A 1,082,239-nucleotide genomic window follows, 5' to 3' on the forward strand; every position below is an offset into this window, starting at 1 on the left:
TAGCTACCTGGCTAGATAAAACATATCTCCAAGATCGAAAATACAGATAAGATTCATTTAAGATTCGTAGTTAAGATCTTATGCAGTTTAGTGTACATCGCGTGTGCATTCGTTAAAAGATTCGTGTAATAATGCACACGTGCATGTACACGAAACTGCATTCTTAACTAAGAATCTTACAAGAATCTTGTAACAAATGTATGCACATGTACACGAAGTCGAATAAAATCTTAACTAAGAATCTAAGAAGAATCCTGTCTGGATAATCGACCTCGGATGATGCTGTCCCTACTGGCAAGATTATCATAGTCGAAAACTACGGTGACAAATCATCGGCTGCTTTAGAGACAAGTACAGATGGGTTTGTAGACTACTAGAAAACATTGGTCATATTATTATAGAAATTCAACTGCTATCTTATTTGCCACTGGAACTGCTGGTGAAATCAGTCTCTGGTACAACTTCTCCCAAAGAATCAACTGGTGGTTTTGAGTGAGTAGATAGCAGTGAAGGAGGGCCCACCAAACTTTCAAGAAGATTCGCCTTGACAGCCATCCGTAGTCAAAAACACACATGAGATATGCCCCAGTAGCCGCAAACTCCCCAAGACAATAAAACAGAGGGATGGGCAAGAAGATCAAAAGATCCCTTCGCATCCTCGAAAACCCAGGTCATTAGGGAAGAGGGCGTTCAGACCCTTTCTTTCCTGTGCCCCAACCTGAAGCTGCAAGGACCATCAGGAGCCATAGTGACCTAATTGAGTCAATTTGAACCCCGAGTGATTTTTCCCAGAGAAGGTCGTCGTGTGAAGCTTGTATTTTAAGCACCCCATTGAAGGGCCCTTCATTAAAAGTACAAATGTAAAGTTGTATTTTTGTTGCTCAATGAAGAGCAAAATTTAATTAGCTCAATCGAGTTTTGTTGGAGTCTGGCTATTGTGTTTCGGTGCTTAATGAGTGTTTACGTTTAACTTTTTACAAGATGCCCTTATTATCAAGACGGGGAAGGCGTGGCCCCTTTGTGTCCCTCAAGTCTGCAGGATAAGCCCTTAGAGCATCACTATCGCTGGCCATGATACGTGTTGTTAAATTTGACCGAATAAAAGCGCAATTTTGTAGCCAGACCGTTACGTCTTTCAGGCTATTTGCGGCCGTCCTAAATTGAAAATAAACTGTAACATCCCGATTTGATCATGGCCGGAAATCTGTTTCGTTTTATGTCAAGTCTTGGTCGGTTATAACGTTCAGTTCCGTTGATAAAATACGATGATGATGATGACGACGACGACGATGGTGATGATGACGATGATGATGATGATGATGACCACATTGCACATGGCAAATTGCTACTGGTAGGCTACAATCCATGTAGATTATTGGGAACATTTTAAAAACACATAAAGCTTGCCGTGGCTGTTTTGCCGGGCTCATGCACGGTTAGATGAAGTTCACACCAAGGGTATACACAAACGTACCATCGGGTCGTGAAAATTTGTAGATTCCAACAAGGAATCTCAGTTGCACTCTTGTTTCCCGTGGCTCTCTTTTCAAACTGTTTCTTTTCGCACTTCATTTACCAGAAAACAGGGTCACTTCTCCTTCAATAATTAGTGGTTGATGTGCGTTTCCCAGCACCTGCAACACGTGGCTTTGCATTCTTCATGTGGTTAATTACAGCATGCCCAAAATGTCAAACTCACTTGCTGGGTTTCCTCGGAATCCACCCGCCGGGTCCATGTTCAAATCCGTCGCAGAGAACTTTACTTGTAAAACTTTAAGTAGACTACAAGCAGGATTGAAAATGTATCTTCCGACTGTGAACCTGACAGTATTTTAGAGGAAACCAAGCTTAGGAAGTGATACTAGCAAGACGATATGCTGTTTCTAACTTGTGTTGTCTTCTCTAATTTCTCAAGATAATTGGCACTTCTCATCATCTGACCTTGGTTGTTGTTGTTGTTACTTTGCAGAATTGTAACTATGTGAGGCTAATGCCGTGCACGACCTGCAGATGAGCGTAAAGAACAACCATTTGAACTAGCAAATCTTTCCACTGATGAGCAGTGCAAGAGATGGCACCTCGTCCTGTTCAAGGTGAATACACATATTAGGATTCTGGTGTTTCATCTTCGTCATTTTATTAACACCATTAGGACATTCGAGATGAAGAACAGCCACATATAAAGAATTCTTTTGTTATTCCTGTGTAAAGCGATACAAACGGACATCACTGACACGGTGCAGAACTCGAAGCAACCTACAGATCAATCTTGACAAGCTTCCTTCATGCCACATGCATCAGCTAAACTTACACAGCCATGGTCTCGAAGCGAAGCCCGATGCCAGAAGCGAAGTTGGATGCTGGGACATGATGCGTACCGTATTGGAATGTCGCTGGGTCTGCGGGATGCTGGTCCATGCTCCCTAATTAATCGACCTTACGTCGCATCAGAGACAAGTAATCCTTGTGTTGGAATGTTACAGTGTCCCTAGGGGGGTACACGTCCTCCCTAATTAAGCCTGATGCCACGGCGTGTCGGCCACAGAGCCGTAGACATGTTGGTTAGTCCCGGCTGCGCGGGCAGATGGCGAAACAATGTCCGTAAATCTCTCTGAAAACTAACAAGTTTCGCATCAGGCTAGTTATATAAACCAACACCAACACCTATAGTTAGTTTGCAGCAGGACAGAGGAAGTAAGGGCCCCGGGGACCATTATAATCATCGGAATGGTGGAAGACAAATAAAACAGGACCCTAAGTCACCCTCACCTGTCTCTGGCTTTACTTTACGGTTAAAGGCTGTGGTGCTGTCATAAATCGCATGTAAAAATGCAATATCTGTACAGGGAATGGGCATGTCGAAACCTTTACAACCGCCTGGGGATACTACTTGCCAAACTAGTGGGTCGTAAAACCTGCCCCAACACAGAAGTCTGAAACCATTTGCCGATTTATACTCCTTCTCTACGCCGTGATTTTGTTGGTCGTAAATGTATTTATGGTAGAATGCTTACAGGCGAAATTTTCACCACCAGGGTACAAAATGCCGTTGGCTCCACATCACTAATTGACCAATCAGCCTAGTACTTAAGAAATCAATGCTTGGTCCCGAATTCTACTTTGAAGTCATCTTGAAAAAAGGAATTTTACCACTATTGCTGTGTAAGAATGGTAAGTTTGGTTGATAAGGATTCAATTTAATTTAGGTCCTCTTCTGAAGGAAAACTTTAGAGAAGAGAAACGAACTTCAAAGACTTCGGTGTGTAAAATGTGATAAGATTTTCAAAGATAAAAAAGATCTACCCTTATGTATTTTCCAATTCACTCTTGAGAAAGCATTTTTGGCTAATCTAATTGAATTTGATTGACAACAGCGATTCGATCCCTTGAAAGTTCAAAGAGGCTTCGGAGTGAGAGATGAGCAAATGTGTTTTTATTATGCTCAATGTTCTGGCGGTCACATCTCAAAGCCCAACAGGCAAAATCAGGGAGGCAACAATCATAGCATTGCCATGGCAACTCCTATTATTTCCGCGGTAATTGCGTTTGACAAGCGCGCATCACCGGGGATATTGGAGTTTTGGCGGCGAGAGTGGAAAGTGACATCCAGGCGAAGTAGTGATGGATAAAGCGAAAGATAATGGGGGTAATTTTCTCATGTTTTACCGTCTTAAGTCAGAGACGTGAAAGTGGCTGCGATGCGCGTATACGGCGTGTTCTTTTGTGTCTCTGGCTCCAACAGCCGTGCGGAAACTTCGTATTAAGGTTTAATAACTTCCCCTTTTCGATAATAGTCCTGTTAACAGCGGCTACAAAGAAGCCATGAGCCCAGGAAGGGGGAATGAAGAGTCAGTTTCGCGCACTCTGGCAAACACTAAAGGCTCTTTATCTACTAGAAATGTCTCTTTCCCCCTGCAAGCCTCGGCAAATGCGCGTAATTGTCCTGGCGTTATCCTGCAAGAGCCAAATTATCCGAGTATTGAGTTTTTAATTACTGCAATTGACGCTGTATGTTCCGTCTTACCAGTCATAAGGAAAATCAGCATCAGTCGGAGATGTCAGAATATCAGTACTTCGGTCATAGATTATAACATATATTGTGCGAACATAAACGGTCATCATCAATCGTTGTCAGCATTCAGTCACCAATTTCGATCATGACCGCCATGTTTACTCTGTACACTAATCATGCTAATTAGGGGCCAAATATTATTTAACTAATCAACTGGGATGGTGGGGTTCATAGAGCTGAGGACCTTATCTTTATTGTTAATTATTTCTAATATGACTGGGTAAGTTTACATTCGAAGAGTGCGCCTATTAATCAGCGCCGCACGTGCGAGTGGCGATCACGTGCCCTCGTTACTTGCCGCCCATTCTTGGCCGTTGTTTCTGACCCGACTCCAGCGTTTTGTTACACTTTCGCAAACGAGCAAGGCAGAAAAGGTGAAATTAGCACCCCATGGTTTAATAATTTAGTCTTTAATTTACCTCGCGCGTGGTGACCACAACAAAGTCAACCCGGGAGCTCAGAGAGAGATTCTCGCGAATTATCTCGCGACCGTACGCGGTACCTTTGACCCCGGAACCGGAAGGTAGGACAGTTAGTCTGAACATTGTAACAATTAGATGTAAATTCTGCAGCAAATTGTAGAAGATTCGCTCTAATTAATTCCGGTTTCCGACCTGTCGTCTCATTAAGCTGACGTCTTGGCTGCTGCTGCTGCATTAAGAAAGTTCCCCTTGATTCTCACCTGAGTAAACCTAGATAAGGCGAATATTTAATTGCACGTATAATCAAGATTATCAACGCTTTAATCACATTTGATCGGTCTTAAATTTTTTGAAAAAATATTTGTTTGAAGTTTACAGTTTTTCAAGTTTAGAGTTTCTTCTCATTGACCTGGCGGTGTTATTGTTTGGATTGTCGGGGTGTCAAATCATACGCCAGGACATTGAGGAAGTTGAGATCTTGTTAGTGACCTGTGCTTCATAGTCAGTCAACGTTTCGTTCAGTGGGTTTAAACATGATTAATCTCGCCAAGGTATTACCGAGGTCGAAAAATCCAGGTTAGATTCTTATAAAATGATTCTTTGTTCAGATCTTCAGTACAGCAATAATCTTACAACAATCTTGATATAAGAACTTTAGTTATGAGCTTAACTAAGGGTCGTAAAAGAAGTTGGCAACAAATGAACATGAACATGTAGACAAAACATTGAATAAGATCTTAACTTAGAATCTTATAAGAGTCTGGATTTTGACCTGGGTAGCTCGTAAAAAAAATAGTTGCCGAGTTCCATTCAGCTTATTCAATTGTGAGTGAATCCTGAGGGAACCCTCAAAATTTTTATACAATATGATACTTCATGATTGGAAAACAAGTGCATTGTAAAACCGCTTCATCTACGGCTTTAGGTCGCTTCAAATCCAATTTGAAAGCCGTTTATCTCGCTATCAACGCGGTCTTAGTGAGACGGAAATGATGGTATAATCCTAAAAACGTGTGGAAATGTGACATATCCTCTCACAAGTGACGCAGATTAAGTGAGATTTCCGCCATGGGAGAGGTGACCATTCAACAGCCTATTCCCACACTCTGCAGAGCGAGATTACCGCGAGAAGTCAAACTCGCGGTCTGATGGCGTGATTTACGAAATCGCCTTCTTTTGTGGAGAGCGACTTTGGTCACTTCCGGCCACGCGTATTCTCCGTTCCTGAGATATTGCTGATATTCTGCGATTTTTGCTAAGACTAAGATTACAGCTGCTGACATGGTTTTGTGGACTAGATCTCGCCTAAGAGCAATTTCATTGTAAATGTAAGATGGAGATTATATGTATACATATTCTTGCCAATATCGATTACACATCTTACATACCGCCCTTCTAGATGGACGCGAGATCGGAGAGAGAGAACCAGAAACGATCTCAGGTCGAAGAAAAAAAAAGAGTACACGATTCTTAGTTAACATCCACATGTATTAGATTTCATGTACACGGACGTTTATATTCGTTACAAGCTCCTTAATCCTTATCAGATTTCGTGTACATGTGCATGTACATTCGGTATACAAGATGCTTGTGAGATTCGTTGTTAAAATATTAGTTAAGATCGTATCGGGTAACTAGGAATCTTACAAGAATGTTACAGCGAATGTACACTCACATGAACACAATAAACTGAATAACTTAGAATCTAAGAATTTTATCTAGATTCTTGACTTGGATGGTTTCAGGGATGATGGCTTTGGGTGCAGCCAGAACATCACTCCAATAAGCATCTTGCCGATGCCAACTGCCTAATAGAGACGCGAGTATACTCCAATGCGATTGCCTCCGTTGTACAAGGCTGCATAATCACGCATGTGCTTTACATAATCGAACTTCTCGAGAAAGCTAACAGCATAGGCGAATCGGTTTCTACGGCGGAGGAAACCCCTTCTGATTGAGTGACGTGCTGAGAAAATTGTCTCTCATTATTTCAAATTATCCTCGCTGGCGGGAGGCAGTTTCTTCACTCCATTGGATACTTGGGATGCGGAGAGATAGCTTGTTTCAGGAAGCTGCACGCAGCATCGCTTCATTAACCCACTGAATGGCTAAGACACCTGCAACTAAAACAGAAAAAAAATAAATTTGGAAGTAATTCGAACCCGAGAACGTGGTCGGAAAAATGACATGTTATGCCTTTTTTCGGCAGTAATACTTTTTCACTTTTGTTCTTAGAATTTTATACTGATATGCTTCTCAGGATAATGTCAACCCGAAAAGTAATGTTTTCGACGCAGAGCACAGTCACTGGTATCAAAGGAAAAATGAACATGCACCAAATGATGATGCAATTTTTATATTACGTAGCTCTCATATCATCATATTGCAAGTTAATTTTGGCAAGGATTTTTATCATTAAACGTTTTCCCTCTTCACGTCGTTTACACAAATACAGTAATTTCTTTCAACTGCTCAGTGGCATTTCTTGGATGTTTTAAAAAAGACAAACATAAGCTCTACATGGCAGCGATCAATCAAGTTTGATAGTCAGTGTTTCAAATTACCAAATTTGGCCATGTAACAAGGCGCACAATCCAGGATATAATAAAATGTGACATCGAACAATGCTACCAAACGATACTTTTTGTACACCATCTGCCCGTTCGTTTACGTTGGTAATTACACCCTTCCTCGGAAGCATAGTTCCTGAGTCCCTTATTTTCCGTTGGTTGCATTTGGGTCCTTTTTACCACCTGGTTAAAACATGAAGTACGCAGGTAATTCGGAAACATAACGAAGTCTCCAGCATCAATTGTTAATTCTTTGTTGCAGCAGATAAATTCGCATTGACTCAAATTACTGCAAGTAAATTGCGACTTCACAAAAAAAAGGAAAACACTTTCTAATTTTCCTTTTTCTTTGAATTCGCGCCATCATTATATAAGGGGCACAGCAATAATAACTTGTAAGAGTTTAAAGGGTGCGTCAAATCCGATTACCAACCAAACCTAGTGACTTAGAAGGGTTACAATTTTGGAAAATTATAAATTGGCCATGTAGAGTATCTATGGCAAATAAGATCCATCTGCCAAACGTACCCCAGTATTTTCTCACAACCCTTTTACTCTGAACTCGTTCTGACCCTTCTTTTTGTGGACCCTTAGTCCTTTTCTGAACCCAATACTGTTCCCTGACGGAGCCGGCAGGGCCGACAGTTGGAGAAGGGTCTAACTGCGGTAATCTGTCCTCCGTTTCCAATCGGATACGTAGTCAGGTAGTCTTCATAGAAAATAGCCTTCACATCACGTTTCATGGCCTGTCCCTCAGGAACAATCGCCAATGAAACCCTATCGGAGTGATCTTGGCCGGAGATGTGCGTGTGCCTGGTGCAAGGCTACCCACGGTTAAGTAAACTGTGCTGTTTCTAAGCACTTTCTTGGTTACCACTGTCAAAAAGATTTAAAAGTGTTTATCAATCAGAATCATTTTCTTCTTGTTCGGAAATGCTCCATGTTGTTGTTTTATCTGGGATATTTTTACAAATCATCACCCTTGTGTTCAGGCACAATTCCTTTAAACATAATATCACCTTCTTATAGTGAAATCATGACACTCTTTTTTTCATAAACCGGGATTGCTTTGACTTTGAAAGCAAGACAATCGTAATTTTCCATTCCCTCGTTTCCCGATTTTCTTCCAGTGTTTTTAAAAATGTGATAGTGGGTGTATTGCAAAGTCTCAACATAAAGTAGCGAATATTCCATCAGTGCTGTATGGTCGTTTATTATTTTAAAGTAGCGAAGAAATTAATGATATTCCATCAGGCATCCCACTGGCCTGGCCGCGTGAACTTGCACCCCTCGTGCGGCTCGGCCGTGGGAGTAGGACCACCGTCCTAGGGTCCCCGCTCAGTCCGTAATGACATCCCCATTGTTCAAAACTCTACTATTAACTCAACGTTGATTTTCCTGTCAAATCAAAATTGTGGAAAACAATCCTAACTGGTAGAATTTCGCTCAGAAAATGCAGAGTCAGCACTTTCGCTGATTGACATTGTATTGTTTCAAAAGAGTTCTTGACAGTGGAAATACAAATGATGAGAAGGTATCATTATTAAATTCGATTTTGATGAAGAGTTTTGAAGATTCTGATGAGAATATAATTTCTTGATCTCACGTGACAAAAATAGCCATTAGTTCTTAAATCTGTGGCTATGTTCCTAGGGCACTACTTGAAATACTCATAATAACACAAAAAAGCTTTGAAAGTCATGACAACATGACAAAAACAAAAAAGAGGAAAATTGTAGTCCGACAATGTTGTCAAGAATTTAACATATGGAATTCTAAAAAATCACCCTTTCCCCGCAAAAACCTCGAATTAGTAACTAAATGTAATACAGAATAATTTGAAATTGAATTTGTACTTGAAGAAGATGTAAACAAGCCGGGACCAGCGCCCCCTCGGCAAGTTCCTCAGAACTAAGACCAGATAACCATAATCGCCGCAATCTTGACTCAATTGCCATGAATTGTCCCCTGATGACACATAATAACACGTGTGTCGTGGTAGTTGATAAAAGGTAGGCAAATATTAATTTAGATTCACATATCACCATTGATATTCTCTCCATTTCGATTTAGAAAGAATACGTGGACCGTGACGAAATTGAGGTAGATTTCCCAAACACTTTAAAGATAAATAACCGCCTTGAACAAGAAATGGATGTTTATACACTTTTGGTCAAAGCTCGAAGAAGAATTGACACTTGTTTTCAATCTTATCAATGCAGAAGACATATGTCGTGGCATGTCAATGTTCTAAATATCTTTCGACGATGAATAAGCATCTGTTGACGATGACACCTTGCATGTCTCGTGTCAATGAACCTGACACAGGCTTCACAGACATCAACCAGTTTTATCTTTAAAAAATCCGATTCTTGACAACAATCAGAAAGTTCTCTAGAGAAAGTGGCGTCTATTTCCTTTGACTAAACAAAATATCAAAAACTAAGATCTATAAGACAGCCGACTTAAATTATAGGAACAACGAATGTTATCCCACGGTGGGACAAGTGTTATTATTTTGACCAAGAAATATCATTTCCAAAACATGAGAAAGAAAATATCCGGGTTGGATGAAAATGGGCACAGCATCTTAAATTCATCTTCCATCACAATGTGCATGTTACTGTTCCATAGTGACATGTTCTCACGGAAGCTATAATTAGGCACGAGGGATTGTAGATAACGTGGTTTTTTTTATAGAATCGTAAAAAAACCCCGCCGTTTCGCTGTTTTTATCTCATGGTGTCACGCATTGCTATAAACTGTGTAGACGCTTTTATGCCGGTTTTGCTGCTTCTGTTTCACATAGACATATTAAAAGTAGTACAGGCGCCCTTTAACAGGCTAAAAAGAGTCTACACAGTATATTCAGTCGTGGTATTTCATGAAAAATCAGAAGTCAGAACGTCAGGATATAAAAGAGGCAAATAGGCACACATACTAATTTCAGACTGCAACGAAGATCTCACCAAAACTGAATGTAACTGTAGAATTTCCTAGACATGTCCTAAACCACCTCACAACATTCCTTTTATTTTTTTATTTCGCGAAAATCTCTGAAGAAATTTTTTTTTGCCAGTGTCGTTTTATTTTTGTTGGTTACGAAATATCTTTCGGTTTTTTTTATCAAAATATGTTTTTTTACGATTTGATTTTCGCGAATAAAAATTTGACAGTAATCTATTTCAAAAATATTCGAAAAATCAATGATCAGATAAAATACATTGTGTGCGTACATGTACTAGTATCATCAAGAACTGATAGAGATAGTCTTTATTAATTCTTGGTTTAAATATCTGTCTGCCTCCGGTTATGATGTGTTTAGCATGCCCCCGTGCACAAAGTTACGGGGCCAACCTGTCGCGGTGACGACCCGGGTATTGTCCGGTCTTGTCCTGCTCAGGGATGGCCGGACAACCCTGGCACCTTACGTAATAGCGATACCCAGACCAGGAAGCGGTAAGGGTCATTATTACCCGCCTTGCCCTACTCTAGCCCATTCAAACATGATTACAGGTTACCGCGCGCCTTATGGCACGGACCAAAGAAGGATTCCAGGCCGGTCGGTGAGGTTTTGTCTCCAGCGACAGCTTGGCTGGAACCGAGGGAAGCTAGTAACTCGACTCCAGAGCTTACTGAGTCAATTCACCCGCTGAGGTCCTTCCTTAAACTGACCTTTCACAGATTTTTTACCAAGCATCCGTCCGATGACGCCTCCTCTGACTAGATTATACGTTTCGTGTTACAAACGGACCCGAAACACAGGATACAGGACGCAAAAAGGCACTGGGTGTTAACAATGTTCCGTACTCGGCAGGGGAGAGGGTGGGTGCTCCGAGATATCAACGGGGTCCCGGTTCCAGTAATCCGACCAGATGCCTTGCATTTGCACAAAGATTTTCACCGAAAATAATTCGTTCTTTCATGACATGTTAAAAGTGGAAGTGTAAAAGACGAATTAAGTTTTCTGAATGGCGGAAGAAAACTGACAAAAGGCATCCGAACATTGGCTTTCGTTTTTTCTTCTTTGAAATATGATATTTTTTTAAAGAATGGCCAAAGAACGCTCAAGCTATTTCGATTACGAGTTCACTGTTCCAATGAATTCGCGTCGAGTCCTTCGGGAAATCAACAAATATCACGTTTTCCCGGAAAGAAGATCACCGGGATCTTCACGAAAGCTCTTTGATGGGAGTCGATATGCCTAAACGGAAAGGGCAAATAAATGTCATGCAAATTCTCCAACTTCTACACCGATCAACTCTCGATGACGGTATATATTATAATATGATTGAAACTCAAGTCGGTTGCGATACCAAACTCACTTAGCTCTTGTACTGAAGGTCCACCACTAGCTCCAATGATTTGTCCCCTGAGATCTCACCAACCTATCTCGCTAATTCGACGATCTTCTCTCAATTGGTTATTAGAGATAAAGTTAATAATCATGATTACAAGTCATACTCGCGTGACCCAAGCTTATCAGTTTGATGATCTGTCATCGCAGGGCAAAACATTAATCATTGCAGAGATTTTCTCACGCCAGGACTCATTCAGTGTATTTTAGGAGAGTTGCATCGCTGGCGACAGAAGTTGCGCAAGAAAGAGACATCCTTGTCAGATAACGGGACCGGACCACAGGGCATTTTCTGTCATCTTGTTTGGAAGGCACTAAGAGCCGGGAGAACGCAGTGGTAAATGTCAACGAAAGTGTGTGTGACAGAGGTTTGAATTTTTCATCTTCGGATTCGGGTCTGACCGTTCGGCATTTTCCGGAGAATACGGGGCACTTCAATTCCTTTCACGCTTAAACGGCACTGGTTGCAGCCAAATACAAAGAGTGATGCGGCCAACTGCTGATTTTATGACCATCGGTTTCATTTCCTTTGAACCTAGACTTGGTTATACATGAACTACGCATATACATGTATCTATCAGCTTTTAAAGACATTCGAAGCAGTAACATTCAATATTATGTACGAGCGTCATGTAGCAGGCTCTTCTGCAACTCACGTTACATAACCAAACCATCCCAAAGCTACCTCGCCTGAGGATCTGACCACAGGCAGTGTCGTACCTTATAATCTTGCTACCCAGGCTTTCGGAGGCGTCCGCTGAAAACATCTGTCATTCATAATATTGGGTTGTCACCTATCACGGCGTCACTTGTCTATTGGTTCCCGGATCAGGTGGAAAAGGTCTTCCAACTTTACGTGACAACCAACTACTGTAGATGGTGCACTATGATATGAACACCTTTATGGTCTCAGAAAGGCTGATACTGATGGACTTTGATGGTGCAACATCGCACAATGAAATCGACAAATTTAGATTTGTTTCTATAATTGGGGAAGACAAGCAACGAAACAGTATGGGAGATTTCAGAATTTCGCCGAAAGGTTTAAGAAACTGTCATTGAGGCATATCTCTGGCTATGAAAGGCCAGAAGGCTCCTTCGAGATTCGAATTTAATTTTTAAACTTTTAAATATATTGAAATTAACAACTCAAAGTTCTACATTCGAGTTTCGAGTATCATATATCTTTTTACAGAATCCTAGCCAATCATAAGGCCTATTTAACGTAACAAATTACAGTTACTGATGAGTTTCGAATTTCAAATATTAAAGATTTGTATTCTGAAATTCTAAACTCGAAGCAGTCTTCTATACTATCGTAGTTTGGCGTATAAGAGATAAAAAATGAATAAATCTCATTTCACGTTTATAGGATTAAATATATTTTATTTAGGTTGATTTACAAGCCCCTGTACACTGAGGAATTGAATCGGAATTATTCACAAACTATATCATTTCAAATGAATACTGGCTTCAGTTCCAAGAATGATAAATTTGCACCCCAGTGTCGATCACAGATATTGCCTCAATTAGATAGAATTATAGGTTTGATGAAACGATATTACGACTTCAGGCGCACTCCTTTGATTCGGGACCGTTTAATTTATACCCGCATCTTGCGGCCAGAGCCCCTCACTATCCGCGGTCTGCTAGGTAATTTCGGCAATCTCCCCATCCATCAGGCCTCATAGTTCTATTGCCACTGCCCCCATTCATCACTATCATCTCCGATGGCTTACGCAATGGCACAAAAGCCTCGCCGCAGAATATAAAACATCCCAGCTGAAGATAACTGTTATTCTGTAATGGCCATTTGTCATCAGAATTCGCGACCACTTGTCCAAAATGTCGCAATATGGCCATGTAGTAAGAGCGACAACATACCGGTATAGAAGGAGAAAATGTCCCTTTGGAAAAGTGTTTGACCCTATTATACAGCCTACAAAATCAGTCAGTTTCTTACGAAGACAATTTGAACCCCAAAAGAAGATATCCTTGACACCTACGTCATGAAAACGTGGACATGTTCTCCTATCTATATCTCTGGCCATAGCAACGAGAAACAAACAGTGAAATCGAGAAATCGCCAAAGACGCCAGATTACACCCACCACCAGAGCACACTCTGCACTGGTAAAACCATTGTTCAACCATATAGATCTCCCATTTCTCTATGCAACGGTGTTAAATTTCTAAATTGATACCACGAGAGTTGTAATTTTAAATGTAACAGTTTCAAGACGCACGGGGGAAAGTACCGGGCGAGAAAAAAGAGAGCAAAATTGAGATGTGTAACGGCGTCTCGCTGCAAGCATTCGGGATAATTGCACCCTCCGAACCTACCATTACCGACTCAGAGACTCCGAATAAAAATGCATTTGGCAAACGTACTGAAGGCTTTATTAGTTTGTGACTATTCCGTTTTAGATATCGAGACGTCTTGAATTGATTGCATTAGGTTTTGGTGTTCTACAGGCGAGATACAATCTGTCTAATAACGACTTCTGTCACAGCTAATTTCGATGCCCCGCATGTTGGCCAGACCATTTTGGCAGGATTGAAATCAACATATGAATATTTCATTCTTATATTCGCGTGCAAGTTGCAACAGTTCCAAAGACATGCTACTTATGTGCGCGGTTTTAAAAAGTGCCAAAGGTACCAAATAGAATTGTGTGAAATAAGGTTGTTTAAAGATGGGATGCTTGTTGCAAACATTCACACACAGAAGTTCATGTTAAATGGGTTCGCCGTTCGTATTTCATCGTGGACCAGGGAAATAGAAATGCAGTTGTACACAATGCTATTGTGCAGTTGCATGCAAATTTGCTCAAACTTGGTGTAGTATATGTACATCTGTCAACACAGCGGAAATGATGAAATTTATACATGTATTCAGTATATACCGTGCGTATTAACACAAGTAAAATCTTTAACGTACGGCGTAGGCTTTTAAAAGTGGAAGTGGTCCAATATTTCCTCAAAAATGTCTCTTGAGTGCCTCTTTGGCTGTAGCGTGGTCTTTTAGTATACATATTATGTTTACCATTTTCTTTATACAGATCCAGAATCCAGCCCTGTCCGAGACTGGTGTTGGCGTGCAGTGCTCATGGGCTAGGACCGGCGGCACCTGATTCGGAAGAAACACTGATCATTTTCAATCCTTCCGACCGACTGCGCCCTTGGAGTGCAAGTAATTCAATCAGAGCGGCGTCTCCGCGCAGTATCATTATAACCCCAGTGTTTACTTTGTTAAAACTTCAGTAAACTCTTCGGAAAATAGCTTCAACGGAGCGTGCTTAACGACTGAGGATGTGCCGTCATTGGTATACGTCGTAAACGGATGGGACCCTGTCGCGGGGTGGACGTTACAGCGGCCGCTTACCCCATGAGGAATATGATCTGGTGTCTGCCGGGGTGCTCGCAGTGATTGAAATCCGACACCCTCAAATTTTCAGCGTTGTTAACAGGCGCCTTTGCCGTGAAGCGAATTGTTTTCAGTGTCTCGTGACTTTCCCCGCCGTTATTAGATGAAGATGTCAGCGGTGGTAAAAAACGCCATGTTTTCGAAATGTGGGGAAGACACGTGAAGTGTGGTAAAAAGTAACGTGATGACATTTTTCTTCTTTTGCTATTATTTCAGTCGTCTTTGAAGGTTCTTTTTTTCTTTCAAATGTTAAATAGAGGAGTAGATGGAAAAGCAAACTAAATCTAACTTTTTTGATATCAAGAGCAATACTTCACCGGTGGGAATAGTGCGATGTGAAATTGATATTAAGTCAGGTGATAATTCACTTAAGGAGAAGTTTGCTTTGGATATATTTTGCAGGTTTTCTTTCCGTATTTTGAATAGGTAGCTGAGCATCTTTACTATAGTTTCACACTAAGGGCCTTGTTGAAGATTCAAGAAGGAGGAGATATTAAATGATGCACTTTATTTTCGGTAGATGTCATTCAGAGTGCTCGCTCTAGCTACAGGCAATAGGTTGGCAATACCAGCTTGTCCGATGGCAATGAAGCGGTCTTAGATCGATTTAACGTGAGTGTATAACCCAAGCTAACCATAGAGGTACACTGCATCGTCGATTTCGTTTTTCGAACGACTTTTCCCAGATCATGGTTTATTTTCGCAAGTTTCGGCGTCAAGGGATCAAAATGCAAAATCCATTGTACCAATGGTGCGAAATTTTAATATAATGGTTTCATCACCGGAAAATTCATCTGTTGTCGGAAATTGATCAGAACAATGACAACCTTTTATATGCATGTATTTCACACGGTCATGATGAAACAGCTAAAAGGACCCATCTCCATGAGCATGTCGTCACCACTCAAGCTCTCCTCACACCGGCCGCGATCCAGATTTTGCTTCATTAATGTGTCTCGGGTAAATCTTTCATTTTGTCCCCTTTATCGATATTAGGATATCAACTGTCGAGATTTATGTCATCAGGTTGACGTAATGTGACAATACACTTTTATACAGACAAGAAGCGAACAATAGGGCAGTGATGCCGCCCTAGCTCATTAAAACATCACCGTTATTGTAGAAATCCATGGAGAATACGTCGTCACCAAAGTTTGCGGAATACGGAATAACTAGTCTCGTGGGAGTAGTTGTCTACGTTATAAACTTCCGTCAATTGCCTGTGCCCGGTACTGACGCCTTCGCTTAGAAACGGATGGGCAAGGGGGCTTCTTCCGCCGTATCCGACAATAGAAACCACTATGATTCCATTCCAAGCTGCACTAGCCGGTTAAGTCGGAATTAGTCAAGAAAAGGTCGTGAGCATTTCAATTTCGATGTGAGTTATCAAATTCAACTCGTGAAATTTGGTCACCTTTCAGCAGCTAAGGATTTTAGGTAATATCTGAGAGGTGTCCGAGCTTTCATGCGTTGGAAATGGTCCCTAATCGATACTGGCTATTCCTTGGAAATGGTTCAATCTGTTAAGTGTAAGCAAGTATCGATTAGATCCATACTTTATGTAAGTGATCGTAGAGACACAAACAAGGTCGTCCATTGGTATCAAGGGACATTTCCGGGAAATACCTTCTTTATGCAGATCACCAAGCAATAATCCAAACGCGGACGCTAATACATTCCAGTGTCCGTGATTAAAATCACATGATGGGAGAAGACAATGAGATGAGCTAGATTCCATCAGCTCGTTTATGGATTTCTATAATGGCTTCTGTAGATGATGATGGCAAAACGCAAATGCCCCAGATCAATGTTGTACAGAGAGCCTCCTACTAGAAAAGTGTTGAACTAAAGTGAAGCTTGCAGAGGGGCGGGCGGGCCCACGGCGGTCTAGAACTTTACGCTGCCATGTTGTATGACTTTATAATCGGAGAAGCTACTCATTCTCTCAACAGATCAAAGGTGATTCTGGAACGACCATCAACAAATCTCGTTCCGGGTCTACGCATCTGGGGAGCCACTCGGGCAACGAGTCCGGGGATATGGTGTGGAGCTATAATTTCCACTGATCCATCATATATAGATGCATTGTGAGAAAAAGGGGAAAAGTGATGATGATTTGAACAAAAAAGGCAATAAAGACAATGATTTCTTGATTTCTTTTAATGCAAGATAGTTGTCCTCCTTTGAATTGGCGAAATGAATGGTGGTCTTCGACTTGTGTAAGAAATCGTGGCCCCGCCATGTGGTCCTGTAAAAAGAAAATAGTAAATCCAAGTAAGTTATTTTAGGGCTAAAATTAGGAATGATATATGGAAATGAGTAGTTTTTCGTACAATATCATAACATTTGATCTATCAGATTTGATTTTCCAACTGTAGGCTTTTATAATTTTTTGGTATCGTAATTATTATGATAATGATAAAAAAAATCATAATGCTCATTTATCGCTCAAGCGCATCACGATATTACCCCAGCCAAGCCATGACGAAAGATATGATGTAATTTGTTTGATCAAAAGTGATTGTTATGTTAGAATGTAAAGGTCGAAACGACCCAAAACGTAACAAGCCAAACTAAATGAACTAAACTGACACGCGAAACATATAAAATTGAAGTTTGGGTCAAGATGTTATAAATGATTACAAGTGCCATGCTTATATTCGCATGGCCATCTCATCAATTACTCACTCAAAATTGACATTGGTTTCGACCATCGTAAAGTTGATCAAATCGACCAACTAATGTTTACAGAGCTGTGGTACTCACATCGCGCGCAGGTGTTTATGCAGGACAGACACCCATCGGCGTTCTTCGTATACACGTTCTTCCTCGCTCCACCACCGCAACCAATCAAGTAAATCTTGCATACCGGCTTCTTGCATTCTGAATTGAAAGAGAAATGATGTGTGCTTCGTTTTGACTTTGGCTTGAGATTGACCTCAAATTATGGCTGCAGCGGAAATGCATTCTATATAAAGTTACTCCTTGGATAGGTAATGCTCTCCCCAAAAGGCTCCAAGATCGCTGATGTCAAATTCAATATGCTATCAAAGTCCTCGAACCAACAGAATCGGTGTACAACATGCATGTATATTAATAATGATGTAATATGATTGCAGCATTAAGCTTATTTTTGCATGGTCATTTACTCAAAAATGACATCGGTTTTGGACCAGCATAAGTTGGTCAAATTGACCAACTAATGTTTACAGTGTTGTGGTACTCACTTGGCACGCAGACGCTTCTGCAGGACTGACACCCATCAGCGTTCGTCGTATACACGTTCTCCCTCTTTCCAGGGCAAGCCTCCTTAGTCGAAATGCATACCGGCTCCTTGCATTCTGAATTGGAAGAGAAATGATGTGTGCTTCGTTTTGACTTTGGCTTGAGATTGACCTCAAATTATGGCTGCAGCGGAAATGCATTCTATATAAAGTTACTCCTTGGATAGGTAATGCTCTCCCCAAAAGGCGCCAAGATCGCTGATGTCAAATTCAATATGCTATCAAAGTCCTCGAACCAACAGAATCGGTGTACAACATGCATGTATATTAATAATGATGTAATATGATTGCAGCATTAAGCATATTTTTGCATGGTCATTTACTCAAAAATGACATCGGTTTTGGACCAGCATAAGTTGGTCAAATTGACCAACTAATGTTTACAGTGTTGTGGTACTCACTTGGCACGCAGACGCTTCTGCAGGACTGACACCCATCAGCGTTCGTCGTATACACGTTCTCCCTCTTTCCAGGGCAAGCCTCCTTAGTCGAAATGCATACCGGCTCCTTGCATTCTGAATTGGAAGAGAAATGATGTGTGCTTCGTATTGACTTGGGCTTGAGATTGACCTCAAATTATGGCTGCAGCGGAAATGCATTCCATATAGAGTTACTCCTTGGATAGGTAATGTTCTCCTTTAAAGGCGCCAAGATCGCTGATGTCAAATTCAATATGCTATCAAAGTCCTCGAACCAACAGAATCGGTGTACAACATGCATGTATATTAATAATGATGTAATATGATTGCAGCATTAAGCTTATTTTTGCATGGTCATTTACTCAAAAATGACATCGGTTTTGGACCAGCATAAGTTGGTCAAATTGACCAACTAATGTTTACAGTGTTGTGGTACTCACTTGGCACGCAGACGCTTCTGCAGGACTGACACCCATCAGCGTTCGTCGTATACACGTTCTCCCTCTTTCCTGGGCAAGCCTCCTTAGTCGAAATGCATACCGGCTCCTTGCATTCTGAATTGGAAGAGAAATGATGTGTGCTTCGTATTGACTTGGGCTCGAGATTGACCTCAAATTATGGCTGCAGCGGAAATGCATTCCATATAGAGTTACTCCTTGGATAGGTAATGTTCTCCCTTAAAGGCGCCAAGATCGCTGATGTCAAATTCAATATGCTATCAAAGTCCTCGAACCAACAAAATCGGTGTACAACATGCATGTATATTGATAATGATGTAATATGATTGCAGCATTAAGCTTATTTTTGCATGGTCATTCACTCAAAAATTACATCGGTTTTGGACCAGCATAAGTTGGTCAAATTGACCAACTAATGTTTACAGTGTTGTGGTACTCACTTGGCACGCAGACGCTTCTGCAGGACTGACACCCATCAGCGTTCGTCGTATACACGTTCTCCCTCTTTCCAGGGCAAGCCTCCTTAGTCGAAATGCATACCGGCTTCTTGCATTCTGAATTGGAAGAGAAATTATGTGTACCATCGTAAAGTTGGTCAAATTAACCAACGAATATTTACAGTGTTATGGTACCCGCTTCGCATGCAGACGCTTCTGCAGGACTGACACCCATCGGCGTTCTTCGTATACACGTCATTCCTCTCTCCAGGGCAAACCTCAAAGGTAGAAATGCATACTGGTTTCTTGCATTCTGAATTGGAAGAGAAATGATGTGTACTTCGTATTGACTTGGGCTTAAGATTGACATTAAATTATGGCTACAGTGGAAATGCATTCCATATAGAGTTACTCCTTGGAAAGACAATGTTCTCCGTAAAAGGCACCATGACTGAGTGACTGGACGATCACACAACTGATTTGCTTATCTGACGATCATAAGACAAAATCTTGATAATTCGTCCCACTCCAAAAGGCGTTTTCGAGTTGTACGATTGGCAGATTGGCATAATGTGTTGTTTTCCAAGTGACCCTTTCTATTTTCTTATATACAATGCAGTGACCCATCTGAGAGTAACGGACGTTCACCAGCTAAAAAAACCAATACAGATTCCCCATCGAAGCTAGTAACGCGTAGTTTGTGAAAATGGCGAATACCTGATCAGTACCATCAAAGGCAGCAACGACTGTCAGTAATACCAAGAATCCAAGCATAAATTCAATTGTGATTGCAGCGCGCGAATGAGGTCTGCGCGGAGATGATATACCGGAATTGGATCGGACCTAAATGTAACCTGCATTACTTACCGGCATTTGCGGCGACAACGAAAGCAAAAAGTACAACCACCAAGAAACCAAGCGACATCATGATTGGTACGAAGGATTGTCTGTGGTGATCAGGTTATCCGATCTTGTCTGAATGTGAGCTGCTATTGTTGATCAGGGTTGATTTATCACCGCAACTCCGACAACATCTGGCCACATCATTGAGAACATGCATGGCACTCACTTCATATTTCGTCCCATCTTGGTTCATCGATCGAGCTCACGTACCGAAATATCTACTTGCAAAAATATCACTGAATTTGCGCGTTTATAGGGCCTCATCGAATTGACGGAATGAACGGAATATGATGGAACGTGATAAAACCATGTTTAATCATCGCAGGGTGTTTTCCGATTTGACGGTAGAGGTAGAGGAATATAATGCCAGACCGACACTTAAAAATGAACTTACATTTTCAGCATTGTAATTTTATTTAGTAATGATAATAAACAGTACAAAAGTCAATGTGGGTATCACGGAGTTCGTAAGTCATGCAGCGCCGCCTGGTCGGCGTGACGTCGTCATCCGGGAAATTGACGTCATACATAGTACGAAGCCGATTGACTTACCAGGTAAACATGAGAGAAGAACATTCTTCCTCACATGTTAGTCAAACGCATGATTTTATATACCTGATTTTTGCCGCATTCGTCTTTATTGTAGTAGTTGTACGGCACGTAACACAGGAGCCTTCCTGAACGAATAATCTGAATTTCTTCGACAGGAGCGATCTGTCAGTGGTTAACAAGTGGCAAACACGTGGCAAACACGTGGCTAACACGTGGCTAGTAATGAACCGATCGGCATCGGTATAGATCAGGAAAGTATAGTAGTTCTATAAGAAATCAATGCATTGTCTAAGCCAAGTTGGGATGTATATCTATGGCGCCTTCTCCACTAAAATCATGTCATCATCTCCCGCTAGTCTTCCCACGAAATGGGGCACATCTTTGCAGCTGTTTAAGGCATGATTTTATCGTGTTCCAACATATTCCGTTCATTCCGCTGCGTTCCGTCAATTTGACGAGGTCCATTTCAAGTGTCTGATTCGTGAACAGAAATAGAAATTCACTCATCCCTTCTCGTCTCTTCAATCATTGAATGCTCACGCCAGGCTCCATTGTTGAACTTAAAAAAATTAAGACTTCACAATTTGTTGCCATCTGTGCAAAAGAGCATGCAGTAAAATTTTTTTTAAATACTGCAAAAATTTTACCAGGGTACAATGTACACCCTGCATTAGAGATCGATATCATCGTTTGAAAGACACTCGTCGTGTTCTCGGGTACCATCTGGTTACTGCTGCCTCTGAGCATTTCCAGTTTAAGTTCAGTACAAGTTTCAGTGCCAACCACTTCTATTCTATCGCAATTTGTTTTTTAATTCGAGTACAGAATGCCTGATGTAAGTGAATAGGCATTGTGTGGCTACAGTTCATGTGGTGCGAGATATATAGATTAGTCTAAAAAAAAACTGTAAGTAAAAAGGCAAACGATTTGATAAATGTATTTTATTACAAACTAAAGATAAATTGTAATATCATAGACTTTTAATCGGTCCATTTTCATCAGTATAATTTGATTGACGTCCAATAATTAATACTATTACACTTTCATTTACTTACAATTACGATATACGGAGTGACAAATAAACACAACTCAAAAAGAAAATATTTATTACGAAATCTTCTTTGGTTTATTAGGTACAGTTAACTAGTATTTGTAATAATTTTTGTCACAATAATACACATCATACCTTTCGTTTCAAACGACGAGTGGGCAATTCGAATTGACAATAACGAAATGGCAGACACGGTAAAGATTTTTGCTGCAAGTACGATTATGTTGAACTGAGGATTGTGTCAAGATGCAACCTACGCTATATTCAGTAAAACCTGTTTTTGATGATGCTTATGAGAAAGTTTCAATGAAAAATGAAGTTCATTACGCTTTTTCATAGAGCTACATAGAATTTCTGTTTCAACAGTAGGTAGATGATCAGCCATTACTGCTCTAATTAAAAAGCAGAAATTTTCACTTTAAGAAAAAAAAAGGTGTTTGACCTTTCGAAAATTCTTTGGATGGAGGTGAGTATGCATCCCGTAGAGGTTTTTTGGTAAATTGAAAACCCACAAGGGTTTTTGTGATTCTAAAAGGTCTAGAAAGCTTTTACTGGGTGCATATTTGCGATGGCCGAAAAGTCTTTGAATATTTCTCAAACTGAGTATCATTTGCCCGGCGACTTTTTGGGCACAGAACGCTAAAGTGCAGACCACTCAATCATCACCATCAACTCAACCAAGTCACTGACTTGAACTACTGAGGCAAAATCAGATGCGCGTTTTATGTGTCACTCTGTATATTTCAAATTACATATGATAAATTGAATATCTATAAAGTAATCAAGCTTAGTCAAGATAATTAAGCGTTACTACATTAACACATGTTTAATAATCACAAACGCTAATTGCAGTCAAAACCAGAGCGAAATATTTTTACGACATTTACAAGAATCTTATATATAAATATGTTGATCTATTTCATGGTGTATCAAGCGGTGCATAGTTATTATAGAAGTCAACAATAACGTGTACCGCGCATGATTAACTAGAAATATTGATTCAGGGGAAAATGTGAGTCAAGCCTATGGCTTGAAAATGAAACGTAAATATAAGATTTCAAATAGGAATACTCATGCATTTAACTTACAGTCGTGTGCTTGGCAATTGATACATAGGTTTATAGTTAAATAACTTGTGCTGAATCCTTGTTATTTCCAAAGGACTGATCACGAATTTGCCCTTTAGCGCGACTGTCCAGATCAAAATGAAATTGGCCTGTGAAACTATGTTTGTGACGAAGTTCGAAATTAAATGCATGTATTTCACACGGTCATGATGAAACAGCTAAAAGGACCCATCTCCATGAGCATGTCGTCACCACTCAAGCTCTCCTCACACCGGCCGCGATCCAGATTTTGCGTCATTAATGTGTCTCGGGTAAATCTTTCACTTTGTCCCCTTTATCGATATTAGGATATCAACTGTCGAGATTTATGTCATTAGGTTGACGTAATGTGACAATACACTTTTATACAGACAAGAAGCGAACAATAGGGCAGTAATGCCGACCTAGCTCATTAAAACATCACCGTTATTGTAGAAATCCATGGAGTCAGAATACGTCTCGGGTAAATCTTTCACTTTGTCCCCTTTATCGATATTAGGATATCAACTGTCGAGATTTATGTCATTAGGTTGACGTAATGTGACAATACACTTTTATACAGACAAGAAGCGAACAATAAGGCAGTAATGCCGACCTAGCTCATTAAAACATCACCGTTACTGTAGAAATCCATGGAGTCAGAATACGTCGTCACCAAAGTTTGTGGAATACGGAATAACTAGTCTCGTTGGAGTTGTTGTCTACGTTATAAACTTCCGTCAATTGCCTGTGCCCGGTACTGACGCTTTCGCTTAGAAACGGATGGGCAAGGGGGCTTCTTCCGCCGTATCCGACAATAGAAACCACTATGATTCCATTACAAGCTGCACTAGCCAGTTAAGTCGGAATTAGTCAAGAAAAGGTCGTGAGCATTTCAATTTCGATGTGAGTTATCAAATTCAATTCATGAAATTTGGTCACCTTTCAGCAGCTAAGGATTTTAGGTAATATCTGAGAGGTGTCCGAGCTTTCATGCGTTGGAAATGGTCCCTAATCGATACTGGCTATTCCTTGGAAATGGTTCAATCTGTTAAAGTGTAAGCAAGTATCGATTAGATCCATACTTTATGTAAGTGATCGTAGACACAAACAAGGGCGTCCATTGGTATCAAGGGACATTTCCGAGAAATAACTTCTTTATGCAGATCACCAAGCAATAATCCAAACGCGGACGCTAATACATGTACATTCCAGTGTCCGTGATTAAAATCACATGATGGGAGAAGACAATGAGATGAGCTAGATTCCATCAGCTCGTTTATGGATCTCTATAATGGCTTCTGTAGATGATGATTGCAAAATGCAAATGCCCCAGATCAATGTTGTACAGAGAGCCTCCTACTAGAAAAGTGTTGAACTAAAGTGAAGCTTGCAGAGGGGCGGGCAGGCCCACGGCGGTCTAGAACTTTACGCCGCCATGTTTGTCCCATAAACCACGGTATGCTACCGTCCAAGATAGTTGTGTGACTTTATAATCGGAGAATTTACTCATTCTCTCAACAGATCAAAGGTTATTCTGGAACGACCATCAATAAATCTCGTTCCGGGTCTACGCATCTAGGGAGCCACTCGGGCAACGAGTCCGGGGATATGGTGTGGAGCTATAATTTCCACTGATCCATCATATATAGATGCATTGTGAGAAAAAGGGAAAAGTGATGATGATTTGAACAAAAAAGACAATAAAGACAATGATTTCTTGATTTCTTTTAATGCAAGATCGTTGTCCTTCTTTGAATTGGGGAAATGTATGGTGGTCTTCGACTTGTGTAAGAAATCGTGGCCCCGACATGTGGTCCTGTAAAAAAAGAAAATAAATGAGTAAATCCAAGTAAGTTACTTTAGGGCTAAAATTAGGAATGATATATGGAAATGAGAAGTTTTTCGTACAATATCATAACATTTGATCTATCAGATTTGATTTTCCAACTATAGGCTTTTATAATTTTTTTGTTATCGTAATTATTATGATAATGATAACAAAAAAATGATATTGCTCATTTATCGCTCAAGCGCATCACGATATAACCCTAGCCAAGCTATGACGAAAGATATGATGTAATTTGTTTGACCAAAAATGATTGATATGGTAGAATGTATGGCACGCCAAAGCGGAATTATTTCAATCCTGTACAAAATATTAGCAACATTTTAAAAACGATCCAACATTTTCAGAAAACAAGCCAACATTAGCGGAATTATTTCAACCCTGTACAAAATATAAGCATTATTTTAAAAAAAGATCCAACATTTTGAGAAAACAAGCCAACATTTCTTTTTAAATGTTGACAAAATTTTACGGCAACATTTATTTTCGTTCAAGATTTTTTTCTTGCAACATTTTTTTTCGTCAACAATTTTTTCGTCCAACAACGAGCGCCACCTGTGAACAACTAATTGAACTATATCCCCTCGAGACGAGGTTCAGCTACGGTGTACTCCTGGCATGTTTCTTTACACGAATATCTTACGCACGTTGTTGTCACTCGTCATGAATGTGTCAGTGTCAGATTTTTACCGTCATTAAATTACATAAGTTAAACCCCTACAATCATGACAAACAATTTAAATTTGCTAGCGAATGCTAGCGATTTCGAAGATTTGCTGAGAGAACTGCGGAGATCTTCCCAGCTTAACCTCGTCCCTGCGCGCGAGTTCCATTAGCAGTTCATAGGTGGCGCTCGTTGTTGAACGGAAAAAATGTTGAACGAAAAAAATGTTGCCAAGAAAAAATCTTGAACGAAAATAAATGTTGCAGTAAAATTTTGTCAAGATTTTTTTTAAAAATTGCGTGGAAAGTATTTTTAAGAGAAGAAAAAAATGTAAACGAATTTTTCGAAGTATCACGAAAAAAAAATTGTTTGCTTGTTTTTTCAAAATGTTGACATGAGTCTAAAAAAATTTATCTTTTTTAATTTATCTTTTTTATATTTTTGAAGTTTAAATAGTATTTCTTCTCCGTTGCCAAGAAATTTGTAGTTGCTAATATTTTTTCAGGGTTGAAATAATTCCGCTTTGGCGTGCCATAAGAATGTAAAGATTGAAACGACCCAAAACGTGACAAGCCAAACTAAATGAACTAAACTGACATGCGAAACATATAAAATTGAAGTTTGGGTCAAGATGTTATACATGATTGCAAGTGCCATGCTTATATTCGCATGGCCAGCTAATCAATTACTCACTCAAAATTGACATTGGTTTCGACCATCGTAAAGTTGATCAAATCGACCAACTAATGTTTACAGTGTTGTGGTACTCACATCGCACGCAGACGCTTCTGCAGGACTGACACCCATCAGCGTTCGTTGTATACACGTTCTCCCTCTTTCCAGGGCAAGCCATCTTATTCCCAACGCATCCCGGCTTCTTGCATTCTGAATTGGAAGAGAAATGATGTGTGCTTCGTATTGACTTGGGCTTGAGATTGACCTCAAATTATGGCTGCAGCGGAAATGCATTCCATATAGAGTTTCTCCTTGGATAGGTAATGTTCTCCTAAAAAGGCGCCAAGATTGCTGATGTCAAATTCAATATGCTATCAAAGTCCTCGAAGCAACAAAATCGGTGTACAACATGCATGTATATTGATAATGATGTAATATGATTGCAGCATTAAGCTTATTTTTGCATGGTCATTCACTCAAAAATGACATCGGTTTTGGACCAGCATAAGTTGGTCAAATTGACCAACTAATGTTTATAGTGTTGTGGTACTCACTTGGCACGCAGACGCTTCTGCAGGACTGACACCCATCAGCGTTCGTCGTATACACGTTCTCCCTCTTTCCAGGGCAAGCCATCTTATTCCCAACGCATCCCGGCTTCTTGCATTCTGAATTGGAAGAGAAATTATGTGTACCATCGTAAAGTTGGTCAAATTAACCAACGAATATTTACAGTGTTATGGTACCCGCTTCGCATGCAGACGTTTCTGCAGGACTGACACCCATCGGCGTTCTTCGTATACACGTCATTCCTCTCTCCAGGGCAAACCTCAAAGGTAGAAATGCATACTGGTTTCTTGCATTCTGAATTGGAAGAGAAATGCTGTGTACTTCGTATTGACTTGGGCTTAAGATTGACATTAAATTATGGCTACAGTGGAAATGCATTCCATATAGAGTTACTCCTTGGAAAGACAATGTTCTCCGTAAAAGGCACCATGACTGAGTGACTGGACGATCACACAACTGATTTGCTTATCTGACGATCATAAGACAAAATCTTGATAATTCGTCCCACTCCAAAAGGCGTTTTCGAGTTGTACGATTGGCAGATTGGCAAAATGTGTTGTTTTCCAAGTGACCCTTTCTATTTTCTTATATACAATGGGTGATTTCAAAGTTGGTTTTGGTTTTAGTGTTGGGTGTTAGTGTCAGTTTTACTCTTAATTTCTACCCCTAAAAACCCATGTCTGGATAAGACCAATTCGAGGTTTTAGTTTAACACCAACACCTGGTTTTGTCTTAACTCCTAAAACCTGGGCTGAAACTAAGAAGAGGTTTTATTCTGCAGGTAAAACTAACACCAAGATGGGCAGAGATAAAACCTTGGAAAAACCAAACATGCATGTTGTTGTCGTTGTTACTGTTGTTTCCCTATTGTAACCGCTTCCGATCTATATAAATTTGTTCGTCTTCTTTCACGTCCATCATCATTCCCATCAGCGTTCAAAATACCAGTAACTACTTCTTGAAATGGTACAAACAACATGATTTTTTTTTAAACACCAACACCAACTTTGAAATTCACTCGGTGTTAATGCCTAAGGTGTTAGTTTTATTGGTAATACAAAATGCACTACAAATCTTCCAAATATAACACCGAGCTGGGATTAAGATCAGACCTTGGTGTTCCAATTGGTTTCAGTGTGAAACTAAAACCTAATTTGAAATAGGATAATGCTAAAACTGAGTGTCAAAACTAACACCAGAACTGACTTCATTTCTGGTGTTGTGGAGAGTTTTAGTTTTAGTCCCGGTGTTGGTTTTTGACACTAAAACCATCCCTTAGTTTTTAGCTCAAACCGGACATAATGCTAAAACCAACAAACACCAACTTTGAAATAGGATGAAACTAAAACCCAATTCATTTCAATACTGGTTTAATCAAGGGTTTTAGTGTTCCATTTAGTTTTAAAACTAAATCTAAAAACTGACTTTGAAATCACCCAATGCAGTGACCCATCTGAGAGTAACGGACGTTCACCAGCTAAAAAAACAATACAGATTCCCCATCGAAGCTAGTAACGCGTAGTTTGTGAAAATGGCAATACCTGATCAGTACCATCAAAGGCAGCAACGACTGTCAGTAATACCAAGAATCCAAGCATAAATTCAATTGTGATTGCAGCGCGCGAATGAGGTCTGCGCGGAGATGATATACCGGAATTGGATCGGACCTAAATGTAACCTGCATTACTTACCGGCATTTGCGGCGACAACGAAAGCAAAAAGTACAACCACCAAGAAACCAAGCGACATCATGATTGGTACGAAGGATTGTCTGTGGTGATCAGGTTATCCGATCTTGTCTGAATGTGAGCTGCTATTGTTGATCAGGGTTGATTTATCACCGCAACTCCGACAACATCTGGCCACATCATTGAGAACATGCATGTCACCCACTTCATATTTCGTCCCATCTTGGTTCATCGATCGAGCTCACGTACCGAAATATCTACTGAATTTGCGCGTTTATAGGGCTTCATCGAATTGACGGAATGAACGGAATATGATGGAACGTGATAAAACCAAGTTTAATCATCACATGGTGTTTTCCAATTTGACGGTAGAGGTAGAGGAATATAATGCCAGACCGACACTTAAAAATGAACTTACATTTTCAGCATTGTAATTTTATTTAGTAATGATAATAAACAGTACAAAAGTCAATTTGGGTATCACGGAGTTCGTAATTCATGCAGCGCCGCCTGGTCGGCCTGACGTCGTCATCCGGGAAATTGACGTCATACATAGTACCAAGCCGATTGTCTTACCTGGTAAACATGAGAGAAGAACATTCTTCCTCACATGTTAGTCAAACGCATGATTTTATATACCTGATTTTTTCCGCATTCGTCTTTATTGTAGTAGTTGTACGGCACGTAACACAGGAGCCGTCCTGAACGAATAATCTGAATTTCTTCGACAGGAGCGATCTGTCAGTGGTTAACAAGTGGCTAACACGTGGCTAACACGTGGCTAGTAATGGACCAATCGGCATCGGCATGGATCAGGAGAGTATAGTAGTTCTATAAGAAATCAATGCATTGTCTAAGCCAAGTTGGGATGTATATCTATGGCGCCTTCTCCACTAAAATCATGTCATCATCTCCCGCTAGTCTTCCCACGAAATGGGCACATCTTTGCAGCTGTTTAAGGCATGATTTTATCGTGTTCCAACATATTCCGTTCATTCCGCTGCGTTCCGTCAATTTGACGAGGTCCATTTCAAGTGTCTGATTCGTGAACAGAAATAGAAATTCACTCGACATTCCTTCTCGTCTCTTCAATCATTGAATGCTCACGCCAGGCTCCATTGTTGAACTTAAGAAATTAAGACTTCACAATTTGTTGCCATATGTGCAAAAGAGCATGCAGTAAAAATTTTGTAAAAATACTCATTACCAGCTATTGCGGGCCTAGCCAATCAAGCCAATTAGTGCACCTGCTTAATTGGTCCTGGCAAGCCTAATAGAAAATGCATAGGAAATATCAATAAAGTTGGCTTATTGGGCGGTGTGTTAAAATAGTCCCAACTCCCGACTTCTGACACAATCTATATATGTCTAGGTATTTACTGGAAAAATTTGGAGTGATTTGGATGGAAATTCGATGGGTCCATCTATAGGTTGAACATTTTGGTAAATCTGTAATGCTTCACTCGTAGCCCGTAGTGTAAATTCCTGAGAAATTGGGTTTTGGGGGCTTTTCTAGCTGCGCTAGCTCCGAAACTATACATTTGATACAAACTCCCGACTTCAGACGTGGTTGATATAACTCCTAGGATTATATTCCCAAGATTTCAGCTTTAATGGAGAAAAATTCATAGTGCCCATAGGGGGGTTGAAAATTGGAGGATTTTCTTTTTTTTTCCCAACAAATATGCGAAAAATATTACTTTCCACCTAGAATTAATAAAAATTTCGCAAACTATCATAAAGTACTTCCTTGTGACAATCATTTGTGAAGCTTTCAAAACTTTTGGCTGATTTATTTGACCCTAAGTTAGCAAAAACCAAACATTTAAGTGTTTGTATGCACCAATGCACAGGAGGCTAATTGCCAGATTAATTCACACCTGTCCAATCTCAAACAATAGGAATGATGGAGTCTCCCTCGATTCAAATCAGAGTGTGCTAGGCCTGCCATTGCTGGTAATGTGCAAAAATTTTACCAGTGTACAATGTACACCCTGCTTTAGGAATCGATATCATCGTTTGAAAGACACTCGTCGTGTTCTCGGGTACCATCTGGTTACTGCTGTCTCTGAGGATTTCCAGTTTAAGTTCAGTACAAGTTTCAGTGCCAACCACTTCTATTCTATCGCAATTTTTTTTTTAATTCGAGTACAGAATGCCTGATGTAAGTGAATAGGCATTGTGTGGCTACAGTTCATGTGGTGCGAGATATATAGATTAGTCTAAAAAAAAACTGTAAGTAAAAAGGCAAACGATTTGATAAATGTATTTTATTACAAACTAAAGATAAATTGTAATATAATAGACTTTTAATCGGTCCATTTTTATCAGTATAATTTGATTGACGTCCAATAATCAATACTAATACACTTTTATTTACTTACAATTACGATATACGGAGTGACAAATAAACACAACTCAAAAAGAAAATATTTATTACGAAATCTTCTTTGGTTTATCAGGTACAGTTAACTAGTATTTGTAATAATTTTTGTCACAATAATACACATCATACCTTTCGTTTCAAACGACGAGTGGGCAATTCTAATTGACAATAACGAAATGGCAGACACGGTAAAGATTTTTGCTGCAAGTACGATTATGTTGAACTGAGGATTGTGTCAAGATGCAACCTACGCTATATTCAGTAAAACCTGTTTTTGATGATGCTAATGAGAAAGTTTCAATGCAAAATGAAGTTCATTACGCTTTTTCATAGAGGTACATAGAATTTCTGTTTCAACAGTAGGTAGATGATCAGCCATTACTGCTCTAATTGAATAGCTGCCATTTTCACTTTAAGAAAAAAAAAGGTGTTTGACCTTTCGAAAATTCTTTGGATGGAGGTGGGTATGCATCCCGTAGAGGTTTTTTGGTAAATTGAAAACCCACAAGGGTTTTTGTGATTCTAAAAGGTCTAGAAAGCTTTTACTGGGTGCATATTTGCGATGGCCGAAAAGTCTTTGAATATTTCTCAAACTGAGCATCATTTGCCCGGCGACTTTTTGGGCACAGAACACTAAATTGCAGACCACTCAATCATCACCATCAACTCAACTAAGTCACTGACTTGAACTACTGAGGCAAAATCAGATGCGCGTTTTATGTGTCACTCTGTATATTTCAAATTACATATGATAAATTGAATATCTACAAAGTAATCAAGCTTAGTCAAGATAATTAACCGTTACTACATTAACACATGTTAAATAGTCACAAACGCTAATTGCAGTCAAAACCAGAGCGAAATATTTTTACGACATTTACAAGAATCTTAAATATGTTGATCTATTTCATGGTGTATCAAGCTGTGCATAGTTATTATAGAAGTCAACAATAACGTGTACCGCGCATGATTAACTGGAAATATTGATTCAGGGGAAAATGTGAGTCAAGCCTATGGCTTGAAAATGAAACGTAAATATAAGATTTCAAATAGGAATACTCATGCATTTAACTTACAGTCGTGTGCTTGGCAATTGATACATAGGTTTATAGTTAAATAACTTGTGCTGAATCCTTGTTATTTCCAAAGGACTGATCACGAATTTGCCTTTTAGCGCGACTGTCCAGATCAAAATGAAATTGGCCTGTGAAACTATGTTTGTGACGAAGTTCGAAATAAAATTACGAAAGATGTAATGATTAAATAATAAAATAAGTAAGTCCATTATAAATTTCGTAATAAATAATCTTGGTTATGGAATTATGATTTTGTAATAAAGCCATATAATTACCGTATCTGTCGTTAATCTATGAAGAATCTAACGGGGACCCGTTGTTCAAACTAGTTTTGTTTTCAACGCTGACGTTAACTTTCTTCAAAACTGTACCGTTAACTTAACTTTAAGTTAAATCTAATGGACTTAACTGAATGAGATAACTGAATAACGCCAGCGTTAGTGACAACACTTTCTTTGAAACACTGGGTCCTGGTGATAAAATTGCGAACATACTGCCCACTATGTTTATACGCTATTACTGAAGCTGGTGTAGAAGGTTATACATGCGGTATATCTAATCTGAAATATATTATATATTATGTACGGAAATTGTATACATTAACGGTCGCGGTCTTATGTTCTCGAGCTCATTGAACAATAAAATCACCACGCATGCGCACTGACGGATTTACATGCAGTTGAGTAACGGTCGAACGCCAGTCAAGGAAAGACTCCGCAAGGTGAAGTTGGGTGTATTTATGTTAAATCATCGAAGGTTATGTAGAGTTTAAGGGCCGGTGGGTCAAGACTCATTGAAACCAGTTGATGCAACTACGATAATGCTCCTCTGAAGTTCTGTGCAAAAGCTCAAAATAATGCATGATAGCACATGCACACAGATGTTTTAAAATGAGATATCCAGAGGCCCTTTCTCTTGTTGATGATAAAAAAGGCTTCAAAGCTTACTATGGTTATCCAACAATTGAACACTGTGGCGACTGTTCTGAGCGATGTTGACGCAGATGGGGGGGGGGGGGGGGGGGGTATCTCATAGATATTATGAGGGAGGAACAACAGTAATTATAACACGCTTAATGCTGGGTTAATCGGTCCATGATCGATCGATAGCGAGTGCTACTTTCTTCATGTTGTGTATCTGGAGCATAAAAAAGTTCTCAGGTGGAACTATGTGTAAGACAGAAATATTGGAAGAAAATATCATGACGATTTTTGGTATCCGGTTTATTTCTTCAAATCAGGACGCCGACGATCAACTACATCATTGACATCATATATCATCACCATCAAATTGAACGTTACATAAATCAAGATTTCATTTAAAGCTGATATAAGCTTATTTCACAGTTGCTTGGGATGGTTGTTAAAGTCACACGCTGTACGTTCTGTTGAGAAAAACTTTTATAAATGCGACAAATTGCGTTTGAATCGTATGTAGGTCACACACCTAAAACATAAAGTACTAGTTGAGTGTGACATAGGGAGTTTTCACAAATCCCTCGAAACGCTAACGCGAACGCCTATCCAATGGTTCGAGTTCCTGATCACGATGCAAACAATGGGACAAGCTTTCGCAATGGCGTTTCGGGGATTTTTGTGAGTGACGTACCATGTACTATTTTAAAAACCTTTTGGCATAAATTTCCGGGTTTTTTTTATGTCGCACTGACAACAAAGGTGTCACTGTTCACAATTTTCGTGTCATTTAGAAACGATATCGCGATTAAATCGCGAAAGGAAATATTGTTATAATCATCATCATCATCATTATCATCATCATCATCATCATCATCATCATCATTATCGGTCAGCTGCAGACCAGGCGGCCTCAAGCTTAATCAGTCTGACCCTATCCTGGGCTAGGTCCTAATTTCGTCGATGATTTCACAAAGTGACCAACTTGCAAATTTCTGAAATTGTCTTGATGTACTTACGCACCAATTATCATGGTGATATTCAAAGTAGTTTTCATAATAAAATATAGGACAGTGCGTCTAATTCAGAGTCATTCAAACTATACAGAATCTGTGAGTTGAGTTTTCTCCCAATAAAACATTTGCTGATTATGGCCACTTCGTGAAATAATCGACAATTTATTGCAATTCCAATAGTCTGTCCCCTTGTCCTGGCACTGATTGGATATATGGCAGTTAAGACATTTGTTGATGGCAAGGTTTGATACATCAGATTGAAATATATCAGCTTTATATTAAAACATTTGAAATACTAGAACATGTGTTCTACGTCTGGTCACTGGACGCCTTCAGGCAGTGGGAAATAATTTTGATAAAAAGCCAGAGCATAAACATTAATGTATATAACAATTTGACGTAGAATTGAAAACACTTTAACAATATAATGTCATGACGTGTTTGTAATCAAGGCTTACGGTCAAGTGTATTGTTAATTTGGCTTCGGAAGATTTTGTGCAAAAGCATCAAGTGTATAAGATTGGTACAGTGGCACATGACCTTGACGCCATAGTCACCATGTCAAATTAACCTTATACAAAACTACATAACAATTTCTACGATTGAAAATAACTTAAAAATAGTAATTTTGTTTGTAGACCAAAGTTTCTTGCCAGGGGCATCTAATTGTTTGAGCATATCAATTTAACATGAAGCATATGAATAGTGTTACGGAATAGGGTCCATTTACTGAATGGTGGTAAGCCAACTAGCCTGGTTAAATAGAATGAAATACTTGTAGAACAATAGAACTAGAGAATTTAACAATGTTTGTGGTACCGGAGTTAGATAAGGCTTCAGAATTAATTTGTTGTCAGTGGAATGAGGAATAGTAACCTGAAGATAGGCCATGGGTATTCAATTTAAAGGCTGTCAATGTACGCCAAGTCATTATTATTACGTTCTAATCATCTTTTAGAATGTAACAACCACTTTCATTAATAATTTCCCGTAAGATAAAGACTTCGAATTGTACCAATTCTCCCGAAGTTTTTGGGAACAGCTCGATTCTCCAGCACTACAGTATATAACTTTTAACTCACGACGTCGTTATAACGCGGACCATGGAGGGTGATGACCCCCAAGCTCCACGTCCACCAGCAGTGATTATCAATCAATGTGTTTTGAAGAAGGATATTGCCGCCCTGCCAAATTATATGTCTGGATAATATTACAGTTCATGTTTCGAGTGGGCATAAAAAGTCATCAACTAACTTTAAGGGTTGAGGCATTAAGTCTGATAAAACTCTTACATATTTAGTTAGTTGAATTCGGCACACTGCATGACATGAATTATGTTAGTCCATGCTTAAGATTTCAGGCATTTTGCATTGAAATTTTATAAAAAAATGGCTGTGTATGTCCAGAAACGCAAATCTACCACATTAATTTTGGCTTCTGAACAGAATTGCACAAAATATTGCTTCGACTTCCCTATGTTGTGTCCAATAAATTGGTGAATCTTAATCAACGGCCCGAGAGTTGCACCAGACACACGACTTCGCTTCAGGTGAATCGATGCAGGACAATTTAGCGGCCTGTATTTTACTTGAATTTTTCTTTGTACCATTTTCGCGATAACAATTATTGGGCTTAAACTTTTGGAAGAACGGTGCAAAATGTCATTGGTGCAAGTTTCCATGCAATTGTGTTTGGTACTTCTTGAACATTTCAAGAAATGGCAAAAATTACAGAAACAAATTTTCGTCCGAGTTAGATTATGCGAATTTCGATTTGTAGTTTTAGTTTTAACTTAAAACATTTTAATGTTAAAACTATAAAAACTCGATTATTGAAATTCCAGATACACTATATATATCTAAACAAGAGTTTTATACCCACTACCATTAAATAGGTATGCAATAATTAAGTATTGAAGTGGAGGACGTTTTCTTTATGTTCACCTGATTTAAGCATGCCTGTTACATTATTTTGAACCAGTAAAATTATCCTTAGTTGGGGGTAGGTAGAGTGAAGACGTCTGAATACCACTGCCAATTTCTAAACCACACTTGAGGCTGAATGAAATGCCCGTCAGCAACATATTGTCAAAAGACATAGCATATCATATCACGCCGATTAGCAAAATCATAACAATAGGTACACGGGATGTACCCGAATAGTGTGCCAAGAAAGCACCAAAATTAAAACCTAGAAGGGCAGTACGACCAGAGGAGAGAGACCATAAAATTCTGGCCATGATTTCTCCAACTTTGAAAACATCTGACAAGAACGTGTTGCATCCTCTCCTCTGATATAAAAGATGTATTAACCTGAAGCCTGTTACATTTATTACGATGCACACATAGACGAGTTGCCTTTAACCTTAAGTGTCGATATATTATATATTAATATACATACAACACTAAAAATAAAGATAAACTTTACATGATAATTTGATCAGTAAATTACGAAGTAAATACATTGAGTACAACTAACTTAGTTTGATAATTAAATATATATACAGCCATATAGATTTTATTAGTAACAAGAAGTTACAGACAGTGTAATTGACGTCCGTTCCTTACATTGGCATAAAGAGGTTTGTAAAAGTGTAATTAAATACTCTAAAATTAGTTCATTTCAGCCCAAAAAAGCAAAAAAGATAAATAGAGGAATTTCAGCAGAGTTGTGCTAAACAGTCCAGATATTCCCGAAAATAAGTTGTGCCAAAAATAAAAAAGGCTCGCTAATATATTTTTGGTTATGCCCAATATGATAGGACAAGAAAACGTTATCCTATTGATACGCTCATCAGATACAATTGAAAAATATATCGGAATTGTGTGCAATATTTGCTACTCCTTGTTCAAAATCTATAACCGAAACCTTTCAAGAATCTAGTAAATATTGCTCTACATCTATGTATAGGCATCAAAGAAGATATTGAGCAAAAATATCATAAGAGACTCATCGGGATTTTTGACCTGAGCTTCAACTCATAAACAATATTTTGTCAACTGCAGGCCGGTATTGCCTACGACAACTTTCTTTCAGGTCAGAAGACCCTCAACATTTCCATATTGCGTCATTTCTAAGGGCCTGCCTTTACCGACCAACTTAAACGTAGCTTTGGATATCCTAATCTCAAAAAAGCTTGTTACTTCTCACCGTAACTATTCAAAAAACCAAGATGAATTGTTGACGAACTCTGCGTGCACAAGTACACTTACAAATGTACGTATCATGCCAAAAAAGAATAGGCTGAAATGAACTTCACAAACACTTATTTAGTCGTGTGTGTCGATATCATCACAATCAATGATAAAATTATTACGAAGCAGAACATGAAGGAATGATGACGAAGTTTCAACCTTCTTTCGACGAGAACTCTATTTTCAATAATCATATCCATGGCGATATCAAAATGCAGGTTTTGGCAAAATCTTTACGAGAATTCGCTATATCTTGCCTCTGATTTTGATAGCACGCCAATCAATACAAATTGTCATAGTTGAGTGATCTTAACAATGTGCTGATTGGATAGTAAACAATACACTGGAACATTGGGTTTCCTCGACTGCACTAGATTACAGTAGCAATATTTGGCCTGCATTGAATGTTCATGAAAATAATAATTAGTTTGCCATTGTATCAAGTATGGATTATACTTGATACCATCCCGGTATCAAATTACAATATTGCAAAGAAAAGTTTGTGGACCAGACACACTACCATGGAAGTTACCTGAAGGGATGGTATCAATTAAAACACTTTAGATAGATGGTAGTCTGTGTCCGCCTTTAATAACCCTTCATTATTTGCGTCGGCGAAGTTTGCCAATTTCAAGAACAATCTCGTTGGAAGAAAAGTTGAAACATCGACGATTATCCACAAACTATTACCCTCTTTACGATCAAATTATATAGTACAAAAATAAGTTGCTTATGTCACACAGGTTGTCGACAAAAAAGTCATAAATAAACTATTTTGGAGTAGACAGTAATGCAGGCTTGTCATGAAGCAATACACCACGTGTAATTCTTGATAGTAATGTTCCAACATATCAACTCTGCCTTCAAATGTGCTGATGCAGCAGTTTCTCTGTTGTCCCGCACAAAACGAAAATACAACATATACAAAGCGCATTTATCACTTCCCAATCCCGGTTTCCTCCAAAAAGAAAGTGTAAGCAGACAATTTAAGCGCGCTTGGATTTTTTTGCAGTGCTGCCCCATACACGTGTAGCTTCATGAATCTACAGCTAAACCACTGCAACCTCTAGAATGTTACTGTGTCCGTATCAAAGATACTTAACAGCGACATGGAAATGTTTGAAGACAGAACAGGACGGTTTAAAGTACCATTAATAATATATTGATAATATCATATCATAATTGTCTGTACAGGTAAATGGGTATGGTGAATAGGTTACAACATAGATTTGACCTTTATTGTATAGCTATTTACATAAAAGAATTGGCAATTTAAACAACAAATTGACCACTGCTGACACAAAATAATTTAATTGGAGACCACACAACCTTTAATACCAATAAACTCTTAAAGCGTGCTCGAAAGCCTTTTACTCTCATCTACTCAGTTATATACTGTTATACCTATCCTGCGTTGATTTTTACAACACTCTCATTTGGAATCGTATTCGTTTTCTCATGACATAAAACCTGGAGAGGAACCGTCGTGGACAGAACAAGGTCTTAAAGGTCAGAAACTTACAAGAGTCTTACCGGGGTTGTCGTTTCATGAATTCAATACAGTTTCATTGTCTGAACCTACGGAGTGTCATCAGTATCGTAACTAGAAAATGTGTTCGAAGATTTCAGAATGTTTTAAAGATCTTGCAAAAGATGTATCGGAAACTAAAACTGAACAATATCCGATTGATATGGGCTTGGCTTTCCTCCTGGGATGCATCCGAAAAGCCCCAGGCATCAAATATCGCAAATGGAGAAATACAAGTAAATTAGAACCAAGTGACCATCTTGAATTCCAACAGTTTACCAAGGCAGATAAATTAATCAAGTTAAGCACAAACTGTGCAAAATCCTGACGACTTTTACATAAATAAGTATATTTTTGGAAGTCATCGTCATGCGGTGTATAGTTTGTCAACTCTTTGATTAGTAAAATACATGTAAAAGCATATTAAAAGTCACGCGCAAACATTTGGACAACTTGATAGAGTCTTAGCAACCAAATAATTAAAACAAAACATGTGTCACAATAAAAGTTAACTAACATTATTTAGGGAGATACTAAGTCTGCTTGATTACAAAGATTATCTCGGAATATTTAGATACCAAATGATAGTCACATAAAACACATGGCGTTTAAGAGTGCTGCTAACGCTTCTATGCAGTGATTGGCCTGGCTGCGGCGCCTGTGAATGCTGGAGTAGACATTACTGAGAGGTAGGCCTATCAGTTTTTGACGCTGATATTCTAAACAAAGAAATGCATTTTAACCTTTTCTATCATAGATTAAGTGCAATGTATGTACTGCATGTATATGTTTGTGTTCTCCCATATGCTAATGTTCCCGAAACATTACAAGTCGCTTTCAAAATATAGAAGAAGTGTTCGCAATACGAAATGTATTCAGTGTGGCATTGGCTCACGGAAGTCTGGCGTATTCTCCTTAAATTGGCCAACATTTGGAGCATAATCCCATTACTACCATAAAGACAGGTGTCATATTTTACTCTGTGTTTAGTTCAGCAGCGTCTATCTCAGTCTACGGATGGGCCGTCGGAATGCTAATCAACTTATAGATATACCACATCAGCACCAGTTACTACCTGTATCCCATAAACATTGGAAAACGTGAAAAGTGAAATGTACATGTACGTAGATGTAGGTCATGATAAACAGGAAATGCACAATGATTAGTTCAAAATTATACATTAGACAACGCCGGTCGATAAATGCAGTAATATTATCCCGAAGGGGTTGACCTTATTTGGCAATATATGTCCAGTAAAATCAGCAGAGAAGCAGAAGCCAAGAAATAGAAAATTCTTCCCCGTGGTAACTGAAATGAGCAAATTCGCCAGATGGAGATATGAAATTGCTGAATTCATTGCCGCCGCGCCCACACTGAGCCACAGCGGAATACAAACACAACAGGTGTACACCGCACAACAATACATTACCGGTATTGTACACCAAGAAACCACTGAATAATGGTCTCAAAGTTCGATGCGAGTCGCATAGTCTTACCCAAAACACTGGAAAAGAAGTGATTTGGTGAAAATAATGTTGATTAATGCAAATGTGTAAAGTGATTGATTGGATTACTGGAGAAGAGGAAACTACCCTCAATCTATTTGCTGGATGTTCGACCTCGTACATGTATTCATAAATAATGTCAAACTGTGACATTGCGTTGTATATTTAGTGCGGCTTCAATTTGAGTTACCATGACATTAAAAATACAATCTACCACTGACTATATATAATGACACTTCTTCACTTACATGGATGCAGAAAAGTCGCACGTAACAAGGTACTTGAAATAGTTATCAAGGCAATTGATTAAGGAATTCAATTATATCCGCGAAATGACTGCTCCCACGACCAAAATTTCCATGGTAAATAATAAACAGCATAACCTCCTCCCCAATTCCTATTTCACCACTGAAGAAGCATACCTTTATGCCTCAGACATTGTCAGGCGGTCCAATTCCCATCACAATTTAGAGTAAAATGCTGTCCCCCTCCAACAATGTCGATAATCTAGGCGCAATTCAGGGTCGAAATATGCTTTAATCTCAATGATTTCTAATGTTATTTGGTCGTCTAATGCAAATAAGAAAAAATAGGGTCCGAATTAATGCATTCATAATACAACATATGTCAAAACATGGAGAGAAGAAAAAATATACCATTATTAATTGAACTAACTAATAAAAGAAGACATTACCGATTAGGACGTTATCTTTAAAATACCTCGTGTTTTATGCTGAGGAAAGGACCACATAAATGTGATTAAAAGTGCTTTAGTGTAGCCATAAGAACATTTTGCAACACGACAGTGTCTACTGTACATGTATATACGCTGGGATAGGATGTTAGAAATAGTCTTGGTAGTTTCAAAGTTTAATATTATCTTCGAAAATTATTGATGTTTTTGGTCAGAATGGATTGTTTTGCGATGAAAACTGCAAACGATAAGATTTATTATGAATGTCGCTAGTCCTTGCTCAGTCAATTGGCTACCCCTGAAACTGGCTGCTGATGGAGGGAGGCAAATTCCTACAGAGCAAATTTCCATGTTCATTTCAGGTGAGAATAGAGAATTTTGGCATTACTTAGTTTTAGGCATCTTCATCTGCACAATAGTTCAGTGTCCCCAGGATCATAAGTCGACATGCTGCCACAAATCATGCAAATCGTGTTAAGAATAACGGCCACTTTGGTTATTTATCTGTGCCTTTATGTAACTGCATCAGAAAACGTGGCATTTTCAAAAAGTTATTTAACTTCTAACTACCAAGAACATTTTAACTATAATTGTATTGTTCACGTAAGAGTCCTCAGGTCGTGTGGTAAATTTCCAGGTGGCACCACTGTTCTCACAACAGCCCAGTGCTGCCAGTCACGTGACTTAGGGTACTAGAGTGCACATAGACCTCCTTGAATTAGCAGCATCTCATGAAGTCAATCACTTTCCCTAGAAATACTCAAAAGAAATATAACTTGGATACTCTTTTACACTCAATGAAAAGTGTGATGCAATAATAAAGGGCCTTTCAGTACGGCTGATACAACATGTCATCATGCAAAACGCAAAAAAACATATACCATTTACAGCTGGATTCGTCGCTAAGACCTCTCTTTTCGGAAGTATGTACAAGCAAATCCTGGAGTTGTTTGTGTTTCTGTGACTAGTGCATTGGTTAAAATTAAAGAGAGGTGGGAATGACTGTCTTTACAAGTAAAGTTTCCAAAAGAAATAAGCTAGTTAAATGCACATTATATATTTTTATCATTTTTATTTTTTGCTAAAGAGAGTACAGAATTGCATCAAAATCCGCTTCAGATTCCGTTGTCACTTCGTTAACAAAGTAAAGAATCAACAAGTCCGTTTTAACATGACCAAAATGAATGCCAATCGCAATAAAAAAAGTGTTTAAATGGTTTCCCCCGCTCGTTTTGATACATGTACCAAAGTACCATACAGGTGTGGCGAAGAGAAAAAAGTCGAGGCAATTTAAACTTAGTACCATATTAGACCATAGAATAATTCAGGAGAAAAACAGCTAGAGTGACATGTGGACTGGGTGCCCAGAATAACAACAAAAACCGAAAATGACTATCGAGATACTGTCTAAGAACCACAAAAAACATTGACAGACATCTTGTCAGTAAATGTTTCCTAAACATTGGAAACACTCCTGTACAAGTCGACCTCTCCTACATATCTGGCGGTTTGATTAAATCGAATGATATATAAACAGTGTGCGATTATAGTGGTACACGAACTAAATATCAAATAAGTACCTTTGCAAAGCGACATCTATCGGCCTTTTCCTGGAATCACAATATATCAAATGCCAGAAAACTGGCGGGTTGTTGATCTGATTCGGCGGATCTGCACGTCTGGCTGAGTAATATATGTTTACCGTAATATTCTCACCGGAAGTTGGCGTTCACACCGCCCATTGGTGTGGCGTTGTTCCTGTTCCGGACGGTGGGAATGTCGTCTGCCCTGTCGACAGCGCATGCGCACCTGCAGAGGCGTATGGGTGCTGCAGGTACGGATACGGAATCGGGAAGGGAAAGTACGACCTTCCCGCCCCAGGCATGTTCTGTACCCTACCCGCTCCGTCACTGATGTACATGGGTCGAGGAGAGAGCAGGCCGAGACTGGCGTAATGTTGATGAGCCAGGAGCTCGAGGTTGTTGGTGTACTTCCTCTTCCATTTGGTCCGTCTGTTTTGAAACCAAATTTTGATCTAGGTGAGAAAGATAAACACAAGAAAATTTAAAACTTATCAAGAAATGCGAGTTCTTATGGTATATCATGCGAAATCGACAGACAGTGTGTGAATTGCTGAAGTTTAATCTTGATTCTCATTTGTAATATTTGGATGAAATCATAAGTAGGCCTAAAATGATTGAGTATAGTCCATTTAAAACATACTATTTATGCGTACCCATATAGAAATCAAGGTTTTTGTGCTCTTGAATAGTCTTTAAATGTTTTCGGCCAACACAGATTATGCATGACATACCTGAGTTTCCGTCAAGCCCAAAGTTGAGGACAGTTCCATCTTCTTCGTCACTGAAAGGTATTTGTTCTTTTGGAACTCATTCTCTAGGGTGCGGATCTGGTCAGCAGTAAAAGCCGTACGGGGGCGCTTTCTACGCTCTTCCGCATTAGCTGCAGTTCCGCCATCGCTGTCTGAAAAATATCAAACGACTTATCATCAACTTACGATAAAGTAAATTTCACACCAACATTACAATGCCCCAACTTTCCGACCCTCAATCGCAAAGTAATTGCATCATTACATGGAATTCTGTACACAAGTTTCTGAATGGAACCCTATTGTTCACATATTCAGCAGGCCAAATCGATCTTACTGATATACACTGGACTTTTAAACAGGTAATGAGAAGTACATTTTCTCGAGCGGTGTAAATGCAAATCGTAGGCTGAGACGCTGGTCGGGCAAAATCCCCGTTAACTCATGAAGCGAAGTTGATTTGTGTGAAATATTTCGAGGGTGACCTAAACAGTGTTAAAGATCCACTCTTGAAAATAATGAGTGTTTGAAAAAACTTTGAGTTTTTTTTCAGCCGACACAGATATGCATTAAACACACCAGAGGTAAAAGCCTCAATGAGGTTTTTTTTGTTGGCCGATATTCGAAAGCTCAAAACGCTCTATTTCTAATACTGCATATATTTTAGGTAGAAAACTCTGCTTTCTCTCAGTTAACCTGCTTGAATTCAAGCAGCATTACGTTTTCAGTAATTTTACAATTATATTTATTCCTCCAAATACAGGGAAGTGATAAACTTCTGCTGTTAAAGCACCAAACTTTTGTCACAACATATTACCTCCGGCCATATTTGAAATAAAATTATTCAAATTAACATTGAAATTTCATTGTTTCCGGACCGGTTGTTGTTTTGATAGTTCAAGATGTTTCAATAGAGCTATTTTAATAGGATTAAATTGCAGCGTTTGTCAGGAAACTTTTACTTGTATTCGTTAAAGGATTTTTAAGTGGCTTTTAACACCTAATTGAATAAAAGATTAGCTGCAAAATATCTCTAAATGGTCGCGGCGAAAGCATGTCAAGCGTAATTCTTGGACTTTAATTAAAAATTAAATTAAATTATTTTGATAAAATGCGTTAAAGGTTCATCATGGGTTTAATCTCTGAATGTATTCATCTCTTCTCCCGAATTAATTTCAAACACATGCATGTAAAGTGTTGCAAAATCTATTTTAGAATTAAAATTGAAAAAAAAATCAACGATTGGAATTAAACCTCTTCAAACAGGAAAAAAGATTGCGAATAAAAGAGAGATTACAGCTGATAAATATAACTGATTCCACAAAATCCAGGCCTCTTTCAACAATATCTAATGTTTCATTTCCAACAAAAGTGCTATATAAGCCAAACATAAAGGCATTTAATGTTACTAAACTATCTTTAGTTTCTCAGCCTAGAGCTACTAGTAGACATTGTTTAAATGTTGGGGGGGGGGTCGTGTTTAACAAAGTGCATTTATCTATGGAGTTAGCGAAGATATGATTCAAACATGTCAAACCATTGAATTCAAAGCAAATGTTATCCAAACATTTAAGTTGTGGCATGTATTGTGTGTTATCCAAATATCCAAATTAATTCCCTTGTGATAATAAATTCAAAAAATAAAATGCCTGCAGAACTAATACCAGGCGATCAGTCTTACATTAAAAAAACACACTAAATTCTTTATCGAAAAAAGAGATACGTGTATTGATATCCATCGTCAAAATAACTTATGCATTTGAAAGCAAATGGATTATTTGACACTGAAATAGAACTCATTCGCTTTACCTTTAATAGGGAGTACGGCACGTATACCCCCTTATAATAATTATCAAACTCGTTCCCTTGACTGAGTGTGAGAAAGCCATTTTGGCAGCAATTCGTAAATTGTAGAAAACGATTCATGTTATTGTTATTATCTTCATTTATGTCATAAATATATTACCTTAAAAACAGAGTGCAGAAACAAATACAAATTTAAAGCAACCTAGCTGTGCAAAGACTCATAATAACAATCGCCTTTTATTTGAAGACTAGTGACAGTCGGGCTTGAGTTTTGATCTTCGTGTACCAGTGATTTCAAGCTCAACAACAGTACAGTCCTTCGTCTTTCAGCCATCTGCAGAAGCTTAACATGCCCCACAAGCATGCCACAGGCCAAATTGTCATTTGGCTGAAAGAGCTAAAATAAACATTGGCCGGAGTAACTCTCTAACCTGATTAAACATCATAAGCTTCAACCAAAAAATGGGATCCCATTGTCATTGCTAAATAGTCTGCTGGGCGTATTTTCAGAAGAGGACGAGTCCGTTGTTTTGATTGAAAATGTTTTTCTTTACTTTGAAAATAGGATGGCGAATGCAGAAGAACGGAATATTTCAGTTTTGTATCCGTTACCAATAACTAGTTCATTCAAGGGGTCCATACTCAATCTATAACAGGTGTTGTCTTAGCCATATGAATAAGCTACTGCAATGCATCAACAAACCCTTGAGTTGATGGATGTAAATAACCGTAGCATTTTAACTTAGATTTCAATAGGTGTTTGAAAAGATTAATTTCAAGCATAATCATGACAATAGATATTGATATCAGTTTTTCGTTATAATATATTTTCCATTTTAACCAGCTTTAGTTCAATGAATTCGGTAGCCATTCGATACAAGCCGATAGTATTGTTCATAATTGATACAAATAAGTGGTGAGCTATTGTCCGTTAAAAATTTGATAAATTCAAAGTTTGAACAGAACTTCTAATGTTTGCTTCTCAGTTGTATCAGGTTACTAATACCATCAGACGAAAATGGATTGAAACTGAACACCTGAAATTTTAATCAGGGATGATTATCAATTCGAACAGTACCACCTCAAGTAGCTACATCTCCAGTTGGCTAAATTCGGTTTTCTGTGCTGGTTATGTGGTTAGTTGTGTTGGTGTGGGTGATCGTGACAAAGATGTTGTTATAAATACCTATGATTTATAACATGTATAAAGCAACCAATAAATGGAGCACAAATGATTCTGTAGATATTTTGGTCAGAGGTGACCAAGAGCCAACTATTGTCTCGATTGCAAATGGAATGTAACCTGAATTCAAACATGAGTAAGTCTGCCCATGCTGTGACTAATTATCTTCTTAACACTTGGAACAAGGTGTAAAAGGTATTTCGTACTATATCAAGGATTAATTTTTCATGAGTTTTGTTCGCCTGTGGCATTAGGCACAGATATGTTTTTAACTCACTTAGTATTTAGGATGAAATAACTAGTTATAAAAAGCAATAAATTCATATCAATATTTTCTATTGGGGAAAAAATCTCTTAAACTGGACCCCAGACACTGCCATGTCAGCTGGATAAGACCTAAAGGTGTTCATACATAAATGCATGTGCAAATGGTGAAATATTTTGATCATGTACAGATGAGGCGAAGTCAGTCGAATGCTCCTAGGGCATAAAATAGATGAGAAAAAAAAGGCAAATTAACTGAAAAATAAAGTGATTTTATATGAAATTCCATTCCATTTTCTTATGTTCGTGAATAATTCATACAAATATCCAATAAAATTAAGAAAAAAGTTGTAATCTAGAAAATACGATTTGTAGATTAACCACGCCAACAGACTAATAATAGTAATTAGAAGCAATAATTACAGAAAGAACTTATTTCGATTGAATTGATATTGAGGTCCTGGATGGGGGTAGATGATGAAAACAACTGAGAAATCGATGAAAGCAAACTAGTTTTAATTAAATGATTATGAAAAAGCTGAATCAACTGGGATGCTGTGAAACCTTTATTCGAACTCCTGGTAAAATTTTAGAAAGCTCAAGACACTTTTTCATTATATTCAGCTCCTTCAAAGACGTGGGCTCAGTTTTCCAAAAAGAAAATGATAAAAAGAGAAATTTCCAGTTAGATGTCGGAAGTTTAGATCACATATTTCACACACCCACCTGTTCGAGACAGAGCTAGCGTATGGCTAGAGGGATGTGTAATTTGTCTGGTGCTCAAAAGGTTAATGTATGTACCTGGGATGAAAAGTAATTTTGTCGGGGTGAACGTCGGTGAAAATCTGGTTTCAACTAAATAGTATTTTTGCAATACTGATAATACATCAGCTTAAAAGATAATAAAAGCAACTGAATTTCATTTTTTGTTCACACTCTGTGTCAGAATGTGTTGATGATAAAATTATAACTACGAAGAGATTTTAAAGCGACACTATTTTCAATTTTGTTATATTTTGATTATTTATTATTTATTATTTTATTGATTTGAGACTAATCTGAAATAAGCACTTGTTTTCTATCCTTTTACCCTAAGAAGTATCAGGTATTTACTATCAAATATCAATTTTAAATATCCTTTGTGGAGCAACGTTGATGGTCTATAGTCGATGATAGACGTCATGCCTGTGTCCTTTCCAGGTTTTGAAAAAAGAATACATGACGATGTACTGGTTCCTTAAAAGTTTGAATTTTCAATCTAGTTTTCAAACCAAAGAAAGTTATCCTGCATTATTCAGCATGTACTGATTTCTTAAAAGTTTGGCTTTTATTCAATGTAGCTTTGGAAATAAAAAATTATCATCCCGAATCATTCAACAAGATATAATTTTCACGTGCAATGCTTGTCGATTTTAAAGAGTTAGTGGATTAGCGTTGAGTTCTTGGCCTGTTTCGACACCGTGCTACTGGTATTCATGAAGGTCATCTATTACCACCAAAACATGGAGGAAAAAATGTAACCGACAGTTATTTCAAGGGCTCAATGCAGCCCAGGCCTCTAGTAGAGCAAATGTTCTTCACAGATTCACAATGATGAATATATTGAAGAGAAAAACAGGGCATTTCTTGTCTCATTTTTACAGAAGTTACTTTAACAAGGTATCAATTTTTGTATTGATTTACATACACATAAGCATAGGAGAAAGATATCAAATTCATGATAATAAGCTCAAAATGTCAAATGTTAAAGGAAATATTGACACTTTAAGGCAATTTGTATAAAGTATATCATGATAGCAATATCTTCTACCCACTAACCTAAACAGTATGCCAACAGCATCTTTCAATAGGTGTTGAATATACAATATCGGGTATAAACGGTAAATGGTAATCTTCGAAATGAAACGAAATCTTCGAAATGATGCAAAATCATCGAACTGAGATCCAAAATGAAGTTGGGAATTGAGTTGGGCACGGTGCAGCCCAAGATCAATTACGAAATTCCTTTGGTGTTCTTCGGTATTCAGTGATTTTTCCCGCGTTGTTTTTTCTCTTCGCAGTAGGTTTGCATTCGGCCCATTTTGTGATCATTTCCATGATTTCGTTTCATTTCGATGATTTCGTTCCGGGTTTCATCACTAACCGATATAAATTATGTATCACAATTGCTAGAAACCTTTCAGGCTTTTACCGAGAGTACAGTGCAAAATAGATTGCACTAAAGGCAATGCAAGCTATAAAAATTATCTTTCATTATTGTGTTTATATACTGGAGTCTGAAATCGTGCTATTCCGTTTAAGAGCCACATTAACAGTTAATGCATGAGTATTTAAAAAGAAGATGAAAGAATTATATCCCTAGATGTATACTTCTATATAATTGTTATGGCTTTAGCATCACAAAATTAACAGCAAACAAATGAATTACACAATAAGTCTATTTCAATTCTTGAAGATGACAACTACCTCAGTTAGTGTAAGAGATTAGTGAACAAATAACATGCAATTTTCACGTCAGCAATATGGTCATGCTACAGGCCTACCATTTTCTAAATGAAAACATAAAGCAATTATATTCGGATATGCTTACTGCAGAATTTGACATCTTTTCTTCTTCCGTGTATCACAAATTCGAAATGTTGTGTGAAGAATTTTTTTTAAACAAATGGAAATCAACCTCAGCTGCACTTCATCGAATTATCCAACTATATCCATCTCGCTACACAATCGAATGAGAGTAGGCCTATATTTGAATATGATCAAATTGTTGAGTTTTCTCCAACCGCATGAATATGTAAACGGTGAAGCTATCTCATAAAAGTTATCTTTTGAGATAGCAATATTATGTTTTGTCCTAACATACATTGTTAAATGAAATTCAAGTGCGGTTTCTTTCTTTCCAAAGAAATACTTAAATACGCTCTAGAAAAAAACTATTCCTAACAGTAATTTCAAAGAGGACTAATCTAGAACTTATAGGATTTCATGTAAAGGTATTTAACGATACACTAAAACCCAGGGTTGCAAATTGTTATTAACCTTCTAGAATGTTCCTTGCAGTTCAGAACAATGTACACTTTACCAGTCATCATTATCTGTCAAATCTATAAATTCCATTTCTCGTTGAAATTCCTCAGCATACATTGTAATTGTACTTATAATGGTTAATGAAATCGGAAATATAACTAATTCAACATACAATAGTCTGCATTTGGTAGGATTGTTATCAAATTGAGTTCTGTAGCGGCTTCTGTTTGCTGTACAACAAAGATAGCATATCATATAATAATTATACATTTGGATAAGGTCAATAATGTAATTTGCATTATTTCAAACTTGTACCGGTGTAAAGATGAATATAGTCCCTCGGAGAAATTGTACCAGCCTGGCTCAGGGAATTATATTGAAAGTGGCCATGGCCTTATATACAATCGTACATTATAGTTTTTTATCTACATGTCTATAACAGCTGGGGTGTTAAACATGTCACACATGATCAGTCATTGATAAAATCATATGAATTCGAAGAGAAGATATCAGCATGTTATTATTCCTTTTTTTTAATGAAATTTGCTTCTGGTAAAGTGAACTTATGACTGAAAGTGAAAGTCTGGAAACAGACAGTGAAAATAACACAGAACTAGACAATGATTATGGTAACTTATAATTACATCACAAACCGAACTGTTGTTTCATGTAAATGATGAATGATTTTGCAGGTGATTAATCTAACAGCGGAAATGATCACCTTCCGAATCACATAGAATTTCAATTCCTCGTTATTTTAAATCATGATACACCTACATTCAGTAATATATTTTTACATTGAAACATAGCTTTTTAAATGCGGCGTCTAATGCCTAATATAAGTAATAAAACAGCGTTAATTGAACTCAACACTTATTGGTGTAATTTTCCAATATAAAAAGAGCCGAGATGTTTTCAAGAACTAAAGTTTTCAAATAAATCCATAATTTTAATTTGTTATATGTGAAAAATGCAAGAGAGACGCGCCATTTTAAGCTTTTAGTACACGTGGAGCAATGTCATTTCAACAAACAATGTCTCGATTCTGCCACATCTTCAACTTTCCTGGGACTAGGGAAAAGAATCCTGGCCTACAAATAATACCACATTTCCGAGGGCACCCAGGTAGGTGTTCTCTGCCCGCCCTGGACCCCGGCTTACCCATATTACTCGACAGCCTTCAAGTTGCTAAGAAAAACATTCTACGAAACCCGAATGTTTCAATATAAGTATAACTGGGTGTAGAACAAGTGGTAAACCACTTATACTTGTATAAATATGATTGAGAAAAAAAGAAGAACCGACAGAGTTTGGTTAAACCTGTCCACCTGGTGATTATAGCCGACAAACGCAACATATTTGCAGAAAATACCACTTTTATCGTGTCATCATTGGAGATTATTGAAATATCGAAAAAAGAAAATACCTTTAGCGATGGTAATCCGCTTAGAAGTTCTGTTACACATCTGCCTATTCAGTGTCTTGATAGTTTTCGAGACAAGAACTTTTTTTCTTCTCTCTTTCATGCTCAGTAAGTGTTCCTACTTCATTTGAATGAATAAACGTATTGCTGAGCTGAACCAGCAATGTTTGGCTCCTAAGCTTGCAATGTTCACTGTCGCCTTCTATGTTGTTTATAGTCTACCTGTTCCCGACGATTTTCTTGATGTTTGTAGAGAAATTTGTTGCAAACTCATATTCACAAAAATGGCACCTGACAAACTTTCTTCACTGGCATCAACAATTGCTGCTTTTGAAGAATATGGATCAGTCAGAATTTTCATCATCATCTATGAGACATAGCTTGGGTGGAACCAAGCTTAGACACTATTTCTATTAACAAAACAGGGCAGACGAAGATTTTCATAGTGCAAGAAAAGGAATGATATTATATTAAATTTATCTTATAAGAATCTCATCTGAAATTCGCCTTCGATCTGCGGCCTTCATTCATCTTCTCCCCGGCAATGAGACTATGATTGGACGGATCGATTAAGTCATTCCCTATCGACACCATACACTAAAGGTATCATCAAACTATTTACACCTGAAGACCATCTTCTGGCAATTCAATAGTCAGTGGCTTGCCATCTATCAGTTTGATACCAGCTAAAAAATATTGGGACATGTACTAATTGGTTGATGCATAGAAGCATCAATGATCTTAATAATTGGTTGATGCCTAGAAGCATCAATGATCTTAATAATTGGTTGATGCCTAGAAGCATCAATGATCTTAATAATTGGTTGATGCCTAGAAGCATCAATGATCTTAATAATTGGTTGATGCCTAGAAGCATCAATGATCTTAATAATTGGTTGATGCCTAGAAGCATCAATGATCTTAATAATTGGTTGATGCCTAGAAGCATCAATGATCTTAATAATTGGTTGATGCCTAGAAGCATCAATGGTCTTAATAATTGGTTGATGCCTAGAAGCATCAATGATCTTAATAATTAGTTGATGCCTAGAAGCATCAATGATTTTAACTGGTTGATGCATAGAAGCATTAATGTTATATGATTTTAAATTCGAATTCAGTCCCTGTTAATCTTTAGAAATACCTTGATTTGAGGCATTTGGATGCCAACCCCGCCCTACTTCGCCTATCCCTTTTCTTTCGATCACAGCTCGAGTTTATACCTCCTAACCACTTGCAACCGAACGTTACTTATTCTCTCAGCGAATCCATACAAAAAGGCATGCATGACACCTGTCTAGGCATTATTGAAGCACAGGACGCTTTCACCTCGTTATAAAAAATTCTCAAAGCCGCGTAATTGTTTCGCAATTTCGAATCTATTAAATGCACAATACTTCTATTGAATATCAATGGTACTGTTATATTATGGAAATTGTCTCCAATAGAAAACTGAATTGTACTATTTTTTTATTGTCCCAGTATTTGTTTAGCTATCTACCCTTTAATTGAATCGTTTTGGATCGTTTGTTGCAGAGGATGAGCAAATAAATGCTTAACAATGAGGCGTGATCTGCAACAAAACACGATTCTGTTGTACACGATGAATGGAAACTATGATACATTCTGACCAAACGTGTTATGTGTGAGCATACACACATCAACATTTGTTTAATAAGATTAAATCAAAATTCATAACGGCAGGAGTTTTCATACACTGCCAACCGATGTACGCAAATACAAATGATCACGAGGCTGGGTTTACATAGGGTTCACGTTGTCATTTGTCACGTGACATAAACAAGTCATTTCCTAATAGTGGGCTACATAGGATACACGATGCCACGTGTCACCATCAGGTAAGGTTATTTCATGTTTTCAAGCATAAGCCAATTAGCAAAGATGCTCGTGGCAAGTGGTAACGTGAATCCTATGTAAAGCCAGCCTCTTGATTCCTATGTAAACGATTGTGTCTAAATGGAATCAAATACTGTCTTTATCTTTTCCTAAGATAGAAAATTTAAACTGAGCCCCGTTGCGTCCTTGAATAATCAATCAGTCATCCCTAGTCTTATCGTGTTCAAGCACTTCTAATTAAGACTTACGGTGTGCCATTATTATTCTTTTTGAAAACCAAATATTCCTCTCTCGCTGTAACTGTAGCAAAGCCTTAATATCTTTAGTATCTCTTCCTATCTAGCAACTTTTGTAGGCCCGCAAATCTACTAATATTGATACTCGCTCAATTAAACATCCACTCATCAAAAATGTCAATTTATATCACCTTCTGGCCATTAAATTACTCTTTAACCTTTTTAAAAGCTGCCTCAAGCCGACTTTTTAAAAACAATAGGATTCAAGATAATAATGATTAGTATTTGCCCTCTCGATGTTTAACAATGGCACACAAATTGCCCAGGCATTCCGTATAAACTTATGGATACAATCATATGCCTTTTTTGTGAAAATAGCTTTTTCCGATTTACTCATTGAATTTGCATTGTGTGTCGTAACTTTTGCAATTAGTGGAGATAGTTGAGATTATTGGGTCGCATATTAACAAATACTTTACCCCTTAGGGTAATTCGTGTCATAAATGTTGCAAATGATTCTCAGAAAGTTGCATTCGGAAATTGTCTAATATTTCGTATATAATCGAGATTATTGTGGGCATCACACGAACCTGAAAATGGCATATTGGCGATAGGCACCTTTGAATTGGAACGCCAACACACTTCATCAGAGGTGAATCGCAAATCGTTGTCAACATGGAAAACCTTTGAAAGCAAATCTATATCTATATTATAAAGCCTATCTCTGACAATAAAGCAACAATTAAGGATTGCATACCCAGATCTGGATTGTAAAATTGATGTGTTGTATTTGGATTTCAGGTTTGTTATTTTCTGGTAACCATGACGAGAGGTGAGGAAAAATGGTTGGCGTGTCAAAAGACGATTTGATTGATTCAATATTTGTACAAGGTGTATCTCAATAAAACTATCAAAAGCAAGTTGTTTGGGCTTGAAACATGTCATGTCATGAAATGAGGGTAAAAGTGACGTCGTGAATCATATGTAGCCCGCTCTTTGAAAATGACTCGTTCGTTCTTCACAGTGATCCGTGACAATTGACGTGTTATAAGCGACAGCATGAACTGTAAGCCAGTCCTAAAGGCAAGGACTTACTTAGTATTTTAAAATTTGATTTCACATCTAATTTGAAGATTGTGGTGTATTTGAAGATTTAGATTGAAATGCTTGTCAACTGATGCGAAATACAACTAGTGAACTCAGTTAATAGTCCACTTTAAGCTTGCTAGCTCGCACGTGACCTTAAGTAGCTATCATGGCCATGGCTAGGCAGGCCGAAGGCTACCAAATGAATCAACATCGTGCATGCTGCATCCAACACAATGCAAAAGATAAATATTCGTTCTGATTCCACCTGCGCCCGCGAGTGAATCGTCTCTGTTTGGCTGTCGAGCTCATCACCACTCGATAAGGCGCTGAATAATATTGAAAGGTATCACAAGTGTTGGGAGGCCAGGATTGCATTCTTTTGCAGTAAATATTGTAATAATTGAGTAATTTTAGGGGGGCTACTGCTGACTTCACTGCTACAATTTGGCCAGTGACAAATCAGAGTTCGAAGGCTGGATTTATATCCGATTCACGTTTACTTGTTAGGCCGGATTTATATACGGTTTACGTTGTCACTTGTCACAATTCCCCTGTCACGAGTTAACTAACACGACATGAGGGTAAAAAGTGACATTGCGAATCGTATGTAGCCCTCTCTTTGGAAATGACTTGTTCGTTCTTTAGTCACGCATGAAAAGTGAACAGTGACACATTTTATGTGAAAATGGCAACTCTATGTAATTGCAGCCTTACTATACTTCACATTTCACGTGTCACGTCTCTTTTTGCGATGGTACAAATAAGGCCAGGAGAATAACGCCATTTTGGACTGTATACTGTTGAAATTAAAGTTGTTTGAGATTTGAAAAACTTCTTTTTTTCGGCCAACACACAACTGCACACCAAAAGGTTTCTTGGGGAATGATGACATTCCAAGATTTTTTTTACTTTTAAAAAACCTCGAGGGGTTTCATTTTCTAATAAAATGTATTAAAGGGATTAAGGGGAAGTATAATTGAGTTGACCGAGCTCTTGAGAGTGGAACAATTTTGGTGTTCAAGCTCTTTTTGTGAGATAATTAATGATTGCTTAAATTTGATAAATAAAAGTATCAATGCTTTACCGTCTGATGTACCGTCCCGTAAATGTGGTACATTTATGTATATTGTTTCTCCTGAAAAGGACACTGACAAGTTTGGTGATCAAACAATAGAATTTGGCGATGTTTTATTTCATCTTTGGGCGTTCAGAGCAAGAAAATGTACCATTTCGTTCGTCCTGTGTTTCATTTTTACAGTGAAATATTACACAAACGAATTATATGAGTTAAGAAAAACTTGGGATGCTCTTTAAAACATACATACACGAACATATTTGTTTTCAATTGTTCTTGTCGATATCGGGGCCATTCCTACACTTCTGCCACCTCATGCCCCGGTGATATAATCGCGTCTTCTTGATCCTTACTTAGCTTCAATTCTAATGCTATTCGAGTGCGGGAGATGATGGTATTTAAATAGCGCGGAATACGCTTAAAATTACTCCTTTGGAGTTTTTTAAATCTATATTATTATTATTATCAGAAATACGTACCCCCTCGAATCGGCCAATGTAGCATTGCTGCCTCCCCGGTGCTGTCATCATCCTGGTCTCCCAGCATCTTTCCCATGTCCTTCTCAGCCTCCTCTCCCCTCCCTATCACATTCTCCTCCGACCTGTTACAGCGTAAATCCCTCGAAAGTAGACTTGCAATCATGAACGTCTTGGCCTTGAGGCTGTCGCGGTCGCACGCCACGGCCGTGACGGTAACTCTGGCCTTCCCGCGCCCGTCCTCGTCAGAACTAGTCCGGTCCGTGTCTCCAGGACTCGGAGGTGAGGACGAACCCGTATCAACTTCGACGTGCATGTCTTTCACAGCTTTTGATTTATTAATCTGCGTGCCGTTCGACTTCGTATCTTGATCGTTAATTTCCATGATAAGTTGCCAGAAATACTCCAAAGCAGACCAAAAGACGGACTTGCCCTTATTTCAATTCCTACTTTTGTGCGGATTTCATGAATCTAGTGGTACATGAGGATGATCCTGTCCGTTATTGCCTTTCGCATGGAAGAGTTAAAATAAATCAGTTCTGTTATCATTCAAAAGAAATGAATTGAATATAAATAATCCGTTTTAAGTGCCATTAAATGTATCACAAAACGAGTCACCTCCACTCCTGAGTTACCCTTTCTATTTCTTTGTTGATTGTTGGCGAGGTATGTCCAATTCGGAACGCCAAGACAAGGCCTGGTTCCGCTAATTAATTTTGATTAATAAATATACTGATGCGGTGTGGTTTACACATGTCATTAAATTGTCATCGAAACGAGTGTGCTTCCTGTACCGCTAGTGACGTCATTGATTCAAAATGGCGAAGCCATGACACACAACCTCAATCCCAGGTCTCTAACACTAAGTACACAGCTACGAACAATGCATGAAAATTTTGTCCTTGGGCGAAAAATCGAAAAATTTGCATATTTTCAATTCCTTTTGTGCAAATGTTTGCTTAAGCTTTGCGATGCCTAAGGTGAACCTGAAAAGACTATTCGATTAAAGCTTCCTATTGTCTACTGTTCATCACTCGAAGTCAGTCTGATACAGTTGTTTTATTTTAGCAAACATGTGAAAGAAACTGAATATCTTATGAGTTCATTCGCAAATAATATCTTCGAAAATGATTAGACCATGGTGAATGTTATATAATAATGGATGCATCCCTTTGAATAGGATCAGGGCCTGCATGGTATCATAAAATATTAATCCCATCGCATTAGCTAAAACTTATAATTATGTTTAATCCGGGTAGAGTTCATTTCCAGTTTATTGATAGAGCATAAATATGTGTTAATAAAGTGGCACTAAAAATTTGTGGCATAAATAGTGTTAATAAAGTGGCACTGAAAATTTGTGGCATAAATATGTGTTAATAAAGTGGTACTGAAAATTTGTGCATAAATATGTGTTAATAAAGTGGCACTGAAAATTTGTGGCATAAATATGTGTTAATAAAGTGGTACTGAAAATTTGTGGCATAGATATGTGTTAATAAAGTGGCACTGAAAATTTGTGGCATAAATATGTGTTAATAAAGTGGTACTGAAAATTTGTGGCCTGGGCCTTGTGCATTAGGTAAAAACGTAGCCCTAGTCATGAAGTTATGACGTTTGTTCTAATGGACTCGATTTTAACTCTTTCTACTAGTGGATCTCGAAACAATCAACTATCTCCAACTCTCCCAATGTCAACAAAAGAAGGTGTTAAATATACCACAAAAGAAGTCCCGACTCAGTTTATATATTTCGTCGTTCAATTACCTAACTTTCGTCTGGTCGATCATTGAATTACAAGTGTAAGACGTGTTAAATGTCCTTGGAGAGAATGTCCGGGGAACAAAGGATTCTATTTTGCGTTTTAATCTATGCGCTATTGACGGTCATGGCCTGTAGAGAACCATACATGTATGTCATAATCCGTCAGAGTACAATTGGGCCGGACAGTTTTTCCATTGGGAGATTTTCTACATCAACGTCTTCCAGTAATTCGTATTATGACAGGGGATTTCTAAAGGAATAGGGATGCTGATGTTTCCCCCTTACTAATAATATCCGCTTAAAATTTCATTGAATCAATGGCCTTGAAAGTATCCAACTATAGATACGCTAGAAAGACATAAACAACCAAATCGATCCATTGCAAAACAGATGCAGCACTTCAAATGGTGTTTGAGGGGTGGTAACTTACTAATGTGCGAACACAATTAACGTATTCAAATCAAATAATAAACACATCATCTATTCAATTTAAGATAACGCACTCAAAGAATGTTTCAGAATCGCTCAATAGCTACATTCATTATATGTCAAATAATGGGCTATTATTCTGTTTGTCATGCATCGACTTATTGAACTCTAGATCATTCTATGAGTTTCCTCAGCCAGTGTAACGTATTTTGAGTGTTTCCGTTTCTCAGTGTTTCCCCTCAGTGTTAAGAGACGCTGCAAGACATATTGGCACTTTTTTCTCTATTTCCCCCTATTGAAATGAAAAGTCATGGTCACTCCAGATGACACTGAAATATGGGGGACAACTAAAGATGTTACACCGGGGTGATTTGTCAGAACACTCCTGAAATACGGGCGATGATACTCTGATATTATCTAGTGCAGTTCGAGTTACGGTGAGAGTTGAGATATAATTAGCTTCCCAGTCTTGCAAAGGCTATAATGATTTTGCTTTAACTTGTGCATTCGGATGTAGACATCCATTTGCGATGTTCACGAAAATATCGTGGACAGAAAAACATTTTTGACGGTGAATGAGGCAAAAGGTCATCTAACATTATCGTGGAGATTTGGTCATCCTTTGAGGCAAATCGTCGTCTGACCGCGACAGCAATTCGTCTCATCTCTCCTACCATGTTAGTAACAAGACGATGGAGCAGGCATGCCCGTTTTGGTGTGATTGTGACAATGTTGGCACAACGGTCTGGTTGTGACTGTCTCTTGCACCTGTTGGCACAACGGTGGTGGAGCTCTAGCCCAATTTTGTCTAGCTGCGACAGTCTCGTCTCTTTTACCATATTGCCACCACTGTGAATCGGCCAGACCATGTCCGATCTGGTGGTGACTGTCCCATTATCTCTCTCAACTTAGAGTAGCCCGGCTCCTGTGGGTGATTGCAACTGTCACCTCTCTCTGACCATGTTGGCTACGAGGTCATGGCGAAACCAGGCTCGATTCAGCCTGTCTCTCTCTTATCGTGGTGGAGCTCCCCAGGCCCAAATTCGACAAGTATTATGTTGTGACTGTCGCGCTTCTTTCGTCATTGTCGTTGGAGCCGATCTGGAACGTTGTGACTGTCTCATCTCTCTTACAGCGTGTTGGCTGAAGACAACACTCGTATGGTGCTGCCACATGGGCAGTCATGTCGGTGTAGAAGTTTGAAATGTCCTAAGATCGAATGTCCGGGAACAAAGGACAACTTTACGGGCTTTAATCTCTAAGTGTTGGAGCGGCCAGTGAATTATGTCTAGTTGTGACTTTATCGTCTCTTTCGCCATAGCGTCAACGCGGTGGAGCGGCCAGGCCGGTCCGATCAGATTGTGAATGTCCCAATTGTCTCACCATAGGGGCAAAACGATGGAGCAGACAGGCTCGTTGGGGAGATTGTGACTGTCACGTTTTCGCAACATGTTAGCAACACGGTCATGGAGCAGCCGGGCCCATGTCGGTCTGTCTGTGGCTACCTGGTGGAGTATCTGGCCCAATTCCCTCCAGTTGTGACTGTATCGCCACTTTCACTATCTTCACAACACGGTGTAGCAGCCGGATCCATTATTCTTTCACAATGTTGCCAAACCTTGGAGCGGCTTTGCTCGTTCTGGTGATTTTGACAGTCTCGTCTCTCTCACCATGTTGGGTACACGGTCATGGTGCAACCATGTTCGATTCAGTCTGGTTGCGATTATCCCATCTATCTCGCCATGGACAACACAAAGTGGTGCAGCCAGGTCCGATTCGTCTGATTGCGACTGTCTCTCTCACGCCGTGGTAGAGCAACCAGACACGATTCGGTCTGGTTGCAAAGGCACATATCTTACACCAAGTTGGCAACACGGTGGTGGATCGGCCAGGCCCATCGTCTAGTTGTGACTTTCCCGTCTCTTTCAACATATCGTCAACACGATAAAGCGGCCAGGCCGCTCCGCTCAGGTTGTGACTGTCCCATTTTCTCCCAGCAAATTGACAAAACGGTGAAGTAGCCATGATTGTTTTGGTATGTGTGACTGTCTCGCCTCTCGAACCATGTTGACGACGACACCGTCGTGGTGCACCCAGTACCGTTGAGGTGTGTCTGTGATATATACCACCATGATGACAACAGGGGGTTTGGAGCGGCCAGGCCTGATTTCATCTGGTTGCCGTGTGACTGTCTCGTACCATTTCCCATATTCTAAGCACGGTTTAGAAGCCAGGCCTGGTCCAATCTGGTTGCAACTAGTGACCCATCTCTTCATTCATGGTGGAGCAGCCAAGCTCGGTCAGATGATTGTGATTCTTCACTGCGGTGAAACAGCAAGGTCCAATTCGGTCTGGTTCTTATTGTCGCCCTTCTTTCACCATGTTCACCATGTTGTCAACACGGTGTAGCAGCTAGACGCAACTTGGTTGTCATCGTAGTGATGAAGCTACTAGACTCAATTTCGTCTGACTGTGATTGTCTCGTCTCTTTCACCGTATTGCCACACGGTGGAGCAACGAGACCTACATCTGGTTGCGACTGCCGTGATGGCGGTGGAGCAGGCTCCATGTCCGCTATGGTCCGTATGCGACTGTCTCTCTAACCATGGTGGCAGCACTAGCCAAATTCGTCTCGTGGTGAACGACTGACTCAGCTGAACCCAGTCCGATCTGGTTGTGACTGTCCTCTCTCTCTCATAAGGTTGGCCAAACGAGATTGTGAATGTCTCGTCTTTCTCACGGCTACAAGGTTTTGGTGCAGCCAGGACCGACTTGGTCTGCCTGTTAATTACTTGTTTCTGTCACCATTCGGGTAATATATTCAGGTAATTGTGATTGTCTCGTGTCTCTCACCATGTTGGCTGCACTGTGGCAGGGCAGCAAGGCGTAATATGGCGTGGTTACAACTATCTCATCATGTTGGCAACTTGGTGGTGGAACAGCCAGGCCGCTTCGATCACATTGTGACTGACCCATTTCTCTTGCCACATGCTGGCAAAACGGTGGAGCGGCCAGGCCCATTTGAGTGATTGTGACTGTCTCGTCTGTTGCTGGCTATACAAGGTAATGGCACAACCAGACCCGATTTGGCGTGGTTGTGACTGTCTTATCAATCAGATGTTGACAAAACGGTGACGCAGCCAGCTTTTTAAGGGTGATTGTGACAGTCTCATCCCTCTCAGCATGTTGGTAACCCGTTGGTGGAGCAGCCACACTCAATTCGGGCACGTTACAACCGTCTCATTTGACACAGTGGTGGAACTGAGAGGCCCAATTTGGTGTGGTGGTCATTGTCCCATCTGTCACCATGCTGCCAATATAGGGTATTAAAACAGCCAGACCAGATTTGGTCTGGTTGTGACTGGCTCATCTCTCTCACCAAGTTGGCAAGACTTTTGTGGAGTCATGCATGTAACAGAAGTCCAGATTTTAGGGGACAATCAGGGCGAAAATTGTCCCATAACTTGGAAGGGCTATTTAGACATAGAGATGGGGAGAGAGACAATAAAATGCTTACGAAAATACTTTATTAGCACACAATAGAAAACTTCCATTACTTGTACCGAAGCCAAATATACAACAAGAACAGATTTACTAGTCATCTCCAACTGCATGTTGGTAAAGCAGAGTTCACTTTGGCCGAGAAATGTCACATTATTAAGTAAGGTACCTTTGAGAAAATGGTTCAACGGCACCAATGAGATCAAGTGTTAAGAGTTCTACGCGACTTAGTGGAAAGATAGCTAGGAATGGAATCAAATCAAATAGATCTGACACAGAGCAAGCTAGGCACACTGCATGACTAACATACTATGTAGCCGCTTTTGAGCCAGTTGAAGGGCGCCTGTACAAAAGCCCTATATTACGTGTGATATGCCCATGTTAAACGACACACCGGAACTGACTACACAGTAAGTTATCATTTTAATAGAGAGCCATCTTGTGTTGGTACAAGGAACTGCAACGCAGTAAGACTTGCTCAGCATCAAAAACAAACTAAAGGATCCCCATGATGGTGATGTCCAGAGTCATAATGATACAGATGGATACTTCACAATATTTCATATTCAGATATTTAACACAAGTGAGAAAAAGAAAAAAAGGAAAACCAAATAAACATAGTTTAAACACCCTATCAAGAAAGTCTAGCGTAAGCCCAGAAAATGGCCAATGTGTCGAGAACACTGATGCTCCCTCAAAATGAGATTCGACATAGCTACGTTCTGATCAAGCTGATGAAGTCTTGCATGAGTGTGACCGCAACAGGATGAGATGATACCACACAGATATAAACCGGTCAATGGTTGACACCCGGAATGTTGTGAGGAAAATGCACCTAATCATGATGTGAGAGCTCAAAGCTCTTGCTTGGCGGCTTCACCAGCGACCGGAGCCTTCTCAAAATTTTGCCTCCTGATTGCCTCCTCTGCTTGTTTTTGAATCTCCTCCTGCTTCTTCGCCTTCGCGGATTTAAACTTGCGTTCTTCGGACGTTTTGTCCCACATCAGCTTGGCAAGGACTTCGTTGCCAGTACAAACCTCTGCAAAAGTATACAAAAGACGTTTTAAAAAGTCAAAAAGAAAGTTGTGAGTGCAAAGTTTGATATCAAAAATCAGTTCTCATTTTTTTTTCAAAGTCTTTTTCACACTGCAATAAAATAGCGCTCTCTACCCATCAGAACAGGACCTAAACACTGCCAGGAGATGGCTACTTCTGTTCTGACATGTGCTCTCCCCTGTCTGACTGGCACCCAGGTCTGCTGGTGACATCATGTTACCTTACTCCGAAAAACAAGGCAAGGCCTCGGTGCGAATGTACATGTACTTACTCGCTAAATTAAGACAAATATCTCTGCCAAGGTTTTCACGCTTGATGCTCTTCTTTTTAAACAGTTTTATCATCTCATCTTCATGATCTTCTACAATGGTATGGCACTGAAATAAAATTTTCAAAAGTTTAACATGAATTTTTACGTCGCTTGGCACTTGAAGATGTTGTGGCTTCGTCGTTCAGTGAAATTAGAAAACTTTTAAACCACAATGTAAGGTCAATGGACAAGGAACCCCTCATTCGATTCGCCTCTTACTTACTGCACTCTTGAGCTTCTTAAAAATGCCTTCATTCATTTCAACTCCAATCAGATCTATGGGCGCTGAATCAGGACGGTTCGTTCTTGGAAACAATTTCACATCCAAATCTTTCTCAAATTTTTCGCCATATTCGTGCATTGACTCGCAGACTTTTTCAAACACTTCTGTCAGGTAGACTTCAGACGTTGCATAGGATACCTAGATTGAAATAGAAAGGACGAGATCTCTAGTTAAGCAGATTTCGAAAAGTAGCCCAGAGTTGCCCATCGTCGGACCAAAAGAGACAGTTTAAAGGGAGTCTAGACGCAGGAACAATTGAGGGTTAAGTGTCTTACTCAAGGACACCAACAAAACAGCGGCGATCCTCCCGAGAGTTGAACTGACAACCTCCTGATTATACAATGTTCTAACCACAATGAGGCCGATCTCACTACTCTCAACTGAGTCTATGAATAGTCTTAAACTTGCGCTCAACACACATCTTTTTTTCCCTGATGATAGGATAGGACACTTACTTTTTTGAGCTTCTGTTTTCCGTCAGGATCCACTCGAAAACTTCCAACTTCGACTTTTTTGTTGGGATCAACTTCTCCAATTTTTATGTTCACTTCTTGGACAATGGCCAAGCATGCTGTAAAAAAATCCCCATAATGAGAAGGAGCTCTAGGTATTACCGAGGCTTTAGGATGAACTTAGGAAACTTTGTTTGGGTGCTGACCAGCCATGTGTTTCACCTTGAACAATGGGTCACAGTCGCTTATGTGTGCTTTGCTTGGGCTCTGGCTTGTCGTTGTCAAAACCATCCTTTGGGTCAGTTCGTCTTGTGGTTGAGGAAGTTACAGCTGTTGGTGTTGGTGGAGGAGGCCAACCCGACCTCTCAACACTGAGCTCTGGTTTAACACCTGCCTAACACTTTGGCAACACCAAGCAGGGTGGTCAGGTGTGGGTGTAGCGATGACGTTACACCACCACCTACATCTAACACTTTCTCAACCCCAAGACTTGACCTGACCTATTGTAGAGTGCTGTTCCATCTCTAAATCATGCCAGTAAAATAGTGAAGTGTTTTAAAAAAGGTGGACTTCATCTCTAAGTTTAATCTGTATCAATCATGATGATGGGTGTCATTTGCTTCTGTACCGACCTCCGCAATAGTAAGACTTGTCTATTTTGGCAACTGTCATTTGAAGGAGGACCATCAGAATGGCCAGCAGGATTGTCACATCTTTAAGTATTGTCTGCGTCATTTTCTGAAAAAAAAGTAGGAGCTAAATATATATACATGTATGATTACTGCAAAGCCTTCTTTTTTAAATTTTTGTAGGCCATTTCTAAAATTACCAGCCAACCCACAGCGTGGCCTATGTGGTAGGCCTCTACATACATGGTCACCAGTCATGTGAGGGGGGGGGGGGCATGGGGGACTTCTGAAGATCACCAGTCTTTTGTGATATGAAAATCAAAGAATGTACACACAAGAGGCGAGGCACAGTTAGCCACAGGCTCACAGGGCAAAATTTAATGATTTACTAATTCAGAAGACACCGACCAACGTCAACGTGAACAAAAAAACAAAGTACATACTACTTTTTCCTCAATAAAATCTTGGTGCGGGCTTGAATTTAACTGGTTTTCTCCCAGTAGAGCAGAAAAGTATTTTCAAACAGAAATTGGCAGTAATGTGACTCTTTTAGACCACATTTGCATCAAAAGTTTGAGCATTTTTGATCAGCCAACGACAGACTGCCACAACTTTCTCAGCCTTTTAAACCATACTCCTAAACAAAATTACATAGTGCGCATGCCTGTAGTAAAGGAAATAGCTTGAAATTTTGGTCACTGTCTGGAGTGTGCACCATAATTGGGTCAAACTGAACTGTTTTGAAACAAATGTAAAACATTAGTTTTCGCTTGCTTTTGCATTAAATCTGTCTTTTAGTATTAAAAGCTATACAAATCCTAAGTACTGAAATAAGAAAGACTAAGAAAGTTGTCTTTATTACGAAATTAGATGAATTTTGTCTACCTCAGTTTGATGAGTTCAACAGTGTTGTAACATTTTGTTCTCTAAGTTTTGGAGGCGAAATTGTAGAAAAAAAGTTGATATTTTTTCAAGAAAAACTGCTAATTTCTCCTTTTGTGAGGATATCCTCGTCAGTTAGACAAGCTCTTGATCAAGTTCATAAATGTTGCATTAGGTCTGTATATAAATCTTTATCTCTAATGCCATATATTTGAGGAAAAGAACTGAATTGTGAGATTTTGTGTTTTCTTTTTCATTTGTTGTTGTTGTCGTTATGAGGTAATGTGACATAACGAGTAAAGTAAGGGCTTACAATGTTTAGTTTATTTGAAGCTGAAGGATACTGCATTCTACAAACTCCGAAGGAAAATTATATAGATATCCTGAAAGGACCAAGGAGCGAATCTCATTAAATCAAAACCAACTGGCAATGAACTCAATTAATCATGTAACTCCCAACTATTTCATATATTTTTCAGAAATTGACTCGGAATAATGATGGACAATGGCTAATTGTGTCGTCTGCCATGGTCCGTTGTAAGATCAAAGAAAATAACATTACAACTGCAGTAAAATGGCTCAGCATCCTGACTGGTTAGAAGGGTGCGGTTCAAGCAGATATGGAAGCCAAGTTGATTGTGACAATGATGTTTTGAATTTGGTCAAGGCGGAGGGAGCATCAAGTGCTTCTAAACCTTCATATTCAACTGATGACTTTACAGCTTTATCTAAATCCTTGGCTGAAGCAACTTCTTATTATTCCCAGCATCAGGATGTGTACCCAGGATATTATTCTATGCCTAGTTCTGATATCAGAGGTGTCCCGGGTCCGTCTTCACCAGCAGCCCTGGGAGTCGATAAACCTAGTCACACAGATAGTGACCACAGCAGCCAGGAAGCTTACATGCATCGCCAAATGCTTGATGAACAAAGCTTTATGGAGCCTCAATTTTCATCACCATACCATCTGTTACCATTCCAGCACCAGCCAGGAAATATAAACGACACTCGTCACAATGTTTACAATTACCGGGACAATCATGTAACCAATCATGTAACCATGGTAACAGGCGCTGCCAATTTGACTGCGGATTCATACCAGAATCTGCAGTCAAACAGGAAAAGGGACAGTATTGCTGGGAATGAGAGCTCCTGTGATGGTACTGCCTTGTCATCCCTTATAAAACAAGAACTGCATGATAGCCAGAACTGCAGGAAACATCCTGCGCCCCTGACTGGGATTAAGAGGGAGTACGAGGATGACTCTGTTATGAATGATCATGGCATTGCGATGAAATGGGCAGCAGCTTTCGGTCATCATGAGATGTACCAAAGAGATTATCCTGGTAACGCCGCAGTTAGTCCATATAGTCATCAAGAAAGCTACCAAGCATATGGCATCCCTCAGGCGCACCAAGGCCAGTGGTCTCAGCACCAACACCAGTGGGAACATCAACAAGTGCCTTACCCTGATCAAAAGTCTGTGTCACCTCAACGCAAATACAAGAAACGGACTAACACTATTGATCCAAATGCAGAGCGTATCCGTCAAGAGAATATGATGATTGAGAAGTATGTTCGAACGTTTGATTCGGTGGGTTCAATTTCGGACACCTTCCTCCATATTGAGAATCAGTTAAATGTTGTTCTTGATCAGATTCAGTTTGTCGAACCTGTTACCCATACGTATAACCCCACGCGCTACGCGCACGAACCTCATGAGGATTATGTCCGGAAGTACTGCAACTCGAGGAAGGAGATACTGTTCATTGGAATGAATCCAGGACCATTCGGGATGGCACAGAATGGGGTAAGAAGGCATTACAGGGTGTCAGCAAAAACAGTTTAAAGTATCACGATTTGTTGGAAGACTAGTCTTTCTTAATTCTTGGTAATATGTATAAAGTCCTTCTGGTATAATTGTGATACCAAGCACTCAACATGGTCTTTTCAGGTGCCATTCGGTGAAATCAATCTTGTGAAAGACTGGCTTAAAGTCGAAGGACGGGTTGAAAAACCAGCGAAAGAGCATCCACAGCGGCCTATCTTGGGGTTTGACTGTACCAGGAGTGAGGTAAGTAGAGGTAGAAGGAAGCCTGTATACTAAAGTTAAGAGTCCGACCCTATTTCATGTTGTTAGTTTAAGGTCTGTTAAGGCAACGATAGTAGTATATTTCCTGATACTCCGTCTCAAAGATCTCTCCAGTCTAAACGGTGAAACATGATTAGCCAGTCTCGGCATTCATTCTTGTAGCTTTCATCAGGTTATTCATTGTCTGTTTCAGGTGAGCGGGTCCAGATTCTGGGGAATGTTCCGACGAATCTGTGGCACTGCCGACGAGTTCTTCCGGCACAGTTTCGTGCACAACTACTGCCCTCTTGCCCTCATGTCAAAGACGGGAAAGAATATCACACCGCCACAACTCGCAAAGGCCCACGCAGGAATTCTCACCGAGTCATGTGATCAGGCACTCTGCGATGTCGTCAAACTCCTTGGCGTCCGTGTCTTAATTGGAATCGGGAAATATGCGCAGGAACGCGCACGGTTGGCGTTAAGAACTTACGAACCCGACCTGCAGGTTGACGTTCAGACTTTGTTGCATCCCAGTCCCATTAACCCATCGGCAAACAAGGGATGGGAGCCAGTCGCTGAGAAGCAGCTTCAGGACATGGGGGTGTATCACATGATTGCGTCAGACAATCGGGCGACTGACAATCAGGTGACGTTCACTGAGCTATCGGATCGGCCATCCTCGGGCACTGCGGTGGACAACCATGTGGGAGCACATGACGATCATGTTTCGTTAGACCAACATGATACGCAGAAGTCTTCAACTGGTTTGCCATTTTTTGCCGGGCGACCGACTGAAGTGTGTAAATCACCTTTTGATGATGCATGATATAATAGGTTTTCATTCTTATTCAAAGATTTTACAAAATAGTCTTACACTTATGATGGTTATTCTGTGTTTGTTTATTTTTGTTTTGTTTTTGTGTCATTTTGATCAACTTGATCATAAAAAAGTGACATTAATGCACCTTGCACCTAGATCTTGAGGATCATCTCAAAACTGCTTGATGTCATGAAAGACATCGGCCTTTTTTCCTCGTACAGAGGGGAAGAGGGTTCAGAGAGAAATTTCATCTCTCATGGCATCAAGCTACTTTGAGGTGATCCTTTGTTGACATTTGAGTTTGGGACTCAATAAGGTTTATGTTAAGTGCTGAGATTTTATGCTTACAAATATGTAACATAAACTAAGCTTTTATCTTTTTATAGAGTTTTATACAGATATCTATGTATACCCTTCTTTATGTGCATTTTCTTTTGACTGAATAAAGTGTCTTTTCCAGTTTGAATAATTTTTGACTGTGTTTTTAAAGATCAAGTCCATCCGATAACCCGAGTGCACAGCTCGAAGTTATCATCCTTTGTTGTACACAGATGTGACTGGATGTTACAGGGACAATGTCACAATATCTTGCCATTGAGGTGATATGCGTGCCGGCATCAAGGACACTGGGTGATATGAAAAAAGACTAGCAAATGCTTTTATCTAAATCTCCATGTACATTTACACTAGGCCTTCCTGTACAAAACCGGAGTAAAAGCATTTGCTAGTCTTTATTCATATCGCCCATTGTGTCTCCAATGGACTTCCCATTCCGACCATAAATTGGCAGCAAACGTCGAGGTGTCCAATTTCGGATCTCCGATACGTCATTCCATGGCCAATAAAGCTGATGAGGCCTGTATGTTACAGGGACAATGTCACAATCTTGCCACTGAGGGGATTTGTGTGTCAGCATCAAGGACACTGTGTCTCAGATGAACGTCCCATGGATGTGACATTTCGACAGTGGAGTGTGGCAGCAAGCGTTGGGGTGTCCAATTTCGGACCCCTGTCAGTGATACTTCATTCCATGGCCAATAAAGCTGATGAGCCCTGGATGTTCCGTGGTCAATTTTACAACCTAGCCATTCTGAGGTATTGTTCATACAGAACTGCTGAGCAAGACAAGACACTCCATGCGGCAGTTGACAACCTAGTAACTGGCCGGGATTTCTACAGAGGACGGTTTCGTTCCTCATATGAAGGCCGGTTGTTTGCTATTTTGTCGCATCCTCAGCCCTTTTGACGGCCGTACGAATTAAGCTGTCTTCACCAGTGCGTTATTGTCACCACATAACCTGCAGGCCAGTGTCCCTCAGCCTGGCCAGGTAGCCTAGCGCTCAGCGAGAAGTAGGCGCTCCTGCGAGATGTGCGGTGCGGTTTAGGTCCGCCGTCTGGCAGTTTCACCACAGGCTGTTTCCAACACCCATCCTCTTCGAATATGATATCGTCGGTCGGTGTAGGAAAGAGGACTCCTTCCAGTCAAGTGGCGAAAGGGCATCTTGGTGATGCGAATAGCCGCCATGGTTCTGTCTCCACTCAGATTTGTGACAAACCGACACATCTGATCAAAACAGAAGACAACTTCAGGTCCAATTGAGAACGTTAATGGATGTGACATTGTATCTTTACTTCTCCTAAGTAAACGATTCGTTCTGTGTGTCAGCCACATTTCTGAATGGCAATTACAATATACTGTCGTCACTGAGTGTAAAGCGGACCATAACATTCCCTAGCAAGCAATATGTCACATCCCAGTGAAATTGGAGGCGACGCCAACGATGGCACCACTGTCCAGTATGAAGGACGGCTTTGGAGCCATACTGAACGTTTCATGAATAATGTCAACAAGGACTTCAAATTTTAGGCCAGTGGGTGTGAGCATATCGGTTTAAGACTTACTACAGGAGGGTACTGGAGTTCAGTTTCGGCGATATAGCACCTACTGGCTCCACTTGGCTGACTCCGTAGCGAGGACAGCGCTATATCTACATGATTGTAAACTGAGACGAGTTGCAATAGCGACATGCCAAATGCTTTATTCGACAATAAAATTTCATTCTGGCCATGGGGTCACTTTATATGTACTGCAGAAATTTCTGATCACATGGTTGTGTATTTAATTATCATCGAGGACACCCGGAGCCCCATCAGCTAAACAGAGCTAGCAAATGGACATAAAATTACGCTGAGGACTATCGACGAGGTACCCCAAGACGTCGCAGAGACAATGTCACATTCTGGTCATGTTTGAATGGATATAGTTAATGTTTAATGGTTTAAAGACAACCAGCCCTTTATTGGAGTACTCGATGTAACTGAAAGCGAAATCCCCCAAAAGATCTTGTGACTGTCCTTGCTTGGATATCTTGTGCATGGGGATGCCAGTTGTGGAATCTTCCACCTAGCAAACTGTGCATGCAAGTTGTCGCAAAATGATAATCGTGGGTCTAAAAAGAGAACCCAGAAGATGAAAAATCTATGTGACTCACTTTTGCTTGAGCTGTTCAACCTGATTGGAGACTTCTCGTGGTTTCTGCACGGACTGCTTCGCCAGCTCGAGGGCCTCTTTTGATGTCTTGAGAGCTTCGTCTACAACCACCACGATGGCCTTCGAGGACTTCCCTTGCCTAAAAGAATAACACACAGCTAAGTTTTGGTCCGACTATCGCATGTTCTGTGCAGCAACAGCTTCTGACCTTCACGCTTCAAACTACCAGTGGTAACAGAAGCTGTCAATAGTGAGGTTTCGCAACCACCTGGTTAGGCCCTACGACGACGTTTATCTATTGTGTGAGTTCACCCGAACAATAGATAAACGTCGTCGTAGGGCCTAACCGGGTGGTTTCGAAACCTCACTAGTAGTCAAGTTCGATGCGGCAAATAGGGGAGGGTCACTGAGTCAACATATTGTCATCTTTTGTAAGTGTTCTAGTCATCATGAAACTGGTCCTGGATCTAAGTGCTCCAGATGGCTGGAACTCCTCCTCATGGCTGCTAGTTCAGGGCATTTTGGACACTCCGTCGTATGTCACATCCTTCGAAGTACAAGGGACACACGATCTGCACCCTCGCAAGACGAGTTGCCCATACCAGGTAATGCCAAATCAGTTACCCCCCAAGACTAACACTGGAGCAACAGGGTTGTCCGCTTCACTGCCCATACGTCTGTAGGGACGCTCCCAGCAGTTTGAAAGTTCTGTGAATGTATTAGTGTCTTTTTCTCTCAAGGAGCCGCATTGGACACTGTGAGGTGTCACATCCTTCGAACTAGAGGGACACAGCTCATGTGCCCTTATCAAATAGCACTTCAGGTGAGTTATAGCTCAGTTAGTTGTCTCGTATCAGGTACCACCCAAGAATTACTGGAGTAGTGTTTGAGGAGATGATATGAATAAACACCAGCAAATGCTTTGTCTTCAAGTGACGCTTGCGGTTTACCAGTTACTCTAAGCACGGGTTACTCTGGGCAGAGATGGGGTGTCAGTGTCTCTCTCAAGAGCGTACAGCGGACTGTCTGCAGGATGCCTTATCCAATACTAAAGAGACAGGGCCTTTAGCACCTCTGTAGGGATAACCATACATCGTAAGGATAGGATACAACACAAGTTTTAATGTCCTGGAATAATTCGCGTCTCTTTACGAGACTAAATCGGACGCTCTGTAATGTCACATCCTTCGAACTCCACGGACACATAGATACACACATTGAGCGCCAGTTATTTTCCGTGAGTCGTGGACAAATAGGACTTTGTCAGTAAAAATTTTTTATCTAGGCAGATTTCGCAAGCCCTCACGAGCGAAGATGTATGAAAGATGGTCTGTGGTGTCATGAAATCCTACTTAAGTTCAGTTACGCGATATTCGTAAATCGGCTCAAAGCATGACAAAACAGATATAGGAAACCAGACAGAGCTCTTCAGAACTGTCGTCATACATAGACGTTGGTCTCCGCAAGGCTTGGAAAAACTGTCTCTTCTTCTCGATCGTCAACTGCTTACATACAAGTTGGCTATCTCATTCGGGGTTGAAACGGGATGTAAATTAAGTTACGGTACAGACTCTGGGCTATTTCGTCCCTGACCGCAGGCGTGAGGTATTTTTGGAGAAGAAGATGCATTTGGTAAGTGCATAAATCTCACTTTTCGAGAGTGTCCCCCACGCTGAGAGACCGAAGGACAAGAGACAAAGGCTGATGATATGTCATTCTGGATTGAAACGGGATGCAAATTAAGTTACGGTACAGACTCTGGGCTATTTCGTCCCTGTCCGCGTCCGCAGGCGTGAGGTTTTAATGGTGAGGAAGGTGCATTTGGTGTCGTTTGGTAAGTGCATAAATCTAACTTTTTCGAGAGTGTCCCCCATGCTGAGAGACCGAAGAACAAGAGACAAAGCCTGATGATATGGCAACTTTTATTGGGCAAGTATAAAATATATACTACAAAACTTAGAATTAGTGGCCGGCATGCGGAATCAGAAAAGGCTGACCGTAAATTGTTGCACGTAAAGATAGTGTTGCGAGTGATCCGCACACTTATTGACCGAAGGACAAGAGACGAAGGTTATGATATGACAACATTTATTTGGCAAGTTCATACATATGAATAATGCAATACTTGGAATACAATAACACAACGTTGATACTGCTGACGCCGCTTGAGCAAGCGTGTCAAGGGATCAGATGTTGGGTCAGTGCGCATGCGGGGCATGGGATGGAGGGTGGTGCACTGCGAGTGTCGTTAAGGATGGGGGGGGGGGGGGGGTGAAGGCAAATGACAATAGTATATACAATAATAACAATTGAACAATGTGCAAGTCGTAAGTAACCGTGACCGCTTTCAAGGTGGCAAGAACTGATTGCTGACCAAAACAAGGACATATTCTGTTAACACCAATGGAGCATTCTCTTGTACTGTATTTTAGCCCTAAACCGCCCAATCAAAATGGTGCAGAGACTCGATTGACGTTTGTGGTCTTCAAGAGGAAATTGATCTCAAAACTGATATGGGCCTATAGTATAAATAATATCCTACCTAAAATATAGGCCTTCTGTTAAATTAGGCCTGCCTTAAGAAAAAAGAAAGAAAACCTACAACCAATTCCTCTTGAAAACAAATATGTCAATAAGGCTCATCCGTGCATCATTTGAGTAAAACAATGTAGAAACACATTTTTGCTGTGATCAAGAAATAGCTCCATTGTTGTAATGTTGCACTTCTTGTGCTGTGAAATAGCTCAGATACGGTAAATAGATTGCCACATTGAAAACGGAACAAGAAATAGCAATATTCTGGATCAGCGAGTACATACATGAAGTGCTATTGATTTCAGGAATAAGCACATATTTTGCAAGGTTCACTTTTAACAAAGAGTAACAATGTTCGATGTTTAATTTTCAGGGTCGAAAACAGGCGAGTGTCAACCCATTCTGAGCCATCAGCATGAATTACAACAAGAAAAGGCTCAATTCCGTTAGGAACTGCTGTTCCCTGATCATGGCTCTTGACAACTGGCCTGGAATAGAAAGGGAAAATTTTGATACCAAGAAACATTGAAATATACAATTTAAGAAATTGAAGTAAGTATTTGATCATTTTTCATGACGTTTTAAAAAAAAATCTATTATAGCATATCAGTAATATGTCTATACACATGTTTATGTCTGTGACAGCCTCATTGGCACTAATAAGATGACTCAATTAAATTGAATTGTCAGGCAATGGTGGTCAACCTGCCTCGGGTTTGTCCCAATATCAGTCACATGATGACGGACGTAAAGCCTCATTTCATCAGCTGTAGCCAGCTTATCGAATTTTATCTCATTTACCTCAATTGTGTTCCACAAATCTGGCATCCTGTATATTTATCTCTCAGAAGTGGCCTCGGTCGCGTTGGCTCGATTCTTGGGACGGCACTGCGAAACCACACGAGATGGAGCAATCCACCTGAAAAAATTGGAGACAATTCGAATGCTGCTTCAGTGAACAATGGGCGATCTGTTAAGGAGACGTCTTTCAAATCGCCCATTGTTTCATAAACGAGAGCTGGACAGACAGTTCCAGCTACTCTTCGCAGATTTCCTTCTTCCAATGCATCCATCGCGCTTTGTCTCGACCACACTTGCATAGCTATTTACTTTAAGGTCACATGCAGGTCTTATTGGTTATTGCTGGGGTGAAACTTGGTACTGCGGGACAGACTTACATGTCCACAAAACGTAATGTCACTGCTGGACTGATGTACAAGTCCACAAAACGCAGAATCGGACATGGACATCATTACCCCAGCAAGAACCCAATGTAACCCCACAAATAGGGCCGTTTATAATGTTTAAGACATGTTTATACAATAACAATGCTGAAGCTATTGCCTGCAGTGACCTTGCTAATGAGTTTTATGGGGGAGGGGCCAGGGACCGTGACTATTGATAAAGTCCTCACGATATAATATTCGTCAACAATGGGGCACAGACTTTCAGATATTTTCGTGACTGACCTATATTACCAGTACAGTCCAATATATATTTCTTTTTTTGACTGACCTCTATTACCAGTACAGTCCAATATCATTCTATTCTTCGTGACCGACCTATATTACCAGTACAGTCCAATATATATTTCATTTTTCGTGACTGACCTATATTACCAGTACAGTCCAATACATATTCTATTCTTCGTGACTGACCTATATTACCAGTACAGTCCAATATATATTTTATTTTTCGTGACTGACCTATATTACCAGTACAGTCCAAAGATACTATTTAGTCTGTATATTATTCTAGGGCTGGGGTGGGGGATGGGGAAATTCTCCAGTGACAAACTTTTTGATTGTCATTCTGGTAAAAAAAAACACGTCCAAAGAAGAAATTTATTCTCATAACTTTTAACAATGCTCGAAAAAAACTTTTAAAATGTTCATGTGGCGAGTCGCCACATGTACCGACTATACCTGTGGATCTAAATATATATATCATTATTGAAATCCTCAGAGAAATTAAACCAAGACAAAAAAGGGTTCCATGCCCTTGGTTTCCATGTACCGCGAACGATGCTAACGATAGGATTTAGCTGACAGGATTTGGCCACATGAACCCCTCCCTGTCCAGAAGACGCGGGGGTCGTCAGATCAATTTGAAACCGCCATGGACATCACTTCTTCCCCCTCACAAGTCGGTCGCGATGACCTCCATGTGCAAACCATTTTGGCTGTGGATGCCCTGGTAACCCATGTCGCCTAACCAGACATAGCGCGCTGCCTGACTAGAAGTTACCGCCTCTGAGACCCAGGGTTGAGACACTGGGGTCTGCCCCTAGCTGACAGGTGGCTGGATATCCATATCATAGAGCATACCAACCGTACATAACCGGCTGGACTGGTACACCCTATCAGGCTCAGACTCCCCAACGGAGTCTATTGAGCGCAGCCGCAGCGCCAGTTAATATGGATGGATTTACGTCGTCAAATAACTGTCGACCTGATGAGCATTCGTTCACGGTACACAGAGTTTATCGGGGTTGGGGGCGAAGAGACAAGACCAGGAACTCCTATGGGGTCGCGGGCGCAATGCAACCCGAGGAACGAGATGCACCCAAAGTACAAACTCGAAAATAACTGGCTCATCCTTCGCCATAGGTGTCAAGTATGTACCACTTATACAGACAGGCGTCATTAACGTTGGGTTACACCTCACAAGGAGCAATACCAAGCATTTTCAAGACCTCATATTTAGCGAAAAGGTGTGACAACAATGATGATATATCAGATCCAATACCAGTCCCTTGAGCAAACCCAACCATTTCTTGAAAGTTCAAAGGACGTCGGGGCTTCTGAAAAAAAAGTATTGGCCATGACAGCTACGGTAGATAGATCGAAGTGATAGATGGGCTAACTGTCTATTTGAAAAGGGCGGGTAGCGATTTTTTTTCCCTGAACCTTTTGGGCACTATGGTGTACATTGCGAGTTTCAGCCAATCAGATTTCGACAATACATGACGTCAGAAGTCTTAGAATCTTCAGAGCAGTTGGTAGAGCGCTCGTCAGAAATGGCAGAATACGATGTTCGATCCAAAGGTCGTGAGTTCGAATCCGGTTGTGGACAACATTTTTCTTTTTCTTTTTTACTCTTTATATTTTATTTTTATAACGCGTTTCTTTTCCCTTGTTTTTTAGATTTTAGATATTTTAGTTATTTCTGCTGCCTGCAACATACCTACAGAAAGGACAATAACAATAGCCCATCTCCAAGATCCAAGGGATAGTCCTTCAGATATCATATTGAGCATGAATATACAATGAGACTTGTCTCATGTGAATGGTCTTCCTCCAGTAGGAATATGTTTCTCTGCAATGAGACTGGTCTTTCGATACTGCCACGTGTGTATGGTCTTCCTCCAGTATATTTTGATACTTGATCCAGCACAAAACAATACAAGCTTACTTCTAAGTTTCATGATGACGCCCCGATGACGACACAGATTTATCGGATTCTGATTGGCTGAGAACCTGTGTACAAATGTACACTGTACTGCCCGAAAGGTTCAGGAAAAAAATCCGCGGGCTGGCGATTAAGCAGGCGCATACAGTTAGATATTAAAATGGTAACAAAATGGCCGAAATTTATCTTCGCACACCATCTTTATACTTGTATAGGAGCTATAGGTGAAACTCAATGGTGACGAGATTATTACTGCTCCCGAAAGAGATTTTAAGTAGCCCAAGTCTTTTGTTTGCTGCGGCTTTCAGCAGCTTCCTACCGACGGCACAAGGATATCTTTGAAAGCCACCACGTGACCGCAGGGCCAATGCATTGGTGTCATTATTCACATTCATCATCTTCGTGACCACGCGAAAACATACTTAAAGCTGACATGCATGCATAAAAACCCAAACGACAAAAATAGAAAACACAAACGCCCGACCACCAAAGACAAACTGCACTTGAAACATGATAGACACCCAGCGACAGGTCTCACTTTACTGCACAAACACAAGTTAATTGACGAGACAGGTCACAGAGAAAAAAAAAATTATACCTCGAGCGGGTTCGAACTCGGAACCCTCGCCACTTCATCCTTTCCGTCTTTTCTAATTTGGCCGTTAGGGTTTTTATACATGCATGTCAGCTTTAAAAGGACAACCTGGGCGTGGGATTTCCCTGGCCAGAAGGATAATACCTCTGCTTGTCACCATGCGCCGCCACTTATCTCAAATAACGATTTTCGCCAGTGTGCGAGGCAGTTTTGGACATGACCTGTGAAATTCAGGCAGGCCTAAGGTTACACCCAGTTTTTGTGCACTGTTTATTGCAGTTCAATGATGTATTTCAATTTTCCTGTCTGGACTGAGAAGTCACGGTTCTACTGGAAGCCATTTTTGTAGGAAAAACCACCATATCTCATGCCACAGTTGTCCATTTAATAGCACTGAATACAAGAGGGGGTAGGCCTATCACTAAACCATGGTCATTTCATAACACAAGCCTGGGAACAACTGGCAGGGTTTATCAAAGCTCTGGGATGCTATTCTCCGACTGATCCTCGATCGTCGCACAGTTGGCAGCACAGAGGTGAAATGAGACGATTGGTGATCACTAATTCCTAAGGGCTAGAGGGAAGTAATTATGATATGATCTCCACCGCCCGACCCGATGACGCCATTACCGGAATTCAGGGTGGGAAATACCCCCAAGTATTTACATCACAATGGCGGCAACTTCAGTTCTGAAGTAATCGATGAGCTAGAAGTTGCCACCCTAAATTCCGGTTAAGACGTCATCGGGTCGGGCGGTGGAGATCATATTATAATTACCTCCCTCCAGCCTTTAGGATTTAGTGATCACCTAGACGATTGGTAATTTCTGCAATGTCTTCATGTAAATGTCTCTGAACTACTTCGATTGTATGCCTTATCTTTCTGATCCGGTCAAGGTCCTCATCATACATATCACATGTCACAGTATCAAGGGCTGATTGGTTCAGAGATAGAATGTGTTATGAGCAAGTGACACATTGCGCCAAGCACGTGGCGTGTGTCGTCATAAAACATGGCAGACATGACCGATCGTCTCATTTTCTTGCTGCCAGAACGACATAGTACCATAGATAGGGTATGGGCTAACAGTGTCCGCCTTTCAAAGGTCAGCTGAGCCGAGTGTGGAAATATTCAGAACAGCAGTGTCGGATTTAGGGGTCCCGCATGAGTCATCCCTCTTTGATATTTTAGGGCACCTCTCCTCAAGAACCCTCCCCCTCATTTTCAGGATTGCACCTTCGGCTCTATCATGAGTTCTCATTGGTGGGGCAGCGCCCCCCCCCCGCTTCTTTCCCAAATTTCTGGATCCGCCACTGCTGCAGAGATGAGAAGTTTCAAAAGAATACATGCATGTGCGATCAAGGAAGTTTCGATAGAGAAATATAACTCACCATGATGGTGTTCACGTCGTATCTTGTGATAAACCGGTTGGGCAGCATTGGGTGTGCCAGACAACTGTCTGGCGTCTGCAAGAAATGAAAATGAAAAGATAAGATAAGATTGTACATTGTATCAGACAATAGTCGCAAAATTTGGGGAGAAAAAGTTGTGGAGAAATCAGGCTGAACTCACCAATGTTGAACCAGTGCTTCGACTTGGCGTCGACACAACCGAACGATTGTGTTCCCAAAACCGGTCTGTTATGCCAGGAGCACAGCCAAATTCAACACCCCGTATTGAGTACGTTACGTCAGAGAGCTTACCAAACCACTCATCTAGTCAAATTGTGATTTTCAATCAAATTCATTGACCCATACACGAAAATGCTCACGATATAAAGCTGATTGGTCAAATACTGAGGTCACGGTCGAATGAACAGGAGTCGGACAACAAGTGACATAACTTCGTGGAAACTTGGCTTTTGTGGTATTTTTAAACGAGTCTATGTGACGTAACATGATTGTTGAAATTTATAGTCAGTAGTATTCACACATGGCAAATTTTTTAAAATTCAAGTTCAAGTTTGCGCACCGAGCGATTGAAAGTGGTCCGTTTTCGCGTACGTTGGGTGCGCTCAGATGAATTGATAGCTTATGCTGCCTCGCCTGTCCAACTGAGAGTTATGGCTGGTCAAATCGTTTTTTCCCCACCACGGTCAGCTCGCCATCATGAGCCATTGACCATTCACACAAGTAGATTTATTCACACCGGCGCCACTGAAGTGCGGGTGCTGGACATCATGTATTTAAAAATCGTCTGCTAGTACATACAGTTGTGTGAGTTCACTAGAGCTTGCTCTTTACATATTATGTACTGCAGAAATTTCTGATCACATGGTCGTGTATTTAATTATTATCGAGGACACCCGGAGCCCCATCAGCTAAACAGAGCTAGCAAATGGACATAACATTACGCTGAGGACTATCGACGAGGTACCCCAAGACGTCCCAGAGACAATGTCACATTCTGGTCATGTTAGAATGGATATACATTGTAGTTAATGTTTATTGGTTTAAAGACAACCGGCATACCATTTGATGTTATAAGGCGTATTAATTCTATCTAATGATGTGTTTCTTTGAGGGGACGACGCAGCCAGTGTCGACGACAACGCTGAACACTCCGCCGACGTAGCGCGCACTGTTATCACGACGTTCAAAGCCCGTCAGAGCGAAATTTTAAACCTCCAGTCGCGACGTCCTACTCCTACTCTCTCGGTGGTTGTGCCAAATTCTTTGAAATAATTTTGGGTCAGTTAGAATTTATTCATTTTAGCAATTTACATATCGTGTCAGGCATGGAGACAATGTCCGCAGGCCAAGACGTACAGCGGAACGAAAATGCTAGTCCAAAGGGAGACGAAGGTGTGCTTTCTTTGAATCTGGCAAGTAAAGTCGTTGAAAAAGCCGAAAAATCAATCGCCGTTACATTGAGCGGCGGGGATTCCCCTGCATTAAAGGTAGGAGTGTTAAATTGTTCTTGTATAATTATAGTCCTTTCAATCGCGTCCGAGTGGGGCGCGGGCGTGATTGTGTCTTGAAATTTGATGACGATGTCGATGATGATGTCGATGATGATGTCGTTGATGAAGCATCACCTCATGATCCTGGTTTGGTTTGTCCATTTCATGTAAAAAAAGAATTCAGATTTTTGGTTATTAATTTCGCACAGAACAGAATGTTATATTTCATCTCGGACTTCAAAGTCCCCCGTACCCCGTCTGCTGGCGCAGGGAAGTGTCTTGTCGGATGTGAACTGGCCTCGGCACTGCGATGCTGCCTCAATTCTGGCATTGGCATCGACCGTGTGTTTATATTTTGATTCATATTCAAGAACGATATCTCTTCTAACGTCAGAGAACCGGTATTTGATTTGAATATTTCAGGAACAAACAGAATATAAGGGGAACGACGTGAATGAAATATCACTAAACGATATCGCGGCTAGCAATAACGAGCTGAAGGAAAGTTCAAAGTCGGAAAGAACTGAAATTGAAACAACTGTGCCTGTGGCTGACGACAGAAATGGCGGCGGTAATGAGAACGATTTCCCTGTTGTGATCGGCGGAAAACTCGCCCATCGTTACGAAGTCGATAGTCAGACAGTTGAGATGGTTGAGGAAGATTTCGACATCATTGAGGATCTTGAAGAACTGCTGGACGAACAGGTGGAAACATTTATCAATAGAATAATCCTGGATCAAGTTCAGCAGAACGACGGCACGCTTTCACCCGAGGAGATCGAAGCCGCGATGTGCGAGAGCGCGTCAGACTTTGAGATCATTGACGCTGATGAGGGTCGTGATCGTGGTGCAAGCGATGCGGCGGTTGATGGAGATGTTGTCAACCCTGGCCAGGTCATTCCGGGGTGGAAGGTTCTCGGCTCTGATGGCTTGCTTCGCAATTTGGAGAGGAGTGCGAGCGACCAACACGCTGATGTGGAGGTCGAGGAGAAAATGGATGCTTTGGCTGCGGCAGAAGCCGCAGATCAAGTCCACCAAAGCCGCGAATGGCGTGCACTTGGTTCATATGAGTTGGCCGACATTGAGGATCCTTCCTCATACTATCCATCCGACCCAGAAGGAGACATCGACTACGACAGTGTTGTCTGCCAGGCGTGCCTGCGTGGTATAGAGCAGTGCGCATGCGCCAATTTTGAAGCAGATAGAAGTCAGAAGAAAAAGCCAATTGACGAAGTGGTGCAGTTGCCGAAATTCGATGTAAACGCCCCAGGCAATTTAGAGGATAGCTGTGATGGTGACGTCGAAGACTCTTGTTCGCAGCCAGATGATATGGAATTCGGTTCAGGTTCTCGCGCTCAGCGCCAAAGTCACACTCACAAAGGCCCGAAATCCGGCAAGACTCCTCCGAGCTTTGCAACTGTTCGGCCACAGCCACGGCGCCCAGCGCGGCCAGGGAACCAACCAAGCAAAGCCAAGGATGGTAGGGACACTCATGACCACGACAGTGATTCAGTCGACGAGGAAAGGTTGCAAAAGATGAAACAGACTGAAAGCTGTCTGGGCGCCATAAAAAAGGCATGCGCGACTGCGGCAAGTAAGTATAAATATTCTTGCATATTGCGGCTGAATTGCATTGAGTATTAGAAGATATTTTAAGACTCCAACCGGCGAAATCCCTGATACATATATTTCAAAAGATAAATTAAGTTCTACGTGTATGCAATGTATGGGCGTCACCTCCCAAAAAAGCCCCGCAATAAAACGTTATAGGCCTACAGTCATGTACCTTTCCCTGGTTCTTTATGGTTATGCCCTCAAGGCCCGGCTGCTCAATAGGCGTTAGGAGTAGGCTACTGTTCATGAAATCTGTTACTGAAGGAGGTAACGCTAAATTGAGTGTACGCTTGCGTTTTCTATAACGCTGATTGCGCAACTTGACCCAATGATTCTAGTGTATCTTCAAAGTTCAATCTCAATGATTGGAGGCAATCTTCCCGATGCGTGCTGATGTAACCTATTAAGTTTTCGCCTCATGTTTTTTTCAATGCCGTTACAAGTGTGACTTATTTGACAGTAATTTTCATCCAAAACGAAAAACCTTACACTCTCATCAACCTCAAGGGAATTTGCAATTCTTTCAGTCCTTGCGGAGCCAGAGCGGGAGGAGGGAAACGTTGATGGCCGTAGGAATAGCCACTCCAAGCCAGCCCGCAGTCCCATGATTAAGAAGCAGTGGCATCAGCAAGAAAAACACCGCTCAGTCCCGAAAAGTAAGAACCAACAACGTAAACAAAAGAAACATGTCAATAAATATATTTTGAAACTCCAAAAGGCAGCAGAAAACGGCGACCTTGTTGCAGCGGCGGAACTCACCACCTTCGAGTTCAAGGTCGAGACGGAGATAAAGGACGTTGGATTTGGAGACGAGGTCATCTTGCATATGCCTCTTTTACAGCTGAGGTAAGTGATTCCTGTTTGTTACGAATGCGACCACAGGCGAACATGGGCTATCGAGTTAAACCAGAGAGAACATTAGCCTCTAAAAAGAAATGGCGATTGTACAGTGCACCACGGCTGCAATTTTTGTTGTGAAACGATGAACGTGCGAGTTAAAGCCAACTACCTTGAAGCTTTCTTTAGACAGCATGACGTATTTAATTATCAATGAGTTATTAATTAGTTTGGTTGCGCAACAAAAAAAATGATTCTTGATTTTGCAGGGAATATGCGAAAGTGCAATCTCAGAGAGCGGCGCACGAGTGCGAGGACTACTGGAACCAGGTGGTGGTGAAAGAAAAGCGCCGATTGGCTGATGCTTTTGCTGATATCTATGTCAAAAATGGTGCGTAAATCATAGTTCGTTCCCCCTCGTAGTACAAGACGAGTAGGGCATACAAAATGGCTTCCAGCACGACCGTTACTTCTCCAAACATGATAACTGAAGAATCATTGAATTGCAATTAACAATGTGCATGTACTAGAACGTGGTGTAACAATAGGCCTGCCTGAAATTCAAATGCCTTGCCCAAAATTACCTCGCAACACGGAAAATCATTACTATAGATGAGCATTACATGTAGTGTGATACCACCGGTGGCGGAACATGGTGTGAAGCAGGGGCATTATCCTCCTTGCCAGGTAAAGCTCACGCCCAAGTTGTCAGCAAAATGATTCCCGGAAGATGGAGATCTTGTATTTTGTATCTTGAAAATATTTATCATGTAATTTTTTTATAGCATCAATAAAAAAACTGAACGCCGAATTGGATAAAGCCGATCGAATGATATCAGGAAATGCACGTTTAATCGACCAACTCGAGGCAGAGGTAAGCAATTAGTTAGGTTTGGGAGACCTACTAACGTTTTCAATGCACTATTTTGACGTGAGCGTCTGAAGTGTTGTTTTTTTAGCAAAGGTAACATCGCAGGCGATATTATTGTCATTTCAGCGCGACTTCGTACGTATTATCGCAATAGGACTTGGCGATATTAGGACGTCTGGTTTATTTTTATGATAATGGGCGTCATCAACTATCCAAGATGGCCGTTATTCATTTACATACTTTGTACTTCGTCGTTCGTATACCAATGCAAGGGCCGCGAAGTCATCCAAGGTTTGCTGCAGCAACAACACGTCAACTAAATACATGCGTTATCTTAATTTCAGGTAAAGCAATTGCGAGAATCGAAAAGACTTCGTTCATTTAACAAGAAGAAACAGAAACAACGACAACGCGATGAGCAGGGAAATCAACCCAGAACCGGATCTGATGATCACAAGGCGAGAAAATCACGTGACCAATAGTCAGCACGTGACTAAACGCAGACATAGTGACTGTCGATGTTGTTCCATCCCATGTATGGTCATCGTTTGTCCAGTATACCGTTTTTAATTAAGTCGATCCCTGCCAATATTGCCGCCATCTTGAGCACGCGCCCTGGCTTCTGGAAAACGGCTGTTCCGAATTGCAATTCCCCTCCCTCTAAAACAAAACATTGCCAAAGCCGACGTGTTCAACAGGCTAATGTTATGCGTCCATTTTGATACACCAGACACGACGCAACACAAAGTAAATATCTTTTTCTTGTTCATGGATATGTCGGGTCTTAAGGAAGCATTTGAAGCAGTCGAATCAGAGTATATTTGCAATTACTAAACTTTGCCTATAAATATATTTCATCTCATGATAGTTTATAGTTTACCAATGTGATGCAAAAACTTTTGCGAGAATTTTATTTTTAAAATATTTACTCGTGCTATGGTGGTGGAATTTATATTTCCCTATTAAAACAAAATATTGACACTATTTTTCGCTTTTACTTGTTTTATCAAAATGTCAATTTTCACGGTTTCATAAGTTACCGTCACTATCCTTTTTGGCTGCTGTGCAAAAACTATACATTGATAACTGAATTCTTAAAAGTTTAGCTTTTTCTCATATTCTCACCACCTCCTTCTCCATACACGGTTCGCTCTTTTTGTTCATTTTAATAGGAGTTTTTGCAAAGCCCCTAAAAACGCTAAAGCGAACACCCATGTCCCATCGCCAGGTTGTTCAATAACAACTTACCTTAAAAGCAATCCAACACGTTCGCTCCCCATAAAAACATTCACGAGAGGGCAATAGGCGATTTCAGCGGTAGCATACAAACCGAAGGTGGACTGATGACCGACCGAGAGATGGCAACCAGTACCGACACTTACTGGTCCTATCCGGTAAGCATTTGTAACCAACATGAATGGTGTGTGCCATTGCCATCATAAAACAGATCGAGTAACAACCTCACTTAATTTGGGGTCAAAATATATCATTCGTATACCTTTTTATTTTCATGGGAATGTTACAAATCATATTCTGTTGAAAACATATATTCTGACTAAATTATATTCACTGATATGTTGCTTATTTTGAGACTGTTTCGAATACAGGTTGTTGGAGGCCCTAGACAGTTGGACAAACGGAATGAAAGAAAGTGAAAACAATTCCAGCGCGTTCCTTTGTTATTTGTGATCACTTTTATCGCTTGAGAAAGGCACTGCTAGGTGTGGCTAAGGTTATATCCCACACAAGAGCGTGGCTCGTCTTAATATCCGTACATCCAGAAGACCTCCATTCATATGTTAAGTCACGTGATAACTTCCAGCCAATTGACGATCGTGAACGAAGAGGTTCGGGCTTTTTCGGGTTATTCCGGTTATTACCAGACTGATTTTGTCCTGTTCCTTATCACATCTGAGAAGATTGGACCCTCGTCAGAGAAACCTGTGAGTTAGAAGTTGGTGAAATATTAGCTTCACTTCAACATGGGTGAAATATCAACGCTTTTCCTATAGTAGCACGCGGACATGTTTAAGTGGGAGAAGGACACGGAAAACAACAACACCGTAGGACATTATTGCAGCTTTAACGGAGATTGCGCCTAAAAACTCCATCATTGAGTTAATGCCTGCTTCGAGATATCACGAACAAAAAAGGTACAACTATTGTTCGACAGGTAGTAGTTGAACAAGGAGAGCGATAGTAATCACCAAACTGCATTTAGTTTCGAAACGGGAACGTCCAATCTTGCCGTCCGAAGTCTTTTGCAACCAATATTCCATAGTTGAAATGAGCACTTGGATCAAGTAACAATGACAATAACCCTAGTGGGTTGTGAGGTATGCAATCATGTACCACCATTCCGCCCTCTCTTGGCTGCAGCAGAACATTGTCTCCATTTGAAAGCATGCCGGGTCGAATTTCAGCAGAAATGAAAACGCGGGAGTAACCGGTGTGAATGGGTGTGTTCGTGCGCGGAATGTTTATTTCTGGTCTACCGATACGTCATCTTCGTCCTCTGTGCCCCGTTTGCTGATTGCTGATGCGCTACAGTTGCAGGCGGCACCGCCCATTCCATAATAGCAGAGTGTATGGCAGGCGCCACCTAGTGAGAGAAGAGAAAATTATCAGAAAGTATTATTCTATTACCTTTATGATCATGATGAGTAGATCGCTTTACTAGTTTTTACAGGACGGTATTGTTCCTAGAGATTGATCGATCCCAAAATGAAATCGAAATGTGCATCTAATTACTTCATGTTATTCTTATAATCTCACTAACCCATTTCTTACAACCACAAAAAAGAAGACAACACCATCAAAAGGACAAACGCAGTTCTTACCGTGTTGTCGGCTACCTAGTTTCCCACGTGCTAAAAATCACGAATAATGCATCATTCTACTACCTAAGAATCATTACGTTTGCACTGCAGGCCCCTGAGAACCAATTTCGAACAATTCAGGTCCTCCCAAGATTGTGCCTATTGTTCCGTAAGCCTAATCCCTGAACAGATAGTCTCGGACAATGGGCGGGTTAGATCAAACAATGGACAGCGCGCGATATGACCAACACTGGTCAAACTAGATAGTTATAAAGTCGTTATTTTTCAGTCAATTTTGAATTTTGAAAAAGCTATTTGTTAGAAAAATATATTTGTAGGCGAACTGTCTAGTTTCCAAAAGCATCGCAGCAAATTGTCTACGCAGAGCCTAATCATTGGTCTCCTCCGAATGAGGTTTATTCAAAGTACCTCGTTTTGAAAGCTCCACGACTCGTTTACTTATTGCCGAGGCGTTGCAGTCGCAGGCTGAGCCTCCCATTCCGTAATAGCAGAGAGCACTACAAGCTTCGAAACCTACAAAAATATGAGTTGACGTTAGTTGTTTTAATATTTATTTGCAGTTTCGCAATCCTAAAGCCTCGCGCAGACGAGCGATTAGTTGCTGCACCCTGCCATTATACTCACGGGGATGTGCTACTAAAATATCTTAGTTTGCCTGAAAAATAGTTTATCCATGTTTTGACTAGTTTTAAAGAAAGATGTGTTTGCATTACACGAATTTTGCAAGGCACGTGGATGTGCGCTCTTTATAGCAACTTCGTGTAGGCGACGCCTTCCCATAGGCATACTTCTCATTGGCCTCCACCCACCTGGTCGTTTGAGTAGATAATGAGATCTTTTCCCGAGTGCGTTGGCGCTGCAGTCGCAAGCAGATCCTCCCATACCGTAGAAACAAAGTGCGCCGCAAGCTTCATCTGGAGGTGAAAAATATCGTAAGAATTAAATTCTAATTATAGTATATAACGATGATTGCCGCAAATCGGCCAAACACAGTATGTGCACATCAACCAGGAAAAACTTCACTTGGAGCACAATTATTTTAGTATAGCCAAAGCGTGATAAGAGGACTGGAACACACGCACTGGCACACAAAATGTCCAAGTTTGTAAAAAAAAATTGACAACAGCATAAAGACCTAGTCGCCATCTACCATCTAGCATAAACAATGGTTTTCAATATACACCGCCTGTCGATATATGACGAAGGATTTAAAAAAAAAGTCTGGCCATAAGAACTGTACATTCATAGTGTGTTCCAAGGGTTTAAAGCACAACTTACATAAGACTATACGCTATTAATGCATGTTTTTTTTATAAATGGCGACATTGCCTATCTGATGATACTAACTTCGTTTCCTACTGTTCCGTTTCACGGCGGATTTCTTACTGATGGCGGAGGCATTGCAGTCGCATGCTGAGCCACCCATACCGTAGTAGCATAAAGCACCGCATTCGGCACCTGAAAAGGAAATTGATAACAAAAATAAGAATAAATTACTGGATTGCATATATAATAATACCATATGGCCACAACATACTTTGCAATAGGAGAAAATCTCGACATTCATCGAGAGCACAGCACGGCCGTAACTCTTCACAAAACACGTTACCACAGAAAGACTGTAGTTGGTAAAACCTGATCGCTGCAAGTCAATACCAGTAAGTCGCGTTCGGATAATTATAAGTACGGTCACATCATCAATCCCCCCGAAAGTTTGACGTCCTAGCCATTCCAGTCCAGTCCGTTCCGTGAATTCGACGATGCCCCGTTTCGCCACCTGTGACCCTTCGATGTCAGTGCATCATATGATAATTGAGGACGTTTAATAAGGGATGGTCGTCTCATGTTACAGTGCAAGTTATTGGGGTCAACGCTATTAACCTTGGTTGGATGTGTGTGAATGGAAGTCTGGTCACGTGTACGCGATGAGGTTACCCAATGAAATAAACTACATGTATTCATCTTGAACTGGTGGCGAGGTTCATGGAATCAAGACAGTCTGCAATCCAATGATACAATAACGTAGTGTCCAGAGTCCAGTGTCCAGATCTGCGTCCAGATTTTACCAACTACTCTGGGCTGCCGGTCTAAAAGTTTCGCCGTGATACAACTGGGCTGAACTGATAGCATTGCTGAGGCAGTTGATATAATAAAACATGACATATAAATACATGAACGACACACTAAACATCAGCTGCAAGTTCTAGCGACAACACAAAAAGCATAGACAAGACGGATCTTTCGAGAAATTACCATTTTTAACCAAGGGGCATTTGGTGTTCTGTTTAACCGAAAATTAATGCGTATAACCTTCATTCAATTAGTTCGACGGAAGAAGGTTCGGGCAATTAACTCCATTAACGAACTATTTATAACATTGCCAATTGGAACTCATTTCACTTGTAGAAACTTTGATGCCCGTATGACCATGTTCTATTAAGTAACCTGGCTGTTTTAGAACTCACGTGACTTGCAGCCATCACGACTAGTCTGAATTAGTAAAAGAATTGAAATTGGGGCAGTGCTCTGTTGTTCGTGCTGTTGGGATACGGTAAGGTAGCGAGAGATTAAAGGCAATTTGTCAATGTCAGAGGATTAAAGGAAGAAAAAAACCAAAGGGTGGAATATTCCCAGTTGATAGACTAATTAGCTCTAGAATAGTTCATTTGCCTAACCCATAGGTCTATCTGACAATGAACGTCTTATTTGAACCATGCAGCAAGCAATATAATATATACTAGCATAATACCCGTGGCGCGGGTTGTTTAGGGTGATGGCTTACTGTGGGGTCGGGGCAATTTGGGTGAAATGAAATTATATGTCTGGGGATGTGATGTTGTCTTGATTTTGATATGCGTAAAATAGGTCGATGTGTGATGTGGAGCACTCCGCGCCGACCCAAGTGTTTACAAATCGAACATGATGATTTGGGGGATGATATTTCTCCAAATTACTTACACTAAACGCGTTTTTGGCCAAAACGACCGGAAAAATCAAACTCCACCACTCTTCAAAGTGGTCTCGACTTATTTATATATATGATTGATGAAAGTCGGGTGTTTCGCTTGGTGTTGCAGGGTCGTTGCTAGCCGGAAGGGGTGGTCAAGGAGAGCAAATGCCCACCTCCCCCAGAAGTCACCAAAAATGTGTTTTTGACCATGATTTCGACCGAAAAATTTCGAAAAGTGCCATTTTCCCAGAGAACTTTTTTTGCCTCCCCCCAGACAAGAAGCTAGCATCTTGCCTCATGCTGGGTTTATTTGGAGTTCATTTCGTCACATGTAACTTGTCACTTTCAGACAACACGTCAAAATTATCGTCAAACTGAAACAACGGTGTTTAGTGTCTTCCTGGACGCCAAAAAAATGGTGGCAGGTTGATTTTTTTTTAATAAGGGAGAAAGGTGAACGTGGAAGAGAACAATTTCGACGAGAAAGAAGAATAGGAATGATTAGCTTTAGTTAATGTACTTTCTAAATGGAATGCATTATTGCCAACGTCATGAGTCGCTTAGCTATCAACTTTACTTTTACGACAATGGGTTTGGGTTAGGAGAAAAGGAATTCACTTGAACTAAATAGGAACAGTTTTACATCCATTTAATGTATGAATTACATGTTGAAACAAAACGTATCATTTTGGTTAAAAAAAATAATCAAAATTCAGTAAACGTTACTCGAGAAAAGATATTGAAAATTTAATGGTATAGAAAAAAACTTGTTTTTATTGTTTATTTTATACTCACTTCTAATAGAAATAGTTTGACTTCTTTTGGATAATGATGAAGCACTACAATCGCATGCATATCCTCCCATACCGTAATAACAAAGAAGTCTACACGTGCGCCGCTTCTGAACAGAGAAACCTACAAGAGAACAGAGACACCCCGCGGGAGAATGAGTAACTAAGTTTACAAAACCGATATAAAAAATATGCAAGAATCATTTATAGTTGTTTTTTTCTTTACTAAGCACGCGTTAAAGAATTCCCCTATTAACTACTAAAGATTAATCTAGGAAGTGTGGTGGTATGTAACCAATTATTATAGATTTTGATAATTTTCGTGGGCATGAAATGACACCTAAAAGAAACAAAAAATCGGTCGATACGAAGTTTACATTACTCAATATACACCCAGTTTACATTACTCAATATACGCGTGACACCCAGTTTACATTACTCAATATACACCCAGTTTACATTACTCAATGTACACCCAGTTTACATTACTCAATATACACCCAGTTTACATTACTCAATGTACACCCAGTTTACATTACTCAATATACACCCAGTTTACATTACTCAATATACACCCAGTTTGCATTACTCAATGTACACCCAGTTTACATTACTCAATATACACCCAGTTTACATTACTCGATGTACACCCAGTTTGCATTACTCGATGTACACCCGGTTTACATTATTCGATGTATATCCAGTTTACACTGCTCCCTGTATACCCAGTTTACATGACTCAATGTATTCCCAGTTTACGTTACATGTCGGAATGAGGGAGTTGTTATTCAAGTTTCCGATTGTACATTTTTACGGCACTTTTTTATTTTTCCTTGTTTTATGGTTTGAGCATTCTTGGATTATACGTACATGTAGTATGTAGTGGATAGTTTAAAGTTTGCAACCAATTGTAGTAAGTAACACCCTAACATCTAACACGAGCATGCACAAAAAGCTCTAAACTATGAACAGTCAAACTACCAGTTTCAACAATAGATAATACATGTACATCAGGTAAAATGCTTGACAATGTTAAAGTTGCATGTGGAATAGAAGTTAAAAAATCCAGTTATTAAGAGTCTTTAGTTGTGATCATATTCTATTTCGGGCATGTACAATCTTTAGATATTTCCTGTAAGATTCTTTGATAAGTTCTTAAGAATCTTACGAGAATATTTGTCAATTTGTCTTTCTAGATCAGCATCCCCAGTGGTGGTTCTCTGTAACGGGGAAATATCTCAGCCATTATATTTCTCCACATTTGACTCCCCACTGAGGGCGCTGAAGTAAAAAAAGATGGCGAATTCTGTCAAGAAATATTGCATGCATATCATAATGGACACGCCGCAGATGAGAAACACACAACAATTGCCCAGAAATCTTTTCGATTGTTGTGTCTTTCACCGAGATTTAAAGAACACTCTAGAATATGAAAAGAACATAAAATCTGCCACAAATCCCTTGCCCTAATAGCGTATTTTTAAATGCGATTACGCGATGCTCGTAATTTTCAGCATTCTTTTTTTACAGCTTACAAGCTTAGCTTTCTTTTTCTCTTTCAATTCGAGCGGGCTATAGCTGGATAGTAACTTTCGTAGTAGTATTTTAATTGTAAAGATAATCCTAATGTACCCAAAGGAAACCATGGAAACCTAACTTTTGTGTTATTCTGCTTAATGTCAAGCTTTATTTCAACCGATAAATTACAGTAGTTCAGTAGGATGAAACTCATTTTCTTGTTCTAAAAAGGCTATAAAGTCCTAGTCAAAATGGTGGTGCCTATGGACAACCCTTAAGTGATTTTGTGGCTTACCGCGTTTGACTGGGGATGTTTTGTCGTAAGAGCTGCAGTCACACGCGATGTGGTTTCCTCCTGATGAGCATAAGGCTGCACAAAATGAATCACCTGAAATGAGATTATGTTCGCATCAAACCTAGAATAGCACGAAATTAAAAAATTGGGTTCCAACCGGCACTACTTTCTTTTACACTTTCAAGAGAAAAGTCTGTTAAACTGAAATCGTGAAAACAAATGCTGAAATGTTTTCTTAGGAATGGTTCGTGAATCACAAAAATAATGAAGAGATCACGAAAATTTATAGTTTCACGTTATACAGAAATGCATACGCAGAATACACTTTGAATGGCATTCATATTGGATTCGTGAAAGTCAAATTTTAACGCTTTACTTGTACTGACAAAGAAAAAAAGAGAACGAAAGATGACTCCCATGAGGAAATGGGAAAACAATGAATATTAGCAAAAATATTATGCTTTGTTTACCCCATAGGGGCATGGTGCTTTTTGGGATGCCGCTGACGGATAGAAAAACCGTGAATATCGGGATAGACACCCATCGGTACAGCTACCCTGCCCCAATCCACACAACATTAAAAATCGGGGAATATTTGGACCACCCGGTTGGAGGCGAGAAAGAGTGCGACTTATTTTGATAACACCGCCCTCGGCATACGGGAACAGACTTAAAGATGGTAGAGTTGGCTTTAATAAGCAGGATAAAATGGCTGGAAAACAGTCGGCAGGTTGGCTTATGACGCCGACACCATTGTACAACACAAATCGGATAATGTTGTTGCTGTTACAAAGATATAAAAAAACTCATCCCGGAACAATCACGATATTTGTATTGTTTCCATTGTTGATTTCTCCATTGTTTCGCCTGAAAGATATATCCGAGCGGCCTGGAAATACATGTATGTCTTAAATAGGTGCGGGATGGTGTGCCATAAGGAAGATTGTACATCTTAAGCACATTATAGCGTCGTTGGTACAGCTTTGTGAGTGCAGAATGGTACATTATATAACCGGTGACATAGATTTCAAGAGAATTCATGATTAAAGCCACATCCCACACTTCTTGACTCATTATGATATTAACGTATAGCTTATCAGAATATGCAGAATGAGAGCTCTTTCGAAAACAAATGATTCTCCTTGGCAGAGATGAAAGTTGTATACTCATTCTCGGTACTGGTGTACGTGATATATACGACATTATTGACGTTGACCATTGTTTTGAAACGCCTTTGTTACAATTTAGCACTGTTTACTGTGTATAAAGCACTTCAGTGTGCCTCGTGCTGGCGGCAGCGGGTATGGTAAGCAAAAACGAAGCTGTTTTGGCCTTCAATACCAGCGGTGGTGCATTCATAAGTCGAGAGTTTTTTAAGGTGTGACAGAGGACTTATCCCACGTAAGAAATTATGCATGCTCCGCGTTTGTCAAAGATATGTAATATAATGCACTATATTTACCCAACTCACTAAGTTTGGTTAATCGACTCTCTATCAACCATGGACGAGATCCGTATGTTAAAAGACGTGACAGTCGGGTTAATTTTCAAGACAGTTGTGACCATGTCTCTGTGATAGAACCAGCATTGTATGTTAAAAGTCGTTGGGAGAAAAAAGGCATCGGACAAATACACTCTATGTACTTCTCAGTTAATTCCAGTCAATCCCTGATGATAATGTTAAACCATTTGTGGCCGGGTTGTTTGCAACAAAAGTAACCCCGGCGGGTAAACTAATACAACTATAAGAATAGTATTATATAGGGTTGCTCAGCGATGAAAAAAGGGAGACAATACCTTGAGACCGTATACCTGCCTCTGACACCCTCGTTTTCCTAACGAAAAAGGCCAAGACGCTCCCAGGTTTCAGCAACTTGCCATTTTTTAGAATTCGATGTAGCTTACAAAAGCTCATAAACAGCAGAAACCAACTACATTAACCGCGGACAAAAAAGGAATTACTTCAGACTGTCTGACTCTGAAAACCAAATGCACTGTCACTGCGAGTTACATTAGCCGCGGACAAAGGAAAACAGACTGTAGTCGAATGCATTGGAAGTTACATAGATTTGTCTGTAACCGACATTTGTGCTTTGAGCTTTTCACAAAAAAATGACACTTCAATTGTGGTGATTTCACAAAGAAAATTCAACAGTTAAACCATATACATATATGTTATTATTCCATCTGAAACTTAAGTTCGAAATATCAAAAATGCTTACTTCGCCAGAATCGGGTTAAGGCATCACCAAGATGTGCCGAGAACAAGCCATGTCCAGAGAAATACTGACAGCGTTTCTCAGCCATCTTAGGCCATTTTGCCTACAGTGCCGTCATTTCGCAAAAGTATTTCCGGAACGTCGAATTTTGTATTTTTCCATTATGTCTTGAGGAGACAAATTGGGATGTGTAGATAATATAAACTGTACTGAAGCTTCTTAAAATGAAGTTTTATTAAGCTTTCGCAGATGTTTTATAATGTTCATAAATGTTGGTGATGTACAACAGCATGACCGGTAATATCAAATATGACACGAGGCGGTTTTAATAGTACGATGTCTAAAACCTAATGAAGAGTTTAAATACACATCACCTCATATCGATTTTGGCCGGCATCTCGGCAACCTTTTTGGCACGTATAGGTACAGGTTGCTTTTAACGATGGAAAAAGGTTCACCTTTAAAAAATACGTGCTTACCAGAAGAGGAAGTGACGACACGAAAGAAAAAGATAGATCTATATACAAGAAGGTCATTTTGAAGATCATTCGACCACGCATTTTAGACTTCTCCGTTTTCTCGATGAAAAACACAAATTCATTGAAGTCAGGCCAGAAAACTGAAAAATTGATTAGGCATTGGATATTTTTAATCTCGGGGGGGGGGGGAGGGGTTAAATATCAATTGTGTTTTTTTTCCTGCTGCCCTGGTCATGTCCACAGGTCCACAGGTCATACATCTGTAGATTATTAGTGAAAACAATCATTCATATTTGTAAAAAATATAAATAATGAATGCACTGTTTTGATGCAGGCTCAATATTAGGGGAGATTGGTGACGAGAAACATGACACCAACTTCTAGTGGCCTTAATACCTACCTAGGTTTGATGGGGCGGCTGCTGTGGAATACAGGACTGCACAAAGCCACGTCAGCAGTATACGAGTGGATTGAGAAATGGACATTGTATTCTATCTAGAAAGAAAAAAGTAAACGAGATTTCAAATATACATGTAGTTGACATGAAAAATGTGAAGGACCATCGCCTGTGATAACTTCAAAACTGAAAACTCAAAATTTATTACTGAGAGTAGTCATTGTAAATAGGGAGTTTGAAAAGAAGCCCCTCAATTATACCAATGCCAACGCTTATCTATTCTGCGACACCGTCATAGTTCAAGATTGTAGTCTTACGACTAGACATGAAGTCAAAATTGCTTCAAACGGCACTCACATCTTTTCCCCTCTGTTGGCGTTTCGGGGGCGTTGCGAAAAACCCCTATTATCTCATGAAAATACTGAGCCGCCGAGGATGGGAACTTGTGACACCATGAAGGCAAAAGTAGTGACGAAGATGAATATTTCACCAAGATTCGCTTCGCTTATGCCTAGCGATACGCATTCTCCAATCAAGTTAGGTTGTTTTATTTATTAACTGGACGTGAACAGCATATCATTTCGACTAATAAGAACGGAGATACTGTCACAGTGTATGTCGATGGCCTCTACACATATATGGGGCAGCGGTAGCGCAGTGGAGAAATTCGGACACATGATCAAGAGGTCGTGGGTTCGACTCCCAGCCAAGTCACTGCTTGGTTCCCCTACCAGTCGAGTTCAAGTGAGCGCCTTCTGGTTGCTCGGCCTTGAAACCCCTGAATGATTTCTGCGGAGACCGGGGTAATAATATGGTATACCAAAAGCGCTTTGAGCTCGAATAGCTCGAAAAGAAATGAAAATGTGACTTGTTCCGCCACCTATACATGTATATGTTTTAAAGATTTGACAAAAATGGCTAATCCTTTTTTCTCTTCTAATCAGAAATTTCTTCTATACAGGAAGGATCAGAGGCGTATCTATTTCTAAGGACATTGCCACAAAGACTCACAATCACATTTGCCTTCGGATCTTTTCCCTATATCCAGTTGTTGCTCAAAAGACAAACCTGGGATGAATATGACATGTTATTTCTCCGAAACTGAACAGTGAAATGGTTGGTTTGTTATGTCCTTCGACTACAACAGTGGAGATCGTTCTCAACTGGGCCTATTGTTGAAGGAGCAGGAAGTAATTTCGTATATAAATGTACTTTCACAGCCCAAAAGACTTTTATTTTATAGAGTGAAGTAGTCGTTCAAGGCCGGGTATCACTTTCGCCATTATCAAAATTTCGCTTTGACTACTACCCTGAGGTCATTCGTACGTCATCACGTATTCGCCTGCGCTCGGCGACGATGACCTGACCTGCCTACTCTCTGTTTCTACATGACTGAAATTCACCGCAGTGTTTAATCACAGCGTGCGGTCTTTTTTTTAGGAAAATGGTGAATGTCGACTTTCCAACACGTTTATTCTATTTGTACACCGAAAGTTCCTTTCTTGATTTGTATTTGGTCATTAGGTTCCTTCTGTCTTTATTGTCTTGCAAGATGTTTATTTTCATAAGGTTGACTGCAGCCACGGTAGCTATCACTAAAGCTACGCACCAAACGACTGTCAAGGGCTTTCTGTGCGTTGACCAACCCAGGCAAAATGGAGTCATTCGTTCAAGAATTGATTTCTTAATTGAGAAAGACGAGGCGTTGACCATTACTACCTGATATTTCTGGGGTCGCTGATTTGCTTGATACTAGAGGGAGAAATCTATTCATATCCACTGCGAAAAAAACCCGGATGTCTTAGAATCGCCCATGATCCCAGAGGGCAATGGAGTTGTTGAATGGCCATTCCTTCCTTTGGATCTTTCTATCAGTTGCATATTCCCTGGTTTCTTTCATTCCGCAACCACTAGCTTTAGTGTTCCTTTTGTCAACCTTATCTTAAAGCATCCTTTGTTTCGTATAATATTACTTTTCAGTTCAGTTCCGTAACTGGCAAATATAGGCAAACTGTTCGCCCTCTAGGTAGAGTGAATATTATAAATTGTGAAAAATGCTTGTGGTGGCCGCTGGCCGATTGATACTCGAGTGTCGCATGCATTGTTTTTTATGTAACGGAGCCCGAGTACTTAGTTGGAATCTAGAGTGATGTTGTGTTGCGAAGAAATAAAACCATTTCAGATGCTGCTATTCCATAGTGGTCAGTTATGTTAAAAAATGCGAGTTTTCCCCATTTGGTCACAGTTTTCCTGAGGAAAAATCAGTCAGTACTGAGTCAGTGCGTAAGCCCTAACCAAACTATCGTCCAATAGCATTCCGCGAAGATGACGTCACTGCTGCTGCCCTCTATTTCCCCATCGCTGAATTACAGGCAATGTCGGACAAACATGCGGTTTCGGAATGGATTCAGGCTTTCTAACTAGGGCAGTTAGATTCAATCTGGCACATGTCCGAGTGTTGGAAATACTACACAATTGTTCTGAATATTTCCAGAGCGCTATGGTATCATTCATGCTAAAAGCAATGCAGGGTCAGAGATAATTGTCTTTGAAATAAGCTCAAATGCGTAGAAATAAGTGTCGATGTCCGACTGTCACGTGACTAAAACGTCATCAATATCTTATGCAAATGACCTTGTGAGCTATAAATAGTAACTTCGCGGAATGCTATTAAAGGATTGCAGCATACAGACTTGCAGCATACAGACTTGCAGCATACGAGATTGCAGCATGCAGAATTGTAGTATACGGTATTGAATCATGTAGGATTGCCCCCCCCCCCCACCACCACCACCACCACCACCTCTTAGCCCAACATAGCCAGAAGGAGCAGAAATGAAGACCAAGCTGTAAAGATCGCTGGACGAATTCTCCAGAGCCGCCACCTTCGTGACTGCGACAGCGTTGTGAGTATGATGGCCTAGGCCGAACACAGAAGAAAAAGGAGTTTGTGCCTTTTGGCCGTCACATCTCTTCGACATTACCTGCTCAAGAATACCATGATATGATCTCAATATAGCCTACGATATGTTGATAAATGTCCTTGGGGGACTCTTTTGTGCGCCTATCGCCGCGGTTGGCTTTGTCTTTGTTGGGCTAATTAACGAGGTTAATAGGGGCAATCATGTTGAGGATCACTGACCTATGATCACAGTTCGCACACGTTCCCATCAGATCGATAGGTGTCTCAGTATAGCTTGCCATACGACCAAACTGATTATTGAAGGGGTCTATAGGCAGGAGCCAGCGTGTGCTTTGGCATATTAGGCTTCATATTACTAGTATGTACATAGGGGACTGTTGGTGTTTGATTCAGTGATAATAATATCCCCTATACGTGGGTGAATTTCTGCTGGTAGGGGCGACGGGATTTTCGAGCTGGCCCGGGTATCAGGACAAGGCGTGTTCATCAGAAAATGGATTTGTGTTCAGTTAAATTTTTACTGAACATAAACTCAAAATGGAACCAAAATAATATCACAACACGTCGGCAAATACAGGTTGCAAGAATTAGAATGGTCATAGCAAAACACGCTGTAATATATGATAGCTTGAGTTTTGTGTATGTACCACTTCAGAAATTCATAAATTTCAGAATTTGCCACAATTTGTCAAATTGACTGTTCGCCGATGACGAATACAACTGTCTGCTTTTGGCTATAATCAGCCCAGGAGGACAAGTGCGTGAATTGCTTCCTCAACATAACCTTTTGATTTCAAATTTAGGTATGCTATTAGCAATCAATGCTTCAATAAATCTTAATGAATATTCCTCGAGGCGGGGATGCATCTCAGTACGTAATCAGACACATCAAGAGCGACGAGACTGACGAAAGCATGATAAGCGAAACAGACATTCAATGCGACAATGACTTATGATTACAAAGATAGTGGTGCGCACTAGCTTGTACCTTTATCATATTTCAAGCGTTTCTAGTACTAATAATGCCAAAATGGCTTATTCTCCTGATATTTTATAATTACACTAAACTGCAAAAATGCATAATACAATTGCCTTCCAAATATATGACATTGTCATTGTGAAGGAAGCGTGACGTCTAGAGCGGATCACTTTGAAGACGGCTATTGTGTTCTAACAGACGTGGCACGTGATTGGACCCCTATGAAATGGCTTCCCGGAGGTCGATGTGATTAAGATTTGCCCTGGCGGTCTTTGACAAGACAATTGAACAAGAGGAATTTAGGCCAAGGTGCAAGAGGGTCTCGTTAAAAACCGCGTATATGGCTTGGCTCCTTATGTATCCGATATACAGAAAATGCCTTCTTTGATAATATGTCGTATGTTTCGAAGTCCGGACGTGGCCAAAAGTTTAAGTCTATTTTTAACTTGGACTAGAAGAAATATCCATAGGCCTGCATGTAGTTCGCGGTAAAATGTGAACATCAAGTAAGGAAGGGACCGATGGGCAAGCTTGTATAGAAACCAACGTATTGGGTTGTATGTCTCACAGCGCCACGTCACGAACTTACTATAGCTCTGCAGTGTCCCCATCATTATACATAAGGGTTATAAAGAAGAGATCGTCCTGATCAGGCAATGATGTACCTCCCCTCTCCCCTGCCGCCGTCCGCCGCAGGCCCAACATACTTATATGTGTAATCATCGTGCTAGCTTTCTAATCACTGTTTGATTCGAAGCGATCAGGCATCCACATGCCAGTGTCTCTTTAGAAATGCTCGATTTAGTTTTGGTATTATTTCCAGACCGAGCCGGGACAAAGATAATTAAACCACTCAAGATGGCCCCCAGTCTGTTATGAAGTGATCACCGGGTTGATAGAAAATGTGTCCGCGGGCGGCCGGAACGTCGGTCGCACGATCTTGTTTTTATGCATGAGAAGGGAAGGATAGCGAGATATACCTATTATAAGTTCTGTCACATTGTGGTGTTATAAGTTCACTCTCCTTCCTTTTGAAGCTGTCAATGTCATGTACATTGTATTTGTAGTTGTCAATGTCACAAACACGGCGAAAGAAGTTGTAACCAACGGCAGTAAGATCACATTGGCAGGATAGTGGTGCCGTGGCAATTAGGCTAATTGAATCATTGATTCCTTTATTTTAACACAAATGTGTTGGCCATGAACCTCAACCCAATATATTCTGAATGCCAATTATATATCCGTCATAAAGACGATATCAAAACTTGACATCAAGTAAAGAGATGATAAACAATGATAGCTTGTTTACTCTTTCGCTACTTACCCACTGTTTACCGGTCTTAGGCCTACCCAACAGGTACCCAATTTAAAAATCGTTAAGTGACTCCAATCTGTAGCAAAAAGCTTTGAAGAACAAGCTAAGAGCACGACCACATAACACACCATGCGGTCAGTTCATTTCTCTCAGCGATATCTCACCTTATAGTCCAGGCGTGTAAAGATCCGAAGAAAACTGGTAGAATTTTGAGACCTATTGAGGATTTAATTTAGGATTTATAGACGAAGTACATGCACGTATAAGTCTTTTGTGTTGTCAAGTTTACATGTAGGCGACACTCGTATAAAAACACCCTAGTATATACTTTACTTTCCAGGTGTTCGAATTCGTTGAAATATATTAACATACACGTACGGTAGTTAGTATTTCATCATTCGCGGATCCTAGTATTAAGGCAAAACCTGCCTATTATTGAATTCAACGTAAATGCGTTTAAACAACGCGAATAGGTTTACACCGGAAATTATCTTAAATGTTGTTCGAAGTCTCCTCCGTTTTCATTCAAGAACACGCATCAATCTTTAGCTCATTGACAACAGGCAGACATAAAATAGATAATCACTTGTGATAGCACACCGTATTTGTGTAAACTTCGTTTCTGAATGCATTCTAACCATTGGAACGCTCTCTAATATTCTCTGGTTGTTTTCAATTTGATAACGTCCTCATCACAAACCGGTGAAAGGCAGTACAAGGTTCGGGCTGCCTGGGAAAATATCAGTCACTCAAAATAATTTTTCGAAACTGAAATTTGGCCAGATTTACCAATATAAGTGGTCCTAACTACACGGAGTTAGTTAAAGTGGCACGAAGTGACAACGTTAATTGTGCGTAAACCAAGTCTAAATGGCTTGAAAAAAGCTATTAGTTGCAGTTCTAAATTGGGGGCTAAATCAAACTAGCACGATAACGGCACGAGGACATCTTTACATTAAACACATGCATAATGACTGCGTGGTTATACCGGTAGGAAATATGTTAGCATGGCTATACGATATGTAGTGTGCAGCAAATATAGCCACGTTATTAGTTTGGCCGCCATGGCCAGCCAGGCTCTCTTCCCAGGCACAGACCATCTGGCTGAAGACATATTCATAAGCCGGGGAGAATCATATCCGATGTAGCAATTCTTATTTCCCACCCGGAAAAAGTGTAAAGTCTGGTTCTTAAGAGACCCATGAAATTCAATACCTATAAATAATTTCTTTACGTTTTTACGCCCCATACCGCACAGTTAAAAGAATTCAAGCTAAGCCCAATATACTGTCTATTGTCTTTGAACAAAGCCCGCGCATGCACATATTTAGGCCCAAATTCCCTTTGTTCTTCTGTCCTATCAGAGGGTTATCATGGCAAATCTTGATGAAGACCTCCACGATACAGCTTCCATGGGGTCGATAGGACAGGCAAGGGCAAATAAATGCAATGTGAAAGTACAGCCTACATGCCCCTGTTCCTGTACACTTCCCCAGGAAATCTAAAACCATATCGCGGCACATTGCAATAACGCGTCAGCTTCCCATTGTTCAGAGGGAATCTATTGCACTGTTCGCAAATGTATTAATACCTTTTCCCTGCCGTTTCTCCCAAAGCCGGGAGGAAATATGTGGTGTTTTGCTTTGATACGCGGAACAACACAGAACATTAAATTTTAATGCGTTTTCCCTGGGATGGACTAAATGTGCCGGAAATATGCCTTGAGACATAATAATCAACCCTCCTCTTAATGAAGTTCAAGTCAGTTAGTTAAGCCTGAAAAAAGGATTCATCTGAACTATTTTATAACTCATTACGTTTACAGCCCCTTGAAGATAAAAGCATTCGTACAGCTCTTAAGTGCCTTCTTGCATTAAAACTTTAACAGCTTCCTCAATATTCAATTGTGTGCAAGAATACCGGTCCGGGAAAGTCATAGAAGTTTCTTGATCGCCCTCAAAGGAACGATGACCTAATTTGCATTAATTTATCCAACCCAATGACCCAATTTACATGTAATCTTACTGGCTCTTTCAAACGACAACGTTTCAACATGCATGGTCGAGCGTCTAAACTGATCCGTAAAGACGAAATAGAGTCGATATTTTAAAGATTTAATCATCTTATCACAAGTGTTATTACAAGTATGTAAAGTATATTAGAACTCATACCATTACAACATTTTGGATGCTTTATTTTCATTTAAGGCCGGTGTAACATCTGTGGTTGTTTCCCATGTGTCAGTGTTTCCAAACAATAGGCAGCTAGAGAGACCACGACTTTTCAATAGGGGGGATACACAGAAAAACTTGTCAATCTATTTTTGAGCGTTCCCAAACAATGAGGGGAAACACTCAAAAACAGAAACACTCAAAAACATTACACCGGGTCTATTTGGCAAGCCGCTCGCCGAACAGGCATCTTTTTGTGTCCTGTTTGGAGAGCCGCTTGCCAAACAGCACTAAAAAGCCACCCTGTTCAGCCAGCCGGGCTTGCCAAACAGGTAAAAAATCTACCCTGTTTGGCGAGCTGGAGACTTTACTCTAATATTAATGAGTTCGGCTCTCCATTCAGGACAAGAAAAAGTCGCTGTTTGGTAAGCCGGGCTTGCCAAGTAGTCACTTCCTTCATTTAATATCAAATGCTTATCGTCTTATTTTTAAAAGCGGTAAACGAAACTCTAGTAAAATGAAGTGAATGGCAATTTCAAGGAGGAGTATGTTCTCTGGTAAAAAGAGAACTAGGTTTTCAGGTTCTTGCCAAACTGTGGTGCCTATATTCTACCCTTAAAATTAAGGTTTGCTTGACCTCTGTATAACTTTTTACTTAACAAATGTTTTACAGAAAGCCAAGGTAGCTACACTCGCGTTGGAATTGAAGGCAAAAGCTATTCAATAATTCATCAATCTTTTCCAGAGTCCTATGATTACAAGGACCACGCGTGTAGATCACCAATGTTCCGCTTGTGAGATCAGAAGGTCTACCGCTAATTACTCGAGTTACGACTCAGTGCTTGCTTCTTAACACCTGGATAAAAAAGAGACAGAGAACCCACGCAACGCCGAGAATGTTTTGCAACGTATGAAAAGCACGTGGTAGGGCGTTCAACCGTCTTGTAGGCATGCTCTTTGCTCACAGATCGAGACTTCGTTAGCTTGTCCTGTTCGCCTTGCTTATCAGCCAGTATCAAGTACGTGGCACTTTTTGGTGACACAGCCTTACTGTGTTGGTCCGGCGATCGAAACTTTGATAAAGGGGAATAGTCTTTCGGAAGACTGGTGTAGAAGTAAAAAATGTCCCCCTGGAAAAAGGTACCCGGCCATAATGTATTTTGACGGAGTATGGTAAACGTATATTGTTCCATGTAGACCATGACCGCCAATAGCTCAGAGATAGCACATAATATTATCTTTCGTTACCCGGACGTAACTATCCTTGGACATTGCAAACTTCGACAGCGGGATAAAAATAATTATCGGGATAAACACCCAAATTTAGTGGGTTTTTGCGAATCTTCGTTTTTCGCAAAAATACGTGGAATTTTTGGCGGTTAAAAGTATTTGCTGACATGAATAATGACTCCCTGCATCTTTAGGTGTCACTGGCCAAACGTATGATGGAATTGTCCAACTACAAGTATTTAGATCAAGAAGAGGCTTCTCTTCGAATTGATGCAGATTCAAAGAAAAATGCTGTTTGTTGTTCTGACCTTTGAAAATGCACCTCTTGGATCAGACGCCTTTTATCTTCTCAGGATAACTCAGTAGCTTACTTCTCAAGGGTAAGTAACGGCCCATACCGAGACAATTTAGAAGTAATATCGGACCTTTGACCAAAAGAGAAAAGAAGATAGTACTAAGAAAAAAAGGGTTTTTTTCGGGTAATTTGCAACATTGTATTGGTCAAGGGTGTTATGACGTCATAATTTGATACGATGGCGCAATTATGCTGTGATCAAACCAGAATAGTGCGGCGCTATCTAAGACAAACAGATATCTCGCCTTGGGTACTGCATGATTAGAAACAACATATCGGGCAGACCGCCCCCCCCCACCCACAAAAAAAATCACGGAAAAATTCAGATGAGAAATGAAACAATTCTAATGGAGTAGGCAAAGGCAGGAAATAACCAGAAATAATGAACCTCGTGACACTGATATTTAATTTTTCGACAAAAGTAACTAGATAAATCGAGAGCTTATCAGTATATTCATTTCCTGAAAGTTTCAAATCATTTACAAGATGCATTTTTTACTTTAATTTGATTGATTGAAATATTCAATAAAGTCTCCCGAGTGCCAAATGGAAGACCAAAATGTTCCTAAACCAATATGGCACACATATACGAGTACCATTATTCACCTGGACGATGCTCAAAGTCTGCCAGAGGCGAGGGTCAATGTGAACGTGCCCATACGGGGCGACGGCTCATCTCCACCCAGATAAGACCTGGTAGCATGACAGAGAGAGGACTACATATTTTGCTCGAAATGTTGGCGGGAGGAGGCCCTCTGTCATGTCTGTATCATCAAGAACTGCTACTATTCTGATGATACGAAACGAACAACAAACAATTTCTTTGGGATATTTCCTTCTCATTGTCATGACCGTCTTTATTTCACCAACGAGAGTTAGTTTCCCGATGGAAACAGGCATATTTCTGGCAATATGATGATAGAAATCCCCTGGGCTCAACTAATCATAAATAGTCTTTTACCACACGTTGTCATCCCAACATTTCTGACAATGTGACAGGACCCGAAGCGTTTTTTAGGGATTCGTTGAAAAAGTAAATACTCAAGTCAAAAAGTTATCGGACACATATTTCCTCGGGGAGGGCGTAGTTAATGACCAGGTTTTAGCACATTTAATCCGGCAATGTGGATTTTTCGGGCTTCGGGCTTCAAAGTGCGAAATCATGCCTATCCCTAACTAGAGGCCAGCTTCCAGAAAGGGCTATTTGATAAATGGGAGACCTACCTTAAGCTATAGCAGAATAAAAATTAACTGGTATTCTCGAGTAATCCTCAACCGTTTAGAATTTAGAAGTTGCAGGGAGATTGAAATTTGCCTAGACGTATACAAGACCATTTGCTTGTTACGAAGTGATGCTTTGGAATTTCAATAGAGTCTGTGACCGGAAGAGGTAATCACCAACGTCGTATTTCCTTAAAAGCATGCTGGGAAACAAGTACTCTTAATGGTCCTCGGAATAGGGCGAAATTCTTAACAGATCGGTTCTTTTTCTGATTAGAACAAATACAACATGTCCTGGTGTGAATCAAGACTTATTGGAGAGATCCTGTGATTATTGATGTGGTCCATTTGATGGCTGGCTTCATTGTTAATGGAGAGCCATTGCTCATACCCCCATTTTCCTATAAACGTGCTCTACATGTTTCATTAGTACAAGTGCTAATTGAGTCATTACATGCAATCCATTGCAAGGAAGTCGCTAATTCTCTCAATGAATTTGCGCTTTTCAACATCCTGACTCTTGGAATCATCGTGTTCGAGGGGATGATCGAGTGCTAATATCTTCGTCCCTCTTATTCAGAATGCTGATACCAAGTATATATTTATTTTAAGTGGCTTTTCATCGGAGTCAAAAGGCAGCCTCGGCAGCCGTTGTCATTTCGCCCAAGGTTGAGGTGCTGTACGAAGTAGCATACTGCAGTGGGGAGTCCGGAGACATAAAAAGGAATGCACCCTATGACACATTTGCTGGAACCAATATTCAACCTGAAGTGATGTCAGGTTTGTGGAAGGGAAAGCAATGATCGTCAGTCATCTATATTCATTTTCCCTCGGTATGTTTAATGCTAAAATTAAATCGCATCACATGGGTATGCTAGGTCTGACGTAAGGTGAAGTCCCCCCTCATAACTTCTTTTTGCGTGGGTTTCTTTAGCAAAACTTGGCTAGTCATGGGGAGTACAGCTACAATATCGTGATAGCCTCCATTTGTATTGTAATTATAAAGTCTTTCCGAGAGGCAAATTCGTTCGCAGAGTAATAGCGATACATACGAGCAATCATTTAAATGAAGACCAGGTGAATACAATAAAAACAAATGGGTTGGAAGCTCATGAATGGATAATTTCTATCATGGTTAAGGGACTGTTAAGGGATTCCTGTTACAGCTGCATTGGGCATTGATATGTTGGCTAAGTAATCGTATGCCGAACTCTTTGGTCAGACAACTCATTAGTCATGTTACTGGTGGCCACACTAACTTGTAACAGGAACTAACACGGTGATTTGTTTCCAATGTCCGTGGGCTATTTTGGTTCGAATGTGCCAATATTCTTTCAGGTATATGCTCATGCACACAACTCTGTGTGTACATTGCACGGATTGTAAGCGACGTATTAAAACCGTCCACATTGGAAAGTCCACATTGGAAAGTTTCCTTCAGGGCGTGTCAAGTCAGAGTTTACATACCAGAAAATGACGCAATATGACGCAATATTGAAACGGAATACACTTGGACATATTGTTTCCTTCAGAGAGTATTTCAAACCACACTGTTTCAGAAAGAGACTAAATGCCAATGATAAAAACGGTCTACATTGGAAAGTAATGTTTCGTTCAAAGTGTACTGTATAAAACCACAATACACAAGGACATTACTCAGTATAATAGTCTCACGGACCTATATACACCATGGTTGTATGCATTATATCCTGTTACACACAAGTTCTAAATTCAGATTTGCAAATACTCTATCACATTTTTGAGTACATGTACAATATTGGCAAATGGGGGAAAATCGGAAAACGCGAGATAAAGGTACACCAGCTGTGTATCCCGATTCAGAAGTTGAATTGTTGACATTTTCCTCTTTACGAAAGAAGTAGGCCTTTTCTTGTTTGAACTTACGTTTGGTGTCATGTAACAAACTTAAGTGCTGAAGGGCAATCCTTCATCAAAAGATCCAGTTTTTGAATTTTTTGACTACTTTCCAATGTAACAAGGGTTTGTCATGTTGAAACGATATCCTAAATGCACATGCCAACCGGTGAAATATGACCTTAGAGTGCCATCCATCGGATGTTGTACTCGCTCGCTTTCAAAAACAATTTTGGTCATGAATCATAACTCTTTTATGTACACTATGCTATATTTCCCGTCGACCGTCTCAAGCCTGATGGACAATTAAGAGACCATTCATTAAGTATCGCATATGTGGCTTCTTCGGCCTTCGACATTTCATCGAGTTTTCTTCTCACAGAACCAATTGCAAGTAAATTCAATTATCCCCCGTCGTTCCTTTTACAAAAATAGTAAAATTACTCGCCAGAACCTTTTGTCTCTCCGTGTTCATCTTAAGTCCTTAATAAGATACAATAGGCAGGAGCCAAGACGGACCAGATTGTGTTTGAAGAGGTCAACGATATCTGTCCTTATCCTTATAAAAAAGAGATAGATTCGAAAAGGTCACGGACAGGTTCTACTTTGGCTAAGTTTGGGCAAAACAGCAAAAACCATTGAAAATTATCACGTTTTCTTTAAAACACAAAGAGATATCGAGTAGAAGGGTAAGAGTTTGTGTCTAGTTGAAGCGATTCTAAAATTAAGTCAGCCCCCATGTGTTATCACGAAAGACACGTTTTGGGATTTGGTGCACAGCCTATATAGATGAGTGTCTTGCCCAGTGAGAAGAGAGCATGGCTATTGCGAGCACAGCACATCCGTTACCCAAACATGATTTGAACCATGCCAGGTAACTTTAAACTTCCCAGCGATTTGTCGCCACATTTTCTCAACAACTAAGATATTTAATTGCGAAGGTCAACAAGAGTTGTGTACTATCGGCAATATTGCGAGATTTGTGTTAGACTCATTCATTAAACCACCAATGAAATCAGAATGTCCACTTTCCGAAGAGATAATGGTCGTGATGGTGGGCAGCAGCAGTAGATGTCACTCACGTTAACGATTGAATAGCCGACTTGATATCATTAACCAAAGATTAACCTTTGAGGACAAAAATATGGGCACATATTCCATAAGCTTTCAAGTATTCACTGACGTTTTGAAAGCAAATAGATATTTCTGGTTGGAAATGCCAAAAATATAGTTTATTAACGCAACACGTGTCAAACAAGCAAATTGAAGATTGTCAGACTTGACCTTTAAGGAACGAAATAGCACCAAGCATAGCCGATGATGCACGGTGGGAGCGTTGACTGAATCTTCATGATTTGCGTATTCAATGAAACGAAGTACCTCACGCATAAATCTTGAATGAGACTTTACTAAGCAAAAGTCATCGAGTGCTTTGTACGTGATATGCAAGTTCAGTGGTTATAAGTCACTACTTTACATCACTAGCAGCATGTGTTGGCACGAAGTACTTTAATTTCGGTAGATCTGATGCATTATTCATGTGTTTTTGTTTTATTTTTTGTATTCTAAACCATTAAAAACAACCTTCCTGATTTCAGAAACTCTATCTTTTTTCTCACGCTCTGCGTCAGTTAAATATGCATGTGCAAGATGTATCCGTTACGAAACTGCAGAATAGATAATATACCGAATTATATGTTGTTATTGAGTTTCCCGTGTAACGTTTTTAGTGTCCATTATATTTCCGTCTCTGGGTGTTTCCTCTCATTGTTTGAGGGGACCGAAAGACAGATTCACACGTTTTTATCTATTTCACCTTTAATGCCAGTCATGGTCTCTCAAGCTGTATATCGTACAATGTTGGAAAGAAGCACTGAAATACCATCCGTGTTCCAACTAAAAAGGTTACTCGGGGAATGATCATCAATTATTAGAACCATGTTGGTCCAAAGGTACAAAAACCCGACAAGACCGTGGTAGATTTTGTTGACGAGGTCATGATAATTCGCTATTTTCCTTCAGAATTTTGCAGTCAAATCGTGCTTAGCTTGCACAGAGAGAGACACAACATGCTCTCAATGGTATTATATAAATCTTCAGTTCTTTATACTTTTCTTAATATTTTTACATCATTGTTATCCTCACGATATGATTTTCAAGTGTCCTATTCTCAAATAAGACGCAATCTATTATCAGATCTGACTTTTGAAACTGCATGCCAATTACCCTAACTTTGAACATTATCTCAAAGGAAAACAACATTGGGAGAGTCGAATGTCATAATAGGACCAAGGATCTTAGCATCACGTTTTTTCGCCCATCAAATGTGCCACCGCTTTGACCAGCGGCTGGTTAAATCAGGCAATTTGATTCGCGGGAAACTGAGCTGCCCAAAAAGTCGTTCCTTAGCTTATGATTTGCCAATGTCAATAACCAGTCGCGATGATTTGAGGTCAATGTTTGAGCTGGATTCTTGAAGTGGATGCTGGTGCAAGGTTGGCCTTCCAATCAGCAGCTCTCGTTTAAATGCACGCGCGCATACACACCAATGCAGTCCTTGTGTTGAGGTATGGCCTTGCATAACGTATTGATATGGTACGTGGTTCACTTTGACTTAACAACATTTCTAAGTCAGGACGACGAGATATGCCAACTTCTAGTAAACCGATAGTGTAATCGAAAGCTTACAGATTCTGTTCTCAGAGTTTGGCTTTGCAAAGCCCAGTTGTTAACACTGCTAGCTACAAAAAATTAATAGAAATTTGATGACTGCATGATAAGTGAATCATACGCAGTACTTTTAATACGAGCTGTTAAAAACTACGAAGCGCCATTGTCATGTTTACATGCGACTGTACATGATTTAAGGACAATTACGACAGGATGTATTCAGCAGCGTGTTCAGGAAGCGAGAGCATTGTCTAATGACCTCGAAATAAAAACGATCACCGCAACAATATCCACACGGCTTCTTTCTCGGGAGGGAGTTTTTAGGGAGGTAATTGTTTTATCATAAATTTATAACTCCTGGATTCGCCGCGGTACAGGAAGAGAAGATGCTATTGTTTCCATAACCATAACACTTGATATAACGGGTTATTCAGAAAACACTTTCCGAACTTTAAGAGTCGATTATCTCGGAGACTCATGCACCGAAATTTATCGAATTTCGTTCTTAACGTTGGCCATTCAAACTGTGATTGGCAAAGTTCATATGCACTAAACATGTACACGTCTGAAGATGTATGCTGGGATTTTTTTACAAATAAAATAAAATTGTAAGAAGTTTAGAAATATCAACGATTGAAATGTGCAATTATTTCCGTTAGGCAAGCTTGCAGAACCCCATGCCAATGAGACTTACGTGATGTAGTTCTCGATCCGATTAAAAGTCTGAATACATCTCGGTTTGAATAAAATGAATCAGAAGTGAATGATGAATGCTACGAAAACATTTTGCAATCGCCAGGTGTGGAACATGTTTAAAAGGTAATGAATGAGACCAGGTGTTACAGCGTACGACTATCTCATTTCCTGGTGCCTCAGCAAGACAATTGTCAAATACTATTAATCCATTGTAATCACTCATTAATGCAAATAAAACTCATACAAATATTGTACACATCTACGTTCATATTCACTCATAACGTGTTTTTATTTGTACGACTAATGTGCCCGTATAGAAAAAAAACATCGTAACTAAAGATAACCACAATAGTATTTGTTTCTATTGCTATTCAGATTCACTTTCATTCTTCGTTACAAAAAAATAGTACCGGGTTTCCAAGAAATCATTCGTAACGTATTTTCTCCTGAAGTCACACTTTGGGCGATATATTATTCTAACAGGGGTTAACAATAGAAAAAGTGATAAGATCTATCTAGGTTTGCAGTATGCTATGGTAACAGATGGTGTGCGAAAGTACATGTATATTCATATGGTGTGCGAAAATACCATTTTGTTATCCCCTTTTCACAGACAACTGGAGTAAGCCACGAGAGAAAGGTCATTTTTAAAATCAATTCATCATCAAAATCATTCCAAGTATCATAAACATTGGAAGACATGGAAAACTTCAAGTACATTGCTTGAAGAAATCGCCTATTGCTGCTCGTATGTCAGGGGCCCGTGAAAGAGGGATACGTAGCATCGTGAAAGGGGGATAACAAAATGGCCTAAAAGTATATTCACAAAACCATCTGTTTATATGCACAGGTTGGTCCTGAGAACTCAACAATCAAGATTTTTGGCGTAGTTATTATTCTCCATGAGCAATATTAAAACCAGTGCATGAGGTCCAATCATGCCGTTACTTTGAAAAAAAGGCCGTGATTCCGCTATGACAAAAGTATACGTTTTTTTTTTGTACATGCGATTTATCAAGTGTGTGCAGTGATGTCGAATGATGTTTCCCTCAGGACAGATACAGATAACAGCTTGATTTTGCTACTCAGTACTGAACCACTTGTACGTAAATAATTTGGTACCATCAAGAGTGTGGAAATAATACACATTTTTGAAGAAAAAAACACCCTTATTTTTATTTCAAGTAATCAAGAGGCCATTTATCGGGGCATACACGAACTATCGATATTGCCAATACTTGTCTTGTATAATTGACACGATATTTGCTATAGAACTTTCATTTCGCATTCCTGGCTCGAGGAATTAAAATGATACAATGACATCCAATGACTGAAGAAGAAAGCTTAGGGAGTAGTTTTTACTCCATGGCAAATCTTCACCTTTGAGTCGCCCGCGAGGAAACGAGTCTTGTTCAAATTCAATTGCTTTTTGAAAAAAAATGTTCACACGTTGTAAAGCAGTCATGTAAGGTGGGATCTTGTGCACAGGATCTAAAGAGATAAAAAATGAAAAATGCTCCAGAGACATTTTTGATATTTGATCGAGTACATCGGCTTTTTTCCTAAAGCTTCAAATAGATTACTGTCTCACCAAAAATCCGGATAATCGGCTAATTTTTTTCTTCCAAAATGACATAAAGCGTTATGCATCTTAACACTTCAGCTGCAGTTTTAGCACGTGGCCTGTCTTGCCTCTCGGATTGATTGTGTTCAAGAATGCAACTCAATGATGAATGCTTTATTTTTGTTAAATTACATGCTACATACACAAAAGTGAATATTGTCCATGAGGTCTCAATATACAATGGGGCGAAATTATAACGATTTTTGTTTTGGCGGACTAGGAACTTTCTTTCTGCTTTTCAAATTATTTTTCAATGAAGATGTTTAATTTCGCGAATCAGGAGGTTATTAGCGAAATCCGCGAAAATTTAAGAGTAGCACCTACACCTGGCGCAGATAGTTAAAAAGTTCGTTGGCAAGTTTCGATATGAATGTCAGAATATTACGAAATGAGAACCATCTCTGCCAATATTAACTTACCGATACAAGAAGGCCTACGACGTTCGAAAGACAACAAATGATAGGCCTAATGACGAAATTAATGGAGCCATATTCTAAAGTTACGTACATCTTCCTGATAAAACAGGTTACACGCTGAATGAAAACTAATTCACCGGCATTTCCTTCCAAACATAGCTAAAACACTTTCGATGCGAGTAAAAAAACAATCGAGCCTGAAGCGTGCAATATGCCATTAATTGTGTTTTTGATAATAGAGGCAAAATAGACAAAACATAACGATCGCTACCTTATCACATCCCAGTGCAAGCAAAACCACAAAGAAGGACCACGCTTTCCTTTACAATATCAATAACTTTCATTACTGCCGTCGTCAATCTTAATGATTTCATAAGAAATAACTGATGTAACCGAACCGTTGTTTCTTCAACATTACGCCACATTCTAATTTAATCACCGAAATAAGACAACTGTCCTACCTGGATCGAAGTTTAATCTCCACAGCGGAACGATCTATCCTACGATGTCAAAATACCTCTGAAAAAATAACGCCCCTTAACGAAATTATTCAAATGTTCCACTCTCGAACAAAATGTTAACAGTTTTCCGCAACGTTGCCTTATCCCTTCGCGTATTTTTTCTCTAGGTTTTCGTCAAAGTTTTTCGTCGTCTCACAGCAAATCGCACTCCGCGGTTTCTCTGTCAATCTACTTCACGTGCCGTTTATATCCGACTTGTTACCTAGACAGTGGGCGTGTTAGTTACACTCTGTTCAGTAGAAATGAATCAGGGCGCGTGGTGTCATTGCGAGACAAAGTGGTGAATGCCAAGAATAAGCTGCCACAAGGTGGGTACTCCATGACGTCATCTTTTGTGTTTCATTACATTCATAATTTGCCACTGCCGGTTTTGGCCTACCGACTCGATGGAAGTTGTTTCGTGGGGGTTGGTAACATACATGACTGTGATAGGTGAAAGTGGATTTATTCTTCAATCTTTGGTGGATTCTTAATCTACAGAGCCAGGCCATAACAGGGATATACTTTTTGATAATTAATTTAAGGAAATATTGTCTCACTGGCCAGTTTAGAACTTGTATTCTAATGGGCCCATATTAGTCCGCGAGTGACGATTTGATGGCAATGCTGTACACAAATCAATTTTTCTCAGGCAATCGGTATTGAAAGGTTTTGAATTTTTACTATTATTTCGATAAAAGCCTCTTCATAACACATATAAAATTTGGTGGGAATTAAAGCACCCTAGGTGTACTTTTTTCACCAACCTATATTCATTAAAATGTACACAGAATGTACACGCTGGCTAATAGAGGTCTCTGGCCTGAGCGTTTTTTCCGTCGATGGGTACGCAACCGAAGTACAATACTGAAATGTTCGCAATGTATGGCAAGGCCACTAATTTATGAAGACATGGGGCTTTATTTCGCCAACCATTTGTTAATGTATCATTTCATCTGTGACAATATCGTGTCTTACGTCTCCAGAAGAAAGGGTTTAAATTCACCGCGAAAGAAATTCCTTATGTAAAATGTACAGATGACGGAATATCGTAACATCGAAAGCTGGGGTGTTTTAGCCGACGGACACCACCTGCGTCATGCCTCAAGTCATTCATATTGGATATGTTTACCGTCTTATTTGTTGTTTACCCACTGCTCTACTAGTACTAATTACCGTGGGCGGGGCTCCATATTTAGCAACTGCCGACTTCAGCCCCATAGGAAATTAGTACATTGTTACATTGTGAGGCAACATGGCTTTCTTTACGACTTGTGAAACAGCAATATTGGTAGTTTTGCCAGCTTTTGTGTTAACTTTGACATTCCAGCCGAATGAGTTGTTGCCAATGATATAATGCATTGTTCTGCTACTATTTTGAAAGTGGCATAGCAAATCGACTGTTTTGATTATGGGATGCTTATCAACCAAGGTGCGGAGGGTTGGTGACTGTATTCATCAAGTTATGCAGGAGTTCATGTTCTATTACCCAATATGGTCATGATCCGGTTTTGTTATTAAGTCGGTTGAAGCGGCCTTATGGGCTATTATTTGACTAGTGTCAACACCTTCGGCCTAAATTGAATCAAATGATCTCATTTGTATACAATATGTTTCGTAACCTGTACTCGGGTTGGAGAACCTTGGAACATCTTCCCGTGTCAGGTATGGGAATTTTTCCTGCGTTGCTGGAAACCGCACTAGGCATTTTTCTACAATAGGGAAAGGACCCTCGCCATCGACAGCTGCATTTCTAAGGCTTAACCAAGAAAAGACGAACGATCAACATTAACACGCGAAACTATAATTGCATAACATGCTTGTAACGGGATTTTTTTTAAGTATCGCAATACCACGGTTACGCATAGACCCATTTTACTTTTGTAAATGTTGGGAGTTTTCCAACAACAGATTTTTGTGGTACTGGTATTGCCAGCTCAGCATTCGAAGTAATATGTGGTGAGAGGTTCTACTGTATCCGAACGGTAGCAAAGTCACCCATGGTGAGAAAGTTAGCATGAATGTACTTGATTCGGCTGGTATCAAAGTAGACAACTTTCTTCTTGACTGTGAAGATAGGCCAATGCACAGCCAAATTTGAGGCATCTTAGAATTGACAGTCATGGCATTTGTATGGTATGGCTAAATATTCACAAAGGCCTGTGCCAGTTGATCATTTTTTATTTGTAAAGAAACGGTCGGGTATAGAAAACAAACTAGAGAACTCGGTGTGACTGTCTACCATGTACACACAGCTTTCTCAATGCGCAAAATATATCATATAATAATAATAATAATGATGCGTCTTATATAGCGCAGTATCCAGGCCGTTTGCCCGCTCAAAGCGCTTTACATTATTACCCCGGTCTCTCCTGAAACCTTTCAGTAGAACTCAGAAAGGCTGCCGTCAATTCAGCGCACTAGCTGATCATTCCAACCGGTACCCATTTATACACCTGGGTGGAGAGAAGCAACTGCAGGGTTAAGTGTCTTGCCCAGGGACACTGATTAAACTATGTTTATCCTGGTAATAAATAAGCTTTTAATCCCCCCCCCCCACCACCACCACCACAATTTTTTTGTTTTTTGACCTAAATATCCGCAAAGGCCTATGCCAGTTGATCATTTTTTCTATTTGTAAAGAAACGGTTGGGTAAAGAAAACAAGCGAGAGAAATCGGTGTGTTATTCATCTCCAGCTTGTTTTCTACAGCCAACAAGAGATATTCAAATATTTGCCAATGGAGCTCTTCCAAGTTGTCCTGAAATATGAATACGTTTATTTAAAAAAAAACGATGGTGTACGTACATGTATCTGCATTAATTCTAACGACACTACCGTCTAGCCGTCCTGACTTGGAAGACGCACCAACTGTTGTCTTTAGACGAACTGCACTCAATTAAATAGCATTATTCTATTTCATTTAAAACTTCGAAGTCCTATGACTAAGAAACAGTCACTTGAAGTGAAATACTGAACATATAATACAGTTCGAGCCGTTGAGCTTTTCTGTTAAAACAGAGATCATTCTTGAGCCGTATCCTCTGCCGTACAATGACATTTGAGTTGAATTGTGTCGATATCTTCTCCTGGCAAAGTGAAGTGACTTCAGATGACAATAAAATAGAGTGTACTAATTTGTCCTCAAATGTTTGGGTGTTTTAGTCAATTTCAATAAGTTTGAAAAAACTGTTCGTTCTAAAAATACATTTGCAGGCGAACTGCTTGTTGTTCCCAAAAGCATCGAAGCAAACTGTTTTACATTTGTTTTCTTTGGCGGACAGGAAGATCTCTGAAGATACACCAACTGAGCAGCGTGAGCGTCGTCAGGACAAAGTTTGACGATTACTGATCCCCATAAAACGCGTTTCATGGGGGTCAGTCGGTGTCTCTTCAAATCTAGGTACGATTAAACCTGACATTAAAAGTTTAAAGTACACTAACTTACACATTTCTAAATAGCATTTTGTGCATACTTTAAAATCCATCCTAAAATGTCAGATATCGGGCCTGCGATACATGGGTTAAGGCAGGTTATCAGACCTGGGTATTCTTATTTTACATATCTTTACAAATGTTGGTGATTTTTCGTAACCGTACCGAATCGTTTCCAGACCATTACACCAGTCCGACCGAATACAACTTTAAGGCGTCCTAAAGAATTAAGCCAAATAAAAGAGACTAGAGTTTCCGGGTATATAGGCCATCGCCACCACGGGTCTCGTTACCAGGGGCCAGGGGTTCGTTGATATCGCGGCATTTTCTGCGCAGACTTTTTGAGAGCTCGACGATGGGTTTCTGCGCTCCGAAGATGGAAATTATCTTTCTAGCCTTCATTGTGGTTTATGTGGCAACAGTGGGAGCTTATGGTAGGTTTTCATATACAAGTATCTATCTAAATTTCAAGAAGCAGATTTAACACAATATCTTGAATGATTATTTCCGTATAATGGAGTACCAAATAGGCGGGTGAAATCCTTTTAAGATGTCGATAATCAAGCCTGTGGCTTGCCTGCAAATCATAGGCCTGATCACTTATCTCTTTAAAAGGATTCAAATATCCATATATCGGAAGAAAGTAAATCCCTGTTTTTGAAGTTCTATATCCTTCTGCGTTCGCGGCTGCCTGGAGGAATCATTCTCACCATCACGACCTGCGGGCATGTCTGGGTGCCACTATATACTGCTGCGCGTCAATTAGGTGTTATGACCTTGTTTCTCCCCCTTAGGCCAGCTAAAAGAGTCAAATGCCTATCTAAATTGACCGTATTCTTTTCCAATTGCAGTGGAAGTCAAAACACCACGGGACACTCCCTATGATGTTAAGAACACGATCTTCTACTTACTGACCGGGAACTACACAGTTGGTACCAAGGAGAAGTTTGGGACTTTTCAAGTTCAGGAGATGAACCTCAACCGCGACGCCTGGGTGATCTTTTACACCAAGCCACAAACTAATACAGTCCGCAGTGGAGACTCACCCTGTGAGGACGACCTACGGCAAATTCCCCAGGATAGGATTATGAAGATATACAATAACCATACGATCAAGGGTAAGCAATTAGGTGAAATAAATTCGTAGCATGGTCATGATGCGATATCTTTCGCATAAAATTCGTCATAACATCTCCACATTCCGTTTTTTCCCTGATAATGATTTAATATTTTTTTTATTAACCTGTTTTACTGTTTTCTTTTTTCTAGTGAGCAGTGACACCCCTGACCAATGGAACATTCAGAAGAACACCATTGTGTGTTTCCAACTCCTACAGAAGGCTTCCAGAGAAGAATGGGGAAGCTTTAAGTACAAGTATGAAGGTATGTTTCCAATTCCTGGCGTTTCCGATGCCCAGGTGATGGATAAACCCCCACCCCAATCGTCTCGTGAACGGACGGTCGAAGGTTCTAGGCCCGATGGTAACCTCTTTCTGATGCGGCGGGTTTGTTAGCCCTCAGCTAGTTAAACATATGGGTACAAACTTCGTTCTCCCCATGCGTCTGGCATTAGAATTAGTAGTTTGGATAGTTTGGAAGTAAACAGTTTCCCGTAAGCCAAAGCTGGCTGTGTGCCCTTTCATCAGGGGTGACACTATAACAAACGAACTTTACTTTTTACAGCTGCAACTTCAGTGAAAGGCGAATAACATTAATTGCAACCATCGTCAGTTCCTTAACTTTTTAAAGGTTTTCTAGAAAACTTTCGGAAAGTTTTTTTTGACAAATAAAATCATTAGCGGTATTTCACACTACATGATAAACATTCAAATTGCTTTCTGTTAACTGAAAATGATAGTGGATGAAAATACCTGACAGTGAAAAACTCCTATAGCATTTATTTCTCCGAGGCGGAGGTAGCTGTTAGATAGTATCTGAACTGGGTGCACTTTAATGAAGGGGCGCCACGTGGATGCACAAATTCTGCTGCCTACTGTTAATAGTATTTACATAGATACTGCAAGATCTGTGCCGAAAGTTGCCTAATTAGTTCTTCTGCGCTACACTTTACTATTAATGACGTTGATTGCTCATAGTGTTTAAATTTCAGACAGTTGCAGTAAGAAAGTTGTCACCGAATCCCGCCCATTGAAGTACTACGGGTACAAGACCTTCACGATAAGGAGTCACAAACGCTGTTACGCAACGATAGCAAACTTCTCAACGGTAGTCGACTTTCAAATGACCTTGAAGAATGCGACGTCGCTGGACAGGGTCCTTGTTACTGGCCAGAGAACGACCATAGTAAACCAGTGCTCCTTCAAGTCGCGATACGAATATAATTATGGTTACCGATACGTGAAGGAGTGTAAGGATGTCACAAAGACCGAGTTGGATGTCCGCTATATAATGATAACAGGACAGACACCGGACAAATTTCTGCAGCAGCAATGGCCGCTCGTGTTGACAAACAGCAGCCATGTTTGTTTCGACTTTGAAGCGGTTGAGGAGGTAGCTTTCAAGGATGACGTGGTATTCCGTATTTCAGGTACATTTACATTATCTTTATATATCAAACAAAGAAACAAGAAATCAAAGTAAATTGACTTGTCGAAGGTCGCAAACTATATATTTAGACCCAAAAATGCTTCTACACCATCATTATGCTAGGTGTTGTATATGTAGGCCTAGAGTGAATGATGGTGTAAAAGCGTTTACTGGTCTTTATTCGTATCACTTGAGTGCTCAAAATTGTAACAACATCTTGCAATTGTCTATCTTTGCAGAATTTCCAGCATGCAAAGGTGATGTCTACAACCGTACAGGCGCCCTGGTCAGCCCGGGTTATCCGCTGACCCCCTACAGGAACAACACCAATTGCACATGGACTATCAAGGTGCGGCCCGGTGAACGAATCTCTGTTAAGTTTGGCGACACCAAGAGCAACTGCACCAACGACTATATCATGTTATCAGGGGTGAACGGAGGCTCAAATAACACGGAACTGTTATGCGGCGATTCCGTGACCGGGAGAAGCTTCATCAGCACGTCCAATCAACTCGTGGTAAAGTTCCGTACGAGCACTTTCAGTAACCTGAAGGGATTCCTGATGAATTATTCCGGTACGTATATTTTCTCTGGTAGCGAGTTGCGACAAATCGAGAAAAAAATTCTCCCGCAAACATTATCCTTATCAGTTTGGAAACGAATCGCACCCGTATGACGTACCCGTACCAATTTAGAAACAAATCACTCCATAGATTGAAATGGTTGGAATATCATAGGGCTGTAGTATCCCCCTCTGGTAATTGCATTTCTATACCTTATTCAAGTTTCCTCATCTTCCTCTTTCAGTCATCGGTTGCAGCCTGCAACTGCTTTCAATCCCTGTGAACTCGGTGATGTTGAACGAACCTAAAGACAAAATTATACGAACAGGATTCAAATTGAAAGTCGGATGTAAGCACGGTACCGTCTTCCCAAGTAAGGTTGGAGAGGTCGACCTGAGGTGCCTGCCTGATAACACTTGGTTCGGCCACATACCAGACTGCGTCGGTAAGTTATTGAAAAAAGGAAGGTATAAGTACATGATACGCGGTATATGCATTAGACCTTAATTAGACTGTGCAGGTCCCTGGTGTTATTTCATGGTTCTGTCCCCTTTCATTTAGCGTAAGAATCATTATTCGCCTCAGACATGCTCCATGTTAGAGCCACACACCAGTATCGTAAGCTCTTTCTCATAGTTCTGTGCAGGAAATGCTGTGCGTATTTCCCCCACTAGATGGTAAGTTGTTCACTGGTAAGTAAGTTCACCACTCATCATAAGGTAGCTTGCATGTATATTTTTTTATGAGAATTGACACCTTTCAACGCCTGATTACTACATTCCTTTCTTCCTCACTCTCTTTGCATTCAGGATACACCGTCTGTAACGAAACATTGACAGCCCCAGAGGGTTACGTGACCAGTCCTGGCTATCCCCGCGCCTACCCAAGGAACACCCGGTGCAGGTGGACCATCAAGGCGAAGCCAGGACAACGCATCCGCATCAGATTTGAAGATATCAAAAGCATTTGTACGAACGACTACATCACACTTGGCGGAGTGGAGAGAAAGGCTGTAAATACCACGAAAGCAGCAGCGACAACACCTACAACCACTACCCCAGTTACAGTTGCCGCTGGACAAAAAAAAACACGCTCCAAGCGAGCTACATCCTCGCAAACGGACTTCATGCTCTGCGGTAGCCACGTCTACGCCGGAGAGGAATTCACCTCTGCCGCCCACACTGTTGACATAAAGTTTATGTCTGACATCTTTGAAGAGAATGGCTACTTCAACATGAGTTACACTGGTTAGTTTTTTTCGGGAACAGAACCGTATCAGGAGAGTGTTATGGACCAGCCGCAGTAGAGAAATACCATGCAAGGACTACAGAGGAACCCGTTAAATAGTCTTGTGTTCGAATGAGATTGAAATGTTTCTGTTATCACTTTCAAAAAGGTAAAGCGTGTGCTCGTTTCATTCCAGCACTCGGCTGTAGCAGCGAGGACCTACGAAAACCTTCGAATGTCCTTCTTCGAAACCCTGCTAAGCATTACCCGACGGACTACAAGTTGGAGTTGGGCTGCCCTACTGGCTTAAGTTTCCCTGGAGGCACCAATATAACAAGGGTGGTCTGCGGCAAGAAGGGCTCGTGGGTTGGCAAGATACCGCGATGCGTCTGTAAGTATGGCCTATGATAAGCGATGTCACATACTGAGTAAACCCCTGTATTTATTCGGAAGCCTATATCGTGCTGCTAAAATCAGATCACATGTTGCCAGCTGGTAGTTAGCGCAATTGGCAAACTTGTGCATAGCTCGCACATCTTATTACAAAAGCATCTCCACTCGCATTGAAGTCACCCTGTTTATCTTACTTTTGTTCGGAAATGTTTTTGGTTTATAAACCATTCTCTTGTTACCAAACAACTTAAGTACTGTTTTCTCTCCTTGTAGATTGGCGGACTGGCCTCTAATGATGCATCTTTAGCAGTTGTGAGTCGTACATTCTCTGAGGATGATGCACATTTTAGCGAACTATGTCTGACGATTTTTTGCTTAGACTCGTTGCGGTATTCGGTACACAGATTGTACAGGCGAAGCTGTGATCGAATTCATTCCTTTCTTCGACCAATGTCGTTTTTAACGAACATTTTATACGTAGATAACTTGAAATAATCGATAGATGTATTTTGTCACATCCACAATTAAAACCTAGGAGGAGTATAGCGGCAAACAATGCCGGGCCGGTGTAAACATATTTGAATTCCGGTGAGTCTATTGACAATCTCCGGCGGCCCGTATCCGGTATACGAACTTGAAGCACCACATTGAATACTCACGCAAGCACCACATTGAATACTCACGCAAGTACCACAATGAATACGCACGCAGATTCATGGTGTTATCGAACAAGGTACCTGTATGTGGGAAAATGATCTCGGCTTTGAATACCAGTGAGCCACCTATGATCTATATGAACTATCATGGATAGGCAGGGGGAATCGGCAACCAATTCACTTGACTCCGTACATTGACAAAACCTTTGTTAGTTTGCCTTCCGTTTAAGAGATGGCTTCTCTGGTATTGTCCTTTAAGAAACTTGGTGGAATTGTACCTGCTCATATCGCGTTTCCTTCACGCTGCATGAAAGGGATGGGCGTGTTATTTTCGTTTTTCATTTCACCTTGAGGGGCATATTTCTTTTTTATTAACAATGCTAAACAGACAGTTATTCACAAAACTGATAATTGGGTCCCACCAGCTTGCATCAGCGTCTGCGAGATATAAACACATTCCAAAGGAAAAGAACTGGAGAAACTATCCTTCATGTAAGGGGGATCGGATACAGTTGAAGACGAGTTCCACTTATTTATTATTGTTTGTGATACGCCGTCCGTTACCCGGGATGCAATGTTTAAATATAATATTTCCAGTCGATGCAGGCTTTTAATTCATATACAGACGTGGGTAATTAAATTCAACTATCCCTTAACATCCTGCCTTTACTCGAATTGGCAGGTTATATATTTATGATATGAACCCTTATTAGTTGTAGCTTATTGAATCGATATTAAAAATTTAATATGTGACCATGCTAATCAGAAAATGATAGAACAAGACCTCATACGTAATTTCCATCATCTCCTGATTAATACCTTTAATGTCTATTATGTAGCGGTATATCTTTCGTCATAGTTTATTTTTCATCTTGTAGCATTGCATATCATTTTTTAAATATCTATACATGTTTATATCTGTAACAGCTTCATGGGCACTGATAAGATGAATAAATTGCATTGAATTCAATTGACTCGTATGACAACTATCTAGAGCTAGTCCGAACATCGAAAATCTATTGTTTTCAGTGATTCAAACAATAGACATCTCCATCGCCGTGGCTGTAGAAGAATTTCGTCGTACGTAACACTAAATGAACGGTCCCTCTGTCGGTGGCCTTGCTTACAACAGCATTAAGGCAGCTTATATCAATCGATCACCCTTTACACAGCTTGTGGATCGTATTCCAGCATTGTAACTCTTTCTCATTGAGCTTTCATAATTTTGGGCGATCTTCCCTAGACGTCCAACAAGTGGTCTTATGAAGACGAGGCTTAAACTCCCGCAAAATGAAACTGAGCGAGGACAGACAGTCTTTCTACAGTCTGCGGCGAGACACTTCAAAACGGTTGTTCGTCAAGTCCTGACATAGTGACGTCATATCCCCTATCAGCCTCGTTTTCAAATCGTGTATGCTGTATCCGGGTCACAAAAGGATTGCGCAACTTATTGGATTTCTTGAGGTAGGTGAACAACAAAGCAATGGAGCCGACACCGACTAAGATAGCAACTGGGACTACGAGCCATAGCGGGTTCGTTCGTGAGCTGTCCTCTGTCTGAGAGCCTTTGGCTACATCTTAAAAGTAGGAGAAAATATGACAATACAATTAGATTCAGTTCATTTTCACTGATGAACATTGTTAAAGAGACTATGATGTCAGGAAAAAAGTAGTTTGAAATCGTTCGCCTCATCACCACCAGGGGTGTCAGAATCTTATCCAGTATACATAAAATCAGAATTGCCTTTAGTTTCTGATAAAAGGCTAACCCTCGGTAAAGTCTTGGTTGCGGGAATTGTACAACTGATTCACTAAGTGAGATTAACATGAGAATCAATGATGATAATGATAACAATAATTTCACACGAATTTATTCAACTTTTTGACACTGGGATTGTTCTTGCATTCACGGTGCGCGCTTTTTTTACGTTACCTTTGTCTTCATTTCCGGTTTCGCTGGTGGTTGTTTTATACAGTAGCCACTGCGGTATGAACCCTTCGCAGTAGTCTAACCCACATGACTCGCGCTGCGGTCCAATCACAGTTCTCCTGCGGGAAATAAATTTTCTAGAGAAATCCGCCAAAATTAAAGCGACAAATTTAAATATTCAAGAATTTTGGGCGAGTCGGAAAAATAGGTGCGAGGTTCGAAAATTTGCGCAGTATTCTACTCACCCGTCAGCGGACCGATTCCCGCCTGTATAGCACCACGGGCCCTCCGGCGAAAGGTCAGGGTTTTGGCAACCTTGCAGGCGGGTCGCGTAAAGGTTTCTTCGGTCGTGCTCCTCCCTGACTCGCCACCATGAAAGGCACCTCCTGCCCGACGCACCAATCAACTGACGGCCTCTATAGTCTTCCCCGAGCGTTGTGTGCTTGCATTTAGTCTCTGCAATAATTGTCAATTCGGTAGTTTAAACGGGAGGACAAATTGTTTAGTTTTCAAATTTTGAACAAAGCAGGCCTTCAAGGACTTTACTTCTCCTTAATTTTAGACAGATTTGTGTTTCGGTGTTGCCCAGTAATTCATTGCTTCCACTATGGTAATATTGTTTTATTGGGGTGCTTGAAATATTGAATCCACAAAATAAAATTTGATCTAAACATGTACAGAGGCATTTTCTGTGCCGATAATTGGGTGGCGGGCCACTCGGAAATATGGTTTCAATCGGCGGCTGACTTCGAATTTTCGAGGATTCGCAAAACTTGTCCCGAAGGTCCGTTTTGACACTCCCTCCTTACCATTGACTAAATGCGGGCACATTTTAATGTTACATCGTTCCCATTCCGATCCGTCCGCACTGATATAACACCATGGCCCGTCGCCATGTAGGAAGGGGTTCCGGCAATAGCTAGCAGCAGCTTCCACGGACTCGTCTGGGAAATTACTAGCGGTGACGTTTTTCACTAAGGACCAACTTTTGCAGCGTTTCCCGCTGATGGTGACGTTAACAGTTCCGATGTAGTCGGCACCCATCGAGCCGCTCAGGCAGTCCAAGTTGATTTCATCTAAAACGAGCAAGGTCTTATTTTTCATTCCCATGTTATGACGATTGGTACATTGCTAATGTTCTTCGCTATACAACCAGTAGTGTTGTTGACCGCGTTGCCATGAATGATAACACGGATGCGATAGTGAGCAACTGGAAGGCTAGTTCGGCTTTCCATCTTGGGCAAAAAAGTCGCTGCTTGCCAAGAATCACTTCCTAAAATTTATAACTGAATTTTTGTATAGATTTTTTATTTTTTATTTTCATATTTCATTTTTATGATTTATATAAAATTAGACTTACAGAGATTCTACTAGCATATAAGAAAACGTTGCTGTGTAGAAGGCAAAATATAAAATAAATTCCTCACCCGTCACGTCGGAAAAGATGTCACTTGTCGAGTTGTCGAAGTTACATAGCGGTATGTTGCAGCGCGCCTTCTGTCTAAATCTTCCCGACTGGATGTAACAGTAAGGCCCGAGTCTGAAAGTGATCAGCATACAATTACTGAAACATACGTGCTGGTGTAAGAGTGATTTGAGAAGCTGAGAACGCCTGGAACATAAACGATAGTACATGTAATATGGTAATCTATTTGTTTATGGCGTCGTTAAGTCCCCTCTCGTATTCACCGCCAGTGCCTCCGAACAAAGCCGAATGGCCTCGACATTTTTTTGGTCATTTTATCCCCCAAGTGCACAGTACGAATCTGCGGCCGCTGCGATTTTCAGTCCGATTCCACTGCGCAATCGCAATGTATAATGCACAGTTATTGATATATCATGAAAGCTATTACTGGCAAAGAGAATATGATTGAATATTATGTCTGATTTGGAGAATGATATTGATCAAAATCTCCGTCGTACCATCTCGCGCGACAGCATCAGGCAATATTACAACGTCCAGAAATTTCTAAATAATGTAATGCATTTTGAGCAAAAACCTTCGAAGATATACCTGTTCTTAGATGGCATACGGCAGTAATTCGCGGCGTCTTCTATCGAAAGGTCCGGGAGCCGGCCATAGAAGTAACCCCTCTGTTTTGACAGTCGTACCCCTGGCGCCAGCTGACTCCACCGTAAGCAGTGAGCACCATTCGCCACATTCTGCTTTCCCATGTAGTGGCCCCCCAAAGTGCCCATCGTGTTCATGATGCAGTCTATGTTTGGGACTGCTCGGGTTACTGAGAGAAAAAAAGTCTTTCTGAATATATCTTCATATCTTAATGTTCTGTTTTAAACGACGAATATTCGTTAGAAGTCAGGTGGCCTACAGTGGAAGAGCGTTAGACTTGTGAACGAGGTCGTAGGTTTGAGGCTCGTACAGCACCAAGACGCATAGTGGTCCAATTTTTGGTCCCCGATCAGCCTTGAAACCCGTGATTGAAAAATTGGCACGGGAATTTATCGCACCACGTCCTAATCAAAGTTGATATCAAAGCAATGCCTTAGAGGAGGGGTGATTTAGGATATTACCTACCCTGTGGACTAACCTTCGTGTAAAGGAACGTATGGTTAAATGTCCACGTAACATTTGTGCAATAGTCTGTCTTGAAATCACATCTCGTGCCGCCATTTGCCACAGCCTTGTTCCCGATGTCATTGTTGTAAACGAATGCCTTACACTTTTCCATGTCGTCACAGGCCTCCTTGCAGACGTCCAAGGTCGCATTAAAAATGGAGGTCGCGGTGGGTGCGGAGCAACCACGCATCAGTTTGGTGTAATTTGCAAGTGTCACTGAAAAAAGAGGAAGTTCAATTAGGAGTTCGGCTTTTCCGGTAGTTGATCCATGGCATACGGAGAGGTCAGAGCAAAAATGGCTTATTTATTTTATGTAAGGTTTCGTTGTTTTGAGAACAGTGCAATACGTCACAAAGGTTGTTTTGGCTCTAAGTTGTTTCGATTTTCTTTTTCACAAAACACAATCCCATGATAACATTGTTAACCGCCGTGTCATTATTGAACAGATCAATTGCAGTTTAATTTCATGTGCCCAGCATCAGTCCTTTTTGAGCAGCCAAAGCAAAATTCCATACGGAATGTTTTTATGCGTAGGTCGTTTTGGCTCTCGATCATTTCAGAAAGTCGTCTACGGATAAAGTGCGAACAAATATTGAAAATTATCAGACTCACCGAATTTATCGTAATACATGTAAGACCGCGTTCCCTTGAAAAATAAACCTTTGCATGTTTTATGCTTCAGCCAACAATACGGTCGAAATCCACTCACTGGCCGATACGGCAGGGTTGCTACGAATAAGAAGGCTTGGCACTCACTCAGCGCATCGCAAACTTCCTGGCACATCGTAACGTTTGCATCATCGAGTTTCTTGATGTCGTCACCTGGGCAGTCGCCATAACGAAGTTTATAATGCTGCAATTGGACTGGAATCGAAACGTGGCGTAGATAAAAGCTCAGCATGAAACCATAGGAAAACTTTTGAAACATAACTATATTGATTTTCTTTACAAATGTTACTGTGGCTCCTTCATAATGACGAAGCTACTTATTTCTAGACTCTGAACAGCTCAACAGTGTGCACTTATCATCCCGAAGGTTAATTTTAATGGTAAACTGGTACCATCACTTGGAGCATTGTCTGGTAAGCTCGATGGTGTACACTTGTCATCTCGCAGCATAATTCTGATGGTAAACTCGAAGAAAATCGAGAATGCCTTGGATAAACTGTATATGCATGTACACGTACGTGGGGAAACTCTTGCTCCGAGACGACGAGAGTCAATCACATCATTGCCGAACTCTAAGAAGATTTTCACATGATTTCATAGACGCCCGAGAAATTCGCTTTATAGCTGAATACGTTTTGTATGCAAATGTAAAAGGTACATGTATTACAAAAAAGGGCGTGCCTTATCTTTCAAATCTTTAAATGAGACTTTGGGATTGTAAGTGCTACTGCGTAGTGTATATACCAACCTGGGACACTTGCTTGGGGCATAGGCCATCGTAATGTATCTCCTAAACCGACAATCAGAATAGCCAAAAATGAAATTCCACGATGATACATAATTCCTCCGACGAAATGTCACAAAAACTTAACCTTCAAAGCCGCTTCTTGGAAAGCGTTACAATGATACTCTAAGGGTTCAGGTGATCTGAGAGTGAAATAATTAAATCGCGAAATTTAGCGAAATTTTATCACAATCAAATTAGTTCCACGCAAATGAATACAAACAAGCGTGCTGTGCGTATTGTTTGAGGATAATGACTCATATCACCATCCATAGTATCATCCCATTCCTGCGGCACTTAAGATCACTTAACACTTCTCAGTACCTTCCGTCCACACCAACTACTAACTTTACCGAAAAGACAGTATAGCATTTACTGTATATCGCTGTGTATTATTGTACAGCGCTAATGCCACTTAAGAGAGAAAATTGAGATGAACTTCCCGATATGTTCAACGCCCTCGTTTAAATGTTCTTCTCGCGATTTGCATATGCCACTGCAATTTATTGGGCCACAAAAGGAGAGGAGGGTCGTTACGATGGCCACTTACTCTGGGTTGGTATTCTCTAGGATTGCATAACGCATGCCCGGGCGCGTGCCAAACTTGCTCCTTCCTCCCACAACGAAACCTTTGGACCTTCATTTTTAAGTATACTCACACAATGCAAAGCATGTGCATGTTTGTGCGACTGCGTATGAGTGTATTGGAATGACTATAAGGATGCTCGAACTCCTTCGCCAAGTTTATGTCCTTGTGCCCTATAACCTCTTTAGGTCTCAGGATACGCTAATTAGTTCAAGTTCGTCACAAATAATTAGGCCACACTATCTCATGGACCAATGTCTGATGTCAAGTTGTTACTTCCTATGCCGGTGAGATGTTACAGGTTCATACACTGCCGAGTTTACATGTAGTGATGGTTACCAGGACATCCGGGAGATATGAGAAAAAGGTCCTTCTGTTATCTTACACTGTGACTCACATTTTCTTGGAGGGCTCCTCCGTTCGTTAAAAAATTATAACTGCATTTGAATACTGTATTTTCAATTGTGTAATGCATTTATACATTAATTTCGGCAATGCCGTTGTATAGACTGATATACAAGTACACGTACTCTTAACTATAAATGAGGTTTGATAAATGCACTACGACAAAAAATCCATTTACGTGTGCCACAAGAAAATTATAATGAACACGGACAGCATAGACTTTGTAATGGACAAGAATAGATACGCATACAACATTCACAAATGGCAAACAATTGCTGTACATAACCCCAGGACACGGAGACGTGGAAGTCAAACCGATGAAAAGAGGAAGTTCCTAACATGGCGACAATGGATTGGGTTTCATAAGTAAATAATCCGGTCCCGAAGCATTTGGTATTTATGCGATGATGCCGTGAGCGGCGATGCAATTGTTTGTAGCGGCCGTGATGAAAAGCAACTTATCATACACGTGTAGGTTCCATCGTTATTACAGAGTGTTGACTGATACTTTTGATACTTTTGAATGTGCAACTGAGCTTTTCTTCGAAAATCTTTACTCTATTCTTACCTCAGATGATGATGAAAATCTGCAAAGTCAGAAATATCCTCTCTTTGTGCAGCTGTCTGGTTTAGGCCTGTCAGTTAAATGAAGCAGGATGAATGCAAGTCACAACATATCCTATCGCTTGAGGCTTTCTTTGCAAACTTCTTTGTGAAAAAAAAATATTTATAAAAAAAACGCAACTCATCTTTAGAATTATTATCAAAGGTATTTAATAGTAAACACCCTGTATCAAAGACAAAGAAGTTGTAAATGTCAAGAAACTCTCCCGGTGTATGGCCATTACTTGACAATTCAGGCCTTGAGCAGTAAAGTCCTTCTTATTTTGAAATCAATTCCGGATGAGGTTTTAGAGAAACTCATCACGAAAGATCATAACAAAGGGTGAAAGGAATGAGTGAAACTACATAAAAACAGATATAGGATCCAGTCTTCATAAAAGCCATTTTAAGTGCAACTACCACTTGCCTCTGGGTTTGTTATGAATAGTACGCCTTCAGGTCGAAATCTTCTTTGCCTGCACGATCCTCCCGCTGTTCTTTGAACGTGATGTGTGGTTATGCCAGTTTCCATTTCTGAAGATCTATTGCAACTAAGTTAAAAGTTAACCAAAGAGTTCATAGTTTAAAGAAATCGCAAGTGGAGTATATTTCGGGGATGAAAAGTAGAGGATGGTACACCTGCAGCGGTGACATTTTCCCCGGCATTTAGTGCTGATTCGAGAACCCCAGCCTGACCTCTGTACCCCAATTCCCATTTCATCATGTTGATGAAGATGGATGAGTCCTCACACTAAAGACGGTTGTCTTCTTATCTTTGTGCGCTGTCGCGGACTACACGCAGAATTACCTTTTGTCTTTAAAGGGTCTCTTTTGCCTCGCTAGTTGAGTTGGTTGTGACAACTCCGACAGGTGGCGCCAGCATATCACCTGCCGTGCTAAATGTGATGATATGCAATGGAATAGTCGTGGTATTTCGAGGTGACAAAAAGTCCTAACTATATGTGGAGAAATAGAACTGTTTTCTTATTAAAATGAAAACCTATTTTCTCAAATTAAACTCACCCACTTAATGTTATCATGCAACTCTTATAAAGACTAAAAGATTTTCGTCCGCTGATAAAAGCTCATGTTTGAATTATGAGTTCAAACATTGCATACGTAAAACACGTCTCGAACATATTTCAAGCACTGAACGCTTTTGAAATTCAGGAGGCTGTTTATAAAATAGCGACTCCCTGAATGACTGAGAAAGAGAGTTGAATGCTAAACGGTCAACACTGTTTGATCTTTAACAGATTGTAAATTTCGTCATCAGGAATGGCCGGGTTTAATCAAAGACGAAGGGTGTATACGCTACGCTTTATAAATTCATAAGCTGTCGCCGAGTTGAAAAAGACCTTTGCGTGCGGTTTCATTGATCTGATGAATGAAAGGGCATATCATAGACGATTTAAGATGCAAAAAACAGATCCCGTCATCTGTTTTGTTAGGTGGTGTTTTTTTTTAATTTGACGCACATAGAGATAAATGGGCTTCCTATAAAAATACAAGTTCTAAACTGACCAGTGAGACTTAATTTTCTTAAATGTGTCATCGAAAAGCGTTTCGTTGCAAAGCCGGAAAACCCAATTGAAACTTTTGTAATAAGACATCACAGGAAATGCTAAAACCATTCAAGTTATAGCAGTTAGATTTGAAGTATAATTTGGGGCTTTTCCATCTGAACTAGATTTTTCAAATGGTATTGAACTCCGTTTTTGTGGGCGACCCGATATGGCATCAAGAACTCTAACTAATCTTTTTTAACATGCTAGATCTAACACGCACATTAAAGCAATCTCTAACACGTCTACGTGATGATGATGATAATACGTCTGAATACCAAATCAAACTTTCATCCTCATCAAACTCAGACTAACCACGTGGTAGCTGTTTCAAACGCTACGCTGGAAATTTTGACATCGCACGCACGCGCACTTTCCAATACCCCGCCCACTCACAGGGAATATTCGCTTACTTAGTGCCGAGTTTGTTACCCTTTCTTTGCTTGTTAACACCAGTCGGAGACCAGAGTAGCTAAGGGACACATCGAAGGAGTCACCACACTCGGAAGGAACGTATCAGACATTATTTTGGACAACTTTCGCATCTGCACTGAAGCCAGGAAAATGAAACTACTATGCAATAGTACAGGTATGTTGATACTTTAATAATCTCTTACCATTACAACGCTGTCGAACTTTTGTAAAACCTTTTCAGTTGGTTATTGTTATTTCTCTGCTTCGTTCACAAATGTCAAACGAAACTCGAAATTTCGGCTGAATATCGAGGGACATACATCACTATAAATCATAACTTTGCGCATGGCCTATCTTTGTATGTTGCTATAAATGCTTTCGAATTATTGCATCAGTTTTTCGGTGTAACGGCTTGATATACATGTACAGTATATTACAACTAAACGAAATTGATATTTTTTTTGGGGGGGATACCGTTGTATTAGAAAATACAGCGTCAGGCTAGCACTATTTTTCTGTTAAATATTATCAAAAAGGGATAAGCTCTCAACACTTCCGCAACTGCAACAAATTCTTGTCACTTTTTCACTATCAAAATGGCCTTCGAAATCATTATTTTGATATTTCGAAGTCGGAAAGCACTCTATGCTCTTAGGTACGGAATCGTACATCCCTATTGTGACAAAAAACTACAGTGCCATAGACATCTTGGCCGTTGTTGCATCCACTATCCATCAACTCGAATAAACTCCCGAACGATTTGTAGCGCATTTTGTCCATCATAAGATATGAAAAAGATGAATTGTGATTTTTCGTGTCGTGATTAATATTGTTGGCATACCACCAGGGAATGTTAATCAGTGCGATCCCTGCTTCTTTAGCCACGTTGCATGTGTTGCAGTGCGAAGCGAGGGGAGCAGCCATCATTTCTAAATCTTGGACTTGTTTGTTTCCAGAAATTAACTTGAACTCCAGGGCACGACCAACAGGCCTCACTTTGCCTCCTCAGGGCAGTAGGTCTCTCATTCCATGTGATATACAGCCAGAATATACTAGTATATAAATGGATCCCATTGCCTGAATTCTAATAATTATTGGTAATCGTCGTCACGACCAGCAGGGCAAGCACACACACGCCACGACATTTCCGTTATACACAATTGCCTGAAAATTTCTTTAAAAAAACCAATACAAATGTGACTCGAGTTGTGTATATTTCAAGACACGGCTTTCTATAAACATCATTCTAAAACTACGAAAGATGGAAAACGCTGACATGAAGCAGAAATTATCATAGGCCTACTTTTTTCATGGTGTATTTTTCCCAAGAAATGTAGACTATAAAAAATGTGTATTTTGACTTGTTATGAGAAAGACGTTTTTAAGCTTTTATCTCTGAACCACCCCATGTTATGTACTTTCTTTCTTTGACAAAGGTACTTTCTGAAAAATACTGTTGACTTGTTGCCACGTCAAGCCAAGACATTATCAGAAATTATTTGTCGAGTAAAAACATAATTTCCCTCGAAAAGCTTCGCAAACATATTGCTTTTACCTGATAAACAATTTCAAATACTTCATGGCTTTACGTGAAATATACACAAGATTTTTGAAGAGAATATGCTACAAAAAAACCTCCTATCGTGTCGTTCAACATAAAGGCAATAGTAAGCTCCAAAAGCTACAAAGTTTGCGCTGTAGCTTTGCCTCTTCGCAACAAAGGCAACTGCCCTCTTCGCAGGAAGAGTACACTTATTTTTTTCCTCTTGTAACAAACGTGGCCGGATTATTAGAAGCGTTTTTCAAATCACCACTCATTGCTGTCAGCGACAGGTAAGCTGGTACCAGAGCGAGCCAAACCATGATGATTGGCATTTGAAGATTGTTTCTTCATTCAAAAAGTAATATTTTTTCACAATGTGTACCCTTTGATTTTTCGTTTGTAACCACTTCAACAGATCTCCAACCAAATGTTACCAAAAGGGAATGGAACGAGGCAAAGGATGATCTCAACCTGTTGCGACTGGTTTTATGTTACCAAAAGGTGAAATTATTTGGCTTTCAACACGTAAATACTTCAAATCGCTTCCTAAGAACATTTTCATTTACTTTTCTGAAGGCCCTTATCTCTTAATAGAGAACGGAACGGTTTTTCACCGTCTGGTAGATCATCCAGTGGAACTTTTTTCGCCTAAAGGGCTTTTCTCAGAGCGGAAAATGCCTTCTAAAGCTCTCACCAGGAAAATCAGAAAGTGTGGGTTTTTTGTGCGGAAAACTTATATTCCAGAAAACTTTATGTGAAGAACGTTTAAGGCGTGTTATCTTGACAATGTTTCCATATCAGTGTATACATGTAAGCCTACTTAAAAATCCCGGAACGCTTTTACATATATTTCTAAGAGTCGAATCGGAAAGTCGAAAACTAGGCTTCGTTAGGCTAAAGCTTCCTTTGGCGGCATCTTCTGTGATTGAACTTTGAACTTTCCAGCTTTTTTGGCATCCGATGCATTTCTTGGTTAACTATAATGCAACGGAGGACCAAAATAAAACTAAGCATATGAAGACTTTTTATGAACTAACAGTAATATTATCTCTGCTCAAACTCCAACAGCGGCCTTTATGTTGTTCTGACTGTGTTCTTGAAAAACGATCCTAACTTCTTCTGCAGGATGACATTACTTAACCAAATATTGGCGTCTTCTCCAATGAATACCATGAAGTAATGGCAGCAGTTGTTTTATATAGCCAATACATGTAATCGCAATTCTTTATTCGCTACACGGATCCCTGCATTTTACCTGGTACATGCCCCCCAGGGAAAGACGACCAATGGTAAATACTCCGTTCATTAAAGCCCTGCTGTGGCGGATGGTGACGGTCCAGACATTTGGGACGAGAGCGCCTAGGCCCATCAGAAGAATCTTGGAAACGTGTGGGGTCTATTGAGCCTTATTTCACAATGCACTACACCACCGTCTTAAGACTCTGATTACACGTAAATTGAACAGATATGGGGTCGTTCACATAGTACGTACGCACAATTTCTTGATTTTTCAATGCACCCTACCTTTGCAAGCAGGAGTGACCAAGACTTCCACCTGCAAACGTACGCAAAAAATATTGTGAGCCAAACACTGGTGAATGTAGTCAACAGTAGAGTTGATGTCAATATAATTCCTGGGGTTAGAGCAATCGCAGGAATAGATAGAGCAAGGTTTATTTCTTTGTGGTATAATATCGGTTTAATACTTTCAAATATGTAGCATGTAACTATTCAAATTCAATTACAAAGTGCAATATGTTAACGAACTGCGTTGGGCTTTAAGTCAGTCCTGAGTTCAGTGACCGATCACTTCGCGTGAAAACTGTCGACAGGTATGCAAATACAGTATATATTTTTCAATGGCTTTAATGACTCTTACCATCTAAGATTGCTGTGAAGTTGAAACGGCTTGCATATTTTATAACTTGAATGTTCCATCCGAATCAGTGTAAATTTTAACTGAGTGACGCGTGGCCGCAAGATTTTGGACATCGTCCATTAAATCCTCACAAAGCTGTCACAAGCTTCAATATCATTTAGACTTGAGGGTTAGATCCGTTAATAATTTAGGCAATTTAAACGAGGTTGTAACTAAGTCGACCATACGAAGGCCAGTAAAAAATAAAATACTGTTTCTCCAGTCCGAGCCTATTCTCAGAATCGTGGTGGGGACATTTTGATTTTTTTGTGATCGCAGGCGTCCAGTCTGCACACTTAAAGGGAAAATAAACATCAGTAATACGGCCTAAGGCCAGTTGGCCACCTTCAACACACACTTAATTATCATCAGTATAAATAATACTCGTGTAACGAAGTGCATACACCTGTCAAATGCGTGGATTCCACGTATGTAGGTGGCGCTGGTTGCAGCCTATTGCAGAGATTTATACCAGCAGCCAACGCATCCGCAGGAACTAACATAAAAACTGCATCTTCAGTTGGGTGAGGTTGTGAAAGCTCTTATGTTCGATGACATCGAAACACCGGAGCCATTTTTTCGTACCACCCAGTACGGCCTCGGGATAACCAGCTTCAGTTCAGCTGTCAAAAGAAAAAACGAGAACGGAATATTCATCATATGCGAAATTATATGGGCCTAATGTATCAAGAAATTTCCTGAGGCCTTTGGCCATTTGAGCATTGTGTATATATACATTTGTATTTTGTGCTTAAAATTACTTACGTCTCCTTGTGCGCAATGCTTTTCTCAGATACCCATTTTTGGAGTAGTTTGGTAAAGATATACATGTACGTGTGTATCGGGTGGCCGAGAAAAAAACCATTACACTTTTGACTTGTAATTTCCCTTTTAGTTGAGTGCCAAAAACGAATGACCAAGATGGAGGCCGGAAAGTTGGTCAAATCGTAAAATTAAAAAAACTATTTTTAGCCCAAAGCTACTCCCAAGCCTACCGAAAATAATTGTCTCATGTTTTGTTTCTTACAGCAGTGATGTCGTCCGCACTGGCCCTCATTTGCATACTGCATGTGATTGGCTCCACAGAGTCATGTGCTTGTGTGAACAGCTGCTCATCCAGTAGATGTGCCTCCACGTGTGTCGAACGAACCTGCTCAGAATGCTGCAGCTGTTGCGCTTTCAACGAACAGTTTTACGGAAAACGATCAGCCTCCGATTCGGACGAAAATGGATTATCAAAATCGTCAACAAAATCTGCCGAAAGAATTGCCACACTTTGGCGTCTCTTACAATACAGTCTGCGCAAGGTTCGGTCCGGCGCCGAGAATGACGTCATGCAGGGAGACGCCTTATAAGCTGTGCCAGGGATGTTAAGTATTTTACGCATCCTATGGAAAAAGTATCGGCCTCTGCCATTCAGATGAAAAGAGGTCGCACAAATGATTCGTCGGTGCTACCATGCTGCATAACAACTTCGCTTTAGGGAAGAGGATTGAGGCAGTGACGATGATACTCTATTGCAGAAATTCCAAATTCATTCCTACAACCTACGTTGTTTCAATGTCCACGTGAGGATAATGCTGTTTGCGGTTATGTGCTGTACAGAGGGTCGGGGAAATTGAAGATAGTCTGCAATGTTACTGATGGTGTTTGATGTTGACGATATGCTTCCACCCAGGGAGAGCTGGTGTAAAAATAAAAAGTGTCCCCCCTAGAAAAAGTGACCGGGCCTATTGTATTCTGACAGATTATTGCATATGGTTCTATAGAGGCAATGACCGTCACTAGCTCAGCGCATAATAGAATCCTTTGTTCCCGGACATTTTATCCTAGGACATTTTAAACTTCTACACCGGCTTGCAAAGGAAATTAATACAAATGACATGATTAAAAGACAGATTTAAGAAACTTAGGAAACGTCTTTTTAATAATATTTCTATGGCGGGACACATCATTGTGTTGGTTAAGAAACGGCTATGCGTCATAGGACGTAAACCTAAATTTCCACGAACTGCCTTCCGCCAGAAGTACATTGTATAAAAGGTGACACTTAGTGGCATTATAAAGAACTAGATATTCCTCGGAATAAATGGAGGAGACGTTTAGCTGGGTTCCAAGTGAGAATTTGGTTGGACACAATATTATGATATCATCAGTATACCGAAAGGCACCGGCAAAAATTGTCCCAACAAAGCACCCATGACCCGAGTCGTTGAGGCGCTCTAGAAGTACGTCAATATATATTGAAAACAGAGCCGGAGACAGTATACCCCCTTGCCTCACTCCGTTTGTCACTGTGAAGAAATCCGAGTTATAGTTAAGCCACCTTATTCGCATTTTCTGTTTGATGTACAGCAAGGCTATAACCCTGGTGAATGTTGGACAAACTTTCCTTTTTATGAGAAGACGGAAGGGACGTGTATATTCCAATATATCGAATGATGTACACGTTCCCCATATTTCTGTGTTTACACTCGAAATACGTCGAGAGACCACTCCGTTTTTTAGGGTTCCAAAACAATGAGGAATGGGCAATCACTCAGCTCGGCGTAATGTTTGGCCTTTTTTAGCAGGGTATACTTGTGACTTGCTCGTACACCATGATAATTGGCTTGGTGGTGCCTCTGTCATTAGCATTTCTCGTATCCAGGCTTGCGCTGGATTTGTTTACCAAATAAACGCCTTACAGATTAACGGATGACTGACGTTTTTATTTGTTTGCTTTTTCAACCATGTCTCCTAGACATTTGTCTTTGTTTTACTTTGTCTGTTCCCGTTGTTTGACTCAAGCATTTTACTAGCATGTTGTTGGGTTGAGTCAAACTTCGGACACCGGGTCCAAGCAAAGATTACAAAATCATGTATGTATCACTGTACAAGGCCGCTACCTCTGGTAGACCAACGAGTGCCCGGCCATACGCGTGCATCAAAATGACATTGGTGTGGTTGAACAGGCAGTTTCCTAAGAATACGGTCGTTGCAGTAGAATCTTCATTCACGAAGACGCTCGTGGTAGAATCATCGTGAGACGTATAGTTCTCGAGAAATTGCTCTCATTACCACAGGTGCCAGGATGGGCAGTTTAGAGAAAACCTGGCTAAGGTGCGATGCCACCCTTCGTCTAAAGGCTAGAGTGTCAAATGTAGTAAAACATCATGTTTTGAAGTACATGTATATACATTTGCCTCTGTCTGAACTGAGTCCCAGCATCATCGCTGTCATTTTCCAGAGCAGACACTGCTTTACGAACCATATAATTGGTATGGGAGAACACAGAAATCGTGGAACATGGGACCCTGGATAATTAGGACCTTGGGAACATATCACTCGGCGGCGAACATGACCCGTGAAACTTATGATCCCGCTCAGCTGGAGACTTATGTCACACATCATGGGTGGAGCTCGGACAATGAAGTAGCCTTGATAGATTTTCTATTCGAGGGTGACAGTCATTGGAGTTCTTCTTTGATTACACAGTCCAGGTTTCAACGTTAAATCCTAGAGTGAAATACATGTACATGTATACATTTTTAATGTGAAATTGGTTATGACTTTCTTTGAGACAATTTATTAACGAATATTGAAATGCTATATGTATATTTTTCTTAATACAGTCATGATTCATAAGCAAACATCAACATGTTATCAAATTTTCCCTTTATCAATTGAATTTTGTCGGTGGGAAATCTTGGTTAAAACTTCGGCAACAGCCCCAGAGGAGTCAATCTCAGGTCGTAACAGGTACGGGTACACAGTGGACATACGTCAGCATGGTCATAAGAGCACTTATGAGCGGGTCATGACAGTACTATACCATCCTAATCCTAATTAAATTGTCTGCCTAAAATAATTAGACAATTGCGTAGATACTAACACGTTCATACTATAGCTGACTATGCGCGTCAGAACAAAGCTCGGTCTGTCTCACCTCGTGTTGATGGAACGTTTGCGTGTTATTTGTCAGAAGATGTACATCGGATGCATGTCAAATTACATGACACTATCACCATCAGTTCCGCTAGGAATCGCTTCACGGTTCTAAGCCAAGTTGACCGCGAATTCATATGCATTACAACACAGTATCCCTGCTGATTCGTAGAGTTTTTAACTATTGTGGACTGCATATATAATTGTATCCCCTCCGCAGGGCCGATGTACATGCTGTGATCGTGTATCATGCATGCACAATTTCTTCCAAGTTTAGTTAGACTAACAATGCATGCATTAGTGTACACGTCGAACGTGCAATTTACTTTGGAACCGAATCTTAAGTCATGGTGTCTTCTCTGTTAACAACACTTTGCTACACATTGCAAGTGTAAACATCAATATATTATCAGTCCATCTTAGCGTGGAGCAAACCCTGAAGATTCACCCATGCGACAGTGTTTGGCTAGTGCCATGGTTGATAATTGGTGATGTCAAGGGCCTCGTATATTAAGGCCCGCGTTGGCTACTCCGCCTTTTAAGGTAAGAACTCAATCGAGTTCGTTTCGTATTATAACATCAGTTTTTACACGGATTCATAAGAACTAAGAAAGATCTGTGACATCAAGATGCGGATATCTTGGATTTTTGGGGGTGAGTACCGAGTTTGAATAAGTAATATGCATTTCGAAATATTTTTGTAATTTTTTTTCCCGGTATCCCTTATGTAGGCCTGTACAGAAATTCTCACGTAGGCTTATATCACATCACGCCTTGCATCGCCCTCCCGATCAAGCAGACATCAGGTTCAAAATTTGACATTCGCTTTCAAAGCCGTGCTGGGCACTGGCCCCGACTTCTTCAGCTCGTTCTCCAGATGCCTACTGAACAAGATACCAGGGGATACTCCGCGCTGCCCTGTATTTGAAACGATCCCGGGAAAAAAAACTGCCGGATATAGATCGTTTAGTGTCTGTGCGCCGAGGCTTTGGAATGAATTGCCCTACAATGACCCGCAGCAAATCAAATTAAGGCCAAAATGAGTTGCATGAGACCCCAAACAAACTGGGTCCGGATGCAGGTGAATATATTTTTGGTGCCACACTGACATGTCTGAAGTGTGAAATTGCGCGAGGATTCTCTGAGAAGAGCTAGAGGCACGTACTAATGCCAAAAAAATTATATATATTTTTTATTGGAAATTACTGATATAATTCGCGGCGTGATATTTCGCGAGCTTGAACTTCTCCAGGAAGTTGTGAACATTTCCTGCTACCGAAAATGTTCTGTACCGGTACATAGAAAGTCACCCCAGTACTTTTTTCCCTTGAGAGAACTTTTGTTGAGAGAACATTGAATAACAATCGTGCGTTTAGCTCGTAATTGTACAATTATTGGACGGGTTTATTTGGTAAATATACCAAACGTGTCCATGGTAACGACAGAAATTCAACAAGATAATGGACCCTTCGGTAAAGAAAAAAATTGGTGAATATGTCCCCTGCTGTTCGCTGAAGGACCTAATTGGATGGTTTGACTTTCGAAAATGGCGACCGGACACGCACTAGGCCCCTGACTGATACGCTTCGTTCCCGTTGCTAGGCCTACTCGCGGATACAAATAAGTGTAACAGGTGCATGTAGTTGTTTTCAACTGCTTTGGGCAAGGCCAAAATATTTTAGGCCCCCTTTGACCGATTTTAAAACGTGCTTATACTGCCCATATATAACAAATATTTTTTTAAGCGTAAGCAGCACAAGTGCACCAAATATGATAGTTATGGGTAAATTTTGCAAACGTTTCTACATGTAGCAACAATCAACCTATGATATAGCAACAGTCACGAAACTGGAGCCGATTTTTAATCCCCTATCGTCAGAAAGTTACACTAAGTACTTGCCTGTTTGCTCAAATATTGGTTTCATATTTTTGTCCTTGTCAATTCATGCTATATAATAATAATGATCGAACTCTTCGTTATTCTTTTTCAGTGTCATGCCTCCTCGTTTTTAATGGCATAATCGTTGGTAAGTGCAGACAGTTTGTTCTTATCATAAAACTCTGGGTGTAAGATAATTTTAGATGAAACATTATTGTTGTTTTTACAAGAAGTACACATCTATTTAACAGCTTTTTGATCCAGAGCCAGTCAGATGCACTTTTTTCTGCATTATCGCTGCAATCATAAGACACTAGTCAACCAATGGCTTCGTGAAGTTCGGTCGGTTTTGAATTGAGAGGATTAGAATAATTAGAATCGGTTCGCAGAATATTTTCAAATGCAGATATCCTTTAATTTTGCAGATGGGTCAACTTCAACTACGACATCGCCAACCACCTCTACAGCGGCAACCATTTCAACTGCATCAGCTACAGCTGCTACAACTGGATCGACTGCAGCGGCAACAACCGGATCAACTGCAGCCGCTACAACCGGATCAACTGCAACTGCGGCAACTGCTACAACTGGATCAACTGCAGCTGCTACAACTGGATCAACTGCAGCCGCTACAACTGGATCAACTGTAGCCACTACAACTGGATCAACTGCAGCCGCTACAACCGGATCAACTGCAGCCGCTACAACCGGATCAACTGCAACTGCGGCAACTGCTACAACTGGATCAACTGCAGCTGCTACAACTGGATCAACTGCAGCCGCTACAACTGGATCAACTGTAGCCGCTACAACCGGATCAACTGCGGCCGCTACAACCGGATCAACTGCAGCTGCTACAACCGGATCAACGGTAACTGCAGCAACTGCTACAACTGGATCAACTGCAGCCGCTACAACTGGATCGACTGCAACTGCAGCAACTGCTACAACTGGATCAACTGCAGCTGCTACAACTGGATCGACTGCAACTGCAGCAACTGCTACAACTGGATCAACTGCAGCCGCTACAACCGGATCAACTGCAACTGCAGCAACTGCTACAACTGGATCAACTGTAGCCGCTACAACTGGATCAACTGCAGCCGCTACAACCGGATCGACTGCAACTGCAGCAACTGCTACAACTGGATCAACTGCAGCCGCTACAACTGGATCAACTGTAGCCGCTACAACTGGATCAACTGCGGCCGCTACAACCGGATCAACTGCAGCCGCTACAACCGGATCAACTGCAACTGCAGCAACTGCTACAACTGGATCAACTGCAGCCGCTACAACTGGATCAACTGCAGCCGCTACAACTGGATCAACTGCAGCCGCTACAACCGGATCAACTGCAACTGCAGCAACTGCTACAACTGGATCAACTGCAGCCGCTACAACTGGATCAACTGCAGCCGATACAACTGGATCAACTGTAACTGCGGCAACTGCTACAACTGGATCAACTGCAGCCGCTACAACTGGATCAACTGCAGCCGCTACAACCGGATCAACTGCAACTGCAGCAACTGCTACAACTGGATCAACTGCAGCCGCTACAACTGGATCAACTGCAGCCGCTACAACTGGATCAACTGCAGCCGCTACAACTGGATCAACTGCAGCCGCTACAACCGGATCAACTGTAACTGCGGCAACTGTTACAACTGGATCGACTGCAGCCGCTACAACCGGATCAACTGTAACTGCGGCAACTGTTACAACTGGATCGACTGCAGCCGCTACAACTGGATCGACTCTAGCGGCTACAACTGGATCAACTGCAGCCGCTACAACTGGATCAACTGCAGCCGCTACAACCGGATCAACTGCAACTGCGGCAACTGCTACAACTGGATCAACTGTAACTGCGGCAGCTGCTACGACTGGGACCACTGCAGCTGCTGCAACTGGATCCACTGCAACTGCGGCAACCGCTACAACTGGATCAACTCCAACTCCAACTGCAGCTGTCACGACACCCACGTCTGGAGTGGCTATTACAACTGGAGTAACTACGCCAGAAAGCAGCACTGCTGCAGACACTACTACTGCTAGTGTAACGACCTTAGGAACGACTGCAACGACAGCTGCTCCCGTGACTACGCCTGCACCTGGTAAGTCTATATTCCTGTCTGGCTATCGTGAATCATTGAATGTTCGAGCCTCTTTATTTTGAGATTCGCGAATTTTCTGAGAAAAAAAATGTTTGCAATTTTTATTTTCGTTAATCGAGGTTCTTCGCAAATTAAAATATTTGAATATCTAGAATCATTCAAATATCAAATATTCAAATCATAGATGAATATTGAATATTTTCGAAATATTGATTGTTATTGAAAAGGTGAACATTACAAGCATACTCAATCTACTTTCAGTCCCACCATTGTCCCCTACAATCGCTGGGTTCCCCTCCGGCTCTGCAATTAACATTGGCGCGACCCTAAATTTGACATGCATGGAAGACGTCAGTGGAGGAACTCCCACCTCCTATGAGTGGTACTTGGGTTTGATCCAGTTGTCAGGCACGGGCAATATGGGCGAGATGTATGCGAAGGTAGTGACCACGTCAGATGCCGGAGCGTATAAATGCAACGCCATCAATAGCGCCGGAACGAGTTCCTCGGATCAATTGACACTGACAGTAAACAGTGAGTACCATTTCGGAATTATCTATGTCCTGAATTATCTATGTTTTGTCGACATCTACAAATCAAGCCGTGGTGTTCCGTCGAAGTTACGCCACTTTCACAGTTGTTGAGCCAATAAAAGAACTAATCGAAGGACTGTGAAAGCAGAGCACCGCTGTTGTCGAGACGAAAGTTAAAAATCCAACTGGTCCTGAATCAGTCACGCCTTTCCTATTTCAGGCCCTGCGCCGGACGTCCCAACCATCACAGGATGGCCCGTGGGTTCATCAGCAAGCATTGGAAGTGTCTTGTCTCTGGAATGCAATGACGCTGTGACAGGCGGTGTGCCCACGTTCTTCGAATGGTACCTTGGCCAAATCAAGCTGACCTCAACCGGTGACAGAGAAAAAGTGTACACGAAGACGGTCACTGTAACCGATGGTGGATCGTACAGTTGTTTGGCTATCAATGCACAAGGATATGCTACGTCAATGACGTATAATTTTACAGTGAACAGTAAGTCATTTGACGTTATTATGGAGTTAATACGGCATAAAATTACGTCTGCCATTGATTCTCCAGATTGCCTCTGTGGTGATCTAATACAAAGTACATAGTGTATTAACCAAAAAATTATGCACTTTACATTTTTTTCTCTGTATTGTTCGTTTATTTTAGACTATATCATAATTTCAAAGGTCGTTAACTGTTCAAGTACTATACGTGTTTCGTATCTTACATTGTTTGTAGTGTCTTAGATCACTGTCAACACTGTTAAGATCATCAATAGACTAGATATACATCATCTGCGTTCCTTCTTGCGATCAGTACTTTCTTAAAGTGGGGTAGCGGTTGTGAAAATGTCTGAAGTTGTACAAAATTTCTTTTACACGATCCCTAACCATTCATGATAATTTATATCGTCCAATTTCAGATCCACCAAGCAACCCTATAATTTCCGGATGGCCCGCTGGTTCAGAGCTTAACGTGGGGGAGACCTTAAGCATCACTTGCAGAGCTTCAGCTTCTGGAGGAACGCCGACTTCCTTCGAAGTGTATCATGACGGAACGCTCTTATCTTCAACTGGGACCAGGGGTGAAATATACACAAAAGTCATGACTATTTCTGATGGCGGAGACTACATGTGCAAAGCTATAAACGCCGATGGAGCGGCCGAGACAAATGATACTCTTATAGTCAAAGGTGAATATATCGGTTACACTTAGAATTGCCTTGCTCATTTTGCCGCTATTCTAAGCATTTTCTTGCTCATCTATTGCCTTCCTCATCTTGCCGCTATTTTATGTACTGCGTTGCTCATTTGGTCGCTATTCTTTGCATTGCCTTGCTCATCTTGCCATTATTCTATGCATTGCCTTGCTCATCTTACCGCTATTCTATATATGCATTGCCTTCCTCATCTTGCCGCTATTCTATTCATTTTCAGATCCACCTCACATGCCAACGATTTATGGCTGGCCCAATGGTTCTGTCATCATTGCCAGTGAGACCCTCGACCTACGATGTGACGCTGCAGTCACTGGGGGGACTCCAGTCTCTTTCCAATGGTACCTTGGCGCGACCTTGTTGAGCTCAACAGGGGCCAGTGGGGAATCTTATACGAAGGAAGCCGTGCTAGATGACGCAGGAGCGCACAAATGCGTAGCTATCAACGCTGATGGCCAGGCTGAATCGTACACCCAGTTTCTCGCAGTACAAAGTAAGGCATTATATTATTTAATTTTGTTTTAGTCAAGTTGCCTTTGTTATTTATCCAGCTGCTATTTACAAGTCTATCCTTTGTGAGATCAATTACAAGACAGTTTCATGTCGTTCACTCCATATATCTTCGAATAAGTTAACTTTATCTTTGCGTAAAGCTTACCAGACCTTATTGAATCAAAAAAGGCCAAATCACGCAACGACCAAGTTCCCAAAGACTTGAAAACACCTAAGGCTCGGATAATAAAACCGTCACACCAATTTGAAGGAATAGTAGCTTTCGTCTTTATTTATCTCTGAAGAGTTACAGCCTTCAAAACAATGATATGTTTATAATTTTTCCATTTTTTCAAATTCCAGACCCGACATTCGACGTGGGATTCAGTCTATCAACCCCCTTCAGCAGCGACTTAAATGATCCGGCATCTTCCGCTTTCCTCTCGTTGGCGAGCGATATGGCAGCCTTGGTACGTGAACATAATAACAATAACAATATGCTTGTTTATATATTTCAAAAGCCTGATCAAGGCTCTACCCATCCAAAGTGGTCCTTTAAAAGTGTTAGTATCCTAGAGGTTTTTGACGTATCATTTTTAAAACGATGGTGCTCCGCTTTATGCATGAACAAAGTGTCAGTGATCAGTAGTAGCTCCCCCTTCACTGTAAGACAAGAAGATATGTCCTGGTCGTATCAACCTTAATTTTTTTTCTCCAGTTGAATAGCTCCCTGAGCGGTGGTGATACTCCTGTCAAAGAAATCAACATCAAAGGTTTTAGGTAAGACTGCTACTCCCTAGGTGTGTAAACCGCAGAATGTTCGTGGGCGTTTATTTTCGTGTATTTCGCAAATAACCGAGATTGACGAAAATAAAAATCGCAAAAAAGTGTTTCTTTATTGGAAAAACTGAAAGAAATCTCGTAATCCGCCAAGATAAAAATGGATATAGCTGTTAAATATCAATATGCAGGGGGTCGTTTCGATCTGGTGACAATTTTTGGTCGGGCAGTTTTCTGAAAATTCAACTCTTAGAATGAGCATGTATTTTGCACATCGTCATCGGATTTCACCCCAAAGTGGTCCATTCAAATAGTCTTTCATCCTGGATAAAAATCTTGTCGATGTCACGTGTCCGATCATCAGCTTATTAGATCTCCGTAATCTCTTCTTTTCAGCTCTGGAAGTACTGTCGTGGCCTCCGAAATCATCTTGGATGCAGAGGCCTCAGTCGGAAGTAACAGCTCTAGCAGTAGCTCCGGTGGCAGTGCGATTCCAGATGCCGGTGCAGTTACTGGTTCAATGACGTCCTTTTTCTCAAACAATACAGCGGCCGCTGCTGCCTTTGGGCTCGACACCTCTAGCCTTGCCGTTGTGGAGACCGTTGCGTGTAAGTTTCGAATAAGGGACGGCGTAACAACTGGTTTTGTGTTTTTCACATGACTAAAATGATTACATTCTCCTGTCGCATCGAAAGTATCTCACGTCTGAAGAATCTCTGCCGCATAATCCTTGCCAAAACACCAGATTCAGAGCGGTGGACGTGCGTTTCCTCTCTCGGGCTGCTTGCCAGAAAAGCATAGGAGAACTGGGTTTAAATCTAGAATCACTTGTTGGAAACTTGCGCCAAACAAGGATAGAATTACCGTTGTGCATATCATGATAATGATACAAAACAATACTGCCACGGAGCCCCAAAGACATTCACTTTACGTAGCCTTGCCGAAGTGGAGGACAGTTCCTTATGTTCTTACTTCTTTCAGATCCGCCCGGAATTCCAACAATCTCAGGCTGGCCAAATAGTTCAGCGCTCACTGTTGGAGAGACAATGAATCTGACCTGTGTTGCCGAGCCCACTGGTGGAGTGCCCACCTCATTCACCTGGTTCCTTGACGGTGGCAATCTGACGACAACAACAGGTAGTTTGGGAGAGATCTACACAGTACTATCAGTCAATGTATCAGATGCTGGGGACTACAAGTGCATGGCCATCAATCATGTCGGATTCGGTGAAACCCTTGCAAAGACTCTTACAGTGAGGTGTAAGTAATGACACATGTTTTACAGATTTGAATCAATACTTCTACCTGTCGTATTCAGCTTCCAAAACGGTTACTAATTTATCTACATCTCCTAGAGAAAGCACCAAACTCAATCGATCAAAATCAAAAACAGTATATACTAGTTCTTAAAAGTGCTTAAGCTACTCTGCAAGTGGGAATTCTAGAGCGCTGATTCTACTTGTACTTGCAAGTCACACAACCATCCGCCTGACAGAAACCTCAAGGAGAAGAGTCAGCGACAGATCTGAGTCACTTTGGTCTCGCTTCGTTATTAGGTATGGTGTTTTCCTCATGACCTGTATAAACCTGAAGACGACTGACATTAATCATTCCGAATTTGTTTTTTCAGATCCTCCTGGAACACCAACAATTACTGGCTGGCCAGCAGGTTCCGAACTCAATGTGGACGATACTTTAACTTTGACTTGCAACTCTGCGTCATACGGAGGGGTGGCTCTGTCCTATGAATGGTATCTTGGCGGGTCAGCGATTCCGTCAGCAGGATCAGAAGGAGAAACCTACGTGCAGATTGTCAGTCTGTCTGACGTTGGAGAGTACAAATGCGCAGCTTTGAACGATGGAGGACAATCTGCTTCAACCCCACTCAATCTTACAGTCAATGGTTAGTCTTAACTCGACGTTTATAAAAAAAACATTGTTAACCCAAAACACCTGATGTGGAAGCATATACAAAAGGCCACTGCTCTGTCGCTTTGCTGTCGACATACATGATCGTGTTTGCAGTTGAGAACAAAAATAAGCAAGACCTTGACTATTTCGATAGCTTTTTCACTCCATTGGTTTTGGAGTTGCATTACCCCATGTCAACGAATTTGTAACCAGATCAACATTCATTTTCATATTATCGGACAATTTTATATTACAGAGAATCTTTACTGGGATCGGGTGATTTCTCTCTTTCAGTGACTTCTATCGAATTTTTCTGAGTGGGTTAGACATTCGTATTCCAAACTATCCGTTCCGTTTCAGATCCACCAAGGACACCTATTACTAGTGGCTGGCCTTTCAGCTCCTCACTCACAGTTGGCGCCGCGCTAAGTCTGACCTGTTCGGCTCAATCCAATGGAGGGACTCCCACCTCCTTCGAATGGTACCTTGACTCAACTTTGCTAAATTCCACGGGAAGCCTTGGTGAGACATACCAGACGACAGTGAGTGTGTCCGATGCCGGGGCTTACAAATGTAAAGCAATCAACGCTGGCGGACAGGCAGAATCATCTATACTGAACCTCCAAGTCTTAAGTAAGTTAATGTGACGCAGCTAAGTCTCCGCTGCAGTGGCGAAAGCGGAAAACTACATGTACTCGGTTTTCACAGGCGTTGCATTAATTTTGATGCTAGTCATCTGCTTTAGGTGAACTGCTTTAGTCAAGTTAGACCGACCCTTTACATGGTGAGGGTGAGTCAATAAAATTCGAATTGTAATCCAAAAGTTGATACATCCAGGAAGATTATTTGGTTAGAATTAAAATTTCATCGATTTTCATTTCTTACTAATTTGCTATTCGTCTGCTTTCAGATCCTCCTCATACGCCCACCATCACAGGCTGGCCATCCGGTTCTAACGTTCTTCGCGGGGATACCTTCAGCTTAATCTGTAACTCGGCAAGCACCGGCGGAGTCCCCACTTCCTTCTCATGGTTCCTGGGCACGACGAATCTCCCCTCGGACGGAGCACAGGGGGAGAATTACACGAAGGTTGCGGCGCTGACCGATATTGGAGTTTACTGTTGTAAGGCAATAAACGGTGATGGAGAAGCGGCTTCAGCTGCCACACAGAACCTCACAGTAACACCACGTAAGAACGCATTTACTATTTTCATAATACAGTGCAGGTGGAATCGTTTCATTTGTGGTGGGTAAAGCCCTAAAATGAGCTAGATTGACTTGGCCTATAAGGGTGGCCTCCTAAAACCTTAACCAGACAATCCCTTTCCTCAAACAAACTAAAGATTATATCAGACTTTCTGACCGAACTGAGACATTTGCATGTGGTTTTTGGTTGCAAATAATTAAAACATGATTAAGGTGACATTAATGAACCCAATTTTGGATTAAAAAAATTATCGAATTGAAGAGTTTAAAATTACAAGTTGTGTAACGCCTCCACCAGTTTGGAGGAACAATTCATTAAGCAAGTTGTTAATTCCGCACTATGTAACGCCGACGTGCTCTTTATCTTTCAGACCCACCAAACACGCCTACCATCTCTGGCTGGCCTAGTGGTTCCTCGCTCGAAGAAGGCCAGGCCCTAAGCTTAACCTGCGTCGCAGCATCAAGTGGCGGAGCCGTTACGTCCTATGAATGGTACCTTGGCTCCACGAAGCTCAACTCAATGCAAACCTACAATATATTAGTCATGTTTGCGGATGCTGGGGTCTACAAATGTAGAGCAATCAATGAAGATGGTTACGCTGACTCAGCTACTTCTACCCTTGCCGTTACCGAACTGTATGGTAAGAAAATTAGATTCCCCTCCCTTACAGCCTCTGTGTTAGCTGAGAGCTAAACTTCAGGGTAATATATTACCAGAGTCTTTCGATACAGACCTGTTATCGGGCCTATAGAACTGTTGCAGCCCCAGCCACGGTGCGACCATTCGCCATCAGTCCCTAGACTTAGCAATCAGCCAACATTTCTCGTTGAGGAATCCCATATCAGGGCTGACGGGTGGCTTTTCCCGAACTCCGAGCCCAAACAGCACATAGCCAATGAAGGGACATTCAAGCCATTTTTGATGTGGGGTATTAGGTAAAAAAATTATACATACCGTAACCGGAATCGGAACCCCCTACTTTGAGCTTCTCCCTCTTGACCAACATCAGAATAAACTTATGACTAATCCTAATGGAATGGCAAGTTCTGTCTGAAATCATGTTGGTTGCATCGAAAGAAACAAACCGGTTTTGATTGCGGCCAGTTCGGGCTCTCTCATCTCCTGGTCAATGTTGCATACCATGTAGCCAACAGTCGAAAAAAAAATTTACTCATGAACTGACGGAGTCCAAACCATTTCAAGTTATGTTCCCGAACATACCTTTTGATCGCCTTTACCAATGAAAGCCCATATATTGTATCCGTGTCACATGGCATATTATTCACTTCCATGTAATAGGTAAAGTCATGAGCATTTCACAAATTGAGAGATCGATTCCAATACATGAAAATTTACCTCCATATTATGTGATATGTTGAGCTACGCTGTATATAATAATCCCTAATTGAAATCGTTGTCTTGATTTCAGAGCCTACGTTCGGCATCACGTTTTCTTTAAACCAGAATTTCACCAGCGACCTTCAGAATTCCTCCTCCGCTGCATACATCCAACTAGAGAGTGACATGATAGGCATTGTATGTATACAGTAACTTTCTCATTCTCCGAATCGAAGCAGACATAATATTTCGTTAAGATATTGCTTTTTACGTTTAACGTTTAACGTAATTGTAAAATTCTTATTCATAACATTCTTATTCATTTCTTCCAGCTTTCTTCATCGCTGAGCTCTTCAGCCATCGCTGATAAGATAAAGGAAATACTTATAACTGGATTTAGGTAAATTTGAAAAAATTTGGCTGAAATTCCCTTGGATCATCTCATTGACAGTATCACTTGATTAGTTGATGTTTACGATATAAAGTACATTTCCCTCGACCAATTCTCTTGATGCAGTGACCTCTGATCGTTTCAAACGCAGAGACTCACTTGATTATAATTTGATATTGAAAAGAAAGGTGTAATTAAAAAACGCCTATAAAATAATGTATCCTCATTAAAAGTTCCTGTGATAAAATTTGATTTTTAGTTGAATTTTATTTCAATTTCATAATATTGTTATAGCAGCTAATGACGTCACACTTTTCGGTTACAGCTCAGGGAGCATCGTCGTTGACTCTCAAGTCGTCCTATTCGCAAACAGCACAGTTAATGGGACCAGCAGCGTTTCTTCATCATCCATCAGCAATATCATGGTGACCTACTTAACCAATAACAGCGATGTTGCAGCTTCCTTTAATTTAGATGTGGTATCCATTTCAGTGGAGGAGATCACTACTGCAGGTACGTTGCGAGTGATATTATCGTTATCGTTATATCATCATTTCGCTTTATAATTATCAAAATCACTTTACCGCAAACCCGAATTATTCATATTTTTGAGGCAAGGATCAATAAAAACCCAACTTCAAAGAAATCCGACCAGTAGTTCGCCCTCCAGAGCTCTAAACGATGCGGACTTAACATTAAATGAATGGATATGGACATGTATAGTCAGTGCAATGTAATCACGTTTATCATTTTCGTTTCAGCCGCAACCACAACGACCACAACTACTAAAAGTCCTGCCCTTCCAGTTCCAGGTAAGAATATGTGGGGGTTACGTCAAAATATAGTTAGCCAGTCTTGTCTCCGTTAAAGCGATGTGAAAGCGGCCCTGTATTGATGAGGAAAAATGGATAGAATCATAGTTATGTATAAAGTGTTATGAAACAAATACTGTGGACTTTTCTGCGCCAGTCTAAAAACTGATTTTGACTATTAACTCATCGTGCATTCGTCCCTCTTGCAGGCAAGTGCAACAGTGGCGTGGGAGGATTCACAGCGCAAATCACGTGCAACGCTGAAGGTTCCGCATGTGTGGTAAGTTTAAATTTCTGACAAATTAGAATAGAGCCATCTAGTGGCTATGCGTATATATACATATATATGTAAATGAATCCACGCTTCCAGTTGGTTGAAGTGTGAATCGTCTAGTTATTATTTTTTTATGATACTGGCATAACTTTCCAACGAAGTCTATATATAGGCCTACATTGATCGCGCCGGGTGGCTGCATTTGCTCATCCGTGTAGCTACTTAATGTATACATGTTATATCATATAATACATAGGGCTGGCGGACTAAGAAAACATCTACCTGTGGTGCTCAATGAGTGAATTACAGGTTAATTATATTCAACCTCCTTTTGCCGGCGACTGGAATACTTAACCCGTGGCATGGGCCCTTTGTAAAATCAGTCAGGACTGGATTACATACTGAAGAAATTTATAAAATTGTCACGTCAATTATATCATAACACCTTGCCATTCATCTTTTTCAGTCTTATAAAAAGAACGGACTCAACAATGGCTTCGAGTGCGGGTCAAACGGCTTTTGTGACATGACGTCAGAGGACAAGAGGTGTTGCTGTACAACATGCAATTCCAACCTGTGCAACAATGATGTCGTTTGTAACCACGAATGTAACAAAAGTGGCGCCGCCAGCCTTGTTGCAAGCTTCACGATGCTCGCCATGATGCTTACAATAATTTTCAAGATATTGTAAAACTCTTTTCCGAACTTATCATGAAATTTCGTCCAATTTTCGTTGATGATAGTGCTGCCATCTGAATGTATTAAGCAGACAACTTCTTTATCTCGTCCGTCATGAACGGATAAAGAAGGAAATTTGTCTTTTTCGCTGATCATTGGGTCACTGTTGGTCATTTGGACTCCTGCGCAGCCGCGTAACTGCACTATCGTTACGTGACTGCCAATACAGGCCACCATCTCTACTGAGGACACCCTCGGGATAGAAAAGTGCTGTCCTTAGTTGAGGTGTCCTTAGTAAGAGAGGTAAAATTGATTGGAAACAACCAATTAGAGACCAGTAGTGTTCTTGATAGTAGAGAGGTGTCCTTTGTAGAGAGGTGTCCGCTAAGGGAGGTTTCACTACATACATGTAGACTAGTATTGTTTTTATTGCCAAAATCGAATTTATAAATATTTGAATCTAGGGGTGAAAGAGTGTACTGTGTATATTTTACAAGTATATAGGTGGGGACAGTTTGTGCAAATGATTATAAAAACTGTAAATGGGTAATAATTGTAAATATAAGTTAGGATAATTATTTAGATTATTGTAGTACATGTATGGGAAAGGTATTATCTAACATTTTGATCTTGTGTGTTGTTTTGATGTCATCTTGGTGTGTGGAATTAAATACACCCCGAAGAAATCCGCAGGGCTAATGTCTGCTGCTATGGCCCTGCACGCAAATTCTACAGGCCCTGCTCACCAAGTCTGCAGGGCTGTCAAAGCGAACATTAAGCACTAATTTCCGCGGGATGCCTTTAAGCGATTATCTCAAAATTACTTGATGTGCCTTCTTAATGAACCTAGCAGAATTTTTCCGGAATTCTTGTTTTTCACATATACTTTTCTCAAAATGTAGACTAAGTGATGGCCTCATTATCTCGAGTAGGTTGCGGTTTTATTTGTGTCTAATCGGAGAAGCGAATGGTGGTGTCGCCTCCTAGGTAATATTTGAGATGAACCCTTGAGTAATGTGTCCTACTCCGTCCATGCCATATGTAGTAGTACTGTAAACTATCGTCTGTGATATTTTCGAAAAAATATAAGTATTATGACCTCTGATGACCAACATGTAAGGGCATTTTTGGGAAAAAAGCAGAGAATATTATTTCGTGATGGTACCATCGCATATATTTTGTATCATATCATTAGTAAAAAGAATGTTGACAAGCTAAAACTGTGTTTGGAAATTCTTAAAGTAATTTTATTAGGGCCCATGTATATACTTTTATGCCAACAAAACACGAACAAATAAAGCAAAGAATGGTACTAAATATTAGATTTTCTCTTTTTCACTTCTCAGAATTTGATAAAGAGGGTAACAGTATATATATACATATGTCCACAAAATGAAATAAAAACGTGGAAAAGATTATCAATCATTAGAAGATTGATTGCATCAGAGTCTTTCAAATTAGACTCTGGTCTAGGCCAGCATCTCACAATTATCTGGAAGACATTCACAGCCTTGTTTCTCCCACAGCAGTCATCTGGGCCTGCTGTCTTGGACTGACCTAACATCTCACTGTAGTGCTCACCATTACATGCACACCACGGCCTGCTGCCTTAGGCTGAGCTATCATCTCACCATGCTTGTGAAGACAGGTACAACGTACTTGGCTGTCTCTTCTACACCGCAGGCACAAGGGCCTAACGAAAAAGATCACTGCGCAGTGCTGAATGTTAAAGGGGCAGTGGCCCAATATGTGCCCGCCACATACCTCCCCCCTTAGGGAAGACTCGTCCCGAGTCTTGAATATTCAAAATGGGCCTAATAACAAAAATTTTTAGGCCTAACCATATATAAAATTCTATTAGCCTGCATCCAGCGACCGACTGCTTGGCATACACATTGATCCTTCGTGTCTGTGGTGTCCATCTCAGTAAACAGCACGGCTCTGGATCCTCTACAAAACATGGTCTAACTCTCCGGCCTGAAAATATAATACATCACGGGCAACCTGACCTCGTGTGTCTGAACAGCTACTGACATAACTGAAACATTTCAACCGATGCACAAAAAAATGCGCGTAACGAACGTGCGACATCACTAACAACTACAATGCATGGAACAGCGAAACATATGTACACATCCCATCCCGCCTTAGGAGAATACACCATCCAGACTCGTCCCAAGTCTCCTGAATGAAGCGAACGGTGGCCTCCTGAATTACCGTCATCAATATTTGTGCTGAGACACAGTCACTCAATGAGAACACAGGATCACTACAATACTAGTGGGAGCGATGATTGGTGCTGAGACACAGTCCTCTAAGCTAAAAGAATATAGGGTACAGCACGCGCGGATAAAGTAGAACGTCTTTCCTTTTTCCCATTGTTCACAATCATGACAACGTCACTGATTCCCGAAACGACACTACGTCACAACACAATTCCTTCGAATAAGCAAAAACCGAAATTCAGTAAAGTTTCTGATTCCCAAATATCACATAAGTTGAACTCCTTAGTCCTCCTCCAGACCATTACAAGGACTGTGTAACTCTGTCTACCGGGGGATAGTTCGTGGGCTTGGTCAGTAGCCTCCCTATTCGTCCGGTTTATTTACTGACTAGGGAACATTTTCGTAGGCCCAGGCATTATTTTTGCCATCGCCTTCCCATCAGGGTCAGTCGTTGGGGTAGGGAACATTTCCGGAGGCCAAGACATTATTTAGCCATCGCCTTCCCATTATGCCCGCTCCATATCAAGCCCCTTGGGATCGTGAATTTCCAACGGCTGCCTGAGGACAAGCTCCGGCTCGGGCGCGTCCAATGGCTGTCCGAGGGTTAGGCATTCTACAAAGAAATTTTTGGCGTGCTGGTCTCCTGAATACTCTCCCCGCCCTAGTGACTACCGGTACCGGGATATCAGGTTGCACTGCTACCTCCACTGGCTCCGATTTAGCTAGGTCTGGTTCGGCTACGATCGGGTCTGGTTCAAAAGCATCCAGTGGCGGCATGAATGCTGCTGGTTCCGGGATTGCTGGGGCAACATAACCGCCAGCTCCGTGTGGGATTGGGCCTTGGTGTTGGTCTGGCCTCTGGGTCATTATCGTTGTCTGGGTGTAATGGTCTCGGGATCCGTGGAGCCTCGTATGGCTTCAGTCTGTCATGGTGAACTACCACAATTTTTCCAGTCCGTTCGTGCTGTAGGTAGATCATGCACACCTGGCATCCCGTCCGCTGACTGGATCCTCTTCCTAATCAGATACGGTCCGTCCCATGGCAGGACCAGTTTTCGGTGGCGGTGCTTAGACACCATCGTTAGCAACCACAACCAGCTCGGTACGGATTTGTCGTACACCTTTCTATGGCGCTTTTGTGACGTTGCTAAGTGGTCCCTAGCCAATTCAAAGGCTGACTGCAATCCTCTAAGCAGGTCTTTTGCATAATTTCTGGCTTTCCTCTAATAGTGAGGCGTGGGTGTGCCATAGATCACATCTGGGAGTAATCGTGGTTCTCGTCCATGCATCAGAAAGAAAGGAGAGAATCCGGTCGATTCATGTACGCTGAAGTTGTACGCGAGCGCGACTGGGCCCAGATGCAGATCCCAGACGGTACCATTGTCTTTGGTGTTCTTTGCTATCATGTCTTTCAGTGTTTTATTAAACCGCTCCACCATGCCATTTCCTTGAGGATGATAGGCGGTGGTTCGTGATTTGTAAATCTCTAAAAGGACTACAGTTCCTGACAGACGTTGGCTTCAAACTGTCTACCCTGATCCGACTGGTAACTCTCAGGGACTCCGTGGTCCCGGACGTATTCACGGAACAAAATATCGGCCACAGTTCGAGCTGTTTGGTCCTTAATGGGGTATGCGTTGGAAAATGTCGTGCAATGATCTTCGACCACCAGGGCATAACGGTTACCTCTGGGTGATACAGCTAGCTCAGTGATGTCCGTGGCTACCAATTCCAATGGCCGGCTGGTTTTGATGCTCTCCATTGGTGATTTCATCCCTGGTACCGGCTTTCTGCGGGCTACACACAGGGGATAGGTGCGGCAAAAGTCGTGCACTTCAGCAATCATGCCTGGCCAGAAGAATCGTCATTCACTTTGCACAGGGTTTTGTTCTGACCGAGGTGTGCGGCGGTTACCCTTGCATGAATATCTTGGGGAGCTGAGAGGCGTAGTCCTGGTGGGAGGACTTGCTGCAGGCATGTTTTTCCCTTGGATTTCAGACAATGACAGCTAAGAGAACGCCAGGCGGCGATGTCTTGCAACGTCATAAACGATTACAAAGAAAACTTTATTCACTAGCACCTGTGGGCCTCGGGCTCCCAAAGATAATAATTACATTCATTTGCCTATATTTTCCCTTTACTCGTGGCTTTCCTGGCGGCAGTTGGCTCTTAAATAGAGTGTTGCCCCTTGGCTCTCAGTTTAGGGTGTCCCAGTTCAAAGGCTGACATCCTCTGTAGAGGAGCTCCTAGGCCTACGGCATAGCACTGCTAGCAGCCGGGCTACAGAAACCGCGGTTACCCGACATCACGGCTCGTCAGTTCAAAAAGTCGACTCAATTGTCGGACGGGTTGAAGCGGGTCCTATTTTCGGACACCAGACGCCGAATAATGTAAGATTTTTACGTGCTTCGTGGCGGCAGAACCAACTAGCATTTATGATTTGAGTACAATATGCATGCCCGCATGTCCTCATGGGCTTATCGTGCGATAGTGAGTGATTTATAGGCCTAACATTTTCATTTTTATAATTTGGCGGGAAATCGGCACAAATCGGGCGGTCAAGGTCAAAACTTTCGATGCCACTGTAGAGGAAATCAGGTTCTCCCGTCTTATTTCTATTTGGACAGGCCTTCTAGTTGGGCGCCAGATGTGAAGGTCGATTATCTTTTCCTTTCAGTCCGCGTTTTATTGAAAGATGACTCGTGGTTACATCACAAATACCAACATTTATTCTCAAAATCCGAACTTCGTCTGGAAACCCCAAGGGCGTCACCGGAAGAGCCTCACTGCGCACCTGCTCTGCGCAGTGCTGAATGTCAAAGGGGCAGTGGCCCAATATCTGCCCGCCACATATATTTTAATGATAAGTAACAAAATATGATCGTTAGATAAAATTTGACACTTACTATGGAATTTTAGATGATTGTACGGAGAACTACAAACGCAGCGCATCGCGGGCTTTGTGGTGATGCGATAGCCTCACAGCAATAAGAAAGACTCTTTCCTGATCTACATCCGCGGTACTGCTTTTCAAGATGGTGGCAACCATTTAGTTCTAGAGGCGTTGTAAGGAACGAAATCAGCGCCTCTAGTGTCAAGATTGTTACGTCCGAAGTGAACACTGCTTGCTTGGGTGGGGCCACATGGCTTTTTATACACACCTCTGGCATTCTGACCTAGGGATACGGGTCCCGTACCTCTAGCAAGCGCCAAAAAGAATTAAGGGGTCATTCGCCCGCCTACGCGGACGTCGGATATTTCCGACAACCCGACCTTCCATTTTACCCGTTCCACATTTTATCACTACCCCATTGGCGGAAAGCACTAACGAGTGTACATAGATAGAAAGTGTCAAGCCTTTCGAGGCGTATTTGTGTCTTTTAACAGCTAGGAATTTACAACTTTAGGCTAGCAATATGAATCCACCGTGTCAAAGATGCGGGAAGCTGGTCTACCCGATGGAAAAGCTCAAATGCCTAGACTTGGTAAGTAAAAGTTCGAAGGGGTTGTGTGTTTACTATTTTTGAGAACCACTTCCGGTGAAAATGGGCTGGTCAATTTCGTCAAAAAACACTTGTTTTGGCATTTTGTAAATATCATAGTTTCCTTAAATAGACACTGGGGTATCTTCTTGGTATATCGTTTCTTTTTCAACCTTCGTTATCTTATATATTTGGTTGAAGTATGCCCTCCAGCCAAACACAGATGGTGTTGAAATTTCGTGTGTATGAAATGTACACAAAATGTACAGTCGGGTCGTGATGTACATTGGCTTTGGTCACTGGTGTAAGTATGGGCAGTTCGAGGCACTGTCAATGATAGAAGTAGATAGAAGTGGGAAAAACGTCTCATTTACTGACAACGTTACGTTCACTGACTGTATGTTACAAACGGGACAACTCCTCTACCCCGTCGTCATCCCCCATCGACAGCGCTGTGCCCATGTATAACTGGCACCAGAAGTGGGAGATGTTTCAAGACAAGAGGTCACCTTGTATTGTGATGTTGTATCGGAGTAATTTAAGCTGAACTGAAGCAGATTATCTAGATCGTCGAAAAAATCATCAGGCCAATTATACCCGGTATCCTTCATTATCCTTGGTTGGTGTGTATGTGGATGACCCTGACTGTGCTCCAACCCACTTGACCTGAACACAGCCATGAATATTGAATATTCATAAAATACGTAATTGCAGTGTACATTGTACTGCCATAAACATAAACCAACCTGTCCAAATTGCCATTCATTATTGAATATTACTAGTATCGTTATTAGTCTATGCTGCATTTTGTTCCACACTTAAATGCACAGCAAGCTGGCATGAAGAGGAGAGTCAAATAAACAGTAAGCTGACAGTAAATGCAGACCATTTTTTGGGCGACCCACCCCACCTGGGCAGCTTACCACCCTACCTTGGAAGAGCCTCTCTCCCTCCCTCTGGAATTTTGTAAAGGGTTCCTATAGGGCCACTGCACCTAAAACTAAAAATTGCTGTCCAAAACTTCTTGAATATCATATCAAGGGTACCACCCTACCCTGTGGAGAATCCTGCTGTTAGCGGACAGTGAATGTTTGCACAGAAGTTAAGCACTTGTGAGTAAGGTAAACAATTGGCATAGGTTACATTGTACAGCCCTGCAAAATGAGTGGGCTGACTTGCTGTTGCTTGCCAAATAATATTTTTGGTTGTTTACTCTGCTGGTGTTACTTATGTTTCACATCTTTCATCATCGCCATTGCCATCATTTCGCCAAGTTGATTGCTTACATGTATTTGTCTACTGGTCAGTAGACTTATAAATGTACATTGCAATCACAACTATGATTGTACTGATCCCAAGTCGGTAGTGTAATTAGCTCCAAAATCCTCATAGGCCTAGTTAAGACTTAAAATCAATGCAAGCCATTGACAATGATAATTGCACAGATTTCCTCTTGATGATGGGCTACCATATCCTGCTTCCTGAATTGTTTTTTTATAACAGTAGGCCTGCTGCCTGCCTCATTGACCCATTTGCGAGTTGTATCTATCTGTGTGTGTCTGTGTCTGCAGATACGTGTAGGCCTAGGTACAAGTGTACATGGCCTACCTGCTGCTGACATTGCTGAGCCAGCACTACAGGAATCTAGGCCCCTGCCGAAGGACCAGGGAAGGAGAAGTCTCATGTGCAAGACAATAGAACGTTCTCAGTCTAATTGGCTACAATAGATAGGACGATTTGTCGCTTCTGGGAGATGTCCATTTGAGCCGGCATCACAATTTTATAAGGAATCACCTTTAGCTTTGCCCTCAGTTCATTCAGTATCAAACCGATGCTTCGCTTGGGAACAGTAGCCTTCATCAATATGCTTCCGGTCTGGTTAGTCAGAAACACCTGCCGTATTCAAATTCCCTGGTAAACCATTTGATGCACTTATTATCAAGGTGGGTAAGTGGGCCGGGCTTGTGAACAACTTATGTTTCAATCAGCTCACTTCGAGTGTGAAAAACCCTGTCAAAGTTGGCAGTTTACCTATTGAGAAAACAGTAAACCAGTACTTAGCATGACTAAGAGCTCTTGGAACGATTACTACTTGATAGTAGGCCGTTGTAGTATGTACAGTATTCTTTCACTTATGAGAATGTAAAGGGTGACTCAAAATTTCCTATCAGGCCCTTTTTTACCAGTGCCAGTCGAGACGTTTTTATTGTTTTTTAAAAAAAAAAGAAAAAAAAGCAGGTTGAGACCAACTAAAAATATTGTGTTGCACTCTGTCATGTAATTTTATCAGCTTGACTCAGTTGTACAGTATTTTTGAGCATGCATGAAATATACTACTGCCATGGGCAACGTAAAAATTCACCCTCTTTTTTAGTGTGCTAGACCAGTCCCCAATCGTTACGCGTAGTGTGCAGTAAATATCATTACTTTAGCAGTAGACTACCCTGGAGTGAAACATCGACTTGTTGTTCAGTTATGTAGAACTGTCTGACTCGGAGTACTGTTGGAAATACAATGGGAGACATTTACCATGGATAACCATGTGCATGTATTGATATTCTCTTAACTCGAGATGATAATCAGTGGGTACTGTTTAAAACCCCTCTATTGCACCCCTAGGGAAGTTCCTCCTGCCAAGTGTACCATTCCTCCTCTTACACTAGTTCGATAGTACGATGTGCACTTCATGCAGACACGCGGAAAATCTACCATGAGTACTAAGACGACCCTTAGCCAAAGCCAGTGTAGCTGATGAAGAGGCTAATATGGTGCCAAATTCAACGGGGAGTTTATGGAAAGTGTTCATTGATCGCAGTTTAATCAATCATGATTGCTTGCTACGCTTGTCCTTTGATCCTGTTGCATAAAGTTGTTTATTCCATATATCGTATATATAATTGAGAAATCGTGGACTCCAAGGGGGTGGGTGGTGCCACTCTGTCAGTAAAGGTATGCACATCTGTGTCCCCATTCTTGCCGGCAAAGGAGGGTGCTAATTGCGGTCAAAGGGTACAACTACAAACATGGTCAGCTCTCAGATTGCCTCTGAAGTCGACTTCTGAGATGCACCCAAAGTCGGGTACATAAAACCGCCAACAGATGCTAATACAATGTAGCACATCATCATCGTGTTATGGATTAGTCTAGTCAAGGGTGTGGCCTAGCTCAGTGCTTTGAGTGGTGAATAGCTGTTGTGTCTGTCAATGTTTATCATTAGTATTTCTTTTAGATGAAGAAAGAAGGATGCAGTAGTAGTAGTAGTAGTACACTGCGCCTCGGAAAGTGCTCCCTGCCTTTTTGCAGAACAGATACTGGGCATGCATTTTCTTGTATAGATATTGTAGTACGGTCTACGGAAGGGTGGTAACCCCGCCCTTAATGTCTGATCAGGGATGACGCCCTTAAAAGGTTTGAATGGATCATCTCCTAATCTACAGTGTACAATCATCAATCAAGTATTGTCAGCATGGGTTAACATGGCTGCCAGTGTATTACTTCTAATCTAATTGACTCTCTATTGGAACAATTAGCCATAAAAACATTAGACAGAACAGTCATATGTTACAGCATTATGCTCGTTAGAGAATGAGACTCTAATTATGGCAATACATGGATTATGATGAGAGTCACATAATATGGATTGTAGACAACAATTTGATGCAGTTTTACTTTTATATTGTAATTTGTTTATCACAGGGGGTGGGGTGGTACACAGTGAAGTGATTTTGTTATTTGGAGCATCATGTGCTCAATTGTCTATTTGTAAAAGCAAAAGACACTTGTTTGTGACCTTGGCACCAGTAGCTGAGGTTTGGTAATGGACTATACCTCCAAAGAACAAGAACCCTCCAATCACCACAGGGCTTGATCCACATGAGGAGCCAGAAAAAGAAGGGGCTGCATTTATCATTAAAATTTCTGATGTGTTCAAAAGTTTCATGCTCAAATTAACGATTTTCATGAATTGGGGGAGGGGTGTTGCGCCAGGGCTGAGTGGAGAGGCGAGGGCTGTGGTTTCGATGAACTGCCAACTGGTAGAACTGGCCTGCAGCTTTTAGCACAAAGACAGACTCTGTAAAAATAACAGATTGGGCCCAGTATGGTGCAGAAATGTATACTCCACTGGGCACACTGTTAACTGCTTATTTCCTTCAGTACATAAATGATTATGAACTAAAACGTTTTGGCCTATATTTTCGTATGATTTATGGGTTGCTCATAGCTCGGACTGTTGACATCGAACCAAAAATAATCATTCATGGAAATTGAGGGGGGCATCTAATGATTACATTGTACACGATGATAGAAGTTGTCGTCATTTTCACTGCTGGTGTTTCAAAAATTCTTTACAGTAATGCCCTTCTAGCATGGGGTGCACCTCTAGCATGGGGTGTACATCTAGCATGGGGTGTACCTCTAGCATGGGGTGCACCACTAGTATGGGTGCGCCTGTAGCATGGGGTGCGCCTCTAGCATGGGGTGCGCCTTTAGCATGGGGTGCACCTCTAGCAATAGCATGGGGTGTGCCTCTAGCATGGGGTGTGCCTCTAACATGGGGTGCGCCTCTAGCATGGGGTGTGCCTCTAGCATGGGGTGCACCTCTAACATGGGGTGCGCCTCTAACATGGGGTGCGCCTCTAGCATGGGGTGCACCTCTAGCATGGGGTGCACCTCTAGCATGAGGTGTGCCTATTGCATGGGGTGTGCCTATTGCATGGGGTGTGCCTATTGCATGGGGTATGCCTATCGCATGGGAATTGGGATGCACCTATAGCACAACAATTTTCAGGGTGATCCTTGGAATCTGAGAAATGCTTACAACCAACAACTGTACTTTCTCTTTATTTTTCAGTACTGGCACAAACCATGTTTCAAATGCGAGGTGTGCGGGACGACGCTAAACCTAAAGAATTACAAGGGATACAACAAGAAACCGTACTGTCAAGCGTGAGTAAGAATATGACATTTATGTACCATACCAGGTATACAATCTGTCAATCTACGTATAGGAGTAAGATTTCAAAGATGTTCGGGGGTATGGTGTCGGTCACAACACACCTACTTGTACCTGTATTGGTTTGTCATAAAAAGGTATTTGGTACTTGAAGCTTGGTGTGGGTGGCATTCATTTGCAGTGTTGAGTACACATTCCTGAGAGGTCTGATAAAAAGTTTTAAAGTCGTGATTTCATCTTTTAGTCACTACCCCCAGACAAAGTTCACGACGGTGGCTGAAACTCCTGAGATGCAAAGACTTAAACAGTTAACGGAGCAACAAAGTCAGGTGAGTGAATCAGAGAGTCGTTTCATTGATCAACAGACATTCCAGATCATGCAAAAAAAGTACCAACTTAGACAAGTGCGAGAAAGCCTTGTTGATTATTCAGGTCTGTTCAGCAGGATCGGCCAACTTGCTAAATAAATTCAAAACCAAATTGAATCTTGAATCTTGTTGTATAAGAAGTTGTCGGTTATTTATGTGCGTCAAAGAAAAATAAATGTAAGCGCCTGCACACTGAGTGAATGACCCAACAAATAGTCGTATGAGGTGTAAAAATCTCAAAATGGAATTCCCCAAATTCTAAGCTCATTCTACCAAAAGTGATACATCAGTTGAAATGATGAAGTGAAAATTGGACAAGCATGGTGAATTGATGAGTCAGAAAAGTCGGTCATGATTCAACTTCTCAGTTCCAATTTTATGGTTGAATGTGATATTGCGTTCCCACGTACATGTGTCCTAATAGTAGTATTACAGTTACCTCATTGGACACAAAAGATCTTCATAATGGCAAACTGCTCAGAAGTTTCGTTTCAGCTCTTCACATCCCACAAGGCCAGTTTCATATTCATCGATTCAGGATCATGGACGGGGGAAATGATTGTATCAATTTCGATTAATTTCAGGTGAAATATCATGAGAAATTTGAGGAGGAAAAAGGCAAATATACGCAGGTCGCTGACGACCCAGAAACCATGCGTCATGCCCAAAATATGCAAAACGTCAGCTCGGTATCCAACTTTTATCAAACGTTTTCGCTGTTTTCACATCTGTTGCGTGGCGTTTCACTTGGTGGATTGGGGTTTGTCTCGGCTTAACGATTCGGGCACAAAAACTTTCTGAAACATCACAGGTCCAGGTTGTCCATGTTGTCATGGTTAATGCTCAATTCTACACCTTAGTTGCAATTTAGTGCTCTTATCGATAGTTCTAAAGCGCTTTGAGAATGTTTTACATTACAAAGGGCTATACATTTATGCCATTTTTCTTTAGTCTTGATTTGGAGCTCAATCTATAAAATAAATGGCCACCTGAAAGTTTATAAAAAATTATGTTGATGTTTCTTTCTAAATCTAGTAAAAGCTTGTTCATCATACTCATGAGTCTTTCTCGGTTTTCATATTTTTGAGCACTATTTTGAGCGCACTTTTTTTCAGCAATTTATGTTTCCCGAGTCTTATCAAAGCTATCATATCGGGGTTTTCGAAATAACTTCTTTTCTGGCACGGTGCTATGATTTTACCAAAAAATACCACAGAGTTTTATGTAAGTTGGACCCTTGAACGCCAGCTCTTTTCTGTAAAATGGTAGAGTGTGAAAATTAAAACGTATTTAATACGAGGAAATCGTTGTGTGGTTTGTTCCCGATTTAGCTTTTCTGTAAAATGGTTCTTGTTCTGATTTTATGAAGACAAAGCTACGTTGCACTGAGATCCATGGCGGATATCAGTAATGCTATCCTCGTTATCTTGAAAAATACATGTAGCTTGATACCTTGAAAGATACTAGATATAAAGTAACGATGGTCTTCACCTTTGTGTGCCTTCATGTCTGCATGGTTATTGTCAATAGTAAAATTGGTTGCACCTGTGTCGGGAAGCCATCCATCTGATCATTTTACGATTCTCTGATTCATGTTCTTAAAATATGCCCTTGACAGAGACATTTGATAGGCAATGTTTCCTTGAGTGCAGAATTTGTGAGAGGTAATGTTAATAATTCCCAGTGACTTTAGGTAGCTTAAAATAATAGAACTTGAGTGATCAGACCTACATATGACGATCTATGTAAGATCATAAGCACATTTTAGTTACTCAGAAAGAGTTGGTTGTCTTTGCAACAAATCTTTGTTGTTCTCGTTAACCAGAACTTTTACATGTAGGTAAAATCACTGTCTGTGCTTCCCCTTCCATATCAAGGCCACTGCAGTTATTGAATAATAACATAGAAGTTTCAGTTGTCAATTCAAATGCACATTAAAGCTTCAGTTTCATTTCAGATTCCCCTCAAATGCAGTGTTGGATTGGAATTTTAATTTCTTATTTCATTTGAAATGGAATAGATTCTGTTCGTAAGATTTTAGCTCGAAGAAACTAATCCTTCTCCTTTGCTCCAATAGGTCGAATATCACAAAGGTTTTGAAGAGACGAAAGGGAAATATACACAGATAGCTGACGACCCCGAAACGATGCGTCTGTCTCAAAATATGGGGACAATAAGCTCGGTATGACGAGCATGGAGTGGACTGTTCATTATACTAACTGCTTCTCTTCAGAAACATGACTTGTGTGTTCTTACTAATATTATGCTTCTAGCTCGATTTTATGTTGCGCCAAGCCCCCTTGTCTTTTGAAATCAGTTCGAAACGTAGTAGTTTCAAGCATGGTCCATTTGATAAAGTTACCATTGGTAAAGGCTTTGTTCAGGCCCCTCTGATTGAAAAGCCATACTCATTGCATCCAGACATTTCCTGTTAAAAAGTATCAAAACTTTGCACCCTTTAGTTGCACCCAAGTAACAATTGTGCACCCCAAGATGTATGTTCAGCAAGTAGTATGCTCGAAAAATTAAGGAATGAATACTGAATACTAGATTTGTGAGATGTTCTGTTCGATTTTCTGAATGAAGCGGAGTTCGAGATTACCCCCAAAAGTGTTTTGATTGAAGCATGATGCTTGGTCCACCTTAGTTTTAAAAATGATGAACTCCTGAGATTTTAAAAATCAGCCAAATGGTGGTGCCTATTGTCAACCCTTTTTGACAGGTATGTTATAATTGCTATTAGATGCACTGCTACAGAGTTTGTACTGTGTGTGTAACATGTAGTGTAGTATTCACCTTAATTCTAATTGCACTGTTTTATACCTAGGCAATGTACCACAAACAATTTGAGGAAGAAAAGGGCCGTTTTACTGCTGTGGCGGAGGACCCGGAGTTGCTGCGACTGAAGAAGAATACGCAGCTGAATAGCGCGGTATAAATTCATGCATGAATTCTGTTATGATAATGATAGCGTAGCAATAGGATAGAGAAAGACTGATACAGCGAGCTGCAGACTGGTGATTTCTGTGGCACTTTATATTCATCTCTGCAATAAGGGTGTAAAGATCTGCACAAAAAAAATTTGTGCAAAAATTTGTGATCAAACCCAACCAGTGTTGCAGGGATGACTGTTTTTTTGACGCAGGCACTTGCAATGACCCCCACAGAAGAGCAAGTTGTTAGCCATAAATATTGCAATAAAATTCACTAGTCTGCGGCTTGCTTCACCCTGATGGAAGAAAGGTCCTCTGGTAAATGACAAATGAAAGGAAGAGTTGAAATCATGAAAGCAGTACTATCTGGGATACTTGTGTCACCCCTTCCTGTCATTTGGCGTTCGTACGTGCCATAAAGTTACTCTCTTCCTAAAGGGTTCAAATTGGTTGGTGAATTGACACGGATTTCGATGGTCTTATGGTGTCTGGACGTATTACTCTTTTGGATAAAGAACATTGTTTTCGACCCATGTGCCTGATCGGTGAATGGGATATTAAAAACATGGTAAAAAGGATCAGTTGTTCCATTAAACCATCTGCCATGGCTTCTGACATGTAAGGTAAGGTTCTAACCCTGGTACAATCATAGTCTCTATGTGTATTGCCAACTGTATTTTACTCTCTAGTGGCTATGATTGTACCTCTTTACCTGACTTGCTTGACTTTGCATGTGAATTAACGTGGTTTACGCATACATGTACTAATCGAGCAAAAAGAATTTGCCGAATTTGCCAGTTGATGCCAAAAGTCTCCAACGATTTGTTTCAATTACCAACCAAAGAAACATAACCAACCTACTAATCTGTAAACTCTATTTGCTACCGTCAGGTTTCCCTCTCGAAATATTCCCAGCTTTCCCAGGCATGCGTTTAATATTGTTTCGTGATTGGTTCGAAGTGCGGTGAAGTTTGCATGGTGTTGCGGTTGTGACTAGACTAATGGGGGTGATCCAACGATAGTGACAAGAAAACAACATGATGTGATGTCGTGACTTTATTCAAGGAAAAGCTTGGGGACTTTGATGTTACGGTTCTGGGAACGCAACACCAGCAAGATAGCGGTTGGATCACCCACATGACTTTTCCCTTTCTGGAATAGCTGTAACTTTCCTGTAACCGGTTCAAAACTTGATCTGTACCCCATCCTGCTGGCATATGTTGTCACCATGATGTCTGTCTGGTATTGATGACTATGTGTATATCTGTTATGTTTCTTGTCGACTCTAATTATGGTGTGCGTAGCCAAAAAAAACTGCCAACTTCTTCATACACTAAAATTATTTTCTCTCTTGTGCAGGTTGAATATACCCGTGAATTTAACGAGGGTCGGTCGAAATACACCCCCGTATCAGACGATGTGGAGACAAGGCGTTGCGCCAAAAACATGGACAACATAAGCGCGGTACTGCCACCTGTGGGCTGTTGTCAAGAACTCTTGTGTCGTCAGCCACATTTCACAATATGTACTGTTGCGTCAGTTGCACTAATTCACTTTTTATTTCAGTTCTTTTTTTTTGTATTTTGTGTATTCATCAGATCCAAACTGGATGCCAATTTGCTTTTCTTATCGAGCTTGATAGAATTTTGATGTACATTGACACAAAGATGTACAGGCCAATGTACACTGTGTTGAATTTGCTTTGCCAAGATGCGGATGTACACAGAGATGTTCAGGCATATGCACACAAATTGAATTTGGTTCACCCAGATGCAGATTTACGCAGAGATGTACAGACAAATGTACACAGTGTTGAATTTGGTTCACCCAGATGTAGGTATACACAGAGATATACAGGCAAATGTACACAGTGTTGAATTTGGTCCACCCAGATGCAGATGTACACAAGAGATATACAGGCAACTGTACAAAGTGTCGAATTTGGTTTTCCCAGATGTAGATGTAGGCCTACACAGAGATGTACAGGTAAATGTACACAGTGTTGAATTTGGTTCACCAAAATGCAGATGTACACAGCAATGTACATGCATATGTACACAGTGTTGAATTTGGTTCACCCAGACGCAGATTTACACAGAGATGTACAGGCAAATGTACACAGTGTTGAATTTGGATCACCCAGATGCAGGTGTGCACAGAGATGTACAGACAAATGTGCACAGCAGTGCATTCATGGGGGGGGGGTGCATGACCTATATTTGATAGAGATGTGAGTATAGCCAGCGACTGAATGATGATGTATATGTTAGATTATGATGGATTATTTGTATGAATTTTTCCATTCCTTATAATCATATTTGTACAATTCCTGTTCTGTTATTCTGGACGTACTTCAACATAAACATTTTAACTGCTAACACTGATAGTTAGATTGCATGATGTTTCGATGACTAATTGCCTGCAAGAGAGATTGATTGCAAAATGAGGTTCGAATCCAAATGTAACATGATTTAGTTAAAATATAGACTTGTGCTGTTTGTCTTTCAAATAAGGTGAAGGTATACCCAGTCCATTGATTAAAATGTTCTGTCTCCTCAAACTTAATACTTGTCAGTAAGTCTACTGGTGAATTGTAAGATTGATTTTGAAAAACAGCATAAATTACTCCATGTATTTTCATTTGTATATTTATTTACTTGGACAAATGTTTTCCTGAACCTTGTCCAAATCTTGCGATATTTACTGGACATTTTGTTGCATTCCAGCCCCTATGCACCAGGTGGTGTAGGCACCAATAGATAATTCTGACCCATCAGAATTTTGCTAGTCCAGGAAAGAGCACATGAACTGCCCTCTCCTTTGACCATGTAAGGCCAACCAAATCCCAGCATTTTCTCATTGGTTTCTAGGTGAAATACCATGCTGAATTCGAGAGACAGAAGGGGACGAAACTCTCTGTGGACACGGATCCAGAAATTGAGCGAACTAAACGCAATATGGCGACGATTAGTAATGCGGAGTATCACAACCTGAAGCAACAGCGAAACGATCAGGAAAAACGTCGACCTTCGGATGCCGAGCAGTATAGTAAGTATCTGTGGAATAGGGGGCGCAATCAGTTCAAAACACTTTTAACTTTGAAAAAATAGTCCAGCTTTAAGTTGCGTTGTGTCAGAAGGCAGTTGTGAGTACTGATGTCAAGTTGTTACACAACGTTGATTTAGTTTTACTACAAAATAAGAACTTCTTCCCAATCAATGTTTTTCTTAAGCTTTATACTGAGATGAGGGGAGTTGTTGACCTTGGTCGGACAGGTGGGACACGTCAGAGTTGGTCAAAAGTGACTGGAAAAGCTGATGACGAAAAGTGAATCTACGAGACGGTGTCCAACCTTTTTTCCCGTACATGGTACAAGGACGCATCATGCTCGTGCATCAAGATGGGGAATGTGCCTTCTTATTCATGTAGATAGCTTATCGGATGGCAGACGAGTTCATGAGGATGTCATGTGTTTGCACAATGTGAAAATATTGCTTTCGTGCTTATTAAATACATTTGCTGCATTTCAATAACCTGTTTGCTTAAGTATCAACTGAACACAGTTTGTCCCTACTGTGCAGTGTCTTCTCTTAGTCTTGTCTCGTTACAGATTTTGTTTTAAAAGACCATCCTTCCAATGTCTCTGTAAAATGTGAAATATTCACCATGGAAGAAATTGGCAAATTTGTTCATATTCACTTGGCGATTGACTATGATGTGTTTGCAGCCAAAATATAATGGTTTATAAAGTGTTAGAGTGGAAAGTTTAGCCCTGATTAAGGCACTTTTGATGGTGCATTCATGAAAATCGAATGAGTAAAGCACTCTTCTGAACGCAGAAGATGAAGAAGAGTAGAAGAAGAAGAAGAAGAAGCAAGGGGGAAATTTCACAGTTTATAGTACAATGTACTCCCAAACATGCTGTTACAGAACATGCCTTCATTTCAGCGGTCGCCTCTAAAATAATTGTTTTCTTCAGCAAGCTGTTGTCACAGCAGGGCAATACCCTACCCTACCCTACCAGACATTTTTCACGCAGGCGTGCTTCTTATCCGGCAGATATCAATCCTGCCCCACAGACCCCAACGCCTAAAGGCAGACTAACATACAAGCCCCCATCTCCCCGAATAAAATATACGCCCTCTAATACATCTCTTGACTTGCTTCTTAGTCCCACCACCTAGGAGGAGAGGTAACAATACGTCATTTTGCGTCGCTCACTTCATCACCCGTGTCATTACCCATCATTCATCACCATCACTGTTCGGGTGTTTGCGAAATTCACATTCTGTTCCGAACCCATCTTGGGTGTTTTCAGCAGTTGCCATTGCGAGTTGTGTTTTTGCCGATTTTTGTATCGCATGTTTTTCTATTTCAGTTCCATGGCTTCCTCATTTTTCACTTGTTTATTGTTTTCCTACCTCAGACACGACCAATTCTTTTTCTCAACAAATACAATAACAGGGGTCAACTACCATACAATCCTTCAGTTTGTCAGGAGAGTCATGAACTTCAAAGAAGAAGCAGCGATCGAGAATGACACTCAATTCGTAACCAATTGTACTCTAAAGTGTGGCAACTAATTACTAACGTCACCAACAGTGGAAGTGTGTTGGGGGGCAGGGATGAGTTGAATCAGACACAATCTGCAGTGTCCTGATTTCAGCAAATTTGTCGGCCCCTTAACTTTATTCAAACTTCGTTTTCCACTAATTCAAGGTCAAATGCCGTACCTCCTACAAGATACAACTTATGATAAAGCTCGCCATTATTCAATTGATGCTGGCCAACCTTCATATGTCGGTAGTCTGCCCCGTCAAAAAGGCGGCGAAAATACCGCCAAAAGTTTGTACGCTGGCGGTAGCCAGACACTACCTAGAAAGGTTGGCGAGTATGCACATGAAGAGCGGCGCGGCTCCAATAATTCTGACGACCAATTCAAACGTATGTATTATTTTCGTACGATTCTGTAAAATATAGTTTAACCCTGGTACAGGTAGATAACAATGCTGTCTTTCCTTTCCAATCTGGCAGAGGGGTACATGAATATCTCTCACTTGTAAATCACATAATACATTGTATTACACAATACAGTGTATTGTGTACATGAATACATGACCGCCAGACCCCGTTAGCGAAAGATGAGCAAAATAGGTGGAATGCCTCTCAGCTGGATGTTTATAATAGGTCAGATAAGCTGATTGATTGCACTCCAAGGCCTTCCTCCTAGACATCTGCTATTGCACTACAGACACCACCTGCTGTGTTAGGTTTACCTGTCTTACTGGGTTCATTACACTTGGTGCAATATGGGTATGTGGATTAGATCGAATGCACTCAATGTGTTGCTGAATTCGTGCCATGAATTGTTATATAATGTTATATAATGATGAGTCATGGATTGGTCAAGGAACAGTTGCTTCAATGATTGTGATGCAGAGAAGCAGTGTATGCTTCTGCATTGTTTTTTTTATCTGATGTCCATGAAATTTTCGTTCAAAGTCACTCTACAAACCCTTGGCAGATTTGAAGCAATATTCCTGTTTGTCACTGTTACAATACACCTTGGGATTTCACCCCAGACTGACCATAAAATTCCTAGGCCAAGGTCTGCATGGTCTGTGTGTTAACAGAACAGGTAAAGATGAAACAGCATGCTTCATGCTAAACTGGACATTGCAGGATAGGCAGTATATCCACACCTGATGCATTGCAATTTTTTTAGCTTAAGTTGAAATTGGACGGATAGTTCTGACCTGGATACAGGGAGTCTGTGTCAGTAAGTAGGCCACGCAATAGCATACATTATATAGGTCGCAGGGATGTGTACTATTTTCAAGTTAGGTCGAGATAGAGGCTAAGGGTGGGGGTGGTCAAATTCGGATGGATAACAGTGAGCCCAGGGTAATCTAGTTGTATCCCATTCTGTCCCACCGCTTTGCACACGATCGCTCTTCGCAGGGCGGAACAATATATTGTTTAAAGCCTTCAAGGCCACTACATCATTATTGTTTACAGGCCTAACTTAAAAAGCAAGGTACATGTTTTAACCAGTCTGATGAAAAACTATGAAAAAAAATATGTTTTTTTCACATAGGCCTACTATAAACAAACAGTCCGAAAAAGCAGTTACATCCTGCACCATGATCAACTACAATATTGCAATATAGAAACAAGCATCCGACAGGACCAATCAGGTCTTCATCTGAAGCATTGCCATTAGGCCTACATTGAGTACACTCTGATTTTGTCAGATGGTGTGCCACTTACAGACAGGAGTAACAATAACAAATTCTGTAACACCTGCTGTGGTAGGTCAGCCAGACATGCCATAGGAGATTAGGCTAGATTGCGCTAATCTCTGATCACGCCTGATTACCCTAATAACAACATCATCGGGCAATTCAAAGAGAAACTCCAACCTCACGGCCTCAAGGCATTTGCCTTTGCAGCCTGAGGTTCGCTTTTTAACCTTCGCTAACGGGATCTGGCTGTAATGCTCTCACTGGTAGATCACACAATACATTGTATTACACAATACAGTGTATTGCACAATACATTGAATTACACAATACATTGTATTGTGTACATGAATATCTCTCACTGGTAGATCACAGGATACATTGTATTACACAATACAGTGTATTGTGTACATCAATATCTCTCACTGGTAGATCACAGGATACATTGTATTACACAATACAGTGTATTGTGTACATCAATATCTCTCACTGGTAGATCACACAATACATTGTATTACACAATACAGTGTATTGCACAATACATTGAATTACACAATACATTGTATTGTGTACATGAATATCTCTCACTGGTAGATCACACAATACATTGTATTACACAATACAGTGTATTACTAACAAAATCTCCAATCACAGTAGCACTTCCTGCTGTATCATAGCATTAACACTATCCTGTATTTGATATCACAGCACAACGGATACCTTCATTACTGTACATTATCAGACCTTGGCCTACAGAGGACATGCAGATGACGTAATATCAGCAAAAAACAGCATTTTGGACATCAAATTTACATTATTTACCCACAAGACATACTTCGTTATTCGTTCGACTTTATCCAAAATGGCTGCCTGGATGACACCACTGCAGGGCCTCTGTTGGCAACAACTAATAACGGTGGAATCGGCTGCACCGTGACTTACCGTAAAACATGAAAATTTGAAGACAAAAAATATTGAATTCTTGGGGCGTTGGCTTAAATTTCCAAAGTCGGCTACCGATAATAACACAACTGATGCTAACCCTGTAAATCCTTTATCATCACTGGTAGAATTCACTTGAGTACTCGTAACATATGGTCAGGGACCTAAAAATAAATATTGATAACGACGACACCCTTCCCTTCAAATTGAGATTGTGGAATGCTCATTGGCACACTGAGAAAAATCAACATTTGTCTGGCCTAGTATTTCGTTGATAAGGTGTTGCTGTGTCGGTGTCACAGTGGTCCCTGGCGGATGCTACGCTTCTCGCTAAATAACCCCAGCACTCACCTCACCGTGTCTCCTACTTTTTGAGTAGCTTCCTCCAAGTTTTATTTCGTTTATTTTCTTTCTCTCGGGATAAGTTTTTTTGGGTGCCAACATAGACACTTTTGGGCTTCCAAGGGCATGACAATTGGTAGTTGGTAAAAGTCGCAGTGGACTTAGTGAGGATATTTTTCATCAGGTGGTATTTATAGTATTGGTCATTTGAAGGTTTTGCCCTCGAGCAAGGATTATTCTTTGGATATTATTATTCGTTGCACTCAAATATGTTTTCCAAACAAGCTAACTTGAGCCTCCTAAAATAGAAGCAAGTTTTAAGCCTTTGGCTGTGTAAAACCATAGTAATCTGAACAGGCAGATAATATTTGAAAGTGTCATCATCTATAGTATTTTGATCCAACTAATGTTTCCTGTGTGTGTGACATGGCTAGTGAAGCTGCGGCCAAGTGATGGTATTTAGTGCTAATTCTGACCCCGTTATAATGTGGGGCATTTGTTCAGCGCGCAGCTTGGCTTATTTCCTCTTATTAATTAGTTATTTATAATCATTTAATCATTTAATCATTCATTCTGTTCATAATATCCTACGTTTCATAAGTCATTGCATGCAATCATCAGTTTCCTTCTAATCTATGTGCATGCTTGTTGGCTTATTTTCAATTATTTCCCTCATTTCCATCACAATCAGGCCCCACCGTCGATTCGAAACCGGCCCCAGGTGGGGGTATGACTCGTGTCTACAGCGCAACAGAAAACGACCCCTCCCCCTACTCAGCGCGATCCCAACCTAGGGTCGTCTATAGCTCAACAGGAGGTGGGTAACACTGCAGAATTTTAAAAGTCTTCCTGCTGAAAAAGCCAGACGGAATCTGCAATGCGGTACTTTCAGATTCTTCGCATGAAAGATGACCTAATTTTCACATGGCATTCCAAAAGAACTTGTGGAGGGAAAATGAAATCTATTGGCTTTGAATTAAGCATGATCCAGTCATATTGACGATTGATGGTATCTACTCTCAATGAGTTTGCAAATTTGAGAATATTACAGCACGTCGCAAGTAATTTATCAGAACACAAAATTTGTTTGTTTGAATCAGGGTGGCTGAAACTAGTATCCTTGAAATCCAACTGCCCTTCTGACGATATTAGGTCATCTTTGAGTGTTGTGCTCTCTCCTAAGATAACACCTTTGCTCTCCTTACATCTGTTGACCAGTTTTCCAGGCAACCTGTCAACCTGCTTGACCAGTTCCCTTGGCAAATGTGGTGTCAAAGGTACACTTAAAAACTGTAAAAGATGTCAGTCCCAATGAATCAACCATTTCGTTAATGCAGCAAATGTAGAATTGAAATGATTTTGAAATAACGGAAGGAAGGGAGAGTAGAGTATTAGATTTGAACTATAAAATATAATGTTGTGTTTGTAATTTCCGAATTACATATCAGCTTAAGGTCTCAACAGTCATGTGCTTGAACTAAACTTATCATCACTAAAGCTTCGTGGTATTGATATCATCAAAACACTCCACTAGAATAGATAGAATTTGCAATCCTTTCCCCTTGCACTAGATGTTTTAAGTTTTGTTGCACCTAACTATATGTGTATCTTCCAAATTTTTATGAGATGCCTTTTGTGTCTGCTTACTGTGTAGCCCCATTCTGAAAACATCTGCCGAGAGCCAGAGCAGTGTGTGCATTTCATACTAGTTCCATGCAAAACGTTGGTGGGCACAGCTGCTATGAGGCCAACCCAAGGTCTTTTGCAGAGCAGGTCACCATCATTGCTTATGTCGGGAAATGACTTGGCTCTTTACAGTGCAAAAGAGTGCCTCCCTGAAAAAAGAAATTGAGTAATAGTAAAATAGATTGTCAATGAGAGGTGATGACCGATTCTAACGAATTCGGCCTTGTGGAGAAGCTGAGTTTAGATGTTTCTCTGGGTCTTGGCAGGTGTTTGAATATGGGTCATTTTAGGCTGACCCAAGTGAAGCTGAAGTTCCCCCATGTTATGTGGAGAATTTGAAACACTTGAGACTGCCAGCTTTGGAAATCTATCACCACAGCCCCTTTCGGTTGTCTTTTAACTCAAAGATTTTTCCCCACCAGAGTCGGAGGGTGAAATTAGAGCACGCTATCAATCAGATTTGAGCATAATGTTGGGGAATTGAGTCTCACATAGTGTTACGGAACCAACTCTCAATAGACTACTTCGTGGAAGCATATTCAAAGTCTTTCTTCAGCTTTTGATGTCTGTTAAAAGTGAAGGTGACATGAATAACTTATCGAAAGAAAATTGATTATGCCCCAAATCGGATATTTAGTGGGTCTTATTTGTGGTACTCTCTGAGGGAAATTATGCAATAGGTGGTTAAAATGCCTGATAACTGTCACCTTCTTTTTTATCTTCTTAGTGTTTAGTTTTGTTTAAGACGTTAAATGTTTAGAAAGTTCCTGTCTGTTTCTTTGGCAATCTTTGCATGGCTGCATGTTGTCGGACCGGGGTTACCAGAAGAGAAAACACCAAAACAATCTGCTGATCCAAATACTGCATTTAAAAAGTAACTTCGATGACTTCACTTAACACTTGAAAAAGAACATTTTCTAGGCAGATTTTGTTTTCGAATGACATCTGTCGTAACTCAGAAACCACAATTATTAGAAATTCCGTTGAACTATCTTTGAACTATCTTTGAGTGGATATGTGTATTTCATTGGATTTATTTTACCTTAAAGCTGTGGACTTCCTCCTCCATTATGATTGCCGCATGAGCGGTTGAGGTCTAATGTGTATGTTGCACAGGAAAGCTGAATATAGATAACTACTCATATATGAAATTTCAAAAGAAATTCATACAGTTTTCAAGCATATTGGGATATCCGTTTCCTGACCTTCGTGAACTGCATTTTGATCAGTTGAAGGTACCATTTGATTATCGGACAAACATGTTCCTATATCATGAAATGAATGCTGTTTGCAAAAAGAATGTACATTCCTAAAGCATTTTAGGTCGCCTTCAGAAAATCTTCCGTACTTGCAGTGCATTTTTGAGTGGTAGAGGGTTAATCTCTGTGCGAGTGATTTCTCCTGAATTTGAAATGGTGCATGAAAGCCTTGTGATTTTCAAGTGACCCTTTGAACATTTTCAAAAATGACGTCTCGACTATTGTATTTTATATGAGGCAAACCTTCACCATTATGGGGTAATCATCGAACAAAAATTTGTGGAAAAGTTCTTTTCTAATTGAACATTGCAAATGTGAGTTATCAAATTGAGAGGGACAGTTCAATTGACAAAAAAAATTCTGTTCTCTGTTTGCTTAATGATCAGAAGTTGATTTTTTTCACTCTGATATCATAACAATCAAGATTGCAAGCATCATTTATCTAATCTGCTAAACAGTTAAAATCGGCATCATTTTTGTGTTAGAAGACAAAAGTTGATCAAATTCGAAATTCCTCCAAGTTTTCTTTTCTGGTGGCACCCTATCACCCCGCCTGCTTTGTTTTCTTAGATGTTCATAGTACGAGCGGTAGCGCCTCCAAACCTATCGGTTCCATCTTCGATAAAGACGACCCGCTCCAAGAGGACGAGTTTTACAAGGAGCGGATGCGAGACAAACAACGCCGGGCCTCTTATCAGCGCAAGGAGAAGCAATTGCATGGGTTCGGGTATGTTGCGCAACCCGCACCCGTTAAGCAGGCTTCGCTTGATTCGGCGGGGTCTCAGAGTTCGTATCAAGGTAGGAGACGTGGGCATGAGAAATCATCTCTCATCTACTACTTCATATCATCCATCAATTCACTCAACAGCATCATTTGGGTGTGGTGTGTACACACGCTTTGGGGGATGATTTCTTTGAAACTGTCTGTATCCTATTAAGTACCTGAACAAAAATATATAAGGCGAGCTTAAATATTTTTGACCTCGTTGACATATACATATCATAATTAATACTCCAGCCAGGACCATTGGATCATCTTAAACTAAATACTGCACAAGTATATGACATTTTTCATTGGTTGTATACATGCAGGTGACAGGTTGCTAAACTCATTCACGAAGTCCGTCACTTGCACGTCTCAGCTGTGCTGTCAGATAAACAACAGCGACATGTATTTGAATACGTTGATGACAAATTATGTGGTGACAAATTATTTTGGCTGTGCATCAGTTGTAAGTGTCTTCATCTGGAGTATGAATTAAGATTTTGTGTTGTCAACCTACTCTCCTAAATATCTGCTCACTCCTCGCCAAGTTGACCCCTATGCATCATCACCCCTAGCTCTTTGGTCCTTTGGGTGACATGGTGTCCATACCTGCATGATTGATTTCACCACTTCCCTATCGCCATCACCATCACCATCATCACCTACCTGATCATCAAAGCATTACTTGTAAATATCTTCTTCACTCTATTAATTTTCAAAATTATTAGAATTGTCCGTCTCCTGGGTTGTAAAAAATACAATTGGTCAAAAGTCATCAACCGAATTTCCTCTCAGACCCAGTTTTGAATTCTCCCTTTGCATTTCATGCAATGTTGATACACTCCTTAGCCATTTCAGCCAGAATAACGTCAAGCGAATGAAATAAAATATAACTATTCTGGCCAGATTTGCATAGGAGTGTTGCACAGGCATATGTGTAGAGGTAGAAGCAAAGAATTTAATAAATGGCCTGACTTTGATGTAAAGTTTTCTTAAACATTTTAAACGAAAGGTTGTTCTTGTGTCTCTTAAGTCTAGCTGATTGTAAGTTGTAAATATAGTAAAAAATCTATGGAATAAATGCTCTAAATAAAAGTTGTGAAACTGAAAAGGACATTTATTAGCATGCTGAATGTACTTCATGTGAAGTAGAATATGTGTACAAATATTTTTATAGATTGTCAATATTGCTATATTCTCGGATTCATTCTGATTCTAGACTATAAGAACTAAAGGTTTTTTCCCTTTCAAAATGTATTATGATGTATTTTTGTGTTTTATTTTTTCATGTTGACTGTTTTTTAAATGGAAGCTGAGATAGTTTTTGGTTAAAGCATGTAATAACATGTTAAATGTGCCAATTTCAAATTATTAATTGCCAACAAATTTTAAGAAAAGCCAATTTTTTAAATTAAACGATCAAGCTATGAGTTCTATTTATCCAGAGAATAATGTGAATATGTGGCAACCTCACTGTTGAAATTCAACTCTGGGTGTATCAGCCAGTAATGACTCATAAAAAGAGTATTGAATTTGAAGTAGATGAATGGTGCATTTTATAGGTCCCATACTTCTAAATCTCTAACTTTGATATCCGACAACTGAGAAAACTGGTTATGTAACATTCTTTAACTTTGATTTCTGACAACTGAGATCACTGATTACACTAACACTGTCTGGCCGTAATTCACTTGTACACACCAGTGCATGATGCATGATCTGCTTGCTTTATACCAGACCAAGCGGCACAAAATCGGCCACAATCCACGGGGGCCTACGACTATCAGTACGGCAACACAGGTTCGGGTTACGACCATCACCAACCAGGTCACGAACGTCACTCCGCTTACAACCAATACCGTCACTCGGAATACGAACCTCAACAACACTCTGGCCATGACCACCATCGCCAAGAAGAGCCTAAGAAACGTAATATTTACCAACCGACGCCGTTCTCTATGACGGACGCTCGAGTTGTGAAATCTGTACCTCAGGGTATGTAAAAAAATGTGGATTTAGCCGCATGGGCAGATTTCTTAGGTATTGTAATGTGGTCCAGTTTTGATTATTATGAATTATTTAGATTCTTTTAGATTTCTTATCGTCTTGGGGTACTTTGTGAAATGTCTGCAGTTATCGTGAAATTTTAATCTGGTGTTGTCATGGGGTGTTTTCATTCCCTTTCGTCTGTTGTGCAGAAGTATCGTAGGCACGTGGCCATCCTCCTTGCTACATGATAATATTCCTTTACCTCTGCAGACCTACATGTAATGGCCATTCTCCTCTATGCTTAATAAAAAGCAAAAAACCTGTCTATCAAAGTTTCAGGGTCTTACAATGTTACATGATGGTCAGGGAATTTACTACACCCGTGTCCTTTCCTCTTCCTGTGTCGTCCCTCTCTATCCCAGGGTGTCCTGTCTTGGTGATGGTTCATGTATATGAATAACATAAGACCCATGTACATCTATAAAGGAGTCGTCTAAACGTGATCCAGACGTGTGAAAATATTGAGATTATTCAGCCAATCAAATTGCTGTTGATTGAAAATAAATGTGTAAAACATCGGCATGTCTTGTGGTTGCTGCACATGAATGAACACAAACGCATTTCGTCATATATTTTCTTGGAAAAAAGTGAATGTGGTTGCTTAATGTTTTCATTGCATGTTTTGCTTGAGAATGTTTCATTTGCATGCTCTGAAATTCTGATGGAAGTGAAATTGGTTTTCAAATTCATAATCTAAACCCCCTGAAGTGAACGAACTTTTACCCTCTCAGCCCCCTTGGACCCTCAACAACTGTTAAAAGCTATTAAGCAGGATTGTCCTGTTTTTACCTCTGAGAATGTTTTGTTCAAAGATGAAAGGAACCAGTTTTGCTGTTCAGAATTCCAGGGCCGTTACCTTCGCTTTTCCTGCATGTTGATTCTCCCTACTTTTTGGTTCGTACAGACAAAGCACAGTCGAGTCCCCAGGCTCAGCGAAGGCCCAATGATGATGGGCAAAATCAGGGTTACACAGTTGAAAGACAGTACCGAGGGGAAGCACCAAAACAAATGGAGCCGAAAGTGCAGAATATGGACAGACAGAATCAGGACCCAAGAAGATATGAGGAGCCCCAAGGATATAGGAATGACGAGCAACGATACCAAGAGGAGCTCCAGAAAAGTTATGTGGATGAATCGCGGAAAGGTTACCCGACTGATATGCAACGTGGGTTCCAACCAGATGTTCGTGGGGACCAGAAACCAGCGTACCAAGAGGAGCCAGCAAGGGGTTACAATGAACCCCCGAGAGGTTTTAGTGATCCTCAGCAAGGTTACCATGACCGACCACAAAAAGGCCATAACGATCCACAAAAGGGCTACATGGAAACGTCAATTGGTTATAATGATCCACCTATGGGTTATAATGAACCACCAAAGGGTTATAATGAACCGCCAAAGGGGTACAATGAACCACCAAAGGGATACAATGAACCACCAAAGGGATACAATGAACCACCAAAGGGATACAGTGAACCACCAAAGGGATACAATGAACCCCAGCGAGGCTCTTACATTGAACCACAGAAGGGTTATACTGAACCTCAGAAAGGCTACAGTGTTCCACAGCAAGGTTCTTATAGCGAACCTAATCGGGGCTCCTACGGTGAACAACCAAAGAACCACAGTGATCCCCGTTCCTACACTGAACCGCCAAAAAGCTACAAGGAACCTCAGAGAGGATATAGTGAGGACGTGCAAAGTTATCCTGCCGAACCAAAGGGTTATCCACCACAGCATGAAGAACCAGCCCGAGGAGGGTACCCCGAACCTGCCCGGGATGAACCGCCCAAGTCACAGCAGCAGAAACCAAACGATTTCCAGTATGGGGCACCACAGAAAGGGTATGAATCACCGCGGCTCAACAATGCCAGATTGGGGTATAATGACCCACAGAAAGGTTTCGTCTCGTCTGAAGATCTAAAAATGCCGGACCTGTACCCTCAGATTCATAACAATATTCATGACCCACCAAAAAGTTATTCAGATGCTCCACAAGATAATCCTCGAGGTTACAATGGACAGCGAGAGGATCCCCATACCCCACAGAAAGAGGATCGGAAGGCCAAGAATGGGGTTCCAGGGTACATGCAGGAGCAGAACTTCCAGAGTCCTTACTCGGCACGGAGTCAGCCTAAGATTGCATATTCTTCGGTTGCGGGTGAGTGCATGTACTATCATCCTTGTACATGGGTGTCGCCACTGCTTCAGTCTAACAATTTCGAGCTCAGGTGGGCCATTATACTGGTACCATATCTAGTTTGGAGAAAATTTAAACTTAAGCGCTAGGCCCTTGGGCCTTTTGTTGAAACAAAACTCTCGGCAAAGCTGTGAAACAGATTTGTTTCACACAATTGCTGAGAATGTTTTAGTCCAAGTCAAATTTTCTAAATTTTGTTTCGAATGTTTTTGTCTCCTGGCGACACCGATGTATATTATCCTCGACTATCCAGTCAAAACATCAGTATGTGGGGGTACTTAAATTGGGTATTTGTTGCATGTTGGAATGAGTGATCTAAAGTTTTTGCCTGCTGTACCTTGCTTGCGCCCACGCATGTCTGTATTTTGGTAAATCCTGCAGCTCCATTTTAAATTATGATAACTCCAATTCTCGTTTTCATAAAAGAGGAAATTTCCTTTTGAACTATTTGGAGATGAACCTTCCGATATTCAGCCCTTTAAGATTTTAGGGTACATATACAAACATTCCAGAAAGTGGGTAGAATTGCTACATGTAAATCAAGTAATGATGCAAAACGGTTGTCAAATTTTAGGATCATACCGACATGGGCATTGACTAATATGATTGACTGTTGCGAACAGTGCTACTCAACTGAAACATAGTTTGAGTGAATAACCTAACAGTTTAGGTGATTTGTTTCATCTGTGTATTAAAGTTACCCTCATGCATTTTAAAACTAAAAAAGGGGTCGAAGTCAAACCACGAAGGAACATGGTATGTACATTTTCTCATGGTTCCATGCATCCTGCATGTTTCAATTTCAATTTTTGGATGTTTGATGTTGTTCATTTCATGTTACGTATATCAATCTTCTATTCATGTCTGCATATTTTGTCATTTTCAAAAAATCTATAGCCATGTTGATATATATCTTTGTATTGCAGGTTCAATCATAGTTAGATATTCTATCTTGACGTTCTCTGTCGTTCATCAACCTCACTCTAGGGTTTTATGTGAGCACTCGATACACTCTGTATCTGATGCATTGTAATACCCTGTAGGAGAGATTGAGATGAGAATGACAGTTTGTGCAGGCCTCTTTTAGAACTGAGAAAAAAGAAATGTACATCCTACTTATGTCCTGCATGCGACACATGCACTGTGTACAGTGCATACTGTGTACTGTGTACTGTGCATACTGTGTACAGTGCATACTGTGTACTGTGCGTACTGTGTACTGTGTACTGTGCATACTGTGTACTGTGTACTGCATCATCGTATACACTATTGACCAGTTACTAAAACATGCATTTTATTTCATGCGACTCCAACGTTCTAACAATATCTAGACGTTCAATTTGAAGTCTTGTATGTTACTGGATCATGAATTTGAGCATTTTTTCTGTTCTTTGATAATTAAAATGGGGTACATACCACACTGGGCCGTGTACCGTATACTGGAAATAATTAGCACTTCCTCGTGATTTCAGATGAACCCGCACCGCAGACCCACAAGATTGGATCTGTTGCTGATCTAGATCCTCACCCCGCCAGAAATGATTACCGCCATTCCAGTGGAAACCAATATGGCGGCCAGCCGCAGTACCAACCACCAGCGCAAACGCAGCATGCCCCGCAGCCGCATCATGCGCCTGTACAGCAACAAATGTCAGGAAGAGGGGTATGTATAAAACGTGGGATCGTCTTTCATTGTTCGGTGTTTTCATTTCGTGTTTTGATCAATCAGGATCCATTGCACATGGGTACATGACAGGGTTATCGATCCAGTGCAATTCTTATCATGTGTGTTATTAAGTTAGGAGCAAATTCGCAGTCCAACTGGTACCATCAGAAAGTATTCATCAAAACAGCTTTTCAACTATTGGTCTCGTCAATAATTTTCGACAGTTCATAACTTTTTGGGGAGGAGGGCAGTATCTTGTACACGTGGAAGGAAACTGTTCTGTTAAAAATACCAAGCCAGAGTTATATGTACTTTTGTGCAAATGGGTTTCCAAATACATTCGTGGTTTAATTTACTTAGCATTTTCGAGTTAGAATTAAGATTGAATAACTGCATTTTGACTGACGGTCTGTACGTTAGAAATGTACTAAAATCACTGGACTTGGAATTCTGTTCGGTTCTGGCTTTTCTCAACCAGTTAATTGCGCATGCGTTAATTGGTTGGAAATTCCTTAGTTGAGAACCAGCATGAAATTTATCGAAATTTTGTGGTGAAGATTAAACTGTGCATGTTGTCGAATTTGTATATCACCAGCCACTCTCCATGAAAGTTGTCCATCTCAACTCAAGTTGTATTCCATCACTCTGTCGTATGCACTCAAGAAAGGGTGCTCCTTCTCAAATGTTGTGTATTCACAAATGTTATGTTTTCCTTGCTTGATCTTTATTCTAGACCAATAAGAAAGAAAAAAGAGAGAAAAAGCCAAAAAAAGTAAAACATAGTTTACAGTCGCCTAGTTCAACTTCAGCACTTTACCTTTCGTAAACAAAATGGCAAAGGGATTTTTGCTCCTCCTTGCTATTCTAACCTTGACACCATCTTTTAACTCGCACTTCTTGGGCCATGTTTTTCACAAGTTCAGCTTCTGCTTCGCCGCTTAAAAGGGGGTGGTAGATGCTTCACATAGTGAGCTGTGTTGGGTAAAACCTCTATCACCATGAGCCCATGACGATGACGATGACAATTGGACTGCAATGTCTGCTGGGACCTGTGATTAAGGTGCTAAAGTTAGTTGTGACTTCTCAGCACTTCTCCAAGCGAATAGAGAAGAACCTCACTCGCTGTTTTGCCCCTGTTAGATATCTTCTTAAAAACAGGCCCCTCTCAATTAAATTGCCAATCCCAAGCTATCCGATTTGCCTAATATTGAGTCATTTACTCCTCAAAACGTCGCTGGCATAGGTCAAGCTGGTGAAAATATGTACTAATCTTGAGTTCTGTTTCCTCCAAGACCCACCAAACTCACCATAGTCACCAAACTCATCCGACTCACTTGAGTCATCATCATCAGGCTGCTCATCAAACTCAACAGGCTCATCACCAAACAAGTCATCAAGCTCACCAAACGAGTCATCAAACTCACCAAACGAGTCATCCAATTCACCAAATGAGTCATCAAACTCAACAATCGAGTCACCACCAGACTCAGCATCCTGCTCACGAGTCTCACCACTCGCACCAGACTCACGAGTCACCGTCGAGATTTTCCACGTTCAAACAACAACATTCGGTACCGACCACCGTGAGTATCGGTGACTCTGTGAACTTTGATTTCTTCGCAAGTCTGTTTCCAAAGTATTCGAGTCTGTGCTGTTTGTCGTAATGGTCAAAATGGTGTAACTTCTTGCATGAATCTGAAATTCTTTGAGTTTCCGTTTAGGGTTAACCACAGGTACCACCACTTGGGCTAGATTTTTAAATCGTGAAGCAATAAGAACCCCTTCAAGGCTGTTCTCCGGAAAACAAGAACAGACTCGCACCCTTGAAAGAGTTCTGAATGCTTCTAGCCAAAATGGTGCTGCCTGTGGTCAACCCTTGAGCCATTTAGTATAAAGGCAAATGTCACTTTCAAGATCCTCTCTTGAGTTTAACTCTCATTGTAGTACCTTTTGATAGTGTTGGAGATGTTGAGAACTTTTTTATCTCATTCTCATTTCATCTATTGCCATTCAATTTATATCATTCCTACCTCTATGAAATAAAATTGACATAAAGACATTTTGCCATGTGGATTCAATGATGAACTGACATTTTCAATCTTTGTAATTTGATATCATGATATTGATAAACGAGACAATATGGCATGAACAGCAAAGCTATTTCAGATTCATGTGAGCATTTTTACATCTGATTTTAATCCATTTTTCTCGGACATTTCGTAACGCGTTTATGACTTTTCTATGATCGTAGATAGGTGAATATTGTCTGTAGAGTTTGGTGTTTGTCAGCTTGACTGATGTTAGCTCAGTTTTAGTCTTTTCAATTCCAAGTGTAAACAGCAGTCTCCTCTCGAGGACGAGGAAATGTCCATAGCCTTCTTTCCGCTTGTAATTTCACAACGAGTACAGTGCTTTAGGCCATAATCCCACATGAGGCTGTCACACAAGTTATCAGTTAAGTTGTCTTTGCGGAAAACTTTCTGTTGAAAATATTGTCCACACCAGTTATTATTGAGTTTGTTGCCATAGAAGAAAACTCTTAGGTGAAGTCATGGCCCAATTTGATGCACAATAAACTGTACCAATAACACAAAAAATCTGTAAATCTCATATTAGATCAATATCTAAAGTGAAGTTAGTGGCCCAATTTGTTGCACAGTAAACTGTACCAATAACACAAAAAATCTGTAAATCTCATATTAGATCAATATCTAACGTGAAGTTAGTGGCCCAATTTGTTGCACAGTAAACTGTACCAATAACACAAAATTCTGTAAATCACATATCTAACCCACTTTTGTACTTTCGTAGTATATTTCGACTCCTTCAATAGCAAACTGACCTCCATGTTTAGATGAGTCTACCTGACAGCAAGTGGATGCGGGATCAAACTTTATCCAATCTGAAACATCAAATTACTTTTCACTAAAAAATGTCAGGATGGTATTTTGGTATTGAATGGATTTTGCACTGTAGCATGTCTTTGTTTTTGTTTGTGCGCTATTTTATGTTAATTTTCTTCCTTTGTTTTAATTCCTAACTTTTGTGTGGCTTGCTAAAGGTGCAATGGGGATGGTGTTTCTTCGAACAATCTCGTTAAGTTGCTCTATTTTTGATGTAAGAAGTTTTAAACGCTTGGGTTTAAAGGAGTGTTCCAAGAATGGACCAAAGAAAGTCCAAAAAGTATGAACTTGTGTAGTTTACATGTATCTTGGATTCTCTGTAGTCTGTGCACCCAATCAAAAAAGCTGTCGTTTGTAACAACACTTTGGGGGGGGGGGTGTAAAAATGATCCTACATGTATCATGATGAATTAAGTGATAACATCGCACAGTTCAAAGTTCCCGCAAAAAATAAAATCACTTCGCCTGGATATACCGACTCCGATTACAAAAGTATCCAGTGCCAGGGGAAGAAATGAATGTTCATTCTTTCACTCCAATATTGTACTCATCACAGAGGCATGGAGTAGAAGCACACCAACCCCTTATTCACCTAACACTTGCTTTAACCCTTTGAAACCTGAGTGTGCCCTATCTCGAGTTGCTCAATTGGCACTTGATCACTTATTTCCTGGGAATAAAAAATGGCCCTCGCGAGAGTGATTTCCGTGCCACGAAACTGGTACACTGGGTCCAAAGGGTTATCAATGTCTGTGTCTGTAGGAAGACGAAGTGTTTGCACCAAATCCCCGGAAGTTGTCTGGACCTGGGTCGGCAGGGATGAACATTAATATCAGCATCCCAACAGACACCACGTCCCCAAAGATTTCTTCACCCGTTGGTAGGGCCCTGCCTCCAATTCCGTTGGGGGTAAGTTGGTTGTGCATGGTTTATTGCATGATCAGAAATCTTGGACCAAGTGAGGACAGGAGGAGTCAAAAACTAGGGCGATTTTCCACTCTTACCACTTGACACTCTGTAAGACCGTATTTCTAATACCATTAACTCAGCATTTTATTTTCTTGATCTTTGCACAATTCACAGATCATGCATTAACATGTAGAACTTTCTTTGTTTGATTAAATAAAATTTTCTAGTTGCTGATTTGGTTTAGAGTTTGTATTATCACTTGTATTACATACTTAAGTAAATGTGGCTCTCTGACTGAAATCATTTGAAATGAGACCAAAGTAAGACAGTTTTTCCCTTGACGTCAATTCTAATATCTGCCCATCGCTTCCAGCCAACACTGTTACCTATCCAATGTAAGGATGTTATCTCTGTCCAACCTTCATGTAGAATTTGGATTATGAGACCTGGAAATCTCCAACTGTTCGTAAGAAACCTCTCCCTCGATTGGGGGTTTTCTCTCCCCCTTTGTAACATTGTTTGCCTCATCATCTTCCAGCCCAGATACCAAGCACTTTATGACTACAGCGCGGGTGACGACGATGAAGTCACTTTCCAAGAAGGCGACATCATCGTCGATACGGAAACTATCGATCCCGGCTGGATGATGGGTCGCGTGGAACGTACGGGAAAGTCGGGAATGTTGCCTTCAAATTACGTTGAGGAGTTACGTTAGGAATGGAAAATTTTGGCATTCGGATCGCAAATCTTTGAAATATTGTCGCACTTTGAGAGTTTTCGAAATGGGTTGTAATATACGTATATTGTGGCTCAGATTGTTGCAATGATTTGATGAGGATCTTAAACATTTATTGAAATTGTTGCACGGTTAAGTTTTTGAATTTGATCGCGGATTATTGATATTTAGGTCTGAGTATTGCAATGATTGATCCTGGGTGAAATGGTTTTCCGAGGATTGTATTACACAAGAATAGCTTATTGCAATGATCTGAATATACTGTAGGAGTGGCATTTTTTTCTAACATTGAAAATTGCCGTCACACGATTAGGTTTTTGAAAAGTTGATTATGTATTTTAATATCGCAGTTCATGTTGAGATTTGTTGTAAAGTTTGTGCACACTCAAAAGTTTTATGCTAAAGAAATTGTGCACACTCAATACTTTTTAGCTAAAAATTATTTTATGCCTTATTGACTGAAGTGCATTTCATACAGTTAAATGCTAATAACATATAAATAGTCCCATCCAACAGCAGCCATGTAGCTATATTTAGATAAAATATATTACCTTAGGCCAATGAAATTTGAAATCAGGTTCTCGTCAGACACTTTTAGGAAATGGGTAATGGTTTTTGTTCATCTCTCAGCTTCTACCATGAATTAAAACAATGATTTTCCTGGTCAAAAACACAAACTCATTGAAAATAGTCTTAACGGCCAGAAAACTAAAAAAAATGGTGAGGCTTTGGAAAATAGTCACCATCAGGGTTTGACCTTCGACTCCTTCATGTTTAAACGTGTTTTTCTGTTGCTCTGGCCCTGTCCACAAGTCTTGCAATTGATTACGAGAACCATGATACCATGTTTGAGTGGCCTCATGTAGTTCTGACGGATAGGTACAGAAAGTTTTTCTCGAATTTATTTGGTGGAATTGGTATTTGTATTTGTATATCATGATTTAACCGAGAACAAGAATCATTTACATGTAATGAGAGAGAAAAATAACTTTAAAGTTTAATAGGTTTTTCATTTACATTGAACTTTTTATGAATGTTTTGTGAAAGAGGAGGGGGCAACAAGACGCTTGTTGGATGCAGAATTATACATCTATTGTTGAACTCTCAACATTTCAAAAGAATTCCCTTGACAGGAATTTCTTGGCCCCCCGGGTTACTGCCAGATTCGATTCACTCCACAACTTGTATATGTATGCTTATATCACGCAGCAAATTTAGTTTTATAGCTTAGCTGCAGATAGTTTCATCAGCTTGGTTTTTGGTAGGCAATGAAAGTTCTAACTTTTATCGCAAGCAGAGGAATTTTCCTTGTGTAAATACTATAATAACTAAGCGTAACATTTACAGTCCCCGATCAGAAATGACGTAGTTTGACTGCATTCAAAGATATACCCATTGAACAATGGCGCTTACTTCAGCAATTGATGACTTTTTTGGGCAATGATCGGGGATTGTAATCTCGTTCCCTGAGTGAGTTCATTGGGCATGGATGACACTGAGTTGACGTAGCTGGTTGACGGACTTGTTCTCGAATGAGGCCATCCTGGAGCTCAGGCCAACACTCGGCACCATCGACCGAACTTGCCCTGAATAAACCGACATGCTTCACTGATATCACAACACCCCCGCCGTTTGATGATAAATGCGTACCATCCATGTCTCAAAACCACTTTTCAAATTAGTACAAACTGCTTTCTAGTTATTCAATAAGTCATATTCCATTCATTCCTTACTTTAATTGACACTTCTGATGTTCTTTTGTTGTATTAGTCGATGTTTTTCTCCAAACGCGGGGAGGATGATGGCTATCATCGGTTTAGTCCAGGGTCTGTAACGTATGAGGGGAGGAGGATATAACTAACTCTGGATTTTCGAGGATGGACTAGGCCTGACCTCGATCTAAATGCTTAGCTGAATATTTTAATGTGTCATGCTTATGTTCTAGAATTACCTCATTCTTGTATTTGATTTTAAACCATTTTACACTGCAAGCGCATATTGCTGTATATATTATAATGTTCATGCATTTTATTTTGCATTCAGGGTGTTCCCAAAAAATTTGAGAACAACCTGGTTTAGATATTTCTTAGCACCCGGCGTAGAGATTAAGTAATGCGTAGGTTAGTATGTATGTTTTATTGTTCGTCTGCCCGGCAATGGACTCGACCAAAAACTGTCAACCCCTTTATTTTAGCGTGTGCCTAACATGTATATTATCACGAGTTTAGTTTTATAAGTTGTTAAAGAAAGGTCAAGCATTGATTACTGCTCTGATGATGTACAAATGTATTCATTGGAAAAACAATCAATTTACGGAATTTAATGGTAGAGAAATCTAAGAAGACATTTTCCAATAAAATTAGGGGGCCGTGAAATATATCGGTGTTTACAGCTGATGAAAGAACTATGATGATTACCGGTATGTGTTATTAGCTCAGTTGATCAGATGCACCCACTGTTTGTGTATAATTTCCGATCATCTGTAGCATTTAGTACCCTCTTTATACAACTCTGTACCATACGTAAGTCTTGCTCGGTAGTTACTCACCTTCTCTCTTAAGATTGAGGAGAACATTTATTTTGCACATGTATTGTTTCATTTTGGTGCTCCCCAGTTGGGGCCCCGTGGTGTTGGTAGGTGTTGTACATTTCATTACTGTTGGCAATGTGCAACTGAGGCCCAGAATGGGGGTTTAGCAATGATGTATTGTATATTCGGAAATAGATTAAAAAGAGTTTGGCAATGGTGGGATAAAATCATATGGGTGAGAGAGCAGACAAAGAGCATAAAAGAGCAGGCGAAGTCTGTATATTTTGTTATGTTGTCATCAGTACCATCATATACCATGCATTGTTCTGTACATCATGTAATGTGAGGGGAGTCCCTTGACCCCTTTTGATACATGTATTGAGTTTTAGCACAGTACTATGCACTATATTGTGATAGGTAGAGATTTCTGTTTATTTGCGTCTGTAGGCGGAGATTGAGCATATTTGCCCAATGTAGATTATCCTTTATCTGCTATTTGTTGGGGGGGAGGGGGGAGGGGTGGATAACTTTGCTGTGTGGTTCACAGTATATTGGAGTAGGTTACTCCTACTTTTCCTTTGTGCTCATGTGGTGTGGGGAACTGTGTTCAGTTACCTTAGTATTCACTTAATACAGTAGAATCTCTCTATAAAAGACACCCTTGGGACTGACAAATGCTGTCCTTAATTGAGAGGTTTCCGGAATACAGAGGTCAAATTCAATGGAATTGACTAATTTGGAAACAAATTGAGGGTAACTAATTGAAAGGGTGTCCTCAAAAGAGAGGGAGGTTCCTCTTTTTGTAAATTTTTGCCATTTTGAGAAGACTCCAAAGTTAAATATTTATTTGAAGAATGAGGAATACAATGTCGTGAAATGAAGTAGATTTGGCATGCATATATTCTTTGCAGCACCACCTTTTAGAATGGTACAGAATGGTGCATCTTTATATTGAGTAGTGATTGTGCTCAAAACTAGGTATAAATGAAAATGGCATCATCGATAAGTGAAAAAACATATGTCTACATGTACTACTATCTACAGTTGTTTCATTTTGCATTGGACTTTTGATGTACTAATATATGCCTATCCCATTGTTACATGTTTTTATGCTGTCAAGCCTAGGTTAAGAGAGCTTGTAAGCTATGCTTGATGATATAAATTTGCGTGTGGAGCAGTAGACCATCCAAAAATCGACGATTCAAATCTGAGTCAACACTTGAGTTCTCAGTATTTCTCGTATTCATATAAATTTGTGTGGTTCTTTTTCTCCACCAAACCAGGCCAGAGATTCCCTCGATACAGCTGAACTACCAAGTGAATAGCAACTGTGTTTGAAGGCCGTCATGGTGATACCTTATTTTTAGCTTTAGTGTACAGTGTGTGATTGTATCGGCAGTGTAATATTTTAGTCCTTGCTTTGTATACAATGTAAGCTTTCTGTTCAAATAATACAATTATGTAACTATATATCTTGTTCTCAATCAAATCAAGCCTTGTCTTTTTTATTTGGTGCATGCTGGTATGCTCCTTGTACCACGTGAGTTGGCAGGTACATGTCAGTAAATACCGCCATGTTTACCATGCAACATGGCTACTTATCGGCGGTAAATATCAGTACGATGGATATACGCACAACGACTGTGGATCCCCATGACCATACAACAGTATTCATCATTCGACGATCTGAGATTCCCATACAATGACAGAGGGTATTCAATGCAAAAAAAACTGTGCAGCACCCAGAAAATGGTTTGTGAATGGTATGAACCGAGGCCAAATGATTCTTCACCACTAAACTGTGGACTCGCCTCCGAAGACATCCTCTGTCTGAAAGTCTTCCGTTTGAATGACACACAGCTATGTGTTCATCTACAGCAATACATGGATATAAAAGTGTCTTCATTCAGATAGGAACAATTCAAGCATCGTCATACACCTTCCACCAGGGCCCCCCCCCCCCGCCACCCCCTACACATGCACACACACATACAACTGTACATAGCGGTGGACTTTCACACGGTTTCTATCGTGTGAAGAAATTCGACTGTCCTCATTGGGCACTCTATACAGGTATAGGCTGTGATCAGACTACTTCTTCTGATCGATTTGTGGGGCTCAGCATTTCTTCAGAGGGAAAAAAGAGACCGCTTCAGAACTTGTGGAGAGTATTTTTACTGACCTAACGATAGAAATTTAAACTAAAACTATAACTTACAGGGAAAACAATTCTGCTATTTTTATTTTCAACAATGATTTAAAATTACAAATTGCATGATGGTTGAAGTAAGTTATACATGATAAGAGTTACAGTAAAATCAGGATTCTAAAGCAGTGGTTTCAAAGGAAACTTCATTTTTCTAAAATTCTTAATAAAGGGGTACTCTGTTCCTTATTTCACAGCAGGCAATTTCTTTGTAAAGTAAGGTTGCCCTGCCGGCACCCAGAATTTTCAACATTGCACGTCTACTGGTTCGTGAAACAGAACTACCAGCTCTACTAACTTCGCAAGGAACTGCAGACAATTAGTCAATGCCTAGAAGAACACATGATCAAGGGTGATATGTACCTCAATTGTGTACTTTTCAAACCTATAAGAAGACTTCTCGAAGAAGAGAATTATTAGAGCAAATAAATTGCAGGCGAGCTATTTTAATACTAAAACTTTTTCAACACTTTACACTTTTATACAAAATATACAAATACAGGTATGTACATAATCTTTAAACGATGATCTATCACTACAGTCGCGGTAAATACGCACCAAAACAACACCAAAGAAAGGTGGACATGATAAAACACTGAGATCTCTCTCCCCCCCCCCCCCCAACACTTACACAATGCGGTTGTGCAGTTATTATGCATGTTAATTCTTTAAAACTAGGCCTTAACAGTACTTATATATCTGTCTACACAAGGGCATTGTTGAACTTATTCAGTAAAACATTTAAACATTTTAAAATTTGAGTTGAAGTTGCAAATTTTTCAACAAGCGGAATTGGCCGTGGAAATAACCCCAGTCCTTAGAAGGCTCATCACTCATTCCCTGTTCCTTTCACAGTCTGGTTCACCTTGACTTTCTTGGTTTGATCACAGAGGTGCATTTGACGAGTGCTGTACATCGACACTCCAATTCCTACGACGGACAGAAACAGTAGAATCTTGGAAGTGCCATTGGAGATGTGAGGACGAACCACTTCCTGGAATTATAAAATCGAAGTATCATCAGTTCCGGCGAGTTCAACTATAGATCCATGCATTTGATTAGGAACAACGTTTTCAAAGACACCGCGTTACAGTAAAAATGTATGGTGACGTGACGACGGCCAACACTGCGTTATGTAAACGTTGTTCCCAATCAAGTGCATGGATCTATAGGGCCCACTTTTTTTTTTTCATTCCGCTACAGATAGTGCCGAGAATTTTAGAACTGACCATGGAAATATGATGCATTTCAAAACAACCTCACTTTATAACATGACAATAATGTCTTGCCCAGGTAGAGAAGTCAATCAAAAGGGACAGGGAGCCTACCTCACGAGATCGAAAGAACTTCAATCCAGTCCTAGAAAAGGTCCTGGTGAGGACAGCAGAGGGGAGATTTGACATGATGAGAGTCAGCTTGTCCGCTCTGGTCTTCAGCTGATCAGACCGCTACGTTTTGCCTGTAAGTGTAGCGGCCTACGCAAAGGAAGGCCACGAGTCCTTACTACAGAAACAACGATAATAAGAAAGAAGTGAGTTAAGTTAATTTCGGTGGCAAGCATACCAACGCCTGCATCATGCAATTCACCTATTTGTTACAAGGAGGATCGAGAAGAATTCCCGTGCCCCTCAACTATATCATCATAGGCTTACTATCATTAACAGGTATGCATGCACAAGTGCCTCATGGTGGAGCACTCCAGCTGCATTACATGAGTAGGCCTAGGGCTGTCAAATGTACAAGTAGAAAACTAATGCGACAATCGGATCCGACATTCGTGTCCATACGGAATGTAGTGTAGGCCTACATATCAAATTGTTTGTTTGTCCGAAAAAAGATTCTGCAAGAGTGACATTTAGGCTTATTATTTGACAACTGACAGATTATTTTTGATGAACTGGGTAGACAACAAAGCGTACAAGTTTTTCCCTCATATTCTAGGAGTAGAACATTTAAAGGTTTGAAATAATGAGTTTATTGAAATAAAATTACATAAAAATTTCAGCAGCTCACCTTTCGCGAGAAAGTGACCTTCAGGAATTATGGGAGCAGAGAAAATTATTCTTAGGTCTCGTTAGGGAGTTTTTCCCAAATGTACGCGATGATGACGTGCCCCATTAACAGGACGCAACATATCTATTTTAAAATGCGTTTCTAAAGTGAATGCATGAGGACAACCCATTTGTGTCGTATATCACTGGAAACGCCCGATTCCCCTGATTCTGCAGGATGTTAAATCGGGCATTTTATTTCTTTATAAATCATAAGCGTCGCATTTGCTCCTATAGCTCTGTTCACCATCCCAAAATGGCAATATTGCCAATTGGGCCGGACAATCACGAAAAACGCCAAATATTATACATTTCTTCCTGAATAATTCTTACAGTGACCATTCTACCATGAAAGACAGTTGGTTACGCTACACAAATCACAAAAATCCCCCAAAAAACGAGGGTCAACCATTAAACTTTTGAGATATGTTGAATTTTGCACGAATCAGCGAAAAACGCACCAACTGGCACTGGACGGCGTGTTCAACACGGTGCCGACGCACATCCCAAGTTCAGTGTACACATACGTCGGCAACAACAGCATGCGTAGTTTCTTGTTAACTGCCTATTGAGTAGCGCTCTAGGTTTCAGAAACTCCAGAAAAACATGTCTTTGCCAAAACAACTGCTGACAACACTGACATACTGTGAGGACCGAGAAATCAATGATTTTAGGAACTACGCGCATGTATAAAAAAAACACTCCCTAATGAGATCTTGTAATGAGATCTAAATTCACGAAATGGATTCGTATAAAAGAACGATATTAGGTATTTAACAGTCTAAATCAAGAATTTCTAACGGTCATCAGCACCATGTTTGGGTTCATGGTTAAGGTAATTTTTAATTTAACGAAATTGGGTAGTTTCACTTTCTTAGCTCAGATGGCAGCACCTGCCAGCTGGGGGGGGGGGGTCGTGTCAAATCATTGGCCTATATATCTGAGGCTGATGAGGAAACTCACGAAACTCTACAGGGTGGCCCAGAAAGGTTTTCCCTTGCACAATAAAATTCTATTGTGTCTGTGTGAGGGAAAATAATTCTGGGCCACCCTGTTGTACATGAATACTTGTCTCCCTGTTCAAAGACATCGGAGCGAAAGTGAAAAACGAGGACATTTCTGTTTTCAACTGCAACGGGCCTGTGTATTTTACCATCGCCCTATATTGTGACCTGCAGAAATGACTTTCGACCAAAGAGACAGTAGTGCACAGTCTCTTTCCAATGTGCCCTCCCCTTAATAGCTCGCCTATGTTGCCAGAGAGTGTACCAAGTCTTTGCTGGATGTGCCAGGCCCCCTCACCCGTACACTCTGTCTGATCTGGATGTGTACTCTGACCCAACGTAGTGCACATGTTTCCAAGGTGGACCTTGTCTCCACCAAGCAGTCTTACCAGCAACACCAGTGATTAACACCCAAAACTATTTTCAAATCAATCCCACACAAAATCGAACTGGTCACTTCTTTATTCTTAATGGCCAATCACATTACCAACGTGGATTAGCCTTGCCATCTGACACCTTTGTTTGATTGTTTGGAGCGACAAAAGATATTGCCAACCTTGAAAGAATGTGTGGGAGTGTTACATAAAACCACTACCTGTCACATTTTGTGCCTTAATGCTTGCTTTGGCTTCGACTGTGCAATGCAGGCTGAACATTCATTGCAGCAAGGTGCACATGGTTTTGCTCGAATTTTGACTTATTTCGAAATCTGAAATGGCAAAATCACTTGTGTTTGGCACAAATCTTCTACAAGGTTGGTGTCACCTTCTGTCCTACTGAATCTTGACGTTATTCATGTTTTATGGATTTTTGAAGAGGGCAACTTGTCTTTGTATTTTACCCTTGTATTTTTCAATAGAGAAAGAATTTACCTCCAAGAACCATTTTAACTTCTGACCCCAGAACCCTATCAAGTCGCCATTGGCTTCAACCCAAGAAATATGTAAAAATTCTTGTAATGAAAAATAAATCAAGATTTTAGTCAAATTGTCCCCCTAGGAGAGATGGATCGAGGAACTATGAGGGACCCTGAATTGTTGATGATGATGTTGTACATCGGTACATCGCCTTGGACAATAGGTGGACTTAAATTTTGGGCTTGATACTGAATTGATTGAGAGAAGTGTAATTTAGAAACGTCCACTTTTAGACGCTTTACTGTTGGCCTGTATGAATGTATTTGTAAAATCCTGTATGTAGATACTTTGTAAAATGTCTAAATGAGATCTAGACTCCATGACTTGGCAAAAAGTATGGCAAAGCCAACTATCAGTCTTTGCCCTGTCAAGGTCACCTCTTTTGTCATGCAAATACATGTCAAAACTGCTCCTTTTGTCATGCTAAGTGGCAGCCAGCTCCGTCCAGTGGCCGTGACAAATATGGTTCATTTGTTATTTAAATTGGGTCCTGCAAATCAACAGCAGTGACCAAACCTATTGTAAGCTCACATGGCTCACCTGAAGGCACGAACAATAGGTTTTAATACAATAGCTTAACTCAAGTGAATGCATGAAGAAGTTTAGTGCTAACTCAAACCATTGTGGTGGAGTAGTTGAGTCTATTGGGTTTGATCTCAATTTAGCATTGTGTTGCAAGGACACTTATCAGTGTTTCTTTGTGATATCTTGTAAAGAAGTTGACCACGTCTTAAAGGGCTAGTGCTGCTATCCTATCTCCTGGTCCTCTTCTTGTATCAGGCTTTCGGAGTGGTGCAGCAAAAAACCAATGTACTAGATCATTGTATAAACTATAATGTACAATGTATTAAGTCATTTCAAACATAAGCACTTGTCACCTGTGTGATGGAGATGGCGACTCCCTCCGATTGCGTAGGTTTTCTCCTGGTATGCGGGTTTCCTCTTACACTACATTCAAAATCGTCATGCGTTTTTCTTGTAATGTACACAACAAAATAGTTTTTTTGAAAGAGAAACAAGTTTTTTTCTTATTGACTCGCCTGTTGGGACACCATGCTTACCAGATTTTGACCTTAACAATAGGTCAAATAAAAATCCTGCTTGTTCCTATATCTTGCATCCCAATGGAAGTTGGAAATGGCACACTTTATAGTGTCATCAGTTTCAGTCGCCCCCAAGGTCATCTTACCTAGTGGATTATGCATAAAGTTGCAACGACCATACCCACTGTGTTGGACTACAATTATATACTGACCTTTGCACCCCAAGGAGAAGAGTCCATTCACAAGCTGTTTTCATACCAGTGCCGCACAGTGGTTTAAGTGCATTCCTAATGACCATCATTCCTAACAATGTGAATAACTGGCAATAATCTCCTACTTTCTTTTCTTACTATCATTCACCCAAAGCCCAGGCCAAAGACTTGGAATGTTTATGTGATGATGTCATGTAATACACTGACCACAACCACATGGCAGTCCCCCAGATCTTTTCAGGTTCTGTATGTACCCTAAATATGAATTGATTATTAGTCAAGGTGATCTTGTATGTAGTAAAAATCATATTCGATTCATAACAAATTTGTTCACATCTCAAACAGCTTCCTTTATAGTTCTAAGGAAGTACAACATCAGCCCTGGTATCATCAAGGCCATAGAGGCACTGTATGCAGCATCGAGGAGCATGGTTCGGGTAGGAGAGGACTTCAGCGAGTGCTTCCCCACCTCGGTAGGAGTAAGACAGGGTTGCCTTCTGTAACCAACCCTGTGCAACGTCTTCGTCAAGAACAGCATGGCAGAGTCACTCCCTGAACTGGAGTCACCCTTAACGATCTGGAGCCGAACGATCAGTGATCTGAGGTTTGCCGACGACATCGATCTCCCACATGGCTCAAGATGTGACCAAATCCACCACTCGGTGCAGAAGGTTGACAAAAGCCTCGAGAAGACGAAGATAATAGTATCCAGCGGAGGTTACAGATTGACTTGTGCTTAAGAGACTATCACCTAGAACAAGTGGCAGGGTTCGTCTACCTAGGTGCTACACAAACATAGGATGGTGGTGAAAACGCGTATAGCCAAAGCTGCGGCTGCCCTAACCAGACTGAAGAGAATTTGGCGCGACTGAAACATCTCAATGACGTCAAAACTCCACCTTCTGAGGTCTTTGGTGATCTTAGTGTTCTTGTATGCGGCAGAATCGTTGACCATGAACGCCGAGATCGAGAAACGGAGCAACGCATTTGAACTGAACTGCTACAGGAGACTACTCAATATCTACTATACATCCCACACCACCAAGTAAGAGAACAGGTAACTCAGTACATCGGGCATCCCGACAGCCTCCTAACCGTTGCCAAAAGAAAACGCTGCATGAGGTGGTTCGGCCATGTCATGAGAGCCAAGGGAACACTAGCAAATACCATCTTGCAGGACACAGCGGAGGGTATATAGCCGCCGACGCGGTCGTCCAAAGAGAATTTGGATGGATGACGACGCACAGTTGGACTGGAAGAAAGACCAGTGACCTGATCCGCCTCGCCGAGGACCGAATCGTGTGGTGTCACATAGTTCAGCTTAGGGTCGCCCCAATGGCCACATGGCTGTGGGACATGATGACGATGATGAGTCCACATCTCTCATATGACCACAGTCGCTTGATTTACATTGTTTATCACCAGTATGAATCCATATCCGATTCAGATGACCACATTCACCTGAGTTCCCATTGAATGGTTTATCACCAGTATGAATCCTGGCTAACAGAAGCTAAAGGCTGGAACCCCCCCCCCCCCCCAGGACCCCCTTCACAAATCCTACTGGCGACATCCGCTTTAAAAAAATCTTAAACTGTCAAGTCCACCGCGTGCGCATTCGTATTTCCCGCGAATATGAACGCGTGCATGAACTGATAGTGGCGTCACCTGTTATCAACTAGAAGAACTCCGTCTTCCCTCAATGTGTGGTCTCATTAGGGAGGTTTTTTGTATTCATGCGCGGCCAAGCCCTAACCGTAGTTCCTAAAATCATTGATTTCTCGGTCCTCACAGTACGTCAGTGTTAATTCAGCAGTTGTTTTGGCAAATACATGTTTTTTTTAGAGTTTCTGAAACCTAGAGCGCTACTCAATAGACAGTTAACAAGAGACTACGCATTTACTGTTGTTGCCGACGTATGTGTTCACTGAACTTGGGATGTGCGTCGGCCCCGTGTTGAAATGCCGTCCAGCGCCAGTTGGTGCGTTTTTCGCTGATTTGTGCAAAATTCAACATAATCTCAAAAGTTCAATGGTTGACCCTCGTTTTTTTATTTATTTTTGTGTAGCGTAACCAACTGTCTTTCATGGGAGAATGGTCAATGTAAGAATTATTCAGGAAGAAATGTATAATATTTTGGGTTTTTCGTGATTGTCCGGCCCAATTGGCAATATTGCCATTTGGGATGGTGAACAGAGCTGTAGGAGCAAATGCGACGCTTATGATTTATAAAGAAATAAAATGCCCGATTTAACATCCTGCAGAATCAGGGGAATCGGGCGTTTCCAGTGATATACGATACAAATGGGTTGTCCTCATGCATTCACTTTCGAAACGCATTTTAAAATAGATGTTACGTCCTGTTACTGTAATGGGGCACGTCATCATCGTGTACATTTGGGAAAAACTCCCTAACGAGACCTGTACATCGGTAGAGAAAATTATTCTAATTTCAGCAAACAAATTCACAAAAAATGGATTGGAGGCCTTTTGGACTCGTATGAACAATATTTAGGTATTAACAGTCTAAATCATGAATTTCTGAAAAAATTACACAATTTTCATAACTGCGCATGCTCAGATCCGGATGACAAACATGGCGGTTTGCCCTGCCCGACAAAAATACCTCGAATTTTGCATATTTTGAGAAGAAAAAATATAATAAAAGCAACATTGTGATTCTACCAGACCATAATCAGTATGTTCAAAAATACAATCTCTACTTATCCCTCGGTTTTCAAGTAATGTAAACGGTCTTGGTCGGTCCGAAAATTGACCCGAAACTCCCTTTTCTCCCATTTTTGTAAGATTGCCCAGGCACTTCCATGCACATCATCATGTACATCATCATGTACATCATGTACATGATACATGCTGATGTACATTATGTACACATTGCAGAAAACCTATCATCTGATGACATGATTGGGTCACTGGTCTGTATCACTATCCCTATCTGCAATGGGGAAGCTGCTTGCTTGCCTCACAGCAGTTTAAAGTGTTGAGCCGACGAGCATAGCCGACTGCACTCCTGGGCTAAACTTTAGAATCCCCGATCGGAAATGACGTGGTTTGATCGCATTCAACTATAAATCCATTGAAAAGTGGTGCTTGGTTAGTCAACCGATGACCTTTTTTTGGGGTGTGATCGGGGATTGTAAACTCGTTCCCACTCCTGTCCCACTCCTGCCCTGTGGCTTGCGACCTTGTGGCAGTTGACAAATATCATGATACATTCAGAGGAGATTCATGGGTATGGCCATGGGATATACCACAACCACTGCTTTCGTGTTGTATGAAAGGCAGAAGATACACAATGCATGAACTGTAGGAAACGCTTTTGGAGGAAAAGTTTAAATGCTGTTATGGTCTTTTATGCTCTTGTCTTTGCAGATGCTGTCAGTCTACACAAAGTTTTGAATTGGTTTCACATCGAATCATTTTTGGCGTCATGAGATCTCTCCGTGAGACTACTATTTGGAAAGCTGCTTGAGGTCAAACAACACAATTAAGATGGACTTGAAATCTAGTTCTTCTAGTATTAGTAGTAGTACCATTACTGACAATCGAGGACGCCCAACATCACGTGGAAGCGGTGGCAGTTCACCACTCACTCGTGAGCGTTCACGGTCCAGTTGCCGAACTGACGTTTTCTTGCCGAAGAGCAGCCATATCCATGTAAAGAGGCAGGAATCTGATCGTAGTAATCGTGACAGAATCACCAGATTCGCAAGCCCTTCGCGTGCCGAATTTAACCGCCACGAGGTTATTGTACCTCGTGTTCAGCAGTCCTACCATACTAGTTTATCTGCTGTCGTCCCAGCGCAGAGATTCAATGCTGATAAAGAAAACCATGATGACTATGCCTCATCGGAGGGTTCATCTTATTTAAACACAAGTCATGAGAGCGATAAGGGTTCGTTTTACTCCGAAGTAGAGGGGGCAAATTATTGGAACAGTCGACGCAATGCAAGACCGTACGCAAGTCTTCCTGTGTCGCAGGGACACATTTTGAATGATCGTGTTCAAGCATTGAATCGGCGTGCCGATGAACTGATAAGGGATCACTGCTTAGAACAAGAGCGCTTCCGTCAAGAACTCTACGATATTGCCACTGGTAAACCACCAAGGATGTCTCAGAATAGCAATGATACTCCTAGCAGCTGTGGATCTTCTCCCCTGAAGTCTCCGAGTCCAAGTAAAAGTCCACCGGGACATCGAATGGGCTGCAGTACGCCAAAATCTAAGGATGAAAACGCCAATAATAATGGTGACTATTCGCAATCATCTGGTGATTCATTAATGCAGAGCGCTTCCGTCAGTGACTCTGCACTACAAAATGGTGCTGTCGGTGTTGGTCCGTCATCCAACGCACTAGGTTCGAAAGAGGTCAAGGTGTCTAGGTCGGCGTCCGAGCGGAGCCATTGCACGACAAACGGCAGTGCCAAAGATAACTTCAGCAAACGGACAGTTGGACCGCAATATTATTATCACGAGAAGAAAGTTACGTATTATGATCTCGTTGAGAAATTTGGTGACATTGGAGATGATCCCGAGGCCAGGGTGGCTATGAAAGAACTGGGGATGCTGAAAGGGAATGAGTCGGGCGAGGAGCCCCATTCTGTCCCTAGCACGCCGAAATCTAGCGTGAAATCCGAGACCCGGTCAGATCATGACACAGTCTCTACTACGTCCAGTAAAAAGTCACTTGCGGTCACAATTTCTAACTTCATTAAGAAGATGTCACCGAGGATGCACCGTAAATCATCGCGCTCGTCGGAAAGAAGTTGCAACGATGACGGGAATTCTTCTGGTTGTTCTAGTGTCTCGGGCAGCCCAGCGCATAAACCGTCGCGATCGAAGAGTCCTTTGTCTTCGCCCATTCGAAAACTGATGGGGCATTCTGGGAGGCGTTCGCGTGAACAGTCGCCGGTTTCCGCGTCCAGAAGCAATAGCTCAGAAAATGACTCAGGCGATCGATCGGAGAGTAGTAGTCAGAGATCAGACAAGTCTGGTCAAAAGTTTGACAATAATACACGAGTTATGTTGAAGTCGATTGAGGACAATAAGAAAACAGAAAAAAGTGTGTATCAGAATTTTAAGGGGAGACAAAAGTCTGGTGATGCAGAGCAGAAGCCTAAGCGTGTTGAGAGTAAATCGGGTGAGGTTGAAAAGCAGCCGATCCGTGTGAAGAAGGCGAGTGATCCTGAGGCGCCTACAGTGATGATATCCGAGGTCTCCGCGATGGCTCAACCGATGCGCTCACCGCCGCCGCCGCAGAGTCTGAACATCCGAAGTATCGCACGATTGTCGAAGAAGGGCATGAAGAGCACGGTGTCGAATGATTCCATCGGAGAATGTTCCTTGGATGTGACGATGACAGGTAAAGAGTTTTCAGTCAACTTAAAAAAAATAAGACTTTCTTATCTAAGATATTTAAATAGTCATAAAACGTAATTGTATGATGAATGTCTCATCATACAATTACGTTGTATGACTATTGAGATATCTTGGATAAGAAAAAGTCATAATTGTATGATGAATGTCTCCATCTTGATTGATTGTCCATGACTTTTTCTGACTTGAAAAGTCTGTGATCTTGTATCTTAATTTTCTTTCAGCAAATAATGAACTTCCACTGAACACAGTAGGCCTTCCTGTATGTTATTGTTATTGTTAGAAACCAGGGACTAAAACTGACTGATGTGACCTTGCATTATCGACAGTTGGTTTATATTTAGCTCTTGTTTTTCTTTTCATACTCATGATCGTAAATGAATGATGATGGACATTGTTTGACTAATTAGCTAATTAATAGCATCATCTATTGTTCTGTTATTGTGACCTGTCAAATTTGACACATATTCTCGCTTCTTGCATTTCAGTGAGGTAATTTTTTAATACCTGCTGCCTTCAAATATTTTTGTAATTATTTCAGATTGAATGCCTCATTATTATACAATACTGCAGTGTCCGTCGTCCATCGTCGTCATCGTCGTCGTATTACTATTTCAAAAACAGTGCAGATTGAATGCCTCATTATTTTTGGCTCACCGTCTCGATGAGTCTATACAATACCGCAGTGTCCATCGTCGTCGTCGTATCCTATTTCAAAAACAGTTTCTTAACCACTAGGGCTATGAATTTCGAAACTTTGTACACAGGACCCCTCAAATTGGCCGTTTGGGTGTAACAATGGCACGTTTCTTGCTAATGCTAAAGCTATGAACGATGAGCACAATGGCCCTTGGCCATTTGACTTTTAACTCTTCAGATTTGCAAAGGACTGCATTGCGGTTCTCTTACATGTGTACATGTTTGTAGACGAGTATAAAAAAAATGCATACATACACTAGACAATACATGAACACCTTGGCCTATCCTGTCTGGTATGTCGAGGATTGCTAGATTTTATGCTTAACAATAATCCTAATCAATACACGGAAACATTTTGAAATATTTTTTTAGGCCGGTTTTATACAATTATATCAGTAGATTAGCGTCATGCTATCATGGAACGATGTCTCTGAAAAAGTGAAAGAACACATACTAAATGCATTGCGTTTAGCCTGTTCGACTTTTCTGAATAGCAATGGCTGACGTATGTATTGTTACATTTAGATACAAGGACAATGTACAACAAACTAGTAAATAGGCCAAGGTTACTAAAATTGTCAGGAAAAGAAAGCAAGAGAGAATGTTTGCAACTTTTAACTCCAAACCAAATCTTCTACTGTTAGTGCAGAATACACTACTGACACTTTACATCATGATGCGGCATTCGCTCAACCTTTGACTTGGACTGTTGGAGTTCTAAACCCTTTCACTTTCTTTATTTTCCTTGACATTTTTAGTAAACCTGAGCCATTCAGTTCGATAGCATGCTTAGGCCTTCCTTGACAGTCTATAGAAGCGCCCATGCCCACCCTGACAATGTCCACTCAAGCTCCGGTCCAAGTACATGGTTTCGTTGTACCGAAAATACTAGCACCAAAATACCATCCATTTTATTTTTTTGTCTTGGAAGCATTGCTTCAGTAGGCCTGGCCGCTGGGTGTCTAGACCCAATTTTCAGTTCAAGTGCATTCCAGCATTGTGTACATTTGTGAGAGAATCGATGACGATTTGACATGTTACCGTACTGTATTGAAAACATAACAAATCCACTATCTTTACAATGTGTCATCATTCAAAGGCGTAATATTGCATCTGTACACTCTGATTATTATTTCAATAATCGATGAAACAGAACAAATTGTGTGTGGTTGATACCTTTGCCTGGAGTTATCATCGCAGGCACCAACCACGTCCACTGAGAGTGCTCACCACATGCATATGAGTGGACTCCTGTTTGCTTGTAAACATATTGGTGTTTGTAGTACTCCCTAGATGGCACTGGTAGTCAAAGATCGCAATGCCTGGCTCTGTTGGACTAACGACTGTTAGATAAAGGTGGAATTTTATCGTAGTGTCATCAAGCCCAACCTACATAGGCCATACTTTAAAAAGCAGCTGATAGACAGATGGCACAGTGAGCATTCCAAATAAGGTATAGGCCGGTTACCCTCCAATAATCTGACATCTGATGGTAATAATCGCGAGTAGGCTGGGTGAATGAAGCCTTATCAGTCTAAATCATGTTTCAACAACATGAAGCATCCCTTGACTGACAGAGTCACCAAATTCTGCAAATTAATTTAAATCGCGACCAATTGTTCATTGACTGCCCGCAGCATGATCAAAATTCCCAGGACCATTCTTGGTGTGCAGATTTCTAAGGTTTGAAAAAGGGCTTCGGTCTTTACAAATCGTTTTGTGCAGAGATGACACGAAACTTTACATATCCCTAACCCCAGAAGTGTTAAGCTCTCGGACTAATTTGTCGCTTTGTATGCAACAGATAAGGCTAGGTATTTGAATAATTTAGGCCCTACAGACGTTGTTAGTCCAGGTTCGGCAGAAAGGAAAGGATTTGAATGAAGGCTTGAATCTGTCAAGAGGCGTATTGACATGATCAACTATTTAGGTCTAGGATCATTTCCTCTTGATATGTGGTATCATGACATGAAGGGCCTTTATTTGATGTTGAACTGATCACGTTATATTCACTGAAAGTGGATTTTATTAAGAATCATTGATTGTTTCGTGATGGACAGCGATAAATTCGGGTAACATCTTCTTTAACAGCCGCAGTCCACAAGAACTCAAAATATCACATCCTTTATGATGGTTTTGCACTTGAGGGATGCCGAGTTGACATGTATACTTCATCAGTTCAGGTTGTGTGACGTTTGAATCGAATTAGCAGGGAAGGTCTTTGTCTGTTTTGTAAAAAAATTTCACCTGAGTCGGTTGTCAATATCCTGGCAGCAGTCTGGATGAGGACAAAGAGGTCTGTTGACTGTCGGGAGCATCTCATAAATCTTCTTCTAAGCCAGTATTTGTATTGAAAAGAACCTTTTTTCACTTGGCGAGGAGGCCTGTTGACTTTGAACATGTCTATTTCAAGTTTGTTTCTAAACATGTCAAAGTCGAGTTGAGCTAAACCAAAAATATATTTGTCTTTCCAAATTACCTGACAGTTTGTTGAAGAATAATTTTGAAATTCAAGTGAGGTCTGTATTGGGATCTTCTGTCATTATCACTCAGCCTCATTATTCGAATTAAAACGAGCATCACCCATTTAGCCTGAATCATGCAGCAGCATCATTCGCTAAACAAAGTTGTGACATCACATCGACAATTACGCCAACGACCGCATCTGTTGGAAAAATCCATATGGCCAACATCATCAATAATAGAAAGTTATTGCTCAGTGCGATCACGGTGACATCAGTCACAGCAACCCCGATAAGCACTAGCGGAATGTATCTTCATCAGTATGATGATGCATTTATGCGCAGAGTCTGGATGCAGCGGGAAGAATATGCGGAGGGTTAGCGGATAGTGCCAGCTGCAGTGGACAGTGTTTCTGTGTGATCAATATTTGCCTACTTGGAACTTGACAAGGTTTTGAAACAGGCTAAATGCATTTCTCAACACCTTGCTACTGTGATCTTTAATTGACAACTTGATTTTGACACAGATCTTGACAACTGGATTTTGACACAGTTCTTGACAAGTGGATTTGTCTCTCATCTTGACAAGTGGATTTGACTCTAATCTTGTCAGCTGGATTTGACTCTAATCTTGTCAACATCTGGATTTGGCTCTAATCTTGAGAACTGGATTTGACTCTGATCTTGACAAGCGATGTGTTTCGGATCTTGAGAGCTTGATTCGCGACTCTGATCTTTAGGACGGGATTGCTTGTGAACTCTGATCTTTAGAAGTGGGTTTGATCTTTACAACTGAGGATTGTGATCTTTAAATCTATGCGATTTAGATACGCAGTGTGAGAAAGAGAGAGAGAGGGAGGGAGAGCGTATTGATAGTTCCTGTGTATTGTGGTGGCCGGGTTGGCAAGCCCACTGAGATCTAACCTTGGCCTCAGCCTCCCATTCCATCGCAGGCAAACTGGTAAATTAAAATCTCCAGGAAGCCTACCTTGTGGGTAGATCACAATAGCGTTGAACGTTTTATATGCAGCTTCATGCGTTCATCCACTGTCTGTACACAACATCAGTCATCATCTGTTTACTAGCTAAATAATAGAAGCATCGTGGATTGTACGGAACATTTCTAGTAGATTTTGATCTGCAACTAAACCAGACAACTTGGGAGCTGCAGTAGTGTTGTGTGTCATTCTGTTTGGGAGGATATCCGAGTTCTGGGTGTGTTCATCGAACTTTGTCAATGCATGTTGAATGCGTGGGTCGTTGAATATACAAGCCACATTGCCTGGAACTATAGCGTAGATCCTGTTTTGAAGAAAAAAAACCTATTTCTTCTCTTCATTTATTTGGATCACAAAATTAGACATGGAGAATACTGCAAGACTGCTGGAGGTTTATTGTTGGCAATTTCTGCTTGGAAATATTTCACAAACATTGGATTTTACATACATGTAAAAGGAGAACTGTCGTTTGATTTTATCGTTTGAAATTTTGTTGCCTCAGACAGATTGTAGAAGACGTCAGGCTTTGGGATAGTGTCAAAATGCCGTCAATCTTCAGCCGTTGTAGTCTGTGTTTCCGTTCTTTGTCCTGCATTCGCAAGGATTACAAAACGCAAGGTAAATTTTGTGTGATTTGCTCTTTATTTCAGGTGGGGCAGGGGTGTTGGCTTGGGGGAGGGGGTTATTCTAAATGACATGTTGAGATTCGCTCCAAGTCTTGAGGTGTTGATTAGGAATGTAGCAGGAAATTGGGAACTCTACATCCAACTATGTCTTTGGTCTTTACTCGGTGATGTGGACCTGTTAATGGTGTGATGGGAGGGTGGGCACATAAGCTAAGTAAACATGTCAGAAGCCTGAAAAAAAATCTAAATTCTAAAACCGGAAGCTATCGCCAGCAACAGAGCATCTGTTGCATGTATTGGTTTACATGCACCTAATGTCGTCTGCCATACAAGTAGCGTACATTTGTATGCCAACCCCGAGGTTGTTTGCATTGATTACTGATAATCCTGGTATTAACTACTCCTCTACACAGCATGTACGTTATTGTATCCAAGACTCCTGCTGCCCAGCCAATTTTATGTCATCGTGGCTGTCAGGTGGCCTGCCTCTAGCACAGCCTACTGATCATAAAATCGGGGCGGGGCTGTCTGAATCTTGGAGAATATTGGAAATACTGATGTTTCCCTGTGCTGTGCAATCAGATTACAAGATTTGCCTGTTAATTCTAACTGAGTGATTACACTGTGGTAGAATCCCATCATCATAGACTCAGCCTGTTGCATATCTTGGAATAATGTTGGGGTGGGGCAGTCGGGTCATCGGGCAGACATTTTATTTTGATTAATTGGTCTACAGATAATATTGAAAAACAAGTTGCTCTTAACTTATGCCATGCATGATGGTATCGAGGAATATCATGAATATGATGATAATCATTGGACGTTGTGGGTATATAAAGCTAAAACCCCTAGCTGGCGTGGACTTTAGGACTGTGCCTTGGATGTGACTATATAGGGTCTATTCAGATTATGACTGGGTCACTATCAAAGCAGATCTAAAACTCTTGAACTTCATGGGTTAAACTGCAACTGTTGAACATCCATCCAGCATGGGATCTTTCTGTATTCTGTTGCACTCACTATTCATAAACGCAGTCGATAGAATCATGCTTCGACTGCGGATTCACGCTATTCTTTTCTCCGCTGAATCATTCTCGATCAATAGATTAGTCTCGAACAGGCAAGGTAATTTGCGTGCATGAGTCATGGCAAACCAGTCAACCCAGTGACACCTGGCAGAGTGCGTTTCGTGCCAAATTGGCTGATTTATTGGTGCTTTACTCTGCATGAAATGTATTGGTGTTTTTAAGGTGAATTTATGATGATGAAATACGGAAAATTTAAACTAAACAGGATAGGAAAAAGTTGCAGAATATCTGAAATGCATTATCGGGATAATTTGATAGTTGAAAAAATGCCGTAAAAACCAGGTACAAAATAAATGAAAAACACTATTCTTGTCCTGGAAGAAACCGATGATATTCTGTTTCATGAGAATCTGCTTTAGATTTTACACATTTGTACTGCACGATACAGTAGGCCTACATGCAGTTTTGACCTGGTTGGACTCCAAGTTGGAGTGAAATTAAAGTTGTTTTCCTGGGCAAGACACTTGGTTTACATATCTTAATTAAGGTGGTACAATTTATATAGCCGTGGTACAATTCTGGCCTCTGTGTGCATTGCTGTGTACTGCCCGCTGTTTTCTGTACACCGCAGTGGCTATAATTGTCCCACTCTACCCTATGAAGTGCCATTTGCAATTGTGGGTTTTCTTACATTGTAGTTCCAGTTCATTCAATGCTCTTGTCATCATTCTGATGCATCTGAATAGCCTACATGTGTATATGCCATAATGGAATGTAGATGCTACCATGTAAAATGTAAAATCTCTATGGTGACCCGACATGCCATCTGTGTCATCCAAATTCGCAGTCCCCTTCAAAACAGAAATCGATAAGTTCGTCTAGTCATGTTTTAGTCTTGATAACACTTCAGATTACACACTGCCATACTCCCATTCATCTGATGGTGATGGTGGGGGAGATCGGGTGGCGATGGTGGGGGAGATCGGGTGGTGATTGTGGGGGAGATCGGGTGGTGATGGTGGGGGAGATTGGGTGGAGATGGTAGGGGAGATTGGGTGGTGATGGCGGGGGAGATTGGGTGGTGATGGCGGGGGAGATTGTGGAGATGATGGGGTGGGATTGAATGAATGTTTCGTGATGACAACAAACCAGTCAAGAGCTATTGTCGGGAAAGAGGAGGGGCGGCCTACCCTCATCGCAACATACCCATCTCATATTGCTTATATTGCATGTACATGTATTAGTAGGCTATGACATGGAGTGTCATTAGGGACTGGTGAATAGTCCTACAAACCAAAAATCAATGGTTCTACCACATTCAAAGCTTTTCTGCTCGGGGAAGCCAAACACTCCCCAAACACGTCTAGGTGACTCGCCACACATAGGTTCGTCTGGAGGGCAGCAAGTAACTTTAGGGCAGCGAAATAACCTAATAGAATTACTGATTAACTTGTAGCTCATCAAGGGGCGCATAATCAATATCTTGCTAATAAACATGCAACAAGTTTGCCTTGGAAGTGTTATTCTTGAATTGAGTCGGGTTTGCTGAAGTGCATAGAGTTTCGTGTAGAGTTGGTGTAGGGGATAGGGGGCATGGCTGCTGATGAGAGGCCACGGTCTGCTTGGATTGAAGAACCACATTGTGATTAGAATGTTGACACCAAATATGCTAATAAAGTTATGATGATGATCAGTTATTGATCAGTGACAAATATATCCTTAACCATATTTCACACCGGTACCCCTAACTTTTGCTAGAACTCACCAGAAATTGATTCCTTTGAAGAATTTGTAGTCTTTGATCATTTTGCCATTGATTGAACAAAGACTTTTCTTTCTATCAAGCTTTTTCCTATCTCTAAATAACAGCATTGTGTATCAATCATTTGTGTCAAGAGGTTATCAGTTTGGTCTTGGGTCGTTGGTCTTCATTGCTATTTCAGTTTGGAGATAACATTCTGATAGAATGTTAAGGTCACCATTTGGGTCCGAATCTCATTTCTGTGACAAAGCCAGCCATTCCTCAATTGTATGTATGCAACTTGGAGACTTGATAGTTTCTGTTGTACCACTCTATATTTTCCAAAATGTCATACTTGCCAGGGTATGACCATTTAATTGTATCACTCTCAGATTGTTGAGTTGCCAAGTTGAAGCAAATGAGTGGGATAGTAGAGATCGAGTGAGTCACTCTTGCTTTCCATGCAGCCGGAAGTCCATTCAATGAAAGATATCCACAATACTTCTCCTGTTACGTTCCATTTGTCACGCTAATACCCCACGATTAAAACCGTCATTAGAAAAATGAAAATCAATCGAAGAGAAATTGTAGTGTTACTCTTGTAACTGTACACAATGGCATCCTTCTGGCCAGTACCACGAGTCCATTGATGCCTTAAACATCGGATCCAGGTGCGTGGTGTCAGTCCGTCAACAGAGGTATCGACCTGCTGTTTTCTGCAATATTTTGAACGGAAATCTTTTATCAGATTCATGTCTTTTATCAAAGTCATACAATGTAGAAGCATTGACAGATTGATTGAATAGTTTAGTGACGTGCGTGGAAAAATCTTTAGATAGCGTGGTTTTCCTGGTGACATGGACACACCAGCGATACACTGACTGTGCGTGGACTTTGACACGGTTCTGTTTGGGGGAATAAATGTAAGCAAGGTTGTAGTGTAGGCTCTGTCACAGCAAGATATCAAGAGGGATCTGGTGATCTGATTGTCAGACCAAGTGGATCACTTGCATACTTTCTGGTTCAGCAACTATTGGAATTAGGAATCGACAAGCTAACTTGACTCTCGAAGAGGAGCCACAACCTGTTTGGTACTACTTCCATTGGGAGTTGGATTTCTGACTGTCCCCTTCATTTCGTATGGCTCATTCTTAGTTGCATTCAATAAGGAGTTCGATTTTTTGGTCAGTCTGTCAACAAACTGAAAGTCGTCAGCACAAGTTTAGGCGCTCATCAGCTGCTCCGCACTTATACAAAAAACCTGGTTGAAGCTGGGAATAGGATGCTTCAGAAAGCTGGAACAAAGGTGTATTGAGCGGCCAATTTACCGGCTGTTTTGTAGTGACTCAGAATCCATCCCAAGACTGTCCGTTCTTTTTCGTTTTCTGAACTTCTTTTAACTTAAGTTGATCGGGGAATGTGGACTACTACTTCTCGCTCAGAACACCATATCACAAACGTCTAATTTTCCGGCCTGTCTGCTCTGACTCACGAACCATCCAGCCGATCTCCTGTGGCCTGGCTTGACTGATGAAGTGAGAAACGGGTTGTGGACCTCCAGTGTGGATCACGGCCCTTAAAAATCCGCCTGCTTGTAAACAGGCTGTCTTATTTTGAGGTGTTCTGCTGAAAGCAGTCTGCAGCTTTGGTGGTTCGGCATTGTGAAGATCGAGTCTGGGACCACCAACTTTGATCTGTGCCTTTTGAAGACGAAAATTCTGGTGTTGGAGCTGATTGACTGTGTGTACACATTAGGGTGTTCAACTCCAAGCAACTCCGTCACCTTTCGCAGACTTCCTTGTGTGTTTGAGTTGGCTTGCCTGGAACTTGTACTGATGTGACTAGGCCTGGAGAAGTGACATTGAAAATCGTGGATAACTTGGAATACCGAACACAAAAACTTCTTCGGCCTTATCTTCTTCTTCTGGCAGTTGACATTCCCTCACGAAAAGGTGTGGACTCCTGCTGAACTCACCTCTTCCGGCTACAGCATCGGCAGCATGACTCAAGCCCTTGACTACTCGGAAGATTGATTGACCGTTGACCGCAATATTTCCTGTCACCTTACACTAATCAAACAAAAACTGTGATCGCACTTGATAAGTACCAACAATCATTGCCAAATTAGGTCACTGTCTTCTTCCTTGCATACCTAACCAAGGATGTACACAAAGTTTAAACAGAGGCAGTACAGGGAGCGGACAGAGTTGGACTTGAAGAATCAAACCAAGACAATGGTTGGTGTTGAAGTCACACAGTTTTATCGCAGTTTGACTTGGAGTTTGCATGAAATCGATAAGAATGAGAATAGAGGAAAAGAAAAAGGTATTGTACTCACAGTTTTGTTTCAGCAGTCTTGAAATGTGTCTTCCTCTTCGTTACAGTGCTAGAGGTTGTCAAGGGGATGGGCACATTGTATTACAGTTTGATGTCTTTGGATTTTAAAGGACTCCTCTGTCGTTTGTTAGTCGACTCCACCGCAGCAGAGTAGTCTTGGTCCTGTGGCCTCTTGTTGCATTCCTTGTTGTTGCTCACCATCCGGCTTACAAGAAAAAACATACAGATGGTAAATGAACCTTGCACAGAACATGAACAGCATGACTTAGAGTTTATTTTGAACGCCAGAAGAAAACTATTATATCACATTGGCTGCTAATCAGTACAACCTGTTAATTTACACCAGGGTTTTCAGTTTCGGAGAAGCGCAGGTTTTTGGTCCAGGGCAGTCGGCATCAGCATGCTAGCACGTACCGCACTAGTTCTCTGCATGGTATCAATTGGTTCGAGAAACTTTTAACTCAAGGCTGGTTCAGTTCTTTGAGCAAAGAATTGCTTGGTCCAAGTTTAGTTGATGCATCTCATTCAACTCAAAAGTGCAAGTAGTTGTATATTCCACTGTGACCTTTTCAGGGTAACTTTACTTGGTTCTTTTTGAGCCCTTCTAAAAGTGGAACGGACATAAAAAGCCTTTCTCAGGCTGGTTACAGGGGAGGGTGGTGTACCCACCCTGCTTAGGACAATTCTTTCAAAGTGATGATTATTTCGAGAAATTGACGTCAAAAACGCCTTTTCTCTTTCACGGAAGCACCCCTCTCTCTCCGATCCCAGGCTCCGCCCCCGTTTCCTCACCTGATCTCCATGTCCCCAATTACAGAGACCTATACTCTGCACCAACACATTTTTGTCAATGATTTTAAATCCATCATGATTGACCCCCTCTACGCTAATTAGAGTTACATCAACCCATGTCCAGGGGGCTATTGTGTTAACGAAATGATTATTGACCAAACACTTACATGATCGATGGATACGTTAGATTGATCTAGCACTGTTGAGAACAATATTCGAAATATCAATGCGTTCAATAATACGTGTGGTTGTCCCAGTGCGATCGACTTTTCGTGATGGTAACTGGATAATGAAAGACCGATATTGGGGAGCATTTGAAATTTGTCCTGTTGAGTTTTGGTGGTGTTGGTGAGGATTTCAACTCGTGAAATGGACGGGAAAAATTGGTTCTGTGGATTGATGTATGCTTTGGATGGTTGATACATACCGCACTTCGTCGGACGGATTACAAAAAGTTCTGCATCGATCAGTTTGGATACTATGTATAGTCTACATGCACATTGCATGTTCTCGAAAAAAGAATCGATTGCGTGCATGGGCTAGTCCTGATGTAAACCATTAGTTATACATTGTAGCATGAAAGGACATCGGCTAGTGGGACACTATACTATATGTTCACATGGATGGAATATTGGTGATAGGCTACATCTACCTTGTATATCAACGTAGCTACATGTATGGGTCCATAGGGGATCAACATGTTAGGAGTTGACAAGCAGAATGGTGGCTTTAACGTGAGACTCTGTTGTCAGTTTTCTCTTGAAATCTAAAGTGAAATTATTTAGTTCTCAATCTTGTTTTGAAACCTAGGATATGTGAAACCGTTCTCATTCCTATTTTGAAACCTAGGATATGTGAACTCATCTTCTCACACTCACTCACTCCTCGGAATGTCAACTCATTAGTGATCACTTTTGTGAACCTGTCAATGGCCCAGTTCTATTTTCCAATTCAAATTTGATGATTCGTCACTGTTCAATCCCATCTTGCTGCCATGAAGTTTAAGCCTTATCCTTGTAATACAAGATTTAAGAAGTCATAAGATGAACTTTTCATCCATCTGGTTTCTACACTAAGCCGCAAATGGATCACGATGTTCTTGGCCTGTCTGCATGGCAACTGCATTATCCTTCATTGCACTTTACAAAGTTTGGCAGAAGTATCTGGATTCTTTTATGGGTTTTCCATAGCACTCAGGGTCTTGGCAAATGGATGGCCTGTTGCTCGGCAACCATGGTATACAGCAATTCTTCTTCTTCTCTACTGAATTAGTTCTTATATGAGATCCAGCTTTTGGTGGTCTCCTCTGTGACCTTACAGAATCTTTCTTGGGGGGTATTGACGTTTAGAGGTTCAGTTACAGGACGTTGACTGATGTTATGGTTGCAACAAGTGTTGGCAAATGCTTCTTCCTTTTGGCGCTCATGTGGTGTGCAATGACTGTTGGAAAGTGAGGTGACCAGTCCAGGAATAGCATTCCAATTTTCAGTTACAAAAGACATCTTGCAACTTGGTGTGCTTTGAAAGTTCCATTTATTTGGATATACAATTTTGTGGTGTTATCTTAAAACTTGGTACACCGCTGTGCGCAAGTCTCTTGTTCCTATTTTTGAAGTTGCTGGACAGGATGCCAAGAGGACACATGTATGCCGGTTGCTAATATATTGATCATGTCGAATTGGAGCAGTTTGTTAAGTGTATCGACTAGTATATTGGATGATATATTCCAATTGTCGTAATTATGATCATTGGATGTAGTTCGGCAGCTATTCTGATGATTCAGTTCTATTTTGGTTGGCGTCCGAGTGATTTCTACGCAGATGTACTCATTTCATTTTGTGCTGTTCGTTTTATCCGAGAGGATGGTTTTGATCAAATTGATGTTTTCTTCTGACTTGACAGTTATGATGATATCGTGATGATTAAGCAGGGATTCCATCTTCTTGAACGAAGCAGCGATGTTTGCAGCAATCTTTTGGATTACTGGCCGTGGGCAGGTAAAGCTTAAAATAGAAATTCTGGTGATTAATTGTGAGATATTACAACTAACAGTATGGTTCTAATGATAGACTGTCCCCCTGAAATGTTTGGTCAAAGTTTTACAGCTTGTGGTGTTAATTTATAGATGTATAAAGTCTGGTTGGAATCTCTTACATGTTCCATGTCAAAAATGAGGGAGGGGTGGAATTTCATGAAAAATTTATACAACATGATTAAATCTGTTATTGTACTTGAAAATCCTTGACACTTGTCCATTAAAAATGTGTGGAAAAAACCTTTTTTTAAACATCGAAAGCCTCTAGGCATGACCAAAACATTGTCACAACTTGTACCAAGTGATTATGCATTACCATGACAGATAATTGGAAGACAATAGCAAGTGATTAACTAATTATAGTCTAATTAGTAAGTTTATTGGAATACATGTTTCCTGTAATTTCATGGCTCAGTTCCAAAATAATCATCATGCATTTATTGAATTATTGTTTTGTTGTCTGGGTGCTAAAAAACGAAAAACGAAAAGATATAATTCTGGCCTACATGTAGTTGTCTGCAACTTTTGCATATATCTGCACATTTTGCTCCTGTCTAAATATAATGCATGTATGCTGCGCGAGGGGTTGGTATCCTCTATGGTACTGACCAGAAGTAACATCTATACATATTATACACACTTCTGCAGTCTAGGGATTTCCGGATGCAGCTCTGCCTCTGCTGGGCATGGTTATCGTACATCGCTACTTGGATTGATAGTTGAGCTTTGTGCCGCTGAAATGTGCAACTAACACCCTGTAGATTGTCATGTTGTGTGCGAATGATGTTACTTTTGGACAGTTCTGTTATGGACTCATAATCTCCTGACATGCCTTGAACAGTGAAGTGCGTTGATCAACACAAAATATTATTACCCTGAGAAAACAATGAAGGCCATTCATAATAATTGGTTCCCATGAAACAAACCCAACTGCTGGACTAATAAACAAAACAAACACTTAATGAATTAAGGACCGGACCGGCCCAGACAGAGACAGAGGGATTAGGTCAAAGACAATAACTGTATTTCCAAATGGATTGCATATGCTATTGGAACAAATCAAAATAAATTTTTCAGGCTAACTATAAGCATCAGTTCTAGTGGAGGTACGTGGACGACCTTGAAGATCATTGGCCTGACCTTGCTATCATAAACTTCAAACTCATTGACCTTGACCTTGGCCAAGATGTTGCTGTATTCTCTTGGATTTCCTCACCTGTTGGAAATGGCACTGAAAATGTGTTGTCCTCCCTTTGGTAAGATCGTGTATACGTTTCCTATCAAAGCCTTTAAACTCCCGAGTCCAACCTGACATTGACCGGCATACCCCGATTTACGTTCGTTAGATTGTGCCGCACTTCAGATAATATTTTTATTGACAAAAATTGCACCTAACAAGATCGCACTGCTATCATAATGTAGGAGTTATCTCGATAATTCGGGTAATTCTTGTACCTGCTAGAAAGCCTCCTCACCAGGTAGGGACATGGCGGAGAATTCTAAGTCTGATCCATGTCAATTGACTCACATTAGACATAGATTTTGTAGGCAACCTGGTTGACTTTGCATCAGATACTTCAGCCAGCGTGGTAGGTTCATTTCACCTTTTAGAAGGCAGGGACATCTGTACATTGCTGTGTACTTTCTCTTTAGAATATAGAGTTGAGTCTGCCCAAGTTATTGTGAACTTGCTGCTCAGAATAGAAGCTCCAGCGTGGCAAGGATTGCGCTGGAATGTTATCTTTACTCATATAACGTCCGACTGCGATCGAGCTAACGTCAAACGTACCCACATCGGATGTTGGCCGGTAACGTCTTGCTGTACTGAATACTGGGCATAAAGACTTCGATTCTGGATTATTTCGTGTTCCAAGTTCTTAGGAACCCTGGATAGAATTAATAACTAGAACACCAACAACCACACTGAGATCGTTATATTTTGGATATCATATCATTGTATACTGATCTGTTCCCGAGGAAAATTGGGATACTTTCTAATTGTGAGCATTTACGCAGTATGTTGGAATTGTTTTCCCTGGCTACTATATCATCATCATCAACTCCTTGTGGTTTACTTCTCTGGTCAATTTGGGAAGTGTTGTAGAAATATCTTGTTTACATAGCCATGGACATCAATTTAGCTTATATGGACTTCAGTTCGTTTCGCTATTGATGAACTTTGTTTCTTTTTCATTTGAATCCTTATCAAGTAGGCCTATACACAATGGCTGATGTGATCTTCATGCACTTCCCCTCCCCACAATCATGGCTTTAAGTATCTTTAACACTCAATTTGAAGGTTCCTCATTCGGATACCAAATCAATCACGGATATTTTTGACATCCATTCTCTCCATCTTTTAAAACGTCAGTGAAGGATTTTCTGGACCTGAGAATAGCCAAACTCAGTTCAACAGTTGCAAATTCTGTCAAGTTGTTGTGAAACTAACTGGACAGAAACTTTCCTAAACCTGCAACCTCTTTCATCTTTCCTATTCTATTCCTAGTTTTTGACAGACACTAATTCAATCCGGTATTTTTGGCCTCCTCCCTCCAAGATCTCTTGATAACCTTTCTTCCCTGTCAGATAAATTTCTGCTATAGAATGCAATAAATTTGGACCCATTGATATCGTGACTATTTTTGTGAGCGCTCTTTGAAATCGGTGAGAAATCTTAGGATTTTCTGTGTTGGTGAAAATAGACCATCAGAATAATGGATGGAACTGCTCTGATGGTAAATTGGGTGTCACACTGTGTCCTTTGTGAGATTCTGGAACTTGAAACTTGAACAAAAAGGACTGAATCCATTTTTGGATGGTGATAATAGTTTTATTGTTCTTTAGTGCTAATAATATGCAGACATGTGAAAAACCTCTAGACCCTCCATCTTGGTTTGGCATTCTGGTAGCCGAAGTCCTTGGTGTCTGATGAAAATATTTTGCTGATCCTTTGCGTCAGACCAAATACCCCCTGGTAGTTGTGGATATTCTCCTGGAGGTGTTGTTGGAGTCTGGATTGCCTAGGTATTCTTCTCTTGGCTACTGATGTCCTGTTTGGTTCTGGAAAATTGAACTCTGGGGTTAGGGGTCCAACTCCATAAAATCCGGTCTGTTTTCGCAGTGAGAAAGTGCTCCAGGGTGAAGTGCTAATACCTGGCTGTGCCTAAAAGAGTAAAATGAGACTGTGAACTTCGGGAAAAATAACCCCAGGAAAGTTCCGTCCTTCTGTGAATTCTCATTCAAAACTCAGGATTGAATGCTTGTCGAGTGCGGTCCATGCTGTGGTTTGTCTTTCATGAAACGATCATTTGACCAGGGCAGGTCCTTGGTGGACAATAAAGGGTGTCAAAAATACTCTGAAAGTTTTCCTAGTTTTCATGCTCTCTGTACCTGTAGTCCAAACTCTGCAGAACCTTGCTGCAGCTAGACCTGAATGACCACCGTGGATAAAATTTTCAGAGCCTGGAGGTTTAGAATTGGCACTGTGTACATGCAGACTCTCTTGTGATGGAGGACGATTCATGTTGTTATGACCCTAACGCCACAATGTATAAAGTTGTGACATGGATGATAAATAACTGTATTCACCGAAAGACGGTAAAGGTTGGAACAACGTGTAAGTTTGAAATTTGCGATTTCTTTTATATTTTTGTTCCGTTTTATCCATTAGAAGATAGTAGAGTGATTGCAAATGCCACATGTACATTATAGCTACTGTTCTGTCCATAAATAACATTCCTTGTCATGTGCCATATCTCTGGAATGCCACATTTTAGAAACCTGTCTCAAGAGCTACGTAGGGAATATCCACTGTAAGCTCGATTGGATATCGCATGAATTACGGCATGTTACATATATGGTCATAACTTGTGTTGATTTTTTTCATTTGCAGAATCTTTCTTTTATGGTCAGTCCTTGATTGTGACACATGAGTGAATGTATGTGTGTTGGGGAGGGGGCATTTCCTAATTTTGTAATAACACAGTTTTCCTAAAAGTAGAACACGGAAGTTTGCAACACCATCATGTGATGAATTGCTCTTGTTCATTTTCAGCGTTCAGCTATGTTTTCCTGGGGCGTGAGCAACTCGCTAGCAACATTGTTACATGTCTTTATTTGCCCTCAAGCTGTGCATTTTCATTCATGCCTTCTGGCAACAAAATGCTAGATTTTCTCTTTCTGGCAGATTTTTTTCGGCGATACATGTGTACGTGTGTCTGCTTGAGTGCTATGTATTCTTATCTTGCTTTGTAATTTTAAGTTGTGCTGTTTCTCTTTTTCTTTTTGAATGTAGACTAGCTTGGGGCAAGTTTAGCATTGTTGATAGAGAAAAAAACGTGTACTGTACCAGCCAGACCTTTCTCATTGCACGGTGAAGCAGGCCACTCATTTTAATACAGGGTTTGGAAAACAGATATGTAGGTGCAACAATATATATATAGCCCAAAGTTTGCTTCTTTCCAGAATTGACTTGAAGTCCGAACATACAGTTGATTGAACTAAGCCAGTTTTTTCCAAGATCGACTTTGAAATGAAACCAAAATTGATTTATAGAGTCAGTACGAAGAACATTTTCAGAAGGCCGGATTCAGAGATGCAATGATAAAAGACCACTATTTATTGCAGAACCAATAAAAATATCATTTTACACAAAAATCAATGAAGATAACTTGTCCTAGGGAAATTCTTGTTTGCTGCTGATGTTGCATGCCAGCATGGTGTAAAATGTCTTGCAGTATTTTATTCTTTTCTGCTCAGTGAATCTGTAAATAGGTACATTTATGATGCGTTTGGCATGATCCTTTGCATGACAGGGGTACACACTTCTGACCAGGACTGCAGGTGAATTCAAAACTCAAGGTCATCAAGGTGACGTCATTGAGCAGTGGAAGCAAAGCGTACATCCATCATGCTGATATTAGCTTGGGACCGAACTAGCGCAGAATTATCCATTAACAGTCCCACAATGTTTGAACACAATAACGTGAAAGAGTCAAGGTCACAGCTAAATGAGACGTTGAACGCTAAATGATATATCATCAATCATGCTAATGCTAGCTTTGAGCGCAGAGTTATCTGTTTTAACCCCTTCACCAGTTCGTAGGGCATATCATGGAGACACCAATCATCAGTCATCCTGATGCAGGGCCATATAAACTATTTGGTCCTGAGGGAGGGGGGGGGGGGTGGGTGGTGCCAATAGGCAATAGGCTTCCCACTGATTGGCAGGTTCGATTCTGAACAGCCAGCAGCACCAGCAGTACCACTACCACCACTGAACAACCATAGAGTTGGCATGTTTCAAGCACATGCACCTTGTTCAGACACAGCCACTCGGCCTTATACCAATCGCAAAGCCACAGGCCACTTGAATTCCATCCTATCACCTCGTAATGTTGGAATAAACATGCTGCCGGGATAATCGACTGCCTCTTATCTCCCTTGAGGTGAATTTTTGAATTATTCATGCCTTGACCTGTTGATGGCCAGTTACCATGGCAACACAAAGCTGTACATTTCTTTGAATGAGATAACTTGGTCCGCAGATGATAAATCGTTTGAGACTGGTCTTTTCTCGCCATGATTCAGACAAATTCAGGCAGTGGATGGTGCACCAAACATGTACACGTTGCTGACAATGATGTATACATGTACCCCGTCCCCCCCCCCTCCCCCAACATGTGGGTTATGCATGTTGGAAGCTTGCCTCTGATGAGAGTTGACCCTTTATATGTGCAGCGCACATTCATTTTTAGTGGTAAACTAATAAAATTGTATTAATGTGTGAATCTACCTCACCTGTCCAGAATGCATTGTTCAATTGAGAACCTGATCGATCTCAAATAAAACGGTCACACTCCCAATATTTCCCTTTCTAGGAAAATACGATTTGAACACGAGTGCATGGGTCTGGACTGTTTCGGGCGGGTGGCATATGAGCAAATACTGAGTCAGACATTGTTTGAACATTTAATACTGTGGGAGAAATATTGGCCCCAGATTAGTTGAGGATATGAGAGCACCCTAATTTAGATTTCGTTATGGTTGATGACTCTGCAATCTCCTTGCATTTCTTTCTTCTTGTCCAGGACGAGGGTGGCCGAAACTTTCCAGGGCAGGTTCATTCAAAGTGTCAAGTCCGCTAATAAAAAAAATTATCCAGAAATCATCTGGTGCCATTTAAGATAGATTTTTTTTGTACATGTAATTCCTGTCATAACAGGGTTATATTACTAATACAATTGTGACCCCTGTCATAATCGCGATGACATAAAAACTTGTTCAAAGTTATGTGTCCGAGGTCCAGAAAATGTCCAACCCAACGTGAACTTAATTTACTGTGTATGCAGTACAGATGCCTTAAGTTTCTTTGATCTTGTCAGAACTGCTAAATACTTGTGGGGGCTTATCAAATCAGATTATAATAACACAACAATTGATACTCAAATTTGTATGACTTCAGCGTTTAGTTTGCATGTGCGAAACAGCACCGTAAAGTAGGCCTTATGTCAAGTGTCTCGCTAGTAGGCCTAGTACTATACTAGCCAGTCTTCATGGTCAGGCATTGTGTTCACACTAACACAAGACTTCCGTTTATTTCTAATAGGCCTATGCGTACACACACGCTCAGTCTAGCTATGTCAGGCCTTTGCGGAAGGAGGTTGAGAACTTCCTTGAGCAGTTAATGGAGATTTGTAACCTCGTTGGATAACAGAAGGCTTTCAGTGACCAATGATCAACCGTGTCTTAACTTTGGATATTTCCCTGTATCGCATGAAGTAGGAAGGGGAAATTTCTTTGGATTTACTTAAGATTTGACTTCAGACGTTTTCTAACTGGATATTTAGTTTGTGTATTAAAATTCTAATCATACAGGGGTTGAACATTGTCAAAGCATACTTGCTTTTGGATAAAGTGACCTCAGGAGTTTTGAAGAAGGGATTAGTTGTCACATATCCAACTTGATTGATACTTTGGGAATGTGTATTGAAATGAAGTGAATTACATGTACATGTAGATAAATTACTAGAGGAGTACCACTAAATCTAGGAAAGGACGATTTTAGAACGAAAATTGTAAATTTTGTGTTAAGTTGAGGATTTGCATTTGTGTTTGTTACCATGGCTTTATTGACGCCGAGGAGGTCATCGGGCAAAGTTGCGGAGATGATTTCCTTCTTTGAGCACGTTGAGAGTAAGACATGTAAGTAGTTGCACCAAAAGTGCTGAAATTAACTTGGGTACCGCTTGGGTAATAAGGGGAGGGGGAGGTCTCCCTCCCTGTTACCAAGTTGGACCCTGAGGTACAGACCTACCATCTTGTTGCCAGCATTCACCTGAAATGTTTTTGTTTGCACACTAAGGTGATGTTTTTTTCAGACCAGTACTGTACAATTAGAAATAATATCAATTAAAGTGAGTCGGTGCTCTAAGATGATAAAAGTTTGAACCAGAAAGAAATTCGGGCACTGGGTGTTATTTGGTCAACTAGAAAAAAGTTTGAGGGCGTCTTGATCAAACTTTCACGCAAATCTTGCGAGAATTATATTAAAAATGGTGGGTGGAATCCCAAATCTGTCTAAACGGTAACTGGTGATCAATGCCAATTGAATGTTGTTGGCCGACACTACAATAAAATATTCGCATTCTTGAGCGAAGTGTATACACTTGCATACTGTCACAACTATTATGTTACTACATTGTAATTTGCCCGTAGGCCCTTTATTCATTCCTGTTAGTCTATGCGCCTTCGTAATGAGGCCTTTCACTGAAGGCCTTGCAAATTTTCAATATGAGCAGTCAAGCCGGTTTGTCAAAAAAAATGCATTCACATCATAACAAAAACTTCAAAGCATTCTTTAAAAATGATGTGACACTTGAGTGGATTTTGGAGAAAATTTTGGCTAAGTTGTGTATTTCCGGATATCATGTGGTGTGGTATTTTTAATATGGGTCCCACCAAAAATAAATAAGGAATAGTACCGTGCACCAACATTGTGAAATAGTTGTGCCGGTTCCAAAACAACCGCTCGTATCCAGCAATTTAAAAATCAGAAAGTGTTTTTAAATCTTGTAGGCCTACACTTGTAAAAACATTATTAACATCCAATTCCCTAGCTTACTCATGCTTTTACGAGAATGACAAAATCCCATATGCCCCGAGCTGACCATTTTGAGACCAAATAGAGGCCTAGCAAATGTTATAAATGACCCCTGGAACCAATGTGCAAAGCGCTACGTGCTCTCGAATCCAGAAAAAGGCCTAACATATCGTTAGTCCCTATGTGTCCTTTTAAGTCCCTGATTTATTTGGGACTTTTCTATTGACCTGTATAATTATTGTTTATGGACCCTATTTTATGTGTTTGACGTGCTGGCCTTGGATCATTGCTGTTTTTATGTGACCGATACCTGAACTTAGTAAAATACTAATAGTATGGTCCTGAATGTAATGTTTGTATGCTGGGGGGGGGGGGGTTATTTAAAATTCAGGCCATAACATGTCTCGAAAATCATTTAAATTCAGAAGTGGTTGTATTATATTATCTATCTCGCAGATGATCAAATATATGACTCACTCACAGGATATCCTGGCTTAATAAAATAGGTTTTACAGCTCATGATTCAAACATGCATGACCAAGATTATGCTTTTAATTGATGGTAAAACAGACATGAACTGTCTCAAGCCATCTGTAGTCTGTTCATGCCAATAAATAACAATAGCAGACTGTATACTAAACAGATTTTGGGGACTGGGTGTACCTCGTATGTTAATGATAATGATGACGATGGCGATGAGTCTTGATGATGAATCAGGCAATATACATCCACACTTAAAAGTCTCGAGAATGATGAGGGTCACCACCAACTGCCCCACATGGAAAATGTCTTGAAATCGTGCATGTGAACACTGACGAAGCTTATTGTATTACATGTGAAAGTCTTTGACTATTTTCATGTGAGCTGAAAGTGTACACAACAAAGTTTAGAGCTTGACTAATTTGTAGCCGAATGTACATGAACATTTTTCATTTCTCACAAATCTTTTTCGTTTCAGATAAAAAAATATATTTTAGCTAGAAGTTACATAAGCTCTGAGTTTGTTGTTTTCAATATGATTCTTATATCATCTCATTCTTTGTCTTTCCAGGGAGTGAACCCTCCATTGCCAGTGGTAATGGTCACCACTCCAGCTCTGTCTCAAAGCACACCCTGCTTAGCCAGGATAATATTGGCGCCCCCATAGGGCAGAATGCGCACCACCAGAGCAGCTCAGATTCGGAGCTAACGAACATTGCCGCGCAAACGGAAAGAGACGATTCGGGCAAAGTCCAGTCATATGTTCATTTAAGTTGTGCATTAGGCGGATACAATTCTAGTAATAAATATACGACATATTCGCCGGACGATAAGAAGGTCGGAAAAAACAATTCAGCGTCTAGTCTAGTTAAGGGTGATGGGGTTAAGATTGAAGTGAACGGGAAGGTGCCAGAAGTGAATGGGCATGTTTGCGTGCCGGAACAGAACGGTAGCGCGCAGCGCGATTCGGTGATACAGGATGATGATGTGTTTGTCACAGGCACGCAGACGGCCGATCGGACAGTCACGAAACCGCCGCAGAATATGGTGATTTCGCGCCAACCGGTCGCAACGTCGGCGAGTGGCGATGCGGGAAATAGACTGAGTAGCAGTGGTGATAAACACGTTGTGATATCGACGGAACCTGGACATATCCCAGATTCAAATAGTTTGGATAAATCTACAGCAAAGGTAAGAATGTATGGAGGAGTGGGTATCTTTGCCGTTAGGGAATGGCTTCCTCAGAATAATAAATCATGATCGTAGGTCGTAGCGAATGAATGCAGGGCGCTTTACAAAATGAATACAATCAAGAATTGACATGGACTAATTCTTGTAATTTTTGATCGAATGTATTACTGAAATTCTTGTCTTGATCAATGAATGATATTTTCAAGTAAAAATGGTATCAATGAAGTTAGCACACACTGCTCATGTTCAAGGTCAATGTTCAGCATAAGAGGCATGTATGTATAGCACCAGCCAATACATTGAAGTGGAGCACCTACATGCAGCTTGAGCAGCTGTCTATTCCTTCACTATGCACGTACACTGCATGGGCCTACTTTTTGATCACTAGCGCTTTACAGATATTGGTGATAAATACTGCAACAAGAAAAAGCAGGAAGTTGGCCTGAGTTTCATTTACGACTAATTTCCAGCATGTGATTTGAGTTGGTCTCAACAACCCCGATATTACAACAACTCTGGTAATGATGTAGCATCATGCTTTGGGGGGGGAGGGGGGTTGACATCAAGTCTGACCTCGGGCGCACTCGAGGGGCATGAATATTTTCCCACGCCAAGAGTTAACGTGCAAGCTAAAAAACAAAATTGGAAACACTTTTTCAGAAACTATAATGTATAGGCCTATCAAACAGGAGTAGAAGGAGCATTGAAGGACTAAATCCATCTTGTCCCTTTACAAAACAATTGTCTTCATTCATCATATATTTTCATCGTCTCTTTTTCATTTATAGGATGGCAATTATTACCTTGATGTGGTGCGGCGAGAGACGGTGGCACTCGAAGCGTTAAGCGCTCGAGCGGAGGAAGATTTAAAAACACTGGAAACGAATCCAGATGTTTCTGAAGAAGGTAGGTAGAGGGGTCACCATGAAATACTTAGGATGCTAAAATTTGGCGAATCTGCTCATTCTCACTTGGTGATTTATACTTGACTGAATATCGCGTTTTCTGCCCTGTGTGTTAACTGTTCCAATTAGAGTCTAAATTTATATTTTATTGGGCACTCAGAGAGTCAAATGCCCAAAGTACAAGTATTCTGGAGTGTTTGTTCGATTTCACCTGACCAAAAAGATATGTTTTGAAACTTTGACATTTCTGTCTGACATGTAGACCTAAATTCTTTACAGTCTTGCAGCGGGGGACCTTGTATATAATTGTTGGGTTACAGAAGTCGTCTGACAAGAATCATTGAGGTGTGGGTCCGTTTCCCGTGCATACATGTTTCAGTTTTATCTCTGACTGACCATGAAAATGTTTCATGACCATTTCTAAAGTTGTGCATGCTGCTGCCTTCCGAGTTCTGTAAAGATGATGTTCAAGAGTTCCTTTATTCTGTTCGAGGATGATTTTGAGATGGGTTGTTGTGAAAATATACTCTCTTATAAACATCAATGTTGAAACACCTCTGTATCATCCCTTTTGCCCATCACTCGGGAACTCTTATTCATAAGTGCAGATGGCAGTAAACTTTCACCTCTCATCATCCAAAAAAAACTCATTTTGTCAGAGTTTGATACGTGTGCTTTGTTGAACAAAGCGTACCCCTGGTCCAAAATGTACAATTACACTGCTTTAGGCGCGTATTGCAAATAGCATAGTTGGATATGTCCGTTAATGTACGGAGCTATTTTCTCCATTGTTAATGGACTATAATACCTCATAATGTTGTACATACATGGAACGTGGCCAAATTGGAAATCAATAGGAATGTCATTCGATATTATTGGGCACGAATATTCATCAGACTCAAGAGGCAATAGTGCTAGACTACTTCGAACCATCTGCGACAGGTCTGGTTGCAGTGTTGCCATCTGTGGATTGAAATGATAACAACTCATTGAGATGTTGTGTGGGCTGACTGAAGCAGTGCTTGAGTTTAATATCCCATTCGCAATTTAGCTCTGTACACGTGACAGTGATGTCCATGACACCTAGATATAATCCTGACAACTACAATGTACTGGTGAAAATATTGTTATGTGGGCTTAGTGAAGCAGGGCGTATTGAAGCATAAAACTTGCCCCAAACTCCTCAATTATGAAATTGTTTGAGTTGCCATTCTGCAATTTGGCTCTATTATATGTACTTGTCAGCGGTGTACTTTCTTGTATTCAGTGGTTGAGACTGACATTCACATTTGGTAAGCTGGGTACCCATTTATACCGGAGACGAGGACGGCTTCAGTGCCTTGCTCAGGGACAGAGTGATGAAACATCAGGTATCTTCCTGAGAGTCGAACGGGTCGACCTCCTGATTATCATATTTTTCTGTTTTTTCTTTTCCAGTGTGTGGCATCATCAGGGCAGCTATAGGAAAAGCTAAATTATTAGTGACACAGAAATTTGAACAATTCAAGGGACTTTGTCATGAGAATTTGGTAAGTTCACTGGCTGAGAGATTTTCCGTAGCCACTGAGGTACGGATTGCACTCTGGGTCTCTTCAAATATTGGGCCATTGAGAGTTGGTGCTCATGAGACTGACCCTTTGGTCCTAAACTGCATTGCACCTCAATGAATCCAAGTTACCACATCCTTTATAAATGCAGTCTTGGTCTTATCAATCTGATCTAATTATCTTTCTAATACTTCAGACTCAAGATCCCAGCAAATCCCTCCGAACAACATCTGAAGACCTTGGCGGGTTCTGGGACATGGTCATGTTGCAAGTTGAAGACGTACAGAATCAGTTCCAAGATATCAACGAAATGAAAAATAACAGATGGAAGGTGGTAGTCAAAGTGGTAAGCAGTAAGATTGTTTGTGTCCGTGCTGTTTCGACCCGACGCCTATTATGGCCCCTTGATTTTCTCCTGAAGATTAGTAGTCCACTGCTTTTTTGCACACAAAAATAAGTTCCATCAGAATACAATAGCATACATTAGGTAGAAAATAAACCTACATATCAGTAACCGTGCCGTTTTAGTTTTGACACCCTGTATAGAGGTTAAATTCTCCTTTTAGGTAACAGTGAAAAGAACTCTTAGTTCCTCAAGTCAGAAATCTAACGATGGCAGTCATGCAGAGACGAAAACTGGTGTTGCGAGGCCGAAAACGCCTCGTGGTAACACGGCCCCGAAACCAACAAAGACGAAAGTAGCAGCTGATAGAGACAAGGCCCGTGAAGAGGCGAGGAAACGATTAATGGAGGCGAAAAAAGCTGCGCGGCGAAAGCGTATGAATAGTCAATCGAATGACGAGGTCGAGATATTTATTTCCGACCCGCACACGACGGCACCAGCTAATTGATTCAAGAGTCACCCGGTGGTGGCAATGTAAACTAAAGTGACTCTGTCCAAAAATGTTGTGCACTTGAATGGTTGGGTTGTGTGCCTTGAAAATTGATGAATTTTACACTTTTAGGGGACCATGTGCTTAATTTAAAAAGAGATAAATAGGCATTCGAAGTAATTTTGAGAAAATATTTAGGATTTTGTAACCAAGGGTTATGGATAGTGTAAGAAATTCAAACAAATGATGCAACTACTGACTAGTCGCAGAGAATGTTTTCCAAACTGTTAATCTTCCCAAAGAATGGAATGTAGCCTGTGTTTTGTTGGAGAGTTTTAATACTGTGGTAATATTTTATTGAATGTTGAAACGCTTTTGTTTGGGTGTTTGCTAGAGATAAGTGTTCAACATTGTTGTAAACAGTGTGCAGTTGTCTCGTGAGAGCACATTCTTCTGTCCTAATGCAGTTTGTGTGCACCCGCCACCTTTGATGCCTGTTGGGATGGTTTGGGGCTCACTAATGGAGGATGCTGGAATGTTGTTATGTCCGTTACATCAGTGTCGCTTCAGTAGAGAAGAAACAGGATCTCAATTTGGTGCCAAAAGCGTGTTGGACAACTGACTGTACCAATTTATTTTCTACACCCAAGTCAAAATGTACAATCATTTTTGATTTGCCAGTGTATACGCTCAGGTACCCCTAGTATTGTAAAACTTTCCAGAAGGTCAAAATTCACAATGAATTTTATAATACTTTTTAAGAAAAGGTAATGCTTGCATCAAACCCTCAAAATGCATTTATTTTCTTGGATAATTTCGGCAAAGTATTACTAGGCTTTGTAGGCACATGTTGGCTTGTGTTTTCAGAGTTGCTTTTATAGTCTGCTTGTGCTTCATTTAGAGCTTTGAAACTGGGCGGGTCCATAGACTAATTTTGAATTCTGAAAATATGCAGAACACTTCGTGTGTTGAATCTTTCTTTTAATAAACTCTATTAGCTTCTGTCTGATTTTTTTGGCTGAGATATATTTGCTATCGTCAAAGACATCAAATGCGTTTTCTTAAGAAATTGTTTAAAATTGCAGCACGATTAATACCAAATGTAATTTGTTTTTGAAATAAGCGATTTTTGAGCCAAATTAATCGTGACCTCAATAAATCATACTTTTTGTGGAATAACTTCAAGGTCATTGTTTGTGTTAATGACCTTGACCTTTGATGGCTATTGTTATAATGGAAATGAAATATTTTGTGACCTTTCATAATTGTATGTGCGCGAAGATTGCCCTCGGATTGGCCCTTGTCCCTTTTCTATACATTTCCTGTGTCGAGGGCAGTTCTTGAATGCATTTGAAAATGTACACAAACATTCTACCACCATCTGTATTGCCCTCTGAATACGAACTATGTGCCTGCATTTGTGACATCTGCCAGAATTATGGGCATAATATGTTACAAGTCTCTGACCTTACACAGGTTTTCCAGCTTAATGAGGAGTACTTACCTTGGAAATTGAATAGCTTGCCATATTGCTGTGAGTGTGTCACAGACCTCGTCATTTAGGCGCAGGCATATCGCCAGATGTTTCAGGATGTGACACAGCAGCCCAACATCTCAGAAGAGTGTGGTCTCCGCGCAAAGACGTATCTGAAAATGATCCTTTTAAATGAAATGTTGGATAAATGAAAACCAGTTAGTGTACATTATAGTGTACCAATATCAGATAATTTATATGTATAAATTTGTAACCTGCATGTTTCTCATAGAGGAATATATTGTACCCGGTAAAGCCTATTATTTTTGTGGCCCTGGTGTTGTGATCAACGGATGCGGAATAACCTGGTATCTATCCAGCATTTACTATTAAATTGACATGGATGTAAAGAAATAACTGGCTACTCTACCCTGTAGAGTAGATGTACTAGACTACTGGGCAGCAGTGATCCACTAAATTTGCACTCTGTTGCACCCAAGTTCTTCATAAAAAATATGTGATAGCTATCATGTTCCATATGCAGTCAGTCCCGGCTGGTTTTAGTTGAATTCTGCCTGACACAAGGTCACAAGTATGATGCGCTGTACCATGTTTACAGTATTTGTAAATAAATATGTAACTATTTTGGGCCGGGAGTGAAGAACTATTTTGCGGATGCCATGTTTTTTCTCCGCACCACTCTCTGCCTGAATTCGGTGAAGTTTCGTTCAATATGGCTGTGACATTTACTGTTGGATTTTAGGGATGTTTTGGCTAACTTTAGTCACCCTCTCGTGTAGCAGTAATTTTAAATCGTTTTAAAAATGAAGATCATCTTATTTGCAATATATAATCGTGATCACAAAACCATTTTATTCTTCTCTGGTTAAGTTCGAGTGTACTAGTAGCCCAGACTATAAGCTGTTAATTGATAATCCAGGAATTTGTAGTATGTAATTTGAATTGAATCTACATCAGAGGCGATTTTTAAATTCTGTTTTATTTGAGCCTTAAAGTTTGTATGGTTTGAAAGAAGGCTGGGTGATTGAAGTTAGTCCTCGGGCCGTTTGTTACAAAATTTCTGAAAATAGAATGAATTGTCCTCCCTGCAAAATGAGTTAATTTATTTTGCTTTTCTGCCAATTATAGAGACGATTCTTGATTGTCTACTTTAACCTCCTCATGACTGTTTTAGTCATTATGAGAGCCTGCTTATCCTTATAATCCAACCATTTCTATGGTCATTTCTGTCGGGCGTGAAGAGCCCCGCGATCAGCCAATTATGTGTACAAAGTCTGGACCAGTTCTTGGTATATGTATAAAGTTTATATACAAGGGGTGCCCCTTGAATGATTGTTCGAATAAACTCAGAGCTGAGTGTGAAATAAGTTTGTCTTTGTGTTCCACTTGTTTTTACCTTATAGTGTTCTTTTTGTACTCGTGCACCGAAGTGGACTTTTGGTACAATTGTGTACCAATGTGGTCTTTTGGTAATGCACTTGTGTCTTTGCCACATGTCCTGCCATCCCGTCATGACAACTGAGGTACCAAGGATCTCTTCAAAACCCCACTGAATGCTGGCCAAATCGAGCAACAAAAGGCTACCATTTGTGGTTTCAAACTAGACATGACCACCAGTGGAAACTTCTCTGATACTTCTCAAATATACTACGTACCGTATTTATGCGTATTTAGGCACACTGCACTTATCTCCCGAATATTAGTGCATGCACTTAACAATGAGAAAAAGTAAAGCAAAGATAACTTACAAAATCTGTGTTGTTTATTGTTCCAAGTACACGAATGCTGGTTATATTTAATCTAATATCTGCTGTTTATAATCCAAAACGAACAACGTCATATGACTGTGTAATAATCCAATAATAATCCCACAACCTGGCGGGGACTGCACGATGTGCGAGGTAAAGCACAGTTTCATCGGCCATACAAGAATCTCACATTTCTGGGCCACTGCGCAGTCACATGCACACCACGCAGTATAAGAAATAGTATAGTGTAGAATTGACCCCACGACATTTATAGGTGCATGCGCTTGAAGACGGCAAATATGACCAGATAAAACACAGGTGAAAACAAGCAGTTTTCCTTTATATACGCATGCGCCTAAATACGCATAAATATGGTAGAAACTATTTTGTGGGTTTTGGTGTTACTGTTTTATGTAGGCCCATTAGTATTACACATAATACTGGCGCTCTTCAACCGCCTAACTATCTGTAGTGTCTACACAGCATAATCCATTCCAATAGCTTCCTTAGATCTCTGCAGTTTACTACTAACACACCGATCGGTCTTCTTATTCGGTGGCCGCCAAAGGTGCCTTCCTCTCTGACATCCAGAGGACGTATGAGACTGGCGCATGGTCTCGTCCGTGATCAACCCAAGCAGAACCTCTGAGCAACACGTCCACTCATGATTCCGGCCCTTTTCAGACTTCTTGGTCGGACAGTCTGGGGGGACGACAAGGTATCCCGAGTGATACCGACATGCATTGTCAGCGTACGGACTCGGCACATCTTCTGTCTCTGTCTCCTCCATGTCCTCGACTTCCCCTTCTTCTGCATCATTATCACTGTCGGCACCCCAAGATGCTGTGGAGTTCCTCTTCTTCTTTCTCCAGTACGAACTGTTACAGAAGTAACAATATCCACCATCTAAGATGTGTGTCTCGTTGCCTTGTTTACGATCTTTGGAACTTTTAGCTCGTCCAGTGTGGTGTCTCTCGAACTGCTTTTCAGAGATAGCCTGGAATGAAATGAAATGATTTCATGACGAATTCATATCGTCCTTCTCAAAAGATCAGCAGAGTGGCAGACGTCGAGATTCTTGAGATTGGCCTGGAGGCGTTGAATTCCTAGAAGCAACAAGACGCGCCCTAACAATAATATAAGAGACTACTTAGCTACATAGATGGCCCGCGGACTAGACAAAGGTTGACAGGTATAATGTACATGTAGCCCACATCCTCTGTTTATTCTGATAAATTATGGCGAAGACTAAGCCATGACCTTGCATCAAGATTACATCAAAGATTTCCCAGAAAGGACCTAAGAGAAGTTTGTTGTCCCTTTTATATTGACCACTGGCTCCTCGATACACTCCTTTCCATGCAGTTGTCTGGAGGTAGAAGTTAATTCTGTTACATTGAGGAGACATGCAATTGAACGCTGCCACTGCTTTAGGAGTGTAGCTCTTTGATACAGGTAATCTACATGTAGTTCTTTGTTGACCCCAAGGCTATCCAGGATCCATTACGCAAGCTTTTGGCGTTTGCTTGAGGGCACACTTGTACTCGCATCAGGCGCAGCCCATTGTCTCCTGCTGTCACATCTTACATGTCTTACCTTGAAGTTCGTGTCGGCTGGTCCGTATCTTTTGAACCCGGCTCCGGCAGACCGACTTGGCTGCATCACACGCTTCCTCCGCTTCTCTGCATAATCTTTCACGGCCTGTTCGTGCCTCTGCCTTTTGACGATGATCGACTTCACCACTGACTGCAAGTGCTGCTTTAATAGATGGATTTTGTCGTCATCCGCGATATTCCAACGCAGAGCAACCGTAATCTCTTTTGCGCCAAAATCAAAATTCACCAAATGGTGCTTCTTTTCTACGTTTTTGACATGAATCTGACACTTGTAGGTTTTAGCAATATTTTTGATTCGCTGTCCTTTCTTTCCGAAAAGGTGACCTACGTGCTCAATAGCCAATGGAAGAGTAACAACGTCCTCAGCCCACTGAACCCCATCAATATCATTTTCATCTTTTGGTTTTTGAACATCTTGCTCCAGTCTTTCGTACCTGCCGACCAAGGCATCACGAATAATGTTCAGGAAAGCTATTTTTCCTGTTGCCTCGGGGGACAAATCCGCTGCCAGTCTGGTCAATATCGGTTGTGCTTTTCCCAGTTTCGTCTTTTCATCCGTGGACAAGTTTGTTGCATTATAGAACTTCTTCAGCTCGTTTACCTCTGCGACAGCTTCTTCAGATATCTCCGTAATGTCATCGTCCATGAAGTCGTCATCCAGGTCACAGGTACAAACGTTTCCTCCAATACGCCTGACGTATTTCACAGGGATCATGAGCGTATTCTTCTTCTGCATGCTGTTAAGGACGCACTGGAAGTCACTTCGCCATCGCTGGCTGTGGACCAAACAAGGGTTGACCGCCATCTCTTTGTAAAGTGTAGTGTCACTCTATACTATAGTCTATGATATTGCAACAGCCTACACTTAACAGTACCTGTCAAATGTTGTTGTCTTCACAACATAGTTTGCACGCAGAATGTGTGTTTTCCTCCCTCTAATGACTTATATAATGGGAACAGCACACGTCAGCTGTTTCTAGAATTTACGAAACGTCCATCTATCGTGCAATATATGAGGAAATAATGCCGAGTAAGTAATGAAAAACAGAGTGACACTGTTTCTAAAAATAGACACATCTTCCTTTCGTTTCGGATGCTTCCGGATTTTGGGAAGCCCAACATGGCGGCGCCCATGAAAATTTTTCCGGCGCTTCAAAATCGGTAAAATTTCTATTTTCTCCATGATTTATCACTTTTTGATGTAAACTGTTGTTTCAAAATGTTGATCGAAAACTTCCTCGCATATATCATAACCTGTCATTTGCAAACCAGCTATACAAAGTTACGGATTTAGAGTTACAAGACGTGTCCGACAATTGGTCCAAAATGCACTGTCTATACATAAGGATTTGCTATGGTTTCAGTAGTCGGATCCTGCAATGATCACGTCAGTGGAATGCAGAAATTAGTTCAGCAGTACCAGTGGCCTCTAGTTGTTGTGATGATCTTTAATCTCCATCCCACAACATTAGTTTTCTTTAGGCCTAGGCAACAAACATCATGACGACGACATGCCATATTCCCGTCGCGACATGGCCGCTGCTGATCGATGGGGGCTGATGGCATGCACGATGATGCCATGGCATTTACGACGCCCGTCGTCACGGCAGTGGCATGTGACATTTTCATTGAAACGACTACTAAGCAAACAAATGCTGTAACCCTTTAAGGTGTCGCTGAGCTACGAATGTTGAATCAGACGTCTTTTTTTAAATGTGTCTGTCTCTGAAAGCTCTCTGTCCTTTCTTCTAGAAGGATGATGCGACTGTCACGATACATTTTGAAGACATCCCAGTCTCTCCAAAACAATGTTCGTTGTTTCTCATGTGGAGTATCGCACCGTTCAGAAGTAAGGGTCAGATTTGCTCCAAGTCCCACCGGTATGCTCCATCTGGGTGGGCTCAGAACGGCGCTCTACAACTTCTTGTTTGCAAAGTCTAATGGAGGAAAGTTTATTTTGAGGATAGAAGATACTGACCAGGTAAATACATGTCTATTCGCACCAAATCTTATGGGCAGCATCCTACAAAAAGAAATTTCAGCTACAGCACGTACAGTTTTTCTTCATCTTTTGAAAGATCAACATGAGATCGCCAATGGCTGTGTGTGTGTCCGATCTTCTTTCTTGTCGTCAATATATCGGGTGCTTCACGATACCTGAACCTTTCCTCAGAAATGGGTGGGGGCCTTTTTGAATTTTTTATTGATACATCATAGCAGATGTCATTGTTGAATCAGTTGATCGAATAATATGGATAATTTGGGAAAATATGCCAGTTTCTAAACTTTTTAATTCGCATTTTTAGACTAGGCTTGTACCTGGTGCACTTGAGAGGTTGTGTGAAGCTTTACAGTGGGCTGGGCTCGTCCCTGATGAGGGACCAAACGAAGGTGGTGACTTTGGACCATATGTTCAGTCGAAAAGGTTGGAGTTGTATCAGGAGAAAATCCAGGTTCTTTTAGAAGTGAGTGATCTTTATTTGTGATTATAGACAACTTGTGCGCTGTATTAAGGAGCTTCATAGCCTAGTGGTTAACACTCCAGGCTCTTCACAACGAGTGTCAGGCTCAATATTAGATAAAATGGTTTGTTTACCCGGTACATGCTTTTTGACAATTAAAATTTGAGTGAGCCCTTTCTACTAATCATTGCTGGATGATTCTAAAACACTTCTGGATGTTGTCTACATGTAACGTCATCGCATTCCAGAGTAAACATGCCTACCACTGTTTCTGCACCTCGAGACGTCTTGAGCTCCTGAGGAAAGAAGCCACAAGACGCGGTGAGGTACCGAAATATGACAACAGGTGCCGACATCTATCGGATGATGAAGTTGTTGAAAAATTAGGTCAAGGCGTTCCATCGGTGATTCGATTTAAACTATCGGCTGACGAGGACTCATGGGAGGACATGCTTCATGGCGTGATTCAACAAAATATTGCTGAAATAGAGGGCGATCCAGTATGGTTTTGAATTGTTTCTTTCTCTTCTGGCTTGTATCTTGTACTTTTTTTTCTGCGACATGGGGTAAGGTGGGAGAGGTGCCCTATCGATTTTGGGCCCGATCTGACTTCCAATATCGCTACCAGGCTGCTTTCTTGAAGTCTTGGAATCCGGACTCGAACTTCACAGCAAGTCATGTAATGGGCTTCAATATTCTGTGACCATCTTCCATTTGGTGAAGCAGACTGTAACTGTTGAAATAGTCACCTGATAGACTTCAACTTTCTGTGGCACGATGGATGGGAAGGTGACCCCCATAATCAGACCATATTGAATTCGTGTTCATTCGATGGGATAGGCCTTTTGAGCTAAAGATTTTCTCTTTTTCAGATACTTATCAAATCTGACTCATACCCAACATACCATTTTGCAAATATCGTCGACGACCATTACATGAAAATAACACACGTACTCCGCGGGAACGAATGGTCTGCCTCGACGATGAAACATGTATTGATGTATCGAGCATTCGGATGGGAGCCACCTAGATATGCCCATCTTCCTCTCATAATGAACAGGTGTGCATTTCAGCCTAGGTTCTAGGTTGACAAAGTCACTTGCATTTAATAGCGCCCTGGGGAACTGATTGAATATCTTGATCAGACTACACCACAGTCACTTGGACATGGTAAAAAAGGCTTCTTTCACAAGTCCACAACAATCATCGAGTTACGTTTTGGTCAAAATTCTATTAGATGCTTGATACCCCCCAGACCTGTGTCTGAATATGCTGACACTGAGAGCTTAGATGTTTGACCCTTTTTTGCAGTGATGGCACCAAACTGTCGAAAAGACAGGACGACATACGAGTGGAGTCACTACAAGAGAAGGGTTACTATCCTGATGCCGTGTTGAACTTAATAACGTTATCTGGAGGAGGATTCAAAAAAGTTACAAATGGGATGACGTTGTCAGAATTGATTGATCAGGTGAAAAGGCGATTTTTTTCATAAACTTTGCGAACGCAATCGCCGAGTTCCCTTGGTGAGATGATCTCACCTTGATGTTAAAAATGTTTATCATGATACAGATAAGAATAACATGTTCAATAACTCTCTCATCTGCAGTAAGTGCTGTTGTCCAAAATTATCTTTAATACATTGTATATTACAGTTTTCAATAGAAAGGATGAATGTCAATTCAAGTCGACTGGAAATTGATAGAATAAATGAGCTGAATAAACTTCATCTGGTCAGGAAAATACAAGGACCAGAAAGGGAGAAAATGATTGATCTATTACATAAAATAGCAACTGATTACATGAAAGATAGGTAAGTCTGGCTGTTTTTGTGCTTCTATGGCCACTCTGACACAAGTTAGGTACCCTGTCTGAAGAGGAATTATTCTTTGCTGTGTCCGGTGTTCTCCACAGGATCTGATTTAAAAGGGGCGGATTTAGGCTGCATTACTGACCATGGACACACCGAAGGTGCGTCCCGGAGCGGGTCTGGGGCCCTCACCCAGAAAAATGTTGAGTCTAGATGCGATTTCAGCTATTTAGTAGGCATAAAATTCATCGAGCCCATATATTACGCAGACAAATTTCCAAATTTTGCGTCCAGAGGGAACTTGAGCATAACGGTTCTTAGCTATAAACTAAATAAAGTGAAGTGGTACTGGAAGCGCCTGTTAATGTCTGAGATGTCAAATCTCCGCCGTTCGGAAAGTTGGGTCCTGAGATTCGTGCAGAAATGCAATAAGAAATAATAGGGGGTTGGGTTAGGTTTGGATCCTTCTTGGGAGCTTCCTGCCCGCCGCATCCCGCCCTTGTTCTAAGCCCGATCGCCTGCCAGAAACCTTCCCGCCAACCTTCCCGCCATCCCGGTTCATGCCCATTTCGCCTTGTCTTTTTTCGCCTTTTCCCATTTTGCCTTTAAAAAATATACATTTCGCCTTCTCCTATTTCGCCTTTTCCAATTTTGCCTCTTCCCAATCCGCCTTATTCTATCTCGCCTTTGTCTTTTTTCGCCTTTTCATTTTTCGCCTTATGCTATTTTGCCTCTGTTTTATCTTGCCTTATCACAAGTTGCCTTATCCATTCTTGCCTTCGTCTCAGTTTGCCATTGTCTTAATCTGCCTTCTCCTATTTCACCTTGTCCTAATTTACCTTTGTCCTAATTTGCCTTCATCCTATCTCGCCTTTACCCACCCCGCCTTTGTATTATTTCGCCTTCTTCCCATTTCGCCTTCTTCCTACTTTGCAACAAACTTGGTGTCTTTACCCAGGTTTGTTGAGTCAATCTTTCATATGAAAGTGTCTTCAACAGTGTTGAAGGGTTCTAAGGTCCATTCGGGGGTACCCCCAACCAAAACCCGGTGGACATTGCCAAAATTACAAGTGTAGATAACTTCTCAGCCATTATAGTCATATTACATTACATACCATATTACAAAAGACTTTTGTCTCTTTTACCCATGTTTGTGGGGCCAATCTTTCATATAAGAGTGTTTCCACGAATTATGTTTTGGTACCCTACCCAAAGGCTGTTGTTTAATTACCAATGTTTTCAAATCTTCATAACTTCTGAACCATCTACATGTAAGCTTACATGTATCTCCAAAACCAACCTAGTATCTTTACCCATGTTTGTCAAATCTTAGAGTTTTCCAAGTCTTTCATGGAAATATTTTGGCATAGTGTTTTGGCATTCTTTGATAAGTAAGACTTGTGACCTGGTACTATATAGGAGGGATGGGGGTGCTAAGTATTTTATTGATCATTCAAAGTGTGAGTGCTTCTGAAGTTCTTTATTATGAACTATAGTCAATAGGCCTACTCAAATCCAGCAATCTGGAAGATGTATTCCTTTGATCATTGGGGAATTATGAGGCCTTCTCACAGAACGAGTTAGCTCTCAAGACAACAAGGCAAAATAGAACAAAGGCAAGATAAGCAAAGGCGGATTGATAAAAGGCGAGGTGAGATATGGCGAAACGGGAGAAGGCAAAATGGGAAGAAGGCGAATTGACACAAAGGTCAATCAAGAAAAGGCAAGATGAGATAAGGCAGGATGAAACCAAGGCAGAATAGGACAAAGGCGAAATAAGAAAAGGCAAACTAGGATGAGGCAAGATGAGAGGAAGGCGAGTTAGGAAGAAGGCCAATTGGAACAAAGGCGAGATAAGACGATGGCGAAATCGTAGAAGGCGAATTGAGAAAAGGCAAGTTAGGAGAAGGCTAAATGGGAGAAGGCAAAATTGGATAAGGCGAATAAGGTTGAGGCGGAATGGGCAGACACCGCCATCCCAGCCAGAAACCTTCCCGCCAACCTTCCCGCCAACCTTTCCGCCAATCTTCCCGCCAACGTAACCGCTACACGACTCGGCCGCATGGCGCACAAGAAAATCAATACTGGTAATATATGCGTAGCTCTGGCAATACATTCCCGCGCTTCGGTTTGATTGGAGGATATTGTGCTGTTGCATTAATTACACTGCGTGGCCCCGCTTACTGAGTGCGGTGATCGGTAACCAAGCAACGGGATTGATCGTCTGTTCGCGGCTGTTCCGTTTATTGCTGTTGCCGGCCCGTGCTACGCAAAAGAACGATGTCGGATACGGAAAATTTTAAAGGGGCGGACGGAAAATTCCAGAGATGTGGGATGGTTTAAGAGGGGCGGATTTTAGCGTTCGCAATTTTAAGAGTAGCGGGCCGCCTTTTTAGCTCACCTCTTAGCAGAGGTGAGCTTATCCCATACCGTGGCGTCCGTCGTCCGTCGTCGTCGTCGTCGTCGTCGTCGTCGTCGTCGTCCGTCGTCCGTTAGCAGGGCACGTTTCGTAACTGTTAAAGCTATTGAGTTGAAACTTGGTACACATGTACCCTTATGTAATGACACCTGGGAGACCAAGTTTCGGTCCGATTCGTTTCATGGTTTGGCCACCAGGGGGCCAAACGTTAAAAGTGAAAATATGCAATATCTCCCTTAATAGTAGTCGGGAAATTTTGAAAAAAATATGGTAGGTACTTCTAGCAAAGGTGCATCATATATCCTCCGGGTTTTTGATTTGACCTCCTTTTCAAGGTCACAGAGGTCAAATGGTGTAAATTAGCCGTTAGGATGTAACGATGGCACGTTTCTAAACTGCAATGACTATTGATACCAAATTTGTTACACATTTACCCCTTAGTCAGGTGATCTCAGGGACCAAAGTTTGGTCCAATATGATTCACCACTTGACCACCAGGGGGCAAAATCCAAAAACCTTAAAAATGTGATTATTCCTTAACTTCTTGCCCGATTGCCACCAATTTGATATCATGGGTACATCTAACCACCATACAGTATATGTCACACAGGTTTTTAATTTGACCTTCTTGTCAAGGTCACAGAGGTCAAATGGCGTAAATTCGCCGTCAGGCCGTAACTATGGCACGTTTCTTAACTGCAATGACTATTGATCACAAATTAAGTACACATGTACCCCTTGGTCAGGTGATCTCAGTTTGGTGCGATCTGATTTGCCGTTTGGTCTCCAGGGAGGGGGCCAAATCCTAAATTCTTCAAAATGCCATTATTCCTAGTAATGACTTGCCCGATTGGCACCAATTTTATATCATAGGTACATCTAATTCTAACAACCATTCAATGTGTCACCCGGGTCTTCTTTGATTTGACCTACTTTTCAAGGTCACAGAGGTCGAATGTACTGTAAATTGGCCATTTTGGGGAAATTGTAATTGCTTGGACCTACATCAAACCTAACACTACATGACACAATACCATGCTCTTTATCCATCTTTCCTCCACATGAGGTGAGCACAATGGCCCTGGCCATTTTATTTAATGGTGTGGAGAACACTGTATGCCCACTCTTTTCAGATTCGAATCAATAGAAGATGTGCATAGAATTTTAAAGAGAAGCTTCATTGAAAAAGTTCTGGACTGGTCCAAGGTAAGAATTTAAAAAATTCGTAATTTTTTCCCTGAAGGAAAACAACAACCATACTATGAACCACCAAATTGTCGGGACGAGTACATTTTTTGATTCGCAAAAATGTTCTAAAAAAATATTATTATTAATTACTAAATTCCAAAGGGAATCATCGAAACACTGGTTAGACAGTTTTAGATTGCGTATGAATCATTATCTCAGTCAGTATGTTCAAAGGATACAAAGGCCAGTTTGAATAGAATCAGTTGGCCGTGATGAGCAATGTTACGATGATACACATTGTTCTCTATCAGTAAACACATGTAAGAAATCATATATAATGAGTACCGTGATAAAGGTAGTTGTCAGTCATAAAAAGCAAATACTAGATACTGCAGTGGCAAACACTATTTAGCAGTAAACTAATGAGAAGTGATATCCCAAACAAGTCCAATGCCTGAAGTGGTAATTCAAATGTTTGTCTACCTGTTTGAACCAAGTGGCAACATTGCTCACTCAAGGTGGGTGTGGCTCTCCGAAGAAATCAACAGAGCCACCGAGGCGCAAGTATCACCAACAACTAATTAGTCAAGTGTGAAAAAAACAAGGTAAAGGAATGACGTTTGGCATGTCAACTGAAAATTGTTTGCCGTGTGTAAGGATCAATGGCTTGATTTGATAATCATTCCTGAACAGACTTTGCCCTTTTGAGGCGTTGCATGATCCGTATGACCTATCCGTATCAATTTACGTACAAGCGCTTCAGCAATTCCAGTACGTCATACAAGAGTGTGTTTTTTTCCTCGATTTTCCATAACTCACTATGATGCCCCAAGTTTTACTTCCCTACGTGATTTCCACGGACATTTTTCTTGTTCATACCAACGGTAACATAGAAATTGATTGGCCATACTCAACTGCATATCAGTAGCCACGAGGACACAAACAAACAAATAAAATAAACAATTAATAATAAATGACAAATAACAATAACAAATAAAATAAGTTGCAATTCTAATTTATTTGCATAGCAGTAACATGACATCAGCATTCAGTCATTAAGTGCTTTGAAAAGAATCCTTTTTTTACCCTTTACCTGTTTCTCTTTTTGGTTCACCGTAGGGGAGTCTATACAACACCGCAGTGTCCGTCGTCGTCGTCTGTCGTATCCTATTTCTAAAACAGTGGCACGTTTCTTAATCGCTAGGGCTATGGACTCAAAACTTTGTTTGCATGACCCCCTAGGTCTGATGACCTTTGACACTGAATTTCGGTCCGGTCTGATTCTTGACTTGGCCACTAGGGGGCCAAAACTGAATACATAAATAGTGTGATATTTTCTCCATGCAACAAGCACCAACTTTTTTCGGAGCGGTTAATATTAATTGAATTTTGATACTCTTTTAAAAATATGAGACTACGCAGTTACGATTATCTTACCCAAGCACAGTAGTTTTTCCTACATCATGAATGCTTCATAGAGATAGCTGTATTTCTATCAGTCATTATTTGTAAGTCCCATTACAAAATCTGACACAACTTTAAACAAAAACATGGAACACACAAGGTTAAACAAGCTCAACTTTTTAACAGTGAAATCTTTATATTCTACCTAAAGTCTAGTCAAGTGTTGGTACGTTCAAATAGCCAGGCAGTCAGCGACAATGCGGCAAACACACTCATACCGCCAGGGGTCACTGCCATCCCCGCATCTACACTCCACGCATAGGTGGAATTGATATGAACTGTACAGTCCTTGGAAACAACTCCACTTGGATTCATTGCCCAGCACCGAACCGTTCCCGACTGCTCCACCTCCGCGTGACACCAGCGCGACACAAATGAATTATACGTCTCCTCTTCAAAATACCACGGAGTAAGATCCTTCGGCATCGGATTTCCAGATATTGGCTCGCACCAGACTTTTGGTGCGGGGACACCAGTTGCTTTACACTTGATTTCTACTCTGTTGTCCTGACTTGGGTCAGCTACGATTGTGTCATCGTCTGGGCAGCAACTGCTAAGAACAGGGGGCTCACATTCAGATGTCAGGTTGCTTTGAATGGTTTCAATGTCTGTGATGTATTTGTCTGCAAAGATATGAGAAGTGCCAATCGGTGCTCACAGGCAACCACATATTAGGGTAACATTGCCCATCTTTTTGGCTGTTTTAGTCTTACCATTAAAAATATCTGCAGTACTAGGCAAGCCAAAGCGGAATTTATTCAAGACTTTAGAATTACCATTCAAGAAGTTAAATATAAGTTCAAGAAGGAAATATATGTTCAAGACTAAAATATGTTCAACCTTGAATCAAATGTTTTCAACCTTGAATAAAATATGTTCAACCTTGAATAAAATATGTTCAACCTTGAATAAAATATGTCCAACCTTGAACAAAATATATTCAACCTTGAACAAAATATATTCAAGACTCACGTGACCATATTCAAGACGCACGTGACCACAAAATTGATGACGTAGAGCGTAGAATCTGTGGTACTTCCGATGCGTTCTGTTTCACGACAGGCATTGCGCATTTTGAACCTATAATTTGCCTGATATGTCTGTGAAACATGTATCGACTCTGACATTCACTCGGCATCCATGTCATGATGTGTAGGATTACAGTACATGTCAGGTGTAGGCGGCTAGGTACGTGTACAACCATGTGTCAAAACCTCGTGCGAACAATTCGAGCTCGGAAACGCAACACAAGCACCATGGGTTCGGGAAAGTCCGGACGCGGGTTCGGGAAAGTCCGTAAAGCATCAAAACATGAGCAACTACGTCATCAATTTTGGTGGTCACGTGCGTCTTGAATATGGTCACGTGAGTCTTGAATATATTTTGTTCAAGGTTGAATATATTTTGTTCAAGGTTGACAATATTTGATTCAAGGTTGACAATATTTGATTCAAGGTTGACAATATTTGATTCAAGGTTGACAATATTTGATTCAAGGTTGACAATATTTGATTCAGGATTGAACATATTTTGGTCTTGAACATATATTTAACTTCTTGAATAGTAATTCCACGGTCTTGAATAAATTCCGCTTTGGCTTGCCATAACTAAGATATCATAGAATCTTATGGGAACGCCCTGAGCGCAATTTTAAAAAAAGAAACAAGTACTTACTCCTCAAAGGTGTAGGGCCGGCACACTGGAAATTCTCCACAATCAGTTGGTATCCTGTATTGTTGAAATCCTGTGCAAGCTCTGTCATGTTGCATCCACATTCGAATTGATTACGTCCAAGATTGACAGTAAGCAGGGGCTCTGTGTGCCATGCGTTTCCAAAGTCCTCAATAGCAACTACTACGAGAAAATTATACGATAGATCGAGCGTGGTCAGTTGATCTAAACCTTGGAACGTCCCGGGGTTGATTTTCCGTAGCCAATTCTTGCGTAAGTTGAGTGTTTTCAGCTTCGATTGGAATCTGAATGCACCATCGGCGATTTGACTTATCCTGTTTTGAGATAGGACAAGAGTTTCAAGATTTGTGAATGATTTGAAATGGTCCGGGTTGTCGATTGGCTTGGCGTAGAGGTCGAACAAACTATTCAATTTGGTGAGGATAAGTATTTTCAAAGATTCACCTTGAAACCAGCGATTCAGGTTTGCCCATGGCATCCGCGCCTCCTGACATTCGAAATATTCCAGTTTGTATTGCTTCAAACCTTTGAGAAGAGGGTCAACTGATTCCATGGCGTTGAATGTGTTGTCCAGTTTTATCCATTTTAAATTCATGTTGTCGAAGAGACCGTCTACGTTATATTCGGTGCTTGTCCCGAGATCAAGCAAGAGTTCCTCTAGTTTCGTAACACCCTGAAGAGCGTCTGAAGCACATCCGAATGTCTTGGTCAACGAAACGTCAAGTTTCTTCAGGTTTGGGAACATTTCAAACGTACGTGAACGTAACGCCGGCATGTCGACATCCGTGAGATAAAAATGTTCTACCCTCAATCTCTCTGTCAATGGCATATCCCTCAATTGTTTAAGGACGTCATAGACTTGGATACCGATTTTTACGCACTTTAAGTTTGTGATGTCATCATTGACATAGTAGCAATAAAATGGCAGGTTTTTGTTGACGTCGTCTGTCCGAATTTGAGACACTGACAGAATGATCAAAACGACTCTTACCACATTCTTCATTTTGGGGTCGATGTGCGTCTAGTAATAGTTTACCCTAAGTCATCTTTGCTTCACCAAGTCTACAAAATTCTAAAAAAAGTGAAATTCTCCGATTCACCTTAAATCCAGTGAATGATCGCTGTCACAATAAATGATGTATTTCACAAACTTGAAAGTTTTCCTTGCTGCTTTGTACAAATCAATTTGAATTGCTGAATGTTGTACAAACGATATTGTCCTCTAATCCTCATGAACAAGAAACTGATAGTTGTTAGTCTTGCACGTCATACATATTTGTTTACTTCCGTCGAGTCTTGTGAAACCTCATTCCCAGGGGACGTGAATTCACTATTTAGAACACGATAAATCCAACCGCTTAAAAATGTCAGACAAATCTGGCCGCCCCAAACCAGAAATTGACACGTATTCAGTAAGATAATGATGTGACGGACTATGTGACAATCTTTAACGCTCGTCTGGCTCCTTAGAAGTTGGTAAGCTGCTTGTCTCATTGATTGTCATCTCGCAAATTGGGCGTGGTTTTCCTTGAATGACCCCTTGGTGCTGAGGTATAAAGCTTGAGGTGGCTGCTTGATCGTACGTGAAGAAGCCGTAAAGGGAGGAAGTGGGCCATACCGATAAGAAATCCTGATTACATAGGTCAAAATAAGTGGAGATTTCCAGTTCTGTTCTTTACTTTTGGGAATTTAAGCATGAGGGAAACCTCTTTAACAAACAATTAAATTGTTATTGCCTTGATAAAATTAAGACTGCAATTACGGGCTTCTCAATCAGTAAATTATAAGATGTTAACTAATATGATAACACCGTCCCCATGACGTTGTTTTTGCCTCGTTGAGTAAAACTGGTGATCGACTTCATGGAATCTGACATGTTCCGTGAGAAATCAATCGGGCATTGTAAAAGAAAATTGCAAAAACAATTATTGCGTTGTTTGTCACTATTTTGCGACTTCTTCTTGGGATTAACTCAACGATGCATGAAACAATTTATTCCATTATACCATATGATGAAGCCATATTTGTTACCGTTGTTGAAAAGTCACGCCAAATTTAACACCATTGATTTGTCGTCCTCAGAAGTTTTCATGTCCTTGTTCTTCTCCATGGTGATGGTTTGTGTATTTGTTTCAGGTGAGTTTCATGTTAAGTTGGACAAAAAGGGCTTTTGAATGTACTGTACTAAAGTGTACATGAGTCTGGTTTTATAGAGCTAAAAAATTAAAGGCCAGGACGGCTGTGCCAAATTCTACCTGTACATGAAGTATTTCACTATTTGGACCCATATTGCACTCCAGTGCATCATGATGTATGAAACAACAGGCTATGTGGTCTAGTGATGTCATCATGCAGTACAAATGCACCAATCAATGCACAAAAGTGATACCTTAGGGACCCACTTGAGGTATCAATCTATCTCTGATCTTGCCTATTACAGAAAATATCCCAAAGACGTTAATGTATGTACTTTAAAGGCAAAAATAATTAAAATCTCATTTAAACAACACACATGTACTAATCATTTTCAGGTATTGTCCTTGAGAAAAAGTAGATAATCCCAGTGTAATTTGTGTGTTCTGTATTTCCATTTTTGGATATCATTTCAGGAACGTATTCACAAATTAGATGAACTTTTCACACATCCTGACTACCTGTTCCTGTGGGGCCACCCGGCCTCTCTCAACTTAAATGACATCACGAATACGGACCACAATTCCAAAGACCTCCTACAAAAAATTCTCAACATTATAAACGAGATGGAAAGCCAAGATTTTAATCAGGCGCCGATCGTTCAGCAGTTACGCAATATAGCGAAAGAGGAAAATATCAAGTTTCCTACCCTCATGAAGATAATGCGTTTATGCATCAGTGGACTGAAGGTATTGTCCAGACTGAAATTATCATTGTTTTGATTAACACTTTCACTTTTGGAAGGCCTACTTGTCAGTCTTGTTTTTTCTCCCTTCTGTTGATGTCCAAAGACAAACCTGTAAGCCTGATTGTATGCCACCGGTGGACAAACTGCTAAGACAGATATCTATTTCTTGCTATACCGTTCTTAACGAAAACTACATATTTCTTTCCAGGAGGGTCCAGGTGTTGGAGAGATGATGGAAGTGCTAGGAAAAGATGTTGTATTAGAAAGACTCCAGTATTCAATTGGTTTGTTGTCCAGATGATGTTGCATGTAGATCCTATAATGTTTGATAAAAGGTCTCATCGAAACTGGGTCATATGCCCAGACCTGCGTAATGTATCCATCAGTGTATAATGGTTGTATTGTAACAAAGGAATGAACCGTTGCTAGCAATGGCCATCTTGTTTGCCCTTTGAAGACTGAGGTGATTGTCACTGGTATAAAAAATAAGATTCTTGAAATTTATAAATATGCTTTTATTCACAATAAATATGTACAGAGAGAGCATTTCTTCGTAGCATTGTGATATCGACTTGTATCATTTGCTGTATTTGCTTAGGGTAATATATCGGTACACTTCTTATTTTTCCTCCAAGTCGACCATCTTCTGTAAGATGTCTGACTATTGTAGATCTTCTTCTGTGCATGGATTGTCATCTGCAAATTTTTCATTTTCAACATTTTCAACTTGTTCTTGAGGAGGCTCACCGAATATGTTGTCCTTTACCACAAGACCATCTGTAATGGAGAGAACATTTTTGACATGTTGCTAAGAATATATGACATTTTGTGTGATTGCTGTTGGTGTTAGTATATTGTTTGGCGAGTGGAATGTGCAGTACCCCATCCCAGTATGTGGAGGACTTAAAGGGAAAACTTGGGCGTACGATTTACCTGGTCAGGAGTGAAATACCCCTGCCTGCCATGTAAAAGACTGATGCCGATCTCAAATAAATTTTTGGGCCAGTATTGCAAGGTAGTTTCGGTGGCTTGGCCAGTGTTGTGGAACAAGCTAACATCCTGTCCTGTCCTTCTTGATATTGCGCTATATAAATAACATATAAATACATAACTTGATTTTTCGCCACGATTTTTGTTTTAACTCTCCATCTACATGCGAAGATTGCATGCAACTTTCAAATCGCAGATTATTTTTACCTGAGGCCCGTTCTTTTTCACTGCTTGTGGTCAAAACACTTTCAGGTCGTCCCTTTTCTGCAGAGCTCAGTTGACGACTGTATCGGTCGGGTGTGGGGGTCACTGCACGCTTTGGCCTGAAAAAATGTAAAATATGCTTATTTGCAGTATAATAATGCTACCTGAAAATATGAAACCTGATGAAAACTATATACCAAAAAAATACACTGCATTTACTTTTTCCTCTGCGTTTGGAAACAAAATTAAGTTCGTGTTGAAGTGAGATTCATTTGAACTTGATTTCAGTTGATGGACTTACGTCAATATTTTTATCTTGATGAAGTGGCCAGCAATCAGTCCTATTCCTACTAATGCCACAGCTGACATTACTCCTACAACAACTGTAAAACAAGAGTATAACATGTCATCATCTAATCTCTTCTTCGAAGAGCCCATACCGGAGCATGTAGTCTTAACATGTGATGTAGTTATGTATCACACTGGATAATCGATTCCCCAGCTTGTCAAGAACAATATCTAGATATTGAGTAGTCATTAGGCAGGCCCTCCCAATTGCTGAGCTTTGGGCCCAGACGGGGACTGGAAAAACTTCTGCATCACAAAAGACAGCCAAAATGTGCACTTTTTGGTAAATTTACCAAAATAACACCTGTCTGTCGTATCCCAAGTGATTGTCCTCGATGTGGGCAGATGCCACTACCTGCCTACCACATGTTACCATGTGGTAGGCAGTGTGTTGGCAGTTGAGTTATCATCCTCGAAAATCCAGTCAGTTGTATCCTTCTCCCCTCGCACACGTTTGGCTGAGTTCGGTCGTTATTGCCGAGTAATGGTCTGAGGTAGAGGATCGCGAGTTATGGATATTGATTATCATCATTAACAATTAACTTACTTCGAAGATCGACCTCGCAGTTGGATCCAGCATGCCAGAAGTCGCATCTGAAAAAAAATTGGTCGCATAAAACTCTCTCATATGCCTGATGGAAAATTTTAGCCACCCTTTTGGTGACATTTTTTTTCTGTACTTCCAAATTCTTAGTCTTTATGCGTGTTTTACTGTTTCAATTGTTAGGTTAATTTAGGGACTAGACATTACTTTGATATTTAAGTTAGTTCGAATAGAAATGTCTTTGAGCTTACCTGTCAATTGTCGTTTCCGTCTTAATTTCTAAACAAGAAAAAAAAGAACGGAATGAAATGATAACTTGACAATAAAAAGCCAGTTTAGAAACGTCGACGTCCTTTTGGAAGTTATTTTGAAGTGTATTGTAAAGGTGGTGAACAGTGTTGGACTTTAAATCACGGAGAGGTTTCACCGTAGGTCCTTCATCACGCCCGAAAGGTTGGTTGAAAATGTACAATGTAAGATCTCTTGTAATTTTGAATTTACCGCAGTCGGCATAAGTTGCTCTACATCCGTAAATATCTGCTTTGTGACTTGAGTTAAAATTGTGTTGAAAATTGCCATTTCTAAAAGTATTCGAAAAGAATAATGTGCGCAAAATCCGATCGACGCGAAACATCTCACTTTAATTTCAGTCCTGCTTGTAAATTTGTACGGTAATCTTACCATTACAGTACCTCCCAGGAAATTGGGAGTTTATGTCGTCATATCCGGTCTCGCATTCGCACGTGAAACTTCCTTCAGTGTTGATACATATTGCAAAGGCTGAACAGTCGTGTTGGGATTGGTCAGAGCATTCGTTGATGTCTAAAGTGTAAAAGATGCACATTTGGAAAAGCCATACGGACTAAGGTTCACTACTAAAGTATTCGCAGATACATGAGGAAATCCATACAGCATATACTTCTGATCTACATGTATTTGGATATCAAATTCATAGAAAGGAAATAATACCACTTGTAATCAATGTAAATAAACGATTTCGGCATTTAAAGGGAAACTTTAGACATGATTGACAGGAGCTGAGAAGGCCAGATTAACATTCTCAAACGCGCTAATAGTGATACATGTACATCGAAACTATACTCTTTGCTGAATCAAACACTACTGGGCACCCAAATTGCAGTTTTCTTAGGCCTACTTGTCACATGAGGACTAAAGATTTGACCCCTACCACTGCTTATAGTCAGTCGCCCACAAACAATAGAGAGCTTTGCAGGTTTCTTCTTGTTTCTTAAGGACGCTACATGTACTCTTCAGTGTCTCTGGTGATACCTTATAACCCAATTGCTAACTGAGCAGTCTGACCACGACTAGTGCCCGGATGTCCGCCCATCCTGTTCTGATTGGCTCGGTTGGTCCAATCAACTAATGGCCCATTGTCTACTGGGTGTACCAAGAAAGTACATGTAAATCTTGTATGAGGTGAATCCGACCTTATTGACGGATGCACCAAAAAGAGGGAGTTATCAGCAACGTCAATAAATCTGTCATCAAAGAAAAGTGTCTTACGGAATGCCCTACAGACATTGTTTCTTGTTACACAGGCAGTATAGGCCCGTCTGATTCTGTGGTCGACTTACCTCCGACTCGCACGGCTCCCTCTATCGGCACCTCAACAGCTAATCCGCTCACTCCGAGGATTTCTGACGTCATATTCAAACTATCCAATAGGAACGCCCGTATCTGTCCTGCGGTATATGTTGCGCTGTCGTCGAATGCAATAGTTCCTCTCATGCCCACACCATTGCTTGTTTGAAAGAAGTTGGTGACGTTTGCTCCTAGGTAGATGCCGATGGGCATAGTGCGAAGGAAGGCATCATCGAACTGTAATTTGAGAGGATCTATTTGACACAAAAGAATGTTATTGAGCTTTGGATGGAACCAGCTTCTGCCCTTGCGAAGCAGTCCCGAGGCAGTAGTCATTTCGTCATCCTATTCGTACTCCCTTCATGGGGAGGGACAAGACTGATCGACTTCGTCACGCATATTCATAAGGTCGTTTCTTGCACACAATGCGGTGTTCCTGGTTATAGTTTCCAATATCTTGAACCCTCCCTTCAAATCTTACAAATAATTAGGGAGCGTATATATACTTGAGTTCAATTCCGACTTGGGGAAAAACTAGCGTTTATGTACATTGTACTTGTTCTTGATGCAATGAACAAGCACACAAATAACCGTCCGCTGTGAGAGAAAAGCTTACCCCTGGATATTCTCCCTGTGATTTTAATTTTGTGAAGTTCTGGGACACTTGGTCGAGTAGCTCTGGTGAGAAGACCATTGGTTCATCAGACAAGTGCGTGAGGGACACCTCGACGGAGAATCGTTTTGCCTCTGGAATAACGTATGAAACAAAATCGTCGTAACTTGTAAGAAAAAACAAATTATTTTACAAACGGCTCAATATTTTAAGTTTCTCGTCAGTCACAATTCGTAAATGTGGTCAATAAATCGCAGCGATATTCATGTACATGCTGCATGCATTGCACTTCACTCTGCAGAGCTATCATAGCATGTTTCACCAGACTTACTTTTACATTGGTCAGTGGGGAACAATCTGGCATAGCCTGGTCTACATTGGCAATAGGTGTTGCCCACATCGCCCGCGCAGATTTCTGCGGAACTGTTACCACATGGCTGTGACGTCTTTGGATCGCAGGGAACTGGCAGAACATCTAGAAACAAGATGATTGATGATGAATTATATGGCCCATCTTTGTGAAAATTTGACATTTCTTACTTTCTTAAGGCAGGAGCACATTTGCCTTGTTCGGTGCTGTGTCACCTGCATTTATGGCTAAGGGGATCATCGCATGGTGTTCAGGAATACAATCATATACGTTTTGGCGATTTAAATCGCAGACAGGCAGAAAGAACGGATGAGGTCTGCTGAATCTGATTACATAGGCCTGCTACAGGCCGGGGCAGGATACGATGATGCAGTTCAACTATGAATGATTTTACATCATTGTACTTCCGAGGCAAGAAATGTCTCAAAGGAAATAGCTGTTGCGATTTCAGATAAAAAAAGAAAAGTCTTACTCTGAATGCACAGTGTCTCATTGCCAGCTTTTTCGTGTGCCAAAGCGCACGCGCAGGTACCATTGTCGCATTTCGAGTTCTCGACCGCATTGAAGCAGTCGCCATCTTGGGTGCAAGTGTCCGTTATTTTACCTGAAACAGAAGTGCAACAAACTTCATTTACGATTCTCATTAGATAGATTAGATTAGATTAGATTACTGAAATTGAAAAAAAGGTGAAGCATTTTCTTGACAGGATAATCTGGTGTCGTGCAACACCATTATCTTTTGGTAATGTGATCTGGTCACATTACTGAGTTCGACTAAGTACCTTTGGCCAGAACGATATGAAAACCACTTCACCATGCTTACGTTTGGTGCATTGGATCCCACTGTTCGAGGCTGCGTACCCGAGGAGACAGGTGCAGACATCGCCACTGCAGAAACTATCTGAGACGGCGTGGAAGCAGTCGAGGCTCGACGTACAGTTATCACCAAGCATTCCTGGAAGGGAAATGAAAAAGTAATGAAATAAAGTACTTTGACAGGTAAATAATTAAACATAACTATCCATGGACAGCCAGTGTAGGAAATTGGTGTCAGTTTGCGAATTACCTGAACGAATTACATAACATTACATCTACTTCTGACATGGAAGAAGCCTTTCTGGTCAGATAAATACATCGTAGCAGTTACATGATGTATATGGTTGTCAATGGTAATATACAAGTAGGTGAATTATTTTCTCTCTCATTTTGTCACTTTTGTACTGTTTAGGAATAATCTAACTTACTCAATACACAGGCGGCCAAATCAAAACTTGGCTTGTATCCAACAATGCATCCACACGTTCCGTTCGAGCACGTGCTATTCACTACGACGTCATTGCAGTCCGTTGAAACATCGCACACGTCACCAACTTTCCTCTTCACGCATTGGTTACCACCGTGGTTGCCGTAGTAACCGCTGTTGCAGATGCATGTTGAAGTCGTGCAGTTACTATTTGTGACAGCATCGTTGCAGTCCGTATCCAGGGAACAGGTATCATTAAGTGTACCTTAAAATCGTGACATATAAAATTTAAAATATTTAAAGATACTTTCGAAAGATATATTTTTAAATAGTACCGCCAATGAATAGTTGTGGTACTTTATTCAATTTGTACATATCTGAACTTTGAATGACTAGCAAATCGGTTAATTCGATCTATACTCAACAATTTTCAACACAAAATAGGCTGAGATTGGCGAACCAAAAAAAACAATAATTCGTTTTGTGTTGTATTTATGAATGTCAGTTAATAGGCTGACCAGTATGTTGAAGCAAATACATTAGAACATGTATTCTGGTATTAAACTGAAATAAAGTCGGAGGTAAAAAAAAGTAGCTAGCCATTTACGCAGGATATTCTTGGTAAAAAAATATAACTTACCCTAGAGATTTGCAGTGTTATGAATGTGAATTTTCATGCCAAAATTGCGACTACCATTTAAAGGTGCAGGATACATGTATATATATGCCAAGTACGGTGCGTGTAAGCCCTTGTTGGGCTGTTTTGACGGTGTGTGAAACATATGTTACAAGCAAATGAGCAAATTATCTTTTCATAATGAAAACAGGCAATTGTAAGTAATGGATAAATAAATTATAGCAGGAAAGCTTCATAATCAAATAACGATATCAGAAAGGAAAAATAACTTTATATTAAAGATTTTCAGTCTCTCTGTCGTTGTTGGCGTGACTCCATCTCTGAAAGAGGAAAGAATATTGGATTTGTAAGGGAAGTAAAATTATACGTGGTCCAGGAACTCGGAAACCAGGACAACCCTTCCCCCAAACACCCACGCGCACGATTATTCTCAATTGTTCGACATTGTGATCAGGAATTCGAACAAAGGGATAGGCGTTCGCGTCGGCGTTCCGGGTGCTTTACGAAAACTCTGGTATGTTCGCTTCTGGGGCGCAGATTAAACCCTGGTTTCTTTAGGACGCATACTCGTATGCTACGATTCGACATGGAAGGGGTTAATGTCAACACTGTAAGGAAAAAAGAAAACAAGCATAATGAGTATTGCAAAGAGTTGTCGATAAAAACCAAAATTTACAACACAAATATGAGCGTCTTGGAAAAAGTGTTTTCCATGGTATTTCATTGACACACTATCAATGTCAGTGTTCTAACCTTTTGACGAATTGACATTTCACCAATGCCATTGTCCAGACAGAGACAAAGTGGGCCTCAAAAAAATATTCCATCCCTGTGAAAGCGTTCGTTCGTTCAAAAGAGTAGCTAACTATTCATGCGAAAATCACTGAACGCGAAAATTATGATCTGCTTGATAATTAGTGTGTGACAAAAACCGTCCTCCTCCGTCAATATGTCGGTGTTGTTGGTGTCTGTCGAAGGTATTCCGTGGATGTTTCCTTTTTATTCCGGAGTCCAAATCGAATGATACGAAATGTAATGAAATTTTGCAGTAGTTGTGCAATATCTCTTCGTAGAAGAAACACACTCGCTCCCAGTACTCGGGGTGGCCTTAATAACGACGAGACTTAGAACATTTGCAGTCCTGCCAAAAACATTGACGTGTGTTATTTATTTATTACACATTTTCTCGGTGAACTCGGTATTCTTTGCAAATGAATGTATAAGAAAATCATACAATTTGCAATGACACTGCATTTGTGTGTGTATCATCGATGTGCTTGTCACACCATCATGACGGCCATAACATGGCGTCTTTTCTGCCGTACTGCTGTTTTTTATCGACATCTAATGGTCATAACATAGAGGGCATTGTTATGATGTCATAGCCGAAATGAGTATCAGTGGCTCTTTCGCGTAGAAAAGCTATCAATTTTGAGTGTATTTTCCTCTGCTGTTATTGAATTACAAGTTAAAGGCGATATATACACATGCATTCAAGAGTGTCATATGCACCTGTATAAACCAAGCTTTCGGTTGTCGAGAAAGGAGCCCGATTTTATTGAAATCGATGCGTACCTATACTAGATAGTACATTAGAAGGTAATTTCCATTTGAAATATAGTTCTTCTTGAATTTTTATTAGGTGTGTTTAAAATGAAAGTGTTAAAATCTTTGCCAAGTGTCCTTTCTTATACACAGTTTGGGGTCAAATTAACCCGTCACGGTCTAAATTCGCCTTTCGCGTTTTGTCCGGCTCTCTTTCGTCGCCAACTTCAGATCCCCCCAACCATGAAATCATGCATGATGTGCAGGTACAAGGAAAAACTCATGGTTTGACTGGCAAGGATAGGTCTATTCAATTCTCAAAGCGTTCAACCGTTGGTACGTATGGAAAAGTTATGAGCTTGCATGTACATGCATGCATGTAGTAACGATTTAAGTGGAAAATGGCTTAAAAGTTCGGGGGACCAGCATCATTCCCAGGTCCATCAGGATCAGTTCCTCCATCTACACAGCCGGACATTTCCCATGGTTCGCGACGATAGTAGATCATAAGACAAACCGTATTATCATTTCGTACGCGATCTGTCAACAAAAGACCATAGGCCTACATCATGGAGAGATAGACTGAATTACTACCAATGTCGTTATTTCTCCTGCGATTTTATCTGTCTACCACCGACCCCGTTTGTTATACAATGTACGTTAAAATTTTTATTTGAATTTTAACAATTTCCAATTGCGGTTTTTATATATGAGTCTGCTTCTCTTATCACACAATGTGATCAATATACAAAATACAAACATACCCACATGCTACCCCTATTCCGGGCCTCAAATATCTTCAAAACCAGGGCCTACTACAATTCTGAGCACCACCAATAACAGGTGATTTTACTGTATATTTCAAAATTGCCGTTTTGTAGACAGATGTAGAAATACAAGCACTAAACTCCACTCAAGTTTCTGTCATCTACAGGTGTCCGGCTGTCGACAACGTAAATATTTATGACGCCGAATCGTTATCGGTGACTGATCACCTCACGATAAGACATTCATATATAAATTCAAACTGGGGTCGTCTGCCACATCACATCGATAACACGGACATCAGAGGTAAGAATGATACTATTGCAGTAATCATGATAATAATGCTTTTAATTGAAAATTTAAGTCCTTCCCACGCTCATTCAAAAAAGTGATTCTTGCCAGTAGGCTGCGAGTGCGATGGTCCAAAAAGTAACGTGACGTTTACGAGCGGAATTTGCGAGAGAAAGGCAACCACGAAGGCCAAAAATATGTGTAGCGGAATTGGGAGGGAATGTTAATGCATATTCATTCCCATTGATTCCCGCTCAAGATTATTTTGCCCCGGAAACAGCAGTTTTGTACCCGGGATGCGCCTTCAGCAACAAGGAAAGGATAGTCTGCGTCACCGCGTCGCACTCTGCCCACTGTTGGACTTTCGGGCTTTCGGGGTCCGCGATTTGCTAGCGAATATGGGCGCTATGTGTGACATCGGCTAACGGTGTCTGACATGATTCAGGTAAGGAACAGTATTTAAACAACATGGTCGTAAATACATTTGACAACCATGAATCACTTTTTACTCCTCTTTCAGAACAGATTTAGCAATGAAGGCCATCTTAGCCGTTCTCTTGTTCGTCGGGGCGACACAAGCCCTCGTCTGTGACAAGGATGTCTGTCAGCGCGTGAGGTGTATGAGCGTTGAGCAGGACAGCTGCGATGGGAGGGTTGACCCAAAGGGAGGATTCTGTGGATGTTGTCCGGCCTGCATCAAACAGTTAGGTCAGTAGGCCTATGGTATCTCCCGTGGGTTAGGGTAGGCGTGTTGACGATTATACACTGCAGACGCAGTGAATTGGCCTCGTCCCTCATGTAATTGTATATTATTTTGGAAGATAAGTTTCAGATGACAAGTAGATTATCTTGTGAGTGTACAATGTAGACGATACCCGCACAAACATTATTAAATTTGAATGAGGTTTTCCATGAAATTTACTCCTGGTGGCCACTGCGTTGCGCCGCTAGTTACATTTATTTCATTCTCAGATTACCCCGACTTTCGGATGACTCTATTGTTTCAGACTTGAAGGAGGGATGCCTGGCTTCGAAAATCCTCGGTGTCCCCGCGAACATCGAGTGCGGGTCTGGCCTCTATTGCCACCCGGAAAAAAACACATGTGAATGTAAGTATTGGCGGCAAACACTTCAACGAATCCCTTTCATCGGACCGTTAGTTACGGCTCCAGAGAAGCGTTGATATTTTTCTGACGACTACAGTACTCACCAGATTTAAAGAGGCTTCGGAAGTTATGTACGAAAAAATGGTTTGGCTCACAAGACAGTATTATAGACAGCAAACGAAAAAAGAACTTCTGCCTCAATTCATCATGCATGCTTTTACCATTTGCAAAAAGAACTCGACTTTCAACTTGCTTTCGGCATGCAGATATACTATTAAGTCTTGTCTCAGCCAGCACACCTACGGACAACCACAACGACAACTACTGCCCCTTTAATATCTTTTTTGCTCTACTTGTCTTGACTTGATTCGATAAATTGGTGGAAGGCAACATATCTACGGTGACAGCATGACAAAGACGGTCCTTGACATAATTCGGATGTGTATTGTCATTAGCCCCTGCAAGGTGAAAACGTTGCTCATCAGTTCAAAAAATGTAATCCCTCCCGTGCATGATTAAGGAAGTGTTTTCCTGTCAGCTTAGTGTCATGAAATCACAAAGATTCATCTGTAATGTGATATAAAGTAGAGATTCGCAAATGAAACGCACATTACCTTTTGGCTTATTTATCAAAAAGCTTTTTTCAAAGTTGTCGAATTTGTGGTTCGCGTGTCCAATTGTTTATGGTAATAACTAACAAGACACTGGGTACAAAGTCTTGATTACATGTAAGTGTCTCTCTTAAGCATTGCTACACATACATCTGTACATTCACTATTATCATTATTGTACGGGGGGGGGGGGGGGGGTACTCGGTTCACCATCTTTGTGTCTGTGCTTCACAGAAGATTTAGGCTTTGGCCTTTATCTCCGAAATCCCCTATGATCAGGCCCACTTACCGCTGATGAACATGAATCCTAAGTCTCCTCCATTCCAGGATGGATAATACGGCGTTTCGGGGGGTTTTGCGAGAAATCCCTTATAAATGTCCTCTAAAGTCCGGGAATGGAGTATATATATTTATCAAAGCAAATATTACGACAGATGAAATAATGCATTGCTAAAGTGTCTTTCCTGTTTTATACCCGTTCGTGAAACTATTTTTATTAAATTGTGATCGGTTTCCATTTCCTTTTTAAAGATGACTGTAAAATTAGGCGCCAAGCTGTGTTGGACCGCCTTGAAAATACAGACATTCTCGGTTTAGAACCAATGAAATGTGAAGAGGATGGGAGTTATAGTGCCATTCAGTGCAAAGGATCTGTGTAAGTGACTTTTAAAGATAAAGGTCGTTGAATATTTGCAATTTGTAATTGAATTTGAATATTTCAAACAGTGTAAATACGCACTGGATATGAATTTCGACAAAGACTTTGTGTTGACAGATGTCAAAATACTGTAGGTGCCGAGTTTCACCAAATTTGTATGCCTATATAATAATTGCACTATACGGCATTGTGTGTAACTGCATTGCTATTTTCCTGGACCACCAGTAATTACGAGCAGCATGTAGACTGGCAGCTTAGGGCATTCGGGGTAGCTGAACGAGGTACCGAGTGTTGGGGTGGGTAGGGGGCCATCTGAGATGAAACGAAATGGTTGTCTGCCGGGTATCCCCCGTTGCGTGTTGGCCTGGGGACCCTCCAAAGGGCCTAAAACCATCTGGTACCATCTCAAACCACTACCATGAGGTGCTTACTACCGAACGTATATCAAAAACGCAAACGACAGACATTTTTCTCGTTGCTAAGAGCCCGCCAGACCCCTCCCCGAAAGTGCCCAAAATTGGGCAGGCTTAGACGAGCGAGTCGCCAAATAAATTTAATGCCAAATGATTAAGCTCTGTCCACTGAGTGTAAAAAAGGCGAGTCCAGACATTTTTTCCGTTGCTTAAGCGGTACCAGACACCCCGAAATATACACCCTTCGGCCAGGTGCTATAAAACTAGGCTCGCCTAGCTATTGTAGGTACCAGCTGAAATCAGGTTTAAATGATCAAGTACATCCTAGGGAATACAAAATTACCTTTGCCAGACAAATGTTTCATTGCAATGACCTTACCAGACCCACTTAATAGGACCATGGGGTGCTTACTACCGAACGTATATCATAAACGCAAACGACAGACATTTACCCATTTATAAAATCAGTAGATTGTGGATACGTAGCCTTCTAAATTTGCAAAATGTCTTGTCGTTACAGCTAATAGTTTCCACCGCGGTGTTAATTCGAGACAAAAAATTGAATTAAAATTGGAGGGGGAAAAATGCATGACATATATATACGGCCCATATGGGCCTCCCGGATAATAGTTACATTGGCAATCTTTGTAGGGCAATGATCGGTTTAGCCATGTTCTTCTATTTTCTCGCAGGTGTTTGTGTGTTGATGACCGCGGTAATGGTCTCCACCGTGGCGTAGGTCGATGGGAGACAGACGGCATGAATTGCAGTAAGTAGTCGGTCTGTACTGAAAAGGTATAGTATGATGACAGTATGTGATTTCAGTAAATATCGTCGACGGGCATCGCAAGGTTTATCCTGTTTTTTATGGTTACTAGTAAATTGGCACTGTGCATTAGTATACTGTAACGGAATCCACACCTGCAGCTGGGCAAGACCGACTCCTTGGAACAAAACTCAATACGCAGATATTCGACCGAAGGGCAACGATTCATAAAGGCGTTTATTGGGACGAACAAAATTACCTTTATTAGGAAAGTTTTCGCAAATTCCCCGAAATGTCAAAGTGAACGTTTCGGCGGATTTGCGAAAACTCCGTATTAGAATCATTACCGCAATTGAACTTCGTTTCTTTTAAAGATTGTGAGCGCGACAAGGACGCCCATGCGAAGAAGTACGGGGGTGCTTTGGGCAAGATATTACGTTGCAAGGCGAATGGAAACTATGAAGACATCCAGTGCGAAGGCTCCGTGTGTTTCTGCGTGGATGATTTCGGCAAACAGATTGGATCCGAAGGGGTTAACATTGGCAAAATGGACTCTTTAAATTGCTAATTTGGACATCGACTTAAGCTCAAATTCCATTCCAGTTGAGAACGACCAAATTCAAGGAGATTCGAGGGAATCTTAGTAAATTGTTTTGGTAAAAGTTAAGTGTGTCTCTTTTTTCCTGAATATTTTTGAAAAGGCTAGGTCAGGGGCGGCTGTAGTCTGGTAGCTCGGACTCGCAACTAGCGGTCAATAGGTCCCTGGTTCGGACCCCACAGCCGGCGTGAGTCTTCAGTCAGATCTCCTACGTGCCTATTACTGGTTTGGCAGCTCGACATCTGAGTAACTGAAAGTTTGAGGATAGACCGGTGTTAAAGTGTAAAGTCGGATGATAACCTATATCGTAGTTGATATCAGGCTATAAACCCTAAACTATTTTTTTTTACTTTGATAACACCGTGTCAGTTTTCGGTGGATGCCATCACTTGTTGTGATGAGAAAAGTATCTTTTGGCAGCTGGTAGACTCTCATGGTCCAGGACAACCGGTTCATCATTTTGCCACCTTAAGTCAACAATATTAGTACTTTCTGGAGATTGGGCCTATTGTTCCGTGTGCCTTATTCTAACTTAACTGACCGCCCTTTGAATACTAAGAGAATCAACATTTAAACTGCCATAATAATCCTCTTTTAGCCTTTTTTTACTGAGTCTTGCGCAGTTGCGAGTGCGAGCTGCAAAGAATCCTGACAAAATGGCAACTTATTAGCTAGCCTTTTACACAAATTGATGCCATCAGGCCACACATACAATAAATGTACCAAAGATTTATCATGGCAAATACAAGCGAAAATCTTGCACCAGAGGAAATGAAAGAGTTATTGAAATAAAACGCGGAGGAAACGAGCGAATTGGCCCAACCAACAATTGAGAGTAATTGACACCACTTCCTACAAACACGTCTTGTAACTAATATCCGGTTTCGACTTGCTGTACTTCCGGTAGCAATGAAATCACCGTGAGTGATAGGCCTGCTACCTTCTTGTTCATGGAACATATTCATATTGAGCTAATGCAGTTGTAAGATTGTATCCTCCCGTCCCTTCTGGACAATGTACACTTATTTGATGCTTAGCTTCTTGGGCAGGATTCGACAGAGATTACTCAAGGACTACAAAGTTAAACTGATCGAGTTCGTCAAATTTGTCTCTGATGTGAAATAACTTCTATCAGCAATATTGAATAAGTCGATAGGTATTCGACAATACATTTTCATTGGTCGGTGGAAATTAGAAATTAGTTCGATGCAGAGCACTTGTTCGCCACCGGTGTGCACCCATGCAGACAAGGTTGGGGGAGAGAAGTTACATGCACCTTCAGTTTTAGTGCAGCTTTTGAATGATTTTTTGAATGATCTTGGTTGGAGAAGTCACGAACAGAGTGCTGGGAACCAGTTTTGCATGAAAAGCCCATATGTTATACCCTACCTGTCCTTTCAACTACTAACTCGTTACTACCACTTTCGTTCTTCGCATTGCGATCCCTTAAGGGATCTGATATATTGAAATGAACTTTGCAAGGTGGTGACATATCAGGAAACAGTCCCAATAGACACCGCAGTTATATTGACCAATTTAGTGTAGTGCATTTATCTGGCGAATCGCCGCTATTTGTCTCGCAACCCCGCGAGTGTGACCACATCAAAATGGCCGCACTGTTGGGCGTCTGGGAATATACCAGCGAAAACACACATCTCACCTGTCGAAACAACCTGCTGTTCTTAATATCATCACCATGTCTTCGCGAACCTGAATATAACAAAATTAGCGTCAATAAGGACACAGTTTTTTAATGCTCGGTGTTTAGCGCGACAGGTGATCCCTCAGCGTCCGTACCCCTTTTGACATACACTTTTTTTAGTGAAGGGTATCGTTAGTTGGTGATGTCTATTATTATAAAAAATGATAACTGTATACATACACTGAGATGATTACACACAAACACGAAAAAATCCCGACTTCCTTGTTGAAATAATCACAGCTAGAAACCATCGACCAATTAGTATTACGAAAAATGATGAAAACCTGCTATTCTCAGCGTCAATTTGAAAATTTAGTACGGCGTTGTCACCATGATTTAATTAACAGTAATCAAGATGCACGTATTTTAGATAATCACAAGAAGTGCGATAAAGATGTCATTATTATGTCGAGAAATTGCGATCATGCAACTGAAGAGAACGCGGATGTATTTTTTTGGGTTGTTGGTCGGCCACACCATCATTTTTCTCACAACCCATTTATGGCGTGTTGTTTTATTTTGCCGTTTTTTACGTTTTGAAGAGGAGGATATGTTTAATCATACTGGTTCTGGTATGTATCATGCGACGTACACACACGTCCTAAAACTGCTTGGTTGTGCATATTTTCGGATGACAATCTGCAGTAGCCTCCACACGTTTCAACATTTATATTTTGGGGAAGTATTTCATTTCAAACAGAGCTATGAAAGCAAGCTCTACCAGCAATGCCTCTCGACAACGCCGGCCACGCGGCTATGTGCGGCGTGGGCAGCAACTACCTGCGGAGACATACCCGATCGCCATTTTGATCTTGCATTGACGTCATCAGCATAACAGCCGGCTGATGTGTTCTTATGTGTGTTTGACAGCCGCCCGCGTAACATATCGTCTCAAAACAGTTTATTCCCAAAGGATCCGTCTGCTGCGACATTAAGTGAGGCTCCCACGAAAAACAAAGACCATGACCATGCGGCCGCACACACCAGACATGGCTACACAATGAAACAAAAGTACATCAAACATTATGCTGAAGAACTCTATTTTTCTAGAGCAAAAATATTCACGAAATAACCTCGATCTCAGAGTCGACAGGATATCGAATATTTGTCAGATTGACGGATTTGTCAATGAAACAGCTGCGAATACGCGAATTTCTGATTCGAATCCAATTTGTTTGCACATCCCAAGGGGGTTTCTTCAGCTATTGTAGCAGCAGTAATATTTGGTGATACCGCTGATTGGTAAAAGCATGATGTAGATATCCATGACAGCTTGAAACGTCCCGCAGAAAAGTATATCCTCAACATGTCGAGTTGCTGATATCGGTATCTCGGACTCTGCAACCGTCTCTGTGGGGGTGGTTATATTCTGATTCTGTAACAGGGGTGTGCACAGTACTATAGTACGTTGAGTTGACAGCCGGGCGCCAGCTAGTCTGTCACGTGCAGACTCGTGCATTACATTTGCGAGTCTGCCTCGGGATTGGCCAATAGTTGCTACACACTGGCCACCTATCGGGAGATATTGCGTAGGAAAAAACACCCGCTTCAACCCACAAAATAACAGAGTCAATACAATACTAAGTAGCAGGCGATGACACGGGGCCATATTACTCGGCAAAAGTAGAATTCCCATGTGGAAAATCAATTTTTTTTGGCAGACAGTACGAATTTTACGCTGACCATTTAATTACGTCTACATGTACATATACATGTTATTCAATTGACGACGTATAATACTGAATACGGTCGTCGATTTTCGAACATATTTTTTTCTTATTGAATTGAATCTTCTAGTGCACAGCAGAGATCAAATTCGTTAAATTTATGAATAAAACAAGACAATTCAGACATATGCATGTAAAAAACTGACAGTTAACAATTTCTTTCGCGTCTTATCAGTTTATACCGAGGCGAAGATCGTACAACGACAGAAACCTGTCGCGGGTAACATGAAGAAAATCGTTTAGAATTTATAGACCCACGGCCCATCTGGTGGCTCTTTTCCGCTGAATCGATTCGCAGTGGATTTGTCGCCGCGATTTTATACCGCGCTGTATGCAGGGCCTATTTTTGATGCGAGCCCACACGATCTTATTGATAAACAATGTCCCGGTAGTGAAATTGTATCGAAATAGACAACCTCCACCAAGCACAAAGCTAACTCCAGCATATCTCAAGATATACGAATTCAAATTGCCATGCTCATCAGGCTCACGAAACATAACAAAAATTACCTGCGAACAATTATTACCACAGCGCGCCTTGGTCCTAAACGCACTTCACGTCGCGCACGCGGCAGTGGGCGACAGGCCGTAATTGCGCGATTAGGCAAAATTCTCCCAATTTCCCGAAATGATTCTCGTCAGAGGGATGAAAGATTCCCCGGCCTTTAATTGATGTCCGTTGTCACTGATATATAAATCAAGGAGTTCTGCTGTCTCTCTCATTGTGAAGGAAACATCATCGCGGACAGTTCGACGGATTTTATAAGTACTACGCGCAGGTAGGCCACTTTTCTGATAATTTGTAAGGCTTCTTAAATAGGTCAGTGTCCACTTGTACAAAAGAAGTTAGTCACTGACCTTAACTTTACTTAACTTAGTTTACTTGAATTTGACCATTATCTTCAACTTGGCGTTGATATGATACACATGTTCTTGTACTTTGCCGAGTTAAAGTTGACGTCATGTCTATGAGACTGAGTTTCGAACAGTTTGAAAGCAAACTCTATTCATTTTCTTTGAAAAAAACACTTTTAATAATTTGATAATTTGATAATAATTGAATATGATCACATTGCTTTAACATTACAATGGACGTATACGTATCATAAATTTTAAAACATTCATGTACTTCCTTAACATTGCATTCAGCGTATATGTATTGATACATTGTTTACACATTAGATTTGACCAAGCATTTATAAAGACGGTTCATTCTTGATTTGACGTATACGTATTAGAAACATACAATGTACATGAACCTCGTTAAATCGTTACATGTTACACACATTCTGTAACTCTGCCCGACAAAGGGAGGCCACTTCGTTGTAACGTTGGCTGCAGTTTCGCACCAGCAAATCAAGCTCGTAAGAATACTGGGCCGACAATAATGGCCTGTGGAGCATTCATAACAAAATATCACCACTGATTTAATTGTTCAATTTGTCCTATTATTAATTGCCGTCCGGGCTGGGGCTATACTGACGGAGCCATCTTTCCACATACGGAGCCCAGGTGTTCGTGTATACTACCTTCGATATCAGGTTGTTAAAAATATTGTTTGAGTCAAGTTCAGTTGAATATCGGTTGACTTCTGAACGCATTTGTAGGCTTTCGCACGTCGGATGTCGGTCACATCGGTTTACTTATTGAATGTCACTTCATGAAATTTCTGCATTTTCCGTCAGTTAGCAAAAAGCTACCTAGAAACGAGTCAAACCGAGATATTCCCTCGGGAAATGTGGTGCTGATTCTGCATGGTGGATCTGATATGGAAAACTTAGACGCGTCGTATATTAACAAAAGGAAGCAAAAGAAGAAAGCTGTGAAATTCTTATCTCTCACAATGATTGTATCAGTCATCAGTATGAACTTTTCGTGCTGTTTCGGAGGTGTCTGGAGGCTAAAGTCAAGTAATACATCAAGCAAGGTGATGTTACTGATGGTTTTCTTATTCAGCAGCTAATAACTCGATATCTGATTTTGAGCCTGAGTGCCTAACTTTGCCAGAGGAGTTCTCATCTTCACTCCAACCCAAGCCTTGTTTATAACTGGCCCCTGGGCAAAACAGGCTTGCCAATTTCGGGCCTTATTAGACTTTATCGAAATTCGTTATATGTAATTTATTAAAAGAAAGCTATCACTTTTGTCTATTTGCTCTTGCAAATCTGTATCGTCAATGTTAAATATGCCCACCTGAAAACCTTCGAGCGGCTTTCTTTTCTCAATGTCACGCCGAGTGTCCAAAATGATGGTTTGGATTAATTAACTCGCCCATTTATTAAGAAAGCAACGAGAAATAGAGGAGAAAGGTCGGGACGGAAATAGTCTTTATACGTGAAAACATAAACGGATCGGATATGAAAAGAAAAAGAAAATAGGCCGAATAATAAAGTAGAAAGAAGTGTTTTTAGCCCACTTAATAACAATGTTACACATTTAATAACGAGGTCATGATTTCACTATGTTTTCCAACGTGTCACTTGAATAAGCTTTGATTTCAATCAGAAATCAAGGATGTTGTATTCTCTGATTACAATACTTTTGCAGAAATGCATTTTTACAAGTTGATTATTTTAGTAAATGGGTACTAAACATAAAAGTATGTGGAGCAAATACAGAGATTAAGGAAGCAGGGTTTGAAAAACGTTTCTTGTTGACCGATCCGCCGAATGCGAATGTTCCCCATTGATACGAAATAGTTGCATCAAGACATTGACAGGAACTAGTAAGTACCGTTGATGTTTCGTAGACAATTTATCATACAGGGTGTTAACTTAATATTTTTGCCAGTTTTAAAGTCGAATAACCTTTTACAAGCGAACTTTTTCAAAAAGGATTATTACAGTGAAAACTAGAAGCGACAGAACTTATTTGAGAAGGCTCTGTGGGCGTACCTTAAGACGCTGTTAAGACACTAACGCAAATAACCAACTAATTGCATCTTATCTCTCGAAGAAAAATCGGCGATTGTTGAAAAAAATAGAAGATTATCGATTTTACTTAAATCAGCTTCCTGGGAAAATATAACAATATCATCTGCTTTTGAACAACTTATGCTATATAATAAGTGTTTTATTCCTTTTACGACAAAAGTAAAATGGGGTAATTTCCGGCTGAAATTTGTATCGAATTTCTTCAAGATTTCTGGCTACTAGCATTATACCCGTGGCGCAGGCAGGTTCAAATGGACTATACCTTGAATTGCATGGGCCGAAAGATTGAATTGCAATGAAAATCTAATGCAATATCAAAGAGGCCATATCGAAGACACAAATTATATGGAAGAGAAGAAGGGGAACTCAGGTAGGCCATCACATTTCATGTCGTCTGTCCAATGGCTCGAAACAATTACGATATCACTACCTTAACTTTAAAATGCGTGCTCCTCCTAGCAAGGTCTCAGGCAAGGCACTCAGTCGGCAGGCAAGCTAGAGGTTCAGCACCGTGAGCAACTCCTTGATAGGCCATGCCAAGAGTGCCTCTTCAGATACATCAAGTTTTGAAAGCTGTACCTGTGGGCCGGGGAGAGCACAAAGACAGACCATGGTCACCTTCATAATCAAGGGCTAGCTCTGGCTAACACAGCACTCATAAACAATGCACATATCGGGTCCCTCGAAATATCCCCTCAATCAGAATTTTTTCACCCCATCAGGCCCCTGGTGATACCTGCTGTACTAAGAATTGGTTCTCAATCCCTCCGAAAATAGATTAGTCTATAGGCTATAGATGTATGCTTAACTCGCCTACGCCACAATACATGTAGATCTCTTATCTTGTTGTGTGCAAAGGGGCCAGTATAAGTTGTGTATTGGTGGGTGCTTATAAATATTTGCATGGTGAAGATGATGGATCACATGGTCACATGCAAAGCCATCTACTGGTCAGAGGGGTTGGGTCTCTTAGCTAAAAGTCAATAAAGCAACCGCAAGTAACATGAAATGAGACAAATAAATAGTATTAGTAGTTACCAGAATAATCTGCACTGATATTTGTTTTGAAATTTGGTTTTATTTCGGTATATTTCCGCACCGTTGACTCATGAAATGTCCCCATATGCTAATGAGAACTCCTGTTGACTTTTGACAATCTACCTTATGATGATGACCATGTCCTTGTATGGAAGCAAAAAAAAGCAATTTCACGCTTAGAGACTGATTGCATTGTCCTCATTGTCAGTTTTTACATGTAGGTCACGCACCTGTAATAAAGTTTTAAGCCGTTTTCCGCTTAAATCAGTACTGTCAACATGTTCCGAGACGTACCTAGGGAGGAACGCTTACACAGCCAAATAGACCTATCGTAGCCTGTCAAACGTTCTGCATGATTATGTTCATCCAGGCACCAGTTGTTTTCAACATATTCCGCCTCTCGATATTTTTTGGATACGAGGTTGGAGCATGGAGGTATACAAAAACCTGTATCTCAGGATGGATTGCAGGCTTTGGGGGTCTGACGTGGGGGGGGGGGGGGCTTTCAACCTCATAGTCAAAAATAGAAATAAAATGTTTCCGCTCCTGTTCCTAGGTTTATCTAAACCTGGGAAAGCTCCGAGAACACAATAATAAAGTAGCTTTTCTTCATCAATTGGTATTACCAAATCGAAGTTAGCTTTTTAGCGTACTCCTTCTGATTACGGTGTATAATTTGACATTTTAAATAAGTTAGCACTAGATATATCCATTTCATAATTACTAACATATTGTTAACTACGGGTACTTTGTTTGCTAATGCCTTCCGCTAATTAGCTTAATTGATGATTCATAACCAAGAACAAATAGACAAGCGAGCATGCCAACATATCTAAACCAGTTATTGGTCCATTAGCCGTCTCTACCGATAAAGGTTTTTCTTTTCTTTCATTAGCACACACTCCAAAGGAATTGCGTGGGGCCCTACACAGAAAAAGATCGATTGGTAAACTTTGATAACAAAGTACGGATGATTCGTATCTTTTCGTAGATACAAACAAATAATGGTCAGCCATTTTTTTTCCGGGAGCGTCAGTATCATTTCTGGTACCAGTATAATTAACTATTTCAATGTTTTACGGTAAACCAGAGAGAGCAAAACCAGTTTCCTCAACAAATAATCCCAGTCTGTAAAACCCCTTCCAGTGTTTATAGAAAACCTCAAAAAACCTGCTGACATTCCATGTGCCAAGGAAAATTTCCCGAAAGGTCATGTACAAACCCGAAGTTACCTTAACTGCCACAGAAAAAGCCCCAGTCGTCAGTCATCAGTCGTCAGATAGAAGCCTGATCCGAAATCATCGCGAATTTAATACTTAGAACACAAGAAGTACACGCGATGGCATTTATCGTAATCCGATATGTTTACCGCGGGTGTGGCGTTTTTGTGGTCAGACATGTCAAAGCAATAGCTTTCGTTTAGTGAAGAGAAAATCACTACCCATGTCTCGTCTGGTACTGAGAAGGCATTTGCCTGCACAGTATGCAGAAGGATCTCAAACAGTGGTCTGCGAACGGTGACCTTTACAAGGAGATCATTCGGCTGCCTTTGCGTGTCCTATTTAATGCACGGACAGATACTGTGAGGTCACTGACATGTTGCTGGCGGATGGGCATTTTACCAGAGTAGTCGATTGGCTGAAACGCACCACGTGGTGTAAAGTGGTTTACCGCGGTTTGTTTACTGCTTCGCTAAATACTCAACATACCAACAGACACGCAATATAAATATCCATAGTGCAAGGAAATCCCTCTTTCCTTTAAACGCGAGCCAAAAGTTAGCAAAAAATACCAAGGTTTGGAAACATTAAAAGCCCTTTAACAGCGGTCCTTTCAAAAAAATATCGATGGTAATTTTTTTGGGATTTTTAAAACTTTCACTAACCCGACAGAAAGTGCCTCGTCTCATGCAATACATGTACATGTATCATATCAACTCTACAGAGGTTACAGCAGGCTTCCAAATTTTTGTTTCGGATTGCTCGCTAGTATGTAATACATGTACTATCCCTCTCAATCAGCAAGGGAAATGCACGGAAGGTATTAACGACCTGACAAAAAAGTTGCAAGAGGCGAAAGAAAATTTATATTCCACCCAGATAGTCAATACATAAACATGCGGACTTTTTGCTTCCCAGGACATTGAGTAGAATTGCAAGACCCATGATCCGCATGAACACAAACAGGTATTTAGAATTGTATGGCTATGATTATACATATGCATGTATCATCATTTTATTCCGTCAATTCCGTCAATTCGACTTGGGCTTTGAAATAGCCCCTAGTACCACGGACGGGAGAAAGCAAGATATTTGCTCAGGCGAAGCTGAGCAAAGAGGCAAGACCACCGCTAAGGAATAACAGATAAGACACAAAGAAAAACCATGTCAGCCAGATGATGCCGTACCGTATCTCTTATACTATGTGTACACACTGTGGTTCCTTCTTTTGTGCCAGAGGGTAGTGTAAGCTACGTGACCTCCCTCTCTAAAAGGAATCATTACCGCTAGCCATTGTTTTTCCAACTACGTTGAAATTAACTCTTCGATACCCAATTAGAAAGATGGGAAAACCTTCCTTCAATTCTCCAATGACCAATACCGTTTCCAATGAAAATATTCTTATCTTTTCAGAAAATAACCATGAACTGTTACGTCAAGCTCAGCATCATTTTGTGTTTTTGCTCCCTCCTGGTCTGCGGGCAGGCCTCCCAGGGCATAGATAAACTCCTCAAGTCACCGAACCTACTCTTCGGCCGAAAAAGGAGCCCGGACCCAGCAGGCAGTAACCTCTTCTTCGGCAGACGATCATTCGAACCACAACAATATGGCCGCCAGTTTTGTGCAAATGTCATCGAAACGTGTCGATATTGGTACGAGCAAAACAATGACGTCAGCGCCACTGAACAGAGTTAAAGGTAGCCGCCTTTTTGGTAACGATTGACTGTGTATTCATACAGAGAGTGTGGTAGTTGCTTTACACGTTGAGCTCCAGGGAGTTCAGCTAGCGACCGGATTGTTTTTGTTTAACAAGGTTTCGAGCCCTCCGGTGATATGAAGTAAAAATAATAAAAAGTTGTTGCCGAACCCCAGGGAATTTGCGAAAACTCCCTATTTTAAGACTCTTGGCGGCAATGTCGACCTTGGTTTATTTTGCATATTTCAACACCTGTATCATTTATCGTTTCAGACGTAACCAAACCATCCCAGTCGCTCGATTCGGCTTTTTCTACACGACCAAAAGATTTCTTGACCTTACGTAGAGATGATGACCGATCACTTCCAAGGCGCCGTTTCCCATAAGCTGTGGCAGATCTAAGCCTCAAAATGGCGCATCTGCCGTATGATATTTCTTGCTTGAACACTTTTCAAGCACAAAAGTGTTAAAGTTGTCAGTGGTGATACTTTCAATTACAAAAACTCTACTCGGGGAATATTGTATCATCGGGACATTTCCGTGGTTGCCCACCAGTTGTCACACCGACCTGCTAGACTGTTTCCAATTTGTAGTGTTAACCCCCTAACTCCGAGCCCTGGGTTTGAGTGATGCCCCGTTAGGTACCTTCTAGTTCAGAGTGCCAGCGGTGCATGGCATATGCACTATGAGAAGCTTTCTCTGTAGTACTCAAATAGCATCTGATAAGGCGACCTATTTACTTTGACATTTTTTCCAAAGCTGGGAGCTCCTTGAAATATGGGACCGGTGTAGATCCCCTCCTCAGACGAAAACCCCACAATAAGATTCTGGTGTAAGTACTTATTTTTTTTCCTTTAGCAACTGTTGCCAGAGTCTTGTATTCAGTTTTTCTACAATCTGGTTTAAGATAGCAGCCATGATCTCTGAAGAATCTTTTAAACATGGTATAGGGAACTAAATACTACTGCCAACCGCCACATTTTCACGACTGTTTTATCCTCAACCAAAATTCGCAAAAATATAAGTTGCGAAAAAAATTGTTGATTGGGAAAACCGAATGAAATTCGTAATTGGCAGAAATCTTCGCGAATTGCATGAAATGGAGACGCGAAAATGTTGCAAATTACAGTACCATAAACCAGAGAACAGAAGAGTCGGAACGGGTTAATCATCAGTTTTTCATCTTGAAATAAATCATTTCTCCATTCTGTGACCTGACTCATGTAATAATGACGTCGCTCTGCCGCATGTGCGATAAATCAGAACTTGTAATAGTTAATACAATAAATAGTTTATCTTAGAAAGGCTCGTGCACGTTTTTCTCGCGAGAGACTCTTCCAAGACATCACATGATTCTTGACTCATGCACGTTTTTCTCGAGAGAGAGACTCTTAAAAAACATTAGAGGATTCTTGACTCAAGCAAGTTAAGTAGGGGGTCAAAAATTTTCGCAGGGTCAAAAATTGTCCACAGCGTATAAGGAGCTTACTAACAAATCGGAAGAATGAAGGAAAAATTCGTTCATACATGTATAGACATGCCTAATGTGTATACCATTGTATTTGATATCACGGGCTATCCCAGAATGAAATTTGTTCAAAGAATCGCGATTAGGGTTAAACTTATGGGCGTTTTTTTAGATCCATCCGATAAATACTGTAAAAACTTCTTGTGAGTAGATATTTTCATACAACAGAATAGTATTGTGATGATGATTTATAGATACATGTAGTTTCATTATAGATGACAATTCAAATTCCGCTCGAGGCTTGTTTCGCGTGCGGCGGTTGTATGGATCCACCATTCGTTCAATACCCCGCCCTTCATCATCATGCTCATCGCTCCCGGCTATTGATCTGCAGTCTGGTCACGGAAAATCCAATAATTTTCCAACGATTTTCCGGAGCCAATTTCACCAAAACTCCAAACGGGTGCAATGTTCGGGAACGTCTGCTGTTGTTCATATTGTGCCCATGCTGCAGGATTCCCATAGGATTTGTACGTGCAACATGACTCATTAACTTCTCGACACACTGGTGCGTAATGCGATACAATTTTCACCAAAGTGACTATTTCTGTAGCATGAACAAGACCGTCGTCCGGCAAATCGCGCAACCACCCGAGAGATTACTACAGTTTGCCGGTGCGTTGCTGCGGACTGCCTTTCGTATTGCATTGCATAAGTGGGAAAGGTGCCATATGCCAAAATATGTGATATGCAATTTCGTCACGCGACTTTCTGGTCCGTGAATTACTCCGACTTACGCACATTCAAGTATCCATTGATTTTTTGTGCAGTTTTTCCCTGTCCGTGCCCCGTGTTTGCTTGTGACCTTGTGGCACCACATAAACAATGAACTCTTGTTGGGCTCATTCGACGTTCCCATTGGTTGTACCAGGTACAAAGCTATGGAGACAATGGAAACAGCGCAACAAGTCCACAAGTCACAAGGGTGATAGATCGTAAAACTGGCCGCTTATTGTTTTTATCTTCGTAGCAAATCTGTTATAATGATTCTGTACATCACAAACACAACTGTTTTGTTCTTTGATGCCCAGATGCACATCCCAGTATATCAGATGACATGTGCTCGCGATATCAATCTAACGTGTGTTTTTTTGGTTTGATTCAATAATCTCACTTCAGACTTTAAACAACTGGTTAGTTTATCATTTGATAGTTATATCCCTAGGTGCCTCCTAGTTGTCTGATGCAGCACTCTTTACTATGAATACCCACCAGGCGAGAAGAAGACAGTGTGCTCCTCGACGTCACTTACATTGTAGATTGCCCAGTTGGCTGTCGCGACTTGTGCCAATGGGTATATTTCAGAATGTCAACCACGATATAGTTCATCGAGCACAAGCAGTAGAATTCTAAGAAGAACATTTGGGTTACTTTCCGATGCTCCTCGTACAGTAGAACCTCTCTTAGCGGACACCTCTCTATTAAGGACACCCTCTCGATTAAGGATACTAGTTTTGGTCACAAATTTGGTGTTCCATTCAATTTGACCTCTCCAATAAGGACACCTCTCTATTAAGGACAGCGCTTGTCAGTCCCGAGGGTGTCCTTAATAGAGAAGTTCTACATGTAAATGCTTTACTTCACATGCTGCCAAATTGCTGAGGGATTTTTGTTGAATTGTACATTTTCTAGCTGGGTGAAGTTGGTTCTGCGTCACCAAGCGGGCGATATTTGCCCTTTTGGCCCAACTGGCCACTGCGATCCTCATTTCATCGCGATGCATGTAGGCAAAAATACATGTGTTTTTTGATACACCAGGCGCGGGGATGCTGATAGTGGATACGAAGACTCTTTAGCTAGTTTCACCGAATCGAGCAGTATATCCGTTTAAGTCATCGACGTTATCTTAGAGGGGACTTGAGGAACCATTTTCGTGTTCGAGGCGTGATGACTAGGTTATTGGTTAGTTCGATCTTCCAACGATTGATCATCAACTATATTATTACCAGCCCAGATCTTGACTCCTCACCTGGTTTATCATGGTTACACTGCAGTGTCATGTGCACCACGCGTAGAAGTTGCACAACATTTAACGTTGTGCCTGATGGCGGTAGGATTTCATGTCAACTGAGTCGATTGGCGGGAACCTGTATCGGTCAGGAGCACGTTGTACCGTGTGACGGATGCCGCATGTTTCAAGTTAAGGTAAATTATCAGCGTGGGTAGGCCACATCATCTTGACCCTCAACGTATTGACATTGCTCAGCTTCCAGATAACGAGCGTCGGAGGCTACACGTACGGAGGCAATACCGCTGGAAGTTAAGTATGGGCTGCAGGGGAGTTGGCATGACACTTCAGGGCCGGGCAATTGGCTACCCATGGTCGAAAGTTTCGATATGACTCTCATGAAGTTCATGGTTAGAATCTTTTTCCGTTTCTTGGGCATGGAAATTCTTTACAATCTTCTCGTAGGGGTTTAGTTAAATTCATAGCTCGGAATCACACAATAAATATGATACATGTAGGGTACATCTTGTGAGAAATCGAAAATCTTAACTATAAGATTCTCAGACCAATATTTTCGGGATTTTGCCGACCTGGGTAGTTCACGTATTTTGGCTGCGGCTATTTTAGGGGTGGGACAACACCCCTAAAATAAGAGCCGTTGTATGAAAGTTCTTATCTGTCCTTGCTATTATCTTCTCTCATTGTGTAGTATATATAATTTGCTAGTTTAGGACATTTTACATTAATCCCTTACGACACGAAATATGAAGATTTTTTTCAGCCAGGTTATGCCGTCCTGAAATTATCACGTCAGGTTCGCATTACACCCCCTTTTCCTCTTAGGGTGTATGATGTAGGCCACGCCTTTGTTTATCCACATGGGTACCTGTTGGCAATGTCGAAAACTAATGTCGTGGTTTCCAGGTTCGATAAAACCAGATCTGCATACACTAAGATGCATGACCGTTGGTTGGCCCGCAGTGTGAATGAAATTGTTGCATTAACATACCAATGTAGTCATGGCAGTCTAGTTTTCTTTACATCGTCAAGAAGAAGAACAATCCAAGCTTTTAATTTCGTAAAAAACGCTTTGTTTAGCGTTTCTCTTTCTCATAAGGATATGGTGTATATCAAAAAAGCCTTGGGAAAGGAGTTCAGCCTTTTTGTAAAAATCTATGGAGGCCTAAGTATGGCCGTATGGGACAAACACGCTTTCGTAATATACTATGACTACATGACGCGTGTTGCATATGAGAAAGGCTTGCTATCCACTATATACGATGTAATTTTTGATGAGCACAAAATATCATTCAAGAACGGCTTCAGGGTGTACTACGATAATATCAAACCTTTCTTCGGTCTGTGGTTATTGTTTGAAGATAATAAACTATCATTATTTGCCGTGTATCAAAAGACGGTGCTTTTTCGCGCTCAACTTGTTAAGTGTTCTGGGCATGTAAACATTATTTTACGAAGTCACCCAAATTCTTTGATTCAGTTCATTATGCAATCAGACGAGTTTGATCAAGAGATTACTGGCTACGACTTTACTCCGATTAGTTGCGCTCCCTTAAAGCGACTTCACCATGAATCTGGGAATGATATTGGCATGTTTCTTATGAAGATTCGCTCAGGAATTACTGATTTCCAAGCCGGAAATGATTATGGAACTGCTTACGGTAATCTATATCAAATGAAAAGAGTGAAGAAAAACTTCTTGATGGTAATGCACATCAATATCTACACAATTACATCATACTACAAGTAGTTATGTACAGCAAACAGGTATGAAAGATCTTAACTAAGCATCTTAAAAGGAACTTGGTGTTGATATTTTCATGATTGTGAATAATGTGGACATGTTCATGGGTTGCATTTCTCCTACGAAATTGAATAAGAGCTGAAATAAGAATCTTATCTAGAGTTTTGACCTCACCTGTGCACGAGTCGCGACTGATTTTGCCTCCGAAAGACCCATTACCAGCTATTACGGGCCTAGCCAATCAAGCCAATTAGTGCACCTGCTCAATTGGTCCTTGCAAGCCTAATGGAAAATGCATAGGAAATATCAATAAAGCTGGCTTTTTGGGCGGGGTGTTAAAATAATCCCAACTCCCGACTTCTGACATAATTCTATATATGTCTAGGTATTTACTGGCAAAATTTGGAGTGATTTGGATGGAAATTCGATGTGTCCATCTATAGGTTGAAAATTTTGGTAAATCTGTAATGCTTCACTCGTAGCCCGTAGTGTAAATTCCTGAGAAAGTGGGTTTTGGGGGCTTTTCTAGCTGCGCTAGCTCCGAAACTATACATTTGATACAAACTCCCGACTTCAGACGTGGTTGATATAACTCTTAGGATTATATTCCCAAGATTTCAGCTTTATTGGAGAAAAATTCATAGTGTCCATAGGGGGGTTGAAAATTGGAGGATTTTCAATTTTTTTCCCAACAAATATGCGAAAAATATTACTTTCCACCTAGAATTAATCAAAATTTCGCAAACTATCATAAAGTACTTCCTTGTAACAATCATTTGTGAAGCTTTCAAAACTTTTGGCTGATTGTTGGACCCTAAATGAGCAAAAACCAAACATTTTAGTGTTTGTATGCACCAATGCACAGGAGGCTAATTGCCAGATTAATTCACACCTTTCCAATCTCAAACAATAGGAATGATGGAGTCTCCCTCTATTCAAAACAGAGTGTGCTAGGCCCGCAATAGCTGGTAATGCCAGATACGCCACTCATGCCAATTCACCAACGATGGTTCTTCACGTGGTTATTTCATGATGGACGAGTGAAGCACTTCTTTGGGTACGCCTTTGGATGGACATCGACGACCGCCGGATTTAAAACCCAGGAGTGTGTGTGGGCACTTAACACTAGTAGGAGGCTTTTTCCGACTCCTTAACGGTTTCTCGAACTTTTTCCTGATTTATCCGACAAAAGTCCGACATTGTCCGACTTTTCTCTGAAACAGTCGGATTTCGAGAAAACCTGTGAAAATTTCTAAGGCTTCCCAAGATAGGGCATTAAAGATCAAAGGCCTATGTTGAACGGGATTAATGAGGTGACGAAGCGCTAGCCATACATATTAAATAATAGGCCGAGTCTAATGCTCTTGGGAGACTTTTGAAGGCCTGCTAAATCGGGGATGGCAACACTTTTTACACTGTAGATTTCATTTCGATGATCATTTGAGGTAAATTAGGATTATTTGGTTCTCCATATCTGTCTCCAACACGACGGAGCGCCCTTAGGATCTTCTCAAGACGGATAATCTTACTTTTTTTCTAGTTGATTCTCCGACTTGAGTGATTCAAGATGGCGCGGAAGTGGCGCGGATTTATGGCTACATTAAAGCCCTCAGATCGCCTGCCACGTATTAACTGATATCTCAGAGAAACCCGAGTCGCATTGGCCAATAAACTCAAAGGAAAATTTAGCGTTCGTGATACATCCAAAGTCATCACTGTAGGGCTAGATACCGCTGGAAGTTCTGTATGATTTATGGTAGTCGCAATGCCAATGATTTCAAGTTCAAGACAAAAATGACTGGAAAAATCCGACTCAAGCGGCGGTTAATCCAACCATGTAAAAATACCAGAAAGCGCATATGCGAATCTGGACTCTCATTGTTAAGACAGTGTTGCAGCCGAAATTGGACTACATGACTTCATTTGCACCAACCAATGATTGATGCATGAGACCTATTTCCGACATGACGGTATTAAAAGCAGTGTCTTATATCACTTCAATATCATCAACATTGTGCATATACATTGTTGGCCTACCTTTATGTATGCGTGGTAGCAATCATAGATTAAGATCTCTTTATCTATGCCTCGTAGTAGGGCCTATTCTTTCTTCGCTCGGGAATTTCCCTTCCATATCTATCATCACAGCCAATCAGCGCTGAGCAGGAGAGTCTCGCTGCTAATATGTAAAAATGAGCCAATAACAGTCGGTCTGAGAATACTCATTGAGTTTTTCGTCTGTATCGTACAAAAGGATTAAGAGAACTTTCGCGGAAAAGTCAAATGCTTATGTTATTTGATTGAAGTAGAGGAAGACGGTTAGACTGTCATTTCTTAACACGATTAGAAGAACTATTAAGGATGAAAAGCGTAACGCGAGCCGGCTACAGCCAAATTGTTAGTGCGCAAAATGAACGCAGAGGCATTTACTGTCTGGCTCGAATTGATATCAACACCCATTGATATGTAGTAGTAAGCAAAATATTTATTGATGACATGCTACATTGAATTTGGTGACCGAGTTTGTAAAATATCGTACGGATTACAATGTAGGTGTCGATATGAACTAGACTGTACAATGCATGCATACAATGTACATGTACAACTGACGGCGTGTATCGCTGTCAATGGGCCTTTCGTAGATCACTCATTATATGCCACACTCATGGAAATAAAGATTTTGAGCTTCTGACAAACAATTAATGGTTTTTCGGCCAACACAACTATGCACAACGTATAGAGGCTTTTCAGAGTTGGGTTTTTTTATTTTACTAAAAAAAATCCTCAACGGGGCATATTTTTGCTGGCCGGAAGACTTTTAATGGTTTTTCAGAAGCTCTATTTAAAGCTAGACCCACGGTAGATCCCACCAAGGGATGCATCCAGGTATAGAACAGTGGAATGATGCATACTTGAAGCAGTTCTCGACGAAAAACCATAAATAAGCACTCTACCGCGAGGCCGAAACATATGTAGCCTACAATGTATCTATATCAGTGTTTACACCCAGCATTTATATTCAGTACGCCCCCTTATGAAGAATACAGAGGAATACTGGCCAAAGGACACCACCCTGACCACAAAGCACTGTGATTTTGTGGTGAGACTATCTAGTAGAGCCGATTTTGTTACCGGAGACGGCATGACTATATAGTGTCCATCTCAAAAGTCCAAAACGCAGAAGAAGAAAGAAAATCAGTAAGCATTTAGACAATTGAAAATCTCGAATTCAAGTTCGCGAATGTAAACATTTTTACGAAGTAACCTTGCCTTCATGACAAATATCTTCAGTATATGACTGTTATTTATAAAGATATTGACCGATTGCCAGCAATCACAATAGTTTGTATTCATCACACAAAATTCTTCTTCACATAAGTCACATAAGTAGACCACCAGTCAAAAAGTTTCCATGTACACTGAATAGTAAAATTATATCCAATTCAATGTTGATCTCTGCATGAGTAGTTCTTGGCCTTATTGCGAATGTGGATAATTCTTTATAACTGCTTAATCTCGGCCCTGCACGCCATTATACTTGTGCCTCTGTGATGAGAAAGGTGTTGTTTGGTCGTGTTTCAAAGCCATTTTTGCTTGATTCGCTGATCGACTGACTAGATAGGACGGCAGTATGGACGAAGGATTAAAACGAGGTAAGTGACAACTATCGCATTGCCGGTGTGACAACTGCCAGCGTTTTCCATATTTCAGTGTTCTCTTAGGGAGCGACCACTCAGCAAACAACAACCATATTCGAGCTTGATCTATTGTAGGGAAACACTGATGCACAGAAACACTAGCAGATACTACACCGGTTGGTTTGATGTCGGTCATGGATGTTTACGACTATGTTTTGCCTTTGCTTTGATGATGTATTTGTTTACATGTACGTGCACATGCCCATGTACATTGACATGGGTGTTTTTTCTAGTTGAACCTCCAATCTTTCAGAAATGCGTGGTGTCATCCATGATATCTTCACCCAAATCAGCGGTCAATGGAAACAAGTCACAGAGTTCATCGGGGGGCTGACCCCGACAGAGGTCACAGAGTTTACTGAGAGATTGGTGGATAACGACGCACAGTTCGTTGGTTACAGTGCACTACAGCTTTGGTACAGCAGGCTGGAGAGTGACGTCGCAACCGTTCAGAGGTTATGTGACGGACTGGACCATATTGGACGGGCCGATCTTGCAGGTAGGGACTCTTTTTATCTGATAACATTTATTTCTGGCGTTACCCCTACGATGGCTGTTAATACTAGTCTGCAGGCTAATGAAATTTCGCAAGCTAAATAACTGTTCCGACTTTGACTATGTAATCTCTGTTTACGTGATGCATACTTGTATTCAATTTGGTTCCGTGGTCCCTTTATTTCGGAACTGATCGAATTGGCTAATGACACAATATTTATCTTTCCTTTTAGCGTTAGCTCTCCAGCACTACCAGAAACCCCTCATCATCGCCTGCTGCTCCGGTGACCTCGGCGAACTTAAGAGACTCCATGACCTTGGTCTGACCTTGAACTACTCTGACCCGGAACAAGGCACGCCTCTCCACATAGCTGTCGGGCGAAGGGACCGACCAATGGCTTTGTTCATCCTAAGAGACCCTGAACCTTGTGATCCAAATATGACCGACAGTCAAGGGATGACGTCATTGCAGCTGGCGTGTCAACATGGTGACCACGATATGATCAAGATTCTCCTAAATGCAACGGGTGTTGACGTTGATAAACTTTCGAAACACGGTGCAGCGCTATTTATAGCTTGCAACGCAGGGGATGTTGAGGCTGTTGAGTTGCTATTAGGAGCGGGCGCGGATGCTACGACCACCCTGAACGGGTCCACATTACTCCACGTTGCTGCTAAAATAGGAATTTCAGAAATTGCCGCCACTGTATTAGAACGTAACATTAACGTGAACCGTTTAGATACTGACGGTAAATCTGCCCTGATGATAGCGAGTCAGAACTGTGACAAAGTAATGGTCTCATTATTGTTAGGTAAGGGCGCAGATCCAGAGCTGGCAGGGATAGCTGGCTCTACTGCCCTTCACAGCGCCGCAGCTAATAACGCCCTAGACGTCCTCACGTTGCTTGTGGATGCAACCGGTGGCCACCTGACCTTGACAGATGAAGGGAAATCGCTCCTTGACATTGCCCAAGAGGCTAAATCAACTGACGTTGTTGTGCATCTTCTTTGTAGTACTTTATACTTTGTTTTAGGGGAACCGGGATCAAGCCCGCTGCACCTGGCGTGCGAAAACGACGATGCAGTAGTATATAAGATGCTCGCAAAGCATCCGGTTGATTTGGAACTCCAGGACAAATATGGCAGAACAGCGCTCCATCTAGCGTGTGAAAAAGGAAAATTGCAAATTGTCGATTACTTTGTGAACTCTGGTGCCGATACTTGGGCCGTTGATATCAACAAGGAGACACCATTACACAAAGCTAGTTCCAAAGGTCACCGTGAAATAGTAGTATTGCTATTGGAGACTGGCATCGATGTTAATAGTGCCTGTCGCAGTCACGCTACGCCCTTACATCGTGCGTGTGCCAACGATCATTACGATGTTGTAGAGGAACTTTTGAATCACGGAGCGGATCCGACGCGAAAGGACAACTTGGGGAGGACTGCACAAGACATCGCGACAAATCAGGATATTATTGAGGCCTTACTGAAGAAATCCCCGCACGAAAGAAAGGCTTTCCAACCCGGACAAGTGAGGAAAACAAGCTTAGAAGAAAACACAACGAGTAAAGGTTTAAAGGGAATCCATCTGAACTTGTCTGCGCCGATGATGGTCAGAACGCATACGAAGAAGCGAGCCGCGTTCCTGGGGCGCACGCCTCTGCACGAAGCGGCGGAGAACGGAGAACGGCACGTGGTGCGTTACCGCGTGGACCACAAAGCAAGCGTGAACGTGTACGACATAAACGGCGACACGCCGCTTCATCTCGCGCTGGCGAACGGACACAGTGAGGTCTGCGAGATCTTAGTCGCAGACGGGAAGGCAGTGGTGAATGCGAAGAACCGACACGGGCAGACACCGCTTTCCATTGCGGCAAAGAAGGGATATCAAACCATCGTGAAGAATCTACTGGATTATGGAGCAGATGCTAACCTAGAGACTCCACAATCTGAGCGGCCGTTGATGTTGGCTGTAAGAGAAGGCAATGAAGGCGTTGTCAACGTTCTGTTTAGTAGAAAATGTTCGCTAAAGGTAGATCATAGAAATCCCGATGGGGAGACGGCGCTCCATATAGCGGCGCAAGCGGGCAATGCCGGGATTTGCCGTGCGCTCCTTGACAAGAAGGCCGACCCCAATGCAACTAGGCGCAATGGCGAGACGCCGATATTTGGTGCGATCAAGGGCGGTCATGCCCAGGTTGTGCGGATCCTCCTCGAGATGGGGGCGAAGAAGAGTGTCAAAGGATCATTTGGAAAGCGTCCCCTCCATATCGCAGTCCTTGAGGAGAATGAAGAGATTGTGAAGATACTGCTGACCAAGAAGGCGAACCCGAACAGCAAGGATGCCGATGATGTGACACCACTTTACATCGCCGCGACTAGAGGCAACGAGGGCATTGTGAAGCTCTTACTGAAGCACGGTGCGGACGTGAATGCCAAGATCGCGCGCTCAGGGGAGACGCCCCTCCACACGGCAGCCAGGGCGGGTGTCGCGAGCATTGTACAGATGCTATTACAGCGCGGCGCAAAACCAAATGTGGCGAACGCAGTAGGAAGGCTGCCAGAGCAAGAAGATGCACCCGTGGAAATCAAAGATATCATAAAGTTGGCCAAAAGGCGTAGGGCGAATGATACCTTTAAGGGTCTTGAAAAGGCAGCTAGCGAAGTTGGCATGAATATTGCTGGAAGTGCCCTGCTGCTGATTGGAGGGAGTTTGGACTCGAATAACCCTACAGCCGAGGCTGGTTCATCGGATGAGGACAACTTGTCAGGCAGGTTGGAAAATACATTGTAAGAGTGCAAGGCCACATCTGGTAGCAATGTCTTGAAACCAACTTTGGCCCCTCGCAGAAACTTTCCTATGCTGATATTCAATGAAAGATGAGGGAATCTGATCACGCCCGAAGGAGACATAAAAAAAACTATTGTATCTCGGACTCCTTTTCGCGTGTAAGATCCCTTTCACATAGCCCAAACAATGCGCTGATTCTCGATGTGGTTGGCTCGATTCCGGTCCAAAAAATTAATTGGAAAAAATTGCTTTCTTAATAGTCCTGACAACACTTGCGGAGAGAAAGGATCATGTCAAAGCGGAATTACAAGGATTGAGGTCATTATTTCATAGCCATGTTTGTTAAGTGCAGCTAGACGCAAGGGCCCAACGCGCCGCGTAGCGGCAAAAAAACGAAGCTGGCGAAACATTTATAACGGGTCACCGTCACTTATTATTGGACTTATAGCGCATTTACGGGGTTGCAACTATTTTGCTTTATAGTGTCACCAGGAAAGAAAAGCATGCGACCTAACGCCGATCTATTTGTATAAAGTGATAATTGGAAGTCATATAGTAGGAAAAATCAATAAAATAATCATTCCATTTCGTCTTTTGAGGGCATTTTTGATTGTAAAAAATATATGTGTACGTCACCGTAGTCTCTGCAATGATAATTTTATCAGAGCAGTCTCGCGCAAGTAGAAGTTCTTTACCTATTAGTTCTTCACTTATTAGTCTCAACGTCTGGCGCAAAGCCAGACGTTTTCCAATACGATTTCACTACGATGTTTGACAAGAAGGAGCAGTGCGCGAGATATGCTAATGAGCAGACTTCCCTCGCTGGAGTTTCTGAAGAATGTTCCATATCGCGCTAAGCTCATCACTACTGATTATGACAGGCGTGCAACGGTAGGTATCTCCTCCCCAACTTCCACCCTAATACGGTACAATAAGTTACCATTTGATGGGAATGGGACAATGCCCTCACTGTGTATGGAGTCATAGGGATAAGAAGACATTATTCATTAGTGTTGGTACAAGTGATTTTGCCCAAAAAGCATGCGCATTCAAAAAACAAAATATGCAAGGTATCACGTACATGACCATGACGACGTGCAGAAAGTGCACTGGCCAGTGCATACCCTATGGCTATGTACTAGTAAACATGGTAAACATGAACAACATCAATATACATCGGCAGTTCATTTTACTCCGAGCTTTTCCTGAAACATATAGCCATGATGATTAGGCCTACCATGTACCATGACCAATAACAGCACCAGATCATGTAGATGTCAACAAGTTCACATGAACCGTATAATCCCGCATGGCGCATGTGGGGCATGCGTCTAAACCAAAGCCCCAAAATCACTTGTTTTGGTCCATTTCAGTTTCACTTGTGTTTCCCCCGTCTCCCAGTCCATAATACATTTACAGTTTACAATCCCCGATCATGGCCCAACAAAAGGTCATCGGTTGACTAAAGGAACACAACTGTTCAATGTATTTATAGTTGAATGCGATCAAACTACGTCTTTTCAATCGTGGATTGTAAATTTAACCCATGGGCCTAGGGAAGGCCCTATAACAATACTTTCGACACAGTTATTATCTCCGCTGCCTCCACCATGTTACACACAATGCTCACTGCTGATTCTAAAATGCGCCACCTAGTCAAAACAGGACATATGTTCTTCTAGGAATAGATCTCTTTCCAATATTTCGTCATTCCACTATCGTCATCACCTCATCATACTTTCATTGACATTACAGGCACACATCCACAGAGCACTCTTCAAATCATCTACACAGTGGTTATCCAACTAGGATTATAAAGGTAATTTCTTAGCCCCGCACAGTGGGTTTCAGTCTTGATAAAGGGGCACAATTGCTAGCAGCTAGGTAGGCAAGATAAAGTTAGACGAAGTAGCCGATAGGGGTCTCTCACCCCTCAAAGTCCGTCACAACTATTCAAGCTTGTACAAGGAATACATGCAGCGCTGACTCTAACAAGACCCAATGGGAATGTCGCACAGTCATCTGTCAAAAACAAGACCTATGTTGCAGTATGATATCTTGCCAATATTTAATAATTGCACTATCGTCATCACCTCATCATACTTCATTGACATTACAGGCACACATTGACATTGACCACTGTTGCAGTCAACGACACAGTCGCTATCCAAGTAGCATTATAGAGGTAATTATCATTATCATACCTCATTAGCATGTGAACCAATCACGTCGCGTCCTTTGCGATCACGGCAAAGCCTCATGGAATAATGTCTTTCACCGTTGAATAATTTTTCATATTCCATGCCTACAACTTCAATTTCTTCATATTCCATGGCTAGAAGTTCAATACTAATATAATATCCAAGATAAAGTTACAAGAAGTAGTCAATAGGGGTCTCTCACCTCTCACTGTATGTCCACACTATTCACGCTTGTACGAGGAATACATTCAATGCTGAATCTAACAACACCCAGTGCCCTTACTCTGTATATTAGTCACTGGAAGATGGCCCATTTCACTCCTTCCTTCTACTTCACCTATAATATCATTGCAAACGCCTCAGTTCTATGATATCACATTCACTTTCAGCTGTCATGCAACGCAACAACTGTGCTATCTGCCATCGCACATCAACGAAGAAGTGCAGCCGCCCACATTCCACCTCACGTCTGTCCGACCAGCTGCAATCCTCGAGGACGCCCCACTGTACCACGATTTCACTACGATGTTTGACAAGAAGGAGCAGTGCGCGAGATAGGCTAATGAGCAGACTTCCCTCGCTTGAGTTTCGGAAGAATGTTCCATATCGCGCTAAGCTGACCACTGCTGACCATGACAGGCGTGCATTGGACTAGTACAGGTTGGAACTGAACATTGAATATGCTGGTGGTGACGCTTTCTGATGAGAAGTTGGTCGTGACTGATGCAGTATCCTTGGACTTGTCCACAGCATCGTTCAATCATTGCTCTCTGAGCTGCCTTGATTCTGTACTTACCCAAATACTAAGACCAAATGCCTGTTGACTGTGCTTTAAGAGAGACTGGCGCCATGCCTAGAGATATGACTGACCCCTATTGGCAAATTTGTATGACTTTATCTTGCCTACCTAGCTGCTGCCTATAGTCTCCCTTTAACTGCGGAACACTTCAAAGTCGATAAAATGCCATGTTCCACCTTTTAATGTGTTCAGACCGCCATTTTCAAAATAATCAAGTCAGGACACTGCCTTCTAGTCTCATAATAAATTTTGCTTTCCTCAATAATAACATTTCTTCTTCTTCAATGCTTTCATCATTCCAAACTTCTCCTCCTCTGACTTTTACAGGGGTACAGTCATGGCAATCAAAACCCAAATACTGAGACCAAATGCCTGTTGACTGTGCTTTAAGAGAGACTGGCGCCATGCCTAGTCTCTCTTAAAGCACAGTCAACAGACACCAACCCCCTCAGACTCAGAAACCACAAACGCCCAACCCTTCCTGCTACCTTAATACTTCTGGGTGACTTTGGCCTCTCGAAATAGTCTACTTTCGTGCTTCTTGTGCAGAATTACAATAGCCTTTTGTAACTCTAGGTCAGTTTCAGGCATGAACATCCACTGCAGATGCATTGCTTTAGTCAGATAATCTATAGCTTGTACAATTGTTATGAACGTTTGGCTTGGTACTTCTTGAGCTACATCACCCATGCAGAAGGACGAAGACAAGAGGGGGGGGGGGGATAATTCATCAATAGTTGCAACTGACCTTACGAAATTTATCAAGCGCAAGATTAGGTACAGGAACATTGAAACTATTTCGTGGGATGACAGGTTTTGTGCAAATAAGATTTAATGGACATTTTTTGTACAACCTGTCAAACAGTTGAACACTGGTGTATGGGTGACTTAGAATAACGTTGCAACCAGATGAATGTTATTTATCATGTTTGTAAGTTTATTAACAACAAGACCAAAGTGTATTTATCGGGTCATCACATGTAGCTGGAAGAGGGATTGTACATTTTGCTCGTTTGTACAATACATGTAAATTAACACATTAATACTGTGGAGTACTAGTAGATGGTCGCATAATTACTTAACACTGACTTATCATCCCCGCTGTAGCGCCAGTCTGGATACACAGGCCCATTGAGTGGATAACGCAGTCTGAGTCTGTTATTAGTTTTTTCACCACATGATGTAATTAGGAATGCAGTGTGGCTGATGATAGTCTGTAAAAACACTAGATTACTCTGTCAGGGTTTTTCAGTAGTTTTATTAACAGATCCTTTTGTAATCTTTTCTTTTCTTTTCATTTTCTTCTTTTCCTTCGTCTCCGCTACTCTGACCGTCTCATTTGTGGACTGGTTGCCGTTTTCGACCCCGCTCAAGACCTGTTTACTATCTAAAACCATTCTGAAGTTCTTAACAGCACCTTCCTTAACAGTTGTAAACTGCTTGATCTTATCTCGGAGTGACTGAATGGACATATTTCCGTCCAGGCCGCGTTCGGTTCCGTTAGTTCGAACTGACCCTCCCTTACCATGATTAGACTTATTTTCGTTTTTGTCGTGACTGTCATTGTTATGTTTACCAATAGAATGATGACTCGGGACTTTATTAATCGGTGCTTTCGATGTCTGTTTCTCAACTGCTGGCTTTGTGCTCTTGTTCTCCTCTTTCTGATGAAGTTTAATCTCCTTCTTGCCAAAGTAAGCTTTGATTCTTTTCCGCCCATCAATCACCCCTTGCGATAGATGTTTAGGCGGAGGATTTTCGGATCCATGACCAAAATAACCTGTGTCCGGAAATAGATCAGTGCGATGATTTGGAAGTGGCTTGTCTGACAAGACTTTGTGTCCCTGTTTCCAAATGTCATATTGGTCTACGTCTGTCGATATGTCTCCGGCTCTAGACTTGCCTATTCCTCCCCCACTTCCCGCAAGGCTTTCTTTCTGCTGATCTTTCCAATTCCGAAAATGTTTTCCACGTTCTACACCTGGCATTTCCTCTTTCTTCTCATTTCCAGTGTTCTTTACAACATTTTTTTTCTTTCCGATGTGATAAAAATCATCGGGATCAAATTCTTCTGCCCACTCTCCAAAACTATGTCCACTCTTCGCCGGCGTTCCATGGCGAACAGTATCGATGTTTTCCTTGTGTACAACGTCCGCGAATCCCCTATCACTGTTTCTTCCGGCATGCAAACCACCATGGTCCGGCACCTCAGTTTTCCGTTCATCAACCATTACCCTCCCTTTCTTTTTCCCCACCGATTTATACCTGCTATCCCTCTCATTGTGTCCAAGCTTCCCCGGCTCTCGCAGCAAATCCAGGTCTGAGCCCTCCGTCGGGGAACTGTATCCCTCATTTCTGTGTTTTTTAGGTTTTTCTTTGCCGAGCAGATCATTCATGAGGTCATCAAACTTGTCATCATCAGCATTCCATTTGGTTGGCATGTATTCTTGTTCATTCTTATCGTATTCAGAATGACTTTCTTGCTTCGCACGGCATGAGTCCTGTAGAATGCAAACGAGGGTACTACATGTATGAATATAATGCGTTATAAAGTACATGTATACGTAAGTTAATGTTTGGCGTATTGGTAAAGGGTCAGACACCTGACCCCAAGAACGTCCGTTCTAAGTTCTAACTCAGGTTAACGAAAGCCCCAATACACGTAGTTGCTCCTCAACGCCAACCTCCCGAAAAACTGTGTTGAAAGGTTACAGGGATCAGTGCATTCAAACAAACATAAAAAGCTAGATTCTAAGTAACTCTTAAAGAGTTTACTGACGTATAAATTTGAGACCAAAGCTAAGTTTCAATTTCAACCAAAAAGTGATAGACATGTAGGTGTAGTTGGGGCCAATTAATTGGAGAGTGAGAGACTATGGAAAAACCTACCCACACCCCCGACGTTCGACGATGTATGTTTACCTTGAGGCGATTGACTATTCCTCTGAGCTGGTGCTCGCGGGTCTTCGCATCCTCAATAGTTCGCTTCAGTGCTGCAATCTCTTTGTCTTTACTGGAAAACAAATCAATCGCATGAAACGTCAACGTCATCTATTGCATTTTTTAATGAATGAATGATTGGCCATGTGGGACAGAGACTCGTATCCAAAATACAGATGAAGCCAAATTACACTGCAGAATACCGGGCAAGTACTGGTCTGATTATGTTGATGATTACCACTGATGCCGACAATGTATTTCCTTATGATCGTAGTTGTGTTTTTAAAGGAAGTACCTTTCCATTTTTTCCTTATGGTGTTGTTGGAACGCCTTAACCCGGACGAGGATCTTGCGGATTTTCTCATCTGCTTCATTAGGTTTCTTTGCTTTTGTCTGAAATGGGAAAATGGCGGTGGCTCAACATGCTTATAATCCACACTGTCCTACCCTCTCACTCACTCATGCAACTTGCCATTTCTATGTCAACTGTGGCACCGACTCATGTGTGCCTAACACTGACCAGCTCTGGCGGTAGAGCTATAGGAGGCAGCCCCTCCCACTGGCCGGCTGTCGAAAGGCTAACTACCTCTCACAGCACATATAAATTAGTTACAGAAACCACTGACCCACCAATGATACTTAAATCCAGCTCTGAAATACCGAACAAACAGCTGAATAGTAATTAAGTAGGCCTCTCACCCGATTTTTATGGGGACATTCGTCTTCGTACCGTTCCCTCTCCTCCCTCAGTTTGTCTTTGTAGTCCGAGAGATCCTCCTATAAAAAAAGTTACGTTTGTCAAACTCAAAGAGAGAAACAGTGACGGAGAAAGGGCCTACTCGCAGAAAATTCTGTCCCCAAACGAGGTCTTAGTAAGCTTTGGTTGTTGCTTGAAGTAAGGTTATATTGAACAGATTCGGTGAGGGGAAGCTGTAGGTAACCAGGTGCCGACCCGTGAACAACCTTTTAGCAGGGTAGCAGAACTTTACAAGTTATGGTACCTTAATGTTACCCAGCTCCGACTTAAGGTCGCCTTTCTCCTGTTCTAAGAGTGCATTGTGCTCGTGTAAATACTTCTTTTCGTCTCGTGTCTTTAAAAACGCCTTTTTCAGTTTGTTGATTTCTTCCTCAGTGCAACCTGATGCGGCATGGGCCAGCTGGAAATAAACTAATATATAATAATATATTATATTATTACAAGACCAATTGTCCTTCAGTGATAGGAGGCGCTGTGTTTAAAATAAACAAAGCCTTATAGCAACAAAAATAGGGTGGTTGATCTAACCTAGTGAATCTGACCAAGTGTATCATAACAATTAACACTTTCCAAAGTAATTTGAGGTATAAAAAATCCCCTAAAGTTTTAAATAAGATAACCTTCTCAATAAACGAAAAAACCCAATGGAGTCCATGGTTGGTCTTCAAGAAGTTGTTCATTTTATTTCGACAAATACCAACACAGAAATAAACGAAATGTGTTTACCGTCAAATTGGCAACTTGAGCAAGAGCCCGGTCCTCCTCCTGAAAATATGTGGACTTCCTTACTGATATGAAACAAACGATACTTACAACTATAACTGGTATAGCCACCAACACGAATCCCCACCACTTCATCATGGCGGCTATGTTGTAACAAAGTCAAGCAGGCTTGTAACGCCTATGTAAATAATACACACTATATCATATACCGACCTATGCCTACAGTCAATTTTAGTGCAATCACTCCACATGACTTCAACCATTTTTCGTAAATTTGAAACATTTTGCATCGATTTTTGAAATTGAATCTGTCCCGCAGCTGTAGTGGGTCGATGTGGGCCAACTGGCGGTAGTTCGCAGTTGTGTACTGTGGGAAGGCACCATGAGTGAAGAGTCTACTCCTAATTCGTATTCTACAACCGCCAATTTTCTCAGTTGAACCCTTCAACATTCACGTCACGGTAGGACTTTAAGCCTCTACAAGAGAAGTTTCATCTGATAGGGCGACGCAGTCTTTCTGTCTTGAAAAAAACCAGTCCACAGGCTACACTTATGGTATAGCTTGCCGATTCAACAGCTTGCATGCAAGCTTCCAAACAAAGATGGCATCGCGGATGGTTCCCGTGTGAAATGACGGTGAAATAGTCATACCTCAGTCATCCAGGCAGTCGGGAAGTTGCGAGATCGGACGTGAACATCGTCAGTCCTGAAGAAGCCATTATGGACAATGGAGAAACTGTACGGGTAGACAATCAACAGTAAATTCGAATCCAGTGAACAATGTTATTGGTGGAATAGTCAGCAAGCAGCGTCTAGGTGGTAGGTCAAGACAGAGTCTCACGAAAGATTCTGGTCAAGACAAACTTGAGTGCTGTTTGGTTGGAAATGCAACTTTGAAAAACACAAAAGAAGTAATTATAAATGTCGCATGTCGCAATGCGTTACAACCTCCCAGTCCAACGTTACAGTCGTTGTCCCGAATGATTAAAACGTTATGTTCGAGAACTTTCGTTTTTCGTCAATCATCTAAAGTTTTCAAGCTATAGGCGCTGCTACCTTGTGACAACATGGACACGCATCCACCAATATATAGTATATGGCACGTTCCATTGACTCTTTTTATAACCTTCAGAAGAAGGAGGGGTCCTGGTTAACACCAAAAACGTAGATCTTCGTCGTTAGCCATTCAGCTGGAATAATAGCAAATCTGAAAAATCTAAGTACGCATTGATAAGTATCGAAAAGTCAATAGGCCAATGCCTTTTTCAGTTAGATATTTCCATCGTTTATTACATGGTATTTCCATTAGCGATACCATATTTTGTCTCTGTGCCTGTTGTGCTTCTAAAGGGTAAATGGTCTTGTGGCCTGTAAACATCCATTGAATGAACCGGAACATAAATCAGGCTATCCGATCGTTGCATATGATGATTTATCGTGCATTCGTTGCCTCGTAAATCATGGACTCTTGTCCCAAGTCAATGGTTCCCGGCGAAACATAACCATCATATCGCAGGTCAACTGGTAGTTCCACGCCAAACATTTTGTCAAAATACTATCCTGAGAAATATCCTATCATAGGAAGGGCAGAGTTAATCAGGTATTGAAAACCATCGGTTCCCAGACCATACTGCGTTGCCATAGGGTAGGACTCTTTTCCCAGTTGGACAGTCACAACGGTCAAGGAATATGGAATTTTGCTCTGACGTTACCACAGTACAACTCCTGGTGCATCACTTTCAAACAGTGTTGACCATGAGTTGGTGCAACGTGTGTGCTATTCCTGAGTTCGCAATCCCTACGAATGTTTCCTAGGCAAGAAGGTTAGCAATGTCATCAAGTACTAATTTATCTACATTTTCTCTTGAAATTGATTTGGTGTCTACGTAATTTACCAAGCGATTGGCTATGTAACGAAAGAAACCGTTGCTTAAAGGGTTAATGCAAACCCATTCAGTTTCGAATACAATCTTGTTAAGAAATCAGATCAAACAAGGGAACGCTCAAGACGAAGTCCAACGGAAGTAGTTTTTGTTGAGAAAATCACGCACGCCAGTGATTTGTCAGCCGGCGATCTACTGTTTTCGTTACCAATTATCTCGCGGTGGGGAAGTCTCCTTCCCTAAGGATTTGGAGCTGGCGCTTTGGTGCCTAGACAGGCAATGGGCCGAGAGGAGTAGATTAGACTGGAGAGGCGGAGTATTGTGGTGCTTCAACAGAATATTTCTGGTTTGATTCATGGAGTTTTAATCGACCTCGGTATACACTATGTATATACATAATGGGAGCTCAGTGGTACAGTTGTTAGACAGCTGGGTCCAATACTCAAGAGGTTCGACGCTCAGAAGATCAGCACTGTTTCATCTTTGTGTTCTTGAGCATAGCAATTAATTCAACTGGCTTCTCTCCACCCAGTTGCAAAAAATTGGGTACCTAGCTGGCAGAGATTGCGAAATATGAATTCAGGATGATAGGAATGACGGCGCCCATGCCGACAGAACCTCGACAGAATGTCGCCGACCTTAGCGTGCAGAAGTGATGTGGTTTTGCGACATGTTCCTTACTAAATGCACCCTCCTTGACTCATCAACAATCGCGATCCTCGCTGAACATTCGATTCCGGTCCCGAAAATCATAAATCAGTATTCTTGTCACAGCTCCGTTTACGACATTGCCGATAATTACCTGGGTTGTTCGCAACTTTACGATAACAAGATGGCCGATTGTCCATCATGCTGATTGGATAGCTGCCGCACGTGGTAACAGGACAAGTGATTCTTTCATGCCTTGGGTGTTCGTCATTCGGTGCTTGTCCTGATTCATCAGGGAGGTGTAATTTCTTTGAGTGTGTTTGTAGGTTCTTCGTTAATGGCTGGTCCGGAAACGAGGCATTTGAATGAATAGTGTTTGTGGGAAATGCCCGCAGACAATTCTCTAGTCATTGGTCAATTTCAACACTTGATCTCTTAAAAAAAGATGGAAAACGTAGATAGGGTATTCTTCTAAGATTTACATACATGTACATGTATCATCAAAAGACGACAAGGCGGATAATGGGAAACGTCTAGGTCATCCAAGCCAAAGAGCAAACCAGAACCGGCCCGGTCAGGTTATTCCTAATGATGACCACAGACACCGAAGTGCACGAGAGACCATGTCAGTTGTTACCACTTAAGGAGAACCAATATCCACGCGACCAGGGTACTGCCTGACACCATCTACCTCGCAATAATGCCCGACCCGACGGTCTAATCTACCCCGTTGCGTGACGGCTTCATCTATACTGATGCCCAGACTTGCTAGTAGCTGGGGACTCTTTCCAATTTTTGTCACTAAATTATACCATTAAATCAAGGCGGACACCCATAAGGTCGCCTTCCTGGGCTTCTCAAGAGATTGGTCTGAGATCGACTGAGGCTGATTAGTGTCTGTCGAGACGTACGAGACCGCGATTTTATCACATGGCGTCGACAGAGTTCGCGTGACTCAGCTACACCTCCATCTGTAATCAAATAATCATAGAATAAAAATTTCTCGCATGCGCTTAATTATACTCTTGACCAGTTATGCATGTACTAACTAAGTTGGATGGGCTTCGATTGATATGATAACTTTTGAGAGATTGAGATGAGATGTCAAACAATTTCAATAAGATCATTTTTGATACACGTTAATGCTCCTAGTGCTTCACCCTGACACAGACATGAACTGTCAGCTGACTTAACATAAAAGCTGTGCAATTTTAATTTGGCTCTCCCTCTATACCTTGCATAATATGTTCCCCTTCAACTGTATGTGTCAGATAGACGCAGGGACATCTCAAGAACATCACAAGCCGAGGAGGGCCGACGCATTCAAAAGGCACCACGCGTGGTAAACATGGAGAACACTTCCCGTTTAGACTAATTAGCTTATTCATCAAGTAAGATCTAAGACTAATAGTAGAGAGCTTGTCGATTCATTGACTGATAGGTTGGTAAGAGAGATCTAAGGCAATGAGATATTTTTAAGTCGTTTCTGGTCGTTCAATGGATTGGAAAGTTGCGAGCAGTAATAAGCTTGTGCACAGTGTAGATCATCATCGTGTACATGTACATTCCTGCATGCATACCTGGACGATTTTCAAAAACATGTGATATTTCGTTTTAAATCGCAGTGAAGAAAAGAGTGTTCTTATATTCTCAAAATACGTATAAGTTACAAATTGATTGTCAAAATGCTCGAATAATAGGTAGATTGATAACTCCGAGGTCGAATATCCAGATACGATTCTTAGTAAAGATCTTATCTAGTTTCGTGTGCATGTGCATGTGCTTTACAGGATTATTTTAAGATTCTTACTTAAGAACTGAACTAAAAATCTTACAGGAATCCTGAAAAGATGTTTGGTTAAGAACATCAAGAATACCATCTGAGTGGGTTTTCGACGTGGGCACGATCTGTGCACACAATAATGTCGATACATTACAATAACCCAATTATTTGTGCCATGGATTTGCAATGAAGAGATGCTTACCCCATTGCATTTAGGGCCAATACACTAACATCACAGCGGCCAAATCATGCACGACGCGCCCACAGCACCGCCTGCGTCCCGGACGTCGACCAAGATCACCAAAAGCCCTGGACGCACCACGGCATCACAGCCTGCACCACCTGGTCCAGCATGGCATAATCCCAATAAACTCGACTCCCTTGCCAAGTTCACTCACTCAAACCACCAAACACTTCACAAATATCATACAATCAGTCGACAAGATCACACTGTTCTGATTTTTCCGTGTTTTTATCAATTTACGCTGGAGGACAGTTTATATTCCTTTAGGATTAATCAGCGGACATTACGGGACGCCTTCACGTTACCTGGCAACAGGGACAGCAGCGGAGACTGGGCGATATTCTACGGGAGTTTCGTCAACATAAAGTAAGTATTTGATTAAATCTATGTTTTTTTCTTTATTATAGTAGGTTAGTTAGAGTTGAAGGATGGCTAAAATGCATGGGCCTCAATTAAGACTAACTAAAGAAGAGACCTCCAACCCGAAATCGAGTTTCTGGACTTTTTAGTTGAGAACTACTAGGATTGATACTTTTACATTTCTGTTGATTTTCATTCTGTATATCCAAGATTCCAATGTCGAAAATACAAATTATATTCTTAGTTAAGATCTTATCTAGTTTCGTATGCAAGTGCATGTGCATGCACTAAACGATTCTTAACTAAGAATCTTACGAGAATTTTAAAACGAATGACGTAGAGGTAGAATGAGCTCTTATATCGATGCACTCCCGATAACATTAAGGTGGCAATGTGTCGACATCCTATCCCTGATATCTCTAGATCACGTTAACGTCTATCATAAAAAACGCTGATTTGTATGATGGGATATATCGTTGGAAACATGAAACGAAATTACTGCCAGCAACGTAGATAATAAGTAGGAGTTCCGACCTTTTTATCACGAGAGATTATCTTGGGCATTTCTTCCCTGCAAAAGCCATGCACTGTTGAAATCGGTTTGGTTAAAAGGATAAAACAAATCTGAGAAGCGATCTCGTCCTGGGGATTGTCAACGCAGCATAGGAAAGGACACTCAGAACACACGCAGCATGATCATCGCCAAATTTATGTCCTTTAAATAAACCAATCAATCACGAAAACTCTGATTTCGTACAAAAGTAAGAGCGAATTACACAACAAATAGTATCTTACAAACATGATAGCATTTAGAGTCAAACTGATCGCCTATAAGCACTTGGAGATGAGTAAAGAACATCAACTGTCATACGGGATTCTGATCGTTTCCGCGGCTGTCTTCAGACTTGTCAGATCGGAAAGCCACCAGTCGATACGAATCAACGTCTTTTGCATCGGACTAGATAACTCCAGGGTGATAGAGTTTTTAGCGCAAAGATAGGCTAAAGCATGAGACATTTCAAAGCGAAGATGTTTATCAAAGGGTTAAACTTGATGCGAAATATTCATCACTTTCTGTTGTTAAAAACGTTGCAGCTTTCTTGAAGATTGTAATGTAAATACGGATTAGAATATCATTTCTTTGTGTCTCCCTACCATGCGCAGGTGTCATGGCAAATCAGTCGTTGTAAGAAAATCAGTAACACAATTGAGGTTTCCAACGACCAGCTGAGATCTCAGGTTAATGGAGAAAAAATTAGATTACGAAATGTCGTGTTTATTGCATATTTGGTTTAAATGTAATTGAACGGATTGAGGATTCGAATTATATATCATGGTATGACAATATATAACTTGAGTATGATCACATTGATGACAAAATATCGCGGATTTAGTTTTGTATGAGAATGTTATCGATGCATTTTTGGTTCAATAAATGTATATTACATCTCATCAGCCAGAATGGCGCATTAGTCCGCCAATGAAGTGCTGAGTTGCTTTTCAATGCAGTATCATGTCGCATGTGCACCGGTGCTGCATTTTCAATTCACAAACAATTTTTTTTGCTTCAAGGCTATTAACCTTTATTCTAAGAGTTTGGTATCGACTAAAGTGGGAGTGATTTTAGAATAATCCCAGTTGAGTTAAATATAGAGTGAATTACGTCCTCTTCAGAAAACGTCGTTGAGGTCTTAGCTTTTACTTTGGGAGAAAATGATTTTATGAGATTGACAGATTCGCTCGTTTACGTCCGCTAAGAACTCAAATGCTGTCGTGTGTTAACATCACGCATCGAATGTCCTTGGCGGGTGTTAATGAGACATTCGTTAATCATGAAATTGTTGCAGGGATCATTATATTTACCGTAGCGTGATGACAGATGCCGGTTATAGCCTTTCTTCAAGCAGCAATTGAGTAAACATGAGGATGACGAGCGCACTAATAATATTCTCTTTAAATGAGTGAGCGAATTTTCCCTTCAAAATGTTTGTTGGTCTCCTGGGTGATCCTGTGGTTTTCAAAGGTCACAGAAGTCACAATTGGACAAATACTGGCGTGATGTGTCTTTAAGGCATAGCTATGTTACCATTTTCCGATGCGTAGCATTATTTTTGGCCACTCTGAGAGCCTCCCAAATAACTGTTGCTATTGCAGCTAGATACTCTATTGCTAGATCTGCATTGTCTAGTTTTCGAAAAGGCCCTTCATGAAAGGTATGTCTTGACAACTCCACTGATCGGCCTCCTACAGAGTGGACACTCCCTAACCCTCCTGCTGCACTGCTCGCACACAACCAAGTGGCCGCATGGCAGGAATACCACATTGGCTTCCATATCGAAACATATCTTACACATCATTCTCTCCTTGAGTTCTCTGTTCTCAGTTTTAAGATTTGCAGTGGTCACACTATTACTCTGTCCGCTCGGTGTTGAAGTGTTTCTCCGATTGCCACTAGGCGTCGTCGTCTCTGTCCAGGAAGTGGCCCCCACCGACAACGCTGCGACAGCATTAGAACATGTTGTCCTTGATGCTGTAGCCCGAAGGGCACCGGCACAGTCAACGGGCTTTGTACCAACACCTGATGTGGACATGGAGGTTTCCTGAGAGAGGCCCAGTGCATAATGCATCACTGGGTAACTATCTCTCTGGTCCGCAGCGTCAATGGTCGCCATCAGCATGTCCTTGAACGACTTGAAATCGTCGCCTTCGTAGATGAGCTGTTCGGATATAACAGCTCCTAAAAGTTCATTTGAGTAACCCATTCTGAGTAGCTCCTGGGCCCAGTCAAGGTCGAGACGAGCACGGACCTCCCGGGCTTGAACCTGTCTCTTTTGGGTTCTTGGTCGGCGTTGGGCCTTGGGAGCAGGTTTGGTAGATGGTGGTATTGGCGGTATCCTACGGGGCAGGGTATAGGGTGTCTGAACGTCATTGGAAGCGCTTGGTGTTTTTATTACGTTCGAGGATCGGCCCGAATTAGATGTGGATGATACTGCACCTGACGTGGACGTCGTTGGAGGGGCAATATGTCTACTATTTGTATTTGTCTCTTGAAGCTGTCGTCTGTCGTCTACTTCCAATAAATTCAATTCCCGTTCAAGAGTGCCTTCATCAATATCATTGTCATACATTTCTTGTACCATTCTGATGAAACCTTCGCCCTTTGCCGACCGGACGAACTGACATCTTGGATTGACCCTGGCGTGTTCAATCCAGGCATCGTCAGAACTAGTTAACTGCTCTACGAAGGCCCCACAATAATGACACAACAAACCGTTGCCATGACCGGGGTAAAACAAACCCGCTTCAGAAGCTTCTGATGTGCTGCAACGATGTGGATTACTCCAGTTCCTAAAACTCAAAGTTCTTTGACCCTTGTCCGAGAAATCTGGCAAAGGAGCCCTTGTTTGATGCATTTGGTGGTGGGCATTTGTAGCGGACGATGCGTCACCTTTGCCACGTGGTTCTCTGTACAAGTCCTCGTCGTCGTCGCTTGAACCATTACGTACAACACTGGAACTCAGAATATTGTTGCAGCTATGACTATTCCGTGTTCGCGAAAGCGGCCCTTTGAAGGTAGGTATGTTCTGGGTCAGTCGAGAGTTTTCACGATTCACCAATGGCTTTGTTGTATTCGTCGATCTTTCTGCGAAACAATCACCTCTTTGGTTGTTGGTGGAATTGTCGCTTTTCCACCTTGAATCCTTACGCAACGCACAATCATCTGCTTTACTGCGACCGTCTGAAGGCGTGGCCGAACTTGATACGCCATTCGCAGGATATTTTAGACACCCTTCTTCTTCAAGCACGATTAACTTCTGAAATTAAAACAAAAATCTGAAAACCTCTTATCTAAAAAAACCTAAAGTAAACATATTGGATAAAGTTGATGGAGTTGAACTTAGATATGTGACTAATTCATTAAGAAGATTTTTAATCCGCTCTCTCGATTTCTCAAGCAGAGTAACTGCGCTTTGATCGCACTTGTCAGTTAGTCACGAGAGACTAAAGACAAGCCGACGGATGACCGGCGCCGGGAATCCGGCAGGGTATTTCTAGAATCTTCGTCCCGGATGACATGATTTCGTTGCATGTTTCTGATGACATGATATGAACTTCTCGTTTCGGTATATCATATTCTTTGAAATACCCAGGGTCAGACCAAAGATAACCAATACTGAATATAGAGCTAATGAGTTCATGGTCTAACGAAGGATTGACAGTAATTTTGAGCAATTACAACGCCAGATGAATGACCTTTCATTTAAGGACCAACATATGGTGACATTTCGGACCCAGTTGCACTCACCTGTCGTTTCTCAATGTCTCGAATCTCGTCGTCCTTCAGAATCCTGTCCCATTTGGAATTGGTTGGAATGTACTCTCCTTCTGACAACGGCCCGAGGATACATACAACATGTAATGCATATACAACCGGCGCCGAGATACTTGTACAGTCCATGATTTTCAGACTACTCTTCCCGGAAATTACTGCCAGGGAATATGTAAATCAGTAAATCTAGCTGAACCTGGAAATAGAAAATGAATGTCTTCAACAAGATTATAGTGTATAATTCAGGTCTGCATCAGGCATCATACGGGTTTTAGAATATCTTGAGGTTGTGCAAAATGCGCAGGGTTGACCACGGGTCTGCAGCAGGTAATGAGCTAAAAGCCATTAATTTTCAATGCACAGGGTTTTGGCTAGGTATCTGATCATGCCCTGAATGAGTTGGATGATGCAGAAAAAAACAATGAACGAACAGTCTGCCATGTGGAGACACTAATTCCATGCTGTAAGTTACATTACCACACCAACTGAAATATCCTGAACTGTTCGCCAACAGGCAACATAGCGGGTATGGTGCGCTGCGTATATAGTATCAGGCCAAGCGTTATAGGCCTTACCTTGCAAGTTGTTTCAAGGAATGCGTTCAACCTCGAAGAATTTTGAAACAGAGACACTTAAAAGATCTTGAATCGGCGAATCAGATGCCAGAGGATACATGTCTAATCAACTTTTCGTTTCAAAAGAGAAAGTATCTGAGTACAGTTCTATAGCTACCTAATTTGTACTTACATTTAGCTGCGATAGACGATGCCTGGTTATCTGTGTGTAGGTCACAACCTAGATTTTGATATTTTGATATGCTATTTGCCTGAATAATGTAAATACGTGTAATGACCTAGATCAATTGAGGATACTGATTGTATACAGGCAGAAATTGGAATTCCCCGTCAGAATTCATGTCATGTAAAGCAACAGGTAATGCAGTATGCATACGAGGCTAGTTTCATTTTTATCTTGTTTACATCGCAAGGAAAGCTCCTGGATCACATGCCCGTTATACCATCAACTGCTGTAAAACTGGTCCAGTCATTTCCACATCAACTAGTGTGGTCTGATGTAAGCGTGATGATCGGAAGTGGCAGCACAATAGGGAGGTTCCGCACCGCCTACGATTACGATTACGATTACGATTTGTGTATGACGTCATCAATTTTGCAGCAACGTCATCAGCCCTATCGTCTGCGGCATATTCGGTTCGTTTCTACGACGATGGCGGCTAATCTTCGTAAGTGATAAACGATCATCGAGAACGTCAATTTCATGCACTTCCAAAGTATCCTGGGTCACGCTTTTCACAAACAATATATTTTGACTATGCACACCAGACGTAGGACGTGCAAATTTCATTAGGAAAGCTGTTTTAGACCGTCACGACTGCAATGAAATAGGAATGAAAATTCGCTCTGTTCGTGAGCCGTGGGTTTCTCGAATGACATCAAGAGTATTTTTGCGGAACTGAATTTAGCTGCTTCTCGATGCGATTACGATTACGATTACGTTTTCCGAAATCGTAATCGTAATCGTAATCGTAGGCGGTGCGGAACCTCCCTAATAGCGAGTTTCCGCATCGCTTACGATTACGATTACGATTTGTGTTTGACGTCATCGATTTTTGGTGCTACGTCATCCCCGGCGAAATTGTCGATGGTACTTTCGTCTCGTTCTTACGAGGATTCCGGCTGATCTTCGTAAGTCAAAAACGATTACATGGATTAGCGAAAAGCCTTTTTTCCACGCTACATATCAAATTCAAGGTGAAATATTCATTGACGAATACTTTAGAACATATCTGTCAAACATAGGAACTGCATTTAATGTGATCAACGGCGATTTTGATCATGTTTTAGCGCCGAGAAAAGTGCACCCAGATCATGAGAGCAGAGTATAGGGCCAATACTACAGTACACCAAGTCGTTGGTGTAAATGCGGAAACAAAATTTCTGGTTCATGCCGGTTTTGAGAGTATTACGATTACGACTTTGAAATCGTAATCGTAATCGTAATCGTAAGCGATGCGGAAACTCCCTAATGTAAAAAATTAAACAATTCTCAGGCGATGACCAAAATCGGGGCGGGTGGCGATGTTAAACATGAATATAACCACGAAAAACGGGAAAACTTATTGAACAGTGCTATACCTGCCGCTGTAGCAGTGATACGATCGGGTTTGCACTGATAGATCACACTCAACAGGAATCTATCTAGCTATCGTCAAACCCAGGCCACCACCGGGATGTAGCGGTCAATTAAGCAGTGTTTGGCCAATTAAGTGGTGACCTAGCTAGAGACAGGGTCTACATGTAGTGTACATGTATCATTCACCAAGCATAACCAGTGACATCGCGCTGCGGCATCGGGAACTTTCTTCGGGGAATACCGGCCAATTAAGCAGTGTTCTGGATGGTCATGGGGGATTCAGCAAGGAATACTTAGTAGCATTGCCAGCAACAGCTGGGTGTTATTCCCTGAATAACCTGCCGAGGATCACCCTTGCTAATATAGCTAAAATGACAGTCTCATGTACAATCACAGTCTTTCCAGATTGTTCATACCATACTGTTCATACCAGCCTTATTAGCATGATTTGCAGAAATTAAGGAATGTTCTATAACCTAGAAGAAGAAGAAGTAGTACCCGGCCATTGTCAGCTATCGATGGTAATGCCATTGATGTTGGCCTGCGGTTCCGGCATGTTACAAAACATGTTAACGACTTCTTACCACGTTAGCGGCTCAAACATTTTTCTGAATTGAAAATAAAACATTTTAGCGACACCCGTCCCAACCATTTCGGTCGCTTTATCAGTCTACCAAGATGGGGCGGCGACGCTACATGTAACATTATGGCAGCTCAAAGTCGACCATTATCACTTTTCCGTCCCTTTATGTTGGTTCTTGAGGACGGTCGAGTTCATGGGAATGTTATCACTGATAAGTTGAATTGGATAAGTGCAAAGTTACCTTGTTCTTGGTTAGAGAGACGCCAAAATGGCCGTGCTCATGCAAACATTTCGACGACTCCGTAAGTAAAAACGAATCTTGCCATGTGTCTGTAGGCTTCTAGCCCCGATTAGCGTATTGACTGATCTACCAGAAAGATATCCCAACGATCTCAGTCAATACCGAGCCATTAGCATCACTCAGTACAGTCCACAGGGAGAATGTTTTAGACAATGACTTATTGTTGCTGAAATACAACGAAACGGTCCAGAGACTTTGGATTCGGATAGTATTTCACTCGGTACTCAACATTCGTCCATTACTCCATCAGTGGATGATATATCGCTACGTTTGATTTCTTATTCAATATCATACTGATATTGAACCATGGGGTACATTATTGTCTGAATGATTTGTGTGACCAGCTGTTGTGTATGCGAATATTCAATGAAAATATGTGGTTATCGACGAAATTTTGTGATTCCGCTTTCATTTAGAAAGGAACGAAAACAACTCACATTACAGGGTCAACTTTCATCACCTATATTGAAAACCCCGGTGTGCAACTGTCCAGGAAAAAAATAGCGTAGCAGTAGAGAGATGGTTTACCAAAAACAAAGGTCAAGCCTGTTTCATTTAGCATGCCCTGTTATCGCAACTTCACCATAGGCCAGGGATTCTGGTGGATATTGTAGGCAGGGGGTGATTTTGGCTTTCGGAGTAAGTAAAGATCGTAAGGAAAAAACAAAGCACTCTATCAAGCGAAAATAATTCACATTACAACTGGGTCAAGACAATGCATTAGTGACCCAGCATATTCTATGTCTGAAAAAGGGGAGTCACTGCTGTACTGTCATAGGCTTATATACATTGAACTGTCACTAACACTGCATGGGTCAAATTAACTTTGCATTATCCCTTTACCTCTGATGTACATATCGCAAAAAGTGGGCATATGATGCGGGACATGTTTGTGAAGATTACCACCCCTGTCAACGAGGGGGTTAAAAAGAAGTATTGGAGTCGTCCTGGGAGAGCGTTTATCTGTTATCCAATAGAGTACCGTTGTCATGATGAGCAATTTATATATTCCTACCCGTTTATTGACAGATGGCCCAGACGATGAATACTGAATGCCGTTTCTTAGGCTCTGCCCCACCTTGGCCGCCATCATGAACAAGACGGAATTCGATATTTGAAGATCGCATATACGGAATTGACATCTTGACAAACATGCAGTATATACCAAGATGAACATCGAACTTCCATGTTCGTTTCGAGACTAAAAATCAAGTTAGGAGAGTCGTAGTCTCCCACCCTTGGAATTGGCATTCTCTAGGATTGCAAGCTCGAACCGAAATGGTGGTCCCTGTGGTCAGACTCGACATAAAATACCAGTTGGCGCTTAATAAGTCTCGGTGTTGATGTGTCCATCATGTGTCACACCGTACTTTCGCGTGCGTGATATCTATCTAACACGATTTTGAGGAGCAACGGGGACTGCATTTGGCAATCAGGCATCTATTGTCGCGGGCCTTCACGCTTCCATTATCAAATAGCGCTTCTTAACAAGCGATGGTTCATATGGTTACGTGCGACTGTCAAGGGAATCTAAATTTCGTTAGCGATACAAGGTTGCAATCCAGGAGGGTTGTGGTTAAGGATGATGCTAGTATGCTAGGATATATCGTCGTATCCAAAAAAAGTGTTTGCGTTTTACGTCCTTATGGCATTTTTATTCGATAGATATTTTTCTTGTCGTTTGGTGCACAATTTCCGTCGCGAACGACACTGCAATTGACAGTGGACAAATATCTCTCTCGCCTCTGACTGTATGTCAATATCAATGTTCGATATAGCGAGTCAGTTATAATCATTTGGCGAGATGTTGCGTCAGCGGTAATGAATATTGACAGTGTCGTTTGGATTCAATTTAGATGAATAACATGTGCATGCATAAGATTATACAAACATTAAACAAACATATCTCATTCATTTCCACAGAGCTATGTGTTATGGGGAGTAGGTTAATTTCATTTTATGTGATGTTTTGGATAGAACGTAATACAAATCGACGGCTTGTTTTTGATTTCTATTGTTGATCTACGGTTAAATGTGACCCATGGATCGACTCTGAAATGTAATCATTGGTATTTATCTTCCCCTAAGATTAAATAGACGGAATGTGGACAAGAAATTTGAGATCAGCCATTCGAATGTTATGTTGATTAAACTGTTTTCAGTAACACGGGGAGATTGTATACTCTCGTTTTCTTGATCTTGACGATAATTGAAAAATATGTAGACTGCTTGCTTCATGTAATAGTAATCAATGGGGAATGATAGATTCTACTCAAGCGGAGTGTGCGAGCGTGAAGGGAATAATCATTTGCAATGGGATTCGGTCAAGGTCAAGTTTGTACCACACAGCATGTAACGGCAGCAAAATGAAATACATGTAATTAAGAAATATGTCTTGAAACGAAAATATCGTTCGAAGGACGTCTTTTTTGTCGAATTGCGCAGTACAACTTGTTGCTGCATATACCAGGTCGAATATCCTTGTAAGTTAATGTGCACTAGACACAAGATTCTTAACGAAAAAAAAAAATTGAGAATATTTGGGGCTTTTGACCAATGGAATAACCGAATGAAGACAAATAATTATGAACAGAAAAAATCTACTTATTCCCGAGACTGGTCTCGGTAATTTGTAAAGAGAAAACGTCAAGGAAACTACAGCGCGCGCACCATGTAGACCGCAAATAATGAGGACCAACTACTTTATCAGTGCGTGATCGTAAGGATGCATATCAGCACGCACTCCAGTTTGAGACACTTTTTAACTTCAGTACGATGTCAGGGTGATCGTTCACGCGTGCAAGAACACAGACCAACAATGATGGATGTTGCGGCATGCTACAAAAGCTTCCCTCATGACCCTTGGCATTGGCGATCGTGATCAAATCATAAGTCATCCTCCCAAAAAGTCCAATTCCGCATTGACAATGCTAACTTGAGTTTGTCCCCGGGTTACCTGCTGCCATCAAAAGGAACATGATGGACCATTAACTGTGTAAAATGTTCAATCTTCTTTGTAGTGATTAACCGGTGACAGTGATGGACGAGGCCACACTCTTAGAAATAAAGAGCTTTGAGCCTTTGAAAACCTTTCCAGGATTTTTCGGTCAACACAAATATGCACCCTGTAAAGGTTTTTCGGTGGAATGAATAACCCTTTGTGGAGTCTCACACCAGGGTTTTTTCATCTTACCGAAAAACCCCTCGTGGTGCATATTTTTGTTGGCCGAAAAAGCTCAAAAACATTTATTTCTGAGAGTGCGTAGTTAAGGAGACTTTGCGTCAGATTTCTTTCCGTGATCCAAACTCCCATTCTCGGAGAGATAGATTGGTCGACCAGGTGCCAAACTTCTTTCTTCATGTTCTTCGTGGGTTCGGTACACTAGAAACAAATGCTCTAGCCTTCATCGATCTGCATTATACATGTACATGTTATGTCCTCAATGTTTGACGCAGCTGTTCCGTAGTTCTGAAACTCATATTTGTCACTCTCAACACCCAAACTAATGTAGTAAACCAGAAGCATATTGATGGATAACAACTAGACATTTATCACTTAGCCTTGTCATACCGATAATAGCAAACCCTGGCATGGCAGATCCAGATATAGGCAGGTGCCGTCGGAGTATACTGGTGATAAAGGCCAGTTTGGGTCGTAACTAGGCGTACAGTTTGTTTCTCGGCCTTGGTCCATGTAAATAATCCATCTTGAACTCGGGCTTATGACAAGGTCTTGAAAATGGCGTACAGAACTCTCAAACATCATTGTTGCAATGTTTCTCAATCGCAACATTACTGTGCATGAATTGCTGTACGGGCTTCCTCGAATTAAGATGTCTTCCGTCGTAATCAGAAACCGTTCAGTACTGATGATTCAATAGCATCATAAATCTATGAGTGTCATCTCTTGTGACATCCCCATTGCACCGCCGACTGCGCGAGCTACATAAAGCATGTCTGATCGAACATTCTGTCACGTAAATTATTCGAAGCGAAGCCATGTTTGAAAAATATAACAAGACATATTGTGATCATTTGTAAGGCATTTCAATTTTTCTTGTGACATTTTCTTTACTTTTCTTTGGTGGATTACATTCTGCAGTCTCAGAAAGCAACAGGTTTCTTTTCAGTACATTTTGTGTTCCTTTTCTTATGATATAACTTCGCACATGAAAATGTCAATTCGACTTAACTAAAGAAGGAACGAAATCACAATGGATAGCCAACATCCCACGCTCTTTTAATCATGCTGTTATATTATACGTACGTACACCTACGTAATGCAAACTTCGTAAGTGGGGAGGCAGCTTTTTTGCTTCGTTAAGAGGGATAATAGAACTGGTGCGCTGATGCACAAGACATGGTCCATATACCAAAATCCATTATGCCATTTCAGTGTGTTCGCTGTAGCACTTTGTAATTGATGCTTTAATTGCGGTACCAGTGCTGTTTTCAATCCAAATAGGTTCATCGAAAAAACGATTTACTTCATCATTTCATTACATTCTCCATCCCACGACATCAAGGCCCTTCGTTCATTTACTACGTAGTTTTCTCAACAACCCGTTGATGCAATGTAAGTGGTTGTGGCAACGAGATTATCTGCGAATGTTTTGCCAGATTACTGCCTGATTCGGCACTAATGCAGACGACTTAGCCCAGCTGTTTACGCCGGAAGTAGGAGGATGTGGGACAAGATGCAGGAAATTGATGAGCGCTCCTGATTGGTGTAAAACGTTACAAATTTGTGAGAAATCTATTTGATCAGCGAGAGAAGGCCATGGTATAGATATGGGAAAGTATTCGGCCTTTCTAAACGAAATTAAAAAATAAATGCAGAGTCTCAACAACTTTCGGAAACATGATGACATTTCACCTCTCAGAGAGTTTTTTCCCTTATAAACCATCTGGTCATGCCCTCCGAGCTTTCCGGAGAAACACACAAACGATGTTTTCGATAACATTTTTTTTTTAAGTGTGCACACGATATTGTTTTCATGAAAGAGATAAACAAAAGCAAGCACGAGCAGATGATATGCTTCAAAAAGGGTTAAAAGTCGCGTCTTAACCACTATTATCTGATACTTCATGTACATGATAGTAATTTCATCCAGTTAGAAAACACACTGTTGCACAAAACAGACATTGACCAAGTTAGCTGGAGTCTATTGATCGAATGTAATTAATTGAGGTTTAGCATTTGTGTATTGAGAGATAACAGAGGATAATCTACTTATGTGGGTGAAGGGGTGCTGTCAGCGATGGTTATGGGAGTCCCATCATTTAAGGTGAAACTTACGCGACTCCTCTTTGCCAATCTATGAGAAACACCAGAACTCCTTCGAAATCCACAAAATGTTAACGGTATTACTCGTAGAACATTGTCTGCAAGGCCTCCAAACAATATCTTGTCCGAATTTTGGTGTTTGAAAGAGTTCTGATATTCCTCAGGTTGACAAAAAGGAGTCACAATAGTTTCCCCTCAAAATGCATAAAAAACGATGTTGACAAATATTTTTTTCTCAAGACTATCACTACAAATTAACGCCCTGTGATAAACGGTGGGTGGGATGATGTAGACAAAATGCATTTAACATTCTGGCCAAGATTCCCAATAAAACCATCATCTCACATTGCCACGTGTGTCCAAGCTACAGGGTCGGAAGCGTTTGTTTGCATCTTACATCGATATCCGCACATTGGTCACCAAGACTGACCAAAAGAAAAAAAACATGCATGCCCGAAGTTTGGAGTAGATGGCCTCTGCGTAGTGTATCTTTTCAATGATAACCATCTACCACATTTATATTTTTCAGGCACAAACATGAAGAAGACATTTTTACTCGTCCTTCTCTTCATATGCGTGGTCAGCAGCCGAAAAGAAGGCCGCAAGAAACAGCGTCACGGCAACGGAGATAACACCTTAAATGATGAGGGCGGGTCATGTGACCTCGAAATCTCGTGCAAAAATAACGACGGGAACTTTCCAGTGAAACTACCAATCAAAGGACCGCGCGGGCCGCCCGGAAGCTCTGGAGCACGTGGTGACAAGGGTGACCCGGGTGAACCTGGGTTGCCCGGATTGCCTGGTAAGAATCACAGTAGAGTTGGTTGGGTCGGTTGTGACGTCATCAAGCTGCGATTGTTGCCAAAACAGTGTAGTGATTGCATTGTATTGGTGGTTTGATACGTGTTGGCCTGTTGCCGATATGTGTTTGGGAGGAGCGACCTTAAGGTCGGAATCCGCCTGGGAAAGAACATGTCTTATGTAGATAAACCGAATATTGTTGGAGTAGCTGTGTGATGACGGCACATTTAAGTGATCTATACTCATTGTCCTTCTCTACGTCGTTTCGTTTGCGTTCGTGAATATGTAACAGAAAGTTATAGTACGGATTTCAAACATATTGCACCTTGTGTCACAGTTTTGTAAGGAAGACATTAGTAAATCACCAAAACTCAAAGTCTTCTAATTGAGTGAGTAAAGCAAAGCTGTTTTTACAGCTATTAAATGTGTTGCGGGGACAGTGTCTTGGCTAATATAATCCGGCACTTGGGCTATCAAAAACTTATATCTGGACAATGACCCAAGTTTCCCACTGCCACCTTTAATTTCGCAAAAACCCGGAGTTTACCCGCCAACACAGCAGTCAATTGGAATTCCAACTCATCGCATCATCCCTTGGTATGGTCGTATGCGACTCTCACGGCATTGCTCGATTCCTTTCCCGAAATGAATTACACTACTCACCAAAGCGTGGATTGCAAACTCCAGATGCTTAAAAAGGACAGTTGGTGATTAGTTACAGGCTTTTAAAAAAGAAATAATGATTTATTGCGAGATAAGGCGATAGACCTTTATCCTACATTGGATAGAGACTTAGAAACTGGTTTGCTTATCTTTGGGGTGGATGTGAGTGGATGGTATGGTATAGTATAGTATAGTAACCCTTTTCCAAAGCTCATCATTTATGCTGTCGCCACGTCACTCTTAAATCAGGAAATAGATCAAACATGTAAGTGAATGTGTCCCTCTCCCAATTGGCACCCACACGTGGCGAGGGCTGAAATAAAAAGCTTCTGGGAAGTGCGAATTCGAAAGCAGAAGTCGACGACCCCCTTTCCATCCAGTCCGAAATTCCCAATACGATTCTCATACAATTCAGTTTCGCGTACATGGTCATGTACATTCTTTACAAGATTCTTTATAATATCTTTACTAAGAATATTACAGCAACCTTGCAAATCACACATCACAGTAACTATTTGGAAGGCAAACTAAGCAAACAAAGAGTTAGATCTGTCAATTCGATAACTGCGTCCAATTATCAAACCAATGCATTCTAGTTGTGTAGCGTCCCCGAAGACCCCTTTCATTATAGCAATGACAAATTCATTGTTTTATCCCGCGGGGTATCAGATTTCGTCGCCAATATCGGAGAAATCACTCCAGAAATCGACTCAATCAAGAGCCTGCGCTATCAATAGGTTATCACCCGAGATAACAGCAATGTTTATGATGAATCGTATCGAATATCGGTTCCTAAATTCGTCCTTTACGCAGCATAATGTGATTGTCGCTGTCAGACTTTCTTGGTAAGAATTTGATAAGATTGTATCATTCTCAACTCCGATTCTTTTTAATTTAGCTGAAATTTCTATAGTGCTTCGGGTCGAAATCAGTTGGTGCGTTATGCGTTGACAGGTCTCCGTTTTCGCCTTTCTATGCTGGTTGCGCTCCCGTTCCGAACTTAACGACTTTTTGCAGTCTTTTTTCCAGCAGTGTTCGGCCAACATTGTATTCTGATGGAAGAGCATAATAGAATCCTTTTGTTCCCGGTCATTCCATCCTTGGACATTTAAAACTTCTAACCGTGTTGTGCCATTCGGTTTGTCCGATCAGATTCATTAAAGGAAAAGTAAACGGACGTTGATGAAATGATATGTCCCAAATTCTAGCAGTGAAGGTGTGAGACCATTCACCAGATGGTCAGCAAAGATGTTTATACCTCCCTGGATATTCTATATCGAAAATAACTTGATTTTCTTTCATACAACTTACTGACAATGGTCGACGATTGGCGAAAGGTTATTAGCGACAAGGGTATCAGGTACACCACTCTGTATTCGTGATACCGATCTACGATTCTGTTGTCCGCCATCACGAATTTGATTTTGACATCACAAAGGAAATTACGTTGTTGTTTGGGTCAAACTGGGTGTATGAGAAAAGCTCGACGGCGTGATTGTCCCGTCCGTGGTTTCATTAGGCTCGATATAATTGAAACTGAATGTCGTGGTCGAAATCACGATTTACAAAATTAATGTTGGCAAGGAATATCGATGTTGCTCTATATCACCAAACACCAGATACAACAGTTTCTGATATGCAAACTGCCGATGGAGAGGCAACTGAAAGTTTGTAGCATCGAATTCATCAGATTCTGGTTAAGATATCTTAGCAGTTCGATAATTAAGGCTGCCTTATATTATTCTTACAGTTCAACCCCGACCACAGAGACCTTGACAACAATTATCATTCATGAGCTGGCGGAGTCCACGCACATATCAAAATTCCAATTCTTAGTTAAGATTTTATTTCGTTTCGTGTACATACATGTATATGCACGCACAATCTTTACAAGATTATTCACTTGTAAGATTCTTCCTCTTAACTATAAGAATCTTACAGGAATATTGTAACGAATGTACATGTTCATGTACATGGAACTGAATTATATCTTAACTCGAAGAATCGTATAATAACCTTATCTTGATTTTCGATTCGGGTTCCCCGTTTCATTGACTCATTGACTTCTCGTATTTTGCGTCGTATTCTACGGAACGAGTTTATATCTGGGAAAAATCCGATAAGGGAGTTTATGAGGTTACTAGCTGGGGACATACCGAACCAATGTTGATCGTAATCTACTACATCTTGATAGAAACGTGGTTTGAATCGTGATTTGGAGCTCATACTGAGGGTCTAATGACCTCTTGTAGTAAACGTGTGGTGATGAATTCGTCTACATGTACCTTACTCGGATAGACCGTTGGATGTCCCAGGAACTGCAGTACCTTCAGATATTTAAACAGCCAGTTTTGATTTACTGCGGATAAACATGTCTTGCATCCTAACTCATGGCTCACACAGCAGTAACCATCTGCCGGGATATGAGAATAGCGGGAGGAAGCGCCTAATTTAGTCATAATCAAGCCGTATCGACCTAACACCGCTCCTGGGCAAATACCGATGCGATCACGAAGCCATAAAGAACACGCTAGTCGCACCAGCCCCGGGGCTATTCATGTAAAATTCCCGGCGTGCTTTGGTCAATATCATATCTCGTCCGTCAGAAGTTGGGTCACGTGAGGCATGCCAATATGGTTGCACACGTGACCATTAAAGGCTAGATTGCTCACAATTTAGAAGATTTTAAATGTATGACCAGAATAGCAAATTGCAACATTATGATGGGTTTATATAGGATTCACGTTGTCACTTGTCATGGTTTACGTCTCACTTGTCACAGGCCTGTTAACTGACCTGATTCTGGTTTGAAAAACTGACATGACAGAAGATAAGTTATCATTATCATATGATTCTCTACCAGCGTGCTGCCTTTAAGAGCTTTGTGTCAGGCCCGGACTTATTTTGGCATGTTATGGAAATATCCCCGTTATTAATTTAGCGAGGTTTGTGAGTAATGAAAAAGGGCCGTCGTGGATGTTCCCTGGCAGCTGTTATATGTTGGTCTCGAATGCAGTTCATTTAGCCATATGGAGTCAGACCAATTTTGTCAGGTGGGTAGCCGTCGCGTCTGCGCATTGCATTAGTAAATGAATTGGGTAAAGCCGCGAGTAGTCCTGAGTTCATCTCTAGGCCCCAGAAACACTACTCCCTTCCTCTACTACCATCACAAACCGCTGTAGGGTTTTTATTTCGCTAAAAAACCTTAACAGGATAAAGATTTGTGTTGACCGAAATAATGCCCTTAAATGCTTTCCAAAGCTCAGACACCTTCATTTTTAAGAGTGTGGTCTAGTTCAAACGAGCACTTTGTAAACTGTTATTAGAAAAAGCCCAGGAATTGTTCGGTTGAAACCGGGATCACAGTAATTTTCAAAGGCGCTTTGAGCAAGATACTTCGGCCTGGAAAGGTGATACAAATATGATCATTATTACTCATATCATTAACTGGATCTCACTCGATATTAGTCGAGCGGTCGAGGTGTCAACCACCGTGCTAGAATCTACGATTCCCGAACCATGACCTAGCGATCACGCAAACCTTGTCTAATGATGTTTCGAGTCAATATTAGATATCGCTATAATTGCTTCTTTTTAATGTTGAACGAACACGCACTGCTGATATATCGCACATCATGTGGCGTTCCTCCCAATTAAAATACCGATGCAGAATTGCCCCAAGTCGCCCCGGCAATCCACCAACAATGATTGTTACTATAATTCTGTAACACCAGATGAGGTCGATCAGTAACCGAATCAAATATTGTTGCTTTAGGCAATTAGATCTAATTGATTGATACTACGTGCTGATCAATAAGGAGGTATGTAGTACCATTAAGGCTGAACTGGTCGTCTAAAACTATTATACAGAGATAAGTGATGCATCAAAATAAACACTGTTAGCTATTTAGTTACATAGAAGATGTCAGTGGACGACTGTAATTCGGCCTCAAAGTTGTTGTGGTAGTGAGAGTCGCGATGGTGCACAACATTTCTCTCGTTTGTGTTGTACACACCAGTTGTCGCTAAATTCTCTCCGCACTCGAAAAATTAGAACTCGAGACGAAGAATCGAATTTCTCTGGCGTCCTCACTGCAGACACCACTTTGATAAACGAGCTCTACTTTGAAAAAGATTACAGATATTCTATGCATACGGTAATTATTTCTCCAACCGAAAACCATCTTTATATGGGATCAGCACAGTTGCCATTTCACGGAAGCATAGACCAACGATCGATTAACTAAGGCTAGTATCTCATTAAACGTGACCCCGGTTGATCTTTGTCCAAGGACGATGGAATGCCAATATAATAATATCCATAGTTTTTCCGCTCTGTCAGCATCATCAAGATCTTTGATATTCAGTGTCATGAATGCATGTACAGTTAAGATGCAAAACACTCCAGACGTAATTTTACCATTTTGAGTAAATGAATCTGCTTTTTCCCCCGAAGCTTCAAATAAAATGCAATGGCACCAACGTTTTGGCTGATACTTAATAGTAATACAAAATGGTAAAGAAAACACTTTTTGCAAGCAGATTAGATTAATAGTATATTCATTAAGTATCAACCAAAGTGTTACAAAGTCATTTTTTAAAGTAATTTGTTTAAAGCCGGGCAAATGATGACATGTTTTTAATCACAGTGCCTGCGTTATCATCAGGAGAATGCCATACGTTATCAACTAACTCCAGACCATTTTTAAAACACAGCGTTTTTTAATGCCTTTGAGTGCAGTGCGACAAACATTGTTTCATAAAGTTACACGATACTCCAACATACATTAGGTTCTAAAAAATGTGATTTAAGTGCAATCATGTGTCCACTGTGACGGCCTGAAAACATTGATTCAGTGTCAATGTTTTCATTTGAGTATTGAACTGAACTGGAGGTGAATTGCCATCACTATCGCGCCATTGCTGGAAGCCATCACGCGTTATAACCACAACAGTTGTTGACGTTTTCCCGGGGTCATTCTAAGGGATTTCGATGTTATTTCGGTGCATTTGAAATATGGAATAGATTTTTGATGCTGAACAGCATGAAAAAGAAAACTTGTGCATTGCCTATATAATCTACTGACCTTTGGAGGGAAGTCCCATGTTTTTCGTTCTGGGGCACTTTTATCATCCGGTGCTAGTTAGATATTCAGCTCTTGATCTTGAACAAGAATCTCATGAGAATCTTCTAAGGATTAGGGTCATGTATACGAAACAGAATAAGGTCTTTAATCATGTTAATACGAATCTTATAGGGATCATATCGTCATTTGCGACCTGGGTGAAGATTCTAGCAGATATTTATTGAGTATATACCGGTATGCTATTGATGTGAAACTGAAAAAAGAAATTTTGTCAATAGGCTTGGGGAAAGGGTATAAGGATAAGGTTCCAAAGCCTGGGCGAACCACTGAAATTAACATATTTGGCATCATAAATTTACCAAAGGCTGTTAAGATTCTTGTAAGATTCGTTTAGTTCTTCCTAAGATATTCTTCGGTTTTGTACACTTGTCTAGTATGTATGTACAAATCTTATTCGTTCCTCGAATGTACTGTGCATGCAACCTAATAAGATCGTAACCAAAAGACTTATAAACTGGATTTTGACCTAGACCTCCAGGCCTCTGCTTCTCCGGTCGACTGGTTCAGATTAAGACTCATTTTCTCAAATTGAACTTCATATTTCTCGCACGCGACAATGTCTATTGGGCGGTTCCAAATGAAGTCGCAACACTTCACAAGCACAAAGATGTTCGAGGACACATTTCGCTCCAGACAAGCGATTCGCATCCTGGTCACACCCGCACTGATTACATTGCTCTAAGTGGCTGTATAGCTTGGAAGATCACCCCAGTGACAAATGACCCGAACGAGACAGCAAATTCATTAGATGTCCATGCCCGGAGTGGGTTGTCAGTTACTGAAAACGACCAATGATAAAGTTGGTTTTCATTATACCGTGTTGATTTGCGGAAATGCATTCACCGAGAGTAAGCGAGAAGTGGACTCCATGGCTGGACGTCGGAAACAAAGGTCACTGTACTACATATTGATCTAACCCGGCTCGTGCGGAGACGAGTTTCTTTTGTGCCTCCCAAGGTCGAAAATCGCAATCAGCAATTCTGTTCGTTATAGGTCTCAAAGCTAGTGGTTCGTGTGATAAAAAGACAGGTTCAGAATATGATCCGAGAACATGAATTAGGGAATTCCTAGGTCAAGCCAAAAAGAAATTATTTTTCGAACTGTGCAGAAACTAATTCACAGTGTATTTCAGAGAAAGAAAAAATTTCGAAACACCTTATCATTTCAGACAAAAAATCAATTAGAAAAACATTATTATTTCAGATTGTAAGGATTGTCAAACCGGTGAGTTTTCTTACAACAAACCTTAACACCCAGTCCCTTAACCTCAAAAACCCTGCATCTGAAATACGGATGAAGAATGTGAATGCTAAGTAATACTAATGTGAAGGATTTCAATGAAATAACGTCTCCAATGATGGAGGCTTAATTTAAAATAAGGCCGTTACATGCATGCCTCAAACGCGACAATCAAAGCACAACGTCTTGTTGTTATTGCTAATGTAAGAGCATTCGTCAACATTGGTTACGAATCAGAAATAAATATGAAGGGCTGCTTTGCTAAACTTAAATAAAATGCAAGAGACCCATGCACACTTATCTTTAGAAGTTGTAGAAGTTTTCTGACGTCAGAAGCCATTTCATATTCGGTTAAGGTCAGGTATATCGAAACCTACGAAGTTTCAGTTATGAATATAGAGATATATAAATAAAAAACAGTAATTTTGGCTGTGTGAGGGATTTTACATGCATCTTAACTCGTTTTCAGCTCTGCAGCTTTTTCGAAGAATGTGCTTATTTACTGAGTAAATAAATATACTCAATAGATTTCAAAAGAACTCGCGTGTACACCGCAAAAGAAACATTGTGCAGGCCAGTTTTCATTGCAATGGCGTGTCTAGAGTTAAGTTCTTATTGCCAACGAGGCTACACATAAACTATGAAGGCAATCGTCGTGTTGAAAAAGCAAATCACACACTCAGCGGATTCTTCGCATCAGTAATCACCGCGTAATGTCCCATCTCCGCCGGAAGCGATGTCACATTACACTCTCACGATATCTCGTGCGACTTCAAGAGGTAAAGATTTCCTTTCTGCTCGAGTGAAATTTCTGAATTACGCCTTAACTGCCAATGCACTTCGAGACTAATTGCATGGTATGATGGTGTTGGGTTAGGCAAGTAACTTACAGGGCACGAATTTCTCATCCGCTCCATATACAAGCTTTGCATGTGTCCATTTTATTCTCCATGCTCCATAGGTTCCAGTTGCCAGAAATAAACTTCTTGTTTAATATTATCTTATCAGTATCTCGTACTTAATTCAATTTATATCGGGTCATGAATCATATATCATTTATTTCTTCTGACAGTAAAAATAAATATCGGAATCATCTACAATTGGAAAAAAATTCAAAACCGTCACATCTTGATATAAATGTATCACATTCGTAATATAATACATTTCAATAACGTTTAACTAATCTGATTTGAAAACAGATGCAATTATGTTGGCCGTCGAGCTCAGCTGGTATTAAATTGCGTTCTATGTCAGCCTATCATCGTTTTAGCGTCATAGGTTTTTGCTCGCCTAAGAAACAATAACCAATTCTGAACAGGGTAAGCAGGTCAAGTCTGTGTCGGTTTGGACGCCGATGTATCTGCATGTATTTGTATAAGATTCACAGTAAAGATCTGATTCAGCTTTGTAAACTATGTACATGTACAAGCAAAATATCTACATGACTATTGTAAGATTAAGAGCTTTAACTAAGAATCGTACCAGGATCTTGTAAATAATGTGCATGTTCATGACTGACTAAATGTATACATGTACATGACTGACTAAAATTTTAACTATGATTCCCGAATCGGGATTTTAGACCTTGGTAAAGCAATAAGCTCCCAACTTGGGGGAAGTTTTGACATGGTTGATTGACTTTATTCAATTGGTTACAAAGACCATCAAACGGCCTACCTCTTCCGACCAGAACAAGACATGCAAGATGACTGACGAACCCGTCTAGAACAAGTTTCGTTTCATACTCACAAAATGGGCCACAGCCTTTAATCTTGTCGCAGATTAGACGTTTCCTGGGTGGTCAAGCCTGCTATATTGATGGTCTCCCGGTCGCTTCTGACTTATCTGAGGAACACACCTCTGGTGGAGGTCGTCAGGGAGGAAGTTCCATCAGAGGTATTCAGGTTGAATTCAAGGTTTGGATCTTCTTTGAAATCTATGGGCTCACGATTGCCACTCAACACTGGTCGGAAATCCGAATTAGATGCTCAGTTAGGATCTTATTTAGTTTCCTAGTGAAGATTCTTACTCTACCCATTTCTGAATCCCGATAAGAAACTTAGTTGAAATCTTATCTAAGAATCTTACAGATATCTTGTCACGAATGTACATGCACATGTACACGAAACGTAATAAGCTCTTAGCTAAGAATAGTATAAGCATTTTACTTGGATTTTCAACCATGTGTATGAGCGGGCATCAAAAGGAAACGTCTATCCTGTCAAACTGGAATTATCTGACGACACCCATTTTTAAGGATCCTAACTTTGAGATCAAAACCTCAATGCGTTTTTGCAGTACTAAAATCAAACCTCAAGATAAAGTATGTACACTTGATGAAGGCAAACTTATCAATGCCATCAGTCTTACTGCAAGGCTGATGAGAAAAAAAACTTCTCAATCGTAATCTTGAAGTACACACAGATTACTAAGCGACTCAACGAAAATGTCTTCAAAGGCCCAACATTTGATCCATTAAAAGGACCCTTCCCATTCCTCAAAGACACACTGTGCCTCTTTGAAGGGACGAAGAAAAGCATTGCTGGGACGTGAACCGTCGGGATTTAGATCATAAAAGTGCCCACAAAGGCTTAGGCTGCTGCAATTGATCTGCAAAGCTTCCACCTTTGCTGGAGCCCTTAAGGCACGTGCTCCTTTCATGACCAAAAACAGGAAATTAGACTGCTTTTTTTTCGCCCACAAAAGACCCGGTCTACCACCTGTGATTCTAATTAACTTGCGTTTGTCACTTTTTGATTTTCGTTCGTTGACTACCACGGCGAATATTCTATGGTCCACGGCGGGCATGATGTGGTTCATATGTCGAGACTTATAAGAGTCGATGGCCTGATAGTTGATAGTTATCGTTATATTAAAGAAGTCAGGTCGGGTTTCTTCGACAAGCAGTGGGTATTATGCAAGGCAAAAATTCGACAACAAGAAATACTCGATCTCATATTTTCCTGAAATCGAGGAGAGGGATGGGGGCATTTTAGCTTTAATTTTTCTAAGGTAGGCACCATAGACGTCATACATAACAAGGGAAAACACGATAATAATACGTGTTGCAATTGGCAGTTACGATATGCCCTATTGATTAGATTCCAAGGTAGCCCCTAATATCTCAAATGGGGAAGTCGATATGTCAGCGCGTGCGATCAGTCGCCGGTAATGGCCAATATGACAAAAGTGATTCAACGGTCGATGACATTGGCAATTATCAACACAGGAGACGCCTGTTGCCGTCTGCAGGTTCATTGACCGAAGTGACATAAGACATATTTAGTAATCCCAGCTTGTGCACATGCAACAATAACACAGTAAATACTCACGGAATGAAACTTTAAAGTTGTCATGATTTTTACAGGGTTTTTACAATGGCCATGTGATTTTTTTTCAAGAAGTGCATACATCAATATCTGGAGGATATTCTATTAGGTCAAACCGTTTGACATGTACGGGTGTTGAATGGATGTTCCTGGCAAACCTTTTTTCTCCAATATGGAATCGTTCTCACCCCTAATATTTATGAGCGTCAGGGAAAAGAAAAAAAGAAATCCAGCTCCATGCTAGCTGATGAGGCAAGGCAAAAAAGACGTTGTTATCAAACGTTCCCCGAATTCTGCTAATCAGAGCGGCAGAGTTTGGAATTTATCATGGATGCAGTTTCATTCTCGATCTGTGCCCCAAGGAGGGTGACACGATAAATGATACAGTTAGGCCGATTATTGTCATCACTGCTTTTTATGTTATGGTCATTCAGAGTTTATGTGTAGAGATTGGCGTAATTCATGTGGTATCCGGTTATTTTTTTCTGCTGTCGGACATCGATTTTAAGCATCGAAACATATGTCCATGATTAGCGAAAGGGCTGATTGGCGCATTCTTGACATCTCTCAATACTAATAATATGCGGGTGACATGTGGCAAAGAGGGTAGTCACCACGTTCTTGTGGCTTGAAAGACTCGACGCCAAAATGTCAAACGTTCTCAAAGGGAACTTTTTTTCAGGCAGTTGCCTCTTTGCCGTAATTTCCGGGTTGTCGTTGTTTAACAGTAACAATTAATAATTGTTGGTGGAAACCTGTTGATGTGATATTTTGTGTGGGTCCTAGTGTTCAGTCAAAGATAGCTCAAATAGTTCCCTTGCTGATCTGGCTGCCATCACCAATCAGCTACCATGGCAGAAGATTACGAGTTTACGGCTCAACGAATTCGATTACGTCCTCAACGCTTTTAGACCCATGGGCTCTATCTTTAGCTCCACTATCGTTAATTGGTAAGACCTTCTGCGAATGTAGATAAGGTTAGGACAGTCTCTGTCGAAGAAAAGTTATCTTCACCTCATTTTACTTGGAAATTCCTGATTTAGCCGACAGGGAATTGGACTTGACGCACCGCTATTTAATTGACCGAGCCCTGTCAATGCCTGTGTATCAGGACCGCACACAAATCGTTTAAACTTGAAAAACTAACCTGACAACAGCCAGAAAGGAATTAGTCCGGAGCAATTATTCACTGGTTTGGCTTGGGGATATTGTGCTGCACTGTTGTCATGACATCTTCATGTTTAACCGGGAGACCCGTCACCGTGAAAGACATGTGGATCAAATCGACTGACATTGCTGAACTGATCGACGAGAAATTCCCTCTCTCATGTTGTGCGCTCAACAGCCTCATCAGGAGCGAGAACCTTGTCGTCTTCGTAGGGTGATGGATTGAACTGATAGTCTGCCATCTAAGTTCCTTCTGTTGAGAAAGAGTCAGGAACACCTGACACTAAAATACGATGTGGCTGATGTCTTGGAATAAAGGCCAGACACCCGACAAATCTTGCCCAAAATCAGTCAGCGAACTTGGGCCCGCCTGGCGTCTGGAGTAGTTTTAATTTAAGCACGTTACGATTACAGTCGCCTGGTTCTGTGGATGCTCCTTATTTAAGATGGATGATACTGAGTTTCACGAGCACGACCAAAGAACCAAATAATACCTAAAGATGTATGTCGTTTTCTCTTTTAAGTTTGTAGGCAAAAGGGGAATTTGGAGACAGATATTTTATCTTCTTACGACAATTGCCTTCGGAGAACATCACGTTCTTATCTTCCTAGGCCAAAAATCTCGATTAGATTCGGCTAGGATTATTGCTTAAGATATTATTCTTATACCTGTACATGTGCATTCTACAAGATTTTCTGTAAGATTCTTAGTTAAGACCTTAACTACTTAGTTAAGACCTTAACTAAGTTAAGACCTTAACTAAGAATCTTACAGTAATCTTGTAATGATTAATGTACATGTTCTTGTAAACAAAACTGAATGATATCTTAAGTTAGAATCTTATCGACATTTTCGACCTTGGATTTTTTTACTGACACTGGCCTTTAGATCGATTTATACCTCTGCATATAATACCTGAAATAACTGAAGAGCATCTTGCTGCGACTGGTATAATCGAATCTCCCGTCATTAGTACGGAATTTTCTTCCGTGTCAGATCAGAGATAAATCAAGATATCACTGCCTATATCAACACATCTTTCAATCGAACACGACGGCATGGCATTGTTGGTGAGATTTTAAGTGTACCTTGGAATTGGATTTTCCCCCGCGGCGCGGTAAGGGTGTGATTTCTGAAAATTTATCGCATTGTGAAGACCAGTTTTGATGGATTTATTGTGATACCGTTTAACCTGGATTAGCCTGCCCAATATTAACACATTTTTGAATTGAACACGGTGGCATGACACTGTTGGTGAGGTTTCAAGTGCAACTGGTAGAATTGGATTTTCTTTCGTTGTGCGGTGCAACGTGATTTGTGAAAATTTATTGCATTTTGAAGACCAGTTTTGATGGATTTATTGTGATAGCGTTTAACCTGGGGATCAGGCCCAAATAGAAAATTGCTCCTTAGTTGAATAGTGCGAAAATACCTTACCTCCTAATTTGACTGCTACTCCGCAAGGCTTAGAAAGCCAAGTGGAGATATACACAAAAGTATATTCGTGACTAATGATATCTAAACCGCCAAATACTGCCACTTTTTGCAATTTGCGAGAACGTCTGAAAATATGAACAGCTTTCAGTTGTTTAATGGCGGATTGCGAGTTAAATTTCTCTCCTTTTTCTAATCAAAAACGTTGATATCAACAAAAATCAGGATCATTCGCTACATGCGCAAAAATAAAGCGCTCGCAAAGATTTGTTCACAAACGGTTGGTTTACAGTATACTATTAGCACTTGTGAAATTACCATGGCGTTTTACGGCAATTGGCATTGACTGATCGGATTAGATATCTGTCATCGTCGCCTTGTTGGCGAGGTGTCACACAGGTAGAGAGCGAATACGGAAAAATGGTGCAGCGAACGGGAGGTGCGGCCGTGGTGTTGGTAGCAGTGGTTGCGGCAGTACTCACAGCAGGTTCGTATGCGGGTAACGCTTCATCGATTTCCCGACTACATTTTGATTTGACCCATTTTTCAGGCTGTTGTTTCTCATTTTGGGCGGGAGGATTCTGCGTTAAGATTGATACTTGCACGTCGTCGTGTTCTGATTGTCGAAGGATATGATTGGCGTGTGTTTTCTGTACGGAGTGTTCTGATTGGTTGCTATGGTCAACATTTTGGTATGCTCGTCAAATATTTGTATTAGTAATGCGAGTAACACGGTGAAACATAGTTTGCCTTGAAGCTTATAGCTCTTTGGTCCATCTTCGATTTCCACCTATTTCGTGTAGTTTTACCAAGTATGTATAAAGATTGGTAGAGCATTCCAAGAAGAGATTGGCTACGTACGCGAACAAATTTGATTTGCAATTATGCGTGATTTACTTAGTGTATACATTTTTTAATCTCGCTGGTCAGAAGCTTTCGGAGTTATTGTGAGCAGACTGTTATTCGACATGCCGTAATAAACTAATATCCGAGATAGTATATTGATTCGACCATGCCCTCGTCATGCAACATGTAAAGGAATGAAGATATTCATGCCCCCTACTAACTCAAAATCACCCAAATATCATGGTTGTCAACTTCATGTAAAATCATTCGAAATAATGGAAAGGCATAGAAAATCCCATCCGTGGGAATATCAACAACACAAAACCCCACTGTAATTATAGACCGATTTTCGATGCACCCTATTGCGCGATGACATGCGATTCAATGAATTCTCCGCAACGCTGGTCATGACGTCACGCACTATGGCCGCCACTGATGCTATTAGCTGGCTTCTCTAAATCACGTCCGGGTTATTAAGAACCTCTTTCTTGGGAGGCCGAGCGATTTCTATGCCCAGTTCTAACGACCCTGCCCACATCGATTGGTCGGAGTAAAGACACATGTTCGAGGAAATGGGTTTTGGATTAATTTTATCAAAATAACCTCGGACGAGTTGGCAAATGGGCAGTTTGCTCCACCCCACTTTGGAGGGCATTTCCAACACGATTTTCCTATGATCTTTATTGAAGTAATTAAAGAGAAGTAGTAATTACTTCCACCGTTAACAGAACTTCTAAAAGTTCGCCCGGATGACACGAAGATACTGTAGTTTCACCAATATAAGGCTGCTGAATTGATTAACAGGAAAATGCACCAAATGGCCACGCCGAAACAAGACGTCACGAGCATTAGAGAAGTTGGTATCGTCAACTCATGTCTATCCCAATAAACGTGTTTATGGCGTCACCTCGAACGACCATGGGCATATTTTGGCCTGAACTCACGAGTTCAATATTATTAGTTAATATTATTAAATAATATTATTAGGTCTTAGAATCGTGAAACTGGAGTTGGGCAACCATACTGCTATCGGAGAGAAAACAACTCGGGAGAGGCTGACGATGTTTCACTGCCGTTTAGTTATTGACGTATGTGTACTTATTTGCCAAACACATTTTGTAAAAACATGTCGAAACTTTGCTGACACAGTATAATGTATCTTCACTAATGGATTACAATAATTGTATTTACGTCACAAACATTTGTTGTCATGCCGATGTACATTTGTAATTTTATCTTTTGATTGAATACTTAAAACAGGGTGGTATAAATGTTCACTTTCTTTTCAATAAAACAAAAAAGTGTACTGTAATGTAATTCCTTTAATGTGTTTCGTAGCGGTGTTGACTCAAAAATTCGATCCTTTCATACAGATAATTTGAGAGCTGTTTCCCATAAGATGCTGGTTTGGAAAAATACGTGGTTGCAGAAGTCGTAGTTATGGGTTTACTTTTGTTTTGAAGTATTGTATTTGAACAATTCAAGAATTCATTACAAGTCCATTAGCAATGTAAGATTGTTTCTACAGATTTGAAAGGCACGTCTTTTTCTTTTGACCAGGTTACATCTTCAGACGGTTTAATGACGTCTTGATTCTGCGAGAGGCGATATAGTAATACCGGATAGAAGATGCCTTGATCTTGTCTCACACGCTGCGGCGCTTGGGCGGGGATTTCAAAACAGTTAGCAGAGCGAACTTGAAACCATCTTTGAAGCGTGTCCCGTCCTTCACTCAAAATATTTCAGCGGTGAATTTCTAATCTTCTCTCGGTATACTGACTTTTATTTGACATCATGGCTTTTTGTGCAGAAAACTGTTAAGAAACACATGATACACTATTCCAATGGCGAGATTTAAAATGTCTTTCAGGGAAGTGAAGTGATGTAAAATCATTGCATGACATTTGGCAACTAGTAATCTAGCAAATCACACATATTTTTTCAATATCACATACATGTATATCTAAATACTTCTTTAAATTTAAACCTTCTTTTACTCGTACATCTAAAATACTTCTTTAAATATGCATTTAACTAGATTAAATTATTCTAGCATTGATACTGTGGCATTTCAGGATATTGTGTGGATTTTAATGTTTTATTTTTTTTTTACACTGGAACTTAGATGTATTCATACCCTTTGACATTTCCTGCTTGCTTGTTTTATTTAAAAATACATTTGTGTCTTACAACTTCGTCGGTTTTCCGTCCCAAGTGCCATATGAACATTATCAAAATCGTCTTTTTCGTTTCGTAAAATCTGTAACTTTCTGAACTACATTTGTACCTGCACCATACCTAATTACGATGGTCCCTATCTTTGCCCTGTAGGTACGTCTTGCAAACTAATATAACAAAACTAAATTGCAATGCACAGCCAAAAGTTTAAAAAATTTAGCCGGCATACTTTGTTAAATATTACGTAACATCTGATTTCAACTCGTGAATGCTAAATCTTCATACATTTCTTTAAAGAGGAAAAAATTATTAATAATTTATAGTAAGATACCACTTATAAAAAATAATTGATAAAGAAATTTGCTATCACCGTACCAGTGCATTTTCTAGATATATTACTGACGCCAGCTTCCCCCCTATTTTTAGGGGACGACTACGACGAAGAAGATGAAGAGGAAGATGACCTTGAAGATGACCTTCATCACTACAGACCTAGCACGTATGCTCCACCAGTCTCACCGGAACCGGATATCAACACCAAGCAGTACAAGGGCGAGACTTTATCCGAGGAAAACAAAGCCGAGGCAAAGGAGTATGAGACTAATGACATCACAGGGAAACATGATTACGACAAAGATAAATACACAGATACCGATGACGAATATGACAGGTATGAAGCAGATGGAAAGGGAAAATATGATGACACTGATGTCGATAAAGAAAAGTACACTAAAACTGATGGCGTTGGTGAAAAGTTTCCAAAAACTGATGGCAACGTTAACAAATATGGCCGAAAGGGCACCGATGTGGATTATGTTGATGAGTATATTGATGGCTTGATGGAGATGGAATCGGATGATAATGCCTTGGCGGGGACATCGGTGGGCGAAGGCGATAAATCCACTTCAGGGAGAGACAGAGTAATAATCGTACATAAAGGCAGCAAAGGTGACGACGGTGACATTGCACCTGAGACTGGCACAGAGTCAGCACCTCTACAGAAGGGAATCCCCGAGAAGGCGGCAAAGGTTATTCAGGGGTCGGGTGCGTCGCAGCCAAGGCAGTTTTTGTGGGTTCAAGCTTCCTTGGTGTTAGTGGTGGTTGTGTGGGGGATTATTTGTTAGCTGATCAATCTGCAACAACTGAAATTCGTTTATACACCGGTACCAAATTGAGAGACATTTGTATCTATATACACTTTTAAATTGGATATTTATTTCACAGGAGGGGAGTTTTGAAATGTGATAGTTCTCAAATATACATTCATACAAAGTTGATACTTGATTTAAAACTAGCAAACCGTTGATAAGTCTTCGGTTAACGTCAAGGAAATAATCAAAAATATGAAATCAATATATCAACACCTGGATACATCAAAGTGTATTTAAGAATTAAAAGACGAGCTTATCAAAAGATCATGGAGCAAAATTAAAGCCATGCTGAATGCATGCTAATAATAAGTTAAGGTTAATGCAAAAGTTAAGGGATGAATGATAGAAAAATTTAAATGAAAGCTAGATTAGGCAATAGATATATTGACACAAATTATAGGACATCAATGAAGATTTATAATATGAAGGCACATTATACAATTAATAGTACTTTTAAACAAAACTGAATAATTGCACGCTTGATACAATAGGACAGTTATTCTACTGACGACAATTAAGTAATATACATGTAGTAATTAAATGTGTTTGTGATAATAACAGACGAATATCCGTACTGTGCCGTACATATGATAAAGTTTATTGAACTCTAAAAAAATATTTGTTTATCATCGATGTTTATAGGCACCATTTAAACCAGATAGACATTTCTAAATACTTTTTATGATTTACAAATCCATTTTAAAATTTTCTTATACAACAAGAATGTGCTTCTTGCGCCATGACAAAAAGGCGACACCATTTCATCAACGTGATATATTGCAAAAGAATAATTATTGGTAAAACAGAAGAATTATTAAGTAGAGAAAGTTGTGACAGGTTCTTAAACATTATCAGAATGCATTTATTTATTTATTTTTGTGAGTTGTTTTATTATAATTAGATTAAGGATAATAAATAATTGCATACCATTATCTGCTGATAAAATCAAATATTGTTGTATACTGTGCCGTTTTAAAAGTTTAAGGAAATCTATGTTGTCAGTTCATTATTAAGACAGCCTTAAAATGTGATTATGTATCAACGATATACGCGGGGAATAGTGTATAATAACGTCAGTGTAGCACAAGTGTAATGTTCTTTGGGTGGAATAACGCGTAAGTTAATGGGGACTTACACAGAAGGTGTCGCTCTTCTGGAACATGCAAGTTCTACCGTTCCCCAAACCGTGTGGGAGAACGGAGACTCAAAAACGCTTCACTTGGTTCACTTGGTGTCTGGTGGCACGGAAATTTTCTCATATCCAGAAGAACGTGGTCATAGATCTGCCTAAGTGGCCCGTAACTATCATAAACAGCGCACTTAGTGCCTGACCAAGATGACAGATATCTCACCCATTATCTATTTGGTGACGTCAGGGTACACGTTTTGCATTTAACATCGTACCTGCAAAAAAAACGGGTGTGAATCATCCATTCGTTTCTGCATGCTGGAAGCACAACAATGATATGGCTATATCTGACACAAACGCAATCTCCCTCATAGAAAGCAGATTCTTTGCAAACAGTTTACAATTCAGTTGAACTTTCTAAGGTAAATTCGGTTAGAAAAGGCGCATTTGACATCTAATGAGGCATGAACCAAACGTTAGATTTGGCAACTAGAGGATGAATTGAATGATGGATGGTGACGACTCAGCTGATTGAATCGAAGGATGTTTGACAATTTGATTTAACGCGTTTCGCGTTGTTAACTTAAATGCGATACACATCTACTGAACATTTGCCATAGATTTGCCAGATGCAAACGCGTCGAAACAACTATATATTGAAAAGGAAATAGGTACAGTTTTATGAGCTATGTCATATGTCATGAACATCTGATACTTTAAAAAAAGTGACACGAAATATAACTGACGCATAAGAATTTTTAAAGACTCAACCCTTTTCTATTTCTCAGAGATTGGGGCTGAAATACGGATAATGGGAAAACTGAAGTAAAATCAGTTGTTCCTAGTTCTGTGTTATTCTTGGGAAGTTTCTGACAATACACGCCGTCGTTGAACAGCCAATAATAATCGAACAAATATTCTACTGGGAAATACAGGAAGTGCACAGCTAATGGATTACATGTTCGAGTTGCTTTGATAAAAACTTCCACCATTGACTGTTTTTAGGCGACCAAGCAAAACATTCCATATAGGCATGAACAACGTTTCTATGAAAAAGTAACCTTATTAGCTCCACATAAAACAGGAATAGGAAAAATCAATGTGGTTAATGTGGTATATATTTTTTGACAAACTTCCATCAATGAGAATACAGGATGAATAGATCTGAAACACAGGTCGCCTTGAACTTTCCATCACCCCGAATCTGATTGGATGTAAAAGTCACCATGCTCTGACGTCAGGGAGGATCAACCAATGGGAATCTAGCAACAAGCTAAGATCGAAAAGAAAAAGACGATGTCACGTTCTGCATCCTCAGCGTCGATGACACGAAAAAAGGTGATATCACAGTATATGTTTTAGTCCAATATTTATTTTATTGACAGTTTACGGATTAATAAGTAAAAACTGGTGTTACTTGATGAAGTGCTTTCATTGTCAAAATGACTTGACAAATATGTCAGGAATAAATCCTGTAAGCCACATTCTTGACGTGTTCAAAGCGCCACCATAGTGCGTTAAATCCCATGTGTAATTTTGGAGATCTCTTTCTGGTTTGACATGAGATATTGGGAGATCTCAATCTTGAGAAGATGTTTCAATATTGTCTGCGGTGGTTGATCGGAGCAGGGAAATGCGTTGTCTTGTTAAGCGGATGAAACAATCGATGAAAGTACAAGTCTATCATCAAGTATGGATTATTCTCTACATGTACTTGATATCACATATATAGTACAGGTCGAACATCCGAATAGATCGTTATAAGAATCTTAGTCAAAATCTTTTTCATTTTCACACACATGTGCTTGCACATTTCGAAATTCTTGTAAAGGTTGTTGGATGTGATTATAATTGTTATAAGACTCTTACAAGAATCCTGTAAGGAATGTTCATGTACATGAAGCGAAAGGGAAAAAGGAAAATCTCTTCTGGGGATATAGAGTTCTCTTAAACATAGAATTCTCTTAGATGAATACTTTCCAAGCAGGCTTCAGTTAGCCACTCGACCATTCGAGTGCACTTTCCTTTGCTTTAGTCTTCTGCAAGTGAATGCTGGAGAGCGTGCATTAGATACACATCACTGCCCTGTCAACTCAGACATATTAATCAAGGATAACATTTATGATTAATGATTTTTGAATTGAGTTCTGAGAGATCTAATGTTATCAGAGATTTATGCAAATATGTTGGAAAGCATACAGCCTGAGACTTACTATGATTGATACTCTTTCAAGTTGTGTACTTTTGTCAGAGTTGATATTCTGATCAAGGAGAGTGAGTGTGTATCTTTGATTCTGGAGGGTGTTGAGATTGGCTGTAGAAAAATTCAAGATTTGTGGTACATGTATAGCAAGTACGCAATGATATTCTTAAGTTTCCTTTTAATATTTAAATTGATCGCTGCAGCTTCGAAACAAATGTAAGAGATGGTATACATGTAGCAAGTGCTTAATGATTGAAGTTTTGCTAGAGGTGGGGATTTGTTTCCTTGCGTTACTTTCTCGGTGTTGGCTCTTGGCATGTCACTACGATTTTGAGGCGATTGTGAATATCGGCCTAGTGGCTCCGCCTCGAGCCTGGGAGAGTCGTCCGATTTGAGGCGGGCCTTGGCCCTGGCACGTACTTCTTATAAGCTTATCATATTTTGGACTATTTCCTTCTTCCAACCAGGGGTCGAGCGTCAGAACGAATCGAACATCTTCCTTCAAACATACCTTCGCTAAAGAAACTACATCATTCAGCATCTTGAAAGGGTCTTCCAAAAATATCTTAAGAATTCGCACACTTCTCAGCAGGTAATGCAACTCATCTTCAACCAACGGAAACTAATTTCCGTGATATAATGACGCTCCAATAAGTTTGCAAGTAACACGAGTTTGCACTTGGAAAGCAAGAGCGTGCGGCTCGGTCAGCATCTTCATTTGCGAGGTCAGGCTTCAGACTAATAACTAACCCAACCCGACCTTATATTCCCGCAGTGGGCACGATATTGCTTCTTTGGTCAATACATTACCATTATCGAAGAGTTCCCAGGCTCTTTTGTCGCAAGATGCGTTTTCTAGTCGAAGGAAATTTGCTTTTAGTAGGGGAAGATCGGAGCCAAGGCACGCTTGGGCCAGGATGTTGGCGTATTAGACATCTGAGACTGAATTGATTATTTTAATAGAAATTTCAGCAATGCCGTTGTGAAGACAAATATAAAAATACTATGAATACCCAGATTCAGCGATTTTGCACTCATAATAACTGCACTACGGCATAGCGGAATTCTGTTTTCCAGAGCCACCAGTAAATAAACTGAACACGGATAGCGTGTCTCCCATTAAGACGGGGTTGGACATATGCTATCATCAAACATGAAGTTATGAATTCTTGATATCATTTAACGGCATTTGTGTGAAATGTCCACGAGGGGATTGAATAAATGGAGCGGGTGGGGTGGTCATAATTAAATCCAATAGCTTAACACATCATATCAATAGTGTATTGGACATTTCGATAAGATCGGATGTGCGTTTAGTCAATATTTTATAATCAGCGCTTATCAGATATCATGTTAAACGTGACGCGAATGAAACAGTTCACGGCCGATATGCGTGAAGCTGCGATATCACAGCCGCTTCAACCTTCAATTAAAAACTGAGAGACACAACGATAATGCGTCGAAGCATAGAGCCGTCGTTTATGTGTACACTAGTCGGAGGCTTTTTCGAACTACTTAACGGTTTCTCTAACTTTTTCCTGATTTATCCGACAAAAGTCCGACTTTTCCCTGAAAGTCCGACTTTTCCCTGAAAGGTCGGATTTCGAGAAAATCTGTGAAAAATACTAGAGCTTCCCGAAATAGGGCATTAAAGACCAAAGGCCTATGTTGAATGGGGGTTAATGAGGTGGCCTAATTAAGTAAGCTAATTAGTATGCACACTGAGGATCACTCTAAATGTACAGTCGTACATGTGTACTAATTGAATCTTAACTAAGAATCTTATACGAATGTTTAAAGTAATGTTCGACCTGGGAAAAAGAAAAACAAGCAGAACAGCTCTGACAGATCTAAAAGAAGAAAATTGCATTTCAATTTCAACGTAATCACGCGCTGTCATTGGCATAAGCTGATGCCACAATCCTACCTAAAATCTGTTCGCACTCTTAAAATTATATTCCCAACTCTAATTACTAGTTAAAAGCTTCCACAGCGTGACGTGCCTGCTATCTCCATTAGATGTTAGACAAGAAATCGTAGTATAAATGTGTAAAAAAAAAATTTCAACGAAAATCGAATGGAATATAATCAACCGGTCTCAAGACGCCTCTATGGCTTTTCTGTGTCCAATATCCACTCAAAAATCAAGATAACATTTTTCAGAAACCAAAAAGCGCCTTTTCACGCCATCGAGACTAATACAAATCCGTCAAAAGCCAACCAAGCCAATTACTCGTGCGATGTCGCATCTTATCTTGCGTCAAGCACGATATTGCTCCAATCGGGACGCGTGAATTGCTTTGATTGGTATCTACAGTGCAGATTAAGCGGAAACTCTTGTACATTTCAAGACCTTTAGAATGCTCTTGTATGGCAACGAGGACTTAATGACGGATCGGTTGTTGATTGGGTAAAAATGAGATATTTTAGCGTGATGGGCACGTAACTTGATTGACAGCCGGAAATGCCACTCAACAATTCGTGGCGTCAGAATTAGACTGAAGAAAACCCTATGGTCGTGGTATAGGATATTACAAGTTATAAGTTATATATTGAAAGATATTCACGAATCCAGGTAATTTGATAAGATTCTTAAAAATTCTTAATCATGATCTTATTCGGTTATGCAATGTCGGTACTACATGCACATTCATAACCAGATTTTCGGACACAATCTTAACCAAGAATTGCATGATAATCTTATCAGGATTTTCAACCTGCAGACAAGTTCTATCAGCATACCCTCTTCATATCATAACGAATATATTCGATTCCAAACTATCATCCTATCTTTTTAGCCACTTCTGTTACTTCTTCCACATTTCACCTTCTATACTTTCACTCACTCAAACATTCTTCGTCCACTCACTGTAAATCAGCACGCATTATAACTCAATCAAGCCGCAGCCTCTTTTTTACAGGCCAAACTGAATCCGTCGAAACCTCTACTAACTCCGTAGTCTACTTAGGCCGGTGTATGTTCTCGCTTCCAAATGCCCCGTCCAGTAAGTCACATTTCCTACTGGCCTGAGTGTCGTGAAATCCAAGCTTAGTAGGAGTTGTGCATGTGTGTCCCCTCAACTGAAAAAAACCCACATGAGAACAGACTAAGGTTCGAATATCAGCATAATCGACTCATAAAATAAGTGACATTCCGTCATACCGAAGAAAAATGCACTTCAAAAGGGAGTGCAATTTGGAATGCATGATTGGGTAGAGCTATATTAATCCACCAGCACATTAAAAAATATAATCAAGTTTAAAAGCAAAACGTCACCGAATTTATTTTTTTTATTCGTGTTTATCTGTTTCTTTTCATCTGCTACATGAAAGGAAATATTGCATACTTAGACCGATTTGTCGTTTAGGCCTCCTGTCCTTATGACCTCACCTCCTTCACCCTATGCACTTCCATTTTCACTCTGCTACTACACCCAAGGTCGAAAAACCGGCTGCGATTCTTACATGTAAAAGATTCTGGATTATGATTGAATCGTAGTTTTTAACGCAAGTACATGTTGTACTCAATGTACATTATATTATTTATAAGATTCTTACTATATTCTGGTTTAAGATTGGGTTCAGTAAGTGTTTCGATTTTTTTGATACACCCTGTACAATGTTTTGGAATCGAACGAATCCGAGTCGAAGAGGAACTAAGTGATCTAAATATCCGAAATAATATGACTGATAGCTGTTTTCTGTCTATTTCTACTTATAGGTAAATCCGCTGCCAACACCCAAAAGGTCGCTTTCTTCGCGGGCCTCAAAGACAATGTGGGCCCAATCAAAAAAGACGTGGACGTGTCATTCGATAAGGTGATGACCAATGTTGGCGGGGCCTATGACGCCAAGTCCGGAAAATTCACCGCCCCAGTGAATGGGACGTACACCTTCACTGTTGTAGTGGCAGCTCAAGGCAGACAAAAGGTGAGAAGTCGTTTATGCGGATACTTCAGCAGCTGCATACACACTAGTAGGATGCTTCTTACGACTTCTTAACGGTTTCTCTTACTTTTTTCCTGATTTATCCGACGAAAGTCCGACATTTTCCGACTTTTTTTGGAAAGTTCGGATTTCTAAAAAAGCTGTGAAAGACCCATGGGCTTCCCAAAATAGGGCATTAAAGATCGAATGCCTATGTTGAATGGGGTTGAATGTGGGCTCCGTACTGATGGAACTCTCTTCATGTCCTACGTTTACACAAAACTTGGTTCATTCTCCAAGCTGCTAAACATTTCTGTACATGTTGTATGCATCTCGACAATGCATCATGCTGTACGTATATGTGCACGCACGTGTATTCCACATTGTGTATAATACAATATGTGTATTTACAATAATCATGAGAATTGTGTTCATTCCGCAGGCTGCAGTAAAGCTCATCAGGAACAATGACATGATAGCGACCGTCTGGGCAGAAAGTATACCATATTGGGCTTCGGCATCGAATACAGCTGTGCTCCATCTTAAGAAGGGAGACCAAGTTTGGTTACAAGTAAGTTAGCACGTGCACTTACATATCCGATTTCCTGATTACCTTTGTCAATTTCATCAATTCGACTGATTTGTGTTGAAATATTACCATCAGCTTCATTGCTTGCATGTGCGAGTTTTCATTAAAATTTTATGGCAACCATACAAAATGGCGCTCAAGCGATCGATCGATAAGATGGCGGATTGATGTTAGAAATCGGACTGTTTTGAAACTTTATCGAAGAACAATGTAGTCTGTTGGTTTGATCATTTTAGATGTCCTCATATTTCAGGTGTTGCAAAGAGCGTCCTACCTCCACGGCTACATGTACTCCACCTTCTCCGGACATATCTTATTTGAGGACTAGACGTATGCCCTTTAACACGAGGACGAGCAAAGTGTATACCGAGGTGTATATACCTGGCAAAATGATGTACATACGGAATTAAACAAGATACGTCAAAAAAGCTTTGGTCACGTGATTTTTTGAGGCGCTGATTGGTCGGACCAAGACTTATGCAAATTTGTAAAGAGTTTGACTGTTGTTGATATTAGTTAGACTTGGCGTCATTTGTGACGTAACACGCTTGATTGAGGTGGAATCTTCAACAGAGTTAATACACAGGTAAAAAATCCCGATAGAAGTATCAATTAAGATCATAGTTATTGCAGTTGCATACATGTATAATTTTACATGAGGTTATTATAAGATTCTTCGTTAAGATCTCAACTTAGATTCGTACAACGGAAAATCGAGAAGAATGTACATGTGCATGAACATGTGCAAAGGCAGGATAAGATCTTACTAACGAATCTAATAGGATCTTGTCATGATTTCTCGAACTTGGTGCCGGTTAAGTTACAAAAGACTAACACAAAGACAAAGTAGGAGCTGATACAATGTGAAATGATCTGAGCTATCGTACAATTCTAGTTCTCAAAGGTCGGTATCAAAGATCCAATGCAGGAAGATTGGTTCCTCTACGATTCATAGGTTTTCGTCTTCCCTACACATGATCATCAGAAAGTGACGAGAGAAGGTCTGAAACATCGTCAACACATCGAAATAATGTTGTTTGTTAGTTTGAGCAAACAAAAGATGATGAAGTCGTGGTTGGTATTATGCTCTGTTGTTTCGAAATAATTTGAGTTGAGAAATAAGCTGCGATGTAGTTTGCGTATTCGATATCAATTTTAAAATTTTTGAACGAACGGAGTTCGCCTTAAAGTATTAAGAAATACCATAAAAGACATTAAAATATTTTTTGGACAGGCTAAATTTGATTATAGACGTTTTTGTAACCTAAAGAAATGCAATAAGAATGTGGCCGAGTGTATACTTCAGATCTAAAGATAAACTGAAAGGAAGTGTCTCCTATTGCCTGGTTAGAGCAATAAATATATATATATACAATACTGTATGTCCTCATCGTGTATGTAACAATATGAATTTTATGCAATGTATATGTTGTAGTTATTTGATACTTGATTGCAGTTGATTTCAAATTGGTTAGGAAACAGAATAGTTAGTGTTATACGTGTACATGGAGTATGTAACCCGTGTTATAATTACGGGAGTACCACGTGTGCCATAGTTATTGTGTGACAAGGTTATTGAGTGTACAAAATGTATTGTTTTGTGTCATGTGTCAAGTACTTGTTTGTGAAGTCGTTGTTATGAAATCTTACTCGAAATACTTCCAAAAATAACGCACCAGTGCTTTTTAATAATGAGGGTAGAATGTTGTCAATACTGACCCAACCCACACTCCATTTCCTGCATCAGTATATCTCTCTCTCTAAGGTATAACAAGATGTATAGGACAGTGCAAGCATGGTGCGCCATTGTGTCCGGTGTGCAGCGGCTTCCTAAAGGTCTCCGCCTACACCTGCAGTTGCGGCATCCCGCTTCACTACGTCCAACCATCTCACTCCAGTTCTTCCTCGTATCAGTTTCCCATCAGTTTCAGAAACATTCACGTAGCAAAAACTGGTGCGTCTTGTTAAAAAAAGATATAACCAGTACCCAGTTCAAACTCCCTCTTAGTCTTAGTTATGATCGTGATAGGTTTCGTGTTCATCAGTACATGTTCGAACTTTCCCAGACTCTTGTACGATTCTCAGTTGTTATAAGATATGGGCAGAAACCTTATATGAATATTGTCAAGATTGAAAATGTACATGACTTGCATACAAAACTGAAAATGACCTTAACTAAGAGTATTTTAAGAATCTTATCAGGATTTTGCTATGGGTATCTGCTTATACATGTTCTGAAAAATCCTCCCGTTTTGCTCGTAACGTATAATCGATGTACTGGAAGTGAGGTATAAAAGGACAACGATTTCCGGCAAATCGAATAATGCCTCCGTATGACGTATACGTATACGAAAATAGGAAGAGTTTATAATCCAGTACACATACGAGAGTAATTCTTTCGATTCGCCGGAACTCATGCACTGCCTGTTGATTGAGGCAAAATGCGTCTAGTTATCACTGCCTTAAACCCATCCGTGTTCTTAAATTGTTGATGTCCCTACTGTTAACAGGTGTGATATCTTGTAAAGTGCATGTCTAAAATGTAGTAAATACATGTTGTTTGAAATAAAATTAGAAACAAAAGCACTATAGTGGTTCTTTGTTATCATAAACGGGGCATACTTTACGATATCCCTCCTACACTTGGGCATCATAGAGCTGCGATGCTTGACCGACGCGTCCGCGTGAGTTCCCGTGTCCAAGAGACTTGGAGAGTCGGATGGGAGAGTAGCCTATAGTGACTTTACCATGGCAACTCTGGAGACCATGCACGAGTGGACAGTGACAATAGTTTGGTACCCATTCTTCGCAGCAAAGGCCAGGGGTGTCCGCTCTTTTGTGTTGACGACGTTAACGGCCGCCTTCCCGTCCTCGAGTAATATTTCACAGACTTCCGCATGGCCGTTCGCAGCCGCAAGATGGAGTGGCGTGTCCCCGTTCATATCGTGTCCCTTCACCTTTGCCCCATTATCCACACGAAAGCGAACCACATGTCACTCGCCTCTCTCCGCCGCTTCATGTAATGGCGTGCGCATCATGAACGCATCGGTTTTGTCTGAGTAATTCAACCATGATCCATATGAGATGTTTCAGAATCGTGTTGATGTTATTTTGATTGTCTATCTTGCTTGCGTTTCTCTTCTCTTCTTTCTTCGTCTTCAGAGCACGAGCAAATAAACCGTTGGACAGGCACGACATGGAGATTCGCAGTGCACGCCAACGCAGCATACGTAGCGAATTGCTATGACTAAGACGGTGAATATAGTGGTCATATTTCATCAATGCGATAGATGTAGGTCAAATTTAATTCAAAATGCATACTATGAAGATCACACGTTCATAAGGTAGTAGAGTAAACTGAATTTCGATATCTGATTCCCCTCCTGGCAGTTACATTAATTTATTATTGGGCCTCTTCAAACACAATTGGTCTTGTGAGTTTCTCTACTAAACGAAGATATTTTTCTTCTTCATTTCTCCAAACGATCACATCGTTTATCCAATCTACACTGTTTATCTTTCATCATCGTTTAAATTCTCCTTGGCAAAGTTTTGCAGAGCCTTGTCATGTCGGAACGGGTGTCTTACAATATCTCTAGCAATCAGCCCCAGTAATGACATCGTTAGAAGGATTTCCGCGAAAGATGCAACGGTTTCCGTTTCCAACCACAGGGGCTTAACGGTGCGCGTGAGCGGAGATATGAGGGAAGGTGTGGATCGTCTATGTACTCGAGAGATGGTCCACCCTCTTAACGTTTAAACCAACCGATCTACTACTATTTGCTGATATCTTATACATGGTGCCTCCCGGTTCCTATTGCAATATCGCAGTCTGCGGACGAGGTTTAAGTCGATGTTGCTTGCTCCAATAAAAACCAAACTTCAAAGAAATCCGACCAATAGTTCACCATCCAGAGCCCCTGAGGATGTGGACAGAACATTTACGAATGGACCATTAGTAAATATATTCAACTCCTCTTACTTTGGGGAAATCCTTCCTTGATTCGACCGGGTCTGTTGAACTGAAAACTGTCTAGCGAGTACGCAAAGGTGACACATTTTCTTCGCGAGCTGAATCCGCGAGATTCTAGGTCGCACCGTATCACTCAGAGACCTCGCTTTAATCCCCAATCACACAGGTGTCTTAAGAACAAATAGCTCACAATCTTGTCAACAGAATCTAGCGGATAAAACTAAAACCCTCAGTGATGACGCGACACATTTGGCGGTGAGTTTGACAGAGGCGGTAAAATGGAGTTCGGCTGAACGCTGTCCAAGTTGAAAAAATATCCGCATTTAAAGTAGAATTACGGCCAGAGCGATTAATTATTATGAATTGATATGATTGCAGCCAATTGGCCCGCTTTCAAAGTGCCAGATTAAATTTCAATCCAGGGCTATTCGTTAGTGCGCAGTGATGTACTATTTCGGCAGTCATTCGTTTCGGACACGGAAAACGCATCGTGGGGGCAAGTGATAGAGTCGACTACAATGATAAAAGGAATCCTTCCTTCATGATCAGGCCATCGTCGTCGTCACCAGGCGTCCTATGTTGATTGTTCGGTCGAGTTACGGATTCAAGTAGTAAGAGCAACCTTTTTCTTTAGAACTCAAGCATGCAACTATCAAGTTGGTATTCAAACCAAAGAGTGCTTCTACCTCATCCGAGTTTAGTTTGAAAACACACCGAAATGCATAGTCGGACGTGAATCTGAATTCCAAAATGCCCTTCCCTGATGGTGGAAGAGAATGCCTTGACGGAACACCGTGACCCTTCACAACGAAACGATGGCTTGTGGCCAATTGTTCATTGTGTCGCAATAATCATTCTTCATGGCGTCGAAATGGTTCAAAGCAAACAAAGGAACCGCTTTATATTGAGTTTCATGCAAATTAACAGATATTCAAATTACGCAAACTATTTGTCTAGTATTGGCATCCAAGAGCGTTTAATTACAGCTATGACCTAGTTGAAAGTGATGTAGAATAGTTGTCTTTGTGTATGCTAAATTTCCGCCTGAATTCAAATCATTTGTGTAACCTCAGGGGGACAAGAACTTACGGCGCAAAATAGGCCTGAAGGGCTGTGTCTCTCAGATGCAAATGATATGTCCAGGTAAACCGGAAATATGAGGATTTATTTTCATTCTTTTCTGATGCAGTAGCACTTTTGTTCCCGTGGCACGCAAAAGCACATTATAGTTCACAGTTAAAAGGACGTTTACGGGTGTAAAGAACTCAACGAGGAGGCCGAACGTTTGAACTTTCAAAGGACACGTTTTCGAAAGGTAGATCAAGCTTGTTTGAATTGCACTCGGGTTCCCACTTTCGGGCTCTTGGTCGAGGATATTCTAGCAAAATCGACATAGACGGACAATACTGAGATATGGATTTCAGGAAGGACAAACATGCCGATAGCCCATGCGGCCATTCAGCGATTAGCGCAATTGGATTGAACAGGATTGTATATATCGGATAAATTTGCCATCCGTGTTTACCTGTCCAAGTCTAGTGCGGATACGACCGATAATAAAACTCAGAATGCGATTAAAGGTACTCTTAAGCAAAGTCAAGCTGGGCATCCTAGTTTGGGTGATCAACCTCCATTCCAGTGAACAGCTATCTACATCACAGAGGAGTGACATAGAACACTTTATTAGTGACCTCATGACGTGTAAGAATAATCCAGGTATGAGTGTAAGTGTTATTCACGGTGATGACAGTTTGGTTGATGGTTATGGAGTGACGAACTTGCGGACTAATAGAAAAGTTGATAACCGGACGATTTTTTGCATTGGGAGCATCACAAAGGGATTTACTGCGGCCGTTCTAGGGATGGTGCTCCAAAAAAGTAATAGGTATGAAGTTTTATGTTACTTTTTTAGGCGAACAGTCAGTAATGAGTCGGTGGACTCTTACTAATAGTATTCTATGATAGTAAGCGGAAGTATCTTTTTTCTATTATCTGTCATTTTGAGTTGCATTTAATGTGTACATGTACGACACCACATGAAGTAAAATCCAGCGTTTTTTGCGACACGCCCTTTATCGCCCTACTGAAAAAAGCAATTTAATTTGTCGGTGAACCTTTTAAGTGTGTTTGTGGCAACGATTTTCGCCTTAAGTGGTACTTTAAGTCCACTGAACGATGCATTAAATATAGGCTCAAGTATCGATCATTTGCTAAACATGTAAAACTTTGTATATGGAGGGACTTGACCCTTTCAAAATACTAGGGTTATCAAATACGTATTGCAAATAAAACATGTACAAGAGTATGAAAGAACAGACTGTCAATAATGTTTTCAAGAAAGCTAGTTTTGTCAAAAATACACCTCCATTGGCCAGTAATAACTCAATTTAGGCATACTAGTGTATACAAACGCAAGATAAGATATATTCAAAAAGGCCTGTGTAAAAGCCAGTTTTTTTCGTGCCTGATGCTTCAGTTAATACGAGATACTGTTATTTTTTCCAACTGTCGAATCCTGCCTCAAGATATTCACTTCTGCCCTATTTGGAAATACCTTACTTTCCTCAAACATCAAATGTCGACACGGGTGTCTGTTAAGATTGTCTCATCCTTCTACAAAATACACGAATTCCGTTTCAAAAACTCTATCCTCAAAATATCAATAATTGTCGAGTAAAGTTATATTAAAAACATAATCCTCTTTCGTTCAGGTGGTCGTGGGACACCTCCATCAGTGAGATACTCGGGCATGAGTTCAAGCTGAGTGACGATTTCAGGACGAGATACCTCACTATCAAGGACATTCTGGCTCACAGGTCCGGTGTCCCGGGCTACTTCGGAGGCTTGTTGACGGGTTACACTATTGACCGGAAGACACTAGTTTCGTAAGTCATTTTGGATTAGTTTTGTAAATCTTGGTAAACCCTTTTGGCCACAGCCTATCTCTCGGCCTGTTAGCTTCCTCTACATACGCCCTAAAACGGCATGCCTACCCAGCTCGAAAATCCAGACATGATTTTATAAGATTCTTAATAGCTTGCTGATCCGATCAGTTGCATGTTCATGTACACTTGTTTGAAAATCTTTCCAAACTTACAATTCATAGGCGCCTACGGTACATGTCTCCCACGCATCACGTGCATTCGAAGTTCATCTACAACAACCACATGTATATGCTGGCAGGATACGTTGCAGAGAAGATAGCGGGCAAGACATGGGAGGAATTAGTTCAAGAAGAAATATTCAACAAATTGGGTATGACGTCGTCAACATTTGTAAAGGATTTGGGAAGTCGGGCAGATATTGCCAAATCGCACGTGTCAATCAACGGGAAACTGGTGGAGATTGACCAAAAGATAAACAGGTGGGTATAACTTTGTGGTCTTGTTGTTTAATAGATGAAGCAATGTCGTGGGTGAAATAAACAACATTGTTATTGTGCACTGTTAGTGTTGAAAATTGGCCCCCGTTCTTTGATAATGCAAATTTTCATGATTGAGCAGCTTCACGTGTACCTACCAAAGCTGCTAAAATCGATTCGACCTATATAACTGAACTTTGCAGCATGGTATATCCAGCAGGACCTGCCGGTTCGATCTGCACAAATTCTGAGGACATGACAAAATGGCTTCGGTTTCAACTGAATAAGTCGTTGTTGCCATCCGGCGAGCGATTGATGAACCAGACCATGTTTGACGCCATGCACACTCCGCAGATGCCAACACCGCTGACACTTGGCAAGAAGATTCTGAAGCAACCAGTGTTTCCGATAGCGGAGGGAAGATTTGCGTATGACCTTGGATGGGGGTCAGGCACATACAGAGGTAATGTTGTCAATATTCAATAGTCGTCACCAGCCTCAATTCTCCAACTTGCAACATCACTAAGCATGCAATATATAGAAGAGTCCATTGACTTTGTAGGGTTAGCAGGTGAAGACTCTAATGTGGTCGAGAACCTTATTTTGAGTGGACACTACATAGTCTACTGAAATTCACCACCCAAATTTCAAAGAAGGTGGCCAATGGACTCGTCTTCCCTGTAATGTAGCAAGTGTACGATTTATACATGCCTTTGATGCACTTTATTCCGTAAGGTAAGGCATTACAAAACTGACGGTATCACGTATTTTTCTTCTCACACAGACTACCATATTCTTCTTCACTCTGGGGAACTCTCCGGCTACATGTCTTCAATCTGGCTCATACCTGATGAAAACATTGGCATCTTCACCTCGACCAATGGACCCGTCCGCCTGGATACGTGGGACGGGTTGAGAGTGATACACCATTACATTGCTGACGTCCTACTCGGTCTAGAACCCTGGTTGAACAGCACATCTGCTTGCAAGTTCCCGGATCCCTGGCTGTCGGAGTTTCGCCGGAAGTCAGGAGCAGACGGCACCGACGACGCGAGAAAGAAGCGTGACGTCACATACCTACCCCATGCACGCCCTATGGAGGATTACGTCGGAACTTACGGCCATCTTGCTTTTGGGAATATCTCTATTCGACTGAATGAACAAGATGGGAAACTACATTTGTACCATGGACGATTTGGGAACGCTACGATGAAGAAAACGTCAAACTTTGGTGAGTTTGATATGAAGTTTGTCGGCGATTTGATGTTTGTGTCGGTCGCAGACGGCTGGAAGCACACTTTCAAGATCAGATTTAGTTCGACTGATGGCAAAAAGGTCGACAGACTATATGCAGGATTTATAGAAGGTTCTTCACCGCCGGAATTCCAGAGGGACCTTCATTGGTTGAACAGCGACCAACCTCTTCAAAGTAATTTGAATACTCTGTATGGTCCCTGCCAATGTTGTCGGAATTCAGGATCGAACGCACAACGAGAATATTTCTTCTCTATTTCTATATATCTTCTTATATCATTTGCTGTAATTATATTGTATTGTCAGTGATAGTGTATAGTCATTATACAACTTTACCTCTTGACTTGTGGTTCACTTTATCTAGCCTCGGCTCGATAGGAGAAGTTTAAGTATGCCAATTGAGGAGACATGCAAAGTCTAATAACGACAATTGACATTGAAGATGCTAATGCAAGAAGGTGTATGGACCCTTATAGTCACCATATGAGCTAGCTTTAAAATACACTAGCTGCGGTAAGGTTTGAAAGCACAAAAATTGTTCTCTGTTTGATATTATCATCATGACACGTTTGTATATTTCTATTTCCTCATCAGGAACTTGTATTATAATTGTAGAATTGACAGCTAACTTGGGTAAAAGCGCGTATCGCAAAAGTGTCTTAAAGTATTGAGTTGTGAACTGATAACCCCGATAAGATTCTAATAACATTTTTAGTTAAGGTCCTATTCAATTTCTTGCAAATCCACATGTACAATTTCGATTAGATTCTTGTAAGATTCCTAGTGAAGATCTACAGATTCTCACCTGCAAAAAAACTTGACGGGAAGATTGTTCATAAACATGTACATTGTATATAGAACACAATAAGATCTTAACTAAGAATCTAATCGGGAATTTCAACATAATGTAAGCAACGATGACCATCTAACTAGTAAACGGACATTTTCTTCATTGAGCGGGAATATTCCTTCTGGTTACCAGTCAAAACGCCCCTATGGCAAGACGTCCAGGGCTGGGTTATGCCTTAACGGAGTCGTTTAGTGAACATTTCAATGAGATTAACTATCCAAGGAGATAACGTCCTTCAGGATACTAAACGTAACCGTTAGGGATAACGTGACTTTTCTGCTTTTGAACAACCGGGCCATGGGGTTATGAAGCGAGGAGGTTTTGACTCGTGCTGACCCGAGGATGTTTTGAGATGAGGAAGTTTTGAGTGGATATCGTCCTCTACCAAATAAAATTACGAGTACTAGGTATGCGAGAAGTTCGTAACACGGGTCGTTTTGTTGTATATGCTTCTGGTTCTATGTTTCCTGCATGAAATTGTAAATAGGGAGTTTTCCCAAAGCCCCCGAACCGTCATCGCAAACGCCTATATCCCATTGCTTGACATCGGTTTCAGGAGGTCGAACAATGAAATAGGCATTCACGTTGGCGTTTCGGGGGCTTTGCGAAAATTCCCTAATAACGCACTCTCCGCAACGTATACCTCTCAGAAGTGGGACTAAGTATTAGTATGGCTAACCGGGAATCGGAAATAAGTAGCGTTAAGCGAGCAGCGAACTCCTCTCTTTCATGACTACGTGTGTGAGTGAATGGTGTGATAGTGAATGATGTAATTGAGATATCGAAGATGGCGTGTGTGTTTGGTGGAGACCGTGCGAGGATTGGTGAGGTTATGATGGTGTGGAGGAGGTTACAGAGACTGTGATATTGGGCGGTGTGAATTAACCTGGTGAATGAATCGTTCAACTTCGTATAGAAATGCCTTCTCTAAAAGTTTTGCACAGAAAGGCCTACTGCAATTGTACATGAAGTTTTAAGTAGCACTTACTGGGTTTAAGTCATATCACGCAATGGTTGAGAGAAACGAGATCGAATATGCATGTTTTATCACCTGTTTCGCGTTCAAAATTAGAACGTCTTAAATGGATACTAAAGGAAGGAGCCAGGTTGGTCAGACTGAGGCACACGAGGTCGCCGACGGGGATGATTCTCACTGTACCTCGAATCTATTCATGGTGTATGAAGTATGTAGCTAATCACTGAATCAATTATGACCCAGGCCCTTAATTGTGCATACTAGTCACTCGATGGCTACCTATTTGACCCCTTTAGCTCCTGCGTTTAATATGAGATTGAAAGGCAATTACTATAGCCTGGACGTACGTGTTTCTTGTTTGTGGTAAAATTGCTTATATTTACTCTTTATCGATGATCAGCGTGTATAAATTAATTGTAAGTTTCAAGTAAATGTTGTCAAGCCTGAATAAGACGATTTTCGTAGAATCCGATTCTTCCGATGACACACGATTTCCTCATACAACGACAATAGGCAGGTTTCGCAAACGAACAGCTACGAATGAAGAAGGACGAACAACGACGTAAGAAATGTGTACAATGTAAACGTATTTTATCCACGGCGTTTTTACAAGACTTCCCCGACAACACAGTCCTTCGTCGTCGATCGTAAGGATTACGAAACCGGTCGAGTATTGGAGAATACTGAGGAAATTGGTGCATGTCCGTGTAAATTGTAACAAAATAATGTGTATACCATGTCGTCCAGTATGTTTTGTTGCCCAAAGGTGAATAAAAAGTGCTGCAGTCGAAGGTTTGTTGTTTCAAGTCAATAGTGATAGCGAATAGACGGAAGCCTTCAAACGGAACGCCAGTGCCACGAACCACGGGGGTACCACCTGTGGAAATATTCCAGTCTTAAAAGCGTGGCCGAGATCTTCGCCTAAATTTCGCCTAAAATCACATTGTCCATCGAAAACATAGAAACGTAAATTGAAATGTACCCCTCAGATGATCAAATTATCTTAAGTTCCTATTGAATGGTTTATCACCAGTATGAATCCACATCTGTCAGATAACCAATTAACTTGAATTCCCATTAAATGGTTTATCACATAATTGGATTCGCCTCCGTATACATGACCAAACTAGGTCAGAGTTGGTTAATGTTAAAGTGCAAGACTACCCAGTGCGAAAACCCTGGAGAGATATACATAAGGCCGGTATCTTGAAAATAAAGAAATGAACAAAATATTAAGCAAAATTCATATGAGATACTCGGCAGGATTTTCTTCCTGGGTATACCGCCGAATACATTTTTTTTCCAGTCTACCGACTGGTGTCTCTCATGGAATCATTTTGAATTCATGCGAGCTCTGTTAGCTCTGTTGACATGATCTGTCCGGCCGCGGTCTTAAACATTTGCCCATCTTAAACCACAGAGCCGTATGTCAGCGAAATCCCCGCGAAGTTGTCTCCATCTTCTATGGAACCAAAATAACTTTCTAAATGGGTGTTAACATGGCAAATGGTCCGATCCCAAAAGGTATTTCTCTGTCTTATATACAAGGCATACAACACATCACTTCCTTCGTCGCAACCGAACGCAACGTTTTTTTCACTGGGAACTCAATATCAGCCATTCCCACTTGGTCAGGATTGCGATATGAAACAAAAATTGCCCGTGATAAAACCAAGATGCGTCCGATTATATTAAATTGGAGAACGGAATGCCAATCATTGCGGACAATATCACGGCAATGATGGCATCAGTAACACAGCTGCCTCCCTAAATTTCTTAAGGTCATTGTCAATTGCTTTACACGCGTGAACCGGGTACAGGTGTCAAAGACATTCGCTATCTAATCAAAGTTCCATAAAACCGGAGAAAAAAATTAACCAGGCATTTCAGTAAATAAATATTTTATTATTTCACTACAAATTTAAGAATTATAACACAACCTGCGAAAAAATCAAGTAGAATCAAACCCATAACCGTAATAGAACACAACATCGCCACTAAGAATCAAAGCGTGTTCAAAGTTCACCACAACAAAGAAGTCGCGTTCGGTTTTGTTCGGCCACCTCATCAACTGGAAAGTATACATACACGTAAGTTACCGTTCCAGTCAAGTTCGTTCGGTCAATTCGATGAGGCACGTACGCCGTTTATACGTGAACTGTTCATAGCGTGAAATATCAAGACGAATACAGTTAGATCAATTCCCTTTATGGATCCATAAACAATTTCAGGTAAAAGGCAATGCCTTGAAGTTTTCAAGCATCTAGGTGGCATGTTATCCTTACCGGCAGAGTCAAGCCAACGCCCAATTAGACGCTTTTAAGTTCACCGGCCTTTAATCATGGTAATGGCTCAGCATGCTTAGTAATTGGTTAGAGCGTCTTTAGGTGCCACCGGTCCATTTCGATAATTGCCCTGTCTTGATTCAGTGGATCTCCGCCTCCAAGTTCCGTTCGAAAGTGGCCTGAATGATGTATATATAGTATGTTGTGCGTATATGGAGGTAATGTAAACACATCTGGCCGAGCATTTGTTCTGGTACTCTAATCTTCCAGCGCTGTTGCAAATGACCAATTTATATTTTCACTTGCAAGGATAGAATTTGGTGTATAAATCATTGATACTGTATTGCTTTAAGCATTTGATAAACAGAATCAACCAAAGGATTGTCATTTCTTCTCAAACAACCCCACAATCAAATGCGATGCTTCGAATTAAACGCAGGTATCCATTCAACATGCCCTATGAGACGCGTCCATACTTGTGTAAAAGCTCGTGTAATTGTCTTTTTCAGACATCCAATATGGGTTGTAGTAGTTTGCATGGGGTGTATTGCTTACCAGTATAACTACAAATTAAGAGGTGATCACCTATTCAGTCGATCCGACTTCAAAGTTGGGTTGTCCCATTATTTGATTGGCTTGTTTGTCGCCATCGGTGAGATAACTGACCAGCTCGGACTAAGTAAAAGAACCCAGTCAAACCTAGCTATCATTTATCGCACTTAGCATCTCAGATTTTAACTATTAAGTGCCCCTCTAAGGAGAAAAATACTTGTTGCGGAAGCAAAATACTGCTAAGTTTGCAACCAAATATCTTTCGGCTGCTTTCCTTTAGCACAAACTACGAAATAAACCCACAAGCGGCCCCTCAGATGAAGATTATTACTTAACCTATCAGACTACAAAGCGAATTCTTCCGGCCAACCTTACTTAATCCCCTGGACCCGTTCACGTTTCGACCGTGACGCATTTAAATGATTGCTCACCGCAGGATAAGCTATCTGTTTGGTAGTCGTAACCTGGATATACGTGTACATCTCTCGGTCACTGATGATATCCGCATTCACAATTGCAACTATCAAGATGCAGACATACTGAAGGAATTTCCATCACTGACATTGTGAAATCTTTGAATTTCTTATTGTACAGTGGATACCCAAGGTCAAGTAATTTTTCATACCTATTATGATTCTTGTAAGATTCGAAGTAAAAATCTTGTTCAATGAGCACATACGCGAGCTCGTATAATCTTTACGAGATTCTTATATGTTGTTAAGATCTCAAACCAGAACCTTATCAAAATCTTGTGAAGATTGTACTCGTGAGTGAATAGGAACATGTACAAGATCTTAACCAAGAATCTTGTAACAACCTATTGGGATTTCCGGCCTTGGAATGTGCCTTACTGAGAGAGTTGTTCCATATCGATGGCAAGTAATCATGTGATAGGCTACATCAAATCAATCATTGTTCCCTACTTCATTGGCTACGCGTGGCAATTTCTTGCGATAGTTCAAGCGACAAATAGACGAATGTCGATTATCGATGATAGGTCCACCTGGAGGACATCGTGTCGCTCGAACCGAGACAACGCCGAAGTAGAGCGAATTCAAATTCCGTGGGGGACCAGTGCCTCTGCCGCGCCCATCCGGGTGTACGCCAACCACAATGGAAACTCTCCCCAATGGATGGTACCCATAAACGGCTTTTCTGCTTTTCCAACTGATCTTATGACAATATGCAATATCACATCGCCGCCGCATCTGAGGGCCATTCTATAAACCGGCCGAGTCCTCAAATCTAGGTTACGGGGGAGAGAGAAGTGTACTAATTAATGTCTGGATTATACTAGAAAAGAATGCAGCTAGACGTCGGCATCTAGGCGACTAGATATCAATTCGCTTCTTACAGAATTTCTCTAAGTAATCATGCCATCAAGAGATTCTTTAATAATATGCGACTCTTTTATTTTCATAATGTCAAACTTTCCTTTTTTCAAACCCGTCTTTGATATTTTTATTTCGGTTACGAACTTTGACTCATCGATAAGTTTGGTGTCAAAAAGTCAAAAGAAGGAATCGCTTTTCAAATTGCCGAGTACTTCTTGAAGAAGCCATGCATTTACATTGTTGCCAATACAGGTGGTTATTGGCCAGTAGCGTGTCTGACAATAAGCTGACAAGCGCATTGGATATGATGGACCAATTATGCAGATACTTCATGATGAAGATGTTTTTTTATATCAAAATAAACTACATGTATATGTAGTCGGTTGCAGGGCGATGGCAGACATAAAACCGCGGTGATACTTCGGAGATCACTCTCGTCGACCCAACGAACTCTGGCCGATTGTGAACTCGGCGCTCTAACCATAATGACCTGGCATATGTTTTAAACACCAGCCTCTGACAAAACAAATGTATTGGGATCTTCATTTGTTGTGCCTTTATCGTTTCTTTACAGACACTTGGCCTTCGTCGCGTCTTTGCGAAATAGTTTTAAACCAATCTAAGCAAGGTGCAGGTGGTCTAGCTGCCTTGATCAACTGCTTCCTATCATTTTAGTCAGCACAAGGAGAATACAAAATATCCTGGAAAAGCATCACAAGAATTGTCCTGCTTTGAACTTCTGCTATAAATTACGCCTCAAGGGTAATTGGTTTAATTTTGTGACTGCAGGTGGGCGCACATTTTTATCTGTACTTCAGAGAAAGTACAAGACATTACTTAGCACTGCGGAGTAATTGTTAGATTGATGGTCGCCATTAACAAATGAGGACGCTTCCAACAAGTCTAAAGTGCATCTGTCATTTCAAAGTATGGAAGCAGATGCTGTAAACAACATCATAAATAGAGTGAATTCAGATTTAGTTTTATTCTTGACGACTTAATCACATTAGGGTATTTCTAATTTTTCCTCTTGCTCTTTGGCATGCCTGGTATTTTCAAATGAATACACAGCAACTTATCATGTCTCCGACATGTCCGACATTCGTCAGCTAATTAGAGAATAACAATGACGCATATTTGCTCGACATTTTCGGCTCGATTCGGCTCTCTACTTATAATCGGGTGCAAAGGTAAATATGCCTTCTTTAAAGTAACCTTTTTGGAGTGACCGTACACATCAGCACCTGGATCGATGTGGACTAGCTTGATCGGTACGCCATTAAAGAAACAAAATATGGTCCAACCAGGGGCCCCCAAATTACCATTTGGGCTTTGCTGAAGACATCTTTTAATATCTGCACTGAACCCCAGAAATCCTGTTTGGTCGCGAATCTAAGATCAATAAAAAGAAACTGGTAATAGATCCAACCACTAGTTGTTAACAAACATTCTCATCATCATCTGCACCCTACTTTCCAATCCCATCACCAGAAACGGGCTTGTCGAAATGAGATAATCAACCTACATTGCAAAACACGCCTTCGAAACGAGTCGACCGGTTATTGCTAATTCGCTCAGCATCTCCTAAAAGGCAACAAGTGCGGCCATCTTGATCAACCCAACCCTTCCTCAGCCCATGACGAGCGTTAGTAATGGTCATCCTGAAGGATGGTCTCCTCTGGCTAACAGTCCTCTTAACGGTCTCAGACACAGATTTTGCATTACCGGGCCTCACTCAACAGTGATTTATATTCCGCGGGGAGTCTGGCGGACTATGGATATCGATGCGGTCTCTGAGCAGACCTTGGCACTCACTTGACATGCAAGATATGCGATGACAGCATCTTCCGAATGGGCAATGGCAGAGTGTGAAAAAAAAAAAAAAAATAAATATCCGCTTCATCTGACATGTTCGGGACGGACACATCATGCTACTAGAAGTAAAACAATCGGGCAGCATCTCAAGGCCGCACACAACACGTGCGCTATAGCATCTGCAGTTTATAAAAGCAGTATTAATCTTCCCATACATGCAGACCTGCTTCGAGTAGGACTAGCTACCTCTAAGCGATCAGAAATTCTATCAAGCCCCCCCCCCCCCCCAGCTGATCTCAGTGCACCACGCATTTCTTATAATCCAGAAGCGTCTTTTTTAAGTGAAACCTGGAAGACTCGATAGGAAAATCTTTGTAACACTATCTTTGTCATCATCAGGATACAAAAGGGTTATAGCGTCGTTGAATAGCACCTCTAATGTACTGCTAATATCACATGCAAAGGCGCAGAAACTTCACGTTTGAATTTGAAGTGACATCCGCGCTATCACAGGCTAAATGTACCTTTACTTGTCCCATGTGAGCCGGGGGCAAATTGGAGCTAAAGCAGCTCCAGCATTTAGAGGCGAGCGCGGTATCGTCTGGTTAGAGTGCCAGCTTGTGAAATATGCTGTGACATGAAATAGCTAGGGGGTTCTTAATTCCAGCGAAAGACGATGTCTCAGCGAAAAATATGTTGCTTAATTCATAATGAGCCCATTAGTCGTGAGAATAACGTATAAAGCTGCAAAACGTTTATACTCGCTCCAGAGCTTACCGAGTATGTCCCATGGGAGAAGTTGGTAGAGGCTCTAGGAAAATTCGTCCCCGGAAAATTCGTCCCCGGAAAACTCGTCCCCGGAAAATTCGTCCCCTAGGAAAATTCGTCCCCGGAAAATTCGTCCCCGAGGAAAATTCGTCCCCGGATAATTCGTCCCTGAGGATAATTCGTCCCTGGAGAATTTGTCCCCGAGGATAATTCGTCCCTGGAAAATTCGTCCCAGAGGAATATTTCGTCCCCGGAAAATATGAGCCCTAGGATAATTTGTCCCTGGGAAATTCGTCCTCGAAGATAATTCGTCCCCAAAAGTTGAAAGTTTCTGACATTACTTTCTAGTAATAACTACATGTACTACTTACTACTTTCGACTTTTCTCATTCATTATATCTCTCTTTACTACCCTACTAGCTAGTTACCTACTCCACTCTTTTCATAGTAGGTAGAGGAAGGCAGGCGAAGTAATTTTTTTTTTCTTCAAATAAGTATTTTTACTGGTCAGAATGAAAAAAAAGCTCTAAATTCTTCAATAAGATATATTGCCTGCCTACTTCTACCTACTATAAAAATAGTGGGATAGGTAACTAGCTAGTATGGTAGTAAAGAGAGGTGTTACACTGAATGAGAAAAATCGAAAGTAGTAGTTATTACTACAGTCCATTCGACAAGACTAAAGAGTCTTAGAAAGTAAAGTCAGAAACTTTCAACTTTGTAAAATATTCTGGGGATGAATTATCCTCGGGGACGAACTTTCCAGGGACGAATTATCCTCGGGGACAAATTTTCCGGGGACGAATTATCCTCGGGGACGAATTATCCTCGGGGACGAATTTTCCGGGGACGAATTTTCCTTGGGGACGAATTATCCGGGGACGAATTTGCGGGGACGAATTATCCGGGGACGAATTATCCGGGGACGAATTTTCCTGTAACCGTTGGTAGAACATCATGCTTTCAAAATGTGATGCGCACTATACCCAGGCCGGTAATGGCGATAAGAGTATCATATCCTGAGAGCCTATTCAGTTTCGTATTCATGTACACCAATGCACAGTCTTAACAGGATTCTTGTAAGATTATTCCCGAGAATCTTAAGATAATCTTAATGGGATATTTGACTTGTCTACAGGCTCATCACGATCTAGCGTAAACCTCTAACACCCCATGTGTGACTATAATAAACCGCTGTCGATGCCTTACGGGTAGGACCGCATACTGTGATTTTATTCCCCATCGCTTGCTCTCTATCGTCTCTTTACAGAAGAATAACCAGATATAGCCACAGAAAAAAACGAAAATGAAATGACCAGCGGTCGATAACACGCATGTTCAATATGTTCCTACAAGCACCTTGAAAAACAGTTTTTTTGTGATTCGCTACGTTTTTCCAATTGAAAGAACCAATAGACTCTCTTTATCGGCAGGATCAAAGGAACCGGTCTTGCACCAATGTATATCGTCTCACCAGTTGGTTTCTCACAGTATTCCATATCAATGCATACGGTATATGGGCAATATTACTATCAACACGGAATTCAGTGATGTGCAACTTGGAATAAAGGTCAATACGTCGAAGACGGCTACACGACTTAACGTAAATGAATAAAAACTGACTGACTGAGTAAAACATCAATTTTGTCACATTTGCGTGCAGTGAACAATGCAACTTGAATAAAAAAATGCCATGGGGATATAACTACATATACTTCTTAGTCATTCCCAGTTTTGTTGACACCACAAATAAAATTTTTAAAAGGGATATACAATGTACGTTGAGTACTTTATACTGGCAAAGTCAGTGCATGGTCGGATTAGTCGTTTTTGTCCTTCATTGTGACATCAGCAGCGATAATGCCCCATATGATTTATATCTTATGGCGCATGCAATCGACGTATTCATTCATTCAGTGATATTATTGTATGGTGGATATGTCACATTCCTACTATGTGATGAATCAAATTGTGTACAGGCGCCTTTTTTCGCTGACTGATTGCAAATTTCCACTACAATTCATCGATGATATATCATTAGTACATTTAGTGTGGCCCTGATTCTGACATTGTACAGTGTAGAATCCAAGGCCGCGGTGTAACACGTCAGTTACTTCCAGTTTTCAGCGTGTTCCCTTTTCATTCCCGTATTCACGGTTAAGGCGACCACCGACTGACCGATCAACAACCATTCGAAGACTGATATATTGGAGAGAAATCCATTGTAGTTTAAACCTTTGCCTTGACTGTAAAAGGAGACTAGTGACATATCGCCTGTCGTTCACTCATTCACCGCCAGGTGGAGAGATTTCTGAGCGCATCAAATAATGCATTATTACACTATGCATTAGGAAGCCCGCTTGCACGTGGACCAAATTTTCATTGTTATACTGTCCTATCAAAGGGTTATCAGGAAAAATCTTGAAACATCGACCCCAAGAAATAGTTTTCTCGAGGTCGATAGGCCTACCGTCTAGGGCAAATAGACGTGATGGATTTTCTTTAAGAGCATAGCCTGGAATTGCTCAAGGCTCGAGCTACTGAACCGAATCATTAGAACCATAACCCAGAGCGCTGAAAAGCTTAAGCTCTACTGGACTTCATTAAGTGGTCCAATATTATCTCGACCACTTAACTGAAAATCTCCGTTCCAGATCGTAAGTAAAAATTGTAATAAGTGGCCACCGCGCGAAATAAAAAAAAGTCAAGATTTTCATGTATGCATGGTAGGGCGGAAATCTATTCAAGCCAGTCGATGAAAAAGTTAAGTCATCAATTTCATTAGAGAGTGGCATGTTTTGCTATATCTACAGTACTGTGTCAACCTTCCTAAGCTGGTTGAGGGAGCGTCTGTAACTTACACGCCGTGATCTGTAATGTTCTCGTCTCACGGCCTAAATACTGCAACCATTAAATCTGTTCCAGACTATAAAATGTTGTAACAAGTTGGTGGTCGGCACACAGCGATACCTGACATCGGGGCTCGCTCAGTCTGGAGGAGCCGTGAGAAAGCAAGATTCCGATTCAAGAATACGTTCAATTTTAGGATTACACAGACACGAAAACTCAGCCACTCGGTATCGCTGTATAAAACCGTTTAAATTTGTATTCCTATTTACATGTACTTTATTTTTGCGGATTTCACGAACTTCATCGTTACGCGATCACCAGGATCGCCAAATACTGTTTTATGACGGAAAGCATTGAGAGAAATTTCGTAATCCGCCACGAAAACTATTAACACGGGGTTATAAATAAATCTGTACGACCAGTAAGTCCATTGAACATTGTCATGTAGTCGATTTTCGCGCTATACAGAATGGTTCACCGATGAAGGAGGTGTTGTCGTAATGAATTTCCCAGTTCACCGGGTAGGGTATATCATGCTGCAAAAATGCATGAACTAACCAACCGGTGCTATCAGGTTCGTCATTAGGTCGAATGAAAACTTTCGAAATGGAGTATTCGAAACTAATTTCTTTCAAAACATTTACAAATCGCCTAAACAGTTAATATAAAATGGTCTCGTGCACAACTTTGCAGTGATTTCAAAGTCAAAAAAAGATAAATATGTTGTTTAATCCTTTATCAGAGGCAGAAAACTATTTATATTATTTATCGCGAATGAATAGTGCAGTCATGGATTAACCAATACGAGCATAAAGACAATTCTTCTTGTAGTTAAGGCAATATGGAGAATTTAGATTTACGAGTTGCGTAATACGTTTGATTCGAGTGGATTACCAGGAAATACCATGGAATCGATTTGGAATATAAGTCAAAAAGGTAGGCGTTTTGAAGTTTCTCCAGAAAAAAAACCCACTCAACAAAAATGCTAATGTCATGTGACTTATTGTTACTTGCCTCATTTCGATATATTATTTCGTTGTGATTTTGGCAACGATATACCTTTCTGCCATTTAAACTATGCCACTGGTCAGCTCGATACTAGCCCATCCAACAATAAATGCTGATAAATCACGTTTACTTGTGGAAGAATGTCTTAACATTTTGTTTGGAAGTGTCAATAAACCGGAAATTATGAAGTCTAATTCCATGTCGGGACTGGCGGCCACCGACCTGGAATACGACTTCATATGAACGCTCCGGAAATAGATCTGGTGCGTTGATTTCAGATATTCTTCTCCTCAGTCAGAAATAATCCCTGTACATGACTGTAATTCAATCTCATGGCGTTAGTATAGTCGGAGTCGCCGGGAAATTCACCTGAACCGCTCACTACTACGTGGCATCAGCAAATGCCAATGTTACTTTGCAAGCAGTCATCAGTAATGATGACCTGACTTCTGTCTTTGCGTCCAGAATTTGCAACAACAAAAATTGTTTGTTTCCTGCTTGTTACGCTATAGGTGCACACAATAGATTTGCATGAATTTCTGTGACGCCAAAATCACAGTGACGTCTATCACTTAATACGCCAAGTGGGATGTGACAGCGTGAACTCTATGTAAAGTTTTGCCGTAATGCAGACAATTAGCCTCATAGTGTGTCTTTATTGATTAAGTTCCAGAAAAACGACATCTATGCTAACCGATAGTCTTGTGTTGCTATATCGACTGCTGGCACTCTGCATGCGCTTATTATTCAATTCTTGATTATCGTGCTAATTCAACGCTTAGCCATTTCATGAGATAATATAGTGTTATATCGTTATATAATGATGTAACAAGTCCCCCTTGGTTTACCAGATCGTTTTACCGACTGGCAGTGGCAGGAATAATCAAGGGGAGTACTGCTAGTGCGTAGGAAGAAATCGCAGGGTGCGTGAAGAGGGCAACAGTCTCATAGTTGATCGGAACCACTTCTTGGAAGAATGAAACGGCATGATCGGGAGGAGGGGAGGGACATGACAGATGTGCATTTGACTCGTTATTAATCTTAAAGATTTCTTGAGAGAATCTGCTGGCACCAAGAATGAATAAAGTCTAAGAACAAGATAGCAGACAGTATATAAATTATGACATTCCTTTATCACCTCTAGACACCAAATTCTGGCAACAAGTGGCTTTTGCTAAATTAATTGGCTTCTATTTGGAAGATGGAGAATCTCAGTGGTGAATGCGGCATCATTTTGTTTGTCCTTGGGTACGTCTTGACGGTAAATTAATCAGAACATGGTCAACGGTAAGTCAGTTTTATTTGAAAGAAATCAGGCCTTGCTCAATTCCACACGGTCTATTGTCTTTAAACAAAGCCCGTTTGAAACCTCGGCCTGATTTCCCATTGTTCTGCTGTCTTATCAAAGTTTCTCAGGGAAAATCATGATAGCATCGACTCCCTCGCAACAACTTTCACGGCAGCGGCGGAAAGGCCGAAACCAGCAAGGCCAAATTACCGTATTGTGCCATTTTGGTTGCGTGGGTGGCAATGATATCTAGTCGGGTTTGATCATCTCCGGACCGTCTCGGTAGCTTTAGGAAGGTTAGTTTCCTCAGTCGCGGGCTCTCAGCTTTGATCACGAAAGTAACGTGGGATAATCGGGGTAATTACAAGCAATGCCCAATGCAACACTCCGTACCATCCGCCTCATGTCGCGGCAATTTGCTGGCAGGTCGGAAGCCCCTTCAACCGGTTTGATAGCGTCTACAGTGTATTTTCAAGGCAATGTACATACATGCAATATTTTGCGGGGTTTTGTTTTGTGGATATTCCAAACAACCTACAGATATCCGATCAACTGATCGAGAAATCAGATCGTCTGGACACCAAAGTTTATTGGAACCCGATATTTCGGAAAAATAATTAATAGTTCATAGTCTACCTCGAAGTGTAATGTGGTTGGAGAGTCGTTTTCTTCAAGATCTCTAATGTAGTTTGAACGTGTAATTCACGTCCGAGTCTCCGTTCTTTGGAGTAGTTTTGGGAAATTAATTCTTCAGGAATCCTCTGCATAAAAATGACTCAAAAATTTGACCTCTTAAGAAAATAGCTTCTTAAGTCGGTTATTTCAATGCGTCAATGAATAGACAGTGTATCAAAGATTCGCCAACCACTCAAAACCCTTAGGAATCGGCAAGGCAAATAAAACCGTGACGCTAATTGTATCTGGCCTTGATGAGGGAGGGTGTGGAAGGTACACGTTGATATTTGCATAGATGTATAGCCCCGTTAAAGGTTTGTATTGCTAGAAGCAAACCTGGGGTCCCCTTGCACTATTTGAAGTCAGCTCGCACAAGTTCACCATTATCCTGATCTTCTTCACCTGGTTCACAGATTACCTCGGTAAATCTCGGATCCAAGCAAAAGGCATTTCCGCATAAGATGACATAACAAGCTCTAATTGTCTAATTAAATCAGTCAGAAGGCGCGGAACATTCCTTGCCGCGATGAAATTGGCTAGTAGGAAGATTTAGAATGACAATTTAATGAATCAAAACGCGTAAAAATCATGAAATTAGAATGACAGGGGTTGTCGCTTCAATATGTGTGCATAGCGAGTATCAATGTTTAAAAAGTATTTTTTTTCTTTAAAGCATGAAACCACATGTATCAATACGCCCTTGTTATTTTATTTTTGGTTTTGTTGTGATGATTGACCCATTTGTGTCAGTACCGGAAATAATGTGTCTTTTCGCCTGATCGACACCTAAAAGGCTGTGGTCAGCATATTTCGAAAGTGAGTAGCCTAGACGACCAGACAAACAGCTCCAACAATACCCCAATCACCAATCATGAAGGTTTAAGACCGCGCATTACAGATATATGGTCTTGTGCACGCCAAAACGGCCAGGGGATATAATTTCAAGGAAGGATTCGTTATCAGAATCGATGATAACTAACTCAAACCTTACACGGACAATGAATAGCATCCCGCGAAGTTACTATTTATAGCTCACAAGGTCAATTGCATAAGATATTGATGATGTTTCAGTCACGTGACAGTCGGACATCGACACTTATTTCTACGCATTTGAGCTTATTTCAAAGTCAATTATCTTTGACCCTGCATTGTTTTTAGCATGAATGATACCATAGAGTCAGAGAGAGAAATATTCAGAACAATTATGTAGTATTTCCAACACTCGGACATGTGCCAGATTGAATCTAACTGCCCCAGTTAGAAAGCCTGAATCCATTACAAAACCGCATGTTTGTCCGACATTGCCTGTAATTCAGCGATGGGGAAATAGAGGGCAGCAGCTGCAGTGACGTCATCTTCGCGGAATGCTATTGGCATACATTTGGAAGAGAGACCACCTTACCAACATTGCCAGTGTTTGTTCTGTAGGCAAGGCTGCTGTGTCGAACTTTAGATAAATTATTCAAAAGACGTAAAGTCGGATCGGAGGTGGGTCACAGCTTACTGCAACCTCTCCCCAGATCGACCACCTTTGAGACACAGAAGGTGCGCTGAAACGCATCGACTGCGGGTAGAATATAAGCGTCTTTAATCTCGCTTTGGTTTTTGTCCCAACGGAAGGGGGTCCCTGGCAAAACCATCTAGTATGCATTAATCATGTGACGTAAGTCGTTTTGCACTGCAGCCCTACAACATAGTGCATGGAGCTGAGTCCAGTGCAAGGAAGTTTAGAAAGAAGAAATATCCGTAGCAGTATCCGTAGTTGCAGCTATTGGTCGGAGAGCGTTGTCCTTTATCAGCACGGTCAATGACTGAAGAAGTCCTAGCTCAACTACGGCGCTGCTACGAATGACGCTGACTACTACTAGGGTATTGCTTGATGGTTGTGACAGAGAAGTGGCGTGAATATCTGAGGTTTGACATCATTCGAGGGATACTCTTGTAAAAATCTTTCCTACCAAAGGTAGATGCGCCTTTTGAGAGCCACTTTGAGTCCCAACCTACACGTCAACCTAATCACCCGAAGATGCAAACTTTTGCGCTACAGTTGATCACTGCTATTATTTGCCCACTTCGCACTTCTCATCAACTGAAATGATTTCCTTTCTCTTTATTCGACTTTGAAGTGGTGCTTGGTGCACAGTGTTTCGCTCCCTGTGGATCATTCTAACGATGGTGTGGGTAACGTGAACTTCAAGAAAGAATAAAATCCTACGCGAATTCAAAGAAACACCCCATCTCGAGTGTGATGTGCGATCACTTAAATGGTGCAACCCGCAATTCAGCTGCGTCTTACAAAGATGATTACTCAAAAATCTACACTACGAGTAGAAGGTTCCCCAAGAATAGCCTCGGGTCCCTCATAAGGTAGCATTAAGTAATTAGAGCAATTTTCTTGTGTTCGGCTTATGACAAAGGATGTAAATGTAAAAATTTCTCTAAGATCTGACGATAACGTGGGGGCATCTTTATGAAAGTGATGCAAAACTGGCTTTAAGGAGAAGTGGCATCGGCGAGGCCTTTCGTTTTAGATTGCGCAGCAAATCAAGCTTACACGTGTTACGAGGTTGTGATGTTTTGACGAAATACAATAACATTGTGACCATGGCGATAGAGCAGTATTAGTGCTTCTCCCAATAGTTACATTAGGCTCTTTTATACTTTGCGTTGTTTACGACTGCGGATTGATTGTATTACCATATTTATTTCAGTGCATATAGCATGACTAAAAAGATTGCGCTACGTCGGTCGAAGTGGATGATTCGTAAATACTGGTTGTTCAGAAATGTAGAAATTCAGTTAAATGTATACACAATGTAATGCAGTTATTATGCATGCAGATTTTCTGAAATATGGTTGCTAAAGTATTTGTATAAGTATTTGTCTAAACTCTAGTTAGCCTGATCGAAAATCCCGATAAGATTTTTTTATAAGACTCTTAACTTTGAGCCTATTCAGTTCCGTGTACACATGCATGTACATTCGTTCCAAGATTCGTGTAAGATTCTTAACTTAGAGCCTATTCAGTTCCGTGTACACATGCATGTACATTCGTTCCAAGATTCGTGTAAGATTCTTAACTTAGAGCCTATTCAGTTCCGTGTACACATGCATGTACATTCGTTCCAAGATTCGTGTAAGATTAACTTAGAGCCTATTCAGTTCCGTGTACACATGCATGTACATTCGTTCCAAGATTCGTGTAAGATTCTTAACTTAGAGCCTATTCAGTTCCGTGTACACAAGCATGTACATCCGTTCCAAGATTCGTGTAAGATTCTTAACTTAGAGCCTATTCAGTTCCGTGTAAACATGCATGTACATTCGTTCCAAGATTCGTGTAAGATTAACTTAGAGCCTATTCAGTTCCGTGTACACATGCATGTACATTCCAAGATTCGTTTTAAGATTCTTAGATAAGATAAACAACATAAGAATCGTACATCTATATGGATTTTCGACCTGGGTGTTATGGTATTTGATCATGTATGCTCCAGCCTCTAAATTGTGGACCATAAGTCGAAGTTTCCAACCATAACGTGTCGCAGTTGAGGCCATCAACCATAGTTTAAGAACCTTAAACCGGAGTTAAAGACATCATTATGAAAGTGGGATCCGGCGTGCCATAACAGTATCCTTATTATGCCCAATTAGTTCTAGCTCAGAGTTCAGTCCAAAAAGAAGCTAAGCATCTTGCTGCTTGAAGACCAGTTCGTACGCTCAACATTCAAATACGACGACATGCTTGACTTGACTCATTTGGTTGAACTAATGCGATTTTCACTCAGTATGGTCATCGGAACAAGTTGGTGGCAAGAGAAGAAGGGGTAGGACGTGCGTTAGATGGCTTGGCGCAGTGTAGCGAGATGGTGCGGCTGTTGATCTTGGTGAAGACTTGTCGGAAGGTGTCAGTGACAGGAACCAATTGCGAAGGTCCCTCGCACTTATGATGGCTTAAACCGTCTTGTTGCATAAAAGAAGAAGAGGAATGCTTATCTAAAATGGACAACACATAACTTAACAGTAATTTGTTTTTCGCAGGATCCTGAAATATACATTTCAATCTGGTTTTTAGTCGCTCGGAATCCGTTAAACGTTTTCACTGGCAAATAACTGAGATTAGGTCTGTATGTAAGTATCAAAGGTTATCAAGTGCGTAATAACTCAACAATACGTTTGGAGCATTTTTGAATACGTGTGATGTTGGTTTCAGATAGTTAACTTGTCGGTGAACCTGAAATGCTGTCAAGATTTTTTTAGTAGCTCGTCTAACCTGGCCTCCAGTTCAGTCTATTATCTTGAAAACAATGCTGGTAATGCGAACTATTTCTAGCCATTCTATGTCCGCGTGCGTCACCCATTCGTCTCATCACCCATTGATTCGTTGTCCAGAACAGCTGATCGTGTCGACTTCGCATGATACATACAGCCAGGTGTTCAGAACGGTTGTAACAGTTGGTGATGATCTAACGATTATCACGGATTCATGATGTCCGACCCACTCGGGTTTAATATCGAATATTTATAGACTTCGGTCACGCACTTCACCAGCTTTTACGACATTTGATGTTTTTCGGTGAGACTGACGAAAGTGTCCAGAAATGTGAGTTTTCAGAGTCAACATATCACGATAAACTGTACCTAATTTATGAGAAACATTTTATAATTAGAGCTTACTTAGTATATTGCATCACATCTTTGACGGCTTTAACAGTCATGCTTAGTTGTAAGTTATGACTTTTTGAGCCACAATGTAGTCACCTTTTCATCGTCCTTGCTGATATGAACCCTTGATATCATAAGGGTAACAATAGTGTCCAATTCCTCATCATCAAACTCAAATATTGCCGGAATAATTACGCCAAGTTGCCAAAGTCATGAAAGTTACAACAAGAAGAGTTTTTGACATGACAGATACTCAACAGTTTTCCGAAAGACAAAATCTTCCATCACATGGTAATTCTTTTCAGCGTTAGGAAAAAATCGGTCAAAATCCAGGCATAATGGCCCTTTAATGACGCCCTTTACAGACCATACTGCTCAGATCTGCATTTTTAATGGTTCTGATGCTAATTTCCCGGTCACACCCAAACCATGCACGTATTTATCAGGTGTGGGTATTTTCACTGTGTCATATGCCACCATCCTCCATAACCGCAAAACGAATCTTGCACCTTTAGTTCTGTTTTTCTAAGCTTGTTCTTCCTGTATCGACGGATATGTCACCGTATTTGTCACACATCCACGACTAGACGTTGGAAAACTTAACACCGCTATACAAAACCAAACATGACGCCACTACTACTATGACTACATGTAGCTTAAAGGTGACCTGAAATGCTTTTATTAAAATTCTAACTTGGGGTATAAAACTATAGGGCATAACATAAGAAACACAAGTGTGAAAACCGCATAAAAATCAAACTACACTGTACTCATCTTAAAGTTATAGCAGTTTGTAATTCAAACATTCCAGGTGGTGCAGGAAGAACAAATTAATGATGTACATTGTGCTGTACTGAAATAAAGTTTTGATAGTTTCATGCTTATATTTTAATTACCTTGTCACAGGTATGAGCTTTTAGGGAGCAGGTAAATGTGCAATTTTAAAATATAGGCATGAAACTCTAAAAAACTTTATTTCAGTACAGCACAATCTACATCATCAGTTTGTCCTTCCTGCACCACCTGGAATGTTTGAATTTTCTACCTGCCATAACTTGAAGATGGGTAGTTTGCTTTTTATGCGGTTTTCACCACTGTGCTTGTTATCTTATGCCCTATCATTTTTTCCCTAAGGTAAAGAGTGTTGCAGGTGACCTATAATCTCCGTCTCTCTGATGTTCAATCCTAAGTATATATATATTTGTTTATTGTCACCTGTACAGATACAGCCAGCCCCAGAGGGCTTATGGGACATTTTACTTCTTTTTTTTTTATATCTTCAATATGTCATAACGAGATAAGAAACAGGAAACGTCATTTCCTGTTTCTTATCTCGTAGCATTCAATGGCAAATTTGGCCACAATTTTTGAGTTCATATTTAATAATCGTCTTATCTTTAGTATATCGAGAGCACGATAACATTACGTGATCTTCTCGGCAAATAGGAAATTAAGGAAGATGGGAAATTAAGGAAGATATAGCCGAGGTCGACAATCCCGATGAAATTCTTATAACGTTATTAGTTGCATTAAGTATGGATTAATCTATTATTGGTTGTATGCGTAATCGTATTTGGTCATCACACACGATAGTGTAATTATCTAGAATCTAGTGTAAGGTCTTTAACATGAATCTTACAAGATTTTTGAAAAGATTGTATATGAGCATGCATGCGAAACTGAACAAGATCTAATGGATTACGCCGATCGTAATTACTGGTGGTCCAGGAAAATAGCGATGAAGGTATTCTCAATGACGTAGTGCAGTTTTCATGCCTACGAATTTGCTGAAACTTATTGAAAGTAATGTCTACATATCAGTATGGCTCAAATTTATATCTAGGTATTTACGCAATTGGCCATTTTGAAATTCAGTTACGAATAATATTTCAAATTTTTAAGGAACAGCGTAGCCCTTTAACTAAGAATCGCTTAGGAATCTCATCGGCACTTTCGACCTGGGAACTGCTTATATTTTCAGGTCGCATGCACCCAAAGACCCTATGCACCAGCATCCAGACCTAAACGAAATATACTTAGATATACCCAATACGTCACTATAATCCTGTTCTCAGTTGCTAATCCGGCGACATTTTGATTGTGTTCGACCCTATAACAACATAGGTATTGTGCCTATCCTGATTGATGGCCGGGGAAGAGTGGTTCCCACATTCTGTAATGAGTGTACTTTTCATCTATAAAGATTCAGATGGGCAATCTAGCAACCTGATTATTAGTATATACTAATACTGAACGAAAAGTACTGTTGACCTTTCACTGTTACTCTGCTCGTTACAAGTTTAGAATGTCAGTAGTGACAAGTACATGATCTCGCCCTTCTCGACTTATTCCTAGGTGAATAGTCATACCTTCCAGAAATGTCGGAACTTTGGATTGAAAATGTCATGGTTCATGAAGTGTCACATGTTCCTTGGCACGCTCTCGAAAGCATGTCACGAAAAGTGCCACCGTGAATCTTATGTAGCCTCTTTGGAAATGACTTGTTCGTTCTCAATGTGACAAGCTACAAGAGACAACTGTGTTAAGCCAGCCTATGCAATTGGCACGCGGAATAAGTTAGACTGGTCGAAGATAGTTCATACAAGTCAACGGTCTGGGATCATGCAAAAAGTCGATTGCCAGTGTTTACATAAAACTGTCCGTTGTGTTGTACAGTTTTTTTTTGATGAATTGGTACCTAACAGATGGATATGAAAGGCATCATGGTGTGCTCTGTGCTGTAAAAAGAATGATACCGTGTCAGACAATAGTCCGCGTTTTATCGTGTCGTTTTATGTGCATCCCCCGTGGCGAAAATATATGACAGCAAGAAGGAAAATAATAATATCGGTTAGAATGGAAACAACTGCACCCAATTCGGTAATCTAATGTATAGATACTAGGAACTAGCATTGTTTTCATAAAAATAGATCAGGTTGGACGAAACAGAAGCGCGCAAATAGCGTATCGCACTGGGCGATGCGGAAAGAAATGTCATTGTCTTTATTGGAAGATATGCGAATATAGGTGGTAGATGACTGCTATTTATACGTTTTTCTGTGTTTCTCTTCTATTGAAAGGTCGTGGCCTCTCTTGCTGTGTTTTGTATGGAAACACTGAAATATGGTGAACAACCACAGATGTTGTGTCGGTCATTACGTAACTTAGGTTTCTTCGGCAGGTGCACTTTAGCTAGTTTATCGATAAGGTTAACGCAACGCACTCCGACAGACTACTTACGATCCATGGATATGACGAAGTGATTTTTCAAACCAGTCTATTTTCACAAGAGCCACTACTACAAAATATTTAAATGGACGACCACCTTTCTTACCGATTCGTCATGGCTATGCGGCTCTTCGGAATATACCCGCTGATACATGAAAACATTCCGCTACTCTTCGCAAAGACAAGGCCATACCCATAAATACTTGGATTTTCTAAGAATCGACAAAAGCAAGCTGAGTCACAATGGTGTATTAAATCAAAAGTCGTTTTTGAAGTTACTTTCAAAGGATTCAGAATAAGGAGACACGGCTTTACTTAAATCCATTCTTAAAGATAAACACAATAAAACAACATTACTCTTCAAAGAACATAATTTTTCGCCTTTCGCATGGAAGTTATGAGAAAGTGTTCATGTGGTCTTTCTTCTTTGGTCCTTTTGAAAAAAAATATCAAGCTCGTTATACTTCTATATATGTTTTGCAATTCTCACAAGAAGAAAAAACTGATTTAAAGCGCCTTGCAAAAGATCAAAGACATCTTTTAGAACGTGTATGACGCACATGTGCATTGTACAAATTTATCTATTTTGACTTGATTAACCTTTAGGGTTCACAAATAACAATAATGCAAAGCAATGCCATGTTCAATCCCGCATAAGAACCAAGAAGATGCAGAACCTCTGGTAGGCACATTCATCGCAGTGGTCGTCCAAAAGTTTAGTCATTTTCGTGGTTAAACTAGACCACTTTTGATCAAGGCGGACGCCAGCGCTCGTAGTGCTGCGTTTTTCAGCTCATGTAAACTCATGTCCGATCACGCGACAAATCAAGTATTGGGTATTGTCCTGGTTAACCCAAGGAAAGTCACGTTCAAGTATTAAAGACGTGTCTGACGTCACGCTTGACGTCACGCCACACTCAATTTTATTTTCTCATGATCGAAAGTTTATATCATACTAAGTATATGACCTGAAACCCGGTTTTCGGTCCATCCACTTTTTATATGCTAGCGCTAAAATTCGCAAAGTTGATGTTCACATGACGACCTTTACCAATGGTGAGGCTTGGAGCATTATTTCGCCACTGTAAACATGTAACGAAAAACAGCATTTCATTACAAAAGATTCGTTCTCAATGATCTTTCCTGTCGGACGAGATACAGATGATGAGTTGTGGCTGCACGCCGCATCATAATCATGCACCAAGTGCATCGAAGAAATCGGTTTAATCCTCAATGATTCATTCGAAGCAACATAAAGAATAAAATGACGTCTTTATTATGGGAACATTTTTCGCATCCAAGAACACAAGCATCCGGTTGTAAGTCATGCCGGGTTGTAATCACGCAAAATACGTGACTGAAATATTTCGCGAACAACGGCCTGGTAAAATAATTAGTTAGTAAATAATATTGATTTTCGAGAAATGTCAAATTGGAAAAGTCGGTGTTATATTTCACCCAAGTTTACATTTATTTCCGGTAACATGAAAAACGTGTTTTACTTATGTTCAAAATCATCATTTTTATTCATCTTAGAATTTTTGTATACCGTTCACGTTCGCCATGTGGTATCGCAGATTTATTGTAACCGTTCCGGGATATTTTCAATTTACAAATTTGATTGCTATTAAACGCGTGCAGAATTTAAATTTATAGTATAACCGAGATTCGTATATAAAACTAAAGAGATATTCAAAGTCTAGTCTGACTTGACACTAATCGCGTCGTTTTCGTCGAACATTTGTTTATCAATGTGTGCTTTATTCAAGAAGTAGAAAGAATACCATTATCGTTTGCAGAAATTAAGTATAGGCACGTCAAGGCTGCTATGGAAGGTTCACTCAGAAGGAGCTCTGACGCACTTTTGCATGAATTTCAAAATAATCGCACTCATTTAAAAGGGGAGAGAGGGCTACATTTTCACTGGATGCCATTTTCAGTGCTGAATTCTTCAGCGCATGCCGAATCGAAAAGCAACACTTTTATTCGTCGGTGTGAATGCAGAAAGATCCCCGCCATGGTGTGTGTGTGTGTCTCGTATTAAATTACACTCGGTGGAAACTTACCCGGCCTTAAAAGTGAGCGCGATTGCAACGACGCATGCTGCATTCCATTGTCATTTTCAGCCGCACTGCGCCCAAAACAATGAGAAAATTACATTATGTTCACAGACCCCTTAGAACCAATTTCGAACAATTCAGGTCCTTCCAAGATTGGGCCTATTGTTCCGTGAGCATAATCCCTGAACAGACAGTCCAGCATTACAATGGGGAATCAGCTCTCGGACAATGGCCGGGTCAAATCAAACAATGGACAGCGCGCGATGTGACCAACGTTGGTCAAACTAATAGTTGTCTCGTTATTTTTCAGTCAATTTAAAAAAATTTAAGTGCTATTTCATTGTGAGAAAAATACAATTGTAGGCGAACTGTCTAGTTTTCAAAAGCATCGTAGCAAAACGTTGTACCGTTTTTTCTTTCGTGACTGGACGATCACATAACTGATTTGCTTATCCGAGGATTAAAAGACAACATCTTGACAATTCGTACCGCTGAAAAAGGCGTTTTAGAGCTGTACGAATGGTTTTTTCTTCAAGGGGCTGCATATTCTGTAAAACCTTTCAATCAAAGCCACAACCAAAAAAGATTTTCACCGCACTTACTTAATCCTTGTGCATAATTCCGACAAATCAATATTCAGACTAATTGGTATTCGAAAATGCGTTGTTTGCCTCATCACACTTAGGTATGGGGGTTTATCAATTTGGCAAAGTGGTCTGCAGTAACCCGCTTAAGCAAATGAAAAACGACTGCTGTCGTCTGGTGGTTTGACCTATAACTGAAATGAGGTGAACGAAAATCGTAACCAAAGAATAGATTGAACGTTTTCTGGATGAGTGTCAAGCAAGTGAAATGTTCTGTTCTTAACCAGACACTGTCTTTTTTACTCGAGTCGCACTGTATGGCAGTCTCACGTTATTTGTTGACCCGTAGGTATACGCAGTTAATCATTTTTGTTACAAAACCACCGGAATAGTTTCTACTTTCATTATCCATTAGACTGCATTTTAATGAAAAGGAGTGTCGTCTAAACGGGCGCATCTGATTGATACAATCCGGCGGCTTTGAGTGATTTGTGCATTTTCAAAGCGTGACTTGGTAGGAAGATAGACGTGTTTTATCCTCTTATTTTTTTAGTTGGGAACAAATCTGACAACCTGCTTGCCTGTAACTATTAAATCTTTTCGCGGGATTGAATTATCGATTTGGATAATGTTCGAATCCAAATCTCTCGAATGATATTCAATGTGTAGTCAATCACAGTCTATTGAAATGTTCGAAGAGGCTGCCTCGAGCAATACCATTGACCTCTCGCTCGATTTATGACTGCATGTCAGTCTTCTTCTAGGATATTTCCAATTCAGAATTGATATCAATGTATCAAGTGTTTTCATCCGAACCTGCAGAATCGGAAATTGAAAACGCTGCGATATCAAAATGAACAAATGAACACGTGTCTTATGTGTTACATTTAGGTGTATTATTTTTGGATACGGATATTAATCCCATATATTCCTTAGGCGTTAGAAATTTGAATACACGCTGTGTCATAGACAGTCTGCTTTTGCAGACGAAGTCGGCTGTCCTAGCGATCTCTGCCTTATAAAGAGCCCCGAAGTTTTAAATTTTCAGGGTGGAGACCCTTTGGCCAGGCTTCTTCATAAGATATTCCCTGTAACTACATGTACATGACTGTATAAACATGATGAAGTGTAGTTGGTTGGCTTGTGTCTCTTTTTCGCGTCAGTGATACTTCGATGTTACCGTCAACGGGTCAGTTTGAGTGCAGATTGAAAAAATTGTAATCTTGGGGTACCTCCTATTACCGTCCAAAGTATAAAAATGACCCGATTCAACTGAAACATATTCTCGCTGCGTTCGACATTGCTGGATACTACACGAGCACGCTTCGTCTGTAATTTTCCGCTTTTAAGTTGTAAAGTTGGCGTATTTTTATTTGAGGGCTACTTCCATATCGAACAGACCATGCTAGCGGTCCCGATACGGTGATAAAACGGGAGAACACACCCTTAAGGGAATATGACAGGCAAAATGTTTTTCTCATTTAGTTGAAGCACTAGTTTTAGACAGCCTCTTTAGAGTCTAATTATGAGTGGTGGTTATAAACCTATAAGCCTAAGCCTTAGTTTGTCGATAGAATTGCGACTGGTGGCTTAAAACTAGTTGATGCATGTACCATGACATTTCAAATGTCATTTCATTTCATAACTTTATTCAGTTTATTTCTTTCTCACCAACGGGGATTATTTATAGCAGTTTTAATCCTTTTCATGTTATTTTTAATATGCAACATCTTTTGCAATGTCATTTTGTAAATAAAAAGTTTAACGGCAGCTGTAACTGAGAATTAAAGTGTTCGGGATAATGTAGGATTTGGATTTAAAATTAATGTTTTTAGCTATTTTGGTGTTGTCAATCCGATCATGCACGATTTGCCGCATGCGCGACAAAACCAGCCAGTTATGCAAATGTCACTAAGAAAACCAATATATCTTGTACATGGCATTATGCCAATCAATGTTGTCACAGACGCTTGTGACGCCATTGGGAACAATAAACAATTATTTTCATATGCCTAACCTTTAATTGGCAAATTTCACCTGTCCACAAGAGCGATAGAAGTTTCACCAGTGTTTTAGTTCTAGAGGTTTTGGGATCAATTCCCGTCTACAGGGTGGCCCAGAAAGGTTTTCCCTTCCACAATAGAATTTTATCGTGTATCCATTGTGTGAGAGGGACACCCTGTCGTGCTGTTTTGACGATACAGTATACACAATAAAGGTTTAATGCTCAAATGCCACAGGTTTTTAATTACGTATACTACAACTCTTGCTTTATTCAGTTATGAATAGCTTATTAGGCCATATTCAATTACATATCATATTGTCGGATTTCGCTGCTAGACGAGCATGCAAGATTCGTACATGAAAAGGGCAATGGTGCCATTGAAGTATAATGGAATCCTTCAACCTAATTGAGTTTGATTCTAATTTCCCCTTCTAATCTGATTGTATGATCGAGCGCATCTTTCAAGAATACGGTTCGTTGGGTTCGAGACAAAAGCATACCCTATTGCCTACATTTTCGGCGCTTGGTTAAGATCTCAAGGAGGAATCTTTTACAAGAATCCCGTGACGACTGTGAAGATTGTACAATAAGTGCATGTACATTACTGAATAAGATCTTAACTGAGAATCTTACAAGTTTCGACATGGGCTGTTAAGATCTGCAATGCAGTCCCTGCATGCCATGTAACTGTGCACATTACGTTTACAGGCCCCTTACAATCAAATTCGAACAATTGAGGTCCTCCTAACTTCGGGCCTATTGTTCCGTGAGCCTAATCCCTGAACAGCTAGCCGAGCATTACAATGGGGTATCAGCTCTCGGACAATGGGTGGGTTAGATCAAACAATGGACAGCGCGCGATTTGTTGATGTGATTATATCGCTGATACAAAATCTCTCTTTGAATGTGAATTGTTATTTAATCTCGAAGGAAAAACTCTGATGATCTAGGGCTGAGAATGACCTTGTTGACGCTCAGAAATCGCGAACAAGGCTGTGTCTACTTAGTAGGCATGTATAATGCAGGGCAAATCTTGGTAATATCGACTCTCTGGAAACAGCATCGATTTCATCGAGAGATACCTTCGGCAGCTAGTTTTGCCACAGTCCCAATCACATATGAACGTTCGAAATTAAATTACGGGAAATACCACGTCTGACAGTTATATATTCACCATCGTGCTCTAACCATGAAAGAAGGAAATTACCAACGTTATTGGTAACCACACATGGCGCCTCTAAAGAGACTCTTGGGGGTATCTAAGCTACACGATAGCCAGGAGGAATTTTGATGAAGCCTGTTTGTAATAAATGGACGGGCTAGACAGATTGGACCAAAGTAATACTTTGAGAACCGGTCACGTTCTCTGATCGTGTCGTGTGGATAGTGAAAATATTGGTCAGTGGCGATAACCGCAGCAACCTGGCCGATTCCGGAAGGAACCGATCCAAAAATTACGTTACAACCGCCAGTGATGACGTAATTTGGGCCAAACATATTCAATGGCTATCAACTACATTGTATTTCAAATAGGCTGTTTTAACATTAAAATCACCGGTGTAACATCTGTGGTTGTTCCCCATGTGTCAGTGTTTCCAAACAATAGGCAGCTAGAGAGACCACGACTTTTCAATAGGGGGGATACACAGAAAAACTTGTCAATCTATTTTTGAGCGTTCCCAAACAATGAGGGGAAACACTCAAAAACAGAAACACTCAAAAACATTACACCGGTCACGTTCTCTGATCGTGTCGTGTGGATGGTGAAAATATTGGTCAGCGTTGATTACAGCAGCAACCTGGTCGATTCCGAAAAGAATCGATCCAATAATTACGTTACAACCGCCAGTGATGACGTAATTTGGGCCAAACATATTCAATTGCTGTCAACTATTTCAACTAGGCTGTTTTAACATTAAAATCACCGGCAAACACATGCTTTTAAAATGACTTAGTTGATCACACGATATTATGCTATGAAGAAAATACATCGCAACATTTTCGCCCTACCGAAGAATGCAAAGCGCTGCACTGTGTAATGCATTGGCTCAACTCAACCCAAAAAATAGCTAAATTTGGCAGTGTTTTGGGGTAGAATTATCACATGAAAGGCTTTTTCAGAGAGCAATTCTGTTAGATGGCAGCTCAACATCTACGTTTTGAAATGCCACACTACATATAGGAATAAATGTCAGAAGCACATCGCACAAGCTTGGGTAAACAGTAGCAATGTTTTCTTTTTTTTCAGCTTCTCCCTCAGATCCGCCCGGACAGATCGCGTATATCTCCGGCTCATCTTTTAATTGGTCAATATTTCTTTGCATCTTTACTCGGCTTATCGGAGTTTCTTCTTGATAAATCGTTTGATAAACTGATACGACCATTCTTTTAGATCGCTTGGCTTTGATAATAGATCAGATGTCAGGCAAAGGAGAGAAATTATAGGGGTATTCGCAAATCACCCGAAACGCCAACGTGAACGCCTACCCCATTGTTTGACATCCTGATAACGAAGTCGAACCATGGGATAGGCGTTCACGTGGATGTATCGAGGGCTTTTCAAAAACTCGCTATTAACGTGCATCGCCCGTGTGCGGTACGTGTTCACTCGGCACTTGCTTCGAATAGGTGTCATAGTTCCAGCAATGCTCTCTAATTTCAGTTACCGGTGTTCATGAGGTCTTTTCGACTCCGGGCCGAGTCACTGCATGCTTCGGGTTCCCCTACTGGTCGTGTTCAAGTGAGCGGCTTCTGGTTTCTCCTTGAAAAGTCTAGATCTGCTACATATTCCTACGACGATAAAGGTTTCATATCTCATCGTTGCTTGACCGTTATTCTGCCATCCTCAAGGCTCATAAAAGATTCCTTCGAAATCCACATCATGCTCATTTAACCACTTCCCGTCCGAGAGCAATTGTTTTTCAGGGCACTTCTCTGACAAGAGGCAAAGAACTGCTAAGAATTTTATCTCTCTGGGGCCCCGAAAAACGCATATTTGGCGCTTAAATTAATGATTATTTTCCTAGGCAGAGACTCTGCATCTGTGATGGCTGTGCCCGATTTTCCAAATTTCTGGTTCCGCCGCTGACCGTGCTCCTTCCGCCAACCACGAGCTTCACAGTGCTGTTTTGATCGTTAGTACACATTGTTAGTGTACAATGTACAATGTTTCCAAAACTGTTTTGACAATTTGCTATCTTTTTAATGGCCTAAACTCATCCCATTTTGAAACTAACTTGTCATCATTTTCTTGTCATAGAGGTATAGACGTCTTTTAATTCATTAGTTTGAAATTGCCAAGAGCGCTGACATTCGACAAAGGAGCCTCCCGTGCTTCCGCCGATCTTAGACTTGGTGGGGAAAGGTCGGCGAGGTGAGGTGGTAAATATTAAAGTAAACAACTGGAAATAAACTGTACATCACGACTTGTTGCATTAATACGCGATGCTGCGTCCATTCGAGGTCTCCAGAACCGGAAATCTACGCCCGGAAATCATGTAGGTCGTGTGTGCATTTACATTCGTTACATGATTCATGTGAGATTCCTAGTTTTAAGATCTTACATGTACATGTAGCTTAGAATCTTACAGGATTATTGAAACAAATGAATTGTGCATTTTTCGATGGAGCTATAGTCTAATTGACTATTCATCCTCATTGCTGTGCATCTCATTTGCGTTCGGCAATGCTTTTGCGCATCGGGAAATTGGAAAGGAATAGAATATCGCCGCTGGGAACTGAGGCGGTTACACCGGGAAGGGTAGGGGCCAAAAGTGCATGAATATCAACAGTAACAGAACGCATCTCAGCGAATCGTTTTTCTGTAGGCAGCAATACGTGTATAGGCTGCGGATATTTCTGCTCCAGAGCTTGAACTCAGATATGAGCCGTACGAGTAGCTCTTTATGATATCCTATAAGGCTGGTTATGTTCATATAAAGTACACTGTGTCCTTGCCATATTGTCCTGAAACAAACGCCCGTCTCATTGCGATACTTCATAAGTACTCCTCTTTTATGCTATAGTACACATTTTTCTTCCGTTTTGTTTGAACTGGTGTGGTGGTTGTTTCAATAATTAGTAGGCAGGTTCAGCATCGCCTACGAACGACGAAGTATAGAGTACGAATATCCGTCGTGTCACCAAGTCCTGTGCTATATAATTTACCTGGTATTCACAACACTGGTTAATCATATTCTGTACTTCGATGTTCGAAGAAACGGTGAAATCTTGAAATCTTCAAAATCACTCGTCTGTAAATTGAGTTACATACTTCGCACATTGTTGTTTGTGTGGAAGGGAGCAAAACCTACCTAATGAACTAATAGGCTGTCGACGTTTGCAGACGAACCGATACTGTGGCGGCGCATGGCCCGAGGATATATCTCACTGCACTGTTTACTCACTGCATCCCGCACCCTTACCCTTTCTCTTTCTACACAATTGGCTCCAATGACATACGATACTTTGGCACCTGATGCTAAGCCATGTTGATTCACGCTAGAATGAAATCAAACACCATCGACACGTTTTCATGACCAAAACGTGTGTCAATAAAGGCATTGAGCCATCTCATACACGACCAGATCTTTCAACGAAAGCTTTTGGAGACACATGGGCGTGTTTAACGGGGAGTTGAAGTGTGCAGTTTGCGTTCTCTTTGAAGTCTGGCTATTTAGGCTGATACTAAATCTATACTATTTCGGGAAAATTTGAAATTTCAGTGAGGCTCATTGCGAAAAGGTCTTCCTGAGAGATCAGTGGCATAGTGGGTCCAGCGTCAGGCTCATAGTCAGGGGGTTGTTGGTTCGACTCTCGGAAGGGATCTCCACTGTTGCATAAGTCTATGCATAACCATCGTGAAAGAGAGACAGGCAGTGCACCCGATAAACACGAGAGTAGGAGGGTGAGTTAAAGATTGCAACACGGAAATCCATCTTCTGTCCATGTCTATAGTATATTCTATACCTTTCTAATGTTAAGACACTTAACTGATCTCATCTTCTTACGCGTTCAGTAAGAAGAGACCCCAAACTCATCTACCACCAGTAAGCTTACATATCATATATTCTAGGTGATTCGAAATCAAGGCTGCGCTTGTTGCTGCGTTCGATAAAGCAACACTCTCTCAAGTAGCGGATGATTTGTCAGATTTCATCAATACTTCTGAGCCACTTAAAGAAAATCTGTTTTGACAGATTGATTCGTGGCACTCTCCCGCCGGGCGAAGCGGTCAGTGCACTAAAATAATTTTTCGGAACACATTTTTTTCTCGCGCAGAATCAATTCTTGGAAAAGGCAAAAAAGTAGACGATCATAGAAAGATTGGTATATGCAGTTGTCTTTGCAACTCGAATGTTCGAAATGCGATTTACTCCCCTCATTTTTTTCCACTTTCGATAACTGACATGAAGGCATAGCTTGTTCGATATCTCTTTATCACAGCTAAAATCTCATCTTGTCGTAGCGTTCTTGTTTCTACGCCATATATCAGTTGTTCCTTAACAAAACAAACGATAGGGGTATTAAGACCTTATGGGTACCACTTTTGAGAAGTTCAGGAACAAAAACCCAATTACTCTAACATTTTCAAACGTTCGTTTTAATTCATTTTCTTCTCAGGAGTGATCTTGATCTCAGAGTTAATTGACATTGTCTGTAAAATAATCAGTTGATATTCTGTTTAAGGTATTTTGTGTTGTTATCAGTATTGCCCGTGGGCGTTTCTCTACCATCAGGTGGCTTTGTATATATTTCCTTCATTATTATATATGAATTAGTAATGAACGATTGATCCGGCAGATGTATGCTCCTTCTCATTCCCAGCATATGGCGTTGCCATCATTGTCATCCCAAATTAGAACATAGGTGATATGAATAAAGACTAATAAATGCTTTTACTTTACTTTTTACTTCAGAAATGCCTAGTAAAAATGCAGAATTTTCAGAGCCTCAAAAAGCCGTTTTTGCATGCAGGAACATATACGTTGATTAAGTTCAAATATCATCATTATTTTCATGCTGCTTGTCAAAGAAACATAGACTTCGTCAATATGCAATATGTGTTTTCTCTGTAAATATCAACAATTAGAAACCGCTAACTGCTTACCTCTTAGCTGGACATGGGTTTGAATTTGGTAATACTAGCCTATACTTAGAGTCCTTATATCTATCATAGCTTTGATAGCGTGTTGTTAGTAAGTCACAACGTGCGTCAAATTACACTTGGTCCAAAACGTCTTGATACGTTTCGTGACAGTGAGAGGAAGTACGCTCGCGGTATTTTCAACGTGAGCGTATCTCAACGAACCTTGTATTTAGTGTACCAGCGTCTCCCTCTTTCAGGTTTCTGAAGGACCACACAGTGCAGCCGAGCCGGAAATTATCCGTGGAGAGATTCAAATATTCCGTAAATTGCCATGGTGCGTAGGGAGTCTGTCTAGATCAAACAAGAGTAGGCTGAAGTATGGCTTTTAATATATTTTGGATCGCGACCACAAGTGTGTACCCCCTTGGGCTAAGGAGGTTTCCGTTAAAACCGCTTAGAACATGTTCTCAACGAGAACAAACAACTCTGAACATCTTCAGTGCACGGAATTCTTCAGGATCGTCGGTTAAAACGACCAACAGTTTATTTAGCTTCCGCTGATAATACGCGAACTTCACTATCTCTCCGATTCGTGGCAAAAGCAGTTGCTGTTGTTTCTGCTCCGTGGAAAATAGACGACGAATGGAAAACGACTGACGTGTTTCCACAGTTTCCAAAATGTCGCGAGCGATTGTGTTAAACATGTGCATCTCCTTTGCATAGTGAACAACGAGACAACCTGTACACACTCCTTGCCCATTTCGCTAGGTGATATTATACACACCATAAACCCATGCGGGAGTGTGTTTCTTGGTTCAAGAATCCTGTCGCTAAATAAGTGCAGGCTTCTAAGTTCTACACTTTGTGCATTTGAGCACTCAAAATCATTTGGCAGCATAATTGTTCTGTTCCTCTCAGTCCGTACGTCAAACATTAGCAAGAAATATTTTTGAGGTTGCCCTCTTCGAAATTCGATTAAATCTAAGAGCAGCATGTGCATGCTGTACAGTGCACGGCAGAACAATGAAACTTCCATTGGTGTCGTAGAATTTTTGACAAGGCCGTATATACATGTACTGTTGGCTTGAAGGTGTTCAATGAATGATGCCAACGAATCTTTCACAGGAGTCTTTTTGCTGGGGTGTATTAAGATCAATGATTTGGAATCATAGTCAAACGTCGGCTCCAATCTTTCATGCCTGGACAATATGTCTGCAATGAGTGGTTTGAATGGCTCATGGACCCGATACTCGTAATTTGTTAGACACAACTCCTGAAAACGAAAGAATCAAACATAACCGGGTGCAATTTAAGGGCTCCCTGAAAAAAACAGCCTAAAGTCTTATGCTTTAACTACATGTATATGACATAAGCCTTTTTGCCTTGCTGTCCCTTACATTGTCTGGATACAGATGAGAAGTTACTTTAACGGGCACCAAAATCAAATTATCTTCTCGTTTCGTCTTGGGATTTCTTACAAAACAATACATGTATTCCAATGTATCTGTGGTTATTTCTAAAAAAATATTGGCATCGTTCAGAATTTAATTAAAACTGGTTCTTATAGCGACTAACGTGGAATCTGTTGAATCAAATTATAATATTATGAATATAACTTAAAGCCAAACCTTTCTTTGAAACATGTGCGATCCTTTCCGAATGATAACTTCATCTTTTTCCATACATGTTCCCTTTCGATTGCTCAAATGACAGAGCGCTTGGTTGTATTCTATCAGCGCAATGCTCGCATTTCTGCAGTTGACTATCAAAACACACATCAAGGCACACTCGCAAACTGAACGCAAGGTACGCCCAGGTGGTGACTGCGAAAATGTTAGATCATTAGCAAGCAATTCAAAACTCGCAGATCTTAAATTCATTGTTCTCTCTATGCCAGACTTTTACATCATTGTCGAGTTGATCAGGAAGCTTGCACGCAAACGTTTTGTGTGAAAATCCTCCGAATAAGCAACGAAAGCAGCTCATGCTTTGTATTTTCTATTGAAATTGTGTATTTCGGATAAAACAATTGGGATAAGTTGCTAAATAGACATCAAAGAATATGAATCAGCATAAAAAATTTAAGTTGGGTGATTTTTTATAAAAAGAAAAAAATCATCTTTAAACTTTTATTTCTTTACCCATTTTCCTTGTTTCCAAAACTTATCCAAAAAACCATTGTCCTATGACCAACATATTTATCGATAACCGGTAAAAACATGAAATGCGTAGCCCTTGTGGTTTGGGAGATATTCTTGTGTATTTGGTGTCTTTTGACTTTTAAACAAGACTGCGTGCATAGAATGCACAATAGGAAGCACATGCATTAAAATGATTTTGACAATGCACGCCTATTCTATATGCAAACATGGACGTCTCTACGGCCAATCTGCCGAGACTTATCAGCCCTGCACCATGCAAAGTACTTGCCATTCATGAGCTCCACACGGTGATGGTCAGTAATGCATCGATTATCACACAGAGACGATCGCTGTATGGAGCGGTCTGCTCTTCCCGTTGCTCTTTTGGACGATCGTAATGCCGCTGATGATGTCATTAATCATTTACGCAATAAATATAACTTAACTGCTGAAAAGATCATCGTAATCCCTCAAAAATAAAAAGCAAATTTACCATTAATTTGGGCAAGTACGAAACTTTCGGCATCCTGAGCTCTCAAGCGGAAAGACATATAAGCTAGGTTTGACGATTCAGAACGTACTGGAGCTGAGGAGTTCTTTGTTTCTTACATGTACATTGACAACCGGTGAAGTGTTGCTTTGATCATGTATCCCGATCCGTAGGTTCGAACACCGTTCGGTTCGCCGCTTACTGTTAAACATGCGTTACACCAGATGCATCTCTGTATACCTACCTGGCGACCTCTGAACCAGGGCTCGGTCAGGTCATGACTCCTCGTAACAATGACAGCTGCTTAGAGGTGTGCTCTCTCAAAGCGTCCTACAATTAGGTCAATACAGCAACAAATAAAAGTGGATGTAAATCAGAGAAACAGAGTTAAGATTTATGAACATAAACAACAGCAATATTCATTTGAGCAGGAATCAATATTAACGGCTATTGAAATGCCAAAAAAATCAGGTATTGTTTTCAGAAAATCAATACAACTCTTACCATATCGATATTTGGTTTATTGCGACTAGCAGAAGGAGAATGAAACTCTGCAGATGTTTGCAAGTAATATTCTGCATGATATATTTAATGACAACCCACACACGGTAAGCGGTCGTACAGCGTATTGTGCAACCTTCGACAATATTCGTTTTGGCCGATAATCAAAAAAATTGTCTTGGATCAACCCAACCCCGACGAGTCTCCTCATCAGACAAAAAAAATGGTTCAAAAGCTTAGCTTAGCGGTGATGGACAACCTTTTGACATTACAGCGTAATCTTTCCTCTTTTTGATGTTCCTTGAATTGGCCTGATTAATAGGGGACAGCGGTTGTTGACATGCATGCAAGTAGGGTTATGCTTCGTTTTGGAATATCCATGAGTTTGCTCACAAAGGAGAACATCCGCATCATTTGTGAGAAGATCGAGATAAACATGTCTTAATCTTCCTGGTGTAAAAGTAATATTAGTAACCCCATTTAATTGGAGTGCTGTTCCAACTTGATATCTACTTTTTTGGGAGGAGAGGGGGGCCTTTACTTCTGGTGTGAGTTTAGTCCTCAGGCATCATTCGGGTTCCTCACAAATTGTTTCTTTTTCTGAAAGCGATGAAAATCCCCATCACTTTTTATGACACTGGCCACGCGGATGGCTACAAGTATCGTTTTGCCAAAGAAAAATAAGTGCTTACCTGGAGAATTTCTTCTCCTTTTAAGCACACCCTGTACAAAAGCCAAGGAGCGTCTTGTCTCCGCTTAACTTCGAAATACGAAAAACGAATTTCCTGTACATTAAACACAGAAGCTGAAATAGGAGATAAGATAAATACCAAGTGTTGTTTTATTGCGTGTAACAAGTCGAGAAAAACCTGGGCTGCTTGGGTAGGAGCCATGTACACGAAAGGCAAATGTACTAGCCGATAGAGTTTACCCCCCCCCCCCCCCCCACACACACACACACCAATAGTTTTGATAATCGACGTTGGGAGGTAAGAGCAAGATATCGCAGGTGTTCCCCATTCTTAGTTAAGATCTTATATTCAGTTTGTACACATTTACGTTTCAAAGTATGTTCTTCTCAAGATTACTGTAAGATTCTTGGTTAAGATTATAACTAAGAATCTCACAAGAATGTCATGACGAACGTACACATCTACATGAATGTACATGTCCAAGAATAAGATCTTAACTAAGTATCTTAGAAGAATCTCGAGAAGAACGTACAAAATATACGCAAACTGTATATTTATTAAGATCTTATCTTAAATATCGGTGTAAAGGCAAAGCACTACTGCCAGTTTGGTGACTAGTAAGTAGATGGAGATACTATGATCATTGAGACCTCGTCTGAATACATTTGCGTTGAGACACACACCATATTCTGGGTCTTTCATCTATAGATGGAGTAATTCTCTCGATTCTGGAAAGCATTAGGGGAAGAGTGGTACAGGCTTCTCCGGTGGTTTGGTTGAAAGTAGCTCTCAATGATATAAACAATACCTGCAACGTTTTTGCTGTCGATGGATTGTGCCACCAGAGTTGTGTGCTTATCCTAGTATCATATCGAAAAAAAATTTGAGGGCAAAAAAATTATTTGATATGAAAAATGCAGATCACTTGAAGAATTGTAAACTTATTCATCTGTTGAAATATCAAATTCCCGCTGGGAAGTTCTCATCATGTCGTCATTTCCTCACGAGGTAATCTCGTATTTTTCTTAGGTAAACCGATACTTTTAACACCATGTAAACCATACGCTTGCAATCATGTGACATTTAAACATGATCTTCAGCTTTATTGAGTAGACTCTGCTGCAACGAACATGTAAGGACATTTCTTGACACCGAAATATAGTCGGGTTTTTTTTCTTATAATAATGTCGTCAAAACAATTTGGAGTTTAGCTTCGCTCTCGACACCCTTCTGGTAAAATGGCGCATGCCTTACATGACTGATGGGACATTCTGGCCCGTGAGAAGAGAAAGTCATTTGTCTTGATAAACTATAATATTCCTACGTGTATACTTTGGTACATGTACTATAGATTATTCATCCAATCATTTACCTGGATAACAAGTAACTTTTGAATAATTCATAACATATCGAGACGAGGTGCAATCGGCCAAGGATATCTGTCTCAAGTTTATTATTTATGTAGATACATTGGCGGGGAACATGAACTGCTCGACAAAACATTCCAAGTAAATTAATGACATGTAAGAAAAAAAACTCCGAACGAAACGTTCGCGCCTGTTGCATGTTAGCGTTTTAAACCCGGGAGTGATCCTCTGTAAGGGAAGATTATTGATAGGATCAAGTTTCACGAATATACTGATAGTTGTCTCGGCATTTTTCTAACCACACGTTGGGAGCGGACTTATTGGTAGATCAAGTTTCACGAATATGCTGATAGCTATCTCGGCATTTTTCTAGCCACACGTCGGGAGCGGATTTATTGGTAGGATCAGGTTTCACGAATATGCTGATAGTTGTCTTGGCTTTTTACTGGCCACGCGTTGGGAGCGGACTTATCAACAAAAAACTACAATTGCACCATTGGCTTAGGTGTTTAGGTCGAAAATCCTGATAGGATTCTAATAAGATTCTTAGTCGAGATCCTTATCAGTTTTGTGTACATGTGCATTGGTTGCAAGATCATTGTGAGATTCTTAATTTTAGATCTTGATTAAGAACCCTACAAGAACCCTCAAACGAAAGTGAATGACGATACATTGAATAAAAACTGTATAAGATCTAAAATAAGAATTTTATCAGGATTATCGAATAGTTTTCAGTTTTCATCATGAATAAGTGCTGGAGCCATGTGTAGTTTTGCCATGGCGGCAATAAATACGCTCACAAGTGAGATCAGTCATTTTTTGGTTAAAAGATCACTATTAGTATCGGGTAACTTTAAAAATATCCGCTCACTTATTATAAGTGGGAAAGCTGATAAGTAGGTACACAAATTGAATACTTACGTAGTATTTCATTGTTATCTATACTACAGTATTTCACTAAAAACCCTTTCATTGATAAGTAGGTACACATTGGAAACTAGTACATGTACTTCATTGTTATCTATCTTCTTTTCACTTTAATTAAAAACACTTTCATTGACTATCTGCCAGATACTGTCTTTCTTGTTCGACACTGCTCCCTGCCCTCCTTCACTGACAATGACTTAGCCGCACGAACTATCACATGCTTCATTAGGGCACTGTCTTACCTTCCATATAAAAGAAAGGTGCAATCCCCGAGGACATCAGCCAAAGACTGAACTAAGACGGCAATTTGAGAGCGGTATCCCTTGAGGAGAACACGACCTTCCCTTCCTAGCTCGTAGCATGCTTCTTTGAATGCTCCTCATGAAATTTTAATTGGCCGACAATATCATATTTGAAGCCAAAGGGTTTCCTAATACATGCACGGTTTTCACTTTCTTTGAGCTGGGATAATTAGCCGCCCGGCCGCAGTGTCTCGATCAGCGCTGGTTGAGGCAATGGGCTCATACCTAATTGGTCGCCTGACCAGGTTCTCTTGGATATAAAACAGTAAAACTCTTGGATATATTACAGTAAAAACGAGAAAAACAGAGCATCAACAAAGCACGATGAAGTGACATGATTGGTTCGTCCAGCAAATCCGCGATTCCAAGCGCCAAATAACATACACAGTATGCACTGCACTTACTGTGATATACAATGGTGAACGGCAGCTTTTATTTACATTGCAGAAAGAAAGCAACCAAAGAAAATATACTACATTAGCTGTTTCACCTTTAAAGTAATGAAATTATACAAAATGCGCATTCAATAAACCAATGATTAATTAAACATGTCTCCATTAACTTGATCAAATAGTCATCATTGTGAAAACCTTCCTCTGATAAGTTCAATCGAAGATCTCCCGAGATGGCTCTATTCAGTCTGGAATGCGAGTCGGAGTCGATGCATAGTCATCTTATCCTGGTCGTCACACCACGGTGCACACGTCTGGTTCCCAAGGAGTAGAAATCATCGAATCATTTTTGGCCGTACTAGTATGTTGCTCTTCTTTACTCACGATGATGTTATCTTGAGCTACCATACGTGGAATGACAATACCATCTCAATAATAATTGGCATTCACTTTGCCTATAGACCGCTGATGACTGTCTGAAATATTAATGATACGCGCTTTGGGGAACTGTTACCGCCGTTGCGATGCCGTTGGATTGTTGAAGCATTGAATATTGCGCGCAATCTTGTTTGACTTGTAGCATTGGGAAATGATACGACTGATTATGAAAGTTTTAATCTTTAGGACCTATTTCAAAAGAGTGGTTCCGTGTTTTCGTCGCCGTGGTATTGATTTCCCTGTTTTATGGGAAAAGGGCCCTAGAACCCCTAGTTTTGAAGATGGCATTCACTGTGCTTGCTCTCTGGCTTGGGCTGCCCCTCCCATTTCCCAAATGTCTGTATACTACATTCCCACGACGACAACCTCTTACTCACGCCTATTGTATTGCAAACGAATTCATTTTCTACAAGTTCCCCAAGTTGTTGCTCATTGCCGAAAAAAGTGATGATCGTAATACAAAAGCCATCTTAATTTTTAATTTAGATAACCTGCCAAGCTAAATTCCCTATAATAACAGATTAAAAACCAAACATAAACCCAACAACGCTGGCATCGTGATTTCAACGAGGCGAGGTTTTCAGTAGCTGTCAATTTTAATCAGGAAAACTGCGTCTAGAATTGCCAATTTCTTTTCAAATCCATCAGGTGAAATTGAGTAATTATTTTGTTGTTTTTCCTGCAGTCGCTAAGACAAGCTAGCAAGCAGGTCGGCAAGTAAAAAACTTGCATGTCAAGTGCAGAATGAACTGGTACACCAGAAATGCCCTGAGGTTAACCTTATTTGAACTCAAGACATTTTACCACGCTCTGAAAATCCTTGTGAAATGAAAATCGTTTATACCTCCGCCAACACTCATGCAGCTTGATATTTGAAATGCATTTTGAAAGATATATGACTACGTTAATGCAAGTGGACTAGAAGCCTGGAATGAACCTTAAATCAGGGAGTTCGTGGCTGGGAAGAAGCGTTTAAACAATAGTTCTAACAACAGTCACGGACTCCGCGAATAACCCATATTGCGTATGTTGGCGGAGCAACTGAGCAGTCTGGCTAGATCAAAATGGCACCCGATACAGTCGTAATTGCTCCTATCGAATGTATTGGAGACTACCACGCAGGTGAAACCTTTCGCATGACTATTTGATCTTTTAAAAGCCTTCTGAGGACATCGCTGAGCACATTGACTATTGATAAGTACTTCTCTAAGTCCGCGATCATATAGGTAATCGTACTGGCAAAACATATTCGATCCTGCCAAGGGATGTACATATCTCCTGGAGGTACATTGATTTGTGTGATTACCTCTGCCAACCTGCTAATCGAACCTGCGACTTGCACGTGTCGATTTGACCCTTGGGGCTAGATGCAGACCAGGTTGTGTCAAAGGAATAACACTGAATGTGTACGTTAGTAAATTAAACAACTTTAAAAATAACAATTTCATGAAAGTAGACAGCTGTACCAGGCTTAGTGTCAATCTTCTGTGTGACCGCTTCTTAGAGTGCCAACGTAATTGATAAAAGTACCCAGATTGATTCTTAGATATGGTCGTATTAGGTTTAGTGTACTTAGTACGTACATGACCGGTTTCCTGTAAGATTCTTAGTTAAGATCTGATTTAGTTTTGCATACGTTAAGTACAAGTCATACAGTATTATTGTAAGATTCTTAGTTAAGATCTTATTTAGTTTTGTATACGTGATGTACATGTACAAGTCATACAACACTGTTTTAAGATTCTTAGTTCAGATCTCATGATTCTTATCATAACCCAGTTTCGCATTGATGCACTAATTAACCTTCTCTACTCTGCAGCTCCTTGTTAGATTCTTGCCGTCATGCATCTGAAACTGGATGTTAAGATCCTTCCACTACAAGAATCTTAAAATAATCTTATCGGAACTGTTGATCTACGTAGAGGCTCGCAGATAATGGAGGTTTTCATTCAACTCATCACCCTACGTTTCATTACAAATTGTCGAACTAACTTTAATACAGGGCAAATAATACCCTAGTTGATGGCAAGGCAAAGCATAATATCAAGTGTAACCCGATCAAATTGGAAATAATCCACGCCGTGATTGATTGCCAATGTTAGTTATCAACAAATAGCACTGAAAGTGAGCTCTTATACGAGTAATCATAGTCGTTTAATTCGATCCGGTGATGTATTAGCCTCTTGGCGCCCACTGCCGTACTGTCGTGGTCTCGAGGGTGATGCGAAATGAATGCGATGTTTGAGAGGGACTTTGCCCACTTGTTCTTCAAACATCCGCAGGTGTTCGTGTCGTGTATGACCACGGTGACATCCCATGGTAATGCTACCTGAACCGGCTGATTGGTAGTGATCTTGCGTTTGCGTTCGAGGAAGTGTGTTTATATATGATGGGGGTTTTGACTAGCGCTGTTTGACATAATTATTTCGCCGGAAACATTCACTACTGGAACAATGAATGTCTTCACGTTTGTACCTACGAAGACCATTACCTAACCGTTTGATCCTTTACAGGAAAAACAGGAGAAATCAACATACAACATGACCAACAATCTCTGCATTATGATACGAATGCAATTTCACGACAATAGAGTCTCTCGATGTGGAAACTCTAACGATATGAACATTGCAGTCGTGGCGCCTTTGCTGTAACCTCACATCCACTGGCAACTGTTGCTAATATTCCCTCGCTAGCAACATAAAAATGATCTGAACTGCAATCAATCATAATGCTTATGCTTCGTTGCTATCAGCTCAGTCGATATAGAAGAAAGTCAGTTTTCATTCTTTTTCGACAAAACAGTTCTCCAGAAGACTGCAAGCCATTAGTGCCACTATCTTCTTCCGTGAGAAGCAACGATACACGGGTCCTGTATGATAGGTTGTAGCATGGGCGTAGCTAACGGGTGCGGGGGGGGGGGGGGCAAATCATTTTTTTCTCAGGCAAGTGGCATTGGAATGTTGTAAAATCTTATTGATATATTGGTAAAGGGACCTTCTTAACACAGATAAATTCGGTGAGGATTTGGCCCAAGGGGAACTTTTTACCAAAACCTGTGTGCAGCAATGTACACGTAATGCACGCACAGTGTCTAATACAGGGCTCTGACCTGATGGGAATAGCAGCGTTTCACCTCGTTCCTTTCCAATGGAACGCATGGAACATCCAAGGAAAATTGGTTTGTTGTAATAGGTTTAATGAACTAACTAATAATTTCAAAGTATCGTTTGAAAAAAATCCTTATACCATGTATACCGATGAAAAAGAGTAAAATATTAACACACTGAACTCATCTACCGTATATGATGCCATATGGAAACTAATTATCAGCACTCCATAAGCATCTTAAAAACCCATGCAGAGTTTTGCTAGATAACAAAAGAAGAGAAAGAACAAGGCTTACAAGCGTGATTAATTCTCGTTTTGGGCATCGATCCCACGTAGGAACTAATTAAATTGTGTAGGATTTTTTCTTGGCATGTAACACGACGGATAAAAAATACATTTTGTACAAAGTCGCGCTATTTTGAGACACGTACACATTGGGCCATCGTACCATTGCGGTTTACACTTCTCCTAAATACAAAACATATCTTAATGGGGAGGGGGGGTGAAGTGACATTTCGGCGGAATGTACTGACATCCATTGGGTGTTGGCTGGTGCAAACTGGATTCCGACAGTCTACTCACATAAGATGGAGCCCATCGCCTGTCGCTCACATCGACATTTGAATCATTTTCGGCGGGGCGGTTTTACCTAAAGCTAATGGATGGAGCTTGTACCACCGAACACTGCTAATTTGACCTATTGGAGGCCATTCCCTTCACCGTATATGACCATTTGCCATAAGTAAAGTGTCTGAAACATGCAAGCAATAAAAATCAAATTACGTGGAACCTCCACTTTCACCGAGCGAACAGCAACTTTCTTTCTACTACATGCGCGTGATTGTATTTTCAATAACCAAATTAGTGGGTTTTTTCGATGTTGAATTCCGTGCCATATGGTAAATTCGATCATTAGCTCAAAATTGCCCTTCACTTCGTCGGCTTTTTACCACAACTGCGTTCAAAGCGACTTTACCTCGCAGTGACTCACCACCAAGGCTAATTGGCAACTTATTACTCAAATGGAGAGGTGGAGACGAGGGGGTTTCCGATGGTTTTCCGTTTCGAGACGGAAATTGTTCGGTTTTTGCTGCGATGTAGCGCGGAGTCAATGCTGCATGGGCACCGGACCTTGCCGTACATGTACATGGAGCGTAATATACATCCATTATTAGCGTTAATGAGGTGTTTGCCATAACGAACAGCAAATATTTCTGTCTCTCAAGAAATGACTGTCCCTCGAGAACAAAGAGTACTCTTGATTGTTTTACTGGCTATTCCTTCCCTCTAGAAAAAATGCACATCACGTTACGACAAATTCACATAGCGTTACGAAAAATGCACATAACGCTACGTAAAATGCACATAACATTACGACAAATGCACATAACGTTACGACAAATGCACATAGCGTTACGAAAAATGCACATAACGCTACGTAAAATGCACATAACGTTACGAAAAATGCACATAACGTTACGACAAATGCACATAACGTTACGAAAAATGCACATAACGCTACGTAAAATGCACATGCGGTTACGGAATTTAGCAAAAAGGTATATAATCGATACATCGATGCAAAAAGAGACTGAAAATTTCATCCGGGAGTGATAAATATTGCAGGGTCATCATTTCGTCTTCTTTTCAAAAAAAGGGCTTCATCCATTAATTTACCAAAGAGGAATTGAGAACTAGGTTCGATTTTGCACTCATGTGTGTTTGTGAAGCGGGAGTTGGCCTGCATAGAGACTAACCCATTTCGTCTTTTTGTCTTCGAATACATTTGCCACGTTGGGCTACTAAAAGATCAGCAAGATTTCCTCTTTATTCCTTTTATAGTCACATGTAACCTCGAATACATTTGCCACTTTCCTTTACGGACTACTAAAAGATCAGCAAGATTTCCTCTTTATTCCGTTTATAGTCACATGTAACCTATCTCTCCACCAGCAAATTTAACCTGCTGTTACCAAGTTAAATTAATCGAACAACCGGTAGTAAAACTAATTATCCTTACCGACCATGTTAAGTTTAGAAGATTGATACATATAGAATGTCATTGGATTTGCAGAATAAAACCTCTTCGAGATGCTTGACTGATATCATGAAAGATTAATTCAAACCGAGCGTTGGTTTCAAATTCTCGGTGTTGTGTTTTTTGCTTTCATATCATTTTATTTCAACTGATCGGATCTGATAAGACATGTCATCCCATTTTCGAGACAAGACTAACTGACAGTAATTGTGCTGAGTTCTGATGTTCAATAATTGAAAAGTTACGGCGTCCGAGCACTTAGCATCTAACATTCATTGTGATATTTCTAAGTGATGAACACCCACACAAATCGCAATCAACAGTGTGAGCGAATCTAAAATATTGGATCGGCGCGTCGATCTCTCAGTATCCAGCATCTATTTGATATACAGTGGAACCTCCCTTAGCGCACACCTCTCTATTAAGGACACTAGTTTTGGTCCCAAATTGGTACTTTCCATTCAATTTGACCTCTCTAATCAGGACACCTCTCTATTAAGGACAGCATTTGTCAGTCCCGTGGGTGTCATTAATAGAGAGGTTCTACTGTGCATGTAAGTGAGGGGAAAATGCGAAGTGATATAAAAATAAAAGTTTATTTTCAGAACTTTATCATCGAAGAATTTTAAAATCTAAATTAAACCATTGAACACAAAGAAAACGAAGATAGGGAGATAATGTTTAGGTAAGAACCAAAAATTTTTTTCAGCAGTAGGGTGTAATAACAGACCTAGTACAGATGTGAATAACAGAAGTAGTCTTTAGGGGTCGTTCATCTTGTACGAAAGGAAGCACACATTTTCGATTTTTCAGTACTCCCTCCCCTTTTATGCGTGCACTAGCTAGATCCCTGACCACCAAATGCGCACGTGAGCAAAACTATCGTCAGTCAGTCGATACTACTGTATTAAGATATTGGCACACTTGACTGCCGTAATGTTGCATTAAACACAAGTAATAAAACCTGTTTTTGTACAATAGTGTTATTTAATTATATACTCGCCGTATGTATTTTTGAAATCAGTAAGGCTGGGGTCACCTTTTTCATACCCAGTTACTTGTTACCGTTGTCAACAAATAGAAATAGAAATGTCATTCAATCTTGAAATCTTGAAATCGGTCTGATGTCTCTCATTATCTTTTCTTATAAATGTCGTTGCTATAATTTGAGAAAGGATGATGATATTTCTGACCTTCCCGTCTAATAATTACACAACACCACATTACGAATTTAATGCAATACAGGTTATCAAGGATATACTGATGACACTAACGCAGTCAATTTGATTTAATTCGCTTCGTTGCCCTTTGAGGAAATCAATCTGTGTCTCTATTCTAGGACTGTGATGAACACCTCTTCCGAACACACACAGTGAGCGACCTTAGAGTTGATGTTAACACTTAGCGAGTAACGCACATTAGTTTATTGACACACACATACTATTTGAAAGACACCAAATGAGATGGCCGTAAACCTGTACACAAATTAAATAACAGTTCATTGAAATAAACTGGCAAATCAGAAGCAGGTTCTTACTCAAACAAGATCGTTTGGTTTGGTTTTGAGCAGTTTTGGAGTTGCTGGCGAAAAAGACGCATGACAAGTCCTTCCTAACTGTCATGAAAAAAATCCAATGTCCAGAGCATTTTAGTTCTGCTATTGACTCCTGGGTGGCCGAACCTGCTTCCCTCAGTCCTGCCACCTAGGAGGCAACTGATGAATTAAAAAATCTACCTTCAGCTAAGAGGAGTTTACATGAATTTCTGGTTACTCATATAATAATTCTTAAGAACTAGTTTGGGATTAACTATTCTTGCGAGAAATTGTCTTACTTTCCACTATGAGAGCATTTTATTTTGCCCCCGAAATGTTTTCATGAATTCAAAGGCTATCCCCTTTTTAATTCGGGCCACAGCCTAGGCGACTCTTAAAATATTTACGTGTAAGATCGTATCTGTACAATCTTAACAAAATTGTAAGATTCTTATTCAAGATCTCACACTAGAACCACACAAGCATACCATACAAGAATCTTAAATACGAATCTGAAAATGATTTTAAACAGGATTTTTGTTTATCTTTTGTTTATCGTACATTAGGATTTTCCTAATTTACGATTGTCCCACCGGTCACTGCAAACACCTGTTATGAACTACATATAAGTCATCTTCGATGTCCTTGGTCATAGATTTTGTAGTGTCTTGTTTTTCAACTTGTCTCTCCATTCCCACTAGCTCGCATTATAAAGAGTTCACCATGCAGACATAACGAGGATTTCAACATCTTTCATTATGAAATACGGCAAAGCTGACAGCACACGGTATCGTGCTTGCCCTTGAGGAAAAGGGGTGCTACTTGGCACGGTAGTTACTTCCCGTGAGACATATGAATTGAGATTTGAAGTTTCAAGGTGACATCCATTATGATTGCCGTTCAGAGCGGTAGAATAACACGTTCGTGTTTCCTCCTGTATTTCTTTAACATACTGGTCCTACGTGCAACATACGGCCGAATGGAGTATCAAACTGGTCTCGTCGAGATCCTTGTCCAGGCACATTGCAGAGGTGTGTGAGGTATTCAAACAGTGACATATATCACGAGAACGCCCGCTGCAGAAGCGCTTTGTGCTCTTTCCGAAGGTACGTAGGACCAGTGTGATTAAGGCCTAATTGCGAACACATCAGACCCAGAATCATATTTAACATCAAATAAGAAATGGAACTGGGGGCTGGGGGAGCAGCAGACTCTCTGTGGGAGGGGGCAGAACAACAATTTTCTTCCCAGAATAGAGAATAGACCAAATCTGCATGACCACAACGTTTCCGCAAGACTTCTAATGGAGGAGGGGCAATCATCCCTCCTGTGCCCTTGCTTAAGACGGCCCTACGACCCCCTCCGATCCCATTGACACATTTCAGGTGAACTTAAAGAACTCACAGTTGGCACTGCCATGGTCAGAATGTAATCTGGCAACACAATAACGGATACTTATGTCTTAACTAACGATCTCTGGTAACAGTCGTGATCTAGTTTAATACGAAAACCAAGGGTTGATATTACGACTTCGGCACTGGAACCTGCTCTCAGCAAACATGGAAAACAATGAAACCAGTCATCTGCACACTTCTCGGGTGTTATCCAAGACACGACATTCTGCGCAAATCACCCAGATACGCAATAACAAACAATGAACTGACATCATCAATGCCTTCATATGACATGCAGTCATGACGGACGTGCCCGTAAATCGCTTATACGTGATCACCCGCCGTTTCCAAACGTCGACGTCGAAGGGTTCCCAGACAGGCGACGGCTAAAATTTTATCACGTACAACGGGTTGCTTTTCTATCATTTGCGCAAACGAGCAACCTTCGATTTAAATCGCACGCGACGATAATTATTCGTTTGCGGTGGGTGACCTGTGTAGGGAGTTTCACAAAGCCCCCGAAACGTCCACGTGTAAGCGTATCCCATTGTTCGACTTCGTTATCAAGAGGTCAAACAGTGTGATAGGCGTTAGGGTTGGCGTTTCGGGGGATTTGCGAAAACTCCGTATCATCAAACCGGGCGAAAACTTGTTTTACCCATGGACGAGATATCTTTATCGCACTTAGCAGCGAATACAATCGCATATAGCTACGATTTAAAGCACCCGTTTGCGCGGCGCTTTAGCGTGTGCACTTAAGCCGCTACGTTACGAAGAACAGTCAGCGAATGCCAGATCCGAGTTTGTCTTCACGATAGTAGCAGACATCCACAGCCAACGCCGTATTTGATTTAGCGTCGAGAGAGTGACAACCTGAATATGTTTCATCCCGACAATCGCTTCTGGATAGCTTTTTTCATCGATCGCGTGCACTATGAAAAACCTTGCTTGTCGGGATTGCCATTAAGTTGGATCACAATGGGATCCAGCTCTGTTATCGGCTTCAACTGTTGAACCCTATATTTTGCAATAAGAGCGTGTTTGTGAGTGCTTTCACGAGTGAGGTGCGTGTTAAACAAATTTCTCAGAACGGATTGTTCGGAATATGAATTTAAGTCGCACTTTCAGCTGAAGGTGGCAAACGCCAGTAGCAAATCATTTCAGAGCAGCTGATCCGGTCTTGTCAAACCTATTGCCCTTGCGCTGGAATCTTAATTTTATGTTCATGGTATGAGCCAGGCATGTTTTAGTACCTATCTAATTGAGTATGTACAGCTTAGTGGATTGTTGGTTTGTTTCTATCACATTTTCTTAACGAATGGTTCTGGATATAACTTAAGGGTCTCACTATTCGCGTCTCAATTACAACTTTTCATCTCGACAAACCAAATTCATCGTGGTTGTATTGTGTCGGTGCCTTCAATGGAATATGTCAATTTTGCTGGTTGAAAGCTTCAACATCTCAGAAACACTTAACTTTTTTGAACTTTTTTGCTCATTAATTTGATATTTCTCGGTTTGTGAAATATATTGTAATTGAATTGTTTCGCTAAGTGAACCAGTTAAATATTCAGACACGAGAACATGCCTGCTTTTGTGAAAATACGTTTTAAAACTAGTCTTAACTAATTGATTCTCCCGTTGATCCTGAACTTAAAGTAATTGCTTTGAAGTTCAAGCTGCCTTGTATGGATGTGCGAACAGTGTATTAAGTGTCTCCCATTATGTTGCAAAACTCATTAACGGATAAAAGCAGAGCCTGTCCTTCACAATGATGTTTGTTGGGATAAGCGTTATCTAATGAGTAGTCAACATTCAGCCAGTTGCATTTGAGTCCTTTGATCTTTTGTTCTGTTAAGAACAATCAATTTCGACGGAGTCTGACACGAAGTGCCTGGCCTCTTTCTCTTTCGAGTCTTGGAGTGTGCGCCTTGGAATAATTCTAAGTTGCTTAACAGACAATCACGCCGTAACTTTAGATAGAAATTGTTTCTCCCTTTAAGGGTTTTTTTTATTTGGATGTTGCTCCAAGGTGGAGTAATAAGTTGGATAATCAACGAAACTTAGAATATAAAGTGTTTCACACTTTTAGTGTTCTAGAATCTGGAGTTGGCTGCTAGGAGGAGTGATAAGTTGAAGGGTGATCACTCTTTGACTTAGGATATAAAGTGTTTGACTCTTTACTTGTTCTTGAACCTTGGAGTTTGTTTCTAGGAGGAGCAATAAGTTACATCAGAAGCGATCATAACGCTTTACTTAGAATGCAAAGTGTTTGACTGTGTTATTGCTCTATCTTGAACCTTGGAGTTTACTGCTAGGAGGCGTAGTATAGTTACAGCAGGAGCGATCACACGTTAAGTTATAATATGAAGTGTTTTTGTCTTTAGTCTTTACATGTTCTTGAATCTTGGAGTTTGCTGCAAAGAGAAGTAAGAAGTTACGTAATCTGTGATTGTATACTCATAAAGTACGGCTGAAGTGAATCCTTCTTTCATTCGTGACTTTCGTAGTTGGCTCTGTTGGCGGAAAGGTTAGTTGCGCAATCAACCATTTAATTGTCACTTGTATATATAGGAGTTGTGATATCATACTACAATGTAGTTATCGTCGCGATATAAAATTCGATCAGTCGTCATCATAACTTCGACGAAGGAAAGTGCTTTGCCATTCGTCCTTAACTGATTTGGCATTTACGAGGAATATTTCTTACTACGAAATTTTTTCTCAATTACCGGATACGCTTGATTAAGATATAACCAAAAAAAGGTAGGTTGTCGTCGTTGTTTTTCTTTAGTGAGAAAGAAAAAAATGTTTTGTTTGTTTTGTTGCAACTAAAATTAATTAATGTTTCTATTTTGTATAACAGTTGCCAAGAGATACTTCCGTAATGCAACGCAAACTGGAAAATTAGTTTGTTTTTACATCGTCCTGTAATTTTCTTTTTTGACATGCAGGTTCTTGAAGTCTTTTTTGGTTTTTGAAGATTACTGAATAATTTTTCGTTTTATCAAATTGAACACATTTTCTTGATGTTTTTGATATTTTTGCAAATCGGTGGCAATCGCGAAAATACTACACCATCAAATGGTTCCACACATAAACTTTGGACTTGCTGAAAGCCAAGTGCAATATCGGGTGGTGTATGTTGAATTATTATGTTTAACTTCTGAGTAATCCCTATCTTTGAAAATCGGTAATTTGTAAAATATGAATTAAGAAGGAGGCGTTGATGAATTTCAGTTGCTTTTTAAAATTTAAGGAGGAGGAGGGTATAATAAAATTCAGATATTTCTTAAACTTTACAATTTTTGACATGTTTTTGGGGGTTTTCTGCACAGGAACCCTTAGGGCTAAAGAAATTTCAATTACTCGAAATATTATTTTCTGATAATCGACAGTGAAGACACCTAAACTAAAAAACATCTTTGTTTGTCTTCCTGCATGTCGAGTACCTTTCTTTTGGCCTTGAAATATGTTTATCTCATAATCCACTCCGTCTCCATTATCTGATTATTTCTTAATCAGTTCACATGGTAAGTTATCTGAAGATTATTTTCGATATAGAGACATTTACTAGTAAATTGTGTAATTGCCAAGGGACAAAAATGTAATCGATACAGTGTTTGTGTAATGGACCAATTTCTTTCGCCAGAGAGAGAACTTGAATTGTTTCATACGTCTGATGGTTTAATTTCCCAAAACCGGTCGAACTGGAAAAATAAATTATCATATTTCGATACGACACACTTTGAAGATGAATCAAAGATGCTTGTACTGTGCAATCCTCTAAATTTTTGCTTATGTATGCGATTTGCAAAGATTCAACTTTTCACGGTTTTTGGCAGATACGAAATTTCTTGCTGTTTCACCAATCAACAAATATTTTTTGTGGTTTTCATTTTTCCGATAAAAATGTGATTCGAACTGGTAAACGACAACCTCATTCTGAAGAAATATTAAAGGCACTTTCTCCACCGCCCGCCCCCCCCCCCCCGCACACACACACCTGTTTTGATGAAGAGACATAACAAATCGTTCTTATCGTTACTGTGTTACACGGAAAGAGATTCCATGGCGTTCGATTAAAATTCTCATTTGTTCCAAATTGGCATTTTGATATCTACATTACGAAAGTGCTAAAACAGTTCAATTATCATCATGGTCCTTTCATTTATTTCTCCATTGATTTAAGGGCCGTTTAGACGTGCACCCAAAAACTGCATTCGAGTTCGATCGGAACTCACAATAGGGTTTTTGCTCGAATGTGTACGTAACGGCCCTATAGTGGCGTTAATCCTTTGATCACAATATGACAACAATCATCTGTTGCAGTGCCACGAACGACACGGTTGCTAGGTTGTCCCCATTTCATTTTATTAGTTTTCTAATGGTCTGTGGTTGATCACAAACAAGCAATCGCAAACAAAAATGATGTATTGCTCCGGAATATCAATCAGCTAGAAGCCTCGTAGCATAGTCGTTGACACTGCTGGCTACCACGCTATAGGGCTCGTGTTTGATCCGGCGAGAACCCAGGATTGTATTTCTGAATGAACCAGTGTGGCTTTCAAGGAACTAAATTCCTGGCTCTTCACAACAGAACATATCTGTCAATATTTGTTGGGCTGTCGGATGAGACGAAAAGCTGTTGACCCTTATTCCTGAGTATCTATGCCAGGGCAAGTAAAAGATCCCACATACATGTAGATAAGCAGTAGCCTTTATTGGACTTCATACCTCCGTTGATGATGATGATGACGACGACGACGACGACGACGACGACGAGGAGGATTGATTGATTGACAAACCACATCATCGATATGGGCATGATCCATGTATATATACGCTTCAGCTAAGATCGTAATAAGAATCAACATATCCATTAACATTGGTTTGCCCCTTATGTTTTCTTTGACATCCTGGACAGCAACTCCTGAATCACTCGTGTATACGACAATCGATTCCGCTCCCAAACAAGTTAACATGTTTTCACAAAGCAATCAGGCAGGTGGTCGGAGGCTGATATTTATCGGCCGCTGGGTCCACCGGGGGCTGGCAGGTGTAACAATACCATTAGGTGCGCCCACTTCATCTCCTCTGCTACCGCTTACGTTTACCAAACAATTTGCTCGTGTCTCCTTTTCTCGCCATGCATTGATAAAATAACGTCACTTTTTCTTATTTGTTTCGCTGCGCTGACTGACCAGTCTCTAAACAGTAAGCAGGTATGAAATGAAATACTAAAAAATGGGTTTTAAAAGGCCCCACAAGTATGTAGTCTGTCGGCATTCGGTGTCGGGCTGACAAAAAAAAACATCAGATACGACAAACATTACCTGGATAGAAACAAAAACAAAAGAAAAAGGAGGGTATGTGCTTGTGGCAAATTTAAGGTACAAAAAATCAATATTACAATCACAAAAGTGGCAATGCCAATCTTTCGACTTGGGGAATGGTTGCCCACCTTTGCAACAAAAGTGGTGAATTAGATCTGGCGCACTGTTCAATTGTCTGCAAGAAGGAAGCAAATGCACACTGACAGATTAACGCAAATGCCTAATACGTTTATATTGATGTTGTCAGATTCGGTCTGGGGTTCCATCGCCAGAACTTACTGGAGCGACTCAGCATAAGTGATAGTCTCTCAGAATGCAGTTATCCCGATTGGAAAATGTGCATGAAAACGCACTGGACCGGGTGGATCCACGAATTTTTCCGAACAAATGCTGATGCGTTAGTACGGATTCGGGGATATGGCCTGTGGGGTCTCACCTGAAAAATCTTGAAGTGAACATTCTATGACAAGCTATATATTTTAGGGTAATCATAGCGATCCGAAAATCGGTAGTCGTAGGAGACCCCTCCCCTCAACGATTCGTTTCTTAAGAAAAACATTGAGAATTTGGGAACATACTTTTAGTAACGAGCATGAATATGCTGTGAAACCGTTTCACAACCAGAAAATTGGTATATCGTGGGTGTAATCAATTCGCTATCAGTTTTTTTACTGACAGGTACAATCCTCATACATTCTGCGGTGAAGATAAATGACCGTGTCTTTCCGTTATCTAGCTCTGTTCAATTATTTGTTTCAATCGTTTCGCTAAGCGAACATGAGGATATTTCACCATGAAATCTAATCTGAGCACCATACCATTAACATACACTTCACGCATTCCAGTTACTGAAAATCTTTCCTTAGATTCGGACAGCAATGCAAATTTAAACCACGGATATCTCATCTTAAGCTTAATTTTCTATTTCACGCCATAAGCTTCTTAACTTCGTGAAGAATTGTGAAATTTTTCAACCTGCTTATGGAACGGGTGCGGGCACTTCTAGTCTCAATCCTTTGTGTCACACTGCCGGTTCAATGGCATTATCTCCTTAGAACGCAGATTAGTGTTTTTTAAGTCATAATCCGTTACTGTTTCCATCGTTATTCGGAAAAATGAATGTGTTGCTTCTGTTTCATAAACCAGAAGCCAGAAAATTTTAATGAGACAGGCCATTGCCTATGCACATATCTTTAACAAGCAAGAATTAAAAGTGTTAAGACGGTCTTACAATAGAGGTGCGATAGGATGTGGTAAGTTCACCTGCCACCTTCTGGAAAAAACCGCCAAATCTTTTTCGCAGATAGAACAAACAGATGATATGCGATGAGCAATAATCACCAAGTAGAAACGCACTGAGAAAATGTACACGTTTCTACCAACATTCTATAAATCCGATGGTGAAAATGTACTTTGCCACTTAAAGTTGTACAAAGTGTAGCAACACTTGAATCAGCGCATTCGTTAATTCGCTAATTGTTCTCAGCCTCAAAAATAATGGTAAGGTGTTTTTATTAAAAGGATTCAATGACGAGCTGACAGCCGTTTGAATAAAGTAGTTCACATCCCTCTCGCTAGAAAAGCTGGGTGACATTGCATTGTGTCTGCTGAGGAACGTCTTGACCACTTGCTCGTTCTCTTTAGCTTTAGTCGACCGCTGCGTTAATGAACTTCGTGGGCAAGTTTGCCGTAATTCGTCAAATTTAATTTTTAGGTTGGCTGCATAAGTTCATTTCCATTCGTCTACTGATGGTACGTTGGGAGACGCTCAGTGTTCAAAATACAGTAAGGGAATAACAACGAGGACTCTACTAAAGCAGTGACTATACCTGGGCACTATTTAAGAAAACAGTGATGATCAAGGTTGTCCTTAACAAACGGTGTAAACTTATCGCAGCATCACCCAACATATCCACATTTGATCCTTTTCATCGAATATCGCTCCGTTTTCGACTAACTGGTATTGGCTTTCGCGTCATAATGGCGCTTGTCAATATGTGGTACAAATAAATCATCGTTATCATCCAACGTGCCATCAGGCGAGACTATCGTATCCGTATGCATCACTCCTTCTAGCCAGAATGATTTATGTCGACAATGGCAATCGAAGTTTGCCTAACGTATCGTAGGGTTTCTGGATACAGGATATAGATATATATGAGGACGACTTAGCACATTTGGTCCAACGAGGAACTGTTAGATAACCGGCCACCAGTACAGATATCAAAATTACAAAATTTGGGATGTAATTCCCATGTCGAAAACGCGATACAATACTCATGAGATCCTATTCAGCGAACACGGATTTTTCATTGTATACAATCATGTACATAAACTATCTTCACAAGATCTGATACTGGCAACAATAAGTTTATAGATTATAAATGTGCACTTATATATGTGAACAATACGTTGAATATCATATCTTAATCATCATCAAGTATCTTTACATATATCTTCTCGCCAACACTTTCCCATTTGTACCTTGACGGGCAACACACTACCTCTCTAATTAGGCGATTTGGCGAAAGAAATATGGCGGCGATTGCACCAATTACGCGGTTGGACTGCTGCTGTGTAACACTTTATGTCAGTTACCTTCAGTTCGCTGCACCAGTTGGTCAAAGGCGCTTAAGCTAACCTTGTCCGCAATTACTTGAAGTTAATGAACCCCCAGTGTTTCCAATTAGCCAAATCGAATTACCGATCTGTATTTCGCGAGGTGGACAGTGGGATGCTCAGGCGCTTGAGATGATGTACATGTACACTGTTCATATAATGGGGTCCAGCTCTCCTTAGGCTCCTGTTTTGAAATGGTCTAGATGCACGGTCTTTGAATGGCATTCTCACAAATAGACGTGTGAATATATATTATCAGTATGTCGCGCTCGGATGAGTACGTCACATTATCAACTGCCCCGAAAGTATGACGTCCCAGTCATTTCAGCCCAGCCCCTTCCGTCAATTCGATGAGGCCCCGTCGAGCCACCTGTGACCCTTTTAATTGCCACGTCTGTTATAAAGATTATTATGCGATTTTCGTAAAAATATTATCAGTTGTGCGTACAATATCACATGTATAATTTGTATGATTCTTGTAAGAATCTGGTTTAATATGTTACTGGAAACCTATTATACGATCTATAGATTCGCGATGGTCATGTAATACCATTCATAGTGTGCTCTTCAACCATTTCTAGAACATCCGATATAGCTATGAATGTAATCTCATCAGCGACATAAACGACCTAATACCGTATCCATGTGATAGAGATGCGCAATTTGATTAGACCAATTGGTACAAGGAACAGATTAGCTGATCACACAGTCTCCGTATTGTCAGCTGAGGTAAAGCTGTAAAGGGACACTGCTTATTGCTAAGGGAGTGACCTTTTCGCCCTCTCTGAGACTTCGGTCATGTGTATTAACCCTAATTGCTTTTTGTTTGCCCTGCAAATAGTTCATGGGATTGTGGCGCCGTGAGAATGCTGATAAGTTAGACCAGCTGTTGGCTAGGTTAATTTCATACTAAACGTCCATCTGAAAATCGGAAATACTATTGAAACCATGTCACATTGATATTCATTGAAGAGAATATGTGGCGCTTTGGCGTTTTGTTCACATTATCAATTTGATCAAGCAAAGCTTGGCATTGAAATGCTAAGAACACCAGCCTCGCGAGCGGACATGTCACTAACGTCGACAGCCGCTCCAAATCGCCTTTTTCTACTTTTCCGCTTAAGTGAATTACGTAGATTGGATCCTGTGGTTACTTGGTTGATGACTTAATGAATTAGATCTTAGCGTCTGCCCAAAGGAATCCAACTAAACTGAGCTTCTTTCTGACTTCTCGTGTTTTGCTGATAGATCAATCTTTCGTGAACATTCCATCCGGACTTTGTCAACAGATAGACGGGGTGAGGTTTTTTACAACCAAAACACAACAAAATCTCTTCCAAAAGGTGGAATGTGGTTTAACTCCCAGTCAATGCAACTTGATTTCTCTGTGGTTCCTAAACAATCTTACATTGGGAACTATCAAGAGATTGTATCTGTAAGCAAGAAACAGAACAATGTCTTATAAACTAAGGACCTGAATCTTACTTTCTTAGTCGTGCTATTTTACTTCGACCATATAAGTACATGTATGCTGATTACTAAGTATTAAGCTTTGAAAAAACCCCAGACATATCCTCCAGCTGTTCTATCGCGCCAATCAGGCATTATGGTCCTTCATACTCGGTCAATGGGACAGGTAATCAAAGTCCAGAGTTCTCTCTATCCGAATATCTGAAGCTGGTTTTAGGTGGCTACTATGCGCCTGATTCTGTAAGCCATGAGATTGGATACCGTCGGTAACTGAATAATTACGATTCTGCTTCAGCATGTCTTCTTACTGGTGGTGTCAATGATAGGATTAACCTTTTCAACACCATTTCCCTGCATGGACTCGTCCAGTTATTCCATTGGATAAGACCACAGGATGAAAAGTGGGGATGAAGAGGTTAACCTGCTACAGTTGTAGTTCAAAAGGTCCCCTTCAACGACAAGCATCGCTAACCTTTTTCTTGTGCTGTCAAACGTGATATTTTTTTGTCCGCTATTCACACGATTTGCAGAATAAGAAGAAATAATTGGCGGAAATACACAACAGTTACTCTATTTGCTATCTTTTCACGCTATTATGTTGCAGCAAAACATTTTGTTAGCGAGAACAAAGGCACAACCCATTTTTGCAAAACATTTTCATAATTTGACACATCATTATCGGTATGAATATCCGATAATATCAAACATGGTCACAAAGTCAAGCAACTGGGATAGGGTAACATCCGTAACTCTAGGATACAATGACTATTAGTATATAGCATTCAAATACCCTAGTTTCACCCAATATAAGACCAGTTCCGCTAGAACCGGATCTACTAGTTTACAGATTCAAGCAAAGATGACTGAAATATAAGCGCATTTCCGTTGCCTTGTTGGTTTCACGGGGCAAATGTGAACGTTAATTATCTCCGCGGAGAACTGACGTGTCCGTGGAGAGCTGGTGTGTCCGCGGAGAATGCGGACAATAGCTACTGGGATGGTTATGGCCACCGCTGAATTATATTTACAGTTCTTATTTCCATCCAATACAGTCGCTTGCTTCCAACTGGGTGAACACGGGATAATCGGTTCGTGCGATTTTGCCATTTTCTCTACCCGTGGACCCTCATAAAATTCGATGAATGATTCGGGTATAGATCTCGCACGGCGAAGATAACTCCCAACGTCGAAAGGGTCTTGCACACGTGTCGATTGATAATAATTGTACCAATCAGATTGTCGTGAGAGAAGTCTTTTCCAAACTGTAACTGGACCTTCCTATTTTAACGATCGGTCGACCTCTTCGCCGCCTGCTCAATCGAGTGCGACGCCATCTACGGGATGTGTGTTCAACTATTAATTGACACACGGTGCTCTGTTATATTGAAACCGAGCTGACAACACCTCAAAATTATACAATAAAAGTAGCTATTATTACACAGTAAAAATGACTATAATTATACAGTAAAAATTACTATAATTATACAGTAAAATGACTATAATTATACAGTAAAAATAACTATTTTTAAAATAAATATTTTTATAGTATTTTTTTCTACTCATGTAGTCCATATTGCTCGGAGTCAAATTAGTTGTTTCAAGTATCGAAAGTTACTTTTAGAATACATGTTACCTGCTTGTTGTAATAGGAACGCTCGAGCCTCAGTGATCATTCTGCCGGATCCTGAAACAGCAATCAAGAAAAAAAAACTTCCAAGAAGAAAACAACGTGTCAGGTAGTTTTCGTTGTCGTACGAAGGCGCTATAGATAGTTTTCTTAAAATTGCCAGCGTCGTCGTGGAAATGTCAGATTAATTTTGTCATTTGCTCGTCTTTCGTTATGACCAATCTCATCCCAATGCGTTTATTTTCTACTGGCACATCAATGGTTATAAGAACCGGAAGAAACAGAGAGACGAGGTATACACAGGCAAAATGTGTTATGCTGTTGTAACTTTTTTCTGAGTGTTTCCCTTATTGTTTTGTAACGCTGACAGATCGATAGACGCGTTTTTCTGTGTTTCCGCTTGTTAAAATTCGTGATCTCTCGCGGCTGACTATTTTGCGGTTAATCGAAATATGGGAAACAACCGCATACTTTATATCGATAGACGTTGAGGCCGGGTGATGACGCGTATTACCGTAGTGTGGTGCCTGTGGGATCGCGCAATCTGCCGTATGAGTATGCTATTGGTGCCTTTCATATCAGGTAATTAGCAAGGTAGAATTAGTAGTTAGCTAATTAATTGGCATCATCAAATGATTTTCATTCAACATTTTCGGTGGGTATGCTCGCCAAATTGCATACCTGGCCAATGTCTTAACATTGTCCCCAGACAATATCCCATTCTTCTAATTCGTGTTAAGAGGACCCTAATTTATCAGGAAGGAACTACAGATATAAGTGTGGCCTTTCTTGCATTTGTTCGATTAATTATCAATTCATCTCACGTTTAACTGTTCATGCGAAGAATACCAATTAATTATGGGCCAAACTAGGGACTTGCGACCTTGGGGACGCGCACGAACGAAAAGGATGAATTGTCACCCGCGTCCACGCTAGAGCAAATTAACTGTGGACGATGATTATGTTCATCATTATATTTCAAGCTTTGTGCTCGGACATAGTAACCCGGAGATGATTCTAACGCTTTTGGCTAATTGGATATGTTTAGGGAGAAATGTATCAAAGATTCGTCATGGATTGTCCCCCAATGCCAGCGCTTGGTGTTATGTCATTATCGGAAACATGCGTAAGACCATGTTTACCAGAGATTGTTGTCGTCAGATCAATGTTCGTAGTGTGTTGGTTGCTTTCTACCGTCAAATGGCAGTTTGCTTACATCAACACTGGTGCTGTCTGTAGAGGGGAGCGAGCATAGGCTGTATTTGACTCCGCATTCTGAATCATGTTCTTCGACTGGTCAAACAGTTGCAAACACAATTTTTTGTCAGGAGAGAAGTTTTGTAATTAAAAGCAAGGTTTACATTTCCCGTAGCTAGGCTGACCAACAACAATAACCACGGAGAGAGTATTTGCTTTCAAAACTTAATGATACGTTTCCATATTCTTGGTATGTTCACGAACAGTGGGAAAGAAGAGTTGAATACAGCCAACGTGTGAGACGAAAGCCACTTGGTTCTCGGCACCAGCAAAGTCGACACGTAAAACTAATGGATCCACCTGCGCCAGTGGCAGATTATTGGAGATTTTACCACTCATTAGAGGCTGTCTTGAAAAATCCCATTAGGTGTTTTGGTAATGGCGACCACACGCAGCGGCCTGTGTCTGTTTGCCTACCCTCTGGTCTCCAACCTCTGTCACTGTCACAGAGGTGCGGCAATCGCTATTATATTTTCATAGGCAGCGCCCCCACGGACAATAACCATTTCTTGATGTCTTCATATCATTGCCATAGTCTCCCGTTTCCGCAAAAAAATCAAATACAACCCGGGTGGAAAATCAAGATAAAGATTATTCTAAGTTCTTGAATAATGTTAATACAAATGTACATGTATGATGTACACAGAACAGATAAAAGATCTGAACTAAGAATTATATTTTCGACCTGGGAATGATTTGGATTATCCAACAACTTGAAAGTCCATTCCTCTGCTAAGTTAGCTCCCCCCCCCTCCCGATAAGGGTTCGTTGCCCTCTCGATCTGTTCCCATACATGTATCTCATCTTTCCTCCCCTTATCTCTCCCACCCAACCAGACTTAACACGGACGTGATCAGACTCTCGCAGCATCTTTCCGATATCCACCTCACCATAAGTTGGTTGATCCGATTTCCCACCGCAGACCAGCGTCTATCCCAGCTTGTCAACTTTGTCTCCTACTTTACCTCAGTGGAAGCTGATAAGCCTTATATTCACGAAGTCACGAAGTATGGTCATACCAGGCATAGCCGAGGGAATAACCATAGATTTGGGGATCAGGCGTTCAAGCAATGGCACTCATACGTTGTCAAATGAATGACTACACGACCCCATCTTGGGGCAAGCAAGACCCCATACGGGCCTTTTTTCAATGCACCGACACCTGTACGACGATAGGCCATCCACCGTTGAAAGTGATATCATTCACCGAACACTGCCGATGTTGAAACCAAACTTTTGAAACCATACTTTTTTCAGTCACAATCTAGATTAGACCATGTTGAAATCAAAACTAGGTCGCGGCCCATCCCTAACAATCCTTGCTGATGCAGCGTACTCCACGATCCGAAATATCTCGATATTTTTCTCATTCGGGTTATTGGATAATCCATGTTGAAATCACAAACAGGACCGCTTCCGAGCCCATCCCTAAACATCTTTGCTCGATCCGAAAATAATAACTGGAACACCATTGTTTAATCAAAAAAGAACTGGGACATTAACGTAAGCTAATTTGACGAAAACACGATCGTTTGAAAGCAAAACAGAATACGTCACAACGGCACCTCTGTGCTTTTCGTCGCCTTGTCAACATCAAATCTGGTATCTTTTTAGTTCATTAAAATGGAATTCACTGTGCTTTTGAAGATAAGAAACGTCCGTGTTTACATGCCTATTCAGATATTAATTAAGCCCGGGTTTAACATTAGAATTATTTCCGGCAGACGACTCGGTTCCTTTGGAGGCTGATTTGCGCAATGGGGACAAAGCTACGAGCTGGAACGCGAGATTACGGCACGCTCTTATCTCCGCAGAAGTTGATTGTGTGAGAAATTGGAATATGCGAGCTGTTGTCGTGCCTTTTGTTGTTTTGATAGTTCTTCTGGAAGATCAAAGGAGATTGCTCATTACGCATCTTATAATGACAAGAAAAGCCCCGCTTTGTTGGCCTTTCACTTTCAATTTTGATGCCTTTCTTAATTTCAAAATAGAACGATGACACGAGTCAGATATTTTACGGTTTCTTCTACTTCTTCCCATCTCCGGGTTCGACAGCAGAACTCTCTTCTCCCGTAAGGTCACTCGCTGCTTATGTCCTTCGTGACCAGTTTTTTGCATCGAAAGAAAAACCCCTGAAAATATCAGTTAATTCTATATCAGTTAAGTTCAAAACTGCTTCAAGGTCTAAATCCTGGCCATCATCTCTTCATACTTATAATGGTCTTATCTAAATGCAGACACATCTTATGAGGATTTGAGCGAATTGGTTTTCAACATGACCAGACCATCGTCGGATAATCCAAACAAATTATGAACAATATTATAGACTCAACCATACTTTCGCAAACGCCTCGGTATATAAGTCAGAATAAGATAAAGACTCCGGTATTAAATATAGTAAGGTTTCTTAAAGATTTCGAGACGATTTCAATACGTGACCGGTTTGCACAGTCTTCTTTAATAAGCAAAGTCGAAAATCCATCACGTCTGTATCTAATAATCCTGATTTGAATGGACGTGCTCGCGATGCCCTCTCCGAAATACCTAAATGTCACCAAAAAAGACCAAATCTTTTATAGGGGGCGTCCAAAACATCACTTTTTATTTGATTAGAGGAAGACTGTCAACGACTTATCAGTTGACTATTATTGTGTATCTACATGTATGTTTTGGCGAGGCATGAAGATGTGACAGATGGCATTTAATCTGCCAAGGCCGTTTTTAAGCGTATCTATCCGTGTCCTTTCATTGTTTCTGCATTTCAAACATTAACCTTTGTAATGGACATGCTAAGGGTAATGAGTACGCCATCATACATACAATAAAGAAGTTAACTGGTAGCCTACTCTAATTAGTCAGCGAGTATTAAAGGCTAAACCTTCTCTACTCTTTCCCAACATGCCACTGGCCTGGCCGTGCAAACATCGCCAAATACATGCTATCATATAAACCTCATTGATTTCTTCTATTGGTTTAGAGATCTCGTTTTACCACTGATATCTGATTGTTTATTGATATGATAGCAAACACCTATGAACATGATGGCCGGATATAGGTGCATCTTCATCGTTTACCGCGAACGATGCGAAAAATCAATTGTCGGATGCGATGACAGAACGTCGATGACTGTAGTGAGACCAGATTATTGGCAGACTGTTTCGCGGGATTCAATGACTGATTCAACGAAGAGTGGTTTACCGCATTGATCGCCGCCGCGTTAAACTCTCGGCTCCAGCGGGTATTTCCTCTTTCAAATTATCCGCTGTAGCCAACTCGATGGAGCGCCTAAGTATCATCAAAAGAGGTCAGCCGCACCAGTTTGGTTCTATTCAGAAAAATAAAGACTATGATGAATATCATCATTTTGCCGCATCGCCGACCAAATCGAGAAACGCACTCTGTTGGCCGCTGAAGTGAAGATCGTTGGAAGTTCTTATCCTTTTTTCAAGGTATGTGATTTCGTTCGAACTTCTGCCGACCGCGGCGCTGTTTGAAAGTTCTCAAAGGAGAATAGATCAATTTGGTTTATCCGCAATCATAAGAAAAACATCGGGATGTAGAAATCAATAGAAAATGCTTTAACGTCACCAAATCTTCCTTTCGGTAAATAGATTTGTTCCGCACAGGGCAATTCGTAAACCTATGGTGAATAACGAAGACGCATGCAGGTAACATCGCAAAGCGATATCTCGCCTCATGGCCCAATGAACCAAGCACTCTAGCAAGACAGGAAGGACATAATGGACTACATCCTGAGGTCAGATGGGCACTGATGTCAACTCGCCACCAATTCTACGGAAGCCGAGTTCGTCAACCAATTGCGGAAGGTGGTGTACCTCATGACATTTGGTGAATGCTGACAGGTACTTCCCGTATAAGCGGTCTAGGTAATGGTGTAACGTTTTTGTTCATCTAGTCTCGATTTGGCAATGCTGGGCGGCAGCACGCTTTAATTGTAAAATGTCGTTGCTCACAGTAAATGACCCTTCTGCACTTTTCTCGCTTCCTGATTGATATTTCTATTTGATGATGTTTACAAAGCCCAATCCCCGCCACTCACAATGACTGGTACACGGCACAGTCTGCGTGGGGTTCACACACGGTGATTATACCCACTGATTTTCAAAAGAATGAAAGCTTACAAGAAAGAAGGGGGAAAATACAACAAATGATGTCCCTTTCTTTTACCCTTATTCTAGTGTCACCTGGCGATAATCGGGGCTCAAATACTTGTCTTGGAAACAGGTGATCGATCCGTGTCCCTTAAGTAGGCTTCCTGTGATCGCATAATGGCCACCTGCGCTGCAGGACGTAAGAGGATAGTCGGTGGTCTTCACAAAGAGAGTTTTTCCAACCGCGATCCACTGTCGTGTAGACGATAAAAATACGAAAGACGCTTTAGAAAGTGCGGGAAACTGAGAGAGTTGCTAAAGTCTAGTTTGTTGCATGCGACAGATATCACATCTCAGTGGCTTGACTGCGGAGGCCGTTATAACGATATCAGCCTACGCCTGACGAGTTTTAATTTTGGGCGATGATATTCCTGCCGTTGGCATCCTCGGGGAATGCAAAGCTAAATCAATCACCGACTGCCGTCAATTGGCAGGAACCGGCGTGCGTGTTTCCATTCTTCCTAGCCTCGACAGTATTTGGAACTCTAGTATCAGATCGTTCGTTGTTATTGAGTAGCCGCATTTATACTACATCAAGTGGCCGACGCTATCACTATCGTCATTAATAGCGTTCATGTATGTTCGAGGCAGTGATACTCTTGTTACACCTAGCTAAGCCACCCCCCCCCCTCCCCCTAAAAAAAGCGTTTTTCATGCAGATCTTAGTCTTGATGGCCGACGGATAAATCTACCTCCATATAATATAAAATAGTCTTGCGCCCAAAAAAAACGCATACATCATCGCATGCTCGGAGGTACAGCAATTCAATGAAGAGTTCCAATTCGTTCTATCAACCAACCGGGTGCATTTTGCAGCAACTTGGGAAAAATACAATACATGTATAATATTGCTCGATTGGCCTAAAATTGGCAACATCAATCCCGCTTCGTGGATGATTGATCAGAAATCCATGCATTTTGAGTCATGTTCGTTGAACTTTTTCGGGGGGGGGGGATGTAAGACCTCACCTTGACCGTGTCAGTCTGAATGCTCGAAATAATGAGCATCGGCAAGTTGGTATGGAAGAACGTGACTTGTCGCAATCAAGGGACCTCATCTGCCACATACTGCTCTCATCTTGCCCTCAACTCCAAGAATGTCATATTCTTCCTTGGCGATACTTTTTTAGACAACGTGTAATTGGCAGTCCGAGCCGGAGGGTAGTTCCTGCCATTAGTCCAGGCACACGGGGCGTACTCTTCGTCAGTGTTGTCGACAGATGGCTGGCATGTCCGTGTCGATAATTTTTGTTTTGCCAGACTAGACGAAAGATAACAGGATGTTTCTACTTGCTGGGACGACAGTCATTAAACACGAAACCACAATGAGTAAAATACAAGAAGAAACAAAACTAGCTGCCGTCACATTATCAAGCTTGGTACTCTGCCCAAACCTATAGACAGATCCCCTTTTTTTCAATGTCCTCTCATGACCGCCAACAAAGGTTACATCCGATAGAGGACAGTTGATGTCAACTTACGACATGACGTTGAGCACGAACATAGAAAAGACCCCTTTTTTCCAAGCACCACTTCAAGCTTCTCTCGACCTGCCGTAAGGGGAGTCAACTTTGCTGCCAAAGTAACGCGCGGTGTTTTTTTTCTCAGCTCGCAGTGCTGATGGCCAGAAGAATAGATCCCGTGATAATTTGTCTCCGCTGGAATGGTAGCTGTCAAGTTGATGGCGTAAGCGAGAACAATAATACGCTTGTATTTTCTGCAACATTCTAAAAAATGCGGATGTGACAGGGCAAGGAACTGACCAAACTTGTCAGGTTGGAGAACCGCGGATTATCCAATTTTGATCATTTCTTTTTACCCGCCGTCATGTACGGATCTAAGATGGAGTGGGGGTTGGGGTGGGTGCTAGTTGAATATCCATTTGGCTTTGTATAAAAAAATTACGTGCATGCAGCTTTGCTGAAACTATGTATTTGTATATCTGTCCTCCCAACGGCAATGGTGAAATTTATATTCTCTTCGTTTTTACGAAATGCTTTCAGACGCATTATTTCCAACGTCTCTTCTGTCACAAAACGTATTGCATCGCCTGACGAGATTCACCGCGGTGAGTCACTCTCCATCTGGTTGTCAAGGACGCTACTTCAGGCAATGCTGCCTCCCGACGATCCCATTTCAAATCTTTTGAAAGCTCGCTGCATTGGGGAATCCAGTGCTTTCGAGATATCGATACCTTCTTCGGTTCGGGTGAATTAAGCACTCGAAAATTCTGTCCGCTTTTGTTATTGAAATAGTTGTGTTAACCTTCGATCGTACACATGGGTTATGACCGTGTAAACAATTCGATTATTGATGCGTCTTTCTTATTTCGGATTCAACAGTTCAATCATGATGCACATGTGTTTATTGTATCAACGAGTGTCAAAGACATGTTCACAATTCAATAACTAAGATGGGCTTTTTTCGGGATGTAGCAAATTCGATTTGTTAGTCGCTTGACAGTTATCAGTGACATTTTATCTAACTACTGGTCATGGTACAATACTTATAACATGGATAATCGCTTGCCTGTCTGAAGCTATTGGAAATCAAAAACAGTTCCTCGGAGGGGATCTCTTCCAGTTTCTTGAGGATATCGGTGATTCTACTTCTTCTTCTTCTTCTTCTATGCTACTGCTATATGGCATTGTAACTTGACCCAGCTGGCAACGGACAGGAAATTAAGTGGTTCCATTCGAAAGGGGTAGGATTTTTATGTGTTTATACCATATGTTAACATATTATTATATGCCAGATCGACATTTTCATGATCAGTAGCCATCATTGTTTGGTTTGAATGAAGTGTTTGAGAACTGTAGTGCAGATAAAAATCAAGTGAATATATCACTCATGCTTCGTGATTTATCGTCTATTCTTTCACAATGCGAATGGTGAACTTTTGCCTATTTCTTAAATGGCTACGAACAGTTTACGTAATCTGGAATTCTTTGAACCGTGATTGATATTTTGCTGACGAGTTGATCACTTATCATAATAAAACGTCGAATGAATAATGCATTCGTTCAAAAGTAAGTAAATTGAAATTCATTCGTCTGGTAACGTTCTCTCAGCATTTGTGTAGGAAACATCTTTTGAGGTGTTAAAACATATCGTGGTATTTAACAAAGTTAGAATTAACAATTGGGAAACTTGGCCTGTGAGGCTCATTCGTATAGACAGGAATTGACCAGAAGACAATTTGGCAAATATTGGCTCAACGAACTGGCCGCCTGTAACAAGGTTGTGTGCTTCTCGACGAATTATGATACATCAAGGAAAGTTTGAGTTGTTTTATACGCTATAACTATGAACTAGGAATCCCTGCCGTTGACGCATTTACGAAGTAACGCGCCACAGACGATCGGCAATTGCTTTTTATGGCAATCGGAATGTATAAGCCGTTGATGTCACCGCCAAACTGGCACTATCTGGATACAGACTTAGACAAACAAGGTAGGGCTATCTTTATCAATGTCATACAGAAGCGTTTTATTTGAACTCGAACTGGAACTGGGTGCTATTTTGCTGTTGAAACGCATGGCGAACAAAGAAAATCCACCCAACAATTATGTACACGTACAGTAGAAGATATCGCTAGACTTCTACACGTTTGGTACGAATTGCCTACAATTTATCTACAGCTCATCCTAACTGAATCAAACGGAATGTAGATATACAGTGCCGCCAAATGAACCTTTGGTTACTATTGGGGAATGCTGCTCTTACCATTGTATCAAGACCAAAGAGAGGAATTGCTGCCAATTTCCAAGGCATTACATGTATTTATTTTTTTTACTCGAATATGAATCTCAGCAAGTATTTCTATATCTGTCTTCACAACGGAAATGATGCAATTCATACTCAGTCCCCATTTACGCCATAAGAAATGTTCAAATCTATTACAAATTTCACGTTTTAAGGAATGGCGTAGGCATGTACTTGTGACTTTGTGAATTATGTGTGACGTCCACAACCCGTTTATAACATTTTTAAATGTTTTCGAAGAATAAATTCTAATTTGCTGAATGAGTACCGGTAATAGGTTTAACTCCAAACACTGCAATGACTGCTGGAGAGTTTTCGCTACTATCTGTTGCGGAGAGTTTTTTTACCACTGGTGCACTTATCTAATACCCTCATTAGTTTTCATATAGCAACTGCTATCAAATTAAATTTTTAACTGGTAACTTTGAGCCACTTACACGTAATCAATCACAATTATGTGGCATTTTCCCGCCCAAAGCAAATCAGTCATCATTTTGTTCGGCAGTTTTAAGCAATAAACAGCTAATTAGTCAAATGAATCCTAATGAGTTTACCTTGCACTTCTCTGGGAAGTTAATTATTTTCAGAGACTTTTAGAGATTTTCAGACATTTTCTATCTGGAGCAAAATTGCCACGGGCATTGAAAGGGTTAAGATCATATTCAGATTCTTATAATTACACGTGTATGCAATCTTTACAAGACTCTTGAAAGATTCTGGTTAACAAGATTCTGGTTAACAAGATTCTGGTTAACAAGAATCTGGTTAACAAGAATCTGGTTAACAAGAATCTTGTAAACGTTGTTCTTTTACACGATTTTGTACTCTAGACTGAATAAGATCCCCAAAAAAATCGGATTAGAGTACTACAGAGAAAAAAGGTAATATCGGATTTTCGGCCTAGGCCGGCAACTGTCACACAAAAAAGACACTTCGAACCGATGTCCTTATAGATAATTCAATAGCAAGCGTGCCTCGAAGGTTAGATCAAATGCTTACGATCAATTATTGGAGCATGACACGCCACTGCCTCGATTCCGTAATATCTTTCCCTGGGGACGTTATATATTGAACTGGCGAACGGATGATCGCAAGTCCAAATTATCCCCAATATTCGTTCTAAAATCGGTAAAATGATATATGTGTTTGTGTACAAAAAAACCTACGCCCAACTGGAAGTGCTCTTCATCGATGTGTTTAAGATCACTAAATTAGTGCCGATGGTGGCTCGCAATCATAACTCTAGTCCAAAGCAGTCCAAAGGTAATGGATCGAACTACCATATAATTACATGTGCATGCAATCGTTACAAGACTCTTTGACATGTTAGTGTAAATGTCTAACCAAAATCTTTCAAAAGAAGAGTCTGTAAAGAACGTGTGCTTTGAACGAACCTGCGGATCAACTTTATAGTCCTGTGAGAGTCTTGTTTGGGTCCAATTCAGTTCCAAAATATCAATTATCGATGATCTTGCGTCTGCCTGTGCTCCAAAAATGCAATGGAGATCCATTATTATGCTGTCGTTCTGTCTAGCCACCCCTGGTTTCGTTCTCTTTCGACCTCAGGATTTGCTTACGAGTCTTCGCCTGTATCAAGCTTTACTTACCTTTTTTCTCCCGATCTCAGAGATGGGTGACGATTGAGCAAAGGTCTGATGTTTGTCAGGTAAAGCTTAGTGATTTCTAAGTAATTTAATAGTGTCTTGTATGCTGGAAGGGCATTACCATGGTATCTGCAGGTGTGTTTGTCCTATCGTTTATTCGTTCTCCCTTGGTATATATTTCTGGTATGGAACGAATGATGAAAAAAACGCAAGACTTCGAACAAGGAATGATAAAGAGGTTCTTTGTTCTTTCCACCTCCAAGAGTTCCGCAAAAAATACCGTATGCATACCGTTCCATCTGAAGAACTTCGTTAATATGAATGATGCATGTTGTGCCTGGCATTTCTTGCAGATGATGGAGATGTTTAGGCACAAAAAGTACCCCTCTAAAAATCTCCGGCACAGGTGTTGCACGATCATGCCCTTTTAACGTAACTGACGCGTCCTTGGAGGAATTATGTTCTACACCTTCAGCTCACGTCCGGGAAGGTAAAGATATAGTGACAGGTCTGTCAAGGATACCGCCACCGGTAGCTTTGACAAAGGCGTCGACTGTGAAATTTTAATAACATATAGATCTCATTGAAAGCTGACACGACTGGAATTATCTTCAATCTTCGTGTGGCTGCAGGCGTCGATAAATAGGCTTGTTGTAAAGGAGATGAGATATGGATATACGTTCAGAAGGCTATGACTACTGCACGCTGAAAATTGGTAGATGATATCGATATGACGAAGAAAGTAAGGACCGTTGAATCAGGGTGGTCACAAAAAAGCACTGTAGAGTCGCAAATTTGGCATTTGGTAGTACGAAGGAGGGGCATTTCGTATAACTATCAAATCTGCCGGCGGCGTTCGTTATACCTATTATACAATAATTGGTGATCACGTCGAATAATAGACCCTCAGACATATCCACTCGATGAGAGAAGATCATCTCTGGCCGTGACAGCTATAATGGGCCAGGATCTATCTCTCAATCGAACCTCGGGAAGGCAATAGCGATCCTCAGCTTGATTCACTCAAACTGTCAATCAGCATGATCGGATCGAATACTTTCCTGATCGTTTGTGCCGACTTTCTGTCTAATGGATCTTCAGTACAGCTCTAGTCATGTGTAACTTGCCTTGTCCTGCGCATCTTAACTAAAAATCTAATAAGGATCATTTATCTGGTTTGTCTCGTCCATTGCACATCGGCGATGACTTCCAAGTGTAGACGGTGTTCCAGGCAGTCAACCTCTTTAAAGGTTTTTTTCATGGATTATACCCTTTAACTCCTAGGGTAAGCTGACTTCCCTGGTGAACAATGGTATTCTATTGCGTATGTATAAAGATTTTATTATGCCCTTAATGTAGGATAACAGAGGGCATCGAAGGGAGGCTTAAATGTTTTTATGGCGCTCAGCCGGATGTCTCGTGCATGTTTTCGCATATATCATAATTGAGGCGCGGTGCTGTGACGCAGTCACGTGCAACAAGCTAGCCTCTTCGTTCATACATGACAAAAGGGAGAACAAGGCGAACCTATACTTTTAGGTGTGTCTACAATTCGAGGCTGGAGGGCAGAAGGCCTTAGGATTGAAAGATCGTCGAGTAGATTTAAGATTATACACCATCCAACCATCCAACCGATGTTGATGAGTCGAATGCGTTGTTGTCGCTTGAAAAGCAGCAAATAGTCAGCAAAGAGTGAATCTGAAAGGCACTGCAACACAAGACTTGGATACTTGAAGCATGCCCGGATATGCTTGAAATAGTCTGAAAGTTTTAAGCCATCATTACATACTTTATTTGCCATCATTGGAATAGGAGATTAAATACCTTCGTCGAACACGTTCCCTCGTATGTTCGCATTTCTCTTTGTTTAAGAAGCTTAACTTAAGTAGGATTTGCCATTTAACTGAATAATTCATGAAAGAGATGTTTCTCAGGCACCAAGTATTAATTGGATCGTTGTGTTATATCAGACTAAAATAGGTCTACTCTTATGTACGGCACTGACTTCACTCATAAAGTCTGGTTCCCGGTGACTTCCTCTTGTCGTGGTACGGACGCAGTATTTTCCCTAAAATGTCAGCTGTTACCATCAGTTAAAAATGTTCCCACACCACCCAGCCAACGTTCGCTACAAAACATTGCTAATCACTAACTTTGGTGTTCCCCTCTCGAGAGAAACGAGTGCTGAGGTCGACTGTTTGTTTTATTGGGTTGGCGATCTGTCCAAACTAACGACATTGCTGAAGGAAGCGGTAGCTCGTAATAAGCAAAAAATAGCACTTAGTTATAGCAGTACTGTTTGCATTCAGCTACAAATGGTTCAATCCTGGGACTTGCATGGAACGGACACACCGACTGAAAACACTAACTTTAGATCAATGGTATTTTCGCGCGAACCATGGCCAAATTGGATAAGGATCTGTCATAAACGCCATTGGTACCGATTGCCATTGCTGATGCCTGCTGAAGACGAGTGGCAAATTCTGATTGAGCCGATCTTCAATATCATTTGATGTGAGAATAGGGCGTAAAAACCATTGCCTTAAAACGTTCTTGAGGCATCTTCATCCGCGAAATCAATTTGAATCAATCACTAGCCAGCATGCAGCCACTGATTATGCAAAAAGTTTCACGGTCAATGCCTAATTTGTTGACTGCTGCAGCGAAATGCATGTTGGCCATTCATTGTTTCTTTCAGAAATGACATGTCTTTTGGCTGATTGAGCTTGATTGCTACTTTTTTTCCACCGCAAGAAACTCCAACGAATTTTATTTTTTCAACATGTTCAACTGTAAAACGTCCAAGGCTTTGTTTGACATCCTTATAAACTAGTCGACTGGGGGCATTGACTCTGCGATAGGTGTTATTAGCTGCATAACAGCATGCCTTGTATCAAATCCCTGGCTACTAGGCGGATCAATTGCGTATTTTTGATCAATTGCCATTCAACCTGTCGTCTGCTACCACTGGGGAGATGTTGCTTCCTGTTTATTGCAATGGGGCCGTCGTACGGAGAGAGCAGTAGAAAAATTGCTCCCCTATTATCTAGAGTGGCGAATGATTGCCCCGGGGGCAGTACATTCGAACTACTTCATACTTCCAGAAGTAAATTTTCTTTAACATAACATATTCTTGTGATATAAAGTTATTTGAGTGTGAATTTTTTCAGTGCATGATTCTACGAAACGATCACCCATTTTCAACTCTTACATGAACTTATACATGCATTCGCACTGACAGTACGCTTTTTGCCCCTGTCATAGTGTGCCTATCGACCATCCTGAACATGCCTATCGACCATCCTGAACATGATTTCGTGGGGGTCGGTGTTGTCAAGATTTCTCCTGATGACCATGTGTTAAGACTATAGAACAACGACAATTCAGGCCTAGGTGCGAGTGGGCTTTGTTTAAAGACAACAGACCGTGAATTGGGTTTGGCCTTAATTCTTTTAACTTAATGTATACGTAAGGGACAAATTAACGTAATGGAATTCTATAAAAGTAATTGATAGAGTCTGGCCACCTCTAATCTAATTAAGTTAATTACCGGGCGAAATGGATGCTTTGAATCTGTCCTTTGCTCGAGTCGAGGAGTGCTGATATCGTCATTTCAAATGAACTAGTGCGTGTGCACAATTGATAGAAATATCGTTTGAAAAATAACTTAAAAGTTGGCATGACACTTAATATACTTAGTTCTTTTGACTCTGAATGGCAAGTGAAAACGCCCCTAATTACTTAATTGAAATGGAAACTACACACAAACAAATTGATCGATATTGGAGCGATGATTTCATTCCAACTTGTTTACGTGTAGTTATCTTGGTCTGAGGTGGAAAAAATCTACCGGCGCGGCTTGAATAGCTGAACAAAATTTCTCTTTAATGTTACCAGCCTTTGATAAACTGAAATTGGCATGGGGAAAGCATTTACTTTCTTGTTTTTGAGTAGCTTTCATTAGCAAGGGAAATCATACGTAAAAACTGTTGAAAAACTGTCGAACTGACGTCGAAGCGCAGACTGGAACTAGTCAATTTTTTATCTCTTCCTAGCACGAAATGCACTCTTTTTTGATTTTATAATAGAATACATTTCGCACTTCGTCTTTTGCAGCTCTTGGTCTGTTGGTCTGCGAAACCTACTTGTTGAAGGATTATCCGTCCACAGTTTTCCACTTCGCCATCCGATTTCAACGCGATCCTACACAAAACATAAACTAATCCCAGAAATATAGAAACCGAATTGGAAAAATAATCCAAAATGCCTCCTAAGTGGTAGGCGCTTGCACCGAAAACAAAACTCAAAAACAACTAAGTGTCATTATCGCTGAATACCAACTTATTTTTAAAACATGACTAGATCATGAGACGCGGAAGCAAAAGCAAAAGCTGCGCGGGTACAATTCAGTAAATGGATCTTGCTGTAAACGGATTAAAGTTATCTGGAAAAGACACTTTCATGTCACGGAAATAGCTTGTTTCATTGTTCCGGGGATAACAACACCAAATAGACAATGTTTGAAAGCCTGCCATTAACTATGATGCGCTATTTTGAAGAAGAAATTTGTTACAGTGGTGACTGCGAGGGGAAGAGAAAATTTAAGTCATGCTCCGAATGCGTGATAGATGCCGGTGATATGCAGAACAATCTTCGTCACTTTATTGTGGATGATGACTTTCAGGTGACTAGTCGTTCAATTAACTGCCGGTGAACCTCTGGTATCAAATCAAATTTACCCTGAAAAAAGTGTATTCGCTACTGTATGGTGAGGTATTAACATATTGTTCTGTATAGACTCATGACCTAAGCACATGATTTATTAGAATCTGTTGTTCGCGGACACTATAGGGCCGTTTACCCCGGGATCAAACCAAATCAACCCAGAGCAGACCAGATCAAATTTTATCATCATGTTATCCCTATTCTTTTCGGCCGACGTCTGGTGCGAAGATTCGTTAAATGAAATCAACTTTACTCAGGAAAAAGTCAAGAAATGTTGAAAGAAAAAAACCGTTATTCATTTGAAGAATTTTTTATTGAGATTCACAGCAAGAAAAAACCCGTTTACGACTTTGTTGATAATCACAGCAAGAATAATCCCGTTTACACCTTTATGGATAATCACAGCAAGAAAAAAATCCCGTTTACGACTTTATTGATAATCACAGCAAGAAAAATCCCGTTTACGACTTTATTGATAATCACAGCAAGAAAAAAATCCTGTTTACGACTTTATTGATAATCACAGCAAGAAAAAAATCCCGTTTACGACTTTATTGATAATTTAAGCAAGAAAAATCCGGTTTACGACTTTATTGATAATCACAGCAAGAAAAATCCCGTTTACACCTTTATGGATAATCACAGCAAGAAAAAAATCCCGTTTACGATTTTATTGATAATCACAGCAAGAAAAAAATCCCGTTTATGACTTTATTGATAATCACAGCAAGAAAAATCCCGTTTACGACTTTATTGATAATCACAGCAAGAAAAAAATCCTGTTTACGACTTTATTGATAATGACAGCAAGAAAAAAATCCGGTTTACGACTTTATTGATAATCACAGCAAGAAAATCCCGTTTACACCTTTATTGATAATCACAGCAAGAAAAATCCCGTTTACGCAATGCGTGAACCCATGTTTACCAATGGAGGAAACATGAGTTCACCAATTAACATGTGAGATGTGTTCGGGTCAAGCTATTCACTTTTCCCTGGAGGGTGCACCTAATTTCTTCCAAATGAGTATAAAAAGACGGGAACGTGTATGGAGAAGGTTAGTATACATTAAAGCCTATACGTCCATAGAAGTGTACATTCAAGCTATATTTTGGTCAGTGATTTTAGCAATGTTTTCTACCTCCAACCTTAGTCTTTAAACTTTTCATTAAAATGTAGTCATTGAGTCGTGTTAAAAGTGTATGTCTCTCCCCTAACCCCATTACCGCATTAATCACCAAAGTTTTTCGGTGCATCTGGATTCACCCTGCGCAGTGCATCCCTTGGGATCACATCAGACAGCATTTATTGTCCTCAGCATTCCGGCATTTCCCTACGTCAGTTGCACATGAGAGCCCGGGGCAGCAATCCTGTTCTTTGCAGCCATGATACTCAACGGCGCAACTCACTCGCTTTTCTCTGTTCAGCTCCTCTGCAAAAAAAAAACAAAAAAACATTGACGTTATTTTTCATGCGTTATTTTTGTAGAGCGAATAACATCGTCGTGAATATTTCTTGTCTGTTCGACTGTTCGAAATTTAAGTCTATTTCACACCTAAGAGTGCAGCGTACTGACAGGGCAAATTTGATTTTTTTTCGAGAAACAACATTTTTTGGATAGACTCACAGGACATAATGCGTGCTTTTCTGACAGAGGAAAATCGATCCAATTTTGAGGTGTCTAGAATTGTCACAGATGGAGCAATTAATGCACTGCCTTTTGTATGTTATGCTTGGCTGCTGTTCTTGATTGAAAACTTAAATGCTCGCAAATCTTCTTAATCATGAGGTGAACACGAACAGACACTTTCTAAATAGTTATCAGACATGTTAATTACTAGGCTTGTTCGTGAAGTGGTGCTTTTAGTTTGATTGCATTGTGAGTGTTGATCCTAAATGAACCGACTTGCAGTAATGTTTAAGTGCTTCTTTTATTTTTCAGTTATTTTCAACTTTTAACCTATATCAGCCTTACTACGTAATGCGGATTTTTCAGGGATTTAGAGTATCGAAAGCGCCTTGTGAATTCAGTTTCGCACTTTTGTCTGAAAACATTGATTCTATTCAATCGCCATGATGATTGCTTACCGATAGCTGATACTTCCAAAGTGGCAAACACGGCCAACACTACCACCAGCACTAAGAGTGTAGACTTCATGGCTATGAAAAGAGAGATATATACACCTGTTGGAGAGATCATTTAGACACGCCAGCTCCCCAGACTCATTGAAGACCTACACTGCTCATTCTGAAGCACACGCGGTTTTCAATTATGGTCAATAAATTAATTACCTGCATGTACACTCAAATCAATATTTTTGATTTCCTTTCCCAGTATCTTACACTCCCCAAGTTCCGTCAACATACGGATGGCATTGCATGTGCTGCTACGTTCTGCGGGAACACGGGCGATGCTTTCTGGAAATCTGGTTGAGGTAAACCGTATTCCTTATTCACTCACGGTTTGGTACATGTATCTATACATTGGTGATCATCGAAAAGGTATTTACTAAAACTCCTCACGCGGTTATAAAGTCGTCTCATTTAATCCTTCCTGCATCTGCCATCAATCCGTGATGATCTTTCTTGCAAACAAACACAACATAATATCAATTTTGATGAAGAAAACTACTTACTTCTGATGAAAACGGAATGCTACGCTGCCTCAAAAAGACCCCTCTCAAACCGTTCAAACTGTTTTCGGAATAAGCTTTTTAATTGACAATTGCAATGGGAGTGAATTTGTTGAGTGGTCTTCATAACACCTGTTTCTCCGATGAGTAGAAGTGAAGCAACCTCGGTCCGGGTATGAAAATGATCATGAAGGCTGAGCACGAAGTTGCTTCTTGTCTGCATCTTCTCAATCTCCATGCTGAGATAATCCGAATAATCTCTCACGGAAAGGGAGCCTATTCAGCAAGACACCAAGCCATGTAACTTTCGTGCGTGCTTGGAGATTGGTAAGTACCGGAAATGTTGGTCTGACCCGGTCATGCGGAATATTCAACCATTGTGACGTAAACCGAATGCTCTTTTTATTCAATTTTGAAATAAAAACCTAATTCTCCTCGGCTATTCAGAATCACAGATACCGTGACGGCAACGCTGAATCGTGATTCAATGGAGCTGTCAAATGAATAATGGTAGCTGAAGTAGCTGAATCGATTCGTGATCCAATCTCGCGAGAATGCCATGTTGTGCCACATGGTTGTACTGAGATTGTCGCATGTAGCTCCAGTCTAAAACGATATATAATATCGCACAGGTGGTTCGAGGTACAATCCGAAACTGCCGTATTGATTAATTCTATTTTGAACAGATTGCACTCCAAAAGCAGACAAATGTATCGGAATTCTGTCCCATGTTGTAAACGAGTGACTTATCACGGATCCTTATACGTATACGGATTGAAATGTACACAAAATCCGTCCTTTTCTACAGAGTTTTATACGTATACGTATTGCTGTTCTCAGCCAACACGGGTCAGTGCAGATCTTGATAACATCGACACCTACGAAGCAGCTATCAGGGTGGTCGATAGGCCTAAAGCCCGCAGCACACTGGCCGCCAACTTTGGCGACAAGAAGCGTTCAGCTGACGCCTCTCGACGCCGAAGTTGGCGGCCAGTGTATCCCGGTCAGAGCACACCTGCCCAGAATCGGCGTCCAGTAGCGTCTTTTCCGCCACTTTAGGCTGCCACTTTGAAATCATGTGACATCAAGACGCATGGTGATTGGCCATAGCCTCGCCGCCGACGCCAATTCAGGCATCAATCCGTAGCACACCTGCTTCTTCTTGCGTTTAAACGCGGCGACACGCGTCAAAAATCGAACCTATTAGATATTTGGCGTTTAGTTGCGGCAAGTAGCGTCAAGTCGCGTTCGCCGACGCCGTTCGTAGCAGACTAGGGATTTTTCAGGCGTTCAGGACTCTTGCGACAAAAAACGCCAGTGAACGCCGAAGTTGGCGGCTAGTGTGCTGCGGGCTTTATGCTTCAGTGTAATTTCAATCCTCATGACACATAATAATAATAATGATTAGTTATCATATTGCACTTTTCAAGGTTTCCCTCAGGGCTCAAACGTTTTTTGGGATTCCATATTATCACCCCGGTCTCCACAGATATCAATTAGGGGTTTCAAGGAGCAACCAGAAGGCGCTCACTTGAATTCGGTAGTAGTAGGGGAACCAAGCAGTAACTCGGGCGGGAGTCGAACCCACCACCACTTGATCATCATAAGGAAGACTCTCTTCACTGCGCTTCCTTATGTGTTGCATTCAAGTGGTCGCTGACGTCAGAGAGGTTTCGAGTTAATTGCATCGAACACTTGGTGGATGGGTTCCTACTGTTGTCGACAATAAACTTCATCGCCCATCCTGTTATCAACGCCTTCAATCCATACTGCTGCACCTTGCATTAACTTTTGTATTCAAGAATTGACAAGCAGTACACTTTGGTTCAATGGGCTGTTTCAGGCCATAAGGGGTATTTTGAATTGCTTAGGAACATAGGCGAGTTTTCCCTAATCCCCCGAAACGCCAACGCGAACACCTGAATCATTTTTCGACATCGTTATCAGGATCTCGAACACTGGGATAAGTGTTTGCCTTGGCGTTATCGGGGGCTTTCCGAAAACTCTCTGCCATTTCCATACAATTTGGCACTTACTAGTAACAAGTTGCGCTGGTGAGCAGATGCAATAAGTCTTGCTAAGAGTTTCGAAAGTCACACTCAGTGTGCGTTGTTAACGTAATAGATGTTTTTTAAATTCCTTTTCAAATTTTTAATGTGGAAGGTATGGCCCCCTTTAATTGAGTTGATACGCAGTGACAACATCTGCTTTCAATTAGTTTCATTGATGGAATGTCAGCATGTGATTTCGAAATATGCTGCTACCCCGGTCTAGACTCCCGGGGCAGTCCATCGAGTCTTCCTAATTGGATCTCCTTATGTAGGCCTACCGGGCGATAGGACGAGGCCGGTCCACTGTGTCCGGAGTGTACCCCGGTCAGGATCCTGATCACGAAGTGTAGAACCAACTGACTGTTAAATTGAAACGTCTGTGATTGTGGATATCGCCTTCTGTAAACAGAGAAGTACCATATGTCACGAAATGAACGACTTGGAGATATTTCAAATGTGCTTCATTGAATTCCTCGTTTTGAGTCCTCTCCACTGCAGTGCTTTAAAATGGTACGCCGTTCTTAAATGCAATGCACTAGCGGGTCTGAAAAAAAGGGCAATTAATATACACAATTCCGTGAAGCAGTGACCTAGCATGCAAATTAGCTGAAACCTGGTATTTGTAGTATTTGTATAACTGTCTACACAACGATAATGTTGAAATTGATTTTCAGTTCGTTTTACGCAATTGGAAATTTTCAAATTCAATTTCAAATTTACGATTTTTAACAAAAGGCGTCAGCTTTTATTGAACAGCGTGTCTGGCGGGTTCAAAGCATAAATCGTCAAATTTTCGAAGGCTTTTTTTAATTCACTAGTACCCTCGAATCTTTATTATTTGAAAAACCGAAAAAAATATCGTATTCACCCAAACATAAATCAGGAACGTTTTTATTTATTTTAGAGTATACGTGTATTATATAAATCACAACACTAATGAGCAGTGCCATGAGAACGCCTACTTTGTCATCACGGGCTGTATTCGTCTCCCCCAACAACTCATTACACGCAACAATTCGTTCTTCAAGGCGTTGATCTACCGTGAACGCGTTCCCTTCAGCTTGTGGTCAACAAGCTCATCATGTCAGTCTCGTGGGAGTCGTTTCTTAGCAATTTCCAAATGATATTACATGTAGCTGCAAAACATGAGAGGAGTTTTGTCAAACTTTAACGTGTGTTGGTAGAAAATCAAAGTTTAAATTCCCTGCAATGCTGCAGCTACATGGAGGTCTACTCACAACAATAACGGAGAACACGGATTTTGCGTTCGATGCGGAGACTCAAGAACACGTTCTCACTTTCTTAGAATGTTCGTGAACAGTGTGGGACGGGCGAGTAAAATACCCATAAGAAGGGGTACCTACCACGCGAAAGCCTTCCTTAACATCAAAAGCGAACTCCGATAGCTTTTTCCTCCACCAAAACCATGATCCAGACGCGATATACACAATTTACGTTCCGAGCTCAGCAGTGGGCCTCAGTCCGACTTCTTTTTCACTTCGCTCTTGGGCGTCTCAAGGTACATTTGTAAGATGACCAATTTGACGGGAAGGATGTTTGAGCCGCGCGATTTCTGTTCAGTTGTGGTCCAAACTCTACTTTATCGATCGAAAATCACAAGTCAGAGTACTTTGCATCAAAAACCAATGTACTTCCATAATCAAGATAATGGCACTCTCGCTGCGGGAGCTGAGCGAAAACAGCGTAGCCGTATTTTCAGTCAGCCGCTACAGCCCCCGTGGCACAGTTGAAATGTTTCCTGTCCCTTGCTGTTTCCGCGGTGATTTCCAATCATCTTAATGTCAAAGGAAATAAGAGCCATTTTCTGGTAGACTAGGCGGATGCAACGCGCCAGCAATCTCGACAAAGGAAGAGAGGGCTGCTCAGTGTCCTATGTACATTACCTTTATCACCCCAGGCCTAAAATCACTTAAAACAAAACACAGTCTTTCAATAGATTTATTGGTATCAATTTTCGAACAGTTCAACAGAGAAAACAATGCATAGTTGTTACTCTAGAGCATCGTATCAGACGAACACAAACCAACCCCTGCACCAAGAGACACAAAAAAGTTCACTACTTTGTATCCACATAAGTTGCACGTAAGAAGACGTCTAACGCAATCAAAAAACATTTGTGAGCTCCTTTAACAGTTCCTTTACCCTGTTTGCCAACATGAAAGCGCTAAAAGCCTGCGACCATCTGCCAATTTACTTGGATGTTTACGATCGCATGTGAGACGAAATAAAGGAAACCTGGCTCACTTCATGTTCCTCTCTCCGAAGATGAAAGGAATGGGAAGAAAACGCAACACGCGATGTGGTTTGTTCGTGTTTGCGGTAATAATTTAGGACCACTTTGGCGTGACGCTCAGGAGAGAGCTTGTGCGACCTTTCGCCTTCCGTTTCGAAACAAAATACAACTTCTTCTATGCCGAACCCAACTTTTTAACTCCAACATGTCGTAAAAGGCAAACTGAAAAAAACACCTCGAATAGTACCAACACCTCTGACGGCAAATGCCCTAAAATCCAATGCTAACTCCGCTGAAAGGGGTTTGGGTTGTACTCACCCGGCTGAAATTAATAAAGACTCTATAAATTCTTGATACAAGGCACTCCTATTTTTCGTCGTTAAAGTTCCACTAGTTGAATTCGGGGCTGGTGGTACCAAATTGCTGTGCGAGATTGATGTAAGAATACTATGAATCATATCAAAAACTAAACCGCGATATGATAATATTCTGTCCAATTTAGTTAGTAGGACAAACGTTTCCGTAGAACACACGGCCAATTTAGTCAGTTTTGAGAATTATGATATTTGTCCCAGTTTGTGAAAGAAAATTATCATGTCATTACGAGTATGCCTGTGGTCGTCATAGCTCAATGGTTTTCTTATCAAAAGGCTCCAGGGAATATTAGGAAGGAGTTTGCTGGATAGTAACCCAAGACACGACGGGTAGATTTAACAATGTAATAACCCGAGGCATGCATTGGTAGACTTTATAAGAGTTTGATAAGAGAAATGGGCTGTCTTGGCAATAACAATTGCTGATAATGACGATCATAAAAAAACTGCTTGTTGATCAACGGTAGAAATGTCATTATTCCTTACGAAGACGCATTTCCTAGTTTGTTAGTTTTCTATGAAAGGGATGAGAAGTTTGATGGAAAGCATGCGATTTCAAAGACGTATCCTTCCGGAGCCTCAGTAGAATGCCAGTCACAAAGCAACCATTTTGTTTTTTGTCAGGATTGTGCTGAGTCAATCCGGTAATCTAATCATCCCATCAAGGACAAGATTGACATGATACACGCTGTTGTTGTTGTTGTTTTTTAAAGAGAGTGGTTCAGAGTCTTCGCTAGCATGACTGTTTGCTCTTTTGAGCATTGTAATGCTGCCCACTGGGTGCAAGGTGAGAGTATTGACCGGGCTCGTGACTTACAGTGGTATCCCAGCTGCCTGATCGGTACAACTTTTCCAAGGTCATAAGCAATTTTTTCAGTGGCGACCAATGACGAACTTTGTGTACACGAACACTACTGTGGTAATTTTATACTTCGCTGATTGACACAGAAAAGGCCATCAACCATTCACCAGCGATGATACCGTAGAGTCCTCCCAGGAAAAACAAAATGTCTTGATTAAGTGGCCTCTGGGAAAAATCTGACATCAGTGCGTATATCAAAGCAGGAAAGCGTAAGTTGATGTCTAAAAATGGTTGCAACTCTACACTTTGTGGCCAATGATGGTCGCGTATTTATGTTGTTATCGGTTATGGGGCTTCGGAGATCAAAAGGCGATCATAGATGCGTCCCAAAGTGTAATTTCTCCCGCAGACTTTGAAGTGGCCAAGGGTGGTTTAGTCACTGATTACATGGCGAACGATTATGGCTACGACTGATTTGTTTGTAGCCTGGCCCAGAAAATGGCAGATGGAAAGAACAAAATTTCGTTAATTGGTTGTGGCAATCGGTTATTCTTCTTGTCCTTGGTTTGGGCGACGCACGAACGCGAGTGTTGCACGGAGAATCACAGCCTCTGTTATCGCTCTGTGAAAACACACTTAAAGGCGTGGCTTGCTTTTTTGTTATAAAGCACTGAGACCTGTCTGGTTATTGACACATCACTTTATTTTCGGCGCTATAGAGCATTTTACAATGTCTTAAAGTCAGAATGCGCGCACAAATCCGTTGTTTTCACACGACTAACGTTCTTGACGATACCTAGTACTGGTATTCACATAGCGTTGCTGACCAAAACTAATAACACTACCTGAGCAGTCGGATTTTTGACCAGAATAGGCTAGCGTGAATGAACGAAATTATTTACAAGATCAAACGATTTTGTCTGCAGTCTAGGGAATGGAATATCTCTTGCGGGCTCAGAGAGGTATTATACATTTTGATTAGTTCCTGGAGATAATATCAAGGGTCAGTTGCCAGACGAGATGCACAACCGGTACCCGCTTTCTTAAGTCAGGCTATTCATTCCAGTTGCGTTTGATGTATAGTAGAGATTGGTCATGGCCAGTTGTGAGGATGAACGGATCCTCGAATCACACCCATCACCAGTCGATAACGTCACTTAGGTTATCATTTCTGGCCGATAATCTCAGCATTCCATCACGACCGCCGCATTTCATTTTTTGTACATTTTCTTTTTAATAAATGCATTGACGTAGTAGTGTACCTGTGACGAGGATCGAAGTGTGGTCTTGCACCCGCTGACGGATTGGTAACTGAGAACGCCTGACGCCTAGAATATATACCGTGAAATCTTTTCTAAGAGGTCAATCATCAGGCCTATGATTTGGATAACAAAATATTGGCTTGATCACCCGGATTTTGGACCTCTCAGTATCGATTTGATAGTAATCCTTCTCGTCGTAATCCATGCAATAATATTTCTCATTAGACAGAAAGTATGAAAAATTATCTTAGCTGCGCACGACTCAGGATGAAAAAAAATAATCTCAAATCGGCGGCCGAGTCGAAAATTACGTTCCCGACTTGGACACAGGGTGTTTTGTCCACGCAGTTCAGCTTCAAGCTCAGCGTTAACCATCTGCAGGTCTTGGGTTCCGTCCTTGGAAAGCCCGAGTCAGACAGAACGTGGTTTATCGCCGGGCATAGCCCTTTCTATTCATATCAATAGGCTTCCGCTACACTTTGTTCAGCTGGAATGTTCTTAAAGTTGTTATATCAAGCTACATGTCTCTTAAGTCAATCAGTATATTAAGAAACAGTCACAAAGACTTCGTTAACCAAAATGAACTATCGTGCCGATAAAGTACGTGCTTATCGTTCCAGCGCAAACATACTTTGAAGTTCATACTATGACTTTGGAGGCTTTGGAGACACCAGCCAGGCTCTTCCTTTGTATACATGTCATCCTGGCAAGTATTCTGCCGTCGGCTTCCTCCAGCTGCCGAAGAAGTTGGCTGGGATGATGTCACTAATTGTAGCCCGTAGTGAAGTACATGGCCGAGCTTCCACCGCCCCCAGCCGGCCGGAGGTAACCGTCTGCGAGCACTGAGACATGACACGGGCGCGACGGAAGTGGGCAAAGTTTGGCGAAGACAAGGATAGATCAAAGACTGGTGAAAGAGTGAAATTGGTTTTGAAAGTTCATGCAACTTCATGAATGACGGAAACAGTGGCCTGATCTTTCTTTCAGCAATTGGCGATGTGCGTGGGAGGTGGTAAACTTGTGAGGTTTGGCGACTCGCGGAAAAGATGAAACGGGCGGAATAGAACTAAGAGACGAATAAGTATTGGCATCAATTGCCGGATTCGTCACACATCGCACTGTCTTTATAAAATGTATAACCTTTTTGTAAATTGGTTGAAAAAGGGTCAGTAGTCAGCATCTTAAACCACGATACTTCTATCACCCAAAGACCTTTTCCATGACGTTCTAAATCTAGCCTGTTGTGCAGTACATGTGACAGCGCTTCCGGCAGCCGGAGTGACCAGAATGACTGCTGAAGATGTGACACGGCTCAGACGGAAATGGACAAGTTTGCCGACAACGCCTAAACGCTGGGATGTTAATAGGCTACTGAGCGAATGGTGACATATAATACCACGTTTCGTGGTGAGTGTTGCCGGACAGATTAAAGGTGGCCTGTCGCGAAACCCTTATAAAAATGGGAAGTCATTGATAGCCCGGTAAAGACTGAAGATGGGAATACATTCTCATTCATATAGCTTAGCTGTTTCAAGGAGACCAGCTGTGGCATATACATATAGTTTTCAATTTCAATTTTTTTTTCATCTCATGAATAGCATCACAACTCAGCAATCTTCAAAATGAATCGTATCACACAAACTGACAATGGCAATCGTCCACTGTCGTGTCTCGCGCCAAAAAGTCCAGTGTTAGTGTTTTTAAATTTTATCACATTTCATTCCAGTACCTGTAATATTCCCTTGTTTGCATGGGAAGGCCACCTACAGTTTGCGAGAATTGACATGATATTTTCCTAATTTCCATCATATAGTGGTACGATTCAGAAGTCAAGAATGAGCCAGAAACCGAAGTATGTCTCCTAAAGAGTAAGACAATAATGTTGTAGAACGCTACTGGACAAATATTTTCTATGATTCCTGTATTTTGGGGGGGAGGAGAGGTGTCTACGACTTTTGGTTTCCTCTTGACCCTGTGATTTCTTTTCATGTTCATGTCAAAGTATTATCACGTTTTCTATGACCATTTTCATGCCATTTTCAAATCACTGATTTCTTTTTCAACTTACTCGTTCCAGGGGTAGGCGACATCAACAGTTCCGGCCATGATATAAACGGGACGCTACTCAACGGAATGCGGTTGCTCGAGTCACACGGGGAGGTCCACCCAAACCAGGGATTCTACGACAAGGCCCAGTTTGTGACGGGCCTGATATGTTACCCCATAGTGTGCATTTTCGGAATAACAGGGAACCTTATAAGCATTATCGTAATAAGCCATGGAAAATTACTAAATTCGACGAATATTTACTTAGCGGCGCTAGCCGTTTCGGATACGATAAAATTGATGAACGATTTTTGTTATTTCTTAGTGATATTATTACTCCGCGTTGACCCGCCGATGGGGGAATTGGGCTATGCTTATTTGTATCCGTACGCGCACTTTATTTTCAACGCGACTGCCTGTGTTACTGCTTGGTTGACCGTGTCCGTCGCCGTTGAGCGATACATTCTCGTGTGTCGACCGGCACGTGCCAAACACCTATGCACTATTCGACGCGCGCGGATTAACACAACCTTGGTATTTATCGCCATGAGTATGCTGTGTGTCCCGTTCGCATTACGATACGAAACGATCACAAGAACTAGCAACACTACCAATGAGACAGCCTTAGATGTGGAAGTAACGTCTCTATGGAGAAATAAAACATTCGAAACAGTATACACGTGGGGGCAAAATCTAATACGTTCTGTGATACCGTTACTTGTGCTATGCGTTTTGAACTTCTTGATAATACACGCAGTGAGGCGGACTCGTGCGCGTAAGACCGTTTTCTCGCGGCATAGGATAACTATCATGTTACTGTGTGTGATTATAGTGTTTTTACTGTGCATTACACCCGACGCCATTATGTCCACCGTGTTTGGGTTTGGGTATTACGAAGAAAACTATCTCGTCCGAGGTGTCAGAGAATTCACAGATTTTTTATTATTGGTAAACTCGGCGGTGAATTTCATCCTATATTGTATTTTCAATACTTTATTTCGCAAGCAGTTCATGGTTTTATTTTGCAATCGCTGTGCGAGAGACCGGATACAGATTCACGAAAGCAGATGCGGGAAGGTGTCCTTCTCGCTACGGACCCCATCTGTCGCAAATAATGGTTTCCGGAAGTTGAGCAGCATCAATGGCGCCTCCAAAATCTATAAATAGCATTCGTGGACGGCGTCACGTGCCGCTATGGCCGATGACGTCAGTTGTATGCCCTCCCGGGCGGACTTTAATGAATTACCCTCCACAAATATAGGGTGAACTCCCGGCATTCCAGAGGAAGCTGAAGTGCGTGTCATCTCAATGTAAAAATCTACCTCAAAATGCAACCAAATACAGGATTACAGAGGAGTACTATGATATTTTGAATTGGTACACGCATATTGTAAACACGGTGCCTATAGTCGACTTGCCACATGACTGACCACCGAGCAGGGGTTATACCAGTATTTCTGGTTACAAATGCCCCGCCCGATCCTATGCAGCTTGTCCTGTGTAAAGGGTGCAAGAAGTACATGTACATTGCACATTGCATCTCACTAAAATTCGTTTTAGAAAAGATTAGGGCGTGTCTGTGGTGGCCTGTAACTGGTGTCAGTATTCATTCGATTAGGCACCGTGGTAAACACTGCAAAACAGGTATGTGACAGCAAGTCGGAAAAAAAGGCCCTAAAATATTTATTTATACATGGTAAAACTAAGCTAGGTGTTTTGTAAATATAGGGAAACACCATCCAAAGGTAAGAAAGGCGGAAAATCTAAATTTGTATGCATGTGCAGATGAAAGGCTAGGCTATTTAACTATCTACGCTGACGCTTGTTGTAGTGTAAGAATCGAGATGGAATCGCAAGTTTACGCAATAAGAACCAAAAGGGAACTTTATTTTGGTATTGAGAGTACTCCGTGGTACAAACGCACTTCTGCCAAAGCTTAAAACGAAGTCTACTTATTGACCTATTTTCGGGTGTGAGTAGATGCTTTCTTTGTGTGTTTTCCATTGTGAAAGTGATCCTATCAGAAGACAAATTTGGGATGTCAAAGAACTTTTCATCAAAATTAATTTCAGATATAGATATGATAGGCTTCTCCTTTCATGTGTCCATTTCACAGCCAGCAAAAATAATACATGTATAACAAAGACTTGGAGGGATATATGCGTGGCGGAAGAAATTGAGGTTGTTAATCTTGCAGAGTACCTAATGACTATTGACTATTGACTAATGACTAATGAATTTTATTACATTCTCACCAAAATTGGTACATATAGGTGACAATATTAGTAGCTTTGCCGTTTGCATTGTGTGTCTCCCCCTGTTGGCTGCTTGGAGAAACAATACTCTCGACTCTGCTTCGGGAAACACAATTTTACATCGAATTAGAACTCGTTTTGGAGTTTACCAAAGAGATGTACGTGGCAAAGAAGCATAGGTGTTTTCGGCAAAGGCTTATCCTCCGCTTCAGAGATGTTTTACTCAAAAGTTTCAAGATATGTTAGACCTTGCTAAGTCAGAACCGATTTCGGGGCATTTTCACATGGCAAAGGTACGGTGGGTAAAGGTATCGGTTGGCCTAAAATTATCTGGAGAGGAAATGACGACACAAAAGAAACAGACAAAATTTCATTTTGAGGGGCGGAAGGCAGGAAATAGAACTCCTCACTTCTGGAAATTGAAATGAATTATTTGGATCATCAGAAGTCAAGTGGCGTTGAAATCGCGATGGATTTTTTCAATCGTGGGGATGGGAGCCAATAATGTGATACGAAGCTGTGGCAAGGAACCCGAAATAATTTAGTACCGTAAAAATGGTTGCGGTCATTACTGTAAATCGTCAAACATTCGCTGGCATTATATATATTAGAAATAAAGAACTATCGTAATCCGGAAAAACAGAAATCTGAAACTTAACTTCAGAACTTTTTGCGAATTGCACAATTACAATAATGTATAGAGGCGCGGAGATTGATGGTTTCCAGTATTTACGTACATGTAAACTAGCTCTGCACTGTACAACAGCCGTAGTGCTAACCTTTTCGACATTGCGCGTCCCATTGATGCACAATACGATTTGTTTCCAATATTTTACGACAAAACCCGTAGAAGCATCTTTTATTTACCCTTTTCTGTGAGTACATGTACATTCGTATTATTCTTATTCGCGGATGTCAGTTTTTCAGTATGAAAAATAAAGATCATGTAATTTTCTATTTCAAATGCATCTGACCAACTCACTTTAGTTTCATGTTGTGTGGAATGTTGCTGCATATTGCTGGAGTCTAGCTGAAAACGAACCAGACTGAACTCTACCCTCGTTCCAGGCAACATGATTTCCGAGCAGGAATTCATGTTGCCTCCGACAAGGTTCATATCAAGAGGAAAATCGCCTCCGACAAGGCTCATATCGCCATAGCCTGGCTGTTAGAGGCGAAGAAAATCTCCGCCCTAACATGAAAAACCTCTGTGGTTCAACGGTTAGAATGCTGGACTTTCGATCTGATGAACACGGGTTCCACTCCCCGTGTATCCACAACATTTTTTCTCTCTTCATTTCCGTTTTTTAATCATTCATGAACATATAGTATTATTAGTATTGTTATCATCGTTATCATCAATATCATTTTTATCCTGAAAACCCCTAAACCCGAACTTTACAAACTCAAGTACTCACGGATTTCAGACTGCAACGAAGATCTCACCAAAACTGATATAACTGTAGAATTTCCCGAGACATGTCCAAAACCACCTCACGACTCTTGCGGAAATCGTTATTAGTGATCAGCATTTAGTCTGTTGCTACATGAGCAGGCACATGGAGGCGAATAGGTGCATTTTCCTCCTGGTCACCTATAAAATCCTTCACCCAGGTTTCCCTTTAAATCACTGTGTGCTATATCAATACGATAGACTATCCCAGCATTCTACTACAGGACATAAAAGAGGCGAAAAGGCACATTATCCTCCTTGTCAACTCGAAAATGAAACCGGAGTGATCAACTCGCACAGAATACTTTTCTGACGTCACTTCGATATTTCCTTCCTCCGCCGAGCACGTACATCAGAAAATTTACTCCGTGGTTTAAATGGGTCAAGGTCAAAACGGACCAAAATATCACGTGGAACTGGAGCAGGTGATAGGGATCGCTAAAGTCGAAATCTCCAACTCCCGGTATGGTGTTTATGAGCTCGAAAATGGCGTACGGTAGACAAAGAAGGATAAAAGCGACGGATACAAAAATCAGCATCCTGGTCAAGTGCTTGTCGCCATCCTTTTCTTTTTCTTGGCCTAATTTTTGTCTGCCTTTTCCCGCCCGGCCTAGAGTAACAATAATTATTATATTAGAAATCGAAATAACCCCGAATGGAATAACAGTCGAAAGTAACAAATTGTAGGTCGTCACTACTGTCTCTAACCATGAAAAATCTCCAAAGTCTGGTGCGAATATTTCGAATCTTGTGCCTTCCATGAGAATCTTGTAAGTAAAGAAGAGAACTATGTTTAAAATAGCTGGTATGATGGTCACTGTGACGCATGCTTTTTTGGCCTTTGATACTGTACATAATTCTCGTGCCCTCAGCGGAAGTAGTACAGCGCATGCGCGATCTGCTGTCATGGCCGCAAGGACCAATCTCGAGGCTTCGCCGAATGTGAATAGTCCGTAAGTTAAAGATCTGAAAATGAAATTGCTAAATGCTATCAACCTTGGCCAACATTTTCTTGAAAAATAAGGTTTTGAAGAGGGTTCATTCGTGTAGGTCTCAATAACTTCAAAGGTTGTTCAAAAGCTATATTTTTAGTATTCCTTGACCAGTCCTTTTTTTACAGAGAAGATGATTCATGAAACACAACATGAAGATTTAAATATCAGGACACATGTTCCAAAGGTGACCGCTGAAAATTCCTCTGTGGTCTTCCTGGACAGAACGCATACTGTAAATCGAAAATGTAGGTTATTCGCAAAAACCGCGAAAATAAACAGCCTGCAAACCTTGACGGTTTTCAGTATGAGGTTCCTGTCCAAGTGGGAAATTCCTACCCGGAATTCCTGTTGCTTGGTACGAATATTATTTTGCACCTGACCAAAAGGTCTCAGTGGCAGAAACAATATACGATATTAATAAAGACCTGTAAACCTTTTTACTTAAAACTTCGTGTATATGTAGGCATTTATGTACGAAACTTATGCAAGTAAACGTATTTTAGAGGTCTTTAATTATTTCGCACAATATATGTGGCCGGTGGAAAGAATTGGATTATGTGTTGAATAACAACCATAAATGCTTTTGCTTAAAATTTCATGTACATTGACTCACGGAATTTATGTACGAAACTCAAGTAAACGCATTTAATATATGGTCCTTATCATTTCGCACAATGCTTGTTAAAAGCACGTCTTGATGATATGAATAAATACCATAAAAACGATTTTCAAAACGTCAGGTACATTATCAACATTTCTGTACAAAAATCAATAGTCTTTAATCATATCGCACAATGTTTGTTGAAAACAATTGATGATATGAATAAAGACCATTAAATGATTTTTAAAACTTCGTGTACATTATCAAAACTTAGCATTTTTGTATAACAATCAAGTGAATGATTAATCTTTATTCATATCACCGTACGTTTGTTAAAATATGCCGTTCAGCATCAGGCCATATTACAAGTACTTATCATATACTTGAAATCTGGCCATAAAGCTGAACTGTAACTTATGCACCCGATGAGCCCACGCAAATGTTTCAAACATCCACTGCGAAGTCTGAGGAGAATATAGGTAACATGCCATTGTTAAGATAGTCCGCCAAGGTTGATGAAATGAGCTGATATTTGCAGTGGGGCGGGCCTGCGCTGGTCTGTTTTTAAGGTGTCAAAACGATTTATTATTACTAACGCATTTATGTAAAACTTGTATCTCAAGCCCGTTCCGATGCCGTGATTTACCAGCACGGTGTAGAGCAACGAACACGTCAGCACCAGCGTGTCGAGAACTGATATGGCGCTCATGTACAGGCAGGTGCTAATATTCCTATTATGACGTTTCGTCGTAATTAGTAAGGATATCGTATTTCCGAAAATTCCAAAAGTGACGTAAACAAAGCCTGCGTACTTCTTTAGAACCTCAAGTGCAAACTCCAGTTCTTGATATCTAATTTCTCCAGATGGTATCACGTGGTGTACAGTGCTTGCGTTGATGTCAACACGTATGACGGAAATGTACGCTTCAAACATCTTCCTGACGCCTTATGTACACACCGAATATAAATGTCCGCCTATTTCCAAATCATGGCAACTAAAAAGGTTACATTAGGTGGTCAGTTGCTGGTTAGGAGTGGAGAAATAAGGCGAAAGAAGTTTTCAACGACAAAATGCTGCGTGTGGTATTGCACTGTCCGTATCTGTGAGTGGTGCCTACTCCGACATGAACGCGTTGCACTGTTTCCCCAGTTGATTTCCTGTTTGGCCGAGTGGTTGACGCCGGTGTTACGAACGCAGGCTTGACGACGGTTGCTGACGGAGGAGAAAGAGCAGTGTTATCGCCCATAAACCCTTAAAGCGATGCATCCTCACAAAGTTATCATGGTGATGAGAAGTAAAAATATGCAACCCGCATCATTCTTTTCATCTGTTGTTTTAACCAAAAGAATCTGAGGTAAAGTTAAATTGGGCTCTCCTAGTTGACGATTTCTATATAAAATTTGCTATATTTGAAATAACAGTTTTTAAGGTAACTCTGAAATACGAACCGTGATGGGGTTATTTTATATGCAACATATGTACGCATAGCAAATACTATAATCGTGCATGTAGTTAGGGTATATGAGCCCTACATGTAATAGGGTAAAATGCATTTCTTCTTCTCTCCAGGGCGTAGTCCTCCTCCCAGGTAATGAGGCTTATTGGCCTACTGGCTCCCTCTTTGGCCAGTGTTCACGACTGATAACATTACCTTTAATTAGATGCAACATTTACATACAATATAGCCGATAACATATGTACAAATAGGAGTGTGTGTTAGCAAAACATAAACAAATATTAAAGCACGCCACGCTTTTAACAATTTGGCACGAACAAGCAAACTCTGAACTGTGCAAAAGTCAACAAAATCAAACGAAAGTGCATTGTAAATACCAAAGTAATGAGTTAGGTGCCAATACTTTGCTACAAAAGTTAACGGCTGTACCGTGTCCATCGAGATATGCCGATACCGAACTTCCAACCGTAACTTAGCAGCCATTGACTAGCAACGTACGCTTTCGAAGTGGTGCTTCGGGGTGGATTGCATACTGACATAACACTCAAAGCAAATTTGTTTGTGTTTGAGAGGACTCCATGCACCTCTCGTAGCCTTTATATCTGACCTTATTGCACAGGTTAAATAACAATGGAGATCCTCTTCCTCTTAATCTGGATTTTTGGAAGTTACACAACACATGGTAAGTTACATATAGAATATTTTCAAGAGAACCCGGGCCCATTTTCTGAAGCTTAGGAAGAGTTCCTAGCTAGCAGCGTTAATCTCTAGAAAGGCTCTGTCGATACAGATTGCTGCATAATGCCAAACTCTTAAAGTATAGTGTAACTATACATATTCCAATGCCTTCGTGCCAAAAGTTATGTGATTTAACGTGAGGCCGCCAAAGTTATGAAAGCATATGAGCCGCAACGAAACTTGTTTTACTGTTTTTGCACTTAAAAGAAATGACAGGAGACGATGTCGTTGAATAACTTACATTGTCAAACAAGTTATAAAAATCGGACAAGTTTTTGTTTGGTGAAAATCCGTCCACGAATATATGCCTTTTTATTCCAGTCAATTCTATCACGGTCCCCACCGCTGCCTCTACCACATATACTACCAACTCAGAGGAGCAGCTCTACACAGCCTTGACTGGCAACTATGGCGAGCGGGTTCGACCTCTTGCCGATTCCTCACAGCCTATCAACATTTCCATCACTTTTAACTTGGTGAAGATAGTTCAAATGAACGAACCCATGCAACAGCTTCAAATTGCAGGTGCCCTGTGCCTGGTAAGTGTGTTAAAAGGTTAGATAAAGGTTTTTGAGCTTCTGAAAGCTTCTCATTTTCCGGAAAAACCTCATGATCGTGTTGGCTGAAAAACGCTAAAAGGTTTTTCAATGGCTCAAAAACCTTTGTTTTTGAGAGTGCAGATCCGCATGTTATGTATTTTGATGAATACCGTTGTCCCTCTATTTGAGTGGCGGTGAGATAAACGCATCTTTTATACCAGAAACTGACAAGTAGCTTGTGTTTTTGGGCAAGTCGCCTTACTTTATTGATTCTTTTCAGTCATGGACCGACTACAAACTCGAATGGATACCGCGGAACTATAATTTTCTTACTTACATTTCGCTACCAACCACCCAAATATGGATACCAGACATTGGACAGTCAGACAGGTACGCCGTATTTCTTTGATGTGTCATTTTGCTTGATAGTAGGACGTTGACTTTGATTCCAAAGACTCCATTCGTGCTGGTTCAATCAATCAATCAATCAACCAATGAGTAAATTTGTTTTGCGCCCAAATTATAAGAATTAGTCTAAGTCTCTTATGCGCATTGTAAAGACCGTTTGAAAAGGTGTTTCTCAAGGAGTTTTTAAAGGGAGCAAACTCTCTGCTCTCCTTATGAGAGCCCGAAGTTTGTTCCAGAGATCTGTGCTCGACGAATCCAATATGTGCATATATGCCATACATGTATTTCAAGTGTACTAATATCGGTCAGTTTCAGGATACTGGCACGCGACCTGATCATAATAAGTACATTGCATCTTGATTTCAGTTTGGTCGGCGATTACGATTTAGCAGTCGTCCAAGATTATTACAATGTCATGGTGCACTTCAGCGGCTATGTCTCGTGGATGCCAGGAGGAACGTTCACAACAGCGTGCGCTTTCGACATCACGTACTTTCCTTTTGACACACAAGTAAGAGAAATGTATAACGTATTCTATACAAACAAAATCATTAACTGCGCGAAAAGGTCACGTTCTCGATTGACAAAAATTGTCACCTGACCTACTTCTGCACTAGCGACTTCAATTTATTACGGCGTCCAATCGCAAGACTTGTATGTAAAGAACGTCGTGATTGGCCACTCCAAGGGTACACGCGGAAATGAACCAATCAATTACTAAGCATCGTCTTCCGAACATTTTTTTCAGACTTGCTCCTTCACGTTCAAATCCTGGACTCAGCTGTCCACTACCATCCAGCTTGTGGCGTCTTCTGCGACAGCGATGACGAACAGATATACCACCGATGGCCAATGGAAATTGAACTCTGCAACCACGGAGATCAAGACCGTTGATATAGGAACTTCGCCCGACGGGTCCACACTGTCGACGATTTCGATGGTATTGACGATGTCGTTGACGCGGAAGCATACATATTACATGGTGAGTCGGCCAATCACCGTCATCATCGTAGGCACCGTTGTCAACATGATATCATCATCATCATAATTATTATCGTCGTCGTCGTCGTCGATCTACTAATTTTCGCGAGATATACATGTATGTATAACTTTCCTACTTTTTTTAGGTGAACACAGTAGCCCCATGTGTCCTGATTTCCGTCCTTGTTCTGGTCGTGTTTTATATCCCACCGGATGCAGGGGAGAAGATCTCGTTCGGAATAACCATCCTGCTGGCGTTTTCGGTGTTCCAACTTATCGTAGCCGACTCCTTACCGAAATCTTCAGAGCACACAGCGGTATTGAGTAAGCCATTATTTTGATAAATAACCAATAAATATCTCGGTTACGACTTTCAGGTTAAAAGACCACTCGCAATATTAGAGGCACTGTTAGACAATCCAGTCACCTTCCACTCTGCATTAGTAGTGTCCATCATGGAATTCCACATGGAATGGAAGGTTTCAAAATCTGACTGAATCATCGCGCATCATAAGTAGTTATTACCCATTCGAAATGGGAATGTGGTGTATACATGTACATTTCGTACTGAACTTCCAGTGGTCTCCGCCCATACGCGTTGTCAAGCTTAGCATTGTCAATACATTGAGGGTCAAGATGGTAGCCAACATTTATGCCTGTGAACATTCCTATTTATTTAGCTATATCCACTGATGGCTCTTTCAATTCTCCTTTTAAGGTATCTACCTAATCTTCCTCATGGCCATGTCGACATTCTCTGTCATCATGTCAGTCTTCATCTTGAACGCACATCACATGTGCATCGGAGAGGAGCGCCTTCCGCGTTGGGCACAGAAACTACTTTTTGGCTGCCTGGCAAAGATCACCTGCTTCACAGGAGACGTCAAAGATTTTTACTCAGAATCGGAGAACCTCGTCGTGCCGTTGAATGCCGAATGCACATCAACAGTCCAGACCAGTGGCGTCGGTGATGACATCAGCGCTTTCAACATCACGGATGTTGACAGTACGAAGTCAAAAAACGATCTAAAATTTGAAACGAAGGATGACACTTCCATGCTAAATCTCCAAACTACTCGAGCAATTCTCAGTGAACTGCAAAAGCTGACAACAAAGATGAAAGGCGATGAAAAGCAGAATAATTATGCAAATGAGTGGAAATTGGCGGCGCGTATTATTGACCGTTTTCTCCTCATCGTTTGCTGCCTTTTGGAGTTTGTTGTAACCATCTCCTGTTTAGCTATTATACCCGCTGTTCACTCTTAGGTCACCACAGCAGGGGCGTAAATAGCTTTGAGTCGCGGGGGTCAAAAGGCTTTCGGGGGGAGGGCAAGATGACACTGTGGTTGACAGGTCAAATTATGTCAGGTCAAGGTCTGAATGACACTGTGATCATGCAAATAATGGAGGCCAGCTGCCTGATGCAAGCTGCAAGGCTGGTGATCGCAACAACACGACCGTAAGTATGTCACCTTATTAGTGACGTCTGTTGAGACATGTGGATCCTCATGTCAGTGTACATTGTATGTTTCTGCAGTTTTAAATGTTTAAATCACCATACTTCCACACCTGCTATCTTATTAGAATATATGTGATGATGCACACAAGTACATTGTTCCTTTTTAATGAGTTGGGGCACACCAACTTCACTCCAATGCATATAAATAAATCACCATTTCATCAGCTTTGAATGCATATTTCTGCGTTTACGAATTGCGCAGCATGTATAATATACAGGACATGCGGTACCTGCATGACTGGGTCGCATTTTAAGGACAACGTACGACACGGAATGCCTCATTGAATGAAGTTACAGGCACATCGTATCCCTGTCGAGAGGAATATGCCCAGCTAAACCGTAAGGATAACATTCCATGCAGAATATTCAAGGAAATACGTGCACACAAATTAAAGAGAAAATATATATTAAGGAAATGAGGACACACTAGAGGGAATATGATAAAGCAGGCAAGCTAAGGAAAAAATTTAAAAACTGACAAAATCAGCAACAATCAAACCAGCAGGTAAATTTGAACGAAGGGGTCTGACAAAAATTCAGCCACCAATTTGCTCACGGTCATGTGATGATGGAATACGTCAAATTCAACGTTGGGGGAGCGTACTTTTTGACGACACGATGTACCCTTGAAAACATACCAAACTCAAAGCTCGCAGCTGTGATAAATTCAGAGAAACACTTTGACGACATCCTTGGCGCCTATTACTTCGACAGGCGTCCCGATTTATTCAGTATCATTCTCCAGGCCCACCGCGAGGGGGTTTTGCACTGCCCGACCGAGGCCTGTGGAAACGAGGTCCTCGCGGAAATGGACTACTGGGAAATACCAAAGACGATGATTGCACAATGCTGTGTTAGCAAGATGGCCGCCGCTCAGCAGGAGAGACTCATTGCTGAGACAGTAAATGAGGACATCCTCGGTGATTTTGAACGGACTCTCAAAATTGTTGACGCCAGTCACGGTTGGAGGAAGCGAGCTGCCAAACTGTGGATATTTTTCGAATTTCCTGTGTCTTCTACGAAAGCGAAGGTATTGTCAACAAACACTAAATTTCTTTCACATAATATTATGTAATAAGTGTCCCTTCTTTCCTGTCATATTCAAATGCTCAGTCATGCCAGTGCAGTATTTTTGCTTTACCCTTTCCTTATAACCGTTATCGCAGTTGAAGTAATTGTGTAGATGATTCTGCAGGCAGTGCATGCTTTCTCTGGCCAAGTTGCCAAATCCCAGCTGGCTGGGTCTCGGTCGTGCTCCACCGTGACTGTCTATGGCTTTGGGGCTGGTCACTGGCATCAGTTTATCCTGCTTCTCGACCAGTATATATGAGCCAGTCTGCCATCCAGTTTTGCAAGTATCACTCGATCTGGCGTCCGTCATAGGGCCGAAACATACCTACGTGTTTTGAACTGTTAATTTCAACGCCACTGCAGAATTCGAAACCGACGCGGACACACGAAGTAATGTGATGTCATCAAGTTTTCAAAAACTGGTCGTGTGTATGTCATATACAATGTACCAAGACTCAGAGAGGCAAACATAGCACAAACGAAAAAGGTAAAGGCATTACCGTCCCACCCACTATGAAGTAAATGAGCTGGCGTAGCGTTTCCCCTTCCATATGACAGAGCTGGTATAGCATTTCCCCTTCCAGGTAACTGAGCTGGCGTAGCTGTTCCCTTCCATGTAACAGAGCTGGTGTAGTGTTTCCCCTTCTCTTTCAGACATGGTCCCTATTCACCGCTGCGATGACCATAGCTTCCGTCCTCTGCCTGATGTTGATGAACGACCTTAAAATGCGCGTCCGCGACAGACCCGGGAACTCCAAAAACCACACGGACGAAGTCCTCAAACTTATGGCTTCGGAAAAATGGAGAAGGTTATGGTTGGACGATATTCGGCCGGAGATCCTGTATCTGGATTTAACAGTGAACGTCATCATTTTAATAGACATGATATTCCGCATATCAGTGTGTCCGTACAAAGCAAAGTTATTCAAATCAAAAACGAAACTTCTAGACCTTATCGTCATAACGGCATATTGGATAAGCCAGATTGCCAATATCCCGCAGAATCTGCCGCGGTATTTAGAAATCGAACCGACAGATGCACTGCGATACGTGTGGCTAGTGTGTCAAATCACGCAACTCTTCCGCCCACTCTTAATGATTCGTCTAGCTAATACGTTCGTGGGCCTCCGCGTCCTGCTGATGGTGATCAAGCGGAGCATGGCAGAATTGCTGACTATCATTTTGTTTCTTGTCATGGGCATGATGGTGTTTGCTTGTTTTATTTTCGTAGCTGAGCTCCCCGTTGACGGGGAGTTTGAGAGTCCGTTCCAGGGCTGCTGGTGGGCTCTGATAACGATGTCGACGGTGGGGTACGGGGACGTCCATCCCCACGCCTGGCCAGGTTACGTCGTTGGAATGTGCTGCGCGATCGTGGGGGTCATTATAACCGGTTTATCGATCCCGATCTTGAGCAGCGATTTCAACACTTATTACAATCATGTGCGTCTGACGATGTCGAAAATAGTCGAGCGCATGTCTGAGATAAAGGAGGACAAAGACACAGAAACAAAAACCATTGTGTCCGAGAATGGACACTTAGTGGGACAGACTCACCTTTGACATGAAGCTTTAAAGGGGGGATATAGGCATGAGATTACGTACCATTTTTTCGAAGAAAATCTATTGTAGTACGTCATAATTTGCATTTAAAGGGCAGTGGGATTTCTTGTCCTAACAGCACCAATGACGCACCTACATGTATATGTACTCTTTTGTCACTTAAAAAAATTCAGTAAGCACTGCTAGACACTGCCATCCTCAACATTAGACACAACCTCTCGAGCCCGAATTGTTCCTTTGTTATCAAAACTAAGCCTGGTACTCGTCGGCACTATTTATTCATACAGAACGACAAGGATAGGGGTAAGAAATTAAGATTCCTACTGAGTTTCGAAACGTAAGCAGACCTCCGATCCATGCCTATATTCTACCTTTAAAGCGGGACTGCAGGTAGGAGCTCGTGGGTGATTTGGTCATTTTAGATGACTAATATGCACAGTTAGGAGACTGAGTATAAGGTTCGATGCAGCATTATATGTATCCCTCATACAAGCAAGAATAGTTTCAGTGCATTCTCCGCATGCAATAGTGGCATATCTACGATTGGTATTTGTGGCTTAAAACGTACATGTCGAACGATACAAATCAGGCTGCGCCACCTGGTAGCTAAAGGTGAAACTAGTATCCCTTGCGCGCACAGTGGGATAATGAAGAACTACTGTGTGTGGTATTGACTGGTTATCTACAACCTTAGTTTCGTATTCAACCTGGTTTTTGGTGTGACGGCTCCGAACAACGTTGAAAGGCTGTCTTCCTTTAGAGGCGACCGCGAAAGGGAGATTCTCTTGAACATGCCCACAATGTATAACAGTTCTTTGGACTGATAATGCATGCTATCAGTAATGAGAAATGCCTTTTTGGTGAATAAGGACCAACAATTTTGGCCGTCCAAAGAGTGTCCCTAGATGGAACATGCCCATCATGTATACTTCGCGTCCAGGATATTTTCGCGTGTAGGTCATGCTCACGAAAATATTCTGCCACGAAAATCACTTGCTTTCCAGCAAGAAAGAAGACGCTCCTGAGATCTGTGCCAGCATACCTTCTAATGTAAATCAGCCTGAAACAAGAAACATACAATCGCATTGAATTTGTAACGATGACTTATTCAAACTTACATCTATTCTTACCTTACCTCGAAACTAGACTTACTGTGTCATTTAACTGAGCTCAAGCAATATCTGGGATCGAGAATCCTACCTTTCTGTATTCCCCTGTGTCCTTGGCTGGCATTCCTCGTATTCCATGGATTGAAGACGCTCCTGAGATCTGCGCCAGCATACCTTCCGATGTAGATCAGCCTGAAAACAAGAAACACACAATCGCAGTGAAATTATAAAGATGACCTATTCAAATTAATTCCAAAATGTTTTAATCCAGTGTGGTCAAATAAAATGTTGGCAACAGTACAAAAGTTTTCAGTAAACAACAATCTTTTTTGCTACCAGGAAATACGTGGTAACACATCTCCATGCAGATGTCGGGAAAGCGCATCTAAGCACTTTTTGAACTAGGGGCATCGCCTGCACAAACTGTCCCTTTTCACAAGGGTTGCAAAAGAAAAAGAAAAATGATGTCCACAACCGGATTCGAACTCGCGACCTTTGGATCGAACATCGTATTCTGCTATTTCTGTCGAGCGCTCTACCAACTGCTCTAATGTTTCTAAGATGTCTCACGTCATGTATTTGTCGAAATCTGATTGGCTTAAATTCCCTGTATACTAGCGGCTTGTGTCATTCCCCTGGTGGGGACTTACAGAACTTGTTGGCTGTGGTAAACGAGAAGTCTCCGGTCTTTCACAGCCGGCGGCTGGTGTGAGCATCTTGACCCTCAAGCCTTGGAGCCACTCCGCCGACCCGGACTCTGTTACACCAACTGACCGATTAACTCCGATGGTTCAGAATGGGTGTGAGGGGCGAAACAGTCGTCCGTCTTGTATGACTTGGGCCCATGTCTTTCATGACGTCGGTCACTGTCTCTCACAACCTGTTGCTGGTTAAGGCAGTATCTAAAACCCCATACCACATACCACATACCCACATGCCAATTTTTTCCAGGTGGGGCAATCCAATGAAGGCTGAAGCTTTTATAATAAGCCTGGCAAGATTGGATCACTCATTTTTAGTTCGTCTTACCCAGGAGACAGGAGTGTTTAATGGACAACCCATTAAGTGACCCGACCGAATCAAGTTTGATATCATGCTATCAAAGTTGGCAATTGTATTCTGTTTCGAATGATTGCAGGTTTCGAAACTGAGCGCCCTACGAACGACGAACTACAAAGTACGAATGTCTGTCGAGTCATCAAGTCCTCTATCTGCTAATTGATTTACACGACACTGAACCATATTTTATACTTGGTTGTAGAAGGAATTGGGGAAATGATTTTTTTAAATCGTCGATAAAATGCCTTTACATCGTCTTTTGGCTTACGGAACCTGCCTAATGCATTTCCACAGCTCAGCATTTGTACATGTACAAGTATGTATGCTAAAGCAAATCCCACATTTTGACAATAAACAAGTAATGCCTGTCATAATGATCATTGACAGAACAAAGGTCTCGCTTGAGCAGATAACTACGAGCCGGCCTGGTTGAAGGGGGTGCCCGAAATGCTGTGACGTCAAATGCATTGTCTTTGATCATGATCGGTCGCGGTTGATTTGAACGCCAGTCGGTTGGTGTGTGAGGTGCGGACAACATCGCGGGAACACTTTCTCCGATTTCGAACCTAAAAATGCCTTCGAATTTTCCGAAACAAAACAAAACGACTGCAGCAGAAGGTAAGGCACAGTATTTATTCCAGATAAAGGTATGGGTTGGTTTCAAAGGGTTTTTATTGTAGAAATAGTCATACAATCAAGGCGGGAATGAACTGCGCTGTTTGAAATTTCAAGCCAGACATGTTGAATTATGTACATCACTGCACTTCATGTACATGTTCAACGGCAATTTTAATTGCCATCCCTAATCAAATACCATTTGCTCAAAGAAATTAAAGGCGCACGTCCAAGTCATGATGGTGAAGATGGAAGTGATCATGTTAAATCAGCGAGATCCCATCACTGCTCTTCTTTCCTGTGATGTGGAAATCTCCACTGAATTCATGACGGTTTGTCTAATTACATGTATATGTAAATTGACGTAAACGGTTAACAGTCTTAAATTCAACAACCATTCATTTGGCGGCCACTATCCCGACTGTGGTGTAGCACCCGACTGTAACTGGCATGAAAAGGGGATACGCTGGTTATGGATGTCAGATCGTGGTTCCATGACCTTTGCAAACAATTTCACTGGACGTAACCCACGCCGGCGGCGACACCAAGGACCGCTGGCTGATCTATCGATATGTTCGTAGTAGGGTGTCAAAGTCGGAGAGAAGAAGAGCCACTCTTATCTTGTAGGGGGTTCACTTGGAAGTGTTTGCATTTGTTAGCCTATAAACACAATATTTTAATCCTTCGGTCTTGGTTTTGGCGGAGAGAACTAATCTTACATAAGTCCCAGAACAGCATTTTCTGCAAGTCGGTAAAGGTCGGGAAAAATCGGGGTAGGTCGGAATTAGTATGACCCTAAACTACTGGTAACCACGCGTGCGCATTCGTATTTCCCGCGTATAGGAACGCATGAACTAATGGTGGCGTCACCTGTTATCCACTAGAAGAACTCCGACATCCTTCAATGTGTACGTCGAGGATGTGACAAATCGCATATCGAAGATGTAACAAGTCGCCGATTTTGCATCATTTTTCATTTTTTCCCATATATAACCCCGCTTTGATCCTTCAACATGCCATTAAGAACACTATTTCGGTAAATAATTTCTGACTTTCCTACGTCTGAATCAGACTGAACCAGGAATATCCCTTGGAATGGAATATAGAGTTCTGAATGTTGCGATATTTTATTTCGAGTAGCAGGGACAGTCACAGGGTGTCCCAAAAAATTTTCAATTTTGGTTCAAGTAAATAAAGCGGTTAATATGATTCTCTTGATATTTTATTCCTGGTCATTTATCCTCTCTTTGATTTCCCTTCCAGGTACCTGGCAAATCATCCAGAGGTTATCAATAGAGTGAGTGAAATAGTTCGCACCAGTTCTCAGTGAGCCCAAGGCCAAGCTGAGCGAGTTATCAGGCAACAAAAAACAGGACCTAGAATTTTTAAATAGCCATGCCCTATGCAGTATCACTGCAGCGTAACATTTTGTTCAGAGCTCCGAGTGTTTATTTGACTTGAACATGATATAAATAAAGTTTTCAACGATTGTATATGCATACCAACCGCATGGATCAGATACTGTTGTCAAGGAGTAGGCCATGCACAGTATTTCTCTTGTTTGTATATTTTGAAGTGCATTTCGGATTGTATTTACTGCGGGGAAATTTGGTGCGTTTATGACCCTTTTGGATGGAAAAAAAAACCTGGCAGTAACAGATGTCTGTTTTGCTTCTTCAGCTGGCCGAGTCATATCCTATCAGAAGAGCAGCACAACTCACTGCATATCTCATACATAGGTCAAAGGAAACAGGTTTGTAGATTATGCCACTCTCGGTTCTCTAAAGATTTTCTTCAAGGTAGGATGGTAATCTTGATATTCAAGAGGTTTTGCCAGTGTGCAATCAAAGGTAGGGCATGTAGGGTGGCAAGCAATTTAACGTAGTTTGGTTCTATAGAATATCTTTCCAAAATACTTGAGTAATGTAGGGTGGCTTCTTCCAAGGTGGGGTGGTAAGCTGCCAATGTAGGGCAACTCTGACACCTGATGTGTTTTTGATCGTAGGTCATGTCTCTTTTCAGGCCAAAGAAGTTTAGATGACTTCCTGAAATCCTCCACAACACGACAGATAAAGGAGCAGGCATCAGAAACAGGGAATAGTGTTCAGTCATTCAGTAAGACATTCACAGAGGAACTTAAAGATGGACTTCGAAAAATGAATGAAGAAATCAAAAAACAGAAATGACGAAATCTGGATCTAGAAAGCTAATTGAATTGAATTCTGACTGTGATGTGCTTCTTGATTGTGGTGTTTGGACAGAGCTTCTGATGATTTATTCTTATCATTCGGCCCTTTGCTCCATGTGGATTTGCTCTCTACATGCCATGAGCAGTTTTATTTCATCTAAGGGAATTGTCTTTTCTGGTTGACCTGCGCGTCCTTGCCGCTACCATATCAACTGGTGGCCATTTATAGTCATTCCTTTGGTTATTAAATCAGTTTTGCCAGAGACTAATAAAATCCTGCTCTATACGGTCGCGATGCAAACTTCATGCTCTACAATACATGTATTTTGTTCATACGATGCAGAAAATGTAAATAGAGTGTACAAAGAATATTGTAATTTAAATAAAATTCAATGGTTTCTAGTCTCTAGTTGTCTCTCTCTGAATGTCCTTCCCTGTCCTCTGACTGCCCTCGCACAATCTCAGTCATCGACTGCTAACGTTCTCCATCTCCTGATGTCACTGAACATCCTCCATCATCGTCACCCGTTTCTGAATGTCCTGCATTCTCAAGCTCGTGGCAATCTGTACACATCCTCTGTGACGGCAGTAAGTTGATAGTGATCATCGTTTTAATTTGGGTGCGTCCTCCATCGTTTCTCAATGGCCTCTAACATCTTCAGTACTCTTTGAATGTCTGCCATAATATTGAGTCCTCCCTGTACATTCTCCAGTCGTCTCGAAAAACATTTTCCTCCACCTTCAGTTGTCTCTGAATTGAAAGCCCTCCATCATCCTTGACATTCTCTGAATGCCCTCCATCGTCATTAGCCGTATCTAGCTACAATGTCAGTCTGTGAACGCCCTCCGTCATCTAAGCCATCTCTAACTAAGATGTCTACCATAATCTTTAACCGTCCCTGACTGTCCTCTGTCTTCTCTAAATGCCCTCCATCATCTGGCTGTCTACCATCATCTGTAACTGTCTCCGATTGTCCCCAGTCTGCTTCGTTCACTTCGAATGTCCTCACGAGCGCAAGAATAGATAGATAGATAGATAGATAGAATTAGCATTTCTATAGCGCCCCATATCACTGTCGCAATGTTCTGTGGCGCTCCCCACCTAGTTTGAATCACACCCCGAAATAGTCTCGAAATAGAAATGTCTTTAGAGAACTTTTGAATGTGGCCAATGAGGTCTCTTGTCGCAGTGTGGCGTCCAAAGTGTTCCACATTTGGGGAGCAAGAATCTCGAATGCTCTCCCACCAAACGTTTTGAGTCTATATGTTGGCTGAGTTATAATATCCTGCGACCCTGATCTTAGTGGCCGGGTTGGCACGTAGGGAGTGATGAGGCTGCAAAGGTACCCGGGGGCTGTGCCATGTATCGCTCCGTAGACCAGGACCAACAACTTGTAAATCATTCTTTGCTCCACCGGCAGCCAGTGCAATTCCTTCAGGACAGGCGTGATGTGATCAGAGCGCCTAGTTCTGGTAACAAGTCTGGCTGCACGGTTTTGGACAAGTTGAAGTCTGGCCACGGATGACTGACTGCAGCCAGCAAGGCTGCTATTACAGTAGTCGAGGCGAGAAAGGACCATCGCCCGAGTCAGGCACCCAGCAGCTTCATCAGTCAACTCTTTTCTTACTCTGCCAATGTTGCGCAGGTGATAAGAACACACACGGACGATGTTGCTCACATGGGCGTCCATAGAGAGGGACGAGTCAAAAAGAATGGGAGGGGGCGATCGACCCCCCTTTGAGGGAAAAATCTTTGACCGGGAAGTCCCCTGTGCTGAGAGAAATAGTAAAAAGGAGACAGCAAAAATCCCTTAGTCCATCTCTCGGGCACAACGAACTCACCTCTAGAAATTGTGGTTCCGCCTAGGTGCCGTCTTCGAATGTCCTCCGTACGGTCCTCACTCGTCTTTGAATGTCTGTTGCATCATCTTCAGTTGCCTCAGAATATCCTTTGCCCGCTTTAATAGACATCTGTACCTGTCCTCTGTACCTGATTCTGCGGCAATGAAGGAAAGACGATCAGGATTGCGAAATGGCCGGCATAGGAGTCCAGTCCTCTGTCGCCTTCAGTTGGTTGTCTATCATCGTCGCCTGACAGCATTCTTGAAGCTTTGAGCCGTATGAATGACATTCTCATGCATCTCAGAACGATCTCCGCCACTTTCAGTCATCCCTGATCGTCTTCTGCCATATCTGAATGACTTCTGTAATCTTCAGTTGTCTCGTAATGTCCTCATTGTCCTTAGCCATCTCTGAATAGTTTATGTCGCTATCTATTGTTTCCGAATTCCTCCGTCATATTTAGCCATCTATGAATGTCTTCCGTCGTTTCAGTCGTCTCTGAACGTGTTAAGATGTCACTGAATGACATTTATCACATTTAGTCGTATCTGAATGTACTCTGTCATCTTCAGTCGGCTCTGAATGTCCCCGTCGCCTTTAGTCATATCTGAATGTCTTCTGTCGTCTTCAGTCGCCTTTGAAAGTCCCCGTCGCCTTTAGTCATTTCTGAATGTCGCCTTAAGCAGTCTCTGAATGTATTCTGTCATCTGAAAGTCGTCTCTGAAAGTCACCGTCGCCTTTAGTCATATCTGAATGTCGTCGCAACGGGACAACTTGAGCGCGGCAGTGCGTACCGTCTCAGAATGTCTTCTATCATTCCTGTCCTCACGTGTTCTGATCTCTATGAAGATGGTCTGTCACCTCGTCGTAAATGATCGTCTATTGATCGCCGTCTTCAGTTGTCTCAGAATGCCTTCGCCCTTGGATGGCCACCGTCGGCTTCGGCCGTCTCTGATGGTCCTCCGTCCTCTCCTGTCATTTCCAGCTATGATTAATTCTAAGGGATGTCAAAGGGGGCATTTTGATGCGATTGATTTCTACCTCATGTTGGCCTAAGCCACAGAGACTCCACATTGCCTTATCCGTGATGAGGACGTTCTTGAGGAGTTCGAATGAGATTATCCGGTTCAAAAGTGCTGTAAAACCAGATAGGGTCCGTCCCGACTTTTTCCAAAACATCATCCTAAACTAATTTTGATGCTTGCTTGTGCTGGTGGAGACATACACTTGTGGCAGGGCTGTGTCTTATCATCTTATCTGTGTTTGCCAAAATAGGCGTGTAAACTATCACCGAGTTTTGGCAGACGACACAACAAACCCAAAAGCCACGTGCTTTTGTTTTGATTTTCGCAAAGGCGGAAGTAAAGCGGAAGCGAACAAGTGCGCATGTCAGAGTACTCGGGTTCTGCACATGCGCAGCATAGAAAATAAGGCCATTTTGAAAATTTTCATGAATTTCTGTGACAAAACTATGGCTAAAACTCGTCGATCTGTGAGATAATTCAGGCAAGGAGCCCGCTAGAACAAGGATAGGTCGCAAGTATGACGGCCAGAGGGTATATCCACCCACAAAGTAATATATCCCTTGCCATACGGCAGGAGATCCAGCGCTTTGAAAGTGTCCACCCTAGCATTTACGCCATCTACGATTTGATAGAGGCGATTCCCGATCAAAATCTGCAAGATCAGATTCGGGATCACGTTGTTTGCATAGAAGGTGAGTTCCTGTCCTTTCGTTTCATAGCATGGGTTCATTCATGTTGGTATCCTTTGTTAAATAAACTCCATTTCGACGCCTGCAACGCCCAGTTTTTGGCGGAAATGCCAAAATGGCGGTAGTGTTTACATCCTGAAATTCCCTTTAAATTACAGTTACACTCACTGTGTAGTGGTGTAGGCCTACATGTAATAATGTACATCATTACATGTACTATAGGCTTTTACAAATGTTGTCTATGTACTGTGTAGTGGTGTAGGCCTACATGTACGTCATGACATGTACTATTGGCTTTTACAAATGCGGTGTATGTACTGTGTAGTGGTGTGTAGCCTATGTACGTGTAATGATGTACATCATTACATGTACATAGGCTTTTACAAACGTTGTGTATGACTGTGTATGTACTTGTTACAATAGTGAATGAATACATGCCTACATGATACATGAATGAACATAATTCATCATTCAGCATAGCCTCTTGACAAAGATATGACAAGGTACATCATGACGCAGGACCAGTATTGTAGGCTGAATGGTTGTACTTGTAAAATAGAAAAGGTAGAGACAAGTTACCAGACAGTTTGCTGTATACTGCCATCTTGAGCGGCCAGGAGATTGCAGAGGCAACTGCAGGGTCCACCACACTGGGCCAATATTCATATTGTGATCTTAGACAAGATGATGACTGGCTGAGCCGATGAGGGGAAGATCTGAAAGAACATCACAATGTCAATGAATCGAGAGGCCACAAAGCCAGATGTGGTCCAACTGCATTCATCCTTCAGATATGAGAAATTTTTGAGTGACTTCGTACTGAAAACGTTTCCTACTTTTCCTGCATTTTGACTTTAGGGGTCTTTCGAGACTTTGACTGGTGTTTCTGTGTTGTTACACGTATTTCCCAACCTGAGGTGCCCTAAATCTTTTTGTAGATGTACATTACATTACATACTTGTAGTGTACAAGTATGTCATTGCAGAGGGCATGTATCATGTATGTTTCAACCAGATGCAGAATTGTATGCTATTGCAAGGTCAACTTCCCATCCAATAACCCATGTCTGCACACATCGCAAGGCATTTCCTGTAATTAGAATGTAACACATTTACATAAGTGGAAGCATGGGCCACTATCAGATCAAGTAATTAGTAAACCTATGTCGAATGACCAACCTACATGACATAAAATGTCGTGTGATGGATACTAACTACATGTATAGTGTATATTATAGCTGTTGAATAGACATTTTCATATCTCGTACTGGTGGTGGTAATAGTTTTATCATTCATTGACCTAGGCCTTGGGTTGGATATAAACTAAATCAGCTTCCGATCTTTTCCCAACATTGCCTGAAATTAGTGAAAAGATTAGTGGTTCTTTATATGTTGTTGTATGTAGTCAGGTATAATCAACCGGAACCCCAAGAAGGCTGATCTGCATCTTTGAAAAGTGCATGAAAACAAGTTATGAGGCAGAAGTGGAATGCATTGCTATGAACCATACAGCTACAAATACATCTTAGTGAATGATTTGTAAACATGAGCTGGTGGAATTCTTCCTGGATGACTGATGCCTGCAATGAACTGGCCTAATTATGGCTGCCTGGGACTATAAATAGAGGTCTGGTAGTTCTGTATTCCTGAGTATGTACAATGTACCACTGGTCTTTCTTTTTACCCCGGCATGCACGAGGTCTTTGCAGTCTGAGGGGGGGGGGGGGGTCAACATGATATAAGATCAGTACAATTCAAAGGAAGTCTACTCCGACAGTTATTCATATTGTAGAGTTATCTACACTGTTTTGCGTGAGAATGACAATTGGACTGGGAGGGAGACTGCAGGCCTTGCCAGACTCCCAGTCCCATGAGGGCAAATTATAAAAAATGAATCACAGTTTTCACAAGTTTTGCAAATGGAAGACCAATAAACGCACTGCTTTGTCATTTGCAATAGCATATCGAATAGACAGTCTCGTCGCCACGGAAGCTATTGACTTCTCTTTAGCTGTCTGGTGTGTCATGGAAAACTGTAAATCCTTGGCTAGAAAATTCCTTGTCAAATAAAATGATTTATTTGCAATTCGCCTGTCATTGGTGTACAAAGGTTGGCGATTTGACGAGAACTGTCTCCAGCTTTATGGACACCATGCACATCTACATGTATTTGTCTAGAGATTGGTGGTGGAAGTATGGTTGAAATATTTTCAGCTTGCCGATAAAAATGGCTCAGTAAACATGGTTTCAATACTGTAGACCCTCTATTACGGACACTCTCGGGACTAACAGGTGCTGTCATTTTAAAATAAAAAAGGTCTCCTTATTAGAGAGTTAAAACTGAATAGAAACGGCCAATTTGGGACCAAGCATAGTGTCCTTAATAGAGAGGTTGTCCTTAATAGAGAGGTGTCCGCTAAGGGAAGTTCCACTGTACATGTACATACTGACTGCTGTACATGTATAGAGATGTGTGACAACATGGTACCAGTATGAAAAGTTGATTTATTTGTAAATATTCGTAGATGGGGGCATCCCGGGACATTGTATTTATTTATCCCCGGATCCAGCTGCATTCATGTCAGAACTTGCAACTATTTTTTTCAGAAATCCAACTTCATGCCTGTTGAGTCGGTTGTAAAAATTTTCCGATTTGCTCTTGGTCGTCTCAACATTGTCAATTGCTCCAACACGCAATGTACATTACACTAAATAATGTACATCTTTTATAGTACAGCGTTTAGTGTTGATCCGCAAATGTGGCATCATGTCGCAATAGTCTAGCACAGAGCTCTCTGATCAATAGAGCCTGACATTCATAACGCGGAAAATAAGACATCATATCGTGATGCTGAATGATATTTATTTTTAGACCGGTTAGATTTATAGGTGGGAATTTTTATCTTGGTTTTGGTTTGAAGACATCTGGTCGCTATCATCAATCAAATAATGCCATGCCTGAGGGCAGCACTGTAGAACTAGGAGGCCTAGGCTGATCTATTTCCCTTTGAACAAGGTTGAGATATTCACGATATACATACATGTAGGTCTACAACAATTGTTACCGTGGATACAGTGTGTTCCTGATGAAAATGTTGTGGTAAGCGGAATGGCAGGAGTAGTACTGCTACAGTGCTACTGGACATCTTCGCTTGTGACTTTGGGCAAGTCACTTCAAAGGTGGATTCAGGCCATGGTTGTTTTCGGGAGAGTTCTTGCTGACCCACTGGTGGTGTTGCCCTACCCTGGTACAGTGGTAGTGACGTATTGCCTGTGTTGCAGCATTGCTTCTGGCCAGCAGCCGCTGTCACATTGAGCACTGGTACATCTGGCCTATCACACCATACATCCTTATAACCAGGCGTAGAAGGATTCTATGTATTAACCCGCTTCTCCCCATGTTCATGTAGAAATATACACTACATGTAGTAGATTATAAAGCACTGCTTGGTGTACTAAGATCAACTGACTTACTGAGTGGGGTCTATGAATAGCATGTCTGGAATAGGGAGATCAATACTGCCTCTAATAAACTGCTGCTGATACTAAGAAACATCATCAATACTGCCTCTAATAAACTGCTGCTGTTATCAAGAAACATCATCAATACTGCCTCTAATAAACTGCTGCTGGTACCAAAAAACATCATCAATACTGCCTCTAATAAACTGCTGATGGTACCAAAAAACATCATCAATACTGCCTCTAATAAACTGCTGCTGGTACCAAGAAACATCATCGACATCAATACTGCCTCTAATAAACTGCTGCTGCAGTGCTGGTACCACGAAAAAACATCGTCAGCATCGCAAAAAAATTCTACATCTCCCGTTGCCTGTGAATTGCCTCATTTGCCTTCATCGAAGTTGGCATCTGATCTGATACTTTGCTGTGGTCATTTCGGTAGTTTACGGATAATGAATGTTTGTTTAGCGAAGAATATGTATGAAAATTACAGATGAGTGGTTGATACGTGTAATTGGGAGGTTTCGAGTTTAGTATGTGGATCCGGAATGATCTGCAGCATCCTTATTTCAACGGTGCTCGTACCTATCCAGTGATATTACTAATTACCTGGTAATACAGGAATGGGTATTTGATCTTAACCCATTGAGCTTAGTTGACGTCAATCTGAGTAAGTAAATCAAAGACAGGGTTATGTTGTACTTATGTAACCATGGTAATTCCACGAATTGAAGCTGAACTGAATGAAAAACCCTGTTGCCAAGGGTCAAGAACGTCCAAAAGATTTGCTCAAAAGATTCTAGTATTAGGCATTCCTTGACGAGTTCAATCAACTGAGCACTGAACATGCTTTGTGAAAAAGTAACTTGGATTACTTAAGGAAAAATACTAAATCGACCTCAGCTCATCTCAAAAACGTTACATCGAATGCTTGTTGTTTATTGCCAGGGAGGATCCTGGGAGATTTCAAGTGTCGTTGATCTTGATCCAGTGTGTTCTAATTGGACGATTTGTCGTGATGTGTGGCATGCTCATTTGTCAAAAAGAGCGACGCGAGAACTGTTTATAAGACGCACAGTAAATTTTCATCAAATCGAGTATCTTTCTGCAGATCCATGGGGTTAGTTTTTGATTGGTGTTTTGGTGAGAGCTTTCTATAAACTTTTATATGTACATTGCAACTAAAAATGGCGGTCATGAGTATATTAGTTTAGTTTGTGATGGACTCTACCTCTGGCCCGAGACAGAGTCACGACACCAATAAACACAATGCCTAAACCGTAGAAAAATGCTCATTTGGCCTTGAATGAGGAATACACTGCGGAGACGTAAAACACTTCCAAATGCATGAGAAAGGCTGAAGAAGAAGAAATTGTGAAAAATACATCCAACCTTGTTGCTTCATTCCCTCGGCTGACTCACACCAAGATGATATAATTATCTGTCGAGACCTTCCAATCAATCCACTAATGGGTCTATAATTTCACTAAATGTTTGCTGTCTTATCGAATAATCTTTATAAAATAATCATGAAAATTTAACCCTCTTCAACTCGTGTTCCATAGAATGCAAAATATCCAACATCAGATGAAAGATCATCATCGAGAGGAACTGTGATCTCATCTCAGCAATTCAACTTGATAAATTTTCAGACACATTATGAATACTATCAGAATGGATAATGTAGTTCATGTACATACATGATGACACCACATCTTTGAATAGCATGCGTGCCCTAGATGAACTGCATTATATTAGGAAAATATTTCCTCTGGTTTTGCTACAGATGCTAGATGAAATGCATTGTATTGTATTTGCCCTGGAGTATCAAAAGTATTTTCCTCGGGTCTTACTGAAATTTCAATACATAAATTGTATGTTTCATCAAGGTTAAAAAACAGGATCAAATTTTCAAATATCGGAGAACGCATCTCGCGAAAGCGCTGCTGCATGGGCATAGGCAGGTTCACACGAATGAAAAGTAGTGTACAATGGTCAGTGTAGGCCTTCTACTTGTGCATGTAATTCTGCCCTCAATGTGTACTGAAGGAATGCATGCAGTGCAGCTTAAAATCGTATGTATTGTTCATTTATTTCGATATGCCAAAGGTTGTTCTGACAAGATTCTTTCACATTCATCTGACACTTTTGTATCATCAATATTTTTAGATGTGAGAAATTGAATGCTACACAGATCTGTGGGCGGAGCCTACATCTTCGGTCGATCTATTTCAAGACAGAATTTCAGCGTTCATTCAGCTTGAAATGTCACCGAATTTGTTTGTGTTAGCTTTAGCGTTTTTTTGGATCGACATGTATGAATATATAGATTCGCTAAAGGAAACATGATACATGTGATAAGCATGTGCCTTGAGAGAACATATAACGTCAATCAATATAACGTGAATGTTATCAGCAAGAGGATGCACTGCTTGGATCATTGGGATGAAACACAACATTGCAGTGCCCTTGGCGAGAGTTGGCATTCAGTATGTCAACACTAGGCTGTGTGGCAATGAGAAGAGTGTTGCCATGAGCTGGTTTCATTCACAATCCAGGAGTAATGTATTGCCCTGAAAGATGTTATGTAGCTGAAGTTCAAATATCAAAATGCCCTCCGATCGTGTATCATTGAAATGTGTCCGGGTGTACATACAGGTTAGCCGTACATACATACACTACTATAGAACATTCTGATTCTGAACTTTGGTGATTGAGCAGAAGCGTAATTTGGCCAACTGCAAAATCGTTGTCGATTTGAACATGAGTATGTAACCCTTCACTGATCAACAAACACTGTTGCTGCAGCAATCCTCGCCATGGCCAGGCTGCCTCCTCATGATTACAATGATGATTTTCACAGCTTGCAGTCATTGTGGCGGTTGGAGCCAGCAGTCTTCTTCACTTACTAAGCCAGCGATAGATTCGGTTACTGAATACATAAAATAGGTGATTTATTTCTGCTGAGGTGAGTTGGAAACTAAAAAAAGTCACATCCGCTCGCGTAGATTGTTCATCTTTTAGTCATTGGGAGAGGTACTGAGGTAGAACTTGGTAATGTTCAATTTTAACCTGAACCAGATATTCCAGTCCATTCCTTTCTTCTGGCTTCTTCCTCTTGGCCGAGTTCTTTCTGTTGATAAGAGCTTTGTTGCATGCATGCCACATTCAGTGGGACGATATCTGGTTATTGGCTGCTTCAGAAAAATGGTCGTCTTTCGTTTATTGCCAGAGCTGAGGTGTTGAGGAGTAAGGGGAGGGGGTGAGGGTCTAATGAGGTATTCCGGTGACTATTATGCACTGTTATACAAGTAGGACTGAGTTGTGCTTCATTCAAATATAAATTATTCCTCGTCTTTACAAGAAACTTCTTCCCAAGTCGTGACTGCGGTAAAGAGAAGAAATACAGTTTCTCTCCACTTACCCGCTTACTCTTGAATTGGGTGTTTGGCCCGTTTTGGAGTGGACCATGGAAAGATTTGGTGCCAAGTATCATGTTCAACACATAGATTTCTTTATTCGAATAGGACATAAAGATAAAGTGACTTGCCCAAGGTGATGTGTCAGTTAAACTTTGAAAATTGAAGTGAGTATAGATCAAACCTAGATGCTACACCAATCTCCACATACCAGTACCAAATCAGCAGTCTTATCCATCCCACAAAAAACTACACTATTCGGCATACTTTGCTTTTCCTATAAAAACCTTTAGGCAAACAACCATGCAATTATACTGAATCTACATGAAGCTGAATTATAGATCAGATTTGAACATCTTGGTGCATTCCTCTTAAAGCCTGTTACATGCATGTGGCGGGGCAAATTGAGATTTATAAATCAGAACATCTCCTTCGGTAATGGCTGGAAGATGTACCGATGTGTTAGTGTAGTTAGTGATCTGGGGCCGTCTCAAAATACACTTTATACCAAAGTTTCTAATTCCAACGGCCTATCAAGATGGTCGAACCTCAGGCACTGGCAAATCACAAATGCTTCATGGGTATTGATGTGTTACCCTACTTGTGACTGAAAAGCTGCAGCCACTCATGAAAATAGGCATAGCAAGGAGAGGAAATTGAAAAACTGAGGGTGCTACGCCCTGCTGAAACTCTTGAGCTGAAGCACGATCATTGTGATACGTTAGAGATTTGGGATTATTAGAGTAAGATTTTTCACCAGGGCTGTGAACCTACTCCTCCCCTCGCATGTTTCTTCAAGGGAAAGGGTCCCAGTTCCACACCTGCATAGTGGGATGGCTTTGCCTTGAGAGACCTGGTGCAGAATGTCTTTCCCTGAGCTGGGAACCACATTTAGCCAGAGATGAGATCCAATTATTAGATCATCAAGATCAACCTTGAGCATGCAAACATTCCCTGGAAAGAAAATTACAGTGGTAGATTAAGACGAAGCATTTCCGAGAGAACAAACATGCCCTAATGTTATTCCAGTGTATACCTGCATGCAGGATGAATCGGGCTTTGGATCAAAACAATCCACGATAAACATGTATCCTACCTAACAGTAGAAGCATTCCTCAGATTTCTTCTGATCGAAACATTGGGCCTTTTACTTCTGGCGGTTATTGATGATCATGATGATGGAGTAATGACTCATTAGCCTCAGTGGTTGGCTGGTGATCAAAGCAAAGAACTTGTAGAGTAGTCAGGGTGTCAGCTTGAAGTCTGGGGGTTCAGAACTAACATTCCTCAGAGTTATTTTTCTCAAAACGTCAGAGTTTTCACTACTTTTGGTAGTCATTGGAGATCATGATGATGGAGTGCGACTTCTTAGCATCAGTCGCTGGCTGCATGAAGGAAAAGCTTGTTCAAAATACCCATTTACAGGTTTTTTGGTTGATTGTTCAAAAATCTCTTCCATGTCGTTGTTTCTCATTGCTGTAAGTTTTCAGTAGCCAGCAACATCTAGGCTATCCTAAGTTCAGCTCAAACTAGCCTACATGTACGTGTGTAGTTCTTGGCCAGATGAAGTCGAAGCAATTGCTGGAGAGAATCTTTCATTGCCTTGATTTCCAAATTACAGGCAGTATGTGGGGTCTCCAGAGAAATTTACTCAAGGTTTCCAAGGTGAGATATTCAGTTCTGCCTTCAGGGCTTCTATAGAACTGGTGTGGATATCACTGCTTATGAGAGATTTCAGTTGTTTAGAAATGATCTGCATCGGAATTGGTGAACAGCCTTTTAAACATCAAGCCAGTTTTCATTCAGATAATTAGTCTAGTACAGTTACTGAGTTAGCCTTCTTCTTGATCAAACTCAAAAGTTTGGTACTCTAAGGGTTATTTGTAAAACCTGAATTTGAGCCTATTACTGTTTCCAGGTGTAAGCCTGTGCTGCCGAGAGTTGTCCAAGTGTCTTGTTCAAGGACTCAACATTGACACACAGCATCCGTCGATCTGTCAAGCTGCATTTTTTATAGGTCGTGCGTATACCACTTTCAGCGGAGGGCCAGGCCACTAGGCCGCTTGCTCTGACTGTTTCAGTGTCAGTTGACCCTGAAAGTTTTGGTGTGGAGTTGAAGCCCGAAAGTCGGCTTAGCCTCGGCTGTAGTAGCAATTGAACACCTTTCCTGGTTAGTATAGCTTATCTTGTAGTAAATTCTTCTCTGATAAGCCAGTGACCCGAGGTGCTCTAGAAACCTTCAGTCCAGCTTGTCAGGTGTAAGGCTGGTGCCAATAATGGATTCTAGGATCCTTCAACTCACTTACAATAAAACCTATTGGCTGTACAAGTTGTACAGTTGGCCTTGACCAGATCTGCACCAGCCTCCACCTCGTCCAACTTGTAACCTGGTGGTTCTGAAAAGGGCAGGACTATAGACTATTGATCAGTATTGCCTCACCGTTCTAGGTTGGCTCGTGACATCATGTCTTCCATTCAGAGATGCTGTAGGGCAGATGGTGATTGCTTGAGGATGAATTGTTTCCTGATCGATTCATTACTCATAGAAATGTTTTCCAAACAGGAAAATTGACAAGACAGACTTCCTGGCTTGCTTTACCATCAAATTTGATAACTGGAAGAAGGTTTCTTTGTTCTGTCTGGTTGAAATAATGATGTTCAAAACCGAAACTCATCAGCGACAGTACGGCATCTGCATAAACTCATCATAATTATCCAGTTCGAATTACCCAAGAAAGTCAGCCATGGTGAGAGACCAAACTGTGAGAACTATCCCTGTCAGTAAGAGCACTATTCTTTCTCCCAGTTGTCCCAAAATGCCATACCTGTGGGGAAAATTGTGCTTGTAAACATCCTTGAAACTATACCTGGTTTTCGTAAACATGGTTTTTCAGCTGGTCCGAGAAAAAAAAGATGGAACATAAAATCACAGCTGTCATTACCTTGACGATTCAATCTTCCTTTCCTGAAGGACAATGAAAAAGCAAAAGCTCCCTTCTCATGGTCTGTAGTAAGTGTAAGGCAGAGGTGCCAACACAACTTAACGTGATCAGTTCATTAAGGCGAAGGATTTTGTAACGTTTTATTTCAAATATAGTTCTAATATTCGTGACTCCTTGGAACAGGAGTAGGCGGATTCAATTTTTGGCTGCACCTTGTGAAAAATACCACTTTAGTTTTGAAGAGAAGTATGAAAACAAAAGGACTAAATCCCATTCTGCAGGAAATAATGAGAAATGGCTCGCAGCGTGCAAAGGGTAAGTCTTACATGTAGTTTCGATTTTATTCCTTGCTACAGTTAACAGTACCATATTGACATGTGCCTCTTGAATTGGAGCGGGCCAATACAGTTGTTGATACCAACACAAACTGCTTCCTTGTTGCATGCATGCAATGCACTTGTCACATGTATGATATCATGCATCTATACAGACAAACATCCTCTACATGTATGTCATGTAATGGAGTAGTGCAGTATCATCAGAACATAAACATTGCCTTTTCTGCCCAGGAAAGCATAATCTGAAGAGCTGTGCACTAGCAGCGCTCTGTTCGTGCTTTCTGCCTTATCCTACCAAGAAACATTTATAGTGAAAGGTTCCACTTGCTACCCTCAGCCTCAGGTGATTGGCCTCATAAAGCAAAGTTTCCATTGATAATGATATTGCTTAGTGGTCAAAAGCTAATGTGGCCATAAATAGTCCGATGCTGATCCTGCAAACTTGCTCGTAGTCTCGTGCATCAAAGATGCAATTAAGTTGCCGCGTTGCTGACTTGTAATATGGTTAGCCTTGATCTTGGACGTATTGGGCAGCGTTAGTCACGTCAGGTAGTAAAATAATTGTGGACATCGATATGGGAACTAAAAATCTTGGTCTGGCTGGAGGCTCAGATGGACGGACGTGGAATAAAGAGTTGTGCCCATGGCGGCAAAATCTATAAATGACCAATTTTGGCCAATTTCGTGTTATCTCATGTTGTAGATTTTTAGCTCGGGTATACTCGTATAGTAATAGCAATGGTAGTATAAGTGTGCACATTGGCTGAATTATTGTTTGAATAGCTCCAGTTTGGCTTGGGTTTCTTGAGGCAAACGAGTTGTCTATTTCGTGTGCATTAGTGTATGATGTTCTTATTGCAGAGGACAGCAATTATGATGACGACACTCGGAGACCATTCACAGGACCAAAGGAATTTCACCAAGCTCAACTGCTGCCTTAGCCTTTGGATTGCGACGACACCATTTGTGAATGATACGATACGTCCATGACATCCCTTCCAACGCATAATGCGTGGAGTCCAGCATTAGCATATGGTGTTCCCATCACAAGTGATCACAATTATGACACTCGAGAGATCAGGATGCTTCTTCTGATTAGCCCAGAGGTCAACTCATGATTGTGATGTGTGAATCGACATGGTTGCGTTCAAAGGGACCGCTTGCCAATTACGAGATGGCTGTATCTACTTTCTCAGATGCTGACGACTACAGTGTTTCGCCTGTGGAAAGGGGCAACATGTATAGGACAGAAAACTCAGAAGCTAGGGATGGACTCATGATTGCAATGGTTGCTTTCAAAGGTACTGCTCACTAATCATGGGATGTCGGCATCTACATTTGTAAGCAGTGTCTTGCCTGTGGAAAGGGGCAACATGTTTACATGTAGTTGCATAAGAATACCATCTATAGTTGGACATGTTGGAAGGAACAAAGCACTCGGAAGCTGAGGACCTACTCGTGATTGCAATTTGGGAACCGAGCTGGCTGCGTTCAGAGGTACTGCTGCTACCTTGAGATTGTGGTATCACCCAGACATCAAGCAGTGTCGGTGTAATTCGCTGTTCGCCTGCTGAAAGGACAACTGAACGATAATACTCTACGTATAGGTAATTTCAAGGCCAATGGAATGTTAATCTCGATTGATGATGTCAAAAAAGACAACCTTCAGTAGGGCCAAGACGATGAAGCATGCACGAGCGACGTGGCTCTGTTGCATTCCCGGATGTCAGCCGCCAGTACTTCATAAATACCATTTGAAGTCTGCAACCAGTTGCATTTCTACCTCCAACATGATCAGACACCCCTATATATCACTATACAGCCCATGCTTCCAATGTACATATCGTGATATTGGATAGGCTCTTGATTGTCCCATCAAGATCTCACCATGCCTCCCACATACATTATTGATCACCACCAGTGTCTTGTGTACACTTCCCAGCCTGGCTTTTACTTCAAGGGTATTCAAGATCTCCACTTATTTTCATTCCCTTCTGATCCAAGGATAAGTTGTTCAAGAACTTTCTTCTCTTTCAAGGGCATCTGTTGTGCAGGAGAGTTCCTTCAGTTAGAATCCCTTTAAAAGCATACTAAAATGCTTTAAAAATCTAAACCTCTCTTATTTGCCACAAGTGGTTTTCCTCTGGTGGTAATATATTGACTCCAATATGAATTCACGGAATATTCATGAAAGATGCAAGGTATTTGTACAACTCTGAATCATCACCGTGCCTTCTAGATCTCAAAACCACTTCCTTGGTCACTTAAAGACTGATACATACAAATTCATGTGTCAGGTCTTGTGAGCGATATTGATTTGTCTCATTACTAAGAGATGAAATGTAAATGCAGGAACAGTAAGCTTTATGTTACAAATTACTACCCCCAGGGTTGGAGGGAACAAGCTGAACACATCTATACTTCGTCATGTGTTTGAGCATGCTTCTTGAAGTCCTGAGCGGCTGTGGTCATTACTATGTGAATGCTGCCTCTTCAAGGCCCAGCGATGAAAAATGTTCTTCAGGCTGAAAAGAGTTGTGATGTTTCTAAAAGAATGCATTGTTTCACATTTCCGGTGATCGTTCACCGAAAAACACTGATGAGATACCAAGAATCGCACATGTAGAAAGATAAAATGTTGTCAGAATTCTACAAAAAGACTGTGGGAAAATGAGAATGGCAGCTAGGTTGATCAGCACTATGGCTTCAGTTGGAGGAAAACCATTCGGTTGTGCATACTGAGATCAGCCAGCCATCCACGGCCTCACTTCTGAGAGATGCTTGTTAGCCCCGATACATGATATTGGAAGAGGAATTCATTCCGCCAACAGAAAAGCATCTGTATCATTCTTGGAGCTTTTTAGCATTCCTGCTGCGTGTTGTAAACTTATCTCATCATGGTGAAAAACTAACAAAAAACATGTTAATAGCCTTGTTAAAATGTACGCTGTATGCCAATACAGAATGCAGCACCTCCTAACTGAATGGCAGTTTTCTTGGGGGAAATAGATTTTCTATATAGTAGACTATGTTTGAGCAGTGAACATGTGATGGCATTCCCACTGTTCTTCAGGGAGCCGTGGCTATTATCTGGTCCCCTCCTTTTCTCAGCCACAGACTTGAGTTGCTAGGTCAATAAAGTCTATTGGGACCCAAGTAGTTGCATATAAAAATACAGGTCCAGGCAGATTCCTTGGAGATTGATGAATGAGCAAACGTAGACGATTCAAAAAAGACTAAAATCTTGTTTAGTTGAATTGAAGTCTGCTTGAGGCAAGGTATGATGAACATAATCAACTGGGGACTCCCTTTTGTGGCAATCCTTTCCGTCATATTGAGATACCCTTTGGCAGAGTAAGATTTTTCTGACAGTGACAGCCAGATTGCGTTATTGCAGCTGCTGATTTGCCATGCTCAGATAATTTGTGTTCAGAGGAAATGGTTTTAGGTTGTGGTCGTGAAGCCGTTCGAGCGAAAATCGATCCACAAAATTTGTCCAGGTTTAGTCTTTTCGAGGCAGATTCTTTAATGATTAGGTGACAGAACTCTATCGTTCAGCAAGTTTATACTTTTGTTGGAGAACTTAGAACTAGCGTATGAAAATTTGATCTCCCTGTGTTAACATTTGTGTCATGGAAGGACGAAGCAAAAGCGTTAAAATCCAATTCTTTGATGCAAATTTATACAATGCTAGTTGCAACTTCATCCTCGAGCGAAATAATGGGCAAGAAACCAATTAAGCAATTCATAGCCTCGATGAGCATACAGGTGTGTGCATTCCCTGGAGTCGCCTGTGGGCATCAATGAATCATCCAGGAAGCAATATGTACAGATGTAACAATATTCTGCGAGGTCAGAGAATCTTCACTTTCTTGATTCCTTCATTCTCGAGGCTTGTAGCATTTCAGACGAGAATTCTTGAACATTGAACAATTTTGAGAAGACTTTCTTTTGTGAAAAGTTGATACCACTGAGAGGTTTTCAACTGCTTTGGTTTATGAATGGATGAAATGACCCTTGGAAAGTTTTTTACCCCACCAACCTTCTCTGGCGAAATTGGCTTCAAAATACTTTTGCTACAGTCCCTTGGCTTGTGTTGCTATAAGGATGGTTGAATGATATTTGATTTGATCATTGGCGATCAATGCAAATTGATCCACCCCGTATTGGCTCCAATATATCATTGCCGCTGGGGATGGCAGTTGTTGGAGATGCAGATGAAATATGGAGGATGGGTGGGGAGTAAACCTTGCCACTCATATTCAACACATCCCTAGTCACCTAGGGGTGAGACGTCACAGTATAGCGTGGTCAGAAACCAAGTAGTGAGGACATGACAGATGGAGCAGTGGCTAAAGTGAATAAAGATATTCATTTATTGAATTCTGAGGTCACAATTGTAAAAGAATAATGAAAATGGTGGTCAGTGATTCTGCTCCTATGCTCAGTTCTTTTTGTTGGTTGAATTCCGTTGCTTTAGTTTTTCTTGATTCTATTATCTGAAAATCCTTTTATAAGGTGAGACATCATTGCCCTGATGCAGCTACCACCTACGTTTTAGCGTTGTGACTTCTTGAGAGACTAGAAGATTCTGGCTGGGAAAGCATCTGGGAATTTATCATTTGATAATTTCTGCCATCAGTATCACCTTGGATACAGCATATACTTCGGGCAAAATGCTCTGTTATCGTTGCATTACCAAAGAACAGAGCACCATCCATCAGTAAAAAAGCAGTACGTGTGCTGCATGTGACAAAAGTCACTAGTCTTTCATTGCAGCATCATGCAACAATGTAATAGCATCTTTTTATGTTGGTACAGTTGGCTTGGCAATTGTGCCCTAGCCAATAATGTGCTGTACACATTGACAACCCTATTTTTCATGCAGATGACAAACCAGTTAGCCTAGTGATTTGGTATGTCATTTGCTTCCACTTCTAGTGTCAGTGCACATCCATAAATTACTGAAACTAGATATAAATGCATGGACACTGCATACAGAATCATTGCACCCAAGTATATGCAACGTACATGTAATTGAAAATCCCTCTTGCCTTTCGTACACCAAATAGCGATAGCTTCTCGATTATATGGTGATATTCTCATTCCCGCTATGGCGTGATCTCTGTAATAACAATGGATGACCATGAGAATTGACGGATGCAGGTGGATATTTATTCGTCACCGCTCAACGGCTGGACCAATTTGCAAGTGAGATGAAGATGCATTAGAGTCTTGAACGATAGACAGACTCGTAATTGGCTAACCCCCTCTGGCTATTCTGGTAAAAGAAGATTGGACCACAGACTGAGACCTAGACTCAGATTTCGTGCAGGGTTGTGCATCGCTTGCTTGTGTTCATTGCACATAACAAACGAAAATTCGAATGTGCAAAGACAATATCCAATGCTCACTCAGTCGACAGTGATAAAAACCTATCCAGATAGATCCAGGAACCACATGATAGCGACAGTGGTGATTCAAATAGTTCTTCTATCTTGTGGTAGATGGCAGATCAGTATCTTTCCATTCAGCTTCAGTGATAGAATGTCAGATAGTGTGCAGTGCTGCTTCTGGTGATTGTCAACATATGCACTTCTTATCGAATTCTCATTGGTGCTTGCAATTGTTTGTGTGACCATGCCAGCCTGATGAATTTTTTTTAAAAAGAAGTTCAATCTCGAAATGAAAATACTTTTGAAAGGTTACTGATTTGATCACAGCCATTTTGTTTAGCATTGTTTCGGAGGAAAACTTGTTTGAATACATGTCAAATGTACATACCACCACTTATCAACTAGAACAAGGAAACTCTCAGGGGTGGGAATATCTCGCGTTTCAATCGTACTTTAAGAATTCCCATTCGCTTGCTTCTAAAGTGTTTCTAACATGTTGCATCTCCCCAAGGATGACAGTCAGCCAATGAATGCATTTAGAATGCACAAGCAATCATCTTGAGCATCTTCAGGTTGGTACCAGCTCATCATGAATTGGGATTGTAGAAAACATGCAGCACTAACTTTCTGCTGATTAGTTAAGGGCAAAAATGGCAGATGCCAAAAAGAGTGATTCTGCATGAAGGACCGTTCTTGGATGCATCGCAATGCACATGAACATTCCATTGGTAGCGAATCGACAATGCATCGTGTAGCGGTCTTAGCAAACCCTTCGATCCCTCGTTCACGGATCAACGCCGGATCGATGATGAATTGAGCCTCTTGTGTACTTAATAATCTGCTGCTAATTGTGTCGAAAGTCAATTTAAACAACATCGTGCTTATTACGTCCTACTATATCATGATGACATGCTCATGTAATACATCAAGTCCTTTCATCCCAGATTATTATGGCATCATCAGTTCAGTGGCGATTGCCCTATTATCAGTTTGTTAGCAAAGGATGTCGAGCTATCCCAGTGGCTAACCTATAGTACACACATGATACATACATTCATATACAGGATCACAGGCTGTGATGAGAATGAATTGATGTTGTATGCCATCGGCAGCAATGAAATTGACCAACGACCTGGGATACTTTATTTTTCGCGTAATTGATGGAATATGGAGTTAATTGCCCCTAACATTGCATGGAAGAGTTCCTCACATCTGTGAGAGTGATAAAATGCTCCATCTTTCTTTCATTAAACTCTAAATTGCCTGCCAGATCCGGTTATATCCGGTAAAGGAAGGCCGACGGATTATCAGGTGATGGCAAACTGTCATTATTCTATGAGGATTGACGACACGTTGTCATTACGAAAGTGGAAACATAAAAATTGCATTCTCTGCTTGTTTACTATGGTGTCGTGTATGAGGGAGTATTATTGTAGGTTGCACTGATAAAGAATTGCTGGTTTGTAGGGCGCTTCAGGAATTCACCCTTCAAGGATATATAGTGGACCCAGTTTTGTATAATGGTACATTTTACTCAGCTTGGCAATTAATTCTCGTTGAGAAATTTTTCTAGATGGTAATTGTTGCCAGATAGATAATTGTGGACAGTTGGATGCATTCCTTCATACGGGTAAATTGTAAGGTTGAGGTCATCTTTTTCGACACAATTTCTTTCTGGGCAAATTTCATTCATGATGTTTATATGGAAAATTGGGCTATTTCGTTCATGTCTTTGTGAGATTGTACGAATTCTTGTGGAAGTTTTTTAATCACGACAGTTTTATAATGGTGCCTTTGTATTTGTTGGAGTATCATTGTGTTGCTCTGGGGCTGTGGTATATGGATCCAGGTTCTAAATCAGTGCTGCAGAGGATGGGTGTGCAGATTTGGATGTTTCATGTTTCTTTGAGAGGCAGTGTGGTCTTGTCAGACTTCAGCTGAATGTTTCGTGATCGGAACTGTATGCTGAATTGAATACACTCTCATACATTGACGTTGGTGCTGTGAGGAGCTCGATTATCCACCGACTTCGGTGGTCAATTGATATTAGTGTTATTGTAGTTTTCTCGCTGAAAGGATTTATCTGTTATTGGAGCAACTGATGCAATTTTGAATTTACTATTGTTTTATTCCAGAAGACTTGAATTTTTTGGTGGACTTTATACATGACTCAGGCAGAAATTCCTTTAAAATTGGTATCAGACTCCCCAAAGACTGCGTTCTTTTTTTCTGACGAATTACAAGCAAAACCTTCCAACGCTGCTTTCACCCACAGCATCCTCTTTTCATCTTTTCACCTGATGCCTGTCGGCAGTAACGTGGTTGTCTTTCAGAGGTGTTCTCCCTCTGGGGGTTGAGTATTGTAGAATCTGACTACGTGCTAGCGTGCGCTGATATCAAATAAAACCCATGAGTCATGAGATCGGCGTAGGCGCATATTGTGTTTTTAAAACCTGAGGTTAATGTTACCACACGATAAAGACAAGTCGGTGTTACTTCATAACAGAGGCAATCTGTTGAAGTGACAATCAAGAGGTAGAGAGTTACAAATAGCATCTGGACAACTTGTCAATTTCCGTTTATGTCCTCTGGCTAATGGCAGATCTTCCAAGCGGAAAACATATTCAGAATTATCTAAAAATCATTGGAAGGATTAATCGCTGTGCTGTGGGCGTTTCTACGAGTGAGAGTAGGAGTATTATATGTTGCTATAGACAACATTGTCATTAATCCTGTTCATTTCATTGGAGAACACTATATTAGCGATATACAGTCATTGTCATTCTGCTAACATAATGCTGGCCTGAGCTTGATTTTCTTGAATGTCACGACAATCAACAGATACGGCTAATGTTAGCTTGCAGATTCTCTTGGTTGTCGAGACATATGTTATACATACATTGGCGCACTCGAAGTATATAGCGTAATGAGACCGGTAAAAGAAACGCTTAAGCGTAGAACGACATGCCTCCTAGGAAAGGAGTATTTTTCAGCTAGGGAGTTGGGGAAAAAAAGCAGTGCCACATACATTATAGTGTACAAAGTTACTGTCTTCAGATCGGCAATATCAACGTTATCCTTCTTGCACAGGGCAAGGTGTTTTCAATGGAATTGAGGATTAGCTTTCTTACTTGACATTTCCTACTTGGCAGTCTTTGTTGATTCCTCCGCAGCTTAGCATAACTAATTGTAAGAAGTCAGCATCACTGAATGAGGATAGGTCCACATGTATAGCCAGCTTTTGGAAGTGGATATCATAGAACATATCAAGTAGGGTTATATTTCAAAATGAAAACCACAATACTATAAATCTAAATATCAATTGCTATTGGATCTGATTCTGTGGATGTCCCGATAAAATGGATTAAAATTTCTGAGATGGAACTTAGAAATTTTTTTGACGTATCAAAGATATAATGTTGGATTTATCACTATCTTCTGAAAGCAGTATGTTTGGTATGGGAATTCTGGAGAACATTTGCGGCAAATATACTGACTTGGTTATAAGGAATGGTAAGTGTACCTCTTCGTATTGGATCAAATTCACAGGCCTAGGAATTGAGGGGCCTGATGAGATATCCAAAACTTCATTTCAGGATATTGGAATGTGTTCGATCTTCCTCTGCTTAAGGAATTTTTGAGATGCACGCTAAACAGTCTGTCTGTTTTCGGTAACAGGTTGGCTGTGCTAGAGAGATATCCACCACCTGGCCCAGAGCTTTGTGGTCAGGGTGGTGTCCTTTGGCCAGTTTTCCTCTCTATTCTTCATAAGGGAGCAAGTCTGAAGGGCATGAGCTGGAGTCTGGTCTCCAACTCCACAGTCACATTCACATCGAGCATATTGGACTATAAATGGAGATGCACTGGTTGATCCGAATCCAAGAATTAAATATTCATGGACGGAACCAATCCAAGGCTATTCCTTATAATGGTTCCTTGGGTACACTTAACCGCTAATGATAATGCTGTACATGATATATGGCGGTCTCTTGTCGCCCCTTGGTGTTGTTTGCCCTATTATGCCTGCTATAAAAGCTGCAGAATGCTATTTGGCTTCAAATAAGCTAGGTATCTGGAGAATTAGGTGTAGTAGCAGAACACAACCTGAGCTCAAATAGAAAATCGACAAGCTGCTTCAGCCCTGTCGCTGCTGGTATGGTATCGTAAGATGGTTAGACATTGGCCCATGTGTTTTCCACCCAACAGCCTGAACCGAACATGGTAAATCTTTTGTTTCAACTGGATCACTGACACTGTACAAGAAAACATTTAAAAGATACCTCAGTGGGCTCAGATTATCTTAGTTTGACCCAAATACGATTTTGGGCATTGGGGCAACTTAACCCCTCTTTACGAAACCTGTTCTTCCAACTTGATTCTGGTTCATTTAAGGAGACTACAATGTAGAATAGCACATGATCCGTTGGGAGGCAATCTACCTGATGGAAGGTCTTGTATGAATAATAAGAATATTGATTTATGTCTTGACAGTATGTGAATAATGATTTGGTTGACTGTGTAGATTGATGAAGAAATGGCATGTTTCAGGATGGATATGATACATTAGTATACTGAGGTATATGTGTCATTATTCTTGCAAGGCCTTATCCATTTACAAATACTGTCCTTAATAGGGAAGTCGGTGTCCTGATAACAGAGGTCAAATTGTAAAGAAACAACCCATATACATCCCTAATACAGAGGGTGTCCTGCTAACAGTAGGTGATCCTGTGGTGATAGGAGTACAGTTCATATCTCCCGATTCAGTTGAAGTTCTGTTGGCAGATATGATGATATATAGCCACTAACTGTTAGGACCAGACCTCCATGTAAACTATATTAACGAGGAGATTGCATGTTTGATTAATGTGCATTTCTGTTATTACTTGCAGCCGTGCTGGATGGAAATCAATTCTCCGAATGCCATGGCAAAGACATTGGTTCAGTTCCTTGCTGCAAAACCAGATGGCACCACAAGCATCTAGCAGCCTCAATCAATGAATTTGACAGTCAGTCCATTCGCCCCAACCCCTTCCCCGAAAATGATATTCTGTCCACATAGATTTTCCTTTGCTTTCTCAGTTCCAACATTCAGTGCATTTTGGCCAGGTTCATTTCAGCGGGACATTTTGTGACAATTTTGTCAACTCGTAATTGATAGCCCAATCTGACATGTTTCTCAATCCTTTTCTTTTTCTAGGTGAGTTGAGCTTTTGAAGATCTAGAGCAATTCTCAGTGTAGTTGGTAAGGTAGGAGGTCTAGAATTTAAAGATACAGCTTGTATTTCCAACTTGAGTACAATATACGACCCATTGTTGTTTACAATTTAGCAGCTCTTATATCTCCCAAAAGCCAAGGGAGACACCGTGGTGTGGTGGCTCGGGCCTCTGACGAGCCGTCATGAGTTCCTCGGTTTGATCTCTACTGTCGGTGTCAGTTTCTTAGCAGATCTCTTTGCCTTACATGCCTTACCCTGTCCAGGTGTATAAGAGGGTAAACTAGCTCCTAAAGGCCAAGCTGGCTGAGGTGTGTTGGCTTGTGTCTCTTGTGGTCATTGGGTCCCTGGTTTAATCCCCACTGTTGGTATGAGACTCTTGGCAGGTCTCTTTGCCTAACATGCCTTAATCCATCCAGGTGTATACATGGGTCCCCAATCAGGGCACTAGGAGATGGAGACAGATTTCTGACATCACCCCCAATTTGAGGACCTGGCCCTGGAATGGGTTAGCCTGAGGAAGCTTGAAGCTGCCTGCTGCTTGGTGATGTCATATACTTGTTCTCCTTCCAATGCCGGTGCTGCACTTGCCTTGGTTTTGCGCATGCCTTAAGAGTTACTAAATAAAGTTGTGAAAGTTGTGAAAATCAATTTTGAGTGCTTCTTTTCACCTCAAGCGTTTTTCAACAAATCTCAAAACTTAATCATAGTTTTGAATACCTCGGGGCATTATTTACTCCACTCGACTCACGGTTGTTAAATCTAAAATAAATCACGTAAATCTTCTTCGATTTTCCATCAGATGAAACAAAGGGAATTATTGATCAGCGTGCGAGTCAGAACCTGACACCCCCGGGATAAATGGAACGGGCCGATCCGAAGGTAGGAGCTCATATCGTCAGTGTCAAGAGCTCTAGACGGTGATCATGTTTTGAATTTCGACGCTGTGTACATCGCGTAAGGTTAAGAAGTCTTAACGGCACACGTGATTCGTAATCGTGAGGCAAAATATTTGGATACACAAATACATTTTTGTGGTGAAATTTTCACGAATGGATTTATTTACAAAAGGGTTTCATTTGTTTCCAAGTCCACATCGATATTTCTTGCAATTTGCAAATTGATACATTTCATGTGAATGTGATTTAGATTTTTGGATTACAACAATCAAATGATTGATGTCGTGATGCTCTGATGTGAATTCCAGATGTATGTCATTGAAGGATTTAGGGGATAAGGAGCACAAGTTTTTTTTCATTTCCTAATCTCAGAGTTTTTGTCTTTCATGAAAATATATATCATGCTTTCTTATCTCTGCTGTATGGTACAGTTATGTGACACATGATGTCTTGTTGATTATGTTGAAGTTCTCGAATTGAGTTTGCATCATTTTCGTCTCCATCAGCTTCTTCTCATTTCCAATATCAAGTTACTGTGAATGGTTGTCTCCTTCACTCAGCTTGATGAATTCACATCTTTTAGAGAAAACTTTGTCACAGCATCATTGACTGTAAATTGTTAAATTTTCCAATTCTTTTCAAAAGATTCTACCTATATGACCTACTGTTCAAAGGTCAAGTTGGGCTCTGAAATACACAATGTTTGAAAGTAATGTAAAAAATTGACATGTCCCCCCCCCCCAATCCTAGTTTAACCAATGCCTCCTAGCGTATGCCTGATAGTTCCCCTTTTAATGCAGACTATAAAATCTGCTCTGCCTTTCCAAACTAGCTGCTTCTCAGTCATTAAAAACATATTCATAACACATCTCGAGTGATTTTCAAACAATTCCACCAAACTCATATTTCATTCCAGTTTTTTTCTTAAGAGGGTTATGAATCATCGTATTTTTTCAACATTTTTTACACCGCCACCTGCCACGTAGATCCACTTTAAATAATATACGAGAATGTAATATGATTTCGATGTGTCATATCTCAGTAAAAAAGAGCACTTTATGTATTTCTGATTTATAAATTGTAGGATGAATTTACCGTTGCACTCAGTTGCCGCCCGAAAGTGATTTGTTAGGATGGCTAGCTTCATATTATATTTGGATTGGATCTTGATGGTGAATGCTACTGCTCGTGCTACTGCTATATGGCTAGCAACAGCTACAGAATGCTACATTGATATTTCATCCGCCTGTCCTTCAGTGCCGTCTGTCCTTCAATTCCAGCTTTAAGAAACACACGTTTCTGTTTTATTTCTTCCATTCCTATTTCTTGTTTTACAGATGTCCCTTCTCATCATAAATTGATGCATTGGTGTTATTTCAAAGTTACACATTCTATTTTCATTGAATTGGGAGGGGGGTGGGGTATTTTGAAATTCATTACTATCAGTTGTAATATTACTAAGCGTTGAGATGCTAGTGTTGTTGCAGGTGCCTTGAACCACACATGGAAATTTCCACGTTGGATTGGAGCTAGCCGTCTGCCCACTGATTGTTCCAGGGAAGCGATTCCAAGGATTTTCAAACCATCTGCTTCAATGGGTTTTTCAGATAAAGTTTTGTTTGGGTTTCCTCTTGAAATTTCTCGCTGGTATTCGGATGTCAGTGGTTTTACTGGCCGTACATTCTACTGGTAGTTTTTACGCCAAAACCTTAGGGGTGGTTCGACATTTTCAATATTATTACAAGAGTATTCGAAGCGTATGCTTTGAGAGGATGTAGTTTCTGTCTCTGAACCGTCTAGTGCGCGAGTGATGAGGTTATAAAGTGATGGAACTTCTCTGTCTCTTTACGCGATCTCTTTATTACGCTCTACAATAAAGATCAAACAAGCAGGACCTGAATTGTGGGTTAACCGGTTTGCACTTGCTGAAGGGTTTGAAGCTAATGAATAATGTAAAACGCTGATTATCCGGTTCGATACAGTTCTTTGTTAGCATATTGACGACCTCTCAAGACTGTCTCAACATAAGATGGTTGTTGGGCTTCGTCTCAATTATTCACGTTGTTCCTTGTCTCGAGACACTGGACATGGACTTGCCAATCATGATCGTCTATTTCTGGCATATGCTGTTATCGATGGAGAGTAGTATATCCCACAAGTGTCTTCTTGTTTGAACAGAATCAAGCCATCGATCGATCTGGTGTGTGTTTGTGACTTATTCCATCAAAAACATTAGAATTGGATTGGATGAGGTGATGGTCTGCATGATATCAATGCTTAAGGCCTGTGCAAAGTGCATTTGAAAAAAAAACATCTCCATCTTCCTTGCTCAAAAGTTTCTCAGTCAGAGATTCAAATCAAAATACTTTTTTGATACAGGTTGTTTTTGAAAGCTTTTTTGAAAGCACATATAAATAGGTGTAACCACACCATCTGAAGCGGCAGTTCTACAATTCCTAACTTTAACATGTTAGGTGGTCAGGATATGAACTTAGTTCAAAGGTTCAGTGCAATTTTCACTTCCCAGAGCATTCCCTAACTGGCTTCCTAATTGATGGACAGAGCTCGCCTATCGGATTCGTCACGATATATTGATATTCTGTAAATGTGAAGCCGGGAAATGCCGTTACCATAGAGCATGCTAATTTGTGATTATTTCCCCGCTGCTCTGTCCCCTAATTACGAAATTGTGGTCTGTCGTTCACATCGGGTATGACAAGCACTAACACGCTTCAACCGTATTCGGTGGCCAGTGTCCAAGAGTGACTATGAGGAATTAAGTTGGCACCATACCCTTATTGCCATTCTGAGAGGTCAGTGTCTACGAAGTTCATGCAAGCTCGAGGTGTGATCAGCTCTTAAAAGTGACGTTTAAACAAAAATACTTCATATTCCCACTTTCCATCTTTTGTATCACGAGTAGCAAAGTTCATCCGTTTGGTTTCTTCTTTCGGGATCTTACGACAGAAGTGTCCCGTCCTTTCCTCTCAACGTGTTCTTCATCAACTTGCGCAGCACGAATGTAGTTCCGTCTGGAATGAATAATGATCGGAGTAGCATCTACTACAAATTGCCCTGGCAGCAGTCCGTTTGCTTAGGCATGTAAATCAAACCACCAATTAACAAAAGATGTGTTTTGTCCTTATCATCTATGCTCAGACATCAGGAGTGTCTCACCTCCGCTTTGAAGTGGTCGTAGTCTTTGTCAAGACAGAAAAAAATTAGAGTACTGTCTGGACGAATGACTCTCATGGACAGTCTCTAGAAACCTGTCCTAATGGGAGTTGCCCACTCTTGGCATCTTATTTCTTAAAGCCTCTTAGAGATGACCTTGCATCAGATGGAGAGCGCTCCCGTTTGTCTGATGGAAAGATACAAATTGATGCTTCTTTGTTTTTGTCAAACAAATGCTGGGTTCGACCAGCCAGTCGTGCATTGGTTTGCCCAGCAAAAGTTCCAGAATATGAAAATGAGTATCATTTCAGTTATCACTGACTGAATCTGTTAGAATGAGTGGAAAATTTGTTGCACAGAAAATAAGACCTTTAGGTATAAAATGCTGAGATTGTGAATCTTTGTTCAGCTGCAGCCTACAGGTTTCACCTGAAAGGAGCTCTAACCACAGGTGCTTGCACTCGTAATTACCTTGTAAATGTTTTGGGTCAGAACGAAGCTGGGTGTCGGTTCTACTTGGGTTGGCACTCTTGTGGTTTCTCATGCTATCTGCATTGTTTACAAACTTTTTTGTTGGTTTTGGGTTACCAGGCATTTTGTTCTTCAATCTATGTATTGTGCTATAAACCCCTGAGCTGACTTTGCCAATTTCTATGTTTAATCAGTGATTTTTCTCCATCTGAGCCGAACCAATGTCTCCGTGAATTGAACTGTTCTGTTTTCTGTCGATCACCTATGCTGAACTATCTGGAACACAACAGACAAGAGGAAAAAAGCAGGGCCCTCTCTCAAAGTTGTTTCTTATGCATTGAAACTTCAGAGTCTTCAAAAGGAAGGTTCCCTTATCCCTCTGAACACTGGCCTTCCGCGCTCTATCCTTGATCAGTCTACCACTTGTTCGTGTGTCTGGTAAAGGATCATCTCCTCATGAGTCTGCCCACCCATTATCGGAAATCCTTTGACACATTAGACAATTACTATCAAATGAAACAGAGCGCTTAAAGGCGGAGAACACGGGCTTCATAAGATTACCTTTAGTAGCTTCTTCCACTGCGTAGGCCGTCCTTTAATGGGTAGGCTATTCCCTAATGATGCTATCGAATATTCTGTAACCTTTGCAAGGTGCCATAGTATCGGAGATGAGATGAGGAAAAACTGACTTCAAAGTGCGAGGTGACATTTTGCTTCCTTATCACGATCTGCTTCTCACAGTGTTTGATCATGTTCAGTCTTGTCTGCGCCTTGGTGCCAGGCATCTCAAATACATATTTGGGCAGTTTCAAATTGACCAGAAACAGACTGGTGCCTGCCGGTTATCGAAGTACAGTTTTATCAATTGTACTTTCTCAGGTGTTGATGACGAGAATCAATAAAACAAATGGATGCACTTGCACAGCTCTACATCCTGGATTGCTGGCAGACTATTCTAAAGCTGGAAATTACATCCTCCTATTCGAGGCTATGGCAGTGGCACTGCACACTCCTCGCAGCATGTACCAGAAAATTAGACATTGCAAGCTTCCGTGGCAGATTTGCAAATGTGATGAGTCTGAATTATTCATTACGCAAGTCTAGTTAAGGTGATATGCGTTGGGAGGTTAGGATGAAGAATTTCCCATATTATTGACCTGAGCGCGTAGGGCACCTGGTTATGGACAGTTTGAAGGATGCCTGGATATCAAGGATATGAAAATATGGTTTCTGTAGACATATTGGTGAGAATTTATCACCTTATCGTTTGGTGGTTCAAGAAAAGCCAGTATCAAATCTGGTCAACCGTTCTCAGACCCTCAAGGGACCTCTGTGGCTCCACAACCTTGGAAAACTACATCCCTTCAACACGCAAACCCGATTCATCTTCAGCCTTCACTTAGCAAGATTCGATTATTGCCGATGGACCATCAATCAGCCTTGATTGCCACGGAGAACTACCATACCACTTGATTGAGGAGAGCAGGGAATGTCCCAAATGGATCGGCCATGTTTAATTCCTGTGATTCTTTGGATGCATGGATGCTTTTTCAGCATCAGGATTTACGAGGTGATACATCACCGCCTAATCAGGATGGCTCATTTGGAAGATTGTTAATTACAGCAAGTAGTTGTGCATTGCAACACCAGCCTTATCACAGATAAATCACTCTTAACCAAGGGCGTTCCTTGGAAATCACTGTTGAGGTGTGAAGCCAAGAAAGAAAGTTTAAGGTACTTGAAATATTGTAGCATTTGAGGACTAAATGCTATCAGGACCGGAAATAAAGTGCTTTATCATTGTTCATTTGTTCATTTCAACGTGTTCAAGAATGAGAATGAAAATGCCGATCCGCTCTGATGACAGGCGCTAGTCCACACCTGTCAAGATTAAATCACAGAGTCAACTTAAAACTATTGCTTTAGCCTGATCAACAAAAAACGATTCCCTGTTGACATAAGGATTAAGTAGTTGTCTGACCAGAACATTGGTATATCCCCATGGAACAAGCCGATAATGGGATCAAGATCTATGGCCCAGTCTGATGAAAACATGACCAGCGGCCAGAGTTGTTTCGACCAAGTAGGGGGAAAGGTCAAAGATAAAGGTGACTGGCAGTAATGCTGGCAATTGGTATTCTGTCAGTGAGGCAGGGCCGCATCCTATGTACGACTACGAGGCACTAAAAAACTGTGCTTGTAAACCACGCTTCAGGGCAAGGGATATAAGGTATTCAAGGTATTCATGACTGAGATTTTCTTGCTGATGAGATATAAAATTCTTGGGTTGTTGCAAACCCCCATGTCTCAAACACAGAGCCGGCATTGCTAGGTCAACAATGAGTTCAGTCAACGAAAGCATGAGGGTTAAGTACCTGTCCAACTGCAAAACAGCGTAATATCATGGAGATACAAGGCAATAATGAGATTGAGATCAATGGGCCAATTGGATGAAAACTTGACCAGCATCCGCAATCACTCATACCAAGTAGGAAGAACGGCCGAAGACGAAGGTGTTATGCATTACTGGATCCGATTGGTATTCTGACTGTGAAGGGCCATAACCATCAAGAAACAATGAGTTGTCTTTGCTGATGGAGGGACAATTGCTGTAGTGAAGGGTAATCACTGTAAGATGGAGGAGTTTGAGCTGTGGGGGGAATTTTTAAGTATTTTTCTGACCATGAGGTAGGGTTTGAACTGTAGGGGCCTCTGCCAGGTCATTGGCTTTTCTGCTGCAGTAAAGCGAAACATTGTTGAGTCTGTTTGATGGTTAACATTTCATGGTGCACCTGTTTCTTTGATGGTAGGGCAGAAGATATTTTCGTCTTTGTACTTCTCCTTCTAGTGCTATTCAGTCCTGGTTGCATTGACTATTCAGCATTTGCCACTTGCAATATTGTCTGTTCCAATAACATCGGCTTATTGGTTCTTGACCCATCTAGTCATCAGTAGATAATGAGATCTTACAGATTGCTGCAAGCGTGGATCTCTACTGACAGGAACTTGACAGTCTTTCCAGCTTCTGCGCTGGCTGGTTGAGATAGCATTGTGAGGGCGGTCTTCCATCAAAAACCCAATCTGATGCTGGAAATTTAGGCATGTCTCATTGGGATATAATCTCTTGATGTTACTTGCGAGACTGGGGAAGATTTGTGTTGATCTTAGGCAGTGTCTTTAGGTTCATGATGACTGCAGTCTCAAGTGCCTCATGGACTTCTCCTTGCAGGAGATTTACGTAGTTGAAGTGAGGATTTCATGATCCCGCTCTCCTGGTGAGCAAGCTCCCGCGACCTCCCTCCTGTCCTCTTGTTCTGCCCACCAACAATACTGCTGAGACAGAACAAAAATCCTCTACAGATGTTTCTCAGTTTGTCGTACAAATTGGTGTTCCCCACTGGGTGGGCAGTTGCAGTATGGTATATTAATTGCTGTGATCCATATTTGCATGAGGATTGCACTTGGGGAGGATTGATTCTGTCTAGTCTCCGATGGAGGAAGTTTATGTGGCCAAGTCAAGACACTGCAGAAATGTGTACATATGTTTCTGTATTTTGGATGCATCAGCTACATTTGCATGATGTTTATCTCTATCTCTCTCTGATAAAGAGATCCCCAGGGAAGATATTGTGGCTGTATCTAAACGTTTGCCTGGGACAGGGATTTGCATCACATTGCATTTTGGGCAGAATAAAGCCACTGTTGTTTTTAGCAATTCTGGCTGTTGTGAATCTACTTCTGAGAAAGCATTATGTGGCTTTGACCGGTATAGGTCATCTGTTGGGATTTGTAACACAAGCAGTCAGTTCTGCTACTGGCTCAAGGGGAAGCATATCTAGGAGTCATCTCCCAAACCTAGATAAAAGGAAAGAGTCTGTCCAAGTCTGGACATTGATTTAAGTCAGACAGTTGAATATCATAACAACCCACCCACCCCCACCCCTTTGTGATTTCTAAGAGATTGATTTCTCTGCCATCATGTGGGAAGATTTTTGCTGACACGACTGATGCATTAGCTTGGAGCAATGATGAAAATGGGGAAATTGTGTCATTGATGAAAGACAGCTCTGGGTTATCGACCACACATAATCATCATCATCCGACTTGGGGTTTATGGATTACAGAGATGGCCTGCCTTATGAATAACTCTGGTACTGTGTCAGAGTGCTAGATGTGTACTTCTATGGTTAAAGCACTCATGGTCAACAGTTAACCACAATCGTTTTTAAAGACATGGCAATTGACTTGAAGTAGGCTACCAGCAAGCAAGTTTGAGTCACTGGACCTACTTTGTTGTGATGATGCAGACTAATAAAGGGAACTAGAAAGAAGAAGTGAACTGATCTACCCAAATCAAAATATCAGAGGAATTAGCATCAGTAACAAGCAAATGTGAATAATAAACAGCTCCCCGCTTGGTGTGATACACAGGGCTGCGTACCTGTACAGAATGGCCGTATTTTGGTACGACTGAATTCCCGACTTTACGGTATACGGTTTTTACCGTTATGGTACGGCCTTTACAGTGCTGAAAATACGTTTTTTTTCAACTTAAAAATACGTTGTAAAATGTTTGTATACGGTTTTAATTCTTGAAATAAACATTCAAATTTCTAGTTTCATTTAGTTTCTTAGCCTTTAAACCCGATATCTGATCCTGGCGGGCCCGATTTTAGAAGTTGCCACGCCCGTTGCCAAGGAGAGTTTTTCTTTATTCAGTACGCAATATACTGATTAGTCTCGCGCACCGCGACACCGATCGTAGTTATCACCCTATTTTGAGGATCTGGAAACTTGTATCACATGTGTACAGCTGCTGTGCGAGACTACCCTGCATAGAATAATGGCGGCGGCCAACAGCTTTGAAATTTACACTATGTCATGATACTACGGGTACTTATGGCAAAATACAGGAAAATTTCAGCAATATTACAGGAAAAATTATTAGAGGGTAAGCAGCCCTGGATACAGAAGCAAGTGTTTGCCCAGACAGTTTCAACATGGACCCTCATGATAGATAGACTCCCAACCTGCCAATCTGCACACAGATTGTAAAATGATTAGGCCCCAAATTAAATAACAATCACAAAGACATCAAAGGAAACATGAAACAAAAGATAAAATTGATGAAATTGATGAAAAAGAGATGAAATTGAAACTATAATCATCATTTTTTGATACACTTGAGTTAATGATGACTTTGTTGCTTTGACAATATGATTTCCATTCAACGGCTTTGTTTTGGAGAATTGAGAGGATGCGAATTGGACAAAGGGGTATTGTCATAAGATCACAACGTTTTGAGGGTTGCACAATTGACATGGATGGAATGACACCATTGCAGACTTTTGATAAAATTTCCACAATGACTTGTCATGAATGGAGAGAAGATACCCCATGATGCTTTCATGGGAGATGTGGGTACTGTTTGGATTGGTACAAAATGTGTATGCCAACATCTTGTTGGGCAGAAGAAGATAGGGAGGGATGTACGGATAGTTGGCTGGATGGATCAGTGGAAGTTGGGTCTGCACATTTCCTTTGCTGTATTAAAGAGAATTGCTTTCGTTTGATGGGTCAATGGATCCAAGATAGGCTAAAGAGTATGTAATACTTATAGCCCTTTTCTCCCAATTTACCAAATAGGTGGGTACGCACCAACTGCCTCAAGGACCATGTGTGTCGCTTTCATCCATCAATAACTCCAGAAATACTAATCCAGCATGCCTCGAGTGATATTGTAAAAAGCGTAGTGATTGCATTATGCATGGGAAGCAATTTCAATTTACCATGAAGCCGATGACACAGCACAGCACACTGGGGAATACAAAACTGTCATTAGGGATGAATTTGTGTTGAAAGATGCATCAATTCTGGTTTATGTGTCACATTGACTTATGCATAGCTCAGGTGTATCCGAGGACAAAGGGATGATGTCATCATACTCAAGTTAAGGTGTGTCCTGGTCGATTGCAGCGGTAGAAAACCAAAAAGTGAAGCTATGGATGCTGGTTTCTATGCTGTGGATGTCGTCACAGACTGTTAGGGTGTGTCCTTTACCTTGCTGTGAGGGGCCAGGGATCATTGGACTAAAAAAAGTTCGCGACTGGATAACGTTGCAGGTTCTGTTTAGATGAAGTCGGTACATGTTAATATCATTGATCAGCGTAAAACGATCATTCAATTGAGCACTGAAACCATATGAAAATATTCCATCCTGGGATGCTCAGCAGGAGTCTGAAACGGATGAGCAAATATGGTTATAGAAACCTGAGAAGTGCATAATTGTTAATCAAGTTGATGGCCAGATGGGCTCCTATTCTGTCAGATTTACTTAATTTTGAGAAGACAATTTGATTATTGGGTCACTCACCTGATCTTTTAGTCCTAACAGATATTGCAAGTGAACTCTTAGAGTTCAAAACAATATTTCACTCCCTGGGTAATCGAGATGTCGGCGTACGCTGTGACTGGATCTACTGAATGGTTTCTGGCAAATGAGTTCCGAGGAAGGGACATAAGATAAGGTGGCTTTTGAAACTCATTAGGGAAGACATGATAAATTCAAATATCAACTGCTGAAAAATTTCAAACGATCTGATTTCTTGCACCCCTGAGGTTAGAATTTGTTCTTTGAAGACATGCCAATGTGCTTTTGATATAGTTTGATTGTTTTTTTGAGTCGAAAATTGGATCAATAAGATTTATTGATTGATAGATATCTCATGCAAGAAGTCTCCAACAACAGGTTGTTTCTGATTGTCGTCGCCATAAATAACCTGATAGCCTTCTGCATTAGTCATAATCACCTGTCTGATTCAAACGATAATGAAAAGATATGGCAAAAATTGTCACGAAGGCATGACGATTCTATCTTTCATGTTGGTCATCGAGACAGGAAATGCCAAACAACAGATAGATTTATATCGAGACATATTGATTTGATTGTGGGACTAAGTGAGGACATGTCAGTCGTTGGCTATAAGATTGGTTCGACAATATGATTGATGTTCCATACAGCACCCTCGGCTGGAACTTCATTGCACTTATGGATGGAAGAGGGCACTTTTACCCATTTCGTTTATTCATTTATGTGGTGTTCAAAAGATAGCATGGAACAGCTAACCTGCTGTGGACTCCTCTGAAAGAAAGGATGACCACGCAACTGAAGCATGACAAGGGTCACTATCTGATCGCCTTCAAATCGAATACAAAAACATCCCACTTCACCAAGAATCGCATTGTCACACCCCATTGTCACCAAGTCTGAGTGCCTGTGTTAGTTGGGGTGATTCTTTTATCAGGAAGGGAGTCCTGTCTTTATTTCACCTGACATGTTTGGGCAGGTCCTGTCAATGAGAGCAAAAGTTGAGTTCTGCTGCCGGACATTTAGAAATAGCCCCTTGGCTATCCAGCAGAAATTATTGCCAAAAGAGTCTTCAACAGCCTAAAAAACTAGATGGTGGTCTGAAGAGTTGGTGTATGATATTAGCAGAAAAAGATCAAAGGCCGGATGTCCCCATTACCTTTCCTCCCTTGGGCTATTGTCATCAAAGAATAAAGTATTCAACAGTTCTTTTCTTGATCTGAATAAAAGATACCCTGTCATCTCCTGTGGAGTTCTTCATCCTAGAAACGGGTTTGAAAAAGATTTTATTATCTCTTGTCTGGTTAGTAGTGCTTCATTCCAGAAAACAGGTTTGAGAAAGATTTTGTCAAACGTGTATTGGCTGTGGCCATTCTTCTTTAAACTACTTAAGCTTTATAGTGTGTAGTACGAATTAGAAAAGAAAGAAAAAAAATCACAAGAAACGGATCAGTTGAGGACAGTGTGTGTTCCACTTTAGTTAAGACGAGTAAAAAAATACTTTTTTTCTCACTACTTTGTGGTTCATGATTCCATTGAGTGAAACAGCCATTGTAGACCTTTGAAGGTTTCTATCCTTTGGGAGGACAGAATAGCATTGATTATGTTTACAATGGGATTGTGGTTGGTCCAAAAATCTGGGTCAAATCATGTTGGTGTTGACAAAAAGATGTAGATTCAGTGAAAAGCGGTTAGAATCACAGTGGGATCGGTTGATTTGTATTGGAGTGGCCAAAGTCAACATTGTCCCTTTTGTGGTGCTTGAGGAACAAGGACTTGACGTGGTCAGTGAGGATGTAGATCCATTCAGTGGTCATCACAAATGACTTGTCTTTTGACAGTTTGACCATAAGGACCGGAAGACATTGTTGTGGTCAGCTTTTACTTTTTCAGAACAAGGGACAGGATGGGCCAGTTTCTTTAGATTTGTGTGGTTTATGTCAACAAATCTTGCTGCAGTTTTGGCTGCGACTCTTAATGGAGGACATGGGGCAATTGATACCATTTCAGTCACACCTTCTGATTAGCTGGATAGGAGCTACATTGATCAGTCTTTTGACATCAAACTGTGAAGCGTTTGTGTTGTGGTTAAAAATTCAGGACCGAGGAGACAGGACAGTTGCGACTTCAGGACAGGGAGTGAAACATCTTTGGATTATCGAACTGTGTATTCTCCTGGGTGAATTTTTTGGTTTAAACTTCATTATTTGAAACGACCACCAACAATGTAACATAATATGAAAAGAGGCTCCTATCGTTTATCAAAGGCGTTGCTATTTTGGCTGAAATTTCAGTGAATGCATGTCTGCTCACTTAAACAGTCCCACTTCCTGATTTTTAATGCCCGAAAGTGATGGAACAGATTGGAGTGGGCGTCATCATTGATGTTGCAAGCAGAGTCTTTGGAAAGATCTTGACCGAAAATCAACCAACAATTCTCTGGGCTAAAGTTTTAACGAGCTTTAGTTGTGACTTTACTCCCTAAGTGAGCAGTTCCGACTCCAGAACAGATTTCAGTCAAGATTTTGAATGGGCGTAATTGATGCAGCAAGCCGAAGTCTTTTGCACAGATTGCCAAGCATGTGTAAAGAGAAGATCCTGTCATTCTTTGGAGTTTAATATGGCGTGAATCTTCGAACAATTGACCAACTTTATTTGTCTGCTGCTGGTTCTTGGAAGTGCTAACTAAAGTACAGGAAATCTTCAAATGATCGTTGGTGCCATTGGTGGTGGATGGTCTGGGGAGTATTAGGAAGAAAAGGTCTTGTCTTGATGAGTTCCGTTGCCTCTGGATAAAATTTTCTTGTCAATGAAGCAGCTAGGTGCAGTTGGACTACCAATAACATTTCTGTTCTTCTCAGTTATGCTGTCAGTTGCTAACATGACAAGGATCTTCACCAGATCTTAAGACGAAGTCTACGTCTGATGAGCGTATGTGGAGTTCTTGCAAAAAGAAACATTAGACCCAAGTACTGTTGACTATCTGCTAGAGACGTTAGCTGTAAGGTGTGAAAGCTCATCCAGAATTATAGTCTGGCCTTTGGATGACCGCAGTATTTATAAACGCTTTAAGGATAAGGCCTATTTGGCTTGGGACGACTGCACAGGAATAGTGTGAGCCTTGGAGGAAACAATCAATTCACTAAGATCGACTGCTCAATCAGTAAATTGAATAGTCCTTAAATCAAGGAATTCTTTTTAAGTGTCGAGCCCGTGCTACCATGAATTGGTCTTGAAAAAATTGTTGACATTTCAGAGATTAAAAAAGCAAGAATGTGGTTTGGAAAAATGCTTGACGTTCCTTGTGGATAACTTGACTTTTGAGAGCATTGGACATGGGAAATGGATGACTTGCACACTGGTTACCTCTTGCTTGGATTAGTCGAGAAGTGAACAGCTAAGAAGAACTTGATTTAGTACCTATTGCTTGGATTTGCCGAGAAGTGAACAGCCAAGAAGAACTGAGTTTGAACTGGTACAGACATCTTGGCCTGCTTCAGAACTTCATTTTCTCTACTGGACAACCAGGCAACGGATTGTTCAGCGGACTACACCTTGATGTAAACATTGATTGGACCTTCTCTGGACTCAAGATTCCGTTGTGAATGCCACAAATTGGGCATGATAGGGCATTTTAAGAGACGTTGCCTTCTTTCCACAAATCACTAGTTTTCTCACAAATTTAACAACCGAACTAAACTACCGTGTAAAATCAATTGTCATTGGCATCACTGTCTTCGAAAGAACTCAATATAGACTCTCGCATACCTCGTTAGGACAGCTTTTTTTGGAAGGAATTTACACCATATTGTTATGAACACGGACCGTACCGAATTAGATTTAAAGGACACTGTTTTGAATAGCGTCAGGGAATTTTTCACAGTTTCGGAGGAGGATACCTCAATGGGATATCTGGTGTTGATTAGCGTGGTCAGATGCGATACCTTACCTTCGCGGCACATTCTTTGCCCATGCAATACTGTCTCTTGAACTGTGGCGATCTATGCCTAGACCGACGTCCAGACATCATATCAGGTGGGTTTTTTTGTGGATGGTGATTCAGCATAAGGATACATTTTGGAGGTGCGTCGTTTAGCTATGTAACATATGACGCTCATTTGGAAACTTCTGTTGAATTGGACAACAGTGAAAGAGTAGGAGATATTCTTGTTCACATTTTGGACAATTTTTAGGACTTTCGTAGTGTCATCACTTCCAGTTGTCGCAGACAAGGTTCATCAGGACTTCCCTTACTAGAGCATGTGGTATCAACAGCAAGATGTATTGTCACTGAAATCAAGTACCGGAATGTTAATCAAGACATGCTGTGGTAAACAAAAGGACAGGACTGCCAAGAGCGTTCGATGACAAGCTTCTGTCATCGATTTCTGATCACGTCAGTCGAGAGTTGAGCTGGTGGATGTGGACCTTGGGGACCTCTCTGATCTGGTTAGCTTGAGTTTGTGTTGGGACTGAGGTCGTCTTTAGCCCTAACTCTTTTGTTGTCACAAGATACTCTACACCCTCAAGGGTCCTACCCTTCTGTGCCCTCCAAAACATTCCTTGAGGGAGTTAGGTTGGGTTGCTCTATTGTTCTACACTAACAATACCATACTTACGAGAGTTCAATGCGGTGTGCTCACATTGTAAAACTTTAGATGTGCTCGAGCCCCCTTTAAATGGATTAACTTTTCAAGATTCTGACTCCTGACCACTCAATCAGTGTCATCTGTCAATTACCCTTGATTGGCAGGTGAGAAATAGTATCAATTTTTCGAATCTTTCATGAGGATTGAGATCATGGACACGGGATTGATATTGATGACGTATGTCTCATTTGAAAACTGATCGCATAGGATGGGCTTGAATCGGACACTGAGTCAGTCGTTCACTGATGTGACACGCCTGGCGTTTAGTCTCTTTACGAGTTGTTACACAGAGACTATAGAGACTATTGGTGAATTTGGTGAGTTGGAAACGTTGACAAATTATTCATAGATAACCCTACTAACAACACTTAGGAAAATATCTTGCACACTGTCAAAATTGGTTTGGTCTCTTCACGAGATGGTACTCCCGAGACTGTAGACTCTTCAAAGATAATACTACTAACATATAGACAACAACACCTTGCACAATATCGGAATCGGTTTGACTCTTATTCGTATCTTACCACTCAATTTTCGTTTATGGCCACACTGGAGAACCAGGTTTGTGTCTCTAATAAACCTGGCTGTCGTCTCCTGTTCCTCCCTTATAAACTTATCTGAAGAGCAGGTTGTACTTTCAACGATCAAATCTGATAAACTTTTTGTGGGACTGCTGCTTTTATGCTATGCAGCAATACCTCTGCCGGCAAACTGACACTGCAGGGCTCTGCTTGGCGCAGCTTGCAGCAAGCCAACTTGTACCTTCAGATTTATGAAATAGTCAGGATTCCAAAAACATAAAGCAAAAGCTTTGTAAGAAACGTTGGCCTCTAGCCTTAAAAAACCTCGGCAGATGAACATCAACCTGTTCGCTGCACACGCTGATTCACTCCCACATCAATCTTATCTATTCATAACGAGTTTACTCAGCTCCTATGACTAGACCCTGCAGCTTCTGGATCTACAGGTTGTTGGCTCGCACGCTGAGTCAAAACAATCGATGGACGCCAATGCCACAACATTGCATTGCGTGAACATGTGCAGGAGAATGCTCTGTGTTCAATGACTTGGTCGAACGGAGCCAGCTGCATGCAGCTCTGCGTTCAAGCGTTCTGTTCTTCTAGTTCAGTTTTATGGATATCATTGGCCGGGCTGTAATGCAGAGATGCTAACCCTCTAGAAAACTGGGAATGTCCCTATTTTTCTGCTCTCCTGATATTTCCACATTTTGATGCATTTTCCAATGTCCTCCCTGGTTAAATCATCGAGCCGGTAGCTTGTGTTTCTTGCTGGCATCAGATTAGCTAGTTGAGGGGATTTGGAGTAAAGACTCTTGAGTTTCGATTGACCGCCCTCGTATCTGAAAGTTGTGACTCTAGGTTGGCAATGTTCAAATTATCCTGTCTGTTGGGGTCATGCGATTCTTTATTACTTATTGCTCTCTTTTCTTCTGACTCTCTATCTGCACTGCACTGTTTATTGTATTTTCGTCCCATGTAAAATGTAAATTTTATACGGATTCAATAAACTTTTGTAATTTGTAATTTGTAATTTGTAATTTGTAATTTGTAATTTGTAATTTGTAATTTGTAATTTGTAATTTGCGATTCTGGCTCGCATCAAATTAGCGATTGTAGCGATATATGGAGACTAGATTACGCTATCTGATACAGTAGTGGGCGTAGTATATTTGATGGCATTGTCAGTCAGAGTATCATTTCCTTGTTGGATAAAGTTACAATGTGATTAAGCCATGCCCACGCATTCTGTTGGCTCATGTAAACACTTTGATATCTGTCCTTATTGTAGGCCTATACAGTTATGTTTTATTATGATGAGGGTTAGACCACCAGTCATACTCGTAGTGGGTTGGTCTCCTAATTGGTTCGATAGGTCGACAATTTGATGAATTGCCAATCGCATTCACAAGGCAGAGATGAGAGTGCGTAAAAAACAGACGTACAGTCATCTGGAATTGGAATCTAAAAATGTTATAATTGTGGTTTACCTACATGTATTGGGCAATGAATGAGTCATGTTCGGTAGGCTCTCTGGTGGTTAGGGAGGGAAGTTGCATTCCTATCATGTTCTATTGTCATTTCATTGTGTTCAGTGTCTGGAGGTATCGGATATTTTTTTGATATTCTCTGTGAGTGTGCATTAATTTGTTGGTTATTTCATTGTACGTGTTGTGGAGTGTCTGATGTGTATATCACCAGCTGGAAGTATTAAAAAATGGATGTGTTTCTGTTATGTGCAGTTTTCAATGATGGAAATGGGAATTGTCTCAGTTGTGTGCAGTTTTCATTAATGGAAATGGGACTTGTCTCAGTAGTGTGCCGTTTTCTTTGATGTAAATGGGAATTCTCTCAGTTGTGTGCAGTTTTCATTGATGGAAATTGGACAGGTCTCAGTTGTGTGCAGTTTTGATTGATGGAAATGGGACCGGTCTCAGTTGTGTGAAGTTTTCATTGATGGAACTATCATTTGTCTTAGTTGTGTGAGTCACAGAATTGATAGATTTAGATATGAAGAGGTGTCACGAAAGCTTTTTTGCCAGGGGTTTCCTCAACACTGTGTAAAAAAAACTACACGGTGCATTTTAGGTCGTAAACTATGATACTTCAATCTACTTTTTGCTCGACAGAAAATCCACTTATCTTACGATATTCCATATTACTGTCAACAAACCAGGTTACATCCAGCATATTGACTAATTACATGCAATTTAATTGTATTAGTGGTAGATATTTATGCCGGTCCCACCGGCTAATTAGGCCTGATCAAAATGTCGCTTAGGCATACAAATATATTAGCAAAACACAAAAATACCAGTGCAAGGTCATTTTCATTTGCGATTGTGAATGATATATATGCCTTTGGCTAATTCATGCAGGAATGGGTATGTATTTCATCGAAAATCTCGAATTTGAGCACAGTTATGCTTTTGCATTCGTGCAGTCTGTTGTAGGATGGTTTTAGTCTGAGTAGATGTGACTTTGATATGGTGCTAGCTTCTTTTCTCACTGGGGTTGAAATAGTCTCTGCTTTATGTCTTATGTCCAGCAAGTTCAGGGTATCAAACACGCTTGGTCTAATCCAATCCTTTTCGTTCGTCTTAGTTGCTACCATGACATAACTTGATGCAATTTTGTAGTCGTCACTTTTGAATTCTATCCAGAATATCATGAAGTGGTCCAACGTCCTCTACTCAAATGAGATATGAAGCCATTCGTAGTAGGTTAATCTGATTGGTCTATCTCTGGAATTGGATTGTGGAGTTGTAAGTGTTGATCGAACGTTAGCATGACCGATGGGCGTCACTGCTATTGGTTCCATTGAAAGGGACGTCGTGTCGCCTGATTGATTTCGCAAATTTGTTGTTGGTTTTGCCTCCTCGTGAAAACTTCACCAACGGAAATTAGAAGGCTCAAGGAGAATTTCAACAATTTCATTTCTTTGTATTTGAATTAAAGTATCAAGTATGCCCTAACTTACAATTTTGGAACTATTTGAAGGGTGAAGTGAACAAAACAGTAGATTGAAGAAAAACGCCGATGTGAACTTCATGGATTCCTCGAGAGATTTTTAAGTTTTGCCTGCAACAAGGATAAGATATGCTAACATTCCATAATTTGGAGAGTACTCTTTTAGTAATTTGCGGATTGATGAATATAGAATATTTCTCTAGAATCTGAAAAGAAGGGACCTAAGATGAAGCAGACGTATCATTGTTTGACCTTGACCTTTAGTGACCTTTCGGGGTCATTCAACGACCTTGAATACTCCATGAAATGGTGCTCAAACATGTGTGTATGCAATAGAATTCCTCTGTGATAGTTGGACGCGTTCCACCGCAAAGCTGGCCTCCATGCATGTGCTGACGGGTTCGCCCAACAAAGTGAAGGATGCGTTTCGAAAACTCTCCATTCGCTATCGGAGGAAAAAGGTTCGGAGGGGAGAGGAGAATCGACCACGTAAGTTTCCTTGGAGGGAGATAATTGTTTCCGAAGATTTTGTTTTGTTTTTCCGTACGAATTCTTGTTTCTTGCCCATTTTGTGTTTGTTTCTATCTTGTTGTGTCGGTCATGTCAGTCACTGAATCCAGTAATTTATCCAAGCAAGCATTATCAGAATCTTGCAGTTGTGAACGATGAAAGCTGCTAAATCTAATTTGGCTCCTTCAGTTATCTGTCAATTTCAATCTGGCCAATAGTTCTGATTGAATCTGGTTTTGATGTGGCTTGATCGAAGTGGATCAAAGCGATCGATTCCGACAGCGGCGTTCTTGACAGTTTTCGCCAAAAATGGTAGCGTCAAATTGCATTCGAGCATTCTCGTCATAATTCGCAGCTTCATCAACCATGATGAAGCCGGCTGGATAATGTTGTCGGAGGTTGTCGTGGTGACGGGATTTGAGAGATCCCGATGCGCCAGTCCTTATATGGCAGTCCTGAGCCGGTTACCATGGTAATTAGCTGATGCGATGAATTTGTTGAGTTTGCTCGTTTGCCGTGAATGCAATTCATTCCAAAGATTCTTATCCCTGGAGTTTTTAGCAAAATTACGGTTGCTGGTGAAATAATGAGGTTGCTTTTTCCATCATGAAAATTCCAATAAATTCCTCATGCTTGAGTAAGGTCTCTGTTGTGAAGCCAAGTTAGAGGAATTGATTGCATTACCAAGCAGTCGCAATAGCCTTGTAAAGATTGTGTTCTTTCAGATTTGTATGAAGACTGATTCCCTAGTCCTACAAAATTGAGAATCGTCTCCAAAATCTGAGCGAAGTTTTTGATCCATCAAATCCTCATATTTTCGCCGCGTTCTCTCGTTGCAGATTCCTTTGTAAACAGCCAAGAATGGACGTTGTCGCGGTCGGTGCCCGACATCAAGCTGGTAAGTCCTTGCGTGCATCGACTTACAGATATCAAGTTGGTAAGTGACCGGTGGCCTTGACCCCTGTATCCCCTGGAGACTTGCACGGAAAACTTCTTGCTAATTCTGAGCGACCCGAAAAAACGAAAATAGTTGGTACGTAGATTTTTAGTGCTAATTGGAGTGAGACGAAAGATGAAATGGATAAAGAAGTATTCTCAAGTCCGTTACTTCAGAATGTCTTCAAACAAAAACAAGGACAATATATCGATGGACTTCCAAAAGTCCTCTCTTTGTCCACCTACATGTATATTAAAGCCTCTTCTAAAATAAGAAAAAGTCCACAAAGAACAACAAGTCGATGATATATTTCCTACACTTTCTGTATTTTGTTTCAACATAACTCGTAGTCAGACATCTCTGTCACATAACATAAACATTCATCCCTCTAAACATATCTGCTAATACCTTCGGCAAAAGATAACCGTCCACATAAAAAGAAATTTCTAATTCTTGGTTCTGGTGATAGGTTTCACCATCCCTACTTCGGTGTTGGGCCTCCTTTGCATGCCAAAACCTTCAAAGGACCGGGGTTATTCAAAAGGACCACGCAAACAGGCGATATTTGTTGCAGCAACTAGTGACAAATATCTCGATTGCGATGGTCATTGCAAGTACCTGTACAAGAATAAGTGATCGCTCCAACATGAGACGCAGTGATAACCGGTTTTGCCCAAAAGACGAAAACCGAGGTGAATCACTTCATGGAGAAAAAAGCAACATTGACCTCTGTCCTTGAAGGTTCAGGTAAAACTCTATCGAATTCACAAGAAGTTTTCAGTTGACCCGTTCCGTTGGATACAAGTGCTCATGTTCGGCCTTTTTTTTTCTTTTCGCAGTAGGCGTAGAAGTTTGTGTAGTGAAATAGTGTTTGTGTTCGTGTTGTAATCGTGCTTGTTTTGTTTGATGGTCTCGGTCCCTATCTGGTGTGCTGCTGGTCCATTTATTCCCGGCTCAGCTGCATCAGAATGCTAGCGACTGTTGCTAAGGATATGCTAAGGCACCTCCTAGCCAGTTGAGCTGGAGAGAAAACGAACTATGCTGAACTCTGCTTAAAACAAAAATATCCATATTATCACATTATCTTGGTGAGTAATATTGGCAGTTTGAGTTTGAGTTGACATTTTCACGTGCAGTACCTCCCAGTTATAGGAGACCTCTCTACCAAGGACACCCTTGGGACTGACAACTATTTTCCTCAATGGAGAGGTGTCCTTATTGTGGGGTACCATTGTGGGACCAAACATGTCATTAATAGAGAGGGTGTCCTTGGTAGAGAGGTGTCTGCTGAGGGAGGTTTCCCTATACTTTAATTTCGGAATCTGATCAGATCTGGCCTCCACAAGCAGTCGCATCAGATAGGAACCTTGCTAAGTTGCTATTTTTGGTAACTAATATTTGTGAACTTTACGAATTCACAAACTTTTTAGTGAGTATTGTCTTACTGAATACTTCAAACTTCTCTTATGTCGTCCCTAATCTGCTGCCTTTTTCCAATCATTCCAAATTTGGATTGATTTCCACAGGTGGTGGTGCGGTTGCTGATGAAACCCAGAATTAGTAAATCGAAACGAAGCGAAATCGTCGAAACGAATGACATATAACCTGTAAAATGCACCGTTTGAAATGAAAACACATGAAAATAGCAAGTAAGGAAATTTTGAACGATTGACATACGGTACTGGTATAGTCCTTAGGTGCACAGAACTACAAACTTCCATTTTGGATATCAGAATTTCGGTATCATTTGGTGACAAGGTCATTTTGGTGATTTCGATTTCTTTCCGTTTCGACATTTGTTTTCGGTCATTTCATTTTGGGTTTTAACAGTGGTAACAAGGCGGTGCCAGGTGATATCACTCTACTGTAGAAATGTTTTATCTGATGTAAGCCACTCTACTGTTCACTGTGTGACGTTTCTGCTTTACATTTGAGTATGGACTTGTTGAATTCTTGGACGATATTACCAATTTATTGCTTGCTTCCACTTTCCATATCAAATCTCATACAGCTTGCTCATACATGTCCCCTCACAGTCATGATCATAAACCTGGATGCGTCTTTATTACAAGCCAGGGCCCCCATCCATCACGGTATTGCCCACCCGTCGTGCCTGAATGGGCCGCGACTTGGAAATCAATTCAATCCAGGAAGGAAACCTGGACATAAATTCTCATGCTGTGGCTAGGAATGACAGCGTTCTTATTGATTATACAGGGTGAACAAAAAAGAGGTCATCCATGTGCATTTTGCTGATGATCACTTTGACTTGGAGATCTACATGACAACTTTATTGTTATGTTGAGATAAGATTTGATGTCCCCGCCAATCAATGAATTTAAAATGTTTTAATACCCGGCTGCATTGGTCCTGCTTTCTTCGAATGTTTATTCACGTTGCAGCTGCATAATCTCTTTACAGGGGATCCTTGGTTCGATTCACAGCGGCAAGTCGGCGCTAGTTCACCGCTATCTCACAGGCTCGTACATGCAAGAGGAGTCGCCTGAAGGTTAGTGGAAAATGTTGCACGGGAAGGGGTCGCTTGCGGATCTTTGAAGAGTGACCACTGTCCTCAAGCTCTCTGTCGCTGGATATTGTTCCACGTCCTGATAATACCCCAGGAGCGCTCCCATGAGAACCTGACCTTGCACTTGACCTCATTCTGACTTTTGCGTTGCAGTGAGCTCTTTCTTCTGACATGACGCTCCTGTAATTTTAGCTCAGAAGAAGCTTTTGTCGAACGATTCGGAAGGAATCTTTGACACTACGATCGAGATGATGAAATAGTGCAGTGTTGAATGAGAAATAGTGCAGTGTTGAATGAGAAATTGCAAAATATGTAGACCTCAGTGCCATCCACTGACCTTTAATACGCATCTCAAAGTTCAACTTCGTGATATTCTCTAATCATGTGCAAGTATGTCAGTCATGTTTTAGCAGTATTCATATGCAGCCAGCTATGAGTTGGTATCGATCAGTCCCGATCTGTAACACTCTTCGATATCAGAGCCAAAAAGTGCAAAATGTATCGACCCTGAGGCTGATGCCCTCCAAGTTCAATTTCCTCATTCTCTAATCATGTGGAAGCATCTCAGTCACGTCCCTGTCTGGGTCGAACAAAAGAAAATTATTCATCGATCGTCTTAGTGTTGCGGGGATTAGACGGGACAGGATGCTTGATGCAGTCACCATGGCAACGTGGATAAATCAACATTCTGTTTCATCCACTGTGATACACTTGCGATGATGTACATCAATGTGTTGGTGCTTTCTCCCCGCTTAGGCTGAGTTGGACCCGAGTTTTAAAAAGACGAAAGTGGATAGAATAATGATATTGTGGCAAGTTTTGCAGTTGCCACAGTTGGAATGATAAACATGGTGTGGCTTACCCTAAGTCACCTCTCGTCTGTTTGTGTATGGTTCCTAAACTCGTTTCGCAATTATAGGCAGACGTCTTTTTGTTGGGTGGTTGGAACCATGAAACTTTCTAGTGAAGAGTGTTGTTATGGTTTAGGTGTCCAACGCTCAATCCTAGGGTCGTTTGATATTTCAGGTGGGCGATTTAAAAAGGAAGTAATGATTGACGGGCAAAGCTACCTACTCCTCATACGAGATGAGGGTGGACCGCCCGAATTACAGGTAAGTTCTACCCATTTGAGCCTCTCGATTACTTTGGGACACACTCTGGTCTCCGCTTTCCTGAATTCGGGCTTATTTTACTGTAATTGGGCAAATCTCACTTTACCTGATTAAGCGCTGTCACATTCCTGTTAAATATGTTGCCAGTCAAGGGCAAACATTTGATTCCAACCAAGTAATAACTACAAGTGACAGATGTAGGCTTCTTTGTCTGTCTGTAGGAGGCAGACTCCCTAGGCTGGGGGGGTTGTACCTTAGAATCGGTGCCGAACTGGGGAGACGCATCATCATACACCTACAAGGGTGAAAAACGAAATGTGGAGTGCGATACTCAAGTGTTAAAATTAATTGGGTGCATTCTTTTCAGTTCACACATTGGGTCGACGCCGTCATCTTTGTGTTCAGCCTGGAGAACGAGATGAGTTTCCACACTGTCTACAACTATTTCTCAAAGATGGCGCACTATAGGAACACGACGGAAATCCCGCTTATATTGGTCGGGACGCAAGGTGGGTGTTAGACAAGATGGTGGCGGTGCACTTTGTAACTCCTCCTGATCATTTTCTGGACTTTGGGGTTCGTGGAGCAGGGGTTCCAGAGTGCTGAACAGCATAAAACTTGAATAGAATGTTAACGAAAAGATGGTGACGCCTTGATTCATCTCGATTTTTCGAATTTCAGATGCCATATCCGAAAGCAACCCCCGCGTGATAGACGACATGCGAGCGAGAAAGCTTGCCAGTGATTTAAAACGGTGCTCATATTATGAAACATGCGCCACCTACGGGCTAAACGTTGAACGAGTGTTTCAAGACGGTACGTATGAAAACTTTCAACACTCGTAACTCGACATTGTTGCAGTGAAGGTGTTTTAGAATGAAGAAATTGACATCGAGCTGGAGGTATTGATTGTCTCGCCAAACACGGCAAGTGTGAAGCTAAAATGTGGGCCGAAACAGGTGGCTGTAATCTTTTAGTGGCGAAATTACAACTCCACCTGCAACGTCAAAGCGAGGCACAGTAGGCACTTAGTGCATTATACACAGTATGTTATGGTTCATTGTAACCAAGGTGTTTTAGAATGTGAACCGTATTTCGTTTTCTTTCTTCAGCCTGTCAGAAAATTGTGCAATCTCGGATCAACCAGTCTTTGACACCGAACAATTCCCGGCCAAGTACACCAAATCATTCAATACCGCGTGGCTACTTGACGCAGACGGCCACGAACAAAAGTTACGACAGTTCCAGTGGACAGTCGACGTCGGGTTCGGGTAATCTGCCAACGGCAACGCCCAGTAACAGTAGTCATAATATACAAGTAAGTCAGGTAATGTCCCGTTCGATTATGTCGTTGACGCCTATTTTGAACCTTTCGTAGCTTAATTCTGTTGCCCCAGAATGAGGTTCTACATCCAGGCAATGAGCAACAAATCCAAAAGTCACGGTCCCAGTCTCCAGAGGTTGATCCTGTACCCAGACCTCAATCCTTTGGCTAACCTTGATCCTAATCTCGAACCTCGATCTTGCACCCAAGCCTCTGCATCATTCTGCTACCCTTTATCCGTTTTGAGTCCCTCCTTGTAGATGTTACAGATGGACTATTGGCAGGAGCTTGTGAGTTCCTTTGATGGTCTCGGTGACTGATATCAGTAGAGAAAGTGGATGCGGGTTGGCTTTGAGTTAAAGCTTCTTTATACATACAACAATAGTACTGATGCACTAATAGATAGTAAAGACACCTATTGGTCAGAATGTGAACATTTAGCCCACCTGGCTCTTGCCTATAGTCTCCCTTTAATATTTCAGAGTCGGACGTTGCTAAATTCCTCATCGTTTGGATTTCAGAGTCAGACATTGCCTTATAAGGAGCACTATCGCGACAAGAAGCACAAGGAACGTAAGGAGAAGGTGGAGGGCGTGCCCGGACAGATTCAGCAGGAACATTACGTGTATACCGTGCCGCAGGGCGACCAACGAGATGCTCAACAACAACAGGTGAGATAGTTGACGCAACTCTCGTCTCTTCATAGCCGATTAGTTGCGGAATGATTGAGCTCCTCTCCTGCCATCTGTGCTGGAAGTGCCATCTCTTGGCCAGGTCGTACATGGCAGACTTTTGGGGGGGGGGGCTTGCCATGTCACCTGGGTTCTGTCTAGGCGGCTTCCATGTAAGTGCCTCTCTGTGCCTCTGTAGGATATCTATGTAGAACTAACTCTGGTGTAGACCACTTTGATGTGTCTGTCATGCACCATTTTGACTTCTAGTCGAGTTTCAAATTCCACCTCATGATGTTGTCATTGACATTGGCACAATTTCCTCAAATCCACTTTGGCATAGATCTCCCGAGTTGACGTCTGAAAATTTGATGGATTCAATGACGATGAACAATGATATAAATATCAGACAAGAAGCCTCGACACTGATGAGAAAGAAAGAAAACCTTTCAGAACAATTGTGGGTGTGGGAAAATTTCAGGAAATTTACCTCAAGTCAGTGATCTTCACAGCACTAATTTTCTCTTCGCCCCGTCTGATCTAGATGATAGTCTGGAGTCCCGCGTACGCCATCACGGAGCCGACCTACGGCCGCCAAGTCAGTCAGGTCAGCAACGGACTTCGTATCCTCGTGTTTTCAATCTAGCGCCTCCTACTGTTGTTTTCTTTCACCGACTCAGAAATGTCCACTTGTCTTGTTTTAGTGACGTTTGTGTCATCATCGTTTTAAAATATCACCACGGTTTGGAAGTATTTGTTTTTAGCAACATATTTGTGTTGTCTTGACAGCTCACCAACCATTTCTGGTCTTGCTACCCCACTAAGTGAAGTGTGTTAATTGCACTAATGTGTGAGAAAATGATATTACAGTCTTCATTGTCCTTCTTGTCGAACACTTCCATCGAAGATTTACTACGAAATATGGCACTTTTTTAAAGCCTCAATCTGAGTAAACATCACTGGGCCAATAATACTCATTTACATGTTCTGCGCCAATCTAAATCTGATTTAAATCTAATGAAATTTAAATGGATAAATTTTAATCTAAACAGAATTATCACTTGTTGAATATCTCTACTGAACATTTCTGAGGAGGTTGTAGCTTATATCAGATTTTTTTGCAGCAGATTTCGTTTGTGAATCTTTCTTTTGATTTTTAGGCCCCTCGATGTCCGTCCCCTCCGATTTTAGAACTTCTGTTGCTTTCTAGATTCGTAGCTCAGCTAAATTTGAACTTTCTGATACTGTTGAGCTCCAAATTTTCACAGGCATTTTATTTTTGCAGATTTCGCAAAAATCAAAAGTCAGATAAATTTGCAGTTTGCAGTATCTGTTCCACCTTTGTTTAGAGTTATAAAATGCATGGTGTAGATAGAACAAATTAGGATGGCTTTCAAAAAGGAAGTCTTGTTTGACTAATAGGTCACATTCCTGAGAAAATCTGTTCTTTTACTTTGAAGTTTGTAGTTAGGGGCATCCTTTGGGAAAAACCAGGAGAGGAACAACTGGTTCTTCCTGATTGAACACCACCCCCCTCAGCTCCAATAAGTTTGAAGAAAAAGGACAGATGTAGATGTTGTGATATTTTCTCAGTTCTTGTGATTATTCACTTACATGTACTAAAAGATTATCTTATATCAAAGGCTTCGTCAACATTGCCCTGTATTTGTAAATTTCGCCCATACATTTCGCTTTCATTATCATTCATAATTTCCCTACGGCGCTGGTGGAACCAAAATGGTACTCAGGGTGTTGACAGTATCGTGTCTGTGAGCTCGCATCGGCTACTTTCCAAGCGGGGTTCGACTCCAAAACTGTATGCTCATCCCAACTGTCCCAACAGTAAAAACATTTGCTACTCAACATGACAAAAGCAACAAGTCATGTAAATCAAAAAAGATTGGCAATCCACAAATCGAAATTGTGTGCATCAATTGTCTGTGAATGTAATCATTTGACGTCTGCACCTTATGGATTTTGTGGCACTGGCGTATTTCGAGCTGATATGAGCCTACAATTTGCTCACCGACACCGGTCTTGTCCACCTCGTTCCACCAGCTGAAGATGTATTCAACTTGCATGGACATCCTGCACGGAAGTGTGAATAGCGGGAACCTAACTGCTTGTGGCAATCAAATAAAACGTCTGAGCGTGTCGCAAACTGACAGCAATACATGTACCATCAATAGACTTGGCCTTTTGTCAGGTATATCCATGTCATCCCCTCTCGCAAACATAGTCATTCAGAAATCATTCGACTGTTGTCAGTGTTGCCACAAACTGATGGAAGTGAGCAAAATCCTTGGTACAGATGGTTTAGGACCTTTTTACCAAGTCATGTCACTTTTTGGACCGTGTACGAAGTAATGCCACCTTTTGGACTGTGTTCAAAGTAATGCCAACTTTTGGGCTGTGTACCAAGTAATACCACCTTTTGGACTGTGTACCAAGTAATACCACCTTTTGGACTGTCTACCAGGTTATGCTACCTTTTGGACTGTGTACAAAGTAATGCCAACTTTTGGGCTGTGTACCAAGTAATACCACCTTTTGGACCATGTGCCAAGTAATGCCACTCTTTGAGGCAGTAGATACTAAATGCCGTGTTTCTGAATGACCATTGGGAGAGGGATTGTCATATTTGCATGAATAGCGCTCCTGGTCATCCCATGCTTTACTCAAACTAAAGATGCTCAGACTAACTCCACCCTCCATGAATCACTTTCCCTTTTCAGAAACATCATAAACAGTCACACAACGAAATATTTTATTCATATTCCCTCAAATTTCTGTTTTTATTTTATTTCCCTTTTATGTTGTGCTCATTTTCAGGAGTTGCGCAATCCCTCGTTAACCCCCTTACCTCCGAGACGGAACAAAAAACCACAGCATTTGCAGAAATCGAACTCGTTTAATGTAAGATTGTTACAGAGTTGTTTTTAACAGCTTCATTAATAACATGTTGGTGCGGTTTAGGAAACTAACTTGAAACGTAACCCGCTTTTGGTCTCCAATCTCATTTTAGTTTTGTTTTTGATAATCTATGGGCTGTCCCAGAAAAATGCTTTGATCCCATTTTGTCAGTTGTGTGGATTCTCGGACACCCATTAACACAAAAAAACTATTTCTTCAATGCCTCCCAATTCTCAGTTGGAGAAGTTTGTTTTGAATGGACATCAAGATACTGGTCTTGTCTAGCTTTAAACTTGTCAAATTAGACAAACCATAGAATTCACCACTTCTTCTTAAAGCACCCTTAAAGATTCATACATGTCATGTCATGTCATAGCCCCTTGATTCAACTTAAGACTAGAAAAGAAGAAGTTTCTACAGAATAACGATCTTTATCAGACTCTAAAGATGCATAGACTATGAGATACTAACAAACGTCTCAAATCATCATGGTTGTGGGATTGTGTGGGGGCAGGGGCTTTGGTTGAAACCCATATCCCTTCCTTGCTTACGAAATCTCCACCTGACCCCCAGTTTTATGTGACATTGAGCGTCCTGTTAACAACAGAAGAACATAACTGAAATGATTCAAATCTTGCCTTCCTGCATGTGGATGCTTGCATGGCTATCCTCAACAACAAAAAAGTTCCCAAATTGTCAAAATTTGTATCACAAACCCTGCTAATTTAGACTCAATTTGTCCACCAATTTAGAATCAGTTTGTCATCATTTAACAATTCAGTCCAAAATCATATGACAAGATCAAATTCTGTTGGAAACTGTAGAGTGTAAAGAATTCTGATATTGCAAATTGGTATGCATGGATAAATGATTGCCAAATTTAAATGGCCAAATAAATCCTCCAGTTTTTGCTGTTTAATTACCAATGTCTGTACGAAATCACATGTTGCATCTTGCAAGTAAGACTAACCCGAGATTAACATACTATAGTCATCTGTTAGTGTTCTCCACGGCACTTTTGTTGGGTTGGGCCATCATAAAAATCTTTCTACGGTTATCTCTTTTGCAATATTTGCCATTCTGACAAAAATCAGACCCTATAGCATTGGTTCTTGCAGCAATCTTCATGAGCCATGCTCGCTGGTGAAGATTACTGGCTGGCCTCCTAGACAAAACACGACCAATGCTCCACAAGATATTTTCCGACCCAGCAAAACTGCCCAGTGGAGACATCTGTAATCATACCTCTGTCTTTCACTCCAGCTCTCAATCTCAGAACATTCCTTTCCTTTCAATACTGTAACGAAACATTTTCGCAGCCCTTTTACTTTCGAATAATCTCGATTCAGTGGCGCCAAAGTTTTGTGGTTTACAGTAGCAGAAGACATATAATTCCTATCTATCTCCTGTTCTCTTCTTTTCTATAGGATGAAAGTTTTGTCGATTTCCATGCTCAGCTTTCTTACCAATTTGTCCACACACAGAGTCATCCATACATTCCTTATGATTGCCAATGACGCTTGCATACATATGCCAATGCCGCATTTTCATCCCACGAGGAGGTGGACTTTTGATAGATTCCTGTAGATGGCGCAGTGAGACGCGTACCTTTCCACGGCCCTTGCAAACTTTGTAACAATGACGCTAACTGCTGGCGACGTGAATGATGTCGAGCTAGCAATAGCTAACAGAGTCAGCTAACAGAGCCAACGGATAATGTCAGAAGGCAAGCGCAATAGAATGGATCTCGTATGACGTGTTTGCTTTCACAGTCATCTTACACGTGTACCTCTGTTGGAGCCCCGAGAAGGTACATGACTCACTGCGCCTCCTAGCAGATTCGATACACACTACGTCATTCATACCTGACACATCATGTACTGACACATCAGACGCAAAGTTTCCAGTTTCAGGTTCAACACACATATTAGACATCAGTCCCTGTCAGAGAAAACACCCTTCTTGTGGATCCGAGCCGTACATCGTCACAGACAACATTCATTGCTGTTGCATATTTCAACCAAATTCCGACACGAACACTGGCTGTAGTTTACTTTTGTGATATTCCAACACTGGTTCTAATCCTTTCAGTCAATAAATAGCATCTCAGTTGAATTTTCTTTTCATCGAATAGAATATACGCCATTGGTTGCCCTTATATCGGTGGCCATCTTGGGACTTTTTGGCGGCCATTTTGGATTTGACACAAAGTCCTAAACATGTACGCCTGCAATGAAAATAGCTTCAGGCTGAGGCATCCTCTGAGAAAAGCTTTGAATTTTCAAGGTCCCTGGCCTGTCTTCTCGGCCACCTAAGATACCTCTCACGCTCAGGGTGGCAGTTTGGTTTTTTTTCTTCGAGAAAATTGCTTTTGCTGACACCAGGTTTTGTATTCCATCCAAGGCTTCATCTACTCCTTCATCCTTTTGTTTAGTTAGCAAATTTGCTTGCTTCTTCCTTTAATAGTTCTTTATAGTTTATTAACCTTGTTAACTAATTTACAGTCTGTTTGTTAAGTCTTTACTTCATCATGTGTAAACCTTGATATATTGCGTTATGTTATTTGTCTAATAAATACAGGGTGTCCCAGAAAAAACGTCCCAGACATAGTTGAATTAAGAACATCCAAGTCGGAAGGGGAGATTATAAATCACTTCATCCCTCACCCTATTTTTCAAAAACACACCAAAGATAATTTGGACAATTTTCTGGAACACCCTGTATATTTTCATTGAGTTTATTTTTTGAGAAGAGAGACATCAAAATACTTGCATGATGAGATTATGATGAGATGAGATATAGTTGAATTTTGATAAATTGATAAATTTTCCCTGGTGTTAGTTTATTTCTGATTAGTTTGAAAAGAGTCGATCATTATTACTTAATAGACCGCAGACATGAATCTGAACATCGAGAAAAAAAAGCCCCCCTTGCATGCGTTATGTCATTTTCATCCTAGCATGACATGAAGATGCAGATAAATTCCAAATTAGCCTTACGGGTTAATCTTTATAAAAATATTTTAATCGTTAGTCAGTAACAAACATGTTGTAAAAATTAAAATGTGAAATTGTATGTGAACCAGTCTTTTGAGGTGGATTTGGAATTTATCTGTGAACAGACTTGCATGAGTATAAATAAATGGTCAGCTTTGGCTTAATATTTCACTGACCCACCGTCCAATGCTTATTTCAGTACAGTGTAACTTTGTCACCCTCCTTTAAAATCACGTACCATTTATCATATTTATTTCGTCTCGTATTAATGTTCACTGCAGTATCGCAAGTTGAGTGCTGACATCTTTTGGAGTTTGCTTTAAACGTGTTGAAACTAACTAGAGTAGTGTCACGGTTCTGCAAGATCAAAATATCTGTGAAAATCGTGTTTTGCTTATGTCTTTGGCACTTCTGAAATGACCTTGGTTATTTTTGCCAGAAGGACGATTCCTTTTCTTGGGGAGGTCAATCTGATTCCCGAATTGGCAACTTCTGTTTTGTGTGACCTCTGAATCTATAAAGCACCTTTAAAGGACAGACTGCCTTGGTCGTTAGGCTGTCCTTTACTAGGACCTTAGGTCCTTCTCCACAACGATATACAGAATCAGAGAAAACCTCCTCAAATGTGTCGGCACTCAACAAGACCTCACACGCTTCCCCTCGTTTATTTTTTCCATCTTTTCCGTTGTTTCGTTTTATTTGCATATCTTTGTTGTCCTCCCCCAGGGTGCTAGTGAAATGCGGGAACTGCCCTCGCCAGTCGGCACGCCGCTTTTAAGTCGGAAAAAGAATTCCTCGGTCCGTGGGCACAGCGATCGAAGTTACAGTGTAAGTTTTGATTGGTCTTTTGTTTTGACAATGCTGCAACCTCATCTGCATATACGCCTTTGCTAATTTTGCCTGGGCGCTGGTGTCAGCGGGAAAAACTGTCGAGCAGTTTGCTGGTGGTTTTGGTGTGACAGAGATAATGACTGGTTTAATCCACAGCCAGGCAATATTTTCATTGCTCATCGCAGCGATAAGTAACAAAACCCATTCACCAGTGCCTGAGCATCGCTCCCTTTCTCTGCTATTGCTGTGCCCAGGCAGGTATGCAAATAAAGAGGTGTGGTTGCTCGACTTTGGGGATGTTCATTATGGTGGTAGTTTGCCTGAATTTCCTATCGTCTTGATCAATTTTTAATGCCATGCTGGTGCCACAGCATTTACCACATTTGAATTGCTTGCCATGTACATGCCTTTCGTATTTGTTAATAGTTTTCTAAGAGATGGCCTCAAAAGTTGGTTTGGTGATTGGGATGGGGTGAGGGGGGTTCTAGAATACACAGAGCACATCAACGTACATCTGCTGTTTACCTTTTCGGTTTGGTTTGGTTTGGTTTCGATCACATTTCGCTTGAAGCATCTTGCACTTTTTGTGAGCACATTGCTTTCAGACTCAACTTTCAGATTTATTTTGAGGAGTAATTGTTTCTTTCAATTCACTTTTGATAATTTGATTTTGAATACATTTTATCAGTTTGTACAATTATCCCTTAAAAATCGCCATTCGCCATTGTGCTTTTGCCCTTGCAGTTTGCTTCCCTGCCATTGGTTGTTAAATAACCTGAATGTATTTGCTGGCTATTTCTTCCCTCCAAAGGACCGATTCAACTAGAGCGCTTTCCTGCTTTGATTGCTGCTACAGCAAAACTAATTTGATGATAAAAAAACGACCCGCTGGTGCAATATACTTCTGCTCTCCACCCGGACTAGCGGGTAATTTGAAAAACCGCTCTAGAAGTTAACAAGTCCTCAGTCATGAAGAGAGTGTGTGAAGATCAGATTTATTTCATGTGAAGCTGCTATAAGAAATTATAATCACTGGGAGTAACACTTTGGAAGAAAATGTGATTCGTTTTTTAAAGTATAAACAGCCAAAAGATATATTCAGGTTGCATTCTTTGACGTCGCTTTTCTTTTCTTTAGGTTACACCCCCCCCCCCCCCCCATCACAGTTTCCTGCTTTAACTTTACAGTCTGAGGACTAATTTTGCACAGTTCTGATCTCATAAATGAAGAAAAAAAAAAAAGTGCGAAACGTAGAGTTTGAAAATTGAAACGTATTTAATACGAGGAAATCATTGTGTGGTTTTTTCCCGATTTAGCTGAACTCATAAATGAAAACAGTTGCCACCACTGCTTTAACCTTGGAAGTGATGTCGCAGTGTCTGAAAATTTGTTTTGTCATAACGACCACACCAATACTCCAATCATTTCCGAGATTATTCCTGTGTAATTATTTGCTCCTCTGGTTCTTAGTAAGGATTTGTGATGTCTTTATCCATCTCTGGTCAATTTTATCGACAACTTTTTATTCCTTCGTTTTAGAAACAAAAACTAAAAAATCAGAATTCACGTGATATTTATCCACCAGAGGAGTGGGTGATAAAATTTGCCTACCATTGGGTAACTCATCATACGTCCGCTTGCATGATGCCCTCCCCCAGCTTCAATCAAACGCATGCCCTGTTTCACCCCCTCGTCACCCTCATTTGCTCATCATTGTACATCTGTTGCTATCCCATCACAGGCCTCCTCATCCACAGAATCGGCCAGTAATACCCCTCAGTCACAGCGCTCATACAAAGTAAGTTCCCCTGATGCATTTTCGCGTTGAGAAATTGATGAATGAAGTTTTCTGTACAGTTTTCCGTATTTCATTTTGCTACAAAATTCACCATTTTTGCTGTGTTTGAAAGAATCTTGTGTCATGTTTAAATTTGTGAATGAAACTTGTACACTTGCTTCAGGCAACGTTCCTCCAATCATTTCTTTTCATGAATCTGACAAATTTTATTTCAAGTCCAGGAAAACGCTTTGTGTATAAATGAATCGAGAAGGATAAGTTTTCATCTACTTATTTTTACAATTATCAAACGTTTACACACACGAAATGCACATGAATTCGCTCCACATTCATTTTCCACACTTTGGAAATTTCTACTTTCGAGAATGGGTTTTTTGAGCCAGCATGTTTCCTATAAAGCTTTGGTAGAATCCTTGTTAAAAGATATCATGTGCCCATGGATTTTAGGCTGCATGGCGTGATTTGTGAAGATGTTCTTCTCAGACTGGAAGGGAGGAGAAAGAACCATTGGTATAATTGGTGAAAATAAACCAACATACATGAATTCTTAGGCAGGATTGTATGGTGGGTCCATATTGTTCCATTCCGATATATCTCAATAATCTGACGAGAGTTGCCAAAAACTTGTCATGTGTTCCACAGTAGCACTTCATATTCTGTGATCCTTCTTGAAAGAACAAAGAACTCACCCAAAACTGCTCACATCTTCATCTTAACTTGTTTCATACCACATATAAACCATCCCTGTGAAATATCTCTGGCCAGTGGTCGTTAAGATTTTGTGCCGTTATCCTCCCTTGCATCATTGTTTTCATTTTGTGACGCTGGCTTCTATATCCTCCGATAGGATCGTCTGCCCGATGGTCCACTGCGGGACTTCCATATACCAGAGTATAGTCCAATAGCAAACATTCTCACCAAAGTTGGTCATTTTCGCTCGAGCCTAGTACTTGTAAGTTTGACGGGTCACAAAAGGTGTCGCCAGGTTCGACAATCCAGCAAATAATGAACCAATATCTATAAGATATGTTGGCTTGAAAGGGACCATACATTTAGTTTTACAATTTGAATTGAACGTTTCCACTATGTTGCATTTTCAGTCTCTCTTGCTGAAGTTTTACCTTCTGTTTTCATTGACCTAATTTGCATGCTGACTGCATAAATTATGCAGATCGAGGGACATTTGCATGCTGACTTAAAGCTCATCTCTCTTGATCTGTCCATTACCTGTAAACCATCAAATGACAGGTCTTTAAAAAGTTAGAAATATCAAGGTGATTTTGTAAAGGACCTGGCGACACCTATGAAGAGACAAGGTATTATCCGCATGGCGTGCTTTGACGGCTGTTTGTACCTCATGGCAATGGCTTCCAGTCCTTTCTCTTCTCAATGGTCTATTGTTCTGTATTGTAAAGTTTTGCGATGAATTATTCAGGATTTCAGGAAGGTCCATCTGTATGCAAAATGTATTCTTCATTGGTGTTCGAGTACCAGTGGCATACCTTCCTCGTTGGTGTTCCACTGGACTACCAGTTGTGCTGGCCAGTGGTGTTTCCAGTTGGAATCTAGTGGGAACCAGTTGAAGCCATTGCTTCAAACCCAATGGTAACCAGTGGTAATTTGAATGTGTCACACCTCTGTTACCACTGGGTTTATATGGATAACCACTGACGCTCCACTGGGTTTATACTGAGAACCTCTGAAGCTGTACTGGGTTTACATACCATGGTTATCACTGGACCTGAAGGTCTGAATTGGAGTTTGCACATCAAGGTAGCCAGTGGAGTCCAGTGGGAAGCATGCAGCAGGTGGCCAAAGAGACCAATGGTCTTCCAGTGGTAACCAGTGGGGTGTAGGGATCCACTCAAATGTGGTGAGGGGGTTGATGAATATGTTGATTTTGAAAACACAGTGGGACAGAGAGGGAGAAGTCAAAAGTTGGTCATCGGCATTCTGTAATACCAGAATTAGATTAGTCTTAACACCGTCTTGTATAAATACTACTTCTACGTGGTGTACAACTTTCGTTCTCTATCTGTATATTCTCTCCATATGCGAAGATCTTCTCTCTCAATATCGTCTTTGTCTCCGTTCTTTATACCTTTGCTTGACATTCTTGTACTGTGGTAGAATTCGTGGTCCTGTGAATCAGTCGCCAGCTTCTTCTAGATCATGTCAAATAAAATGTCGAAAAATGCAAAAACAGAATGTATTGAACCTTTCCTAGAATTTTTCCAATTTTTTTCCCAAGTATTTTGTATATTTTTTATCAGGCATTTCTTCAGTTTCTTCGAATTTGTACTTTTGAAAAGCATTTATTTCAATGTATGTGTGATTACAGGTCTGTCAAAATTTGTCTGTTACGGTTTTAAAACTTTTGTAGGAAATTAGTTTTATTTATCGGATCTTTCACTGCAGTTTTTGTCTTGTTTTTCATTGCAGTGTTGTTGATTCAGTGTCCAATTCATCTTTAAGTTTTCGATCTTGATTAGATTTCAAGAGTTGTGATAAGTTGTCTTTCGCCTAGTCTTCTCATTTCGATGATTTGCCTATCAATACTGGAGGTCAGCCTAATTAAACATAGTGTCCTGAACATGAAGACGAGTTTTAGAACTCTTGATGTAGTATAGATTTCCCCAGCAGCTTCAGGGGGTGTATGGAAAAGGAAATATGATACCCTGGACGGGAGTTTGAAGTGTTGCCTGGATAATTTCATTGATTGAAGGACTTTTCGATTTTGCAGAAGGAACGCTTTGGAAACGGATACTCATTTAACTAAATTTTTAGGCTTTTGCTTTGCTTCGATTTAAGGACTGAAGGCGTGGTCAACAATATTTCTCTATAACAGCGAAGATTTCTGTAAATTCCATATCCACGGATACCCCAGATATAAGTTCCTACCTCCGAGGTTTTGAGAACTTATCACTTTTCAGTTACCAGATTGATTTCCAAGAGAAACTACGATTTTGTAAACATGCCACGTGGCGCATCATTTTGACAAGTGTTCCTATTTGGCCGGAAAACCAACAACCTTCAGTCCTGTAGGCGGAACCCCGACCGCTGCTTACTGCTTTCCATGTCACTAATTCCTAATGCGTGTCTTTTTTTCCGGACAGGACAAACAGCCTTCGGAGGGCAAGGACCTACCCACGCCCAGTAGTACGCCGACGCAAAGCCGAAAAAACCGACGGCGGTCTAATCTCTTTACAGTGAGTACTACACATGCAACCTCGTCCCGGTGTCATACGCATGAAATCAACCTTGCAACGTAATGTTCAACGTCTCGTTTTCACTTTTCCGCCATTTTTACGTGTCTTTTTCTGATTTTCCTCCTTTTTACGTCGCGATATTTCCTGTAGTAGTGATTTTCTCTTCTCCTGCAGTTGTGCCTTGTGTCGCGTGCACGAAATCTTCGACCAATATCCCAGGGTAAAACTGAAAGTCAGTTTTGAAACGTTTTTTTTTTCTTCTCCCATTCCTTGAGCTCAGGCTTTATTGATGGGTTGTAAATCATATTTCTAGGTTGAAAGCTCTGCAGACTCTGTGTACCAAAGTACTCCAATCTATAAAAACTTACCACCCCAGCCCTTATTATCAGGAAAGTTAGCCCTGTTTCCTCCAAGATTGTAAATACACTGTGGAAAAGAAGAGCCATGTAAATTTACTCGGCACTCTCAAAGTGGTATTTTGAGTTGGTTTGTGCAAAAGTGTACAGCCTCCCTTCAACCCTTCTGGATGTGTGTACACATTCCTCCTTCTCTTTTGGATTGGCTTCAAGGTTAATTGAGATTTCGTCAGGTCTGTTGAAAAATGTGGTTATTCTCCTCTCTGTCATTAGAATCCTCTCCAAATCTGGAACCTTTCGTATATTTTTGATTGATTTAGTTCTCCTGTTCTGATCTCGAACATTTTGATTTTGGCTGAAAATAGTGTTGTGTGTACACTTTCCCCCTTTTCATTTTTGGATCCATTTCGGCTGTCGTACACTTTTCTAAAAATGTATTTTGGTAGAATTTTATATTTAAAGTCGATTGTAAATTGAACACCGACAATCGATATAACTTGCACCTTGGATTTGAAAGTTGTTGAAGTATCTTGTTCTTGTTTGACCTTCTGGCAGTTTTGTTTTGTAAAATCAGGGAAAGTAACTAAAAAGTCAAATCAAATCACTTATTCAATATCCTCACGTCATTCCATTTCTTGATATTTTCATTAGAACCCCTTCCACGGAGCCGTCCCTTATACCCCAAACCCCCCTCCCCCCACACGTAATAGCGCTTGGTTCATTTCAGTTTCCGCGACCCGGTTTAGATGCCCAGGTTTCTGTCGACGGTAAAACCCACCAAGATAAGGTACCACGAGAGTTTAGTGTGACTCTTTGTTACAAGGCACTGCTGTAGTATTCACTTATATGAGGCTATACTGTAAACCCTAGTATTTCTGCCAACCTAATTTGATTCCATTGATTCCTTGTCTTGTCTAGTACCAGTAACAGCACCATTAGATTGATGATTTGGACCACTTTTAAAGGTTACGTGGATTCCTTGAGAAATAACTGGAATAACCAAAATATTAGGCTCGCAAAAACAAAGGGTTTACAGTGTACAAGTCTATAATTTGCACAGTGGTGTTCAAATTGATATATCGGCTGGTTACGTGCCTCGATAGATTCACTGGAATCTTTTATCAAAAGAATTTTCTAGGGGTCAACGGGTCAAGTACCTTCGCCCCTCAATTTCACCAGGTGTGTAGGATTGCAGAGAGTCTGCTGTGGCCTGGAGCCAGTATATTAGTTCGAGACACCACCGTGGTTTGAGGCATGCTAAGTTGATCCCAGATGTGTGACTGCTAAAATGGCTATTGGTCAATAACGATATCAATTGTATGAAGTAGTTTGTGATGGGCTACTCCTTGGCTGAATATGTAGTAACTTGGGCTACGGGGACAGCCCATATTGGTGCCCAGCCACATTGGTAGGCAGTAAATACTTCAATAAAAACTTGTGCAGAAGAAGAAAAAATGACAAAGAGTATTATAAAGCAAATTGGGCATTCACATTGTTTGATATTGGAAAAAAACAGTTAAAATATGCATGTATCGTGAAATTGTTTTTGAATGTCCATTTTATAGTCAACATCTCGTGATTAACTATAACATGTGTGAGTTTGGAAGCATTGAGATGTATTGTCATTGAGGTTAGTGAGACAATCAAGTAAACAAACCAATGACATTGTATTGCCAATCTTCCAGCTACTGTGAATCGCAAAATCTTGACGTCGTTTTATTTTTTGTTGATTTCGCGAAAAACTGAGACTCGCAATAAATAAAGATTGCAAAAATGATTTTCTTATTGGAAAAAACGAGAGAAAGAATGCATGATGTGAAAAAATAAAACATTTACAAATTGCGAAAATGCAAAGGCGTGAAAATTTTGAAGTTTACGGTTCTTCTGTCAACCTAATTTGAAGTTTACTGAGTCATTTGAGGCTGAACTTTTTATATTGGTTTAAAAAGAACTTCTTTCCTGACAAAATTTTCAAGCCTGACTGTACATGGTAAACTTCGAATAAACTCTCTGTACTAAACCCAAAGTTCCACTTCCCAGTTTCAGATCTCTACAGTCATTTCCAAGTGTTCCCCTCCTCCTTTTCTAATCCTTTGTCTCTTTTATGCCTTATTTTCATTGGTCCTTCCTTCGTATTAGCTGTGCAAAATAACATGCTAGAAGAATCAGACAACGGAATGCCAGTCCACTCATCACTAACTCAGCTGCAGTTGGGTTTTCCTCGAGTAAATCAAAAGTTCCGGGCCCAATTACCCTTGAAAGTGTTTGGGAGGGGTTCACATTGTGAGAGAAAATATGGGAAAAATATAGAATTGATTTGAATTAAGATCAGTCAGAAAATGGTATTTTCAGGAATTTCTGACCAAGGGTGTTACTTTGACATTTGGATATCAACATGAAGGTGCATGTTTCTTCATCTATCCGGTAGATGATGCTGTTTTCTTTGTATGTGTCTTCCTACAAACTTATTCTGTCTTAACAGCAACTTTGTTCACCCCATTCCTTATTATCTTCATAGCTGTAGAAAATATATGGTTACAGTCTGTCGTAGAATTCAAGTGTTCCAGCGGTTTGGATTTACAAATGGACAATGCACTTTGGAAAGTTGCAATCCACAGACTACTTTGACATGTTTGAAGTAGAATCAATCTGTTGAAAATTTGCATAGTCTTTCATTCACCTAAAGATGTCGCTGAAGTAGATTTGAGGAATTCGCTTTGTCGAGCGTTGTCTTGTCGTCTAGCTAGGCCTTTGTACGCTCAACAAAACATCCTACTACATGTAGCTTTAATAATGTTAGAAATTTTCCACAAAGTCATCTCGCATCACTCTGTGTGGTAGTCATGTTTTAATGATGATCTCAATTGTCTGCACAGTTCATGACGCGTTCAAAAAGATTATGAAAGAAGCTACGTTGTTCCCTCCTGAGTTGTGGTTCGACATGATATCTTGACAAAAGCGCTCATTCTGCCTTTGTTGTCCATCAACTGTTATCGTTTGTAAAGTCACCCACCACTCGGTTTGTTAACAATAGATTTGTTTTGGTGTTTCTTGTAAAAAGTGCATGTGCGTGATTGTCTCTCTCAATTCTTGGTGCGTTCTTGATACTATCCACTTCGATTGAAATATGTAAAACATGTGTTTCCCCCATTAAGTTATGTTAACTGAGAGGTTCACTAGCATGATCACGGAAACGAACAACTTTCCTAAATCCTGTTAAATTGACTCTTCAGTTGAATTCTAATGCTCAGTTCAAGTCTAATTCAGAAACTAACAAAGAGTATCTTGCAGTAGTGCATCCTTCCTTTTGATCTCTGAATATGGTAAAGGTCATTGTGAACCAATGTTCTGGTTTGTCAATTGTTAATAATGGCCCCTACCAAAGACTAAAGTAGATTTAGCAACAACTCTAGAGGACTATTTCTCAACCAGAGGAAACTTTATTCATTCAAATCACTCGTGCAAAAAAGTCAGGAGGCAAGAATCTTTTTCAGGTCAGACAAATTTCAGAAAAGGAACGATTCCACTTTTTTTCAATTCGCAAATGTTACCTCTCTCTACTTGCAGCAAAAGAAGGGTGAAGAAGAAAAAGTAAAAGAAAAGGGCGCGACTGTGCAGAAAAACGGGTCAGACTCGCTTGGCTCGGGTCGGTCTATACCGATCAAACAGGGTTACTTATACAAACGATCAACCAAGTTAGTTAATAAAGAATGGAAGAAGAAGTATGTCACGTTACTGGATAACGGGAAGTTGACGTATCATCCTAATTTACACGTGAGTAGTTTTAAGAAAAGATGGTCGATGTTGGGCCAGGTCTATCGTTTGGACCCTGACTCTCTTGTTCTGAGGGCTTGGTTTGCAAGCCAAGTAGGTTTGTATGAAATCGGTCAGGTAGTTTTGGAGAGCAGGTATGCTGAACTGCAAAATTGCTCTTGTGTTTCCAGTAACCATACTTCAGATATTGCTATCATTTTGGTACAAGGTCATCTCGTGATCCTGACCTTCTTGTGACCGTTCATAAATGACCTTGAAGCCTTTCGAATGACCTCGACCTTCGTTCCAGGATTACATGGATGACCAAAAGGGGAAGGAGATCTCACTTATCCGCACGACAGTTAAAATCCCAGGAATGTTAAAACCGCGCTGTGCGACGAAGATGGGCATGTCGACCAACGGCCTGCTCAAAACTCAGCTAAATGACCTCTCTAGCAGAGAAGGTAGGAAGAATGGTATTGCACTCATTTTACACTTCTCACCAGTCGTCATGTTGTTTCGACGTTTTAAAGTTGGCTGGTTTTCTGGAGAGTTTGTCAATTTGTGGTTTGTGGAATTGATGCCGTATTGGGAGTACTGCTTGTCTCATCAAACAAAGCAAAGGTTGAGCTGTAGCCCGAAACTGGGGTGTTTTGCTGCAGTTTTGCACAAAGTGGCATCTCCATCCTGGGTGGTGTTTTTGGGGAGGCGACCAGTACCACCGGTGAGGTATATCAATTCCTATTCTAAAACACCATAAACTAAACCTTCACACATCATCATCATCATCATCATCATCATCATCATCATCATAAAAGGTGATTACCAAGCCTCTCCAAAAAGCCAGTTTTACTAAAATGCTGTGCTAATAAATGTTAGAAAGCTTCTGCATTTTTAATTTGCATGATTTATCAATTAAAATTATTGGTGTCAGACGTTGCCTTCTGAATCCAAATGCTACTTGTCTGATTTTACTTTTCATTTTGTCGCTTAAGTTCAATTTTGCTTGCGTGGAAGACTTTGGCTAACCAGTTTTCATGTCTGCCATATTTTCAGTTCGCGTAGATTCAGTCACATTTCCAAGTTGATTTGCAGATATCGCTGTTGATTTGTGCAAAGTCTGGTAGGGTAGAGGTGTAATCTGAAAATGTCAACTTGAACCAAGCAAACAACTGGATTCATTTGTGATTTTGTGTTGCTTAGAATGATTATTTCCAACCTTCGTGCTGCTCAGACCCTTATTTCCCCAAACACCTTTAATTAGATAAGATTTCAGTTAGTACTTGGCCGGTGGTATCCCTAGACTCGTAAGCTGTCACGACATCAGTTTCTTGATTCCATATCGACATTTGTGTATGCGTCAACCCTCAATGCAATCATGAAATTGGATGAAAGTGATCCACATCAACATATGTGTATGTGGGCAACCACGTTTCCATCATTCAACCAGTTTACACCCAGAAATTGGCCTGATTTGGTCCAACCTTGCCAGAATTTTTAGTGTCGTCATGAAGTCATGAATTTGGATGAAGTTGATCCACATAAGCATGCGGGCTGCCCCGCTTCCATCATTCAACCTGTATACACCCAGAAACCGGTCAGACTTATCCCTACATTACCAGACCTTCTACCCGCCCCACTGGTAACAGTGCGCCCACTAAGTTCCTTAATATACCACAAGGTGGTGCCACTATGTGATAATTTTCATTCCTTTCAGGCCGGGAAGATTCATTAGTCATTTCAAATACCTCCGTCACACCAGGTAAAAAAAACACGCACCCAATTCAAAACCGTTCAAGAAATATTTAGACACTTTTTGATAATTTTTTGACACGACACAACTTTGCAATTCTCCTTTCATCCTAGATAGCGCCTGCTTCTATTTCACCAAATATTTACTACGTTCTAACTTTGGTAGTCTTTCCTCTGGTTTTGAATATTGTTTACGAGATTTTGAGCATTTTTCTGAGAAATTGTCAAATGTGCTGTATACCCCCGCCCCTGCCCCACCTCGCTTGTTTTATATTTTGTTGCATTTTATCGAGCACTTTTAGAATTGGCAAGGCTTTTTTTCCTCCCAATCAATCCAGCTCCTTCCTGTCTGTATCAGGGAGTTGCACCGAACCAAGGAATTAAACACCACGGAGGAAAGAAGGGTTCCTTCAAACTGACTTGTATCAGCGAATTCAGATTACCTTTGCCAGCTCTGAAAGTGTCCCCCCTGTATTTGCTACGCTTTAGTTGCCTAGTTGGTTGTAGTATTTCAGTGTTCCTGTGGGTGCTTGGTTGTTTATTCTACAAGACTGTCACTACTTCACTGTAACGGAAGTATATTCCTGTTGCCAAATGCACATTACTTCAAAGTTGAAGTAATGTGTTTCTGCAGTTGCTGATTTCAAGATAAGGATTCAGGAAGCCTTGTATTTGTATTGTTGTTCAGTTCCATGTTGTGCCTATACAACATGTGAACATATTTTATTAGTTAATAGGAACGTCCCATTATTGCCTAAAATATCCAATATGATTAACATTATCATCATCGATAGTCAGTTTTGACAGTCTTGCAGAAGTTGCGTTATGTTCAGGAGATTTCCCAAAAAAAGGCAATCTTAAATTTACCATTTGTGCTATTCACCTCGCTGTGGTTCCATCCTGATTTTGGTGGAAGAGAAAGAAGTAAGACAACTTAACACCAGTAGTATTTTGAACTCGGCAAACCACTGCCTCTATAGTTATGGTGGCACACTGGCCCAGTGGATGTTTGCTCCATAAACCTTGTTGCCTGCAGTAGTTTGCCTGCGAAATTGCCATGTGGTTTGCTTAATGTTTCAATGATTCATCGTAGTCACAACGGCAATGACAGCTTTTAGTATTTATTATTTTCAACTGATCTTTTTTCGTGTTTAATTCCAACTGCCTCTGAATATTTCCTCATAAATCCAAAAACTGAAAAAGAGCTATTACTTAAAAACTTCTTGTACATGTTCATGGAGTTTTAAGGCAGCGTCGTCATCCCATTTATCACTGAACTTCTTTTGGAGCTTTCCTTTCACTAAAAACATTTTGCTCTGTCAAAACCACATAACATGGGTAGTCATTTTGAAGCTTTCCAATGGCGACATTATCGTATTGATCAATTGTTCATGATGCTTCGAGTTTGAAACTCCTTGAATCTTTGAAGGAAATATTCAGAGATCTGCCTCAAGTTATGCATGTATGTTGTCTTGTAGCTTTCAATGTTGTCCATTTTCTTTCTCCTGAAGCGAACCTGCATGTCGAATTACAACGTCGGTTTGAACAGATACATCTATATTCTGACGAGACCGGTATGTAAATCATGTGATTAAAACTTTGATTTTGATTGGTCGAGGCTTAGCCAATCCAGATGGCTCATAGTTTCAGTGAAATCGTTCCCTCATTTTCTTGGGGTCTGATATGATCTCCTAGCAACTTGGGACTGACGTTCCACTGGTAACAACTTGGTATACTGCCAGAAACCTAATGTCCAGGGAACACAGGACTGGAACTCTGGTAGAATCACAAGTTTGGGGTTCCGACGATTCCAAGCTGAGGAAGACTACAAATTGTAGTCCATGTCTAGAGGTCTGCCGGTGACTCGTAAACACACAGCTTGCTCAGTTGCAGTCAACTGGAAAACTACAGACATACCACTTGACTGGTCCCGTAAAGTGGGGTGAAATTGACCCCGTGGGGTGAAGTTGCCCCGAGCTAAACTATGATACGCTGTAAGTGTAGCCCACTAAGTTATCTTTTTGTACACCGATTCAGTGGAACCATGTTTGGTTCAAGATGTAAGGTGGAAAATGTGTGGGACAATTTCATCCCACTCTGGGGCAATGTCACCCCATCTTATAATATTAGTTGACTTAAAAATGGGAACCCTTATAAACTGTGAGCCCTGGATCAATTGGCTAAATGACTTTCGAATCTCACTCAAATAGTAAAACAGTAACTCAGAAGTATTTAGCGTTTCTTCCGGATTCTGGATTTGGGACCATAATCAATCTGTAACTATTGGGTGTTGGCTTATTCCGTTTCTTGGTATAAAAAAGTAACAAAGAACAGTGCCAAACTGAAAAAATCATGCACCTTTACTCAAAAGTATTCTGTTTCATGAACTTTGATATTTCTTGGAACAGATAGCTATGCGGCAATGATGCACGAACTTTTAGCTCACTGATATCAACTTAAGATTAGGAAAGTTGTCAACATTTTCTTGGTGATTGCACAATTTTGCGTTTGGCTACTGTTCACTATTCATAACCTGGCTTGTTTATTTTTGGTGACATTGTTGTCTTCTATCCAGTACAAATCTACAACCCAACTATGCAGATTATCGCACTTCCTCAATAAAATTCCCATTTCCTTCCTAGTATTCCCATTCCCTGAATCATAATGTCATTTTTTGGTTCTGTTGAAAGAATTACTATGATCAACAAATGAATCTTTGAAAGTTCTTTATGCTGGACATGAATGTAGTCGAGATGCTCAAGTGAATTAAATGAAAATTTAAATGCATCCACCATTGAGAAAATGGAAGAAGAGGAAATGCATCCATTGCTTTAGATGCTATCTAGATGACTGATGTAAATCTTTCGCCTTAGTTATTGCTTGGAAAAGATTTGCAGCCACTAATCAGTTTCCTCAAAATCTCATCAAGCGATGCAATTAGACATAATGGCTGCTATCAGGCGAAGTTTGGGATTTTAATCTAGAATCCAAACTTTTGGCCACCTCCGTGCTAACTAAAATAAAAGCATGTCTTCATATAAGCGAGTAATTATCTTACATATATCATTCGTTGATGTCAGATGTCAGGTTCTCTTGTTGGCCACCATGCGGCAGCACCAGTAACTCAAACTAACGTTCATTCTGTTTCATGCTTGGTTCATCGTCATCTTCCACACACTCTGGCGGATTGTAACACCTCTTGTTCATCGTGGTAAGCACAGTTTCTCGCGTGACGCTGATCACACGTGTTCATGAGATTACTTGATCAAACCGGTTACAAGCCACAGTAGTCTTGCTGGAAATCTTTCTCCCGAGGCGTCTGAGGTTGACTTTCCATAGAGTTCTGTTCATCCCTCAATTTCATCAGCCAAAATGGATTTCAGCGAGGCTACTTTTGCCTGTAGAGGTGTGGTTAATCTTATGAACACGTGTGCTGATGATTTAACACATTCACCATCGGTGGTCAGGTGTCGTACCAGATTTTGAGATGCTAAAATTTTTGGGCAGTTTTGCGTGAGTTAAGGAGCAACAGTTAAATTGTTGAAAGCAGACGTTGTAGTTCACTTCAACTCTGCACTAATCATCCTGGAATATTCTTTTTTTAAAGAAGAATCTGACGGTGAATGTGTTAAAATACTGACCTTGGATCATATTATTAACCTTTGAAAAAGACTTTTGATGAGATTTCCTGCAAGGAAGATATACATGTATCTCGTCGCAAGGAGAATGATTCGTAATTCATGCATTTAAAAGATTGATCAACTTGGTGACGCAGCATCTAAAATAACAACATCAAGTAAAACCTGATAACAGCTTAAAGTATCAGTGGCCATAGATTTGTAAAGTCATTGGTAGAGCAGTGTCCAGTTCGTACTCTATTCCCGGAGCATAGCTCTGCTGCTTACTTCCCCCTGAAATTATTCCAAGAGCTCTGCTCTGCATTTTACTTCATTCGAAGAGCACTGCTCTGCTTCTTGCTCCACTGTGCTCATAATTTTATTCCTAGGGCACTGCTCTGCTATTATCTTTATTCACCGAGCCCTGCTCCTAAATTCTTCTGCTCCTAATTATTAGTGCCGTTAGAGTACCCTTGGTGATGTCACCTATTGTCTGTCTTACCCTGCTGTGGTGATGACATTATATTTTGTGATTTGGCCTTCTCTTCATGATGTTTATACGTCGACTCAGCTTTTGTAATGGTATTTGGTGGTTGGTCTTTACATCTTTGATGTGGCAGTTTGCAACTTTGACTATCGGAAGTTAATCGTCAAATTGTCAGACCATGTTCTTTTTCTTTGTCGAAAAAAAAATAACATTTAGGCATTTCTGATTTCGCCTTGACCAGCGCACATCCAGAATGCATTGTTGTGATAACTTTATATATACACAATACCCAGTTTAAAGACTGGAATGACTTTAAACACTGCATCACCAGAGGTGCTGCCATTGATGCGTCTGTTGTGCTGCAAGAACTGAGGTTTTATTCCTTAGATGTAGACGTCTCAACAGTTTTGTCGAAATGAGGAACTTTATATCCAAAAGGTCGTGTAAGTAGTAAGCGGGCCAATACAGTACAGAACCTTTGTGGATGAAATTGACATGGGCTGGAAATCGATTGAGTGTTGGACTGTTAACTACTGCCACCCACCGGCAAAAAGTCCCTGTTGGTATTCAAACATCGACATGAATTCATCTTCGTTGCAGGCGACTTGGAAATGGCGTTACTACAAGTAGGACAAAATAGCGCTGGCGTAGTCAACTCAAAAATAGAAACGCCCAATGTGAAAAAGCGGCACAGACGAGCGAAAAGTAGCGGGCCTAAAAACGATGCTAGTCAAGTTGGTGATGGTGAGTAGATAAGTTAAGATGATATCTTCTGTTGGGTAATTGTTTGGAAACTAGGTCACTTCATTGATGCAGCTGTCAATGTGAACCCTGTACTCCCCCTGTTCAGGGAACAACTTCAAATTGACGGCGATTGCTGGGGAGCTCCAAACTGTTCTATACTGACTCCTTGCTGTTGACCAATTAAGAACATCATGATGATGAATTGTCTATACCGTGGACTGATCGAAATTAAACGGCAACCAATGAAAGGTTGTGAAATGACTGTTTGATCCTTGTTTTTCCAACCCTGTCCGTTTGTATTTCAGATGACGATGATTACGAATTCATCATCGTCTCGTTAGATAATAAATCGTGGCATTTCGAGGCGTCAAGTCACGAGGAGCGGGAGGAATGGGTTTCGGCCGTGGAACAACAAATTTTATGTTCGTTACAAGCTTGTGAAAGTGGAAAGTCAAAGGTAATGGACGATCTTGTCGGGTGGAAATTGAAATATTATTGGCAATACGCCAGTGTATATACTTTAGAAGCTGCAGTGATATATGTATACTCTCCCTGTACTTAAGATAGGCTATTTTAAACCTGGTGGATAAGTTAAGATACGATTCTCAGTCAGTTGGTGAACTGATTCTCATGGGTTGAGATAAATGTCAAGGATGTCAGATTTATATCTACGATTATTTTTCAGAGTCGAAGCAATACGTTGACCGACCCGTCAGCCGTACAGGCGATACGGAGTGTCCGTGGCAACCAAAATTGTTGTGACTGTGATGCTCCCAGTAAGTATTCTAACAAGTTAACTTATTTGGCTCCCATGATTGATGACATTTAAAGAGTATACATTGTATTATAACGTGTGTATTTATTCTTATGTTATTTCTTCTTCAGATCCTGACTGGGCTAGCTTGAACCTTGGTGCTTTAATCTGTATAGAATGCTCAGGAATTCACCGAAACCTAGGAACACATCTATCTCGGGTTAGGTCGTTAGATTTAGATGAGTGGCCGTGAGTACTTTCATAACATCAGCTTCTTCTTTCTCGTTTTCTTCATCTTCTTCAGTGTTCGTTCTGCCCTCAGAGGTGTTATTCCGTTCCATTTCCACTTTACTGGTACATCGTTTACCTCCTGAGGTTCAATTCACTGTTACGCCCTCTTTATTTCAGTCCTGAACTAGTAGCGGTAATGACATGCATAGGAAACACGTTAGCTAACAGCGTCTGGGAGGCGGCACCCAAAAACCGTATGAAACCTTCGCCCTCGTCGCCGCGGGAAGAAAAAGAGATTTATATCCGCGCGAAATACGACAAAAAAGAATGGTTGCCGCCATTGCCATATCGCGATATCCCAGCGGGACAGGTAAGGACCGAACCGGGCGTGGCACAGGTATTTATCAACTTTCCTATCTTCTCTTACGGGATTACGGCTCAAAGTTTCATCGGCTGCACACGCTCCACAGGTATGGCTTAGCGCTTTGGATCAAGCGGGATTCCCATCGAAATGCTATAAGATATATTTGTTGAAAGCATCGAAAGAAAATTTATTGCTGAAAATCTCAAAATCGACGGAATTGCAGTCATCGTTTTGTGGATTTTGTTGTTTTTTAGTAGGTTTTGAAAGTTCTAAGTATCGTTGAAAGATGTTGACACTTTCAGTAGCTTAGTTCTCCGGCCTGTTCAGATTGTTATTTTCATGGAGAGAAAACTTTTTATGCTTTCATTCGTTCGTGATGGGAATCCTCCTTATCCTCAAGACTACGAAAAGTTTAAAAAAATACTTTCTTTGGATGAAAAAAAGTTAAGAGTGAGCCACCAAGTAACGCATTTTCCCTGACCTCCACGCAATAAAACATATTCCTTGTCCTTGTTAAAAATACAGACCAAACATCTCATCAACTTCTCTCTTTTCTATCATCATCGACTCCTGGTCCCATCCCATAACACATTCTATTTGCATTCACAAAATAAGTCTTTCCAATATATCTTAAAACCAAGTTGAACTTGTTTTCCGATCAGTATTTATAGTCTGTCTTCATCAAATAATCTCTCTTCAACATGAAATATCAGCGTCATATCCTCATGTCATTTTGTGCGGCAAGTCTCTGACGTTGTTTTGTACAATCTGTGACCGTCGGTGATGACTATCAATTGCTCTGTGAATGTTACAGTGGTTTCAGTAGTAATCTGTCCATTGAACTACAGTAGAACCTCTCGAGACTGACTAGTGCTGTCCTTAATAGAGAGGTGTCCTGAGTAAAGAGGTCAAATTGAATTGAAACAACCAATTTGGGACCAAAATTAGTGTCCTTAATAGAGAGGTTTTTCTTAATAGAGAGGTTGTCCCAATAGAGAGGTGTCCGCTAAGGGAGGTTCCACTGTATATTAAACATCAACTAAAGTATTGTTGTTCTTATCTTCCCATTGGACTGTTACTATGGCCTACAGTTGTTTGGTAATAAAACTAACTGTTGAACTATTGGAAGTATTGATTGCCAATTGAACTATAATGTTGAATACATACAGATGTTAATTGGAAAACCACCCATTGATCATGTTGAACTTGAAATATTTGGCCGGTATAGATGTTTGATGGAAAACTACCCATTGAACTAAAAGTAGTGCCTACAGATGTTAAGTGGAAAACTACCCATTGAACTAGAAGTAATGCCTACAGATGTTAAGTGGAAAACTACCTATTGAACTAGAAGTAATGCCAACAGATGTTAAGTGGAAAACTACCTATTGAACTAGAAGTAGTGCCGACAGTTAAGTGGTTAACTACCCATTGAACTAGAAGTAATGCCTACAGATGTTAAGTGGAAAACTACCTATTGAACTAGAAGTAGTGCCTACAGGTGTTAAGTGGAAAACTACCCATTGAACTAGAAGTAATGCCGACAGTTAAGTGGTTAACTACCCATTCAACTATAAATATTACCTTCAGATCTTTACTGCCAACTACCCATTCAACTATGTATTGCTTAAATTGGTCACTGTACCAACAGAAAACGTACATTGTACTCGGTAAACTCCCTAAAGTATATATTTTTTGCCCAGCCACTTCCCTCACCAGTGAAACTGCAGACTTGATTAAAATTTGAGTCCATAAAGTCCCTTATAGATGTTGTGTGTATGTGTTAGATTCTACAAACTTTTGCATTTTTTTTCTTCTCTTTATTTTTTTGTAGTAATAGAGTGTTGTGAAGTCTGCTTTTATTTATGTGTTTCATACAAGTGCAATCGAGAACAAATAATGCTGGTTGAATTGAAGTGCTGCCCCCTGTTCAGTTTTCCTAAAACTGACAATCTCCTGCAGCGAATTGGTGTGCCGTGCAACATCATTGAATGATTGAACACATTGAGGGATCACAAATCCCTTGGTTAACTTGAGTTAAAACTCACACTAACCCAAGTGTCAGAAGGCCAAAAAGGAAATCCTGTGATAGCCCGGTTTGATTGAACACATCGAGTGAGGCCGAATCCCTTGGTTAACTCAGAGTTAACACTAACGAAACAGACACCTCAGACCCTGGAGGAAGTCCTGTGTTAGCCTTGTTGGTAAGGCCAGCCATGAAGGGTTGTAGTGGAGGCAGCCACTCATCATCGAGAACAGATTCTTAACCAGTGCAAAATTGTTAAAAACTATGCCAAAATAATGTAACCACTCCCACCTCTCTTGACATGAAAGTCACTCATTAGCTCAGCTGACAAGCTGAGCTATTCATATGAGTAAATGGTAGAATGAATGTCCGTCTGTCTGTCTGTCTGTCTGTCTGTCTGTCCGTTAAACAGGCACGTTTCAAAACTATGGCGGATAGGCGATAGATTTTCCCTATAAGCCATTTAGACCCTTCAGGACTCCTGAATAGACCAAGTGTGGGTCCGGCAGGATTAACAGTTTGGCCACCAGGGGGCAAAAAGCCTAAATCACAAAACAATTTTTTGGCGCTTTATTCAAGCAGATAGAAGCTTGAAATAAAGTTGAAAAGGACCGCATGCATGTAGGTCTTGAAACTACTAAGAGTAGTTTTGATTGATACTACCAGTTGGCGTTACTGAGCCAAAATCTGTGTTGACCTAGTTTAAGCTTGATTTGAATTTCCCGCTCTTGTATGACTCTGAAGGTTGTGGGTTCCAATCCCACTTCGGGTCAATTTTTTTTTTTTTTTAATTTTTACTTTTTTCACTTGTAAATACATTTTCTTTACTTTTTTGAATAATTTGGTGGGCGGCCATCTTGGTTTTTTTTTTCTATTTTAAAGCCTTTGCTGTATCCAGAGTGACATGAATTTTATGGTTGGTGTACAATAAGTCTCCTTTACATGATATCACATGGGCTTTCTATTTGACCTACTTTTCAAGGTCAGCCTGGCTCAGGCACTTAGATTTGACTAATAAGTGGCATATTTGTCACCATTTAAAAGTCTTTTTACTTTGGTATGTTTGCCTAATATATTGACAAAACTGAGGTTGAAAGAGATCTATCGGGTGCTTTCCATGTTCATATATTTCAGCTGAGCGCCAGGCCCTTGGGCCTCTTGTTTTCTTTAGGGACAGATCAAGTTTTCCAGAAAGCATTGGCCCTAAGAAAAAATAATTCTACAAAAAAAAATCACTTATCTCATTGTCATTGTTTTTCCTATCAAGACTGATCCAGTCTTGGCCAGTTAAGATCCCATTTGAGAAATTTATAGTCTTCCTTCATTTATCCTACCAAAACTTAATCGTGTTGTGATTTTTCTAACCATGCATGGTCGATTTACTTGTCGTTTTGTCTCTTTGATGGCCACCTATTGACCCACTGAGTACTAATCACCTGACCAGTGCGCACACCAGACCTGCCAACGAGTTCACTTTTTGGAGTATCAATCAATACTCTTTTTGACCAAGGTTGATGAAATACGCTCATTGACGGCTGTATTTTGCATAGTAAATGCATTAGGAGTGCACTGTGGATGTTGGTAGAAGTCACCAGAATACTCCAAAATTGAGAATGTTTGAACAAAAGCTACTCAAAGTCCAGTTGAAATACTATTTGGACATTTTCTGGGCTGGCAGGTCTGACACACTCGCTTTGATTGTTGTACACCACACCACTGCACCTAATGTGGTTGATCCATTGTCTCCCGTCATGTTCCCATCATGTTCCCATCACATCCCGTTTGTAGAGCGGTTCCATTGCGACGTTTTAAGATGCAATGACGTTGCATCGCGTAATTTTTTATGATTCCCAATCGGGAGATAATTATCCGAAGCGTAAGTATCATCTTTGAGAACCAATCTGTCAAAAATAAAATAGCTGAATTGAGAGAAGTGCACCTTGTACGTCCTCACATGCCACTGTGACACTTGGCACCCACCCTTTAATCTGTCCTTGTCATCTATTGCTGTGTATTCACAAATAAACTCCAGGTACTGTTATACTTCATTTCAAGTCCTCAGAAGTGCAATTTCTTCACGTAATTTAATTGCAACACACATCAAAGGTGACTGACTGCTTTGATGTTGCTATTGCAGAATAAAATCTAATATTATTATCATGAATGAAGAAAAAGATAGTTTGAGCCTGGCAAGGTTCCAAGATCGACGTCTGTCGTGTTTTGTAGTTCTTGTTACAGGAAATAGTTGCAGAGGAATTCGTTTCTGAAGTGCAGGGAATTCCTTTTGTTAATGCCTGAATCATGTCTTGAGACAAGCACGAATCATGTCACGTGACACAGGTGAATCACGTCACGTGACACTCATGATTCATAACACGTGACACGTGGTGAAGTTTCGTTGACCATTCTCTTCTCCTCGTCTTGCAGCAATTAATAGATTCCATAGTTCGTGACGACATCCGAAATGTGATAATACTCTTAGCATATGCAAGCCCTGAACACGTCAATTCTCCGTACAGTAAACAGGATGCGCGAACCGCCCTCCACATTGCAGCCGCTTTGGGCAACTTTGTTTACGTGCAGTTACTATTATGGGTAAGTCGGGGTCATGTTCACCGTTTTGGAACAAGTTTTAGATTAAGCTTCATCATTGCTAGCATGGAATTGGAATTGAAGTCAACCCAAAGGTTGGGTAGCTTCGACAGCATACTGTCTTATTATGGGTAAGTCATGGTCATGTTCACTACTTGTTTTGAAAAAAGTTTTGAACTTAGTTTCGTTAGTGCTAGTAGGGTATTGGAGTCAAGTCAACCCAAACTAAAGGACAGTCTACCAAGGTGGTATTATTGGGCATGCCTCACCCAATCAGGTCGCATGAGATGGAAACCGCCTCTTCTACTTTGGCCTCAATCTTTTTCAGTACAATGCAGACGTAAAAGTCGTCGACCACGACGGCAGAAACGCACTCTACTACGCCAGGACATCTGAAGTGCCCGAATGCATCGAACTACTCAAAAACAGCGGCTGCCCAGAATGTCCCACGTTACCGCGGCGACGGAATTCGCAACAGCAACAACAGATGATGTACCCGCAACCGTTACAACAGAACCAGTTGCCACCTCCCCCTCCACCACCACAAGCCCCGCAACCAATCTACGTGCCACAACCGAAAGTTCCCATGCCACCAGTTGTGCCAACCTTACCATCGCAACAGGGTCAAGGACAAGGGGACGTGTTTGATAAGTTACCGGCGAGCGTTATATAAGCTCCTTCCACATTTTGAGCGTTTCGTGCGTACTTGTCTTGACCTGTTTGGCCTGCTGGTAATGCCCCTTCCCAGATTAAAATTCTGACTCACAAGTGTGAAATGGACTATGGGTCATCAAGAAATAAAAGTTGGGCGTGTCACTCATTCAAAACAGGACTTGAGCAGACGTTATCCAGGACTAATTGCAGACGTGAACCATTATCCACATTTCCTCAAAGCTGTGGCATGGGTGGGTAAATGATCGAAGAAATATTGATCATATGTGACCCATCGAAACAAAATTTCTTCAATTTTTTCCTAAATATTGTGTCAGTTGTTGAAACAGACAGCACCTCCCAAGTAATAAAATAGTGTCAACAAAAATTGGCTTGAATTACCCTCTTATCATCCCCTTACCAAAGCTTCATATACCCTCAGGCCAAAAGCTTCGTATACCCTCAGGCCAAATTGGGCTCAAGTCGATTGCAATTTTCAGCACATGTCATGGTAACTTGACCTATAACCAGCATTGCATTTTGTGTTCGAATAGTACTGACGTTTCTATTCTCGTTAACGTGGCACGAACTGATACGTCACGAGGACCATCTCATCGAGAATAAACCTGGATACGGTTTTTACGATTCATTGTTTTATATGAATGTATCTGAGATTTCTTGTATGTTTGCAGATTATAGACTTTGTATAAATGTACAAATGCGACTGGTACTAAAATATTATGACTAAGTTATGAAAAACAGCTGTTAGTAGATGATTATACTAAAAGTTAGCAGGTTTTAGAGGCCAAACGCCGTCGCCAGGCACTCTCGAGTTTCGTTCTGATCCTTGTGCTACAGAGGAACAAATTTAAAAATGCCCGTAAGGTGCTACCATCTCTTGGGGACGATGGTTGATGGACCTTCAATTGGGCTGATGATATCTTTTATGAATGTTCCAACCAAATGTCAACCATCGTTGGGGGGGGAAATTTTGTGCGGCTTTCTGACGAATTTTCCAAAATCAGTTTCAAAACCAGCTCTAAAGATGTGAAGTATTTTTTGACGAAATTGTAGATAGTAGCCTGAATCATTCAGCCATCGATACGTCGGCAACATGCATGATTGACAGTCTGGGCTAGATTTATCTTGAAGTATAGATATGTTGGAAACGATTTGTTTCAATGACACAAAAGTCTCTATGGAGACTGTATCACTTGGGCCTATAGCAAACCGACGATGGCTGAGTTATTTTGGCTATGTATATAGTGCTCTGGTGTAGTTTATGGAAAATGTGTTAATAAAAACGCCAGTCGACAGCGTATGTGCAATAATGATAAAGTTTGTGTAGAGTATGATTTTCGGGCCAAGTTTAGTTTAAACGTCAGTGTCCCTCTGTTTTGACTGGGCTTTAGAAGGCGTCGTCACAAGATGTGAGGCTTACTGTGGGACTTAATAATAGGCTTGGGATGATACTTAAAAGTTTCCTGAAATATTGGTTAGGGCCTAAATATATAGAATTCTAGATTTAAAGCAACACTGCAATATTTTATTTTATGACAAAAATGCTTTAAAAGCTTGACCTACTGTAAAACCGGAGATTTTTTTTTTTTCGCAATGTATAACTTGTATTCGAGAAGTTGAAATAATCGAATATCTTTTCGCGGCTGAAGAAAATAAGAGTGTTTACCGATCACAGTTGAACAATCTTGGCAGTCTTAAGTCATTTGAAATAAAAATTCATGGAGAAAATAATCTCATTTGTAAGTTATTGTCCTTTGCCTAATACTGGGTGTATGTTTTGTGATTATTCAATTTCTAAGGTCAGAGGTCAGTGAATATTAATGGGTGAACGATATGACTGATGACCATAGAATGGTTCGTATCATTTGTTGGACTTAAAGTGATTTTATCCGTGCATTCAGGTTTTGAATTTGTCCTCAGTCCTCAGACTGGCTTTGATGAAAATTATTGTAGTTTCACCAATCTCGGATAAAAGACGCTGAAATCGCAACGTCGCCGAACTTGGACGTCTTGACTTTCGAACAACTTGCTTGGGGAACTACTGACACACCCCACTAAAATGGACTTTGAGAAAGATTTTGCATGGTAGGATAAAAGCACTTTAATTTGCAGTGTTGTGGCTTGGCATGTTTTCATATCAAGTTTTTTTGTACAAATTTTTCATCATTTTACTTTTCAAAAGTTTCGCTTTTGATGAAGAAGTTTTCCGTCTGTGAGCGTAATAGTGTTTCGTAAAACCAGAGGCTGGTTATCTGACTGTTCAGTTGTATCTTTTACCATGGTGACAATGGTAACTCACTTTTTTATGGAAAGGGGCTTTAACGGTTTCTTATTTTCGAGGTCGAGAGACTTTATTACCAACGGGTGGCAGCAGTTGTTACTTGTCAAATGCAGTACAGAACCTTTTCTCCATGAAATCGACATAGCTGGAGATTTATTGTGTATGGACCGGTAAAACTGCAGCTGCTTTTTGTCAGTAAAGTCTTCTTCACTCAGTGTTTGAAAATTGCAAGTTAGTAGATTCTGCCTTTAGGACGGGGCCCCGTATGTGACATAAATTCCATGATCTTGTGAAGTAATGTAAAATAGCAAGAGATGCTGGAGATAATAGCAATTGTTTCCAAAACTGTTGATTTCATCAAGTTGCTTGACATGGCAAAATTCTTCTGCCATTTCTTGGAAGAGTTTGCTTTCATTTCAACAGAATTATTGTAATCTGGTTGTACATTTCATGTATTATAGCAGCATAATATTTATGAGTGAACATTTGTGCCTGTATAGGGATGCTGGACCTCTCTCGGCTCGGCCTGCAACTGGAATTGGAAAAGAAGATTCATGGGGATTTTTTTGAGGTAACTAAATCCCTCAGATTACAAACTACATGTGAAAAGTCCTGATATGTTGCGAATTTTGTTTGTCTCTAGGCAGTCCCTTCTGTTCAATGTTTTTCTAATGCCCCAAGGGAATATCACCAATTGGAACAAAAGATAAATATTGAGGCGTTAATTCATCAGAGGTGTGACTTAAATTTGTATTTTCTGACCTGCCTATACATGAACTCTTGGTAATTGTGGGCCAAAAGTCGCAGTTGATATTGAGCTCATATGCAGCTTTTGTGAGTAATCTAATGACAGCAACAAAATAATATGAAATTTTACCAGTTACCTCATGACATTGCAGCTCTGACATGCTTCTGTTCTCGAAACAATCCTAGTCAGTTGATATAAATGCATTTGAAGCCTCCAGGCTGCACAGATTTCTTTGAAAGGTGCAGCTTTTAAAGACGGGTTGACTTTATTCACACTTTCAGGATTATAAATGTTCAGCCCTACCGCAAACAATCTTGGAAAGGGAACGTGACAAAAATTCGGGTCAAAAATTACTTGATCCTAATTTTGGAGTAAAAGGTTTTTGGTTCGGGGTAGAGGATTTACTGCCAGATTTTTTGAAAAAGTACATACAGGTACAGGTCACACGAAAAAAATTCCAAATATTAACAAAAGCTGCAGACGTTTTATCAGACCAGAGTCTGGTTTGTATAGATTATTTGCACTAATGTCATCTTGTTTTGTTGCTAGGGGTAACCTGCATGCACGTTTTTCAACAAAGCTTGCCATGCATGAGGTATCCATGCATTGAGCCAGGTGAAAACGATCTGATTCGTCAGGGTCCGATTTTCTTTTTTCACCCGAGCCTGTGTCGTTCCATTTGATGGGTGAGAAAATATCAAACATTTGTGAAATTGTGTCGAACATCAAATGGTCATACCGTCTTCTCAATACTGTTAGCTCCGTTGCCATGGAAACTTGTGTTTCTTACTATAATATATGAGTTCTGGTTCAAATTTATAATGTATGAATATGGGGTTCTGAGTGTTCAGACATTTGTAAATATTTTAGAGATTTAAATGAGCCCTGTACAAAGTTCTAACGTGAATATGTGTGAAAGTATTCTATGATATTGTTATGATAGTTTCCAAAATGGCTGCTGTGTTGCCTTGGTAATATGTGATGTTGTCATGGTGATTTATAGTGTTGCCACGGTTAGTACACTGTTGCTATGGTTACATGTAAATTTATCATATGGTGATGACGAGTTTAATACACTGTTGCTATGGTTGTCATCACTGTAACCTTGGTAGCAGATGGGTTGCCATGGCAACCTTCACAATCATCACGGTGACATTCATTGACAGCCGATAGAAATATTCAAATTGCTGCAGTAATGTGGTTGATGGAGAAATATGTATATCTTGAGTATCATTATGTCCTGAACAGAATCCATTTGTGACAGATGTCAATACCGCAAAGTTTTACCCCTTTTTTAGGGGTATTTGATTGTTTTTTTGGAACAAAAGACAGTGTTGGGGTAGGTCTTCTGAACCAATGAAGGACTTAGGGCACACAGAATATGATATCAGTGCAATTTGGAAAGAACTGAATTGCTGTCAACTGTCCTCAACCTGTTGAGCAGAGACATTGAATTGGATCGAAGAGAAAAAGTGCTCTCAGCATCAATTCTGGATGGCAGCACTGTCCATCTACTCTTGTCAACGCCTTTTTTTCAAAAGTGCATTCATGTCTTGTGTGCTCTATGCCCTTCAGATATTGAAATACATTTCACCACCAAAATTTTTCAAGTCAAGTCGAGCATAGTTTTTGTAGATATTGTGTAGATTTTAGTCCTTAGGTAAACAAGTTAGTTATGTGGCCAAATCAGAATTTATTGACTAATTAAGTAAACGATAATCAAGTACTTTGTGAAATATGGTGAACTTATTAGATATGGAATATTATGAAAAATAAACACTTGCATTTTTCAGTATATAACTCTGTGTGTCTGTGTCCTTTGTGTACACACCTCTTCACCCCAGAAGAGGTATTCCATGACATCTCAACCACACTGGACAGACCTATGACATTGTCACATCCTAGAACACCCCACAGCCAAACTGGTATAGAGGTCTTCCGGGACATCTCAACCACACTGGACAGACCTATGACATTGTCACATCCTAGAACACCCCACAGCCAAACTGGTATAGAGGTCTTCCGGGACATCTCAACCACACTGGACTGACCTATGACATTGTCACATCCTAGAACACTCCACAGCCAAACTGGTATAGAGGTCTTCCAGGACATCTCAACCACACTGGACAGACCTGGGACAGTGTCACATCCCGGCACACTCTGCAGCTTGACCAGCATAAAAGTCTTTGGTGACATCACAACCACACTGGGCAGACACCTTTTAACAGACCTGGGACAGTGTTGCATCCTGGCACAGCCATCGGCCAAATGGGTACAGATGTCTTTGGTGACATCACAACCACACTGGGCAGACACCTTTTAACAGACCTGGGACAGTGTTGCATCCTGGCACACCCATCAGCCAAATGGGTACAGATGTCTTTGGTGACATCACAACCACACTGGGCAGACATCTTTTAACAGACCTGGGACAGTGTTGCATCCTGGCACAGCCATCGGCCAAACTGGTACTGGCCAGACCTGGGACACTGTCACATCCCCGCATAACCCACAGCCAAACTGGTGTAGAGGTATTTTGTGATGTCACAACCACACTGGACAGACCTGGGACACTGTCGTGTCCTGCTACACCCCACAGCCAAACTGGTGTAGAGGTCTTTGTGATGTCACAACCACACTGGACAGACCTGGGACACTGTCACATCCCGGCACAACCCACAGCCAAACTGGTGTAGAGGTCTTTAATGATGTCACAACCACACTGGACAGACCTGGGACACTGTCTCGTCCTGCTCCACCCCACAGGCAAACTGGTGTAGAGGTCTTTGGTGATGTCACAACCACACTGGACAGGCCTGGGACACTGTCGCGTCCTGCTCCACCCCACAGGCAAACTGGTGTAGAGGTCTTTGGTGATGTCACAACCACACTGGACAGGCCTGGGACACTGTCACATCCCGGCAAAACGCACAGCCCAACCGGTACAGAGGTATTTCGTGTCATCACAACCTCACTGGACAGGCCTGCTGCACCGTCAGAAGTTCCATTAAACCATAGCCTGTGAACGTCAAATAATCTTGGCCTATGAGCGAGGTTCGCTTTTTAGGAGATATAGACATTATATTATCTCTCATTGTGACATAATGTCCCATTGGAAACGGGTCAAGCTCGGAAATAAGTCAAGCAGCCAACAACGTTAGCCCTTGGTGAGTATACGCTATTTTTACTCGAGTATCTATTTAGTCAGTGAGTCACTCGTTCTCAACACAACCACACTGGATAACCTGACCTGAATTCCCAAACACATTAGATAAATTGAACGGCCAAAAGTGAAACATATTCGGACGCTTTCGCATTCCAAGCATGTCAGTTGACCTGCATGAGCCATGTCAGATAGACCCTAAGGCCAATTAAATAATAGGCCTATTATCGCAAAGCCACGGGACAGCCAAATCATCTGAGACAATATAGCTGCAGCATAAAACGGGCCAAGACAACTCGCATTGTTCACATCATAGACGACATTGTCGCACCCTACTAAGCGCAGTAATTCTTCCGCACCCTCCGGCATTCTTGACGGCGTCACCCCGTCAGTATTTTGTGGGGCCACTTCCCCTTTAACACGTCAATGTCTGCAGCAGGTGCCCTGACGTCACACACTGCAGGTGCCCTAACGTCACACATGCCGCAGGTACCCCGACGGCAGACAACAGTGCAAAATGAATTGTTGTGAGCCTGTATGACGTTACGTCACATCGCGCTGCAGTGCAGCGAGGAAATTGCCAATCAAGCAACACGACGTTTGAAATCTGAATATTTCTAAAGATGAAGTCTTTATGATGCCTCGTAACTATCTTCACACCCTCAGAGGATATCGAGAGCGTCAGTATTGCGAATCTAAAGGTAATGGAGGTATGAACATTATGGTGACAAGGTCCGGGCTGACCATCAAGACGGTACCAAAGAAAATTGGTCGTTCCCAAAGCAGTGAGCTTATTCCTTGCGACAGCCCACCTCTGATAGGGTGTCCGGACATTCAATGGTCTAAACCAGCAAAAAGTGGCTGCTCGTGGGGAAATCTGTCGATCACCACCCGCCGTGACCTAATCTTGAAAGGTTCCGATGTTGATTTTTGTGGAGGTGCAAGATCAGTGGGTGCGACTGTGAATGTGGACACTGGCGATAGACTGCCCCCTTTTATCCTTGACGATAGCGATATGTCAAAAGATGGTGTTGACACGGACTCCGCCAGATCAGAGCACGCTAACGCAATTCGTTTGAAAACTGCAAACGTGCCTGCACCTCGGCCTCCAGCTGAAGACTTCAGCTTTTGCTGTTCTGGGTCACAACCTGCGTATGAAAGGTGTGTCCTTGACGGACTTGAGGATTTTGTGCTTTTCAACTTTTGTCCCCCGCTTGGAGAGTGGTCTCAGGAATTCATTCAAATGTGCACTGGCATGGAGGACTGTCTAGAGAAACAATGTGATGGAGAGTGTCTTAAGAAAGAACGGGCTGATTGTGACTTTGGTGTAAAGACCGAGACATCGGAATTTTCTTCGAGAAAAATGTACGAGGGTTCGGATTCTGCTGAGAATGTGAGAGAGAACAAAAGGAAGTCAACGACGACCCAGTCATCGAAGAAGCGACTGAGGAGCGAATCTGAAGCCACATGTCGAGGAGACTGGGAAAGAAAACTGGACAGCAGCACTGCTCAAAACGTTCAGAGCAAAACTAGCAAAGGGAAAATTTACAGCAGCAAAACTCAGGACAATAGCACAATTCTGGAAAAGCAGAGTGAAACAACAAAATTACCTCAAATTTCTAACAATCCGTCTATAATTCTTGGACTACAGAAAGCGACGTCTTGGGTCCTGACCCAAGATATTAAACCTGTCCCCCTCTCTCCAGTGATCCGCAGGGGGCACAAGGCCGATGAACGACAAGATGCGAATCTAACTCTTGCCGAAATCTTGTCCCACAGTCCGAGGAGTTGCGTCCGACTCGGTAGTCCGATTGTACCGAAGTTGTTATCTCCCATGTCGCCAGCGCGGTCCTCGGCGTCTTCTCAGCCACCAATGTCCCCAGCTAGGTCCTGGGCGTCCTCGCACGACTCAGACGATTCGCAACTCAAAATGGAAATAATTTCTTCCCTGGTTAATTCCGATGGCAAGCAGATGTACAAGTGTCAAGAATGCGACAAACTCTTCGTGTCCTATTCCGCTATAAAGGCACATCTCTTGACGCATGACTCGAAGACAAACTTGTGCGCGGAATGCGGCCGGTCGTTCACGAGGAACTGGCTGCTCCAGGGACATATGCGCACCCACACAGGCGAGCGCCCTTATCTCTGCCCGTACCCAGGATGCGGGAAATCTTTCGCGGACAAATCGAACAGAAGATCTCACCTTCTAATCCACACCATCAAGAGTAAGGACTTCGTGTGCAGCGTCTGCAAGCGCGCCTTTGCCCAGAAGCGCTACTTGCACAAGCACCAGCTGGAGGTCTGCTTTCACGTGGCGAAATAGGACGACATCCAGCAACTCTGCCTTCATGGCAAAATAGCACAATTAAGAGACAATCGATTTTGATTGTATCGGCAGCATCGAATGGCTTAGCTAGCCTTAGATAGTGTGTGTGTCTCCAGTGTGTCTCCAGTCAGTCTCGAGAGGTGCCGTGTCGGAGAGAAGACTCTGGGCAAGCCTTATTTTTGTGACGTCTACCAACGTATATATAACTCAACTATATCACATGGTCATGTATCACACTTCATTTATTTCAAAAAATAAAAATTGACAAAATGTTTGACACGAGTGTATTGCCTTATATGCCGCAAAATGCACGGATTATAGGTACTAACATATATTAATCCCGGGTACTAGGCAAGAATTGTATATCATACAGTAACAAGATTTCCGAGGCGGCAATGACTGTAAAATTGGCAAGGGGCCGTCACGACCTTGCGGAGTTGCATGGCCACTGCGTTGCAGCCCTTACTTTTGAATGACAGGATGGCTCCTGGCCGTGTTATTAGCAGTGTTACTTAAATACTTTCTTATATCTTAAGTACATAATTGTGTGTAAAATATTGATGGCTGAAAGTAAATACAAATAAACTGTCGTGTCTCCCTGAAAGTGGTGCCTACTAGTTTATCTTTCCACCACCAGGGGTGCCAGGTTATCATTTCCGAGTGTATCCTAAGCAGAGACAGACGAAAATGTTTCTTGTCTCCTTGATGATGTTCATTTCGAAGATGCACAGAATGTATTTCATGAGAATGTTGGGATTGATTATTGCACCAGTCTGTACTAATATAAATAATGCAGGCTTTTTTTACTCCTACGTCGTTTGAAATATCGAGAGTAGGTGGAGTATATTGAAAATCACTGGTGCCAGGATGGTAATAATGACGTGATTCACCGAACATTTTCATGCAAATACGGTTAATTTTCGCTGGTGTAGCCCTCTCTGCAAAAAATTCCGCTCGCGAAAATGAATACAGTACATGTATATACATGTACAACGAAAAAGATGTTATTTCATTGAAAAACAACGTTCAGATTAAGTTTTCAGACGACCAATGAGGAATGTAGTCGCTGCTGGGAGCCGTAACCCTGGCGATCCGTTGAAGTATTTATAGAACAGTTTAGTGAGGACAGCAAGGGCGTTATCAATGTCGGCGATGAGGGATCCTCCTCTGACGTCACAACGACTAACACTGTATCCTTCGCGCAGCATCCGCAAACAGTCCGCGAACATATGACGACTTGAATGATGGCAATCACCAAACCAACCAGTCCGACTAAGGCACCGAATACATCAATGATGCCGATGGGGCCATCCGCCTCCAAGATGTCCATTTCTGGGGTGAAATCAAACCAGAGACTTGCGCACGAGATACATAGGTATAGGAAATCAACGAACGCACTGAAAACGGACATGACAAGGCAAGCGACGATGATTGAAGTCCTCTCAGTCCGAGTTGAATATATGGCCAAACTGCCTCCTATCACGAGAAAACCTCCAGCGACGAACCCACAACTGAACACATACGTGATCAAACCGTCTTGAACACCCCATGCAGCGCCCCCTAGTACCACTGCAATGGTCCCCAGGCAGACTTGAAAGATCCCACAACATTTTTGTGCTGTCGCGGCGAAGTTGGACCGCCCCGGCACCTCGAGGGAGTTTACTGTTCCCGAATGTCCGACCGTTGTGACGTTCGTTTGCAGGGAGGTGACCGGCACAGGTAGTAATGGAGACGAGGACAGGCCCCTTATGCTCTGGAATATAAGAAGAAAGGGTTTTTTTTAACACATTATAGGCCACGGGAAGGGAGGAGAGTTCCGCCCAGATAGATTAATCCCATCGCAAATCGCTATTTGTGTATCTGCATGAAGCATTTCAAATCTTCATTCTTAGGACTGGTCGGTGCAGACTTGAAGCCCACCTCAAGAGGATGAACATGTCCGAGTCCGGAAGGTGCCAGTGCAACACATCTGATCAGACACCAAAAGGTGAGATTGACGTTAGTAAGTTGTGGGTGTAAGGGTTAAATTAGCGCAGCTTCGATTTAGAATATCTCCTCCAAACCCTGCACTCGACGGGTTAAACGTATTCCACAATAACTATGAAATAACGTGAAACAAGAACTATATATCGTATCAAAAGCGGTTGTTCGCCGCTGGTACATCTGGTATATATATGCATATATTTCTTAAATCTATTCTTGATATTGTAGGGGCTAATCAAAAGAAAATGTGTGAGATATTTTCAGTGACACTTAACGACTATCTATTTATACCAACCTGGGTGTAAACGCGAGTCATGACGAAATTATGGTTCCAGAATCGGACGCGTACAAAGATGAAGTTGTCCTCTACCTGGAAATGTCACAAATCAACGACTTCCCCAAATTATCTATAAGACTTGAACTTTATAGTTCCCAAGCAAAACTGTTGATTGGCAGTGTCTTATGAAACATGTCATACGGACTAGGACATGGAACTGATTTCTCATGACGCACTAGCTATACAAATAAATTATCGGGTTTTCCGAAGTATTACATTAAATCAGGAAGTTACAATAAAGAAATGTGCTCCTTTTTAATGATATATCGGCCTACGCAGTCGGGTTCTTTTGTCGACCCACGTGAACAGTTCGTGAGACGAAGAAGGAAGTTTATGGACTTGAAAATATCGACATGAGTGGCGGGGCATGGAGACCTATATTTTATTAAATAGTAACTCCGTTGAGAATTGAAATTGAGAAAATGGAACTCGAATTTGAAAGATTCTAACTGGGTAGAGGGAACTTTAATATAATGCAAATACTCAATATATACTCTATAAAAAGCTGAGTGTCGGCGTGATGGTCACGTTTCCTAAATTCTTTTCCCAGGACCACGATATTCGGCATGAGTCATGCCCTATATATAGGGCATATCTGCCGGATCAGGCCACATGTATGTGGCCTGATCCGGTGTAATGTTTTTGAGTGTTTCTGTTTTTGAGTGTTTCCCCTCATTGTTTGGGAACGCTCAAAAATAGATTGACAAGTTTTTCTGTGTATCCCCCCTATTGAAAAGTCGTGGTCTCTCTATAGCTGCCTATTGTTTGGAAACACTGACACATGGGGAGCAACCACAGATGTTACACCGGCATGCAGATAAGACATCGGAAAACCAACTCCGAAAAGTTTCTTTAGGGCGAATGAAGACTAGGTCTATCTGGTGATTGAAATGCTTTTTCTGGTGGTAAATAACACGCTTTCCCTGGTGATATCAGAGCTAACAAGCTCTATAGTGTCACCACGACCCTCTTTTAGGCTACCCTCTTTTTCGTGCCCTCAAATCATGAAATAAGAGAACATTATTCATGTTATTGTGGTTTTTATTCATACTGGAGAAAGACCATATCCATGTACCCTAAAAACACGTGGTTCATTGTCGTTTTAGAACTCTCTGCTGTCGGTAACGCCCGTTCTCGGCCTTGCGTTTTTCCCGCAGTCTTTGTGCTAAGACTGGTCAAAGGCCTAACATATTTGAATCTCCTACCTTCCAACTTTCCTAGGCCCTTGCTTGCTGAATGTGGAGGCTCCTTCTTAGCCTCACTTTGAGTTTTCAGGAAAGAAAATGTCGGATGGTAGACGTGGACTTCTCTCCCGAAATTTTGATATTATGCCTTTATTCTGGTAAGAAAATACATGAAATTCACTTTTTTCGATAGAGTGTACACGCGGGCTCAATCTGGCTGACTCTTGTTGACAATTTATTCATATATCTATACATTTCAGTGTCGCTCGAGTGGACGTCTGGAACCCGGTGTGGAACTGTGTAGAAAGTTTTCTGTGCATGCAGCCCATTCCGGTGTGGAAGTATAAAGGTTTCGCTAGTCTTACGAGACGAGAAGGAACGTATGAAGTATGTAATTGTAATTTATTGACGTCTTTTAAAAGATTCCTTCTATGAAATCAACGACTGTGGTACTGCCCCATAAATGAATTAGCGCAGGACTTGGTGGCACCACAGTCCTTCGTACTTCGTCTTTCCTATGGCTTGCGAAACCTGCCTAATGTCTATCAGCCGGCACGGATGAAATGAGTTACCCCTCTCCACTGAGTTATAACCTAAGTTCTGTACATGTACATTTCTAACTTCATTTTCCAGGTGAAATCGTTGGAGCCAGTTGAATACATGGAGTGAACCAGCCCAGCAGTGACTGAAGTCTAAAAGGAAGTTGATCTGCTAATGGGTTTGTGGACAGGACCAGAGAAACGAACCGATTTCCTCAGGATTTCTATGGACGTGCAAGTATAGCTTCTTTTGGCGACTTGAAAACAAGCAAAACCCTTATTCACTGCCATACTACTGTTGTGTTGAATTACAAGTAATCACAGTTATATTTTGTTGTTTGTCTTGTCTAACTATTGACCATAGGTATCACCAACTTAGTCTTATAGCAATTAGAACCCCATCAAAATGAATTTAATGCCCATTTCAAGTTTGGGAGTCCTCTCGAGACTTTAAAACATGTTTGTTTCTTTCTTTTAAGCATCTAAAGAAGTCGTCCAGTTCCTCCATCCATAGATTCTACACAGCATCCTCGAAGTCCTGCCCTCTTCATCTTCGCTTTCTTACGAATCTTATTTCTTCTGTATTTGAATGATCATCATGAATAAAGTAATTATAAATCACTTGTGTCTTTCAATAAACTTTCGGGGGGAGGGGTTAGTCATGTCGTCAGGACACCAATTACATGACAACCGCCTCAACACTCTCTTTATCATCAAAAAGTTACGGAGCAAATTCCACGCACAGCTTGTGCAAGAGCGATCCATCAGGAAGAACAAAGAGTGGATCTAACAATATTCTTTATTTGCCTCATTAACATCGGCTACAATAAAAGATGGTGTTCAATACATCAGGCTTGATAATGTCATCATTAACAATATATAGTATGTGGTGTGCTATTTGATGAGAAATGAACAAGACTGTTGACCATTCAAACATGGTCCTTGCAAAAAACGAAACGCATCCTGAGATCAGGCCTGCCCCGTACTCCTGTACGTCGTAAACGAACATTTGAAATATCGAGACGAGTATATTGAAGACATCTGGTGCCAACTCCATCACAGTCTTCCATTACTGATGAATCATCTCGCTGAAATGAGAGGGAAATATCGTTAGAAGTATCGTTATGAGAAGGGAAATATCGTTAGTCCTCCGGAGACACATATGGATGAAGAGAGAAATGCTTGGGGAGTATTGCTGGAGAGGTAAAGGACCGAAGCCTATAGCCATAATCATAAACCATAAAAAAAAGTTTGGATGTAGTTTAGTACAAAAGGGTATTTTTGAGTGTCAAATACCGGACAGAACAGGCATGCACTTTTTGAACATATTTGTCAAAGAAAGGATGAGTTCCCTATCCAAAGGCAAAGGCCATATTCTTGTTGATGAACAAATTCTTGTCTCCAGGTAAACATTCAATCTGATGTACAGTGCCTGATATGGACACAAGGTCCTGGCCTGGTCAATTCAATTTCCAACAGGCCTTGTGTTCCGGCCATGAAGAGAAATCGACCATGCCAAGCAATGTACATTTATTACACTTCCACCTGGAACTAAGAATTCGTTTGTCAACAAGAATTTGGCCTAAACTGGGGATTTAAAACATGACTGTCATACGTAGGTCTAAACTACAGTGGAACCTCTCTATCAAGGACACCCTCGGGACTGACAAGTGCTGTCCTTAATAGAGAGGTGTCCTGATTAGAGAGGTCAAAATGAATGTAAATGAACTATTTGGGACCGAAACTAGTGTCCTTAATAGAGAGGGTGTCCTTAGTAGAGAGGTGTCCGCTAAGGGAGGTTCTACTGTAATATTTTTAGAAGAATACGAGGAAAATGAATTTTGATACCACGAAGTTCGTATATCTGCAGGCCTCGGTCAGAGCACGAGGTACAAATCTGAACACAACAAAGCTCTAAATCAGACCAAAAAAGGATACTTACAGGAAAATGTTCCTCCCTACATGTTTGCCGACTCCTACAGTTACCATTCGCCTCGATTTATATGATTTTGGCAAAGGATTACCGAGATTTAATCAGATTAAATTGGCACCAAACTCATTTTACCAGCTTGACCTGCTGCTTCTGGCCGCCAGACAAGGCTTAGGAAGTGACGTGTACCGCATTATTGGTGACGTGTACTATTGCAATCCCAGAAGGCCTTAGGCCCCGATGAAAGGGCGGGATAATTCGAATGCAAAAGGCTCCCTTCTGGTTCTAGGCCTCTGTCGGTCTCCTTTGTCGCTATTCTTCGGCTGTGGACATTCTGTTGTCTGATTCAGTTGTATTCCTCTGAAAGAAAAAGAATCAAACGTTGAATATGTGTATAAAAAAGTGCAAAACAAGCCACATTCTTGACCGTGGCCGTCGAAGCCCGGGAGAAAAACAGGGGGTCCGGGCTTCTATGGCCACAATCAACAATCCTGGGTACTCAAGCGCCCGCGCAACAGCGGACACAAGGCACTCCATCACAATGATTAGTTGTCACAACAGAAGTCGGTAGTGCAGACATCAAGTATAGGGGCGCAAGTGCCTTACATATGTTGCGATTTTTTTTCAACAGTTTCATGGTTTGACCCAAATCAGAATTCAATCAACAACTTCATCATTCAACATCAGAATGAGTTCTTTTCAAAAATTCTGTATTTCAATGGGTACTTTCAATTTTATAGTGCATTTACTTTCTCAAGATTGCAACCGGATTATATTTAATTATGAGAAAAGTGGAAATTTTCATAGTAAGTGATATTCAATGTACCCCAGGCCTGGAATTACCAGGCCTCGAATTACAAATGTCAAAAAACCGTCAACAGAGAGCAAAATCGCCAAGGGGATATTCCTACTGAATAAAATTCCCGTGATACTTAAAAAACAACATATTCCTACCTCAATCCCCGATATCTTTAGTGTGTAATCCATCAAGAAAGTTGAAGAATATCGTGTTCTCAGTATTGACAGTCTCGGACAATGCTCGAACCCACAACGCATTGATTGTGGATTGGTAGGGAAGTGTGGTTAGAGCAAGACTAGCACATTTAGGACATGGAATATAGCTGGCAGCACATGTTGATTCTAATACTGTAAAATCGGTAAGGAAACGTCGTGACTTTCGCCCAACACACCCTGTCCATATTAGATACAAGTGCCTTCAGGAAGGATTACCACCTCGTTTCAAGAGACGAGTGTATAGACGAGTGTCTTCAGGAAGGATTCCCAACTTCAAGGAGACACGAGAATCTCCTTTAAGAATTCCCATTCGTGGAAGGCCCTCAGAAGACGCAAAGTTTCGTGGACGGGTGTGTGATTATGATTTCAACAGCTAGAAAGTCGCACGCTCCTGATCGATTTTGCAGTAACAGACGAACAGTCACCTCCGACGAACGGTGCTGCCCCAAGGTATAAATTTGCTGCAAATATGGATGACATTATTCATTAGAATGTCGTCTCCGATATGAATGTCGTCTCCGATATGGCACCCTTCAGTGAAAAAAACTCTTTCCTAGCCCGGTGTATTGTCAGATGATACACCGGCCTTCGCACTTCGTCTAAGATTAGGCCTATAAGCATTTCTTTATTTGAAAGACTCTGGTATTAGTAAAACCGGGCCATTTTACTGACGATCTTTTTTGGCGGGAACAATTTTTGCAGTCGCTTCCACGTGGCCGGGCTGGGTTTTTGTTGAAATCAAGTAAATATCTGGCAGAAAAATGAACCAAACGGCACATCATTGATGTCTTTAGAAAGGGAACTTCATCAGCAATCCAGTCAAATAGATGATGCTAAACCGGTAATCTTTCTTGTGTGGCCTAACTCTCATCTTGACCCGCAATATTTTGAAATCGCTAAATCACTCCCCCAGCTGTGGAGCTCGATAGTGGTGACGCAAACGCGCATGAGAGTCAGGATGCCTAACTCTCTGCCCATCGTTTGAGTAGAGGTTTATTTTGAAACAACCTGTAAAAATTGCCGGTAGTCGCACTCATACCTTCTTTCATCTGTGTATGCGTGTATGCTTGACGATCAATAGTCAACATGCTTGAGACTACAAATATTCCAAAATGGCGAAGCAGGTTGACATTACTCAGCTTTCTCTCCAGCAATTAAACCAATTATCTCAACAATTAGATCAGGTAATTAAAAACATTGTCGTGAAGGACAATCTTATAGTCTTATAGCACTATTTGAAACTGACGGCACTGATGTAAATCAGTCAGAAGTGTGAGAAAAATGGCATAGATTTTCGTTGAACATTTTATTTTTTCTAACGTGCATGCAGTGCACATGATGATGTATGGTGGGCCCACCACATTCACTGCAGTAGAAAGGAATTGCAATTTGCATTAATTTCCACTTAGCTCTGCAGTAACACCCTCAGAAGAAATGCCTCTGAAGGTTGGTAAGCTTGTTATATACTAGGTTGAACACAGATTGCATTATTTGTTAGCCAATAATTCAATATAATGACGGTCAGTGAATGTGGTTCAAAATCTCAACTGCCGGGTTGCTCTCCAAGTCCAACCCTGCATTATAGTACAGATCAGTACAACAAACCTTCATGCAGAAGCCTTCAGCTTTGAAGTCGAGAAAGTATACATTTGATATGATAAAAGACAGTCTTGGAGATTAATGTCAAAATAACAAAGGCACACATTTTTTAGCTTACATGATGATGTCATTTTATCTACAGTTGTATTTCTATAATTTTCCAGGAGATCAGTTTCTACTCTAATTCTTTAAATACCCTGAAGATGGCACAACAGAAGTTCTCTGAGTCTCAGGAGTGTCTGGGCAAGCTGGATGCCAAGAGCAAAGATAAAGAAATACTGGTGCCTCTGACCAGTTCAGTATCCTTTCAAATTTACTTCCTACATTTCCGATAGTTGTCTTCATAAGTAAGTGTCACAGTCCTTTTGGGACTTTCCAACAAGCAAATCTGTTCTTAAGATGAGAATTTTTAATGATTGGTTTAGATGAATCATATCAAACCCAAATCAACATTTGTGCATGTGTGAAGGAAGTGACATGTTTTCACTATTTTTGACAGTAGGAGTATATTGTAAAACTGCTTCACTTCCATGAGATTTGAATGTTTCTCCTTAATTCTGAACCAGATGTATGTTCCTGGAACACTCAGTGATATTGACAACGTGCTGATAGATGTAGGAACTGGATATTACGTAGAAAAGGTAAGTATTTTCTGTAGTATTTGGGAGAGATTAAGTATGTGTTGGGGGCCTACATTGGATATCCATTGTATATCCAAGTAAAAATACTGTTCAGGTATTCATTCCTAAAGATTGGTTAATCAGCAAATAACTTTGCCGCTCCATCAAGAAATGGTCCAGTTGGTCTAATTCGTTGGGCAGTGCCAAGGTGGTGACTTCCGATTCAGATCAGATATGCACATCATAGTCAACGTGAGAAAAGAAAGCAGCTCCTAATGCATTTCTAGACGAGCCAAACAGAAAAAAATTTCTTCAAACCTGATGCTTCTTCAAACCTGAAACACAAGCATTAAGACAAGGCCAATTCCTTCAAGTTTTCCCAAACAGGTTGCTTTGACGACTAATCTCAATCCAATTTTCTTTCAGGAAGTGGAAGGCGCCAAGGCCTACTTCAAAAGGAAAGTCGACTTCTTGACAGGTGAAATAGAAAAATTAAAAGAGCCGCTGCAGAACAAATATCAAATGAAACAAAGTGAGTTTTTCAGATGAGAAATTATACGACGTGGCAGATGCATGTGTCAGTGTCCAGTATCAAACACGCAGTGTTTGGATTGTGACTTGTATGAGTCTCTTTTTAAACCACTCTAATCAATCAGTCAATCAAACTAGATTTCAATAGCCCCTGAATTAAAGGAAAACCTGATCTCTCAAGTGCTTTACACAACAGAACAGTCCGTGAAGGTTTATGAGGAGTGTAGGAAAACCTTATCTCTCGGGCATTTACACACCAAAACACTCCTAGGGGTGTTCTAAAAATGTCTCTGGAATTAGCCAGCTGGATGGAAGAAGGTAGCTGGTTCCATAGAAGTGATGATGCTAGACCGTGCCACCCCTCATCGTGTTTGCAAATATTGGTTTTATCGCAAATGTCTTATTGCATTTTCAGGTGTGACGGAGGTACTACAGATGAAGGTACAAGCTCAGATGATGGCCCAGCAGCAGACCGCAGGAAAATCATCATAGCCGCCTCATCGGAAAAGATTAGGGGAGATATCACGCTCGTGGAACATTGTGTGGTGCATCCATGAGAGAGGGGGACATTTGCTTACCGGCTGATTAAAAAACTGTGTTGAATACTATAACATCACTATGCCATTACAATTCAATTTGTCTACACAATAGAAGAAAGGTTCTGCACCAAAACCCGATTGGTTACAGTATGTTGCTTAGGTGTATGTTTTGACCGCTCGTTCATGAACTGAGTGAAAAGCATTCCACGAAGATGACGTCACTGCAGCTGCTGCCCTCTATTTCCCCATCGCTGAATTACAGGCAATGTCGGACAAACATGCGGTTTCGTAATGGATTCAGGCTTTCTAACTAGGGCAGTTAGATTCAATCTGGCACATGTCCCGAGTGTTGGAAATACTACATAATTGTTCTGAATATTTCTCTCTCTGACTCTACATGTATGGTATCATTCATGCTAAAAACAATGCAGGGTCAAAGATAATTGACTTTGAAATAAGCTCAAATGCGTAGAAATAAGTGTCGATGTCCGACTGTCACGTCACTAAAACGTCATCAATATCTTATGCAAATGACCTTGTGAACTAGTAACTTCGCGGAATGCTATTGGCAGTGCAGCTTGGCACAATACAGGAATGCTCCAGTGGTAAAAAATTCTCTTTTGTTTCTCTGTCATTGCAGTTCATTTAGCAGTACATGTGCATATACATGCTAACTGATCTAGGAAACAACACTCAATACTGTCTGTAGGTAAATGTACCACCAAGGTGCACTTGTACTGGTATATTGCTGGGCTTCTCATCTTGAAACCCCTTAGATTATGAGGATTGTGTTGCAAAAAATTGAACGAGCATTTTGGATTGAAGCATGAACACCTCATGCTGTCCAATTTCAAGGAATTGTGCGTGTTTGTGAACAGTTAGTTCTATCATTTTTGTGTGGCAAAGAAATGGCTTTTTTCAAGAATTTTGTTTGGGATAAATAAAATACCAGAAAGTTATCTAATTTTTCTGTGTTTGTTTATCCAATAGACGTTGTCCACAGTATGGTACAACCGTCAAAATATTGTGTGCATGAGGTAACGCCCATCAAGGCATTGTCTGAAGGACGGAACAAACCTCAAAACATTGTCCTTAGTACGGAAAAGCCATGAAGACACTGTCCACAGTACGAGCAAACCATCACAACACCGTCAGTCGCAGGAAAATCAAAACATTGACCCAAGTATGAAAAAGCCATGAAGACACTGTCCACAGCACGGAACAACCATCACAACACTATCAGTAGCAGGAAAAATCGTCAAAACATTGTCCCAAGTATGAAAAAGCCATGAAGACACTGTCCACAGCACGGAACAATCATCTACAGTATAGCACAAAAAACATGCATCCTGAAGTGTTGTCTAGTGAACATTTGTAAGAACAAAAAAGCTTCTGAAACTTCCTCTTCATCTAACAAGTATGTACCACCATTTTATTTTCACATCCAATTAGTTTCCTCTTCATCTATAGAGACAACATGAAGGACAACCTTCCTTTTCTAATCACTTGTACCACCACTTTATTGTCACATCCAATTAGTTGCAAAGTAGTCATACATGGAGCTCCCAGACAACTGGCAACACTGGTCACTGTTGTAGCACTTGGCGAATGCTGCACCCAAACTAGTACTGAATACTACTTCCAGTACTCAGCCCCCCCCTGCCCCCTGGAGAGAGAGCTACACCAATCTTTGAGGGGAACCTAGCATGTGGGTTTGCCAAACTCAAAGAACTACCAGAAAACACAATTTTTGATTTAGTTGAAATAAAACTGGCAAACCCACAACCAAGTTTCATCGATGAGACGAACTCAGTGACTTACATGTACCCTTCTTGTGGGTGAAATGAAACCTCCATGTTATTGAAGTACTGTTAAGTGGCTGCAATATCTGTCACAAATTTATCCAGTTACGTACAAAAATATAAAACGCCCCCAACACAATCAATGTGCGATTTAAAAGTTACTACATGTATACAAATCAGCGATGCCTGCATCTCACCAATAAAAGAAAAAAAAAATTTAAAACACATAGCATAGACTTAAACACATAGTGGGGTCTAAAACACGTACGTAGAGGGGTCTAAAACACATAGCGTGGGCTAAAACACAATTCTGGTTGTTCTAACAATAACATGTTCCGTCATGATTAATTGGCAGTAAGTGGAATACTGTTGGTGATATCTGTGAGCCATGATAAAGCCAAGCATACGTTATCAGCATTGGCCAACTCCAAAAAAACACATTACAGTGGAATGTCCCATCGCCGAAACCTCCCTACTGAGGACACGTTCTCCAGTGAAGACCACATTGTGTGTTTACCAATAGCATTTGCAAGTCAAGTCATATAGAAGTGTATTTCCTGAACACATGAGCAGCTGTTCTGCCCAGACAGCTGGAATTACTCAGTCATTTGAAAGTCACGTCATATAGAAGTGTCTATCCTGAACACATGAGCAGCTGTTCTGCCCAGACAGCTGGAATTACTCAGTCATTTGAAAGTCAAGTCATATAGAAGTGTCTCTCCTTAACACATGAGCAGCTGTTGTGTCTGGACAGCTGGAATTACTTAGTTCATTCGGCTCAACACGTGAGCAGCTGCAGCGCCCTGACAGCCGGAATTATCTGGTCGATTCGGCTCACTTCAAGCACCTCCATCAACCGGTTCATAATCTCTTCGAAAACCGGAAAGAACTCGTCATGAAGATCCAACTTTGCCAAGACGGCATCGAGGTCGTCTTCCTGTAGAAGCTGCTTGAGCTGTCTCGCGGCGGTCGAATTGTGCGACTGGCAGAGGCGGCCAACGGCATCGACGATGGCGCTGGCTTTCGCGTCTGGCTCTGAAAGAGAAGTGAACATCTCATCAATCAATCCATCGATTGATATACACATCGCACCAAAAATGAAAACCTAAAACTCTCAGTTGCTTAAGGCTGCCTTTCCATAGACTACTGTGTTCACTTGTGCTATTTTACCCTGTGGGCGTTCGATGGTCTGCCAGGGGACAAGATTGATAGATGTCGTCCCTGAACCAAAAACATTCCAACTAAAGTACACACTGATTCCGGGCACTCGAGGTGGGCCACTAGAGGAGGAATGTTCAATCCAGGGCATGGATTATCGTGGCTAAGTTTAGTTTTGCTCTGCTCACCTAGACCAAGTAGATTCCGAAGAGTATTCAGGATGTTGTGCACTTCTCCGAGTTTCGTGTAGACTTCGTTCATGCGAGGGAACACGCCTGAGATCTTGGGAACGTCGAACAGGTTCTGGAAGTGCTGTACGATGCCTCCGAGTACCGCATTAGCGGTGCCCTCTGGTGCCTGTAGAGTAAAACAAAAACTGTCACAACATTTATTTGAAAACGTGATGACGATTAGGAAATATTTATGTTAGCTGCTTTTTTTCTGTAGTGTTCACTCTGCACATGGTGGGGTTATTCTCCAGTGAGTATTCCTTCTAAAAGGCAGGATATGTGCGACTGCAGTAATCTATTGCCCCAGTGACTCCGATTTCAGTCAGAGGTGGAATCCACGCAAGCAACTGATGTTATTCATTTGATGGGGTCGGTCTTTTGCTAGCCCTGGCACAGACACCAGAGACAAGGAACCTTGGTTTAAGGCATTGATACCGAACTGGAGGTATTGATTGTCTTACCAAATGCCACGAGGGTGGAGCTAGAATGTTGTCGTCAAAATTACAGCTCCACCTGAGTGAAATGGCGCAGTACACGGTAAGCCAACTCAGACAGGCGGTCCTACTTCCATCGTAGATATCTTACCTGGTCCAGTTTGAGTTCGTCACCAGCTAGAGAGTCGATGACAGAGATCAACTGGACGATATCAGGCTCGTTGCTGAATTTCATCTGCCGCCATGGAGATATATGGCTGGACAATCTCTTCACGGACTGCTTCAGCTCCTGTGAAAGGAACAGAGACTGCAAACATGAACGATATCATAAAGTGTGTCCTAGAAAAAGATTTTAAACACGTGTGTGCTGCCAAAAATTAATGGTAAATGCAATTGAGTTGAAATTCTCTGGCTTTTTAATGTCACGTTTGATGGTACATTCGCGAAAATCAAACCCCTTCAAAAACCTTCACCGTAACCAGACCAAACTATCTACAGGAAATAATATCTGACCTTGACGCTTGATAGCTCTTGCAACCAATAGTCCAGTGTCGGGATGACATGCGCCCATGTCTTCTCACACCAGACGGCATGGGTTTTCTTGGCGGGAGGTGGAATGTCGTTCGGGGTGTCTGGGGCCTGGTCGGAATTCACGATGTCCAACACATCTCGTGCAAACTGCAAGAGCAGGTATCAGATGCAAAGTTTTTTTCATCAATCAAAAGGATAGCAGACTGTTATATCTCCGCTTTTTTCTTTCTTCAGGAAAATGATACAGTACAATAGTTTAAGTCATAAGAACTTCCTAAATCGTAATATGGTAGAGTATTTCATCTCATAAGTTGCTACGACTAATTGAATTTTTCATACTAGGTGCCTTATCTGTGGATTAGTTTTTCTTAAGTCAGTGCCAGGAAGCCTTATTTGATGATGATTACGATGATGATGATGACGAAAATATCGACTTGAAAGAATAGTGTGTTCTGAAGTCCATATCTCAATCAATTCTCAAGTGACATATAAAAAATTTCCTGCACAACCAGCCCATACCCTTAACTCGATCTGCATTTATCCCCGAGCGCCTACTTTTGCCAGAGCGGGTCACAACCTCTTACCTGTTCTAGCCTCGTCTGTGCGACTAAAGATTTCTCATCCTTGTCAAGTTTCCCCACGATGTCAATCAAATCGTCAACTTGTGTCTGGTCAGCGATTTTCTTGAGATGCTTGCGACATTGATCAAGAGGAAGATAGTCGATGTCCTCGGCCAATGTGCTGTATTTACGATTGTTCTTGATGTAATCTTTTGCTCCGATGTTTTCCTCACCAACGCTACCCAGAAAAGAATTTGTTTATTCCTGAGGGTACACATAAGAATCATACTACAGTAGAACCTCTCTATTAAGGACACCCTCGGGACTGACAAGTGCTGTCCTTAATAGAGAGGTGTCCTGATTAGAGAGGTCAAATTGAATGGAAACAAACTAATTTGGGACCAAAACTAGTGTCCTTAATAGAGAGGTTGTCCTTAATAGACAGTATGGCAAACAGGACACAACATGAGAGGCTCACAGAATAAGACACGAGTTCACATCATAGCCCTTCAAGTATAGATTAACCCATACTTTGCCCAATGTGGAGCACTCAATAAATAATCCAGCTATGTCTTCATCATTTACACTTGTAGTTAAGCTGTTTAATCACTTTCAACTTCACATTCCGTGCTTCGTCAGCAATCAGAAGATATAGTTAGGACTCAATGCATGCAAGGTAAAGCGTAGATGAGCAAAATCCATTCAGTGATATTTACCTGATCTTGTGTTTTGTCAACACCTTCTCATACTTTTTGCACTTCTGCTGAAGAGCTCTGAAATCTTTCATCATTGGTCTGAAAACAAAACAACACTTTAACATCAACATTTAACACTATAACCTAAGCCTTGTGCCGTTTTGTGGACTTTGTGGGACTTACTTGACAATACAATTTTTGGAATAATGACAAAACTATTTGGAATAAGGCAGCAAGGGCCCGATGGCTTGATGGAAACTGTAAAAGAGTAGAGTTTTAGCCCAAGCATTGTCACTTTGCAAAAAACAAAAGTATGAAAACTTACCGAGAATCAAGTTCAAGTTTGAGAAGTTCATTCCTGTCTTCAAGATCTTTACAAGTTCTCTTGGCAGTGTGTAGCTGTTTTTCATAGGACTGCAAGCAAAGAAGATTGAATAAAATAAGAGCACAAGATTTGTAGATGATCAGGTGAAGGCAGATCTTTACAAAATGGGCTAGGGAGCATATGAGCCAGGCTCATTTTTGGCTCTTTAGACAATTGAGTGATTAGTACTGTGAGTAGGAGGAAACCAGACAACCCGGAGGAACCCTATGCTGTCGAAGAGAGTGACCCTCTATCACATGATCATACCTGGACTGACTGGGAATCGAACCTGGGACCTCAGAGGTGTCAGGCACGGATGTTTCCACAGCACTGCAGGAAGACTTCCCTTAAAGCATTAACACAACTAGGTTACCACAGCAAGTGTAGAATATCACCTACCATCATTAGCGCCTTATAATTTGGCGATGCCTCGTACATTTCTTCTCGAGAACTGGAAGGACTCGGTCGCCCACGCTCTGGCCTCCCCTCGGTGCGGTGGAGTTCCACCTCCTTCCTCAACCGATGAAGTTGCGTCTCGTACGAATCGATGATGTCAAGAAGTTTCTCGTCCGTAGAGCCGACACCGCGTCCCGACCTCTTTTTCAAACTTTCGAAGACTTGGTGTTGACGGTACGCTCGTTTCTCATCCTGTAATGTCAACATTCGAATATTTCATCTTCGTCAAAAAGTGCCGGTTTTAATGGCTGTGGCCAAGTGAGCTCTGCAGGTACACTGGTTGGGAGTTATTGTGGGCATCCCTGCTTATTCAGGTCAACTTTAACCTTAGCCTAAACTATAAACGAAGACTGTGCACAGATCGCCTGTCATTCACTCCTTCAGAACCACAGGTATAGGGGCTCTCCTCATGCAACAGGTAATGCATTGCTTCACTACGCATTGGAAGGTGACCTTGATGAGTCATCACTTGGTAAGATCTATTGTAGGCCCAGCTTTATGGCCTTGCCACCCCCTCCCCCATCCTTCTCTGTTCCGTACATACCTCATCATTTAGCCTCTCGACTTTCTCCTTTAGCCTCTCAATCTCCTCCTCCTGTAACTTGCTGCGGCGGTCCAGCTGCTTGTTCCGAGATACCGCTGCATTTTTCGTATTTCTCAGCCTCTCCTCCTCATCATCAAGATGGACAGCTGTCATCAGCTTTTCCTCTTCAAGCTCCTAGAAAGGAAATCAGACAATTCACATTACCTTTCAAATTAACACCAAAGTGAGAACAGAGAGGAATACTGGCCAAAGAACACCACCCTGGCCACAAAGCTCTAGGGTATGGTGGTGGAACTCTCAAAAAATTCTGATGCAAGAAATTGAAGAAGCATTGGGGGTTTGGATGGCCTAGGGGTATTTTGACGGTGTCCAACCCGAGATCTGAACGTTATTGGTTTGACACACAAGATGCACTTGACAAATAACACGTGACCTTGGGCAAGGCACTTTTGGCTGCCAAACGAGCATACTTGTCCACTTTGAATGAGACTTAAAGCCGAGTTTTCTTAGTAAATGAGTTTGAGTATCTGAAGATCTCAGTCAATAATATACCTTGACGTTGTATTGAGCACTCTCCAGCATTATCTTGAGGTCCTGAGCCTTCGTTTCAAGTCTTTCCGTTGTGGCATTCTGCTTCCTCAAATCTTCCCTGAAAATTCAATTCGCTAACATCATTACATTGAATACTTCCAACAGCAGGTACTAAAGCGATGGCATGGATGGTGACTACGTCGACCAATACTATAAGGTCTTCAAACTCTTATCACTGCTTCTTACTTTTGGGCGGACATGGGTAGACTGTCGATTTTCTTGAATTCTGCAAAAATACAGTGCATATCCAAAAAGGCTCTCAGCTTGGTTTAGTAAAATCCAATGGTTCTATCATGACAAGCAAAGTCCGGATGACGCCAGGAACATCACTCATCAGCAACAATCAAGTCGTTCCTGATGATATCTTGTAGTGTACAGACAAAAATTTGATTTTCAAACTTTTGCTTGCGATAATAGATCCTTTGCATTATTGTGTAAGCAACTCAAGGAAAGCCTTCTGACTGTCTTTTGACACATTGCTTTCATCTCGTTCATCATAGTACTTACTTGAGCTGATTGTTATTGAGAATGAGATCTTGAACAAGAGCCTGGCGTCTCTCGCAGTCCTTCATCAACGTGAGCAAGTTCTGACGCGTCTGTTTGCTGACCTCGTGGTCCAGGACGACAATTTCTGCAGGTGAATATGAAAAAAACACCAGGGATTAAAGATGTGACCTTAGACATTGAACTTGTCTTTCAAATTCAAATACTACACATATCCAAGATGACGTTTTCTACTGAGATAACACAGCTCCATAATCATGAAGGAATACACACTTCTCGTTCTTATATTTCAAACATGTCAAATTTGACGCATAGCAAAATATCTCCTCCTAATTTTGAGGTTAAAAATGGTTTTATGAGACATTCCGAGAGTCTTTCTTGACAAATATTCGAGTAACAAGCTCAAACTCAGTCTGAATGGGCTGAATTTGTGACCCTTCCCTTGAATGAAATAAGACTTACCTGCATTGCAATGTATCTGACTTGGGTGTAGGATCATCACTGGATCTAACCCATAATGACGGAGTTCCCTGTTAATTGGGACCCATTCTTCAAGTTCTACCTGAAATTTAAGTCAAATTCAATTAAGTTCAAGAATGGGTGGTTTTCTGAAATTCATTCTTACGTACAAAGTCCCTCACTAAGGAGTGATTTTTGTTGCACCGTTTTTTGCAGTGACCTGCGATAATAATTGCCACAATAAACACAAAAAAATATCCCTTGGCTGTGGGTAAACTTACATCATAGGTCTCCAGCAGTCTGAAATCGACATTCGACCCATAATGGTTTTCGCACTGGGATTCCTGAAAAAAATAATCAAAAGATTTCGATCACAAACTATACAAGAGGAGTTCTGTTTATTCCTGCGTTATAAATTCATGGTCATTGCCACAGTGCTTTGGTCAAATCTTCCTGAGCCTACTTAACTTCAATTTAATACTCCCATGTGTTCACCGGGCTTGACCCCTATTGGCAAGGCACAGCATCAGTAAATACTTCTTGTTACAATGTATAAGAAATGAAGTGGAAAAGTTAAACACCAGAATCCAGGATCAGGCTAGGTGATCAGATGACTGGGCTTGATGTGGTGGTATGTTTTCACTATTAAGGTGATTGTGGAACAACCTCACTCAGACTCAGACAGTCACGTACAGTCAGCTCAGCCAGGCCCAGTGAGTGCCACGACCCGTCACGGGTCGTGGCAACGAGAACTTGACAGTCGACGGCCCGTCGACCGGCACTGCCGCCTGAAATTGAAATCTGACCTGGGCTTTCTGTGATGGCCAATTATTGCACTGTCTACAGTACAGTATGCAATGTACTGTTCGAAAGGCCTCTACTACATATGACACGTGCATTGCATATCAATTCCCCTGAAGCCGAGGTTGACCAGCTCTTGCGCACTTTCTCCGAGACACATTATACGGTCAATATTTCAATAATAAAACGATCGTTACACTTCAAATTTTGCCCACATGTACAGAAAGCAGTTATCGTATGCAAAAGCAGATTGAATCGTGAGAAAGATATTGCAATAAGCGAAGAAACAGAGAACTTTGTTTGAAAAATAGATTTACCGCGCTCGCCGCCATGTTTGTTTACATCAAATCGGTGCGAGGAAATGAGCAAATTTAATTGGTAAAAAACCACAAATATTCATACGAATACTCGATAAAAAATAATCACTAAATATTCTGATGTAAATAACATAGTCATAATAAATCAAGACTAATTTGGTGTCGTTACCTATTTATCTATAGCTAAATTAAACATTTTAAGGACCGCACGAGGTGAGGAAATTCCCGGATGGGATTTGTTGACAAGCACTAAGGAAGTAGAAAACAGGTAGTTTCTTCTCGTTTTCTCCAATAATCTGCGAGTTCCTAGGTAAAAAAGAAGTGCAACGCATTCAGGTAAGTACTGTAGTGATTGTCTGCAAGTTTCACATCGGGTCATGGATGATAAAACTTTTAAATCTTGGTTTTCAGAATGCCGTGAGAGCTGTCAAAGTTAGGAACCTCGTATCCAGGCATTAAAAGTATGCTGCCTGTAAATTATGTACATGTTGTATGGTTCTGTTCAGCATTCTTCTTGTTATTCTCAATTATGGTATTTGATACAGTAAATCAGTGTCATATGGTCTGATTGCATGAGGTGGAGAAGCATTCACATCAATAAGTGTATGAAATAAACTTAAGTTATAGGCTAGGTCCTTGGCTCGATCAGCCACATCGTCACGTCATCAGGGCCAGGGGGGGACATCCCCCCCTTGAAAATAGGCCTTTTTGTAGAAGGCGATTCGGCCCCAAAACAAATCAAATGCGCACTAGCCTCGGCCGACTTCAGACAATGCCTAGAGACACGGCGATCCTTTGTTCAAGGTGAAACGCATGACTGGTCGGTGCCAAAACAAACTTCTTCGAAATGGACTGCGAGAGCGAGTGTGAAACCCACATTGTACTCGTGGGATAAATTGTCTCATGAGAACTCGGCAGGAAGCATAGCCAAGTCTATGACTGCCGCTATGATCCATGAATACTAGTGCTTCAGGCAAATTGTAAATAGACTGATCAAATAATGAATTTTATGTTAATAAAAGCTTAAATGTTGACATTGTTTTTATATTATTATTCAAAAATAACTTGCCTCTGCCACGTCGGTTGGGCAGGACAGCCGGCATTCACCTGGTTAAGATTTCTACAAATGGTTTTGGTGCATGTTTGTTGTGTTGGAAAGAATTAGTGACTGAGCCGACGCCCGCCATATCTTTGTTCATTGACCAACCAGTACCGGGTACGTAAAACTGGTGTCCTTAAAAAATACACATCAGAACATAAATTTTTTAAAACAGTAAGTTTTTTCATCGTCATCACAAATATTAGTAAACACTGATCTCCAAATCATACAGTGAAATAAAAAAAGTTGTGTTATTTTTGTCACAATGATTGGATTAGGACCAACCTAAACCCTGGGATATGTGTGGGCCAATATCAGAAAGTATTTCCTGAGGCTTATATATGTGCTCTGTTTTGGTCGATCAATAATTCGTACCAATAAAGGATAAGCGTTATATTCATAGGAAACGTTTATAAGTTATGTTCTCTATGGAAATTGTATGTTAAAACGCTGATCGAGGTAAGACTAAGAGGAAGGATCGCACTGTATTCGTATGTTGTGTCCTGAAATCTTGTCGTTTTAGGGACGTACACCAAACTTGTAAATTATGTTGCTTTCTGTAAATGTCGCTTTCCATTACAATATAGTATATCTAATGTGTAAAATACAATGTAAATTTACAACCCTGTTTAACTGTATCATGAATAGCCAGAAGTGTCGTCGCTGCTGTTACCATGGTGTCTTGCATCTCCATTGTCAGTGACTCGCCTCAATTATCCGAGGCAAAAATGCGGCATATACTTGGGGATGCTGAAGGTATCGGGGCCACTTGGGAGACGGGACTCGTAAACGCTCCCTCAATATTTTTGCAGGAGTAATCCGTCACTCTCCCGGTCCAACATAAATTTACGTGAGAAACCGCAAGGGAGTGAACTGATAGCTCCCTTACAACCTTTCTCCTGATGAGTCCTGAAGCTGCAAAACTTCCATCCATGGAATGAAGAGAACACTTGCATGAAACTAAAAGCTAAAGTTTACATTTGTAACACGTGAACTTGCTGATCTCTTTCAGGAATAAATAACACGGAAGCAGGGCCAAATGGCCTCCAACGATCTCGTTGCCACGTGGGTGGTTCCGCTCTCAGATAAACGCCACGTGATTCAATTTGAGCATGGCACGATTACGGGGAAGCGTGTAATTACTGTGGATGGATTAGTAGGTCTCCAGAGATGGCGCTAAAGACTTTTTTTGACATAGATGTGGATTTATCCATCTCATGACATACTAATACAACGTTATAATAATACCACTACCATGTACCATGCTTTCTAATTCTTGATCATGCACCCGGGTCGGAAAATAGCGCTGAAGTCATTCTTTTTAGACTGCAGTAGCTGAAACTGCTCACTTGGCTCTGTTCTTTCCATTGTCATCGCAAATATGAAAGACCTACGTACATTCTCCATTCGTTAAAGTTGGATTGAACTTGAAATTGAAGATTTCCAGTTGTGTGAATACGTACTGAAAATGAATTTTGTTGGAGAGTAATGTTATTTTGCGTCTGGGTGTATCTGGACTCCATGGTGGACAGGACCGGGCCAGGTTTGCTTGCTCTATAGTCTAACAACTTTGTAGTTTTTACAGATCATTAAGCTATTCTACCACCACCAATATCATCGCCATCGGCATTGAATGGATGGCCACCCATAATGCTCCAGGATCATTTTTACCAATCGAATAGTAAATTTTTTCCATAATTTTCGTTTCCTGTCCTGATATTGTCATTTGCCCATTCTAGTGTAACACCATTCATGATTTTGCTGGATACAATGCGTTTGTAAATGTTAACCTTGTGCATATAGATCTCAATAATTGTGTGTTATCTAGTGCTAACCTTGTAAACTTTTTCTCTACGACAGTGTCAGTGTGTCACCATTTTGGAATATCAGCCCTTTTTGAGCAATACGCTGTTATCAGTAAAAATGTTTTGAAATTGAAGTGGTATGCCAACTATGGGGTTCAAACCATGGATCGTTTGACTGCTGGACGAGAGTCTGAGTAAAGTTGAGCTTATTGGCTTTAAAGGTGGTGGAGACAAAATTGTTGAATTTCTTACGGTTGGTACATGAACATGTATTGTACGAATACTTTGGCTATAAATATTCTCTGTGTCAACTTCCTCCTAATAACCCGGCATGCATTCTATCTCGGTTTTTTTCTCTCCCCTCTCACGGTCTAACTGACTGACACTCGTAGTGAAAAGTTTGCACGCTTGCTCCTTTCAGACTAACCAATCAGAAACTAACCAATCAGAGTTACGATGCAATCGGAGGACCTTGTCGCCGTGTGGAACGTCGCGCTAAGCGACGGTATTCATCGCGTCGAATTTGAACACGGAACGACGACGGGGAAGAGAATTTTAAGAGTTGACGGAAAAGTATGTCGACTTCGTAAATCTGCATGCATTGTTAATTTTTGGAGACCGAATTCTCGACCATGCATGGGTTAAAGTTGAAGCGCAATGCGGACAGAGTCTGACAATATTTATCACAGTGATGTCTTTTATATATGTCATGACATTTTTTTTGAAACACATGCAACAAAAATTGCTTGTCTGTAAGAGTCACTACAGGTGCCAGTGACATGATTATTCATCGCTGCGACCTCACTGTGACTACTGGTGGGGGGGCTCAACCTTTGCATAGTGGCAGTTTTTTATTGCAGGAAAAAATTAGCTGGACTGCGCTGCAGAGAGTTTTGTTGTTGGCTTTAAAAATGGCCTTGGTGACCATGCAAGCGCGAGCATCAATATTAAATATAGCCTTTGTATGCCATGCACTTTTCAAAAGTCATCCTCGGCCAATATGGATTGAAAAATATAACAATATCACACCGTCACCATGGTGGTAAAAAGCAGTTGATCAATACACTACAATTAAGTCAGTGACATTTGGTAATTGTCTGCGGGTGAGCGGGCATATATTTCATTGCTTTTGATATCCACGTCTCTTAGTGATGATGTGTTAATGAAGGTAATGCTCACACACAGCACATTAGCGAAAGAAAACCACCACTATACCTTTTGAATGGATTTTGTAAATTTGTTTTCTTGGTCATTTTTTCAGGAAATTCACCGAGAGAATTGGATGTTTAAATTAGTTGGGACCGAGGCCTTCAAAGTCGGCGGGAAGCGGTGTTGCGTCCATATCGATGCGATTGGCGGATTCGCCTACGAGTATCGGTTGGACGTCGAAGGAAAACCGCTGGAGAAATTCACGGAGAATATAAAGAAAGTTGTGAAGACTTGGAATGTGGTTCTAAACGGGACTCCATATAGGATATGTTTTGGTGAGTGATGAGAATGCATTTAGAAAAAAGTTGTTTTAAGGGTTGACCACAGGCACCACCATTCTGGCTAGAACTTGACGTTCTAAGGCAATTAGAACTCCTTCAAAAAGAGAAAGCCAATTTCAAGGCGGGAGTCTATTCTTTGTTTTCCAGAGAACAGCCTCCCAGGTTTTGATATTAAGTGGGCATCCACTTCATGTTCATTTTGAAGGAGTTCTAAGTGCTGGTGATTGTGAAGTGTGATGATAACCTGTGGCATAGTTGATATCAGTTATCAGACTATAAATAAACCCACTTGAACTACATGTATTTTTAAAAATCAGTCATCCGAATATTTATAAAACATGTTTTCAATTCTCCCATTCTCCTTTCCAGAAAAGGACACAGTCACAGTTCATGTAAACGGGCAGATAGTAGAGACATGTGTAAGTCGTTGGTGACATTATACGGGTGTTTTTATCATCATCATCATCATCATCATCATCATCACCTCTGCTGTTGTCATCACCATGATCTGCATCATCAACGCCATTGTTGGTATAAAAGTTGGGTCCTGTTATTCGTGCAGATCTGCAATAAAAGTGGGTGGGGAGGAGGGGGCAGGGGGTCTTACTTTGTCCATTCAGGTCAGGCCTCAACTGAATCGACAAAAAAGCTTGCTGTCAGTATCATAAGTTCTCTAAACCCGTGTAGTCCGCAGAGACCTTCACTTATTTCAAATTGGAAGATCAGACCGCTTTCTGATAGACAACAAAAAGTTTGTCAGCAGAAACGATGTACCCGGTAGGTTTGTAATCGAAATCGGCTGCATCAGCACTTTCTAATTTCAGGAGGAATTTGTCGACGAGGGGGCGGAGACGAATTTCGAAATACCTGGAGCGAGCAATCACAACGCGAAGATAATCGCTGTGAGCAGCGGGAGGCAGTCGCAGGGAATCGTACACACGCTGATTATCAACGACGAGGTTGTACCGGAATCAATCAATTCATGAATTGTGGGAACGCGAAGGAAATGGACAACATGTTAATTGTTGCGTGGCAGAATGAGTAGATTTCATCAAAGAGGCCGCAGCTTCGGCCTGATTTTCTTAATGATATGTTAAAGGGACATTATAGGCACCAGCTAGGTAGGCAAGATAAAGTTACACAATGTTGCCAATAGGGTTCTCTCCCATCTCACATTACGTCAAAATGATTCATGCTTGTATAAGGAATATATTTAGTGCTGAATCTGACATGACCTAGGGCCCTTACTGTGTATATTAGTCACCAGAAGGTGGCCAATTTAACCCCGCTGCTCCTGCCTATAGTCCCCCTTTAACTGTGATGTGTCGAAGTTAGAACTGAACCGTTATATTTTTGCGGATTTCTTGAAAAAAGTCGCTTTCCGAAAATACTTTTATCTATTGTCAGTAAAATAAAAGGAAATAACATTATTCGCCTTGATAAAGTACAGAGGTGCAAAATTTTGCTGTTTTCAGTACTGGTAGTTTATTCTCTCAGGTCAAGGTCATCTGGTTGGACTTCTGCCGTTTTGGCCAGAAATATGATATGCAGGTTAGAAAATTACTACTTAGATCATGTTAGAAGTATTGGGAGTTACTATTGGCCAGTACTTATGTAGAGTGTATTGAGTTCACGGAGAGAGGTTGGTTTGGGATGCATCTGGAAATGTCCACAAACATGGCCGCTATTATTCGTCAGTACTTTTAATAATGCACAACAGTAAACCAGGCAATTTTCACATTGCCTGAAGTTGATGAACTTGCTCATAGTTAACGAACAATGTAGGCTATTTAACTAAGCTATATGAACATATGGATAACTCCATCATGTCCATATATGCCCCAAATGTGACCCAAATGATGGATCCCAAATAGATAGGTGATGTACATGTACATGTACAAGCATTTGTCTTCAAATGTTTAATATGTAAATATATTATTAATCTATTTATTTCAACGCAAGTTGTACAGTATGTAAAAAGCTCATATATGCCAGAGGAAGGTTACAATGTACATCCCAGTGTATTTGCCCCTGAAATTTGAGGACATAAAATAATTCTCATTTGCGGGTATGATGTAATGTTTCCTTCCTCTGTGATTTACAATAACAGGCAGATAATAGGCTCGGAAATACGCACGTTTTTGCGTTAAATATTGAGTACCGTAAACACGCTTGTCCCGCCATCTTTGTAGTTTCATGTCACATGTACTGATTTAGATATGATTATATTTTTATATGGAGCACCTGAGTACCGACATGTACAGTTACTTCTTGTGAAGAGCAATCCTTATGTATGAAAATCATCTTCTGCAAATATGTATGATTCAGCCTGACTCAAACTTTAACTCTTCTCGTGTTAGTCTAGATAAATTCGTATAATTTTCCAATTCCGTGCAACAATTTTTGTTTCGATCTTAAGATTTCTGTTACATTCCTACGGTATGAGGTTGAGGCTGTCTGTGTGTGAAGTTAATTTACCATTTTCAATAACTGCTCTGTGGCCTATTGAATGCCAATCAGGAGCCATGGCTTCATCTGCCATGCCGCACAATTATTGCAGCTGTCTTCTGATTGGCCAATACCTCAAGGCCAAATCGCTGATTTTGAAATTTGGCTTTCAGCACCGGCCAGTTGAGTTCAAATTGATGGGTTTTTCCCACATTTTATACATCATTATCATTCCTGTATAATTCTCCGAATAGTCCGTCCAGAGGTTGAGCTGGGGGTAAAATTGGTAGTCTTGAGAGGTGGGCCTCAAGATAAATACTGGGCCGTCAATTTGACATTCATAGAATTCCTTTATAGTAGATGATTACCGGTGGCTCCTTTGGGTCACCTTGTGTTGATGTAATGTATGGTTTGGTTTTCACAATGTGTGCATAATCACATCCTTGGATACCAGGGTCAGTCGTGAGCTCCTCCTCCTATGAAGCTTGGTCATAAGTGCCGAGTTCAGGATGACAGAGTCATGGATTTGCACCCATCACTTACGTGTTTGATTTGTGTGATAAACTGTTTTTTCAAATCCATTTGTTTTCCCCGTTTCCCTATGTAGACTCTTCTCATCAATACAATAGAAAAGTCCATTCAAGGATGTGGGGGTGTAAAGGTTCTCTAAACTAGACATGGCATATCTATAGCAAGATGGGAGTCAGGACAGTATGCAGTTTCTCCATTCTCCCTAGATTTTAGTTCGTTTTTTTCTAATAAACTATTACACTAAAATGTCTCATTTTGGAATATCAGACATTTTCCAATGCTGATGTTACAGTTAGTTGCCTATCACTGTCTTTGTCGACATAATAAATATTTAAATCTTTTATTTGTAACAAAGTGGTTATGTTGATTTCTTCAGCATTTCGTGAATTTCTTCCATCGTACAGCCCCAAACTTCATTTTGGAGCTCAGGTGGCACCGTGTCACTTCGTCTGAGGATGTTAGTTTGATTTCACCACTGCTGGGTCGCTTCCTCATGACAGAGAGGCCAACTCAAAAAATCAACAACAGACCTTAAGAACAAATTATTTATTATCTAATGAAACAAAGTAATGCCATTAAATGGAAATTAATGTACAATAGAACACAAGGCGTCAAGGCAAATAAATCTAACATCAAATTTAACCGGTGACTTCACACATTCATTCAGTGCTATGATCACAAATCATTCTTAAGACTGGTTACATCATACAACCGATGAAACATGCTGCAATACTTTTGACATCAGTCGATACGTGGAAGTCCAACGAACAAAAGGATCAATAAATTACTCAATTTCGAGGAAAATAATGGTTATCTGGTTTTTGCAGCATCAAATTTTATTATCGTTTACAAGCTGTTCAGCCGTATAAATGTCCATAAATACTTAACATCAAGACTAAATAAAGATAAAGACTATAGTCTTTATTCATTCTAAACAAAATACATGTACTTGCCCTGCACTTTTTCACATGAAACAAGGTATCTGTCTTTCACCTTCCAACACAGAAATGAGAATAGATTTTAATACATGATGAGTCTATACTGTATGTACTTTGCCAGCACATGTTGTGAGCACTGTTATACAAGTTGGGCATATATCAAGCAAGATAAGCAAAAGTACTTTCTTTTGAGATCATTCTTAGTCCACAACAAATCTAACTGGACTCAAAAACCTGAGAGGCGAACACCGAGCAATTGGAGTTCTTTACAGGCATTTGATCAATCTCGTTGCAAGTTATTGGCTCGGCAACTGTAACTTAACACAAGGTCTAAGGCGAAATCCCTTTTATACATGCTTTAGACAAAATGTAATGTTTAGCCACCAGGGTCCGGTTGTTAGAGAGCTCATAACATCATGCTGACATGTTGTTACATGTGCATTGATGTACATGAAACAACATGAGCTCATAACATCATGCTGACATGTTGTTACATGTGCATTGATGTACATGAAACAACATGAGCGCATAACATCATGCTGACATGTTGTTACATGTGCATTGATGTACATGAAACAACATGAGCGCATAACATCATGCTGACATGTTGTACATGTGCATTGATGTACATGAAACAACATGTCAACATGATGTTATAAGCTAACATGCTTTCTAACAACCGGACCCTGAACTTGGGCTTCCTGTTCAGAGAGGGGGTTTAATCGCAAACCTCCGAGGTATGAAAATGATGACCCTTAAATTGTTTTAACATTGGAAAATGTGCCAATTTGCGGAAATAGATCACACCAAGATCTGCAAAGGACGCTTTCGCAAACTCACAGGGCCGTAAAAATAACGAGATTTTATGTTAATGAATCACAGATAAGCATCAACGTTCGTCAACTTCTATAATTTCTGGTACGGGAGTTTGTATTCATCGGCGTAAAGATTCCGGTACGATCGCGAGTAGTAGAACAACGCCGCACCCCATTTGAACGTCATGAAGCACCACACGATCACGATGTAGTAATTTTGACCATAGACGGAAAATTCTGGAAGAACAAACACCAAGGAGTTAGAAAATTCGTCTAGTACAGTTCAACTCAGTTAAGGAAAAAATGGTCATATAAGCTCTCACCATCATGGATTCACTTTCTCATAATATTTATTGTATATGGGCTTGTGTACAGTAAACCAGAAAAAAGTGACATATTTCTGTCAACATTGCAACTGTTCAATGGACCAATTGTTGAACAGTTTTTAAAATAAAATCACTCAAATTTCAGACGAAATGTAATTAGCATTGATAAGCTTGGTTATTTGGTCAGTAGATCACTCTCAAAGCAATCAAATCTTTCATTTAGTTGGTAAGAGTCGATCGACACTCCAAAAACTACCGAAAAGTTAATACCGATCATGATTCCAGACATCATCATAACTACTACTGGTATCATTATCTGTAATCAGACACAATAATGATATGTTTTAATCATCACGATTAGCATTTCATCATAACTTACCATGTCCTTGATAGATCGCCAATGTCAGATAGGCAACGAAGCCACAGAGACCCGCCGTCATGACAAAACATCCCGTCAACATCAGGTAGCGGAGGCGGTAAACCCACGTCTTCCAGAACTCACGCATATACTGAATGTGGACGTATAATGTGACTCCGGCAAACACAGCTAAAAGAAGACAGATACGTCTTAACTTTTTTAAGACACTGCTATCTAAACTTTTTTAGATGAGGACATATCATGTCATATGATGCCATGTCTAAACTCTTATTTACGAGATCCGGTTCTTTGAGATCTTGTGGTTGTGACATTGTCCTGTCTTGGAGGAGACTGGTTAGGTTGTGACATTTTAAGATCTTGTGATTGTGACTTTGTCCCGTCTTGGAGGAGACTGGTTCAATAGATGTTGAATAGATGGCACCACCTACAATCATGTTAGACCAGAGTTCAAGTTTTGGGACAGTAATTACGTATCTAGTTGGAGGGTCCCGGGGTCAGGGTTAGCAATCAATGATCAACACATATGACCACGTGTCACTGGAAAAATGTCATGCGATTCTAGTAATGACAAGTAATGTAGTGTGTATGTAAGTGTATACAAAGTTGCCGGGATGACACCCAAACTTACCAGACACCAAACCCCACGCTGCCGCGTCCCAGTTGTGAAATTTCACCCCAAACGCGGGGAAGACAGCTATCCCAACCAGTACCCCCGTTACAGCCAAGGCCACTCGAACCTTCACCGAACAGGGACTCGGTTCAACTGCGCGAGTGTAGGACCCGAGATTCGTCATTGCCATCTCGCAATTTCCATTCGACGGTATTGCCACCTTTTGCATGCGTTTGAAACTTTGGTGGCGGGACGTGACATGCACTCAAAGGTCAGGTAAAAGGAGGTCAGACGAGACACGCAGTGAAAGCTATCATAATTGAAGACCAGGTGTTCAATTAGTAACGGCTCCAGGGATGCTGACCTGACCCAAATGCACTGCACTGATCCGGGGGTTGGCGCTATCAATTCAGGCCGTCATTCAATTACTTTGTGTCGAGAAATTTGATTGGCCACCCGTTTATGATGGCGCGTCCGACAGATTACCTGGCGGGAAGGAGGAGACGTTAGGACTGGTATTCACCGCCGATAAGTCGGCATGACCCACGCGGGCCACATCTGTGATGGTACCAACCAAAAATACTCATCCACTCTTTAGAGAGAAGACCTCAGTCTTGAGGTTCTCTCGACTAATTAAAAGCAATTTCACTTCAACCTTGCCCGCAACTTACATCAGACAGTAGCCGTTCAATAAACTTACCAGACACCAACGCCCAGGCTCCGGCATCATAATTCACGAACTTCAAAATGAAGGCAACCCCGCCTGCTACTCCGACTATTTCCCCGATGATCGCAAGGGCAATCCGTGTCCACATTCTGCAGGAGCTCGGTGGAGGCCCTGGGACTTGGAGAGCCACAGGGCTGGCGACAGCCTGATAGGAGTTGGCACTTGTCGTACAGGGGACAACCGCGGGGACAACATCGTCCTGGTAGGAGTTGAAAGTCGTCATTTCTGCGGCTAATCTAAAACATACTGTTCGACACAACCCGAGGAAATCCTGAAGCAAGCTTATGTATAGTATAGAGTATGCATGTTAATTATAAGCTTACATTCTGGTCGATTTCTTAGATAAGAATTCAAGAAATCATAAGGTCACCGACTGGTCACGTCTTCGGTCAACACTCGATCGGATCCCAGATCGGACAGTCGTGAGTCATCGCCCGGCCTCATCCAGTTCATTGTCAGATGACTGGCCAAGACACATTCCGATTTTCAGGGGGCAAAATGACTCTTGTTGCTAACTATTGTATGCGTGTACAAGCTTCCTTAAGTTCCCTGTGGCATTCGCCAACCGGAAGCTATAGCGCAGCCGTGAAACCTGAGGGTCGGACCTTGGAGGAATTATACAAACCGGTACCTCCCCAACATATAGACCTAAATATAATACCTGTATATACGGTCATTTATAAAGTGATATTTGCAGGATATGCAAAAATAACAATGCAAGCAGCTTCCATCATCAGTATCTTTATTCAACATCTCGTCAGTCATATCACATAACTTTTATTTTCTTCACACATTTACTATTTGGGCATAACACGCGTATATGTACCTTTGTTCACACTTTTGTTTTTTAATCTCTAGTGTTCTATTCTCACTTGTATTCTTACAATAGGCCTATTACATCATGTTAGTATCTCAGTCTAATATCACAGTACCACAATAATGATCATCGGGTTGATGAGTACGAGTTTACCGTGTTCTATCCGGTGAGCAACAAAAGGGGCACGAGTATGGAAAAGAAAAAAACAAAACATAATCAATTATGATAACCTGGGATTACGTGCAATGTTTCTAAGCATTCCTGGTTCTCAGTGCTTCTCTTATTGTCTTGCTCAACGAAAAACGTACACCAGAGTGACACGTACATTTATCTTACTCTGAGTTGGAGGTGTCGGGAACAACGACTGATTCATTTGTACATTCATAATCATTGGCCTCGGTCTTTCCAGTCATAAATCCCTGAACTACCATTGAACGATGGGGTATCACTAATTCCAAAGGGGGGGGGGTTACTTTTATTGCAATATTGCACAATGACAGCCTCTAGATGGACACCCCCGAGCAATACGAGCAAAGAGAGTCATGGTTACTCTGCCAGGGACTAAATTTATGCTAGCCTAAGTAGTCAATTTTTCGGTGTATTATATTGATGCCCCAAGTCGGTTTAGCTGGCCTACTGAGCTGTTTTTTAACTCCTGTTATTCAGCAGCTCCATTCTCAAACTTTTTATTGTGAGCTCTGCTACGATATTGATAATCCTCACATACACTCCTTTTACATGCGTGCGTGTACATGTATGTGTGTGTGGACCTGTTTACCGGGCTGTTTACATGCACGTGTGCGTGTATGTGTGTGTGGACCTGTTTACCGGGCTTTTTACATGCACGTGTACATGTATGTGTGTGTGGACCTGTTTACCGGGCTGTTTACATGCACGTGTACATGTATGCGTGCGTGGACCTGTTTACCGGGCTGTTTACATGCACATGTACACGACATGCACATCGCCTCACTTTATTACATTTGTTCACATTTATTATCTGTTCACATTATTTTACAACTTCCTCCTCACCGCATTTTCTAATGCACACAAATCTATTGTATATATTCACATTATTTTACATACTGTTCACAGCATTTTCTAATGCACACAAATCTATTGTATACATTCACATAATTTTACATACTGTTCACGGCATTTTCTAATGCACACACATCTATTGTATATATATATATTCACATTATTTTACATTTGTTCACAGCCTTTTCTATTCAACACAAATCTATTGTATATTTATTCACATTATTTTACATCTGTTCACATTTATATAACATTTGTTTACATGTACTTCACGTGTATATTACATCTGTTTATAGTATTTCTATTGCACGTCTTTCTATTGCACTACATTTCTCTGAGATCAGCTCTCTCTGGAGTATTATTCTTCACGATCGCCTGCCCAAATATATCATGTCGCATCTTTTCACATTTTATATTATGTACACTTCTTCATCACATCTTTTCTAATTATTTTTTAAACTACTCTTGTTTCATCGATATAAGATCAGTTCTGAATATTAAATTTCACGCTGAATGTTATGCACATGGTCGTTTGATGTCATTTAACAAGTTCAATTCTGATAGACAATTGGTTGGGGACACCAAGTTGTCCGATGGTCAAGAGGCCCTGTCCGCATTGGCCTTCCATTTAGTTGTAATTGATCAAGCGGTCATAGATCGGTAAAACTATTTCTACGTTTATACATTTCATCTGCTCACATCATTAGCCTACATAAGATCACATATATGTTACACACACAGTATGTACACACAATGCATCACAATCTAACGGCATGTTTAATTAGCTTCCACCAAATTAAACGAAGTCTCATTTACATATCAACGACGTAATAATCAACATTTGCATAATCTATGTCACGTTCACGTGTAATACTATCTAATTTGAATATGCATACAGCCCAAAGTGATTGACGTGCATAACTAATGCATTCTGTAACTAACCAACCAACCTTTCACTGGAATGCTCACTTTGCTTAGGCACGAGGATTGTACATGGTATATTGAAGAGGAAACACTCGTCCCTAGTGTCCTTAACAGGCAAGATCTCATCTATCAACCCGACCTTGACCCGAATCAATGGAAAATGTTGACCCGACCTTCCTTTCAGACCAAGGTCATTGAAACGTCTTTAAAAACTTTGGATCAGCGTTTAGCTTTCGTATTACAGCAAGTGGTAGGTTCAATGCTGATAAAAAGAAGGCCAGGGCATCAGTTTTCCAAATCACTCAAAGACTAATTTGCTCTGTTTACTTGTGTGGGGACTGTATGTCACCTGGTTCTATCTCCTCTCCAAGCCGCTGGATCTCGTCAAGCAGGAAATCGACGTCGCCGCTCTCTGCGGCGGGGTTCGAGATGACCATTCTGAAGAAGTTTGGGATCTTCCCGAGAGGTTGATAGCCCACCATGGTCGTTCCCTTCTCCATCATCATGGCCTTGACCTTTGGCGCCACCTGCAGCGGAGAAAACAAATTGAGTTGATTAAAACAGTTGGAATTCGAGAGTAGAAAATAATCATAATCTTCAACCGGAATGATCAGGCAGTACGACGATATTCTATCAGGCGGGTAACTAAAGGGGAACGTGTATGGAAAAGGAGGAACCTTTGTTTAGTCTACTCCGAAGAAATGCATTATTTCGCTCATGATATAAAACCAATTATGAAATTTATTATCAGCAGTGTTTAAAGTGTCTATATAAAACTCCTTCTTCGCCTTCTGTATTGAGAATATTTGAGACACGCCCGCCAGCAGTCCGGCGTTCGCGACTGCATGAAGCCGGCTATACGCTAGCGAGTTCTGCCATGAAGGCCAGGGTGGTGTCTTTAGGTCAGTATTCCTCTCCTATTCTTCATCAGGGAGCAGGTCAGTTCTACTTACCTGGTTTAACTTGACGTCGAAGCTGAATCCTCTCTCATGCGACCGAAGAAATGTGGGTACATAGAAAAAACACACGTTTGTGTACTCTGGTTTGTCCATGACGAATTCGAAGCCTTCCCGGGCACGGATCTGGTCTTGTAAGTGTCTGAAATTGATGAATACAGGTTTTAAAATGGGATCGATTAAAAACCAAACTTCCTTCAACTATTCTACCGTGTATATATACCAGTTTGCGCCAACTACCTCACGCATGCTAGTGCGTTCTTCTGATTTCGCTGAAGACGGTAGACACGGTATGCGCAGTTTTGTTTAGCACACTACAATAGCTGATGTGTTCAAAAATATTGCTCCTGCAATATAACTCTTTCAATGTAGACTTCATGTTTTTTTTATGCTGAAAGAATTCAAAATCTTCAAAAATCCGTCTTATGCACTTCCATCCATTAAGCACGTCAGCAGTATATTTTTCATACTTACTCTGACATGCGGAAAACCTTTTCTATCTGTGCTTCGAAGCCCATATCACCCTGGAAAATAATCGAAGCGCTGTATAAATCTTTTTTTTCAAGTATGGCAAAAAGATATAAAGCGAGCTTATAGCCTCAGCAATCATGGCAACACTATTCTTAATCTTACCAAAAAATCGGTAGTTTGAAAAAAGGGAAACGACACTGGCAGATGCCATCTTGACATGATACATCGCATTCTGATCGATCTTGTATCGGGTTTCGTTTCGCCGGGAACCAAGTATAAAAGACGGATCAGGGGTCACCAGCTGGCACGACACACTACGGCTCAGATTTCCCTTTAGAAATTGAAAGTAAGGATTTGCATGATATTTTTTTCTGGTATATATCAGATTTCCGACCATTGAAATGTCCGTATAGAATCTTGGCGTTAGGGAAAATTCTCCATTATACATACACGTATGAGCATAATGAAATTCAGTTCGGTTGAAAATGAGAAGAGAAAATTTGTATCATTCGCAACTATAGAAATCAATCAAGAAATGACTCTGGTGTTTGAACGTCGCCATCGCTTTGGATGTGTTCGCCGGAGACGTTGATTTTTAAGTAATTTGGGTTTTCGCATATTACGTTAACAGTGAACACTTGTTCTGTGTATTCCACCCATATTATTTTGAATTTGTAAAACGAAGAACCCAGTATCCCTGGCCTAATCAACCAGGCTACAGGGGTCCTTCCCTCGCTCGGGATCAAGTACGTGAATTATCGGGAAGGGTTCTAATTACGCGAGGAGTTGATCACGTCCATGGCTTCTGGCCTGAACTCCTTGACGGCCGAATGATCTGTACCACTGAAGGGCCTCGCAGGAAAAACATGGCAGTGCTCTTATTACCGGCTTCTGTCACGTATGCTATTGATTTTTGTAGACCGGTGAACTTACGTACAGAAATATATACCATTTGTTATCAGCAGTTATGATAAGGCGCTTGCAAGAGGTGCGGGAAACGTATTCCTGGACCAAGAGGCTAATGCTAAGGGAATTCTTTTGGGCATACGCACACAATTCCCGTATCTCTAGCCACATGCACGTGGCAAGTTTTATTCGTACGGCATTTCTCCCGTACCTTTTTCATAGTGCGCTACGAGTATACGGAACTATACATCAAGGAGTTGTATTCTATGCAAACTTATTCACACAGAAAAAGAGGAAGCTGGCTGTACCTTTGCTCTCCACATGAGCCACAGCTTGAAGACATCGTTCCGGCGTCCGCATTGGATGGCCTTATCGCCAGTATCGTAGCTCGTGTCGTAGTGCTTATCCTGCTGGAACAAGTAGTCGGCGTGCATCGAGTTGCACGCGGCGAGGAGGTCCTGCGAATAAGACGAAATAATACAGGTGAGAGTCTGCAGCCTGTTAGAACCATGGACCTCACTGCAAGATCTTACGTGGTTTGAGTATCAGCAAAAACACATTACTTTAAAGTAACAACATCAGTAGTGGGGCATACCTTCTCCTTGAGTAAGACCGCGGAACACTGCAAAATGGTTCCCATCATCTTGTGGGGGTTCCATGTCACCGAGTCGGCTCTGCAAGTATGTAAGTTACGTGATTTTCAGCTGGCAGGCGAATGGTAATTTTCATTCAAAATAAAAGTCTTCCCAGGAACGAATTCAAAAACTTTCGTGCAAATTAATGTTAATCAAGTAATAGAGCTAGAGTCTTTATGACGAACTTCTGCTATGATGTTTGTCATCCATTTCTTTTACTGCCTGTCTGCAACAAATCCTGAAGGCTTTTCGCATCGTCGCATTGATAATCAATGTCGCAAGCGACATCGTAAGATTAGCAGCGATGATAAAAACGTTCAAGGAATTCCTGTCGGGAAGTCCTAATGGCTTCACGTGAGATGTTGATGGATAGAACAGGCGGTAGCTAATGGCCTCGAGTGCTTTAGGTTACGAGTCGCGCTCGCGAGGTATTGACCGTGCCCTGCAGGACAGGTGGTAAGAGAGAATGCTCCTTTGAGGACTTCGAGTCGGCGAGGCCGCGGTCGGCAGAAGTTCGAACACACTTGCTAAATTTTGCATTCGGTTTTAATTCGCCGATTCAATCATGAGTGGGGTCAGTTAATATCTGAATGCATGGGACGCCGCGTGTACTTACCTGTGCACACCATCAAGAAGGTGTCTTCGTTTCCGCGAAAGTAGTGCGCCGCCACCCCAGGCCGCCTGGAAAAAAAATCGTATCACATTAAAGATAAAAGACGATTTTTCTTTGACACTCTATCCAGGGACAATAAAACGGTTACACCGATTAGGAAATAGATATAAGAGGTGGATTCTTTCTGCTTAAGCAGGGGGTGATTTTAGAAAGAGGGAGGATTTCCTTTTCAGTTTTAAAAAAAGTACTGATGCTAAATTGATTACTCTATTCCTCTGGGAACTCACTTCTGTAGGGAACACTATGTCAGATGCTACACCGGCGATATCTCGCGAGGACGTGAATTGCTTGCGGATGCTGCCGCAGCCACGTGTGAAAGGTGGGGATCAATACCATACATGAATGTCAATAACGAACATCTTTATCTGAGATTATCTATATCACGTCTGCCAGCAGTTCAAATCAACCGTTCGACCCTTTCTGATTGGCCGGTTGCAAATATCACGCCGGGGATGGAGAATTCGACACTTTTGATTGGACGAGATACCACCGGAACTAACGGACCCTAAATTTTGCTTTCGGAAGTTCCTGAATGCATTCCCCTTGAGGTGAAGTGACAGATGTTCGTGAATTCACTCGTATATTCAGACTCTATAGTCCGCAGTGGGTTACGATGTTGCGATCAGCGCGTATAAGATCCCCCAAGATAAATCAATCCATAACCAAGGGTCGAACAAGGGTGTCGCCCGTAAGTGCACTAATTGCTTGCGGTTGTGTCGAAGGCACAGGTTCATGGGAAGGCAATACCACTCTCGGATGTAGAGCATCCGCGGCATACCTGCTCTACATCCGTGGCAATACGAAGGAATTTGATGTGATATATGGACGTCTGAAGAAATTAGGTTGGGCAGGGACTCTGATACAATATAGAAAGGGATTATGAAAAGACACATGGTAGGAGGAAACCGGTACTTACATCCACATGCATCCAAAGTTTATACTTTTCGCAGAGGTCGGCGATGGCGTGCAGTCTGTCGAAGGCGCCCATGACTGTCGTGCCCGCGGTGGCGCTCACCATGTAAGGCCTCTTGCCCTGGCGTTGGTCTTCAATGATATGTTTTTCCAATTCGTCTACCATCATCTTTCCGCTGTGACGAGAGACATTTTTTTTATTAAATGCAAATATCGGTATACATGTAGTCGTGGGTGTACGGATTATAATCGGTAATTTTCTTCTAAGGAGTTGATTGGGGTATACATATATATTCGACACACTGCTGGAGCAACCAATATGTCGTCGAAAGATGTTTGCAGCGCCAACGAAAACGTACATTGTATACCCTGGAGAGCACTAGAAACCACCATTAGTAAGAAGTTGAAGTGCGATCTGCTTGAGAGTCTGACCCTTTGTAATTGGACCGCCCAGGGGAGAGCTGAAGCGCAGACAAGGACGAAACGTCGCCACATTAATTGTCAATTGAATCGTTGAAGATTTAATGCACAGTGTCATGTATGTGTGTACGTTCCTCTGTTAAAGACATGTTGGTTCCGAAAGGGTTCAGACGGCGACAGGATAATGATAGATGAACATGTAAAAGTATTTTTATCATTATATATTTCTAAGACGGGATTGACCGCTATGACGGTCCTCTCTCCTGCCCCCCTAAGTTGTTTTTGGCGTTGAATATACTGTAAGCATGCTAATATAATATCATCTTGATTTGCCTATATAGCAATTAATTCTCTCCGACGGATATATATAATTACACCCTATACTAATTAGTCTCAATCAGTGGTAAGACATCCAGCCTACCCGAGGCCGGGTGACAGAGGTGACCAATCATGTGACCGCGGACATCAGATGACAGGTCGCTTACGACATATGAAAAATCAATCCCCATCATAATAAATGCACATTCTTTAGTTGGAAATGCATTGGATTCCAACATACCCTGACAGAAGTTGCGGCACTGTGCGTATCTCGGAGCACTGTGTGCAAGATGCTGATGCACCTTCCCTATCACGCACTGCGAATCACGCAAAAAGGGAGTAGTCGAGAACATCTCACACCATCTTTTGATCAAACAAACCAGTTCTTTTCCTCTTTACTTCTTTCACCCATCGTTTACCCATTGTAAATGAACCACGAGGCAGCATCTCTCTTGAGCTAACTTCTTCTTCCCGACAGAGGCAAGCCCAGATCTCCACCTATCACCAGATCACTGATCAGCAACAGTATTCCTTTCATATTTCGTCTTGCGTTTCCTTTGTTTGGCGCCCGTGGTTCCAAGTATCGGGAAATGTGAGGCTTGTCAATACCGAACGTATAGATTTGTGGTTCTCTCGCTTCTGTGGGAAAGGCACCAATGCCCTGAATGCATTTCGTTGTTTCCTTTCAAAGCCGTTATCGAGAAACGTCCTCAAAGAAGAGTCCGGCAATGCTGAAGGAAATCTTACATCTTCTTTTAATTACTGATACACCCCGAACCTCAGGGTCTATACTCCCTTGAAACGTAGCCGGGGTACATCTTAAAGATGCAACACATTGGTGGTCAAGATGTTGTAGATAGGGATTGGCCTGACCGGTCTAACGAGTACGCAATTGCACGATTTTTACAGCTTTATCAACAGTAAACGTAGCTACCTACATGCAGTTGTCAATGACAATGCGAATGGCTGTGCTAGAAAGGTTGGTACAAGTCTCGCACAGTTTTGATCTTCCATTAGTTTTGTGGGGAACCGAAGAGCGTTGTGATTAAAGACGTGTTACATTGCTTACCGTTCATCGCACTTGATGGCAACCACGTTTTCAGCTCCGAGACCAAGAAGAGCTCCGGCCTGCTTTATGGAGTAGTGACTCTGAAAAACGCAAAAAAATACCATAAAATAATGGAATGCTCGTTCTTTTTTCTATCCTTGATTCCATCCATACAATTAAAACGTTATGACCGCATACAATTATCATAACGGTGGCGAACATCAGCGTCAGCCAGAATTCAGTGAACTGGGGTTTTTAAATAAGATCAACGATTCGTGATAAAAAAATAAAACCTCAGTCAAAAGCAACACCGGCCAATATCTATTTCGATTTGATTGACACCGCATTAAGAATTCCAGCAGCTTTTATGGCGCCAAATAGCTGCTTTACGCCTCTGTGGTTAACGAGAGAACAACTCCCGTGTGCAGAGGTGGCAATAACTGGCGAACGTGGAGCGAATTTGAATCCGGGCTTTCGAAGGACGCCATCGTGTTATAGGGACAAGTTGGGCATGAGATACGTTCGTTGGGTTTTCATGCCAATTCGCTTCCAGCTTGGCCGTGACTTCTCCAAACCGGATCAATGAAAAATTTCTTAATCAAAAGCAGCGCACGAAGACGGAACGCAACTGAGGGTTCACCGAAATTCACAAGCCACGTCAAAAACTGCCTCCAAAAACTAGCGTTGGCCATCTATTAGAGATCATGATCGACTTTAACTTTGTGTCCTGCTACCTGTGGTGGTGCATCGTGGCAAACGGGGGTATGATCATATAAGCCACCTAAATTGTTATATGTTTCCACTAATCTGATTGGCTCTCATATATACATGAGTTTGTTACGAGCGTTGCGATTGGCTCACCTGTTCTCCAGTGTAGACGACGAGGTGAGGTATTGAGGCCATTCCCTTATGTTTACAATCCGGGAAGAACTTGTGGCGGGCCGCGTTTATGGCGTACAGGTTGGAGATGGCGCCTCCTGTTGGAAAAAAAGATTTTATTTGTGAGGAGGCAATCAGGCAATCATGTAGATGTATGCCCCTAAAAGGACAAACGGCGACTGGAGCTTGACTCGGAAACATGGCAGACTCGCCATTCATCATGTTCGTTAAGATGGAAGAAACAACTAACATACAATTTAACTCGAGTAAAACAACTTTTCATAGGCCATAGATTTCATCCTGACATCAGGCTTTTTTACTCCTACGTCATATTCAAAATATCGAGAGGTGGAGTATATTGAAATAATCCTGGCTAACGGTGCACCGACGTCAAGAGATGTTTTATCTTATTTTAGAAACGAGGCCTCGTGCCTTACCTGGGGCAAATATACCATCGCCATCGAGCCAGCCCACGTACTCCCTCATCTTTTGAAGGGTGACCTCCTCCATCAGGGTGAAGACAGGGGCAATCTCATAGGTAAACCTGAAAAATGGAAACGCAGGATGAAAATAGCCTATGCATGCCAACAATCTTCCAGACGTTCGTTTGCCAAAAGCGTATACGGACGTTTTGGATAGAATCTGACCCATCTACCGAAAGCACTGCGATAGCTACTGAGATGTTCAATCAGTTATCGCGGGGTTAACGGAGGCTGTCGTATCTCCGCATTCGCATGCTAATCACGTGACAAATTAGTGTAGTCGGGTTGACATAAATCAAGAACTCTCGAGGAAACGCTGAGGCGTGGTGTTATTTCGAGCATTTACGGGTCGCCGGTCACTCGACTACCGGAACTTTAGTAAATTATACACACCCTCGCCGGAATCATCCTCGTCACCAAGAAGACTAGTCTTTATTCATGGTATGAACAAGAGTTTTCACTAGCCTACGCCCCTCGATATATACTATTCTGTAGACATGAACTGTACATGTATGACGTACTGAATGAAAACCCTGAATCTCAGGATGACCCGGAATATGACAACTTGATTCTGGCTGACGTATACTGTTCATGTATTTGTAAGCCTGATTCTGAATAGTTTATGCTTCAAACATGTTCAATCAATGTCCAATGAATGATGAGAAAAAGAGGCAACTTTTCCGCGGGAATATGAAAGCTTATGGTCCGATTCTTCCATGACGCACGCATGTCCAACTAATGGCCAATGAGATTCGAGAAAGAAAACAAGTTGCAAGATGTTGCCGCGGATTAATCTGCTGTCATTTGCTTAATACTTTGAGATGAAATCAATGAAGTGACGATGTTGTTTGAATGGTTATTTGATGCCATTGGAAACCGATCAATCAGAAATGTGACTCATTTTTTCTCGTTGCGGAAAAAGGGATAACTTTAGATTCTGTTGACTTCGCTGCGGTATAAATATATTTTGTACAAAGGAACTGCATGTACAAGAAATACTAAACGTGATCGTAATGGTAATTAAAAAGGAAACAATTTGGTACCGGTGAATCTTGGTCGTCCTGGGAGAGGTGGTCACGTTAATACTGAGATGCATTGGTTGAAGGCGGGGAACGACGTACGATGGAACCCCAAACCGCCCTCCAACAGTCGGCACTTGCCCGGCCGGAAGCCGGGAGGTTCATCGACTGCGGTTTATCTTTACCTCAACCCTGTTCATGGTCGTCGACCGAGGTTCTATGTACAAGAAATGCTAAACGGGAGTGTAAATATGATGTGAACATTCCTGAGCTATCTTGCGCTAACCCTTATTCATCAGCCCATCAACCAGCAGTCCCTTTAATTGGTTTCGGTCTTATCTGAAACAAGTAGCTGTAAGCAAAATATGGTTCCTCATGAAATAATGCATACGGTACGGACTTTATACGAAGTGACTTTTTCTCGAAGGTACGTGACCAATATATTGGGAAGTAACATAATGTATGCATAATATTACCTTGGCATGTACTATTTGCTTCACGTGACATTTTCCCTCCGACGAACCGCTGTACCGGAAGCATACATTTCGCACGCACTCTCTACCGGAAGTAACCTTTGACATGCGCTTGTTTACCAATCAGATTCCCCACGTCGGCAAATATCATTCAATGCAGGAAATCAAATCATCGTTCATGATATCAATCATTTATTTCCATCAAAAATTACTCTTGTTCCTGTTTTCTCAGGACTTTTACGATGGTTATTTATAGGTTTACGGCTATTGGGCTATAAACAGTTGTGGCCTGGCGAATGGAAATACCAACATTCGAGGACGTTTCCAATGTACGGCATTCCAGATTTTGAAAAATATCAATATGGCGAGGAGGGGATAGTCCCTCAATTCCCGTCTCAGTGATTTTTATGTGCATTCAGACCCCTCTTCACCCCGCTCGGAGAGCTTGACCCTACACCCCGACTGGTTTTAATAGCAGAATTGGCACGTTGGTTTGCGACTTGGTCTAGGGGGCAGCACCTTGCAATGACGTCATCTTTGCGAACTCCTTTAGATATCAAGTTGACACATGACGAGATCTCCGTCTGACCTTAAATGGGTTACTTCGTAATTACAACTTGTACGCTTGGGCGGATGGCAATGACGGCAACAGATGGCACGGACATTAGACCGCCGGAATATGAGCTAAGAATTACCCCATGCCTCAGCGAACCGTGGTAGTGATGGTGTGATAGATGGATCGACGAAAACAACTAAACCCGTTCGATATTTTGTTTGAAATACCTCGTTCTCGCAAAATTTTATCATTATACAGCGGGAAAAGAAAACGTTTTCTCCGTTAAAAGAGAAACGTACATTAGAAGAACTACAATACATGTACATGAAAAAAATGCGATACTATATTATTGCCACCGGTCACATACAGCTGCTTTCAATCCAATGGCGCTATTTTGCGGAGAGAGTCCTTCAATTTTTGCTTTCGGAAATTAATGAAAAATGAACTTACATGTTCGCGTTTGCTGTGGCGCAAAGCCATTCCCCGGCGAGGGCGATCATGTCCAGCCCGCTGGAGAGTTGGTTGAAGAACCGTGGATGAGCTGAAATTTGAAACAAACCGAGGATAAGCTGATGAATATGGAAACGAATCGGGGATGAGCTGAAAAATATAGACACAGCTTTATTAAAGAAATCTAAAGAAACAGCTGAAAGACACAGAAAAAACATGGATGGGCTGAAAAGTATAGAAACACTGTGGATCCTGACAAGTAACGTTCTCCTCAGGTTCCGCCAGATTTATCGCCGTCCCTAACACCATGCTGAATTCTTTATCTGGTGACCCGCGATGCAGAAATGTCTCTTTCCCCCTATTAGTTGTGCACTGGACAGAAAAAGTCTTGTTGGAAATCGTGATTTGATATTTAAGAGCATCTGTTCTCGGGTGGTCTGGCTCCTTTTTTTGGCGGAGAGCAAAGGCTAAATTGGTGGGTGATTTTGTTTCTGGAATGCTGCTGGCTATAGCCAATGTGTGGTGTTATTCATTCTTTTTTAAATGTCCTTTGTGTACTATGACCTTTGAGTCACCCCAGCGGCAGTCATATGCCTGCTTCGTACTCCGCCGACAAAACCCAGCGAAACGAAGAAATCTAACAGCAAGATTCACTTGGCAGAACGAACCATGCGAAATTCAAATTAAATCGACACGAAGTTTCGCTCTCTAATCTTTAGGGAATATGTTACTAACAGTACAAAATGCTGCATCGATGATTTTGAGCAGGTATAGGTGATTAATTCTTTAGTATAGAAGTGTGACGATCTTGGAACGACGAGGGATCCCGATTCCCAGAGGGTGTATCATGCACCTCTTGCAGGCGTGGGGGAATGGGAACTGTGCCAAAGAAAGCCTTTTACATTTGAAGTGAGCGGATATGTGTGGAGATTCCATTTGATAAGAGGATCGATACCGGATCTTCTCTTTTCCAAAACAACACGCAAATATCAACGAATTCCTTATTCCATTGATGAGAAACAGGGCCGAATCTGTTGCCAGTGCAACCCTTCAATCTGACAATCGATCGCCAGGAGGACACTTCAAAAGAAATCGACACGTCACTCTAGCTCTCCAGCACCTGTCAAACTTTCTCTCAAACTGATTGAGTCAACTGATCACCGTTATCAAGTATCTATCCTGGCTAATCGAAGGCGTCCACGATCATCTGAGGCGATGGAAGCAAAATATTTGCTTCCAGTCCACGGCCGGTTATTTTTTCAAATACTCAAAAGGGCGTGATCAGAAAGGCTTCGCATTTTGCGTTGAGGATAAGAAAACGTTTCTAAAAGGAGTATATGGAATGCAACTACCCAGAGAGTTAGACTTTTTGCCGGACTTTTCCCTGGGGGTCAAAGATTCCTTTTACACCAGTTCCAAAGGAGTTTTACGGCGAGAGGGCGTTGACGAGACACAAACCACCCAATCCGAACACCTCATCACGCCGCGAATACTTCGCGTTCAAGTTCCATCGAGAGGTGTGCGATCGCTTGTTGGAGTGCTGGGGTTTCACGCTCCGACACCTCCATCGAGATGCCGATACCGGATCGATAAGAAACAGGATATTTTCTATTACCTGCGAACTTTTCTCGATCCCATTCATGAGAATATTGAGTTCCTGGTAACTGTTTTCTGAGGTGCTTCATCAGAAAATTGATTTTGTTTCAAGGTGTTTACTGGCTGTTTGATTTATTTTCCAGCCCCCCCTTTCCGTCAGCGGTATGCCATGTCAATTTCTGTCCTGAAATAGTTCCGATGAGAGAAAATCTTCAGAATATTTTACGCTTTCAATCCAACGAGTTTTAGTCAGCACTTTCTTAGTCCAACAATTCCGGCGGACTAATTCTTCAGGTAGTGGGACACGGATTCCAGCTACGACGCGGTATCAACGTTTTTGGATGTACAGTACCACATTATTCAGTGTTCGCTAACAAAAGATTGACGGAATAAGCGACATGATGATAAGGAAGGACTGCGCTAGAACCGAGTCACACCATTTTAGAGTGTTTCTGGGCGGAATATGGATGCACTCAGAAGTGGGAACGCTCTACGCCAATCAGAGTGCAGCCGCTAATTTCTCCCGCGCAGTAAAAAATGACCAAAAGTATTACAAGAGAAAAGACATGTAGCTTCACAGACATACACTAATCTCTCTGCTTGGGCATGGGTAAAAAACTGTTGTTATATCTTCCTTTACATGTACCTGAAACAAACGAATCTTTTTTGCCTCTTAGTTCTGATTGACCTTTTCTTTACCTGCGTCCTTTAACAATACACACGGTGATCAAACAAATGCTTGCGTATTTGAAATGGTGCGTACCTTTTTTCTGGAGGGACCAAAATAATCAATTCAGCTCAGTCGCGCTTGTCCATTTTCTGTGAATGTAATACTGGAAAGGTTAAATCCCGATACTCGAACAGGGCCGGTTGTTCAGAGAGGGTAAAGTCGCTTTCCTTGACGAACTTTTTAGGAAACCGCGTGGTTTTTATAGGCCTGGCTAAATACATGTACATGTACATTGAATGCATTTCAGTGTAAGTTATTGGCTTTTTAATTGCAACTGCGACCTCTGGGCCTTCGGAACTTGGGACACCTCGACGGTTTTCAGCTGTAATCATGGTAAGGGAATCAGATGGCCTCGTATATCTATTTTTTAGTGAGAAAACGCAGCATTCTTTTGTCACATCCTGTATAGACCATTCTACAGATATTCCTTCCCGAATTAATTTCAAAACTCATCGATTGTATACTTTTAAGTTCGAAGAGCGCACGCTCCACTCATTGATATTATACATTACTTATCAAAATATCAAATTACTTTGGGAAAAATCCATGCGAGGCGAATCGGATCCACTTAATTGAATTTAGTTGTTTAACTTTGATCCCCGCGATCAAAGATCGAGAAGGTTGGAGCGCAAAGGAGACAGTTTTAGTTGGGGGTTTATAGCAGGCGAGGGGTTGCCTATCGTACAATTGCTTCCAGAGATTGCAAGCCTAATTAGATTATCTGAAAACCTTAAAACTCTCAGCGAAATCAAATGTATACAATCGCGCGGCGAGTTCTGGTGAATCATTTTCTAGGGTGCTTCAGCCTGATATAGCTCTCTAAGATGACACCATGGCACCTTTTGGGGTGCTATGAAAAGAAAGGTGCCATGAAACGAACTTGAATAGCTAGAGATAAAATGAAGTCCCAAGGCTTATAATATGTTGCTCCACTCATTCGTCACCGTCTGGCCTTCATCTCAAACTGCAATCTTGAGGAGAGCTTTCTGTAGCACCCTAGGATGCCCTGTGAGCAGCAAATACACTTACCTAATGGGGTGCTATATAGGGTGCAACCCACAGGGCACCCTAGCATTAGAGTGCAATCGAAATATTTCTTTAGGGATGCACTTGCAGTATGAGTTACCTTGACTTATTTCTTCTGGCTAACTTGTAGACTGGACAGTGATGAATGGGTGGAGCAACATCCGAGCATTGGAACCTCATTTTACCTCGGGTTATTCAATTTTGTTTCATAGCACCCCATGTCGAATTGGGGTAGCATAGGGTACCGTGGTGGCACATTAGGGTGCCATAGTAGCACTTGGGGTGCTCTGTAAGTCATAGCACCCTTTTGGCATCCCTAATTTTAAGAGTGATACAAAGCCTTGAGTGCTGAAAGACCACCGCTTCGTATCGTGTAACTATATCCTCGTGATAGGTTAAGGTGACATGAGGTAGCTGTTCATTTTAACTTCACTTATCGCCTGCCAGTCTCCGCATTCCTAAAGGAGGTCGTCGGTACGGTCAACATCTGAAATTCGATCGGGTGGATATAGCATGAAAGAATATACCAAAAGAACCATTCAGATACTATCAAAAGGTTTTTACAAACACAAAAACCTTTTTTATGACCTTTTTACTGCGTCTCCTTTGCCAGCATCTGCCTTGGCTTCCCCTTCGGCAACAATCGTCAATTGTGTTTTTCTTTTGTGTTTCGGAAAACGTATGTCCTGTTGTCTTCAGGCGTTTGATTTTGATTAAAGGGAGACTATAAACAGGAGTAAGGTGAGTTAGATTAAGTTACACGAAGTCACCGATAGACGTCTCTCCAATCTCACCGCACATGTCATCATTCACGTTGTACGAGGAATATATTCATCTCTTAACCGGGCATTCATGTATCCACCCCTGAAGACCACCATTTCGAAACGTCGCTCTGGCCTGTGGTCCCCCTTTAACAAAATTTATGAGACCTTAATGCGTTAATGTCCAATAGCACTCAAAGAGCAGCGTCACTAATTGGCCGATAACGAGTAAGTAACGGACCGTTTCTACCTGCGTTCCTCACAAAGCTATTCGCAGTGATTTGGTATCCTTTGCCCGGTTGGCACACATGTCACCCCCGATGATTACTCGTGCTAAATGAGGCACAAACTCATTTCACCAAGTGATCAGGAATGACGAATACGTCAGACGTGAACGCTCCGAGTGAAGTTTCCCTGTGCGGGATTTCTTCTCTCTGTGAGGCTAACGAACTAAAGTTTATAGGGATGCCGGTGGTGAAATTAAAAACTTCAGAAAGTAGGTTTGACGGGACGCATGTGGGCCTTGCTAATTATCTCGGGAAAGCTTTTGTATAAGATTCTCAAGGAAAGGTTTGAAGTTCTTGTTGGTCGTCAGGATATGAAGTAAGAAGAGTCTTCCTATATGGCTTAAGCGTTAACTGATGACCGAGTAAAAAGGAGTTATTCGCAGAATTCCTGCGGAATATCGCGCATACTTATTAGATTCTTCATGCGACGTACCATACCGCGGGTCATCACTCGCTTCCTTCATTGCCGAACATAACACGGGGTAGTTTGCGCTCTCAGGAATGTTGATGACCAGGGATAAATTAAGATTCGGGAAGCAACATTAGGAATTTCATTGTTTAGCAGTGGTGGACATCTTCTGGTAGTGGTTTTGCTTTTGATGTATTGGAGTGGTAAAAGTCAGTGAAGAAATAGTACAACTGGCCGCACGCGCGTCCAGTGCCAAATGTACTGATTGTCATCTACATGAAGGTACATGGACATACATAATTGGTGCCAAATGTACGGATTGTCATCTACATGTAGGTACATGGACATACATAATTGCATTACATAACTATATAAGGCAAGACCATGAATCCATCTGTTGTCACAAGAACAATCTGTTGTCACCAGATCCATCAGTTGGGACCAGGTTCTGTCTGAAGTGGAATGGTGGAAGAAGATGCAATAGATGTAGTTAGTGCAGCTTTTTAGAAATATATACCGTAACTTAGAAATGCCGACACCCTTCCCATACTTTTTGGGGCTTTGTGAGTGTAGCGGCCCAGTGTTTCTAGTGTCTAGTGTCTCGTTTACCCAAATTTCCCCTGGTTTTATTTTCAGTTGAGCCTAAAAAACCACCGAAGCCGGTTAACCCTGAAAAGGTCCAGTTGTACGCGATGGCCTATGACATTACCACATGAAATCACGTGACTTGACACGTATGTCGTAAAATAACCTTCTCGGACTGTATTCTGGGAACATTGCTAATGAATCAAAATAAGTGTACATGCATGCAGACTCGTTCATCATTCTGATACAATTATATCAATAGCACCTGGGTATGGCGTTCGAAGATTGACCAGCCATTCATGCCGATGGAGTGGGTGGATTGGCCGCAGATGCATCCAACAACATCCTTTTACATTAAAGGATGACAATAGGCAGAAGCTACGGGGTGAAATTGGTAGTCTTGATGTCACTATAGCAGGCTAAGTGGAGGGCCTGCCTGGGTAGGTCTGATTCAGCAATAATCGTGAATAACAAAAGCAATATTTCACCTGTGAACATTGCGAATATCAATAACTGAATTTTAAAAGTTTTGCCAATAAGACGATGACAGTTTGCCAACTTGACAAAATGTCAATATTACCATCTACCTATGCCCCAATGACGTATCTCAGCAAACGGAAATCGACACTCTTCGACACCCGGAGGCGCGAATCTCCGATAAAACAAAGATGGCTGCGCATCTTGAAATGACAGCCGATATGCCCTGCTGTTTGATTGTGTTACCATTCTTTGAGAAGATGCGGGGAGAAAATGAGTCTGGTGTATTTAAAGAAGGGAGATTGGGGGTTCTGTGCAAACACATCGGTTAAACTGATCAGAGAGATCTTCCATTACCACTTGGACATGAGTGGCGCAATCGATCATTCGGATGTGAAGGGCAAAACTCCCCGAATTTAAACTCGCAAAACGGGGATTCTTACCGACTGCAGACAGCACTCACTGATGCAAAAGGGTCGGCTTAAAAAATTTATAGAATTCTTAAATGCTTTACTTCCTGCAATAGATAATCCAGCTTCCCACCCAGCAATGATATACATCTTAGCTACAACTCGTGATTAGTTGACATCCTCGGTTACATTGGGCCCAGGATCGATGGACCAAGACGCTAAAGCCAGGTGCTGGTTCTCACGCGGTCTTAAGTAGTTTCCTAGATACAGCCGATATCTTACTATCATCACTTGAGTACGACGGTGAAGGAATCTCTTACTCTCTCCATTACATAAGTCCTGTGTAATGTCTCCAAAGTGTTTCCAGATATCGGTGTTTTGGGGATGGCGCCGCATATACTGCAAACCATGACACTATGGTATGCACATTTTGATGATTGCTACCAAGAAAGGATCAAGTCTATGGTCTGACTAACATAGATGTTAGAAACAATCAAAATATTGACCATTGGCCATTTCTAATGGACAAAAAGACCAAATACTACATAAATATTAAATGGAAGTCTTTATCATGGGTAATTAATACACGATCAGAAAACATTACCGCATCATTGAGGGATTGGTCAGACAGCCGGCCTCTATTCAAATGCATCAAAAAAATATGAGGCCACGACTATCAATATTTGTTACCAGAATGTAACTTTAGTTCCGTGGTCACGATGAATATGGGAAAATCAATCTAAAGGTAAAACTCTCGCCACGATACTGCAACGATTACATTTACAAGGGATGTATGTTGCGTCAGGATATAGCCAATCTTGAAGAGAGAACAGCATTGCTCGTGGCATCCTTGAAACATGTTGTACTAAAAGCATTTACATGTTAATTTGAGTTGTCTTCCCCTCTTTTCAGAAACTGAACTGAAATCCTCACTTCTGGATTTGAGATTAAACTTTCTATGGCAATAAAAAAGGTGTTTCAATGAGAGAATCCCTTGTTCTGGTTTAGCTGCGCAACTAATTCGACGTGATAAAACAGTATATAAGTAGTCGGACGCCAGGTGGTCACCAAAATGAATATTTACGATTGAAATCCCATCGGCCATGCATTTCCTTATCAAGCCTTGGGCAAATATTTGGAGGCGGCGACCCACGCTTCTCGCAATTGGCAAAGGATCTTGTCACCAAGAGTTTTGCATCTTATCAACTCGGCTACGTTTAGAGGGATTGTAAGATCATTGAGTTCAGGATGTGTAGGCCTCATAATTCAGCTTCCCTCGCCCAGCGGTTCTTGATCCAAACCCAAAGAAGATGATCAACACGGAGGCCTACATCAGACAGATTCTGTTAAAGGCAACAAGTTTTCTTTTTCAGAAAGAAAGTGTCCAAAAACAAGCTTTTTCTGATTGATATACACCGCGGACGCCAGTTCGCCGCGTCGGCCTACCGACTATCAGCTTCAGGAATGGCCTTATTTCCACTATTTGCAGTCGCTAAATCACCAAATCGCCAGCGACAAAATGATATCTTCCCATCCATAAAATCAATTCGGAATTAATTCTTCCGACCATTCAACAGCTGTTGAAAATGTTGCTATTAATTCTCACGAAATTGATATAGTCAGTGGCGTAAGCGGCCGAAAATGTGATTGATTGTGTTAAGCGACAGCAATATCGTCTGACACGTACTCAAAATGCTAATGACCCATTCGTTTTCTATCATTTAGAATAGGGAGGTCCTCCTCTCGCCGGACCTCCTTTGGTCCCGTCAGGCTGCATGAATGAATTTAGCTTTTGGTTCATAACAAAATCAGCTAAAAATTATTCAGGGATTTTTGATAGCATAATTTATAGTATGGAGTTCCGGCGGTATTGTCCAATCAAAAATGACGCATTCTACGTGCGTGTGCCAATTGGAAATGAGCCAATCAGAAGGCTTTATTTTGGGTGAATTCATGTCAGTTTTGCTTTTGAAAGTGGGCAGATTTCAAAGTGAAAACCAAACCTAAAGAATACTGAGTACCGTGTAAAAATAAAGCTTTTGGAGAGTCGGAAGGCCAAAACAGAAAAACAAATTACATGTACTCACCGGTTTTAACGCCAAATTTAAGCGTTTCTTTGCAGTCGCTGAGAATCTGTTCCAAGTCTCGTGGAGTTGCCGGGATCTCGAGACAATGTCCGAGTGTTTCCTGCAGAACGTTGGGATGGTTGAAATCTAGAACTTTGACGGAACGATCGTTCGACTTCTTCACGTAATCAAGGAGGATGTCAACGACTTCACCCAGGAACTTGGATGTCTTTTCCATGCCACCAGGCGAGGGCAATAGATCTGGAACGAAAGAAATGTGAAAATGATTAAAAGGTTTAAGAAAAAACAACACTTTTTTATGACCAGCTGGTGTTATTTTTCTCAAGTTGCTTCTTTTTTTTCATTGGACCACACATGCGCAGCCCTATACGCTTCGATCACTTTGTTCCAATCCGGCGGAAACAGCGATGAAAAACTGCGGGGGTGTTTAGTGCAGCCAGTCCTGACAGTATTTTGTCATACTACAATATATTTAGGCCGATATATACATGTATAAGTCATGATTTTGGAGGTTTTCTTGTGGTGTTGCAGGGGGAAATAACGTTCTGAGGCCGTGGTACGGACGTGTCTCCCCTTGAAATGCGCAACTCGTTACCATCAATAAAAAAAGGAAAGGAAAGTGCCTTGTGGCCCGATGTCATGAAAGGGTTCGGACGAGAAACGATTTTTTACTTCTACCGGTACCGTAGTGGCCTGAGGGCCCCTCCGTCGGCTCAAGCGCCTAAAAAATCTGTTCTTGGTGACGTAAAGATAGCATCGTGCAAAAACGAGCAATGATTTGCCAGTGTTTAAGAACAAGCCGGCGGCACTGTTTTCATTCGCTCCAATCCACTTGTCGTTTGAGGATTTTCAGCTGACTGGCCATGTTGCCCCCCAATCGATGCAAATGCTTATTGCCTGGAAACCGAGCGGCGCCCGGAGCGGGGTGCAACCTGGCCAAGCTCACATCGGGGAGAAATTGCCCGTTCGCTTAATTATCAGAAGGTTGCTTTTGATGATGGCCTGATGAATATTCATTGGCAGGATGCGGTGTTTTGTCAGAGAAAGAAAACACAATCGCCTAAAGGAAACCGCGAACTGATATACTGGAACCTCGCACTGATAAGATAAGAGGCCAACATCCACATCACAGATTTGCCAGCCTAGCCCAAAAGGTGTTGACAGTCATGGCGACGCCCATGCAACATTCCTTTGGATTGACTAAGTAATTCTGTGATTTGGTTCCGGCCTCTCTGCATCGGCACTCGAGTTCCCTTCTGACGCAGTCTATACTCCAAATCCTTTTTATAGACCAAGCAAAATAAATCAACACTGTTGGGCAGAGACATATTCATCCACAGGCGGAAGTGACACATAGTCCGTACTGAACTGTGAAGCTGTGGTAAATACATGACTGTGATGGGTGAAAGTGGATTTATTCTTCAATCTTTGGTGGATTCTTAATCTACAGAGCCAGGCCAAAACGGGGATATACTTTTTGATAATCAATTTAAGGAAATATTGTCTCACTGGCCAGTTTAGAACTTGTATTCTAATAGGCCCATCAGTCCGCGAGTGACGATTTGATGGCAATGCTGTACACAAATCAATTTTTCTCAGGCAATCGGTATTGGAATGTTTTGAATTTTTACTATTATTTCGATAAAAGCCTTTTCAAAACACATATAAAATTTGGTGGGAATTAAAGCACCCTTGGTGTACTTTTTTCACCAACCTATATTCATTAAAATGTACACAGAATGTACACGCTGGCTAATAGAGGTCTCTGGCCTGTTTCTTGCACGAAAAAGCAGGATTGAGCTTGTGGTTGGCTAACAAGGGCGGCCGTCTATTTGTAAGTGCTGCTTGCACAGTTTGTAAGTAAAATGGTAAGCCTCAAGAAACCCTTCGGACACATTGAGGATAACAGACCATTAAACATGCAATTCTGCAGGTCATTTCCGATGTATTTACATTCACTGAGGCGGTTATGTATCCGATCTTTATTTGACAGGCTACGATCAAGCACTCCATTAAAAATTCATCTAGCGTTTAGAATTTTTTCTCTTACTTAATTGGGCCTTAGTCAATATTTTGGTTTTTGTGATAAAATATTGAAACTATATCTGGTCTGTATTTTCGGGCAGCAAACTACACATGCGCGTGCATAAAAAATGTGCTTGTCTGTCAATCTTACAGAAAACATGACCGTTTAGAGGCTACCTTCCATTCGCCAGATCATAGCCAATCGCATGGTACCATTTTGGGGAGACTTCCGGTCAATTCAGTTTCGGAATGCAGTGAATAATTATTCGAATTTGTAAAAAAATCCGATAACGGACGTACATTCATTTGGACCGATTGTTTCGTGCAACATGTGAGAATCGGCACCGAAGAGACCGAAACCACATGATGAAAAAAACCACTCATAATCACTCGAATTGATCGCACGACGTCTTTCATCCATCGGACCTAGGATGGATGAAAGACGACGTAGAAACACTTTATTGACGTTTCATAATCCTCGGAACATGTCGCGCGGGCTGAGCCGGATGGGGATCCTCTTTCTAATCCCTGTCATTGCAATGACAGAAAATGTCCAACATAATCCACCCAAATATTAGACGGAGTCTGCACTTCACAGAGGAAAATAAGCAAGGTTTATAGATGCCTTATCTACAGAGAGCTATGATCTTCGGGTTTTTCTTTTTTAAAGGTGTTCCAACTGGTGGAATGAACGAGAAAATGTGGAGAAGAGTTTCAGGATGTTATGTTGACAAATATGACACACATACTATAAATACCAAGTTTCAGCGAATTTGCATGCATAATAACTGCACGAACGACATTGTGTATCTATATCAATGTGCTCCACCAGTAAATACAATGATCACAAGCGGCGTACACCCCATTAAACTCCCTCTTGCTGACTCACACGACTCGAACCATCACATCCCAGTCGGATATTATATTTTTCTTTCTTATTGATTGGTATCATAATGACAAGATCTCTCTACTTCAGTCATTTATGCAACCTCTTATATCAGGTGGCGAATTCTCGGCTGCGCTACTTATGACAAGGACGCCCAGTTTTTTGGTTCTTGTCTATGCACACATTGGTCTATGGTAGTAATCTTAGCGATATGTAACAACAGTTTGGTGAGAAGAATTTTCTTATTATTATTATTTTCTAAAGAAAAACAAACAAAGTAAAGTCCAGATGGAATTATCAGTTTATCGGATGGCCAAATCAGTCGTCAGTGTTCTTCCTCTCTACTTCTTCTTCACTTCTTCTTCTTGTTCTTCTTCCTCTTCGTCCTGTTCACTCATCGATTCACCAACTCTGGCAATAGCGAGTTTCCGCATCGCTCACGATTACTATTACGATTACGATTTGTGTTTGACGTCATCCCCAGCGAAATCGTCGATGGTACATGTACTTTCGTCTCGTTCTTACGAGGATTCCGGCTGATCTTCGTAAGTCGAAACTAACGATTACATGGATAAGCGAAAAGCCTATTTTCCACGCTACATATCAAATTCAAGGTGAAATATTCATTGAAGAATACTTTAGAACATATCTGTCAAACATAGGAACTGCATTTAATGTGATCAACGGCGATTTTGATCATGTTTTAGCGCCGAGAAAAGTGCACCCAGAGCATGAGAGCAGAGTATAGGGCCTATACTACAGTACACCAAGTCGTTGGTGCGAATGCGGAAACAAAATTTCTGGTTCATGCCCATTTTGAGAGTATTACGATTACGACTTTGAAATCGTAATCGTAATCGTAATCGTAAGCGATGCGGAAACTCCCTAATAATCGATGGAACGAACTGAGAAAGAAAAATGTCCTTTGAAAAGTAACGCGGTAATGAAGGGTGATTACGGAGTATACTTTGCGGTAGACATAACGCTCAACCGGATTGTCATACTCTCGTCACTTACCTTATCGAAGAATCAACTGCCCACGTTAATTTTTTTTTCGCATTAAATACCGCATGAAATTTTGCCGCGACTTATTTCAGTTGTCAGTTTGATTTCGCTAGGTTTTTTTTGCATTAGAATGACGTTGGAAGGATTTAAAATGCTTATTTTTGATTCGTCCCTTTTATGAAATGTGTGACATCACTTGCAAATACTCTAAGCGTGCGCTACCAAGACCTGATGTCATTCATTGCGGTTGTTTCGATGGGCCTTTTAGAAGCGCCATTGACCACTGCACTGCTAGTGGATCTTGGAGATGGGCTATTGTTATTGTCCCTTCTGTAGGTATGTTGCAGGCAGCATAACTCAAATATCTAAAATCTAAATAACAAGGGGAAAAAAACGCATTATAAAGAAAAAAGAAAAAGAAAAATGTTGTCCACAACCGGATTCGAACTCGCGACCTTTGGATCGAACATCGACGAGCGCTCTACCAACTGCTCTAAAGTTTCTAAGACTTCTGACGTCATGTATCTGTCGAAATCTGATTGGCTTAAAGTCCCTGTAGAAATGTACACTATTGTGCCCCAAAGGTTCAGGAAAAAAAATTCGCTGCCGGGATATCAGACCGCTGATCGAGCAATAGCGATGGTCAGTGGCATCACGCTAACTTGTTACCATTGTTCGTGCAGCGATGCCGTTTATGAGTGGGTAATAGCCGATCAACATCATTTGGAAATAGATTTTAAAAATGTGTGTTGTATTTTTCGTCAAGGCATCGACGTGCGTTGTCTGTAAAAGCTGAGCAATGGTCAATATTCTCAATAGGGAACAGATGTTTCGTAGTCGGCCACTGCCATGACCAAGGCTTCAGGTCGATCGCCTATAAATTAGAAACGTGAGTAACAAAAAGAAAAACACCAACTGGTCACGCTATTGATTTGGGACCTCGAAGATTACGCCGATTTTTGTTCTACTAACTGTTCCATGTAGCAAATGGCAGTATTTTCAATAGAAAAATACTTGATGAATATTTGATGCGAGCCCCGCGGTTCTGACTTCTAATACATATACCAAGTATTCCTCCTGCCTTTCGTATAGTTGTGTGCTAATAGTTAGTGTCGTAAGATGTACATAGTTGGTGAACTATACAGAATAGGTCATTATTTTTGCAGGGAGTGAAAAATATATTTGCTGCATTTTCGTAAAGATTCCATTCCATGCAGTGTTCTTTCTGCCTCTTGCAACTGTACGCGGATAGTAAATTTATTTTCCATTCGTAAATGCTATGCACGCATCGTTTAGGGCTCTGGAAGCCTGGAGGTCTCGTTTTATATCAGTTACTTGCAACTTATTATGTATCATGATGCTCCGCACCATTGCACTCTGACACTGCACATTTTACAGTAAGACTTCATCATTTCCGTCCATTGTGAAATTTAAAAATTTAAAAAAATATCTTGTGCAGGTGTAGTTTATCGTCCGTTCAGTCATGCCATTGAGTTGTCAAGTCGGAGTCTTATGTGGGAGGCGTGGATGATACGCAACATGTAGCGTGTATATACAATGGATATACACCTACAACACATGTTTTTCATAGCCCAAAATTAAGGGAATCCCAACATAATTCCCAACTTTCCCATATTTCCCAACATAATTCAGGTTGTTCTTTTTTAAATGACGGAGGAAGTTGCATATTCATGTATCTCGTCTCAGCAAATTGACTTCTTTATTGTGAAGCAGACGCAGTTCACGCACATATGCTTTGCAGACCATTTTTTCACAAAGTGAGACGGACTATTGTCTGCAGTTTTGACGCTTTCTCCGCAAGTCTTTTAAAAAAATATATCGAGAACAAGAATCATGTAGTGTCGAACACAAATGAACGAACATTTCAAAACTGCGACAAGTGTTGATCTCTAAAGAAACCATATCATATCAGCTCGCCTTATATACTTTTTTGACATAATCTATATATGTAAGAGGTTTCCTACCTTTGGCATATTGGTCCTCAAAAGAAGACCAGTCCGGTTCGTACTTGTTTTCTTTTTCGTCCACTTCTTTCTCGGTTGGTTCCGGGGACGCGAGCGGAGTGGGGTTCTGCATCGCCAGCATCTTCCCGCGCAGCAGCTTGGCGGTCATTCGGCTGCGTTCCTCGGTCACCTCCGCATTATCCACCAACAATCCCATATCAAACGACATACTGAAAGCCTTCTTTAAATTCTGTAGCCTCGCTGCGTCGGACATTTATTTCGTTTCGAATATTTCACTTTTTCGTCTTCTGTACGTTTTCCTCAAATGTCGTCTGGTGTCGTCAAGAATTTCAGACAGATGGGAAGCCGCTCCAAGAAAGTTACGGGAATTTCAAGATATTCAGAAAAAAGGTTAAATGTTTTATATTTTCGATCAGAATTTGCCCGGAAGTCAATCTCTCTGGAGAGAATATTACAAAAAGTTGTATTTTCGCACTTTAATTTCGTCTATCACAGAAACCACACTGTCTTCCTGCTTTTGTATATATACGTCGTCTGCAGGCGTAGTGCTGGTCACGTGTCACGCTCTGGCCAGAATCCCCGCCTCCCGATGATGTTATGAATGAATGAAACAGACGTTTATACGCCTACACTGATGAGGTGGTAACTTATGCAAGCGTCGCAACAGGTGGTGACAAACTCGCACAGTGAAGAAATTTTACATCGACTTGAAGGCTACACTCTCCTTCATTCACTATGACTGGTCTTCAGTTGTCTTACGAGGCAGATGTTTCTCTTTATCATGGGGTAAATATGACACTTTTCTTCACAAAAAATCCTATTACTCTGTATACTTTATATTCTTCACTGGACAAAGTCCGTTGCGTTCGTCTTCATTGGGAAAATGTCTTCAATTGTCTTCACTGGACGGATTCTACGGGACGAATTCCCCAACCTGACCTCACCGAATGATTCCTCCAATCGACCTCCACCGTCGAGGATACCCGGGTGCAACTCTCGGTGCAACTCAGTCCAAAAAGTATTCCACGCCGAACGAATAAGGCCCGATCAGATGCCCAGTCAACCTCCACAAATTTCCGGAGATACTAACTGCAAGCGCCTGTCTTTCAGCAACCCTGGACTTCAACCGAAAGGAAACCCTGTCACCGTTAGCTGTCAAACTTGTGGAGGAAAACAAACTCTGGTGCACATAGAGACGCTGTCCCTTTTATCCAAGCACCGGTTTGTACTAACGTGATTATTTATGTATATATGCAACGTTTGAGGATTTGTTTGGGTAAAAGTTCATTGATTTTTCGCGAGTTCTTGCAAGTAAGAACCTACTCACTGTTGGAAACGTGGCAGGTGGCGTTTTTCGATTAGCTCCGATGTATATATATATTCATCCCGAGAACAGGCTTTTTTACTCCTACGTCATATACAAAATTTGAACTATAGAAAGGCGGAGTATATTGAAAAGCACTGGTTATGCCAGGAGGGATGGCTTTTCAATTCACGGCCTGCGCGTCGCCTGGCGTAAAAGAAGTCGAACTGCAGCCTCTTACCGAGTTGTCACATGATGAAGGATCATTTCCTATAAAGGGCCAACTTGGGCATAAGAAATGCTAGTTTTTTGTACAAAAACGACTTCCAGCAGGATCGCAACTTCTCCAAACAGGATTAATGAAAACTCTTAGAACTGAAATAAACAATACGCAAGAACAGGGTGTAACCCAGTCCTGCCTGAAATTCGCAAGCCATGCACAAAATTTAAACTGCCTTCCAACAATGGTGAAAATCGTTATCAGAGAATGACATCAGTGTAATACTAGTGGCGGCGTATAGTGTCAAGTTGGCACATTATCCTCCTGGCCAGGTCAATCCCACGCCCAAATTGTTCCTTTAGCACCTTAATAGAGGTTGAATAGCGCCTCCAGAAGCAAGCAACAGCGCCACCCGTAGCAGAAATAAGCACTGCTTAGTGACGTCATGGTTTCCATATACGGCATCTCATTTGCATATTTTTACAACCTTATTTACTACGAGATATAAATATGCCAGTAGCACGTGTATCATGCCGGGCGGCGCTGTCAGGTGTTTCCACTATGGGTTAATACATAATCGGCTACAAAGAGGCCAGTGTTCTAGTAAATGAAGTTAGCAATGATAGCGAAAGAATGTTAGTGTATGTTACGCAGTCAATAGCGATAGTAGTGAGTTGGAGAGAGTAGAAAATGGAAAATGGAGAGAATAGTAGTATGGATTTCGAGTCGCCGGTGGCTTCTGGGCCGGTGGAGAGTGAGGCCCCTGATCCGAACAGTACAGAAGAAATAGAGCAGCATATTATCCAAGACTTGTTTGACAACCATGACGACTCAAGATATTTGCCAGAATTGCCGGCAATGAACATGAGTCAAGAGGAGATGGGGCCATTCCAGCCAAGTGACCTGTCACTGCTCATGGCGAATGTCGGAGCCTCTAGAGACGCTGGTCTCGTCAGTACGACAACGGCATTGAGGTGTTCCCCAAGGGTGGTGCAGACGCCAAGACGTGAGACTAAACACCGGCGCGGTGACAGCTGTAGCAGATGGAGCCACGCCACTAACATTTTTTCAAGCATCCGAATGGTTCCTTACAGATCCGCAAGGGGCGCGTTACCGAAAATGTAGCAAAAATCAATAACGTGATCGCAAATATTGTCATATTTTTCAAGATGAGAGTATGTAAATGATACGCAAACGGTAAACCAATGAAAGGCCAGTATCTATTGAACCTTACAAGTAATTTGGGGGCCTTGAAACTCCTTATATTTATCAATGAAACCTTATTCCCGCCTAAGGTTTTGACCGGGCCGTCCAAAACTCCCCATTTTTTGGCGGGCCCTTCCCTTTAACTGCTGTTTTCTCACAGTGCTAAATAACCAACAATTTGAGTGCCAGTTTGTCGTGAAATAGACTGCCAATACACTCAAATTGAGAATTAATAGCGCTCAGCACTATAGTGTACATTTGACAGGGACTTTCAGCCAATTAGATTTCGACAAATACATGACGTCAGAAGTCTTAGAAACTTTAGAGCAGTTTGTAGAGCGCTCGTCAGTAATGGCAGAATACGATGTTCGATCCAAAGGTCACGAGTTCGAATCCGGTTGTGGACAACATTTTTCTTTTTCTTTTTCTTTTTTACTTTATATTTTATTTTCATTATGCGTTTCTTTTCCCTTGTTATTTAGATTTTGGATATTTGAGTTATGCTGCCTGCAACATACCTACAGAAAGGACAATGACAATAGCCCATCTCCAAGATCCAAGGGATAGTCCTTCAGATATCATATTGAGTATGAATATACAATGAGACTTGTCTCATGTGAATGGTCTTTCTCCAGTATGAATATGTTTCTCTGCAATGAGACTTGTATTTTGATACTGCCTCATGTGTATGGTCTTCCTCCAGTATATTTTGATACTGTATGCTGAGAACAGCGTTATTTGAAGCATCATTTTACAGAAATATCTATTGATATAATGGCAAGTTCTACTACACAGTTTCATGATGACGCCCCGATGACGACCCAGATTTATCGGATTCTGATTGGCTGAGAGCCTGTGTACAAATGTACACTGTCCTGCCCAAAAGGTTCAGGAAAAAATATGATGCTTCAAATAACGCTGTAATGTCGCAGGCAGCATAACTCAGATATCTAAAATCTAAATAACAAGGGAAAAGAGCGCATTATAAAAATAAAATATAAAGAAAGAAGAAAAAGAAAAATGTTGTCCACAGCCGGATTCGAACTCAAGACCTTTGGATCGAACATCGTATTCTGCCATTTCTGACGAGCGCTCTACCAACTGCTCTTAAGTTTCTAAGACTTCTGACGTCATGTATTTGTCGAAATCTGTACACTATAGTGCCCCAAAGGTTCAGGGAAAAAAATTCGCGACGGGCCCGGGTAGCCTGTAAGACGGCCTATATACCTGAATTAACCCCTTGTGTACGGCAACTAGTGAAAAATTACGATTTTATTTACTCGCTTAGATGAGGAAATCACCCCTTCTAATGTCCACCATTACTGGTTCCTTGTATCAATGTATTTCATTGAAATGGGCCTCAAGCAATATATTTCAGGTGGTTTTATGCTAGTATGGGGTTTATAGTATTGCCATATACATACATAATGTATCCGTGTCATATCTGATTTAATATGTCAGCTACACGGACGTAGACATGCTTTTTGTGGAAACTGATTGTTTAGTAATAACAGGGGACACGCCCTGGCTGTCAAAATGAATTTCAAATTACCCGCCCCGCTTGACCTAATTGGAAATCAAAGTCTTCTATGATTGGTTGTTTTGAGGTCACATGCAACGAGCTGAGTAATGCGACGACCTCCTTTTCCAAAGCTTCACGATGAAAGGGGAACAGCGATTTATTTATCTTTTATTAAGCTTATTAGGGATAGGATTTTCAACAGGTAACTTGAGACACAATCTTCATAATCTTATCCACCAATGTGTCAAAATTCGTGGTCGTCTGTTGCGCAGATTTTGTGTAAACTGCCGTTGTTTTGGAGAATTTGTTAACTGGAGCACAAACATGGCTGCCGCCTTTGCCTGGCTAGTTTCGAGACCGAAATATTTTTGAACGCTACATTGCCAAGCGTGTGCCTTTTATTTATATTACTGATATAAATAATAAGTTCCACATATCTGTGTATTGTAACAGTTGAAATTTTGAAGATAGTGGTGGTCTGTGTGCTTCAAAACACCCAGGGAACTTGGTTTTGCGAAAAAAAGCCCACTTCTGTGTACAAAATGTACACTGTACATTCTACAATGCATTGTGTGCGTGTGTGTACACAGTATACACACCTACGATGATTCATGGAGTGACATCATTATCGCTTTCACCCACCTTGATGGACGAGCTTGTTGTAATTTTAACCTCTTGACTACCGGGTTGTTCGAACCATTAGATACCGGGGCCTTTTTGGTAGTATTGTGCAGCCACGTGCATCTGGCAAAACCTCCGTCTTCACTGCCTACATACATATAACATAGCGCCATCTATACGACTTAGGTCAAGTTAGTGAGTAGCAGTCGACAGGCCTGCGTCATTACACCAGTAGATGCTGAGCCAGATCATACCAAACAATACACACAAAGGTCTATTATAGTGACCATTTAAAGCGGTCGGCGGTAAATAAGTGTATTTGATTGGGACAGCTATAGGGGTCGGCGGTTGTCAAGTGGTTAAAGTAGGTTTTTGTTGCTATATATATGCTTAATGAGATACCAGAATTATCTGATGTGATGTGAGATGGTTTGCGAAAACGGAAAAAAAGTTTCTTTTTTGTTGTCCCCCTTTTCACGTAAACAGGCAACTGGAGTTTACCATGATCAAATAGTCACCTCAGAAGACCTACATGTAACATGTCCGAAGACCTAAGCCAACTTCGGACAATGCTATTAGCCACTGTGACCATTTATTCCAGGAACACCTAACTGGTCAGCGCCCAAACATACTTCTTCAAAAAGGTAGAACTAAGCCTCAAGCTAGTCAAGCAAGGCCTTGTATTCTAATCAGCCTGATTCTGTCTTATTTCTTACAGCTCAAGATTGGGGAGCGTTGTACGGGTATGGATCAGGCGGAAGTATGGGGGTCTATCGCATGGAGAACTTTGGTAAGTATATCGGGCGTTGGCCATATCCAAAAAGAGACTAGGTGGGGAGTTGAAATCATGACTACATTTTTAGGGCAGCGTGAAGATGTTGTTTCATGACGCTCAAAAGATCTCTGGTCATCCGGCAGTGTAATTTTGCTCTATCGTTATGTATGCATGACCTGAATCTTTTGTATCTCAGTTCACTTTGTTTATCGGTGCTGGACTTGCTACTGGGATATTGCTTCACTTCAACTATTTTGTGCTAATAGGGTGTTGTTCCTATCAATGATACACATGCTCATTTCTTGAATTTTGTAGCTAACAAAAATTATGGTAAGTGCCCTCCGGCTTAGTTGTCCTACATTACTGCTCTGTGTCTGTTTAGATTAGGTGTGCCATTCATGTGTGCCTGTTGTCAGTTGTGCCACTGTCTCTAGTACTCTAGATGTGCTCCCAGAGATGAGACATTTTCACTTTTTATCAAAAGATGACGTGTTACTTTGTGAAAGTGTGTTGTTTTTTTCTTGTTTGGTCAACTTGGAATGCATTATGTAGTACAATGTATGATTGATGTTGCAGCCATAAAGATAAAAATGCTTCTGACTAAGTAGTGATTTTCAGAAGTTACTATATGCAGCACCAAGGATTTTGTGCATCCTTTCACTCATCTTAGCGATGGGGACAGCATTAATTGAGTAATTGTCTAGGGTCCTTTGTTGTTGTCTTCGGATTCTGGCTTAGAACTTCTATGTATGATTGGCAATGTTATCAAAGATCTGTATGGATCATGGAGTTTGAAAATCAGCTGGTTTTCTCTTTTTAATAGTACTATTATAAAGGGAAAGTAACTCTTCCTAATAGTACTATTAGAAAGAGAAAGCAACTCTTTCTAATAGTACTATTAGAAAGAGAAAGCAACTGATTTTATTACTTAATAACTCGCAGCATTTCAATCATGGTTCCACAATTGGTTTAATTTCTTGGTCAATGATTCTAGGTCTTGTTTTAAGAATATCTGTCATAACATGATAGACAGCTGGTAAATTCTCGGTTCTTTTTATCGAAAGGCTGACCCATATTTCTTGTATTTGTGGGTGATATACTGTCCCCATTGTGTAAATAATATATTGGGTGTTTTCTTTGTCAATATTATAAGAATATGTGTGTGTATGCTGCATATTATTTACTGACCTGGTAGCAATGAATTAGCCGCAAAGGCTATTTGTACCAGGGATAAGTGTACCACCTTACTAAATATCATGTGCACATAATGTATAAGTGTACCACCTTACTCATACATCATGTGCACATTAAAGTTCGGTGAACCAAGCACATCCAGTGATGGTCCCACAAAGGACCCTATGATTGCTCTTCAGATAACCGTATGTGAACTGATGAATTTCCGTCTTTTTCCCAGGATTTTCCGAATATTGCAAACCTACACCTGAGGCACTGGGTGTCTACAATGGCACGATTACCGATGCGCAAATGACAGCGCCACCCAACAGCTGGGCCAGACAGCGGGAACCATGGAAAGCCAGGCTCTATCATAACAGCGGTAAGAATATTAATTTAGCGTGACTTTGCTGTTCATAATAATTGTGGTGGTGAACAACATCAACTATAAATTCAATTCAGCATTCGATTGTGTGTTTTGACCTTTCTACAATGTTTTTGTTTGACATTTCAAAGTTGTCAAATAAAACAGAACTCGGAGGAATTTGATTTAAGTATATCAGGCAAGAAAAGTAGCTTTTTAAAGTACATGGAGTGAAATGAATGATAACAAGTAGTTGGTTTATATCAGGCAGGCTGAGTGAATGTTAGCCATACTTTAAAGGACCAGTCTGATGATTCTTGAGTGTAGGGGTGATTTGATAGAAATGTACTAATGATGACAAATTTTCTACCAGTCAAATACAGGTACATGCTTCCTACCTAAAAGTCAGCTGCTCTTATGTCATGAATTCTGATTCTGAATCTAAATGTTTTTTCGACTAGCGTAATTTTTTGTCTATTTTTTGTTGTTTTTCCAAACAGCCTGGCAGGCAGAAACAAACGACTACCTGCAGTATCTCCAGGTTGATTTCGGAAATCGCCATGTCCTAATGGCCGTCGCCACGCAGGGCATGCGGGGAAGTTTGCACTGGGTCACGCAGTACAAGTTACTCTTCAGTAACGATGAGAAGAATTGGGAACCCATCACGGAGAAAAACGGGGAACCGAAGGTAGTTGAAAGTACTATCCTGGTGGTGGCATGGGTCTGCAGCATCTCTGCTCGTCCTTGGTCTGCAGATGACCTCGTTGCGAGCAGTAGTCGGTCGTAGATATAGAATAGATTCACAAGTTTGTAAATTTGACTTTTTATTGTGGCATTGGCTTTGATTCAGAAAATGAGATTGCAGACGTTAAAAAGACAAATTCTGCACCTGTTTTAGGACAAAAGTGAGTGAAACATGTGGAAGAAAATTCAGAGGGGCACTGAAGCCAAACAAAAGACCAGTGGCCTCACAGCGCCCCTGTTAAACTCTTGAGGGCACTATGACTGGACATCTCGGCAGGTTCAACCTTGGAACGCGAGAGGCCTGACCACAAAACGCCTCGAGTCGACAAAAAACATGATCATGACGTCACAGGACAATCCCATGTGGTTCATTTTGCTGAATGCACACAACTGAAATGTATCGAAGTATACATTTAGTTTTGCGATGCACATTTGAAAGTCAATTTTACATCCTAGGTTATTTCCCCTAGCCCACTAACTATAATTCTTTTCTAGCTAATCTGTTAACTGTAAACCCAGGAATATTTGTACGCCTTGTAATTTTGAGTCGTTCACATTTACACTGCAGACAATCGCCAAAAAATATGGCAGCGATTAAGAAAGGTAATCTACCGTTAGTTGTCAAAACGCTTTGGTAAAAAAGTATGCGAAAATTGTTATTTCTCGAAAAAACCACAGGATAAAATGGGTCCGAACATTCCTGGGTTGCAGTGACTTCTTTCCACATTGATCTAGGTCACAGTGCACATAAAGTGCCTTTTTCCATTCCACCCACCTCTAGCTAACCTCTCCCGATTTCCTATTAACCCTTTCCTATAAACCTATCCTCCACAGGCTGGGTGCCGATAATGAACACGAACCAGCAATACCTCCAAATTGACTGCGGGTCGCGTATGGCAATCCTCGGAGTGGGTACCCAGGGGATGCGCGCATCAAAACAGTGGGTCACCGCGTACTTCGTGTATTACTCTGACGATGCTCAAAGATGGAAGCTCATGCTCTCGCGCTCAAATGATGCGATGGTTTGTTTTGCTGGCATACAATTTGTCACATGCTTATCGTTTTGGTTTGTGTGCAAATTGTCTAATTTGTGTCGTAACATCCTTAGTTATGCAATTGTTACGTATTTTTTGAATGATTTTTTGTTTTTAGGAAAACTGTCAAACCCCTGATGCATTTTCTGCATCTCAAAATCCTCAAATCCGCTCCGAAATCTCATAATTTCATGCCTGAAATCCAAACAAATTTCATTCTCTGGTGAATTAACAATTAAGAGACATACTACAAATGTTGGTCCCAGAAATTCCGTTGAGTTAGATACTTATCGGAGATCCCTGCAATCATTGTCGCAAACAGCGATGTCGTCCAATGTGATTGCAGGTTGTAGCGATTTGAATCTCTTGTTTGCGTAGTGCTTTACTGAGACCGCATCGCAAGATATTTTGTGATTGTATGAATTATTTATAAACGCTAATCAAAATCAAAGTTACATCTAGCTGGGCTGTGAGGCTTTGACTTTTTTGTGTGTCTTTATATGTCGGTACAGTTTTAATTCCATTGTTTATGTAATGTTCAGTTTCACCTGGCAATTATTGATATAGGGTAGAATGGAGTAATTGTAGCCCCGGTTTAATTGTAGCCCCTGTCTATGATATTGATTGATATCCCCATGCATTAAACAATGCAGGGACTAAAAATAAACCGGGGCTACAAATACCCCATTCTACCTTGCAATGTATTGTGATGCATTTGAAATTCATCATGAACCGTCTTATTTTTACAAATCGCGATCACATAATTTCAATTTGCCTCTGATAACACATAGCAGGTAAATGTAAGGCTACCTATAGTTTTGCCACACTATCATATTGACAATGTAAGGCTACCTATAGTTTCGCTACACTATCATATTGACAATGTAAGGCAACCTAAAGTTTCGCCATACTACCATATTGACAATGTAAGGCTACCTATAGTTTTGCCACACTAACATATTGACAACCAATATCATATTTAACATTTTCCATTTACCGTGTTTAGTGATGATGTTAAGACATTCATGGCAGGTCCTTTCCATGTACATTTGCACGGCAATTCTGACTAATTTTTGAATTCGGCATATCAATGAAACATTTCTTCTTTCAGCTGTTCATCGGTAATGATAATGCCGATTCCATCAAGCTGAATGTTTTAGAATTCCCCATCGTGGCGCGTTACATTCGCATCAACCCACAGAGGTGGAGTGGATTCATCGCAATGAGAGTCGAACTCTATGGCTGCAAGTTTGGTAAGGAATTCTTAGTATATACAGTGAAACCTCCCTTAGCGGACACCTCTCTATTAAGGACAACCTCTCTATTAATGACACTAGTTTTGGCCCAAATTGTTTGGCCCAAATCCCCATGCCAAGGTTAACCTTTGGGATAATTTTGACTCGACCGCCTGCTGTAGACGGAGTCACTGTACTAAGCCCAATTGGTGTCTAACTGTTGTGGCATGTAAAACGGCTCATTCCGCCTTGGAGGAGGAATACTCCCTGGAAAACAACGCCTCCAGGTACGGAGCGACACTGAAGGAAAATCTGACGTCAGTATAAAAACCTAAGCGATGTTAATTTCAGCTTCAACGACCAAAACGCGGAAAAAGCGTATTAAAAAATCACCACCACTGTCCCAGGCAAGTTTCTACAATAGCATCGTACAGTACACCTTCCCCCGACGCGAGGTTTTACAGAATGAGAAGATCTCGTTCCGGTTCCGTACCCAGTACTCGCATGGATTGATTTTATACCTTGCCGGGGCGGACGGTGATAAAATCGCCGTTGAAGTTGTCGGCGGCAAACTCTCTGTCAGTTACGAGCTTGGTAAGAATGCACGATGCATGCTGGGAAATGCGAATCCAAGATGGCTGACAATACTGCTTTCGTCGCTGTGATGATGTGTATTGTTTACTTTGTCTTGCAGATAGTTCTTTTCAATTGCATTCTGGTGTCCTCCTGGTGTCGTGATTTTGGTCAGATCTAAAATGAAGGGTTTGAATTTCTCGCCAGAGAGTATGTTTTTTATACGAACCCACAAACAAACCTTGACCTAAAAAAATAAGCAAAAACAAGGAAAAATCCACTTTTTGCCGCTTTGGACTAAGAAATGTTCTTGTTATTTTATTCTTGTTGACATTTACAATAAAAATCAGCTGGAAAACTTTTGGCAAATTGTTTCGGTTATCATCACCAGGTTGACACCTAACTCTTTTCTACAACCAGCACCCTGCAATGTGATTGCAAACTGGCAACGCCTGCAAACTGGCAATGCCAGTCTGCCAAGTAGTCTGCCGAATTTTCTTTCCATTGTTTCTTTCCAGGACTCCTTGTCATGTTGATGTTTGCTCATTCTTTCAGTACCAGCATGGTGTTTTCCTTTGGTATGCCGTTTTGTTGCTAGAGCAAATTTCCCCCATTCCTCCCGCTATTGATACGGCCTGTATTGTCACGATCAAAGCGTCCCCTTTTCAGCTTTTACGAAACCCAGTCCAGTATTTACCGTCATTCATTTATTAACTGCATGTTGAATGTTCCGCATGATTTTCCCCTCAGATTCGCACCAAGCCTTCTTCGCCGGGAAGGGTATTGTCCAGTACGACGTGACCGGCCCGGTCTACCAAGTTCGTTCCCGCAATGACTTCATCCGGCTGCGTTTCCGTACGAGCAGCCCATTTGGTCTGTTGTTCTACGCCGGTAGCTCCCAGGGAGACTTCTTCTCTATTGAGCTGTACAGAGGTATTCTGAAGGTTTCCGTGAATTTAGGTGAGAAAGGTCGATGGGAGACTTTTTATGTGTTACAAAACTATCAAATAAGGACTAAGAAGTTGGAGCCCATTGCAAAATTCCTTTGATTACTTCTTGTAAATGGTAAAAAAATGTGTGGCCTTGATGTCTGTTTGAGATGATCCCTGATGAGTTACATAGACTTTATACTCTCTGTGTGCATTTGAAAAAATACGGCTGAAATGAGTGTCAACCAAATGTATTCTGATGCTTTGCTCTGCATCTTTGCATGTGCATTATTTCAATGTAATGTATGTCATTATATTGTTGTTTTGTCGGACAGTCAGTGGTCAACTTATTTGTGCCAATAATTATTGTTACTTGTGGAAGTTTTACAATTACATAATACACAACTACATTTATGACTATGACAGTCCATAGTCAACTTATTTGTGCGAACGATTATTTTTAAATTGCTACTTGTTGAATTTTTGCAAAACGATGTTGATCATTATACGACCACGACTAAAGGAAATTTCATTTAAACTTGATTGCAACTTCTAATTAAAAAATCACAGAAATCAACAGTAAATAAATCAAATGATGCTATTTTTCATGATAAAAACAGAAAGAGTTTTTCAAATTATGCCAAAATCTATATCTTGAAAAAAAAATGAAGTATTGAAATTTTACCGTTTACGCTATCTGTTAAAATTAAAGTATGATACACCTAACAATAAAGACATTCAGTGTAGCAAATGGGCGAAAATGAAAAAAACATTTGACCTTCTCCATTCCATTTGCAGGGACGGGTAGTTCGGATATTTATGCCGGAAGTCTTTTGGATGATAACCAGTGGCATGATGTCGACATAGTCAGAGAAAGTCACGAGTGTAACATTACGATCGATCGTTTGAAAACTGTCGGAAAATTGGTTGGAGACTTCTTGAACTTGGATGTGGATTCGACGGTATGTTGCATTTCTCTCTCTGGAATTGCTGAAAAAAATCATGAAATCATGATGCGCAGCGCTGTAAAGTTGAAATGTTTTGGCGAGGGTCGAGACATTTCCTACCCAACCAGAACAGTGCCGGTGTAATATCTGTGGTTGTTTCCCATGTGTCAGTGTTTCCAAACAATAGGCAGCTAGAGAGACCATGACTTTTCAATAGGGGGGATACACAGAAAAACTTGTCAATCTATTTTTGAGCGTTCCCAAACAATGAGGGGAAACACTCAAAAACAGAAACACTCAAAAACATTACACCGGTTTACATTCGACAATAAAGATTTCATAGGGAAACGAATGAACTCATGTGACAAAATCTTACATTTTAGCTCAATCTCGGCGGTCTGACCACTTTCACCCACATGCACGGCGTCACCACCAAGCATAACTTCACCGGTTGCATCGAGAATATCTACTTCAATGACTTGAACATGCTCCGTGACGTGACGGAGGTGCCGATGAGGCCACGCTACCGGGTAGATGGCGGAGTACAGTTCCAGTGCATGGTACGTGTGCTCATCTCGCTACAAAACAATTCGTATTCCACACTGTAATCTCAACAGAAGATCACATAATTCATTTCAATCACAATGGGATACAGGCCAAAGACGGAGGCACCAGGCCAATAAACCCAGTTGGTGCTTAACCCTAGTGACCCGCAATAACGCTTCTCTACACCTGTTAGTAGGAGACTTCAAAACTGTAGTACTTAGAAGAGTTCATCTTTCTGTTCACAGGAAATATTGTGACCAGGCTATCTGAATTTGTTAAATGATTGTCGCTTTCGCTTGCAGATGGATGAGCAAACTGCCATCACTTTTGACTCTTTTGAAGCCCACATTGAATATATGGCGCAGGGTGAGAAAGGCCGACTGCGTATCCACCTTGTTTTCCGCACGTACAACCCCGATGGCATCATGGTCTACTACAAATTCGGCTTGTTCGAGTTTGTGATTAAACTCAGCCCCAACGGCTATCTGCAGTATACAATCCAGGGGCTCGAGGGAAGTGAGGATCTCGAGGACACAATCAAGAATCGTAAGTGTCTGTCATGTAAAACAAGGAGTGTATTTTATACAGTTTGATTCCGATTATATTTTTTATTTGAATATACCGATCCCGTTAGCTGTGTGGTTAAGTCATCTGTTACCCTCAGGACTGACAAGTGCTGTCTTTAATAGACAGGGTGTCCTCAATAGGGAGGTGTTCGCTATTAGAGAGGTTCCACTCTAATGTACTGCCAACTTTCCAGGTGCTGAATGGAACGAGAATGGCATCTTCAATGACGGCTTGTGGCACGAAATATCCTTCTTGGCCGACAGAAACCGTGCCAACTTCACCGTCGACAAACAGGTCAGGATAACAACGCATCCGATGAACTTTGACGAGATAGGTGACGGCAAATATATGATCGGCAGTAAGTTTGTTTTCTTTCAAGAGTGGAGCGTGTGACATGTTGATTTTTTGTTCTGTAGTGGCTACCAATTTGCTCGTGTCTGTTTGGCTGTTTATATGCTCAAAATTAGACCTGTCCTCCTAAAAGCAAAAACAAACAATGTTTTTATCATTATTTGGTGTTCTGACCATGGGTTTTTATCATTATTTGATGTTCTGTCTTCTGGGTCAGAAGTTAAAAAACATTTCAGACGCCCTTTTCTTCTTAATGTCCCTATTTGTTTCTCGGAACAGTCAAATTTTCCAGATGACGTCATCGTATCAGACGTCTGTTGACACGATGAAGTCACCGACCTGCGTTAGTTTAAGCAAAGCATAACAGATGGCGGTCGTGTTCCACGAACACCGACAGGAAAATCTTGCCTCGTTTTATAAAGATAACCAGGACTGTAGTTCCGTAGTCGATGCACCATAGTACTGTCGTGTTTGACTCTCTTTAGGTGGACCTGAGGGCTACCCGGGTTATCTCGGCTGCATGCAGGGCCTGTCCGTCGGCACTAAATCCATCGTCACTGCCACATTGAAGGAAGGGGCTAGGTCTGGTGCGGCGGTGGGGTCTTGCGCCATGCGCGATCGATGTCACCCAAATCCCTGTGAACATAACGGGGCGTGCACGCAGGACTGGTCGACGTTTTACTGCGATTGCGAGGGCACAGGCTACACTGGTGCGGTGTGTCATCTCTGTAAGTACCAGTATGCGTAGGGAAATGTTGATATAAAGTGTTAATGTCATCGTCCAAATAAAAATAGACCAGCGTTCATCAAAGCGGATGGTTTCTTTTCAATAGCTGCACTATCTGACTACTCTAAACCGCAAAATTTCCGTGAAAATTGTTAAGTGGAAACTGAAAGGAATTTTAAAATCGGTCAAAATGAGAATCATAACATTTTAAAGTTTTCCAAAAAAATTTTGAAAATTGAAAGTGAATGTCAAAGTTTCAACGGTTGAAATATGTACATGTACCAAGTATGTATTTCGGAATTGCAGTTGTGTAAACTGAATGAAATTTATACTACTTATTCAATTGCATGCATGATAACCGTACTATGGTAGTCCACCGGCAAGTAACGATGATCACTCATTTTCAGCTGCCCACTTCCAATCTTGTACCGAGGCGAAGGAGACGAATAAAGATGCAGCAGAATTGGCCACGATAATAGACGTGGATGGTTCCGGGCCGCTCAAACCCTTCAAGGTCACTTGTGATTTCAAAGGTACGTACCATCGAAGAACAAATGAGCTGCAGCCTCCGATGTATAAATCATGGTCGAGGTGACCGACTTATAATCTCAACTGTGACTGACTTATAATCTCAACTATCGGGGTGGAAATGTGACTGACTTATAATCTCAACTATCGGGGTGGAAATGTGACTGACTTATAATCTCAACTATCGGGGTGGAAATGTGACTGACTTATAATCTCAACTATCGGGGTGGAAATGTGACTGACTTATAATCTCAACTATCGGGGTGGAAATGTGACTGACTTATAATCTCAACTATCAGGGTGGAAATGTGACTGACTTATAATCTCAACTGTCGGGGTGGAAATGTGACTGACTTATAATCTCAACTATCGGGATGGAAATGTAACTGACTTATAATCTCAACTATCGGGTTGGAAATGTGACTGACTTGTAATCTATCAGGGGGAAAAGGGTCAAGCTGACTGAATTCTAATCTGACTATCAGGGGGGATGGTCGAGGTGACTGACTTATATTCTGACTATCAGAGGGGAAAATGGTCTAGGTGACTTACTTGTAATCTGACTAGCTGAACCAAACAATGTTAAGAAAGCCTCGTCTAAAGGGGAGTGCTAGGAAATGCAGCAAACGACAGCCTCCGATCAGACAGAGACAGAGAAGCTTAATTCATCAATTTCTATTGCAGAGGGCATCAAGACTAAAGTATCGCACCGCTACATGGAAGAAATGCTGGTTGATGGTTTCGACGACCCGGGATCCTACCGTCGCGAGATCATCTACGATGCTGACGTTGATCAGCTGACGGCCATGATAGAACGTGCCTCCAAGTGTCAACAGTCCATCAACTATAAATGCAGGGCAGCAAGATTATTAGCGCAACCACGTAAGTTCTCCATTCGTATGATGAGGAAGACCGTAGCTCGATGGGGAATATAATATGCCTGACCGTCGAAAAAATGTCGACGCAGATATATACACCTTCTCGGATCCGATAGTACACCTCGGGCTGTGGGCTTTGGTCGAAGCGACCCAAAGATGGACTTGGCTCGATTGTCGTGCTAGAAATATCAGTGGCACACACTGGGTGGCTGGAAATATGTTGACCACAGTTCTACCAGCTGCAGGTCTGTACGCCTAGAACACAGAGTATGCATCTGCAGCAAGAGTCAGCTTATCAACCTGTCAATTTTTTTCAGCGTCCCCGTTCGACAGGATCCGAGGCTTTGGCTGGTGGGTCAGCCGCACAAAGCAGCCGATGTACTACTGGGGCGGCGCGGCGCCGGGGACCTACAAGTGCGCCTGCGGTGTCTCCGGTACGTGCGACGGGAAACAGGAGCGGTGTAACTGCGACGCTAACGACGAGAATCAGTGGAAGAGCGACGACGGTCTCCTGCAAGACAAGGGGTACCTGCCGGTCATGGAGCTGAGGTTTGGCGATACTGGGACGCTGCTGGACCGGAAGCAAGCCAAGCATAAGTTGGGCGCACTTGAGTGCTTTGGGGATGGTAAGTGACTGAGTCTAAGCGGTGTACACCCATTTCGCCTATTCACCATTTCGCCTATTCACTATTTGGCCTTTACCCATTTCGCCTATTCACCATTTCGCCTATTCACCATTTCGCCTTTACCCATTTCGTCTATTCACCATTTCGCCTTCACCCATTTCGCCTATTCACTATTTTGACTGTATGAATTTCCAAATTAATTTTTCAACGCTCGCCCTTTCAGCTCTCTACGAAAACTCGATCACATTCCGTAAAGCAGACGCAACAGTGGAATTCCCACCTCTCCAGTATGACGAAATCGACACCCTCGACATTCGATTTCAGTTCCGAACAACATCTGACCAGGGCACGTTCATTCATTCGACCGGTGAAAACCAGTTCATGGCAGTCAGTTATAACTGTAAGTTCTCCTAAATCACAGATGGGAACAGTATTCAGAGCGAACTACCATGCATGTAGTTAAGAATACGCACTTTGTTTTCCTGATAGGGATAGGACGTTGGGGGCGCGGGGGGGTTAAGTCGCTACATCAGAGACCTTCAGCTTGGGGGCGAGTTAAACAGAAGTTGGAAAGTCCTGCTACACTGACTGTAAAGATGTCATCGATAATTCTCAAATTCCAAGTCAGCCTGACTTGACTGAGCAAATAAATATATCACCGTTTTGAATATTCCAGCTGGCACTATTGTTTCATTCCGCTTTAACGTCGGCCGTGGTGTTGAGGCCATCGAAGTGATCTCGCCGTCGAAACTCAACGATGGAATTATTTGGCACACCGTCACTGTCGAGCGAAATCGTAAGGAGTACTATATGAAAGTCGACATGCTGGCGCCAGTGACACGGCCAGAGCCCATCAATCAGGGCTACAAGAACTTCTGGTTCACCGAGAACTTCACAGTGGGTAAGGATTGTTCAATTTTCACTTCTATCCTTTGGGTTGAATATGTCGCTGCTTTGTGAGTATAAGGTCTTGTGCTGTAAACCGCAAAACTTATGGGCCTACTGAATTTTGCGATTTGCAAAAATTTCACAATCGGAATTTTTTTTTTCTAACAAACGTTTTGGCCATTTTTATATGGCGTATCGAGATTATTCACAAACTCCGCAGTGACAGTGGCATGATTAAGTCCGAACACGACTGAAAGAGAAAACTCTCAGCTGAGGCCATGCAGGCGTTAGTCCCTAACATAATGATCATTTGAAACTGTCTAATTGTGTATCATCGGATCGAATTCTAGGTGCCACGGTCGACTTCAGGAATGGTTACGTTGGCTGCATGCGTGGACTACAGGTCAATGGGGAACTCTACGACATCCGAGGGAAAGTCGCCCGGGAGGAATCTACCTACGGCTTGTCCCAGACGTGCGTGCCAAAGTGCGCCAGCAACCCGTGTATTAATAACGGAGACTGTAAGGAGGGCTTCTCAGATTACACGTGTGACTGCACCTACACACCTTGGAGAGGATATATCTGTGGAAGAGGTGAGTTGAGCTCCAATATACATATACAGGGATGTGAAATTTCCGATTTTAGGCTGATATCAGACCTTTTTTTCTTGATAAATGCTAGAATTGATAGCTGGAAGGCGATGATTTTTATCTCCGGGGGGGGGGGGGGGACATACCTTTCATTCGATATTTGATGATGCAAAAGGGTGCTTTTGCATCGCCATCGGCCAAAAGCGTTGTCAAAATGTTTGTCGAACGGTGAACTTGAGTCGGTAATTTGATCTTGGACATTTTACGCATCTTGATCAATGTTATCACGATGTAAAAGAATGAAAGGGAAACCTCAGGATTTTTATATCCAGGTCATCCTAGCCCTGGTATGACAAAACTTGCCTCCACTCACAGAGGTTGGTTTCTTGTCTTTACAGAGGTCGGTACGAATCTCGGCTCAGGGGATATGATCAAGTATGTCTTCGACGCAAAGGGTTCGCTGGCCACCGAGGAGGAGGTGATTACGGTGGGTTTCGCCACGCAGGAGAAGAAGGGTATTCTCATGAAGATTGTCAACCCGGACAATGATGAGTATATATCCATTGAGCTTAACAACAACGGTAAGAATGTCACCGATGTAACAAACTCATGTTCAGCGAGATGAAATGTTCGCGTTTCTTTATTTTGCAATTTGCAGAAAACTTCTGAAAAAAAATTAATATTCATGTTTGGCAGATAATAAGTTTGCTTGGGCGCTAGAAAGGTACGCGTCTCGCTGCGACGTCTGCCGAGATTTATAAGAAGTACACTTCTTCACAGCGTGGCAATAAATTGTGCACTCACTAAATCGAGAATATTGTCACGCTGACCTTGGTTACTAAACTTTCATCTTGCATTTCCCAGGTGGTGTCACTGTTTACTACAACTTCGGTGCCAAGTCCGGTGGCCCGAGCAGTGTTTCGACCCAGACTTTGGAGCAAGGCGTCGATCTGACCAACAACCAGCAGCATGTTGTAAAGTTCAGGAGAACGAAGGGAGGCCGCAACCTGATTTTGCAGGTATGCTCCTGAAGCACCTTGACGTTTCAAGAAAATACAGTAGAACCTCTCTATTAAGAACACCCCTGGGACTGACAAGTGCTATCCTTGATAGAGAGGTGTCCTGATTAGAGAGGTCAAATCGTCAATGGAAACAATCAAGTTGGAACCAAAACCTCATTGGCAACCCTACAGTTCTATTGTCCCCGTAGCCAATCATTTCATGGGAAAACCAACAAGGCTCTTGAAAAGTTCAAAAACCTACCTTGAAATCTTGTTTCATGATATTTGATAAGAACATCTGGCAGCTGGTTCATGTCTTCATACTCTCGTCATAATGATTTTCCAGGTTGATGAATATACGCCGGCCCTCAAAGACTTGAACCTCGCCCCAGGGGCTGACACCAAGTTGAATGGACCAAAGTTCATCTATATGGGCAAAGACGGTAAGTGCTGACGGTTTGGCCCTGGTTGCCAGTTTTGCATAATTGTAATCACTAATATCTACCCTGGCTGAAAATAGGCACCAATCAATCAGTATATCGCCACAAAATTGAAAACGGTGGCCTCCACACCGACTTAAAGGAGTGGAAATATTGCCCCCCCCCCTAATAAAAAACTGCACTGTGCCTGTGCATGATCGACGTCCAAATTCCAGCCCATGTACTGCCAACTTCTCAGCCAGTCGACTACAGACATGGCTGGAAACTGAGCTGTGGGGACTGCTAAAGTGCTAGGTGAACTTGCTTGATTGCAAACTCACTCCCTTGCAATAAATCCTTCAAACTGTAGCTGGTCATCGTGTGCCCCTCATCAATTTTCGGCGCTAGAATATCATTTTTATTTTCTCTGATAAACCTTTTTGGTCGATATTTTGTCATCTTTTTACTTAAAGACTTCACTTCACTTTTCCAGAGGGCACCAAGACCGGTGAGGGCTTCACCGGGTGCATCTACAGGGCCAAGTTCAACAACATCTACCCCCTGAAACTGGCTTTTAACGCTCCCAGGCCACCGAATATTATTCTATCCCCTCCAGGTACGTTGACTCATACGAAAGTGCTTCTGCTAATTTCTATGTTGCAGTTAGCCATGAGAGATTATCGGGCTTCCATTCACTTACATTACTTCCTCGAGGAAAATTAATCTGAAGTTTACGTAAGACAGTGGAATCTCTCTATTAAGTTTGAAAACATTTTGACGTTGAAGTGTATTGCCAACATTTTTTAAACAATTTCTTACTTGGTCATGTCAGTGGCAGTATTTTTGGCAAACTATACAAGATATGTCTTCAGACTTATTACATTTTGCCCAAAATATCATTGCACTGGAACTAAAATTGATTCGAATTGACCAGACTGTGTTCATACTCCATAGTGATTTGAATATTCTACGATACTTTTGCTATCATTAGATTTACGCGAGGACAAGTGTGGGTTTGAGGAGATACTTCCGCCCCACGAACCGTACGAAACACGTACACTGGACGCTAAAATAGAAGCCCCGCCTCCGTTATACAAAGTTGATCGTGGTCGTCACGATGCCCTCTTGGGAGGTAAAACACATTACAATCGAGCGAGAATCCGTCTAGCTTCTCTTTATTTTCGCAAGGCTTCGTTAGATATCCTTTCCGCTCTTGGCTTCAGCTTCTTAGCCTGGAGAATTTGCTTTTCACAGCTGTCGAACATTTTCCTTGACACTCCAGAGCATTTTTTTCTCGCGAAAATCAATGCCTGGGAACTGTGAGCCATTGTCATTACTGTAAATAGCTACGTAAGTTGTATAATAGCGAGATGCAATTCGAAACACAGGATTGAGTGAAAATGTTCGTCAGCACGTGGGAGGTAGAGCTTAGGGTGCGGTTGCTTTTATCCATGGCGCTTTTCCCAAAACACGGTGTTCTCCAAGTTTTTCTGTAGATATATTGTAAATTGCTTACTTGCCGTTTCCTTAAAACAGATATGCGTGAGGATAAGTGCGGTTTCGAGGAAATTTTACCACCTCCGGAACCAATTGAGCAGAGAACTGAAAATGTGGACATTCTTATTCCACCTATGGAACCGGTTAAAACCGCCGGTATAAATGGTCCAATTCTCGGAGGTAATATAGATGTCACCACCGTGCGGCTCGCCATAGATGTAGGATAGTAGACCTCGCCCCCCCCCCCTCCCAGTTTTCGTTGTGCCTGGTTTCGGTTGCGTGCTTTGTGCATGTTGCGGTGTCTTACTGTCAGGGAATGATAACTGTTTCCGAAAATTCCATCGAACATAAACAAAGAAAATTTTCGCTGTTTTGAGAAAACTGTTTAAACGAAAATTCTACATCACTCTGTACTTTTGCAGAGGTGGCAGCACCTGTTATTAAATTTCGTTGACTGACATCCCGATTCATTTGGTGTGAATCGGGATGTCCGTCGTCAATATTTCATAGCATTTGACCGCTAGCTCACTATTGTATGTTCAGCTGGGTGTGGTGCGTGAAGTGATTACGTCATGCATGATACACTCTTGACTAAAAAAGTGTTCTTTTCAATGTCACATCGCGACGGATATTTTGAACGATAAACGTCGTATGACGTCATGATCATTATCTGTCAGGTGCTGCCCCCTATAGCAAGAATCCTAATTTGGAATGGAAGTGCATTTCCGTACTTGATGTCTTTGGAAAACATTCTCGCTCCTTCGCAGTAATTCACTGATGTAAATAATGCTAAGCTTTATCCCTTCAGCAGAGGTCGCCTCCCATTGCATTCATCACCTGTGGTGTTCTCCAAATGGTCTTGTTCAGCCAGACAGCAGACTTCCTTGAAAAAAATTGATCGAGAGGGCAGTTTATATTAGAGTTGTTCTCAATTTAGTATTATGTTGCAACTGTCTCAGTCATCGGAAAGTCCTGCATGCCAGCTGATTTCCTGCGACTTCAATAACTGAGCCAGCTGCAAATCCACAACAACTCTAATGGCTAATGCTAATCAACTCTAAAAAACCCATCTCAATGCTGAAGCAATCATAATGCTTTATCGCAAAGGCATTTTCATGCAAAATCAGTCCCTGAATACCTAGTTACAGACACCGAGCGTCTGCTGTGGTGGAGTGCCGGAATTCATAGGAGGTGTTCAGTCTGCTTGGCCAACGTCAGACCTTTGGAGATCTCCACTCGCTGTACATGTCGCTTTTAGTCATCCTAGCTTGGCATTGTATACATTTTGCTTATTTCGCTGTCGATAGTTATGAAGGAAGATATGTGCGGCTTTGTTGAGGTGCTGCATCGGCCAGAGAAACAGGAAAATCGCCTCCCTCCCCCCGTAGAATTCGTAGCGTTCCCTGAAACCGAGCGTAGCAATACGAACGGTGCTGTGTTGGGTGGTAAGTACGCCTGGTAGTGGTCGCCCGACCATCAGGAGAATTTGATATTCTGTTTGACAGTAGTGGTCACCCGACAATCAGGAGAATTTGATATTCCGTTTGACATTCTAACACAACTCGATTGCAATGTTGCATATAACATGCACCGCGCCTTCCATGGAGATTGGCGCGGTCAAATCTCTGTCTTGACAACAGCATGGCGGATCAGATGGATGAATCTCTGGTATTTGGTCTTGATTAACAAACTAACATTATTTGCATCCCGTTGAATTCGGTGTGGATTTATAACAATCGCCCTCTCACTTCTTTCCACTCTCCAAAACCGTTTTCATTCCTTCTCTTCACATTCGAACCTTCTTTTTGTGTGGTGCATGTAGGTATTTGTGGCAAACTTCTCTTTTCAGTGTAACGTCTGATCAGTGTTCGCTTTTCCTCAGTGTTACCCATCGTTCCAATGCCAGCTTATCTACGTGTGTGAATTGACTATTGTCTTATACTTGAAACTTTAATAGTTCACAGGCCCATCTCATTATGGAGGTATAAATAATTTATACCTCCATGATCTCATGTAGTTCAAATATCATCTTGATATATACACGTAGAGTAACATAAACATGTACCACTGTTCACTGCGTTTCGACAGATACTCGATAATATACACTATGTTCGACATGGAAGACCCTTCAAATTTCATCCAATTGGACAAAAACTAAAACTTCCCACATACGTATATCCCTGGGACTTTTTGAGTAGCTATTAAGACCATTCATAATGATATCTGGCAAATATTTTCTTCAAAGGTTTAATCAAATGTTGACTTTGCAGCAAGTTTTTTCCAACTGTCCTCGTGTCAAACTGGTAAAGCACACTCCTGTACATTGTTATGTGTATCGTACTACAATGCATGCAGACTTTCTTCATGCATTGTAGTACAATACACATAACAATGTACAGGAGTGTGCTTTACCAGTTTGACATGAGGACAGTTCTACATGCACTGTAGTACAATACACATAACAATGTACAGGAGTGTGCTTTACCAGTTTGACATGAGGACAGTTCTACATGCACCGTAGTACAATACACATAACAATGTACAGGAGTGTGCTTTACCAGTTTGACATGAGGACAGTTCTACATGCACCGTAGTACAATACACATAACAATGTACAGGAGTGTGCTTTACCAGTTTGACATGAGGACAGTTCTACATGCACCGTAGTACAATACACATAACAATGTACAGGAGTGTGCTTTACCAGTTTGACAGGAGTGTGCTTTACCAGTTTGACATGAGGACAGTTCTACATGCACCGTAGTACAATACACATAACAATGTACAGGAGTGTGCTTTACCAGTTTGACATGAGGACAGTTCTACATGCACTGTAGTACAATACACATAACAATGTACTGGAGCTTGCTTTACCAGTTTGACATGAGGACAGTTCTACATGCACTGTAGTACAATACACATAACAATGTACAGGAGCTTGCTTTACCAGTTTGACATGAGGACAGTTCTACATGCACTGTAGTACAATACACATAACAATGTACAGGAGTGTGCTTTACCAGTTTGACATGAGGACAATTGGTAAGAACTTCTGCAAAGTCAACATTGGATAAAACGTTTGAAGAAAATTTTGCCAGATATCTTTGCAGTTTGATTCCGGCCAGTTTTACGTATTATTTATTTCGTTTGCAGGCATCCTGGCAGCTGTGTTTGTTGTGCTCATCATCATCATCATCATCGTGGCGTGCCAGATGACCAAGCAGAAGGGCGCCTATAAGACGCAGGAGGCCAAGGGAACAGAAAACGCGGAAAATCCGGATTTTGCGATTCTTCAGGAGAGATCCGGACAGCCGGAAGTGTCGCGGAAACGAGAAATCTTCATCTAGAATTTGTACAGCTAATTTTATATTCGTCCTATGCATTGAAAAACTGGTCGTTGATTTGGGGTCGGGTTCCAGCCTTGTTTGTGTGGGTTTGGGAAGTTTGTTGTCGCTTGGCAGGGTAGATTAATACAGGGATGTCAAATTTCAGATTTTTGGGAAATTCTGAATGTCGATAGCTGGTACGTAAAGATCTCTTTCTCAGCTTTCTGTGGATTTTTGAATTTTCGAAATCGGACCAAAAATAAGCATTTCATAGGCACTTTCCTGTAAGGGAGTGCAAATCAAAAGGGAAGATTTTCACCCAAAAAAATTCAGAGTTTTTCGCCGAAGCTCATTGACATCTCTGGCAGTAGCATTTGGACTTGACGCTAGTGTTACTACCAACGTCCAGGGGTTGAGGATCTACTAGATAAGGGGTTAAGAAAACATGGATATTTAGGATGAAACTTAGTAGATAAGCTATGATTGTGATATGTCATTTATCCGTCACCTGTCCCAATCTCGTCAGTTTCATCAACATTTTCTAAGCGGCCAGAAAGTCGCTCATGGTGGATTAGATGATAACCAGCCTTCTCTCATTTCTTCGGGACCAAAACCTACATGTGTCAGATAAAAGTTAGGAGCATTATATCGACACATATGCTTTATAAAGCAAGAAAACTATTATTTTTACCCACTTTCTTTTTTTTTGACAGTGGGTTACTATAATGACCAATAGCATATCAAGTTTTCACTCCAAAACGTACCAGTACATATCTTGCAATTTGTCTGTTAGTGACGGCATATTATAGTTTTTAGGCAATTAATTTTTATTCATATATTTACTTGTTTGTAAATACTATAATTATACGCTTTGCTGCGATATATAGACATGAGTTGGGTTCCGTGTTACACGCAAATTACGGTTTAAAGGACGAATTTGTTATATTCTCACATGTGATCTATTCGATTACAAAACATTTGTAAGTTGTAATTGTAATTCTTGAGCAATGCGGGACCTCACTTTTGACCTTAGGGGTGGGCCAGGCTCGCTGTGGTTTAAACTTGGCCAATGTTAAATGCTTGCTCCGACGGTTAATGGTAATGTCATGGCAACCTCAAACGTTGTCAAGAATGTCAGCTTATGCGTATTGAGTCGATTTTATTTGTAAAAATCAGGCATACGTCCCAGTATTTTGTCGACTGACCTAGATTGCTTCATTCATTGTATATTTTTGTGCTTTGAGCATGTAGACTGTAGCATATTGTATGCCTGGGATCTCGTATTATAAAGTTTAGGCGTGAAGCAGATTTATTTGTGTCCGATTGCCGTAGCCGCCCAATATATCAAATGTAATGTTCAGCCATCAGAATTTTAGGCGGAGACGTCTACCTAAAATTTGTGTTATGATATTCCTTAGATTGTTTAAGATTGGAACTAGTCCTGTGGTTTTTGACCCTGGGGCATCTCATGGAAACCATGAACACAAATGAGCTGCTATATCGGCACGACAACCTGGGGATTTTGACCGGTATCCATTTCAACACCGAAGTGGACAAAGACAAGTAAGACCAAGAGACCTGCCCAGGGTCTCGGGCTGAGTGTGGGGTTCGAATCAGGGACCTCTTGACCGATAGCCTTCTGTCCGAAGTCCAAGCCATGAAATCACACGGTTTTTTGATGCACTGTTCTGGGGACCGAAACTAGCAGGACTATTTCTGACTGATGAACTTTGTAAAAAAAGTCCATTCAAAGAAGGCAGAGTGGGAATAAAAATTCTAACTTGCCAATTTATTCTATATATCATATAATTGTAAACTTGTAAGCGTTTTGCTTTGTACATATCATTTATATAAAAATGAAATATCATTGTCGAATAATTTGTAAAAATTTGAATATATTGTAACATTTTATACATTGTGAAAATCTGCAACTGAGAAGTCAGCTGCCGTCAATTATGGACAGAGGTAATGTGACTTTTTTTTATCCAAATTCTTTAGAAGAATACATATAATCATTGTTGCACGGACAAATTATTATCTTTCGAAATGATTGAAAACGATGACTAGTTGTTTTGTCACAATCCTTATTTAAACAAATTTCCAAACTTGACTCGAGTCATTTTTCACACCTAAACAAACATTGTTCACTTGATAATAGTGACAGAAGAATATCTTTTAATGTACAGGCTTGGTTCATGAGATTGTGCCATGAAATGCGTTCTGATATCTCGTACCAGATTTTATTGCTTGTCCAAAAAAACAATACCAAATTTTCTTGATACACTCTGTACACCTATGTACATGTATATTACTTGCCCCCTTTAGTTTATTTCAATCATATCAATAAATCGCCAAATTTATTAAGAATATATCTGGCTTGTGTCTGTTTGATTGTAAGAAAATTACATTCCTCCTGTTTTACCAGCCACAAGTTGTTGAAGATGGGAGACGAGACCTCCTGTTCAACCAGCGGAGGTGAAAGACAGGGGACTATTCCTCCTGTTACACCAGCCACAACTTGTGAAAGATGGGAGACTAGACTTCCTGACATGCCACTTACATGTTATGAATTACATCAGGGACTATTCTTCCTGCTACACCAGCTACATGTTATGAATTACATCAGGGAATATTCTTCCTGCTACACCAGCCACAATTTGTGAAAGGAAGGGACTATTCCTCCTGCTACACCAGTCAAAAGTAATGAAAGAGGAGGGACTTGCCTCCTGCTACACCAGCCACAAGTTGTGAATTACATCAGGGACTATTCTTCCTGTTACACCAGCCAGAAGTTGTGAGGACACGGGACGATTCCTCCTGCAACACCAGCCACAAGCTGTGAAAGCTGGGAGACTAGACCTCCTGCTTCACCAGCTACAAGTGATGAATTACATCAGGGACTATTCTTCCTGCTACACCAGCCACAAGTTGTGAAAGGAGGGGACTAGTCATCCTGCTACACCAGTCAAAAGTAGTGAAAGAAAAGGGACTTGCCTCCAGCTACACCAGCTACAAGTTGTGAAAAAGGGGAGACAGGACCTCCTGTTCAACCAGCCAATTATAGTGGTAACAGACAGGGTACTATTTCTCCTGTTACACCAGCCACAAGTTGTAAAAGACGGGAGACGGCACCTCCTGCTACAGCAGCTACAAGTTATGACCTTATGTTGTGAAAGACATGGGCCTATGTCTTCTCATTCTGCAACACCAGCCACAAGTTCCGAAAGACAGGGGACTATTCCTGCTGCTACACCAGCCACAGGTTGTGAAAGATGGGGACTATTCCACCTGCTACACAAGTCACAAATTGTGAAAGACGGGAGACTAGACCTGTTCAACCAGCTTGCGGTTGTGAAAGAAGGGGATCTACTCCTCCTGCTATATCAGCCACAAGTTGTGAAAGACTGGAGACTACAAATGTAGACCTCCTGCTTTACCACCCAGAGAATGTGAAAGACAGGGGACTCTTCCACCTGCTACACCAACCACAAGTGGTGAAAGACGGGGGACCTCCTTTTACGCCAGCCAGCGGTTGTGAAAGACCGAGGACTATTTCTCCTGCTACACTAGCCACAAGTACGTTATGTAGTAAAAGAGAGAAGACAAGACCTCCCGTTCAACCAGCCAGCGGTTGTGTAGAAGACAGGGGACTTTTCCTCCAGTTGCACCACCAACAGGAGACAGGACCACCTCTTACACCAGCCAGCTATGATGAAAGACAGGGGTCTTTTCATCCTGCTACACCATCCACAAGTTGTGAAAGACTGGAGACTACAAATGTAGACCTCCTGCTTTATCACCCAGAGAATGTGAAAGACAGGGGACTATTCCTCCTGCTACACCAGCCAAAAGCTATGAAAGATGGGAGATTAGTAATGTAATGTAAAATGTAATGTGTCCCCCTGCTACACCAGCTACAAGTTATGAAGGACATCAGGGGACTATTCTTCCTGCTACACCAGTCCCAAGTTGTGAAAGGAGGGGACTATTCCTCCTACCACACCAGTCAAAAGTTGTGAAAGAGAGGGGACCTGCCTACCGCTACACCAGCCACAAGTCGTGAGGACAGGGGACTATTCCTCCTGCTACACCAGTCAAAAGGGACTTGCCTCCTGCTATACCAGCCACAAGTTGTGAAAGAAGGGAGAAGTAGTGAAAGACAGGGGACCTCCTTTTACGCCAGCCAGCGGTTGTGAAAGACCGAGGACTATTACTCCTGCTACACCAGTCACAAGTACATTATGTAGTGAGAGAGAGAAGACTGGACCTCCCGTTCAACTAACCAGCGGTTGTAGAAGACATGGGACTATTGCTCCTGCTACACCAGCCACCAGATGTGAAAGATGGGAGACTAGACCGCCTGCTACAGCAGCTACAAGTTATGACCTGATGTTGTGAAAGACATGGGCCTATGCCTTCTCATTCAGCAGCACAAGCCACAAGTTGCGAAAGACGGGGGACTCTTCCACCTGCTACACCAACCGCAAGTAGTGAAAGACAGGTGACATCCTTTTACGCCAGCCAGCGGTTGTGAAAGTCCGAGGGCTATTTCTCCTGCTACACCAGCCGCAAGTATGTTATGTAGTGAAAGAGAGAAGACGAGACCTCCCGTTCAACTACCCAGCGGTTGCAGAAGACAGGGGACTATTCCTCCAGCTGCACCAGCCACAGGAGACAGGACCTCCTGTTACACCAGTCAGCTCTGATGAAAGACAGGGGTCTTTTCATCCTGCTACACCAGCCACAAGTTGTGAAAGACGGGAGACTACAAATGTACACCTCCTGCTTTACTACTCAGCGAATGTGAAAGATAGGGGACTATTCCTCCTGCTACACCAGCCAAAGGCTGCGAAAGATGGGAGATTAGACCTCCTGCTGCACCAGCTACTAGTTATGAAGGATATCAGGGGTCTATTTTCCTGCTACACCAGTCACAAGTTCTAAAAGGAGTTGACTATTCCTCCTGCTACTCCAGTCAAAAGTTCTGAAAGACAGGGGACCTGCCTCCTGCTACAACAGTCACAACTTGTGAGGACAGGGTTTCCCATCGTTCACAGCTTGTGGCTGGTGTAGCAGGAGGAACAATCACCTATCTTTCACAACTTGTAGCTGGTGTAGCAGTAGGAATAGTCCCCTGTCTTTCACCTCCGCTGGCTGGTTGAACAGGAGATCTCGTCTCCCGTTTTCCACAAGTTGTGGCTGGTGTAACAGGAGGAATAATCCACTGTCTGTTACCACTACTGGCTGGTTGAACAGGAAGTCTTTTCTCCCTTCTTTCACAACTTGTAGCTGCTTTAGCAGGAGGCAAGTTCCGTCTCTTTCACTACTTTTGATGTAGCAGGAGGAAAGTTCTCTCCTTTCCAAACTTGTGGCTGCTTTAGCAGGAAGAATAGTCCCTGATATCCTTCATAACTCGTAGCTTTTGTAGCAGGAGGATTAGTCCTGTCTGTAAAGCAGGAGGTGTACATTTGCAGTCTCCCGTCTTTCACAACATGTCAATGGTGTAGCAGGATGATAAGACCCCTGTCTTTCATCAGAGCTGGCTGGTGAAACAGGAGGTCCTGCCTCCTGTGGCTGGTGCAGCTAGAGGAATAGTCTCCTGTCTTCTACAACCGCTGGCTGGTTGAACGGGAGGTCTAGTCTCCTCTCTCTCACGACATGATGTACTTGTGGCTGGTGTAACAGGAGAAATAGTCCTCGGTCTTTCACAACCGCTGGCTGGCTTAAAAAGAGGTCCCCTGTCTTTCAGTACTTGTGGTTTGTGTAGCAGGTGGAAGAGTCCCCTGTCTTTCACATTCTCTGGATGGTAAAGCAGGAGGTCTACCTTTGTAGTGTCCAGTCTTTCACAAGTTGTGGCTGGTGTAGCAGGAGGAGTAGACCCCCGTCTTTCACAACCGTAGGCTGGTTGCACAGGTCTAGTCTCCCGTCTTTCACAATTTGTGGCTTCTGTAGCAGGTGGAACAGTCCCCATCTTTCATAACTTGTGGCTGGGGTGGAGGAATAGCCCCTGTCGTTCACAAGTTGTGGCTGGTGTCGCCAGAGCAATAGCCCTCTGCTTTTCACTATTTTTGGCTGGTGTAGCAGGCGGAACAGTCACTTATATTTCACTTCCACTGGTGGTGTAGCAGGAGGAATAGTCCCCTGTCTTTCACAACTTGTGGCTGCTGTACCAGGAGGAATAGTCCCCTATCTTTTAACACCGCTTGTCTAGTCTCCCGTCTTTCACGACTTGTGGCTGGTGTAGCAGGAAGAAATGTCCCTGTTTTTCACAACTTTTGACCAGTGATGCAGGCGAAATACATGTACTCCCCTGTCTTTCACAACTTGTGGCTGGTGTAACAGCAGGAATAGTCCCCTGTCTTCCGCAACTTGTGGCTGGTGTTGCAGAATGACAAGGCATATGCCCATATCTTTCACAACATTAGGTCATAACTTGTAGCTGGTGTAGCAGGCGGTCTAGTCTCCCATCATTCACAGCTTGTGGCTGGTGTAGCAGGAGGAACAGTCCCCTGTCTTTCACATTCGCTGGATGGTAAAGCAGGAGGTATCGTCTCCCGTCTTTCACAGCTTGTGGCTAATGTAACAGGAGGAATAGTCCCCTGTCTTTCACATTCGCTGGATGGTAAAGCAGGAGGTATCGTCTCCCGTCTTTCACAGCTTGTGGCTAATGTAACAGGAGGAACAGTCCCCTGTCTTTCACATTCACTGGATGGTAAAGCAGGAGGTATCGTCTCCCGTCTTTCACAGCTTGTGGCTAATGTAACAGGAGGAATAGTCCCCTGTCTTTCACATTCGCTGGGTGGTAAAGCAGGAGGTCTCGTCTCCCGTCTTTTACAACTTGTGGCTGGTGTAACAGGAGGAATAGTCCCCTGTCTTTCACCTCCGCTGGCTGGTTGAACAGGAGTTCTCGTCTCCCGTCTTTCACAGCTTGTGGCTAATGTAACAGGAGGAATAGTCCCCTGTTTTTCACATTCGCTGGGTGGTAAAGCAGGAGGTCTCGTCTCCCGTCTTTTACAACTTGTGGCTGGTGTAACAGGAGGAATAGTCCCCTGTCTTTCACCTCCGCTGGCTGGTTGAACAGGAGTTCTCGTCTCCCGTCTTTCACAACTTGTGGCTGGTGTAACAGGAGGAATAGTCCCCTGTCTTTCACCTCCGCTAGCTGGTTGAACAGGAGGTCTCGTCTCCCGTCTTTCACAACTTGTGGCTGGTGTAACAGGAGGAATAGTCCCCTGTCTTTCACCTCCGCTGGCTGGTTGAACAGGATGTCTCGTCTTCCGTCTTTACAAGTTGTGACTGGTGTATTACAGGAGGAATAGTCCCCTGTCTTTCACTTCCGCTGGCTGGTTGAACAGAAGGTCTCGTCTCCCGTCTTTCATAACTTGCGGCTGGTGAAACAGGAGGAATAGTCCCCTGTCTTTCACCTCCGCTGGCTGGTTGAACAGGAGGTCTCGTCTTCCGTCTTTCACAAGTTGTGGCTGGTGTAACAGGAGGAATAGTCCCCTGTCTTTCACCTCCGCTGGCTGGTTGAACAGAAGGTCTCGTCTCCCGTCTTTCATAACTTGTGGCTGGTCTAACAGGAGGAATAGTCCCCTCCTTTCACAACTTGTGGCTGGTGTAACAGGAGGAATAGTCCCCTGTCTTTCACCTCCGCTAGCTGGTTGAACAGGAGGTCTCGTCTCCCGTCTTTCACAACTTGTGGCTGGTGTAACAGGAGGAATAGTCCCCTGTCTTTCACATTCGCTGGCTGGTTGAACAGGAGGTCTCGCCTTCCGTCTTTTACAAGTTGTGGCTGGTGTAACAGGAGGAATAGTCCCCTGTCTTTCACCTCCGCTAGCTGGTTGAACAGGAGGTCTCGTCTCCCGTCTTTCACAACTTGTGGCTGGTGTAACAGGAGGAATAGTCCCCTGTCTTTCACATTCGCTGGCTGGTTGAACAGGAGGTCTCGTCTTCCGTCTTTTACAAGTTGTGGCTGGTGTAACAGGAGGAATAGTCCCCTGTCTTTCACCTCCGCTGGCTGGTTGAACAGAAGGTCTCGTCTCCCGTCTTTCATAACTTGTGGCTGGTCTAACAGGAGGAATAGTCCCCTGTCTGTTACCACTGCTGGCTGGTACAACATGAAGTCTTTTCTCTCTTCTTTAACAAGTTGTGGCTGGTATAGCAGGAGACAAGTCCCTTTTGACTGGTGTAGCAGGAGGAATAGTCCCCTGTCTTTCACCTCCGCTAGCTGGTTGAACAGGAGGTCTCGTCTTCCGTCTTTTACAAGTTGTGGCTGGTGTAACAGGAGGAATAGTCCCCTGTCTTTCACCTCCGCTAGCTGGTTGAACAGGAGGTCTCGTCTCCCGTCTTTTACAACTTGTGGCTGGTGTAACAGGAGGAATAGTCCCCTGTCTTTCACCTCCGCTGGCTGGTTGAACAGGAGTTCTCGTCTCCCGTCTTTCACAGCTTGTGGCTAATGTAACAGGAGGAATAGTCCCCTGTTTTTCACATTCGCTGGGTGGTAAAGCAGGAGGTCTCGTCTCCCGTCTTTTACAACTTGTGGCTGGTGTAACAGGAGGAATAGTCCCCTGTCTTTCACCTCCGCTGGCTGGTTGAACAGGAGTTCTCGTCTCCCGTCTTTCACAACTTGTGGCTGGTGTAACAGGAGGAATAGTCCCCTGTCTTTCACCTCCGCTAGCTGGTTGAACAGGAGGTCTCGTCTCCCGTCTTTCACAACTTGTGGCTGGTGTAACAGGAGGAATAGTCCCCTGTCTTTCACCTCCGCTGGCTGGTTGAACAGGATGTCTCGTCTTCCGTCTTTACAAGTTGTGACTGGTGTATTACAGGAGGAATAGTCCCCTGTCTTTCACTTCCGCTGGCTGGTTGAACAGAAGGTCTCGTCTCCCGTCTTTCATAACTTGCGGCTGGTGAAACAGGAGGAATAGTCCCCTGTCTTTCACCTCCGCTGGCTGGTTGAACAGGAGGTCTCGTCTTCCGTCTTTCACAAGTTGTGGCTGGTGTAACAGGAGGAATAGTCCCCTGTCTTTCACCTCCGCTGGCTGGTTGAACAGAAGGTCTCGTCTCCCGTCTTTCATAACTTGTGGCTGGTCTAACAGGAGGAATAGTCCCCTCCTTTCACAACTTGTGGCTGGTGTAACAGGAGGAATAGTCCCCTGTCTTTCACCTCCGCTAGCTGGTTGAACAGGAGGTCTCGTCTCCCGTCTTTCACAACTTGTGGCTGGTGTAACAGGAGGAATAGTCCCCTGTCTTTCACATTCGCTGGCTGGTTGAACAGGAGGTCTCGCCTTCCGTCTTTTACAAGTTGTGGCTGGTGTAACAGGAGGAATAGTCCCCTGTCTTTCACCTCCGCTAGCTGGTTGAACAGGAGGTCTCGTCTCCCGTCTTTCACAACTTGTGGCTGGTGTAACAGGAGGAATAGTCCCCTGTCTTTCACATTCGCTGGCTGGTTGAACAGGAGGTCTCGTCTTCCGTCTTTTACAAGTTGTGGCTGGTGTAACAGGAGGAATAGTCCCCTGTCTTTCACCTCCGCTGGCTGGTTGAACAGAAGGTCTCGTCTCCCGTCTTTCATAACTTGTGGCTGGTCTAACAGGAGGAATAGTCCCCTGTCTGTTACCACTGCTGGCTGGTACAACATGAAGTCTTTTCTCTCTTCTTTAACAAGTTGTGGCTGGTATAGCAGGAGACAAGTCCCTTTTGACTGGTGTAGCAGGAGGAATAGTCCCCTGTCTTTCACCTCCGCTAGCTGGTTGAACAGGAGGTCTCGTCTTCCGTCTTTTACAAGTTGTGGCTGGTGTAACAGGAGGAATAGTCCCCTGTCTTTCACATTCGCTGGCTGGTTGAACAGGAGGTCTCGCCTTCCGTCTTTTACAAGTTGTGGCTGGTGTAACAGGAGGAATAGTCCCCTGTCTTTCACCTCCGCTAGCTGGTTGAACAGGAGGTCTCGTCTCCCGTCTTTCACAACTTGTGGCTGGTGTAACAGGAGGAATAGTCCCCTGTCTTTCACATTCGCTGGCTGGTTGAACAGGAGGTCTCGTCTTCCGTCTTTTACAAGTTGTGGCTGGTGTAACAGGAGGAATAGTCCCCTGTCTTTCACCTCCGCTGGCTGGTTGAACAGAAGGTCTCGTCTCCCGTCTTTCATAACTTGTGGCTGGTGAAACAGGAGGAATAGTCCCCTGTCTTTCACCTCCGCTGGCTGGTTGAACAGAAGGTCTCGTCTCCCGTCTTTCACAACTTGTGGCTGGTGTAACAGGAGGAATAGTCTCCTGTCTTTCACCTCCGCTAGCTGGTTGAACAGGAGGTCTCGTCTCCCGTCTTTCAAAACTTGTGGCTGGTGTAACAGGAGGAATAGTCCCCTGTCTTTCACATTCGCTTGCTGGTTGAACAGAAGGTCTCGTCTCCCGTCTTTCATAACTTGTGGCTGGTCTAACAGGAGGAATAGTCCCCCGTCTGTTACCACTGCTGGCTGGTTGAACATGAAGTCTTTTCTCTCTTCTTTAACAACTTGTGGCTGGTATAGCAGGAGGCAAGTCCCTTTTGACTGGTGTAGCAGGAGGAATAGTCCCCTCCTTTCACAACTTGTGGCTGGTGTAACAGGAGCAATAGTCCTCTGTCTTTCATCACTGCTGGCTGGTCGAATAGAATGTCTTGTCTCCCTTCCTTCACAACTTTTGGCTGGTGTAGCAGGAGGAATAGTCCCCTATCCTTCAGAAGTTGTGGCTGGTGTAGTTCCATTGAATTTCGTTAACACCATAACGTCTCCACCACAGACAATACCTGTCACCTCAATTTGAAACAAAAGGAATATGATACAGATATTTCTGATTATTTCTTTATTATATGCAAGAATCATCAAGAGGGGCGTTTCATAAAAAGCATTGAAGGAGTAGAAATATTTGCATAATTCAGTTTTGGGGTAGCAGCCATTGATGAATTAAGCAGAGATACAAAATTTGAAATTACACAGATGTTGCGATGTGTTTATGCTAGGAAATATCTACTGTATGTTGTGTAAGCAGGATATAAGCGGTTGTATAAGCATATCTTGCTATTCTACTATCCAAAAGACTTTTCGGGAAAATCTTCAGGTTTATCAACCCCGTAAGATCTAAAATCATTGATTAAAAACACGTTTCGGGTTGATCGACCTGAGCCAGGTAAGACAAATAAACACAATAATAACTGAACCTATAGTAATTTCCATGGCCACATCCTGACAATAGTGCTATTGTCTCACAATATTTAACAAGAATTCATCTTCGTTGCACTCTCAAAATTAATGATGCTAAAATCTCCAGCATTTATACAGTGTTGTACACATATTTACAGACATTCGTTGTAGTGTTATGTGGAGTGGGAAACAATTGACAAGTCATTTTAATGTGCCCTGATCACATGTCACCTCTTCCCGATACCACATCAGAGTCACAGCAACAAAAATCACTGCTCTGCTAAGCGCATAACGATGCGATGCTACAATATAGCACAAATATAAACCAAATTTTTACCATATTTACACACATTTGCCAACAAACTTGACATTAGATCTCGAAATCAGCCCAACTAGGCTTACACCTAGCGATCTGCATTTTATTCAGATGTCGAATGACGTTTTTCATTTCAGGAATAGATACCCACTAGAGGACGTCGATTGTCTCACTAAACACGAAGAGGATCGAGCTAAAATGTAGGCTAATTGTGACATACCTCGCTAATGGTTTCGGCCAAATGACCGCACCACCAAGCATTGTTTGGTGAGAAAACCAATGTCAAGCAAGCCATTTCTGTTCAAAAAACACCTGCAACTAGACTGAAACGTGGTATGCTTCTTGTGCATCCATAAAAAGGACGTTTTCATGAACGAATACCACTTCGAAAATACAGAGTTTACAAAATATCTACATGCAAGTGCAATGGCTCGATGAATAGCTGCATCAACAGTAGTAGGGAACGCTCAACCGTCTGTGTCAAGACATGTCGGTACCCTGCTGGTACCGCTGTATCAACATCTTAAGGCTACGATTTGGTGTCAGCGTTTTGTTGGGGAGAGGCGCGTTCGTCATCGGACTATTTTGCTTGCCCTTGGTCATCCATGCCGCGATTGCAACCCGCTCGTAAGTGTAGCCATCTGAAATGAGATTTTCACACAATCAGGAATACATTTTACTGAACTCCTTCTTCTTATAAGCGTTTGTCTGCACTTGAGGGAATTTTTTTCCAGTGAGTACATACATGTATGGCGTATGACGAATACTTGTGCCACATTTTAGTTGGACAATTAAACAACAAAGACCTTGACAACGAAGCGTGTGTTCAAATCTCAATCTTAACCACATGAGTCTTTTCAACTTACCGGATGCAATGACAGGTTCTCAATCTTAACCAAATGAGTCTTTTCAACTTACCGGACGCAATGACAGGTTCTCAATCTTAACCAAATGAGTCTTTTCAGCTTACCGGACCAATGAAAGGTTCTCAATCTTAACCACATGAGTCTTTTCAGCTTACCGGACGCAATGACAGGTTCTCAATCTTATCCACATGAGTCTTTTCAACTTACCGGATGCAATGACAGGCTCAATCTTAACCAGATGAGTCTTTTCAACTTACTGGACGCAATGACAGGTTCTCAATCTTAACCACATGAGTCTTTTCAACTTACTGGATGCAATGACAGGTTCTCAATCTTAACCACATGAGTCTTTTCAACTTACTGGATGCAATGACAGGTTCTCAATCTTAACCACATGAGTCTTTTCAACTTACTGGATGCAATGACAGGTTCTCAATCTTAACCACATGAGTCTTTTCAAATTACCGGATGCAATGACAGGTTCTCAATCTTAACCACATGAGTCTTTTCAACTTACCGGATGCAATGACAGGTTCTCAATCTTAACCACATGAGTCTTTTCAACTTACCGGATGCAATGACAGGTTCTCAATCTTAACCACATGAGTCTTTTCAACTTACCGGATGCAATGACAGGTTCTCAATCTTAACCACATGAGTCTTTTCAACTTACTGGATGCAATGACAGGTTCTCAATCTTAACCACATGAGTCTTTTCAACTTACCGGATGCAATGACAGGTTCTCAATCTTAACCACATGAGTCTTTTCAACTTACCGGATGCAATGACAGGTTCTCAATCTTAACCACATGAGTCTTTTCAACTTACCGGATGCAATGACAGGTTCTCAATCTTAACCACATGAGTCTTTTCAACTTACCGGATGCAATGACAGGTTCTCAATCTTAACCACATGAGTCTTTTCAACTTACTGGATGCAATGACAGGTTCTCAATCTTAACCACATGAGTCTTTTCAACTTACCGGACGCAATGACAGGTTCTCAATCTAAACCACATGAGTCTTTTCAAATTACCGGATGCAATGACAGGTTCTCAATCTAAACCACATGAGTCGTTTCAACTTACTGGACGCAATGACAGGTTCTCAATCTTAACCACATGAGTCTTTTCAACTTACCGGATGCAATGACAGGTTCTCAATCTTAACCACATGAGTCTTTTCAACTTACCGGATGCAATGACAGGTTCTCAATCTTAACCACATGAGTCTTTTCAACTTACCGGATGCAATGACAGGTTCTCAATCTTAACCACATGAGTCTTTTCAACTTACCGGACGCAATGACAGGTTCTCAATCTTAACCACATGAGTCTTTTCAACTTACCGGATGCAATGACAGGTTCTCAATCTTAACCACATGAGTCTTTTCAACTTACTGGATGCAATGACAGGTTCTCAATCTTAACCACATGAGTCTTTTTTTTAACTTACTGGACGCAATGACAGGTTCTCAATCTTAACCACATGAGTCTTTTCAACTTACCGGATGCAATGACAGGTTCTCAATCTTAACCACATGAGTCTTTTCAACTTACCGGATGCAATGACAGGTTCTCAATCTTAACCACATGAGTCTTTTCAACTTACCGGATGCAATGACAGGTTCTCAATCTTAACCACATGAGTCTTTTCAACTTACCGGATGCAATGACAGGTTCTCAATCTTAACCACATGAGTCTTTTCAACTTACCAGATGCAATGACAGGTTCTTTCATCATCTCACATGTGATTGGACAGAGGAACTCGTTGGGTATGCCCGATTCTTGGTCTTTCGGCTGGATGATTGGGTGTTCCTTGATGTACTTAACAGCACGTAGGAGTTTGTTCCGGTGTCCGAGGGCAACTGAAATAGGAATTTATTTCAATAATTACAAGGACAGGAAAAGACAGTTGTTCCAGCTTACAGGTGCGATTCTATTACACCTGTTGGTTCATTTTGAGCAAAAAAAAGTGAACAAAATTTTTGTAATTTTTTCATCACTGAGTCAGTTGAAAATTTTTCAACGACGATGAAGACGGCGACGACGACTGCGTAGCGCTACTCACGACGACTCACCAATTTTTAAGTCTTTCTCCAAAGTCTCATGGGAGAGTGTCAACAGTTCTGTGCCATCAATGGCGTGCGTTCGGAAGTTTTCCTCGTACTGCGATAGCCCGATTTGGCCAATCCAAGAGCAGACGTCGTCTATGCTCCATTCCTTGTACGGTTTGGCAAACTGCTGGTCGGAAAAGTCGATCAGGACTTCATCGGGTCCACAGTCATCTGTAAAACATATATGAAGGTGTTCTAAAGGCCAGGAACTTGGTTCGAGAGAGGGATAAATTCCAATTTCACCCATGACCAAAAACTAACCTCTAACCTGAAGATCCGAAAAGTGTGGCATCTTACACTTACAGCAGCCATTGTAATGTCATTTGGAGTCCAAAACAAGGAATTCTTAGATCACAACTGACGTCGCATTATTTTGCATCCTCCTCCAGTGGTTCCTTGCATGACGTCACACGACCCAATGGTTTTGGGTGCTTTTAGTTCATCTCGAAAATACAACCCCTGGTTTCTCCCCTGGATTGAACTCGGGCCTGTTTGCGTGGTAGCCAGCAGAGTTACCCACTAGGCTATGAGGCTCCTCGCTGTTGTTCAGTGAAATCCTGATAACCTCGGGCGTGGATTAACGCTGTTGCTCAGCGAAAGCGTCAAAATATATAAGCAAAACTAAATTTACCCTCGAGGTCTGCCTCCGTAGTCATTTTCCACACCTTAACAGTTTTGTCGTTGGATCCGGTGGCAAGGAGGCGGCCATTTGAAGAGAAAGCACAACACGTCACGTATCTGGAATGAGCATCAATCGTATGCAGCGGCACCCCCTTTAGCTGGAATAACGAAATGAATAAAAAATTGATATGAAGACTTTCTGGTTCTAATCATAACCGTGGGGCTGCATATGCCCCGAAATTTTGTGTCGGAATTCCCCAACTTCAGTTCAAACGCTGGTGCAACCACTTTGTCAAGTCCCATGCTTCTTCTTGCTGGCAATTTAACCAATGTAGTGATTTAGATGTCACTGAGAGAATCAAAATAATGCGCTACTTGCATGTAGTATTATCAAATCATCTGAGACACACACATCAGCAGTGTTTATATGATACATAAAGCAGCTTTTAGACTGAACAATCAACTCACCGGATCCCAAATGATAACCGACTTGTCACCAGACCTGAAACATTCATATAGATTCATGAAAATATAATTTGCGTATACAGTGTTTTTATATCGTTCTGGCCAAAGGTACTCTGTTGAAATCCGGAATGTGCACTTTTGCTAACCTCCTTGTCAAGACAAGTGGAGATCATTCAGCACTCATGTCGTTCTGGCCTAAGGTACTCTGTTGAAATCCGGAATGTGCACTTTTGCTAACCTCCTTGCACTCATGCCGCTATGCCATGCAGACAAAACGCATTTCTAATGGAGATATATCACCCTCCTAGCCATTGACCATGACAGCACTTCCGAGGCAGTTAGACAGGGCTGACGCAGAGCCATTCACAAGTCAAGTTAGAGCGATAAGTGCACCGATGCGTAATTGCGGTACAGTGATTTGTACAAGGTGAATGATGGACCTATTTGCTGCAGTATATTTTGGCGAATAAAGGAAAGTTCTTCTCAAAATGAATCTATTCTGATATAGGTCTTGTGGCACTCCAGTGTATATGCCTAGGATACTGAAATCCACTGTCGATAAGTCTGACTGCGTTGAGTAACTAGGCCTATAGCTCACAAAGAGACTAAATTCATTAAAGAGGTGTAACATTTGTGTTTGTTAGGTGTAATAACATTGATATGTGTATACACGTGGTCTATTTGAACACCTTTTTGTGGACTGTTCTGGATGCAGCACCTCTGTGGAAGCATGCCAATATTGACAAGCAATTCTAGCCGAAGAGCAAGAGATTTTCAGAATCTATGCAGACTATATCCTCTATTTCAGAATACATCCTGCATGCAAAGATTTTCTGTTCGACAGTAAACATGACCTTCAGTGAAGCAACTAGGCACCACTTGAGTGATCTTGCAGAGTTCAGAGTTATTTATAGCGCGTAAACCAGATCCTGTTATCGATCCTGACATGGCATCGAGGAGAGGACCGCGCTACGCAGAAAATAATCGTGGGAACGGAGAGATTTACATCGAACAAAGAACGATACACTTGATTCTGGGACAAGATTCATGCGATGCTTGGGGGCTTTTACCGAGTGTAGCCAAATCCGCATCCGCTTTAAGGAGATGCGGGATATTGGTTAATGGAGGATGCTGAGAAGAGCCCTAGCTGCTATGTAATTAACTGGTGCAAGGCAAGAAATGTCATGCTGAGATGTTTACAGCAATGAGGCGAGCACTCAATGAAATAGTGATGAAGGTGTTGCCTTGGGGTGTCTTGGGGTGCCATTGGGTGCCTTGGGATGTCTAGGGGTGCCTTGGGGTGTCTTGGGTACCTTGGGATGTCTAGGGGTGCCTTGGGGTGTCTTGGGGTGTCTTGAGGTGCCTTGGGGTGCTACAGACTTGGTTTGTCCTTAGGTTCATGCGGCCACCAATGTTGTCATGGTAGCGAAGCAGTGACTGCAATCACTCGGCTCCGCAGCGCTTAAGAGATAGAGCTCAAGGGGCTGCTTCTAAGAGCTGGTAGCATTTATCCGCAATATAATTCATTTTCACGCTAAATAAGTATACTTACGCTGATGCGAGTATCTTGCCGTTGGGTGCGAACGACACGGACATAACTGGCGCCTCATGTCCGGTTAGCGTCACACGGAGATTGAGATGGACATCTGAAATACACATGGAGATGAATTTGAGATGCACTCAGTGTCCTCATACTGCTTTGGCCCTGGGAAAGGAGAAAATGCAATCGACAACCAAAATCGAACTTGTCAAAGTATCTGATTTTTTGTGCCTTAGAACTCAATTTTCTCCCAGTATCGAGAGAAAATTGTATTAGAAAGCACTTATATCAATAGGTTCCTTCATGCTCTACCATGCCATCTTATGTGTGAACTATTCAAGCCAGCGCTTAATTTCATTTCGAGATTTCAGGAGAGCGTGAAATGCATTGGTGTAGCCTAACAACCAATCTAACTATGGTTGATTGCTATTAGTGCAATAAATAGCAATAAGACCTAATCAAGCAATATCATCGCAATGTAAATCACCCTGGAGAATCGTTTCCCCAGCTTGTCGAGAATCAAACAGGCCTTCCAACTTGCTGAGCTGACCTGTCCTGAGAAAGGCGCATGTTTTTCTACAAGGTTGGAAAAACGGTTGTTCTTGGAATCTTCCAATGCAATGACGTCGTGTTCACCTGGTTAATATAGCGTTTTTCCCAGCATACATATGTATGAAGTTGAGGAGGGGGGGGGGGGGTTAATTAATACACATGAAGCAATAATGTGTTAAGACAGCATGCATACGCAGGCAAATGCTTCAATCATAGAATTAATCATCATAGATTATATCATGGGCTATCAATGATTCCATGGAAATCCTACATCGATCACGGAATCATTGATTACAATCATGGTAAGATCTACCATAGGCCCATCGAAGATTCTACCAAGGGAACTTTTGCCTTTGTAGAACAGAAATAGATGCAAATAAGGAAAACCACTCTATGAAGATGCATTTAGTCAGGGGCGGATCCAAGGTTTTTTCGACAAATCTTAAAAATTACCATGAAATTTTGAAAAAATCTTTGAAAGTGACAAGTATTTGGAGTGTAAAGTGCCAGGGCCTCCCCTCTTTCTTCAAATCCTGGATCCGCACCTGTTCAGTGTTAGCAGGTTTAAGGTGGCGCTGAACATGCTCAAGAAAAAGCTCGGCAGAGAGGTTAGGAAGGAAACGGGAATTCTTCTAAAACATTATTACCAGTACCTGTCTGTTTGCCTCCCCCTTGGGAGCTGGGACGCAGTGGGGCATTTTTTTGGTCTGGAGATAAAAATAGAAACGCACTATTGAAATAAATCTATCAGAATCAGGAAATCAAAAACACAGAATGAAAATAAAAACATTAGCATTACAGGGTGTATCAAAAATGTGTTGCCAAAAGAAGATAGTATGCACCACGTGAATTGATTCCAAACTGCACTGAATGTCCAATGCAGACTTTTCACTTTTTTATACATAAGGTAGAGTGTTACAATTATATATCTGGTACAGATATGTTTTTTTCGACCAAATAAGCGCTCAGGCTCAGCATATTTTACCGGTTGAAAATGGAAACCAAGCTTTTGACCCCTGCCTTCGCCTCCCAGGTGACAGGCGTTAGAATTGTTTTGACACACCAGTGGCAACCTCATACACTATTAAAGCAAATCCAATACGCACAAACAAACGTTTGAAAATATTATATAGAACAAACAACTTATAACACATATTGGCAGCATATTATATTGATAAAACTGAAATTACATGCATGGTATAAATATCTGTACTGGTTTATATCGCTTGGCTATATTGACTGAAGACTGAAGAACTTGAGGTGATTTAACTTCGAAATGCATGTGTTGGGGTTGGGAGAAGGTTGTGGTCTTCACCGTGCACTGCCTTGTCCCTCATGAGAACTAATCGACTGAATTTCATCACAACATGTTGAGGAAGGAGTCAAGATGCCTTATGCAGAAACTTCCCGCTTTCAAATTAGAGTTAAATTTTCAAATAGTTGTATAAATACTGAGTATAGGCCTTGAAAGCGGCTCGCTTTGATGAAATTAGACACGCCGCTATCACTGCTAATGCGAGGAATTCTTAGATAAGCGAGATGCTACCTAGCATCTGCATTAGCTTAATGCTAATAGATATCTCTGTGGAAAGCGCTTACTTTGGAGGAAATTATAAACATCGCTTCAACTGCCAGCAACCTGTTGTTCAATCCGTTTGTAATCAATCCTAGAGCTAGCATTTACATGTTCAACAGAGTGGATATCGTACGATGGCAAGAAATTGTAAAACGGCTATCCTGGAACAGGCTTCTATGTTGATGGAATGGTTGGAAAAGTTTTACCCTAGTTTCACCTATTTAAGAGTAATCGATCAATTGATTAATTGATTAGTCGCTATATGCACCACTGCCAAACACAGTAGATCCTCTCTATTAAGGATACCCTTTGGACTGACCAATGCTGTCCTTAATAGAGAGGTGCCCTGATTGCAGAGGTCAATTTGAATGGAAATGACAGGTCGGGGACCAAAGCCAGTGTCCTCATTAAATAGGGTGTCCGCTAAGAGGGGTTACACTTGAGAAAAGAAGGCCAAGGCGGAATTGACGTCACGACCATTGACCACAACCTGGCATTATTGGCCACTAATAACGACCATGTGCATGATGCCAATTCATCTATCTGCAAACAGATGATTGCTGCACAGAGGGCTCACTTGGTTCCAGTTGGGACTGAGATCAAAATACAGTGGAACTTCTGCTAGCGGACACCTCTCTATTAAGGACAACCTCTCTATTAAGGACACTAGTTTTGGTCCCAAATTGGTTGTTTCCATTCAATTTGACCTCTCTAATCAGGACACCTCTCTATTAAGGACAGCACTTGTCAGTCCCGAGGGTGTCCTTAATAGAGAGGTTCTACTGTACCATGATAATTGCATCAGATTGGAATTTTTCCAATTCTCGTGCAATTCGATGATGGGAAAACTACTGTAGAGCGGAAGGTGAATGGGCAGCCGACAGCTTAGTAACAATAATGCCCTTAATAACTCTGGTGTTCCTTCAGTTTTGATATAATATGAAAACAACTGCATCATAAACCCCCCCCCCTCTCGCATTTTGTCTGTCAAACGGCGATAAAATCAAATGGATTGACCTCAGCATTAGCTGAACTTGCAGCGGAGAAAAACAGCGAGGACAAATTGTGTAACGGCTTGCAATGTATATTGGCAGTCCAATTCCTTTGATAAATGGATGTAATCGACACAGGATCCACATTTTACACATTAGCGTCGAGAGAAATTGCGTTATTCTGCTAAATTGGATTTCAAACAAGTTACGTCGGAGTGAAGCCGTTTTATTGCCATGAGTCATTTCCGATGAATGTAAAAGCAGTCTCTGGTAAACAGGATACATTTCAGGGTCAATGGACATTGCAATAGATCTGATGGAGTGTACGGAGGGGGGGAGGGGGGCACTGGTGGAGCCGCGGTTAGACTAGTACAGGGGAAAGGGGATTTGAATTCTTTGGAAGACACTGGGAGTCATGCAAAAGATTGGAAAATCTGTAGTTCTGCTTTTTCCGGAGAGAGACTCATGTAGTGCAAGACTTCAAATGTGCAAGACTTCAACTGAGCAAAAATGTAAAGTCGGACAAGAAATAACGAAGATCCAATTAAAGGATCACGACGACGACGACGACGACCTGAAAATATTAGCATGGGGGTGAAATAACACTTACTCGCGGTTCCTGGAAACGACATTACATCCCATAATTTCACGTTGTTGTCGTTGCCTCCCGTTGCCAACAGGAAGCTTGCCTGAACTACGTCTTGGGAGGCTAAAGTGGAGATGGAGGGGTTAAATTATTATCTCGCAAACAACCAAAACACAAAACAAGACGTACTAAATTGCACAAGGTTGAAAAATATCATCAAGCAATAACATAATGTTTTTAGAATGTGTCACAACTAATTTAGAGACAAAACAAACCATCAAATACAGTAGAACCTCACTTAGCTGACACCTCTCTATTATGGACAACCTCACTATTAAGGACAATCTCACTATTAAGGACAACCTCTCTATTAATTACACTACTTTGGTCCCAAATTGGTTTTTCCATTCAATTTGACCCCGCTAATCAGGACACCTCTCTATTAAGGACAGGACTAGTCAGTCCCGAGGGTGTCCTACTGTACTAGTGATCTTTTAATTGATCAATTCAGCGATAATTGTCAAAGGTCGCAGCAATAAGAATTGCACGTATGCAGGGTGCTTGACAGATGCATTTGAAATAGGGGCATCAAGCGTATGATTACCTCCTGAGCCGTAAGTCGGTGAGAATTCACAACAAGCCACGCCCAAATCGTGGCCGTCAAGTTCGTAGAGCAGGCACTTGCTGTGACCAAATTGTGCATCCCATAATCGTAAGTCGCCGTTTGTGCTGCCAGAGACGAGATATGAACTATCGGGCGTAAAGGCGACTGCAACGACCGAAGCATCATGGCCTTCTAGACACCTGCAAAGATAAGACGAGTTGCCAAATGAAATGAGATTGTTTTGAAAGCTCTCGTGCTGATTGCTCAGATGAGTATTTCTTGCGTGCCCAAGTTGAGGTGCCAATGGGAATCGTTAGAAATCGGGAATCGTGCAAACTGAATCTGTGTGACCTTGAAAGTAGGTCAAGGTCAAAGGAAGTCTAGGTCAATGGTTAATGGACAACAACGTACGCCGCAGTTATGTATTTTAAAACGCCCCACCGGTGTGCTAAAAGCATCATGCCCTTCTGTGTATGGGAATCTTTTTACTGCCCCCCTCCCCCACCCCCCACCCCAAATCAGACAGGCTCAAAACTTTCCAACTGTTACAGGAGCCACCAGTACCACTGCCAAGAGATCAATGGTAAATAAACAAGGGATAATATTCATCGATGAAGTCATTACCTAAGATAACATTCAGGTGCACTTTTCCCTCTATCGATCGGGAAACATTGATTATATCGGCAGCACTGGCGCTGTAATAAATAAACTGCTTATCTATTGGTTATATCGAATAAATCGATTGTTTGCAAGCTATAAAACTGTCTAAAGATTTGTAGATCACTTGTGGCATTAGAGTTGTTGATTACTTCTTGGTCTTAGAACAATGCATGCAATGTGAGCGATATTAGGCAGAGATAATTGATGAAATCAAGCTATAAAACTGTCTAAAGATTTGTAGATCACTTGTGGCATTAGAGTTGTTGATTACTTCTTGGTCTTAGAACAATGCATGCAATGTGAGCGATATTAGGCAGAGATAATTGATGAAATCAACAAGGACTTGTTCAGGTGTGTGCTTTTTTTGTGCAAACCAATTTTTAGAAAAGATGCTGCTAAATCTACCAGGCAACTCATCACCCCAGTTTCAATGGACACGACATGGACAATTTCCCCTTTGGCTGCTCACTGTCTGAAAGTCTCTCCCCATCTCTAGAAGTCTTGATCTATACACTGATATGAAATTTCCCAATAAGTCATAGCTTCAATTTGATCTGCTGAACATTTGTACCTCCCCACTTGTAACATGATGTTACGGACATGACGGACGTCACAAATGTTTAGATATCCTCCGACTGATCGATACGGCCATTGATTTTTCGGTATTTTATATACCGATGTTGTTTTGACAGGGGTCATCATGTGCCGTACACAGCAGTGAATGGATTCATCAATTCGCTTTTTATTTGCAGCACGCTCTTTGTATTATACAATATAGAAATACATGTCATGTTAGAGGCCCGCATGCTGGCAGTGGTCGATTTTCAGATTTTGTATGCAGTTGCTGTGCAGGAGGGCAAGTTTTCCAAGATGCCTGGTTGTTTGTTACAACTAGACAGTTGTCCTGCAGTAGGTTTTACATTAAAACTCTACTTGTCTACAGGACAACTACACATGTTTACCTGTTTTGCTACTTCTTTGCTTATGGTTGATATTATGTGAACTGATCTGGGCACAAGTAGGCAAAAGTTGAGGGCAAGAAGGCAATACTGTAAGGCAATGAGGGCATCACCTTTGTTGCCTTGGCTTAGCGTGAGGCCTGAGTCAGTCATATCAATACAGTACTGGAGAGAGGTGTGGCGGCTGAGCCAGGTAATTGGCTTTTGCAAATGTCTGATACCAGAGAAACTCATGATCAGCGTTCTCACAATTTTACCTCCATTACAGATATCTCACTTGGTTCTTTATAAAAGGTGCCTGGCTCGCTTCCCTGGATCATGGGGGCGGCCACGGCTTGGAGGATTATTCTATTTGAATTGAAATGTCACGCATGTAAAAAATTGATATACCCGCACATGGAGACTTTTACAAAGGTCAGACATGTAGGATGAAAGCTTAGTTCAGACATGTAAGATCAAAGCATAGTTCTATCTAAGATTTCTTATATTGATAGGACATCTTTTTTCACAACAGATCATCCCGTTGTCGTGTTTGTGATTTCAGAGATATACTTCTTCTCCTTCTCCTTCTATTCTGGAAGAGTTTTTTCAAAGGCACGTACCTGATGAATGTTTTTGTGGACACATCGAAGAGACCAATGGCATCATCGTCACCACCTGTCGCCAGAAGTGTCGTATTTGGCGAGAACTGGCAAGTCCGAATTCCGGTCTTACTAGGATGTTGTAACGTTGCGATCTTATCACCACTCTTTATATCCCATAATATGACTTTCCCATCCCGTGAGCAGGACGCGAGTAAAGTTCCGAAAGCGGAGAATACACAGTCGTGGACGTAATATGTATGACCGAGGAGTGGTGAAGCGGGCAGTTCTTGGTAGTCGTCGATATTCCAAAGACGGACTGATTTGTCACCTGAGCAGGTTGCAAGAACTTTCCCCGAGAAGCTGACACAGTTTATGTCTCCTGAGTGTGAACTAATTGTGTGCAGCAGAGTAGCGAGTGTAGACATTTTGACGCTGTTTCTCACAATGTTGGCGATTACTTTGATGGACTATTAGGTAGACAGTTTTAAACAGTGCTAGTGGTTTGTAGAAAAGTTCTGTCTTAATTGCACATCATTCTGAAAGAATAGACAGAATGCAGTACATAAGTCAAAGTGAACCATGAAACAAATGACACTGAAAGCATAATGTCAAGTTTGGTGACAACACAGTATGTTTTCAGAAAGAGAAAATGTTTTGTAGCCACTGTATACACATTTTGTAATTGTAGTGCAAAATACATAACATTTTATGACAGAAAAAGGAAATGAGAAAAACTCAGCAATCATGCGTCTCATCCGTTTCAAACTTACCTAACAAACAGATCTTTACAAATTGAATCAAACCCTACACAATCGCACAATTTCTGATTTATGATTCGCACAGTTGCATAAGAAATCCAGCAAATTTATTGGAAAAATTTCAGAACAGTTCCTACAACGCCATCTTGTGTGTTATTGTCAAGTCACATGATCTGGGCCAATTATGAGTAATTGGGAATTCCCGGGATTCCCCATTTAAAGGCCACTGCGCCAAGTTAAAAATAACCTGTTCCAATTAGACATAGAATCTCAGAGTATAGTTACTCTAAGATAGAATGTATATCGTGTAATACTGTTTGGCCAATCTGTAGATCGGTATTATAGAAAGAATATTACAGAATACGGATTAATTATATCCCACCGTTTACAACCTCTAGGGGGGAATCCGTGATATATCAAGAACGGTATCCCCATCCTAGTTTAATTGAATTGGGTCATACCAAACTGACCAAAATTGGGTTGTACAGATAGCTGAAAATCACATGACTCTCTTTTATCTTATCTAAGACTCAATAGTGACTAACAACAAAATATCAGATCTTTTCTATATTACATAATATCGTCAACAAAATGCACACGTTTGTGTAAAACAAAGGTTAAGTTCAGACTGTCAACAACTGCCCACCCTCAATTGATAGTGGTTTAATCCAATTAGATATATCTTAGTAGATATCACAAACTTAACAGAGATGGAGTGAATTTTCTGTGATTTTTGACTAAAATGACTGCAACTGACCATGGAGTCACTGATCACCTGGCGAGGCTGCGTCTTAAAATGCTAAATGATGTAAGTAAAACTCACAATTATCTGTTTTAGATATATTTTCTATGATAATTGATACACCCCATTCAACCATGGGTTTAACTGTCATGGTCAATGGTTGCTAACTAAAGTAGTGGTTGCCACTGTGTGTCAACACTATCTGACCCCAATCTTCGTTTAATTTGTGTGATATCTAAATATGAAATGGCATATGGCTATACTAATAGCAATAGGCCTATATGCCACTTCACCAGAGTACCAATGTTACAAAGAACTCAATTGTATAAATCGTAAATTAATTATGTAACTATCTATCAACTGACATGAGATGTGATATTTTGGTACTGACAGATTGTGTCTTTAAATATTTTCCAGTCCTTGTATTAAACAAATAAAGTCCCAGTAGCATTGGTTACAGCCTAGCTGAGAAAAATCAATTGTCTTATGGTTATCCTACAGTTTTATGTCTCCTATAAAATGGGTAGTTGGTATGGTGGAACCTCCCTTAGCGGACACCTCTCTATTAAGGACAACCTCTCTATTAAAGACACTAGTTTTGGTCCCAAATTCCATTCAATTTGACCTCTCTAATCAGGACACCTCTCTATTAAGGACAGCATTTGTCAGTCCCGAGGGTGTCCTTAATAGAGAGGTTCTAGTCTACTTGTTCAAGATTTTTGTGTCATTTATCCGTTCTTCTTCTTCTTCTTCAATTCTCCCAGTGGTATGAACAGTTGGCTTGTTAGTCAGAGTGAAGTTCCAGTGTTCAGCCAGTGTGACCCAGTGGTTTATTGTCTGAGAGTTGTGTTAAAGAGTAGAACCTCTTTAGTAAGAACACACTTGGGACTGATGATTATATTGAGATGTGTCCTTATTATAGGGGTCGGATTCACTGGAAACAATGCTTTTGAGAGGGTGTGTTTTATAGAGGTATTCACTGTGGGAGGTTCCACTGTGGTATGACCAGTTTGTCAGCATGTAAATATGCAAATAATACTTGCCACTTTTACAAATGTATGCAAATGATATCTTAATTTATGTTCCAATGGTGTAGCCATAGTGTTCCAGTGTGTGTAGCCTGTGGGTTAAATAGATGTAGCCAGAGTGTTCCAATGGTGTATCGGCAAAGTATTCCAGTAGTGTAGCCATTGTGTTCCAGTTGCTGTAGCCAGTGTGTTCAATTGATGTAGCCAGTGTGTTTCAGTGGTGCATCCAAAGTATTCCAGTAGTGTAGCCATTGTGTTCCAGTGGGTGTAGCCAGTGTGTTCAATTTGTGTAACCAATGTGTTCCAGTGGTACATCCATAGTATTCCAGTAGTGTAGCCATTGTGTTCCAGTGGGTGTAGCCAGTGTGTTCAATTTGTGTAACCAATGTGTTCCAGTGGTGCATCCAAAGTATTCCAGTAGTGTAGCCATTGTGTTCCAGTGGGTGTAGCCAGTGTGTTCAATTTGTGTAACCAATGTGTTCCAGTGGTGCATCCAAAGTATTCCAGTAGTGTAGCCATTGTGTTCCAGTGGGTGTAGCCAGTGTGTTCAATTTGTGTAACCAATGTGTTCCAGTGGTGCATCCAAAGTATTCCAGTAGTGTAGCCATTGTGTTCCAGTGGGTGTAGCCAGTGTGTTCTATTTGTGTAACCAATGTGTTCCAGTGGTGCATCCAAAGTATTCCAGTAGTGTAGCCATTGTGTTCCAGTGGGCGTAGCCAGTGTGTTCAATTTGTGTAACCAATGTGTTCCAGTGGTGCATCCAAAGTATTCCAGTAGTGTAGCCATTGTGTTCCAGTGGGCGTAGCCAGTGTGTTCAATTTGTGTAACCAGTGTGTTCCAGTGGTGCATCCAAAGTATTCCAGTAGTGTAGCCATTGTGTTCCAGTGGGTGTAGCCAGTGTGTTCAATTTGTGTAGCCAGTGTGTTTCAGTGGTGCATCCAAAGTATTCCAGTGGTGTAGCCATTGTGTTCCAGTGGGTGTAGCCATTGTGTTCAATTGGTGTAGCCAGTGTGTTTCAGTGGTGCATCCAAAGTATTCCAGTAGTGTAGCCATTGTGTTCCAGTGGGTGTAGCCATTGTGTTCAATTGGTGTAGCCAGTGTGTTTCAGTGGTGCATCCAAAGTATTCCAGTAGTGTAGCCATTGTGTTCCAGTGGGTGTAGCCAGTGTGTTCAATTTGTGTAACCAGTGTGTTCCAGTGGTGCATCCAAAGTATTCCAGTAGTGTAGCCATTGTGTTCCAGTGGGTGTAGCCAGTGTGTTCAATTTGTGTAACCAGTGTGTTCCAGTGGTGCATCCAAAGTATCCAGTAGTGTAGCCATGGTGTTCCAGTGGGTGTAGCCAGTTTGTTCAATTTGTGTAGCCAGTGCGTTCCAGTGGTGCATCCAAAGTATTAGTAGTGCAGCCATTGTGTTCCAGTGGGTGTAGCAAGTGTCTTCAGTAGGTGTAACCAGTGTGTTCCAGTGGTGTATCATGTGTTACTTTTTAACCCTTAAAGCGCCGAATTAACAAAATCATATTACCCCTGAGCGCCGAATTAACCGAGCATTTTTGAAAATGATTAATAACAACGTTATTTTTGTTACAAACACTATGGAATGTACTGATGATTTTATACAAATGGTAATTCCCGTCGATTTTTGTGACATTTCCCGCCAAAATTTACTAATTAGGGGTTAATTAGTGCAAATACCCATAATCAACAAAAATATGGCCAGAACATACCTCCATCAGCTTTTTATACCTCCCTTGGTATTTTAATATGAAGTCTGGGTCTAAATACATCGTTTCCATCCGATTCCTGGTCGAAGCATCCGTCTAATTAGTCGTAGCAGCGCTAATTACTCCTGATGACGTCATTCCCGCGAAAATGGGGCTTCAAGTTTTTGATAAAATACTCAAAAGCTTGTATAGAAACTTGAAATTTGTTCGATGCCATTTTGTGCTAAGCATCACTGTCGAAGTACCAAAGAGCGTACATGCACACTCACTGCCATCTCTTAGCAGACAGGTGGAACTAAACGTCTGCTGTCGACGATCGTCGCCTCTGGCGCTTTCCCCCTTATGTCGACGATCGTCGCCTCTGGCGGTTTAAGGGTTAAAGTGTAACCAGTGTGTTCTAATAGGGGTAACCAGAGTGTTCCCCTGGTGTAGGAGTGATCATCTTCCACTGGTCTATAGCCATTTTTTCCCATCCTCGCTCAGTGCAGAGAAGGATGTATGGAGTGACAGGCCAGATGGATACTTCCTCTAATTAACTGCTGCCAATACGAAAGTGCTCCCTTTGTTTCCACATTTCCACATGGTTTGCTAATACAGTGGAAGTGGAATCTCCCTTAGCGGACACCTCTCTATTAAGGACAACCTCTCTATTAAAGACACTAGTTTTGGTCCCCAATTGTTTGTTTCCATTCAATTTGACCTCTCTAATGAGGACACCTCTCTATTAGGGACAGCACTTGTCAGTCCCGAGGGTGTCCTTTATAGAGAGGTTCGACTGTCTTTGTGCATCGGTGTCCTTGAGCAAGGCACTTAAGTGACCATAAAGCTTCTTGCTGATCTACTGGCATTGTTCATCATTTCTCTCCTTCCTGAAAGTAGAAGACTAAACGACAAAGGCACACTGTGATGTCGACATGAAGAGCTAGACTTTGGATATTGAGGTGAAGCGCTTTTAGCGATTGAAACGATATTGTGCACTAGATTCGTCTCATTGTCAGCCAATTCCTCCACTGTCACTTTTTGGCGGTGATTTATTTGAAGTTACCCGAGAATGCTTTGAAAAGGAAGGTGATTTATTATGAAGGAACTTTAGAAATTTCATTGTATGAAACTCCATATTGTTAGTTACAAGCCTGTAGTATCCAAGTCAAGAAATATACTGTCTTAGGTCGGCCTGCGGTTAGCAATGGTGGTGATCTGCTCACAATATGGAGTAATACGGGTGGGGCGGCATGGCGGCTGAAGTCGATCGTTGGTCACAGGGCCAAAGTACCACTTCCAAGAAAAGTAGTCCACGTCGTCAAGTAGGTATCGATTCAAATTATCTGTTTTGTATATAGTCTCTGTGTGGCCAGTTCTTCTGCAGATGAGCGATTATCATTGCAGCAACATGCGATAGATGTGGCATTTGACAAATGTTGCTAGTTTGTGGGAACAAATGCTAGAATAGTTTCGATATATTAGTTTCTTAAAGCGTAGTTAAACAATTGGGGCTAGGGTAATCATGGGAGCATCCTAAAATGTGGAATACGGAATGATTGCCAACTGGCACGGGGAGGATGCTAAAATAGCTGCAAACATTTCCGGTTCGTAGTATATCAAGAACTATCTATCATATGCTGTGCCTTCTTTGATATACTTCACACAAACAAAAGTTGAACGTTATATTCAGATCTCTAGTCCTAGAACTAAACACTTCATTGTGTTTATTATATTGACAATTTGCTTGAATTGTCATAAAACTCAAGAATAGTGACATTCAAAGTTTGAAAGGCGGGACTTTTCCTTTCAAATGTCATGCATTGGATTTGACCCGTTATTCAAATGTCTAGAATAGAAATTGAAATTCTCTGTCACAGATTTTACTTAACAATATATTATGACTTCTGTTTATCATAGCCTTAGTGATCAGTTGGGAGCGACTAGTTTGAGTCGGTTTGTACGTCGGTTTGCTGAAAAAAAACATTTACCAATTCCGCCGGTGTTTTTCATTTGTAAAGAGTCTCAGAACAGCAGGATTAATTTCAATAAGGGATTCTCATTTTTACGGCATTTATAATATAGTGTTGCTTGTGTCGAAATAATGTGACCTCGCTGAAAATTTCACCAAAATCAGTTGGCTCAACGTCAGTCTCTCCAATTTTTTCATCGACCTTAGGATACACTAAGCTCTTGAATTTCATTCACTTTGGATTTTTTTCTACAACGCTGAAACAATCTCTGTGTCCTTTGACAGAATATAACGCGATCTCTGTGCCCTTTGACAGAATATAGCTCGTTGAACGGCAATGGAACATTTTACTTTTCGTGATTTGGACAAACAATTATGACCACAACGTATGTGCCGTCAACATTGCCGCCGACCGCATTACCCACAAAGCTCTCCGGTGCCTCGCTTCTCTCGAAACATTCTCATAATTCGAAATATTCACGTCATACGAAGCGTTCGCGTGGAAATAGTGTGCCAAATTTGGTAAGTTTAACACCACACCTGTTACCTTTAAAATTTATCAACTTTAATCTATGCCATTTTAAAACACCTTAGTTACAATGTTTCAGTTTCATAATGGATTATATATCAGCCTCATTTTGACCAATGTCTTGTCAAGTGCCATTTTTCGGAGGATATCATTTAAGAACAGCTAAGTGCCAGTTAAGTCGGAAGCCATTTTGGGATGAAAAATCAAAGATTTTTATGTTTGCACAAAAATGATGTAACTTCCGGACAGTGCTGTATCTATCAGGTTCCACTCACTCTCTTCAGTATTTCACCAACCTAACTTAACTACCAAAAGAAAGTACATTTTACAGCCCAGAATGTTGATAATTATGTACTTGTACACACAAACAGCGGACCGGTAGTTTTGGTTACGCTCTGTTGTCTTCACACATATATATGGCCATAGATGTCAGATATCGCCAACTGACCCGTAGAAGCCATGACCTCATGGCATCTAATTCTAAAGAGCCCACACAATTTCACCGTAGTCTAATTCGGAACGATAATAATCCTGGGGCCATAACTTCACACATTATTAGCCCTAACATTACTTTTCTATTGCAATTATTTCGGCTACGATTCACAGTATTTTGATTTTCAATATCATCGCGATATTTGATTGAATTGATAAGATTATTTATTTTCGTTTATGCGGTATTGCCTCAGGGTGCTTACTGGTTGGTTGATTAGTGCGCAAGAATTTCTATCAAATTGATCTTGCTGACCTTAAAGGAGTACGCCGTTTTTATCGAATTGATCTTGCTGGTCTTAAAGGAGTACGCCGTTCGTAATTACTGGTGGTCCAGAAAAAATAGAAATGCAGGTGCTGATGTTTCCACTGCCACTGCCCAAAGCCCTATTTCAGAAAGTGTTAAAACTTTTGCACAAAGTTGTGGGTGTACCTCTCCTGCATTTATCATGAGATTATTCAGTATCTTAGTACATGTACTTTATATCATTGACCTGGTCTCTTGAATCTATTTGCAAGCCAACCGAATTTCCTGCATTATTTTGTAAATCTTCGGTCGATTTGTTGACCAATCGGCTTGTGTTTATGTACTGTTGTCTTCGGTAGCATCGCAACTGTCAACAGATATGATGCCGATGTGCGGCCTGCATTTGTTTCGCGGCTGTTTTTCAGTTTTCTTCTTCTGAGAGCCCTTGTTGCCTGCCACTACGGAATGTCATGAAATGGCCTGTCGGTCTTCTCAGCGGCTTTCTCTCTTTGGCCAGGGAAGAACATTTCAATCAAAGTACAAAATAGCATCGTAGAAAGTTGCAATCATAGCTAGAAGTAGCAACAGCTCCTATTTTTAAGATCCTTGCACGACAGTATGTTAGGTTTAGTGAGAGAGGGGTCTACTCTTATGAGGGAATTGGGAAGAACATAGGGGGCAGATTGATGTGCGCAATGACCAATGACCAATGCATCACCTGACATGGTGTCATCAGGGTAGCCCCCATCTGCATGTACCTCCCCTAGGGGGACCTTTATCCCCGAACCACATATACAATTCAGCGTGGCCTGAATTATTGGAAAATCTTCATAAATTCATGAAGGAGTTGGAATAATATTTTGATTCGTCTTGCCAAAGGCAGAACTTGAATCTGCGAGTGCGTTTGTTTTATTGTTGACATTTAAAGCAACTTTGCCCCAAACTGACAAATCGAAACTTCCTCGGTAGGTACAAATTAGAATTAGAGACATGCTAGAGTAACAAATAGAACTTTTAATTAAGCGATATCCTCCATTTGATTTCTGTTGCCAAAGATGTTGTTATATCAGTCTTTGTGGCAATTTGTCGTCAATGGTTGAAGCTTCAAAAATTCGAATTTGAATTCAATTTAGTCAGTGTGCAGTTTCCCTTTATGTGTGGATCTACCGCTATGCAGAAATGGCATCTTCTTCGGTAACCTATATTGTATAGATCAAGACATCTTTGAATATGATCTTCGATGGATGGGTCGATTATTTGGAGGATTTTCAACAAGTTTTGTCTTGAAATGTTGAAATATCTTGGGAGTATCCTAAACATTGCATTGTTTTCTCTCTTTGCTACTGGTTGTCGATTTGGCTTCAGATGTATTGACCTTGGTTGTAAAATTGATTTCAGGTAGGTTGTGGCAAAAATTTGTCCTTATGCACTATCTTTCTCTCCACTTCTTGACACCTTTAGTCTGTTTCATTCCATTTGCTTCGGTTCAAGGGGCGAGTATATCGTAAAGGAGAAATATTGGTGTTAACTTTCAATCATCCAGGCGATTTTCGATAACATTGACAAGTTCAGTCTGTTCATCGGATTCAAATTCACCGGGAATTGTCTGCAGTTTCACTCCATGCAATAGTGAAACTGAGAAAAATTTCAGTAAATCTTTGTCCAGTGAACACAGATTAGACTTTCTAATCTTATTAAAAGAGGAGGAGTGATGCGAGTGATCATGCAACACAGGCAATAATGCACTGCAGCAAACAATCTAGGAGAGCAAGACCGCAGTGGAAAAGCATTGGCCTCATGATCCACAGGTTATAGGTTGACTCCCGGCCAGAAATCACTGCTTCCCCTATTGGTTGAGCACAAATGAGCATTTGCAGCAGCTCCTAAACCCCAGATTGATTTCTGTGGAGAACGAATGATAACCATTTCAAACAAGCGATTTAAGCAAGGTTCAACACGCATGTAGCAACATTGGAGGCATTTGCCTCTGTGTGTGCATGATGGTAATGGTCTGACCACTAATTCATTTTAGCCATCAATAGTCAATATACGGACACTCCTCTTCAATCATCGTGAATACCTCGGTCTAGCACTTGACGGGGCAACAATTGCGATCACTGCAAATCAAAATATCGTCAGTTATTGTTCCATGCCAAGGCAAGAATGACCGGTTGTAGTTTGTGAGTAGTGTACATCAAAGTATGTTGGGTGACGGCACGTTTTGTTGAACCAGACTCAACTGATTGTAACCACCTTTCATGCTGCATGTTGAATTGAATTGATTGGAACTGTGCATTTTTGTATGGCAGCCAATTTATAATGTAACTAATTTGGGACGACTTATCGTGTGAAATTCAATGAAAGTTGGCTTCACTTTGAGTTGGACACATACTTCTATCGATTGACATCAGTAAATTGTTTGGATTGTAGGATAAGTTTTTGTCAAATTCGAGGTGGAATATCCGCAGTTGCTACAACAGTCTTGTCGTCAAGGGTGGGTGGGAATGAAATGAGGAATCCAACTGATCCATTCCGTTACCTATATTCCCTTTGAAAGTGCAGGACATTGACAAGTTCTGATTGAGTAGTCGCAATATTTTTAGCTGGAATATCTGCCCTAAATTATCATTTTTATAGGCATGTGATTTGAGAAATGATGAGACCTGTTGGAGCATAGGGACTCTCCTAGCTCGAAGTTCTTCAAAACTATTCCTTTCTTGCATGGGAAATATAATCATCACTGCATCAGACATAACCCAGACCATTAACTGTTCATACATATAGTCACCTAAAAACTACCAATATGACCCCCCAGCTCCTACCTATAGCTACCTTTTAAAGGGGTACGCCGTTCGTAATTAACGGTGGTCCAGGAAAATAGAATGCATTTCTATACACAATGCTGTAGTGAAGTTAGCAGCATGCAACTTCTCTGAAGCTTGGTAGGCCTACATGTATATAAACAGTCTTTGTATACAGAATGGCACTGTTGACATTTATTTATACTCAATACGTCTTTAACGCGATTGGAAATTTTCAAATTCAATTACAATTTCAATATTTTTTTACAAATGGCGTAGGCCTCTCACTTCTCCACCCTTTCAGTAAACTGAGCCAAATTAAGTTAGTCCCTTGAATTTGAAGTCGCTGACCCATTTAATCACGCAGATGAAAACTTGACAATAAATGTTTTTTCTTCAAATCAGTGGCACTTCCGGATTGATAAAAAATTCAATCAAAACAGCAATAAAGTTTTTCTCAATAACACGGTTCTCTGATTATCATTTGATGTACTGTAAAATGCCACACTTTTGCATTTCATTTTCACCGATTATTGTACACACAGCCAAGCTTTAAGTGTAAAATGCATCCCGAGCAATTTTTGTCAGTTTCGGCCCTTGCATTACGAGATTTCTTGCCAAGGAATTTTCTTCTGGTCAAAATGAAATGTTAGTGTAGTAAGGTGATGTGCTTTCATTCCACACTTATCTATACTATCTCCCTGTAGCCTATATCTTCTATAGTTCATGAAAGGACTTCGATAGAATATACTGTGGGCAGGACACTATCAATCGTGCTGTTGTGATATGAACCGTGAATTGTGCTCCCAATAAAAATCACCGTTAATGTCATGATTTCAACCAAGGCAATCAACCATGAATAATCATTATGATCAAGATAATCTACACTGGTTGACGTATGTATATGTGTGTCATTGTACTTTTACCTTTTCGTCACTGTTCGTTGTCCCCTGAGCACTCGAGGCAGAATGACGAATTTAGGTGTGGGTTTTAGGAATGTGGCCTCAGGTTGTCATGACTTCATCCCGTTAGCTTTCCATTGGGGATGGATAGGAATATCTTATGTACTCCCATTATTTCTAAAGAATCTTTCAAATTGACTCTTAAATTTTGTACAAAATCTTTATAGTGATCTCGATTTCCAGAGTGAAGTGCAGGGCGACCCCTCTTTCTCTGAATCACACACGGCAGATATTTCATGCCATTAAACTAACCTGTGCAGTTATTGGGTTACTTTAGCCAAGCTCCACAAGCGCTCTATGGTCAGAGGGCTAAAAAAATGCTGTGATGCCTAAACAGGTGTAAGGGCACGTTGCAAGTCATCAATACGCTATAGGATTGGACAAGATAAAGTTTAGTTCAAAAGGTGGTTGACTTGATGAAGAATGCACGAAAAATGGTTATTAGCTTTCAATGATGTGATCTCTGCATGTATCACTTCAATACCCCTTTATTCAGAGGGGCCCCACTGAAGTCACTCCCCAAATAGACCTACACCCACTGCGACATGGAGAGGAATGTCAGTTTGAACTGAGACATTCTTTAGAGATTTTTCTCCAGGGGAGTCACCTCCTGTGGCCAACATGTCAAGGGTAGGAGGTCTATTTTCACTTTTGTGACAGTAGACCAGATGACCTACATGTTCATGGAAACAAATATTCGTTTGAAGGTTTGGTAGAGGAATAGGGTAGTGTCAGTCATTCTTTTGGTACAAGTTGTCGGATAAGGTCAGTCAGCCTGAGGGTACAGGAAGGAAAAAACATTAGACATCAAAATCACTATTTGATGTGGTGCATTTTATCGAAGCCTTGATTCTAATAGGAGTAAAGGGACAAGTCTAGCGAAGTTGTTTGGATTTGAAGGTGCATAACATAATTTCAAATGGACAACCTTAGTGGACAAGTTTACCAAACTGAAACAAGTGTAGTGGGATGGCCCTTCCACGATTTGTTACATTTAGGGTAAGGTTCTTGTTTCTTAAGATGAAGATCTCTTTGATCAGTGTGCAATGCTCTCAGTCAAAAGGCCAAATATGTGGTCAGATTTAGCAAGGAAAACTTTCAAATGTTGGTTCGATCACATGCCAAAAATTAACATAATCACATTGTCGGCATGACATTTCATTGACAGGATTAAAAACCCATTTATTGTTGGAAATATGTAGCTTAATTCATGATATATGCAGCTTAATAAATGATTTATATGATCATAGCTTAAAGCTAGTGGATTAAGTTGTCATCACAAGACCGTGATAATTGTCATTAAAGACAGGAGGTACCATCTCAAAACTCATATATAAACTAACAAATGACACATGTGTCTATAAAAGATGTACCGGGGAACATCCTTCGAACCTACTCCTCATATGTTAAGTCATCCTAATGCATCAAATCAAAACAAACTACTGTGCATGCATTCCGAAATCACTGTTACAAAGCTTTGAGTTTGCATTACACACAAGCATTTTACTTCAGTTTGCAAAATCTTCTTGATTTTCTGTCACGTTTGAATCAAATTCCACCAAAGAAAACTCGCAAATGCCCCTTTAGCAAGCCAGCCCAATACCATATCTCATTGTTGCATAAAACCACTGATAATTTTCCTGTAAAAGATATGGTGCTCTTTAGATTATATGACTTTGCCATTATTGGATAAATTTCCATGCGCACCCAAATCTCTGAATTGGTAAACAAATGCCCAATCGACTGCTAGTATTGGAATTTGCCATCTCGTTTTAAGATGTCTGCGGATTTGGCCTCCATTTTGAAGTTCTTGGGTCTCCTCTGAATTTGCATGTTCTTGGGGTGCTCTCGTGCTTGCAGCCAGGTAGGTCTATAAACAACTTAAAGGTGGCGTGACAGTCGGAGTGTCAGGTTTATGGTAACCCATCCAGACGCCCAATGCTTTGACATTGCTTTAAAACTGCCCTCCCTATAAAGATCCAGCAATGACGCCATCACCAAAAAGATGCTATTTTTTTATGTCAAATTTACATCATTGCCCATGTGGTGCATTTCGTCATCAGTGCAACAATAATGTAAAATGTTTGTGTATATTTTCTGATGTATACTAGATGGTACTGCAAACAGAACAACTGTTTCTTGGCCCTAATGTAACCTTGTCCATGACCTTTATCTTTCCAGAAACTTTCTCAAGAACGAGACAGAAGATCTTCACTAGCAAGCGACGATGATGACGACGCCCTTGACAAGGCCAATGTTCGCCTTCAGCAGGCTATGCTTAGAAGAGATGATCTCTTAGGAAGAATACGGGTAGGTCAAGGTCTTATTTGTGGGAGGGTAGGTCAAGGTTACTTTTTGGGGCAGTAGGTCAATGTCACTTTGTGGGACAGTAGGTCAAGGTAAATTTTTTGGGAGAGTAGGTGAATGGTCACTTTTGGGACAGTAGGTCAAGGTCACTTTTGGGACAGTAGGTCAAGGTCACTTTTGGGACAGTAGGTCAAGGTCACTTTGATAGGTCAAGGTGATATTATTGGCAACACTGGAGTTCTGGAGAGAAACCAAAGTAACACGACGAGTTCGGCAGAAACTGTGCCATGTGCAACAGAGCAGAAAGTTATACAACTCAGCGACCTCAATCAATTCAAATGTTTTCAGAATCACCACACAGTAGAGCCGGATCGACAGAGGACAGTCTATAGTTACAAAGCACCTCCAAAGGAGGAGTATCGACCTAAGTCATACGAGGGACCACGCCCCCCGCACTCACCATATTATCGCCGACCGCCATCCAGACATTCATTGCCAGGTATTAAGGTTACAAGATCACGAGGTAGAGCTATGTGCACATATTTTTTTCTCAACATATTTGCTGTTGCTGTTGTAATTTTGAGAATTTGGTTACCAGGGTTTCCGCCAGGATTAAATTTGAGGGGAGCAAAAAAAAAAAATCTAATATTTTTTTTTTCTTTAAAAGGGTATATGACCCCTCCTGAGACGTTTTTTGGCTCTAAAACCGCTACAATTGGCTCCCAAATGCTCTTATTTTACATATCAAATCATGAAAATTACTGATTTGACAGTAAAACAAACTTAAGTGCTCAAATTTAAGGGGGGATACCCCCCCTTGAAATATTTTAGGGGGGATGGTTACTTTACAGATGCGTCCGTTCGTTGGCAAAATCAGGCATTGTGCATATTGGGTTGGTTGATTGGGTTGGCTGAATGTATCATTTAATTGGCCCTCTGGTTGCATTGCCTACATTTTCTGTTTTAAATGCAACTAGCAGCAAATAGGTTGACTTTTTATTTTGTAGTGCATAGTTTTTTTTGTTTTTTCCTTAACCATTTACTGTTAACCGTTTCATTTCCTCGGTTGAATTCTAGGTAGGTCAGATTAAGTTACATGAACTTGTCAATGGGGGTTTCTCCCTGACAAGACAACCTGTCGAAACTATTCGCACTTTTATGCGGAAATAAAAGGCACATGGACATTTTCTGGTTTACAGTAACCTGCAATAGGCCGATGTAAAAAGGACACCTCTGAACTCCCTTAAACCCGTCGACGCAGTATTTTTGTTGTTTCTAACAAGGTGTCTTACTTCTGACCAATACTGTAACCTTTGATTGATTATCTGTATAAGTGTCTTTGCTAGACCATAGTTTGACTCTCCCTCTCTCTCTCCTCTCTCTGTCTCCTCTAGACATGTCTCGCCAAGTCATACCGCAGTACCAGCCATACATACAGCCACAAGTCTTGCCGCCAATTCAGATACAGGCGCCGGTGGCACCTGTGGCACCACAAGTCTATCAGGTGCCCGCTCCCGCACCTGCGCCAGCGGCGGCGCCCGTTTTTTATCCCGAAACAAAGTGGGGAAAAGGAGGTAAGATAATTACTGTTATCAATTGTGATGTGGCACCTTTTGTTTATACCAATAGTACTTGTAATGTAATGCAACATATAGGAGACAATTCTGGTTGTGGCCTTGAGCAAGCTGCTTTTTGTACAGACCCTGGTCAGTGGAAAGCACTTTATAAAAATGCCTCATGCCCAGATTTCACCCAGATGTTTTGTTTCTAAATCCATCTCTTCCAGCCTAGAATAACCAACTTTGCACCGAAGGTACACCACGTCTATTTCACATTTTCAGACTTTATGGAGATGATGATGATGCAGAATGCTCAGATGCATCAGATGGTCATGAATCAAATGATGTTATCAACGATGCCTACGCCAAAAAATAACACGCCGCAAATTATACGAGTTGGCGACGACGGGGGTGGGCCAAGTCAGCCTCCAATAGTGGTGAGTTCGAACCCACGTAATAACAATCCGGTGGTAAGTTATTTTTTGTGGTCGTCTGCTCAAAACGGGTGGTGTCTGTTGGCATTTTGATGACGAAGGAAAAATTTTCACCAATCAGGTGTGTTGGTTTGATTCCACTGGTTTGGTTTCCTGTTGCGGCCTAGGCCCGACCCCAGCGATTATTTCATAATAAATCTGCTGATGAAGTTGGTATCTTTTGATGATACCTCCGTTTCTGTTTAAGATTTGAACAGTAAAAAGCATCTCCTTGGTCATCAAATGCTCGAGCGCTGCTTTGACGAGCAGGGACGCCACCAGTTGCGGGAGAGAGAATCGACCAAAACTGTCTTGTCTGCTTTCATTCCCTACATGCACGCCACCTTAGGTTTCTTTTGCACAGAGCTAGTCTAAATTAGGTAGCTGGATGTACATACATCACAAAGCATAAATGCATTGTCTAGCATGCTATTTGGTCCTGGGCATTTTGGTAATTGTAAATCTTTGTTGTCACTCTGTCTAAACACTCTCCAAACACAGTATGGTATATCAACAAATTGAAAAAAAAATGTACATATATTATATTTTAGCAACGGAAATTGCAAATTGTTGTCAAACTGGTAGCATCACACAACTTGGGGTTAAGTGCAAATGGCTAAGGTGGTACTTCTTAGGCTATGTGGGAAAGAAAATAGATGAAACAGTTTTATAACTAAGGTAATGTATGTCCCTAACTTGCACGGTCTAATACCAAATCCTTTGCAGGAAAACTTCAGTGATAGGATGAGTATCTCCTTTCCACCACATCAGTGAAAAAAGCACCAGAGCTCTGTCTGTTAAGGACTGTACATAATCATATCTTGCAGACTTCCACTTAGAGTATAAGATTAACAACTGGTTCAGTTCTGTGTCTTTTAAAGGATGAGCATTTTGTACCGTCTGATGAAAATCGCTGCAGAAATGACAACATGATCACTTTGACCATCATCAGCAGCAATCACCGCTGCTTTATAGCACAGCCCTCATCTTGATGCTGTAGACCTATAAACTGACTATTTCTAATAGAAATCTGCCTCATTTTGATGTATCACCATGTTTCTCATACATTGGTCATTTTGGCTCCAATCCCTTCATTTTAGGTCACGGGTCCAGGACGAGGGGGAGGTGGGCCAGCAGTACATCATCATCACTATAACTATTCACCGTCACCGGGTCCGGGTCAAGGCCCGAGCGCAGCCCCGGCTGGAATGAACAACGTAACACATTTACCTCCATTAGATATGTAAGTATGAAACTTCAGCACTTGGTCATGCATAGCAGCTGTCAAATTCTAAAGTGACAACGTGAGGCCCTGTTACTCCAAGTGGAGCATAGGTCGCCAAGAAGATTTTTCCACTTCCCTCCTGTCCTGGGCATGAATTCTCTCAACTTAGGTCCAGTTCATCTCTATCATCCCCTAGCCCATGTTCTGTCTGACAACTTGTGCATCCTTTGCTCATAACGTGCGCAAAGTGAGGGATGCCAAATGTGATGGGGATGGTATGTTTAAAGCAGACACTTTGCGGTTGACAATTTTTGGTCCACTAACGAGTAGGCGGTACCTCCAAGTTGCGCATTTCACACAATTCAGACACCTTGTCTTTGGTCTGTTTTTCCGGGACGTGAAGTTGATCCAAGTTTTTGATAATACCCCGTCATTTTTGCAGGCGGCGGCGACCACCTGTGCAGCCATATCCGAATGAAGTAGAACCTTTACAACAGCCGCGAGGTAGGTGAACTTAAACCGAGTGTGCAGGGTATTTTACTGGTTATATTTAAGCTAAGTTGGCAGGGCAGGATGCTTTACTGGTTATATTTAAGCTAAGTTGGCAGGAAAGGGTGCTTTACTGGTTATATTTAAGCTAAGTTGGCAGGAAAGGGTGCTTTACTGGTTATATTTAAGCTAAGTTGGCAGGAAAGGGTGCTTTACTGGTTATATTTAAGCTAAGTTGACAGGGCAGGGTGCTTTACTGGTTATATTTAAGCTAAGTTGGCAGGGCAGGGTGCTTTACTGGTTATATTTAAGCTAAGTTGGCAGGGCAGGGTGCTTTACTGGTTATATTTAAGCTAAGTTGACAGGGCAGGGTGCTTTACTGGTTATATTTAAGCTAAGTTGGCAGGGCAGGTGTTTTACTGGTTATAAGCTAGGTTGGCAGGGCAGGATGCTTTATTAAGTGTGCAGGGTGCTTTACAAAAATAAGTGTGCATGAGCTTTCATCTCGATGCTTCCATTCCTGTCTTTAAGACTGAAGTAGAAAGTGACAGAGGTGTTTTGGGGAAATGATCCGTCATTGTAAAGGTTGGGGAAATAGATGGAGGTGATATAAATGGCTAGCTTTGCTGAGTGTCAAGAGTGCATTAACCCTCTCATTCTGGTAGTCTTGCTATCGTCTCGTAGATGTGATGGTGCATGTTTTCCGTCACATCTTTCTAAATCTTCAAGGTTCGTCGTATGCATACATTTCCTGACTGAGTCCATTAAAACAGCTTAGCGCATGGTGTTGACCAAGGCGTACAGATGTGGTTGAATGATTTCAACTCTCTCAAAACAAAAAATTATACGGCGGACCCAGTCTATCTCTTCTCTGTTTGGTTTGATGACTAACTACCCACTTTTTCAGGTTATCAAGGTTACGGCGGTGGCAATGGTGGCTATGGCGGGGGTTATGACCAATACAATAGCGGAGGCGGATATTATTAACTCACTGTATTCTTTGTTTTCATTTTCAAAGCCGCATCAAACCAGAACACAAATTCAGTTGAAAATTCAAATAGTAACCTCAGTGGTCCGTTTATTCGGAGCTTGACATGATAGGTGGTTATTTGGTTGAAAACGTGGCCTCACATAAGGGATACTGATGTGAGAAAAGTTGTGTGACGCTATCAGTTTGACAACAAATTCAGGTTCGCTGGCTGAAATGATCGGCCCATGCGAAATTGCAATGGCTGACTTCAGTACTCACTGGGGTTTATTTGCGTATAAGGTCTCAATGTGCTCAATTGATGTAAGGACAGTGTCCTCCCATTGCAGGAAGGTTAGTGAAAATGGATTGCATTGTGTCTGGATTGGTGCTGTTGTGGAAATATTTTCCTCAGTGATTTTTAACAAACGTCAGATGATGTGGCCCTATAAAGCTATACACAGGAACATGAAGGGAACGTACAGTTGTCAGGAAGACATATCACCCATAACTCGTAACACTGAGTTTTTGTTGGGCCGTCGACATAGATATTTTGTTGAGACTGTGGATCATTTGAAGCACATTGCCACAGTCTTTCAAACCCTTCTTTGATAAATGTTGTGCTTGCCAGGGCAATCCTATTGTATGACTTTAGAATCTAAATTTGACAGGGATATTTCAAAGATCCGCTGTTTTTTACATCTTTTGACATTAGGCCACAAATCATGACGTTTGTATAAAATTTATCGACATGGTATTTGGAAAAAGTGTCTTGCCAGAAGTTCAACATGTTATTCATCTTTTCTCTTATCTTATGAGGTAAAGTGGTACAATTATAACCCTACAATGCATAAAACAGCCTGCAGTGTGCATCAATGCACGTGGAGGCAATGAATTGAACCAGAGCTACAATTGTATCACCTGACCTTACTTTGTTTAATAAGTGCATTTTAAGCTTTGGTTAAAAATGCTTTAGACCCACTACATCTGTGAATATTTAATGGGCAACTTTAACATAGTCAGAACAATATTTTCATGTAGAAGCTAAGATTTCAGTATTGTTCCTGCTGGGGTGTTGCTCAAATTACTCAGAGGACGTTCTCTAGTAAAATATTCACAGGCGTAAAGAGGTTCGCAAAATGCTCTCTCATTGTAGCTGTAGTGAATTTAAAACACTTGGAAGTAGGGCGTATACAACTAGTTCTTTTAAAAGAACTGCTGGTGCCCCCTATGAACATCCAAGCTCATCGTTGCTGTGATAAAGTCAACAAGTGGGACAGCACATCGAATGGGTCGTTCGCCCAAATGATGCTGCCCCCTAGTGGCGACTTCTCTCGTTAGGTTGTAGGTTTACAGTGTATCCATCCGTCCAAAATCAATTTTTAACTCGCTGTTTATTTTGTGAACATAAAATATTGATTTGTACATTTGTACTGTCATGTTTGAATCATATCTTCTGATGAGAAATATAATATGAGCAGTCCTCATTGAACTCTGACCTATCAATACTTCAGTCTTCGCCATAATCACCAAAGACTCTTGCCAAATATAAAATTTAGTTACGATTTCTCATAATTTATACATGTATATAAGTAGAGGACATTATTTTATTTATTGTACTTATATCCTGCTCAGTAACTGACCACATCATTTTTGTTATAGATTGTAAAGGGAGGAGGGGCCTAACATCGCCTCTTTTCATTCCGATTCTATCAAGGCAGAGGATATTTTCTTTTCATCGTCTAAAAGCGTTCACCTCTGATGGTTTTGATACCTTGTTGGGGCAGGGACATTCAGTCATAGCTGCCAGTTTTGCTACCCAATTCTGATGTCACCAGTAGCACTAGGTATCTCGTAGCCTTTGCTAGCTCGATGGGTTGCTGCTAGGTATAACAAGTGAACCTCCCGTGACTCTGTCTGTCCCTGCATCAGCAATTTTATGCTTGGAAACATAAACAATTTAAACGTATTGACAAAAGGCTAAAGACTGCATCATAATAAAGTTCATCTGAATAAAAATCTCCATGTTGTCCTTCAACTAGCCACTACACTGCCCCTCCTCCCTCCACTATAAGGTACTGTAAGTATGTGCTGTGTCAAAGGTTATGACCTTGAAACTCAATCTGAAACTCGACCTTGAACGTTCAAGGTCTAACTGCGGTTAAACTCCATTTGACCTTGAGTTTAACTCAATCTAGGTCACATTTGAGTGACCTTCAATTGTCAAGGTCGATCATACATGACCTTAGGTCTAAGATAGACTGAAGTTAACGTTCAACTACTTACTTGTCAACTTTTTACTCAGTTTATACAACAAATGAGGAAATCAAATGTTTAGTTGTAAAAAAAGTTGTGTTGTCAAACTGTATATTTTTGTACAAAAATCTTGGAACTGGAAAAATAAACTTGATCAGTTTTATAATTGTGTGTTTCTTGTTATTTCAGGCTAATATTTCATATGCCTAACTGTCTAACATTTAGAAGTCCCTAGGCTTGTCGTTTCCCTAGTGATTTTTCTAACTTTGACACAGCACGGTACTGGTACCCTTATACTGTAAACCCTTAAATTTTTGCGGGAATTCTATTTTTTATGGATTTTGCAAATACTAGTAACTGCCCTGATTTATGAAAATAATATTTAGAAATTTTCGCAGATGCAAAAATTTAGTGGTTTACAGCCTCCCTATCCTCTCCTTTAGTTCCTCATAGTCTGGGCAGTTTTGTGTGACCATGGTTTTGGGTAATGAAATTTCCAATTCTGGCCACGAAATTTACTATTATCTCTCAAAATTTGCTTTGAACCCTTCCTCGCATCCCATAGTGCATTCAAATCCCCCAAGTAAAACAAAACCAAAATACGGAATCCCAGTGAGATTTACGATTGTTGAAACCTCCTGGATGCACAGTGTAAGTACATGTAATCATTCTGTGATAATTGATATAGTTGACGATTGAAAGTGGTGCCTGTCTATTGACCATTTCACTGCCACAACACCCGGGATCTACCAGATCCGTACATTGTATTCCGCTGGCCAACAGTAATCCGCATTACAAAATTTCCCCCCAGTTCTGTTGTTAGCAATTCCCTTTTAAGTTAAAAAATACCCGATTTCACACAAGTTTAACTCCTTTTATATACAGATATCGGGCCTACTACCCTTACCCAAACCTACCAACGGGCAAATGAACTGGTGACAAAACGTGGCTAAAATATGGCAACCGACCTCAGGATATGCCACTGAAGAGTGTCTATTCAATATATGCTCATATAAAGTATCATCCTTGAAAATCCACAGTCAGTCGTATGCCCCTCCCCTCGCACATTGATAGTGCCGAGTGTTTGTCTGAGCTTCAGGATGATAAAGTATATGTATCCGCAGCAAAAGGATTGACGTCCCTCAGTGATTGGTAGCCGATTCTCACCAACCTCTGCCTATCTAATTGGAAGTATTGCCTGATTTAAACTTGAGTTTAAAACAGGTTAAAACAGATATTAAAATGATAACTTGATTTCATCATTCCAGATACTAAAAGGGTCTGATGTTCAAAAGTGTTTTAACAAGCTAATTCCATATCTCACGATTTCATGAATGTTTTTTTCAGCGAGAATCCGACCGAAGCTTGTCCCACCAGGTGAGTGAAATACCTCGTTTTCAGACCAAAAATTGATAAATTGTCTTAATTAATAATGTGTTTATAAATAATTAATGATTGATTATCTTGATTGCTAGTAGTACATTGCATTTGGAAATTTGACTTTGATGTTGAAGAATTTGTTTTATTGTACAAAACGAGTTGTGCTAGTTTGGAAAATCAAGCTGTTGCATTTATTTTGATACACCCAGTGTGGTATCATCAATACCAGTTGATATCTACCTTGTTGATGTTGTTAGTTCAGTTTTCTTATTCATTGATTACTGCTGATCATATTTAATAGCATGTCTTGAATGCACAAGTACTAATCACACTTGTCGTGTAACCAGTAAGGACTATTGTCCTACATCGCACATTATTTTCAGCACCCACTGCATATTTTAAGCATAGTTTTAAGCACTTTTTGCTATGTGCAACCATAAAGGAAAATGTATCTGATTTTCTTTACTTTAAGATCATGGCACAAACCAAGTGCACTGCTGCACCACCCATACAATTCTAGTGCACCACACATACAATTCTAGTGCACCACACATACAATTCTAGTGCACTACCCATCCAGATCTAGTGCATCACCCATACATATTGAGTGCACCATGCACCCATACAGATCTAGTGTAGCCACTGCACAGATCTAGTGACCACCATTCCATTGCAGATCTAGTAACCGCCCTTCAGACCTAGTGCACTACCCTTACAGATCACCTTCATTGATCTTGGGCCCCACCCTTACAGATCTAGGGCACCATCACCAATACAGATCTAGTCCACTTCCTTAATAGATCTAGTGCTGCCTCTTTGCAGATCTCGTGCATCATATGTACAGATTTTGTCTGTGAACAGACAAATGCTGAGCACTGCACACTCCTGACCCCCCCCCCATCCCATCCCTTTCTTCCCTGGCCCACATACCCCTTAAAATGTTTCAAAGGAGCCCTCAGTCTGGACCATCCGGCAATGTTTGTCAACTGTTTAAAGACGCTGTGTTATTCTTTCAGTACCTTTCACTCCACCTATGACCCCAGGTCTAAATCTTTTACCAAATACGTGTTGAGTTCTGAAGACTGTCCGCGTTGTTGACGCTTTAGAGTTTAGGAATTCGTCATTGTTTTGTGTGTCTGTCATAGTGATAGGTTAAGATCAGTGGTCCTGGTTTGCTAGCGGGCACTCATGCAGTCTGCTATGGAGCATTTTTGCAACAGTTTCTCATGCTATTGGCTCCTGTGTCATGATTATGTTCTGCAATGCATCGCAAGGTACATTTACATGTGTTGCATGTTGACATCTGTTGAAGAAAAAAGCCAGTTGCATCATAATTTGATCAAAGAAACTCGGCCCATTTCATGCAACTCAGCTATTAGTCCCTCTGGTGATATCATCGATAAATATAAATATGAATCAAATATCATTGTATGAATGTACTCTTTTATAAGTTGAAGTATCTAATCGTATGAATATAAAAATCGTAGCAAAACAAGATGTCGGGACTGGCTACAAATATGAGTAAAAAGGCCACCGTAAAAATATCATTGTTTCTCAAATAGTTGGTCTCCCTGGAGACGATCGTGAACCCATTATAGTCGGAGGCAAAGTTGTAGGATGTAAGTCTGCACACCATCCTTTTCCCTCCAATTCCTCTTTTATACCCACCTTCCTTTCCCGTATTTTCCTTTAATAACGCAGCTATCAACCTGTGTCTTGCACTCCCCCTCCTCAGCCTACACCAGACTCCGCAAAAATGTTGAAGCTTGGATTTGACCCCCACTTGGTGAAATCTTGTTGCAGCTAAAAGTTAATTTTCTAAAGGCCGGGTCTATTTGGCAAGCCGCTCGCCGAACAGGCATCTTTTTTTGTCCTGTTTGGAGAGCCTCTTGCCAAACAGTACTAAAAAGCCACCCTGTTCGGCCAGCCGGGCTTGCCAAACAGGTAAAAAATCTACCCTGTTTGGTGAGCTGGAGACTTTACCTTAATATTAATGAGTTCGGCTCTCCATTCAGGACAAGAAAAAGTCGCTGTTAGGTAAGCCGGACTTGCCAAGTAGTCACTTCCTTTTTTAAAATCTTTTAACAGATACAGTTAGGCCTTTTAGTGAACATACCTCGAAATGGAGTCATACCACTTGGGCAAGGAGTGTTAAACTGATCCTGTTTTTGCGGAGGGGTTGTACAAGACATGCATTGATACCTGCATATTCTCACATGCTTAATATCAATAGTTTTATGCTGAAATCTATTAAACACTTCATGTTAGAGTAATGAAATTTGGATAATAGTGTATATATTGTGTGTGCATTGTACCTTTATTTCTAACAAGTCTAAATTCAGAGAAGTGCATTGTATAGTCACTCTAAAATATTGTCCTAACAACTGGCTTGAAAGTAAACTCCTTGCATTTTGGACTTGTGTTTTGTGTGTGTGTAATATTTAAGCTGCTCTCAATAATCTATAGTTTAACACATTTAAAGAGTTTTTCATATTGTTCTCTCCAAAGGTAATTGAACTCAGGAATGTGACCAGATCACATTTACCAAAAGATAGTGGTGGTCATGACTGCCATGTTTTATGACGTCACATGCACATGCTCCGAGTGCGCAGTTCATAACAAATTCTCTTGGCCAATCAGCACTTGCTTCTGTGACATGTGACATGCAAGATGTGACCTTGTCCATCCGAGAAGTGGACGAAATCGAATTAACATTCAGACATTTACATAAAACATATGGCAGACATGACTGATTGTCTCATTAGCCCTCAGTGCTGCCATCTGTGATTCAATCAGGTACCAACCAATTTCAGTAAAGGTTGTATTCTGCTCTGCAGGACTTTCACATGTGCCTTTGATAGTGGTGATAGACAAATAATCTCACGTGGTCTCTGCCGCGAAGCAGCCATTGATTCTTTTCGTTATCTCTTCCAGTCAAGACGCCAAAACCGGGCACCCCCCGGGCACCGACACCTAAGGAGGCGCCCCCCACGCCGCCACCAGCAAAGAAGGAACCAAAAGTGTATCCGTTCCCCGGGTCGAGTTAGTATAACAGCTTCTTCTTTATATAAGGCCAATGAAATTTTATTTCGTGGTTCTCATCAGTCCCTCTACGGAAATTTGTGATGGTTTTCCTTCAACTTTCAGGTTTCATCACCGGTAAAACCGTGAATTTTCAGGTGAAAAACACAAATTCATTGAAATTAATTGATCAGATAACTAGTGAGGGATTCGAAAATTGGAAAAGGCACACAGAATCTGTGCTGTTGAACCATCTTTTTGGGTCAACATATTTTTAGTCAACGTCCATTTTCTCTGTGAAATCACCAAAATTTGAGTGCCATTTTCTTGTGCAATAGACTATAGACCACCACCCACTCCAAAATGTGATCCCAGTATTGAAACCAAAATTTCAATATGTCCTGTATCTATTTTCAGAGGGCATGAGGAAACTGCGGCACACGTTCTATGCGGCGTTTTTCACGGCTGCGCTTAAACACGCAGCGAATAAGGTAAGGTAAAGTCAACCAGGATGGATGCTGAAATTAGAGTGTCATTTTGCCCCCCCCCCCCCGTGACCTTCAAGGAAAAAAACTTAAACAATTTCCAACTCCCCAAACCAAATCACTACCGGTTTGATCAGCCCAAACATCACCAGATGGCAGATGTCCATTTGGCAGCCGTCAGAATATTGAAGTATATACAAGGAACCACTGTGTTGAGCCTCGGGTTTATTCAGAAATTCTATCCTGGGTTCTCCCCGGGGTCGAACCCAATTGCTTGGGTGGCCAGACGCTTTGATGAGGTTTGGCTCCTCAAGCAATGTATGGTCCTCAAGCGATGTATGGCTCCTTAAGCAATGTATGGCTCCTTAAGCATTATGATCTCATCAAGCAATGTATGGCAAATTACATTGCTCATTAAGCAATGTATGGCTCCTTAAGCATTATGAGGCTCATCGAGCAATGTATGGCTCCTCAAGCAATGTATGGCTCCTCAAGCAATGTATGGCTCCTTAAGCAATGTATGGCTCCTCAAGCAATGTATGGCTCCTCAAGCAATGTATGGCTCCTCAAGCAATGTATGGCTCCTCAAGCAATGTATGGCTCCTCAAGCAATGTATGGCTCCTCAAGCAATGTATGGCTCCTCAAGCAATGTATGGCTCCTCAAGCAATGTATGGCTCCTCAAGCAATGTATAGCTCCTTAAGCATTATGAGGCTCCTCAAGCAATATGGTCACTTTCTCTTATTTGTAGAAAAAAGAAAACCAAGTCAGCGATGCCTTCATTTTCGGTATTCATCTGAAGGAGGTCATAGCTGCCCTACATCGTCTCTACCTCAACGTAAGCATAAACTGCACGCCGCACTGTAGCTCACTGTTTATTCCACTCTTTAATTTCAGAGGAGAGAAAACCAAGTCAGCGATGTTTTTATTTTCGGCATTCATTTAAAGGAGGCCATCGCCGCGTTGCATCGGTTGTATTTGAACGTAAGACGTTTTACCTGTCTGTCGCATTTTGTGTTTTTCCTGTCCTGTTTTATATGTCACCCCTGAAGGTAATAGGCTGTTTCGAGAACTAGAAATTGCAGAAATTGAAGTGTTCCTTAAGATTAAATGTCGTGGCACAAAAAGTAACATCCGTTAGAGACACAAAAGGTAACATTGGAACATTTTTATTTTCACAATCTCGTTTCTTTTTTACGTAAAACCTAAAGAAAATTTGTAATCCGCCAAAATAGTGAAAAAAATTTGGGGAAATTTTTGCAAATCACAAAACTAAAGTGGCATGAACATTTTGCCGTTTACAGTAGACAATTTCTCCAAAGCCTCCGTCCTTAAGAGGGTCATTGACCTCAACTCGTCATGTGTTTCCCCAGCTTCCTGCTTTCAATTCATTTTGCCCCTGTCTCCTCCAATCATCGTAATCTTTTTCAGCGGGTGGTATGTTTTACCTCTTGGTGTGGTTATTTCGATGTTCCCTTGACCTCTTATGCAGATGCCTCCATTACAAATGCCTGTGCCTCATTTGAATAACATTGCACCTCCTTACCTTATATTTCACAAACTGCTACAAATTGCAACTACCTTATCTACATAAACCTCCAGATGCCTGCATTACAAATGCCTGTGCCTCATTTAAATCATATACCTCTGTGCCTTGTTTACATAATGCCTATTATTTCTGCCTCATACGACAACCCATATCACCAAAATTAGCGTAAGCGCCCGGCAAATGAGCAATTTTTATCGCAGTGAATTGTGACAGTTATGGCTGCGATGGGTGATAAAAAGGTCACTCATCTGCAGGTAAAACCAGTAATCACAGGTAGCAACGATCACAGATTCTTGTTGCATGCACTTGCAATGACCACCGCAGATGAGAAACTTTTCACTGCATGTGACCATGATTGCAACTTGCACTGACAAAAATGGCTCATTTGCTGGTACTACTTAACCAGTACCTCATTACTTGTCATAAACTGCTGCCTATATGTTTTTGGTCAAGGACACGATAAGGTAAGAAAGATAAAATTGTCGATTATCGCAATCATCGCAATGGTTTAATTTTACTCAAAAAAAAACACAGCAAGAAATATTTGCACAATTAATTGCTTTAGACTGTTGCACTTGGTTAAAGCCTTCACAATGCACATCGCAAACTGTTTTCATCCCCAAAAAAGACCATTCCCCTCATTGTACCACCTGTCTTAACCAAAATTGTGTACACAATAACTCGGCATTTTCTTACCGATCTTATTCACAGCCAGATGGAAAGATTTACCCGATCTTACGGGATGGGATTGCCGTTGGCGCGCCAGATATGACGACACTCGTCGAGAACCCAAAAGGGGTACCCAAGTCGGATGAAATGTACAAGGAACTCACGTACATTGTCGAGAACACTGTCTTTAATATAACAGAGATAATGGTGAGAATGAAGTTAAAATTTGGTTGATCAAAAATATGCAATCTGACCCAGTCGTGTATGATTCAAACCAACTGGAGAGGATTCCCGTATTTTCTCTTCTATGGACGATGACAAGCCTTTTGGATCTAGCTTGGTAGCAGGAGGGTAAATTTCTTGAAAGAATTCCTTTTAGGTTTTTACAATATTAAAAAAATGTGGCCTAACCACAAGACTTTAAAAAATTTCTTTTTCAGCCAACAAGTGGCGTGTTGGGAACTCATCGTAAAGCTGTCGTTTATGAGATGTTAAAGAACGGGAAGAAGTTCCCCAAGGGTTATTTCTGGCAGATTGAGAAGGAGTTACTCCAGTTTGACAAAAACGAACGGACGATAAACGTCAAAAACAAAGAAGGATTATTGTTGCTTATGGGTGTTTATTTTGCGCGAGGCCTGGTTACAACGGTAAGTGTTTCTACTTTTGTGTATGCAGTTTTGAGTTCAGGTTAGTTAGATTTTTTTTCGCAGCCAAATCGATTTTTGCGACGATCTGTGAATGCAAAAAACTCAAATATAAGACGCACCTGACCGAATACAGTATTTATTTCATTTTACTTATACAGTAGAACCTCTCTACTAAGGATACCCTCGGGACTAACAAGTGCTGTCCTTAATACAGAGGTGTCCTGATTAGAGGGGTCAAATTGAATGAAAACAACCAATTTGTCACCAAACCTACTGTCCATATTAGAGAGGTTGTCCTTAATAGAGAGGTTGTCCTTAATAGAGAGGTGTCCACTAAGGGAGGTTCTACTGTATATTTATTCTTGCAGCTCCTTATGAAACCGTTGGACTACGGCCTCACCACGACCGAACTCGACACGGTCGCTCAGCGAAACTTAGCGTTGCTGGCAACGATCTTTATTTGGATCCTCAGGAAGGTGTCATGGGATGGCAAAATGCTGAACATGCCACACGAAATCAGTAAATACCTCTACAGTGACGATGACATGAAACACGTCTATGCCAAGATAAAAGCGACTATTGAGTATGCAGAGGTCAGTAATCATAATATTCCTTTTGTCTCCTTGTGATAAGGCCGCATCAATTTAATACCTTTTTTCTTCATCGGAGGAAGGAAAAATTTCAAAATAAAATCATCGGGACACAGGACTACTACAATGTACATACTATAAAGTACACAACATATTGTAGGCACTCTTAAAGGGTAACTCGTGTCAAATTTCACCATATAATGTTTTAGCTGTTTTTGACAAATGACTACGTCACTTTCTCATAAATCGGTAAGGTTTTCGAATCGAAAAGTACATTTTCTAGAAATTGATGGTTTAATCCTGCCCGGACGGCTCACTTCGATGCCGTTTTTGTTGATGACGTCACAACATGAACATTTTCGCGGTGGTTTACATTCAGCGATTTTATAATAAATCTAATCAAAAATGGAAAATTTGAGCTTTACATTTGTGATCAACAAATAAAAACGGATGTATTTCCGCAAAATTGTAAATCACATCATAGTATCACTTTTGTTGACACAATCAAAGTTATGTTAATGGCCTGATTACGGTATCAAGGTTACACTATAGCTCGATGATTTGCATCCTCTTGCAAACAGGGCCTACAACACGACTTCTCCTTACGCATGCTTCCATATTGAGGGAGTAAGTATGTATCGAGTGAAATGGCTTGATACTGTCAGGATGAATGGTTTGTAGCTTTCAGTTGTACATTGAGGAGCCTTGTAGCCTAGTGGTTAACTCTGCTGGCTAACCACGCAATAGGGCCCAGGGGGAACCCTGAGGATTGTACTTCTGGATGAACCGGCATGGCTTTCAAGGAACTAAAATTCCTTGCTCTTCACAACACGTACATACAACTTATAGATGTATCAGTGGATGTGATGATAAGCCCTGGTCCCTTTTACCTGGAGTAAATCTGCCTATATCTATTTTCAGAAACTGATAAAGGAATGGGGAAACTCGTACGTGAAAAAACTGCTCGACATCCAGTCTGGAGACAGTCAGTATGACGGTGACGCCACTCCGTTAGAACTACGCGACAAATAGTAAGATGGAAAACTGCTCAAGCCTAAATCAGATCCTCCTGGAACGAACACATACAGCCGTAAAGGGAGACCTATATGGTGATATTTTATGGAGGCTGCTTCTTAACTTCATGGTCCCACAGGAACGAAATATGACCAGAACGAGTTTGGAATGGTCAACTTTCTCACTTGGGTGTTTGAAGACAACTCCATCTCAAACATGTTTGAACGGGTGACCTCCAGAGATGTTGTATATGATTTGTTCCAGGGTACTTGAGAGAAATACTTCAGAGCATGCTGAATGGCTTATCAAGTTATACAGTCGGTGTCCTTGATACCTGATTTGTCTCAAGAATGCAGAAATTCATGTGGTAGATATACACTGTGATGCTGTTTTTTAAGAAGGTGAACCGGTAATACAAGGTGCCAAAGGTTTGAAAGATTGCTACATCAGTGAGTGTGATCCCTTAAATAAAATGTTCGAGGGTTGAATTAGATTGCGGGTAAAATGCTTAAAGAGTTAAAGTAAATTTTCTCGTGAAGAAGGACCAGACTTGATCAGATTTGATCAGACTTCTCCTGAAAAAGGATTCAACATGGAATCGGAGAGATTTTGTCTGCTGTATGGACGATATTTACATGCACGTCAAAACATGTTGTGTTGCAGAAGAATTGCAATTTGTGTTTTGTGTGAAGACTTTCTCACATATGAACACGTGAGCATTAAGTTACATTCTTGAATGGATAGGAAGTGGTTCTGTGAGGACGTTGTTCACAGGAGCACTCGTACACTAATGAACACATGAGTGATGTGTTCTGTGAGGACATTTTTCACATCAGGAGCACATCATTTTTGATGTATGAACATATGCAAGAGGGGTGATTCCTAACTCAGGCACACATCTAGAGGTTGTAATTAGAGCTTAAGGTATAAAATGAACATTGTTTACACACATGTGTTATGATAGTGTTTTGAGAGTCATGAACACATGATGTGATTTGGTGAGGACATTTTTCACCGGAACACATCATTTATGTGTATATGAAGACATGCAAGAGGGGTAGAAATAATCCACCAATCTGCTAGTTAGAAACACGGAATATAGTTTATGCTTATTTGAACTGAACATTCTGAGGTAACTGAGTAACTTTCAATTAAAAATGATTTGGCTTGAAAGGTATTCTACATCACCAAGGATTCATCAAGGCTGACTACTTATTTTTCTTATTGACAGAATTGACTCATTCTTCATAATTCAACAATTTCAGTGGTGGCCCGATGCATTACGAAGTCTTGATCATGTATACATGTTTGAACTGCTATTACGAGTTTCCAGTGAAACTAGAAATAGTCTCATAAGTCATGAGTTAGATAAGTCCTTCATTCTCATTTCAGGCCTCCTGGCTAGCCTACGATCTGGAAAAAGGGTACTTACCATTTTGAAGCTAATGCCTTTGATGTTCTCTCAAACATGTCAAACTAAAGAATAAACGAGGTGAAATGAAGGGCATGTCTTGCCAGTTGAAACTTATAAAAAGATATAATCATGAAAATCATTGCGATTAAAAGCCATTTGGCTTTGAAGAAGTACGTTTCTGTGATTAATGTTACTTCAGAGCTGTGTCTCTCAGAGCTTCAATTGATATGCTATAATTTATGATATTCATTCAGGAAATGCAAGGTCTTGTGCGGCCGATAATACCATACCTAGCTTGTTAGAAAGTTTGTATATTTGTACATTGTAAAATACAGTTATTTACTCTTTCTGTTTTAAAGCATATAAAGAGGTAAATTATCATATGATCATTTTCTTCGATTTGTGGATGATCTGCCAGATCCCCAACAAAAATTTCGTGCCGATCGCACTTCAGCTAAGAGAAACAGACCTGGGCCCAGTTGTTTATTCTTGGCTGTCTGGTTCAGCAGCCGCTAAACCACCTTTATTGCAAGAGAGGAGGCAATCAGACCAAAGTAGGCTAGGCTGCTCGATCCATTGTTCTTCTTGTTCTGTTGTCACAACCAGAATAGTAGAAGTAAAACTGGATACCGTCACTGTAGTTTACAACAATATCCATCGGTCCCTATTGTTGGGCTGTTGTGTTGCTCCACCGACGCGCGTTTCTGCCCCTCTAGGCTTCATCAGGGTGGCTGGGGTTGACTTGCATCTGTCCTGTTTGAACTTCACAGTTTGAATGACATTATGACTCAGGGGTGGTTTCTCAATGACGTTGTGACGTTATAGACTTTGTTGCGACTCTGTTGTTGAAACATTCTGTTGTAGTCAAGCAGGTGGGCTGTCCAAATGGCACATGTTGAGAAGTACAGGATCAACCGATGATACACACGGACCAGACAATAAAATCAGAATAGTAGAAGTAAAACTGGATACCGTCACTGTAGTTTACAACAATGTCCATCGGTCCCTATTGTTGGGCTGTTGTGTTGCTCCACCGACGCGCGTTTCTGCCCCTCTAGGCTTCATCAGGGTGGCTGGGGTTGACTTGACTTGTCACAACCAGAACAAATCTGGATGCTCCATTGTAGAAACTTCACTGTGAGAAAGACAAGATAGACACTACAAGGACAACATGGGCTTGCTGCGCCATCAGACTCATGCCTAACTAGACAGTTGCAACAAGTCTGAATAAGGCCTAGCTGCTCCATTGTATTGTCTTCACGAATAGAGAGAGGTGACAATAAAAACCTTTTCAAAATCAAACAAAATTGGGGACTACAGTTTTTGGTGCTGTTGGTTCATTTTGAGCAAAAAAAAATTAAAACATTTTTTGTACTAAGAAATTTTTTCATCACTCAGTGAGTTGAAAATTTTTCAAAAATTTCAAAATCAAAAATATTTTGGGACTGCAGTTTTTGGTGATGTAGGTGCATTTTGAGGGGAAAAAAAGAAACGGGGACCACCAGGTTGTAAAAGACATTTGGTCAAGTTTTAAACGATGGGGGTACTCCTCCTGCTACACCAGCCATGACCTGTGAAAGTCAGGGGACCTGGGTATGAACGTCAGCTGTTATACTTCCTACCAACTGCTGTGAAAGACCAGGGGCTACTCGGATACCTTGTGGTCACCAGTCACAAGCTGCGAACGGTAGGGGACCTAGTTGTGGGAGACAGGACATTTCAGTTGTGCGAGGCAGGCGACAAGATTGTGAAAGACAGAATCTTGACCCCCGGGAATGCACATTCTAAATAAGTAGCCCTCTCTGTTCACCGTGCTGCAAATGTGTTGATGGGGACAATGTCACAACCTGTGGTTAGCCCATGCTCAAGCTGGGGTTGAGTAGGTTGTGACATCGTCCCTTTGGAGGGAAGTGAAGCCCGCAGTCCCCTCTCATACAGTAGAAGAGCTAGTAAATCATTTGCTTGGAGTGCTTAATTCTAATAATTGGCTTCAGATGCCCCATTTACACTCCAGACGCAATGGACAGGCCTTGTCTTATCGCCTGGTACATAGAGGAAGGACAATCGGGATGACGAAAGGGACTGTATTGGAGTCCCTAGCCTTGGTTGACTCCGGAGTGGCAAGTACAGCAATGGATTGGGGAACAACAATAAAGGAGTACAGTAGAACCACTCTATCAAGGACACTCTTGGGACTGACAATTGCTGTCCTTGAGGTGTCCTGATTAGAACGGTCACATTTAATGCAAACTACAACTTTGGGACTAAAACTAGTGTTCTTGATAGAGAGGTGTTTGCTGGGGTAGGTTATACTGTCAAAAAGTCTTACCGCAATTGCTTGGAGGTTGGCCTTGGTTTTGGTCCATCATCGGTTCTAGTCCATCATCACAACTGTCTTCAAAAGTTTTAAAATCTTTGTCCAAGACATGAAGAAAATGAATAAAAATGGTAGATCTGTCTCGAGGTTATTTGCAAGACTAGTACATGCAAATACAGCTAAAGGGCCCCATCCTGTGCCTTGTGTAATTGGCAATACCAGTATATCTATTCATGCAAAAGGCCTATGAAAAAGCCTAAAAACATGCTCAATTTCATAGGAGTGACTTAGGCGACAGTAATGCTGTCTAGCGGTAGAAAGTGGAACTGAGAGTTTTGGACAAAGATTTCAGTTCCATCTATTGCCGCGAGACAGCGCCACTGCCGCCTAAGCCAATTTCATGCTGTGAGTCCTGTAATTGGTTTTCATGCCTTTGGAAGATAATCAGTATCAAACTAAGGGAATTTGATAGAGATAATGACTTGCTTTAGTTGTCAAAACAGGTTCAGCACAGCCACAAGCCATCTTCCCACACAAACGACAGTAGATATGATTCTCTGGTGGGATCAACGACGGTGGATGAGAGTATCACCAGTGGCAGGCTCAGGATGGAAGGAAGGACGGACGGACGGACAACTCATTCGAATAGCTATTGGACAAGCTCCGCTGACTTTGTCAGCTGAGCAAAAAACAACAACAAGTCATTATACATGTAGGCACCTGGTTGTTTATATCATATTTAAATGAAAACTTACGGTAGTTAAAAATATACATATTTTATCACTTACATTTACATAATACAACGATTCAAGGTTGTAGAATAATATTTACTAAGTCTATGTACAAATCGTTTGATTCTTCCAAGGCGACATACAGCAACCCCCCCCCCCCCCCCCATAAGCAAATTTAAGGGGTTCAGTGGTTGAACCCATACAATGTAATCAAAAATGACCGACATTTGACGTCCCCAGCTTGGGGACTGTCTCAGTGATGGTTCTGCTGGAAGCCATTTTCGAAAAAACCTAATACAAATGTACATTATACAGTGGAACCTCCCTTAGCAGATGCCTCTCTATAAAGGACAACCTCTCTATTGAGGACACTAGTTTTGGTCCCAAATTGGTTGTTTCCATTCAGTTTGACCTCTCTAATCAGGGCACCCCTCAATTAAGGACAGCACTTGTTAGTTCCGATAGTGTCCTTAATAGAGAGGTTCTACTGTAGCTGCCTGCTTAAAAAATTGTCCCTTAAACACATTAATTATGCCAAAGTAGCAATCTTGAAAAGTTTTCAAGCCAACATCATTTAAATCATTTCAACTGGTAGCACCTGTGAACGGAAAAGCACCTCTTTGGAAAAAAATGAAAAAGTTATTCCAATTGATCTATCCCATATTTTGATTTTCGCTCCATTTTGAACTCAAAATTACCCCCCTTATTCCCAAGTATAACATTCGAAGTGGCACAAGACGGAGTTCGTGCATCCTCTGATGAAGAAAATATAAGCCATTTGACAACTGAAGAGATATACAGTACTGATAATCAAATGTGTATGGTCAGATGATGTAATGACAGGAATAAAAAAATGGTCACAAGTTTACAATTACAGACTATACCTTTACCGTTGGAAGAAGAATACATTATTGGTAAAAATTTAACATATTTTATGTACAAGCTCTGGTTACCGTTTTATATCAGACTGAATCACAGTGTACAAGCGCGTCATAAGCAGGCCTTGCTATACCGAAAGAAGAACATTCCAATGCCCAATTCTTTGTTGTAGGGCATGGACAAGAGCACATTTAACGGCCGATGGTGCGTAGCCGACTAAAGCATGGACCCGATTCACATTGAAATACCCTGCGTAACAAAAGAATAGGATCAATGGACTCTTCTTCCAGGAGGTATAGCTCTGGACGTTCATGCACTCTGGCAATCACAGCAGAAACCTTCATTACAAGAGTGTTCCCTCTTCCTTCGTTAGATCACAGACAACTCTAAGCAATATACAGACAGCTAAAAGAGTACAGCGCAAAGCCACACGACTTATTTCAACTTCGAGAAGCAGCCACATTTTCTCTGGGGAGATAACACATTAACACATTTGGTGTGAGTGATGTCATGTACATGTGCAGATGCCCTACTAAATGTTGATTCACCAGCACTTGGTTGCACCTTCCGATAAAGGATGTAAGGAAAACCCGTTGCATATTTTCCAGACACATTGACCCAGTTTTTTGTGACCGTACATATATATGACACCTTCAATCTCAATGTAATATATGATTTAACCTTGCACCAAACTATAAATAATGATGAGAAAGATGTACATCCTGATGGTCTTTTCCCAAAACAAAATACGAAAATACAGCTAGAAATTTAACTACACTAGATATCATTTTCATAAAGTTCTAGGGAAATTCTATATATAAATTTCGAGACCCCACCCTAAGAGATTTGTCAAATGCATAAAAAGAGATTCTTCACATCTTCCGAGGTCAAGGTCAGAGGCTGTCCTAACCATGACCCTGACCTTCACCAGCAGCAGATGTATCAGAGGTCAAGGTCAGACAGAGGTGAACCATTCCAACATTGACCCTTAACTTGACCTCCATAGAGGATTCGAGGTCAATAGTCAGAGGTCAAGGTCAAAGCTAAAACCACCTGCTGTCCTTGACCCTTCAAAAGTTTCAGATCATGGTGCAAGTGTTGACGTCACGTTAGCCATATGAAAGGGATCCTCCGTGCTGATACGTATCTGGTCCTCGAATAGCGCGATGACTAACATAATACCGGAACCGACCGTAATACCGGCTAAGTGGAGGAAGAGATGACACACCGGACTCTCGCCTGGTTTTGTCTCAACCGTACTGATCTCTGGCAACTGAAAAAGATGAGAAAATATTTCATAAAACAATAGAAAAAATTTCACAATTAGAAATTTCATTACGAGTCACAAGTTCTTCCCTTGTGAAAATGAACATCCAGACGGTCTACTTTAATAATTTGAAGATTTTTTTCAGGCCTCGCTCAGTCACATGAAAACCCTATCAATGCCTGGACTATTACCATCTGCAGGTCTGAATACTTTTTTGGGGGTCTTTCACTCGTTTTATATTCAAAAAGCTATCATTATTTTCACATGAAATGTCCTGTTTAACACTTACCATGTCAACAAGAGCTATATACAAAAACATGCCAGCCGTCATCGCGAAGATCCAGAAACTCGCCGAACTGATGTTGCCCACGCATACACCTATGATCATCCCGAGAAATGCCAGCACAGAGGAGAGGAGGTTATAAAACAAGGCTTGTTTGGCCGTCATGCCCGCTTTGAGTAACACCGCAAAATCACCTGAAAAGAAATAACAAATTCTGAAAATACTGAAAGGACACAGCCTAGTGGTTAGCATTGCTGGCTACCATGCAGTAGGGCCCGGGTTCGGTCCCGGGGAGAACCAAGAATTGTATTTCTAGAAGAACGTGGCATAGCTTTCAAGGAACTAACATTCCTGGCTCTTCACAGTCCTTAGAATGAGCGAGAAACCTTAACCTACCCCAAACTGAAAGCCTTATATATCAGCTTGACCTTGACCTACCCTGAACTGAAAGCCTTATATATCAGCTTGACCTTGACCTACCCCGAACTGAAAGCTTTATATATCAGCTTGACCTTGACCTACCCTGAACTGAAAGCCTTATACATCAGCTTGACCATGACCTCCCCGAACTGAAAGCCTTATACATCAGCTTGACCTTGACCTACCCCAAACTGAAAGCCTTATACATCAGCTCAACCTTGACCTACCTAATTCATGAGGAAGCTCGTGGCAAAATACGGCAATTGACGTACTCAACCCTCCTGTTAAACTATTAGCAAACGCTGCGCCGATCGCAAGCCCGTCGCTGAAATTATGCAACCCATCTCCAAGCACCACCATCCAAGCGACGGCCGCAATAGATGTTGGTGGTTTCCCATCACCGTGGCTGTGACCATGACCTTTCTTCGTGCCGTCCTCCTGGTCGCTTTCGTCGGCGTGGCTCTCGTGGCTTTTTAAACTCTGTTGCGACGCGTGGCGGCTGTTGCTATTAAGGTGATTCGGAACCTCTAACGTGGCGGATTTTGACGAGGACCGACGATGTTCGTCGACAACAACGTCAAGAGCATCTTGCATTACAGCTGAAAAGATAATTGTGCGGAGATAGTTTAATAAACTGAAATCTTGGTAACAAGAGACCGAAATTCCTCCCTGGCCGGGCTGGTACAAAAGGATCAGAATGATCATGCACAGTGGTTATGTGACTGTCCTTATGAAGCATGCAGCGCAAATATAGAAGTGCTGAAATGTGCTCCTCATAGATCTAGACTCCCTTGGCAGTCATTGCGTCATCCTAATCGGGTCTTGTTAGGGTCAGGAATGAGGCCGGTCCACTGCCACTAGAGTGTATGTAGATCCAGCATGTATCTGTAACAACTTGCAGCATTCTGCGTTTTATAAGTGCAAAGCAGAAAAGCCATTTTATCGCCAGCAACAATTATCACTGCAATGAGCAAGAAATCAATCTTATTTTTATCGCAGTGATGACCAATTCTTGCCACAGGCACCTGCGCTGATCCCTGCAGACAAGCACTTTCAGTTGCATGCGATAAATGTTGCATGACGTTGTGTTGAATATTGCCTGTCTGCAGTGTACGTAATATAAGCCTCATAGCCGCTCACCTTTATTTGGATTTAGCACCATGACAATGTCTTCACATGATTTCCCAAGGCCATTATCACCATAATCCGATAGCTTCTGACCAACAACGGACTCCCTGATACTGCGCTTTCTCTGCAATAACAACAGATTTTGAATATTAAAATGCTCCTTACAGCATCCGTGGGCAAAACTCTTGGAACAACCTGCCTAACTCCCACTGTCACACCCTCAGATCCTCCCAGAAACACGCCATAGGGACTCATCATGGACGAGGGCAGTTAACTGAACAGCTCACAGGTGGAAGGACTGTCCATAGCAGCCAGAAAAGGAAGGATTGGCAAATAGCTATTTCGTACCCATCTTAATCCTGTCGTTCACTGTGCGAGTTGTCAGGATAGGCAGGCAAAGGGTACCATGTCGAGGAATATGATTATTGTCTTACCTTTCTCTTTCTCTGTTTTTTCTTCTCGGCCAAAATGGCCATGATCCTCTCGGCGATGAAGAAGAAGTAGATCCCGGCAAGCGCCACCAGTCCCTTATAGACGCTGTTTTTCTCGGCTGCCTCCGCAGCCTCATCTGACGTGTCATGACCCGTCTCCACCGACAATATCGACTGCAACAAGAAGAATGAACTACTACTTAGGTCTATCAATCAAAGTAAAGAAGGAACAGTCTCACCATCGAGATGATGGGTGTATCATACTCCCCTCAAATACCCCTGGCAAAACGTCATGGTGATACCAGCCGACCAGAAGTTGCAGTGATACACGCTATAGTGTAGAATGCATCATAATTTTCATTTCCGTTAAATTTTATTCTGGTCTACAACATCACTTAAATAATAAAAGCGTCGTTTTCTGTAGATTCCTCGCAAACCATCGGGAAGACACCAGCCAACTAGAAGTGAGCGCAGAGTGTTTTCCTTTCAGATAATTATTCTAGTCTACAACATCACTCAAATAATAACTGATGGCTTCAGCATGCTTTCTGGTTCAATTGAAAGATAGGTTTTGGGGTATTCTTGAGCTAAAGACTACAGCAAATTATCTCTTAGTGTTTTTCAAAGCGTTAAAAATGATAGAAAGTCGTGGCTGGCTACCGTTAGTGACAACCTCTGAGCAACCAACGTGTTAATCATTCGTTGCTTATCTCGACTGTGAATCACCCCCCATGTCGCATGATGGAAGAGACCAGAGAATAAACCGATCTGAAAAGCTGGGCAAGCGAGACCGACAGCAATATCAACGACAACAGCGAGAATGAGGCAATATCTCCCAGAGGTGACGAATAATATCAAATTATTTTTTGACGAAAAAAAAATTACCGTCTGGTTTTCATCACTTGCTCAGTGTTTCGAATCAGTATAGCGTCCGGTCTCTACCCATCATGCATTTCACCAATCTCCCGGGTCGCACACTTCTGTGTACAAGAGACTATTAGAGTCGAGGCCCGAGCCAATTGTGAATGACAATTCACGGAATTCAATAACGCAATATGTCCTTTTGGAGTGTAAAATTTGATAATGATGTCTCTTGTTCAAATAGTGCTATATTTGCATAACTTTCTGTTCCAAGTCATTTGTTCAGACAATAATGACAGTACCACTTTATTTCACCATTTGACGTTTAACAATTTTTTTATGATACATTTACTTCAGAAGTAATTCCACAGAATGGAACATTTAAGCACATAATTTTGGAAGCAAATTAGAATTTCCCCGGAGCTGTATGACATGAGGACACTAAAAAATAATTGCCAACCATTCTATGATGCAGTTTGGAAGTTTTATTAATTGCTGGCCAGAGAGTTGTGGCCATATAACAGTGCATCGATTCACATTAAAGGCCTACACAGATGGTTAAAAATTTTAAATTAGTAACTGAATTTGAAAATTTCCAATTGTGTAAATAACACATACTAAATATCAATGTCAGTGTTGTCATCGTGTAAACAGATAAACAAATACTGACTGTAAATACGAAGTTCAGCAAATTCCTATACATAATAACTGCACTACAGCATTGTGTATGATTGCATTTCTATTTTCGTGGACCACCAGTTAAATTACGAGCGGTGTACCCCTTTGATGCGTTTAATACATACAATATCCATGGTGCTGTTTCAATACTTGTAACAATTGCAGCTGTAGTTCCTGCATTATTCTCACCCTCATTTACAAATGAGTTGTTGGCCCGAAATAATTGCCCCATTTCACCCTCATTTGCATGTATATCGCTGCGATGGAAGCCAAGTAGTTTGTTTCAAGGTCATGAAGTCGGGATAATTGGGCGCGACCTTTGATTGACCTCTGTTGGATGCCGATGAAGCATAAAGAATTGGTACGGTGGCATAACAGTAATAATACGACTACAAGTATGTCTTTGGTTCTAACTAAAGGAGTTTCGTAGCCTATAGTCGTTAGCACTGCTGGTTACCACGCAATTCATGTAGGGTCCAGGTTCGATCCTAGGGAGAGCTCAAGATTGAATGTCAGGACGAACCCGTGTGGTTTTCCAGGTCACAAGACTCCTGGCTCTTTAGAGTCCTTCGAATGAGACTTAGAACTGATGTGCCTTGTATCTGGTGTCTATCCCAGGGCAAGCAAAAGACACCACACGAGCAACGTGAGTTGCTAGCATGGACTTTACCTCTGGCTGAAGACAGAGTCACTTGTCCAATGAACCCCATTGATGCAGAACCGTGTCACTTGGCCAATGAACCCCATTGATGCAGAACCATGTCACTTGGCCAATGAACCCCATTGATGCAGAACCATGTCACTTGGCCAATGAACCCCATTGATGCAGAACCGTGTCACTTGGCCAATGAACCCCATTAATGCAGAACCGTGTCACTTGGCCAATGAACCCCATTGATGCAGAACCGTGTCACTTGGCCAATGAACCCCATTGATGCAGAACCGTGTCACTTGGCCAATGAACCCCGTTGATGCAGAACCGTGTCACTTGGCCAATGAACCCCATTGATGCAGAACCGTGTCACTTGGCCAATGAACCCCATTGATGCAGAACCGTGTCACTTGGCCAATGAACCCCATTGATGCAGAACCATGTCACTTGGCCAATGAACCCCATTGATGCAGAACCATGTCACGTGGCTAATGAACCCCATTGATGCAGAACCGTGTCACTTGGCCAATGAACCCCATTGATGCAGAACCATGTCACTTGGCCAATGAACCCCATTGATGCAGAACCATGTCACTTGGCCAATGAACCCCATTGATGCAGAACCATGTCACTTGGCCAATGAACCCCATTGATGCAGAACCATGTCACTTGGCTAATGAACCCCATTGATGCAGAACCGTGTCACTTGGCCAATGAACCCCATTGATGCAGAACCATGTCACTTGGCCAATGAACCCCATTGATGCAGAACCATGTCACTTGGCTAATGAACCCCATTGATGCAGAACCATGTCACTTGGCCAATGAACCCCATTGATGCAGAACCGTGTCACTTGGCTAATGAACCCCATTGATGCAGAACCATGTCACTTGGCCAATGAACCCCATTGATGCAGAACCATGTCACTTGGCCAATGAACCCCATTGATGAATAACCGAATGCCGTCTGCCACTGATCTCCCTTACAGTGGCACGTCAATGATATTGATATTCAACTCATAGTAAGAGTACCATAAGGTTTTGCATCAAAGATTTCATGCGAACTTGCTTGAGTATGATGAAATCAATATAACATAAGCAGCTGCAACTATTTTTTCGGTCACCCTGTGTAAAGTCGGTCAAAAGTCGATCAAATGTCGATCAAATATGATGACAAGATTGAATCGAGGAAGGAGGCCACGCCACTCCTTGGACCACATATGAAATTAATTGATTTATCCCAGCTATTAACAATATCATTATATAAAATGAATGGATCGTTTTGTACTTTTGACATGATTGATGGCGTTTTTTTCTGTCAATAAGTGCCAATAAGTGTCAATTCGTGGGATAACTCTGTGATTGACATGAACCAATGGGAGCAGTGCATTTTCTACAGTGCCAATGCATTGTTGTTATCTGGAGTGTACAGGGTGAAACGGAATCAAGTGTAAAGACTTGTCCCAACGTCAGTGCGGAAATGTACTCTAAATTAGGTCATGGACTTTAGTTGGGGAATGTCCTCAAAATCGGGTCAACACGGAAAATATTGATGAGAGAACACTTTTGGCAATGAGGACAGAAAGGCAAATATTTTGAGGTTTACAAACAACACCAATCGCAACTCTTCGTTAATTCTTTCTCAGCGTGTAAATAATTAGTGATACAAAGTTGTCATCACCCAAATTCCAACGGAGTCGCAACGTCTGTCTAGCTTTATGCGCATCCCACGACTGTTAATTTCCCCATGGAGTGACATGCATCATTCCAGGCCGCATTAGCAAGTGCTTTCCAAAAATGGTTTATAGCTCTGAGCCCAACTTAGCATTTAGCCTCACTATTAGCGGCCATCTGGACTGACCAAAAGCCATTAGCCATGAATTTGTAATTTAGTTTTTAAGGTGATGACACGTTTTTTATGTGTGGTACCGAGATTGAGTTGATAGGTTCCAGCGCCTAGTCTGGTTGACAATTTGTCCTCCCACGCAAGGTGAATCTCAAGTGCCCTGCTCAGGACGAAACCCGTTACATTCAACTGAGATCGCTTCCAAGCCCCAGTGAGGACACAAACCATTATGATCAACAATTAGCGCCCATCGATTAACAGTACATTGTGCTATTAGCGCTGGCCTCTCTTGGCTTAAACGGTACAAATTAATCATTCATTGTGTGCAGAGTATTTTCAAGGCAGAGCAGAATGGACACTGACTGCCTAATGAATATATTTCCCCTAATTGAATTTTCTTTTTTCTGTATTTTCTGCTGTGCGGCTGTTGGGACACATACAGTAGTACAGTCCTAATCACAATTGACATCCATCCGGCTTCGTGTCAGCGACGGGCAAGGTACACATGTATGTGCCGAGTTGCGCCAATTGCGCACCAGTGACGTCCTTATCTCTCTACGTTTCGCGTAAATTGCGCGCGACCTACACACAGGGTAGTGCGTCAATGACATCATGGCAACCCCTTAGAACAGGATTGGCTGTGACCAAAAATAATTTTATTCAAATTTTTTATTCAATTAACTTACATGAGGTAGAAGATGAAGCAACGCATCTCCCGTCAGCGATCCGACCGCTAGCGCCACCAGGAACTGTATCAGGTGATTGTAGAAGACCTTCTGCATGATGGGAACCACGGCCACGCCGCCGAGACCCACCAAGCTGATGATAGTGATGGAGAGGAAGGCGAAACCCCATACTGCAACGAGAAGGACACCAAAAATTCATGACTTTTTGAGAAATTTTATGACTTTTATGAGAAAGAGTATAAACGTCATGAGTTTCAATCTGAAAGAACAGAAAATAATGACTTAAAAATATTTTTCCTTAACTACAGTGGAACCTCCCTAAGCGGACACCTCTCTATTTAGGACAACCTCTCTATAAAGGATATAAGGTTTGGTCCCAAATATAGGTGGTTTCCATTCAATTAATCTTATCAGGACACCTCTCTATTAAGGACAGCACCTGTCAGTCCTTGATAGAGAGGTTCTACTACATTGTGTTCTCTAATGGTACACACTCTTAGAAATAAAGGTTTTTCAGCTTTTAAAAAACCTTTAATGGGTTTTTCGGCCAACACATCCAGTAGAGGTTTTTTTAGCAAAGAGAAAACCCCATCCAGATTTTCTTTCAGGTTTTTCCTTTTCAAACAACCTCTTCACGGGGTGCATATTTGTGTTGGGCGAAAAACCCTTATTTGTTTTTCAGAAGTTCAAAAACCTTTATTCCTAAGAGTGTGTCCATGTATGTTATTTGACTCTTCAAACCCAAACTCCAGTGGGTTAGCCATACATAGATAACTATACAGCATTACTAAGTACAACCAGCACAGCAGCATAAATATATATGGGGCATTTCTGATGGCAATCACATCAGTTAATGCGCCAAAATGAGGTTTTCAATGGGTCGTTAGGCCAATTAGGCGAGAAAACTATCCCAATGACTGACATGAGAGGTCTGTCATGGCCGAGAGAGAGATCTATAAAAAGATGAAATATAGCACACAGTGCAGCAATGTCAGGGGCGCTTAAGGGCAAAGTATCTGTGGAATTTGACGATGCCAAAAGGCCAATGTGAGGGAAAACGAAACTTTTGTAATGAAGCCTATGCCAGCAAGGCAAAATTTACCCGCAATTTCTGTTTTGACGGATGGCAAATTTCCTCAGGTTCTTCAGCAAAACATTTTTCTCGCAATTTTTACCTTTTGCAAATCTAGTGTATTTACAGAATCCGCAAATAATAAACCATTCCCCAAATTTGACGATGTACAGTATACAATTCATTACAAGGGCCCAGTTTGCAATCCGAGGCTGCGTTCACTCGGCGATGTGGTTAGTTTTGACTCAGAGAGGTGGGGAGCTCTCGGAGACAATTAGTGTCCCTGATCCACCGGATGATAAATTGTTCTTCATTTATGACTTGTTAACAATAACCCGACATCATAAATGGATGTCATAAATGTGAGAGCACCCCATCAACAAATATAAGTCTGAAACCAGACTCAATTCCATCTATCAATTTGCTTATTTCGAAATATCACGCAATAACATAGGTTAACATAGTATAACCTCTTCCCCCTAGCATGTCATATAAACTGATATAGTAGTTCCGCCACATCAATATGGGACATAACATGGAATTAGTGATGCATTTTCATCTTGTTGTTGACAGGTTAATATTTCTGATTCTAAGGATTCCAAATCAAATCGACATCCAGCGTCAGTGATGCGGGAAGTAGGCACGCCAATGACGCACCAGTGAAGCACTTATCTCTCTGGAACATGAATCAGCTGTCCTAACATGAACTATACACTTCTATCCTTTGCTGACCTCGACGGCTTTAACGACCCAAACCAGCAAACGATCAAATATTTATAACTTTGCCATCACATGAATTAAATGTTGGCCAGGATAAAATGCAGCGAGGGACCCATGTGATAGCTTTGCGCCAGCCTCACTAATGGACAGGGTTAAAGGCCTACTGAGCCATCTGCTAAAAATCAAAATTGGTTATTGAATTTGAACATATGGCGTAAATACGTACAGATTTCAACATTGCCATTGTTAGGCAGATATACAAATACTATAAGTTACAAGTTTAAGCAAATTCGTATGCATAATAACTGTTCTACAGCATTGTGCATAAGTGCATTTCTATTTTCCTGAACCACCAGTAATTACCAACGGTGTACCACTTCAAACTCATCTTTGAATGGACGATTCCGTTACATCGGACATTGATATCTAACTGGATCCCATTGTTGGACAGATGGGCCACATCTGAACCGTGAAAGTGGCCACTTGGGTCTGCATGAAGTGCACTTTAGATGAGTAAAATCTTAGCCGCCCGCTATGAATAAATCTTAGAGTTTCCAATGGGTAATTCCATGCTAGAGACAGGCCTGGTTCCTGAGGAGAGTCCCTGGTGCACGCTTTTCCCTATATCTGTTAAAATATCTTTGAAAGTGAGCGTGAAATTTTGGACCCAAGAAAGAAACTTTAAAATTGACATATTGCTATTGCTATGTGGCTTGGTGCACCCTTGGATTTGTTCAACCTCAGATCTGCCCCACACATTTTACAAGGACTAGACCAATCCAGCATGAACAAACAAGGCTGCTCTTCACATCCGACTTATTTCGATTAGCGTTCGTTTCCCCGACCTGTGATCGGGGACCGAATGCCGATTGCTAAAAGCAAAGTGGCGTCCATGATCTGAATGCTTATATTGGAGTTTGGTTTTCTCGGAATCGTTTTTTCGGCATAAGTCTCTGTGTCTGTACTTTAAGTTCATCATATTCTGCGTTCAGATTTGACGTGGGAATCATATCCTCAGCTCATTGGCTCACTGCTGCAGCTCGTACATAATATCAGTTGGTTTTGTGAGCCAAAACACATATATCGTATACAAAAACTCCAATAATCAGTACAAGACGATCTTATGAGACTTTATAGAAGATATTCCATAGGGTGTAATTATGGCTCGTGCTGATCGTCGGTATGGCAGTCGCCCGTCTGATGCAGATCTGATTAGCCAGGGTGATAATACCCGCCGCGATACTACTGACATTCGAATTGCAACTGGTTTGGGTCATGGGTCGAGTACGAATAGCCCAGATGCTACATGTACGAATAGCCCAGATGCTACATGTACGAATTGCCCAGATGCTACATGTACGAATAGCCCAGATGCCACATGTACGAATAGCCCAGATGCCACATGTAGGAATAGCCCAGATGCTACATGTACGAATAGCCCAGATGCTACATGTACGAATAGCCCAGATGCTACATGTACGAATAGCCCAGATGCTACATGTACATTCCTCTTTTCTGAAAATGGGGTACAACCCGCTTCGGGAACCCGCTCTGGTCTACCGCGGATGATTAAGTGCTCTTCATTGAATGATCATGTGCTTTTTTATAGACGGTAATCCTGAAATTCAGAAAATGTTTTCTCCTGTCCTGCTGTTTACTAACCGAACGCTGAAATACAACCTTATTGAACAAAATAAACGGATAGAAAAATCTGAAGTACAAAGTTTTGATGAGAAATTTCGGAAAAGCATAATCAGACAAAAGAAGCTACATTATACCTACCATTTGCTGGGATAGCCTGGATAAATTCCTGAAAACATTTAAACGACTCCGTACACATGTTGTGTTTTTTCTTCCTTCACTAATTACAGAAGTCCTCCAGTTCTGATTATTGTTCTGTTTTTGTTTATTCCGATAAACTCTAACTTGTCAGTTTCGTTTATTCCAAATATTGGCAATAAACTAAATTTAGCTTAATTCAATTGGAATTTAAGTCAGTCTTTAGTCTTCAAATGTAATTCCATAGAGGAAACCCTAGCGAAAGAGAACGTCTTGTAAGATATTACTGATCACCCAGATACATGCCATACATCTGACTGAACAAAATCTCCATTAAAGTCATTCACAGAATCCATAAAGTTCAACTTGTACCCACTAGTAGTGCTCAAAAGTAATGAAAAAGTGCAGGGTGATTGTTAATTTCTTTTGCCGAATGTCACAGAAATGACAGTTATCAACGAATCAGCTTGACCTACTTATAACAGATTCCATTCTGTGTCAAGTCCTTGATGTCAGAGTTGCAAATACGGAAAAATTGAAATATTCAAAGTGGAAATCTTATCCAGAATTGTTCTTTCTTCCAACCTCAGCGAAGTCTTCTTTTAGACAGAGATGTTTTATAGATCTTCCTGGCTAATCATCAACATGGAATAAATCCCGGCCAGAATGAGAATGGCTTCTTTATCTTGTAATTGGTTTCTACCAAGTTCTCCTCAGTTAAGAAGCCATATTGTCGCATCCTACAGGGCACAATTTGCTCAATCGCAGACCACGGAACCGAATTACTGTAAAGAGTGCATTGAGGGTTGGCCTAATTTCCAACAAGGAAACAGACTTTCGATTAAATCTTTCACCTGAAGATGGCGCAGTGAGTCATGTACCATTTCAAGGCTGTGCGAACATCAATGCGACACCGCCGACAGCTGATGATGTCGATTGTGACATCAAGAAGGACGAGTTTAACCAAGCCAACACTTAATGATGTCAGAACATTGGTATAGATTTCACGAGTCGTGATAGATTTTGCCGTTCTCGTTTCCTCCTGCTCTTGTTGTTTATAGAACTGACTTCCTTATCAGCCTTGAGAGGGTACATTAAGGTGACTGCACCCCTATGGCAGATTTAATAGGCCACCACACTGAATTCTGTGAGTGTACATGTAGCTTAAGGGATGCACTGGTCAATGAAATCATTTTGGTTGTAAACATGTTAAAAATTGGCTGTAAATTTTCTAGCTTCCAAGAAAGGATTATAGCCTGACTGCAGATCACACTAAAACCACAGAAGCCTGCCATCAATGGATACCAGAACAATACCAGCATGACAAGGATATTTTATCAGACTGTGATGGCTTCATCCAACACAGCCAGTCTCATAGTCATACCTGGGCAGAATAGAGAACTGACTTAATGACTATAGAGTGGTTTCACCAGATTCTATCGAGACAGAGGAGAATGGCTTCACCAACCACCAGTTGCTATTCAACAAGAAAATAATTCATCTCCTATAGAAGTTTACACAGAATCCAAACGGCTTCGTCCAATGAACAAGAGGCCCATAGGTCATAAACTCAGCTGATAAATTCCTTAGAAAGATATAAGGCAACACAGTGAGGTTCAGTAACCTCATACCTTTTCTCAAATCAATTCCCAAACAGATTTAAATATCTTGTTGTCACATTAAAAACGAAAGTCTGTGAGTGCATCATGTAGCCTATTTGTACAATATTGACAATTTTTTAATCAATTTCTGATAACAATAATGATTTTTGTATGTTTTGCCAAGATGTAACCTGCTTGTTGGGTACAATAGGACTCGTGGCCTCTGATTAAATTCTTGAGTGATAATATTTCTTCCTGGTTGTTTTATACATGATGCACCTTGTCATGAAAATATCATGACATTTAGGGCCTACTCTGTTAGTCGAAAAATTGAACTCAAAATTGAAAAGTTATTTTCGTGTGCACTGAACATGAATTTCAACAATGCCATTGGTCAGGGGCAGACGGAGATGAGGAAGAACCAGAGTGTGATGGTTGGACGTAGAGATAAGCACCTGCACCTGCAGCAAACTGCAGGTGTAGGCCAAGACCATGACCTTGACCTTGAGGGACCTTGACCTTGACCAGCTTCAGAAACGAACACAACAGAGTAACCTGTTTGTGCTATCAACGTCCTAAACACCAAGTTACCTAAGAGAGAGAGAGACTGTCAGAATCTTCTGACCATTTTTGCATGCATTTTTCAGGTTCGTAATTTGTAGAAGTTAGAAAACAGAGAAGGATACTTTAAACGAAAGCCAAAGGAATTGCTGACTTATGGGAGTGGCCGTTTTGACAGAGACGAACCAGGGCCCAAACAAAACTGAATGCACACACTCAGAACGCGCCAGAAGGCCTAAGCAAACTGTGTGTGACCCTTTGTTCCAGGTGAAACACACGACTGGTCGACACCCAAACAAACTTCTACGAAAATCTCCATTGGAACTAATCCAACCACATCCAAACACAAATCCATGCACTTTAAAAATGAACACAATTTTGAGAATCGCTACCGCCTGCTCCGCACAAAATCCAAACTTTCCCGCACACCAGATGCCACAATTATGTGCACAATAAATTACTTAGTATAAAACAACACAAATGAACAAGAAGCACGCACTTTTGCACTCCACTCATCCTGAACATATCTAGTTGTCGGTCAAGGCAATTACGACCAATATTGGGCAATAATGTGGAATTACATCGTGACACCAATATTCTGAGTAAATATTCGTTATGCCAAAATATCCTGGTACCTGTACGGTAATATACGAAACCATCCATTCATGTCAGCGACAGAAGAAGGATCGGTCAAATAGTGTACAAGGGAGTCTCCACGCAGTTAACCCTTGTATCTATCCTTCCTCACAGGACTTTTTGCTTTATGAATGACATCTTAAGTGGCCCTTCTGCGACCGAAAAAATTAAAGACACTAGTTTCGGTCCATGGTGGTTTCCATTCAATTGGACCTCCTTCATCAGGACACCTCTCTTTAAAGGACAGCACTGTTTTTAGGAGATTTCCCCTTTAAATGAAGATCGGTGAGCTGTTCAGAGCAGGCACTTCCTCAATCAATCTGAGTCAACCTCCACAAAGTGTCATATATTCATTTTAAAATCTGAAAATCTGATTAATGTCCGTACCGGTAATGCTGATTATATTTGCAACTGAAGTGATGAACAATCACTCTCGTGGGAATCAATACTCATCCCCTTCCGCAGAAATTAATTTGGAGGCCCTTGATTGGTCATTTATTAAATTGTCAATTATCAATTAAACGCACAGTTATTGCACTATTGAATTAAAATGTCTGAGAGGTGCATTGGAGACAATAGTAGGCGCCTCTAGTTTCTGAGGTCTGGGTTCAATTCTTGGTCAGTCTCGGAATACTATAGAACATCTCTACTAAGGACACCCTTGGGACTGCCAAGTGCTGTCTAAAATAGAAAGGTGTCCTGATGAGAGAGGCCAAATTAAATCGATACAACTAATTTGGGGCCAAAACTAGTGTCCTTAGTAGAGGGGATGTCCTTAATATAGAGGTGTCCGCTAAGGTTCCACTGCTTTAAAATATGCTATCTTCCCCAGTCAGGTCACGTGCTCATTTTTTCTCCTTGGTTGAGATGCACAAGTAGGGTGATGTGTCTTGCTCAAGGATCGACACAGCAACTAAGCAGTCCCGGTTCTTCTGATCTGAGAGTCAAACCCACAACCTCCTGATTAAGAGCCAACCATTAAGTTCCCAACACTATATCCACTATATCCAACTAATCCTATACATGTATCCAACTAATGGAGAACCTGTCTGACCGGCGAAGCTTTTACAAGCCATAATAGTACAACACGGTAATGATGAGAATTCATAAATGATTGAAGAATACAAAAAAAATGTGGCAGACACCTCGCTTCTCTATTTTCCACTTTCCACATGATTCTCATCAAAGTTAAAGCACATTATGGTCAGCCGACAGATTTATGGCCAACAAACAGATTTTATAGTGAATATTGCGCCATAAAACAGGTGGGTTCTAAAATATTAACAGCATAAATGTCTCCCAATGGTTATAGGAAACTATCAAATATCATACCATGATATAGATAATGGAGAACACACCGGATGGGCAGAAGAGCAGTCATTTCTTGTCCAGTGTAGATCTTGCACCCAAAGCATCAACAAAAGCCAAAGAGTACCAGCACCGAAACCATAAAAAACACTGCAGCATTGATCCAACTCAGAAACCATTCCACAACACATTATTGACATAACTGTGAAGACAAGAAAGGTCAGATGCAATAGGGCTCTCTGGCAAACATTACTCTACAGGGCTTGGCTGAGGGCTCAAGGACCAAGAGTGGATCCAAGATATATATAACGTCACAGAAAGGGCTGCCTGAGTGTGATCCAGCCATCTGAGTGGAGATCAATTGCCAACATCAGCCTCCTACATGCTCCCAACCCCATGACCCCCAACGGCCACAGACAATTATTGCCTACGGGAGACCTTGCACCGGAAACCATGACAATATGTGAAACACACTGCTCTCAAGAAGTATGCACAATATGTGAAACACTGATGTAATTGGAAAGAAGTATTGCACAGACACAGTATGTGAAACACTGAATATGTGAAAAAAACCCTGGTTTATAGAGAGAAGAATGCTTTTGGATAATATGTGAAACACATTGGGCTATAGAATGCATAATAATGCATATGATATGTGAAACACACTGGTTTATAGAAGTATGCACTCAAGCACAGTAAGTGAAATATAGAAGTATGCACAAAACATGTGAAACACACAATGGTCTAAAGAAGTGTGCACAATACGAAAAACACATTGCACTCCATGTGAAACACACTACGTTTCACGTGAAATTGTCTCCTTGACGATGCAGTACACACGCGATACGTCAGCGACATCATCCGAAACCTCCAGCACAGATGCTAAATCGAGTTTCAGTGAACATCCTCCTCGAAATCTCAACACGCTCTTTGAAAGCATCAATAACGAATACAAAAAGAATAAGTGTAAATGAGCTGTCTTAACTGGTGTTCGCAAACAGTAACAAAACAACTCACAACAGCTGGAGTTACCACTGCTGACTCACCAACAACTAATAGTCGTATGAGGAGCTTCACGTATGATAAATGTGAAAACATAGAAAATCGATGGGAATCCAGAACACAACATGAATGGCCCCGATGAGGTTACATCGCAATGAATGAATGACAGTTAGCTGTTTCTTAGAGATGATATGAAGAGTGCAGAGCAGATGGTCTTCTTGCCTTTGTGGTTTTAAAGGATTGACCATGTGTAACCGCGCAATGCATGCATGTACATGTATGGTAAGGTCATATTTTTGACAATCTTTGCAAAGTATGGTCATTTTTTTACAGAATTTCCTGAAAAATTCTAGCAAACTCTCACGGATGTGCAAATGACCCCCCCCCACACACCCGATCTCACTGGGGCGGATCTAGGAAAACCTGATTTTTTTTCTAGTCAGAAGAAAAATAAATATCCACCCCTGAACTCACTTATATTTTTGGTCCTGAAAAACTTGAGAAGGAACTTTTGACTGAGACTTTGACCCCATTCTCCCTCAAGTGGTTTCAAATTACTGATGTACGATAATCATTAATTTACACAAACTGGGTTAATTACCTCACTCCAATGTGAAGATGGCATGGAAGCACATGCTTCAATCGACAATCATGACAATTATGAAACAATTTTATAGAAAAAGCGTTACTGAACTACATATCGATTCAGGAGTGCTCAACTTAACTACACTCTGTCCAAAAATTAATTTCTTACAACAGCTTCGTCCAGATTTTATGGTAATGAGAGTATTTAATAGCGCCCCGCAAACAAGTAATTCAAATTGCTGCGATCTGGCTATTTTAATTGCATGCAACAATAATCACTTGTTTGCTGTGGTCATCCCATGTCCCAGCGACCAGAGAGACAAATTTAAGTCCAGCGATTACCAGTTGTACCCACAGACAAGATGTCATTTTATACTCAAAATGGTGTTGCCATCTATAGTATTTGGAGCAAACTAGTGTCTCCATCAGAGTGAAAAGTCCTGATTAATTGAAATTATGGTAGGGTATGACGTTCTCTGCATGTCACAGGGACATGCAAGCTATGCACATCACAGCCATGATAGGGATGCCTAATCTCAAAATGGTGCTGCCATCTATAGTATTTGGAGCAAACTAATGTCTCCATCAGAGTGAAAAGACCTGATTAATTGAAATTATAGTAGGATATGACGTTCTCTGCATGTCACAGGGACATGCAAGCTGTGCACATCACAGCCATGATAGGGATGCCTAATCTAGCTATCACAAGAACGTGAAACCCAACAATCCAATCAGAGTCCACCCGCTGCTAGAGACTGATACCAGTTGAGTGTTAGGCGATTTTGACTACAGGGTGGCCCAGAATGATTTTCCCTCACACAATGGATACACGAAAGTGTTCTATTGTGCAAATTGAAAATAATTCTGGGCCACCCTGTAGAGGCCAGCTACTGTTAAGAGTTGACCCTTGGCACCACCATTTTGACTAGAACTTGACATATTAGATCAATTAGAACTCCTTCAAAATGATGTGAATGCCCATTTAACACCTGGGAGGCTCTCAGGAAAACAAAGAACAGACTTAGCTCCCACCCTTGAAAGCGGCCTTCACTTCATTTTGAAAAAGTTCTCATAGCTTTAGGTTTTCAAGTTCTAGCCAAAATGGTGGTGATTAATGGTCAACTCTAAAATTGGATGCAACAAAAATAAACCAACAAATTAGCAATGAATGATAGTGGTGGGAGATAGCATTGTGATTCAAATTGACATACTGGTTTACGGTCCAACAGGAATTTAAAATAGATTCGCCGGAATCCTTTGCCGGCTGGGAAATTGAGAGGTGAAGGGTTGAAACTCCTAATCAGTTCTTTTCGATCTCAATTTCACCAGCACATAAAGGATTCCGGTGAGTCTATTGTCAATTTCCTGTGGCCCATAACCGGTATAATTATTTGAATCATCACACTGGATGGTATGGAACAGTTCACCTACCGGAAGATTCAATGGCTGTGATGTCCATGTTGAGTGACCAGTGGAATGTGAATGAAGTCAAATATTCCCATGAAGTGCAAATGCGAATTACAAGATTGACATCCGACAAGCATTATCCATGCAACTAGGGACCAAATATATGGGCAGTTATTTCCACATAAATAGAGGTTGTCTCAAATAGACATTTATGTCGTGTTATGACTCGAATAGACGTTTGGTGGCGCTCGTTTTAACGGAGACGTACCTGAAATAAACATATTGTGTCGTATCTCAAAAAAATATACACTCAAATAGATGTTTGGTGGCGCTCGTATCTCAAATAGACATTGTCGTGTTTTCAGCTTTTTGTTAATAAATCGAATAGATGTTTGGTGGCGCTTTTCCGCAATAATTGAAGTTCTCCAAATAGACGTTGTGTGGCGCTGGAATCAATTTTAACGACGGCAACAGCGATATTGACATTATCATTGCGGTAAAGCGACACCAAATGTCTATTTGAGTCATTAACTAAAAGCTGAAAACACGACAATATATGTTTATTTGAGTTACGAGCGCCACCGAACGTCTATTTGAGTGTATGTCTATTTGAGATACGACACAATATGTTTATTTCAGGTACGTCTCCGTTAAAACGAGCGCCACCAAACGTCTTCTCGAGTCATAACACAACATAAAATGTCTATTTGAGACAACCTCTATTTATGCGGAAATAACCGCCCATACAAATATGATTTGTTCTGACATAACCTGACTCAACATGGTGTGATGAAATTGAATCTTCTATAGGGGTCCTTGTAAAAGCCATCATTAATAGCCCCAACTGCCAGCATAGGCCCTCATCAATCATAAATCTGTGACTGTCTATATCTCAAAATCTGATCCATCCAAGTTTGTCAATGACACAATTGCCTGAATTCCACCCATGGCCATGGATGAATAACTTCTTCTTCTGAAGCCACACTCACATGGCAAACCAAAGGATGAAAAAAATTGTTTTGGCATGATGAATTCGCTGATCAACCGACGATCACCCGTTGTTTTGAACACAATCGCATTATTTTGTTTGCTTTGCGACCCCGAAAACATTTGAAAACATTCTTAAAACAATGTTTTCGTTTTCATCACCATTTTGTCTTTCACGTACGTTTGCTGAAGCTTTAGAATTCGTGGCCGGCATTCCCTTCTTGATACCCATTGAAGTAACCAAAGCATCAACGTAAATCCCTGGGTCCAAAAAACTGAAGACGACCATTTGTACTTACCAAACAGCCGAAAACGAAGCAAAAAAAACACATTTTAAAAAGCCTGGACCGACCATCATCTCTTGTGTAATCAGCACAAGCGTCATTATCCCCCATCAAATTACATCTCCCTTGGCTATTTCATTGCATTGACACTCATTGCTGGTCATAAAACATACAACAACTCGTACCATTAGTGAGTTATGACCGGTGGATCATAGTGGCAAGACCGATAATAGTGCATTAAGGGGAATGCGCAGAAGGGGAATGCTGGTCGGGACAGACCATGTGCTCATCTGTAATATGCCAACTCTGGAAGCGTGCCATCTTTTCTTACTGTGGCAAACCTTACTATCCTCCAGAAAGGGGTCATTATAGAGTATTTGCAGCAGCACTGGCCCTCCCTGTATATTTGCTGAAGGGGAGGGGGTGGTAGGGGGTGGCGGGCCCCAGCCCTTAAGCCAACGTCAGAGTCACAACGCCAATAACCCGAATGCGTGTATAACCAGAATGGTATGAAAAAACGCACAAGCAGCCTTGAAGGAGAAATACTCTCTGGCAAACTCTTCCATAAGTGCTGAGCAAACGGTCGCAAGAAAAACTACATTTCTGATTGGAGATTCATATGTTTTTCAGAGCTTCGACTATGGATGTACGTTCATCAAGAAGTAGTTCCAGATTCTGAGCAAATATTTGACAAGTATGCCCATAGGAGAAGACAAGTATACTCATTGTCCCAGGAAGATGGCGTTGCCATGGAAACTGGCGAATTGGCCACAGAGAGGGACATAATAGGATTATAGCAACCGCTATATTCTCATTGGCACCCATTTCGAAATTATGAAACTGACAACAGGTGATAAATAAAATATGGCAATTTGATGTCCTCAGTGTACCGTACCGTAGACCATTAAATTTCTGTTGGCGTTATATATTCGTGGATATCGCAAACATTAGCTGACTAAAACAAACAGCAAATCCTTTGTGAAGAAAATTCATGGAATTGCCATGTCAAAGGTTACAGTCACTATAAGCACATGGGTCCGGACCTTTCATCATCGATCAAGAACCCTGATCACTAGGGTGTTAAAATAGTACAGCACTTCAGCGCTTGATTAAGCAGAGTTCTTGTTAATTAAAGATGAACCAACTTGCAACAGACAATTTTAGCACGATTGACAGAACGCAGAACAAAATTTCCAGATTTTTTCGTGGTTTTGCATACGCCCATGGATGATTCCCGCAGCAAAATCTGATGTGCGCATGCGTAACTGGATACAAAATCTGGCAATTTTGTTCTGACTTCTTTCAACTGTGGCAATGATTCAATAGTCATCGGTGGAGGATTCTAATCTCTCTTCCGACCGATGTTCCACGTGCTTTCCCTTGTGGAAAAGAGCTGCTGCCATCTCTGTATCCTGTAATGAACTACAGATCAAACATGATACAACTAGAGTGCATCTGGTTCGTCACAGAGTGCAAATCTCATTTCCCAACAGGAACACAATATTTCTCAAAATTTATGAGAGAATTTTACTAAAAAACACGACGGACCGCCTTGCAATCTCTCACCTCGAAAGATTTAAAGGGACAACTCAGGTGTGGGATTTCCCTGGTCAGGAGGATAATACCCCAGCTTGCCACCATGCTTCGCCACTTGAAGTATCACACAGATGATGATCTCTATTGAGGATTTTCGCACCTACATGCGAGTGTTTCAAGGGATATTCGAACATGCCTTGTGATCACAGGCAGGCCTATATTCACCCCCCCCTTCTGGAAGCGATTTCTGTATGAAAAACCAACATATCTCATTCCCAAGTTTTCCCTTTAAAATGAAGACTTACTGTGTGCAGGTAGCTCATGTAACTCCCAGGTACGCTCAGCCGATACCCCGTGGTTGTGTCCGTGGCGTCTCTTCTTCTCATGGCTTTGATCGTGATCATCATCGTCATCATGCGTAGTGCCACCTTTCTCCTTCGGGTGGTACCGATACGAATGTTCCTTCCCGTGAAAACAATCCTTGGTCTGTTGGAGGTTTCGGTTGCAGACGTGGATGTCGAGTTGGTAGACCATGGCAGGACACACGCTCAGGAACTCTGCCTCCGTAAGGCCGTTTTCGTATTTGAGCTGGTACGCCATGAAAAGCTGGGACGGAGTCATACACTGAAAATAGAAACATTTTCATAAAGAATATTAAAGAGCATCCTTTTTTCACAGGTACTAGAAACAGGCCTTTTGTAAAACATAACCTCTTTTTAACAAATAAAGGGATACTGCAGATGGAACTTTATTGTTTATTTTCTCAGTCACTTCAGCGCCCTGCAAACTGGTGATTTTTCGTCGCTGCAATAATGATTGCATGCAACAAAAATTGATTGTTTGCCAAGGTCATTGCAGGGACAAGAATCACGGGTGGCAACCAGTGCGACCAACATCTAACCCAGTGATTATCGGTTTAACCGCAGATGATCAATATTTCATCGTTCATTGCAGCATAATTGTTGCAGGTCGCAATGACTAATATCATTTGTTTGCGGGCTAATTTGTCGTTCAGTTGTTAATCTGATTTCTACCCATGAAAAAAGACAATCACCATGAAATTGATGGTTACCATTAATTTTAATCAAATTAAATTGGGTCCGCTCAAATGAAGATGCCAACAGTTAAAACCTTTACATTCCAACCATTTTATGAAATTCGTCAACAGAATATAGTGCACTTAAACAAAATGTGAAATGTGCATTTCCCATGACATCCAAGAGAACCATTTCCATAGTAACGAGATAATCTACATGGATTTCCATAAATGAATGAAGCCGAATATTAATGCAATCAGACTTTCCCCATTTCGGTGTCCATTTTATAAATGAATAAACCCACTCTATTCATTAATAAACTCCAAGTGTTGCACATCAATTTTCATGCCTACTCCACTCACATCCATTTGGGAAACTAGCACTAGACTATATCAGTTATATTATCATGGTTTAGAGATCCCTGCGGACAGGAGAGTTTCATGACAGCAGCCTGCAATAGTCATTGCATACGACAAAATTTCTTGTTTGCAAGAGATCAATATCAAAGTCAGCGATGACCATTTTACTCACTGACAAGTGACCTTTGTGTTGCTTTTCACAGTGATATCTATTGCAGCCAATTGTTGCAATAAAAATTGCCTGTCAGCGAGGCACTTTAGGGGGTTAAACAATGTTCTCTCTAACTTTTTGACCTGTTTCGTAAGTTTCATAGACTTTTTTGAGGCCAACGCAATACAAGTACATGTATATACCAAACTAGTTCATGTCAGATTAGAAATCAGTTTGTTATCAAGGAATCAAGCCAAGATCAACAGTAAGATCGCTAATGGCCTTACCCCTGTAACATAGATAACATAGAAATAGAACGAAAAACAATAGGTGTCGATATTAATGAATAGGCCACTGTTTATAATTTATAATGAGAGTGGGAAAAGGGTCAATGACGCAAACCACTCGAATATTTCACCAAAATGAACCCAAACCAGGATGTTGAAGGCCATGCCCCCCCCCCCCCCCGCCTCAACACAGTAAATGTGAGGAGGCCAGTGCTTGTATGATTCAAAATGACCCCCCATCACGGAACTCCTCAAACAATTTCGACTCCCGTGCTCCGTGAGTGAACTTGTAGGAGACGATTCTGTTGGAAGCCATTTTGGTAGGCTCTGGTGCAACGGAGTCAATGCCACTGACAAACAAGCAGCGTGATATCACCAATAGCACTGCACGCAGTCACCAACTTTGGTAGGCTCTGGTGCAACGGAGTCAGTGCCACTGACAAACAAGCTGCGTGAATCACTAATAGCACTGCACGCACTCACCAGCTTTGGTAGGCTCTGGTGCAACGGTGTCAATGCCACTGACAAACAAGCTGCGTGATATCACCAACAGCACTGCACGCAGTCACCATCTTTGGTAGGCTCTGGTGCAACGGAGTCAATGCCACTGACAAACAAGCTGCGTGATATCACCAACAGCACTGCACGCAATCACCAACTTTGGTAGGCTCTGGTGCAACGGAGTCAATGCCACTGACAAACAAGCTGCGTGATATCACCAACAGCACTGCACGCAGTCACCAGCTTTGGTAGGCTCTGGTGCAACGGAGTCAATGCCACTGACAAACAAGCAGGGTGATATCACCAATAGCACTGCACGCAGTCAGATTCATTAATCTGTCTTCCCGGAAATGGTTGAGCAACCAGAGATGTCATCGGTCAATTTATCTTCGGTACCAGTATATCAATCGAGGTACCAGCGTCTTTGTCATTGTTTGACACCCCAAGGCACCCATATATCTTATTACCTTAAATTTCAGTTCCGAGAATCGCTGAGTCATCAATGACAGCAGAAAGGGCCGTTCTTCATGCAAATCCGGGATTTCGAGATTAGACACTTTTTGCTGCTTGTTCACTCGCAGATGAATGTGTCATAAACCCGTGACTGCAGGTTACCTGGGATATGACATGGGACTGCAATCACTTATTACAGCCAATTCTGCCTCGAATATATGGACATTTTGTTTCTGTTAGATTTTCTTTATCTTTGACCATTGGTTTCCCAGGTTCTGATCAATGATGATGTTTTCACAAGAAACTGGTTTAGTGTGATTTATATACTTGCAGGGCCATATCTAGCTAGAGGTGGCAGGGTGACCAAAACATGGTTTTCATGCAGTTATTTGGTTACAACAATAATGACAGGACAATTGAGAAAAAGGATAATTTGGCTAACAACGATAATGACAGACAAAATTGTAAAAAAACGTAGTTTATAACAATAATGAAAGAGACAATTTGACAGTAGACAAGAAATTGTGACAAAGAGACAAAACTTGGAGAAATTGGAGAAAAGCAAAACTAAGCTTTTATTAGGGGGAGTTAAAGCACTGCCTGTCGCTGCGAAAGTTTTTATGATTAAATCCACAACAAAATACAACAGGTAATTCTATCACATTTTTTACATGAATTTAGGACGGATACCACAAAATACCTACCATTAAATGCCATGCATACTGAAATTATCGACAAGAGTATAAACTCTATCCATCCTGTCGAAGTTCTGTCAAGAGTAATAAGCAAAGAGTGCATATATATTATACCATCACCTTTATTTGACAAGCCCAATTTTCTAGTATTATCATCGACATTGTCACCAGCCTGTGCCATTCATTTGAGTACCTTCTCCACGTTTTGACCAGACTGTGGACTTGATTACTTTCACCTACATTCGACCAGCCGCTGTCAATCGCTCATTTGAGCACCCTAACCCACATTTGACCAACAACAGTTGTTAATTTGAGTATCACTTCGCCCACATGTACACCAGCTAGAGGTGATCATTTGAGTTCCATCACCCACATCTGACCAGTCCCTTCCTTCAAACCCCCCCCCTCTCCTCCATTCCTCTGCCCAGGGGATTTCTGCAAGTACAGTGGAACCTCCTTTAGCGGACACCTCTCTATCAAGGACAACCTCTCTAATAAGGACACCAGTTTTGGTCGCAAATTGGTTGTCTTCATTCAATTTGACCTCTCTAATCAGTATACCTCTGTATTAAGAACAGCACTTGTCAGTCCCGAGGGCATGCCTAATGGAGAGGTTCTACTACATTGGAGAACATCAGGCAGGATAGGCAAGCCGAGCGGGAAGGTAAGGGCTAATTTTGTGCTGGGAGCATGTAAGCCTAGGCCTCAAGTGGTTAAAATCATCACCAAATGTGAAGGTATAATATTAGTCTACCCCAATTTCCACAAGAGTCTAAAAAGGATTAACTCTTTCCGTGCAAATTGAGCCAAAGCCGCAGTGATTGAGGATAGATACAATGACAGTAAAACAGATACACACCATCATATCAGTGCTATGGTTGTGTGGCTGTGGGAAATGAGGAAAATAGTCCATGAGATTCTTAGCCCGAAGAGTTAGCACCGTAAAGGCCTACATGCCGTATGTTTTCATCAGGTAAATAGATACAAACATTGCCCTAGTGCAGCTATTATGCACACAAATTTGCTGAAACTTGGCATTCATAGCATTTGTATATCAATATCTACACAATGGCATCGTTGGAGTTTTGATTATCCAATGTTTTTTATCCAGTCTACATGCATGCAACCATATCTCATCACTGAGTGGGGGACTCACTAAAAGAAAAAACGGGCCAAATCGGTCTTTAAGTGACTAATATGTTCAGTTAGGGCACTTGATCATGTCTGATTCAGGGATAAATACATTGAATAGTTTTGATGTACATGCTATCAGATAAGAGAGACCCCTATCGGCAACTCCCTGTAACTATATCTGACCTACCAAGCGCCTGCCCATTGGCTACCTTTAAACTTGTTTTGATAATCTTTCAGGGACAACCAGGTAGTAGGTTAGATATTCTACAGATTACCAAACATTTTTCCTGACATTTTAGTCTGGTTGTCTTAAAAAAATCATTACAGCTTGCAGCTTTAAATATTCTTGCCTGAGTGGTGGCTAAAATTAGAGTCAAAAAAGAGAAAGGCATCAAAGGAATAAGGAAATATCCATTCTGCTTCCCAATTTCATCTTAACCAGTTTCTTTAACTGCACAAGAAGAGAACAAAAAATAAGAAAACTTTGAAACCAGTCATGAAATGTGTCAGCCTACCTGTGTTGGTTCTTGCGCAACAGCCCTCTTGGATCGACCATCGCTTGATTTCACGTGCTGTTTCCTTCCTCTCTGCGCCCCCTTGTGGTGGCGCTGCTGTTTAACGTGCCGAATCTTCGTACTATTACGATCAAATGGCTCGATGGCGTCGGAAATCGCCGTCAGCAGCTTCTTCTTCCATTGCAAACGCTTCTTCTTCTTCTTCCTCGGTTTCTCAGTCCCGTTTTTAAAATGGTGATGACTTCTGTGTAAATTACGGAAACCCGACCCCGTATGATGATCATGAATGTCATGGTCTTCAATTTTGACCTGAGCCAATCCTAAGCTTTCCAAAAGGTGCTCAAAACCCTCAAATTCGATACGCCCTTCGTGTCCGTACTTTTTGAACAACAGTTTAATGAAATGTTTCTTCTCTTTCTCAATCATTTCACCTTGGCTCAGTTCATCATGGTCGCCACGGGAACCGTCTGTTCCATGCTCATGGTTGCTATGGTCTTCTTCTTCATCGCCATGGTGATCATGGTCGTCGTGGTCACCAGCTGTGCGCACATGATCACCTGCTGACTGACAGGTGTGGAAGAATATCAGGAGAACAACACTGCTGACAATGACCCAACAGTGCTTCATTTTCGATTTCTATCTTCAGCCGTGTTGCAAATCTGTAAAGACAAAAAGTTCTCTTTATCAGCTTTTTCAAAATACAAATCCTTGATTTAAAAAAAAATCATTTTGATAGTTCCACAGTCAATCTGAAAGAAAACACTTTTGTTATATTACGCATCTTGGAATATCCACTAGTCATGGCAATGACAACATGACAATTGTAATCAGAAACGAACACCGATGGGTTAAATCTCAATCAATCGCCACGTTGTCAAGGCAACGACGCGGCGATAAAAATGCTTGCTTTCCGAGCACCTACAAGCCTACTCCTTATCCGAAACAAGAAACTCACTGGTGTGACGGGAATTCCAGATCACTCAAGCAAAGAGCCAATCTTTAAAACTGCAGGGGTGCATCAATTCGATAATCTATTCCGTCGCAGGCTTTACACGCATGTCTTCTAACTTGCCAATGAATGATCTCAACATAATAGTTCATCGAAGAACACCTGCACAAAAAGGCTATTACGCACTGATAACATTAAGCAGTCAACTTTGTTTAAGTTCATATCATAGGGTCAAGTGTCTTTTAAGAGAATCAGCAACATTGTCAACATGAAAGTTCATCAAATCACTTCAGATCCCAAAAGGCTACTACATGCACTGCATTGTATATTGATTACATTAATCAATCAACTTTTTTTCCTTAAGTTTATATCATTAGAGTCAAGTGTCATTTTCGTGTCTCTTACTTTTTGGGATTGGCAAAATCGTCTGAAAAAAACGTTTCTCTGTGGTAATGTATCTATGTAATGAAGTAATATGTAGTGATATGAGAAATATTAGGAAGTTGTTGTATTTTGACATCTCTTAAAACCTTTCTAGATTCCAAACAGTTCAGCTGATATTTTAAGAGTTCACAGGAGTTTCCAGTTAGTAAAACCAATTTCGTATTGTATTTTACTTTAACCAGCATGACAATTTTGTTATTAGTTCATTAGTTCGTGTACATCTCGACAATAACATTAGCAACTTGTATCCCCAAATTCATAATAACAAATTGAAATGTATACAGTGGAACCCCGGTAACACGACCACCCAAGGGACTAAGCCGAAGTGGTCGTGTTACCGGGGTGGTCGCGTTAGTGAATTTAAGAATCATAAGTAGGTTTTCCCGCCAAAACATCGTCCTGCTGTGTGTACATTGCCATGCATGAATGACTACGCCACCGGGTGATTCGATAATTTTGTGTGTATAGTACGGATAAAAAATCATTTTCTTGAGTGTTTTGCGTTTAATTTGCAACTTATGTAAATGAGTAAATAAACTGACGAGAGCTAATTAGACCAAACATTACATTAAAACTTGAGCATGCTAATTAGAACAAGCATGTAATTCACACCATCGGCAGCTGCCCTTCTTGATGTCAAGCTAATATTCCCGCTAACATTGAGAGAGGTGATGTGAGAAGATGTTGAGAATTCTTCCTGATGTCTTCCTGCTTTAACTTCAGCCAATTTGAACTGGTACTGATTAAATCATCTTTTTAATAACGTATTTTATCAACATTACGACGTAGTAAGCATTCTTTACTTTGAGTATCGGTACTCTTACTAATCAACATAATTGATTTGTCCTAAAAACGACGTGTGCATGCCTCTTGACATCATTTAATACTAAATGATGAAAACACAAACCGTGAGTCGAAAAGAAAGTTTATTCTTCATTTTATTTGCGCTCACATTTGATCAAACTCACTTACACATCATTTATTTTCATATGGATTCCCATGTGTTCGAGGTGCTAATTATCAACACGGATTTGCGAGAAGGTGCCAATTGATACGATGCGGTCATGGTTGATTACGGCAATTAGGCCTCATGGTCGCGTTAGCGGGGTTAATTTGCAGTTTGGGAGCGACCAAGCTGGTGGTCGCGGTCTGGGTACCGGGGTGGTCGTGTTAGCGAGGGCCAGTTAATGGGAATTAGAGAGAAAACCATTCGGGACCGGAGAATTTTGGTCGTGTTCGCGGGGTGGTCGCGTTACTGAGGTGGTCGCCGACCGGGGTTCCACTGTAATTGTTAATTGGAAAAACTAATGAACCATACGGGTTATTAAGATGGACCATACGGGTTATGAAGATAAAAAGTTTAAATTAAAATTGTTATGAGGTACACGTCACTTAAGGGATGCCTGCGATATTGGTTCCTTGTAATTGTGTGGACCTGGACTATTAATACTCAGCACCGCCGAATTACCACCTCCGACATGGGCTCATCAAGCCAACAGAGTGTACCCGAATTGGGGTGTTGCTTTCCACCATTTAGGAGGGGTTGACAATGGTCATAGTATCTGGCAGCACTCTTTAGCCGTACCCTTTATCAAGATTGATATTCAGAATATTACCATACCCCAATGTACAATGGCCAATTCAACTTGCGAGCAATTACGCCGCATGGCATTGGACATAAAAATTGACTCCGACACGACCATTACGACCATTAACGAAAACATTGACATTATTAGAAAGCTTATTCCAGTAAAATATACCGTACGAACGGGGACTCATAGGTCTAAACGTGCTTTATTTGGTTTTGTATCTGAATTTGCAAAAGCGATATTTGGCGTTCCCTCGCAATCAGATATCGAGAACGTGCATAGCCACATTGCTAAGGTCGAGAAAGGCCAACAGCTAACCTTCAATCAAATTCAAAGGCAGACCAAAGAGCTGCATTCTTTTATAAAAGTAACTGACGAGCGAATAACGAACAGTATGGCAGGTATTAGAAATAATGGCGATTTAATTCAACAGCTCGGCAGGAAGCTAAACGACTCGATTCAGATCCTGTATAGAAATGATCACTCCTTAGAGAATCGTCTCAATTTAGTCATTAGTGACATTGAAGTCATCACTATTGCTATAAGGCATCTCTTGAGCTATCAACGTAACCTACAAGAACTTGCAAGCCAGGCAAGATCGTGGATAAGCGCGATCCAAATATTAATTACTGGTACCCTACCTACCGGCTTAGTACACCCTAAGCAACTTCCTAACCTACAAGAACTTGCAAGCCAGGCAAGATCGTGGATAAGCGCGATCCAAATATTAATTACTGGTACCCTACCTACCGGCTTAGTACACCCTAAGCAACTTCGCAGCGTACTACAGTCAATATCTATGTTTCTTGAAAGGGACTACCCTAATTTTAAGCTTGCGCATGAACATATTTCAGTTTACTATAATCGTAAAGACGTTATCTTTACTCAGACGGACGATTATATTTATATTACACTCAACATTCCATTGACGGCAACGACAAGCTATTTTGACATTTACAGTTGTATTACGTTACCAATCCCTACGAACGATACTAGTTTCAACACAACTCAAGTTACTGGTAACGCCCCTTTTCTTGGCATAAGTCGTGACGGTCTCTACTATGCTGAAATAGACGTCAGTTTCTATGCCAGCTGCGAAGGCCACGAGAACAAACGTTGTGCGCATACACTGTCGATGAAACATAAATCTATCCTCTCCTGTACCAGTGCCTTGTTTTATGACGACGCTGATATGATTATGAAACATTGTGAGATATCTTATAAAACCGGCCAACTTCTGGAAGGAACGCATGATTTAGGGGATTCTTATTACTTAGCAAGCTCACGTGACCCTACTTGGTCCTTAGTATGTGGTATTACCAGCCCACCCCGTATCATCCAAGGCTGTACAATTTGTATCATTCAAGTTCCGTGTGGATGTCAATTGGTCGCATCTACCTTCCAGCTGCCAGCACGTTTAACTGGCTGCAACGCAACTGAATCACAAGTGACGTACTTTCATTCTATTAATTTGCCTGTCTTACATGCCCTCTTTCCCAGAGATGCTTTGCAACGAATTAGCGGTGCGACAACGTCGGGCCGTAGTCACCAGGTTGTATTACCTAACATGACCATAAAAACTGGAGATTGGAAACAAATCGCAGAGAAAGACGACGCTTATGCCCTAGATTTTAAGACAATAGCCAATAAGGTTAAAAGTGATGGTCAAATATTCGCCACAAAAGCAGACTATTTACAGCATCAACTGCAGCAGCCAGAACAGAGCTTATTTTCAAGTCCTTCTTTTCAAATCTTAACACCGACAGCCCTATTGTCACTGATTGCGCTAGCACTTTCTGTGTACGCCGTATTCCGAACTCGAGCAGTGCTCGCATTATTAACTCTTAAACAAGCCTTACCTGCAAAAGCTGAACTTGCAATTACAGATGACGCCCATACATTTGATCTCACAAAAACGCTACAGGAACTCAAGCCAAGCCTTGAGAACCTTCAGCTATCCGTAAACTTAGAGTTCGTGGCAATCAGAGTGATATTGGCCATCGCCACGTTGCTCTTCTTGTACGTTTCTATTAAGCTCGCCTATAAGGTAAAGCGCAAATGTTGTCCAATAAAGAAGCGGTCGGTAACCATCATATTTGAGCTATCTGACGATACTGGTCGTATGTTAATTGATCTCTTTGGATTTCTATTAGATGCTTCTTTATTTCAACTTCATCTATCACTAGCGATAAATTCTCATATAACATGTAAATGTATAACACAGTCCAAATTTCTTGTATTTTTTCTCTCATGTTTTCTCTGCTTGTTGATAAACTGTTAAAAGAACACGTACCCACCTTTATTCGGAAACCGAATTTAAAGCCACAGAATCAATGATGTAAAATGCAACACGAATATACAAGAGCTACACTCAGTTCTTCCAAAAATCTATCCACTGACAACACGACGTAAGAGAACACGATGAGAATACCAGTCGGTGACAGAAGGATGATCGCTATCCGATAGCGCTTTTAACGATATGGGCCTTGATGTTGGTGCGGGCATCAAGATAGTCAATGAGTAATAATTGCGGCCATTAACGCCACATATCCTGATCGGAATCATTATGACTGAGGCATGCAGCTGGAGGTCCCAAATCGAAGGGTAACCCCTATGTTTTTTGTGAAACTATAAATCAGATGAACCCACGTAATAATTATATGATAAATGATGACCACCGATTTGGTAAGCCCACGCTGTATTGACGGTGACCTTTAATAGGGTTGTTCTACAAGCGCGGCGCTTGCCCATTACGCTGCAGTTCTTTGGCAAAAATAGAATAAGTATTGGAAGAGCCAAAACTCATTACTGCAAAGTACTTTGAAGTAATGAGTTCTTGGAAGAATAAAAGAGGTGAAAAATGTAGACTCAAGTCGGTATTTAATACAGACCGTTCGAATACGAATATGAAACAAAGAAGACGATCTTGTAGACAAACCTGGAGTGTTTCACATATCGAAATAAATGTGAAACATATACAGTCCACTCCAAATCACTGTATCCCAATAATGCAATAATAATAATAATCAAAATGATAAGATAATTGTGTACTACTGACCTGCCCTAGATGCTTGTAGATAAATTCGTGTATTTTGTAATACAAATATTCGCTTATCAATCGTCACATATCTGATTTACATGGTATGTGAATTTTTGATAAAGCGTGTCTCAAAAACATTGAAACAGACAAATATACTTTGAATGAGTAGCCTAATAAAAGTCAACACTTCTTATGAGGATTTTCACAATAAAAGTCAATAGTTCAATTAAATGAATGACCAAATTAAAGTCAACGCTGCCGATGAACAACCAAATATGATTAAACAGTTTTAATAAATAACCGAATAAAAGTCAACATTTCAATAAATAACTCAATAAATCTCAACATTTCACTAAATAACCCAATAAATCTCAACATTTCAATAAATAACCCAATAAATCTCAACATTTCAATAAATAACCCAATAAATCTCAACATTTCAATAAATAACCCAATAAATCTCAACACTTCCACTGAATTAGTGAATAACCCAACAAAAATTAACACTCACTCTTCCTGGAACTGGAAAAAGTCAAGATCTTCAGTGTCCTGGGAACTTCAGATGAAGCCTAGAAGGACCTGGGCTGAGGAAGAGCAATATACAACTGTAAAATACAGTCTTTCCTCTCACACGTCAATCGACAATACCCAACAGTCACACGGACATTAATTAAATCATTCGCTTCCTGAATACCGCCTGAATAAACTTCAGGCTATGTAAAGGATTTCATGATTTGACTAATCAACACTGAAAAAACACTTCAGTCAAATCTGAACGATAAGCAGCTGTATCTTTTTACAACTTGACATTTCGACACAACGAGGTTACACAAAACTGCTGGTGCAATCAAATTATAAAGGGACTAAAATAACCCATAATAAACAATCGATAACTGAACCACGACCATTTTTTTAAAAGTGAGTTCTTTAGTTTTGAGTGTGTTATTCGACTCCTTGTACACAACCGGCCGTGTGACGTGCATCTGCCCGCAAGCAAGAATGTCTTGCTTACCCTCTCAAGGCTGCACTCGGCCTACAACATTTACAAAAGGAGCCGTTCACCTAAGAAAAATCTCCCTTGTCATGCGTGGGAAAATGGTCTCATTTAATCGTTTCCCCGCCTTTTGATTTGAGCGTGTTAGATCTTGACCAGCATATTGCCTTCGTAGCCCCATACTTGTCAACAAGCTGAGAAAAGTCAATACATTGAGGGTTGAGGTGGACATTGGAATTTTTGCATGGACAACAAATTTGTTGTTTGGTACTTTTCAGGTCAAGTCAAGCTAATACAGTTTCTCAGACATAAAATGCATTCTAACCAGCTTCTTGAGACAACTGTGTGTAGGATGTTTTAAATGACAGTTTTGGTCCCAAATTAGTTGTTTCCATTCAATTTGACCTCCTGAAATCAGGACACCTCTTTTATAAAGGATATTACTTGTCAGTCTCGAGGTCGTCCTTAATAGAGAGGTTCTACTGTACTGGAGGGTGACTTTTGTTGCTGTTTTACAACTCAACAGATAGCCAGTGTCAAACTTTGATAAGGATATGGTACACCTCTCTATTAAGGACACTAAATGGGTGGTTTCCAATCAATTTTACCTCTATAATAAGTACACCTCTCGAATAAGGACAGCAGTTATCAGTCCTGTGGGTGTCCTTAATAGGGAGGTTCCACTGTACTTTTAAAACTTGTCTCCGAAGATTCTGCACTTGTGATAGGTCAAGTAGGTTCCTCAAGCTTGATCTCAAGTCCCATGGGGGACACATGAAAATCAGCTGCACTTTTAAACATGTTTCAAAATGTGGTATTTAGACAATATCAAACAAGGTTTTCTTTAGAGACCATCTTTATAATGAGAGTCTACCTACCAGTACCCTTGTGATAATTAGGTTAAGGTGAAACTAAAGTACATGTGTAACTCCATTTTGTCAATCCAGAAACCTTTCAAACACTAAACATTGGACAAGATATTATTCGCAGGCCATGCAGATAAAAGGTGACAGTGCCTTCTGAGAGATACTTTTACCGTTTTGTGAGTTTTGGATAAGTTCTGGTGTTTCTTAGATTGGCGAAACGAGTCACTTTAGTTAAATTAAATAATTGACTTTCTTATCACACTCTGGCAAATGGTTATAAAGATAGATTGTGATATACTTACAAAGCCGTCATTCGAGTTCCATCAATCTTTCTGCAGCGGAGATACTCATTGAAATGACGTTATGGTAATGAGGCATTTTTACATTGTACTTTTGTAGGTATATGTAAAATAAGTCTTTTGTTATGTGCAGGTGCCTTAATTCAGATGAGGTATAATAAATTCATAAATTCATAAATTCATAAATCTGTCAATTTTGTCAAGTCTGCAATATTTTTTATTAACTTTTAGAATAGCTCAGCGACATCTGTTTCGACAAACAGAATTCTAGAAAAGTTCAAAGTTGCTCCACTCTTCAATCAAAGTCACCCCATGTGACAGTAGGCCCTACTTGGTCCTTGGTTGTCTAATCAAGGCCGCTTGAGGACAGCACAAATTAGGTCATAAACCCTACCACATGCCTGTGGATGATGACACCTCAGGTTTTGAACTGCATTTTTTTGTTTTACGCAGCACTTTTAGTACACACCAAGTATTCATTTCTGAAAAACTACATACCTACCTGGTCTGTAATGTTCAAAAGATTTAGAAAGATTTCGATCAGTTCTTGTGCTTCTGGCAATGCGACAGAATAAGATAAAATAGAGGCCTTTATTGTTGTCATTGGCAGGACCATGACACCAAAGCCTTCAGACATGTCCAATGAAGGCACCACAATGGATGTAGACAGCATGGATGACTGGACTGCAGGAAGACAATCAGTGCTAACTAGACTAGATAAAAGGCAGATGAATTGGCCTTGTCAGAGTGTCAAGGGTCCTCTCTTAATTTTGATGGGTAAAAACATCTTTTGGTAGTTTTTGTGGTTTAAAGTTGCCCACTTCTACTCTGAGCCTGGGACTCTGAATTGAAGTGAACCGTCTTCTCTCTGGGAGGGACAACAAATCTCATGATATGTGGATGGATGGATTTGGGATAAAAGGCTATAGGCCTAGTCAAGTCGTTGAGTGCTGACTTTCACACAGTACCACCTACAACAATTTTTTATCAGGCCAGGATGATTTAAGAACTACATTATTTTACAATTAATTATGGATCAGCAATGTACGTCATATGATGCTTCAGATTAAATACCCCTAACGGAGGTCTTGAAATTGAATAAAAGTTTTAACACCAGTCCTCCAAGTTAAAGGGCTAAAACCCCTTAAATTGGCATGTCACCATAGCACCATTGGAAAAATTCATGATTACAGTAAAACCTCTCTATTAAGGACACCCTGGGGACTGACAAGTGCTGCCCTTATTGATAGAAAGATGTCCGGATAAGGGAGGTTAATTTGTATGACAACAGCCAATTAGGATCAAAACTAGTGTCTTTGATGAAAGAGCAGTGTCTCCTAAGAGAAGTCCCCCCCCCTCCCCTCTGTAAAACTGACACAGGTGGACATGGAAGAGTCCTAGAGACCTTGAATTAAGTGGCATTTGGCACTGTGACTCACTGACTGTGCCAATGCCAGATAAAGCCGAGGACACACTACCAACTATTGCTCACCAAGATCAAAAACAGATGTAGGGTCACCTTGCAAGTCACTCTTGCTGGCCTCAACAACTGTGCGTTCACACCAATGTCAGGCCCAGACAATTTTAGCTACCTGTACCTGTCTGTGACGTCACTGGAGGGAAACATTTTGGAGGGAATTTTCAGATGAAAACAAACATGGCTTATAAGACCCCTGCTGTCATTGCTCCTGATTAATCAGGTATACCTGTAGTTTTATAGGCCCATGGACATTCTCAGAACAGCCAACCATCTTCAAAGTACGGGTTTACATGTCAAAAACATATAATCGGAACTCCACCTTAAAATGTAGACTCAAATAGCTAAAAAAGCTAGTGCCCTAAGTAACATGAATTCATTTTTTCTTGGTGTAAAGAGCTTGAAAGTTAAAAACAAAACCTCTTGTTTACATTTTCCTTGCTCGAAACAGTTGGTGAACCGTTCACAAACGACAATTCTACCTGAAGTAGCCCCTGTGGTGGCAATCTTGGCGAAAATATAGAACTCCCCACCAACTCACCAAGACTGGGTGAGAGTATCTAATTTCATTGGCCAAGTGAATTGCCAGACCGTTCACATATGACAAGACATCTGCAGTCAATTAAATTAATCACCATTGGCCAATTTTTCTTGGTAGTGTGTCCTCGGCTAGCCAAGAAAAAATGAATTCATGTTACTAGGCACTAGCTTTTTTAGCTATTTGAGTCTACATTTTAAGGTGGAGTTCCGATTATATGTTTTTGACATGTAAACCCGTACTTTGAAGATGGTTGGCTGTTTTGAGAATGTCCATGGGCCTATAAAACTACAGGTATATACCTGATTAATCAGGAGCAATGACAGCAGGGGTCTCATAAGCCATGTTTGTTTTCATCTGAAAATTCCCTCCAAAATGTTTCCCTCCAGTGATGTCACAGACAGGTACAGGTAGCTAAAATTGTCTGGGTGAACGTTGCCAGGTGACCCTACATCTGTTTTTGATCTTGGTGAGCAATAGTTGGTAGTGTGTCCTCGGCTTTACACTTCTGCACGGAAGAAGGGCAGACCCAGAGCTTTATGCACCCACATGAGGAAACCAGCCCTGTAAAAATTATCTCCTAACCATCCCCCACCAACTAATGGAAAATACCTTAGATGCCGGGGGGGGGGGGGGGGGGGGATGGATATTTGATGAGGGGAGAGTTTCTGAGGAATAATAGTTTATTGACTTTAGCTCTCAGCTTATCTGAGCCAGGTAACCTCCTGCTGAGTTGCCGTACCAAAGGCTGAGGTCAACATATGTTGTTACATAACCGAACTTGCTATCACATCCTGGTTGCCTTGAAGTCGACCAAATTACTTCTAATTTTGCCTCATCACAGTAAATTAGTCATGAGTGTTATCACTGGTTACGCTGGCCATTAGGTAGTATCAGTGGGTGGTTGAAATTGGAGGGCGACTAAATATTTTACAGGGCTGGTTTCCTCATGAGGAGAGGGGCAGAGCCAGAAGCATCATCATCCACATCACAAGCCACAGGCCCTTCGACCATAGACATTGGATGATGTCTCATTGTCATCTCACGACATGACGTCGACGATGTCGACGACTGTTCCAAATCCTTGCTTGATGGTCCATCTTCGATACACTCTTGTATTGTACTACCTCGTAAACAAGATAAAAAAACCCTGAGAAAAAGCAGATTAAATGTGCTTTGAAATATCGAGAGTAAATCGAAAACCAGTGGTGCCAGGATGATCATGTAAATTGTAATGACTATAAATGTTGGATCTTCCATGTGTCTTCATGTCGTTGTCATGGTCACGTTGGTGGGCGTGGTCAAAATTTAAAGCACGGCACGTGGAGGGGAAACCCATTCTATTTTTGTTCACAGTGACTCATCACTCTCTTGGTTACAGCGCCACCCGCGGGGCCTAATAGTACTAGGCTAATTTTTTTTCAATAAAAGGTCACAGATATTTGATTGAGAAATAATTAAATAGCATATTTGAAGCTTATCTCAATAAAAGTTTACGTCATGGTTAAAATATTGTTTTTAATAACTCCTAAAATATTTTGCATCATATGACCAGGTTACAGGTTTCCTTTTATCCATACTTATCGAAAGCCTAAAACCAGTTTTATCAATTTAGTTTCAGATTTTCCCGAAGTGGCAGTCAAGTGTTTCCGCTTTCTGACCTTTCAAAAACAGTTACAAAACAACTAAACAAAAGTCTTATTTATTACTCAAGAAAATATATATTTTAGAAACTGATCACATAATGAAGTGAAATAAACTCGAGCAGACTCTAGTATATGCATAAAGTTGCATATTTCTTCGGATAAACTGATAATTTGCAGTTTTATTAACATAAAAATGAAAAAATTTATGTGTTAACAAACATAAAAAAGTTGACTCTGACTGAGAAGTGACTGGACGGTGAACTGGAAGCTGAACTGCCAAGTGCATTGAAGCATCTGCAAGTGAAAGGCCCTACCAAAGACAATAATCAGTTCGGAAAAAATAATCGAAATGGCCACTCATGTTGCAAGAGTACGGCTGCTTTACAAGAGCATTTTACGACTACACAGAGGATTGCCTGTCGAACTACAAGCGGTCGGGACGCAATATGTAAGGGATGAATTCAGACGACACAAGGACGCCACACCAGAGGCCACCGAAAAGTTCATGAAGGAGTGGATTGTAAGTTAAGATTCTCTGACAATCAGAAATTTTGACTTTGCAGTGCGAGTTGTTTGATAATATGGCATGAAAGTAGACCTAAACTGAAGTGAAGTAAATAGTTGTATAGCAACCATTCTAAGTGTCCTCCTCACTGGCGCTTTCATGAAAGTACTTTTTAAAGAGCAGGGTCTTTAGCCCTCTCTTGAAACTGGCAACAGAATCACTCTCATGCAGTGAATAGTCGGTATATTTCATTTCATTTTGTTTTTCCAGATATACTGCAACATGCTTGCAAAGCAGCTCGGTAAGAGAACAAAAGTACAAACGATTGGAGCAGATTTAGCAGATGATACTCTTGGAACCTTGACGGAGGAGCAGATCGGACAATTATACGAACTTCGTTCCGAGTCAGTGAAACCACGAGATCCTGAGAATCCATTCGGACCCCCACTCGATGAAGCAAAGTCTTGATGTTTTAGAGACAGTTAGGACAATTTAGGATGATAAATTATTGACAATATAACTCAAATTCTTTTAGAGAAAGAATATGAACATGCACAAATCATAAATTTTGGACAATATTATGTCTACTAAGGATACAGAACTGATAAGATCTGTATTGCCACCTGTAGCAAAATGCCCTCCAATCTATCCTCGGTAATTTCAGCCTTTCAAGAAAATAAGAAATTTGCTATACATTTTCTTGTTTCTTTTTATTTAATTGTCACTTTATCTACACTTGATTCACAGAATACAAAACAGCACATTCCATAAATAATATAGTCTCTTTTTACAACGTCTTACATATTTAATGCTTTGTACATGTACAAGCATACAGTGCTATACATGCCACTTGTTATATTCTTTTGTTGTGAAGGGTATGACAATAAAACTTGGGCATATTTTTTAGTGACCAAATTTCTAACAGCCGATACACATGCGTACGTTTGCTATTTGCCCGGTCATATATGACCTCAACTGGGCTCTGGACTTTGACCAACAATATTGAAGGCATGAACAAGTACAAAACCTCTTCCGGTAAGTGTGACAAAGCAAAACCAAATAAACATTCTCCCAAGTGTGCAGAGGCCTCAAATATGCTCATCAGACGAAGATAAGATTCTTTCGGTCGTAATCTCCAGAGATACAAACTTTTTTAGAGAAACAAAAGTTTGAGTCTGACACTTATACTACAAATATCTCAGACAGGAGGTAAGTCAGCTAACAAAAATATCAACTTATCACAGATTTGTAGATATTCGGCACAGGCAAGCTGTTGATGTACAATTTTTTAGAGCCACTTAGTTTCATGGTTTACAGCGAATTCCCGGTGCCTTATACGGGACCTCGGTGAGATACAATGTGCCTGCCTAGACGTTACTCTCATTACTCTTTATTGCTGCTCATCGCAGCGAACATCCTGATGAACCTTGTAACTCAGTTGCTTTTCGACACCATAGCGAAGTCGTTGTTTTCATGATCAAACATCCTAGATCGCTATGTCCCTGTACAACATCGTTCTTTGCCTGGAAGGCGCATAGTTCATAAGCTCGCGATCTCAGAACTTTGGAACTAAAGATGTGGCCGCAGAGCTTGTTCAAGATGGCTGGGAAACAAACTTGTAACACGACATTGGCAGCCCATTGGAAATATCGCAAGTCTTTGTCATCATGATTAGAGAGCTTGTTCGAGATAGCTGGCAAACTGGTAGACCTCGTCGAGTTGTGCCACGGCAAACTGTTTACTGATGTTATGTACTTCTATTGCCCCTTCTGCAGTGGTCGTTACCTGTGGAAGACCAAACAAAAAACGGATTAGCAATTGCCAAGTTCAGAAAAGTACTCCAGTAAAATTCTAAGTAAAGTCTGTGCATATTTGGTCTTGCAACACTCTCAGCCTTAGTTTGGACTACGACAATGCTTTGGGGGGGGAGGGGGGTGGACGAAATGACGAGACACTCCCTCTTTCTCCGAATCTTGGATCTGCCCCGAGAAAGATGATCAACAATCCTTAAGCAAGAATTACCAGTAAGATCTTACCATTTGAGGTTGTCTGCCAGGAAGGCCGAGTCCTGTGGCACTATGATCATTCGATAGACAGAAACTTGTCACTCTGAAAAAAAGATAATGAACTATTCATGAAGTTGTTTCATAGACAGTGTGCTGGTGCAGCACAGAAACCAGGTGGAAAGAATCTCAGGTAATGGTGCCTCATTCAACAGGCAAAGCAATGTAGCAATGTAGGTCAGCTGTCTTGCTCACTCCCCCTGTTAATTTTCATTTGGCTTCAGACCGTCCTCTGTACAAAATCTTGGATATGCCCCTGGGACTTCCAGATCACGAGCTTTGCACTCTTAAGAAATATGCCATGATCTCCCTTTGAAATTTTACTCACCTTGATTTACTAATTTTTTCACTGATTTGTGGTGCGGCATCGTTTTTAAGAAGATCAAAAACGTGGATTAAAGACGACTCGTCGATGACAAAGAAAACACTCGGTCGACTCTTCGACCACTGAATGTTGCGTATTGCCTTCCCTCCCGTCGCGTTCGGCCAAGACATTATGGGATGTTCTAAAATGAGCAAATCATACCGATAAGAGATTTGTAACCGCTACAGAAAGTGGGATGATCGTAAATCTATATTTATGACAGAGAGTTTATGTCAGAGTCATGTACTCTTCAAAAATAATATACCTTATGGGAGCAGTACTTGTAGAGATACTCTAGAACTGGAAGTGTTTGCGTGTCCTTTCTTTCAGGAGTTTGCAAAAGGCCATTTGATTGCAGAATGGAGGCAAATAACATTACATGTAATTGTCGGGGCTCCCCAAAGGTTCAAAAATACCTAAAACACTTCCTGATTACCCAAAATTCCACCTACAAATGTAATCTTATAACTGGCAGCACTCCCAAGTCCCATGCCAGTCATTCATGAAAATAAGGCAATTAAGATTCCTGTTAGAGGGTGGTGTGTCTGGCCTGTCGAATACTTACCAAAGTTAGCATTATGTAACCGAGCGCTTCCATCCCCGCAACCAACCTGGAATGGAATGATGTATCAAGACAATATCCACAAACCTATATTCTCCAAAGGTATGATTCAGATGGAAAAACCCAAGTGACCTACTCCAAATAATCAGACTAATGCAATCAAAGATATTATCTGAACTCATCAGTCTAGGACCGTATTCCCTATCAATTGGATTGGTTCACAAATTATGCTCCTGCAAACAGTAAAGTCTTTCCAAACTGAACTACTTACCAAAAAGACCGGCTGGTCAAATGGAGAGAAGTCTATAGATAAGATGTCAACAGGACTCTCGACTTCTGGACGGAATGACTTTGGCGGCGCCCGGCCTGTGTGGCGCACACCATGGACAACAAAACCCTGGAATTTGAAAAGCAACAAGTTAACACTGACGATGAAATAATTTCAACAGCAAGTTCAAAATTTGACCAATGTGATTACATATGGGTAACATTGCTCACTGACAGTGTGTCAGTACCAATATTGGAACGAGATGGTATCAGCAGAATCAGGCTACTAACAATGATGGCCCAGCTTACTCTCTGAGAAGCCAAAAAACAAGATTGCGAAGAGCAGACATACTAGATTTACGCGTGGATGTCTACTGCAGAAAGAAATCTCTTAATACTCACCGAATCAGTTCCAGCGTAGAAGTGATTGGGGTCGGACGGCAGGAGCTGCATATCAAATGCGTGGAGCGGACTCCTCATGAGTGGGTTACGGACGGGATTTTCTAATTTTATGGACGAACTCAGCAGCAGTTTTATTTTACCACCTGGCGCGAGGCCGAGGTCAGACTCGGACCCAGCAATATCTGGGTTGTTAATTTCAGCAACAACCTGAAAGAAAGGCCAAATTTCCTAAATCAATCTGTAGAATATTGAATGAAAAGGTCACCACCACACATTATAGTCATAGAATTAGCCCCCCCCCCCCCCCCCCCCCCCCCCAATACCACCACCACCGCTGTCTTTGACACAACATTGTTCAGCAATTACATTCTGGGAAACATCTATTTTGAACGTGACCTCAATTTCAGCCCACCTGTGTAGGCCTATGCTAGGATGCAGTTATCCCCTGCAACCCCGAGCAGTCAGCAACATTTGAGAACTAGGAAAATTGGAATGATTTTGATGACAGCACATGGTAATGCAAGAGCAGGAACCAGGTGGGAAATGGCAGCCAAAAGAACAAGGTGAAACACTCACCCAAACATGTAAGACGGCTGATTCTTCTAGAGAGGCAAGTTGGAACGAAAGACCGGAACCAACATCTGAAAAGAAATAAAACTGATCAGTAAATTTAATTGGAGGTGCAGCCAACCTGGTCAGTTCTCTTGGGCCACATCTACACTTCTGAATATTGAGTGGTAGGCACAAATTGTCTTTAGCCGATGACTTTACTGCCCCTTGCTAGATGTTTGACATTACAGTAAACTCGAACCAAGTCTAAATCCAAAGACTTCAGTGCCCCTTGTTGTATAAACAGATGCATGACCTAATGATGGGTGTAAAGTCAAGCCGAGTCCGTAACCAAAGACATAAAATGTCCCTTGTAAGATTCAGTACATCATAATGGCTGTCAATTCATGCCAAGTCTATAATCAAAGACTTCAATGCTCCTTGTCAATTGCTGCATAAATGAAGTACTTACCACTATCACTTTTGCTCGGATCCAACAGAGAAGACTTGGCACTGGAAAAAAATCAAAACAATATTGATAACAATTCTACTCTATTTTGTATAAACATCAGATTTATAACTAGAGAGATAATTTCCATGGAAAGAGCAAGTCGAAACTCGGCAGGATGCAAGGCATCTGTAATTTGGGTCCCCATGAGTGATTCCAAATGGTTTGAGTCAAAATCCTACCCACTTAGTTTGAAATACAAAGTTACCAAAAGAGCATTTGAGAGTGTTTCCCACTCAAGTGCCATCATACAATGAAAGTGTGTTTTGCTAACTCAGATAATTCCATTATAGTGGTTTTACTGTCAGGTCAGCAAAATTCCCTGCGGAAGATGGGACAGCCACCTGACGAGATGAGTTTTCCTGGTTCAGCCAGGTCTTTAAAGCTAAGGACCAAAGGCCTTCTCAATTTTCAAAGGACTCAATGAGGACCATCTCACCCTTGCCATACAATGCAATGGATGTCTCAAAACAAATACAACAACACGGAAAGCTGCAGCAAAATCATCACATGCAACTTGCAATACTCGAGCTGACGAGTCATTAAACACCTACATGCGGCTATAAACACCTACCGGTACATGTGGCTATAAACACCTACATGTGGCTATAAACACCTACATGTGGCTATAAACATCTACGACATGTATCACAACATCCAACTACATGTAAAACATACAACCAACTTTACTTCACAGGGTGAATCAAAATTCATGCATCATTTGTGCTTTCATTACTTCCGACAGCCATTTTTTTCAAACCAGGAACAGTACAAGGTGTTTGAATAGAACAGTTTCACTATCTTGGTTTGACTTAAGGCATGTGGGTTCAGTATCCTGATAGTGATGTCTTATCTCAGGCTGCTGGCAACTGTATTTCCCGCTCCGTGAAAAACAACTGGACACCAAATCAGAAATATTTTGTTACCATCATTGTTATCAACAAATAAAAAACAAGATTTCTTCGGTCAAAGGGTTAATGTTACATTTCTTTGCTTGGGATCAATCATAATTTCATGTCATGCTGTTTTATTTCATTATAAGAAATTGTTAAATGGGGTTTGGGTTACAGGATGTCGCCAAAAAAAGGTAACCCACATGTCTTGGTCTAGTAAGATCACGCTATGAGCTTGACGCCATCTTTGATGGATGGTGAGGGATGCGTGACCTTTCAAACAGTGCTACCAATGGAAAGCTGGTAGCTTCATCTTTCCGATGCAGCCATTAAGTATGTCATTAAGTTCAATCCTCGGACTAACTACTCGACCAGAACATATGGATACCTTTATATTGGGACACACTGTATATCAGTCTGCAAATGTGCAACAGAGGTAATCACACACATTAAGACATATTGTATTGAAAACTGTACCTTTCAGCTAAAACATCATTCCCTTTGAATTTGCTAAAATTTGGAGACAAAAGGTCAGGTTTTGTATGACCAAATTAACCAAGAGTTGGCTAAAGAATACATGTTAGAACAATTTTCGAACACATGGACAGCCTTCTTCCCATACTTTTAGCTTCCTCCAAGTTTGTGCACAAAACAAACTTCACCAAAAGACAGCAGTCTTCCATGAATGAGCTTTATAGGATACATTTGTCGGAACAACACAAAAACTTTGACTAACACGCTCAATGCTCATTTAAGGTGCAATAACTGATTTAAAAAACAAGTTGCAGAAAGGGGTTAAATTAAAATATCCCATACATGTCCTCTTCAAAGAATATTTTTATGCTTTGTGCACACAAGGACAAAGATATTATTACGATTTCGTGTACGCATTCTGGTGTATGACTGACACAGCAGTACGGTGCAAGTCCCTCATAATGGTAAGAGCAGTAAAAATCAAGACGGATCAATACCTTTCCGTTGGGGAAATAATCGGTAGGACGGACACAACAGCACTGTGGTGGTTTTCATTCCCTGTTACGCCGGCTAAAATAGAAAACGAGACATTATCACTATCATCAGAGTCAGACATCCATAGGCCAGCTGACAGATATGCAGAGTCAAGACTGCTGCTGATCTTTGCCTAGGTACCGAGTGCTGACATAGACAAAACATGTCTTGTCATGATTCAAGCTGAAGTCTATGAACAAACATGCTGGTGATAAGTGACATTCCTCAGTCAACGATCATACACTGGGCACAAATTGAGGTCGACTATAAAACACGTTTTAAAATCAAAACAATTGGGCGCAAAAAACCCCTGTGAGCTACCTGTGCTGTAGGTTGGATGGCGGAATACCCAATCTTGGCCTTCCATCACCTCGCTCTGATGAAGGGAGGACGTCTCGCGGAGATCCCACACGACAACAGAACCATCTCTCTGTAAAAACAAACCGCAAAACATGCAGGGTATCATCTTCTTCTGATTTTTAAGGCCTGTCTCCACTAAAGCGGTTAATTGTTATGGTTTTGTTGCTCTTACAGGATTTTACATCGTCATCAACTCAACACCTGTACACTAACTATTGCTGTTTGGCAAGAGAAAACAAATACTTTCAGTTAAATATCATTTCCTTAAATCGCGAAATATATTTCTCCTGTTCTCAGAGGCAGATGAGATAGTCTTACCATTCCGCCAAAAGCTAGCGTTGCCTTGTTTGGACTAAAACAACAGCAGACGGGCTGAGTCGAGCAGATCAACACCCTGGAACGAAAAACAAAATAAAAGTGGGACTTTACAAGCAAATGTACTTATAAAGTGCTTACTTTTGAGGGGTTGAATACAGTGGTACTCCACAAACAACTGTATAAAGTGCTTACTTTTGAGGGGTTTAATACAGTGGGACTTCACAAACAACTGTATAAAGTGCTTACTTTTGAGGGGTTGAGTACAGTGGGACTTGCAAACAATTGTACATATAAAGTGCTTACTTTTGAGGTCTTGAGGGTTCATTGACATTCCACACACAAACTATACCATTTTTGCGCCACCGGTCGCGGGGCGATGGCTGAAATAAACATACCAGACATTACATTTACAGCGAAATAGCAATAAAAGTAAATTCACTACCTCTTTCGCGGTGTCAACTAAAGCCAGTCAACTATGACACGGTGTCAACTAAAGCAGGTCAACTATGACACAATGTAGACTTAGGTCGGTCAACTATGACACAGTGTCAACTGAAGTTGGTCAACTATGACAGTGTCGACTTTGGTCGGTCAACTATGACACGTTGGCAACTTAAGCTGGTCAACTGTGACACCTGTCACCCATGGGCTGTGTAACATTACTATTTGTCATCACACTATTACAGTGGTCAGCCACGTACCTTTGGCCAGGTCTATCTGAAAATCACTTGCCACAACATTTATCAATATGGGAAACCTACCTCGGTTGGCATGCTGTACACGGTCAGCAGCAGATATGACTGGATCGGGGAGAAACAACTAAAGACAACGTGGCGAGTCTTCAGGAAGGGCGGAACACCGAGCTGCACGAAGTTGTCACTGAGACTGATGTTTGATTGGCTCCCGCCCAGTTCTTGCTGGTTTTTGTGGGCGAGCTGTTCTTCCAACAGTATCGCTATGACCTGGAATTAGAGGTAGTTCGGGAAGAGGAAATTAGAAATGTGATCTCAATGATATGGTTGCACTTCACCAGTTTAGTGGAAACAATTAACATCAGCATGATTTGCCTGTTCAGCGTACACATTCACTTCCTCTTCTTGATGATAGCATGCACTGGAGCTGGAGGCCAGAAGTAGGTCAAACCACATTGAGGCTCAAAGCTATCAAGCTCCAAGATCATTGAAAACCAAGGAAATAAGAATGAGCAGAATACAAACCTGTCCAGCTTTTTGTATAAACGTGCCAAGTCTTGACGTGTCTTCTTCTGTCTTTGTGATGTTATCATCATCTTCCATCTCTTCACCATCAGCCGCTGAAAGAAACATAACATATCGATAAAAACACAAAAATGTTGATGCAATCCACATGCTTTTTCATCATCCTTTGCCTTTGCATTTTCGCAAAGTTCTCCTGAATTCTTGCCAATGTACACCACGACAACGACGGACACTGCAGTATTGTATAGACTCACCTAGACGGTGAGCCAAAGAGGCCAATGACGCAAATCTCTGAGTCGTGTACCTACCCCCGCAAGCTGTGTAATCCTCCGGTGGATGCTGACACCATTTTGTCCGCACGTCAATTTCTTCTGTCTGTATTTCACGATCAATGTTGTCTTCATTGGTTTGGACATAAGCCTGAATTGAATTTTTAAATGCACTTCAGGAGAGCAGCACAATCAAGATTTTGACCAGTTAGAAAGATACGAGATTCAATGTTTGGCCAGTTACACTATAGCTATCAATATGGCTGAAGCGGTAACCTGAGGGGGCCTTGAGGATGCCTAATGACCAGGCCCTGGCTAATCAAAACAATAAATAAACCTACAAGTATATTCTCAACAAATTTCACTAGCATGGTATTTACTTCAACTCAGCCTCAAGAGGATATTACCCCTGGCTAATAGGACTTACAGTACAATAACTAAATGACTCAGAAGTTGCATGCCTTTACGCCTGGGCCCTGGCTAATCAAAACAATGAATAAACCTACAAGTAGATACTCACCTGCTTTGTATTTGAGCGGCCAAAGTTCATGATGTACATGTCATACTCCCGGACAGGCGGCAAATCGAACATGTCGAATGCAGACACATCCAAGTCGACCATCTTTAAGATCTCATTCCCTCGTTCCTTGGCTTTTGACGCAGCTTTCCGACTCATCTGCCGCTGTTTTGCCGAGACAAAATTGATGAACGATCGACCTGCCGTGTTTCTGGAGGACTGGGTATCGCGTCGTCGATCGAATCGAGGTTCGTCTTCATCCTGGAAAAGAAATAAAAATTTGCGTATTGAATTGCTGAAACTGCGAGCTAATTCGAGCAAAATTAGTCGAGCGATGAAAGGATGAAGTATTATCAGAAGAATGAAATTATGAAACCGTCCCGAATAACTTTAAAGGGGTACGCCGTTCGTAATTACTGGTGGTCCAGGTAAAAAATGCAGTTATACGCAATGCCCTAGTGCAGTTATCATGCATATAGATTTGCCACATGTTAATACTTACATCAGAGTAAGTTCGCGATGACGCTGACATTATTCTTGTGTTTTCTTCATTCATGGCACGCATAACTTCTGCCATCTCTCGCTTCTCCTGAAAATGCGTCACAGAGATATTGTAAGATTTCATAAAATCTGATACGAAATCTTGTTCATCATTATTTTTGAAAAAATTATTTGAAAAAATATTTTCGGTGCCTATCTGCTCCTGCCTCGAAGTGCGGTATCACTTCTTCTGGTCTAAAAAAATTCCAAAGGACATGAATTAAATAATATTATTATAAATTAAAAGTCATGCAATACCTATATGACCAGCACGAAACTTCATGTAGCAAACCCAAAATCTGGTACATTTATCAAACAATTATCAAGACTGTTCTATTGTGAAGGTGCTCCAACTTCCTGGGGAAAAGCGTATTAAAAAACTTAGTAAATTGTTAAATGATATTATGCTAATAAGGTTGGTGTTAAGCAAGAGAAGACAGGGGTTAACACACTACATGCACACTTACAACCATTTTCTTTTTCTGTCCTTAACCAAAAGGATAATAGAGCCACCACCAGTTTTTAAAAATGCACCATCAACAGGTCATATCATTATGAGTGAAATGACAAATAGAAAGACACATGTGTATAGAAAGACATGTGTGTTATCTTTAGGCAATGTGCAGTATCATCATATTGGTCAGCAAATACATGACCATGAATGTCAAAATGATAAGGTAACATGAGTGCACCACCACTGATGGGCATGCACATGTAAATGTACTCTACATCACCTGATGTACAGCAACATCATAGAGCGCAGTGCAGTTGAACTGGTGTACTCTACATCACCTGATGTACAACCACATCATAGAGCGCAGTGCAGTTGAACTGGTGTACTCTACATCACCTGATGTACAACAACATGATTGAGCGCAGTGCAGTTGAACTGGTGTACTCTACATCACCTGATGTACAACAACATCATAGAGCACAGTGCAGTTGAACTGGTGTACTCTACATCACCTGATGTACAACAACATCATAGAGCGCAGTGCAGTTGAACTGGTGTACTCTACATCACCTGATGTACAACAACATCATAGAGCGCAGTGCAGTTGAACTGGTGTACTCTACATCACCTGATGTACAACAACATCATAGAGCGCAGTGCAGTTGAACTGGTGTACTCTACATCACCTGATGTACAACAACATCATAGAGCACAGTGCAGTTGAACTGGTGTAATTTCATCACTTTGGCATCCAAGGTCATGCGCTAATGACATTTATGACAGCAAAATGTCTATGTTGGATACGACTGAATTTGCTTTGTGAGCCAAAAGATTGATAAGCACGACAGAGTGTGAGGAAGAATACACTAAAAATCCATTTGTGAAGTTGATGAAAGGCAGGGTTAACCTGTGCAGGCCATATATATACAGTGGATAAACATAACGCGTGAGAACCTACAGGATCTGGGTCATTTATATCCCAGACTGGTTGTTTCCGACCCTCGGGGCGGGCCGAAGTGTCGCTGCTCTCGTCTTTGTCCCCCTGGTGAGGAATGAACAAAACAGAAACTCATTCAAACAAAAACGACTTAACTGGTGAAAACGTAACGATTTCTATCAAAACATATACTATAAAACTTTTGTCTCATGCAAAGGACGACACACTTTAGTTGATCTTCATGCAAATTTATTCATGTTTTAATCAATCTCCAAGTAAGTTCAGCTGATTTTCATGCAAATTGCTAAATACTTCAAAAACGGCTCCAAGTAATTTTGAGGAAGACTTTCCTTTGGGTGTCATTTTGACCAGAGAAGATCCTGGCCAACTGATGCAATGCCACAACTTGCTTGATAACGTACCTCACTCTCATCCTCAAAGTCATCATCATAATCCTGGAAAAAGAGATGTTATAAAGTCAAGTTACATGCTATATTAGATATGCCACCACATCCCCACTGAATCCTGTGAAATTCTTCCATCTTTTCTATTCACTTCTAGGTGCAAGGTAAGGTGCTGTCACTGTGGTCACAATGGCCCCAGTGACTCACTTTGCCTGGTTATATACCTCTAAACAAGTTCAACAAGTATATAATCTTGTGAATAGTTTTCAAATATTTCGCTTCTATTAGACCTTTACCTCAAATTCTTCATCTTCATAATTATATTCGTCATCATCTCCTGCGGCATCACCATTCTGAAGATCGGCCTTGGCCGTTTCTGCTGCCGATTTCTTCTGGAGTTCTTCCTCCTCCCGTTTCTGAGCTTCCCGCTCCTCACGTCTTTTTCTGTGCCTCTCCTCTCTCTCCTGGAAACAACCAATGGAATTGAGGAAACCGACATGACACCAGGACAGCCGTAACTGCATACGATAAATTTCCACGCCTATTTATTTTTCAGATTTCTTTAGATATCTGTTAAACATGAAATATTGACGAAAAAGGCGCACAAAAACTTGGTAGCATACAGTACATGGAAAGCAAAGCAGACGATGAATCTAATGGGTAATTAGGCCTACATTACCTTGCCCAATATATTCTTTATAGAACTTTAAAATGTCCTAGCTGATACTTAACTCTGCACTCAATGTTAAAAAAATATAGAGGCACTGAATGCATCTAAAACACTACAAGTACATGCATCATGCACAATCTCTGTACAAATATAACACTTTTGTCAGTTGCACACAGCACAAGGGTTTTCATTACAAGAATTTCGCAACAATTCACCTTTTCCTTCCATCTTTCCCTCTCTTCTTCAGTCTCATCCCTCCTTTTCCGTCGCTCACTGTCCTGAAAAATATTAAAGAGAAGGTTAACAGTCATTTTCTACGAGGCTAACCCTTATATTTCATATTCTAAATCCATCCTTATGAATTCTCTATGAACCTGATAGTAGGCAGGACTCGAGTTCGAATTTCTTGCTAGGGAATCAAGCCAAAGTTTTGACAATATCTCAGCGTGTAACAGTTTTCAAATTGACTACAGTAGAACCTCTCTATTAAAGGGAACTGGAACCGTCGAGCGATTTATTCAACTTTTCGACTTTCACCGCCCGAGAAAGTCAAACTTCCAACTTCCTATTCGAGTTCAGATTTGTAGCTCCGCCCCCAGTGCCCGAGCATGCGCAGTTCAATTTGTTATTATTGAGAATCATGTGAGAATCACGTGAGTCATGCGATCTTTCATTCATGAGTTTTCGTAGTAAATTCCATAGTAGTGACGACACTCAATGATTGACAGCTAGGCGCCATGTTTCATTCATGCCTCGTTCTGATCACCCGATACGCGGGAAATGAAAACGAGGTCATACGAACTGGCTTGGCGGTTTCAGTTCCCTTTAAGGACAACCTTGGGACTGACATGTACTGTCCTTAATAGAGAGGTGTCCTGATTAGAGAGGTCAAATTGAATGGAAACAGTGTTTGCTAAGGGAGGTTCCACTGTATTTCAAAATTGAGGGTCTTGGGCAAAGTTACAAACACACATTGTAAGAAGAAGGAGTCTGTCATATGTGTTTGCGGTTTCATTCAAATCCTAAAACCAAGTGGGCCGACAGCTCATTACTCTGCCAGCTTATCTTGCAAACTTACCTCTTCCTTAGTATGTCGTCCTTCCCGACTTCCATCCTTGTCTCGATGATGTCGCCGTCTTTCCTCGTCATTGTCCTTGTCCCTGTGCCTTCGGTGTCCATCTGCGTCCTGATGAGAAATGATCAGATTATAACCACATTGGTAGAGAAGACACCGTTTTCATCTTCTTCTTCTGCGTTCAGATTTTAAGTAACCATCATAACCTCTGCTCATGCGACACATAAAAATCGGCTACTACCAACGTATAATAATATAATATTGTTATTAATGTTAATCTCCGTTTAATACCACACAGAAACCCAAATATTTCTCCTTTTGAACATGTGACCATTGACAACAACAGTACTGCCTAGCACCAAGACATAATTTTTCCCAACAAGGTTGTCCTCAATAGAGAGCTTCTTATAAACTAAAAAACCTTCAGCACCTATCACACTGCAAACCACTTACTTTCTTCTCATCTCTCTTTCTATGTTTTCTTTCTTCAGCCTACAAGGTTGATTTGTACAAATTGAAAGGAGTAAGCAAATTATGTCAGATCGTGTTGCCTACCGGAGTACAATGATACAAGAATGAAATTGTCCCAACATTTCTTAGTTGTCAAAATTGCTGAATACGACACAGTCAGAAAGGTTTTAATGAGTATTGAGTTTCAGTTTTTTTTTTGTCTTGAATCAACTCTAAGCTAAGATAGACAGCACTTTCCTGAACATAGCATAACTTAAGAGGTAAAGCGAAGCAAAAATTGCTATTGAAACAAGGTAGTAAACATCGGGGATGGTAGTCTGCCCATCAGAGACCCAACTCCCCCCCAGGACTAAAAGCTAAATACAGCTCTTGTAATGGAGCCCTTACCAACTACAACTACTATAAGCTACAGCTATATCAAAAATAATTTCAAAGAAAAGGTGAGAACAATGTTCTTTGCCATTTACCTCGTCTTTTTCTCTGGGTCTTCGTCTTCTCTCTTCGTCATGTTCCTTATCACGATGTTTCCGTCGTTCTTTCTCCTCGTCCTAAAATAACAGGAAAAAAGGCATTATCGATTTGAATTCCCCAAATCAAGTCTTTTTTAAATGTGCATTTTGTACTTGCAAGTGACTGATGATATGATCAAGCATCAAGCCAAGGCCAACCATGATGGCAAATGCTCATGGGAGTGTTAGCAGAGGAGGTAAAAAAGCCCACCTCATCTTTCTTGCGATGTCTTCTTTCCCTATCGTCTCCGCCATCCTGTTTTTTCCGTCCATCCTCCTCTTCGCGTCTCTTTCGTTCCTCGCGCCTCCGCCTCCTCTCGTCATCATCCTGGAAAAGACGCGGAGAATACACAAATGTTAAATTCGACACCACTCTCATGACATCAACTAACATCAAACTGATGTCAGGTGGCCATCAAGGACTGAATGACGTGAAACTGATGTCTTGCTAGATTGATTTCAATCTGATATAAGCAGCCATCTCTAGTAAATAATCCACCTTCAATAAATTTTTTGCCGTCGAAGTAGCACTCACCTCATTTTCATGTCTTTTCTTTCTTTCTTCATGTCGGCGTCTTCTTTCCTCCTCATCCTAAAATTTGAGAGAGGAGATTTTAAAAATTGACACCAGGTGCAAAAATTACCATACCGCTTAGCACTTCACTGCCGAAGACTGTATTACAAGCCTGGTCTATGTCCGCTCTAAACCAGGCTGTCTCTGTACATGGCTTCTCTCAATCCCCAGAGCTTATTGTTAAAACAAATCGGTTCTCGACCGCAAAGAGTTAAATTTTCCTCACCTCATTTTCATGTCTTTTCTTTCTTTCTTCATGTCTCCGTCGTCTTTCCTCATCGTCCTAAAATATAAGAGACGAAATTAACCGACTGGTTGTAAAAATTTATGGGATTTAGCTGCGTGTATTGTTTGATATTCATGGATTGTGATGTGACAAAAAGTTAGGTAAGTTTGTCAATCGATTATAGGCGGTATGGCGACATTCAGCACCGCCTCAGAGGTTTGATCATAACTGTGGAACACGGCGTCTCTGACCGTCCCTGTCTGTGGATTAGACGTTTGATCATAATACTGGTTCCCCTAAAAGTTTCACAAGATAAAACTGAGCGTCGATATAAGCCAGTTTCCTCACCCCATCTTCTTTCTTTCGCGAGTGTCTCTTTTCATCTTTGTCTCGACTTTCATTCTTGTCTCGATGTCGTCGTTCTGAAATCAGATGTTTTCTATCGGGTTCATAATATTCAAATATATTTAGCGTGCATGGATTGGAAGATCTCTCATTAGCAATAATTCAATTTTTTTATTTAGTTTTCCCAGAACCCAGTTCTTCTTCTTAAAGAGGGACTATAAGCAGGAGGAGAGGGGCTAATTTGGCCATTTTCAAGTTACTAGTAAAGAGAGTAAGGGACCCTGGTCATGCAGACTCTGCACTAAATATATCCCTCGTGCAATCATCAATCATTTCAAGCTACAGTGAGATGTCAGAGACCCTTATTGGCGACTTTGTGTAACTTTATCTTGCCTGCCTAGCTGCTGCCAATATTGCCCCTTTAAGAGGTGTCCAAGTGTGAAATGTTAAAAATCTCAGAATGGATACTGCAGAATTCTGATCTGGTGAATCTGACATTTTCGCGTCGACAAACGGCATACCTCCATCTTCTTCTTTCCTCCTCCTTCTCTCCTTATCTTCTCCATTCACATCGCGTGGCTTCTCCCTCCTCTTATCATCGCTACGATCCTTGTCCTTGTGGCGGCGCTTGTCATCGTTCATACCCTGAAACAGTTGTGGATTCAAAGTTCAACTAGACAACTTTTTTCAAGATAAAATCCTTCTACTATGATTTCACTTTTGCTCTCAGTACTGTGGGCGTATTTTGACATTTGCAGAGAACAGACAGATAATACTTGGCCAATACTTAACCCCAGGTTACAAGTAGAATTCAAGATACTATTGGAATGGTACACGTAAATAAAAGGGTTGGGACATCATTCTTTACCTTGAGGGACTTTTTGAGATCTTCTTCCCTCCATGTGTCCTCTTTGGATCTTGGCTGGAAAAGTGAGCAGAGAAGTGAATTACATTGTCTAAGTCTATAATATATTAATAGACAGTCACACATAAAACTTACAATACATCACAAGTGACAACAACACAACAAACGTAGGGAATGAAATTAGCATTCAGCAGTGGTCAGCCAGGCTGGTTAATGGCAGTTCAAGTAGCCTATTTTGAGAAGTAGGCCGAGCTACATGTCGTGTCAGCAGGTCAGGATGGTCATGTCAATGAAATGTAGTGCATTTTTGAGTGCTTTGAGAAGTGAGCAGCAGGTGCCCGTCTTTGAAACCAACTCTGACGACTTTTCAGGGAGTAAACAACACTATTCAATCATGTTTTATGATTCTACCTTGCCAGGAGGCATGACTGCCTTTCAGGACACTCTGTCCGATGTAATTTTGAAGACGAAAACGGAGTTTATTCACAGTTCATTCGATTCATTTTTCAACAAGAAAACTATTTTGGCATTTGTTGCCATGCGCAGTTCTGATGGCGTGAAATGTAAACTACTTTAATAATTTTAATTTTTAAAATAATTTTTTTCTTGTGCTACCGTTAATAAGCTAGAAAATTGAAAATTCTAGAGTTATTTTGTTAATTATTGTTGTTTAAGTGAGATAAATTTACAGTTTACCGTGAGTTGGGTCATTTTAGGCGAGTCGATTCTAAAAGTAGGGAGATGAGCTATATATGAGATTTCAGGCTAACAATATATTTACTAAGATAAATGCCATATATGCTTTTATTTGTTTAATTGGTCAAGCTGAACAAAATTATGCGCAGAAAATATAAATAACATTTGTCAGAAAGCACTTTTTGACCGATTTGCCTGATCTGATAGCTTCTACCCCTTGACCCAATTGAAAGTTGGACTGGTCCATATCAGACCTTTAACTGGAAGTGGATGAAAATATGAGTATCAAAAGTGCTGCAAACTCCGAATAATCGGTCCGAAATTTTAATCATGCCTGCTCACGTTGAAGATAAGTCCCATCAGAAGCCAGAGGAGCAACGCAATACGTTGTTGCACCTTCTGGTGCTTTATTTCAAGCTTGTTGGTTTGTTGCTTGGAGTTTGGGTTCTTGGCTATGTTGGATTCAGTGCAAGTTGGGTGTTCATTGGACTATTCATCTATATGTTCAATGATAGATTCAAGAAAAAGAAACAGTTCCAGATAGAAATTGCGCAAGCGCTTGCAAAGGACGAGAAGAAAGTGATACAGGCGAGAGTTGAGGACCTTCCCTCGTGGGTGAGTATGATGTCCTTGATGAAAATTTGCTTCCTTCCTTGTTCGATCATTCATTGTGTCACCATCAGTTTCTCGTTTTACTTCCCAGGAAAATTTACAAGCCCAGGTGGTGCATGCATATCCAGCCACTGATCAAAGTTCTACAACAATCATGTTATGATGATGATGATAATGATTGTCTATGGACAGTGTCAGTTAGTCACAACCACGTGTCTCTGCGGCCCATCAGATTGTCCTCGCAGCTAATTTACAAGGCTCTTGGTGGAGACATTGTCACAACCAGACTGTGGAGACCCTATCACGGAAGATAACACTCTTCTACCTGAATTGAAGCTCTGAGGACAGTGTCACAACCAACCACTGGAGACATTGCCACAACCAGGTCATACATGTAGGAGAATATGTTTTCCCACCCAAACTGAAGCTCTTATTTGGGACAATATCACAATCTGACTCTGCCACTGTAGAGACTCTCGCAACCAGATTATAAGAGAATGTTATACACACAGTTGATCATGTCACAGCCTTAGGTCTTCTGATAATATCTAGGCTGGCACTGATGAAATGCAACATCAAAAGCATACATGTACTTGTAGTCCCCCCCCCCCAAAACAACTTTCCTTTATTCTCCTTGTCACCTTCTTTAAAGATCAAGTAGATTTTAATCAAGCTGAGAAAACAGGCTGTGCAAACGCCCTCTTGAAATCTAGACAATCACTCGACTCATTCGTCAATGCCCTCTCAGACCAAGGACAAGGTCGATACTACAATACTACACCTTGTCTTTGACGTCCCCGTGATTACTCATTCATGCCATTAAAGATAATGAGTCAGATGAGGTCAGGTTTCTTTGTCTTCTCCTGTTTGTTGTTCTCAATAGGATATGTTTCATTGTCTCTTTCCCATATTGGTTCTTCAATTTGAACTTTCTTATGGGGCAATCTTGAACCATCTCATTGACCACAACCCCACCCCGCACCTAGGAGGTTTTAACATCACGACAGTCTCCCTCCCTTGTGGAAAGGAAGTACATTCAAGTGATGGAATCAGGATGCCCTTCTTACTCAGAAAAGGAGCATCATGCCCCTCCCCGTCGATAACCATGAACAAGTAGATGAATGGCCAGTGAAAAAAATACTTGAAATTTTATGTCAGTGTTAATTTATGTAATAATTGAAATTCCAATACATGAATTCAATCACTCTCTCAAAATAATGCATTTATTCTGGATTAATACATGGACATGTTTACAAAATGTACATACATATTTAGGTCAAGTTGGAGGCCTGGACTTCTCAGGTCCTACATTTTGCATGTCATACATACTTGAATGTTGGGTGTTCATTCAACTTCTTATACCAGAAACTTTCCCTGAAAAAATATTAAAAATTGTAATGAAATGATCTATCTTTATCTATAGTGAAATATCTGGAAAAAACATTTTCTTAGGATATGAAGAACTTCAGATTACACACTAACACTCAGAATGCACTGTCCCTTTGTCAAGCCTTTTTGATAGCGATTTTGATATTTCAATGCGATTCAATCCAGTTTACTTGATATTGAGGACAATATTTCAAATTATTGATTCAGCCATTGTCAGTGTTGGAAAGCTGGTTGTTTTCAATTGAAGAGAACTAGCGCACTTCTCAGAAGGTGCCACAGATAATCCTGTTTACTTGCTTACAGGTATGCCTGGGCAAGTGCTGAAGAATTAAAATCATAGTAGGGTGTGTCGTGCATAGCTCAGCACGTCACCTGCATGTGATGGGTCGTGTGACATGATATGCATATCAGCCACAGGGAATGGGTTAAAACCTTTTAAAATTGCTACGATATATTGATAGATGAGGTGTGAGACCTCACCATGTCAACTGAAGCATTATTAGCTCAGCAAACAACATTGGGCACTTTTTCATGCAATATTGTAAAAGAAAATTTAAAAAGGCTCCTGTGGAAACTTTCCCTGTGTCAGTCAGAGTTAGGTGCCCTCTGTCACTTAAAGCAAGTATGGTATGGATAATCTATAGGCCTACTTGCTTAAGGCATGCCCCTCCTGGGAGTCACTTTTAAGGCATGCCTCTCCTGGGAGTCGCTTAAGGCATGCCCCTCCTGGGAGTCGCTTAAGGCTTGCCCCTCCTGGGAGTCACTTAAGGCATGCCCCTCCTGGGAGTCGCTTAAGGCATGCCCCTCCTGGGAGTCACTTAAGGTTTGCCCCTCCTGGGAGTCGCTTAAGGCATGCCCCTCCTGGGAGTCGCTTAAGGCTTGCCCCTCCTGGGAGTCGCTTAAGGCTTGCCCCTCCTGGGAGTCGCTTAAGGTTTGCCCCTCCTGGGAGTCACTTAAGGCATGCCCCTCCTGGGAGTCGCTTAAGGCATGCCCCTCCTGGGAGTCGCTTAAGGCATGCCCCTCCTGGGAGTCGCTTAAGGTTTGCCCCTCCTGGGAGTCCATCCTACATGTACCCATTGATAGAGAGGTGACAGGCAAAGATGCTGTCACTCTGACTGCCCAGATGTTCTCATACACAGGACACTTCATATTGTTATGAATTATGCGGAAGCTTGTTTGTTTTATCTCTCACACGACATGATTGTAAACACTATTGGCTAGTGAAAACAGCAGATGTATTTACTGTTATCGTATTGATAGACTTTCAAGACATCCCAGGCACTATGCAGCCAGCCCATACTTCTGACACTGCCTGATCTTTATTGAGACCCGAAGACTTTTTTAAAGGCAATAATGGCTTAGGAGTTTTCTGGTGGTGTTTTCATTGGTGAAATGTAAACAGACTCATGGCAATTTTTTATTAGGCCTGTTGTGAAGTTCAGTAAATACGCTGTAAAATCCACAAAATTGGCTCGGCCAAAATGCCCAGGAACTCAATTATAGAGGTAAACAGCAGTGTTATTTCTTTGGGCAGTATGGAAAAAAAACTTCTGCAAATTGGCTTCATGTTTGCCATAAAAAAATCAATGTTTACTTTTATGAGCGAGCCAATATCATAATTGGAACTTGATCTGGGTACTTTAAGTTAACTACCTAGATTCATTCTGTATGGAGCCTATGGATGCCTTGACAAGTGAAAGACTGCAATCCAAGAGAAAAGGAGTGTTCTGAGATGGGGTTTTCTGATACCTGTTTCTAAAAATATAGTTGATGTGTGTATACCTACACCAAAGTTGCTGTTGCTTGTGTTTTTGAGTCTTGTCTATGCTTTATCTACCTCTCCTGTTCATTGTTGTTCTATGTATAATGTCAACCTCCCACCAGTTTGAGTTTGTATAGCAAAAACAGTATGATTTACACTTGTTAGTGCTAAAAATACGAGGATTGCCGCCGATAGGTGATGGTTCCTATAACACTTGATTAGATTAGTGTAGCCAGTAGGCCCTTGGGCTGCTTGAGCTGCAGCCAGGCATGCCAAGCTAAAACTTGCCATGTTAACAAAATGATAACTGTATAGGCCTAGTTTGAAACTGAGATTTTAACCAGATTGTTATCATCATTTCCTTATTTTCCACGGCTTATTTGTCCAGCACAAGTCTATCCTTACCTCAACCCGTGGCTTTTAATGAAAGCATTTTTCCTTGTCTTTTCAGGTGTTCTTCCCCGACGTGGAGCGGGCGGAATGGGTCAACAAGGTAAAATACAAAAAGTCAGGAATTTCATGTTTCACTTGTGGACGGGCCTGCCACTGTGCCAGTTTCCCCTTGACACATCCCCAGGTCCATGGTTGCCTTGATTGCAAAAAGTTGACACTCGTAGAACAAAGCTTAGCCAGAGGTAGAAGATGAGATACTCAGTATGCTTGTGTGTATTACAACCAAACTGACGATTCGTTCGTCTTCTCTTGTCGCTTTCAGATCTTGGAACAGATGTGGCCGTACATTGGAGAATTGACAAAAAATATCCTGGTGGAGAAAGTTCAGCCACAAATCATCGCCAATCTACCAAACTCGCTCAAATCATTCAGATTCGTCAAAATAGATTTGGGAGACATCGTAAGTTATTTAAAGCATTTGGTTAGATGAAGAATTTGTAAAACTAATGTTTATACAAAAGTTCTCTCCAACGATGTAGTTTCAGATCAGTCACCCATTGGCCAGAGTGACCGGGGTTTAAATCGGAAATTTATAAAATAGCTATTAACCTCATCCCAAGAACCATTTCCAAGCACTTTGAAGCCTACCTTTGAAATGCCTAGGGTCCAGGCTGATGAATCCTCGAGCAATTAATTGAATTATTCTCAAATTGTACTCCCAGGGGAGACTTCGCTGTCCTATTTTTATTTGTGTTGTCTTATCTGATGTGGATCTTTAATCGCTCTCAGAAATCAGAGCCTTTGTGGTGAACCGACCAATTACTTCGTTTCGATATTCGTGATTAATTAGTGCAAAATAACTCATTAGTTGGCTAGAGTGATTGATATGATTATTGATGGCGCTTTATGTTGGAGGTTTGAATTAACACTTCCTATTCCATTACGATTACTAGAGATACCTTGTACATGGTGTCCTGAAAATGTTTCAGGTCGCCTCTCTGTTAAGGAGAGCACTTGTCAGTCTTGAAGGTGTCCTTAATAGAGAGGTTCTACTGTAGTTGTTGAAGTGGCAATTGTGATGATATGTAACAACCTTTCTCATGCTTGATGGAATCCTGTGTTCATCAAGAATGTGTAAAATCTCCTCAATATTTTATTTAAAGATACGATACTGCGTTTCGTGGATTGAGTTTTCTGAATTCAAGCCCACTGTGACAAGTTTGTTTCCTTTTATTTCTAGCCTCCCCGGATAGGTGGCGTGAAGGCATACATAGCAAACGTGAAACGAGACGAGATTGTGATAGATGTCGATCTCATGTGAGTATACAGGGTAACCCGGAAAAAGTTGGGGAAAATATCGAGACTGCCAAGAATTTATCACCAAGAATGCTGTGTGATATGACGTTACAGTAGCGAATGCATATTTCTGTTTTCTGAGAATCTATGTTATGATTTGATGCATATGATTCAAGTAAGTAAGGTAGGATGGTACAATTATAGCTCCTGTTCTAATCATAGCCAAAAACATATCACTTTGAGGGAATAGGTTTTCACTATAATGGAGCCTATTTGTGTATAATTGTGTTCTTCCAGCTGTTTTCTACACTGTAGGGGCTACGATTTTACCATGGTCATACATGTAATTGTACCACTCTACTTTACATATTACATGTACTGAGGAGATCATGTGCTCTGAGTGCATTGCTGCTGTAGTGACAGCCTGGTGTATTAGTTACCCTTGATCTCGACAAGGGTTAGACAAGAGAGTAGAATATCGTATCAAGTCAAGGGTACCTGACGCACACTCCGTCAATATTTGACGATACTTGTCGACGTTGAGGATGCAACGATGACACGAGCCAGAAGAAAACATGATTGTGCACGGTTCTGTTTAAAGGGAGAATATAGGCAGCAGCTAGGTAGGCAAGATAAAGTTACACGAAGTCGCCAATAGGGGTCTCTCACAGTACCTCGAAATGATTCATGCTTGTACGAGGAATATATTTAGTGCTGTATCTGACATGACCCAGGGCGCTGTGTTTATAAGTCAGCTGAAGATGGCCAAATTAGCCCCACTGCTCCTGCCTATAGTCCCCCTTTAAGTCATATTTCCACAGCAAGGAAGAGACCCAAGTATGTTAGCATTCCGTATATTTGGATATGGAAATCTGGTAACCTAAATGAGGAAAAAAATATCGAATTTTACTGAGGACATGAAGACATTGAAGCCAAACAACAAGTGCGCTCAAGTGTTGTGATATTCTCCTAACAGATGCAAATGACTCTTTCAAGTTGCTTTGAAGTGCATTACATTAGTTAACCCAGAAGAGAAAATCGTTTAGTCATTAAGAGAGATGACTTTATGACTTAAAGTCAAGTAGGCAAGATGCTATCGTGCGATTTTCCTTTAAAAAGCCACTGTGCACATGATACTTGATGTCAATGATGCATGCAAATACATCATTATTCACGGAATGGGTGCAAATTCAATTTGACACTGCACAGATATTATTCAATCTCAAAATTGCATAAAATTATGCATGAAACAGGCCGAGTAGCGATCTCCAACAGTTCTGGTGTTGTTGCATGTAAGGTAACATTGTACAATTGTAGTCCTGGGACAATTATAGCCTCAGTGTGCATTGATGATGTGCACTACCAGATCTTTTACTGGGGGTATAGTTTTGCCCCTTTAGCTAAATTGTTTATCAATGTTGGGCAGTATTCGCCCATATGTGAGTATATAAGTACGCTTCATTTCTATTTTCAGATATGCAAGTGATGCTGATATCAAAATTTCTCTAAAAGGTCTCAACGCTGGTATAAAAGATTTACAGATCCGAGGTGACCTCCGTGTGATACTGCGGCCGCTCATTCCAGTGCCGCCGTTAATAGGGGGCGTAACTGTCTTCTTTTTAACAAACCCGGTAAGAATATCTAACTCTGTACTACGGTTCTTAAATTCGACATTGTCAAAAACAATCACAGAATTAAGATCTTGCATTTAGCATTGCATAATGTTAACTCTGTGTGTTCTTTTTTCAGCGTGTCGATTTCAACTTGACGGACATAGCCAATGCCCTGGATATTCCAGGATTAAGGTAGACTCTTTACATATGCCATTTTATGAAATGCAAACATAACAACAGAATTTGAGCACGCACAATTATCATGGTGCTAAGTTTTACCCACCTGTTTGTATCTCCACTTGTACATTGCATGGAGATATACCTTTTAATATGGCTGGTCACCTCATTCCTCTTTGATTTCAACCCTCACCTTGTCGATTTCAGTGATACCCTACGGAGCATCGTCCAAGATCAGATCGCAGCGTTTTTGGTGCTCCCTAACCGAATCCCCATCAGCCTTGCCGAGAACATCTCCCTTTCGAAGCTCAAGCACCCAATGCCCCAGGGCGTGTTACGCATGCATGTCATTGAGGCGAAAGATTTGAGAAAAGCAGATATTAATGTATTCGGCAAGGGCAAGTCTGACCCTTACGCAGTGCTACATGGTAAGTTACGTCCAATTCAGAGTTCAGATTTTGATTCCTGAATGACAGGATTTCTTCTCTGGTTAACATCTCCACAAGTCGAGTGTTTTGTTTTGTTTTGTTTCTAGGCTTACTAGGCATCATCCTCTCGCAAACAGGGCCTACAACACGACTCCTCCTCACGCATGTTGCCATGAGGGAGTAAGTATGCATCGCGTGAAATGGCCTAATATTGTCAGGATGACTAGGCTTTAAAATGCACTGTTTCATTTTGGCAGTTTCACAATAGGGAAAATGCATCCTCTTCATTTCAGTTGGGGCATTGACTTTCAAGACGAAAGTGATTCCGAACACCTTATCACCCATGTGGAACCAGTTCTTTGAGGTAAGTGGATGGTTATGGTGATATCTTGTATTCTAAACTCCATCCTCCAGAGACCTTTATTGGCAGTTGCGTTGGCTGTGTGTGTGGAAGGGGGACAGTTTGATTGAGTTTTGCATCTTTTGTTGCAACCTATTCGAATGTCAGGCCAGAACACAACCATGTCACTCCACATTATAGACAGCTGGATATGATGGCTCAGGACTGTTCTGTTCCAAATTAGTAACACGTTAGAAGGGCTGACTGGTTTTATCTTGGCTCTTGGAGTAAAATAGATGTATGAAAATATACAGGTCATCAAATCTTAACCTGACGTTGCGACGTCTTCTGATTTCCTCTTTTCATTTGATCACAGGCTGTGATAGATCAGAGAAGCGGGCAGATTCTACAGTTCGAGGTCATGGATGAAGATCAAGGCACCGAGGACGATTTCTTGGGAAGGTAAGGTCGAGCAAACGACAATCTCGGTCCGCATTGTGTCCAAGCTACTGACGCTGTCGAGAATACTTGTTGACAACAGACAAACTCAGAGGTTTCTAGTTACCAGGTTTTAAGGGAACTCAGCAGTATTCTTGCGGCATGATATTTCCGTGAGCATGGCCTCATTGTCCTGTTGTACATTATAATAAAGCTGCCATTATTGTCAATATGATAATCATAAGCAATTGTCGATTTCTTGCAGAGGTACTGTTGAAATTGAGAGCGTGGCAGACCGAGGGATGCTGGACTCGTGGATTCCTCTGGATGAAGTCAAGACCGGTCTGGTGCACTTCCGATTGTCTTGGTTACACCTGAGTGCAGATCCATCGAAATTGGCTGAGGTGGGTAAAGTTTGGTCCGATCTCTTGAAGGTTGGATGCATGGATATCCTGTTTTATGGACGATATTCTGTGAGGATCAGCCCTCGAGCAATGTCAGTCCTCTTATCAATCCTATCTAGGTGTTCCAGTATCCATTCTGGGCCAAGTCTGTCAGTATAAAGGCCTAGATGTGGAACCAATAGACTGTTTTTCCCCGTTAGACTGTATCGCTTGATGGGGTCAAAAGACGTGATGTCCCGTACCCATTTCGGGATAATGACGCTGATGCAAATAAATTGAATTGTTGGAATGGTCTGTGGCAAACATATTCATTGCTGCATTCTGCAAAAATGTTCTCAACTTCTTCTATGACCTACATTCAAGTTGTATTTGCAACTTTTTTCTCAGTCTATTTTATTCAATATATCACTCTCTCTTCTCTATTATGTTTATGTCCAGTTGTGTCTATCCATCTTTCCTCTTGCAGATGTATCCGTCACAGGTACTTCTCCCTTCTCTGTACTATTCTTTTCAGTTCTTGCCAAATTTTCAATTGGGGCTACACTTTTCTCCTACGAAATCACCCAAGTTTGAGAACAAATTCAGCACGGGCTGTTTAGTGTATATAGGGTATAGCCCAATGACAACTGGGTGGGGGGGGGGGGGATTTCATTTGTGGTAGTAGATCAAAAATTGAATTCATTCTGACCAAGATTGCTCTGTTCTGCAGTTCAAGACGTTTTCGGAGCTTTGTGTTTTTTGCCAATTGCGTTAATATTACTTCTATTTCATGTTTTATTTCCATTTGAATTTTGATGTTGGTCGTGTTCAAAATACTTATTATCAATGGTAAGTGGGAGTTCAGTGATATAACGTTTGCAGGTTTTCCCAAGCTAGATGCGGTAAACACTTTCTCATGCCAAGGTCAGCTTTCGTATTTTGCCATGAAAGATATGTTTTCGGTTTGCTGCCATGGCATTTGGTTGAATTGCGATCACTCGTCATGATGTCATGGCAGTGTCGCAGTGACTTAAAGCGCTTGTCTGCACAATGCTTCAAGAAAAGAACTGCAGCACTGGATTGAACAATATCACTTGCGTACTGTGATGAGGTTCAACTCTTACCAAAACAATTATGTTTCAGTGAGCAGTTCTAAAAGTGAACTATAGCATGAGAGAGTGTTTTTATGCTGTTTCCCCCAGCTTGGTGATCAGCTAGTGTGTGATTGCTTCAAGGTTCCTCAACCTGTAAAATCTCATCAACATCCACTGTCACAAGTCATGTAGTTCAGTACCTACGGCTAACACTTCTCTAGCAGTGATTAGCATGCGCTTTCAAGCATCTTAATACCAAGTGACCAAGTTCTAGCAAGCAATTGTTAAATAACTCGTTCTATGAAGCAGGTTTTGTGGCCATTCATCCTCATGGGTATGTGTGTGGGGGGAGCGGGGTCGCAAATGCTGCCGTACTTATAACTTTTGTAGAGTTCATTTTCAAAATGAGCTTGTGTAATTTGCTGGTGTGTTATATTCACATATTCATAGGCCTAACCAACTTCTGGAATCATGGTAATAAACACTAATCTGGTTTTCCAGGTGTCCAAGTACAATTTTTTTTAATCAATAAATATCCAAGGGTGTTTTTTCTTTCTTTTGTTTTCATAGGAAATCCATACTTGCTCATGGTTAAGATATGTATGTACTATGAAACCTTAAACGGTTTCGTAACTTCTTTCAGCATGTTCAGGGGGTGGAAAGTTGGGCGGAGATAGGAATCATGACTTTCATAACTCATCCTTGCGATTGTTCAACGAAAATAACTCGCTCGTCATAACTGCCTAACCCAACTTTTACCTCCCGTGCAAATTTATTTATCAGGCTAACTTCTATCCTTCAGTATTGCCAAGTCTTGATACACTTCTAAAGGCCTACTGCTTTCATTCTTAATTGCGAAGAATTGGTTGTTGTTGTTGTTGGATTGTAGCTGTAAAAATCCTGTCCGTCCCAGCTGTAAATGTCCCAACAATTTACAGGCCAAGTTTGGCCTATTTTCTGACAGAACGATGTCAAAACTTACCTTGTAGAAACAAGTAATTAATATCGGATGGCCTCATCAGTCATTATTTAACCAATTCATCCATTCCTAACTGTTATATTCAAAGCTCTATACTGGTAGTTTTATCAGATGCACCTAGTCCTAACATTGATTGACCATTACTATCTCCTCCTGAATAATTTACCACTTTCAGCACATGTATTGCTTTTCCTCCAAAATGTATATAAACCCTCTATAAACAATTTTAGGAGTCGAGTCTTGTCCATTTCACCACTCTCAATACCATAATGTACTGTGCAAAGCTGAAGAATGTTTCTATTTTACGGGGAGTGAAAATCAGCTCTGGATATATCAAGGATGTGATTGGGTGGGAGTGTGACCACACCCCTTTACTCTTTTTCTACAGAAACCAGACCAGGGTTACGGTACATTGCCACACAACTGTACTGAAAGGGTTAAACGAGAAAGCCTGGAAACCAGAAACAAAAGCTTAATTTTCTTGGCCTTACATGTAGTTTATTCCAATCCAAGCTGATGAATCTATATGCTGGTACATGTATGATATAATGAAATGTAAAAAAATATGGTTAAAAGCATCTTTTCATCTTTATTTCAGTCTATCCGTCAGGTGCGTGCGGCCCCGACCGCAGGACTCTCTGCTCCACTCTCCTCCTGTCTTGTGGTAGTGACCGTCGACTCCGCCAGTGGTCTACCGGTGAGTTGATACACCTTATTATACATGTATATCGATGTTTGGAAAAACTACCATGACTTGACGAATATCGCATGCCGCATTTCATGTTGTGTTTGATTTTAGGAAAGTTATATCATTCACTTTTATTCTTAGTAAGGTTGGTGCATGTTTAGACTGGTTCATTACAGCAATGAATAGGGCATTAGGTTGTCCCTGCATCATCCTTTTACTTTAGTTTTACATTCTTGGATCCATCGTATCTTCTTTATTTTCTGCTTCATGTACCCTCAGCAGATTTTGTTTTCAACATCGGTATCAAGACCTTGCTTTGATTTTGCGTTCTCCATGTTGTTTTCTTTTGTTTCCATGGCGACACAACAGGGCGTCAAGGTATCTATTGCTATTGTCTTGACCACGTGTGACTAAGCTGTGATTTGCTTTTATAACCTTGCCATCAAAATGTAGTCATTGCATCTCCCTTTTCCTTTAATTCTTGCCTGGTTGAACGTTGCAGAGTAACATGCTGCGGCATTGTAAAGGGCCTGGGTGCAGCCTGGCCCATGACCATGGCAAGAGGACCACGACAGCTAAGGGGGTCCTGTCCAATTTCCGGGCCTCAAAGGTGAAGGAATGGGAATGGCCGTGCTAGCATTTCTCAGCTGAAATGCCTCTATGCTGCATGGGGGGGATGTCAGATTGAATAATAATCTAAAAATATTCTAATTTGTTTGTGTTGTGCATTTGCGCACAACTTTAGGCGATTCTAGACGCAACATCACATTTTGCAGCATCCAGGCTCCGTGCATGGAAGCTGGTTACATTTTCTGACAAATGAGGATTTGCAATGTCTGCTCTGGTGTCCTGTATCATACTGAATAGAATTTGATGCTTTGGAAAAGTGGCAATAGAATTGTGTATTTTCTCAAAGGAGTCACCTTGCACCTTGAATGTACAGTATGTGTACATGTAGACACATAAAAAAGTATCATGAAACGCGAACTTGACGAGTGATATAAGATGAAATATTTAGATGCTACATGTACTTGCATTTAAAGTAACCCTAACCTTTGATTTAAATTTTCCAATCACATAGGTTCCGAGGCAAAAAGCCCACTCCTATTTTAATCTCACTAAAAACAAAATGGTAGTTAGAATTTCATTTCCTTGCTTTTGTCTTGACTGCACAATCACTGTGTGAACTTACACTTTGTAGATGGGTCACTCAGTTAACAGATGTATTTTGCCTTTAATGTATAATGGCTTTTGTAGCTCAAGTGCATTGATTGTACATGCAGGTCTTCAGCATGCTGTTGTGATTTTAAGCGAACATTTTTATATGAATTTGTCAATATGTTGCAATTTGTGACTCGCTCTACCAAAACTAGGCGCTTGTCGCATCTGAACTTGACAGGTTGATACGGACTTGTTGTTCATTTCCCTATTGTAGACCTTTTGTGAAATCTGTTACAAACTGATTTGGTCACATTTCACAAAAGGTCTACAATAGGGAAATGAACAAGTCCGTATCAACCTGTCAAGTTCAGATGCGACAAGCGCCTAGTTTGTAACAGATTTCACAAAAGGTCTACAATAGGGAAATGAACAACAAGTCCGTATCAACCTGTCAAGTTCAGATGCGACAAGCGCCTAGTTTTGGTAGAGCGGGTCACATTTGATTGGTATGTCTTGTAGAATTTTTTTTGTACCTTGGCAGATTCATGTAAATATCAAAGGAAATTCCTCCAGACAACAATTGTATATTTTGCGTTTTTGAACTAGTGCATTGTGATCAGGATGCCAAATAGATGTTGGCAGCACTTATCAGATATTAGCCAATCCCGAGAGCAGTATCAATGGCTTTTTTGCACCAAGAGGCAATATCACTTTTCTGGGGGCCAGAAATTTCATATGGCACGAGGGATTGGATTGGATTGATTTCAAATTATGATTATTTATGTCCATTATTCAACACCTATAGTGTCATCATCAGCATAACATTTCGATTATTTTCCCATAGGTGACAAAACGTAAATTCAATTTACAAACGAGAAGAAATTCTGTCAGAAACGACAGACACACAGGTTTTGTAAGCGTTCACAGGTCGTCTTCAGTATGTAGCGTAAAAAAACGTTTTTAGCTCAGCTGACAAAGTCAGCGGAGCTAGTCAAATAGCTATTCGATTGGTGTCCGTCCTTCCACCCATCCTGCCATCCTTCCATCCATCCATCCATCTGTAGGCAAAGTTGGGCATTTTGTAATCATACAACCGAGGCACTTCAAATCTAGTCTTGCTTATAAACACCGCAGAAAATGTTGCTTACGGAAAAAAATTTGGGCGATTCGACTCAAATTCAGCTCCCCAGGGGGCAAAATGCGTAAATGAAAAAACAATTTTTTGACGCTCTATTCCAGCAGATAAAAGCTCGAAATAAAGTTGAAAAGGTCTTCATGATACAGAAGTTTTGATATAAAATAGATTAGTGTGGATTTATATCACCAGTTGGCGGTAGTGAGCAAAACTGTTGTTTGACCCCGGATGACCCCGCTTTAAATTTCCCGCCGGTTACCTGGAGTACTATCATCAAGAAAATGGCGGTGACCTTTTTATTTCTACCGGAGCGATGATTTTGTAAGTGACAAATTTTCTTTTTTAAGCCTTTACGGAAACGTATTTTGGTACGAAACTTCACACGTTTATAGAAAAGATCAACGAGAATGTGTTCAAATGCCCTCATAACGATGAGTTCAACAGAATTTGGTCAAAACAACCTTCGAATGGAGTCAACTTTCTTTGCGAAATTGAAGCGACGACATCATTATTTATCGTAATTTATGCAGATCTGAGTCCAGCTGATGGGCGATGTTTTGATTTGTGTTCAAACTATTGGAAACTTCGGAAATTAGTTCTATTAGTTCTACTATTCCGTAGGAGTATATTATAGCCATTGATGTTGACAGCTAAAAGCACGAAAACTTTGTTCAGGTTTCTCGTCCAATCACGTGACCTCTCCAACACTCGATAATGCACTCTTTTCGTCCACGTTTTAGGCCAATCTTCGGCCTGAACATGAAATCTAATAAGCGCAGTACTTAAATCAGATGTTTCTCTCGCCTTGAAAACATTCCTGGGTAAAATCCATTGAGATTAGCCGAGTTAATCCACTTTTTCCGTGCCTAAAATCTCTGCCGCTGAATTCTATAAATAGAAACTATTAACATCGCGGCAGTGTGGTTCCCATTGTGCGCCCTCCCACTTCACACCATGTCAGGAACTTTTACGGAGAGAGAGGGCGTGCGGTAAGAAGAATGGCCAAAATGACGTCACGTTTTCCTGGCAATGTCTCTTTAATTGCCAGACCAGTCAAGCATTGGGAAAGCATCTTTAATTCAGACAACGTTAGAACTCGAAAAACGAATATGTTAATTTGCAAAATTAAAAGCAGATTTCACCACTAACCAGCCAAATCGGAATACGACGGCACAAAATGTTCTCGCTTTCCTCCTGCTAAAAAACCTTGTTCCCGCACTCCTATTTTAATTTATCCCAAGGAATATGATATGATCTGTTTTCACTTTTTTGTAATTAAATGGTATTCATATAATGAGATCAATAGTAGTGTCCGTGTCAGATCCCATCATGGAGGTATAAATAATTATTTATACCTCCATGATCCCATCGTTCAACTAGTCTTCTCTCCCCAGGTGCCTCACACGGACCTTCACGTACTCAAGACCAACTCTTACAATATCGCCCTCAAAACAACCCTGGAGTCATGAATTCACAGGTGCTCCTGTGAAATCTCAGTTCTAGTTTATTTATCAAACTTTATCGAGGGTTACCCGGTTATCGAATCGAATGGATGTGTCGATCGTCGGGGCGGATTGATATGTGGTTAGGTTGTGCGTCCAAGGCGATTACTAATAGGTCATTCAGTTAGTTTGAGAAAGATCATGATCATGAAGATGCGTGTTGTGTTATCATAACTGGAAAATAAGTTGAAGTTATTATTAGTACTACGATTCTTACATGAGTAAAAAGTAGACGTTTTAAGCAACACAATAATGTTACTCCCATTTTTTCTGTAAAGCTATACTGAACTAGGGATATCTTCCGTTGCCTCCTGTAATATTTACATACCATGGCTGATTAGTTCAATCATATTTCATCCAACTGGCAGCTCTGCATTGGAAATTTTAGTGGTATAACGTGTTCTCTTGACCTTCAAACAGTAGTATAAAGCCGATATTTACTACTTTATACCCTCAGTCCTATGTTATTAGGTCATATCCAGCTGAGCGCCAGGCCTTTGGGCCTCTTGTTACTTCACTGATAGGTTTGTGGAAGTGAGATTTTGAAATTGCACTGGGTTAGGTTTTGGGTGCAGAGAGAGCGGGATGATAAAATGGGGCCAGGTTTTGGCACTTTAACATTAACTTGGTGTTAAGTCTATTTGACTTAACTTAAGTCTATTTGACTTAACTGAATGACAGCCACAAACCTATCAATAGAATATCTAACTGTTTTTTTTATCTAAACAGATGATAAGCTTACATGATTTTGTGTCAATCTAAATTTTTCTGTAATACATTTCTATTTTTCTTCAGAGTTACCCTTTTAAATAGACTTTTGAGAATTTTAAGGAGATTGTGATGATATAACACTACCAACAACACTATTTTGTTGTTATAATACTAAGAGTAGTAGTTGTTAGTGTTGTTGTTAGTGTTTAAACTGTAACATTTTCCCCTCTATCCATCTCTGTAGTTCCAAAAGTCTACTGAGTCACACTGTTTTGTTTATTTGAACCCGATTTATTTGATAAAAATAAGTGAACTCAAAATACCTCTTCCTACTTTCAGTTTGGCTCAACCAACAAGAGTTTATTCCTTTACCTTTACAAGATAAATGTAATCTTTCTCATGCCCTCTAATGTTTTGTTTTTGTTTTGTTTTCCTAAACCACATTACCGTGTTTTTTTTAAAGAGTTAGTTAAGTTAACTGTTAGTGTTGAAAACGTTTTCGAGAAGATTTCCAAATATACTGAAACTGTGGACTACAGTGATGCAGTGGTTAAGGTTCATCGGTTGGAACCCCGGTCTGGTCACAATTTGTACTTCACAGTTCAGAAGGGCATGTTGCTGTAGGGAAGAGAATGCCTTTTTGCCATTATTCTAGATAGTTGAATTTGTGTAATGATTCAAGTCTGTTTACTGAAAAACTATATGAATGTAATTGCTTTTGCTTCAACTAAATTCTGTCAAGGTTAAGTTTTTTGTTCCATTTGCCATTAAATGAATTGATATTTTCTGAAACTGTTTTGAAAAAGTTCACATTGGCCAATAAATCATCAACGTTTTATTTCATTATTCACAGAAAAGCCGAAAAGGCCTAGAGGAGCCTAACCCCTACGCCGTGTTGAACTGCGGTGGGAAACAGGTCCAGACCCGCATCGTCGAGGGCACCATCGACCCCAGGTGGGAAGAGAGCTTCAACTTCCTCATCAACGACCCTAACTTGCAAAACTTGGATGTGGAGGTAATTAGGTCACCTTCTTCCTCTGACAGATTTGCTCTTGTAAGCATTTGTTGCATACCACACAGAGTGGTGCTCGTGGGGGTTTGAACCCATGAGCTTGTGATCGCAGGTCGGGCGTTCTTCCTCTGTACCACCACATTGGTGTCAGCAAAATGTTCATCTGAGCACCTGAGGTAAGGTTGGATACTTCATAGCCATAAGATTGGCGATTAAAAAAGGAGGTGTTGCTAACTTTTTAGTAGCAAGATTAGACTATTGCATTTGTCAGCTTTGAGCTTGATCAAGGCCCTCGTGCCCTCCGGTTCCTGTAAAATTTTACTGTTTGTATGATTGTCTTTTTCCAGGTGAAGGATAAGAAGAGCGGGCGTCGCCTCGGTACGATGATGCTCCCTCTGAAACTCTTACTGTCAGAAACGAACATGACGCAAGAACAGCCCTACCACCTGCATTGCGATAGTGACCCGGACGCGCAGATCACCATGAGAGTTGTTCTGAGGGTAAGTTGTGCGGAGTGTATCTGTTGGTGTCAATGAATCTTTCAACTGTCATAAAATGAAGTAATATCAGCCTTCCTGTCGGTGCGATTCTGACTCTGGTACTTGACACTAGACGTTCATCTCAACCTCACTGGTGTTTCTCGTTCATCTCCTAGGTTCTCACGTCAGAAACTCCACCTGACTTTCACGAAACGACCGAGAATCTGTTAAAGCCCCCAACGCCTTCCACGTCCACGCCAACAAAATCTGAACCAATCGAATCAACGTACGATGTGGTTGATGCACCGATACCGGAGGAACCCATCAAGATGCCCGAGCCTGATGCGCATTCGAATAACGTTGACACCGGCATGGAGATTCGCAAACGGAAGTTAGAAAAAGAGCCTTCTATAAGGTACTGTGGAACTGCCCGTATAGTAATCACCTCTCTATCAGGGACACCCTCTTTATTAAGGACACTGCATTTGGTCCAACATTGGTCATTTCCGTTGACTTCGACCACTGTTATCGAACAAGTTACAGCTGTTGTTTCAGCTGCCGATGAAATACTTTATACCGGTAATTGTTTTTTTCGTTTTTTGCCAAAGATTTCACCCTTCCCAAAATGGCCTGGCACTGAAAGGGTTAACATGAATTGTTTCTTTTTTGTTTCAGTTCGGCAGGAATTGCCGGCCTGGGCAAAATTCAGGTGACGATTAGATACAGTCCTCAGAGGAATCGTCTTATTGTTGTTGTACACAAGTGTGTGTAAGTATACACTGGCTTATTCATTGCGGACTGTTGGCAACATCTTTTGTGCAGTGTTGGAGAAATTATCACATTAGTACCATGACCATTCAATGGAAAGCTATCTATTTTCATTTTCTGAAAGTACTTCTTTTGTCATGGTTCATTCTTGTTTCAAGCTAGCTGCCCACCAAAACTGCAGTGCTGCCATTGGGTCAGGGTTACTTGGCCCCTTTCCCAAACACATATAAAAGTGCTTCACGGCTGAGAGGCACTCTGGGGTATCATACAGCTGCCCGTTAATTTTGGCACTCACTTGAGCTTGACCTTTCAAGGACAAAGCAGAGACTAGATAAGGTCAGAAGCAACAACCTATGGATTGAGCGTCAAACACTTAAACAGAAAACCTCTGCCCTTAGTTAGAAAATGGTGCAAGTCTTCTTGAATTGGCCTATTTTTGTTGTTGGAGTTCTGTTTATACTGAATGCATTAATACATTATTTCAGAAATTTGATGCCCTGCGACTCGGACCACCTCGCCGACCCGTACGTCAGAATCTATCTTCTGCCAGAGAAGAATACGCTTGGGAAACAGAAGACGAAAGTGATAAAAAACAACTTGAACCCAATTTTTGATGAAACGTGAGTAAGCCTTTTCAAAACCTGCAAAGTTTAGCCAACTCCAAGCACTTCTTGCTGAATGCTCAACAGTAAGGTTCTCAAGATATTGAGAATTGTTGAAAGATACTGACTTGACCATTCATCTGAAAGCTGATGTTAATTCTGGAGAGTTTTATCCCATTTTCAAACCTATTTACAATTGAAAAGGGTATTTCACCCTTTGACTTTATTAGAAGTGTTATAAGATCATGTTAAAATCACCAAAATCCCAAGAAAAAAAAACCTCCCGTGGGTAATTTCCACTTTTTACAAAGGATTTTACACAATGTTGGACTTAAGGATCCAGACAACTCTGTTAAATCTTAGTATCCACTACACTAGACCAACTGCTCAGGGTTTGCTCTTCCCTGATCTGCACTTAAAGATTTCAAAAATAGACTTCCTTGATTACAGATTCGAATTTGCGGTGAACCAGCAGGATCTGGACACACGGACGTTGGACATATCGGTGAAGAACTCGGTGGGCATGTTCTCCAAGAGCAGACGGAATATTGGCAGCGTTTTCATTGACCTGATGAAGTTTGATCTCTCGAAGGCTGTCACTGAATGGTAAGGAAACTTGTAATCCACACAGTTTTCTGTTGGCTGTCCCAATGCTTTTCCAACTTGAACTGTCCTCGTGCTTTTCCAACTTGAGCTGTCTCAATAATTTTTCAACTTGAGCTGTCCCAATGCTTTTCCAGCTTGAGCTGTCCCAATGCTTTTCCAGCTTGAGCTGTCCCAATGCTTTTCCAACTTGAGCTGTCCCAATAATTTTCAACTTGAGCTGTCCCAGTGCTTTTCCAACTTGAGCTGTCCCAATGAAATCTGTTCCGGAGAGTGAGATTATCATATTTTCTTTAATCGCCTGCAATTTTATGCTTTGTTTTCATTTATCTATTGTCTGTCAATAGAGCCCACATATATTTTCGAGAATAAAAAAAAATTTTGAACACAAAAATTCCACTTTTCATATACGGTGACCACGCTTTCTTTATTTCCTGTTTTCTGCTCTTTTCAGGTATGATCTTGAAGATTCCCAACATGCTAATGCCAGCTCAGTGTCAATTGAATCATCTTTATAATGCCACCTACCATCCCTCCAAGTTGACGCTTCCCAAGCCTTTTACCATATCATTCAGAGTAGTCCATGTGTACTATAGGGGTGATAACTGCTGCAATATTGAGAAGTTTTTCTGGCCAAATATATTTTGCCTTCCCTCCAAGTTGACTCTTCCGAAGACTTTTCCATATGGTTTAGGGCAGTCCATTGTGCCCTATAGGGGTGAAATGTGGTCAAAGTTATTTCTTCCTTTGCCTTTTCATTTCATTACCAAGTGTTCAAGGTGGTCCTTGTACATTTTGGGGGTTAAAACTGCTGCAATATGTGAAGTAGTTTTTTACTTGAAACAGTACAGTAGTATGCATCATATTGTTTTCATTCAATTCCATTCCACATTTGAAAAACTGACTGGAGACGTTTTCTGGGACACTCTGTAGGTCACAATGTACAGGGTGGCCCAGAATTATTTTCCCTTGCACAATGAAATTCTATTGTGTATTCGCTGTGTTAGGGAAAATGATTCTGGACCACCCTGTAGTCTCCTCATGTTGTTTGATTGTGTTGGTACATTTGTGATGCATACCACCACTGCCCTCTACATGGGAACTCAGTAACTATAAAAGAGTGGCACGATATCATAAATCAACTCCTGCTTCTCCCAGATGAATCTTCTGCAAAATGAGAATATTGTTGTCTAAGAGTAACAATCATAGTGACAGATCATGAGTCGGCAGCAAGTTTGTAAAAAGTGAATTATATATATATTTTTTGTACAATTGTATGTATTGGTGTAGATGAACATTTAACTTATTCAAGAATTGTATTGTATTACCGATAGTTTTAGCTGAGGTGTTTTTAGTTGGATTAAAGAGGGATTATAAAAGTTCTGTATGAAATAAGTTGAAACATTATTCTTTTATTGACATTTTCTGGTTGAGTCAGACAGTTTCTGATCAGAATACTTGTAACAATTTCTGAGATTAAAAGTCAAATTTCATTGTTGAGGCTTTGAAATCACTTGGTGAACAAGGCCATTCGGCTGGCTGTTTCCGCTTTGTGAAGCGGGTGTGGATTTCTCAAGGAGTATATCAATTGGCTCAGGTGTTACTGTATGTTACTTTTGGTTGGTTTCTGAGGGGGCATGTTGGGCTGTAATTAACTGGGCATAGAACTAATTGGGTATGGTGTTCACCTTTTGCCATATTCATATACTTTCAGGTTTGACCTTCAATCTGAGGACCGAGATGATAAGTCTGTCGATTCCATTGTCCCTGATAAAGATAAAGAGACTATCATTTAAACTCTAAATGTGCTTCTGGCCAGGGCATTGAAATCTGCAATAAATTAACCTATGTGTCACTTTAAGAGTTCTTCCAAGTGGATTTGAATCGGAGGTGTGCATGTTGACAAGAACATTTACAATGAGGACAAAAGTGTCATATTTTGTAAAAAATGTTCCGCTCCTCTTACCACCGCTAATTAGAGTTTTCAATCATAAATGTGCTTAATTTGTCCAATACTTTATAGTGTTGCTTTACATGTTTAATTTGCTTCTGCTAGTAGTTCAAAATTCACAAAATTACAACAGAAGTCACTGCACAAAATTTGGAGCCACGTGTAACAAAGTCCCCAAACCATCTTCCTGCGCCCAGTTAATGCTGCTGTACACTTCTTCAACTTCAAGGTAGACACCACTTGTCAAAAATGACCCTTCCAATTGTTATGTTCACATACCTGTTATGCAGTATCGTTATAGAAAGTCCAGTGCAACTATAAATACTTTATCGATTAATCCAGTAGTTTATTAAAAAGGCTGTATTCAACATGCCTATCACCCATACATGCTTATCGTTAGCTTATGGATGAAGCTTTACCTGGTTCTCTACCAGTTACCATATAAAAGTAGATGCGACGTGATGTTGCAAGCACTGCTTAGTGCACTAAAAGCAATTCAGTTTAACAAAAATAATCGCGACACTGAAATGAAATAAAAGTTCCTCCCTTGGCCTAAGCACCTTTAGAAGCCTTGTTTTGTCCCTGTCTGAAATTTTGACACGACCTTTGATGCATGTCCTCAATCCTTGGCTTTCCATCTCGGTGTGGTCCAGTCGCCAATCATAGTCTTTGTGAGCATTTTATACCAACCCCTACAACGGTCGAGTTGCGCAAGAGGTGTGAATTGATTTCTCAGTCGGTGTCAGTCACTGTCTCATCTGAATTGAAGAATACATCGCCGTCTGAGACCGAATGAATTAAAAATATAAACAAAATCTGGCACTTTTATTTTTTTCAAGACGTGTCATCTGTTCCAACCTGTCACAATCCTGATGAACGGCAATGTGGACTGATATTCAACTTGACAACAAAATGATTTGAAAGTCCTTTACCTTTTTGATTGCCCACGGTCAAAAGTGCTCATATGATTATTATTGGCCTCCTGATGCATGATTTTAAGTTCGAACTTTACTCTGTGTACCAAAAGCACTTTAGAATTGACCAGATATTCATCCTAAAAAGCAGGGGCTGTTCGCTGAATGTTCATTTGGTCAGTTCTGATTGTTACTACTTTTGGGACACGCTGTATATTATTACACATTTTTTGGTACACCCTTCATACCATTACTGTCTGCCTCTTAACATTTATGCTTTGGTGAGGTGAAGGGGGGCCTTGTATATTATTATCAGAGTTCTTGAATGGGAGGCATAGGCCCAATTTCTGGGCCACAATGCCTAAATGATGATGATGATAATGATGAACAAGTACATGTACTGTATAGTGCATGCACGGCATGGCATGGCAGTTCAAAGTAATATACTGTGCCACCAGAAATTGACAATAGGCTGGTGAAATCCTTTTTGGGTTGGTGAAATCAAGGGGCAAGGGGCGAAAGGCTCTCCTCAATTTCATCAGCCCACAAAAGATTCTGGCAAGTCTGTTGTCAATTTCCGGCGGGAACCGATGGGTGTGTCTATTTGAATCACCGCACTGAAATAGACTAGGACTTTTCCTTCTCTGTTTTTTTTGTTACGGCCTGTATGTATTGATGAGATTTGAAAGATGATAACTGTACAGTTCCCATCACAATCGAGATACCCTCTTCTCCACGTCAGCAGTACGACCTACACTCTAGTGCAGCATATGCTGTACCTGTGCAGCATATGCTGTACCTGTGCAGCTTACACATTGGTTGCATGCAAATTGCTGTGTAGGTTTGCAAAACATGCATAGATCATACGGTTATCCCATTGTAAGAAGGTGCGTTTAAGGTGCCCACAACTTACATAGATTGTGGTTCGAGCGTTCAGGCAACCTACTGCAGGATTGTGAGTTTCGTATACATCGAGCATAGCATACACACATTTCAGGATGTCAATTGTGATTGGGACTTTATGGGTTTTTTTTCAATGAGATTTCCCACCGGTTTTCTTCTAAGGTTGTGTTGTAGGGTAATGAGAACTATTGCATGGGACTCTATCATTTTGAAAGGTTTGCTTTTCAGGAATATTTATCTTATTTCGAATGTATTGAATAATTTGTGGTATTAAGGGTAGTAATGAATTTGTGCGATATTTATTATAAATGTATATTTGGTTGATTTGGGGTGAAACATCAATTGGAGTGCTTAAATTGCATTTGTGTACTCATGAGGTTTGATTACGCTGCTTGTGCCATAAGGCACCTATTCCATAGAGCTATACCCTATACTATACTATACGCGAACAATAGTTTCATGGTCATGCACCCTTTGTGAAGCCATTGTTCGCGTATAGTGTAGTATACCGTATACCTCTATGGAATAGGTGCCTAAGAGATTAACCACCAAAACTATGTGCTAAAATTGTTGTCGCCTTCAGTGTAGCCACAATGTTTAAGAAGTAACCTAAAACTGGTAGCAAAGTACATATACATTTAGGCAGGTAGTTAGATTTTAAAAATCTGTAACAAATTCTCAATTTTATTTCTGTTTTAAAAATGGCAAATGTGGGAGAGCCCACTATGCAGACAAAATAATTGGTGTAGCCTTCTGTCTACCAAGAATCATGGTACTCAATTTTTCTGTATATAACCAATGTGTGAAGAGCTCTAGTTTCAATTTACGCTCTGATTTGTTGCCACTGTAGATTATTTAGTAAATTTTATTGTGTAAATAAAATGAAATGTAATGTCTAAATTGCTTCTTTGTTTCTTTAAAGTTTTGACTCTAAATGGATGGGACATTGTAATAAGCGTGCTGGTGTGAGGAACACACAAATAGAGACAAGAGAGTATATTGTTACCATGAGGACATGTGCGCTGTTAACAAATTTTCAGGCTATATCGCATTCTGAACGTACTGATGTAGTCCCTGTGCAGCTTAATACTCCGAACATACTTTCATGTTGCTTGAACACTGAAGAATGTCAAAACAATGAGGGTCTACAGGGTGGCCCAGAATTATTTTCCCTTGCACAATAGAATTCTATTGTGTATCCATTACTGAAGAATGTGAAAACAAAGAGTGTCTACAGGGTGGCCCAGAATAATTTTCCCTTGCAGAATAGAATTCTTTTGTCAGTGATGAAAAAATTTCTAAGTACAAACATTTTTTTCAGTTTTTTTTTGCTCAAAATGAACCAACATCGACGACGACGACGACAAGTACACGGGTATGGGGACCATGGTCACTATAACAGATTCATGACGCGAGAGACAAGGTGGCCACCACTCCAATATATGGACAGGCCAAAAGGCAGGGATTTCAGGATGGACAGTCTTATCTTAGCAAGAGCAATGGTCTATGTTGGCATCCGGGTGATATTCTTTGGGTTGCTGCAATGTGAGAGGGCCGGGAATGGTCTTTTTCAGAGCGCCGGGATCAGCCAACGATCAGCTGGGGCATACTGGACAGTCACCCTTATTTTAGCAGCGAGATTCGGGACAAGACTGCACCGCCACCCTGCTTCACCAACACTGCTCATTTGGAAACAGGAGTGAGCTATTTTCATAATCGGATAGGCCTATTGGGAATATGAAAATACCAGATTTGACATTTTGTTTCAATATTAAGGAGACGAAAGATGGCCGTCGACAGAATTGTCACAAGAGGTATTGAATGACTTGTAATAAAAAAGAACAAGATACATTTACTATTAAAACATTATTTATTCACAAAATACAAAATTGCACTTAGACATTCAAGGCTGTCTAACTATTCAACTTATTTCCATTTTAATAATGTCCAACTTTTTCTCCATGGACTTTCGGTGCAAATCAACTTTTTTAGGCGTTGTTGGTCGCGGTCCCACTTCTCCTGGCAGTATCTCCTCACATTTAGGACCGAATATTTCATCCGTGGTCGGAATCGTTCGGATATCTGGTCCGATATTTGTCCATATAAAACACAGGTCGGGTTTGAGTGAAACGGTGGGGTAAGGCGATCGGTAGGACTTGAAGTATTCTGATGGGGCATGGCAGACGAATTCCAGATATTCAAGTTTTCGTGGTAGGTCCTCCTCTGGGCCTGAAATGACAAGAAGAATGTCAAATGCTTAAAAATGTCGCCAAAAGTGGGTGAGGGAAACGAAAAAGAGACAACAACAAAAGTGTATGGCCGGTGTACCCCCATTTCGCCTACACCCATTTCGCCTACACCTATTTCGCCTATTACCCATTTCGCCTACCCCCATTTCGCCTACCCCCATTTCGCCTACCCCCATTTCGCCTACACCCATTTCGCCTATTCACCATTTCGCCTACACCCACTTCGCCTATTCACCATTACGCCTACTCACCATTTCGCCTACTAAAAAGGAAAAGAGTGGTGTGCGCTGGACATTTGAACAATTTTACGAATTGTTGAGCTTGGTTTTTTTCCTTCATATTATAGCATATTTCCCAGTTAAACTTTACCACACTTTATCATTTCAACCCGGCCTCTTGAGACAAGACCACCATTGATTTTTTAAGCCGCCTTGCATCAAAATATGCTTCGGGTTGTGAATCTGAAATTTGGATATGACATTCCAGACAGTCAGGCGAGTAAATGTTGAAATTTTATTAAAACTGGTGGTTGTCCACGAATTTTTTTTCTTCAAATTGGACAAATTTGAGAGACCATGATATTTCCACTGTTTTCAGCCAAATCATGACCCTACTCATGACCCTACTCAGTTCGTCTGATAGTATTTAGTTGGTATTTAGTTGGATAAACTGCATATTTCTAAAAGCGTTACAAAATTCTGGCACCAATAGACATTTCAAATTAGACTAGAAGGCTGAAGCATCTTTTGAATTTGAAGTCACTATCATGAAACATTTGAAATGATGTAGGCAAAATGGGTAATAGGCGAAATGGTGAATAGGCGAAATGGTGAATAGGCGAAATGGTGAGTAGGCGAAATGGTGAGTAGGCGAAATGGGTGTAGGCGAAATGGTGAGTAGGCGAAATGGTGAGTAGGCGAAACGGATAAATTTTGTAGGCGAAATGGGTGTAGGCGAAATGGGTGTAGGCGAAATGGGGATGAACCATATGAGTTTGGACTTGGCTTGAGTGAAATTAACAATATCTTATCTGTTTTATCAGTATAATCCTTTTAAAAGTGACAGCTACAAAGATCAGCCTGCATGTAAGTCTCCGAAGAAAGTCAGACCTCAAGTCAAGAAGGCATGCTGCACTGAGTGTAAACCAGTTTAGTGAGTTGATTGATCTTACATTGATGGAGAGGTTATTTAAAAAGATGATTGATAGATCATTCACTTTTTAGATTTTTGATTAATTATTGATGAGATGATGATATCATACCCAAGATATAGGTAGACGGATCGAAGACATCTCTTGGACTGGCCTGAGTTGGCAGTAGCCAGGTAATGATTGCACTCTTCTCAAGGAATTGGTCTTGCAAGAATCCGCGGATCTGGCCGTAGTAGACTCCACCATCCTCATCAAGAAGAGAAACGATGTCACCAGCTTGGAAGTAAGTACCCTAGAAAAATAAAAGAACAAAAATTGAGGTTTGTAACTGATGCTGTTCTCCACACAGTTCATTGGGTTCAAAGTTTAAAAGGGTCAAAACTGATATGATATTGATAATGATCACACTGGGCATAATCTACGAGTTTTAGAAAAAGATTATAATACGAAAGTATGAAATAGTCATTCAGTGAATTGTACTTTTATTTTTAAAACTCACCTTATAAAATACCCAATCACTTGTCACAACAGTGGCAACGGGATTCGGAGATTTGATTGGCTGGAAAAACAGAAAGATCCAAGGTAAGGATAGTAAAAATGTGATTGAATCATAACCCACAACTTTTTCAATGAATAAATTTCAATCTCTCTGGAGTGGAAATCAAATAGAACAAGCCCATCCCTTCTTGTCTGTTGACACTGACCGCTATTGTTGTTGCATGCACGGTCTCTTCCGTCAAATGCTGTTGAAGTTGAAGAAACTCACATTTTTCTTGAAAATAACTCTCCTGCTCTTTCCTTTCGTAGCAATGCCCTTCGTGATGTTCTGGTGCCTGTGTCGTGTCGGTTTTAAACGCGCACTCTTCCGGAGAACACCCTGTTGCACGCTACTATTGCTTGCACCATTCTGTGTTTTCACAACGTTGACGGTGCTACTGCTGGCTTGGCTACCACCGCTTATATTGCCATTTCCATTATCTGTCCCGCCACCTTCAGCCCCAGGATTCAAGTGCTTCAAACCGCAGGAATTACACAAGACCTCGCCCTGAGGTCCCTTTCTCCACATAGTGGATAGATTTGTCTTGCAAGTGGCGCATATTGGTTTGACACCAAATGGCATTTTGATAGGTAAAATCTGATTTTTCTCTGTAAAATTTGAATTTTTGTGGTCAATTGTCCACCATATTGGGACTCTACTTGGGAATTGATCCTGAGTTAGCGATGGAAAATTAATTTGAAATCATTAAATGGCCAATTTGAGAACAATTAAAATGATGATATTACATCATTATTGTAAGGGTAAGGAAAAAAATGCATTGTAAAGCAAGAATAGTGAGTAATAAGTGCAAAACCTAATCTCAAATAAATTGCGTATTGGTGGTTCTTGTTGCCGAAAGGCCACAAAACCACGTGACCAAGCCCGGCGCGGAAAAGCGATGATCAAATTTTGACAAGACAATTATTCCTGAAAACTCGGTAATTTAGCAACCAGAATAATCTGACCATCATGACCTTTAAAAATAGAAAAATAAGGTGTTATAGTGCTTCAGTTGACACGGAGATCAGTTCTTGTACGCCGAATGAAACGACCGAAAAAAAGTTTTTTGCCATCGCATTTTCACTTTCAGTCCAGTGCATTAGACTCGGTGCATGACAATGCACGAGTGTTGACGTTTATAGACATGTCAGAGTAGGATAGGACTCTGTCTGTGCTTTGTGCCTCCAAAGAATGCATCTTTATACAGTGATATAGGCCTACAGAGCCTGCACTGGCTTCATCTACAGTGCCAAAACAAGTCAATTGTGCACACTCAGAACACGGCCTAAGTCGACTTTGCTGGACAATGCCTAGAGACACGGCGATCCATTGTTCAAGGTGAAACGCATGACTAGTCAGTGCCAAAACAAACTTCATCGAATTCGTCTATCCCGACCACCCTCCAGACCGTCCTTGATTGACTGCACGACATGCATGCAACTGCTGGGCCTGGAGTTTGCCAGCTCGACAAAGGCTTCGTCTTTGGCCTTTGAGCTTCTGAAAACAAATTGGCATCAGAACAACATCGGGCGCATCAAGGCAGAGGTGCATTTCATAACTGGGTATTGGTTCTAACTGTCTATTTCAGAATCGGATGTCATCTCGGCCAAAGTCGAAGACATTGTACCATGACCATATTCCAATGCGACACTTGTCCCAAAACATTCCTGACGAGTCGTGATTTGAGACGCCATATTCTCACTCATACCGGAGAGAAACCTCTAAAATGTGAACTGTGTGACAAACGGTTTGCGCGGCCAGATTACCTGAAACTACATGCCAGGAGAATGCATTCTGATGACACGGATGGGGCCAGGTCAGTGCAAGTGCATGTGCAGTTGCGATGTTCTTCACAGCTTCGACAGAGGCCAGTTGCTTACCTCGACCTACATGCAGTTGTTTGTTTTTTCGTCAGTGTAATGCTGTGCTGACGGTCCTTGATTGTGTAATCAAGACTGCTTGGGTAGACCAAAAATGTTGACCATTCACCAACAATGAAGCACTGGCCTGTGTTTTTGGATGAATATGTAATTCAAGGTCTACCCGGGCAGTATTGAATTCAAACCTAGCAGTCCTTGGGTGCGACATCAAATATGGGATTCTGAAAACTGAATATTTTTTCTGTCTCCAGGCCAGCCATGACGGTGGGGAGTGTAGGTGCCCAACAGGGCACCAGTGCTGCTCCGAAGAGATCGCGTCTGTCTCTCAAGAAGAGCAGTGGCAAGAAGCAGGGAGATCAGGCAACTCCAAAAAAGGAGGAGTAAGTAGTCGCCTACCAGATGGTTCTTGTTTTTTTATCTCTGTGGTAGCAATGCTCTCCTTCATCAAGTTTGAAAATCTCATCGACTATAGTGTCAATTCATTTGCATGGTTGTCTGTTGTCATTTTGCATAGCTGAGAGATCCGCCTATCCTCTTTGGCAAGTCTCATACTGTTATACTGTACAACTACAGTCAGTCTCAAGTCAAAGTGCAAGCAGGGGGCATACTTCAATTGGCTATTTTAGGCAAGTTGAGGGTATACAGATTGTCTTGCCAGGCCTCTGATGTACGACTTTCTCGATTAGAAGGCAGAGATGACTCGTGGGACATTGACATTGTGAAGGCCCTGGCTGCCTGCTGGTAGGTGAAGTGAACAGGCCTGTGGTGTCTGCCAAAGTATGATTGTAAATCCGCTGCTTGTCTAGTTTGAATTTTTTTCCTGCAGGACACCAACAAAGACTGAACCAGTTGAGGAGACCAAGGCTGAGACAGTTGAACATGTTGAAATACCTGATCATGTGAATGAACCTAGACCTGCCATAGCTTCCTTTGGGAATCTCGGTATGTAAGAACTGTACAGGTCAAGCCTGGGTCATGAGGTCTGTGCACCCCTCTGGTCCTTACCGCTGTCAGAATGAACTAGTCCTTAACTTGTAATCTTTTTTGTCGTTTAAAGACTGTCAAGTTTGATTATTATCTTGTGCAAACTGATGGCTCGTTCTGATTTGGTCTCCTAAAACTTCGTCGCATATCTTTCCAGGTAATACGTGCTTCCTTAACAGCGTGCTCCAGGTGTTGCGATACACACCTGGGTTTGTCCCCAACGTCGGCTATCTGTCGAAAGAACTGCTCTCGGCGCATCGAGAAAAATTGGCAGGGAGTGAGGTTCGTAAATGTTCATTCGAAACTTCTTGCCTATCTTTTGTTTATGCATGTGCAATGATCTCCCAGAGAAATACATGTAATCACAATACATTCAATACCAAAGCTACTAGAAAAGTCAGTATTGCAGTTCATTGCATATTCTTGCAAATTGTAACCAACAGGGATGCCACATCATGTAATGGTGGCATCATTGGTTATAAAGATTTCAGATGTCTAAATCCTCTTTAGAAAAGGGGGTGACTTTGTTCTCGACTCTTTTAGAATGACAGCGACGATGTGGAAGTCTCAAGCCAGTGGCGTCTCGTCCGCTCGCTAAGTAAACTCTTCATCAAGATGAATAAAGCAGAGGAGAGTTTCGAGGAAGATTCCGACCCCTATGACCTTGTGATGCACCCGAGCAAGCTCTTGGATATTGTGAGGTATGTTAGAAAGGTATATATGATAGCATGTGATCTTCAAGTTGACACAATCATGTTTTCTGATTTCAGAGAATTGTTTTATGAAAGTGTAAATAAGCATTCCCAAATATGTTTTTCAGAGAGATGAATCCGATGTTTGAGGGGAACTTGCAGCATGATGCGCAGGAGATGTTGCGGTGCTTGTTGTGCTACATTCAGGATGCGACGCATGAGCTGACAAAGTTTCGAACCGAGCCACAAGGGGGTACTGAGAAAAGTCCCGAAAAAATGAAAGATTCCTCTGCGCCCGATAGTGGGGTGAAAACATTAGATTTAAATGACGTTGTCGATTTAAACGAGGACGTCGACATGTCAAAGGATTGTAATTTCAACTACGATTTGAAACATTTGACGCCAGCGAAAGCAGAGGTACAAATGAGAGGGGGCGCTAGACCAAAAGCGAAGTCGTCGGCCACTACTACAAGAAGAAAGGGTAAAGTTGAGTCCAGGCTAGACAAAGTTAGTGTGTGTGAAAATGATGCAGATAGTGATGGAAATGGAGCAGATAGACTGAAAAATAGTGTCCATAATGAAGCAAATAGACTTAAAAATGCTAATGGTGTTGAGAATGGAGTAGATAGACTTGAAAATGGTGTTGAAAATGGGGCAAGTAGGTTGAAAAATGGTGTTGAGAATGATGAAGTTGTGAATCAGATCAATGGCAAACGTGGCAAACATTCAAAATTGAGAAAAAGTTCCGAGACTGTCGAGGCTGTGAAAGTGACAAATGGTACCGGGGGTAGAAGGAAAAGGGAGACTACATGTAGGAAAGAATCGGCGACGGTTTCACCGTTAAGAGGGCGCTCTAGGACGTCCAAATCTGGTCCTGAGGACGCTGATGTGGAGAGTAGGCCAGTTGATGAAACTGTTTTGGAAAATCTTGGTGAGCAGACGAATGTGTTGGTGTCAGTTGATGAGGAGGGTTCGATTACTTTGAGTCCACGGAAGGATACGACGATATTGCTTAGCCCGGGAAAAAATGGATTGGTGACAATGAGTGTGCAGCAGACGGCAACTTTGCCTGAAAATTCTAACTCCCATTCTCAGTTTTGTGTTTTGAATGGTGACGCAGAAAAAAGTCCGAAAAAATTTGCGGCCCTGAGAGACACTAAGACCTCACGTGGTAAAAGGAAAAACAAAAATTGCCAATCGAATCTTTTTGAGAGTTTTGTTGTCGAAAAGACCGAGTCTCTAAAATATAATTATGTACCGACGGTAAAAAGGGAAATGGTGAATGGAATTGGAAGTGGCGATAGAAAAATTAAGGCCGAAACTGACGAAGAACTCGGACTGAAATGGTCAGTCAACAAAACAGCAAAAACGTATAGTAAGAAAAGCGCTAACACGGAGCAGACGTCAACGACGGCACCGCTGGTTTCTGAGAAGGGTTGCGGCGATGCTGATGAGCAAAAGAACAATGATTTGGATTGGTTGAAACCAGTTGAGCCAAGTCCACCAGATATATCCTCGTTCGCTGATGCATTTTCAAACTTTTTGAAACAAGACAGTAATTCAAAATCGAAAAGTACTGCGTCGCCGAAGAAGCGACTTCCCACTGAAGCTGCATCTTCTGTGAAATCTGAAAAATGTCTCGGTCCGTTATCCTGCGAGATTCCGCTAACTACGTCGGTGATGTGTCCAAATGGCGTCAGTCCAAAACTCCCTGCCAGTCTGTCGCCGACCGTCACGTTATCCCAACTGGAAAACAAAGGAATCAATAGCAACACCAAGAGAAACTTGAGTGCTAAATTTGCCGGATGCAACGATGACAGACTATCCCAACAGGATGGAAATTTGGCCTCTGTATTTGGCGACGACAGGTTGAACAGTGCAACTGACGCATGTCTTGATACTAAAAATGCACAAAGCAACGTGATTGGGTCAGAAACCACCGATAATTCAATCAAAAGTGATGTTGTGAACTCGCCCGGGAAACCTGAAAATGACTCTAGCACAAATTTGCCAGTGCACCTCTCGGCTGCCGCTGCAGTACATCCTCATTTGGTCGATAATCAGATTGGGTCAGTTTTACCATCGCCAAAAGAAACTGCTACTGATTCTACCAGTGGTCCTGTTGTGTCCCCACTTCCTAAATTACAAGTAATAAATAAAAAGGTGGCGTCCCCTTCAGTGATAGTGTGTCAAGTTCACAGTCCTGAAAAAAAATTAGTCAAAGAAAAGAAAGCGTCTGGGGTTGGTAGTCCGAGCTGTACTGCTATGGATACTACCAGTCCAAAACATTTACATGAGTCTTTGCGTTCCCCGGATAAGAATACAACTGATGACCTTGATCAGGTAACAGATATGCAGAGTTCGACTGATGGAAAAAACTCTTCTAGTGCTGGTGATGACCTGCACAATTCTGAAGGTCAGGGCATGAGTTCAACAATTCAACACCCTCGGTCGAATAAACGAGTGCTGTTTGACACGTGTGATGAAATAGTGACAGAAAGTGCACCCAAGCGGCAGCGCCATGGGGTAGAGCGCGGCCAGACTAATTTATTCACGCATTTTGGAAAGAAACGGACGATGCGTCGGTTAGGCATGCGGGGTGGGGTCGTCGTGAAGGATGAAATGGATTCCGAACCTCAAGTGTCTCCACCTATTGTGTCGTTAAATGGGCACAGTTTAGGTGCGCCGATCTCTAACGTTGCGTCTGGACTTTTAGACGAGGAATTCGACAAAAGAGATGCGTCTGGAACCGTTACTTATGACAATGTTGACTACTCCTATAACTTCATCAGTCCGATGAAACAGCCTGTTACTCTGGACAAAAGTCCTAATCTAACACCAATAAAACCCTCTTCACTCGAGGAGGATTGTACTATATCCAAAGTTCGGAAATCGCTGGATTTTAACGGCAGTTTATTGACGCCTGCAGCTGAGGATGAAAGTTGTCCGAAGCCTGGTGACAAGGTTGAGATTGAGCCCATGGAGACGATTCTTATGGCGGATCTTGTTAAGGATGCGATGAGTCTGAATCGGAAAGCGGTCGTCTGCCTTGAAAAATGTGACTCCGTGCAGAAGAAGACTGGCAAGAGATTGATCGATTCAGAATATGATGAACTGAGGGTCAAAGTGGTCGAAAATATGTTCCAAGGTGAGCGAATTCTCTACTCCTTGCACTATCGAGATGTTAGTGTGCCAGTGTTTCAGCTACAAGTCTAAAAAGGCGGGGGCAAGGAAGGGTAAATCCTAGAAACGGCATGGCGCAGTGTCAGTCTGTCCTGCTTTAAGTTGAAATGCGATACCTACTACTTGTGGAAAGCAGGGCAAAAGGAGAAAATTGAGAAAAGGCAGGGTGCTGCACCCTGCTAAAACTTCTTGAAACACGACTGACAGTGCCCCCCCCCCCCCCAGGAGAGGCTGAGGGAGCACCTGAGGTTGAGATCACCTCATTGCAGCGTTGGGCAAGAAAAAGAGGTCACTCGTTCTACATTCACAACACTTTTTTCAGGCATGGTTGTGCTGAAGACCCGGTGCCTCGAATGCGAGTGCTGCACGGCCAGGAAGGAGGACTTCCAAGATGTCAGCATCCCGGTGCCGAGCCGCAAGTCTAATGCCATCGCTGAAGGAGAGCCTGGGGAAGTGGATGCGGCCGGAGATGGTGCTGATGCCGATGCACCCAGTGACGATGAAGGTACATGTAGTGAATTTCGACAAAGGCTTTTCGCGTCATGACGGTCATCCAAGTTGCATGTATGCCTTCAGTTCCTGCACATCTTGAACTCATTGCATTTATTCTAATTATGAATGTACAAGGCTAACTACCTGAATACCCCTTCCAATATTATACAAGTACAAGGGCTAATTACCTGAATACCCTTTCCAATTATACACGTACAAGGGCTAATTACCTGAATACCCATTACAATTATACACGTACAAGGTTTATTACCTGAATACCCGTTACAATTGTACATCTACAAGGCTAATTACCTGGTACCCCTTACAATTATACACGTACAAGGCTAATTACCTGAATACCCCTTACAATTATACACATACAAGGCTAATTACCGATATGACCCATACTTTTCTGGTTACTGTTGGCCGGTCGTTGTGTCGTTGTTTTGTCATCCATTTCCGTATCTGACAATAGTGACATACTCGTTGATCACAATTCCTGGTCAACTGAATTGAAGCAGTTCGTTGTAAAATTCTGAAATTCCTTTTAGATTTCCCCGACGTCACAACGAGCGACTGGATGTTGTCTGCCATGGCTGAAGTAGAGCAGCTTCGCGAAGAGAACAAGTACTACTGTGATCAGTGCTGCCGCCTGGTGGAAGCGCAGCGATTCATGCAATACGAGATGATGCCGGACATCCTGACATTCCATGTGAAACGGTTTGCAGCTTGTATGAGGTTTGCAGATTTAGCTAGAATTTACCCTCGGTGCCAGAAAACTAGACAGTGTTATGTGTCCTATCACTTATCATATCCACCTATGAATATCATTACCTGAATTAAACCTCCCCAGTCCCTTTCCTCTGACATTTTCTTGGTAATTGACGAATTATGTGTTCTGGTTTCAGCATATTGGGCGGAGTGTCTAAGCTTACCGATCACATAGCGACACCTTTTAGCTTACCGTGTTTCAAGGCAACGTGTCCCAAGCCATGTCAAGCTTCTTCGCACAGGTAGGGTCGAGTGGTGTAATCATTCCTGGTCTCTTCGACATAGTGATAACTTGTCACTTGGGGAGATATTTTGCTTGGCCTGGCCCAGACACCAGTTAAGAAAACCTATGTCTCAATCGAAGGAGCTAGGAATTTAAGCTATTTCAAAGCCACACCCGTTCATCCAGAAAGCTATCCTAGGTTATTGGGCCCTATCCGATAGTAGCCAAAAGTGTTGACTGCTGGGCTATGAGGCCCCTCCCGTCTTGTCCATCGATTGAGACGTGAAGTTGAGCTGTACCTGTGCCAGGGGCAAGCAGAACACCCAAACAAGAAACATGAGTAGCTTGCAATGGACTCTTCCTCTTTGATGATAAACAAAACAGTAAAAAAAAGTATTGCCAAAGAAATTTCACGGTCGTATTCCTATCCTTTTGCAGTTACAGCCTCTATGGGATCATCATGCACTCGGGTTTAACGATCACTGCCGGTCACTACACGGCCTACGTGAAAGTCCCATCGGATCTCGCCACAATGAACAAAAAGCCGAGAGACCAACACGTCCCCGATTTGTACGAGTCGCCCGGTCTCGTCCGACTCGAAGAGTTGACCAATCAGTGGCTCGAATGCGACGATGACATCATCAAGCCTCTCTCTGCAGAAGAACTGCAGTCGTCTCTCGGCGAAGCGGACACTTGTGCGACACCTTACGTTTTGTTTTACCGTAGGAATAATTGAGTTTGGTTTTGTTCGGTCGTTTTATTTATTGACGAGGCCTTTCACCATTTCGTATGGCGGTTATTTACATTAATTATGCAGTGTTCGGTTGTCTGTCGGTCGTAGTGGTCCTATACACTGTGTCGATGCTATTTATACGGTTTAGGGACGCCTGTCCAATGGGCCTATAGTGTGAAACGGACGCACCAGAACAGGCTAAATAGCCTCCACACAGTGTACGTATGTTTTTCATAGCGTGTATTGGTTGATGATTTTAGAATCACAGTGACTTGTAAATATTCCCTCCGTGTGATATGAATGTAATGTGGTTAATTGTACCCGTTTGAGATGTGAATGATGACTTGGGCTGTTCTGAAATTGACCTCCTCATGATGTGATTTTATTTATGCAGCCACATCAGCACAGAGAGCTCTCTGATAAAAACAACGTCTCCACTGTATGTGATGTATTTAAAATGGATTGTTGATCTGTTGTGTTCGCAAGGCAATACATTCAAGCAATATTTGTATGCTATAAATTTCATCATCATTATTTTTATTTCTAGTAGTAGTAAACTGCTTGTGTTTTCATGTCGCAAAGTATTTCAAGAGCTTGGAACGTTAGTGAAAGTTATGAAAAGCTAAAAGAAACTATCAAAAATAAACTATGAAAACAAGATTTCAGGAGTCCCAATTCTTTTGGCTTCAATTACTTTTTCTACGGTCCCTAAATTGTTCTTTAGTAGTAAGCTGCTCTTGTTTTATTCCACAGTTCCTCTTGTTTAGGCATATGGCAATACTGGAGCTGAATTTATCGGCCCATATACTACCCACCTTAATTGATCTCCTTGCAGTGTAATAGTAGACGGCTTTATGTTTCTTCATGTCAAGACTGCTTCGAAAATCGAGGTACGTTTTCCAAAACCATCGACAGTCCCCGTGTATATAATGATTGATAGCGGACCAGTTATATAAAGTATGAAATGTGTCATATATATATAAATGCCTGACTGTACCACCAGAAATATGTTTACTATTATAATATTGAAATGAAATCATATATTTTGATGTAAATTCACAAATAAAACCATGTTTGGTGTACATAGTATTGTTCTGCACTCTGTTATGCATCTGAAAATGAGCTCCATTTCTAAGCTGAAATTGTGCTCAAATTCTTAGATGATTGACTCATTAAATGAGTAAGAATTTCTGATAGTGCCTGTGTAAGAAGTTTGAAAAGTCCTAGGAAGTCTGCGAGAACAAAGAATTCTACTATGCGCTTTGATCTCGAGGTTTTTCTACTTCTACACCGACATTATCGAGATGCATTTGAGATCGCCCCAGTGCATCAAAAGCAAATAATATAGTTCTACATGTCATCATCAGATGTCACTGTCAACCCGGAAATCCGCCCATGCGCTAATTTAATAAAAGAAGGTTCCGAAACTTTCAATATTGAGGTAAGTTTTTCTGATGTCATTCGATTTTGATATACCCCAAATGTAAATTGCAACTTTCGCCCCAATTGTTGTTTTATTGTAACTCTTTTCTGCGCATCGTTTGTGATATTTTGATATATTTATATGGGGGCCAACCCCATCGAAGACACGTACAGTGTGTCTCAGAAAAAAGCCTTGTTCTGTCTAGTTGCGATGTTCCATAGAACCTTCTCGGGTCACAAACAAGGACGCTGTCAAAACCACCAGGGACTCTTGTCACAACTAAGACGGGTCACCTGTCTCAACCAGAGTATGAAGCACAAACAAGAGTGGCAAAGAGGTACAATTGTCACAACTACTAATCTTGTTTCAACCAAGGGATGTCGTCACTAGGCTCACAACCAATGGTGATCAAGAGGCCTGGATACTTGTCACAAGCACCTTGGACATTTGCCAGCACAACCAAAGGTAAATGCTTACAAAGGACACATGTCACACCCAAGGGGTGTGGTTGCCAGGAACACATGTCACAATCAAGGGGTGTGATCATCAGGAACACATGTCACAACCAAAGGGTATGATCACTGGAATCATATTTGTCACAATCAAAGGTAATTGCTCACGAAGGACTCGTGTCACAACCAAGGGATGTGGTCACCAGGAACACATGTCACAATTACCAAGGGATGTGATCACTAAAATCACATGTCGCAACCAAGGGATGTGGTCACAAGAATCATATGTCACAACCAAAGGTAATTTGCTCACAAAGGACACATATCACAACCAAGGGGTGTAGTGGTCACCAGGAACACATGTCACAATCAAAGGGTGTCACACGTCAACAACCAAAGGTAATTGCTCATCATAAAGGACACATATCACAACCAAGGGGTGTGATCACCAGCACATGTCACAGCCAAGTGGTTTGGTCAGTAGGAGCTAAGGTCACATCCAAAGGTGATAACAGGAAGGGGAACTTGTCACAATCAAGGGTGACGACTGCGACACAACCAAGAGTGATCCTGGTGGCTGTCCTATTTTCGTCCACCACAGAGGCCCATACCTTTGAGGTCAGGGTGGTGTCCTTTAAATGGTCAGTATTCCTCTCTGGCAAGCTTCAATTAAGCTCACCAGGCCTATCAATATCCTTCTCGTGAGCTCGGTGGTGTTCCGAGTGCATGGGGATAATATCAGATTCATGCTTGCTAATCTATTTATTTATTTATGATATTCATGTGCCTGTACAGCTAAAAGTTTGTCGTCACAAAATTTCACTCATATAGCCATGACAGAGATCACTTTTCCGGGTTGACGAGAATAAGACTTCAATTTTCCTTTTCTGTCGGTAACTTTTAAGATGGTCCCATAAGTTGTTTTTAAAAGAGACTCTTCTGATACTGAGACACGTTGATCTAAGGTGAAAAGTATGGAATGCTAAAGCGGAATTCATTCAAGATGATTTATATATATTCAAGATATTTTATATATATTCAAGATATGTTTTTTTATTCAAGATATTTTTTTTTTATTGAAGATATAATTATCTATATTCAAAATAAAAAATGTGTTCAAAATATTTTATTTGCATTCAAGATATTTTATTTACATCCAACATAAAATGTTTCTTCCTAAGAAATAACAACATATTTTGCATCAAAAAATAAATATATATACAAAAAATAAAGTTATTCTTGAAGCAAAATTTAAAAGGTCTTGCATATAAATTCAACATCTTGAATATAATTTATTCAAGATAGAAAATATTCATGCAAGATTCACGTGACCATTCAAGACTCACGTGATCACACAAATTGAAGACGTCATTGGGGCCATTTCTCTTGAATGTTGAATTTGAATTTAAATTTTGACCTCGATTCAAATAAAGCAATTTCAAATCTAAATCTAAACAATAGAATCACTTATAAACATATGTTATGAACTTAATTGAACTTATAAAGATGATACATGGTTAAGAAACCCGGCGCACAAATATCGAAATGTAAGATTATTTTGATAATATTCTGGTAATTCTTAGTAAAAAAAATTTTATGTTGGATGTAAATAAAATATCTTGAATGAAAATAAAATATTTTGAACACATTCTTTATCTTGAATATAAAAAAACATATCTTAAATAAAAAAAAAATATCTTGAATATATATAAATTATCTTGAATATATATAATACTTTGAATATATATAAATTATCTTGAATAAATTCCGCTTTAGCATTCCATAGAAAAGAGACTCTTCTGATATTGACATACATCGATATTTTAATGTGAAAAGAGACTCTTCTGATATTGACACACATTGATATTTTAAGGTGAAAAGAGACTCTTCTGATATTGACATACATCGATATTTTAATGTGAAAAGAGACTCTTCTGACACAGACACACATTGATATTTTAAGGTGAAAAGAGACTCTTCTGACACTGACATACATTGATATTTTAATGTGAAAAGAGACTCTTCTGACACAGACACACATTGATATTTTAAGGTGAAAAGAGACTCTTCTGACACTGACATACATTGATATTTTAAGATGAAAAGAGACTTTTCTGACACTGACATACATTGATATTTTAATGTGAAAAGAGACTCTTCTGATACTGACACACATTGATATTTTAATTTGAAAAGAGACTCTTCTGATATTGACATACATTGATATTTTAAGGTGAAAAGAGACTCTTCTGATACTGACACACATTGATATTTTAAGTTGAAAAGAGACTCTTCTGACACTGACACACATTGATATTTTAATTTGAAAAGAGACTCTTCTGATATTGACATACATTGATATTTTAAGGTGAAAAGAGACTCTTCTGATACTGACACACATTGATATTTTAAGTTGAAAAGAGACTCTTCTGACACTGACACACATTGATATTTTAATTTGAAAAGAGACTCTTCTGATATTGACATACATTGATATTTTAAGATGAAAAGAGACTCTTCTGACACTGACATACATTGATATTTTAATGTGAAAAGAGACTCTTCTGACACTGACACACATTGATATTTTAAGTTGAAAAGAGACTCTTCTGATATTGACATACATTGATATTTTAAGGTGAACTGACAGTTTTTAAAACGGTTTTAAGTTGATAGCAAACGATATGACATATATTAGGCTTGATGTCATTATTCCTGGGTGACGACATCACACCGAGTGGCCAATGAATTACAATTTCCGCATTCATTGTATGGTTATCATCATTATCATTGTCGTTTTGTATCAACTTTAAAATTGTTATAACTGTCAGTTTACCTTTTAAAACACTAAGCAGTTTTGTCAGCAGTCTTTTCCTCCGTATTTCAATCTTCCTTGGGGAATGCCAGTGGTGCCCCCTCCTGTCCATATCTGTAATTACCATTCTCATTTTCTTGGAAATCTTCTTCTTTGTTGAGCAGTCTGAAATCATAAGAAAAAACAGCTTCAATGTCGATTTATTTCTCAACAAATCAGTTATGGATAAAATAACACAATTGTGGGAAAAACGAGGATAATGACCCTGCTACCACGTGTCTCCACTTGTTGCATCACATAATGATTTTTGCGAATGTTGCAAGGCAGTTTGGACATGGCTTGTGAATTTCTAGTGATCCTGGTGCATTGACATTGTTCATTGCAGCTGTAAGAAAAACCAATATGGCCATCGTCCCTTTTTATATGTGCAGCTCGGCGAGGTTCGGCCTTGCTTCGGAGAGGTGGCTGCTGATTATATACAGGGAGATTATGTCAGACACATACCTCATCAGCATTCCTTGCTATCATTAGCAATATTCAGCTAAATTGGTGCTGAGTGGTTGATAAAAATAAGCCATTCATCAGAAAATACTCTTTACCTGATCATGGTATTATGACTAATAAGTGACCTGTTTGCTATTTTCGGAAAATCATTTCTAAAAGTGAACGCAGAGGTTATAGTAATACATGAAATGAAAAAGACCCATTAGATTTGTCAATACACCGAGGTCTTATAACTATCTTAACCCCTTGCCTGATGTTTCCCGTTTTCGGCTACTACTGCAAAAACGATTGGTATTCTCACCCTACCTGACAATCAGGGATATGCAGAACCCCCAGAAGATCCCCTGCCCCCAAATTATGCCTTCATCCCCAGAGCAGCCCCTACTCTCTTAAACCTCGCAAAGACTCCAGATGTAACATCCTAGCGTGAGTTTTAAGTGTATCCCTTAATCAGAACAGTAGTTGGGCCCCTAAACAGATTACCCGCATTTTGGTGGTTTACTGACACGCATCTGGCTACGTACCTGGTCGAGGGTCAGCGAAAGCTGTCCAAAATCTACAGTATGTCCGAGGCCACACAGATCACATTGCTCCAAATCTGACCTTGATATTCGACCTAATTCAAACCATCCAGAAAGGTCAAAGTTCGAATCCTCAGCCATACTCCATTTGACGAATACCCTCCGTCCCAGAGAGAAAGAAACTAAAGTCCTGATAGTGCAAAGAATTATAGTATTTCCAAGAATAGTTCCTCGTTTGAAAGAGGGAGGGCGACCACTTTCCCCCTTATCATTACCAGTAACTGATTGATCCGAAATCATACAAATCCATCTCGTGGGCAATATTTGATGCGCCCTTCGAAAGGATACATCCCAAAACATCTTAATGACGTCGGTCGCCTATAAAAATGTGGTTGAACACAAATCCCCTACCCATTCCCTCCTTGAGCACCAGAGGTAAAGGTTCTCACAGTGTGTACCTCAAGTTTGTCCGATTGCTAATGAATTCTTCCTTCAAGAGTAGAAGGCTGATCAAATTAACTTGCAACTCTGGGCAATCAAACTTCTCTGGAAACAGATCCAATCCATGTAAATTAATTTCAACTTGAGATTGCAATATAAAAGTTAACCCACATAATTTTACCTCTTAGGCAAGTGCACAATCTTTTCTCTACCCAGACTTCAAAAGCTCACATAACTCGCTCTGCAGGTATATCTTATTAGTTGATTTTATTCATCGGAGCAGCAGAAATTGATTTCATTCTTGGATTGAACATATTTTACAAAACCTGTTTCTCTTCGTACCTCCTGCAGCTTTGTAACCTGTTTTACCACAACCTCACCAGTGTGGAAAAAATATCTAACTGACAGGTAGCGGGAGTCTTTTATCAACAGTGATCTTTTTCTGCGGCTGTAGAATCTAAAGACTTTGAATGAAGTAATCCATGAAGTGACTCTGTGGCTGTAGAATCTAAAGGCTTTGAATGAAGTAATCCATGAAGTGACTCTGTGGCTGTAGAATCTAAAGGCTTTGAATAAAGTAATCCATGAAATGACTCTGTGGCTGTAGAATCTAAAGGCTTTGAATGAAGTAATCCATGAAGTGACTCTGTGGCTGTAGAATCTAAAGACTTTGAATGAAGTAATCCATGAAGTGACTCTGCGGCTGTTGAATCAAAAGGCTTTGAATGATGTAATCCATGAATTGACTTTGTAGTTGTTGATCAACTCCAAGGTTGAAGTACGCATTAACTGACTTTGCAGCTGTTGACTCTAAAGGTTTGGTTGATGTTATCTGTTATAATGTGAAAGTAAGGTTTGAATGATGTAATCCTTGAAATCGATTTGCTGTTTTTTTGCTGAAAATGTTCACCGTAGATATACGATTATTTTTTCGGCAAATCAGATGACACCTTTGATCTTTTGTTATGTTTGCATGCTCTATACTAGGTTGACCTCTGTTAATGACTTTATGCTCAAGGTTAGCATGTATTCCTTATATGTAAAGTTTATTGTTTAGTTTTTGTGGTTGCTGCCAGTGCTAGCGTACAGGTGCACATTGAACATGCAGTGGTATCATCTTGCAAAGATACCCTAATACCAGTACGCCCTGAGTAGGTAGGTCAATGGTGTACTACGAGGCCTACGAGATTGCCAGCTGCAGACGTTTCCCTAAAAGAAGTTTGCTAAAGGTATCCCATCCTGAAATCACCATTTTACAGAAATATCCACAAATCTAAATGCACATAATTTCTAAGCACACACATATTCACAAATATACACACTTTTATTAAAAATGTCTGTCCCGAAATCCAAACTGGCTAGCTGTGGGGCCATGGTCTGTCGTGAATTGGTATCCCTAAATGTTTAAGAGGCATCGGGACTTGCTTGTACATGTAGAATATGTAGAATAACAAAAACGTCACTGTCATTAGAAAAAGGAAGAACTTTCCAACGGTTGTGTGGTTCACCGCTTTATCCATGTTGGAATCTGGAGGCATGCACTATCGCGAAACGAAAAGGAACTCTGCTAAGCTAGCCTAGCCTGTATCGAAAGTCTGGAGCAATGCTAGAGCATGCTAGCTGCTCAGGTAATAGTTGTATGCCTGGAGGAAGAAATGCACAAGAATGTTTTTATCATTGAGGAGTTGAAGGTAGGCCTAGAGTTTTCTCTCATCCAGGTGTGCTTAAGCATTTCAGTCAAGGTGGGATGGATTTTGTGCGCATAAGTGTACATTGATGTATGTTTGTTTATGGGAACCTTTGAGTTGGAATTACTGCTGCTGTGTATTTCACTTTACCTTGAATAAAAGTGTTGATGGCCTGGACAAATGTTGGTTAAGAAAGGTTATAAGGTTGGGATGAATTTCTCATTTATGTCTGGATGGAAGGCAGAGTACATTCTTGTGTTCAAAGATCTGATATTGTATACTGAAATGCCTCTGACTGCACTCATTCATATTATAAGAAGCCCTTCGTGATTTCAGTTGCAGGTCTACTGGTGAAGATTAAAGGGGTAGGCCGTTCGTGGTTACTGCTGGGTGAGGAATATACATACACAATGTTGTAGTGAAGTTGTCATGTATGAAACTTTGCTAAAACCTATGTGGAGTATTCAGTCTACACTAACAAGTTCAAATTCATATATTCAACAGCTATGACAAGACGAGATTTTGCTTTGTTGTGTCAAATGGTATTTACACTCAAAGCATCTTCAGGCCATGGAAAAAGCCTGCTTGACCTCGATGTTTGGGTTACTGATGAAACTCCGAATGAAATCATTGAAACAAAATGAAATAGTTGAAATGAAACGAAATGTAATAGCGAAATGCATCTTTCAGAATATGCAGACTATAGGAGAGTAACGAAACTTGTAGAACTATGAATGGTCCTGGTATAGTCCATTAGGTGCAATGTCTCATTTGGTTATAGGAATTCTATTGTCACTGGAGAATTTTAAAAGTCTACTTTCATTTCAAACAATTCGTTTCATTATGAGTTTTATTAGTAAATGACATTTGTATCTTATATATTGAATATAAGATACAGTAGATGTGTGTACCTGGCTTAATGCACACCAAGCTAAGTCATCTAAGAAGTTATTTTATAGGCTAATGTTTGCAAAAGTTGTGTGTCCTATTTCTTCTTAGGTTCTTTACCACAGAATGCAATTATTATCTGATGGAATTCTAAATTCAATTATTTGCACTAGTTTGGAGAGTGCAAATTATAATGATAATTGCATTCTGTGGTAAAGAGCCTCAGAAGAAATAGGACACACACCTTTTACAAACATTAGCCTACAAAATAACTTCTTAGATTACCTACTATATTTGCAAAGATTGACGCCCTAAATTGCCAAAAAATGATATTACTAACAGCATATCAACCAATTTCATGCCCCAGCAAATTTATGATGGGTGTTAAAAATCGGACATCTAATCGCAGTACAAAACCTATTATCAATTTTATGGGCTGTCTGATACGCAATTACTTGATTACCCTATTGACTGGATAAACATTGAATTGAACATTGAGACTCAACTTGTTCACTTAAAATCTGTCCTGAATTAAGGGAAAACAAAACTGCCAATGCATTTTCAGTTTGTGAATACTTACAATAGCTCTATACTGCTAGCCTATTTTGCATGTCTACATGTATCTGATATCCGATTTAAATATCCCTAAATATTCCCAAAGTCAGAACTGCTGATACATGTTAGACTCCCAGGGTAGTCATTTTGTCATCCTGATTATCCATGAGGCGGCCGGTCCACTGCGTTCGATGTTTCCTTTCCCCATACGTGTTTACATGTAGCCTATGGGGAAAGGCTCTGCACTGAAATAGCTTACATGTAGTTGCAGAACTAAAAAGCCTTTGCGGTAATATTCTAGAACTGAATTTGGCCTGTTCTGGAATTTTTCAGGCATTATCAAGAGAGAAACTAGTTGGATGCCTAATAAAGGTCATTTAAATTTTCTGTACATGTATTTCTTTTATTAAAAGAAAAAAATGTTCAATTACTTAAGTTCCAATAAAGCAGGCCTCCTTTTTTGTGTTATTGTTGTCACTCTTAAATCAGATGATAATCAAAGTGTGTCACTTCCCATATCAAGTCCACGACCTATATTTCCAACATATGTGTAAATTACAGATAGGCTTGAGATTTTGTCCACACAACATCAATGTGGGCCTAGTTGTGGATTGTGGAAAGGACGCATATCTCTGGACTGATTCTCTGTCTGGCTGATTTCTACGAGGATATTAGGAGCCACGAGGATAGTTGGAACCACCAGAGGGACCCTGAATTCTTTAAAAGGTAGGCGTACATTGTGTCTTGCAGGAATTCCTTGCTCTCAAAATATCACCCGTCTTGCAATAAGACTTCTAGGCCATTTCTTGTGACTGAAATTGTCTTATAGGTCAATGGCACATACAATGCCATTTAATTGACATGGTGAGTATATCCAATATTTCAGCATTTTCAGCATGCTGTACATGTACATAAAAGTGATTGTACTATTCACATTTTTAGGTACATATGAATACATTTTCAGCATATAAAATGAAAGCGAGTTCATTGTACCACTTTTCAGCATGCATAAAAGTGAGTCGCTCATTACTTTGTTGACATTTTCAGCATATGATGAAAGTGAGTGAGTGCTTTGACATTTTCAGCGATGATGAAAATGAGCGTATATTAAATGTTCAGTACACATGAACATGATGACAGTGGGTTCAGCATTTAGGCTATTTAACAGCAGAGCATAGAATTTCATAAGATATCTGGTTTTTAGCCAATAAAACCCCTCCAGGTCAAATTCCGTATTTCCATTTTCAGATCCAACAATTGGTGCTAAAAGGTGTCAAAGATGATTCGAACCAACAGCTCAGGGTCTGCCACTGTTCGCTGGAAGGATGGGGAGAAAGGTTCGACAAAAACGTCAGCATTTAATAAACATGGTAAGTGCTTGAGGACCCTTAAAATAAATCGCCCCCTCTAGATCTTGAGGTCTTGACATTGTTAATACACCTAGCTTACTACATATGAATTAATCATTGATTGTCTCAGGATACTTATTTTCTTTCATAATCATTTTCTCAGAATTCTGTCATAAATATGTTATGATACAAAAAGGGACATTGATTATGGAATGCTAAGGCGGAATTTATTCAAGATATTTTATATATATTCAAGATATTTTATATATATCAAGATAATTTAAATATATTCAAGATATTTTTTTTTTATTCAAGACATGTTTATTTATATTCAAGATAAAGAATGTGTTCAAAATATTTTATTTTCATTCAAGATTCTTTATTTACATCCAACATAAAATGTTTTTTACTAAGAATTACCAGAAAATTTTGCATCAAAAAATAAATATATATACAAAAAATAAAGTTATTCTTGAAGCAAAATTTAAAAGGTCTTGCATGTAAATGTAACATCTTGAACATAATTTATTCAAGTTTGAAAATGTTTATGCAAGATTCACGTGACCATTCAAGACTCACGTGCCCACACAAATTGATGATGAATTGACGATAGTGCAATGGACCACTCTAAACATAGAGGGGCTACTGGGGACGGCGAGGTTGATGGACGGACGTAGTCCCTCTATGTATCAACTTTATAAGTTCGATTAAGTTCATAACATATGTTTGTAGCTGATTCTGTTGTTTATATTTAGATCTGAAATTGCTTTATTTGAATCGAGGTCAAAATTCAAATTCAAATTCAAGAGAAATGGCGCCAATGACGTCTTCAATTTGTGTGGTCACGTGAGTCTTGAATGGTCACGTGAATCTTGCATGAATATGAGGTTGATGGACGGACGTAGTCCCTCTATGTATCAACTTTATAAGTTCGATTAAGTTCATAACATATGTTTGTAGCTGATTCTGTTGTTTATATTTAGATCTGAAATTGCTTTATTTGAATCGAGGTCAAAATTCAAATTCAAATTCAAGAGAAATGGCGCCAATGACGTCTTCAATTTGTGTGGTCACGTGAGTCTTGAATGGTCACGTGAATCTTGCATGAATATTTTCAATCTTGAATAAATCATATTCAAGATGTTGAATTTATATGCAAGACCTTTTAAATTTTGCTTCAAGAATAACTTTTTTTTTGTATGTATGTTTATTGCAAAATATTTTGTTATTTCTTAGGAGAAACATTTTATTTGCATGTAAATGAAATATCTTGAATGCAAATAAAATATCTTGAATGCAAATAAAATATTTTGAGCACATTTTTTATTTTGAATATAGATAATTTTATCTTGAATAAAAAAAACATATCTTGATTAAAAAAAACATATCTTGAATATATATAAAATATCTTGAATATATGTAAAATATCTTGAATATATATAAATTATCTTGAATAAATTCCGCTTTAGCATTCCATAATTGATAGTAATTTACTTAGAATAATGTTATAAATATGATATGATAAATTTGATAACTCATTTGGGTCATGGAAAATACACTCCTTATTCTCGTTTACACAATCTTAAACTAACAAGTGTTTATGGCAACTCTGATCGATATGATGGGCTGATTGGGGTTTATTCACTCTGATACATTCACGATAAAATCATTTACGCTTGGTAAATTTACGATGAACATAAATTTCTAACGTTAAACTTTCACCAGAAAACAAATTGCATTTAACAGTTGCATTCTTTGTAATAAAAAAGTGCATTTAATATCTCTGATCGGATGTGATAACTTCAAGTTGCACTACACCAATCCTGTGTCGTATCCTGCCTCTGGGTCTATAGGTCAATTTCAAGGACTTGTTCCGATTCAGAAAGTTTAATAGGTAATGCACTGGGGGCAATTTAGGGTAGTTTTGAACTGTAGAGGTACACTGTTGGCATTTACTTTCTCGGGAACATAGATATGCAGTTAATACTGAAAATATATAAGCCACCCTTATATATTTCCGGTTATTCACAATGTCATAGTGCAGTCATTACATACAAAAATTTGCTGAACCTGGTATTTATAGATCTACCTTGGTTTTTCAAATCAAATCTTTTTTACTCTTTCTATTTTCACGAATCAGGATATGTTTCTAAATCCAATAAAGCGCCCCCACGAACATGTTGGGGGTTACAGTAATCAGGTTGTCCGGTTTGGGTTAAAAATAATTTGTCCCTTTTGTATTTGCAGGTAACAAACAGTGGGTTCACTCACCCGAGGTGCTAACAAAAGGTTCTTTGGTATACAATATCAAGGTACATACACTTTCAACCCTTTCTTTGCTAGAGCTTAGGCTGCCAAATATTCGCACCATTTTTATTTTCTCGATATTTATCTAGGATTTAATTTAATCTGAATTGGTTTTAAAAACTCAAATTGCATCTGATGTTTGAATTTATTTTGTTTTCCAGTTTTTAGGGAACTGCGAAGTTGACCAACCAAAAGGAACAGAAGTTGTACGAGATGCCATCAGAAAAATGAAGGTTGGGCATGATATGTTATCTTTGAACGTTTGTCACGAGGTGATGAAGTTATAATAAAGAGTAATTGCTTCCAAAACAAGATAAGCTATCAAGGGTGTGCTACATGATACAACAGATCTGACCAAATTAGCCAAATTTTGGTGCTGACCACTTTTAGAAAATGGCTGGTTAATGCATGTAGAGGTGAATCAAGATACCGGTATGTTTGCTCGTTGGTCGACCTTATGAAAACTGTTTGCTGTTTTCAGTTCAACCAATCTCTCAAGAAGACAGAAGGACAGAAACCAACTAAGATCGAGTTAACCATATCGTTAGATGCTGTCACAATCCAAGATGCAAAAACCAAGGTAATTAAGTCCAGTGGCTTTCGCTCAAGTTTAAAGGTGACTTCAGAGTTCTATGGCACTGCCTTCCCATAGGGGAGCAACGTAATTCTTAATTCCAAATGCCAACAGAGTTTGTAAGACTCCTGGAACCTTTGATCTCAAAATTGAATTTTGCTCCTCCAACTTGTATCGTATGTTATATTTCAGATGACATTTTATCAGTATCCTCTCCACCGAATATCATATTGTGCTGACGACAAAGCTGATAAGAAGGTGTTTACGTTTATTGCGAGGGAAAACAACTCGGAGAAACATTCCTGTTTTGTTTTCAGTTGTGACAAATGTGTAAGTCTCATACGTTGAAATGAACACGTTAGTTGGAAAATGAGGGGGAACTTTTGGCAAGGGCAGTGGGGGTGAACTTGGTCGTCTTCTGGTGACAAAGATTCACAAGTAGGGGCCTGGGTGGTGTTTGATTCAGCAATAATTATCATCCTCATAATCTGATAAATTTGATTCCGCACAGAACTTTAGGAATATTTAAGTACGTTGCACGTCTAGAATTCAAAAGGTTGATATGATTTCAATGGTCATATAGCCGATATCATAGTGTGCAGAAAGTAGTAAAAACTTATGTTAGAGATTTGATTACTTGCAGGCTGAGGAAATCACATTAACAGTCGGCCAGGCATTTGATCTTGCATATCGAAGATTTATTGAAACGTCTGGGAAAGAGTCTGATGCGAAGAAAGGACTGGTCCAACTTCAACAAAAGGTAACATGCATTTGAAGATAGGTCTTTGGTTGATATTGAACTTTCAGTGAAATGATAGAAAATAAAGATGCTTCTAAATGTGTGACAGGAATTGTTGTATATTCAAGGTCCTGTGGTCATAAGTTAAGAATTTTTTCACTCCAGATAAACAATTTGGAACAAGAGAACAGAGAGTTAAAGGCGCGAATCAAAGATCTAGAAAAAATGAAAGATCGCAACGACCTCGAAGGGTACTTGAGGGAGAATCAGGTCAGTAAGCTTGTCCTTGGTTTTCATCTTTGGTTGTGTTTTCATATCTTTATGTTTGGAACCCTATTACGTAGTGAGAAAACTTTTTATACTGAACAGATGTGGAAACGGACTGTATGTCTTCAAGGGACTTCGCACCGAGTATGACTTCAAAGTGATTTTACAGTAGGGTATTCTACTGAGACGACATTTTCTATATCTGTGAATCTTTCAAATTGGCTTGATAGGAAAGCTCCTCCAGAGTTCTTTTAGATTGGCCTGTCGGATAACCTTTGCGCAAAACAATGCTATCATACTTTTGTTACTTGCAGATCTCCAGCTCTGTACAACTCAGAAAAATAAGCAATGGCACACAACAACCGGTGGTTACTTTATCACCCCCTAGTGGCACCCAGTATACCAATGGCGCTAATGAACCTGTTGTGGGACGACGACTGGAGAATCTTGTCCTCGACGACTACCCCAACATGCGGCAGAAGAGTTCAGCATCAGCAACCTGTAAGCTACTACTACCACATGATTTGTTGTCATCCAATTTATGCACTGGTCAATGTACAACCTGTAGACCTCTACCCAGACCATCGACACTCAGTATTTTCACCAAGCACTTGAAATAAATTGCCAGGTGATCGGCAAATGTTATTCATAATCACATATTTTTCACTGAGAGAAGTAACTTTCTATTAAAATTGATAAAGAAGTCAACATATTTTTCTACTTTTGATGGAATGTATCATAAAAAACAATCCATAAAGGCAATTCAAGGGAGAACTTATTTTTCGAGATACCTCTGTGGTCTTTTTGTGGAAAAGGGTTGGGGGAAGAGACAAGAAAATTGAATTTTTTAGTAGGTCTTCATATCCCTCAGAGTTCATGGGTAGATTTGCCTTGTAACCATGTTTATTTGTACAAACGACATATGATAATTGATATGGTGGTTTAGTTCAATCTGTCTGTGTCCATCTATTTGCACATCTGTCCTTCCTGGTCTTCATGCACCCATGTTCCTATTTTCATCTTGTGACTCTAAATAAACATATGATATGTAGTGAGTTATAGTTACCTCAATGATAGCAGACTAATAGTATCTCCCCTTAGTTCTAGTTGTCCTGTCTCTTTCAGTGTTGCCCCCTCCCAGAAATCCACGCTCCGGTTCTGTCCACGGTGCTCCATCTAGCTTACCACTTTACTCACCACCAACAAAGCGCCGCACAATGACAGGTAGGGAAACTCCTTGGCCTATCCCCTACCCTATTTTGTGTTTGCATTGTGTTACAGCAAGACAGAAGAATATTGTTGATAGAGACCATTGGCTGTTGGTGCTCAACGAGTTTTTAAGATTTTTCAATATCAAATTACCTACATGAAATATAAGAAAGTTGTCAACAGTCTGTCATTTCTTACAGCTAGCTGTAAATACATGTATAGCCATTTCTGTTATGCACCATGTTGTAAATACCATTTCGACTAAACTTTTCCTTTCCTGTTGTGGACCGACTTATTTTCAAAGTTGAATATTATTTTGTGCCGTTTTGTGTGGTGCAAGGGGTACTGCAAAGGGTACTGCTGGTCAGTTTTCTAAGGAAAGCTTTCAATATGAACTCAAAGATTCCATCACCCTCTACTTCTGCTACACCGTTTTCGAGATGATTTATTAATGCATCTTTATTTCCAGCAACTGATGTATTTGGCTCCACTCCCTTTGTCGAGGAAGGCTCGACAGATGCATTCGGAATGTCCTCCTTCGATCCTGTTGCCACAATGTCACCTGATCAGCTCATTGACATGCAGGTGAGTTGACGCCAACTGCCTAATTGAAGAAATGGCAAAATCTTGGTGCCTTTTTTCTTAGTTTAAAACACTGAAATTGCATCAGCTCTCATTACTTTTCCTCGTTTCTGTTGAGATAGTGTAATGGTCAACTGAAATAGTGTAATGGTCAACATGGACTCCAGGGCCAAAGGTTTTATTCCCGCTGCGTCAATACACTTTTGGGCCCATTCATCGAGATAATGACAACTGTCAGACGAGGCTGGTTCCATCATGGCATTACAAAATGTAAATGTTTCTCTCAGTTCCCAAATCTATGCAGCTCAGAAGCTAACACAATTGTCTCTATTTTATTTCAGGCTGGATTTAGTCGTGGCCTTTCAATTGGGACTGAAGACTTCTCGCTTGATATGCTGGACCCATTGAAGATGTGAGAGTGATTGCTGGCTGATGATACGAAATTGACTTTAATAGAGTGGGTATCATTTCTAGAGAGGTGTCCGCAATGGTTGGTTGCAGTTTATAAACATGTTTCACTGTCCGGACTTGAAGAAGCTTATGATTTATTTTCAAAAAATAGATATGTGTAGTATCTCCAAGGGAGAATTATCAAGCTATCTACGAACTGCTAAACAAATATGGGTCATCCCAGTATTCTCTGGGTTTTTGTTTTCATATTTGAATTTTTTTCTGTTCCATTTGAATATCAGCATTTTGATCATGTTGAGTTGTGGTGATATATTTTACCAGTGCATCTAGCCTGACTTTTCAGCCCATCCGACCCACAAAAAAAGTTTACTGGGATTCAGTCATGAAATACAGGGAAAATCTAGTGATAAAACTAAATTGTGAGATTTAAGATATTTTGTAGACAATGTTTACACAAAATTATCATTATACTATTTGCCTGTGATCAAAGTGATGGCAAATGTATGGAGATCACATTTGACTCCATGTAATAGTTTATCAATAAATGGTGCTTGATTTGAATGTACTTAACTTAGGGAGGTAGGGTTAGGCTTCGGTAAGATTTGAAGGGAAACCAATGGGAAATAATGCCAACGCAGCGCAATTCTCATCTATCAATTTCCCATTCAAAGGGTGGTCTTGCCTCAGCAGATAGTATCCACAAACATTCCACCATCTGTACGGGTAATCCGTAAACTACAAATAGTTGGCCTGACATTAACTCCCACTTTCTACTCCTGACTATGAGAAAAATGTGTCGAAGTATGATTTCAACTTTTCGCTTGTAAGAATGTATCATATTTAATTTTGTTGGCCTTTGATACTTGTCTATACTGCTTTTCAAATTAGTACAGTTGGCTGGAAGAGTATAGCTATATATTCTTAAACAAACGAGCTTTGTTTGTAGGTTGTGTCATCAATTAAGCCTGCACCAAAATATGGTGAGGTTTCTTTAATTCTGTTGATAGCCATCAAAAAGCTATTTTATTTCAAAAGTTTAAATGAAATTTCCAGAATTGTTGCGAATTGTTTTGTTCTTTGGTCTTGTACCTGATGCTGAGGACATGGGGATGGACCCTGCCTGCCATAAAACAATATGGTGATGAAATCTATTAAGGTCGACGATCTTTTGTACAAGTTGTGCAATTGTGCAACATGTTTTCTTTAGTCAAGTCGTTAATCAAAAGGAAAGAGGAATTTTACCTAACCATGTGGATGCTAATTATTACAAATACATCGTTGTCCTGCTTTCTACAAGTTAAAAGAATCCTTTGAAAACAAGGGACATTTTCAGAAAGAAAAAACCGATAGGAAGACAGTCTGGACTTTGGTATTTAACTTGCTTAACTCTACGACTGATTTGTGTTTGTTAATTAATTCAATTCTGTTTTGGAAATTACGATGTGATTATCCTAGAATAAAGAAGACATGATTCTCATTATGATTCGTGTTTTTTTCTGAATTTACTCTGATAATCATAAATGGGAAACATTGTGACAGTGAAGTGGGATAGGGAAATCATTCAAATCTCACTTAGTGTGGATTGTAAAACAAGTCTATTGGGTCTCCAACTAAGTCAGAAGCACCAGAGACCGAACTCTCTTCGCAAAGTAGGCCATGGTTATATATTGCTACACATCCATATGTCCCCAATTTTAACCAGAAGTATTAAGGTAGCAGGAAGGGTTGGGCGTTTGTGGTTTCTGAGTCTGAGGGGGTTGGTGTCTGTTGACTGTGCTTTAAGAGAGACTAGGCATGGCGCCAGTCTCTCTTAAAGCACAGTCAACAGGCATTTGGTCTCAGTATTTGGGTAAGTACAGAATCAAGGCAGCTCAGAGTCAGAGAGCAATGATTGAACGATGCTGTGGACAAGTCCAAGGATACTGCATCAGTCACGACCAACTTCTCATCAGAAAGCGTCACCACCAGCATATTCAATGTTCAGTTCCAACCTGTACCAGTCCAATGCACGCCTGTAATGGTCAGCAGTGGTCAGCTTAGCGTGATATGGAACATTCTTCCGAAACTCAAGCGAGGGAAGTCTGCTCATTAGCATATCTCGCGCACTGCTCCTTCTTGTCAAACATCGTAGTGAAATCGTAATGGAAAACGTCTGGCTTTGCGCCAGACATTGAGACTAATAAGTGAAGAACTAATAGGTAAAGAACTTCTACTTGCGCGAGACTGCTGTGATAAAATTATCATTGCAGAGACTCCGGTGACGTACACATATATTTTTTACAATCAAAAATGCCCTCAAAAGACGACATGGAATGATTATTTTATTGATATATTTCCTACTATATACCTTCCAATTATCACTTTATACAAATAGATCGGCGTTAGGTCGCATGCTTTTCTTTCCTGGTGACACTATAAAGCAAAATAGTTGCAACCCCGTAAATGCGCTATTTACGGGGTTGAACGAAGCTGGCGAAACACGAAGCTGGCGAAAAACGAAGCTGGCGAAACATAAGCCAGCTTCGTTTTTTTGCCGCAAAATAGTTGCAACCCCGCATTTACGGGGTTGAACGAAGCTGGCGAAACACGAAGCTGGCGAAAAACGAAGCTGGCGAAACATTCGCCAGCTTCGTGTTTTTGCCGCTACGCGGCGCTTCGGGCCCTTGCGTCCAGGCCTCAATTACCTGCTAGCATGTGGTGATTAAAAAACTTATGTTCATGCAAGATCTCATAACTTTTTTATTAGTTTATTATGACCAGCTTGATATTCGACAGATAATCAAACATTCAATTGTTTCTGTTACAACTTGTTGTGGTGTTTACGTGAGTTAAAGCGAATTTCTTACGAGGAATAGAATGCCCTTCCCGCGCATCAGCCCGTATCAATTAATGCATCATCAAGTCGTGGCACAAAATCTTTATTTAGACCTTCTTTTTTTAAATTCAATTTAGTCTCCACTTTTAAAAATAGTACAGAGAAGAAAAACCTAACAGTAATTATACATGATGGATGACGTACAGGGTCAAGGGTGGACACAAGGTAAATGAATCACATATGGGGGCTAAACTAGATTAAACAATATGCGACACGCCAAGAGGAATTTGGCTAGTTTTGCATGATTCTTACTTTGAAACAAACTTTTCATTTTTATTACATTTGGTCGAGAACAATAATATTTCGGTAGACAGTCTTTTCTAATTTCTGCAACTGCATTACAATCAAGAAGTAGATGGTATTCATCGCCAACTCCATTATTACACAAAACACATAATCGGTCTCCTCGTGGTATGCCCGTGTGTCTCCCCGAACTAGCTGAACGTACCGGTAGTAAAAAGAACTAAATTAGTGATTACCTCTTATGCAGTTTATTGACTGGAGTCAGTAATGTTATGCAACGTTATGCAATGTTACCCAGATGTCCAGCTCACAAAATCAAATATACCTGAGGGAAACTCGAAACTGATAAGATTTATCAATGGAAGCTTATTCCCGCCTTATATTAGGTTTTAACCAGGCCGTTCAAAGCTCACCATTTTAAAAAGCGTTTCCTGATAGGTTTCCTTTAAAACCACTGTTTTAAAATTAGGGGCCTACATGGCGGAAGATGAGTGCGAGTATATGCCGCTGGCAAATACAGGATCAAATTTCGGCTCTCATTATACCGATGACATTTGATACTTAAATCACTTCTAGGCGAGACCTATCATAATTGCTAATTGGCGGGTTCGACCCACGTTTCGCAAGCGGTTAATCTTTTTCCCTCATTTAAAAATTTACATATCATACTCATATTCTCGCAGTAACTCTGATCACAGACGAGTAGTTTTTATTCTATCGTAGGTATCAAGCCACAAGCGTGACAACAGCGACCTGTCGAAAACCTTGTTTTTAGTCACGAGCTGGAAACCAGACTGCGAGGGTTTTTTTCGACCACTATTCCGAGGTTTAGGACACGACATCCGATATTACTCATAATACATTCGGTATGAGTTCGGTATGAGCTGTTGGCTACATCTATATCAATGATACAGTAGGATGCCGTTCATTTCGAATCTAACGCCATGGTTATTGTTTTGGTGGGCTGGAGTGACGTGTCACCAAGCGCTGATATCTCGGAGGCCTAACACGAATTTGTTTAAAGTTGGATCCTCCAGAGATACCAAGCCTTTGATGATGTGGGCTCTCCCAGAGGGCGTAGACCTTGACCTGCAGTGTGCCGATGGAAGGTCACAAAGAGTCAAGTCCAGGTAGGAAATCGAAGAAATCGAGTGTTTTCTGTATGATAGGGGGACGGCTTGGGTTCTCAGCGAAGTCAGAATCAATAGACTTAATCGACCAAATATAATCTAATCATACCGCAACTCCTACACAAAAGGGAGGGTCACACTCTAACAATTTTTCCATCTGACCCCGACGCCGAGTTCCCAAATCATACCTTCTAGTATTTAAAAGGGTGGGGTCTAATTATTAGATTGGAAAGTAATAGTATTATTAGATTGGAAAGAAATAGTTAATTTCTTTCCAATCTAATAATTAGACCCCAAAAGATTATTAAACTTTCACGATTTCAAAAGGTCCTTGTCAATATATTTTACTAAAATGCACACCAACAGCTGGCGATAATTACCAAAAATACCTCCAACGCTTCCTATAGTTATGTACACGGTCCTTACAAGAAGTTACAAAACAGTTCCTGCCGAAACCAATGTGTTATCCCAAAGCAGGGGTGCGACGGCTGGAGCAAATTTTATCCACCAGATGGTCAACCATCTAGGTTTCCGGATAAGTAAACAAATAAATAATTTGAATTTCAAGCCGTCTGTTACAGACGTCATTATCCTGTCGGTCACGCACCTGTAATAAAGTTATAAGCTGTTTTCCCTTTAAAATGGTACTTTCTACATGCTCATGACTTTTTCCCAGGGTTAATCAGCGAGGAACGATTTCACAGCCAACTAGATTCATCTAAGCCTGTCAAACCATGAAATTTTCGTTGCTCGTTATATGTGACAATTTCAGGGTTTGGGGTCCTGCCTGGACGACTGGATCCGAGTTAGGCCTCCGTGCAGAGATCGTTTTGTGCGGTTCGATGGACGCGCTGCGTGGAGACGAAAATCTACACGATGACGTGTGGTCAGGATGTTGGCGTTCGATTACTCCGCTACTGCAACAATAGAAATGACGTTAGACCGAACTCGACGTGCAAACACGTGGCAGGACCGAAAAGGTTTTTCGGGCCATGAGCAGCGCGTGCTAAAAAAATGATAATGCGTTTTTAGCTCAGCTGACAAAGTCAGCGGAGCTAGTAGAATAGCTGTTCAAATGGTGTCCGTCCTGCAATCCATCCATCTAGGGACCCATCTGTGGACAAAATTGGACATTTCTGATTGGGAAGGCCTAGCCACTTCGTTGACGGTGCTAAATTAGGAGTTGCCCAAGGTGAACTCAAAAAACGAAAAATCAGCGCGATCCGACCTGTATTAAGAGAATGAGGTCATTTCGCGTGTAGATTTCTTTCCCTTTTTACCTCGGTCCACAGAGCAAATATTGTTTTCAAATGTGGCTGAATATTTTTTAATATTTTTTCATTTTTTACTTTTAATGGAATTAATATGGTTTTCACCGCCAGTTAGCGCTGCAGGCACATTGACTGAATTTTGGCGATTTCAAATTTGGCGGTGGCTCAACTTTTTGCAAGCAGTGCCGCTGATTGGCCGATCGATAGAAGAGATGCCACCATTTAAAAATGGCGGTAGTCGCTGCTTCAATGAAGATGAGTGAACTTTCTCATGTTCAATCGGTTGATACTCTTTTAATCAACATGACCATGTACCTGAAATTTGTTTAGGTACTGAAAAGAGTCTATATAATTCAGATTTATCGATAGTTTTTTATAATATTGCGGACATTTTGTGCACAAATTAGCGAAAGTTGGTGCTCGTCTCATGTCATTTTAGAGCGAGAAATTTGTTTCCGTCGATCTCTACAACTGAAAAATCGCTTGCATAGCTTCGAATTTTTGTGAAAATAAGTATCTAAACTTGGTTTCAAATAGTCTAGAGAGTTACCTTTGTGGTGATACATATGGTATGTGATAAATATTTGTGGAATTTGTGAAATTCGGTTTTCAAACGTGCCGATGATGCAAGCGATCTCGCGTGAATTTTGCAAGTCCTGATATGTCGACCGGGTGTCAAAAATCACTCGCCTAAATTCAATTCGAAGATCAAAAATAATATCTGAACTTAGTTTCAAATAGCCTACGCAATTATCATTTCGGTGATATATAATGCATGCATGTAATAATTGATTAATCTGCCTAAAACGCGCTATTAAAACGGCGAAAGATCGTGATAAACACTCTGGTGGCGGTCGCACTAAATAACGACCGGTAGGGCCCGGCGTCTGGCGGAGAAAAAAAGGTAGCGGCCGGAGGTTGAAACGGGATTTTTATGCACTTTTAACTGTATATATATGTTGTTTGGATGTATTTCTAACAGTTCTGTAACTTTGATGACCAAGCTTGCGCCCAAAGTTGGTGAAATTGATGCTTGTTTATGGACTGCGCTAGCGACCGGAGAATTCGCCGTCGGCCATTTTGGCTACGGTCCCTGAGTTGTTGTGGTTGGCAATTTTGCAACAAATTTCGCCATTTAGGCTACGTTTGTTTACAATTATTTTGAAAGTCACATTATGACATCGTAGTATGAATTCCACTGCAGTTTCGTTACGCAGCAATGCTCATGTTTTTGGTTTGCAATCCTGTACTGTCTGTACACTGCGCTGTGCATGGCTGTACTGTAGCTGTAAAAAAGACAAAAAACATAGCCTAGCCCTATAGGACAGGCTTAGAGTATAACTCAACAAACAGGCCCTCATGATTCATTTGATGGACACCTTATTTGATAGTACCTCATCATTAAGTCCACTAGATCCTGTTCTGTCACATGTCGTAGACGATAGACAATTTTCAAAATGTAGTACACCACTCGCTCATCTTTAAGCCCAGCTCTCGGCTCACATCATGTGGGCACGGTTGGCTGTTGAGTGTTATGGTTCAGTCTGTGAGACTAATTTAAAGAGGTTACACTTTTATTTTGAATTGGAAAACAGCCCACAGGACTGACTTTTCACTGAGTAATAAGTGTGCCCTTCGAAGGTAAAGTCTCTTTCTGGATTTGCTTCCATAAATGCCTTGTTCAGGATATCATCTGACCGATGCCTGATCAAGCACAGACTGTATCCGGTGGTGTACATTTCCCCGTCTATGTCACCCTTTTTTATTCAGTCAGTGTTAATTTCTCTTCTCTTTTTTTACAGATTAACTGTTGTTGGTTATTGCAAGAGGAGTCGTTGGCACATTTCAAGTCCAGGAAAGCACTTGCTGTTCCCACATTCAGAGTGAGGTGTGCTTACTCGTTTTACTGCTTTCCATTCCCGGAGAGCGTTATCAAATATCTGCTGCAAGGCAACAAATATCTGCCGCAAGGCGCTTCAAATATCTGCCGAAAGGCATCAAATATCTGCCGCACCAATAAAGTTCATTTTGTTAACCAACTCTTTATCTTCTTTTCTTCACATACAAAAAAGACCGTCCCAAACATTTGGCTGCATCCACTTCAACAATGTCCAGACAACAGTCGGTTCATTTGACCATTGTAAAGCACCAGGCCCCACCTCACAAAATACACTGTAATAATTATGTACCTTGTGTCCATGTGCATGTTATTAGTTCCACCTACGCTGCATGAAGACAAGGACTCCACTCTTTGACGTCACCACACAACTCCTTGACGTCATCACACACCCCACTACTGCAACGGCAATAGAAATGACTTTACGTCATAATACCAGGGTGACGTCAACTCAGTACTTCAGCATGCACTGATATAGCAAGAAGGTCTTTCGCATCAGCACTTCTGCGTGCTAGACGTTATAGCTTCACGTTGCCTCATAATAACGTTACCGACACACACTTGGCCCTTGCCTTCACCTATCCATTTCAGCTGAGCGCCAGGCCCTTGGGCCTCTTGTTCTAATGTCTAAGTGCTGCGACAAAAAATTGGAAATAAGTCAAACACTGTCAAAAATAGTTTACTTATGAAACAGAAGAAGAACCATACTGAAGTAAAAAAGCCGCTCGCTCACTCTAGTCCTTGTAAAAATGCACGTTATCCATGGTGATGAATATAGATATTGTACACACATATACATGTATATTGTTTTGGAAAGCCTCTGATACAATTATATACATTTCAGGATTTGCAAAAGGATATCTCAATATGGATTCGAACTCGACCATGATGTATTTGCCCCAGGCTTCCCTGCCAAACCTTGTAACTACACTATTCGACAACATGAACCTCAACGCGACCAGTGCGCCGTCATTGCTTGGATCGACTGATCATTCTGCCGATAGGTTATTACCATCTACCGATAGATCAGTTCCTGTATTTCTGAAATGTCTCTCGGGCTACAGAATGAAATCTTTCAGTAGTTGGAGACGCTATCTTCGATTCACCCTCCATGTGCCGTTGATGATAATAATCGGCGCTCTTGGTTTAGCTGGAAATATTCTTTCCTTTTTAGTCATCGGACGAGAACGACCTTTTACTTCAACTTCTATCCTCCTCCGGGCTTTGGCGGCTGCAGATAGTATCGTCTTGATTGGGTTCATCTTGCGCAATACCTTACGTCGAATTCACTATTATGTTGTTTTAATAAACGCATACATGGAGTTTTATCACCTGACTTTACCCTATCTTAAGGTCTTGCGAGGGTTTGGCAAGACTGCATCAATATTATTAACTGTGAGCGTCGCCGTGGAGCGGTTCATAGCTGTTTGCAAACCGCTCAAAGCTGCATCGAAATGTACAAAAAGGAACGCCTATTTCACAGTTGCGGGTGTTTCTATAGTTTCATTCATTTACCGTTTACCTATCCCATTCGGCTACAAAGTCAAATATTATTACGACCCTTGTGCTGGGAGATTGAGGCCAAAATATGCCACCACCGACCTATACTATAATCCTATTTACTATGTGGGTTACGTTACCCTTCTTGCGCTGGTGATGAAGGCCATTTTCCCTATCGCCATCTTGACAGTCATGACCTTTCGTATTTTAAGAGCGCTCAGAAAGTCGAGGAATATTGATATTTCTTCGTCAGGCACCCAAAACAAAGAAGCAAGTTTGGCTACCATTAGAGTGATGGCAGTGGTGATCGTATTTATTGTGCTTGAGTTACCAGAGGGCTTATACCAGATAATAGGTGTCGTCAGGATTTTCTCGCCGCAGTCTGTTGAGAGCTATTGGAGCGACCCCACCTACTACATATCACGTTTTTTGACCCAAATTAATTGTTTTATTAATTTCTTCATTTATTGCGCGACGGGGAGGCGATTCAGAAGAAGTGTGGTGGAGGTTTTCAGCAAATCATGTAAAAAAACAACAGAATTACGAAACACATAGATCAATCATTTTATTTAAGCGTTAAGACGTGTAGTTTCTTTAACGTGAGGCTGGTGTCGGTTTTTACAAAAGTGGTGGTTATATTCAGTATAGTGGTTGTAAAAGCTCTTGATCGATCACCAAAAGTTTGGATATTCGAGTATGTACCAGACTGTCTAGATAGAGCCTTATACACAGGGGTAAGTGTGTAACCACAGGTTACACACTTACCCCTGTAAGGTGTATTCCTGTTTCGCCTATTCCTGTTCCGCCTATTCCTGTTTCGCCTATTCCTGTTTCGCCTAATTCCTGTTTCGCCTATTCAAATGTATTGCTAACCTCCCCACAGACGTAGGAATATGAACCGTCCCTTACTGACCGACCAAACCCGAGGAGAGCCACATATGTACGCATTGAAACAATACGTCAATGGAGAGAGGGACATAATGAGTTACGTTGATGCCATCAGTTACCTTGTCTGACATAATATCATGATATGTATTTTCCACCTTGTTTGACTTTATATGTGCTGTACCTACATGTATATTATGACATGGGTTTTACAGCTGATTTTGATCAAATAATTATGAGAATGTACAATATTATGTATTTTTATCAAAAACTCATGAATTCAGTTTTTATAAAATAAACGACTGCTTTACTCTACTTAATCTATTAGTTTTTACTGTGTGTCAGTATGGTCCTATGGTCCTATGGTCAAATAAGTCCCGGACTGTCCCCGCTTTCAAGGTGACTCTTTCAAAACGGTCATGGCATAACAAAGTTGATGGCATTTGATTAGTCAAATTGTCATCACATCGTTAACATCATCCAATTGTCCCCTCACATTTTCCCCATAAAATGAACATGCATCCCTAAGGTTCCCCGTGGGAGAGTCGATTTATTGTAGGGGTACTGGAAAGTAGGCGAAACAGGAATAGGCGAAACAGGAATAGGCGAAACAGGCATAAACCACCTGTATATACATGATTTTGGTTTGCGCCTGTGATCATGCTATTTGGAATGACCGTACCATCACTGGGTGAACGACCTATGTTATTTTCGAACCTACCGATAGGATTGCACTAATATATTTTTATTTATACATTGTTTGAGAGAATGGTGTTATTTCAAACAATTTAGGGAAATAATCAAATTCGTAATAACCTGAAGATTTTGCGTGGAAATTGCAAGACCCCAGACAGGAACAGCATGCTGTTACCGCTGTTGAGTAATACTGCATAATAACAATTACATGTACATGTATGCATGTGGGTACTCATTACGCGGCTGGTTTCATGTTGGGTGGACGCATTTCCTCCAGACACGGTGATCGTAATTTTGATACCAAATCAAAGTTCTTGGTTATCAACCTTTCTCATTATGAAGTTCGTAAGTACCAGAGGAACCCTGCGTGGATTGTCCTTCGAAGATGCATTGATGTCAACCGGTTTCCTCCGTGACGGCGGGCTATTGCTGCCGGAGAGGATACCTACGATATCGGCGGACACCTTGACGAAATGGTCGACGTTATCCTATCCTGAACTTGTGACAGAAGTAGTTAGTCTCTATGTTTCGGAAGACGAGATCCCGAGAGTCGAGCTTACAGGTAAGCGGGCCTGTGATATCATTCTCAAAGCTCAAAGCTCTTCTTTTTCTATCGTATATTATAATAGGCCGGTGTAAAAGTAAAAAGTGTCCCCCCCTAGAAAAAGTGTCCGGGCCTATTGTATTCTGACAGATTATGGCATATGGTTCTATAGAGGCAATGACCGTCACTAGCTCAGCGCATAATAGAATCCTTTGTTCCCGGACATTTTATCCTAGGACATTTTAAACTTCTACACCGGGTCTATTTGGCAAGCCACTCGCCGAACAGGCATCTTGTTTTGTCCTGTTTGGAGAGCCGCTTGCCAAACAGCACTAAAAAGCCACCCTGTTCGGCCAGCCGGGTTTGCCAAACAGAGCAAAATTTCTTTCCTGTTTGGCAAGCCGATGAATAAACCACGCCTACTCATGAATATGCATAATGGCGTATTGATCTGAAAATGGTCTGTTACTGCGGTTTTTCCTTTAGAGTAACCAAATTCCTCTGAAGCGAAATGAAAACAGTGAAACTTGTCTCTTGATATTCATCAAGAGCTTTCTCCAAATCTTCAAAAGAGCCATACGAAGCCCCCACGCGCAACTTTTCTACTGACGAAATCGGCAAAGGTGGCGAGGGCTCCGCCATTTTTTCCCTTCTCCCTTTCCAGCCTCACTTACTTGAGCCTCTCCAGCGCATTACTAACTTATGAATATTAATGAGCCCTTGGGCATTTATAAATATTAATGAGTTCGGCTCTCCATTCAGGACAAAAAAAAGTCGCTGTTTGGTAAGCCGGGCTTGACAAATAGTCACTTCCATTATGATAATAAGAAGAGTAAAATATCTCCAACATATCCAGGTGTTATCGAGAGAGCTTTCAGAAGATTTCGCCACGAAGATGTCGTCCCTGTTACGAAGTTAAAAGATGGTTTACATGTTCACGAACTCTTTCATGGCATCACCTACGCATTCAAGGACTTGGCTCTGTCGTGTGTCGGGCAGTTTATGGACTATTTCCTGAGCAAGAGAAAGAAACGAATCATAATCTTAGTCGGTGAGTAAGGTGAATTTGTGGTACAATTATCAGGTTGGGGCCAGACTCTCATTTGAAAGCCAGTGCTCAGATCACCAACGAATGACCCTTCCTCAAATGGGTGATCATACGGCGCAGTGATAGTAGTGTGGTGAGGCGGTCCTTTACTGTCGCTGCTTGAATTGGCCGCCCACGCAATGTGAATGTCACTGTGCTAAAACCGCTCATCAACGTAACTAACAACTGGACTTCTTGTGCCCTTTTTTATAATATTTTTAAAGCCTATCATAGACCTGATCACAGCCCTAGTAAAATTATGGGCTTTAGAGTATAGAAAACAGCAGCGGGCTTCCCACCTGATGCAAGAATAAAAACAGGCATGTGAGTACAATAAGGAACAGCTGGGTACGTAGTACAGTGTGGAAAATACGTACATGTATATATAACTCCCTACTATTATTGTACATTTTAAAACAACTATTACTAATACATAAAACAAATATTTTCAAAGTGACTTCGGGAGATACTGGTAGCGCCGCCCTGGAGGCGGTCAGGGGGTCAAAATGGATAGACATTATCGTCATGTTGCCAAAGGATAGATGTTCGCGGGTCCAGGAGTTGATGATGACCACTGTCCTTGAGGATAACTGCCATCTGTACAGAGGTATTTGTACTACTCGCTTTAAAGGGAAAACTTGGTTATGCCATTTGTTGCTTTTTCATACAAAAAACGACCAACTGCAATAAGGCCAGAGACCTCTATTAGCCAGCGTGTACATTCTGTGTACATTTTAATGAATATAGGTTGGTGAAAAAGTACACCAAGGGTGCTTTAATTCCCACCAAATTTTATGTGTGTTATGAAGAGGCTTTTATCGAAATAATAGTAAAAATTCAAAACATTCCAATACCGATTGCCTGAGAAAAATTGATTTGTGTACAGCATTGCCATCAAATCGTCACTCGCGGACTGATATGGGCCTATAGAATACAAGTTCTAAACTGGCCAGTGAGACAATATTTCCTTAAATTAATTATTAAAAAGTATATCCACGTTATGGCCTGGCTCTGTAGATTAAGAATCCACCAAAGATTGAAGAATAAATCCACTTTCACCCATCACAGTCATGTATTTACCACAGCTTCACAGTTCAGTACGGACTATGTGCCACACTTCCGCCTGTGGATGAATACATGTCTCTGCCCATAAACTATGCACAAGAGCGTGAAGTATAATGCTTCTTTCTGCAGTTGATGGAAACTGCGATGACTTAGATGAAGTCATGAAGGCCGTTTTAACGGATGAGAATTACTGCAAGAAACACAGTATCACAACCATAAACTCGGTCAACTGGGCAAGGATCATGGTCCAGATCGCGCACCATATTTATGGATATTTGAAGGTACGTACTGTGAATCTTTACCAATGGAGGTTGGATAACTGCAGAGAGGAGGGCCAGTGGAGGGTCGCCCATCTGTTGTTTCTGCTGTTGCCTGTAAACTTCCAATGTCATAAGTCAGTTTGGTACCGTTCCATTTGACAGACTGTTGAGACTGTTTTACCGACTAGCAGCTGTCATTGGCTATGTAACCTGTTAGCTTCTGATGTCATGTTTCAGGTGTGCCGTTCGATTGGAGAGACTGTCGAGACGGTCATACCGACAGGTGGGTGTGGGAACCTATCTGGTGCCACAATAGCGATGAAGATGGGACTTCCCATCAAGATTACCACAGCAGTTAATGACAATGACATAGTGGCACGGACGTTTCGGGATGGTGATTGGTCTGCCAATGAGGTGAAGATGACTATTTCACCAGCAATGGATATACAGGTAAGGCCGACAGTAATAATAATCATAAAACGTAATGGCTGCCTTCCGCTTTTCGCTTTCCCGGCATATTTTGAATCGGGGTTGTCAAAACTGGACTGAGCTACATTGGACCATTTACGTACACAAAGTGAATGGATCCCGCCGAAGGGTTTGTATGATTATCATTCTGCCGTTCGTAATGAATCGCGGGTCAGGAAAATAGGCATATTCAGTGTTTGAACATGTTTGTCTGTCTAGAAAACGAGAATGTTGAAATTCATTTATTTTCAAATTTCATTTTTTTAACGAACAGCATTTGCAAAAAACAACTGTTACTCTTATCAATCAATCAATCGAATCGTAACATAACTACAATGTATATGGTTGTAGTGAAGGTTGTCACCTTGATTTCAGTGTCCCTACAACTTGGAGAGGGTGTTCTATCTGCTAAGTGGCCGGGATACAGACTTGATCAATCAGTTGGCGGAGGAATTTGAATCATCAAATTCAAAGGTTCAGCTTCCAAGCAATCTCCTTACCAAGGTAAGCGTACATTGCTTAAAGGGACAACTTGGGCATATGATATGTTGGTTTTTAATACAAAAATGGCTTCTAGCAGGACCGCGACTTCTCCAAACAGATAATTGTAAAATAATTTAACCGCAATAAACACTGCACTATGAGAAACGGCTGTAATCATAGGCCTGCATGAAATTCACAAGCCATGTCCAATTTTGCCTCCAAACACTTGCAAAAATCATTATTTGATATCGGCATAAGTGTATACTACAAGTATACTACCATAGCAAGCAGTGGTATTATCCTCCTTGCCGAGGCAAATCCCACCCCCAAGTTGTCCCTTTAACCTCAGTCCATGAGTCGGCTTGCATCTTTCTCGCGAGGGAAATGTCACTGTGTTCTCCCCTGCAAGATACTTAAGTCTTCTAAAGTATTTGGAGTAGAACGTGGTGAATTTCGTGGGTGAAAATTTGGTCGGATTTAACTCGTTTTCCAGATAACCTACTGCGTATTGACTTGATGTGTAGAGCCTAGTCACTCACAATACTAACAGGTTCAACTCCAACATAATGCGCTTGCATTGCGTATTAAGATACGTCACATAACTTCTTCATACTTCGCGATTCAGATTCACGATGCGTTCAGTACATTCTGCGCCGACGAGAGCACTACAGTAGCAACCATGAAGCGTTGCTGGGAGGAGAACGGGTACCTCTTGTGTCCACACACGGCCACTGCTGTCGCATGCCACTATGAGCGGTTGGATTCTAGGTAAGACCCCGATCGAGGTATCGCCATGTATCAACCAGATCGAAAATTCCAATACGATTCTTTTATGGAGTCTTCAGTTCCGTTAACATGTATACAATCTATTCAATATTCTGGTAGGTAAGATTCTAGTTAAGAATCTTACAGATTGGTAAGATTCTAGTTAAGAATCTTACAGAATGGCAAGATTCTAGTTAAGAATCTTACATAATGGCAAGATTCTAGTTAAGAATCTTACATAATGGCAAGATTCTAGTTAAGAATCTTACAGAATGGCAAGATTCTAGTTAAGAATCTTACAGAATGGCAAGATTCTAGTTAAGAATCTTACAGAATGGCAAGATTCAAGTTAAGAATCTTACATAATGGCAAGATTCTAGTTAAGAATCTTACATAATGGCAAGATTCTAGTTAAGAATCTTACATAATGGCAAGATTCTAGTTAAGAATCTTACATAATGGCAAGATTCTAGTTAAGAATCTTACAGAATGGCAAGATTCTAGTTAAGAATCTTACATAATGGCAAGATTCTAGTTAAGAATCTTACAGAATGGCAAGATTCTAGTTAAGAATCTTACAGAATGGCAAGATTCTAGTTAAGAATCTTACAGATTGGTAAGATTCTAGTTAAGAATCTTACAGAATGGCAAGATTCTAGTTAAGAATCTTACATAATGGCAAGATTCTAGTTAAGAATCTTACATAATGGCAAGTCCATTTTTGTCTCAAAACTACTAACATGACCTCTGCTACTAACCGGTTCTACTGCTACTGACAAGGCTATAGATGAGTTGAGATCGATTTTATTTTACTGTGAATGATGCGCTCAATACGAGTCCAAGACACGTTAGAACAGTCTTTACTCTTTCGCTACAGGTCTGCCTCTAGTCCTCCCCGGATTTGCCTCGCCACCGCCTCGCCAGCCAAGTTCACCGAGGCAGTGGAAGGTGCTGCAGGTTTGACACCTCAACTGCCAGATGACATCAAAGCGCTATACACCATGCCGACCAAGTTTGAGGAGTTGGTAAAGGGAGATAACTGGAACAAGGTTCTCAGAGGAAGAATTGAAGAAATAACCAAAAGTTATTCATAGACTGACTTTTGCCCCACAGACCTGGTACTAGGAATCCTTGTTTGCCCAATGGTGTTCTTGGGATGTTAATTACGAAGAATCATGTCATAAATATATTCAAGCCAAAAGCTTCTTACTCATTACCATTTAATCAAATAAAAAAATGTACACGGTGATATTGCCTTCGTAGTTTATTATGTACAAACATCCTTGTTCAACCTTGGAATGATCAGAAAGCAGACGAGAGTGGAGGCTATGACAGCAGCAACGCAGAAAATAATCATCAGACGATCGATCGCCATGGCACCAAGACGCCATTCCTCTTGGACCTTCTCTGATGCCTCCACCTGGTGGCCACGACGGGATATACTCTTAACCTCGCGTAGAACATTGTGGACAGCACTCACCAACTCATAAATTCTTGGATTTTGTTGGTTATTCAAATTAGAGTTATTATTCGTGACGTCAGATGCAGGTCCTGGTTCTGACAATCTGTGATGACGTAGAATCATAGACTTTTCACGGTTCTCTGCAATTTTCAACTTGATACTGTTGTTGTTCGTTGAGTCTTTGACGGTTTTGCGCATGCCTATACACGTGGCTAGCCTCCCGAGAAACAGACGGCGCATCCATCTGGGCATGCGCGAACCTTGTGAATAGACGTAATGCATATTCAGCACCAGCACGGAAACGACGACGGAAAGTGCTGAGAGCACCATCTGGAGGAAAAGATATATTGCTGAAAAAGAAGCAGTACGCAAATAAGCTTTGTAAGGCAAAGTCGTGCAGTTATAGCCCAGGCTCAACTTGCTACGAGAGTAGAAAACATCTCTCTAGTAGTATGCATTAATGCACAGATCTCCAGTTTGCGATTTTTATTGGTGTACAATGATTGCCCCAAGGCATGCAGACTGTTGATCGAATGGGAGTGTATGACAGGGTGTCATGGCGGGGATCACCATTACAGGGAGCTCATTAAGCTATCTTTATTGCAAAACGAAGGTGTGAGAGGAATGTGTTTATGATGCTGCCCTACCTAGAATCGACGTGCTTCCAGATGCGTTAGGCAGTCGGTCAGTCACCATGATTTGGAAGAGGGAAAACGTCAAGAAGATCGTAACGCTGAACGACATTCGTTCACCAGCGTCCAGTGGTAAATAAAACACCAACAAAATCAGCACGGAAACGAGGGTACTCGGTGCAATCACGCTGAACATATAATAATGATGGCGACGCCTAACGGCCATGTCTAAAACGAAACCAGACTTTGTACTTCCGCTTTCTTCTAGTTTTGGTTTCAGCTCTGATTTGATCAGCTCCCATTCGCTGTGGCGGATGTATCCATTTGTGTCAACGGACTTGATTGGTTCCAATTTTAGGCTGTTGATACTCTGTTTCAAGGCGATGAAATGCAACTGGCATTTTTGGACATCGAAAGGGAAACATGCCGCGTTAACTGGGCAGGGAGCCGTCAAGGAACCGCTGATGTTCCAGTTGATAGTTCCGTTAGACCTCACTGTTAACCAGTTGGGACCATCGTGGTCTGGTAATGATGGTTTCCCGTCTATTCTGGAGATGAAAAAATATGGTTGAAGAAGAATATTTAAACCATCATTACATAAGTTATGCGCGCGGCTATAAGCAACAAACTAAAAACACATTTACATCAAATGTTTTTGACTTGAGTAACAACACATATGAATATTCTTGATGTACACCGCATAAATTAATATGTTAAAATATGTTCGAAGAATAATGTTTCCAGATGGTTTTTATAGCATGCTTGATCCGTTTGTCAAGCCTATTCGCGTTGAAAGTTGTGAGAGTTGAACTCTTGATAGTGATACTCAATATCGAATGAACAGAACGCTGTAGAAAAGTAGGCCCGGTCTAAGTTAAATCGGGATGAATCTCGCCCTTGTTAAAATGGCTTGCATTGATAGATCGTTTGCTGTACTGTGTTTTCGACATTCAAATTACACTTTTTATGCAAATTACCTGTTTGCGTGACCAATCACTGGAACCCATATGTCGGAAGCTGCCATGGTCAATGCCCGGATGTTGTCATGCGCCGACGCATTCCAGCTTAGCCTGCTATCGTTCCATATCATGTTGATAGAGGTCGCTACTGATACTTGCTGTTCTTTGTCTTTCTGATCGAATACAGAATGGTAGATTGCTAATTTTTTTAAATAGATATAATTGATGATATACATCTGATGATAATAGAGTGTTTTGCAAACACATTTCAGTACATTTCTGATTTTTGAAGTTTATCTCACAACCGACAACATTATACCTGAAAAGGGCACAGGTAAAAGATACAATACCATGTTTCCAGATTCAAAGACTGGTGATGGGCATAGATGGCAGAATCCAATTTACATGTACAAGGGAGATTAAAAGAGAATGGCAAAAATGGTAAGAATCGTGTTGTATTAATGCTGTATATATAGTAACAAGGTAAAGCAGGATATAAGTAAAACTTACCAGTTCCAAGAGCAGACCCAACTTCATTGACACGCGCACCACGGTAGGCTTTTGACGAGGCAAACTAGGATGCGCTTTCTTCCCGTATCCAGAAAGTAAGTATTCAGTAAGACTATCCTCATCGTGAAAGGCATGGCTTGACTTCATGAGTATTGCAACCAATAAAAATAAGAGCAGCATGCCAATGGTCGTATTGCGCATGTGGCATATATATGGCTAGTAACCAAAGTAGTAAACTATGGTAGTAAATTTGAGATCCAGTAATTGATTGAGAGGCCTATTCTTGATCAAACCCAGGCTTGTCGCGAATTTCGAAAATCTCCTCGTTACCTCGCATGCAGAGCATTGAGTCTAGTCCGAACAGCAGATTCGTCAGAATGGAGAAAGAAATTTGTAGAATATTTGAAATAAGTGTTTATTTTTAAAACCGTGACATATTTTCTTGACACCCATGCAGAAAATCCCGACGACGATTATTACTTGGCCAATCACTGAACTCGTGTTATTTCTTGGGGGAGAACAGCTGCTCGCAAGGGCATATAAGAATGAAAACTAGGTTTTCTTCCCGGTCCGTCCGCCCAACCGCCACAATTCTTTTTATTTCACTTTTTGACACACCACTCTACTCCATTACGTTTGATATCACTAATACCACGCATGTTGCCCCGTGCTGTCAACACTTTCGTTCTATGATGAATTCTGGTTTAGGGGTTCCTTCATTCTATGAGCAGTGTGTGTAGTAATGGGGCATAACGTCCTTAGGTTGTAATACGGGCGCTGCCTATATTAGTTCCTCTTGAAATGTGAAGATTCTGACATCTGGATGGTACATGTGCAATAAAAATTTAAAAAACAAAAACAAAAAGTATACCTTCCGCCCGGATTTCATAAAACCGTTTGGACAAGACACGAATTTTTATTTTTATTTGCCCTACACATAGTCAATCAATGTTTGGCTCAAATTGCTTCCCAGAAATTGATTCTGTCTGTTGACTTTACAACGAATGAAACGGTATATTTAAAGCCATATGGTGAATTTGTTGGAATACCATTGTCGAGATTTCAGTGCAGAATTACCCGTTATCGACATGACCCATGTGATTCGCATGATTCCGTGCCTGGATAGGAGGGCACGGAATTGATGTCAGGGCGGGGCTTGCGAAATAAATCCTCGATGATTAAGAAGAAGGGGACTTGTATGGAAAAAAGGCGAATTGGGGCACCTTACTGAGCCGGCACTGTCTAAATAAACGGAAAACGTGTTAGTTGTGGGATGGTAATGCCCTGTCTATCTCTCCGTTTGTGTTTTGTATTTCGCACTTTGCCTTTTTCAGGCCGCGGTTGACGATCTTGGTCAATACCTTTCTCATAAAACAACAAATCAGCCATCTTTATCTCATATTAAACCGGTCCATTAACGAGAAATTGTACTCGGCAAAGTGTAATTGAATTAGGTACTAGCCCATCCTCATTAAATGCATCAAAAACAGTCCACCTTAATCTAATTTAATCTCAGACTGTCCCCTTGGGAAATTTTGATGACGAAGTCGTTCCCAGGTCTCCGTAGTTGGGTTTTGCACTTGATACTGTGTATTAAGGCGTGGGACTTGTTGCTCCTGCGTCAGAGTTCCAATCCCGACCATGGAGTCGACATCTTTTGCCGTTTTCTCCTGCGCTCTATTGCTGTCGTATGCTGGTGTGGACTCGCACTGGAATGGTAAGGAAACAACACATATCATTGACATCCTTGTTCCTCACACCCCGGAACTAGGGGGCAGTCCCTTCGTCATCCCTACGTTCTTGAGGCCGGTCAATTGCACTCCACTGCAATTTCCACCCGCCGCGTTAGCAGGGAATTTGACCATAGTTGACCACCAACTCTCTCAGGACTGTCTGGTAAACTACACAAACGAGCCGCCTTAAAGCCATTGATCTCCCATTACCGCTGGTCGGAAATTCATCGCCTTTGATTAAACACCATCTTGACACACAAAGTTCCGAGGTCGCGTGCAAACTATCTTCTAAAACGAAGGGGGGGATTGGACTTAAAAGGGGTAAAGTGATGGACGTCGGAACTGAACAATGTTGGCCTATATGGGCCAAGATAAGTTTTTGAGGCTGCCTTTATAATTTAGCATTTTACAAAACGTCATGCCGGCTGATTAGTGATCATAGCAGCACCGTAGTACATGTCGGACATGCAGTTTTCTTCCCCCATTAGTACAGAAATAGAGAGAAGACGCCACGGGAAACTACGCTTGGTCCCAAAGGGCGCTGGTGCGATGGCCCTATTACTAACTCCACTGCAATTTCCACCAGCCGCGTCAGCGCGGAATTTGAATTACCGAATACCCGCGGAAACCGATTGTGGTATCCCCGTGGCGGCTGGAGCCGATTGTGGTGGAATTAAGTCTTTGTGGTGAGATGTGACCCTACTCTGCAAAGTAGGTTTGCAAACCACAACGCGAATCTGTCCAAGATCTTTGTAGTTAGAGATTTTATTCAAATTCAGTGTTCATTCACTTACACAACAGGACGTCATAATCACCACCTCGACCACCACCACCATGACCACCACCACCATCAACGTAGAAGCAATTCCTACCATTACCATAAAGCCTGCCCCCTAGAGGAGGCTGATGAACTACCGGCCGAGCTGCAGAACAGAACACTGCCTTCCGGATATCCGCACTATCTACGAGAAGTAATGCTTTCGCATTGTCAAGGCTTTTGCTCCCGTATGTTTAGGTGCGAGGCCATCATATTCCTGATGAATCCAAATTCTGATGAAGGAAAGGGAAAATGCATTTCCTTGTTTAGGGACATATCTTCGCGCGCGAAGTTTGAAGGAAAGCTGAAACTCAAGTCAGAGCACGAAGAAGACGCTGTATATATGCTGAAGAAGTGCCCGAAACAGAAAAGACGTAAGTTGCTCGGGCCCAAGGGTAGACGCCGCCCAAGGGTACACCATTAAATCAATGAAGCCCTTTGTCGACAATATGGATTTTTTCAAGTGGGCCTCGGGAATGTGATGATATCGCCCGAGCCCAGCCATGATATTCCGAGGGACAGAAAAAGTCATACCGCCCGAGAAAGCGCGCTACATTTTCTTCATAACATGACCACCACTCTGCATAACATATAGATTCACTTTTCGCGAAAGTTGCCCTTTCCAACACTCGACACACGTGACGTCACCCCCAGCAACAGCAGTTTTTATTGACCGGTCACGTGACGTAGTTGGTCCAATGAGTTAATGTTAGCAGGACGATCTCTAATCCTCTCTATTATCTACCAAAACCCCATGTTACAACAATATCTTTCAAGGTCACTACCAGCCTCGGATGCAGACGAATTTCCAACCCCCATCATCCAACTACCAGTACCCTACATCGAGTGAGGCTTATCCTGGTTATCCGCGTGGAATGAGGTCTGATGCCTACCCCAGATCGAGTGAAGTCTATCCTGGCTATTCGCGTGGAATTAGGTCTGATGCCTACCCCAGATCGAGTGAGATATATCCTGGCTATTCGCGTGGAATGAGGTCTGATGCCTACCCCAGATCGAGTGAGGTCTATCCTGGCTATTCGCGTGGAATGAGGTCTGATGCCTACCCCAGATCGAGTGAGGTGTATCCTGGCTATTCGCGTGGAATGAGGTCTGATACCTACCCCAGATCGAGTGAGGTCTATCCTGGCTATTCGCGTGGAATGAGGTCTGATGCCTACCCCAGATCGAGTGAGGTCTATCCTGGCTATTCGCGTGGAATGGGATCTGAAGTCTACCCTAGATCGAGTGGGGTCTATCCTGGCTATTCGCGTGGAATGGGATCTTATAACTCCCCTAGATCGAGTGAGGCCTATTCTGCTGCCTACGGCACAAGTACAGCATCGAGCTCAACTATTGCCCCAACCCCTACTTGGACTTGGAAAGAGGGTACCAGCAGGAATGAAAATGAACATCACGGCGATTCTTCAGCATATATCCAAGCATCTGCTGGTCCGACGTCTGAGCCCATGTCATCTTTTACCACGCCGACTAGACCATATGGTAAGTTGGCCTACCTCTTCTGTTGCCGTGTCGTTTCGGGGAGAGGGGTGTACGTTACCACTTTGTCATCATGATACAGTAAGCGTCCATCTAGTCAGAAGCGATGACAGTCCAAATGAAAGGCTAGGTCAACGAGAACTCCCGTTATCACTTGTAACGTGTGATTCATTAGAACGAACAAGTCATTTAGAGCGGGCTACGTCGCTTTTCACCCTCATTTCAAAATATGTTTTCGAGCCTATGCCAAATTACGTGTTCGTAACATGTGATACGTGAATTCCGACTAGTGACAACGTGAATCGTAAGTTATGACGCCGCATTAAAGAAGGATACGGGTTATTTGCGGCTAGTTAGCAAAAGTAAAATCAGAAGTAACTGCTGCCAGACATGTGTGAATATCTGCTATTACGTTAAACCTGTTGAACCTTAAACCAGTTTATACATGTAAGCAACTTGAAGACCAAGTATCAAGAGTATAGCGACGACCAAATGAAGATTATTCCTTTGAGAAAACATTCTCGCTGAACAAATCAAAACCAGATAATAATCTTTTCTTTCTAAATGTATCTTCCAGCAACCGGTTGCGATTGCTTTGATGATAACATGTTTTCTTAATACGATGTAGTTTTGATTCAATGTAAGGTGTATCATATTCCATTCTATTATTTTCTCTTACTTCGCTGAATCTCAGTGTCAGCCGCAACAACGAAATCTTCAACACAACATCCACAGCCGACAAAGTGGCCTGCAAGACAAACGCCGAAGAACGCTCAGACGCCTAAACCAGTGAGCCTACGACCGAGAATCAAATCTACCCGACCCGGGTCCAGCTGTAGATACTATAAAACGAACGTAACAGAGGCTAGGCAGGTTTACTTCACTGATGTTATGAGGAAGGCGCCTCACGGAAGGATATTGCCCTTTCGTCGGTGTATGGCCGAGTGTGATAAGAGGTCACAGTGCGACTATTTTTCCATCTACGGCCCCCGGAAGATATGCTGCCTAGTGGAGAATAAATCCAAGAAGCCAGTGATTTATTTAAAACACTGCAAGAAAAAAGGTATGAATGTTTTTACAGAAACTGATTTTATTAATTCTTGCTGATGAACCCTTTCTTTCAGTAACTTGATACCTACAAATAGGACTTCAGTAATGACGGCCTGTGTTGGCAGGGGATTCGTTCGTGACAACGCCTCCTATCCTCTGCGCATCCTCTATAGGACGCCAGGACGCGCGGGTAAGCGCGGCGCAAAGTCACTGAACCAACCTGAGATTCGGGTTTTTGATACTCCTACCTTATCGAGAGGCGGAGAATCAATCAAAAAAACCGCTGGTGCCAGGATGATTTCTGAACAAGCTACATGTAAAACTATAAATTCTGATATACAAAACAGTACATTTACCGATGCAACGTCATTTCAGGTAAAAAGGTGCGGTGTACTTTCCCTGTGACAGCCAGGGAAAGAATCTGGGACAGTTATCATCAAGTTGCCAACTCGAAGGTCATCCCGCTTAAGGGCACGGCAGAACAAACTCTGCGTGAATGTATGAAACGATGTGAGCAGGCGAGCAATCTCTGTTCTGCATTCGTGTACAGAGAATCTATCAAACACGCAGCCCATTGTTTTCTTCTCAGGGTGACGCCATTGTTTGGACGCAGCTGCAACGGTAAGTTTAATATATGACGAAACCAACACTCATGAATATGCATGATATCACTTAACTCTCAAAAGCTATGACTGGTAAATTTCAAATATCGAATGCAAATTATTACGCCCCATGCGCAAGAAATATTAATGGAATCAATGAATGCGAGTGCGACGATTTTTGCGTATACATATACCAATAATCATTTGAATATGCAATACCCTCCGAACTCCAACCGTCGATCGATTCACACCAGTGTTTAGCAACGATGACCAGTGTTTTAGCAACGATGACCAGTGAGTTTAGCAACGATAACCAGTGTTTTGTACTTGTAGTTCTCCAAGGTGAAAAGTGCGACCTAAAGCGAATCAAAAGACCTTTCACGCAATACCGTTACTCAATAACTACAAACGTGAAGAATCGAAATGCCCCGATGAAGCTTTGTAACAGTCAATGTAATAGTAACCCGTACTGTGTTATGGTGACCTACATTCCGAAAAAGAAAGCCGGTCGGCGCCACTGGCGGCCTCCATATTGTCTGATATGGGTGGCAAATTCGGCCATGAAAAAACAGTGCACTGGTAAGTCTGGAATCATGTAGACCGGCCTTAGCCGGCCAGTCCCATTGCACTCCATGTGCAGCGTAGCATATTGGAGCATATTTTCGTAGTACCTACATGGCGCGAGCTTTAAAACGGTATTTTCTATAAGAAACCTCACTCTCTTATCAATAGACACCGTGCATGTATCTATATAAAACATCGTTTTTTACCTGATAGCTAATCTACTCCAGTAATGGTGTTCGCTGGCTCTTTCTTCGTGGCCTTGAAAAAACCTGTAGAATCGAGCCGAAACGCGGCACTGCAAGCACCGATCAGACCCTTCCCGCTACTAATGACAGCTCATTTTGTCATCCTCGGCGGACTACAGCAGGTGTCACGTAGCGTCATCTGCTTCAGTGCCTCTGAAGTACCAGAGACATGCCGACTTTTACCGGCGGTGAACATCAATCAGTCCTAACGTCTCCTACTTTCACAGGATGAAGGATGAACAATGACGGTATAATCGGCATGACCATAATTTGAAACTTTGAATAAAGAAGATGGTATCCGGTCGTTTCTCTCCCTGACCTTTTCGCCCTCAGTCGTTTATAGAACCGCGCTCATCGTCTTATAAATGCTTACTGCAGTACTGTTTTATCATGCTAAATTTAGGTGGCAATTGCAAACTAGTGAAGATGGAAGCATTTGTGACGAAGATCCCGGTACTTTACTTCGCATCCTTGCACACTTTCAAGAGAAACTCAATGGATACTTGCAAAGCCGAATGCCAAAAGAACATACGTCAATGTCTCGGGTTCGAAGTAATCGCTGAGTACCGGGCAGGCTGTCGAATCTTTTACGAGATGAACTACCAACGGAAGGTTTGTACTGCAGGTAAGACTACGGATGGATTTCGTAAACGATCAAGTCACATTTTAGCTACATGTATAGGCACAAAATTTAAAAAACAAATAAACACGTGATTTTCCGATGTTTAATTCCGATTAACCGTCGTGGTTTTGCCGCTTTCATTTACACTCCGGACGCATTGGACCGGCCTCGTCCTGTCACCATAAGGAGATCCGTTTAAGATGACGCAGTGGACTGCCCCGGGAGTCCACGTTTACGGACTTTGTGGTCGTTACCATTTTCGAGCGAATAGCAATATAATAACTTACAGTCGAAATAATTCCAACAATGAAGGAAGCGCGTTTCTGTCAGAAACTGTAGGTTTGGCCGCGCTTTCACAGTCTCATTAAGACGTCATCTTCGCCGTCATGTCGAAACATTATGAGCATTTCCGGACTGTCTTCGGAAGTAATCGGGTCGAACCGGATAAAATCATAACCTCTTATATGGAGAGTGGCTTTGTGGTCCGTTGCGAGCCAATAGCGTACATCGAAATTAAGTTCCCCCACTTGCCGATGTAGTGGAAACTGACATTTAAAAAGAGGTACAATACAATGGTCAATCGTTTTAAAGGCCGGCGACTTTTTATTCAAAACGTCTGAAACATTCCCAATCAGATCTGTGGTTCAAACAGCAGTCAAAACAACTTGAATTTCGGTATTTTTTCCTTTCATCTAGGAACATGCAAAATGATCCCGGTGAAGAAGGGCGAGCATTTCAAGGTGCCCGGGATATCTTACTCGGCCGTGCTCGGCCCGGAAAACTGCACCAAGAAGTGCGAAATAGAGGAATCTTGCCATTCAGTCGGGATGGTGGAGTCGACTAAACACTGCAGGCTCTTCGGCATCAACTTCGCCCAGCCGACGACCTATTATAAACAGTGTGACGGTATTTTGTAATTTAGACCCAGACTTTCTCCGTTCATTTATCACGAATTTTATCTGTAATTTCAGTTGGTATGTCTCATTTTTGGTTCTCTTGATGCATTTCTAAAACACCCAAGGCAACTTTAGGAACATGTCATTCTGTAGGGCCTTACATCATGAAGCGTAATAATACAGATTGCTGAAGGTGGTTACGACCCGTTTCGTTTCGTTCCGTTCCGTTCAACAGCATTACAGCATGCTATACTCCAAAGAGGTTCTGAAAGAAAAAAGCATACCAAAGTTGCTTATAATTCATTTTACAGCAAACAAGAAATGCACAATGAAGATTGCACAAGAAAACACCTTCATCGCCAGCTACTGGAGGGTCCAAAAGAACCTAATGATCGCGAGACGCGTGCGGGGAACAAGTAGTGCAGTCTGCCAAGCGGCCTGCAGCCGGGTGGAAGAATGCACGGCCGTCTTCGATGCCTGGTCCGCGGACCTCGAGTTCAGGAATTGTTACATGCTCAAAGAGAAGGCTTACCATTACAAGAAGGTGTGTAGAAACGGTAAGTGAAAGGGGGGGGGGGGGTGCAGAATATCCTAAAGCATCCACCTTCATTTAATTATAAAATGATCTAATATTAACCACCCAAATAGGGGATTACTTTCAAAGTAAATGTAGTCTAAAGGGACAACTTGCACTCCAAAAATTAAATGGTGAAAACTAATTATTAATAGTTAAATGGTACCATTTGTGCAAGGGTACATTACGGTGACTTGTACATTAATTGGGTCATAATATAAAATTGGTTAAAGATACCATATCTTTGCATGGGGAGCCAGGGGGTAAGGTCTATATGAAGTCAGTCCGATTTTGCAATAGACGCTCACAAACAAGTTACAAAACACAACCCATGCTTTGTAACATAGTCCAATTTATCCGTGTTATAGAAAAACCGCCCGGGAGAACGTCCTCCTTCTCCACATACGTCCCCTTCCGTTTCTTCCTCTCGGTAATCTTGGTGATACGACGCTGACACCAAAGCGTTCCTCCAACCGAATTCCAACAAATGTTTCTTTAAGACTTGAGTGGGTATTTCGCCTTATGACCCGGGAACTTAAAACATTCATTATATCCGTCAGGTCGATGCAAATCAATAAGGGTTCTAGCCATTCTGCCCGCCAACTCAACTGACTTCCACGTGGTATCGAAAGAGTACGGTCCTAGTCACCGTTCGTGCAGTGACAACTGTCAGTGGAATGATGACTGTCATATCCTGGACATATACCCAAACCACGCGGCGAAGTTGACGAAAGGAGGAACAAAGCACCATGCAAAAAACCGTGGGTAGGTCACGTAATCCGAGCACGGCGTAATCTCCTAGTTGTACTGACTGGCGCTCGGCTCAAGTTCAGAATGTCATGTATCAATTTTGGAATTTTCGTCATTAGAGTCAGCGGAAGCAGATTCAAATTATTTATGATTCCATTAAATCGCTTACTGCTATACATTGCGTAGTTCAGCGGAAAGCGGGGACAAGCACGTTGCCGTAATGGTTTTACACATACTTACATTGCAGTTCCCACAACCCCTATGAACAGTACAACTCGAAGCATGGGAAATTTGTGTGTGTGGTGATACGGCATCAACGAATGCCCACGACTAGGAAAAGAACGGTGAACCCGTGGAAACTGATTGACTTCGACCCGACACCATACGTTGAGATCAAACGCTTCACGAAGCGTTGCAAAGGTACATTTAAACACCCCTGTTATTTTGCGACGGGGCATATTATAATTAAAGCCAGAGTCTTTTAAGAATCTGGTCCAGCCAAACGAACGACTAAACTTAGTCGTGTCATCGAGTCCTGGGGCTTATTCAATCACGCGATGACACTCATTAATAATCCTCATCCTTCGTACTTGGTCGTTCGTAGCTCATCGTAAGGGTTGTGAAACCAACCTATTATCTCGCACGGACTTCACCTAAGTGATTTTTTATTGTTTTTCCTTTCTTCCTCCAATAATGCAGGTAAAATGTGCAAGATGGTCTACACTGAGGCTATCAAGAACAGACCGCGGTGCGAGTTTATCCCCTTCACAGGGCTGTTGAAAAAGGCTCGAAGCCGCAGTTTATCCAAATGCTTCCGAAAGTGCGTGTCAGATCCAGATTGCGCTTTTACGTTCGTCAAAACTTCATTCAGTCGAAATAAGAAACTCATTGGTCCTAAGTGTTTTTTTGGTGCAGACCCAACGATGTACGCCAAGGAATGCAAGAAACGAACTAGTTAAACCGTACACGCCGTCCTTCCCGGGCTCCTTCTCGGCGGAGCTGCAAGGGTCCACAAATATTTGCTCGTATTGAATATTACTCCGTCCCTTGTCGCCTCTCAGAATATCAGAATGGACGTTGGCCTAACGGCAACGAACAGAATATTAATACATTGTGATGAAGTGCTTCGGGTGATAAAACTTGCGGTTGAGTGTGACTTTTGGGTGAAAAGGCATTTGTCACAATAGCGGTTTCGTGCAGACTGGTGTAAATAAATATGTAGGAAATATGTTCAATAAACCAACTCTGACCCTGGTGTGAAAATTTGAATAATCGATTCGTGTTTTTCATTGGCTCAAGAGACAACATTGTCTCAATGTCGCAGTATTGACAAGCCTTTGATAATCGTGTTTATTTTGATGCTCTTGTCTGTGCGGTCTCGGTTGGCTGGGATCGGATTGTGACTATCATTGCCTCCACCGAGACAAATTGTCCATGAATGGTGTCCGTTTAGGCACCCTTGCCTCCGGTCTGTTATGTCTCTCGTGGCTGGGATAGGATTGGGATTATCATTGCCCTTATGAAGACAACGTTGTTCCCATGTCTCAGTAATTGACATGCTGCCGATAAATCCAGGACAAAAAGAACAAAATCGAGAAATCCTTAACATCAAGTTTATTCGGCATCATAAACCCTATACGGCAAAATATTCATTACAAACCAAAAATACTTGTCCTGAAGAGGTCTGTCTTCATTGATTATGATAGGCACAATCTGTCTTCGAAGACACTTTAATTTTCGACGCCGTCTGGTGCTGCCATCTACCCTTAGCTGATGGTAACTTTTGCCCGGCTCCAGGCGCTTTACGTAATGTATCTAGGTGTCTCTGCAGATAGCAACCTTGTATTTGGGAAGAGGTAATCTCGTATAGCATCCGGAAGGCATGGCGCTGATCTGATTTTGTAAATGAGGAACTTTGACTTCAATATATTATATAATCAGACATTTATAGCTATTTCACTTCGTTACCACGGAAACATTGGTAGCAGAGCGTAGTTGCAAACGATCTACGGAACCTGACAGGTAATAATGGCTGAGAAAACAGACCGTGAAATGGGAAGGGGAGAAGCCCCCGAGAACGAACATGCATGATCATGGAAATGTACAGGAGATGTACAGGAAATGTACGTGATGCACATGGCCAGGCCGTGGACACCGAGGCCGGCAATGGAGGGTATTAAGAAGAGTACTATGAGTATGAGGTTGAGAGTGATTTTGAGGGTCATATGAACAGGGTTTGGAATTTGAAGGTCGAGAAAGCCAAACTGAAGTCTGCATTCACAAGAACCCGGAAGAAGTTGCTGGTGGGGTTGGCGCAGAACGTCGCACCTGAGCAGATTCATAAGATGTCAAAGTTAGTGGACTCTGCGCAACAACAAGCTATCGAGAAGATGACGTCACTATCATACGAACTAATGGCAGGGGGTGATTTAAATGACTTCGATAAAGTCTGTCAGGAGATGGAGAAATTGGAAGCAGAATTTAGTGAGTCTTATGAAGAATTGGATGGATATTACCGAGCCACGAAAGCCACTAATGAGACCAGGAATGAAGCCCAGATGGCCCCATGTACTCCATCAGAAAACATGCCAAGTTATCAGTCACAGTCGCATGTTCCTGCCGTTCCGAGTCAGTCACAAGAGTGTTCATCAGCCGTTGAGTCATTATCAGCAATCGAGCCTTTCTGTTCCTCCTCAGTTGCCACATGCGTACTCTTCCAAGCCAAGTCATCAGTCGCCATATACTTCAACTCGGCCGCCATGCCACCGCTACACCACATTCGTTAGGCTCTTCAAGTCTGTCATCGTCATTCAGTCAGTCGCCATATGAGTTACACCAACCGTCATACACCACAGCTATCCTGCAGTCACCATTTTCGTCAACACCTGTGGCTGGGAGATTGCCCTGGAGAGAAGGTTTCATATCGCAGGAGCAAAGCTATATCCCAAGTCATCCATCGTTAGTTGGTCAACCTCGCATGTCAACATCAACAGCCCCATCAACCAGCAATCATGCAGGGATGTACCACTTTACCAGGAAGAGTACTTCAACTGGAGTGAGAATCATCCTCCACAGGGAGGACAGAGCCGGGGAGAAGTTCAAGGCCAAGGTCAGCCAACCAAAGTGCCACAGAGCAACTTGATGCTGATGTCAAGGGAGCAAGAAAGCATATGCAGGGTGGAAACCAGTGGGTGGAAAGCGGAAAGATGAAAATCTTTTATGCACAAGATTGACTAGAAATATTTCTGAATTGGTGAGATCTAATGGAGACATGTTACTTGTCTCTAGTCTAGGAAAATCTTCCAGCACTTCAGTTGCCAGAGCCCACTTCAACCCTGTTGTAGGTTGCAACCAACGCCACCTGCTAGGAGATGTTGTAACTATTTGATAGCTGGGGAACTTGTAATGAGCCTAAAATTATTTCCTCACAGAAAAAGTTGAAATGTCTATGATCTCAGTTGGTCATAAGTTTTAGGTCTCCAGCACAGATTTGCCGTCGTGGACCACGTGAGCTCTCCTGAAACTTCATCCTCCAGTCTATTGTGCTGCCTCTTTGATTTTGCCCTGGAGGTAAGCCACTTTGTTGACAACTGTGGTTTTAATTGGAAAGTCGTGGTAGGTCACCTGAAGAGTAAAAGTACAAGATCAGTAATCTGTAAGACAAAGCCAGCAATTACAAAATCCCGCTCGTTTGTGATTGGATGGGAGGAAATCCAGAAGTCTGGTCCGAAGAAGAAGAAATCCCAACCGAACATGGAAGCAGGCAGCCTATATTTCTTGTAATTGGCCTTCTACACAATCATATTGGTACACATGTTGTCCTTCAAAATCTCTTTGAATTTGTCCTGATTAGAAAAACGTTGTCCAAATCAACATATCCCAATTTACAACATGCCATTTGCTTTTGACCAATACTGTAGATGAACGTCAACTCGACTCACCTCTACTGTCTTATAGCCAAGTTCCTTGAGCAGACGGGCTGAGACCACACTTACACCATCAGGCACCACAGTGTATATCGTCATGTCCTGGAAATCATTCACTCGCACTGCTATCCTGAACGACCGAGTCTCGCCAACTTCTGGCTTTTTATCTGTCAAAGGCAGGACCTCACCTTGCCGATTGATGACAAGCTCCACATCTGAAATGAAGACAATATAACTGGCGACTATTGGAATCGAACTTCATTACTGATAGTGCAGAAACTTCTAACTTTATACACTACTCGGTAATACATCACGTGAAGCAGAGAAGGTCCATGTCAGAAGTAATAGTATTAATACACTATGCGTATAGGGTGGCCCAAAATAGAATTAAAATGAATAAAAATTACCGATGGTGGATCCAGATGGTGTCATCACATTTGTTGCAGCATACTTCTCCCCAGGTGCAAAATTCAACAGCGTCTCCAAGATCATGGTATGGAAGGGTCGTTTGCTTCTCTTAGAAAGCTGAAATCGAGGAAAGAATTTTTGACTCCTTTATTATCTGCCAAGCAGCTGTTCTGATTGTGATTTATTGTCATCCTTGCTGTGTACAAAGGGGGTAGAGTGACACAAAATGTGGAAGACGTCGCACTACATGACTGACTATGTTTATTGATATCACGGGATGTATTAACCACTGCTTGCTCGTCAACTTACTACTGTACAACGAGGGACTATATAACAAAATGTGGCAGCAATGGTTAGCGGGCCTATGCAATGCAGAACCTTCTATGGATGAAATTGACATGGGTTCCACACGGACTGGAAATCTTACAACTGCCGTCGACCGGTTATATAGTTCCTCGCTGAACCACTGAGAACCAAAACTGCACAAGACCTTCCTTAAAGCCATGGACTTGCACAGTTTTAGTTGGGTGCTTCAATTAGCAGACAACTAGTAGGTCTACTACAAGTACAGTTGTACTTCTTGCTGCTAACGGTCAATATGAATACATACTCTATTCATACTCGCATTTAAATCTTTTGTCTTGAGATAGTCATCGGGCAGCATTGGTCCCGAGTAGTTTGGAAGATCACACTTGACTAAAGCCGAGATGTTGGCGAGCTTGAGGTGACATGGTGCTGCCCTGAATGAGTCCAATTCTAAAACCGAACCAAAATTTATCATATATATGTTCAGACATCGTTCTAGGCTCCCAAAAACGAATAAAATTTCTTTTCAATTAATACTGGGACTATATAAATAGTCACTTTTTTTATTTCATCCCTATTTTGGCCAATTTTGCTGACTCTTATTTCCAAAACCTACACCTGTGCATTGTTCAGACAAAATGTAACCAATTTTACTTGCATTATGTTTCCAACATGGCTACATTACAGTCTGGAATATGCAGATTTATACATTGGAAGCTGTATGCTCGGAGTCTGGGGTCGAAATAAGTATAAGTACCTGAGAATCCTGAATAGAACTCTGGCGTCAACACAGACTCTGCCATCTCGGAACTCAGACGATTCAAGATGGCTGCACTCCACACAACATCCAACCATGTTTTCCGATCACCAAGCTGAAGAGGCCTCAAACGCGATAAAAACTTGGGGAAATATTCAGATAATGTCTGCGGCTGATAGTTCAAGTTGGCAAGGGTTATCACAAGTGACGAGAGATCGCTGGGTGAAACAGTGTCCAAGCGTTGGTGGAAGTATTCTGTGAGAGTGTCCAGGAGTTTCGGATGGCGAAATTTTGCAACGCCAACGGAAGTTAGCACACTGCTTGCCATATGGGGCTCAAAGCGATTCATTTCACCAATGACCGATTCGGCAAGCTTTTCAAACAAAACGGGGTGATAGAGTTTAAAATTCGTCAGAGCAAAGAGTAAATTCATTAGATGCACTGGAGACAAGCTAATGGACGGCTGACATCCAAGATAATACATGGCGCCCCGAAGGACTGGAGTATTCCGTTCTTCTTCCTCGCCAACTGATATATTACTCGGTAGAGGTTCTTCGTCGACATCTGTCCGCACAAATCGAGCGCCTTTTCCTCAACTTTCAACACAAATCGTTCGGAGACGTTTTCGTGTTTGTCGTACAGGAGCGTTATCACATCGGCTGGGTCCAGAAGTTCTCCCCAACGCTTCTCCTCAATCGCCTGGATAAATTTCAACATGTCCTGACGCAATACAGTCTCCTGGTGCTTTTTATGCATCATGAGAACTTTTTCTACATTTATCAAAAACATCTTGCGGAGTAACCAACGTATATGGTTCTCAAATGATTCAATTGTTAAATTGTCGTCAGGAAAAATCTCGAGGAGACACTGCAGACCATCGAGGACATCAGATGACCTCATCTTCGTCATGTTTCTATCCAACTGCTGCAACAGTTTTTGAAAATCCTCGTGGGATTTAACAACATCCAAGTCCTCTTGCGTCAGGCCTTGCTCTGTTATCATCTCATTTAGCCGCTTCAGCCAGTGGACCAACAGATTGGGCTTTGCTCGATTGTCAACAAAAACATCACCCGCATCAGAACCAAACAGTCCCAATAGCGAGGGTATGTCACTAGCTTCGTCTATCTTCTTTTGCAAGTGAGATGTGAAAATTAACTGATCTAAACTACCCAATTTCGCTGCACGAGAATTGTTTCTTTGAATAGGTCTGTAGTAGGAGAGACTTTGTATTTTTGCAAGGATAATCGAATCATTTTCTCTCTCTTCCTGGGCATTGTGATGAAAGTTTGGACTCCAATAAGCAATATCAAGAGGGGATGAATCCGTCTTGATGAAAACAATCCTTGACGATATTGGACAAGATCGGTACCATTTGTTCCATGTTGAAAGGCTTGAGAGTCCCACCCTCTGCACGGAGAGTGCTCGTAACATCCTTGCTTCTCAACTTCCTGAAACCAATGCAACAGACTGTTCAATACATGTACATCTTGGGTCTGCTACCCTACGATTTGTGGATTTTAAAGGGTTTTTAAACCAACCAGGTGAAGGTCATGTATACTGCCATGACATGCATGTGTGTCCTTGCACACGCACGTGAAAATATAGCTCAACAGGCATAGTCCCCCCCCTCTCAACTGACATACACGCAACACACCTGAAATACTTCTGTAACGAGTTTACAAACCCTGATCACACCACAAAAAAAGGTCATCGGTTGACTAACGAAGCACCACTGTTCAATGGATATAGTTGAATGTGATAAAACTATGTCATTTCCGATCGGGGATTGTAAATTTTAACCATAATTCTTTGAGGCGTGTTGGCAGTGGGGTGTGTTAGTCAGTCGGGGGGGGGGGGGGGGGGGAGGGGTTAATGAGCTCTTATTTTCGCGTGCCTGTGAGTGTGGTCTGTTGTTCGGAGATCCGTCGTTGTGTTGTAAAAGCTATATTGTCCATAAATGACCATGCAAATGGGAACAATTGTGCAATTAGAACAATCACATATACTTGTTCTTACTTACAAAAACTTTAAACCAGTTCAATATCTGCTGGATAACCGTACTTTGATGAAATTTCGGAAATTTTATAACACTTTTTTTTCGGCGCTGCCATGTTTGATGAGCTCACGGCAACTGTGAAACAGCATTCGCAACGACCACAACATGATTAGGGACCATCTCATAAATCCAATTTCCCAATGACCATGACAGCCTGATGGTGTCTGTGCCAGAATCAGTTAGCCCCTGTGCAGTCCACTTTGTCATCCAGATCATCTTTCGTGACAAGAGGAGGCTGGTCCAGTGTGTTCGGAGCGCAGCAGCAGTACAAGAGACAAAGTATGAGATGTAAACAATTGTTCCATGGCCATCCGGTTTCATTTCGTACAGATTTCTTCCAAACGTTATTATTAGGAAGATACAGAAAACAAAGCCTCATGTATTTTATGAATGTTCATTATAATATGTTATCTACAGATAAGTGGGGGTACAAAATGTCTACAGGATGTGTCGCAATATGTGAGGTTACACTTCAGTGACAATTGATAACATTTAGGTTCAGGAGACCTGTCATTGTCAAAAAGAATGAAGCGTATTTGCAATATCACTCTGCTCAACAAATCCGAAAAAATATGCACTTTGGAAACTTCCCAACGAATGGTCATATCAATAAGTTTTGATAAAATGTCCATAATTCTGAATGCCATCTGATGTTATATGGTGGCACTAAATTTACACAAAATTCTTTTTCTATCAGAAAAAACATGCCTTTTCTGAAACAGGCGAAAGTACTATGAAACAAAAATTGAAAGGACTTCAACATGATTCCGATTTCCTATTTTACAAAATCACTAAATACTCAATTAATTCTACTTTGTGGGGAAAAAGTGTAAAAACACACAAATTTCTACATTCCTTCATTAACCCTTGGAATTTGGATGACTAAAGTCTGGATCTTGCACAACGGCAACCAATGAGGTCATTCATCAGTCTTGAAAGGGTTAATAGGGGAACTGCACAATACATTACATTTACAATCATATACATAACAAACCCAGTAAAATCAAGTTATACATGTTGAAGTGATTTACAGCTGGTCTTATATTATACCCTCCACCCATGAACAAAGCTTTTTAAAGCACTGGCACAAGAAAACCAAGAGAACGTTTGTGTTTAAACTACCTAGATATGATCTCCAAATTCCCCTTCAAGAATAACTGTGACCACACTAAATCATTAAACATATCACCTTCTAAGATTCCTAAGTAAAAACAATAGCGGGAATGTCTAGTCTTTGACATACCTCAGTCTTTAAGACTATCACAAAACTGTCCAGGTCTTTACTCGTCTTGGACTTGACTCAAATGTGCCTGTAACATGCTTAGATAATTTGTGTTCCTTCGAATATTAATTAGTATAATTAATTAAGTTAGCATATTATTAGGCTTCTCGGAAGTATTCAACATGTTATTAATTGGAGAGGGGTAATGAGAATGGTGCAATGTACATGTGAGAGTTACTTTTCAGATTCCAAGTCCAAATGGGACAGTTTTAACAGCCTCTTTGAGGCATTTTTCGAATGAAATTCTTCAACAAATGTCACATGATGTCAACATGAACTGGGGTTTTAGTCCACTGATGATGGCTATCGTGTTAAACCGAAAAGTTCTGAATAGTTTTCGAACTTGTGATGGAATAACTTCTCAAATTCTCCAATCAATGTCCAACCCTGCTGCCAAACAGCCAGGCTGTGAACACTCCAAGAAACTTAAGTGTCATGACAGTTGTTTCCAAGCTCAAAAGATTGCCCTTCTGAGGAACGAGTTCGAATGGCTTCTTTCTCTCCTGTCCTTCAAACTGGTTCATCACTGTTTTTATCCACTCATCACCATCCGCACAAATTCTGAAAAAACACACACAATAGAAATAGAGACTTCTTAGGCCCTTTGCAAAATACATTAAGGACACTGTACTGCGTATTGTGTAATGACACTTCGTTTATATTCAATAAGACCCCTTTAATCAGGACACCTCGCTTTTAAGGACATCACTTGTAAGTCCTGAGCGTTTCCTTGATAATAATAGAGATGTTTTACTACCGCAGGTAGCAATAATGATCAACCGAAAGACAGGCAATAAATTTTAGTTATATGCGATCAAATATCATGCTCGCGTGGTCAGCTTTACAAAGAATTCCCATCATTGCCACACCGTGACGGACTTACCTTCATAATTGATATTGCCCTGTGCATCTTCAAGTCCAGCTAACAACAATTCCACTTCGTCATCGCGAAGCTTCTCTCCTGCAAAAGAAAGTTCAAGCTCAGGCAAAGCTGGGGCATGGTGACATTATCCTTGTTTGAGACGTTGAGGAAATGGTGTAAGTTCATTTCATTAGAAGAGTTGTCACTGTCGGAGTCATTTACAAATGTTGGTAACTTGGTTCAACATATTGATTACTTGATACATTCACTAAATACTGGTGTACAGTGCAATAATAATAAAAAAGTTTCAAATATATTATTTCCCCAACTTCAGGCTCTCCCCTCACCTAAATGAGTGAGCAGATGCCGTAATTCAGCAGTGCTGATTGTGCCGTTTGCTTCTTTGTCAAACACCCGGAAACCGTCAACAAAGTCCTCGCACGAGGAGTGGTCCTTATTCTTGGCTACGTCATGAAGAATGGGAACGAATTGCTCATAGGAGATTCTCTTATCTGGAATGTAACGCATCGGCATTATCAACATTTAAGACACATGTATGGGATGCAATCAACAGGCATTTTTTTAGTCCTTGATCTCAAATTACAATGTATGAAGCTTGGTCTTTGTTCATTACATTATCTTATTCTTATTCTTCAGTTTGGATTTGCAGGATACATGCTAGACAGTTTTGGAGATGCACACACAATCGACAGCAAGTTCCCAGTGCCCAGTTTGTTGTCAGTAGATCATCACCTGTTTGCTTCTCGTCTCAGCTGGTGATGTTGCAAGCCTTAGGGTTGATTTCATTCAACAGAATTTAAATTCTGCTTCAAGAAGATTGTACAGTAGACAGACAACAGCCTTTCTGACAGACTAACATGGCCTTCTTTATGTATATGGGTAACAAATAAACAAGTGAATCATTTCTATGAAGACCCACATATAATCAGAGTGACCTAATTGGATCCAAATCAATGCAGTTAAACAGACAGTGGTAATTCTAAAGCAACTATGTATGTCACAGTGATCATGACTGGCCAAATTGTTCAATGACTGAACATGAACAAGTAATGATCTAATAGTGACAGACAATAGGGGCATCAAAGCAAAATTTAAACAATGGAATTACAGTGTAGTTCCTTTCGTCCAAATAACGCTTCAATCATGTTAAGACATGATTTGACATCGCCAAGTTAATTTGAGAAACTTTTTATCAAATTTTTTAACTTTACATGACACTTAAACTCACTCAAGAGCAAGATGGCTTGAAAACATTCACATATGACATATGCTTCAACTGCTATACTCTCACTCGTCAGCCTGGTACTTCATGTACTTGGTACACTGCACTGTACTTGAATACTCTGTACACCAACTGTGTATTCACTTAACCTGGAAACATGTTTTGACGATAACTTACCTGGGTCGTTGCTGAAGCCGCACTTCCTGACTCGAGCCTCTGTGGGATTCTGTCCCATGGCTCGGAGGACCTCACCAAGTTGACTAGCATAGATCTTTCGGTCACCATTGGTATCGAACAAGAGGAAAACTTCCTCGTTGTCTGCAAGTGCAAAAAGAGCATTTTTATTTTGAATATCTAGACTATCTACAAAACTGCAATGTCAAATCTTGGCCTATATTGAATAATTATTGACAGAGCTTTCTTCAGACGTTCACTGGCTTCAGGCTCAGCATGTTCGATTCGGCAGTCAACACCAACAGGCGATCAAAATCCAATCGCGTGTAATTAGATTACTAAAATTAACACAAAAAAGTCACAATTATGCAATGATGATGGACAATGATTGATAATGATGGATACATCAATCTCTAATTTAAAGCAGAGTTCCATGAGGTGACTCACCCATCCACACTGTCATGAATAAGCTACCGAAAAAGGCAATGTACTACAAACATTTAGTCATAGTACAGTAAGTACATGTACATGCATGTACATGTTTGTGTGCAAAATAAGATCCGGTGTAAAAATCGATCAAACAGAGCCCAACTTCAAGATAATTTTTCACACTTTTACGACACAATTTACCACTCACCAATGATGTCTTGTTCTGTCATGTGCGACTGAAAAACAGATAATGTTTAATTATAGACGAATTGATGCGTTGAATGTGACAAAATAGGCAAAATGGACAAGATAATTCGAGAAATTTACCATTTTGTCTTTTTCCTATTTCGGCCAAGCCCACACTTCCGGGTTGTTCTAAAATGCAAATCTGTCACATTCTTACGAAACGGAGTCAGTGCTCAAAGGAGAACTCGCAATATTCAGCGATTTGTAGGATACACTTTTGAACGATGATAGTATTATGAACTAGCACGACTAGCAGCGTATTTTGATTCAGATTTGGAGATCGATAGACCAATCATACAGAAAGTTGTAAGTGTTCATTTCACTTTGGTTTCTGCTTTTTTACTGCGCCTTGATCATGTGACTTCAAACATGTCAAACTGGCCAAAATGGCGTTTATGACAGCAAATTGGAACTCACTTGGAGACGTTTTCTTTCGGTAAAATTACGCTTTATTTTTGCAGAAATTTGGTTAAATCTTAGTGTAGCTGAAAGAGTAGGTCCGACTTCATCGAGCAAATATCACTTTTAGCCAATTGCACTATGCAAACTGTAGTTGAACTGGTGTCAAAGTGATGATGTCTGCTAAAGAAAAGTAGGGTGGTGTAGAAGTGGAAAATGTCCCCTTGGAAAAAGTGTCCGGCCGTGTTTTATTCTGACGGATTAAAGGAAATGGCTCTATAGATGCCATGACCGTCAGTAGCTTAGAGATTTAAGTGCGTAATATAATCCTTTGACTTGTTTTACGGAACCTAGTAGTTGGGCTAGGACTAGGAGTAGGCCTAGGAGTAGGACATTTCAAATCAACTTTCTCCAGACTCGTGATCAGATTAGTGATAGTAGTAATAGTATAGGCCTAGTACGCGACACTATCACTACAGTGCATGTATGTCATGTCACACTGGCCCGACTCATTGTCGTCATTGAGGACTTGTTTGATTCATGCATGTTTACATTGGAGACAGGTCGCTTTACCTTTACATAATTTGGGATGTGATGTCCCATTGGCAATGATAACAAGTCAATATATCTTCCTTTGGGTTCAAATTAGATGTGATTGCGAGGTCTTTGTCTTTGCAGGCCTTTTACCCTATTTTGGGGGACATGTTTTTTTGCTCTTAGCTTAATTTGGGGACATTTCATTGCGCCGATTTGCCTGAACAGCGACGTCATAAATCAAAGTTAGTGACTGATATCACCACATACACCTGAAAAATCTTAATTTTAGGGTAAAACTATAAGATTAGGCCATTTGGATGAGATTTGGTTATGTTAGGGGTCAAAAAACGCTTCAGGGGGTCATATTATTAAAAAAAAGAAGACAAAAAAAAAGACCTAATTTGGGGACATCCTGTACGGCCTACACCGTTATACAGTGTAGGAATCATGTAATTGAGAGGCCTGCTTTGACCCCAGTTGGACAAATCATATGAAATTTATCTCTATTCTTTCAGGCGCTTCGAATTATACTCATTCTTTGACACATCCTGGTTTTCTGATGTTGACCTTGCAAAGTTCAATATATCGGCTGCACCATATGGAGGACCCATTGGTAAGAAAGGGATATTGGGGGCTGCTAGAAGGGGCTGAGTGAACCTGGTTCTGTTAGTTTTTGCCATTGTAACACAAAGGAAAACATCAAGAAACAATGAAATGTGTTAACAGTAACACTAACAGAACCTTCCATTTTTCGAAGACAATGTCACAATCTGGTTCTGGGATCACTTCAAATCAAGGTCCAACTTGTCTCTGCCTTGGTAGCCATTTGATGTCATATCTGGAACCATGGCATCCAGAAAGTAGGCCAGCTCATGTTGAGCTAGAGAGACACGTTTTGCATTGACAAAAAGTTCATAGGAATCGTTTTTAAAAAGTCTGTAAATAGAATGTATGATATGCCCAAGAAACTTGAATACACTTACTCTAATTTCTGCCCTAAATATCTGATTTTGTTAATTTATTTCAGCTCTAGTACGAGATGATAGGAGAACAGCCAGTGCAACTGCCAAACCAATCATCTACATCTATTCTTCTGCCGGACGCTTGTTATCTCAAATAAGAGTAAATAGTTGTTCAGTATAAGCATCAGTTTCAGCAATAATCCTTTCCAGAGTCTTAAAGGCCTATGCCCTTCATTAAAAATTGAAATTTGTAAAGGTGTTTTTGAAATTTTAGATTGTGTAAATTCATACCGAATATGAATTTCAACAATGCTGATGGGAAGACAGGTATACATATAATATGTACCAAGTTTCAGCAAATTTGAATAAAAACTACTACCGCTTAACTGTGTTTCCATTTCTTGAGCCGCCAGTCAATGCGAATGGTGTACCCTTCAAATAGCATTAACAATGAATTTAGATGATTTTATGGCGAGTCTTCATGCTTTCAGTGGAGCAGCGGTCGCATTCTTGACATCGGCTGGTCAGAAACCGAGGACCTCCTTTGTGTCCAAGACGATGGTAGCGTTCTGGTGTACGACATATTTGGAAACTTTAGCAAGACGTTCGGCATGGGCAATGTGAGTAAAGGTTTGAGATTCTCATCAAATGCTCTTTATCAGATCTGAAGAAGACCTGAATTGTATGCTAGTCTTAAATAAAACCAGGTTTATCTAAAAAAAAGAAGTTTAGAACACTCTTATTCTTGCTGACACCGTGTTAATTTCAAACGTCTATTTCGGCCATTTCTTCATCAGGATGCCAAGGAGACCAAGTGTTTGGAGTGTCGGATATTCAGGAGCTACAATGGCACCGGCATAGCGGTCTTGACAGGAACATATCGTATCTTCGTCATCAACAGTGTTCAGGACCCGAGGATCAGGCGACTCACTGATGTGCCTGGTAAGAATTCAGTTCAGGTTCACCAAAATTTTCGAGGAACATTCCAATCAAGTCTGCATCAAGAATTTGAAGGAAAGAGTTTACGCTTCGATCAAAGTCTCCCTTCAACATCGAAGACAGTGAAATTAAATATTGGTTTTCATGGAAAACTTCAGAATATGTTGATAAAACCATTTCAATTTGATTTGCTTCAAATCAAGTTGTGGAAATTGAAAATGGAAGGAGAGGGGTGAGTTGATGAAAAAATTCAAAATGGCCTGGGAAGTTTCCAGAACTTTTTAAAAATGGACACAGACAGAGGCCTACCGAGCATGAAACATAGGTGTAGTTGTACAACCACCTCTAATGAACTTCTTATTCTAGGTTTGAACAAACCTCCCAGTTCATGGTTGATGATGACCCTAGATCGAAATTCCAAAGCTCTGGTTGCAGTGGAGTCCAGGTTGTATTATCTTGATCACGGTGGACAATATGAAGAACAGGTAATCCAGAACAAGCTTTAAATTATAGTCATGTTCTTTAGTGATGGCAAATATACAGTTGAACCTCTGTTAGCGGACACCTCTCTATTAAGGACAACCTCTCTATTAAGGACACTAGTTTTGGTCTCAAATTGGTTGTTTCCATTCAATTTGACCTCTCTAATCAGGACACCGCTCTATTAAGGACAGCACTTGTCAGTCCCGAGGGTGTCCTTAATAGAGAGGTTCTACTGTACTTGGTTAAGGAGATAACATGTCTAGACAAATTTCTGTCAAGTCAGTGACTCCGTTTTCTTTTTAAAATTCAGCTAGGGCCAGGAGGATAATAGTACCCCTCCTTACCGCCATGCATCGTTACATGTAGCATTACAGTGAAGCTGACCACTAATAACTGATTTGCTAACTATCGAACTTGACAGATTCCGTCGAATGCTTTCCTCTTGTTGATTTCAGCATCCAGAGTTCAAGAGCCCGATTAACTCGATCATAGAGATGGCTGCTTCATACAACAACAAATACATCGCTCTGTTCTCCGACACCGGCATCCTGTGGATCGGGTCCTCGGATCTAAAAACCTGCTATTGCGAACATGACACGAAGTTTCAGTCGAGGCCAAGACAACTCGCCTGGTACGTGGGTTGTTCACAATATCATGAGCAATGAGCTGAGATGCTTGATAGCCTAGTGGTTAACATCGCCGGCTACAACGCAACAGGGCCCAGTTGCGATCGTGGAGAGAATCCAGGATTGTATTTCAGGATGAATCGTCGTGGCTGCATCATTTAATTCATTGTGGTCGGGTCATTGTCTCGGATGCAATCAGACTGTTGATGTTTGTTTAATTCCAGGTGTGGCACAGGTGCTGTGCTCGGTTATTGGAATGACTTGCTGTTGATGGTGGGACCAAAAGGGGTGCCGATCAGATATCCTTTGCGTGACACAATATTACTGTGATTACAGCTCTGAGCTGTCTATTTCTAAAGATGGTGTCCTTAATAGAAAGGTTCTACTGTTCTACTGTAAGTGTTTCTGTCATCAGTGGCTACAAGATTTTTCCGATTTTCCGCCGAGTGTTTTAATCAATTCACCATTGGGTGCACTGTTGTTTGGTTTTCAGTGCACTGATCGCCATAATTTGAACTATCGATTATATCATTGTGAATGATGTGTTTAAAGTCCTTGACTCTTCCCACTTACAATGCCGATGGCCCGTCCCACCTGGTGCCAGAGATGGATGGTTTGAGGATCGTCAGTAACACTAGTCATGAAATGCTACAGAAAGTACCTTGTAAGTATTATAGGAGTGACTGGGATGGAGGGGCGAGTTTGCCATAGGCTGATAACCTGCATGGCCTTAGGGGGACTATAGGCAGGAGGAGAGGGGCTAATTTGGCCATCTTCAAGTGACTAGTATACACAGTCAGGGCATTGGTCATGTCAGACTTAGGACTAAATATATCCCTCGTACAAGCGTGAATCATTTCGACCTACTGTGAAATGTGAGAGACCCCTATTGGTGGCTTTGTGTAACTTTATCTTGCCTGCCTAGCTGCTGCCTATATTGTCCCTTTAATAAGTATAAAACTGGACACAGGAATACTAATGTGGTTTTATACCCAACCCAAGGTCATGTAGCTTGTAAACTTCAACTAGTCACTTTATGTTTGTGACAATTTCAGCCGTGATTGAAGACATCTTCAAGATTGGCTCTATGACTCCCGGTGCCATGCTGTTCGAGGCCTCGAGGGAATTCCAGCGGGGGAGCCAGAGGGCTGACGAGTATATCAGGACAATCAAGGATAAACTAGACTTGGCTGTCGAACAGTGCATAGAGGCGGCTGGACAAGAGTACGACCCCAAGGTCCAGAAGAAACTACTGAAGGTATGTAGGTCTTGGTTCTATTACCATAATGTAGCCTTGTTTCCCCCGGAATCTTGTAATAAATTTACAAGGGTGCCATTGGTCGTGGTTTTACTCGATTCAAGTCAGTTTTCCAGATCCAGTTCCCAACTAAATATTTGTTTACAAAGATTATTCTTACTTGTTTGTTTTATTCGAAATGACCCCTCAATTGCTTTTTTTGCACTTCCAAAAGCGAAAAGATTACTGTTCATATCCCAAAAAGTATTTCAGAGTACCAGTACTAGAAATTGTTAAAAAGTGATATGAAGCAATATTTCTGCCTGGCGAAGTGTGTTTTTAAGAAATCTCTATCTTCCTTGAAGTTATACCTGGTGTTGCGGCCTAAAGATTGAAATAATCGCGTTTCTTGTCGTCTCTTTTTCAGGCTGCATCATTTGGCAAGTGCTTTCTGACCGACATGAGGCCAGATGCTTTTGTCAATATGTGCCAGATGTTACGTGTGCTGAATGCCGTCAGAGATTATTCCGCCACCGGGATTCCACTCACGTACAACCAGTATCCTTCAGTTGATTTCAAATTTAAAGAAATAAACGTTAGTTCTCATAGCGCTTTACCTTATTCTCAAAGCGCTTTACACTTCTTCCCCTGTCTTAGCTGAAACCTTTCAGTAGAACTGAGATGAGTTGCTCAATCAGCGCTACAATCTGAGCGCTAACTGCTACAATCTGAGCATTTCCGACTGGTAACCTGGATGGAGTAACCATGTTAAAAGGCTGAGAGATCTGTCTCAAGTCTCCCGCTGACAGCTGGGATGACACCAGGGACCTCTACCTTTGTTGATATTGGTATGTAAATCCTGAACGTTTAAAGTAGTCCCTATTAATTTGTGGGGAAATAGGTCTGTGTCTGACTGAACCCCTGTCTTTTTTGCTCCTCGTTTGCTGCAGGTTGCGTGCAGATGAAAACTGCAGCTAAACGACACAATAAGTGGATCTCAAAAAACTATTTCGCCCCTCAATGGCTATTGTCTTTGTTTACTGAGTCACTGACCACGCTATGCTTTATCACAGCAAGAGTGGAGCACGGGCCCATGCTGATGGATATGTACTTGATACAAAGATGTTACCTTGGAAGCTTGTTACAACCAATCAGTTTGATTCCTTGACTATACAAAAGACTGCAGCACCTGTCCATACAGATTTTGATTGACCGCCTCGTACATCGAAGGGAATACTGCCTCGCTATACGCATTTGTGAATACCTCAAGATACCAGAGGCGGAAGGAGCAAGCAGGATCTTAGCCCACTGGGCCTGTTATAAGGTACGCTAGGCTATTTGTAACTCGCCATGACAGAACAAGTTGCGTGTTGCTCCGAGCTTGACAGGTTGGGTGGACTGGTTGTTCATTTCACTGTTGTCTGCCTTTTATGACACGCCATGACGGAACAAGTTGCGTGTTGCTCTGAGCTTGACAGGTTGGGTGGACTGGTTGTTCATTTCACTGTTGTCTGCCTTTTATGACACGCCATGACGGAACAAGTTGCGTGTTGCTCTGAGCTTGACAGGTTGGGTGGACTGGTTGTTCATTTCGTTGTTGTCTGACTTTTGTGACACCTGAGTACATCAATTTCTTCTGTTATGTCCTGGTGTCATTTTAGGATCATATTCTGTGCGACATGCGACTATGGTCATCCAGTGAGGTTCTGCTGTATTCGTTACGGGCTGCCACTTTTCATACTTATGTCTTTGTGATGTGTATTTTAGGTGCAACAGAGCGACGTTGATGATGAGATTGTTGCGCGGGCAATCGCTCAGAAACTCGGAGAGACACCTGGCGTATCCTACTCAGAAATTGCCAACAAAGCTATCGAGAAGGGAAGGAAAGACTTAGCCATTAGGGTATGGTAACTTATGTGGTGTTTCGTGTTATTTATCAGGAGAAGATTTTCAAAGCCTTTAGAGCAGAATTGGCCAATTTACACCAGCGAAGGTCACTTCAATAATGTTCATTAGTGTCCGGTGAGGGAAGCACAGAAAACCAACTACAGTAGAACTCTCTATTAAGGACAGGATCAGATCTGACGAGTACTGATGATAGAGAGGTCAAATTGAATGGGAACAACATATGGGTTCAAAACTAGTGTCCTTAACAGAGAGGGTGGGTGTATGTCCTTGTAGAGAGGTGTGTCTGATAAGGAAGGTTGCACTGTACACTCCAGCTGGATGGAGTCAACACCCCAGAACGATTAACTCCCTGACTAAGTAACTTAGTTTTATAGCTATTAACACTTGCTACTTCTTAGACAAATTGAAGGATAAAAAGTCATTTTGAAATGTCTTTCTTTTCATTCATGGTTTATTTATCTTTATCTAGTTGCTGGACTTTGAACCAAAGGCTGCTGAACAAGTTCCACTTCTCATGAAGATGAACAGCAAAGAACATGCTCTCAACAAGGCCATAGAGAGCGGAGACACTGACCTCAGTAAGTGAGATAATCGGTATTGAAGTTGGTACTGTACTTTAGTACCATGGGGAGTTCACAACCCCGATCATGGCCCAAAAAGGTCATCAATTGACGAAATGAGTGACATTGTTCAATGGACTTACATTTGAATGTGATCAAACTGTGTCATTTCCGATTGTGGATTGTAAATTTCAACCTCTGCAGTCATGCATTTCTAGCTAGGGTGCGTGTGTGTGTGTGTGAATTCTGAGTGTTAGGCTAGAGTCTCCAACTGAAGTAAACTTGTATGCATGCAACTAGTGGCTGGAACTATTCATTGCATCACTGGAGCACTGTCTATGCCGAATTTGCACTAAATTAGTTAAGAATTCTAAAAATCAAATCATTATTTTTACTTTATTGATGGAAGTTATGATTTAAAAGCGGGCCCTAAAGGCCTACGGTCACCGTTAAATTATTTTGTCTCTGTGTTCCAGTCTACACAGTCGTACTTCATCTAAAGGAGAGCATGCCCCTTGGCGACTTTTTCATGACCATCCGCACCATGCCTACTGCCTATTCTCTTTACCTACAGGTGAGGAAAATGTCGCCACAAACAGGACTAGGGTCGCTTTATTCTAATACTATATATGAATTTTACGATGCAATCTCTGTAAACGTTTTCAAGCTACTCTGCGCACTGGCTGGTTGGAAGAGTGTGTTTTTAAACGTACATATATTCTCTTTGGATTGTCCAAACTTCACTTGATCTTGTGCATTGATGGCACTACCCGAATTCTTTACTCCATAAAATGTTCTGATCGATCGATTGATACACTGGACCTAAACGCATCCTGTTGTTTTTCAGTACTGCCGCCAACAAAATCTGAAGACGCTACAAGACCTCTACTACCAAGAAGACAACTATGAAGAAGAGGCTCATTGCAGAGTCATTGAGAGCTACACAGAAGAGGCAAGTATTACGTTGAAGGACTTGATATTGAGCTGGGGGTCCTTGGTTGTCTATAGGCAAACTGCAGCGTAATGTTGTACTCATTCCCAAGATACACCAACTGAAAAGCTTATCCAAGGGAGATCAGGGCAAGGTTGATATCACCGACCCCCATGCAGGGCCTGAGCCAGCAAGGGCTAATAAACATAACGTTGTGAGCCTTTGGATTCCCTGTCTTTGCGAAAACCTATAAATACAACTGCTGATCCTTAATTTTAACTGGAGTCCCTTGAATTTTTCATCGTTGACGAACTTGCTTGCCTCAGTTTATATTCTCTGGAATGTCTCTGTTGCAGAGATTTGATGCGAGGATCAGTGGACTAATAGGTGCGCAGGAATCTTATAGCAAGGCCAAGAATGACTGGTCTGCTAAGGTGAGTCAAGCTATGCATCTGATTCATCATCTGACATTTCTAATCGCTGAAAATGACTGCTTAACTTGGGTGAGTTGATCTGCTTCTCATCATGTTGAAGACAGTATCTCAAGGCCAGTATACAAGTTCATGCCAGACCATAGAGGCTTGCGATAAAATGCTCGAAAGAGGAAATACGGAAAAAGGGATTCAATGTTTTTCATTCGTCATGTTTAAGACAGTGTCAAACGGCAAGTTCCCCAAATTGATACCCAACTATACTGGCATGCGATAAAATGCTTTAAAGAAGAAATACAGAAAAAATATTGAAAGTTTTAGCCACATTGCACATGTTCTGAAATTTTCCCGAACTTGTAAATTTTTGTTATCTTTTTCGTGAGGATTGATCGAGGTTTTATCTGTTTATTTAGGTGACGGAGGAACAAGTCAAGTTGCTCCGATACCAGCGGAGGCTTGAGGAGGAATTAAACCGGCCGTATTTGGATCTCTCGGTCCATGAAACCATATACAAGGTGCTGAAAGAAAATAATCACAAAATGGCAGATACGCTTAAGAAGGAATTTAAAATTCCAGACCGAAGGTAAATTTACTGAAAACTAAGCGTGTAGTGATTGCTTCATGGTTTGTTCTAGGTCCTTGGCAATTAGACTTTGTACATGTCTGAAGAATATGTTTGAAAAGAAGGTTCATAAACTGATTTGATCTCTGTGTTTAGTGGACTTGATTTTGAACAGAAGATCAGATTTCGCGCATCTTCTCTTGCGCACCCAAAACTGTGACATTCTGGCGTCGTATGCGTAGCACCTCTCTATCAAGGACACCCTTGGTACTGATACGTGCTGTCCCTAAGAGAGAGGTGTACTGATTACACAGGTCAAATTGAATGGCAACAACCAATTTGGGACCAAAACTAGTGTCGTTAATAAAGAAGTTGACGTTGTCCCTAATAGAGAGGTGTCCGCTAACGGATGTTCAACTCATTCCAGGTTCTGGTGGCTGAAGATACAAGCGTTAGCTGAAGCAGGAGATTGGATCGAACTTGAAAGGTTCTCGAAAAGTAAAAAATCCCCCATTGGGTACGAGGTGAGTAGAGCTTGTACCCAAGTGAAAATCAGCTCTGCTTTTAAGACGCTGATACCCAATTCTTTGTTAACTGCAGAGTGAGCAAGTGAAATTTAACATTGCAATCAGAAGTGGGTCAAGTTAGTGAACACAGGGCAAGGACGTGGAGATGAAATTCTTTAAACTTCGTACGTTACCTTTGAGTATTTGACGGACCAGTAGTTCAATCTTCAGATCTTGAGCAATGTTAGAAGATGTGCTCTTTCCTTTACAGCCATTTGTTGAAGTTAGTATGAAGCATTTGAACCGCCAGGAGGCCACCAAGTACCTACCTAAGGTTGTGGCCGAACAGATGGTCAAATGTCTCGTTCTAGTTGGGTGAGTTTTCTTGTAGAACTGTTCTTTCCCACCATGCAAATACCTCTCAAATATCCATTAAAGGGTCACTATAGGCAGCTGCTAGGTATGCAAGATAGAGTTAAAAATTGACGCCAATAGGGGTCTCTCTAATCTCACAGTACGTCAAAACTACATGTATTCAGACTTGTTTGATGGATATATTTAGTGCTGAATCTACAGTAGAACCTCTCTATTATGGACACCCTTAGGACTGACAAGTGCTGTCCTTGATAGAGAGGTGTCCTGATTAGAGAGGTCAAATTGAATGGAAACAACCAACTTGGGTCTAGAACTAGTGTCCTTAATAGAGAGGTTGTCTTCAATAGAGAGGTGTCCTCTAAGGGAGGTTCCACTGTAACATGATCCGTTGCTGTTACTGTGCGTATTAGTGACCAAAAGATGGCCAATGTAATGCAACTGCTCCTGCCTATAGTCCCTCTTTAAAAGGTTGCCAAAGCCTGCAAAGGATTGATCACGCACCAATTGAAAACGAGCAAAATCACCAACAATGTTGATAGGAGATATTTTTTGGCAATTTCTGTGTCACCAAGTTGGTGCAAAGAGTCGTCACCAGTCGAGAAGTGGTTAATTTTGGGACTTCCACATCATATTTCAGGCAAATAGAGCAGGCAGCTGAGTTTGCCTTCCAGCAGAGGAATGATGAGGATTTGGCATACGTACTCAAAAAGTGCAATTCAAATCAGAAAGGTTTGGCGGAGAAGGTCCTAGGCTTTCGTCAACAGCTCTCTCAACGGAGATGAGGGGTACAGCTTTCTGGATTTGCTTTGTATTGTCTTGTCCATGGTTGCGACTACAGTAGAACCTCTCTATTGAGGACACCCTCGGGACTGACAAGTGCTGTCCTTAATAGAGAGGTGCCTAATTAGAGAGGTCAAGTTGAATGGAAATGACCAATTTGGGGCTAAAACTAGTGTATTTGATAAAGAGGTTGTCCTTAATAGAGAGGTGTCCACTAAGGCAGGTTCCACTCTCTATAAGGAGAGGTTGTGACTAGCACCCCAATCTCCGCGAGTTGGGATGTGACTGTCTCCAGGGAGACAATGGTTGACTATTCAAGATTGTGGACGTATCCCAAAGGGATGTGTCAAAAGACATTAGGAGAGACAGCAGGGAATAGGGAGGAATTTTGGCTGAAAAACCATAAAGAGAAAATGGCTTTCTGAACAGTATATTTATTGAGATCAAAAACATTTCCAGAGGCGTTCTTGGCCTTTTGATATTTGAAGTGCGTCTTTGACATGGTCAGAGTGAAATGTTAAATTTTCTGTTCTTACAACATACTTCTGTTATTCTAGAACTAACATGTACATGACCTGTATACCGTTCAGAGAAGTGAAGTACACAATATATGGTGTGTAAATAAAGATAACTGTCAATCTAGTCTAACTGTGTTGAGTTATATTTTTCTAGTTTGTGGCATTGTGTGTCCATAGTTTGATGAGATCCATCATGAACATAGAATAAAAGCAGAAAAGACCTTTACCCATTATGACACATTATATGGCATAACTAAATATGATCCTGACCCATATACATGTATGTCAAGACCAAAGCAACTTCCGCAGGATTTGACGAGGATGTGGGCATTGTGTGATATGAATAAAGACTAGCAAATGCTTTTGCTTCAGTTTTCTACAGGAAGGCCAAGTGTAAATGTACATGGAGATTTAGATGAAAGCATTTGCTTGTCTTTATTCATATCGCTGTCTGATATCCCGTTGCTACTGTCTAAATAGCTGATTGTGACTTTGTCTCAAACGCCCATCTTGATTTTGGAACCCAGAATCCTAGTTGTGACATTGTCCTTAAAAGACCAATTTCGGCAGGTGAAAATTATCAAACGCCATGTGATTTCGGTTTGATTGTACCAATTTCGAATTATCCCATTAGGCCTACCTGGGTACTTTGCCTTTATATATAGACATTTTAGGATGGAATAAATCTGATGGTAAGCAAGCATGATTCATCCCATATCGGTCTTATGAGGACAATGTCACAACCAACATGCTGCCGCCAGGTTCGGTCTCGATTGTTCCTCCTTATCTCACAGTATATCGAGCATATTCCTCACTCCCTGGGAGCGAGTTTTTTTTTACAGGTAGGTTCGTACCACTGTGTACATTGACAGCCAATCAGAGCTCAGTAACTTCGCCTGACGTCATCCAGTAAGAAACGCACGTGTTGTTAGTCAGTAAACAAGATCAGCGATGCACATTGACAAATGGTGCGAGTTCGAATCTCGAAAGGACCCCAAAAATTATGCACTTTTTGTTTTTATTGCTTTTTTTCATTTACTTAATTATTTTAATACTAAATTTCTTGGCTGTCAAAGTACACAGTGGTACGAACCTACCTGTAAAAAAACCTCGCCGTCCGGAGTGTAGCATATTCAGGGTGGTACGAGATATATAAATCACTGAATCCGAACACAACTATACGTCTCGAACTGTGCACATACATGTACGTGTACATGTAATTCACCAGAGGACACCAATTTGTCCTCTTAGCTCGACTCCTGCCTATTATAGTCCCCCTTTAAAAACGTGGTCCTTTTCTACCTGGCAAATGTACCTGGTCACAACGGAGCGCAAACCATCTCTGTCTGAAGACACGTCCCAGCTTCCTCGAGGGTTGGCCCTGTTATCGATCACGCCTCCTCCGTAGTCCAGTTTCTGATTAATGTAGCGATGGAAGTTCGTCTCGTTCGTGAATCTGGTATTATCGGCCCACATCCACGGTCCATCCATACGTTCCTTGAACAATCCAAACCAGAATCTCGCCGGGGTCGGAACGGTTGCCAGTCGCGTGAGGACGTCTCTCTCCCTCAGCGAGTTGGCACACGCTAAATTCGGCTTATAATTCGGAAAGGAGAGGCAGGTCTTTTCAGCCGTCTTCCAATCTAATCCCGACGAAGGCCCTTCAAATGCCATGTAGCATCTGTTCGTACCGGCGTCCCTCCATTCACTCGGGCAACTATGCCTACCGGTACTTGTATCGTTTGCTAGGGCTGGGTAGGGTGTTGTCTTCGGTGAGGTTTGTCCTATCCTTCGTTTGCAAATGAATCCGAACAGTTCATTCCCACAGTTCATACTTTTCCATGCCTTGGTACCTCTCAGTAAAATTTTGGACGCATTTCTAGGCATTCGTGCGGGCAGCATAGCTCCACATTTCCTATTCTGACCATTGAGTCCGAGTTTCGAACCAACGTTGTTTGTATCCCGACTGCTATCTGACAACTTCCATTCACCGACTTTTTCGATTCTATTGACACCAGTCCACAAGTAGGAATCTATACTCAGCTTGGTAAAGACACCTGGTGGTGGGTATCGGTCATTGTGGATGGACGGCCAAAGGTCGCCACCTTCGGCCATGCATAGGTCCCGGCCATCATACCAAGTGTATCCGTTTCGGCTTCCTGTTGTCTTTTCCGCGAAAGCATACTCGTCCTCTCGAGACAAAAAAAACCCTCTTTTCCAAACCAAGGGGAATGCAGGGCCTGGCAACAAAAACGACAGCAGAGCAACAACGTGGAATCCTACCGCCATCATGTCCGACCTTGGTTGTTCTTACACTCCAGACGCAGTGCACCGGCCTCGTTCCTCACCATAAGGAGACAAAATTAAAATGACGTGATGGACCGTGCCCAGGGAGTCCAACTGTTATTCGAGAGGACGGACTTATATCACTCCCGTTGCGTGTAGCACATCGAAATCGGTGTTACGATTCAATATATCTGGCCTCGTTTTATGAAATTAACGTGGAACTGAATCAGCTGCAAATCACCAGTTCTATTAAACAGGAAGAAACTGTTTTTGTGTCATGCCGGGTGCACTGGAAGAATAAATTTCGAATAAATCAAAGAGAAGGTAAAAGATACACAGGCTGACATATAGTGACTGGTATAAGATCAAGACAAATAAACGAACGGGGTTTATCATTTTACCGAAAAATCTCCACGGGGTGCATTTCGTTGGCCCAAAAAACATAGTTAAAAAACATTTATTTCTAATATCCGCTTGTCATTTTATACAGCATGTTCCTACTTGAAGAAAACAATTCTAATTAACAGTACATTCCTCTTCGAACTTTCTCTTGGTTGATTTCAAGACCGGCGGCATATCGACTAACATAACAAAACAGAAATGGATTTTTATACATCCGTGCCTTGCCGTATAACGTCACGCACATGTCTTTCGAGTGCGTCTTCGGCCGTGATATTGTTAAGCTTAAAACCAACTCAGGAGACGTTATGCACAGAACGAAACTGCAGTTCGTGCTGTGGAATCCGCCAGTGGGAGTCTCTCGATCGATCAAATAGACAAGAGGTGACTGAATCGCAGATAGATGTCCATAAACTATTTGACGATAGGCCTACTGCGGAACTGGTTTCACTGGTACCACAAATGCAGGGTATCACGAATGATTTTAACCAGGTCGATTTATTCAAACTGTGCATGACCCGGAAACGACAGTCCCTGGATATTGTCATCCTTAAAAATTAAGATGGCTGCCTTGTATATAGATGTTTGCACGTGTCAAGACCAGAGAATAAGCTGAGCGCAATTATTTTACTATCGACCTCGAGCCATTGCTCAGTTCTCGGCAGCGTCTGAACTCTCTGCCCTGTCGTCCTTTATATCATGTAAACGCCAACTCAAGCGCCTCAACTCGTGTTGTATGTCGTGCATCTGATATCTGGCTCGGTGGAATATCCTCCGCTCTGGTTCATCTGATCGAGCCGACCCCGCATCCCGCCTGTGTGAGCGCCTCCTAACGGTACTCGCAGAACCATACGCCTGATCTTGTAGGCGATGGTTCACAGCGAGAGGAAACTGAAACATGTTCTCATGTGGGAACCAGCGGTCGTCAGAAAAGGTCACTTGCTCTCCACTGAATGTTTTCGAAAAGAGAACATGACGTGAATCCGGCGTGATATTTTTGTCTGTTTCGTTATGGTATTGGTTGTACGAGGTTGACACGGTGGTAACGATGCTGGTGTCGTATGCTCGCGTCCACAAATTGGCATCATGGTCGTCCGAGAAAATGGTCGAAATGTCCCGCATTATCGAATTTACCAACTCCGAAATGAAACAGTCAACATTTCGTTTTTGACGCTGGTCATTTTCGACTAGCATGATGCTGGCAGCGAGAATGCCACCATTTCCTGAATCACAGGAAGCGGACCGTGACGACTCAGACGTGTTGTTCTCCACGTCGCCGTCTGCTCCAATGTCAGACCTTTTATCGTTGTCATCGAAAATGGACGACATCGAGGAAATGGATGATCTTGCCGAAATATCTTCCCGCGAAATCTGTCCAGAGCCATCCTGCGCAGTCGTACGATTGGCTTTTGGACACCCATCGTATGTTTTCCCGATTTCAAAATAACCTCCGGAAATATCTTGATCAAACGTATCGTCGTCATACAGACTGTTACCAAGGAAATCTGAAATAGCGTTTTCTTGGAAACTCGACGTCATTTCCCATTCAAGCATTCGCAGTTGATCTTCGATTTTACTTGACAAAGATTCAAAAAACTTTTCCGGATTTTGTTTAATATCCTCGTCTGTTACTCCACCGGCGTCAAGAGGGTTTCCCGCGTTTGAATTCGAATCATTAGCTGTTATCTTCGACGAATCGTCATCCTTTCCAAGCGGGCCGGGTTTCAAACCCTTGGCAATGTCTGACAGTTCGTTCGTCGCTCTCTCTCCAGTTGCCATTTTCATTTTGTAGCCTACGTTTATTATCGGCGTAATTAGTGTCGTTTTCTCGAGATCGATTGGAAGGAGCTGGTAGACCTTTTCACGAGCTGTGCGATGAGAGAGTTCGGCTATTCAGTGTTCCGGCTCAACACCACCTGGCGAGCGTCAGCGTCTCGATGCTAGAGTAACATCGACCTGAAAGATTATGATAAACTCATTATGCCAATATTACAATAAATCAGTGAAAACATTCTCATGGCCCGAGATGTTTCTAACAGAAAGGAAGAGGAATTACCGAAATAAACATTTGCAAGATCATGCAGATGATAAAATAAGCAAACAGCCGCATTTATTGTTCTTTTATCCTCTGGTAATGGATAGACCTCCATGCAACGTCCCATGCAGACCAGAAATAAATCCACAAAAAGAATCCCAGCAGTTTATGACTTTTTTCTACTGTTGGCGGTTGCACTATATGCAACCCTTCTAACAGACGTCAAGATAAGACTGATTTAAAGTACAGGCTAAAAGTGCGGTGAAGCTGAGATAAAGAAGGCTATAATATGGTAGCTAGGAAGATCGAGAAGTATAAGGGATGGAAGACCAGCATGGTCCAGGAGAAACGCTATTTTGCGCTGCTATACATGTACCGGAACCAGCCCCGGCAAGACAAGGTGAATTCCCCGTTTGGTAGGCTATACTCCGACCAACATCCAGAAAACAACAGAGTCAGTCGTATATTTTCCTCCCCTCGCCCGCGTTTCGGTCGTCAGTGCCGAGTGTTGGCCTGAAGTTCAGAATGGAACTACAGGAATATATATCTCGGATTCGTTCAAACTGATTGATACTTCCTCTTCACGAGTAATCGACGGCCACTCACAATCCCAATCAACGATGGCGTTGACCGGCGAGGCGGTGAGCTAGGTTACTCGAAATGAATTCCACCTGCATCTTATCATATTTCGGCCAAGAATCGCAGATGAACTGTCTGGGGGGGGGGGGGGGGGGGGGGATAGGCATGAAAATTTGTGTTTTGCAACTGATAACGATTTTTAGTCCCGAGATTATAGTCAGCCTGCCAACTGGCCAGGTCCACCCACTGCCCTGTAGGAAGTAGTCCCGCCATCAGCTGGCCATGAAGCCAACATAAGCATAGCTGACGCATGGAGCCCATACGGTATCTGACATGCCTATGAATGACCTCACCACACCATGCATAGCTTGCTACCGAGCTAGCATTTTATCTTTGGATAGAACAGTGATTGGGATGCTCTATATACTAGTAGTAGTATTGGCATGTTACCGTTAACATTTACCTGCCGTTTAGTATAGGCCTAACACTACGCTATCGCAGTATCATTTCGATATAGCTGTGGGTTATGCTATACTCGAAGATACAATTGAATTCTTTTGCCGTATCCAGTACTAATATACAATTCCTACCCGGTACGTGTGGACATTTTCGACTGTTACACCGCCGTGAAATGGAAAGCCCAATCCCTTCCCAAAGGAGATTTAACCTATTGGGGCTTTTTACCCAATGGTTCTTCAGGCATAACATCAAAGGAAATTGGGGGTATTATGTTCGTTGCTGCTGCAGGGCCGTAAGCGAACACGTTACCCCTAATTTCCTCAGGATCACTCCCGGAAATCACCAGTATATATATATAGGCTTATACCGATAATATGAAAGAGAGAACTATACTCACCATGTACCGGTAGTTGGGGAATGTACGGCAGACATGCAACCTCCTGAATCACGCGAGCGAAATGAAGTGCGTCAGCAGGTTAGCTCCCATCCACGAACTGTACCTGATAACTAAAGCACTTATAAATATAGCATAGGTCATAATGATAGCATCGCAGAGATCCGAGGAGGTTATAAATTAGGGTAGGCGCACATCAGTGACTCCACAAAACCGATCGACGAGGGTTAACGCACGTTCTCTTCGCCCTAAAACGCCCAATCGCGCATTAGTGGCACGAATTAGGACGAGGTGGGCATTTTCAACATGCCGATCCACCGTCGTTGTGCGTCCGATGAGACTTTAGGACTGATAATTATTCACTGCTGATAAGTTGGCATGAAGAGTGACTCCACTAAACAATCTAGAAGACCAGAAGTCATTACAAAACCCACAAAAATGGTAAAAGTATTACTCGGGACGACATTGTCACTCTGTATTGGCAAAATGGAGTCAATAAAGTTTTGTTGGACAGTTATTCGCAATCCTAAGCTTTACGGCTAGAAACTCTTGTCCGTCCTAAAGTTTATACTTCAGACAGGGGCCAGATGGGCGCCGGGGTAAGTTGAATGTTCGAAAGAGGTATCTTTACTACATTCACCTCAACATCCCGACACGTCAGGCCATTTCATTCGATACATTACTGCCGAGAACGTGTGAGGATGGAGCCATGTTGAAGACCATATTTGCAAGAGGGTAGTACACCTCGCTCACGGTCCTTCACCTTCACGATTGCTGTTCACCGCCGGTAAGTCGGCATGGAGACTTCAAGCATTTCTCAGCTTCACTTGCAGACACCAGTTTGCCCATCTTAACTGCAAGTCACAAAGCCAGGCTGGCAAGTGTTTCAAAGGGGGACAAAAGGGGGAAAAGGTAGGGGCTAGAGATTAGTTGATGGTATCAAATGTGACTAATCCCAATTGTCTAATATGCAACGTTTGGGAACTCTGTAGAGAGTGCCAATGAACTGTGAGGTAAAACACCAATCAGCAATTTTGTGTAACTTATTACTTGTCCCACCGAGTTCCTGCCTCTACTTCACTTTAACACCAATGTCGCCAGTCAACATGCCAGCATACTTTCACCGAAGAGCATACAAAACTCATCTGCTGGACAAATCTGTGTGGGTACAAATTCTATGATAAAGTGAACAAGTCAAGGAGTTGGTACAAAAAATAATTTATTGACCATAAGACATCAGAAGGCATCAGACAGAAGGCAGTATTGGCAATGATCAGGCTAAATTGTTGTTTTAAAAGTGGTATCATATACAATGTAGGCAGTATAAGCTATAGGGGGTCCGACTGGTGGTCTCCGTGTGACAAATGCGTCTACCCACACCTCAGGGTTGAGGTCGTGTTTGACTTGGCGACATATAAATGCAAATTGTCAAACACCTATCAAATCCATGTCACTCTCTTAATCACAACACACATTCTCATGCCAGCGCACTTTGTGCCCACTGTTTGATTTCCGTGGGACATCCATGATATTTTTGTAGAGCATCATTTATCTGCGCATTATCAAAAAGCAATGTCATAAGTCTGTATTCTTTCTGCATCCGCGACCCACCACCATCCATTGGACGAACAAACTCGAGGGCAAGAAGATGTTCAAAGGCCTGAAAAGATAACAAAATTGAGAAAAGCTCAAGAGGATTAACGGTGGAACATAATTGTGTAGAGTGGAACCTCCCTAGCGGACACCTCTCTATTACGGACAACCTCACTATTAAGGACACTAGTTTTGGTACCAAGTTGGTTTTTTCATTCAATTTAACCTCTCTAATCAGGACACCTCTCAATAAAGGACAGGACTTGTCAGTCCCAAGGGTGTCCTTTATAGAGAGGCTTTACTGCATTGCCAAAACAGTATTCACCTTTAGTACCACAGCTCTCTCGAACATCTGCATTGAGGATCGCTTCTGAGCAAACTTTTGATACTCGTTGTACACCATCTCAAAGTTGAAGGGTTCGCCGTGGTAGATGTCGTTTAGGTGCTTCATGGCGATGATCAGACACAGCTCGAGGATAGAGATGCCTGAAAGAAGAAACCAATGTTTGCCAAATGAATGAAAATTGATTTTTTTTTCCCCCCGACTGACAGGTTTCCCTGAACGGAATCAATGCTGTAGAGACTGTTGCTGAACACGTGTCGATGATTGAGATAAGTGTCCATTGACATGACACTCTGTAGGAGCTGGCCTAAAAGAAGAAAGCAATGTTTGCCAAATGAAGCAAAATTGATTTTTTTTTCCCACTGACAGGTTTCCCTGAACGGAATAAATGCTGTAAAGACTGTCATTGAACACTCTGTAGGATCTGGTTCAAAAAGGTAAAAGCGCCAAATTATGCATCCCAGCTTGCTCACTGGATGAGTTCTGATCAAATTTGGCTTCAGAAATCGGCAAATGGTACGGGGAATATTATATGAATTTTGATTGTGAACACAGCACGAGGACTAATGAAAAATATTTAACGATAATGACACTACAGACGTATGCAAAAACTCGGCTCAAACTCCCTCGGTGCGCTCTGCTCTATATTCAAATTGGGCAAAAGTACTTCTGTCAGAATCTTACCATGTAGCATGGCAGTCTTTGAGTCTTGTTTGAGATGTTTGGCAGCTTTCTTTATGTTGGCAGGCTCCAGGTAGGGATGTTCTGCAGACAACTGACACAGTGGAATAAGCTGGAAGACCAAAGATAAAATGTTTTCGGATTACTATACTGGTTGGTGACCTCAGTGTTCACACTTCTAAATCTCCAAAAAATACTGCAAAGCACTTAATTTTCATGGGCGTTTTGTTTCCTCGGATGGCCTAACGAAGATATACCAGCGAGAAAATCTTACCAATAATGTCTGCAGGCTCCGGAAGTCTTTACTAAAGTGGAACTGTCTCTTTAACACGTCTTGCACAGTCTTGTCTTCGATTAAATCCTGGAGAGTAATGAAATATATTCAAACAAAAATGATAGAAGAGAAAGGGATAACTTGTATCAAACTTAGGAAGACAGACAGCCAATCTTTTCCATCGCACTGAGTACTGCACAGCATCAGCTTACATGGAGTACCCAGTTCAGTTCTTCGAATGAGACGTAAAACCAAGGTTCCCTGTATCTGGTGTCTATGTCAGGACAAGCAAAAGACCCCACCAAGTGAGAAACATGAGTAGCTTGTGTGGACTAACCTCTGGCCAAAGACAGGGACACCAGGCCAATAAACCAAATCGGTGCCTCACTGTAGTGGCATAAAAAAACGTTCATCTTACTTTGGAGGAGGAATATCCATTTTCATTGAGCTTTTTTATCATCAGGTAGATATTGCTTTTTTCTTTGAATGGGGTTATTCTTAAAAGTTTTAACTTGCCAGTATTTGTTTATTCCAAGCCCTCATGAAACTTTTCGACGAGAAGTCTTCGGGAAGCGTGAGGTATGCATAGAAGATTTCAACGTAGTCCTCGTATTTGAACGTATTGAAGAGATAGATCTGACGATGGGAAAACCGTGACTTGACACGTTTCTCGAGAAGTTCAACAACATCCTGAAGATAATAAAGGGAAATTAACCACATCCTGCACATCCTGAGATCAGGTTTTTGATACTCCTAGTCCTACCTCGTATATGAAATATTAAGTATCGAGAGGCGGAGTATATTGAAAACCACTGGTTATGTCAGGATGCACGCTGCAAGGCTAGAAATGAGTGGTTTTGCATCACAATTTGGTACCAAGATTTCAGGGGAGGTTATGGACGGAGTGGACTCCAATGGTTCAGAGTACAGCCAAGAGTGAATGCAGGAGAAGACAGATTAATTACTTACCAATCTACATGTGAGTCCAACAATACAAACTGGCGTTTGAGCAGACTGTGACGTATCGAATAGATTGTAGAGTAACGTCTGGTTCTTATGGCTTGAGAATAAATCAAACTCGTCCAAGATAAACAGCACCGATTTGGTGTCCTGGTCACCTAAGAATGAATGAGAAGATGTTGTCATCGGTTGTCTATACTCAGTAGAAAACTTGGTAGGAAAAATGGTAATGCAAAAGGAGACAAAACCAGCCAGTTTTACGTTAAGTCACCAATCACAACAAGTATTCATTTACTTACTCGAGGGTGGAGAGGAGCAATGTAGCGTGAAGTGTCTTGCTGAAGGACACAACACCGAGATGAAAAAGTGGTGTTCCTTCCTATAGTTGAATCCACAATCTCCTGATTATGAGCCTCGCACTCTAACCACTATGCAAGTGATCTTTCAAGTTACAAATATGATTCCCAGTATAGAAGATGAGTTATTAACTGCCCAAGAAATTGCACACCTCATTCTACACTCCTCCCCGATTTTCTAGGAGATCCTTTCCGCATTTTAAAAGCCATCAAAACTAGCTTACCACTTTTTAGCGCATCAAGTAGAAACTGTAAATTTTCCGCAAATGAGCCCTGAAAAAGAAGAGCAACATGATATCATTATTTTTACGGTAAACACCGTCATTTAGATACTTGTCAGTCTCTTTTTTATTACATCATGAAAAACATATCCAAGTCATCCTTTTAAGATACAGTAGAACATCTCTATCAAGGACACCCTCGGGACCGACAAGTGTTGTCCTTAATAGAGTGGTGTCCTGACAGTCCACTTCAGGCGGATGAAGAAACCAGTGCTCATTCATTTTCTAGAGGCTCGATTCGAACTGTTGACACTCACAAACACTTTGTCGCCAACAACATTCTCTAATTGTAACTGGCGAGTAATTTCTTTCAGAGCTATTTTGTCATCTGTCTGGAGGAGACCTGAAACAAAAATATGAAGAGTCATTAAAAACCATATAATCAACCATTTTCAGCCTACTCTGTTGGTGTAATCACGACCATGGACAATCACAACTACATTAATGGAAGTCTGTGCTGTGTTTCACAACTGAATCGACTCAGCTGTAGAAACTAGGCCTCTCATTCTTACCATTTAAATGTACCTCCAGAAGGTTGTGCGTAGCTTCTTTGTCTGCGTGTAGCTCATCGAGACAACTTTTCAGAAGCTGGAAGAGGAAAAGAGACAGAAACCTGGTCAGTGATGTCCATTTCTGAGGACATGGATGTGGGTAGATCAAGAAACTCCAACCATGACACCGTAACTCGGGTTAATTCTCAAAGATACCAAAAACACATCTTGAATCCTGGCCATTATCAATAGCTTCATTCTGAACACTCGTTGGCAAACTCACTGTTTGTGAGACTGGAAGTTGTGTGGAGGGGTAGAAACTTCTTATACAGTCTCCAATTCATCAATTTACCACAACATTTTGTAGAGAATTTTGAAAGGATGAGGCGGTGTCTTTGCATCGTTATTGCTCCCACGAACCTTCTCTTTTTTATATATTCATTGAGTGATAGTAAATTTTTTATTTACCATTGACTTTCCACTGCCTCTTGATCCTACAATCAAAACCGAGTTGCTCTCGCCAAGTTTGGCTGTCCTCTGAAGAAGCTCGAGGAGGCGCCTGAACAGCCAAGAAAGAACGGATTAGAATTTTAAATGAAATGGCCAGGGGCCATGTGCTCACCACCTGTTGTCAATGAAAGGAATCACCAGTCAAGAAAGATAGATGAGGAATAACAATCATCATTATAACAGCACCTTGATGGGCAATGGGTTAGCAAAGATATAGGTGTGATTCTATAGAAATAAAAAAAACACAGATTCATAGATGAAAAAATTGCCTCACGATTTAAATTATTCCTGTAAATTGAAATTTTAATTGTAACGAAAAACAATTACTGGTACTAGTGGTAGGGCCTCGGCCTACAATTTACACTAAAGAGTCAGACTGTAAATGAGACTGATCATGATGTCGATGATTCTGGGAGATGAAATTGATAGCATTTTGTCAAGTAAACTCTAGGATTCAACCAATAATTCTCTGTGGGAACAATAGTATTTTGATTTATTTTATGACAGATAGCATTATTTCAGTTCAACAAGTTTCAAAAAGAGGGCGCTGCAAAAATACATTTTAGAAATTACCTTCTTTCGTCTTGAAAACCATGTATATGCGGCCGATTTTCAGACTGGCAAAGGCGTTTTCTAATAACATATAGTGCTTCTCTAACACGAGATTCTAGTTTTTCACCCATATTCCAAATCATGAGCGCAGAAAGTGTATTTATGTGATGGAAATTTCTTTCAAGAAACTTTCGACTGCTTGTTGGCCGATCTTCAAATACTCTCAATCACGACGTCAGATAGCGCGCATGATGCAGGCCCTTTAGTTTTTATTGTCGCCGTTGAAGTACGAGGCGGCGCCACATGACGGGGTCATTTTATCGTGCCATCTTCCTTCAGCATGGCGCCATTTTTCATCGGATGTTGGCGAATTATTCCATCTACACGAGCGGAGAGAAGACCTTGCCTGGATCAGAACAATTCATCGTGAAGGTGAGTCATGTCAATATATGTGATAATCCGTAGGTGCGTCTCAAATTAGCTGGCGACTTTCCAATTAAAAACTGACGTCTTCGAGAGCGACCCCGTCAGCTGCTGCCACCTGTCGTCAAAGTTCGACGTGCGCGGCGCGACACGCTCGCCCTCTTACGGAGGAATATCGAGTCTGTGCATCACGACGTTAAATAGCGCGCATGTTGCAGGCCCTTTAGTTTTTATTGTCGCCGTCGAAGTACGCGGCGGCGCCACATGACGGGGTCGTTTTATCGCGCCACCTCCCCTCAGCTTGGCGACATTTTTCATTGGTTGTTGGCGGTCGAAAATTCCTGGTCTGTTATTTTTCGAATTATTCCATCTACACCAGCGGAGGCTCATGTCAATATATATAATAATCCGTGGTTGCGTCTCAAATTAGCTGGCGACTTTCCAATTAAAAACTGACGTCTTCGAGAGCGACCCCGTCAGCTGCTGCCACCTGTCGTCAAAGTTCGACGTGCGCGGCGCGACACGCTCCCCTCTTACGGAGGAATATCGAGTCTGTGAATCGCGGCGTTAAATAGCGCGCATGATGCAGGCCCTTTAGTTTTCATTGTGGCCGTCGAAGTACGCGGCGGCGCCACATGACGGGGTCGTTTTATCGCGCCATCTTCCTTCGGCTTGGCGCCATTTTTCATTGGTTGTTGACTGTCAAAAATTCCTGGTCTGTCATTTTTCGAATTATTCCATCTACACGAGCGGAGAGAAGACTTGCCTGGATCAGAACAATTAATCGTGAAGGTGAGTCATGTCATTATATGTAATAATCCGTAGGTGCGTCTCAAATTAGCTGGCCAGCGACTTTCCAATTAAAAACTGACGAGATCGACCCCGTCAGCTGCTGCCACCTGTTGTCAAAGTTGTCAAAGTTCGACGCTTAACATAACATAACATAACATAACATAATTTATTTCTCTCCAAAAAACCCTTTCGGGTATAAGAGGTTACATGATTTAACATTTACATATGGTGGACCAAGCTGATGAATTCTTTACAAAAACTATGAATATTGTCTAAGTTTACCCGGGAACATTTAGTCATAATGCGATGGAAAAATTCATGATAAAAAACCTGAGGTAATTCTTTTAAGTTTGGAAACAACCTTACTCGCATGTGACGGAAATACGGACACGTAATAAAATAATGAAGTTCGTCTCTTACACAAACCTGGTCACAAAGACCACAAATATTTTCTGCAGTTTCATTTCTATACATTCTGGTTACTGTTTCTGGGAATTTTATAGATCCAGTACGAAATTTACAAATACTGACCGTTTGATATAATGGTAATTTTTTAACATAGGGCTCCATATTCAGGTTTTGTTTAAACATTCTATAAATTATACATCTGAAATCGTTATTTACCTCGTTTCTCCATAGTTGTTCACACTGGTCTCTCATTATCTGTTCAACTACAATTTTCAGTTCTCGTAGGGACAAAACCTCGGGAGTATACCAAATTTGAGTGAGGCCACAGCCGTCTAGAACAGTTTTCACACTTTTACACCAGCCTTGGTTTAAATAACCCTTGTCTAAATGCTCCCTAGTTATGTTATAAAAGATATAAGCCCATTTATCTGTTTTTCCAATTCTGAGTCTGTTCCAAAAAGATAACATTCGCACGGCTATGTGAATCTTCAAAGAGTGTCGCCCAAGTTCTCCCATTACCATTACTGTAGGAGTTCTTAACGGTAATCGTAGCAAATATTTGCAAAATTTAACTTGTACACGGTCCAGCAACTCGGTGTTTTGGTTACCCCACACCTCACTACCGTATAGCAAAACTGGTGTGACTACTTTGTCAAATATGTCTAGACTCAATTCGACCGTAAGAGAAAGTCTTCTACACGCTCTCAGTACACCAAACATGGCTTTCATACCTTTATTATATCTATCTTTTATTGCCCTCGCAAAATTTCCATTATATGAGAATGTTACGCCTAAGTATGTGAAATGGTCTACCAACTCGACCCTACCCCCATTATATCTAAATTCCGGTATATTTACTCTAAGCTTTCCCCGAGAAAAAATCATTGCCTTGGTTTTCTTAATATTTACGATCAGATGCCACTCCTCACAGTAATCGTGCAATAAGTTCAGGGCGTTTTGTAACTCGTTAGGATCATCTGCCATAAGAATCATATCGTCCGCATACACTAATATTGCCAGCTTCAAAAAAATCTCCAAGTTGTCTAAAAACTCACATCGGCTATTGATATGTAAATCAGAAGGACCATTAAAACCATGGTCGTTCAAAAAAATTTCAAAATCGTTTAGATATAACGCAAATAAGAGTGGCGACATATTTTCGCCCTGCCTAACCCCTATGGAACACGGAAAATAATCTGATCTATTATTGTTAATCTGAACACACGATTTCGCTTTATCATACATATTTACCATGACATTCAATATTTTACCGTTTATACCATTTCCAATAAGTTTACGCCAAAGTCCTAACCTCCATATTCTATCGAAAGCTTGTTTGAAATCAATAAATACCACATATAAGCGTTTGCCCTTACTCAAATACAAATCAATCAAACACTTCAGAACAAAAACATTGTCCATGGTAGAGTAACCTGATCTGAAACCTGTTTGTTCTTCACCTAATACCTCGTGTAAATTCACATACTCGTCTAACCTGCTGTTTAAAATAGCTGTGAACAATTTACCTAAACAGCTTAATAAAGTAATACCTCTGTAATTCTCACCCTTTGTTCTATCACCCTTTTTCTTAAAGATTGGTTTTATAATGCCATTAATCCAATTTGTAGGTATGCATCCACTGTCCAAAATTCTGTTAAACAAATTATAATAAAAATCTATTAAATACTCCCCGGTGTTAATGATAAGTTCGTTTGTAATACCGTCAACTCCACTGGCCTTTCTCCGCTTCAATTTTCTTATTTGGGTCAAAATTTCCCCCCTCTCTATCTGCCTATTCAACACTTCATCTCCCCTGTTTATCTGCTCAGTAGTCACCTCGAAACTTTCGTCGGCCACATTCCCAGCATTTAATTCTTTAAAATGATTTTGTAAAGTGTCGAGCATATTATCAGGTATTCTATCTTGTTCATTTCCCCTAACATTCAACATCTTCCAAAATTTGTGAGACTCGTGGTCTTTCAACTGTTTCAGATCCTCTATTCTACTCAGATTATACCTATGTAAACTGGTCTTTAGTAACTTCTTGTACTGTTTTCTCTCGACACGCTCGCCCTCTTACGGAGGAATATTGAGTCTGTGGTAAGGTGGCACTGCACAGTTCGGAGGACGATGTCAAAGCCAGCGTCAAAAATAGGCCCCAGGCAACCGACACGATGTAGTTTTTTACTAGTTCCTGCTGATGCCTAATCATACATCACAGGCACCATAATGATAATCCATACATTTCTGGGCTCATATGAATCCAGAGAAGAAGTTGGCAGCATTTTCATTACATCATAACGACATAGGCCTCGTGCACCGATAGGTGCCGCCACCTTTGACACACACTTGGATCTTGGCGTGCACTCACTTGGCGGGAAAACCTTGAAACTTTGTACACAGGACCCCCCCCCCCCCAACCCAAGGTCAGGTGACCTCTAGCTTGACACTGAATTTTGGTCCGATCTGATTGAGTGATTTTTGACTTGGTCAAAATGGCATAAATATAAATTGGCCGTTTGAGTGTAACTATATGGAACGCTTCTTAACCGCTAAATCGATGCACTTGAAATTTGGTATGAGTCGCCTCCTTACGTCATATAACCGCTGACAACGAATTTGGTACACTCCCTACGTCATGTAACCTCGGACACCAAATTTCAATTTGATCTGATTCTCGCCACCAGGAGGCCATAAACCTAAAAAGTGCAATATCTCGCTCATTAGTCATAGTGACTTGTTTTGGATGATATTTTTATGGTAGGTTCTAAGCAACGATGAACGATACATCACATGTAATGCCGACTTCGGTTTGACCTATACTATACATGAAGAATGTTTTTTTAACCAAGATGAATTCCTAACTACCAAATATCTGGACGGCTGGTACAATGGGCCCTGGCCGTTTCATTTATTCCATAAATCCAAAAAAATTGTCATAAGTGCGCAGCAGAAACCGAAGGCTTTCTGTGAAGCGCTGGTTTAACATGTGTGCGTATCCTGTGAGTTCACCACTTTTTCCACCAGTTTTCTTTGCAAGAAACTGTTTTAGGAAAAACTAGCTACTGTACTGATCAACACCCTGTACGATTTCTATAGACCCAATCAATAATAATCAAATAAAAAGGTTATTCATTCATGATTCATATTACCAATCTGGCTTGGCCCATTACATCTGACACCTTTGTTTGGTTATCTAAGGCAACAACAGCCTTTGTCAACCTTGAAAGAAAGTTTGGGCATGTTACATAACACCACTACCTGTGCTTGGCTCAAGCATGCAGTGCAGGCAGAACATTCGTTCTGGCAGGGTGTACATGGTTCTTCAAAAAAGAACTATCTCCAATTTTGACTTATTTCAACATTTTGAAATAGCAAAATATTTGTGTTTAGCATCAATGTTCTTAAAGGTGGGTATCACTGTGACTCAATCTTGACATAATCTCGTTTTACAGGCATTGCCTTATGATGATTGGATAACTGGTGAAATTCTGCGAATGATGTCATTGCTGATCGAAAATGAACATTTACAGCACGTCGTGGTGGTTCATTCATGAATATGCATTGGAGGTACATGTACATGTATTTTGCTATTAAAATGGAAAGATGGAAAATATTACAAATGTATATCTGGTGACTGTCAAGTGTGTTACTTGGACAAAAGAAAATAAAGGAAAGATTCACCTTAATCCAGCGTCGTTATCTTTTATTTCTCAAACTTGGTGGTTGTGACAAGAGGATATCTTCATAGTCCCTGCCCAGACTGTGGGGAAATCAATGAATATTTTGGCCCAACTGGCATTCATTTGACTAAGACAGAGATACTCCTGGCTAAAGAAATGGCTGAAAGAAAATAATCACTGAGTTGTCTCTGTGTTTTCGATAACATTTTTATGGTGACGACTCAAAGATACGACCTCCTTTTCAAGGATACGACCTCCTTTTCAAGGATACGACCTCCTTTTCAAGATCACAGAGGTCAAATGGGGTCAATTTACTTCTAATACTCTGGGTGTACATTGTATAATACTACTCAAGATTTCAGGAGATGCAAAACAATACAAAAGAAGGAAAGAAGTGCATCATGTAAAAATTGAGATGTAATTCAACCATCATTTTTAGGAATTTAGTATAAGTACCAGCAGTGCTGTAATTACGCATTTGTGCCAATTTGTCATTTCAGATGTCACAACCCTGTCCGCCATTGCATTTGAAGATTCTCGTTTGATTTCCAAGAAGAAGGGTAGGTATACTCGTCTGTCTGGTCAGTAGAGGTGCCACTGTCAAATCTGTGTTATCGTTGGTAAATAAGACTTGTAACTTGAGCCCCACAGGCACAGGGCCTAAAGGCAGTGGAAAAAAATTACAGACTATTCTAATAATCTGCGAGGTTTATGGAAAAAGAATGAATCGATTTATTTCGGTGTGAAGAATGCATTAATTACGAAACACATCTAACTGTTATCCCATTGCAACTTCATTATGTTAACTCTTCTAAGAGATCAAAGATATTAAAACTTTCAACTTATTTATATTTTGCATATTCAAAAAAAACATTTTTATCCGGAGAAATGTTTATAAAATGCAGTAGTCGATACATAACATCATGTAGCCGCTACTAAATCATATTTTGGTCATGTAATTAAAAGAAAATTAAATAAATTGACAGTGACACTTCTATCTATCTGCAAATTGAGCGTTATTCAAAAGTTATAACTATGGTATAAAGATGTTGTGTTTGCGTGCGTGTGTGTGGGGGTGTGTGTGTGAGATGGGATTGAAAAAGGGTGTGGAGGTCTTGGGGGAGGAGGGACTCTAGTCGCTGTAGTGAGTGCTGGAAGTGTGACCTATCAATATTGTGCAAGTTTTGTAGCTATTGTTGTTATTCTAGTTGTTAGAGTAGTTATTGTAGTTATCTAGCTAGTATAGTTGTTAGAGTAGTTATCGTAGTTATCTAGGTAGTATAGTTGTTAGAGTAGTTATTTTAGTTATCTAGCTATTATAGTTGTTATTCTTTTGGTTTCGTGTTTCCTGCTTATCATCTTTTTTAACCTATTCAGCTTTCAGTTGTCCAGGCCAGGCAAGGTGACCAATGACGATGATAGATCGGGTTCGATTCAAGCTATATACGCTTGGTGTATTTGGTTATCGTGACTGGCGACTTGAGTCTATCTCATCTCATTTCCAAAGCGCGGTGGCTGGGTCCCAGGCATGCTTGCCACTTTGTTCCACGGTCCGCATCTAAGTTTCGACGGTGATGACATGGACTTAGGTTCAAGGAACGTGATCCCCTTGAGTCATTGTGGTTGATTGATGGGGGCAATAGACGGTTGCGTGTCGCTAGTCATTCAATTGGTCCCCTCAATGTTTTAGAGTGTTGGCGGGATAAGTCTTACGACTGTTAACAATAGTAAGCAATAGCTGGCCAGCGATCCCCTACCTGATCTCGAGGGGGATGGAATGACTGGGGAATAGGCCTGCTGTTAACCTGCGGAATTTCGTCGGACGAAATGTCAGGCGTGTCCGTGTGGGACTTGTGCTAAACCAGTTTAGTACATATGACGAAGACATTGGGCTCTTTGAATAACAACAGTGTCCTTGACCTCCTTGTGCCTCACGAAGCTAATAATATACACCCCCTGAAATCGACAAGACGGCGATGAAGAAGGAGAGCCGGCCTCCAGCTTGTCAGCCGAGAAGACACTGGATGGACCCCAAGGATATGTTGCTGCCAATGTTGGAGCCATACAGGGTACGTAAGCATCACTTAGTCCTCAGTTACATCTGGATTAAAAGAAACATTACAAAGATGTTGAAATTACTCCAAAAAAAGTGAAATGTGTAGTATGGGCGTTAATACGTATCAAAACAGAGGGCATGCACACTAGCTTGTTCCTGTCTCGATCATCTTCTAATTACAACAAAGGGCAGAGACATTCATCCGCGAAAGGCACATTACTAGAATGCGCGGCAAGAGTTGCACTTTTCAAATTTCGAATTGCATGCGCATTAGGCCAAGTGTGGTGCAGCCATTTCGAAACTGATTTAGCCAATTCGTATTCCGGAGAGTGCTCTCTGGAAAACAGTTTTAAATCAGATTCAGTGTGAATGCAGCATGCAGTAGAAAGACTCAGAAATTAGATAAACCCCTCAACAAAAGATATATGATTTTTTTAGGCAGCCCGAGCCAACATTGTACAAGGGCCACAAGGACAAGGGCCACATGGACAAGGGCCACAAGGACAAGGGACACAAGGACAAGGGACACGAGGACAAGGGACATAAAAGACGATGTTGCAGTCTACAGGGTGAGCATCACTTAGTCCTGGTTGATATTATATCTACTCGTGAAACAAACTTCATAACTGTCCAACCAGCAGTTCAAGGGGGACTATAGGCAGGAGCAGAGGGGCTAATTTGGCCATCTTCAGGTGACTAATATACACAGTCAAGGCCCTAGGTCATGTCAGATTCAAGACAAAATATATTCCTCGTACAAGCGTGAATCATTTCCACATACTATGAGACGTGAGAGACCCCTATTGGCGACTTCATGTAACTTTATCTTGCCTGCCTAGCTGCTGCCTGTATTCTCCCTTTGAGGAGAGAAAAAAAAAAAATTTCATGTCTCCGAAACCCACACCCTGGTGGCCGAATCTTTTATCCCAAGTGAGACCACCTGACCGAGAGTACTCAAGTAACAGCCAAATGGGCAACATGACCTCGATGATCTTGATCAGTTGGACAAATCAAGGCAATTTGACCCGAGGAATAATACCACTAGGGCATGCATTGAAGCAGTGAATTGAGCAAAGTTCTGTCAGCTGAGATGAACTGATCTAGCCTCTAGGGGTACATGCACCACCATGTGACCTCTGGGACCTTGAAAAGGGTGTGTTTTTAGTTTTGAACCTCTGCAAGGATCAGATCAGATCAGATCAGACATCTTCACTCCTCTTGATCCAGATAAAGGGCCCGTGAGCATCTTTTACAGCAGTTCCACTTTATAAAATGATACGGCCAGGGCCATTGTGCTCACCCGGACTTGGTCATGATGGGTGCTTTTGACTTTGTTGATGATTTGTTAACGCTTGCCACCTGGTGGCCACATTTGGAATCGAATCTGGACTGTAGTTGTTAGTTTGGGTCGGAATTGCCACGAGGCATCTTTTCCCCTAATAGTAATGTGGTGGAAATACGCTGAATAAAAATGACCCTCACTACATGGAACTGTGGTTGAGAGATGTGCTATAGTGACATTCATTGACAACAGAGTCATACAGGGTGTTACAGAAAGTTACATGTATCTCATTTTATACTTAGGATTTATCCAAACATAGATGTAGCCAAAAGAAACAAAACGTTTTTCTGTGTACTCCCCTCTGACTTTACCATGAACTGGAGACTGTCTTTATTATCAGTCTTCAATCCTTTTTTGCGCACACCTCAGCTCGTCCTATGAAAAAGGCAACCAGACCGGTGTTCTAAACCAACAACTCTTTGAGTGAGAACTTGACACCTCCTGAGGGACTGACCCATGGTCAGATGACCTCGGACACTGAATTTCAGTCTGATCTGATTCATGACTTGGCAACCAGACTGTCTGGGGTTGAGAGTAGGATGTCTAAATGAGTACTCCACCAGTACACTCCACAAAGAGGGGGGCTAATCGAAATGTTGCTCCAAGAATAGCTTGTCAACTGAGGTCGACTCTACTTGGCAAAGCACAAAAACAGAAAATTTAGAAAAAAAACCCTGAGCACTTCATTAAAAACAGTGAAGCCAGAAAGTTTGGCAAAAACAAAACTTGACACTGAAAGTGATGACCATCTCCCCAAATGAATAAAAAATATTTAGTTTCTTTTGGCTTCAATCTGTGTAAAGATTACCCTGCATTAAACTCCTTTTTTCCCTGTTTTCTAGGCTGCGCAGATGACTGGAGATGGTGGCTGTTGAGTTGACCCAATGACTTCCGCCACGATCTACGATGCGTACTGAAGCAAGAACGACTCTCAAAGACCCAGAAAACAACAGATGCCAACACTTCGCCCCATGAGAAGATGCCTTCATACCCATCTATCGACAATTTTGGGGAAGACAGCCTAATTGACATTCATGGGGATCTTCCTGGCAGATGTTGTATGAGGAAGGATTCAATGCAAATACAGTAAGATAAAGTGGAGTACTTAAAATTCAATATTATGAAACGCCCTAAAGCTATTTACCAGTAAAAAGATATTTCCTTTGCTCTAGGCTGTGTTTAATGGCATTCTGAAGATTGTGTCTGAAAAAAAGGCTGAGCTAATCTTCATTGCACTCCTGCAATTAGGCACTACTGAACTAAAACATCCTGAAAGAGCGTGGTCAAAAAATGTCTTTGGACAGACAAGCAGTCGATGCAGACACAATGAGTTTAGGAACTGAGCTGGGGTTGAAGGTGCATTGCCCTGCACTGTAACTCTATCAAAATGGTTCAAGTCTTTAATCTTGGTAAACAATGGAATGACCTTGATATTTTGTTTTCCAGCCATGCTCCGATGAGGGCCTGAGAGTCGGGTAGATTCAATGGATGGATTCGTCTCGCTCAGGGATATAACGGCGATGGACACTTACATTGTGCGTCATTCGAATAGACTTTAATGACAATCGAAATGATGCTCTGAGGGGACTCTGATGACTCTAAGGACATAGAGCCCTTATCGTTATGTAATGTGACGCCATATCCAGCAGCCACCATGGAGCCAGCTCATCTCTTACATATGGAAGGATGCCATCTCTAATGGTAATAATATTAAAAAATCAATTTCTATATTCTATGTCATTGCTTTGGTGTAGGCTTTAGCCTTATTTAGGGATTGTGAACAATTAAAAACATTGTAAAAGAGAAAACTTCTTAGATTGATCAGACCTCTGATATTGCGAAGTTTGCAGCTTATATATGACCTCAAGGAGGGACAGATCTGAGTCTGTTGTTGATCCAAGCAGTGCTGAGAATCCTGATGATATCTTTGGAAAGTTCACCACTTTTGTGAAAATTACCAGAAATGTGAGATTTTGAAGGAATTTGATTCCTCCTTAGAAGTTTTCTCTCTTCAGTGTTGTACATGATCCCTTATGGTCTTAAGAAATGTAGAAAAAACAATTCACCTTCACCGCAGCATTTCTAATTGTCTGCAGACCGGTGAACCTGCCTCTGCCAGCAATGAGAGAAGGGATCCTTCCGCTAACAGGATAAGGATAACACTTTTTGTAAAGTTATGGCTAGAGCTATGAACTTGAAACTTTGTACACAGGAACCCCCAGATCAGATGACCTCCGACAGTGAATTTTGGTCGATTTGATTCTTGACTTGGCCACCAGGGGACCAGAAGTGGAAACCTAAAAAGCGTGATATCTCTCTTATGAGTGACTCATTTTCGATAAAACTTTAATGGTAGGTTGTCCTAGCAAGGGTACATCACATATCATACGGGTTTTTGATTTGACCTAATTTTCAAGGTCACAGAGGTCAAATGGCGTAAATTGGCCGTTTGAGTGTATGTCTAAAGCTATGAAATTTGGTACACATGACTCCGTATCACATGAACCTCTGACTAACCACGAAATTTTGATCCGATCTGATTCTTTACGTGGCCACCTGGAGGCCAAAACTAAAAAGGTAAAAAGTGCAATATCTCGCTTATTTATATTGGTGTATCTGATGATGAAACATATTTTTTCAGTTGGGCTTTGATTTGATTGACCTCCTTGTCAAGGTCACCAACTCAAAGTTCTGAGATGAACACTTTTGTCCATCAGCAGGGCGAGTTTGTTAACCACTGAGTGGGGTCTTTGACCTGAAACTATGCACAATAGGAAGAAAAATCTCCTACCCCAGCAATTTTTTGGTCTAATATGGTTCTTAGGTGTATGTCTGGCATTCAAACTTGAGGAAACCCCTCCCTATCCATGAAAATCATCAATTGGCCACTGATGGCAAACTTTGATTACCTCTACTTCTTGACGTCACATGTCAAATAATGATGACCCTTCACTCAGTGTTCTCCATAAGGCTATCAGCCAGGGTGGCCCACCCTACCTTGGCAGCTTACCACCCTACCTTGGAAGAGCCACCCTACCTTGCACTAGAACTTTGTGGAGGGTTCCTATAGGGCCACCCTACCTCAAATTGCTGGCCACCCTACCTTGTGTTGCACACTGGTAAAACGTCATGAAAATCAAGGGTATCACCCTACCTTGAGAAAACCCTGTGGAGAACACTGTTCACTGTGGGAACCCAGGTGAGCACATGGACCATTTCATGCAGTGTTGGAGATATTCATTTGTGAGGTTACGGTTTGAATGGTAACAAAAAACAACTTTATTGACATATATATGATTACAGTCGCCTAAGGTATAGAATATTGGTGCGGCTTGACGATTAGCCAATGGGCATTGCTGTAACAGAACTGTAAGGGCATTTTCTGTCACCCAATGAAAATGCTCAGCTCGGCTCGGCTCAGCTTAGCAGAAGCTAACTTGGAATACGCCTACTTTGAACTTTATTCGTGCTGATTAGCGAAAATTAATCAACATGTTATTCCAACTACAGCGCCCCTTCAAGCCAGCCTGTCAATTCGTTGAGGTCATCGGTACAAATGAAAGCTTACCACTTGACTCTCGCAGTGGTTAGGGTGAGAGATGAGGCCCGTCCACTGCGTCTGGAGTGTATCAGGCCCTGGCTCTACCCAAACCTATTGTTTTGAGGGCAGTTGGCTTTAAAATGATGAATCACCCCGAGTATGAAATCGACTGACTACCTAACATACTTCTGTTATGAGTCAGAGGGCAAGACGATTACTACCAGGTCAATCAATATGGTTTGGACCACCCAGTATCAAAATAACTTAATCTGTTGGCTGATACTGATGCGTTCTCAGTATAAGCAACCAGATTTTCTGAGATTGGCTCAGTTGATGATATTGGGGAAAGAAGAGCAGCTCATTGGTGATGTAACATGGAACATTTTAACCCCCCCCCTCCCCCCTCTTACCAACTGCAATTGATTTTAGGGCAACTCACTGAGTAACCCATGCATTGGGCTGAGACTGCATACAATTCCCCAATCATCAAATCTAGTCATAAGTTTTGCGTTAGCCGATATGTTGCGTTTAAAATATTGACCCGAGAAAGGCAATTTTTCACAGAATGGTAACGAAATGGATGTCAATAAAGTTGGTGCTTTATCATTTCTGTACTAATCTTAACCTCACTATTGTGGAAACTAGTGAATCATATATTTTGCTGATGATGGTGTGCACCTAATATAATATTATGTTGTCTGTTTCTTTTCAGGAGATGAGCCATCCCACAGAAGGTAGGATGTTGCTGAGCCAGCGCATCTCTACCATGCTCCCGTCGCCGTCAAGGAGGTTTGATTTTTGTCACCGTAGGCCTTTAAGACCTTTTGTTGCAATATCTGATTGAAAGGTGATTTGATAAAAATCCTGATATTCTATTTTCTGATTGCGAGAAGGCAATTATTTGCCTTCTTTCGAGTACCGGTAATGACAAACTCTTGTCATGGCTCAAAAGCGTACACATTTAAAGAAGAGTTTAAAAATGGGGGGAGGGTATAATAAGGTAACCAGGGGAACCAGGGCATGTAACAAACCCAGAAATTATTTTCAAGCAAGATTAATAAGAAAAATCAAAATGTGGAGGGGATGTTCTGGCTAACAGGACAGCCAACAGGCTAAGTTGGTACCCAAACAAAACATTTGCAACAGCCAAGGGTACATTGGGACCCTACCGGCTGCTTCAGATTCAGTTTCAAGCAAAGAAGATCTTTCTACTTCAAAAATCACCGAATTCATCAGATATTGTATTGGTTATGTCCATCACATGAGACATGGGGTTCACATGACATTCGCTTTGCTCTGACCCCAGGCAAAGCGAATGAACATGTGTGTCTTGATGGAACTGTAGGCCTTTTTACTGTTTCTTGATCTCTTCAGTACCACAGAATCCACCGACATTTAAACACCACCTGGGCCCAGGCGCCAAAGATCCTTCGTATCATTGGCTGGCTCAGTTGCTCAGTGTCTTTACCTTCATACTTGAGACAACTGACCACAATTCAAATCCAGTGAATTTTTATTTCCTCGTCACTTTTTAATCAATACCCGTGAACAAAAAAATCACGGGATGCAAAACATTTTTTCACCAATTTAACTGATAAGCTTTGTCAATAAAACGATTGTTTTATTGAAACTTATCAGAATAAGACTGGTTCTTGATCCTACCTATAGCGGTCTCACAGGAAAGAATCTTAGTCTTTTTCTTTGTTTCGATTCAAGAAGACTTTCATTGCAAGAGCATGATTACCATGTTCTGCAGGTTACGAAAGATATCATTTTGCCCCATCAAGAACATTTTCATTGGACTTGGTACTGAATGATTTGAGAAAAGTGTAACGTCAATTTGTAAGACGTTTTATATTGTCATATATGTATGTAATTATATTTGTAATGCATGTAAATCTTGTAAGTAAAATAAAAGAGATCAAAGACTCAACTTGCAAAAAACCTGGCAGACCACAACATCCAGTCTTGCCAGGTCAAGGCTACCTCTTTTGTCATGCAAATACATGTCACCTCTGCTCCTTTTGTCATGCTAATTGGCAGCCTCTGTCCAGTTCCTGGCCATGAGAAATGTGGTTCTTTTGTTATTCAAATTGGGCCCTAAACCTGTTTAGTCATGGATTAATGAGAGCAGAGACCTAACCTATTGTTCGCTGAATATGGCTCCACTTAAGTCATACACAATAGGTTTTAATACATTTATACATTTACAATAGCTAAAACTTGTATAGAATGTTTTAGGACATGATGAATGCATCCAGAGGTTAAGTGCCATCTCACTGTTGGAATTGTTGAGTCATCTTCATGTACGATCTCTAAGGAGGAGAACATGTGTGATAGTACAATTATCTCCATGTCTCGTCCTTAAATGGGCATTGGAGTGGCACAGTGACTATGATCGATGTAATGTACATGTATGAAGTCATTATGGTCGTAAGCGCTGTGCCTGTCACCTGTGTGATGGAGTTGACGAATCCCTCCGATTGCGTAGGTTTTCTCCCGTTGAAACGGTTTTCCTCCTACACTGACTTTCCAAGTTGTCATGCGAGGATATTTCTTGGAATGTGCAACAATAAATAATTTTCAAAAGAAAATGATCAAAATTTGCTTTTCTTCTGTACAATCACATGCCTGGTAGTGCTCCGACACTTCCAACTGGTACCTATCACTTTCACATTGAATGGTTTTTCACCAGTATGACTATGAATTCATATCGCCAAGTTCAGATGGCCACAATCATTTGAGTTCACATTGAATGGTTTATCTCGTCAAGATGCTACAGGTCCTGAGAAGCAATAAACAATCAAAGAAAAGACATTTGTGAAGGAAGGACTCTATGATTTGAGGACTATCTTTCACTTTACACCACCCATCCTGTGGTCATCCCCAATTCAGCCCCAGTGACGTATTTACGACAAATCCCAAAACGAGGCCTCACCACAGAATGATTAGTTTGAATGATCAGCCAACAAGCGTTTTGACTTTCGCGCGCCTGCTGTAAATTATTGGGATACTGTGGTAACACTAAAGAAAATTGCGAAAAATAGACACATTAAGCATTATTTTTATAACCTCTTTGATTATTCATTAATGCTTGAGCCTAAAATTGATTCTTATGTAGGAAAAATGTCTTTATTTTACAAAAAGTATCTTAGTTTATCCAGAAAGAATTACAACAGGTGGAGCAGTTTTAACTTAGCAACACCGATAACAAGATGGCGACGACTTACGACGAAAATAAATTTTACCTCGAAAGTATCCTTTTTCAAGCAGCTATCTTTTAGCATGTTGCGAATAAAGTAGTTACATAATTGAGGTTTAATGTGCTGAATTGAAAGAAGTCAGCTTTCCCCTTCAGAACGGTTCACTTTGCAAGATATTCGCATTTTTTGTGCAGCCCACTCGGAATCTGACTGAGCTATAGACTCTGCATGCATGGCCTACACTGTGACTGATACAGTCTCCAGGACTCTGACAGACTGACTCATCATCGCCATCGACATCATCATGTCTCAACTGTCATCATCAATCGTACACTGTGAGTCACTGTGTACGTCCGTCTGACTCTGCTCTGCCACTATAGGCCTAGATAGATATCCATGCACTTGATTGGGAACAACGTTTACATAACGTAGTGTTGGCCGGCGTCACGTCACCCTGCATTTTTACATTACTGTAACGTGACGAGACATGACGTCTTCGTAAACGTTGTTCCCAATCATGTGCATGGATCTATAGTGCCAGTGCCAGTGGTGGTACTGAGTCAAACCATGGAGGTATTATTAAGAATACCTCCATGGTCAAACTGACAGTGACACTTCCACTGCCACTGACAGCTAGAGCTAACTAGGCCTATCACTATCAGACTGTCGGTACCATTGGCATGCTCATACGCCGAATAGGCAGAATACTAGTGAAACAGATGGAAATATCTTTCAAGTGAAGTCTACAGTAGAGAATAATTTCCTTGACCAAAATGCAGAGGAGCAAATTATTGATGATTCTGATGAAGAATATCAATATGAGACAGTACCAGTCGATGAAGACTTTATTGGTGGTGGTAAGTATACTTCTATGATAATGAACGACCTTGCAAACATGCTCATAGTCATATAAAAAAATATGGACAATGACAGATTGTAAAAGAAAGAGAGCTTGTCGACATAGACAAAATCTGAGATGCAAAATCCTTTGTGCACTGTGGATTGGTTAAAATGGTGACCAAACAGAAGAATCAAATGTGACCTGTCTCTTCGGATGTGACAGTAAAAAAGATCTGAATTAAGTTGCCACTGCCAGTCTCCTAGTTCTTATCTATCATCATAAATAATGTGAAAGTAGGGTAAACATTTCCAAGTATCGCAATTTTCAGACGAAGAGGACTTGGAAATTGCTGTGAGGACCATCCAAGAGAAAACTGGCGATGCCGAAGCGCAGGTCCGTAAGGAGGGTTCGCCACGACCCAACGTCGTTCACAGACCAGAGGTGGTCGATGACTTTGTCAGGAACTTCCTCGTCAAGATGGGTATGGGAAGGACTCTGGACAGTTTCCAGACAGAGTGGTTGGTATCTTTTTTTAATGGTCTCAGGGCAAAATTTCATGTCTTTTCGCCTACAGGGCAATTGGTTTGTCTTTTTCTAGTTGTACCTCTCCGTGTTGAAAGGTTCTGCATCAAATAATCTTAAACCTCGAGCCTAAAAAGAGACGTCACAAACTCTTACTGCATTCCTCATGTGCTGGCATATTGGACTGATAAAACAGCTATTTTCTTCTCCAGGTATGAACTGCAACAAAAGGGTCTGCTGAATGAAGAAGATATAGGCGTTGTGCCCGATATCTATGCCAGGAACCAGTCCCTGGATGAAGAGCTGAAACATCTGAAACTGGAAAGGGACAGATACAAGGAAGCTGCCTTGTAAGTCAATAATTATTGAGAGCATACTAATAGCCCTCCTCCTGGTGGATGACACTCTTCAGGGGTGAGTTGGTTGTGGACTGATAGCTCCTTGGAGAAACCTGTCCTAGTTGTGAGCACCATGAAGGAATGGGGTACATTCTTTTGAAGCTAAATCATAAAAATACAATTTCTTATACTGATGGATTTTAAATTTCTGTTTCAGAAAAGCCAAGGATACATACGTGAAGCTGAGGAAAGAACGCGACTACCACCGGATGCATCACAAACGCGTCGTACAGGAAAAGAATAAACTCATCAATGATATCAAGAGGTAAGGACTCGGATGGTGATTTGCTGCTATATCGCGTGCCTCAAATATACGCAATGTATAACACGACCATTCATTTATAAAGACAAAGGGAATCTTTCTGCACCAATCTTATGTAGAGCCTCCCTTAACGGACACCTCTCTATTAAGGACACTAGTTCAGGTCCCAAATTGGGTGTTTCCATTCAATCTTCCCTCTCTAATCGGGACTACTCTGTATTAAGGACAGCATCTGTCAGTCCTGAGGGTGTCCTTAATAGAGAGGTTCTACCGTAGTTTATGCATCATTCATTCATATGTGAAAAATTCATGCCTTCTCCAGAAGAAAAGCTTTTAACGCTTTGTGTCAATCTCAGTATCATTGTATTCATGACCGCCATATGTTTCACCCCAGGCTGAAGAAACATTACGAGTCCTACGAGCCGACCCTGCGCCAGCTGAAGCACAAATACGAGGTGGCCATGAAGGAGAAGATGCTGACGAAGCTCGAGCGCGACCGGGCCGTGGGCCAGGTGACTGGGCTGCAGACGACCATACAGAGCATGGAGAAGTACAAGGGGTCACGCATCAAAGAGGGAACAGGTGGGTGATTGGTGTAATTGTTTGAACAGAGGACGGGTGACAACAAAGACAATGGCTGATATGAATAAAGACTAGCAAATGCTTTTACTTCAATTTTGTACAGAAAGGCCTGGTGTAAATGTACATGGAGTTTTAGATAAAAGCAATTGCTAGTCTTTATTCATATCACCCAATGTACTTGGCTGATCTCTAGTTTGATCTTTGGGGACTTTACTGTTGTCTTTTTATAGGCAGAATTGCTCAATTCGGAAAAACCGCCACGTTTTGAAACGGTCATGCTTTGTGTCATTGGAAAGGGGAGTAGCAGTTGTGTGTATTGTTTGGATGAAGTGACTCGCCCCGTCATAGAGGCTGATGGCAGCTGAACAGATAAACCAATGATTTAATTGGCCCCAAATGCGAGCAGGAACACACAAGTACAGTAGAACCTCTCTGTTCAGGACACCCTCGGGACTGACAAGTGCTGTCCTTAATAGAGAGATGTCCTGATTAGAGAGGTCAAATTGAATGGAAACAACCAATTTGGGACCAAAACTAGTGTCCTTAATAGAGAGGTGTCCGCTAAGGGAGGTTCTACTGTATTGTGTTTAGCTTACACCCTCTTGCATTACTCTCCCCATTCATTCTCTAGGTCTGAGTTCGACATCCTTCCACTATTGCGAAAGAGGAGCAGAGAATATGGTAGACAAATTCGGACGAGGACCGACGCAGAGGACACTCGCCGTGGAGAGAAACAATCAGGACAACATGGCAATCTTTGAGACTGAGAAGAGATACCCAAATGTAGGTTTTGGCAGTTTGTGGTACCTTTTCCAGGGGATGTGACTGTATAATTGTGACTGTCTCCTAGCAAGATGCATAACAAACTGATATTTGATGAACTGACCAGACAGGGGAGGTTCGGGTGAAAATCTCCCCAAGATATGTCCCGGGCTGATAATACATGTCAGTTGCAGAGGTTAATGGAATTGCAAGATACACTTACTGAAGACTGTGAGTCGCAAAAATACAGAAGAATAAAGACAATCTATTCATTGGCCAAATCCAATCAGCCGGACATACTTTCAAGATTGCGAGGACAAGTCAGTAAATTCGGTCATTATTTGTACTTTCAGGATTCTGAGTTTCCAAAGGATACTGGCATTAACCCTCTCCTGGCCCATGTCAAGGGACCCCCCGGCCATCTGACCAGGACCGGCGGCTTCCGGCTCTCGAGTACCTTTCAGTCACATGCTCTTGCTATCAGCGGGTAGGTCGTACTTCTTAAATTTGTCTGAATATTGTTCGGTTTAGGTATTAACCAAATATACACACACATCAACTTATATCCGATATTTCTGAGATTCAAGAGAAATCTTTCCACGATGAAAGATACAGGTTCGTTATCCCCCCCCCTTCATTCAAATATTCCTCGAAAGAGCATTTTCGTGTCTGTGAAAAGGTATCGAACTACTTTACTTCTTTTTCCTTAAACAGTAGGCCTTGCTTAGCACAATGGCCACAGTTATAATGTAGAGAAATAGCTTATCTTTGCCGCGTTGTCATGGAGAACGATTGTCATATGGCTTCTTTGTTTCGCTCGACAGACTCGCGCTCCATCCGCGTAAACAGATTCTTTGCACGACGAGCGATGACCATACGTGGAAGATGTGGGCAGTTCCGAGCGGCGACATCATCATGACGGGAGAAGGACACACGGACTGGCTATCTTCTTGTGACTTTCATCCGTCGTAAGTAGGGTAGAACCTCTCTATTAAGGACACCATCGGGACTGACTTGGTGTAACTTGTGCTTCATGTAGACAGCCTCCCTCACTCTGTCACGAGAGGTGTTGTCCAAGGCTGCATGCCTCTACACATATCACTTTAATGTGGTGACTTCGTCAAACATAAATTCGCCAAACGTCAACAGTGTCTTCAGTCGGTCCTCAAAAATGACAAATGTATGAAGTTTCGAGACCAGCACTCTACCCGTTTTTCATAACAATGCAATGATCTGTTTTACAGAGGGAGTAAGTTGGCAACGACCAGTGGCGACACAACTGTTAAAATCTGGGACTTCACCAAAGCCGAGTGCGTTCATACATTTACCGATCATACACATGCCGTCTGGTCATGTAGCTGGCACTCACATGGTGACTTCTTAGCAACATCTTCAATGGATAATACTTCAAAAATATGGGATCTGAACAGGTAAGTTCTCGATCCTCCTTTGTTGCGTTTCTTGTATCGCTCACTATGTTGGGTGCCTCGCGTGCCTTACTTCACCGAGGTGTACAAATGGGTACTGGTCGGAAATGCTCAGGTCACAGAGCTGGTTGAGCTGCTCATCTGAGTAACAGTTCTTACCTCTTCTTCGGCGTTTGCTCTGCACTTGGAGGTGATATTCTCCAGGGAGGATTCCTCCTCCAAGGCAGGATGAGTAGCAGTAACCCAGAACGGTTTCAGAATAGACCGCAGATTGTGACGTCTGCCGTTATTGACATGTACGCGATGACAAAACTTTTTGATAGATTCTATGTGTACTCACTCACCACATCCCTCGTCTCTTTCAGCTTGCGGTGTCGCTATACCCTCCGTGGCCATGCGGATTCTGTCAACAGCATAATGTTCCTTCCGTTTTCAAACACCGTGTGCACAGCCTCGGCAGATAAAACGTTATCGTTATGGGATGCCAGACAGGGCCTCTGCGCGCAGACATTCTTCGGCCATGAACATTCAGTCAACTATGCAGCGTTTAACATGAAGGTAAGATGTTCGTTTTCTGCTGCTGCCCACTTGACCATCTGAGGGTTGATTCAGTGTCACTACGCTGTGATGCCTTTTGGCTTATTGGCTTTCTGACGTCTGCAGCCAAGGAGGTGGCGTCCATCTGAAAGCTACTAATTTGACTTTTTTTTCATGGGCTCTTAGGCTTTCCCGGGCCTAGATTCAAGCAACTTGCGATGGTCTTAGTCAAAGGAGGTTGTGGTTGAGAAAAAGTGACTTGCCTGAGTTCGCGAGGGTACTCAATGTTGGATATTGAACCCATGGTAAATCTCACGCCTTTACCACTAGACTATGCAGCCTTCCGATCAAGTCACCCAATTACTGGAACATAAGAACACATCGATTATTCTGAATCTTTCAGGGTGACACTATTGCGTCCTGCGATTCGTATGGCGTGGTTAAATTATGGGATGTAAGGAAAGGTACACCAATGGTCAGCTTGGACGTCGGTCCTCACCAGGCCAACCACGTTTCGTTCGATTCGTCCGGTATGGTTGTGTCGATTGCAAGTAACGACGCGACGATTAAGATGTACGAGGTGGCAAGCGGGAAGGTGAGGATAACATTTTGTAGAACCAATATCAATAAAGACTAGTCTTTACCGGTATTGATTCTTGGTAGAACCAGTCTATTGAAGTTGCCCTCTGGACAGGCAAACTCAGTACGGATTTCAGTGTTCAAGTTGAATGGAAATTACCATGGTGATGCTGGGCCGAAATTTGTGGGTGAGGATGGCCTCGAGGAAAAGGGATGGAGGGGCCGTCTCCTGAGTGTCCTATCTGGATCGGCAGTACGCTGGAGACGAGGCTGAGTGGATATGATCAGCGTTTTAGTTGCTTGTCTTAGACAGTCACTGCTCATGACAAGATATAGCAGAATCTCTTTATTAAGGTCACCCTTGTGACGGACAATTGCTGTCCTTACCGGTAAATAGAGAGAGGTGTCCTGACAAGAGCGGTCAAGTTGGATAAAAACAACCAACTTGGGTCCGAAACTAGTGTCCTTAAGAGGGTGTCCTTAACATAGGGGTATCTGCTGAGGGATGTTCCACTGTAGTTTTCATTTCTTATAACTCATCATGATTGTCTTGTAAATTTCAGGTCGCATCCCTTGTTGGTCATGAAGACGCCGTCCAGGCTGCCATGTTTGACAGAACGGGTGAATTCATGGTGTCTGGCGGAAGTGATTGCTCGATTAGGATCTGGACGTAGATGACCACATCGTCTTGACCTATGAGACAATGTAATCGAATAGCCAAGGACTCATGATACTTTCAAGGATATTTGAAAGAAGAAAATGTGGAGGCCAGGTTAAGACATATCCAAGGATAGCCTGGATAGCGCATAGCGGTCTTGTTTGACCTCTAGCCTACTCGTAACATGCATCAAAAATGTATTACTTTGAAAGTCACTTTGAAGTACAGTAGAACCTCTCTATTAAGGACACCCTCTGGACCGACGAATGTTGTCCTTAATAGAGAGGTGTCCTGATAAGAGAGGTCAAATTGAATGGAAACAACCTATGTGGGACCAGAACTAGTGTCCTTGATAGAGAGGCTGTACTTTATAGAGGGGTGTCTGCTAAGGGAGGTTTCACTGTAAAACGTTCTTGGATGTATTGAGTCAGCGTCTGGGTTGTTTTAATACCAGTGTCTCCCGCAGATTCTCACACACAATTGTACAGTTTAACTTGGGTCAAGCAATTTAGCGATGACAAATTTTTCCATCTTCTGGATAGATGGACTTGTATGTATTAATGTATTTATGTACTTTCAGTAGCCGTCCATAAAAATATATCTTTGTGTATAAATGAGGGTTGATAAGATAGTTACCAGAATGAATAAATTAATTGTCTATTTTATGAGGGACATGACATGTAAATAATTAAACCATTTGTTGATATAAAGATTAAGTCTGCTTTGTTGTTATAAGGTGACGCAGATGTTGCATCTTATTCCGGTGACTAGTCAGACTAGTAAAAACTGTCGAAAGTCTGCCACCACTGGCCATGGTTGACTGTCTCTGGTGTGGCCAGCTGGGATCAAATTGTAGTTGGTGTCGTCCTTCGAGGCAATGATAGTCACATCTGACCCATCTAGCAGAGACTGAACAGGACGGGCTCCTAAAAGTACCCCATTCCTCAACACCTAGTCAGTGCTGAGAAATAGAGACAATGTTATCCTTAGAGGTAATGATGGTCACATCCGACCCTATCTAGCAGACAGGACTGGCCAAAGCTCCTAAAAGAACCATTCCTCAACCCTTGGTCAGAACTGTGACATAGAGACAACAATGTCCTTCGAGGTAATGGTTGTCACCTGAGCCCATCTAGCAGAGACAGGACTGGGCAAGGCTCCTAAAAAACCATTCCTCAAGGCATGGTCAGTATTGAAACGTAAAGGCAATGAGAGTCTCATCCGAGCCCACCCAGCAGAGAGAGGACAGCAGGGCCCTTAAATGAATACCATTCCTCAACGTCTGGTCAGCACTGAGACATACAGACAATGATGTCCTTTGAGGCAATGATAGTATCATCCGACCCTATCTAACAGTGACAGAACTGGCCAAAGCTCCTCCATTCCTCAACCCCTGGTCAGTGCTGAGACAACGACATGATGATGTCCTTTGAGGTTCTGATAGTCACATCTGAGCCCATTTAGCAAAGACAGGACTGGCCAAGGAACCTAAATGAACACCATTCCTCAACTGCTGGTCAGTCGTAGACATAGAGACAGTGTTGTCCTTGATAATGGTAATGATAGTGACACCCGACCCCGTCAGGACAGGCCAGGCCAGGACATGCACCAAAGTTGACAACATTCGCCAATGCCAGTCTTGAACATACAGACAATTACGTCCATAGAGGCGACGATAGTCTTTTCTTTATCCCATAGGCATAGAGCCAGGACAGGCCAAGGCACCAAAGTTAACACCATTCGCCAATGCCTGGTCAGTCTTGAATACAGACAATGATGTCCTTAGGGCCAATGATAATTTCTTCCGACCCCATCTAGCAGAGACAGTAGAGGACAGGCCAAAGCTCCTAAATATGTACATTCCTCAACGCACACCTGGTCAGGACTGAGACATAGAGACAATAATGGCCCTTAAGGCAATGATAATCACATCCGACCCAATCAAGCACAGACAGGACTGGCCAAGGCTCCTAAATGAACCATGCCTCAACGACTGGTCAGGACTGAGCAATAAAGCCAATGATGTTCTTTGAGGCGATGTTAGTAACATCTGAGCCCATCTGGCAGTGGCAGGACTGGCCAAACTCCTAAAAGGACCATTTCTCAAAGCCTGGTCGGAACTGGGACATAGAGACAATGTTGTCCTTTGAGGCAATGATAGTCTCATCAGAGCCCATCTAGCAGTGACATGACTGGCCAATGCACCTAGAGCATACAGACAATGATGTCCTTAGAGGCGACGATAGTCACATATTATCCCATCAAGTAGAGGCAGGAGAGGCCAGGGCACCTAAATGATGTCATTCCTCAACACCTGGTCAGTACTGAGACATAGAGAAAATGATGTCCTCAGAGGTAATGATAGTCGCATCCGAGCCCATCTGGCTGAGACAGGACTCGACTGGTCAATGCACCACAGTAAACACCATCGCCAATGCCTTGACTACAGACAATGGTGTCCTTAGAGGCGACGATAATCACATCTTACTCCATCTAGTAGAGACAGGACAGGCCAGGGCACCTATAATGAATGCTATTCCTCAACACCTGGTCAGTACCGAGGCACAGCCAATGTTGTCCTTATAGGCGACGATAGTCACATCTTATCCCATCTGTACATCAAGGACAGTCAGGACAAGGCACCAAAGTTAACACCATTCACCAATGCCTGGTCAGTCTTGAACATACAGACAATAGAAGCGACGATAGTCACAACTTATCCCATCCAGTAGAGCCAGGATACCAAAGTTAATACAATTCGCCAAAGCCTGGTCAGTCTTGAATACAGACAATGATGTCCTTAGGGCCAATGATAGTCTCATCGGACCCCACCTAGCAGAGACAGGACAGGCCAAGGCTCCTAAATATGAACCATTCCTCAACGAACACATGATCAGGACTGAGACATAGAGACCATAACGTCCTTATAGGCAATGACAATCACATCCGACCCAATCAAGCAGAGACCGGAGTGGCCAAGGCTCCTAAATGAACAATTCCTCAACGCCTGGTCAGGAATGAGACAATGATGTCCTTTGAGGCGATGATAGTCACATCTGAGCCCATCTAGAAGAGACAGGACTGGGCAAGGGTCCTAAAAAAACATTCCTCAACTCATGGTCAGTACTGAAACATTGAAACAATGATGTCCTTATAGGCAGATATAGTCACATCGGACCCAATCGATCGAGCAAAGCCACCAGATCGGCCAAGGCTCTTAACTGAATTATACCTCATAAACCTGACGAGAACCGACAATGATGTCCTTCCAGGTAACGATAGTCGCATCTGACCCCATTTAGCAGAGATAAGACTGGCCTAGTCACCCATATGAACACCATTCCTCACCGCCTAGTCAGCATCCAGACATACAGACAATAAAAAAGTTCTTTGAAGTAATGATAGTCACATCTGATCCCATCTATATAACAGAGATAGGACTGGCCAATGCACCTATCTGAACACCATTTCTCAACTCCTGTCAGCACTGAGTATGAGGCAATGGTAGTCTCATCCGACCCCATCTAGCAGAGAGAGAATAGGCCAGGGCACCTACATGAACACCATTCGCCAATGCCTGGTCAGTCTTGAATACAGACAATGATGTCCATAGATGCTATGCTAGTCACATCTTATCCCATCTAGTAAAGACAGGACAGGCCAGGGCACCTAGAATGATGCCATTCCTCAACACTAGGTCAGTACTGAGACATACATACAATGATGTCCTCAGAGGGAATGATAGTCGCATCCGAGCCCATCTAGCAGAGACAGGACTCGACTGGCCAGGGCACCAAAGTTAACACCACACGCCAATGCCTGATCAGTATGGAGACATACAGACCATATATCCTTCGAGGCAATGATAGTCCCATCCGACCCCATCTAGCAGAGAGAGACTGGGTCAGGGCATCTAAATGAACACCTTTCCTCAACGCCTGGTCAGTACGGAGACATAGAGACAATGATGTCCTTTCAGGTAATGATAGTCACATCTGAATCCATTTAGCAGAGAAGGGACTGGCCCCATATGAACACCATTTTTCAATGCCTGGTCAGAACTGAGACATAGTTGTCCTTTGAGGCGACGCTAGTCACACCCAACACTATCTGGTAGAGACAGGACAGGCTAGGGCACCCAAATGAACACCATTCGTCAATGCCTGGTCAGTCTTGAATACGGACTATGATGTCCTTAGAGGCGATGATAGTCACATCTTACACAATCTAGTAGAGACAGAGCAAGCCATTCCTCAACACCTGGTCAGTTAGTTTTGAGACACAATTAGAGGCAGAGATAGTCACATCCGACCCAAATCGCAGACAGGACATACAGGCAATGATCTAGTCACAATCGTGTCACAGCCAACACACAGGACAAACAAATGGTGCTCAATACCTATGGATATCGTCTGTAGACTAAAGGTGATGATGGTCACAATCAAATTCCACAACTATCAGACACAATCTTAGACATGAAACCCTGGTCAATATCGAGATATGGGACGATATGAATAAAGACTAGCAAATGCTTCACTTCAGTTCTGTACAGAAAGGCCTAGTGCAAAGGTACATGGAGTTTTAAATAAAAGCATTTGTTGGTCTTTCGTATCGCCCATTGAGGCAATGATAATCACAATCAGATACCAGCCGTCACTAGAGACACGACAAGCTCACTTGCAATAGCCCCAACAGAGTCAGGGCGCCTCTTTCTGGGTTTACAGTAAATGTTTACACAACCCAGACATGAAGACAATGCCATACTCTCTGGGCAATGATAGTCACATCCCCCCTGAGCGACAGGACTGCCCTGGGCGCCCGAATGTAAACATCTTGAAGACGATGAGACAAAGTTGAAAGCAGGAATAAATTTTATGAGTTTTATTTCCCCCAATCAGCAATATTCGACAATATGATAATCTGAACTGTAGTTGTAATGGTGTTGTCTGTGGATCCATTCCAATTCACACCGGCTTCATCCATCATCTCTTGGAAAGTTCTTGGCACAGTTCAAAGAATATAGGATCATGGTATTTGACCAATATTGAGATTGTGACACTAATGACAAGCCCACATTCAAAGAAGCTGGACAATCAAGCATTTCCGATGCTGATGCTAGTTTTTCAATGATCTATATAACCCATAGTTGTCTTGACCATCTTACTTACACAAGAGTTTCATATTCATGTGTTGTCATTGGAATCACAATCGCAAAAGGTCATACCAGAGTTGATCTTGATTGGTAAGTATCAATCACTACGTAACCATCTTCAGGGATCGGTGATCTTCAGATGCAGCACTGCATCCCAGGACGTCTTGGGATCAGTATCCAAAACGACACAGTAATATGTTCGAACAGCACAAATCCATCCGATCAGCTTCATGGCATTGTGCAATAATCGTCTCAAATCTCCGACAGCATCAGAGGACCAAGAGTTCCATTGATAGTTCGAATCGCTCTCGTCTCACAGTCAAATTTGTGCCAGCTCCATCTGTCCTCTCAAGTTTAAGAAGTTTACCAAACAACCTGCAACACAATCTAGAGATCTGACAGCAAAGGCTGTGCTTTTGATTAGTAAGGTTTTTTTAATGGGATGGGGCGAGGGCAAGTATGGCTTCAAGGTCTCCATCCATTATTCAGTGTTTTATCAGGCGGGTAAAGGCCATTTTTGAAGTTTGAATATGAAATAATTTAGTATGACGTACAATTATACTTTACTTAAGACCATTCAGATGAGATTGGAAATGATTAGCAAATGGTCAACTCAGCTCGACAGAGACGATGGTAATTTTTACCGGTACAAGTAGACACGAAAACATGTATCCCTTATGTCCGTCAGACAAGCAGTGAATTCAAGATGAAGGCCTCTAGGACAATGTAGGACGAGGGGAGGCGAGAAATGAGCAATGGCATTTTGGACAATTCTCAAGACTTCGCCAGAGGGAGCAAAAACACTTCCGTCAATGCCTGGCATAGTCTCTGGTCAAAAATATTCCCTAGGAGGACTTTTTGTTGATAATAGCAAGTCCTCGGGAGGAAACAGCATGTTCATCTGATGAGATTCATTGTCAAAATAACCTTCTCCCCTACCCGTAGCAAATTCCTCAATTTGCTAACTGAATTCAATTCATTGGTAGCTTGTTGTCGCTTTGAAAATACTATACCCAATAGCATTTCCCCAAACCTAAGTCCATTCCCCAAGATGTCTCCCGCACATTGAGTGCTCTTGCAATGTAGAACCGTCATCCATCGACAAGTCCAGAAGAGTGCTAGGAAAAATGGAAAGAGAGTTCATGAGTATCAGAAAATTCAAACACGCCACATTCATACAATGAACAACTTCAGGATGAAGGGAAACAGATTGAAAGTCTATTTACTTTCCATGCACACAAGGGCGGCAACCCCAACTAAAACATTTGATTTTTTTGAGTCCATAGGGTCAATGCATTGAAACTTCCAAAATTTTCAATTCTTTTATTTGTGTCCTCAACACTGAAGTCATTCACCCACACACAAATCGACATGCAATGTACTACAGACAGTGAAGTTCCCATCAGTAGGACAAGACACTGTGTAACTGATCAAATGATAAGCGCTTCTCAGGAAATGTCTTTCTGGTTGAGCGGCTGCTGCAAGGTGTCGTCAGTCATTATCATTGTCACAAACGTCTGAAAGGGAAGACCTAAATCAAACACACGAGATACCTACCCTGGAATAAATGAGTACAAGCTGGTCGGGCTGTCGGCGTAAGGTGCAGGGCCAAGACGAGCGCCATGAGGTGATCTGAAGGATAAAACTTACAAGATTAGTTGGGTCTTAGAAATGAAAGAAGTACAACAATTTTTAACAAAATTCTTTTAATTACCAAAACTATTCTTTTGTAATCGCTATGTACAAGTATGTCACCTGTAACAAGGTCAAACTCAAGCAGCACTCTACTTCAACATTTTTTAAAACCTGGTGGTAATTTTCTTTGAAGAATAATAAAAAGATTCACACACAGTTTTTACAGACAGTTCTCCAAATGAAATTCAATCATCACATCTAAGGACTTGTCCTCTTACCACCAGACTTTAGAACATGTGAAATGCTTTTATCTGATAAAATTTTCATGTTCTTTTGCTTTTCTATTTTTACTCAATCTCTGATGTCCAATTTATATCATTTACAATTCAAAGACCTATCACTTTAACGATCCTGAATGATCTACAAGACCAATGCAACACTTTTCACAACCTCACAACCAAGCAAGGTATCGGAATGTTTGTCTTAGTAGCACATCCAAGTAATTAGTGTCCCAACTGCCGCATGGGATTCTAATCTTGTCAGCTTACAACGCCGCCTGGGATTCTCATTGTGTCAGCTCACAACGCATCCTTTGCACACTTTGAACAGAACTCGAGAGAAACTTTGTTTTTGTCGGCAACATGCAGACAAACGCCAGCAGAATATTTAGGCGCAATGCTCTTGGCCTTCTTTGCTGGTTTGCCTGAGTAGTCATGGTCCACGGCGGCTTGGCGTTTGCGCGAGAATGACGTTGACAGATTAACAGTTTCAACACCCTCAATGTTTTTTATGAGCGATGACAGAGCGCTCTGATTCGCTAACACCGACTTTAGATACGCAATCTCGTCCTCATAAGCAGATTTCTCTGCATCCCAAACAGAAAACCTTTCCCTGATCTCAGCGTTCTCCTTTTTCAATTGTTCATTTTCCTTCTCAAGTGTAGCAACAAACTCCTTCTTTTTCTTCCTCTGGATACGGGCGTTGATGGCTTGTCGATTTCTGGCCTTAATGTCTGATACTTCGATTTTCTGAACACTCTCTGTTGCCTCCTCTGACATCTCCATCATGAAGTCTCTCAAGTGCTTGTTTGGGTTTGGGACATCAACCCTCCTTGGTGCCGTCAGTGCCATCTGAACCTTTTTTGATGATGATAACTGACCGATGTCAACAGTTTGAATCTTGCGAGCGGTCCCCACTGGCGTACGAACACTAATCTTATTCTTATCCACGAATGAAACAGACTTTCCTCCCGAACTTCGAACACTGATTTTGTCAGCAGTATCACTGTCTAAGTCTGACTGGTCAGTGCCACTCAGACTATCAACACTGCTCCCATTTCGACTAGCATCACGACGCAGACTAGTAAGATCTGCTACATCTAGTACAATATCCAGCACGTTTGTCACAAAGGCATCCCGATCCTTTACCTGCGGAAGGATGGGTGTCATGGGCCTAGGGACATCCCGCCTGGATGAACGCGTGTTGGGTTTCTGCATTACCGTAAGATCCACTGACTCCAGCTCTTCTAAGATGCTGCTGAATGCATCATCGTTCAGGTTAGGGTCGTAGTTGAGTTCCAAATCTTCCTGTCGGGGACTGGCGTCACCAATCACACTGCCACCAGTTCCACTATCAACAGACTCGTGGCCAGGGGATTCTTTAGTTGACCAGGTTGGCAAGTCAAAGTCAACTTGGTCCCGCTCAAGTTCATCTAACAAGGAAGTATAAGAAAGGGTTTCAAAAGCCATTCTGAGAATTATATAGTCAGCACAGTACAAACACAGTTGTTATACAGTTATCTTTTTGAAATAATCTGCTTGGTCAGCAAGTCTCAAGGTTCAGACTGAGTCATGCATGTAAAATGTACGTGTGAGATTTCTGGGTTCTGAGCACAGAACTTTTTCCACACAAACTTGTCCGAAGTTACCTCCCAGGTGAATGTTACTCGTGGATCCTTCGATATGTTTCGTCTAGGTGACCTTAGTAACACTATCAATATCAATAACTGGGTAAAGTTCACCAAAATCACAACAAAACTCACCAAATCTTCAGAAATACGGAGATGCCGTTGTGAAATCTTCAGGGCAACTGCCGCTCACGCACAGAACAAGAAATCCCTACAGGCGTTAACTCGTTTCTTATTGGCTACTTGAACAAATCCACGTTCTCTTCACTCTCTTGATTGGTCCGTATTTTTGGATATTACGTCAGGTTTATCCGGTGGAAAACGTCGTGAAATCGTAGGGGCAAATAACACAATTCCATGTGCACATACCCATAGAAAATAAATCTAAATTAATCAAAAATGTGGGCACATGTTGTCTTAAATCAAGTAATTTAAAAACAAGAAATCACCTTGATCCCGAAAATTATGCCTATAAGTACGATACGAATGGTAGAAATGTTAGATTAGATATGTATTGCGGATTGATATTTTAGGAAAATTACAGTTTTATACGGGGTGCGATGTCCTCCAAAACAACTGGCAAATTGATATTGGGCGCGTCTAGACTCATGGGGCAGTCCATTACGCCATCCTTATTGGATCTACTTATGGCATAGAACGTTGCCGGTCCAATGCGTCCGTAATGTAGGTTCGTCAGGAATACCCTGGGAATACTAACGTTGAAAGTCATATTATCGCCACGATGCGATAGTGTCCTACTATGCTAGGCCTACAGTCAGGGCTTATAGCTGGTTACTCTAAGGTCAGGGCATCTTGACACTTAAGTCCCCCCACACACACACCACATTATTACAGACACGACTTTCGCAGACATTGAGTTCTTCATTGGTAAAGCTTCTTTTGGATATTTTAGAAATATGGAGTGATTTAAAGGGATCCTGGGCCGAAACAAAACTTAACAAAATATGCTATTCCGCGTTGTATATGTTTCTATAATTATTCGTCTGCTCTTAAAATCCCGTACCTCTAGTCTCTCAAAACCCCCAAATGGGAAACAAATTGATATTGTACTGATACTGAATAATTTGGCTGGGTGTACTATTGTGGCAGTGCTGGCACTCTAGACTATCATCAGTTAAGGCGTCGTCTTCTGGGCCGTGCATTAAAGATTCGAAGATTCTTGGACACGCCGCAAGGGCTGCTGCTGCACTACCTCTGATCGACCCCCTCTCTCGGCCCGATTTAGGCCCCGCTGAAAAAGAGGATAAAACTGGTTGATATTCCGGCTTCGGAGATCTTGGACCTGGAGCATCTTTGAAGTTAACAATTGTGACGTGTTTTTCAAATATTAGCAGCAGTGACTGTAGTCATGACCAATACGATGCCAATTAGAAATGTTCTTTACTAACTATAACCACACCCTTCAAATACAGTATTTCCAAATCTCGACAAAATCACGCGTCGTTCGATCATGACCCCGGCCGGCCAAGGCTCCCGGCCGCGGACAAGTCGTCACCCGACTACACTCCGGACGCAGTGGACCGCGGGCGGGTCGGCACCGCAGGTAGAGTTTTTGGTAATCACTTCCCGCATTTTCCAACCTAACATATATCAGAATCTTTCAAATGAATATATATGCAAATGAATCTGCATATATGGCGCACGAGTGAGCCTACCATTTGATCGTTTCCAAGGCTTGAGCAGGTCTAGGGCCATCGTAATCGCACACAAAAATATCATCTAGAGAGGAAATTATAAGGATTAGATAATATAGACTGTATATTATAATTATCTTAGCCTCATCCGGGCTCCTAGTTTGAGGATGTGAGCAGTCTTGTTATGTCAAATGTAAATGGTTCATAGGTAAGTAATTATTTGGCCAACAACGTAATTCAAATAATTTATGAAATTTACAACAACAGTATTGAAAATAACGGCCAGGGACACAACCACGATCAGTCAGATCGCTTACGGCTGTGATGAAATGCAAAATCCTTCCGTGCTTTTGGTCAGAAATAATGTTCTACGTTTTTTGCAAGAAACAATTAAGAGCAGCTCGACCATTGGAGGGGGGGGGGGGCTTATCTGATCAGGTACTTACCTTTCTATTCTAGCTTCTTTAGATCAGTGGTGCGGATTGTGTTTAGTACCCGTAGGGGTTAAATCTGCGATACGTTTTTGTTTTTCTTGCAAAGACTGAAGTCATACAAAGCGAAAAAACCTGCCTGCGAATGCAAAGAAAAACGAAGGGAAGTGGCGTCGTCAGGACAACGCCCGGTGGTCGTGACGTAACGTCATTAGGCTTATGACGTCATGCTAATGACGTCATATCCAATTAAATGAAATAATCAATCAATCACAAACTAGGGTGCAACGATCGAAATGATATCAATTAATGGGACAATATAGGCAGCTGCTAGGCAGGCAAGGTAAAGTTACAGGAAAGCGCCAATAGGGGTCTCACTTCCTCTTGATTACATTAATGCAATATCGACGCCCCATACATGACATATAATTGGTACCGGGTTTGCGTACATCGCAATGTACATTTTTAGCCATTAGGTACCCTGATGACGAGACTGGTATCATGGCCGCTCACAATCTGAGCGATGAATTGAGCGTAGCTGAACAAGCTTTAGATATGCTTGCAGGGGAGGTGGCTGGACATGCTAAAGTTCAGTGGGACCCGGGAAATAGCAAGGATTGGGACAATGAAAAACCCACACAACAATGCTTCCTCAGGATCAAAAGGTCTCTTGTCAAAATCAGCTGGAGAAAAAAGTTTCGTTTTCGATGAAACATCACAAACCCAGCTCTGAGCTCATGCATCATGTGATGCACTACCGTCCACTCCAGTGTGTGGCCTACATAATTCGGAAAACAACAAACACCAACATAGTCTCTGACACTTACACCATTGTGGGAATTTGGACATGTTGAATCATGCATAGGCCAGGACAATTACAGTGTCAACGCCATGTCGTGCCAGAGCCCAGCAGAGACGTCCGAGAGACAGAGGAGAACCTAAAAGAAGATGCCCCTATTCCCTCCAGAGCCAGAGCCAGAGATCATACTAGGCCTATATAGTTTCTCTAACTTTTTTGTCTAACTAAGCTAAGGGTCGAGGGAGCAGAAAACCTTTGTCAAGCAAATGAGGGCAACCCACGGGTACCCAACACGGTACCCACCCGGCCCGGCACACTGCAAAGTGCAATGTGTATCGTCAACCTTTTGTAATCTGTTTCTTTCCACTTCAGAGATATCATGAGTATATACAGTGAGCCTCCGCCAGGAATGTGTGTGGTGCCGGAAAAAGATGATTGGACATTAGTAGGTTGAAAGAAAGCAATCCATGAGAATAAGGGTTAACCATAAGAACCATTTTGGCTAGGACCTGCAATCCTGAAGCAATTATAACTTCATAATGAAGTGAATGCCAATTTGTAACCTTGGAGGCTGTTGAGAAAACAAAGAACATACCCCTGCTCTTGGAATTGGTATCACCTCATTTTGAAAGAGTTGTCATTGCTTTAGAATGTCAAGTTCTAGCCAAAATGGTGGTGCCTATGGTCGGCTCTTAAGGGTTGTTTTGTGTGGGGCCTGGCCCGGGATGAATCTGCTTGATTGTTGCTACAGTACAGTTGCAGACACAACTTTAGTCCCAACCTGCCAGCCCTCTTGTTGTGAACGAATAGATCATTTTTTAGGAAATATACCAATGGGGTTAAAGATCTTTCGGAGGAAATCGGGGGTTAATGATTCAAATTGCCTGTAGATCACTACTAATACTTCCTGAAGTATTTCTTAACATGTGGCTTGTCCTCCTTTAGATTCATGCCTTGATCACTGGACCATACGACACACCATACGAGGGTGGATTTTTCTACTTCATGATCCGTTGCCCGCCCGATTACCCTATACGTCCACCAAGGGTCAAGCTGGTCACAACTGGGGATGGCCAAGTCAGGTTTAATCCCAATCTGTACAAGAATGGAAAAGTCTGTCTCAGTATATTAGGGTGAGTTAGGTGGTAAAATCGTGTCTTTCAGGCTTGGGCCTCGTAATCATTGAGAGCACTTTATCCAGAAGCCTGTGTCCTTGAGACCCAAAGCCCAATATTTCAAAGAACATGAGAGAAGCCCCTCTGTCATTTCACAACCATATTGAGCGCTTGATGCACTCGGGTCAAGTTTGACGTAGTAGCAGGCTAGGATGTTGCCAAAGCTCTCCAACAGCCGAGCTGGAGCTTATTTCATTTCTGTAGCATTTGGCCTTCTCCGAGTTTCACTTCCTTGGGCAGGATGGTTGTTCATCTCTGGTTAACCCAAGGTAGGCCAGGTACCCATTTGTGCACCTGGGTGGAGAGAAGCAAGAAATGGCGTCAGATGTCTTGCCCTTGGACACAAAGACATAAGACTAGCAGAGAGTCAAATCCTTCATCTCCAGATTATGAGCGTGGCACTCTGACTTCTGTGCCACTGATCTCCCTGAAGTAGTCGGGCCTGTTTGAAAAGTTCTTCTTTAAATGTTTTTATATATGGGGGTTTTATTGATTTTAGCACCTGGTCAGGCCCGGCTTGGAGCCCTGCACAAAGTCTAGCAAGTGTCCTTATATCCATACAGTCACTCCTGAATGAAAAACCATACCACAATGAACCTGGTTTTGAACACGTAAGTCATTTTGTATGAGGACAGCATCATGCCTCTTGCTTTCGGGCAGAAACAGGAGTCCTGCCTGCCCTCGAACATGTTTGTCATTTTGTCTAAGGAAAGCTTTCCACAGAAACAGGAGGCCTATCTGCCCTTGCACATGTTTGTCACTTTGCATAATGAAAACATAGTGCCTATTGCTTCAGGGCAGAAACAGGGAGCCTGTCTGCTCTTTATACCTTTAAAATATTTGATCAAGTCTTGGTTAGGTCAACCAATTTGGGACAGTATGCAATGTCCTTAATAGGGAGGGTGTCCTTCATTGGGAGGTGTCTGCTAAGAGAGGTTCCACTGTAGTATGTGAAAATATTCGTTTCAGGAACGCACAGCTGGTGATGCCAAGAGATACAATGAGATAATTCGCCATGAGACGCTGAGAGTGGCTGTGTGTGACATGCTGGAGGGCAAGTGTAAATGTCCCCCTGAACTTGTGTAAGTTTCAAATGGTGACATGCAAAATCGCTCCCTGGGTGTTGTCAATGTATCTGGCAAACACATTTATACTCTGATGAAAAATCTGTTTGATGCTCATCATACATTTCTCCTTTGTTTACAGAGAGGTAATGAAGAAGTCATTTCCAACGTACTATTCCTACTATGTATCATCCTGTCAGGGGAACATGCAACTAAACGGTCAGACGATGCAGGTTAGTGGATATGATAATTTTCAGAACATCACGAAATTCACTCTGCATATATTTCTGTGATTTCAGGTCGGTGGTACTGTGGCTTGTCTCTAGGTGAAAAGTACGTCACATCTTTCCTGGTATCAAACCTCTAAGTCCAATATTAGTAGTTAGACCAAGGTCTCTCCGCTGAGTGCCTGGCCCATGGGCCTCTTGTTTCGTTGACTGGTTCGGCTAACCAGGTACCAAGGTAATAAATGGAGAACAAAATAAGGGTAGATCAGGCTTTGATGATTCAGATTGTGCCAAGGGCCTGGACCCTGTGCATCCAAGTTGTATTACTCCTCTCGACGATTCTGAAAATCTTCACGAGTTCTATTTTTGAGAACAGTTTTCCATCTGGCTGACATATTCTCTGTCTAAAAATTGCAGGATCCATTCGGAGAGCGTCGGGGAAAATTTGATTTTCGGACTATTATAAAAAGACTTGAGGATGTCAAAAGTAAAAACCACTGTGATGATGATGACCTTTCTGACATGGACTCATCGAGCGACTCAGAAAATGATGGTCATACAAAAGACTCGACAACCAATGCTGTACCTGCCAGTGCTATAGCAACCAATGCCATGGAAACCGATGCCATGGCAACCGGGGCACTTCCAGTGGCAACCAATTCCATAGCAGCCGTAACCATGGCGACAAGTGCTAATTCTGTACATATGCACGTGGATGGTGCCACCAGCAATTCATGTAATGATGATGAGCCAATGTCTTGATGGACAGGATAACTGAACCAATTTTTTGTTGACATGGACATGGGCAATTTGAAATTTTGACAAGTGTTTAGGATTTCAAATTATCACCATTTTTGTGACCAGATCCTTTTTTGGTTAACGGTTTTATTTACTCCTTTCATGATGGTGACCTATCACGTCAAGATGGGTTATAAGTCGAATTTCGGGCATATGGAGTTGTCCACAAGATCTTAGAGCTTAGGTAATCGGATACATTTTGATACCTCTCCCATCTTTGTTTCCTTGTGGTGCCTGAGATCTTCACAAAAATTCTACCTCGGAGATGACGACGGAGGGGGATGGAGTCTGAAGGCAGTGCAGCTCTCTATTAAGGACAGCACCAGTCAGTCCTTAATAGAGAGGTTCTACTGTACTCTCAATATTAGTAGGAAACAACCGATTTGGGACCAAAACTAGTGTCCTTAATAGAGAGGTTGTCCCTGATAGAGAGGTGTCGGCAAGGGAGGTTCCACTGTATAACTTTTACTTCTCTGTCCAAGTGCATGACGTTGTATTGTCGAAAGTATTTATTCTGTTTCTGCTATTCGATGTTTTATACTATGTATACATAAAAGAATGTCTTGCCTTGGTTTAAGGTGGGTGACCCATTTCCAAATACAGTGTAGATGTTCACATGCACAGCGTGTAGTTCTATATCATCCTGAGTAATCAACTTCATCTTGTATGTATCCTATTTAAATCCAATTCCTGGTATTGCATTAAATAGACTTGCATTAATCAGATAATTACATATAACAGTTGGTCTTCCAAGTATATCCATGTTGCTGACATGTATGTACACTATGATCATTGGTGCTTCTGGTGTTGGTTGGGGAGAGAAATTAGCAGATTTCTTGCGTACATGTACATGTATTTGTGTTGTATTGTATAAAATCGTTTCTCTTTCAGATCGAGACAGTACTAATAGTCTGGCTCAAGTTTAAATCAAAAAAGATTTATCTGTCAAGAGCATGGAACGAATAAAAAAGCTTATATTTTATTTTTAAACTTGTACATGTATGCTTTGTAGGTCATTCCAAGACTTTGTATGTACGTATGTAATTGTGGTATAAGTTAAAATCGGCTATATCCGAAGAGAGTGTCATATTCATTAATAATGTCTTCAGCAGTCTCCCACAAGAAATGTAGACCCTTCAGCATTGAAGTGAACTCCCTGTATTCTGGTTGTGACACCGTCTTCAAAGACGAATGGGATGATTCGAAATTGTAAGTTAATATCTTTCTGTGCAACACAAAATTGACGAGGAAGATTTCTTATGTCTTTACAAAATTGCCCAGCTAAGCCTATTGGTGGAACAGGAAGAAGTTCGAAACATTTTCACTATCACGGAAATTTACTTGTGTGGAGTACCTGAATTGGGAGAGGGGATTTAAAGACCTGCTGTTCAACCTGGTCCTAGTGTGTGTGAATTTGAAATGAAATCGGGCCAAATTGAGAACCTTAGCCAAGGTTTGACATAGGCCTCTATATGACTAAACTGTCGTCTCCAGATGACTATACTAGACCAAAATTGTCCTCCCCTAAGTGAAGCATCATTTAGTTGTCTTAAAGTTTCAGTGCTTGAGTTCTCCTCTATGTTGCCAAGTATAGATACTAGTAATCCATGCTTGGCAGTCCATTATTAAAGGTCGGATGTCGACCTGTCCTCTGACCAGGTTGTACCTTGTCCTCAGTGTGACCAGGTTGGAACATTTCTGGTCTGCATCCGAGCTTGTTCCGAGGCCATGATTCGGTCCATTTTAACCAGGTTGTTGTATGCCTTGACTGTTACTTTGTCCTCGGTATCTAATCAATGGCGTGTTGATAAACACTTCGTCGTCACAGTATGACCAGCAGTTGATTAGTGGCTGTATTTATCTGGTCTGTACCTGGCCGGAGATCTGCTACAAGCAGCACTGCCCATTTGATCAGACACTAGTTCCTTCATCATCCTGGAGATGGCGCTTGTGTTGTTTTAACGTTGAAACCCTCTTGCAAACTTGGCTCACAGCACGACTTCTCATTACGCAAGTTTTCGAGGGAGTAAGTATGTATCGAGTGGAATGGCCCGATATTGTCAGGATGCTAGCTAGTACGATCAGGTTGTTACTTGTCTTGAGTGAGTGTGACCAGGCATCTTGACCACCAAGGTTTTTTACATCTCATCTCATCAAAAGCATTACACCTGTGGTCCATTGCATGTACTATGGGCGGTTATATCCGCAAAAATAGGACATTGCAAAACAAGGTGGTTGAATATATGTTTTTAAACGAGGAGGTTACGAAACACGAGGTCGTACTTTTTATAGACGTTTGGTGGCGCTGGCAAGACGTGTTTGCATGTTTTTTGAATCGAGGTCGTATTATTATAGACGTTTGGTGGCGCTCGCAAGACGTGTTCGCATGTTTTTTGAAACAAGGTCGTACTCTTTATAGACGTTTGGTGGCGCTCGCAAGACGTGTTCGCATGTTTTTTGAAACAAGGTCGTACTTTTTATTAACGTTTAGGGGCGCTCGTGAAAACTTTGTTGTATCTATAGAAAGGGATGTAGATCTGGAGGACAATGCTGTCTTCATGGTAGAGTCTCTCCTTCGAGACTCGATAATGTATGCATTGGGAAGTCTGGAGATGATTCCAACTCTCTTGCTGGCTGCAGGTATTGCAATTAATGCAAGTGCATGTGGTGATGTATGGCATATTAAATCAAAATCAAACTTTATTTTTTATGAATGACAAGTTAGCATAAAAACTAGCATCGAAAGGCTTTTTAGCCGTGTATTCCAAGATAATCTTCCTGAAATGCCACTCCTCCAAACAATCGTACCCTAAAGGCTCAAAATTGTAGTCAAATTTATTGGCAAATAGTTCCGGCCGTGACGTCAGAAGATTTAAATCCCCGACGCCAAATATGCATATTGCACGCACTCTCTTTCCGGCGCATGGCCAGTGAAACATTCCCTTCTTCCAGTTCTTGAAGCGAGTGAGGTATGGGTACGTGACGGGGTCCATCTCGGGTTCACCTGGAAAGATGATGGAGAGGGAAGTTATAAGGACGTCAAGGCTGACAAGACCATAAGGCAGATTCATTGTACCGGTATATACTCCGTGAATCGTGGGTATATTAAGCAGTCCATTTGATAATTTGGAGATGCCGGGTAAAGTTTTTATTTGAACGGTGCAATTACATGTATATTACCGCTTCTGTAGATTTGGCCTGATATACCTTGAAGTGCATCTCAAATGACTCGGACACGGATGGCATTTTATTGTCCTACATCATTTACCTCAATCTCCCAATGAGAGTATAGCTAGCCATTTGCTCCGAAACAAATGTACGCCAGTAAGCGGTGCTGCTAGTTTCACTTAGCAACCATCTATACTATAATGCGCGTTGTGGCCGCTAAATAGGAGGCGATTTTTGTTTCAAAATTGGGCCTCGGAAATGCGTCGAATTCTTGCAACTTTTGGCTTCGTAGGTGTGGATCATAAGTAAGAGTGTCACTGAGGGTGTCATACGTCGAATATCTTGGTGGTTTTGGAATAAATAACAACTTTTCAGAGAGCACGTCGACTGGAGAGCTCCGCTCATTCTCAAAAGCATACACAAACTTCTCGCATATTCTCCCTGCCACATCAATATTAGCTTCCAGCACGTATGTAGTGCTATACAACCTGGTCCATGGTGCAGGGTATTAGCAGAGAGATTAATGATTAGCCTATTCTATTTTAGTTCTATTCGAGAAACACTGACCGGAGTGATAAGGCAAATTCTGCAGGGTGGCCTACCGGAACATGCAGTCAGAGTATCAATAAACAGTTATGCCAGGATGGACAAAATATGTACAGTGGCCAGCGCTTGCTCTTTGATTTATTCTTTACTGATTGATGTTGTCAGTTTGAATTGCGTTCTGCATCTCTCCATGCGCCTGGCTTTGGTCCGACAGTGGCATTGGGTACGGGAGTGGGTAGGTGATATGCCTATATGCGAGGCCCTTATTTGGAACAGGACCTGCTGTCACTGGTCTCAATGCATTGTGCAAAATAGCGTACACCAATCAGTCTATTGGGGGTTGCATGTTGATAGCAGCAATAGGTCCCTAAATGCAGTTCATTTCGTGTTTAACCTTTAATAAAACTTCAGTAACGTTAGAAATTTAATGTAGTTCAATCATCGTGCCCATTTAACTAATGTATATTACATTTCAACTTTGCCCGCTCCATGGGTATATGCTAGTATCATCAATGGCGAGGCTTGGAGATTCTACTTACCTTTATACGATCCTGGCACATCCCACTTGGGATTGTGGTTCAGAGATGAAAAGAACGTCTCGTCTGGGACTCCGGTGTCTTGTATCCACGCGCGGAACTTGACCGCCCTATCGTCATGTAAGACGAACTCGACGAATCCCCTCGAGGCAGCAATGTGAACAGGACCCTTGGTCAACGTTACATTCATCTCGAATGGTTCCTTCTTCGTCGTCGTTGACCGTATGCCATGATGGACGACTAGGGTTCTTTTGGCCTGTCGCCTGAAAACAAAAGAATAGGCGGTGTATTGTGATGACGTCCGAGTAACTTCACATGAAAAGGAGGACCGTGGACAAAATGGCATGAAAACCACGTCATCACGAAACCTCCTCCGAGGGTAAACTAAAACTGATGCCAGACATCTAGGTTCGATCATTTCATACTCCAGTCAAGTAAAACGATTCTCGTCCTGATCTAATCATGGTTATTACACCGATTGTTACTATCAGGGAGTTTAAGACGTATCGGCGTGATGAAAACGTTGCCAAAAATGGAACATCGCGAAAATTATTGCGTACCCTTTTACTGTTCCCCCTATACCATTAGCACCGTTGTAAGTTTTAAGTATCTTGACTAACTCCCAGTTCGTCTTTAACGGGAACTCCTGTCCAGTCAAATTAATGAAGTATTTCCATTTCTTATATTTCATCAGTTCTTCCATACAAATCAGCTCTGGTTCCACCACACTGAACCACCCCCATTGGACGGGTATCATCCGCTGCGTCATGAATACATTATCAAAACAACTGGCGATGGCAGAGATAGCGTCCAAATGCGCCTTGTCCGATTTTGAATCCAAATGAATGCAATAGTAATTCTGCGGCCGATAGATGGCGCGGAGCAAGCGTTCTGCTTGCGATATGTCTTTGTATAATAGTAAACTAAACGCGATGGGAAAGTTTTTTTCCTCCTCCGTCACACTTGACGTCACGTAACCTCGATTCTCTTTGAATGTCACGCAGTCTAACGTGTCCTTCAAAAAATGTTTGGGAGATTCCACATTTTTGGGGTGACTTGCCATGTACGAGTTCGCTTTGATCCACTCATTCATTCTGGCGGAACCATTAGTCTCCAAAACTTTACAATTCACCGCTTTCACTGTTGGGAATGTTCGTTGAAATCCTGCAATCACGTGTTCTGGATCTATCGCTGGAGGTTTAGAAATTTCCACGACATGAGGCCCCTTCTTAAATTTATCATCAAGGACGATTCTTGGAGGTGTCACAGTATATGAGGACGCCATGTCACTATTTACAGCGCCCTCATACGTGTTTTTGGCTTGAACAGCCTTCTCTCGATCATCCTTTGAATAATTGATATTTGATCCGATCCATGAAGTGACCTTGGTGAAACTTGCGGGGTCAGAGTGCCGTCTCTGCGATCGAAAAACCGGCAAGAGTTCGAATACTCCTCCACTAATCATAAAGGTTAAAGTACCTAAGATAACGATGAATACGAATACGGTCTTCCTCTTGACCCTTGGTAAGTGAACTCGTTGGTCCATGGTGGCTACGTGTCCTTGACCTTTAGTCATTCGACCTTGACCTTGACTTGTTTGGTCTGAAAGTATAAAATACGAGGAAACGACGTAAGAGAAATCTTCTCATAACTACTAAAAGGTGTTTGATCGAGGAAAACGTTGCTTCCCGAGGCAGTCCTTTTGCACCCGGGATTCGTCATCCTAGTTATGCATACCGATCCACCGGCGTTGTTGGTATTGAGAAGACTTTAGGATTGACGTTCACCGCCGGTAAGCCGGCATTCTACAGGCAGATTTCGCAATAGATACGAATGGCGAAGTACGAAGGTTTGCATGAAGCTAACATAAATGTACGTGTAGCCCTGAGCTGTGCGGCGAGACCGGGCACCAACAGAGGAGATACCGAGACTTGACATTCGTCCTACCTCAATATTGTTTACCCGGGGAGTGACAAGCCATTCCACCGAGAAATGTGTCCTTCGTTGATATGTCCAGCAGAGTGGCCTTGTCCGTGGCCTTGCAGCAATGGTATCACAGATAATGTCCAGAACTTGTGAAGACACAGTAATGGTTTACCATTTCACAATACACTTCATACGAACCAACACACAATCTACACATGTGGACACTCTCACAAAAGCACGTTTTTCTGTGTTTGAACTGTGTTAATCGCGATCAATAACTCCCAATAACAATGCCACAAGATCGTGCAACATATTCAGACAACTAAAAAGGGGTCAATGGCGCGTCATGATTTTAGAAAGCCGGTGTGGAGGTTTAAAATGTCCTAGGATAAAATGTCCGGGAACAAAGGATTCTATTATGCGCTGAGCTATTGACGGTCATTGCCTCTATAGAACCATATGCCATAATCTGTCAGAATACAATAGGCCCGGACACTTTTTCTAGGGGGGACACTTTTTACTTTTACACCGGAATTTTCGACTGAATCATGTACTCTTTTTGGCGAGACAGAAATAACTTCAGGGGTAAATGGATTATCAGGGGGACAACATAGGCAAGGGCAAAGACAATTAAAGGGAGTACAGTATATATAAGACCTTGAGGTTCCGGGATGCGTCATCTCAAGAAGCTGTACTCGATTCAAAGGCGCCTGGACTAGTTCAGAGGCGTCGCTACTAGGCGTACGTATGACCTTAGTCGAAATCGCGCTGAGGTCAACTGAGGGAAAAACATGTAACTTACCAGTTGAATTTCGCCTTTGCCTCTCTTCCATCTTCAACCCCTGTCGATCCCTCAGAACAAAGATATAAAAGGCCCTACAGAGGGTGTCGAGTCTACATTCAAGTGTACCTGAAAAGATAAGCTTTTACAGCCATTATTTCAGCCCTATTAAAAAAGTTAATTTCTAGCCATTAGTGCCGACACTGTAGTGCAACGAGAAGGGCGGAGCGACTAATCTGTTGAAGCGTGGTATGGTGTTGGCGCTATGGCCTACCGCCTACAGCCAACAAAGCGCACTTATGATTACGGTCATTACCGGTAGAGCTACGGTCATTAGGCCTATGGTCATTAGGCTGACGTTACATAGGCCTCATTCGTTCACTTCCCACATGTCACGTTCCCCTTAATGCGTTCGTTCCTCACTGAATGCATGCCACAAGGCCGTGCATTCACCGAGGAACGTTAAGTAAAGCTGGAACGTGACATGTGGGAAGTGAACGAATGAGGCCTATGTAACGTCAGCCTTAGAGCTGACATGCAATAGTATGTGACCCCAGAAAACACGACGCCCTCTATCCGTGCTCACGATTACCCTGATACTACGAACCGACCAACTTGCAACGAGATCTATACCCCGGGAGCTATACATGTACATGTATAGAAATTATCGAAGTGCCTTTGCCAATAAAATATGACAAAATATCAAAATGGAAGAAACAGGTCAACATATGCTCTCATTGATATTATTTCAAATATATAATTTATTTTGTTACTATGTTGTTAACACATGGCGCTCAATGGGGTCACTGTCACAGCACTCGTATCAACATAACCAGTGGTTTTCAATACACTCCGCCTCTCGGCGATATTCGAACGATGACGAAGGAGTGAAATAACCCTGCATCTTAGGATGTTCCGGAGTACGGTGGCCAGTGTTAGTTTGTCCGATAACCCTTAGATGGCGTGGCAGTGCAAAGACGAGCGAAAGCACTCTGTCCCGCCTCGAGAACTACAATGTTTAGGATGACTAGGACTAAGGACAATAGTTCTTTCCTCAAGTTGAGGGTGTCACGTATTTTGTGGAGGACTAACAAATAGAAAACGCTTACATCTATGCAATTATCCTATTTTTCGGTTTACTCTCACTTAACTTCCCTGGCCAACTTCATGGCAGACTCCGAGATAAAAAGGAACATAAAGCGCCAGTAAGCCGGAAGGTGATTAACTCGCGCACGCAGCACGTGTGTTGCACGAATTGTGAGTTTTTTTTCAACAACCAAAGTTTTTTTGTAATGATGTTGCTAAGTGCACAGTTCCCGGGTTATTTTGGCAATTGACGAGTCATAGTAAATTTACATGGATGAGCGTCATAGGGCACCTCTTATCCTGGAATGCGCGGACAGTTCGTATACGTGTATCATTGGCGTATATCTAGCATGCTCCCTTCAATTCTTCAACTCTATTATCAGTATCGTACCGGTTACAAGATATAAAGTCCAACGAATGTCACTTCTTGCGATGGATGAATCAGTTTTTAAAATTAAAGTCTTTTGGCCTGACCTTTTTATACTTTGAAACAATCAAGACGTTGAAATCTCCAAACTGAGCTAAGCCTCTTGTCAAAAAATTAGAAACCAAAAACGGACCTATACTGACATTGGCAGTGACCAGAATACACACCTGGCCGTCCCGTCCTCCCGCCACGGGGCATCTGCAGAATGCACCAACTGTATCTACCCATCTTAGCCCGGGGACGTTCCCGACACATCCTTCCACTTCCAAAAGGACAACACGTTTCCATTTTAGTGACAGACGTCTTTACAATCACCCGAAACCTATCATTATTGTCGGATTATTATTCTTTTATGAGATTTTCTGTGGTAGACAGCAAGGTGTAATTTTCTTTCCCAAAATTATCGTGCTCCCTGCGTGAACTGCTCAAGAGATAATCAAAATCGTCCAGCGCAACAAGACCTAACATTTCTTGTTCAAACTGTACACTTCATTTTTGATATTCCTGTGATAGTTGAACTGCAATTCCCGTTTGTTAAAGTGATGTTTCAGTCATGAACCACAAGTTATAATACATCCTTAACAGTCGTTCTTCTGGCAAGTTTGGTCAAGATAACTGGGCAAAAAAGCAATGGAATCGTCTAACCCGGCAATGGCTAGAACTATCGAACATCATCAGCAACAATTGTGTACTCAACTGACTCAAATTCAGGTGAACTTTTAACATGTTTGGCTTTCACTGTGTCAACCTCGAAGCTTGAAAGGACGCAATATTGCCCACGGACAATGTCTTTACAGGAAGGGGACCCAAATAAACCTCTTTCTAAAGCTTTATTGACACAAATGTTGGGGATTTTCTGCATTGGATTTTTGTCAACATTCGCCACGGTGAGCTCAAAGCGAGCGGTGTGTCCAACGGGATTACGGCGGTGGCGTTCCGTGTGCATTCGATTTGTGGATACTCTCGGAATAAGACGTCAATAGCAAAAGCAGACGAAAGAATATCATTGGACAGTGGATATTTGTTTACCAACGGTCAGTGAGAGGATTTAATTGAGCATTTTAGACTCTGTGAGTATCAATTTTGTCATATGTATATACTGCATCAATGCAGAGTTTTAGATATAGGCCTACACCAATGTAACTAGATTTTTGCCCGCCTTGGACTATCACTATTTCCAACACAGAACGTTTCTATCTGACCAAGGAAGTTTTGGCAAAGGGTAGGTTCTTCTTACTTCTCCGGGGGTACACTTTATCATCACCAATTTCTGTTTCAGTCCGTTTTCCATCTTGAGCCGCATTTAACAAGTTCACTTCATCACGCATGAGACGAGATGCGCCTTACTTAGGTCATGGTGGTACTATAAAACTTCCTTTTTTTACAAAGTAGGAGAAAGTCAGGTCATCAGTTGTCACACTTCTTTATAAGAATGAAAGAAAGAGCATTTGACTCTGAGGGAAGACCGTCTGACACCTTTTGGTAGACTGCTCTTTAGCGGAAATTGTAATACAAGTATTAAAAAGTTATTAAATTAAAAAAGTTAATATACATTCGGTAATTATATAGGTGCAGAAATTTCTACCGGCTGAGTTGAGGTAAACGTGGCACAGGAGATATATATCATATACCCTTTTAAATTTTCTGGGGTGCAAATGATATCACCAGATGTCTACGAAAGTGCATGTCCTAAGCTTGCAACCGTAATTTCAAATTTTCAAATTCTGACTCCTATTTATTATTATTATTGCCCAGAAATTCGTTAACCGCTTAGCAACGAATTAGAATGAAAAAAATACAATTAAATTTTCAAATAAAAGACATAGAATTCATAGCATGTTTGAGCCCAAACTATCAAGTATTGATCACCCCAGTGTAAGAAGAGCCAAGGTTTATTCAGTAAGTACAGTGGAAAATATATTGTGACTTTGGGTCTAGTTGATCTTAAAAATATTTCAACGGATTATACTCTTCAAAAGATCGTTCAAGTTGTTATCAGTGGGGTGGATCCCATAAGAATGGCAGGACTGCCTCGGGGCCCTGCTCCCCTGGAACGAAGTGATGTCCCATAATAGGCCCATCGTTTCAGGGGCTTGCCCCTCAGCGTGAAGGACTGGATTAGCGGCACACTTCACAACAAACCGTTATTGCGGACTTTCTCCAATTTTCTAAGGACAGTGTTCATTTTAACAGGCCTTGAACCTCTTATGAACAAAAATTAGAATAACATTGATAATGAGCATTGTAATTTTGCAAAAAAATTCAAGAAGAAACAGCAGGAGCCACTTGGAATAAATTGGTGACCGTTCCTTGGAGGTTGTCTCTGGGGTTCGGCGGATTATGGGACAGACCGTTCTCGTGCACGTATTTTCACGCTACATCATGTTTTAGGTTTTTTGAATTTGACCCTTTTTTGTGATTTTGTCAGCTTCCTTTACAAAGAAACCATGATGAAACATAAAAAATGAGGGATAACCCTCACTCACTTCCTGAAAGTGGCTGATCAAAGTTCATCGGTCCTCGCATCGTTCTACTATCGAATGGATCTACTGAAGCAAAAACCACGAACAGAACTAGGCCTAAATAACCCCCCCCCAATATTCCGTACACTGGACAAGGCGCATAGGTCGCGTTAAGCAGCTGTAAGTCGCATACTTATTTTGTTGTGTCTACTTCTTACGGCTCTTACACAAAACAAGTACTGAAAACTTGCATTTCATAATTTTTAGAGTAAAAACAACAACAAGCATTTCAGTATTGTAACCTGAAGGTTTAAGCGAAAAAATCCCACGTTAAGAGGAGACTGGCCAGGGTTCCCCGGGTCCTTTTTATTACAACTAAATCCCTGACTGTACACTTAAACATACCAAAAATGAATAATCTCGTTAGGTTATCCGCATTAAAGGGACTGAGTCTGTATCATAACAAAGACACAGACGCCAGGCCATTGCACCTGTTTCAAGCAAAACGATTGTTCAGCCATTTTTGTCACATGACTTATCCCATAATCCTTTTACAGCTTCCGTCAACGCCTTTCCGGAGCCGAAATGAGTGTGAAATCTAAAGAAAACCGTTTTTAACTATAATGGGGTTTATTAGGAAGCGATAGTTTCACCTCAGACAAATGTCGGTGATTTACCCTCAAGTACACAATATTACGATCGAAAACCGTGATCGGACGAGGATACGTACTAAGTAGGTCAACTTCTCGGCGGTCACACTGTCCCATGCATTCTGGGTAACGTAATCCAATTTAGCACATTGTGGCCGATGCCTTTAAAAAAGCTTTTCCCTCTCATTTATATAGACTTAGATGCACTGAGTTACCTCCACATGACGTGTGGTATTCCAATCAGGCAGCAGCTTTCTTGGTTTTGACTTCGATGGCCCGCCTGCCAAACATCTAAAATCTGCAGCAAATGAATCGTATTACAAGGTTTTCGTGAGTACAATGTAATTTTATCTTATCGTATTCATAATTTCATACGTCAATTGGCATAAGTTCTCCAAAAATATATTTTGACAAACTATTTCGACAAACTACATGTATTTTGACTTTCACGGCCAGACTTGTAGTCATTTTTAAAACATACTTTACCTATAAATGGTTACGGCGACAACGGTATCATACCAAAACAGTAGCCCTCAACATAGTTCTCTTTATCTCAGGAAAAGAAATGAAATTTATTTGAAATGAAAGGAAATTTATTGGCCAAACTCAAGTTTGTTGGATGAAAACTATGTAGGCTTACAATTATTTACAACAAAGAAGGAACAGTGACAGTTGCAGTGACGAACGTCTAAGCCAGACTAAACATTAAAACGACACACAACGTGATACTTTTGAAGCATTCATATTATCTATCAAGGACGTTTTTAGCCAAATAATGTCCTAGTTGTTGCCTACTAACACCTCGTTGTTCGCTTGGTCTGCCTCGAAAACAAAAGCTGATGAGAGCCATGTTGCAAATCCAGTGCAATACATCCGCGACAGAATACACGGTTGCAAATTGTACATCCCAAGAGGGACAGTTATAGGAGAATAGGACTGATTGGCGATGAAAAGATCTGTCTCCTAAGAGAATTGTGGAATCGGCAGTCTAACACATACAATACACCATAATGTATGACGGACAACGAAAGCAAGAAGGACTTCATGAAAAATGCATGTGGTAATGACACACTTATTTGCGCCATTCGTTACTGGTATTTGTGCTACGCGGCCATTCTTAGTGGCTAAGAACAATGGATACTGGCTCTTGAGTTGGCCAGGTGTGATTGCTCTCTTACTCTTTCCGCCTTTGTTGTTGGTGAGATGGAGAATATCGTACAGGGAGATCACTCTCCAAGCTGACACGTACAGTAGAACCTCAGCCTTATACCCCTAACGGGCGGCTAATATTTCTAATGTTTAGGATGATGAAATGACTTTCCTCGGAGTCTAATTTGAAGACGTTGAATTCAGAATATGACTTTGGCATTTCAAATCACAGACTATGCGCATTGACTGACTCTCACTCCATTTTTGTTTAAGGTGCTCATCCCTAATTGAAAGCCTATCAGTTCAGTCACAACACCGTTGCACTATAGCTTAGTTTGATAAGACAATGATTGATAGGTGATTAGCAATATCAGTTGGAGTGTCATAATACGACTTATCATTAGAAACTCTCCGAGCCAACGACCGCTCTTTCTTTCGATTTCAGAGCGGATGCGATCTCGACCGGTCATATAATGATATTCCGAAGTGACACTTAACGCGTTTGCAAGCATTTTTGACGAGATTTCAAGACGTCATACCAGTTTTTAATGACAATTGTCAACCCATGTTTGCCCTAACTATACGAACTAATTGTTGGGATTTCTGTGAAAACTGAGATAGCCAACGTGCGTGCACCTTACTCCAAGCTCTGCAGTTGGTCCTTTTCCATCATCTACAATAGCCCAGCCGTAATACCGTGCACAATTTCGAAGGTGTCTGCAGCCTAGCCTTTCTTTGTTGATTTCGGTCTGCAGGCTATTCAACCGTCCGTTGATAATTCACTCGATCCTTCTTTGTCACTGGATCTCTGATACTTTTCAGTAAGAGGATCAGGACATTATCTGTGCGTCGCAGGTTCATGATTATAGATTCAGAAAAAAGCTGCATTCACGTGATTATAAGATGGTGGCTATCAGCAGTCTAGAGCGATCGATTCTGATTGGCCGATGGCGATAAAATACAAATGTCGCAAAATAATGAAGCGTTGATGAACTTGTGATGAAGAATAGCACATCGATGACGCATTGACAAAAACCTGCAAACTTGTTTTTCCTTTAAGAAATTCGAAACTGTCCTCAATCCAACCACAATAGTGGCCGAGTTTTAGAAATATCACAAAAACAGAATGGCGATGCACCACACCCTAAAGTGCACGCTCAGTGTACTACACTGCAGTGTATACTTATTGATGGAGTGGAATATGTATAGCAATACATATAAAAGGTATTCATTACTGATGAAAATGGAGCATTTCACCGAACACTGAATTCCAATTTGTTAACAATTATATGGCGAACAACATAGAAAGAGACTAGCATAATTGAGTGCATGAAAAATGACAAATTGTCAATATTTGCAAACAGATTTCAACAGAGCTTGAATGATTATATCTAAAATGTTTCTGCACTATTTTATAACCGATTCTCATCATAAAAAGGTGAAATAGAATGGCAAAGAATCCATACATACAGTGCACAGACTTAATTGAGTGCCATGTAAAATTACATTCCTCTCGACAAGGTTCATATTTAGTCCATTCTAACTTTACGGTCCTTTCCTCTGTATTTGTCTGCACTTATCCAAAAGAAATGCACTCATAATTCAGTCAAACTTTGAGTGGTTTCAAGAACGTATTGGTCATGATATTTTCAAAGGACGATCCATACACTTGAATGAGACAAACATACATCACTATTTCACTGGTTCAATACGAGGTGTCAAATTAAGGGTTAGCTTTGTTCAATCTCTTCAGAAAAGGTGAACCCCAGATTGACATTGAGATATGTCCGAGCGGGATATCTTTGATGATAGAGACCGTTACATTGGCGTGTATTTTCATACGAGCATGCCGTTTTGTTGACGTAGGCCTATCTTCACTTTTATTTGGGTAGATGGTGATATGTTTTGAGACTTGAAAGCATTATCGAAAAGTAACCGAAGCAGGGAGTAAAAAAGTGGAGACATGACAACCGGCAACCTTAGCGCTTCTTGACACGCAGCTCCGGTCCGAGATCGCACAGTCAGATTAACGAGCTCCAAGACTGCCTGGTATGAGGGTGGGGATTGGACCTTCTGGGAAGATGCCTAAGTGATATTATCAATGTTCTTTGGAGTTTATTCTGTTTCTGTGTTCGGAAGATGAATTCAAACACCTGCAATGAATGGATATTTCGTCGTCTACTCAACTTCAAGAATGAGGACAATTCCAAGACATTATAAAACTGTAGGAGAAGATGCTTTGATCGTCTCATCCCGACACACAGGGCTCTGAGGTCGTAGGTACAGAAGTCCTGGGAGATTGTAGACTCGCTGGTTATGGATTTAAGACTTGCGGGGAGCTTCGACTAGAGAGGTAGGGATTTTAGAATAGCTGGGTAAAAAATGCTCTCGTCGAAGGTAACGGTGCTCCATGTGCTTGCTTCAACACTAGAGGGTTGACCACAGGCACCACCATTTTGGTTGGAACTTGAAATCCTAAAGCAATAAGAACTCTATCAAAACGAGGTGATGCCAGTTTCAAGGGTGGGAGTCTGTTCTTTGTTTTCAAGAGAACAGCCTCATAGATTTTAGATTGGCATTCACTTCATTTTGAAGGAGATCTAACTGTTTTTGGATTTCAAGTTCTAGCCAGAATAGTGGTGGTGCCTATGGTCAACTCTTAACATATGCAGTGGCCACGATCGAGGAGTTGGTTACTTGTTGTAATTAGTGGTGCATATAGTGTTGGTGTGTGAATGTACTTATGGATGCACTGATATACTAGTAACCCTTGTAGTGAATGTATTACAAGTAAGTCTCCATGAAAGTATTAAATGTTCTTGTTCTATCCGTATGTTCAGCAGTTATTCGATTATAAGGCCTACGGTGGGTGAGATTCATCTCGCGTTCATGAACTGAACATCCGAAAAAATGACACCGATGTATCGAACACATTTTCATTTTCAGTTGACATTGATCCGACGTATTGTTTATTGTTACCATGGTGATATATTCAATTGTCAAATAGGCCTTGAGTGGGATGTACATGTTAGTGGGTGCATACCACTCAAACTAAGCCATTGACAAATGTGTATCATGGATAATATTGCATTCACTTGAAAATCATTGAAATTTCTTTTTAGATAGGGGACTACATGAATATGTGTGAAATTACGGGGGCTTCTTACCTGGAGATATGTATTTGATGTCGGCCTTCATAAGCTATCGACGACATCCAGCACATTATTTTCAGTGTACACTACACTATTCCCCTTCCTCTCCAAGTAATCAGTGATCATCATGTAATATATGTTGTAAGTAGGACTGTGTGCATCGCACCGTATCAAACCAGACAATAGATTCATGCAACCTGACTCATCTTCATTAGTTCCATTAGAACGACGGCCATGTTTTATGGGAGCGATTTGGTTCGATGATATGCACCGTTTCCCTTAGTAAACAACTATAGGTATACCGGTAACCATAATGATAATGGCCTACATGTATGGCATTATGTTCAGTTAGGCTCATCCGTTTCTTATGTTGGTGCATGCTCGACTTGCAAATTGCATCACCCTTGTCGCAACTTTTTTCAGTCTTGCACCAATAAAAGGACATGATGAATGTTAGGTAATTTCATCCGATCATAACTTATGCAACGGAAGGGGCATGCAGCTGAATAAGGTGGTTGAGAATGATTAAAAAATTGTCATTGGAATTATCAGTACCCACGGCGCTTACGTATATCGTTATAGCCATTAAATGTCTTTATTATAGCAATACATCGTCCATATTCCTAATCGATTGCTATAGATCAACTCATGAACAGTTTGACAACACTCAAAGGGCATCTGGTGGTCAAACGTATCAAATTTCATCCATTGGTAATACGGCAGCAATTAAGGTTGATTCAGGGTAATTAAATGGGTCTTTGAAAGGGCATGTCACACCTCACTCCGGGCTGAGATACTTTTCATCCAAAGTCTCGTCAGTATTGGCACCTGATAATCCGCTCAGACAACAGCCTGAATCAAGTAGGTTTGGGATCCACTATTCGTTGCCACATCAATTCATCGTTCCATATCACATATTCCTTCAGAATCCATGGTTCCTTTTAACACCCATCTTGAACCACAATCCTTCGATATCGCTACGCCATTGGTACGCTACCAAAAGCAAATGGGGTGCAGTACCACACAAAGGGAGGCAAGATGACCATGCACACGCGAAACTTTCTCAAGCATTCACTGATACGGCAAGAGCACTCGGTCCAAATGACGCTGAATGCCAATGCACTAGTTGTGGAACAATTGGGCGATGAATCTCCGGTTGCTATCCACGCCCAGTCGATCAAAATATCGTCCCACAGTTTTTAATGGAGCAGATGCTTCTTTAGAATGGTACTAAACGCTCCCTTAGCATGGTACTAAAGCTCCGTGTCACCAGAGTCTTTCTTTTAAATTTGTTGAAAGACTCTGTGTCACTGAGTAAACTGAAAATGAGTTTCCGTATCGAAAGGTTTCTTGGTCGATGATTGGGAAACTACAAAGACGAAAGAGTGGAAGGGTGAAAGGTTTTGAGGAAGCCATTTTAAACTGGGTCAGGTTTTGGCTAGAGCGATGCTCCTTGGTTTTCCATCATACATTCATAGTCCACTTTGAAATGATGAAGTCTTTCGTGTTTAGATATTTCTTTTAGATGGTGTGTGTAGGATTTGGGTTGGAGTGGGTTAAGATGATGATTTCAAAGCTATTTGCCATACGTTTTACACAACTACATTTTAAACACGTTTCCCAGTATCAAATATCTTGTTATACATGTACATCGACTGTTCATCGTCAATTAGCATGTTAATTACATCTTCCCGACATGACACGAGGTCGCGGTGAACGTTGCATGTTACACCATTAGCAAGACAATGTATTCCACACGCGAAACCATCAGCTAAGCTCCCATTGAATTCCCATTGAGTAAGTGTTACACGGACTCCAGCCACTCTTGGCAACACTTGTCCATCGATCGACCGGTTCCAGGAAGAACATTCTACTGTCTAGAATGGACGAAATGGACTGTATAGGAGTCTAGTGATGAAGTATTTTTCTATCATTTTGATACACCGGGCTCAGGGATAACAGAGTCATTTTGACGAGCGCTCGGGACTGCCTGTTATCAAGGTTGGGATTGGGCGTATTGGGTTAAGATGCGGTCAACTGAGAACTGAACTGGCATAGCTATCTCTGTATGACCACTTGTTATCAGATGCGGTTATAGTGTACGATTAGTACATGCATATGGATGCAATGCAATTCATTGAGGGCTTTGTAGCAGACAGTTCACCTTTAATGATATACATACAAATGTACATAAACATCGGTATTGCAACAATTGAGAGAGCATTGTGCTCCTGTTTACTTCCAGTATATGGGCCTAGCTTAGGCCCATTAAACGCTCCGAATGTTGAACATCGTCCAAAGCTAACACGCATTCCATAGACCCTTTTAGCGTTTAAGGGTTTACCACTCGGCGAAAGGACTTCGTGGGAAAAGGACGCATGAGCTATTATTACTTTTACTTTATACTTTTGGATGAAGGAATTATTCATACACGGATTTCGGTTTGATTCTGTCAGGATTTCTAAACAAATGCGGTGAGTAACTTTTCTCACGGACCTAGATACTTCATTTAGGTCCGTTATATTGAAGATGAGGTGAGATTCTAATTGTTTTGTTAACTAATTATCCAATGTAGCGATGGGTTGTGTTTCTTGAGTACTCTAAAATTCGATTCGTTTACCAACTAGCAGCTTGGAAATCAGTATATACCTGAAATTATGTATTGGTAATCTCTCTCTCCCCCCCCCCCCATAGGAAAGTATATTCGCATTGAATTGCCCTGTTTCACGACCGATGACATTACATGACTATGGAAACAATAGCAATTATATTCAAAGCTAAATGAGAGTCCCAATCCCGTCAAAGATGCATGTACGATATGATGCGACGAAGGCGTAAAATTGAAAAGTTTGTCTCATGGACACTTTTCCGAGGGTACATTACTTTCTTTACCAACGGCTTCCCCTGACAAAAATGTGCGGTTTTCCTAAGGGGGTGGTGATTCTTTATTTCACCAGTCACGTATCGCCCCCATAGTTACATCCCCACAACCTTGTCAACCACCATAGGGGCCTACCCGTCAGACGCCCCAGCTTCCTCGGAAACACCGTTAATTAGGGAAACAAATGCAAGAAACAAAACAACTTAATTAATCCTTTTAGGCCCGTTACAGCTGCCGCACATGTCTTTGTTGTAACAATCATCGCTAAACTAACAGTTGGTTCAGATTTGTAAACAATTTCAGAATGTTCCAAACATTTGGCTTATGACGGCATTGTTTCATAAAGTGAGTTTGAAATGCGTAAAAAGTGTGATTCGCGTCTAAGTGGCGTTGATATTGATTCAACTAAAAATATTTTGATAAACAATTTAAGTAAGAGTCTAAACAATAGTATCAATGTTTACAACAACGAAATAGTTTTCTTAACACCGTGAAGTAGGAGCGCATTGTCTTCTGGCGGGTCATAGTGCGTAACTCCCGTTATTTTGGCGCTATATTGTTTATAACGTAGATAAATAAACCTAAACAATGCAATAGCATACATGTATATACTTATCAACAATCTCAACATGTTTGAACCTCAAGTAACAATTTTACTGTGGTGTTTTGTAGGAAATTAGGAATACATGTAAGTCCAAGGATGCTGGCCTTGAATGTGTGGCATTATTCATTGCAGTAACTTTGCAAAGCACCTCGATCCGTTGTAATCGAATGAAATGTCCCAGGATAGAATGTCCAGCAAACCAATTCTTATTATATCATGCGCTTTAACCCGTCGTGGCCTCCATAGATCATATATATAACATAATCCGTGAGAATACAACCGTGCCAGATACCTTCTCCCGGGGGACATTTTACTTCTTCACCGGATGTACATGTAATGCCTGATATCCATAGACATTCTTATTGCCCTTATACAGAAACACCTTTAAAATTCTCCTGAAGTGAATACGTCTTACTACGAGTCTTACTCAGCAACAGCAACAACTGAACGCTTACACTGGTTTAACGAACAATCTGCTTGACCTTATGTTGAAGTTGTTTTGGCATTCACTGAATGTTGCTGTAAAAACTACGTAATGAGTGGGTATAGGACTCGTTGACGTTGAAGAGGTATGCTTTGAGTTGTTTCTGCATTGAATTTAATCCGTTTTATAGGGCTTGATGGAGAAATAAAACAATGTTACATGACGTACTTCCGTGAAGTATTTTGATTTTAGCTCCCTTGTTTTGGTTTCTCCTTTCTTTTAATCGACTCTTCGGGTCAGTTCTTGCTGAATACGAGGACAGGTTCGCCGTGTTGATGTACTAATATAAAGCTAATTATCAGCTGAGTATGACCCTCAGATCTGCCAATAATGCAATAATTTCACGGTAACCAGGTAATGCTTGTAGTAAATTAACTCAAATCAACAAAACAAATTACTCTTTAAAGAAAACAAAATGTGTACTAGAATAGTAATGGAGTGACTTACTGGAGTAGACAGCACCCCGAGGGGCCAAGGAGACAATGCAGTGACACCTTGGTAATTAACGGTATAATTGATGGGACTCTTTTCACAAGGGGTGGTAGCTGGGTTCCCCGTGACGGCTCTCAATGTGACTGCGCGTGAAACTCCAGGCAGGCGACCGTCATGTCCTTTACAATGGGTATGATAAATTGGCGCAGTGTTCTTTTATGCGTGGAGACTTACGTGTTATAGAGGTTGTGGATTCGTGATGCCTCGCTGATACTGATTTCTGTCAAAGCCATATATTGAAGCTTACTAAAACTACCAGCCGAGCGACTTTGGGGAAGATGACTGTTTCATCCGAATCAGGAGAGAACGCAAATGAACTGTAAGTGTGTAGGTGTGTAGTATATCGAGTATTGTTGTATTCCTATATGTGCGTGGGGACTGCGACGGATATTTACCAGTGAGTGACAACGAAGAGGGAGAGGAAGAATGAGGTGTTCTCCAAACAGGTGCGTTCATTAAGGTCTCACTAGCCAGCCTGAGACCTTAAGAGTTCTATGTTGGCTATGTGTGGCAGTTGGTGCTTGTAGAGGGTTGCGAACATGGTTATTGTGTATCATCAACGCGTGATGGAAAAAAATATCCAAGCAGCGATTGGCCCCAAAAGTCCTCTTCTACCTGTGATAAGAACAGAGTGATAATTCCGTAAATGGGACTCGCGTAGTGTCATTATCAGCAAAAGAGGATCTCCAAGCAGCAATCTTACCAAGTGGGAGTTGGTACCTACTCATTAGTATTGTCCTGTCCTCATCTCAGCGCGGAGACTGCATCAGACAAGTGATAATTCAAGAATGGGCGTCTATGCTGTGAATGGGACTTGTTGTGGTCGGACAAATGTCGTGAGATGAGAATGGGATTAACAATCAAACAGGGTACACGCATATCCATGACAATAATGCTGCGCATCCTACGCGTGACAGGAAGAGGTTCCCTGGCTCTGGATCAGGACGGTTGGTGATGGCGGATGCGGACGTTCGATTTGGAATATTAGGTGTTGGCGGTGATACACGTTAGTATTGGTGCCATCGCTCGGATTTGTGGCAAGTGTTGTTGGCTTCTCCATGGCCAGGAACGGGCAAATAGCCACTTTATTGAATTTATCGAACTCCCAATTTATGTCAGGTTCGGTGTTGGTGCGATCAAGGAATAGCCAGAATATGATTTGTATTTTTTCCCCGATTTTCACAGGATATTATGACACTATTTCATTCAGGAAATGGAATTTTTTTTGCATACACCTTGGCATTACCTGTGTATACTGAACGAAGGGGTCAAATATACTCTTTTTGCCCACAAGTTGTTCATCTAATGGGAAGCACTTCCTTCCAAAGGTTTGAAAACTAAAATTATCTCGTGTAATTATGAACACAGGTCAAAGTAATTACCCCAACGGCCTGAAAGCAAGAGCTTATTAAAATGATTCAACAGTGAATGGTTTCGGAAACCTATAATTTCAAACGGAAAGAGCAATGGTTGGACAATGGTTTCTTTGGATAGGACCTAGGAAGACATACTAGGCCTGACTGTGGCCCTGGAGGGCATCGGTGGGAATCAGTAGGTGGTCAGGCGTGCAGCCGAGAAAATTCGGTCAGACAAACCAGTGGGATATTCCGGACGCCCAAAGTGTGAACGCGAGTGATAGTTAACATTGCACCTGCCGAGGAAATGTCTTAATAATGACTTAACGAAAGTGTTAATTGGTGTTCATAGGCCTATTTTGTGGAGGATGAGCTTGTAGAACGCAGTGCAGAGCTGGACTTAGAACAGACTGGTTGGAAAAACGTGTCCGATTTTGAGTTGAATCAGGTAGGCGTATTCCCTACAATAGTTGGGAGCTTGACTGTCCCTATTCGATTGCACATTTCGTACATGCTAAGGCAAGCATTTCTCCTACATGTTTGCCAGTTTTGAGGCCGTTGTCGGGAACATGGTACAAACATGAGATGACCAATCTTGATATCTTACTTGCTGTTGCGGCAAAGGGCACTTCGTTGCGGTATCAAACACTTGATTAGTCTGTGTGTGAAATACCAGGGCACTGATGAGCGACATTTGCACACTTAACTCGGATTTGTTTTCTCGGTCAAGGAGCAAAGTGGGCCAAAAGTGATTCTACCCGCATTAGGGCGGCATGCTACGGGCATTTGAAGGACCTGGGCTCATTGTAAGGACACGATTCTACCTCATCATTCTGCTGGTTCAAGCATTTTCTAAGAGGCAAAGACATGTAACGTTTGGTCACTATGTAAAATGTGTTCGTTTATTTCTAATCTGCTGTATCAATTTATATATCAATTTACGAAGTTAAGTTTTTTGGCGGAGTCGGTGTTCAGAAGTGGAGTTATTGATAAATCTTTCAGTCGGGTAGGTGCTCCTTTCAGCTCTACACGATTGGCTTAAGAAGCGGAAAATTGGTATCATTTTACACGACACTTGCTCTGATTCTTCCGGAGAAGTACTTCGCAAACTGATCTTCGATTTGTTAGTGGTACCAGTCCGCTGTTCTGCCTTGCTAATCGCGCTGATAGGCCTTTTGTTCTAATGTCCATGCTTTATTCTTTTCATTGCAGGCACCGAGAAGTATAAAAAGGGAATTCTGTCGTGCAACACGTAAAAAGCTGACGTTCTAAACACATATCGGTTACGCAGAACACACGAATTTATGACGTGGCAGACACTTTTAAGCGCCTCATCTCAATGACAGAAGGTTCATGCACATCATCGGAAAGAACTGATTGGAATCCTTGGAAAAAATAATTCAAAACTGGTGATTCAGAGGTTGTAAGTCATTCCGGACGATGGAGAAATATCGGATTACTATTCGTCAAAGGATTTAATTACAATGCATTATTCATAAACACTGATTCAACGTACATGCATTTGTGTTGTTGTTGTCGTTGATGCTCTGGTCGTTTTCGTCCTAGCCGCCGAACACTCCTAAAGTTGGACACAATGATGTAAAGTTGCTGAGGAGAATGACGAGGAAGGAGTTTGTGTTACAAAAGGATATAAGTATGTTAAAGTGGAGAAAGATGGGAACCGCAATCGTCAAACCAGACCGACCATCTAGACACAGTAAGTACACTTTCTTATACTCATTTTTTTCCTGAAGCAACTCCTCGCGAAAGTTTAGCAGTCATTTCATAGGAACAAATGCAAGGACTGGTAGATTCAGGGTTCAATAAATTTTTCTCTCGTGTTATTTGGGCATTTGGGGAATATGGCGTCGTAGACAATATTAATGAACAGCTTTTGCATTGTTGATGCCATCCCCGAGATCTCGGGTGGTGCTCATTCCAATTCTTTCTCTCACCCGGGCACTCGGGCCGAGCTCTGCCTAGTTGGCTGATTGCTTAGCCTTGGCCACGTTGAAGGCTATATCATAGTACAACCATTGTGATGAATATCAATATTTCATTTTGCAATGCCAATGATTCATGACACTGCTTCGTGTTCGTGCTAAGCTCATTCCAGATGGTCGGTGAAATTTGATGACGATTCGAAAATCTCTTGACCTCCTTATACTGACTTTTTGAGGCGTTGGGCCCTGATTATTTTGAATTAAGACTGAGGGCGTCGCATGAAATCGATTTCCGAATAGAAAGTATTCAATTCTTCCACTAGTTCTTAAACAGGCGAGCTCAGGCGTGCGTTCCCAGATATTATGCGGGATCTCAACAGCATCTTGTAATCCTCATTCGGTGACTACCTTCTCGATCTTGCGAGTTTTGCTGGCTTTCTGCTTACATATCATGCGGGAATCTCAACAGAATCAGCCCGGCCTAACCATCTGATGATCTCTGTGCAGAGCGATGCCTTTATTACAACTTCCTGGCCCGAATCACGCTACATGATCGTATGAACAAACGTTTGGAAGTGGGCCTGTTATTTATGCAAAGTTATTTTGCACGTTACTAGACTTCAGGAATGTATTAATATTACGTTTATGGACTGGATACGCCAATATTAATCTTATAACAATGTTGAATTCCTTGGATTATGCCTAAACACACATTTTGCTGTTAAAAAAAGTTCGATTTGGGTTGTTAATACCGCACTATCGATTGGAACGAAAACATGATAAGAATATTAGAAGGGGAAAAACACTATAAATTTGAATACATAGTCAGAATCAGCCAAGAAAGAGGTTTTGTGTACATGCAGTAGTACGGGTTGTCCTTTGGCATGTGTCGTTGTATCAGAGGTTGGCCGTCACAGTCGATACAAGCATTTCTCTACTTGGCCTACCCAGAGTGATTTTTCCCCCTGGCCTACCCTATGAGGGAATTTACCGCAAAAATAGATGGGGAAACAATTTTACATAGCTGGACATGCCCAGGTTCCCTCTTTGTGCAAAGATAAACCTGTCCCGAGCAAGACGCCGAAAATATCTTTGCCCCAGCAACCAGCAGTTGGCGGTAAGCTTCCTCCAGACGACCACAGCCAGTCCTCGAATATGCATCCATGTGGGACCCTCCCTTTGCGATGTGTTCCAGTCCATTTTATTTCACAAATGAAATTAACCTAGCACGAATGGAAGAACTATGAACTGACTAATAGAATTTCATTCGCTGGGAGATTCCCATCAGAGGAAATCATTTGTTTACCAATTCAACTCAACTATGGAATTTAAAAGGGTCACAAACCCACATGCCCTCCCTTCCACCATATTAGATAAATATAATTCGCCCCTGAAGTCAATCAAATAGGAGAAGAAATTCCATCCCAAAGAAAAGGGCAACTTAAAGTTCCCATGCTTGATTTGACTTGAACATGACCTTGACCTTGACCTTGCCTCTTGGATGGATCCGTTGATACCTGATCGCTCGAGAGGGCGAAACTCGTCAATTGTAAAATATCACGAATGAGATGTCTAAATCCGTGGAAATATAGGCTTGAATAGGACCAAGTGGTTAAATGATCATGTATGGCATTGTATGGCATGGTCATGGGGCATTGTGATGTGCCTAATTGGCCGTGACACTCTCGATGCTTTGATATTCACCCGTGTGTACCAATCATGCTTATCAAATTCCTGATCTGTAATCGGAGCTCCAATAGGTTCGTGTATGTTTCAATGCAAAGCGAATTGGTAAACATGTGGTCGGGCGATTTTGATATTTTCGAGGTACAATCTAAACTCTCGAAGGTTTCGTTACCAGCAAAAATGCATACTCACGCTGGGTAGAGGTATTGGTTCACCTTAAAATAGTACGTGGTTACCTCGAGTGGAAATGACTACACCATTGTAAACCGATGGGTTTCGATTATTGTAGTCCTCCCACAGCAGATCTTTGGATCGTTTTTAAAATACAGCCACTTTGGTTGAGTGCAGTCTGGGAACGATACAAGGGCTGTTGTGGAAGGATGTGTTATGGTCCTTGGAACCGGATACACGTCTTTCCCTGCGCTATATTTTTGCTACATGTAACTAGCCACCGCATCAGTCACCAGGGTTGATTAAATATCTAACCGTCCATGCCCCGACGAACTGAAACAGCACTAGTCACACCAAAATCTCTTGCTCCATCATTGCTCAATATCTTTTTGTAAAGTTGTTCTGTGTAATATGTCTACCGCCATCAGAGTGAATCATGTTATCTTCCTGCCTTTCCAAATCACACAACCCTTGCACGCTACCCAACTACATCGGACGCAGCGGGGCGATTCGCCAACGCTTTCGGATCGCTAATTGATAACAGCGTTTTGCATTGATTGCCACAATTGAGGTGATTTGTGATAAATAAGAGTTGGACTTTCCGATAATTATGCTGTTAACACTTGACTTACCATCCGAATCATATAACTGTTATGCTCTACGTCGCGCAGTGCATGCTACAAAAGGATAACTCATCCTCACGGCAGGGCTGATTTAGCAGATCCATTCAGTTTGTTTACGGCAAGACCATCTGTCCTCTGGAGCAAAACAGGAAATAGCCTCATAGATCTTTGCTCTCACCAGACTGCGAAATTGTTGTGGCCAAAGATTGAACCATTTTCGATAGTGCAGTTCTTTGCAATTGCAGTCATACGTCATGCATGAAAAACAACAACAATGTCTTCTGAGTAGAACTTACGAGTCAGTCTGAAATACTCAGTCGACTGTTTATTTAAGTGTGTCGATATGTGTATACACGTACATCATACGTATTTGCTTTCTTCTTCTTTTTCTTCAGCGTTCACTCTGCACTTGGAGGGAATTTTCTCCAGGGAGTATTCCTCCTCCTAGGCGGGATGAGCGTTTTTGCTTTCACTACGAGCATTTTTCGAAACCAATCCTTTATAGTGTTACACTTGTTTGGCATTTTCGCCTATTTGCTCCAAAATTATCAGTCTTGGTTAAATTTCATTACGTTTCAAAGTAAAGAATGCATTTGTTTGCTGTTGATATTTGTAACATTTAACATTTTTATCTAAATGTTGCAAAACCGATTGTTATAACTGCAAACATGTTGCCATATTTAGACTCTAATTCCGGCGACTTGTTGAAAAATCTCTTGGTCTGTTTGCAATTCCATTTTTGGAACATGGCTACGGCGTATTTTGCTGGTCTCTGCGATACAGAAGCCTTATACTCACGGTCGGCTGGTACTGTTTGGACGAACTCTCTACCTCGGCCTCGCCAGTGACGTAGGAAAGCCGGAAGATGACCCCAGGCTTGGCATTTTTGGAAATCTACTCACTCTAATATTTGGTATAATGTATTTTAAGAAGCTCATTGCTTTGGGCAATACTTTAATGGCCAGAATGAAAGCTCGCGTGAAGGAATTCGTATGCACGTTAATAGTGACATTACACGCAATGTATGGGCAGTAATTTGCGGGGAAAGTATTTTCGAAAGCCATCACCCGAAGTTATCGCGTAGGCACACGCTTTGTATTTTTCGCCACCCTTTAAAGTGCTGTGTGTGTATCGAAGAGCATTTTTCCTCCAGAAGTCCAGCTTTGATGATTATATACTGTCAAGATCTTTATCTTCTGATGTAACTAGTTATGCTTTAAAACATACAACAAAATAGACTTGTGCCTAGGTAGGCGCACACAGACCAGATTATCTCGGCAAAGGCCCAATTCTAACCCGTGGTTTCAAGCTTAGGACGATTCCAGTGGTGTCAAATGGATTCCCCCAAGGCATCTATCAACACACTTACATATCAGAAAACCCCATGCTCAGTAATCAAGCATTTCAGAAAAGACATCCCCCGTCTTATCATTAACCAAATTATACTTTATTTTTCCACAATCATTACGCCTCGTGAGCAAAATGAATTGGTAAGCGGATTTTATGGACATAAGGCCATCCTTTTGATTTTAATCCCGTGAGGAATGTCCCCTGTCCGCATGGTAATAGTATGTTGTCTGTCTGGACAGTTGGACATTTTTTGTCTGTCGATGTCATTGAAGATGTTCCCTCAGTCAATAATAAAAGGTAGGATCCTTAAATTGACCCTTAAACCCCTTAACGACGTAACCAATGCAATAGAAGTACCCTTCTTGAACAAGTTGCTGGGACCATGGTCATGGCTTCGGCCTTTTTTTCAATGTCAGTACGTGCCTGCTGTCCGTTGGCCTCCTGCAAAACTGAAATCTTGGAGTGAATCAAACTTGACCAAAGGGTCCTACATCTTCTCAGTTGTACCCCTCTTTTACAGCTAGTTTGCTTGCAACGTGGTAACCTTTAGAAAATTCACCAGAGTTCTAGGATTAAACCCCAATCTGACCACATTTGAACAACAAGGGACCTTGACTGAGGAATCATTCTCGAAACTGATGAAACACGTTGCTCTATAACTTGTCTATCCTCGAACATTTTCTCAAATGTAGTAAATAGGTTATGTTAGCTTAATGGTTGAATTGACTAGACTTATCTTCAGGCTATGATGACTATCTATTTAACTGCCATATTCTTGGAATGTCGACAACTATGTTCAAGTACTAGCTGAACCCTAGACTACCCTCATATGTCAACAAAATCACACGTCTTTGCGTAAATTTCGTCACCATATCGAATATTTTCATTTGGCTTAAGTAACTAAAATGAACTGCTCGAAATAACAAGCATTAAATATACTAGCCTTCGGTCGTTGTACCCGAAGACAATAAGAAAATTCCCCTGAAAAATCCTTATTTCAATTTTCAACACGGCAAGAATAACACATATTGTCGATTCAAAGGCATGTTTATGAGAGGGCTTACAAAGGCCTATACACGGAGTCCCAATCGTATTACTCGGCAAGAATGGTGGTAATGAACCTACCAATTTCATTTATTTTACTACTTATATATTTTGCCTTGGCCATGGGAAAATTTAAAAAATCATAATTCGGGCATAAAGAATTACACACTTGAAACGAGTAAGGTAAAGTCACCTGATACAATAAAAGCCCCATTACAATTACAGCCCCAACAGTGTAGAAAACAGCAGTACACGTTAATGCACACGGATGCATCCTTTTGCAGAATATATCCGGTATCCATAGATCAGCTTCACCTTATATTATATCGAGGGTAGATTGTGTCATGCGATTACTTTCCCCGTCCAGCAACCTTCCTATGACGATATCAATATCCATATCTTTAGGAACGTGGTCAAGCTTACTATCTTTTTGAATAAAACGTTATCATGATGTTTTTGCAGGGCGAGGGTCCCAGGCCTCCACCGTCTCAACAGAGGATCAAGACGAATACGAAGATTACCCAGACTCCAAAGATACAGAGGAGTGTGGCTCAAAGGTCGGCAACGAAAGCGCTGGAAGTACTGCTAGTCACGAAAGTCATGAAAGTCATGGACGCCACGAAAGTCATGAGAGTGCTGGTAATGAGAGTCATGAGAGTATTGGTAATGAAAGTCATGAGAGCACTGGTACAAACGAGAGCGCTGGTAGCAATGAAGGCACGGGGAGTATCCTGAGCACAGACGGCAGCGAGCCAAAGAAGCTGCCCAAGAGAACTAAAAGGGTTTCTTTTGAAGGTAAGCACTTTTTAGATTTAGCTTAGATTAAGAGAACCTTTAGAAGGAGAATAACTGAGAAAGCTCGGATGGCTGGTCACTCCAAACACGATGTTGCACTCGACGTGAGATACCGTACCGTTCTTTCATTGGTTTAGTATCTTTTATTGAGATATGAGCATTATAGTCCGACGCAAACCATCTAAAATGCCAGTATTTTGATCGTTGTTTTACCGCGCTTTTTAACGGATGTGAAAAGGTTTCACTGGCCCCCAGCCGACGATAGGATACGAGTGACAAATCTGATTATATTGCTGCCCAAAACCTTTCAGTTTTATTGCACCATTTTCCCTTTTTAAATCGCTGCTAATTTGCTTTTATGGCCCTCTTCAATCCCTTCGACACTTGTTTGAATGACTGGATTTCTTGAAATTTGTTTTGTGGTCCGTCCCGTGACAATTCACTCAGCACCTCAACGACAATTAAAGAAAGCGAATTGAATTGTTGCTGATAACATTGGATAACTTCAACTTGTCTAATCCTGTCTCCCCTTCCGTCGGTCCCTCAAGGCAGGAATCCTCATTAAGGCCTCAACTCAATCAAAAGCATTGTCGAGACCTTAACCGAAAGGAAATCTCCAATTCGTAAAATTCGGCAACCGATTCACTTTCTTTGTTGGAGTTCATTGCTTACCAACGGTCGGTTCGTTTTCCAAAGGGATCTCGATTGGAATCATATGATGGCCCGTTGGTTGTGTAATCGGCTGAAAAGCTAAGGTGTCGTCAGGGCGGGCAACAGTTTGTCATTTGGTGCCGAAAATAACATGTGATGTTGGACATGTTGATCGCAGTCTTCCGGTGGCACGAAAATGGCATGAGCCAATTTCGACGAATATCACCCAAAAGTGAAATTTCGCCGGCTGTGTTCCTGTTACCAAAGCCAAGCCGAGAACAGTAATCATTGCTGTATAGAAAGACATTACTTTGCATTGCTGAGTTGCATGGAAAGAGATAAAGTGGTGTTTAATTTATAATATCCGTCTGTCCCAGATTGGTCTTTGGCCTGTGGGCGATGCACGAGGTACAAATATCTGATTATTTCATAACTATTCAAAGACACAGTGAGGTTGCAAAACAGGTGTTCTTTATGAAATAAACCTGATTTCAAATAAAGTGATAGGTGACTCTCCTAGATTGAACAGGTTGACCGATACCTGAACTGTCCGAGGGAAAACCCTTTGTTCCCGGTTTATTGCTTGTGATGGAGCCCAAGGGGTACCGACCCGCCCCGCCCCTTCACCACTTGTGCTTCCTCTGTGGCGATGACGGTTGGCGTATCCGCAGAGTCTGTTTGAGAATAACTTTTAATCGATTAGTAATACGTGCATAATAAACAGCATGACACAGCTACTGGCATTGTCAGCAAACCTTTGCTGCTGAAAGGAAGGGTTCAAATGAAAGCCACTATTGTCAAAAGCAATAGTTCACCTGAAAAACAGATAATATATGAACCTAAATCTAGTCAGAGATAGGTGTTTGTAAGCTAGTTCATATAAGGTAAACTGGTACACTTGCAGCCTCTACAGAGAGCTTGTAGTACTCAGCAATGCACACTGAGGATATAGTTGTATGGGGCTATAATTGTTCCATCTTACCTTAAGCTTTAACACATTCTTCTTTATAAAAACAAATAGAACTCACGCATACAGTTATCGTGAACACATTTTATTCTGTAAAGAAAACTGGAATTCAACTTTCGGAAATCATTCTTTTTTGCAAACAAGTTTAGCTAAAGTATGAACAGGTGTACGGCCAACAAACAACGGTTGAAACGGTAACATTGCCAGTCTGTGTGTTGACGAAAACTCCGTCACCTCGACAGAAACCTCGTAACATTTCGTAAAAATTGACAGATTTCCTGCTTTAATTGTCCACATGTCACATTTTATTGATGTTACACTGACGACAAGTGTTTTTAAAGGATTTCATTTCTGGAAATTTGGGATGTAATGTTGATACTTTACTTGGGACCCTCAAAAGATATTTGCATAACCCTGGTTTTGAGCGGGTCTATGGCAAGTTTAAGTACCCTAAATCCATTTATTTTATAGTTGAATTTATGAATCTTGTCCCAAGTTCATGTTCCGTTACTGACAAGGTATCTTCTTAGAAATAATGTGACCTGATTTTAGCCCTTCGGTATGAACAACCGAATCAATCGTCCAATATCTTAATAGCATAAAAAGAGTTATCACTTCACTCATTGCATGTCGAGCTACTCCCCAATATGGACCGAATTCCATATTCCTCTTTTTGAGTCATATTGTCTGACTGAACAATATTTCATTCGTTGCAAAAGGAAATGGGAAAAATATGATTGGTTCGTTTTCAAACTACGAAGTGGCTTTATATGTTATTTGTTGCTGCAATCAGTCTGGGAATTTGATAGTATTCATATCCAGTTCAAGTCATTCATCGGTTTATTCAATGGCAAAGAGGCAAAAGTTATTCATGACATTGACATATCCATCCATTTAACAAATAGAGTGGATTTTGCGGGGGTTTTTTTTGGCTCAAATTTAATTTCCTTACCAAATGGCAAAATGATTCGCGATTTTATTAGTCCAGAAAATTGGCTTTGAACTGTAACATCGAAAATGGTCTATTTTGAAAAAATGATACGCCACTAACTAGTGTTCACATGGGCATTTCTGAGCCCTGTTAGGCGAGAACGCCCCGGAGATTTCTTTGCATGTATGGCGGCAGGCATGCATGCATGCATCTTCTTTTTTTTTCTTTCCTTTTTTTAAATGTAGGTAAAAATCCTAATGGTCAAAATCTGAAGGTCAAAATCCTAACGGTAAAAATCCTAACTGTAACAATCCTAACCATATTCGGAGATTTTTTGGAAAATTTTGCGATTTTTGGAAATATTTTGGCTATTTTTTATCCATTTTGGAATGTGTTTGTTCAACTTTTTTTTTCTGAAATTTTCTTTGATAAAAAATGCATTACTTATTTGAAGGCCTAGTGGAGTTTTCGTCTGTTAGTGTTAGGTTCTAGAGGCAAATGACCACAAGATCGAAAAGAAAATGTTCGTGTTGGAAATGAAAAAGTCGAGAAAAAACCAACTTTATGGGGCTGAAATGTAAGGAATTTTGGTTAAATTGGTTTAAAAATTAGTTTTTTTGAGAATGGGTAAAAATGCTTAAATTTGGGATTTTAAACCGTTGGGGTTTTTACTGTTAGTATTTTTACCTTTTTAATTTTTTAACATTCGAATTTTTACCGTTGGGATTTTTACCATTAGGATTTTTAACGCGTACCCTTTTTTCGTTGTCTCTCATTAAAAAATATACTTCGCTCAATCTCTTAAGAATAAACGGTTGAAGAAAAAAGTGGGCCCACCCACAAATGTTTTCTTCCATTCATATCGTGTGTAAGAGCAAAGTTTTACTAATAATCGACATGATTATTCTTTGAATTGCTGCAAATATCTAGTGTAGCTTGAATGAATAATTCCATTAGTTTAAGTCTGGTAGTAGGCGGAGGGCCTTGGGGCTAAATAAACTACAGAATATATGATCAATGAGGGCTTGAAATAAAACTTCATGTACTTCTCAAACATGCAGTTTTCCAGATTACATTTACTCCAATATAAGATTTTTTAAACTTTGATATTTTTTTATCACTTTTTCCGTGCGCAAGAGACCGTAGACCTCCCAAATACCCAGATGAGGAGGGGGGGGGGAGATGATGCATCAAATCAAATCGCCCAAGCCCGGGGGGCCATTCTTTCAGGTATACCATAGCATATGCTTTACCTGATTTAAATTTGACCTTAACGATGTGTTTTTTGTATCTCTAGGAATGCGAGGTACGATTAGGCCTACGATCATGAATAATTTGAATATTTTTATTGATTCATGTTTATATGGCTAAGAGCAACATGGATTAAATCGTGAGTTACATACTAAAGCTTACCTTGGCATATTGATGTTACAGTGCTCATAGGCCTACCTCCCGAAGTGCATAGAAATAGTTAAAATAGGATAAAAATTCTTCACAGAATTATCAGGTTTTTTGAAAATTATCGAGTACGAGCACATGCACTGCCATATGCTCCAACCATAAACATTATCAGACCCTACTGAGCTCAATTTGGGGCTTATTGACCAACACAAAAATTATAAATGGAGGTTAAAAAGGTATATTTGGCCGATCTCACGAACATACTGAGGAAGCAAACTAGCTTCTGAAGCCCACAGTCCCCGGACGGTGTACCGGTTGGATGTTTGACACAGCCTCAAAGTACTGATCAACTTAAAGCTAATTCTAGATTAGAAGAACCCAGTTACATGTACACGTAATTTGATTTGTGGGTTACCCAGTCATACGATCAGGAGACAGATCAAGGCTTTTGTCACTGATGTATGAATGCATTTTTCAACGCAGATTCTGTCCGATAAAGAGAAAGCGTCCCGCCCTCCCATGAGACATTTGCCCCTCTCAACCACCAAGAAAATACTTGAAAAACGTGACCTATTTCCTAGTTGCAAAATCGAAATTGAAAACACTCGTGTCGCCGCCTAGAATGGCTTATTCGAACCAGAACCACTTCTAATTTGCTTATTCATGAGGCACACCCACTGACGCCTGGCGGATTAAAAGAAAAAGTGTCGACAAGTTATCCGTCCAGTGCTGCCCACTGGAATTGCTGAAAGAACTAAAATCCTCGCACTGTTGACAGTGGTCATGAACAGGTAAATTACCGGAAAATTTAGTATAAACGAATGATAATATTGCAAAATTGTGTACAATTATTGCTCTTCTTACGTTTCATTGAACAAACAAAAAAATCCGCAATTACAAAATATCACAAGAATCTCAAAAGTCAATGAAGTCGGCTACTCATTAATGAACATACATGTACATGCTCGATAAGAAGACGCTGAGAATCATCAGTACGTGTACATGTACATGTAATTCGGATTTTTAATAACCGTCTATCAAACAATGATGATTTGTTGGGTTTCCTATGGCGCTGTCGAAAAATAGCAGTTTGGAAAACAACACCGCCATCTTGATCAAAGTAGGTCTACATACATCGGGATGATGCGCAATTATTATTTTAATAATTGATTAGACGTTTACCGGATTATAAAACTATTTGTTTTATTTCTCTGTTTGTGTTTTACTATCAAGAGCTGAGCACGCCAGTTGGGGGCCAAAACAGTTTTGTCAAATCGTCAAAGACCAAAGTAGGCCTATCGTTCAAGACCGCCCGTTCCAACCCGTTGACACCTAATTACAAACAGGAAAGTTTACTCTTAGGAATGGAGCGGTACTCATTAGGCTCTAGTTATAGTTGACGTTCCCGTACTGCGAAAAGCATTGCGCAAAAGTACGAAATCATCTGTCATATACACATACCGCAAATAAGGCCACCTAAATATTTTGCAAGAGAACAATCATACGGCTTTGTCGAATCAAACGAGATTCCTGAAGCATTCACAAAGAACTTATTCGATATTTTTCACGCTGAATAACTCGAGACTGCACAGACAACCCACAGTGTTTTTATTGTCAAATTGGATCACGTTAGACTGAAAACACAAAGGAATTCACGCAGTGAAACCCATTTGTTATTCAAATATTTCACGGAGGATCGATTAAGCCGCCATGTTTTGGTCATGTGACCGACTGTGCAGAAATGGAGTCGCATAGAATGGACACGGAGCGCTATTCGAGATTAATGTTGTGATCTATCTCCTCGTGATATTTTGCCTTTTTTACCCAAAATGGCACAGTCAGTGGATAGGGGCCGTGTATTTACTGACTGGGACGGCATGATGGCGGAATTATTCGATATAGGTAAGACGTCTTGATTGATAAATTCCCCCAAAGTTGTCCAACTCTTTTTCCATGACGGACCTTCTCTACTAAATGCCATTACAATGGACTGATCCTTCTGTGTGGTTATACAGTTGTAGCTAGAATGAGGTATGCAGAATACAAATTGATATACCAAAGTCGTAATTTTCGGCGGTTTTGAAAAACATGTCATTCATAAGTCATATTTGCTCTACAGATTATGTTATCTAAATCTTATTTCGAATAATTCCGGTGACAAATGGTTATGATTAGAAGGTGGTTTTGTTTTGGAACTGCGGTGTTCAAGCTTGGAGGCTAACTGTTTCGTATGTTGCAATTCCTGATAAAATTTAAGACTGAACATGGACGAACTATATTTATCTATAAAACTTCCTTGGGCTGAACATCTAGCCTTTGAGGCAACCTGTCTTCAGCATACTGGTCAACAACATCCTGTATTTTTTCCCCTAGTGGATATTTCACCATGATCGGTTACATTTTATTTTCCCTATTTTTCGCGCTATTAGGGCTCATTTTATACCACGATATATCTGCGCGGGCGATGCTTTTTGCACGGGAAGAGCATAATCAATTGTCCGTAAATGGTTTTGAAAGGTATATAATTAATGGTTTGAAATATCATTCCTGCAAGTGGCCTAATTCTGTCGATATAAAGAAAAATAAATTCAACACACTTTAATAAAAAAATAAGAAATATTTATCTGAAAAGTATGTATCGTGAGATAATGATACTCAAAAAGTGTGTTATCAGTTTGAATAGACAGTGTGTCTGTGCACACACTTAAGCAATAGAAGTACATACATGTATATAAACTTAGTCAATTCTTTCACTCAAGTAATACGGCCAACCGCAGAGAAACTCCGTATAATGTCATTAACAAGTGGAGACATAAGACAGATGAAGCATCATTACACTAACCATATACTATAGAATATATCATGGTATTGGGTATATTCTCAGACGTCCACAGCATGGATGCAGTAATATATCTAATTACACATTTGCATCGAATCTAATTGCGTGTCAAGTCCATGTGACAGAATGCTGTCTGGCCAGAGTAAAAACGATATCCTGAGAACACGGTGGAAGCTGAAATCAGACTATCATGGTCCGGGCTGTATTGACCATATCCACGGTCCCCCTCCTACGTTCTATTTCGTTTCCGACCAATCCTCTATTAGCTTCTATCATAGACCTTAATATTAGCTCCGTGGTTGTGTCAAGTCTATCCTCCAGAGCATTAAATATTACAGGTTCTGTTTATCGTTTTCGCATGAATATCTTGCATCACAGTCGCGTGTTCGTGATACAATGTCCTCTCAGAGTAAAATCAATCTGCAGTCTACTTATTGCTGATGGCTGAGAGCTATACACGACATGAATTCGTAATTGGCTGTTTTTGAGTAAATATCTTCGAGGGGGATATAAATCCTGGTACTCTTTTCGCATTATTCGCATTGGCAAGACGCTTCTAGTTAAAGAAGAACCTCTGTCATTGAAATTGTTAAGGCACTCAGTTCGTTAGCAAAGTCAACCAGAAGGACTACGGCTAATTAATCTTAACTTCCTTAAAAGTGAAAGAAATAACTCAATCAATATCATTCATCACTTAACGTGTTGCTTACAGCAGTATTTATTCATAAATTATCCGTTATTTTCGACAACTAAGTTTCACTTTCGTCTCTATTTGCCCACCTCGTAACGAGTGTTTGTATAATAATCAGCCATGTTGTTAAAACGTTAACCAATTAAGCGCATTTACGGTGCCTAATTAGTAAACTCTTGGCGTCTCAGCTTGATTTTAATGCACCATAAGAAGATAATTTGTCCCCTTAATTATTATTGATACGCTTTGGTGACCGGTTGCTTGATTTTGACTGATGGTCACATTGTGTTGACAGACCCGTTCGGACACAATTGTTGTTAAGGGAATTGTGAAAAATAGTGATCCTGATAAAAGTAGCAAGATATTCCTCCCAAAAGCGCCACGAGGTCTGATTTTGTTTTCGGTTTTGAGCTGCGTAAACCCATGAATATGTTGCTGTCGTAGCCAGGTTGTTGTGAAAGTACTTACGAAATAGACGGACTGTTGTTTTGGGGAATGCAAAAATGCTAATCTTCGATGAAAGAAGTTCTCACGAAATCGGCATAGAATATGATTTTGGAAACGTTTTAGTTGTTTTTATTCTTAACATAGTTATTGATTAGGTATGTCTGTGTCATTCAAACCCGACCAACGCCACGCAACTTTGCACAACAGACCCTCTTTTTTGCCCGGCAAAACCGAGGGAGGGCCAAGAGACTCCATGTGATGATGATAATGATGACATCCAATGACAATAATGATGACATATGTGATGATAGAAATGGTGACATGTGTGATGGCGATAATGATGACGTGTCTGATGATGTTAATAATAACATGAGGGATGTTTCAGTAAACAACAAAAAAGAAAACGAAATAGAATGTACTTTTCGCCATAACTATACGTATATCGGTATACAATAAACTGATCAAGGTATATTTGGCGTTGAGTCTCAATTAGTACATTCTTGTAAATAATGCACGCCTACTTCATCGATTTCTAATTGTGTGGCCTGTTGTGATGTAACCAAATACAATGTACCTCACTAATTGGGAAATGGAAGTTGTTTAACACACTGCGTACGCGTATATGTCGTTCTGCAAGATAACCATCAGTGCAATAACCAATGAAATCACGGACCTTGTATGGCTGTAGCAACTGATCGAATGTAGAATGTTTGTGACAATCGTCATCTATTCAATTGTTCTATGAAGGAAACCTTTACTGGCAATTCAAATGATAATTTATCTATACCCTGTTAGTGTTGTTTTCGTTCTCTCGATATAACAGATATGTGACTCGCTCTACCAAAACTAGGCGCTTGTCGCATCTGAACTTGACAGGTTGATACGGACTTGTTGTTCATTTCCCTATTGTAGACATTTTGTGAAATGTGACCAAATCAGTTTGTAATAGATTTCACAAAAGGTCTACAATAGGGAAATGAACAACAAGTCCGTATCAACCTGTCGAGTTCAGATGCGACAAGCGCCTAGTTTTGGTAGAGCGAGTCACATATTCTTATTTAAGACAAGTTTGCCACACCAGAACAGACGGACTGATTTATTAAGTATTGTCATAACATTCATAAGGTCTACCAATCATGTATGTACAAAGTTCAACAAAGTTCCAGGTGATAGATCGACATGTGGTGATTATAGGTCATTCAGAGGTGTTGGCAGATGCTACCAAACTCAGCATGGTTCGCCGTAGCCATGGTCGTAGTCTGGTCATTGGGGTCCTATGGCGCCAAAATCGTGACATCAGGCCAAGCTGGATGATGTTGCCTTAAATAATGAATTAGAATATCATATAACTTGCCGTTTAAACATTGTTTTCTTTATTGAACGCCGTACTTATCCATATTCTGTTCTTTTTGTTTGGGGGTGGATGGGGGTCGTTCCTACCTGGCAGTGTTACCCAACTCATTACATTGGAAGGCTGGAAAATAATGACTGTTCTAAATGATTCCTTTTATCAAAACATAAATTCCTCGTCAGTCTATTACAAAGAAACGATAGTTGAGGTATGAGGGATTAAAGAACACGTTACACTAGACGGTTTCTGTTTACTAACACACGGCTTATTGAAATCAACCCATTCTTCCAAGCACACAGCAATCAGGTCCCGTTAGTTACAGGTGTACTTTAATTGATTGTCAGATTTATCTTTCTGGTAATGTTAGCTAAGCACCGTCATCTCCAGGCCTTCCGTTACGACCCCATGACACCTACCCTTTTGGGTACCAACAGCTCCCCGTTTCCTGTCGAGTCTTTTTATTCTTTTTAATAGACAGGAAGTTAGGTTCGTTATAAACACTGATCTATGTGCAAAAGATCCGTGTCATTAACGAATAATTCATTTGAATAAGCAGATAAGGAACGGAACGTTTCATTTCCTTGACATTGCATCCATAGTGATGTCTTATAGTCCCACAGAGGCATAGTTGCTGAAATGGTAATAAAGAAACAAGGGAGGTGTGTGTGTGAGTGCCAAGTGAGCGTTGATTTCCTTTTGAAATATCAAGCTGAATATTTTTGGGAAGGAGTGAAAGAAAATTAAAATCGTTTAAATCCGTCCAGAACTACAAAATGCACTTAGTATTTTGTGTAAACATACCATTAGGATACGTAACTTATTAAACTAGGTTGCCATTAGTTTAAAAATGGACACTCAGACACCCTACTATTCTCTTTAAGAATAAATTTCTAACCCCCTGCAGGATTTCCTGCATTTCAAAACTTTAGGAAACAAAGCCTGTCTAAATTGTTACGCTCTTGATCCCTCAAATGCGCACTAATCTGTTAACGCTTCTAAATTGTCAATAAAAAGCCACCTCATTATTTAGGGATGATAGAATCTGGTGAATTTGTTTACTTTGATGGTAGCGCTAAGTTTGTCTTTGAGGTAATTTTTTGACTTGTTCCCCACGAGTGGATAATAGGGGTCATCCTCTAGGGACCAAGACTTCAAAACTTTAATGCCTCTGGACGCACTACAGGAAGGAGTACAAGTAAGAAAATAAATTCGGCTGTACAACAGAGAAAATATTTGATATGTTTGATCTGTCCTTTTACATAAAAAGACCCCCAAGCAATATATCCCCCCACCCCAAGCTCTCGGGGTCCCCAAACCATTGTTAGGAAGGTTTTGCATCCATTTCGAAGAGCTTATACTAACGAGTAGGTTACGTTCCTGATATCGTAATCACTGTGCATGTACAGTGAAATGTATAGAGTGGTTTATTTGAAATGCCTTATTTTTAACAAGAATTGGAGAAAACCCCAGTATAGGTTGTAAGCTGGTCTCAAATAAAACTCAGCTGATCATAAAAAAGGTCTCAAAAAACATTATCATTATTCCTTTTCCGAGGGAATCTAAAAGACCCATGATTTGGAATGCATGTTTACTACTAAAATGTAAGAAAGCTATCTTCTCTGCGTGTGCAAGAACACATGTCTTCACCCGATTTGCTAATAACGTTCTAGCGTTAGTCAGTATAGAATGGCGATGACGCAATATAAAATTGCTCTCTTTAGGGAAGACCCCTGGTCTGATAAGTGACTGATTATTTGAAAAGAGAGTCGAAGAGGGGCGGAAGCCGCTAACTGGCCATTCTGTGACAGAAGTGACCCTTGCCAACAAACAATCAAGGACCCTCCATTAAAGTGTTATGTTTCAATACGTTTTAACCATGAATATCTGAGCTAAATTTTGGTTTAATCAAAATACTGATTTAAAAAATGTGCTGTAGTTTATCTACAGTATTGCATACCGCTCATCCAAGCCCTACCATTTGTAAAGCTAAAGTTGTTTTTTATCATTCAATTTGCCTTAAAAACAGCGAATTTTATTTTGGTGTCATCGGCTCATCTCGATGTCGTTGCTGTGAATGTTTTTTTGTGTGTGTGTAGAAACGCGGGTCATGTCGTCAGTAAGATTCCACACAGCACAACACATGTCTATGTTGATATATAGATTAGAAACATTGCCTTCAATTAAGGAGACGATCCTTCCAATATTGTTGTAAACGATCAGAATAATTCAGTATTATTTTACTTCTTTGGGACTTTGTTATTAGTATCGATAGTATTATTATCTTACTGCTTAATATAATTCCCAATGAAGCTCATTATATGTGTAAATTCAAGCCAATTGTTATGTTTTCGGCTCATTTAAGGAGTCACCAAAGTATTGCCATGCAACTCCGTGCATTAAAGGTATGGAAACATGAATAACTATAGCCACCTGGCCGCCATCGTGATAGAATCCTTGAATCCTTGCAATTATTATAATGGTTGGTATGCATATATTGTGCTTATAAGTACTTTAAAATAAAGCGATCACGAAACGATTATGAAAAAATAATGCAGTTTGAAGGACCCGGTTTAATTCCTAACGAGGAAGTTGGGATGTTGATTCCTACAATCAACACACCGTGTGAGCTGGTGTTAGGACTGAATTGCATAACATTATCCACCCCAGTCAATTAAAACTCGCAGAAATCACGATTTTTGAGCTTTTGAAAATTCTTTGGAAAGCTAAAGTTAAAAATTAAGTTTTAAAAGTTAAAAGTTAAAGCTCCTGACCAGCACTTTCTGCTGGTAATATTGCTTGACTTTATCTCTGGTGTAATTGATTTTCTGAAATCTACAAAATGATGAATGCCTTTTTTTAAGGCCGGGTCTATTTGGCAAGCCGCTCGCCGAACAGGCATCTTTTTTTGTCCTGTTTGGAGAGCCGCTTGCCAAACAGCACTAAAAAGCCACCCTGTTCGGCAAGCCGGGCTTGCCAAACAGGGCAAAAATACTACCCTCTTTGGCGAGCCGGAGAGGTTACAACATGTTGGCCAATCAGAGAGCAGTGACGTCATATTCGAATTTATATGCGCATATTTAACAATGGCCGACTTCCCGCTCTCGATTCAATTTCTGTTACTAAACTCGGGTTTTGGTCAATAATCCATGAAGAAGCATGTACATGTACATGACTGTATGGATTTACAAAAAAAGTCATAAACGTGATTTAACTGATAAGCATGTTAAATGCATTAGTGTGCATTTCTAAAGGCGTTTCACTGTAACTCCAGTGTTGCTGACCGTGTTGCCACGAATGATAATGAGCTCCTGGATGGTTGAATATGCATGAGTTCAGCTCTCCATCTTGGGCAGAAAAAAGACGCTGTTTGGTGAGCCGGGCTTGCCAAATAGTCACTTCCTTTTTTTAAAAGGGTTAACATCAATGTACAATCCTATACATTAGACTAAATAATGTTTATTGCAAATTCTTATGTGTTCCCTCAAAGGAGTGCAGTGAATAACTTAAATATCACACGTCAAATGCGATTGATTGCTTAATTCGGGATATAATGCGAATTTGCAATAACATAAATTTATCTTTGCATTTACACTAAGTTCTTTTATTGCATCCATGAAGAAGATTTCTATGAAGTCTTATTTCCGTTACTGAATGACCCCAAAAAGAACTTGTTGGGAACGCCATTATGATGTATTTAGAGGTTGAACCTCATGACAATTGCTATAGTTCAGTAGCTGGTCTGCCTATTTGACAAAATCTAAAATACCTGACTTCTTGTAATGAGAAAATTTAATGTTCAGCACCGGTAGCACAATTCACAATGTTCAGTACCGATATAGTGCAATTCACAATTTTCTGTACCGGTCGTACAATTCGCAGTACATGTATTCAGTACAGTTAGTGGAATTCACAATGTTCAGTACCGGTGTAACATCTGTGGTTGTTTCCCATGTGTCAGTGTTTCCAAACAATAGGCAGCTAGAGAGACCATGACTTTTCAATAGGGGGAAACACAGAAAAACTTGTCAATCTATCTTTTAGCGTTCCCAAACAATGAGGGGAAACACTCAAAAATAGAAACACTCAAAAACATTACACCGGTAGTGCAATTCACAATGTTCAGTACCGGTAGTGCAATTCACAACTTTCTGTTGGTTGTGCATTTCACGATTTTCTGTACAGGAAGTGCTATTCATAATGTTCAGTACCGCTGGCGCAAATCACAATGTTAGTACAGGTAGTGCAATTTATGATGTTCTGTCCCTCATATGCGAGATGTTTTGAGCTTGATATGCGACATCAAACGCTTATTTGTATATAGGCATTAAGAATGCGTCTGCGTTCATACATTAAAATACTATACAAGGATGAGTTAAGTTATGTAACTCATTTGAATGGATAATAATAAAGTCACCGGCGTGTAGTGTCAAGTAGCGAGACGTGCAGGTGGACGCAGAGTGCGGAAAATAACCGGATATTTTTTTATCCGTCCGAGGTTATGCCCGAGAGAGTCGAAATTGGTTTAGAGAAGTTGTATTCCTATGTAGTAAAAAAAGGCTTATCGGATTCAGAAAATACATGTACATGTGGAGGGATCTACTAGAACTTAGAATAAAATCTGGTTTCAAATATAATTCTTAACCATATGGGTGAAACACATCCTCGAATTCTCAAATGGCTTTCACCCAAAAACGCCAAATCTTGGTTGAGTTGGCGTGCGTTTTTTAAACATGTCCAATAATCCCTTTGACGTTTTTGTCATTTTCTATTAGAATCATGCAAGGTTGCTCATTATTACTGCACTTTAAGTCAAAAGGCCTGGGAGATAAACTTCTCGTCTTTGCTACCTGCAGTGACGGGAGACAGATATCCTACAATCTTTCTGTGGGTGATAAAGTGGGGCATATTTTGTGCTGAAAGTGGCCAAATTCTTGGCTAGCGGATATGTAACTTGGCGCCTTGGTCAAAAGAAAACCTAGTTTCCCCACCAGGCACCCAGTAAAGACACGCTTTCAAACGCGAGAGGGAATACCTGAAATCTTCGAAAGACAACTAATTATCTGCACACGTCATAATAGAAAGTCGTCCTCTCGGCAGGGAATCCAAAATTCTAGACATTAGTAAAGAATATGTATTTTAGTAGAGATTTTTAAAGTGGGTCCTTTGTTGAATAATTTAAAAGTCGTTAACGACATAGTAAGTCAGCGTACATGTACATGCATTTGAACGCAATGCATTCACACTGTGCTGCACTACACTGTTGTTTGCCTATGTAAAATAACTAAAATCGTCCTCAAGTTCAAAATCAGTCGATCGTTTTAAAAGAATTTGACGATTGTCTCTCATGTGTCATTGTCACAGCGGCACCGTGACCAATAATGTTCTTTCAATTACCGGTACAGCTGACGATTAAGAAATATACTAAAATTTTCCCGAAATCTGGAGTTGGCATCGGAAGTTGATATCTTCAACAACTAGTGAGCCCGCCTTTCCCAATTAATTACGCTGTACTGTAGCGTTTACAATGCATACTACAATTTGTCTTCACCACTTTATTTCTCAATTTCATTTCTTAAGCAAAACCGATCAAGCACAACATTGGATATGAAGTACATGTATACAATGAGGCAGTACCGTGATACATGTACATGTACTCAGTATAACATGTTTTCCCTCAATATACCAACAATTTTTAAAATCTAAGTACGCTGCCACAGAGAACAGAACACAGTGCATTTCACAGTGCATCTTTGAGAGTATTGGCTGTTTTGTCCACTTAACTTCCACTCGACCACCTGAATGCATTCGAAGTACAATACCGACCGTACAAAAGTGGAACAACAGACATGAAGTATGTATCTAAATGCATTTTATAACGCGTATCATGAACGTGCGAGGAATAGTTTGAAAGCTGTAATAAAGCGAAAAACTTCTTGATTTATTCACCGACAGAGTATGAATCAAAACGAAGTGTAGGTCAAGTAGAATCTTCTGCATGGTTCCACGGTTGTTGCAGTGCTTCAAGGCACTTGTTGGCCATAACTGCGGTTTTTGATTTCCAAAGGAATTCGTTGAGATGGTAAGAGTGTCACAGGTATTTTCATTTTTGGGTGAGGCAGTGGTTATGGTTACTTTATTGGCATTGGAGTTATGGGGCACGAAGTACATGTGTCTACTTTCCGTCTCAGCTCGGACGAAAGCCTCACAAAGGTTCTGTGGCACGACTGAAGTTGAGTTACAAAAGAATGCCAAGAGAATACAGTGAAAAATGTTCCGCATCAGATCATCATGATGGCAGGCCAATTGCTTCTGCGCGATCCAAGCGAAGTGTTGGATTCAAAGATCAAAGTGCTAATGATATATTGGGGTGTTTTTGTAACGTGCCCATTAGAGATATAATTTATTCAATTATGAAAAGGCCCTTAGTTTCATGGGACGATCTCATCATGGTTATGTGCGAGTAAGCAATTATTGATTGAGAATTAAGTCGAGTATCCTTTTGTTGGGATATATAGTGTTGATATCGACACGTGTTGTCATATAATTTAGTACTTAATAGATCATAGTGTATCTAAGTGCTATTCAGCTTTCATGCTCCATGACTCCCTGTCGCATGGCTAAAACTCTAAGTTGCTTTACCCTACAACACTACCAAAACCGACGAGTTGGTGCTATACGACCGTGGTTCGGTACTCCAACATTGTGCGAGGATATGAATATTGAAACGGAATCGTTGGGAGCATTCAAGGGTTCTTCTCGCTATGCCATATCTGGGACACTGCCATGGTTGTGTCACCCGTTCCAGCCTAACCATATTGCTGCTCATTGTATAAAACTGCAGAAAATACATTCTCAATCTCTGTCCCCTCAAATTGAAAACCAAAGTGGGTCAAGCTTTCGGAGTGTTAGATGAAGGGGGCTCAATATCCCCGTTACCCTCTTTTGGAACACAGGACAATGAAATGGTCCTACTATTTCCTCAGGAAAGGATGCCATTTTTCAGTGCAGTTTAAAGTGTTCTCTATCCTTGTATACGAGGTGTTCCAGGAATAAATCTCGCAATTAGATATTTTACATTTTCTTAGCTATGCCCTGTTGAGAGCAACAGGTTGGCCCAACAAGTGATCATCGTTGTCAGGTACAAGTAACGAAATATTGATCTTCTGAAAACAGATTTCGCTGGAATAACCATTGACGAAATTTCACGTGTCATGGACCCTTTTTGACGATATTTGTCAACAGTTCTGTAGCACGTTCAAAGACATCATTCAAAGTGCTAAATGACTGAAGGATAATTGCCTTTGTCCCAAATCATGAAATATCCAAAATGTATTTCTAAGCTCGTATTTGAAAACATACCCACAATATTTCACGAGACATTTCACGTGCTAATCAGTCTGTGAGATGATTATACCTTGTTTGGCCGAGAGCAATAGGTCGTACACAGCACGAGTCATTTTAAGACCGCCCCTTTCCCATGCCTAGGAGAAACTCCACGGGTGTGTGCCATCCTAATATACGCGTCCTCTCACCGTACTAATTGGGCCGTGTCCATCACAGTCCATGTCTTTCAACTGCTGATTAGTGTTACTAATTTCGAGTCCATGACTGAAAAGTCTTCGAAACGTTTCGGCAGTCTGGCCGTGCTAGTAATTGTCAACATGTAGAGACGGCTTTGTTTGGACCAGTCGGACTGGGGCATAGTTTGGTTCTCACCAGTCAGGAACTCTCTCTGTCAAAGGGATGAACTCAATGTGAAAAGGGGCTGGTTGTGCAGCTTAGCAGGTTCAAGATGACTCGAGGGTTTGACCTATTCTACTGTCTTTTATAAAATTAATCAATGCATATAATATACATGTACAATTTGTTAACAATGCACAGTCATGTAACTTGAATATCTCACAAAAGACATATCTATTTCAGTCTCTTAATCCAAATGCAAATATCCAATGATATTGTTTAATTTGAAGTATCGTACTCTTTGTCATAACAATGATTAAATTGATATCTTGTCAAATAGAGTTAATTCAGTGATAAGTATTTTTACTGATATCTGAAATCTGACATTATTGGATTACGTTGTACATAATTTAACTGGGTGTAATGATCAAAGTCTATCCTATTATAATCGTTATTATCTGTGGGAAAATACCATTGATGTCGCGGAATTTTAACTTTATTTGTATGGCTGTGTTGATGTGTAAGGGATCTCTGAACGTTCTAGTGTTAACCAAAGCCGAAACACTTCTTCCCCTTTAGCGTACACTAATGATGGATTTGGAGTATCTAGCTTCGTTCCATCAAACATGGCAGTATTCTATACCATCCCATTTGGCGTTGACGAGATACACATTAAAGGACGATCACACCAAGAAACGCAAAGATAGAGTTTCAGACAAAACCTATGCTTTGCAGATGTGATAAACACAACAACAATTTCTGAATTTGTTTTGAAGAGGAGGCCAGTAAACATGTATTCATGTCCTAAACAATAGAAGTATGCCTAAAAACCAGCGTTCACAGTCCCATGTCTATTTTCACAGCCCATAACACGATAGTTCACACCTCAACATTACACAGGTGCCAACGACACGGCTACGTGCCGAAAGCCTCCATGTTGAACATACTTTCGCAAGCCCAGCACAATGCCACACCAACATATCATTGAAAATACAATAAAACCCCGTGAAGTCGTCGATCAAAGCAATACACTGAGAGTATTTGACAAGGATAACTGCAGTGCTTTCAAACTTGTGAATAGCAACAACAATTGAGTAGAAATGAGAATGTTATGTGAGAACACGGTTGAACCTCCTTACAGCGGTCCGCACTATCAGCGGTGTAGAAGTTGAAAATGTCCCCTGGAAACCGTGTCCAGCCCTTTTGTATTCTGACGGATAATGGCACATTGTACATGTGGTTCTATGGAGGCATTGGCCGTGAATAGGTCAGGGATTAAAGCGCATAATTTGTTAGCGGACATTCTATCCGAGGACATGTTAAACTTCTGCACCTGAATTATATTTGCCAAGTACATGTAGTATCCAAAGTCTGGCCACAGAGAAAATAATGTATTATGCCTATAAAATCCCATCAAAGTCAGTAGGGTCAAACTATTGTGGCAAGGCTAAAAATCTGGACCCTTCAGTTTACACATATGCTACTGCTCGCTACTGCTGGTCCTAGTCAAGGGGTCTCGAATTTTTCGAAGGGGATGTACTATCTTTTCTAACCATGTCTTGAAGTCAGCCGGTTACAAAGAGAGACATTAATAGTCTTTCCAATAGATCTGATAAAGTTGACAAAATACATAATAAGATTTATAAGAATGGAAGGCAAATATTCCTAATTTGAAATTATATGTGTTCGCGGATTCTATTGAGCGTTACGCTATTTTGTAAAGCATTGAAAATGTAAATTTGCTGAATGCTGATAAATATCATTACTTCATGCGTCCATGCTGGTATTGGACTGTGTGGCCTACTTTTTCTTCTGACTGCTATTAATAATTCGGTGCTTAAACATTTTATCTATTATTGAGAAATTCACAACATAACGCAAGACACTGGCACATCTCGACAAACAAGAAGTCACTTTCACGAACTGTACGTGTGTGCGCGTGTAGGAGGATGCATATAAAATGAGCGTTCAGTACCTTTCGATAAGGTTGGGGTGGGACTTTTGGGGGAGTACGATGGCAGTGCAAGTACGTATGATATATACATATCTGTTTAAAGAAGATTTAAGTATACAAAAATGTGAAACGAATGAAAAAACACCGGTTCAATTAACAGAACAAAATTACAATTTTGAATTAGTGACCACAAGGGCATCAGCCCCGCGCAATCATCTGTTTACGCCAAACTTAGTTTTTAAAACATACCAGACACACACTAACAAAAGGGTTCATCCCCATTTCGCCTACACCCATTTCGCCTACACCCATTTCGCCTACAAAATTTACCCGTTTCGCCTACTCACCATTTCGCCTACTCACCGTTTCGCCTACAACCATTTCGCCTACTCACCATTTCGCCTACTCACCGTTTCGCCTACACCCATTTCGCCTATTCACCATTTCGCCTATTACCCATTTTGCCTACATCATTTCAAATGTTTTATGATAGTGACTTCAAATTCAAAAGATGTTTCAGCCTTCTAGTCTAATTTGAAATGTCTATTGGTGCCAGAATTTTTTAACGCTTTTAGAAATATGCAGTTTATCCAACTAAATACCAACTAAATACTATCAGACGAACTGAGTAGGGTCATGAGTAGGGTCATGATTTGGCTGAAAACAGTGGAAATATCATGGTCTCTCAAATTTGTCCAATTTGAAGAAAAAACATTTGTGGACAACCACCAGTTTTAATAAAATTTCACCATTTACTCGCCTGACTGTCTGGAATGTCATATCCAAATTTCAGATTCACAACCCGAAGCATTATTTGATGCAAGGCGGTCAAACTGTGACAATTTAACTGGAAAAAGGCTTAAAAAATCAATGGTGGTCTTGTCTCAAGAGGCCGGGTTGGAATGATAAAGTATGGTAAAGTTTAACTGGGAAATATGCTATAATATGAAGGAAAAAAACCAAGCTCAACAATTCATAAAATTGTTCAAATGTCCAGCGCACACCACTCTTTTCCTTTTTAGTAGGCGAAATGGTGAGTAGGCGTAATGGTGAGTAGGCGAAATGGGTGTAGGCGAAATGGTGAATAGGCGAAATGGGGGTAGGCGAAATGGGGGTAGGCGAAATGGGGGTAGGCGAAATGGGTAATAGGCGAAATGGGTGTAGGCGAAATGGGTGTAGGCGAAATGGGGGTACACCAACAAAAGCCTACAAAACATGGGATATTTCCACAAAATTTCTATAGAATTTTCCCATGTATATAACACACTATGAAAGGCCTAATCGGATCATATATGCTTTAAGTACATGTCGTGTTTTTGTCAGTCTTTTGTGCGGGCCCATCTTTGTATGAAGATAGCCCCGGGCCGTAAAGGATTCCGTAGGATCAGTGCACAGATTGCCAAGAAATACCTGCCTGCGTCGAATGAGCCATTTCATAAAATTCAGTACTTAAATTCTGTACCTAAATTTAAATATTAGCATAGGATTTTAGTAGCAGATTTTGAGGTGTCTGTTGGTGAGTACGTGTCACTACTCCACTCCGGACGCGTTATATTGTTCAAAGGATGACACCCCTCTTTTTTTATTTTTCTTGTCAATTTGCCATTAAACACCTTGTTGAAATCTTATCGACGTAATCGAATCTCGCACCTAATTAGGCAATAAATTCGTCTCACTTTCTCAAGTTGTTTTCTGATGGAGCGATCGGATTTCCATCTCCAAATCTGAAGCAGACCACGTGCTGTAAAGTTTTGATTTGGTTGATACGAAAGCTCCACATGATACCTCTTGAACAATGTGTAAATGAGTCTGTGCCTGATAACTCAACTGAGTGTTGTTGAGTTTTGCGCAAGACTAAAACATTTGTGAGATTTGGAGGGATTTCCCGAAAATCTCATTAAGGCCCGGATGATAATGCGGCGGCCATCTTGACGAAAATGGCCACAGTTTTGAATGGGGCTGATATGATAATTGAAGGGTCGAGATCAGAGCGGAAACATTCCCGAATACCCCTTGAGGCCAGGTCCAAAATAACGACCAGTTTTATTCAGGGTTAGGTTAGGACGGAGGCAGGGGGACAGGAATAAGGCTTTTGTAAAGGATTCCTTGTGAGACGTCTAAAAATTTCTTTAGAAACCAGATATTTTGTCTCGTTTATTCTCGATGTAGTCCGTCATTATACGTTTTGAGGAGGATCACGGGGTCAAGTGTTTGCGTTTGAGCATGTAACTATTTCAATCACTGAAAACTCCCACTGGAGATGTTCAACTTAATGAATCCGGAAAATAAGCATTCAAGATATTTTCTTTTGTGTTAAAAGCCATAATTTGCATTGTTGTTTATGCACATTACACTATGATTATGTTTAACAAAATCTTTAACGTTTCAGGTCAAGCTACCTAAAATATGATTGGTTTTGCTCAAGCATTCATTTGCGTTTTCTTCTTCATAGCAAAAGACTAAATGATCTCACCCTTCTCTCCATTCGGTTTTCCTGTGACGTCGTTTACTTATCACGCCTCTTATACTTACAGATGACATCCAGATATCACAGACCGAGTCCCAGCATGATACAACCAGTTCGGGCGTCCAGTCAGACATCAGTCCAGATCCGCCAAGGAACGTAACTTTCCGTCCCCAAACAAACCACAGCTCGGACAGACGCTCGGACAGACGGAGCAATTGCTCCAGTGATTATAACGAGTATACTGTGACAGCAGTGGTGCATGGTGTACCGAACAGTACCAGTACTCCTCCTCCGCCGTTGGGTAATGACGGGACGCAAATGTACCCACGAAGTAGAGTGGATGTGACTTTAGATAGCGATTCGAGTAGTGAACCGAGGGGGTACCAGCAAAAGGTTCGAAACAGGACGCAGCGCCATCTACAAAGTAGTTCCGAAACGAATGGACGGACATTGCGCGGGGATAACCATTCTTTAGACAGTGATTCGAGTAGTGATCCGCGGTTGCATAGCAGGGTAGGCCGGTTTAAATACCAGCATAGAGGTCAGGGGTCAGATTTCAGTGATTCTAGTGGAGATCCGCGATTCACGAAAGTGACATTTAAAAATCACGTGACATTTAATAACCACGTGATGGAGACTAGTTTTGACAGTTCGTGCAGCGATCCTGCGCGGTTTATTTCCCCGATGACTAGTCCACTCAAGTCCCCCGGTGTGCCATACTATACCAGCTCCCCAAACTGCCCTATTGACCCTTCCTCGGACTATTCCAGCGGAAATCTCTCACAAACTGACTTACAGGAGACGCAAACGATCATGCAACTTGCAAACCTAAAGAAACGGCAAAGGAAATTCAACTATTTTGATCTATTACCCGATGATGTCATACAGCGAATTTTCGCCTATCAGTCAACAGATGACAAATGTCGTTGTGCTCGAGTTTGTAACCGCTGGTTCGGATTAGTGTGGGACCCGTGTCTCTGGAGTACAATTAGGATATCAGGGGACGAGGTTGAAGTTGACAAAGCTCTGAAGGTTATAACGAGGAGATTAAGTTACGACACCCCGTACCTATGCATGACTGTTCATTCTATTGTACTCAATGGGTGCTCAAGGTTGACCGATACGGGTCTACAGTACATTGCGGCGAGGTGTCCGGAGCTGATAAAACTAGAGATCCTTGGATGCCATCAGATCACAAACTGGGCGCTGTTCGAGATTGTGTCGAAGTGTACGAATTTAGAGCATTTAAACGTGTCAGGTAAGCTCAGATAACCTATCAAACCTTGGCTGACGTTTGTGTATTGGGCCGAGTCGGAATATCGCGAATATATCTGTTGACGGCCTTACCGACGCCGGCGATTCAGTTCAAGTTGTCCTTAATAGATCTCCTTCCTCCTACATAACAACTTTACACGATTTTGTTGCGCCTTAGACAAAAACCAGCCCACAAGCCACTAAGGCCATATTATTGGGACTTATGTGCTTGTAGAAATACCTCAGTTGTTGATGATGAAATCATCTCCCTTTATGAACACTTTGTCACCATGTTTAAGATAAACATGTCGGCACCTTCTACTTTCATTCTTCTGCTTTTTCTAACGTGACCGCTGCTCTTATTTCAGCTTGTCCGAGTGTGACCTGTATCAGTCTGACTCCCGAAGCCTCCATGCAGAGCTCACCCCTCCGAAGCAAACAGATCCTCCTCCGGCACTTGGACCTCACGGACTGCCACAACTTAGAGGACTCCGGCCTCACCATCATCACCTCCCATTGCACCCAACTCCTCTTCCTGTACCTACGGCGCTGCGTCAAGATCTCCGACATCGGGATGCAATACATCGCGAACTTTTGCCCGCATCTGCGTGAGCTTAGTATATGCGACTGCCGAAAGGTGACAGACTTTGGACTGCGTGAACTCGCAAAGTTGGAGACGAGTTTACGATATTTGAGCGTCGCAAAATGTGATAAGATTTCCGATGTAGGGATCAAGTACATTGCGAAGTATTGCCATAGACTGCGTTACATGAATGCACGGGGCTGTGAGGCAGTCTCCGATGACGGGGTGCATTATTTGGTGCGGAGCTGCGGCCGGCTGCGCTCATTGGATATCGGAAAGTGTGACATCACGGACGATGGTCTGTTCAGCATTGCAGAAAACTGCGGACAATTGCGGAAGCTGAGTGTGAAGTCGTGCGAAGGCATTTCGGATCAAGGCATCATGGCGGTCGCTTGTAGCCGGCCGCAACTGGAGCACTTGAATATCCAAGACTGTCCCGTGTCTATTGAGGCGTACAGGGCTGTAAAGAAGTTTTGCAAAAAGTGTATAATTGAACATACAAATCCTGGTTTTTACTAGACCATTGAGGTACCAGGTTTGATTTTATTGGAAGTCAGTGCGGATAGGTGCAGGATATAGGTCTATCAGTGCTGTCGATGAATATCTGTCACCAGCAAGGAAACAATAATATTTATGTTTCTTTTGGCATACAAAATATTCAAGTCGAGAAATTGTTACAACGAGCAACTTTATTGCCAAAAGATGGCAGCAATGGTTAGCGGTCCAATACAATCAGAATCTTCCGTAGAAGAAATCGATATGGACTTGCCCATGTTGACATGAACTGGAAATATCTTGTATATCGAACCGCTATACTGACGCCTACCGGTAGTAAGTTTCTCACTGACCTGGCAGTATACGCTGCAACATTAATGTACATGGACTTCTGTATACATAGGTCCGTGATGTAGGAACCGAAGGAGAGGCCTATCATCCACCTATGGGCAAACATGCTTCACAATTTTTGTCATTCAATGGAGAGTTGACCAGCTCCTCGTCCATCCAAATATGCTGTAACTCTCACATTTTTCTGTACTGTGTAATTCGTCCAACTCTTTCGATTAAGGCCATTACAATATCGGTGCTGTCATTGCTGACGTCCAATTGATGTGTTTTTCAAGTATATCTGCGATAGTTTTACTATATGCATAATAGATGGCGTCTTTAAGTTGCCATGATCGGCTACTGTTATACTATGTGCAGTCGCTGGTGAACAAATGCTTCTGCTTCCTGTTTTAATGTGATCAACGCCGTATATCTTTTTCTGAACTGAAAGGTAGTTGCGCTAGCAAACTACGTGTGGCATTAAGGTCCAGGTTCATTCCAGCAAGCGTAAAATAGGAAATTTGAACTTTATTTTCCCTTATTTATGTAAATAAGTGAAGATACGGACTCACCGATCCTGAGCAGACGATGTGTATAACTTGATGCAACCCTTGTATGTGTGTATAATGTATATTACACAGAAAACTGATGTAAACTCAATCACATTATTGAACGACGCTGACCTGTGACAAAAAAATGTGACACGGTTCGAAAGATACCCTTTTCTTTCCTTTATTTAGCTCAGAAATTAGTAAACGATCACTCCTGGTATAAGGTTCCATCCACAAATTTGTTACTTGTTCCAGCCATTAGTTTGACCTGTCCACAAATTGACGTATTATTCCTGCCAATTATTGACACCATCCCAATTCCGGCCTGTCATGTCCCCTGAAATAACGCAGAACATGAGAGATATCGTAACATGAATCAATCACCGGAGAATTAGTATAGTTGCCTTTTTCAGATGGCGCCACTTGCAAATTATTAGCATATCTGTGTGCATTGAATGTCACATCACTAGGAATATGGCATCGCGATTACTTTGACGATGTCGTTGATTGATCTGGATGAACAGTATTCCGCTGATATTGACCACCACTGCTTCTTGATGTTTTCTCTGGTGACAATAACCGTGAGATCACATGTGCTTGTTCAGGATGTGTACTCCACTTGGCGTCGCATGGTTGCTGGATGTATAGGGCGTCCGAAAACGTGTTTTAATTGAATTTGACACACAATCGTAAGCTTTCATTTCGGTGAAATGGGATATAGTGTCATCCAGAAAAAAAGTTACAGGGGAACCGAATGGGTTACTGTTAGGATTTTCCAGTGTGACACCGATTTGCTGCTGTGTAATACATGGAAAATATCTGACCTATTTCTGCTTAGTATAGCATTCACGCCTATATTCTTTCACGCGATAGATGAGTCGTCACTATGTGTGGTCACTGGCCCAACCAGTGGAATGATTCAACTACTCGCGGTGAAAAGAATTCGGAGCTCTTTTGGGATACCCTCTAATTCATCCGGCAAACTTGCCGCTGATGATGATTCCTCTCGTTTTTGAGGTAATTATACAAACGCAGTAATTTGAAACTAGCCTGTATTATCTGTAAATATTTTTTAACGTATGTAAAGGCCATTTAGAGATGAGTTATTTATTTTGTTTATATTACAAACATAATATGCTGGTAATACGACATTTCTAAATAAAATCACAATTCAAGGAAAATTCGTTTTGTCTGGTATTTACCGTGGATACCTTGGATTAGTTGTACGTGGCGTATCAAAGACGCATGTGCTGTTTTTCGTGTGGTATGAACACATCCATGGTAGTTTGCATATCGACTTTGAGATGGCGATTCCATAGTTTCCCTCAAACTTTGATAACTGGACATTGGCGAGGGACGACTCGAAGGCAAGTGTGTCGGAAAGGCAACTTCTACCAATTTTAAGAGGATGCACATCATCAACGACCCCGTCCGCAACTCGTAGGGATACTGGCATTCCCATACTGCACAATTCTACAGAAAGAACCTATTAAGTGGGTTTCGATATCGTAAAGTCACAGTTACGGTTGTACAGGCATCGTGGCCTGGGCTGACGTCGTCACTGCGGACAAAGCGCGTCACAAACATACACAGGAAGAAACATCCAATGGCTGCATCTGCATTTATCATCAGGGGGACAAATGCACATTTCAATGTCACCAATGTGTATGTACAGCGGATACAAAAACGTGCCCGTTAGGTTTTGATATGCCCTGTATAAAAAAAACCGACTGGTCAACGAAGTCGTCTTCCGGCATGTGTAGCACTCGACTGTTCACCTTATTCGACCGTGTTGCTGTGTCAAGAATCCGCGTGCTTGACATTTTGCTTCCCCCAGCCAAAAGCCTTTACAACTGGTAGTCAAGATGCGTGCAGATGACAAGGGATTTTGCACGTCACCTGTCGGCCAATTACTTCAAAATTCAGAAGCGGTATTCGTATTACCATAAAAAGCGGGCAGGATGGGAACCTCCGCTGTATTTAATTTTTATCGCCACAACATATGGTTTGCTTCATCATGTTATCACTGCCATGCTTCAAGACATCAATTCCCATTGTCCCCGCATTGAACCAGCATCGACCACTTCCCAAAGTCATCGCTGCCCCTCCCCCACAGCCACCGCGAATCACCCCGCTAAATCACATCCGTCATGTTTTGATTTTCAATTAAGGCCGGGGCCGCCTTACGCCTGACAAAATAAAGGAAATGGCCTAAGTTGCTTTAAGATGTTTGAACATAGCCAAGACAATGATTTCCAATTTCTAATAGTTTTTACAGTTGTAGAGTGGCATTAGGGGCATTAGCCGACGAGGGGGAACACATGACGGGATGGATGCGTCTAATTAAGTAAATGTGTTTATATTGAGTCGAGATATGGATGAGCCTGTCCATTATAGGCCGCTTCAGAATAGGGCAACACATATCTTTCTTTTTCCCCGGCTGGTGGATGGTCATCACGTTTATCGGAAGACATTTTCGAATATTTGCGTGTGCCAAATTATGTTTTTATCCAAGTGTCTCTGCTGTAGTTTAGCTAACGCTGCCGTTTGTTTCTAACGCCGATTGAGCAATGAGTCAGGTAACTGGCTATTAATTAGACAAGAATGTTTAGTGTTAAACTTGGGACGAGACGGATGGGCGTGGTCCCATGAACGCTAACAGTACTAACTGATATCCACACTGTCTCCAGGCGTTCGAAGCGGGCCACTCCGGAGGACGGTTCGAATCGACGCATGGAGAATCGAGTCTTCTCTAATTGACGTTCCATCAATTTCCAGTTGCCCGATACTATAACCTGCATCCCTCCGCATCCCCTTATTTCGTAAGTGGTTATAATAGCTGGGAGCTGTGTACCCAGAACAGGTGTCTAGCTCGCTATAATGAACGGGTCAATAAGACCGTCTTCATGAGATGTAACGCCGCCTAAGCAGGCGATATTCCCGGCTCCTAATTGATCTAACATGTCGTTATTCGCTTACCTCGCTTAATTGCTTGGGATAATGTGAATTTTAGGTACTCTGACAGTCGGCTTCGGGGTTCTTTTAAAGCGATTTTGTCTCTTATTCGATGGTTGCGCCGAAATGATGGATAATTTGCCAACTGGAAGGGGTTTATTGCGCAATTGAATCTTATTTCAGTTTATGTTGATTGCTAGTTGATATTGTGGTACTTTGAGAGGTATAGTATCTTAAAGAACATGCGGTACGTACTAGGCCCTGTAATTTCTTCAATAAATCAAAAAAATTGTTATCCAGTGGTCAACTTTTTATTTGAAAGCGGTTGACGTTTTTCAAGTTTTGTTATAACTTGTAGATAATGGACAAAGAACGCGATATTTGGTATTCTAAACGGTCTCTAAAAAAGGAAAAGGCGTAGTGGTTATGGTTAGAACGCGGGCTCAGAGTAGTAGGTTCGACTCTCGGAAGGACTACTGTTTCGTCTTAGTGTCTTGAGCAAGACACTTAACTTTGAATTGCTTCGTCCTTTGAACGAGAGACGTAAAACCGAGGCTGCTTGTGCAAGATCAGTGGCTTGCTTTTGACTCAACCTCTGGCGAAAGACGGAGTCACTAGGCCAATAAACCAAATTGGCGCCTAACCATAGTGGCACGCGAAAAGCTCACCTCGCCGTGAAGAAGGACTCCCTTGAGAATGGCATTGTCAGTGACGTAAAAGGGAGAAGCCTGGTCTTTGGTGACGTCAGCGCAATGCCATCCTGATCCACACAGCAAAAACGAAACACCATAATCCAGAGGTAAGGCGATATCCTCAAACACCTTAAACTCGTTTTAGTTTTGTTTTAGAGCCGTCTTCACTGGCGTGAAATGACTCTGTCAATAGCGACACCATTACTGGCGAATTTGCCCCAAACTCTTCAACGCTCGGCAAATAATTACGGGAGAAAATGTTCATTCCCATTAGAGGAGGGGTCGATGGGATGTTAGATAAACGTTCACTGAGTCAGAGAAACGCCAATTGGTGAGTAACCTTGATCGTAGCCTGGGTTTTGTTTCTGTAAGATTGTAACCGAAAGAGAAATGCACCTTTGTACGTCATTTAACTATTGGACAGGACGTGTTCTCCATAAGAGACTAAATTTATTGTCACACTGGCTGTGATTTTGAGTGAGGAATTTTCGTCTTCTTCTTCTTCAGGTAGAAGAAGGTATTTTGACTTTATAAGCTCTAATTTGTATTTTTCGCAAGATCGATTTACACTACATCCGTGTGCCGTTTTCCAATAAATGTTTTATTCAGATTTCTGACAAACCAAATTCCTTTCCCTTGATTTCTAGATATCCCTTACAAAGAATAACAAAAATAACTTGATCCAAACGCCCTGCCCCCGCTCCTCACATACACACAATTACAATACATGTAAATCATGCCAGCGCCAATCTTTCCTACCACCCAAATCCCCCGGCGGAAGGATACATCGATATCCCGTGGTTGTCAGGCGCCATCAATTAAAGTAATCACTTGAGCAAACGTCATCCAGGACGCGGTAAACTAACACAAACAACTCTTACACATCATCAAGAGCGTTCTAAAACATTTAACTACTTTCTCCTGCTACGAGGACTAATGTAAACTGCCCACTTCTGTATGTTAATTGTCGGTTTACCCGCCATTTTGTGCAATAATACTGGGAACATGCCACGTGGTCGGGCGGCCATGTTTGTTTTGCGAAATGGATTGATTTTAGTAAGAGGTTAGGGCTAAGAATGAGTTGCCAGTGGAGTCCACGGTAAATATTTTATTGGGGGTATTGTTTCAAGAAGATTCCGAACGATTTGATTGTTTGTTGTAAACAAACAAAATGGCTACGAGCACGCAACATTTTCCTGATCGGATTTTCGTCGATTTTTCAGCAACGATGAAATCGACAGAGATAGCTACAGATGAAATGTTTTTCAATCACGATGGCTCGTTCTCTGATCTCTTTACAACCTTCCCTCAATCACTTTCACAACTTTTTCAACATGATGAATTGTTCAGAATACGCAAAATAACATGAATTGCATTTTGATCCACTTGGTCCCTTATGATCAAATGAGGCAGTGTTTTCCCAACATTTTTTAACATGGTACTGCGAGAACCATTTATGGATTTGATGCGAAGTGAGTCTTACTGGCTCGTCAACTAACTGCGAATACAGTTGTTACGGATACAAGTTGCTATTTCATATTAACAAATGTTTTTTTATTCATGGCGTTGATTCACCAAACGTGATAGGACTGAATAAATGACGTAACGTGACGTCACGACGGTACAGGGGAAGATTGCAGGAATGCGACTGCATGAAGCGAGACGGAAAGCCGGTGGAGCACCCGGGTATATGAAACAGAGGTTGCGCCTCATGTCTGACTCCCACACCGACTACAACTTTGAAAATGAATTATAGTCGTCGGTGCGATATATTTCGAGTGTTTTTGAGTCCGACAGTTTCCTCTACTATTAGGGGGCGCTAGCAAACAGATTGATACGTTTCTCTCCAGTTCCTCAACTGAGAAATCTTGGTCTCTGTACCAAAAATGGTACTTCCACCCACTCGAGACCACGAGATGCCGGGGAGACACGTGGACAATTACCTCTCCGCTGCGTACGAACATCTCAAAAACCCAGCACGCTTTTGACAATGGCCGTAACATGAATGAAACCGATTTGATATGAAATATTAATGAGATATTAAGACCGTATTAATTACGTCAATGGTCCATTTGTGTCCGAGGTGATCAAATACGGCGATGTTTAACTAACTTTTCGAGGCAATCCGGAAAGAATACGAGCCTTTTACGGAAGTTGTGCTAAAAGTTTTTCCGCTTTGACAATATCCTGTGAATGCTGTCGTTTTTAGCTAGACTACTCGCTTTTGTAAACAAACCAGAAAAGGTATAATACTTGGTATTTGCTAAATATATTTAGTGTTGCTATAACAATCGTTTTGACCCCTGTTTTTCACTATTTATTTTCGTAATGGGTGCATGCATGCATCCAGATGGTGAGTTGCTTTGGTGTAACAGGAGGAATTGTCCCTCCTTTAGATTGGAATACCATTGCCGGCGATATAATGATGTTTATTTTCAGATTTTCGAAGTATGACTTCAATTCACGAGCAAATAGGTCAGCCACCTTTAGCAGACCCTTGAATCACTACCCTACGCCAGAATCACCATGATGATTAAAATAATATAAGCCGGTTATAGGCCACAATGGATTTGCAGAAATCTTTGCAGAGCCCCTCTATCTGCCAAATTTGCCGATTTTCTCTGAAGTGCGCTGCACGCAAAGCAGAGTTAAAGAAATTCTTTTTAAACCATTACAAAATGACAATCGGATAATTGGTAACCAATTCTTCCTTTTATCCGCTTTACCGTTTTATCGCTTTAAATTACTTCTCTTGAAAATATCCCGATATGATAAAGACAAAAGTGACGTGAGATCAATTTGGAAATCTAGGAGTCTGATTGGCCTGGTGACACACTCTCCAAAGCAGTGTCACACACGAGAAGCTCTGCTTTGGCGATTGATTTTTCCCCGTCGCTACGTTTTGCCATCAGAAAGAAAACGCCCCTCTTGCATCTATTATTACTATTGGAGATATTTATTACTCTCCGATACAGTTTATCTGTTGTTTTTAATTACCAATAGACTGGAGATTGTACTGAGCACTCTGCAATGTAGGGTGTCATAATATAGGAATATCTGTGACTTGATGATGGAGAATCGCCGTCAGTAATCCTGCGAAGAAGAGTTGTATGTACGTTAGCGTTACGTTCACGTTATAAATGACGTCTGAGAACCCTTGGAGATTGATTCGTCATTCTGCAAACGAGAGTAACTTCAGCACCATGCTCATAATAATGGTTTTACATAACTTGTTATCGGAGAATGATTGTCTGAACTCTGCAAGGAAGGGTTACAGTAGCCCCGCTCGCTGATAATAATAAACGATCGCTAATGCTACGTGTTGGAGATTGCCTCGCTGCTAATGACATATTAATTAGGCGGGGAAAAGTACAGGTGTTGTTCTCTACCTAGAGAGGAGGGGACATTTAAAAGAAAGACATCACTGCAAGGGTTTAGTTGTCAACTAGCAGGCTGATGGGGCTGTCAAAGGAAATAAAGGGCGGATTGATCGTAAATTGTCAAAGTGATTCTTAATTGGATAAGTGACAGGTTTGATTGCGGTGATATCATATGGACAGCAGGTTGGCACATTGTCATTGAAGTTACATTTGCAGTCGGCAAGGAAGAGACAATACATTTCGAACTGTTTACTTTTTGGATGCCCTGGTGTTTGGACTTGGCATTTTTTTGGTGAAACTATAATGTGGTTGTCAAGGTGGCATCTTAACCCGGCGCCGGAACTGGACATTTGGTGATGTTGTCAAACGGACAGCGATTTCTAAAGACCTGACACAGAGTTATGACGTATGACATTCTTTCGGACTATTGTAAGGTGCTAAATATTCTGAGGTAAAAGAAAAATCGGATGATAAAACTGGATGTCAAAGTGACTTAAATACAATTTTGGTAAGACTACATATAAAAGTATAGACGATCCTCATTGGAAGTCCTAAAAGTTTCAAACGTATGGGAAACTGGTCACGTTTAGTTTACTGAGCTGCTTATAGGATGATTTACTAAATAACACAGTGTTTAGGACAGGCAGTGAATGGGGCTTAATCATATTGAAGCCGAACAAACGGTACGGTGGAGGACGATTGAATTGTGACTGACGAAATAACTTTGAAAAAGCACCGCCTGGTTTGGATTTTTTCTAAAAACAAAAAGGAACTATATGATCAAAAAGTGTGGATTTAATCATTACAGGCTTACTTTTACAAATATTTGAAACACAAGTTTACCGACAAAAATATGGAGAAGCACAGTGACATACACTCAGTGGAGAGCGCATCGTCCCGGGTGGAATCTCCAAAAATAAACACGCGAAATGACGTCATATCACGCCATGACGTCACATCAAAGTTCCTCTCAATCGACGACCTGCTGCGACCAGACAAAAACCAAAACAAGGACTTGAAAAACGAAATCCGGGCATTAAGCAGTCCGAGATCACCTACTACCCCTGATTCTGACTCAGATCCATCTCCCCGTTTTAGTGCCTTCACGCCAACAAGGCTTCCGCAGGCCTCCGCGGACGTTCAGCAGTCCGGTGCGTTTATTCTCCCCACGCAATCCCTGTACCCTTCCATATCTGCGGGAATGGGGGCCCCAGGACTGCCAAATCTTAGCCTGCCAACGCAGATGTCCCCTTATACTGACTTTAACGCGGCAGCGTGGATGTACCATCCGAGCATCATAAACAGACAACAATTCTTTGGACTAAGTGGTAAGTTATATGGGCTAGGATGGTTCGTTGTGCACATTATCTTCGTAATTCTTTGGCCTAGGTTGGTTCCGTTGTGTACCTTTTCTTCGAAATCCCTCGGCCTAGGTTGGTTCGTTTTGTACCTTTTCTTTGTAATTCCTCGGCCCAGGTTGGTTCGTTGTGTACCTTTTCTTTGTAATTCCTCGGCCCAGGTTGGTTCGTTGTGTACCTTTTCTTTGTAATTCCTCGGCCTATTTTGGTTCGTTGTGTACCTTTTCTTTTTAGTTCTTTGGCCTAGGTTGGTTCGTTTTGTACCTTTTCTTTGTAATTCCTCGGCCTAGGTTGGTTCGTTGTGTACCTTTTCTTTGTAATTCCTCGGCCTAGGTTGGTTCGTTGTGTACCTTTTCTTTGTAATTCCTCGGCCTATTTTGGTTCGTTGTGTACCTTTTCTTTTTAGTTCTTTGGCCTAGGTTGGTTCGTTGTGTACCTTTTCTTTTTAGTTCTTCACTTTCCTAGGCCCCTATCATGTCCCATCCCTTCTGTATTCTATTACTAATTTAGAATCGTCAACTTATCACTTCTTATTTCCTTATAATCATGCTTTTTCCATTTCCATTTCCATTTCTTATTCTTTTTCTTTTGCTTTAAAATATTCATATCTATTGCCTTCGAAGATTTTAACCGTGACACACCAACTACCCTCTCGATAGGTTAATTCAGCTGCTTTTGGCTTTCACAATTTCAATAGAAAAAGGAAGTATGTATACTCGTTTAGGTAGGTTCAGTCATGACAGTAGGCTGGTTTCGCGATACTTACGAAGAGCTACAATCAAGAAAGTAAATTCAAAGTTAATGCAATTTATCGAAGATTTGTTCCCCGATTGCTTCAAAAATAGATTTACGAGTGTTGTATTAATGAATTCGAACCTGGCTTGACGACACCACAGACCTTCGTACTTCGTCGTTCGTACAAATGGTGCAATCTGCCTATTACCTGATTGGTCAATTATGATTGGACAGGAGAAGCTGATTAATTTTGAAATAGACTTGAGCAGGATCAAATAAAAACTATCAAGAAAACCCTACGGTATTCAAATGTATCAAAATTCTATCATAATTGGTTATCATTATCACAAACAACTATCATTTTTATTTTGACCTAAACTTAAGACTGTGATCAATGTTGACCCGGCCATCATATCTAACGCAATTATCAATTATTTCGTCAACTATCTCTTTCTAGTCAAAATAAATGAAGGAGATATTGACGTAATCGAATTCGGTAAAAAAAAATTAGTGCATGAACTAATTTTAATTGGAATACATGTATTTCAGTTACTCTAAAATTCCAGTTACGCAAATCAGGTATTTGATCCTAATCGATATATAACATTTTCTAAGCAAAATACCGATGCGAGCACCACGGAAAAATTCAATGAATTCGTTCCACTTAAAAAAAATTAATGCTTTAATAGAATCAAACAAACATCGCGAAGAAGTCGCACAAAGTAGCGGCGTAAATTTCTATTACACTTTTTTTTCTCAAATTACTTCGTTTTAAAATCATAGGAAACCGCACAAAGTTATTTTACCTCAACCGGAAATCTCAAATTAAATCCAGCATATAAATTTATTGAAGTTTCAAATTACTAAATTCACTTCAATTAAACGAATAAAAATCAATACGTTTTGATAGTGAAGTTTCATTGCGATGCCACGGGGAGGTATCATCAATTATTGGCTCAGCTTACGCGAAGAAAGATTCAATTAATGGGATTACAGAAGTGATTTGATTCCATTGTCGAGGCAATTAACGAGCGATCAATTTAAGAGAAATATGTTAAATTCTCTTGAATTAAAGGCAGTTTGCGCTTAGAGGTTTGATATCATTAGAATCTCGTTTGCATCGTGCTCGACGTCTTCTTTTACTGCCCCTCTTTTTTGAGGCCGCGGCTTTTGTGCCACAACTGTAACCGCTTCGGTTGGTACAAAACTATGGATAAGGTCAAAAAGCAGTTAAATCACATTTCAATATTTAGTTGGAGGTGTTTTGAAATACAATGTAGAAATAGAAACCTCACTGTCAGTATTGATTATCTTACCAAACGCCGCCAAGGGTGGAATTTCGGCCCAAACTTCGACAAGACGTCTCAGTTTTGGCCTACCTTTTCGCTCCATCATCGCGCTGTTTGAGACAACCGATATGTAGGCTACCTTCACTTCGGGGTCAGTTTCTTTAACGTTGTAATCGACATTTCTGACAATGCGTTTCCTTCGATTTTAAGAATGGATAAGGAATTTCAATCTATCTATTTATTCATCCTAAGAGGAGAAGTACTTACAAATTAAATGCATCAATGAAGCAGAGAAAACGCTAAACCGGGAATAACACAGATAATACATTGGAATGTACTGTATATACATGACTGTGTATAGTGCGCGTGATTAAAAAGCGTTAGTAAGCAGTTTGGCGAGGGTCATTTCAGTAGAGTTAAGTTATCATGATATGGGGTTTTCAAACCTGACTTGCCTCGTTCATCAAAACCACCACCGAAAAAGGTTGAAAAATAACAACCCGGTTGCATCTTAAAGAAGTATACCCACTAACCAGCCGCTTAATGGCAATAATAGCGACAAAGAGTGCGTTCCGGAGTGATGTGGACCACTCGCTGCCCCCGGCATCTTTTCATCCGCATCTCCATCTCGAGACGCTGACAAAGGGCACGGAACGCCGTAATTAAACCCTATTAGGGACAGTCTTCAGCTGTGTTACGTCAACAAACAGCGTCATTTGCGTTCTTTTAGGATGATGACATGCTTTTACATTTTTTACCAAGGTGTACTGTTCAGAATCGATGATATAGCCCTTTGAGGGGATAAGTGGTTCTTTTTTTATAAGTAAATGAAGACGAATTGGATGATTTGAAAATCTAATATACGGTTCTGAAATTGAAAAAGAAACGAAATCTTTTAGGAGTATTTAGATTAAAAAAAGATATCTCGTCCACTAGAAAAAAGTGTTATCAATTTACGTATTTTTGGCCTAGGCCTTGCATTAAAAACCCTTATCGGTAACTATTTTTACGGAGCAATAAATGGTTAACAATGGTCAAGTAAATTTCAGACAACCTGGTGAATCCTTGGGCCCGTTCGGAGTAATAGCTCAGCAAATACGCAAGTAGGCACCATGAAACCTCACTTGCATTTCTTGTCTCAGTGTACACAGCAGCATTGTTGAAATTTACATACAATCCATATTAACATAACCGAACAAATTTCCAATTCACAGTTCATGCTTCAAATTCTGAACGAACGGACCTCCCGTTTAACGCTTCAAACCCAATTAAACATTCAAGGCGGTTGTCTTGAATTGATGATATCACAATGTATGTGTTATCTGCCTCCTATCGACCCTTTCATGCGGCACTAGTCACAGGTGGGAGGATTCACAGTGTACAGTCGTGGACACAAACAAAAATCCACAGTTATGCTGCCACTTTCTAGGAGAAGATGTGAATAGAGTCTTAATGAGAACAGCGGTCCTTTTTTACATGGGCATTAGCGAAGCTGGTTTTGAAACGAGTAGAAACCTGTCCTCTCAAAATAGATTCTCTTCAAGGTAATTTGAAATGTTTCCTCAATTTTCTATATCAATCACATCTAAATAACTCCATACACCATTTAACAAACCAGCTTCTACTTAATTCGTTGCGTTTAGTTTCATGACAAGTTGTACAGGTGACTTAAAAACCCCTTGAAAACCCCCACCTCCACCAATTACGCCTCATGCGTTGAATCGGTGCATTTCTATCCATTTCTCGTTCCTTTTCTTTATCTTATAACTGCTTGTTTTCGTGAGGTCGAAATATGATATGACCCAATCCAAATTGAAATTGGAGCCCGTAGCGTAAAAAGCGTAACCGGATACAGAATTTGGACACTTTGTACGAGCTTCTGCCGACCGTGGCGCTGGTTCAAAATTCCCAAAGGAGTGTCAACCATCACCCGGCAATCCAGTGCCCGTCTCCCCTCCTAGTCTCTTCCAGTCCCCGCCTGACTGCACATAATCAAAGCCGGTTGACTGACATGTCTATTGCTCCTCCTCATGCTGAGTTATCCGCTCGATTACCTCAGGAAAACGCCACTAATAGGTTCAATGGTGCTTGAGAGAGGATTTTGCCCGAGGGATGCAAGGATGAAGCAGCGATGTTACAGCGCCTTTTCACGGCGTATCGATGCGGTGAGGCGATTGTTTTAAAGCTACAATGACCTCGGCCGCTAAATCTGACAATGATATCAAACTAAAAGCCGTTCCGTATTTTTGAAGAGAACCAATTCACTAGTATTGACTCTAGTTGAGAATGTTATGTAAGCATTCCTGGATGCCATCTCACAGCCGCATAAGAACGATTTTTTAATGAAATTGTATACCGCCTAGGGGTTTTGACCGGGGGGTTCTAAACGCCTCAATCTTATTGTTTCTTGGTGGGGTTCCTTTATAAAGAGGTCGCGTCTTTCCTCTCAAGCAACCTCGATGGAAGGTTCTAGAGACTTGAGAGAGCTGAGACTGCCTCTAATGCACCGTCCTGTTATACTCCCCGCAATCCTGGCTGTTCAGTACTGCATTTGGGGGAGGTAGCGCTTTGAGCAGAATTTATCTGGATCCTGCGCTCTATATAAGACATTATTGTATTGTATTGTCTGTATAGATACAAACGATATCATTTGCTAATTAGGATCTAATTAACACAGTGGCTAATAAAGTGCCACACCCAAAGCGTTAGGTAAAACAACTTGTATCCATACACATTATTCCCAAATTAGCCTCATAGGAAATTGATATGCCTAATTGGCATTATCGAGTAGTTGGCAACACCAATTTGGATTCTTTCCCGGAATCCTTTTTGGTATAATCATAAATCGCAAGACAAAATCCAAGCCTTCCTTTGTTAGGGGTGTAGCTAGCGGGGTGTGAGGGGTGGGGGGGGGGGGGGCCCGTTCTGAAAGAAATACAATTCCAATACTTCATTCACGTGGCTTAATTGCCTAAAACTTCATTTGCTCAAAATTTCTGAGGTATTTTCAAATTCAGATGACTATACTGAAAAAAAATGAATGGAATGGGAAGGAAAAATAATCAAATTTACTGTCCAAAAACGACAGGTGAATTTCCCCAAACTTTCTCGTTTAATGGCACATGCGCGGCAAAAAGCAGCATGGACTAACTTCTCAGATGGAGAAACTCTCTTCGAAATGTTCGATCGTAACCGAGACCAGTTTTTACTCAATACATAGACTAATTAAGGGGGAGCGAAAAAAACACTAACAGCTTGTTTCAGACCGATAATGCAGTTAATTAATTTAGAGAAAATCATTCCGGCAGATGTTTAATGCGAAATGCATTAGAAAAAATCGCTAAGACGACAGCATTGACCTACCTAATTTCCCTGTAATTGCAAAGATCTGAGGTGAAAAAAGTTTCATGGAGTGTTCTGGATTGATTCCTTAAAGCGGCACGGACCAATTACTTAGTTTGTAGATAATGATATCCAATAAAGGTGCAGCTGATCTATATCTCCTAATCGTATGCTTTTAAGTCGTAAGGAGGTATATTTTGGCGAAAAAAATCTTCTCTAGTTTTCGTCTTAAAGTTGTATCACCAATATCGGGCAATGGCAATAAGGAATGCCAATCAATTCCTATCAAAATACATCTTGTCTTCGATCGCACACTTGGGCTACGTTCAGTGCGATTTTCGCGCCGGCAAAGAAGTTAAACTATTTACGAAATTACTAGTCTGATATCGGCATCAATTGATTGTTGCGACAAGTATGCGAAAATATTTACAACGATAGATAAGGCTAACCTCTCAGCGTTGTTCACTTCCCAGAAGATCACTTAAGCGTTGCATATCCCAGTCTGTGTTGGCCGAAAAACTCTTTAAGGGTTGTGACCACATGCACCTCCATTTTGGCTAGAACTTGAAATCCTAAAGCTATGAGAACCCTTTCAAAATCAAGGATCGGAGTCAGTTCTTTGTTTTCTAGAGAATAGACTCCGAGCCACAAAATTGGCATTCACTTCATTTTGAATGAGTTCTAATTGCTTTCGCATTTCAAGTTCGAGCCAAATGGTGGTGCCTGTGGTCAATCCTTTATTTGTATGTCCAACGTTAGCCCTATTCTATCTCGTTGGTTTAGAAATACAGGCAGCGATGCCACCCCGGGTGATCGCGTGCCTCCTCTTGATCTTGCCTCTATCACGACTGACATTACTGACAAGTGTGGTACCAATAACACGCTTGTCAATTTCACCTCAACTATCCTAATATCGTTTATCAGGCGATTGTCGCAATCGAGATGCAAACAATTAGGTTCAGACGCACGGCAAGTGTTTCAAAGCATCTTTCAACGAGAGGAATTTACGCCGTTCTGTGTTCGGTTGAGGATCTAGCGTAGAGAACCATACAAAGGGCAACACCTGCCCAGGACCTAGCGTAGAGAACCATACCAAGGGCAACACCTGCCCAGGATCTAGCGTAGAGAACCATACCAAGGGCAACACCTGGCCAGAATCTAGCGTAGAGAACCATACCAAGGGCAACACCTGCCCAGGATCTAGCGTAGAGAACCATACCAAGGGCAACACCTGCCCAGGATCTAGCGTAGAGAACCATACCAAGGGCAACACCTGCCCAGGACCTAGCGTAGAGAACCACACCAAGGGAAACACCTGCCCAGGATCTAGCGTAGAAAAATACCAAGGGCAACACTTGCCCATGATCTAGCGTAGAGAACCATACCAAGGGCAACACCTGCCCAGGATCTAGCGTAGAACCATACCAAGGGCAACACCTGCCCCTCTTTACTAGGTGGAGCCGGCCTCTTTGTCTTACGACTCTGTATTCACACAACCTCCTTTTGTTTTCTAGCACCGAAGAACGTTGGTCGAAGGGCCCGAAAGCCGGGTATTGATAGGAAACCACGACAGGCGTACTCATCTAAACAATTAGAGAGACTAGAGACAGAGTTCAAGGTAAATGGTATGAAAATATTAATGGCTGGGTACATTGGAAAGATTTCGAAAACTGTGAAGTGTCGGGATTCTTCTTACGCGAAAGCATAATTCACACACAAACCACAGTGCATCCTTCAAGAAATTGGCAGTACTGAAACTGTAACCGAAGAAAAATGACTGGCGATGTCTGAGCGTTGTGTACCATCATAAACGATAATATGTCGCGAGATCGGATTATTGCTTTGATCAATTGACTTAACTTTGAACTTATATTTGAAATTGTGACATTATGGAATTGACAGATGTAGCAGCCATCCCGGTAATGTTACTCTTTGCGTGGCCAAGTGAAATCTACAACTTAGGCTCCCAGGTCAAGGACGCAAAATGCATTATAACGTACGACTTTCTCAAGTGACAACCCCCAGCATTTCATCCTGTATCAACCACAGGCTTCAAGCATATTTGAAGATGCTCATGCAAGAAAGTGGCTAAGTGTATTTTCCCCATTTCCAGCTAACGGGCAAAAACCATTTGTCAATTACGCCAACGGAAAATGCACGAAGACACGAGCCAAGTTCACCATCTTCAGTTGTTGTTTATATACGGACAATTATTTACCACTGCAGCTGGGTTTAAAATTCTAAATAATTTCTTGGTAATTTGCTTCAGAATGATAAATACCTCAGTGTTAGCAAGAGGATGGACCTATCGCAGGCCTTGGAGCTGACCGAGACGCAGATCAAAACATGGTTTCAGAACAGACGGTAAGCAACAAAATCTAAAAAAGTATACGATAACGCCGCGAATTAGTGACGGTATTTGGTGGCCACTCAATGACATATTGCAGAGAACACTCTCACATATCTACCGATATATCTTAGAGTAACGAGACTAGTTGGGTTACTCTAAGAATATACTTATCTATGACCAAACTGGTCCTATGTGCACGTGTGAGGCCAGCGCCTACCACCGGATTGCCATGAACTCGTCCGAGTATCTGTCCAGGAACTGACGCAAGGACAAGAAACACAGAAACACACCGGCAGTGTACGCAGGGCCAGTATGATCTGGGAATTGTATCGCCGGATGTTAAAAAAAGAAAACCATTTCTTTTCAGAACCAAGTGGAAGAAACAGATGACGGCTCGTCTAAAGATCGCTCAACGCCAAGGACTCTGGGGTCCGCCCTACTGGGGCGCATGCGCATCTATCAATCACTATCCCGGCATCCTCTCCGCTGCTCCCGGATGTCCCACTGCGACTCTGGCGCCATCTTACGGACTTAGTCTTGCGACAAGTTGAAGGGATTATATGGAAATGACCTTGAACATTTGTGACTCTAGGAAGCGTTTTTGACGACGCCATTTTGTTATCCTAAAATGAACTTGGGGATAACACGGCCACAGAATAGCCGTATCATCATATTGTGGCTGGTGTAAGCTTGGTCGGGTTCGATTCTTGGGATTAAGTACGTAAGCCATTGGTTTGAATCTGGATATTTCTCATCAATGTGATGCTGTAATGAGATGGGTAGCTGTCGAGGGTGGACTACGTTCTTACATCACCCCATATCCATTATTTTAGTTCATTTTTGACTTAACGATATGTGTGTAATGCTGTACATAGGGTCTAGTAAGACCATCAGAAAAAATAAATGATTTAGTGTAATTTCCTTTAATAGTGATCAGACTTTACATACGCTTATGTAACACAGGAATTGGAGATACCCTAACACTAAACTGGCATACCGGTGCATCTCGCATATTCCCCTAGGAATTTGCAGCAGTTATATTGGTTGTATATCATAATCGCACCGCCGAGGTCCTCTTCAAACCGTTTTCCATTATAGCAGCAATCTGTCAATGAGAAAAAATAACTCGATCAAAATCTGCTCATATCTTTGCACGTAATCAAAATGACTGTCACGCGTGGATGTACTAAGGACGCACCAGTGACGCTTCTCCGGCCCTGCACACAAACCCCTGAGCCATTAGCCCTCATTTGCCAGTAAGGCCCATATTTTTCGGATTTTCCGCTTTTTTGCCGCAAACTCTTTTTGAGTCAGCTGATAGTGATTTTTTATTGGTTGCGGGACAAGAATAACACGCCGGCGACTGTCGAAAACTAACAATCGAATTTCATTAGCCTTACCTAAGAATTGTGGACAAGTCTTTGCCAAGCGAGAATCTTGGCAACCAGCCATACAATCCGGGTATTCCGAGGCCACGTCACAGCAGACGCTGACAACTGGAAGACAAGTGAAATGTTCAGTGCTGCTAGGTATCCATGCCGGCCATACCGACTTACCGGCGGTGAACCAGGCAAAAATGCTCCTCCTTTCAAGGATGGATAATACGCACAGCATTCGGTAGATCGACATGGTGCCGGCGTAGCGCTGCTAGCGTTTCCTGGAGACTGGTAACGATTGCATCATGCCAAATCCCTCCGCCCGAGACATACCATAATTTCAATCAGGAACCGATCTGTAAAGAGAGGGGGAGAGGGGAGGGGGTGGCTCTGCCCCTCGGTTCTGCCTTTGTTGAAACACGAATGTTACCATCAAGCAGTATGTTGGCGCACCCAGTATGGAAGAACCAGAAAAACTATTTTAATAAATGTAGACTTACGGAACAAAGCGAGACAAAATGCTGAAACGAAAATAAAATTTCAGATTTTTATTACACGAGGACTAAAGAATGTACCTACATAAGTCGTAACAAAAACATATCAGCTCGCCTTATACATTTTTGGTCGTAAGGTAAGACACGAGGTGTCGCAAAAATTACTAAAATTTACTGAACATACAGTTCTGGAAAATCCTGTCGATACATACCCGTTCTCATCATGATGGCGACTGCAGCAGTGTGTCCTAGTGGGAAGAAGCAGACGGCGACTCAAAGTTTATACCAAAATTCAGTGGACCGAACGTGCCATATCTGTCAAATATGGTTACACAGGCCTTGCACTTTTGATGTATCACTCTCCAAAGGCATGGTTCCTGCAAGCCTGCATCATTTCGACGTCGATACTCATTCACGCGCCTGGTGATTGCTGTAAGTCTATACTTACTCTTATTTTGATAAATCTGTCAAGAGAGACGTTTACATGCAATTCTCCAAAGGCACAGTTCCTGCAAATCTTCATAAGTATCATTTCATTACACATAGGTTCGTCCGAAGAATGGTGTTGTCCCAATCATACTGTTGATAAGCACTCAAAACAGAATGGCCAACTGGCTGCTCCAACTCAAACACTGATGACTCAAGTCTAGCTATCCCACGCATAAACTTTTTATTTATATGGACTAGCTGATTGTAGCCTAAATCATTAGCTTTACCATACATTTCATCTGCAATTCATTACCGAGATGCCAGCAGCTCTCACCGGTACTCAATAGGCGGCGCCGTCGCCAAACTACGTCTTGACGTGAGTGCCAACACAAGCCACCATTTTGGATCGTTGCGTAGAAGATACCAGAATCCCAGCCACCGTACAATGTACACCTAATGTACACACATTTTATTTGTGTGCAGAACTCTTCATTTGCATGCAAACGCACAGTTATTCGCTCAACCTTCAGATGTCTCTGATGTCGTTTGACTAGTCTGTGTATGTTGCGCATCTACATCCGATATTCGATTGTAAAATGACCATTAACCGGATTTCATGAGTTTCAGTGGATTTAGCACGCATGGATAACGCGCCTAGGTCATCAACAATCGTGGTATTTGTTTGTCAACCGCCATATGTTTAAGCCGCCATAATGATCGAGCATCACCAAACAGTATCGTAGATTCAGTAAAATATCGAAAGTTGTCGGCGGCCACGGCAGGGCCTTATGTGGTACCTCATCACAGTTTTTGCAATTTATAAAAGTCATACTCCGACGTTGGCTTTAATTACATGTGAACTTGTGTATTTCACAAAAAATGAAGGAAATCCCAGATAACCTTTACATTACATTATAAAATTTGTGTGGGGCGCCTTTCCACCGAACAAATCGTGCTCAAGGCGCTGCCCCCTCAAAGTGCCTCGCGTACAGCCAGGTCTTTAACTGACATTTGAATTTAAGGACATCTGAAGCATCCTGAATATGAGATAGGAGTTGATTCCAAAGAGATGGAGCGCAGGCGCGGCAGAGAAAACCCTGTCGCCAAACGAGGTCCCAGTTCGTTTTGGCAGCAACTTGACAGAGGATACTGACGACCTCGTGTGGTGAGTGGCCTCTGCAAGTGGGAGATTTAAGCAGCCAGGGGCTAGTCCACGAAGCACCTTGAAACAATGGAGCAGCACCTTGAACACGATCCGGGACTTAATTGGCAGCCAGTGAAGTTCCTTGAGTACAGGCGTGATATGGTCACGTCTGCACGTCCTCTTCGCAGCCCTGTTTTGCACCAGCTGAAGAGGCGCAAGTGTCTTGGCCGGCAGCCCAAAAAGCAAGGCATTGTTGGAATCAAGTCTGGAGGTCACAAAGGCATGGACAAGCCTCCCAGTGCACGACTTGTTTAGGTGCCGTCTGACCCGGCCAATCTTATACAAGCCATAGTTGTCTGCCGTACAGACTTTCTGCACCTGGGTTTGAATGTCCATACCCTCATCCAACCAGACACCAAGATCCCGCACACTGCCCGACTTAGGAATCCATACTCCACCCACAGTTACTCCCTGCACCGATCCGACCCTCCTCCGACTCACAATGTTCATCATATCTGTCTTTGGGGCATTAAGTGCTAATTTGTTAGCAAAAAGCCAATCTCTAACATGCGCTATGCACGACTCCATCCTGGACACAGCCTCGTCACGCTCAACACCCTCGTCGCACTTCATAAAGCCAAGAAGCTGGTTATCATCAGCATATAGTTGGAACGGGACTTCCCATTGACGCATGATGTCTCCCAGTGGCAGGGTGTAGACCGTGAAGAGAATGGGCCCAAGAACGGAGCCCTGCGGTACGCCATAGCTAAGAGGAACAGGAACTGAACCTCTGCCTTCAACAGTCACAGACAACCTCCGTCCATGGAGATATGATGAAAACCACTCCAAGACAGTCCCATCTAGATGAAGTCTTTCCTGGAGCCTACGAATGAGTATCTGCTGGTCAACCGTATCAAAAGCGGCTGATAGGTCCAATAGAACAAGGACCGCCTCCTTACCACTATCAAGACCAGTGAGAATGTCATCTGTAACCTTGAGCATCACAGTTTCAGTACTGTGACACTACCGATATGCTGACTGATTAGTGTCAAACAACTCGTAGGTGGACATGTGCTCTTTCAGTTGCGATGCCACAACACGCTCAATCAATTTAGAGATAAACGAAAGATTTGAAACCGGTCGGTAGTTGGCAAGAATGTTTTTGTCGAGTGATGGCTTCTTCAAGAGTGGCTTCACTTGGGCTGTACCTGTGCTGCAATACTTAGTTATGAGACTCCTGTATAGATGGCGCTGCTGAAGCAATAACGATACGCAGCACTGGTAAGTTATCTTCAAACTGTGGGACATTTGCCTTGAAGGCTAGCTCACCCCTGGCCCATATCTATTTTTGCATGGGAACATGTTGGAGAGAAGATCATTGTCTAAAACTTCGAGAAGATTTTATTTTATTCAATGAATAATGAAGGAGATTTGGCGATGGAAACTTGGCTAAGCATGTACACGTATAACCATTTCAGGTGAGACTGGTGTAGGTGTGGCTGGATACCTGAGTACTGTTGTATGTACGGCCACGCGAAGCCCTAGGTTGCTTGAAATTGATGAAAAACAGAAAATGACTATGGAAACTTTCCCGGGTACGTTTAAAGGGAGTAATAGACCATCATGTTTAGGATGTAAAGGGTGCAGAGGCAGAAGGTACGAATGGGTAAACTGAATTTTCTCCGGTGTTAAATGTGCAGTTTTCACCTTTTAAATTTTCTTTCCCAAAGGTCCTCGCTTTCAAAATACGATAAGCTGCATAAAATGCAGTACAGGCAACTTACTATTCAGGCACGCATCTTTGGAAGGGAATTATTTACAGAACTATGCTATTCTGACCCTTGTGTGGTGTACCTGGTGACCCCGTAGCAAGGACCCTCCCATTCATGCCACAGAACTATAATCCTAAGCCTCATGTATGTACACTGACCTGGAATGTTCATTCATAACGTGCTCAACTAATGTCCATTCATAAAAATATAAACATTTGGATCTACATATCCATTGTAAATTCCAGTGCCACCGAAGGCCCTTTCCTCCGCGCCAATGCCCTCCAATGCCCTCCAAAGGCATTGTCCTTGGCATTCGTGCTAAGCCCCAGTCACCTAGACGCCAGGCTTGTCAATCCTCCAGCTCGTGCTATCATACTCATAGGATTAACTCTGGCTTCACTGGTTATACAAATCTAATTAGAGTTTGAGACCCTGCATATGACTCCAAGAGAAATATTTGGACAGGCACTCAGACCCTGCAGGAATGTGACACGTTGTATAAAATGGACTTTAAAAAAATTCACCTTTGCGATTATCACACTTCCTAATCCCTGGTTATCTATTAGTATTTTCCTGGGATATATTTCAAAATGGGTTACACGGCAGCCATTTTGTTTTTTATTCTATCCAGAATGTGTGGTGATCTTGTTTCCATTGAGGCTTCAGGTCCGCCCTCTACGTGACTGATATTCTGACAGAGCTCGGGCAGTTGGCCACAACTTCTATTTATTTTTCAATTTTGTACTGGGCATAAATACAGGTCATTTTATCTATTACCTATTTACGCTGGGTCCCTTCGTCAATTTTTGACCCTGGCCCTTCGGTAAATTAATGGCACCAACCCACCAACCAAGTCCAGCAAGATCGAATCTCGCCGAGTTGATAGTCAATTAAGTACACAGGGTGAGTTTGGTGACAGTGGCCTGCCAGTGATAAATGCATCCTACAAACACACTCTTAATCGTCAAGAAGACTCAACGTCTTTTTTCTAAAGCTGGAACACTTTCTGAAGTGGTCAAAATAGCGCCAGTGTGTTGTTGAACTCCGTCGAATGACTGACGCATGTCACTCAAACTTATGCCATACTTAAAAAGTTTAGGTCAATACGGATGAGGCTAAACTGAGAGTCCATCCGTAGCAGTATTTGTAGGTTATTTAGCTTAAATTTGGTTCAGCCTCAAACAAGAGAAAGATTGGTAACTGATGTTTGTTCATCCACCGAGGCGCTGTGATTACAGACATAAGAATGGAGTTTTAGGTGACGTATTAAAGATGAGTTTGCCGAGGATAAATATTGGGTATTTATCCGGGATCAACGGAGTGGGGCTCTTCTTTAAAGCTGGACACCTGTTGGCTGTGACCTCGGGTCATTTGGGGTAGAAGAACGGGGACTTGTAGGTTGAAACTCGCAAGCCCCTGTGTCGCGCCCACCCGGATATACGCTAATACGGGTGGAAACTCTCCAAAAGGATGGCGAAAAAACATGTTTTGGATGGTGCCCATATGGATAGTGTTGATTTTCACTAAATTTGAGTAGGGTAATTTTTCCGTTCTTGTTTTGCAACACTCTGCTAGTATTTCCGTAACCTTCAATAATGCCTGTCAATCAAGATATATGTCCCGATAAACACATTCGGGCATATAAACACCTGACGTCATGAAGGCAATTGGCTGTACGGAACGTCTATCAAGGAGTTCAGTTTGGGTAATGACCTGTTTTTAAGCTTGTTCGATTTACCCGCTTGCCTGGACACTAGATACCCTGGGGAGAATCAACTTTAGTACACTTCCGCGTGCTGTGTTCTACCTTGGTTTGGTGGTCGTCCTGTGGCAGTTCAAGTATACACAAGAATTTTGCTTCGTTTTTAAAAACCTGCACGTGTCAAGTGAGCGAGTGAAGATGTAAACAAAACAGAAGCAATTTGGCTTTTGTCAACAGTCAGAGGATGCTTAACGTGTTCATGAAGAAAAAAGCGTTGGCGGTGGGTAGCAATTGTAGGGTCAAATGTCTTCCTTATGAGTGCACACAGCAAAATTTTGTTGTACCGGTCGAACCAACTACCTTCCGACTATCATCTGAACGCTGAGTTTGACAAGCCCTACCATGGGGAAACGCGTGACAAGTCCACAACCCATGCTCTGGGGCATGCCAAGCCAACCTAGATCATCCACATTCCGAGAGCAAACAACCATCGACGACTACTTAATACACTTCACAAATATTGTTAACCGTACCCCAAAGCGTTGGGAAAGGCTGAGCATATATGCCAATTCTCGAAAGCGGGCTTATCTCTACCCCAATTTTTGCTCTCTGCTTGTCATTTCACCCCTTCCCTATTCGGAAGAAGAATACGACAGAAGTATCACCAGTCTCGGTTAAGGTCACTGCTGAAGGTCGACAATTTTACTCAGCCATTGGATAGTCATGACCCCCATCAGGTCCCTAGTAATCCGCAGGCTTCAGTTGATTGGACATGGCGTGTCTATTGGACTCCGCCGGGCAAGTTGGTTTATAGGTGTTTCTAAGAAACTATAATGTATATATACAGTATATACGCTCAGTTTAACTCTAAATCGTAGTGTTTTTGTGGGAGTGCTGCCGACTCTTCATATCAACGTTCTTATTATTATTCTACAATTACGAAACACTTCGGGAATAACATCCTGAAGGAATAGTAACATCTTAAGGTTTTGGTCAATGAACGATAATGTAAGTGTAGATATCTCGCACCCCAATATACCCATGTTGACAACTTAGTGTCGCCTCGAAGTAAAAACATGGCCTCGTGAAGTGGATAAGATTGATCTGGAGGCCTAGTTATGGCGCCAACTAAAAGATGTCACTCTATTTATTCGGTCACCACGTGATTTGTTATCAAAGTACAAATTGCATGTTGATCAACTATTTTGACTGCTTTCATAATCATTTTGGGCAACAAAGCAGAAGTTTTGCAGGCTTTTATAGTGTTGCTCATGCTGCATTCACGATTGTGATAAAGTTTAAAATGCGTAGAAATTTTTACGGAAACCAAAAGTGTTCTAACCTACTTACAACAACCATGAGAGCTAGTGGTAAAGACTAACTCTTCCAAGTCCAGTTCACCTCAAACGAGAGAAGCACACACACACCCAGCATCAAATTCTGTAAGCGCACATCCTCTTTTGATGTATGTGAGCTTTCTTGGAAATGTCGTTCCCGCATCTCGGTCTCCGAGGTCAACTCGCCACCCATAGAAATTGCTAAAATCTTGCATCAATATCACAATCAGATGGCTCGGAAATACTAACATTTAGGGATCCGATAAACACTTTAGCGAAATCCAGATAGTAGAACAGTGGGGCAGGCGAACTTTAGCATGTAGGTATAGGTATTAAAAACTGTTGTTAGGAACCAAGACGGCCTGCGTTACGACCATCCCTTAAAGGCTTACTTTGTTTAAAAATATGTAATTGAATTTGAAAATATCAAATTACGTATAATATACGTATTAGATATAAACTTGACAACGCTGTTGTATAGAGCCAAATATACAAATACTATAAGTACCGAGTTTCAGCAAATTCGTATGCATGATAACTGCACTTCGGTATTGTGTGCAACTGCCTTTCTTTTTCCTAGACCACCAGTAAATTACAAAAGGCGTTCCCCTTTAAAAGTGCGGGGGAGGTCGGTGATCTTTGATGGGGGCACAAAACCGTTCAAAGGACTCTTTTAAAGGGATAGTTGAATGAAGATTTCCAGACGGTGAGGTCACTACAACTGGTCTACTGGCAGGATCAAAAAGCGGCGAGATATTAGACAGAGGTGCAATGTCATGCAGAGGTGCATTGACATTCTCTATTGAGTTGCGTCCGATGGGCGGTTCCAACTTGTTTAAGGTTTCCAATGACATAGTACATGTCGTGTCAACCGTAGCAAGTAAACCAGTGTTCCAAATTAATTCAACAATCCGTATTTTCGTGATGTCTGAGGCTGCGTGTCGCCGATTTGTACGAGTAGCTGTAAACTAAAACTGGTAAAAACTTGCGTTTTGAATTAGACAAGCAACCATTTCCGCCGTTACCTTTTGACTAAGTGACACATTCTCCCCATCAGAAAATTGTGTCTACGCTCGAAAATCGAATGCTATGAGCAATTGTACAAATATGTATGATCTGAGCTCGTCTTTATGAATGGAACGTGTTATGAATGGAAAGCGACGCAGGCCTCGGCCGCCTAGGTCACTCCTTGTGGTTGGCGGTTTCCCCGAGGTCTTAACAACGCAAGAAATCTATTGACAAATATTATATATAGGTATTAGGTTCCGATTGTATGCTCTTCCGTGTTCTGCAAGTGCCAGTTATACCATGAAGATACTAGTATTACGTTAAGCCATAAGAATCCTCGAATTCAGGTAATTCCTATTCGGTGACTACTTTTCACGGAAAGGAAGGATAAGTTGTATTAACATGTATGTGGAATAAACCTTATCTGCACAGAAATAGACAGTCAAACGCTCTTTTTGTCCCCGCTACGCCCAATGATCATTGTTATGATACGATTTTTTTGAACTGTTATATGCCTTCTGATTGGTTGTTGCCAGTCGTATGAAGCTTTTTCATTTGTGGGTTGCCAGATGGCGCAAAATATGGATTGGTTCAGCCTTTTGATTTGCCCCATGTGGCTTGCCAGATCGAGAGTGTCAAATACAGACCCATGCTGTCGTCGTCTACGTAGTCTGCTGATCCTTTCCCATCAAATATACAGTTCTAGCAAAGCTTATTTCTATTCTCTAGCGAGGTTTATTGTTGAGTAAGTTATATAGATGTACTTTGTGTGGTGCATGCTCCTCTTGCATTATGCACGACTTGTTTCCGGCTGACGAAATCGAGGAATATCGTCGCGTGAAGTATCGTCAAGCTAAAGACTAAGTTTATACCCCTATAGAGGCCCATTCATAGCTTTTAAATTGCCTGCTATTCATTCACAACTATTGGACAAACCTCCACACGACAAGCCACTTGGGGCCCATTCTGGCCTGCAGGCCTAGTTATTATTTTGTTGATCCATGCATGTCTTTTCATTCATAAAATACGAACTCAATTTTGTCATACTGGCATTATTTGTAGGTATTCTATAATTGGACAACTCACAATAAAGCTTAATTTTCACCGGAAGTAACCCGGCATCACCCCGGAATACACAACCATTTGCAATCGCCGTGGGTGTCTTTCACTTGGCTAAAATGTCTGGTCATTTATTCGTACCTGATACCAAGATCGAACTTTTTAGGTGATGGATTTCTTCGTCAGCCAATATCACATTGTGCTCATCTCGATTTTACCCAGAATGCCTATATGAACAGCTTGATTTATCCCACTCGCCCCCGTTTTGGGGGAGAAATACTCCCTGGAGAATAATACCTCAGCGCAGAGCCAAAACGGTCTCCTTGTGCAGGACCTAAAATATAGATTTGATGACGTGGTTCCGCCCCTTCTTGAATTGGCCGCCGTTGCCCCCGAAAATGAATGGCCTAAATGAATTTAGTTTACTGATGACATTAGTCCCAACTCACTGAATCCAATCAACCCTTATGTAGCCGAGTTTCGAGCTCAAACGGTAACAGCTTCACCATCCATCATTATCTGTCAATGAAAGCTTTTAAGGATTTGGACCGAACTGTTCAAAACTACCCCAGGTTTAGAAGCAATCTCGATGATTTTCCCTTATCATGTCATATGTTATTTTACCTCCTAATTCCACAGGTCTTTACGGTTCAGTAACTTGCGATATCCATAATGCAAACTCGGTCTCGTAATCTGGTACCGACATCAGCAGCGCCCCTAGATGTCCCGGACACCGTTAACAAGGAGCCCGCAATCAGGTGCTAACTTTTGACACGTACGACCTTGGGGAACACGGAGGATAACCGACCACCATTGTTGAACCATGGTCACCAAACACGACCCTGATGTTATCTTAACACGGAGGCAGACATGTTTCGGGGCAAACTCTGCCACGCAGGTGTCTCATTCAGGTTGGGATCAAAGGAATTTGAATGATGCCAAAATTGTTGACATATTGAGAATACATTCCGTGCATGACAATTCCGTATTTTTCTTGACATTCTTGCCATGATGCAAACACCGCGCGTACACTCTATCCGAGCATTAAGTGGCGAAAACTGCACGAGTCCGGTGTTTCTTGTTTACTTCCGGTTATCTAGGTGAAAACGATGCTTGCACGTGCAGCCCTCATGGCGATCTAAGGGTAAACATCATGCCATATTAATTCGTCACCTCTGGCCTAATGGTCATGTTCGGATCTGCTGTTGTAAAAACAGCTCCTATAATCGCCGATAGCTCTGTATGAAGACTTTCTGTCGAAAACGCTATAAACCGCTGTAGTTTTGGCTAGTCAAATTTTGGCATCTACTCTCAAAAAGTGGATTGTTTGCTTAGTTATTACCATTGCATCGAAAAAAAGAAAGATACGGAAGCCGCAATATGTACAGGAAATAAGATTTAATCCTCACATTTACTGTTGAAAATAGCATGGAGTATTTGACGCACAGCTCACTAAACAAACACTCTAAGTACAAGACAGTTTTTTGGCCGTACGTCATAACCCATTTTGCGCGATACGAGACCGACAGGCTGGACTTCTAGAAAAGACAGTATTCCTGTCTATGTTTTGCTGCCCATGATTGTGTCCAATTTCACGAAATACCACGACCAAAATCACAAAATAAACAATGTGCAGCCAGCCGTTCTCTAAACTATATTGTCTGAATTCGTCCTCGACACAAGGACACAGAAATCGGGGACGAATATCGCCTTAGCTTCTCGTACAAGGAGTAATTTCTATACCCCGGCTGAATTGGTGTCTCCGAAGGTGCCTATATCTCGGTCCGTCCTGCCCTCACTGGCCACTCCAATGCTGAGTCTAGACGCCACGACTTTCAGTTCCGACTTCAAACATGGGTTTAAGCGCTGCTAGTTGTGATCGGCGCCTATTCTGTAGTCGAAATTCTGCGCCACACCTTTCCAGCCCCCTGCAGATTGTCAGATTTTAGAATTTGGGATTGAGTTGTGGTGCTGTTGTTTGAAGGTGTTTAATGGGTTAAACGATCGTGTATTTCGACCGAGGATAATCCTAAATGTTCTGTCTTGTCATGGAAGGAACACTCTTAAAACGGGTTTTTGCCGTTTTTCAAAACCAACACAAATATGTATCCGTAGAGGTTTTTCAGAAGTAAAAATCCCGCAAAGGTTTTCGAGCTTGTAAAAAGTCCTGGTTTTTCATACATCTCTCTTTAGGGTGCATATTTGTGTGGGGTGAAAAACCATAATTTAAAGGCCTTCCAAAAGGTCTTCTTAAAAAACGTTCATTTTTAAGAGTGAAGCTCTCCCCTTAACGTCCTACTGCTTTGATAAAATATCTATCCGCGATTATAACGATATTCGACTTGAAATGCTTTTCTTACGAAGTCGGTAAGAAAATGCAAGGGAGGCGTAGCAAAAATGGGGCACTTGTGCTAGTTGTATTCGAAAGATCACTCTAAAATTAGCAAGAGATTATTCCATGACGTCTTGACAATTTTTAAGAGAAATTTGGCATTATCAATATAAAGGCGATATTAAAAATTCTTGAGTAACATTTCATAACTCAATTGCTTCAAAGAGCTTGGCCCTATTGTATTTCAAGCTCGACATTGGACTACTAAAAAGACAGCGAAAATGTCAAGTTGGCGAGTCTTATAAACAGGGTAAAATACAAGGTGTTAAAATACTTTTGCTACTATTGCAAAATATTAATTAATATAATTTAAAACTTATTTAGAGGTAAATCTCTGCGATGAAGTATAGTAGATACGCCAGGACTAGTTAAATACCATGACCCGTTGTTGCACTGCTGAAAAAGAGAGGCAAATCTTTAACTCAGGAACAAACATTATAATGCTCTGAAAAAAGCTGCATGGTTTTGAAAACTAAGGCTCAAATGGCTCATCATTTTAACTTACTGATGTGTCTTATTGGACCTGATTGTCCAAAAAGAAACTTCTATCGCTTCTACTTCTGGTTGGTTGAAACATATCATATCAATTACCTATTCAAATGTAAAAGTATCAAATGCATAATTTTCCACCGTGTATACTTCGATATGCGCTCCGTTGCTGCGATTGGAGAAATCTATGAAAAGACCAATAGGTTTAATGAAAAGGAATGATGTCTCTCCCACGCATTCCTTCCTGACGAAGCAAGTTTTAAAGGTTAAACATGAACTCCGGGATGCAAAATCGATAGAAGTGAAATTTTGTATAGATTGCTATTTGCGGTTGGCTGTTAGTGGCTTTATTGATGGAGTGTGCCTTGTTTTCCGTTGAAATTAGCGTGGGTGGACGTTGAGGAGACTGGCGCTTTTGGCTTCAACGATCCGACGGCGGAACAGCGAAATGGATATCCGATATTTCGTTTTAAATGTGCGTGGGATTTGACTGTGATTCAGATCTCGTCATGGAAGCAGTCAGAAGAACTTATTTGGAAGATTGGTAGAGAATTATGAAGCCATGCATGCACACTCTCCGCCCCCGCGCAATCTGTAATTGCCTTAGTTTTGGCATCTTTAAGTGGACTCACTCCAAGCACATGATAGCATTTCTATAAAAAAGACCTGTTTAGTCGCAAAGCTAGTGTTTGGTTGCATTAAATCGTAGATATTTCGACACTTTTTATTGTTTTATGACACCGATTCTGAAAGTAGTGTAGTACTTCGAGTAACCTCAATGCATTAGTGCAACAGTGGATGTTCGTCTGTTTTGTGGTCTTCTGCATGCAGGCGCCGACCTTCCGTAAAGCTCGGAGGAAGCCGTTTACAGTACGAACTACGCATGCCAATTACCATCACAACAATAGGGCTAACAGTAAAGTATCCTGTTATAACAGTACAATCATGTGTGAAAAATATTATCACAACAATGCGATCATCCGTAACGATTACTATGCAACTATACAACTATCAGCGAAGAAAGTACAATCATCAGTGAAGATTACTTTGACAACAGTACAATCACCAGTAAAGATTACTTTGACAACAGTACAATCATCAGTGAAGATTACTTCAACACCCGTACAGTCATCATTGAAGATTACTTCAACACCAGTACAGTCATCAGTGAAGATTACTTCGACAACAGTAAAGTCATCAGTGAAGATTACTTCGACAACAGTACAATCATCAGTGAAGATTACTTCGACGACAGTACAATCATCAGTGAATATTACTTCAACACCAGTACAGTCATCAGTGAAGATTACTTCAACACCAGTACAGTCATCAGTGAAGATTACTTCGACAACAGTAAAATCATCAGTGAAGATTACTTCGACAACAGTATAATCATCAGTGAAGAGTAATACTTATGAAAGCAATACAGATATCAGCACTAAGAATGAATAGGTTTGGCTGAAGTCGAGCTCATATGTCGGGACCATACTAAATCTCCCATCAATGCCTTACTACAGTCATTATTTGAGTTATATTTAGAAAACTGATTGATCAGCTCATCAGTCATATTTTCACCTCTCGGCGACCACTGAGTAAGTGAAAACAGTCATGACAGGAAATTAATTGAACAGGTAACCCATTAAGCGATTTATAACAATAATGTCTACTGTTCATTAGAATAATTCAATAACAATCTTGGTCTAACCGATTTATTATATCTACGGATCAATTGAAGGATACGTGCCAGAATGACGTCAGAGCAATGAGTCTCATCTTGACGTCAGCCTGGCCGGCTATGATTTCGACGAAGTTGAGTAATTCATTTTTAGAAAATGATTAAATTGTTATGTTTACAATATTAATGCATAGCGATTGGCACTATCAATTCGTGGTCACATCGTTATTCCATTTATAACTCAGGTAGACTGCAAGTCATTAGAAGTGCGTGCTTAATTGCAGAGTTGTCAATTTCCGCAGAGCCTGTGACTAGCTGAGTGCGTCACCCTGCCATTGCTGTCCGGCAAAATGTCCCGCAAACGATTCATTCCATTCCGTGTATCGAGCCCTTAAAATTAATCATATCAATCTAGCGACGATTTAAAATTTAATGCAGTAATTTGTCACCAATGTGACGCAATTCCTTTTTCCTGTTGGATGCTGTCAGGAAACGTTATTATCGGGAGTGGTTTCGTTGAGCGGGAAATAAAGTTATGATACATTTACAAAAATGTATATTATTTCCAGAGCCTGTGATTTCAATCTTTCTTTAGCCAGCATTTATTAGCAAACTGTATTTATTATCTTCTAGCGATGTTATGAAGTACCCTTATTATCCTCAGATCAGCATTTCAATATTGGCTATGTCTTTCGAAGTTCAGTAGACCTGTTGAACAACCCCTGAAAAATTCCAACTTACGTCTACCGAGGATAGACTCCCGGGGTAGTCCATTTCGTCATCCCATTCATACTGTCTCCACTGCGTCCGGAGTATAACCGATGAAGGCAATCGAACACTCTCCTCGAAGGAGGTGACAGAGCACTTCAGATGATGCGACGTGGAGATTTCCTGGGGCCAGCAGTGAAGCACCCTTCTCAGTCAGATGCTGTATAAAGTTTCATATTACCCTGGCCACTTGTTGGCGATTTCTAACGAAGCCCATTAAACTTTAATGAAGAAGATCTAGCGGAAAACGTGCTTTCCATCGTACACTGAATCATACCGATCAGACTAAAAAATACCACTATCGTGTGGTGCATCCCAACAAATTAACAATTTGCGAGAAGATACCAGACATGTATTGCAGAACCTGTCCTCCTTTTGATTCTTTAAGCGATTGTATTATTGTTATAGTAATATTTACAGCTATCAGTAAATATCAATATCACAAAAATTCAATCACCAGTGTATTTATGCAATTCTTGATAGTAGTAGATTTTTATGTAAGAGGTTTTTTTACAGTTTCTGAACAGATACCCAAGATGATGAATGAATCTGAAATACCATTCTCCGAACTGGCTCCTCTATTATACTTATTTCAATTGGTATAATAGTAGAGAAGAAGACGGATGTATGGAAACATCGATTATTTATTAAGACCTTAGCATATCTTCTTTGAAATTAAGCGTGTACTTGAGGATCGGTTAAAGGTGTTTGAGGTAAAGTTACGGCAAGCAAGCGTGGACTGTTTCTGACTTCATCAAGTTATTTCAAAGAAAGGGGTCCTTTCTGGTTTTCATACTGTTTCATTTACGACGGAATTGCATCAGTCATGCCGATATCGGTTCCAGAAACTACATTCAGTCGTCCGAAAAGCTTCAGTTCTGGAAAGTGATTTTCTCATGATGGACACTAAGTGCACTCGTCATCTACCCAAAGAAGTATTTGAAGCACTTCTTTTGAGTATTTCCTGGATTTATTGATGACCAATCTCATTAAATATCAATAACCACATTACAGACCTCTTCAAGATGTTCTTGTGCTGAGATGTTATTCAATATTGGTCTCGGCATAAAATGCTTCTTCTCATCGATCTCATATCTTTTACAGCGTGACTGATTTACTTAGAGGTATCCACTATTATAATAACAAATAGCTGCAAAGCAATTGCTTCGTTCAAAGTAGGAACTGACCTGTGGTTTTAAAAGTACCAATTGCTGATGCCCTTACCAAAAGAACTCAAAGGCATATCACTCAAATGACAGTGGTCATGAAGGGCAGTGACTGTATACTGGTACCGGATCACCGGTACGCGCGCATAGTTCATTTTTTAACTGAACGGTCTTCGTATCTGTTCGTCGACCTTGCACGTAAACACTTGGGTGAATAAAACATTCGATATCATCATTAATTTCAACATTTTTGTTTGAATCAGAGCACTTACCCGGTTGCAGCTTGTTTATTTTTCCGTTGCACACTCCGACCCCTTTGGCAATATTGTCAATGCTCTAAGCACCGGATACCAGTAAAAACGTCAACGGAGTGCATCTCATGCCAAATAGGCAATGTATCATGTACCTTATTTGCAGTTCAAACCCGGCCATTTCAACTTGAACCCATTTGCGCACCAAGCGCATTAAACAAACAATGAAGTATCACTAAATATTACGAAACTGCATTGATGATTTGATGCTATCTGGTTACCTCTCCGTCCAGGCACGAGATTGTGACAGCGATGGTCCCTGGTGATTCCAGTGAATTAATCACTATAGCAAAATTCACCCATTTCGCAGAAAATATCATGCGATCGCGTTTGAGTACGAAGTTTCCCAGACGCACAGGTATAAAGAGCTTGAGCAGTATGTACGTTTACGTTTGCGTGTAGGATTATAATGACTCACACGCTTATATGGAATCTCAATCAATTTATAAACAATATACTGTGTTATGATAGGAGATGATTAAGATTTATGTTTTGAAAGCAAAACATCCTTTTTGCGAACTGCTTCACGTTGCGCTATATTGTATCGCCATTTCTACATTATATCGCCATTTACATAATGACGTTATATGATAATTCCCATTAAAAAAGTGGCGATATAACGCACACTCTTCTTACATGCAACGCCACTGTTCTTACAGTGATATTGATCCAATTGCAGACTTATGATACCTGATTTTACGAAAACCTTGCACATAAAAGCAATTGGAGCTTGGTAACCCGACTGTCAAAGTTGAATGTCAGAAGTTAAAATCTACATTCTGGTTCTAAAACGGCTATAACTCGGGAACGGAAGGTCATAGCTACTCACATTTTTCATCGATCACGAATTCTTAGTACATGCACAAGCAGTTTCAGTGCAAACTTGCAAATTCTTTGATAAAAGTCATTAATTCCGGTACAAAAATTTCTCGTCTTGGAGTTAAAACTCGTCTATTTGATCGAATGTTAGACAATGTTTTGGGAAAGCTGCGACTTCGCAAACAACGGTCAACAACATTGCAAAAGTCCTTAGTTTAAGGATGTGCGTTGCGGTAAAATAATCCAAGACCTGGTTGAAGATAGTGTCAAAAGTTTAGAGAGGCCTTGAACAGGTTTTGGGGAAGTTACGTACCAACCTCGGCGCAGTCATATGCCAACCTTAGGTAATTGCCAGTAACTTTCTTGTACGAAAGAGAGATCATGTCACGATAATGTCACTGCGGTGAACAAATCCCTACACTTGTAATTTCTTAAGTGAATTCAAGCACGCGTTTAACATTCCTCAAGGGATGCCAATTTAAGTAAAACCCCTCTATGTTGTCATAATAATTAGTTATCTATGGGTTCATAAGTAGTTTTGAGTGGATAAGGGAAGGGCCCTGGCCATACTTGTCCGAGAATGTGTACACAGCTCGATTAAGGGCGGGAGAGAGTGCCTACTAAGTGGATTAAAGTCAAACCCTTTGCAAGTTAAGGGTGGATGGATAAAATAAATGTTTAAAATGCCACAATGACTGTTTGGAAAGTCAATTTTAATCGCATAATGATATGTTAGGAATTACTGTGGCGATTGGAAGATTGGAATTTAGTGTTCATTTAACTGTTGGTAACTGTTTTTGTGCTTAGTGTCGTTGTAGTTGTCAATACGCAAACCGGTGTGACAGCGGATATAGTCCCCCTGGAGTCATAGTCCGGTAGCATTGTATTTGACCAATTAAGCAGCATGATCTATTGTACCGCTAACCCTAACCAAAACATTTAGCAATGCGGGCTATTGTTACACGGACTATCAGCCTTAGGACTACTATCCCTTGCACACCGGCAACAAACATTTCTCGAATTTTTCCCGTTATGAGAGTTGCTTGATACGATTGGTTTTAGCATAACGCTATAATACCTGGTTGAAAACATTGATATGATGAAAAATCGTATCTGGTTAGTTAACGCTTTGATATAACTTCGATATTCAATAGTACCGTGATATAGTGAGTGCACCACGCTTATAATGCGGAGGTCATGGGTATAGGCTATCGGAACCACATCCACTGTTTCAAACCTGTACTTGAGCAAGACACTCAAACAGCCTTCAACAAGCATTAAATTCAATTTCATGTTCTCTTCGTGGAGGAGGTTGGCGTCTGAAAATGAACGAGAGCGTTGTATGGATGAATGCTTACAGATCCTCCACGCGATGGACTGCACACCTCCTGTAGCGCTCTATCACTTGCTGGGTCGAAAAATGCTGCTTCTGAGCAAACACTCGGCAATATTGTCCGACTTTCCTCACTCTCTCTCTCAGAGCATATACAGCATGCATCACTCGCCAAAGTTATATCTGTCCTGTCTGTGCACCGAGTCCGATCGCGGTCATAACGTGCCAGTGATCATGAAAGACACTGCCGTCTTTTCCAATGCCTATCACAGCGGTCTTGACGGCCGATTTGGAATAAGCACGTCAGCCATTCAGCCGAGAGAATGAGTTGGTTCCAGCGATCTCGATCGGGTCCTGCGCGACTACGCAGCATCCGACGATGCAACGAATACGTAATACGTGTAACAATACAAGGCCACTTCTCCGCAACTCTCTGTGGCTGCATTGACTTTCGGGCGCTTTTCATCTTGAACCATTCAGCTAGCAAAAGCCAGCCGCACATTTACGAACAATGCTCCCGGCACAGTGATTCGCCAAAAGAAACACATTTGTATATCACTATTCATATCAGTGTGCAAGAAGTCAATATAGTGTGTAAGAACTCATAAATATTATCACTCAGAATTTGATTTCATAAAAAGTTTACGGCATTTTACGAGTGCACCCTCGAGACCTGACGGCTGAATTGGATGGCCGTGGCCGAGGTATCTTCTCCTCATCTTTCTCTTGGCTGCTTTCGGTAATTATTGCTCTCTTTAGCGGAGTTTGTCTAACCAATTGTGCGACTGAATTGGGCCAGATCTCTGGGCGGAGACGTCCACATTGGCAGTGCCCCAACGGCAGTAATGTACCGGCTATTTACAACAAAATCATGGCCTAATTTGATTGAATGAATGAATGGCGAGGGTATACTCATAAAGCTCTCGCTTTGAGAGCACCATATCCCTCATTCACTCTGACGACTCGGCCTCTCATGGCAGCGAGAACTCACCCCAGAAGCATAGGATTCACTCACGGTTGGCTTTACTGGAACAACCGATGGAAATTATGGAAAACTTAAAGGATTATTTCACATTTACTAGGAAAATTAAGATTCGTTCTCCAGTGAGTTGATTAGTTTTATGTTGGCATAAGCCCAATTCAAGGATTGACAGCGTCATTTGGCGTGCAAGTCCCGCCCCTTGAAATCAGTGCCGTCCATGCATGGTGGCGCCGCTGGTCGTGAAATACGGCTAACGTCCAAGTCCCGCACGCCTCCCGCACCGATCGCTTATTGTTGTGATTGTCACTCACTGCTCGATACTGTTTCCCGCGCTTTTGCCAGAACTAGACTCCAAAGGATTCAACTGTGGCTTAAACTAAACGTAGATTGCATGACTCTTGACCATGTATATGCCGAAGGAAAGTCTATTCCTTCTTTTGGTACTCAGTACTTTTAGAGACGGTTTATCTGTTATGGATAAGACAAGGAATAAACCTCAGTCACCCTCGGATATTACCACAACGCGGCCTGCCAACGATTCTTCCGTGGATATACAAAAGCTTTTTTCAATGTACCGGCAAAAACCAGGTAGGTGGTTATACTTCATAATACCTCACTTTACTGAAATAAAGTACGAGGCATCTTAGTTGTTAAAAAGTATGTACAAGTGTTTTGGTTGACCTTTATTAAGAACGAACATCAGGATATTGGCCAGTTTGTTCAATTGTGTCGGACATGTCGGAGTGAAAGTCACTCAAAAGTTTTACATTTCCACTGAAGCGACGACTTTCATGAGTAACCAATGGTTAACATGCGTTGCGTTAGTTTTCAAAATTCGATGTGCTTTTCGCCATCCACACGTAAATCGTGGCGACTGGGACAATCGTGCTGTTTTCGGCTAAAGTTCACCTATCTAGACATCTTAAATGAAATATTGTCTCTATGGCACGCAGTGCTGTTCTAAAAGTCTGAATTGCCATTTCATAGTCAGGGTCGAAAGATTTTAAATTACGCGGACCATCCAATTTTAAGATGAGCCTTGCGTGACCTACATTTGTGCACGTCAAACACGCGCCATGCTCAGTGAAGTCTTCGACACATCATTACGCACCGGTACCGTGTTAATTCAATGGAAAGTCATCAGTGATTTTAGACTACTGGCAACTGTCAAGCAATTCACCCAAGGAACAACCTTTGAAAACGAGTTAGAATTTTGATATCCCGCTCACAGTACAGTCGACTTCAGGCATGCATTGACACTGTGCATGTATAAAAACGACCGTTACAATGCACACGTTTTTTTCTTTCTATGGCATGAATGGCGTAACATCTGCACGTCCCAGATATGCACTGGCTGCTCGCTTCGTATGCACTAACGGCATCGATGGCAAAGACCCTTAAAATTCATCACCCTACCCCTTAACTAAACTTAATCAAAGATTAAAACAGTGAATCCTCCTGGTAATAGAACTATATCGGGGTGTTGGAGTGCCTGACGGTCATTCAGAGGACTAGTGCCTGGAGTTTATCCAGCAGAGCATCCGACTATCGATTTTTTGGCCGACACGTTTTACGTTAACCTGGGAAATTGTTGCAAATTCTACGCTAGTATTAATTGATAGTACTTGCGTGAACTGTACGGCGTAGTATGCAGATTTTTTATTGTTTACCGTGTTTTGTAGTACGAAGTGACGTGACTGGATGAAGCCAACTACAGCGGCCGCGATGTCATTGATGGCCGTTGCAAAGTTGAGTGTGGTGGGACGGGTGTCGTGATTAGCGGTTTATGCTTCTGGTAGTATATACGTCAGTTGCCCATTCGTTTGTCGGCCGTCGGTCCTTGCCGGAATAAGCAAGGCCAGCGATTTTTATTTGGGCCTCATCGAATTGACTGACGGAATGAACGACGGAAATATGATGGAACGTGATAAAATCATGCTTCATCATCGCCAATCGTTTGAGGGAATTTGAGGGAGAAGTAGCGGGAGATAAAGCCGGACCGACTCTAATGATTTTGTTGACAAAATAACTGGGGGAAGCTCTGACCTGCATTTATCATATGAACAAGAATTGTATATACCAACACTGTATGCCACTACCTACAACTGTATATCCCTGGCGCCCTCTCCCCCCAAAAAACATGTCATCATCTCCCGCTAGTCCTCCAGTGAACTGGAAAACCTATTTGCAAAATGGTGGGATATGAGAAACTTGTCATTTTGAGTCAATCTGGGACATCCGAAGTTTTCGCTCACTTGCAGAACTAGTCATAGAGACAATGGACATTGCGGAAGAGGGTCCTTTCTCTGTGGAGCAACACTGCCTTGTAAGAGCACCGTATATCAAAGAGGGTAACCTGTCATGCCTGTTGTGATATTGCCATCTTAGCACACGTCAGTTGGTTCACTGAAGACTTTCTCCTCCATTCTGCCTGAGTGGACACTTGGGACATGCTAAATTCCAAGAGGGGAATGCTTTAACAAACATCGTACACGTGTAATTCATGCAAACAGTGTGACACAGTTCAAGTGTCAGGTACTGTTCTTTCGTATTCACTTAATCTAACGAAGACAAAAAGTGACGATGGTACCCGTTTATCCTCGTAGCGTTCATGCGAAGAACGCTGCTATATGGCTGTTGAGTGTCTGATGTCCATTCACTATACCCTAATGTCATGAGTGTCAATTCATGTGCTATTTGAGTCGCACTGAATACATTGAAATCGTAGTGTAAGGATAGTTCGACTATATTAACCCACTTCTCTTTGAAGATATTGATGTCAAGCATTACTGTAAACAGCTTTCAATAAGAAACGCACGGCGACTGTGGCGTTTTCTAAAGGGTGTACTATTCGCAGGACACAACCCTTGTTCTTTCTGGTGAATTCGCGGATGTATTAAGTACCCATACCTACATAATGCACGTAAAGGGCACCTCCATGCAATGCCCGTTATAAACTTGAATTGCTCCTCCACGGAGAGACCTAGCAAGTAATAGAGACCTGTGCTACTGATGAACATACGTCGTGGTGTCCTCCGCAAATGCTCCACAAGTTTATTGGGTAGATGAGCAATGTCTGGCAACAAGACAGCAATCACATCATTGGTAGACACTTAACGTCAATTCGTAACTGGTCTCTCTTTCGAACACGAGGGTAAGAGATTCTCTCCACTATTCATTGACTAACAGTGGCCTAGCGGATGAACCTCCAAGAAAGATCATCGGGGTCAACATCCTGAGCTGAGGAAGTCAGGGGTTTCCGGCGCTGGCCATCCTTCGTCAACGCAACCAGCCTTGTGTGGTGGGACGGAGGGAGCAAGCGCCAAGGACCACTGATCCCCATGACTTTGGGGTCAGTGCATTCTCGTCACTGGCACATGCTCATATGTACCTGTAACGATTAATATTAGAAGGTCAAATCCCTGCCCGGACCTGTGTTGCAAAAGCACTTTTTCTTACTGTAGCACGAATGCGTGCTGCCGCTCACTCGAGTTAGGGATCTTGGTCTATTCACTCCAAGTCCTTCTGACCTTAAAATCTAAATTAACGAACATGATAACGTAAGAGGACATTCAGTTTATGATTCCGCGGTGTACTAACGGTCAGTGATGGTCCGTTTCTCAGAAGACAGATCGGACTAAGACAGGAAGGACGCGCTTTAAACGATCTTTTGACATGTTTGAATAGTTACAATAAAGGGCCATGACATGTAGGCCAAAGGATTCCATGAGGTAAAGATCGGGGATGGGCACGTGTCATTTGATGATGTCTGGCATGATAGAGCAGCAATAAATCGTCAGGCTAGACGCGCTGTGGTTAATAGGGATCGTCCCTAATTACTCCTCGAACAGTGGCGGAGAGGTCCCTATAGATGATGACAAGAATCACACTCTAGCGGGTTTGCTTTGTAGGTGCTCACATGAACAGTTTTATACCCCCTAAGCTTGCAATGGTTGCATCGTAACATGTATGCACCATCGATCAGACACTCACCTTTTTATGAGTTCCTTCAATGATGGTTTTGAAAGGGTACATGTAACCTCTTTTAGAACAACTCTCTTTGGTTAGCAGTCTGGTTATCATGCTGTGCTGCGACTACATGGATAGAGCACCTTATATGCATCAGTGGTTGCAGATACTCAGCCAGCATCAGCCCTTACTTAGTATCATTCATCTCCAGTGACATTTTTGAGCTCTTTTGCGTGGTTGCCCACCGATGACCGGTTGCTCCTACCACGTGGTGTGGCGGGCTCTCGCTCTAGGTTGATGCACAACTCAAAACACGCATCAGTTTGGCAAATCTGGATGTATATCTTTGGTGTGCATTGACCAATGATATCAACTAATACGTAATAATAACACTCACCAGTTGCATTCTACGTATACACTTAACACTTTGCTGTCCAATTTTTGGCAAGCCCAGTAACATCGTTGTTAAATCCTCACCGTAATCATGTCTGCCCTTTATCAGCACCTCGGTAACCAAGTTGGCCGCTAGTGCATCTTGGATGATTTTATGATACTGTGTAAAGGCGGGCCCAAAGTGCAACGTCTGTCGAACTTCTTAGAACACCGAATCAAGAACTCTAAATGATAACCATTGGTGTGTAAAAAATGCTTTAAAGCCACTTAATGACCGGTTTACTGCTTATGGATTTTGGATGCAACATTTTGAAATTTTCTTGGTTAGAATACTCGTAGCAGTTTGGAATACGCCATGAAGACTACTGGTTCCGCATATAACACTGACTGCAGACTTAAAGCATGTGACCATAAGATTTGCACGAATAGCACACAGTCTAGTCAAGCGTTGGATTGTTGTGATAGAGTATGTTATACTCGTGGACCTACTCATGGGCTTTATTGATAATTCAATAACTATTTCCGACGAAAGACACTGGATGAATAAGGCTCACTGTTTCATGGAAACGCCCCCAGGATTATAGGAACTAGCAGGGGACAGGTTGTAAAGGTCGTGCTTTAGACTTTGCAGTACAAAGTATATATACAAGCCTAAGTTTCACGTAAATGTGCATGACATTCCACTAATATGATTATGAATTCTATAAGAATACAATTCTTCGCTCAAAATATGCATATAAAATATTCAATAAAGGACGTTTATTCTTGGAACCCATGCATAGCAGGCTTTGTGGTCTTCTGTATTTGAGTTGGCATACAATCATGTCCAGAACCTCTGTTTGATATGCGCGTTTACAACTGAAATGCACGTGGACGAGTTTTAGAACTGAATAAACCCTGTAAAATGAATTACATGTATCAAACTCAATCAGTGTTTGTCCCACTCTGCCACTTGACCAGTTCATCCTTCTCGGGGATGGTTATCATCTTGGACTAGCCTCTTCCCTTCTGTAGCGACCATGACATCAATCGGCGTTGGCATATTAAACAAAGCCATCTCAGATGGCCTTTTATATATCGTTTCAAAAAACGTAGTGAAACAGATGTCAGTCGCTGAAACAGTAATTCACTTCACATGACTGTGTATACACGTGTTTCGAAATCAAGATGGAGTGCAAATCACACGAGAAACATGTGCACAAAATTCATATTTGCCCTGCGATTCATTTCCATGTCCAAACCACTTGGACCATGGTTTGGACCAGCCTTCGGCAGAAAGGTGTTACTCCGTAAAGTGAAAAACATCGCGTTTAATCTTGTTAAACAGTTTCAGAACTTCATTGGTATTTTCAACATATTGATAAATCTTGGGGTTATTAATACGCTAACCTAAAAACCAACCGAGAATGTACATCATGTTCTTGGTTCATTGTGTGTAACACACAATCCTCACGACCTACACTTCCTTTTCATAAGCATTTCATATGAAAAGTCCTCTTTTGACATATGTTTGTATTATGTCAACTTGGGCCACTAGAGGAACGTAGAGGTTAATATGGACTAGTCAAAGCTAAGAGTGTATTTGAACTAGGAAGAAAACAAGTGTGTACACGGGGATGTGTACACTTTAATGTGAAAAGTACCTTGCATATTGAAGCAAGTAGTAATAAGGGAAGGTCTACTGGTGAACCTCAGTTGACAGTGGTGTGTGAGAGATTCCAGAATAGCCGATTAATATATATATTAATTACCAGGATCAATTTTGACGTAAACCTCTAAAGATTACACATCACATTGAGAGAAATGCAACTTGACCAAGAGTCATAATGTCATCCTGCATCTGGTTGTCAGCTTAGATTTCTCCATTGCATTTCCCTCCTTTTCCTTATACGTCACCTTCTTCTCTTCTTACTCATCGCTCCTTTCTCAAACACGGTCTCATCGTTTTCCTCTTCTAATAGTTCACCAACATTTCCTTTTACGCTTCATCCTATTCGTCCTCTTTATCTTCCCTTCATCTAACCTTGTCTCATCTGGTTTGCCTTGTTCTTCTTCTTACTCTACCGTTCAATTCCCTCCTTCTGCCCTTTGCTCTTCTTTGCTGTCATTTGCCTTTCCGGTGCTATAAAGAAAACAACAAGAAAACTATCAGTAGAACACTGGCTAATGGGTACAGAACATGGTTACAAAAGATACAGTTAAAAGAGCTATCTTCTCTTTGTTATTGGCGTACACGTATAGGTGTAGTTTTCAAACTCAATCAAGGCGCTGGCCCACCGTCTCGAAATACGTGGCCATCATTGCGATAAATCTACACAAAAGGCATTTGAGTCATATTACAACGCAAAATGTGATATAAATATCTCAGAAATTCCATGAGATTCCAATATGAATATTTGGTCAGACTAGTACAGCCATGTGAATTCTCTTCAATGTATACCATATACTGCTTTCCCACATCTCCAAAGCCCTTGACACAAATAGAGTGGACTTGGAGTAAACTCTTATAGCCTGAATAAAGTGGTTTGTCGTGACTTTCACCAGAAGTAAAATGTTCTAGAGAAGGTTATACGCTAGGTATACACTTGAAACGGGATGGGAAAATGTACCCTTAAGTTATGTGTGTACGTAATGAATACCTTATTATTGAAATATTTTCAAGCGATTGAGCAAAGGCAGTAGTTGTGTTACGGTGCTCAAATTTCGATATTTTTTATCATTTCATTTTATGTTGAGATTCAAGAATGTATATAAGCTTGATAGTATTTCCTTAACGTTTATTATAACTTTTTAAGCAGACAATGTATTATACAGCCTCAACATCTCAAATTTCATGTATAGCATATTTCATTTCATGAGAAACCTCTCAAATGTATTGTAGCGATGTATTGTTGTGTGCGATGAACATTCTTAAAACATTTTCCTTTCAACTGATCATGATTTTCTTATGAAATAATCGTGATACAGGAGCAAAGGTTTGTTTTAACGGTATGTAACATCTGTGTTGATGCTCAGTATCAATAATCATTTGGCTTTCATCATATATATTTGGAAGGGACATACAAAGCATGTATATATCAAAGATCGTTCCCTTACGTTTATCAAACTGTCGTACACGGGTAACAAACTTGATGAAAAGCAGTCAAGGTATCGACAATTCGCTACAACCGAAACGATTTTTTTTTCTCACGGTGTGACCTTTTTTTTCTTCTTTTTACGTGTCCAGCGACCGACCCGAGCATACAGAATGTGAAAGTGATAAATTCCACCAACACCTGAAAGAATTTACCAATATTATTCTAAGCGCCAGCAATAAATTCGGTGGCCTGTGTCATTAGAAGACGGTACTTTGCACCGAATGACCTTTTCTTGTATAGGGTGAATGGCCCATGGGTTCGCAAGAAAATCAAAGGTTTCGCACAAGAGGAAGTAAAAAGTACTTCTAAACCATAGGCGAACTTCAAAGACACTGAGTGATATGAATAAAGACTAGCAAATGGTTTTACTTCAATTTTGTACAGAAAGGCCTAGTGTAAATGTACATGGAGTTTTAGATAAAAGCATTTGCTAGTCTTTATTCATATCACCCGTTAATCCGTTTTAGTAGAATGAATATTTATTACTTGAAGATACCCTTGTCAGTGGTACCCTTGTTCATGGTCATCGCAACCATCAATATCACAATATGATCGAAGTGTATTCTGACAAGTTGCAACCCTTGCCATACGTTCTTTATATTTATAAATATTGTTCGCTTCAAAGCAGATTTTCTCCTATCTCCGATAACTTTGATACGTTGTTTGTCATCTAAATCATTCTTATCATAGCACTTAAATGAAAAATGCAGGGATTGCATAGGTTGTTTCATAAATTCCTGATCGATTTGTCAAATCAACAGAGTCATTAACGAATGAAATATAGTATCCAAGATCCATCATCTTTCTTAATTCTTCTCGTGTAATAATGTAGTCCAGTCATTCGTCTTACTGTAAGCCATGAATGTACAGATATATCGACATGATAGACCACATGGACTTGGCAGCTTTGAGGAGATATAAACAAAAACAAAAACGATTCATTGTGTTTTTGCCAGCAGGTCCGGTTTGGAGAAATTTCTTTTCTTTTCTTTCTCTTTTTCTTTTTCCTTCTCTATATGTGATTGTCTGAATTGTCAGAGGGGAGGTCGTTGAATGTAATATGCAAAGGCCAGCTTGATGCCAAAGTTAGCGAATTCCACAGTGGTCCGAATACCAGACTTTGATGGTTGAGACCATATTTAATGCCTCTACAGACCTTTAGTACATTTGTAATACCAATGCATAGTAGATTAGATCAACAAAAATATCGAACACAAGCAGGAAAAAAAATTGTTCACGATATTCACATTAAGCCCACGGCTATATCCAAGGTCATAATGTTGTTTGCATTACAATCTTCTTACTAAAAATGTCAACAGCACATGGTAAATATCCTGGAATATTAAAAACGTTATTTTGCAAGGAGCTTGTTGTGGACATCCAAAATGTACGTGTCATCTGAAGCAGTACCGATCAAGAAGGCATTCCGGATCGCTCTGCTTGATAGTTGGCTGAGGGAGAGAAGCGTCATGGGGAAGACACCGTGCCGTTCCATATCTAATCATTTCGTTTAATACCTATTGTCAAAAATATATAAGCGAGCTCGCCTTATATATATATATTTTTTGTTATCGAGGGCTCTGTTTGGCTATGTGCACCATGACTGGGTATACTATTTCATATGTTTTACTACTGCTTTTGTTGAAATGAAGCACCGTCTCTCAGTAAAATTGGCAGTCTTAATAATAGCGAAAGTGATTGACATGTGAAAATACTTTAATGTGTGTAGAAAGAAAAATAGACCTAGACCCTTGATGAATTAATCTTGCTGTGTTCAAAATGATCGAGGAATATACGAATATGGGCCAACGCGGAGATTTCTGTATTGTAAAGGCAATATTGAGAATTGTATACATATTATCAGGAGAGAAGAATAAAATATAAAACGAATGACTGAAAGGTCAAAGCCCTTTAGTCCCAAAGATCGAGAGTGTTTTCGTGCTGGAATATAACATAATACAATCATCTCAGTGTTAACTGAAGGGAACTGCTGAAAAATATGGCGATGCGTGGCCCTTTGGTTTCGCCCCTCCATTACATATATCCTTACCGGTTGAGGCCTAGCGTCCCCCGTGAATGATGTTCGTGGAGGAGCGACGTTATCAAGATTTGCCCTGATATAAACCCTTTGATCAGAGAGTAGAACAATAAGAAGTTCGGCCTAGATGCGGACGAGCTTTGTCGAAAGACAATAGACCATGTATTTGGCGAGGCCTGAATTCTTTTAACTACAAGGTATGGGACATAAAAACGCAATGCAGAATATGCCAAGATTGACTATCAAAAGTGGTTACTTAAAAGTTCAACTTGTTCACTGGCCTAAACACAAGCTTTTGGTATTGGCCCTATATAAGTCATGTCAATTTGGTATTTGGTCATCTTGCAGGTTGAGTGGAAAGTGGTTGGCCCTCGGGGCACTTAGTCGTATGAGCCTCGAAATTGGCTCTTTACGTGTCAGAAAGGATTGACCCAGGCACAGTTAATCGCCAAAGTCAATGTTTATTTCCTGAGCAAGTATGAACGTCGCTTACTGTTTGCAATAACTACACCGACCAAACAGTCGAAGGCCGTCTCAGACTGTCTCAACACGAGTCGTATTGTCCTAGCACCATTAATTGACCATACTTAAAACGGGTAGTATGTTTGATATTGTATAACACAAAACCATGAGATCTGATCCAATTTAATACATGACTCTAACTGTAGTTTCCTTATTCACTTTTCTTCTAAGTTTTCAACTGAAGTCAACATTGGAAAGGACAGTCATGAATGCAAACAGATTTTGAAGAACAACACTTTGTCGTTATGTGTACGATTGAATAACAGGAAATCACAAAAACTGATCCTATCTAATTCATGTAAGCCTCAAGACAAGATGACTTTCTGTAAGGTTTCAACCAGGTTGAACCACTTTCTGACAGTTCTCACAGACAGCTTTGCAAATAAAAGCCGTAGTTTGTGCCTTCAAGGCGCCAAAACTCCCTAACTCAGTTTCCATCCCGCAGCCATTCTTGCGAAAAGCGTTCGTTTTTTTGGTATCCCAATTTTCTTCGCCAGACGCACCAATAACCTGTTCGGTATCACTCGGCCAGTCGTCCTAATTGTCTCATAATAGGCACGTAAACAAGTCCATCCTGCCCCCTCTATATATTAGAGACGTTCTTCCCAACGTGCGAACATTAGTTGGTGATAGAACAATTGTAGGTTACTCTACCTTTCACTGTTTATCTGACAAGACTTCTACACTCTGACTTGACCATAATTCCTATTATTTGTCATTGCATCGCGTTAAGAAATAGTTCATCATATTGCCTTATTGAGAAAAGGAAGATTGCTTTAATTTGTGGTTAAACTCTCTGGAGATAATTGGTTTTAGTGAAAAAAAGATCGCCAATGAATTGTGGGAAGAGCTGTCCAATTTATTTCGACAAGTGGCTTTTCAATTAAATGTGATCCAAGTAAGCTTAATTGACTGTTTCGTCGGTTGAAGTCAGTTGACCGACTAGGGAAAGTGTGCATGTAACTATGTAAAATATTCATTGTTGGTGGCATGTGATGATGATAGCATAGAAAGATAATAATGTAAACAAAATGGCAATCTTTTGTAAACGCATTCAAAATGATTAAGAGAAGAAAGACGTTTCCACAGGTTCACATGTTTATTCTTGGTACGATTAAGACAAGACAAAACTGTCGGAAAACATTTTTGTTCTTCAAAGTATATCTTTGAAGGAAGTGCCATTTGTGAATGTTTTCACGTGTTACATAGATTTCATTATATAAAATATCTAACCTACTTGCATGGAGTGCACTTCACACACTGCTTGTCTTTGGCAAAGTTTACATGAAGTTCCACAAGTGAAATAGTAGTAGGGCTTAAAGCACACATACACACACAGACCATATTAAACGACGCCATATGAAATGGCCCAGATATCGTTCCTCTTTTCTGCTCGACAATAGGAGACCTCAATGGCACTGATCTTTATTTTCCTGGCTTTTTACTGTTGACCCAAGAGGTAATATAGCACAATAATCATTCAACTTGAATAACTTTTGTATTGTCCATGCTTCAATGACAAGTCACCCCACTGCCAAATAGTAAGCTCACTCGTAATAATAGAAAATTCATTGCACAGGAAGTGCCCAATATCGGACACAGTTTCATCAATTTCGTTAAAGAAGAAGCAACAAAAACAGATCTCACAACCTCCCCCTCACTAATACACACTCTTAAACAAAGTTACAGTACTGAAAGGTCATTATTTTTTATGTTTTTGTATGTTGAGATTCAAAAATGTATTTCGACTCCTCGAGGCCTTTGACATTGTGTATATTACATGTGTTAGAACTTACATGTACATGCATGCATGCACATTTGTGGACGTTTTGAATTACAACCTTAACATACCAAATGACATTTAGTTTATTTTCATGAAAAACATTAAAAAAAGGTACGCGTTGTGATACATTCTACATGTACTCTGCGATATATGATTTTTGTAATATTTTACTGGAACCTTTTAAAGGGACAACTCGGGCGTGGGATTTACTTTTCCAGGAGGATAATACCCCTGCCTGACACCACAAGCCGCCACTTGTAGCTTCACACTAATGCTGATCTTTGGTAATGATATTCGACGGCGTTGTGAGCAGTTTTGGACTTGGGTTGCGATTTTCAGGCATGCCCAAGGCTGCACCCCATTCTAGTGCATTGTTGTTTGCAGTTCGATCCGTGCTGATGTCGGATTCAATGGTAACAACCTGCAAATATTTGATGCCCATATTTGATTTCCGTTATCTAAGTGTCTCGTCCATAGTAACGTTTAGTCTCTTCTTTCTCGTTTCAGATAACGTCCAATATGGATGTCAAGAATTACGATCGCAGCGCCTCATATCGGACGGTTTCTGTACGTCAATCAAACCGATCACGGAGGTTATTTGTCAAGGACACTGTTTGCCACAGGAAAAGTTACAGTGGTATGCCCAGTTTGTAAAAGTGTGGTCGGGTCGGAAAGTACTCGAATACAGATGTGTGAACAATGCAGTGAAACGAAAAAGAGTAAGATTATTTTGTCAGAATGGCGAAACGCGAACATATCGGATTAAAGTGGTTAAATCGTGCAAGTGTAAAAGATACATGCGACAGCAAAATAAAACGCGGATAGACAATTCGAACCGAAGCTCAAATAGACGGTCGAAAGATGATGGGTCAAAGGATGGTGGATCAAAAGAAGAGAGCACGACGCCGTGAGCTCGGTTCGGAATTTCATGAGAATTATAGTATCTAATCGGTGGCAGCCCACGAGATGATGTGATCCAAACGGTTGCATTTCGACCCACAAACTAATTACACTTGGGTCGTTTATGGTTTGTGGTAGCGCACGATGCTCCGAGCTAGGTCTTGGGCATTCTCGCGAGCTGGAGACGGGATCTCCATTGACACATTTCGTGTCACGTGATATGTCGGCACAATCCCACAGCGCATGCGCTGTTGGGTGGATATATAGCATGGCTATTTGCTACACGGATGTTCCCACTCCTGGGAAATAGTGCAGATTTTGGAATGTATGGTCTGTGTCAAAGTTTAAACCCAGCAGAGCAGACGAACTTGCAAAGGATAAAGTTGTAATAACCCGAGCCTTTGGTATGAAAAGTTGGTCAGAGTGGCTGACAGACTTGTTCTAAGACGTGCAAGACGCATGAACCGCTGGTGTTGCATTTAAGACTTCTGAGGATGTACATAAGGACGACACAATGGCGTCCAAATAGAGGTGGAACTTCAATTTAGATGATAAACGCACACGACGGAGTATATATTGGGGACTGGGGGTGTACAGTCAATATTGTATCATATTATTTATGTTGTATTTATCATCATTCTCCGCTAACCCAACATCATTCCAGAAAATGTTCATTTTTGGTGCATCCGGGACCTTCCTAAGGCGATTCTACCTCGTCCGTATTCTGCTTCTTCTGTACATAACCTGTGTTGGACGATGCTAGTGTCAAGGTTTAGTAAGGATTCCGAGTGAACCAAAATCTCTTACATTCCCTTAAATTATTCAAGCCTGAAGTCAATGTTTTGATGCATCGTGCTAGTTCTGATGTTCAGACACCGTGCGCACTATAATGTCAATATCGAAACTTTGTGTTGTAAAACAGCTTATCAAAACGTTTTCGTCGGTTTTGGGGAGGGGTTTAGTGACAATATTCATATCTATGATTGTCTTTGACTTTGTCTAACCACAGAATATTCACGTGCATCCAGTTAAAGTAAACGCGTCGCGTTAACTCTTTTAATGGCACTAGGTGTACTTTCAGGGATTTCAGGTAAAAAAATTCATATCTTAATATTGATGGAAGTGGTTTCAGATTTTGAGCATGCAGTCTGATAAACAGGCCTCATCGTCGCTGCGAAACAAATATGACCTTGCGGCGACAACGTTTCTGTCCGCTTCAAACAAAACGACGCCGTCATCAACAAGTCGATTACTGCGTGAGAATATCATGTCACGTGCTTGTGGAAGAGTATTCTCATCAGCTCGCGTGCGTCATCAATCCATTTGTAAATAAACAGAGCACACGGCAAGTGACGTAATAAGGTATATAGTTCGCAGCGCCACGGTGCGGAAAAATTTGATGAGCCGCTCAATTATCGTGTCCCCATCATCTGCCTCGTCACCTCATTCCATCTCATGACCAGCTTTGTGTCTTAGTGTGGAACTTGCGCTTAGTGAATGTTACTTAGACAACTTAGATCGTTACCCCGGGCGTTTGTGTGAGCCCGGTATATACATGTACGGCCAGTGTTACCGATAATGCGGGAGAAAACATATACTTGTATAGTCCCTTGATCTGAAAATAACCCACTATGTACAGGCGTACAGTGCTATACATACAGAAAGAACAGTCCATTGATCATAATTCATTTTGTTTTGCAGGGTATGTCAATACAACTCGGGGACGTTTTTGTATCGGCTATACAACGTCCAATGTGCACTTGTCCATCCTTACAAAGAATGTGACCATTGGTATTAGAGAGGTGTCAATATTAGAGAGGTCAAATTGACTGGAAAGAACCAATTTGGCACCAAAACTAGGGTCCTTAATAGAGTGGTTGTCCTCAATGGTGGGGTGTCCGCTAAGGGAGGTTTTGTGGAGGTTTCTTCTTGTCTGTGTAGCAATGTATGCTTGTGACGCGCTTGTATACAGTGTTTGGCGAAAAACGTAAACAAATTTCGTAATCCGCCTTAACAAAAATGTGATTTTTTTCTCAGACACTTTATCGTATCCCAACAATAAAAGGTTCGAAAATTTGGCGGTTAACTGTTTCTAAACCCGAAACTTGGCGAACCTGTGATGACATTATTGGATGATTATTAGATAATGCACCACAGAATCACGAAGTCGTGTGTTTAAGATGAATATTAGACCAGATCAGTGTCGAATATTTTACCTCAAATCTTGTGCTCTCAATAACAGTTTGGCATGAGAACAGTTGGGCACGAGAATTGATTCTTCTCTTGATGTATGATCGGCTCTTCTCTAGGACGAGGTGCGAATCATGATGCCGTTTTGGATGGGTGTCCTGTCGTTAAAAACATGGTTACTTCATCATCTACGTACGAATTAGCGTGGATATTTAAGGCAGTACACAAATGCATATGAGTGCACTGTCCCCAGAGATTAAGCGATGACCAATACGTCATCGGTTGTTGTTTTTCCTATATTAGGCATTTTTGCAGAGAAAGTAAGAAACAAAAAAAATTTGCAGCTATGTATTGTGGCTTTTTCTATTGAAGCCTTCTTACATTTTCCTCAGTTTAATCCACATCACACCCGCGTCACAGGGAACGAATGTAGCGGTGTACTTCACCGTACTTTTCAAATGTTGGGTTGTTTACGATTGTGAATGTAAAAGACGAACAAGACGAAGTTTGGTTGAGAGGCATTGTAGTGTGTTCTTGGCCTGGTCACATCTCTTAAGCTTAACACTAGAATAGAAGAAAACCCTGGCCCAGTTCTACCACGAATATTCATGAGTCTGTTAGCGGCGAATGGTCTTGCGAACGAAACAGGGCAGTAGCACGGTGCCCAATCGAATGAATTGATACTGGTTGCGGGCTAAAACAGACTCCTTCAATTTCAATTTCCTTTGAAACAAGAAGTTTCAATTGCTTAACTAGAGGCTCTGTGCTCAGTAATCAGCACTCTACAATCAATCCACACACTATTCCCCAGGTTCCTGATGACTTGGGTTCCAAATTTCAATAATGAATGCACGGACACATCTCCTCTTGATCTTTTGGGGTCTGTCCTGGATTCTCTTTTGAGATTTCGTGTCTGATTTCCTCATACCGACTTTTGTAACAATCTGACGGAGCCGAAGTAGACAGAAATCTCCCCCAGTGACTTGCAGTTACCTTGACAACGAACATCTTTGTTGTCTGTACTTCTTTAAAATGTTTTGTCAGTCTAGACGATTTTTTTAACAATGAATCAGTATCGTGCTGTTCTCCAATTAATTACACAATCGATGAATACACGCACGTGACGAATAATAATCTCCTGTACGCAGGTTATGGCTGACAATCTTGATTCAGAAACCCCAAATATTCCCGAAAGGATTCTACGTGGTGTTATCCAGCCAATGATACCATGTCTCTTGACTGGGAAGTTAACATGGGAAAGATCATCTCCACAAGGAGAAGTCATCCTCATTAGTCGTCAAATGGTACATACATGTAATTCAGAGCCAGCTCTGGCCTGAGAAGCTGCTTGGCCGGGACTGTAGCCCAAAATAATCTCACTAAGAATCGAACTCATTTACCGGGGGTCACTCTTTCTATGTTTTAGGAGGTGTTCAATTGATTAATCGCCTGCAAAATAGTCATCATACTCCAGACATGCCAGAGGCGGATGTTTCAAAACAGCTCTGGGCCATAGTTCGTAGACAGCCATCCAAAACAATGCGACGCACGCCATTCGAGTACAGACGCATGCCAAATATGATTTGTCGATGTTCTGACTCATCAGTTGCTGGTGGCTACAATGTCCAGACATAATAACCCCGAGAAAAATTATCCCGTGATTTGCAAACCAACTATTCTTTGTTCGGAAATGGACCCTGGGCACAAGGTATAAAATATTGGTCTGTTTTTCTGAAAAATTCTTTTGATGAAAACCGTTGAAATTGCCGTAATTTTAATCAATATGAATTTTGAATGACCACGTGTTTATCACACGACAACAAGACTACCAAATGTTTTGGTGTGTTACCTATATTAATAGTCCATTTTTCGTGGAGAAAAGCGGCACTCGTTTTTTTGGTTTCATACAGAAAGTGCAGCTGTTGAACCAAATCTTATGTTGTATCGAAATCTTGAAAGTCCATAGTATTTTGAATAGCTTATGTTGACAGCACAACGACAGGAATGAGCCATTCATATTTTAGCAAAATACTGAAAAAATCTTTTATTGGCCTTTTTGGCTTTTTTTAGGCAGTGCCATTTTCTAGTAAGAGAGACTATTGTTTCAGTTCTTGGAATATTTTGAGAGATCTAATTGAAGGCTCGGCCTACCCCTAAATTTAACACAATATCAGCTGATGAGATGTGGCCAGGAAAACAACTCTACGTATAGGTGAAAAGTCCTCTCTGAAAAGTTACTGTTGGTATAGCTTTTTTCAGAAGTATGTTTGTAACCTGAATTTAATTCCAGGTTCACACAATTATATATGATAGATCCAGGACGTAAACACTCGGCCTGTTATTCTAATTCAGTTTCCAATCTTTTTTTCCCTCAAGATTCTTCTGAGATTGTGGTTAGATTGTAAACTATGAACCTCACAAAAATCTTGTAATAATTCGGATACCGCATAAGATCTGAAAAAGATCTAGAATCAGAGCAGAATTTTCGTCCTGGAATGTATCATATTGTAGATTATGATCCAAACACTCCATTGTGCATTACATACTCTTTCTCTGTGTCGTGGGTAACTCTGGATTATAATCTTGTGACAAGAATAGGATTATCTTAAGGATTATCATTGATCGTGCAACCACCTCTGTGCATTCTCTGTTAGGATATAAAGTACAATGGATTATAAGTACCTCAGCTGGAATACATTGGAATATATAATATGGATGCTTAAAATCACCGGGATGTCATTGCAGTTACGTAAGTATGGATGTTAAGTTTATTTTTGTTTATATTATAATGAATGTAAAGTAATGAACTGCCTTCTCTGAATCGGGCTGTGATATAAGGCGCTATGTATAACATCATCTTGTAGTATACAACAAATTTTATAAAGTCGACTTTAGTTTGTTGATTTGAGATATCAGAAATTAGTGCATGATTTATCGTCTATGGTTGGAACTGTTTAGATGAGGTAAAATAAGATTTAAGCATGAGTCCTTTCAGAGAACTCAAGTCTTTTCGTGCCCATTGTACTGCCTACAATAGGAAATGCATCTGGGGTATGTAGTTTTAATAATGGGTGGGTATCAAGAGCATGTTGACTGCATGAAATATATGCTATGACATTCATCAATGTTGCAGAGCATGCAGTATTGTAGTCCCCGGAACTGAATCTATTGATGACGTAGTTCCGGTGCTGATATCACAGGCGGCCATTTTTTTCTGAAATAACCGCAGACGCGTGAAGATGTCAGAATCTTAGCGATCGATCAGACCCTGATCAATTGCTGCAGGTTTTCCTGAGGGCTGACAGGACCGGTCCCTATAATAGGTTGGTTGATTTTGGTATCTTCACACGCCTGTTAACATATGGTGTTATGAAAAGTATGAGTTGGTTCGATCTGCTTGGAGAAATGTAGGATTACCTAAAAAGAAAACAATGACAACAGCCTATTCGAACTCGTTCGTATACTTTTTTTACTTCGCCAAACATGCCATAGACGATAAAACTTGCATGACACAAAGCTGAACATTCAATTATACGCCCCATGATTTGTCTGGTCAACCAGCATTGCGATATCTTCTGAAATGCCTAAGACCCAAGCAAAAAAACTGCAGTAATTTGCTATGACTCAGCAGTAGACCTTTAAAAGAATACTAAGAAAAAAGTACTCACTGCGCATCGGGCAGAGTGGAAAAAGGTATGTTTTAGCTTAAGACAATAATAGTAAGCACTGACCACATTCGTGCGAAGAAGACACACGTATACTGCTATACAATGGATACTGTACTTTAGCATGTGCATTATGAAATACCATTAAACAGGCACTTTCAAATGGATGAAGACACTGGTTTTGTAGGTTTACCTTGCTGTGCTGGATGTGGTGAGAAATCGATCTCCATACGTGCACTTGTCTGAGCAGAGCGTTTCCTCGGCCTAGGTCCTTTTGCACCTCACCACTTCAGCAATACAGCAAGTGTATCTAGAATTTCAGCGCATATCGTAGTGTACCTACTGAATCGTTGGGTGTATAAATGACCAGTGACAAATGGAGCTTTAAGTATGAAGCCAGTGCACTCCGGCAATGGAGATTGTCTTCGATGTTTACTCCAGCATCGGAGAATGTCTTTTAAAGTCACGTCTCACGAGAGAGGCGAGAACTGGATGCTTTACCTGTATGGGCATTATCATGTGACAAAATAAAGATGAATTATGGGAAAGGACGACTCCTTAATTTGCTGCATTGAAGAAGAAACACTCTCAACTGGGTAGTGTGTGCTTGTTGCAAAATGCCAGCGGATTAAGCATATATCAACCGAGCAGAAAGGAGCCCGATGGTCTCGCAGGTTCTCGTCGAAATTCACGTGACGTCACGCGTGATACGATGCTTGCACCAACTTCACGGATTGTTCCGAAGCAATCATCAAGGGATGGTATACGTTGTAAATTTCAACCCGATCTTCGACCTACCTCCCAAGAACTATTTTAACAAATTTAGAAGAAAACTATACACATTGATTATTCGTGCTCTTGCCGTGGTCTTGTTATCTGACCTTCAAAACAGAGGCCAAGAAATTGTTTACCGCTCGTAAGCCGTACACCATCATGACGGAACTCATGTTGGGGTCAGATTTATAAAGATCCCCTGAACTCGTCCACATAAATATCATTATTTAATTCAGGGTTCTTTCACTGACAATAAAGATGTACCCAATAAAGATCCATATCTAAAGCCTATGTAAACACAAGTGACTTTCACATAAATCTTTGTTACAAACAGCATGTGTTTCACTTTTCTGGTTAACTCGCCCTCCATTCACTTCTCAATGGTCTGAATAACACCGATGTTTGATAGTACACTTTGATGTTACCAATTTCACAGCAAAATAGCACGTGTATGTCAAATCTGTATGTCGAGTCTGACAGAGAAATGTATTTCTTTTATAGAGTGCAAAACAAGCCAGAGCCATTTTTTCTGAAGGTTGACGACCTCCATATCGAATGAACTCCAAACCTTCTGTGTCGTCATTTTGGAAAAGTGGCATTGGCTGAATATTCAGTGACCTCGAAGTTAACAAATTTCCGTGTGTTAAACTTGAAATCTATTTGATATTATATCGGATGAGTCCTTACGAAGAGACCGACTTCCCAGGCCCGTTATAATCGCTCGGTAATCAAATATTCTAACGCAGTTCATACACTTTGTCGAAAATCGCAAATAGAAAAAAGGTACCACAATGCTATTTACTTCGGTCGGTTATAGGTAATTGAGGAAGCCATTCAAGCTATTGAATATGTCATATTTATGTGCGTAAAGACCTAGAAAACACTTTGGAATCAACCGAATTGACAACGTCATCTTGAATTGTAGATAAATCTACGCATTGATAAGTTCTCAATGAACTTAATACTACTTTATTCACGTGGTATAGGAAGTTCTGCGCCCACTGGTAACTCTGTTGTTACAGACATGCTCCCGTTGACATAATCTATTAACCATTGTGAGGGCCTAGGTAAGCTTGAGTTATAGGCCTTTGTAGCGTTAGAAATGAACATATAGAACAACATGGTCCAGAATATTGTGTACTGTCCGATCCTTACATTCAGTATAGTTGTGTGGTCTGTCTGAGTCGTCTTGCCATTGACTTGCCTGAGCTCGAAGGCTAGCAGACCTAAAACATGTATCCATGTTCTTTCTATCCAGAAGTTGGAAATCTGCCTGATCATTCTCGACTAATTATATACAATGTAGCAGAAGAAGTTCGACATCCGCTTGATCAGTTTGGTGTCACTGAATTGCGCTCGAAATTCGAAACCTGCCAGATTTCTCTCGTTTCACTGAATTGCGCTCGAAATTCGAAATTTGCCTGCTCTTTCTGATATGTTACTAAATAGCACTACTGCATTCTGTCAGATTTTTAGTGTAACTTTCGTAGTGTCATTGAAGGGCCCAAACCCGCAGGCGAGGGAACCAAAATGGCGGGGTGGAGTCAGTTCTTTGTTTAACAGAGAACAGATCAGACTCCCAGCCTGGGAATTGACATTCACGTCATTTTGAAGGAGCTGTGGTTACTTTAGGATTTCAAGTTCTAGCCAAGGTGGTGATGCCTATGGTCAACCCTTCAAACAACAGCTGTCCATCCATGCTCACATGACAGCATTCCAACGAATAGTCAAAATAAATAGTCAAGACCTCTTTCACCTGGATAACAAAAATGAATTAAGCAAAGCTGATTTAAAACTTGGAATTTCACTTAACATGACACCTTATCCAAGCGGAAACAATCGAGAATTCTTTAGTATCTAATCAGAAGACATTCCCGGTGTACGATGCAGTCACCAATATACCAAAAACCGGGTTCAAAAATTGTGAACATATACTTTTCAGGGCGACAAGCGCCAGTTGTGGCAGGTCATGGAACTAATTCTTTTAGACCCAGTTCATAGTAGCGCACAAGTTGTTGCTTTCTGGGGGGTGGGGGTGGGGGCTGAGGGGTAAGAGCAAGGGTAAAGTTGCATTTTACGTCTTGCCTGCAAAATAGCCTCCGAATCAACGTTCGGTACTAATGCTAGAGCTTTGAAAATAGTACAGGGAGGCAAACAACTTCGACATATAGTTTGTTTTGATCAGGACGACTTTGAAATGTCTCAGCTGGAAGACCGATCTCACATATGAATAATCTTGTCTACCTGAAACTGGTCTGTGGGTTTCGATTAAGCTTAAGTATAAACATCCTCAGTAGGTTTGGATGTTTGACGCAAAGATTATTAAATTGGTCTTGAATTTACGGAATGTATGAACTTTATTTATGTTCAAAGCGTGCCAGAATATGAATTATTTTATTTACGATCATTCATTCATGAATTCAATTCATTTCCGGTTGCAAATTGCGGTATTCCCATCAATGAAATATGACCAAAAACAAATATGATATCTAATCATGAACTTGGAATTTCGATCATTTTAAAAATAGATAACCACTTTTCACCTCCGGATGCAAATATGCGTTTGAGATTATAGCTCAAAGAGACTTTTTATGAATGAACATGCATGGCTGGGTAGATTTTTTCATTACCTTGGCTAGAAAGACGGAATGCCGAACCTAGATCATTTCGTTTCGCAAGTAATCCACAGGCGAACCATTTTTACATGCACCCGTTTTTAGGCCATGTGTTGAGGGTTGATTGACCTCTTCATATTCGTTAAAGCTGGACGAACTGATATGCCTACACTAGCAGATCCATTAGTGTATGTCAGCGTAGACCTGACCAGCTGTATTTCAGCTGACAATCGGAATTTCTCTCATTGCAGAGAACACTTCGTATACTATTCTCAAATGCATTTTCCCGCCAAATTGACCGAAGTCTGAACAAAAAACTCGCCCGAGATTGATTGCATTCTGAAGGCTGCACTGGTGCGGCGATATGAGGACTGAATTAGTAATGTGATAATGAAGTCTCGCTAAAACAGACCACACCATACAGGTAGATGGACGCTTTCCCCGGAAATTATGTCCACACATTTTTGCGACATTCTCCGAAAAAATCCTGATCTGAAGTCCCAGAATGAGTCACACTACCAACACACTCGGTGCTGTTGGAATATTTTCCTTTATTATGTAAATGAGGAGCTACCTTATAGCATCACTTGAGGAGGCTTATGACGACCCGAATTAGACATTTTAATGTAAGCTTATTAACCCTTAACTTGCGGAGCAAACCTGGAAAATGCCTCATGTATAATACGATATGCGAGCATCTATGATAGGTAAACGGACATTGCGACTCTCGATCGGGCGCCAGAAGTTTTGCGAGACCTCATATATCCTTACCTTAGTGATAAACCTGCGCTACTATTATATACCTTATAAACTCCGCCACAAAGTTACAGTTGGATTTTGTAGTCTGATATCAACTATCGTAAATGTATACATACAGGTTCTTTCATTACTAATTAACCAAGGTGGATCCTGAAACCTCAATCAATTCTTCTTGTGCGTTTCTGACTGGTAACCGTATAACACATGGGTGGAGTAAAACAGGTTAGTCAAAGAGACCTGCCTACATCCTCCCGCCCACAGTAGGGCTTGAACCGCCAGCCGATATTTCTAACCCCTTGTCCACAGCGTCACAGCGCCGCGTGGGGGAGAGGTTGCTGTCCGTCGCTACAACACTGACGTCCAGGATGTCGTCTTTGGAGGCAACCAATAAGGCAGCTTTCTTCCCTCTATTCTTCCTCTACTTCTTCTCTTCTCAATCTCAGATGGACAGGTGTGTTCCGGTGACGAGCGCTGCAATTTGTCGTAACTCAACCTGGCAAAGCTGGTCGTGGATGCAGGTTCCGGATGACCAGAACTCCTCCCCTGGACTGCTCGTTCTGGTCATTTTAGGGTGTTGCTGAAAATCATTGGCACTCGGTCTTGCGGTGGCAAACATCTCAGTGTGCACGTGCTTCTCAAGTGTGTTCAACAAAACTTCCATTTGAAACCGGTAAAATACAGTCACACCTTTGAACACCACGGGGATTCTAATTAAAACCCAGCGAAGCAAACAATTTAAATTATTACGCGGGCCCGTGAGGTGGAGGAGTGGGGAACATTTAGGAACCACTTGAACATGATCGGAGAGCAAAAAAGAAATTAAGTGTCGCCCCAGGCGTAAAACCGTCTCAAATGCCGAGTTACTTCGCTTCACTCATCGAACACAAACGAAAGCTGGCGAACTGTCATTCGGTCTTGTTAGAGTTCGATGAAGGTTTTCGACGCAGCAATGAAATCTCTCATTGATTTTGAACATATTCTAAAGACATATTCATCAAAGCTTTGGTATTTCATTAAGTCGAGTGGTTTGTGAACTAAACTCTTTGCAATGTGACAGTGAAATACGCTAGACTTTCAAAGTGTAAGGTTGTTTTTTTTAATGTCGTTTCATACGATTTTTCAACAGTTGAAAGAGAAATATTTCGCCATTTTCATACTGTCAAGATGTGAATAGTGTAACTGATAAAAGGAATAAACACTGTCGGAGTAAAACATCAAATCAAATATTTAAACAGTCAGCTTCGTTTCTATAGTCAATTTTTATTTGGCAATTCATTTGCTAACTACATGTGTCCATGTACATTACAATATAAGTAACATTTACGTCTGACAATTGGACTTTGGTCCTGATCACTAACACTCCAATGTCAAGATTCTTTTAAGAGCTTATGATTTAGGTGTGTATGATTGCTGGGGTACTAATTAACGCTTATAGCCATATATAGCCGCTAATATGGCGTCTGTCGAATCACCTCCGAGGGCAAGGATAATTCCTTTCTAAGTACGAAAACAAAACTATGATAAAAAATAACCATGTTTCAGAATGGAATGACGTGGAAGATAAATGATTGGCATTTACGGTTGAGCTGTCAATCATACACGGATTAAATCAAGTGACCCCGGGACTTTTATAAACAAAAGAACAGCCAACACCATACACGCGCCATTTATCCGAGAACAAAACATTTATTAAATCACACTTCGCTTGGACGAATATCAAGCCTGAACGATCGGGTTTATAGTACATTTATCCCCAAACAATATTCATGATATTAATGACACCCCTGGATCCGTTCAAATGGGTTCATTTACTTACTCAGAGATAAGCCCACCATTTCTAATACGACCAAAATTTGACAACTACACGGCCCTTGTTTCTGCTGGATGTTGAGAAAAAACAAAACAAAAGGCAATGCCAGAATCCCACATACCATGGATTCGATCCGAACGTACGAACATCTTTTTGATGCGGCAACTCTCTGTTTTAAAACGTACTTCTCACTGATATGGAGATATGGTTTTACCCAAAAAGGATTGAAGAGTTCGCCGTTGATATACTTTTTTTCTTTTCAATTCCTACATATAACACTTGGCGACGCCCGTCATCTCCACGTGTAATACACATGGTGAAGCTAATCTTATCTGAAGAATTGTCAGTTACTGTAAATTGAGGGCGTACATATGCACATAACTCGACATCGGACGACATAGAAGTTAATTCATACTGTTACATACTGTTCGAAAAGCAACCGAATTCGGCTGGTAGATATATGTGACCCGTTCCAGCAAAACCAGTCGCATGTCCCTCTGAGCTTGGCAGGTTGAGACGGACTGTTTGTTCATTTCACTATTGTCTGCCTTTTGTGAAGTCTGATGACATCAATTTCTTCTATTATCTCCAAGTGTAATCCTAGGCTCATCTTATTAGCGACATGCGACTGGTTTTGCTAGAACGGGTCACATATGTCTTCAGTTACTACTGTGGCGTGTATCATTTTCCTGGAAACGACGCCTAAAATAGACAATCGACACGGCTTTATATGTATGTATTTTAGCGGTTTTGATTCTCGGTATGTTTCATGCCAACCTTCAACGTTCATCTCTGAAGTACGTTGCTACAGGTCAATATTATCCCAACGCATGTTGAGAGTGTCTGAACAACTAAGCCAGAGGCGATGACACCAACTTATCCCATTAACTCGTAGTCGTAGCTAGAGGGGCGAGCACGTGGCCGCGATAGTTTCAGTTCCAATCGTAGTTTGCCACAGTAATCAGCGATTGCACTTTGCATGATTATGGGCAAACATGCAACGCGAAAATGTAACACACCTCCCCGAAAAAAAACCCATCAAGCTCCAGACAGACGTCCACTAAAGTTCGCCTGCTGAAAATAGTGTGTTCGGACCTGTGTCGTTCAGCGACATCTTTAACGTTCGAGCAGGCAATAAGACAAGCTCATTCGGATTAAGAACTCTAGATCTACCATTCGAACAAATAATCTCTTCAATGCGACATTAAAGGGCAGGCTTGTTCGATGACAGAGGTAACATCTCCACAGCGGATCTGTGACAGAATGAGCTGCGCACCACACGATTTAGGACAATCAGTCGCTGATCGCATCTTTTCTAGGAATGTAACATCGAGCAGTCAGGGTAGTACACCTTCTCATGCATCTGGAATTAAACGCCACCTATCATTCAAGCACTGAATCCATCCATGATAACATGGTGTCTAAGTTTGGGTTGTATGTATGTCCATGATCAAGTTATCTTTCCGATTTAGAGTATAAGACTCCTCCCATTTCATGCAAAAGCAAATTGGCACGAATGATCGAACCGAAAGACATGCTGTACATTGTTGTACATTGGAGGTACCAAAATGGCCCCTGCGGTGCACTTAGAATGTATGATAAAACCCATTCATACTATTTAAGATTGACTTTAGTCGTTCATCATCGAGCTAACATTGTCAAAGCCTAACCATGATAGAAAAGACCTATCCAACTTACAATATCATATTTAAGACTTATGACAGTTTTTATATTGATGTCACTATTGATACGTTGCAGCACAACACAAATCCAATACAAGATGAAAACAACATACTCAGACGTTTTAAAAGATATTATGCATTATTTGTTCTCGGTCGAAGTGATATTGTTAATTGTTTTTCAGGTCAACCAAGGAGTACGACAAAAATAAGTGAAGAAGAAGCATTGCAATCGTTCATGGTGTCACGTGCGATGGGCGTACAAGAAAAGAAGAAATGAAACTGAAATGAAATGGATAAGATATTGAATTAAACTGAATTTGTATACAGAGCCAATCAGGTCTATTCATTTTGTCACATGACAAAACAAAGCAAGATGGTTGCATTTTTCGTAAACTTCAATCGCACTAAAATAGTCGACTTCTTATATCATCTGCATTGAGCGCCGAGTACGAGGGTACGGTATTCTAGCGGTCATTGGCATGGTCTCGTTTAATAAAACCTCTATATAGATATCCATAGTTGTGCTGCGCCGATGACATTTGATAGGCAAACAATGGTGGTGCTTCCGTCTCCAAAATATTTGATTTGGTAGCTAGTACCTGGGGTAGTATGGCGTTGTTTACCGTGATTTTCACATTGACTTGCTGCCTTATACAGGCCAGGTACAGCTTCAAGACAATACGCCCGGTTTCATGTAGGTTACACACTGTTTTCAAGTGTTTGTTTAATCAGAGGCCACCACTGTATTCCGTCTTGGGTTTCGTTATAGAGACACTACACTTATTTATCCCTCTGTTCAAATAGTTCAAAGAAGTGCATTTTCGTGCGCTGTGAAAATGCAACTACTTCCTGTCCTTTCAACAATAGGCCTAGTTGATCACAATGACCATTATTGTAAAAGAATGACATAACTGCTCATCCCTGTCATTGCTGTGTTCTCCGAAAGAGATTTATAATTTCCATTCGTCCTAAATTTGGCCTTTGAGGACAAAGTCACAAACAACCAGAATGTAGGGATAAATTCACTTTAAAGTATCCATTTGAAGAAATAATAACGATTATCTTATATAAACTAGCTTTTGGCACATCTCTTTTCCTAACGGGAAGAGCCTTTATGAGAAACATAATGCCAGATTAGAGTTCGATTCTTCTTTCCTAACTCGGCCTAGTTGACAGAAGATTGTTCAGGGGCGGTTCTTTAGGCTGGACAAGCATGACCTAGTTGTTTCAAAGGATTCCGAGCAAGGATACGATATGGTTGAAAGTCAGGACAAGTCAGCCGAGTTATAGCAGATCAAAACATAATAAAACAATTTCAAAGCGCATCCGGAAAAATATAATAAACTCATTGTGCTCGTTTCCTTAAGTTTGTTATATTGGGAACTCATACGTTACGACGTGATAGATCAAATTTTAACTATGACTAAGACCAACTATCTTACTACACTTAATAACAGACTTTTTAGATTTTTAGAAGGAAAGAATGGTCAGTACGGAAAAGTCGGGTCCGGAGCCGTAGTGTTTTTCGAAAAAAACTGGATCACTGGATTGCTGGATTCACTGGATTGTGACTCATGGATCACCGCCGCCTGGATGGATTGCCCAATTCCCGAATCCCTAACGTTTCTAATCATTTGCTTCACGTGCACACACTGGCACTGGTACTGCCACATGGATTCCTCAGTCTCAGACTCTTCACCGGAGAAATCGCCGGATTATTACCGGCGGTTCTACATGAACTACAAAGCTGACAGAAAGTTTGTATTGTAGTTGCAGAACTTCCTGTAGTAAGTCAATGTGTGAATGATAATGTAATTGAGTCGGGGGTTGTGATAGCGACAGCATGGTGCTAAGTATTGCAATGCGCAGTAGGCCTACCGGTAGGCTACACTACAGTATACAGCATGCAGTGCCAGCTACAATCCAGGCGATGGTGATCCATGAGTCACACTAAAGTGAATCCAGCAGTCCAGCGTTCCAGCTTTTTCGAATACTCACTGTTGACAGCGAATATTAAGGTGGCACAGTCATGGTCTATTTGATTCCGCGGCCTCGTTAGAAGCCTCTCTCAAAATGATGACATCCGAACGCAACAGGTGCGCGGGCGAGTCTTTGCGTCTTCATAACTTGATTCCAATGAAAGTTGCAATGAAAAAAAGAGGAAAATTTCTATTCTAGCTTTGCATTGATGTATTTTGCTCGCGAATATAAAGGAGGACTTCCTGCGTATTGTCCGTGTTGTTTTTGTATCGTTCTCACCATAGAATGGAGCGTCCTTTACGCACCAGTGCACACTCCTGACGACCTATTAATAGAACACGCGCGCGAAAAGCTTGCGTCCTAAAATTACCGGCGCCGGAGCAACGTTAAAAACGCCGCACCGAACACTCACACTGTAACACATAACAAGCCGGTTTTAGTTAGTGGTATAAAAACTATGATGTGTAATTTCTTAAAAGATGCCTCCCGCTATTATATCAGGAAAGAGAGAGAACATATTCTCTTGAAGGACCAACGGAGTAATCAAGGAGTTTATCGCCAAGCTGTCGGCTGCCCAGTCAACTTCTGCACTTAGTGTTCCATCACCAAATTGAATAGAAAATGGAAAAAACAACAACCCCAGAAACTCAAAAAACCAATGATCTCTGCGATACAGCAGTTTAAATTGGTAATGACTACCCACAAGCGCGTTCGTCGAGCTCTGCCTTTACAAAAGTAAGCGTTTACCGACGGTCTGGCGCCAAATTCGGTCAGAAGAGAAGATGTCCATTATAGTGTGCTCATCTTTTCTCGTTTACATTGGCGTTATGCTTGTCCCAACTAATCTTGGACTAACTATAGTTATTCCAATGAATTTGTCATTAGACTAACTAGTTAAATGAAATCTCACTATACAACATCCCCGGACCATCTGAATCATGTGTCAAACATATTATAAACGGAACGAAACAAAATGTGTCCACCCGGTTTCGTTTTCGTCACTCCATCTATACTCAAATGGTGAAAATGATAATCTAGGACGAACTGTGCCCAACATTCTCAAACGCAAACATGATATTGAAGAATTCGAGGAAAATGGTTTTCGATTTGAAAGTATTTCCCAAAGATACACAGGCATGACAAGTAGAGACGGTGAAAGGGCGGTGTCGTGTTGGTTAGGTAACTACTAGGCTTTGAGGCTCCGCTAAGCTTTCTATAAAAACTCCCATCCGCACCGCAGTTCTGAGCATCGCAGAGGACTTCCTCCAGCGGCGTTTTCTCGCAGAAGTAACACTTACCTTGCACAGTTCCGTATGAGAACACGAGCGTTTCGGAGGATCCGGAAAAGTAGAGCCTCCCAAAGTTTCGATGACCGCTCGGACGTCAGCAGCAGGGACCATCTCGCCCGGATGCAGCACGGGTCTCTGGTTAAATCGACGTAATCCACTACAATATGCCAGATATCCAAATGACAGGCGTCGGTAGCGAACACACTTCTTTGATAGGATCCGGAGAAGTCGAGCCTCCGGTTTTGGCGAAGACCGCTCGGACGTCAGCAGCGGGGCCATCTGGCCTGGATGCAGCTCGGGTCCTCCGGGTGTATCGACTTCACGACATATCTCCAAGGGATGAGGCGCCCTAGCTAACGTTTTCTGTCATATCCGATCGAGTGGACGAGTTTATTTACCATATCATAATGCTCAGATTGTATTTACAGCTATCAATGGGCAGCGTCGTTTGTGTGGGCGTACTGGGTCAGGCCGCGTGGGTAGTCACTTACTAGGCCTACGCAAATATTTAGAACATTTCGCCAATAGTATTTTGTGTATTGGCGATCGATACCGTTGCTACGGTTGAATCTAAAATGTAAGGTGGTGAACTCCAGCGTAGATGTTCCCTGATCTTCTAGGAGAGGTGCACTGGGCTCGGGAAACCGCGAAGCAACTGACCTGTTCCGACTCTGAACTACCGGGTGCGTTTGCATGGTGTTTGTCACGGGTTTATCGTGAGCTCCTTTTCGCCATAGGAAGAAATTTGTATAATACGTTGCTAAAGAAGGCAATGAGACGTTGCATTTCATGATATGACCGCCATAATACGTACGCTATCCAGCGCTATTACCGTCATCTGACATCGGAATTATGAACTAACAATAATGTCACCTTGTGGAGATGCGACACACTAAATATGTTCGTTTAAGCTGACGGCTTGACAGACATTTTCCGTCTCCTTTTATATTTTACTTAAATATGCAAGGAAGACTAAATGCATGTAACTTCTTTTTACCAATAAACTCTACAATACATGCGTAAGCTTATATGTATTTAATCAAATTTTAGTCTGTTTTCAACAGTATCATGTAATGCACACAAAACTACAAGATATATACACTCAGAAACAAGCTTATATGTATTTAATCAAATTTTAGTCTGTTTTCAACAGTATCATGTAATGCACACAAAACTACAAGATATATACACTCAGAAACAAGTGATAGCCCCCCCCCATGGGAAGCTTATGTGGAAACTGATCCTCACTCTTCGGCAGTAACAACTGGCATTGGAAACCATGGACGTACAGTTTTTATAAAACAGTACGACGAGCTGACACTTCCATGCCGGTAAACTAATGTTTTCATAGTGTGCAAGCGTAACGGACTATACACCCAAGGAGAAGAGGCCATTACTTTCTTTGTTATGCAGGGTGCTTCAGTACATGTTTCAGGCATATTTTTATCGGCTATACACCGGCGACGAAGACTGTTGACGTGTCCACCCTAAATTTCGAAAGGGTAAACCATTTGACGTTTTTTTACAGTGTGTACAGTAACGCTTGTCCGCAGAGCTTGAGTCATATATCGTATACGCGTGTCATAAGCACACCAACCTACACCGACAAGAAGATCATTCCAATCACTCAGTTTGTTGTTGTACGGGATGTACAGGTGCACATTTTATTGCCAACGCTGTTTTGCCGAACGACGTACCCTGTTCGAATCAACATACCCTGCATAATTAAAGATTATGACCAATGAACTAGAATTTCGGGCGGTATAGCCTGGTCGTTTGTATACAGTTGGTGTGTACGTAGTTAGTCCTTGTTCCCTTCACCCTTCTGTGTTATTGCCAATTGCATTTCGTCGTCGCTTATAAGGAGTACTGGCGCAGTCGTGTGGTCTATATCGCCAGTGGTGACATCGACCTTCTTTTTACTAAAACACATGAGGATTCTAAACTGCACCATCGTCTGTATAATACCAGTGGTGATCCCGACTATAAAAATTATAATCGAAACCGTCAAAACTGCAAAATCTACCCCACTGCCGGCCCAGTGTTTATCCGTAAGTCGATGAAACATCGTCACTACTATTATGAAACTGATGAAAAGGGAACCACTGCTTATCAAAGATAGGGCGGCACATATTTCTGCGTGAACCGTCTTCCTGGTCAGTGCGGCGCATATCCCGACGCACCCTGTCGCAATGAGAACCATCCCTAGTCCAGCCCCGGCGCATATCACTGACGCAGCGTACCGGGGCCTGAAAAGGTAGCTCCCAGTAGGGAGTCCGAGTACGATGATACTGATCATCAGAAGGAGGAACATGATCCCGTCCACGATTAGAACCACGCTACAGCGGAGCTGTGAGTTCCGGGAGAATGCTCGGCCGATAAGAGACGGGTTGGTTTGGTCGTCCCGTACCTCTTCCGCCGGGGATATGGTCGCGAAGTAGATCTCGTTTGGGACATTCTGCAAGTATTCCAAAATGAAAGCAATATTTTAGTCGTAATTATATTTCAGCAGTATGGTTGAGGAAAGGGAGAAATCGGGTATAGCTACAAGTCTTTTACAATAATAATTTGATTCATGGTTCGAATGCCCCCCTACTCACCTGCTCACCGTGGCTCAATAGCTCCACAAGAGAAGGCCGGGATAGACAGTCTGTAGTTTCCGGAATCTTGGAAAGCTGGAAAGTTGGAAAGTTTAGTATAAAAATCGGTCAGTAAACCTGACCTAGGAATCGATTCCGAGCCCACTCCTGCCATCTACCGTGTTTCTTGTAAATCACGGTAGGAGCCTTGCTTTCATATAGAAGGCGACTCGAGGTGGACAGTGGGGCAATTTAGGAAGTTTGTTAGACACTAGACGCCAATTGGCCAGCTAGGATCACGCCTATGATTTGTTTGTTCATTGTTTATATTTCTTTGATGTAAAGAATGTTGCAAAATCCGTTTGAAAAAATCCTATACTTTCCGGAATTTTCCAACTTTCCATCTACTTTCCAGCTTTCCAAGATTCCGGAAACTACAGACTACCGCCGGGATATTGTCATCAATTACAGGAAACCATCATTCACGAGCAACAATCACAATGGTCTTCTGTTGTCTATTGCGCAAAGACCCGGAAGATTGAAACAGACCAATGGGTCAAGAGTTATATTTACATCAACAATGGCTTACCAAATCTATGTTGTTTTTTTTCGATTTTGACTCATTAAATCTTGATAAGATTGCGATTTCGACCCACTCTCACATTTGGAGTTAGTATATGTACATATCCTGATATTCAGGATATTTCCACTCCTTCGCTGTGGTGATTGTATACAAAGCACTACATGTAAATGGGCTTTAGTGGAGGGCGCTATATCAAGTGTTATTTTTTTATTTTTTGTTATTCTACGTCGTATACACAAATATCACACGGCGGATCTGTACAGACCCTCTTAAAATGGTCAGTAAACCAAGGCCGACATTGACAGAAGTTTCGCATCAGACAATGAACAAAGCGTCAGCACTCATGAGTAGCAGAGAAGGTACCAATAGCCTTCGTCCCAAACAAGCTTCGAAGCTTTTCACTCAGTATCTAACCACATTGTGTAGGCGAAGATGGAGCATACAATTGACACTGGCCAGAGAGGATGGGTAGACTTACTTCTCGAGAATACGAGCACAACCACGGCCATGTCATGCCAAAGGCTTTTCATCGACCCCCCCCTCATGGTAGCCTACAGCATCTATTCCTGGGTAACTGTTCTTACCGTCCAAGGCGTATTATGGTATTGCCCGTGATGTGTATGACCATGACAAAGTGCATGTTCCCAGGCATGGTTTCCTCTAACCTTCGGATACTGACAGAGAAATTTAGGAGAAGCATTGAGTCTCACCTGATGTGCGTTTCCCCTGTGATTGCTTTCGTAAGGTACGATATTGGTGTTCATCTTCCACTGCAAGCGCAGGCTACCACTGCAACGTCGAGAAATCGTGCGAGCACCACTACCTGTACCATAGCCTCCGATCCGTGGCAATCCACCTGCATGCAAGGGGCTGCTAGCCAAGCAACGTGTGGCTCGGGCGATACGCTGCTGATAATATATAGATCCACAGCAAAACGAGTGTAGCAACGGATGATTTGCCTCAATCGTCAGACAGGTTCCTTTCAACGCCAACATTGTTATCGTATCGGTTCGCCATTTTATCAACGGGGAAGTGATCTTGGATAATTAGCAAGTGTATTATAGGACCTATAGGTGTCACGCAGTGCTTCATTGGCGCGAAATATCTGAATTGCGTATGGCTGACGTTGAAATTCGGAGCTTCCGACCACAAATGTGATTGGTTGGGGAGCCGGGTGACTTTCCCAGTCTGAAAAGAGTGCATTTTCACTCTTTGAAATTCGTTTAAGAGATGATTCGTAGGAGCTTATGTGGCCCGTAACCGGCGTATTCATTGTAGTTGACCACATTGGTAAGCAACACTATTTATTTCGATACCTGCGGGGCAGACGAAAGAAAACGACCTCCAAGAACGAACGGCGCCTTTTAACATTCTAGTAGTACTTTCATCGTATTTCTACAACACAACACCTTTAAAGGATGGCATAGCTAAATTATTCCATCGTTATTTTTGGCTGGTTGTTAGTTCTAGGAAAGTGTTCTCTCAATAGCGGATTGCCATTTTTCTGATTTGGATTTTTATTTTTATTTTTAAAAATTTAGAAAAAGGCTTACTGGCGCCAACGAAGTTTCTGCTTTGACATGTGCAATTGGGGTGGTCATCATTTAATTTACTTCGGATTCATGCACGTTGGCTACACTCATACTCAACTCCGAAATCACTATTTAACGAACTCTTTCAACACGTGTATAGGGGATAGATTTGTTCTAGACTCTGGCACTACCTTGTCACAAAAATCAACGAGACCCGTCCAATATCTTATAAATAAAAACAAGCATTCACATTTTCCCCTAAATACAAACCTATCAAAGTTTGTACCAAATTCGTCGACGTTGGAATCAATAAGAAGGTTAGAGTGGCTTGAACTCTGCGCATAAAAGACGGATGTTCGGAGGAAGAAGCTCGGATTTCGGTATACAAGATGATTTCATCAATGAGTTGAAGGTGCAAGTGACATATAACTATTGTTGAATACACACCGATTTCTCAGTAGTCGACCCGGTAAAAATTTAGCTTTAATCGGGCCAACCATTGCAAAAATAGGTGCATAGCTCCTTCATGAGGATTTCTGCTTGTCTAAATCATTTAAGAATCAGAAAGGGCAGCTGTGCTGAGTTTCGATTCTGGATATAGAAGCATGCCTGATGGTGGAATACACGGATTCGCCAATAACAATCAACATTACCCACAAGGTCGGCCTCAGGACCAAACTCAAGAAAATGTACAGTGCTTGGCATTGACAGATTGCCCAGGATGTCCTGGACACGAGGGCAAATCAACAAAGAACCTCATGTACAGGGACGTGGCAGAATTCTATCTTACCGAGTGCCGTACATTTCAGAGAGCTTCCACCTGAGGGCGAGCATGTGGGTAATGTTGATTTCATGGGCAATTCCATGTACATGTACATGTATTCAAAACAAACTACCACATTCCGCGAAAGGCCTGTGCACCTGCGCCGTAGGGCGTGGTGTCCAGTATCTGGGCCATGCAACGACATCATCCTTTTTATTGAGAAACCAATAGTACGATCGGCTCGTTTTCGCCAGTGTAGACACGTTCCTCTTCGAGGTGCGTCTAAAACATGGCGGGAGGATTTTAACCAGGCGGTACGAATCAGAAAAAATCTGCCCAACGGCCATCTTGGATTTACTGAAAATGACAATATTGTTGTTATCAACTTTCGGTATCATTATGATGTTTTCTTTTTTCTTCTTCTCGATTTCGCCATACTCTATAACGACGTCGTAAACGTAGACGTGAATGCCGTGAGTTTTTATCCCGGCTACATCAACACATCTGTCACCACAAGATGTTAGTTCCAGCTTGAAGTCATCAAATGCCCTTTCTGGAACTCCGGCCATACGTATACTCAAGCCATCTATTTTCTCCAACATATTAAGTTTTATCCGGCGACTGGAGCGCGACGTCGCGCATAGATAATGCGACGAATATACTCTCCAAACACGTTTTCCTTTGACTTCGCGAGGAAGGACCGCGCAGACAGCTTCCAGTATGACGGTCGAATCCAAGACCCGAATTCCCGTTATAGAAGTCTTCTTGCATGGAGTATGAAAATTCTTGCGTATACTGTATATACTTGGTACGAGGAAAGTTGCAATTTTTGTTCCTCTTTTTATATCAAAAACATAAATACTTCGCATCTTTCTTCTGTCAATCGTAACTCCAACGAAATTATCATAATATTCTCCAGATAATTCACCGAGGTCTTTTAGGAAATACTTTCGTTTCAACCTGTACTGTTTTCCTTGAGATTTATAAATGAATACGTTTTCGCCCCTTCTATTGGTGGTTAAGATAATAACAAGGTCTAGCTTGCTGTGGTAAAGCAAAGCCTTCATGTTTCCTCTATAAGAGACGATCTCCATTTCATGATTGAGTTCATACTTTTCCTGCGATGTTAAAGAGACAAGTCGGCATGTGATAATATGTTCATTGTTCATGCCAAAATGGCTTCCAGCAGGACCGTGTTTTCTCCAAACAAGATCATTAAAAATTATTATATAAATTGCAATAGATAATTCACTAGAACAAATGTAACCTTGGGGCCTGCCTAAAAAGCGCCAATTATGTACAAAACCACCTCGCAATTAACGGTGGCGAAAATCATTATCTCAGTATCTGTGCGGTGCTACATGAGACTGCGCTTGGTGATGAGTTAGCACGCTATCGTCACACAAATTCCTTTCAAAGCTGTCAAAGCCACACTCCCGCCAATCATCAGAAATAAATATGTTAAAAAAACACATTTCGAAAATACTACTCCCAGTGCTAAAAGGTTTCATGACTTTTGTCATAGAGCAAGAAAGAAGAACATTTCGGTTGCATTCCCTAAAGTTAACTATACATTGATTGGACTAACATTATTTGTTCATATATTGACTGGACAAACGTTACTTTTTTCTCACCACAGACAGCTTCTAGTATAATTATGTCATTGTCTTACCTGTTTGCCGGACACGTGGCTCCCTTTCGCCACAGTCGCCTTTTCACATCTCCAGTCCGCCATACTCAATCGGCAGCCACCATTTTGAAACTGGTAGGAAAATGTCGAACAGCCGGAGGTTTTTGAACAATAAATACCACACTCAAGGAAGGATTTTAACCGAACTACCCCAAGCTCTGGCTGTAATATCACGTGATCTCGTAAGACGATCTTAAACGAGATCAACGTGAATGCATTCGCCGTTGCGAGGACGAACGTAAAACGAATGCCCGAGTGCAAAACCTGAACGATTTTGAACATGACTCGTCAATGTTTTACAGGGAGATTGACTGAGGCCTTACGTGTGGTTCGAAACATTTTTGCCCTAAAAATGGGTTATTCTACATGTAATATTATAGTTCAGTTAGTGAGACAATCAGTTATGAACAATGGCAAGAACTGACACTGCTGAAACGACCTTATTCAGAAGTCTGAGTCATCAGTCATAGTAATATTTGTATCAAAGATGCATTGCAGCGACGATGAACATAATAGTCATCTATGCACTGCTTCGTATACAGTCATCAGCTTTATCGCGACATTTGTAAATAAACACGATGCATATGGCACCAGGGAGGTCTCAGCGTCGATAAATCCCGCCATCCCAAAGTGTTTCGGTTTTTCGTCCCAAATGCTTATGTCTAATGTAAGCCGGTGTAGAAGTTTGAAGTGTCCTTGGCGAGCAAATGATGCTATGATGCGTCTTAATCTCTTAGCTATTGACGACCATGCCTTCTATGCATATACGAAAATCCGCCAGAATACACTAATGCTGGACACTTTTTCCAAGGGGCAATATCTACTTCCACACCCGTAAAACGTCACACGCTCTCCCACGCAATCCATTTATTTCAAATCGTAATACGGTTGAACCTGTTTGAAATAAGACCAGCATTGTTGGAAAAACACTGGTTGAATAGACTTTCTAAACCATGACCACGCCATTACATGTATAACGCCTCGAACGTATAATGGGCTACAGTTGCCCTTGCATTGTTTCAAACTCTCATTTTGAACCCCATTTGAAACAAATGGTTACCAGTATTTACTGAGTGACAGCTTCCAATTGTAGGCCTTTGTGGACTGCAAAACAATACTTAGCTTTGTGTTAAGTTTCAAGGTCTTTTTTTCCACCTCGCTTGAGGCTTTTAATGAATGATACTTTGGGACAATGAAATATGACAATATTGCATTTTTTTCATAAAATCATTCATATAAAAGGCTTTGAGCTTTACAACTAATAACTGGTAGCACTTATGTCCTGAAAGCAGAGCTACATGTACAGTCTTGAGTAAAAACAAAAGATACAGATTTCTCCTTAAATTTCTTAATAAACAACATGGCTCTGATAGGTGTTCAGACCCACCATATTTACTTCTATAGAGAGATTTTGACTTATTCAGAGTAAAATGTACAAATATCCGGGGTAAGCATAACTTGTTGAGAATCGACAAGTCAACAATCTACATGTCAGAGTTTAACGATTGTATGTGTTCTGATAAAAACACACCCGAATATGACCGCGCATGAGTCGGAATTGTGTTTAATTAGTAACGATGGTCACATATACATAGGGTTTTGAATGTCTTAATCGTGGGTCAGGAAAAAGAATTACTCGTCGTGCAAATTTGCTGAATCTTGGTTTACAGGGTATTTCTATGTCTGTTACACAACGGCAAATTCAGTGTGTATCTAAATTTTCAAAGTCAAATACAAATATCTAACTCTTTAACGAACGGCGTCGGCCTTTAAGTCCCCAAGTCCCCATAAGGGTCATTGGCAGAAAAGTCCTCCTCCCTTGCGTAGCCCGCCGTCGACTCTTCAAACTGATTTCTGCAGCAGCATCCCATTAGTGAACGCCCGATGACGAAGATCATCGTAGAGAGACCGAAAGACTCCATCTGGTAGGAGGATATTGCCTGTATGACGGCAGTCACGAGTGTGGCCAGGGCTACGATGATGCCTAACGCATCATCAACAACTAGGTCCGTGCCTCTGTTTTCATTTTCTCCTGGTGTCAGAGTTGCATTTTGGGTACTGGTGGCGGGTGTAGTGAATGAACGAGAAGCATCAGTCGCATTTTGCGTTCGATTGCCCATCCCAGGGTTCAGCTCGGCGTTCAAAGAAGCTGCAGAAATTACAAGGAATATGACGCAGCATATGGTACTCGCGCACGCCATTACTAAGCTGGCAATGTTCCAGGCTTGGGTCACTCTACGGGCGGCCATAACCCCTATGCTACCGGCGGAAACAACAATTATGCCGCACCACATCCCAGCCCCGATAGATGAATAAACAGGCTCCACCAAACCAGCCATTCCGGCGCCAAAGGCAGCGGCCCCTAAGATAAACATTACGACCCCGAACACGATCTGGACGATACCAGTTCGACGGACAGTTCCTGGATCTCCCCTGCGATTGGTAGGGATCTTGGTGGCCTTGAATGACTCGTGGAAGTCTGGATCGTACATCATGGCTGTATTGACCTTTGAAATAAATAAAAAATACATGTATAGAGTAAATTCGGCAACTCCGACCACAGTCTGTACCAATCACCACCATATCTGAGGTAAAATAAAGCCATTTTGGGGGGTTTCAATATGCTTGGAGTGATCTACAGGCAACAAGATCAGCTTCTGTTAAAGCATGTTCTAACTGACTTTTTAAATCCTACCAAAGCATGAAGCAATATACCTTGTGAAAATTTCTGATTCTGATTTCTTTTACTTGACATTATATCTTAAGGGACACATTTTTAAAAGTGATCCATATTCTAAGTCTTGAGTGAGTGAATTCCACGAGGAAATATAAAGAGTTCCTAATGGATTATACACAGACACTGTGCAAGTGTATGTTTTAGAAATGTTCCGTCAACCCAAAAAGGGGTCTACGGTGTGCCTGACCCAAGTAGCCCAAATGTTGACAGTATAGGGAAATGACGATATAAGTCAACTTACCTAATCAGTTAGTCTAGTCTAATGTAAATGCAATTCATCCACAACAATACGTGTGTATTCGTTTTATGTCTGTGCAACTATTAAATCTGTAACACTTAAGATGCGGAAGTCATCTACGCCGCCATTTTGCTCGGTATGAATTTGAGCTGCATGTTATTTCAAAACCGTACAACTACACCAGCACGGACTCGTGCTAGTTTTAGAATAGCATGGTTGAAACCATCCTTAATGCCTGGCCTGGATTCGCTCAGAAAAGCATTACTAAAAGATCTATTCATCCAAGGTTGACTGAATTTGAAAATGGTTTGCGTTTCAAAGGCTTGCAAACTGTCCCGGTGAAATATGTATGTCAAGATAAAGAATAACGTTTGGCATTATTTTGTTAGGCTTCACATTATCCTAAAGTAGATAATGCATGTACATGTATTCATATTATTCAGAGCTCATGTATTTGTGAGCCAATGGATGAATGATATTCTCTTATGGGGCCGACAATGCTACGGGATTAAACTGGTATCATTATGCAAATCAAGGTTTTAATCCCTCAGCAAAAATTGAAAGTACATGTAAAGGAATCAACGATTTGATTAGTTCCCGCCAATTCAAAGAACAGTTCCAAATATTTCATGGGACGAGTGTCTCGCCTCTAAAACATGGCCGCCACCTCGGCCATCTTGAATGTCCCTGGTTTGAGGAAAACTCCGTTTAGAAATGAGAGTCGTCAAGCATGATCGCTCCAGCCATGCCAACAGGCGACAGCTCGACAGGCGGTACAGTCTGGTAACTTAAACAGCGAGTTTCAGCAAATCATAAAGTCTCTCCCGTATGGCATATTCGTATCGACTTTGCGTATGGCCGCATCGCAAGTCACCTTACATCATACGTGAAACCGATTCAGACCCGTCATTAGGGAGAGATCGTTTGATTTGCTGAATCTTGCTATTGCAGTGATGATAACTTGAGGCGTTCTATTCCTCCCACACTCTATGGTAGTCTTCATGAATAGGCTCAAATGCTAAGTACTCTAACTACAATAATAGCTGTATGAGTTTGAAGAGAATACCAGTGTCACCAATTGGTATTCAGCATAGCAATCATACACGTGTGCTCGTATGTAAAGATATGTATATACTTTCTTTCAATTCAATAAATGAATGCAGAGGCGAAACAAACTAGGTCATACGAGATTTCAATAAGATATCCACTCAGGCCTGTAGAACATTGTTTACCTTTGTTAGTTTGGGGTCTAAATCAGGTTATGGTAATCCATCGACTGACGGACAAGGGCGTATACTTATCCTAGCAAAGGTAAGAATCTTCACACGTTGCTGTATTTTACCCCAGAAATTGTGCAAGCTGATACTGCAGGCGTTTCTGAGATGTCTGTCATGATGTCGACCATCCAATACCAATACTGACATCGGTGGACGTGTTGTCGGTAATCATTCTTATATATGTGACCCGCTATGTCGAATGGAGGGTGTTGGGTAAAATTCTTGAAAATGAGTTGGTACTGGTTTATTCTGCATTGAAATATCTTTAAAATGATGTCTGATACATGAGGATATCTTGAGGATGGGTTGAGATATGGACTTCAGAATATATCACTCTCTGAAGTAAAAATTTAAAAAAATAACCTTGTCCGAAAATAGGTTATTTATGCATAAGCATTCGAAGGAACTGTATTCCATGGCTTTTGTGGCCTCGAAACACCTTTAGACATAGTTTAAAATAACCCCGGAAATTCATAAAATCATTTTTCCCCCAAAATATTTTCTCCCCTTTTGCCCATTTTCCTACATGCGACTTCTGCCTCCTTTTGACAGAACAGGTCAAATATTAGATGCGTCTATGTTCCTCGTGAGTGAACGAGTATGTTCATATTACAGTGTATTCCTAAAAACATGACACAATTTCATGTTAGAACAGATTTAATAAACCCAATAAAGGCCAACGACTTCAGCGTTTTAAGTATTCGACATTGAGGATATATTTTTTGATAACTCTGAGAATTTGTAACAAATCAACTAGATATTAACCAATGAAATGGTCTCGAGTTTGCTCTTCTGTTTCAGGGATTTCCAAAAACATAATCGTCACTCCTACTACACCGTTTGGACAGACTATAACAACATCGGATATGCAGCCACAGCATGGAGTTCAACCCAAGGTCTGTATAGTTATTATAATCCAGAAGCGAGGTTGGTCTCACTCACCAGTTTCTTCTGTGGCCATGGGGAATCCCAAAACTGATCCGGTCTTACTGGGAGTAATCGTCAGGGCGGATCGGGGCGTACAGGGGCTAAAGGGAGTTAATATGTTATGTCATATGAGTGTATCATCCTTCTTCCCGCGGGGTATTAACTATTTTATCAAATAAACATAGTTTGCCGACGACCTTAAAATGCAGAATTTACCCAATGACGGCATTTTCTCACTCTACTGAATCATGAGGAAATGCGAGCCCTAAAACCTTCGTAACACAAAAAGAGAGATGGCAAGCATGTGCCTCTAAGACCGGAGTTAAATGTATGTAGGATTCACGTTGTCACTTGTCATGTTTCACTTGTCACGAGTTAACAGATACGAAATGAGGGTGAAAGGTGTAGCCCGCTCTTTCGAAATGACTTGTTCGTTCTTTATGTCACGCATGAAAAGTGAACAGTGACGCGTTACATGTGAAAACGTGAACTCTATTATAATCACGGCCTTCAAATCTTCTTTCTGTTCCCAGGTGGCGCATCGTAAGAACTTCCCCCGAGACGACCAACACCGCACCAGCCGCCTACACATCATTTACGGTATCCTTTGCGTCATCCTAGGGATCGCAGTCGTGGCATCCAAGGCGGGCGGAGGGAGATATGGCTTGATCAACATGACCTGCCCCGGGGTCTGGAGCGGTGTCCTCAATGTAATCGCAGGAATCGTCGGAATAGTCTCATGCACCAACGAGAAGACGGCCACAATAGCAGTCACAGCGCTGCTCTCCGTACTGAGTCTGCTCGGCTCCGCCACCTTTACAGTCCTCTCCGTCATTTCGTGTATAGTTGACAGAAATCTCTTCCAGAAAAAACCTGTCACTGGTTTCCCGGACATTCTATCCTGACTAGGACATTTCAAACTTCTACACCGGGTCTACATATAAGTGAATATTATGTAAATCCGCCTCAGAAACCTACTTTATCAACAGTCTAATATCTTAACCTGTTAGATTAGTTTGTAATGTTACGCAAAAAGCGCCATTTATCGAGTGTCCTTAGAACTGAAGCAACTTATTTTTGACCACGGGTTCAAATAGAAGCGATGACATCGTAGAAATTACTTTTTTGTTCTGTAAGTTACACGTTAATTGACAGCGTGAACTCGTGAAACGCATACTGATCTTCCAGCGGTTTTGCCTCTGTAGCCGCTGCCCTGTCTGGAAGCTGAGCAATGTCAATACAATGAGGGTCAAGCCTCGACCAGAGCAGGGGTTGGCATCGAAATCAACGCATTGATTTTATGGCATAACATTAGTCCATTTTAGATATTAATGTAAGAGTAACCAGTGGTAGGCAATGCTAAGCTAAGTAGCATTAAGTATGCTATTCCTTTCTAGACATTCTAGTGTTTAAAAGGGGATTAGACTTAGTAGTCCTACTTTGAGTTAAATGTAAGAAATGGTAAAACGCGTTTAGACTTATTTTAGTTTTATATACCCAAGTATCGTGTATTAACGGTTCATGCGGTAGTGTACATAGTGTTATTGCAGTGCAATATTATTTCAAATTTACTTTAGTTTATTATGCTCACGCTGTTGCACGTAATGTCGAGGCCATGTATAGGCTATGCTGAATTTCAGTTCGCATGATACAAAATTGGATTGGATTCGTATCATCAAGTAAGAAATACTTGTAAGGTAGGTTTAAGCTTCAAAAATCCTCTCGTCACTAAGTTGGCACTAGGCTACAAAATCACCTTTTCTGACAACAGGCCAGTCGTGAAGCTTTTAATAACCGATATAAGACCGTTTCTGAATATTCATGTCTCAGGCCAACTTATGCACAAGTATGTTCGATGCCATTATTGATGTTTGATCTGGATAGACATCCTCACCAGGTCATCCTCACTGGGTTCGACGACACAATGTCATCCTCTTGCAAACACGACTCAGTTCTTTCCATCGAGTGAATGACCCTTATGCGAGGATGTCCATTTTAGTTCATCTCATGTATGGGACCTCAACAACTGGCGGTCATAGAATATCACACTTCTTCCGATTGAACGGCTTTTGTACCCATGAAACAAACGTCAAGGTTATTCACCGAAATACTGAATCGAGTATTGCCAAGTATAGATTATGGTATTACTAAATAACTTTATTTTCATTGATTACATAGGAGATGATCGATCTCACTAAGAATAAATTGATTCGTAGGTATCAGTGCCTCTGAACTTTCCATTTTAATTGTCATTACAGGTCTTAATTCCACCGACTGCACAGGGATATCGGACGGCTTCGTAAACCCAGATTTGTTTTGGTCGTAAACCATGGCGCTTATAACAAAACTGAAATACGTCACCGCAGGAACAATTCTAACAATTGCTGCAGTTGTTTTGATTACGACAGTCAAACAACCTCACGTGCTGAAACCTTCCTCGTATGCTGTGGTTACGCGTCATACGTACAAACGCGTTCCCAGACATGATGACTGGATAGGGTTCAGTGGCAGGGCCCATGAATCGGAGGTGAAGTCCATCGTGAAGACCGAGGGTAAAGCAGCGGCGGTTTATGGCTCGGGGTCAGATGAAAACAAACAGTTACTTGAGGAGGTGGCATGGTCTGAGGTGGATGATGATTCAGCCGAATTCGAAAACGGAGAAGGAAATGAAACTATTGCACGGAGTGAGCTTGATGGCTCAACCGAATTGGAAAAAAGAGAAGAAAAAGAAACTGTTGCATTGAGTGAGGATGATGATGACTCAACCGAACTGGAAAACGGAGAAGGAAATGAAACTAATACATTGAGTGAGAATGATGATGCCTCAACCGCATTGGAAAACGGTGAAGAAAATGAAATTGATGGATTTAGTGAAGACGATTATAACTCAACAAAAATGCAAAATGGTGAAAGGGCAAGGGCAATTGTTACTTTTCTTAAGTTTGATAATGATTCAGGCGAATTTGAAAATAGGTTTGAAGGGGTAAATGATACATCCAGTGAGCGTGTTGATGTAGAGGCACCAATTGTTGGTGGTGGTGACTCGATTGATGATGATGGAAAATTGCGGACTAATCTTCAATTAGGACCTACAAATACTAAAAAGGTATCGAATGGACGCTTAGAAGATATCAAAGGGAAGAAGGAAAACATAGTTTTGAGTTCTAAGGCTCTTATAGAAAGGATAAACACTCTACGGCCTTTGGTGTTTCGGAGGATCAATGAATCCCTTGCTCGGACTACGTTGTTTCCAAGCAAACTGGTGGACGAGATTGCCAGAAATATGTCTGCAGGATTCCTCTCCGTAAGTATTACAGGATGTCCCAGAAAGATCCTGTTCAGCTGATTTGTCTTTGTGTGTAATTGAGTTAAGTTTTAAATTAAAAGTATAAAATATAAATCTCTATTTCGAAATACCACAACCACACGCTAATAGTTGAAACAAAGGTTTCTGAGCTTTTGAAAAATCATTTTAAACACTTGATATTATTTTTCTGTAAACACAAATATGCAGATCGTAGAGTTTTTGTAAAATGAAATGGTTTATACGATTACCTAGAACCTCTCAGGGTTTTTCATTTCGCTAAAAATCCTCATTTTGTGTTGGCTGAAAAACCCTGAGATGATTTTCAAAAGCTCAAAACCCTTTGTTTCCAAGAGTGTACTATCGAATCGTATCAAAAATGTGCAACGATCCGTTTCTATTGCAGCCAGAGCAGCGCCTGTCGGAGTGGCGAACACCCTGTTGGAAAAAGTTAGGTGCCCTGCATTGCCTGCCATCCAATTACATTCTAGGGTTTCAGGGTTGCGCCACGAACGACCTCTATTTTAGACTGACCGCTCATACTGAAGTCATGCCCTCCTGGAGGGCTGAGAGTCAGTTCTGGGCGAGAGATTTTGACAATAGCTTTATCAAGTCCATGTCTAACTACGGCGCGACTGTTCAGTTAAAGTCAATGTTCCAGAGCAAGAACAACATATTATGTAAGTAATGTTTCCGGAAGTTTTACTGGAAACTTTATTGACAGGCTAGATGGCATTTGTCTTAAAACTGGCAATTTTGCCTAAGTGTAAATGTGGCAGATTAGTAATCTCAAGATTAGAATTGGAGTTTTCAGCATAAGCAATGTCAATCAATTACGACTGTCTCATGAAACGCCTTCTACACGGGCATCATCCGCTCAGTTCGAATATTTTATACACAATTTTCTGTATTTCAGTGGAGAGAAATACCCGTGATACCTGGCGTTCCGTTACAAATGATGGGAAGTTTAGTCCTAGATATTGGAACATGCTACAGGCGCAGATGATCAAGAAATTTACACCAGACGCAAAATTCATTGTCACATTGTGTAACCCTATCACCAGGTACGTGCAATATGCGGGTGAAAAATGTTGATGAAGAAGTTCATAGAGAACCAGTATCATAGAATGTGAGAGCATGCTCCCATAATATCCGCCCCAACATATGATCAACGCCACCCCGACGGTGGCCGTTGGACGGATACAGCGGCAGGTTATAATAGAGCCACTACTTATCATATTGACCCTCAATGTGTCGACATTGCTCGGCGGAGGCAACAGGGGCAATAGCGCTAGAAGTTCAGTTTGCTACTCATCAGCAGAGTTAAATACCTACCTATATACTGTTATGCTTAAAACCACGTGCTTAAACGTTTATTTCCTCACAGATTCGTTGATCATTCTTTTAGAATTCGTCATTTTAATAGAGTCACTACTTATAAGCAGAGCTTAATACCGACCGATATACTGTTATGTTTATAATGATTATAATTATTTGCTGATCTTTCTTTCAGAATTCGTCATTTTTACGCTCGAGAAGACAAAATGAGACACAAGCGCAGCACAAGGTTACAATTTCACCAGAAAATCAAGGACATCATTAGCAGAGTGACAAACTGCCTCGAAGACAAAGACTTGGAGGAGTGTTTTAAACACCAGTGGGCAGCGGTAAAGTTATACTAAACATTTGACTTTCCATATTTTGGGTCATATTGGGTCGTTCCATATTTAGGGGGGGGGGGGAGGCGGGGGCAAATGCCATCAGAAGTCTAAAAAATGTGTTTTAGCCGAAAAATTTTATCATCGAGGAGACTTGTGCACCGATCGAGGAGAGAGGCAGTGTACAGAAATTAGTGGACTTTGTAAGGGATATTCTCGTGAATAAAGTCAGTGGGTCACCTAATTACCTAATTCATCTTTCTCTCTGCCACACAACTGTTATCACGAAAGACGGCTTTTAAGATTTGGCCCACAATGTACCAATGTCAATTAATCATAACTTGTTTTCCTCCCATTGCAGCAAGCCTGTCTTGACTACAACTACCTGGCGTACCTAAAGGACTGGTTGGCTGTTTTCCCGAGGGACCGGTTCTTCTTCATCAAGACGGAACAGTGGCGCAGGGTCAAGGACAGGTTCAACATATTGAAAGATCTATACAAATTTCTGAACATAAGTAAGACATTTTCGTCGTTTTAAAGAGTGTAACGTCAGACGATATAATTATGATATTTCCAAGGTGTGCGTATTATCGTCATTTACTTTGTACGCCATGATGTCAATACAAACGTGGCAACGTGGTAATCATGCGCACAACGTTCTGACGAAGTGGCGATCGTCTAACGCTGGTCGTGTCAGTTCGAAATGTTGGAAGAGCTTGGGTTTCCGTTCTCTCGTGTCCCGGAGCGAGTCCTTTTATAAGCAGCCTTCGAATGGAATCTGGTACCTCCTCATAGGCCGACCACTCATAAGTTCATCGGGACATCAATTCATCTTTCTCTTCATTTAGTAGTCCGGCATCACTAGGTGAAGTGTTAGCCTGTATTCGTGATGAAACTATATCAGCAGGAGTTGAAGATTCAGTGCGTTGGACAAGATTCACCTTTGAAACGGGTCTTATGAACCAACTAAAGTAGCGTTTCTATTCATCCTGATGAGTTATTTGATGAGATTTTAGGGGATTTCAGTATTAAAAAGTGCAAGCGCGGTAATAAATGGTCTTTTATATTCGTACGTACATGTATCGGTACAATAAGTCGATCTATAAAAACCCTCCCCTTTTCAGAAACGCCAAGCCAACACCAGCTGATACTCCAGTCCGCTATGCATAACATTGATGACCAAAGCTACAGACATCACGATCCACACTTACGTCATCCTTTACCAAAGACCATAGAAGTCATGGAGGCATTCTATAAACCATTTAACAAAGAATTGGCAAACTTTCTCAAGGACAGTCGATTTCGGTGGCAGAGTTGGTGAACATTTGCAAGGGGAGAGGTTCTGAATGATACGTTAACGCCAAAAACATTGCATGTGAAGTGGTGTATGATTGCACATGCTCGACTCGAACAGCGTCCAGCCTGCTATCATAATGCATATCTTTGCCCAGTAACACTGGTGGTAAGAACTGCGTTTGGATAGTGAAGCATTGGGCACTACAGAAATAGTTCGATACTCACACGAGTTATGCTGTAATTTGAAGGAGTCAATCAGACAGCTCATATTTAAGCGTGTGTGTGCTTTTTTGGGGTGGGGGTGATGATGGTCTTGAGGTTGGGTAAATGAATGAAAATGAGATAGAGGTTCATTAGATTTATTTGCCGTTGCCAATTTAGGCCTAGCGACCCCAGGGAAGCTGTATCGTGGGGGAAGATGTCATCAAGATATGCCCTGATAAACCGTTTATAAGTCAGTGGAACAATGGGAATTTAGGCACAGGTGCGAAAGACAAAATAGATCGTGCATTGGGCTCGACCTCAATTCTCATAACAACTGTAGGTACGGGGCAAAATAATGTAATGAAAAATACACTCGTGAAAATGTTGCAGTTTGTGGAAATTACAGTCTTTAATCGTTATTTTCTAAAGACATTAGATTCAGAACACGTGGGATGAGGTTTGGACGTGAGAGTTCCGGCTATGTCATAGCAATGTTCCGGTGACGAAGTTTAACGTTCATACATGCGGCTGTACGCATATGGGTGATGTAATTCTTCCTAAAAGAAGCGTATAGGGCAATATTTTTGGATATGATCAACCTCGTCGTTTTGCCTCGTTTCCTTTCCCTCCAAAGATCTAAACGTGTAGCACCCGCTGTGCTTCTTGTTCCAGTCGAATGCCACACAGCCTTCACCTGCATTGTGACACTCACTGATGCATTCAGGCAACCTGGTGACCGTTGGGATGTGTTCTCCGCCGATGTACTGGTAATTGGCGTGGAATCTCCAATTGCAGCCTGAAAAGATACAGAACGTAATTGACTGAAGTAATGCCTGTACTGCGAAGAGCCAACACGGGGGGGGGGGGGCATGACTTCAAAACCACCAAATGAGGATAGCCAAATTGTATTCGACCGTAGGAATATAACTAAAATACACCTCATTGCTTGACCAAAAATCGAGAGGTCCTTCTTCCAAATCAGTTTTTCTCAATGCACAAATACATATGTCCCCTTCCCGATCATGAAAAAAACAACAGAAAGAGGCGTCAATTTGTTTTATATTTTTGTTGACGCGTATTGTATGACTAACCAGTTATGGACTAAAACACGGAAAAGCTACAATTAAGATTTTTTTCAAATTGACAATTCCCTCCTCTCAATTTAAACTTGCAAAAACGAAACACGTACCGAAGAAAAATGCATCCTGGTTATCGTATGTACCACCTGGTGCAATGGGCGGTTTCATGTTGGAAGCAACTGGTTTTTGGGGGTCCAGCTTATCTGATTTGGGAATTCCTTGATCCGGTTCATGCGATTTGTGAGGTTCCTGATTGGGTTTATATGATATGGAAGGTCTCGGACCGGGTTCATCAGACTTGGCAGGCTCTTGCTTGGGTTTATATGATATGGAAGGTCTCGGACCGGGTTCATCAGACTTGGCAGGTTCTTCCTTGGGTTTATATGATATGGAAGGTCTCTGACCGGGTTCATCTGATTTGGCAGGTTCTTGCTTGGGTTTATATGATATGGAAGGTCTCGGACCGGGTTCATCAGACTTGGCAGTCTCTTGCTTGGGTTTATATGATATGGAAGGTCTCGGACCGGGTTCATCAGACTTGGCAGGTTCTTCCTTGGGTTTATATGATATGGAAGGTCTCTGACCGGGTTCATCTGATTTGGCAGGTTCTTGCTTGGGTTTATAGGATATTGAAGGTCTCTGACCGGGTTCATCAGACTTGGCAGGTTCCTGATTGGGTTTATATGATATGGAAGGTCTCGGACCGGGTTCATCAGATTTGGCAGGCTCTTGCTTGGGTTTATATGATATGGAAAGTCTCTGACCGGGTTCATCAGACTTGGCAGGTTCTTGCTTGGGTTTATATGATATTGAAGGTCTCTGACCGGGTTCATCAGACTTGGCAGGCTCTTGCTTGGGTTTATATGATATGGAAGGTCTCGGACCGGGTTCATCAGACTTGGCAGGCTCTTGCTTGGGTTCATATGATATGGAAGGTCTCGGACCGGGTTCATATGATTTGGGAGTCTCTTGCTTGGGTTTATATGATATGGAAGGTCTCGGACCGGGTTCATCAGACTTGGCAGGCTCTTGCTTGGGTTTATATGATATGAAAGGTCTCGGACCGGGTTCATCTGATTTGGGAGTCTCTTGCTTGGGTTTATATGATATGGAAGGTCTCTGACCGGGTTCATCAGACTTGGCAGGTTCTTGCTTGGGTTTATATGATGTTGAAGGTCTCGGACCGGGTTCATCTGATTTGGGAGTCTCTTGCTTGGGTTTATATGATATGGAAGGTCTCGGATCGGGTTCATCAGACTTGGCAGGTTCTTGCTTGGGTTTATATGATATTGAAGGTCTCAGACCGGGTTCATCAGACTTGGCAGGTTCCTCTTTGGGTTTATATGATATGGAAGGTCTCTGACCGGGTTCATCTGATTTGGGAGGCTCTTGCTTGGGTTTATATGATACGGAAGGTTTCGGATCAGAATCATCGGATTTGGGTGGTTCCTGATTGGGTTTATATGATATGGAAGGTCTATGATTGGGTTCATCGGACTTGGCAGGTTCTTGCTTCGTTTTATATGATGTGGAAGGTCTCGGAGCTGGTTCGTCTGATTTGGGAGGTCCCTGGTCGTCTTCAGTTGATTTCCTTGGTCCTCGATAATGATCATATATTATTGAGGGCTGGGTGTTTGGTCCATATGACTGTGCGGGTCCAAAAATTGACCTATTAGGTATGGTTCTACGTGTTGCGAAGATAGGACCATCATACATTATCGAGGGCCTAGGACTAGGACTATCTGTCTGTGTGGATCCAAAATTGTGTCCAAAATGTATGGTGCTACGTGGTGCCGGGATAGAATCGCTCAACGGGAACTTATACTTTGGAAGTCCCTTACAGGGATCCATAATTAGATTGGGACGATTTTCATAAGTAATATAAGACTTAATAGGTTCGCGGTATAGCTTTTCAGGTCCTTCATTTGGTAAATCTGATGTTATTGTGTCATGAGTGGGGTATGGCTTTTGAGGACCTCGAAAGGGTTCATCTGATATTAAAGGGCCACGTTTCGGATCAGTTGACTTCGGGGATGCAGGATATGGTTCATAAAATTGTGTGGGGCGTTCAATGCCATGATCGAAGTTATCTGAATACCGAGGTTCCCCATAAGATTTATCAAATATAGTGGGTCCATGGAATAGATCTACTTCCTCTGGGCTACGATAGGGCCTATCAGATATGGGGTCGTATGGATATGGCTCATTAGGATGGCCAGAGGGTTCGCGGTATGGCTTTTCAGGTCCTTCATTTGGTAAATATGATGTTATTGTGTCATGAGTGGGGTATGGCTTTTGAGGACCTCGAAAGGGTTCATCTGATATTAAAGGGCCACGATTCGGATCAGTTGACTTCGGGGATGCAGGATATGGTTCGTAAAATTGTGTGGGGCGTTCAATGCCATGATCGAAGTTATCTGAATACCGAGGTTCCCCATAAGATTTATCAAATATAGTGGGTCCATGGAATAGATATACTTCCTCTGGGCCACGATAGGGCCTATCGGATATGGGGTCGTATGGATATGGCTCATTGGGATGGCCGGTGGGCTCATCCGATTGTTTTGGTCCACCAGATTGGTATGGAGTTGCAGGCCGACGATAAGGTCCATAGGGCAGCAAGCTTTCAACAATCGTAGCTTGAGGTTTTTCTGTAGTGCTGCCTTCTTTACGTTGAGTATCCGGGATTGCAGGGGGAGGGGTAACCTCCGCGTTCTGAGCGATAGGAATCTTATCCATGTGAGAGACCACCGCGCCGGGGGCTTCATGAGATTGAGCGTTGGGTTTCTCCGAGGTAGGGACATCTGAGCTCGGGGTCGGAGTGTACGGTGCTTCTGCAGTGGTATTGGGAAGCGCTGTAGTCGGAATTTCAGTGCGTTGAGGGCCAGCCTCCGAGATAGGAGTTGCCGAGACAGGGGCGATATCAGGTCCTGTTACAACGGTTTTGTTAATTTGACTGCTTGGTGCATCTGATGTGGGGGAAGGTCCTGGTGTAGGTATCGCGCCGTGGGCTTCATGGGAATGACCGTTGGGTTTCTCCGAGGTAGGGACCGCTGAGCTCGGGGTCTGAGTATACGGTGCTTCTGCAGTGGTGTGGGGAATCGCTGTAGTCGGGATTTCAGTGCGTTGGGGACCAGTCTCCGAGATAGGAGTTGCCGAGACAGGGGCGATATCAGGTCCTGTTACAACGGTTTTGTTAGTCTGACTGCTTGGTGCATCTGATGTGGGGGAAGGTCCTGGTGTAGGTATCGCGCCGTGGGCTTCATGGGAATGACCGTTGGGTTTCTCTGAGGTAGGGACCGCTGAGCTCGGGGTCCGAGTATACGGTGCTTCTGCAGTGGTGTGGGGAATCGCTATAGTCGGGATTTCAGTGCGTTGGGGACCAGTCTCCGAGATAGGAGTTGCCGAGACAGGGGCGATATCAGGTCCTGTTACAACGGTTTTGTTAGTCTGACTGCTTGATGCATCTGATGTGGGGGAAGGTCCTGGTGTAGGTATATTTGGTCGTCCGATAGCATTGTCCTGTGCATTTGCGAATGAGTTCATTACGTTAAGTACATGCAGCACTATCCTTAACAGTTTCACAAGCTTTTTTCGTGGATGTTCCACTGGTCTAGCAGGTCCTCGATGAGGGTAAGAAAAATCGTGATGTCCATGATCGTAACCGTCTGGAAGGTCGTGGCTGTGATGGGGATCCACGAACTCATCCGAAGTTTGTCCTTCGTTCGGGTCGTACGGCGTGGCCTGAAGTCTTTCACAAACTGCCAGGCCTGAAGCATAGAATAAATGGAGGTTTTATCTCAGTTTGAATTATAACTCCTTGCTTTACATTCATAATATTCTGGTTATCATGAATGAAATTTGACACAATCTTTACAATGTATGGTGCAGATCATGTACATAATTATGGCATCGACACTCCTGAGGGTGTTAAAAAGGACGGTCCGAGAGACGAATACTATCCCGAATTATTATATCTATAAAATTTGGCCTCATTGCGTGCACAACATTAAGGTGAAACACGATATCGCGAATCTAGCCCGCTATTTGAAAAAGACTTAAACGTTATTCGTGTCACGATCAACAAGTGAGAGATGACACATTGCATGGGAGCACGTGAATGGTAAAGGCAGTGTATCATCTGTGATTGTTGCCCATATTTCTCCATGTTTTCATTCATTCAAAAGCATCCTGAGGAAATCAGAGGTTACTGTTCGCTTCTGGTCCTGCACACAAAACCCCCGAGACATTCGCCATCATGTGGTGAAGTACAAGCCTACATCACCTTTAAGTCAGCACCGGGATTTAAAGGGTCAATCTCGGTTCTATTACCGTTCTTCTAATGATTTGCATGAGTGGAAATCGCAATCAGCTCAACTCGGAGGAGAGAGTGCTCTCTAATCATCGGCATGATAAAACAACCATTGAAAATGTGAGTTTGGATATCGTTCTTTACTACCGGGACTTTTTTGTAACTCCTAGACTGAAATGTAAGCGACGCTCTGACTGGGCGCACTTACTTCTGCGCTGGTACTTCGGCAAATAGGGCGAATGTCTCAGGGGTTTGTGTGCAGGGCTGGAGAAGCGAACATTCGATCCCCAATTTCCTTAGAATGATAGGAAAGAGGGTCATGTTTTCAACATACCTACAAGGACATGGAGAACGAGGCCTACCAGCAGCAGGTTGATGCCAGCAATGCACATTGCTGGTGATGCATACATGTCTTCTGCTGGAATGAGTGTATTTTGATATCTCTTTTGATTCTTTTCCATGAACACATGTATGAATATATTAAGCATGGTGTTAATTGTTTTTAAGTGGCAGTGTTGTTCGATATGACTTTCTATGTATTTTGCCTTGACTTCCATAGAAACCAATTTAAAATGTCATTTCCTATAACAGATATCAAAAAGCGGCTTCTGAAGACATTTTTTTCTCACTCAGAGGCACCATGTTTCTTTCTGTAGGTAATACCTTTATAGGGTCTAAATCTAACCTTTCAAGACTTACGTGTACATAATTTGATGCGTGTTGTCCTAAGCTCCATTCGTTGTCCAATGATGTCATTAACAAAAATTCAAATTCCCTCTACCCCCTACACCCACCACTGGAAAAACCTAAGAATTGTGTTTCTATGGTCAGGTAGGCGTACTCTATCCCACAACATATTCAAATCATTTGTACCCTGCATGTTGAATAAAAGTCGCTCCCCTCCTAGACTATATTGGTATTATGAAACAATAACGACATAAATTTTTGTTGGGCGTGCCAATGAACCACAGTATCACTGATTTAGTATCTTATGTAATGTTGTGTCATCAATAAATTGTGGATTAAAAGCCTTGTTACCACAAAAAAAATAAAAAAATATTGGTCTTTAGCCTCAAAAATTCTCATCCCAACCATGATGTCCATTCATTTCGTAAAATATACGCCCTAAACAGTCCGTTGTTATTCATGGACAATATGGGAAATATGACGTCGTTAGAGCGATAACCAATATGATGTTAGCATTAATTTTGGGTCATCAACCCCCAGTAGGCCTATGTCAATAACGTCTCATAACAGTCATTTACAATCATGAAAAGTTAACATCAGTGTCACAATTGCAACTAGCTGGGAAAGGAAATATTGATACAATCACAAGCAGGATATGACAGCCAAAATTTTAACTGAGGAGAAAATGGAAAGAATTCACGTAGCCTTACCTACATTATATTGCCTGCTTGCTTGCACGGACGTATATGATGAAGTATTTCCAACGCACATCATCTGTAGAAATCTCCACGCCCTCATTATAGGAAAATCAACCTCGACCTAAGGTGCCGCAACAGTCGTCTGTACTGCGAAACCTATTCAAAAGCCGACGGGGAACGAGGCTTCGTTAGAGATATCGCACACGATCCACTGCATTCAGTGATGTGGGTGTTGATGACCTGATGGTGTTTGCAATTTATCGAATTCTGGCTCCAAGTACCCTATTCTGAGTCAAAAGCTAGAATTTTAATTGGGTAACTAATTGACCCTCGTATGAACAACTTCCATCATACTTCAATTCAATCTACTGTAATTCATGCTCTGTCTTTGTTTATCTGCGTGGCCTACATGTTGTTGCAATAAGCGGAATTCTGAAATCAATTACGTATTACGTATGTTATGTATGTTTGAGCTATAACATTTAGTAGTGGAGACTTTTACCCAAGCGTTTTTGGCCACCACCAGTATGCACCCAAAAAAGTACAGTCCTGTATTTGATTTCACATATATTTACCGTTGGTCCACTCATAATCCCTTCTGAGTTCTTTTAAAAACTCAGAAGGGATTATGGTTGGAATTTCGAAGTCAGGTTTTGAATTTCGAAGTCGGGTTTGAATATCGCAGTCAAGTTTGGAATTTGGGTGTCAGTCTTGGAATTCCGAATTTCGAGTCTCGAACTGAGCCTTCTGGACATCGTAGAAAAATGAATATACGTTTTAACTGAATCTCTCAGCCGTCGTCCATGTATCGTTTATTATATATATATGTTTATTTTCGTACTAGGTACAATCAGAGGTGCATGGTGTTGAAATATATACAGTGCTGTAACAAGTTTGACAAAATATCGATACAAAATGAGGACATATAATTTAGTTGTACATGAGGCACTCCAGCGGTAGAATCCCATCAACCGAGGAAGTCACCTAAGATGTACATAAATAGTCTAATATCTCATTGATCTCCTCGGTTGCTAAGAATCCATCACCCGAGTCCCTCATGTGAAGCAACTCTTGAATCTGAGTACACAGAAATGACGATGGGATTTTCCATGACTTTGTAAGACACCCTCTCCTTATCAGATCCATTCTTGGTACTCGGTGCCTTGCACTAATTACAGTCAAGGACTTGCCAACAGACGATGTGCTGCCCGCCAGTACCATCTGTGTGCACATGTTGAGGAGTGAATTTGAAGATTGAGTAGAATTAGATATAAAGTTAATGAGGCGCTATTCAAGGGTTATCATGATGTCATAATCATCAATGATAGCGGGAATAAGGTTATTGTGGGTTCTGGGTGAAATACCGAGAACCCTACGCACACACTTCCTCCACGCAGTGTAAACACGCTGTATTTTGGGGTGAGCCAAATCCAGCACAGGGCTGCCGTAGAGGGACATACAGAAACTCTTGAATAGACCATATCTCACCACTGCAGAGGCATATTGAAACTGCGCTAGTAATAGATTTGTACGCTTGTACATATCCGATATTGTTGTTTCGATTCTCTCTCCCTCCATATTTGGCCCTATAGGAATTCCGAGATGTATTTCATGTAAACTAGGGATCATGTCGATACCATTAAACCGGACCACAATGCCTTCAGTATTCCTTAAGCCAAACACCAGCAGTTTAGATTTTCCAGCATTGAACTTGATCTTGTACTCTTTAGAATAGTCATCACACAGTTTAAGCATTTGTCGCAGAGCCCAGAGCGACGGGGCAAGAATGATGACGTCATCGGCATACGCAAAAGCTCCAGCAAAAATATGGCCTACATAGCACCCTACTTTTGAAGTCTTCAGCTTATCTAGTAGTTCCCCAATGTATAAAGTGAAAAGGATCGGAGATAACACGCCTCCCTGTTTAACTCCATTAGAAACAGAAAATGAGGGGGAGGTATAATCATCCCACCTAATATTCACTCTTTGAATGGTATACAAATTCGCTAGAAAGCGTGAAATAAGGGGGCACAACCCCTTGCGTTGCAATATCCTGAATAACTTGATAAAGTTGATACAATCGAATGCCTTGCGTCCAGCATTACAGAATACACTGGGGTATCATTATTGATGTAATATCTTATCACCTCTTCCGTATTGCGCCCCCACTCAAATGCGCCTCGTAACCAGTCTCATCTATAGGTTGAAGAGATGAAAGTAACCGAAATGGATTGTAGATGGCGCTTTAGTGAAGCGATATGTACAATCACTACTGCCTGTCATGCTGACTGTCTATCCCGACATATCATGATTTTTTTGTACACTGTCTCTGCAGAAAAAAGGCCACTATACAATATCACATGTGGCCATTGATACGACCGTTTTGCGTGGAAATTCAGTTTTTACAACTTCTGATTTTTGAGAGCATTGTCCCGTTACGTTATTTTGCCCCTTACATACTTCGCAGTCAGAAGTATTCAGGCCGAGCCCATACGATGACTATAGTCTTTCAACAAAGCCCGCTCGCACCTTGGCGTAAATTCCTATTGTTCTACTGTTTTAACAAAGGGTTACTAGGGTAAAGTTGATAACATCGACCCCCCACGGAAACAGCGTTCATGGAGGTCGATAGGCATACACCGGTGAGGGCAAATAAATGTAATGCTGGGTAACAGAGGGAAAAGTCGGGCAATGTCGGATTTTTGTCGGATAAATGAGGAAAAAGTTTGAGAAACAGTTAAGAAGTCGGAAAAAACCTCCTACTAGTGTTATTAAGGTAGAAATGGACCAATTGTGGGAAAGATGCCTGCCACTCAATATACAAATATTTTCTAACAAAATAAGAATCGAAATCTAAAAAAAACTCCACACAACAGATTATACTGTAATGATCAATTATAGCTGCGCTTACACCACGAAATATTGGTGGACCAATTGCACTTACACCACCACATTGCCGCGACAAATTGGTTCGGCAATCCATTGCCGATACAAATTGCCGAGCGAATTTGTCCCACCAAGCTTGATGGTCCAAATTCGCCCGGCTTGTTAAAAGCTCGGCTTTGTCGTGGTGTAAGCGCAAATGGATCGGCAATTAGCTAGTTAGATGGTTCGGCTCCAGGCGGCGCTTTCGAAATGGCGCTTTCTGCCTAGGCTTTCTGCGTTCTGCTTATTGTTTGCGCGCCATCTGTAGCCGGATTTTATAACTAGCTGCAGCGCTGGTGTAAGCGCTTGGTGGATTTTCGATGGTGCGGCATTGGTTCCCGAACCAAGATTGGTGGTCCATTTTCAGGTGGTGTAAGTGCGGCTTATATCAGTCAGTACCTGTTAATGAATGATGAAGCCTCATTAACATTTTAAACAGGTATACTAATCTTAACGAGTTTGTTTATTCCACTAACACCTGTTTTTGAACATCCTACCAGAGGTGGAAGGAGGGTTTCATATCATTGGAAAGATCATTCCTATGCTCTCAGGATGCGCTTACTATGTTAAAATCGTTTATCAAAGGACAAGTTTACAAGTTTAAGCATGATTTTCCCGCAGCCTGCTGAGTTTGAGAGATTATAGCAGACGAGTGTATACACAAATTAACCCGAATGTGTGTAATTAATCAAGCAGAAAGGTCACTGTACCAGACTGTATCATGATACCATACACAAGTTGACCACCAAGAATGTTATTGACAGTTTAGTTGAGGGGGAGGGGGCTGTGCTGGGTGGACTCCAGCCATTCACAAGCCTCATACATCAAGGGGTGTGCATATTCATTGAGAAAAGTGGTTGAATTCCACAGCCAAGATGTCAATCAAAGGTCTGCCATCAATGGTCACTTGTTTTAGACAAATAGAAACTTTTTCTATCCCAATTAGAAGTTGGGGGTGGGGTGTGTGTTGGACAGTAGGCCTACTCACAATGAAATGCATTTTATGCTCTCAAAAGTGCTTAAATGGAATACATGTTGCATAAGGATTGCAGTGTGGTATGTATTTAACAATATTAAGCATGTTTATTGAGGTAAAAAAATATTTGGGCTAGTATACCTGTTTAAAATGTTAATGAGGCTTCATCATTCATTAACAGGTACTGACTGATATAAGCCGCACTTACACCACCTGAAAATGGACCACCAATCTTGGTTCGGGAACCAATGCCGCACCATCGAAAATCATTTCGAATAATGACCCCAGCTATCAATGCACTATCTGAGATCATAGTACATTGAAACTGGAATGCACTAGATAGTACACAAACTAGGTCAATCCAGAACGAGGCTGACTTTGGCCTATTTTGTATAAGTTTTTACCCAGGTTCTACACAGGAAATTAGGAGGCGTAATAAGGACCTACAGCGAGTTATTAATTTCTATGGTTAAAAGCGCTCGATGTTAACTTTTGCCATTAAATTTAAACCAAGTTGTCCTTGGTTGCGACACCTAAAGGAGGTGGCTTCACGTATTTTCTTTCACAGTCATCGATATCAAGCAACTTCTTATGAAATCTGCTTCTGGTCCGATCAGCACGTGTAGGTCCCTAGTCGTTAGGCATATTAACAAGATTAGTGACGACTGTAATATTGGAACACCTGGGTATCATTTGCATAAGTCTGGTCACAATCACCATAATTTACATACGATACATGTCAATTAATGTATTCATTGAAATTTGTCAAATGACTATAATTATGTCTCGTTATCATTAACAGGTGTGGAAACTAATTACGAGATTCCTTATAAACCCTCCTCTCCTCGTCAACGTCACTAGCATTTCGGAACCAGAAAGAGCATAGTCCACTTCGTCTACTCTCAGGTAGGTTTAATCAAATTCGTAACCTTTTAGCAGCGCCACACGGGCTGAACCCTGTCGATTTCGGTGAATTTTCAGGCGCACGGGCGGTTTACTGCCCAGGTTTAATAAAATAGTGTCCCTTCTCCTAAACTGGCTGCTGACCGAGGTCAAGAACGCCAGTCTCCGATCCGCAAGCTTTGATCATTCAATTTGATCATTCAATTCCTCTTGTCCTTTGCATCATGAGAATAGGCTCGTCCCGGCCTGCAAGTCTCAAAGTTAAGGTTGTAGTTTTTTCGTCATACAGCTCCGTCTCTCTCCGGACACTTGGCCTTTTCTCTCAGAGCTAAATTCTCTCCAATTGCTACAGAACATTTTAGCGAAATGGGTTTAGAGGTGAAAATGCTGGAAGAGATCACAAGGACCTGGTTACTTTTCACAACTTAACGCATTAACTGTTGATACCGTGCGTCATTCCACCAGAATGATAAATCATTGACAAAATATTTGGCGTACCGTATGTATACATGTTTTCAAGCCAGGGTAACATATTTCGCAGTTGGCCCATCTCGGTAGAGTAACAAGAGAAATAAAGTTTACGATGGAACCTTAACATTGTAACACTAGCTATTCGAGGTATATGTCTAGTGATTTCGAGAGTTAATTAGGCCTATCTTTCAATACGAGCCCAAATAAATTTCGAAACGACTAAAGGCAAGGCTAAAGCGGTAAAAGACTTCCTCATAGACCTGGTACCCACATCGCACCTCTCCAAATACAATAAACACGGTTGACTCACTTTATCTTTTTATTTTATTGCCAGGCAAGAACTCATCATGAATCGCTTTGCATTGTCTGCCTTCCTGGCAATTGTCCTGATGGGTAGCCTGGGTAAGTCACATAGAATTTCCGATTTAACTTCAAGAAATCGCTTTACCTATAGGCCGGAGTTATATCGGATTCACTTTGTCATTTGTCATGTTTGGCTAGTCACAAGTTCACTGATTAGACTTGAAAACACAAGAATGGGGTGAAAAGTGACATCGCGAATCATATGTAGCTCGCACTTAGAATGACTTGTTCGTGAAAATGAAAGTGAACAGTGACGCGTAACATGTGAAAACGTGAACTCTATATGCATGTGGCCTAAAGGTGCTGTTCAGTAAGAAAAACGTTCGTTGATTTAACGTTGCTCGCCTTCCTGTATCTAAGCGATATCAGTACCACTATCCGCCAGGTTAAAGGCCATATATCAAGGTTTGAAAACATGCTTGATACTCATGAAATATGTTGAGGGTTAAAAAACAAGATCCCAGACATTAAAAAAATTCTAATAATAAAGTCATTATTTAGTTATTTCAATTTTCAATTTTAAACTATTTGAATTTCCCACCACACACAACTTTAGATTAGTTCCACATGTGGCCGCTAGGGATTTTTTGATGACGTAGATCAGGTCAGTCAGAACAAAGCAAGATGGCTTCCGCATACAGTTCAGAGAGTGAGAGCAGTGAATTTGAGGATGTTTTGGTCGATACAGAAGGATATTTGAACGTTGAGCCGTACATGTTCGAGCCATTAATATCACTAGATCATAATGAGAGTGATCATTCGGACGAAAGTGATTAGAATTTGTGGTTAATCAATTTGCATGGCAGACCTGCCGATATAGCAAAGAAGACATTGATAGACGGTTGCAGATGCATAACATGTATGATTTTTGAACAGACTAATGTTGCACAATATTGTTTCGCCTCGTCAGTGTTGTATCGCCAGTTATGTCATGACGCTGAACTACTATTGAAAAGTGACGGTATTATGCACAATCATCTTGACGTGACGATATAATGCCGTGCAACGTTAGATAGGCCTAGATGTCAGATGACAATAATCTGTCATTGACAGTGGCTGTCACTGACACTGACCTGTGTCGCTCTCACCTTGCTATGGCTGGAACACAAGAAGACACTATGCGGTATCACAGGCCCCAATAGGGCCTACACATTATGTATAACAACCGACCTCAGCAGCCTCGGGCATTAAATGCAATTGACATGGTTGGAACAGCTGTTTTTAACAAGTGGCATTTAATATTCAGTTGGATGCTGATATCCGGCTTCATGTGATAATCCGTATCGATAAAGTGATCACTGCAAAGTTTGGCCGAAGGCCCAGGCTTCCAACACTCCAAACGTTTGCACTTCCGAATCCACAGCTTCCTCCTCTCTCGTTCAACTGGCTTTGGAAATTCATGAAAATGGGTCCCATCCGTCATTCGATTGTTCTTTGTGCTATCCTTGACACAATTCGGAGCCACACAATACACCATAGTGAATGAAACACATTACTTCCAGGTGTGCATAATTAATTAAGGCCCTCCTGCTTTTATGATTTCATGACATGTACAGATAACCTGATCTACATCACAATTTTTGCTGAACCCGCCGCCTGGCTCTAACAAGCCAGTTGCTAGCCTGATTAGGTAATCAAGTTGTCAAACACATAATTGGCTATATCTTCAAAATGGATGGAGCTAATTGCATTTGGTTTTCTGTATTGTATAAAGTGTTAGGTACACTTTTGAAATCGTCTTACAGCAGAAAATGGCAAAAAACCTTGATATATGGCCTTTAAAGGAAACTGCCCGGGAAAAAAAGGGGAGTTTTGCACGGCCCGGTCAAAACCCTAGGCGGGAATAAGGTTTCATTGATAAATATAAGGAGTTTCAAGGCCCCCAAATCACTTGTAAGGTTCAATAGATACTGGCCTTTCATTGGTTTACCGTTTGCGTATCATTTACATACTCTAATCTTGAAAAATATGACAATATTTACGATCACGTTATTGATTTTTGCAACATTTTCGGTAACGCGCCCCTTGCGGATCTGTAAGGTACCATTCGGATGCTTGAAAAATGCCTCGTCTCGTCGATTCGCTCGCGGATAAACGCATCAGGTTGACTGCAGCAACTTTTAATTGTTGGAGACAGAGAAGGAAGGAATATGATTATCAGTTTGATGAAAACTTTGCATAGTTTCTTCTTGGGACTCGAAATCCATACTACTATTCTCTCCATTTTCCATTTTCTCCTCTCTCTAACTCACTACTATCGCTATTGACTGCGTAACATACACTAACATTCTTTCGCTATCATTAATAACTTCATTTACAAGAACACTGGCCTCTTTGTAGGCGATTATGTAACCCATAGTGGAAACACCTGACAGCGCCGCCCGGCATGATCCACGTGCTACTGGCATATTTATAACTCGTAGTAAATAAGGTTGTAAAAATATGCAAATGAGATGCCGTATATGGAAACCATGACGTCACTAAGCAGTTCTTATTTCTGCTACGGGTGGCGCTGTTGCTTGCTTCTGGAGGCGCTATTCAACCTCTTTCCGCGAGTTTGCTGTTTCATGATGTCGCGTACTCCGTACACGGGCGGACAATTCGGACGAGATATGTACGCAGCCGAATATAGTTTTTAGTCATTCCCGATATTACCTAATTCCCTTTTGGTCTTTAATGCCTTTTTCCTCCTGCAGTCTCCGCCAGCTGGCCACCAGAGCCCAAAGATATCAGTTCCAGTAATTGTCAAAAAGAAATATGTTCGGATGTGAGTTTCGCGACCAAACTGGTCTGCAAGGGATTTTGCCTTGGACGCAAACGCTTCTGGCAGTAAGTACTGCACTCGATCCGTTGACTTTTACCTGGCCCATACAAAACGGGGAGGTTAAGAGAACACAATGTATTTTTTCGTGATCATTATTTTGTAATTTGAGTCGTGGTGGATGATTTCTAATATAGCTACTGTTGACTAGCATTGGTGCGGACAACTTTGCTGTGTACTTAGTTTCACCAACTTAATGTCACTTACGGAATTACTACGAATTCGAAACAATGGCAAAAGCAGAAATGACGTCATTATCATCATTGAACAATTCAGTGTTGATATCACAAATAGTCTATCCAACATTTTGAATAGCTGGATATCTTCGTTGACAAAATGGCGTCATTCTGACGTCATTACCGTTGGCGGCGCGCGCATACTCGTATCTCAATAGAGGCAATGGTGTGACGTAACAATATCAACGTCGCACGATCGTTGTTGGTTTCAATTTGTATACGAGCACTTTTCCCCCCTATCTTGAGACTTGCACGATATTTTAGAAGAAAATTTTGTCACGAAAACAGCTGTACATAGAGAGACATCTCAACTGGAGGACGGTTTATCGCAACTTTTCTCAATGAAAACCATCTGTTTGAAGAGATATGAGAGTGCGCGCGCATGATATTTACAAATTCGCCGAGAGGTCATCAGATATCCATCTAAAACATTGTACGACCATGCGCATAATATCTAGCTATGACCTGAATATTCAGCACGGTTCTTAGATCAGTGTTACTAGAGTTATCATATGCAATGCACCTATTAATATATGATAGTTTAAGACATTTGGAATTATTGTCTCACCTAATATCCATCGTTTGCAGGAAATGCGGCAATAATGGCTCCAAGGGCAAGGGCAGCAAGATTTGCAATCCTGTTCTCGCATACGCTGTTGAGAAGGCCGGCAAGGGCAAGTATTGCATTTCGAACAATATCCCCTAAGTATACCCCCCTAAAGTAGGTAATCCACCATTGCCAAATGGTCTCGATGGAGTTGCGATTAAGTTTGGTCAGTCTGATTTCTAGTCACTATAACAGTCGACGGGAGGAAGGGGGGGGGGACGAGATAAAATATCCTGATTTCTATCTGTATGGCTGATGGTCAGGAAAGAAATCCCCTTCGGTTGATGACTAGACGGAAAATAAACAAGAAAGTATCTTATCCCTATTCAAGTCCGTCGTTATCAATCAAGTCAGAAACACCACCGTATATCGCACGCATGAATGAATGCTACTGCGCCCGAACCCATTCACTAAAAGCTCTTGCTTGGGGATGTCGCAAGTGATGTGCAGTCCAAGGAATTTGCATTCAGCGGAAACCTATCCCAAACGTAGCCCGAACAATAATGAAAAACAAAATCAATTTACAATTCAGAAAACGACCACATTTATTAGAAGCACGCCCCGCCCCTTTTCTACTTCAGATCATGCTTTTTGAGAAGTTTGGATGCTCAGGTTAGGTGGTATGAATTTGTGTATTGAGGAAAAGAAACGTAACGCATTCTCTGTAACTTCAGGTTTGATAAAGGTCACCGATAAGGCCGTCGCCGCCATCGTCAAGTACGCCGGATAGATAACGACGCCACGTATTGAAAGCCATGCATACTTCCGAAAACACGAACTGGTGAAATCTAGAAAAGATGCATCGAAATGGGAACCTTTGTTTGAAATATTCAACGCTCCAAATTTAACTGTAACGTATTGTCTGTAGCCTTATGGTGACTGGATAATAAAACGAACTTTCCATTATACATTGTTTTTGTTGTGGTTGCATTCGTCTGGCGCCAGCATTTGTATATCGCTTTGGTAATGCAAGGACCCGTACATCGGGATAGCCTATGGTCTCACCAGCCAGTACAGACAAGGTTCACTTTGTCCCCCCCCCGCCCAAAAAAACCACTAGTTCTTGAGAAGCCGGCCGTTTCTATCGATATAAAGGGGCCTATCGTGTTACAAAAACGATTTACTTTAACGTTGGGATCTTAGTTTCCATGTACAGGAGGATGCTTTGGCGATTTTATGAGGCCATCTGGTGTGAACTTGGGACCGGGTCACTGACCTAAATTGGCAGTCATACTGTTGTACTGTACCCCTAGTTATATGGCACGCCTTTACCTGCCGGCTACGGAGGAATTCCTTTATGACCGAATGGTTGGCGCGTTGTCTCCAGGCTAGAAGTTCTTTCAGGCGAAAATAAAAATTTCTTCATCGAGTCTTTGACCAGACTACTTCAGCATTACAGCAGGAACTTTTTTCTCTCCAATTTTTGATCGTTTGCAAGATCTGAGGTGATCAAAGGTGGCACCACTTATTGGTTTCATATCACATTTAATCCATCCAAATTGTTCTAAAATGCGTTGCTGAGTCTCTACGAACCTAAATATGTGTAGGGTGTGGCAGTCATAACTGATACCTCGCCAACACATTCAACCTGCCGGCCGTGTCTGGCGAGAGTTGCGCGACAGTGAATTCCTGTAGTCAAATTTGATCGATGAAAAGCCGCAACACCCCTGATTTTTTTTGATTTGGGATTTAAGAAGATTATTCCCCTGGCTATCACATGGTTGTTGCCTTATACGAAGAAATAAATATTATTTCACCAGACGAACTATGACCAGACGAACTTGACACACATCAGGCCTATTTTGGACCAATTTCACATCATTTCAAGGATCCGTGTGGTACAAAAGGTGGCGCTACCTATTGGCAACTATCAGATAAAGTGCTCTAAACGTCTCCCCTGGGTCTCTAGCTGCGTATTGGAATTCCCTACAAAGACGGCTGCAATGCAGGATCCGTTGGGTATATTTCATATAAGATTTGCCTTCACGTCTATATACTAAGTAACCTCTCTCAGCGGACACTTCTCTATTAAGGCCAACATTCCTAATTAAGACACAATTTTTGGTCTCAATTTGTTTGTTTCCATCCAATTTGACCTCCCTAATCAGGACACCTCTCTTAACTCTTTACGCCGTAGCACGATTTTTGTCGCGGTCGCGTGCAATGCGGAAAAAAAACTGAATAAAGCCATTTTCAACCAAAATATTTAACATGTAATATTGCTCCGGATGACACCTGGTGATCCTCGGGAGACAGTTGTCTTCAGACCTCAGGGATCGCCCGGGGTCGAAGGATGGGAGGTGCTCAGACATGTAAGCAGGGGCGAGTCCGTTTCTTCTTTTGTATAATATGAGTAGCATTATCCTGACGTACCCTAGATCCTTGACCAACCATTATCCTTTTGGTATCAATTTCTTTTGGCTGAACAGTCGAATTCCGCATGAATATCCGAAATCAGTTTGTCCATCAATAGATCGATCACCCGATTTATCGATTAGAATTGTCTCCATATCACGTTCCCTGGTTCAACCAATGGGAAAGTCCAATGGGCCAACAAATATCCATTTTTGCGTTTGGCGCGTCACAAGGTCACAAGCCATTCCGGAAGAAGAAAAAAGACACCTGCAAACCATCTAGTTATTCAGAAACCGAACATTAGGCTTCTACTGTATTTTCGTATAGTTCTATAATGTCAAGGTACGGTAATACTGATTGAAATATTGTAAAAGTTATAGTTTTGGGTTGATAGTCCGATATCGAAGTTACACTTTAAACCCGGTCTGTCCTTAAACCTGTCCAGATGAGCTGCTCAACCAGCGCCACAATCTGGGCATTTCTGACCAGTACCCATTTGTACACGTGGGTGAAGAGAGAGGCAAGTAAGACAATGATACCTGCATACAGTCACATGCCGACAGTGGGGATCGAACCAAGAATCTCCTTATCGCTCGTCTAGAGTCCCAGATACCACACGTTCCTTTCAACGCACTTCATTTCTATAAAAATCGCTCGGCTCATTTGCAGGGCGCATCAGGGACGCTCCTTTTGGCCCTGCACTTGTGCCAAACCAATTTGAGCTCGAAGTCAGGACGCTTGACTATTAATTGAAATAAAGTAGACACGTCTGGACTGGTTTTGTCTGCCCTCTCTGTACCAACAATGATCAAGCAAAACGAAGACATTTACAGACAACTAGTTTATTTCCGAAGGAAACTACAGTTTACCGAAATAGTTATCGGGTTCAAGTCTACTTTCCGGCGAGGATCGCTGACGAAGCAAGTGCGATGATGGCAGAGACGGCTTTATCGGAAACCTTCATCAGACCTAGAAGACAAAGAACCAGCATTACTGACACTGTATTAATCAACCTCGTACATGTAGGTCACAGTATAGTGAAGGTTTATTGCCCAGTCTTAACTACGCTATCAACCATATCTTGAAGCGTGTCAAGTAATTTTCACTCTGTTTTCTACCTCAGAAGTGAGATTTTGTTGTACATTTACGGTCACACAAAGCACTATAAATAGGAGTAAGTTAGGAATTACAGGGACGATTACAGTGACAATTAGTTAAATTACCAACAGCGAAATTACCAAGCTGTCAGCTACCCAGTTACTTTTCACGCTACAGTTATAAATTCTCCTTACCAAAACAGAAACATTCAAAATCTGACGCGATAATGACGCTTCTCCGATTCAATGATCTCAAGTGAGCCTCCGTGCAGCGATCGTCGCTTTGATGTTGGGTACGACGACTTGGGAATACATTGCGTGGAGCTTGAAGTTTGTCACCTGAACACAATCGTGGCATTAAGACGAGAATTGAAAGTTCATTCACTAATGTTGAGTATATGTCCTGAAACAAAATACCTCACCTTTGCCGACTTTCTCCACTGCTTGTGCGAGGTGAGGATTGTAGATCTTGCTCTTTGATAGTTTACCGTCCTTACCACACTTCCTGTAATGAAATCGCAATGTTGAACAGCAAAATATGACATTGTATATGTTATTGAATGAGAACAATGAATCTTTCTCGCCGCTAGTACTGGTGAATTTCGTGTTAAGGTGGATTCCTCAGTCTGAAGTATCACCACTTGACCACCCTGATCATGAACTCACTCTCCCTTCTGAACGAGCCAGTCAGTCTGTTATTACATCGCAATACTGCTTCCTTCCGAGAAGAAGTAACTCTGGTGTTCTTCTGGTATGTTTTAGGATAGATCGGAGTTAAAGTGGAAAGCGGAATGATAATCTATGCCATCTTTGATGTCAGAACCATAAAGCCTAAACGTTAAGTTTATTTGACTAAAAATGTGTGTGGCAATTTTTTACCCCGTCCGAGCCGCTAACTTAAAACACCGTGCCGATACTGACATTATTAAGTTGAGACCTCATTCAACTTCGTGTTAATGTGTGTACAATCTACACGAGACTCCTGTTGGCTGTAATTGTTGAAATTCAGGATTGTTGATGTACTTCGAAAAACTAAACTAAAGAAGATCTGAACAAATAATCTTATAATTAAGAAAATGGTATTTTCGACAAGCATGCGCATTCCTACATACTGCCAGAACCTCTTCCTTCCCAGGTAGAAAGCCTTGCATGTGCCGAGGCGGGTGACAATGTTATTTTTTGCACAATTCAACTCTTTTTGGCAAACACTAGATCTAATGCCTTGCTCTCCTTGATACTTCGGCCACTTGGCGGCGGCGACTGAAATGGGTAGAAAATAATGGAAAGTTTGTATAATCTTCAAGACCATGGGTTTACAATTGTTGTTTGTCGGTTCCGAGTTGTAAATACACATGTAGAACTTCAAATGTCAATAGAAACCTCAATGAATCAGCTCGAAATACATTTTTTTTAAATGGCAAAAATGCAATGAAACCAGACAAATCTAACGTTTTGTTATTTTCATCAATTCGATAATGAATATATAGTGGCTTCAGTAACCTTTTGCGGACGAGAAAACAGTACAATTGAAATTTATTATTTTTACACTTTGCTTAGATTTATTGAAATCTGAACAAAATAATTAAAAGGCGAAATTATATGATTTTCATGTTGTCCTACCTGAGTGGATGGTCAGAACCACGAGAAGGAAAACGGATATCATCTGTTTGCGGTCCATGACTATATCTCTTGGTTCTAGGTCAGTGCTATAACAGGTATGGAGAACGGAGTATGTTATGGGTTATTCAAAAATAACTGGATTTAAAACGAACTGCACTTTACAGTGTAAATGCACTATGCGCAAACGAAGCCTCGTTTTGAATTCAGCGGTTATGGTTACCGCAAGTGTTGGTGCAAAATGTGGAAGCGTTGATTAATTTGCGATATTTTAGAATTGAAATTGATACATCACTGTCGGTATTGATTGCCTCATCAACACCGCTCTGCCTCAGTTTTGTTCACTACATTTTAGCTCCACCCTCACTGTTTTAGCGAGAACACCAATATCTCCAGTTCGGTATCAAATTCCTTAATCATTTAGTCTACCGTGGCTACGCCTCTGGTGTGCTCCCCAACATAACAAGTTGTCTTTTTTATAACTTATGACAATAAGGAGGTGCAAAAATTGATAGGTCGCTCCTTGGAAACGTCTTGTTTCTTTTTTCATGTCACCAAAAACACTTATTACTTCAAAAACACATTACTTTGAAGTGACGTGTTTTTGATGTCACTCTAATGACAAGTGAAACGTGACACACTGCAGTGGGGAAACGTGAACTCTATATATTAGCCGGTAATCGTGAAAGTGGCCTAATTTGCTGCTGAACGCTGAGGAGTACTATAAAGTAAGTATCAAATGAACATGCGTTTCCAGTGACTGGTGTATCATCAAGTTAGAACGAACCCTAGACAACAACAGCAAGCGACTTCATGCAATTTGCCCCGAACACCTTCAAATCGACAAATATATTTCCTTACCGTGGGAGAATGTGATGCGGCTCGTCTCAACTATGTCACTGATGCACATTTGATACTTAGACATTCATGTATGAAGAGAAAACCTGACAACTTTACCAGCTTCAGAACTGCACTCATCATTTTTACTTTGAAATTCTCGAAGGTGAAAGGTCACAAAAAACTATTTGGAAATAATATCACATAACATTGTTTTTTAGCAAAGATTAACTATTGGCCAGTAAAATTAAGTAAAAACAACAGGGGGTCGCCCATCTAGTTTTTTTAATATGTATGTCTTCGTATAAGGCAACAACCATGTGATAGCCAGGGGAATAATCTTCTTAAATCCCAAATCAAAAAACATAGGGGCTTTTCATTGATCAAATTTGACTTGGAGTGAAACTACATGTATAGGAATTGACTGGCGCGCAATTATTGCCAGACTCGGGCGGCAGGTTAAATGTGTTGGCGAGGTATCAGTTATGACTGCCACACCCTACACATATTTAGGTTCGTAGAGTCCCAGCAACGCATTTTAGAACAAAGAATCCTAACTGTATTTTCTTTCCTTCAGAATAATAACACAACAACAGACGACAGACTAGTACCCAGGGAATTACATTCTATTTTCAAAACCTAAGCCATCTGGATCATTAGGCTGATTTTAAATCGACAAATTATTCAAGTCAATTCCCACAATTTAATTGAAATCACATTTCGATTAAAATGGTGTATATATTAGTCTTCATGACAGCTGGCAACCTTGTGGCCTTTTTTGAAGTAAGTTCATACGTTGGAGCCCTTTTTCTGACCATTCTTCGTGTGCTTCATTTTGAGAATGATCCAACAGTGGCATTTCCAACAGTGGCCTGGAGTTGTGTCAATGACGTTCATATTGGTTGTGATACTGATGATATAATAGATGAAAATTGTATCAGCCAATTAGAATTGAACCTGATGATTGTGCACTGAGTCGAAAAAGAGCAAATGGGGATGCCTTTAGAAAAACAATTTTTAACTTGTATTTTCAATTTTCTTTCAATAAAACCTTTGTATAACAGATCAATACTGGTTCTAAATTTATTTTATTGGTTAAATTAGGGATTTGAAAGTACTTGATTATATCTTAAGGTCTCATTAGGGAGGGTTTTTTTTGTATTCATGCCGCGCGGCCAACCCCTAACCGTAGTTCCTAATAAACTTTGAATATGTCAGTTTTCGGTTTAAATGGTCGTGCAGGACCATCTGTTACAGTAAAGGGGTCATCCAGCCTATTTTTGTGAGTGGGAAGCTTTGGCAATTTGGCCGATATCAAGATATTTGTATAATTTCCTGGAAAAATGGCGTTGTCACACATCTAAGCCATGGTTTGCTGGTGCCAGATACCAGAAATGGAGTCGGGGTCGAAGTTGCCATTTTTAGGTTTTCTGCAAATTTTCCTCAATATTAAAAAAAACTACATGTAGATGGTTGACCCCCTGTTGTTTTTACTTAATTTTACTGGCCAATAGTTAATCTTTGCTAAAAAACAATGTCATGTGATATTATTTCCAAATAGTTTTTTGTGACCTTTCACCTTCAAGGATTTCAAAGTGAAAATGATGAGTGCAGTTCTGAAGCTGGTAAAGTTGTCAGGTTTTCTCTTCATACATGAATGTCCAAGTATCAAATGTGCATCAGTGACATAGTTGAGACATTTATCTTTCCAACGATATGCAGTTTTATGAATGTAATGTATCTCATGTCCCTAAAATCACACTTTATAAAGATGATCCGGTGTCAGAAATTGACCAGGCCCGTTTACAGGATATTCCAAAAAAAATATTTAAAAAAAATATTTTAGAATGAAATTTAAGGCTTTAGGACAGGCCAGAAAGTGCTCTGATCTGGACCTTCTGTTCTGAGCAATAGAATTTTCGGACAAACGTGTTTTAGCCATCATTGTTTTAAGGAATTGATACCGAACTCTCCCCAAAACCACGAGGGTGGAGCTAAAATGTAGACCAAAACTAAGTCGTAGCCGAGGTTTTGGCCAATATTTTAGCTCCACCCGAGTGTTTGGTAGAGACAATCAATACCGACCATGAGGTATCAATTTCTATTCTAAAACATTTCAAATTGAATATCGAATAATGCGGTTTGATATGTTTTTGAAATGCTTCTGCATTTTGCACCAACCCAAGAGGTTTAGGTTGTCTCATCCAAACCTCTCTGGTGAAAACGAGGCTATATACATTACCCATTATGAAAAGTGAAATATTCTCACTCGGATGTTTTAGATTGTGAAGTGGTTAATTGTTGAAGAGTTTGGCGTAAACATTTCAAGGCTTTTAAACATTCCTATTCATGACATACGCCCCTGGATATCATTTTGAGCTGTTTATGTTAACCCCACAACAGACTAGTACGTAGCGAATTCTTTTAAAAACCTAACCTATCTGGATCATCAGGCTGATTTTAAATCGACAAATTATTGAAGTTAATTACCATATATTAATTGATATCACATTTCGATTAAAATGGTATATTTTTGGCAAAGTCATGCTTATATAGGCGAGACAAACTGATACCTGTAACTCGTAGTCAACTTCTGAGACGAGCCGCATCACATTCTCCCACCGGCTAATATATAGAGTTCCCGTTTCCCCACTGCAGTGTGTCACGTTTCACTTGTCATTAGAGTGACATCAAAAACACGTCACTTCAAAGTAATGTGTTTTTGAACTAATCAGTGTTTTTGGTGACATGAAAAAAGAAACAAGACGTTTCCAAAGAGCGATCTATCAATTTGTGCACCTCCTTATTGTCATAAGTTCTAAAAAAGACAACTGAATATGTTGGGGAGCACACCAGAGGCGGAACCACGATAGACTAAATGATTAAGGAATTTGATACCGAACTGGAGATATTGGTGTTCTCGCTAAAACAGTGAGGGTGGAGCTAAAATGTAGTGAACAAAACTGAGGCAGAGCGGTGTTGATGAGGCAATCAATACCGACAGTGATGTATCAATTTCTATTCTAAAATATCGCAAATTAATCAACGCTTCCACATTTTGCACCAACATTTGCGGTAACCATAACCACTGAATTCAAAACGAGGCTTCGTTTACGCATAGTGCATTTACACTGTAAAGTGCAGTTCGTTCTAAATCCAGTTATTTTTGAATAACCCATAACATACTCCGTTCTCCCTATATACCTGTTATAGCACTGACCTAGAACCAAGAGATATAGTCATGGACCGCAAACAGATGATATCCGTTTTCCTTCTCGTGGTTCTGACCATCCACTCAGGTAGGACAACATGAAAATCATATAATTTCGCCTTTTAATTATTTTGTTCAGATTTCAATAAATCTAAGCAAAGTGTAAAAATAATAAATTTCAATTGTACTGTTTTCTCGTCCGCAAAAGGTTACTGAAGCCACTATATAATCATTATCGAATTGATGAAAATAACAAAACGTTAGATTTGTCTGGTTTCATTGCATTTTTGCCATTTAAAAAAAAATGTATTTCGAGCTGATCCATTGAGGTTTCTATTGACATCTGAGGTTCTATTTACAACTCGGAACCGACAAACAACACTTGCAAACCCATGATCTTGAAGATTATGCAAACTTTTCATTATTTTCTACCCATTTCAGTCGCCGCCGCCAAGTGGCCGGAGTATCCAGGAGAGCAAGGCATCAGATCTAGTGTTCGCCAAAAAGAGTTGAATTGTGCAAAAAATAACATTGTCACCCGCCTCGGCACATGCAAGGCTTTCTGCCTGGGAAGGAAGAGGTTCTGGCAGTATGTAGGAATGCGCATGCTTGTCGAAAATACCATTTTCTTAATTATAAGATTATTTGTTCAGATCTTCTTTAGTTTAGTTTTTCGAAGTACATCAACAATCCTGAATTTCAACAGTTACAGCCTACAGGAGTCTCGTGTAGATTGTACACACATGAACACGAAGTTGAATGAGGTCTCAACTTAATAAAATCAGTATCGGCACGGTGTTTTAAGTTAGCGGCTCGGACGGGGTAAAAAATTGTCACACACAGTTTTAGTTAAATAAACTTAACGTTTAGGCTTTATGGTTCTGACATCAAAGATGGCATAGATTATCATTCCACTTTCCACTTTAACTCCGATCTATCCTAAAACATACCAGAAGAACACCAGAGAGACTTCTTCTCGGAAGGAAGCAGTATTGCGATGTAATAACAGACTGACTGGCTCGTCCAGAAGGGAGAGTGAGTTCATGATCAGGTTGGTCAAGTGGTGATACTTCAGACTGAGGAATCCACCTTAACACGAGATTCACCAGTACTAGCGGCGAGAAAGATTCATTGTTCTCATTCAATAACATATACAATGTCATGTAGATGTGTAGCTATTTTGCTGTTCAACATTGTGATTTCATTACAGGAAGTGTGGTAAGAACGGTACGAAATCAAAGAGCAAGATCTGCAACCCTTACCTCGCACAAGCAGCGGAGAAAGTTGGCAAAGGTGAGATATTTTGTTTCAGGACATATACTCAACATTAGTGAATGAACTTTCAATTCTCGTCTTAATGTCACGATTGTGTTCAGGTGACAAACTTCAAGCTCCACGCAATGCATTTCCAAGTCGTCGTACCCAACATCAAAGCAACGATCGCTGCACGGAGGCTCACTTGAGATCATTGAATCGGAGAAGCGTCATTATCGCGTCAGATTTTGAATGTTTCTGTTTTGGTAAGGAGAATTTATAACTGTAGCGTGAAAAGTAACTGGGTAATTGGTAATTTCGCTGTTGGTAATTTAACTAATTGTCACTGTAATCGTCCCTGTAATTCCTAACTTAATCCTATTTATAGTGCTTTGTGTGACCGTAAATGTACAACAAAATCTCACTTCTGAGGTAGAAAACAGAGTGAAAATTACTTGACACGCTTCAAGATATGGTTGATAGCGTAGTTAAGACTGGGCAATAAACCTTTACTATACTGTGACCTACATGTACGAGGTTTATGAATACAGTGTCAGTAATGCTGGTTCTTTGTCTTCTAGGTCTGATGAAGGTTTCCGATAAAGCCGTCTCTGCCATCATCGCACTTGCTTCGACAGCGATCCTCGCCGGAAAGTAGACTTGAACACGATAACTATTTCGGTAAACTGTAGTTTCCTTCGGAAATAAACTAGTTGTCTGTAAATGTCTTCGTTTTGCTTGATCATTGTTGGTACAGAGAGGGCAGACAAAACCAGTCCAGACGTGTCTACTTTACTTCGATTAATAGTCAAGCGTCCTAACTTCGAGCTCAAATTGGTTTGGCACAAGTGCAGGGCCAAAAGGAGCGTCCCTGATGCGCCCTGCAAACGAGCCGAACGATTTTTATAGCAATGAAGTGCGTTGTAGGGATATCGATCGTGTCCTTCTTACCGTTCTTTCAGAGGACTGGTGTCCCCAAAAGGAATAACACGCCATTCAATGTCAATGGCAGTATGCATGAGATGCATCTAATTCATGTCAGTCCGAATCGAGTTCTAACACCAGGTTCATAAGGAGACTGCTAACTACATGTCCGCGCTTTAACTGGGACAACACTTCTTTGGCATTTGGTCATGTTACGCGGTCGTGTTTACCAGCATATCACTTTTGCTATTGATCGCAACTCAGACAAGCCCTTCGGCGATAATGGCTCACTGTGAGAAATGATTGCTATAATGTTGTCAACAGGGACTGGACCAATTGGTTCACTTACTGAATCCAAGATGGCGGACCACCAGACTAAAATGCGAGTACTAATTGAAGAGCTTAGAAGTATAATCAGGCTAAAGCACATTTCAAACCCTATATTTGGAGAAAAATGCAAAAATATGAAAAAAATCTTCACATTCCCTGGAAACACGCAAGTGATGATTTCTAGATATCGCTGAATCATTAAGAGGCACAGATTATATGTGTTGAAAGCATTTGCTTCTTTAAGGGTATAAATACTGCAAAATGTGCATAAACCAAGAAGGGTTGTTACAACTAGTTACACTACGGACTTAGTGATAAGGCCTCGTCCCATCAGACTAAAATGTCCCATCGCCCTTACCGGCCACTACGACAAGTCAATACTCTTGCTGATGATTCGTCATTATTGGTCGTCGCAAAAACAACGAATTGACACAGATATCAACTAGGTCAACCAATCACGCGGTAGTCTGGCGGACACACCTCCACGACACACTTTATGTGACTTAGCATGGTGTCCCTGATGCGGCCACTAAAGACATGATGGCGTAGATTGCCACAACAAACTTGTGGTGTGAAGCTATATTGCAATAAAACTTGCAAAATATGTTTTAAATAACCTATTTTAAGCTTGCACTTTACATTAGATTCTGCCAGAGTCCCAGACTACGATAGTCTGGACACCTTTCGGGGGGGGGGGACATTTTCAATTTCTTTGCCAGCTATTAATAAGCGCGCAGCAGAAGGCTTTTCTGCGAAGCGCTACTATGGTTAACGTGCATACGACGTATCCAATGTAAACAATGTTTCTCAGGTCCATGGATTCGTTTCAAATGGCTTAAATTTGACTTAAAATGGCCGCCAGAAGAGATAAACGCGCGAAAGTAGTAACTCGACTATTCTGAGCTCCGAGAGAGACCCACACGAATATTCTCACTGTTTTTTAATCAAACTTCAATTTCAGGGGGTTTACCCCCCGACGTATGTGTTTTGATTTTTGATACTTTAGTGATAATATCCAAAATATGCTTAAAATGGATATAATCCCGAAATAATGAACCAAAAGACGGGCAGGCGTTTGGGCAGAGACCTGTATTCATCCACGACCGGAAGTGTGGCACAGTCACATAGAGCTTATCAAAATGTCAAGTTGTGGTAAATACATGGCTGGGATGGACCAAAGTGGAATTAATTCTCAATCTGTGGTTGATTCTTAATGTACAGAGTCAGGCCATCACAGAAATATGCTTTTTGATAATATATTTAAGAAAATGTGGTTTCACTGGTCAGTTTAGAACTTGTACTTTGACAGGGCCATATCAATGCGCCAGTGACGTTTTGATGGATATGGTGTACGGAAATCTTTTTTTCTCAGGCAATCGGTATTGGAATTTTTTAAAACTTTATTATGCTATTGGCAAAGGGTTCTTCTTGACACATATAAAATTTTGTGCAGATTGATTGGTCCAATGAGTACTTTTTTTACCAAAACCTATGCACAACAATGTACACGTAATGTACACATGTTTTAATAGAGGACTCTGGCCGTTTCGAGAAAAACATTTTATTTTGAGATTTCAATAAACCTTTTGAACGAATTCCACATGGGCCGTGGTGGGATCCGAAGACACCTTAAGGAGGAATGTATGTTTCTGTGGGGTACCATTGGTTTTGCAGATCTTCTGGTTTTTTCTAAAGAATAAACAATATTCGCTAGCAGGCTTTCTATGCTCCCAGGTACCAGGTATGAAGAGGGTTCTATGTTCCTCAGGTTCTTTGTTCATCAGTCTGGTGTTCCTCAAGAGTCAAGTGTCTTCAAGTCTCTTGGCCTGCAAAAACCCTTTCCAACTAATTTTTTATGCATTAACCATTCGGCAACATGTTGGTGGGGGAAAAACCTGATCCCTAGATCTCTGACCCCTTGAATTGGTTGCCCAGGTACGACCGGTACCACAAGCAATTGTCTCAAGGAAGCCACCAGTACGACCTCTTGGGAGTCTTGCCAATATCATGCCAGTGAAAAGGAAGGGTAATGATGGTTGAGGGTTGCAGTTAGGGTACCATCAAAGGAGTACCTCTTCCTCGCTATGGGTTAAACGTGTCAAAGGACTACACCATCATGAAGGTTTGGGGGTTCCACTCGAGCACCCCAGGGTAAGCAGCTCGGAAGGACTTATTGAGGGGCCTTCCCCCCCAATGCACTGGCTAAAACATGTCAGAAGGACGGTGGTGGTGGGGGGGGGGGGCTCTCCATGGCGACAGTTGCGTGAGTTCAATAGAGCTTGCACTTTACATTAGAATCTGTCAGAGTCCCAGACTACGACAGTCTGGACACCTTTCGGGGGGGGGGGACATTTTCCATTTCTTTGCCGGCTATTATGACGATGGAGTTGAGTTACTGCTAATGCGATACACGGAGAAAACTGTCTATCAAAACAAAAAATTGGCGGAAGGAACTATAGCAGGGTCCCAACCAGGGGGTTTGGGGGGTTTCCCCCCAACCTTAAGGCGCTGCGCGCTTACTAGGGCACTGCACTGATAATATTATGACGATGGAGTTGAGTTACTGCTAATGCGATACACGGAGAAAACTGTCTATCAAAACAAAAAATTGGCGGAAGGAACTACAGCAGGGTCCCAACCAGGGGGTTTGGGGGGTTTCCCCCCAACCTAAAGGCGCTGCGCGCTTACTAAGGCACTGCACTGATAATATTATTGATTTATGTCAAGAAAATATAATTTTGATAACTTTGAAACTTGGTGGACGCTGGTGGACGCTGGTGGACGCTGTTTAGGATGTCCGGCCTATACGTATACGTTGACTTCAGAATTCACCGGCCATCCGCATCAGGCTGCAAGTGCAACTCTGTCAGTCAGTGTCACCCAAACCAGGTCATACCAATGCTGCCAGCGATTCACAGACAACTAATTGACACTTCGATGAGTATTTCCATCACCTCGACATCTGAAAACTTACTGATTTTGTACGGAAAGCAAGCAGTGAACGATGTAAACATTAATGGATGACGGGAATTACGGTGATTACCTCGTTCCGAATGCTCACCATAAGCTTAGTTGCATACAGTCATACACCTGCAATACTTCATCGATCCCAGGTTGATTATCGGCTAATGTAGTATATCATTATCACACCCCCGGATCAAACCTTACTAATCAAACCTGAAACTATCGAACTGGCACGATATTCGTTTTTTTCTTTAAATATTTGTCGATGGAATCAAATGGAATCAAATGGAATAAATTGTTTGTGGCCGATTTGCACTACTCACACGCGTCCAAAAAATCAACATTTTGCGAATGTACTCGATTTGTTGGAACATAGTAAGCTCGTCCCCTTGTACGAATGTACGTACATATGACCATAATAAATCAATATGAATAACACCCTGGAAAAGGGGCGTGGCAAAATTACATGGAAAAACGAAAAAAACAGATATATACGATGGTTTGTTGTCCAAAATCACTTCACGAGACACACCTATGATGCAAAACACAGCCAATGATGCCGATTGCGCCCGAATCGGTCAGCCCTTATGGACAAACGAGGTTATCGCAAAATGAGGTTAAAAAACCCATGCAACTTTAATGGTCACTATAGACAGTGAGCCAAAAATGACGAACTTGGGTGGAACGCGTCAATAAGAATATACCCTTACGTGTAGCCAGAGGGGTCAGGGGTGCATTGGGGGATCTTGACCTTGAGCTGCGTTTTTCCTCTAGATTTACGATGAGTTCTGAAAAACTATCCCTCCCTGCAAATCCTGGCTACCGCAGTTGACCTATGATGCATGGTCAGATATCTTCTAGTGTAGTGGCTGGGACTCTCGACCAGCGGTCAGGAGATCCCTAATTCGATCCCCACTGTCGGCATGTGACTGTATGCAGGTATCATTGTCTTACTTGCCTCTCTCTTCACCCATGTGTACAAATAGGTACTAGTCAGAAATGCCCAGATTGTAGCGCTCGTTGAGCAGCTCATCTGGGCAGGTTTAAGGACAGACCGGGGTTAAAGTATAAAGTCGATATCAGACTATAAACCCAAAACTATAACTTTTATAAAATTTGAATCAGTATTACCGTACCGTGACATCGTTTATCTGTAGAACTATACGAAAATACAGTAGAAAGCATCATGTTCGGTTTCTGAATAATTAGATGGTTTGCAGGTGTCTTTTTTCTTCTTCCGGAATGGCTTGTGACCTTGTGACGCGCCAAACGCAAAAATGGATATTTGTTGGCTTATTGGACTTTCTCATTGGTTGAACCAGGGAACATGATATGGAGACAATTCTAATCGATAAATCGGGTGATCGATCTATTGATGAACAAACAGATTTCGGATATTCATGCGGAAGTCGACTGCTAAGCCAAAGAAAATTGATACCAAAAGGATAATGGTAAGTCAAGGATCTAGGGTACGTCAGGATAATGCTACTCATATTATACAAAGGAAGAAACGGACTTGCCCCTGCTTTCATGTCTGAGCACCTCCCATCCTTCGACCCCCGGCGATCCCTGAGGTCTGAAGACAACTGTCTTCCGAGGATCACCAGGTGTCATCCGGAGCAATATTACCTGTTAAATATTTTGGTTGAAAATGGGTTTTTTCAGCTTTTTTGCGCATTGCACGCGACCGCGACAAAAATCGTGCTACGGCGTAATGAGTAAAGAGAGGTGCCCTGATTAGGGAGGTCAAATTGAATGGAAACAAACAAATTGAGACCAAAAATTGTGACTTTATTAGGAATGTTGGCCTTAGAGAGGAGTAGAGAAGTGTCCGCTGAGAGAGGTTACTTTGTATATAGACGTGAAGGCAAATATTATAAGAAATACATGTATACCCAATGGATCCTGCATTGCAGCCATCTTTGTAGGGATTTCCAATACGCATCTGATGAACACAAAACTCAACTTCGGGGTTGTTGTGTCTGATTGTGCTATATTTCTTACTCACATTCTAATGAAATCTAATTTTGATTGCAATAGCACGACTGAATATAGAGCGCGCTGCATTCAACCTCTCCATACGTGATTTAGGTTTGAATAGGTCTCACAAGCCAGTGCGGGAGGATCTCTCCAGCTGAACCAACGAGTAGGCCGAGGTCTAGGATGCGAGGCATGTTCTGCAATCCTTCTCAGCTTAATCCCTTGTCCATAACTACTACAACCTATACATTTTTAGATTTCTACAGACCCAGGGGAGAAGTTTAGAGCACTTTCGATGGATTTTTATCTGATAGTCGCCAATAAGGGGCGCCAATTTTTGTATCACACGGGTCCTTGAAATGGTGTTAAATTGGCCCAAAATAGGCCTGATGTGTGTCAAGTTGGGTGTCTATAAACCGAAGACCAAAGACCGAAGACCGAAGATCGAAGATGGAAGACCCCCCCAAAACTATAAAACGAAGATCCCCCCAACTATAAAAGGAAGACCCTGATGTCAACTATAAAACGAAGATCCCCCAACTATAAAAGGAAGACCCTAATGTCAACTATAAAACGAAGATCCCCCCAACTAGAAAAGGAAGACCCTTATGTCAACTATAAAACGAAGACCCCCCAACTATAAAAGGAAGACCCTGATGTCAACTATAAAACGAAGATCCCCCCATCTATAAAAGGAAGACCCTAATGTCAACTATAAAACGAAGATCCCCCCAACTATAAAAGGAAGACCCTGATGTCAACTATAAAACGAAGATCCCCCCAACTATAAAAGGAAGACCCTAATGTCAACTATAAAACGAAGATCCCCCAACTATAAAAGGAAGACCCTGATGTCAACTATAAAACGAAGATCCCCCCAACTATAAAAGGAAGACCCTAATGTCAACTATAAAACGAAGATCCCCCAATCTATAAAAGGAAGACCCTAATGTCAACTATAAAACGAAGATCCCCCCAACTAGAAAAGGAAGACCCTAATGTCAACTATAAAACGAAGATCCCCCCATCTATAAAAGGAAGACCCTGGTGGTTTTAGACCCTCAAGTTCAGTTACTGCAGACTTGCACGTCATAACACGTGACTGAGCATCTGTATTTCAACAAGCAAGCTAGCCTGAGTGCGGCGTAGTGACATAGGAGATCAGATCATTCAGGTAAATTCCGGATTTTCCTAACACTGCATTTAGGAGTTGGCGACCGACCTGCCAGTCTCGACCCATGATGGTGGAGCCTAACCCCTGGGGACGAGATTCTAAATTACCAAGTCACCCAGAGCAGGGAAACATTGAAACTGTTGGGGGGGGGGGGGTAGCTATGGGTCGATGCGCTGCTCGGAGAAAACAAGTGTTGTGGCAATCTGGCAGGGGTTCCGAAGGTCTCCCAAGTCTTGAAAACTTTTTTTTTCTCTTATCTGTAAATTCCATTATGGAGGTAAATCACTTTTTGTATACATGTACCTCCAGGATTCCATGGAGCCGACACATGTAATTATCACTTGGCTCACTCCAAGGAATTGTCAGTTTTTTCAAAACAGAAAACAACTTGTTTGTGTAAAACATGATGATCAAACTTTATTCACTCAACAACAAGAAATCAGCAGTAAAATCATATCTGAATGATTGAGTACAGAAGTGGAGGCTTCTCATTAATTTTATGCACACATATGAAACAGTATTACCCGTACATTTTGCCTGAAACACAGTCCCGTAAGCTCCTTGCCCGATCTCTTCTACGACACTCAAATCGGCCCATTTGAATTTCTTGAAAAATGTCTCGCACTTCTGTTTACCTGACACATTCAATTTTGGTAATTTAAAAGCCATGTTTGAAAACTGATAAAGGGAATCCTGAAAATCAATGTCAATGAAAACTAGCAGGCAAGTGCCATGTAGACATCGCCTGCACGTGCACGTTTGGATTGTTTTTCTGTATGTAGGACCAATTCCATATTGGCCGTGTGATCAACTAACCTGCTGGGAGCCTATGACGATACACACACATGCACATAGAAACAGCTTCTGGACGAAGCTGAGGGCTGGCTATGATGAGTACAGTGAGAAACTAGGTCATATTGGAGCACGGCTGCATGGTAACAGGTACGGGGCTCCCCGCCTTATGTAAACTGTGCCACTAAGCTGCTAAGGCTAGACACGACTGGTGTAGTACCCGGTACACTTACTTTCTCAAATCATTAATGTAGCATGGACCGAAAATGAAAACAAACTGTGCAGTAACTGAACATGAGAATGAAAACCATCAGGGTCTTCCTTTTATAGATGGGGGGATCTTCGTTTTATAGTTGACATTAGGGTCTTCCTTTTATAGTTGGGGGATCTTCGTTTTATAGTTGACATCAGGGTCTTCCTTTTATAGTTGGGGGGATCTTCGTTTTATAGTTGACATCAGGGTCTTCCTTTTATAGTTGGGGGGATCTTCGTTTTATAGTTGACATCAGGGTCTTCCTTTTATAGTTGGGGGGATCTTCGTTTTATAGTTGACATTAGGGTCTTCCTTTTCTAGTTGGGGGGATCTTCGTTTTATAGTTGACATTAGGGTCTTCCTTTTATAGTTGGGGGGATCTTCGTTTTATAGTTGACATCAGGGTCTTCCTTTTATAGTTGGGGGGATCTTCGTTTTATAGTTGACATTAGGGTCTTCCTTTTATAGTTGGGGATCTTCGTTTTATAGTTGACATCAGGGTCTTCCTTTTATAGTTGGGGGATCTTCGTTTTATAGTTGACATCAGGGTCTTCCTTTTATAGTTGGGGGGATCTTCGTTTTATAGTTGACATCAGGGTCTTCCTTTTATAGTTGGGGGGATCTTCGTTTTATAGTTGACATCAGGGTCTTCCTTTTATAGTTGGGGGGATCTTCGTTTTATAGTTGACATTAGGGTCTTCCTTTTCTAGTTGGGGGGATCTTCGTTTTATAGTTGACATTAGGGTCTTCCTTTTATAGTTGGGGGGATCTTCGTTTTATAGTTGACATTAGGGTCTTCCTTTTATAGTTGGGGGGATCTTCGTTTTATAGTTGACATCAGGGTCTTCCTTTTATAGTTGGGGGGATCTTCGTTTTATAGTTTTGGGGGGGTCTTCCATCTTCGATCTTCGGTCTTCGGTCTTTGGTCTTCGGTTTATAGACACCCGTGTCAAGTTCGCCTGGTCTTAGATTGGTGAATTAATATTGAGGAAAATTTGCAGAAAACCTAAAAATGGCAACTTCGACCCCGACTCCATTTCTGGTATCTGGCACCAGCAAACCATGACTTAGATGTGTGACAACGCCATTTTTCCAGGAAATTATTCAAATATCTTGATATCGGCCAAATTGCCAAAGCTTCCCACTCACAAAAATAGGCTGGATGACCCCTTTACTGTAACAGATGGTCCTGCACGACCATTTAAATCGAAAACTGACATATTCAAAGTTTATTAGGAACTACGGTTAGGGGTTGGCCGCGCATGAATACAAAAAAACCTCCCTAATGAGACCTTAAGATATAATCAAGTACTTTCAAATCCCTAATTTAACCAATAAAATAAATTTAGAACCAGTAGTGACCTGTTATACAAAGGTTTTATTAAAAGAAAATTGAAAATACAAGTTAAAAATTGTTTTTCTAAAGGCATCCCCATTTGCTCTTTTTCGACTCAGTGCACAATCATCAGGTTCAATTCTAATTGGCTGATACAATTTTCATCTATTATATCATCAGTATCACAACCAATATGAACGTCATTGACACAACTCCAAGCCACTGTTGGAAATACCACTGTTGGATCATTCTCAAAATAAAGCACACGAAGAATGGTCAGAAAAAGGTCTCCAACGTATGAACTTACTTCAAAAAAGGCCACAAGGTTGCCAGCTGTCATGAAGACTAATATATATACCATTTTAATCGAAATGTGATTTCAATTAAATCGTGGGAATTGACTTGAATAATTTGTCGATTTAAAATCAGCCTGATGATCCAGATGGCTTAGGTTTTGAAAATAATTCGCTGGGTACTAGTCTGTCGTCTGTTGTTGTGTTAACACAATCCGCCCAAAATGATATCCAGTACATGCCAGTTACCCCATTTCCACCAAAGAAGACCTGTCGTCGCGCCTCCTTAACCACTCGTAGATTAAATAAATTACATGACGTCATCAAATTAGGGATCTCCTGACCCAACACCAGATCAGTTGAAAACAAAACGGTATCTCTGGCGGACTTTATACTTTCCAACGAGTTCGATGTGGTTGCCAACACGGAAACGTGGCTTGGGAGTTCATACGACAAGCAGTGCATTGGTGAATTCGTCCCGCTGGGTTATGATATCTTGCATATCCCACGCCAGAATGAGCGCGTAGGAGGCGGGGTTGCTATCGTTTTCAAGGCTTCCCTGCCTGTCACGATTGTTGAGTCAACAGCGAATAAACTGTATACTCATTTTGAATATATGGACTGTAGGCTTCAGCTATCTCAGGGAGGTGTTCTAATGTCGATAATTTATCGCCCTCCTCCGTCCACGGAGAACGGACTACGAAATTCTGTGTTTTTTGACGAATGGGACGACTACATTGTCAGACACGGAGGGTCATCCTCGGAATCTCTCCTTGTCGGAGATCTCAATTTTCATCTCGATGTCCCGGATGACTCTGATGCGCGGCGCTTTTTGAGTATTCTGGATGCCAATGGTCTTCGTCAACACGTGACAGGTCCAAACAATAAAAAGAGGCACACATTAGACGTTGTAATAACAAAGGACACGAGTGACCTTGAGACAAATGTATATGTTACGAAACCAGGCCTTTTCAATTCCGATGGCAACCTGTCAGGTGACCATTTTGCCGTATCTTTCGACACAATGTACGACAAGCCAAGGAATCTAAAGCATGAGGTATCGTACCGAAAGCTGCGAAGAGAGGTTCGGCTGCGACGTTCCGAGATCGAGATCGGGATATGAATTCAGGTCGCGTCGTACCGCGACAAATCTTTGAAATGTGACATGCGTTGTGAGCCCCTCATAAATGGCCATTGTGACCAAGCTGTGGACCCTGTTGTAGGTTTCACATAAACAGTTTGTCATAACCAGAAAACGTAATTGACATGAATAGGTATAGTTGATTTCACTAGCCAAAGATGTGACGTCATCATTCCCTGCTTCAAATTGGCTATCCCGATCCTGTCTGCCCGAGAAAGAACTGTTGTGTCTCGGTAGCGCAACACGACATAGGCCTTGGCTCCACATAATTGGTATTCACCTGCTATGAACCAAAGTTATAAAGTATTGTTTATTGTTTATTGAATTCCCGCGAGAGTTGGAGACGGTTGCGTTTTGTCCCTCGTCCTCAAGCTGGCCATTTGAATGAAATAGCGGATTTCAGGTTAGATCCTGTCCACAACCTGATACCTATCCTGATATCGATCCCGGAAACGGGAGAGCCGAATCTCTCAAATGACACTGACGCTTTCAGAACTGACACCAGGGAGTCAGCAGGGTTCAATTTGAAGAAGGGATCTTCAGATGATCTAGTGGAAGCATACACATCGAGTGATAAGACGCTGATCGATTCCCATGCCCCAGTTTGTAAAAGGACTATCCATCTGCGTCCAAACGCACCATGGTATACCGAGGAATTACGTGACGCAAAGCAGGAACGCCGACGTCTCGAAAGACTGTTGAGAAGAACTAAACTCGAGGTCCGTCGCCAAATGTTTCAAGCACAGTGTCGTGCAGTTAACATGATGTTACTGGATACAAGACGATCGTATTTCAAAGATAAGCTCGCCCAGTGCGATGGAAACCAACGGAAAATCAACCAGGTAGCGAAACATTTTCTGGGAGATTCGAAAAAGCCAGTGCTACCGGAACACGATTCAAAAAGTGAACTTGCCGAAAGATTTAACGCTTTCTTCTCTGAAAAGATTGTCAAGATCCACAATGAAATGCAACGTATGCCAAACATTCCTGAAACACCTGCTTATAACTTGCAGTGAACTTTCAGTCTTCAATCCAGCTACAGATGAGGAGATAAAAAATACCATCATGTCCAGTGCGTCAAAGTCCTGTGCCTTTGATCCTTTACCAACATGGCTTCTTAAGGACTCAGTTGATGAATTTGTTCCCATAATCACCAAAATTGTAAATCAGTCCATGGCAGATGGCGTAGTTCCCAAGGACTTAAAACATGCACATATTCGACCATTGCTAAAGAAGGCAGGCTTAGATAAGGGCACTCTAAAGAACTACCGTCCCGTATCTAATCTTAGTTTTGTTTCGAAAGTTCTTGAAAAGGCTGTGGCCAAAAGATTGGACAATCACCTGCCAGCTAACTCTCTACGCGAGCAATACCAAAGTGCTTACACCCCGTTCCATTCTACGGAAACTTCTCTGCTTCGTGTACAGTCGGACATTCTTGACGCCCTCAACAAAGGAAATGCAGCTGTTCTAGTAATGTTAGACCTTTCAGCCGCCTTTGACACGCTTGATCATAATATCCTTTTGGAACGGTTACGTGTGCATTTCAATATCAAGAGTGTGGCCCTCCAGTGGTTCAGCTCATATCTGAACGACCGCTACCAGTCTGTCAAGATTGATGATGAAATTTTCGTGTCCGACATTACTTCAGTTCGAAGTACCTCAGGGGTCGGTCCTCGGCCCAAAACTATATACAATGTAAACCAAGCCTTTGGGAGATTTAATCAGACGACATGGACTTAACTATCATTTCTATGCGGAAGACACGCAGCTGTACATTTTTCTGGAGAAGAACAATGAGATGAGTCAAACCATTCAGATTTAGCGACTTGAAGCGTGCCTTAGTGAGATTGGTACGTGGATGGAGAGCAGTCTTTTGAAACTAAACGGTGATAAAACTGAAGTTATGCTGTATACTTCCAAATTTTCCCGTGGTGAACCGATCGCCGTGAATGTAAACATTGACGGATTGTCTATTTGTCTAGCCGAATCGGTAAGAAATCTCGGTGTTGTTTAGGATCGACATTTATCGATGGAAAAACACGTGAACAATGTTAGTAGAGCGTGCTATATGTACCTAAGGAATGTTGGCAGAATTCGCCAATCACTAACTCCAAGTGCAACAAAGTTTCTTATTCATGGACTTGTCACATCACGGCTGGATTATTGCAATGCCTTGCTGTATGGTCTTCCTGACACCACAATTAGCCGACTCCAACGGGTTCAAAACATGGCCGCCAGGATTATTACCAGAACCAAATGAAATGAACACATCACTCCAGTTCTAAAAATACTCCATTGGCTGCCGGTCAAATATAGAATTTTATTCAAGGTCTTATCACATGTTTTCCGCGCACTTCACAGAACAGCAATATCATATATATCGGATCTAGTCAATCGTTACCAGCCAACTAGGCCTCTGCGCTCAGAATTTAAACATAAATTAATTGTTCCTAGGACAAAAAACAAAAAATGGAGAGCGGTCATTTCAGTTTAGTGGACCATACTTGTGGAACTCTCTGCCCGAGGATATAGTTGTGATAAATGACTCCAAATCTTTCAGGCGTGCCATGAAAACCCACCTTTTAAATTAGCTTTTGACCTATAACTCTTTTGGATACATTTACTTGGACACTTTTTACTTTTTCCTTGTTAAGATATTCATCTTTTAAATTTATTTTCGCAATGGACATTTTAAAATGCTATAATCTCTGTACAGTGCTCTTGAGAAAGCTAGAGCTTGGACATGGCACTATAATATGCTGTATTTTATTATTACTAGCATTGTACCCGTGGCGCAGGCAGGTTCAAATGGGCTATACCTTGAATAGATTGAATTGCAATGAAAATATAATGCAATATCAAAGGAGCAATATCGAAGAGACAAATTAAACCAACCATTTGTCCACAGACTCGGACCCTGTGGCGTGCTGTATGCGTGCATATAAAAGTAAATCAATTGGTCCGAATGAGATGATGAGGCAATGTGAATATACCTCGTTCCTTAGTCAGCAATATGCCCCTTTTTATACGGAGATGAAGGAGAACCCAGATAGGCCTTCACATGTCGGCCTCCAAATGGCTCGGACCAATTGCACTATCACTACTAAAACTTTAAAATGCGTGCTCCTCCTACATGTAGCATGATCTCGGGCAAGGCACTTAGTCGACAGGCAAGCTAGAAGTTCAGCACCGTGAGCAGCTCCTCGATAAGGCCATGCCAAGTTCAGAGTGCCTCTTCAGATACATCAAGTTTTGAAAGCTGTGGTGAGCACATAAACATACCATTGTAACCTTAATTTGAAAATCCCTTCATAATCAAGGGCTAGCTCTAGCTAATACAGTACCAATATACGATAGACCATCAATTTGACCCCAGCTCCTTACTGCGGGAAAACCCAAGTCCAGCAACCAAAAGTATCAAAATACATTTTTGTTTACATTTGAACTGCACACATGCGTTTGTTTACAATTTCTTTCCCGCGAAATCTCGAAGATCAGGTGACCTACAATCGTGGATTGAAAATAACATTAACCTTGGTTCAGCAGGTCAACACGTGTACAGGCTGTTCCAATCATCCCCCTACAGCCAGCCGTTCAACAGGTAGTGTTAGTCACCCCACAGGGAGTGCAGGTGATTCATTAATCCCCTGCATAGGGGGATCTGGATTTAGGAATCGCCAGTGGTTGTCGGGATGGTAATTGTGATGCCAGTCATGGTATTTCATTCCAAGAGGTAGTTGGTGGGATCAGGCGATTAAAGCGCGGAAAGACGGATAGTAATCCTAAAATAATGTCAGATCTTTTTATCAATGGGAGTCAAAGGTTGAATGTGTATTTGTCACTTTTATTGAGTTCCATGATGAGTCATGGTTATTGTCCCCGTGGTTTCGTTCAAACCAGAGTTATTCCAATTCCGAAGAACAGCAGAAAGTCTTTAAATGTCTCAGATAATTATCGTGGTATCTCTTTAAGTAGCATCATCGGAAAAATTATGGACAACATTTTCTTAAAAAAGTATGAGAAGGTTTTACAGACCTCCGATGCTCAATTTGGTTTTAAGACTGGTGTTTCTACGGCGGCGTGCAGTTCAATTGTAAATGAGGTCATTAATTATTATAAAAGCTGTAACACAGCAGTATATTGTGTCATGCTGGACGCTAGCCGGGCTTTTGATTGCGTGCATTTTGTAAAGTTATTCTGTCTTTTGACTAAAAAAGGGTTGTGCCCGTTTGCGGCAAGGTTTCTGGCATCTTTATACACCCAACAACGGGTGAGAGTTCAATGGGGGGAATGTGTCTCAGCAGAATTTGCTGTCTCTAATGGTGTGAAACAAGGTGGTGTATTGTCTCCTGTACTCTTTGGTATTTACATAGATGAGCTAGTGGCGAATTTAAAGAAGGCTGGTTTTGGGTGCCATGTTGGTAACCTCTTTTGTGGCGTCTTTGCCTTCGCAGACGACCTAATCATGCTTGCACCCTCATTACGTGGGTTGAAGAAAATGTTGAGTACAGCAAGTTGTTTTTCAATTGACTTTAATATTTCGTTCAATGCATCAAAAAGTAGATTTTTAGTTTTTGGGTTAGATGATCCACCAAGGGCATTGTTTTTTGAGGGCACACAGATACTCATATCTATGGAGGAAGAACACCTCGGTATTATTTTGGGTCCTCGTGTTGATCGGAGACGAGTAGAGCTTTTAATAAATGACTTGTACAAAAGAACTAACATGTTAATGGCACAGTTCAGATTTGCCCATGCGCATGTAAGGTACGCACTTTTCAAAAGTTTTTGTATGTCTTTATATGGTTCCCAGCTTCTGGACTTGTCTAAGCCTTATATGGAGGAATTGTTTGTTGCGTGGCGGAAGTGTCTGCGACGGGTTTTAAATCTACCATACATGACTCACAATGATTTACTGCCGTGCATTGTTCACGACTTTTGTATTGAAATTGAACTAGAAAAACGGTTAATGAATTTTATGGGTGGTATGTCTTCATCTAAGAATGTATTTGTCAGCTTGTGTTTTAAACTTGTGTGTCAGGGGAGTGAATCTTCACTGGGGAGAAGTGTCAACATGTTGTATGCAAAATATGGGTTAGATAGGAACAATGTGGACAGCTGGGGAGATATGTTGAGGGTTTTTTATATAGTGAATGATAAGAACGGGCAAAATAGGTTAGCGGAACAGATTAGCGAATTGATGGTCATGCGAGACGTAGGGGATGCGGCGTTTAATCATAGGGAATTAACAGAAATGATTGATTTTCTGTGCACTAGTTAAATTCTTTGAACCTTGATTTTTCACGGATATGTAAATAGATCGTTGTAAACAAGCACCTAGCACCCAGCACAAATCTGTAAATGCACCACATGTGTCAGAACTATTTCTCGACGAATAAACACATATATATATATAACTGAACAGCAATGGCTTGGCTTCCGTGAGTGATAAGGAGAATTGACCGTGTCCGATTAAAAATCCCTCATTACTGCTCCGCTGAAGTAAATTTCCGAAAATAAACATGACGTTGCATCAGGATAACATATCACCTGCAAACGTGCAAAATTTCGAGACGAAACACGACCCCCAAATGGCACTTTAGCGAGCCGCCGTATAGTATTATGATATAGATCATTTATTATTACCGCTGGTCTAGAGTCCCAGCCACTACACTAGAAGATATCTGACCAGGCATCATAGGTCAACTGCGGTAGCCAGGATTTGCAGGGGGGGGGGGGATAGTTTTTCAGAACTCATCGTAAATCTAGAGGAAAAACGCAGCTCAAGGTCAAGATCCCCAATGCACCCCCGACCCCTCTGGCTACACGTAAGGGTATATTCTTATTGACGCGTTCCACCCAAGTTCTTCATTTTGTGAGTTACGATCAATAGCGAAAGTGATACGCTGGTAAACACGACCGTGTAACATGACCAAATGCCAAAGAAGTTGTCCCAGTTAAAGCGCGGACATGTAGTTAGCAGTCTCCTTATTAACCAGGGACCTGTTTCATAAAGCCTAATAAAGTACCTTTAGCCCTAATGCTAGGATAAAGTCACTCCTTAAAGGAAGAACGCGTTTCATAAACGTGCCTTTAAAATATCTAGGTTAATGTTACCATTAAGAGTGTTTCAGGTAGTGGTTTTATCCTGTCTTTATTTTATTTGGTTCCTTTAAATCTGAAGGTAGTCTAGAGCTCCTTTAGTCGCGAGGACTTCGTCCAGGGTAGACGCAGAATCACGTTGCGCTTGATTCAGGAACGGAATAGGCGAAATCTTCGACGAGAACGGGTATTCAGGGATCGATTCAATCCGCTGGATTCCATGAGAGATGATTTATTCATCAAGAGATTATCGTTTCCCGAAGAACATATGTTTCGGTTTTGTCGTCAGCTGTCGGAGGAGTTGGAGCATCCTACTCAGAGAAATGACGCCCTCCCAGTATCATTGCAAGTGTGTATAGCATTACGATATTTCGCAACCGGGCATGAACAATCTAGTATCGGTGATATTCACCATGTGAGCACTGCGACAATATCGAGGTGTACTGGCGCTGTGTCATCCGCGTTTGCAGCACGCATTGACCAACACGTTCACTTCGAGAGGGACCTCCAGAAGGTCAAAACCAATTTTTTTTATAACACGGGTTTTCCAAGAGTAATTGGATCGATCGATGGCACCCATTGTCGTATACGCAAGCCTCACATCAACGAAAACATGTATATCAATCGGAAAGGATACCACAGCATTAATGTCATGCTAGTTTGTGATTAGGATATGATCATAAATAACTGTGTGGCACGTTTTCCAGGAGGGTCTCATGACGCCTTCGTTCTGCACAGTTCAGCCTTTGGCCAGGCATTTGAAAACCATCCACCGAATGGTTGGATGTTGGGAGACTCGGGGTATCCTTGCAAGAGGTGGCTTCCGACACCTCTTGCCAATGCCCAAATCAGACAGGAAAGGGCATTCCAGCGGATGCAAATAAGAGCCAGATGCATCATAGAACGATCTCCTAAAGCAACGGTTCAGATGCCTCCGCAAGGAGATTCAATACACACCACAAAAGGCAAGCATTATCATTCAGTCCTGCTGCCTGCTCCACAACATTGCTGTCCGGGATAGATTGCCCTTAGTGGAGGATTCAGATGACGATGACGATGATGACGAGGACTCTGATAATGACGCAGGGGATGATGACTTTCCTCCTCGAGACATGGATGTGAACGGCAATCAAATTCGCCAGCTTGTAATTGAGTTGAGTAGAACTCCATTAAAACATAAAATTCAGTATCAGTCCAATTGCGAGATCGCTGTCTCTTGGCCATGTTCCCGGCACAGAGTTAATGCATGGAAAGAAAGTTTCGTATGTCGAAAGGGCATTCATATAGTGTATAGGAACCAAAGACACTGAAATTGACACATTTTGCCACGGCTCGATCATGTATTACGAATCTCAACACAATAAATCACTCTGCGTTCGAGTTATTTTTTTTTTCACCAATGAGGTACACCATACAATCATTTACTAATGGCAGGCCTGTTAAATTTAATGTAATGGCAGGGTAAAAACGAGTTATGAAACGCTTTTAATACGCATCTTTAAATAGAAGTTATATCCTTCGTTTATGGTACCTTGAAGGAAGTCTGTTAAAAAGTTTTATGAAACAGGTCCCTGGTGTGTGAACTCGGTTCGGACCGACATGAATTAGATGCATCTCATGCATACTGCCATTGGCATTGAATGGCGTGTTATTCCTTTTGGGGACACCAGTCCTTTGAAAGAACGGTAAGAAGGACACGATCGATATCCTTTCAACGCACTTCATTTCTATAAAAATCGCTCGGCTCATTTGCAGGGCGCATCAGGGACGCTCCTTTTGGCCCTGCATTGTGCCAAAACAATTTGAGCTCGAAGTCAGGACGCTTGACTATTAATCGAAGTAAAGTAGACACGTCTGGACTGGTTTTGTCTGCCCTCTCTGTACCAACAATGATCAAGCAAAACGAAGACATTTACAGACAACTAGTTTATTTCCGAAGGAAACTACAGTTAGTCGAAATAGTTATCGGGTTCAAGTCTACTTTCCGGCGAGGATCGCTGTCGTAGCAAGTCCGATGATGACATGGACGGCTTTATCGGAAACCTTCATCAGACCTAGAAGACAAAGAACCAGCATTACTGACACTGTTTTCATAAACCTCGTACATGTAGGTCACAGTATAGTGAAGGTTTGTTGCCCAGTCTTAAATACGCTATCAAACATATCTTGAAGCGTGTCAAGTAATTTTCACTCTGTTTTCTACCTCAGAAGCGAGATTTTGTCGTACATTTATTTAACCTCTTTAGACGGTCACACAAAGCACTATAAATAGGGGTAAGTTAGGAATTATAGGGACGATTACAGTGACAACAAGTTGAATTACCAACAGTGAAATTACCAAGCTGTCAGCTACCCAGTTACTTTTCACGCTACAGTTAGAAATTCTCCTTACCAAAACGGAAACATTCAAAATCTGACGCGATAATGACGCTTCTCCGATTCAATGATCCCAAGTGAGCCTCCATGCAGCGATCGTTGCTTTGATGTTAGGTACGACGACTAGGGAATGCATTGCGTGGAGCTTGAAGTTTGTCACCTGAACACAATCGTGACATTAAGACGAGAATTGAAAGTTCATTCATCAATGTTGAGTATACATGTATGTCCTGAAACAAAATATCTCACCTTTGCCGACTTTCTCCACTGCTTGTGCGAGGTAAGGGTTGCAGATCTTGCTCTTTGATAGTTCACCGTCCTTACCACACTTCCTGTAATGAAATCGCAATGTTGAACAGCAAAATAGCTACACATCTACATGACATTGTATATGTTATTGAATGAGAACAATGAATCTTTCTCGCCGCTAGTACTGGTGAATCACGTGTTAAGGTGGATTCCTCAGTCTGAAGTATCACCACGTTGACCACCCTGATCATGAACTCACTCTCCCTTCTGGACGAGCCAGTCAGTCTGCTATTACATCGCAATACTGCTTCCTTCCGAGAAGAGGTCTCTCTGGTGTTCTTCTAGTATGTTTTAGGATATCGGAGTTAAAGTGGAAAGTGGAATGATAATCTATGCCATCTTTGATGTCAGAACCATAAAGCCTAAACGTTAAGTTTATTAAACTAAAAATGTGGGTGGCAATTTTTTACCCCGTCCGAGCCAAGCTGCTAACTTAAAACACCGTGCCGATACTGACATTATTAAGTTGAGACCTCATTCAACTTCGTGTTCATGTGTGTACAATCTACACGAGACTCCTGTAGGCTGTAATTGACGAAATTCAGGATTTTTGATGTACTTCGAAAAACTAAACTAAAAAAGATCTGAACAACTAATCTTATAATTAAGAAAATGGTATTTTCGACAAGCATGCGCATTCCTACATACTGCCAGAACCTCTTCCTTCCCAGGCAGAAAGCCTTGCATGTGCCGAGGCGGGTGACAATGTTATTGCTTTTACAATTCAAATCTGCTTGGCAAGTACTAGATCTAATGCCTTCTGGTCCTGGGAACGTCGGCCACTTGGCGGCGGCGACTGAAATGGGTAGAAATAATGGAAAGTTTGCATAATCTTCTAGTAGAATTTATCATGGGTTTACAAGTGTTGTTTGTCGGTTCCGAGTTGTAAATAGAACCTCAAATAGCATTTTCTGTGAAACAGCTCGAAATACATTTTTTTTAGAACTGGCAAAAATGCAATGAAACCAGACAAATCTACCTTTTTTTATTTTCATCAATTCGATAATGAATATATTGGCTGAGTAACCTTTTGCCGACGAGAAAACAGTATAATTGAAATTAATTATTTTTACACTTTGCTTAGATTTATTGAAATCTGAACAAAGCAATTAAAAGGTGAAATTAGATGATTTTCATGTTGTCCTACCTGAGTGGATGGTCAGAACCACGAGAAGGAAAACGGATATCATCTGTTTGCGGTCCATGACTATATCTCTTGGTTCTAGGTCAGTGCTATAACAGGTATATAGGGAGAACGGAGTATGTTATGGGTTATTCAAAAATAACTGATTTAGTACGAACTGCACTTTACAGTGTAAATGCACTATGCGCAAACGAAGCCTCGTTTTGAATTCAGCGGTTATGGTTACCGCAAGGGTTGACGCAAAATGTAGAAGCGTGGTTGAATTGGTGATATTTTAGAATAGAAATTGATACCTCACTGTCGGTATTGATTACCTCATCAAAACCGCTCTGCCTCAGTTTTGTTCACCATATACATTTAAGCTCAATAAGGCGATGCAAAAATTGATAGGTCGCTCTTTGAAAACGTCGTGTTTCTTTTTTCATGTCACCAAAAACACTCATTTTTTCAAAAACACATTACTTTGAAGTGACGTGTTTTTGATGTCACTCTATTCATAAGTGAAACGTGACACGCTGCAGTGGGGAAACGTTAACTCTATATATTAGCCCGGTAATCGTGAAAGCGGCCTAATTTGCTGTTGAACGCTGAAGAGTACTTAGAAAGTATCAAATTAACATGTGTTTCCCATGACTGGTGTATCATCAAGTTAGAACGGACCCTGGAACCTTCAAATCGACAAATATATTTTCTTACCGTGGGAGAATGTGATGTGGCTCGTCTCAGAAGCTGACTACGAGTGGCAGGTATCAGTTTGTCTCGCCTAGATAAGCATGATTATACCATTTTAATCAAAATGTATTTTCAATTAATTTGCGGTAATTGACTTGAATAATTTGTCGATTTAAAATCAGACTGATGATCCAGATGGCTTAGGTTTTGAAAAAAAATCACTGCGCAGTCTGTCGTCTGTTGATGTGTTAACACACTCCGCCCGAAATGATATCCAGTATATGCCAGTTACCCCATTTCCAACTAAGAAGACCTATCGTCACGTCTCCTTAACCACTCCTAGATTAAATAAATTACATGACGTCATCAGTTTGCGTGGTCACGTGTGTTACGCTCCAACTCTATAATAGTGCCAACTCTGATGGACATGATTCCAACTTTTGCCAACTCTGATGGAGATAGGTAAGTATTCAGCCGCAAGATGTCTCTACCGGGTGAACGGTTTGTTCCAACTCGAAGATGCCAACTTTGAAAGCGGAACTTTGTATACAGTTTCGATACACGTGCGAGTCAAGATGTTGCGATCATTCCTTATACTTTCTTCGGTTATCTTTTGTCATTGTGAACTGGGGTTGGCCGGTTCCGATACGGTACGTACATGCATTGGTTCACTGATTAATCTAATGCGTCTGTTCTAAGAAGTTCGTTGACTTAGCTATACAAAATGAGTTGCTCGGATAATACCCTCAATGGCCACATTTATATGCTTGGGTCAGTGACATACATTGATCTGTACCTGTAACCGGAAAGGCTGTACTCTGCACAGTCTCTGTGCTCGTGCAAGGTGGCACAACTCTTTTTGATAGCAGATAGGGCCGAAGGTAAATGCGTTATCCCATGCTAGGCTGGATAGGCAGTGTTGGAGCAGTCCAAGCCCCGGCCTACGCCTACTGCTAGAGGTTGATGTTAATAAATGGACGGCGGCCTCCTGGAAAAAAAGGTAGTCATCTTCAGACACTTGTCACGGGAAAGGGTTCATAGGCCTACATGTATTTTCAAAAATTCTATGAAAAAAGTCGGCCTGGAAGGGGAGGGCTGAAATTCACCTGAAAAAAGCCACCCGCAAAGGTTCTCCGGGGGTAGGGGTCTTTCTAATTTCTCTAAACATTTAGGCTCTATAGGCCTAAGGTTGACCCTGAGGCCTACACAATCGAGATGCATTTTTAGCTTACCTCTCAGAGAGGTAAGCTTTTGCATTGGCGAAGCGTCCGTCGTCCGTCGTCGTCGTCGTCCGTCGTCTCTTAGCAGGGCACGTTTCGTAACTACTGGAGCCATTGACTTGGTACATCCGTACCCCTATGTAATGGGACCTTAAAGACAAAATTTTGGTCCGGTCTGATTCTTCGTTTGGCCACAAGGTGGCTTAAACCGAAAACACAAAAAGTGCTATATCTCCTAAACTAAGGGCCTGATCATCGCCAAATTTTTATCATAGGTACATCTAATGACGATACATAACATACCACAGGGGTTTCCAATTTGACCTACTTTTCAAGGTCACAGAGGTCAAATAGCGTAAATTGGCAGACATTGGCACATTTCGCAACTAATGATGCTATTGACTTGAAACTTGATACAATTGTACCTCCTAGTGAAATGACCTTGGACACCAAATTTCGGTGTGGTCTGATAGAGGCGAGCAAAGCATACACCAAGGCCAAGAAGGAGGGTGCCGGTCAAGTAGAAGTAGCACAGAAAAGGGACACGTTTATCTCAGCATCCGAGGACTACCACCAACGGGCTAGCCAAGCGAAACAAAAGACATGGGATAACTTTTGCCAGGATTGTGACCCCAATGATCTCACGGTCACGAACAAGTTCTGGGAACAAGCCAAAGCAATGAGTAGCTCGGTCAACGGGGGTGCACCCAGCCCACAGCAGGTCAAAGACGAACGCGGCCAGCTGTTGTCCACTGACGGGGAAAAAGGGGAAGCCTTTTTGCGCAGATACATGGGCCAGTTACAGGCAGGCAGTGCAGACTCAACCAAACACACCTGGGAAACTCTGAATAACAACATCAAGGAGTCCAACATCCAATGCCCTGAGCCTGAGGTGACAGCAGTGGAACTGGAGAACACCCTAAGACAAGTCTCAAAAGACACTGCCCCCGGGTCAGATGGGGTGAAGTACTCTGACCTTAAAAAACTCAGCTCTGATGAAAAACAAGCCCTAGTCGAGGAAGTCAACAACTCACTAAGATCAGGAACTATACCCTCCACGTGGAAGGACTGCAAACTGACGGTACTCCCAAAACCTGGGAAAGACCACACAATTCTGAAAGGCTACCGGATCATCACCATGTCCAACGTATGGGTCAAAGTGTGTGAGAAGATAGCAGCAGCTAGGCTCTCCAGCCAACTTGAGAATGAAGGACTCCTATCCGGTGCGGTTGGGGGCGCCCGCCCACAAAGATCAACCACGGCCAACATCGAAGCAGTCACCCACATTCTAGCGCAAGGCCTGCAGAGGGGACAGGTCGGAGCCATCGCTACCTCGGCATCGGAGAACACATGATACGCTGGATCATTGCGCTACTCGGAGCCAGAAGAAGTCAGATGCGATACGGCAGCTGGGCATCATCCCTGTTCTGGACTACCTCAGGGCGTCAACCGAAGCACCTACACCCTCTCTTTCAATGGGGGTGCTGTCCCCCTAGTGGAGGTTATGGTGGCCCTGGGCATAGCAATTGACCAAAAGCTGACCATGGTCAAACACCTGAACCGATTACGTGAGAAAGCAGCGAAGGCATTACCACTCCTGAAGTATGCAGCAAGGCAAAATGTCACGCAGAACGGCCTTGCAAACCTCATGCGGGCAACTGTTGAGATTCGAATGCTGTATGGCTTACACATAGCCAGACCAACAGCCAAATCAGCACTCCAGAGACTGCAACAAGTACAAAATGAAGCTTTGAAAACCGTGGGCAGTCAAGCCAACTGCCTGTGCGAGCCTCCGGTTCTGGGTGGGCCGACCCAACATCACGACGCAGCAAAAAACTCGAACAGCAAGGGAGTTCCTGCGAGCAATAGCCCCGGGAACCCACCCGCTACGGAGACAGCTTGAAGACGGAGAAGACATCCGCGTCCCGCAGAGGCTAAAAACTGTAAAATCCTGGGTCATCACGGGCAGGGAAATCACAGAGGATGTACAGTATGCCCTATCGAGAACGTATATTTCATCAACTGGACAGGCTACAGAGGCAACAACCTCAGCTTGATGAAGATTGGTGACAGGAGCTGGCGCGACAGTACTGGCGACTGCAACCACAGTCTTGTCAGGGCATGGCTTGAGGAGATAGGCTTCACGATCATCATCGCCACAGACGGCTCCGTGAGGGGCAACACCACTGCCTGGGCTGGATCTGTCTGGAGGGACAATAAGCTACACTTCGAGTGGTCCACTGCCAGGGAGGGACGTTCCAGCAGCTATCGATCGGAGTGTGAGGTATTCGGTGACGCTCTCTTATGGCTGAAGCGCAACTCTACTCCTGGTGAGAAGGTTGCCATCCTCACTGACTCCCTGAGCCTGGTCAGCCGCGTGGAAAAGGGCCAGGTACAAGTCGAATGGAAGGACTGCCTGGACACCATCTCTGCTGCGATTACGGTAACCTACATCCCAGGTCACGCTGGAATCAAGTATAACGAGAGGGCCGACAAGCTCGCAGGGATGGCAGAAACCTTCGGCGAACTAACGTGGACACCGGCGGACGTCATCGCCACCGTTGAATCGCTCCTCATTGAGGAAGAGATAGCTGAAGCCACCACCTACTGGTCGACAGAGCGACTCGTCGAGAGAGGATGGACGTATGGAGACGGACGGAGGAGACACGAAAGAGGACGGGACAAGTGGTTATTTAACCAACGTGAGCTAGGCGTCCTAACCGCAGGAACTTTGAGAGGCATCATAGAGGGAGGAGGGCCCGAGCAGCAGCCAGCGCCGTTACTCCTCTGTTAGCGGAAACAGAAACAGAAACAGATTATTAGTTTGGCCACCAGGTGGCTAAAACCGAAAACGGTAAAAAGAGCTATATCTGCTGAACTAATTAGATTGGCTAGATCTTTGCAAAACTTTCATCATCGGTATGTAATAAGGCTACACATCACCTTGGTCGAATTTTTTATTTGACCTACTTTCCAAGGCCACAGTGGTCAAATACTTCGCTGATGTGTCTGTCTGACGAGAGGTATGCACAATGGCCCTGGCCATTTCATTCGAATACGGCACTTTACACTACCACAACAAATACATCTGACCCCTTAATTTTCAGGGCAGATACAGCTCAATGATGAGGTGGATGGGAAGTTTTCCTTTCACCGAGCATTTTCAACTGCTATAGCTTTTTCATTGCTTTTTCAGGACAATGCAAAGCAGCCTCGGAGTTCGTCGGTTTACCCGATCGATGATGACGTTTACAAGGAGTTGTATCGTTTTCTGTCGGAAGACGTACGATGGCGGGAACTTTCAACGCCTGCGGAAATGAAAGCATACCAGAAGAAGATTTCTGGCAGGTACCGAATCATGAGAAAAACCAATCCGCTAAATGGGAACGACGAGGAAAGAATTGTGGAAGTCGGTGGACATAGGATAGTTCCGAGGATATCAGAAATTGAGCCTATAGTCAGGTATTTCTTTGGCCAATATAAAGGACTCGCTGCCAAGAAACTATCCACCGTTATATCCAGGCAATACTGTGCGATGGGAGAAAAGTTTGTACGTCGATATCTTGTAAAAATGAAAGAGAGTCAGAGCCGAAAACCTCTCTTCTCCAACAAAGCTCCGCTTCGGCCTGTTCTGGCAAAATCAGTGATGGCCCGGATCCAAATGGACCTTGTGAACTTCTTAAACATGCCCGTTGAAATAGACGACATGAAGTACTGTAACGTTGTCTCAGTGCTCGACATCTTCTCAAGATATCTTTGGCTGAGGCCACTTTGCGACAAAGGGTCGTTTGGGGTGGCTGAAAAGCTGTGTGAAATATTTATGGAACAGGGCTGCTCCAAAATAATCCATTGCGATAACGGCGGAGAATTCAAGATGATGGTTAGCAGACTAGCAGGGAGGTTAAACGTAAAAATCATCAAGGGTCGGCCGTATCATCCCCAGACCCAAGGAAAGGTTAGTTTCAATGCGCTTAAATGTTTAAAAAATGCAAGTACAGTAGGACAGATTGGAATTTGTTTCAATGAATCTGAGCAAGGACCCCCTGGGAAAATGAATTTAACTCAGGGTCTTGGAGACATATGTAGTTCCACTGGTAGGTCCGACTGTCAGTGAATAAATTTATACCCAAATCGTCATGATCACTTTACATTTGTCGCCTGTTGTTACTGCAACCCTTGAACTCCTCCATGAAATTATAGGTCCCGCAGATATGAAATTCGTGCTTGTGAATAAATCTTAACGGACAATAATAATCCTGTTCTTTGTTTTCAGGTTGAAAGGGTACAAAGAACGTAAAAAGAGAAACTCGCGTTTGACATTTCACAATTTGTGCAAACAGGCAAGGCTCATAATTGGGTTGAAGGATTGCCGTCCTACGCAAGACTGTACAACAACTCCCCGCACGAAGCTTTTAAGAGTAAGTACACATCTAAATGTTTTTATGATCCGAGGAGACTACAGTACTTGGAGATCTCCAGGATCCGCCATCAAATTTTGCCCCCTCCTCATACCCCCCTCTGAATTAATACCCCTAGGAATTCCTAGTAGGACATGAAAGTTTTCGTCTGTGATCAGAGGGACAGAAAATATTTTGGGGAAGACAAAAGTCAGGTTCATGTACCACAAAGCAATGGAAAATTGCCCGGCAGCTTTTCATGTGTACCTTTTTCAGATAAATATTGTCCTTTTGAGTCGTACTTCGCCCGAGCGCCTTGGTTGCCTGGCAGTAAAGAAAAGAATAAGAAAGACGATGGAACAACAACCGAGGACGAAGACGAACATAAGGAGGAGGACAAAGAAGAAATGGGGGTGATTATCCTTTATAGATGATTCCTAGATGCGTGATGCAGTCATCCTTCGTCCAGCGGGTTTATTTTTGCTTGCTCCTTTTTCATGTGACAAATCAGTAAAGAGGTGCTGGTGAAATTTCTGTGTTGAGCTTCCAAGATAGTTGAACACCTGAGCTAGAAATCACGACTTAATGCCCCGAAAAAAAAGAAGGTGGTAGGTTCGAATATTCCTCGTCCTCATGTGATATTTTCTTCGATGGGCCCTATGTATGCTGAAGATGAGCCAAATTGGAAGGGGGGGGGGGGTGTTGTTTTGGCATGGAATGACCCACATGGAAAGTAAAATCTCTCCCGTTGTTTGCCTCATACTCTCAATGTTTCCCCGTCTTTTTCAGGTGGATACAAAAGAGAGTAGTGCAACCCTGGATGATCTTCAAGCTTTCAAAGCAGCTGCCGATGAAATTAGAGAAGAGGTCAGAAAGACTTCGAAGAAATACGCACAGAAGATGGTTAACAAAAAGCTTGGCAAATCACCTCCAAGTGTATACGCAATTGGGGATAAAGTGTTGGTGCGGATTCAAGGTAGAGAACAGCGGAAAAGTGGAAAGAAGGTGAAGGCACCGAAGGCAGTCGAGGGGGTCGTTACAAAGGCTCGGAAACAAAAGTACCGTTACAGGGTAAAATACATCCTAGATGATGCCGAAAATGAAGGATGGTTTTCGGTGAGCAAACCGGACACAACAGGCTAAAACACCACCTGTTCACTAAATTCCGCATCGGCGAGAGCGACACCTGCATATGCAACCAAGAAGAGCCCATGACTGCTGAGCACATACTGGGAAGCTAGGTGCTCAAGTTTTGCAGACCTGAGGAAGGAGACCTGGCCAGAGGGAGCACGAATCCATCACCAGTAATATGGAGATCTCCAGCAGCTACGCAGGACCACCGACTTTATGATAAAATCCGGACTGACTGTCTAAAGCGTGGTGAACGAAAGAAGAAAAAAGGTGAGCGATATCACGTCTATGACGCGTGAAGAAGAAGCGAAACGCCGACCGAGAACTGCAAAGACAACAGAGGAATATCTATTCGAGGAGTATTTAATGAATACAGCGTCTTCCTCATCTGTGGAGGCAATGTTGGAATTCATTGAACTCAACCAAGCAATTGAATGCTCAAGATTGGAACACCAGTCAAGAAATAGCGTGCAAGAGCGATTCTTCGCAACCATCACCAACCATGGTCTCCAGGTTAGACGAGAAATTGAAGGCGATGGGAACTGCATGTTCGCAGCTCTCGTCGACCAGTTGGAACGCGTCGGCATAAACGATTTTAACCCGAGAACGCTAAGACTAGACATCATCGAGTTTTTACGACACAACCCAAGGATGTCAGATGGCACCGAATTATTCTCGTTTGTGAGTGGTGACAACAGTTGGGAGGAGTACCTGAGTCGAATGAGCAGCCAAGGTACATGGGGAGACCACTTAGTTCTGCGCGCTGCTTCAGAGATGTTGAAAATGCAAATTGTGGTAATTTCGAGCGTATCTGATCGTCCTGTGACCATCCACCCTTCTGCTGAAACCACTCAGTGCCCAAGACTCGTACTTGGACACCTCTTTGAACTACATTACACGAGCCTTGAAGAGCCCAGCATCAGGCAGAGAGTCCCAGTATCGGTGCTTCACACTTGAACCCAAATGATGCATTTACAAACGAAAGTGTTTTTGAGAGTACCGAGAATACCTCAGATAATGTGCGTGGTTCCGTAGACTTGCAGTCCCCAACAGTGTCGATGGGAAAACCCCATGAAGGACCCGATGACCCATCAGATACTTTACCTCTGGATGCTGAATGGCCTTTGGATGATGATGAAATAAGACAGGCTGTAAGAGCGGAAAGGGGTGAAAATTTAACGGAATGGGATGCTGTCCCAGAAAATCACTGGCTCTTTGGCATAACGGGTGCGAGCATGCTGTGGGCCAGAGATGCACAGACGATGCACACACTGGAAAAGGTCAATGGGCATTACGTTTTGAATGAAGAACTGATGGACGATTTTGATGCATTCCAGGAGAAAATGACACCAGAGATTCTCGAAAACGCTTCTGTTTCTGTTTCTGTTTCCGCTAACAGAGGAGTAACGGCGCTGGTTGCTGCTCGGGCCCTCCTCCCTCTATGATGCCTCTCAAAGTTCCTGCGGTTAGGACGCCTAGCTCACGTTGGTTAAATAACCACTTGTCCCGTCCTCTTTCGTGTCTCCTCCGTCCGTCTCCATACGTCCATCCTCTCTCGACGAGTCGCTCTGTCGACCAGTAGGTGGTGGCTTCAGCTATCTCTTCCTCAATGAGGAGCGATTCAACGGTGGCGATGACGTCCGCCGGTGTCCACGTTAGTTCGCCGAAGGTTTCTGCCATCCCTGCGAGCTTGTCGGCCCTCTCGTTATACTTGATTCCAGCGTGACCTGGGATGTAGGTT

General features: G+C 41.3%; 65 protein-coding genes and 6 long non-coding RNA genes across 162 annotated transcripts; 38 read left to right on the plus strand and 33 right to left on the minus strand.

Annotated features, from left to right (window-relative positions):
• Positions 1 to 16,991: 16,991 nt before the first annotated feature.
• Positions 16,992 to 20,480, minus strand: LOC135498168 (keratin-associated protein 10-1-like). The gene is made up of 7 exons (XM_064788362.1): positions 20,313 to 20,480; positions 19,449 to 19,562; positions 18,991 to 19,104; positions 18,533 to 18,646; positions 18,075 to 18,188; positions 17,614 to 17,730; positions 16,992 to 17,095 (listed from the first exon to the last, which is right to left on the minus strand). Coding segments are annotated over exons 1-7 (636 nt in total). The 5' UTR covers positions 20,374 to 20,480; the 3' UTR covers positions 16,992 to 17,093.
• Positions 20,481 to 24,678: 4,198 nt separating this feature from the next.
• On the minus strand, positions 24,679 to 28,650 carry LOC135498351 (uncharacterized). Its single transcript, XM_064788607.1, has 4 exons — positions 28,486 to 28,650; positions 26,779 to 26,892; positions 26,321 to 26,434; positions 24,679 to 24,855 (listed from the first exon to the last, which is right to left on the minus strand). The coding sequence occupies exons 1-4, from the start codon at positions 28,489 to 28,491 to the stop codon at positions 24,679 to 24,681; spliced, it is 411 nt and encodes a 136-aa protein (XP_064644677.1). The 5' UTR covers positions 28,492 to 28,650.
• Positions 28,651 to 42,524: 13,874 nt separating this feature from the next.
• LOC135498352 (barH-like 1 homeobox protein) lies at positions 42,525 to 55,945 on the minus strand. The gene is made up of 3 exons (XM_064788608.1): positions 55,564 to 55,945; positions 43,110 to 43,279; positions 42,525 to 42,830 (listed from the first exon to the last, which is right to left on the minus strand). Exons 1-3 carry the CDS (start codon positions 55,943 to 55,945, stop codon positions 42,525 to 42,527), a joined length of 858 nt encoding a protein of 285 aa, XP_064644678.1.
• Positions 55,946 to 61,263: 5,318 nt separating this feature from the next.
• Positions 61,264 to 64,608, minus strand: LOC135497888 (protein canopy homolog 2-like). The gene is made up of 6 exons (XM_064787879.1): positions 64,428 to 64,608; positions 63,988 to 64,093; positions 63,359 to 63,474; positions 62,844 to 63,041; positions 62,582 to 62,687; positions 61,264 to 62,293 (listed from the first exon to the last, which is right to left on the minus strand). Exons 2-6 carry the CDS (start codon positions 64,088 to 64,090, stop codon positions 62,109 to 62,111), a joined length of 708 nt encoding a protein of 235 aa, XP_064643949.1. The 5' UTR covers positions 64,091 to 64,093; positions 64,428 to 64,608; the 3' UTR covers positions 61,264 to 62,108.
• Positions 64,609 to 64,923: 315 nt separating this feature from the next.
• Positions 64,924 to 68,202, plus strand: LOC135497889 (uncharacterized). Its single transcript, XM_064787880.1, has 4 exons — positions 64,924 to 65,041; positions 65,346 to 66,676; positions 66,821 to 66,940; positions 67,152 to 68,202. The coding sequence occupies exons 2-4, from the start codon at positions 65,441 to 65,443 to the stop codon at positions 67,764 to 67,766; spliced, it is 1,971 nt and encodes a 656-aa protein (XP_064643950.1). The 5' UTR covers positions 64,924 to 65,041; positions 65,346 to 65,440; the 3' UTR covers positions 67,767 to 68,202.
• A 16,293-nt stretch (positions 68,203 to 84,495) lies between these two features.
• On the minus strand, positions 84,496 to 112,768 carry LOC135498021 (signal peptide, CUB and EGF-like domain-containing protein 3). 4 transcript variants are annotated; one of them, XM_064788142.1, is made up of 8 exons: positions 112,443 to 112,768; positions 94,510 to 94,604; positions 91,412 to 91,504; positions 89,603 to 89,722; positions 87,205 to 87,315; positions 86,667 to 86,771; positions 86,266 to 86,370; positions 84,496 to 85,619 (listed from the first exon to the last, which is right to left on the minus strand). In XM_064788142.1, exons 2-8 carry the CDS (start codon positions 94,592 to 94,594, stop codon positions 85,498 to 85,500), a joined length of 741 nt encoding a protein of 246 aa, XP_064644212.1. In that variant the 5' UTR covers positions 94,595 to 94,604; positions 112,443 to 112,768; the 3' UTR covers positions 84,496 to 85,497. The 4 variants fall into 4 exon arrangements, with proteins under 4 accessions (XP_064644212.1, XP_064644214.1, XP_064644213.1 ...); XM_064788144.1 differs by lacking the exon at positions 112,443 to 112,768 and adding an exon at positions 106,606 to 106,635; XM_064788143.1 differs by lacking the exon at positions 112,443 to 112,768 and adding an exon at positions 104,704 to 104,772.
• Positions 112,769 to 116,230: 3,462 nt separating this feature from the next.
• LOC135498093 (CUB and sushi domain-containing protein 3-like) lies at positions 116,231 to 121,960 on the plus strand. Its single transcript, XM_064788266.1, has 9 exons — positions 116,231 to 116,350; positions 116,768 to 117,034; positions 117,186 to 117,299; positions 118,027 to 118,464; positions 118,703 to 119,038; positions 119,271 to 119,471; positions 119,836 to 120,273; positions 120,450 to 120,644; positions 120,920 to 121,960. The coding sequence occupies exons 1-9, from the start codon at positions 116,272 to 116,274 to the stop codon at positions 120,937 to 120,939; spliced, it is 2,088 nt and encodes a 695-aa protein (XP_064644336.1). The 5' UTR covers positions 116,231 to 116,271; the 3' UTR covers positions 120,940 to 121,960.
• A 15-nt stretch (positions 121,961 to 121,975) lies between these two features.
• Positions 121,976 to 127,702, minus strand: LOC135498094 (hepatocyte growth factor-like). The gene is made up of 9 exons (XM_064788267.1): positions 127,228 to 127,702; positions 126,423 to 126,674; positions 125,769 to 126,026; positions 125,247 to 125,472; positions 124,660 to 124,772; positions 124,042 to 124,308; positions 123,478 to 123,688; positions 123,236 to 123,351; positions 121,976 to 122,879 (listed from the first exon to the last, which is right to left on the minus strand). Exons 1-9 carry the CDS (start codon positions 127,316 to 127,318, stop codon positions 122,644 to 122,646), a joined length of 1,770 nt encoding a protein of 589 aa, XP_064644337.1. The 5' UTR covers positions 127,319 to 127,702; the 3' UTR covers positions 121,976 to 122,643.
• Positions 127,703 to 138,786: 11,084 nt separating this feature from the next.
• Positions 138,787 to 142,121, plus strand: LOC135498353 (mucin-2-like). The gene is made up of 4 exons (XM_064788609.1): positions 138,787 to 138,878; positions 140,216 to 140,251; positions 140,529 to 141,970; positions 142,077 to 142,121. Exons 1-4 carry the CDS (start codon positions 138,854 to 138,856, stop codon positions 142,119 to 142,121), a joined length of 1,548 nt encoding a protein of 515 aa, XP_064644679.1. The 5' UTR covers positions 138,787 to 138,853.
• A 517-nt stretch (positions 142,122 to 142,638) lies between these two features.
• LOC135498354 (basement membrane-specific heparan sulfate proteoglycan core protein-like) lies at positions 142,639 to 145,240 on the plus strand. Its single transcript, XM_064788611.1, has 6 exons — positions 142,639 to 142,757; positions 142,977 to 143,252; positions 143,671 to 143,940; positions 144,185 to 144,457; positions 144,820 to 144,926; positions 145,175 to 145,240. The coding sequence occupies exons 1-6, from the start codon at positions 142,643 to 142,645 to the stop codon at positions 145,238 to 145,240; spliced, it is 1,107 nt and encodes a 368-aa protein (XP_064644681.1). The 5' UTR covers positions 142,639 to 142,642.
• Positions 145,241 to 145,722: 482 nt separating this feature from the next.
• On the plus strand, positions 145,723 to 153,195 carry LOC135498091 (basement membrane-specific heparan sulfate proteoglycan core protein-like). The gene is made up of 12 exons (XM_064788264.1): positions 145,723 to 145,844; positions 146,218 to 146,496; positions 146,867 to 147,139; positions 147,508 to 147,780; positions 148,058 to 148,336; positions 148,725 to 148,994; positions 149,784 to 149,890; positions 150,025 to 150,092; positions 150,409 to 150,596; positions 150,845 to 150,895; positions 151,105 to 151,175; positions 151,636 to 153,195. The coding sequence occupies exons 1-12, from the start codon at positions 145,757 to 145,759 to the stop codon at positions 151,858 to 151,860; spliced, it is 2,172 nt and encodes a 723-aa protein (XP_064644334.1). The 5' UTR covers positions 145,723 to 145,756; the 3' UTR covers positions 151,861 to 153,195.
• A 4,134-nt stretch (positions 153,196 to 157,329) lies between these two features.
• Positions 157,330 to 191,525, plus strand: LOC135497968 (LIM and SH3 domain protein Lasp-like). Of its 14 annotated transcripts, none has more exons than XM_064788031.1 (13): positions 157,330 to 157,557; positions 162,407 to 162,501; positions 162,753 to 162,837; positions 165,704 to 165,808; positions 168,680 to 168,857; positions 169,981 to 170,001; positions 174,027 to 174,152; positions 176,851 to 177,078; positions 178,784 to 179,041; positions 180,000 to 181,253; positions 182,765 to 182,955; positions 184,251 to 184,541; positions 187,309 to 191,525. In XM_064788031.1, the coding sequence occupies exons 1-13, from the start codon at positions 157,489 to 157,491 to the stop codon at positions 187,483 to 187,485; spliced, it is 3,078 nt and encodes a 1,025-aa protein (XP_064644101.1). In that variant the 5' UTR covers positions 157,330 to 157,488; the 3' UTR covers positions 187,486 to 191,525. The 14 variants fall into 14 exon arrangements, with proteins under 14 accessions (XP_064644101.1, XP_064644096.1, XP_064644109.1 ...); XM_064788026.1 differs by lacking the exons at positions 165,704 to 165,808; positions 169,981 to 170,001 and adding exons at positions 164,954 to 165,058; positions 170,529 to 170,753 and having other exon boundaries at positions 157,331 to 157,557; XM_064788025.1 differs by lacking the exon at positions 169,981 to 170,001 and adding an exon at positions 170,529 to 170,753 and having other exon boundaries at positions 157,332 to 157,557.
• Positions 191,526 to 192,250: 725 nt separating this feature from the next.
• LOC135497947 (uncharacterized) lies at positions 192,251 to 194,296 on the minus strand. 2 transcript variants are annotated; one of them, XR_010448970.1, is made up of 3 exons: positions 194,256 to 194,296; positions 193,571 to 193,745; positions 192,251 to 193,236 (listed from the first exon to the last, which is right to left on the minus strand). It is a non-coding gene; the product is annotated as an uncharacterized LOC135497947 (long non-coding RNA). The 2 variants fall into 2 exon arrangements; XR_010448971.1 differs by having other exon boundaries at positions 194,235 to 194,271.
• Positions 194,297 to 200,044: 5,748 nt separating this feature from the next.
• LOC135497806 (uncharacterized) lies at positions 200,045 to 231,503 on the plus strand. 2 transcript variants are annotated; one of them, XM_064787733.1, is made up of 7 exons: positions 200,045 to 200,167; positions 200,863 to 202,852; positions 224,737 to 225,356; positions 226,145 to 226,262; positions 227,699 to 227,790; positions 228,005 to 228,154; positions 228,375 to 231,503. In XM_064787733.1, the coding sequence occupies exons 2-7, from the start codon at positions 200,983 to 200,985 to the stop codon at positions 228,657 to 228,659; spliced, it is 3,135 nt and encodes a 1,044-aa protein (XP_064643803.1). In that variant the 5' UTR covers positions 200,045 to 200,167; positions 200,863 to 200,982; the 3' UTR covers positions 228,660 to 231,503. The 2 variants fall into 2 exon arrangements, 1 of the variants encoding a protein (XP_064643803.1); XR_010448959.1 differs by lacking the exon at positions 227,699 to 227,790 and having other exon boundaries at positions 228,375 to 228,513.
• A 377-nt stretch (positions 231,504 to 231,880) lies between these two features.
• LOC135497808 (uncharacterized) lies at positions 231,881 to 234,556 on the minus strand. The gene is made up of 2 exons (XM_064787735.1): positions 233,481 to 234,556; positions 231,881 to 232,881 (listed from the first exon to the last, which is right to left on the minus strand). Exons 1-2 carry the CDS (start codon positions 234,303 to 234,305, stop codon positions 232,360 to 232,362), a joined length of 1,347 nt encoding a protein of 448 aa, XP_064643805.1. The 5' UTR covers positions 234,306 to 234,556; the 3' UTR covers positions 231,881 to 232,359.
• Positions 234,557 to 234,595: 39 nt separating this feature from the next.
• On the plus strand, positions 234,596 to 248,250 carry LOC135497807 (nondiscriminating glutamyl-tRNA synthetase EARS2, mitochondrial-like). The gene is made up of 10 exons (XM_064787734.1): positions 234,596 to 234,661; positions 235,253 to 235,481; positions 235,807 to 235,965; positions 236,211 to 236,462; positions 236,835 to 237,022; positions 237,274 to 237,433; positions 237,618 to 237,775; positions 241,325 to 241,397; positions 247,145 to 247,417; positions 247,625 to 248,250. The coding sequence occupies exons 1-10, from the start codon at positions 234,621 to 234,623 to the stop codon at positions 247,715 to 247,717; spliced, it is 1,626 nt and encodes a 541-aa protein (XP_064643804.1). The 5' UTR covers positions 234,596 to 234,620; the 3' UTR covers positions 247,718 to 248,250.
• On the minus strand, positions 242,708 to 245,048 carry LOC135497811 (leucine-rich repeat and fibronectin type-III domain-containing protein 4-like). Its single transcript, XM_064787738.1, has 2 exons — positions 244,518 to 245,048; positions 242,708 to 243,466 (listed from the first exon to the last, which is right to left on the minus strand). The coding sequence occupies exons 1-2, from the start codon at positions 245,011 to 245,013 to the stop codon at positions 243,000 to 243,002; spliced, it is 963 nt and encodes a 320-aa protein (XP_064643808.1). The 5' UTR covers positions 245,014 to 245,048; the 3' UTR covers positions 242,708 to 242,999.
• Positions 248,078 to 255,162, minus strand: LOC135497810 (uncharacterized). 2 transcript variants are annotated; one of them, XM_064787737.1, is made up of 13 exons: positions 254,724 to 255,162; positions 253,335 to 253,598; positions 252,914 to 253,045; positions 252,563 to 252,694; positions 252,052 to 252,195; positions 251,724 to 251,854; positions 251,101 to 251,344; positions 250,184 to 250,324; positions 249,754 to 249,781; positions 249,506 to 249,552; positions 248,912 to 248,993; positions 248,614 to 248,729; positions 248,078 to 248,193 (listed from the first exon to the last, which is right to left on the minus strand). In XM_064787737.1, exons 3-13 carry the CDS (start codon positions 253,041 to 253,043, stop codon positions 248,078 to 248,080), a joined length of 1,311 nt encoding a protein of 436 aa, XP_064643807.1. In that variant the 5' UTR covers positions 253,044 to 253,045; positions 253,335 to 253,598; positions 254,724 to 255,162. The 2 variants fall into 2 exon arrangements, with proteins under 2 accessions (XP_064643807.1, XP_064643806.1); XM_064787736.1 differs by having other exon boundaries at positions 253,335 to 254,290.
• A 1,336-nt stretch (positions 255,163 to 256,498) lies between these two features.
• LOC135497812 (uncharacterized) lies at positions 256,499 to 260,792 on the plus strand. The gene is made up of 6 exons (XM_064787740.1): positions 256,499 to 256,586; positions 257,097 to 257,279; positions 257,579 to 257,680; positions 258,820 to 258,943; positions 260,052 to 260,128; positions 260,500 to 260,792. The coding sequence occupies exons 2-6, from the start codon at positions 257,105 to 257,107 to the stop codon at positions 260,691 to 260,693; spliced, it is 672 nt and encodes a 223-aa protein (XP_064643810.1). The 5' UTR covers positions 256,499 to 256,586; positions 257,097 to 257,104; the 3' UTR covers positions 260,694 to 260,792.
• A 4,031-nt stretch (positions 260,793 to 264,823) lies between these two features.
• On the plus strand, positions 264,824 to 272,343 carry LOC135498001 (uncharacterized). Its single transcript, XR_010448986.1, has 3 exons — positions 264,824 to 264,931; positions 270,757 to 271,040; positions 271,313 to 272,343. It is a non-coding gene; the product is annotated as an uncharacterized LOC135498001 (long non-coding RNA).
• Positions 272,344 to 279,824: 7,481 nt separating this feature from the next.
• LOC135498057 (ankyrin-2-like) lies at positions 279,825 to 284,070 on the plus strand. Its single transcript, XM_064788207.1, has 3 exons — positions 279,825 to 279,930; positions 280,229 to 280,474; positions 280,704 to 284,070. Exons 1-3 carry the CDS (start codon positions 279,909 to 279,911, stop codon positions 283,265 to 283,267), a joined length of 2,832 nt encoding a protein of 943 aa, XP_064644277.1. The 5' UTR covers positions 279,825 to 279,908; the 3' UTR covers positions 283,268 to 284,070.
• Positions 284,071 to 286,768: 2,698 nt separating this feature from the next.
• LOC135497990 (uncharacterized) lies at positions 286,769 to 291,416 on the minus strand. Of its 2 annotated transcripts, XM_064788099.1 has the most exons (7): positions 291,336 to 291,416; positions 290,688 to 290,726; positions 290,206 to 290,361; positions 289,904 to 289,981; positions 289,500 to 289,597; positions 289,187 to 289,277; positions 286,769 to 288,765 (listed from the first exon to the last, which is right to left on the minus strand). In XM_064788099.1, exons 1-7 carry the CDS (start codon positions 291,342 to 291,344, stop codon positions 287,503 to 287,505), a joined length of 1,734 nt encoding a protein of 577 aa, XP_064644169.1. In that variant the 5' UTR covers positions 291,345 to 291,416; the 3' UTR covers positions 286,769 to 287,502. The 2 variants fall into 2 exon arrangements, with proteins under 2 accessions (XP_064644169.1, XP_064644168.1); XM_064788098.1 differs by lacking the exons at positions 290,688 to 290,726; positions 291,336 to 291,416 and adding an exon at positions 290,775 to 290,843.
• Positions 291,417 to 295,253: 3,837 nt separating this feature from the next.
• Positions 295,254 to 336,647, plus strand: LOC135497590 (C1q-related factor-like). 4 transcript variants are annotated; one of them, XM_064787365.1, is made up of 6 exons: positions 295,291 to 295,608; positions 308,787 to 309,059; positions 316,072 to 316,092; positions 333,267 to 333,475; positions 333,915 to 334,043; positions 334,315 to 336,647. In XM_064787365.1, the coding sequence occupies exons 2-6, from the start codon at positions 308,795 to 308,797 to the stop codon at positions 334,387 to 334,389; spliced, it is 699 nt and encodes a 232-aa protein (XP_064643435.1). In that variant the 5' UTR covers positions 295,291 to 295,608; positions 308,787 to 308,794; the 3' UTR covers positions 334,390 to 336,647. The 4 variants fall into 4 exon arrangements, 3 of the variants coding, with proteins under 3 accessions (XP_064643434.1, XP_064643435.1, XP_064643436.1); XM_064787366.1 differs by lacking the exon at positions 316,072 to 316,092 and having other exon boundaries at positions 295,294 to 295,608; XM_064787364.1 differs by lacking the exons at positions 316,072 to 316,092; positions 333,267 to 333,475; positions 333,915 to 334,043; positions 334,315 to 336,647 and adding an exon at positions 325,489 to 328,013 and having other exon boundaries at positions 295,254 to 295,608.
• LOC135497589 (baculoviral IAP repeat-containing protein 3-like) lies at positions 296,324 to 300,810 on the minus strand. Of its 2 annotated transcripts, none has more exons than XM_064787362.1 (3): positions 300,680 to 300,810; positions 299,909 to 300,128; positions 296,324 to 299,417 (listed from the first exon to the last, which is right to left on the minus strand). In XM_064787362.1, the coding sequence occupies exons 2-3, from the start codon at positions 300,059 to 300,061 to the stop codon at positions 297,807 to 297,809; spliced, it is 1,764 nt and encodes a 587-aa protein (XP_064643432.1). In that variant the 5' UTR covers positions 300,062 to 300,128; positions 300,680 to 300,810; the 3' UTR covers positions 296,324 to 297,806. The 2 variants fall into 2 exon arrangements, with proteins under 2 accessions (XP_064643432.1, XP_064643433.1); XM_064787363.1 differs by lacking the exon at positions 300,680 to 300,810 and adding an exon at positions 300,508 to 300,557.
• A 1,857-nt stretch (positions 336,648 to 338,504) lies between the features above and the next one.
• LOC135498182 (uncharacterized) lies at positions 338,505 to 345,262 on the plus strand. Of its 2 annotated transcripts, XM_064788384.1 has the most exons (6): positions 338,505 to 338,645; positions 339,224 to 339,919; positions 340,746 to 340,919; positions 341,141 to 341,398; positions 341,599 to 341,858; positions 342,180 to 345,262. In XM_064788384.1, exons 2-6 carry the CDS (start codon positions 339,603 to 339,605, stop codon positions 342,956 to 342,958), a joined length of 1,788 nt encoding a protein of 595 aa, XP_064644454.1. In that variant the 5' UTR covers positions 338,505 to 338,645; positions 339,224 to 339,602; the 3' UTR covers positions 342,959 to 345,262. The 2 variants fall into 2 exon arrangements, with proteins under 2 accessions (XP_064644454.1, XP_064644453.1); XM_064788383.1 differs by having other exon boundaries at positions 338,505 to 339,919.
• A 9,682-nt stretch (positions 345,263 to 354,944) lies between these two features.
• Positions 354,945 to 430,518, plus strand: LOC135498077 (FMRFamide receptor-like). 2 transcript variants are annotated; one of them, XM_064788235.1, is made up of 2 exons: positions 354,945 to 355,015; positions 429,034 to 430,518. In XM_064788235.1, the coding sequence occupies exons 1-2, from the start codon at positions 354,985 to 354,987 to the stop codon at positions 430,167 to 430,169; spliced, it is 1,167 nt and encodes a 388-aa protein (XP_064644305.1). In that variant the 5' UTR covers positions 354,945 to 354,984; the 3' UTR covers positions 430,170 to 430,518. The 2 variants fall into 2 exon arrangements, with proteins under 2 accessions (XP_064644305.1, XP_064644303.1); XM_064788233.1 differs by lacking the exon at positions 354,945 to 355,015 and adding an exon at positions 410,843 to 410,938.
• LOC135498125 (uncharacterized) lies at positions 417,871 to 420,304 on the minus strand. 2 transcript variants are annotated; one of them, XR_010449006.1, is made up of 4 exons: positions 420,217 to 420,304; positions 419,669 to 419,740; positions 418,448 to 419,012; positions 417,871 to 418,206 (listed from the first exon to the last, which is right to left on the minus strand). It is a non-coding gene; the product is annotated as an uncharacterized LOC135498125 (long non-coding RNA). The 2 variants fall into 2 exon arrangements; XR_010449005.1 differs by lacking the exon at positions 417,871 to 418,206 and having other exon boundaries at positions 418,226 to 419,012.
• Positions 430,519 to 436,393: 5,875 nt separating the features above from the next.
• LOC135498355 (neuronal acetylcholine receptor subunit alpha-3-like) lies at positions 436,394 to 439,892 on the plus strand. The gene is made up of 8 exons (XM_064788612.1): positions 436,394 to 436,445; positions 436,823 to 437,040; positions 437,321 to 437,430; positions 437,815 to 437,959; positions 438,197 to 438,430; positions 438,576 to 438,753; positions 439,148 to 439,435; positions 439,696 to 439,892. The coding sequence occupies exons 1-8, from the start codon at positions 436,394 to 436,396 to the stop codon at positions 439,890 to 439,892; spliced, it is 1,422 nt and encodes a 473-aa protein (XP_064644682.1).
• A 269-nt stretch (positions 439,893 to 440,161) lies between these two features.
• Positions 440,162 to 444,058, plus strand: LOC135498247 (potassium voltage-gated channel protein egl-36-like). The gene is made up of 2 exons (XM_064788461.1): positions 440,162 to 440,978; positions 441,674 to 444,058. Exons 1-2 carry the CDS (start codon positions 440,514 to 440,516, stop codon positions 442,577 to 442,579), a joined length of 1,371 nt encoding a protein of 456 aa, XP_064644531.1. The 5' UTR covers positions 440,162 to 440,513; the 3' UTR covers positions 442,580 to 444,058.
• Positions 444,059 to 446,138: 2,080 nt separating this feature from the next.
• LOC135498106 (protein NCBP2AS2 homolog) lies at positions 446,139 to 447,952 on the plus strand. Its single transcript, XM_064788279.1, has 4 exons — positions 446,139 to 446,398; positions 446,626 to 446,659; positions 447,043 to 447,115; positions 447,385 to 447,952. Exons 1-4 carry the CDS (start codon positions 446,376 to 446,378, stop codon positions 447,546 to 447,548), a joined length of 294 nt encoding a protein of 97 aa, XP_064644349.1. The 5' UTR covers positions 446,139 to 446,375; the 3' UTR covers positions 447,549 to 447,952.
• A 2,871-nt stretch (positions 447,953 to 450,823) lies between these two features.
• Positions 450,824 to 531,934, plus strand: LOC135497971 (arf-GAP with GTPase, ANK repeat and PH domain-containing protein 1-like). Of its 30 annotated transcripts, none has more exons than XM_064788041.1 (25): positions 450,824 to 451,109; positions 492,279 to 492,376; positions 494,798 to 494,885; positions 495,930 to 496,015; positions 496,383 to 496,524; positions 496,697 to 496,831; positions 497,128 to 497,342; positions 497,822 to 498,010; positions 498,555 to 498,617; positions 500,843 to 500,926; positions 504,646 to 504,747; positions 506,492 to 506,548; positions 509,665 to 509,757; positions 510,841 to 510,900; positions 513,681 to 513,887; positions 514,177 to 514,342; positions 515,584 to 515,628; positions 517,130 to 517,192; positions 520,323 to 520,466; positions 520,772 to 520,923; positions 521,152 to 521,242; positions 521,352 to 521,469; positions 521,629 to 521,848; positions 526,269 to 526,436; positions 526,762 to 531,934. In XM_064788041.1, exons 1-25 carry the CDS (start codon positions 450,935 to 450,937, stop codon positions 527,104 to 527,106), a joined length of 3,306 nt encoding a protein of 1,101 aa, XP_064644111.1. In that variant the 5' UTR covers positions 450,824 to 450,934; the 3' UTR covers positions 527,107 to 531,934. The 30 variants fall into 30 exon arrangements, with proteins under 30 accessions (XP_064644111.1, XP_064644115.1, XP_064644116.1 ...); XM_064788045.1 differs by having other exon boundaries at positions 521,629 to 521,821; XM_064788046.1 differs by having other exon boundaries at positions 520,353 to 520,466.
• A 3,916-nt stretch (positions 531,935 to 535,850) lies between these two features.
• Positions 535,851 to 538,076, minus strand: LOC135497957 (uncharacterized). Its single transcript, XR_010448976.1, has 2 exons — positions 537,905 to 538,076; positions 535,851 to 537,379 (listed from the first exon to the last, which is right to left on the minus strand). It is a non-coding gene; the product is annotated as an uncharacterized LOC135497957 (long non-coding RNA).
• A 5,642-nt stretch (positions 538,077 to 543,718) lies between these two features.
• LOC135497920 (prefoldin subunit 5-like) lies at positions 543,719 to 546,861 on the plus strand. The gene is made up of 5 exons (XM_064787945.1): positions 543,719 to 543,797; positions 544,377 to 544,511; positions 544,779 to 544,853; positions 545,259 to 545,364; positions 545,779 to 546,861. The coding sequence occupies exons 1-5, from the start codon at positions 543,726 to 543,728 to the stop codon at positions 545,853 to 545,855; spliced, it is 465 nt and encodes a 154-aa protein (XP_064644015.1). The 5' UTR covers positions 543,719 to 543,725; the 3' UTR covers positions 545,856 to 546,861.
• A 446-nt stretch (positions 546,862 to 547,307) lies between these two features.
• LOC135497891 (centrosomal protein of 70 kDa-like) lies at positions 547,308 to 555,363 on the minus strand. The gene is made up of 14 exons (XM_064787882.1): positions 555,349 to 555,363; positions 554,512 to 554,574; positions 554,234 to 554,333; positions 553,775 to 553,898; positions 553,229 to 553,325; positions 552,677 to 552,850; positions 552,076 to 552,324; positions 551,638 to 551,726; positions 551,334 to 551,411; positions 550,642 to 550,855; positions 550,040 to 550,204; positions 549,678 to 549,815; positions 549,051 to 549,219; positions 547,308 to 548,739 (listed from the first exon to the last, which is right to left on the minus strand). The coding sequence occupies exons 1-14, from the start codon at positions 555,361 to 555,363 to the stop codon at positions 548,483 to 548,485; spliced, it is 1,932 nt and encodes a 643-aa protein (XP_064643952.1). The 3' UTR covers positions 547,308 to 548,482.
• Positions 555,364 to 555,565: 202 nt separating this feature from the next.
• Positions 555,566 to 563,063, plus strand: LOC135497937 (fas apoptotic inhibitory molecule 1-like). Of its 4 annotated transcripts, none has more exons than XM_064787976.1 (5): positions 555,566 to 555,684; positions 557,460 to 557,603; positions 559,514 to 559,736; positions 560,112 to 560,161; positions 560,567 to 563,062. In XM_064787976.1, the coding sequence occupies exons 2-5, from the start codon at positions 557,487 to 557,489 to the stop codon at positions 560,726 to 560,728; spliced, it is 552 nt and encodes a 183-aa protein (XP_064644046.1). In that variant the 5' UTR covers positions 555,566 to 555,684; positions 557,460 to 557,486; the 3' UTR covers positions 560,729 to 563,062. The 4 variants fall into 4 exon arrangements, with proteins under 4 accessions (XP_064644046.1, XP_064644047.1, XP_064644048.1 ...); XM_064787977.1 differs by lacking the exon at positions 557,460 to 557,603 and adding an exon at positions 558,674 to 558,825 and having other exon boundaries at positions 555,579 to 555,684; positions 560,567 to 563,063; XM_064787978.1 differs by lacking the exons at positions 555,566 to 555,684; positions 557,460 to 557,603 and adding exons at positions 556,602 to 556,906; positions 558,674 to 558,825 and having other exon boundaries at positions 560,567 to 563,063.
• A 189-nt stretch (positions 563,064 to 563,252) lies between these two features.
• On the minus strand, positions 563,253 to 566,763 carry LOC135497903 (heme transporter hrg1-A-like). Of its 2 annotated transcripts, none has more exons than XM_064787893.1 (3): positions 566,490 to 566,763; positions 565,180 to 565,347; positions 563,253 to 564,711 (listed from the first exon to the last, which is right to left on the minus strand). In XM_064787893.1, exons 1-3 carry the CDS (start codon positions 566,737 to 566,739, stop codon positions 564,566 to 564,568), a joined length of 564 nt encoding a protein of 187 aa, XP_064643963.1. In that variant the 5' UTR covers positions 566,740 to 566,763; the 3' UTR covers positions 563,253 to 564,565. The 2 variants fall into 2 exon arrangements, with proteins under 2 accessions (XP_064643963.1, XP_064643965.1); XM_064787895.1 differs by lacking the exon at positions 566,490 to 566,763 and adding an exon at positions 565,808 to 565,993.
• A 916-nt stretch (positions 566,764 to 567,679) lies between these two features.
• LOC135498141 (glutamate decarboxylase 1-like) lies at positions 567,680 to 594,469 on the minus strand. The gene is made up of 13 exons (XM_064788317.1): positions 593,766 to 594,469; positions 587,865 to 588,104; positions 579,497 to 579,587; positions 576,954 to 577,060; positions 576,499 to 576,614; positions 575,659 to 575,738; positions 573,856 to 574,027; positions 572,883 to 572,947; positions 572,227 to 572,305; positions 571,940 to 572,089; positions 570,729 to 570,778; positions 570,252 to 570,396; positions 567,680 to 569,825 (listed from the first exon to the last, which is right to left on the minus strand). Exons 1-13 carry the CDS (start codon positions 594,016 to 594,018, stop codon positions 569,622 to 569,624), a joined length of 1,752 nt encoding a protein of 583 aa, XP_064644387.1. The 5' UTR covers positions 594,019 to 594,469; the 3' UTR covers positions 567,680 to 569,621.
• Positions 594,470 to 598,128: 3,659 nt separating this feature from the next.
• Positions 598,129 to 620,724, plus strand: LOC135498490 (neurexin-4-like). 3 transcript variants are annotated; one of them, XM_064788793.1, is made up of 24 exons: positions 598,129 to 598,218; positions 599,356 to 599,427; positions 599,728 to 599,742; positions 600,827 to 600,967; positions 601,450 to 601,637; positions 603,839 to 603,980; positions 605,286 to 605,495; positions 606,263 to 606,426; positions 606,795 to 606,971; positions 607,260 to 607,503; positions 607,718 to 607,882; positions 608,361 to 608,603; positions 609,010 to 609,135; positions 609,815 to 610,012; positions 610,326 to 610,634; positions 610,858 to 611,034; positions 611,311 to 611,535; positions 611,873 to 612,115; positions 612,511 to 612,693; positions 612,977 to 613,131; positions 613,460 to 613,556; positions 614,026 to 614,148; positions 614,524 to 614,664; positions 618,183 to 620,724. In XM_064788793.1, the coding sequence occupies exons 1-24, from the start codon at positions 598,155 to 598,157 to the stop codon at positions 618,374 to 618,376; spliced, it is 3,996 nt and encodes a 1,331-aa protein (XP_064644863.1). In that variant the 5' UTR covers positions 598,129 to 598,154; the 3' UTR covers positions 618,377 to 620,724. The 3 variants fall into 3 exon arrangements, with proteins under 3 accessions (XP_064644863.1, XP_064644864.1, XP_064644865.1); XM_064788794.1 differs by lacking the exon at positions 614,524 to 614,664 and adding an exon at positions 615,069 to 615,209; XM_064788795.1 differs by lacking the exon at positions 599,728 to 599,742.
• Positions 620,725 to 629,166: 8,442 nt separating this feature from the next.
• On the minus strand, positions 629,167 to 642,866 carry LOC135498028 (WD repeat, SAM and U-box domain-containing protein 1-like). 2 transcript variants are annotated; one of them, XM_064788156.1, is made up of 11 exons: positions 642,729 to 642,866; positions 641,977 to 642,494; positions 639,756 to 639,955; positions 639,176 to 639,274; positions 636,651 to 636,704; positions 635,458 to 635,551; positions 633,909 to 633,942; positions 633,451 to 633,598; positions 632,784 to 632,990; positions 632,418 to 632,570; positions 629,167 to 630,476 (listed from the first exon to the last, which is right to left on the minus strand). In XM_064788156.1, exons 2-11 carry the CDS (start codon positions 642,381 to 642,383, stop codon positions 630,316 to 630,318), a joined length of 1,557 nt encoding a protein of 518 aa, XP_064644226.1. In that variant the 5' UTR covers positions 642,384 to 642,494; positions 642,729 to 642,866; the 3' UTR covers positions 629,167 to 630,315. The 2 variants fall into 2 exon arrangements, with proteins under 2 accessions (XP_064644226.1, XP_064644227.1); XM_064788157.1 differs by lacking the exon at positions 636,651 to 636,704.
• A 491-nt stretch (positions 642,867 to 643,357) lies between these two features.
• On the plus strand, positions 643,358 to 673,303 carry LOC135498463 (uncharacterized). 8 transcript variants are annotated; one of them, XM_064788737.1, is made up of 16 exons: positions 643,358 to 643,524; positions 655,366 to 655,494; positions 655,840 to 656,014; positions 656,886 to 657,065; positions 657,333 to 657,520; positions 658,624 to 658,766; positions 659,191 to 659,252; positions 663,808 to 663,837; positions 665,403 to 665,459; positions 666,775 to 666,882; positions 667,279 to 667,352; positions 668,244 to 668,330; positions 669,607 to 669,771; positions 670,005 to 670,211; positions 670,580 to 670,804; positions 671,723 to 673,303. In XM_064788737.1, the coding sequence occupies exons 1-16, from the start codon at positions 643,459 to 643,461 to the stop codon at positions 671,831 to 671,833; spliced, it is 2,007 nt and encodes a 668-aa protein (XP_064644807.1). In that variant the 5' UTR covers positions 643,358 to 643,458; the 3' UTR covers positions 671,834 to 673,303. The 8 variants fall into 8 exon arrangements, with proteins under 8 accessions (XP_064644807.1, XP_064644806.1, XP_064644802.1 ...); XM_064788736.1 differs by lacking the exon at positions 643,358 to 643,524 and adding an exon at positions 647,351 to 647,509; XM_064788732.1 differs by lacking the exons at positions 643,358 to 643,524; positions 668,244 to 668,330 and adding exons at positions 648,110 to 648,678; positions 668,098 to 668,184.
• Positions 673,304 to 676,250: 2,947 nt separating this feature from the next.
• Positions 676,251 to 712,266, minus strand: LOC135498258 (zinc transporter ZIP6-like). Of its 4 annotated transcripts, none has more exons than XM_064788474.1 (9): positions 712,203 to 712,266; positions 704,019 to 704,677; positions 699,192 to 699,510; positions 685,409 to 685,578; positions 680,689 to 680,859; positions 680,267 to 680,378; positions 679,354 to 679,725; positions 678,713 to 678,900; positions 676,251 to 678,429 (listed from the first exon to the last, which is right to left on the minus strand). In XM_064788474.1, exons 2-9 carry the CDS (start codon positions 704,643 to 704,645, stop codon positions 678,241 to 678,243), a joined length of 2,148 nt encoding a protein of 715 aa, XP_064644544.1. In that variant the 5' UTR covers positions 704,646 to 704,677; positions 712,203 to 712,266; the 3' UTR covers positions 676,251 to 678,240. The 4 variants fall into 4 exon arrangements, with proteins under 4 accessions (XP_064644544.1, XP_064644545.1, XP_064644543.1 ...); XM_064788475.1 differs by lacking the exon at positions 712,203 to 712,266 and adding an exon at positions 710,552 to 710,568; XM_064788473.1 differs by lacking the exon at positions 712,203 to 712,266 and adding an exon at positions 704,974 to 705,146.
• A 3,603-nt stretch (positions 712,267 to 715,869) lies between these two features.
• Positions 715,870 to 717,058, plus strand: LOC135498259 (succinate dehydrogenase assembly factor 3, mitochondrial-like). Its single transcript, XM_064788478.1, has 2 exons — positions 715,870 to 716,380; positions 716,636 to 717,058. Exons 1-2 carry the CDS (start codon positions 716,210 to 716,212, stop codon positions 716,831 to 716,833), a joined length of 369 nt encoding a protein of 122 aa, XP_064644548.1. The 5' UTR covers positions 715,870 to 716,209; the 3' UTR covers positions 716,834 to 717,058.
• Positions 717,059 to 717,073: 15 nt separating this feature from the next.
• On the minus strand, positions 717,074 to 733,276 carry LOC135498256 (cytoplasmic dynein 2 intermediate chain 1-like). 4 transcript variants are annotated; one of them, XM_064788469.1, is made up of 32 exons: positions 733,144 to 733,276; positions 732,736 to 732,789; positions 732,389 to 732,512; positions 731,871 to 731,944; positions 731,523 to 731,579; positions 731,258 to 731,314; positions 730,934 to 731,050; positions 730,681 to 730,761; positions 730,196 to 730,234; positions 729,746 to 729,853; positions 728,883 to 728,945; positions 728,294 to 728,461; positions 728,016 to 728,048; positions 727,615 to 727,698; positions 726,165 to 726,251; positions 725,666 to 725,923; positions 725,185 to 725,296; positions 724,877 to 724,971; positions 724,421 to 724,621; positions 723,963 to 724,039; positions 723,660 to 723,735; positions 723,303 to 723,411; positions 722,945 to 723,017; positions 722,451 to 722,483; positions 721,045 to 721,085; positions 720,600 to 720,664; positions 720,024 to 720,230; positions 719,626 to 719,751; positions 719,358 to 719,403; positions 718,757 to 718,934; positions 718,402 to 718,474; positions 717,074 to 718,150 (listed from the first exon to the last, which is right to left on the minus strand). In XM_064788469.1, the coding sequence occupies exons 1-32, from the start codon at positions 733,156 to 733,158 to the stop codon at positions 718,037 to 718,039; spliced, it is 3,045 nt and encodes a 1,014-aa protein (XP_064644539.1). In that variant the 5' UTR covers positions 733,159 to 733,276; the 3' UTR covers positions 717,074 to 718,036. The 4 variants fall into 4 exon arrangements, with proteins under 4 accessions (XP_064644539.1, XP_064644541.1, XP_064644542.1 ...); XM_064788471.1 differs by lacking the exon at positions 730,196 to 730,234; XM_064788472.1 differs by lacking the exon at positions 727,615 to 727,698.
• Positions 733,277 to 733,680: 404 nt separating this feature from the next.
• LOC135498481 (extended synaptotagmin-2-like) lies at positions 733,681 to 757,661 on the plus strand. 4 transcript variants are annotated; one of them, XR_010449067.1, is made up of 19 exons: positions 733,681 to 734,043; positions 737,643 to 737,684; positions 737,907 to 738,044; positions 738,825 to 738,901; positions 740,355 to 740,511; positions 740,630 to 740,685; positions 740,878 to 741,098; positions 741,392 to 741,462; positions 741,815 to 741,900; positions 742,142 to 742,280; positions 744,931 to 745,029; positions 750,383 to 750,544; positions 750,889 to 751,041; positions 751,197 to 751,435; positions 751,696 to 751,788; positions 752,274 to 752,408; positions 752,841 to 752,996; positions 754,708 to 757,165; positions 757,300 to 757,661. XR_010449067.1 is itself a non-coding variant. In XM_064788789.1 (18 exons), the coding sequence occupies exons 1-18, from the start codon at positions 733,759 to 733,761 to the stop codon at positions 753,509 to 753,511; spliced, it is 2,373 nt and encodes a 790-aa protein (XP_064644859.1). In that variant the 5' UTR covers positions 733,681 to 733,758; the 3' UTR covers positions 753,512 to 757,661. The 4 variants fall into 4 exon arrangements, 3 of the variants coding, with proteins under 3 accessions (XP_064644859.1, XP_064644857.1, XP_064644858.1); XM_064788789.1 differs by having other exon boundaries at positions 753,448 to 757,661; XM_064788787.1 differs by having other exon boundaries at positions 754,708 to 757,661.
• Positions 757,662 to 758,612: 951 nt separating this feature from the next.
• Positions 758,613 to 761,346, minus strand: LOC135498047 (GATA zinc finger domain-containing protein 1-like). Its single transcript, XM_064788195.1, has 4 exons — positions 760,927 to 761,346; positions 760,660 to 760,719; positions 760,272 to 760,452; positions 758,613 to 758,990 (listed from the first exon to the last, which is right to left on the minus strand). The coding sequence occupies exons 1-4, from the start codon at positions 761,278 to 761,280 to the stop codon at positions 758,683 to 758,685; spliced, it is 903 nt and encodes a 300-aa protein (XP_064644265.1). The 5' UTR covers positions 761,281 to 761,346; the 3' UTR covers positions 758,613 to 758,682.
• A 239-nt stretch (positions 761,347 to 761,585) lies between these two features.
• LOC135498436 (uncharacterized) lies at positions 761,586 to 770,738 on the plus strand. The gene is made up of 11 exons (XM_064788712.1): positions 761,586 to 761,636; positions 762,287 to 762,514; positions 762,830 to 762,958; positions 763,405 to 763,520; positions 763,720 to 763,844; positions 764,106 to 764,263; positions 764,383 to 767,402; positions 767,760 to 767,942; positions 768,481 to 768,667; positions 768,838 to 768,942; positions 769,362 to 770,738. The coding sequence occupies exons 2-11, from the start codon at positions 762,327 to 762,329 to the stop codon at positions 769,657 to 769,659; spliced, it is 4,509 nt and encodes a 1,502-aa protein (XP_064644782.1). The 5' UTR covers positions 761,586 to 761,636; positions 762,287 to 762,326; the 3' UTR covers positions 769,660 to 770,738.
• Positions 770,739 to 771,035: 297 nt separating this feature from the next.
• On the plus strand, positions 771,036 to 787,861 carry LOC135498437 (PTB domain-containing engulfment adapter protein 1-like). 2 transcript variants are annotated; one of them, XM_064788714.1, is made up of 13 exons: positions 777,835 to 777,890; positions 779,505 to 779,669; positions 780,192 to 780,313; positions 782,540 to 782,604; positions 782,761 to 782,832; positions 783,081 to 783,179; positions 783,366 to 783,503; positions 783,817 to 783,933; positions 784,078 to 784,182; positions 784,494 to 784,680; positions 785,305 to 785,403; positions 785,858 to 785,973; positions 786,312 to 787,861. In XM_064788714.1, the coding sequence occupies exons 3-13, from the start codon at positions 780,223 to 780,225 to the stop codon at positions 786,384 to 786,386; spliced, it is 1,164 nt and encodes a 387-aa protein (XP_064644784.1). In that variant the 5' UTR covers positions 777,835 to 777,890; positions 779,505 to 779,669; positions 780,192 to 780,222; the 3' UTR covers positions 786,387 to 787,861. The 2 variants fall into 2 exon arrangements, with proteins under 2 accessions (XP_064644785.1, XP_064644784.1); XM_064788715.1 differs by lacking the exons at positions 777,835 to 777,890; positions 779,505 to 779,669 and adding an exon at positions 771,036 to 771,097.
• On the minus strand, positions 772,275 to 777,403 carry LOC135498438 (uncharacterized). Its single transcript, XR_010449049.1, has 2 exons — positions 775,375 to 777,403; positions 772,275 to 774,511 (listed from the first exon to the last, which is right to left on the minus strand). It is a non-coding gene; the product is annotated as an uncharacterized LOC135498438 (long non-coding RNA).
• A 2,721-nt stretch (positions 787,862 to 790,582) lies between the features above and the next one.
• Positions 790,583 to 796,039, plus strand: LOC135498255 (FMRFamide receptor-like). 2 transcript variants are annotated; one of them, XM_064788468.1, is made up of 2 exons: positions 790,583 to 790,629; positions 794,642 to 796,039. In XM_064788468.1, exons 1-2 carry the CDS (start codon positions 790,602 to 790,604, stop codon positions 795,850 to 795,852), a joined length of 1,239 nt encoding a protein of 412 aa, XP_064644538.1. In that variant the 5' UTR covers positions 790,583 to 790,601; the 3' UTR covers positions 795,853 to 796,039. The 2 variants fall into 2 exon arrangements, 1 of the variants encoding a protein (XP_064644538.1); XR_010449036.1 differs by lacking the exon at positions 790,583 to 790,629 and adding an exon at positions 791,347 to 791,609 and having other exon boundaries at positions 794,642 to 794,659.
• A 663-nt stretch (positions 796,040 to 796,702) lies between these two features.
• LOC135497783 (threonine synthase-like 2) lies at positions 796,703 to 802,747 on the plus strand. Its single transcript, XM_064787673.1, has 8 exons — positions 796,703 to 797,440; positions 798,279 to 798,473; positions 798,964 to 799,116; positions 799,704 to 799,855; positions 800,072 to 800,284; positions 800,678 to 800,806; positions 801,411 to 801,553; positions 802,428 to 802,747. The coding sequence occupies exons 1-8, from the start codon at positions 797,101 to 797,103 to the stop codon at positions 802,642 to 802,644; spliced, it is 1,542 nt and encodes a 513-aa protein (XP_064643743.1). The 5' UTR covers positions 796,703 to 797,100; the 3' UTR covers positions 802,645 to 802,747.
• A 38-nt stretch (positions 802,748 to 802,785) lies between these two features.
• LOC135497784 (acetylcholine receptor subunit beta-like) lies at positions 802,786 to 805,479 on the minus strand. Its single transcript, XM_064787674.1, has 4 exons — positions 805,114 to 805,479; positions 804,622 to 804,776; positions 803,660 to 804,192; positions 802,786 to 803,362 (listed from the first exon to the last, which is right to left on the minus strand). Exons 1-4 carry the CDS (start codon positions 805,312 to 805,314, stop codon positions 802,818 to 802,820), a joined length of 1,434 nt encoding a protein of 477 aa, XP_064643744.1. The 5' UTR covers positions 805,315 to 805,479; the 3' UTR covers positions 802,786 to 802,817.
• A 1,267-nt stretch (positions 805,480 to 806,746) lies between these two features.
• LOC135498027 (uncharacterized) lies at positions 806,747 to 815,716 on the plus strand. The gene is made up of 12 exons (XM_064788155.1): positions 806,747 to 806,830; positions 807,648 to 808,037; positions 808,441 to 809,163; positions 809,855 to 810,223; positions 810,586 to 810,831; positions 811,146 to 811,391; positions 812,025 to 812,246; positions 812,940 to 813,149; positions 813,451 to 813,696; positions 814,274 to 814,478; positions 814,711 to 814,883; positions 815,163 to 815,716. The coding sequence occupies exons 1-12, from the start codon at positions 806,755 to 806,757 to the stop codon at positions 815,420 to 815,422; spliced, it is 3,366 nt and encodes a 1,121-aa protein (XP_064644225.1). The 5' UTR covers positions 806,747 to 806,754; the 3' UTR covers positions 815,423 to 815,716.
• A 101-nt stretch (positions 815,717 to 815,817) lies between these two features.
• On the minus strand, positions 815,818 to 821,987 carry LOC135498098 (FAST kinase domain-containing protein 4-like). Of its 2 annotated transcripts, none has more exons than XM_064788271.1 (6): positions 821,881 to 821,987; positions 819,861 to 821,308; positions 819,423 to 819,553; positions 818,797 to 818,914; positions 818,405 to 818,604; positions 815,818 to 818,087 (listed from the first exon to the last, which is right to left on the minus strand). In XM_064788271.1, the coding sequence occupies exons 2-6, from the start codon at positions 820,342 to 820,344 to the stop codon at positions 818,001 to 818,003; spliced, it is 1,020 nt and encodes a 339-aa protein (XP_064644341.1). In that variant the 5' UTR covers positions 820,345 to 821,308; positions 821,881 to 821,987; the 3' UTR covers positions 815,818 to 818,000. The 2 variants fall into 2 exon arrangements, with proteins under 2 accessions (XP_064644341.1, XP_064644340.1); XM_064788270.1 differs by having other exon boundaries at positions 819,408 to 819,553.
• Positions 821,988 to 822,296: 309 nt separating this feature from the next.
• Positions 822,297 to 826,287, minus strand: LOC135498101 (myosin-2 essential light chain-like). The gene is made up of 6 exons (XM_064788274.1): positions 826,234 to 826,287; positions 826,115 to 826,142; positions 825,481 to 825,621; positions 824,408 to 824,572; positions 824,082 to 824,159; positions 822,297 to 823,759 (listed from the first exon to the last, which is right to left on the minus strand). The coding sequence occupies exons 1-6, from the start codon at positions 826,234 to 826,236 to the stop codon at positions 823,731 to 823,733; spliced, it is 444 nt and encodes a 147-aa protein (XP_064644344.1). The 5' UTR covers positions 826,237 to 826,287; the 3' UTR covers positions 822,297 to 823,730.
• Positions 826,288 to 826,537: 250 nt separating this feature from the next.
• LOC135497759 (vacuolar protein sorting-associated protein 16 homolog) lies at positions 826,538 to 838,031 on the plus strand. Its single transcript, XM_064787611.1, has 21 exons — positions 826,538 to 826,588; positions 827,604 to 827,701; positions 828,116 to 828,210; positions 828,542 to 828,670; positions 828,848 to 828,992; positions 829,356 to 829,474; positions 829,928 to 830,103; positions 830,323 to 830,397; positions 830,668 to 830,762; positions 831,154 to 831,356; positions 831,763 to 831,893; positions 832,515 to 832,659; positions 833,103 to 833,237; positions 833,713 to 833,821; positions 834,280 to 834,377; positions 834,651 to 834,755; positions 835,091 to 835,168; positions 835,579 to 835,748; positions 836,155 to 836,251; positions 836,505 to 836,608; positions 837,246 to 838,031. Exons 1-21 carry the CDS (start codon positions 826,539 to 826,541, stop codon positions 837,388 to 837,390), a joined length of 2,502 nt encoding a protein of 833 aa, XP_064643681.1. The 5' UTR covers position 826,538; the 3' UTR covers positions 837,391 to 838,031.
• On the minus strand, positions 837,803 to 844,151 carry LOC135497760 (uncharacterized). Its single transcript, XM_064787612.1, has 2 exons — positions 844,062 to 844,151; positions 837,803 to 842,547 (listed from the first exon to the last, which is right to left on the minus strand). The coding sequence occupies exon 2, from the start codon at positions 842,374 to 842,376 to the stop codon at positions 841,243 to 841,245; it is 1,134 nt and encodes a 377-aa protein (XP_064643682.1). The 5' UTR covers positions 842,377 to 842,547; positions 844,062 to 844,151; the 3' UTR covers positions 837,803 to 841,242.
• A 1,137-nt stretch (positions 844,152 to 845,288) lies between these two features.
• Positions 845,289 to 850,397, minus strand: LOC135498037 (origin recognition complex subunit 4-like). 3 transcript variants are annotated; one of them, XM_064788186.1, is made up of 11 exons: positions 850,121 to 850,397; positions 849,506 to 849,596; positions 849,059 to 849,134; positions 848,804 to 848,889; positions 848,490 to 848,538; positions 847,919 to 848,067; positions 847,466 to 847,639; positions 846,950 to 847,036; positions 846,679 to 846,787; positions 845,977 to 846,137; positions 845,289 to 845,718 (listed from the first exon to the last, which is right to left on the minus strand). In XM_064788186.1, the coding sequence occupies exons 1-11, from the start codon at positions 850,240 to 850,242 to the stop codon at positions 845,536 to 845,538; spliced, it is 1,287 nt and encodes a 428-aa protein (XP_064644256.1). In that variant the 5' UTR covers positions 850,243 to 850,397; the 3' UTR covers positions 845,289 to 845,535. The 3 variants fall into 3 exon arrangements, with proteins under 3 accessions (XP_064644256.1, XP_064644258.1, XP_064644257.1); XM_064788188.1 differs by lacking the exon at positions 850,121 to 850,397 and adding an exon at positions 849,910 to 849,985; XM_064788187.1 differs by lacking the exon at positions 850,121 to 850,397 and adding an exon at positions 849,875 to 849,891.
• A 14-nt stretch (positions 850,398 to 850,411) lies between these two features.
• On the plus strand, positions 850,412 to 864,908 carry LOC135498039 (uncharacterized). 3 transcript variants are annotated; one of them, XR_010448992.1, is made up of 8 exons: positions 850,412 to 850,531; positions 855,906 to 855,965; positions 856,783 to 857,474; positions 857,900 to 857,940; positions 857,994 to 858,030; positions 859,646 to 859,889; positions 860,250 to 860,504; positions 863,057 to 864,908. It is a non-coding gene; the product is annotated as an uncharacterized LOC135498039 (long non-coding RNA). The 3 variants fall into 3 exon arrangements; XR_010448990.1 differs by having other exon boundaries at positions 857,900 to 858,030; XR_010448991.1 differs by lacking the exon at positions 850,412 to 850,531 and adding an exon at positions 851,191 to 851,314 and having other exon boundaries at positions 857,900 to 858,030.
• A 623-nt stretch (positions 864,909 to 865,531) lies between these two features.
• LOC135497826 (sperm-associated antigen 16 protein-like) lies at positions 865,532 to 872,819 on the plus strand. The gene is made up of 13 exons (XM_064787765.1): positions 865,532 to 865,599; positions 866,327 to 866,404; positions 866,717 to 866,906; positions 867,123 to 867,260; positions 867,466 to 867,573; positions 867,965 to 868,152; positions 868,784 to 868,935; positions 869,268 to 869,401; positions 869,739 to 869,882; positions 870,159 to 870,344; positions 870,707 to 870,899; positions 871,282 to 871,473; positions 872,021 to 872,819. The coding sequence occupies exons 1-13, from the start codon at positions 865,560 to 865,562 to the stop codon at positions 872,129 to 872,131; spliced, it is 1,854 nt and encodes a 617-aa protein (XP_064643835.1). The 5' UTR covers positions 865,532 to 865,559; the 3' UTR covers positions 872,132 to 872,819.
• A 4,162-nt stretch (positions 872,820 to 876,981) lies between these two features.
• On the minus strand, positions 876,982 to 881,018 carry LOC135497974 (uncharacterized). Of its 2 annotated transcripts, XM_064788074.1 has the most exons (4): positions 880,944 to 881,018; positions 879,451 to 880,613; positions 878,825 to 878,899; positions 876,982 to 878,385 (listed from the first exon to the last, which is right to left on the minus strand). In XM_064788074.1, exon 2 carries the CDS (start codon positions 880,396 to 880,398, stop codon positions 879,481 to 879,483), a length of 918 nt encoding a protein of 305 aa, XP_064644144.1. In that variant the 5' UTR covers positions 880,399 to 880,613; positions 880,944 to 881,018; the 3' UTR covers positions 876,982 to 878,385; positions 878,825 to 878,899; positions 879,451 to 879,480. The 2 variants fall into 2 exon arrangements, with proteins under 2 accessions (XP_064644144.1, XP_064644143.1); XM_064788073.1 differs by having other exon boundaries at positions 878,825 to 880,613.
• Positions 881,019 to 883,385: 2,367 nt separating this feature from the next.
• On the plus strand, positions 883,386 to 888,141 carry LOC135497831 (ubiquitin-conjugating enzyme E2 Z-like). The gene is made up of 7 exons (XM_064787771.1): positions 883,386 to 883,559; positions 884,066 to 884,138; positions 884,639 to 884,826; positions 885,368 to 885,479; positions 885,838 to 885,950; positions 886,075 to 886,165; positions 886,577 to 888,141. Exons 1-7 carry the CDS (start codon positions 883,396 to 883,398, stop codon positions 886,919 to 886,921), a joined length of 1,086 nt encoding a protein of 361 aa, XP_064643841.1. The 5' UTR covers positions 883,386 to 883,395; the 3' UTR covers positions 886,922 to 888,141.
• A 1,509-nt stretch (positions 888,142 to 889,650) lies between these two features.
• Positions 889,651 to 894,009, minus strand: LOC135498306 (beta-1,3-galactosyl-O-glycosyl-glycoprotein beta-1,6-N-acetylglucosaminyltransferase-like). The gene is made up of 4 exons (XM_064788560.1): positions 893,936 to 894,009; positions 891,768 to 892,809; positions 891,211 to 891,470; positions 889,651 to 889,961 (listed from the first exon to the last, which is right to left on the minus strand). Exons 1-4 carry the CDS (start codon positions 893,964 to 893,966, stop codon positions 889,651 to 889,653), a joined length of 1,644 nt encoding a protein of 547 aa, XP_064644630.1. The 5' UTR covers positions 893,967 to 894,009.
• A 15,859-nt stretch (positions 894,010 to 909,868) lies between these two features.
• On the plus strand, positions 909,869 to 942,031 carry LOC135497782 (F-box/LRR-repeat protein 7-like). Of its 2 annotated transcripts, XM_064787671.1 has the most exons (4): positions 909,869 to 910,373; positions 915,936 to 916,268; positions 937,715 to 938,905; positions 939,270 to 942,031. In XM_064787671.1, the coding sequence occupies exons 1-4, from the start codon at positions 910,274 to 910,276 to the stop codon at positions 940,001 to 940,003; spliced, it is 2,358 nt and encodes a 785-aa protein (XP_064643741.1). In that variant the 5' UTR covers positions 909,869 to 910,273; the 3' UTR covers positions 940,004 to 942,031. The 2 variants fall into 2 exon arrangements, with proteins under 2 accessions (XP_064643741.1, XP_064643742.1); XM_064787672.1 differs by lacking the exons at positions 909,869 to 910,373; positions 915,936 to 916,268 and adding an exon at positions 921,961 to 922,120.
• Positions 942,032 to 948,740: 6,709 nt separating this feature from the next.
• Positions 948,741 to 957,882, plus strand: LOC135498356 (homeobox protein ceh-12-like). Its single transcript, XM_064788613.1, has 4 exons — positions 948,741 to 949,215; positions 956,126 to 956,229; positions 956,881 to 956,975; positions 957,329 to 957,882. Exons 1-4 carry the CDS (start codon positions 948,741 to 948,743, stop codon positions 957,510 to 957,512), a joined length of 858 nt encoding a protein of 285 aa, XP_064644683.1. The 3' UTR covers positions 957,513 to 957,882.
• A 49,861-nt stretch (positions 957,883 to 1,007,743) lies between these two features.
• LOC135497944 (uncharacterized) lies at positions 1,007,744 to 1,017,037 on the minus strand. 3 transcript variants are annotated; one of them, XM_064787989.1, is made up of 5 exons: positions 1,016,849 to 1,017,037; positions 1,013,853 to 1,016,377; positions 1,010,596 to 1,013,298; positions 1,009,332 to 1,009,398; positions 1,007,744 to 1,009,181 (listed from the first exon to the last, which is right to left on the minus strand). In XM_064787989.1, the coding sequence occupies exons 2-3, from the start codon at positions 1,014,150 to 1,014,152 to the stop codon at positions 1,012,300 to 1,012,302; spliced, it is 1,299 nt and encodes a 432-aa protein (XP_064644059.1). In that variant the 5' UTR covers positions 1,014,153 to 1,016,377; positions 1,016,849 to 1,017,037; the 3' UTR covers positions 1,007,744 to 1,009,181; positions 1,009,332 to 1,009,398; positions 1,010,596 to 1,012,299. The 3 variants fall into 3 exon arrangements, with proteins under 3 accessions (XP_064644059.1, XP_064644058.1, XP_064644060.1); XM_064787988.1 differs by having other exon boundaries at positions 1,009,324 to 1,009,398; XM_064787990.1 differs by lacking the exon at positions 1,009,332 to 1,009,398.
• A 1,009-nt stretch (positions 1,017,038 to 1,018,046) lies between these two features.
• On the plus strand, positions 1,018,047 to 1,025,912 carry LOC135498235 (uncharacterized). Of its 2 annotated transcripts, XM_064788448.1 has the most exons (9): positions 1,018,047 to 1,018,156; positions 1,018,924 to 1,019,018; positions 1,019,583 to 1,020,004; positions 1,021,308 to 1,022,353; positions 1,022,760 to 1,023,033; positions 1,023,270 to 1,023,417; positions 1,023,867 to 1,024,020; positions 1,024,373 to 1,024,526; positions 1,025,136 to 1,025,912. In XM_064788448.1, exons 4-9 carry the CDS (start codon positions 1,021,379 to 1,021,381, stop codon positions 1,025,330 to 1,025,332), a joined length of 1,902 nt encoding a protein of 633 aa, XP_064644518.1. In that variant the 5' UTR covers positions 1,018,047 to 1,018,156; positions 1,018,924 to 1,019,018; positions 1,019,583 to 1,020,004; positions 1,021,308 to 1,021,378; the 3' UTR covers positions 1,025,333 to 1,025,912. The 2 variants fall into 2 exon arrangements, with proteins under 2 accessions (XP_064644518.1, XP_064644517.1); XM_064788447.1 differs by having other exon boundaries at positions 1,019,583 to 1,022,353.
• A 3-nt stretch (positions 1,025,913 to 1,025,915) lies between these two features.
• Positions 1,025,916 to 1,030,847, minus strand: LOC135498357 (adhesive plaque matrix protein-like). Its single transcript, XM_064788614.1, has 3 exons — positions 1,030,802 to 1,030,847; positions 1,026,701 to 1,030,360; positions 1,025,916 to 1,026,307 (listed from the first exon to the last, which is right to left on the minus strand). The coding sequence occupies exons 1-3, from the start codon at positions 1,030,845 to 1,030,847 to the stop codon at positions 1,026,069 to 1,026,071; spliced, it is 3,945 nt and encodes a 1,314-aa protein (XP_064644684.1). The 3' UTR covers positions 1,025,916 to 1,026,068.
• A 6,185-nt stretch (positions 1,030,848 to 1,037,032) lies between these two features.
• Positions 1,037,033 to 1,042,497, plus strand: LOC135498194 (parbolysin P4-like). Its single transcript, XM_064788399.1, has 5 exons — positions 1,037,033 to 1,037,094; positions 1,037,897 to 1,037,964; positions 1,040,622 to 1,040,754; positions 1,041,571 to 1,041,656; positions 1,042,264 to 1,042,497. Exons 2-5 carry the CDS (start codon positions 1,037,910 to 1,037,912, stop codon positions 1,042,317 to 1,042,319), a joined length of 330 nt encoding a protein of 109 aa, XP_064644469.1. The 5' UTR covers positions 1,037,033 to 1,037,094; positions 1,037,897 to 1,037,909; the 3' UTR covers positions 1,042,320 to 1,042,497.
• A 2,316-nt stretch (positions 1,042,498 to 1,044,813) lies between these two features.
• LOC135498246 (cerebratulus toxin A-III-like) lies at positions 1,044,814 to 1,047,544 on the minus strand. The gene is made up of 5 exons (XM_064788460.1): positions 1,047,520 to 1,047,544; positions 1,046,662 to 1,046,747; positions 1,046,154 to 1,046,301; positions 1,045,464 to 1,045,546; positions 1,044,814 to 1,044,913 (listed from the first exon to the last, which is right to left on the minus strand). The coding sequence occupies exons 2-5, from the start codon at positions 1,046,717 to 1,046,719 to the stop codon at positions 1,044,837 to 1,044,839; spliced, it is 366 nt and encodes a 121-aa protein (XP_064644530.1). The 5' UTR covers positions 1,046,720 to 1,046,747; positions 1,047,520 to 1,047,544; the 3' UTR covers positions 1,044,814 to 1,044,836.
• A 3,166-nt stretch (positions 1,047,545 to 1,050,710) lies between these two features.
• LOC135498314 (cerebratulus toxin A-III-like) lies at positions 1,050,711 to 1,052,628 on the plus strand. The gene is made up of 4 exons (XM_064788567.1): positions 1,050,711 to 1,050,794; positions 1,051,148 to 1,051,295; positions 1,051,917 to 1,051,999; positions 1,052,542 to 1,052,628. Exons 1-4 carry the CDS (start codon positions 1,050,737 to 1,050,739, stop codon positions 1,052,616 to 1,052,618), a joined length of 366 nt encoding a protein of 121 aa, XP_064644637.1. The 5' UTR covers positions 1,050,711 to 1,050,736; the 3' UTR covers positions 1,052,619 to 1,052,628.
• Positions 1,052,629 to 1,071,160: 18,532 nt separating this feature from the next.
• On the minus strand, positions 1,071,161 to 1,073,897 carry LOC135497882 (cerebratulus toxin A-III-like). Its single transcript, XM_064787869.1, has 5 exons — positions 1,073,775 to 1,073,897; positions 1,073,082 to 1,073,167; positions 1,072,583 to 1,072,730; positions 1,071,875 to 1,071,957; positions 1,071,161 to 1,071,303 (listed from the first exon to the last, which is right to left on the minus strand). The coding sequence occupies exons 2-5, from the start codon at positions 1,073,137 to 1,073,139 to the stop codon at positions 1,071,227 to 1,071,229; spliced, it is 366 nt and encodes a 121-aa protein (XP_064643939.1). The 5' UTR covers positions 1,073,140 to 1,073,167; positions 1,073,775 to 1,073,897; the 3' UTR covers positions 1,071,161 to 1,071,226.
• Positions 1,073,898 to 1,082,239: the final 8,342 nt, after the last annotated feature.

This window comes from Lineus longissimus, chromosome 13, assembly GCF_910592395.1.
Source record: "Lineus longissimus chromosome 13, tnLinLong1.2, whole genome shotgun sequence".
NCBI lineage: Eukaryota > Metazoa > Nemertea > Pilidiophora > Heteronemertea > Lineidae > Lineus > Lineus longissimus.

Bases quoted from the DNA above. Each gene is read 5' to 3' on its own strand.
- LOC135497889 (XM_064787880.1), top strand. From the start codon at position 65,441: ATGGCTCAGCATCCTGACTGGTTAGAAGGGTGCGGTTCAAGCAGATAT. The intron at 66,677-66,820 runs GTAAGAAGGCAT...TGGTCTTTTCAG, and splicing joins TCGGGATGGCACAGAATGGG to GTGCCATTCGGTGAAATCAA. The intron at 66,941-67,151 runs GTAAGTAGAGGT...TGTCTGTTTCAG, and splicing joins TTGACTGTACCAGGAGTGAG to GTGAGCGGGTCCAGATTCTG.
- LOC135498463 (XM_064788732.1), top strand. From the start codon at position 648,532: ATGACCACAACGTATGTGCCGTCAACATTGCCGCCGACCGCATTACCC. The intron at 657,066-657,332 runs GTAAGATAATTA...TCACATTTTCAG, and splicing joins AACAAAGTGGGGAAAAGGAG to ACTTTATGGAGATGATGATG. The intron at 657,521-658,623 runs GTAAGTTATTTT...CCTTCATTTTAG, and splicing joins CACGTAATAACAATCCGGTG to GTCACGGGTCCAGGACGAGG.
- LOC135498258 (XM_064788474.1), bottom strand. From the start codon at position 704,645: ATGAAGCACTGTTGGGTCATTGTCAGCAGTGTTGTTCTCCTGATATTC. The intron at 699,511-704,018 runs GTAGGCTGACAC...TTCTATTTTCAG, and splicing joins TTGCGCAAGAACCAACACAG to TGTATGACTCCGTCCCAGCT. The intron at 680,860-685,408 runs GTAAGTTAATTG...TTCTTGTTGCAG, and splicing joins TGCTTCATCTTCTACCTCAT to TCGATATTGTCGGTGGAGAC.
- LOC135498106 (XM_064788279.1), top strand. From the start codon at position 446,376: ATGCCATTAAGAACACTATTTCG. The intron at 446,660-447,042 runs GTGAGTGAAATA...TTGCTTCTTCAG, and splicing joins ATCCAGAGGTTATCAATAGA to CTGGCCGAGTCATATCCTAT. The intron at 447,116-447,384 runs GTTTGTAGATTA...GTCTCTTTTCAG, and splicing joins ACATAGGTCAAAGGAAACAG to GCCAAAGAAGTTTAGATGAC.
- LOC135498093 (XM_064788266.1), top strand. From the start codon at position 116,272: ATGGGTTTCTGCGCTCCGAAGATGGAAATTATCTTTCTAGCCTTCATT. The intron at 117,035-117,185 runs GTAAGCAATTAG...TCTTTTTTCTAG, and splicing joins CAATAACCATACGATCAAGG to TGAGCAGTGACACCCCTGAC. The intron at 118,465-118,702 runs GTACATTTACAT...CTATCTTTGCAG, and splicing joins CGTGGTATTCCGTATTTCAG to AATTTCCAGCATGCAAAGGT.
- LOC135497971 (XM_064788041.1), top strand. From the start codon at position 450,935: ATGACGGCCAGAGGGTATATCCACCCACAAAGTAATATATCCCTTGCC. The intron at 494,886-495,929 runs GTTAGTGGAAAA...TTGATATTTCAG, and splicing joins GCAAGAGGAGTCGCCTGAAG to GTGGGCGATTTAAAAAGGAA. The intron at 526,437-526,761 runs GTAAGTCGGGGT...AATCTTTTTCAG, and splicing joins ACGTGCAGTTACTATTATGG to TACAATGCAGACGTAAAAGT.
- LOC135498028 (XM_064788156.1), bottom strand. From the start codon at position 642,383: ATGTCTACACTCGCTACTCTGCTGCACACAATTAGTTCACACTCAGGA. The intron at 636,705-639,175 runs GTAAGTGTTATT...TTTTATCTCCAG, and splicing joins GTCGTTTCCAGGAACCGCGA to ACCAAAAAAATGCCCCACTG. The intron at 632,571-632,783 runs GTGAGTCGTCGT...TTCCTATTTCAG, and splicing joins GGAGAAAGACTTAAAAATTG to TTGCCCTCGGACACCGGAAC.
- LOC135498259 (XM_064788478.1), top strand. From the start codon at position 716,210: ATGGCCACTCATGTTGCAAGAGTACGGCTGCTTTACAAGAGCATTTTA. The intron at 716,381-716,635 runs GTAAGTTAAGAT...TTGTTTTTCCAG, and splicing joins AGTTCATGAAGGAGTGGATT to ATATACTGCAACATGCTTGC.
- LOC135497882 (XM_064787869.1), bottom strand. From the start codon at position 1,073,139: ATGGACCGCAAACAGATGATATCCGTTTTCCTTCTCGTGGTTCTGACC. The intron at 1,072,731-1,073,081 runs GTAGGACAACAT...TACCCATTTCAG, and splicing joins GGTTCTGACCATCCACTCAG to TCGCCGCCGCCAAGTGGCCG. The intron at 1,071,958-1,072,582 runs GTATGTAGGAAT...ATTTCATTACAG, and splicing joins GGAAGGAAGAGGTTCTGGCA to GAAGTGTGGTAAGGACGGTG.
- LOC135497891 (XM_064787882.1), bottom strand. The intron at 553,899-554,233 runs GTAAGTCTTATT...ATTCACCTGCAG, and splicing joins TCAGATACATTGCAATGCAG to AAATTGTCGTCCTGGACCAC. The intron at 551,727-552,075 runs GTAGGTGATATT...CTTTGCTTGCAG, and splicing joins ATTATAAGGCGCTAATGATG to TCCTATGAAAAACAGCTACA.
- LOC135497937 (XM_064787976.1), top strand. From the start codon at position 557,487: ATGGCCTCCAACGATCTCGTTGCCACGTGGGTGGTTCCGCTCTCAGAT. The intron at 559,737-560,111 runs GTGAGTGATGAG...TCTCCTTTCCAG, and splicing joins TCCATATAGGATATGTTTTG to AAAAGGACACAGTCACAGTT. The intron at 560,162-560,566 runs GTAAGTCGTTGG...TTCTAATTTCAG, and splicing joins GGCAGATAGTAGAGACATGT to GAGGAATTTGTCGACGAGGG.
- LOC135498481 (XM_064788787.1), top strand. From the start codon at position 733,759: ATGCCTGCTCACGTTGAAGATAAGTCCCATCAGAAGCCAGAGGAGCAA. The intron at 738,045-738,824 runs GTAAGTTATTTA...TTTTATTTCTAG, and splicing joins AAATAGATTTGGGAGACATC to CCTCCCCGGATAGGTGGCGT. The intron at 738,902-740,354 runs GTGAGTATACAG...TTCTATTTTCAG, and splicing joins GTGATAGATGTCGATCTCAT to ATATGCAAGTGATGCTGATA.
- LOC135497590 (XM_064787364.1), top strand. From the start codon at position 308,795: ATGAAGAAGACATTTTTACTCGTCCTTCTCTTCATATGCGTGGTCAGC. The intron at 309,060-325,488 runs GTAAGAATCACA...CCCTATTTTTAG, and splicing joins TGGGTTGCCCGGATTGCCTG to GGGACGACTACGACGAAGAA.
- LOC135498141 (XM_064788317.1), bottom strand. From the start codon at position 594,018: ATGTCCGACGCAGCGAGGCTACAGAATTTAAAGAAGGCTTTCAGTATG. The intron at 574,028-575,658 runs GTAAGCAATGTA...CTCTCGTCACAG, and splicing joins GCCATCAAGTGCGATGAACG to CGGAAAGATGATGGTAGACG. The intron at 572,306-572,882 runs GTAAGTACACGC...ACATACTTGCAG, and splicing joins CTTCTTGATGGTGTGCACAG to AGCCGACTCGGTGACATGGA.
- LOC135497806 (XM_064787733.1), top strand. From the start codon at position 200,983: ATGGACTTGAAATCTAGTTCTTCTAGTATTAGTAGTAGTACCATTACT. The intron at 202,853-224,736 runs GTAAAGAGTTTT...TTGTCTTTCCAG, and splicing joins CTTGGATGTGACGATGACAG to GGAGTGAACCCTCCATTGCC. The intron at 227,791-228,004 runs GTAAGTTCACTG...CTAATACTTCAG, and splicing joins GACTTTGTCATGAGAATTTG to ACTCAAGATCCCAGCAAATC.
- LOC135498255 (XM_064788468.1), top strand. From the start codon at position 790,602: ATGGAAGGTCACAAAGAGTCAAGTCCAG. The intron at 790,630-794,641 runs GTAGGAAATCGA...TATACATTTCAG, and splicing joins TCACAAAGAGTCAAGTCCAG to GATTTGCAAAAGGATATCTC.
- LOC135497811 (XM_064787738.1), bottom strand. From the start codon at position 245,013: ATGCCATGGGCAAACCTGAATCGCTGGTTTCAAGGTGAATCTTTGAAA. The intron at 243,467-244,517 runs GTAAGTACTTGT...ATATCTTTGCAG, and splicing joins CGGCCCTACACCTTTGAGGA to ACAAATACATCACAGACATT.
- LOC135498351 (XM_064788607.1), bottom strand. The intron at 26,435-26,778 runs GTGAGTACCACA...CTTCCAATTCAG, and splicing joins CAGAAGCGTCTGCGTGCCAA to AATGCAAGAAGCCGGGATGC. The intron at 24,856-26,320 runs GTGAGTACCACA...CTTTTTTTACAG, and splicing joins CAGAAGCGTCTGCGTGCGAT to GACCACATGTCGGGGCCACG.
- LOC135497760 (XM_064787612.1), bottom strand. From the start codon at position 842,376: ATGAAAATGGCAACTGGAGAGAGAGCGACGAACGAACTGTCAGACATT.
- LOC135498247 (XM_064788461.1), top strand. From the start codon at position 440,514: ATGATGGAATACGTCAAATTCAACGTTGGGGGAGCGTACTTTTTGACG. The intron at 440,979-441,673 runs GTATTGTCAACA...CTTCTCTTTCAG, and splicing joins TGTCTTCTACGAAAGCGAAG to ACATGGTCCCTATTCACCGC.
- LOC135498353 (XM_064788609.1), top strand. From the start codon at position 138,854: ATGCGGATATCTTGGATTTTTGGGG. The intron at 138,879-140,215 runs GTGAGTACCGAG...ATTCTTTTTCAG, and splicing joins GATATCTTGGATTTTTGGGG to TGTCATGCCTCCTCGTTTTT. The intron at 140,252-140,528 runs GTAAGTGCAGAC...TTAATTTTGCAG, and splicing joins TTTTAATGGCATAATCGTTG to ATGGGTCAACTTCAACTACG.
- LOC135498314 (XM_064788567.1), top strand. From the start codon at position 1,050,737: ATGGACCGCAAACAGATGATATCCGTTTTCCTTCTCGTGGTTCTGACC. The intron at 1,050,795-1,051,147 runs GTAGGACAACAT...TACCCATTTCAG, and splicing joins GGTTCTGACCATCCACTCAG to TCGCCGCCGCCAAGTGGCCG. The intron at 1,051,296-1,051,916 runs GTATGTAGGAAT...ATTTCATTACAG, and splicing joins GGAAGGAAGAGGTTCTGGCA to GAAGTGTGGTAAGAACGGTA.
- LOC135497831 (XM_064787771.1), top strand. From the start codon at position 883,396: ATGGCCGCTCACAATCTGAGCGATGAATTGAGCGTAGCTGAACAAGCT. The intron at 884,827-885,367 runs GTGAGTTAGGTG...TATTGATTTTAG, and splicing joins GTCTGTCTCAGTATATTAGG to CACCTGGTCAGGCCCGGCTT. The intron at 886,166-886,576 runs GTTAGTGGATAT...TAAAAATTGCAG, and splicing joins TAAACGGTCAGACGATGCAG to GATCCATTCGGAGAGCGTCG.
- LOC135497812 (XM_064787740.1), top strand. From the start codon at position 257,105: ATGAAGGCCATCTTAGCCGTTCTCTTGTTCGTCGGGGCGACACAAGCC. The intron at 258,944-260,051 runs GTAAGTGACTTT...ATTTTCTCGCAG, and splicing joins ATTCAGTGCAAAGGATCTGT to GTGTTTGTGTGTTGATGACC. The intron at 260,129-260,499 runs GTAAGTAGTCGG...TTTCTTTTAAAG, and splicing joins GACAGACGGCATGAATTGCA to ATTGTGAGCGCGACAAGGAC.
- LOC135498357 (XM_064788614.1), bottom strand. From the start codon at position 1,030,847: ATGGCGAATGTCTCGGGGGTTTTGTGTGCAGGACCAGAAGCGAACA. The intron at 1,030,361-1,030,801 runs GTAACCTCTGAT...TCTATGCTTCAG, and splicing joins TGCAGGACCAGAAGCGAACA to GCCTGGCAGTTTGTGAAAGA. The intron at 1,026,308-1,026,700 runs GTACGTGTTTCG...GTATCTTTTCAG, and splicing joins CCAGGATGCATTTTTCTTCG to GCTGCAATTGGAGATTCCAC.
- LOC135498047 (XM_064788195.1), bottom strand. From the start codon at position 761,280: ATGCCATTTGGTGTCAAACCAATATGCGCCACTTGCAAGACAAATCTA. The intron at 760,720-760,926 runs GTGAGTTTCTTC...CTGTTTTTCCAG, and splicing joins GAGTTATTTTCAAGAAAAAT to CCAATCAAATCTCCGAATCC. The intron at 760,453-760,659 runs GTGAGTTTTAAA...TTATTTTTCTAG, and splicing joins GTGATTGGGTATTTTATAAG to GGTACTTACTTCCAAGCTGG.
- LOC135497808 (XM_064787735.1), bottom strand. From the start codon at position 234,305: ATGGCGGTCAACCCTTGTTTGGTCCACAGCCAGCGATGGCGAAGTGAC. The intron at 232,882-233,480 runs GTAAGACATGTA...ATTTCATTCCAG, and splicing joins CAGCCGACACGAACTTCAAG to GCTATCTCTGAAAAGCAGTT.
- LOC135497920 (XM_064787945.1), top strand. From the start codon at position 543,726: ATGGCGAAGCAGGTTGACATTACTCAGCTTTCTCTCCAGCAATTAAAC. The intron at 544,854-545,258 runs GTAAGTATTTTC...ATTTTCTTTCAG, and splicing joins CTGGATATTACGTAGAAAAG to GAAGTGGAAGGCGCCAAGGC. The intron at 545,365-545,778 runs GTGAGTTTTTCA...TTGCATTTTCAG, and splicing joins CAAATATCAAATGAAACAAA to GTGTGACGGAGGTACTACAG.
- LOC135498356 (XM_064788613.1), top strand. From the start codon at position 948,741: ATGGAGAAGCACAGTGACATACACTCAGTGGAGAGCGCATCGTCCCGG. The intron at 949,216-956,125 runs GTAAGTTATATG...TTTGTTTTCTAG, and splicing joins ACAATTCTTTGGACTAAGTG to CACCGAAGAACGTTGGTCGA. The intron at 956,230-956,880 runs GTAAATGGTATG...AATTTGCTTCAG, and splicing joins GACTAGAGACAGAGTTCAAG to AATGATAAATACCTCAGTGT.
- LOC135497810 (XM_064787737.1), bottom strand. From the start codon at position 253,043: ATGCTTGGTGATAACTGTACGTCGAGCCTCGACTGCTTCCACGCCGTC. The intron at 251,855-252,051 runs GTAAGTCTGGTG...ACGTTATTCCAG, and splicing joins CCCCACTGACCAATGTAAAA to AGGCAAAACGATTCTCCGTC. The intron at 248,194-248,613 runs GTAAAAATAATC...TCTCCATTACAG, and splicing joins TGAAAAAGAACGGGCCTCAG to ATGGTCTTGTGGTAAAGGAC.
- LOC135497968 (XM_064788026.1), top strand. From the start codon at position 157,489: ATGAATCCACCGTGTCAAAGATGCGGGAAGCTGGTCTACCCGATGGAA. The intron at 170,754-174,026 runs GTATGTATTATT...CATCACAATCAG, and splicing joins TTCTGACGACCAATTCAAAC to GCCCCACCGTCGATTCGAAA. The intron at 184,542-187,308 runs GTGAGTATCGGT...ATCATCTTCCAG, and splicing joins AACATTCGGTACCGACCACC to CCCAGATACCAAGCACTTTA.
- LOC135498355 (XM_064788612.1), top strand. From the start codon at position 436,394: ATGGAGATCCTCTTCCTCTTAATCTGGATTTTTGGAAGTTACACAACA. The intron at 437,041-437,320 runs GTAAGTGTGTTA...GATTCTTTTCAG, and splicing joins TTGCAGGTGCCCTGTGCCTG to TCATGGACCGACTACAAACT. The intron at 437,960-438,196 runs GTAAGAGAAATG...CATTTTTTTCAG, and splicing joins ACTTTCCTTTTGACACACAA to ACTTGCTCCTTCACGTTCAA.
- LOC135498256 (XM_064788469.1), bottom strand. The intron at 725,297-725,665 runs GTGAGTATCTAC...AATTCAATTCAG, and splicing joins GCCGCTCAAATACAAAGCAG to GCTTATGTCCAAACCAATGA. The intron at 723,412-723,659 runs GTAAGACTATCT...TTGTTTTTACAG, and splicing joins CGCTAGCTTTTGGCGGAATG to AGAGATGGTTCTGTTGTCGT.
- LOC135498352 (XM_064788608.1), bottom strand. From the start codon at position 55,945: ATGGAAATTAACGATCAAGATACGAAGTCGAACGGCACGCAGATTAAT. The intron at 43,280-55,563 runs GTACGTATTTCT...GATATTTTTCAG, and splicing joins ACATTGGCCGATTCGAGGGG to ACAGCGATGGCGGAACTGCA. The intron at 42,831-43,109 runs GTATGTCATGCA...TTTCTCACCTAG, and splicing joins TGGGCTTGACGGAAACTCAG to ATCAAAATTTGGTTTCAAAA.
- LOC135497826 (XM_064787765.1), top strand. From the start codon at position 865,560: ATGGCGACGACTTACGACGAAAATAAATTTTACCTCGAAA. The intron at 867,261-867,465 runs GTAAGTCAATAA...TTTCTGTTTCAG, and splicing joins AGATACAAGGAAGCTGCCTT to AAAAGCCAAGGATACATACG. The intron at 868,936-869,267 runs GTAGGTTTTGGC...TTGTACTTTCAG, and splicing joins CTGAGAAGAGATACCCAAAT to GATTCTGAGTTTCCAAAGGA.
- LOC135498235 (XM_064788447.1), top strand. From the start codon at position 1,021,379: ATGGCGCTTATAACAAAACTGAAATACGTCACCGCAGGAACAATTCTA. The intron at 1,023,034-1,023,269 runs GTAAGTAATGTT...TCTGTATTTCAG, and splicing joins GAGCAAGAACAACATATTAT to TGGAGAGAAATACCCGTGAT. The intron at 1,024,021-1,024,372 runs GTAAAGTTATAC...CTCCCATTGCAG, and splicing joins TTAAACACCAGTGGGCAGCG to CAAGCCTGTCTTGACTACAA.
- LOC135497759 (XM_064787611.1), top strand. From the start codon at position 826,539: ATGGCGTTTATGACAGCAAATTGGAACTCACTTGGAGACGTTTTCTTT. The intron at 829,475-829,927 runs GTAATCCAGAAC...TGTTGATTTCAG, and splicing joins GTGGACAATATGAAGAACAG to CATCCAGAGTTCAAGAGCCC. The intron at 836,252-836,504 runs GTGAGTAGAGCT...TTTCCTTTACAG, and splicing joins AATCCCCCATTGGGTACGAG to CCATTTGTTGAAGTTAGTAT.
- LOC135497888 (XM_064787879.1), bottom strand. From the start codon at position 64,090: ATGACGCAGACAATACTTAAAGATGTGACAATCCTGCTGGCCATTCTG. The intron at 63,475-63,987 runs GTCGGTACAGAA...ATTTTTTTACAG, and splicing joins CAAGTCTTACTATTGCGGAG to CATGCTTGGCCATTGTCCAA. The intron at 63,042-63,358 runs GTAAGTGTCCTA...ATTTCAATCTAG, and splicing joins GAAAACAGAAGCTCAAAAAA to GTATCCTATGCAACGTCTGA.
- LOC135498037 (XM_064788186.1), bottom strand. From the start codon at position 850,242: ATGATTTGGAATATGGGTGAAAAACTAGAATCTCGTGTTAGAGAAGCA. The intron at 848,068-848,489 runs GTAAGCTAGTTT...ATTCATTCTTAG, and splicing joins ACTTGATGCGCTAAAAAGTG to GTGACCAGGACACCAAATCG. The intron at 847,037-847,465 runs GCAAGTTAAAAC...ATTACTCTCCAG, and splicing joins CTTGGAATAAACAAATACTG to GATTTAATCGAAGACAAGAC.
- LOC135497903 (XM_064787893.1), bottom strand. From the start codon at position 566,739: ATGACGACTTTCAACTCCTACCAGGACGATGTTGTCCCCGCGGTTGTC. The intron at 565,348-566,489 runs GTAAGTTTATTG...GTCTTCTTTTAG, and splicing joins AGCCTGGGCGTTGGTGTCTG to CTGTGTTTGCCGGAGTCACA. The intron at 564,712-565,179 runs GTAAGTTATGAT...TTGTTCTTCCAG, and splicing joins GGCGATCTATCAAGGACATG to AATTTTCCGTCTATGGTCAA.
- LOC135498490 (XM_064788793.1), top strand. From the start codon at position 598,155: ATGAAAGGGGAACAGCGATTTATTTATCTTTTATTAAGCTTATTAGGG. The intron at 609,136-609,814 runs GTACGTACCATC...TTTCTATTGCAG, and splicing joins GGTCACTTGTGATTTCAAAG to AGGGCATCAAGACTAAAGTA. The intron at 612,694-612,976 runs GTAAGAATGTCA...TGCATTTCCCAG, and splicing joins CATTGAGCTTAACAACAACG to GTGGTGTCACTGTTTACTAC.
- LOC135498101 (XM_064788274.1), bottom strand. The intron at 824,160-824,407 runs GTGAGGGGAGAG...TTTCTTTTGCAG, and splicing joins GCATCTGCTCACTCATTTAG to GAGAGAAGCTTCGCGATGAC. The intron at 823,760-824,081 runs GTAAGTCCGTCA...GTGTTTTTTCAG, and splicing joins GGGCAATATCAATTATGAAG to AATTTGTGCGGATGGTGATG.
- LOC135498057 (XM_064788207.1), top strand. From the start codon at position 279,909: ATGGACGAAGGATTAAAACGAG. The intron at 279,931-280,228 runs GTAAGTGACAAC...CCAATCTTTCAG, and splicing joins GGACGAAGGATTAAAACGAG to AAATGCGTGGTGTCATCCAT. The intron at 280,475-280,703 runs GTAGGGACTCTT...CTTTCCTTTTAG, and splicing joins TGGACGGGCCGATCTTGCAG to CGTTAGCTCTCCAGCACTAC.
- LOC135497783 (XM_064787673.1), top strand. From the start codon at position 797,101: ATGTGGGTACTCATTACGCGGCTGGTTTCATGTTGGGTGGACGCATTT. The intron at 800,285-800,677 runs GTAAGGCCGACA...CCTTGATTTCAG, and splicing joins CACCAGCAATGGATATACAG to TGTCCCTACAACTTGGAGAG. The intron at 800,807-801,410 runs GTAAGCGTACAT...TTCGCGATTCAG, and splicing joins CAAGCAATCTCCTTACCAAG to ATTCACGATGCGTTCAGTAC.
- LOC135497944 (XM_064787990.1), bottom strand. From the start codon at position 1,014,152: ATGTTCAAAATCGTTCAGGTTTTGCACTCGGGCATTCGTTTTACGTTC. The intron at 1,013,299-1,013,852 runs GTAAGACAATGA...TTAACATCGCAG, and splicing joins GCCACGTGTCCGGCAAACAG to GAAAAGTATGAACTCAATCA.
- LOC135498246 (XM_064788460.1), bottom strand. From the start codon at position 1,046,719: ATGGACCGCAAACAGATGATATCCGTTTTCCTTCTCGTGGTTCTGACC. The intron at 1,046,302-1,046,661 runs GTAGGACAACAT...TACCCATTTCAG, and splicing joins GGTTCTGACCATCCACTCAG to TCGCCGCCGCCAAGTGGCCG. The intron at 1,045,547-1,046,153 runs GTATGTAGGAAT...ATTTCATTACAG, and splicing joins GGAAGGAAGAGGTTCTGGCA to GAAGTGTGGTAAGGACGGTA.
- LOC135498436 (XM_064788712.1), top strand. From the start codon at position 762,327: ATGACCATATTCCAATGCGACACTTGTCCCAAAACATTCCTGACGAGT. The intron at 762,959-763,404 runs GTAAGTAGTCGC...TTTTTCCTGCAG, and splicing joins GCAACTCCAAAAAAGGAGGA to GACACCAACAAAGACTGAAC. The intron at 763,521-763,719 runs GTATGTAAGAAC...ATATCTTTCCAG, and splicing joins AGCTTCCTTTGGGAATCTCG to GTAATACGTGCTTCCTTAAC.
- LOC135498077 (XM_064788233.1), top strand. From the start codon at position 410,863: ATGGCAATCGGAATGTATAAGCCGTTGATGTCACCGCCAAACTGGCAC. The intron at 410,939-429,033 runs GTAGGGCTATCT...TACTCGTTCCAG, and splicing joins TACAGACTTAGACAAACAAG to GGGTAGGCGACATCAACAGT.
- LOC135497807 (XM_064787734.1), top strand. From the start codon at position 234,621: ATGGCGGCGCCCATGAAAATTTTTCCGGCGCTTCAAAATCG. The intron at 235,966-236,210 runs GTGAGTGATCTT...ATCGCATTCCAG, and splicing joins AAATCCAGGTTCTTTTAGAA to AGTAAACATGCCTACCACTG. The intron at 237,023-237,273 runs GTGTGCATTTCA...CCTTTTTTGCAG, and splicing joins CTTCCTCTCATAATGAACAG to TGATGGCACCAAACTGTCGA.
- LOC135498194 (XM_064788399.1), top strand. From the start codon at position 1,037,910: ATGAATCGCTTTGCATTGTCTGCCTTCCTGGCAATTGTCCTGATGGGT. The intron at 1,037,965-1,040,621 runs GTAAGTCACATA...TTCCTCCTGCAG, and splicing joins TGTCCTGATGGGTAGCCTGG to TCTCCGCCAGCTGGCCACCA. The intron at 1,041,657-1,042,263 runs GCAAGTATTGCA...CTGTAACTTCAG, and splicing joins TGTTGAGAAGGCCGGCAAGG to GTTTGATAAAGGTCACCGAT.
- LOC135498437 (XM_064788715.1), top strand. From the start codon at position 780,223: ATGATTCGAACCAACAGCTCAGGGTCTGCCACTGTTCGCTGGAAGGAT. The intron at 784,681-785,304 runs GTAAGCTACTAC...TGTCTCTTTCAG, and splicing joins GAGTTCAGCATCAGCAACCT to TGTTGCCCCCTCCCAGAAAT. The intron at 785,974-786,311 runs GTGAGTTGACGC...ATTTTATTTCAG, and splicing joins ATCAGCTCATTGACATGCAG to GCTGGATTTAGTCGTGGCCT.
- LOC135498021 (XM_064788142.1), bottom strand. From the start codon at position 94,594: ATGTCCATTTCTCAATCCACTCGTATACTGCTGACGTGGCTTTGTGCA. The intron at 86,371-86,666 runs GTGGGTGGAGGC...ATATTTTTGTAG, and splicing joins TTATCTACTCAAACGACCAG to GTTTCGAAGCTTGTAGTGCT. The intron at 85,620-86,265 runs GTACTTTGAATA...TTCTCTCACTAG, and splicing joins CGTGGAGCTTTCAAAACGAG to GTGGCGCCTGCCATACACTC.
- LOC135498306 (XM_064788560.1), bottom strand. From the start codon at position 893,966: ATGGAAGAGAGGCAAAGGCGAAATTCAACTG. The intron at 892,810-893,935 runs GTAAGTTACATG...TTATACTTTCAG, and splicing joins GCAAAGGCGAAATTCAACTG to ACCAAACAAGTCAAGGTCAA. The intron at 891,471-891,767 runs GTACGCAATAAT...TTTTGTTTTCAG, and splicing joins ATAGGGGGAACAGTAAAAGG to GCGACAGGCCAAAAGAACCC.
- LOC135497784 (XM_064787674.1), bottom strand. From the start codon at position 805,314: ATGCGCAATACGACCATTGGCATGCTGCTCTTATTTTTATTGGTTGCA. The intron at 804,777-805,113 runs GTAAGTTTTACT...GTATTCGATCAG, and splicing joins TGGGTCTGCTCTTGGAACTG to AAAGACAAAGAACAGCAAGT. The intron at 803,363-803,659 runs GTAGGGCAGCAT...CTTCTTTTTCAG, and splicing joins TGGAAGCACGTCGATTCTAG to CAATATATCTTTTCCTCCAG.
- LOC135498027 (XM_064788155.1), top strand. From the start codon at position 806,755: ATGGAGTCGACATCTTTTGCCGTTTTCTCCTGCGCTCTATTGCTGTCG. The intron at 810,832-811,145 runs GTAAGTTTAATA...TTGTACTTGTAG, and splicing joins GTTTGGACGCAGCTGCAACG to TTCTCCAAGGTGAAAAGTGC. The intron at 811,392-812,024 runs GTAAGTCTGGAA...TGCTAAATTTAG, and splicing joins CATGAAAAAACAGTGCACTG to GTGGCAATTGCAAACTAGTG.
- LOC135498354 (XM_064788611.1), top strand. From the start codon at position 142,643: ATGGGCGAGATGTATGCGAAGGTAGTGACCACGTCAGATGCCGGAGCG. The intron at 143,253-143,670 runs GTAAGTCATTTG...GTCCAATTTCAG, and splicing joins GTATAATTTTACAGTGAACA to ATCCACCAAGCAACCCTATA. The intron at 144,927-145,174 runs GTACGTGAACAT...TTTTTTCTCCAG, and splicing joins CGAGCGATATGGCAGCCTTG to TTGAATAGCTCCCTGAGCGG.
- LOC135498168 (XM_064788362.1), bottom strand. From the start codon at position 20,373: ATGATGTCGCTTGGTTTCTTGGTGGTTGTACTTTTTGCTTTCGTTGTC. The intron at 18,189-18,532 runs GTGAGTACCACA...CTTCCAATTCAG, and splicing joins CAGAAGCGTCTGCGTGCCAA to AATGCAAGGAGCCGGTATGC. The intron at 17,731-18,074 runs GTGAGTACCACA...CTTTCAATTCAG, and splicing joins CAGAAGCGTCTGCGTGCCAA to AATGCAAGAAGCCGGTATGC.
- LOC135498098 (XM_064788270.1), bottom strand. From the start codon at position 820,344: ATGTATTATCTTGGATGTCAGCCGTCCATTAGCTTGTCTCCAGTGCAT. The intron at 819,554-819,860 runs GTACTTATACTT...GTTCGGTTTTAG, and splicing joins GTTCTATTCAGGATTCTCAG to AATTGGACTCATTCAGGGCA. The intron at 818,915-819,407 runs GTATGTATTCAT...CCTCGATTTCAG, and splicing joins TAAATGCGAGTATGAATAGA to CTTTCTAAGAGAAGCAAACG.
- LOC135497974 (XM_064788074.1), bottom strand. From the start codon at position 880,398: ATGCAGAAACCCAACACGCGTTCATCCAGGCGGGATGTCCCTAGGCCC.
- LOC135498094 (XM_064788267.1), bottom strand. From the start codon at position 127,318: ATGTATCATCGTGGAATTTCATTTTTGGCTATTCTGATTGTCGGTTTA. The intron at 125,473-125,768 runs GTAGGTAATATC...TTTTTCTCTCAG, and splicing joins CACGAAGGTTAGTCCACAGG to TAACCCGAGCAGTCCCAAAC. The intron at 123,689-124,041 runs GTAAGGAGGGAG...CAATTATTGCAG, and splicing joins GTGCCCGCATTTAGTCAATG to AGACTAAATGCAAGCACACA.
- LOC135498182 (XM_064788383.1), top strand. From the start codon at position 339,603: ATGCGATTAAAGGTACTCTTAAGCAAAGTCAAGCTGGGCATCCTAGTT. The intron at 340,920-341,140 runs GTAAGTCATTTT...TACAATTCATAG, and splicing joins GACCGGAAGACACTAGTTTC to GCGCCTACGGTACATGTCTC. The intron at 341,859-342,179 runs GTAATGTTGTCA...CTTCTCACACAG, and splicing joins GGGGTCAGGCACATACAGAG to ACTACCATATTCTTCTTCAC.
- LOC135497782 (XM_064787671.1), top strand. From the start codon at position 910,274: ATGACGAGGAAGGAGTTTGTGTTACAAAAGGATATAAGTATGTTAAAG. The intron at 916,269-937,714 runs GTAAGCACTTTT...TTATACTTACAG, and splicing joins TAAAAGGGTTTCTTTTGAAG to ATGACATCCAGATATCACAG. The intron at 938,906-939,269 runs GTAAGCTCAGAT...CTCTTATTTCAG, and splicing joins AGAGCATTTAAACGTGTCAG to CTTGTCCGAGTGTGACCTGT.
- LOC135498091 (XM_064788264.1), top strand. From the start codon at position 145,757: ATGACGTCCTTTTTCTCAAACAATACAGCGGCCGCTGCTGCCTTTGGG. The intron at 147,140-147,507 runs GTTAGTCTTAAC...GTTCCGTTTCAG, and splicing joins ACTCAATCTTACAGTCAATG to ATCCACCAAGGACACCTATT. The intron at 151,176-151,635 runs GTAAGTTTAAAT...CATCTTTTTCAG, and splicing joins CTGAAGGTTCCGCATGTGTG to TCTTATAAAAAGAACGGACT.
- LOC135497990 (XM_064788099.1), bottom strand. The intron at 290,362-290,687 runs GTAAACACATTT...GTTTATTTCCAG, and splicing joins CTCAAGTTGCCAATTTGACG to CTGGCCCATGCCGCATCAGG. The intron at 289,598-289,903 runs GTGAGAGGCCTA...TTCCCATTTCAG, and splicing joins AATGTCCCCATAAAAATCGG to ACAAAAGCAAAGAAACCTAA.
- LOC135497589 (XM_064787362.1), bottom strand. From the start codon at position 300,061: ATGGACTGTACAAGTATCTCGGCGCCGGTTGTATATGCATTACATGTT. The intron at 299,418-299,908 runs GTGAGTGCAACT...TTTTAATTTCAG, and splicing joins GAGACATTGAGAAACGACAG to AAGTTAATCGTGCTTGAAGA.